We start from the raw sequence: 1153433 nt of genomic DNA on the forward strand, positions 1-1153433 counted from the left end.
CTTGTGACTGATTTGGAGTTTATGCTCCTACTATCATCCTCTCCATCATTCTTCTGATATTCCAATGATTTGTTCCTATTGATGCAGGGCAGCTACCTTGTTACTTTAAACTACTTGAGTTAGGGGTAACTCGGCACATCAAGGAACACTCAATCGACACTAGATTGCTATAATAACTTGACATCCACTAAAGCTACAATAGCTTGGCATCTATTAGAGCCAAAATAACTCAGCATCCATTAAAGCTATAGTAACTTGACATCCACTAGAGCTACAGTAACTTGACACCAACATGTAGAATGAAAAAAATGAATAGGATAACAAGGCAACCCAGGATGCTCCTGCATCAATATTCTTTCGAAGATCTCATTTAGTATATTTGGACACATTTTAAAAGAGAATTATGTAATAAAATGAACTATCTTATTAAACCCCACCCTCCAATCACATTTTAGACTTCAAAGCAATTCTTTCTGAAGCCTTGCATACTAAGGTCAGGGTCTGCACTTGGGGGCTACCAGTACATGCCTAGGTCCATGTGAAACCTTCTAAACAATCTACTGATGACATGTGGAGGGAGTTTGGTTGAAAATGAGGTCATATTTAAAGTTGGTAGAGGGGAGGAGACGTACATCTGCTACCCTTTATTTTCCCTCCACACACTCCAAGTCCCACCCTCCTGCAATCTTCCTTGGGCAACATGACCCATGTATGGGGTGTCCACATGAGCCTAGGGTAGCATGGAAAGGGGGTTGTGGAAAATATAATGGGTTTAAGGGGGTAAGGTTAGATAATAGGTAAGGGGTTAAGGTGTTAGGATATGTTAGGATATTGTTAGTAGAGTGGTTAATATGTGTGTAGTTGAAGGTGTTAGTTGTAGATAGTTGTAGTAAGTTTTATTTAAATGTTTTAATATTAATTTTTGGTTAGTTAGTATTATTTAGTCTTAGATAAACTTTTATTGTTAAGTGTTTCAATTTATAATTAGTTTTAATTAATAATAATATATTAATATTTAAGTTTGGTTTTATTTAACTTTCTTTTGTAATTAGAATTAGTATTTATGAAGTATTATTTTAGTCTATTTTAATTTAATTTGATATATATTTAATGAAGATTTAAAAAGGGTTAGAAGTAGAAAGTAATGTTATTTTCGAAATTAGTAAGTGGATAATAGTTACAATAGTCTTTTTAATTAGTTTATGATTTAAAATTATTAATGCTAATTAAATTTTATATGGTTGCTTTATTTTAAATAATTGACTGTTTTGATTCAAAAGTAAAATGAGTTAGTTAGTGAAGATAGTTAGTGGGGATGTTATATTAGGGATAAATAATGTATCTCACTTTATAATTGTATCATGAACTTAACAATAAGATGAAATTCATAGTATGATTGGAAAATTGTATTTGCTCCTTTATTTTATTTATGAAACATTAATGCATCCTTGAGTAATAAATCCTTAGGTAATGTATTAAAGTATTGTTAGGGAAGCCTATGTCTACATTTCAACATACCTATAATTTAACTTGTAAAATGAATATTTAGAATCATGTCAAACCCCAATTGTCATGTGAGCCTTAGTCAAACATGTATCAACATAGTGGACTTATTAACATTTTAAAAAAAAATTGTGTATCTTTTCCCTATTATTTTGGGCATGACTCTAATATATGAAAATATTCCTATTTTTCCCTTTGTAGGAACTAAAAATTTGCATGAAATACTTTGTTGAGAAATTATTTTGCACAATGCTTAATGACATAAATCCTTTTAGATCTCTCTCTTGAAAAGTTGATTAATGACCAACTCTAAGGTTCCAGATGGCTATTTTACAACTTGCTAGGTAACTCAATTGAAGATAAATGTGAATGTTCACAAGGAGGCCTTTGCTTGTACCCACCAATTTGCACCACTTTGTTGAAACCACAAAAGAGATATATTTTTGTATTTTATGTTTTATGATGAATGAAATTTCTAAACAATACAAATATACAAATTCCTATTTTAACCGAATGTTCTAAAAATAAAATAATGAAGATAAAGTAACAAGAAACTAAATAAAATTATTGAAAGGGAAACTCCTAATGGATATAAGCTAGAGTAACAACATGTCTACAAATTATTATCGAAAGGATCTGGTAGGAAACCATTAAAATTAGGAGTAACACATCCTCAACTCCACTAATGCAATTGTCGATAGGAACTTCAATAATAGCCAAAAAAATGTTTCACATTTCATCAAATTGCGAGGCCACAAAAAGTGTGTTCACATGAGATAAAATGCTATCCAAGAACAATATTGATCCTTTCTCCAATTTGTCACAACAACAAAATTTGTTAACATAAGAAAAAAATTAGAACTAAAAGACCACATTATCATAAAAACATAAAAAAACCACTAGCTCCCCTATTATTCATGAACATTCATTCACAAAAATAACACACTCTGACAAGAGTTACTACACTCAAAATGATAGCAACAATAACATATATAATTGCATCAAAATAATAGCTTAGAGTACATATTACATCAATGTATTTAAAATAGATCCTCTCCTCCTTTTGTTTTAGGAGTGAGAGCTCTCCTAATATGACTCATATTAAAAGAACTAATAAAATAAGTCTATTTACATACAAACTAACTCTCTAAATGGTGTTAAGTAGGTCTCCACCCTTGTTTTTATCAATTAATGGGTGTATGAGCTTCTACATGACTTAAAAGAATAAAATAAGAAGGATATAAGAAGATAGAAGCCATGAGATGATCTAGGAGTGACTGAGAGCTTTGAAAATGGAAGCTTAACCTTCTCTAGGTGTTTCTAGGAGTTGAACACCATCAAAATGTGTTTTCGATGCATAGAATGATCTAAAATAGCAATTGACAATTAACTATCGGCGCATTGCTTCTTATTCAAAATTGTTGGTGCACCTCTGAAAAAGTGCACCTTCGAAAAGTGATCCTTGGAAAAGTTCACCTTCAAAAAGTGTACCTTCAAGAAGTGCACCTTGGAAAAGTGCATCTTGGTGACAAGACCCAAAAATCCAAAAATTCTTCTAACTATCAAAACTTGATTTCCAACATCGAAGTTTTCTTCCCTTTTATACCAAAATGATATCTAGATGCTTTTTTTTGAATTTGTCTATTGTCTCCATTACTTCCTTAGCCTCTAGTAAATCTAATGAATCATACTTATTTTGAATTACTTTTCGATAGTTTCTCACTTCTATCCTCATATCCACAAAATCCTCAAGCTAAGAATCAATTTCTAATAATGCTTCTTCTATTTTGAAAGCTTGACTAATATCATCTTCTGATAAAGTTGTCTCAAATGTATCCCTAAATTGTTGAGCGACTATTTGTACTAAGGATAGTTTTGTCTTTGAATCATCTTCAAATATCTCAAGGCTAGCGATGTTGTATTATTTATTGCTTCCAAAAATTTCTCTCGAGTCTTATTCTTTATTTGCTAAATATCTTCATGTGGTCCTTCCATGACTTTATTCCCAAAAGATATCTTCTCTATCCAATCATCTAAATTATCTAGTTTCTCCACCAAGTATATTTCCATAAACATCTAGTACCTTTTCACTGTAATAGATTTGAGTGCTTTCAATTCATTTTCCTAGGTACATACCTCATCCATCAGCCCAAAATTATGGTTAATAATGACAACGAATTGATCGGTATTAGTCTAGATTTTGTGCAAAAGGTTCAAATTACCTTGTATTATTTGTACTACCCTTTCCACAAAATCATGATGCCATTTCTGAAGAGAATCCAAAAAGGAATCCATTTGTGGCCTCATCTACCTCCTTTCCAATACATTTGCAAGAGAAATCTCATGATACACAAAGTCTATTGGCTCCACTACCTCATTTAGTTAGTCAAAAGCTTTACAATATCTACCATAGACTTACCCATTGTGATCTCCTTTATCTGATAGTTCTTCAGAGTCAACTATTTAGTTTTTGGATGGGGAGGTGGAATGAAAATGTGTGCCAAGAGGTCTTGATCTTAATTATTCATTATGAAGGCAATTGTTCTAACATCACCCTTACGTGGCTCAGGTTTCCAAATTACCTTTATTAATTCCAAAATTTCATCTTGTTCAATTAATTACATCTATCTCTTTTGTTTGAACATAACCTCCTTCTTCAACCATGATGGTGTCATGCCAATTAATGACATATATTGTGCTAAAGAGGTTGGTTCTATTGTAGGTTCCTTTCCCTTATCGCTCTTCTCTAGAGTCTTCTTATGTTGAGGAAGAACTCTAGAGTGAGTTTCTATATCATGTTGGGTTGGAGACCTAGCCTCTGTATGTAGAGGATCTAGTTGCATTTCTCCTACTATCTATCTTTGGATAGTTCATCATTATGAAACATATTCTCCTTCTTCTAGATTTTGACTTTCAGATTCAATCATCAGAGGAGGTGGAGCCACTCATCCTTGTTCTATTAATTTTGGCATACCTTGTGCTAGTGGGGGAGGAATGCCAAGAGGTCCTTGTGGTAGTAGAGTTAGTTGACTCTAATCTTCCCCCAATGGATCCTTCCTAAGTTGTCCCATATTTTCTATCCTACCATCTTGATGCCTACAAATGTGAAATCAAAGTTTGAGAGGTAATGAATGTCTACCCCTTTGCCCTCCATTTCTATAATCTATTTATGTTTCTCATCTTCAAAGGTATAAACCTAGATGGGCTCCCTATGGATAGAAGAAGGTGTCTAAGTTGAGCTTCTTCTCCTCCCTTCTTTAGCCATAGTAGGTGAGTGAGTTGTCTTACTCAAAGGTACAAACTTAATTTTTTCCCTTCCTCCTCATCTTCCACCTTAGGGATTTTTTTTGGAATTTGTGACAAGTGGTTACTCTTATTCTTTAGTCTCCTCTTCACATCTACAACCTGTAGATGCCTAAATTTGATTACACTACTTTGGTAATCCTATTTAGCTATCTCTAAAGGCATCATTAATTAAATTCCTATTTATTTAATCCTTTGCGATCCCCTAGTTGATTAATTTAATTAATCATCTATAGTCCTAATTGATAAATCAAATAACTTATCATTTATCAGTTAAATCCTATTCTTCTATCTAATTCAAAAATCTCCATTTATTAAATAAATATATTTGATAACTAAAGCCCTCAATAACCCCTAACCTATTCCTAATCCTCTATTTAGCCTAATCCACCCCATCCACCCATACTAACTAAGCTTAGCCACTAACTCACCCACCCTCATGAATGTCATCCACTTGCATATCTCTAACAAGCTTAGTCTAATCCTAAACCATCTCTAATCACCCCCCTAACCTTGTCACATTCCCTAAGTAAGCTTAAGACTTTCCTAAGCCAAGCAAAGTCAACAATCTCAACTCCCTCCAAAATATCCCAACCATAAGCCATAAAGACTCTTACAAGCCTATTCATTGCTCTTATAAGCCATTTATGAAGGGTCTTTATGAAGATATTATCCCTTGAGCCTTCTTTTTTCACTCATCCTTGCCCTTTCCTCCATCCACTCACCCTGTGACATGTGTCACTCTCTGGTTGGTGCTAAACAAGCACAATCCATGTGCTCCCCTTTGAGTGCATCCTAGCCCTCCTTAAGCTTTCATCTCTCCTTGCATCTTAGCCCTCCATCCCTTAAGCCCTTAGCCTATAAATTAAATCCCCTCCCAAGCCATTTTATCACAACCTTTGAGCTAAAGTTATAATGCTAGTTTGAGAAATAAAGCCTTTTAATCATACCCTTATAATGCCATTTTGAGAGCAAGTTTTACATCAAATCCATTCACCCAAGCCAAAATCTATCAAGAAAACCATTGAAGCTAGTTTGAGAAGCTTGAGCATACATGCCAAATCTTATCAAATAGACTCATCCCTAAATCAAGAGAACAAACTTATTGAGAGAGCCTATTAATGGCTCACATTCTCATTTGAGTTGGTTTCTTCTTTGTCTCTCTTAAAGGTTATATTAGTATTGTTAGTTGATGCTTTGTTCTCTTAATAGATTAGGGTTTCTTGCTAACATATTAGTAGACACAGTTTGGTATGCCCGGTGGGACCCCACTATGGGTCATTTAATCATCCATTTCTATCTATATGTTGTTTTTTTTAATAATCTAATGTTCCTTGTTGTTTGAGTGAGTTGTAGGGTGTTTCACTTGTTTTTGCAAGTTGAAGGGTGCACTTGGGAAGAAGAAATACCCTCAAAAATTAAAAAAATTTGAGCATTTCAATTTTTTTTGCGTAGTGTCGTCTTCGCAGATTGGCATTTACGTCAGCTACTTTGTCGTCTCTGCAACCAAACTGATGTCTCTAAAGTTTGGCATCTCCGCCTAGTCTTTCACTGTCAGCGTCACCACTAAACTGTCATCTCCGCATCCTTGTCTATTGTCTCTGCAGATCAGTGCCTCTTCCAGATACTCTGTCGTCTCTGCTGCCGCCTCTAGTCTTTTGTCGTCTCTGCCATCGCTAACCTCAACTATCATCTTCACAAATTGGCGTCTCCGTCTGTTTTATAATTAACTGCACTGCCAAACTAAGCTGTCATCTTTGCCCTTTTCTCTATAATCTACTCAGATTAGCATCTTCACATTTTAGTATCTTCATAGTTTGGCATCTCCGCTTGATGAACTATCATCTCTGCCTGTTGTTGTTGCATTTCCATTTTAACATCTCTATTTTTGTACTTTTTATTTATTTTTTTAAAAAGAGTATAAATAAAATTTTAACTTTTGGTGGTTTCATAGGGTAGAGGCTTTTTTAAGCATTTTTACGCCTAGGAAAATTTTTTTAAAAAGTTTTAGAAAAATTTCCCATAGTTAAGTTTTCCTTTTGGAAGATTTTGGGTGACTAATCAAATTGTTTTTTTGTCTCATTGCAGGTTGGAGCAATGAACTTAATCATGTTTTTTAGGTTTTTCTTGGAATGAACTTGCATGGTTAAACACATTTTTTTTTGAATGAATATTGCTCAAACATAATCTTGAATGCCATGGATTAAAATCAATCTTTCTTAGAATGCATGCTTAAAACAAACAAACTCAATCTTGAATGAAAAAGATCAATTAACCATTGCAATATCTCACATTTCAATTTTTGGGCATAAAAAAAATTTAAATCCACATTTTTGTAATCTTCTAAGTTATAAAAATAAATAAGAATGCTTTGAGTGAGTTTGTCGTTGGACTCACCCTCTTTAATCACCCATCAATTTAACCATTGGTTGCAATCTCAGTGCCATCTATGGGGATGGGTCCACCTAAGAGGGTGTTAAGTGCTCTACAAATATCAAACTCTACTCACTTAGGTTTTTAGTGATTTTTCTAACTTAAAAAATTCTTTGAATGCACATTAGGCTCGCTAACACTTCAACTTTGGGCTTTAAAAAGAGTTCACTCAATTTTGAATGCTTAAAAATCAATGAACATTTTGACACATTTCAATGATGCTTGAATTTCTTATGTTCACGATCTCTCGATTTCCATTATGTTGACGACACTGTCAAATTGGAATGAACATTGTATGCCATAATCACGATTGTCTTCAATCATAGCTTACAAAATCTAAATCATCAATTGGAATGAACGCGTGTCTTTTAAAACCAAGATCATGTATGTAGTCTTGTTTTACACTTTTTAGGAGGCCTGCTTGTGGATTTCATCACCCCTTAGGACAAACTCAACTCCAGCATTTCAGCAGAGTATAAGAATCGGGAGGTGAATCGAAAGACACCTCTCTTGGGATCAAGATTTTGTCACTCGGGCTAAGCCTCAAGGAATTTTATACCCTTGAGAAGTGAAAGAGGAGAAGTTGGTTACCGCTCCTCCTCGCTATATGACATCTGTTTGGTTTCATCTACAGATTTGGGCCTCATGTACCTTGGGTATATCGAAGACTCCCTAGCTAAACCAAATTTCATCCTTGTAGAAAGCTTCCTAGGATGTTGGTGTGTTTGACGTGCTTGTTCCAAACTTTTTGTTTGCTTGTTCATAGCTTTTGAAATGAATGTTTGCCAACTTCAGTCAAAATCCCAAAAAAAAGAAAAAATCTGCTAGCTCAAGGCATACTTAGTGTAGTCACTGCCTCATTAGAAAGTCCATCCAAATCGTCCCCCCAACCAGCTAGCAGCCCAATCCAAAATCACCCAAGCCTTTAGAATTGTTGTTACTCTACCAGAGTTTGCTATCCAATCAATCCATCCAAATCAACCAATCTCACCAAGGTTATCCCTCTGACAGAGCATTGTCTAGGGTAATCCAACTTTGTCACTTGTATCCCTCATCACCTTGAGCTAAATTTTTGGATCCACAAGTGGTCAATCTCGTGCCATGCCCATATGATCATTAGTCTATCCTCAAGTTGACATAGCCACCAATCCTGCACATAGGAAAGCAAAACTCTCACTTTTTGATAGCATGCCTTTGAAGTCTTCCATCCACAGGAAAGCCAAAAATCTCCAGCCAATCCTCCTTAGGTTTGTCATGCAACTTTGACTCTCCCTAAGAAATTTTTCATCAACCAATACAAAATCAATGCTTAATCCAAATCCAACCATGAGCTTCCATGTTCATCCATATGCAAGACCCCATCCCCATCCGACTCATCATCAAAACATGAAATCCCAAACCTATCATGATGTGTTTGGTCATATTGTCCTTTCTCCCACTACATCCTATTCTAATGATGATGAAAATCTTGTTGACTATGATGGGTATCTTGAGAGTCTTAGAAGCCTTCTGCCAACCATCCCCCAAAATCCAAGAGTTTTTCAAAACTATCTAGTTATGTCATCTGATATCCCAGCTTCTCCTCCATTACCCAATCAACCAAGCTTCCAATCTTCCACCCCCATCACACTAGCTATTCCTATCAATCCACCTCCACCTCCACCTCCAACACATGAGTCTCCAAGGAATCTCCTAGAGAAAATACAAGAAAAGCTGCCTCCAATAGCCGATAAGCCATGTCATCTAATCCAACCATGTGAAGTAGTCAGTGATGAAGCTTCCCCATCTATAATATCACCTCCATCTCCCATAGCTATCATCCCCATACCATCCATCAAATTGCTTAAAATCTTTCCACTTCCTACAAGCATCAAAACCCCATGACCTATCAAGTCCCTCCAAATCCTATCCACATCACCTCCAAGCATTTCCCAAATCTCTCGTAATGACCCTTATGCGTCCATCTTCTACTCACCCATCTCCACTACCGAATCTCCTGTCTATCCATCCGCTACCTTTGAAGAATCCATCCCTTCACCTCCTATTGCACCATGCACTCCAATCCAATTCTATCAAGATCCTACCCAAAAGCATGTTGACATCCCCCAAAGCATAAATGAAGAGATCATCATACCATGTCTTCCATCCATAGTGTAGTCATCATCCCCTCCATCTCCAAAACCTCAAGCCATACCTCCTCTACTGCTAAATCAAGATCCTATCCTACCATCTCCACCACTCCATGCTTCCATCTTACCACCTATCAAAGCTATTCCACCATCTATAGTCTACCCTCTTGGTTCACTTACATTCATCCATGGTGGCCTCCTCTCAGCAGAAGAATTAAGAACAATATCTCCCCATTGTAGTACATCTAATAAAGCACTTCTACCATTTTCTATAAGCAAAAAGTTTCCTCAGCTCATTCAAATGCTCAGTCAATGGCATTATCAAGGTCAAGGTTTAGGACCACAAGAGAAAGGAATCATAAAGCCTATTATTACATAAAAGAATCCAGGATTTCATGGTCTTGGATATGTATCCAAAGGCTCACCATGTAAAAGTGTTGGTACATGCCATCCCCAAAGCAAGCCTATCTCCAGGCCCACCATGCTAGCTTCCCATCACTCCTTCAAGAAATGTTATGTCATCCCCCCTCCACCATCTTTGCAACCCAAAACAACCTACCATATTCCCCCCTTCATCCGCTAAATCTATTTTGGGTCCATATGTCCCAAAATCTACCATCCTCCATCCTCCTATCATCTAGCATAAAAATCCCACTCCTTTCATTCCTATTCAGGATCAACAAAGGCACACCTCTCTACCTATTATCCATCATCCTCCAATTATAAGCTCCTACATATCCTTTCCATCTCACAAGGCTTCTCCTAACCATGTTCCCAAAGCTTACCATAGCAATGTGAATGCTAACTTCAAAATGCACAAAGCTGAAAATCCACATCCTAGGAAATCATATGTCTATTCCAAAAGACATACTCCAAAAAGGAAAAATCCAATCAAAGAATGCAAAACAATGCAAAAGCCTATGAAAAGAAAATCCAAAGCCATGTCGATCCCAAAGAAAAAAGTTGAAACCCAATGCATAATGGCATCCACCATTGCTAATCCCCATCCAGTGACTTGTGTCCCCCATCTCTTATCTCCATCTTGGGTGCCTATATCCCCAAGCATGCTTCCACAAATCCTCCATCAAGCCCATATCTACCATCTATTTCCCATATGCTCTTTTCACACCCATCCCAACATGTGCCAATGTTGATCCTGCAAGCATCCCCATCTCATGCTCCTTTCCAGCCTTTTCATCCCTCCGTCTCCTACCATCAATCCCATCTAATCCAATCTATTGCATAAATCACACATCTAGTGTACCAACAACTAGAAAAAAAATTGAACATTCCAACAACTAGTGAAAAATCCCAAAAAAGTGAAAAATAGCTGAAGAAAGCCAAAATCATTCCAGTTAAGTCTAATGTCAAAAAGTCAAAAGAAGAAAAGAAAAATAAAGTGTCCACTGGTGAAAACTTTGCAAACAAGCATCATGCGTAATCCAGCCATCCCCAGCTTAGCCTATCATCCTCATGCTTTTGGTCACATCTTGCCATCCACCTCCATCTTTCAATTTATCCACCTATCTTTCATCCTCGAGCTTTTATCTATCACTATCCACTTATCTTCTGCAACCTCACCCCATCATCCTCGCTATCATCCATCCCCCTAGCGCCTTCAGCTTTTCCATCCTAGCTTCAATCCTATCACATCCATTGTAAGACCTCCTTCCACATGTCATCTTCTGACTAGGGGCACTGTATTCCTTGGAGATCTTGTCCTTTCCATCCTCCCTTGTCATTGGTATCTCGCTCTAGGATATCCTCATGCAAATCCAATGTCATCCTCTCATTAGCCATTCACTCTAGCACTTTCTATTAGCTCAACTACCACTAACCTTAGCATTGTCCCCATCCTTGGTCACAGATTTATCATCATCGTTGGATGCATCCTGCCAAATCCATATCTTCCACTATCGCCTCATCCTTAGCTTTTGCATCTTGCACCAACTTGAGCTATCCCACTATCTTATCATCCAAAGTTCCTATACAGCTTGTAAATAATCTTGTATCCAATGCTTGTATCACACACTTGTATCATAGCTTGTATATCCAATCTTGTCCAAAACAACCTTGTACATTTGTAACATATCTTGGTCTGTTGGCTTGTACATCCTCTTTAGCTTCGTACCATTGTACCTACCATATTTTGTGTCTGTTCATCCTTGATCAGCATCTTGCACACATCGCACAACCCTTGGTTAGCTATTCCAATGCATCCTTCATCTAGAACTCCTATCACCAAAGTGTTATCCTTCTTAGTTCAGTTTGCCAGACACATCACTCATCCAGATCCATCAGCTTATGTACCCTCTGATAGATCCCTATAGGATATAGCTTTCCTCATGTCTGATCTTGGTCTGTTAGTACCTCATCCTACCCATTTCGTTGGCAAACAATTCTCTTTTGGATTTTTGATTTCTTTTGATTTGGAATCTTCCCTTTTGGGTCTTGAAATATCTTTTCCAAGAAATATTTTTGTTCCCTCCTCAAGGTTGCCACAATCTTCCATATCATGGTATGCTAGAAATGGGTCAATCTGAGAATGAGGTCTTGATCAAGTCTTTTGTTTGTTTTTCTTTTTTGCTTGTGGGTTACCTAGTGTTAGTTCTATGCTACTTCCTCTAGGATTCATGTGTGATGTTGGGGAAATCCTTACGTGTTTGTTTTGAGTCAGTTTGTCAGTCCTCTGGACTATTGGTGAAAAGGCCTTGATGTTCTTGGTAACCTTGGCAATTAACCAACAATCCTATAGAAAATATTGTACTCAACTACATGGTGGTACTTCTCTTTCAACTATCCCACCGCTCAAAAAGCTTCAATGGATTCCCTTCATCTCCATTATCCCCCATCCATATCTAGCATCTATCTCTCCTACCCCAACATATGCATCAGTATCTCTTTGAATAAATCTTCACTTTTAGCCTTAGGGATCAACAATACTAGTCTTAGGGATCCACCAATCCAATCAATCCACCAAGCCTCATCTTTCGAGATCCACAATCCTAGTCCTAGCGATTTGTGAAACCCATCTTCCACCAATTTGACTCTTTGAAATTATATTGCATCAGCTTTGTCATCCCCTCATCCCTCACCCTATCCTAGATTCCTTTTTATAGCACTTGGCTCTTTCCTCCCCCCAATCCTGGAATGTCTTAAGCTTGCTTCCTTTGGTGAATTTGACCTCCCTTTATCATTCTCCTGTAGTGAGAGTTTGAGCTAATTCAGCCCCTTCTCTTTGCCAATCTGTGTCTCTGCTCATCTCAATTTTTGGTTCTTTTCAAGAAGTCATCGAGCCTCATTTCTCTCTCTGCCACCTTCTTGAGGGGGCATCATTTAAGTCTAGTATCTCCTCTTCTTATCCGAGACTAGGACAACCTTGTTGCTAAAACATCTTCCTCATGTCATCTTCATTCAAACTTCTTTAAAATAATGTTGTCTCAAAACTATGTCAAAGAGGGGCAAAATGTAGACACCTAAATTTGATTACACCGCTTTGGTAATCCTATTTGGCTATCTCTAAAGGCATCATTAATTAAATTCCTATTTATTTAATCCTTTACCATCCCCTAGCTGATTAATTTAATTAATCATCTATAGTCCTAATTGATAAATCAAATAACTTATCATTTATCAATTAAATCCTATTCTTCTATCTAATTCCAAAATCCCCATTTATTAAATAAATCTATTTGATAAATAAAGCCCTCTATAACCCCTAACCTATCCCTAATCCTCTATTTAGCCTAATCCACCCCATCCACCCATACTAACTAAGCTTAGTCACTAACTCACCCACCCTCATGAATGCCATTCACTTGCATATCTCTAACAAGCTTAGTCTAATCCTAAACTATCTCTAATCCCCCCCCCTAACCTTTTCACATTCCCTAAGTAAGCTTAAGACTTTCCTAAGCCAAGCAAAGTCAACAATCTCAACTCCCTCCAAAATATCCCAACCATAAGCCATAAAGACTCTTACAAGCCCATTCATTGCTCTTACAAGCCATTTATGAAGGGTCTTTGTGAATATATTATCCCTTGAGCCTCCTTTTTTGACTCATCCTTGCTCTTTCCTCCATCCACTCACCTTGTGACATGTGTCACTCCCTGGTTGGTGCTAAATAAGCACAATCCATGTGCTCCCCTTTGAGTGCATCCTAGCCCTCCTTAAGCTTCCATCTCTCCTTGCATCTTAGCCCTCCATCCCTCAAGCCCTTAGCCTATAAATTGAATCCCCTCCCTAGCCATTTCATCACAACCTTTGAGCTAAAATTATAATGCTAGTTTTAGAAACAAAGCCTTTTAATCATACCCTTATAATGCCAAATTGAGAGCTCACAAAGCTACCAATTTTCCCTTACCCATCCATCTCCATTGAAGCTATTTTGAGAACCTTGAGCATACATACCAAATCTAAGCAAATAGACTCATCCCCAAATCAAGAGAACAATCTCATTGAGAGAGCCTCTTCCATGGCTCATATTCTCATTTGAGTTGTTTCCTCTTTTAGTCTCTCTTATATGTTATGTTAATCTGTGTTAGTTAATGCTTTGTTCTTTTGATAGATTAGTATTCCTTTGCTAACATATTAGTATATACACAACCATCATCTCTATTCATGCTCTTTTGGGCACTGATGGGGAGTCTTCTTTTGCTTAGGCTCAAGGTGGCAAAAATTTTTTTGGTCCCTATTGCACCTGTTCTTTCTCTTGTTGAGCTTTTTCTTCTTGAATAGCCATTTTTTCTTGAGCCACATCCTCTTTCTCTCTCCTTCTAGGGGCTGCCATTATCTTCTTACCCTTACCCTTTTGTGTCTCAAAATAATCAACCTCCTTGTCATGCTAGTGTACCATCTTTGGCTTCACTAGTGATTTGGTAGGGTAAGTTGATATGGTGACCCTTCTTCCTTTTCCTTTCTTTGGTTAGGTTGTAGCTTGAAGAGGTAGGGCTTGAGGAATTGGATCCATCCAAAAAGGTTTCCTAATCCATTCACTTGTCAATTTAACCACATGTCGACCCCAATGTTTAATATCATTGTTCCCATCATGCCCAATTTTTGCATTCATAATGGGTCTTTCAGAGATCTTGTCATTGTTGTACAAGGGATTTATTATCTGAGGGACATCCTTGTCCCATGCTTTGAGGGGTGTCTCTTTGTGTTACATCAACTTCACATAGCTGCATGAATTTAGTGATATTATCATCTCCAAGAGATTCCTCATAAAGGGGCTTGAAGACCTTTCTAATTGAAGGATTCAAGCCCTTAACCTGCTAATCCTCCTTGTCCTATGGTTCCCTATTTCTTATTTCCTTGACCCTTACCCTTTGGCCAAAAAAATATTTTAAAGATATTTGTTTTTCTTCATATTAGGCCTTGCCCTTTAATGAAAATTAGGAAATAGTAAAATTATGCTAATTTAATAAGCTATTTTGAATATCTATGTTATGAATTAATAATATGTACATTGTACAATCTCAAATATAATAAATAAAAATAATATTTTTTGGCTTCTCAATCATTGTTGATGCTAGCCTATGACTCTATTTTTAGCTTCTCAATGAATTGTTCAAATGTTAGTTTGCGACTTTGTTATGAAAAATTAACTGTTATAAAGTTAGAAACAAAAAAAGGTTTTCAACAATCCTTTTATGGTTTCATATTTGATTAATGATTTATATCAAAAAAATATTATAAGTAAAATCATCTTAGTTGTTTTGTTTTGTTAATATATTTCATCACTTTCAAAGGGGAATAATGTTAGTAGTGGGTAATTATATAGTTGATTCGAATAAATGAATGAGTTAAATTGTATGGTAAACTATGAATCTCATCTACCTAGAATATACATTCAAATGAAAACTAAAACCTTACATTTAACTCAATAATATATTTTTAAAATCAAACCAAACTATGAAACCTACACTCTGTTGTATGTATGTTGTCTATGTTTTTGGTTTGGGTTGACTAGAGTGTTGACCAATTTTAGGACATCTACCAAAGGCTTGAGAGTTCTGTAATTGTGGTATTATGTTGATTGATCTTTTAAACTCAACCATGGTAATGTGATTGGTATGCTCCTTGATGATTTTGTTTAAATTGTTGGTTATTATTTTTAGTGTTATTATGGGATAATAGGATGAGGGTTATGACCTACTTGGCTTAAAAAATTTGAGTCTTCAATCAGTATTTTTGGGATACTTTCTGGATGCTAATAGAGAACTGATGGGTATTGTGATTTATCTTTTGATGATTTCTAGTCACTTGTATAGGAGTAAGGTGATTTACTATGATTTTTTGATTTTTGATTTCATAAGCTTAGGATAGGTTATCTATATGTAATGTCAAGAAGTGGCTCACAATGGAGGTCGGGGCCCTAAGTAGTTACCAGGGTAACCCATTGTAAGTTGTTTAATAAGTGAAAACACTACACTAAATGAGAGTAAAATAAACCTAATAAGAGTCTTTGTATGTTTTTGTCCATGCCTTGAGTGCTAATATAGATGAGGATGGGAGTAGAGAGAATGCTTGGTTGTGACCTTTTATTGTTAGTATGAGAGGATTCTAGTGCCACATAGGAACACTAGGGGGTTGGGGTCCTGAGAGACTACTAGGGTAACTCTGGTGTTGATTCTTGTGATGACACTTATCCAGTTACATAGTAGGTTTCATATGTGTTTTTTTTGCCTCTAGGTCTAGATATTGATTTATCTTGGAACCTTTGAGTTAGATTACTTTTAGGGTTCCCTAGACTTAGAGAGTACTTTTGATATTTGGATTGATATCCTATTTGGGACTTGAGACTATCTCCTTAGCATGGTGGGAGTGGGCCTTTTTGGGTTACCATGTGGTCAGGTAGTAGTGCTTGTTACTCTTACCATTTAGATCCGTCTATAGATGTCATGGCTAGAGTTTCCTTGTCTACTTTTCCTTTCATTAAATTCTTGTGTATTATGATGGATGGTTGTATCTTTAGGATGGATAGTTATATCTTTATGATGGATTATTTCATTTATTATATTGTACTTTGTATCATCAATCTGAATGGGATAATGTAATTCTATTTTTATAATTGTATATTCTTTTAGCCTTTCATACCCTATGACATGTACAGTGGATGATTGAGTATTCTAAATTTTATTGCCAAGTGCCATTTAGAACAAATGTATATTATTAGACTTAGTATTAATTATATTTAAATGTGATTCAATGTCTTGGGATCCTTAAGGAATGCAATCTATTTTGTTTTCTTAATTATGACTATATGTTATTGCTTCCACTACTTAATGTTTGAAGTGTATGTTATTCCTTCTTTTTAAAAAAATGTTTGGTAAAACTTAGTAAGACTTTAGGTTAACTCTTTTGGATCCCTTGGTGGGGTGTTACATCTAGTATAAGAGCCTAAGTTTCTATATTAGGAGCTCTAGTTATATTGGACCACTACTAGTTGTTAACTAGTTGAACTAAAACCAAAAATTAGACTATTATATATATCCATTACAAACTGAAACTTGAACTAGTTGAACTGAAATAGAACTGAAACTTTTAGTTGTATATTTTCGAAACTTGAAAAACTATACTTCAAAACAAAAATATACTTAAACCTAAAATTAGGAAAACTTGGCACATGAAGGGTCACTCAACATACACTAGGTAACTCAGCACATGAAGAGACACTCAGCATACACTAGGTATCTCGAGACATGAAGGAGCACTTGATTGACACTAGATTGCTATAGGATCTTGACATCCACTAGAGCTATAATAACTTAGCACACATTAGAGCCATAATAACTCAAAATCCATTAGAGGTACAATAACTCGACATCCACTAGAACTATAGTAACTTGGCATCAACATATATAATGAACAAAAAATGAGTAGGATAACAAGGCAAACCAAGATGCTCCTGCATCAATATTCCTTTTAAGATCCCATTTAGTATCCTTGGATACATTTTAAAAGAGAATTATGTAATAAAAAGAAATGAATAAAAAATAAATAAAAAATAAAATATTTAAAAATGTATCTATGTTTATCCTAAGCTTTACCTAATAAACTTTAACACATAAACATAACTATCTTTTTAAACCCCACCCTCCAATAAAATTTTAGACTTCAAAGCAAGTCTTTATGAAACCTTGTGTACTAAGATTAGGGTTTATACTTGGTGGCTGTTAGTACATGCCTAGGTCCATGTGAAACCTTCTAAGAAATCTATTGATGACATGTGGAGGGAGTTTGGTTGATGAAAGGGGGGGTCCAACATTATAAACAAGGTCATATTTAAAGCTGGTAGAGGGGAGGAGACGTACATCTACCACCCTTGACTTTCCCTCCACACACTCCAAGTCACACCCACCTGCAATCTTCCTTGGTCAATATGACCCATGTATGGGGTGTCCACATGAGCCTAGGGTAGCATGGAAAGGGGGCTGTGGAAAATATAATGGGGTTAAGGGGGTAAGGTTAGACAACAGGTAAGGGATTAAGGTGTTAGGATATGTCAGGATTTGGTTAGTAGAATGGTTAATATGTATGTAGTTAGGTCTTAGTTGTAGATAGTTGTAGTAAGTTTTATTTAAATGTTTTAATATTAATTTTTGGTTAGTTAGTATTATTTAGTCTTAGATAAATTTTTATTGTTAAGTGTTTAGATTTATAATTAGTTTTAATTAATAGTAATATAGTAAAATTTAAGTTTGTTTTTATTTAACTTTCTTTTGTAAGTAGAATTAGTATTTATGAAGTATTATTTTAGCCTATTATAATTTAATTTGATATATTTTTAATAAAGCTTTAAAAAGGGTTAGAAGTAGAAAGTAATGTTATTTTAGAAATTAGTTAGTGGATAATAGTTACAATAGTTTGTTTAATTAGTTTATGATTTAAAAGTATTAATGCTTTAGATCTTTTTAATTAAATTTTATATGGTTGCTTTATTTTAAATAATTCATTGTTTTGATTCGAAAGTGAAATGAGTTAGTTAGTGAAGATAGTTAGTGGGGATGTTATATTAGGGATAAATAATGTATCTCACTTTATAATTGTATCATGAACTTAACAATAAGATGAAATTCATATTACGATTAGAAAATTGTATTTGCTGCTTTATTTGATTTGATGAAACATTAATGCATCCTTGAGTAATAAATCCTTAGGTAATGTATTAAGGTAGTGTTAGGGAAGCCTATGTCTGCATTTTAATATACCTATAGTTTAACTTGTAAAATGAATATATAGAATCATGTCAAACCCCAATTGTCATGTGAGCCTTAGTCAAACATGCATCAACATAGTGGACTTATCGACCTTTAAAAAAAAAAATCATGTATCTTAGCCCCATTATTTTGGGCATGACATTAATATTGGAAAATATTCCTATTTTTCCCTATGTAGGAACTAAAAATCTGCATGAGAACACTTTATTGAGTGATCATTTTGCACAATGCTTAATGAAAGAAATCCTTTCATATCTCTCTCTTGAAAAGTTTATCAATGACCAACTCTAAGGTTCTAGATGGCTATTTAACAACCTGCTAGGTAACTCAATTGAAGATAAATGTGAATGTTCACAAGGAGGTCTTTGCTGGTATCCAACAATCTGCATAGCTTTTCTTAAATGTAACCACAAAATAGATATATTTTTATATTTTTTGTTAATTTCTAAATAATGTAACTATATGAATTCCTATTTTAATCAAATGTTCTAAAAATAAAATAATGAAGATAGAGTAACAAAAAACTAAATAAAAGTATTGAATAGGAAATTCCTAATGGATATAAGCCAAAGTAACAACATGTCTGCAGATTATTATCAAAAGGATTTGGTAGGAAACCATTGAAAATTTGAGCAACACTCCTCAACACCACATATACAATTTTCGATAGGAACTTCAATAGTAACCAAAAGATGTTTCACATTTCATCAAAACACGAGGCCACAAAAAGTTCACATCAGATAAAATACTATGCAAGAATAATATTGATCCTTTCTCCAATTTGTCACAGCAAAAAAATTTGTTAACATAAGGAAAATATTATAACTAAAAGGTCACACAATCATAACAAAATAATAAAACCACTAGCTCCACTATTATTCATGAACATGCATTCACAAAAAATAACACCCTCCAACTAGATTTACTACACTCAAAATGAGAGCAATAATAACATATATTATTGCATCAAAATAACAACTTATAGTACATATTTAATCTATGTATTTAAAAAAGATCCTCCCCTCCCTTTTTTTAAGGAGTGAGAGCTCTTCTAATATGACTCATACTAAAAGAACTAATAAAATCAATCTATTTACTTACAAACTAACTCTCTAAATGGTGTTAAGCAAGTTTCCACTCGTGTTTTTATCAATTACTAGGTGTATGATCTTCTACATGACTTAAAAGAATAAAAGAAGAAGGATATAAGAAGATAGAGGTAATGAGATGATCTAGGAGTCACTGAGAGCTCTAAAAATGGAAGCTTAAACTTCTCTAGGTGTTTTTGGGAGTTGAAATACCATCAAAATGTGCTTCCAATGCATAGAACAATCTAAAATAGTAACTAAAAGTTAACTATCGATGCACTACTTCTTATTCAAAATTGTTGGTGCACTTCTGAAAAAAGTGCACCTTAAAAAAGTGCTCCTTGGAAAAGTGCACCTTGGTGACAAGACCCAAAAATCCAAAAATTCTTCTAACTATCAAAGCTTGATTTCCAACATCCAGGTGTTCTTCCCTTTTATACAAAAATGATATTCGGATGCTTTCTTTTGAATTTCTTCATTATCTCCATTACTTCCTTAGCCTCTAGTAAATCTAATGAATCATACTTATTTCAAATTACTTGTCAATAGTTTCTCACTTCTATCCTCATATCCACAAAATCCTCAAGCTAAGAATCAATTTCTAATAATGCCTCTTCTATTTTGAAAGCTTGTCTAATATCATCTTCTGATGAAGTTTTCTCAAATGTATCCTTAAATTGTTGAACTACTATTTGTACTAAGGACGGTTTAGTCTTTGAATCACCTTCAAAAATCTCAAGGCTTGCAATGTTGTATTATTTATCCACTTCCAACAATTTCTCTCGAATCTTATTGTTTATTTGTTGAATATCCTCGTGTAGTCCTTCCATGACTTTATTCCCAAAAGATATCTTCTCTATCCAGCCATCTAAATTATCTAGTTCCTTCACCAATTATATCTCCATAAACTTCTAGTACTTTTTCCCTTTAATAGATTTGAGTGCTTTCAATTCATTGGCCTAGGTACATACCTCATCCATTAACCCAAAATTATGGTTAATAACGATAACCAATTTGTAAGAATTTGACTAGATGTTGTGCAAAAGGTTCAAATTACCTTGTATTATTTGCACTGCCCTTTTCTCCAAACTGTGATGCAATTTCTGAAAACCATCCAGAAAGGAATCCATTTGTGGCCTTGTCTCCCTAATTTCCAATGCATTTTCTAGAGAAATCTCAAGATACACAAATTCTATTGGCTCCACTACCTCATTTAGGTAATCAAGAGCTTTAAAATATCCACCATAGGCTTACCCATTATGACCTCCTTCATCTAATAGTCCTTTAGAATCAACTCTTCAATGTATGGATGGGGAGGTGGAATGAAAATGTGTGCCAGGAGGTCTTGATCTTGATTATTCATTATGAAGGCAAGTTTTCTAACATCACCCTTAAGTGGCTCAAGTTTCTGGGTTGCCTTTATTAATTCCAAAATTTCCTCTTTTTTAGTTAATTCTATCTATCTATTTTGTTTGAACATAACCTCCTTCTTCAACCATGATTGTTTCATGCCCATTGATGACATATATTGTACTACAGAGGTTGGTTCTGCTGTAGGTTCCTTTCCCTTATTGCTCTTCTCCAGAGTCTTCTTAAGTTGAGGAAGAACTCTAGAGCAAGTTTATATATCATGTTGGGTTGGAGACCTAGCCTTTGTATGTAGAGGATCTTATTTCCTTTCTTCTACTATCTATCCTTCCTTGGATACTTCATTGACATGCAACATATTCTCCTTCTAGATTTTGACATTTAGATTCAATCACCAGAGGAGGTGGAGCCACTCATCCTTGATCTATTAATTTGAGCATAACATCTCGATGCCTATAGACATAAAATCAAAGTTTGAGAGGTTAAAATTTTCTTCCCCCTTGCCCTCCATTTCTACAATCTATTTTTTTTTCTCATCTTCAAAGGTCTAAACCTAGATGGGCTCCCTATGGATAGATGGAGGTATCTAAATTGAACTTCTTCTCCTCTCTTCTTCAATCATAGTAGTTGAGTGAGTTCTCTTACTCAAAGGTACAAATTTATTTTTTTCCAATCCTCCTCATATTCCACCTCATGGATGGTTTTTTGCATTTGTCCATAGCTCTACTCAAGAGAACTATTGAGTATCCAATATCATCAATCATATATCCACGTGTCATATCAACTTTCCCCAATCTTTAGTCTGAGGGTGTCCTGTCAATTAGGTACTTTGATTGTACCAAATCATTGGCCTCTATTTAATCTTCCCTATACCACTTGTCTACACCCTTATAGGAGATTTGAAGATATTGATTTATTTGTGGAAGGTGGAAGACCTTCTCAATATTTTATGACATGAGATCTAGGACTATCTCTCCTATTACACTCTTGATGACCTTCTCCTTAGGCACGTAGTGATGTGGTAAGGTCATGATTAATTCAAATGATTGAACTAATGTTGGGTGAGAAGCCATGTCCATCAACCCATTCCAGATTAGAGATGAAACCATACCTAACTTCTCCTTATGGTTGTTGCACAACATGAAAAATATGTTCCAATCAGTGTGCCCCAATTTAGTGTCTTAGATATTCATGTATTTATTTTGGAATTGGGATTTCTTCGATGCTCCTTGATACATGAAAGCCACCAAATTCGATGCCATCTTTGCTTCCATGGAGGATGAGGATGCCACCATTATATTTTCAAAAGGAAGGAATGTCAATATCTTAATGTTATAAAAAACATGATGAAACTTAGATGGGACCCAGATTGACAACTAACCAACCCAAAATAGGCTAAAATAGACCAAAAATCTCATTAAGTTCCTGGAATACAAAATTACATAGGTGCACAAGGTGCACAAGTGTTCTTGTAAATTTGCAATTTTAAAACAATGTGCATAGTTGTTCACATTGTGCACCTACGCACATGGAGATGTGTTTGTCTATGTCTTTAAAGGGTTCGTCAATTTTTAGTTATACACATGCACACCTATTAAGGATGTGTACATGTGCACCTATTGAGGGTATGCACATGTGTATGTGCATACCTCAATAGGTGGTGTTTATACCTTAGAAAAGGTAAAAGGTTTGGTGATGTGAAAGTTTGGAGATGTGGACGTGTAGGGCATAAGAGGGTGCATAGGTGCATTGATGAGAAAGAGAAGAGAAGAAAAGTGAGGAGAGAGAGAGAGAGAGAGCATGGGGGGGATATTTATAGACCTATGGTTCTAATGTACACCTCCAAGGTTGCACACTTATGGATGTGCACACATCTGAGGGTGTACACATGAGAAAGTGTGCATGTGCACATCCTTTAAAGGAGGTGAGTGTGTAGGTGCACACTAAGCACATGTGTGCAAGTGCACACTTCAACACTTTAAAAACCCCAAAATTGGATTTTATCCCTTTTCACATGCACGATACTACCTAATTGCAAACCTAGAGGAGGGTCATAGATGACTGAGGCACCTAATTGGGTGATCTAAGATTATTTTGAAATTAGGGGTTCCCCATTTTGTGACTCAATATGGGGTATGCATTGTGAGACCATAACATACTTCAACTACTTATATTTTATTCATCTTGGTCACTCTCCCCTGCCTCCCTCACCCTGTCATTATAATTATCTATCCCTCTAACTCTCATCAATCTCTTCCTTTCTATCTTACTCTATATTTGTATATCTCTCTATTTTTCAAATTCTCACTATCTACCTCCCTATCGTTTCCTTTATTGCTATCTCTATCTTGTCTTACCCCTCTCTTTACCATTTAGCTCTCACTATCTATATTATATTTTCTCAATTTCTCTTTGATCTTATATATGTATCTATCTTATACTATCTATCACCTCAAATATCTTTATTCTATATCTTCATCTCCCCGCTCTCCTCTTTCTATTCATATCCCTCCAACTTCTAGTTTCTATATCTTTCCCTTCACACATTCTTTCAATATTTTTCCCTCCCTATGTCTTATCATTTCTAAAATTTCACCTCTTTATCTCTCTTCTTTCTTCATTTAATTCTCTAGCCATATCAAAGGTTGACTTATTTGAATTTAATTGACATGTAACCTAACTTAAACTATTAGTAAAACTACAAAAACCATAATTTTAATTAATCATTACTCATAAATCTTATTTCTTAATCTTATTCAAAATCTATCAAAATAAAATTAAAATATATGAATAAATATTTTGTAGGGTTTAACTACAAGGGGAATATGAAAAAATCTAAAATGGTGGAATAGGATTCTATTTTCATAGAATGATTGAGGAATTGAAATCTTTAGCTTTTCTATTTGACTTTGCATAGAGTATGAAAAACCTTTGTCAAACTCTAAACACTATTATTATCTCCAAAAATCTGAAAATCAATATGACCCTATTTACTTAGCAATAATTGTTGACCTTTTTGCAACCATGAAACTTTATAAGGACATGGATGCCTAATTATTGTAAGGCTTGACTTATCTAGTATCTCATTTCCATAGTGTTCTCTATCCTACCACTATCTATAATCCGGTGCAACTTTATTTAAGGAGAAGTATTTGATCTAAAAAAAAATTCAACTTAGATCTAAAGATTTCTTTAACTTAGAAATCTACAACACAAGGAATTGTTTTCATTCATTACACACAAAATGGAAAGCATTGTTTTTCTTTCCTCTTAGTTAAACATATATTTGAGAAATTAAAGTTAGAGAGGAAAGTGAGACAAAGAGATAACTTCAACAAATGATCATTAAGAATAATACTAGCTTGCAAAAAATAGTCCCATTAGAATATAAAATAAAATTAATCAATGATTAATGTTATCTTTTACTATTGCTTTCTCTTCATTTTGCACATTTACAAAAACACACTGCCAACAAATTTTCTATATATATTTATCTCCTATGTCGTCTCTAAAACCTCTTGCATGTCTACATAATCTTTTTTGTCTTTATTCAATTATTTCTTTGAATCTATCCACTCCTTTATAACCCCATCTCATTCCACATCACATATCATAATCAAAAAATAAAATATAAGATGTAAGAAGGCTTCTTCATGAGCACACTATGTACTAATATTAGAATAATTTTTATTAATCTATATTTTCTTTCATATATCCCTTTGTATCTATTTAATTATTTCTTTGACACTCTAACCCCCCCTCTCTAATTTTCTCTCTATATAACTCTCTCTCTCTCTCTCTCTCTCTCTCTCTCTCTCTCTCTCTCTCACACACACACACACACACACACACACACACACACACACACACACACACACACACACACATAGACACACATAAACTGTTTTCACTTCAAAGTTAAACTGTTTCACGATTGGATGGAAATATAAGTATTTTTATTCTAACCCTCTTTTACATTACTTTCTACAATTCATACTTGTAAAGTTGTAATATGTAATTTCCTTCTAATTCTAAATGTTCTATCTTTAGATTTTCTATTTAATTTTTCACCATCTCATCTTTGTCAAAAAAAAATTTCTATTTTCATTAAAAATGATGAGTTTATATGTTTTATGTATTAAATTATTAATTTTTTCAAAGTACTCATCTACAAATAATAAGAATATGAAACAACATTAATAATAAATAATGAAGTCTAAATGAAGCATTATTTTTAACCAAAACCATTAAAATTTAATTTTAGAATTCATTCATTCTTATATGAACTATTGAATTGAAGTTGTACATCTTAAATTTAAATTATCAAGGCAAGATTTAATCCAATATTATAATAAGGAAGTAATTAGAACACATATACTTTAACTAAGATGCAAATTTGACACACCTTATCAGAAGATTTTATCTACACCACTTCTCAATTTTTGAATTGGTTATTTGATAAAATTATTTTCAAAGTCTGACAGATAACACTCTTTTTTCATTACTATGGAAAACTATTAAAGTTGTTAAAGTTTTACCATTGTACACACCATTAAAATATTTGCCAACTATTCTTGACAAAAAAATATGAAAACTTTGAAAATGTATCATGTAATTTAAATTTTAATAATTACCAAGGATTCCAAGAAAATTTCAAGATAAAATAAATTTCTAAATATATAAAATATTTCAAGATTTAAGATAACAATATATCAATATTATATTTTTTAATTTGTATAATTAGAATTTAAAAAACTTAAAAATTTTCTAATTTTTTTCTGTTAAATTCTAGTTATTAAATATAACATATCTTATAATCTACAATTTGAATATTATAATAATACTACATTACTCAAACTAGGACATTTATAAAAACATTCCATGGAGAATTTTATTTCCCAAAAAATAGTAAAATTTCAACCTTATAATAATTATAATAATACTACAGTACTCAAACTATGAAGTCTTTAACCAAAGAAATGATACTTCCTGCACACATTCTTAGACTTTGTAAGATAAATTTGGAGAACTTTAACTAACACAAATAGGTGAGATTAAAGAAAATGAAACTGTTTCTTTTGCCTTCTCAAAATTGAGATGCAAAGTTTGTAAAGATGTTTTACATTTAATTAAAATTAAGAATAAATGTTATTCAACACACATCCCCACAACTCAACCCATCATTGAAAAGATCAGCGCTCAATGCAATAGTTTGGACTTCATATCCCTGTGAATACAGAGCTCCCATCCATGCATCATGAATACTCCAAATTTTCACTGACGTGGTGTTGGTAAAAAAATTTGTCACAGTAGAATTTTCCCAATGGAGTGTGTGGCAAACCGTTCACAAGAGTTGGAGAGGCCCTTGGTATGCAGCCTTCCTAACTAGACTATGTACAAGGCAGGTTTCCCTACCTCCAGTGACTCAAGGTATAATCATGCAAATCCATTCATAGGGTGGGGAAAATAAATACCATGGTGCACCAACATGTGACAATTCTTAAGCCTCCATGGGTTCGAATATAAGTGTGCTACTTGAATACTAACTCTAAAGTTCATAGCACACCCAACATCTCTAGATGAGAGAGCATATCCAAATAACCAGGCTTCATGAAAAATATTTGACTTTAAAATCAAATATGCTTCCTGTTGCATGTCATAGATGACTTCATTTTGAACGAGTTGAAGTATAAGGCTCTCGAGTTTCTTAATGCATTTTTAATCTTCTCTTGTGCTTGGTGAACCCTCTTCTTTTTCCATGGGCATGGTCATGGTTGAATCCTCTATAAAATTATTCCGACTAGGATGCACATCCATGTTATATTGAATTTTCCCATGATCTATTTCTTCTTCCTTATCTTCCAAAAGATTGTCTTGAAGTCTTAAGTACTGTGAATTTATACTAATATCATGGTCAACATGGTTGGTCATCACTTCAATTTCCCTTCCATTAATATCAAAATTCTCCTTCTGAATATCCTTTTGGTGACTAAGACTCAAAGGTATCAAACCTCGTATTGGATTTCCTTCATCTAATCTATGGTGTGAAGCAACTTGTGGAGTTATGGCCAGCAAACCTTGTCTTTGAATACCAACTTGAGAATCATCAATAGAAATGCTTTTCTCTAAGAATAAAGGATTAAAGTAAACACTTTCTCCATAGAGGAAGTTACCACCCAAAGCTTTTGAGCACAAACTTGAGATAAAAGCATCATTAGAGTTTCCTTCCTCAAATTCCTCCATGAGATCACCTACTAACTCAATACTTTCTTCATCAAGGTTATTCTTCTCATAGAAGTTATTTGGCATAGAATTTCCTATTTGATGAAAAGACTCAAAAAGAGGATTTCCTTGAACTTTGAATGATCCATAGAAATTTAATTTCACTTTCATTGGAATAGGGGAACTTGTCTTCATATCCATATAGTTTTCATCTTCAATATGCTCAATGATATCTATCTCCTCTTGAATCATCATTTCTTCTCCAAGACAATTTTCATGAATTGTGAAAGTTGGCATGCATGATAAAGAATTAAGATTACATGGTTCATCTTCTTCTCCTGGAAGCTGATTTTTAACTTTTTCATCAATTGATCGTTTAATCACAAGTTCATAAATTCATCAAATGTAAAGGTCTCCATTTCCTTAGGGAAAGCAGATATTTGTAGAAGTTCATGGCTGCTTTTATGTCCATCAATGGTAGTGGTTTCTGATTGTCTCATGACAACTAATGTATTGATGTTGTCAATAGATTCATCATCATGAATGGTCATCAAAGGATGATTTGGAAGATTTTCTCCACATCGAAAGTCATCATCTAAAACATCTACGCACCAAGAAGGAATAAAAGTTGTATGAAATTCACCTTGATTCACATTTTCCTCATCTTCAATCATATGTTGTGTAGTTTCCCGAGATTTCAATATTTCTTTTTCTTTCCCATTAGGATTGAAATGATTGAATAATTTCTCCTGGATTTTGAAATCTTCACAGTCATGTCTTGATACATTTAAAAACCCTACTTCTCCTATAACCTCTCTTTCTTGACCATCTCCTTTATTACACATAGGATCCCTGTCTTCTTTCAAGCATGAAGATTTAGATGAATCCTTTTTAATATATTTATTGGAAGATGTTCTACTATCAAGAAAATAATTCTTTCATGGGTCTTCTTTCTCAAGTTCTCGCAATGTTTGAAGTAAAGAAGGATGTACTTTGTTAGGATCCAGGTGTGCATTGCCATAGAAGCTTTTTAAAAATTCAACCTGATTGGGATCAAAGGAAGTATGACTTTGATGAGCAATAGGTGCAAGTATGGGGACACCTTTTTTGACCACCACTATCCATTTTCAATTGACAAGAAACACTTTTATTATCAAGTTCTTCCTTATGCTCACATGTGGAACTTCCTTCCAAAAATGATTTGGGTCTGTGAGAGAAAAATTGATTTTCTTTACAATATTCTTCATCTATTTTTTGCAAAGTTCGAAGCAAAGATGGATGAATCCCTCCTGGGTCTAGTTTCCGTCCACCATAGAAACTTTTCAAGAAGCTTGCCTCCTTAAGATAAATCTAATTTTGTTGAGATATAGGTGCATGAGAGACATTTTTAGTATTCTTCATTGTTAATTTAGATGAAGTACATTTTTCGGCAAAGCCTTCTTTATCTTTATACGCTGAATCTTTTTCCAAAAAGGATTTTTGATCATGAAAAAGAAAACCATAATTCTTTCCATCCTCTTCTTCAATCTTTTGAAAAGCTCAAAGTAAGTGGGGGTGAACCAATTTAGGGTCCAACCTCTTGCTGCCATAGAAATTCTTCAAGAATTCAACTTGCAGAGGGTCATCAGGAATCTATTTCTTGGGATACAAAAAGTATTTATCATCACTATCACTATCACTATCACTTTCAACTTTTCCTTTGTACCAAACCATGATTATGAGTTGCTGCCTTCAAAGAGTCACCGATAATCAATCTCTAAAATAGAGTCACCAACCTTCGTTCTAGGGAAGGTACCTTTTATCAATCATGTTATTGATTATTGTTCACTTGGTTTTGGATTTGACCAAGATTTTTCCTGTTTCTTCTTGGAATGACTACTATTCTTTCTATAACTACAACATTCTAACCAATAGGAGCCCTTTGCAAGATTTCTTCAAACTCTTCTTCTTCTTCAAGAACTGATTCACCAGATGGTATTGTTGAGCACTTCAACTACACCTCTAGGCTAAAGTGTTCAAATCTGAAATAATATCTTCTTGGGTGTCTTGGAAGCCAAGGTTTGGTTGGAGAACTGGAAAAATGTTCTCATGTGGTAGCACCATCACGCTTCATAATAGGTGACTATCAATCTTCTTGTTCAGTCTCCCCAGAGGAGTAGCCAAAAATCTGTTTGTAAATAGATTTGTCATAGTAGAACTTTCCCAACAAAGTGTGTGGCAAACCGTTCACAACAGTTGGAGAGGCCCTTGGTATGCGGCCTTCCTCTCCATTTAGAGGGAAAGCTCCCTCGTATGATATAATTTTAAAAATATTTTCAAATAAAGAATCTAAAAACTTCAAAGATCAGGAGAAAATAATTCAAGATGAATGCACCACATGCCCTTACAACCTTCTTCGGTAAACAAGATTGATAAAAAAGGTGATCAAGAACTACGCTTGAAAACAACTAGTATTACCAAGCACATTCATTAACATTTATAAACACTCGTATAGTACCATGAGAATATTTACTACAATAGATAACAATTTTGATTTTAGAATAAGAAACCCAAAGCATATCTCATTTCGTTTCCTTGCACCAAGAAGACAAAAGAGATTTTCAATTTCGGAGATAAAAAGTGTACATATTTTCCAAAATTTATCTCTTAATCAAAATTTCAGCATGTGTGTTCCCTTATTTTTCAAACCAAAAGGTCCCTTTACAAAGCCCAAAAGAGCCCTTATATAGACATAGAGGTTAATAACTACCTCATTGTGGTTAATAACTGCCTCCCAAATATGTGTTTTGGGTGAGGTTAATTAACCTCAGTAAAACTGACCTCAAATAACAATGACCACTAGTTAGAATGTATAGCTTGGACCATGTCTTCAAATGGTTGAATCATCAGCTTGTTGAGTTATTTGATGTAAACTATTCTTCGTGATCATCTATGTACTTACTTGTAGACGTCCTTGTTCTATTGAATATCCCCTATGTGGGCATATGCTGGGATAACACTTGCAAAGGCAACAGGGCATGGCTTCATACCTGCTTTCCTCATTTCCTTGAAGAGGATCAAAGTTTCCTCAAAACATCCACTTTGAGTATATCATAAAATCATTATATTCCAAGAGACAAGATCTCTCTGAGGTAGTTTTTCTTCAAAAACCACCAAGGCCTCATAAAGCTATCTACTCTGTGTATATCCAGCAATCACTATGTTCCATGAAACCAAGTCTCATCTGGGCATATCCTCAAAGAGTTTTCGAGCATCACCAACTCATTTATTTTGAGCATATGCTGCAATCGGTTGATTCCACAAAACCAAGTTCCTTCCAGGCATTTGGTCAAACATACTTTGAGCTTTATCAACCTTCCCATTCTGAGCATATGATGTAACCATTGTTGATCAAGACACCAAATTTTTCTTAGGTACTATATCAAAACTTACAAAGCCCTCTATTAAACAACATTGTACTTTATCCTCTATAATTGACAATCTAGCAGAGGTCTATGTGTTGCTCCAATTGGGCATGCATAGAGAGGCTATTGGCAATTGATGTGAGATATAGCTTCACACACCATCATCTATGTAGGCAGTGGCTCCTTCTATATTTTCTTCTCAAGCTACAATGATATTTACCTTTACACCTGCCGAATTGGATTTACTAAAGGCATCAATAACCTTTCCAATTCATCCATATCAGACTCATACCAAAAATCATTTGATTCCTTAACATTCTACCAATTGGGAAATCTATCAAACATTTGTCTAGCACCAATTATGACCGATAACTACAAACATTCTACCACAAAAGCTCTTAAGAAGCCTTCCCTGTTGGCACCTTCAAGGTTGAGATTTGGCGATAGAGTGGACAGGTGACGTATAAATATTTGAAGAAACCTCAGGCTCAGTTTCCTTTTCTTTAAACTATCTCTGCCCTGCAAGCTTAAAGATAATAATGCACTCTTTTGTGCATGTTGCGATAATCTGAAAATCCACTGTGAATGTATTATTATATAGTCTCGTTATCAAATGAATGTATAGCAATCAGCCAAGAAGTGGAAGTCGTTTATGTTCACCCATAGTGACATACAAGATGAATTTTATATGATCATTTCTCTTCCTCACATGGATAGAATAGTGTGTTCCTTTATAAAACTTGAAACTTGAAACAGTTTGAAAATTTCCTGAGAATCTACCAACATTCGCACCAATCACACATTTAGCAGGAGTCAAGCAACCTTTTTAGTGAATGCTGAAATGATAGCATAATAATATCTATCACAATCCAAAAACCAAAAATTCGAAGGCTTTATATTGCACATTGTAGGAGTATTTTAGTTTGCCATGGTTTATGCTATTTGTATAGTTTTCCCTCTTATTTGGAGGCTTATAAACTCTTACTTCCCTTGAGACTAATTTACTGATTTGATGCCTTGGTTTTTATTTGGCGGGTACCCAATTAATCACCTTTATAATTCATTTAGAACTCAAATATGTAGCTAAGAAGCTTCTCATTGTTTATGTAATTTAAACCACCTTTTACTGCACATGATGAATCATCAAGGACTCTATCTGATTCAATTCCATGGTTATTTCCAATTTCTACCATGTACATGTCTGACTTCTTATGGGAGAGTTTTCAAACAAGTTAATAACTGCCTTGTATAGGTTAAGAAAAACATGTTTTTGGACATTATGATTAACCTTTTGAGAGGTTAGTGAAAACATGTTTTTGATCATTATCATTAACCTTTTGAGAGGTTAATGAAAACATGTTTTTGATAGCTATCATTAACCTTTAATAACTTGAGGCTCAGAAGTCAGATTTTAAAAATTTCAAATGCTGTGCAAAGCTGAGAATGAGCCAGAGACATGAAAGTTTTTAGACACTCAAAAATTCAAAGATAAAATGGCCAATTTAAAGCATAAAATAGGCAAGTTTCAAAAATTAATCATGGCTTATAAAATTGAAACAATTTTATAATCGACCAATAGCTGGCTCTGACTAGGGCCAAGGACTAATAAGGATGAAGCTCAAATCTAGAATAATTAAAGCAGTGCTTTATCCATGGGGCTATAGAGTCACTTGAGGGATCACTTTGCAAAAGAGGGGACAAACACATGGATATTTATTGATGATCATCTATGGTTCCACTCCTTGATGACGTCCACATTAGTGCTTATTGAATGTAAAGTTTCAAAATAGATATTCTAAACAAACATGGCTTCATAAATTGTAATAACTACAAGTTCTTACAAAAATCCAAGTTTCATCCTATGAAAATTTCTAAATCTGTTTCTACATATTGGTATTTTTAATTATTCTATAACATTATATTTACATAAATTTTTTAAAGTCATGTTCTATGTTTTAAAGTTGCACTTTTTCACATTCTCTCACAACAATCATTTGCATTTCACAAAATGTTTTTTCTTGCAAGGATGATATTCACAAAAATTACATATAATCAATATAACATATCATTTACTTTAGATATTTTTAATTTTAGTTCTCTCTACATTTAGAGTACTATTAAAATACAATATTTTTGAACAGAATATAATATATAACCATAAAACATAAACCCTAAAATTTTAGCACAAATTTTTAATGATACATCTTATTACATAAACAAGGCTCAGAATTTATAGTTTATAGGATTAAGAATACATTTTGAAATATTTATGGAAAATCTATTACAAATTTGAAGTCGAATGAGAGGAGACATAATAATCATTCTACAATTTTCCTTAATCTTTATTATTACTAGACTGCTATCAATTGCAACTATTTCTTCCTTTTCTTCTTTGATTTCATTATTTTCTGCTATAATACAATTCACAAAAACTCATCCAAATAAATGAAATAATCCATTGAATTTTCTTATGCAATGTACTGATAACAAAAAATCTAATTCCTTTCCATCTTCTTCTTCAACCTCATCATTCTTGAAGATGACATCTGCAAGAAGCTTGACCTTTCAAGTTTTATAAGATCCCATTCATTGTTACACAACTAGGCAAATAGATCACTTAGCAACACTATATAGGTGAAGCAACTGATTTCAATCATTTCAAAAAAAAAAAAATTCTATGTATTTCTTATTTTTTAGCTATATTATAACTTCATATATAATAGATACCTACTCAAATTTGAATGCCTTCTCAAGTTGCATTAGAATGCTTGATCAAAATTACAAATGCCTTGCTCAGATTGTATCTTTTCAAATGAATAACAATTATTAACATTATTTCAAATTTCCAAAGTAATTTATTTCCTAGGTTCTTTTTGGAAACTATTAGGACATTAACTTCCTTCCTAGTAAATATCAAACAAGTTGTTAATTACAAATCAAAACATAGATTACAAATCTCAAGGGTTCCATAACATAGAATTACATATATATTAAAATCTACTAAATAAAAATGATATATACAACTACACCTAATATAGATGAATCAATAAGAACATCACCACATATGAGAATCCCAAATCAAATTGATACAATATCGAAACACATAAAGACTCTACATCCACTACACATGTCATAGGGCATGAGTTATAGATAAAAGTATAAATACATCATAGGTTTTATGACCAATACATAAATTAATGTACAAGAATAATATAAGAATATAAAACAAGTCTCTAAAGATGAATCATGATAACATAACTTCTGCAAGGATCATCCAACACTACAATAGAAATCTAGAACATATCTCAATGATAAAGGTCACAATACCACCCAACCTCATAGAACCCAAAAGGGCCCACTTCCTCTATAATAAGAAGATAACCATAGACTCCACACATATGTTAAACCATAAACCAATCACAAAGTTCAAGGATGGAATCCTAAAAATTTATCTAATCTCAAAGTCAATACTCAAATGCAAAGTTAGTACACGCTAATCCAGAGGCAACACCACATGTAGGAAATCTTACATGTATATAGGGAAGTGTCATCACATAAATCTAACCCTTGAGTCTCATCTTGGTATCCTCTCTAGACCTTGATACTAAAGTGAACACATGTGACATCAATAAACCTTTCATACATACAAGGATACTAATCATGCAAGACCTAATCAAGTATCTTTTCCCACTCCCATCATAGTCAAGATCTCAATCAAGTAGCCAGGCATGGGTGAGGCATATGTATTATTAATACTCCTATCCTAATATATTTATTAACTTACTTATAATAAGTGATCCTAGTAGCCACTTGTGGGCATCGGTGCTTATTACAAGCCACTACCATGTATATGCTTAGATAAATTACCCTAATCTAATAAATCATAAATAGTTATAAATTAGATCAAAGTAATTATCAAGTATGGTCCATATGAAGGTTGTAATGCCCTGCCTGGAGATCCTTGCAACAAGGATTCAATACAAGCCAAGATATTTTTTTTTTACAAGCATGAATGCACATGACAACATCATACAAGGATCACAAAGATTGCAACAGAAGACTTCACCACAATCTCGACAACCAACAGATCTCTAAATGCTACTACCAAACTAACACATGCAAACAAAAGCCAACAAAAACCACACACAAGAAGAGGGATCAAAGAAATGACCACACATCAACAAAACACCAAGCTAGGATAGAATGCAGAATCCTAAAATTTGGCTAAGTCTAGATTTTTGAAGCTGTCAAATTTCCTAGAATCTTTATCTTATCTCGGAGAGGTCTGAAACCTATCTCAAAAGATTCATCGCATATATTAATACATATCTTAAGTTTAAGGAATTAAATATACATCAACTTATACTTAAAAAAATATATTTTAAACCCCAACAAACAGACTACTGAAACACACACAACAAAAATAAAAACGCAACACTATAGGGTTGAAGAACACCGAAGAGGGTATCCAAATCAACTCTCAAAAAGTTTGAACCAGACCAAAAAGTGCTCGCTGCCCGCCCGCATAGGTTTTTACAAAAATTAGGCGATACTTTAATATAGCATAGAAAAGTATTGCGCAACATTTCTAAAGGAGGGTGACACTTTCAGGGATTGGGCGATACTTCTCCCAAAGGCATGCGACACTTTTAGGGTGTTGTACGACATTTCTCATAAGGAGGTGCAATACTTTCCAGTATCACCTGATATTTCTCCAAAAAGCATGTGATAGAATCAGGGGATGCACGACAAAGTTTGAATGGGCATGCGATACATTTTTGTGTCACACCATGCTGATAAAATATCGCCCATAGAAACAAAAAAACACTTAAGGAAAACACAACAGGGGAAAAAAGAAGAGAAAAACTAAGTTCAGAACCTTCACACTAGGGAGTACTGGATCCACATAAATTGAGGAGCAAACACTCAAGAGCATAATCAACAATATTCCAAGGAACAAGAAAGAGGAACATCTATCCATCTAAATCAAAGTAGTAAAGAACATACAGAAAGCAACATCACAATGAACAGGAATGATAAAACAACTAACTAAGTACATAGTTCTTCCCAACCATCAAAGGCATCATAAGACTATCATGGGCCCTAGCTGTCCCCTGCACATAACATCCCAAGCCATCGATCAAATCATTGGTACTATTGTAATAGGGATGTCACTACTAAAAAATGCTACAATATAAGCGTAAGGAAATCTAACATGCTAGTAGTAAAGCATAAGATAATCCAATACAACAATTCACATCATCTAGTCATATGTTAAACTTTATAATATGAGAATGCATCAAATAAACTAACATCAGCTAAACATGATATCCAAGAATTCTAATGAAAGCATAAATCACAAGAAAGCATACTCTGAAACTCGAAGCATTAAGTGAAAACATCCAGCAATGGTTGCACTAGAATAAGAGACCATCTCTATATACCGGTCCCTAGTAATGGTGAAGATAGCTATGCCTCCAAACCACATGGCACCTATAGGTCCACACCCACTATGCTGATGGAGATAATGATCCAACCACAAACACACAAAAACAAAATCCATGGCTAACACTCATGCCAAACAGTATGATGGTTGTAACCAAGAACTTAAGACAATGCAAGGAGTACAGGTCCTAGTCAGACACTCAATAGGTTACTAAGTAGGGGATGACATCATGGAGAGTCGCTTGGCATCGACAAGCCCAAGCTCAGATTTGTGCAGATTCAACTCCCTTAATGGAAGGCTCATACACTAAAGCACTATTTTATTATCTTTAGTTTTATTAACACTCACACATTTTATTTAGTTATTACTTACTTAAAACTTCCTCTGTCAACCCTATGGCATCATGACACTAGGCTGCTAGATAGAAGCCCCCTCCATATGCTACCCTACCCTACCCATGCTCATTGTATGACAAGTGCCTGTGGGCATGCATACTCCCATCCCAACCCCAATGATCATAACTTCTGGAAGTACCACGGAAGATCGGGCCTTGCAAGTGACCCAACAAATGTATGCACATGTACTCATGTGTGGTGCACCACAATCACAAAGATCAAAACACAAGGACAGGATGAGAATACAATGCCAAAGATAACACCCAACTAAAAGCAACATAAGAAGGATGGATTCTAAATGAATTCCAAAGCCAATAAAACCATACATCATGAAATCACTCAACTGGCCTCAATCTAGGAGTATGGATTCTACACCAATCCCAATGATGCAACAAAACTAGACATCATGAACTCACTCAACTAGCCTCAATTTGAGAATATGGATTCTACATGAATCCTAGTGTCCACGAAACAAAAACAAACGTCCAAAAGAATCCATAAAACCAGGTATAAAATCACTCAACCAACTGTAGTGTTAGGAGTACGGATGTGACATGCACCCCAATGCAACATAAAAGTGCAATAGTGGTCTGACTAATATCCAAATGGATCATCAAGGTCCACGACCCACATTGTGCCAAGAAAACTTGAGAAAATAGGGTGGCACGCAAAATGAGGTAGAAACCCCAAAATTTGGAAAACTTCAAAATCAAAACCCATTTTACCTTTGGGCACAAAAACCCCAAAAATTCAAAAATAATCAAGTACAGACACCGTATGCAAAAATAGCTAGCATAACAGCATAAAACCCCAAAATCTCATCCCAAAAAATAGGGAAATGTTCATACCCGCCCAACCGGGTAGAATTAGCATACAAAAATGGAGGGGAACACTAGTTCTTAGCCTAAAAAAAATGGCTACCAAAAACAAAAGCAGAAACAATAAAACAAGAAAGCCCTACCTCACAGCCAAAAGGGCAAAACAAGAATCTAAACTATAAAATAAATAGCCCACAGAAGTAGCTGAAAAACGTGGCAATCCAAGGTTTTCCTGAGTTGGATCCAATGACCTCAACCTCATGATGATCCTATGCCCATAGCTCCCACAATGAACAAAATAGTAAATCCTCATGAAGAGGATTTTGGGTTTTACTCTCCAACTTTCTAATTCAAAAGTGAGAAGTGAGAAATTAAATTTATTTTTGGATATTTATTCACTTTTCAAGTGAATAATCAATTAGGAAAAATAACCAACCAACCTAGTTAAACCCAGAATCGACCTAAATGAAAATAGGCTATTCCTATAAATAAGAATTCATCTATGACAAAGCTACAAGAAATTAAAATAAATCAATTAAAAAGTTGGAAAACCCAAAAACACATAAATTGCCTTAACAACTTTCACGATAATGCGAACCTCTAAATGCACAGACATGCTTACTGGTCTAATCACATAATGCAAATGAGTTCAGATTTAATAATCATTGAAAGGGATAATAAAATAATTAAAATAAGGATACATTGACCATACAAGGACGACATTGGTAAAATATGAATGGTTGAATCACTAACTCCATGTGTCACTGCCAGGGATATAGATCCTGCACACTAAACAACACAATCAAGTGCAATTGCATATAATAACATAGCCAAAGCAACAAATGCATTAAATCACCTAATTTAACCATTTATTTAATTATATTAAAATAATATATTTACATCACTCACATTCGCATAAAGCATAACAATGCAAGAATGGAGTAAATAACCATAGCATTAAATCCAACACATAACATAATCAGTGATATGTCCAAATGTCGGATAACCAAATACCATCATAAAACTCAGTGTCATCTCAAAAAGGCATCATCATGCAATATGATCAACTGAACAACATAGTAGTCTAAAATTTATGATATTGAAATCAAAGTATAACATCTGACCCTCAGGTCCTCTCAAATATAAAACATCACATAAGTAACAGATATCTCTCAAATCAAAATATAACAAGGTAAATGTTTGCAACACATAACCAAATAATCCAACATGAACAATCCATTTAAATAATTTAAGCATTTAATAATGATTGTTAACACAACATGAAAAGGCACTTAAAATACATAAGTGAACACAATCATAAACATGACTAACCACCGCTATAGGAACCTAATTCAGTGTAGCATGGTAATAGAACATAGTGCAATCTCTGCACACATCTCAAGGTAATTATGGAAAAACCTCATGATACCTCATTGATCTCAGTAAGCACTGGCACAAACCTTAATGAACCATAAATCATATCACAATCTCCTAAATCAGTCAAAGTATAATCAAAATAATTGATACATAAACATAAATCCAAACACCTCAATGGTGTAGACCACTCATGGTCACAATCATGATCCATCACAAAAAAAGATCAACAAGGTTGCATCCATCAGAATGAATAACAGAAGTCAAATGGGAGAGGCACTACAAAGGTAACTAGAACACACACACTAGCCGTAAAACCATAATTCTCATTAATACACATGGGTCCTCAAATCTATATTTACAAAAATCTAAATCTGGTCCTCAAATCATAATTCTCATTAGTACATATGGGTCCTTAAACAACAATATAACAAATCTAAGATTGACCCTCAAACAATTACATAAAACACTCTCATAAGGATAAAATTATAGGTCTTAGAAAATTTGTTGGGAAAAAGTAATCATGATTGAAACACAAAAAGTACTTAACATAACCACAATGAAGTATAATATACCCTCCCTAAGCCTCAATGTACAACCACTATAGCCAACGTAAATCCCACAATACCCAACAACTACAAAGACAATGTAAACACATGCATTTTACATAAAAAATTCTTAGTGAATAAAAGTTCACTTATTTTCAAAGATTTAGCGTGACTATAAAATATATCATTTTAATATTTCATAACCATTTAACTATTTAACAATGTAAAGTCTCAATTAATTCTCCTTGTATAATAAAGTTCATTAATAGAAAGTATTAACTCTCTAATGAATAATTTATTCATTTAAATATCCTTTCTTTTGTTTACAACTCCATTTATATTCTATTTAAATAAATATTAAACTAATTTGAACATTTATTTAAATTCAAAACTTAATATAATGTAAAGCTCTAAGTTTATTTACATTAATAAATATCAAAATTTAATTTTCATTAATTAAATAAAACTTACTTTAAAACTTAATTTATACTTTTTATAAATCTTAAAAAATACATTTTATTTATTTATTTATTTATTTAAACTCCTAAAATAAATAAATAATAACTTTACAAATTGGGGGAAAATTTTTTAAAAAAATAAAATTAAAGAATAATTAAAAAAATAAATTCAAAGGAAAATATTAAATTTCCTAAATATATACCAACATGCTTTTCTAATTTTTTAGTTATTTAAAACCCTACGAGATAGAATTTTCTTTTTCCTTTAGGGTTTCTAGTAAGGTTTTTGTTTTCTAATATTTTGTTGGAAACATGGAAAGCCAAATCAACCAATAACATGATTTAATGGAAATCAACCAATTTAGATGCAAGGTAGACAATCTTTTCAAATAAAATATCAACATGAGTTTTCCAAACCCTGCCTATAATCACAATTGAATAGAAATAACAAACAAAGAAAAAAACACAACTCCAAATCCAAGCTTTCAAAATATTTTGCGATGTGTGTGTGTGTGTGTGTGTGTGGTAGTCTCATATATGTACCCACATGTATGTTACACATATATACTTCTTAAAGACATATAATAATTTAATTGGGTGATTACTAGATGTTACATGTCATGTAAATTATCTTAGATTTGTACTATTTATTTTATGTAAACATGTAGGAGCATAAATTGATTTAGACTTGAAATGTTTCAAAATATGCATGCCAATAGAAGTTGAATAGTATATGCAATGCAAGGACTCGATAAGTATAGGTCATGAAGCTAAACAATGTTATAGGTATTATTGTTATCTATACATAGCTAAGTAACAACAATGAACACACCTTTCCTACATTCAACATCTGGTAAATGTTTTTTATTGAACTTAGAATTCCTTAATTGAAACCATTGGTAAGTAGGTTTCACAAGGAGGCCCTTCATTACATTATGTATGTTATGTGAGGGTATGTGAAGGATCATGGTCAACCAAACTATGGCCTTAAGTGGTAGTGAAAAATCAACAAATCAGGGTTATGCCAACTTGACACATAATTTTAAAGTGGTTTTGGACTTTATATCAAAAAGTTGTAAGAAAATAATCTATAAGAAATTGAATATAGTTTCTAAACTACTAGGCCTTATTTGGAGAAGAAAATATTTGATTAGTCAAAAGTTTGGATTTTAATGCAGTACTATGAAAATTTCAAGTTAAAAATAAAAAGTAGGTGTATGTCTGACCACCTTAATCAAAATCAAATGATAATATTTTTAAATATAATTATAGATATAAAAAGTAGACTCATGCACAGATGTGATGCATATTTTTTGATATTTTTATTCCAAATAAATAACTAAATATGAATTTTCCACTAAAAAATTTTGGAAAAAAAAAACTCTCGTGTCTGACCACCTTAACAAATTGAAAACTTTACCAAATTAAATTTTTTTCCCCCTTATACTAGGTGAACCATAGAATGTGACACAACTTTTGGATTTCCGATATGAAATCGGGTATCCGATCACGACGAGTTTTCCAATTGCAATTTTGGAGGGAAATTTAAGTGGAAAGATTTTCCAATTGCAATTTTGGAGGGAGGAAAATTTGAGAGAAAAGAAATTTTCCAATTGAAATTTTGGAGAGAAATTTGAGAGGGAAACTTTAGAGGGTTTTAGAGGGAAATTTATTTGGGGGAAATGTTGACATTAATATTATTATTACATATGATTATGATGATGATTATTATTATTAACTATTATTATTATATATGATTATAATTATTATTATATATAGTAATATGTATAATAATAATTATTAAATTTAATATAGTTATAAATATAATTATTATTATTATAACTAAATATAATATAGTAATATATATGATAAATATTATTATAAATAATAATATATATGGTTATTATTATTATCAAATCTATAATCTAGTAACAGATATGATTATTATTGTTATATAATCTAATAATATATTATTATTATATTAATAAATATAGTGTTATATTATTATTAAATATAATCTTGTCATGAAATGCATCGAAAGGGGTCATAGGTTAATGTATGACCCCTTTCGACACATTTCCAATGGGTCCCTAGGGGTCCTAGGGCCCATAGGGACATACATTGTCATTAAATATGTTGAGAGGTCTTAACGCATTAGAACCAACTACATGCATCCCTAAGGGTCTTAGGGCCCTTAGGGACATATGTTGTCATGAAATGCATCCAGAGGGATCATAGGTTAACCTATGACCCCTCTCGATGCATTAGAACCAACCACATCTGTCCCTAGGGGTCCTAGGGCCCCTAGGGACATACGTTGTCATAAAATACATTGAGAGGGGTCATAGGTTAACCTATCACCCCTCTCAACATATTAGAATGAACCACATATGTCCCTAGGGGTCCTAGGGCCCCTAGGGACATACGTTGTCATGAAATGTTTCGAGAGGGGTCATAGGTTAACCTATGACCCCTCTCGACACATTGGAACCAACCAAATGTGTCCTAGGGTTTCTAGGGCCCCTAGGGGCATACGTTGTCATGAAATGCATTAAGAGCGATCATAGGTTAGCCTATGACACCTCTTGATGCATTAGAACCAACCACATGCATTCCTGGGGATCTTAAGACCCCTAGGGACATATGTTGTTATGAAATGTGTCGAGAGGGGTCATAGGTTAACCTATGACACCTCTTGATGCATTAGAACCAACCACATGCATCCCTAGGGGTCTTAGGGCCCCTAGGGACATAGGTTGTCATGAAATGTGTCGAGAGGGGTCATAGGTTAACCTATGACCCCTCTTGATGCATTGGAACCAACCAACCCTAGGGGTCATAGGGCCCCTAGAGACATACGTTGTCGTGAAATGCATCAAGAGGGGTCATAGTTTACTCTATGACCCTCTCAACACATTAGAACCAACCACATGCATCCCTAGGGCTCTTAAGACCCCTAGGGACATACGTTGTCATGAAATGTGTCGAGAGGGATCATAGGTTAACCTATGACCCCTCTCAACATACTAGAACCAACCACATGCATCCTTAGGGGTCCTAGGGCCCCTAGGGACATACGTTGTCATGAAATGCATTGAGAGAGGTCATAGGTTTACCTATGAACCCTCTCAATGCATTAGAATGAATCACATGCATCCCTAGAGGTCCTAGGGCCCCTAGGGACATACGTTGTCATGAAATTCATCAAAGAATCTATGACCCCTCTCGATGCATTAGAACAAACCACATGTGTCTCTTGGGGTCCTAGGGCCCCTAGGGACATAGGTTGTCATGAAATGCATCGAAAGGGGTCATAGGTTAACCTATGACCACTCTTGACACATTGGAACCAACTAAATGCATCCCTAGGGGTCCTAGGGTCCCTAGGGACATACATTGTTGTGAAATGCATTGAACTCTTGACACATTAGAACCAACCAAATGCATCCCTAGGGGTCCTAGGGCCCCTAGCCACATAGGTTGTCATGAAATGCATCGAGAGGGGTCATAGGTTAACCTATAACCACTCTCAACGCATTGGAAGCAACCAAATGCATCCCTAGGGGTCCTAGGGCCCCTAGGGACATATATTTTCATGAAATTTTTTACTCTCGATGCATTAGAACCAACCACATGCATCCCTAGGGGTCCTAGGGCCCCTAGGGACATACACTATCATGAAATGCATCTATAGGGGTCATAGGTTAACCTATGACTCCTCTCGATGCATTTTAGAACCAATTAAATGGATCATAGGTCATAATAATAATAATAACAATAATAATATATGTTGTTATATTTAATATATTATGCTATTATATTTAACAATAATATAGTAAAAATAATAATAATATAATATTTATATTTATATATTATAATAATAATATATATATAGTTATTATATCTATAGATAATAATAATAATAATAACATATATTATTATATTTAATGATAATATAATATAATAATCACATATATTAATAATAATAATCCTAAATAATATTACTCATCATACATTCCCCTTAATTCCCTCAAAAATTTTGGCATTGATATCGGATATCCGATCTGAAATTGGATATTTGATTTAATATTGGGTATCTAATCTTAGATCGGATACCCGATTAAATTGGCATGATTTTCCAAAAAATATTCCCTATCACTGTAAACTCGACATTGCTTTTTATGGGCCATTTTCACAGGTTTTGGGAAAACTCATGTTTTGGGGCCCAAACGATCAAAAAATGTTTGATAATATATCATTAGGTGTCTTATATTGTCATCTGAATGGGGAGCAGTAGTCATCAAAAGGCTAAACGCAAAAGGAAGGCATCCAATGAAGACATTGTGGCATATAGGGAAAGGGACAAGGTAAATCATTGAAGGAAAAGGAAAGGTATGTTAAATGTGAGTCAAGTTGACGATGAATTGGTCGAAGGTCAAATTATAGAGTCAGATAATGAATATGTGCAGTTGCGGAATGAAAATGTACCAATTGATAATGATAATGCCATGATTGAAAATTTAGAGAATGAAAATTTGGAGGATGCAATGCTACTAGGTCATAATGTAATTATTTATGCACTGAATAAATTTAGGCACTATATTACTAGATATGCAATATTTGTTCATACTAATCACTCTGCTATAAAGTATCTGATGAATAATCTTGCAATATTAGGAAGATTGGCTCGCTAGTTGTCACTTATGCAAGAATTTGATATCAAGATAATAGATAAACCTAACAAGGCCAATATGGTAGCTAAATTTCTTTCTCAGTTGCATGTCCTTGATGATGTTGCAACCATTGATGAAAATTTTCTAGATGAACACCTTTTCCTATTATCTACCCAAAATCCATGGTATGTAGATATTGCAAATTACCTAACCACAAGAAAGATGCTAGCCCACTTCTGTGCCAAAGAAAGGAAGTTACTCTCTGAAATGTGTTTTAACTATTCTTGGATTGTTGGATTTATGTTTTATACCAGACCTGATCAAGTAATGTGTCAGTGCATAAGGGAAGATAAAACATATGATATGTTGAGGGCATGTCATGATGAACCTTGTGGAGGTCATTTTTTAGCCAAAAGGATAGCCTTTATAATATTGAGAACTGGGTACTATTGGCTAAGTTTACACAAGGATGCAACTAGATACACTAAGAAATGTGATAAGTGTCAACATATGGGAAGACCCACTAAATCAAATGAAATGCCCCTGTAGTCTCAAGCAGTTGTTGCACCCTTTGATAAATGGGGGATTGACTTTGTCACTCTTATTGAATCCTCTTCACAAGGTAAATCTTATATCTTAGTTTGCATTGATTATGTAACTAAGTGGGCAAAGGCCAAATCCATGAAACACCCAAGGGATAAAAATATTGCAAAGTTCTTGTATGAATCCATCTTTACACAATTTAGAGTTCCTAGGGAGTTGACATCTGATCAAGGAGCTCAGTTTACATGTAACTTGATAGCTATTCTCATGAAAGAATATATTATTTAGCATGGTAAATCATCACCTTACCACTCACAAGGTAATGACCAAGTAGAAGTTACCAACATGGAGCTATAATCCATTCTCACCAAAATAGTAGCACTCCATAGAAAGGATTGGACCACATGCCTTCCTAAAGTTCTTTGGGCTTATAGAACCACCTAGAAATCTACAATAGATTTTACTCCTTTTGAGCATTTTTATGGTAGGTCAGATGTAATGCCTATAGAATTTGAATATAAAGCATTGAGGACTACTTTGGAGCTTGGTATGGAACTCACTATTGCATAACAAGACCGCATATTGAGTTTAAATGGTCTTGATGATTGGCAAAAATCTACATTGAACAACACCAAACTCATCCAACATCAACAAAAAACAATGGCATGATAAGTTTATCAAAGATAAAATGTTTGCTATAGGAGATTTGGCCCTCATTTATGATTCCAAGTATCAGCACAATCCAGGAAAGTTTCAAGCTCACTAGTTAAGACTGTATAAAATTGTTGTTGTATTTCCAAATGGAGTGGTCCAGTTTTCTTCTATTGATCATGATCAATTCAAGTTACTTGTCAATGGGCATCACCTCAAGCTCTACAAAAAGCCAATCAGTTGAGAGGAGTTCCTGCAGTAGTTTCAGCACAACGTAGATATACTCATTCCTATAGCTGAGCAATTTGGGTCTTCTACCTTGACTACTACTAGCTCTTGATTCCATTCAATATTTTCTTGCGGCACCTACCAGGTATGTGCCGCATACTCTTGCATATATTTTATTTTACTCACTCTTTATTAAAAATTTGTGTTGTTTAACTTTATTTCTCTTGCATATATCCTATCCTGGTGGGACCCATGCCTATACTTAGTTGGAAGGGGGGGGGAATATTCAATTTTCAAAATTTCAAATCACATGTAAAGTTTAAAAGCTATTGTCTTATGATATGACTATCATCACATATTGATGACATATCCTTCTATGATTGAGTCATTAAGGGAGTTAAGAACATTAATGTTGAGCTTAACTTTAGTTGATAATTGGCAATGTGTTCGTGGTGACAGACCTGTACATGAGTAAAAAATTATGACACTAGATGTAATGAAGAATATCATGAGATTGCATGCATTAAAAATCTTTATGAAACACAAAGTGACAGTATGTCAATTTTGGTATTCGGTGCCATAATATTGCAAATTTTGTTAACTCACCTTTATTCAACTATGGAAAATTCTATAATTCTGTCAAAATTCTACTATGAGTGACAATGGGTGGAATTCTCTAGAGATATGAACTAGTTGATTATCAAGTTTTGTTGGGTGATGTGACCAGTTGCGAGATGTTCTAGAGAAGAGGATGGTTAGATTACTACCTCAGTCTTATAGGATTTAATGAGGAGGTTTTTGTTCAACTCTTGAGCACCCTGTAGGATGGCTTTGGAATGGTTAAGGGCCTCAAAATTTAATTTACAAAAGATGTGGTAGTCGAAGTCATTGGGTTACCCAAGGAAGGAGAAAATTGGGAAAAATATTTTGACCTACGAATGACTAGGGCACAGTTTAGTGTGCATTCTGACCCTCCGTTGGACATTGACAAGAAATAAGGGTACCTCTAGATTATCATTTCCTTTGGAGTTTATCTAGCAAACAACATTCATCATTCAATACTTCACTTGTGAAGGTTGTTACAAATATCTACATGCCCTACATTTCAAGATTTTGGCTCATTTATGACATGATTATTGATAGGCAAATCTTCCCAAATTCCTATTTAACATTGTTAAGAAGCAAGCTTCTTTAGTACAATCAGAAAAGGATCAATCTATCTCTCATCATTGCTTGATAAAATTAGTTGTGGAAAGAGAATTGAACAAACAATCAATTGGGACATGGGAAGCGTTTTTGTAGTTAAAAGAGGTAGAACCTAGGTTGGTTGGCCCTAGAGGCCAAGGGGTTGGACATAGGGATTTGACATTTACTAGTTTTTGTAAGGTTATCCCCTAGACTAAAAATGTTCCTGAAGCCTCTTCCTCTAGTCCTAGACTAGATAAGAAAAGGATTTATAAAGCTAATAACTTTGTTTCTAGAAAAAAGAAAAAAAAAATTAGAGAAGTTGTTAGTGCCCCCATGAGCCCATTGTCTGTTAAGACTAGGTCTACTATTAGAGAAAGAAAAGGTAAAGTTGTGGGACCTAAAGAAGATAAATTAGTACGACAAGCTGATGATGAAAGTAATGTTAATGAAACCTTGCACTCATAAGAAGAGGGAGGTTTACAAAAACCTCTTGAAGCACCTACTATAGAAATATCTGCAAGAAAGAGGAAGTGAAAGAATTCTTTGTGCCTCCTGACACCTCCTACAAGATGAAGTACGAGGTTTTCTAAAGGAAGTAGGGTTACTGAAATCCCTGTTCTAATGGTTGACCTAGAGTCTTCTAGGGTAGAGAAGAAATCCTCTTTGGAGGAAAAATTGCAAAAGAATGTAGCCACTTGAAGTTGACCTTAGTGTTAACTATGTGCTTGTTGATAAGGATAAGGAGTTTGATGAACCTAAAACATCTGAGGAATTTGAAGAAAGCCCTATTATGTAGGAAATTGATAAGAATCTAGAAGACCTTCCTTTCAAGGACTATAAAAAAATTTAGGCAAGAAATTGTTGAGGAAGTAATAGAAAAACTCAATTAGGATGGACTAGATACACTAGCCATAGCAGTGGCTGAATCTAGTAAGGAAGAGAATGTGGTGACAATAATTGTCATAAGCAAAGGAGAATGCTCCACACCAAAAAGTGTCAAAAAAATTCCTCATTTGACCTTTGAATGGACAGACAGTTTTAACCAGGAACCATTTCCACCACCCAATTTGTCTACACCTTTGTCTGCAGGAATCAATTTGTTTCAATAGTTGTTATGGGAAAGAGCTCAATAGAAGCTAGAAAAATAAAAATTGAACATGTTATTAATGAATAGAGCTATCAATTGAAATAGAGCATAGACCAGAATGAAGTTTTAAAAAGGAGGATTGAACAAGTTATATGATTGATTCCTTAATTAATGGAATGTAGATCACCATCGCCGGTATATGCATTGTTCCTCAAAGAGTAGCTATTGAACTTCAAATTAACAAGAATTGTGGAAGGATTTAATCCCTCCATTTGAACTCCACATGAGTTTTATGACACATTCCAATCTATTCCAATGCCTTTAAAGAACTTACTATGTGAGTTGTATCTCCATAATTTGGCAATACCTAATGATATAGAGTGGAATTCACTCTTGTATATGGGGGATGTGTAGTTGAGAGCAATGAAGTCTTAGATGCACAATGAAATAAGTACAGAACATCAAGCTGAGCCTTATAGGAATAAAGAAATGACAGTCCCTTTTCTCATGAGACCATAATTTCAAGACACTAGAAAGACATTTATGGTTTGGATTTCTATCCTAGGAAACCTTGTTGGAGTTAGTAAAGTATGCTCAGTCAAAGAACAAGCCTTTGTAGACTGGGAGTAGCACTCCTGTCAAGATGTTGAGACAACTATTTTTGCTTCAAGAAAATAGTGGACATGGATGCCACATGACCTGAAGATAAGAGAACCCCACTCTCATCAAAATTTAACCCTTGCTACTATTAGAATTCCATGGTATATTGATTTGGGAAGGAATCACTGCAAATATTGGCTTCCATTAAGGTATCAACCCCCTATTATCCTACAACCACTACTAGTAGTAAATGAAAATGCAAAGGATCATGACATGACAACCAAAGTTTGGTGATGAAGAAGGTTCAAGGAAGATTATTGGTACTTCAACTATGTTAAGAATGAGCTAGGGGAGATGACAACTAGTGATTGGAGAGTTCGAGCCAAAATCAGAAACTTCATGGTTTCTAAGGACCAACAACAACTTAGTTAAGGGGAATGATGGGCCTCTAAAAGGCCATTGTTTTAAGATCTTTTTATCTTATTTTTAAGAAGTTATCTTGCAGAAACAGTCATGACATTTTGGCTTTAAGAAGATGAACTTATGTTTATGCATATGTGTGTGTGTGTGTGTGTTAAGACATGAAGTAGAAGTATGGATAGTTCAAATATGCTACATTTTCTTGAATCTATGCACAAAAATGGTATAATGAAGTAATATTACATGCTAATAAATGTTTCTCCATTTATGGTATGTCTTGGGTAGTTTTCCTCCTGTAACCATAGGATTTGCAAGAGTGGTAATTTGAACCTTATACCTTTTCTAATATTGATGATGAAATGTGTGTGTGTGTGTGTGGAATTTGTGTGCACATTTAATGGTTTTCAAGTACTTGTCATAAATATTCAAGGGTCAATGCCTCAGCATTAAAGTTAGAGCCAACCATATTGTTAAACCATCATGAGTGGAGCAAGTCATTTTATTCTTTTTATTGGGACAACACACAAATGTAGCTCCCACAACTGGCTACATTCCTAGAGGATTTAATCTTGATTAATATTGATTCTGTTTCAAACCTTATGAGTTTTTAATTGATCCTCATTAATGGGGTGATTGTAGAGTTAGGGAGTAGTTGTAGTTTACTTTAAATAATATATGTTGTAGCTTTAAGCACAATTTTTGAAGAAGAATAAGAAGTTGATTCTCATAGCAGCAGATTGTGATATTATTTTTAAGTGTAATCTTTTCACCATGAATGAATAGAATGAGTAGTTCAAGTTTATTTCTTTTATCTTGATTATATTGTTTGTTTACTCATCCAAGGGGGCCCACTTGGTGAGTGAATTATTCAATTAGAGTAGATTTCATTTCCTTGTTTGTTTCCTTGCAAAGTAGAAGTATGTTGCTCCTGCAACCATTGATGACAGAATCGGTGAGTTGTTCCTAGAGCATAGGTGCATAGATAGGTTTACTGTTGCAGCATTACTTTTAAGCTTTGAGTTAAGTTGTTCTTTTAGTTGCTAGCATAAATTTCCTTCAGCATTGCCTTTGCTTTAGTTGTAATGACTTAAAGGAGAATTAGAGCATACACTTTGCAGTCATCCTCTCAAGTTTATGCTCCTAGGTTGAAAAATTAAATGAAGTTAGTCTACTATTTTAAGTAAAACACATGATGTTGTCTGACCATGGAATCACTGTGAAAGGATGTTCAAAGGTATTAAATAACTGACCAGTCTTTACCCAACATTAATCTTATAGGTTTTTCCTAAGATAAACAATATTTTTTGGGGCTCCGTTGATATATGAATGGTAGTGAATAATTTATTTCTAATTATAATTTCTCTCTATGAATATCATAGATATATTATCTTAAACGGGTATGGTTTTTGATTAATTTTATTCTATTTATCAAGAGATATAGAGAAATGATCAACATTTGGATGGTCCTAGACTAGGTGAGACTTTTTATTTTTCCACTCAAATATTGAGATAACAAAAATTAAAGATTAAGTGATATCTATTTTGGACAACTCATTATTGTTTAGAACATAATAAAAATAATTAAAAATATATGCATACATACACATACACATATATACATATGTATATGTATATATATCTAAATATATTATTTATTTTTTCCTTGTTGATCTTATGTGAATGTTTGTTAACTATCCTTTAACTTTTGTATTTTCTCTTTTGTTCTTTATGTTAGGACTTTTTGAAAATCCCTCATTGTAACTCATAGTTATGGTCAATTTTTTTACTTTAAATAAACTAAATATTCATGAATGAAACATACTTATATTTGTACTATTCCCTTTTCCATTTAATTATCAATATCACATGTTTTTAGATGATTCATGAAAATCATAAATAATTTAATAAAAATTGTAAAATTAAACTTTCACAATGTATAACTAGAACATATAAAGATCATTTTAAAAATAATATTGAAAACATACAAATTTAAACAAATACAATATAAATGGAAAAAACAAACCTCTAGATCCAACAAGAGCTTAATTAGGAATATAACACCATCACCTATCCTATCAATACATATTTTCAATAGATACAATTAGTTGCATTTCCATATGATGGAAAAAAATTAAGATAACTATTTTTTCTTAACTTAGATGACTTCTTTTTTTTGTCACTCTATCGTAATTATAAATTTCCAATTCTTTTTACAAAGCAATTTTTACAAATTTTTCTTTTAATATATATTTTCTATCATATATATATATATATATGAATTTTATTTAAATAAACTATTTTTTGCAAAAATAGTTACACAAAGGAATTCAAAAATAATATTGGAAGCAATCTTATGAATTGTGAGAATTTATTTGTTTTCAATTCAAAAAAATTCAAATATTTAATTAATATGTCTAAAACTATCAAATTCATTTTGATGGGTATTATTGATTGAGATTAATTATTATTTATTAAGTTTGAGTAGAGTTGAATCTAAAATCTGATTTTACAATTTTTTGATGGACTACAAAGATAACATTATATTAGTAATAATAGAAATTGAAATATACAAAATCACAAAATATTAAGATATAACTAGTAAATATTCGTGTTGTGCTTCTTGATATAAAAAATAACCCTTTTGTTCTTGTCCTTTGACAAAAAAAAACTTTCACGCAATCATAAATCTAAAAACATAACTAAAATTTGAATAATATTATATGTCCTCCCAAGAATTAAGATTTTAACGTATCTATTACTTGATTGAAATATAACTTACAATAATAGAAACAAAAACTTAAAAATGATTAATTAATCCACCAGACATTCCTTATCTTTTAACATATCTATTACTTCATTGAAATATAACTTGGAATAATAAAAACAAACAATTTAAAAATGGTTAATTAATCCACCACAGGTTCCTTATCTATTAATATATCTATTACTTCATTGAAATATAACTTAGAATTATTAAAAAGAAAGTAAAAAATGGTTAAGTAATCCACGAGATGTTCCTTATCTTTTAACATATATTTTTTTTTAAATTCTTAATTAATCCACCAGATGTTCCTTATCCACAATTTAAAGAAAAAAATCAGCATCTATCACCAAAACATATAGAAAGTCTTAAAACATAGAACAACCAAAAGAAGAGGGTACACTTTCTATTTTATAGCATAATTATGGAAGAATAATATAAACAAAATTTTTTAAAATACTTAATTAATCCACCAGATGTTCCTTATCCACAATTTAAAGAAGAAAATCAACATCTATCACCGAAACATATAGAAAGTCTTAAAACATAGAACAACCAAAAGAAGATGCCAATGTGAAATATAGTTAGAGTTTTCGAGAAGTCAATCTTGTGGGTGTTCTAGCTCAGCAACATAATCACAAATCGGAAACCATGGTCTTGTTTCATGTAGGTTAGATTTTGGAAAATGAGACACCAATGTGCAATACAGTTATAGATTTTGCTCCCTTTCTCTTTCTTCCTAAGTTTTTAGAAACTATTTTCCCTGCTCACAATTTTCTTTTTTTTGATCTCATTCAATTTGTCTACATTTTACTTTCTCAATCTTTTCCAAATATTAAAACATTATATTGATATAATTAATATAACTTTTTTGGTTTTAGAGTTCACAATCAAATGATATCCATTCAAAATTGACTTAACTGATGAAACCAGAATCAGGGAGGCGTGGGTCGATAATTTAGAAAAGGAGATTGCTCTGATCTAGGAGATAGTAGACAATTATCCTTACGTTGCCATGGATATAGAATTTCTAGGCATATTGGTAAGACCTACAGGAAATTTTAAGCCTACTTTAGAATATCATTACCAAGCTTTAAAGACTAGTGTTGATATGCTCAAGCTTACTCAATTAGACCTGCCCTTTTCGAATGAAGATGGAAACCTTCCCACATGGATAACTAATAAGTATCATATCTAGTAATACAATTTTAGAGAATTTACCATTGACATAGATCTGTATGCCAATGATTCTATTGAACATTTGAGATAGAGTGGTATTGATTTCAAGAAGAATAATGAGATGGATATTGGAAGTTTTATGGATATTAGATATTCGAAAAATAAGTGATTTCATTTTGTATGCTATAAATGAGCCTAGGATCCGAGGTATGTTATTGTACTCACACTGTACTATCATAATTATTATTGATTTGAGGCTTAATTTAAAAATAGAAAAATGTTCTTTTCCAAATTGAAGACTTCAATCAGTAAGTAAGAGTTTAGTATTTTTTTTTTTTAAAATTGTTCTCCATCAGTAATGTACAAGAAATAAAAAGGATGAATTAATTAAGAAGGGAATTATCATTGTGAAATTGAAGTGGTATAAATTAATAATATAAGGGAAGATATATCTAGAAATCTTAAATTGTAAGGATTTTGTCAATTTATTTTTGTATCTCTATGTATGAGTGAATGGCTTAAAGTAAGATTTCTTTTGGGTATTCATTGATCTCTCTTAACAGATTGTCAAAAGGAAAAGTGGTCTATGACAAATATTATAATTAGACCTTCTTCTCTTATGAAGAACCTAGAAAGATGAGTCCATCTAGAAAGAATTTTGTATACACAAGCTATACAACCACAAAATTAATCGGTCATACAAAAGAGGAACACTCAATTATTTTTCCCAAACACTATAAAACATATATTAAAACCATCAACATTATAAAACATATATTAAAACCATCAAGTCAAAAACAAAATAAGTGGCCACTAGCCAAAACAAATTTGAAAGGACATTTCAGAACTCTGAATCAGTAAGTAAAGAAAAGAGACAAACTAAATTTCTTAGATTATAATGAACCCAAAATCTAATATTACATATAAACCAATAAATCAATCAAGAAAATAAAAAACAAAATTTTGAAACCCTAACTAGAGATCATAGGTTTTTAAAATCATACGAAACCCCACACAAATTCTTGATAGCAGATTTCGAAACTAACACAGTTTATCTAGAATTTTTTTGAGGACTACCATGAGCAGTGAAAAAAACTCGCGCCTACAACCCTAAATTTGAAGCACATGGATAATTTCTTCAACCAGTTGGAATCGAAAACCCTAAAATATATTTTCATAAATTGTGAGTATAATATTTATTGACATGACAAAGCACTGGAGCACAATTATGGAAGTTTTAAAATGTAACTTCGAATTGCAAACTTGTGTTCCCATTTTCATCATTTGACCAATTTAAATACCAAGTCTAGATTACAAATTGCATATGAACACTATGTATATGCCCATCTCTAAATGCACAAATTTATCATCAATTTTCTATTTAAAACATAATCATAAAAGTCTGTTCCAATATGTTTCTCCTTTTTGAGATTATTAAACAGTTTAGATAAATCAAAATCCAAGGATAAATAGCTAAACTTGGTTTGGACCAATCCAAATTCTAAAAATTAATGTGTGATTTGATGAGACTTAAAAATTTTGTGGACTTTAGAATGGAGACCGATCCAAAATTGGTTACAGAACACACAACTTCAATTCCATTTTAGTAAGAATTCGATCACTCTCTTTTACCCTCAAAGATCCCAAAAATATAATTTGGGAATTGAATTGTATCGACTTTAAGATTGTTATAATTAGCCTATTCAAGATTTGATCCAAAATTGTTTCAGAGTTCTGATTTTATTTCATATTATTTCCTGATAGTATCGACCCATATCGAAGGACACAGTAACACTATTTCTAGCAGTTATGGGTTAGAGCCAATTCTAGTGTTTATCAATAATTTCATCTGATTGAGTATGGAATTCCTTTTTTTGAAATTGATATTATGATATTATCAGTTGGCTTACTAAAATCCAATTTGAATGGATGGGAATATAAATTGGTTCCATGAATCTGTAACTAAATGAGTTAAATATTACTTTACAATATAGTTTTAATGTTTGATATTAAAAGGATCTCCCTTTTAAAAGTTTAAAAAAAAATGCTAATGCTATCGAGTCTGAGAATGAAGGCATGATTTGGAAATGAAAGGTTAGTTCTCTTCTATGAAAATGAAAGCCAATTTATAATCGGTTCTGCATAGTAATTTTTTTAGATTAACTTCTTGGCCAAATGTAGTATGGATTTTATTAGTTTATTACTAATCAATTGGAGATGATTATATAAGGAGACCAAATTAAATTAATTCCACAGAATATGTCTTTATGGTTGATTCAGAAGATCTAATTTATAGGAAAGGTAATTTTCTAATTGGGCTCATTTTCTTATCTCACAAGATCAAATTGACCTATTGTGACTTCTACCAATGTCTCTGAGCTTTTGCTAAAGATATCTCAAATAGGTATGACTTGAATTTGATCACAAAGCTTCCAAAAGAACAATAATCCTCAATGCTAATAAATAACAATACAAATCTATATTAATTTTTCAGTTAATCTTTCACATCTTTATGAATTGGCCATCCATCAGAATCATAAACAGTGTCATCAGTTGTCATTCCCCATTCTTCACTTTGTCTATTAGCAATGGATCTTCCTTCAATATTATCTCTTGTGTTTTTCACCTGCATAGCAACAATGTTTGCAATTCAAGATACTGATTTTTTGAGCTATTACTATCACGAAAAAATTCTCATTTTCAGCATTCCAAATAAAGAAGAAATCTAGAATTTTTTATTGAACAACAGATATGTCAAATAAAATAATCAGTCGTAGGCTTTTCCTTAGAAAGTGATTGAACACTCTCCACGTTCTCTAAAGTTTTTTGAAATGTTTCTTTCAAATGTGGTGGCACTTCGAAATCAAATGCCCATGGAACATTTTGCTTCTCCTTTTCCATTGGTCTCTTGTTAACTGCAATCAATTTGCATTTCATTTAGATTAATAATTGTTCACATTTAATGATAAAAATAATTCATTTGATTGAAGTGATAAAGAATATGTGATATACTAGCCTAATTGAAAAAAAAATTAACTAAAATTACCCAATGAGGTGAACGCGCTCATTCTTTGTTGGGTCTCCCTTAAGAGATCTTTGAATTCTAATCCACTCCTCTTTTTAATATCCATAGATCATAAACAAATAGTTAATCTCTAAAACCAAAATTAAGGAGAATCAAAGAAATTTTTGGGAAAAATGTTGTTAAACATGGATTCTCACCTGTCTTTCACCTGTAATTGCAGAGTGTTGAGGTACCTTCTCAGATTCTAGGGTGTTTATGGGTGTATTCATATTAGTATCCTCTGTAATTGTACATATAAACTTCAAATGCACCTACCTTTAAACAATATGTCAATAATTGTATATATGAAGAAAATGCACCTACCTTTAAATGTTAAATCCAAAGGTTTTGAAGATTGTGATAAAATTGGAAGATCATCAGTGTACAACCTTCAAGACTTTTCCTTAAAACATGACTAATCTTGTTCCACATGCTCTAAAAAATTTTGAGCATTTTCTTTCGATTGTTGTGGCACTCCCCATCCAATTGCTGGCAAAATAGTCTACTTCTTTGTGTCCATTAGTTTCTTGTTAACTGCAATCAATTTGCATTTTATGAAGATTAAGATTTATTCCTATGTAATGATAAAGAAATCATTTGATCAAAACTTAACTAAACAGAGTTATAGATTTTGAATTATATGAATTAAAATTACCCCATGAATTGTAAGAGCCCATCCTTCATCGAGTCCTCCTTAAAGGGTCTTCAAATTCTAAGTTACTCCTCCTTTTCAATGCATGTAGAGAAAATCATAACCAGCAGCTCATCTATCATCCTGAGTTAATTCTTTTATTTTGATGATGGATCTAGAAACAAAAATTGAAATCAAAGAGAATCATGAACAATTAATCTATAAAACCAAAATCAAAGAAAATGAAAAAACTTGAGAAAACTGTTGTAAAATTTAAATTCTCACCCATCTTTCACCTACAATTGGAGATTGCAATGGTGCCCTCCCTAATTCTGAGGTATTTATATTGGTGTCCTCTGCAATTGTAAACAAATTGCTGCTATGCTTGAGAAACTGAGGCCTGTTTCCAGCAATTTGATGCCTTTGAAATGACTTCTTCACAAAATGCTCTGAGATAGCTTAGCCTTGTAATCTTTAGCAATTTTGATAGGATCAGATGTAGAAACATCAATTTCTTGCCCCTGCTTCCCCTATTCTTGTTCGGAAATTGTATTCCATGCAATTGCAGGACAAAATTGACTTGTTTTTCTGTTCTTAAAACTGGCATTTTTATCTTTCCTTTCTGGCTCTACATGCTCTAAAGCAAAACGAACATGTTTTCCTTCCCTCCTCATTTTCTTTTGTTCTGGCTCTGCATGCTGCAGCACAAAATTGACATTTCTTTCAGTCCTTGCCTTTTTTCTCCATTGTGGCTCTGCATCTTGCACATCTTCCTCCACTGCTTGTTCAAATGTGCGCTTCCTCGAGATGAAGTTGAAGCATTTTACAACATATTCTTTAATAAAATGATTGGTTGGATCCACGATTCTTCTCATAGTATAGTAACTTTCTTATTTTGTTCATGACAAGTTTCCCTCTATGTTGAACATAGATGGCATTTTTTGTCTGCACTGCTGCTGCGACATTCTACTTACCAAGAAATATAATTTCAACTTTCTTATTTTGATGAAATTTTCATGGTTGAATGAAATTTTGAATTGTGGCTTTATTTGTCATTTTACGTAGATTTCTCTCATTCGAGGAAGCGGTAAAATGCTAAAATGTTAATTATATATTTGTGTGTTGATTAATTACAAGACATGGCAAGCTCATTTCATAGTATAGCGGTGAATTGTAACCTATACTAAATTAGTAGGAGAAAGAAAATGATTGTCATAATCAAACAAAATCATTTCATGTCTGTCTTCATTATAAAGTCTACAATATTTGAAGTTGAAATGTCGAGTGATGTGTAGAAGTAAAATTATTAAAAGCAAACTGATTAAAGTAAAAAATGTCGAAAATAATAAATATTTATTTTTCAAAATATTATATATTGGTAATGAGTGAGAAATTTTTAGTTTTATTAGGATTTTCTCATACTATAATATAATACATTTGATGAGATTGTAGTCTCACAACAAGTATGTGAGACATTCTAGAGGCATCGACAAGAAATGTGAAATAATACAAAATATTGCACAATCATGTTCTAAACTCATTACCATGTTAACAAGTGCCACTAGTGGTGTGTACTTACCTTATAGTAAATTGTAATAAGAATAGAAAGTGATTTTCTTTTAAATTTTGAAAAAAATAAATAACATATAGTTAAGAAAACACACAATGTTAAGAAGAAAATCAAAATAATTAATCAAAGTGATATACTATTTTGAAATATACACATTATCAATATCATTAAAATTTAATAATATACACATAACAAAAAAATTCACATAATAATTATCTATTTTAATTTTAAAATTTAAACATTGTTTGAAGTATGATTTTTGTCAAATTGTAATAGTTAAGTTATGATAATCAATGTTTCAAAATTTAGATTTTCTTTTGTTTGTAGTATAAATTTTACCAAGAAAAGTACAATGAGCAATATTTCCATTATGAATATATGAATTGTTAAATTAAAAAACTACTAAATACTAATAATAAAAAACTACTAAATACTAATAATTTATCATCATAAGAATAGAGAAAATTGATTACAAAAGATAGTTCAATTTAAAAATTAAATTAGTTGTTTAATACCATTCAAGACTTAAAAATCATGAAAACGCTCCTAGTTGTAGTTTAATAAAAGGTTAAGTTATAGCCACAAATTCAAATAATAGATAAAGCATTAGTGCAAAATAAAATTAATTTAGAGATTTTCAAGGAGAAATAAAATTTAACAAATCCTAAAACCTTGCCAAAAATTATAAATATGGAGAACTCCTCCAAGAAAGGGGTCCTATAAGAGAAAATTGATTGAGTCAATTAGAAGGGAATTAAATCAATTATATCAAATTTTAAATTAAAGAAATATTTATTAAAACTTTAGTAATAATCAAACCTAAAAAAAATTGCAAACTTTAGTAATAAGAAAGTTACCATCCATGTTCAACATTAGCAGCAGTAGTGCAGACAAAATAAGAAAGTTACCATACTCTGGAACAATCAAATTGCAGAAAATTTATATTTAAACCAAGATCAAAATTGCTAAAATAAAGTAACATGTAGCATCACGGCAAAAGAAAATTAGAAATTGATAAATTAATTTGCTAAATGCATGAATTCAAATTATATTTCATATTAAAAATTATTTTAAATTTTTTTAAAAATCAATATTTTGACAATATTTATACTTTTATAAGAATGTCAAAAAATGGCTTATATACACATTACAAGTGAGAATAATTTATTGTATTTAATAATATGTTATTTATATTTAGAAGATCCTTTATAGGTTTATTGTTAATTGAAAAGATTATATATACAGTTTTTTAACATATAAATTTAGATAATCTAACCAATTTTGAAGTTATAATATGTTGTATAAAATTAGGGAAAAAAAATTCAAATTTCAATCCTATTGCTAAATACATCGAAAGAAACTATCCAACTATGGTGATGGTCGATGATATCATAGGTTATATGTCACATAATAGAAGTTGACCATTTCTACACTATAAAACTCATTATTCAACTCCAATTGAGTTAGTTGTATCATGAGCCACTACAAACATGATGCACAATTAGATGAAAATTTTAATTATTTAAAAATAGAATATGTGTTAATTAATCAATTATTCTAACCTTTCACAACCAAAAGTATTAAATTTTTTTAAGACTAAACATATTTGGTTCACCATTTTCAGAAGGGTTCCAAGAGAATGTATAATAGGTTGGATAGATTCTATATGAACAAGGACTTTTTTATTGTCCTAATAGATCTAAGGGTGGGTGTGTAGAGGTGATCTCATATTCTTTATTTTATCACCACCATATTGTCAACTCATTTTATTTTAGAAATACTTGAATGTGATGGAAGGAAGGAGTAAGCATGGATTCACCCTTAATACCTCTCTCCTGTGTGAGGATGATGTTCTGGCTATAGTATATGTTATTAAATTGTTCAATCAAAAGATTCCCAATCATGAGAGTGCCATTGAAAGATGGAAGCAAAATGTGCTTTCTTAGAGATTAGTATTCCAAGTGGTAGGTAAGAAGTTGGCCAAGGATACAAGGAAAGATGAGGTGTGCCTTTTCCCCTCCCTTCAGGAGGTTGAACTATGAGTGTAGTCCAACCCTTCTGATATGTAATCAACAAATCTCTTGTCGCATATCAGAGAAGCACAAAGGAGATTGCTTAGTAAAGAGGATCCAAAGAACTAAGGTTAAAAACATGACCCATTATCTCAACCCTTAGAATATGGATTCATAGTTTTTCTTTAAAACTCTTATAACTAAGGAAAACAAGGATATGATATATCTCATTATAGATGATGAGACAACTCTTGACTCTTAGGAGGATACCATATTTTCCTTTGCTTCTTTCTATATTAGATTGTTTAAGTTAGAAGATGAGGGTCAATGTATAGATGAGGCTAAGTATAATATCAAGGAGCTCATCCCAACCAAGGTCTTGGGGGAAGATGTTGGAATGTTGGGCCTAGACATATTATATCAGGAGATTAGGAATGCTATATGCAAGATGTGTAATGATAAAGCATGTAGACTAGACGGTCTTCATGTGGAGTTCTTCAAGAAGAATTTGGAATGGATTAGAGATGAGCTACTATAGATTTATGACCTGAAGAAATTAACAATAAGTCCTTGGGTTTAGACATTAACCCTAGACTAATTAAGTTGTTACCAAAAGGCAAAGACAAGACTTTGATCAAGAACTAAAGGCTAATCACCCTTCTCAATGTATCATATAAGATTTTAGAAAAAGTGTTGGTGATCAAAATGGAAGAATCTCTCCCAAATATCATCAATCATTCTCAAATTGGTTTTCTTAAAGATAGATTCATCTTGGAAAATCCCATTACTTCTTGGGAATCTATGGATTAGGACAAGTCTCTAGGTCAAAATGTGGTAATATGTTGTGGATAGACTATGAAATGGCCTATGATAGGATTAAATGGAGTTTTATTATTGCAATGTTAGAAGGAATTGTGTTTCCTCCAACATTATATAAAATTTTCTCTACTCTTATGAATGAAATAGTAGCCTCTATCAAGATCAATGATGTTAGATCAGGATAACTTTCTCTTTCTAGATCTATTAGACAAGGATGTCCTCTGACACCTTCCCTGTTTGTAATTACAAAAACTTATATTCTAAGAGATGAATCCATATCTCCCAAGGTGGATGAAATAGTCTTTCTAGACAATAGTGAGACCTTGAATATACAATTTATAGATGACACAACTATTATGTTTGGTCTAAATGAAGAAAACATGAAAAATCTCATGAAAAAGTTGGATCTATGTTGTTTAGCACCATGTAGTAAAGTTTCCTCTCTAAATCCATTCTCCTTATATGGGATGAGAATTTTCTATCTTGGTATGGTAAGTTCTCTATTTAGTGGGGGGTTCATAATCGCGTGGTCAAATATCTAGGCATCCCATTTGTAGTTAATCCCAATTTGAAGAGTGTGTGGGACAGGATAAGAATTAAAGTTGAGAAGAAACTCAATAAGTGGAACAATAGATTTATGTCTCTTTCTACTAGAATTTAGATTTATCAGAAGGTACTACCCTCCTACTCCATTTATAGCAAATCAATTATAAGGTGAACAAACAAAAAGGAAATATATATATATATATATATATATATATATATAGGGGACAAGGGGGTCTTAAATATTTGCAAGTACCCTTCAAAAAAAGAAGAATTAAAATTTTTACTCTTCCTTAGTACCCCCTCATCCCTTCCCACACCTCCCACCTACCTTCGTGTTAATTTAAAGAGCTAGCTTATATTAAATCCATGTTGATTTACGTCTCCTTATAAGAGAAGTAAGGCATGGGTAGTACTTAGGACATAGGTACTTAGGAGGTGGGGGGGGGGGGGAAGTAGCTAGGAAAAAGGAGGGCTAAGACTTAGGAAAATGTGGGGTAGGTAAAATAGGATATAAATTAGTATGTAAAGGGTAAAATAATAAATAGTAAGTACATGTAATCTATGGTATATTATGGGTAGGATATTTTAAATGAATTATCATGATAAGGTAGTAAGATAGGTAGATGGGTAGTAGGTTAGTGTTGATTATTCTTAGGAAATTTGAAAATGGGATAGCTAGGTTTTAAAGGAAATGTTAATTTATATTTATATTAAGGATTTTTAAAAAAACAAAAAGAAAATTAATGTTTAAATATAGTATACCAAGGTTTAATTAGGAAATTGGAATAAATTAGGGAGTAGAAGTAAAATAGATTTGAAATTGATTTGGTGTAAAAGTTAACTTAGGAAGCAATGAATTTCTTCAATAAATTGTGGTTAGAAGTGATGTAATGAGACGATAATTTAGTAAGTTTTATAAGATATGAATTAATGATTAGATAGGGTATCAAACCTTGATATTGAAAACTAATGAATCATCATCACCATGCAAGGATTAATTGCTAGTTAATAGACATATGTAACAATAATTATAAAAGCAATTTAGAAGTATTTGAAACACGATATACATTAGGTTAAGAACAACATAACCATACCTCATAATTTGGATGTAACTTACAAAAAAACTACATTAAACTAACTAACGAAGTTGAAGTATACCCTACCTCTCTTATTGAAATTCAAAGTAGTCAACCAATGTCTGAATTCCCATCATAACTCGTAACCTTAGAATGAAATGGATACACATTAAGTATAATAGTTTACCTTTTAAAAATTAGCCCAACTCAATGCAAATGTAAATTTCATCTAACTAACATCACAACATCTGACTCCATTGCATAACATAAAGGTTCCTTCAATTTTTAATTTATTTTTGTTGTGGTGTTTTTGCCTTGTAGGTTTCGGGCATGACAAAGTGAAGCTAAAGAAGATGAAGGTCATAACCAAGCTACAAAGTATATGTAGAAGAGTTAGATCAATCATCATATTGTCATTAATGTCAAGCTATCTGACAGTACTAATTTATGTAAGTTGCAATCATCTAAGAACCTAATTGGAAAATTGATAAATCAGTCTATGACAATATGATGTTAGTTTGATTGTTGTAAATGATTTCATGGAGAGTTGAGATAATGTAGAAGAAAGTTAGAGTGGTCAATAAACAAAGAAGTCATAAAGAGAAGTAATTCAGTATTGACCAAGAAAGTCAAGTGTTGACTGGACAAGTGTAATATTAACCAAATGCAATATTAATCAAGTATGGAGAAGGTTGAGATGCAAGAACATTGTTTGGTAAATAAAGTATAGTTTGTGAAAGATTGATTAATGACTAATATAGTATGAATATCTGGATTGTTCAAGAAGTTTCTAAGATAAGGACAATTTTTTTTAGCAAGATCAACAGTCAAAATAATTAAGACAATATTTGATAATGGAGATTTTAAGTGTGTTTGGTGTGTTGGCATTAACTTATTATTGCCATTAGTGACAACACTTATCTACATCAGTATAGCAACCGAGCATTCTAGTGTTAACCAAGCTTCATAGTTCACACCGAGCATTCTAGTGTTAATCGAGCTTCGCAATTTACACTGAGCGTCTACAGTGTATACTAAGCATTTAGTGGTTACCTTGTAGGTTCATCACTTATCAAGAATTCATGAAGCTACCAAGTGACTGTGCAATCTAGCAGTGTCTATCAAGTTTAGAGTGTTCATCGAGCTTCATAGGGTTTACCAAGTGATGGAAGTGCAGTGTTTACCAAGTAACGAAAGTATAGTGTAACTTACTGACTAAAATCAAGGTAAACGAAGGATCCAATTTTTATCGAGTGACACTATATCTACCGAGTCTCTAATGGTTACTAAGTTCCAAGCTATGTTGTGTGGTTAGTATGGACTGAGCCTCTACTTCTACTGAGTGCATGATGATACCGAGTAATGTAGTGGATGCCGAGTATCAGAAGGTCACCAAATCAGCTTGAAGAACCTGATTTTTCTATTGTTTGGCTAACTCAATAATGTTTTGTTCACTTGTGTTTAGCCAACCTTGCAATTGTAATTATTGGAATGGTATATATGTAATGTAATATATCATTTACAAGTGAGAGATGTCTGTGAAGGAATGGATATGAAAAACTTTAAATGAAAGTGAATCATCAGTAGAGCAGAGTATTCAACAAGGTCTACAAGGAGCAGTAAAGATTCATCAGTCATAAGAGGTGATATATCTTTCAAGGATCTAATCAGCAATCAAGTTTGTAAGTAGATCCATTATTTCATCCTAATAGGTGAATTAATTTTGTAAATCCTTTAATAGGGTAGACTTAGCAGTATTTTGTATAAATCTCCTAACAGAGTGCATACTTTAGTGTATGTTTGTAAAATCCTCTAACAAGGTGGACCTAGCAGTCCTTTGTGCTCCTAACAAGGTAGATCACCAGAAGTGGTCAATGTAAGCCTTAACAGGCCAACTTCATATTGCGGTAAAAAATTTTTGTGGGTATCATCCCCACCCCCATTTTAATTTCTATTTGGAAGGTTTCTAGGTCACCAAATCACTGTGTACATGTGTTATAAATGTTTGTTCTCTCATATACGTAGTAGATTAGATGAATGAATGGTGAATAGTATATATATGGTTAAAGTGTTGAATTTTTTTAAAGTTTTGACATTACTAATTCATCCCTCCCCTCTTAGTAACCTATCATATATTGAATATTTCCAACAATTGGTATTAGAGTAGTTTGGTTCTAAGGACAAAGCTTGACAACTTCAGCAAAGATCAAGGACAATGGAGATATTTAGACTTGACAAAGTTGTTGAAAATGAAAAGCTAGATCTGGAAATGGCCATGGCTCAACTCAAAGAACCTAAGGAGCATCTTTCTCAATCCCTAAAGAGAAGGAAGGAACTTGCAAAACAAAGGAATGACCATCAGTATGTTGAAGAGAAGATTGAAGACCTTTTAGCATCAAGTAGCTCAAATGAAGCAAATGAGGCTATCAAGGAACTGCTAACAAAGAATGGATCTCTGTAGGAAGAGTTAAGAAAGCTTAAAAGAGAACAAGAAATGCAATCAATCAGGCTATGTGAAGTTTTGGAACAGAGAAACAAGGAAAATGAAGACCTAGAGGTAAGAAATAATCAATTTCTTCAGCATGAAGATCTTGTAGATCAACTATCTAATGCAAATGAAGAAGTTATGAATCTAAAATTTGAGAATGAAAGCCTGAGGAATGATATAATCATTGAAAGACAAATCAATGAAAGTTTGGAAAATGACCTAAATGCTGAAAAACAAATCAATGAGAGAATGATGAAATCTCAAGAAAACATGAGTCAATTAAATCAACAAAGTGAGCAGAATTTTCATAAACAAAAAGGTAAAGTTGGACTTGGTTATAAGGAAGAAGGTGAAACCTCCAAACAAGGTGCCCAAAGGAATCAAAAACCTACTTGAAATCACTGTGGTAAGTTAGGTCATACATCAAAAAAAATTTGGAGTAATGGAAAAGCTAAATTCAATGGTAAATGCTACAATTGTAGTCACATGGTCATAAAGCTAATGGATGTAAGGAGAAACCAAAATTTGAAGGCAATTGTCACAAATGCAAGAAGCATGGTCACAAGGAACTACAATGCAAATTCAAATCATTTAATCCAGCAGAAAAACTTGTTAAAGCAATATTTGGATGGGACTACAATACCTAGTGTAGATTTCATTATTGTGGAGAATATGGACATATTGGTATAAACTGTGCAAGACATCACCTAAGGAAAAAGGACATTATTGTGAGATGTTATACATGCACTGAACATGGTCATATACCTAAACACTAAATGAACATAGGAAGAGTCAAAGATGAAAAGAAAACTAAAGTTGATAACATTCAGAAGCAGATGAGGCAACAATGGATTCCAAAATCTACTGAGCAAGATAGTTCAAATGATGGCAATGTCACTCAAGAAGTGGGTGACTCCACCATTTCCAATTAGATTCATAAAGAAGAATATGGAATTACATCTTCTAGTGATATCTCAAGTAGTTCCAAAATAAAAGAAAGAAAAATGATCAAATCAGTATTCTAGATACACAAGGATCAAAGAAAGTGTATCTTTTGCTAAGTTGCATCTACCGAGGAAAGTCGGTTGAAGACCTTGCCGAGCTAGGTTGGGAGAAACAAAATTTTTATTCAATCACCGAGTTGCAACCTTCTACCAAGCAAGTGAATGAAAACCTATCAAGCACTATGTCATCTCATCTACCTTTGTACTAAGCATTTATGACAAATTTTTTATCAAAAGAGCAGAATTTCATTTCATTTTTCACCACAATTACAAAGCTAAGAAATTTCCAACAGTTACAAAGAAAATTCTAAAGTAATTTCAAGAAATTTTTAAGAGGAGAATTTTTTCAAAATTTTCTTACACTACTGAGTAGCAATGGCATCCAGGAGTAGTAGTAGCACCAAGGCAAAATGAGGTTCAAAAATGCTAGTTAAAGGTGTGGAGTGGAATACATCGAATTTCAAACTAGTTCCAACAATTGCAGAATCACTCAACCCCAATGGAGCTCAATCACAAACTCCACCAAAGGTACTTCTCATAAATGACATTCATAATCTTTTTAATGTTCTGTTCAAGAGATTGGAAACTTAGAGATGGATAATTCCCTAGGAGAAATGAGTGTTGATGGTTATTTGAAACCTAAGCATAAACATCTAGAGACCAAAGGGTTAACCCACATCTCACATATGCCAAGAAGTTTTCAAACTAAGTGGATTAGGTGCATACTCAGTTGTTTTCACAATGGGAAACTATGGTTAGAGTAGCCAGTGTTAATCACCAAGAAGATTATTCATAAGATTATTGGTCTCCCCATACTCAGCAAAGCAAAAACCATCAAAACCCTAGGTCGGGAGGAGTTGTAGAAGAAAACCCTAGCTGAGTGGGATGGGAGAGGTTTAAAAGTTAGCACTATTTTTGACATTGAATTAAGGTTTGGCATTCACGTCATTGCCCTGAAAATTTATAGCTCCAGTCATCTGAATAGTGTGCCCTGTGAGGCTATGGATTTGGCTTTCAAAATTGTGAAAAAGAACCTTGAATTTGACCTGTCAGAATTATTGTTGAAATAATTGAACAAGAACATGGACAGCATAAGGAATTCAAAGATTAATCCCTACAAATTTGGTTCCTTATTGACTTGTTTTATTTTCTATGTTCAAAAATTCTTTCCATCAAAAGGAACTGTAGTGTGGAGAAAAGACATTCCTATTCTATATATGATAAATGAGTTTGTAGCAGAAATGGGTGAAAACTTTGATACCATCATGGATAATTATTTTGAAGATTTCAAGGAATGGATGAATAATAGGTTTTGAATTCCACCAAAACTTGTTGAAGATTACAAAGATGATGTATGCTTCATGGTTGACTATGATAAAGTGTACATTCAGGCAGTCAGACCCCAAGTTGTATGGGTAAAACCTCTTCCCTATGAAGTTAATATTGATGAAACCAGGGACATTATTGAAGCACTAGTAAATGAGCCTATAGATCCTAAGCTTCCTAACTTTGGAACCTTTGATGAAGCCAAGGCCAAAATTGAGCTTGAAATCAAGCTACCTTAGGCTATAAGCAAAAGAAAGAGGAAGATAGCCAAGTTGAAAACTAAAACTGACCCTCTTATGCTTACTGAAGGAAAAGGTGAAGATGAAGAAGAGAAGCAGGAACCAGAAGATAGAGAGGAAGAAAGAGAGAACAAGGTAGAGCCATTCGAAAAGAAAGGTAAGGTAATCATTACCAAGCAAACCAAAGCCTCCACAACTATTTTCACTAGGTGAGAAAAAGGTAAGAACAAAGGTGAAGTAGTATTTAGCAAGCCCCAACTGACCTTCCAAGAAAGATTGAAACAATTGGAAGAAGGAGTTGGCATCAAAAATTTCAAGGCATTGGAATTTGAAACAAGGATAGATGCAAATAAAATGCCAATTGAGGAGGTGGGAGTCAGCCACCCAAACGGCCAAAGATATATATGAGAAATCCTTAAAGAATCTTCTACCGAGTCTTACTGAACCAAACATAAAGGCAGCAATGAAGAACCATAAAGGTAAAATGATGATTGGATTTTACACATGTTTGATTTTAACTAAGGGCATTGAGCATGTTGTAAGTGATGCAACAAACATGTGGAAGAACATCTATCATCTACAAAAGCCTAGTGATGATCCTGTTGAAATCAAGGATGATGATAGCAGTGATAGTGATGATTTTGATAGCACTCCATCCATCACAGTTACTCTAGGAGAGTTGCATGCACTAATGGAAGAAAAAGAGGAAGAGGACAAGGAGGAAGAAGCACATGAGGAAGAAATAGATGAAGAAGATCCAGTAAAAATTATAGCAGAAGTTATTGCATCTCTTCCTCACTCTCCACCAAAGACAGTTACATCTACTTTGGAGATAGCTTTTGCAAGTGAGATTGTGAGCACAATAGTCACATCAATTGCTCAATCTTCACCAACCTCCTCCCAGCTCTAGGTATCTAAAATAGATGTGTGAAGCACTTCATCTACCAAGCTGTCTATCACTTCTTCAGCCACCGAGTCATCCTTCTTAACCCTTTCATCATCAGTAAGTGCAACAACAAGTCCTACAATTTTGTCTTAGTCAGTTCTAGTAAGTTCTACAATTTTTTTTTTCCAGCATCATCTATATCCACTTCGACTACATTTAGTTCAGATACTACTATGGGTACTCTACTGAGTGCGATACCATTTTTGGGAAGTGATTCAATTTTTGATCTGGTTAGTATTTCTATTAGCATTCAATCCTCAAGTCTTATCCTAGTTTTCATTGCTAGCCCTTCTATCTCCACTATTGTGTCTATTCCTAAGGTCAAACTAGTCATCACAAAATTCAAACAAAAGCATCCATTAAAACTTTTGATCATTGGAAAGGAAATTATAGAAGACGTTGACTTAGACACAGAGATAGTGATTCCAAATATTGACTATGACAATGCTACCATTGAAGAGATGAGGTTAGCCAGTCACCTCATAGAGATGAAAGCTACATAGAATTAGTTAAGATCAGAAAGGGATAAGGAAGATAGAATAATTGAAAATTCCAAGAATATAATTATAGATGCTATAAATGTTGAAATAGATTCTACTCAACACATTTTGATTTAGTTAGAAGAGGCTATACAAAAATTTAATGAAGATTCTTCCAAACAAGAGAAACTTATTGAGAAAGCTAAAAAGAAATTTGATAATAAGGTGCTAGAGCATATTGCTCAAAAGATAGCAATCAAGCAAGTTGAATTGTCAACATTTTTGAGAAATTTTGAAAATTCATTTAATAATGTAGCATCACTTTTTGCCAAACTTTGTGATGTTTCTAGTTTTACCAAAGAAATAAAGGATAAGTTAAATAAGATTGACATTGATATGAAATCAAGTGCTTCCAAGCTAAAGGTGGACTCCTCTTGTACAACCTCCCATCACACCAAAATTAGATATTTGGCAAATGTACAGGCAGGACTATTGAGAGAGGAATCAAGGATCTGGTCTACACTCATAGACATCCAAAACATGATCCTTCCTATCATGGACATAATGTAGAAACATATTACTCATTGCAAAACATTGGTCCAAGATCATAACTTCTTAGTGGCTGATCACTTGATCTAATTATTAGTAGAAGTTCAAATTTCTCTCTCGACCTATCAAATCTTGCAACAGACTTGGGATAATATGTTTTCCACCATCCTCAAGGTATATCAAGAATTTCTATCTCAGTTTGGTGTAGTCATATAAATTATATATATGTAGTCCTTTGGCATTACTGTCAAAAAGGGGGAGAGATTCAAACTAATAAGTGAGGAGAGTTATCACTATAAGTGATAGGGGGAGTTAGCACTCAATAGAGTTAGCATGTGTACATAAGAATTTTTATATATAAATTATAAGTCATCAAGAAGATATATAGAAATGTATATGCAATAGTTCTACAAAGATCAATTTTGAAGATCCAAAATTCATTGAGTCAAGTTATGTACATATGTTTTGGCTTATAACTATTTTGTCACTAATGCCAAAGGGGGAGATTGTTGGCATTAAGTTATTATTTCCATTAGTGACAACACTTATCTACATTAGTATAGCCACCGAGCATTCTAGTGTTAACCAAGCTTCACAGTTCACACCAAGCATTCTAGTGTTAACTGAGCTTTGCAGTTTACACCGAGCATCTACAATGTATACTGAGCATTTTGTGGTTGCCTTGTAGGTTCATCACTTACCAAAATTCATGAAGCTCCTGAGTGAATGTGAAATCTTGTAGTGTCTACCAAGTTTACAGTGTTCACCGAGCTTCACAATGTTTACCAAGTGATGGAAGTGTAGTGTTTACCAAGTAACAAAAGTATAGTGTTTATCGAGTGAAATCAAGGTAAACAAAGGATCTAGTTTTTACCAAGTGACACTATATCTATCGAGTCTCCAATGGTTACCGAGTTCCAAGCTACATTATGTGGTTAGTATCGATTGAGCCTCTACTTCTATGGAGTGCATGGTGATGCTGAGTAATACAGTGGATGCCAAGTATCAGAAGGTCACCAAGTTAGCTTGAAGAACCTAAGTTTTCTACTGTTTGGCCGACTTAGTAATGTTTTGTTCACTTGTTTTTTAGCTGACCTTGCAATTGTAATTATTGGAATGGTATATATGTAATGTAATATATCATTTACAAGTCAAAGATGTATGTGTAGGAATGGATATGAAAAGATTTGAATGAAAGCGAATCATCAACAGAGTAGAGTATTCAGCAAGGTCTACAAGGAGTAGTAAAGATTCATTAGTCACAAGAGGTGATCTATCTTTCAAGGATCTAATCAGCAATCAAGTTTGTAAGTAGATCCACTATTTCATCCTAATAGGTGAATCAATTTCGTAAATCCTTTAACAGGGTAGACTTAACAGTCTTTTATATAAATCTCCTAACAGAGTGCATACTTCAGTGTATGTTTGTAAAATTCTCTAACAAGGTGGACCTAGCAGTCCTTTGTGCTCCTAAACAGGAAGATCACCAAAAGTGGTCAATGTAAGCCTTAATAGGCCAACTTCTTACTGCAGTAATGAATTTTTGTGGGTATCATCCTCACCCCAGTTTTACTTTCTATTTGGAAGGTTTCTGGGTCACCAAATGACTATGTACATGTGTTATAAATGTTTGTTCTCTCATATATGCAGTAGATTAGATGAATGAATGGTGAATAGTATATATGGTTAAAGTGTTGAATTGTTTTAACATTTTCATGTTACTGATTCACCCCTCCCCTCTCAGTAACCTATCATATCTTGAATATTTCAAACATGGTGATCTAAGGAGAAGTTCAAAGTTTGAGGTCAAAGTGTATCTAAATTCAATGAATATGAGTTGGAAAATATTAATCGACGATTGTGGTTGATTGGAAAAATATATGAAGGGGTTGAAGCAACAAAAATATGTCTATAAGAGGAAGATACAAGAAGGAATTCATTACTTGTATAGTTAATAGATAAGTCAATGTAAAGTGCTAAAGAATATTCTATCAAGTAAATTAGAGTGCGAAGTTGAAACAAAGTGAAGTGTTATTGTGATGGTCAAACAATGAGAAGAGATATTGAGAAAAATGAATATCTTATAAAAAAAAGTGAGTTGTTACTTTTAATAGATCATTTGAGTTTTGCTTTGTAACCATTGTAGCGAAAAATGATTAACCAATTAGACTTAACAGTCTTAGTTTTTAAATCTATTTGTATGGTGATATTCCATTGAATGTTTGAAAATCATTTAGAGAGGCCACTTATTAAAGAGTGAAAAGGTATAGATGAAATTTGGTAAAAATACCCTAATAGGGTCACCCCTAACACTGTACTTGTAACCTTTAGTAGGGTTGGATCTTAATGAAGCTCACTTCATAAGAGTAAATATATTTTGGGGACTAGTACCTTGTGGATTTTACCCTAATTGGGTTTCCAAGTTTAAAATATTGGTGTTCATATGTTTATGGATATTTTTCATGTTATTTTCTTTTATATGTTAAAATTTTATCATTTATGTAAGTTGGTTAATGATGTTGATACTCAGTGGAAGTTACAGATAGAATATCAGTTTACATATTGATAAAGTTAATGTGTTTACTAAGTTGATTATTGATAAGTATAAGTTTTTATAAAAGTGGTGAATTCTTTTAAAGGGCCTTAGGATAACTTTCCACCCACCCCCTCTTAGTTATCGAACACTTGGTATCATAGCATTGGTGGTTGGAGTAACAAGATTTACATACTTAAGCTAAAGATCCAAAGATATCTAAGAGAGAGGTATTGAAGATGACAAGGAGAAATTTCCATCATTGCAAAGAAGAATGAGACTATACATTATCTAGAACTGGAAACTGTGTATTGTACTACCTAGAAAATCAATACTTAGCAGCACCCCCTCGTCCTATGACTATTATGCAGATGAGAGAAAAAAAAGAGCACAATTCTCTAATGATAGAGCTTGGTTCTTCCTTGAATGATCTTGATTTTGGTGACATAAAATATTGTAATACTACTAAGGATATGTGTGGCAAATCAATACTTTTCCATGGAGGAGATCAGAATGTGCTAAGAGAAAAGGCTTAAAAAATTTTAGAGGTAAGTTTGACAACATGAGAATGAAAGAAGGTGAGAACATTATTAAAAAAAATAACTAAATCAAGGAAGTTGTTAATGTTATCAAAGAAGTTGGTGGAGTCATAAGTGATGAAGTTGTGGTAAGAAAAGTTCTTAGAACACTTTTACCTATCTATGCTATTAGAGTTTCTTCTATTCAAGAGTTGAGATCTATACCTGGAAATAATATTACCCTTGATGCTTTGGTTGGTAAACTAGCTAATTTTGAGATGAATAAATTTGATGATTGTTTAGTTCCTAATATTGTATATGCATTTAAGACATCTCTAACTATTGGAAGTTCAAGGAAAGATAAGAGTTCTCATCATACTAAGAATGACAGTGATTATGAGTCAGATGATAATGACCAAGAAGAACTTGAAGTACTATTTTCTAAGAGGCTAGTGAGAGGTGAAGGAAAGTATAAAGGTAGACTATCTTTTATTTTATTTAAATTTAACAAGGTTGGTCACATTGCATGTACATATATGTCTAGAAAAAGGATGAAAGGAATGACAAAAGAGAGACTACAAAGATAAAGGAAAGAAGGCTTCTTACATAGTTGAAGATGAAGACATTGAATAATAAACTTCTAATCAAGAGGATGGTCAGGAAGTTTTGTATATTGCAATGGAGGAAGACTCTCATTTTTCAAGTAAGTAAAAATGATTTATGGATTATTGATAGTGGTTGCACTCACCATATGACTAGTGATATTGGTAAATCTGAGAGTCTAGAACACTATGATGGTGAATATGTTAAACTTGGAATTGATGATCCATTCCCTATGAAAGGAAAAATGTTATATTATTTTGAATGAGAAGATCAAATGTGATAATGCATATTGGATACAAGGAATAAAGAATAATATGTTGAGTATGGCTCAGCTGAACAACACATGTCACTAACTAGAATTTCAAAACCAAAAAGTGAAGATATATGATGATGCTAGAAATCTGATGGGTACTACTGAATATTCAAGAGGTAGCTTATTTTTCTTGGGTTCTTTTGAGAATACATGTTTTATTACAAGAATTGAATTTGTTTATCTATGTCACAAAAGGCTATGTCATGTTAATTTTGACAACATAAACAAGGTTTGTAGAAAGAAAAGAGTAAGAGGATTGTTAAGCTTATCAAAAATTGATAATGTGTTGTGTAAGAAATGTTAAATTAGCAAAATGACTAAGTCAAGTTTCAAAACTAAGTCTTACTCATCTAGTGATGTATACTTGTGGGCCATGCTATACTTGTGGTGGCATGGGTCATATAGCTAGAGAGTGTCCGTAGGGACAGTCATCCAGTGGTCAGAGAGGGGCTTTTTCAGAGCCAACAGTTGGAGACATGGGCAGGTTCCTCAGAGTTTTTGCAGAGGTTGACAACTGCCAGGCTAAGCATTAGGCTACAGATATTGGGGCTATAGATGGAGTTGGTTGGCCAGTTAGCTCTAGAGCCTATCCTTATTATTGCCCGACAGACCCTAGCTCCTTGAGGTCGAGAGCTGGACCAAGTTAGGGTCTAGTGGGAATGTTACGAAGAGGTCACAATTTCTTCAGAGGATGTAGCACGTATGCGATCTCAATACCCTTGTCTTTTGATGAACTCCAGGAGGAAGTTCATGCCTAGTGGGGGAGGATGTGAGGCCTTGCCGTAACCCTTCATAGCCTTAGTTTTTACTTTATCATTTTGGTACTCATGACTCGAGATGTCGAGACACTATCAGATACTTGAACATATCATATTATTTCATGTTGTGTGATGTTATTTTCAAAAATTTGATGTCCATCATTTAATGCTTTATGTATATGTATGTCGTTGAATTAAGTAAAATGTAGGATTAACACATTGATTTTTGGAATCTTTATGATTAAGGATATAAGTAGGATGAAAGAAACCCTGATTGATGTATGTTGCAATTTATGTGAATTTCTGATACTTATATATACATATGTACATGTGATTTTTGGGACTACTGATGTGTGCAACAAGTGTACAAATATTTTAGCTGAGGAAACTGATGGAGGAATAGAACTGATCTCTATGTGTTAATTTTGAAAACCTTGTTATTTGTAATTCAAGTATTTTAACTATGAGATGTATGTATTTTATTTCTATGTTCAGTGAATGTTAATGTTCGTAACTATGTTCTGTTAGTGTCACTTGACACTCGTGAATTATTTGTGCTCTTTAGTGTGCTAGTTAGGGTTAGCTATGTAACCCTTGGACCTAAGTTGGATTAAGTTAGTATCTTTTGCTAATTTGGTTCTTAATCGAGTTTTGTCACTCTAATCTAGATTAGTGCTTAATCTGTATTTCTTGAGTTGTTAGTTGGTCCTAATTATTCCTAACTTTTGTTTGGCTCTAAACCTATTCCTGAGGCCTTAAAACATGAAATTTTTATACCCAAGGGGTATGGGTATGGGTTATGGGTCTTTTCCAACCCCTAAGCCCCTTTTGTTGACTTTTGAGATCGCTCAAAACGTCTCATTTTACCTTTGTGCGAAAATTGCAAGTAGTTATCTTGAGTCACCTCACCTCTCCTCCACTTAGTATTTAACCCTAGTGTGGGTTGAGTTAGGAGTTTCTAGAATTGCTAGTGGGTGGAATTAGTTATTTCTCCTTTTGGGTGGTTGAGTTGGAGGCTTATTTGAGGCCTTTCTTGGACTAGTGGAGGGTGTTACCCAATCTCTAGATTTAGAGAGGAGTTCTTGAAGATTGAAGCAAGGAGAAGGAAACTCTACTCAAACTTGTTCATTGCCATTACCTCTTTGTGAAGGTTGGAATTCTCATATCCTTTATTCAAATTTTATTCTTGTTTCATGCTTATGCTACCTTGTTGTTGTTTGAATGTTTGTATTTTTGTGGGTATGTTGGGAAGATTTGAAAACCATGTTATTTTGGATGATTTCCTTTCATGTTTATGTTTGAAATTTTGAGATTTTTCTTGCATGGGTATTTTGGTATTACTCACCCTTGGAGAGGGCAGAAGTGACCAATTTTGGGAAAGGTCTGTTTAGTCAGACTCCAACTAGTGTAGAGTCTCTTCTTAGGATGAGAAGAGGGAGAAAGGGTAGGGTGTTATGGGCCCCTACCTGTCAGCACAAACCTTGTATGATTATGGTATGTTGAAATGGAAGAATGGAAGTTCTTGGTATATAGCCCCGATTGGGCATCTGTTTAGTGTTGTGCTTGACTTCTCCTGGTTGGAAGAATCCACCTTTCCCTAGTTTTTGATTCATTGTGAATCCTATTGTGAAAACCTAGTGTGAATATGCATGTTTGATTTTTCTTTTAGTCATGCTTGTTGACACTTGATTAGATTCTATTCTCTCCATGATCTTAGCAATGTGTTGCAGAATATGATATAGATCCCTTGATAAGGGACATGAAGGAAATTATTTGATTGTTGAAAATTTGGGATTAAAATCCTATGGAAAATTGTATTTAATAAGTTTGTTGTAATGGCAATGAACCCGGGTTTTCTTCCTGGTTCTTTCCCAGCTGAGCCCTTGAATCAGGTTGTAAATGAAATAAGTGATTGAGTAATTTTGCTTCTCTTGAAGTTTTGATATTTTTTTTTCTTCTTCCAATATATGAATGTATATCAAGGATAAGGTAAAACGATGATGTTCAATTATGCAAGATTCAATTTGTAAAGTGTGGTGTTGTCTCCATTCATATGGGCCATAGAGAGAGATATTTCAAATCCATGTAAATGTATGGTATCTCCATTGAATTTGAAATGATTTAGTTTATGATTGGTTGTATTGAAAGTAAATGTGCAAGAACATGTAGGAAAGAATTATGTCAAGATATCCAAACTTAAATTTGAAACATGATAGAGGAAAGAACTTTGTGTGTTTGATACTCCCTTCTAAATGAATAGAACATTATCATTCTAATCTTCTTATTTTCTCAATTTCCCTAAGATAAGTTTAGTTACTATGTTATTCAATTATGAGCTCCATCACTTATAATAGACAGATAAATGAATATGTAGATGAATATATGAGGTAATCTGGGTTTCATTGAAATGCATGGCATTTGAAGTTCATGGAAATTATTAATCAGGAATTCATAAGAGAATGCATACACCTATTGTTGAAATATAGTTGCCAAGAAATATACAATGATTTTCAAGAGAGAGAGAGAGAGAGAAGAAAAATTATCAAATATCCACCTACAAGATGTTGGAGTTTGTATGAGAGAATGTAATAATTCTTGATTTGAAACAGAGAATATTTTGAAAATCTTTTTGTGTTTAAATTTAGAAATTAAAAGTAAATGATATCTAGTAAAATGCCTAAGTTATAAAACATTTATAGCTTAAATATCTTAAATATATATCTTCCACCAAATAAACATTTTTGCATTTACCACTTCCTTCTTGGCATGAGCTCTTTAGGAAGGATACGATTTTTTTTTTTTGCTAGTAGATTTTAGCTTGTCAGGGTGACATCACCCTGGCTTCCCCATAAGAATTCGTAGCTCTTGCAATCTTGAGAAGTGACTTTTTGTTTATGCTTTTTCAGAGAGAATTTATTCAAAACTTTCTCCCACCTTTTTCCATCTTTGGTCGCCTCTTCTCTTGTTAGATTCGGGTCAGTACTGGGAACTCTTGGGCAAAGTGCCTCATGTGGTCAGTGCGTTTGGGAAAAGTGTAGGGGGAAGTAAGTTTTTTGCCAAGTCTTGCATAGTATTTTTTTAAAATTATCCTTGCACTCCACCTTGGTCAGCGCACCATATCACCTCGGGTAGAGTGTTCAACCTTGAAAACACTTGGGAAGCGTCGAAACTTGGTCATGATGGTTATCTACCTGGTAGTTGGGCACCACCATGAGGGAAGGGAGAGTGGATAGTGCAGACCTAGTATAGGTATCAAGGAAATAAGGTAGGATTAGATGGTTTTGATTATGAGTTAGTGTTATGGTTTGGGATGGGTTAGTATAGGTTAGAGTTAGGTATGTTAAATGTTGTGGTTAGTTAATTGAGTTAGATTAGTATTAACATGTGTTATTTATTTATCAAATAATGTTAGTTGTTAATGTTATGAGTTAGCAATAGTCAGTTTGTTAGTAGTTTTTTTAAAATTTGTTAAGAATGGGAGGGAAGTCTTAAAGAATTATTAGTTTAAGATCATGCAATTAATGTTTTAAATTATGGAGTTACATCATCTCAAGTTGTTATTATATGTTAGTTGTGGAGTGGGTCAAGCTAGATGTTGGGTAATTTAGTTTGATTAACTTACTTTTTTTTTATTGTTAAGTAAATAGTATTAGTAAGTTTTAAAAGAGAATAATAATAAGTTTTAGGTTTTAATGTAATTAATAAGTGGAAGTAGTATTGTTGATTTATATATTTTTAAAATATTAGATTTTAATTAATGTTAGCAATTTTAGTTGCTTTATTAAGATAGTTGAAATGTTAAATAGTATTTAGTTTTAACTTAGTATGTTTTTAGATAGTTTAGAATTTTAAGTGTTTAATACAATTTTGTTTAGTGTTGTTTTATTTGTATTAAAGTATTTCTAGATTAGAAGCTTTACTTATGGAATAAAGTTTTCTTTAAATTTAGTTAGTTTTGTTATTGGTGTAGATAAGTTGGTTAAATTTTAAAGATAGTTAGCTAGTTTTATTTTTGAGTATTAATTAGTTTAATTTAAAGGTTATTGGCTAATTAAAACAAGTTTAAAGTAGATTCTATTTGCTTAGATATTTTGACCCAACTAACTTGGAGTCATCTACACTTTTTAATTTAAATAATTTTAACTATAGTGTGGTATAAGAAAGGTAAGAACATAAGTTTATCGATATCAATCTTATAACAAAAGTTTTAAAATCTTAATGATGTAATCGTCCTCATGTTTATTATCTTAAGACATAATGTAGAGAACCTGTATTTAAATAGTTATCACAATCATTTCAACTTAGAGCACTTAATTAATTATTATAATTTAAAAAAAAAAAAAAATTGTGTTTTTGCCCTTGTAGTTTGGGCATGACACTATGCAATCTCACAATCTTTTAAAAAAAAGTTTAACAACATGCTTAGCATCTAATATCTTCTTACATTGTATAAAATGAGCCATCTTAAAAAATCTATCTGCCACAACAAATATAGAATCATACCCCTTCACTATCTTAGGTAATCCAAGAACAAATTCCATACTGACATCACTCCAAGGTTTCTCAGGAATAGTAATAGGTGTATACAAACCAATATTTTGACTTACTCTTTTGCAACTTGACAATCTCCACAACTCTTTACAAATTTCTAAACATCCTTATACATTTGTGGCCTATAATACGTATCCTTTAGAAATTTCAATGTCTTATCAATTCAAAAATGTCTAGCCAATCCACCACTATGCTTTTCTTTAATTAGATTTGACCTCATAGAACTTCTAGGAATACACAAATGAATGCCTTTGAACACCATATCTTCTAGAATGAAATACTCATCATACTTACTTATGTGATATGTCAGATTTGGTGCTCTGCACTCTCTCCACACCTCAGAAAAATTAGGATCAGCATCATACAACTCTTTCATTTCATCAAAACCAACAAATTTACCCTTCATTTTAGTCAACAAAGAATGTCTTCTACTTAATACATCAGCAACTCTATTAGTAACTCCACTCTTATGCTTAATGAAAAATGTGAAACTTTGCAAGTACTCAACCCACTTCATATGTCTTTGATTCAATTTATGTTGATTTCCCAAGTATTATAAAGCTTTATGATTAGTATACAACACAAACTCCTTAGGAATCAAATAATGTCTCCACTTCTTCAATGGTTGATTAATAGCATAAATTTCTTGATCATACATAGAATACTTCCTTTCAGCATCATTCAACTTTTCACTAAAGAAAGAAAAAGGTTTACCTTCTTGACTTAATACAGCTCCTATTGCATTACCACTTGCATCACATTCAGCTTAAAATACTTTGTTGAAATTAGGCAAAGCCAATACAAGTAATCCAACAACCTTTTATTTTAAAGTCTCAAAACTCTTATCAGCTCCATGTGTCTGCTTGAATTCCTTTTTATCTCCCCTCATTGTCTCAGTCATAGCATTACAAAAAACACTAAAATTATTTATAAACTTTCTATAAAATCTAGCCAAACCATGAAATGATCTTACCTCACCCACATTTTTAGTTGTAGGCCATTCAAAAATTACTTTAACCTTCCAAGGATCCATCTTCAATCCATCAGCTGAAATCACAAATTTCAAATACATAATCTCCTCATGCATAAAAGAACACTTTTTTAGATTGATCAGAAACTTTTCCTCTTTCAACCTCTGTAATACTTGTCTAATATGCTTAAGATGTTCTACCTTAGTCTCATTGAATATCAAAATATCATTCAAAGAAAAAATCACAAACTTACCCAAGAATCTTTTTAGAACTTAATTCATCAACCTCATGAAAGTATTAGGTGCATTAGTCAAACCAAAAGGCATAACCTACCATTTACAAAAACCATCTTTTGTCTTGAAAGCAGTCTTCCGTTCATCACCTTCTCTAATTATAATCTAATAATAGCCACTCTTCAAATCAATCTTTGTAAAATACTTTGCTCCACTCAAACAATCAATTATGTCATCCATCCTTGGCATAGGAAACCTATATTTTACTATGGTTTTGTTAATAGTTCTAGAATTAGTACACATTCTCCATTCTCCATTCTTTTTAGGTGCTAATACAATAGGTACAACACAAGAACTCAAGCTTTCTCTGATCAAACCTTTCGACAATAACTCATGCACTTCTCTATTAAGTTCTTCATTCATTGTAGGTGTAAATTTATATGGTGCTTTGTTTGAAAAAATAGCTCCAGGAATCAAATCCATAAAGTGACTTATACTTCTCATTAGAGGTAAACCATTAGGTATATTCTCTACAATAATCTCTTTAAACTCATTCAACAATTCTATAATTTCTTCTAGTACTCGATCAATACTACTAGCTATCCCTAAGTAACCACTGATTGGCACTCGGTTAACACTATTTTTTAGCACTTGGTTAGTGTTGACATAACTTAGTTTCTTTGTAATTATAGCAAAAAAAACTTGACTCTTTTTCATTTCATTGTCAAATTGTTTCCCATTAACCATACAAATTTTTACAGCAGTATAATTAAGCTCAGTTGGACTTCTAATTAAAGGCAAATATATTTGTTTCTTCCTATTCACCAAAAGAGTATATTGATTCAATCTTCCATCATGCATAGCATATCTATTGTATTGCCAAGGTCTACCCAAAAAAAATGACAAAAATCCATAGGCATGATATCACAAAAAACTTCATCAAAGTAATGTTCAATCTTGAACTTCACAAGGCATTGCTCACTTGCAAATATCTTGTGCTCATTTTTGATCCATGAAATATGATAGGGTTTAGGATGCTTCAGCCTCTCCAATTGCAAATTTGTAACCAACTCTTATGATGCAAAATTTTTAGAACTTCCACAGTCAATGATCACTTTGTAGCATTTTCAATCCATCTTACATCTTGTCTTGAAAAGACTTCTCCTTAAAACAAGTTCCTCACCACTTCCCTTATTACATAAGGTTCTTCTTACCATTAGATTTTCTCCAGCCTTAGGTCCACTTGGTAAACCCTCATCATCTCCTTGAATCATAACATTTATGTTACCTTGTCCACTTTCAAAGGATCTACATTTAAAAGATATATGTCTCTCTTTACCACATGTAAAACAATCACCACGAAAACCACCTCTAGAATAAGAATTACCTCTCCAATCTGTTGAATTTCTCAGTATACTCCTTCACACTCATGTCTCTTTGTCTCAAATTTGGCATCATTCTTTGCAAGCTAACTTGGTAATCAATAGGAAGAAATTTTTTCTTTACCTTATTCACTATCTTTGGCCAAGTTCCGATCTTCTCCTTTCCTCTCCTTTGTCTATGAGTTTGGAAATGCTCCCACCATAGTGAAGCATGACTTTTAAACCTAGTAATTGCAGTATTCACCATCTTATTATTAAGAGTGTTTTCATACTCAAAAAACTTCTCCATATTTGAGATCCAATCCAACACAACATTGGTATCAAATTTTCAATCATAATGAACAACTTCTACAACAAGCTTTGAATTTTCGCTAAACAACATTCTCAACAACGTTGCTTCATCTTGGTCTTCTTTAGGTTCTAGATTAGAGTTTGGTGCTACTAATTCATCATCACTTACATCATCTAGATGTGCTCCTATCCTCTAGGATGTCTTAATAGCATCTAATATGGCTGCAATTTGTCTCAATGTATTTAATATTACATTTTTAACATTTCCTCTACCTCAAACAATCTTTACAAATCAGGTTCCTACAAGATCATAACCCTCTACAAGTTATAGGTCAAATTCATAGATCTGCAACCCTACAACCCAATTCACTCAAGGTTCTACATGATCCAATCACCACAAGGATGAACCTCAAGCTTTGATACCACCTAACACAAGGAGTGATGAATAACTATGGCCAAAGGCACATCTAGCTATCTGAACCACTTTTCATGAGTTAACACAGCAGAAACACAATACATTGAACAACAACCAAAGAAGGAAGAAAAGAAAACACTTGTTCATTCATCAAATAATCAGCATACATGCCCAAATATAAGACCTTCTGGGTTATGGATAGATAAAAAATATATTCCAGATCAAAGATCCAACATCAAGTTTGTAGCTCCAGATAAATATGCAACAAACTTTCCAAAATTTCACATTCTACTCCAAAATCCCTCAAAAAAAATGCTAAATCTAAGTCTAAACACTCTATATGTACTTGTCAAAATTCCTTATAGATTATTCTAAAACATTACATAAGAGAAAGGTCGACTAAACAATGGTTTGGATACATCCCAATAAAAGATCATAACATAAATGTCACGATCAAATTGTTAGAATTCTTTAGAATAACTGAGGGGGGGGGGGGGGGGGGGGTGTGAATCAGTTATCCAAGGTCCAAATGCCCTAATAATACTTTTTCACTTCTTATAATGAATCCATAAACTTTTCATCCATACAAGCTTAAAATAATCATCTTAGCAAATTACAGTAAATCAATATGCAGGAATAAAACATGCAAGATCAACACATGACATAGCGATTTACGTGGAAACCCAATTTGGGAAACACCACCAGTAACATGCTACTTGATTTTCACTCTTCTAAAGTATGCCCTATTAAAAGCCTACCCTGTTAAAGGCTTACAACACACTATTACATGTGACCTTGTTAGAGGATTTCACCATACTGTTAGGAATGGGCCCGATCAAAAGACTTTAGAACATTCACTTGGAATGTCACCCTGTTAAAGGATTTACAACATGGCTATTAAACCAACCTAAGTCCATAGGATTTAAACTATCTGTTACAATTGCTAGAGAGTGACAATAATGGATTGTTGATCTAATACAACTTACAACATACTTTGCAGATTTTAGATCACTCTTTAGTTCAGTCCTTTTTCTTGGCTTTTAATCACTTCAATTGTTATAGCTTGACATCTCAAGCATCGTCTCCTTGAGTCTTCTTACTCATCATACCAATGGATCCATATCTGTGGTCATATGTTGAAGTGAAGTGAATGTGCTTTCTTTCTCTTTAGCACCTCCTTCAGCAATTATGCTTTCATGCTTGACCTCCTCTCTCACTTTGCTTCATGACCTTATGACTCCTTAAATAGAAATCTAATTTGCCTTTGCTGCTTGATTCTCCCTTTCCAACTTTAGGGTTTCAAATGGATTAGGTAGAATACAATGTATCTACCCCATATCTTGCTTTTATCTAGAAAAATTCATCTAGAGTCTAGTTGTATTCTCCAAAAATGTTCTACATGGTGTTTTGTGCCACCAACTCATCATTCTTATCATCTATTTGATTCACAAAATTCTAGATAACAATCTTGTCGGCTTAGTTCTGGCATACCTTCAATTTTTGAAATAATTTAGCAACTCGACACTATTGGTTTACTGATGCTCAAAACCTCTGTGTTACTCGGCACTTGTATTTTCTTAGCACTTGATTCCTCTTGGCACTTGATTTTACTCGACACTTGTATTTTCTTAGCACTTGATTTTACTCAGCACTTGTATCTGCTCGGCATCTGAAGTTCACTCAACACTTGAAGTTGAACTTGCTCGGCTTCAACTAGGAATATGTTGGACACTTAATAGCTTGCTCAACTTCCTTTTTACTTAGTTAGGCTTTACAAATTTCTTAGCTAAAAGCTTACATCTTTGATATGTTTTAGTGTGCCCATTTTCTGTGTCTTAGAGTATGTCATCAATACACTTTTTCATCAATGACTTAGCTGATCCTTGTACTTCATTGTAACATCATAACTTCAACCTTTCTATAGGTGTTATAGTTACATATTTATTGATTGCCTCCTCCTTATCAACCAACAAATTGATAGTATTTGGATCACTAAAGAAATTGTCATTCCTACAAGTAGCAAGTTTGATATCAATGACAAAACAATGATTGAGAACATTCTTTACCAGTTCCATTGTTTGACATCAATCTCCCTCATGATCTTTTCAATCATTTCCAACAATCTTCCTCTTTGGCATTGATGGCAAACCAAACTGATCAATTGATCAACTTAGTTACCACCAAGATTGTATACATTGTCTGCTACTTTTCTTGGCTGTTGCATCCTTACTACTAATCTCTTATAGCTACCTTTTTCATATATATCTCCCTCTTTCTTTGTATTGATCAGTTTTCTACATATTTCTCCCTCTTTGACATAAATCCTAAAGATGTAGCATCTTTATGATGAAAAATATAAGCTTTGGCTTCTTGATGTCTTCTCCCTCTATCACTATGCTTGTGACTGATTTGGAGTTTTTGCTCCTGCTATCATCATCTCCATCATTCTTCTGATATTCCAATGATTTATTCCTATTGATGCAGGGTTCTTACTTTAAACTACTAGAGTTAGGGGTAACTCGGCACATGAAGGAACACTCAATCGACACTAGATTGCTATAATAACTTGACATCCACTAAACCTACAATAGTTTGGCATCTATTAGAGCCAGAATAACTCATCATCCATTAAAACTACAGTAACTCGACATCCACTAGAGCTATAGTAACTTGACATCAACATGTAGAATGAAAAAAAATGAATAGGATAATAAGGCAACTCAGGATGCTCTTGCATCAATATTCTTTCTAAGATCTCATTTAGTATATTTGGACACATTTTAAAAGAGAATTATGTAATAAAATGAACTATCTTATTAAACCCCACCCTCCAATCACATTTTAGACTTCAAAGAAAGTCTTTATGAAGCCTTGCATACTAAGGTCAGGGTCTATATGAAGCCTTGCATACCAAAATGATATCTAGATGCTTTTTTTTGAATTTGTCTATTATCTCCATTACTTCCTTAGCCTCTAGTAAATCTAATGAATCATACTTATTTTGAATTACTTTTCGATAGTTTCTCACTTCTATCCTCATATCCACAAAATCCTCAAGTAAGAATCAATTTCTAATAATGCTTCTTCTATTTTGAAAGCTTGTCTAATATCATCTTCTGATGAAGTTATCTCAAATGTATCCCTAAATTGTTGAATGCCTATTTGTACTAAGGATAGTTTAGTCTTTGAATCATCTTCAAATATCTCAAGGCTAGCAATGTTGTATTATTTATTTCTTCCAAAAATTTCTCTCGAGTCTTATTCTTTATTTGCTAAATATCTTCATGTGGTCCTTCCATGACTTTATTCCCAAAAGATATCTTCTCTATCCAATCATCTGAATTATCTAGTTTCTCCACCAATTATATTTCCATAAACATCTAGTACCTTCTCACTGTAATAATTTTGAGTGCTTTCAATTCATTGGCCTAGGTACATACCTCATCCATCCGCCCAAAATTATGGTTAATAATGACAACCAATTTATCGGTATTAGTCTAGATGTTGTGCAAAAGGTTCAAATTACCTTGTATTATTTGCACTACCCTTTCCTCAAAATCATGATGCCATTTCTGAAGAGCATCCAAAAAGGAATCCATTTGTGGCCTCGTCTGCCTCCTTTCCAATGCATTTGCAAGAGAAATCTCATGATACACAAAGTCTATTGGCTCCACTACCTCATTTAGTTAGTCAAAAGCTTTACAATATCCACCATAGACTTACCCATTGTGATCTCCTTCATCTGATAGTTCTTTAGAGTCAACTATTTAGTGTTTAGATGGGGAGGTGGAATGAAAATGTGTGCCAAGAGGTCTTGATCTTAATTATTCATTATGAAGGCAATTGTTCTAACATCACCCTTAAGTGGCTCAGGTTTCCAGATTACCTTTATTAATTCCAAAATTTCATCTTGTTCAATTAATTCCATCTATCTATTTTGTTTGAACATAACCTCCTTCTTCAACCATGATGGTGTCATGCCAATTGATGACATATACTGTGCTAAAGAGGTTGGTTCTGTTGTAGGTTCCTTTCCCTTATCGCTCTTCTCTAGAGTCTTCTTATGTTGAGGAAGAACTCTAGAGTTAGTTTCTATATCATGTTGGGTTGGAGACCTAGCCTCTGTATGCAGAGGATCTAGTTGCATTTCTCCTACTATCTATCCTTGGATAGTTCATCGTTATGCAACATATTCTCCTTCTTCTAGATTTTGACTTTTAGATTCAATCATCAGAGGAGGTGGAGCCACTCATCCTTGTTCTATTAATTTTGTCATACCTTGTGATAGTGGGGGAGGAATGCCAAGAGGTCCTTGTGGTAGTAGAGGTAGTTGACTCCAATCTTCCACCAATGGGTCCTTCCTAAGGTGTCCCATATTTTCTATCCTACCATCTTGATGCCTACAAATGTGAAATCAAAGTTTGAGAGGTAAAAAATGTCTACCCCCTTGCCCTCCATTTCTATAATATATTTATGTTTCTCATCTTCAAAGGTCTAAACCTAGATGGGCTTCCTATGGATAGAAGAAGGTTTCTAAGTTGAGCTTCTTCTCCTCCCTTCTTTACCCATAGTAGGTGAGTGAGCTCTCTTATTCAAAGGTACAAACTTAATTTTTTTCCCTTCCTCCCATCTTCCACCTTAGGGATTTTTCTTGGAATTTGTGACAAGTGGTTACTCTTATTCTTTAGTCTCCTCTTCACATCTACAACCTGTAGATGCCTAAATTTGATTACACTGCTTTGGTAATCCTATTTAGCTATCTCTAAAGGCATCATTAATTAAATTCCTATTTATTTAATCCTTTGCGATCCCCTAGCTGATTAATTTAATTAATCATCTATAGTCCTAATTGATAAATCAAATAACTTATCATTTATCAATTAAATCCTATTCTTCTATCTAATTCAAAAATCTCCACTTATTAAATAAATCTATTTAATAAATAAAGCCCTCAATAACCCCTAACCTATTCCTAATCCTCTATTTAGCCTAATCCACCCCATCCACCCATACTAACTAAGCTTAGTCACTAACTCACCCACCCTCATGAATGCTATCCACTTGCATATCTCTAACAAGCTTAGTCTAATCCTAAACCATCTCTAATCACCCCCCTAACCTTGTAACATTCCCTAAGTAAGCTTAAGACTTTCCTAAGCCAAGCAAAGTCAACAATCTCAACTCCCTCCAAAATATCCCAACCATAAGCCATAAAGATTCTTACAAGCCTATTCATTGCTCTTATAAGCCATTTATGAAGGGTCTTTATGAAGATATTATCCCTTGAGCCTTCTTTGTTGACTCATCCTTGCCCTTTCTTCCATCCACTCACCCTATGACATCTGTCACTCTCTGGTTGGTGCTAAACAAGCACAATCCATGTGCTCCCCTTTGAGTGCATCCTAGCCCTCCTTAAGCTTTCATCTCTCCTTGCATCTTAGCCCTCCATCCCTCAAGCTCTTAGCCTATAAATTGAATCCCCTCCCAAGCCATTTCATCACAACCTTTGAGCTAAAGTTATAATGCTAGTTTGAGAAATAAAGCCTTTTAATCATACCCTTATAATGCCATTTTGAGAGAAAGTTTTACATCAAATCCATTCACCCAAGCCAAAATATATCAAGAACACCATTGAAGCTAGTTTGAGAAGCTTGACCATACATCCCAAATTTTATCAAATAGACTCATCCCTAAATCAAGAGAACAAACTTATTGAGAGAGCCTATTAATGGCTCACATTCTCATTTGAGTTGGTTTCTTCTTTGTCTCTCTTAAAGGTTATATTAGTATTGTTATTTGATGGTTTGTTCTCTTAATATATTAGTGTTTCTTGCTAACATATTAGTATACACATTTTGGTACACCCGGTGGGACCCCACTATGGGTCATTTAATCATCCATTTCTATCTATATGTTGTTTTTTCTAATAATCTAATGTTTCTTGTTGTTTGAGTGAGTTGTAGGGTGTTTCACTTGTTTTTGCAAGTTGAAGGGTGCACTTGGGAAGAAGAAATACCCTCAAAAATTTGAAAATAACCAAAAAATTTAAAAAATTGCGCATTTCAGTTCTTTTTGTGTAGTGTCGTCTCCGTAGATTGGCATCTACGTCAACTACTCTATCGTCTCCGCAACCAAACTAACATCTCTGAAGTTTGGCATCTTTGCCTAGTCTTTCGCTGTCGGCACCACCACTAAACTGTCATCTCTACATCCTTTTCTATTGTCTCCGCAGATCAGTGCCTCTACCAAATACTCTATCGTCTTTGCCGCCACCTCTAGTCTTTTGTCATCTCCGTCACCGCTAACCTTAACTGTCGTCTCCACAAATCGGCATCTCTGTCTTTTGTCCAATTAACTACACCGCCAAACTAAGCTATCATATTTTCCCTTATCTCTGTCGTCTACGCAAATTGGCATCGTCGCATTTCAGCATCTTTGTAGTTTGGCGTCTCTGCCCAATGAACTGTCGTCTCCGCCTGTTGTTGTTGCATTTCTGTTTTAACATCTCTATTTTGTACTTTTTTTTAAAAAAAGAGTATAAATCAAATTTTAACTTTTGGTGGTTTCATAGGGTAGAGGTTTTTCTAAGCATTTTTACGCCTAGGAAAAATAACAAAAAAAGTTTAAAAGAAATTTTCCCATAGTTAAGCTTTCTTTTTGGAAGATTTTGGACGACTAATCAAATTGCTTTTTTGTCTCATTGCAGGTTGGAGCAACAAACTTAATCATGTTTTTTAGGTTTTTCTTGGAATGAACTTGCATGGTTAAACACATTTTTTTTTGAATGAATATTGCTCAAACATAATCTTGAATGCCATGGATTAAAATCAATCTTTCTTAGAATGCATGCTTAAAACAAACAAAATCAATCTTGAATGAAAAAGATCAATTAACCATTGCAATATCTCACATTTCAATTTTTGGGCATAAAAAAAATTTAAATCCACATTTTTGTAATCTTCTAAGTTATAAAAATAAATAAGAATGCTTTGAGTGAGTTTGTCATTGGACTCACCCTCTTTAATCACCCATCAATTTAACCATTGGTTGCAATCTCAGTGCCATCTATGGGGATGGGTCCACCTAAGAGGGTGTTAAGTGCTCTACAAATATCAAACTCTACTCACTTAGGTTTTTAGTGATTTTTTTAACTTAAAAAAATTCTTTGAATGCACATTAGGCTCACTAACACTTCAACTTTGGGCTTTAAAAAGAGTTCACTCAATCTTGAATGCTTAAAAATCAATGAACATTGCATGGTTTTGACACATTTCAATGACGCTTGCATTTCTTATGTTCATGATCTCTTGATTTCCATTATGTTGAGGACACTGTCAAATTGGAATGAACATTGTATGCCATAATCACAAGTGTCTTCAATCATAGCTTACAAAATCTAAATCATCAATTGGAATGAACGCGTGTCTTTTAAAACCAAGATCATGTATGTAGTCTTGTTTTACACTTTTTAGGAGGCCTGCTTGTGGATTTCATCACCCCTTAGGACGAACTCAACTCCAGCATTTCAGCAGAGTATAAGAATCGGGAGGTGAATCGTAAGACACCTCTCTTGGGATCAAGATTTTGTCACTCAGGCTAAGCCTCAAGGAACTTTATACCCTTGAGAAGTGAAAGAGGAGAAGTCAGTTACCACTCCTCTTGGCTATATGACATCTTTTTTGTTTCATCTATAGATTTGGGCCTCACATACCTTGGGTATATCGAGGACTCCCTAGCTAAACCAAATTTCATCCTTGTAGAAAGCTTCCTAGGATGTTGGTGTGTTTGACGTGCTTGTTCCAAAATTTTTGTTTGCTTGTTCATAGCTTTTGAAATGAATGTTTGCCAACTTCAGTCAAAATCCCAAAAAAGAAAAAATCTGCTAGCTCAAGGCATACTTAGTGTAGTCACTGCCTCATTAGAAAGTCCATCCAAATCATCCCCCCAGCCAACTAGCAACACAATCCAAAATCACCCAAGCCTTCAGAATTGTTGTTACTCTACCAGATTTTGCTATCCAATCAATCCATCCAAATCAACCAATCTCACCAAGGTTATCCCTTTGATAGAGCATTGTCTAGGGTAATCCAACTTTGTCACTTGTATCCCTCATCACCTTGAGCTAAAGTTTGGGATCCACAAGTGGTCAATCTCATACCATGCCCATAGGATCATTAGTCTATCCTCAAGTTGACACAGCCACCAATCCTACACATAGGAAAACAAAACTCTCACTTTTTGATAGCATGCCCTTGAAGTCTTCCATCCACAGGAAAGCCAAAAATCTCCAGCCAATCCTCCTTAGGTCTGTCATGCAGCTTTGACTCTCCCTAAGAAATCTTTCATCAGCCAATCCAAAATCAATGCTTAATCCAAATCCAACCATGAGCTTCTGTGTTCATCCATATGCAAGACCCCATCCCCATCCAACTCATCATCAAAACATGAAATCCCAAACCTATCATGATATGTTTGGTCATATTGTCATTTCTCCCGCTACATCCTATTCTAATGATGATGAAAATCTTGTTGACTATGATGGGTATCTTGAGAGTCTTAGAAGCCTTCCACCAACCTTCCCCCAAAACCAAAGAGTTATTCCAAACTATCTACTCATGCCATCTGATATCCCAGCTTCTCCTCCATCACCCAATCAACCAAGCTTCCAATCTTCCACCCCCATCACACTAGCTATTCCTATCAATCCACTTCCACCTCAACCTCCAACACATGAGTCTCCAAGGAATCTCCTAGAGAAAATACAAGAAAAGCTACCTCCAGTAGCCGATAAGCCATGTCATCTAATCCAACCATGTGAAGTAGTCAGTGATGAAGCTTCCCCATCTATAATATAACCTCCATCTCCCATAGCTATGATCCCCATACCATCCATCAAATTGCTTAAAATCTTTCCAATTCCTACAAGAATTAAAACCCCACCACCTATCAAATCCCTCCAAATCCTATCCACATCACCTCCAAGCATTTCCCAAATCTCCCGTAATGACCCTTATGCATCCATCTTCTACTCACCCATCCCCACTACCGAATCTCCCGTCTATCCATCTGCTACCTTTGAAGAATCCATCCCTTCACCTCCTATTCCACCATCCACTCCAATCCAATCCTATCAAGATCCTACCCAAAAGCATGTTGACATCCCCCAAAGCATAAATGAAGAGATCATCATACCATGTCTTCCATCCATAGTGCAGTCACCATCCCCTCCATCTCCAAAACCTCAAGCCATACCTCCTCTACTGCTAAATCAAGATCCTATCCTACCATCTCCTCCACTCCATGCTTCCATCTTACCACCTATCCAAGCTATTCCACCATCTATAATCTACCCTCTTGGTTCACTTACATTCATCCATGGTGGCCTCCTCTCAGCAGAAGAATTAAGTACAATATCTCCCTATTGTAGTACATCTAATAAAGCACTTCTACCATTTTCTATAAGTAAAAAGTTTCCTCAGCTCATTCAAATGCTCAATCGATGGCATTATCAAGGTCAAGGTTTAGGACCACAAGAGAAAGAAATCATAAAGCCTATTATTACATAAAAGAATCCAGGATTTCATGGTCTTGGATATGTATCCAAAGGCTCACCATCTAAAAGTGTTGGTACATGCCATCCCCAAAGCAAGCCTATCTCCAAGCCCACCATGCTAGCCTCCCATCACTCCTTCAAGAAATGTTATGTCATCCCCCCTCCACCATCTTTGCAACCCAAAACAACCTACCATATTCCCTGCTTCATCCACTAAATCTATTTTGGGTCCCTATGTCCCAAAATCTACCATCCTCCATCCTCCTATCATCCAGCATAAAAATCCCACTCCTTTCATTCTGATTCAGGATCAACAAAGGCACACCTCTCTACCTATTATCCATCATCCTCCAATTATAAGCTCCTACATATCCTCTCCATCTCGCAAGGCTTCTCCTAACCATGTTCCCAAAGCTTACCATAGCAATGTGAATGCCAACTTCAAAATGCACAAAGCTGAAAATCCACATCCTAGGCAATCATATGTCTATTCTAAAAGACATACTCCAAAAAGGAAAAATCCAATCAAAGAATGCAAAAAAATGCAAAAGCCTATGAAAAGAAAATCCAAAACCATGTCGATCCCAAAGAAAAAAGTTGAAACCCAATGCATAATGGCATCCACCATTGCTAATCCCTAATCCAATGACTTGTGTCCCCCATCTCCTAACTCCATCTTGGGTGCCTATATCCCCAAGCATGCTTCCACAAATCCTCCATCAAGCCCGCATCTACCATCTATCTCCCATATACTCTTTTCACACCCATCCCACCATGCACCAATGTTGATCGTGCAAGCATCCCCATCTCATGCTCCTTTCTAGCTTTTTCATCCCTCCATCTCCTACCATCAATCCCATCTAATCCAATCTCTTGCATAAATCACACATCTAGTATACCAACAACTACCAACAAAATTGAACATTCCAATAGGCAGTGAAAAATCCCAAAAAAGTGAAAAATAGCTGAAGAAAGCCAAAATCATTCCAACTAAGTTTACTATCAAAAAGTCAAAAAAAGAAAAGAAAAATAAAGTGTCCACTGGTGAAAACTTGGCAAACAAGCATCATGCATAATCCAGCCATCCCCAGCTTAGCCTATCATCCTCATGCTTTTGGTCACATCTTGCCATCCACCTCCATCTTTCAATTTATCCACCTATCTTTCATCCTCCAGCTTTTATCTATCACTATCCACTTATCTTCTGCAACCTCACCCCATCATCCTTTCTATCATCCATCTCTCTAGCGCCTTCAGCATTTCCATCCTAGCTTCAATCCTATCACATCCATCATAAGACCTCCTTCCACATGTCATCTTCTAACTAGGGGCACTGTATTCCTTGGAGATCTTGTCTTGTCCATCATCCCTTTTCATTTGTATCTCTCTGTAGGTTATCCTCATGCAAATCCAATGTCATCCTCTCATTAGCCATTCACTCTAGCACTTTCTATTAGCTCAACTACCACCAGCCTTAGCATTGTCCCCATCCTTGGTCACACATTTATCATCATCATTGGATGCATCCTGCCAAATCCATATCTTCCACTATCACCTCATCCTTAGCTTTTGCATCTTGCACCAACTTGAGCTATCCCACTATCTTATCATCCAAAGTTCTTATACAGCTTGTAAATAATCTTGTATCCAATGCGTGTATCACACGCTTGTATCATAGCTTGTATATCCAATCTTGTCCAAAACAACCTTGTACATTTGTAACATATCTTGGTCTGTCAGCTTGTACATCCTCTTTAGCTTTGTACCATTGTATCTATCCAACTTTTGTGTTAGTTCATCCTTGATCAATATCTTGCACACATTGTACAACCCTTGGTTAGCTATTCCAATGCATCCTTTAGCTAGAACTCCTATCACCAAAGTGTTATCCTTCTTAGTTTAGCTTGCGAGACACATCACTCATCCAGATCCATCAGCTTAGGTACCCTCCGATAGATCCTTATAGGATATAGCTGTCCTCATGTCTAATCTTGGTCTGTTAGTACCTCGTCCTACCCATTTTGTTGGCAAATAGTTCTCTTTTGGATTTTTGATTTCTTTTGATTTGGAATCTTCCCTTTTGGGTCTTGAAATATCTTTTCCAAGAAATATTTTTGTTCCCTCCTCAAGGTTTCCACAATCTTCCATATCATGGTATGTTGCAAATGGGGCAATCTAAGCATGAGGTCTTGATCAGGTCTTTTGTTTGTTTTTCTTTTCTGCTTAAGGGTTACCCAATGTAGGTTCCACGCTGCCTCCTCTGGGATTCATGTGTCATGCTGGGGAAATCCTTACGTGTTTTTTTTGAGTCAGTTTGTTAGTCCTCTGGACCATTGGTGAAAAGGCCTTGATGTTATTGGTAACCTTGGCAATTAACCAATAGTCCTATAGAAAATCTAGTACTCAACTACATGGTGGTACTTCTCTTTGAAGTATCCCCCCGCTCAAAAAGCTTCAATGGATTCCCTTCATCTCCATTATCCCCCATCCATATCTAGCATCTTTCTCTCCTACCCCAGCATATGCATCAGTATCTCTTTGAATCAATCTTCACTTTTAGCCTTAGGGATCCACAATCCTAGTCTTAGGGATCCACCAATCCAATCAATCCACCAAGCCTCATCTTTCAAGATCCACAATCCTAGTCCTAGGGATCTCTGAAACCCATCTTCCACCAATCTAACTCTTTGAAATCCTATTGCATCAGCTTTTTCATCCCCTTATCCCTCACCCTATCCTGGATTCCTTTTCATAGCACTCTGCTCTTTCCTCCCCCCAATCCTGGAATGTCTTAAGCTTGCTTCCTTTGGTGAATCTGACCTCCCTTTATCATTCTCTCGTAGTGAGAGTTTGAGCTAATTCAGCCCCTTCTCTTTGCCAATTTGTGTCTCTGCTCATCTCAATTTTTGGTGCTTTTCAAGAATTTTTCGAGCCTCATTTCTCTCTTTACCACCTTTTTGAGGGGGCATCATCTAACTCTAGTCTCTCCTCTTCTTATCCAAGACTGGGACAACCTTCTTGCTAAAACATCTTCCTCATGTCATCTTCATTCGAACTTCTTTAAAATAATGTTGTCTCAATACTATGTCAAAGAGGGGCAAAATGTAGACACCTAAATTTGATTACATCGCTTTGGTAATCCTATTTGGCTATCTCTAAAGGCATCATTAATTAAATTCCTATTTATTTAATCCTTTACCTTCCCCTAGCTGATTAATTTAATTAATCATCTATAGTCCTAATTGATAAATCAAATAACTTATCATTTATCAATTAAATCCTATTCTTCTATCTAATTCCAAAATCCCCATTTATTAAATAAATCTATTTCATAAATAAAGCCGTCAATAACCCCTAACCTATCCCTAATCCACTATTTAGCCTAATCCACCCCATCAACCCATACTAACTAAGCTTAGTCACTAACTCACCCACCCTCATGAATGCCATTCACTTGCATATCTCTAATAGGCTTAGTCTAATCCTAAACTATCTCTAATCCCCCCCCTAACCTTGTCAAATTCCCTAAGTAAGCTTAAGACTTTCCTAAGCCAAGCAAAGTCAACAATCTCAACTCCCTCCAAAATATCACAACCATAAGCCATAAAGACTCTTACAAGCCAATTCATTGCCCTTACAAGCCACTTATGAAGGGTCTTTATGAATATATTATCCCTTGAGCCTCCTTTGTTGACTCATCCTTGCTCTTTCCTCCATCCACTCACCCTGTGACATGTGTCACTCCCTGGTTGGTGCTAAACAAGAAGAATCCATGTGCTCCCCTTTGAGTGCATCCTAGCCCTCCTTAAGCTTTCATCTCTCCTTGCATCTTATCCCTCCATCCCTCAAGCCCTTAGCCTATAAATTGAATCCCCTCCCAAGAAATTTCATTAGAACCTTTGAGCTAAAATTATACTGCTAGTTTGAGAAACAAAACCTTTTAATCATACCCTTATAATGCCAAATTGAGAGCTCACAAAGCTACCAATTTTCCCTTACCCATCCATCTCCATTGAAGCTATTTTAAGAACCTTGAGCATACATACCAAATCTAAGCAAATAGACTCATCCCCAAATCAAGAGAACAATCTCATTGAGAGAGCCTCTTCCATGGCTCATATTCTCATTTGAGTTGTTTCCTCTTTTAGTCTCTCTTATATGTTATGTTAATCTTTGTTAGTTAATGCTTTTTTCTTTTGATTGATTAGTATTCCTTTGCTAACATATTAGTATACACACAACCATCATCTCTATTCATGCTCTTTTGGGCACTAATGGGGAGTCTTCTTTTGCTTAGCCTCAAGGTGGCAAAATATTTTTTGGTGCCTATTGCACTTGTTCTTTCTCTTGTTGAGCTTGTTCTTCTTGAATAGCCATTTTTTCTTGAGCCACTTCCTCTTTCTCTCTCCTTCTAGGGGCTGCCATTATCTTCTTACCCTTACCCTTTTGTGTCTCAAAATAATCAACCTCCTTGTCATGCTAGTGTACCATCTTTGGCTTCACTAGTGATTTGGTAGGGTAAGTTGATATGGTGACCTTTGTTCCTTTTCCTTTCTTTGGTTAGGTTGTAGCTTGAAGAGGTAGGGCTTGAGGAATTGGATCCATCCAAAAAGGTTTCCTAATCCATTCACTTGTCAATTTAACCACATGTCGACCCCAATGTTTAATATCATTGTTCCTGTCATGCCCAATTTTTGCATTCATAATGGGGAATAATGTTAGTTGTTTTGTTTTGTTAATCTATTTCATCACTTTCAAAGGGGAATAATGTTAGTAGTGGGTAATTCTATAGTTAATTTGAATAAATGAATGAGTTAAATTGTATGGTAAACTATGAATCTCATCTACCTAGAATATACATTCAAATGAAAACTAAAACCTTACATTTAACTCAATAATATATTTTTAAAATCAAACCAAACTATGAAACCTACACTGTGTTGTATGTATGTTGTCTATGTTTTTGGTTTGGGTTGACTAGAGTGTTGACCAATTTTAGGACATCTACCAAAGGCTTGAGAGTTATGTGATTGTGGTATTATGTTGATTGATCTTTTAAACTCAACCATGGTAATGTGATTGGTATGCTCCTTGATGATTTTGTTTATATTGTTGGTTATTGTTTTTAGTGTTATTATGGGATAACAGGATGAGCGTTATGACCTACTTGACTTAAACATTTTGAGTCTTCAATCAGTATTTTTGGGATACTTTTTGGATGCTAATAGAGAACTGATGGGTATTGTGATTTATCTTTTGATGATTTCTAGTCACTTGTATAGGAGTAAGGTGATTTACTATGATTTTTTGATTTGTGATTTCATAAGCTTAGGGTAGGTTATCTATATGTAATGTCAAGAAGTGGCTCACAATGGAGGTCGGGGCCCTAAGTAGTTACTAGGGTAACCCATTGTAAGTTGTTTAATAAGTGAAAACACTACACTAAATGAGAGTAAAATGAACCTAATAAGAGTCTTTGTATGTTCTTGTCCATGCCTTGAGTGCTAATATAGATGAGGATGGGAGTAGAGAGAATGCTTGGTTGTGACCTTGTATTGTTAGTATGAGAGGATTCTAGTGCCACATAGGAACACTAGGGGGTTGGGGTCCTGAGAGACTGCTAGGGTAACTCCAGTGTTGATTCTTGTGATGACACTTATCAACTTACATAGTAGGTTTCCTATGTTTTTTGTGTGCCTCTAGATCTAGATGTTGATTTATCTTGGAACCTTTGAGTTAGATTACTTTTAAGGTTTCCTAGACTTAGAGAGTACTTTTGATATTTGGATTGATATCCTATTTGGGACTTGAGACTATCTCCTTAGCATGGTGGGAGTGGGCCTTTTTGGGTTACCATGTGGTTAGGTAGTAGTGCTTGTTACTCTTACCATTGAGATCCATCTATAGATGTCATGGCTAGAGTTTCCTTGTCTGCATTTCCTTTCATTCTATTCTTGTGTATTATGATGGATGGTTGTATCTTTATGATGGATAATTATATCTTTATGATGGATGATTTCATTTATTATATTGTACTTTGTATCATGGATCTGAATGGGATAATGTAATTCTATTTTTATAATTGTATATTCTTTTAGCCTTTCATACCCTATGACATGTACAGTAGATGATTGAGTATTCTAAATTTTATTGCCAATTGCCATTTAGAACAAATGTATATTATTATATGGACTTTGGACTTTGAATTATTCTTTCTTGTGGATGTGGTATTTATTAGACTTAGTATTAATTATATTTAAATATGATTCAACGTCTTGGGATCCTTAAGGAATACAATCTATTTTAGTTGCTTAATTATGACTATATGTTATTGCTTCCACTACTTAATGTTTGAAGTGTATGTTATTCCTTCTTTTAAAAAAAATGTTTGGTAAAACTTAGTAAGACTTTAGGTTAATTCTTTTGGATTCCTTGGTGGGGTGTTACATCTAGTATCAGAGCCTGAGTTTCTATATTGGGAGCTCTGGTTATATTGGAACACTACTAGTTGTTAACTAGTTGAACTAAAACCAAAAATTAGACTATTATATATATCCATTACAAACTAAAACTTGAACTAGTTGAACCGAAATAGAATTGAAAATTTTAGTTGTATATTTTCAAAACTTGAACAATTATACTTCAAAACTAAAGTATACTTAAACCTAAAATTAGGAAAAATTGGCACATGAAAGGTCACTCAACATACACTAGATAACTCAACACATGAAGAGACACTCAGCATACACTAGGTATCTCGACACATGAAGGAACGCTTGATTAACACTAGATTGCTATAGGATCTTGACATCCACTAGAGCTATAATAATTTAGCACACATTAGAGCCACAATAACTCAAAATCCATTAGAGGTACAATAACTCAACATCCACTAGAACTATAGTAACTTGGCATCAACATATATAATGAACAAAAAATGAGTAGGATAACAAGGCAACCCAAGATGCTCCTGCACCAATATTCGATTTAAGATCCCATTTAGTATCTTTGGATACATTTTAAAAGAGAATTATGTAATAAAAAGAAATGAATAAAAAATAAATAATAAATAAAATATTTAAAAACGTATCTATGTTTATCCTAAGCTTTACCTAATAAACTTTAACACATAAACATAAATATCTTTTTAAACCCCACCCTCCAATAAAATTTTAGACTTCAAAGCAAGTCTTTATGAAACCTTGCATACTAAGATTAGGGTCTATACTTGGTGGCTATTAGTACATGCCTAGGTCATGTGAAACCTTCTAAAAAATTTGTTGATGACATGTGGAGGGAGTTTGGTTGATGAAAGGAGGGGTCCAACATTATAAACAAGGTCATATTTAAAGCTGGTAGAGGGGAGGAGATGTACATCTGCCACCCTTGACTTTCCCTCCACACACTCCAAGTCACACCCACCTGCAATCTTCCTTGGTCAATATGAACCATGTATGGGGTGTCCACATGAGCCTAGGGTAGCATGGAAAGGGGGTTGTGGAAAATATAATGGGGTTAAGGGGGTAAGGTTAGACAATAGGTAAGGGATTAAGGTGTTAGGATATGTCAGGATTTGGTTAGTAGAATGGTTAATATGTATGTAGTTAGCTGATAGTTGTAGATAGTTGTAGTAAGTTTTATTTAAATGTTTTAATATTAATTTTTGGTTAGTTAGTATTATTTAGTCTTAGATAAATTTTTATTGTTAAGTGTTTAGATTTATAATTAGTTTTAATTAATAGTAATATAGTAAAATTTAAGTTTGTTTTTATTTAACTTTCTTTTGTAAGTAGAATTAGTATTTATGAAGTATTATTTTAGCCTATTATAATTTAATTTGATATATTTTTAATAAAGCTTTAAAAAGGGTTAGAAGTAGAAAGTAATGTTATTTTAGAAATTAGTTAGTGGATAATAGTTACAATAGTTTGTTTAATTAGTTTATGATTTAAAAGTATTAATGCTTTAGATCTTTTTAATTAAATTGTATACGGTTGCTTTATTTTAAATAATCAATTGTTTTGATTTGAAAGTGAAATGAGTTAGTTAGTGAAGATAGTTAGCAGGGATGTTATATTAGGGATAAATAATGTATCTCACTTTATAATTGTATCATGAACTTAACAATAAGATGAAATTCATATTACGATTAGAAAATTGTATTTGCTGCTTTATTTGATTTGATGAAACATTAATGCATCCTTGAGTAATAAATCCTTAGGTAATGTATTAAGGTAGTTTTAGGGAAGCCTATGTCTGCATTTTAATATACCTATAGTTTAACATGTAAAATGAATATATAGAATCATGTCAAACCCCAATTGTCATGTGAGCCTTAGTCAAACATGCATCAACATAGTGGACTTATCGACCTTTAAAAAAAAAAAATCGTGTATCTTAGCCCCATTATTTTGGGCATGACATTAATATAGGAAAATATTCCTATTTTTCCCTTTGTAGGAACTAAAAATCTGCATGAGAACACTTTATTGAGTGATCATTTTGCACAATGCTTAATGAAAGAAATCCTTTCATATCTCTCTCTTTAAAAGTTGATCAATGACCAACTCCAAGGTTCTAGATGGCTATTTAACAACCTGCTAGGTAACTCAATTGAAGATAAATGTGAATGTTCACAAGGAGGTCTTTGTTGGTACCCACCAATCTGCACAACTTTGCTTAAATGTAACCACAAAAGAGATATATTTTTGTATTTTCTGTTAATTTCTAAATAATGTAACTATATGAATTCCTATTTTAATCAAATGTTCTAAAAAAAAAATAATGAAGATAGAGTAACAAAAAAAATAAAAAAATTATTGAATAGGAAATTCCTAATGGATATAAGCCAAAGTAACAACATGTCTGCAAATTATTATCAAAAGGATCTGGTAGGAAACCATTGAAAATTGGAGCAACACTCCTCAACACCACATATAAAATTGTTGATAGGAACTTCAACAGTAACCAAAAGATGTTTCACATTTCATCAAATCACGAGGCCATAAAATGTTCACATGAGATAAAATGCTATGCAAGAACAATATTGATCCTTTCTCCAATTTGTCACAACAACAAAATTTGTTAACATAAGGAAAATATTAGAACTAAAAGGTCACACAATCATAACAACATAATAAAACCACTAGCTCCACTATTATTCATGAACATGCATTCAAAAAAAATAACACCCTCCAACAAGATTTACTACACTCAAAATGAGAGCAATAATAACATATATTATTGCATCAAAATAACAGCTTAGAGTACATATTACATCTATGTATTTAAAAAAGATCCTCCCCTCCTTTTTTTTAAGGAGTGAGAGCTCTTCTAATATGACTCATACTAAAAGAACTAATAAAATAAATCTATTTACTTACAAAATAACTCTCTAAATGGTGTTAAGCAAGTTTCCACCCTTGTTTTTAACAATTACCAGGTGTATGAGCTTCTACATGACTTAAAATAATAAAAGAAGAAGGATATAAGAAGATAGAGGCCATGAGATGATCTAGGAGTCACTGAGAGCTCTAAAAATGGAAGCTTAAACTTCTCTAGGTGTTTTTGGGAGTTGAACTACCATCAAAATGTGCTTCCGATGCATAGAACAATCTAAAATAGTAACTAAAAGTTAATTATCGATGCACTGCTTCTTATTTAAAATTGTTGGTGCACTTCTGAAAAAAGTGCACCTTAAAAAAGTGCTCCTTGGAAAAGTTTACCTTCAAAAAGTGCTCCTTGGAAAAGTGCACCTTGGTGGCAGGACCCAAAAATCCAAAAATTCTTCTAACTATCAATGCTTGATTTCTAACATCCAGGTTTTCTTCCCTTTTATACCAAAATGATATTCGAATGCCTTCTTTTGAATTTCTTTATCATCTCCATTACTTCCTTAGCCTCTAGTAAATCTAATGAATCATACTTATTTCAAATTACTTGTCAATAGTTTCTCACTTCTATCCTCATATCCACAAAATCCTCAAGCTAAGAATCAATTTCTAATAATGCTTCTTCTATTTTGAAAGCTTGTCTAATATCATCTTCTGATGAAGTTTTCTCAAATGTATCCTTAAATTGTTGAACTACTATTTGTACTAAGGACAGTTTAATCTTTGAATCACCTTCAAAAATCTCAAGGCTCGCAATGTTGTATTATTTATCCACTTCCAACAATTTCTCTCGAGTCTTATTGTTTATTTGTTGAATATCCTCATGTAGTCCTTCCATGACTTTATTCCAAAAAGATATCTTCTCTATCTAGCCATCTAAATTATCTAGTTCCTTCACCAATTATATTTCCATAAACTTCCAGTACTTTTTCCCTTTAATAGATTTGAGTGCTTTCAATTCATTGGCCTAGGTACATACCTCATCCATCAGCCCAAAATTATGGTTAATAACAACAACCAATTTGTAAGCATTTGTCTAGATGTTGTGCAAAAGGTTCAAATTACGTTGTATTATTTGCACTCGCCTTTCCTCCAAACTGTGAAGCCATTTATGAAAAGCATCCAAAGAGGAATCCATTTGTGGCCCTGTCTCCCTAATTTCCAATGCATTTTCTACAGAAATCTTACCCCAATGGCTCCTTCCTAAGGGTGTCCCATATTTTTTGTACTACCATCTCAATGCCTACAAACATAAAAACAAAGTTTGAGAGGTCAAAATTTTCTTCCCCCATGCCCTCCATTTCTACAATCTATTTTTGTTTCTCATCTTCAAAGGTCTAAACCTTGATGGGCTCCCTATGGATAGATGGAGGTATATAAGTTGAACTTCTTCTCCTCTATTGTTCAACCATGGTAGTTGAGTGAGTTCTCTTACTCAAAGGTACAAATTTAATTTTTTCCCTTCCTCCTCATATTCCACCTCATGGATGGTTTTTGGCATTTGTGGTAAGGGGTTACTCCTCTTCTTTAGTCTCCTCTTTACACCTACAACCATCATCTCTATTTAGGCTCTTTTGGGCACTGATCGGGAGTCTTCTTTTGCTAAGGCTCGAGGTGGTGGTATTTTTTTTGGTGCCTGTTGCACCATTTCTTTCTCTTGTTGAGATTTTTCTTCTTGAATACCTATTTTTTCTTGTGCCACTTCCTCTTTCTCTCTCCTTCTAGGTTCTGCCTTTATCTTCTTACCCTTACCCTTTTGTGTTTCAAAACAATCAACCTCCCTCACATGCTAGTGTACCATCTTTGGCTTCACTAGTGATTTGGTAGGATAAGTTGGTATGGTGACCTTTGTTCCTTTTCCTTTCTTTGGTTAGATTGTAGCCTAAAGAGTTAGAGCTTGAGGAATTATATCCATCCAAAAAGGTTTCCTAATCCATTCACTTGTCAATTGAACCACATGTTGACCCTGATGATTAATATCATCATTCCCCTCACACCCAATTTTTGAATTTCTAATGGAGCTTTCATAGATCTTGTCCTTGTTGCGCAAGGCATCTATTATCTTAAGGACATCCTTGTCCTATGCTTTGAGGGGTTTTTGCATGTTTAGTAGCTTTTTTGCTAGCTTTAGGCTCATCCTACAATAGTCCCTAATGCAAATATCATAGTCATCTATTGCATTCAACCAATGGACTTCCAAGGCCTCTTCATATACAAATTTCTTCCCCAACCAATGTTGTACCATCTCGATGTTGTCAAAACATGGACGAGGTTCTTGATAATCCTCAAGAGGATATTGATCCCATTTTGAATCAAACATAGCAATATCTTGCTTTTGCGTCACCTCAAAGGTTCTGATGGTGATCAACCACACCCATGTCTTCTTGTGTTTTTTCTTACCTGTCATATGTAGAGGTAAGTTGTCAGGCTATTTCAAGTAATATCAACCTTTCAAGTGGATATCATGGGAGCTTCTTTGGGCACAAGAGAGTATCAACTACCTAGAGATATGTGAAGGTCTCAAACTAGATGTAGTAAGCACCAACCTCTATTATCCATGTTACAACTTCTACTCACATCATCTTTGCATATTCCCTCTTAATGAACCTAATATTGACAAATATGAAACCAGAATTGACCACCCTATATTCCACACTTTGTAGTGGGATCTTCTTTTTAACCAGCTGTGGATATACTACATAAGGCAAAGTATTTGCATCCTATATGCTTCGCTTTCTATACAATCGTAAATAACCCATAGTCCTCACTGCCAAGAGATACACCATGTATAAGATCATATAAAAATGGGGGTCACTCTTCATTAAGATCAATTACTCCTACAAATTGTCATTGAGAATTATGGCCCAATCAATAGGCATCTTTCCCATCCTAATGGTTTCTATAAAGTGTACCATCTATGTTTCCAACTGACTTGATGCGGCAATGTCCGTAACTCTACTCAAGAGAACTATTGAGTGTCCAATATCATCAATCATATATCCACGTGTCATATCAACTTTCCCCAATCTTTAGTCTGAGGGCATCCTATCAATTAGGTACTTTGATTGTACCAAATCCTTTCCCACTATTTAATCTTCCCTATACCACTTATCTACACCCTTATAGGAGATTTGAATGTATTGATCTATTTGTGGAAGGTGGAAGACCTTCTCAATATTTTACGACATGAGATCTAGGACTATCTCTCCTATTACACTCTTGATGACCTTCTCCTTAGGCACGTAGTGATGTGCTAAGGTCATGATTAATTCAAATGATTGAACTAATGTTGGGTGAGAAGCCATTTCCATCAACCCATTTCAGATTAGAGATGAAACCATACCTAACTTCTCCTTATGGTTGTTGCACAACATTAAAAATATGTTCCAATCAGTGTGCCCCAATTTAGTGTCTTAGATATTCATGTATTTATTTTGGAATTAGGATTTCTTTGATGCTCCTTGATACATGAAAGCCACCAAATTCGATGCCATCTTTGCTTCCATGGAGGATGAGGATGCCACCATTATATTTGCAAAAAGGAAGGAATGTCAATATCTTAATATTATAGAAAAAACATGATGACACTTAGATGGGAACTATATTGACAACTAACCAACCCAAAATAGGCTAAAATAGACCAAAAATCTCATTAAATTCCTAGAATACACAATTACATAGGTGCACAAGTGTTCTTGTAAATTTGCAATTTTAAAACAATGTGCATAGTTGTTCACATTGTGCACCTACGCACATGTAGATGTGTTTGTCTATGTCTATAAAGGGTTTGTCAATTTTTAGTTATACACATGCACACCTATTGAGGATGTGTACATGTGCACCTATTAAGGGTATGCACATGTGTATGTGCATACCTCAGTAGGTGGTGTTTATACCTTAGAAAAGGTAAAAGGTTTGGTGATGTGAAGGTTTGGAGATGTGGACATGTAGGGCATAAGAGGGTGCATAGGTGCGTCGATGAGAAAGAGAAGAGAAGAAAAGTGAGGAGAGAGAGAGAGAGAGAGAGAGAGAGAGAGAGAGAGAGAGAGAGAGAGAGAGAGAGAGAGAGCATGGGGGGGATATTTATAGACCTAGGGTTCTAATGTACACCTCCAAGGTTGCACACTTGTGGATGTGCACACATCTCAGGGTGTACACATGAGAAAGTGTGCATGTGCACATCCTTTAAAGGAGGTGAGTGTGTAGGTGCACACTAAGCACATGTGTGCAAGTGCACACTTCAACACTTAAAAAACCCCAAAATTGGATTTTACCCCTTTTCACATGCACGATACTAACTAATTGCAAACCTAGAGGAGGGTCCTAGATGACTAAGGCACCTAACTGGGTGATCTAAGATTATTTTGAAATTAGGGGTTCCCCATTTTGTGACTCAAAATGGGGTGTGCATTGTGAGACCATAACACACTTCAACTACTTATATTTTATTCATCTTGGTCACTCTCCCCTGCCTCCCTCACCCTGTCATTAGAATTATCTATCCCTCTAACTCTCATCAATCTCTTCCTCTCTATCTTACTCTATATTTGTATATCTCTCTATTTTGCAAATTCTCACTATCTACCTCCCTATCGTTTCCTTTATTTCTATCTCTATCTTGTCTTACCCCTCTCTTTACCATTTAGCTCTCACTATCTATATTATATTTTCTCAATTTCTCTTTGATCTTATATATGTATCTATCTTATACTATCTATCACCTCAAATTTCTTTATTCTATATCTTCATCTCCCCGCTCTCCTCTTTCTATTCATATCCCTCCAACTTCTAGTTTCTATATCTTTCCCTTCACACATTGTTTCACTATTTTTCCCTCCCTATGTCTTATCATTTCCAAAATTTCACCTCTTTATCTCTCTTCTTTCTTCATTTAATTCTCTAACCATATCAAAGGTTGACTTATTTGAATTTAATTGACATGTACCCTAACTTAAACTATTAGTAAAACTACAAAAAACATAATTTTAATTAATCATTACTCATAAATCTTATTTCTTAATCTTATTCAAAATCTATCAAAATAAAATTAAAATATATGAATAAATATTTTGCAGGGTTTTAGTACAAGGGGAATATGGAAAAATGTAAAATGGTGGAATAGGATTCTATTTTCATAGAATGATTAAGGAATTGAAATCTTTAGCTTTTCTATTTGACTTTGCATAGAGTATGAAAAACCTTTGTCAAACTCTAAACACTATTGTTATCTCCAAAAATCTGAAAATCAATATGACCCTATTTACTTACCAACAATTTTTGACCTTTTTTCAACCATGAAACTTTATAAGAACATGGATGCCTAATTATTGTAAGGCTTGACTTATCTAGTATCTCATTTCCATAGTGTTTTCTATCCTACCACTATCTATAATCCGGTGCTACTTTATTTAAGTAGAAGTATTTGATCTAAAGATTTCTTTAACTTAGATCTAAAGATTTATTTAACTTAGAAATCTACAACACAAGGAATTTTTGTCATTCATTACACACAAAATGGAAAGCATTGTTTTTCTTTACTCTTAGTTAAACATATATTTGAGAAATTAAAGTTAAAGAGGAAAGTGAGACAAAGAGATAACTTCAACAAATGATCATTAAGAATAATACTAGCTTGCAAAAAATAGTCCCATTAGAATATAAAATAAAATTAATCAATGATTAATGTTATCTTTTACTATTGCTTTCTCTTCATTTTGGACATTTACAAAAACACACTGCCAACAAATTTTCTATGTATATTTATCTCCTATGTCATCTCTAAAACCTCTTGCATGTCTACATAATATTTTTTGTCTTTATTCAATAATTTCTTTGAATCTATCCACTCCTTTATAACCCCATCTCATTCCACATCACATATCATAATCAAAAAATAAAATATAAGATGTAAGAAGGCTTCTTCATGAGCACACTATGTACTAATATTAGAATAATTTTTATTAATCTATATTTTCTTTCATATATCTCTTTGTATCTATTTAATTATTTCTTTGACACTCTAACCCCCCCTCTCTAATTTTCTCTCTATATAACTTTCTCTCTCTCTCTCTCACACATACACATAGACACACATAAATGAAAAATATCTCTACAGTAAAGCTCTTAGAATTTTGGGTGAAAATGAAAAATCTTTAAAATTTCTTTGCATTTTTTTTGTAAGTGCTAAGAATAGTCACTCCATTTTGTATTTTCACTTCAAAGTGAAAGTATTTCTATTTTGTGTTTTCACTTCAAAGTTAAAGTGTTTCACGATTGGATGGAAATATAAGTATTTTTATTCTAACCCTCTTTTACATTACTTTTTTCAATTCATACTTGTAAAGTTGCAATATCTAATTTCCTTCTAATTCTAAATGTTCTATCTTTAGATTTTCTATTTAATTTTTCACCATCTCATCTTTGTCAAAAAAAAATTTCTATTTTCATTAAAAATGATGAGTTTATATATTTTATGTATTAAATTATTAAATTTTTTAAAGTACTCATCTACAAATAATAAGAATATGAAACAACATTAATAATAAATAATGAAGTCTAAATGAAGCATTCTTTTTAACCAAAACCATTAAAATTTAATTTTAGAATTCATTCATTCTTATATGAACTATTGAATTGAATTTTTACATCTTAAATTTAAATTATCAAGGCAAGACTTAATCCAATATTATAATAAGGAAGTAATTAGAATACATATACTTTAACTAAGATGCAAATTTGACACACCTTATGAGAAGATTTTATCTACACCATTTCTCAATTTTTTAATTGGTTATTTGATAAAATTATTTTCAAAGTTTGACAGATAACACTCTTTTTTCATTACTATGGAAAACTATTAAAGTTGTTAAAGTTTTACCATTGTACACACCATTAAAATATTTTCCAACTATTCTTGACAAAAAAATATGAAAACTCTGAAAATGTGTCATGTAATTTAAATTTTAATAATTACCAAGGATTCCACAAAAATTTCAAGATAAAATAAATTTCTAAATATATAAAATATTTCAAGATTTAAGATAACAATATATCAATATTATATTTTTTAATTTGTATAATTAGAATTTAAAAAACTTAAAAAATTTCTAATTTTTTTTTTGTTAAATTTTAGTTATTAAATATAACATATCTTATAATCTACAATTTGAATATTATAATAATACTACATTACTCAAACTAGGACATTTATAAAAACATTCCATGGAGAATTTTATTTCCCAAAAAATAGTCAAATTTCAACCTTATAATAATTATAATAATACTACAGTACTCAAACTTTGAAGTCTTTAACCAAAGAAATGATACTTCCTTCACACATTCTTAGACTTTGTAAGATAAATTTGGAGAACTTTAACTAACACAAATAGGTGAGATTAAAGAAAATGAAACTGTTTCTTTTGCCTTCTCAAAATTGAGATGCAAAGTTTGTAAAGATGTTTTACGTTTCATTAAAATTAAGAATAAATGTTATTCAACACACACCCCCACAACTCAACCCATCATTGAAAAGATCAGTGCTCAACGCAATAGTTTGGACTTCATATCCCTGTGAATACAGAGCTCCCATCCATGCATCATGAATACTCCAAATTTTCACTGACGTGGTGTTGGTAAACAAATTTTTCATAGTAGAATTTGCCCAATGGAGTGTGTGGCAAACCGTTCACAAGAGTTGGAGAGGCCCTTGGTATGCAGCCTTCCTAACTAGACTATGTACAAGGCAAGTTTCCCTACCTCCAGTGACTCAAGGTATAATCATGCAAATCCATTCACAGGGTGGAGAAAATAAATACCATGGTGCACCAACATGTGACAATTCTTAAGCTTCCATGGGTTCGAATATAAGTGTGCTACTTGAATACTAACTCTAAAGTTCATAGCACACCCCACATCTCTGGATGAAAGAGCATATCCAAATAACCAAGCGTCATCAAAAATCTCTAACTTTAAAATCAAATATGCTTCCTATTGCATGTCATAGATGACTTCATTTTGAAAGAGTTGAAGTATAAGGCTCTCGAGTTTCTTAATGCATTTTTTATCTTCTCTTGTGCTTGGCGAACCCTCTTCTTTTTCCATGGGCATGGTCATGGTTGAATCCTCTATAAAATTATTCTGACTAGGATGCACATCCATGTTATATTTAATTTTCCCATGATCTATTTCTTCTTCCTTATCTTCCAAAAGATTTTCTTGAAGTCTTAAGTACTGTGAAGTTATACTGATATCATGGTCAACATGGTTGGTCATCACTTCAATTTCCCTTCCATTAATATCAAAATTCTCCTTCTGAAGATCCTTTTGGTAAAGGATTAAAGTAAACACTTTCTCCATAGAGGAAGTTACCATCCAAAGCTTTTGAGCACTTGGGATAAAAGAATCATTAGAGTTTCCTCCCTCAAATTCCTCCATGAGATCACCTACTAACTCATTACTTTCTTCATCAAGCTTATTCTTCTCATAGAAATTATTTGGCATAGAATTTCCTATTTGATGAAAGACTCAAAAAGAGGATTTCCTTGAACTTTGAATGATCCATAGGAATTTAATTTTAATTTCATTGGAATAGGGGAACTTGTCTTCATATCCATATAGCTTTCATCTTCAATATGTTCAATGATATCTATCTCCTCTTGAATCATCATTTCTTCTCCAAGACAATTTTCATGAATTGTGAAAGTTGGCATGCATGATAAAGAATTAAGATTACATGGTTCATCTTCTTCTCCTAGAAGCTGATTTTTAACTTTTTCATCAATTGACCATTTAATCACAACTTCATAAATTCATCAAATATAAAGGTCTCCATTTCCTTAGGGAAAGTGGATATTTGTAGAAGTTCATGGCTACTTTTATCTCCATCAAAGGTAGTGGTTTCTGATTGTCTCATGACAACTAATGTATTGATGTCATCAATAGATTCATCATCATGAATGGTCATCAAAGGATGATTTGGAAGATTTTCTCCACATAGCATGTCATCATCTAAAACATCTAGGCACCAAGAAGGAATAAAAGTTGTATGAAATTCACCTTGATCCACATTTTCCTCATCTTCAATCATATGTTGTGTAGTTTCCCAAGATTTCAATATTTATTTTTCTTTCCCATTAGGATTGAGATGATTGAATAATTTCTCCTAGATTTTTAAATCTTCACAGTCATGTCTTGATTCATTTAAAAACCCTTCTTCTCCTATAACCTCTCTTTCTCAACCATCTCCTTTATTACACATAGGATCCCTATCTTCTTTCAAGCATGAAGATTTAGATGAATCTTTTTTAATAATTTGATTGGAAGATGTTCTACTATCAAAAAAAAAATTCTTGCATGGGTCTTCTTTCTCAAGTTCTTGCAATGTTTGAAGTAAAGAAGGATGTACTTTGTTAGGATCTAGGTGTGCATTGCCATAGAAGCTTTTTAAAAATTCAACCTGATTGGGATCAAAGGAAGTATGACTTTGATGAGAAATAGGTGCAAGTATGGGGACACCTTTTTTGACCACCACTATCCATTTTTGATTGACAAGAAACACTTTTATTATCAAGTTCTTCCTTATGCTCACATGCGGAACTTCCTTCCGAAAATGATTTGGGTCTGTGAGAGAAAAATTGATTATCTTTACCATCTTCTTCATCTATTTTTTACAAAGTTCAGAGCAAAGATGGATGAATCCCTCCTAGGTCTAGTTTTTGTCCACCATAGAAACTTTTCAAGAAGCTTGCCTACTTAGGATCAATCTGAGTTTGCTGAGATATAGGTGCATGAGAGACATTTTTAGTATTCTTGATTGTTGATTTAGATGAAGTACATTTTTTGGCAAAGCCTTCTTTATCTTTATACGTTGAATCTTTTTCCAAAAAGGATTTTTGATGATGAAAAAGAAAACCATAATTCTTTCTATCCTCTTCTTCAATCTTTTGAAAAACTCAAAGTAAGTAGGGATGAACCATTTTAGGGTCCAACCTCTTGCCACCATAGAAATTCTTCAAGAATTCAACTTGCAGAGGCTCATTGGGAATCTATTTCTTGGGATACATAAAGTATTCGTCATCACTATCACTTTCAACTTTTCCTTTGTACCAAACCATGATTCTGAGTTGCCGCCTTCAAAGTGTCATCGATAATCAATCTCTAAAATAGAGTCACCAACCTTTGTTCTAGGGAAGGTACCCTTTATCAATCATGTTATTGATTATTGTTCACTTGGTTTTGGATTTGACCAAGATTTTGCCTGTTTCTTCTTGGAATGACTACTATTCTTTCTATAACTACAACATTCTAACCAATAGGAGCCCTTCGCAAGATTTCTTCAAACTCTTCTTCTTCTTCAAGAACTGATTCACTAGATGGTATTGTTGAGCACTTCATCTACACCTCTAGGCTAAAGTGTTCAAATCTGAAATAATATCTTCTTGGGTGTCTTGGAAGCCAAGGTTTGGTTGGAGAACTGGAAAAATGTTCTCATGTGGTAGCACCATAATGCTTCATAACAGGTGACTATTAATCTTCTTGTTCAGTCTCCCCATAGGAGTCGAAAAAAATTTGTTGGTAAATAGATTTGTCATAGTAGAATTTGCCCAACAGAGTGTGTGGCAAACCGTTCACAACAGTTGGAGAGGCCGTTGGTATGTGGTGTTCCTCTCCATTTAGAGGGAAAGCTCCCTCGTATGATATAATTTTTAAAAGATTTTCAAATAAAGAATCTAAAAACTTCAAAGATCAGGAGAAAATCATTCAAGACGAATGCACCACATGCCCTTACAACCTTCTTCGGTAAACAAGATTGATAAAAAAGGTGATCAAGAACTACACTTGAAAACAACCAGTATTACCAAGCACATTCATTAACATTTATAAACACTCGTACAGTACCATTAGAATGTTTACTACAACAGATAACAATTTTGATTTTAGAATAAGAAACCCAAAGCATATCTCATTTTGTTTCCTTGCACCAAGAAGACAAAAGAGATTTTCAATTTCAGAGATAAAAAGTGTACATATTTTCCAAAATTTATCTCTTAATCAAAATTTTAGCATGTGTGTTCCCTTATTTTTCAAACCAAAAAGTCCCTTTACAAAGCCCAAAAGAGCCCTTATATAGACATAGAGGTTAATAACTACCTCATTGTGGTTAATAACTACCTCCCAAATATGTGATTTGGGTGAGGTTAATTAACCTGAATAAAACTAACCTCAAATAACAATGACCACTAGTCAGAATGTATAGCTTGGAACATGTCTTCAGATGGTTAAATCATCAGCTTGTTGAGTTATTTGATGCAGACTCTTCTTCGTGATCATCTATGTACTTCCTTGTAGACCTCCTTGTTCTATTGAATATCCCCTATGTGGGCATATGCTGGGAGAACACTTGCAAAGGCAACAGGGCATGGCTTCATACCTGATTTCCTCATTTCCTTGAAGAGGATCAAAGTTTCCTCAAAACATCCACTTTGAATATATCATAAAATCATTATATTCTAGGAGACAAGATCTCTCTGAGGTAGTTGTTCTTAAAAAACCACCAAGGCCTCATCAAGCTATCCACTCTGTGTATATCTAGCAATCACTATGTTCCATGAAACCAAGTCTCATCTGGGCATATCCTCAAAGAGTTTTCAAGCATCACCAACTCATTTATTTTGAGCATATGCTGCAATCAGTCGATTCCACAAAACCAAGTTCCTTCCAGGCATTTGGTCAAACATACTTTGAGCTTTATCAACCTGCCCATTCTGAGCATATGATGTAACCATTTTTGATCAAGACACCAAATTTTTCTTAGGTATTGTATCAAAACTTACACAGCCCTCCATTAAACAACATTTTTCTTTGTCCTCTATAATTAACAATCTAGCAAAGGTCTATGTGTTGCTCCAATTGGGCATGCGTAGAGAGGCTATTGGCAACTGATGTGAGATATAGCTTCACACACCATCATCTACGTGGGCAGTGGCTCCTTCTATATTTTCTTCTCAAGCTACAATGATATTTACCTTTACACCTGCCAAATTGGATTTACTAAAGGCATCAAGAACCTTTCCAATTCATCCATATTAGACTCATACCAAAAATCATTTGATTCCTTAACATTCTATCAATTGGGAAATCTATCAAACATTTGTCTAGCACCAATTGTGACAATAACTACAAACATTCTGCCACGAAAGCTCGTAAGAAGCCTTCCCTATTGGCACCTTCAAGGTTGAGATTTGGTAATAGAGTGGACAGGTGACATATAAATATTTGAAGAAACCTCAAGCTCAGTTTCCTTTTGTTTAAACTATCTCTGCCCTGCAAGCTTAAAGATAATAATGCACTCTTTTGTGCATGTTGCAGTAATCTGGAAGTCCACTGTGAATGTATTATTATATAGTCTCGTTATCAAATGAATGTATAGTGATCAGCCCAGAAGTGGAAGTCGTTTATGTTCACCCATAGTGACATAAAAGATGAATTTTATATGATCATTTCTCTTCCTCACATGGATAGAATAGTGTGTTCCTTTATAAAACTTGAAACTTGAAATAGTTTAAAAATTTCCTGAGCATCTACCAACATCCGCACCAATCACACATTTAGCAGGAGTCAAGCAATCTTTTTAGTGAGTGCTGAAATGATAGCATAATAATATCTATCGCAATCCAAAAACTAAAAATTTTAAGGCTTTATATTGCACATTGTAGGAGTATTTTAGTTTTCCATGGTTTTTTCTATTTGTATAGTCTGCCCTATTATTTGGAGGCTTATAAACTCTTACTTCCCTTGAGACTAATTTACTGATTTGATGCCTTGGTTTTTATTTGGCGGGTACCCAATTAATCACCTTTATAATTCATTTAGAACTCAAATATGTAGCTAAGAAGCTTCTCATTGTTTATGTAATTGAAACCACCTTTTACTGCACATGATGAATCATCAAGGACTCTATCTAATTCATTTCCATGGTTATTTCCAATTGCTCCCATGTACATGTCTGACTTCTTATGGGAGAATTTTCAAACAAGTTAATAACTGCCTTGTACAGGTTAAGAAAAACATGTTTTTGGACGTTATCATTAACCTTTTGAGAGATTAGTGAAAACATTTTTTTGATCACTATCATTAACCTTTTGAGAGGTTAATGAAAACATGTTTTTGATAGCTATCATTAACCTTTAATAACTTGAGGCTCAGAAGTCAGATTTTAAAAATTTCAAATGCTGTGCAAAGCTGAGAACGAGCCAGAGACATGAAAGTTTTTAGACACTCAAAAATTCAAAGATAAAATGGCCAATTTAAAGCATAAAATAGGCAAGTTTCAAAAATTAATCATGGCTTATAAAATTGAAACAATTTTATAACCGACCAACAACTAGCTCTAATTGGGGACAAGGACTGATAAGGACGAATCTCAAATCCAAAATAATTAAAGCAGTGCTTTATCCATGGGGCTATAGAGTCACTTGAGGAATCACTTTGCAAAAGAGGGGACAAACACATGGATATTTACTGATGATCATCTATGGTTCCACACCTCAATGACGTCCACATTAGTGCTTATTGAATGTAAAGTTTTAAAATAGATATTCTAAACAAACATGGCTTCATAAATTGTAATAACTACAACTTCTTACATATCATTTACTTTAGATATTTTTAATTTCAGTTCTCTCTACATTTAGAGTACTATTAAAATACAATATTTTTGAACCGAATATAATATATAACCATAAAACATAAACCCTAAAATTTTAGCACAAATTTTTAATGATACATCTTATTACATAAACAAGGCTCAGAATTTATAGTTTATAGGATTAAGAATACATTTTGAAATATTTATGGAAATTCTATTATAAATTCAAAGTCGAGTGAGAGGAGACATAATCATCATTCTAAAATTTTCCTTTATCTTTATTATTACTAGACTGCTATCAATTGCAACTATTTCTTCCTTTTCTTCTTTGATTTCATTATTTTCTGCTATAATATAATTCAAAAAAACTCATCCAAATAAATGAAATAATCCATTGAATTTTCTTATGCAATGTACTGATAACAAAAAATCTAATTCCTTTCCATCTTCTTCTTCAACCTCATCATTCTTGAAGATGAAATCTGCAAGAAGCTTGACCTTTCAAGTTTTATAAGATCCCATTCATTGTTACACAACTAGGCAAATAGATCACTTAGCAACACTATATAAGTGAAGCAACTGATTTCTGTCATTTCAAATAACTTCATATATAATAGATACCTACTCAAATTTGAATTCCTTCTCAAGTTGCATTAGAATGCTTCATCAAAATTACAAATGCCTTGCTCAGATTGTATCTTTTCAAATGAATAACAATTATTAACATTATTTCAAATTCCCAAAGTAATTTATTGCCTAGGTTCTTTTTGGAAACTATTAGGACATTAACTTCCTTCCTAGTAAATATCAAATAAGGTGTTGATTTCTAAAAAAATATACAAGGGTCCCTTATAACACCTCGCTAGGGAACCAAAGAGAGATTAACCTAAATAGTGAAACTAAGCTTATTGAATTTTTTTTCCTTAGGAGCTTACAAACAATAATGTAAAATAATGTGGAAGTAAGAAACAATAAGATAACATGTGCATACACTACAAGTCAAAACATAGATTACAAATCTCAAGGGTTCCATAACATAGAATTACATATATATTAAAATCTACTAAATACAAATGATATATACAACTACACCTAATATAGATGAATCAATAAGAACATCACCACATATGAGAATCCCAAATCAAATTGATACAATATCAAAACACATAAAGACTCTACATCCACTACACATGTCACAGGGCATGAGTTATAGATAAAAGTATAAATACACAATAGGTTTTATGACCAATACATAAATTAATATACAAGAATAATATAAGAAGATAAAACAAGTCTCTAAAGATGAATCATGATAACATAACTTCTGCAAGGATCATCCAACACTAGAATAGGAATCTAGAACATATCTCAATGATAAAGGTCACAATACCACCCGACCTCATAGAACCCAAAAAGGCCCACTTCCTCTATAATAAGAAGATAACAATAGACTCCACACATACGTTAAACCACAAACCAATCACAAAGTTCAAGAATGGAATCCTAAAAATTTATCTAATCTCAAAGTCAATACTCAAATGCAAAGTTAGTACACGCTAATCCAAAGACAACACCACATGTAGGAAATCTTACATGTATATAGGGAAGTGTCATCACATAAATCTAACCCTTGAGTCTCATCTTGGTATCCTCTCTAGACCTTGATACTCAAGTGAACACATGTGACATCAATAAACCTTTCATACATACAAGGATACTAATTGTGCAAGACCTAATCAAGTATCTTTTCCCACTCCCATCATAGTCAAGATCTCAATCAATTAGCCAGGCATGGGTGAGCCATATGTATTATTAATACTCCTATCCTAATAGATTTATTAACTTACTTACAATAAGTAATCCTAGTAGCCACTTGTGGGCATCGATGCTTATTACAAGTCGCTACCATGTATATGCTTAGATAAATTACCCTAATCTAATAAATCATAAATAGTTATAAATTAGATCAAAGTAATTATCAAGTATGGTCCATATGAAGGTTGCAATGCCCTGCCCAGAGATCCTTGCAACAAGGATTCAATACAAGCCAAGATTATTTTTTTTACAAGCATGAATGCACATGACAACATCATACAAGGATCACAAAGATTGCAATGGAAGACTTCACCACAATCTCGGCAACCAACAGATCTCTAAATGCCACTACCAAACTAACACATGCAAACAAAAGCCAACAACAACCACACACAAGATGAGGGCTCAAAGAAATGACCACACATCAACAAAACACCAAGCTAGGATAGAATGCAGAATCCTAAAATTTGGCTAAGTCTAGATTTTTGAAGCTGTCAAATTTCCCAGAATCTTTATCTTATCTCGGAGAGGTCTGAAACCTATCTCAAAAGATTCATCACATATATTAAAATATATCTTTATTATAAGGAATTAAATATACATTAAGGAATTAAATATACATCAACTTATACTTAAAACAATATATTTTAAACCCCAACAGATAGACTATTGAAACACACACAATAGAAATAAAAAAGCAACACTATAGGGTTGAAGAACATCGAAGAGGGTATCCAAATCAACTCTAAAAAAGTTTGAACCAGACCAAAAAGTGCACGCTACCCACCTGCATAGGTTTTTACAAAAATCAGGCGATACTTTAATATAGCATAGAAAAGTATTGCGCAACATTTCTAAAGGAGGGTGACACTTTAAGGGATTGGGCGATACTTCTCCCAAATGCATGCGACACTTTTAGGGTGTTGTACGACATTTCTCATAAGGAGGTGTGATACTTTCCAGTATCACCTGATATTTCTCCAAAAAGCATGTGATAGAATCAGGGGACTCAAGACAAAGTTTCAATGGGTGTGCGATACATTTTTGTGTCGCACCATGCTGATAAAATATCGCCCATAGAAACAAAAAAGCACTTAAGGAAAACATAATAGGGGAAAAAAGAAGACAAAAACTAAGTTCAGAACCTCCACATTGGGGAGTACCAAATCCACATAGATTGAGGAGCAAACACTCAAGAGCATAATCAACAATATTCCAAGGAACAAGAAAGAGGAACATATATCCATCTAAATAAAAGTGGTAAAGAACATACAAAAAGCAACATCACAATGAACAAAAATGATAAAATAACTAACTAAGTACGCAGTTCTTCCCAACCATCAATGGCATCATAAGACTATCATGGGCCCTAGCCATCCCCTGCACATAACATCCCAAGCCATTGATCAAATCATTGGTACTATTGTAATAGGGATGTCACTACTAAAAAATGCTACAATATAAGCATAAGGAAATCTAACATGCTAGTAGTAAAGCATAAGATAATCCAATACAACAATTCACATCATCTAGTCATATGCTAAAATTTATAAAATGGGAATGCATCAAATAAACTAACATCAGCTAAACATGATATCCAAGCATTCTAATGAAAGCATAAATCACAAGAAAGCATACTCTGAAACTCAAAGCATTAAGTGAAAACATCCAGCAATGGTTGCACTAGGATTAACAATACAGGAATGGAGTAAATAACCATAGCATTAAATCCAACACATAACATAATCAGTGATATGTCCAAATCTCGAATAACCAGATATCATCATAAAACTCAGTGTCATCTCAAAAAGGCATCATCATGCAATATGATCAACTGAACATCATAGTAGTCTAAAATTTATGATATTGAAATCAAAGTATAACATCTGACCCTCAGGTCCTCTCAAATATAAAACATCACATAAGTAACAGATATCTCTCAGATCAAAATATAACAAGGTAAATGTCCTCAACACATAACCAAATAATCTAACATGAACAATCCATTTCAATAATTTAAACATTTAATAATGATTGTTAACACAACATGAAAAGGCACTTAAAATACATAAGTGAACACAATCATAAACATGACTAACCACCGCTATAGGAACCTAATCCAGTGTAGCAAGGTAATAGAACATAGTGCAATCTCTGCACACATCTCAAGGTAATTATGGAAAAACCTCATGATACCTCATTGATCTTAGTAAGCACTGGCACAAACCTTAATGAACCATAAATCATATCACAATCTCCTAAATCAGTCAAAGCATAATCAAAACAACTAATACATAAACATAAATCCAAACACCTCAATGGTATAGACCACTCATGGTCACAATCATGATCCATCACAACAAAAGATCAACAAGGTTGCATCCATTAGAATGACTTACAGAAGTCAAATGGGAGAGGCACTACAAAGGTAACTAGAACACACACACTAGTCGTAAAACCATAATTCTCATTAATACACATGGGTCCTCAAATCTATATTTAGAAAAATCTAAATCTGGTCCTCAAATCATAATTCTCATTAGTACACATGGGTCCTTAAAATACAATATAAAAAATCTAAGATTGACCCTCAAACAATTACATAAAACACTCTCATAAGGATAAAATTATAGGTCTTAGAAAATTGGTTGAGAAAATGTAATCATGACTGAAACATTAACAAAAAGTACTTAACATAACCACAATGAAGTATAGTATACCCACCCTAAGCCTCAATGTACAACCACTATAGCCAACGTAAATCCCACAATACCCAACAACTACAAAGACAACGTAAACACATGCATTTCACATAAAATATTCTTAGTGAATAAAAGTTCACTTATTTTCAAAGGTTTAGCATGACTATAAAATATATCATTTTAATATTTCATAACCATTTAACTATTTAACAATGTAAAGTCTCAATTAATTCTCCTTGTATAATAACGTTCATTAATAGAAAGTATTAACTCTCTAATGAATAATTTATTCATTTAAATATCCTTTCTTTTGTTTACAACTCCATTTATATTCTATTTAAATAAATATTAAACTAATTTGAACATTTATTTAAATTCAAAACTTAATATAAAGCTCTATGTTTATTTACATTAATAAATATCAAAATTTAATTTTCATTAATTAAACAAAACTTACTTTAAAACTTAATTTATACTTTTTATAAATCTTAAAAAATACATCTTATTTATTTATATATTTAAACTCTTAAAATAAATAAATAATATCTTTATAAATTGGGGGAAAAAATTTTTAAAAAAATAAAAATTAAAGAATAATTAAAAAAATAAATTCAAAAGAAAATGTTAAATTTCCTAAATATATACCAACATACTTTTCTCATTTTTTAATTATTTAAAACCCTACGAGATAAAATTTTCTTTTTCCTTTAGGGTTTCTTGTAAGGTTTTTGTTTTCTAATATTTTGTTGTAAACATGGAAAGCCAAATCAACCAATAACATGATTTAATGGAAATCAACCAATTTAGATGCAAGGTAGTTAGTCTTTTCAAATAAAATATCAACATGAGTTTTCCAAACCCTACCTATAATCACAATTGAATAGAAATAACAATCAAAGCAAAAAACACAACTCCAAATCCAAGCTTTCAAAATATTTTGCGATGTGTGTGTGTGTGTGTGTGTGTGTCGTAGTCTCATATATGTACCCACATGTATGTTACACATATATACTTCTTAAAGACATATAATAATTTAATTGGGTGATTACTGGATGTTACATGTCATGTAAATTATCTTAGATCTATACTATTTATTTTATGTAAACATGTAGGAGCATAAATTGATTTAGACTTGAAATGTTTCAAAATATGCATGCCAATAGAAGTTGCATAGTATATGCAATGCAAGGACTTGATAAGTATAGGTCGTGAAACTAAACAATGTTATAGCTATTATTGTTATCTATACATAGCTAAGTAACAACAATGAACACACCTTTCCTACATTCAACATCTGGTAAATGTTTTTTATTGAACTTAGAATTCCTTAATTGAAACCATTGGTAAGTAGGTTTCACAAGGAGGCCCTTCATAAGAAATTGAATATAGTTTCTAAACTACTAGGCCTTATTTGGAGAAGAAACTATTTGATTGGTCAAAAGTTTGGATTTTAATGCAGTACTACAAAAATTTCAAGGCAAAAATAAAAACTAGGTGTATATCTTACCACCTTAATCAAAATCAAATGATAATATTTTTAAATATAATTATAGATATAAAAAGTAGACTCATGCCTAGATGTGATGCATATTTTTTGATATTTTTATTCCAAATAAATAACTAAATATGAATTTTCCACTAAAACATTTTTGAAAAAAAATTCTCATGTCTGACCACCTTAACTAATTGAAAACTTTACCAAATTAATTTTGTTTTTCCGTTATATTAGGTGAAGCATAGAATGTGACACAACTTTTGGATTTTTGATATGAAATCTGGTATCCGATCACGACGAGTTTTCCAATTGCAATTTTTGAGGGAAATTTGAGAGGAAAGATTTTCCAATTGCAATTTTGGAGGGAGGGAAATTTGAGAGAAAAGAAATTTTCCAATTGCAATTTTGGAGAGAAATTTGAGAGGGAAACTTTAGAGGGTTTTAGAGTGAAATTTATTTGGGGGAAATGGGGACATTAATATTATTATTACATATGATTATAATTATGATTATTATTATTAACTATTATTATTATATATGATTATAATTATTATTATATAGTAATATGTATAATAATAATTATTAAATTTAATATAGTTATAAATATAATTATTATTATTATAACTAAATATAATACAATAATATATATGATAAATATTATTATAAATAATAATATATATGGTTATTATTATTATCAAATCTATAATCTAGTAACATATATGATTATTATTGTTATATAATCTAATAATAATATATTATTATTATATTAATATATATAGTGTTATATTATTATTAAATATAATCCTATCATGAAATGCATCGAAAGGGGTCATAGGTTAATGTATGACCCCTTTCGACGCATTCCCAATGGGTCCCTAGGGGTCTTAGGGCCCATAGGGACATACATTGTCATTAAATGCATTGAGAGGTCTCAATGCATTAGAACCAACTACATGCATCCCTAAGGGTCTTAGGGCCCCTAAGGACATATCTTGCCATGAAATGCATCCAGAGGGATCATAGGTTAACCTATGGCCCCTCTTGATGCATTAGAACCAACCACATCTATCCCTAGGGGTCTTAGGTCCCCTAGGGACATACATTGTCATAAAATACATCGAGAGGGGTCATAGGTTAACCTATCACCCCTCTCGACATATGAGAATGAACCACATACGTCCCGAGGGGTCCTACGACCCCTAGGGACATACGTTGTCATGAAATGTGTCTCGAGGGGTCATATGTTAACCTATGACCCCTCTCGACACCTTGTAACCAACCAAATATGTCTTAGGGGTTCTAGGGCCCCTAGGGGCATATGTTGTCATGAAATGCATTAAGAGGGGTCATAGGTTAACCTATGACACCTCTTGATGCATTAGAACCAACCACATGCATTCCTAGGGGTCCTAGGGCCCCTAGGGACATACGTTGTTATGAAATGTGTTGAGAGGGGTCAAAGGTTAACCTATGACACCTCTTGATGCATTAGAACCAACCACATGCATCCCTAGGGGTCCTAGGGACATAGTTTGTCATGAAATGTGTCGAAAGGGGTCATAGGTTAACCTATGACCCCTCTTGATGCATTGAAACCAACCAACCCTAGGGGTCATAGGGCCCCTAGAGACATACATTGTTGTGAAATGCATCAAGAGGGGTCATAGGTTACTCCATGACCCTCTCAACACATTAGAACAAACCACATGCATCCCTAGGGATCTTAAGACCCCTAGGGACATACGTTGTCATGAAATGTGTCGAGAGGGATCATAGGTTAACCTATGACCCCTCTTAACATACTAGAACCAACCACATGCATCCTTAGGGGTCCTAGGGCCCCTAGGGACATACGTTGTCATGAAATTCATCGAGAGGGGTCATAGGTTAACCTATGAACCCTCTTAATGCATTAGAATGAATCAAATGCATCCCTAGGGGTCCTAGGGTCCCTAGGGACATAGGTTGTCATGAAATTCGTCAAAGAGCCTATGACCCCTCTCGATGCATTAGAACAAACCACATGTGTCTCTTTGGGTCTTAGGGCCCCTAAGGACATAGGTTGTCATAAAATGCATCGAAAGGGGTCATAGGTTAACCTATGACCACTCTTGACACATTGGAACCAACCAAATGCATCCCTAGGGGTCCTAGGGCCCCTAGGTACATAAGTTTTCATGAAATGCATCAAAATCTCGATGCATTAGAACCAACCAAATGCATCCCTAGGGGTCCTAGGGCCCCTAGGGACATAGGTTATCATGAAATGCTTCGAGAGGGGTCATAGGTTAACCTATAACCACTCTCGATGCATTGGAAGCAACCAAATGTGTCCTTAGGAGTCCTAGGACCCCTAGGGACATACATTTTCATAAAATGTGTCGCTCTCGATGCATTAGAACAAACCACATGTGTCTCTTTGGGTCTTAGGGCCCCTAAGGACATAGGTTGTCATAAAATGCATCGAAAGGGGTCATAGGTTAACCTATGACCACTCTTGACACATTGGAACCAACCAAATGCATCCCTAGGGGTCCTAGGGCCCCTAGGTACATAAGTTTTCATGAAATGCATCAAACTCTCGATGCATTAGAACCAACCAAATGCATCCCTAGGGGTCCTAGGGCCCCTAGGGACATAGGTTATCATGAAATGCTTCGAGAGGGGTCATAGGTTAACCTATAACCACTCTCGATGCATTGGAAGCAACCAAATGTGTCCTTAGGAGTCCTAGGACCCCTAGGGACATACATTTTCATAAAATGTGTCGCTCTCGATGCATTAGAACCAACCACATGCGTCCCTAGGGATCCTAGGGCCCTTAGGGACATACACTGTCATGAAATGCATCAATAGGGGTCATAGGTTAACCTATGAGTCCTCTCAATGCATTTTAGAATCAATTAAATGGATCATAGGTTAGAATAATAATAATAACAATAATAATATATGTTTTTATATTTAATAATAATAATAATAATAATAATAATATATATAATATATTATGCTATTATATTTAACAATAATATAGTAAAAATAATAATAATATAATATTTATATTTATATATTATAATAATAATTATATATATATAGTTATTATATTTATAGATAATAATAATAATAACATATATTATTATATTTAATAATAATATAATATAATAATCACATATATTAATAATAATAGGTCATAATAATACATAATACATAACAATAATCCTAAATAATATTACTCATCATACATTCCCCTTAATTCCCTCCAAAATTTTGGCATTGATATCAGATATCCAATCTGAAATTGGATATCTGATTTATTATTGGGTATCTGATCTTAGATCATATACCTGATTAAACTGGCATGATTTTCCCAAAAATATTCCCTATCACTGCAAACTCGACAACATCACTTTGTATGGGCCATTTTCATAGGTTTTTGGGAAAACTCATGTTTTGGGGCCCAAACGATCAAAATATGTTTGATAATATATCATTAGGTGTCCAATATTGTCATCTTAATGGGGAGCATTAGTCATCGAAAGGCTAAACACAAAAGGAAGGTATCCAATGAAGACATTGTGGCATATAGGGAAAGGGACAAGGTAAATCATTGAAGGAAAAGACAAGGTATGTTAAATGTGAGTCAAGTTGACGATGAACTGGTCGAAGGTGAAATTATAGAGTCAGATAATGAATATGTGCAGTTGGTGAATGAAAATGTACCAATTGATAATGATAATGCCATGATTGAAAATTTAGAGAATGAAAATTTGGAGGATGAAATGCTACTAGGTCATAATGTAATTATTTATGCACTGAATAAATTTAGGCACTATATTACTAGATATGAAATATTTGTTCATACTAATCACTTTGCTATAAAGTATCTGATGAATAATCCTCCAATATTAGGAAGATTAGCTCACTAGTTGTTAATTATGCAATAATTTGATATCACGATAATAGATAAACCTAACAAGGCCAATATGGTAGCTAAATTTCTTTCTCAATTGCATGTCCTTGATGATCTTGCAACCATTGATGAAAATTTTCTAGATGAACACCTTTTCCTATTATCAGCCCAAAATCCATGGTATGTAGATATTGCAAATTACCTAACCACAAGAAAGATGCTAGCCCACTTCTGTGCCAAAGAAAGGAAGTTACTCTCTGAAAAGTCTTTTAACTATTCTTGGATTGTTGGATTTATGTTTTATACTAGACCTGATCAAGTAATGTGTCAGTGCATAAGGGAAGATAAAACATATGATATCTTGAGGGCATGTCATGATGAGCCTTGTGGAGGTCATTTTTTAGCCAAAAGGATAGCCTTTATAATATTGATAAGTGGGTACTATTGGCTAAGTTTACACAAGGATGCAACTAGATACACTAAGAAATGTGATAAGTGTCAACATATGGGAAGACCCACTAAATCAAATGAAATGCCCCTGTAGCCTCAAGCAATTGTTGCACCCTTTGATAAATGGGGGATTGACTTTTTCACTCCTATTGAATCCTCTTCACAAGGTAAATCCTATATCGTAGTTTGCATTGATTATGTAACTAAGTGGGAACAGGCCAAATCCATGAAACACCCAAGGGATAAAAATATTGCAAAGTTCTTGTATGAATCCATCTTTACATAATTTAGAGTTCCTAGGGAGTTGACATTTGATCAACAAGCTCAGTTTACATGTAACTTGATATCTATTCTCATGAAAGAATATATTATTTAGCATGGTAAATCATCACCTTACCACACACAAGATAATGACCAAGTAGAAGTTACCAACAGGGAGCTAGAATCCATTCTCACCAAAATAGTAGCACTCCATAGAAAGGATTGGACCACATGCCTTCCTAAAGTTCTTTGGGCTTATAGAACCACCTAGAAATCTACAATAGGTTTTACTCCTTTTGAGCATTTTTATGGTAGGTCAAATGTAATGCCTATAGAATTTGAATATAAAACATTGAGGACTACTTTGGAGCTTGGTATGGAACTCACTATTGCATAACAAGACCGCATATTTAGTTTAAATGGTCTTGATGAATGGCACAAATCTACATTGAACAACACCAAACTCATCCAAAATCAACAAAAAACAATGGCATGATAAGTTTATCAAAGTTAAAATGTTTGCTATAGGAGTTTGGGCCCTCCTTTATGATTCCAAGTATTAGCACAATCCAGGAAAGTTTCAAACTCACTAGTTAGGACTGTATAAAATCGTTGTTGTATTTCCAAATGGAGTGGTCCAGTTTTCTTCTATTGATCATGTTAGATTCAAGTTACTTGTCAATGGGAATCACCTCAAGCTCTACAAAAAGCCAGTCAGTTGTGAGGAGTTCCTGCAGTAGTTTCAGCACAATGCAAATGTACTCATTCCTATAGTTGAGCAATTTGGGTCTTCTACCTTGACTACTACTAGCTCTTGATTCCATTGAATATTTTCATAATAAACATTTTCTTTCTTAAAGTACTTTCCCAGCCTTATATTTCATCTCACCCTCTCTCTTTTCTATCATTCCACTCAATCACATCACTCCATTATTTCTGATAATATTTTTCGGCACACTTTCTTGCAGCGCCTACCAAGTATGTGCCACATACTCTTGCATATATTTTATTTTACTCACTCTTTATTAAAAATTTGTGTTGTTTAACTTTATTAATCTTGCATATATCCTATCCTGGTGGGACCCATGCCTATACTTAGTTGGAAGGGGGGGAGGAATATTCATTTTTCAAAATTTCAAATCACATGTAAACTTTAAAAGCTATTATATTATGATATGACTATCATCACATATTGATGACCTATCCCTTTATGATTGAGTCATTAAGGGAGTTAAGGACATTAATGTTGAGCTTAACTTTTAATGATAATTGGCAGTGTGTTCAAGGTGACAAACTTGTACATGAGTAAAAAATTATGAGACTAGATGTAATGAAGAATATCATGAGATTGCATGCATTAAAAATCTTTATGAAGCACAAAGTGACAGTATGTTAGTTTTTGTATTCGGTACCATAATATTGCAAATTTTTTTAACTCGCATTTATTGAACTATGGAAAATGCTATAATTCTATCAAAATTCTACTATGAGTGACAATGGGTGGAAGTCTCTAGAGATATGAACCATTTGATTATCAAGTTTTGTTGGGTGATGTGACCAGTTGCGAGATGTTCCAGAGAAGAGGATGGTTAGATTACTATCTCAGTCTTATAGGATTTGATGAGGAGGTTTCTCTTCAACTCTTGAGCACCTTGTAGGATGGCTTTGGAATGCTTAAGGGCCTCAAAAATTAATTTACAAAAGATGTGGTAGCCGAAGTCATTGGGTTACCCAAGGAATGAGAATATTGGGCAAAATATTTTGACCTACAAATGACTAGGGCACAGTTCAATGTGCATTCTGACCCTCCGTTGGACATTGACAAGAAAGAAGGGTACCTCTAGATTATCATTGCTTTTGGAGTTTATCTAGCCAACAACATTCATCATTCAATACTTCACTTTTGAAGGTTATTACAAATATCAGCATGCCCTACATTTCAAGATTTTGGCTCATCTACGACATGATTATCGATAGGTAAATGTTCCCAAATTCCTATTTAACATTGTTAAGAAGCAAGCTTCTTTAGTGCAATCAGAAAAGGATCAGTCTATCTCCCATCATTGCTTGATAAAATTAGTTGTGGAAAGAGAATTGAACAAACAATCAATTGGGACATTGGAAGAGTTTTTGTAGTTAAAAGAGGTAGAGCCTACGTTGGTTGGCCCTAGAGGCCAAGGGGTTGGACAAAGGGATTTGACATTTACTAGTTTTTGTAAGGTTATCCCCTAGACTGAAAATGTTCCTAAAGCCTCTTCCTCTAGTCCTAGAATAGCTAAGAAGAGGATTTATAAAGCTAATAACTTTTTTTCTAGAAAAAAGAAAAAAGAATAGAGAAGTTGTTAGTGCCCCCAAGACCCCATCGTCTATTAAGACTAGGTCTACTATTAGGGAAATCAAAGGTAAAGTTGTGGGACCTGAAGAAGATAAATTAGTACAACAACCTGATGATGAAAGTAATGTTAATGAAACCCTGCACTCATAAGAAGAGGGAGGTTTACAAAAACCTCTTGAAGCACCTACTATAGAAATATCTACAAGAATGAGGAAGTGAAAGAATTCTTTGTGCCTATTGACACCTCCTACAAGATGAAGTGTGAGGTTTTCTGAAGGAAGTAGGGATACTGAAACCCCTGTTCTAATGGTTGACCTAGAGTCTTCTAGGGTAGAGAAGGAATCCTCTTTGGATGAAAAATTGCAAAAGGATGTAGCCACTGATAATGAGTGCAATAATCAGATTTCACAACCTGAAGTTGACCTTAGTGTTAACTATGTGCTTGTTGATAGTGATAAGAGTCTGATGAACCTAAAACATCTAAGGAATTTGAAGAAAGCCCTATTATGTAGGAAATTGATGAGAATCCAAAAGACCTTCCTTTCGAGGACTATAAAAAATTCAGGCAAGAAATTGTCGAGGAAGTAATAGAAACACTCAATTAGGATGGACTAGATACACTAACCATAAAACTGGCTGAATCCAGTAAGGAAGAGAATTTGGTGACAATAATTGTCATAAGCAAAGGAGAATGCTCCACACCAAAAAGTGTCAAAAAAATTCCTCATTTGACCTTTGAATGGATAGATAGTTTTAACCAGGAACCATTTCCACCACCCAATTTGTCCAGACCTTTGTCTGCAGGAATCAATTTGGTTCAATAGTTGTTATGGGAAAGAGCTCAATAGAAGCTAGAAAATTAAAAATTGAAACATGTTATTAATGAATAGAGCTATCAGTTGAAATAGAGCACATACCAGAATGAAGTTTTAAAAAGGAGGATTGAACAAGTTATAGGATTGATTCCTAAATTAATGGAATGTAGATCACCATTGCCAATGTATGCATTGTTCCTCAAAGAGCAGCTATTGAACTTCAAATTAACTAGAATTGTGGAAGGATTTAATCCTTCCATTTGAACTCCACATGAGTTTTATGAAATATTCCAATCTATTCCAATGCCTTTAAAGAACTTACTTTGTGAGTTGTATCTCCATAATTTGGCAGTACCTAATAATACAGAGTGGAACTCACTCTTGTATATAGGGGATGTGCAATTGAGAGCAGTGATATCTTAGATGCATAATTAAATAAGTAGGGAACATCAAGTTGAGCCTTATAGGAATAATGAAATGACAATCCCTTTTCTCATGAGACCAAAAGTTCAAGACACTAGAAAGACATTTGTGGTTTGGATTTCTATCCTAGGAAACCTTGCTAGAGTTAGTAAAGTATGCTCAATCAAAGAACAAGCCTTTGTAGACCTGGAGTAGCACTCCTGTCAAGATGTTGAGACAACTATTGTTGCTTCAAGAAAATAGTGGACATGGATGCCACATGACCTAAAGATAAGAGAACCCCACTCTCATCAAAATTTAACCCTTGCTACTATTAGAATTCCATGGTATATTGATTTAGTAAGGAATCAATGCAAATATTGGCTTCCATTAAGGTATCAAGCCCCTATTATCCTACAATCACTACTAGTAGTAAATGACAATGCAGAGGATCATGACATGATAACCAAAGTTTGGTGATGAAGAAGGTTCAAGGTAGATTATGGGTACTTTGACTATGTTAAGAATGAGCTAGGGGAGAGAACAACTAGTGATTGGAGAGTTTGGGCCAAAATAAAAAACTTCATAGTTGCTAGAGACCAACAACAACTCATTTGAGGGGAATGATGGGCCTCTAAAAGGCCATTGTTTTAAGATCTTTTTATCTTATTTTTAAGAAGTTATCTTGCAGAAATAGTCATGACATTTTGGCTTAAGGAAGATGAACTTATGTTTATGCATATGTTGTGTGTGTGTGTGTGTGTGTGTGTGTGTGTGTGTGTGTTAAGACATGGAGTAGAAGTATAGATAGTTCAAATATACTACATTTTCTTAAATCTATGCACAAAAATGGTATAATGAAGTGATATTACATTCTAATAAATATTTCTCCATTTATGGTATGTCTTGGGTAGTTTTCCCCCTATAACCATAGGATTTGCAAGAGTGGTAATTTGAACCTTATACCTTTTCTAATAGTGATGATGAAATCTCTGTGTGTGTGTGTGTGGAATTCGTGTGCATATTGAATTGTTTTCAAGTACTTTTCGTAGATATTCAACGGCCAACACCTCAGCATTAAAGTTAGAGACAACCATATTGTTAAACCATCATGAGTGGAGCAAGTCATTTTATGCTTTTTGTTGGAACAACACACAAATTTAGCTCCCACAACTTGCTACATTCCTGGAGGATTTCATCTTGATTAATGTTGATTCTGTTTCAAACCTTATGAGTTTGTAATTGATCCTCATTAATGGAGTGATTGTAGAGTTAGGGAGTAGTTGTAGTTTCCTTTAAATAATATATGTTGTATCTTTAAGAACAATTTTTGAAGAAGAATAAGAAGTTGATTTTCATAGCAGCAGATTGTGATAATTTTTTAAAGTGTAATGTTTTCAACATGAATGAATAGAATGAGTAGTTCAAGTTTATATATTCTATCTTGATTATCTTTTTTGTTTACTCATCTAAGGGGGACTACTTGGTGAGTGAATTATTCCATTAGAGTATATTTCATTTCCTTGTTTGTTTCCTTGCAAAGTAGAAGTATGTTGCTCCTGCAACCATTGATGACAGAATCGATGAGTTGTTCCTAGAGCATAGGTGAATAGATACGTTTACTATTGCAGCATTACTTTTAAGCTTTAAGTTAAGTTGTTATTTTAGTCACTAGCATAAATTTCCTTCAGCATTGCCTTTGCTTTAGTTGTAATGACTTAAAGGAGAATTAGAGCATACACTTTGCAGTCATCCTCTCAATTTTATGCTCTTGGGTTGACAAATTAAATGAAGTCAGTCTACTATTTTAAGTAAAACACATGATGTTGTTTGACCATGGATTCACTGTGAAAGGATGTCCAAAGGTATTAAATGATCGACCAGTCTTTACCCAACATTAATCTTATATGTATATGTATACATATCTATATGTATATGTATATGTATGTGTATATATCTATACATATGTATATGTGTGTGTACACACGCACGCATGCATGCGCGCACACACACACACACACACACACACACACACATTCAAGGTTCTATGTTCCTGTGGATATCATGGAGAAGGTGGTTCCTTCTCTAATCACATTATTTTTGAAGTTGGGATATTAAGTTTAATAAATCAAATATATTGTCTCTTTAGTTTTTAAAATAATTGTTTCATGCTTACCCATGTTTCTCAAGGGTACAGGGCTAGAGATCATCTCCATATATGAATAAATAGGATGGGTTTTTTCCTTTAGATTTTAGTTTAACATCCCTCAATGGGAAGGAAGACAACTTTTCTTTAAAGTCACATTTTGAAATTTTCATTCTTGATTTCGATTTTCTTGTGCAAAGATATAAGGGAATGAGCTTGGTAAGGATTTGTTGTTAAAGAGGCATGCCTTAATAATATCAACCCAACTATTTAGGGTCTGAGGGATCTTATTTAAGGCCTTGATTAAGGAGAATAAGAGGATAACTCAATGAGGATAAATTTAAGGTCCTCTCTCTCCATTGGATTTAAGTCTTAGAATCAAAGTAGTCATGTTTTGATCGAAGGTAAGGATATACCGCTTGTAGGGTATAGAGTTACTTGAAGCTACCTCAAGTGGTGGAATGTTGCAATTCCTAATTGTTTTGATAGAGGGTTATTGCTTGTATTTTATTTTTTCCTTGTTGATCTTATGTGAATTTTTTTTAACTATCCTTTAACTTTTGTATTTTCTCTTTTGTTCTTTATGTTAGGACTTTTTGAAAATCCCTCTTTCTAACTCATAGTTATAGTCAAATTTTTTACTTTAAATAAACTAAATATTCATGAATGAAACATACTTACATTTGTACCATTCCCTTTTCCATTTAATTATCAATATCACATGTTTTTAGATGATTCATGGAAATCATAAATAATTTAATAAAAATTGTAAAATCAAACTTTGACAATGTATAACTAGAACCTATAAAGATCATTTTAAAAATAATATTGAAAACATACAAATTTAAACAAATACAATATAAATGGAAAAAAAAAACCTCTAGATCCAACAAGAGCTTAATTAGGAATATAACACCATCACCTATCCTATCAATACATATTTTCAATAGATACAAGTAGTTGCATTTCCATATGATGGAAAAAAATTAAGATAACTATTTTTCTTAACTTAAATGACTTTTTTTTTTTTTTTGCCACTCTATAGTAATTATAAATTTCCAATTCTTTTTACAAACCAATTTTTACAAATTTTTCTTTTAATATATATTTTCTATCATATATATTTTATTTTATTTTTTGAATTTTATTTAAATAAACTATTTTTTGCAAAAATAGTTACACAATGGAATTCAAAAATAATATTGGAAGAAATCTTATGAATTGTGAGAATTTATTTGTTTTCAATTCAAAAAAATTCAAATATTTGCTATCAAATTTATTTTGATGGGTATTATTGATTGAGATTAATTATTATTATTTATGAAGTTCGAGTAGAGTTGAATCTAAAATCTGATTTACAATTTTTTGATGGACTACAAAGATAACATAATATTAGTAATAATAGAAAATGAAATATACAAAATCACAAAATATTAAGATATAACTACAATCGTAAATCTAAAAACATAACTAAAATTTGAATAATATTATATGTCCTCCCAAGAATTAAGATTTTAACATATCTATTACTTCATTGAAATATAACTTAGAATAATAGAAACAAAAACTTAAAAATGATTAATTAATCCACCAGACATTCCTTCTCTTTTAACATATCTATTAATTCATTGAAATATAACTTGGGATAATAAAAAGAAATTTTTTTAAAATGGTTAATTAATCCACCACAGGTTGCTTATCTTTTAATATATCTATTACTTCATTGAAATATAACTTAGAATTATAAAAACAAAAATTTAAAAATGGTTAATTAATCCACGAGACGTTCCTTATCTTTTAACATATCTTTTTTTTAAATACTTAATTAATCCACCAGATGTTCCTTATCCGCAATTTAAAGAAGAAAATCATCATCTATCACCGAAACATATAGAAAGTCCTAAAACATAGAACAACCAAAAGAAGATGCCAATGTGAAATACAGGAGAAGTCAATCTTTTGAGCGTTCTAGCTCAGCAACATAATCACAAATCGAAAACCATGGTCTTGTTTCATGTAGGTTAGTGTTTGGAAAACGAGACACTAGTGTGCAATACAGTTATAATTTTGCTCCCTTTCTCTTTCTTCCTAAGTTTTTAGAAACTATTTTCCCTACTCACAATTTTCCTTTTTTAATCTCATTCAATTCATCTACATTTTATTTTCTCAATCTTTTCCAAATATTAAAACATTCCATTGATATAATTAATATAACTTTTTTGATTTTAGAGTTCACAATCAAATGATATCCCTTCAAAATTGACTTAACTGATGAAACCAGAATTAGGGAGGCATGGGTCGATAATTTAGAAAAGGAGACTGCTCTGATCTAGGAGATATTAGACAATTATCCTTATGTTGCCATGGATATAGAATTTCTAGACATATTGGTAAGACCTACAAGAAATTTTAAGCCTACTTTAGAATATCATTACCAAGCTTTAAAGACTAGTGTTGATATGCTCAAGCTTACTCAATTGGACCTCCCCTTTTTGAATGAAGATGGAAACCTTCCCACATGGATAACTGATAAGTACCATATCTAGTAATACAATTTCAAAGAATTTACCGTTGACGTAGATCTGTATGCCAATGATTCTATTGAACTTTTGAGATAGAGTGGTATTGATTTCAAGAAGAATAATGAGATGGATATTGGAAGTTTTCTGGATATTGGATATTCAAAAAATAAGTTATTTCATTATCTATGCTATAAATGAGCCTAGGATCTGAGGTATGTTATTGTACTCACACTATACTATCATAATTATTATTGATTTGAGGCTTAATTTAAAAATAGAAAAATGTTCTTTTCCAAATTGAAGACTTCAATCAGTAAGTAAGAGTTTAGTATTTTATTTAAAAAAAACTGTTCTCCATCAGTAATGTACAAGAAATCAAAAGGATGAATTAATTAAGAAGGGAATTATAATTGTGCAATTGAAGTGGTATAAATTAACAATATAAGGGAAGATATATCTAGAAATCTTAAATTGTAAGGATTTTGTCAATTTAGTTTTGTATCTCTATGTATGAGTGAATGGCTTAAAGTAAGATTTCTTTTGGGTATTCACTGATCTCTCTTAACAGATTGTCAGAAGGCAAAGTGGTCTATGACAAATATTATAATTAGACCTTCTTCTCTTATGCAGAACCCAAAAAGATGAGTCCATCTAGAAAGAATTCATGTATACACAAGCTATACAACCACAAAATTAATCGGTCATACAAAAGAGGAACACTCAATTATTTTTCCCAAACATTATAAAACATATATTAAAACCATCAAGTCAAAAACAACATAAGTGGCCACTAGCCAAAACAAATTTGAAGGCAAATTTGAGAACTCTAAATCAGTAAGTAAAGAAAAGAGACAAACTAAATTTCTTAGATTATAATGAACCCAAAATCTAATATTACATCTAAACCAATAAATCAATCAAGAAAATAAACAACAAAATTTTGAAACCCTAACTAGAGATCATAGGTTTTTAAAATCATACGAAACCCCACACAAATTCTTGACAACACATTTCGAAACTAACACAGTTTATCTAGAATATTTTGAGGACTACCACGAGCAGTGAAAAAAACTTGTGCCTACAACCCTAAATTTGAAGAACATGGATAATTTCTTCAACCAGTTGGAACAGAAAACCCTAAAATATATTTTCATAAATTGTGAGTATAATATTTATTGACATGACAAAGCACTAGAGCACAATTATGGAAGTTTTAATATGTAACTTCAAATTGCAAACTTGTGTTCCCATTTTCATCATTTGACCAATTTAAATACCAAGTCTAGATTACAAATTGCATATGAACACTGTGTATATGCCCATCTCTAAATGCACGAATTTATCATCAATTTTCTATTTAAAACATAATCATAAAAGTCTATTCCAGTATGTTTCTACTTTCTGAGATTATTAAACAGTTTAGATAAATCAAAATCCAAGGATAAATAGCTAAACTTGGGTTGGACCAATCCAAATTCTAAAAATTAATATGTGATTTGATGAGACTTGAAAATTTTGTGGTCCTTAGAATGGAGACAGATCCAAAATTGGTTATAGAACACACAACCTCAATTCCATTTTAATAAGAATTCGATCACTCTGTTTTACCCTCAAAGATCCCAAAATATAATTTGAGAATTGAATGGTATCAACTTTAAGATTTCTATAATTAGCCTATTCAAGATTTGATCCAGAATTATTTCAGAGTTATGATTTTCTTTCATATTATTTCCAGATAGTATCGGCCCATATTGAAGGACACAATAACACTATTTCTGGCAGTTATGGGTTAGTGCCAATTCTAGTGTTTATCAATAATTTCATCTGATTGAGTATGGAATTCCTTTTTTTGAAATTGATATTATGATATTATCAGTTGGCTTACTAAAATCCAATTTGAATGGATGGGAATATAAATTGGCTCCATGAATCTGTTACTAAATGAGTTAAATATTATTTTACAATATAGTTTTAATGTTTGATATTAAAAGGATCTCCCTTTTAAATTTTTTTTAAAAAAATGCTAATGCTATCAGGTCTAAGAATGAAGGCATGATTTGGAAATGAGAGGTCAGTTCTCTTCTATGAAAATGAAGGCCAATTTATAATTGGTTCTGCATAGTAATTTTTTTAGATTAACTTCTTGGCCAAATGTGGTATGGATTTTATTAGTTTGTTACTAATCAATTGGAGATGATTATATAAGGAGACCAAATTAAATTAATTCCACAGAATATGTCTTCATGGTTGATTCAGAAGATCTAATTTATAGGAAAGCTAATTTTCTAATCGGGCTCATTTTCTTATCTCACAAGACCAAATTGATCTATTGTGACTTCTGCCAATGTCTCTAAGCTTTTGCTGAAGATATCTCAAATGGGTATGACTTGAATTTGATCACAAATCTTCCAAAAGAACAAAAATCCTCAATGCTCATAAATAACAATACAAATCTATATTAATTTTGATGTTAATCTTTCACATCTTTATGAATTGGTCATCCATCAAAATCATAAACAGTGTCATTAGTTGTCATTCCCCATTCTTCACTTTGTCTATCAACAATGGATCTTCCTTCAATATTATCTCGTGTGTTTTGCACCTACATAGCAACAATGTTTACAATTCAAGATACTGATTTTTTGAGCTATTACTATCACGAAAAACTTCTCATTTTCAGCATTCCAAATAAAGAAGAAATCTAGAATTTTTTTATTGAACAACACATATGTCAAATAAAATACTAGAACACGACATTTTTCATCTTTTCTAGAACAAGAGAACACTATCTAGAATATGTAATGTTGTATCTACCTTAACAAAACTTACATCAGAATGTTGGACAACTATATCCTCAATTGTATGGGATGTAGTTGCTTCCTGAGAATTTGTCAAGGGAAGTTTGACATTCCCTTCTATAATTTTCCTAGGTCTAATGGCTTCTTGAGAATTTTCTTTGAGAGAATATGTAATTGCATCTAGATTTTCTAAAATGTTATGACCTAGCTCACATTTTAATTCAATCAAATGTCTTGTAGCCTTTTCACTTGAACTTGATATTAGGGTCGAGTTCTTAAACATTTTTCCCAAAATTTGATGACCTAACTCAAGTTGTACTCTAGTCAAATGTCTTACTACTTCCTCCTCCAAAGTTGTAGCTGTAGATGTTGTAAAAGTTGATGTAGAGATATCCTTTGAAGTTGAATCAAGACTCAAGTTTTCTGCCAAATAAACAAGAAGCAAAATTGAATATGATCATTGACTATGATTGTAAATAAATCAAATTTAGAAACAATACAAAATAAATTATAGATTGTGGAAAACTAACATGTTTAAATAAGAAGACATTATTAGAAAATAAATAAAGTATAATTTTTTCAATTGCAAAAAAAAAAACAAAACATTTGTTTTTTCCACTTCTTAACAGTGATATGCAGCATTATTTTACCATATGTTGATAATTGAATATGTGAGAGAGATGCATCTACCTTTATTAATGAAAGCCAAAGGTTCTGAAATTTGAAGATGAACTTTCAAGTTCAACTCAGTTGTAGGCTTTTCTTTAGAAATTTCTTGAACACTTTCCACGTTCTCTGAAGTTTTTTGAAATGTTTCTTTCAAATGTGGTGGCACTTCAAAATCAAATGCCCATGAAACATTTTGCTTCTCCTTTTCCATTGGTCTCTTGTTAACTGAAATCAATTTGCATTTCATTTAGATTAATATTTGTTCACATATAATGATAAAAATAATTCATTTGATTGAAGTGATAAAGAATATGTGATATACTGTTGAATGTAGTTGTTGGCCTAATTGAAAAAAAATGAACTAAAATTACCCAATGAGGTGAATGAGCTCATTATTTGTTGGGTCTCCCTTAAGAGAACATAATAGTCATCAACCATTTAATAATTGTTGAGCTATTTAGAAGGTAACACATGATATAATCCAAGTGTCACATGAACTAAGTGATTCAAAGAGGAAATATAGTTTAAGCCAAACATAGTAAGAAGAATCAAGCATGATCAAACATTAAAGGCTATATGTGTTGAGTTATGTAGTTAATGTATATGAGTTTGGAATGGAACAAAGTGTTATGTAAAGCATTTTGTCAAATATGTAATGTATTTCTATGATCAAGGTGAAGATCAAGGAGGTGATTATACCTGTAATCCTATATCATTAATCCCTATGTACTGTAAAAATATAATAAAAAAATAGATCTTAAGTGATAAAAAGGATGAATGAAAATCATTGATTATAATATGGAAGATTCTTAAGATGACTCTATAAGCAAGTATTCAAAGTTGAATATGTGGTTGTGAGTTCAAGGAATTATGTATGTAAAGATGAAAGGGAATTAGTCATTATTAAGTGTTGAAGTACTAAAGGTGAGAAAATAGTACAGTGAGGAGATATTGCAAAGTAGTCAAATTAAGGTGATTAGATATTGGAGAGATAATATCTTTTATCAATAAATCAATGTAGACAAAATGATGATAGTACCATTACATTCAAACTAGCGTATCAGGTGAATCTCTTAATAGAGTGGTCCTAATAGACCTATTGTAAATCCTTTAAGAGAGTACTCACTTAGTTGTGAAGTTTAACTCCTTTCGTAAAGGTAAACTTAATAGCCTTGTATGATTTTAGAAAAGTGGACCCCTCATAGGGTCTTGAAGGTTTTGTGGGCATCATCCCCACTACCATTTTACCTTCATGTTGGAGGGGTTCTCCATTACCAAATATTGTGTCAAGTAATGTCTAATTACATACAAGGTTAATTTTAATGAGGTGTATAGTTAATTATGTTTACTATGGTTAATGTGTGAAGTGGTAAAAGTCTTTAGGAGATTGTGATTCCCCCCCCTCCCCCTCAACATATCACTTTCACATTAGGATTGCAACAATTGGTATCAGAGCTTAGATCTCTAAGAAAGAAGTCTAACCACTTGAGAGTCAAAGTCTTGGAGATGGGTACCTACAAACTAGGAAAAGTGATTTAAAATTAGAAGCCTAATTTGTAGATTGCATTAGAACAAGTAATGGTTGGAAAGAAGGAACTAAGGAGATCATTGAAGAGAAGGAAGGAGATGGAAATCCAACAAAATGATAAACAATACTAGGAAGAAAGAACTGAAGACATATGTGATGAAGGCAGATCTAGTGAATTTGATGCAAAAATAGTGGATCTATTGGACAAGAACAATAATTTGAGTGAAGAAGTAAGAGAACTAAAGAGAGAATATGAAATGTGTTTAGTAAGACTATGTGAAAGAATGGAAAAAAAGAGATAAGTTTAAGATGATAAGACAATGGTTGATGAAGATACAAGGAAAATGGCTACAAGACATGATGAAAGGGGTATCAAAATACAAAGCTTGACATACAATAAAATTTACATAATCAATTAATTATTAAGAACTAATCATGAAATTTGTAGGAGGGTAGAAGAGATGGCAAACCAAAGATCATAAAATAGTCAATTGAAAAATAAATTGAGATATGACAAATAAATCAATGAAATAATAAAGATATCTGAAGAAAGGATCCCCTAAAAATGAAGAGTGGAAAATGAAGAGAGGTAAGTAAAGGTTGGTTACCTTGGATCCCATAAAAATGAAGAGTGAAAAATCCATTAAGATGGCCTAAAAACTAGGGAAAAGGCATCTATTACTAATGAAAGGCTCAATCTTGAGGGGTAGAGGCATTGTAAGAAGTTTTGAAAAGAAATATAGTGATTGTGAGTGTGATTAATAGTGCAGACTAAGCATTTTCTTCTTATGTGATGCTATATGGACTAAAGAGTAAAACATGAGTTGAATTCATGTAATAGGATTATTTTTAAGTCTTTTTCATTTTTTTTACTTTGAATGTAGAGTTAGTTTAGTTGGTTTAGTAAATTGTTTTGTACGCAGGCTGTTCATTGGAGTCGTGTTAACTAGTCTGTGAAGAAATGGCTCCCCCATGAAATCTAACCATAGGAAACACCTGAGGGTAGAAGAAAAGGTTAGGGGAGTCATCAATGTACATATGTATAGGAGTTGGAGTTGTGAAATTTTGGGAAGATATTTTTAAACTCAAGCCCTAGGCAAGCTAGGAAGGCTCGATTAGAGGTTTGAAAAGTGTTGAAACCAATGTTTAGGTGTAGGGAATGAATGGGAGGTACAAAAAAAGTACAATTCTAGGAAGGGAATAGTCATACCTTGACATATCCTGGAGATTTAATTGTGGACTAGATTGACATCATTGAGAACCATTTTGAATGTGATAGTATCTTTGAAGCACAAAAAGTTGTGGTGGCCACATCTATATTAAGAGGTTCATCTCTTACTTGGTGGAAGTTTGTTAAAACTAAGAGAGAAAAGGATGGAAAAGGTCCTATTATTATATGGAAAGGTATGGTAAAAAAAGTGAAGCAAACTATCTTTTTCATGACTATGAAATTCAGCTTCATAGGGGAAGACAAAATCTTAAACAAAAATATTTAGATGTCCAAATATAAATCAAGGAATTTCAAAAATTATGTTTGAGGTATGAGGTAGTTGAAGAGGAAAGTATTAAGATTGCAAGGTACTTGAATGGCCTTAAATGGTCCATTCAAGATGAGATGACCCGAGTGAACTTAAAAACCATTATGCTATGTTATCAAATAGCCTTAAATATAGAAGAGAAAAGTAAGAGGAAGCAAGAAACCTCTAAAGGTAAGGCTAAGAGAAAGGAAAATAGAGTCAAAGAGGTGGTTATGGTAGAAAATTTTCAAATTCAAGGACTCAAGGTGAGGTAAAATTCAATGAACAACAAGAAGGAAGCTCAAGTAGAGGTGATAGAGGAAGAAACTCTAATTATAGAGAAAGAAGTGGTGGACAAGGAGGAAGAGGAAACTACTTTTCTATTATGAAGTGTTACCAATTGTAATAAAATGGGGCACCCAACTTATAGATGTCCAGAGAAAAGTGGTTCATCACAAGGAGGTGAAAAGAGGACAAATCTAGTTCAAGATGAGTCAAATACAAGAGACAAGCATGCTGAAGTACCACTAAATTTAGAAGAAGGGGAGAACCTCATGATGAGGAGAACTTTGATCAAAGAGCTAGTAAAGAAGGAACTAAGCCAAAGAAGATCTTTATTTAGGATAAAGTGCAAAATGATGGGAAAAGTGTGTAGAGTCATTATTGACTTAGGGTCTACTAACAATAGTGTGTAAGAGGAAATAGTCAACAAGCTAAAATTGATAAGGATACCCCACACCAATCCTTATAAGATCACATGGCTTTAAAAAGGCCAATATTTGTTAGTAAATGAACAAGCATGGGTGGATTTTTCAATTGGAAGGTATAAGGATAAAGTTTTATGTGATGTGTTACCTATGGATGCATGTCATTTTCTCCTAGGTAGACCATGGAAATTTTATTGCCAAGATATCCATGATGGAGGAAAGAACTCCTAAACCTTTAAGAAGTAAAATATGAATTTTAAAATATAATCATTGATGGAAGATGCTAAAGCAAAGGAAACTAGTCCAAATGTTCTCATGGTGAGTGAAAAGTAGTTCCTACAAACCATGGAAGAAAGTGAAGGTGTAGGTTTTGCATTAGTGTGGAGACCAAAGGAGGGAAATGAAGATAAGGAGACTAAGAGGGATTAATCACCTTCAAGGGATGGTACAAGCTTACCAAGGTATTGTAAGTGATGGACAACCATCAATCTTGTAAGGAAACTCAGGTGCGAAAACAACTTCCTACACTAATCTCATAAGGAAAGTATGATGCAAATCCTATTAAAATCTTCTACACTTATAGATTCAATATCATGTAAACAACAATATTGTAGCCAACCATGCATACATAAAATAGATAGAGAAAGGAACACATAATACAAGGATTTTTCGGTGGGAAAAACCTTTCAGTAAAACAACGCCACCCCTTTAGAACGTACACAATGTATTATCTTCAACAAAAGGTTACAATACACTTGTAGTGCAAGCTCAATATTGACAACAGAAGACTTCAGTAGCTACTCGCAGTACCAATAATACACATTTTTTGCATTGCTTCTCTCTGCAACCCTAAAAATGCTTATAACATGTGCTTCACTTTTAGGGCTACTCCCAAAGGTAAACTGTATTAGGGTTTTTCCATTCTCCAAGAAAATAGGAACCCCACTATTGGGGTAGAGTGTACAGTACTCAAATATCTTAGTTTCCACATGTCTTCACCTATCATTAAATCTTCCTAACATAGCTCTTACGTGTCATAGGAATCTGTCATAACCATTTTAGTCATGATCTCCTTACACAAAATTGAAGATGTCGACACATCAACATTATTTGCAAGAAATACAATTTACAAAACAAATAATAAGAATAGGAATTATACAAGGTTGAGACACCTTATTCCTAAACATTCTCCCACTTTTCAAACACTTGGTAAGAGCAACAAGAACATAACAAGAACTAACTTCTATAGGCCGAAAGGCCCATAGACTTCGAACACCATCTGAACTTCTCAGTGCCCACTAGTTTCATTAATGCATCTGCAACATTCTTCACAGTATCTACCTTTTCCAAATTTACCTTTCCATCTTCCACCATATCTCTCACAAAGTGATACTGCACATCAATGTGCTTCATTCTAGCATGGAAAGTTGGATTCTTTGCAAGGTAAACAACACTCTAACTATCACACCAAATAGTAATCTATTCTGCATGAACACCAACGTCAGAACACAATCTCTTAAGCCAAATGGCTTCCTTATAAGCATGAGTAGCAGCCATGTACTTAGCTTCTGTAGTGGAAAAAGCAACCACAGGTTGTCGCTTGCTCATCCAACTAATGGCACCACCAAACATAGTGAACACATAAGCACTGGTGGATCTCCTGCGATCAATATCACCTGCCTAATCTGAATCCACAAACCCATGAATAAAAACTAAATGCGAATATCAAAAAGAATTACCATGATAACATATGGAGTAATCTGATGTACCCCTTAATATCTAAATACTCACTTAATTGTATCCCAATCTATCCATCCAGGATTAGCCATAAATCGACTTAGGAGTCCCACTGCTTGGGAAATGTCTAGTCTAGTACAGACCATAGCATACATAAGACTGCCAACTACACTAGCATAAGGTACTCTACTCATGTCCTCCACCTCACTAGGAGATTTTGGACTATCATCTACAAATAAATTTGTTCCCACAGGAATAGGAACACATAGTGGTCTACAATCTGCCATGTTGAACCTGTCCAACACAGACTTCACATACTTACTCTGACTCAACCAAAGTTTTCTGTTAGACCTGTCTCTATTGATTTCCATACCCAAGATGTACCTAGCTGCCCCAAGATCTTTCATCTGAAACTGTGCTGACAACTGAGATTTAAAATCAGAAATCATACCTTTACCCTTCCCAAACAACAACATATCATCAACATATAATGTAACAATAAGAAGGCAATCATTTTCAATTCTGAAATAAACACAATGATCTGATTTTGATCTTACAAATCCAATTAACAATACAAAGGCATCAAACTTAAGGTACCACATCTTAGAAGATTGCTTCAAACCATATAGAGATTTGTTTAATCTGCAAAGTAAGGATTCTTTACCTTTAACAATGTAGTGCTTAGGCTATGACATATAAATCTCTTCCTCCAAATCACCATGAAGGAAAGTTGTCTTCACATCCATCTATTCTATCTCTAAATCATATGATGCAGCAAGAGATAACAAAAATCTAATGGATGTCAACTTTTCAATAGGAGAGAATATTTCACCATAATATATTCCCTCTACCTGTGAATACCCCTTTGCAACCAATCTAGCTTTGTACCTTTCAACACTGCCATTTGCATAGAATTTCTTCTTGAACACCCATTTACAGCCAACAGATTTTCTCCCTTTAGGCAAAGGTACAAGGTCCCATGTGTTTTTTTTCTCTAATGAAGCCATCTAATCATCTATAGCCTCAATCCAGGAACTTGCATCTTCCATGCCCAAAGCCTCTTTCATAGATCTAGGCTCATTAGTGTTAGTAATCAAAGCAAAAGCACAACTAGAATCTAACATAGAATAACCAAACCTTTCTAGTTGCTTTCTTTCTGTCGTGGATCTCCTCAAGGGCTGAGGTTGAGGTTGTTCTTCCTCTTCTTCTGAACTATCAGAGCTGCTAGAGCTCTCCTCATCATTAGACCCAACATGGTCTCTCTATTTAGCCTTCTCAGGGGTAGGAGGCAACTGAACAACATCTTTTTCCTTTTCTTTTTCATCTAGTTATAGCACAATAGGAGAAGATGTTAGCTCTCTAAAAATAACATTTCTACTATACAACACCTTACTAGTCACAAGATCCCAAAGCTTGTATCCTTTCACACCAGCACTGTACTCGATGAAAATACATTTAACAACTTTATTTTCCAACTTAGATCTTTTCTCCTTTGGAACATGTGCATAAGCTTCACAACCAAAAACATGAAGATGTCTAATTGAAGGCTTTTTACCAGACCACACCTCCATGGGTGTCTTACCAACAAGGGCTGATGTAGGAGATCTGTTACCTAGATAGCAAGCAATGGCCATAGCTCGGCCCAAAACCTTTTTTCTAAACTAGCTCCACTAAGCATACTCCTAGCCTTCTCCATCAGTGTCTTGTTCATTCTCTCTACAACTCCATTTTACTCTGGGGTATAAGGAGTTTTCTTATGCCTCTTGATACCTTGTTCTTTACAGAACTTTTCAAACTCTGCTAAGCAAAACTCACCACCATTTTTAGTTCTCACACACTTAATCTTCTTACTAGTCTGATTCTCTACAAGGGCTTTAAATTCCTTGAATCGACTAAAGACTTGTGTCTTAATTTTAAGGAAATAAATCCATGTCCTTCTACTGTAATCATCTATGAAAGATACAAAAAATATAGACTTGGAGATTGAAGGAACTTTTACAGGACCAAATACATCAGAATGAATAAGATCCAAAACATCAGAAGATTTGTGAGAACTAGAGTAAAACTGAACATGATTTTGTTTATGGTAGACACAGTGTTCACAGAAGTCGAACTTGAGATTGCAATCATTTAACACCTCAACGAGATTTTTATTTTTCAGGGTTCTGAGACCCTTCTCACCAATGTGACCAAATCTCAAATGCCACAACATTGTCTTTTCTGCAGGAAGCTTTCCTTCCAAAGTGTTTGCACCCTTAGGTACACTAGTTGCACTACCATCAGAACCACTAACCACAGTCTTCTTTACTACTCATTCAGATGGTGGGGATGAAATGATAGCTACTCTCTTCTTTGATACAGAAGAACTATTACACTGAGAAATGTATGCATCAAGCTTTAACAAAGTAACTCTCCTAGTACCCTTAGCAAGCACCATAGCTCCTCCCATCATCTTAAATCCATCTTTAGAAAAAACAACTTGCACACCTACATCATTCAGTATACTTACAGATAATAGGTTTCGTGCCAAACCTGGAATGTGCATAATTCCATTGATTCCCTTTACTCATCCATCATGAAATTTGATAGTGACCCTTCCACATCCAACTATCTTTAGTTGAGAATCATCACCCAAGTACACCTTTCCCCCATTGAACTCTTCATATTTTGAGAACTAGTTTCGATGAGAGGTCATGTGAAAAGATGCACCTTATTCAACCAACCACACATCATTAGATGCATGGGCTGCCAAAGCTATGATGAATGCATCACCATCTTCTTGAGATTTTTTAGAACCAGAATTTGAGGCTTTCTTCTTCTTCTTAGGCTCTTTACAGTCTTTACAAAAGTGACTAGTCTTATTACAGTTCCAACATTTTGCCTTGTACTTATTGGAAGTATTTGACTTCCCACAAGATTTGGATCTACCCTTATTGTCAGACTTATTGTCATTTTTCTTTCCTCTTTCCGTGGATCTCCCACGAACAACAAGGGCTTCTTTTTCTAAAATAGAAGCTTTACTCCGCATCTCCTCTGATAACAGTGAAGACACCACATCATCCATTTTGAAGGTGACTAATGTGCTTCCGAGAGCCATCACAAGATGGTCCCATGAATTTGGTAAAGAACACAATAGTGTCTAGCAACGATCCCCCTCCTCTAACTTGACACCAACTGATGTCAACTATGCAGTTAGCAAATTAAATGCATTTAAATGATCCATAAAGGATCCACCTTCCTCCATTCATAGAGAATACAAATTCTTCCTCAGGAATAACTTGTTCACCAAAGATTTGGCCTGATACATGGCCCCAAGTCTCTCCCACAAACTATATGTGGTTTTCTCATCTAGAACATTCAAAAGGATTGCATTGATTAGCCAGAGTCTTATGAGACCCTTAGCTTTATGATCTTTGATATCCTAATCTGCTTGAGCTATAGTTGCTGGTCTTGTAGCGCTTGTAGTCGCTTCCCATAGGTCACGATCTTCCAACATATCTTCCATCTTGAGTTTCCACAACTCAAAATTAGTGCCATTAAATTTCTCCACCTCCATTCTTCCATATGATGAATTTGCCATCTCAATCTGCAAATAAGATTCATGATGCTCTGCACAAGACTCCCACTCAACTTGAGATTAGCTCAAAAAACCCTACCCAAAAACTAGGATCAAAAGTTGATCAAGCTTTGATACCACTTGTAAGGAAACTCAGGTGCAGAAACAACTTCCTACACTAATCTCATAAGGAAAGTATGATGCAAATTCTATTAAAATCTTCTACACTTACAGATTCAATATCATGTAAACAACAATATTGCAGCCAACCATGCATACAAAAAATAGACAGGTAAAACAACCCCACCCCTTCATAACCTACACAATGTATTATCTTCAACAAAAGGTTACAATACACTTGCAGTGCAAGCTCAATATTGACAATAGAAGACTTCAGTAGCTACTTGCAGTACCAATAATACACCTTTTTCACATCACTTCTCTTTGCAACCCTAAAAATTCTTATAACATGCACTTCACTTTTAGGGCTACTCCCAAAGGTAAACCATATTAGGGTTTTACCATTCTCCGAGAAAATATCTTAGTTGCCACATGTCTTCACCTATCATTGAATCTTCCTAACATAGCTCTTATGTGTCATAGGAATCCATCATAACCATTTTAGTCATGATCTCCTTACACACAATTCAAGATGTCGACACATCAACATTATTTGCAAGAAATATAATTTACAAAACAAATAATAAGAATAGGAATTATACAAGGTTGAGACACCTTATTCCTAACAAATCTTACCTCCTAAAAGAGATATAAGGCATAGGATAGACTTTATTCTAGGAGCTACCCTACCTAACAAAGTAGCCTACAAGATGACCCCTCAACAAAATGAGGAAATAGAAAGACAAATACAAGAACTCCTAAACTAAGGCCTAATTAGGAAAAGTATTATTTCATGTGTCATACCTACTATACTTGCACCGAAGAAAGGAGGAACTTGGAGGATTTGTATGGATTCAAGAGCCACTAAATAGGATAACCATTAGGTATAGGTTCCCTATTCCTAGGATTGAAGACCTAATGGACTATCTAAGTGAAGCCAAGTACTATAGCAAGATAGACTTGAAGAGAGGTTATCACCAAATAAGGATACATTAAGGAGATGATTGGAAAACAACCTTCAAGACCAATCAAGGGTTGTATGAATGGCTTGTCATGTCATTTGGATTGTCTAATGCCCCCTCCATATTCATGAGACTCATGAATGAAGTTCTCAAGGACTACATAGGAAAGTTTGTAGTAGTGTATCTAGATGATAACTAATTTATAGCAAGACAAGGAGTGGGCACTTAGAACAACTTGACATGAATGATCATGCTAAAAAGAGCTTTGAGTTACTAAAGGAAAAGACATCTACTCAACCTATTTAAGTGCTACCAAGATTTAAATTTCTTTTCACTATCTAGTGTGATGCTAGCAATGGAGCAATTAGGGCTATTTTAAGATAAGAGGCAAAACTAGTAGCCTTTCATTCTGAAAATTTGAGTGAAGCCAAGAGGAAATACTCATCCTATGACCTAGAAATGTATGTATTGGTCCAAGCTCTAAGAAAGTGGAGGCATTATTTTCTTCACAAGGAATTCATAGTGTATTCAAACAATTAAGCACTAAGTTTCTTTAATTCACAAGAGAAGTTAAGTCACAAGCACATGAAGTGAGTTTAATACCTAAAAGAATATACATTCAATATCAAGCACAAGAAGGGTATTCTAAACAAGGTGGCATATGCATTGTCTAGAAGGGAACTCACACTCCAAGAAATTTCATTGAAAAGCATGGGGATAGATAATTTCAAGGATATGTATGCAGATGATGAGGATTTTGCTGACATATATAAGGTATGTGCTAAATACAAAAATCATTTTCATAGTAGGTATGTTGAATATACTTTACAAAGTGATTTTTTTTTCAAAGGGAATTAGTTGTGTGTTCCTAGAGGCTCTATTAGAGAGAATTTGATACAAGAAAATAATAATGGAGCTTTGAGTGGTCATTTTGTGATTACTAAAATCTAAGATCTTGTTTCAAGGTTTTACTATTGGCCTAGAATGAATCTTGATGTTAGGAGGTTTGTGGAAAGTTGTGTCATATGTCAAAAAGCTAAGGGCACTTCTCTAGGTGTTTTTGGGAGTTGAACTACCATCAAAATGTGCTTCTGATGCATAGAACAATCTAAAATAGTGACTGAAAGTTAACTATTGATGCACTACTTCTTATTCAAAATTATTGGTGCACCTCTGAAAAAAGTGCACCTTTAAAAAGTGCTCCTTGGAGAAGTTCACCTTCAAAAGTGCACCTTCAAAAAGTGCTCCTTGGAAAAGTGCACCTTGGTGACAGGACCCAAAAATCCAAAAATTCTTCTAAGTATCAAAACTTGATTTCCAACATCTAGGTTTTCTTCCCTTTTATACCAAAATGATATTCGGATGCTTTCTTTTGAATTTCTCTATTATCTCCATTACTTCCTTAACCTCTAGTAAATCTAATGAATCATACTTATTTCAAATTACTTGTTGACAGTTTCTCACTTCTATCCTCATATCCACAAAATCCTCAAGCTAAGAATCAATTTCTAATAATGCTTCTTCTATTTTGAAAGCTTGTCTAATATAATCTTCTGATGAAGTTGTCTCAAATGTATCCTTAAATTGTTGAACTACTATTTTTACTAATGATATTTTAGTCTTTGAATCACCTTCAAAAATCTCTAGGCTAGCGATGTTGTATTATCTATCAACTTCCAAAAATTTCTCTCAAGTCTTATTGTTTATTTGTTGAATATCCTCGTGTAGTCATTCCATGACTTTATTCCCTAAAGATATCTTCTCTATCCAGCCATCTAAATTATCTAATTCCTTCACCAAGTATATTTCCATAAGCTTCTAGTACCTTTTCCCTTTAATAGATTTGAGTGCTTTCAATTCATTGGCCTAGGCACATACCCCATCCATCATCCCAAAATTATGGTTAATAACAACAACCAATTTCTAATCATTTTTTTGGATGTTGTCTAAAAGGTCCAAATTACCTTGTATTATTTGCACTCCCCTTTCCTCCAAATTGTGATGCCATTTCTAAAAAGTGTCCAAAAAGGAATCCATTTGTGGCCCTGTCTCCCTACTTTCCAATGCATTTTACAAAGTCTATTGGCTCCACTACCTCATTTAGGTAATCAAGAGCTTTAAAATATCCACCATAGGCTTACCCATTATGACCTCCTTCATCTAATAGTCCTTTAGAGTCAACTCTTCAATGTATGGATGGGGAGGTGGAATGAAAATGTGTGCCAAGAGGTCTTGATCTCGATTATTCATTATGAAGGAAAGTGTTCTAACATCACCCTTAAGTGGCTCAAGTTTCTAGGTTGCCTTTATTAATTCCAAAATTTCCTATTGTTCAGTTAATTCCATCTATCTCTTTTTTTTGAACATAGCCTCCTTCTTCAACCATGATGGTTTCATGCCCATTGATGACATATATTGTACTAAAGAGGTTGGTTCTGCTGTAGTTTCCTTTCCCTCATTGCTCTTCTCCAGAGTCTTCTTATGTTGAGGAAGAACTCTAGAACAAGTTTCTATATCATGTTGGTTTGGAGTCCTCTCCTCTATATGCAAAGGATCTTATTGCCTTTCTTCTACTATCTATCCTTCCTTGGATACTTCATCGACATGCAACATATTCTCCTTCTTCTAGATTTTGACATTCAGATTCAATCATCAGAGGACGTGGAGCCACTCATCCTTGATCTATTAATTTGGGCATACCCTGTGCTAGTGGAGGAGGGCTTCCAAGAGGTCCTTGTGGTAGTGGAGGTAGTTGACTCCAATCTTACCTCAATGGCTCCTTCCTAAAGGTGCCCCATATTTTTTGTCCTACCATCTCGATGCCTACAGACATAAAATCAAAGTTTGAGAGGTTAAAATTTTCTTCCCCCTTGCCCTCCATTTCTAAAATCTATTTTTTTTTCTCATCTTCAAAGGTCTAAACCTAGATGGGCTCCCTATGGATAGATGGAGGTATCTAAGTTGAACTTCTTCTCCTCTATTCTTCAACAATAGTAGTTGAGTGAGTTCTCTTACTCAAAGGCACAAATTTAATTTTTTCCCTTCCTCCTCATATTCCACCTCATGGATGGTTTTTGGCATTTGTGGTAATGGGTTACTCTTTTTCTTTAGTCTACTATTCACACCTACAACCATCATCTCTATTTAGGCTCTTTTGGGCACTAATGGGGAGTCTTCTTTTTCTAAGGCTTGAGGTGGTAGAATTGTTTTTGGTGCTTGTTGCACCTTTTCTTTCTCTTGTTGAGCTTGTTCTTCTTGAATACTTAGTTTTTCTTGTGCCACTTCCTCTTTCTCTCTCCTTCTAGGGGTTGCCTTTATCTTCTTACCCTTACCCTTTTGTGTTTCAAAACAATCAACCTCCCTCTCATGCTAGTGTACCATCTTTGGCTTTAGTAGTGATTTGGTAGGGTAAGTTAGTATGGTGACCTTTGTTCCTTTTCCTTTCTTTGGTTAGGTTGTAGCCTAAAGAGTTAGGGCTTGAGGAATTGTATCCATCCAAAAAGGTTTCCTAATCCATTCACTTGTCAATTGAGCCACATGTTGACCCTAATGATTAATATCATCATTCCCCTCACACCCAATTTCTACATTTGTAATGGGTCTTTCATAGATCTTGTCCTTGTTGCACAAGGGATTTATTATCTTAGGGACATCCTTGTCCCATGCTTTGAGGGGTGTCTGCATGTTTAGCAACCTTTTTGCTAGCTACAGGTTCATTTTACAATAGTCCCTAATGCAAATATCATAGTCATCTATTGGATTCAGCCAATGGACTTCCAAGGCCTCTTCATATACAAATTTCTTCCCCACCTAATTTTGTACCATCTCGATGTTTTCAAAACATGGACGAGGTTCTTGATACTCCTCAAGAGGATATTGATCCCATTTTGAATCAAATGTAGCAATATCTTGCTTTTGCTTCACCTCAAAGGCTTTGATGGTGATCAACCACACCCATGTCTTCTTGTGTTTTTTCTTACCTGTCATATGTAGAGGTAAGTTGTCAGGCTATTTCAAGTAATATCAACCTTTCAGATGGATATCACGGGAGCTTCTTTGGGCACAAGAGAGTACCAACTACCTAGAGATATGTGAAGGTCTTAAACTAGATGTAGTAAGCACCAACCTTTGTTATCCATGTTACAACTTCTACTCACATCATCTTTGCATATTCCCTCTCAATGAACTTGATATTGACAAATATGAAACCATCATTAACCACCCTATATTCCACCATTTGTAGTGGAATCTTCTTTTTTACCAGCTATGGATATACTACATAGGCCAAGTATTTGCATCCTATATGCTTCCCTTTCTATACAATCTCCAATAACCCATAGTCCTCGCTACCAAGAGATACACCATGTATGAGATCATATAAAAATGGGGGTCATTCTTCATTAAGATCAATTACTCATGCAAATTTTCATTGAGAATTATGGCCCAATCAATAGGCATCTTTCCCATCCTAATGGTTTCTATAAAGTGTACCATCCATGTTTCCAAGTGACTTGATGTGGCAAGGTCCATAGCTCTACTCAAGAGAACTATTGAGTATCCAATATCATCAATCATATATCCACGTGTCATATCAACTTTCCCCACTCTTTATTCTGAGGGTGTCTTGTAAATTAGGTACTTTGATTGTACAAAATCCTTGGCCTCTATTTCATCTTTCCTATACCACTTGTCTACACCCTTATAGGATATTTGAAGGTATTGATCTATTTGTGGAAGGTGGAAGACCTTCTCAATGTTTTACGACATGAGATCTAGGACTATCTCTCCTATTACACTCTTGATGACCTTCTCCTTAGGCATGTGGTGATGTGCTAAGGTCATGATTAATTCAAATGATTGAACTGATGTTGGCTGAGAAGCCATGTCCATCAACCCATTTTAGATTAGAGATGAAACCATACCTAACTTCTCCTTATGGTTGTTGCACAACATGAAAAATATGTTCCAATAAGTGTGCCCAATTTTAGTGTCTCAGATATCCATGTATTTATTTTGGAATTGGGATTTCTTTGATGCTCCTTGATACTTGAAAGCCACCAAATTTGGTACCATCTTTGCTTCCACGGAGGATAAGGATGCCACCATTATATCTGCAAAAAGGAAGGAATATCAATATCTTGATGTGATAAAAACCATGATGATAGTTAGATGGGACCCAGATTGACAACTAACTAACCCAAAATAGGATAAAATAGACCAAAAATCCCATTAAGTTCCTGGAATACACAATTGCATAGGTGCAGAAGGTGCACAAGTGTTCTTGTAAATTTGCAATTTTAAAACAATGTGCACAATTGTGCACATTGTACACCTATGCACATGCAAATGTGTTTGTCTATGTCTTTAAAGGGTTTTGTTAGTTTTTAGGTATACGCATGCACACCTATTGAGGATGTGTTATATGTGCACCTATTAAGCGTATGCACATGTGTATGTGCGTACCTCAATAGGTGGTGTTTATACCTTAGAAAAGGCAAAAGGTTTGGTGATGTGAAGGTTTGGAGATGTGGATGTGCAGGGCATAAGAGGGTGCATAGGTCCATTGACGAGCAAGAGAAGAGAATAAAAGTGAGGAGAGAGAGAGAGAGAGAGCATGGGGGGGATATTTATAGACCTAGGGTTCTAATGTACACCTCCAAGGTTGCACACTTGTGGACGTGCGCACATTTGAGGGTGCACACATGAGAAAGTGTGCATGTACACATCGTTTAAAGGAGGTGAGTGTGTAGGTGCACACTAAGAACATGTGTGCAAGTGCACACTTCAACACTTAAAAAACTCCAAAATTGGATTTTACCCCTTTTCACATGCATGATACTACCTAATTGCGAACCTAGAGGAGGGTCCTAGATGGCTGAGACACCTAACTGGGTGATCTAAGATTATTTTGAAATTAGGGGTTCCCCATTTTGTGACTCAAAATGAGGTGTGCATAACACACTTCAACTACTTATATTTTATTCATCTTGGTCACTCTCCCTTGCTTCCCTCACCTTGTCATTATAATTATCTATCCCTCTAACTCTCATCAATCTCTTCCTCTCTATCTTACTCTATATTTGTATATCTCTCTATTTTGCAAATTCTCACTATCTACCTCCCTATCATTTCCTTTATTGCTATCTCTATCTTGTCTTACCCCTCTCTTTACCATTCAACTCTCACTATCTATATTATACATTCTCAATTTCTCTTTGATATTATATATGTATCTATCTTATACTATCTATCACCTCAAATAGCTTTATTCTATATCTTCATCTCCCCACTCTCCTCTTTCTATTCCTATCCCTCCCACTTCTAGTTTCTATATCTTTCCCTTCACACATTCTTTCACTATTTTTCCCTCCCTATGTCTTATCATTTGGAAAATTTCACCTCTTTATCTCTCTTCTTTCTTCATTTAATTCTCTAACCATATTAAAGGTTGACTTATTTGAACTTAATTGACATGTACCCTAACTTAAACTATTAGTAAAACTACAAAAACCATAATTTTAATTAATCATTACTCATAAATCTTATTTCTTAATCTTATTCAAAATCTATCAAAATAAAATTAAAATATATGAATAAATATTTTGTAGGGTTTTACTAGAAGGGGAATATGAAAAAATCTGAAATGGTGGAATAGGATTCTATTTTCATAGAATGATTGAGGAATTGAAATCTTTAGCTTTTCCATTTGACTTTGCATAGAGTATGAAAAACCTTTGTCAAACTCTAAACACTATTGTTATCTCTAAAAATCTGAAAATCAATATGACCCTATTTACTTACCAACAATTGTTGACCTTTTTGCAACCATGAAACTTTATAAGGACATGGATGCCTAATTATTGTAAGGCTTGACTTATCTAGCATCTCATTTCCATAGTGTTTTCTATCCTACCACTATCTATAATCTGGTGCAACTTTATTTAAGTAGAATTATTTGATCTAAAGTTTTCTTTAACTTAAAAATCTACAACACAAGGAATTGATGTCATTAATTACACACAAAATGGAAAGCATTTTTTTTCTTTACTCCATATATTTGAGAAATTAAAGTTAGAGAGAAAAGTGAGACAAAGAGATAACTTCAACAAATGATCATTCAAAATAATACTAGCTTGCAAAAAATAGTCCCATAAGAATATAAAATAAAATTAATAAATGATTAATGTTATCTTTTACTATTTCTTTCTCTTCATTTTGGACATTTACAAAAATGCACTGCCAACAAATTTTCTATTTATCTCCAATGTCGTCTCTAAAATCTCTTGCATGTCTACATAATCTTTTTTTTTCTTTATTCAATTATTTCTTTGAATCTATCCACTCCTTTATAACCCCATCTCATTCCACATCACATATCATAATCAAACAATAAAATATAAGAGGTAAGAAGGCTTCTTCATGAGCACACTATGTACTAATATTAGAATAATTTTTATTAATCTATATTTTCTTTCATATATCCCTTTGTACCTATTTAATCATTTCTTTGACACTCTAACTCCCCCTCTCTAATTTTCTCTCTATATAACTCTCTCTCTCTCTCTCTCTCTCTCTCTCTCTCTCTCTCTCTCTCTCTCTCTCTCTCTCTCTCTCTCTCACTCTCTCTCACACACACACACACACACACACACACACACACACACACATACACATAGACACACATAAAAGAAAAATATCTCTATAGTAAAGCTCTTAGAATTTTGGGTGAAAATGAAAAATCTTCAAAATTTGTTTGCATTTTTTTGTAAGTACTAAGAATAGTCGCTTCATTTTTTATTTTCACTTCAAAGTGAAAGTATTTCTATTATTTGTTTTCACTTCAAAATTAAAGTGTTTTACAAAAATTAGGCGATACTTTAATACAGCATAGAAAAGTATTGCGTGACATTTCTAAAGAAGGAGGGTGACACTTTCAAGGACTGGGCGATACTTCTCCCAAAGGCGTGCGACTCTTTTAGGGTGTCATACAACATTTCTCATAAGGATGTGTGATACTTTCTAGTATCACGTGATATTTTTGCAAAAGGTGTGCAATAGAATTAGGGGATGCATGACAAAGTTTCAATGGGCATGCGATACTTTTTTGTGTCACACCATGGTGATAAAATGTCGCCCATAGAAAAAAAAAAAAACACTTAAGGAAAACACAATAGGGAAAAAATAGAGAAAAACTCTGTTTAGAACCTCCACACCGGGGAGTACTGGATCCACATAGATTGAGGAGCAAACACTCGAGAGCATAATCAACAATATGCTAAGGAACAAGAAAGAGGAACATCTATTTATCTAAATCAAAGAAGTAAAGAACGTACTGAAAGCAACATTGCAGTGAATAGAAATGATAAAATACCTAACTAAGTACATGGTTCCTCCCAACAATCAATGGCATCATAAGACCATCGTGGGCCCTAGCCATCCCCTATGTGTAACATCCCAAGCCATCGATTAGATCATCAGTACTATTGTAATAGGGATGTCACTACTAAAACATGCTACAATATAAGCATAAGGAAATCTAACATGCTAGTAGTAAAGAATAAGATAATCCAATACAACGGTTCACATCATCTAGTCATATGCTAAACATCATAATATGAGAATGCATCAAATGAACTAACATCAGCTAAAAATGATATCCAAGCATTCCAATGAAAGCATAAATCACAAGAAAGCATACTTTGGAACCTAAAGCATCAAGTAAAAACATCTAGCAATGGTTGCACTAGGATAAGAGATCATCTCTATACACCGGTCCCTAGTAGTGCTAAAGGTAGCTATGCCTCCCAACCACATGGCACCCATAGGTCCACACCCACTGTGCTAATGGAGATAATGATCCAACTAAAAATTAACAAAAACAACATCCATGGCTAACACTCACACCAGATAGTATGATGGCTGTAACCAAGAACTTAAGACAATGCAAAGAGTACAGGTCCTAATCAAACATTCAATAGGCTACTAAGTAGGGGTTGACATCATGGAAATTCATTTGGTATTGACAAGCCCAAGCTTAGATTTATGCAGATTCAACTCCCTCAATGGAAGGCTCATACACTGTGTAGATTCAACTCCCTCAACAGAAGGCTCATACATTGAAGAACTATTTAATTATCTTTAGTTTTATTAACACTCACACATTTTCTTTAGTCATCACTTACTTAAAACTTCCTCTTTAACCCTATGGCATCATGAAACTAGGCTATGAGATAGAAGCACCCTCCATATGCTACCCTACCCTACTCATGCTCATCCTACAACAAGTGCCCGTGGGCATGCATACTCCCATCCCAACCCCAATGATCATAACTTCTGAAAGTACCATGGAACATCGAGCCTCACAAGTTACCTAACAAATGTATGCACACATACTTGTATTTAGTGCACCACCATCACAAAGATCAAAAAACAAGGACAGGATGAGAACACAATGTAAAAGATAACACCCAACTGAAAGTAACATGGGAAGCATGGATTCTACATGAATCCCAAAGCTAATAAAACTATACATCATGAAATCACTCAACTGGAGTCAATCTAGGAGTATGGATTCTACACAAATCTCAATGATGCAACAAAACCAAACATCATGAACTCACTCAAATGGCCTCAATCCAAGAGTATGGATTCTACATGAATCCTAGTGTCCATGAAACAAAAACAAAGGTCCAAAAGAAACCATAAAACCAGGTATAAAATCACTCAACCAACCACAGTGTCAGAAGTATGGATGTGATATGCACACCAATGCAACATAAAAGTGCAATAATGGTCTAACTGATATCCAAATGGATCATCAAGGTCCACGACCCACATTATGCCAAGGAAACCTGAGAAAATAAGGTGACACGCAAAATGAGGTAAAAACTCAAAAAATTGGAAAGCTTGAAAATCAAAACCCATTTGGCCTTTGGGCATAAAAACCCCAAAAATCCAAAAATACTCAAGTTCAGACACCATATGAAAAAATAGCCAGCATAACGGCGTAAAACCCCAAACCCTCATCTCGAAAAATAGGGAAATGTTCATACCCACCCAACCAGGTAGAATTAGCATACAGAAATGAAGGGGAACACTAGTTTTTAGCCTCCAAAAAAATGGCTACAAAAAACAAAATTAGAAACAGAGCAGAAACAATAAAACAGGAAAGCCCTACCTTACAGCCAAAAGGGCAAAACAGGAATCTGAACCATAAAATAAATAGCCTGCAGAAGTAGCTAAAAATTGCGGCAATCCAAGGTTTGCCCGAGCTAGATCCAAAAAGCTCAACCTCATTATGATCCTAACCCCATAGCTCCCACAATGAATAAAATAGTAAATCCTCATGAAGAGGATGTCGGGTTTTACACTCCAACTTTCTAAGTCAAAAGTGAGAAGTGAGGAATTAAATTTCTTTTTGGATATTTATTTACTTTTCAAGTGAATAATCGATTAGGGAAAATAACCAACCAACCTAGTTAAATCCTGAATCAACCCAAATAAAAATAGGCTATTCCTATAAATAGGAATTCATCTATGGAAAAGCTGGCAGAAATTAAAATAAATCAATTAAAAAGTTTGAAAACACAAAAACACATAAATTGCCTTAACAACTTTCGCGATAATGCAAACGTCTAAATGCATAGACATGCTTACTGGTCTAATCACATAATGCAAATGAGTTTGGATTTAATAATCACCAAAAAGTTTAATAAAATAATTAAAATAAGGATACGTTGACCATACAAGGATGACATTGGTAAAATATGAATGGTTGAATCACTAACTCCATGTGCCACTACCGGGGATATAGATCCTACACACTAAGAAACATGATCAAGTGCAATTGCATATAATAACATAGCTGAAGTAATAAATGCATTAAATCACCTAATTTAACCTTTTATTTAATTATATTAAAATAATATATTTACATCACTCATGTTCGCATAAAGCATAACAATGCAGGAATGGAGTAAATAACCATAGCATTAAATCCAACACATAACATAATCAATGATATGTCCAAATGCCGGATAACTAGAGATCATCATAAAACACACTGTCATCTCAAAAAGGCATCATCATGCAATATGATCAACTGAACAACATAGTAGTCTAAAATCTATGATATTGAAATCAAAGTATAACATTTGACCCTCAAGTTCTCTCAAATATAAAACATCACATAAGAAATAGATATCTCTCAGATCAAAATATAACAAGGTAAATGTTTGCAACACATAACCAAATAATCCAACATGAACAATCCATTTCAATAATTTAAGCATTTAATAATGATTGTTAACACAACATGAAAAAGCACTTAAAATACATAAGTGAACGCAGTCATAAACATGACTAACCACTGTTATAGGAACCTAGTCTAGTGTAGCATGGTAATAGAACATAGTACAATATTTGCACACATCTCAAAGTAATCATGGAACAACCTCATGATACCACATTGATCCTGGTAAGCACTGGCACAAACCTCAATGAACCATAAATCATATCACAATCTCCTAAATCAATCAAAGCACAATCAAAACAACTAATAAAGAAACATAAATCCAAACACCTCAATGATGTAGACCACTCATGGTCACAATCATGATCCATCAAAACAAAAGATCAACAAGGTTGCAGCCATCATAATGACTTACATAAGTCAAATGGTAGAGGCACTACAAAGGTAACTAGAATACACACACTAGTCCTAAAACCATAATTCTCATTAATACACATGGGTCCTCAAATCTATATTTGGAAAAATCTAAATCTGGTCCTCAAATCATAATTCTCATAAGTACATATGGGTCCTTAAACTACAATATAACAAATCTAAGACTGACCCTCAAACAATTACATAAAACACTCTCATAAGTATAAAATTATAGGTCTTAGAAAATTGGTTGGGAAAAACTAATCATGACTAAAACATTAACAAAAAGTACTTAACATAACCACAATGAAGTATAATAGACCCTCCCTAAGCCTCAATGTACAACCACTATAGCCAACATAAATCCCACAATACCCAACAACTACAAAGACAATGTAAACACATGCATTTCACATAAAATATTTTTAATGAATAAAAGTTCACTTATTTTCAAAGGTTTAGCTTGACTATAAAATATATCATTTTAATATTTCATAACCATTTAACTATTTAACAACGTAAAGTCTGAATTAATTCTCCTTGCATAAGAAAGTTCATTAATAGAAAGTATTAACTCTCTAATGAATAATTTATTCATTTAAATATCCTTTCCTTTGTTTGCAACTTCATTTATATTCTATTTAAATAAATATTAAACTAATTTGAACATTTATTTAAAATTCAAAACTTAATATAAAGGTCTAAGTTTATTTACATTGAGTGTCATTTGATTTCCACAATCCATTAGTAAAAACTGGTTCGTACTTCTGGAATTTGATTATGTTTTAAGTTTTTTGCAAAAAACTTAAAACACAATCAAATTCCAGAAGTACGAACCAGTTTTTATTTACATTAATAAATATAAAAATTTAATTTTCAATAATTAAATAAAACTTACTTTAAAAGTAAATTTATACTTTTTATAAATCTTTAAAAATACATTTTATTTATTTATTTATTTAAACTCTTAAAATAAATAATTAATAACTTTATAAATTTGGGGGAAAAAATTAAAAAATTAAAAATAATTAAAGAATAATTTAAAAAATAAATTCAAAGGAAAATATTAAATTTCCTAAATATATACCAACATGCTTTTCTCATTTTTTAATTATTTAAAACCCTACGAGATAAAATTTTCTTTTTCCTTTAGGGTTTCTAGTAAGGTTTTTGTTTTCTAATATTTTGTTGTAAACATGGAAAGCCAAATCAACCAATAACATGATTTAATGGAAATCAACCAATTCAGATCCAAGGTAGACAATCTTTTCAAAGAAAATATCAACATGAGTTTTCCAACCTGCCTATTATCACAATTGAATAGAAATAACAAACAAAGCAAAAAAGACAACTCCAAATCCAAGCTTTCAAAATAAGTCTCAAATATTTGCACCAAAAATTCTTCTTCAAAATGATATACATAATCCAAAATAATAACCCAAAACCCTCATTTATAGAAGACTCAACATGTTTTCTAAAATAAGAGACTCAATTATGCAAAAAAAGAAAAAAATAATAGTTTAATAATTAATTCATTTAGTTAAGTCATTTAACTGAACTTTATTTTAAAATATTAAGCTCTAATTTTATAATAAAGCATTTTTCAAGTTGTATTTTTTTATCAATAAAAGGCAATTGCCATAGTTTAAATAAATTTAAATATTTTACATAATTATTTTTATCTGAGTGTTTAAAGTGCAAGCATCAAGGGAAAATAATGGGGAAGAAAACCCCATGTCTCACCTGGGATGATAGTGTCCTCTCTACTAAAAAATACATATGGCACTTATTAGGAAAGGGGTCTTTAGGAAGGCATACCTTCCTTTACATATAATTATAAAAACATGTTTAGAGTACATTTATTCTAATTTTGGAGATTATTTGGATAATATAAGCCTTCTCTTATACATGCTTAGAATATATTTTCCCAAATTTTGGGATTAATATACATAGATTATAATTATTTCTATTAGAGAATATTTTCTTTAAATTAGTACTTTGTGCTTGCTACTTGTTGCATTTCCTTTGGCAAAGGGATACATCCTTTTCTTGCACACTAAATTTTGGCTCAAATCTTTGTTAGAGAATAATGCATTTATAAATATGTAGTACTTGATGAAATAAATTAAGATTTAAACTAAATTTTACAAATATTACTTGTCCATAGTTACGAATAGACATACCTATATTTGCCTTGACAATTAGGTCACTTTTGATTAGGGAACCTAAGTAATATTATAAATATTCTAAAAAGAAGATATACTTTCTTCATATAGTTTGAAGTTATAGTTTACATCCTATGGAGGATTTGAGTTACATTTTCAAATAGTTCATCGTATACATGTATGAGATCTTAAACTGCCTTTTATTAATCTAAATTGAGAGATAATAACTAATGAGAAAAACTTCATACTACTTCATAGATTAAATATATAATATTTATCTTAATATTTCATGTTAATACATATATAGTTTCTAAAGTTAGGAGTAGAGGAAGAGCCCATGAAGGGAAACATAGATATAAGTAATGAATAGGTTGAGAGTGTTGAGTCTAATTATGTAATAGAGAAAAGAAGGTAGGGAACATAAAACATCTTATTAACAAAGATAATTGATAAATTCATTACAATTTTAGATAAGACTTATGACCTTAGCTAATAGATGTGATTTGGAACTACAAATTATTCAAAAGTTATCCATTACCAAAAGTAACATCATAAAATTAAGGCACCTCCCACCCTGATCAATATATGTGAGTGGACCTACCACCATGATCAATAGATGTGAGTGGACCTCCCACCCTAATCTTTTAGACAAGATTAAGCTCTGGTGGAGTATTGATGTGGAAGGCACAGCTATGTACAAGGTAGCTAGAAAACTAAGGAATGTTAAAAGGATGGTTAAAGCTTGGAACAAGTCTGATTTTGGCCACATATTTTTTGAGAAGGAAGTCCTATCTAACAATCTTTCTTCTATCCAAGCCTCAATTCAGGAGGATGGGTATGATGAGTTAAATAGGGAGGTTGAGCTATCTATCCTTTCAAATTTACACAATATTATCAGTAAAGAGAAGAAGTTCTAGAGACAAAGATCAAGGGTTAACTGGCTCAAAGAGGGAGACTAGAATACAAAGTTTTTTCATCTTACTACTCTAAAACATCGTACTAATAATAGAATCACAAGTTTAAAGAATGGTCAAGGAACGTTGACCAAGGATGAGGAAATCTCAACTGAGGCTATTTCTTTCTTCTCCTCCCTGTTGTCTTGTGATCCTATGCTATCCAAAGTGGATCAGGATGAAATTGTTTCCTACATCCCTCAGATCATCCTTCCTCACCATAATAAACTATTTTGAGCCATTCCCTCTAATTTGAAAGTTGAAGAAGCTCTCTTCTCTCTACTGGTAGATAAATCTCCTAGCCCTGATGGTTTCCCTTCTTTCTTTTTCCAATTGTTTTGGCCTATTTTGATGAAGGATGTGGTGAAGATTGTTCATGAATTCTTTGGGGCTAGAAGCATTCTCAAGGAGATAAATCTACTTTTTTAGTTCTCATTCCCAAAGTTCCTGGAGCCAATTCCTTTGACAAGTTTAGACCAATTTGTCTTTGCAATTCTTTTTACAAGATCATTTTGAAGGTTCTTACTTCTAGGTTCCTCAAATTCCTATCTTTGATTATTTCTCAACAGCAAATTGGTTTTGTCCCGGGCAGACAAATTTTAGACTCCATAATGATGGTGCATGAAGTGATTCACTCTATGGAAGCTAGAAAAAGGGAAGGGATTTTACTTAAACTGGACCTCTCAAAAGCCTATGACAAGGTTGACTAGTCTTTCCTAGATATGCTACTTACGGCTTTTGGGTTTGATGATAAAACTTGTAAGCTAATCTCTTAGCTCATTACTACATCCCCAGTTGCTATCTTAGTCAATGGATCCCCCTTCGATTCATAATTTTGGCAAAATGCATAGACAGACTTATAAAGAAGAATAAGAAGGAAGGGAGATTCAAAGGTTTTAAACCTTCTTCTAAAAATGCCCCTTTTATGCATCAACAATTTGTTGATGATACTATAATGGGAAGGGAGGCTTCTGTTAAGGAGGTAAAAGCAATGAAGGAAATCTTGGATATCTACTCCAGAGGGTCAGGACAGTCCATCAATAGGGAAAAGAGTTATGTTTTCTATATCAACACTCTTGAGGACAGACAAAAGAAAATCTATAGAATTATGGGATGTAGTGTGGGGAAGCTTCCCTCTACCTATCTTGGGCTTCCTTTGGGCACAAATCCTCCTGATTCTTTCTGGAATGACATTATGGATAGATTTAATAAGAAGCTAGTTGGTTGGAAAGGGGCCTCTCTTAGCCAAGCTGGAAAATGCCAACTGGTTAAATCCACCCTTTAGAACTTGCTTGTTTATGCTTTGAGCCTTTTTTTGATCCTTGGGAAATTTGCTGAGAGGATGGAAAAAATTTAGAGAGACTTCTTATGGAAGGGGGCTGAAAAGAATAAAAGGTATCCTCTCATTGCTTGGAAAAAAGTCCGCCTCCCTAAGAAATATGGAGGTCTAGGCATCAGGAAGCTTACTCACCTCAACAAGGCTCTTTTGGCTAAGAAAATATGGCATATCTTCAGTAGCATAGGGGAATGGAGAGACACTATGGAAAACAAGTATATAAAGAGGCCCTCTAAATAGTTTACCCTCTTCAGTGAAGATATCCCAAGAGGTTCCACTGTTTGGAATGGTTTTTTAAAAGCCAGGGACATAGCAAATCCTAGAATCTCTTGAAAATTGGGAAATGGGGAGGATATCTAGTTCTGGTCTGATAGATAACTTATTTAGGGCCCTCTTATGAACAACCCCAACTATGAGGTCTGGGTGAATGATTGCATCAACCATTTTAGGTAGAAAGTTAGTAACTATAGGAATGACCAGGGATGGATAGACCTATCTGTCATCTTTAAAGATCTTAATCCTATTATGATAATGCTAAACTCTATGACCCTAAATAATGCCAATGGGCTATATACTGCTGCCTCTAGGTATTCAGCCCTTTGGAGATTAAATGATATTCCTCCTTGGTTGAGGGCTTGGCTTCCTAGCCTCATTCCAAAAATTAATATGTTTTCTTGGCTGTCTCTATAGGACAAAGTCCTCACCAGGATAACCTCATTAAAAGAGGTCATATTATGCTCAGCAGATGTGTGTTATGTAAAGATCAGATGGAGACTGGCAATCATTTGTTCATTCATTGCTCTTTCTCCAAGGAGGTTTGGGTTTTCCTAACCCAGGACTTGGGCTTCAGCTAGTGTGTGCCTTTTAACCTTCTAGATTTCTTCTGTCAATGGAAATGCATGTTCAATAGGTCTGATTTGCAAGAATTAAGTTCCTAGATCCTGCCTCATTTTTGTTGAAGCATCTGGAAGGAGAGAAATAACAAAATCTTCAGAGATAAAGAGGAGCTGGCTATAGTGATAGGAAAGAAAATATTTTCAAACATTAAGGAAAAATATTCAGTAAGGAAAGGGGGATATATAGAATTAGGTGGTAGAAAAAAGGAGAAGGCAAAAGACAGAAAGATGAAAAGATAGGAAGCCAAATGGTTTGTCCCCCTGGAAGGATGGCATAAAGCCAACTTGAACGAAGTGTCCAAGGGAAATCATGGCTCCTCAAGAAGTGGAGGCATAATAAGGAATGGAAATGGCAATAGTATTGTGGCTTTTCCCCTATCCTTGGGATTTCAAACCAACCACTTTGTGGAAGCAAGTGTTGTGTGTAATGTTGTCAAACTGGCATTTGAAATTGGAGTTACTAACCTTTGGCTTGAAGGGGATTTAAACAACATTATAAATTTTATTAATGGAAACTCTCAGCCATCATGGTTGATTGGAAATCTTATTGATGAGACTTGTGAGACTCTTGCCAAATTCGATAGAGCCCACATCACTCATATGTTCTAGGAAGCTAACTCGGTTGCTGATAGGTTTGCTAATATAGGGGTTGGCACAAACCAAATTATGACTTGGCATCTCGAAAATATTTTTCCTATGTATGTCAAAAGCATGATTGAACTAGACAAGATCCAAGGAAGTATGGAGAAGATCAATGTGCAATTATGAGTATGAATGGATCAAGGTTTAAGGGTACTTCCCAAAAAGGTAGCATGGGAAATTGTAATTGCTGTAATTTATTATAGACTTTTTGACACACTTTTTGGGTCATTTTTTGCATCTGCAATAGGAGCAATAGAAATTTTATTTCTTTCTGTATTTTTCTCAAATAAAGAGGTTCCTATTAGTCATAGTTCAAGGTGCATATGAGAATTGAGGGTGTGCAAAGTGCAGATATGGTAGGCGAAAGGTGCAGAAAGGAGCTAGTTGGTGAAATAGAGAAATGAAGGAGTAGGGAAAAAGTTTGGGAGTAGCTAGATCATGGTAAGATTACCAGATACATTGTGAATTTGCATGGTTTTGATTAGGAGGTGACCAAGAGTATGGTTGGTTCATGGAAGGATGACATAGTTAAGGTGAATGGGGTTTCTTTCATGATCACTCAGGAGGTGATATCGACCATTTCTAAAATCTTGATTGAGGGTTTTAAGTTTTTCAGGGACAAGAAGCTCTCGACTAACGCTGTGTAGGATTTTGTGAAGGATATAGAGGAACTAAAAGCCCTGAAGAAGATTGACATGTACTATGTTCTTAATACCACTAAGAAACTGTGGAGGTATGTTCTGAGAGTTATAATCGAGTACATTACTCTAGGCCCTAGGTTTGATCGAGCTCGTACCCACCACTTTGTTCTTTTGAATCATTTTTGGCACAACTATAAAATTTCTTTTCCTTTTTACTTGTTAACTTCCATGAGCAAGGTGGTGGTTAGCTTCAAAAATAAGCCCACTAATAACCGCGCTCTTCATGAGGGGCTCTTTCTGCTCATTTATGAGTACTTTAAGGCTTAGACTATAAGCAATGCTCCCCCTCAGACTAAGAATGTGACTTCTAGAAGCTCTAGCTTCTCTTTAGACTTAAATGATTTTCAAAGCTTTAGCTCTAAGGATGGCAGGATTTCTTCCATTGATAAAATTGTCACCCTTCAGGTCAAGCATTCACCTTCTTCCATTACCCCAAGTAGGAAAAGCCCTAGGGCTCATAGGCAGAAGCAACCTAAGAAGGATGTGAAGGTTGACGACAATAATGAGGAGGATGTGGAGATGAAAGAGGAGGAAAAGGAGATGCAGGAGGAAAATAAGGAAGATCGGGGAGGGAAGAAACATAAGAGGGAGGGTCTAGAGGATGAGATTGCAGCAAGAACAAGATATGTCTTCGCTACCTGTTTCTCATATCCATACTCAAGCCCAACCTAAGGAGCAAAAAATGGATTCTGAGACTAAGGGTGGAGAGATGCAGGTTAAAGACAAGAGCAAAGCTTGGAAAAAATTTAATGTTAGGACCTTGAAAATGGGCATTTTTAGAGAGGCCATGAACCCGCAGGTCCTTTTGGAAAACCAAGAAGAGGCACAGCTTGAAGAACTTATAGACCTAATGATTGTGGCTATTTTGGATAATGCAAGGGAATCTAGGTTGAACCTCTTGAAAAATGCCCACAATAATATGATTGATAACTTCAGATCAATCAAGTGGCTTTTCCATGAGCTAGAGGAGTTCAAAGAACAGGTGGGTCATATGGAGGATAACAAGAATGGAGTGGATTCTGATAATAGAGATGATAATGGTGAGAGGCTCAATTTGGCAGAGAGAAGGATTAACAACCTTGAAATCTACAATCATAATCTCTCAAACTAGATGATTTCGCTGCTAAGCTCCATTAACAATAATATTATTTCTTTAACTGGTTGGATCAAAGACAGAGTTATGAAGGAAGAAGAGGAAGGAAAAGCCAGGGAAAAATCCAGACTGGTGGTCGACACTACAAAGGACAACATCAACAATGGTCAGGACTAGGAGGATCAAAGGGCACACCAACAAGAGGCTAAGGAGAACCAGATGGCCTATGAGGCTATTCAGGCCATGCAAGACCTGGAGAGAAAGAATGAGGACTAATCAATTGCCTGTTCTTTTGTCTCAATCTATTTTTTGGCTTTTTTTTTGGGATTTTTCCTTTGTCATTTCTAAGTAGTTTCTATTCCCAGTCTTTTCTATGATCTTTGTTTTTAGGCTAGGCCTTGGGCTTATTATCAGCCTTTGAACTTGAACTCTTTTAGCTAGGCTTTTCATGCTAATTATCAACCTTGTTATTGTTTTAACTCTTGGGTTTCAGGGTCCCTATAAAACCTATTTATCTAATCAAAAACATCATAAAATATTAATATTAAAGTTAAACAATTCATATAGTAGAGAGTACTAAAGTTTGTTAATTATAGAGATTCTTAAAGCCACATACATATAAAAATATTAGAAATATATCTAGATAAACATAAAAGGAGTATCTGGTTAAAACAAAATCTTCCTATGAAACTAAATCAAAGGGATCTTCGAAATCCAAGCCTTCAAAAATCCTTACTTTTCCTAGATTATCTTTAACTACATTTAGTCTTGTAGAGTTTTTGTAAGATGAATTTCATGTTTCCAAGGTCACTAATATCGATAGATATGGGAATGCAATAACTTTAGGCTTTAGGATGTTTAATGATTTGGAAGAGATATAAGTGTATATATACCCTATTCTAAGTGTGTATATATATATATATACACACACACACACACTTATAGTAGGGTATATATTCACTTATATGCCTTCATATATATATATATATATATATATATATGAAGGTATGTAAGTGTATATATACCCTATTATTAAGTCAATGTATTTTGTAATAATCAATATAAAAAATAAAGTACAATTAGTCACCTCATGTTTTGCGATATGTGGGTGTGTGTGTGTGTGTGTATGTGTGGTAGTCTCATATATGTACCCATATGTATGTTACACATATATACTTCTTAAAGACATAATATTTTAACTGGGTGATTACTGGATGTTACATGTCATGTATATTATCTTAGATCTATACTATTTATTTTATGTAAACATATAGGAGCATTAATCGATTTAGACTTGAAATGTTTCAAAATATGCATGCCAATAGAAGTTGCATAGTATATGCAATGCAAGGACTTGGTAAGCATAGGTCTTGAAACTAAACAATGTTATAGGTATTATTGTTATCTATACATAGCTAAGTAACAATAATGAACACACCTTTCCTACATTCAATATCTAGTAAATGTGTTTTATTGAACTTAGAATTCCTTAATTAAAGCCATTGGTAAGTAGGTTTCACAAGGAGGCCCTTCATTACATTACATATGTCATGTGAGGGTATGTGCAGGATCATGGTCAATCAAACTATGGCCTTAAGTGGTAGTGAAAAACTAGCAAATCAGGGTTATGTCAACTTGACACATAATTTTAAAGTGGTTTTGGACTTTATATCAAAAGGTTGTAAGAAAATAATCTATAAGAAATTGAATGTAGTTTCTAAACTACTAGGCCTTATTTGGAGAATAAAATATTTGATTGGTCAAAAGTTTGGATTTTAATGTAGTACTACAAAAATTTTAGGGAAAAAATAAAAAGTAGATGTATGTCTGACCACCTTAATCAAAATCAAATGATAATATTTTTAAATATAATTATAGATATAAAAAGTAGACTCATGCCCGGATGTGATGCATATTTTTGGGTATTTTTATTCCAAATAAATAACTAAATATGAATTTTCTACTAAAAAATTTTTGAAAAAAAAACTCTCGTGTCTGACCACCTTAACTAATTGAACACTTTACCAAATTAATCAATTTATTTTCCCTTATACTAGGCAAAGCATAGAATGTGACACAACTTTTCGATTTAAAAAATGTTATACCATTTGAAAGTTATACCTATTTTTCAATTAGTATGTCAATCAACACTTTACAATCATCTTCATTGAAAATTAACTAATAAATACTTATCGAACTCAAAATTTGATAGCAATTATATCGATGGAATCTCAAGAGTCTTATAAAAAAATTATTTTCGTTTCATTCAATTTCAATGAAAATAACATTTTCAGATGGATACTCGAAGTCTAAGTGTTAGTGAAACCCTTCTCAAACATGTTTTTTGGGTTGATCAAATAGGCTTGGTAAATATTGAGCCTAATCAGATACCCGAAATAAAATTGGGTATCCAATCTATAATCGGATACTCGATATGAAATCTGGTATCCAATCACAGCGAGTTTTCCAATTGCAATTTTGAAGGCAAATTTGAGAGGAAAGATTTTCCAATTGCAATTTTGGAGGGAGGGAAATTTGAGAGAAAAGAAATTTTCCAATTGCGATTTTGGAGAGAAATTTGAGAGGGTTTTAGAGGGAAATTTATTTGAGGGAAATGTGGACATTAATATTATTATTACATATGATTATGATTATTATTATTAACTATTACTATTATATATTATTATAATTATTATTATATATAGTAATATGTATAATAAATATTATTAAATTTAATATAGTTATAAATATAATAATAATTATTATAACTAAATATAATATAGTAATATATATGATAAATATTATTATATATAATAATAATATATTATTATATATAATAATATATTATTATTATATTAAAATATACAGTATTATATTATTATTAAATATAATCTTGTCATGAAATGCATCAAAAGGGGTCATAGGTTAACATATGACCTTTTTTGATGCATTCCCAATGGGTCCCTAGGGGTCCTAGGGCCCATAGGGACATACATTGTCATGAAATGTGTCAACCTATGAACCCTCTCGACACATTAGAACCAACTAAATGCATCCTGAAGGGTCTTAGGGCCCCTAGGGACATAGGTTGTCACCCTTAGGGATGAATGTAGTTGGTTCTAATGCATTGAGAGGGGTCATAGGTTAACCTATGACCCCATTAGAACCAAGCAAATGCATCCCTAGGGGTCCTAGGGCCCCTAGGGACATACATTATCATGAAATACCTCAAGAAGCATCATAGGTTAGCCTATGACCCCTCTCGACACATTAGAACCAACCACATGCATCCTTAGGCGTCCTAGGGCCCCTAAGGACATATGTTGTCATGAAATGCATCCAAAGGGATCATAGGTTAACCTATCACACCTCTTGATGCATTAGAACCAACCACATCCATCCCTAGGGGTCCTAGGGCCCCTAAGGACATACGTTGTCATAAAATACATCGACAAGGGTCATAGGTTAACCTATCACCCCTCTTGACACATTAGAATGAACCACATGTGTCCTTAGGGGTCCTAGGGCCCCTAGGGACATACGTTGTCATGAAATGTGTTGAGAGGGGCCTATGACCCCTCTCAACGCATTTGAACCAACCAAATACATCCCTAGGGGTTCTAGGGCCCCTAGGGACATACGTTATCATGAAATTCATTGAGAGGGGTCATAGGTTAACCTATGACCCCTCTCAATGCATTAGAACCAACCACATGCATTCCTAGGGATCCTAAGGCCCCTAGGGACATACATTGTTATGAAATGTGTCAAGCGGGGGCATAGGTTAACCTATGACACCTCTTGACTCATTAGAACCAACCACATGCATCCCTAGGGGTCCTAGGGCCCCTATGGACATAGGTTGTCATGAAATGTATTGAGAAGGGTCATAGGTTAACCTATGACCCCTCTTGATGCATTGGAACCAACCAACCTTAGGGGTCATAGGGCCCCTAGAGACATATGTTGTTGTGAAATGCATCAAGGGGGGTCATAATTTACTCTATGACCCCTCTTGATGCATTAGAACCAACCACATGCGTCCCTAGGGCTCCTATGGCCCCTAAGAACATATGTTGTTGTGAAATTCATTGAGAGGGATCATAGGTTAATCTATCACCCCTCTCGATGTATTAGAACCAACCACGTGCGTCCCTAGGGCCCCTAGGGACTTACATTGTCATGAAATGCATCGAGAGGGGTCATAGGTTAACCTACAACCCCTCTCAATGCATTAGAATGAATTAGATGTATCCCTAGGGGTCCTAGGGCCCCTAGGGACATAGGTTGTCATGAAATTTTTCAAGAGCCTATGAGCCTCCTCGATGCATTAGAAAAACCACATGAGTCCCTTGGAGTCCTAGGTCCGCTAGGGACATAGGTTGTCATGAAATGCATTGAAAGGGGTCATAGGTTAACCTATGACCACTCTTGACACATTGGAACCAACCAAATGCATCCCTAGGGGTCCTAGGGCCCCTAGGGACATATGTTGTCATGAAATGCATCAAACTCTTGATGCATTAGAACCAACCAAATGCGTCCCTAGGGGTCCTAGGGCCCCTAGGGAGATAGGTTGTCATGAAATTCATCGAGAGGGGTCATAGGTTAACCTATAACTGCTCTCAACGCATTGGAACCAACAAAATGCATCCCTAGGGGTCCTATGGCCCCTAGGGACATACATTGTTGTGAAATGTGTCGAGAGGGGTCATAGATTAACCTATGACCCCTCTTGATGCATTAGAATCAACCACATGCGTCCCTAGGAGTCCTAGGGCCCCTAAGGACATTAGCTATCATGAAATGCATCGATAGGGGTCATAGGTTAACCTATGACTCCTCTTGATGCATTTTAGAACCAATTAAATGCATCATAGGTCATAATAATAATAATAATAACATATATAATATATTATGTTATTATATTTAATAATAATATAGTAAAAATAATAATAATATAATATTAATATATATATTATATTTATATATTATAATAATAATATATATATTATTATTATATTTATAGATAATAATAATAACATATATTATTATATTTAATAATAATATAATATAATAATCACAAATATTAATAATAATAATAGGTCATAATAATATATAATACATAACAATAATCCTAAATAATATTACTCATCATACATTCCCCTTAATTCCCTCCAAAATTTTGGCATCAATATTTGATATCCGATCTGAAATTGGATATCTAAATTATTATAATTAAATTGGCATGATTTTCCCAAAAATATTCCCTATCATTGTAGAACCAAAAACATCGCTTTTTGTGGGCCATTTTCATGAGTTTTGGGAAAACTCATGTTTTAAGGCCAAAATGATCGAAAAAGGTTTGATAATATATCATTAGGTGTTCGATATTGTCATCTGAATGGGGAGTGGTAGTCGTCGAAAGGCTAAACACAAAAGGAAGGTATCCAATGAAGACATTGCGGCATATAGGGAAAGGGACATGGTAAATCATTGAAGGAAAAGACAAGCTATGTTAAACGCGAGTCAAGTTGATGATGAATTGGTCGAAGGTGAAATCATAGAGTCAAATAATGAATATGTACAGTTGGGGAATGAAAATGTACCAATTGATAATGATATTGCAAGGATTGAAAATTTAGAGAATGAAAATTTGGAGGATGAAATGCTACTAGGTCATAATGTAATTATTTATGCATTGAATAAATTTAGGCACTATATTACTAGATATGCAATATTTGTTCATACTAATCACTCTGCTATAAAGAATCTGATGAATAATCCTACAATATTAGGAAGATTGGCTCGCTAGTTGTTACTTATGCAAGAATTTGATATCACCATAATAGATAAACCTAACAAGGCCAATATGGTAGCTAAATTTCTTTCTCAGTTGCCTATCCTTGATGATCTTGCAACCATTGATGAAAATTTTCTAGATGAACACCTTTTCCTATTATCTGCCCAAAATCCATGGTATGTAGATATTGAAAATTACCTAACCACAAGAAAGATGCTAGCCCACTTATATGCCAAAGAAAGGGAGTTACTCTCTGAAAAGTGTTTTAACTATTCTTGGATTGTTGGATTTATGTTTTATACGAGACATAATCAAGTAATGTGTCAGTGCATAAGGGAAGATAAAACATATGATATGTTGAGGGCATGTCATGATGAGCCTTGTGGAGGTCATTTTTTAGCCAAAAGGATAGCCTTTATAATATTGAGAACTGGGTACTATTGGCTAAGTTTACACAAGGATGCAACTAGATACACTAAGAAATGTGATAAGTGTCAACATATGGGAAGACCCACTAAATCAAATGAAATGCCCCTGTAGCCTCAAGTAGTTGTTGCACCCTTTGATAAATGGGGGATTGACTTTGTCACTCCTATTGAATCCTCTTCACAAGGTAAATCCTATATCGTAGTTTGCATTGATTATGTAACTAAGTGGGCAGAGACCAAATCCATGAAACACCCAAGGGATAAAAATATTGTGAAGTTCTTGTATAAATCCATCTTTACACAATTTATAGAGTTCCTAGGGAGGTGACATCTGATCAAGGAGCTCAGTTTACATGTAACCTGATAGCTATTCTCATGAAAGAATATATTATTTAGCATGGTAAATCATCACCTTACACCCGCAAGATAATGACCAAGTCAAAGTTACCAACAGGGAGCTAGAATCCATTCTCACCAAAATAGTAGCACTCCATAGAAAGGATTGGACCACATGCCTCCTAAAGTTCTTTGGGCTTATAGAACCACCTAGAAATCTAAAATAGGTTTTACTCCTTTTGAGCATTTTTATTGTAGGTCAGATGTAATTCTTGTAGAATTTGAATATAAAACACTGAGGACTACTTTGGAGCTTGGTATGGAACTCACAATTGCATAACAAGACCGCATATTTAGTTTAAATGGTCTTGATGAATGGCACAAATATAAATTGAACAACACCAAACTCATCCAACATCAACGAAAAACAATGGCATGATAAGTTTATCAAAGATAAAATGTTTGCTATAGGAGATTGGGCCCTCCTTTATGATTCCAAGTATCGACACAATCCAGGAAAGTTTCAAACTCACTAGTTAGGAATGTACAAAATTGTTGTTGTATTTCCAAATGGAGTGGTCTAGTTTTCTTCTATTAATCATGTTCGATTCAAGTTACTTGTAAATGGGCATCACCTCAAGCTCTACAAAAAGCCAGTCAATTGTGAGGAGTTCCTACAGTAGTTTCAATACAACGCAGATATACTCATTCCTATAGCCGAGCAATTTGGGTCTTCTACCTTGACTACTACTAGCTCTTGATTCCATTCAATATTTTCATAATAAACATTTTCTTTCTTAAAGTACTTTCCCAACCTTATATTTCATCTCACCCTCTCTCTTTTATATCATTCCACTCTATCCCATCACTCCATCATTTTTTATGATCTTTTTTGGCACACTTTCTTGCAGCACCTATAAGGTATGTGCCGCATACTCTTGCATATATTTTATTTTACTTACTCTTTATTAAAAATTTGTGTTGTTTAACTTTATTACTCTTGCATATATCCTATCCTAGTGGGACCCATGCCTATACTTAGTTGGAGGGGATGGAAGGGGGGGGGGGGAGGAATATTCATTTTTCAAAATTTCAAATCGCATGTAAACTTTAGCAAGATATTGTCTTATGATATGACTATCATCACATATTGATGACCTATCCTTCTGTGATTGAGTCATTAAGGGAGTTAAGGACATTAATGTTGAGCTTAACTTTTAATGATAATTTGCAATGTGTTTGGGGTGACAGACTTGAACATGAGTAAAAAATTATGAGACTAGATGTAAGGAAGAATATCATGAGATTGCATGCATTAAAAATCTTTATGAAGCACAAAGTGACAGTATGTCGATTTTTGTATTTGGTGCCATAATATTGAAAATTTTGTTAACTTGCCTTTATTGAACTCTAGAAAATGCTATAATTCTATCAAAATTCTACTATGAGTAACAATGTGTGGAAGTCTCTAGAGATATGAACCACTTGATTATCGACTTTTGTTGGGTGATGTGACCAGTTGTGAGATGTTCTAGAGAAGAGGATGGTTAGATTACTACCTCAATCTTACAGGATTTTATGAGGAGGTTTCTCTTCAATTCTTGAGCACCCTATAGTATGGCTTTGGAATGGTTAAGGGCCTCAGAATTAAATTTACAAAAGATGTGGTAGCCAAAGTCACTAGGTTACCCTAGGAAGGAGAAAATTGGGCAAAAGATTTTGACCTATGAATGAGTAGGGCACAGTTCAGTGTGCATTTTGACCCTCCATTGGACATTGACAAGAAAGAAGGGTACCTCTGGATTATCATTGCCTTTGGATTTTATCTAGCCAACAACATTCATCATTCAATACTTTCACTTGTGAAGGTTGTTACAAATATCTGCATGCCCTACATTTCAAGATTTTGGCTCATCCATGAAATTATTATCGATAGGTAAATCTTCCCAAATCCCTATTTAACATTGTTAAGAAGCAAGCTTCTTTAGTGCAATCAAAAAAGGATCAGTCTATCTCCCATCATTGTTTGATAAAATTAGTTTTGGAAAGAGAACTGAACAAACAATCAATTGGGACATGGGAAGATTTTTTGTAGTTAAAAGAGGTAGAGGGCCTAGGTTGGTCGGCCCTAGAGGCCAAGGGGTTGGACAAAGGGATTTGACATTTGCTAGTTTTTGTAAGGTTATCCCCTAGACTGAAAATGTTCCTGAAGCCTCTTCCTCCAGTCCTAGAATAGCTAAGAAGAGGATTTATAAAGCTAATACCTTTGTTTCTAGAAAAAAGAAAAAAGAAATAGGGAAGTTGTTAGTGCCCCCAAGACCCCATCATCTATTAAGACTAGGTCTACTATTAGGGAAAGAAAAGGTAAAGTTGTGGGACCTAAAGAAGAGAAATTAGTACAACAACCTGATGATGAAATTAACGTTAGTGAAACCCTGCACTTATAAGAAGAGGGAGGTTTACAAAAACCTCTTGAAGCACCTACTATAGAAATATCTGCAAGAAAGAGGAAATGAAAGAATTCTTTGTGCCTGTTGACACCTCCTACGAGATGAAGTGTGAGGCTTTCTAAAGGAATTATGGTTACTGAAACCAATATTCTAATGGTTGACCTAGAGTCTTCTAGGGTAGAGAAGGAATCCTCTTTGAAGGAAAAATTGCAAAAGGATGTAGCCACTGATAATGAGTGCAATAATCAAAGTTCACAACTTAAAGTTGACCTTAGTGTTAACTATGTGCTTGTTGAGAATCCAGAAGACCTTCCTTTCAAGGACTATCAAAAATTTAGGCAAGAAATTGTTGAGGAAGTAATAGAAAACCTCAATTAGGATGGACTAGATACTCTAGCCATAATAGTGGCTGAACCTAGTAAGGAAGAGAATGTGGTGACAATAATTGTCATAAGCAAAGGAGAATGCTCCACACCAAAAAGTGTCAACAAAATTCCTCATTTGACCTTTGAATGGATAGATAGCTTTAACCAGGAACCATTTCCACCACCCAATTTGTTTACACCTTTGTTTGCAAGAATCAATTTGTTTCAATAGTTTTTATGGGAAAGAGCTCAATAGAAGCTAGAAAAATAAAAATTGAAACATGTTATTAATGAATAGAGCTATCAGTTGAAATAGAGATCAGACTAGAATGAAGTTTTAAAAAGGAGGATTGAACAAGTTATAGGATTGATTCCTAAATTAATGGAATGCAGATCACGATCGCCTATGTATGCATTGTTCCTCAAAGAGAAGCTATTGAACTTCAAATTAACTAGAATTATGGAAGGATTTAATCCCTCCATTTGAACTCCACATGAGTTTTATGACACATTCTAATCTATTCAAATTCCTTTAAAGAACTTACTGTGTGAGTTGTATCTCCATAATTTGGCAGTACCTAATGATACAGAGTGGAACTCACTCTTGTATATAGGGGATGTGTAGTTGAGAGCAGTGATGTCTTAGATGCATAATGAAATAAGTAGGGAACATCAAGCTAAGCCTTATAGGAATAATGAAATGACAGTCCCTTTTCTCATGAGACCAAAAGTTCAAGACACTAGAAAGACATTTATGCTTTGGAATTCTATCCTAGGAAACCCTGCTATAGTTAGTAAAGTATGCTCAGTCAAAGAACAAGCCTTTGTAGACTGGGAGTAGCACTCCTGTCAAGATGTTGAGACAACTATTGTTGCTTCAAGAAAATAGTGGACATGGATGCCACATGACCTGAAGATAAGAGAACCCCACTCTCATTAAAATTTAACCCTTGATACAATTAGAATTCCATGGTATATAGATTTGGGAAGGAATCGGTGCAAATATTGGCTTCCATTAAGTTATCAGCCCCCTATTATCCTACAACCACTACTAGCAATAAATAACAATGCAGAGGATCATGAGATGACATACAAAGTTCGGTGATGAAGAAGGCTCAAGGCAGATTATGGGTACTTTGACTATGTTAAGAATGAGCCAGGGGAGAGGACAACTAGTGATTGGAGAGTTCGGGCCAAAATCAAAAACTTCATGGTTGCTAGTGACCAACATCAACTCAGTTGGGGGGAATGATGGGCCTCTAAAAGGCCATTGTTTTAAGATCTTTTTATCTTATGTTTAAGAAGTTATCTTGCAGAAACAATCATGACATTTTGGTTTTAAGAAGATGAACTTATGTTTATGCATATGTTGTGTGTGTGTGTGTGTGTGTGTGTGTGTGTGTTAAGACATGAAGTAGAAGTATGGATAGTTCAAATATGCTACATTGTCTTGAATCTATGCACAAAAATGGTATAATAGAGTAATATTACATGTTGATAAATGTTTCTCCATTTATGATATGTCTTGGGTAGTTTTCCTCCTATAACCATAGGATTTGCAAGAGTGGTAATTTGAACCTTACACCTTTTCTAATATTGATGATGAAATAAATAAATATATATGTGTGTGTGTTTGTGTGTGGAATTTTTGTGCACATTGAACATTTTTTAGGTACTTGTCATAGATATTCAAGGGTGAACAGCTTAGTGTTAAAGTTAGAGCCAACCAGATTGTTAAACCATCATGAGTGGAGCAAGTTATTTTATGCTTTTTGTTGGAACAACACACAAATCTAGCTCCCACAACTTGCTACATTCTTGGAGGATTTAATCTTGATTAATGTTGATTATGTTTCAAACTTTATGAGTTTTTAATTGATCCTCATTAATGGAGTGATTGTAGAGTTAGGGAGTAGTTGTAGTTTCCTTTAAATAACATCTGTTTTTAAGTGTAATCTTTTCACCATGAATGAATAGAATGAGTAGTTTAAGTTTATTTCTTTTATCTTGATTATCTTTTTTTTTTACTCATCCAAGGGGACCCACTTGGTGAGTGAATTATTCCATTAGAGTAGATTTCATTTCCTTGTTTGTTTCCTTGCAAAGTAGAAGTATGTTGCTCCTGCAGCCATTGATAATAGAATCAGTGAGTTGTTCCTATAGCATAGGTGCATAGATAGGTTTGCTATTGCAGCATTACTTTTAAGCTTCGAGTTAAGTTGTTATTTTAGTTGCTAGCATACATTTCCTTCAGCATTGCCTTTGTTGCTTTAGTTGTAATGACTTGAAGGAGAATTAGAGCATACACTTTGCAGTCCTCCTCTCAAGTTTATGCTCCTGGGTTGACAAATTAAATGAAGTCAGTCTACTATTTTATGTAAAACACATGATGTTGTCTAACCATGGAATCACTGTGAAAGGATGTCCAAATGTATTAAGTGATCGACCAGTCTTTACCCAACATTAATCTTATAGATTTTCCTAAGATAAACAATATTTTTTGGGGCTCCATTGATATATGAATGGTAGTGAATAATTTATTTCTAATTATAATTTCTCTCTATGAATACCATATATATATATTATGTTAAAGGGGTATGGTTTTTGATTAATTTTATTCTATTTATCAAGAGCTATAGAGAAATGATCAACATTTGGATGGTCCTAGACTAGGAGAGACTTTTTATTTTTCCACTCAAATATTGAGATAACAAAAATTAAAGATTAAGTGATATCTATTTTGGACAACTCATTATTGTTTAGAACATAATAAAAATAATTAAATATATATACATAAATACACATACACATATATGCATATGTATATGTATATATATCTATATCTATACATATGTATATGTGTGTGTGTACACATGCATGTGCGCGCGCGCACACACACACACATACACACACACACACACACACACACACATTCAAGGTTCTATGCTCCTATGGATATCATGGAGAAGGTGGTTCCTTCTCTAATCACATTATTTTTGAAGTTGGGAGCTTAAGTTTAATAAATCAAATGTATGGTCTCTTTAGTTTCTAAAATAATTGTTTCATTCTTATCCATGTTTCTCAGGGGTATAGGTCTAGAGATCATGTCCATATATGAATAAATAGGATGGGTTTGTTCCTTTAGATTTTAGTTTAACATTCCTAAATGGGAAGGAAGAAAACTTTTCTTGAAAGTCGCATTTTGAAATTTTCATTCTTCGTTTCGATTTTCTTGTGCAAAGATAAGGGAATGAGCTTGGTAAGGATTTGTTGTTAGAGAGGCATGCCTTAATCATATTAACCCAACTATTTAGGGTCTGAGGGATCTTATTTAAGGCCTTGATTAAGGAGAATAAGAAGATAACTCAATGAGGAGAAATTTAAGGTCCTCCCTCTCCATTGGATGTAATTCTTAGAATCAAAGTTGTTATGTTTGGATCAAAGGTAAGGATATACTGCTTGTAGGGTATAGAGTTACTTGAAGCTACCTCAAGTGGTGGAATGTTGCAATTCCTAATTGTTTTGATAGAGGGTTATTGCTTGTCTTTTATTTTTTCCTTGTTGATCTTATGTGAATGTTTTTAAACTATCCTTTAACTTTTGTATTTTCTCTTTTGTTCTTTATGTTAGGACTTTTTGAAAATCCCTCATTCTAACTCATAGTTATGGTCAAATTTTTTACTTTAAATAAACTAAATATTCATGAATGAAACATACTTACATTTGTACCATTTCCTTTTCCATTTAATTATCAATATCACATGTTTTTAGATGATTCATGAAAATCATAAATAATTTAATAAAAATTGTAAAATCAAACTTTCACAATGTATAACTAGAACCTATAAAGATAATTTTAAAAATAATATTGAAAAATATAAATTTAAACAAATACAATATAAATGGAAACAACAAACCTCTAGATTCAACAAGAGCTTAATTAGGAATCTAACACCATCACCTATCCTATCAATACATATTTTCAATAGATACAAGTAGTTGCATTTCCATTTATGATAGAAAAAAATTAAGATAACTATTTTTTCTTAACTTAGATGACTCTTTTTTTTGTGACTCTATAGTAATTATATATTTCCAATTCTTTTTACAAACCAATTTTTACAAATTTTTCTTTTAATATATATTTTCTATCATATATATTTTATTTTATTTTTTGAATTTAATTTAAATAAACTATTTTTTGCAAAAATAGTTACACAATGGAATTCAAAAATAATATTGGAAGCAATCTTATGAATTGTGAGAATTTATTTGTTTTCAATTCAAAAAAATTCAAATATTGAATTAATATGTCTAAAACTATCAAATTTATTTTGATGGGCATTATTGATTGAGATTAATTATTATTATTTATTAAGTTTGAGTAGAGTTGAATCTAAAATCTGATTTTACAATTTTTTGATGGACTACAAAGATAACATTATATTAGTAATAATAGAAATTGAAATATACAAAATCACAAAATATTAAGATATAACTAGTAAATATTCGTGTTATGCTTCTTGATATAAAAATAACCCTTTTGTTCTTGTCCTTTGACAAAAAAAAAAGAAACTTTCATGCAATCGTAAATATAAAAAAAAAACTAAAATTTGAATAATATTATATATCCTCCCAAGAATTAAGATTTTAACATATCTATTACTTCATTGAAATATAACTTAGAATAATAGAAACAAAAACTTAAAAATGATTAATTAATCCACCGGACATTCCTTATCTTTTAACATATCTATTACTTCATTGAAATATAAATTGGAATAATAAAAACAAAAATTTAAAAATGGTTAAATAATCCACCACAGGTTCCTTATCTTTTAACATATCTATTACTTCATTGAAATATAACTTAGAATAATAAAAACAAAAATTAAAAAATGGTTAATTAATCCACCACACATTCCTTATCTTTTAACATATCTACTACTTCATTGAAATATAACTTAGAATAATAAAAACAAAATTTTAAAAAGTACTTAATTAATCCACCAGACGTTCCTTATCCACAATTTAAAAAAGAAAATCAGCATCTATCACTGAAACATATAGAAAGTCTTAAAACACAGAACAACCAAAAGAAGAGGGTATGCTTTCTATTTTGCAGCACAATTATGGAAGTTATAATATAAAACTTCGAATTGAAAACTCATTTTCATCATTTGACGAATTTAAATACCAAGTCTAGATTATAAAAGCCCTGTCAGAGCAATGAATTTCATAGGTATATATTCACTATATATATCTTTGCATTTAGAAAATTAGGAATCTTTTTTTCTTCTGTTCTTTGACAATGTGAGGGGATAACCAATAGGAAAGATGCATTACTGGAGGTTATTCCATGCCATTGATTCCTGAAACATTCCAAGTAAATCTCAACAAATTCAATTCGGTGTCGTAAATTTAAGCTCTGAAATTCAATGGATTCTTCACAATAATTGCTTTTCTTGAATTTCTCTTCCTTATGAAAGTTAAAAATTCAAGGCACCTCATAGCACTGTGGATTGTATGTTGGAAAAAGATGAATGCAATTGCTTACGACAATTATTTTCACCACATTCTCTTCCTTACTAGATTCAACCACTATTATGGCTAGTGTATCTAGTCCATCCTAATTGAGTTTTTCTATTACTTCCTCAACAATTTCTTTCCTAAATTTTTTATAGTCTTCGAAAGGAAGGTCTTTTGGATTCTCATCAATTTCCTACATAATAGGGCTTTCTTCAAATTCCTCAGATGTTTCAGGTTCATCAGACTCTTTATCACTATCAAAAAGCACATAGTTAACACTAAGGTCAACTTCAAGTTGTGAACTCTGATCATTGCACTAATTATCAGTGGCTACATCCTTTTGCAATTTTTCCTCCAAAGCGGATTCCTTCTCTACCCTAGAAGACTCTAGATCAACCACTAGAACAAGGGTTTCAGTAACCCTACTTCCTTCAGAAAGCCCCACACTTTGTCTTGTAGGAGGTGTCAGTAGGCACAAAGAATTCTTTCATTTCCTCTTTCTTGTAGATATTTCTATAGTAGGTTCTTCAGGAGGGTTTTGTAAACCTCCCTCTTCTTATGAGTCCAGGGTTTCATTAACATTACTTTCATCATCAGGTTCTCATACTAATTGTGTATGTTGGAAAAAGTCTGGATTCTTTCTATTTTTAGTTGTGGCTTGGTGTTCAACAATCATCCTAGTTAGCATCTCATCAAACCTCTTGTGTAAATTTTTCATTCCTCTTTGTATTCCTTGCAAGTCCATCCATGCAATAGAGGGTGTAAAATCACCAATGTTGAAATACCCAGCAGTTGTCATGAGCTCAACTACCATGTCCTTGAATTCATTGGCTTCATCTCCTTCTCTTTCAAAGACTCTCTTGCTTAGAATAACCTGACCAAAAATGTTAGCTGCATAGAGATTAAGCAGTTCTGGTATGTTCATTGTAAAGCTTTTGTTTGAACGATCTAAGATGGATCTACACATGTGACCCATTTCAGATGATCTCACTAGCTGCCAATCCTCTAGTGCCTTACCACCTAGCATATGGAGATTGCAAACCTGAACACAAATTTGGAAAAAAAGAAGAAGAAGATTAAAAAGCATATCAGAAATTTAATAATCAATAATGAAAGCATTCTAATCTTTGAAAATATCAATAATTAAAAAGCATATTACAAATACTCATAATATATATAGCTATAAAGCTTATGAAAAGTACTTTCTACTTAATATTCCTAACATGTGGGAACTGGGTCACTCCAAACTTATCCAACTGGATTGATGCATGTACACACTCATAGGCCTATGGATATGAAATATATCCATTATAATAATCATATAGTCCCCCCACCTTAGAGTATGAAAAGCTTTGTACAACATTACAATTTAAGTCCAACCCTAGAAATCACTTCCTATAAACTATTATATTAAAGAATTAAAAAATCTAATAAGACTGAGCTCAAACAATGGATAATGGTAAGTTTCTGAGAATGTTTCCCACCAAACAACCCCAAGTTTTTTAATAGATAGTGTAGATCAATATTGGATTGTTTATATTTCTCATCACCTTCAATGATCTATAATCATCTTCTTTTTATGATGAATAACTGAGTATGATAAAAAAAAAGTCCAATGATTCATTAGAGAATATAATAGTTCATCTGATTGTTTGGATTAGGTTCAATAATTTGTAGTGGAAAATTCTTACAACATTGTAATAGATTCCAACTCTAGAAAATAGTTCCTATAAACTATTATATTAAATGATTTAAAGATCTAATAAGGCTGGGCTCAAACAATGAACAGTGATAAGTTTCTAGGAGTGTTTGATGCCAAACAGTCATAAGTATTTAAACAGATAATGAAGATTACCATTGGATTGTTTATATTTCTCATCACCTCCACTGATCTATAATCTTCTTTTTATGAAAGACAAAATTTTCACATTTTGTAATATTTTTAAAATCATACTCCATGACCTAATAATAGTAATAACAAAAAATTATGTTGAGTTCATTGGAGTTCTTTAATTATGTTGAGTTCAGTAAATTTTTATATTACTTTTAATAGCGGCCCTCACTGTATTATAATTTTTTTTCAAAGTTTGCCAAGACCTGATAACTCTATTCTACCAACAGAAGCAACAAATCTACCATTCCATTCAATACTTTTTTTTTTTTTGAATAAGTTGTGTTGTTAATAATAATATTATTGATTACAAACACAGTTAAGTTAATATAAGGTAACTAAACTCATTTTAAGATTTTGTATCAATGAATTTAAGTTTTTAATGCATTTTCTATGTTGTACTCTATCATGTTTCCATCACTCTATTGTGACAAAATAGACAAAAGTTCATTTGTCATAGACTAGGCTTCTGAAATACTTACAACAACTCTGTAACTTTCCCACAAAGATTCCAAAGCAACGAGACTTGGAATTCTAAGTGTTGTTAACAACCTTGTTTTCTCATAGAGATGTAGAAACAAAAATCTTTGAAGTAACTAATCTTCAACATTTGCATATTTATTCCTCCTTTGGAGTGAATCTATATTATCTTACAAGACCAAATTGACCTATTGTGACTTCTGCCAATGTCTCTGAGCTTTTCCTGAAGATATCTCAAATGGGTATGACTTGAATTTGATCACAAAGCTTCCAAAAGAACAACAATCCTCAATGCTAATAAATAACAATACAAATCTATATTAATTTTTTTGTTAATCTTTCACATCTTTATGAACTGGCCATCCATCAGAATCATAAACAGTGTCATTAGTTGGCATTCCCCATTCTTCACTTTGTCTGTCAGCAATGGATCTTCCTTCAATATTATCTCTTGTGTTTTGCACCTGCATAGCAAAATGTTTGCAATTCAAGATACTGATTTTTTGAGCTATTACTATCACAAAAAACTTCTCATTTTCAGCATTCCAAATAAAGAAGAAATCTAGATTTTTTATTGAACAGCGCATATGTCAAATAAAATACTAGAACAACACATTTTTCATCTTTTCTAGAACAAGAGAACACTATCTAGAACATGTAATGATGTATCTACCTTAACAAAACTTACATCAAAATGTTGGACAACTATATCTTCAATTGTATGTGATGTAGTTGCTTCTTGAGAATTTGTCAAGGGAAGTCTGACATTTTCTTCTATAATTTTCCCAAATCCAATGGCTTCTTGAGAATCTTCTTTGAGAGAATATGTAATTGCATCTAGATTTTCTAAAATGTTATGACCTAGCTCACATTTTAAATCAGTTAAATGTCTTGTAGCCTTTTCAATGCCTGTAGAGAAAATCATAACCAAAAACTCATCTATCATCCTGAGTTAATTTTCTTATTTTGATGATGGATCACAGAGTGTGATTCAAAAGGTTGATTGTAGAAAACAAGTACAATCAAATCTAGAAACAAAAATTGAAATTAGAGAGAATCGTAAACAATTAATCTTGTAAAACCAAAATCAAAGAGAACGAAAAAACTTGAGAAAAATGTTGTGAAATTCAAATTCTCACCCGTCTTTCACCTGCAATTGGAGATGGCAATGCTGCCCTCCCCAGTTTTGAGGTATTTATATTGGTGTCCTCTGCCATTGTAAACAAATTGCTGCTATGCTTGAGAAACTGAGGCCTATTTCTAGCAATTTGATGCCTTTGAAATGACTTCTTCACAAAATGCTCATGAGATAGCTCAGCCATGTAATCTTTAGCAATTGTATTCCATGCAATTGCAGGACAAAACTGACTTGTTTTTCTGTTCTTAAAACTGGCATTTTTATCTTTCATTTCTGGCTCTACATGCTCTAAAGCAAAACGAACATGTTTTCCTTCCCTCCTCATTTTCTTTTGTTTTGGCTCTACATGCTGCAGCGCAAAATTGACATTTTTTTCAGTCCTTGCCTTTTTTCTTCGTTGTGGCTCTGCATCTTGCACATCTTCCTCCACTGCTTGTTCAAATGTGTGCTTCCTTGAGATGAAGTTGAAGCATTTTACATCATATTTTTTAATAAAATGCTTGGTTGGATCCATTATTCTTCCCATTATTATCTCACCAATTGCCATTCTGCTCTTTGAAATTTCCTGCTCTTTTTCCATTTTTTTGGGTTGTGCGATGGGGTTGCTACAAGAAAGGTTTGATCTTGGTTTAAATATAATTTTTTTGCAATTTGATTGTTTCATAGTATGGTAACTTTCTTATTTTTTTCATGACAAGTTTCCCTCTGTGTTGAACGTGGATGGCATTTTTCGTCTGCACTGTTGCTGCTGATGTGGAACGTGGATGGTAACTTTCTTATTTTTCTATTGTTACTAATAATTAACATTTTAGCATTTTCTTAAAAAACTATCTTCCCCATGAATAACAAAACAAACTAGAGGCGAATGAGACCGTAGGCGAAAAACCCTACAATTTTAATTAAGATTATTTCCATACAGACAAATATCATTAATAATTAATTGACATGATTTTCGTCCACAATGAACCCTCTTTCAATCGACATGTCTATATTAGGAGATTCTTTTGACTGTTATGAATACTTGTACACAAATAGTATTGTAAATCTTTGTTATATTTGAATTATAATTTTCTTATAACAATAAAATGGTAATGTTAGTAATAGGGAAAATTTCTAAAATTTCTAAATATATTTTTATGTAAATAATTTTATATATTATTAAAATAACACTTTCATTAATTTAAAAAATATTAAATGTATATCTAGATTTATAATGTAGATTATTCAAATATTAAATTCTTTTTATATCTAATATAAGATTTTCTTATATTAGTAAAATCATATAAAAAATTATTTTATATTTACTCAAACATACAAGACATATTTTATTATTTTTTTTTATTGATAAGTGTTTTACTCGAATGAAGATGAATTAATTGATCCCTACAATCTTCAATTTTTGGATTAATTTTTATTCCTTCATGCTTACAATAGTCTTGTTATCGTCTGCATCCAATCTATTCAAGAGTATTATAAGATTTATATTATATGTTTTATCTCTAATATATATTTTTGTGGTAGATATGAATACTCATGTTGAATACTTTTGGATAAATAAATAATATGTTACGAATAATTAGGTTGAATACTAATAATTAACATTTTAGTGTTTTCTAAATTAAGAGCACGTGAGCAAAAACATTAGAAATTGCTAAATTAATTTTCTAAATGCATGAATTCAAATTATATTTCATATTAAAAATTATTTTTAAAATTAAAAAAAATCAATATTTTGACAATATTTATACTTTTATAAGAATGTCAAAAAATGGCTTATATACACATTACAAGTGAGAATAATTTATTGTATTTAATAATATGTTATTTATATTTAGAAGATCTTTTATAGGTTTATTGTTAATTGAAAAGATTATATATACAGTTTTATAACATATAAATTTAGATAATCTAACCAATTTTGAAGTTATAATATATTGTATAAAATTAGGAAAAAAATTCAAATTTCAATCCTGTTGCTAAATACATCGAAAGAAACTATCCAACTATGGTGATGGTCCATGATATCATAGGTTATATGTCACATAATAGAAGTTGGCCATTTCTAGACTATAAAACTCATTATTCAACTCCAATTGAGTTAGTTGTATCATGAGCCACTACAAACATGATGCACTATTAGATGAAAATTTTAATTATTTAAAAATAGTATATGTGTTAATTAATCAATAATTAATCAATTATTCTAACCTTTCACAACCAAAAGTATTAAATTTTTTTAAGAGTAAACATATTTGGTTCACCATTTTCAGAAGGGTTCCAAGAGAATGTATAATAGGTTGGATAGATTCTATATGAACAAGGACTTTTTTTATTGTCCTAATAGATCTAAGGGTGGGTGTGTAGAGGTGATCTCATATTATTTATTTGATCACCACCCTATTGTCAACTCATTTTATTTTAGAAATACTTGAATGTGATGGAAGGAAGAAGTAAGTATGGATTCGCCCTTAATACCTCTCTCCTCTATGACGATGATGTTTTGGCTATAGTATATGTTATTAAATTTGTCAATCAAAAGATTCCCAATCATGAGAGTGCCATTGAGAGATGGAAGCAGAATGTGGTTTCTTAGAGATTAGTATTCCAACTGGTAGGTAAGAAGTTGGCTAAGGATGCAAGGAAAGATGAGGTGTGCCTTTTCCCCTCCCTTCAGGAGGTTGAACTAGGAGTGTAGTCCAACCCTTCTGATATGTAATCAATAGATCTCTTGTCGCATATCAGAGAAGCACAAAGGAGATTGCTTAGTAAAGAGGATCCAAAGAACTAAGGTTAAGAACATGACCCATTATCTCAACCCTTAGAATATGGATTCATAGTTCTTCTTTAAAACTCTTATAACTAAGGAAACCAAGGATATGATATATTTCACTATAGATGATGAGACAAATCTTGACTCTTAGGAGGATACCATATTTTCCTTTGCTTCTTTCTATATTAGATTGTTTAAGTTAGAAGATGAGGGTCGATGTATAGATGAGCTAAGTGTAATATCAAGGAGCTCATCCTAACCAAGGTCTTGGAGGAAGATGTTGGAATGTTAGGCCTAGACATATTAGCTAAGGAGATTAGGAATTCTATATGCAAGATGTGTAATGATAAACCATGTAGACTAGACGGTCTTCATGTGGAATTCTTCAAGAAGAATTTGGAATGGATTAGAGATGAGCTACTATAGATTTATGACCTAAAGAAATTAACAATAAGTCCTTGGATTTAGACATTAACCCTAGACTAATTAAGTTGTTACCAAAAGGCAAAGACAAGACTTTGATCAAGAACTAAAGGCTAATCACCCTTTTGAATGTATCATATAAGATTTTAGAAAAAGTGTTGGTGATCAAAATGGAAGAATCTCTCCCAAATATCATCAATCATTCTCAAATTGGTTTTCTTAAAGATAGATGCATCTTGGAAAATCCCATTACTTCTTGGGAATCTATGGATTAGGACAAGTCTCTAGGTCAAAATGTGGTAACATGTTGTCGATAGACTATGAAATGGCCTATGATAGGATTAAATGGAGTTTTATTATTGTAATGTTAGAAGGAATTGTGTTTCCTCCAACCTTATATAAAATGGTCTCTACTCTTATGAATGAAATAGTAGGCACTATCAAGATCAATGAGGTTAGATCAGGATAACTTTCTCTTTCCAGATCTATTAGACAAGGATGTCCTTTGACACCTTCCCTATTTGTAATTACAAAAACTTATATTCTAACAGATGAGTCCATATCTCCCAAGGTGGATGAAATAGTCTTTCTAGACAATAGTTGTAATGCATAAAAATGCGGCCTATGCTAACACACACACTTCAACACGGTCCTTATTTGCAGATTCATCGCGGAATGAACATTGAATTGTTCATCCAAAATTTGCCCTGCAAAGCGACCTGTTGCCTTCTATCTAAAGGGATTTTGCCTGTTAATATCCTCAGAATCGAGATGTAGGCAACCAGACCCTCTAAGAACAAAGGATTTGACAATGAAATTAAGCTAAGAATGAGTATACAGAGTAATCTAAGAAATGAAAGATGAAATGTAATCTAAGAACAAATGAAGCAAACTAGATTAAGCATATGCATGATTAAACTAAAATGAGATTAAACTAAAACATGAGAATGTATGCAAGAAATGTAAGTAAATATGAGCATGAATTTCAACAGCAATTCGATAGCAAATCAATTCATCCTCCCCAAATGAAGAGATGAGGGTCTCTTAAATAGAGTTTCCTGGAATCCATCAATGGTTGAGATCGATTCAGATCAACGGTTAGGATTGAAGATAAGTTTCAGTCATAAAGGGAGATTCCCAAATTAAAGGGAGTTAACAGACTTAATTTGAGATAAATAAGGAGTTAACTGTTTTAATTTGAGTAGAAAAAGGAGTTAACTGTGTTAACTCATTTTTGATCAATAGTGAACTGGAAATTCCCCTTTTTGAACTAAAGAGAGATTTTGTTGAGATATTTAATTTAATAAAATGAAATATTATCTCATAATTACTTGTTCTATTTAATTAAATAATCTTTAATTAATTAGAGACACTTTTCTTTAATTAAATAACTTTATTTAATTAATTAGGAATGTCTTCCCATTTAATTAAATAACTTTGTTTAATTATTTAGAAGTAAGTATTCCATTTAATTAAATAATTTCTTTTAATTAATTAGAAATACCTTTCCCATTTAATTAAATAATTTTTTTTAATTAATTAAGATAGGCGTATTTATTAAATTAAATAAATTTAATTCCATAGTACATTAGCCTTAGGATATAATTTAATTTAATTAAAGTATAAATACTTAATAATTAAATTAAATATTAATCAAGTAGGTTTAATGTAACTAATATGAGTACGTACTATAGGAATTAAATAAGAAATATGATGAATGCAGATTAGGGTTTTTCTGCATCTGACAATTAAGTCAAGTAGCGAATAGCAGAATGAGTATTGCCTATTAGAATAGGACTTTTAAATTATCAGAAATAGACTAGAATTGGTAAAATGGCAATGAGCCAATTTTGGGGTATTATTTTTCCCCTCTTTGAATGAATGTGCGAGCAACACGTTCAATTCAAAGATAATCAAAAAGCATGATGCGAACATGAGATTGGTTATGAATGTGATGACACAGAGACCAATTGATAAGTTTTTTAAGGACCATCTGTAGAGTAGAGCTTAATCCTAAGGAATTCAAGTAGAGCACTTAGATACCTAAGATCAATAGCATTTAAAGGACTATATTCAGAACGAAGCGTAATCTTTAAGGATCTAGACAAAATGTCTAGAAACTTGAGATTGATAGCATTTAGAAGATTATCTCCAGAATGAAGCTTAACCTTCAAGGATCCAGATAGAACACCTAGATACCCAAAATTGATAGCATTTAGAAGATTATCCCCAAAATGGAGTTTAACCTTCAAGGATCTAGATAGAACACCTAGATACCCAAAATTGATAAAAGATAACAAGGTCTCATCATGAGTCATAGAATCATCCCCAGAATGAGGTTTGATCCTCAGGAGTCAAGGTTTAGATTGTCCCAATACCTGTCCATCGAACTCTGAGAAGAGTTTTTATAAGGTTGATCAATTGATGAAAAGATAAGATAGATGGTAGAGATGTCAGATAGAAGGGAACAAAAAGCCCCAAGTGATGAGATGCCCCAAGTGACTAGGACATAAGATGGGAACTAAATGCCCTGAGCAATAAGTATTTAATGATGTAATCATCATGCCCCCTCGAGAGCAAAATCGAAAGATGACACACCAGAAATATGATTTGAAGTAGTATATCATGTAAAGTTGACTTAAGTTGACTATTTTCAAAATGAATTTTGAAAATATGGAGAATGTGAAGTTGAAAGGATTCCAAGAATCATAAAGTATCAGAAAGATTTTGACTGCACAAGCATTCGATCACATCGGTCCCTAAAATTTTAAAACACATTTTTTAGGTTCTTGGGTGTGTCAAATTTTGAATTTGATCCCGAAAATGAATCCAGGATGGTCCAATTAGCCAAGGGTGAGATTTTTGCGCAAATCTAAGCACTTTGAAAAATTTGGTCAACACTTATATAATGGCTTGAAGGGTCATTTTCAATTCATTTTTGCTTTTGTCTTTTAGTGATTTGGAGCTCTAATATAGACATGGTAGTAAACTTGAGATATCATCGTTTTGAGCACTCCAGACGACATAGCCGACCAGCAGACTATGGACCATCGATGAGTCATCGATCTCCCATCTTCGTACTTTTGATTACATGCATTTCAAGTTCATTTATACATGTTTTTAGCATGTTTTAGGAGTTCAATTCTTTCTTCGCACGAAACCGATCTCTTCTCGCGTGAAGATATTCTTTCTTCGCGCGAAGAAATAGGATGTGCTGTTTCTTTGCGCGCGGCCAGAATATCCTCGCGCGAGGAAATTTTGGCTTCGCGTGAAGATGGAGATTCTTCACACGAGGCAATTCCTGGTTCGCGTGAGAACCTCTTTTTTTCACGGGAGATGGTCTATCTTCGCGCGAGGAGATCTATTTTCGTGCGAAGTAGAGTTTCTTTGCACGAAGAGAGAACTATTTTGTGCGAAACCATATCTTTTCGCATGAGATTTTAGCAATCTCACGTGAAATTCTGTGCCATTTTTGTGATTTTCGCATTTAGAAATCGCATTTTATTTTGTTTTGATGTTTCGATTTGACTTGATACTGATCATTTGTTTGTCATATTTTTATTTTTATTTTGTTGTGTGTGCAGGAGATATTCAGAGATGTATCATTTAGATCTCATTATCCGCCCTATGGAGAGTTATTACAGAGTTTGGATGACGTAGATCGGGCACACATTGCCCGATTGGGTTTGTCTTCACTATGCCGAATTCCAGCCGTGATGGTGAATCATAGTTTACTGACTGCATTGGTAGAGCATTTCCATTCGGAGATGAACACATTTCATTTGATGATGGGTGAGATGACCATCACACCAGAGGACATATGGAGGATCTTGAGGATTCCCTTTCACGGTGCCCGGGTTGTATATGATACAGTGCCTCGATTAGGGACAGAGGCACTATCCATTATTTTTGAGAGAGAGCTATGGAGGGGCAGGGCCATTAGCTGGGATGAGCTGATGCATACTTATGGACCTACACACAGGTTAGCTTCTATTTTGGGTATTTTCTTGAGCTGCTTCCTATGTCCTGACAGGGGACAGCATGGGTTGGAGTGTGGATGGGGTGTCATGCTCCGTAGGATGGTTGAGGCACCTGAGATCTTTGGGTGGGGTCAGTGTATGTTGGCCCATCTTTTTCATGAGATGCATGAGGTCATCTTCCATAAGAAGAAGACCATGGTAGCAGGTGTTTATGTCTTACAGATCTGGGCCTAGGAGCATCTTCCTATATGTAGGCCAATTTTTGAAGATTCTTGGGAGCCCATGGAGCCCTACATTTGCAGATATTGAGGGCATATTACCCAGGCCCACCTGGGTAAGACTGAGCATTGGCGGACACATCTTGATGACCTGGTGTCTATTATATGGTGACCCTGGAGAGAGACAGAGGACTGGGATGATGCCCCGAGAGAGCTGCCCTGGATGCTTTGTTCTCAATCGCTGGCAGGTAGGACAACATTAGTGATAGAGAGATTTGTCATCTCATGAGTGTGGCGGCAGTATGGTCGACCACAGGAAATTTTGGCTGAGTACTGTGCCTATGCCAGGGTGTAGAAGGATATAGAGTGGGGATGGCCTCCATGGATGGATCCAGGACAATCCATGATAGATATTTGCAGCCTTGTTGCAGTTCAGTGGGACTACTTGCCAAAGGTAGTAGATGTCGGGATGACGCCTGCATATCAGGCATTTTTGATGAGCCATCCATTCCCACACTTCACAGATCCATTAGGGATGGCAGGGCAGGTATAGGGATAGGGACAGGTATCACAACAGCAGCAGGCACAGCCACAGGTGCCACTATAGGTCCAGCACCAGGTACAGCAGATACCTATTCCCCCATGGTAGATGGGATCAGACCCAGGTGCTGGGGGGTAGTGGAGTGGGACATAGTCAACAGAGGAGGCAAAGGACAGAGGAGTAGGCTCATCAGCAGGAGGTCCCATAGCAGCGGGTACCTCCACCGCAGTAGGCACCTCCACCTCAGCATGCACCAGATATGGTCAATGAGGATATGTCAGATCAGCTGATAGGTGGGGTATAGGACATGGTATGGCAATACTGAGAGTGGGTTTGTGCAGCCTCCTAACAGTTGGGAGAGTTGCAAATTGCAGTGGCAGTCAGGGATGCGCAGCTGGTAGAGAGACAGAGAGAGACAGATCACTAGAGAGAGTGTGCGGAGGCTACAAAGCAGAGGTTAGAGTTGGCCTAGGATGAGATCCACTTCCAGTCTGCTCGAGCTGCATATTATTATGCTGCATACACTAGTGCAGTACCTGATGAGACATTGTAGGTGCAACGATTCTCTCAGTACGCACAAGAGTTCGGAGGTGCATGACCTCCTGTCAGGCTAGATATGCCACCATCGCCTCTGCCACCTATTGCCCCTATTCCTCCTGCTCCTCCTAGAGGTGAGAGTTCTGGACAGAGTTAGATGTTCTGTGCCTGAATTTTATTTTGATCTCTAGCTATGTATCGATTGGTGTGCCGGCACCAGATATATCATTTTTGATCGATTGCACTCGAGTAGCGCCCATTTTATTTGTACTGACCCATTCTTTGACATATATATATATATATATGAGATTTTGAGCTGAGTATTCCTGTGTACATGTCATTGTCTGTGTTTGTTTTGCTTTGATGTATGTTTAGATAGAATGCATATGTATGAACTAACATCTGACATATTGTTGTGCATTTTTATTTGACAGTCACAAGTATTCTATTAAGGAACGAGAATCGATGAACCAAACTCTTGTGCAGCCATGGAGGAATCTGATGCATGTGTAGTATGAATAGGATTACCGTCGAATTGCATGCTAATGCAAATGAAGTATGCAAGACTTTGTTAAATGCAGCCTTAGGTCTGGTCACCAAGCCTTAATGATTTATCATCATTCGATATAAAACAAAGCTTGTATGTTACACAATTTCCACTGACATTGCAATCATGAAAATATGAATGTAACATACGTTATTGGAATGTCGGGATTAAATGTAAGCATTCGAGGCACAAGAAGCCAGAATGACCAGAACATTTGTCCCTTTTAATGTAACAAGTTAACATAAGCATCAAAGCATGAATGCTAGGATGACCTGAATGTTGCTTGCATGACAGGCAGACCAAATACATGGGAGATTCCTCTTATGCAAAGTATTCAATTTTCATGTTGTCCGCAACGACCCTTGCATTCATAACCTAAGACAAAAGTGTTCTAAATATACTTGCAGTGACCCATACGTTCACTTAATAAGACGAGTATCAGTATGTACTATAGCATGAAGAGTTCACTCCAACAAACAAGGAGAAGAACCAATATCATTGACATATTTGTATAAAAGGAGTCGAGGTACACACAGCCATCCAATACAAAATGGAGGCTCTTATAGTGGACACCCCTCTTATAGGAATGTATCAACTTATTGGAACTAATCTGCAAATAGAAAACATATGAAAAGATCATGCCCCCAGTCATTACTTCTCTAGTCGGAGATGACATCATCGATGTTTCTCGAGGATATATGATAAAGCAAAACAAAGAAATAAGAGAAAATGTTCAGCATATCCAAACTAGTATATCATTGAGTTTAATGTTTTCGGGATGATGTCAAGTGTCAATGTCCAAAATATGTAAGAAAGAATTCTCTTCAGTAGGGTGACAACAGTAGGCAGACGCAGTCAGAACAACTGGTGACTGTCACGAAGGAGATTCCATGAGGAGAATCTTTATAAGAGTGACACTGGTGACAGTAGGCAGACGCAGTTAGAACAATTGGTGACTGTCATGAAGAAGATTCCATGAGGAGAATCTTGAAAAGAGTGACACTGGTCACAGTAGGTAGACGTAGTCAGAACAACTGGTGACTGTCATGAAGGAGATTCTATGAGTAGAATCTTGAAAAGAGTGACACTGGTGACAGTAGGGAGACGCAGTCAGAACAACTGGTGATTGTCACAAAGGAGATTCTATGAGGAGAATCTTGAAAAGAGTGACACTGGTGACAGTAGGCAGACGCAGTTAGAACAACTGGTGATTGTCACAAAGGAGATTCTATGAGGAAAATCTTGAAAAGAATGACACTGGTGACAGTAGGCAAATGCAGTTAGAACAACTAGTGACTATCACGAAGGAGATTCTATGAGGAGAATCTCAAAAAGAGTGACACTAGAAGGGAATGCCCCCGACCTATGACAAGACTCAATCCATGGATACATGAGCAGGAAAAGCAGGAAAGCAAAAACATGAAAGTGACTAACAAGAGGCGCCTGTTTACCAGGTTTTCACCTTCTTGGCAGGTTTTTTTTTTTTTTTTCTTTGATACTATAAAGGTACCTATTTCTAGGTTTTTACCAGGGTAATAACTTTTTCAGGACTTTTTCTGATTTTTAGGATTTTTTTTCAAGACATTTTCTGATTTTTAGGATTTTTTCAAGACATTTTCTGATTTTTAGGATTTTTTCAGGACATTTTTTGATTTTTAGGATTTTTTCAAGACATTCAGATATGTACAGATAGCTTGCTGAGATTGAATCAACTGAAAAACTACTTCAGGTGGAGAGTGTTCATAGGCTCTTTAAGCACTTCTCCTTTAGTTGTGGAAAGTTGATAGGTGCCAGATCCATATACTACAGTAATGATGTAAGGACCTAGCAAGTTTGGTTCAAACTTTCCCTTTTGCATTCGTTGTTGTTGATTCTTAGGATTCTCTCTTAGGACGAGATCACCAAGTTGGAAGTCATGTGGCCTAATCCTCCTATTGTAGCTTTGCACCATTCTTTGTTGATATGCTCGTAGATGATCACAGGCCATTTGTCATCATTCATCTAGCAACACAAGTTCTTGAAGCCGGGATATCCTATAGTCATCATCTGTGATAAGGCCTTTCATAGAGATTCTCAAGGGAGGAATCTTGACCTCTATCGGAAGCATAGCATTTGCCCCATATACCAACGCAAAAGGAGTCATGCCCGTTGGAGTTCTAATGCTTGTTCTATATGACCATAGGGCTGGATTGATCTGGAGATGTCAGTCTCGCCTTGACTTACTAACTATGCGATGAAGAATTTTGAGGATTGCCTTATTGGATGGCTCAACTTGCCCATTACCCTGGGGGTAATAAATGGAAGACCAATGTTGTGTAATTTTAAATTTCTTGCACAGTTCCTTAAGGTCTTTATTTTTGAATTGTCCTCCATTATCAGTAATGATTAAGGATGGTATACCATATCTACAAATGATGTAGTTTGTGATAAAAAGCACTACAGTTTTGCCATCAGCAATTGTGAGAGGGACTGCCTCTACCCATTTCATGAAATAATCTGTAGCGGTGATAATGAACTTATGTCCATTAGAAGAGGTTGGGTGAATCTGTCCCACTAAGTCAAAGGCCCATTGTTGAAATGGCCATGTTGAAGTAGAGGGAATCAACTCTCTAGCTGGAGCGTGAATGAGATTCCCATGTAGTTGACACTATTTGTAGGACCTAGCATATTTAATAGCTTCTTGCTCCATTTTAGGCTAGTAGTAACCAGCACGAAGGAGTTTGTGAGCTAGTGTTAGGCCATTGGAATGAGATCCACAAATGCCTTTGTGAACGTCAATTAGTGTACGTTTGGACTCATTGGGTTCTAAGCACCTAAGGAGTGTTCTGTCGAGACCTCTCCTATATAGATCATCAGCAATAATGACATAATGTGAAGCGTTGCAGATTAGGTAACGCTTCTCATTCTGGGTCAGACCTTCTGGAATGGTTTGTTTACGAAGGTAGGAATAGATTTGATGGTAGTGGGATGATTCTTGTCCTATAATAGAATAGATCATCTTGGAATCAGGTGTGTCATAGGCTGGGTAGTGTAACGCTTCCACCAAGAACTCGTGTCGGAGATCATTTTCTGGCATTTGTAGAAGGGAGGCCAGAGTGGCCATGGCATCAGCCGCTTTATTATCTGCACATGGAGCCTGTTGGAAGGTGATGTGTGCAAAATATTTCGTCAAGTCATCAACCATGTGCTTATAAGGAATTAGTTTTTCATCCTTTGTTTGATACACATCATTTACTTGGTTGATGACAAGCTGAGAGTCATCGAAGATATCCAATTGATCTACTCTCCATTCAGCTGCAATTTTCATACCATTGATCAAAGCTTCATATTCAGCAATTTTATTTGTACAAGGAAATAGAATCTTGTATGCTTTGGGCAATGAGTATTTATGTGGTGTGATGAAAAGTAATCTAGCAGCTGATCCTTGTTGTGTGAAAGATTTATCAAAGAACATAACCCATGTATGATGAGTGAGTGTTAGAATTGACTCATCTGGAAAATCAATGTTTATTGGCAGGAGACTTGGTATGGGTGCCTCAGCTAGCTAGTCTGCAATTGCATATCCCTTTATAGCTTTGTGTTCAACATATTGGATGTTGAACTCACTTAGTATCATGACCCATTTAGCCAATCTTCTTGTGAGAGCTGCCTTACTGAGCAAATACTTTAATGGATCTATTTTAGCCACAAGCTGTGTAGTGTGGGCAAGCATGTAGTGTCTCAACTTTTGGGAAGCAAAGACAACTGCCAAGCAAGCTTTCTCAATAATAATGTAGTTTTTCTCATAAGAGACCAATGTTTGGCTCAAGTAATAAATAGCTCTTTCTTTGTTATCATTGTCTTCCTGAGCCAACAGGATTCCCAAAGATGTTTCAGTAGCTGAAATGTATAAAAGCAAAGGTTTCCCATGCATGGGAGGCATTAGGATTGGTGGATTGACAAGATATTGTTTAATCTGTGTTAAGCTTTTCTCACAATCCTGGTTCCAATTAAATTTCACACCCTTATGTAAAGTCTTTGTGAAGGGTTGTGATTTATCCGCCAATTGTGAAATAAATCTGCGAATAGATTGAAACCTTCCCTGTAGTCCTCTCATCTGACTGATGTTTCAAGGTGGTGGCATGTCCATTATTGCTTGTACTTTTTCTGGATCTACTTCAATTCCCTTTGCAAAAACAATATATCATAGCAGTTTTCCTAATGTGACACCAAATGCACACTTCTTAGGATTGAGCCGAAGACTAAACTTTTCCATACGATCTAGAATTGGTCCCAAATCATGCAAATGGGTATTGCATTTAGCGCTTTTGACCAAAGTATCATCAACATAGTCCTCCATAGTTTTATGCATCATGTCATGGAAGATTGTAGTAATAGCCCACTGATATGTAGCTCCAACATTCTTTAAACCAAATGGCATCACATTCCAACAAAAGGTTCCCCATGCACATGTGAAGGCTATTTTCTCTTGATCTTCTGGTGCAATTTTTATCTGATTGTATCCAGAAAAAGCATCCATAAGTGAGTACATCTCATAGCCAGCTGTCATGTCCACAATCATATCAATATTAGGGAGTGGAAAGTCATCTTTAGGACATGCCAAGTTAAGATCATAGAAATCTGTACAAACTCTGATAGACTTATCATGCTTGGACACAGGGACACTATTGGATATCCATTCAGCATAATCAATTACACGAATGAAACCAGCCTTCAGAAGTTTCTCCAATTCGACTTTGACTAGCAATGCAACATGAGGATGCATTTTGCGGAGCTTCTGTTTAACTGGTTTTATGCTTGGCATTATGGACAAGTGATGCATAATAAGATCAGGATCCAATCCTAGCATGTCAGAATATGTCCAGGCAAAATTTATTTTCTTTCCCTTGAAAAAGGTAATGAATTGTGCCTTTTCTTCAGTTGACAATGACTAAGCCAAATGTATCACATGAGGATGTTCTTTTGTGCCTAAGTTAATCAGCTATGTTGGCTCTATTAACACTGATGATCTCTCCTGAAAGTGACTGGGAAGGACATCAAATATCTCATCCACAGGTGCCTCAGAGAGGTTTTCAGCCTTGGATACATCTTTTGTTTTTACTATTTTTGGATCCGATACTGCCACAATATGGTTTTCACCATCGGACCTCTTGCATTTTTTCTTTTTAATTATGTGACTGAGATATTTGATGTCGGCCTCAGTCATGTTGACACTCTGCTCATTGGTGGAAGACGTTACAGGTTCGATAGCGTTTAGGTAACATGCAAGATTATAGTCATTCTGGAATGTGGGGACTTCATTAGATGCATTGGGGTTCCAGTCTATAAGCTTGGGATGTGCGAGTGAGAGAGTAGTGGCTGGTTCAATTGCGTTCACAGTATAGTTATTAAATGCGTGGACCAGCAATTCGAGACCTACGACGACCTCACCCACAAGTGCATTCAAACGTCTTGGAGTATGAACATTAGTAATTGATGGCTCTAAGACACTAGTTGGATCAGACCCCTCTGACCTATCCCTAGACATTTCACTCACTTTGATTTGATTTTCATAGACATGCACTTGGTCAATGTCTTTATTAGTAGTCACTTCTGAAAGATTGTCAAATTCATATTCATGAGAATTGGTGCTACATGGTGAGAGACTATAGAACTCCCCAACAGTGATAGGGACATACTCTCCTTCAACCTCTAGATTCTTACACAAATACTCAATATGACATGACTGACTAGATTCTCCCTTTTCTAAATGATATTCGAGTTGCTCAGTATTATCCTCAGAAGAATCACTAGTATCATTCAGAGTGCTAACACGTGGCACAAATTCATCTGGCTTAGCAAAGAATTTAGTAAGATCATAAGGAATAGGATGAGGGTAAGAATCCTCATCATCAGATTCTTCCTTTTGAGTACCTGATTTAGATTGTGACTCATTTTCAGATGAACTCTTAGGTACAGGTATGAATTTATTGGATCCCAAATGGAAAGGGACCTTCTTGAACCCTAGGCCAATTGTGTCACTGTTGCTTTGAGCTTTTGCTTTGACAGGATCTATTAAACCATTGTTATTGCACCCAATAGGGCCAGTTCCCTTGTAGCCAAAATGCTTCATAAGCTTAAGACTAGGTCCATACTTCTTAGGAGTGATTTCTCGAACTTGTTCTGTTAGGTCTACTGGAGACTCTTCTTTGTAAAGCCATGTAGCAATGGCTTTGTTTTCACTTTCATCTTCTAAGGGAACTATAGCTTTGACAAAAGAACCATTAAACTTGGTATGAGGTGTCAACACGAATGGCTTCTTTGCTAGTAAGGGTCTCCCAAAATGTCGAGGAGATTCTGGAATTGATGTTAATGATAACACTGGTTCCATGTGGTACTCTCCCATACCAGTTTCTTTCAATTTAAATGACTACTTAGTTTGTTTCAGCTTATTATTGTGACAATCAGTAGACTCACGGTTAGCAGGGACAAAAGATTCAATAGCTTTGAGCATATTGCAAGTGTAGCTAGTATTGCAGGAATAGTAACTTCAAAACCATGAAATGGGAATTTAATGCATTGGTGGTATGTGGATGGTACAACGCGCATCTCATGTATCCATGGCTGTCCTAACAAAATGTTGTAGGCTAAGGGAATGTCAAGCACCTGACAGGTGACATCCCTTTCGACAGGACCAACGCGAATTGGTAAAGTCACAAGACCTAGTGACTTTCGTTCTACTTCATCGTATGCTTTAATAGTGATCTTTTGTTGAGGATCAGTAGAGTCCTCAGAATAACCCAATTGTCTAAGTAGAGCTGCAGAAACAATATTTAGGCCAGCGTCATTGTCAATTAGTACCCGATGAACATGTGTCTGGTGGATCATAACCTCAATGTGTAGAGGCTGATTGTGTGGGTGATTCAGTGAGTTTTTATCCTCCTCGGAGAAGATCATAAGATGAGGTGAGGTCAAGTGACCTACCATGGATTGAAATTGTTCAAGATCAAGATCTTGAGGAACATTTGTCTCAGTGAGGGCTTTGTCCAGAATTTGCCTATGAGCGGGCAAAATTTTAAGCAACTCAAATATAGAAATGTGAGCATTGGTTCATTTCAATTGATCTAGAATACTATAACTAGTTGCAGTCAAGTTTGTCGTGTGTTTTGCACCTTTACCGGATGGACCAGCAAAGGCTTTGTCCTTGTGTTGTTCAAGATTTGAAGTAGGAGGTGTAGGGCCTTTGAGCACCAATTTCACATGAGAGTGAGTAACAACATTAGCACAATGTTGTGAAGACGTATTATCCATGTTATTGGAAGTAGGGCCTCTCAAGACGAATGGTGTCTTGGGTTTATCGTTATCTTGCTTCCCCTTTATGGTAATAACATTGCAGTATTCAAAATCTACAAATTCAACCATGTGAATGACATTGTCATCATTGGAATATGTATAGTTGACCTTATTGTAGGGTTCTAGTTTCGAAATCTCTCCTTTTTCATAAGGTGGGAAAGGCTCTTTGAATGCCTTGTGGTCTGAGTTTTTGTTATGTCCATCTACCAAAAGTTCACCAGCATCAATCATGTCCTGGACTTTATGACGTAAGTTTATACAGTTGATGGTTTTATGACCCTTTTTTTGGTGATACTCACAAAATGAGGTCTCATTCCACCATGGTGGATGTGGTTGTGGATCATAGGGATGAGGGTTATCCATTGGTGAGATAAGCTTGTGTTGTAGCAATGTTTTGTAAACCACATCCAAAGGTTCTCCTAAAGGCGTATACTCTCGCTTGGGTCGTGCTGCCCATGAGTTTCTCAATTTTATTCCCAGACATTTTATTGTCAGGAGGAGGCTTCTCAGCACTTTTGGCCTCTTTGAAGCAGTCTGTGAGATTAAATGTTACTTTAGCGGGTTTTGGTGTGACATTATCAAAAACCCCATCATGTACAATTTCTTGGTTCTTGTTGACATGTTTGGTTTTATCCTTGTTTGAAGTGGAACCTTGTTTTGAGTCTCTCTGAAGAGTGAGCTCACCTTTCTTGATCATAAATTCTTTGATATGAATAGCCTATGTAATCATGTCTTCAAAGGTACACGGACCTTGTAGTTGGACTCTATACCCGAAATCAGTTAAGAGGTTATCGGTGAAAATGTTGAGCTTCTCCGTTTCTAGGATTTTACAGGAGTACTTGGTATAAAGTTGTCTCCATCGTTGGAGGAAAGTGAGAAAAGGCTCACCAACCTTCTGTTTAAGGTTGCATAGATCTCAAATATTTACAGGATGTTGAATGTTATGAGAATATTACTGAACAAATGAATTAGCAATTTCCTCAAACTTCTTGATACCAGGAGGTAAATGTGAAAACCACTCCAAAGCTTGACCACCTAGGCTTCTAGGGAATAAATGCATGAGGTATGTTTGATTATGTATAAAATCCATAGACAAAGCACCAAATTCCTGCAAGTGATCTTGGGGATCAGTAGTACCAAAGTACTTGTCATATTTGGGTAGTTCTACACCTCTTGGGAAAGGTGGCATGTTTATACTTGTGTCAAATGGAAATGAACAAAGAGCGTCCAATGTGTATGTCTTTTTGGGTTTCTCTTTCTCATGCATCATCTAAGCCAATTGGTCTTGCATAATTTTCAGTTGTTTTTGGAGTTTAGTGGTCTCAGTTTCCTCTTCACGTGTGATAATGGTCCCCACATCGAAATGTGTGGGCAGTTTAGCTCCCTCTAGGGCGAGTTTGAGAAAGTACTTTTCTTTCTCTTCGTTGATTAGGATTCCCATGACCTTCTGAAAGTTTTTGTCTCTTCGACATCTTGCTATGTGTTCAGGAAGGATTTCCACCTCTTCTTGTTCTTCATCAGTATCATTTTCTTTTTCTTTCTCCTTGTCATCCCTAGGTTGTTCTTGATGTTGACTATGGCTATCCAGTTCAGGCTCATGATTAGTCATTATAGGAACTTGTTCAGTTTCCGTACGTTGTGTTTGAAAAGGGTCCATGGAGAAAGGGTCATACATTGTGTTTGAGAATGCAGGACTCCTACCTGTCTCAGTATCATTTTGGTAAAAAAGATTCCCAATTTGTTGCAAATTGGAAAATATTTGCTGATCTCGAGATGACCTTGTAGGTGAGGAAGACCATGAAGATGCCTCACTAGCCAAACTGGATATGGATTGCATAGCAAAAGGTAAGCTACCTCTGCTGCGATTACGACCCCTAGCATGACCACGTCGAATGTTATCAGGATAAAACATGTTGCCGCTTCTGGTTGTGACAGTCATAGGCAAGGACAAGAAGCTAGAACCCAGACAAGGACTATACTAAGACTGAGTCTCAAAAAAGACAAGATAGTAACAAGAATGTTGTTCACTAAGGCACAAATGGTCTGATTTAAAGGCTAGAACAACCAGAGATTATGACCACTACAGCACAAAGTATGGCAAGCATTAAGATGAGGACGTATGAGATGAGACTAGTCAAGGCATAAGACACAAGTTTTCAATTAAGCAAAGTGTCGCTATTCCATGACTGTTTGCAAACAAAGAGCGATAAACAGATGCAAAAAAAGACAGCGTGCAGGCCGTAGATAACTAAAACAGACCCAAATTGTAAATGCTGATACAAAATTTCATGCAAAAAACCTTTACGGGTCGTACGAAGAAGTTTTATGGGCCACGCGAAGATGTTTCTGTCTCGCGCGAAGATCACTAACAGTTTTTAATTTTGAGCGAGAATGTTTTTGGATCGCACGAAGATGCGCAACAGAACTTTAATTTTGCGCGAGGGAAAAATGGATTCGCACGAGAGCCAAATGATTTTGCACAAGAGAAAAATGATTTCACGCGAGACCAAAATGATTTTGCACGAACAGACAGAACAGTGTGACAACAGCGACTAATTTTGACAAATTTTTTTGATCAATTCAATAACCAGGCAGATAAACAGGCACGTAGAATAGCAAGCAATTGATTTCAAGCACGTCTGAAAAAAATGAGCAAGGGCAAAAGAAACCTTGCGCATGAACAATCAAGTGACTTAGTTTGTGTTAATCCCTAAGAGAGCTATTTGTGTACATCTTCAAAGATTTTTGCAATCATCGCACACATTCCTTAGAAAAATAAAAGTTGGCTTCTCTAAGGTATTTAATAATGGTTTGACTCTGCAACTTTTATGGCTCACAAGGGTGACCTCCAATCCTAGCGCACTGAGGTTTTGACACAGTCTAAGAACTTAATCTTCAAGAGCTACTAGGGAGATCTGACAACCCACAATGAACCACACCTGTGGAGATTTCTTCCACAAGGACATTTATATAGCGATTGTCACTACCATGGCGAAAATGGCTATTACCGCTTGAGGTTCCGTCATCACAGTTTTCCCTGTAGAGGGATTGTCTGCTATGGTTAACCCTCTCTAAAGGTGACCGACTCACAATAGTATACCACAAGGGGACTTAGCTTCTAGATTCAAGGTTCTGACACCTTTTCACCTTTAGCCCAATCAAAGCAAATAGATTAATCCGACACGCTAGAATAAGATTATCCCTTAAAGATCTATGATATCATCTTCCTGTGATCTATCAACCTCTCTGGAGAAAGGATGCCTTAATCAACAAGTAAAAGATTCATCTATCTACAAGATGCTCAAAGTATCCTCCCCACCCATAAGGAATCTATCTTAGAGAGGAGTTTCACTAGGAACCCACTCCCTCAAGATCCACGAATAGTGTTCATGGGGGCTTAATTACTATGTGTGTACAGATATTAATTCCTGAAAGAAAATCTATCTAAAAGTAATAAAAAAGCACAAAGTGGTACACTTAATGCTTTAACTAATGTGAGGTGAGTCCAAAGATGTGAAACATTTAGCCCCTCACACAAGCCAAAACGAGTCCACAACTCAGAAATTAGTGAGTTCTAAAAAAACACAAAAGGGTTGCCTTGTGGAGCCTTTAACGCTTATGTCTTGTAGACCCCTCCCCTATTTAACATGGTGTAGAGCTTGCAACAATGAGGGGCCGACAGATTAGAGAGTCCAATAACCCAAGATAGTTAATTAGATCTATCACTAAAGACTAAGCCTGCCAAATGAATACTAACAGAGATTACACCCTAGTATGAGTTTATGCATGTGTTGTAAAATGGAAGTATAGAAGGAAACACACAAGCTCAACATGAAAGATGTTTGTTTTAGATCCAAATGGAATGTTATCAGCTGATGAAGATTACCTGGTGATCCTCACAATGTGCTTAGTAGATTCTTACCTGTTTCTGACAACTTTAGCACGCTTTTCCCATTATTCCACAAACCGCTACTATGTTGTTCAAAAAAAAAAAAAAAAACACAAAAACACTAGAAACTGCTAACAGTCAGCAGAAAAATCAGAAAACACGTAAATCAATGCAAAAAATTTTGCCTCTGTCAGCAGAGTTTCGCGCAAAATTTTTGACAGTTCGCACGAAGAAGTTTTACGGCTTGCGTGAAATCAAATCTGGCACGCGTGAAATTAAATTTGGCTCGCACAAAAAAATAAAGTCTCGCGCGAAGATTCGCGTGCCAAAGAACTTTCTCGCACAATGTAAAAAGAATCTTCGCGCGAAGATTCTAGATCCTCACGTGAAAATGAACAGTTTCACGTGAAGATTCGAACCTGTACGGAACAGTACGGACAGAGCACAAAAAAATGATTAAAAAAATATAGAAAGAGGCCATAAAAATTGATTTTTGGGCCCCACGGTGGGTACCAGAAATGCAATGCATGAAAATGCAGCCTATGCTAACACACACACTTCAACACGGTCCTTATTTGCAGATTCATCATGGAATGAATATTGAATTGTTCATCCAAAATTTTCCCTACAAAGCAACTTGTTACCTTCTATCTAAAGGGATTTTGCCTGTTAATATCCTCAGAATCAAGATGTAGGCAACCAGACCCTCTAAGAACGAAGGATTTGACAATAGAATTAAGCTAAGAATGAGTATACAGAGTAATCTAAGAAATGAAAGATGCAATGTAATCTAAGAACAAATGAAGCAAACTAGATTAAGCATATGCATGATTAAACTAAAATGAGATTAAACTAAAACATGAGAATGTATGCAAGAAATGTAAGTAAATATGAGCATGAATTTCAACAGCAATTTGATAGCAAATCAATTCATCCTCCCCAAATGAAGAGAAGAGGGTCTCTCAAACAGACTTAATTTGAGATAAATAAGGAGTTAATTGTTTTAATTTAAGTAGAAAAAGGAGTTAACTGTGTTAACTCATTTTTGATCAATAGTGAACTGGAAATTCCCCTTTTTGAACTAAAGAGAGATTTTGTTGAGATATTTAATTTAATAAAATGAAATATGATCTCATAATTACTTTTTCTATTTAATTAAATAATCTTTAATTAATTAGAGACACTTTTGTTTAATTAAATAACTTTATTTAATTAATTAGGAATGTCTTCCCATTTAATTAAATAATTTCTTTTAATTAATTAGAAATACCTTTCCCATTTAATTAAATAATTTCTTTTAATTAATTAAGATAGGCGTATTTATTAAATTAAATAAATTTAATTCCATAGTACATTAGCCTTAGGATATAATTTAATTTAATTAAAGTATAAATACTTAATAATTAAATTAAATATTAATCAAGTAGGTTTAATGTAACTAATATGAGTATGTACTATAGGAATTAAATAAGAAATATGATGAATGCAGATTAGGGTTTTTCTGCATCTGACAATTAAGTCAAGTAGCGAATAGCAGAATGAGAATTGCCTATTAGAATAGGACTTTGAAATTATCAAAAATAGACTAGAATTGGTAAAATGGCAATGAGCCAATTTTGGGGTATTACAATAGTGAGACCTTGAATATACAATTTATAGATGACACAACTATTATGTTAGGTCTAAATGAAGAAAACATGAACAATCTCATGAAAAAGTTGGATCTATGTTGTTTACCATCATGTAGTAAAGTTTCCTATCTAAATCCATTCTCCTTATATGGGATGAGAATTTTCTATCTTGGTATGGTAAGTTCTCTATTTAATGGGGGGTTCCTAATCACGTGGTCAAATATCTAGGCATCCCATTTGTAGTTAATCCCAATTTGAAGAATATGTGGGACTGGATAAGAATTAAAGTTGAGAAGAAACTCAATAAGTGGAACAATAGATTTATGTCTCTTTCTACTAGAATTTAGATTTATCAGAAGGTACTACCCTCCTACTCCATTTATTTCTTCTAATCCTGGTTGTTTAACCATGGATAGTTCAATTTCTTGCAACAAAATACCCAATATTTCTTGTATTTTGATGGAAAGGTCAATACAAAGAGGCATGCTATTAGTTGGGATTGTTGCACTAGAAGTAGAGAACTAGCGAGTCTAGGATTAAAGGACTTGAGGACTCAAAGGGTTGTCTTAGCTACAAAATAAATTGCCAATAGCAAGCCAAGGGGATGAGCCCTAGACAATTCCTATTAGGAACAAAATTTTTAGGTTTTTTGCTACTCGTGCTAAATAAGGGTGGGTATCAAAATCATTAGTTTTGATAGTTTTATACCCATTTTTATCATCAGTAATATGTAGATTTTTGAGGTTTAATGATTAAATACTTTATAAGAAAATGATGGAGAATAGGAAGTTAATTATGAAATTTGTTATATGTAAATTATGGAATAATGTAATTAGCATGTACCATTACTTTCATATGTATTTTATCTACGACTTTTCATTGGACTACTAATGCTCGAGTTTAGTGTGCAGGAAAGGAACCATGGAAACATAACGGAGAAACAAGGTATAAACACATGTTAATATGACATTGCCAAGGTGAATCTTTAGAAGATTTGTAAACCTCATTGTGATGTGTTTATTTTGCAAATGTGAGATGTATGTGTGTAGTATGTATTTCATGAGTAGATTCAAAACCTGTCATGTGTGTTGTGTGGTGATTTTTGTGTGTGTCACTTGACACTTGTACTTGTTATGTGAAAATGACATGTTCTCTTAAGATGGATTATGTGGCCACCTTATCTCAAATTAAAATCCTTAATTAAGAATTAGACATATTGCCTTGACTTAGTAAGGGAAACAAAGGTTACCACCATAGGAAATTTGAAATTGGCATTATGAGGGCCAAAAAGTAGCTCCAAAGTGTATTTGTGATGAAATTAAACCTTACCTATGATAATACTTCAAGTTAGGGGGCTAAAATTCACCACTAGAGTGCCTAGAAGACCAAGGAGACCCCAAAAAGTATGCATTTTTTTTATTAAATCCAAAAATGGGAGTCTTGTATAGAGGATTGGCCAAATTAGGAACCCACTTACCTACTCTTTAATTTTAGAGACACTTAGGGTTTGAAGGAAGGAGGATAAGGAGCTCTACAACAACTTCCATTTCCATTGCTTGGAGTAAGGTTGGTATCCATGATCAAGGGTGTTCTCTTCATTGTATTGTAGGTTTTGATATGGTGTTGTTATGGCTTTGTGAAGAATCTTGTTGTATTTATTGTTGAATGTGAGAAGTTTATGTGTATATTTTCCTTGAATCTTTCTTTGTTCTTGTTGCTTGTTTGTGTAAATTGGTGTGAAGCATCACTCACCCTTGGGAGGGAAGAGATGCTTGGGTGAAGGGGTTAGTTGGGCTCAACCATGTAGTTGAGAAACTCTCCCATGTGTGGAAATGAATTTGATGTGTTTCAATGGAGTATGGACTTCATGATTACTTGCATTCTTGGGAGGTATAAGGAGGTGTATGAAAAGGAAAATCATTGTTAAGCCTTGAAGAAATTGTGAGTATATATGATTCATGGATATGGCATTCTCCTCATGGAGAGCCCACCTTCACCCCATTTCTTGATTCTATTGTTGAATCTTTTTGCAAGCCTTGGGATGGGTTGTATTGTGTTGTGTTGTGTTGAGTTGTGTTGTTATGCTTATGCATGATATGCGAGCTTGAAGGTGTGCAACCAGTTGTGCCTTGTTTCCCCAAGCTTAGTGGGTGGCCTCCTTCAGGCCTAGGATGGGAGGTGAGCCTCCATGGTTCTACATTTTGTCTCTTATTGAAGGTGTTACTAAGGCCTTGGACTTTTGGAGTTCTTGAAGATTCTCCATTGCATAGGAAGGGAGGATACTATTGTATTTGTGTTGAAAATGGAGAAATAAACTCCATCTTGTTATGTGATTTATTTGTATTTGTAAGAGTATTGTTATTGTTCTCATCCCTTTGTCAATAGAGAGGTTGTGAATCCTCCATGTTGTAAGGAAACTTAGCAACAAAGAATATAACTATTTCCACATAACCCATAATAAATCTAAAATAATCATGGAATTAAAATCCACATGCAAGAGAATAGGCAACATACCCACAAAATTGTGACACAAGATATACCCTGGGAAACCCTCATTGAGGGAAAAACCCAGCCTCCAAAAGCATCCATCATTATGTATTATTGAGCAAAAATACCATTGCCATACAACCATGGAAGCCTTCATGGCCATAGCCACAACCGAGCAAACTATGTGAACAAGCATGAATCCACACATCCCATGCCATGCTTTCAACCTTCACAAATGCTCCCTTGGCTAACCTGTCAAGCCTTGTCCTGCTTGACTCTTGCCTTTTGTCTTCTCTTTGTCACTCTCTCTCTCTACAACAACTACCCTTGTGGTTGCTTATATAGTAGCAATTCCCACAAAACCACTAAGTGGTATTACATAAACCATGTGCTAAAACCATCTGCTACCTAACCCACTGACCCCACATTTAATATTGGGCATTTTATTTGTTTTCCCCAATATTAAATAATTACATGAAATATTTTCACAATGTTACAATACAACTCATCAAGAATATTCCATGGGAATCTTTACATGTTGCATGTCCATCTAGGTACGACATTACATAATAAAATATAACAATATTATGCAATGTGTGCAACACCCATTATCTGAACAATTTCCCACTTGTTGTATACATTGCATAGGGTCAATCCGTAGCCACATAAATGAACAAGGGAAAAATCCCTCCCAGCACATCCACCATCATGGATCAAAATACACCAAGTGCTTCATCCTAGTACCCGCAACAAAATCAAAGTATCTAGCATCTCAAACATGAATGATCTCACCTCCTATTTTGCCATTCCCACTAGACATACATAGAAGCCATCCAAAGAGAAAGCCACCCAACCTATCACATTAGAAGATCATAAAATCCTGTACCAACTAAAATTCCAAGCACAAATAACCTGATCCAAAGGTAATCACATGTATCCATAGTTGTCAAAATATCCATAGCTGAAATAGCACCCACAGAAAGTGCCAAACCCATCCAACTATCCATACCTCAAAGGTATAACAAGTGAATCTCATATCACTGACATATCCAATCTGCAACTTGCAATCATAAGCCTCAAGAGCAATACCTGCCACATATATACCAAGAAGCTCCCATTACAAAAGATAATATCAAATCTATAACCAATCCACTCAAAACATCTCAAAGAAGTGAATCCATGTAGTATTAAGGACATCCACAATACATAAACTAATATCCTACAAGAATAAATCTCATAACAAGTCTCCAATAGTCTCCCAAGTTCACCACAACCAACAGAGGAAAGAGAAAGAAATAACCATGTCATCTCTCACATGACATACATGAGCACAAACCAGTGATCACAATATCTAACCAATCTCAAATCCAATGTAAGCAAAATTGAACATCCAAGAAGATAACAAGACCAAAGAAACCATGCAAATCATAACCTGTATCATGTCCTTCTACACACACCTCTAGATGTAAATTGTGCAAGTATGATCTCCTCCATAAAACCCCAACAAGAAGCCTCAACAACACCCAAACCATACCATATAGCTAATCATGGATGTAAGCCTCTTACAAGAAGATCAAACTCAATAAAACCATTCCTAAACCAAGGAATAACCATTCCTTATCCAAGAAAAATGCCCAATATAAAACCATCTCCCAAACTCAACTAGCATAACAACATATGCACATGGAGATAACCAATGCTAAACCATCTCTCAAATGAACCCTCCAGAACTAACTCATGTACCATAGCTCAAGATCCATATCCATGAAAGATAAGCATAAATATAATGCAACTAAGAGAAACAATGGGCTATACCTCTCAAGTAGCAAACCGTCGAGTAGACCAAGAGTGGGGAATGAGAATGCTCATCAAGATACCCAAGTCTCCAACCAAGACTCATCTAAGAACAATCTCCTCTCAAGTCCATATCAGGTGACTGCCCCTCGGACTTCCTGCTGAAACCATCAATCGCCCCAACAAATACTTCTCTAATCCAAGAGAAATCAGCATCACCACCATCTCTAAGTATCCATGAGCACCTGTAACCAATCAATCCATGCCAACTCCAAATGCAACATAGCAATATCATGAAGTATCTAGCTTATGATCAGTATACTCAATACCAAGAAACTTAAACCAAGATCAATGTCAAAGTTCCAACCATGGCCTCAGGAACATAAACATGACAACATGATCTTACCATCTCAACTAAAGAGATAACATGCTCCATATGAACACACCATAACATGTCACAACTCTAAATGCGTATCAAGAGTATACCATGACATAATAATGAAACCATCCTCATACCAAGGATAACATGCCAAATAAAAGCATAAACCACACCTTTTCCAAAAACCCTATGAGTCCTCAAGATGCAACCATCTCCACACACCATGAAGAAAACCATCTCCACATACCAGGAAGAACCATCTTCACATACCATGAAGATAACCAAGAACTCCATGAGTCCTCAAGATCTAACCATCTTCACACATCATGAAGATAACAAGTGCACCATGCAAATGTCAAAGACGCTTCTGCAGCAACAGGATCTAAGACAAACCTCCGACATCTGCAAACACTCAATAAATATATCAATGCCAACAACTCCCACTCAACTATGGTACCAAGTCACCTATGGCATCATAAAATCCATCCTCTCCAAACTAAGAATATATAAACCAAACTAGGAACTAATCCTGCACTGTCACCCCATCACTATCACAAGCTCCCACTAAACCGTGTATCCAAGCTATCCATGACATAATGATGAAAAAATCCATCCTCTAACCATGAGAATCAACCAAGGCATCAAACCATCAAAGAACTCAAAGTGCACATCATGAGCTCCTCAAAAGAAACTAAATTACCATGATCCTCAACTAAGAAGATATACCACCATAACTGAATCAGAAATCCAAGCTAATGAACATCAAGGATGTACCTGTATATCCAATCATGTCATGCCAAAATCCATGACACCATGATCACATCCATGAACCAAGCATCTGGCTCTTAATATGTCCAACCTGTCAGAATAGTCAACCACAATCCTCTGCCATGACTATACCTGGTAACAACATCTCATCCCTTCTACATGAAGAAAATAGTAAATCATGTGACTTAGGGCATAGACAACCCAAATCCAAGCCACCAATCTGAATATGCATCAATAATGAAAGATCAATGGGCAAAGACAACCCATAACCAAGCTATAAATGCAACCTATAAGTATAGACCGCTTACAACACTGCACAACTTGTAGACCCAACATGTCATCATGCATATCCAAATCCAAACACTGATAACTATATCATCATGAGACCAATCCGAAATATGAACTGAGTATACAATGACATCAAATCTTAAATCTTCCAATGCCATAAACTCACAATGTTACCATAGTCAAAATATACCTATAAATTGTTCAGATCAATATTTCAACAAATAAATCATGCCAAACCTACACCAAATTTGAACCAATGTGTAGAGCTCTCCAAGAGCTTTTCGTTGATTACTCGAAGTCCAAAATCTGACTTTGTATGCCCAAGCTATGCCCTAATCCGTGCTCAAAATAAAAAACATCTGACTTTAGGGCTATTAAAACTTGACAAAATCTCAAAATCATAGAACCAAACCTACACCATCTTGTAGTACTCTGAATTAGCTTTCCAATGCCTATAAGAACTCTGAAATCTGATATTCTGAGAGAAAGTTATGGCCATTTTACTAAGACAGTCTTTTTACCATTTTCAGTACGATTTTTTATTTTTTATTTTTTTCAGTGACAAAAATTCTAATGGGATTAAATTTGACGGCCATCATGGGCTGAAACTAAAAAACTCTTTCATTTCCTCTGAACATGGCCAAACTAGGGCATATTATATATCAAAATTTATGGAAATGTTGACCCGGATCCAATGGCGAGGTCTGTTTTTACCCAAGAGGTCATTTCTGCAAGCTACCCCCCAAAACCCTCATTTAAATGAAACATCTGAAAAACTCTTTTGTCCAACAATTTCACATGCCCAAATCTTTTAACATCCCATCATAACAACAAATCCAAAACCCTCAGATTTGCAATAAATCATTCATATATCTTGCCCTTTCTTTTATCCTCTCATGCATTCTTATGGATTCAATCTAGGGTTACAAATAATAAAACCATAGCTCTGATACCACTTGTAAGAAAACTTGGCAACAAAGAATATAACCATTTCCACATAACCCATAATAAATCTAAAATAATCACAGAATTAAAATCCACATGCAAGAGAATAGGCAACATACCCACAAAATTGTGACACAAGATATACCCTAGGAAACCCTCATTGAGGAAAAAACTTAGCCTCCAAAAGCATCCATCATTATGTATTATTCAGAAAAAATACCATTGCCATACAACCATGGAAGCCTTCATGGCCATAGCCACAACCGAGCAAACTATGTGAACAAGCATGAATCCACACATCCCATGCCATGCTTTCAACCTTCACAAATGCTCCGTTGGCTAACCTGTCAAGTCTTGTCCCCCTGACTCTTGCCTTTTGTCTTCTCTTTGTCATTCTCTCTCTCTCTACAACAACTACCCTTGTGGCTGCTTATATAGTAGCAAGTCCCACAAAACCACTAAGTGGTATTACATAAATCATGTGCTAAAACCATGTGCTACCTAACCCACTAACCCCACATTTAATATTGGGCATTTAATTGTTTTCCCCAATATTAAATAATTACATGAAATATTTTTGCAATGTTACAATACAACTCATCAAGAATATTCCATGGGAATCTTTACATGTTGCACGTCCATCTAGGTACAACATTACATAATAAAATATAACAATATTATGCAATGTGCGCAACACCTATTATCTCAACACATGTATTGTAAAAGGTTCTTTCCATTGTGTATATTTTGATATGGTGATTTCACCACCCTATGCTCATGCTTGACAAGTGTGTTGGATGGAAGCTTTGAGAGGATCATGAAAGAGGATTTCATTGTATTGATGTTGCTGTTTCATTATCTTGCTTATGAATGTATTAGAGAAAAGGATTAAGAATCATTGTATAAATTAGTAAGATTGAAAGGAAATTATCTCTTGTATCATATTATTCTCCATTCTCATAGAAACAATTAGATGTATTATATGATCAATCTTGAGTTATATATAGATGTAGAATAGGCATTTAATAGTTAATATAATTCATATTTAGTTATAGTCATAAAGTGGAAATCATTAATGGAATTTGAATACTTGTTTTTCATGAAGTTTCATGCAAAACATTTTAGTTATGTTTCATATAAAAGTATCTTGTAATTAAGTTTGATAGCAATAAGGTAATTTCTATGTACACAATCATTAGATTTACTATATAGAATATGCATTGGATTGGATTATACAATGTGAAAATATCATCAACTCAATTTTAAAACAATCATAGAGAATAAGTTTAGCTCTATAAAAAAAGAGGCCTGTAGGTGCATATTCACTTGCTAGAAAATGTATGACAACTCAAACAAAAGCCTCTCCTCAAATACAATCATTAAAATAATACACTCAGAATAAAATAAACATTTTCCTACCAATACCCATCATAATAATTTTTCCTTACAAGAAGTTAATCAAAATGAAGGGACCAGTTACAATGTTAGCAAATCAATTATAAGGTGAATAAACAAAAAGGAAAAAATAAATAAATAAATAAATAAATAAATAAATAAATATATATATATACATATATATATATATATACATATATATATGTATATACATATATATATATATATACATAGATATATATATATGCATATATATATATACATATATATATATATATACATATATATATATATATATACATATATATGTATATATATATATATATGTATATACATATATATGTATATATATATATATATCTATATATATATATACATATATATATGTATATACATATATATACATAAATATATATATGTATATATATATATATATATATATAGGGGACAAGGGGGTCTTAAATATTTGCAAGTACCCTTCAAAAAAAGAAGAATTAAAATTTTTACTCTTCCTTAGTACCCCCTCATCCCTTCCCACACCTCCCACCTACCTTGGCGTTAATTTAAAGAGGTAGCTTATATTAAATCCATGCTGATTTACGTCTCCTTATAAGAGAAGTAAAGCATGGGTGGTACTTAGGATATAGGTACTTAGGAGGTAGGGGGGTAAAAGTAGCTATGAAAAAGGAGGGCTAAGACTTAGGAAAATGTGGGGTAGGTAAAATAGGATATAAATTAGTATGTAAGGGGTAAAATAATAAATATTAAGTACATGTAATATATGGTATATTATGGGTAGGATATTTTAAATGAATTATCATGATAAGGTAGTAAGATAGGTAGATGGGTAGTAGGTTAGTGTTGATTATTCTTAAGAAATTTTAAAATGGGATAGTTAGGTTTTAAAGGAAATGTTAATTTATATTTATATTAAGGATTTTTTAAAAAAAAAAGTAAAATAATGTTTAAATATAGTATACCAAGGTTTAATTAGGAAATTGGAATAAATTAGGGAGTAGAAGTAAAATAGATTTGAAATTGATTTGGTGTAAAAGTTAACTTAGGAAGCAATGAATTTCTTCAATAAATTGTAGTTAGAAGTGATGTAATGAGATGATAATTTAGTAAGTTTTATAAGATATGAATTAATGATTAGATAGGGTATCAAACCTCGATATTGAAAACTAATGAATCATCAACACCATTCAAGGATTAATTTCTAGTTAATAGACATATGTAACAATAATTATAAAAGCAATTTAGAAGTATTTGAAACACGATATACATTAGGTTAAGAATAACATAACCATACCTCATAATTTGGATGTAACTTACAAAAAAACTACATTAAACTAACTAATGAAGTTGAAGTATACCCTACCTCTTTGATTGAAATTCAGAGTAGTCAACCAATGTCTAAATTCCCATCATAACTCATAACCTTAGAATGCAATTGATACACATTAAGTATAATAGTTTACCTTTTAAAAATTAACCCAACTCAATACAAATGTAAACTTCATCTAACTAACATCACACCATCCGACCCCATTGCATAACATAAAGGTTCCTTCAATTTTTTATTTTTTATTTTTGTGGTGTTTTTGCCTTGTAGGTTTTGGGAATGCCATAGTGAAGCTGATGAAGATGAAGGTTAGAACCAAGCTACAAAGTATATGTAGAAGAGTTAGATCAATCATCATATTGTCATTAATGTCAAGCTATCTAACAGTACTAATTTATGTAAGTTGAAATCATCTAAGAACCTAATTGGAAAATTGATAAATCAGTCTATGACAATATGATGTCAGTTTGATTGTTGTACATGAGTTTATGGAGAGTTGAGATGATGTAGAAGGAAGTTAGAGTGGTCAATAAATGAAGAAGTCATAAAGAGAAGTAATTTAGTATTGACCAAGAAAGTCAAGTGTTGACTGGACAAGTGTAATATTAACCAAATGCATTATTAATCAAGTATGGAGAAGGTTGAGATGCAAGAACATTGTTTGGTAAATAAAGTATAGTTTGTGAAAGATTGATTAATGACTAATATAGTATGAATATCTCGATTGTTCAAGAAGTTTCTAAGATAAGGACAATTTTTTTTAGCAAGATCAATAGTCAAAATAATTAAGACAATATTTGATAATGGAGATTTGAAGTGTGTTTGGTGTGTTGGCATTAAGTTATTATTGTCATTAGTGACAATGGTTATCTACATCAATATAACAACTGAGAATTCTAGTGTTAACCAAGCTTTGCAGTTTACACTGAGCATTCTAGTGTTAATCGAGCTTCGTAATTTACACCAAGCGTCTACAGTGTATACTGAGCATTTAGTGGTTACCTTGTAGGTTCATCACTTATCAAGAATTCATAAAGCTACCGAGTGAATGTGCAATCCATTAGTGTCTACCAAGTTTATAGTGTTCATCGAGCTTCACAATGTTTACCAAGTGATGGAAGTACAGTGTTTACCAAGTAACAGAAGTATAGTGTTTACCAAGTGAAATCAAGGTAAATGAAGGGTCCAATTTTTATTGAGTGACACTATATCTATCGAGTCTCCAATGGTTACCAAGTTTCAAGCTATGTTCTATGGTTAGTATGGATCAAGCCTCTACTTCTACTGAGTGCATGATGATATCGAGTAATGTAGTGGATGCTGAGTATCAGAAGGTCACCAAGTTAGCTTGAAGAACCTGTGTTTTCTATTGTTTGGCTGACTCAGTAATGTTTTTTTCACTTGTGTTTTAGCCGACCTTGCAATTGTAATTATTGGAATGGTATATATGTAATGTAATATGTCATTTACAAGTGAGAGATGTATGTGAAGGAATGGATATGAAAAGCTTTGAATGAAAGTGAATCATCAGCAGAGCAGAGTATTCAGCAAGGTCTACAAGGAGCAGTAAAGATTCATTAGTCATAAGAGGTGATCTATCTTTCAAGGATCTAATCAGCAATCAAGTTTGTAAGTAGATCCACTATTTCATCCTAATAGGTGAATACATTTTTTAAATCCTTTAACAGGGTAGACTTAACAAAATTTTGTATAAATCTCCTAACGGAGTGCATACTTTAGTGTATGTTTGTAAAATCCTCTAACAAGGTGGACCTAGCAGTCGTTTGTGCTCCTAACAAGGTAGATCACCAGAAGTGGTCAATGTAAGCCTTAACAGGCCAACTTCATACTGCAGTAACGAAGTTTTGTGGGTATCATCCCCACCCCAGTTTTACTCTCTATTTGGAAGGTTTTTAGGTCACCAAATCACTATGTACATATGTTATAAATGTTTGTTCTCTCATATATGTAGTAGATTAGATGAATGAATGGTGAATAGTATATATGGTTAAAGTGTTGAATTGTTTTAATGTTTTGACGGTATTGATTCATCTATCTCCTCTTAGTAACCTATCGTATCTTGAATATTTCCAATAATTGGTATTAGAGCAGTTTGGTTCTTAGGACAAAGCTTGACAACTTGGGCAAAGATCAAGGACAATGGAGATATTTAGACTTGACAAAGCTATTGAAAATGGAAAGCTAGATTTGGAAATGGCCATGGCTCAACTCAAAGAAGCTAAGGAGCATCTTTCTCAATCCCTTAAGAGAAGGAAGGAACTTGCAAGACAAATGAATGACCATCATTATGTTGAAGAGAAGATTGAAGACCTTTTAGCATCAAGTAGCTCAAATGAAGCAAAGGAGGCTATCAAGGAACTCCTAGCAAAGAATGGCTCTCTATAGGAAGAGTTAAGAAAGCTTAAAAGAGAACAAGAAATGCAATCAATCAGGCTATGTGAATTTTTGGAATAGAGAAACAAGGCAAATGAAGACTTAGAGGTAAGAAATAATCAATCCCTTCAGCATGAAGATCTTGTAGATCAACTATCTAATGCAAATGAAGAAGTTATGAATCTAAAATTTGAGAATGAAAGCCCGAGGAATGATTTAATCACTAAAAGACAAATCAATGAAAGTTTGGAAAATGACCTAAACACTAAAAAACAAATCAATGAGAGAATGATGAAATCTCAAGCAAACATGACTCAATTAAATCAACAAAGTGAGCAGAATTTTCATAAGAAAAAAGGTAAAGCTGGAGTTGGCTATAAGGAAGAAGGTGAAACCTCCAAACAAGGTGCCTAAAGGAATCAAAGACCTACTTGCAATCACTATGGGAAGTTAGGTCATACATCAAAAAAATGTTGGAGTAATGGAAAAGCTAAATTCAATGGTAAATGCTACAATTGCAGTCACATGGTCATAAAGCTAATGGATGCAAGGAGAAACCAAAATTTGAAGGAAATGGTCACAAATGCAAGAAGCATGGTCACAAGGCATTCCAATGCAGATCCAAATCATTCAATCCAGCAAAACAAATTGTTAAAGCAATATTTGGATGGGACTACAATACCTACTATAGATGTCATCATTGTGGAGAATATGGACATATTTGTATAAACTGTGCAAGACATCACCTAAGGAAAAAGGACACTATTGTAAGATGTTATACATGCATTAAACTCGGTCATATAGCTAAAAACTAAACGAACATAGGAAGAGTCGAAGATGAAAAGAAAACTAAAGATGATAACATTCAAAAGAAGATGAGGCAACAATGGAACTACATCTTCTAGTGATATCTCAAGCAGTTCCAAAATAAAAGAAAGAAAAATGATCAAATCAGTATTCTAGATACACAAGGATCAAAGAAAGTGTATCTTTTGCTGAGTTGCATCTATCGAGGAAAGTCAGTTGAAGACCTTGCCGAGCTAGGTCGGGAGCAACAAAAGTTTTATTCAATCACCGAGTTACTAGCTTCTACCAAGCAAGTGAATGACAACCTATCAAGCACCATGTCATCTCAACTATGTTCGTACTAAGAATTTATGAAAAAAATTTCATCAAAAGGGCAGAATTTCATTTCATTTTTCACTATGATTAAAGACCTAAGAAATTTCCAGCAATTCCAAAGAAAATTCTAAACTAATTTCAAGCAATTTTTAAGAGGAGAATTTGTTCAAAATTTTCTTACACCTACCGAGCAGCAATGGCATCTGGGAGTAGCAGTAGCACCAAGGCAAAATGAGGTTCAAAAAGTTAAAGGTGTGGAGTGGAAGACGCCAAATTTCAAACTAGTTCCAACAATTGCAAAATCACTCAACTCCAATGGAGCTCAATAAAAAACTCCACCAAAGGTACTTCTCATAAATGACATTCATAATCATTTCAAATGTTATGTTCAAGAGATTGGAAACTTAGAGATGGATAATTCCCTAGGAGAAATGAGTGTTGATGGTTCTTTGAAACCTGAGCATAGACATCTGGAGACCAAAGGGTTAACCCACATCTCGCATATGCTAAGAAGTTTTCAAACTAAGTGGATTAGGTACATACTCAGTCATGTTCACAATGGGAAACTATGGTTAGAGTAGCCAGTGTTAATCACCAAGAAGATGATTCATAAGATTATTGGTCTCCCCATACTCAATAAAGAAAAATCCATCAAAACCCTAGGTTGGCAGGAGTTGTAGAAGAAAACCCTAGCTAAGTGGGATGGGAGAGGTTTAAAGGTTAGCACTATTTCTGATGTTGAATTAAGGTTTGGCATTCATGTCATTTCCCACAAAATTTATAGCTCTAGTTGTCTAAACAGTGTGCCCTATGAGGCTATGGATTTGGCTTTCAAAATTGTGAAAAAGAACCTTGAATTTGACCTATCAAAATTATTGTTGAAATAATTGAACAAGAACATGGACAGCCTAAGGAATTCAAAGATTAATCCCTGCAAATTTGGTTCCTTATTGAATTGTTTAATTTTCTATGTTCAAAAATTCTTTCCATCAAAAGGAACTATAGTGTGGAGAAAAGACATTCTTATTCTATATCAGATAAATGAGTTTGTAGCAGAAATGGGTGAAAACTTTGATAGCATCATGGATAATTATTTTGAAGATTTCAAGGAATGGATGAATAATAGGTTTCAAATTCCACCAAAACTTGTTGAAGATTACAAAGATGATGTATGCTTCATGGTTGACTATGATAAAGTGTACATTCAGGCAATCAAACCTCGAGTTGCATGGGTAAAACCTCTTCCCTATGAAGTTAATATTGATGAAACCAAGGACATTATTGAAGAACTACTAAATGAGCCTATAGATCCTAAGCTTCCTACCTTTGGCACCTTTGATGAAGCCAAGACCAAGATTGAGCTTGAAATCAAGCTACCCTAGGCTATAAGAAAAAGAAAGAGGAAGATAGCCAAGTTGAAAATTGAAACTGGCCCTCTTATGCTTATTGAAGGAAAAGGTGAAGATGAAGAAGAGGAGTAGGAACCAGAAGATAGAGAGGAAGAAAAAGAGAAGGAGGTAGATCCATTCAGAAAGAAAGGCAAGGTAATCATTACCAAGCCACCCAGAGCCTCCACAGCTATTTTCACTAGGTGAGAAAAAGGTAAGAACAAAGGTGAAGTAGTATTTAGCAAGCCCCAACTAACCTTCCAAGAAAGATTCAAATAATTGGAAGAAGGAGCTGGCATCACAAATTTCAAGGCATTGGAATTTGAAACAAGGACAGATGCAAAGAAAATGCCAATTGAGGAACTGGTACTCAATAAGATGGGAAAATGGAAATACTCCCCAGACCAGCTTGCCCCTCAAATCTCCAAAGAACTGTTGGAGAGATTGCCACCTAGGTGGGAGTCAGCCACCCAAATAGCCAAAGATATATATGAGAAATACTTAAAGAATCTTCTACTGAGTCTTACAGAACCAGACATAAAGGTAGCAATGAAGAACCATAAAGGTAAAATGATGATTAGATTTCACACATGTTTGATTTTAAGTAAGGACATTGAGCATGTTGTAAGTGATGTAACAAACATGTGTAAGAACATCTATCATTTGCACAAGCCCAGTGATGACCCTGTTGAAATCAAGGATGATGACAATAGTGATAGTGATGATTTTGATAGCACTCCATCCATCATAGTTACTCTAGGAGAGTTTCATGCACTAATGGAAGCAAAAGAGGAAGAAGACAAGGAGGAAGAAGCACATTAGGAAGAAATAGATGAAGAAGATCCAGTAAAAATTACAGTAGAAGTTATTGCATCCCTTCCTCACTCTCCACCAAAGATAGTTACATCTACTTTGGAGATAGCTTCTGCAAGTGAGATTGTGAGCACAATAGTCACATCAATTTCTCAATCTTCACCAACCTCCTCCCATCTCTAGGTATCTAAAATAGATGTGCCAAGAACTTCATCTACCAAGCTGCCTATCACTTCTTCAGCCACTGATTCAGCCTCCTTAACCTATTCATCACAAGTAAGTGTAATAGTAAGTCCTAAATTTTTGTCTCCATCCGTTCTAGTAAGTTCTACAATTTTTTTTCTGTCAGCATCATTTGTATCCACTTTGACTTCAATTAGTTCAGATACTACTATGGGTACTCTACCGAGTGCGTTACCATTTTTAGGAAGTGTTTCAATTTTTGATCCAGTTAATACTTCTATTGGCATTCAATCCTCAAGTCCTATCCCAATTTTCACTGCTAGCCCTTCTATCTCCACTATTGTTTCTATTCCAAAGGTCAAACCAGTCATCACAAAAGTCAAACAAAAGTATCCATTAAAACTTCTAATCACTGGAAAGGAAATTGCAGAAGACGTTGACTTAGACACAGAGATAGTGATTCCAAATATTGACTATGACAATGCTACAATTGAAGAGATGAGGTTAACCAGTCAACTCATAGAGATGAAAGCTATGCAAAAATAGTTAAGATCAGAAAGGGATAAGGAAGATAGAATAATTGAAAATGCCAAGAATATAATTACAAATGCTATAAATGTTGAAGTAGATTCTACTCAATACATTTTGATTTATTTAGAAGAGGTTGCACAAAAATTTAATGAAGATTCTTACAAACAAAAAAAACTTATTAAGAAAGCTGAAAAGAAATTTGATAATAAGGTGCTCGAGCATATTGCTCAAAAGATAGCAAACAAGCAAGTTGAATTGTCAACATTTTTGAGAAATTTTGAAAATTCATTTACTAATGCAGCATCACTTTTTGCCAAACTTTGTGATGTTTCTATTTTACCGAAGAAATAAAGGATAAGTTAAATAAGATTGACATTGATATGCAATCAAGTGCTTCCAAGCTAAAGATGGACTCCTCTTCTACAACCTCCCATCACACCAAAATCAGATATTTGGCAGATGTACAAGTAGAAGTTCAAATTTCTCTCTCCACCTGTCAAAGATAAGAACTTCTTTATGGCTGATCACTTGATCCAATTATCAGTAAAAGTTCAAATTTCTCTCTCCACCTATCAAATCTTGTAGAAAACTTGGGATAATACATTTTCCACCATCCTCAAGCTATATCAACAATTTCTATCTCACTTTGGTGTAGTCATATAAATTGTATATATGTAGTCCTTTGGCATTACTATCAAAAAGGGGGAGAGATTCAGCCTAGTAAGTGAGGAGAGTTATCACTATGAGTGATAGGGGGAGTTAGCACTCAATAGAGTTAGCATGTGTACCTAAGAATCTTTATATATACACTATAAGTCATCAAGAAGATATATAGAAATGTATACACAATAGTTCTACAAAGATCAATTTTGAAGAGCCAAAATTCATTGAGTCAAGTTATGTACATATGTTTTGGCTTATAAGTGTTTTGTCACTAATGCCAAAGGGGGAGATTATTGGCATTAAGTTATTATTTCCATTAGTGACAACACTTATCTACATCAATATAGCCACCGAGCATTCTAGTGTTAACCAAGCTTCACAATTCGCACCAAGCATTCTAGTGATAACTTAGCTTTGCAGTTTACACCGAGTGTCTACAATGTATACCGAGCATTTAGTGGTTACCTTGTAGGTTCATCACTTACCGAGAATTCATGAAGCTCTCGAGTGAATGTGAAATCTAGCAGTGTCTACCAAGTTTACAATGTTCACCGAGCTTCACAATGTTTACCAAGTGATGGAAGTGTAGTGTTTACCAAGTAACGGGAGTATAGTGTTTACCGAGTCGAATCAAGGTAAATGAAGGATCTATTTTTTACCAAGTGATACTATATCTACCAAGTCTCCAATGGTTACCAAGTTCCAAGCTACATTGTGTGGTTAGTATGGACTAAGCCTCTACTTCTATGGAGTGCATGGAAATGCCGAGTAATGCAATGGATGTCGAGTATCAGAAGGTCACCAAGTTAGCTTGAAGAACTCGAGTTTTCTACTGTTTGGCTGACCCAGTAATTATTTGTTCACTTGTGTTTTAGCCGACCTTGCAATTATAATTATTCGAATGGTATAGCAATCAAGTCACAAGAGGTGATCTATCTTTCAAGGATCTAATTAGCAATCAAGTTTGTAAGTAGATCCACTATTTCATCCTAATAGGTGAATCAATTTTGTAAATCCTTTAACAGGGTAGACTTAACAATCTTTTGTATAAATGTCCTAACAGAGTGCATACTTCAGTGTATGTTTGTAAAATCCTCTAACAAGGAGGACCTAGTAGTCCTTTGTGCTCCTAACCAGGAAGATCACATGAAGTGGTCAATGTAAGCCTTAATAGGGCAACTTCTTACTGCAGTAATGAAGTTTTGTGGGTATCATCCCCACCCCAGTTTTACTTTCTATTTGGAAGGTTTCTGGGTCACCAAATCACTGTGTACATGGGTTATAAATGTTTTTTCTCTCATATATGCAATAGATTAGATGATTGAATGGTGAATAGTATATATGGTTAAAGTGTTGAATTGTTTTAAAGTTTTGATGCTACTGATTCACCCCTCCCCTCTCAGTAACCTATCATATCTTGAATATTTCCAACATGGTGATCTAAGTAGAAGTTCAAAGTTTGAGGTCAAAGTGTGTCTAAATTCAATGAATATGAGTTGGAAAATATTAATCGACAATTGTGGTTGACTAGAAAAATATATGAAGGGGTTGAAGCAACAAAAATATGTCTATAAGAGGAAGATACAAGAAGGAATTAATTACTTGTCTAGTTAATAGCCAAGTCAATGTGAAGTGCTAAAGAATATTCTATCAAGTAAATTAGAGTGTGAAGTTGAAACAAAGTGAAGTGTTATTGTGATGGTCAAATAATGAGAAGAGATATTGAGAAAAATGAAGATCTTATAAAAAAAAGTGAGTTGTTATTTTTAATAGATCATTTGATTTTTTCTTTATAACCATTGTAGCAAAAAATGATTAACCACTTAGACTTAATAGTCTTAATCTTTAAATCTATTTGTATGGTGATATTCCATTGAATGTTTGAAAATCATTTAGAGAGGCCACTTATTGAAGAGTGAAAAGATCTAGATGAAATTTGGTAAAAATACCCTAATAGGGTCACCCCTAACATTGTACTTGTAACCTTTAATAGGGTTGGATCTTAACCAAGCTCACTTCATAAGAGTAAATATATTTTGGGGACTAGTACCTTGTGGATTTTACCATAATTGGGTTTCCATATTTAAAATATTGGTGTTCATATGTTTATGGATATTTTTCATGTTATTTTCTTTTATATGTTAAAATTTTATCATTTATGTAAGTTGGTTAATGATGTTGATATTGAATGGAAGTTACAGATAGAATATCAGTTTACATATTGATAAAGTTAACGTGTTTACTAAGTTGATTATTGATAAGTATAAGTTGTTATAAAAGTGGTGAATTTTTTTAAAGGGCCTTAGTATAACTTTCTACCCACCCCCTCTTAGTTATCCAACAATTGGTATCATAGCATTGGTTGTTGGAGTAACAAGCTTTACATACTTAAGATAAAGATCCAAAGATATCTAAGAGAGAGGTATTAAAGATATCAAGGAGAAATTTCCATCATTGCAAAGAAGAATGAGACTATACATTATCTAGAATTGGAGACTATGTATTGTACTACCTAGAAAATCAATACTTAGCAGCACCCCCTCATCCTATAACTATTATGCAGATGAGAGAAAAACAAGAGCACAATTCTCTAATGATAGAGCTTGCTTATTCCTTAAATGATCTTGATTTTGGTGACATCAAATATTGTGATACTACTAAGGATATGTGGGGCAAATCAATACTTTTCCATGGAGGAGATCAGAATGTGCTAAGAGAAAAGGCTTAAAAAATTTAGAGGTAAGTTTGACAACATGAGAATGAAAGAAGGTGAGAACATTATGAAAAAAAATAACTAAATCAAGGAAGTTGTTAATGCTATCAAAGGAGTTGGTGGAGTCATAAGTGATGAAGTAATGGTAAGAAAAGTTCTTAGAACACTTTTACCTATCTATGTTATTAGAGTTTATTCTATTCAAGAGTTGAGATCTATACTTGGAAATAATATTACTCTTGATGCTTTGGTTGGTAAAATAACTAATTTTGAGATGAATAAATTTGATGATTGTTTAGTTCCAAAGATTGTATATTCATTTAAGACATCTCTAACTATTGGAAGTTCAAGGAAAGAGAAGAGTGCTCATCATACTAAGAATGATAGTGATTATGAGTCAGATGATAATGACCAAGAAGAACTTGAAGTACTATTTTCTAAGAGGCTACTGAGAGGTGAATGAAAGTATAAAGGTAGACTATCTTTTATTTTATTTAAATTTAAAAGGGTTGGTCACATTGCATGTACATATATGTCTAGAAAAAAGATGAAAGGAATGACAAAAGAGAGACTGCAAAGATAAAGGAAAGAAGGCTTGTTACCTAGTTGAAGAGGAAGACATTGAATAATAAACTTCTAATCAAGATCATGGTGAGGAAGTTTTGTATATTGGAATGGAGGAAGACTCTCATTTTTCAAGTAAGTAAAAATGATTTGTGGATTATTGATAGTGGTTGCACTCACCATATGACTAGTGATATTGGTAAATCTAAGAGTCTAGAACACTATGATGGTGAATATGTTAAACTTGGAATTGATGATCCATTCCCTATGAAAGGAAAAGGTTATATTATTTTGAATGAGAAGATCAAATGTGATAATGCATATTGGATACAAGGAATAAAGAATAATATGTTGAGTATGGCTCAGCTGAACAACACATGTCACTAACTAGAATTTCAAAACCAAAAAGTGAAGCTATATGATGATGCTAGAAATCTGATGGGTACTAGTGAATATTCAAGAGGTAGCCTATTTTTCTTGGGTTCTATTGAGAATACATGTTTGATTACAAGAATTGAATTTGTTTATCTATGTCACAAAAGGCTATGTCATGTTAATTTTGACAACACAAAAAAGGTTTGTAGAAAGAAAAGAGTAAGAGGATTGTTAAGCTTATCAAAAATTGATAAAGTGATGTGTAAGCAATGTTAAATTAGGAAAATGACTAAGTCAAGTTTCAAAATTAAGTCTTACTCATCTAGTGATGTATTGAAATTGGTTCAGGTTGATCTATGTGATCCTATGAAAGTTCAAAGCTACTATGGTGATTGGTATTTTCTTATTTGTTGATGATTTCTCAAGAATGATGTGTGTTAATTTTTTGAAAGAAAAAATTGATACATTTCAAACATTCAAATGGTATATTGAAAGAGTTGAGAAAGAAAATGGTAAACAGATTAAATGTTTGAGATCTAATAGAGGAGGTGAATTCATGTTTGATGAATTTAATGACTTTTGTAATGAGAATGGAATTATGAAATAATTATCATCCCCAAGTATACCACAATTGAATGAAATTGTTCAAAGAAGAAATAGATCCATTCTTAATTGTTCTAGAACACTATTAATTGAGAAGGAGCTTGCAGAAATATAGTGGAGAGAGGTAATTAGCATTGTATTTTACACACTAAACAAAGTACAATTGAAGAAAGGTACAAACAAGATACCTTATAAACTCTAGTATGGGCATACAGTAAATATAAGTTATTTTTAAAATATTTGGAAGTAGGTGTTATATTTTGAAAGATGCTAGAAATAGGAAATTTGTTTCTAAAGGTGATGAAGGTATATTCCTAGGCTATTCCACCATGACTAAGGCATATAAATGTTTGAACAAGGCTACTAAAAAAATGATTGAGAGTGAAAATGTGAGGATTGATGAGTTTTCAAAAAGGAATAATGAAGAAGGAAAGAAATAACATGAAGATTAAAAAATATTTGTCTATGCTCAAGAAGGAGAACCAAGTAAACTACCTGATAAATAGAAAGAAGTCACCAAGTGATAGAACAAAATAATTCAAAAACAACAACCTACTACTAAGCAACCTATTAAGTACACAACGAGTGAAGAAAATACCAGAGAACATAGAACCAAAACCAATTTTAGAAATGTATGTTAGAAAGAACCATTCACCTAGCTAGATTATTATAGATAAAGATGTTGGAGTGATGAAAAGAAGTAAGTTGAGAGACAATACATGCTTAATTTGTGAGTTTGAGTCTAGAACAATTAAGGATGCATTTGAGAATGAAGACTAGATTAATGCTATGAATGAGGAGACTGAGAAAATAGATAAGAATAATATATTGACATTGGTACCAATACCCAAGACCAAGAATGTGATCGGTACTAAATGGACTTTTAGAAATATGTTGAATGAAAATGGAGAAGTAACAAGAAATAATGCTAGACTAGTTTATAATGGATATGCAAAAGAAGAAGGAATTTATTGTGGGGAAACATTCTAGACCAGAAGGAGTGATGATACTACTTGTATAGGTTCCTTTAAAGAGATTTAAACTTTTTAAGATGGATATCAAGTCTAGATTGTTGAATGAAATACTAGAAGAGGAAGTCTACATTGAACAAACATAATTTTTTGTTGATCCAAATCAGAGGAACATGGTATGAAAGATACAGAAGGAATTATATGGATTGAAACACATACCCTAAGCATGGTATGAAATATTACATTCATATTTGATGAGAATTAGTTTTTTCAAAATTGGTGAGAACAATAATCTATACTTAAAAAGTGAATATGATCATAAGATCTTGATTGTTGAAATATTTATTAATGATATTATATTTGGAGCACATGAATTGATTTGTGAGATATTTTTTGATGAAATGAGGAAAGAATATGAAATTTCAATGTTTGGAGAGATTGAATTCTTGATTGGATTGCAAGTCGAACAAGTAAAGGATGACATATACATCACAGAGTCCAAGTATATCAAGGAGATCTTGAAGATATTTGGCATGGAAGTCACAAGACCATTTGGTACACCGATAGTCATAGGGTATAAACTACCAAAGGAGGATGATACTACTAAGGTAAATCAGATACTTTATAGATGTATTATTGGAAAGCTACAATATGTTGTCCATAGAAGACTAGATATTACTCATGTTGTAGGAATAGTGGCTAGATTTCCTTCTATTTCTATGGAAACACACATGATTTTTGTGAATAGAATCTTTAAATATCTAAAAGGGATATAAGATTATGGTTTATGGGCAAATACAGATGAAGATTTGGAGCTAAGATTTTATATTGGTGTTGATTGGGCTAGAAATGTTTATGACCAAAAGAGTACGAGTGGTGGAGCTTTCTTTTTAGAAGAAATGCTTGTAACGTGGATAAGTAAAAACAAAGTCGAATCTTAGAGTCCACTATTGAAGAAAAATATGTAGCTACTTTTATTAATTTCTCCAATATTGTATGGATCAAACAATTATTGGAAGGTATGCAATAGGAAGTGAACAATCCTATAAAAATAGACCATGATGACACAAGTGTAATTAACATTTCAAATAATCTAGCAATTCATGCAAAGAAAAAGGTTATATCTATCAAGTATCATTATTTAAGAGAGAAAGTCTAAGAAAAACAAGTCAACCTAGAGTATGTGAAGACAAAGGAGCAAATAGCTAATATATTTATTACCTAAGGATACTTTTTAATATCTATCAGGTAAACTAGGGTCCTTCCCCTATCCAATGTTCACTAATTAAAGATGCATTTCATCAATTTATGATTTATCAAAATATATATTTTTAAGTTGATGCAAGAATTTACTCTTAGGGCTGCCCTAAATTTGTGAAGAGGATGTAATGAAGCAGAAGTGATCAATACATGCAAGATACAATGTATAAATACAAGGTATATAAGTTTCCAACAAAAGCTTATTGTTACCTTTAGCATTGTTGTAAAAGGGGAAGAGAATGAGTAAAGGGGGGAGAAACTATAAAGGAGAATTATTTTCAAAGGGGGGCTAATTAGTGAAGAAGATTATTGCTAGAGAAGAAGATGTTGAAAATTGAATGATATATACCCTAAGGGGGAGTATATGAGAAACGAGAGATAATTTTTTGAGTGGAGATATAAGTTGTAGAAGAACAAATTAGATGAGAACCTGATAAAGAACATAATAGACTTAAAGAAGAAAGATCAAGTGGGGTAGAATTGATGAATTGTTGTAGAAGATGATGATGTATGGTATTGGATGATATGTTTCATAATGTGCTTCCATCAATGCCAAAGGGGGAGATTGTTGGACACAACTAATATTGATGAAAGTAAAGGGGAGATTGTTGAATAGAAGTGAAGCTAATGAAGATGAAGATTAGAATTGAGATGCAAAGTATATGTAGAAGAATTAGATTATTTTTTATATTGTGATTTTTTTCAAGCTATTTGAAACTATTAATTAATGTAAGTTGCAATCATCTAAAGGATGTGATGTTGTATAGAGAAGTGGAAAGAAAACTATGAAGATAAGATGAAGAAGTAATGTTAAGTATGAGAACCTAATTGAGAAACTAATGAATAATTCTATGATAGTATAATGTTTGTTTGATTATTGTACATGATTCAATATAGACTTGAGATAATATAGAAGAAAGTTTGAGTAGTTAGTAAATGAAGAATTTATAAAGAGAAGTAAGTTAGTATTGATTAAGAAAGTCAAGAGTTAGTCAAGCAAGCATAATGTTAACCAAGTGTAGTATTAACCAAGTATGGGGGAAGTTAGTAAAAGAAGATCACTATTCAGTAAATAAAGAATACTTTGTGAAATATTTATTAAAGATTGACATAGTGAAAAGATCTATATTTTTGACGAAATTTCTAAGATAAGGATGAAGTTTGTTAGCAAGAGCAATGACCATAATAATTAAGATAAGATCTGATGATGGAGATTTTAAGCATGTTTGGTGATTCAAGGAGAAGTTCAAAGTTTGAGGTAAAAGCATTTCTAGGTTCAATGAATCTAAGATGGAAAAGATTTAATTAAGAATTGTGGGTAGGTGGGAAAATTTGTGAAGAAGGTGAAATAGAAAAATCTATCTATATAAGGAAGAGACAAGAATGAGTTCATTGTTGGTCTAGTTGATGTGAAGTGTTGAAGAAGATTCTACCAAGCATATCAGAGTGTGAAGTTGAGGTGAAGTGAAGTGTTTATGTGATGGGTAGTTGACAAGTAGAGTATTGAGTAGAATGAAGATCTTATGAAGCAAAGTGATTTTCTAATTTTAACAAATTATTTGACTATTACTTTCTAACCATTATAACAGAAAATATCTTATCCAAGTGGACTTAATAGTCTTAATTTTTAAATCCATTTGTATGGTAACATTCCCCTGACTATGTGTAAGTCCTTTAGAGAGGCCAATTATTGAAGAGTCACAAGGTATAGATGATCTTTGGTGAAAATATTGGTGTTCATGTGTATATGGATGTTTTTTATGTTATTTTCTTTTATATGTTAAAATTGTTATCATTTTTCTAAGTCAGTTAATGATGTTGGTACTCTAGCATCCTAATGATGGATCATGTAGTATGATACAAAACAGTGATGTAAAAAAAACTATACATAATCAAATCCAGAAATTTGAAAGCATTAACATGGATTATGGAAATCTAATAGATCTCATGTTGATACTCGCTAGGAACTGCAAGTTAGTTTATTAGTTTATAGTTTGATGAAGTCAATGTATTTACCATGTTGATCAATGATAAGTATTAGTTATTTATCTAATAGAAATGGGTAGCATAGAGTATTCAATGTTTTAAAGATGTCATGTACCACAATGAACAAGTGAATTGGGAGGTGATTATGTCAAAGTTTTACATGTCTAATACTCAATGGAGAATGCACTTTATGTTAAAGGAGACTTGTTGTAAACTTTCTCTCCCTAAACCATGTTGTGTGTTGGGAGTGTATGATGTAATCTTGAGGTGGCTAGATGATTCTATCTCGCATTACATTAAATCAGAATACTTCTATTCCCTCCTCACTCACAAGTTTGATATTTATAATCACCTCAACCATAAGTGGAGCCTAAACCTGCACTATGTTACATGAGGGAAATATATAGAAAATATGTGGCACCAACCCATTGAGCCTAAATTTTCATGCTTCTTATGGCACCTTTTCACACATAAATTGCCTTTCAAGAGATTGAGAGTTGAGCCTAATATATGTTCTATGTGAAAATCTTTGAATCCACCAACCACGTGTTCTTCGATTGCATATTTTCCATAGAGATCTAGGGTATGTTTAGTCTTTATCTGAACTATAATTTTACTTTATCCCATGACATTCTATCAACTTATATTATTGATAATAGAAATTTCTTTAATATGTTTTGGTCAATTTTCACTGGTCATGTGCTTTAGCTCATTTAGAAAGCTAGGAATGAAGATATTTTTAATGGGAAGGCTAGGTACTTAACTGAGTCTCTTTAAAGACTTGTATACTCTATTATTTCTCTACAAGTAATAGAAATATTCAAGTTCTGAGAATAAGAAATTTCTCAAGTTTTTGAGAGAGGGAAAGAATGAATACATCATTAAAGAACTAGCATATGGGCACACTACAATAATCACAAAACTTGAGTTTTAACTTACACTAAAGAAATTTTCAAGAAGCTCAAAGATAATGGAAAATGGAAGAAAAAAAGAAGACAAAGGACTACTTGGGACCATAGATATTGGAGTAGAGAAGTTAGAGGCTCTTGACCATAGAATTTCTTGAAAGTTCAACAAATGGTAGGTATTTATGATCATATAGATAGCTCTTTAGGCTTGAGAGAAGGGGGTTCCAATATTGGCATCAATCTTGAAGACTATCTAGTAGAGGATGATTATGAAGATGAATGGAATGGTCCCGTTAACTAAATATATTTCTATGTGATTAAATATAATAAAATATAGAATTTTTTTACTTTGATTTAAGGTTCAATTTATAATATATGAACTCCTCTTAGTGAGCTAAAACAATGATACTTATATATGATCATGTTTTGTCTAAATGATAATTAATAGAAAAAGCATAAAAAATAAAAGAATTGTTACTATTAACTTTTAATGAATTAAAAAATATGGTCAATGATGTATCTTGTTGCCACCCTCACACTTAAAAACATTTAAAATATCAAGTTAATTACTAAAAAGGGAAAATATTAGGATCACCATTTATGTTTTAGATTATGGTAAAAGAAATTTTTGAAGGGTCAAAAAAACCTTTACAAAAAACTAAAGATAAACATTAAAACGCCACCAAGTTTTACAAGGACCTGAAACCTAAAGTTTAAAACGTCAAAACTAGGTTTTCCAGGGACCTGAAAGCAAAAGTTTAAAATGAAAAAAAGAAACTAGGTTTTACAAGGACCTAGAACCTAGAGTTTAAACAAGCTGGAAAGAAAAAGGTGAAAACCAAAAATCCCACCTAGACTAGCAACTAACACACCTGCTCCACAACCAACACCTACAATAGCTCTTTGATAATGTTCACTACGTCTTTACCTAATTTTGTAGTACTCTAGATAATGTTAGCTAGAGTAAGAAAAGGATCCTCAAGAGCTTCAACAACCATTTTCCTTATGCTCTACCTAGTTCTCTTACTAGGTCCTCCTGTACTCCCCATCTCTGCATTACCAAGAGACAATATCTCCTCATTAATCTTCTTGTCTAGACTAGCCACCACAAAACATAGACTAGAAGTGACCTATTCCATTTTTTGACCACTTTCCTTGATTATGTAACAAAGCTCCTACTCATATTCTTTAAGCTTTTCAAGGATGTTACCAATTTGCACTTCTATTTGAGCTCTCCTAGTGTGTTCAACAACCAATTCTTTCTACATAACCCCCAATTTCTTCTTGAGAACCATTATTTCTTTATACAACCAAGAATCACCCTAAAGGGAAGTCTTCACTTTAAGCTTAGTAGTGTGGAAAAAGGAAATTTTTGCATCCTAAGAGTCATCCCTCCCATCAACCAAAACCCTAGGCTCAAAACCAACCACTATAGTCATAGTTTTAATCTGGGTATTAATATTAATATCCATACTCTCCATCCTCTCCTCCTTTTCTTCCTTTCTCTGGCTATTGTCCTTACTGATAAGGCCTTTATCTTCAATTTATTATCAATATCCTCCTCCATTTTCTCCTCACTAGCATTACTCTTCATATGAGAAGGGTGAGTTTTTCTTCATCCTCCCTGAGAGCTTCCAACCCAGCATTTGAATTGTAGGGCCCATTTGCTATTGCACCAAAAGCCATGACTATTAGTGAACATGGAATACCACATAATTAACCACCTGTTGGAAATGGAGCACATCGCATCATCCAAAAATCTCCCCCTTGACGCGCATACCAGGTGCTTACACGAGTCGGGAAGGCACCGGGGAGATTTGAACCCATGACCAGGCCAAAACCAGGCTCTGATACCAATTGTAGGGCCCATTTTCCATTGCACCAAAAGCCATGACTGTTAGTGAACATGGAACACCACATAATTAACCACTTGTGGGTAGGGGAGCACGTCGCATCACCCAACATGAATCAATATTTCTATCTTTACTTCCCTCTTCATTATCTTTACTAGATGACACCCCTTTTCTGCCAGAGTAAGTATCCAAGTTAGAACTAAGTTCCCCCATTTTTGTTTTCTCATCATTATCAAAATTCTCAGATTCTTTGATTTCCTCAAAAAATTTCTTACTCCTCTCCCATTTGAAAACCTTCTTGCTATTACTAGTCCCTTCTTCAACCTTTATTCTCTTAGAGTGGGAATCATAACCAGTCCCTTTCCTCTTCTCTAGAATTGAAGAGGGCTTTATAGCCTTATTTTTATAAAAGTTTTCAATAAGTAATATTAAACCTTCATGAAGCACATGACAAGAATCTTTATTTTTTTATTGTGGTTATTTATATTTTAATGTGATATCTCCAAACTTTGATATATATAGTTTTATAAATTGTTACTTATGTTTCACATTTTTTATCAAGTGGCAAAATTTTAGTTTTCTGAAGTGTATATCTTTCCTATGAATTACTTGACATTATAAAATGTTGAAGCTAAGAATGTTACTCCTAAGGGGCCAGATTGTTGAGAAGATGGGGGGAGAATTAGTAATCAATTGATTATGCAATATTTCAACCACTGAACCCTTATCACAACATAAGCTTAATAAAGGAAGATGAAATCATTAAATATGTAAACACATCTAAACAATAATGCAACACTTGACACATATATTTTTATCTCATGGAAACCCAACTTGGATGAAACCTAAGGTAGGAATTACTATTCACAAATTGTGCACTCTTCTAAAGTATTCCGTAGTAGGAGCTTATCCTTTCTAGGATTTTATATAGACATTGTTAAGTGCCACCCGGTCTAGGGATTTACTATTAGAATAAATAAATAAATAAATTATTAAGTCAACTTGACGTTATCATTAAGTTACATTTACTTCTCTCTTAAGATAGAAATGTATGTATTAGTGACATTTAATAATTATATAAGGATCCACCCCTTTAATTAGGTTCAATTGATGCAAAAGGAAGTATCAATGTGTAACCTAATGTGAAAGGATTGAATAACTCAAAAATTTATTTCCAATGTATAAAAATCGAAAAGGGGAAGATGATATACCTTATGAAATATAAACTTGAAAATGGGCTACCAAATGAGCTCCAAATTCACTAATTCTATTAATCTAAGATGAAAACAAAAATATCTATAAAATATATAAATTGTTTGGCAATCTAACAAGGGTGACCTACATGGCCTTGTTTGTAAGGGTGACCTCTATATCCTTGTAAAACCATATTAGGCATTGATTTTGATTTCACAATTTTGAAGAAAGCTAAAAAAGGGCATTTGAATCTACAACATGTTCACCAATCCAGGATCTGAAACTTGCAAATAAAGGGTTTTTTTTTTTTTTTTTTTTTTTGGGAGACAAGGGGAAGGTTTGTCTTAGTCAAAACCAATTTTTGAATTAACGTTGAATTGAAATAAATATAGAATGATAGCAAGTAGTAGTGATAGATCTAACATGAAGTAATGTAAATCTATGAATGTGCTCTTGAATTTGGAAGGTAATCAAGTATGTAGATGAAATAACTTTGAATCAGTTCAAAACCCTAGAAAAGGAAATCAAAGTGAAACCAAGACCTTCATGAATCAATATGCTTGAAATCCTCCTTGGGAATGACTATAGATGAATATAGATCTTGAGTGGTGAGTAGAAAAAATGAAACAAAGGATCTTGAAAGTATGAAGGGAGATCTCAAATGTTCAAAACAGAATGAAAGATCTAGCATAAACTCCTTCAATAGCTTTAATGCATGAATCCTTGATCTTTAATGAAGAAATTTCTTGAATTCCTTAAATGCTTGAAGAATGCTTGATAAATTAGAAGCTTATGCTTGAGCTCTTGATAAATTGGATGAGTGAGATTAGAGATAAGAAATGGAGAAATTGTATGGGTTTATAAAGGGCTCAAAATAGCTTACTCTTATAGGTCAACCTTCCTAGAAGTTAATACCTCAAAATAATCCAAACACAAGACTTAGGTAATGAAACCAAAATAGGGCCTAAGTAATGATGCATTGAGTCCCTAATTAAACCAAAAAGGTAATCATACATCCCAATCAAATAGGGCATAAAACCCTCAAGACTCCTTTGGGGTCCCAAAATAGGTCCCAAATCTCTGAAATTTGGTGTAGAACTTGAGAAATAGTTTTTACAATAAGGAAAGATATTATGAGTGATTGGTTGAGAGAAAGGGAGACCTAGGTGGTTATATATTTTAAACCTAAAGGAAATCTTGTTATTGTCTATTAGTGAAAATACTTAGTCATTTACAATTTAGAGTTGGTCAGTCAACACTACCACTGAGCCACAACATAGGTCAAGCTACAAAGAGAAAACGTGTAAAACTTTAATATGTGTCAAGAACATAATAGTCATCAACCATTTAATAATTTTTGAGCTATTTAGATTTTAACACATGATATAATCCAAGTTTCACATGAGCTAAGTGATTCAAAGAGGAAATATAGTTTAAGCCAAACATAGTAAGAAGAATCAAGCATGATCAAACATTAAAGGCTATATGTGCTGAGTTATGTAGTTAATGTATATGAGTTTGGAATGGAACAAAGTATTATGTAAAGCATTTTGTCAAATATGTAATGTATTTCTATGATCAAGGTGAAGATCAAGGAGGTGATTGTACTTGTAATCCTATATCATTAATCCCTATGTAGTGTAAAAATATAATAAAAAAATAGAAGATCTTAAGTGATAAAAAGGATGAATGAAAATCATTGATTATAATATGGAAGATTCTTAAGATGACTCTATAAGCAAGTATTCAAAGTTGAATATGTGGTTGTGAGTTCAAGGAATTATTTATGTAAAGATGAAGGGGAATTAGTCATTATTAAGTGTTGAAGTACTAAAGGTGAGAAAATAGTACAGTGAGGACATATTGCAAAGTAGTCAAATTGAGGTGATTAGATATTGGAGAGATAATATCTTTTATCAATAAATCAATGTAGACAAAATGATCATAGTACCATTACATTAAAACTAGTGTATCAGGTGAATCTCTTAATAGAGTGGTCCTAATAGACCTATTGTAAATCCTTTAAGAGAGTACTCACTTAGTTGTGAAGCTTAACTCCTTTCGTAAAGGTAAACTTAATAGTCTTGTATGATTTTAGAAAAGTGGACCCCTCATAGAATAGGTTCTTGAAGGTTTTGTGGGCATGATCCCCACTACCATTTTACCTTCATGTTGGAGGGGTTCTCCATTACCAAATATTGTGTTAAGTAATGTCTGATTACATACAAGGTTAATTTTAATGAGGTGTATGGTTAATTATGTTTACTATGGTTAATGTGTGAACTGGTAAAAGTCTTTAGGAGATTGTGATTCCCCCCCCTCCCCCTCATTATATCACTTTTGCATTAGGATTCCAACAATTGGTATCAGAGCTTAGATCTCTAAGAAAGAAGTCTAACCACTTGAGAGTCAAAGTCTTGGAGATGGATACCTACAAACTAGGAAAAGTGATTAAAAATTAGAAGCCTAATTTGTAGATTGCATTAGAACAAGTAATGGTTGGAAAGAAGGAACTGAGGAAATCATTAAAGAGAAGTAAGGAGATGGAAATCCAACAAAATGATAGACAATACTAGGAAGAAAGAACTAAAGACATATGTGATGAAGGCAGATCTAGTGAATATGATGAAAAAATAGTGGATCTATTGGACAAGAACAATAATTTGATATAAGAAGTAAGAGAACTAAAGAGAGAATATGAAATGTGTTCAGTAAGACTATGTGAAAGAATAGAAAAAAAGAGATAAGTTGAAGATGATAAGACAATGGTTGATGAAGATACAAGGAAAATGGCTACAAGACATGATGAAAGGGGTATCAAAATACAAAGCTTGACATACAATAAAATTGACATAATCAATTAATTATTAAGAACTAATCATGAAATTGGTAGGAGGGTGGAAGAGGTTGCAAACCAAAGATCATAAAATAGTCAATTTTAAAATAAATTGAGATATGAAAAATAAATCAATGAAATAATAAAGATATTTGAAGAGAGGATCCCCTAAAAATGAAGAGTGGAAAATGAAGAGAGGTAAATAAAGGTTGGTTACCTTGGATCCCATAAAAATGAAGAGTGGAAAATCCATTAAGATGGCCTAAAAACTGGGGAAAAGGTATCTGTTACTAATGAAAGGCTCAATCTCAAGGGCTAGAGGCATTGTAAGAAGTTTTGAAAAGAAATATAGTGATTGTGAGTGTGATTAATAGTGCAGACTGAGCATTTTCTTCTTATGTGATGCTATATGGACTAAAGGAGTAAAACTTGAATTGAATTCATGTAATAGGATTAGTTTTAAGTCTTTTTCATTTTTTTTTACTTTGAATGTAGAGTTAGTTTAGTTGCTTTAGTAAATTGTTTTGTACGTAGGCTGTTCATTGGAGTCGTGTTAACTAGTCTGTGAAGAAATGGCTCCCCCATGAAATCTAACCAATGTTTAGGTGCAGGGAATGAATGGGAGGTACAAAAAAAGTACAATTCTAGGAAGGGAATAGTCATACCTTGACATATCCTTGAGATTGAGGTCTTACCAATCCATTTAGGTAAGTTTCCAAACAAGTTTTTGGTTTAGCCCTAGGAAATAGGCCTTTTAGTCCTATTTGACCTACATAATAGGAATCACCTGTATGGATAACTTAGGTTTTAAGACCAAAAAATATTTTAGGGAATCCAAAAATGTGTTCGAATGTAAATTTTATTTTTCTATTTTTTTGGAGACTTTTTGCAAGAAAGAGGAATCAGTGGATGACTATGGCTAATTGGAACTAGCCCTAATTAGGCTTCTTGAGTCAAAAACTTGAAATTGTTAAGGAAGAGGTCTAAAGATATTTCCAAATGGCCAAAAATTTGAGAAAGTGAAGTGATCTCATGATATTTGATGATCCTACAAAGAAGGATGAAGTTATAGAGAAAGTTGTACTTAGAACCCTCTAAGTGTGGGTGGAGAAGAGTACTAAAATTAGTGTGTTAGTCTTTTGAGGGTAAGAACAAAGGATCAAACTCTTGAAGACTAGTTTGGATTGGTGTTAATTAATCATCTAAATCAATTAGGAACCTAGGTGTACTAGGTTCTAAGAAGAGATAACTAGGTCTCTTGAGGAGCAATGCAAGCAACCCTTGGAACACTCACACCATATTGCTATTAGAGCCTATTTAGATTAGGCTTGTGGGTCATGTTTCAGGCAACATAATTAGTTGGAGATAATATGCTAAGTGGAATAGTAGAAGACACAACTATGGTGACTAACATTGAGTTAGCCAAGAAGGTTGAAGAATAAGAAGAAGATAACAAATTGCTAAGGGAAAGAATAACTCAAATAGAGCAACCCTTGGGTGAAGTCCAAGAAAAAGATGATAGGGTGAAAGAGAAAATTGACCTAAAGGAAGAAAGAGAAGCAAGGGAGAAGGAACTAGAGTTGGAAGAAGAAGCACCAACCCCTAACCCTGTTCTTCCTAAAGAACCATTGTCAAAGGCATCAAAAGCATTGAGTGGAAAACCTCTAGAAGGATTACCACTATTTAGTTAACAAATGGATCCAGATTCAATTGTGGACTAGATTGACATCATTGAGAACCATTTTGAATGTGATAGTATCTTTGAAGCACAAAAAGTTGTGGTGGCCACATCTATATTAAGAGGTTCATCTCTTACTTGGTGGAAGTTTGTTAAAACTTGTAGGACCAAAAAATGGGCTAAAAGCATAACATACTATGAGCAAATCACAAACTCAATAATCATACGTTAGCACCCACTAGTCTACCATGAAAGCCAAACTAAGCAAAAGAAAGAAAACATAATCAAAAACTCCCTTTTCCATTTGTAGCTCCCATGTCCTTCTTTCTTCTCCAAATGATTGTAGTTCCAAAGTTGCCTATAGTGCACACAAAATTAGAAGAAAAAGCCTATGATAGTGATAATGCCATGAGAATACTTGAAGTGTGATTTTATGTGAGAGAGAGAATGAAAAATGCAAATTAGTAGAGACTCAAAAACTCAAAGATTCAAGGACTCAAGACTTAAGCATTCAGATCTCTAAGGACCAAAATGAGAGAAAGAGTGTTCATTTTATAATTTTCACGTAGGGTGAGAGCATTGGATTTTTCACCCACAGACATGCGATGTGGCAAGAGATTCCTATGATGCATATGACAAAATATGCCAATTGTAAGATTCTATGACACATGAGAGTCAAATTTGGCTAAATGTGGAAGAGAATCTATGACGCGTCATAAGATTCCTCAACCCACTTAAAGCCAAGAATCTATGGTGAATAAGCCAAATAGGGATATGCGTAAGAGGTAATAATAATTCCTATGAAACATATGATAGGATATGCCAAAAATAAGATTCTATGACACATGAGAGTCAAATTTGGAAGAGAATCTATGACGCGTCATAAGATTACTCAATCCACTTAAAGCCAAGAATCTATGACGAATAAGCCAAATAGGGACATGCATAAGAGATAAGAATATTTGATTATGACAAATCTCAGCCAAGTGTCAAAGGAGAATCCATGAGGTGTCACATCCAAGTGTCATGATGATGGAATATTTTATGGAATATTTGAATTTAAAATCCTCTTATTCCACAAAATAAGAATTAGTAGAAAATGGAATTAATGATGGAAAATGGAACTTAGGAAATTAAGAATTTCCATGGTTTGCAGATAATGAATCAATTAATTAATAAAATTAATTAATTGAGGATGATAATTGGGAAGAATAATTAGAAATAACAGGATTAAATTATGGGTTATCTAATCCTATAGAGAAAATTAGTAGATGATTGGCCAAATTGATTAAATGAATGCGACTGTATTTTTTGATGAAAATGTGACGATGATGGATATCGAATAAGATGATGAAAAGGTAGACCAAAGCCATGGTCAAATTAATTGATAGATTGAAATTGATAACATGCCAAGGACACATGACATGAATTAATTGATATGTAACATTTAACCGACATTGTAAATGCTACAGGATTGAAATTGACTGATAAGGTTCAATCATAATAACACTGATGGACACTGTCAATATTATTAAAATGGTTGATGATGCCATGATCTGACATTGAAAGCCTCAACAATGTCAAAGATTGAATGACATGAATGATATTTTGATCTAGTACTGAGAGCCATGACAATACTAAGGTCAGATTGATAAGATTGATAAGTTGATAGGTTTCCAAGACACTAAAAGCCACAATAATGCCTAGGAGTAGATAAATCATGATTGATTTGGGATGTTTGATATGTTTTGAGTTGATTATGACTGATTTTGAGTGATTCCAAGTTGATTTGGGGTGATTTTGAGTTGATTTGATATGATTTCGAGTTGATTTGATATGATTCTGAGTTGATATGAAATTGATGTGAAAGGGGATACAGATGACAAAATATGGTCAATCTAGCCAAAAGATCAAAGTTAGTAGAATAAGAAAATGGGAAAAATTAGTATGAAGAAGTGATGAAGTCGTAGATGCGAACCATTTTTGAGCGTCTACATTTTGCCCCTCTTTGATACAATGTGATTTAGAGCGTTGTATCAAAGAATAACTGATGAGAAAGCTACAACATACCCTAGTAGGGATGATATATATGGGTGCCCCCTTGAGAAATTGACTAATATAAGCATATGATAAGTCAATTTATTGACAACAAGAAGACAAAACCATAGCAACTAACAGAATGAAAATCAGAGCTAAAATGTGAAAGTTATGAGGCCTAGAGTGTAGACCTAAAACTATGCGTGCATGCCAAAAATGATGGAAAGATGTCATAACATGAGGGAAACCATCAAAAATGGTCATATTTGGTCAAATATGATGAGACAAATGTTAGACTGAGGTTGAACTAGGTGGAAAGCCACAGAAAGGTGATTGACAGCATAGGAACATGATCAAAGAAAAACAAAGCCAAAAATAAATCACTCACTAAACAGCATGAGACAATAGCTATCCTTGTCCATTATTACTTGCTTTTTAGTGTGTTAGGTGTTTAGATGGTGTTCGACAGTTTGATAATGTGATAGCACTTGTTTGTGGATTCAGTTGATAAGTTCATAGTGCGTGTTGGATTGATTGTTGGTTCCTATTGCTCAGATATTGTGATTGGCATTAAAGTGTAGTGGTTTGATTTTCAGTCTGCAAAGTGCAAGTGTTTATGCAAAAGGGATGGTTATCAAAAATGAACATGTACAAGGTTTATTGCAAATTTTTGATGGGTTTTCTGATTTTTAGGGTTTTGTGGATATTTGATTTTTTTGTGTGACTAGTTTCTTCAGGTCATTTTACGATTTTTAGGGTTTATTTTAGGACATTTTATGATTTTTAGTATTTTTTCAGGATCATATGTGAATTTTTAGGATTTTTTCAGGACATTATGCAATTTTTAGTGATTTTTTCAAGACATTATGTGATTTTTAGTGATTTTCTCAAGACATTTTATGATTTTTAGGGATTTTTTCAAGATCGCATAAGCATATACTAGTGTTAGCTCCAATCTGTTATGCGATAGGTCCAATGGATAAAAAGCACTTAGGGGTATGCCCCTAGTTCAAATTCAAACTTACGCACCATGTAGGTAATATGCCCCCAGACAAGATGCAAATTATGTACAAAGGCCAATGACAGAGTGTGTGTGTAGACTGGTGATGCTTAAGCAAGGTAATGAAGGACATTAACCAGTTCATGAGCCATGATAAGGGACCAAGGATGTCTTACAATATGAAGGATATGATCAAGGAATTATGGAGGGGGGAAAGACTAGATGGAATCCTAATAGATGGAGGAGCAATAACTGATTATACATGGTGCCTATTTGCCAGGTTTTCACCATGGTACTTGCCCAAAGTGCCTATTTGCCAGGTTTTCACTTTTGGACAGAATTTTTCTCTTGACTCAAATTTTCATGCCAAGATGCCTGTTTACCAGGTTTTCATCAAGGCATCCATTTTTTCATGACTTTTTTCACTTTTTTTCTTTTCTTTTTTCATGACTTTTTGCTATTTTTTTGATATTTTTTAAGGACTTTTAGATGAAATCAAGAATGTCACTGACAAATGCCGAGAAGATATCTATTGTTGGTGTTGCTAGCTGATGAGCTCTGGATCCATGAATAACCATAATTATGGAGGATTTATTCTGAGTCTGTAGCTAAAATCAAACCACTAGAAAGGCCTCGAGAGATACCATCATGTACCATATGTAAGACAATGTCTATCTCTTGTGAATCAAGGCATCTAAGGATAATTGGGTCAATAGAAATGTCATGTGGGATGTCACTGATGATGACATATGCAAAGGCTTGTTGGATAAAGGACTAATTTTGGTTATTGGACAAATTAGGTACCTAGATTTGGGGATAAACAAAGGGATATAAGGGAGGGTTGGGAGGTTTGAGACCAATGACCTTCTGCATGAACACTGATTGAGAGAGCTCCAAAAGAATTTGTGGCATGTTGAACACTGGAACACTAATACTCATGGCATCATATTTTTCATTTTGTATCAATGGGAGCTTCTTAGCTTTTGATTTTTTATGGTCTAATGGTGCCTTTTGATTTTCACCAAGAGACCTATGCTTGTTATTTTTTTCTCTTTTTTCTTTGTAACTAGAAGGTGGAGTAGGCTCCCCAAAGTATGCCAATGTGTTCTCTTTAGAAGAAATTGCTTCTTTATGATCTTCAGTCATAATGCCTTCAAATTCTATTATAAGAGTGTCATCATTGTCAAATCGATCAAAAATTGGTGGTCCACGTTGGTCTCTATCCAAAGGTTCAGGATAACTTGAGGAGATGTCATCATCAATGTTGAATGGGCTATGGTTGAAGATAGATATATGAGTAACTGATTCAACTGGGTCATTGGGGTTATGCTCAGAGGCTAGGGGATTGTTGATTTCAAGTGGGATATCCTCAGATGCCTTTTCATCATTTGAAACATCCATAGTCTTACATGTAGGTACCATGGTGCTAGGAGGACCTATTTGTAATGGTTTAAATCCAAGCCCCAAACTAGGAGGTTGTCCTTCTGTAGTGATAGGTTCAATGATTCCTTGTTTTTGAGATCCAAGACCACTATAGCCATCATAGCCTTGTTTCTACATGATGGTAAACCCAAGTCCATACTTGCTAGGAGATATCAAAGTGGGTTCTCATTCTACTTTTTCTTTCTCAATACATACAGATGTATTCTCATTGATAGAAGTATCATTCTTTGTACTGATGGGAGAAAGTGGTGACTCCCTAATATGAGAGACTTGAGACATAAAGTACTCTCCACACCCATTTTCTTCAATCTTCATCTTTTCCTTGGCTTTACTAAGCAGTATATCAGCATCCACATACTTAGAGGAATTTGTTGGTTGTGCTTCATTGTTTGTTGGCATTTGGAATGCAGTAGCATCTCTTAGATTAGCACAAAACTAGAAAGGATCTGGATCACCAGGGATGGTAACCTCTATGTTGTGATAGGAGAACTTCAAACATTGATGATATGTAGAAGGGACTGCTTTCATAGCATGAAGCCAAGGGCATCCTAGTATCATGTTGCAATTCATTTCAATGTCTAGGACATGGAACAATGTGTCTTTAGTAGCTGGACCAACTCTCACAGGTAATGTGATGATGCCCCTAGAGAAGCGTTCACCATCATCATAAGCTTTTATTGTGATTCTTTGAGATGGATCCACATCATCTTTAGAATAACCCAAATTTTTGACAACCTTAAGAGTACAGATGTTTAGTCATACTCCTCCATCTATTAAGACACATCTGACTTTGGCATTATGTATGAAGACTTCGAGATAAAGGGGATCATTATGGTTAGGTTTGTCCTTAGGAATATCTCAGGGTGAAAAAGTGATATGTTGTGATGCAGATAGGTTCCCAACCATGGCTTGGAATTGGGAAACATCAATGTTATCTAGGACAACTGACTCTTTAAGGGCTTGATCCAAGATCTTCTGATGTTGGGGAGATGCACGCAGTAGGTCCAAACTGGATATTTGTGTAGGGGTTTTTTTGAGTTTTTAAAAAAGGCTATAATTAGATGAAGTAGGAGCAATAGGTCTACTTGGGGGTATAGGTCTAGTAGAAGCATTAGGTCTAGATGGGGATCCAGGTAGGGTGATCTTGCTATGGCATGTAGTGACAGCACAACAAGGGTCTTCAGCCTTCAATGTGAATGTGGATATGTGGAAGTCATACTCATTAAAGCAATTGATGGTTTAGTCATAGCCGGTGTGTGTGTAATTCACATTACCTTGTGAGTTTGAGTTTGAACTTGAGGGTTTCTCTTTGTCATGATTACCCAAAGGATCTTTGAAAATAGTATGATCAGAGTTGGATGCTAATAGCAATGGATCAACTATGATGACACCATCATCAATATGGTCTTGTATTAAATGTTTCAGTTGGAAGCATGATGAAGTTTTGTGTCCTTTGGTGTGATGGTAATCACAATACTTTTTGTCATCCCACCAATTAGCTTTAGTCAATGGTTCATCTTTGATTGGGGTTAATTGTAGGAAGTTATTACTCAGCAACTATTGTAATGCAGTCTCAAGTGGTATTCCCAATAATGTGAATTTCCTGTCTTTGGTTCTAGGATGTCTTTTGTCTTGTGTGGAAGTCTCAATTTTTTGTTGTGGAGCTGATGTTTGATTAGAGGTTTGTGAATTTGTAGGGTTTACACCTTTCAAAGTGAGGTTGTGCTATGCTAATTGTGCGAGCATCCACAATACCATCATTAGTCACATTCTTGTTTTTGGAGAAAATTTTTGCCTTGTCATTAGACGAGTTGGTGTTTGTGTTTTCTTTGTTTATCTTGAGCACTCCCTTATAGATAAGAGCATCTTCAATACCAGCCCCTTTTTTCATTAGTTTAGAAATGGTTCTTGGAATCTTGATTTTGAGTTCATACATTAAGTTCGGGACTAAGTTTTCAATGCACAAGTTTACTTGTTGTTCTTCAGGAATGTCTAGTGAGCATTGACTAACTAAGCTTCTCCAACATAGTAAGAATGTAATGAACGATTCTCCTATCTTTTTTTTAGTTGAGCACAAATCAAAAAGTGTCACCTCATTTTTAATGTTAAAGGAAAAGTGGGAGATAAACTTGTCTGCTAGCTCTGACCAAGATTTGATATTACCAGGAAGTTTGGAGTACCATTCAAGTGCAGGCCCACCTAGAGAACGAAGGAACAATCTCATAAGGTAAGTGGGCTCATTACTGAGTTTGGTACATGAAGTACAAAATTCACAGATGTGATCAATAGGGTTTCATTTTCCTTGGTATTTTTCAAACCTTGGAGCTTCAAAGTGTTTTGGGAATGGAGGCATATATAGACTTTTATCAAATGGGTTAGGATGTAGGTCCCTTTTTGTATATAGAATCTGTTTCTTTTGGACTCCCAATGCCTCAACTTGTTTGGAAGGTTCTTTGAATTGTTGTAATAGTTCTTCATTGGGGTTTTTCATGATGCTCTTTCCTTCAAGTCTTTTGTGTCTATGAGTAGACCATTTGCTGTGGCGAGAACTATGTCTACTTGGTTCTGACATTTTTGTGTCTGACGAGTCTAATGAAGTGTCACTGGGTGGTGGAGGTAAGTTGGTACCTCGAAGACAGAAAGGTCCCTATTGTTGGGAAACTTGTTGTGGTATTTGATGTGGTACTTGTTGTGGGATTGACTGTAATTGTTGTTCCATTTGTTGTTGTTGTGTTGTGTGTTGTGGTTATTGTTGGGATACCTCTGTTGGTTGTATGTGAGACCATGTGCATGCTTGTTGTTCTAGAGGTATTTTTTGAGGTTGTTGTGGCACATGTTGTTGTTGTAACAAATGTTGCTGGTATGCAATTTGTTGCTCAAGGCAATTTTGGTATTCCAACTATTGCTTGAGTTGCTCTTGTTATTTAGCAAACATCATTTGTTGTTGTTGGAATTGCTGCTGAAATTGTTGTTGATAAATTGTGTGTAAGTCAAGTGGGTCCATATGGGATTGCATGTTAGGAATGTTGGATATTTTCCCCACTTGAGGTTGTTGTCATTGTGGTTGATGTTGTTGTTGATATGTGGGATGTGTGTCAAGTGGATGTAGACTTGGTTGTCCCTTGGAAGTGTTGGGTCCTTGTACCATTGTAGGTTGTTGTTGTCATGGGGATTGACTAAGTCCTTGAGAATTGAATGTCATGTTTGTATTGTTGTTTTGGTACCTTTGTGTTTTAGATGTTCCTGCTTGCAACATCATATTGACTTGACTATGAGATGAATTTCTATTGGGAACTAGTGTAATGTCAATAAGACTTTTCCCTTGTGTTTCCATAGGGATGGTTGTGCTTGATGTTTCACATGTTGTACTTGTGAGAGGTTCTATAGTGTTTGATGTCGTATCACTGGGTAAAGTTAGGAGCAAAGGTGTACTTTGTTGATTTGCCTACAAATAAGGAATGTCTGGCATCCCTAGAGCATGGGTCCCTCTAGGTGCATCTTTTTGTTGCATCATGTGACTATAATCAAGTCATAATGTCCTTTTGGGGTGTTTAGGGATTGGTGGTATTTCATCAAACAAGGGGTTAACATTGATGTGTTCAAATGTACTTTGGAGGATTTCAATTGTTGGTTCTTGATGGGACCTCATAGGTGCCATTATTGTGTTTGAAAACTCCAAAGGTTGTTTTCCCTCATCTAAGTCCAAATTTATCATGGGTTGGATGCTTTAAATTGTTGTGTTGGTTTGATTTTTGGACCTAGGACCTTCCAAGTTTGGATTAAATTTGACAATTTCTTGAGCTGCCAAACATTTGAAGTTCTTGTGAAAAATTTTGTCTTGACATGCCCTAGCCATTTCTTCATCAGTGATGCCATAATTAGTGTCAGAGTCATCACTTAGGTGTACAATACCTTGTTGTATGTTTGATGTGTTAGGTTGGCTGAATTCAAAGGAATGTGATTGTTTATCTTTAGGTGAGGTTGGTACACTTCCTTCTCCTAGTGGCATTGGCACGAATATAGGTTCAAATTCAAGACTCCATTGAACCATCCCATGTGTGGGGGAAGTGTTTGGAGGAAATCTCATGGTAGGTGTATTGTTCAAGGTTTGTTGTGCCATAGCTTGAGGATCTTGTGGATACATGTTCAAGGGGTCTACTAGTAATGGTTGTGATGCTTCGATTTGGTCTTTGTCAAAGGTTTGTTGGATTTTCTTGCTCTTTCTTTGTCTTGGATGAGGTTTTGGTTGTGCTTGTGCCTTAGAAAACAAAGGTTGATAGAGTTCCTCAGGTCTCTAAGCTGCTTGTCTCCTAGTAAGTGTTGGCATGATACCTAAGAGTGCAAAGAGTGGTGGGTATGCAAGATATGAGTGTTTTTTTTGGGATTATTTAAGTGTTTAGGAATCTTATGCAATGTGAAAAAATGCTAAATGAATTATGGTTTTTATGTGCAAAGTGAAAATGTCCTAGGGATATTATGCAAATACAAAATGCAAGGTGATGTTTTGAAGTTTGACTAGAGGGGATGAAAATGACTCTAAGGTATGCAAAATGACAATTAGGGTTATGTTTTGGACTTGTCAAGGATGCTAAAGGTTGTTGTGTGCAAGGTATATCATGCAAAGGATGATGTTATAGGGTTCATAATGATGTTTGGGACATGCAAAATGAGGTTAAATGCTCAAGAAGGTAATTTGGTTGATGGACAATTTGATAGGGTTTGGTAGTGAAAATGATACTAAGGAATTTGATCAATGCAATATGATGGGGATATACCACTAGGGTAAGTAAAAATGATGTTTGGGGATGCTAGGGATATGATTATGCTATGACAAGGGTATATGGAAAGTTTTGAACTTAGATAAAACCTTTTGAAAGTATTTTGCCTAAGAGTTTAACCTTGTGATAAAGGAATTTGGATCTTGACCAAAAACTGATAAAAGATGAAAAGACCAAATTGATAAAAGATGACAAGGTCAAATATATCAAGCCATAGATAGATTTTGACCCAAGAAAATGATAAGAAAAGATAAAAAGACTAGTCAAGATCCATTATCCATCAACACTAGGAGATACTGTAAGACTCATACTTTGTTTAGATTTTTGACTAAATTCAAAGGTTTTGGGGGTTCAAAATGATATTTTGAGGACTCAAAATGATGGTGATGCTGAGAGGATGTGTGATACAAACAATTCCTATGATGCAAAAGGGGATTTTGGGTGCTAGATTCAGTTTTGGGTCAAGTGCAGAACAGGGAGGTCTAGAGGCTCCTAGATGTAGTTTTGGGATCCTAAAGGGCAGTTCGGAGGCCAAAAATGGTCATGAAGGTACCCAAGTGCACCTTAATAGTACCAAGTGTGATAGGCATGCATGGATGAAAGGTGGTGAATGAAAAGTGCTGATTTTGAGATGGGAATGCAAAAAAATAAGGAAAGTGAACTGAACCTAAATGGATGCAATATGAAAGGTAATAGATACTAAATGAGGACTAAAAGGTGCAATATGAAGTCTATATGATGTAAGAATGAAGCCTAGACTAGGGTGAATGCAAGTGAAATCTATGCAAGTGTGAGATCTACATTTTGCCAAGAACATTTAAGAGCACAAGTAGCCATGTTTTCCAAGGTTCGAGTGTGTTGAATCAATGTTTGCAAAGTTTGATAAAGGTTGAAATGTTTTGGTAATGTGTGAGGTTTTAACAAGTTCAAATGATATCCAAGGTGTAAATTTAAAAGTTTGGCTTTTATCTCTATTATGTTTTACACACAAGCAAGACACATTAAGACAAGAATAGCTATTGTAAAAGTTAACAAACACACCACAACCTAGGCTTTTAGGACTGTATCCACTGAATTCCTACTTGAACCAAAGTTTAGCCATGCTTATCTAGAGTGGACAACCTAGGAAATTGGCACCACAGGCTCCCCCTTACAATGCACTCACTTCTCGGGGCTACCAAGATCCGCTTCCCAAGGGGCATGACTTCCCAAGGGACTGTTGTCTCTACTAAGGACCACAAGAATGTAGGATGTCTTCACGGGCATGGGTGACCCCTTGAGCCAATGGATAGAAAGGATTTTGGCCATTAAAACATGGTTTTTAGTAAGGGCATTCCGTTTGGCAAGTTAATGATAAACTTCTGTAGAAGGTCTCCCAGCCTTGAGAATCAAGGTTTGATGCACCACAAGGGTACTGGAGGAGAGCTATCATGCAGCAATACCGCCGACACAGCTTTCACTGTAATCGAGTTTTATATAGTGGCTGGAATGTTGACCTAGATTTGGCCCGTTACCACTCTGAGGTTGTCCCTTGGCATACCCAATATTGAGTATCTTGGTCCAAGGCAGGCCTCCTATAGAAGTTACATGTATTTCTCTTACACCGAAGATCCATGAATGGCAAGGGGAGAGGATACATCTAATGCAACTCCTAGGGATCTAACACCATAGACACACCAGGAAAAAAAGAAAAAGGTTCTTTTTAAGCACCAAATGAAATGTTATCTAACCTAGGAAATCCACACACATAGTTTTGAAAGACACACAAAGTCGTCAACAACATCCTGAAAACAAAGCATTAGTAGTTTATGATCATGTCTTCATCCCACAATCGCCACATGCTGCAAATAGATCATCAATGACACAAAATCACCTAATCTATGTCCTAGAGAGTGATAGGAGCTTGAAATGCAGATTTTGATTAGTGCATGTGCTTACTATGAACCTAGGTGTGCTTCAATAGTACAGATCTAGGTGTGAAAAGGAAGAGCAGATAGTCATTATACCCTTCCAAGTGAGCTCCTTCCTTGCACCTACAAGCACAAAACAAGAAAACCCAAGTTAGATATGCATGTTCACGTTGGGTTCACCAAATGTAGGAACATAAAATGGGTTAAAAGAATAACATACTATGACAAAATCACAAACTCAATAATCATACATTAGCACCCACTAGTCTACCATGAAAGCAAAACTAAACAAAAGAAAGAAAACATAATCAAAAACTCCCTTTTCCGTTTGTAGCTCCCATGTCCTTCTTTCTTCTCCAAATGATTGTAGCTCCAAATTTGCCTATAGTGCACACAAAATTTGAAGCAAAAGCCTATGATAGTGATAATGCCATGAGAATACTTGAAGTGTGATTTTATGTGAGAGAGAGAATGCAAAATGCAAATTAGTAGAGACTCAAAAACTCAAAGATTCAAGGACTCAAGACTTAAGAATTCGGATCTCTAAGGACCAAAATGAGAGAAAGAGTGTTCATTTTATAATTTTCACGTAGGGTGAGAGCATTGGATTTGTCACCCACAGACATGCGATGCGGCAAGAGATTCCTATGATGCATATGACAGAATATGCCAATTGTAAGATTCTATGACACATGAGAGTCAAATTTGACTAAATGTGGAAGAGAATCTATGACGCGTCATGAGATTCCTCAACCCACTTAAAGCCAAGAATCTATGACAAATAAGCCAAATAGGGATATGCGTAAGAGGTAATAATAATTCCTATGATGCATATGATAGAATATGCCACAAATACTATTCTATGACACATGAGAGTCAAATTTGGAAGAGAATCTATGACGCGTCATAAGATTCCTCAACCCACTTAAAGCCAAGAATCTATGACGAATAAGCCAAATACGGAAATGCGTAAGAGATAAGAATATTTGATTATGACAAATCTCAGCCAAGTGGCAAAGGAGAATCCATGAGGTGTCACATCCAAGTGTCATGATGATGGAATATTTTATGGAATATTTGAATCAAAAATCCTCTTATTCCACAAAATAAGAATTAGTAGAAAATGGAATTAATGATGGAAAATGGAACTTAGGAAATTAAGAATTTCCATGGTTTGCAGATAATGAATCAATTAATTAATAAAATTAATTAATTGAGGATGATAATTGGGAAGAATAATTAGAAAGAATAGGATTAAATTATGGGTTATTTAATCCTATAGAGAAAATTAGTAGATGATTGGCCAAATTGATTAAATGAATGCGACTGTATCTTTTGATGAAAATGTGATGATGATGGATATCGAATAAGATGATGAAAAGGTAGACCAAAGCCATGGTCAAAGTAATTGATAGATCAAAATTGATAACATGCCAAGGACACATGACATGAATTAATTGATATGTAACATTTAACCGACATTGTAAATGCTACAGGATTGAAATTGATTGATAAGGTTCGATCATAATAACACTAATGGACACTATCAATATTATTAAAATGGTTGATGATGCCATGATATAACATTGAAAGCCTCAAAAATGTCAAAGATTTAATGACATGAATGATATTTTGACCTAGTACTGAGAGCCATGACAATACTAAGGCCAGATTGATAAGATTGATAAGTTGATAGGTTTCCAAGACACTGAAAGCCATAATAATGCCTAGGAGCAGATAAATCATGATTGGTTTGGGATGTCTGATATGTTTTGAGTTTATTAGGACTGATTTTGAGTGATTACAAGTTGATTTGGGGTGATTTCGAGTTGATTTGATATGATTCTGAGTTGATTTGATATGATTATGAGTTGATATGAAATTGATGTGAAAGGGGATACAAATGACAAAATATGGTCAATCTGGCCAAAAGATCAAAGTTAGTAGAATAAGAAAATGGGACAAATTAGTATGAAGAAGTGATGAAGTCATATATGTGAACCATTTTTAAGCATCTAAAAAACTAAGAGAGAAAAGGATGGAAAAGGTCCTATTATTATATGGAAAGGTATGGTAAACAAAGTGAAGCAAACTATCTTTTTCATGACTATGAAATTCAGCTTCATAGGGGAAGACAAAATCTTAGAAAAAAATATTTAGATGTCCAAATATAAATCAAGGAATTTCAAAAATTATGTTTGAGGTCTAAGGTAGTTGAAGAGGAAAGCATTAAGATTGCAAGGTACTTGAATGGCCTTGAATGGTCCATTTAAGATGAGATGACCCTAGTGAACTTCAAAACCATTAGGCTATGCTATCAAATGGCCTTAAATATAGAAGAGAAAAGTAAGAGGGATCAAGAAACCTCTAAAGGTAAGGCTAAGAGAAAGGACAATAGAGGTCAAAGAGGTGGTTATGGTAGAAAAGTTTCAGATTCAAGGACTCAAGGTGAGGTAAAATTCAATGAACAACAAGAAGGAAGCTCAAGTAGAGGTGATAGAGGAAGAAACTTTAATTATAGAGGAAGAAGTGGTGGACAAGGAGGAAGATGAAACTACTGTGCTATTATGAAGTGTTACCATTGTAATCAAATGAGGCACCCAACTTATAGATGTCCAGAGAAAAGTGGTTCATCACAAGGAGGTGAAAAGAGGACAAATCTAGTTCAAGATGAGTCAAATACAAGAGACAAGCATGGTGAAGTACCACTAAATTTAGAAGAACGAGAGAACCTCATGATGAGGAGAACTTTGATCAAAGAGCTAGTAAAGGAGGAACTAAGCCAAAGAAGATATTTATTTAGGATAAAGTGAAAAATGATGGGAAAAGTGTGTAGTCATTATTGACTTAGGGTCTACTAACAATAGTGTTTAAGAGGAAATAGTCAACAAGCTAAAATTGATAAGGATACCCCACACCAATCCTTATAAGATCACATGGCTTAACAAAGGCCAAAATTTGTTAGTAAATGAACAAGCATGGGTGGATTTCTCAATCAGAAGGTATAAGGATAAAGTTTTATGTGATGTGTTACCTATGGATGCATGTCATTTTATCCTAGGTAGACCATGGAAATTTGATTTCCAAGCTATCCATGATGGAGGAAAGAACTCCTATACCTTTAAGAAGTACAATATGAGTTTTAAAATATAATCATTGATGGAAAATGTTAAAGCAAAGGAAACTAGTCCAAATGTTCTCATGGTGAGTGAAAAGTAGTTCCTACAAACCATGGAAGAAAGTGAAGGTGTAGGTTCTACATTAGTGTGCAGACCAAAGGAGGGAAATGAAGATAAGGAGACTAAGAGGGCATAATCACCTTCAAGGGATGCTACAAGCTTACCAAGGTATTGTAAGTGATGGAAAACCATCAATCTTACCTCCTAAAAGAGATATAAGCCATAGGATAGACTTTATTCTAGGAGCTACCCTAGCTAACAAAGTAGCCTACAAGATAACCCCTCAACAAAATGAGGAAATAGAAAGACAAATACAAGAACTCCTAAATGAAGGCCTAATTAGGAAAAGTATTAGTCCATGTGTCATACCTACTATACTTGCACCGAAGAAAGGAGGAACTTGGAGGATTTGTATGGATTAAAGAGCCACTAAATAGAATAACCATTAGATATAGGTTCCCTATTCCTAGGATTGAAGACCTAATGGACTGTCTAAGTGAAGCCAAGTACTATAGTAAGATAGACTTGAAGAGAGGTTATCGCCAAATAAGGATACATTAGGGAGATGATTGGAAAACAACCTTCAAGACCAATCAAGGGTTGTATGAATGGCTTGTCATGACATTTGGATTGTCTAATGCCCCCTCCATATTCATGAGACTCATGAATGAAGTTCTCAAGGACTACATTTGAAAGTTTGTAGTAGTGTATCTAGATGATAACTAATTTATAGCAAGACAAGGAGTGGGCACTTAGAACAACTTGACATGAATGATCATGCTAAAAGGAGCTTTGAGTTACTCAAGGAAAAGATATCTACTCAACCTATTTAAGTGTTACCAAGATTTAAATTTCTTTTCACTATTGAGTGTGATGCTAGCAATGGAACAATTAGGGCTATTTTAAGACAAGAGGAAAAACTAGTAGCCTTTCATTCTAAAAAGTTGAGTGAAGCCAAGAGAAAATACTCATCCTATGACCTAGAAATGTATGTATTGGTCCAAGCTCTAAGAAAGTGGAGGCATTATTTTCTTCCCAAGGAATTCATATTGTATTCAGACAATTAAGCACTAAGTTTCTTTAATTCACAAGAGAAGTTAAGTCACAAGCACATGAAGTGATTTTAATACCTACAAGAATATACATTCAATATCAAGCACAAGAAGGGTGTTCTAAACAAGGTGGCATATGCATTGTCTAGAAGGGAATGCACACTCCGAGAAATTTAGTTGAAAATCATGGGGATAGATAATTTCAAGGATATGTATGTAGATGATGAGGACTTTGCTGACATATATAAGGTATGTTCTGAATACAAAAATCATTTTTATAGTAGGTATGTTGAATATACTTTACAAAATGATTTTTTTTCAAAGGGAATTAGTTGTGTGTTCCTAGAAGCTCTATTAGAGAGAATTTGGTACAAGAAAATAATAATGGAGCTTTGAGTGGTCATTTTGAGATTACTAAAATCTAATATCTTGTTTCAAGGTTTTACTATTGGCCTAGAATGAATCTTGATGTTAGGAGGTATGTGGAAAGTTGTGTCATATGTCAAAAAGCTAAGGGCACTTCTCTAGGTGTTTTTGGGAGTTGGTCTACCATCAAAATGTGCTTCTGATGCATAGAAAAATCTAAAATATTGACTAAAAGTTAACTATTGATGCAATACTTCTTATTCAAAATTGCTGGTGCACCTCTGAAAAAAGTGCACCTTGGTGACAGGACCCAAAAATCCAAAAATTCTTCTAAGTATCAAAACTTGATTTCCAACATCTAGGTTTTCTTCCCTTTTATACCAAAATGATATTCGGATGCTTTCTTTTGAATTTCTCTATTATCTCCATTACTTCCTTAGCCTCTATTAAATCTAATGAATCATACTTATTTCAAATTACTTGTCGATAGTTTCTCACTTCTATCCTCATAATCCACAAAATCCTTAAGCTAAGAATCAATTTCTAATAATGCTTCTTCTATTTTGAAAGCTTGTCCAATATCATCTTCTGATGAAGTTGTTTCAAATGTATCCTTAAATTGTTGAACTACTATTTGTACTAAGGATAGTTTAGTCTTTGAATCACCTTCAAAAATATCCAAGCTAGCGATGTTGTATTATTTATCCACTTCCAAAAATTTCTCTCAAGTCTTATTGTTTATTTGTTGAATATCCTCATGTAGTCCTTCCATGACTTTATTCCCAAAAGATATCTTCTCTATCCAGCCATCTAAATTATCTAGTTCCTTCACCAAGTATATTTCCATAAGCTTCCAGTACCTTTTCCCTTTAATAGATTTGAGTGCTTTCAATTCATTGGCCTAGGTACATACCTCATCCATCATCCTAAAATTATGGTTAATAACAACAACCAATTTGTAAGCATTTTTTTGGATGTTGTGCAAAAGGTTCAAATTACCTTTTATTATTTGCACTCCCCTTTCCTCCAAATTGTGATGCCATTTCTAAAAAGCGTCAAAAAAGGAATCCATTTGTGGCCCTGTCTCCCTACTTTCCAACACATTTTACAAAGTCTATTGGCTCCACTACCTCATTTAGGTAATCAAGAGCTTTAAAATATCCACCATAGGCTTACCCATTATGACCTCCTTCATCTAATAGTCCTTTAGAGTCAACTCTTCAATGTATGGATGGGGAGGTGGAATGAAAATGTGTGCCAAGAGGTCTTGATCTTGATTATTCATTATGAAGGCAAGTGTTCTAACATCACCCTTAAGTGGCTCAAGTTTCTAGGTTTCCTTTATTAATTCCAAAATTTCCTCTTGTTCAGTTAATTCCATCTATCTCTTTTGTTTTAACATAACCTCCTTCTTCAACCATGATGGTTTCATGCCCATTGATGACATATATTGTACTAAAGAGGTTGGTTCTACTATAGGTTCCTTTCCCTTATTGCTCTTCTCCAGAGTCTTCTTATGTTGAGGAAGAACTCTAGAACAAGTTTCTATATCATCTTGGTTTGGAGACCTATCGTTTGTATGTAGAGGATATTATTTCCTTTCTTCTACTATCTATCCTTCCTTGGATACTTCATCGACATGCAACATATTTTCGTTCTTCTAGATTTTGACATTCAGATTCAATCATCAGAGGAGGTGGAGCCACTCATCCTTGATCTATTAATTTTGGCATACCCTCTGCTAGTCGGGGAGGGATTCCAAGAGGTCCTTGTGGTAGTGGAGGTAGTTGACTCCAATCTTACCTCAATGGCTCCTTCCTAAAGGTGTCCCATATTTTTTGTCCTATCATCTCGATGCCTACAGACGTAAAATCAAAGTTTGAGAGGTTAAAATGTTCTTCCCCCTTGCCCTCCATTTCTACAATCTATTTTTGTTTCTCATCTTCAAAGGTCTAAACCTAGATGGGATCCCTATGGATAGATGGAGGTATCTAAGTTGAACTTCTTCTCCTCTCTTCTTCAACCATAATAGTTGAATGAGTTCTCTTACTCAAAGGTACAAATTTAATTTTTTCCCTTCCTCCTCATCTTCCACCTAATGGATGGTTTTTAGCATTTGTGGTAAGGGGTTACTAGTCTTCTTTAGTCTCCTCTTCACACCTACAACCATCATCTCTATTCAGGCTCTTTTGGGTACTAATGGGGAGTCTTCTTTTTCTAAGGCTTGAGGTGGTAGAATTTTTTTTGGTGCCTGTTGCACCTTTTCTTTCTCTTGTTGAGCTTTTTCTTCTTGAATACCTAGTTTTTCTTGTGCCACTTCCTCTTTCTCTCTCCTTCTAGGGGCTGCCTTTATCTTCTTGCCCTTACCCTTTTGTGTTTCAAAACAATCAACCTCCCTCTCATGCTAGTGTACCATCTTTGGCTTTACTAGTGATTTGGTAGGGTAAGTTAGTATGGTGACCTTTGTTCCTTTCCCTTTCTTTGGTTAGGTTGTAGCCCAAAGAGTTAGGGCTTGAGGAATTGTATCCATCCAAAAAGGTTTCCTAATCCATTCACTTGTCAATTGAACCACATGCTGACCCTGATGATTAATATCATCATTCTCGTCACACCCAATTTTTTCATTTGTAATGGGTCTTTCATAGATCTTGTCCTTGTTGCACAAGGGATCTATTATCTTAGGGACATCCTTGTCCCATGCTTTGAGGGGTGTCTATAAGTTTAGCAATTTTTTTGCTAGCTGTAGGTTCATTTTACAATAGTCCCTAATGCAAATATCATAGTAATCTATTACATTCAGCCAATGGAATTCCAAGGCCTCTTCATATACAAATTTATTCCCCACCGAATGTTGTACCATCCTGATGTTGTCAAAACATGGACAAGGTTCTTGATAATCCTCAAGAGGATATTGATCCCATTTTGAATCAAATGTAGCAATATCTTTCTTTTGCTTCACCTCAAAGGCTCTAATGGTGATCAACCACACCCATGTCTTCTTGTGTTTTTTCTTACCTGTCATATGTAGAGGTAAGTTGGCAGGCTATTTCAAGTAATATCAACCTTTCAGATGGATATCAAGGAAGCTTCTTTGGGCACAAGAGAGTACCAACTACCTAGAGATATGTGAAGGTCTTAAACTGGATGTAGTAAGCACCAACCTCTATTATCCATGTTACAACTTCTACTCATATCATCTTTGCATATTCTCTCTCAATGAACCTGATATTGACAAATATGAAACCATCATTAACCACCCTATATTCCACACTTTGTAGTGGGATCTTCTTTTTTACTAGCTATGGAAATACTACATAAGGCCAAGTATTTGCATCCTATATGCTTCCCTTTCTATACAATCTTGAATAACCCATAGTCCTCGCTGCCAAGAGATACACCATGTATGAGATCATATAAAAATGGGGATCATTCTTCATTAAGATCAATTACTCATGCAAATTTTCATTGAGCATTATGGCCCAATCAATAGGTATCTTTCCCATCCTAATGGTTTCTATAAAGTGTACCATCCATGTTTCCAAGTGACTTGATGCGGCAAGGTCCATAGCTCTACTCAAGAGAACTATTGAGTATCCAATATCATCAATCATATATCCATGTGTCATATCAACTTTCCCCACTCTTTAGTCTGAGGGTGTCCTATAATGTAGGTACTTTGATTGTACCAAATCCTTGGCCTCTATTTCATCTTCCCTATACCACTTGTCTACACCCTTATAGGAGATTTGAAGGTATTGATCTATTTGTGGAAGGTGGAAGACCTTCTCAATGTTTTACGACATGAGATCTAGGACTATCTATCCTATTACACTCTTGATGACCTTCTCCTTAGGCACATGGTGATGTGCTAAGGTCATGATTAATTCAAATGATTGAACTGATGTTGGGTGAGAAGCCATGTTCATCAACCCATTTCATATTAGACATGAAACCATACCTAACTTCTCCTTATGGTTGTTGCACAACATGAAAAATATGTTCCAATAAGTGTGCCCCAATTTAGTGTCTCAGATATCCATGTATTTATTTTGGAATTGGGATTTCTTCGATGCTCCTTGATACTTGAAAGCCACCAAATTTTGTGCCATCTTTGCTTCCATGGAGGATAAGGATGCCACCATTATATCTGCAAAAAGGAAGGAATATCAATATCTTGATGTTATAAAAACCATGATGAAACTTAGATGGGACCCAGATTGACAACTAACTAACCCAAAATAGGCTAAAATAGACCAAAAATCCCATTAAGTTCCTAGAATACAAACTTGCATAGGTGCACAAGGTGCACAAGTGTTCTTGTAAATTTGCAATTTTAAAACAATGTGCATAGTTGTGCACATTGTGCACCTATGCAAATGCAAATGTGTTTGTCTATGTCTTTAAATGGTTTTGTTAGTTTTTAGGTATACACATGAACACCTATTGAGGATGTGTACATGTGAACCTATTAAGGGTATGCACATGTGTATGTGTGTACCTCAATAGGTGGTGTTTATACCTTATAAAAGGTAAAAGGTTTGGTGATGTGAAGGTTTGGAGATGTGGACGTGCAGGGCATAAGAGGGTGCAGAGGTTCATTGATGAGCAAGAGAAGAGAATAAAGGTGAGGAGAGAGAGAGAACATGGGGGGGATATTTATAGATCTAGGGTTCTAATGTACACCTCCAAGGTTGCACACTTGTGGACGTGCACACATTTGAGGGTGCACACATGAGAAAGTGTGCATGTGCACATTATTTAAAGGAGGTGAGTGTGTAGGTGCACACTAAGAACATGTGTGGAAGTGCACACTTAAACACTTAAAAAACCCCAAAATTGGATTTTACCCCTTTTCACATGCACGATACTACCTGATTGCGAACCTAGAGGAGGGTCCTCGATGACTGAGGCACCTAACTGGGTGATCTAAGATTATTTTGAAATTAGGGGTTCCCCATTTTGTGACTCAAAATGAGGTGTGCATTGTGAGACCATAACACACTTCAACTACTTATATTTTATTCATCTTGGTCACTCTCCCTTGCCTCCCTCACCCTGTCATTATAATTATCTATCCCTCTAACTCTCATCAATCTCTTCCTCTCTATCTTACTCTATATTTGTATATCTCTCTATTTTGCAAATTCTCACTATCTACCTCCCTATAATTTCCTTTATTGTTATCTCTATCTTGTCTTACCCCTCTCTTTACCATTCAACTCTCACTATCTATATTATATTTTCTCAATTTCTCTTTGATCTTATATATGTATCTATCTTATACTATCTATCACCTCAAATATCTTTATTCTATATCTTCATCTCCCCACTCTCCTCTTTCTATTCCTATCCCTCCCACTTCTAGTTTCTATATCTTTCCCTTCACACATTCTTTCACTATTTTTCCCTCCCTATGTCTTATCATTTCCAAAATTTCACCTATTTATATCTCTTCTTTCTTCATTTAATTCTCTAACCATATTAAAGGTTGATTTATTTGAATTTAATTAACATGTACCCTAACTTAAACTATTAGTAAAACTACAAAAACCATAATTTTAATTAATCATTACTCATAAATCTTATTTCTTAATCTTACTCAAAATCTATCAAAATAAAATTAAAATATATGAATAAATATTTTGTAGGGTTTAATAGGATTCTATTTTCATATAATGATTGAAGAATTGAAATCTTTAGCTTTTCTATTTGACTTTGCATAAAGTATGAAAAACCTTTGTCAAACTCTAAACACTATTGTTATCTCTGAAAATCTAAAAATCAATATGACCCTATTTACTTACCAACAATTGTTGACCTTTTTGCAACCATGAAACTTTATAAGGACATGGATGCCTAATTATTGAAAGGCTTGACTTATCTAGTATCTCATTTCCATAGTGTTTTCTATCCTGCCGCTATCTATAATCTGGTGCAACTTTATTTAAGTAGAAGTATTTGATCTAAAGATTTCTTTAACTTAGAAATCTACAACACAAGGAATTGTTGTCATTCATTACACACAAAATGGAAAGCATTGTTTTTCTTTACTCTTAGTTAAACATATATTTGAGAAATTAAAGTTAGAGAGGAAAGTGAGACAAAGAGATAACTTCAAAAAATGATCATTAAGAATAATACTAGCTTGCAAAAAATAGTCCCATTAGAATATAAAATAAAATTAATCAATGATTAATGTTATCTTTTACTATTGCTTTCTCTTCATTTTGGACATTTACAAAAACACACTGCCAACAAATTTTCTATGTATATTTATCTCCTATGTCGTCTCTAAAACCTCTTGCATGTCTACATAATCTTTTTTGTCTTTATTCAATTATTTCTTTGAATCTATCCACTCCTTTATAGCCCCATCTCATTCCACATCACATATAATAATCAAACAATAAAATATAAGATGTAAGAAGGCTTCTTCATGAGCACACTATGTACTAATATTAGAATAACTTTTATTAATCTATATTTTCTTTCATATATCCCTTTGTATCTATTTAATTATTTCTTTGACACTCTAACCCAACCCCCCCCCCGCTCTCTCTCTCTCTCTCTCTCACACACACACACACACACACACACACACACACACACACACACAGATAGACACACATAAATGAAAAATATCTCTACAATAAAGCTCTTAGAATTTTGGGTGAAAATGAAAAATCTTTAAAATTTCTTTGCATTTTTTTTGTAAGTACTAAGAATAGTCACTCCATTTTGTATTTTCACTTCAAAGTGAAAGTATTTCTATTTTGTGTTTTCACTTCAAAGTTAAAGTGTTTCATGATTGGATGGAAATATAAGTATTTTTATTCTGACCCTCTTTTACATTACTTTCTTCAATTCGTACTTGTAAAGTTGTAATATGTAATTTCCTTCTAATTCTAAATGTTCTATCTTTAGATTTTCTATTTAATTTTTCACCATCTCATCTTTGTCAAAATTTTCTTTATACTTTTATTAAAAATGATGAGTTTATATATTTTATATATTAAATTATTAATTTTTTTAAAGTACTCATCTACAAATAATAAGAATATGAAACAACATTAATAATAAATAATGAAGTCTAAATGAAGCATTCTTTTTAACCAAGATGATTAAAATTTAATTTAAGAATTTATTCATTCTTATATGAACTATTGAATTGAAGTTGTACATCTTAAATTTAAATTATCAAGGTAAGACTTAACCCAATATTATAATAAGGAAGTAATAAAAACACATATACTTTAACTAAGATGCAAATTTGACACACCTTATGAGAAGATTTTATCTACACCATTTCTCAATTTTTGAATTGGTTATTTGATAAAATTATTTTCAAAGTCTGATAGATAACACTCTTTTTTCATCACTATGGAAAACTATTAAAGTTGTTAAAGTTATACCATTGTACACACCATTAAAATATTTTCCAACTATTCTTGACCAAAAAATATGAAAACTCTGAAAATGTGTCATGTAATTTAAATTTTAATAATTACCAAGGATTCCAAGAAAATTTTAAGATAAAATAAATTTCTAAATATATAAAATATTTCAAGATTTAAGATAACAATATATGAATATTATATTTTTTAATTTGTATAATTAGAATTTGAAAAACTTAAAAATTTTCTAATTTTTTTTTTGTTAAATTCTAGTTATTAAATATAACATTTCTTATAATCTACAATTTGAACATTATAATAATACTACATTACTCAAACTAGGACATTTATAAAAACATTCCATGGAGAATTTTATTTCCCAAAAAATAGTCAAATTTCAACCTTATAATAATTATAATAATACTACAGTACTCAAACTATGAAGTATTTAACTAAAGAAATGATACTTCCTTCACACATTCTTAGACTTTGTAAGATAAATTTGGAGAACTTTAACTAACACAAATAGGTGAGATTAAAGAAAATGAAACTGTTTCTTTTGCCTTCTCAAAATTGAGATGCAAGGTTTGTAAAGATGTTTTATGTTTCATTAAAATTAAGAATAAATGTTATTCAACACACACCCCCACAACTCAACCCATCATTGAAAAGATCAGCGCTCAATGCAATAGTTTGGACTTCATATCCCTGTGAATACAGAGCTCCCATCCATGCATTGTGAATACTCCAAACTTTCACTGACATGGTGTTGGTAAAAAAATTTGTCATAGTAGAATTTTCCCAATGGAATGTGTGGCAAACCGTTCACAAGAGTTGGAGAGGTCCTTGGTATGCAGCCTTCCTCTGTGTTTAGAGGGGCAGCTCCCTCATGATATAATTTTTAAAGGATTTTCAAATAAAGAATCTAAAAACTTCAAAGATTAGGAGAGAATTTTTCAAGATGAATGCACCACACACCGTTACAACCTTCTTTGGTAAAAAAGATTGATAACAAAGGTGATCAAGGACTATGCTTGAAACCAACCAGTATTACCAGGCACATTCATTAACATTTATAAACACTTGCACAGTACCATGAGAATTTTTACTAAAACAGATAACAATTTTGATTTTAGAATAAGAAACCCAAAGCATATCTCATTCGATTTCCTTGGACCAAGAAGACAAAAGATATTTTCAATTTTAGAGATAAAAGGTGTACATACTTTCCAAAATTTATCTCTTAATCAAAATTTCAGCATAGTGTTCCCTTATTTTTCAAACCAAAAGGTCCCTTTACAAAGCCCAAAAGAGCCCTTATATAGACATAGAGGTTAATAACTACCTCTTTGTGGTTAATAACTGCCTCCAAAATACATGATTTGGGTGAGGTTAATTAACCTCAAATAACAATGACCACTAGTCGGAATGTATAGCTTGGAATATGTCTTCAGATGGTTGAATCATTAGCTTGTTGATTTATTTGATGCAGACAATTTTTTGTGATCATCTATGTACTTCCTTGTAGACCTCCTTGTCCTGTTGAATATCCCCTATGTGGGCATATGCTAGGAGAACAGTTGCAAAGGCAATAGGGCATGGCTTCATACTTGCTTTCCTCATTTCCTTGAAGAGGATCAAAGTTTCCTCAAAACATCCACTTTGAGTATATCATAAAATCATTATATTCTAGGAGACAAGATCTCTCTGAGGCAGTTATTCTTCAAATACCACCAAGGCCTCATCAAGCTATCCACTCTGTGCATATCCAGCAATCACTATGTTCCATGAAACCAAGTCTCATCTAGGCATATCCTTAAATATTTTTTGAGCATCACCAACTCATTTATTTTGAGCATATGCTTCTGTCAGTTGATTCCAAAAAACCAAGTTCCTACCATGCATCTGGTCAAACATAATTTGAGCTTTACCAACCTACCCATTCTGAGCATATGATGTAACAATTGTTGATCAAGAAACCATATTTTTCTTAGGTACTCTCTCAAAACTTACATAGCCCACCATTAAACAACATTGTACTTTGTCTACTCTAATTTACAATCTAACAGAGGTCTATGTGTTGCTCCAATTAGGCATGCATAGAGAGGCTATTGGCAACTGATGTGAGATATAGCTTCACACACCATCATCTACATAGGTAGTGGCTCCTTCTATATTTTCTTCTCAAGCTACAATGATAATTACCTTTACACCTATCGAATTGGATTTACTAAAGGTGTCAAGAACCTTTCCAATTCATCAATATCAGGCTCACACCAAAAATCATTTGATTTCTTAACATTCTATCAGTTGGATAATCTGTCAAACATTTGTCTAGCACCAATTGTGATTGATAACTGTAAACATTTTGCAACGAAAGCTCTTAAGAAGCCTTCCTTTTCGGCACCTTCAAGGTTGAGATTTGGCGATAGAGTGGACAGGTGACATATAAATATTTGAAGAAACCTCAGGCTCAGTTTCCTTTTCTTTAAACTATCTCTGCCCTGCAAGCTTAAAGATAATAATGCACTCTTTTGTGCATGTTGCGGTAATCTAAAATTCCACTGTGAATGTATTATTATATAGTCTCATTATCAAATGAATGTATAGCGATCAGCACAAAAGTGGAAGCCATTTATGTTCACCCATGGTGACATACAAGATGGATTTTATATGATCATTTCTCTTCCTCACATGTATAGAATAGTGTGTTCCTTTATTAAACTTGAAACTCGAAACAGTTTAAAAATTTCCTGAGCATCTACCAACATCCACACCAATCATACATTTAGCAGGAGTCAAGCAACCTTTTTAGTGAGTGTTGAAATGATAGCATAATAATATCTATCACAATCCAAAAACCAAAAATTTGAAGGCTTTATATTGCACATTGTAGGAGTATTTTAGTTTTCCATGGTTTATGCTATTTGTACAATCCACCCTATTCTTTGGAGGCTTATAAACTCTTACTTCCCTTGAGACTAATTTACTGATTTGATGTGTTGGTTTTTATTTGGTGGGTACCCAATTAATCACCTTTATAATTCATTTAGAACTCAAATATGCAGCTAAGAAGCTTCTCATTGTTTATGTAATTTAAACCACCTTTTACTACACATGATGAATCATCAAGGACTCTGTCTGATTCATTTACATGGTTATTTCCAATTGCTTCCATGTACATGTCTGACTTCTTATGGGAGAGTTTTCAAACAAGTTAATAACTACCTTGTACAGGTTAAGAAAAACATGTTTTTGGATGTTATCATTAACCTTTTGAGAGGTTAATGAAAACATGTTTTTGATGGTTATCATTAACCTTTTGAGAGGGTAATGAAAACATGTTTTTGATAGCTATCATTAACCTTTAATAACTTGAGGCTCAGAAGTCAGATTTTAAAAATTTCAAATTTTATGTGGAGCTGAGAATGAGCTGAAGGCATGAAAGTTTTTAGAAACTCAAAAATTCAAAGATAAAATGGCCAATTTAATGCATAAAACTAGGCAAGTTTCAAAAATTAATCATGGCTTATAAAATTGAAACCGACCAATTTTATAACCGACCAATAGTTGGCTCTAACTGGGGATAAGAACTGACAAGGATGAAGCTTGAATCAAAAATAATTAGAGCAGTGCTTTATCCATGGGGCTATAGAGTCACTTGAGGGATCACTTTGCAAAAGAGGGAACAAACACAAAAAACGGGATAGTAAAAAGAAAAACTAAAGCACCACAAACTCCTAACTAGACTATGTACAAGGCAGGTTTCCCTACCTCTAGTGACTCAAGGTATAATCATTCAAATCCATTCATAGGGTGGGGAAAATAAATACCATGGTGCACCAACATGTGACAATTCTTAAGCTTACATGGGTTCGAATATAAGTGTGCTACTTGAATACTAACTCTAAAGTTCATAGCACACCCCACATCTCTAGATGAGAGAGCATATCCAAATAACCATGCTTCTTCAAAAATCTTTGACTTTAAAATCAAATTTTCTTCCTCTTGCATGTCATAGATGAATTCATTTTGAAAGAGTTGAAGTATAAGGCTCTCGAGTTTCTTAATGCATTTTTGATCTTCTCTTATGCTTGGCGAACCCTCTTCTTTTTCCATGGGCATGGTCATGGTTGAATCCTCTATAAAATTATTCTGAATAGGATGCACATCCATGTTATATTGAATTTTTCCATGATCTATTTCTTCTTCCTTATCTTCCAAAATATTTTCTTGAAGTCTTAAGTACTGTGAAGTTATACTGATATCATGGTCAACATGGTTGGTCATCACTTCAATTTCCCTTCCATTAATATCAAAATTTTCCTTCTGAAGATCCTTTTGGTGACTAAGACTCAAAGATATCAAACCTCATATTGGATTGCCTTCATCTAATCTATGGTGTGAAGCAACTTGTGGAGTTATGGCCAGAAAACCTTGTCTTTGAATACCAACTTGAGAATCATCAATAGAAATGCTTTTCTCTAAGAATAAAGGATTAAAGTAAACACTTTCTCCATAGAGGAAGTTACCATCCAAAGCTTTTGAGCACAAACTTGGGATAAAAGCATCATTAGAGTTTCCTTCCTCAATTTCCTCCATGAGATCACCTACTAACTCATTACTTTCTTCATCATGGTTATTCTTCTCATAGAAGATATTTGGCATAGAATTTCCTATTTGATGAAAAGACTCAAAAAGAGGATTTCCTTGAACTTTGAATGATCCATAGGAATTTAATTTCACTTTCATTGGAATAGGGGAACTTGTTTTAATATCCATATAGCTTTCATCTTCAATATGTTCAATGATATCTATCTCCTCTTGAATCATCATTTCTTCTCCAAGACAATTTTCATGAATTGTGAAAGTTGGCATGCATGATAAAGAATTAAGATTACATGGTTCATCTTCTTCTCCTAGAAGCTGATTTTTAACTTTTTCATCAATTGACCATTTAATCACAACTTCATCAATATCATCAAATGTAAAGGTCTCCATTTCCTCAGGGAAAGTGGATATTTTTAGAAGTTCATGGTTTCTTTTATCTCCATCAATGGTAGTCATTTCTGATTGTCTCATGACAACTAATGTATTGATGTCGTCAATAGATTCATAATCATGAATGGTCATCAAAGGATGATTTGGAAGATTTTCTCCACATAGGAAGTCATCATCTAAAACATCGAGGCACCAAGAAGGAATAAAAGTTGTATGAAATTCACCTTGATCCACATTTTTCTCATCTTCAATCATATGTTGTGTAGTTTCCCGACATTTCAATATTTCTTTTTCTTTCCCATTAGGATTGAGATGATTGAATAATTTCTCCTTGATTTTGAAATCTTCATAGTCATGTCTTGATACATTTAAAAACCCTTCTTCTCCTATAAACTCTCTTTCTTGACCATCTCCTTTATTACACATAGGATCCTTGTCTTCTTTCAAGCACAAAGATTTAGATGAATCCTTTTTAATATTTTGATTGGAAGATGTTCTACTATCAAGAAAATAATTCTTGCATGGGTCTTCTTTCTCAAGTTCTCGCAATGTTTGAAGTAAAGAAGGATGTACTTTGTTAGGATCTAGGTGTGCATTGCCATAGAAGCTTTTTAAAAATTCAACCTGATTGGGATCAAAGGAAGTATGACTTTAATGAGCAATAGGTGTAAGTATGGGGACACCTTTCTTGACCACCACTATCTATCTTCAATTGACAAGAAACACTTTTATTATCAAGTTCTTCCTTATGCTCACATGTGGAACTTCCTTCCGAAAATGATTTGGGTATGTGAGAGAAAAATTGATTATCTTTACCATCTTCTTCATCTATTTTTTACAAATTTCAGAGCAAAGATGGATGAATCCCTCCTGGGTCTAGTTTCCGTCCACCATAGAAACTTTTCAAGAAGCTTGCCTACTTAGGATCAATCTGATTTTGCTAAGATATAGGTGCATGAGAGAAATTATTAGTATTCTTCATTGTTGATTTGGATGAAGTATATTTTTTGGCAAAGCCTTCTTTATCTTTATATGTTGAATCTTTTTCCAAAAAGGATTTTTGATCATGAAAAAGAAAACCATATTCTTTCCATCCTCTTCTTCAATCTTTTGAAAAACTTGAAGTAAGTGGGGATGAACCATTTTAGGGTCCAACCTCTTGCCGCCATAGAAATTCTTCAAGAATTCAACTTGCAGAGGCTCATCAGGAATCTGTTTCTTGGGATACAAAAAGTATTCATCGTCACTATCACTATCACTATCACTTTCAACTTTTCCTTTGTACCAAACCATGATTCTAAGTTGCCACCTTCGAAGAGTTGCCAACCTTCATTCTAGGGAAGGTACCTTTTATTAATCATGTTATTGATTATTGTTCACTTGGTTTTTGATGTGACCAAGATTTTGCTTGTTTTTTCTTGGAATGACTACTATTCTTTCTTTAACTACAACATTCTAACCAATAGGAGCACTTTGCAAGATTTCTCTGAACTCTTCTTCTTCTTCAAGAATTGATTCACCAGATGGTATTATTGAGCACTTCATCTACACCTCTAGGCTAAAGTGTTCAAATCTGAAATAATATCTTCTTGGGTGTCTTGGAAGCCAAGGTTTGGTTGGAGAACTGGAAAAATGATCTCATGTGGTAGCACCATCATGCTTCATAATAGGGGACTATCAATCTTCTTGTTCATTCTCGCCAAAGGAGTCACCAAAAATCTATTGGTAAATAGATTTGTCACAGTAGAATTTTCCCAATAGAGTGCGTGGCAAACTGTTCACAACAGTTGGAGAGGCCCTTGGTATGCAGCCTTCCTCTCCATTTAGAGGGGTAGCTCCCTTGTATGATATAATTTTTAAAAGATTTTCAAATAAAGAATCTAAAAACTTCAAAGATCACGAGAAAATTGTTCAAGACGAATGCACCACACGCCCTTACAACCTTCTTCGGTAAACAAGATTGATAACAAAGGTGATCAAGAACTACGCTTGAAAACAACCAGCATTACCAAACACATTCATTAACATTTATAAACATTCATAAAGGACCATGAGAATGTTTACTACAATAGATAACAATTTTGATTTTAGAATAAGAAACCCAAAGCATATCTCATTCCATTTCCTTGAACCAAGAAGACAAAAGAGATTTTCAATTTCAGAGATAAAAAGTGTACATATTTTCCAAAATTTATCTCTTAATCAAAATTTCAGCATGTGTGTTCCCTTATTTTTCAAACAAAAAAGGTCCCTTTATAGAGCCCAAAAGAGCCCTTATATAGACATAGAGGTTAATAACTACCTCTTTGTGGTTAATAACTGCCTCCCAAATATGTGATTTGGGTGAGGTTAATTAACCTCAATAAAACTAACCTCAAATAACAATGACCACTAGTTAGAATGTATAGCTTGGAACATGTCTTCAGATGGTTGAATCATCAGCTTGTTGAGGTATTTGATGTAGACTCTTCTTCGTGATCATCTATGTACTTCCTTGTAGACCTCCTTGTTCTATTGAATATCCCCTATGTGGGCATATGCTAGGAGAACACTTGCAAAGGCAACAGGGCATGGCTTCATACCTGCTTTCCTCATTTACTTGAAGAGGATCAAAGGTTCCTCAAAACATCCACTTTGAGTATATCATAAAATCATTATATTCCAGGAGACAAGATCTCTCTGAGGTAGTTGTTCTTCAAAAACCACCAAGGCCTCATCAAGCTGTCCACTCTGTGTATATCCAGCAATCACTATGTTCCATTAAACCAAGTCTCATCTGGGAATATCCTCAAAGAGTTTTCAAGCATCACCAAATCATTTATTTTTAGCATATGTTGCAATTGGTTGATTCCACAAAACCAAGTTCCTTCTAGGTATTTTGTCAAACATACTTTGAGCTTTGTCAACCGGCCCATTCTGAGCATATGATGTAACCATTGTTGATCAAGACACCAAATTTTTCTTGGGTACTCTATCAAAACTTACACAACCCTCCATTAAACAAAATTGTACTTTGTCCTCTATAATTTACAATCTAACAAAGGTCTATGTGTTGCTCCAATTGGGAATGCGTAGAGAGGCTATTGCCAACTGATATGAGATATAGCTTCACACACCATCATCTACATAGGCAGTGGCTCCTTCTATATTTTCTTCTCAAGCTACAATGATATTTACCTTTACACCTGCCGAATTGGATTTACTAAAGGTGTCAAAAACCTTTCCAATTCATCCATATTAGGCTCATACCAAAAATCATTTGATTCCTTAACATTCTATCATTTGGGAAATCTATCAAACATTTGTCTAGCACCAATTGTGACTGATAACTACAAACATTCTGCCATGAAAGCTCTTAAGAAGCCTTCCCTATCGACACCTTTAAGGTTGAGATTTGGCAATAGAGTGGATAGGTGACATATAAATATTTGAAGAAACCTTAGGCTCAGTTTCCTTTTCCTTAAACTATCTCTGCCCTGCAAGCTTAAAGATAACAATGCACTCTTTTATGCATATTGCGGTAATCTAAAAATCTACTATGAATTTATTATTATATAGTCTCGTTATCAAATGAATGTATAGAAATCAGCCCAAAAGTGGAAGCCATTTATGTTCACCCATGGTGACATACAAGATGGATTGTATATGATCATTTCTCTTCCTCACATGGATAGAATAGTGTGTTCCTTTATAAAACTTGAAACTTGAAACAGTTTGAAAATTTCCTGAGCATCTACCAACATCCGCACCAATCACACATTTAGTAGGAGTCAAGCAAACTTTTTAGTGAGTACTGAAATGATAGCATAATAATATCTACTGCAATTAGAAAACCAAAAATTTGATAGCTTTATATTGCACATTGTAGGAGTATTTTAGTTTGCCATGGTTTATGTTGTTTGTACAATCTGCCCTATTATTTGGAGGCTTATAAACTCTTACTTCCCTTGAGACTAATTTACTAATTTGATGCCTTGGTTTTTATTTGGCGGGTACCCAATTAATCACCTTTATAATTCATTCAAAACTCAAATATGCAGCTAACAAGCTTCTCATTATTTATGTAATTTAAACCACCTTTTACTGAACATGATGAATCATCAAGGACTCTGTCTAATTTATTTCCATGGTTATTTCCAATTGCTCCCATGTACATGTCTGACTTCTTATGGGAGAGTTTTCAAACAAGTTAATAACTGCCTTGTACAAGTTAAGAAAAACATATTTTTGGACATTATCATTAACCTTTTGAGAGATTAGTGAAAACATGTTTTTGATGGTTATCATTAACCTTTTGAGAGGTTAATGAAAATGTGTTTTTGATAGCTGTCATTAACCTTTAATAACTTGAGGCTTAGAAGTCAGATTTTAAAAATTTCAAATGCTGTGCAAAGTTGAGCACGAGCCAGAGAAATGAAAGTTTTTAGACACTCAAAAATCCAAAGATAAAATGGCCAATTTAAAGCATAAAAGAGGCAAGTTTCAAAAATTAATCATGGCTTATAAAGTTGAAACAATTTTATAACCGACTAACAGCTAGCTCTAACTGGGGACAAGGACTGACAAGGATGAAGCTCAAATCCAAAATAATTAAAGCAATGCTTTACCCATGGGGCTATAGAGTCACTTGAGGGATCACTTTGTAAAAGAGGGAACAAACACGTGTTTATTTATTGATGATCATCTATGGTTCCACTCCTTAATGATGTCCACATTAGTGCTTATTGAATGTAAAGTTTAAAAATAGATATTCTAAACAAACATGGCTTCATAAATTGTAATAACTACAACTTCTTACAAAAATCCAAATTTCATCCTATGAAAATTTCTAAAAAAATTTATGCATATTGGTATTTTTAATTATTCTATAACATTAGATTTGCATAAATTTTTTAAAGTCATGTTCTACGTTTTAAAGTTGTATTTTTTCACATTCTCTCACAACAATCATTTGCATTTCACAAAATGTTTTTTCTTGCAAGGATGATATTCACAAAAATTACATATAATCAATATAACATATCATTTACTTCAGATATTTTTAATTTTAGTTCTCTCTACATTTAGAGTACTATTAAAATACAATATTTTTGAATCGAATATAATATATAACCATAAAACATAAACCCTAAAATTTTAGCACAAATTTTTAATGATACATCTTATTACATAAACAAGGCTTAGAATTTATAGTTTATAGGATTAAGAATACATTTTGAAATATTTATGGAAAATCTATTACAAATTTGAAGTCGAGTGAGAGGAGACATAATAATCATTCTACAATTTTCCTTAATCTTTATTATTACTGGACTGCTATCAATTGCAACTATTTCTTCCTTTTCTTCTTTGATTTCATTATTTTCTCCTATAATAAAATTCACAAAAACTAATCCAAATAAATGAAATAATCCATTGAATTTTCTTATGCAATGTATTGATAACAACAAATCTAATTCCTTTCCATCTTCTTCTTCAACCTCATCATTCTTCAAGATGACATCTGCAAGAAGCTTGACCTTTCAAGTTTTATAAGATCCCATTCATTGTTACACAACTAGGTAAATAGATCACTTAGCAAAACTATATAAGTGAAGCAACTGATTTCTATCATTTCAAAAAATAAATAATTCTATGTATTTCTTATTTTTTAGCTATATTATAACTTCATATATAATGGATACCTACTCAAATTTGAATGCCTTCTCAAGCTCCATTAGAATGCCTGATCAAAATTACAAATCTCTTCCTTAGATTATATCTTTTCAAATAAATAACAATTATTAACATTATCTCAAATTCGCAAAGTAATTTATTTCCTAGGTTTTTTTTGGAAACTATTAGGACATTAACTTCCTCCCTAGTAAATATCAAACAAGGTGTTAATTTCTACAAAAATATACAAGGGTCCCTTATAACACCTCGCTAGGGAACCAAAGAGAGATTAACCTAAATAGTGAAACTAAGCTTATTGATTTTTTTTTTCCTTAGGAGTTTACAAACAATAATGTAAAATAATGTGGAAGTAAGAAACAATAAGATAACATGTGCATACACTACAAGTCAAAACATAGATTACAAATCTCAAGGGTTCCATAACATAGAATTACATATATATTAAAATCTACTAAATACAAATGATATATACAACTACACCTAATATAGATGAATCAATAAGAACATCACCACATATGAGAATCCCAAATCAAATTGATACAATATCGAAACACATAAAGACTCTACATCCACTACACATGTCACAGGGCATGAGTTATAGATAAAAGTATAAATACACCATAGGTTTTATGACCAATACATAAATTAATATAAAAGAATAATATAAGAAGATAAAAAAAGTCTCTCAAGATTAATCATGATAACATAACTTCTGCAAGGATCATCCAACACTAGAATAGGAATCTAGAACATATCTCAATGATAAAGGTCACAATACCACCTGACCTCATAGAACCCAAAAAGGCCCACTTCCTCTATAATAAGAAGATAACCATAGACTCCACACATATGTTAAACCATAAACCAATCACAAAGTTCAAGGATGGAATCCTAAAAATTTATCTAATCTCAAAGTCAATACTCAAATGCAAAGTTAGTACACGCTAATCCAAAGGCAACACCACATGTAGGAAACCTTACATGTATATAGGGAAGTGTCATCACATAAATCTAACCCTTGAGTCTCATCTTGGTATCCTCTCTAGACCTTGATACTGAAGTGAACACATGTGACATCAATAAACCTTTCATACATACAAGGATACTAATTGTTCAAGACCTAATCAAGTATCTTTTACCACTTCCATCATAGTCAAGATCTCAATCAAGTAGCCAAGCATGGGTGAGGCATATGTATTATTAATACTCCTATCCTAATAGATTTATTAACTTACTTACAATAAGTGATCCTAGTAGCCACTTTTGGGCATCAGTGCTTATTACAAGCCACTACCATGTATATGCTTAGATAAATTACCATAATCTAATAAATCATAAATAGTCATAAGTCAGATCAAAGTAATTATCAAGTATGGTTCCATATGAAGGTTGTAATGCCCTGCCCAGAGATCCTTGTAGCAAGGATTCAATATAAGCCAAGATTTTTTGTTTTTTACAAGTATGAATGCACATGACAACATCATACAAGGATCACAAATATTGCAATGGAAGACTTCACCACAATCTCAGCAACCAACAGATCTCTGAATGCCACTACCAAACTAACACATGCAAACAAAAGCCAACAAAAACCACACACAAGATGAGGGCTCAAAGAAATGACCACACATAAAAAAAAAACAAGCTGAGATAGAATGCAGAATCCTAAAATTTGGCTAAGTCTGGATTTTTGAAGCCCTGAAATTTCCTAGAATCTTTATCTTATCTTGGAGAGGTCTGAAACCTATCTCAAAAAATTCATCGCATATATTAAGATATATCTTAAGTATAAGGAATTAAATATAGATTAAGGAATTAAATATATGTCAACTTATACTTAAAACAATATATTTTAAACTCCAATAGACAGACTACTTAAACACACACAACAGAAATAAAAAAGCAACACTATAGGGTTGAAGAACACTGAAGAGGGTATCCAAATCAACTCTCAAAAAGTTTGAACCAAACCAAAAAGTGCCTGCTACCTGCCTGCACAGGTTTTTACAAAAATCAGGCGATACTTTAATATAGCATAGAAAAGTATTGCACAACATTTCTAAAGGAGGGTGACACTTTCAGGGATTGGGCGATACTTCTCCCAAAGCCGTGCAACACTTTTAGGGTGTTGTACAACATTTCTCATAAGGAGGTGCGATACTTTCCAATATCACCTAATATTTGTCCAAAAGGCATGTGATAGAATTAGGGGATGCACAAAAAAGTTTCAATGGGCATGCGATACATTTTTGTGTCACACCATGCTGATAAAATGTCGCCCATAGAAACAAAAAACACTTAAGGAAAACACAACAGGGGAAAAAAGAAGAGAAAAACTAAGTTCAGAATCTCCACATTGGGGAGTACCAGATCCACATAGATTGAGGAGCAAACACTCAAGAGCATAATCAACAATATGCCAAGGAACAACAAATAGGAACATCTATCCATCTAAATCAAATTAGTAAAGAACGTACATAAAGCAACATCTATAAAAAAATGGAGGGGAACACTAGTTCTTAGCTTAAAAAAAAATGGCTACCAAAAACAAAAGCAGAAACAGTAAAATAGGAAAGCCCTACCTCACAGCAAAAAGGGCAAAACAAGAATCTGAATCATAAAATAAATAGCCCACAGAAGTAGTTGAAAATTGTGGCAATCCAAGGTTTGCTTGAGTTGGATCCAATGAGCTCAACCTCATGATGATCCTACGCCTATAGCTCCCACAATGAAAAAAATAGTAAATCCTCATGAAGAGGATTTTGGGTTTTACTCTCCAACTTTCTAATTCAAAAGTGAGAAGTGAGGAATTAAATTTCTTTTTGGATATTTATTCACTTTTCAAGTGAATAATCAATTAGAGAAAATAACCAACCAACCTAGTTAATCCCCGAATCGACCCAAATGAAAACAAGCTATTCCTATAAATAAGAATTCATCTATGGAAAAGCTACCATAAATTAAAATAAATCAATTAAATAGCTCAGAAATCCAAAAACACATAAATTGCCTTAACAACTTTTGCAACAATGTGAACCTCTAATTGCACAGACATTCTTACTGGTCTAATCACATAATGCAAATGAGTTCAGATTTAATAATCATTAAAAGGGATAATAAAATAATTAAAATAAGGATACGCCAACCATACAAGGATGACATTGGTAAAATATGAATGGTTGAATCACTAACTCCATGTGCCACTGCCAGGGATATAGATCCTGCACACTAAACAACATAATCAAGTGCAATTGCATATAATAACATAGCCAAAGCAATAAATGCATTAAATCACCTAATTTAAACATTTATTTAATTATATTAAAATAATATATTTACATCACTCACGTTCGCATAAAGCATAACAATGCAAGAATGGAGTAAATAACCATAGCATTAAATCCAACACATAACATAATCAGTGATATGTCCAAATGTCAGATATCCAGATATCATCATAAAACTCACTGTCATCTCAAAAAGGCATCATCATGCAATATGATCAACTGAATAGCATAGTAGTCTAAAATTTATGATATTGAAATCAAAGTATAACATCTGACCCTCAGGTCCTCTCAAATATGAAACATCACATAAGTAACAGATATCTCTCAGATCAAAATATAACAAGGTAAATGTCCGTAGCACATAACCAAATAATCCAACATGAACAGTCCATTTCAATAATTTAAGCATTTAATAATGATTGTTAACACAACATAAAAAGGCACTTAAAATACATAAGTGAACACAGTCATAAACATGACTAACCACTGCTACAGGAACCTAATCCAGTGTAGCATGGTAATAGAACATAGTGCAATCTCTACACACATCTCAAGGTAATCATGGAACAACCTCATGATACCACATTGATCTCATTAAGCACTGGTACAAACCTTAATGAACCATAAATCATATCACAATCTCCTAAATCAGTCAAAGCATAATCAAAGCAACTGATACATAAACATAAATCCAAACACTTCAATGGTGTCGACTACTCATGGTCACAATCATGATCCATCACAACAAAAGATCAAAAAGGTTGCATCCATTAGAATGACTAACAGAAGTCAAATGGGAGAGACACTACAAAGGTAATTGGAACACACACACTAGTCCTAAAACCATAATTCTCATTAATACACATGGGTCCTCAAATATATATTTAGAAAAATCTAAATCTGGTCCTCAAATCATAATTCTCATAAGTATATATGGGTCCTTAAACTACAATATAACAAATCTAAGATTGACCCTCAAACAATTACATAAAACACTCTCATAAGGATAAAATTATAGGTCTTAGAAAATTGGTTGGGAAAAAGTAATCATGATTGAAACATTAACAAAAAGTACTTAACATAATCACAATGAAGTATAATAGACCCTCCCTAAGCCTCAATGTACAACCACTATAGCCAACGTAAATCCCACAATACCCAACAACTACAAAGACAAATTAAACACATGCATTTCAAATAAAATATTCTTAATGAATAAAAGTTCACTTATTTTCAAAGGTTTAGCTTGACTATAAAATATATCATTTTAATATTTCATAACCATTTAACTATTTAACAATGTAAAGTCTCAATTAATTCTCCTTGTATAATAAAGTTCATTAATAGAAACTATTAACTCTGTAATGTCCCCTTTCTAGCATTCATAGCATGATGTTGTCGTTAGCCTATTTCCCCACAGTCCTGTAGGCTAACTAGGACATTAAAGGGGCTTAGAGGCCATTTGGCCTAGACAGTTTCAGTTGCAGGTCTTTCTGAGGGGTCCTGAGGCAACTTTGGGCATACTTACTATTTATAGTAAGTCATCTTGGACATGGCCGGACATTCAGTCACAGTGGTATGTCGATGGCAATTGTTTAAAATTGACAAGAAGACTTATTTATCATTGATAAGATTTTTTATGCATTGATAAAGCCATTTTATAAAGTTAAATTTAAATATTTAACTTTATTAATCCATAGACTATAGTTTGTGGGAAATATTTAAATTAAAAGAGTTCCCTTTATTTTTATAACACATTGGAGACATAAGGTACATAAAGGGAGTTATGTTTTATCCCACATTGAGAAAATGAAGGATTGAGCTCTTGTGAGAACACTATAAAAGAAATGGAAGAGTTTTTTTTTTGTATGCTTGGATGAAGATTAATGTTATGTTGTTGGATATTTGATTATCGGGCTTGGAGGACGGAATCCCTCTTTGCTAGCATTCTCTTTGCTATTGGAAGACACAGTCAGGAGGATCAAGGGTGTTTTCACTTCAGGAAACACACTGGGTTTCATTTGCGGCGTTTGCATAAAGAAATTTACAAGGGTTTGAGGTGCAAATTTGAAGTTAGTTATTGCTATAGTGCTACATGAACAGTATTTTGCTACAGTCGACATGAAAAGTGTTTTGCTACAGTACGACATGAATAGTGTTGGTATCAAGTTTACTTTTTTTTTCGGCTGATTAGAAGTTTGGAGGGCTGGCCGACTACATCTGCACAATACTACGGTAACTAATTCCAGGTTTCTTCTGTCAAATTTTGATATTTTGCATAATAATTGTTGAATACAAGTCTGAATAGTTGTTGTAGCCTTTAAGGTATCTATAAGTGCACATCTACATTTAAAAATCACCCTTTATTAGCAGATTGACAAAGTTTCTAGATTTTCCATATACTATTGAATGTGTGCCAAATGTTTGTGAAAATGTTATGATGTGTATTATGCATTTTAATGTCACTTTATAGTTGTTCGTAAATCTACTCATTGGAAAGCAATTTATTGAGGAAATTAGCTTTATGAGTTTGCATACAAAGTGTTTGACAATATTCCTAAAGTTAAATTTCTGCAAGTCAAAGTTCAAATCAAGGGAGGATATTATAGTGGTATCAGAGCTATAAGTCCTACCATCCTGTGGAGGTCTTATAGGAAATTTGGAACTGGCGGATAGAGGGGAAAGTGTTTGATGAAATGTCAAAACACTAAAATTAGAGCATTTATGTTTGAGCATGCGACAGGGGCCTTATAATTTCCGCAATACCAGAGCAAGACAAAGTAGGAGTTCAGACCTGCAAAGCAAACAGTCTAGTTCATCCATACAGGGGGGTATAGAATCCAGTCATACAGACACAGTGGAGGTATTCTTTGATCAAGACAGCAATATGGGTGACCGAGATGACAGGAATACAAGATTAGTTAGAGGCGGGAATGCTGGTCCAGAGCCTGGAGAGGAAAGATTCTTACAGTTATTAGAGACATTGGTATAGGGTCAGCGAGTAGTAGAATAAAGGGCACAGGAACAGAATCAGAGATTGGATCTTATGATGCAGATGATGGCTCATCAAATGGGGTTGAATGCTAACATGGGTGGAGGAAATAATCAGAATGGTAACAATCAAAATGGAAATGATCAGGATGGGACACATAATGGAGATGAACAAGTTGGGAACAATCTCAATCATGCACCCCGGTGAGCTAGGACAGTGAGTTCAAGGCCCATGATTCCTACATTTCCTCCTAGAGCTCCAGAGCAGCTCATACCAGAGCCCCAAATTACTAATATATAGGACCAGTTGAGGAGAGATTGGGAAGCCGAAGGGCCAAATTTTACTGTTGCAATTACCTTTAGGGAGTATATGGATGTGCGGATGAAACATATGCCATGTGGACATGATAGGAACCAGAGCTATGAGCTACGGAAGAAAGTAGGGAGACTTGAGTTACCATATTATGATGGCTCAGGAAATTTTACAGCAAGAGCTTGGGTTCAAAAGCTTGACACATAGTTTCAATTGAGCCCTATGCCCAAGGAAGAAGCTATTAAGTATGTAGCAATTCATCTAGATGGGTTAGCACACGAGTGGTGGCATCATGGTATGGTCACTATGGGACATTCACACATTACCTCATATGTGGAGTTTACAGAGAGGCTGATTGAATGTTTTGATAGGAAGGATCCAGAACTCCATTTCAAGGAGTTAGCTCAGCTTAAATAGTGGGGATCATTGGAAACATACATTTTAGAGTTTTAGAAACTTGCAGTATTAGTAATAGATGTATCTGAATGGAGGATACTAGTTCTATTTATGGATGGGTTAGCTGATCCATTAAGAGGGTGGATTAAAGCTCTCAACCCTCCCACTTTGCAGGAAGCCATTAAGAAAGCTTGTGACATGGATTCCTCTTCATCTTCAAAAAATAAATTTCAGGCAAAGAGTTTCCCTTCAAGGAAAGATAAGGACAGGAAACCTTTTCATAAAGAGGTTCAACCAACTAAGGAGGAAAGTAAGAGGTTGGACAATGAGACACTTAATGATCTCAGGAAGAAGAAGCTTTGTTTTCATTGCAGGGAGCCTTGGGATTTGTCACATAAGTGTCCATTGAAAGCAAAAGCTAAGCAGATGGAGTACTTTTCAGCTGAAGAGTCAGTAGATGGAGATTCAGAGAAGTCATCCGAATCAGATGGAGATGATGATAGTTCTTCACAGGAGGAAGCACGCAGTGATAGCACGATAGTTCAGTTGTCAAGTATACAGGAGGCCGTCACTTTCAGAGTTAGGGGAACCTTGGATGGACAGAGATTTGTGGCACGCATTGATATAGGGGCAACACATAACTTCATTGATGAGAATTTTGTGACACGCAGAGGGCTACATACAGAGGAGCATAGGGGATTTAAGGTGATGGTTTCCGATGGCTTCAAAATTGAATGTACCAAGAAAATCTCCAACTTGCAGCTTCATTTGGGAGATTATGACATGGCAGGAGATTTCTTTATGGTCAACATTGGTGATTAGGATATGCTGCTTGGGATGAACTGGATGAAGTCTCTGGTAGAGTTTACATTTAACCTTGAGAAAATGGAAATGAGGTTTGAGGAAAATAGTAAGAAGATAGTGCTTAGAGGTTTTTTAGATGGGAGACTTCAAGTGGTGTCACTCAAGCGGATGCAGAGTTTCTTTAGACATGATCAGGTGCAGTGGGTAGCAAAGTTTAGAGTAATGCCTGAGATGACAGAGCAGCATAAACTAGAGTATCCACCTGATCTACAAAAAATAATAACCAAACATACTGAGGTGTTTGGTGAGATACCTCTAGGGAGACCCCTAGATAGGGGAATCGAGCATGTTATTGAATTAGAGGAAGGGGCTAAGCCAGTTATCATCACACCTTACTGCCATCCGAAGAGATATAAGGATGAAATAGAAAAGGAAATTAAGGAGTTGATTGACATGGGGCACATATGGCCAAGAAAAAGTCCTTTTTCTTCTTCAGTAGTATTGGTGAAGAAGAAGGATGGTACAATGAGGATGTGCATTGATTATAGGGAGCTAAACAAGAAGACAATCAAGAATCGATACCCTATCCCACGCATTGATGAGCTTATTGATGAATTGCATGGTGCATGCTACTTCTCCAAGATTGATTTGGGATCCAGCTACCATCAGATATGGGTTAGAGAGGTGGATGTGGAGAAGACAACTTTTAGATGCCACTATGGACATTTTGAGTTCTTAGTCATGCCCATTGGGTTGACAAATGCCCCTGCCACTTTCCAGTCTCATATGAATAGAGTGTTCAGAGATCAGTTGAGGAGGTTTGTGTTGATATTTTTTGATGATATACTGATATACAACCGTACTCGGGAGGAACATTTGAAGCATATTGATACAGTGCTTAGTATTCTAGAGAGGGAGTCATTATATGCCAAGATGAGTAAATGTGAGTTTGGGATGATAGAGTTTCTCTATCTAGGGCATATTATTAGTGCATGAAGTGTTTGGGTTGACCCAGACAAGATCAGGACCATTCTGGATTGGCCACCACCGAGGAACACTTCACAACTCAAGGGATTTCTCAAGCTTTGTGGGTTCTACAACAAATTTGTGAAGGGATTTTCACAGATAGCAGCACCACTTACAGATTTGACACGAAAAGATAGTTTCAAGTGGTCAGAGAGGGCTCAGGATTGTTTTGACAGGTGTAAGGAGTTGATGAGTATATATCCTATTTTAGCCATTCTAGATTTCACCAGGCCTTTTGAGCTGTAGTGTGATGCCTCGGGAGAGGGCATAGGAGTTGTTCTCATGCAAGACAAATATCCCATCGCATATGAGAGTAGAAAATTATGAGGTGTGGAGAGAACCTACAGCATCTACGAAAAAGAGATGCTAGCAATCATGCACGTGCTAGCTAAGTTCAGGCAGTACTTAGTGGGAAGCCGATTCATAGTAAAAATAGATCATAATAGCTTGAAACATTTCCTTGGACAAAAGGACCTTAATGACAGGCAACATAAATGGGTGAGTAAATTACAGGCCTATGATTTTGACATAGCCTATGTCAAAGGGAAGAAAAATATTGTTGCAGATGCTTTATCTAGAAGGCCTCATTTGCTTGTTGTTGGGATAGTAATGGATGATTGGAGAGAGATGATCTTGGCAGAATATGCTAAGGATAGTTGGGCATCTAGCATTATTGAGGGAGCTATTCAAGATAGTTGTTACAATGTCGTAAATGATCTGATCATCTACAAGGAAAGGATTTATTTAGTACCCAGGTCTGCTATGAAGCAGAAGATTTTTAGGGCATTTCATGATTCACCAATGGTAGGACATCCTGGATTCTTTAAGACATATCGGCAGGTGAGAGAGCACTTCACTTGGAAAGGACTCAAATCAGAGGTGCTTCAATTTGTTAGGGAACACCCTATGTGTCAGTAGAACAAACAGGACCATACTTTTCTGGGTGGTTTACTATAGCCCCTACCCATACCAGAGAAGAAGTGGGATAGCATTTCCATAGATTTTGTCACAGGCCTCCCCAAGGCACAGGGTTGGGATTGTATCTTTGTTGTGGTAGAAAGATTGACGAAATTTGCACATTTCTTTGCAATTTTGTCTACATATTCAGCAGCACAAATAGCAAAACTATTTTTTTGAGAGGTATTCAGACTACATGGGATAACACAAAGCATAGTCAGTGACAAAGATAGCAGATTTATGAGCCACTTTTGGCAGGAGTTGTTTAGGTTATGTGGAACAGAGCTCACTCTGAGTACCAGCTACCACCCCCAAACTGATGGGCAGACAGAGATAGTGAACAAATGGGTTGAGGGGTACCTTCAAAACTACATTGCAGGAGAGCAGAAGGCTTGGGTGAAGTGGCTACATCTAGGGGAGTACTGCTATAATACCTCTTTCCATATGTCTATTCAAATGTCCCCTTTTATGGCACTGTACGGGTATGATGCTACTAATTTTTTGGATTTGTTATTTGGGGACAGCAGGGTGCCTAAGGCCAAGGATACTTTGTAGGAGTGTCAGGACATTATGCGATCCTTGAAGGAAAATTTGCAAAAGGCACAAAATCAGCAGAAGCAATATGCTGATCAGCACAGGGTTGAGAGGTCTTTTGAGGTGGGAGATATGGTGTACCTCATGTTACAGTCGTATAGACAGTCCTCTCTCAAGAAGAGTGGAGCAGAGAAATTGAAACCACGCTACTATGGACCATTCAAAGTAATCAGGAGAGTGGGTGAAGTAGCTTATGAGTTGGAGTTTCCTGCAGACAGTAAAGTGCATAATGTGTTCCATGTGTCGTGCCTTAAGAAGGCATTGGGTCACAATGTGGTGCCTTCAGTAGTATTGCCACCTCTTGATGATGAGGGAAAGCTTATCTTGGTTCCTGAGGCCATACTTGACTCCAGGGAGAGGGTGCTTCGCAGGAGGACTATCAGGGAGTATCTAGTGAAGTGGAGGGACCTACCTATCGAGGATGCTACTTGGGAAAAAGAGTAGATATTGCAGCATCTAGAGATGAAATTGCTTGAGGACAAGCAATTTTGGGAAGGGCAGATTGTAATGTCCCCTTTCTAGCATTCATAGCATGATGTTGTCGTTAGCCTATTTCCCCACAGTGTCGTAGGCTAACTAGGACATTAAAGGGGCTTAGAGGCCATTTGGCCTAGACAGTTTTAGTTGCAGGTCTTTCTAAAGGGTTCTGAGGCAACTTTGGGCATACTTACTATTTATAGTAAGTCATCTTGGACATGGTCAGACATTCAATCACAGTGGTATGTCGATGGTAATTGTTTAAAATCGACAGGAAGACTTATTTATCATTGATAAGATTTTTTATGCATTGATAAAGCCATTTTATAAAGTTAAATTTAAATATTTAACTTTATTAATGCATAGACTATAGTTTGTGGGAAATATTTAAATTAAAAGAGTTCCCTTTATTTTTATAACACATTGGAGACATAAGGTACATAAAGGGAGTTATGTTTTATCCCACATTGAGAAAATGAAGGATTGAGCTCTTGTGAGAACACTATAAAAGAAATGGAAGAGTTTTATTTTTGTATGCTTGGATGAAGATTAATGTTATGTTGTTGGATATTTGATTATCGGGCTTGGAGGACGGAATCCCTCTTTGCTAGCATTCTCTTCACTGTTGGAAGACACAGTCAGGAGGATCAAAGGGTGTTTTCACTCCAGGAAACACACTGAGTTTCATTTGGGGCATTTGCATAAAGAAATTTACAAGGGTTTGAGGTGCAGATCTGAAGTTAGTTATTGCTATAGTGCCCCATGAACAGTATTTTGCTACAGTATGGCGTGAACAGTGTTGGTATCAAGTTTACTTGTTTTTTCGGCTGATTAGAAGTTTGGAGGGCTGGCCGACTACATCTGCAAAATACTACAACAACTAATTCCAAGTTTCTTCTGTCAAATTTTGATATTTTGCATAATAATTGATGAATACAAGTCTGAATAGTTGTTGCAGCCTTTAAGGCAGCTGTAAGTGCACATCTACATTTAAAAATCACCCTTTATTAGCAAATTGAAAGAGTTTCCAGATTTTCCATATACTATTGAATGTGTGCCAAGTGTTTGTGAAAATGTTATGATGTGTATTATGAATTTTAATGTCACTTCATAGTTGTTCGTAAATCTACTCATTGGAAAACAATTTATTGAGGAAATCAGCTTTATGAGTTTGCATACAAAGTGTTTGACAATATTCCTTAAGTTAAATTTCTGCAAGTCAAAGTTCAAATCAGGGGAGGATATTACAAACTTTGTAATGAATAATTTATTCATTTAAATATCCTTTCTTTTGATTACAACGCCATTTATATTCTATTTAAATAAATATTAAACTAATTTGAACATTTATTTAAATTCAAAACTTAATATAAAGCTCTAAGTTTATTTACATTAATAAATATCAAAATTTCATTTTCATTAATTAAATAAAACTTACTTTAAAACTTAATTTATACTTTTTATAAATCTTTAAAAATACATTTTATTTATTTATTTATTTAAACTCTTAAAATAAATAAATAATAACTTTACAAATTGGGGGAAAAAAATTTAAATTAAAAATAATTAAAGAATAATTTAAAAAATAAATTCAAAGGAAAATATTAAATTTCCTAAATATATACCAACATGCTTTTCTCATTTTTTAATTATTTAAAACCCTACGAGATAAAATTTTATTTTTCCTTTAGGGTTTCTAGTATGGTTTTTGTTTTCTAATATTTTGTTGTAAACATGGAAAGCCAAATCAACCAATAACATGATTTAATGAAAATCAACCAATTTAGATGCAAGGTAGACAATCTTTTCAAATTAAAAAGCAACATGAGTTTTCCAAACCCTACCTATAATCATAATTGAATAGAAATAACAAACAAAGCAAAAAACACAACTCCAAATCCAAGCTTTCAAAATAACTCTCAAATATTTGCACCAAAAATTCTTCTTCAAAATGATATACATAATCCAAAATAATAACCCAAAACCCTCATTTATAGAAGACTCAACATGTTTTCTAAAATAAGAGACTCAATTAAATAGTTTAATAATTAATTCATTTAGTTAAGTCATTTAACGAAACTTTATTTTAAAATATTAAGCTCTAATTTTACAATAAAGCATTTTTCAAGTTGTATTTTTTTTATCAATAAAAGGCAATTGCCATAGTTTAAATAAATTTAAATATTTTACCTAATTATTTTCATCTAAGTGTTTAAAGTGCAAGCATGAAGGGAAAAGAATGGGGAAGAAAACCCCATGTCTCGCTTGGGATGATAGTGTCCTCTCTACTTAAAAATGCATATGCCACTTATTAGGAAAGGGGTCTTTAGGAAGGCATTCCTTCCTTTACATATAATTATAAAAACATTTTTAGAGTACATTTATCCTAATTTTGGAGATTATTTGGATAATATAAGCCTTCTCTTATACATGCTTAGAATATATTTTCCCAAATTTTGGGATTAATATACATAGATTATAATTATTTCTATTAGAGAATATTTGCTTTAAATTAGTGCTTTGTGCTTGCTACTTGTTGCATTTCGTTTGGCAAAGGGATACATCTTTTTCTTGCACACTAAATTCTGGCTCAAATCTTTGTTAGAGAATAATGCATTTATAAATACGTAGTACTTGATGAAATAAATCAAGATTTAAACTAAATTTTACAAATATTACTTGTCCATAGTTACGAATAGACATACCTCTATTTGCCTTGACAATGAGGTCAATTTTGATTAGGGAACCTAAGTAATATTATAAATATTCTAAAAAGAAGATATACTTTCTTCATATAGTTTGAAGTTATAGTTTATATGCTATGGAGGATTTGAGTTACATTTTCAAATAGTTCATCATATACATATATGAGATCTTAAACTGCCTTTTATTAATCTAAATTGAGAGATAATAACTAATGAGAAAAACTTCATACTACTTAATAGATTAAATATATAATATTTATCTTAATATTTCATGTTAATACATATATAGTTTCTAAAGCTAGGAGTAGAGGAAGAGCTCGTTAAGGGAAACATAGATCTAAGTAATGAATAGGTTGAGAGTGTTGAGTCTAATTATGTAATAGAGAAAAGAAGGAAGGGAACATAAAATATCTTATTAACAAAGATAATTGATAAATTCATTACAATTTTATATAAGACTTATGACCTTAGCTAATAGATGTGACTTGGAACTACAAATTATTCAAAAGTTATCCATTACCAAAAGTAACCACATAAAATATTAATGGTAAAGTTAAACAATTCATATAGTAGAGAGTACTGAAAGTTGTTAATTATAGAGATTCTTAAAGCCACATACATATCAAAATATTAGAAATATATCTAGATAAACATAAAAGGAGTATTTGGTTAAAACAAAATCTTCCTATGAAACTAAATCATAGGGATATTCGAAATCCAAGCCTTCAAAAATCCTTACTTTGCGTAGATTATCTTTAACTACATTTAATCTTGTAGAATTTTAGTAAGATGAATTTCATGTTTCCAAGGTCACTAATATGTTAGAATTCTTTGGAATAACTAAGAGGAGGGGGTGAATCAATTATTCAAGGTCCAAGCCCTATTAATACCTTTTTAATACATTTTAATGAATCCATACCCTTTTCATCTGTTCAAACTTAAATCAGTCATATAAGAAAATTACTGTAAATCAACATGCAAAGATAAAACATTCAAGATCAACACATGACACAATGGTTTACGTGGAAACCCAATTTGGGAAAAACCACTAGTAACATGCTACTTGATTCTCACTCTTCTGAAGTGATGCCCTGTTAAAAGCCCGCCCTGTTAAAGGCTTACAACACACTGTGAAATGTGACCTTGTTAGAGGATTTCACCAAACTATTAGGAATGGGCCTGATTAAAGGTCTTTAGAACATTCACTTGGAATGTCACCCTGTTAAAGGATTTATCTAATGGCTATTAAACCAACCTAAATCCAAAGGATTTATCTTACTGTTACAATTGCTAGAAAGTAACGATAATGGTCTTTTGATCTGATATAACTTACAACATACTTTGCAAATTTTAGATCACTCTTTCAGTTCAATCCTTATGCTTGGCTTCAATCACTTCATCTCTGACTACTTGTCTCCCTCTCAAGCTTCGTCTCCTTGAGTCTTCTTACTCATCTTGCTAATGAAATCATCCTTGTGGTCATCTATCCAAACAGAGTTCCTGTGCTATCTTCTCCTTAGCACATTCTTTAGCATTTCATGCTTTTATGCTTGACCATGGCTATCTCTCTCACTATCCCCTCTATTCTTTTCATTAACTTATGTCTTCTTATATAGAAGTCTGATTTTCCTTTGCCGCTTAATTCTCCCTGTCCAATTTTAGGGTTTCAAAATGGATTAGGTAGGATACAATGTATCTACTCCATATCTTGTTCTCTTCTAGAAACTTTGCCAGTTGTATCTTAAAACTGTTCTACATGGTGTTCTGTGCCACCAGCTCATCATTCTTATCTTCCTTTTAATTCATAAACTTCTAGATAACAACCTTGTCGGCTTAGATCTGGCGAATCTTCTATTTCCAAAATAATGCAGCAACACGACATTATTGAGTTACTGGTGCTGGGCACCTCTGTGTTACTCGGCACCTATACCTGCTCGACACTTGGTTCTGCTCGGCACTTGGTTCTGCTCGGCACTTGGTTTTGCTCGGCACTTGGTTCTGCTCGGCACTTGGTTTTCTCGGCACTTGGTTCTGCTCAGCACTTGGTTCTGCTTGGCACTTGGTTCTGCTTGACATCTGAACTTGCTTGACACTTAACTAGGAATTTGCTCGGCTCTTACTAGCTTGCTCAGCTCCTTCTCTCTAATGAACTTAGTTTGAGCTTTACAAAAGACTTAGCTAAATCCTTAAATCTTTGATATGTTTCTGTGTGCCCATTCTTTGTATCTTATAGTATGTCATCAAATACACTTTTTCATCAATGGCTTAGCTGATCCTTGTACTTCATTACAACATCATAACTTCAACCTTTCTCTAGGTATTCTAGTTACATCTTATTGATTGCATCCACCTTGAAAATCCACTAATTGATAGTATTTGGATCACTAAAGAAATTGTCATCCCTGCAAGTAGCAAGTTTGACATCAATGAAAAAACAATGATTGAGGACATTCTTTACCAGTTCCATATATCATTCCAACAACTTTTCTTATGATCATTTCAATCATTTCCAACATAATATTCATAGATAAGGGAATGCAATAACTTTAGGCTTTAGGATTTTTAATGATTTAGAAGAGATATAAGTGTATATATACCCTATTATAAGTGTGTGTGTACACACACACACACACACACTTATAATAGGGTATATATACACTTATATACCTTCATATATATATATATATGAAGGTATATAAGTGTATATATATGCTATTATTAAGTCAATGTATTTTGTAATAATCAATACAAAAATAAAGTACAATTAGTCACCTCATGTTTTGCGATGTGTGTGTGTGTGTGTGGTAGTCTCATATATGTACCCACATGTATGTTACACATATATACTTCTTAAAGACATAAAATATTTTAATTGGGTGATTACTGGATGCTACATGTCATGTATATTATCTTAGATCTGTACTATTTATTTTATGTAAACATGTAGGAGCATCAATTGATTTAGACTTGAAATGTTTCAAAATATGCATGCCAATAGAAGTTGCATAGTATATGCAATACAAAGACTCGATAAGTATAGGTCATGAAACTAAACAATGTTATAGGTATTATTGTTATCTATACATAGCTAAGTAACAACGATGAACACACCTTCCCTACATTCAACATCTAGTAAATGTGTTTTATTGAACTTAGAATTCCTTAATTGAAACCATTGGTAAGTAGGTTTCACAAGGAGGCCCTTCATTACATTACGTATGTTATGTGAGGGTAAGTGAAGGATCATGGTCAACCAAACTATGGCCTTAAGTGGCAGCGAAAAACTAGCAAATCAGGGTTATGCCAACTTGACACATAATTTTAAAGTGGTTTTGGACTTTATATCAAAAAGTTGTAAGAAAATAATCTATAAGAAATTGAATGTAGTTTCTAAATTACTAGGTCTTATTTGGAGAAGAAAATATTTGATTGGTCAAAAGTTTGGATTTTAATGCAGTACTACAAAAATTTCAAGGCAAAAATAAAACGAAGGTGTATGTCTGACCACCTTAATCAAAATCAAATGATAATATTTTTAAATATAATTATAGATATAAAAAGTAGACTCATGCCTAGATGTGATGCATATTTTTTGATATTTTTGTTCCAAATAAATAACTAAATATGAATTTTTCACTAAAAAATTTTTGAAAAAAAAACTCTAGTGTTTGACCACCTTAACTAATTGAAAATTTACCAAATTAATTTCTTTTCCCTTATACTAGGTGAAGCATAGAATGTGACACAACTTTTGGATTTTCTATATGAAATTGGGTATTTGATCATGGCGAGTTTTCCAATTGCAATTTTGGAGGGAAATTTGAGAGGAAAGATTTTCCAATTGCAATTTTGGAGGGAGGGAAATTTGAGAGAAAACAAATTTTCCAATTGCAATTTTGGAGAGAAATTTGAGAGGGAAACTTTAGAGGGTTTTAGAGGGAAATTTATTTGGGGGAAATGTGGACATTAATATTATTATTACATATGATTATGATTATAATTATTATTATTGACTATTATTATTATATATGATTATATTTATTACTATATATAGCAATATGTATAATAATAATTATTAAATTTAATATAGTTATAAATATAATAATTATTATTATAACTAAATATAATATAGTAACATATATGATAAATATTATTATAAATAATAATATATATGGTTATTATTATTATCAAATCTATAATCTAGTAACATATATGATTATTATTGTTATATAATCTAATAATATATTATTATTATTATTATATTAATATATATAGTGTTATATTATTATTAAATATAATCTTGTCATGAAATGCATCAAAAGGTAGGTTAATGTATGACCCCTTTCGACGCATTCCCAATGGGTCCCTAGGGGTCCTAGGGCCCATAGGGACATATATTGTCATTAAATGCATTGAGAGTTCTTGACGGATTAGAACCAACTACATGCATCCCTAAGGGTCTTAGGGCCCTTAGGGACATATGTTGTCATGAAATGCATCTAGAGGGATCATAGGTTAACCTATGACCCCTCTCGATGCATTAGAACCAACCACATCCGTCCCTAGGGGTCCTAGGGCCCCTAGGGACATATGTTGTCATAAAATACATTGAGAGGGGTCATAGGTTAACCTATCACCCCTCTCAACATATTATAATGAACCACATGTGTCCCTAGGGGTCCTAAGGCCCCTAGGGACATATGTTGTCATGAAATGTGTCAAGAGGGGTCATAGGTTAACCTATGACCCCTAACCTATGACCCCTCTCGACACATTGGAACCAACCAAATGTGTCCTAGGGGTTCTAGGGCCCCTAGGGGCATACATTGTCATGAAATACATTGAGAGGGGTCATAGGTTAACCTATGACACCTCTTGATGCATTAGAACCAACCACATGCATTCCTAGGGGTCCTAAGGCCCCTAGGGACATATGTTGTTATGAAATGTGTCAAGAGGGGTCATAGGTTAACCTATGACACCTCTTGATGCATTAGAACCAATCACATCCATCCCTAGAGGTCCTAGGGCCCCTAGGGACATAGGTTGTCATGAAATGTGTCGAGAGGGGTCATAGGTTAACCTATGACCCCTCTTGATGCATTGGAGCCAACCAACCCTAGGGGTCATAGGGCCCCTAGAGACATACGTTGTCGTGAAATGCATCAAGAGGGGTCATAGGTTACTCTATGACCCTCTCAATGCATTAGAACCAACCACATGCATCCCTAGGGCTCTTAAGGCCCCTAGGGACATACGTTGTCATGAAATGCATCGAGAGGGATCATAGGTTAACGTATGACCCATTTCAATGTACTAGAACCAACCACATGCATCCTTAGCGATCCTAGGGCCCCTAGGGACATACGTTGTCATGAAATGCATCGAGAGGGGTCATATGTTAACCTATGAAGCCTCTCAATTCATTAGAATGAATCACATGCATCCGTAGGGATCCTAGGGCCCCTAGGGACATAGGTTGTCATGAAATTTGTCAAAGAGCCTATGACCCCTCTTGATGCATTAGAAAAAACCACATGTGTCTCTTGGGGTCCTAGGGCCCCTAGGGACATAGGTTGTCATGAAATTCATCGAAAGGGGTCATAGGTTAACCTATGACCACTCTTGACACATTGGAACCAACCAAATGCGTCCCTAGGGGTCCTAGGGCCCCTAGGGACATATGTTGTCGTGAAATGCATTGAACTCTAAATGCATTAGAACCAACCAAATGCATCCCTAGGGGTCCTAGGGCCCCTAGGGACATAGGTTGTCATGAAATGCATCGAGAGGGGTCATAGGTTAACCTATAACCACTCTCGATGCATTGGAAGCAACCAAATGCATCGCTAGGGGTCCTAGGGCCCTAAGGACATACATTTTCATGAAATTTGTCACTCTCAATGCATTAGAACCAACCACATGCATCCCTAGGGGTCCTAGGGCCGCTAGGGACATACGCTGTCATGAAATGCACCGATAGGGATCATAGGTTAACCTATGACTCCTCTCGATGCATTTTAGAACCAATCAAATGGATCATAGGTCATAATAATAATAATGACAATAATAATATATGTTGTTATATTCAATAATAATAATAACAATAATAATATAATATGCTATTATATTTAACAATAATATAGTAAAAATAATAATAATATAATATTTATATTTATATATTATAATAATATATATATAGTTATTATATTTATAGATAATAATAATAATAACATATATTATTATATTTAATAATAATATAATATAATATAATAATCACATATATTAATAATAATAATAGGTCATAATAATATATAATACCAGAAAAGTGTTTTAACTATTCTTGGATTGTTGGATTTATGTTTTATACCAGACTTGATCAAGTAATGTGTTAGTGCATAAGGGAAGATAAAACATATGATATCTTGAGGGCATGTCATGATGAGCCTTGTGGATTCATTTTTTAGCCAAAAGGATAGCCTTTATAATATTGAGAACTAGGTACTATTGGCTAAGTTTACACATGGGAAGACCCACTAAATCAAATGAAATGCCCTTGTAGCCTCAAGTAGTTGTTGCACCCTTTGATAAATGGGGGATCGACTTTGTCACTCCTATTGAATCCTCTTCAGAAGGTAAATCCTATATCATAGTTTGCATTGATTATGTAACTAAGTGGGCAGAGACCAAATCCATGAAACACCCAAGGGATAAAAATATTGCAAAGTTCTTGTATGAATCCATCTTTACACAATTTAGAGTTCTTAGGGAGTTGACATCTAATCAAGGAGCTTAGTTTACATGTAACTTGATAGCTATTCTCATGGAAGAATATATTATTTAGCATGGTAAATCATCACCTTACCACCCGCAAGATAATGACCAAGTAGAAGTCACCAACAGGGAGCTAGAATCCATTCTCACCAAAATAGTAGCACTCCATAGAAAGGATTGGACCACATGCCTTCCTAAAGTTCTTTGGGCTTATAGAACCACCTAGAGATCTACAATAGGTTCTACTCCTTTTGATCATTTTTATGGTAGGTCAGCTGTAATGCCTGTAGAATTTGAATATAAAACATTAAGGGCTACTTTGGAGCTTGGTATGGAACTCACTATTGCATAACAAGACCGCATATTGAGGTTAAATGGTCTTGATGAATGGCAAAAATCTACATTGAACAACACCAAACTCATCCAACATCAACAAAAAAAAATGGCATGATAAGTTTATCAAAGATAAAATGTTTGCTATAGGAGATTGGGCCCTCCTTTATGATTCCAAGTATCGACACAATCTAGGAAAGTTTCAAACTCACTAGTTAGGACTGTATAAAATTGTTGTTGTATTTCCAAATGGAGTGGTCCATTTTTCTTCTATTGATCATGTTTGATTCAAGTTACTTGTCAATGGGCATCACCTCAAGCTCTACAAAAAGCCAGTCAGTTGTAAGGAGTTCCTGCAGTAGTTTTAGCACAACGCAGATATACACATTCCTATAGCCAAGAAATTTGGGTCTTCTACCTTGACTACTACTAGCTCATGATTCCGTTCAATATTTTCATAATAAAAATTTTCTTTCTTAAAGTACTTTCCCAGCCTTATATTTCATCTCACCCTCTCTCTTTTCTATCATTCCACTCTATCCCATCACTCCATCATTTTTGATGATCTTTTTTGGCACACTTTCTTGCAACACCTACCAGGTATGTGCCACATACTCTTGCATATATTTTATTTTACTCACTCTTTATTAAAAAATTGTGTTGTTTAACTTTATTACTCTTGCATATATCCTATCCTGGTGGGACCCATGCCTATACTTAGTTGGAAGGGGGGAAAATATTCATTTTTCAAAATTTCAAATCACATGTAAACTTTAAAAGCTATTGTCTTATGATGTGACTATCATCACATATTGATGACCTATCCTTATATGATTAAGTCATTAAGGGAGTTAAGGACATTAATTTTGAGCTTAACTTTTAATGATAATTGGCAATGTGTTCGAGGTGATAGACCTATACATGAGTAAAAAATTATGAGACTAGATGTAATGAAGAATATCATGAGATTGCATGCATTAAAAATCTTTATGAAGCAAAAACTGACAATATGTCAATTTTTGTATTTGGTGCCATAATATTGCAAATTTTGTTAACTCTCCTTTATTGAACTATGTAAAATGCTATAATTTTGTCAAAATTCTACTATGAGCGACAATGGGTGGAATTCTCTAGAGATATGAACCAGTTGATTATCAAGTTTTGTTGGGTGATGTGACCAGTTGCGAGATGTTCCAGAGAAGGGGATGGTTAGATTACTACCTCAATCTTATAGGATTTTATGAGGAGGTTTCTCTTCAATTCTTGAGAACCCTATAGGATGGCTTTGGAATGGATAAGGGCCTCAAAATTTAATTTACAAAATATGTGGTAGCCGAAGTCATTGGGTTACCCTAGGAAGGAGAAAATTGGGCAATAGATTTTGACCTAAGAATGACTAGGGCACAGTTCAGTGTGCATTCTGACCCTCTGTTGGACATTGACAAGAAGGAAGGGTACCTCTAGATTATCATTGCCTTTGGAGTTTATCTAACAAACAACATGCATCATTCAATACTTCACTTGTGAAGGTTGTTACAAATATCTGTGTGCCCTACATTTCAAGATTTTTGCTGATCTATGACATGATTATTGATAGGTAAATCTTCCGAAATTCCTATTTAACATTGTTAAGAAGCAAGCTTCTTTAGTGCAATCAGAAAAGGATCAGTCTATCTCCCATAATTGCTTGATAAAATTAGTTGTGGAAAGAGAATTGAACAAACAATCAATTGGGACACGGGAAGAGTTTTTTTACTTAAAAGAGGTAGAGCCTAGGTTGGTCGGCCCTAGAGGCCAAGGGGTTGGACAAAGGGATTTGACATTTACTAGTTTTTGTAAGGTTATCCCCTAGACTGAAAATGTTCCTGAAGCCTCTTCCTCTAGTCCCAGACTAGCTAAGAAGAGGATTTATAAAGCTAATACCTTTGTTTCTAGAAAAAATAAAAGAAAAATAGAGAAGTTGTTAGTACCCCCAAGACCCCATCGTCTGTTAAGACTAGGTCTACTATTAGGGAAAGCAAAGGTAAAGTTGTGGGACCGGAAGAAGAGAAATTAGTATGACAACCTGATGATGAAAGTAATGTTAATGAAACCCTGTACTCATAAGAAGAGGGAGGTTTACAAAAACCTCCTGAAGCACCTACTATAGAAATATCTGCAAGAAAGAGGAAGTGAAAGAATTCTTTGTGCCTACTGACACCTCCTACAAGATGAAGTGCGACATTTTCTGAAGGAAGTAGGGTTACTAAAACCCCTATTCTAATGGTTGACCTAGAGTCTTCTATGGTAGAGAAGGAATCCTCTTTGGAGGAAAAATTGCAAAAGGATGTAGCCACTGATAATGAGTGCAATAATCAGATTTCACAAGCTAAAGCTGACCTTAGTGTTAACTATGTGCTTGTTGATAGTGATAAGGAGTCTGATGAACCTCAAACATCTAAGGAATTTGAAGAAAGACCTATTATGTAGGAAATTGATGAGAATCTAGAAGACCTTCCTTTCGAGGACTTTAAAAAATTTAGGCAAGAAATTGTTGAGGAAGTAACAGAAAAACTCAATTAGGATGGACTAGATACACTAGCCATAGCAGTGGCTGAATCCAGTAAGGAAGAGAATGTGGTGACAATAATTGTCATAAGAAAAGGAGAATGCTCCACACCGAAAAGTGTCAAAAAAATTCCTCATTTGACCTTTGAATGGAGAGACATTTTTAACTAGGAACCATTCCCACCACCCAATTTGTCTACACCTTTGTCTGCAGGAATCAATTTGTTTCAATAGTTGTTATGGGAAAGAGCTCAATAGAAGCTAGAAAAATAAAAATTGAAACATGTTATTAATGAATAGAGCTATCAGTTGAAATAGAGCACAAACCACAATGAAGTTTTAAAAAGGTGGATTGAACAAGTTATAGGATTGATTCCTGAATTAATGGAATGTAGATCACCATCGCCGGTGTATGCATTGTTCCTCAAAGAGTAGCTATTGAAATTCAAATTAACTAGAATTGTGGAAGGATTTAATCCCTCCATTTGAACTCCACATGAGTTTTATGACACATTCCAATCTATTCCAATGCCTTTAAAGAACTTATTGTGTGATTTGTATCTCCATAATTTGGCAGTAACTTATGATACAGAGTGGAACTCACTCTTGTATATAGAGGATGTGTAGTTGAGAGCAGTGATGTCTTAGATGCATAATGAAATAAGTTGGGAACATCAAGCTGAGCCTTATAGGAATAATGAAATGACAGTCCCTTTTCTCATGAGACCAAAAGTTCAAGACACTAGAAAAACATTTATGGTTTGGATTTCTATCCTAGGAAACCTTGCCGGAGTTAGTAAAGTATGCTCAGTCAAAGAACAAGCCTTTGTAGACTAGGAGTAGCACTCCTGTCAAGATGTTGAGACAACTATTGTTGCTTCAAGAAAATAGTGGACATGGATGCCACATGACTTGAAGATAAGAGAACCCCACTCTCATCAAAATTTAACCCTTGGTACTATTAGAATTCCATGGTATATTGATTTGGGAAGGAATCAATGCAAATATTGGCTTCCATTAAGGTATCAACCCCCTATTATCCTACAACCACTACTAGTAGTAAATGATAATGCAGAGGATCATGACATGACAACCAAAGTTTGGTGATGAAGAAGGTTCAAGGCAGATTATGGGTACTTTGACTATGTTAAGAATGAGCTAGGGGAGAGGACAACTAGTGATTGGAGAGTTCAGGCCAAAATCAGAAACTTCATGGTTGCTAGGGACCAACAACAACTCAATTGAGGGGAATGATGGGCCTCTAAAAGGCAATTGTTTTAAGATCTTTTTATCTTATTTTTAAGAAGTTATCTTGTAGAAACAGTCATGACATTTTTGTTTTAAGAAGATGAACTTATGTTTATGCATATGTTGTGTGTGTGTGTGTGTGTGTGTGTGTGTGTGTGTGTGTTAAGACATGAAGTAGAAGTATGGATAGTTCAAATATGCTACATTTTCTTGAATCTATGCACAAAAATGGTATAATGAAGTAATATTACATGCTAATAAATGTTTCTCCATTTATGGTAATACTTGCATAGTTTTCCTCCTATAACCATAGGATTTGCAAGAGTGGTAATTTGAACCTTATACATTTTCTAATATTGATGATGAAATATGTGTGTGTGTGTGTGTGTGTGTGTGTGTGGAATTTGTGTGCACATTGAATGGTTTTCAAGTACTTGTCATAGATATTAAAGGGTCAACACCTCAGCATTAAAGTTAGAGCCAACCATATTGTTAAACCATAACGAGCAGAGCAAGCCATTTTATGCTTTTTGTTGGAAGAACACACAAATGTAGCTCCCACAACTTGCTACATTCTTGGAGGATTTCGTCTTGATTAATGTTGATTCTGTTTCAAACCTTATGAGTTTGTAATTGATCCTCATTAATGGAGTGATTGTAGAGTTAGGGAGTAGTTGTAGTTTCCTTTAAATAATATATGTTGTAGCTTTAAGCACAATTTTTGAAGAAGAATAAGAAGTTGGTTTTCAGAGCAGCAGATTGTGATATTATTTTTAAGCGTAATCTTTTCACCATGAATGAATAGAATGAGTAGTTCAAGTTTATTTCTTTTATCTTGATTATCTTTTTTTTTTACTCATCCAAGGGGGCCCACTTGGTGAGTGAATTATTCCATTAGAGTAGATTTCATTTCCTTGTTTGTTTCCTTGCAAAGTAGAAGTATGTTGCTACCGTAACCATTGATGAAAAAATCAATGAGTTGTTCCTAGAGCATAGGTGCATAGATAGGTTTACTATTGCAGCATTACTTTTAAGCTTCGAGTTAAGCTGTTATTTTAGTTGCTAGCATAAATTTCCTTCAGCATTGCCTTTGCTTTAGTTGTAATGACTTCAAGGAGAATTAGAGCATACACTTTGCAGTCATCCTCTCAAGTTTATGCTCTTGGGTTGAAAAATTAAATGAAGTTAGTCTACTATTTTAAGTAAAACACATGAGTTGTCTGACCATGGAATCACTGTGAAAGGATGTCCAAAGGTATTAAATGACCGACTAGTCTTTACCCAACATTAATCTTATAGGTTTTCCTAAGATAAACAATATTTTTTGGGGCTCTGTTGATATATGAATGGTAGTGAATAATTTATTTCTAATTATAATTTCTCTCTATGAATATAATATATATATTGTTAGAATTCTTTAGAATAACTAAGAGGGGGGTTGAATTAGTTATTGAAGGTCCAAAATGCCCTATTAATACCTTTCTAATACTTTTATACCCTTTTCATCTGTTCAAACTTAAAACAGCCATGTAAGTAAATTACTGTAAATCAACATGCAAAGATAAAACATTCAAGATCAACACATAACACAATGATTTACATGGAAACCCAATTTGGGAAAAACTACCAGTAACATGCTACTTGATTCTCACTCTTCTGAAGTGATGCCCTGTTAAAAGCCTACCCTGTTAAAGGCTTACAACACATTGTTAAATGCGACCTTGTTAGAGGATTTCACCAAACTATTAGGAATAGGCCTGGTTAAAGGTCTTTAGAACATCCACTTGGAATGTCACCCTGTTAAAGGATTTATCTAATGGCTATTAAACCAACCTAAGTCCATAGGATTTATCTTACTGTTACAATTGCTAGAACGTAATGATAATGGTCTTTTGATCTGACATAAATTACAACATACTTTACAGATTTTAGATCACTCTTTCAATTCAATCCTTATGCTTGGCTTCAATCACTTTAGTTTTGACTTTCTTGTCTCTCTCTCAATATTCGTCTCCTTGAGTTTTCCTATTCATTCTGCCAATGCAATCATCCTTGTGGTTGTCTATCCAAATAGAGTTCCTCAGCATTTCATGCTTTAATGCTTGACCAGGGCTCTCTCTCTCACTATCCCTTCTTTTTCACTCTCTTCCACACTTCTTCTCTCTTAACTTATGTCTCCTTATAGACTAGTCTAATTTTCCTTTGCCGCTCAATTCTCCCTCTCTAATTTTAGGTTTTCAAAAATGGATTAGGTAGGATACAATGCTTCTACCCCATATCTTGTTTTTTTTGCCAACTGTACCTTAAAAACATTCTACATGGTGTTTTGTGCCACCAACTCATCATTCTTATCCTCCTTTTAATTCACTAATTTCTAGATAACAACTTTGTTGGCTTTGATCTGATGAATCTTTGATTTTCTAAATAATGCAGCAACTCGACATCATTTAGTTACTGGTGCTCGGAACCTCTGTGTTACTCGACATCATTTAGTTACTGGTGCTTGGCACCTCTATGTTACTCGACATCATTTAGTTACTGGTGCTCGACACCTCTGTGTTACTCAGCACCTATACCTTCTCGGCACTTGATCTTGCTCGGCACTTGAACTTGCTCGGCACTTGAACTTGCTCTAAGCTTTACACAAGACTTAGCTAAAACCTTAGATCTTTGATATGTTTCAGTGTGCTCATTCTTTGTATCTTTTAGTATGTCATCCAATACACTATTTCATTAATGACTTGACTGATCCTTATACTTCGTTTACAACATCATAACTTCAACCCTTCTCTAGGTGTTCTAGTTACATCTTATTGATTGCTTCCACCTTGACAATCAACTAATTGATAGTATTTGGATCACTAAAGCAATTGTCATCCCTGCAAGTAGCAAGTTTGACATCAATGACAAAACAATGATTGAGGACATTCTTTACCAGTTCCATATATTATTCCAACAATTTTTTTTATGATCATTTCAATCATTTCCAACAATCTCCCTCTTTGGCATTGATGGCAAACCAAACTAATCAAGTAATCAATTTAGTTACCACCAAGATTGTCTGCATTTTCACTACTAATCACATATATCTCCCTCTTTCATATATATCTCCCTCTTACTTTTCATTGATCAGTTTTTTGCATGTTTCTCCCTCTTTAACATAAATGCCAAAGATGTAGCATCTTTATTATGAAAAATATAAGCTTTGGCATCTTGTTGCCTTTCTCCCTCTGTCACCATGCTTGTGACTGATTTGGAGTTTCTATTCCTACTATCATCCTTTGTATCAACCTGTTAATATTTCAATGATTTATTTCTATTGATGCAAGGCAGCTTCCTTGTTGCCTTAAACTGCTTGAGTTAGGGGTATAACCCCTAGCTTGCCTCTAAGATATCCATAGGCATCCTTGGGCAATGGTTTGGTGAAGATATCTACAGTTTGTTCCTTTGTGTGAATGTATTCCAACTTCACTTGTTTGTCTTCTACCAATTCTCTAACATAATGATATTTGATTGCAATGTGCTTGATTTTTGCATGCATCACTAGCTTTTTGGATATGTTTATAGCACTTGTATTATCACAATATAATATCATCGGTTTTGTTACTTCTTCTTTCATTCCATTCAATAGATGTGTGAGCCATACAATGTTTGTACAATTGACTGCAACTGCCACATATTCTAATTTTGTAGTGGACTGGGATATACATGTTTGTTTCTTGCTAGTCCAGGTAACCTGCCTTTTGCCTAAAAATAATGCACCTCCACTTGTGCTTTTTCTGCCATCAATGTTTCCTCCCCAGTCTACATCTATATATGCATTGAGTTCAAATTTTCCATTCTTTTTGTAGTATAGACCAAAATCATCAGTCCCTTTGAGATATCTCATTATTCTTTTTACTGCTATTGAATGATTTGCTTTAGGATTGGCAGAGAACCTAGCCATTATTCCAATTGCTAATGCTATGTCTGGTCTACTATGTACAACATATTGTAGTTTTCCAATCATGGATCTATACATTGTTTGATTGACTTTAGCTGACTCATCATTTTTGGATAGCTTATTCCCTGTGGCCATTGGTGTGCTGACTGGTTTGGATTCCTCCAATCCAAATTTTTTAAGAATTCCTTTGATGTATTTTGATTGTGTAATAAATATTCCATGTTTGAGTTGATGAACTTGCAATCCAACAAAAATTTTGATTTCACCAAACATAGACATTTCAAATTCATGTTTCATTTTGTCAGCAAAGTCTTTGCAAAGTACTTCCTTACCACCAAATACTATGTCATCCACAAAAATTTTAGATACAATAATGTCTTTACCTTCTTCTACTTTGATGTACATGTTGATGTTATCATCAGTTCTTTCAAATCCAATTTGCACTAGATACTTGTGAAGTGTCTCATACCATGCTCTAGGTGGTTGTTTCAAACCATAGAGTGCTTTATGTAACTTACACACCATATCCCTATTGTTTTCATCAAAAAATCCTTTTGGTTGTTCAATGTAGACTTCTTCTTCTAGTATACCATTTAAGAAGGCAGATTTTACATCCATCTGATAGACTTTGAAATCTTTGTAGGCAGCATATGCAAGTAAAGTTCTTACTCCTTCCATTCTTGCAACAAGAGTGAATGTTTCTCCATAATCTATTCCTTCTTCTTGAGCATAACCTTTGCATACTAATCTGGCTTTATTTCTGGTAATCTCACCATTCTCATCTAGTTTGTTTCCGAATACCCATTTGGTGCCAATCACATTTTTGTCAGTTGGTCTGGGAACCAAACTCCAGGTTTTATTTTTTCTTATTTGATCAATTTCTTCTTCCATAGCTTTATACCAGTCCCCATCTTGTAATGCACTGTATACTATCTTGGGTTCAGATTTGTTGATCAGACATGATTCATGTCTTAGTCTATTCCTTGTCATTGGACTTGCATCTTTGTCACCACTTATTTGTTCAACAGGGTGATGTCTTTTTACATATTTGGATAATCTTGGCTCTGTCCTTGTTTCCCTATTTGATCTTTCGGATTCAGGATCACTATGCTCTTCATTATCAGGTTGTTCTTCATCATGTATGCTATCTTCTAAATCAGATTGTGTATTTTCTTCATTCTGTAACTCAGCTTCTGAATGTAGCTCGACATTCACTAGTTGTGAATCAGCTGAAACTGACACTTTTTGTTGACTTTCAATTTGATTGACATCATCCTCATCAGTAGATATTCCTTCATAAGAATATACAAAGGTTCTATATTCTTCCATTTTCTTTGGTTCTTCAGCTTGGACTTCTGTGTGCTCATCAAAATTTACATTTGCACTTTCCACAATTTTGTTAGTGTTAACATTCAAACACTTATATGCCTTACTTCTTGTGGAGTAACCAAGAAATATGCCTTCATCACTTTTTGCATCAAATTTTCCATTTCTAACATCTTTAAAGATAAAACATTTGCAACCAAATACTTTGAAATGTTTTACATTTGGTGAGTAACCATACCATAATTCAAAGGGTGTTGTATTTGTACCTTTCTTGACTTGTAGTCAGTTCAATATATGAACATCTACACTTATAGCTTCTCTCCAGTATTTTAGAGCAACATTCTTTTCCATCATTAATGTTCTAGCACAATCAATTACAGATCTATTTCTTCTTTCAGCAATTCCATTCCATGGGGGAGTTCTAGGAGCTGATGTCTATCTTTTGATTCCATTGTCATTACAAAATATCTCGAATTCATTTGATGCAAATTCACCACCTCTATCTAATCTTAGACATTTCAAGCTTTTTCCAGTTTCCTTTTCAACTCTGGCCACATACCACTTAAACATTTGAAAAGCATTAGATTTTTGTTTTAAGAACATAACAGTCATCATCCTGAAATAGTCATCAACAAATAATATTATGTATTTATCTCCTCTATAGCTTTGTATTTCCATTGGACCGCATAATTCAGTGTGAACTAACTCAAGTATCTCTTTAGATGTATAGTTTTTGCTTTTGAAACTTGACTTTGTCATCTTTCCTAGCTGACATTGTTTACACATGATATCATCAGGCTTCTTCAATTTTGGTAGACCTCTGACTTTCTTCATTTTACTAACTTTGACCAGATTGTCAAAGTTGACATGACATAATCTTCTATGCCATAGCCATTCATCATCAAATTTTGCAAATAGACAAGAAGCATCATCAAGGTAAAACAAACTACTCTTTGTTTGATCACCTTTTCCTATTAGTTTACCATCATTGTCATAGATTTTTTCAGTTTTGTTTTCAAATTCCACTTTGCAACCTATATTGCCTAATTGTGAGACACTCAGTAAATTGTAGTTTAATCCTTCAACATAGTATGCATTGTCACATGAAATTTGGTCTGTGAGCTTAATGGAACCTTTTCCTCTGATTTGACATGGAGCATCATTACCAAATCTAACACTATTTCCATCATACTGAGTAAAGTTAACAAACTTACTTTTGTCTCCTATCATGTGATGTGAGCATCCACTATCTATGATCCATCTGTCATTCTTGTTTATACATGTCACTAGTGTTGTGGCTTCTTCTTCATCAGATTGGTCCTTCATGGCTACATAAACAACTTCATCATCATTGTCATCAGAATTTTCTTCAACAATATAACACTTCTTACCTTTTTCTTTGTAATCTCTCTTGTCATCATCTCTTCTGTTCTTGTATTTGTTTCCTTCCTTGGAATCCTTTTTCTGTGGACATCTTGTAGCAATATGACCTACTTCATTGCAATTGAAACAAATGATAGGCATCTTACCTTTGAATTTTCCTTTGCCCCTGTGAAATCTTCTAGCGAGCAATGCTTCCAATTGTTCCACATCTTCCTCATTAGTGCTACTATCACTAGATACATACTTCATTTTTCTTCCTTTCCTTGATTTCACCTGTTTGACATCTTTTAGTGATAACTTGGCCTTAAAAGTAGATTCAACATTTTCAGGTTTGTAATTGTCAAAGTTAGATAACTCAAATGCAGTGAGTCTACCTAGTATACCTTCAAAGCTTAGATTATTTCTTGGTATACATCTTAGCTCCTTTATTGCTGATACTCTAATAGCATAGATAGGCAGTAAGGTTCTTAAGAACTTACTATTAACAATATCTTCATCCAGTTGACCATTCAAGCATCTTATTGCACTTACCACTTCCTTTATTCTTGCACCATACTAAGCAACATTCTCATTTTCTTCCATTTTCATGTCATCAAATTGTCCTCTGAGACTTTCTCTTTTTGCTCTTTGTACATTCTGATCTCCTCCATAGATGTCTAATAGGGCTTTCCACATTTTGAATGCATTGTCACATCCTTTAATATCATCAAATTCAGCATAGCTGAGTGCAGAGGCAATCTCCAGCATTGTCTGGTTGTGTTCTTGTTTGTTTTTCATGTCTTCAGTAGTAGGAGCACCTATTGGATCTACATGTTCAATGACAATCTAATTTTGGGCATAATCACCTATGGATCTAAGATGTAGCTTCATCAAACTTTCCCATGCAACAAAGTTTTCTTTGTTGAGCTTGGGAGCTTCTCTCTTTGGCATTTTGATTGTTTTTGCTAGTAGTCCCTTTAAATTGAATCAACAGTCAGGCTCTGATAACAATTTTTATAATTATTTAGAATAACTAAGAGGGGGGGTGAATCAGTTATTGAAGGTCCAAAATGCCCTATTAATACCTTTCTAATACTTTTATACCCTTTTCATCTGTTCAAACTTAAAACAGTCATGTAAGAAAATTACTGTAAATCAACATGCAAAGATAAAACATTCAAGATCAACACATAACACAATGATTTATGTGGAAACCCAATTTGGAAAAAACCACCAGTAACATGCTACTTGATTCTCACTCTTCTGAAGTGATGCCCTGTTAAAAGCCTACCCTATTAAAGGCTTACAACACACTATTAAATGTGACCTTGTTAGAGGATTTCACCAAACTGTTAGGAATGGGCCTGGTTAAAGGTCTTTAGAACATCCACTTGGAATGTCACCCTGTTAAAGGATTTATCTAATGGCTATTAAACCAACCTAAGTCCATAGGATTTATCTTACTGTTACAATTGCTAGAAAGTAATGATAATGGTCTTTTGATCTAACATAACTTACAACATACTTTGCAGATTTTAGATCACTCTTTTAGTTCAATCCTTATGCTTGGCTTCAATCACTTTAGTTTTGACTTGCTTGTCTCTCTCTCAATCTTCCTCTCCTTGAGTTTTCCTATTCATTCTGCCAATGCAATCATCCTTGTGGTCATCTATCCAAATAGAGTTCCTCAGCATTTCATGCTTTAATGCTTGACCAGGGCTCTCTCTCTCACTATCCCTTTTTTTTCACTCTCTTCCACACTTCTTCTCTCTTAACTTATGTCTCCTTATATACAAGTCAAATTTTCCTTTGTCGCTCAATTCTACCTCTCTAATTTTAGGGTTTCAAAAATGGATTAGGTAGGATACAGTGCATCTACCCCATATCTTGTTTTTTTCACCAAATGTACCTTAAAAACATTCTACATGGTGTTCTGTGCCACCAACTCATCATTCTTATCCTCCTTTTAATTCACCAATTTCTAGATAACAACTTTGTTGGCTTTAATCTGATGAATCTTTGATTTTCTAAATAATGCAGCAACTCAGCATTATTTAGTTACTGGTGCTCGGCACCTCTGTGTTACTCGGCATCATTGAGTTACTAGTGCTTGGCACCTCTGTGTTACTCGGCACCTATACCTGCTTGGCACTTGATCTTGCTCGACACTTGAACTTTCTCAGCACTTGAACTTGCTCAGCACTTTAACTTGCTCAGCACTTGAACTTGCTAAAAGCTTTGCACAAGACTTAGCTAAAACCTTAGATCTTTGATATGTTTCAATGTGCTCATTCTTTGTATCTTTTAGTATGTCATCCAATACATTGTTTCATTAATGACTTGACTGATCCTTATACTTCATTTACAACATCACTTTCTCTAGGTGTTCTAGTTACATCTTATTGATTGCTTCCACCTTGACAATCAACTAATTGATAGTATTCGGATCACTAAAGCAATTGTCATCCTTGCAAGTAGCAAGTTTGACATCAATGACAAAACAATGATTGAGGACATTCTTTACCAGTTCCATATATTATTCCAACAATTGTTCTTATGATCATTTCAATCATTTCGAACATATATTGTGTTAAAGGGGTATGGTTTTTGATTAATTTTATTCTATTTATATAGAGATATAGAGAAATGATCAACATTTGGATGGTCCTAGACTAGGTGAGACTTTTTATTTTTCCACTCAAATATTGAGATAACAAAAATTAAAGATTAAGTGATATCTATTTTGGACAACTCATTATTGTTTAGAACATAATAAAAATAATTAAAAATATATAAATACATACACATACACATACACATATATACATATGTATATGTATATATATCTATATATCTATACACATGTATATGTGTGTGTGTACACACGTGCGTGCATGTGCACACACACACACACACATTCAAGGCTCTACGCTCTTGTGGATATCATGGAGAAGGTGGTTCCTTCTCTAATCACATTATTTTTGAAGTTGGGATTTTAAGTTTAATAGATCAAAAATATGTTCTCTTTAGTTTTTAAAATAATTGTTTCATGCTTATCCATGTTTCTCAGTGGTACGGGGCTAGAGATCATCTCCATATACGAATAAATAGGATGGGTTTGTTCCTTTAGATTTTAGTTTAACATCCCTCAATGGGAAGGAAGACAACTTTTCTTGAAAATCACATTTTGAAATTTTCATTCTTGGTTTTGATTTTCTTGTGCAAAGATATAAGGGAATGAGCTTGGTAAGGATTTGTTGTTAGAGAGGCATGCCTTAATAATATCAGCCCAACTATTTAGGGTCTGAGGGATCTTATTTAAGGACTTAATTAAGGAGAATAAGAGGATAACTCAATGAGGAGAAATTTAAGGTCCTCCCTCTCCATTGGATTTAAGTCTTAGAATCAAAGTAGTCATGTTTTGATCAAAGATAAGGATATACCGCTTGTAGGGTATAGAGTTACTTGAAGCTACCTCAAGTGGTGGAATGTTGCAATTCCTAATTGTTTTGATAGAGGGTTATTGCTTGTCTTTTATTTTTTCCTTGTTGATCTTATGTGAATGTTTTTTAACTATCCTTTAACTTTTGTATTTTCTCTTTTGTTCTTTATGTTAGGACTTTTTGAAAATCCCTCATTCTAACTCATAGTTATGGTCAAATTTTTTACTTTAAATAAACTAAATATTCATGAATGAAACATAATTACATTTGTACCATTCCCTTTTCCATTTAATTATCAATATCACATGTTTTTATATGATTCATGAAAATAATTAATTATTTTTTAAAAATTGTAAAATCAAACTTTCACAATGTATAACTAGAACCTATAAAGATCATTTTAAAAATAATTTTGAAAACATACAAATTTGAACAAATACAATATAAATGGAAAAAAAAAACCTCTAGATCCAACAAGAGCTTAATTAGGAATATAACACCATCACCTATCCTATCAATACATATTTTCAATAGATACAAGTAGTTGCATTTCCATATGATAGAAAAAAATTAAGATAACTATTTTTTCTTAACTTAGATGACTTTTTTTTTTTTGTCACTCTATAGTAATTATAAATTTCCAATTCTTTTTACAAACCATTTTTTACAAATTTTTCTTTTAATATATATTTTCTATCATATATATTTTATTTTATTTTTTGAATTTTATTTAAATAAACTATTTTTTGCAAAAATAGTTACACAATGGAATTCAAAAATAATATTCGAAGCAATCTTATGAATTGTGAGAATTTATTTGTTTTCAATTCAAAAAAATTCAAATATTTAATTAATATGTCTAAAACTATCAAATTTATTTTGATGGGTATTATTGATTGAGATAAATTATTATTATTTATTAAGTTTGAGTAGAGTTGAATCTAAAATCTGATTTTACAATTTTTTGATGGACTACAAAGATAAAATTATATTAGTAATAATAGAAATTGAAATATACAAAATCACAAAATATTACGATATAACTAGTAAATATTCGTGTTGTGCTTCTTGATATAAAAAATAACCCTTTTTTTCTTGTCCTTTGACAAAAAAAAACTTTCACGCAATCATAAATCTAAAAACATAACTAAAATTTGAATAATATTATATGTCCTCCCAAGAATTAAGATTTTAACATATCTATTACTTCATTGAAATATAACTTAGAATAATAGAAACAAAAACTTAAAAATGATTAATTAATCCACCACACGTTCCTTCTCTTTTAACATATCTATTACTTCATTGAAATATAACTTGGAATAATAAAAACAAAAAAAAATTAAATGGTTAATTAATCCACCATAGGTTCTTTATCTTTTAATATATCTATTACTTCATTGAAATATAACTTAGAATTATAAAAACAAAAATTAAAAAATGGTTAATTAATCCATGAGACATTCCTTATCTTTTAAGATATCTTTTTTTAAAAATACTTAATTAATCCACCAAACGTTCCTTATCCACAATTTAAAGAAAAAAATCAGCATGTATCACTGAAACATATAGAAAGTCTTAAAACACAAAACAACCAAAAGAAGAGGGTACACTTTCTATTTTGCAGCATAATTATGGAAGAATAATATAAACAAAATTTTTAAAAATATTTAATTAATCCACCAAATGTTCCTTATCCACAATTTAAAGAAGAAAATCAGCATCTATCACCGAAACATATAGAAAGTATTAAAACACAGAACAACCAAAAGAAGATGCCAATGTGAAATACAGTTAGAGTTTTTGAGAAGTCAATCTTGTGGGCGTTCTAGCTCAGCAACATAATCACAAATCGGAAACCATGGTCTTGTTTCATGTAGGTTAGAGTTTGGAAAATGAGACACTAGTGTGCAATACAATTATAGATTTTGCTCCCTTTCTCTTTCTTCCTAAGTTTTTAGAAACTATTTTCCCTGCTCACAATTTTCCTTTTTTTTATCTCATTCAATTCGTCTACATTTTATTTTCTCAATCTTTTCCAAATATTAATACATTCCATTGATATAATTAGTATAACTTTTTTTGATTTTAGAGTTCACAGTCAAATGATATCCCTTCAAAATTGACTTAATTAGGAGTATTTTGTCGCAAACTGATGAAACCAGAATCAGGGAGGCATGGGTCAATAATTTAGAAAAGGAGACTACTCTGATCTAGGACATAGTAGACAATTATCCTTATGTTTCCATGGATATAGAATTTCTAGGCATATTGGTAAGACTTACAGGAAATTTTAAGCCTACTTTAGAATATCATTACCAAGCTTTAAAGACTAGTTTTGATATGCTCAGGCTTACTCAGTTCGACCTGCCCTTTTTGAATGAAGATGGAAACCTTCCCACATGGATAACTGATAAGTACCATATCTAGAAATACAATTTTAGAGAATTTACCGTTTACGTAGATCTGTATGCCAATGATTCTATTGAACTTTTGAGATAGAGTGGTATTGATTTCAAGAAGAATAATGAGATGGATATTGGAAGTTTTATGGATATTAGACATTCGAAAAATAAGTTATTTCATTTTCTATGCTATAAATGAGCCTGGGATCTGAGGTATGTTATTGTACTCACATTGTACTACTATAATTATTATTGATTTGAGGCTTAATTTAAAATAGAAAAAAGTTCTTTTCCAAATTGAAGACTTCAATCAGTAAGTGAGAGTTTAGTATTTTTTTTTTTAAAAATTGTTCTCCATCAGTAATGTACAAGAAATCAAAAGGATGAATTAATTAACAAGGGAATTATCATTGTGAAATTTAAGTGGTATAAATTAACAATATAAGGGAAGATATATCTAGAAATCTTAAATTGTAAGGATTTTGTCAATTTATTTTTGTATCTCTATGTATGAGTGAATGGCTTAAAGTAAGATTTATTTTGGGTGTTCACTGATCTCTCTTAACAGATTGTCAGAAGGCAAAGTGGTCTATGACAAATATTATAATTAGACCTTCTTCTCTTATGCAAAACCCAGAAAGATGAGTCCATCTAGAAAGAATTCCTATATACACAAACTATATGACCACAAAATTAATCGATCATACAAAAGAGGAACACTCAATTATTTTTCTCAAACATTATAAAACATATATTAAAATGATCAACATTATAAAACATATGTTAAAACCATCAAGTCAAAAACAACATAAGTGGCCACTAGCCAAAACAAATTTGAGAGCACATTTCAGAACTTTGAATCAGTAAGTAAAGAAAAGAGACAAACTAAATTTCTTAGATTATAATGAACCCGAAATATAATATTACATCTAAACCAATAAATCAATCAAGAAAATAAACAACAAAATTTTGAAACCCTAACTAGAGATCATAGGTTTTTAAAATCATACAAAACCCCACACAAATTCTTGACAACACATTTCGAAACTAATACAGTTTATCCAGAATTTTTTTGAGGACTACCATGAGTAGTGAAAAAAACTTGCGCCTACAACCCTAAATTTGAAGCACATGGATAATTTCTTCAACTTTTTGGAACCGAAAACCCTAAAATATATTTTCATAAATTGTGAGTATAATATTTATTGACATGACAAAGCACTAGAGCACAATTATGGAAGTTTTAATATGTAACTTCGAATTGCAAACTTGTGTTCCCATTTTCATCATTTGACCAATTTAAATACCAAGTCTAGATTACAAATTGCATATGAACACTATGTATATGCACATCTCTAAATGCATGAATTTATCATCAATTTTCTATTTAAAACATAATCATAAAAGTCTGTTCCAATATGTTTCTCCTTTCTAAGATTATTAAATAGTTTAGATAAATCAAAATCCAAGGATAAATAGCTAAAGTTGGTTTGGACCAATCCAAATTCTAAAAATTAATATGTGATTTGATGAGACTTGAAAATTTTGTGGACTTTAGAATGGAGACTAATCCAAAATTGGTTACAGAACACACAACTTCAATTCCATTTTAATAAGAATTTGATCACTCTCTTTTACCCTCAAAGATCCCAAAAATATAATTTGGGAATTGAATGATACTGAATTTAAGATTGCTATAATTAGCCTATTCAAGTTTTGATCCAGAATTATTTCAGAGTTCTGGTTTTATTTCATATTATTTCCAGATAGTATCAACCCATATCGAAGCACACAATAACACTATTTCTGGCAGTCATGGGTTAGAGCCAATTCTAGTGTTTATCAATAATTTCACCTGATTGAGCATGGAATTCCTTTTTTTCAAATTGATATAATGATATTATCAGTTGGCTTACTAAAATCCAATTTGAATGCATGGGAATATAAATTGGTTCCATGAATCTGTTACTAAATGAGTTAAATATTATTTTACAATATAGTTTTAATGTTTAATATTAAAAGGATCTCCCTTCTAAAAGTTTTTTAAAAAATGCTAATGCTATTGAGTCTGAGAATGAAGGCATGATTTGGAAATGAAAGGTTAGTTCTCTTCTATGAAAATGAAAGCCAATTTATAATCGGTTCTGCATAGTAATTTTTTTAGATTAACTTCTTGGCCAAATGTGGTATGGATTTTATTAGTTTATTACTAATCAATTGGAGATGATTATATAAGGAGAACAAATTAAATTAATTCCACAAAATATGTCTTCATGGTTGATTCAGAAGATCTAATTTATAGGAAATCTAATTTTCTAATTGGGCTCATTTTCTTATCTCACAAGACCAAATTGACCTGTTGTGACTTCTGCCAATGTCTCTGAGCTTTTTCTGAAGATATCTCAAATAGGTATGACTTGAATTTGATCACAAAGCTTCCAAAAGAACAATGATCCTCAATGCTAATAAATAACAATACAAATCTATATTAATTTTTCTTTTAATCTTTCACATCTTTATGAACTGACCATCCATCAGAATCATAAACAGTGTCATCAGTTGGCATTCCCCATTCTTCACTTTGTCTATCAGCAATGGATCTTCCTTCAATATTATCTCTTGTGTTTTGCACCTGCATAGCAACAATGTTTGCAATTCAAGATACTATTTTTTTGAGATATTACTATTACGAAAAACTTCTCGTTTTCAGCATTCCAAATAAAGAAGAAATCTAGAATTTTTTATTGAACAACACATATGTCAAATAAAATACTAGAACAAGATTATTTTCATCTTTTCTAGAACAAGAGAACACTATCTAGAATATGTAATGTTGTATCTACCTTAACAAAACTTACATCAGAATGTTGGATAGCTATATCCTCAATTGTATGGGATGTAGTTGCTTCCTGAGAATTTTTCAAGGGACGTTTGACATTCCCTTCTATAATTTTCCCAGGTCCAATGGCTTCTTGAGAATTTTCTTTGAGAGAATATGTAATTGCATCTAGATTTTCTCTAGTCAAATGTCTTGCTACCTCCTCCTTTGAAGTTGTAGCTACAGGTGTTGTAAAAGTTGATGTAGAGATATCCTTTGAAGTTGAATCAAGACTCAAGTTTTCTACCAAACAAACAAGAAGAAAAATTGAATATGATCATTGACTATGATTGTAAATAAATCAAATTTAGAAACAATACAAAAAAAATTATAGATTGTGGAAAACTATCATGTTTAAATAAGAAGACATTATTAGAAAAGAAATAAAGTATAATTTGTTCAAATGCATAAAAAAAAAATCAAAACATTTGTTTTTTCCACTTCTTAACTGTGATATGCAACTTTATTTTAGAATATGTTGATAATTGAATATGTGAGAGAGATGCATCTACCTTTATATATGAAAGCCAAAGGTTCTAAAATTTGAAGATGATCTTTCAAGTTCAACTCAGCCATAGGCTTTTCCTTAGAAAGTGTTTGAACACTTTCCACGTTCTCTAAAGTTTTATGAAATGTTTCTTTCAAATGTGGTGGCACTTCAAAATCAAATGCCCATGGAACATTTTGCTTCTCCTTTTCCATTGGTCTCTTGTTAACTACAATCAATTTGCATTTCATTTAGATTAAGATTTGTTCACATATAATGATAAAAATAATTCATTTGATTGAAGTGATAAAGAATATGTGATATAATGTTGAATGTAGTTTTTGACCTAATTGAAAAAAAAGAACTAAAATTACCCAATGAGGTGAACGAGCTCATTCTTTGTTGGGTCTCCCTTAAGAGATCTCTGAATTCTAATCCACTCCTCTTTTTAATATCCATAGATCATAAACAAATAGTTAATCTCTAAAACCAAAATTAAGGAGAATCAAAGTGATTTTTGGGAAAAATGTTGTTGAACATAGATTCACACCTGTCTTTCACCTATAATTGTAGAATGTTGAGGTACCTTCTCAGATTCTAGGGTGTTTATGGGTGTATTCATATTAGTATCCTCTGTAATTGTACATATAAACTTCAAATGCACCCACCTTTAAACAATATGCCAATAATTGTATATATGAAGAAGATGCACCTACCTTTAAATGTTAAATCCAAAGGTTCTGAAGATTGTGATAAAATTGGAAGATCATCAGTGTACAACCTTCGAGACTTTTCCTTAAAATGCGACTGAGCTTGTTCCACATGCTCTAAAATTTTTTGAGCATTTTCTTTCGATTGTTGTGGCACTCCCCATCCAATTGCTGGCAAAGTAGTCTGCTTCTCTATGTCCATTAGTTTCTTGTTAACTGCAATCACTTTGCATTTTATGAAGACTAAGATTTATTCCTATGTAATGATAAAGAAATCATTTGATCAAAACTTAACTAAATAGAGTTACAGATTCTAAATTATATGAATTAAAATTACCCCATGAAGTGTAAGAGCCCATCCTTCGTCGAGTCCTCCTTAAAGGGTCTTCAAATTCTAAGCTAGTCCTCCTTTTCAATGCCTACAAAGAAAATCATAACCAACAGCTCATCTATCATCCTGAGTTAATTCTCTTATTTTGATGATGGATCACACTCATTCTCTTATTTTGATGATAGATCACAGAGTGTGATCCAAAAGATTGATTGTAGAAAACAAGTACAATCAAATCTAGAAACAAAAATCAAAATCAAAGAGAATCGTGAACAATTAATCTGTAAAACCAAAATCAAAGAGAATGAAAAAACTTGAGAAAAATGTTGTGAAATTTAGATTCTCACCTATCTTTCACCTGCAATTGGAGATTGCAATGGTGCCCTCCCCAATTTTGAGGTATTTATGTTGGTGTCCTCTGCAATTGTAAATAAATTGTTGCTATGCTTGAGAAATAGAGGCTTGTTTCCAGCAATTTGATGCCTTTGAAATGGCTTCTTCACAAAATGCTCATGAGATAGCTCAGCCATGTATTCTTTAGCAATCTTGACAGGATCAAATGTAGAAACATCGATTTCTCACCCCTGCTTCCCCTATCCTTGTTCTGCAATTGCAGGACAAAATTGACTTGTTTTTCTGTTCTTAAAATTGTTATTTTTATCTTTCCTTTCTGGCTCTACATGCTCTAAAGCAAAATGAACATGTTTTCCTTCCCTCCTCATTTTCTCTTGTTCCGGCTCTGCATGCTCTAAAGCAAAAATGACATTTTTTTTAGTCCTTGCCTTTTTTCTCCATTGTGGCTCTGCATCTTGCACATCTTCCTCCACTGCTTGTTCAAACATGCGCTTCCTCGAGACAAAGTTGAAGCATTTTACAGCATATTCTTTAATAAAATGCTTGGCTAGATCCATGATTCTTCTCATTATTATCTCACCAATTGCCATTCTACTCTTTGAAATTTCCTGCTCTTTTTCCATTTTTTTGGGTTGTGCAATGTGGTTGCTGCAACAAAGGTCTGATCTTAGTTTAAATATAAATTTTCTGCAGTTTGATTGTTTCATAGTATGGTAACTTTCTTATTTTGTTCATGACAAGTTTCCCTCTGTGTTGAACGTGGATGGCATTTTTTGTCTGCACTGTTGTTTCTGATGTTGAACATGGATGGTAACTTTCTTATTTTGCTATTGTTACTAATAATTAACATTTTAGCATTTTCTTAAAAAACTATCTTCCCCGTGAATAACAAAACAAACTATAGGCGAATGAGACCGTCAGCAAAAAACCCTACAATTATAATTAAGATTATTTCCATACAGACAAATATTATTAATAATTAATTGACATGATTTTCATCCACAATGAACCCTCTTTCAATCCACGTGTCTATATTAGGAGATTCTTTTGACTGTTATGAATACTTGTAGACAAATAGTATTGTAAATCTTTGTTATATTTGAATTATAATTTTCTTATATGAATAAAATGGTAATGTTAGTAATAGGGAAAATTTCTAAAATTTCTAAATATATTTTTATGTAAATAATTTTATATATTATTAGAATAACCCTTTCATTAATTTAAAAAATATTAAATGTATATCTAGATTTATAATGTAGATTATTCAAATATTAAATTCTTTTTATATCTAAATAAGATTTTCTTATATTAGTAAAATCATATAAAAAATTATTTTATATTTACTCAAACATACAAGACATATTTTATTATTTTGTTTTATTGATAAGTGTTTTACTCGAATGAAGATGAATTAATTGATCCCTACAATCTTCAATTTTTGGATTAATTTTTACTCCTTCATGCTTAAAATAGTCTTGTTATCATTTGCATTCAATCTATTCAAGAGTATTATAAGATTTATATTATATGTTTTATCTCTAATATATTTTTTTTTGGTAGATATGAATACTTAGGTTGAATACTTTTGGATAAATAAATAATATGTTACTAATAATTAGGTTGAATACTAATAATTAACATTTTAGCATTTTCTAAATTAAGAGCACGAGAGAAAAAACATTAGAAATTGCTAAAATAAAGTAACATGCAGCATCACGGCAAAAGCAAATTAGAAATTGCTAAATTAATTTTCTAAATGCATGAATTCAAATTATATTTCATATTAAAAATTATTTTAAAAATTAAAAAAAATCAATATTTTGAAAATATATATACTTTTATAAGAATGTCAAAAAATGGCTTATATACACATTACAAGTGAGAATAATTTATTGTATTTAATAATATGTTATTTATATTTAGAAGATCTTTTATAGGTTTATTGTTAATTGAAAAGATTATATATACATTTTTATAACATAAAAATTTAGATAATGTAACCAATTTTGAAGTTATAATATGTTGTATAAAATTAGAAAAAAAAATTCAAATTTCAATCCTATTGCTAAATATATTGAAAGAAACTATCCAACTATGGTGATGGTCCATGATATCATAGGTTATATGCCACATAATAGAAGTTGGCCATTTCTACACTATAACACTCATTATTCAACTCCAATTGAGTTAGTTGTATCATGAGCCACTACAAACATGATGCACTATTAGATGAAAATTTTAATTATTTAAAAATAGTATATGTGTTAATTAATCAATTATTCTAACCTTTCACAACCAAAAGTATTAAATTTTTTTAAGACTAAACATATTTGGTTCACCATTTTCAGAAGGGTTCCAAGAGAATGTATAATAGGTTGGATAGATTCTATATGAACAAGGACTTTTTTATTATCCTAATAGATCTAAGGGTGGGTGTGTAGAGGTGATCTCATATTCTTTATTTGATCACCACCCTATTGTCAACTCATTTTATTTTAGAAATACTTGAATGTGATGGAAGAAAGGAGTAAGCATGGATTCACCCTTAATACCTCTCTCCTGTGTGAGGATGATGTTTTGGCTATAGTATATGTTATTAAATTGTTCAATCGAAAGATTCCCAATCATGAGAGTGCCATTGAGAGATGGAAGTAGAATGTGGTTTCTTAGAGATTAGTATTCCAAGTTGTAGGTAAGAAGTTGGCCAAGGATGCAAGGAAAGATGAGGTGTGCCTTTTCCCCTCCCTTTAGGAGGTTGAACTAGGAGTGTAGTCCAACCCTTCTGATATGTAATCAATAGATCTCTTGTCATGTATCAGAGAAGTACAAAGGAGATTGCTTAGTAAAGAGGATCCAAAGAACTAAGGTTAAGAACATGACCCATTATCTCAACCCTTAGAATATGGATTCATAGTTCTTCTTTAAAAATCTTATAACTAAGGAAACCAAGGATATGATATATTTCATTATAGATGATGAGACAACTCTTGACTCTTAGGAGGATACCATATTTTCCTTTGCTTCTTTCTATATTAGATTTTTTAAGTTAGAAGATGAGGGTCGATGCATAGATGAGGCTAAGTGTAATATCAAGGAGCTCATCCCAACCAAGGTCTTGGAGGAAGATGTTGGAATGTTTGGCCTAGACATATTAGCTAAGGAGATTAGGAATGCTATATGTAAGATGTGTAATGATAAAGCATGTAGACTAGATGGTCTTCATGTGGAGTTCTTCAAGAAGAATTTGGAATGGATTAGAGATGAGCTACTATAGATTTATGACCTAAAGAAATTAACAATAAGTCCTTGGGTTTAGACGTTAACCCTAGACTAATTAAGTTGTTACCAAAAGGCAAAGACAAGACTTTGATCAAGAACTAAAGGCTAATCACCCTTCTCAATGTATCATATAAGATTTTGGAAAAAGTGTTGGCAATCAAAATCAAAGAATCTCTCCCAAAGATCATCAATCATTCTCAAATTGGTTTTCTTAAAGATAGATGCATCTTGGAAAATCCCATTACTTCTTGGGAATCTATGGATTAGGACAAGTCTCTAGGTCAAAATGTGGTAATATGTTGTCGATAGACTATGAAATGGCCTATGATAGGATTAAATGGAGTTTTATTATTTCAATGTTAGAAGGAATTGTGTTTCCTCCAACCTTATATAAAATGGTCTCTACTCTTATGAATGAAATAGTAGCCACTATCAAGATCAATGATGTTAGATCAGGATAACTTTCTCTTTCCATATCTATTAGACAAGGATGTCCTTTGACACCTTCCCTTTTCATAATTACAAAAACTTATATTCTAAGAGATGAATCCATATCTCCCAAGGTGGATGAAATAGTCTTTCTAGACAATAGTGAGACCTTGAATATACAATTTATAGATGACACAACTATTATGTTTGGTCTAAATGAAGAAAACATGAAAAATCTCATGAAAAAGTTGGATCTATGTTGTTTAGCATCATGTAGTAAAGTTTCCTATCTAAATCCATTCTCCTTATATGGGATGAGAATTTTCTATCTTAGTTTGGTAAGTTCTCTATTTAGTGGGTGGTTCCTAATCACGTGGTCAAATATCTAGGCATCCCATTTGTAGTTAATCCCAATTTGAATAATGTGTGGGACTGGATAAGAATTAAAGTTGAGAAGAAACTCAATAAGTGGAACAATAGATTTATGTCTCTTTCTACTAGAATTTAGATTTATCAAAAGGTACTACCCTCCTGCTCAATTTATTTCTTCTAATCCTGGTTGTTTAACCATGGATAGTTCAATTTCTTGAGACAAAATACCCAATATTTCCTGTAGTTTGATGGAAAGGGCAATACAAAGAGGCATGCTATTAGTTGGGATTGTTGCACTAGAAGTAGAGAACTAGCAAGTCTAGGATTAAAGGACTTGAGGAATCAAAGGGTTGTCTTAGCTACAAAATAGATTGTCCATAGCAAGCCAACGGGATGAGCCCTGAATGATTCCTATTAGGAACAACATTTTTAGGTTTGTCACTACTCATGCTAAATAAGGGTGGGTATCAAAATCATTAGTTTTGATATTTTTATAACCATTTGGAGGATTCAGAGTATTGACAATTGATGGTAGCAATTTAATGGAGAAGGATGGGAGCATCTATTGGAATAGATCTATTTGGTGTAACTTATTTCATTATGGTAAACCATTAGCTTTTTACAAGGATACTCTATAAAGAAATTGTTGGACACAACTAATGCTAATGAAAGTAAAGGGGAGATTGTTGGATAGAAGTGTGTGAGGCTTCACCCTAACACATCATAACATAGATACTATATTTTCATTTTGTTACTTAGGAGTAGATATCTTGGAATATATTTATTTTTAGACTTGATGAATAGTAAATTTTGCTACTTATCCGATGATAGTTACCTTGTGATTTTCCAATATGATATGTATTAGGACTTAATTGGCATAGTCAATGAATTAATGGATATTTAGTCAGTACTTCATTATTATGATAGAAAATGGAAAAATAATGTAATTCAAAATGCTTAAATGTAACTTTTCATTGGACTAATAATGCTCAAGTTAAGTTTGTAGGAAAGGAACCATGGAAACATAATAAGGGAACAAGGTATAAACACATGTTAATATGACATTGCCAAGGTGAATCTTTAGAAGATTTGTAAACCTCATTGTGATGTGTTTATTTTGCAAATGTGAGATGTATGTGTGTAGTATGTATTTCATGAGTAGATTCAAAACATGTCATGTGTGTTGTGTAGTGATTTTTGTGTGTGTCACTTGACACTTGTACTTGTTATGTGAAAATGACATGTTCTCTTAAGATGGATTATTTGGCCACCTTATCTCAAGTTAAAATCCTTAATTAAGAATTAGACATATTGCCTTGAATTAGTAAGGGAAACAAAGGTTACCACCATAGGCAATTTGAAATTGGAATTATGAGGGCCAAAAAGTAGCTCCAAAGTGTATTTGTGATGAAAATAAACCTTACCAATGATAATACTTTAATTTAGGAGGCTAAAATTGACCACTAGAGTGCCTAGAAGACCAAGGAGACCCCAAAAAGAATGCATTTTTTTATTAAATCCGAAAATGGAAGTCTTATATAGAGGATTGGCCAAATTAGGAACCCACTTACCTACTCTTTAATTTTAGATACACTTAGGGTTTGAAGGAAGGAGGATAAGGAGCTCTACAACAACTTCCATTTCCATTGCTTGGAGTAAGGTTGGTATCCATGATCAAGGGTGTTCTCTTCATTGTATTGTAGGTTTTGATTTGGTGTTGTTATGGCTTTGTGAAGAATCTTGTTGTATGTATTGTTGAATGTGAGAAGTTCATGTGTATATTTTCCTTGAATCTTGCTCTGTTCTTGTTGCTTGTTTGTGTAAATGGGTGTGAAGCATCACTCACCCTTGGGAGGGAAGAGATGCTTGGGTGAAGGGGTTAGTTGGGCTCAACCATGTAGTTGAGAAACTCTCCCATGTGTCAAGTTGAATTTGATGTGTTTCAATGGAGTATGGACTTCACGATTACTTGCATTCTTAGGAGGTATAAGGAGGTGTATGAAAAGGAAAATCATTGTTAAGCTTTGAAGAAATTGTGAGTATATATGATTCATGGATATGGCATTCTCCTCATGGAGAGCCCACCTTCACCCCATTTCTTGATTCTATTGCTGAATCTTTGTGCAAGCCTTGGGATGGGTTGTATTGTGTTGTGTTTTGTTGAGTTGTGTTGTTATGGTTATGCATGATATGTGAGTTTGAAGGTGTGCAACCAGTTGTGCCTTGTTTCCCCAAGCTCAGTGGGTGGCCTCCTTGAGGCCTAGGATGGGAGGTGAGCCTCCATGGTTCTACATTTTGTCTCTTATTGCAAGTTTTACTAAGGCCTTGGACTTTTGGAGTTCTTGAAGATTCTCCATTGCATAGGAAGGGAGGATACTATTGTATTTTTGTTGAAAATGGAGAAATAAGCTCCATCTTGTTATGTGATTTATTTGTATTTGTAAGAGTATTGTTATTGTTCTCATCCCTTTGTCAATAGAGAGGTTGTGAATCCTCCATGTATTGTAAAAATTTCTTTCCATTGTGTATATTTTGATATCATGATTTCACCACCCTATGCTCATTCTTGACAAGTGTGTTGGATGGAAGCTTTGAGAGGATCATGAAAGAGGATTTCATTGTATTGATGTTGTTATTTCATTATCTTTCTTAGGAATGTATTGGAGAAAAGGATTAAGCATCATTGTATAAATTAGTAAGATTGAAAGGAAATTATCTCTTGTATCATATTATTCTCCATTCTCATAGAAACAATTAGATGTATTATATGATCAATCTTGAGTTATATATAGATGTAGAATAGGCATTCAATAGTTAATGTAATTCATATTTAGTTATAGTCATAAAGTGGAAATCATTAATGGAATTTGAATACTTTTTTTTCATAAAGTTGCATGCAAAATATTTCAGTTATGTTTCATATAAAAGTATCTTGTAATTAAGTTTGATAGCAATAAGGTAATTTCTATGTACACAATCATTAGATTTACTATATAGAATATGCATTGGATTGGATTATACAATGTTAAAATATCATCAACTCAATTTTAAAACAATCATAGAGAATAAGTTTAACTCTATAAAAAAGAGGCATGTAGGTGCATATTCACTTGCTAGAAAATGTATGACAACTCAAACAAAAGCCTCTCCTCAAATACAGTTAATAAAGTAATACAATCAGAATAAAATAAACATTTTTCTACCAATGCCCATCATAATAATATTGCCTTACAGGAAGTTAATCAAAATGAATGGACCAGGTACAATGTTAGCAAATCAATTATAAGGTGAACAAAAAAAAAGGATATATATATATATATATATATATATATATATATTGGGGACAAGGGGGTCTTAAATATTTGCAAGTACCCTTCAAAAAAAGAAGAATTAAAATTTTTACTCTTCCTTAGTACCCCCTCATCCCTTCCCACACCTCCCACCTACCTTGGTGTTAATTTAAAGAGCTAGCTTATATTAAATCCATGTTGATTTATGTTTCCTTATAAGAGAAGTAAGGCATGGGTAGTACTTAGGACATAGGTACTTAGGAGGTAGGGGGGGGGGGGAAGTAGCTAGGAAAAAGGAGGGCTAAGACTTAGGAAAATGTGGGGTAGGTAAAATAGGATATAAATTAGTATGTAAAGGGTAAAATAATAAATAGTAAGTACATGTAATCTATGGTATATTATGGGTAGGATATTTTAAATGAATTATCATGATAAGGTAGTAAGATAGGTAGATGGGTAGTAGGTTAGTGTTGATTATTCTTAGGAAATTTTAAAATGGGATAGCTAGGTTTTAAAGGAAATGTTAATTTATATTTATATTAAGGATTTTTTATTAAAAAAAAAGTAAATTAATGTTTAAATATAGTATACCAAGGTTTAATTAGGAAATTGGAATAAATTAGGGAGTAGAAGTAAAATAGATTTGAAATTGATTTGGTGTAAAAGTTAACTTAGGAAGAAATGAATTTCTTCAATAATTTGTGGTTAGAAGTGATGTAATGAGATGATAATTTATTAAGTTTTATAAGATATGAATTAATGATTAGATATGGTATCAAACCTTGATATTGAAAACTAATGAATCATCATCACCATGCAAGGATTAATTACTAGTGTTAATCAAGCTTCGCAATTTACACCGAGCATCTATAGTGTATACTGAGCATTTAGTGGTTACCTTGTAGGTTCATCACTTATCGAGAATTCATGAAGCTACTGAGTGAATGTGCAATCTAGCTATGTCTACCAAGTTTATAGTGTTCATTGAGCTTCATAGTGTTTACCAAGTGATGGAAGTGCAGTGTTTACCAAGTAACGGAAGTATAGTGTTTATCGAGTGAAATCAAGGTAAACGAAGGATCCAATTTTTATCGAGTGACACTATATCTACCGAGTCTCCAATGGTTACTAAGTTCCAAGTTATTAATGTGTGGTTAGTATAGACCAAGCCACTACTTCTACTAAGTGCATGACAATACCGAGTAATGCAGTGGATGCCAAGTATCAGAAGGTCACCAAGTCAGCTTGAAGAACTCGAGTTTTCTATTGTTTGGCTGACTCAGTAATGTTTTGTTCACTTGTGTTTTAGCCGACCTTGCAATTGTAATTATTGGAATGGTATATATGTAATGTAATATATCATTTACAAGTGAGAGATGTCTGTAAAGGAATGGATATGAAAAGCTTTGAATGAAAGTGAATCATCAGCAGAGCAGAGTATTCAACAAGGTCTACAAGGAGCAGTAAAGATTCATTAGTCATAAGAGGTGATCTTTCTAATAAGGATCTCATCAGCAATCAAGTTTGTAAGTAGATCCATTATTTCATCCTAATAGGTGAATCAATTTTGTAAATCCTTTAACAGGGTAGACTTAACAGTCTTTTGTATAAATCTCCTAATAGAGTGCATACTTTAGTGTATGTTTGTAAAATCCTCTAACAAGGTGGACCTAGCAGTCCTTTGTGCTCCTAACAAGGCAGATCACTAGAAGTGGTCAATGTAAGCCTTAACAGGCCAACTTCATATTGCGGTAACGAAGTTTTGTGGGTATCATCCCCACCCCCATTTTACTTTCTATTTGGAAGGTTTTTAGGTCACCAAATCACTGTGTACATGTGTTGTAAATGTTTGTTCTCTCATATATGCAGTAGATTAGATGAATGAGTGGTCAATAGTATATATGGTTAAAGTGCCGAATTGTTTTAAATTTTTGACATTACTCATTCATCCCTCCCCTCTTAGTAACCTATCATATTTTGAATATTTCGAACAATTGGTATTAGAGCAGTTTGGTTCTCAACACAAAGATTGAAAAATTGAGCAAAGATCAAGGAAAATGGAGGAAAAGAATGACATATATGTCTAGAAAAAAGATGAAAGGAATTACAAAAGAGAGACTACAAAGATAAAGGAAAGAAGGCTTGTTACCTAGTTGAAGAGGAAGACATTGAATAATAAACTTCTAATCAAGAGGATGGTGAGGAAGTTTTGTATATTTCAATGGAGAAAGACTCTCATTTTTCAAGTAAGTAAAAATGATTTGTGGATTATTGATAGTGGTTGCACTCACCATATGACTAGTGATATTGGTAAATCTAAGAGTCTAGAACACTATGATGGTGAATATGTTAAACTTGGAATTGATGATCCATTCCCTATGAAAGGAATTAGGTTATATTATTTTGAATAAGAAGATCAAATGTGATAATGCATATTGGATACAAGGAATAAAGAATAATATTTTGAGTATGGCTCAGTTGAACAACACATGTCACTAACTAGAATTTCAAAACCAAAAAGTGAAGATATATGATGATGCTAGAAATCTGATGTGTACTAGTGAATATTCAAGAGGTAGCCTATTTTTCTTGGGTTCTATTGAGAATACATGTTTGATTACAAGAATTGAATTTGTTTATCTATGTCAGAAAAGGCTATGTCATGTTAATTTTGACAACATAAACAAGGTTTGTAGAAAGAAAAGAGTAAGAGGATTGCTAAGCTTATCAAAAATTGACAAAGTGATGTGTAAGCAATGTTAAATTAGGAAAATGTCTAAGTCAAGTTTCAAAATTAAGTATTACTCATCTAGTGATGTATTGAAATTGGTTCATGTTGATCTATGTGATCCTATGAAAGTTCAAAGCTACTATGGTGATCGGTATTTTCTTATTTGTTGATGATTTCTCAAGAATGATGTGTGTTAATTTTTTCAAAGAAAAAAGTGATACATTTCAAACATTCAAATGGTATATGGAAAGAGTTGAGAAAGAAAATGGTAAACAGATTAAATGTTTGAGATCTAATAGAGGAGGTGAATTCATGTCTGACGAATTTATTGACTTTTGTAATGAGAATGGAATTATGGAATAATTATCATCCCCAAGGATACCACAATTGAATGAAATTATTCAAAGAAGAAATAGATCCATTCTTAATTGTTCTAGAACACTATTAATTGAGAAGGAGGTTGCACAAATATAGCGGAGAGAGGTAATTAGCATTGTATTTTACACACTAAACAAAGTACAATTGAAGAAAGGTACAAACAAGATACCTTATAAACTCTAGTATGGGCATATAGTAAATGTAAGTTATTTTAAAATATTTGGAAGTAGCTGTTATATTTTGAAAGATGCTAGAAATAGGAAATTTGTTTCTAAAGGTGATGAAGGTATATTCCTAGGCTATTCCACCATGACTTAGGCATATAAATGTTTGAACAAGGCTACTAAAAAAATGATTGAGAGTGAAAATGTGAGGATTGATGAGTTTACAAAAAGGAATAATGAAGAAGGAAAGAAATAACATGAAGATTAAAAAATATTTTTCTATGCTCAAGAAGGAGAACCAAGTAAACTACCTAAGAAATAGAAAGAAGTCACCAAGTGATAGAACAAAATACTTCAAAAACAACAACCTACTACTAAGCAACCTATTGAGTACGTACCGAGTGAAGAAAATACCAGAGAACATGGAACCAAACTAGTTTTAGAAAAGTATGTTAGAAAGAACCATTCACCTAGCTAGATTATTATAGATAAAGATGTTGGAGTGATGAAAAGAAGTAAGTCGAGAGACAATACATGCTTAATTTGTGAGTTTGAGTCTAGAACAATTAAGGATGCATTTGAGAATGAAGACTAGATTAATGCTATGAATGAGGAGACTGAGAAAATAGATAAGAACAATATATTGACCTTGGTACCAATACCCAAGAACAAGAATGTGATCGGTACTAAATGGAATTTTAGAAATATGTTGAATGAAAATGGAGAAGTAACAAGAAAAATTGCTAGACTAGTTTGTAATGGATATGCACAAGAAGAAGAAATTTATTGTGGGGAAACATTCTAGACTAGAAGGAGTGATGATACTACTTGTATAGGTTCCTTTAAAGGGATTTAAACTTTTTTAGATGGATATCAAGTCTAGATTTTTGAATGCAATACTAGAAGAGGAAGTATACATTGAACAAACATATTTTTTTGTTGATCCAAATCGGAGGAACATGGTATGAAAGATACACAAGGCACTATATGGATTGAAACACATACCCTAAGCATGGTGTGAAAGATTACATTCATATTTGATGAGAATTAGTTTTTTCAGAATTGCAGAACAATAATCTATACTTAAAAAGTGAATATGATCATAAGATCCTTATTGTTGAAATATTTATTGATGATATCATATTTGGAGGATGTGAATTGATTTGTGAGATATTTTTTGATGAAATGGGGAAAGAATATGAAATTTCAATGTTTGGAGAGATTCAATTCTTGATTGGATTGCAAGTCGAACAAGTAAAGGATGACATATACATCACAGAGTCCAAATCTATCAAGGAGATCTTGAAGATATTTGGCATGGAAGTCACAAGACCATTTGGTACACCGATAGTCATAGGGTATAAACTACCAAAGGAGGATGATACTACTGAGGTAAATCAGACACTTTATAGATGTATTATTGGAAATCTACAATATGTTGTCCATAGAAGACTAGATATTACTCATGTTGTAGGAATAGTGGCTAGATTTTCTTCTATTTCTATGGAAACACACATGATTTTTGTGAATAGAATCTTTAGATATTTGAAAGGGATATAAGATTATGGTTTATGGGAAAATAAAGATGAAGATTTGGAGCTAAGATTTTATATTGGTGTTGATTGGGCTAGAAATGTTGATGACCAAAACAGTACTAGCGGTGGAGCTTTGTTTTTAGAAGAAATTCTTGTAACATGGATAAGTAAGAAACAAAGTTGTATCTTAGAGTCCACTATTGAAGAAAAATATTTAGCTACTTCTATTAATTTCTCCAATATTTTATGGATCAAACAATTATTAGAAGGTATGCAAGAGGAAGTGAACCATCCTATAAAAATCTACCATGATGACACAAGTGTAATAAACATTTCAAAGAATCTAGCGATTCATGCAAAGACAAAGGTTATATATATCAAGTATCACTATTTAAGAGAGAAAGTCTAAGATAAACAAGTCAACCTAGAGTATGTGAAAACAAAGGAGCAAATAGCTAATATATTTATTACCTAAGGATACTTTTTAATATCTAAGAGGTAAACTAGGGTCCTTCCCCTATCCAATGTTCACTAATTAAAGATGCATTTCAACAATTTATGATTTATCAAAATATATATTTTAAAGTTGATGCAAGAATTTACTCTTAAGGCTGCCCTAAATTTGTGAAGAGGATGTAATGAAGTAGAAGTGATCAATACATGCAAGATACAATGTATAAATACAAGGTATATAAGTTTCCAACTGAAGCTTATTGTTACCTTTAGCATTGTTGTAAAAGGGGGAGAGAATGAGTAAAGGGGGGAGAAAGTATAAAGGAGAATTATTTTCAAAGGGGGGCTAATTAGTGAAGAAGATTATTGCCAGAGAAGAAGATGTTGAAAATTGAATGATATATATCCTAAGGGGGAGTATATGAGAAAAGAGAGAGAATTTTTTGAATGGAGATATAAGTTGTAGAAGAACAAATTTTTATGAGAACCTGATAAAGAACATAACAAAGTTAAAGAAGAAAGATCGAGTGGGGTAGAACTGATGAATTGTTGTAGAAGATGATGATGTATGGTATTGGATAATATGTTTCATAAGGTGTTTCCATCAATGCCAAAGGGGGAGATTGTTGGACACAACTAATATTGATGAAAGTAAAGGGGAGATTGTTGAATAGAAGTGAAGCTAATGAAGATGAAGATTAGAATTGAGATGCAAAGTATATGTAGAAGAATTAGATTAGTTGTTATATTGTGATTTATTTCAAGCTATTTGAAACTATTAATTAATGTAAGTTGCAATCATCTAAAGGATGTGATGTTGTATAGAGAAGTGGAAAGCAGATTATGAAGATAAGATGAAGAAGCAATGTTAAGTATGAGAACCTAATTGAGAAACTAATGAATAATTCTATGATAGTATAATGTTGGTTTGATTATTGTACATGATTTAATATAGACTTGAGATAATATAGAAGAAAGTTTGAGTAGTTAGTAAATGAAGAATTTATAAAGAGAAGTAAGTTAGTATTGATTAAGAAAGTCAAGAGTTAATCAAGCAAACATTAATGTTAACCAAGTGTAGTATTAACCAAGTATGGTGGAAGTTAGTAAAAGAAGATCACTATTCAATAAATAAAGAATGCTTTGTGAAATATTTATTAAAGATTGACATAGTGAAAAGATCTATATTTTTGAAGAAATTTTTAAGATAAGGATGAAGTTTGTTAGCAAGAGCAATGACCATAAAAATTAAGATAAGATCCGATGATGGAGATCTTAAGAAAGTTTGGTGATTCAAGGAGAAGTTCAAAGTTTAAGGTAAAAGAATTTCTAGGTTCAATGAATCTAAGATGGAAAAGATTTAATTAATAATTATGGGTACGTGGGAAAATTTGTGAAGAAGGTGAAGTAGAAAAATCTATCTATATAAGGAAGAGACAAGAATGAGTTCATTGTTGGTCCAATTGATGTGAAGTGTTGAAGAAGATTCTACCAAGCATATCAGAGTGTGAAGTTAAGGTGAAGTGAAGTGTTTATGTGATGGGTAGTTGAAAAGTAGAGTATTGAGTAGAATGAAGATCTTATGAAGCAAAGTGAGTTTCTAATTTTAACAAATTATTTGATTATTACTTTCTAACCATTATAACAGAAAAATATCTTAACCAAGTGGACTTAATAGTCTTAATTTTTAAATCCATTTGTATGGTAACACTCCACTGACTAAGTGTAAGTCCTTTAGAGAGGCCAATTATTGAAGAGTCACAAGGTATAGATGATCTTTGGTGAAAATCTCCTAACAGACTCACACTAGCTAGCATTGTACTTGTAATTTTTAACATGGGTGGCTCTTAACTAGGCTCACTTGAGAAGACTGAAAATACTTTTAGGATGAGTACTTGGTGATTTTTTCCCTAATTTGTTTTCCATGATAAAAATATTGTTTTTCATGTGTATATGGATGTTTTTCATGTTATTTTCTTTTATATGTTAAAATTGTTATCATTTTTGTAAGTCAGTTAATGATGTTGATACTCTAGCATCTTGATGATGGATCATGTAGTATGATCCAAAATAGTGATGTAAAAAAAAAATACACAATCAAATCCAGAAATTTGAAAGCATTAACATGGATTATGGAAATTAATAGATCTCATGTTGATACTCGCTAGGAACTACAAGTTAGTTTATTAGTTTATAGTTTGATGAAGTCAATGTATTTACCAAGTTGATCAATGATAAGTATTAGTTAGTTATCTAACAGAAATGGGTAGCATAGAGTATTCAATGTTTTCAAGATGTCATGTGCCACAATGAACAAGTGAACTGGGAGGTGATTATGTCAAAGTTTTACATCTCTAACACTCAATGGAGAATGCACTTTATGTTAAAGGAGACTTGTTGTAAACTTTCTCTCCCTAAACCATGTTGTGTGTTGGGAGTGTATGATGTAATCTTGAGGTGGCTAGATGATTCTATCTTGCATTGCATTAAATCATAATACTTCTATTCAATCCTTACTCACAAGTTCGATATTTATGATCACCTAAACCATAAGTGGAGCCTAAACCTGCACTATGTTACATGAGGGAAATATATAGAAAATATGTGGCACCAATCCATTGAGCCTAAAGTTTCATGCTTCTTATGGAACCTTTTCACACATAAATTGCCTTTCAAGAGATTGAGAGTTGAGTCTAATATATGTTCTATGTGAAAATCTTTGAATCCACCAACCACGTGTTCTTTGATTGCATATTTTCCATAGAGATCTAGGGTATGTTTGGTCTCTTTTTGAACTATAATTTTACTTTATCCCATGACATTCTATCAACTTATATTATTGATAATAGAATTTTTTTTAATACTTTTTGGTCAATTTTCACTGGTCATTTGCTTTATCCCATTTAGAAAGCTAGGAATGATGATATTTTTAATGGGAAGGCTAGGTACCTAACTGAGTCTCTTTAAAGACTTGTATACTCTATTATTTCTCTACAAGTAATAGAAATATTCAAGTTCTTAGAATAAAAAATTTCTCAAGTTGTTGAGAGAGGGAACGAATGAATACATCATTAAAGAACTAGCATATGGGCACACTACAATAATCACAAAACTTGAGTTTGAACTTACACTAAAGAAAATTTCAAGAAGCTCAAAGATAATGGAAAATGGAAGAAGAAAAGAGGAAAAAGGACTACTTGAGACCATAGATATTGGAGTAGAGAAGTTAGAGGCTCTTGACCATAGAATTTCTTCAAAGTTCAACAAATGGTAAGTATTGATGATTATATAGGTAGCTCTTCAGGATTGAGAGAAGGGGGTTCCAATATTGGCATCAATCTTGAAGACTATCTAGTAGAGGATGATTATGAAGATGAATGGAATGGTCCCTTTAACTAAATATATTTCCATGTGATTAAATATAATAAAATATGGAATTTTTGTATTTTGATTTAAGGTTCAATTTGTAATATATGAACTCCTCTTAGTGAGCTAAAACAATGAGACTTATATATGATCTTGTTTTGTCTAAATGATAATTAATAGAAAAAGCATAAAAAATAAAAGAATTGTTACTATTAACTTTTAATGAATTAAAAAGTATGGTCAATGATTTAGGGATCACATAATAGGAATCACCTACATAATAGGAATCACCTGTATGGATAACTTAGGTTTTAAGACCTAAAAAATACTTTAGGGAATCCAAAAATGTGTTCAAATCTAGATTTTATTTTTCTATTTTTTTGGAGACTTTTTGCAAGAAAGAGGAATTAGTGGATTACTATGGCTAATTGGAACTAGCCCTAATTAGGCTTCTTCAGTAAAAAACTTGAAATTGTTAAGGAAGAGGTCTAACGATATTTCCAAATGGCCAAAAATTTGAGAAAGTGAAGTGATCTCATGATATTGGATGATCCTACAAAGAAGGATGAAGTTATAGAGAAAGTTGCACTTAGAACCCTCTAAGTGTGGGTGTAGAAGAGTACTAAAATTAGTGTGTTAGTCTTTTGAGGGTAAGAACAAAGGATCAAACTCTTGAAGACTAGTTTGGATTGGTGTTAATTAATCATCTAAACCAATCGGGAACCTAGGTGTACTAGGTTCCAAGAAGAGATAACTAGGTCTCTTGAGGAGCAATGCAAGAAACCCTTGGAACACTCACACCGTATTGCTATTAGAGCCTATTTAGATTAGGCTTGTGGTTCATGTTTTAGCCTACATAATTAGTGGGAGATAATATGCTAAGTGGAATAGTAGAAGACACAGCTATGGTGACTAACATTGAGTTAGCCAAGAAGGTTGAAGAATAAGAAGAAGATAAAAAGTCACTAAGGGAAAGAATAGCTCAAATAGAGCAACCCTTGGGTGAAGTCCAAGTCAAAGATGATAGGGTCAAAGAAAAAATTGACCTAAAGGAAGAAAGAGAAGCAAGGGAGAAGGAACTAGAGTTGGAAGAAGAAGCACCAACCCCTAACCCTGTTCTTCCTAAAGAACCATTGTCAAAGGCATCAAAAGCATTGAGTGGAAAAGCTCTAGAAGGATTACCACTATTTAGTTAACAAATGGATCTAGATTCAATTTTGGACTACATTGACATCATTGAGAACCATTTTGAATGTGATAGTATCTTTGAAGCACAAAAAGTTGTGGTGGCCACATCTATATTAAGAGGTTCATCTCTTACTTGGTGGAAGTTTGTTAAAACTAAGAGAGAAAAGGATGGAAAAGGTCCTATTCTTATATGGAAATGTATGGTAAAAAAAGTGAAGCAAACTATCTTTTCCATGACTATGAAATTCAGCTTCATAGGGGAAGAAAAAATCTTAGACAAAAATATTTAGATGTCCAAATATAAATCAAGGAATTTCAAAAATTATGTTTGAGGTCTGAGGTAGTTGAAGAGGAAAGCATTAAGATTGCAAGGTACTTGAATGGCCTTAAATGGTCCATTCAAGATGAGATGACCCAAGTGAACTTCAAAACCATTAGGCTATGTTATCAAATGGCCTTAAATATAGAAGAGAAAAGTAAGAGGAAGCAAGAAACCTCTAAAGGTAAGGCTAAGATAAAGGACAATAGAGGTCAAAGAGGTGGTTATGGTAGAAAAGTTTCAAATTCAAGGACTCAAGGTGAGGTAAAATTCAATGAACAACAAGAAGGAAGCTCAAGTAGAGGTGATAAAGGAAGAAAGTCTAATTATAGAGGAAGAAGTGGTGGACAAGGATGAAGAGGAAACTACTTTGCTAATATGAAGTGTTACCATTGTAATCAAATGGGGCACCCAACTTATAGATGACCAGAGAAAAGTGGTTCATCACAAGGAGGTGAAAAGAGGACAAATCTAGTTCAAGATGAGTAAAATACAATAGACAAGCATGCTGAAGTACCACTAAATTTAGAAGAAGGGGAGAACCTCATGATGAGGAGAAATTTGATCAAAGAGCTAGTAAGGGAGGAACATTTTGTTTTATAAGAGAAACTGTAAGGGTTGTGTTGTTATTACTCACCCTCGGATAGGAAAAAAGTGACTGTGTATGGGAAGAGGGCTTTATTTGGACTCTGCATAATGCAAAGTCTCTCCTCATGATGAGGAGAGGGAGAGAGTAGTGTGATATGAGCTCCTAATCATCAATACAAACCATTTTGTGTTTTGTAAATTCAGAAGTAAAAGAACAAAAGTTCTTGTGATTATAGCCTTGAAAGGGGGATCTGTTATGGTGTTGTGATTGACTTCTCCTACCCTAGAAAATCTACTTTCTCCATAGTCTAGTTTGATAATGAACCTATTGTGAAAAATTGGAATGGGAGTATTGGGTTGTATGTGTCCTTATGTTGAATCTAATTGTCTCTCAGTCAGTTTTCAGTTCTCCATGGTTACCTTGATGTAATTCATAGATTTCATAGTGGCTACCTTGATATGGGACCCAGCAGGAATTCAATGATGTTGTTTCCATTCAAATGTTCGGTAGACTTCTCATAGAGATAATAATCTTGTTGTAAAAACTTATTGTTAACCTTATTTTTGAAATGGCTATGATCTTTAGTTTTTTTCCTTGGTTCTTTCTTGAGGGAGTCCTTAAATTAGGGGTTTGAATAAAATGAATGAGAAGTGGCTAGCCCATATATGTTGAAAGAAAATGAGAAATTTCCTTTCATATGATATTCTTTATGATTCAAATTTGTATGCCTATGTTTATCAATAAATAGATGCACTAATGGTATATAGAGTTATGGAATTTAAATTTTGAACTATGTTAAGAAAATTTGATTTATTTAGTTGGTATTTCATTGTATTTTAGTAACTATTGAAAAGAAAAATAAATTCCTACTTTAATGGATAAATATAACTTCAAACATTGTTTCTAATTAATCCTAGAAAATGAAAACAAAAATATTCCCTTTTGCCATGTAAATAGAATTGAAAATTTAACATTTGTAAAAAAAAGTCTTAAGAAAAATTATTATTCTAGAGAAAAATTGCACTATGCCCTTTGTATGGGGAAAAATTTTCCTCTTAGAATAGAGAATACTTGATGTAAGGAGGGATGAATAACTAAGGCCAAAGGCACATCAAGCTATCCAAACTACCTTGCAAGAGTTAACGCAATCGAAACACAACACATTGCACAACAACCAAATGAGGAAGAAGAGAAAACACTTGTTGATTCATCAAATAATCAGCATACATGCCCAGTTGTAAGGCCCTCTGGGTTACAACCAACTAAAAAATATATTTTGAATCAAAGACCCAACATCAAATTTGTAGCTCCAGATACATATGCAAAAAACTTTCCAAACTTTTGCGCTCTGCTCTAGAATCCCTCAAAAACTGCCCTAACTCTAAGCCTAAACACTCTATATGTACTTGCCAAAATGGCTTATAGATCATTCTAAAATAATACATAATAAGAAGGCTAACCCAACAATGGTTTAGACATATCCCAAGAAAATATTTTAACATAAATGTCATGACCAAAATAAAGCCCACAAGTTGGCTCATAGAAATCACATCCAAATGCTGACACTTGGCATAAATAGAAAAAATTGGTGCATGAAGGATCACTTAGCATAAACTAGGTAACTTAGAAAATGAAGAGTCACTTGACATATATTAGATAAATTAACATATGAAGGAACACTCGGTCAACACTAAATTGCTACAGTAGCTTGGCATCCACTAGAGCTACAATAACTCGACATCTATTAGAGCCATAGTAACTCGACATCTATTAGAGCTACAATAACTTGGCATCCATTAGAGCTACATCAACTCAGCATCTACTAGAGCTATAGTAACTTGGCATCAACATGCAAAATGAACAAAAATGAGTAGGATAACAAGGCAACCTAGGATGCTCTTGCATCAGACAATCAAGGTTGAAAAAAATGATTCTCCTAAATCATTGAGATGTGACAATCTGAGTTGAATCTAATTCAAATTGAAAATCCATGAAGCATCTTCAATATGCCTACTCTTCCACTTCATCAAATATTCAATGTAATCTTTTCCTCTTGTGCTCTTGCCAACTCTCTGATCTAATATATGTTCAACTTCTTTGCTTAGGATAATCTTCTAATATAAAAAATTCATCATCTAACTCATGATACTTATACAAATCAGCAATATTGAATATAGGAGATATATCCATGTCATCAGGTAACTCAAAATCATAAGCATTACCACTGTCAAAATTCTTCAAGATCTTACAAGGTTCAAATTTTTTCATGTTCAACTTATTGTATGTTCCAATAAGAAATCTTTCTTTCTTTAAAAAAACCATCATCTCATCACTAACTATAAAATCATGATGTCTTCTAGACTTATTAGCATTCTCCTTATACTTCTAATTAGTTTGTTCCAACCTCAACTTCACTTCCTTATTCAAAGACTATAAAATCAGCAAATTCTTCTCCTACAGTGCTTGTCTTTTCTTCACCAACAACCTCTCTCAAATTTGATATACCTCTAAGCTACATTCTAGTAACAATCTCAAAAGGTGTTTTCCTTGTATTCATATTCACATAATTGTAATATGCAAACTTATATTGTGCCAACACTACTTCCCAATTACTTGTCTTATCTCCAACTAAAAATCTTAGCAAATTACCCAAGCTTCTATTCACAACCTCTATCTATCCATCTTTCTATGGATGAAATGTAGAACTAAAATTCAACTCAATACCCATCTTCTTCCGCAAAGTCCTCTAAAAATAACCAAAAAACTTACTATCTCTGTCAGAAATAATACTTCTTGGTAATCTATGCAATCTCACAATCTTTAAAAAAAAAGTTTAACAACATGCTTAGCATCTAATATCTTCTTACATGGTATGAAATGAGCCATCTTAAAAAATCTATTCACCACAACAAATATAGAATCATACCCCTTCACTATCTTAGGTAATCCAAGAACAAATTCCATACTGCCATCACTCCAAGGTTTCTCAGGAATAGTAATAGGTGTATACAAACCAATATTTTGACTTACTCCTTTGCAACTTGACAATCTCCACAACTTTTTACAAATTTTTGAACATCCTTATACATTTGTTGCCAATAATACTTATCCTTTAGAAATTTCAATGTCTTATCAATTCAAAAATATCTAGCCAATCCAACACTATGCTTTTCTTTAATTGGATCTGACCTCATAGAACTTCTAGGAATACACAAATGAATGCCTTTGACAACATATCTTCTTGAATAAAATACTCATCATACTTACTTATGTGATGTGATATGTCAGATTTGGTGCTCTGCACTCTCTCCACACCTCAGAAAAATTAGGATCAGCATCATACAACTCTTTCATTTCATCAAAACCAATAACTTCACCCTTCATTTTAGTCAACAAAGAACGTCTTCTACTTAATACATCAGCAACTCTGTTAGTAACTCCACTCTTATGCTTAATGAAAAATGTGAAACATTACAATTACTCAACCCACTTCATATGTCTTTGATTCAATTTATGTTGATTTCCCAAGTATTATAAAGCTTTATGATCAGTATACAGTACAAACTCCTTAGGAATCAAATAATGTCTCCACTTCTTCAATGGTTGAATAATAGCATAAATTTCTTGATCATACATAGAATACTTCCTTTCAGCATCATTCAACTTTTCACTAAAGAAAGCAAAAGGTTTACCTTCTTGACTTAATACAGCTCCTATTGCATTACCACTTGCATCACATTCAACTTAAAATACTTTGTTGAAATTAGGCAAAGCCAATACAAGTAATTCAACAACCTTTTATTTCAAAGTCTCAAAACTCTTATCAGCTCCATGCGTCCACTTGAATTCCTTTTTATCTCCCCTCATTGTCTCAGTCATAGCATTACAAAAAACACTAAAATTATTTATAAACTTTCTATAAAATCTAGCCAAACCATGAAATGATCTTACCTCACCCACATTTTTAGCTGTAGGCCATTCAAAAATTACTTTAACCTTCTAAGGATCCATCTTCAATCCATCAGCTAAAATCACAAATCCCAAATACATAATCTCCTCATGCATAAAAAAACACTTTTTTAGATTGATCAGAAACTTTTCCTATTTCAACCTCTATAATACTTGTCTAATATGCTTAAGATGTTCTTCCTTAGTCTCATTGAATATCAAAATAGCATTCAAATAAAAAATCACAAACTTACCCAAGAATCTTTTTAGAACTTAATTCATCAACCTCATGAAAGTATTAGGTGCATTAGTCAAACCAAAAGGCATAACCAACCATTCATACAAACCATCTTTTTTCTTGAAAGCAGTATTCCATTCATCACCTTCTCTAATTCTAATCTAATAATAGCCACTCTTCAAATCAATCTTTGTAAAATACTTTACTCCACTCAAAAAATCAATTATGTCATCCATCCTAGGCATAGGAAACCTATATTTAACTATGGTTTTGTTAATAGCTCTAGAATTAGTACACATTCTCCATTCTCCATTCTTTTTAGGTGCTAATACAATAGGTACAACACAAGGACTCAAAGTTTCTCTGATCAAACCTTTCTACAATAACTCATGCACTTATCTATTAAGTTCTTCATTCTTTGTAGGTGTAGATTTCTATGGTGCTTTGTTTGAAAAACTAGCTCCAGGAATCAAATCCATAAAGTGACTTATACTTCTCATTAGAGGTAAACCATTAGGTATATTCTCTACAATAATCTGTTTAAACTCATTCATCAATTCTATAATTTCTTCTGGTACTCGATCAATACTACTAGCTATCCCTTGGTCACCACTGATTGGCACTCGGTTAACACTATTTTTTAGCACTTGGTTAGTGTTGACATAACTTAGTTTCTTTGTAATTATAGCAAAAAAAACTTGACTCTTTTTCATTTCATTGTCAAATTGTTTCCCATTAACCATACAAATTTTTATAGCAGTATAATTAAGCTCAGTTGGACTTCTAATTAAAGGCAAATATATTTGTTTCTTCCTGTTCACCAAAAGAGTACATTGATTCAATCTTCCATCATGCATAGCATATCTATTGTATTGCCAAGGTCTACCCAAAAAAATATGACAAAAGCCCATAGGCATGATATCACACAAAACTTCATCAAAGTAATGTTCAATCTTGAACTTCACAAGGCATTGCTCACTTGCCAATATCTTGTGCTCATCTTTGATCCATGAAACATGATAGGTTTTAGGATGCTTCAGCCTCTGCAATTGCAACTTTGTAACCAACTCTCATGATGCCAAATTTGTATAACTTCCACTGTCAGTGATCACTTTGTAGCATTTTCAATCCATCTTACATCTTGTCTTGAAAAGACTTCTCCTTAAAACAAGTTCCTCACCACTTCCCTTATTACATAAGGTTCTTCTTACCATTAGATTTTATCCAACCTTAGGTCCACTTGGTGAACTCTCATCATCTCCTTGAATCATAAAATTTATGTTACCTTGTCCACTTTCAAAGGATCTACATTTAAAAGACCTATGTCTCTCTTTACCACATCTAAAACAATCACCATGAAAACCAGCTCTAGAATAAGAATAACCTCTTCCTTGGTAAGAATTAATACGTCCTTGGTAAGAATTATCAATTTTACATTCATTCTTGCCTTTTTCATCATTCTTCCACTTAGATTTTCCTTTATCCTATACAAAATTGTCAGATCTACCACCTTCACCATAAGATCTACCTCTACCTCTCTGGAATCTACCACCTCTACCTCTTTGTCTTTGTTCATGCTTCTTTGTCAAGATCTCCTTAGCCTTCAAGGCATATTGGTATGCTTCTTCCACACTTTCCAACTTCATAAAATGTATTTCATCTTGTATTCTATATCTCAATTCATTTATGTACCTTGCAATTTTCTCAACATCATCATCCACATGTCTAGATCAGATGTCCAATCTATTGAATTCCTCAGTATACTCCTTCACACTCATGTCTCTTTGTCTCAAATTTGGCATTGTTCTTAGCAAGCTAACTTGGTAATCAATAGGAAGAAATTTTTTCTTTACCTTATTCAGTATCTTTGGCCAAGTTCTCATCTTCTGCTTTCCTCTCCTTTGTCTATGAGTTTGCAAATGCTCCCACCATAGTGAAGCATGACCTTTAAACCTAGTAATTGAAATATTCACCATCTTATTATTAAGAGTGTTTTCATACTCAAAGAACTTCTCCATATTTGAGATCCAATCCAACACAACATTGGTATCCAATTTTCAATCATAATAAACAACTTCTACAACAAGGTTTGAATTTTCCCTAAACAACATTCACAACAACCTTGCTTCATCTTGGTCTTCTTTAGGTTCTAGATTAGGGTTTGGTGCTACTAATTCTTCATCACTTACATCATCTAGATGTGCTCCTATCCTCTAGGATGTCTTCATAGCATATAATATGGCTGCAATTTTTCTCAATGTATTTAATATTACATTTTTAACATTTCCTCTACCTTAAACAATCTTTACAAATCAGGTTCCTACAAGATCATAACCCTCTGCAAGTTATAGGTACAATTCATAGATTTGAAACCCTACAACCCAATTCACTCAAGGTTCTACATGATCCAATCACCACAAGGATGAACCTCAAGCTTTGATACCACCTAGCACAAGGAGGGATGAATAACTAAGGCCAAAGGCACATCTAGCTATCTGAACCACCTTTCATGAGTTAACACAGCAGAAACACAATACACTAAACAACAACCAAAGAAGGAAGAAAAGAAAACACTTGTTCATTCATCAAATAATCAGCATACATGCCCAAATATAAGGCCTTCTAGGTTATAGATAGATAAAAAATATATTCCAAATCAAAGATCCAACATCAAGTTTGTAGCTCCAAATAAATATGCAACAAACTTTCCAAAATTTCACATTCTACTCCAAAATCCCTCAAAAACTACCCTAACTCTAAGTCTAAACACTCTATATTTACTTGTCAAAATTCTTTATAGATTATTCTAAAACATTACATAAGAGAAAGGTCAACTAAACAATGGTCTGGATACATCCCAACAAAAGATCATAACATAAATGTCACGATCGAATTGTTAGAATTCTTTAGAATAACTGAGAAGGGGGGCGGGGGGGGTGAATCAATTATCCAAGGTCCAAATGCCCTAATAATACTTTTTCACTTCTTATAATGAATCCATAAACTTTTCATCCATACAAGCTTAAAATAGTCATCTTAGCAAATTACAGTAAATCAATATGCAGGAATAAAACATGCAAGATCAACACATGACACAGTGATTTACTTGGAAACCCAATTTGGTAAAAACCACTAGTAACATGCTACTTGATTTTCACTCTTCTAAAGTTATGCCCTATTAAAAGCTTGCCTTGTTAAAGGATTACAACACACTATTAAATGTGACCTTGTTAGAGGATTTCACCATACTATTAGGAATGGGCCTGATCAAAGGACTTTAGAACATTCACTTGGAATGTCACCCTATTAAAGGATTTACAACATGGCTATTAAACCAACCTAAGTCCATAGGATTTAAACTATTTGTTACAATTGCCAGAGAGTGACAATAATGGATTGTTGATCTGATACAACTTATAACATATGTTGCAGATTTCAGATCACTCTTCAGTTCAGTCCTTTTGCTTGGCTTTTAATCACTTTAGTTCTTATAGCTTGACATCTCAAGGTTCATCTCCTTGAGTCTTCTTACTCATCACACCAATGCATCCATATTTGTGGTCAGCTGTTGAAGCAGAGTAAATGTGCTTTCTTTCTCTTTAGCACCTCCTTCAGCAATTATGCTTTCGTGCTTGACCTCCTCTCTCTCTTTGCTTTGTGACCTTATGACTCCTTAAATAGAAATCTAATTTGCCTTTGCCACTCGATTCTCCCTTTCCAACTTTAGGGTTTCAAATGGATTAGGTAGAATACAATATATCTACCCCATATCTTGCTCTTATCTAGAAAACCTCATCTAGAGTCCATTTGTATTCTCCAAAAATGTTCTACATGGTGTTCTGTGCCACCAGCTCATCATTCTTATCATCTATTTGATTCATAGAATTCTAGATAACAATCTTGTTGGCTTAGTTCTGGCAAATCTTCAATTTTTAAAATAATACAGCAACTCGGCACTATTGGTTTACTGATGCTCAGAACCTCTGTGTTACTTGGCACTTGTATTTTCTCAGCACTTGATTCTTCTCAGCACTTGATTTTACTTGGCACTTGTAGTTGCTCGGCACTTAATTTTACTCGGCACTTGTATCTGCTCAACATCTGAAGTTCACTCGGCACTTGAAGTTGAACTTGCTCGGCTTCAAATAGGAATCTGTTTGGCACTTAATAGCTTGCTCAGCTTCCTTTTTACTTAGTTAGGCTTCACAAATGTCTTAGCTAAAACCTTACATCTTTGATATATTTCAGTGTGCCCATTTTTTGTGTCTTAGAGTATAACATCAATACACTTTTTCATCAATGACTTAGCTGATCCTTGTACTTCATTGTAACATCATAACTTCAACCTTTCTATAGGTGTTCTAGTTACATCTTTATTGATTCCCTCCTCCTTGTCAATCAACAAATTGATAGTATTTGGATCACTAAAGCAATTGTCATTCCTGCAAGTAGCAAGTTTGACATCAATGACAAAACAATGATTGAGAACATTCTATACCAGTTCCATTATTTGACATCAATCTCCCTCATGATCTTTTCAATCATTTCCAAAAGTCTCCCTCTTTAGCATTGATGGCAAACCAAACTAATCAATTGATCAGCTTAGTTAGCACCAAGATTGTATACATTGTTTGTTAATTTTCTTGGCTACTACATCCTTACTACTAATCTCTTATATCTCCCTCTTTCATATATATCTCCCTCTTGCTTTGTATTGATCATTTTTCTACATATTTCTCCCTCTTTGACATAAATGGAAAAGATGTAGCATCTTTATCATGCAAAATATAAGCTTTGGCTTCTTGATGTCTTCTCCCTCTGTCACCATGCTTGTGCTTGATTTGGAGTTTCTGCTCTTGTTGTCATCCTCTACATAATTCTTTTGATATTTCAATGATTTGTTATTATTGATGCATGGCAGCTACCTTGTTACTTTAAACTGCTTGAGTTGGGTGTATTAGCCCCAACTTGCCTCTAAGATATTCATAAGCATCCTTGGGCAATGGTTTGGTGAAGATATCTGCAGTTTTTTTTTTTTATGTGAATGTACTCCAACTTCACTTGTTTGTCTTCTACCAATTCTTTGACATAGTGATACTTGATTGCAATATGCTTTGTTTTTGCATGCATTACTGAATTTTTGGATATATTTATAGCACTTGTATTATCATGATACAATATCATAGGTTTTGTTACCTCTTCTTTCATTCCTTTCAATAGATGTGTGAGCCACACAATGTTTATACAATTGACTATTGCTGCCACATATTCTGATTCTGCAGTGGATTGGGATGTGCATGTTTGTTTCTTGCTAGTCCAAGTAACTAGCCTTTTAACTAAAAATAATGCACTTCCACTTGTGCTTTTTCTGTCATCAATGTTGCCTCCCCAATTTGCATCTGTATATGCATTGAGTTCAAACTTTTGATATTTTTTGTTATATAAACCAAAGTTATCAGTTCCTTTAAGATACCTCATTATTCTTTTTACCATTATGAGATGGTTTTCTTTTGGATTAGCAGAGAATCTAGCCACTATTCCAACCACTAATTTATGTTTGCTCTGCTATGTACAACATATTGTAGTTTTTCAATCATGGATATGTACATTGTTTGATTGACTTCAACTAATTCATCATTTTTGGATAGCTTATTTACTATTGCCATTTGTGTGCTAACTAGTTTGGACTCCTCCAATCCAAATGTTTTAAGTATCTCTTTGATGTACTTTGATTGTGTCACAAATATGCCATGTTTTAGTTGATGTACTTGCAATCCAAATTTTTTTTTGATCTCTCCAAACATAGACATTTCAAACTCATGTTTCATTTTGTTAGCAAAGTCTTTGCAAAGCAGTTCCTTTCCTCCAAACACTATGTCATCCACACAGATTTTAGATACAATAATATCCTTACCTTCTTCTAATTTAATGTACATGTTGCTATTATCATCCGTTCTTTCAAATCCTATTTGCACTAGATACTTGTGAAGTCTCTCATACCATTCTCTGGGTGCTTGTTTCAGACTATAGAGTGCTTTATGTAATTTACAAACCATATCCCTATTGTTCTCATCAACAAATCTTTCTGGTTGTTCAATGTAGACTTCTTCTTCCAATATACCATTTTAAAAAGTAGACTTTACATCCATCTGATAGAGTTTGAAATATTTATATGCAGCATATGCAAGTAAAGTTCTTACTCCTTCCATTCTAGCAACAAGGGCAAATGTTTCTCCATAGTCTATTCCTTCTTCTTGAGCATAACCCTTGCATACTAGTCTAGCTTGGATTCTAGTAATCTCACCATTTTCATCTAGCTTATTTCTGAATACCCACTTGGTGCCAATCACATTCTTCTCAACTGGTTTGGGAACCAAAATCCAAGTTTTATTCTTCTTTATTTGATCAATCTCTTCTTCCATAACTTTATACCAGTTATCATCTTGTAATGCGCCATATATTGTCTTAGGTTTAGATTTGCTAATCAGACATGATTCATGTCTTAGTCTGTTCCTTGTCATTGGTCTTGCATCTTTGTCACCAATTATCTGTTCAACAGGGTGATGCTTTTTTAAATGTTTGGATAATCTTGGTTCTATCCTTGTTTCCATGTTTGATCTTTCAGATTTAGGGTCACTATGCACTTCGTTGTCAGGTTGTTCTTCATCTATTTCATGTGTACTGACTTCAGGATCAGATTGTGCATTTTTTTCATTCTATAACTCAGCTTCTGAATGTAACTCGACATTCACTGGTTGTGACTCAGCTGAAACTGAAATTTGTTGTTGAGTTTCAATTTGGTTGACATCATCCTCATCAATAGCCATTCCTTCATAAGAATACACAAAGGTTCTATATTCATCCATTTTCTTTGGTTCTTCAACTTGGACTTCTATATGTTCATCAAAGTTTACATTTGCACTTTCCACAATTTTGTTAGTGTTAGTATTCAAACAGTTATATGCCCTACTTCTAGTGGAGTAACCAAAAAATAGGCCTTCATCACTCTTTGTATCAAATTTCCCATTTCTAGCATTTTTTAGGATAAAGCATTTGCAACCAAATACTTTGAAATGTTTTACATTGGGTGAGTGACCATACCATAATTCAAAAGGTGTTGTATTTGTACCTTTCTTGACTTGTACTCAGTTTAGTGTATGAACAGCTACACTTACAGCTTCTCTCTAGTATTTTAGAGCAATAATCTTTTCTATCATTAATGTTCTAGCACAGTCAATCATAGATCTATTTCTTCTTTTAGCAATTCCATTCTGTGGGGGAGTTCTAGGAGCTGACGTTTGTCTTTTGATTCTTTTGTCATTACAAAATATATTGAATTCATTTGATGTGAATTCACCACCTCTCTCTGATCTTAGGCATTTCATGCTCTTTCCTATTTCCTTTTCAACTCTAGCCACATACCACTTAAACATTTGAAAAGCATCAAATTTTTGTTTTAAGAACATAACAGTCATCATCTTGGAATAGTCATCAACAAACAACATTATGTATTTATCTCCTGTATAGCTTTGTACCTCCATTGGACCACATAAGTCAGTATGAACTAACTCAAATACTTCTTTAGATGTATAGTTTTTGCTTTTGAAACTTGACTTTGTCATCTTTCCTAGCTGACATTGTTTGCACATGGTATTATCAGGCTTCCTTAATTTTGGTAAACATCTGACTTTCTTCACTTTACTGATATTGACCAGATTGTCAAAGTTGACATGACATAGCCTTCTATGCCACAACCATTCATCATCAAATTTTGCAACAAAACAAGAAACATTTTCCATATCAAGGTAAAACAGGTTGCTCCTTGTTTGATCTCCTTTTCCTATCAGTTTGCCATCAGTATCATAGATTTTTGCAGTTTTGTTTCCAAATTCTACTTTGCATCCTATATTGCCTAACTATGAGACACTCAGCAAATTGTAGTTTAATTTTTCAACATAGTATGCATTATCACATGAGATTTGTTCTGTAAGCTTAATGGAACCTTTTCCTTTTATTTGACATGGAGCATCATTACCAAATCTAACACTATTTTCATCATACTGAGTAAAGTTAACAAACTTACTTTTGTCTCCTGTCATGTGATGTGAGCATCCACCTGTTATTTTTGTTCATACATGTTACCAATGTTGTAGGTTATTCTTCATCAGATTGGTCCTTCATGGCTACATAAACAACTTCATCATCATTATCATTAGAATTCTCTTCAATAATATAATAGTTCTTGCCTTTGTCTTTGTAATCTCTCTTATCATCTTCTCTTCTGTACTTGTACTTGTTGCCTCCCTTATAATCCTTTTTCTGTGTACAAATAATAGGCATCTTACCTTTGAATTTTCCTTTGCCTCTATGAAATCTTCTAGCTAGAAATGCTTCCAATTGTTCCACATCTTCTTCATCAGTTCCACTATCGCTGGATACATATTTCATCTTTCTTCCCTTCTTTGATTTCACCTGTTTAGCATCTTTTAGTGATAGCTTGGCCTTAAAAGCAGATTCAACATTCTCAGGTCTGTAGTTGTCAAAGTTAGATAACTCAAATGTAGTGAGTCTACCCACTATACCTTCAAAACTTAGATTTTTTCCTGGTACACATCTTAGTTCTTGTATTGTTGATACTCTAATAGCATAGCTAGGGAGCAAGGTTCTTAAGAACTTACTATTAACAATATCTTTATCCAATTTACCACTCAAACATCTTATTGCACTTACCACTTCCTTTATTCTTGCGCCATACTGAGAAGCATTCTCATTTTCTTCCATTTTCATATCATCAAACTTTCCTCTGAGGCTTTCTCTTTTTGCTCTTTGGACATTCTGATCTCCTCCACAAATGTTTGATAGGGCTTTCCACATTTTGAATGTCACATCCTTTGATATCATCAAATTTAGCATAGTTGAGTGTAGAGGCAATTTTCAGCATTGTCTGATTGTGTTCCTATTTGTTTTTCAAATCTTCTGCAATAAGAGTACCAGTTGGATCAACATGTTTAGTAAAAATTGAGTTTTGGGCATAATCTCCTATGGATCCAAGATGTAGCTTCATCAAACTTTTCCATGCAACAAAGTTGTCTTTGTTGAGCTTGGGGACTTCTCTCTTAGGCATTTTGATCTTTTTTGCTTATAGTCCCTTTTAAACTAAGTTAGAAAATTGGCTCTGATACCAATTGTTAGAATTCTTTAGAATAGTTATCCAAGGTCCAAATTCCCTAATAATACTTTTTCACTTCTTATAATTAATCCATAAACTTTTCATCCATACAAGCTTAAAATAGTCATTTTAGCAAATTACAGTAAATCAATATGCAGGAATAAAACATGCAAGCTCATCACATGACACAATGATTTACGTGGAAACCCAATTTGGGAAAAACCACCAGTAACATGCTATTTGATTTTCACTCTTCTAAAGTGATGCCCTATTAAAAGTTTTCCCTATTAAAAGCTTACAACACACTGTTAAATGTGACCTTGTTTGAGGATTTTACCATATTGTTAGGAATGTGCCTGATCAAAGGACTTTAGAACATTCACTTGGAATGTCACCCTGTTAAAGGATTTACAACATGGCTATTAAACAAACCTAAGTCCATAGGATTTAAACTATTTTTTACAATTTCTAGAGAGTAACAATAATGGATTGTTGATTTGATATGACTTACAACATACTTGCAAATTTCAGATCACTCTTCAGTTAGGTCTTTTTTCTTGGCTTTTAATCACTTTAGTTCTTATAGCTTGACATCTCAAGCTTCGTCTCCTTGAGTCTTCTTACTCATCATACCAATGCATCCATATCTGTGGTCATCTATTGAAGTAGAGTAAATGTGCTTTCTTTCTCTTTAGCACCTCCTTCAACAATTATGCTTTCATTCTTGACCTCCTCCCTCAGTTTGCTTTATGACCTTATGACTCCTTAAGTAGAAATTTGATTTTCCTATGCCGCTCGATTCTCCCTTTCCAACTTTAGGGTTTCAAATGAATTGGGTAGAATACAATGTATCTACCCCATATCTTGCTCTTATCTAGAAAACTTCATCTAGAGTCCAGTTGTATTCTCCAAAAATGTACTATATGGTGTTCTGTGCCACTAGCTCATCATTCTTATCATCTATTTGATTCACAAAATTGTAGATAACAATCTTGTCGGATTAGTTCTGGAAAATCTTCAATTTTTGCAATAATGCAGCAACTCGGAACTATTGGTTTACTAATGCTTGACACCTTTGTGTTACTCAACACTTGTATTTGCTCAGCACTTGATTCTGCTCGGCACTTGGTTTTACTCGGCATCTGAAGTTCACTTGACACTTGAAGTTGAACTTGCTTGGCTTCAACTAGGAATTTGTTCAACACTTAATAGCTTGCTTGACTTTCTCTTTACTTAGTTAGGCTTTACAAATGTCTTAGCTAAAACCTTACATCTTTGATATGTTTCAATGTGCCCATTTTTTGTGTCTTAGAGTATGTCATCAATACACTTTTTCATCAATGACTTAGTTGATCCTTGTACTTCATTGAAACATCATAACTTCAACCTTTCTATAGGTGTTCTAGTTACATCTTTATTGATTGCCTCCTCCTTGTCAATCAACCAATTGATAGTATTTGGATCACTAGAGCAATTTTCATTCCTACAAGTAGAAAGTTTTATATCAATGATAAAACAATGATTGAGAACATTCTTTACCAGTTCCATTTTTTGACATCAATCTCCCTCTTTGGCATTGATGGCAAACCAAACTAATCAATTGATCAACTTAGTTACCACCAAGATTGTATACATTGTCTGCTACTTTTCTTGGGTGCTGCATCCTTACTACTGATCTCTTATAGCTCCCTCTTTCATATATATCTCCCTCTTGCTTTGTATTGATCAGTTTTCTACATATTTCTCCCTCTTTGACATAAATCCCAAAGATGTAGCATCTTTATCATGCAAAATATAAGCTTTGGCTTCTTGATGTCTTCTCCCTCTGTCACCATGCTTGTGACTGATTTGGAGTTTCTGCTCCTGCTATCATCCTCTACATCATTCTTCTGATATTCCAATGATTTGTTCCTATTGATGAAGGGCAGCTACCTTGTTACTTTAAACTACTTGAGTTAAGGGTAACTCAGCACATGAAGGAACACTCAATCAACACTAGATTGCTATAATAACTTGACATCCACTAAAGCTACAATAGCTTGGCATATATTAGAGCTAGAATAACTCAGCATCCATTAAAGATACAGTAACTCGACATCCACTAGAGCTATAGTAACTTGACATCAACATGTAGAATGAAAAAAAACAAATAGGATAACAAGGCCACCCAGGATGCTCCTAAATCAATATTCTTTCTAAGATCCCATTTAGTATATTTGGACACATTTTAAAAGAGAATCATGTAATAAAATGAACTATCTTATTAAACCCCACCCTCCAATCACATTTTAGACTTCAAAGCAAGTCTTTATGAAGCCTTTCATACTAAGGTCAGGGTCTACACTTGGAGGCTACCAGCACATGCCTAGGTCCATGTGAAACCTTCTAAACAATCTACTGATGACATGTGGAGGGAGTTTGGCTGAATATGATGTCATATTTAAAGTTGGTAGAGGGGAGGAGATGTACATCTTCCACCCTTGACTTTCCCTCCACACACTCCAAGTCACACCCACCTGCAATCTTCCTTGGGCAACATGACCCATGTATGGGGTGTCCACATGAGCCTAGGGTAGCATGGAAAGGGGGTTGTGGAAAATATAATGGGGTTAAGGGGGTAAGGTTAGATAATAGGTAAGGGGTTAAGGTGTTAGGATATTTTAGGATATGGTTAGTAGAGTGGTTAATATGTGTGTAGTTAGGTGTTAGTTGTAGATAGTTGTAGTAAGTTTTATTTAAATGTTTTAATATTAATTTTTGGTTAGTTAGTATTATTTAGTCTTAGATAAACTTTTATTTTTAAGTGTTTAGATTTATAAGTATTTTTAATTAATAATAATATATTAAAATTTAAGTTTGGTTTTATTTAACTTTCTTTTGTAATTAGAATTAGTATTTATGAAGTATTATTTTAGTCTATTTTAATTTAATTTGATATATATTTAATGAAGATTTTAAAAGGGTTAGAAGTAGAAAGTAATGTTATTTTAGAAATTAGTAAGTGGATAATAGTTACAATAGTCTTTTAAATTAGTTTATGATTTAAAAGTATTAATGCTAATTAAATTTTATATGGTTGCTTTATTTTAAATAATTGATTATTTTGATTCAAAAGTAAAATGAGTTAGTTAGTGAAGATAGTTAGTGGGGATGTTATATTAGGGATAAATAATGTATCTCACTTTATAATTGTATCATGAACTTAACAATAAGATGAAATTCATATTATGATTGGAAAATTGTATTTGCTCCTTTATTTGATTTAATGAAACATTAATGCATCCTTGAGTAATAAATCCTTAGGTAATGTGTTAAGGTATTGTTAGGGAAGCCTATGTCTACATTTCAACATACCTATAATTTAACTTGTAAAATGAATATTTAGAATCATGTCAAACCTGAATTGTCATGTGAGCCTTAGTCAAACATGTATCAACATAGTGGACTTATTAACATTTTTAAAAAAAAATCGTGTATCGTTTCCCTATTATTTTGGGCATGACACTAATATATGAAAGTATTCCTATTTTTCCCTTTGTAGGAACTACAAATTTGCATGGAATACTTTGTTGAGAAATTATTTTGCACAATGCTTAATGACATAAATCCTTTTAGATGTCTCTCTTGAAAAGTTGATTAATGACCAACTCTAAGGTTCCAGATGGCTATTTTACAACCTACTAGGTAACTCAATTAAAGATAAACAGACATGGGTCAACTAGTTATGCGTAAACATGTGCTTCAATGACTAAACCAAAGAAGGAGGAGGGGCTGGATCAACAGGTTCTTAAGTTCATACCTTTGCCTCTGCTACTGATAGCTATGAGTCTTGTGCCTATGCTACTAGTGCTCCTAGTTCACTGGTGCTCCTAGTTTAGGTGCTTGCAAAGTTGATGCTGTTGCTGGTTTTTTAAGGTCCTTCTTGCTTCGGTGCTCCCATCTTAGTGAGCTACTGGTATAGGTGCTGCTAATGGTGCATCTGGAGAAGCGTAAGTTACCTCTGCTACTACTACTATGGGTGCTGCTTAAACTGATGGAACCGTGTGAAGGCCCCCTTATTAATGTACACCTGCTAGCCCTTCCCCTACAATTCTATGGGGGCATAACCGGGGGGAGGTAGATTAATTGTATGCTGTTGGGTCTATATCTGGATATGAGTATGGAACTAGGCGAAGGGAAGCTACTAGAACTGGATATGCTTATACTAGGTATAGGTATGCTGCAGAAGAGACCTGGTCGATGCTACTAGATTTGGATCTGTAAATGGATAAGCTGGTGTTGCTATTGCTACTAGGGACTATAGATCTATTGTCAGTGGATATGCTACTACTGCTTATGGTTCATTGACTAGATCATTACCTGGGTATCGATCTGGATCTGCACGGTCACCAGTATCACTTGAAGCCAAATTTGCCTATGTCTCTATATATAGAATAAATTGCTACTGATGTTACTAGTTCAACAAGATCATCAGCTTAAGTAACTACTGGTGGGTCTATATATGTCTTTGTAACTGATGGTGGACTTGATACTAGATCTCTATCTGGAACTAGATATGCTTCACCGACTGGTTAACCTAGACCAAGTTTGGAAGAGGATATCGAGGGTCTAGAAGCTATGGGTCTGTCTCTGCTACTTACTTTGATGCTACTATCGGCTCTACAAGAGGAGGCCTTTGCTTGTACCCACCAATTTGCACAACTTTGTTGAAACCACAAAAGAGATATATTTTTGTATTTTATGTTTTATGATGAATGAAATTTCTAAACAATAAAAATATACAAATTCCTATTTTAACCAAATGTTCTAAAAATAAAATAATGAAGATAAAGCAACAAGAAACTAAATAAAATTATTGAAAGGGAAATTCCTAATGGATATAAGCTAGAGTAACAACATGTCTACAAATTATTATCAAAAGGATCTGGTAGGAAACCATTAAAATTAGGAGTCCACCAAGTATATTTCCATAAACATCTAGTACCTTTTCACTATAATAGATTTGAGTGCTTTCAATTCATTGGCCTAGGTACATACCTCATCCATCAGCCCAAAATTATGATTAATAATGACAACCAATTTATCGGTATTAGTCTAGATGTTGTGCAAAAGGTTCAAATTACCTTGTATTATTTGCACTACCCTTTCCTCAAAATTGTGATGCCATTTCTGAAGAGCATCCAAAAAGGAATCCATTTGTGGCCTCGTCTACCTCCTTTCCAATGCATTTGCAAGAGAAATCTCATGATACACAAAGTCTATTGGCTCCACTACCTCATTTAGTTAGTCAAAAGCTTTACAATATCCACCATAGACTTACCCATTATGATCTCCTTCATCTGATAGTTCTTCAGAGTCAACTATTTAGTGTTTGGATGGGGAGGTGGAATGAAAATGTGTACCAAGAGGTCTTGATCTTAATTATTCATTATGAAGGCAATTGTTCTAACATCACCCTTAAGTGGCTTAGGTTTCCAGATTACCTTTATTAATTCCAAAATTTCATCTTTTTCAATTAATTCCATCCATCTCTTTTGTTTGAACATAACCTCCTTCTTCAACCATGATGGTGTCATGCCAATTGATGACATATATTGTGCTAAGGAGGTTGGTTATGTTTTAGGTTCCTTTCCCTTATCACTCTTCTCTAGAGTCTTCTTATGTTGAGGAAGAACTCTAGAGTGAGTTTCTATATCATGTTGGGTTGGAGACCTAGCCTCTGTATGTAGAGGATCTTGTTGCATTTCTTCTACTATCTATCCTTGGATAGTTCATTACCATGCAACATACTCTCCTTCTTCTAGAGTTTGACTTTCAGATTCAATCATCAGACAAGGTGGAGCCACTCATCCTTGTTCTATTAATTTGGGCATACCTTGTGCTAGTGGGGGAGGAATGCCAAGAGGTCCTTGTGGTAGTGGAGGTAGTTGACTCCAATCTTCCCCCAATGGATCCTTCCTAAGGTGTCCCATATTTTCTATCCTACCATCTTGATGCCTACAAATGTGAAATCAAAGTTTGAGAGGTAAAAAATGTCTACCCCCTTGCCCTCCATTTCTATAATCTATTTATGTTTCTCATCTTCAAAGGTCTAAACCTAGATGGGCTCCCTATGGATAGAAGAAGGTCTCTAAGTTGAGCTTCTTCTCCTCCCTTCTTCAGCCATAGTAGTTGAGTGAGTTATCTTACTCAAAGGTACAAACTTAATATTTTTTCCCTTCCTCCTCATCTTCCACCTTAGGGATTTTTTTTGGAAGTTGTGACAAGTGGTTACTCTTCTTCTTTAGCCTCCTCTTCACATCTACAACCTGTAGACACCTAAATTTTATTACACTGCTTTGGTAATCCTATTTAGCTATTTCTAAAGGAATCATTAATTAAATTCCTATTTATTTAATCCTTTTCCATCCCCTAGCTGATTAATTTAATTAATAATCTATAGTCCTAATTGATAAATCGAATAACTTATCATTTATCAATTAAATCCTATTTTTCTATCTAATTCAAAAATATCCATTTATTAAATAAATCTATTTGGTAAATAAAGCCCTCAATAACCCCTAACCTATCCCTAATCCTCTATTTAGCCTAATCCACCCCATCCACCCATACTAACTAAGCTTAGTCACTAACTCACCCACCCTCATGAATGCCATCCACTTGCATATCTCTAACAAGCTTAGTCTAATCCTAAACCATCTCTAATCACCCCCTAACCTTGTCGCATGCCCTAAGTAAGCTTAAGACTTTCCTAAGCCAAGCAAAGTCAACAATCTCAACTTCCTCCAAAATATCCCAACCATAAGCCATAAAGACTCTTACAAGCCCATTCATTGCTCTTAGAAGCCCATTCATTACTCTTACAAGCCATTTATGAAGGGTCTTTATGAAGATATTATCCCTTGAGCCTTCTTTGTTGACTCATCCTTGCCCTTTCCTCCATCCACTCACCCTATGACATGTGTCACTCTTTGGTTGGTGCTAAACACACACAATCCATGTGCTCCCCTTTGAGTGCATCCTAGACCTCTTTAAGCTTTCATCTCTCCTTGCATCTTAGCCCTCCATCCCTCAAGCCCTTAGCCTATAAATTGAATCCCTTCCCAAGCCATTTCATCAAAACCTTTGAGCTAGAGTTATAATGCTAGTTTGAGAAACAAAGCCTTTTAATCATACCGTTATAATGCCATTTTGAGAGCAAGTTTTACATAAAATCCATTCACCCAAGCCAAAATCTATCAAGAACACCATTGAAGCTAGTTTGAGAAGCTTGAGCATACATCCCAAATCTTATCAAATAGACTCATCCCTAAATCAAGAGAAAAAACTTATTGAGAGAGCCTTTCAATGGTTCACATTCTCATTTGAGTTGGTTTCTTCTTTGTCTCGCTTAAAGGTTATATTAGTATTGTTAGTTGATGCTTTGTTCTCTTAATAGATTAGTGTTTCTTGCTAACATATTAGTATACACATTTTAGTATGTCCGGTGGGACCCCACTATGGGTCATTTAATCATCCATTTCTATCTATATGTTGTTTTTTGCTAATAATCTAATGTTTCTTGTTGTTTGAGTGAGTTGTAGGGTGTTTCACTTGTTTTTGCAAGTTGAAGGTGCACTTGGGAAGAAGAAATACCCTCAAAAATCTGAAAATAACCAAAAAATTAAAAAATTCTATGCATTTCAGTTCTTTTTGTGAAGTGTCGTCTCCGCAGATTGGCATCTGCACCAGCTACTATGTCGTCTCCACAACCAAATTGACATCTCCACCTGGTCTTTCGCTGTCGGTGCTACCACTAAACTGCCATCTTCGCATCCTTGTCTATTGTCTCTGTAGATCAGTGCGTCTGCCATATACTCTATCATCTTTGCCACCACCTCTAGTCCTTTTTCATCTTCGCTGCTGCCAACCTCAACTGCCATCTTCGCAAATCAGCATCTCCATCTATTTTCCAATTAACTGCACTGCCAAACTAAGCTGTCATCTTCACCCTTTTCTCTATCATCTACGTAGATTGGTGTCTTTGCATTTCAGTATCTTCGTAGTGTGGCATCTCCTGCATATGAACTGTCATCTCCACCTCTTGTTGTTGCATTTCTGTTTTAACATCTTTGTTTTTGCACTTTTTAATTAAAAAAGAAAAAAAAAAAAAAAACGAGTATAAATCAAATTTTAACTTTTGGTGGTTCCATAAGGTAGAGGTTTTTCTAAGTGTTTTTATGCCTAGGAAAAATAACAAAAAAGGTTAAAAAAATTTTTTCCTTTTGGAAGATTTTGGATGACTAATCAAATTGCTTTTTTGTCTCATTGCAGGTTGGAGCAACGAACTTAATCATGTTTTTTAGGTTTTTCTTGGAATGAACTTGCATGGTTAAACACATTTTTTTTTGAATGAATGTTGCTCAAACATAATCTTGAATGCCATGGATTAAAATCAATCTTTCTTAGAATGCATGCTTAAAACAAACAAACTCAATCTTGAATGAAAAAGATCAATTAACCGTTGCAATATCTCACATTTTAATTTTTGGGCATAAAAAGAATCTAAATCCACATTTTTGTAATCTTCTAAGTTATAAAAACAAATAAAAATGCTTTGAGTGAGTTTATCGTTGGAATCACCCTCTTTAATCACCCATCAATTTAACCATTGGTTGCAATCTCAGTGCCATCTATGGGGATGGGTCCACCTAAGAGGGTGTTAAGTGCTCTACAAATATCAAACTCTACTCACTTAGGTTTTTAGTGATTTTTATAACTTAGAAAATTCTTTGAATGCACATTAGGCTCGCTAATACTTCAACTTTGGGCTTTAAAAAGAGTTCACTCAATATTGAATGCTTAAAAATCAATGAACATTGCGTGGTTTTGACACATTTCAATGACGCTCACATTTTTTATGTTGACGATCTCTCAATTTCCATTATGTTGACGACACTGTCAAATTGGAATGAACATTGTATGCCATAATCACAAGTGTCTTCATTCATAGCTTAAAAAATCTAAATCATCAATTGGAATGAACACGTATCTTTTAAAACCAAGATCATGTATGTAGTCTTGTTTTACACTTTTTAGGAGGCCTGCTTGGGGATTTCATCACCCCTTGGGACGACCTCAACTCCAGCATTCCAACGGAGTATAAGAATTGGGAGGTGAATTGAAAGACACCTCTCTTGGGATCAAGATTTTTTCACTTGGGCTAAGCCTCAAGGAACTTTATATGCTTGAGAAGTGAAAGAGGAGAAGTGGGTTACCGCCCCTCTCGACTATATGAAATCTTTTTGGTTTCATCTATGGATTTGGGCCTCACGTACCTTGGGTATATAGAGGACTCCCTAGCTAAACCAAATTTCATCCTTGTAGAAAGCTTCCTAGGATGTTGGTGTGTTTAACGTGCTTGTTCCAAACTTTTTGTCTACTTGTTCATAGCTTTTGAAATGAATGTTTGCCAACTTTGGTCAAAATCTCAGAAAAGCAGAAATCTCCCAGCTCAAGGCATACTTAGTGTAGTCATCACCTCATTAGAAAGTCCATCCAAATCATCCCCCTAGCCAGCTAGCAACCCAATCCAAAATCACCCAAGCCTTCAGAATTGTTGTTACTCTACCAGAGTTTTCTATCCAATCAATCTATCCAAATCAACCAATCTCACCAAGGTTATCCCTCTGACAAAGTATTGTCTAGGGTAATCCAACTTTGTCACTTGTATCCCTCATCACCTTGAGCTAAAGTTTGGGATCCACAAGTGGTCAATCTTGTGCCATGCCCATAGGATCATTAGTCTATCCTCAAGTTGACACAACCACCAATCCTGCACATAGGAAAGAAAAACTCTCACTTTTTGATAGCATGCCCTTGAAGTCTTCCATCCACAAGAAAGCCAAAAATCTCCAGCCAATCCTCCTTAGGTCTATCATGTAGCTTTGAATCTCCCTAAGAAATCTTTCATCAGCCAATCCAAAATCAATGCTTAATCCAAATCCAACCACGAGCTTCTGTGTTCATCCATATGCAAGACCCCATCCCCATCCAACTCATCATCAAAACATGAAATCCAAAACCTATCATGATGTGTTTGGTCATATTGTCCTTTCTCCCACTACATCCTATTCCAATGATGATGAAAATCTTGTTGACTATGACGGGTATCTTGAGAGTTTTAGAAGCCTTCCACCAACCATCCCCCAAAATCCAAGAGTTATTCCAAACTATCTAGTCATGCCATCTGATATCCCAGCTTCTCCTCCATCACCCAATCAACCAAGCTTCCAATCTTCCACCCCCATCACACTAGCTATTCCTATCAATCCACCTCCACCTCCACCTCCAACACATGATTCTCCAAGGAATCTCCTAGAGAAAATACAAGAAAAGTTGCCTCCAATAGTTGATAAGCCATGTCATCTAATCCAACCATGTGAAGTAGTTAGTGACGAAGCTTCCCCATCTATAATATCACCTCCATCTCCCATAGCTATCATCCCCATACCATCCATCAAATTACTTAAAATCTTTCCACTTCTCACAAGCATCAAAACCCCACCACCTATCAAATCCCTCCAAATCCTATCCACATCACCTCCAAGCATTTCCCAAATCTCCCATAATGACCCTTATGCATCCATCTTCTACTCACCCATCTCCACTACCGAATCTCTCATTTATCCTTCTGCTGCCTTTGAAGAATCCATCCCTTCACCTCCTATTGCACCATCCACTCCAATCCAATCCTATCAAGATCCCACCCAAAAGCATGTTGACATCCCCCAAAGCATAAATGAAGAGATCATCATACCATGTCTTCCATCCATAGTGTAGTCACCATCCCCTCCATCTCCAAAACCTCAAGCCATACCTCCTCTACTATAGGATATCTTTTCATCCCATGAGCTAAATCAAGATCCTATCCTACCATCTCCTCCACTCCATGCTTCCATCTTACCACCTATCCAAGCTATTCCACCATCTATAATCTACCCTCTTGGTTCACTTACATTCATCCATGGCGGCCTCCTCTCAACAAAAGATTTAAGAATGGGATCTCCCCATTGTAGTACATCTAATAAAGCACTTCTACCATTTTCTATAAGCAAAAAGTTTCCTCAGCTTGTTCAAATGCTCAATCGATGGCATTATCAAGGTCAAGGTTTAGGACCACAAGAGCAAGGAATCATAAAGCCTATTATTGCACAAAAGAATCCAGGATTTCATGGTCTTGGATATGTATCCAAAGGCTCACCATCTAAAAGTGTTGGTACATGCCATCCCCAAACCAAGCCTATCTCCAGGCCCACCATGCCAGCCTCCCATCACTCCTTCAAGAAATCTTATGGCATCCCCCCTCCACCATCTTTGCAACCCAAAACAACCTACCATATCCCCCTTCATCCGCTAAATCTATTTTGGGTCTGTATGTCCCAAAATCTACCATCCTCCATCCTCCGATCATCCAGCAAAAAATCCCACTCCTTTCATTCCTATTCAGGATCAACAAAGGGACACCTCTCTGCCTATTCTCCATCATCCTCCCATTATAAGCTCCTACATATCCTCTCCATCTTGCAAGGCTTCTCCTAACCATCTTCCCAAAGCTTACAACAGCAATGTGAATGCCAACTTCAAAATGCATAAAGCTAAAAATCCACATCCTAGGCAATCATATGTCTATTCTAAAAGACATACTCCAAAAAGGAAAAATCCAATCAAAGAATGAAAAACAATGCAAAAGCCTATGAAAAGAAAATCCAAAACCATGTCGATCCCAAAGAAAAAAGTTGAAACCAAATGCATAATGGCATCCACCATTGCTAATCCCCCATCTAGTGACTCATGTCCCCCATCTGCTAACTCCATCTTGGGTGCCTATATCCCCAAGCACGCTTCCACAAATCCTCCATCAAGAAAGCATCTACCATCTATCCCCCATATGCTCTTTTCACACCCATCCCAACATGTGCCAATGTTGATACTGCAAGAATCCCCATCTCATGCTCTATTCCAGCCTTTTCATCGCTCCATCTCATACCATCAATTCCATCTAATCCAATATATTGCATAAATCACACATCTGGTGTACCAACAACTAGCAACAAAATTGAACATTCCAACAGCAAGTGAAAAATCCCAGAAAAGAAAAAATTACCTGAAGAAAGCCAAAATCATTCCAACTAGGTCTAAAGTCAAAAGTTAAAAAAAGAAAAGAAAAATAAAGCATCCACTGGTGAAAACTTGGCAATTCAAGCGCCTTGGACAAGTACCATGATGAAAACTTGGCAAACAAGCATCATGCGTAATCCAACCATCCCTAGCTTAGCCTATCATCCTCATGCTTTTGGTCCCATCTTGCCATCCAGCTCCATCTTCCAATTTATCCACCTACCTTTCATCCTCCAGCTTTTATCTATCACTATCCACTTATCTTCTGCAACCTCACCCCATCATCCCCGCTATCATCCATCTCCCTAGCGCCTTCAGCTTTTCCATCCTAGCTTCAATCCTATCACATCCATCGTAAGACCTCCTTCCACATGTCATCTTCTGACTAGGGGCACTGTATTCCTTGGAGATCTTGTCTTGTCCATCCTCCCTTGTCATTGGTATCTCTCTCTAGGCTATCCTCATGCAAATCCAATGTCATCCTCTCATTAGCCATTCACTCTAGCACTTTCTATTAGCTCAGCTACCACTAACCTTAGCATTGTCCCCATCCTTGGTCACACATTTATCATCATCATTGGATGCATCCTGCCAAATCCATATCTTCCACTATCACCTCATCCTTAGCTTCTGCATCATGCACCAACTTGAGCTATCCCACTATCTTATCATCCAAAGTTCCTATACAGCTTGTAAATAATCTTGTATCCAATGCTTGTATCACATGCTTGTATCATAGCTTGTATATCTAATCTTGTCCAAAACAACATTGTACATTTGTAACATATCTTGGTCTGTCAGCTTGTGCATCCTCTTTAGCTTTGTACCATTGTATCTATCTAGCTTTTGTGTCAGTTCATCCTTGATCAACATCTTGCACACATCGCACAACCCTTGGTTAGCTATTCCAATGGATCCTTCAGCTAGAACTCCTATCACCAAAGTGTTATCCTTCTTAGTTCAGCTTTCCAAATGCATCACTCATCTAGATCCATCAACTTAGGTTCCCTCCGATAGATCTTTGTAGGATATATCTTTCCTCATGTTTGATCTTGGTCTATTAGTACCTTGTCCTACCCATTTCATTGGAAAACTATTCTCTTTTGGATTTTCGCTTTCTTTTGATTTGGAATCTTCTCTTTTGGGTCTTGAAATATCTTTTCCAAGCAATCTTTTTGTTCCCTCCTCAAAGTTGCCACAATCTTCCATATCATGGTATGCTACAAATGGGGCAATCTGAGTGTGAGGTCTTGATCAAGTCTTCTGTTTGTTTTTCTTTTCTGCTTGTGGGTTACCCACTGTCGGTTCCACGCTGCTTCCTCTGAGATTTATGTGTGATGCTGGGGCAATCCTTACGTGTTTTTTTTGAGTCAATTTGTCAGTCCTCTGGACCATTGCTGAAAAGGCCTTGATGTTCTTGGTAACCTTGGCAATTAACCAATAGTCCTATAGAAAATCTAGCACTCAACTACATGGTGGTACTTCTCTTTGAAGTATCCCCCGCTCAAAAAGCTTTAATGGATTCCCTTCATCTCCATTATCCCCCATCCATATCTAGCATCTGTCTCTCCTACCCCAACATATGCATCAGTGTCTCTTTGAATCAGTCTTCACTTTTAGCCTTAGGGATCCACAATCCTAGTCTTAGGGATCCACCAATCCACCAAGCCTCATCTTTCGAGATCCACAATCCTAGTCTTAGGGATCTCTGAAACGCATCTTCCGCCAATCTAACTCTTTGAAATCCTGTTGCATCAACTTTGTCATCCCCTCATCCCTCACCCTATCATAGATTCCTTTTTATAGCACTCTGCTCTTTCCTCCCCCCAATCCTGGAATGTCTTAAGCTTGCTTCCTTTGTTGAATCTGACCTCCCTTTATCATTCTCCCGTAGTGAGAGTTTGAGCTAATTTAGCCCTTTCTCTTTGCCAATCTGTGTCTCTGCTCATCTCAATTTTTGGTGCTTTTCAAGAAGTCATCAAGCCTCATTTCTCTCTCCGCTACCTTCTTGAGGGGGCATCATCTAAGTCTAGTCTCTCCTCTTCTTATCCGAGACTGGGACAACCTTGTTGCTAAAATATCTTCCTCATGTCATCTTCATTCAAACTTCTTTGAAATAATGTTGTCTCAACAGTATGTCAAAGAGGGGCAAAATGTAGACACCTAAATTTGATTACACTACTTTGGTAATCCTTTTTGGCTATCTCTAAAGGCATCATTAATTAAATTCCTATTTATTTAATCCTTTGCCATCCCCTAGCTGATTAATTTAATTAATCATCTATAGTCCTAATTGATAAATCAAATAACTTATCATTTATCAATTAAATCCCATTCTTCTACCTAATTCCAAAATCCCCATTTATTAAATAAATCTATTTGATAAATAAAGCCCTCAATAACCCCTAACCTATCCCTAATCCTCTATTTAGCCTAATCCAGCCCATCCACCCATACTAACTAAGCTTAGTCACTAACTCACCCACCTTCAAGAATGCCATCCACTTGCATATCTCTAACAAGCTTAGTCTAATCCTAAACCATCTCTAATCCCCCCCCTAACCTTTTCACATTACCTAAGTAAGCTTAAGACTTTCCTAAGCCAAGCAAAGTCAAAAATCTCAACTCCCTCCAAAATATCCCAACCATAATCCATAAAGACTCTTACAAGCCCATTCATTTCTCTTACAAGCCATTTATGAAGGGTCTTTATGAATATATTATCCCTTGAGCCACCTTTGTTGACTCATCCTTGCCCTTTCCTCCATCCACTCACCCTGTGACATGTGTCACTCCCTAATTGGTGCTAAACAAGCACAATCCATGTGCTCCCCTTTGAGTGCATCCTAGCCCTCCTTAAGCTTTCATCTCTCCTTGCATCTTAACCCTCCATAAGTAAAGCCCTTAGCCTATAAATTAAATCCCCTCCAAAGCCATTTCATCACAACTTTTGAGCTAAAGTTATAATACTAGTTTGAGAAACAAAGCCTTTTAATCATACCCTTATAATGCCAAACTGAGAGCTCACAAAGCTACCAATTTGCCCTTACCTATCCATCTCCATTGAAGCTATTTTGAGAACCTTGAGCATACATACCAAATCTAAGCAAATAGACTCATCCCCAAATCAAGAGAACAATCTCATTGAGAGAGCTTCTTCCATGGCTCATATTCTCATTTGAGTTGTTTCCTCTTTTAGTCTCTCTTATATGTTATGTTAATCTTTATTAGTTAATTCTTTGTTCTTTTGATAGATTAGTATTCCTTTGCTAACATATTAGTATATACACAACCATCATCTTTATTCATGCTCTTTTGGGCATTGATGGGGAGTCTTCTTTTGCTTAGGCTCGAGATGGCAAAAATGTTTTTGGTGCCTATTGCACCTATTCTTTCTCTTGTTGAGTTTGTTCTTCTTGAATAGCCATTTCTTCTTGAGCCACTTCCTCTTTCTCTCTCCTTCTAGGGGCTGCCATTATCTTCTTACCCTTACCCTTTTGTGTCTCAAAATAATCAACCTCCTTGTCATGCTAGTGTACCATCTTTGGCTTCACTAGTGATTTGGTAGGGTAAGTTGATATGGTGACCTTTGTTCCTTTTCCTTTCTTTGGTTAGGTTGTAGCTTGAAGAGGTAGGGCTTGAGGAATTGGATCCATCCAAAAAGGTTTCCTAATCCATTCACTTTTCAATTTAACCACATGTCGACCCCAATGTTTAATATCATTGTTCTCGTCATGCCCAATTTTTGCATTCATAATGCGTCTTTCATAGATCTTGTCCTTGTTGTACAAGGGATCTATTATCTAACGGACATCCTTGTCCCATTCTTTGAGGGGTGTCTCTATGTGTGACGCCGACTTCACATAGCTACATGAATTTAGTGATATTATCATCTCCAAGAGACTCCTCATAAAGGGGCTTTAAGACCTTTCTAATTGATGGCTTCAAGCCCTTAGCCTGTTAATCCTCCTTGTCCTATGGTTCCCTATTTCTTATTTCCTTGACCCTTACCCTTTGGCCAAAAAAATATTTTAAAGATATTTTTTTTTCTTTAGATTAGGCCTTGCCCTTTAATGCAAATTAGGAAATAGTAAAATCAGGCTAATTTAATCAGCTATTTTGAATATCTATGTTTTGAATTAATAGTATGTACATTGTACAATCTCAAATATAATCAATAAAAATAATATTTTTTGGCTTCTCAATCATTGTTGATGCTAGCCTATGACTCTATTTTTAGCTTCTCAATGAATTGTTCAAATGTTAGTCTATGACTTTGTTATGAAAAATTAACTGTTATAAAGTTAGAAACAAAAAAAAGTTTTCAACAATCCTTTTATGGTTTCATATTTGATTAATGATTTATATTAAAAAATTATTATAAGTAAAATCATCTTAGTTGTTTTGTTTTGTTAATCTATTTCATCACTTTCAAAGGGGAATAATGTTAGTAGTGGGTAATTCTATAGTTAATTCGAATAAATGAATGAGTTAAATTGTATGGTAAACTATGAATCTCATCTACCTAGAATATACATTCAAATGAAAACTAAAACCTTACATTTAACTCAATAATATATTTTTAAAATCAAACCAAACTATGAAACCTACACTATCTTGTATGTATGTTGTCTATGTTTTTGGTTTGGGTTGACTAGAGTGTTGACCAATTTTAGGACATCTACCAAAGGCTTGGGAGTTCTGTGATTGTGGTATTATGTTGATTTATCTTTTAAAATTAACCATGGTGATGTGATTGGTATGCTCCTTGATGATTTTTTTTATATTGTTGGTTATTGTTTTTAGTGTTATTATGGGATAACAAGATGAGCGTTATGACCTACTTGACTTAAACATTTTGAGTCTTCAATCAGTATTTTTGGGATACTTTCTGGATGCTAATAGAGAACTGATGGGTATTGTTATTTATCTTTTGATGCTTTCCAGTCACTTGTATAGGAGTAAGGTGATTTACTATGATCATTTGATTTGTGATTTCATAAGCTTAGGTTAGGTTATCTATATGTAATGTCAGGAAGTGGCTCACAATGGAGGTCAGGGCCCTAAGTAGTTACCAGGGTAACTCATTGTAAGTTGTTTAATAAGTGAAAACACTACACTAAATGAGAGTAAAATGAACCTAATAAGAGTCTTTGTATGTTATTTTCCATGCCTTGAGTGCTAATATATATGAGGATGGGAGTAGAGAGAATGCTTGGTTGTGACCTTGCATTGTTAATATGAGAGGATTCTAGTGCCACATAGGAACACTAGGGGGTTGCGGTCTTGAGAGACTGCTAGGGTAACTCTGGCGTTTATTCTTGTGATGACACTTATCTGCTTACATAGTAGGTTTCCTATGTGTTTTGTGTGCCTCTAGGTCTAGATGTTGATTTATCTTGGAACCTTTGAGTTAGATTAATTTTAGGGTTTCCTAGACTTAGAGAGTACTTTTGGTATTTGGATTGATATCCTATTTGGGACTTGAGACTATCTCCTTAGCATGGTGGGAGTGGGCCTTTTTGGGTTACCATGTGTTTAGGTAGTAGTGATTTTTACTCTTACCATTGAGATCTCTATAGATGTCGTGGCTAGAGTTTCCTTGTCTGCATTTCCTTTCATTCTATTCTTGTGTATTATGATGGATGGTTGTATCTTTATGATGGATAGTTATATCTTTATGATGGATGATTTCATTTATTATATTGTACTTTGTATCATGGATCTAAATTGGATAATGTAATTCTATTTTTATAATTGTATATTTTTTTAGCCTTTCATACCCTACGACATGTACAGTGGATGATTGAGTATTCTAAATTTTATTGCCAAGTGCCATTTAGAACAAATGTATATTATTATATGGACTTTGGACTTTGAATTATTCTTTCTTGTGGATGTGGTATTTATTAGACTTAGTATTAATTATATTTAAATGTGATTCAATGTCTTGGGATCGTTAAGGAATGCAATCTATTTTGTTTGCTTAATTATGACTATATGTTATTGCTTCCACTACTTAATGTTTGAAGTGTATGTTATTCCTTCTTTTAAAAAAAATGTTTGGTAAAACTTATTTAGACTTTAGGTTAATTCTTTTGGATCCCTTGGTGGGGTGTAACATCTAGTATCAGAGCCTAAGTTTCTATATTGGGAGCTCTGGTTATATTGGAACACTACTAGTTGTTAACTAGTTGAACTAAAACCAAAAATTAGACTATTATATATATCCATTACAAACTGAAACTTGAACTAGTTGAATTGAAATAGAACTTAAACTTTTAGTTGTATATTTTCAAAACTTGAAAAATTATAATTCAAAACTAAAATATACTTAAACCTAAAATTAGGAAAACTTGGCACATGAAGGGTCACTCAACATACACTAGGTAACTCAGCACATGAAGAGACACTCAGCATATACTAGGTATCTCGACACATGAAGGAACACTTGATTGACACTAGATTGCTATAGGATCTTGACATCCACTAGAGCTATAATAACTCAGCACACATTAGAGCCACAATAACTCAATATCCATTAGAGGTACAATAACTCAGGATCCACTAGAACTATAGTAACTTGTCATCAACATATATAATGAACAAAAAATGAGTAGGATAACAAGGCAACCTAAGATGCTCCTGCATCAATATTTCTTTTAAGATCCCATTTAGTATCTTTGGATATATTTTAAAAGAGAATTATGTAATAAAAAGAAATGAATAAAAAATAAAATATTTAAAAACGTATCTATGTTTATCCTAAGCTTTACCTAATTAACTTTAACACATAAACATAACTATCTTTTTAAACCCCACCCTCCAATAAAATTTTAGACTTCAAAGCAAGTCCTTATGAAACCTTGCGTACTAAGATTAGGGTGTATACTTGGTGGCTACATTAGTACATGCCTAGGTCCATGTGAAACCTTCTAAAAAATCTATTGATGACATGTGGAGGGATTTTGGTTGATGAAAGGGAGGGTCCAACATTATAAACAAGGTCATATTTAAAGCTGGTAGAGGGGAGGAGACGTACATCTTCCACCCTTGACTTTCCCTCCACATACTCCAAGTCACACCCACCTGCAATCTTCCTTGGGGAACATGACCCATGTATGGGGTGTCCACATGAGCCTAGGGTAGAATGGAAAGGGGGTTGTGGAAAATATAATGGGGTTAATGGAGTAAGGTTAGACAATAGGTAAGGGATTAAGGTGTTAGGATATGTTAGGATTTGGTTAGTAGAATGGTTAATATGTATGTAGTTAGGTGTTAGTTGTAGATAGTTGTAGTAAGTTTTATTTAAATGTTTTAATATTAATTTTTTGTTAGTTAGTATTATTTAGTAGTATTATTTAGTCTTAGATAAATTTTTATTGTTAAGTGTTTAGATTTATAATTAGTTTTAATTAATAGTAATATAGTAAAATTTAAGTTTATTTTTATTTAACTTTCTTTTGTAAGTAGAATTAGTATTTATGAAGTATTATTTTAGCCTATTATAATTTAATTTGATATATTTTTAATAAAGCTTTAAAAAGGGTTAGAAGTAGAAAGTAATGTTATTTTAGAAATTAGTTAGTGGATAATAGTTACAATAGTTTGTTTAATTAGTTTATGATTTAAAAGTATTAATGCTTTAGATCTTTTTAATTAAATTTTATATGGTTGCTTTATTTTAAATAATCAATTGTTTTTATTCGAAAGTGAAATGAGTTAGTTAGTGAAGATAGTTAGTGGGGATGTTATATTAGGGATAAATAATGTATCTCACTTTATAATTGTATCATGAACTTAACAATAAGATGAAATTCATATTATGATTGTAAAATTGTATTTGCTGCTTTATTTGATTTGATGAAACATTAATGCATCCTTGAGTAATAAATCCTTAGGTAATGTATTAAGGTAGTGTTAGGGAAGCCTATGTCTGCATTTTAATATACCTATAGTTTAACTTGTAAAATGAATATATAGAATCATGTCAAACCCCAATTGTCATGTGAGCCTTAGTCAAACATGCATCAACATAGTGGACTTATTGACGTTAAAAAAAAAAATTCGTGTATCTTAGCCCCATTATTTTGGGCATGACATTAATATAGGAAAATATTCCTATTTTTCCCTTTGTAGGAACTAAAAATATGCATGAGAACACTTTATTGAGTGATCATTTTGCACAATGCTTAATGAAACAAATCCTTTCAGATCTCTCTCTTGAAAAGTTGATCAATGACCAACTCCAAGGTTCTAGATGGTTATTTTACAACCTGCTAGGTAACTCATTTGAAGATAAATGTGAATGTTCACACAGAGGTCTTTGCTAGTACCCACCAATCTGCACAACTTTGCTTAAATGTAACCACAAAAGAGATATATTTTTGTATTTTTTGTTAATTTCTAAATAATGTAACTATATGAATTCCTATTTTAATCAAATGTTCTAAAAATAAAATAATGAAGATAGAGTAACAAAAAACTAAATAAAATTATTGAACAGGAAATTCCTAATGGATATAAGCCAAAGTAACAACATGTCTGCAAATTATTATCAAAAGGATCTGGTAGGAAACCATTGAAAATTGGAGCAACACTCCTCAACACCACATATATAATTGTCAATAGGAACTTCAATAGTAACCAAAAGATGTTTCACATTTCATCAAATCACGAGGCCACAAAAAGTTCATATGAGATAAAATGCTATGCAAGAACAATATTGATCCTTTCTCCAATTTGTCAACAACAAAATTTGTTAACATAAGGAAAATATTAGAACTAAAAGGTCACACAATCATAACAACATAATAAAACCACTAGCTCCACTATTATTCATGAACATGCATTGACAAAAATAACATCCTCCAACAAGATTTACTACATTCAAAATGAGAGCAATAATAACATATAATATTGCATCAACATAACAGCTTAGAGTACATATTACATCTATGTATTTAAAAAAGATCCTCGCCTCCTTTTTTTTTAGGAGTGAGAGCTCTTCTAATATGACTCATAATAAAAGAACTAATAAAATAAATCTATTTACATACAAACTAACTCTCTAAATGGTGTTAAGCAAGTCTCAACCCTTGTTTTTATCAATTACTGGGCGTATGAGCTTCTACATGACTTAAAAGAATAAAAGAAGAAGGATATAAGAAGATAGAGGCCATGAGATGATCTAGGAGTCACTAAGAACTCTAAAAATGGAAGCTTAAACTTCTCTAGGTATTTTTGGGAGTTGAACTACCATCAAAATGTGCTTCCGATGCATAGAACAATCTAAAATAGTAACTAAAGGTTAACTATCAATGCACTACTTCTTATTCAAAATTGTTGGTGCACTTCTGGAAAAAAGTGCACCTTCAAAAAGTGCTCCTTGGAAAATTTTACCTTCAAAAAGTGCTCCCTGGAAAAGTGCACCTTGGTGACAGGACCAAAAAATCCAAAAATTCTTCTAACTATCAAAACTTTATTTCCAACATCCAGGTTTTCTTCCCTTTTATACCAAAATGATATTCAGATGCTTTCTCTTGAATTTCTTTATTATCTCCATTACTTCCTTAGCCTCTAGTAAATCTAATGAATCATACTTATTTCAAATTACTTGTCAATAGTTTCTCACTTCTATCCTCATATCCACAAAATCCTCAAGCTAAGAATCAATTTCTAATAATGCTTCTTCTATTTTGAAAGCTTGTCTAATATCATCTTCTAATGAAGTTTTCTCAAATGTATCCTTAAATTGTTGAACTACTATTTGTACTAAGGACAGTTTTGTCTTTGAATCACCTTCAAAAATCTCAAGGCTCGCAATGTTGTATTATTTATCCACTTCCAAAAATTTCTCTCAAATCTTATTGTTTATTTGTTGAATATCCTCGTGTAGTCCTTCCATGACTTTATTCCCAAAAGATATCTTCTCTATCCAGCCATATAAATTATCTAGTTCCTTCACATATTATATTTTAATAAACTTCCAGTACTTTTTTCATTTAATAGATTTGAGTGCTTTCAATTCATTGGCCTAGGTACATACCTCATCCATTAGCCCAAAATTATGGTTAATAATGACAACCAATTTGTAAGCATTTGTCTGGATTTTGTGCAAAAGGTTCAAATTACCTTGTATTATTTGCACTCCCCTTTCCTCCAAACTGTGATGCCATTTCTGAAAAGCATCCAAAAAGGAATCCATTTGTGGCCCTGTCTCCCTAATTTCCAATGCATTTTCTACAGAAATATCAAGATACACAAAGTCTATTGGCTCCATTACCTCATTTAGGTAATCAAGAGCTTTAAAATATCCACCATAGGCTTACCCATTATGACCTCCTTCATCTAATAGTCCTTTAGAGTCAACTCTTCAATGTATGGATGGGGAGGTGGAATGAAAATGTGTGCCAGGAGGTCTTTATCTTGATTATTCATGAAGGCAAGTGTTCTAACATCACCCTTCAGTGGCTCAAGTTTCTAGGTTGCCTTTATTAATTCCAAAATTTCATCCTTTTTAGTTAATTCTATCTATCTCTTTTGTTTGAACATAACCTCCTTCTTCAACCATGATGATTTCATGCCCATTGATGGCATATATTGTACTAAAGAGGTTGGTTCTGCTGTAGGTTCCTTTCCCTTATTGCTCTTCTCTAGAGTCTTCTTATGTTGAGGAAGAACTCTAGAGTATGTTCCTATATCATTTTGGGTTGGATACCTAGCCTCTGTATGTAGAGGATCTTATTTCCTTTCTTCTACTATCTATCCTTCCTTGGATACTTCATTGACATGCAACATATTCTCCTTCTGCTAGATTTTGACATTTAGATTCAATCACTAGAGGAGGTGGAGCCACTCATCCTTGATCTATTAATTTGGGCATACCCTATGCTAGTGGGGGGGGGGGGATGCCAAGAGGTCCTTGTGGTAGTGGAGGTAGTTGACTCCAATCTTACCCCAATGGCTCCTTCCTAAGGGTGTCCCATATTTTTTTTCCTACCATCTCGACGCCTATAGACATAAAATCAAAGTTTGAGAGGTCAAAATTTTCTTCCCCCTTGCCCTCCATTTCTACAATCTATTTTTGTTTCTCATCTTCAAAGGTCTAAACCTAGATGGGCTCCCTATGGATAGATGGATGTATCTAAGTTGAACTTGTTCTCCTCTCTTCTTCAACCATAGTATTTGAGAGAGTTCTCTTACTCAAAGGTACAAATTTAATTTTTTCCCTTCCTCCTCATATTCCACCTCATGGATGGTTTTTGGCATTTGTGGTAAGGGGTTACTCTTCTTCTTTAGTCTCCTCTTCACACCTACAACCATCATCTCTATTCAGGCTCTTTTGGGTACTGATGGGGAGTCTTCTTTTGCTAAGGCTCGAGGTGGGAGAATTTTTTTTGTTTCCTATTGCACCTTTTCTTTCTCTTGTTGAGCTTGTTCTTCTTGAATACCTATTTTTTCTTGTGCCACTTCCTCTTTCTCTCTCCTTCTAGGGGCTACCTTTATCTTCTTACCCTTACCCTTTTATGTTTCAAAATAATCAACCTCCCTCTCATGCTAGTGTACCATCTTTGGCTTCACTAGTGATTTGGTAGGATAAGTTGGTATGGTGACCTTTGTTCCTTTTCCTTTCTTTGGTTAGATTGCAGCCTAAAGAGTTAGGGCTTGAGGAATTATATCCATCCAAAAAGGTTTCCTAATCCATTCACTTGTCAATTGAACCACATGTTGACCCTGATGATTAATATCATCATTCCCCTCACACCCAATTTTTGCATTTCGAATGGGTCTTTCATAGATCTTGTCTTTGTTGCACAAGGGATCTATTATCTTAGGGAAATCCTTGTCCTATTCTTTAAGGGGTGTCTGCATCTTTAGTAACTTTTTTGCTAGCTTTAGGCTCATCCTACAATAGTCCCTAATGCAAATATCATAGTCATCTATTGCATTCAGCCAATGGACTTCCAAGGCCTCTTCATATACAAATTTCTTCCCCAACCAATGTTGTACCATCTCGATGTTGTCAAAACATGGATGAGGTGCCTGATAATCCTCAAGAGGATATTGATCCCATTTTGAATCAAATGTAGCAATTTCATGCTTTTGCATCACCTCGAAGGCTCTAATGGAGATCAACCACACCCATGTCTTCTTGTATTTTTTCTTACCTGTCATATGTCGAGGTAATTTGTTAGGCTATTTCAAGTAATACCAACCTTTCAGATGGATATCATGGGAGCTTCTTTGGGCACAAGAGAGTATCAGCTACCTAGAGATATGTGAAGGTCTCAAACTAGATGTAGTAAGCACCAACCTATATTATCCATGTTACAACTTCTACTCACATCATCTTTGCATATTCCCTCTTAATGAACCTAATATTGATAAATATGAAACCATCATTGACCAACCTATATTCCACACTTTGTAGTGGGATCTTCTTTTTTACTAGCTATGGATATACTACATAAGGCCAAGTATTTGCATCCTATATGCTTCCCTTTCTATACAATCCTAAATAACCCATAGTCCTCGCTGCCAAGAGATACACCATGTATGAGATCATATAAAAATGGGGGTCATTCTTCATTAAGATCAATTACTCATGCAAATTGTCATTGAGAATTATGGCCCAATCAATAGGAATCTTTCCCATCCTAATGGTTTCCATAAAGTGTACCATCTATGTTTCCAACTGACTTGATGCAGTAATGTCCATAGCTCTACTCAAGAGAACTATTGAGTATCCAATATCATCAATCATATATCCACATGTCATATCAACTTTCCCCACTCTTTAGTCTGAGGGTGTCCTGTCAATTAGGTACTTTGATTGTACGAAATCCTTGGCCTCTATTTAATCTTCCCTATACCACTTGTCTACACCCTTATAGGAGATTTGAAGGTATTGATCTATTTGTGGAAGGTGGAAGACCTTCTCAATATTTTACGACATGAGATCTAGGACTATCTCTCCTATTACACTCTTGATGACCTTCTCCTTAGGCACGTAGTGATGTGCTAAGGTCATGATTAATTCAAATGATTGAACTGATGTTGGGTGAGAAGCCATGTCCATCAACCCATTTCAGATTAGAGATGAAACTATACCTAACTTCTCCTTATGGTTGTTGCACAACATGAAAAAGTGAGACAAAGAGATAACTTCAACAAATGATCATTAATAATAATACTAGCTTGCAAAAAATAGTCCTATTAGAATATAAAATAAAATTAATCAATGATTAATGTTATCTTTTACTATTGCTTTCTCTTCATTTTGGACATTTACAAAAACACACTGCCAACAAATTTTCTATGTATATTTATTTGCTATGTCATCTCTAAAACCTCTTGCATGTCTACATAATATTTTTTGTCTTTATTCAAGTATTTCTTTGAATCTATCCACTCCTTTATAACCCCATCTCATTCCACATCACATATCATAATCAAACAATAAAATATAAGATGTAAGAAGGCTTCTTCATGAGAACACTATGTACTAATATTAGAATAATTTTTATTAATCTATATTTTCTTTTATATATCCCTTTGTATCTATTTAATTATTTCTTTGACACTCTAACCCCCCCTCTCTAATTTTCTCTCTATATAACTCTCTCTCTCTCTCTCTCTCTCTCTCTCTCTCTCTCTCTCTCTCTCTCTCTCTCTCTCTCTCTCTCTCTCTCTCTCTCTCTCTCTCTCTCTCACACACACACACACACACACACATACAGATAGACACACATAAATGAAAAATATCTCTACAATAAAGCTCTTAGAATTTTGGGTGAAAATGAAAAATCTTTAAAATTTCTTTGCATTTTTTTTGTAAGTACTAAGAATAGTCACTCCATTTTGTATTTTCACTTCAAAGTGAAAGTATTTCTATTTTGTGTTTTCACTTCAAAGTTAAAGTGTTTCATGATTGGATGGAAATATAAGTATTTTTATTCTGACCATCTTTTACATTACTTTCTTCAATTCATACTTGTAAAGTTGTAATATGTAATTTCCTTCTAATTCTAAATGTTCTATCTTTAGATTTTCTATTTAATTTTTCACCATCTCATTTGTGTCAAATTTTTTTTTCTATTTTCATTAAAAATGATGAGTTTATATATTTTATGTATTAAATTATTAATTTTTTCAAAGTACTCATCTACAAATAATAAGAATATGAAACAACATTAATAATAAATAATGAAGTCTAAATGAAGCATTCTTTTTAACCAAAACCATTAAAATTTAATTTTAGAATTCATTCATTCTTATATGAACTATTGAATTGAAGTTGTACATCTTAAATTTAAATTATCAAGGTAAGACTTAACCCAATATTATAATAAGGAAGTAATTAAAACACATATACTTTAACTAAAATGCAAATTTGACACACCTTATGAGAAGATTTTATCTACACCATTTCTCAATTTTTGAATTGTTTATTGGATAAAATTATTTTCAAAGTCTGACAGATAACACTATTTTTTCATCACTATGGAAAACTATTAAAATTGTTAAAGTTTTACCATTGTACACACCATTAAAATATTTTCCAACTATTTTTGACAAAAAAAAATGAAAACTCTGAAAATTGGTCATGTAATTTAAATTTTAATAATTACCAAGGATTCCAAGAAAATTTTAAGATAAAATAAATTTCTAAATATATAAAATATTTCAAGATTTAAGATAACAATATATGAATATTATATTTTTTAATTTGTATAATTAGAATTTAAAAAACTTTAAAAATTTCTAATTTTTTTTTGTTAAATTCTAGTTATTAAATATAACATTTCTTATAATCTACAATTTGAATATTATAATAATACTACATTACTCAAAGTAGGACATTTATAAGTACATTCCATGGAGAATTTTATTTCCCAAAAAATAGTCAAATTTCAACCTTATAATAATTATAATAATACTATAGTACTTGAACTATGAAGTCTTTAACCAAAGAAATGATACTTCCTTCACACATTCTTAGACTTTGTAAGATAAATTTGGAGAACTTTAACTAACACAAATAGGTGAGATTAAAGAAAATGAAACTGTTTCTTTTGCCTTCTCAAAATTGAGATGCAAGGTTTGTAAAGATGTTTTACGTTTCATTAAAATTAAGAATAAATGTTTTTCAACACACACCCCCACAACTCAACCCATCATTGAAAAGATCAACACTCAATGCAATAGTTTGGACTTCATATCCCTGTGAATACAGAGCTCCCATCCATGCATCGTGAATACTCCAAATTTTCATTGACGTGGTGTTGGTAAACAAATTTGTTAGAGTAGAATTTGCCCAACGGAGTGTGTGGCAAACCATTCACAAGAGTTGGAGAGGCCCTTGGTATGTAGCCTTCCTCTGCATTTAGAGGGGCAACTCCCTCATATGATATAATTTTTAAAGGATTTTCAAATAAAAATCTAAAAACTTCAAAGATCAGGAGAAAATCATTCAAGACGAATGCACCACACACCCTTACAACCTTCTTCAGTAAACAAGATTGATAACAAAGGTGATCAAGGACTACGCTTGAAACCAACTAGTATTACCAAGCACATTCATTAACATTTATAAACACTCGCACAGTACCATGAGAATGTTTACTAAAATAGATAACAATTTTGATTTTAGAATAAGAAACCCAAAGCATATCTCATTCCATTTCCTTGCACCAAGAAGACAAAAGATATTTTAAATTTTTGAGATAAAAGGTGTACATAATTTCCAAAATTTATCTCTTAATCAAAATTTCAGCATAGTGTTCCCTTATTTTTCAAACCAAAAGGTCCCTTTACAAAGCCCAAAAGAGCCCTTATATAGACATAGAGGTTAATAATTACCTCTTTGTAGTTAATAACTGCCTCCCAAATACATGATTTGGGTGAGGTTAATTAACCTCAAATAACAATGACCACTAGTCAAAATGTATAGCTTGGAATATGTCTTCAGATGGTTGAATCATTAGCTTGTTGAGTTATTTGATGCAGACACTTCTTTGTGATCATCTATGTACTTCCTTGTAGACCTCCTTGTCTTGTTGAATATCCCTTACGTGGGCATATGCTAGGAGAACACTTGCAAAGGCAACAGGGCACGGCTTCATACCTGCTTTCCTTATTTCCTTGAAGAGGATCAAATTTTCCTCAAAACATCCACTTTGAGTATATCATAAAATCATTATATTCCAGGAGACAAGATCTCTCTTAGGTAGTTGTTCTTCAAAAACCACCAAGGCCTCATCAAGCTGTCCACTCTGTGCATGTCCAGCAATCACTATGTTCCATGAAACCAAGTCTCGTCTAGGTATATCCTCGAAGAGTTTTTGAGCATCACCAACTCATTTATTTTGAGCATATGCTGCAATAGGTTGATTCCACAAAACCAAGTTCCTTCCAGGCATATGGTCAAACATACTTTGAGCTTTATCAACCTACCCATTCTAAGCATATGATGTAACCATTGTTGATAAAGACACCAAATTTTTCTTAGGTACTCCATCAAAACTTACACAGCCCTCCATTAAACAACATTGTACTTTGTCCTCTATAATTTACAATCTAACAGAGGTCTATGTGTTGCTCCAATTGGGCATGCATAGAGAGGCTATTGGCAACTGATGTGAGATATAGCTTCACACACCATGATCTACATAGGTAGTGGCTCCTTCTATATTTTCTTCTCAACCTGAAATGATATTTACCTTTACACCTGCTGAATTGGATTTACTAAAGGTGTCAAGAACCTTTCCAATTCATCAATATCAGGCTCATACCAAAAATCATTTGATTCCTTAACATTCTATCAGTTGGGCAATCTGTCAAACATTTTTCTAGCACCAATTGTGATCAATAACTACAAACATTCTACCATGAAAGCTCTTAAGAAGCCTTCCCTGTTAGCACCTTCAAGGTTGAGATTTGGTGATAGAGTTGATAGGTGACATATAAATATTTGAAGAAACCTCAGGCTCAGTTTCCTTTTCTTTAAACTATCTCTGCCCTACAAGCTTAAAGATAATAATGTACTATTTTGTGCATGTTGCGGTAGTCTAAAAATCCACTATGAATGTATTATTATATAGTCTCATTATCAAATGAATGTATAGCGATCAGCCTAGAAGTGGAAGCTGTTTATGTTCACCTATGGTGACATACAAGATGGATTTTATATGATCATTTCTCTTCCTCACATGGATAGAATAGTGTGTTCCTTTATTAAACTTGAAACTCGAAATAGTTTGAAAATTTCTTGAGCATCTACCAACATCTACACCAATCACACATTTAGCAAGAGTCGAGTAACCTTTTTAGTGAGTGCTAAAATGATAGCATAATAATATCTATCACAATCCAAAAACCAAAAATTCAAAGGCTTTATATTGCACATTAAAGGAGTATTTTAGTTTTCCATGGTTTATGCTATTTTTACAATCCACCCTATTATTTGGAGGCTTATAAACTCTTACTTCCCTTGAGACTAATTTACTTATTTTATGCCTTGGTTTTTATTTGGCGGGTACCCAATTAATCACGTTTATAATTCATTCAGAACTCAAATATGCAGCTAAGAAGCTTCTCATTGTTTATGTAATTTAAACCACCTTTTACTGCACATGATTAACCATCAAGGACTCTGTCTGATTCATTTCCATGGTTATTTTCAATTGCTACCATGTACATGTCTGACTTCTTATGGGAGAGTTTTCAAACAAGTTAATAACTGCCTTGTATAGGTTAAGAAAAACATGTTTTTGGACGTTATCATTAACCTTTTGAGAGGTTAATGAAAACATGTTTTTTATGGTTATCATTAACCTTTTTAGAGGTTAATGAAAATGTGTTTTTGATAGGTATCATTAACCTTTAATAACTTGAGGCTCAGAAGTCAGATTTTCAAAATTTCAAATGCTGTGTGGAGCTGAGAACGAGCTAGAGACATGAAAGATTTTATAAAATCAAAAATTCAAAGATAAAATGGCCAATTTAATGCATAAAACCAGGCAAGTTTCAAAAATTAATCATGGCTTATAAAATTGAAACAGTTTTATAATCGGCCAACAGCTAGCTCTAACTGGGCACAAGGACTGACAAGGATGAAACTCAAATCCAAAATAATTAGAGAAGTTCTTTCACTTTGTAAAAGAGGGAACAAACACCAAAAATGAGATAGTAAAAAGAAAAACTAAAGAACCACAAACTCCTAACTAGACTATGTACAAGGTAGGTTTCCCTACCTCCAGTGACTCAAGGTATAATCATGCAAATGCATTCATAGGGTGGGGAAAATAAATACCATGGTGCACCAACATGTGAAAATTCTTAAGCTTCCATGGATTCGAATATAAGTGTGCTACTTGAATACTAACTCTAAAGTTCATAGCACACCCCACATCTCTGGATGAGAGAGCATATCCAAATAAATAGGCTTCATAAAAAATCTCTGACTTTAAAATCAAATATGCTTCCTATTTCATGTCATAGATTACTTCATTTTGAAAGAGTTGAAGTATAAGGATCTCGAGTTTCTTAATGCATTTTTTATCTTCTCTTGTGCTTGGCGAACCCTCTTCTTTTTCCATGGTCATGGTCATGGTTGAATCCTCTATAAAATTATTCCAACTAGGATGCACATCCATGTTATATTGAATTTTCCCATGATCTATTTCTTCTTCATTATCTTCCAAAATATTTTCTTGAAGTCTTAAGTACTGCAAAGTTATACTGATATCATGGTCAACATGGTTGGTCATCACTTCAATTTCCCTTCCATTAATATCAAAATTCTCCTTCTGAAGATCCTTTTGGTGACTAAGATTCAAAGATATCAAACCTCATATTGGATTGCCTTCATCTAATCTGTGGTGTGAAGCAACTTGTGGAGTTATGGCCAGAAAACCTTGTCTTTGAATACCAACTTGAGAATCATCAATAGAAAAGCTTTTCTCTAAGAATAAAGGATTAAAGTAAACACTTTCTCCATAGAGGAAGTTACCATCCAAAGCTTTTGAGCACAAACTTGGGATAAAAGAATCATTAGAGTTTCCTTCCTTAGATTCCTCCATGAGATCGCCTACTAACTCATTACTTTCTTCATCATGGTTATTCTTCTCATAGAAGTTATTTGGCATAGAATTTCATATTTGATGAAAAGACTCAAAAAGAGGATTTCCTTGAACTTTGAATGATCCATAGGAATTTAATTTCACTTTTTTTGGAATAGGGGAACTTGTCTTCATATCCATATAGCTTTCATCTTTAATATTCTCAATGATATCTATCTCCTCTTGAATCATCATTTCTTCTCCAAGACAATTTTCATGAATTGTGAAAGTTGGCATGCATGATAAATAATTAAGATTACATGGTTCATCTTCTTCTCCTAGAAGCTGATTTTTAACTTTTTCATCAATTGACCATTTAATCACAAGTTCATCAATATCATCAAATGTAAAGGTCTCCATTTCCTCAGGGAAAGTGGATATTTGTAGAAGTTCATGGCTGCTTTTGTCTCCATCAATGGTAGTGGTTTCTGATTGTCTCATGACAACTAATGTATTGATGTCATCAATAGATTCATCATCATGAATGGTCATCAAAGGATGATTTCGAAGATTTTCTCCACATAGGAACTCATCATCTAAAACATCTAGGCACCAAGAAGGAATAAAAGTTGTATGAAATTCACCTTGATCCACATTTTCCACATCTTCAATCATATGTTGTGTAGTTTCCCGAGATTTCAATATTTCTTTTTCTATCCCATTAGGATTGAGATGATTGAATAATTTCTCCTAGATTTTGAAATCTTCATAGTCATGTCTTGATACATTTAAAAACCCTTCTTCTCCTATAAACTCTCTTTCTCAACCATCTCCTTTATTACACATAGGATCCTTGTCTTCTTTCAAGCATGAAGATTTAGATGAATCCATTTTAATATTTTGATTGGAAGATGTTCTACTATCAAGAAAATAATTCTTCCATGGGTCTTCTTTCTCAAGTTCTTGCAATGTTTGAAGTAAAGAAGGGTGTACTTTGTTAGGATCTAGGTGTGCATTGCAATAGAAGCTTTTTAAAAATTCAACCTGATTGGGATCAAAGGAAGTATGACTTTGATGAGCAATAGGTGCAAGTATGGGGACACATTTTTTGACCACCACTATCGATTTTTGATTGATAAGAAACACTTTTATTATCAAGTTCTTCCTTATGCTCACATGTGGAACTTCCTTCCAAAAATGATTTGGGTCTGTGAGAGAAAATTTGATTATCTTTACCATTTTCTTCATCTATTTTTAGCAAAGTTTAGAGCAAAGATGGATGAATCCCTCCTGGGTCTAGTTTTTGTCCACCATAGAAACTTTTCAAGAAGCTTGCCTGCTTAGGATCAATATGATTTTGCTGAGACATAGGTGCATGAAAGAAATTTTTAGTATTCTTCATTGTTGATTTAGATGAAATACATTTTTCGGCAAAGCCTTCTTTATCTTTATACGCTGAATCTTTTTCCAAAAAGGATTTTTTATCATGAAAAAGAAAACCATAATTCTTTCCATCCTCTTCTTCAATCTTTTGAAAAAATTGAAGTAATTAGGGATGAACCATTTTAGGGTCCAACCTCTTGCTGCAATAGAAATTCTTCAAGAATTCAACTTGTAGAGGCTCATCAAGAATCTTTTTCTTGGGATACAAAAAGTATTCTTCATCACTATCACTATCACTATCACTTTCACCAAACCATGATTTTGAGTTGTCATCTTCAAAGAGTCATTGATAATCAATCTCTAAAATAGAGTCACCAACTTTCATTCTAGGGAAGGTACCTTTTATCAATCATGTTATTGATTATTGTTCACTTGGTTTTGGATTTGACCAAGATTTTGCTTGTTTCTTCTTGGAATGACTACTATTGTTTCTATAACTATGACATTCTAACCAATAGGAGCCCTTCACAAGATTTCTCCGAACTCTTCTTCTTCTTCAAGAATTGATTCACCAAATGGTATTGTTTAGCACTTCATCTACACCTCTAGGCTAAAGTGTTCAAATCTGAAATAATATCTTCTTGGGTGTCTTGGAAGCCAAGGTTTGGTTGGAGAACTAGAAAAATGTTCTCATGTGGTAGCACCATCATGCTTGATAATAGGTGACTATCAATCTTCTTATTCAGTCTCCCCAGAGGAGTCACCAAAAATTTGTTGGTAAACAGATTTATCACACTAGAATTTGCCCAACAGAGTGTGTGGCAAACCATTCACAATAGTTGGAGAGGCCCTTAGTATGTGGCCTTCCTCTCCATTTAGAGGGGCAGCTCCCTTGTATGATATAATTTTTAAAATATTTTCAAATAAAGAATCTAAAAAATTCAAAGATCAGGAGAAAATTGTTCAAGATGAATGCACCACACGCCCTTACAACCTTCTTCGGTAAACAAGATTGATAACAAAGGTGATCAAGAACTACGCTTGAAAACAACTAATATTACCAAGCACATTCATTAACATTTATAAACACTTGTACAACACCATGAGAATGTTTACTACAACATATAACAATTTTGATTTTAGAATAAGAAACCCAAAGCATATCTCATTCCATTTCCTTGTACCAAGAAGACAAAAGAGATTTTCAATTTCAAAGATAAAAAGTGTACATATTTTCCAAAATTTATCTCTTAATCAAAATTTCAGCATGTGTGTTCCCTTATTTTTCAAACCAAAATGTCTCTTTACAAAGCCCAAAAGAGCCCTTATATAGACATAGAGGTTAATAACTACCTTATTGTGGTTAATAATTGCCTCCCAAATAGGTGATTTGGGTGAGGTTAATTAACCTCAATAAAACTAACCTTAAATAATAATGACCACTAGTCAGAATGTATAGCTTGGAACATGTCTTTAGATGGTTGAATCATCAGCTTGTTGAGTTATTTGATGCAGACTCTTCTTCGTGATCATCTATGTACTTCCTTGTAGACCTCCTTGTTCTATTGAATATCCCCTACGTGGGCATATGCTGGGAGAACACTTGCAAAGGCAACAGGGCATGGCTTCATACCTACTTTCCTCATTTCCTTGAAGAGGATCAAATTTTCCTCAAAACATCCACTTTGAGTATATCATAAAATCATTATATTCTAGGAGAAAAGATCTCTTTGAGGTAGTTGTTCTTCAAAAACCACCAAGGCCTCATCAAGCTATCCATTCTATGTATATCCAGCAATCACTATGTTCCATGAAACCAAGTCTCGTCTGGGCATATCCTCAAAGAGTTTTCAAGCATCACCAACTCATTTATTTTGAGCATATGCTACTATCAGTTGATTCCACAAAATCAAGTTCTTCCAGGCATTTGGTCAAACATACTTTGAGCTTTATCAACCTGCCCATTCTGAGCATATGATGTAACCATTGTTGATCAAGACACCAAATTTTTCTTGGGTACTCTATCAAAACTTACACAACCCTCCACTAAAAAAAATTATACTTTGTCCTCTATAATTGAAAATCTAATAGAGGTCTATGTGTTGCTCCAATTGGGCATGTGTAGAGAGGCTGTTGGCAACTGATGTGAGATATAGCTTCACACACCATCATCTACGTAGGTAGTGGCTCCTTCTATATTTTCTTCTCAAGCTACAATGATATTTACCTTTACACCTACCAAATTGGGTTTACTAAAGGCATCAAGAACCTTTCCAATTCATCCATATCAGGCTCATACCAAAAATCATTTTATTCCTTAACATTCTATCAAATGGGAAATCTATCAAACATTTGTCTAGCACCAATTGTGACTGATAATTGTAAACATTTTGCCATGAAAGCTCTTAAGAAGCCTCCCCTATTGGCACCTTGAAGGTTGAGATTTGGTGATAGAGTGGATAGGTGACATATAAATATTTGAAGAAACCTTAGGCTCAGTTTCCTTTTCTTTAAACTATCTCTGCCCTACAAGCTTAAAGATAATAATGCACTCTTTTGTGCATGTTGTGGTAATCTAAAAATCCATTGTGAATGTATTATTATATAGTCTCATTATCAAATGAATGTATAGAAATCAGCCCAAAAGTGGAAGCCATTTGTGTTCACCCATGGTGACATACAAGATGGATTTTATATGATCATTTCTCTTCCTCACATGGATAGAATAGTGTGTTCCTTTATAAAACTTGAAACTTGAAACAGTTTGAAAATTTCCTGAGCATCTACCAACATCCGCACCAATCACACATTTAGTAGGAGTCAAGCAACCTTTTTAGTGAGTGCTGAAATGATAGCATAATAATATCTATCGCAATCCAAAAACCAAAAATTCAAAGGCTTTATATTGCACATTGTAGGAGTATTTTAGTTTGCCATGGTTTATGCTATTTGTACAGTCTGCCCTCTTATTTGGAGGCTTATAAACTCTTACTTCCCTTGAGACTAATTTACTGATTTGATGCCTTGGTTTTTATTTGCCGGGTACCCAATTATTCTCCTTTATAATTCATTCAAAACTCAAATATGCAGCTAAGAAGCTTCTCATTGTTTATGTAATTTAAACCACCTTTTACTGCACATGATGAATCATTAAGGACTCTATCTGATTCATTTGCATAGTTATTTCCAATTGCTCCCATGTACATGTCTGACTTCTTATGGGAGGGTTTTCAAACAAGTTAATAACTACCTTGTATAGGTTAAGAAAAACATGTTTTTGGACGTTATCATTAACCTTTTGAGAGGTTAGTGAAAACATGTTTTTGATGGTTATCATTAACCTTTTGAGAGGTTAATGAAAACGTGTTTTTGATAGCTATCATTAACCTTTAATAACTTGAGGCTCAGAAGTCAGATTTTAAATATTTCAAATGTTGTGCAAAGCTGAGAATGAGCCAGAGGCATGAAAGTTTTTAGACACTCAAAAATTCAAAGATAAAATGGCCAATTTAAAGCATAAAACAGGCAAGTTTCAAAAATTAATCATGGCTTATAAAATTGAAATTATTTTATAACCGACCAACAACTAGCTCTAACTACGGACAAGGACTGACAAGGACGAAGCTCGAATCCAGAATAATTAAAGTAGTGCTTTATCTATGGGGCTATAGAGTCACTTGAGGGATCACTTTGCAAAATAGGGAACAAACATGTGGATATTTATTGATGATCATCTATGGTTCCACTCCTTAATGACGTCCACATTAGTGCTTATTGAATGTAAAGTTTACAAATAGATATTCTAAACAAACATGGCTTCATAAATTGTAATAACTACAACTTACAAAAAGCCAAATTTCATCCTATGAAAATTTCTAAATCTATTTATGCATATTGGTATTTTTAATTATTCTATATCATTAGATTTGCATAAATTTTTTAAAGTCATGTTCTATGTTTTAAAGTTGTATTTTTTCACATTCTCTCACAACAATCATTTGCATTTCACAAAATGTTTTTTCTTGCAAGGATGATATTCACATAAATTACATATAATCAATATAACATATCATTTACTTTAGATATTTTAAATTTTAGTTCTCTCTACATTTAGAGTACTATTAAAATATAATATTTTTGAACTGAATATAATACATAACCATAAAACATAAACCCTAAAATTTTAGCACAAATTTTTAATAATACATCTTATTACATAAACAAGGCTCATAATTTATAGTTTATGGGATTAAGAATACATTTTGAAATATTTATGGAAAATCTATTACAAATTTGAAGTCGAGTGAGAGGAGACATAATAATCATTCTACAATTTTCCTTAATCTTTATTATTACTGGACTGCTATCAATTGCAACTATTTCTTCCTTTTCTTCTTTGATTTCATTATTTTCTCCTATAATACAATTCACAAAAACTCATCCAAATAAATGAAATAATCCATTGAATTTTCTTATGCAATGTACTAATAACAAAAAATCTAATTCCTTTCCATCTTCTTCTTCAACCTCATCATTCTTGAAGATGACATCTACAAGAAGCTTGACCTTTCAAGTTTTATAAGATCCCATTCATTGTTACACAACTAGGCAAATAGATCACTTAGCAACACTATAAGTGAAGCAACTGATTTCTATCATTTCAAAAAATAAATAATTCTATGTATTTCTTATTTTTTAGCTATATTATAACTTAATATATAATGGATACCTACTAAAATTTGAATGCCTTCTCAAGCTGCATTAGAATGCTTGATCAAAATTACAAATGCCTTGCTTAGATTGTATCTTTTCAAATGAATAACAATTATTAACATTATTTCAAATTCCCAAAGTAATTTATTTCCTAGGTTCTTTTTGGAAACTATTAGGACATTAACTTCCTTCCTAGTAAATATCAAACAAGGTGTTAATTTCTACAAAAATATACAAGGGTCCCTTATAACACCTCGCTAGGGAACCAAAGAGACATTAACCTAAATAGTGAAACTAAGCTTATTGAATTTTTTTTTTCCTTAGGAGTTTACAAACAATAATGTAAAATAATGTGGAAGTAAGAAACAATAAGATAACATGTGCATACACTACAAGTCAAAACATAGATTACAAATCTCAAGGGTTCCATAACATAGAATTACATATATATTAAAATCTACTAAATACAAATGATATATACAACTACACCTAATATAGATGAATCAATAAGAACATCACCACATATGCGAATCCCAAATCTAATTGATACAATATCAAAACACATAAAGACTCTACATCCACTACACATGTCACAGGGCATGAGTTACAGATAAAAGTATAAATACACCATAGGTTTTATGACCAATACATAAATTAATATACAAGAATAATATAAGAAGATAAAACAAGTCTCTAAAGATGAATCATGATAACATAACTTTTGCAAGGATCATCGAACACTAGAATAGGAATCTAGAACATATCTCAATGATAAAGGTCACAATACCACCCGACCTCATAGAACCCAAAAAGGCCCACTTCCTCTATAATAAGAAGATAACCATAGACTCCACACATATGTTAAACCATAAACCAATCACAAAGTTCAAGGATGCAATCCTAAAAATATATCTAATCTCAAAGTCAATACTCAAATGCAAAGTTAGTACACGCTAATCCAAAGGCAACACCACATGTAGGAAACCTTACATGTATATAGGGAAGTGTCATCACATAAATCTAACCCTTGAGTCTCATCTTGGTATCCTCTCTAGACCTTGATACTCAAGTGAACACATGTGACATAAATAAACCTTTCATACATATAAGGATACTAATTGTGCAAGACCTAATCAAGTATCTTTTCCCAATCCCATCATAGTCAAGATCTCAATCAAGTAGCCAGGCATGGGTGAGGCATATGTATTATTAATACTCCTATCCTAATAGATTTATTAACTTACTTAAAATAAGTGATCCTAGTAGCCACTTATGGGCATCAGTGCTTATTACAAGCCACTACCATGTATATGCTTAGATAAATTACCCTAATCTAAAAAATCATAAATAGTCATAAATCAGATCAAAGTAATTATCAAGTATGGTCCATATGAAGGTTGTAATGCCGTGCCCAGAGATCCTTGCAAAAAGGATTCAATACAAGCCAAGATATTTTTTTTTTACAAGTATAAATGCACATAACAACATCATACAAGGATTACAAAGATTACAATAGAAGACTTCACCACAATCTCGAAAACCAATAGATCTTTGAATGCCACTACCAAACTAACACATGCAAACAAAAGCCAAAAAAAACCACACACAAGATGAGGGCTTGAAGAAACGACCACACATCAACAAAACACCAAGCTGGGATAGAATGCAGAATCCTAAAATTTGGCTAAGTCTAGATTTTTGAAGCCCTAAAATTTTCCAAAATCTTTATCTTATCTTAGAGAGGTCTGAAACCTATCTCAAAAGATTCATTGTATATATTAAAATATATCTTAAGTATAAGGAATTAAACATACATTAAGGAATTAAATATACTTCAACTTATAATTAAAACAATATATTTTAAACCCCAACAGATAGACTACTGAAACACACACAACAGAAATAAAAAAGCAACACTATAGGGTTGAAGAACATCGAAGAGGGTATCCAAATCAACTCTCAAAAAGTTTAAACCAGACCAAAAAGTGCCCGCTACCCGCCTGGATAGGTTTTTACAAAAATTAGGCGATACTTTAATATAGCATAGAAAAGTATTTTGTAACATTTCTAAAGGAGGGTGACACTTTCAGGGATTAGGCGATACTTCTCCCAAAGGCATGTGACATTTTTTGGGTGTTGTACAACATTTCTCATAAGGAGGTGTGATACTTTCTAGTATCACTTGATATTTCTCCAAAAGGCATGTGATAGAATTAGGGGACACACGAAAAAGTTTCAATGGGTGTGCAATACATTTTTGTGTCGCACCATGCTAATAAAAGATCGCCCATAGAAACAAAAAAAAACTTAAGGAAAACACAATAGGGGAAAAAAGAAGAGAAAAACTAAGTTCAAAACCTCCACACTAGGGAGTACCGGATCCACATAGATTGAGGAGAAAACACTCAAGAGCATAATCAAAAATATGCCAAGGAACAAGAAAAAGGAACATCTATCCATCTAAATCAAATCAGTAAAGAATGTACAGAAAGCAACATCACAGTGAAGAGAAATGATAAAACAACTAACTAAGTATGCAGTTTGTTCCCAACCATCAATGGCATCATAAGACTATCATGGGCCCTAGCCATCCCCTACACATAAAATCCCAAGCCATCGATCAAATCATTGGTACTATTGTAATAGGGATGTCACTACTAAAAAATGCTGCAATATAAGCATAAGGAAATCTAACATGCTAATAGTAAAGCATAAGATAATCCAATACAACAATTCACATCATCTAGTCATATGCTAAACTTTATAATATGGGAATGCATCAAATAAACTAACATCAGCTAAACATGGTATCCAAGCATTCCAATGAAAGCATAAATCAAAAGAAAGCATACTGCAAAACTCAAAGCATTAAGTGAAAACATCCAGCAATGGTCGCACTAGGATAAGAGACCGTCTCTGTACATCGGTCCCTAGTAGTGGTGAAGGTAGCTATGCCTCCAAACCACATGGCACCCGTAGGTCCACACCCACTATGCTGATGGAGATAATGATCCAACCACAAACACACAAAAACAACATCCATGGCTAACACTCATGCCAGACAGTATGATGGCTGTAACCAAGAACTTAAGACAATGCAAGGAGTACAAGTCCTAGTCAGACACTCAATCAGCTACTAAGTAGGGGCTGACATCATGGAGAGTCACTTGGCATCGACAAGCCCAAGCTCAGATTTGTCCAGATTCAACTCCCTCAATGGAAGGCTCATACACTAAAGCACTATTTTATTATCTTTAGTTTTATTAACACTCACACATTTTATTGAGTTATCACTTACTTAAAACTTCCTCTACCAACCCTATGGCATCATGACACCAGGCTGCGAGATAGAAGACCCCTCCATATGCTACCCTACCCTACCCATGCTCATCGTATGACAAGTGCCCGCAGGCATGCATACTCCCATCCCAACCCCAATGATCATAACTTTTGGAAGTACCATGGAAGATCGGGCCTTGCAAGTCAACCAAAAAATGTATGCACATGTACTCATGTGTGGTGCACCACCATCACAAAGATCAAAACACAAGGATAGGATGAGAATCCCAAAGCCAATAAAACCATACATCATGAAATCACTCAACTGGCGTCAATCCAAGAGTATGGATTCTACACAAATCCCAATGATGCAACAAAACAAAACATCATGAACTCACTCAACTAGCCTCAATTTGAGAGTATGGATTCTATATGAATCCTAGTGTCCACGAAACAAAAACAAAGGTCCAAAAGAATCCATAAAACCAGGTATAAAATCACTCAACCAACTATAGTGTTAGGAGTATGGATGCAACATGCACCACAATGCAACATAAAAGTGCAATAGTGGTCTGACAAATATCCAAATGGATCATCAAGGTCCACGACCCACATTGTGCCAAGAAAACTAAAGAAAACAAGGTGGCACACAAAACGAGGTAGAAATCCCAAAATTTGAAAAACTTCAAAATCAAAACCCATTTGACCTTTGGGCACAAAAACCCCAAAAATCCAAAAATAATCAAGTCCAAACACCATATGCAAAATTAGCTAGCATAACGGCGTAAAATCCCAAACCCTCATCCCAAAAAATAGGGAAATGTTCATACCCGCCCAACCGGGTAGAATTAGCATACAAAAATGGCTACCAAAAACAAAAGCAGAAACAATAAAATAGGAAAGCCCTACCTCACAGCCAAAAGGGCAAAACAAGAATCTAAACCATAAAATAAATAGCCCACAGAAGTAGCTGAAAATCGTGGCAATCTAAGGTTTGCCCGAGCTAGATCCAATGAGCTCAACCTCATGATGATCCTATGCCCGTAGCTCCCACAATGAACAAAATAGTAAATCCTCATGAAGAGGATTTTGAGTTTTACTCTCCAACTTTCTAATTCAAAAGTGAGAAGTGAGGAATTAAATTTCTTTTTCGATATTTATTCACTTTTCAAGTGAATAATCAATTAGGGAAAATAACCAACCAACCTAGTTAAACCTCGAATTGACCCAAATGAAAATAGGCTATTCCTATAAATAAGAATTAATCTATGGAAAAGCTACCAAAAATTAAAATAAATCAATTAAAAAGCTTGAAAACCCAAAAACACATAAATTGCCTTAACAAATTTCACGACAATGCGAACCCCTAAATGCACATACATGCTTACTGGTCTAATCACATAATGCAAATGAGTTTAGATTTAATAATCATTGAAAGGGATAATACAATAATTAAAATAAGGATACGTGGACCATACAAGTACGACATTGGTAAATATGAATGGTTGAATCACTAACTCCATGTGCCACTGCCAGGGATATAGATCTTGCACACTAAACAACACAATCAAGTGCAATTGCATATAATAACATAGCCAAAGCAATAAATGCATTAAATCACCTAATTTAACCATTTATTTAATTATATTAAAATAATATATTTACATCACTCACATTCGCATAAAGCATAACAATGCAAGAATGGAGTAAATAACCCTAGCATTAAATCCAAATGTCGGATAACCAGATATCATCATAAAACTCACTGTCATCTCAAAAGGGCATCATCATGCAATATGATCAACTGAACAACATAGTAGTCTAAAATTTATGATATTGAAATCAAAGTATAACATCTGACCCTTAGGTCCTCTCAAATATAAAACATCACATAAGTAATAGATATCTCTCAGATCAAAATATAACAAGGTAAATGTCCGCAGTACATAACCAAATAATCAAACATGAACAATCCATTTCAATAATTTAAGCATTTAATAATGATTGTTAACACAACATGAAAAGGCACTTAAAATACATAAGTGAACACAGTCATAAACATGACTAACCATCGCTACAAGAACCTAATCCAGTGTAGCATGGTAATAGAACATAGTGCAATCTCTGCACACATCTCAAGGTAATCATGGAACAACCTCATGTTACCACATTGATCTCAGTAAGCACTGGCACAAACCTTAATGAACCATAAATCATATCACAATCTCCTAAATCAGTCAAAGCATAATTAAAACAACTAATACATAAAAATAAATCCAAACACCTCAACGGTTTAGACCACTCATGGTCACAATCATGATCCATCACAACAAAAGATCAACAAGGTTACATCCATCAGAATGACTTACAGAAGTCAAATGGGAGAGGCACTACAAAGGTAACTGGAGCACACACACTAGTCCTAAAACCATAATTCTCATTAATACACATGGGTCCTCAAATCTATATTTAGAAAAATCTAAATCTGGTCCTCAAATCATAATTCTCATAAATACATATGGGTCCTTAAACTACAATATAACAAATCTAAGACTGACCCTCAAACAATTACATAAAACACTCTCATAAGTATAAAATTATAGGTCTTAGAAAATTGGTTGGGAAAAAGTAATCATGACTGAAACATTAACAAAAAGTACTTAACATAACCACAATGAAGTATAATAGACCCTCCCTAAGCCTCAATGTAAAACCACTATAGCCAACGTAAATCCCACAATACCCAACAACTACAAAGACAACGTAAACACATGCATTTCACATAAAATATTCTTAATGAATAAAAGTTCACTTATTTTCAAAGGTTTAGCTTGACTATAAAATATATCATTTTAATATTTCATAACCATTTAACTATTTAACAATGTAAAGTCTCAATTAATTCTCCTTATATAATAAAGTTCATTAATAGAAAGTATTAACTCTCTAATGAATAACTTATTCATTTAAATATCCTTTCTTTTGTTTAAACCTCCATTTATATTCTAGTTAAATAAATTTTAAACTAATTTGAACATTTATTTAAATTCAAAACTTAATATAAAGCTCTAAGTTTATTTACATTAATAAATATCAAAATTTAATTTTCATTAATTAAATAAAACTTACTTTAAAACTAAATTTATACTTTTTATAAATCTTAAAAAATACATTTTATTTATTTATTTATTTAAACTCTTAAAATAAATAAATAATAACTTTACAAATTGGGGGAAAAAATTAAAAAATTAAAAATAATTAAAGAATAATTAAAAAAATAAATTCAAAGGAAAATACTAAATTTCCTAAATATATATACCAACATGCTTTTCTCATTTTTTAATTATTTAAAACCCTATAAGATAAAATTTTCTTTTTCCTTTAGGGTTTCTAGAAAGGTTTTTGTTTTCTAATATTTTGTTGTAAACATGGAAAGCCAAATCAACCAATAACATGACTTAATGGAAATCAACCAATTTAGATGCAAGGTAGACAATCTTTTCAAATAAAATATCAACATGAGTTTTCCAAACCCTGCCTATAATCACAATTGAATATAAATAACAAACAAAGAAAAAAACACAACTCCAAATCCAAGCTTTCAAAATAAGTCTCAAATATTTGCACCAAAAATTCTTCTTCAAAATGATATACGTAATCCAAAATAATAACCCAAAACCCTCATTTATAGAAGACTCAACATGTTTTCTAAAATAAGAGACTCAGTTAAATAGTTTAATAATTAATTCATTTAGTTAAGTCATTTAACTCATCTTTATTTTAAAATATTAAGCTCTAATTTTACAATAAAGCATTTTTCAAGTTGTATTTTTTTATCAATAAAAGGCAATTGCCATAGTTTCAATAAATTTAAATATCTTACCTAATTATTTTCTTCTAAGTTTTTAAAGAGCAAGCATCAAGGGAAAAGAATGGGGAAGAAAACCCCATGTCTTGCTTGGGATGATAGTGTCCTCTCTACTTAAAAATACATATGCCACTTATTAGGAAAGGGGTCTTTAGGAAGGCATTCCTTCCTTTACATATAATTATAAAAACAGTTTTAGAGTACATTTATCCTAATTTTGGAGATTATTTGGATAATATAAGCCTTCTCTTATACATGCTTAGAATATATTTTCCCAAATTTTGGGATTAATATACATAGATTATAATTATTTCTATTAGAGAATACTTGCTTTAAATTAGTGCTTTATGCTTGCTACTTGTTGCATTTCCTTTGGCAAAGGGATACATCTTTTTCTTGCACACTAAATTCTGGCTCAAATCTTTGTTAGAGAATAATGCATTTATAAATATGTAGTACTCGATGAAATAAATCAAGATTTAAACTAAATTTTACAAATATTACTTGTCCATAGTTACGAATAGACATACCTCTATTTTCCTTGACAATGAGGTCAATTTTGATTAGGGAACCTAAGTAATATTATAAATATTCTAAAAAGAAGATATACTTTCTTCATATATTTTGAAGTTATAGTTTATATGCTATGGAGGATTTGAGTTACATTTTCAAATAGTTCATCGTATACATATATGAGATCTTAAACTGTCGTTTATTAATCTAAATTGAGAGATAATAACTAATGAGAAAAACTTCATACTACTTAATAGATTAAATATATAATATTTACCTTAATATTTCATGTTAATACATATATAGTTTCTAAAGTTAGGAGTAGAGGAAGAGCCCATGAAGGGAAACATAGATCTAAGTAATGAATAGGTTGAGAGTGTTGAGTCTAATTATGTAATAGAGAAAAGAAGGAAGGGAACATAAAACATCTTATTAATAAAGATAATTGATAAATTCTTTACAATTTTATATAAGACTTATGACCTTAGCTAATAGATGTGACTTGGAACTACAAATTATTCAAAAGTTATCCATTACCAAAAGTAACATCATAAAATATTAATGGTAAAGTTAAACAATTCATATAGTAGAGAGTACTGAAAGTTGTTAATTATAGAGATTCTTAAAGCCACATACATATCAAAATATTAGAAATATATCCAGATAAACATAAAAGGAGTATCTAGTTAAAAAAAAATCTTCCTATGAAACTAAATCACAGGGATCTTCGAAATCCAAGCCTTCAAAAATCCTTACTTTGCCTAGATTATCTTTAACTACATTTAGTCTTGTAGAGTTTTGGTAAGATGAATTTCATGCTTCCAAGGTCACTAATATTCATAGATAAGGGAATGCAATAACTTTAGGCTTTAGGATTTTTAATGATTTAGAAGAGATATAAGTGTATATATACCCTATTAGAAGTGTGTGTGTGTACACACACACACACACACACACACACACTTATAATAGGGTATATATACACTTATATACCTTCATATATATATATATATATATATGAAGGTATATAAGTGTATATATATGCTATTATTAAGTCAATGTATTTTGTAATAACCGATAAAAAAAAAAAGTACAATTAGTCACCTCATGTTTTGCAATGTGTGTGTGTGTGTGTGTGTCGTAGTCTCATATATATACCCACATGTATGTTACACATATATACTTCTTAAAGACATATAATAATTTAATTGGGTGATTACTGGATGTTACATGTCATGTAAATTATCTTAGATCTGTACTATTTATTTTATGTAAACATGTAGGAGCATAAATTGATTTAGACTTGAAATGTTTCAAAATATGCATGCCAATAGAAGTTGCATTGTATATGCAATGCAAGGACTCGAAAAGTATAGGTCGTGAGACTAAACAATGTTATAGGTATTATTGTTATCTATACATAGCTAAGTAACAACAATGAACACACCTTTCCTACATTCAACATCTGGTAAATGTTTTTTATTGAACTTAGAATTCCTTAATTGAAACCATTGGTAAGTAGGTTTCACAAGGAGGCCCTTCATTACATTACGTATGTTATGTGAGGGTATGTGAAGGATCATGGTCAACCAAACTATGGCCTTAAGTGGCAGTGAAAAACCAAAAAATCAGGGTTATGCCAACTTGACACATAATTTTAAAGTGGTTTTGGACTTTATATCAAAAATTCGTAAGAAAATAATCTATAAGAAATTGAATGTAGTTTCTAAACTACTAGGCCTTATTTGGAGAAGAAAATATTTGATTGGTCAAAAGTTTAGATTTTAATGCAGTACTACAAAAATTTCAAGGCAAAAATAAAAAGTAGGTGTATGTCTGATCACCTTAATCAAAATCAAATGATAATAATTTTAAATATAATTATAGATATAAAAAGTAGACTCATTCCTAGATGTGATGCATATTTTTTGATATTTTTATTCAAAATAAATAACTAAATATGAATTTTCCACTAGAATTTTTTTGAAAAAAAAACTCTCGTGTCTAACCACCTTAACTAATTGAAAACTTTACCAAATTAATTTTTTTTTCCAGGTTATACTAGGATAAGCATAGAATGTGAAACAACTTTTGGATTTTCGATATGAAATCGGGTATCCGATCACGGCGAGTTTTCCAATTGCAATTTTGGAGGGAAATTTGAGAGGAAAGATTTTCGAATTGTAATTTTGGAGCGAGGGAAATTTGAGAGAAAAGAAATTTTCCAATTGCAATTTTGGAGAGAAATTTGAGAGGGAAACTTTAGAGGGTTTTAGAGGGAAATTTATTTGGGGGAAATGTGGACATTAATATTATTATTACATATGATTATGATTATGATTATTATTATTAACTATTATTATTATATATGATTATAATTATTATCATATATAGTAATATGAATAATAATAATTATTAAATTTAATATAGTTGTAAATATAATTATTATTATTATAACTAAATATAATATAGTAATATATATGATAAATATTATTATAAATAATAATATATATGGTTATTATTATTATCAAATCTATAATCTAGTAACATATATGATTATTATTGTTATATAATCTAATAATATATTATTATTATTATATTAATATATATAGTGTTATAATATTATTAAATATAATCTTGTCATCAAATTCATCGAAAGGGGTCATAGGTTAATGTATGACCCCTTTCGATGCATTCCCAATGGGTCCCTAGGGGTCTTAGGGCCCATAGGGACATACATTGTCATTAAATGCATTGAGAGGTCTTGACACATTAGAACCAACTGCATGCATCCCTTAGGGCCTTAGGGCCCCTAGGGACATATGTTATCATGAAATGCATCCAGAGGGATCATAGGTTAACCAATGACCCCTCTCAATGCATTAGAACCAACCACATCTGTCCCTAGGGGTCCTAGGGCGCCTAGGGACATACATTGTCATAAAATACATTGAGAGGGGTCATAGGTTAACCTATCACCCCTCTCGACATATTAGAATGAACCACATACGTCCCTAGGGGTCCTAGGGACCCTAGGGACATACGTTGTCATGAAATGTGTCGAGAGGCGTCATAGGTTAACCTATGACCCCTCTCGACACATTGGAACCAACCAAATGTGTCCTAGGGGTTCTAGGGACCCTAGGGGCATATGTTTTCATGAAATGCATTGAGAGGGGTCATAGGTTAACCTATGACACCTCTTGATGCATTAGAACCAACCACATGCATTCTTAGGGACATACGTTGTTATGAAATGTGTTGAGAGGGGTCATAGGTTAACCTATGACACCTCTTGATGCATGAGAACCAACCACATGCATCCCTACGGGTCCTGGGGCCCCTAGGGACATAGGTTGTCATGAAATGTGTTGAGAGGGGTCATAGGTTAACCTATGACCCCTCTTGATGCATTGGAACCAACCAACCCTAGGGGTCATAGGGCCCCTAGAGACATACGTTGTCATGAAATGCATCAAGAGGGGTCATAGGTTACTCTATGACCCTCTCAATGCATTAGAACCAACCACATGCATCCCTAGGGCTCTTAAGACCCCTAGGGACATACGTTGTCATGAAATGTGTCGAGAGGGATCATAGGTTAACCTATGACCCCTCTCAACATACTAGAACCAACCACATGCATCCTTAGGGGTCCTAGGACCCCTAGGGACATACGTTGTCATGAAATGAATCAAGAGGGGTCATAGGTTAACCTATGAACTCTCTCAATGCATTAGAATGAATCACATGCATCCTTAGGGGTCCTAGGGACCCTAGGGACATAGGTTGTCATGAAATTTTTCAAAGAGCCTATGACCCCTCTCAATGCATTAGAACAAACCACATGTGTCTCTTGGGGTCCAAGGGCCCCTAGGGACATAGGTTGTCATGAAATGCATCAAAAGGGGTCATAGGTTAGCCTATGACCACTCTTGACACGTTGGAACCAACCAAATGCATCCCTAGGGGTCCTAGGGCCCCTAGGGACATACGTTGTCGTGAAATGCATCAAAATCTTGATGCATTATAACCAACCAAATGCATCCCTAGGGGTTGTAGGGCCCCTAGGGACATAGGTTGTCATGAAATGCATCAAGAGGGGTCATAGGTTAACCTATAACCACTCTCAACGCATTGGAAGCAACCAAATGTGTCCCTAGGAGTCCTAGGGCCCCTAGGGACATACATTTTCATTAAATGTGTTGCTCTCGATGCATTAGAACCAACCACATGCATCCCTAGGGGTCCTAGGGCCCCTAGGAACATACGCTGTCATGAAATGCATCGATAGGGGTCATAGGTTAACCTATGACTCCTCTCGATGTATTTTAGAATCAATTAAATGGATCATAGGTCATAATAATAATAATAATAACAATAATAATATATGTTGTTATATTTAATAATAATAATATATATATATATATAATATATTATGCTATTATATTTAACAATAGTATAGTAAAAAAAAAAAATAATATAATATTTATATTTATATATAATAATAATAATAATATATATATATAGTTATTTTATTTATAGATAATAATAATAATAACATATATTATTATATTTAATAATAATATAATATAATAATCACATATATTAATAATAATAATAGGTCATAATAATATATAATACATAACAATAATCCTAAATAATATTACTCATCATACATTCCCCTTAATTCTCTCCAAAATTTTGACATTAATATCGGATATCCGATCTGAAATCGGATATTTGATTTATTATTGGGTATCTGATCTTAGATCGGATACCCGATTAAATTGGCATAATTTTCCCAAAAATATTCCCTATCACTGCAAACTTGTCAACATCACTTTTTATGGGCCATTTTCCCAAGTTTTGGGGAAACTCATGTTTTGGGGCCCAAACAATCAAAAAATGTTTGATAATATATCATTAGGTGTCCGATATTGTCATCTTAATGGGGAGCAGTAGTCATCGAAAGGCTAAATGCAAAAGGAAGGTATCCAATGAAGACATTGTGGCATATAGGGAAAGGGACAAGGTAAATCATTGAAGGAAAAGACAAGGTATGTTAAATGTGAGTCAAGTTGACGATGAATTGGTCGAAGGTGAAATTATAGAGTCAGATAATCAATATGTGCAGTTGGAGAATGAAAATGTACCAATTGATAATGATAATGCCATGATTGAAAATTTAGAGAATGAAAATTTGGAGGATGAAATGCTACTAGGTCATAATGTAATTATTTATGCACTGAATAAATTTAGGCACTATATTACTAGATATGCAATATTTGTTCATACTAATCACTCTGCTATAAAGTATCTGATGACTAATCCTCTAATATTAGGAAGATTGGCTCGCTAGTTGTTACTTATGCAAGAATTTGATATCACGATAATAGATAAACCTAACAAATCCAATATAGTAGCTAAATTTCTTTCTCAGTTGCATGTCCCTAATGATCTTGCAACCATTGATGAAAATTTTCTAGATGAACACCTTTTCCTATTATCTACCCAAAATCCATGGTATGTAGATATTGCAAATTACCTAACCACAAGAAAGATGCTAGCCCACTTTTGTGCCAAAGAAAGGAAGTTACTCTCTGAAAAGTGTTTTAACTATTCTTGGATTGTTGGATTTATGTTTTATACAAGACCTAATCAAGTAAAGTGTCAGTGCATAAGGGAAGGTAAAACATATGATATCTTGAGGGCATGTCATGATGAGCTTTATGGAGGTCATTTTTTAGCCAAAAGGATAGCCTTTATAATATTGAGAACTGGGTACCATTGGCTAAGTTTACACAAGGATGCAACTAGATACACTAAGAAATGTGATAAGTGTCAACATATGGGAAGACCCACTAAATCAAATAAAATACCCCTGTAGCCTCAACTAGTTGTTGCTCCCTTTGATAAATGGGGGATTGACTTTGTCACTCCTATTGAATCCTCTTCACAAGGTAAATCCTATATCGTAGTTTGCATTGATTATGTAACTAAGTGGGTAGAGGCCAAATCCATGAAACACCCAAGGGATAAAAACATTGCAAAGTTCTTGTATGAATCCATCTTTACACAATTTAGAGTTCCTAGGGAGTTGACATCTGATCAAGGAGCTCAGTTTACATGTATCCTGATAGCTATTCTCATGAAAGAATATATTATTTAGCATGGTAAATCATCACCTTACCACCCGCAAGATAATGACCAAGTAGAAGTTACCAACAGGGAGCTAGAATCCATTCTCACCAAAATAGTAGCACTACATAGAAAGGATTGGACCACATGCCTTCCTAAAGTTCTTTGGGCTTATAGAACCACCTAGAAATCTACAATAGGTTTTACTCCTTTTGAGAATTTTTATGTTAGGTCAAATGTAATGCCTCTAGAATTTGAATATAAAACATTGAGGACTACTTTGGAGCTTGGTATGGAACTCACTATTACATAACAAGACCACATATTGAGTTTAAATGGTCTTGATGAATGGCACAAATCTACATTAAACAACACCAAACTCATCCAACATCAACAAAAAACAATGGCATGATAAGTTTATCAATGATAAAATGTTTGCTATAGGAGATTGGGCCCTCCTTTATGATTCCAAGTATCAACACAATCTTGGAAAGTTTCAAACTCACTAGTTAGGACTGTATAAAATTGTTGTTGTATTTCCAAACGGAGTGGTCTAGTTTTCTTCTATTGATCATGTTCGATTCAATTTACTTGTCAATGGGAATCACCTCAAGCTCTACAAAAATCCAGTCAGTTGTGAGGAGTTCCTATAGTAGTTTCAGCACAACGGAGATATACTTATTCCTATAGTCGAGCAATTTGGGTCTTCTACCTTGACTACTACTAGCTCATGATTCCATTCAATACTTTCATAATAGACATTTTCTTTTTAAAGTACTTTCCCAGCCTTATATTTCATCTCACCCTCTCTCTTTTCTATCATTCCACTCTATCTCATCACTCCATCATTTCTGATGATCTTTTTTGGCACACTTTCTTGCAACACCTACCACATATGTGCCGCATACTCTTGCATATATTTTATTTTACTCACTCTTTATTAAAAATTTGTGTTGTTTAACTTTATTACTCTTGCATATATCCTATCCTGGTGGGACCCATGCCTATACTTCGTTGGAAGGGTGGGGGGGGAATATTCATTTTTCAAAATTTCAAATCACATGTAAAATTTAAAAGCTATTTTCTTATGATATGACTATCATCACATATTGATGACCTATCCTTTTATGATTGAGTAATTAAGGGAGTTTAGGACATTAATGTTGAGCTTAACTTTTAATGATAATTGGCAATGTGTTCAAGGTGATAGACCTGTAAATGAGTAAAAAATTATGAGACTAGATGTAATGAAGAATATCATGAGATTGCATGCATTAAAAATCTTTATGAAGCACAAAGTGACAGTATGTCAATTTTTGTATTCGGTGCCATAATATTGCAAATTTTGTTAACTTGCCTTTATTGAACTATGGAAAATTCTATAATTCTATCAAAATTCTACTATGAGTGACAATGGGTGGAAGTCTCTAGAGATATGAACCAGTTGATTATCAAGTTTTTTTGGGTGATGTGACCAATTGTGAGATGTTCCAGAGAAGAGGATGGTTAGATTACTACCTCAATCTTATAGGATTTGATGAGGAGGTTTCTCTTCAACTCTAGAGCACCCTGTAGGATGGCTTTGGAATGGTTAAGGACCTCAAAATTTAATTTACAAAAGATGTGGTAGCCAAAGTCATTGGGTTACCCAAGGAAGGAGAAAATTGGGCAAAAGATTTTGACCTATGAATGACTAGGGCACAGTTCAGTGTGCATTCTCACCCTTCGGTGGACATCGACAAGAAAGAAGAGTACCTCTAGATTATCATTTCCTTTGGAGTTTATCTAGCCAACAACATTCATCATTCAATACTTCACTTTTGAAGGTTGTTATAAATATCTGCATGCCCTACATTTTAAGATTTTGGCTCATCTATGACATGATTATTGATAGGTAAATCTTCCCAAATTCCTATTTAACATTGTTAAGAAGCAAGCTTCTTTAGTGCAATCAGAAAAGGATTAGTCTATCTCCCATCATTACTTGATAAAATTAGTTGTGGAAAGAGAATTGAACAAACAATCAATTGGGACATGGGAAGAGTTTTTTTAGTTAAAAGAGGTAGAGCCTAGGTTGGTCGGCCCTAGAGGCCAAGGGGTTGGACAAAGGGATTTGACATTTACTAGTTTTTGTAGGGTAATCACCTAGACTGAAAATGTTCCTGAAGCCTCTTCCTCTAGTCCTAGACTAGCTAAGAAGAGGATTTATAAAGCTAATAACTTTGTTTCTAGAAAAAAGATTTTAAAAAATAGAGAAGTTGTTAGTGCCCCCAAGACCCCATCGTATGTTAAGACTAGGTCTACTATTAGGGAAAGAAAAGGTAAAGTTGTGGGACCTGAAGAAGAGAAATTATTATGACAACCTAATGATGAAAATAATGTTAATGAAACCCTGCACTCATAAGAAGAGGGAGGTTTACAAAATCCTCCTGAAGCACCTACTATAGAAATATCTGCAAGAAAGAGGAAGTGAAAGAATTCTTTTTGCCTATTGACACCTCCTACAAGATGAAGTGCTAGGTTTTCTAAAGGAAGTAGGGTTACTGAAACCCTTATTCTAATGGTTGACCTAAAGTCTTCTAGGGTAGAGAAGTAATCCTCTTTGGAGGAAAAATTGCAAAAGGATGTAGCCACTAATAATGAGTGCAATAGTAAAATTTCACAACCTGAAGTTGACCTTAGTGTTAACTATGTGCTTGTTGATAGTGATAAGGAGTCTGATGAACCTAAAACATCTGAGGAATTTGAAGAAAGCCCTATTATGTAGGAAATTGATGAGAATCCAGAAGACCTTCCTTTCGAGGACTATAAAAAATTTAGGCAAGAAATTGTTGAGGAAGTAATAGAAAAACTCAATTAGGATGGACTAGATACACTAGCCATAGTAGTGGCTGAATCCAGTAAGGAAGAGAATGTGATGACAATAATTGTCATAAGCAAAGGAGAATGCTCGACACCAAAAAGTGTCAAAAAAATTCCTCATTTGACCTTTGAATGGATAGATAGTTTTAACTAGGAACCATTCCCACCACCCAATTTGTCTACACCTTTGTCTGCAGGAATCAATTTGTTTCAATAGTTGTTATGGGAAAGAGCTCAATAGAAGATAGAAAAATAAAAATTGAAACATGTTATTAATGAATAAAGCTATCAATTGAAATAGAGCATAGAACAAAATGCAATTTTAAAAAGGACGATTGAACAAGTTATAGGATTGATTCCTGAATTAATGGAATGTAGATCACCATCGCTAGTGTATGCATTGTTCCTCAAAGAGTAGCTATTGAACTTCAAATTAACTAGAATTGTGGAAGGATTTAATCCCTCCATTTGAACTCCACATGAGTTTTATGACACATTCCATTCTATTCCAATGCCTTTAGAGAACTTACTGTGTGAGTTGTATCTCCATAATTTGGTAGTACCTAATGGTACACAGTGAAACTCACGATTGTATATAGGGGATGTGCAGTTGAGAGTAGTGATGTCTTAGATGCATAATGAAATAAGTAGGGAACATCAAGCTAAACCTTATAGGAATAATGAAATGACAGTCCCTTTTCTCATGAGACCAAAATTTCAAGACACTAGAAAGACATTTATGGTTTGGATTTCTATCCTAGGAAACCTTGCTAGAGTTAGTAAAGTATGCTCAGTCAAAGAACAAGCCTTTGTAGACTAGGAGTAGCACTCTTGTCAAGATGCTGAGACAACTATTGTTGCTTCAAGAAAATAGTGGACATGGATGCCACATGACCTAAAGATAAGAGAACCCCACTCTCATCAAAATTTAACCTTTGCTACTATTAGAATTCCATGGTATATTGATTTGGGAGGGAATCAATGCAAATCTTGGCTTCCATTAAGGTATCAACCCCCTATTATCCTACAACCACTACTAGTAGTAAATGACAATGTAGAGGATCGTGACATGACAAACAAAGTTTGGTGATGAAGAAGGTTCAAGGCAGATTATGGGTACTTTGACTATGTTAAGAATGAGCTAGGGGAGGGGACAACTAGTGATTGGAGAGTTCGGGCAAAAACAAGAAACTTCATGGTTGCTAGGGACCAACAACAACTCAGTTGAGGGGAATGATGGCCCTCTAAAAGGCCATTGTTTTAAGATCTTTTTATCTTATTTTTAAGAAGTTATCTTGCAGAAAAAATCATGACATTTTGGTTTTAAGAAGATGAACTTATGTTTATGCATATGTGTGTGTGTGTGTGTGTGTGTGTGTGTGTGTGTTAAGACATGAAGTAGAAGTATGGATAGTTCAAATATGCTACATTTTCTTGAATCTATGCACAAAAATGGTATAATGAAGTAATATTACATGCTAATAAATGTTTCTCCATTTATGGTATGTCTTGGGTAGTTTTCCTCCTATAACCATAGGATTTGCAAGAGTGGTAATTTGAACCTTATACGTTCTCTAATATTGATGATGAAATGTGTGTGTGTGTGTGTGTGTGGAATTTGTGTGCACATTGAATGCTTTTCAAGTACTTGTCATAGATATTCAAGGGTCAACACCTCAGCATTAAAGTTAGAGCCAACCATATTGTTAAACCATCATGAGTGGAGCAAGTCATTTTATGCTTTTTGTTGGAACAACACACAAATGTAGCTCTCACAACTTGCTACATTCCTGGAGGATTTAATCTTGATTAATGTTGATTCTTTTTCAAACCTTATGAGTTTGTAATTGATCCTCATTAATGGAGTGATTGCAGAGTTAGGGAGTAGTTGTAGTTTCCTTTAAATAATATATGTTGTAGCTTTAAGTACAATTTTTGAAGAAGAATAAGAAGTTGATTTTCATAGCAGCAGATTGTGATATTGTTTTTAAGTGTAATCTTTTCACCATGAATGAATAGAATGAGTAGTTCAAGTTTATTTCTTTTATCTTGATTGTCTTTTTTGTTTACTCATCCAAGGGAGCCCACTTGGTGAGTGAATTATTCCATTAGAGTAGATTTCATTTCCTTCTTTGTTTCCTTGCAAAGTAGAAGTATGTTGCTCCTGCAACCATTGATGACAGAATCGGTGAGTTGTTCCTAGAGCATAGGTGCATAGCTAGGTTTACTGTTGCAGCATTACTTTTAAGCTTCAAGTTAAGTTGTTATTTTAGTTGCTAGCATAAATTTCCTTCAGCATTGCCTTTGCTTTAGTTGTAATGACTTAAAGGAGAATTAGAGCATACACTTTGTAGTCATCCTCTCAGGTTTATTGTCCTGCGTTGACAATTTAAATGAAGTCAGTCTACTATTTTAAGTAAAACACATGATATTGTCTGACCATGGAATCGGTGTGAAAGGATGTCCAAAGGTATTAAATGACCGACCAGTCTTTACCCAACATCAATCTTATAGGTTTTCCTAAGATAAACAATATTTTTTGGGGCTCCATTGATATATGAATGGTAGTGAATAATTTATTTCTAATTATAATTTCTCTCTATGAATATCATATATATATTATGTTAAAGGGGTATGGTTTTTGATTAATTTTATTCTATTTATCAAGAGATATAGAGAAATGATCAACATTTGGACGGTCCTAGACTACGTGAGACTTTTTATTTTTCCACTCAAATATTGAGATGACAAAAATTAAAGATTGTGATATCTATTTTGGACAACTCATTATTTTTTAGAACATAATAAAAATAATTAAAAATATAAACATACATACACATACAAATACATATATATATGTATATGTATATATATCTATATATCTATACATATGTATATGTGTGTGTACACACGCACGCACGCATGCGCGCGCGCGTGCACACACACACACACACATTCAAGGTCCTATGTTCCTGTGGATATCATGGAGAAGGTGGTTCCTTCTCTAATCACATTATTTTTGAAGTTGGGATTTTAAGTTTAATAAATCAAATATATGGTCTCTTTAGTTTTTAAAATAATTGTTTCATGCTTATCCATGTTTCTCAGGGGTACAAGGCTAAAGATCATCTCCATATATGAATAAATAGGATGGGTTTGTTCCTTTAGATTTTAGTTTAACATCCCTCAATGGGAAGGAAGACAACTTTTCTTGAAAGTCACATTTTGAAATTTTCATTCTTGGTTTCAATTTTCTTGTGCAAAGATATAAGGGAATGAGCTTGGTAAGGTTTTTTTGTTAGAGAGGCATGCCTTAATAATATCAACCCAACTATTTAGGGTCTGCTGGATCTTATTTAAGGCCTTGATTAAGGAGAATAAGAGGATAACTCAATGAGGAGAAATTTAAGGTCCTCCCTCTCCATTGGATTTAAGTCTTAGAATCAAAGTAGTCATGTTTTGATTGAAGGTAAGGATATACCGCTTGTAGGGTATAGAGTTACTTGAAGCTACCTCAAGTGGTGGAATGTTGCAATTCCTAATTGTTTTGATAGAGGGTTATTGATTGTCTTTTATTTTCTCATCGTTGATCTTATGTGAATGTTTTTTAACTATCCTTTAACTTTTGTATTTTCTCTTTTGTTCTTTATGTTAGGACTTTTTGAAAATCCCTTATTCTAACTCATAGTTATGGTCAAATTTTTTACTCTAAATAAACTAAATATTCATGAATGAAACATACTTACATTTGTACCATTCCCTTTTCCATTTAATTATCAATATCACATGTTTTTAGATGATTCATGAAAATCATAAATAATTTAATTAAAATTGTAAAATCAAACTTTCACAATGTATAACTAGAACCTATAAAGATCATTTAAAAAAAAAAATATTGAAAACATAAAAATTTTTAAAAATACAATATAAATGGAAAAAAAAACCTCTAGATCCAACAAGAGCTTAATTAGGAATATAACACCATCACCTATCCTATCAATACATATTTTCAATAGATATAAGTAGTTGCATTTCCATATGATAGAAAAAAATTAAGATAACTATTTTTTCTTAACTTAGATGACTCTTTTTTTTTTGTCACTCTATAGTAATTATAAATTTCCAATTCTTTTTATAAAGCAATTTTTACAAATTTTTCTTTTAATATATATTTTCTATCATATATATTTTATTTTATTTTTTGAATTTTATCTAAATAAACTATTTTTTGGAAAAATAGTTACACAATAGAATTCAAAAATAATATTGGAAGCAATCTTATGAATTGTGAGAATTTATTTGTTTTCAATTCAAAAAAATTCAAATATTTACTATCAAATTTATTTTGATGGGTATTATTGATTGAGATTAATTATTATTATTTATTAAGTTTGAGTAGAGTTGAATCTAAAATCTGATTTTACAATTTTTTGATGGACTACAAAGATAACATTATATTAGTAATAATAGAAATTGAAATATACAAAATCACAAAATATTAAGATATAACTACAATCGTAAATCTAAAAACATAACTAAAATTTGAATAATATTATATGTCCTCCCAAGAATTAATATTTTAACATATCTATTACTTCATTCAAATATAACTTAGAATAATAGAAACAAAAACTTAAAAATGATTAATTAATCCACCAGACATTCCTTATCTTTTAACATATCTATTACTTCATTGAAATATAACTTGGAATAATAAAAACAAATTTTTTTAAAATGGTTAATTAATCCACCACAGGTTCCTTATCTTTTAATATATCTATTACTTCATTGAAATATAACTTAGAATTATAAAAAAAAAAAATTAAAAAATGGTTAATTAATCCACGAGACGTTCCTTATCTTTTTTTTTAAATACTTAATTAATCCACCAGATGTTCCTTATCCACAATTTAAAAAAGAAAATCAGCATCTATCACTGAAACATATAGAAAGTCTTAAAACACAGAACAACCAAAAGAAGATGCCAATGTGAAATACAGGAGAAGTCAATCTTGTGGGCATTCCAGCTTAGCAACATAATCACTAATCAGAAACCATGGTCTTGTTTCATGTAGGTTAGAGTTTGGAAAATGAGACACCAGTGTGCAATACAGTTATAGATTTTGGTCCCTCTCTCTTTCTTCCTAAGTTTTTAGAAACTATTTTCCCTGCTCACAATTTTCCTTTTTTTTATCTCATTCAATTCATCTACATTTTATTTTCTCAATCTTTTCCAAATATTAAAACATTCCATTGATATAATTAATATAACTTTTTTGATTTTAGAGTTCACAATCAAATGATATCCCTTCAAAATTGACTCAACTGATGAAACCAGAATCAGGGAGGCATGGGTCGATAATTTAGAAAAGGAGACTACTCTGATCTAGGAGATAGTAGACAATTATCCTTATGTTGCCATGGATGTAGAATTTCTAGGCATATTGGTAAGACCTACAGGAAATTTTAAGCCTACTTTAGAATATCATTACCAAGCTTTAAAGACTAGTGTTGATATGCTCAAGCTTACTCAATTGGACCTCCCCTTTTTGAATGAAGATGGAAACCTTCCCACATGGATAACTGATAAGTACCGTATCTAGTAATACAATTTCAGAGAATTTACCATTGACGTAGATCTGTATGCCAATGATTCTATTGAACTTTTGAGATAGAGTGGTATTGATTTCAAGAAGAATAATGAGATGGATATTGGATATTCGAAAAATAAGTTATTTCATTTTCTATGCTATAAATGAGCCTGGGATCCAAGGTATGTTATTGTACTCACACTGTACTATCATAATTATTATTGATTTGAGGCTTAATTTAAAAATAGAAAAAAGTTATTTTCCAAATTGAAGACTTCAATCAGTAAGTAAGAGTTTAGTATTTTATTTTTAAAAAATTGTTCTCCATTAGTAATGTACAAGAAATCAAAAGGATGAATTAATTAAGAAGGGAATTATCATTGTGAAATTGAAGTGGTATAAATTAACAATATAAGGGAAGATATATCTAGAAATCTTAAATTGTAATGATTTTGTCAATTTATTTTTGTATCTCTATGTATGAGTGAATCGCTTAAAGTAAGATTTCTTTTGGGTATTCACTGATCTCTCTTAACAGATTGTCAGAAGGCAAAGTGGTCTATGACAAATATTATAATTAGACCTTCTTCTCTTATGCAGAACCTAAAAAGATGAGTCCATCTAGAAAGAATTCATGTATACACAAGCTATACAACCACAAAATTAATCAGTCATACAAAAGAGGAACACTCAATTATTTTCCCCAAACATTATAAAACATATATTAAAACCATCAAGTCAAAAACAACATAAGTGGCCACTAGCCAAAACAAATTTGAAAGCACATTTTAGAACTCTGAATCAGTAAGTAAAGAAAAGAGACAAACTAAATTTCTTAGATTATAATGAACCCAAAATATAATATTACATCTAAACCAATAAATCAATCAAGAAAATAAACAGCAAAATTTTGAAACCTTAACTAGAGATCATAGGTTTTTAAAATCATACGAAACCCCACACAAATTCTTGACAACACATTTCGAAACTAACACAGTTTATCCAAAAAAATTTTGAGGACTACCATGAGCAGTGAAAAAAACTCGTGCCTACAACCCTAAATTTGAAGCACACGGATAATTTCTTCAACCAGTTGGAATCGAAAACCCTAAAATATTATTTCATAAATTGTGAGTATAATATTTATTGACATGACAAAGCACTGGAGCACAATTATGGAAGTTTTAATATGTAACTTCGAATTGCAAACTTGTGTTCCTATTTTCATCATTTGACCAATTTAAATACCAAGTCTAGATTAAAAATTGCATATTTAGTCCCCTTTGGAGTGAATATGAACACTGTGTATATGCCCATCTCTAAATGCATAAATTTATCATCAATTTTCTATTTAAAACATAATCATAAAAGTTTGTTCCAATATGTTTCTCCTTTCTGAGATTATTAAACAGTTTAGATAAATCAAAATCAAAGGATAAATAGCTAAACTTGGTTTGGACCAATCCAAATTCTAAAAACTAATATGTGATTTGATGAGACTTGAAAATTTTGTGGACTTTAGAATGGAGACCGATCCAAAATTGGTTACAGAACACACAACTTCAATTCCATTTTAATAAGAATTCGATCACTCTCTTTCACCCTCAAAGATCCCAAAAATATAATTTGGGAATTGAATGGTATCGACATTAAGATTGCTATAATTAGCCTATTCAAGATTTGATCCAAAATTGTTTCAGAGTTTTGATTTTATTTCATATTATTTCTAGATAGTATCGACCCATATCGAAGGACATAATAACACTATTTCTGGCAGTTATGGGTTAGAGCCAATTCTAGTGTTTATCAATAATTTCATCTGATTGAGTATGGAATTCCTTTTTTTGAAATTGATATTATGATATTATCAGTTGGCTTACTAAAATCCAATTTGAATGGATGGGAATATAAATTGGTTCCATGAATCTATTACTAAATGAGTTAAATATTATTTTACAATATAGTTTTAATGTTTGATATTAAAAGGATCTCCCTTTTAAAAGTTTAAAAAAAAATGCTAATGCTATTGGGTCTGAGAATGAAGGCATGATTTTGAAATGAAAGGTTAGTTCTCTTCTATGAAAATGAAAGCCAATTTATAATTAGTTCTGCATAGTAATTTTTTTAGATTAACTTCTTGGCCAAATGTGGTATGGATTTTATTAGTTTATTACTAATCAATTGGAGATGATTATATAAGGAGACCACATTAAATTAATTCCACAAAATATGTCTTCATGGTTGATTTAGAAGATCTAATTTATAGGAAAGCTACTTTTCTAACTGGGTTCATTTTCTTATCTCACAAGACCAAATTGACCTATTGTGACTTTTGCTAATGTCTCTGAGCTTTTGCTGAAGATATCTCAAATGGGTATGACTTGAATTTGATCAGAAAGCTTTTAAAAGAACAACAATCCTCAATGCTAATAAATAACAATACAAATCTATATTAATTTTTCTATTAATCTTTCACATCTTTATGAACTGGCCATCCATCAGAATCATAAATAGTGTCATCAGTTGTCATTCCCCATTCTTCACTTTGTCTATCAGCAATGGATCTTCCTTCAATATTATCTCTTGTGATTTGCACCTGCATAGCAACAATGTTTGCAATTCAAGATACTGATTTTTTGAGCTATTATTATCATGAAAAACTTCTCATTTTCAGCATTCCAAATAAAGAAGAAATCTAGAATTTTTATTGAACAACACATATGTCAAATAAAATAATCAGTTGTAGGCTTTTCCTTAGAAAGTGACTGAACACTCTCCACATTCTTTAAATTTTTTTGAAATGTTTCTTTCAAATGTGGTGGCACTTTGAAATCAAATTCCCATGGAACATTTTGCTTCTCCTTTTCCATTGGTCTCTTGTTCACTGCAATCAATTTGCTCTTCATTTAGATTAAGAATTGTTCACATATAATGATAAAAATAATTCATTTGATTGAAGTGATAAAGAATATGTGATATACTGGCCTAATTGAATAAAAAATGAACTAAAATTACCCAATGAGGTGAACGAGCTCATTCTTTGCTAACCAGTAGAGCAAATCCTAACCAGTAGCTCATCTATCATCCTGAGTTAATTCTCTTATTTTGATGATGGATGACAGTGTGATCCAAAAGATTTATTGTAGAAAATAAGTACAATCAAATCTAGTCGAAACAAAAATTGAAATCAGAGAGAATCATGAACAATTAATCTATAAAACCAAAATCAAAGAGAATGAAAAAACTTGAGAAAAATGTTGTAAAATTCAGATTCTCACCCGTCTTTCACCTGCAATTGGAGATTTCAATGGTGCCCTCCCCAATTTTGAGGTATTTATATTGGTGTCCTTTGCAATTGTAAACAAATTGCTGCTATGCTTGAGAAACTGAGGCCTGTTTCAAGCAATTTGATGCCTTTGAAATGGCTTCTTCAAAAAATTCTCATGAGATAGCTCAGCCATGTAATCTTTAGCAATTTCGATAGGATCAGATGTAGAAACATCAATTTCTCGCCCTTGCTTCCCCTATTCTTGTTCTACAATTGTATTCCATGCAATTGTAGGACAAAACTGACTTGTTTTTCTGTTCTTAAAACTGGCATTTTTATCTTTCCTTTCTGGCTCTACATGCTCTAAAGAAAAATAAACATGTTTTCCTTCCCTCCTCATTTTCTTTTGTTCTGGCTCTGCATGCCACAGTGCAAAATTGACATTTTTTTCAATCCTTGCCTTTTTTCTCCATTGTGGTTTTGCATCTTGCACATCTTCCTCCACTGCTTGTTCAAATGTTTGCTTCCTCAAGATGAAGTTGAAGCATTTTACAACATATTCTTTAATAAAATGCTTGGCTAGATCCACGATTCTTCTCATTATTATCTCACCAATTGCCATTCTACTCTTTGAAATTTCCTACTCTTTTTCCATTGTTTTGGGTTGTGCGATGGGATGCTGCAAGAAAGGTTTGATCTTGGTTTAAATATAATATTTTTGCAGTTTGATTGTTTCATAGTATGGTAACTTTCTTATTTTGTTCATGACAAGTTCCCCTCTGTGTTGAACGTAGATGGCATTTTCCGTCTACACTGCTGCTGCGACATTCGAATTACCAAGAAATATACTTGCAACTTTCTTATTTTGATGAAAATATCTACAATGATATCCTATCTGTCTTTGCATGGTTGAATGAAATTTTGAATTGCGGTTTTATTTGTCATTTTATGTAGATTGCTCTCATTCGAGGAAGCGGTAAAACGCTAAAATGTTAATTATTAGTGTAACAATAGCAAAACATAAGAAAGTTACCATCCATGTTCAACATCAGTAGCAGCAGTGCAGAAAAAAAATGCCATCCACGTTCAACACAGAGGGAAACTTTTCATGAACAAAATAAGAAAGTTACCATACTATGAAACAATCAAACTGCAGAAAATTTATATTTAAACCAAGATCAAAATTGCTAAAATAAAGTAACATGTAGCATCACGACAAAAGAAAATTAGAAATTTCTAAATTAATTTTCTAAATGCATGAATTCAAATTATATTTCATATTAAAAATTATTTTAAAAATTTTTAAAAAATTAATATTTTGGCAATATTTATACTTTTATAAGAATGTAAAAAAATGGCTTATATACACATTACAAGTGAGAATAATTTATTGTATTTAATAATATGTTATTTATATTTAGAAGATCTTTTATAGGTTTATTGTTAATTGATGAGATTATATATAAAATTTTATAAAATATAAATTTAGATAATCTAACCAATTTTGAAGTTATAATATGTTGTATAAAATTAGGGAAAAAAAATTCAAATTTCAATCCTATTGCTAAATACATCAAAAGAAACTATCCAACTATGGTGATGGTCCATGATATCATAGGTTATATGTCACATAATAGAAGTTGACCATTTCTACACTATAAAACTCATTATTCAACTCCAATTGAGTTAGTTGTATCATGAGCCACTACAAACATGATGCACTATTAGATGAAAATTTTAATTATTTAAAAATAGTTTATGTGTTAATTAATCAATTATTCTAACCTTTCACAACCAAAAGTATTAAATTTTTTTAAGACTAAACATATTTGGTTCACCATTTTCAGAAGGGTTCCAAGAGAATGTATAATAGGTTGGATAGATTCTATATGAACAAGGACTTTTTTATTGTCCTAATAGATCTAAGGGTGGGTGTGTAGAGGTGATCTCATATTCTTTATTTGATGACCACCCTATTGTCAACTCATTTTATTTTAGAAATACTTGAATGTGATGGAAGGAATGAGTAAGCATGGATTCGCCCTTAATACTTCTCTCCTCTTTGAGGATGATGTTTTGGCTATAGTATATGTTATTAAATTGTTCAATCAAAAGATTCCTAATCATGAGAGTGTCATTGAGAGATGGAAGTAGAATGTGGTTTCTTAGAGATTAGTATTCCAAGTGGTAGGTAAGAAGTTTGCCAAGGATGCAAGGAAAGATGAGGTGTGCCTTTTCCCCTCCCTTCAGGAGGTTGAACTAGGAGTGTAGTCCAACCCTTCTAGTATGTAATCAATAGATCTCTTGTCGCATATCAGAGAAGCACAAAGGAGATTGATTAGTAAAGAGGATCCAAAGAACTAAGGTTAAGAACATGACCCATTATCTCAACCCTTAGAATATTTATTCATAGTTCTTCTTTAAAACTCTTATAACTAAGGAAACCAAGGATATTATATATTTCATTATAGATGATGAGACAACTCTTGACTCTTAGGAGGATACCATATTTTCCTTTGCTTCTTTCTATATTAGATTGTTTAAGTTAGAAGATGAGGGTCGATGCATAGATGAGGCTAATAGTAATATCAAGGAGCTCATCCCAACCAAAGTCTTGGAGGAAGATGTTGGAATGTTGGACCTAGACATATTGGCTAAGGAGATTAGGAATGCTATATGCAAGATGTGTAACGATAAAGCATGTAGACTAGATGGTCTTCATGTGGAGTTCTTTAAGAAGAATTTGGAATGGATTAGAGATGAGCTACTATAGATTTATGACCTGAAGAAATTAAAAATAAGTCCTTGGGTTTAGACATTAACGCTAGACTAATTAAGTTGTTACCAAAAGGCAAAGACAAGACTTTGATCAAGAACTAAAGGCTAATCACCCTTCTCAATGTATCATATAAGATTTTAGAAAAAGTGTTGGTGATCAAAATGGAAGAATCTCTCCCAAATATCATCAATCATTCTCAAATTGGTTTTTTTAAAGATAGATACATCTTGGAAAATCCCATTACTTCTTGGGAATCTATGGATTAGGACAAGTCTCTAGGTCAAAATATGGTAATATGTTGTCAATAGACTATGAAATGGCCTATGATAGGATTAAATGGAGTTTTATTATTGCAATGTTAGAAGGAATTGTGTTTCCTCCAACCTTATATAAAATGGTCTCTACTCTTATGAATGGAATAGTATCTGCTATCAAGATCAATGATGTTAGATCAGGATAACTTTCTCTTTCTAGATCTATTAGACAAGGATGTCTTCTGACACCTTCCCTATTTGTAATTACAAAAACTTATATTCTAAGAGATGAATCCATATCTCCCAAGGTGGATGAAATAGTCTTTCTAGACAATAGTGAGACCTTGAATATACAATTTATAGATGACACAACTATTATGTTTGGTCTAAATGAAGAAAACATGAAAAATCTCATGCAAAAGTCGAATCTATGTTGTTTAGCATCATGCAGTAAAGTTTCCTATCTAAATCCATTCTCCTTATATGGGATGATAATTTTCTATCTTGGTATGGTAAGTTCTCTATTTAGTGGGGGGTTCCTAATTGTGTGGTCAAATATCTAGGCATCCCATTTGTAGTTAATCCCAATTTGAAGAATGTGTGGGACTGGATAAGAATTAAAGTTGAGAAGAAACTCAATAAGTGGAACAATAGATTTATGTCTCTTTCTACTAGAATTTAGATTTATCAAAAGCTACTACCCTCCTACTCCATTTATTTCTTCTAATCCTGGTTGTTTAACCATGGATAGTTCAATTTCTTGCCACAAAATACCCAATATTTCCTGTATTTTGATGGAAAGGGCAATACAAAGAGGCATGCTATTAGTTGGGATTGTTGTACTAGAAGTAGAGAACTAGCAAGTCTAGGATTAAAGGACTTGAGGAATCAAAGGGTTGTCTAAGTTACAAAATAGATTGTCAATAGCAAGCCAAGGGGATGAGCCCTAGACGATTCCTATTAGGACCAACATTTTGAGGTTTGTCGCTACTCATGCTAAATAAGGGTGGGTATCAAAATCATTAGTTTTCATATTTTTATACCCATTTGGAGGATTTGGAGCACTGGCAATTGATGGTAGCAATTTAATCGAGAAGGATGGCAGCATCTATTGGAATAGATCTATTTGGTGTAACTTATTCTATTATGGTAAACCATTAGCTCTTTACAAGGATACTCTAAAAAGAAATTGTTGGACACAACTAATGCTGATGAAAGTAAAGGGGAGATTTTTGGATAGAAGTGTGTGAGGCCTCACCCTGACCCATCATAACATAGATACTATATTTTCATTTTGTTACTTAGGACTAGATATCTTGACATATATTTATTTTTAGACTTGATGAACAGTAAATTTTGCTACTTATCTAATGATAGTTACCTTGTGATTTTTCATTATGATATGTATTAGGACTTAATTGGCATAGTTAATGAATTAATGGATATTTAGTCAGTACTTCATTATTATGATAGAAAATGGAATAATAACGTGATTCAAAATGCTTAAATTGATCTAGTTGGAAAAGTCAGTAATATGTAGATTTTTGAGGTTTAATGATTAAATGCTTTATAAGTAAATGATGGAGAATAGGAAGTTAATTATGAAATGTGTTATATGTAAATTATGGAATAGTGGAATTAGCATGTACCATTACTTTCATATGTATTTTATATGCCACTTTTCATTGGACTACTAATGCTCGAGTTTAGTGTGCAGGAAAGGAACCATGGAAACATAATGGGGAAACAAGGTATAAACACATGTTAATATGACATTGCCAAGGTGAATCTTTAGAAGGTTTGTAAACCTCATTGTGATGTGTTTATTTTGCAAATGTGAGATGTATGTGTGTAGTATGTATTTCATGAGTAGATTCAAAACCTATCATGTGTGTTGTGTAGTGATTTTTGTGTGTGTCACTTGACACCTGTACTTGTTATGTGAAAATGACATTTTCTCTTAAGATGGATTATGTGGCCACCTTATCTCAAACTAAAATCCTTAATTAAGAATTAAACATATTGCCTTGACTTAGTAAGGGAAACAAAGGTTACCACCATAGGAAATTTGAAATTGGCATTATGAGGGCCAAAAAGTAGCTCCAAAGTGTATTTGTGATGAAAATAAACCTTTCCCATGATAATACTTCAAGTTAGGGGGATAAAATTGACCACTAGAGTGCCTAAAAGACCAAGGAGACCCCAAAAAGACTGCATTTTTTTATTAAATCCAAAAATGGGAGTCTTATATAGAGGATTGGACAAATTAGGAACCCACTTACCTACTCTTTAATTTTAGAGACACTTAGGGTTTGAAGGAAGGAGGATAAGGAGCTCTACAACAACTTCCATTTCCATTGCTTGGAGTAAGGTTGGTATCCATGATCAAGGGTTTTCTCTTTATTTTATTGTAGGTTTTGATATGGTGTTGTTATGGCTTTGTCAAGAATCTTGTTCTATGTATTGTTGAATGTGAGAAGTTTATGTGTATATTTTCCTTGAATCTTGCTTTGTTCTTGTTGCTTGTTTGTGTAAATGGGTGTGAAGCATCACTCACCCTTAGGAGGGAAGAGATGCTTGGGTGAAGGGGTTAGTTGGGCTCAACCATGTATCTGAGAAACTCTCCCATGTGTGGAGATGAATTTGATGTGTTTCAATGGAGTATGGAATTCATGATTACTTCCATTCTTGGGAGGTATAAGGAGGTGTATGAAAAGGAAAATCATTGTTAAGCCTTGAAGAAATTGTGAGTATATATGATTCATCAGTATGGCATTCTCCTCATGGAGAGCCCGCCTTCACCCCATTTATTGATTCTATTGCTGAATCTTTGTGCAAGCCTTGGGATGGGTTGTATTGTGTTGTGTTGTGTTGAGTTGTGTTGTTATGGTTATGCATGATATGTGAGTTTGAAGGTGTGTAAACAGTTGTGCCTTGTTTCCCAAAGCTCAGTGGGTGGCCTCCTTGAGGCCTAGGATGGGAAGTGAGCCTCCATGGTTCTACATTTTGTCTCTTATTGCAAGTTTTACTAAGGCCTTGGACTTTTGGAGTTCCTGAAGATTCTCCATTGCATAGAAAGGGAGGATACTATTGTATTTGTGTTGAAAATAGAGAAATAAGCTCCATCTTGTTATGTGATTTATTTGTATTTGTAAGAGTATTGTTATTGTTCTCATACCTTTGTCAATAGAGAGGTTGTGAATCCTCATGTATTGGAAAAAGTTCTTTCCACTGTGTATATTTTGATATGGTGATTTCACCACCCTATGCTCATGCTTGACAAGTGTGTTGGATGGAAGCTTTCAGAGGATCATGAAAGAGGATTTCATTGTATTGATGTTGTTGTTTCATTATCTTGCGTATGAATGTATTGGAGAAAAGGATTAAGCATCATTGTATAAATTAGTAAGATTGAAAGGAAATTATCTCTTGTATCATATTATTCTCCATTCTCATTGAAACAATTAGATGTATTATATGATCAATCTTGAGTTATATATAGATGTAGAATAGGCATTCAATAGTTAATGTAATTCATATCTAGTTATAATCATAAAGTGGAAATCATTAATGGAATTTGAATACTTGTTTTTCATGAAGTTCCATGCAAAAGATTTCAGTTATATTTCATATAAAAGTATGTTGTAATTAAGTTTGATAGGAATAAGGTAATTGCTATGTACTCAATCATTAGATTTACTATATAGAATATGCATTGGATTGGATTATACAATGTTAAAATATTATCAACTCAATTTTAAAACAATCATAGAGAATAAGTTTAACTCTATAAAAAAAGAGGCCTATAGGTACTTAGGAGGTGGGGGGGGATGTAGCTAGGAAAAAGGAGGGCTAAGACTTAGGAAAATGTGGGGTAGGTAAAATAGGATATAAATTAGTATGTAAGGGGTAAAATAATAAATAGTAAGTACATGTAATCTATGGTATATTATGGGTAGGATATTTTAAATGAATTATCATGATAAGGTAGTAAGATAGGTAGATGGGTAGTAGGTTAGTGTTGATTATTCTTAGGAAATTTTAAAATGGGATGGTTAGGTTTTAAAGTAAATGTTAATTTATATTTATCTTAAGGATTTCTTTTAAACAAAAAAAAAATTAATGTTTAAATATAGTATACCAAGGTTTAATTAGGAAATTGGAATAAATTAGGGAGTAGAAGTAAAATAGATTTGAAATTGTTTTGCTGTAAAAGTTAACTTAGGAAGCAATGAATTTCTTCAATAAATTGTGGTTAGAAGTGATGTAATGAGATGATAATTTAGTAAGTTTTATAAGATATGAATTAATGATTAGATAGGGTATCAAACCTCGATATTGAAAACTAATGAATCATCATCACCATGCAAGGATTAATTGCTAGTTAATAGACATATGTAACAATAATCATAAAAGCAATTTAGAAGTATTTGAAACATGATATACTAACAAAGTTGAAGTATACCCTACCTCTCTGATTGAAATTCAGAGTAGTCAACCAATGTCTGAATTCCCATCATAACTCGTAACCTTAGAATGCAATTGATACACATTAAGTATAATAGTTTACCTTTTAAAAATTAAACCAACTCAATGCAAATGTAAACTTCATCTAACTAACATCACACCATCTGACCCGATTACATAACATAAAGGTTCCTTCAATTTTTTATTTTTTATTTTTGTGGCATTTTTGCCTTGTAGGTTTTGGGCATGACAAAGTGAAGCTGATGAAGATGAAGGTCAGAACAAAGCTACAAAGTATATGTAGACGAGTTAGATCAGTCATCATATTGTCATTAATGTCAAGCTATCTGACAGTACTAATCTATGTAAGTTGCAATCATCTAAGAACCTAATTGGAAAATTGATAAATCAATCTATGACAATATGATGTTAGTTTGATTGTTGTACATGATTTTATGGAGAGTTGAGATGATGTAGAAGCAAGTTAGAGTGGTCAATAAATGAAGAAGTCATAAAGAGAAGTAATTCAATATTGACCAAGAAAGTCAAGTGTTGACTGGACAAGTGTAATATTAACCAAATGCAATATTAATCAAGTATGGAGAAGGTTGAGATGCAAGAACATTGTTTGGTAAATAAACTATAGTTTGTGAAAGATTGATTAATGACTAATATAGTATGAATATTTGGATTGTTCAAGAAGTTTCTAAGATAAGGACAATTTTTTTTAGCAAGATCAACAGTCAAAATAATTAAGACAATATTTGATAATGGAGATTTGAAGTGTGTTTGGTGTGTTGGCGTTAACTTATTATTTCCATTAGTGACAACACTTATCTACATCCGTATAGCAACCGAGCATTCTAGTGTTAACCAAGCTTCGCAGTTCACACCGAGCATTCTAGTGTTAATCGAACTTTGCAATTTACACCGAGCGTCGATAGTGTATACTGAGCATTTAGTGGTTACCTTGTAGGTTCATCACTTATAAAGAATTCATGAAGATACTGAGTGAATGTGCAATCCAGCAGTGTCTACCAAGTTTACAGTGTTTATTGAGCTTCACAGTGTTTACCAAGTGATGGAAGTACAGTGTTTACCAAGTAACAAAAGTATAGTGTTTACCGAGTGAAATCAAGGTAAACGAAGGATCCAATTTTTATCAAGTGACACTATATATACCGAGTCTCCAATGGCTATTGAGTTCCACGCTATGTTGTGTGGTTAGTATGGACCGAGCCTCTACTTCTACTGAGTGCATGATGATACCAAGTAATGTAGTGGATGTCGAGTATCAGAAGGTCACCAAGTCAGCTTGAAGAACCCAAGTTTTCTATTGTTTTGCTGACTTAGTAATGTTTTGTTCACTTGTGTTTTAGCCGACCTTTGTCATCTCAGCTACCTTTGTACTAAGAATTTATGACAAAATTTTCATCAAAAGGGTAGAATTTCATTTCATTTTTCACCATGATTACAGAGCTAAGAAAGTTCTAGCAATTCCAAAGAAAATTCTAAAGTAATTTCAAGAAATTTTTAAGAGGAGAATTTGTTCAAAATTTGCTTACACCTACCGAGCAGCAATGGCATCTAGGAGTAGTAGTAGCACCAAGGTAAAATGAGGTTTAGAATTGCTAGTTAAAGGTCTAGAGTGGAAGACGTTGAATTTCAAACTAGTTCCAACAATTGCAGAATCACTCAACCCCAATGGAGCTCAATCAAAAACTCCACCAAAGGTACTTCTCATAAATGACATTCATAATCATTTCAAATGTTCTCTTCAAGAGATTGGAAACTTAGAGATGGATAATTCCCTAGGAGAAATGAGTGTTTATTGTTCTTTGAAACCTGAGCATAAACATCTGGAGACCAAAGGGTTAACCCACATATCGCATATGCCAAGAAGTTTTCAAACTAAGTGGATTAGGTACATACTCAGTCATGTTCACAATGGGCAACTATGGTTAGAGTAGCTACTGTTAATCACCAAGAAGATGATTTATAAGATTATTGGTCTCCCCATACTCAGCAAAGCAAAAACCATCAAAACCCTAGGTCAAGAGGAGTTGTAGAAGAAAACCCTAGCTAAGTGGGATGGGAGAGGTTTAAAGGTTAGCACTGTTTATGACATTGAATTAAGTTTTAGCATTCACGTCATTTCCCACAAAATTTATAGCTCCAGTCATTTGAATAATGTGCCCTGTGAGGCTATGGATTTGGCTTTCAAAATTGTGAAAAAGAACCTTGAATTTGACCTATTAGTATTATTTTTGAAATAATTGAACAAGAACATGGACAGCATAAGGAATTCAAATATTAATCCCTACAAATTTGGTTCCTTATTGACTTGTTTATTTTTCTATGTTCAAAAATTCTTTCCATCAAAAGGAACTGTAGTATGGAGAAAAGACATTCCTATTCTATATCAGATAAATGAGTTTGTAGCAGAAATGGGTGAAAGCTTTGATAGTATCATGGATAATTATTTTGAAGATTTTAAGGAATGGATGAATAATAGGTTTCAAAGTCAACCAAAACTTGTTGAAGATTACAAAGATGATGTATGCTTCATGGTTGACTATGATAAAGTGTACATTCAGGCAGTTAGACCCCAAGTTGGATGGGTAAAACCTCTTCCCTATGAAGTTAATATTGATGAAACTAGGGACATTATTGAAGCATTGGTAAATGAGCCTGTAGATCCTAAGCTTCCTACCTTTGGCACCTTTGATGAAGCCAAGACCGAAATTGAGCTTGAAATCAAGCTACCCTAGGCTATAAGCAAAAGAAAGAGGAAGATAGCCAAGTTGAAAACTGAAACCAGCCCTCTTATTCTTACTGAAGGAAAAGGTGAAGATGAAGAAGAGGAGCAAGAACCAGAAGATAGAGAGAAAGAAATAGAGAATGAGGTAGAGCCATTAAGAAAGAAAGGCAAGGTAATCATTACCAAGCCACCCAGAGCCTCCACAGTTATTTTCACTAGGTGAGAAAAAGGTAAGAACAAAGGTGAGGTAGTATTTAGCAAGCCCCAACTGACCTTCCAAGAAAGATTGAAACAATTGGAAGAAGGAGCTGGCAGCACAAATTTCAAGGCATTAGAATTTGAAACAAGGACAGATGCAAAGAAAATGCCAATTAAGGAACTAGTACTCAATAAGATGGGAAAATGGAAATACTCCCCAGACCAGCTTGCCCCTCAAATCTCCAAATAACTATTGGAGAGATTGCAACCTAGGTGGGAGTTAGCCACCCAAATGGCCAAAGATATATATGAGAAATCCTTAAAGAATCTTCTACCGAGTCTTACTGAACCAGACATAAAGGTAGCAATGAAGAACCATAAAGGTAAAATGATGATTAGATTTCACACATGTTTGATTTTAACTAAGGACATTGAGCATGTTGTAAGTGATGCAAAAAACATGTGGAAGAACATCTATCATCTGCACAAGCCCAGTGATGACCCTGTTGAAGTTAAGGATGATGACAACAGTGACAGTGATGATTTTGATAGCACTCCATCTATCATAGTTACTCTAGGAGAGTTGCATGCACTAATGGAAGCAAAAGAGGAAGAATACAAGGAGGAAGAAGCACACGAGGAAGAAATAGATGAAGAAGATCTAGTAAAAATTTTAGAAAAAATTATTGCATCCCTTCCTCAATCTCCACCAAAGACAGTTACATCTACTTTGGAGATAGCTTTTGCAAGTGAGATTGTGAGCACAATAGTCACATCAATTGCTCAATCTTCACCAACCACCTCCCAGCTCTAGGTATCTAAAATAGATGTGCCATGCACTTCATCTACCGAGCTTTCTGTCACTTCTTCAGCCATCGAGTCAACCTCCTTAACCCTTTCATCATCAGTAAGTGTAATAGTAAGTCCTACAATTTTGTCTCCATCAGTTCCAGTAAGTTCTACAATTTTGTTTTCATCAACATTATATGTATCCACTTTGACTCCAATCAGTTCAGATACTACAATGGGTACTCTATTGAGTGCGATACCATTTTTGGGAAGTGTTTCAATTTTTGATCCAGTTAGTACTTCTATTGGCATTAAATCCTCAAGTCCTATCCCAGTTTTCATTACTAGCCCTTCTATCTCCACTATTGTGTTTGTTCCTAAGGTCAAACTAGTCATCACAGAAGTCAAACAAAAGCATCCATTAAAACTTCTAATCACTGGAAAGGAAATTATAGAAGAAGTTGCCTTAGACACAAAGATAGTGATTCCAAATATTGACTATGAAAATGCTACCATTGAGGAGATGAGGTTAGCTAGTCAACTCATAGAGATGAAAGCTACACAAAAATAGTTAAGATCAGAAAGGGATAAGGAAGATAGAATAATTGAAAATGCCAAGAATATAATTACATATGCTATAAATGTTAAAGTAGATTCTACTCAACACATTTTGATTTAGTTAGAAGAGGTTGTACAAAAATTTAATGAAGATTCTTCCAGACAAAAGAAACTTATTGAGAAAGCTGAAAAGAAATTTGATAATAAGGTGCTAGAGCATATTGCTCAAAAGATAGCAATCAAGCAAGTTGAATTGTCAACATTTTTGAGAAATTTTGAAAATTCATTTAATAATGCAACATCACTTTTTTCCAAACTTTGTGATGTTTCTAGTTTTACCAAAGAAATAAAGGATAAGTTAAATAAGATTGAAATTGATATGCAATCAAGTGCTTCCAAGCTAAAGGTGGAATCCTCTTCTACAACCTCCCATCACACTAAAATTAGATATTTGGCAGATGTATAGGTAGGACTATTGAGAGAGGAATCAAGGATTTGGTCTACACTCATAGACATCCAAAACATGATCCTTCCTATCATGGACACAATGCAGAAACATATTACTCACTGCAAAACATTGGTCCAAGATCGGAACTTCTTAGTGGCTGATCACTTGATCAAATTATCAATAGAAGTTCAAATTTCTCTCTCCACCTGTCAAATCTTTTAGCAGACTTGGGATAATACATTTTCCACCATCCTCAAGGTATATAAAGAATTTCTATCTCACTTTGGTGTAGTCATATAAATTGTATATATGTAGTCCTTTGGCATTACTATCAAAAAGGGGGAGAGATTCAGCCTAATAAGTGAGGAGAGTTATCACTATGAGTGATAGGGGGAGTTAGCACTCAATAGAGTTAGCATGTGTACATAAGAATCTTTATATATACATTATAAGTCATCAAGAAGATATATAGAAATTTATATGCAACAGTTCTACAAAGATCAATTTTGAAGAGCCAAAATTCATTGAGTCAAGTTATGTAAATATGTTTTGTCTTATAAGTGTTTTGTCACTAATGCCAAAGGGGGAGATTGTTGGCATTAAATTATTATTGTCATTAGTGACAACACTTATCTACATCAGTATAGCTACCAAGCATTCTAGTGTTAACCAAGCTTCATAGTTCATCAGTACAGCAGAGTATTCAGCAAGGTCTACAAGGAGTAGTAAAGATTCATTAGTCACAAGAGGTGATCTATATTTCAAGGATCTAATCAGAAATAAAATTTCGTAAGTAGATCCACTATTTCATCCTAATAGTTGAATCAATTTTGTAAATCCTTTAACAGGGTAGACTTAACAGTCTTTTGTATAAATCTCCTAACAGAGTGCATACTTTACTGTATGTTTGTAAAATCCTCTAACAAGGTGGACCTAGCAATCCTTTGTGCTGCTAACTAGGAAGATCACCAGAAGTGGTCAATGTATGCCTTAATAGGCCAACTTCTTACTGCAGTAACGAAGTTTTGTGGGTATCATCCCCACCCCAGTTTTACTTTCTATTTGAAAGGTTTTTGGGTCACCAAATCACTATGTACATGTGTTATAAATGTTTGTTCTCTCATATATGCAGTAGATTAGATGAATGAATGGTGAATAGTATATATGATTAAAGTGATGAATTGTTTTAAAGTTTTGATGTTACTGATTCACCCCTCCCCTCTCAGTAACCTATCATATCTTGAATATTTCCAACATGGTGATCTAAGGAGAAGTTCAAAGTTTGAGGTCAAAGTGTATCTAAATTCAATGAATATGAGTTGGAAAATATTAATCGACGATTGTGGTTGATCAAAAAAATATATGAAGGGGTTGAAGCAACAAAAATATGTCTATAAGAGGAAGATACAAGAAGGAATTCATTACTTGTCTAGTTAGTAGCCAAGTCGATGTGAAGTGCTAAAGAATATTCTATCAAGTAAATTAGAGTGTGAAGTTGAAACAAAGTGAAGTGTTATTGTGATGGTCAAACAATGAGAAGAGATATTGAGAAAAATGAAGATCTTATCAAAAAAAGTGAGTTGTTATTTTTAATAGATCATTTGATTTTTGCTTTGTAACCATTGTAGCAAAAAATGAATAACCAATTAGACTTAACAGTCTTAATTTTTAAATTTATTTGTATGGTGATATTCCATTGAATGTTTGAAAATCATTTAGAGAGGCCACGTATTGAAGAGTGAAAAGGTCTAGATGAAATTTGGTAAAAATACCCTAATAGGGTCACCCCTAACGCTGTACTTGTAACCTTTAACAGGGTTGGATCTTAACCAAGCTCACTTCATAAGAGTAAATATATTTTAGGGACTAGTACCTTGTGGATTTTACCCTAATTGGGTTTCCAAGTTTAAAATATTGGTGTTCATATGTTTATGGATATTTTTCATGTTATTTTCTTTTATATGTTAAAATTTTATCATTTATGTAAGTTGGTTAATGATGTTAATACTCGGTGGAAGTTACAGATAGAATATCAGTTTACATATTGATAAAGTTAACATGTTTACTAAGTTGATTATTGATAAGTATAAGTTGTTATAAAAGTGGTGAATTTTTTTAAAGGGCCTTAGGATAACTTTCTACCCACCCCCTCTTAGTTATCCAAGAATTGGTATCATAGCATTGGTGGTTGGAGTAACAAGATTTACATACTTAAGCTAAATATCCAAAGATATCTAAGAGAGAGATATTGAAGATGACAAGGAGAAATTTCCATCATTGCAAAGAAGAATGAGACTATACATTATCTAGAATTGGACACTGTGTATTGTACTACCTAGAAAATCAATACTTAGCAGCACCCCCTCGTCCTATGACTATTATGCAAATGAGAGAAAAACAAGAACACAATTCTCTAATGATAGAGCTTGCTTCTTCCTTGAATGATCTTGATTTTGGTAACATCAAATATTGTGATACTACTAAGGATATGTGGGGCAAATCAATACTTTTCCATGGAGGAGATCAGAATGTGCTAAGAGAAAAGGCTTAAAAAATTTAGAGGTAAGTTTGACAACATGAGAATGAAAGAAGGTGAGAACATTATGAAGAAAAATAACTAAATCAAGGAAGTTGTTAATGCTATCAAAGGAGTTGGTGGAGTCATAAGTGATGAAGTAATGGTAAGAAAAGTTCTTAGAACACTTTTACCTATCTATGCTATTAGAGTTTCTTCTATTCAAGAGTTGAGATCTATACCTGGAAATAATATTACTCTTGATGCTTTGGTTGATAAACTAACTAATTTTGAGATGAATAAATTTGATGATTGTTTAGTTCCTAAGACTGTATATGCATTTAAGACATCTCTAACTATTGGAAGTTCAAGGAAAGGGAAGAGTGCTCATCATACTAAGAATGATAGTGATTATGAGTTAGATGATAATCACCAAGAAGAACTTGAAGTACTATTGTCTAAGAGGCTACTAAGAGGTGAAGGAAAATATAAAGGTAGACTATCTTTCATTTTGTTTAAATTTAACAAGGTTGGTCACATTGCATGTATATATATGTCTAGAAAAAAGATGAAAGGAATGACAAAAGAGAGACTACAAAGATAAAGGAAAGAAGGCTTGTTACCTAGTTGGAGAGGAAGACGTTGAATAATAAACTTATAATCAAGAGGATGGTGAGGAAGTTTTGTATATTGCAATGGAGGAAGACTCTCATTTTTCAAGTAAGTAAAAATGATTTGTGGATTATTGATAGTAGTTGCACTCACCATATGACTAGTGATATTGGTAAATTTGAGAGTCTAGAACACTATGATGGTGAATATGTTAAACTTGGAATTGCTGATCCTTTCCCTATGAAAGGAAAAGGTTATATTATTTTGAATGAGAAGATCAAAAGTGATAATGCATATTGGATACAAGGAATAAAGAATAATATGTTGAGTATGGCTCAGCTAAACAACACATGTCACTAACTAGAATTTCAAAACCAAAAAGTGAAGATATATGATGATGCTAGAAATCTGATGGGTACTAGTGAATATTCAAGAGGTAGCCTATTTTTCTTGGGTTCTATTGAGAATACATGTTTGATTACAAGAATTGAATTTGTTTATCTATGTCACAAAAGGCTATGTCATGTTAATTTTGACAACATAAACAAGGTTTGTAGAAAGAAAAGAGTAAGAGGATTGTTAAGCTTATGAAAAATTGATAAAGTGATGTGTAAGAAATGTTAAATTAGGAAAATGACTAAGTCAAGTTTCAAAATTAAGTCTTACTCATCTAGTGATGTATTGAAATTGGTTCATGCTGATCTATGTGATCTTATGAAAGTTCAAAGCTACTATGGTGATCAATATTTTCTTATTTGTTGATGATTTCTCAAGAATGATGTGTGTTAATTTTTTGAATGAAAAAAGTGATAAATTTTAAACATTCAAATGGTATATGGAAAGAGTTGAGAAAGAAAATGGTAAACAGATTAAATGTTTGAGATCTAATAGAGGAGGTGAATTCATGTCTGATGAATTTAATGACTTTTGTAATGAGAATGGAATTATGGAATAATTATCATCCCCAAGGGTATCACAACTGAATAAAATTGTTCAAAGAAGAAATAGATCCATTCTTAATTGTTCTAGAACACTATTAATTGAGAAGGAGGTTGTACAAATATAGTGGAGAGAGGTAATTAGCATTGTATTTTACACACTAAACAAAGTAAAATTGAAGAAAGGTACAAACAAGATACCTTATAAACTCTAGTATGGGCATACAGTAAATGTAAGTTATTTTAAAATATTTGGAAGTAGGTGTTATATTTTGAAAGATGGTAGAAATAGGAAATTTGTTTCTAAAGGTGATGAAGGTATATTCCTAGGCTATTCTACCATGACTAAGGCATATAAATTTTTGGACAAGGCTACTAACAAAATGATTGAGAGTGAAAATGTGAGGATTGATGAGTTTGCAAAAAGGAATAATGAAGAAGGATAGAAATAATAGGAAGATTAAAAAATATTTGTCTATGCTCAAGAAGGAGAACCAAGTAAACTACTTGAGAAATAGAAATAAGTCACCAAGTGATAGAACAAAATACTTCAAAAAAGACAACCTACTACTAAGCAACCTATTGATTACACACCAAGTGAAGAAAATACCAGAGAACATAGAACCAAACCAGTTCTAGAAAAGTATGTTAAAAAGAACCATTCACCTAGCTAGATTATTATAGATAAAGATGTTGGAGTGATGAAAAGAAGTAAGTTGAGAGACAATACATGCTTAATTTGTGAGTTTGAGTCTAGAACAATTAAGGATGCATTTGAGAATGAAGATTGGATTAATACTATGAATGAGGAGACTAAGAAAATAGATAAGAATAATATATTGACATTGGTACCAATACCCAAGACCAAGAATGTGATTGGTACTATGTTGGTCTGACTTTTTCTGCAGTAAAATTTTTTTAGTTAAACCATAGAAAGGTCAGGTGATCTATGTCTAAATGAAGTATAAGGTTTTGGATAAACCATCTGTGAGAAATATTCGCCATGTAAGCCTTACATTCATCCCTTTTTATAAATGGTCGGGCGCGAAAATTTTCAAAATTCAAAAGAAGCAAATATGCTTCCGTATTCCTTTTCCTTTCTCCCGGGTTACCTTTCTTACTGTTTGTCCCTACCGTCAGATCTGATTAGATCTACCGCTGGCGTTATCTCACTATTTAAAGTTGCATGCTCATTAAGTATAGCGAGATAGCGAGTGTCGAGTTTTTTAAGCGGCGGGACCATGAAGTGAACGTGCGGCGATCGAAGATTTGCTATTTAATTGCTTTATTGTGCAGGTACACTTAGCAATTCGTCGTAAAAAGGGGGAAAAGGACCCACTAGAATATCTGACATCAGAGCCCGAATGTTGATATTTTTCCGGAAGTACCGCCACCTCGCTATCGGAAAATTCAGGCACGTCACCGTTAGCGAAGTAGCGAGGCCACGTGAAGATCTGAAAATGATGACATTGCATCTTGCTTGTGTCATAATTACACCAGGTGGCATGACCTGCCAGAAATACTGTTGTCAGAATCAGTTTTAATTAAACAGAAGTAATTACCGGGTACCCCCTTGCTTTTTCCGGCACGGAATCCTTTAAAGTGTCGAAGCTCGCTACCTCGCTATCGGAAAATTGAGGTGCTTCACCGTTAACGAGTTAGCGAGGCCCCGTAAAATGGTAAAAGATCGGCAAGATCTATGATGACGTGTAATGACAGGAGACTGATAAAATTTGACATGTGCTAGCTATGCAGAGATCCGATTCTCATTAATGCCTACCTAACTAAATGTACAAGAAATCTGGAACGTCAGTTTGAAGTGAATCAATGGAGCTCGCTATCTCGTTATGAAGAGTTGCAAGGAAGATAATTACAGCGACATAGCGAGATGGGCCCACCGCCTTCTTTCTTAAGAAGCCCTGTAGTGTATCTTTCGATCATTTCTTGATCTGATCAACGGTTGTCGCCGCCTCGTTATGGCAAGGTGCTTGTTCTTTATGCATAATGAAGTAGCGACATGCTGACACGTGTTCTCCGTCGTCAGTGGGTTTAAAGGTAAGCACCATCAAAAGAAAGAATTATGTACGTGGCAAGCTCTCATTGGGTAATATAACTGACATGGCAAGTATAACTCCTAGTTGTTCTCTGTGTACCGCATGATCGTAGGATCTTTGAAGATCAACGGCGCAATTTTAAATAAAAAATGTAGTGCCACTCTCTATATTAATTAGACAAGAAAGCTTCGTCCGTGAGAAAAAACAGAGTATAATACAAAGAGATTGCATCAGTTTCATTTCACGCGAGAAAAGATTTGAAGCCATTCTTGTGCAGAAGCTATTACTGAAAGAAAAGTGTGCCAAGGTTGATAAGAAATTGTCAAGTTATCTGTTCGTTGAAATTTTGCAGGAATTTAGAAGAGATTTGAGACAGAATTCAAGTAAGTAAAACTGCCATCATCTCTATGAGCTTTTAAGTTTTAAAGAGGATAGCTCAAGATGCCTCCTAAGAAGGGATTTACAGGAGTAGTAAACTACCTGGATAGAAATGTGCATGATGATTTGCTTGAGTTACTTCCTGAGTCCACTGTAGAAACGGTGCAAGTTAAGAGGTTAACCTCACTCAATCCTAGGCTTAGGGTAGCTGATGGATTGTATGATAAGGGTAATTGGGTCCGGGATGCTCAAACTACTTAGACTGGTTTGAGTTTATTCAAGAAATGGTTTGCAGAGAGAAAGTTATATGCCCCTCATGCCAACATTTGGAATTTTGATCTTGGGAAGCTTGTTGTTCCCAGCGTGTTTATGGATTTTGACTTGCTTGAAGCCATAGCAAAAAACTATGACCAAGCCACTAAGGTAGTGAGGAGAGTAGATGGTGAGGCTTTAGTTACCATCAGTCCCGAGGAGATTAGGAAGGTATTCAGTTTGGGACCCCTCACCATGTATCATGTGCCCATTAATCTGACAGATTTAGAAAAGGAATATATATCCAAGAGGGATGTAGTTAGACAGGGTGCACTGAAAGCCCACATAGGCCGAATTGGAGGCCTCCCAACCATAACATCATCTTCTAAAGAGCCCTTCAAGAAATCATGTTTTAATGCCAGGGCAGTGGAGATATATAGGACCCTGTGCAGAGTCTTCGGAGAGGGTGAAGAAGATTTTATTCCGGTGAGCTTCATGTATATGATCACCCAAATCTCTTCTTTTGGTGTGGAAATAATTTTTGATTTTGCATCTTACTTGGCAAATGAGATCCATCATGGACTAGTGGGGATTGCACAGGGCAAGGTGGAAAAGGTTTGGGGTCAGTATTCCTTACTGATGCATATGTTTCTTTTTAAAGGGGCCACTTATTTTGGTAAAGAAATGGTTTTAAATAGAGAACAAGAAGGGGAAGCACTACCAGTCCAATTATGGAGTGCAGACATGACCTGGGAAGCAGAAAATGCTAGCTTCGTCAGATTTGATAGGCACTTTGCCTCCAAACTAAGGTGCCTCTTATTGAGTGATAATCCCAGAATCCCTAAGGCATTAATGCACCTTATCAGGCCTATGGACAAAACCCACAATCTAAAGGTTTCACATAATTGGGGAGATATTATCCCATATTCAGTCTCAACGGTCATCAGGGTCTATGGTTTCAAAGGAACACCCCATGTGTTACCCTATCAGGTACCCTTGAAGGTAGGGATAGCTGAATTTTTGTGGCAGTTGGGAGGAGTGGAGGAGGCCTTTTTGCACAAAAGGGGGATAGGATCAATTTTTCCTACTTGTACTATAGCCCACCAATTTGTGATAACTAAAGAAGGGTGGGCCTTTCTCCATAAATTTTTGGATCAATACAAAATGGCAGTGTCTCACTCTCGTTTTTGTGATGCAGAAGGTTTCTTTAACTCTGCCCTAAGATTGAGAATCAAGCTGCATCTAGTTCAGCATGAATTCTATTTTCCAGAAGATGTAATAAGAAATGAATATTCTCTCCATGAGCAAGAAATAAAGAAAGAAAAATGGAGAGTCTATTCAAAAGTTTTGGAATTCATTAATTGTTTTGATAAAAATTTCAGTCCTCTTAGTAATGCTACAAACAATGCAGATAAAGTACATAAGCTCATGAGTAATTTCTCTGAGATAATGGAGGTAATGAATGAGAAGAAACAGCATTTTATTAATTCTTTTCCAGATAAAGCCAGAAAAATTATGAGAAAATTGGGTTTCACTCCCAACATTGGAGTAGGTCCACTGGTGGTACGGAAGAAAACAGGATATACTATTGTCCGACAGCAGGTGCCCGTTGTGCATAAAGAAAAATAGATTGTTGGATCTTCCAGCACTATCCTAGAAGAAAGACCCCCTGAAACTTCCCCCAAAAGAAGAAGAATAATAAGGGAGGAAGAATCCCCTGATGAAAGTGGCTCACCTTCTCAAACCCCAATAAGAGTTGAGGAAGAACAACTCACCAGTGAGCAATTTGAACAAATGGGGTCACAAGGAGAAATTTTTGTTACACAAGCAGAGATTGATGAAGGCAACCCTCAGGAAACCCCTGTACCAAGTTTTGAATTAACTACAGCAGATTTCAGAGGAAGGGAATTGGACCCTGTTTTGGAACAAGCCAGTCAGCATTTTTTGTCTGATAACAATTTTGTAAGATCTAGGGCTTTCCATCAGTTTGCGTGGAGAGTAAACATGCACATTTTTGAGCAAAGGTGCAATAATATGAGAACAGAACATCCAGAAATGGATGAGACCTCCATTCAAAATACAATAAAGGAACAAATGGTTCAAGAGTTCCAAAATATAACCCCTAATGAGGGAAGACAGATGGTAAAAAATGCTAATGTTTTATTATTGCCCAATTGGGACATTGCTGACGCATTAGTTTTTAATTCTGTTTCAAATAATTTAGGACTCCAGGATCCGAATAAAGAGGAATTCTTGGGTACAGCATTCAGCAATGATCAAGCTGCCCTTGTTATGTGGTCCCTGAGAAGAGGATCCAGAGTTACTTCATCACAGCCTGATGACTCAGGATTGACAGGGAGTATCATTGTAAGAAGAGTTGCTGACACTTCAAATGTACAGGCAGCCCACATGAATGTGGATTATTCTAAATTTGCCCTGGCTACTGCAGAAAGAGAAGAGAGGGAAATGATGGATATGCATAATAAATATGAAGTAGTGGTGGAAGCCTATAATCAAGAGGTGAAGAGGAGAATTGAGTTAGAAAACAGGATATCTCAACTGGAAAAGGTACTTGGAAAGAGAAAAGTGGGAGAATCCAGTACATTGAGAATTGCATATCCCCCACAGTCATCTGTGGGATTAACCCCTATTATTGAGATACCTGACACCCCTGAAAGACCCCAATTCTATACTGCAGAGGAATTTGAAGCAGAAAAAACCAAATTACATGAGTGGCAGATAGAATTTAGAAATCAGCAGGAAGAAAAATGGAAGCAGGGTGTGACATACTTGAGGGATAAAATACAATGGTCAGATTTTTATGACTAGCTGACTAGGATTGTAACCCTCATAGATGAGTTAAATAAAGGAAAGAATGGACTAGACTCCCTTGCACAGAAGTGGAGACAGAGGAATAATGATGTCACAATTGTTTGTATCTCTGCAGTTCAAATTCCTTACCATCAGGTTGAAAGAATTTTTGATTTATTAAATCAATTAGATAACTTTGAAAATAAAAGAGATTCTTTACAGAGGAAATTGACACTCTGTTTTTCAAGATATCTTGCTAAAAAATTCACCCTATTCCCTTGTGCCTTAGAAACTGTTGATACAGTAAAGGAAAAGGACAAATGGAAAAAGGAAATGGATGAATTATTTGATAACAGAATAACAAACATCATCAGTGAGACTGGCTATTGGTTTTGGGCGAAGACAAATGAAGAGCTGGTAAAGATACAATTGTATTATGCTGATATAAGAAAAGAATTTGATGAATTAGAAGATAATGCCAATTCTTTAATAAAGATACAAAGAGAAACCCTAAGTTTTGATTGGCCAGATGATGATACTTTCAACAGATGGAAAGATCAGTTTAGTGAACAGATGTTAGGAGAAGATGACGAGGAAGATGTAAGAGTAATAGTTACTCTTGTAGTCAGCAATGATGACATAGAAAATCCCCAGGTTAAAGTGATTTTGCATGCAATAGAAGATGATACATCACTTGCAGACCTTATGGATATGTACTCTGAAGATGAGGAATGATTGCGAGAACAGACCATAACAACCAAGAAGCATAACAGAAAGGGACCCGCCAAGAAGTGCTGTTGTAATCAACCTTTTTGTTATTCTTGTTCTTTTTGTTTTTCAAAAGAAGGACACCTGTCACCTACTGTAGCCTAAAGCTTGTTGCATCTCACATTATTTAAGTGAGATCCCAAGGCTAAAGATGGGTCCGAATTTGGTTTTCACTAAGTGTTGTGCTTAGTTCTTTTTTGGTCCAAACATTTTTGGAAAGAAATTTATAGTATGCTTTTTCTGTCAAAATCTCTGAGAGATGGATGAATGTAAAAGGAGCTGTGCTTCTTCTCTGAAGGTTTTTCTGGGTCTTTTGTAAAGGATATATCATTTTCAAAGGAAATGAATACAAGTTATGAACTGTCCCCATATCTGTTCTTCTCTGAATTTTGTCTCCTTTTTAATACTGAGTTACCTTGATGTTGTGTGAGTAAAAGCTTATGCAATTGAATGCAATTTAGTAAGACTGTACATCCATTTGTTATTGCTGTTAATTAAATGGATTAAGTAAAGGCTTTGATGAATGTGATGAGGTTGCTTGGGTGTTAATAAGGATTCTTGAATGATAAATTCTGGTAAGAATTGCTGATGAAAATTCGTTGCAAGGCAACAAATTAGATCTAAGAATTTACTTGACTCTGAATTCCCAATGGATTAGGCACTGATCGAGAGTATTTCAGCCAAAAGAGAAGTATATTATAACTAGCTTTTTCAAAATACATCATAAAATCAATTTTCATTTATCTTTCCTGTAAGATTTTCAAAGTTGGCCAGCACTTGCCTACCTAGATTGTTTTAGCTTCATTTAGCCATTGTTGTTGGAAACATCTGCAGAGCTATAGAAGATTTCTTGGCCATATCTGTTTCAAGGGATGTGTTTGTCTGATTATTTACTTATATGTTTAAGGATTTAAAGATGAGAATCAAAATGAAACTAAGAATAATTCTCATACAATTATTCCATCTTTGAACCATCCCCGGGTGCACCCGCCCTAGTTTTACAGAGCCAAAAGAGTAGAAAACCGTCTAAGGTTTTATGGAAGTTGGGTCCTAATACTTTGCATATGCAAGTGATAATGAGAATTGGCTATTCTTTAGGTTGTGTATGTACTGATATCTAGGTACTAAGCCTTTTGTCGCCTAGTAGTTTTAGTACTAGTAACATCAAAATAAAACACCAACAAAATGGCGACTCTGCTGGGGATATTCATAGTGTCAAAACTTGAGAATCTAAAGAAGATATAAACCCAAGTACCATTGCTACACACTGACACATCCAGCTTATCCGAGTGTCTTATCTAACAAGCAAGAGTTGCAGTCTTACAACATCAGTGATTAATCTCTTTGTGTCGTATTTTTGTTCCCGCTCGTATATTGTTTTCTTTTTGTCAGTAACGAGTGTTATTGTATTTTCCCAAAAAAGGGTGGCGACTCAGTCAAGGTTTTGAAGCTAGTGCTTATTGTAACAAAAGAAAAATATGGCTGACAAGAGAAAAAACACAAGGGCTTACATGAGAGCCAATCCCGATGTATCAATGTATACTGATTTACCCCAAGGTGGTAGGAAGAACCAAAATAAGAAAAGAATAGATCCAAATCCTACTTGGAAGCCTAGAGGTAATGCCTCTGTAAATTCCCATTATCAATTGATAATAGCAAGAGAATCATCTTCGCTTAGTTCTGAATCCGAAAATACAAGACTTCTAGGAGGTATTTTCAGTACCCCATTACCAGATCAGAGAGTTTTTCAAGATAAAGATGTATCTACTATGGGAATTGCTTCACCCAGACCAGGGCCTGTAGCAGATATAAATTGTAGGCTAGGATTCAGGAGTTCATCTGATAACCTTTTTAATCCCAGAGTAGCCCCATATATAGAACCGAACCTTATAGATCTAGATGATCCTGCTGATTCCGAGGCAACCTCTGCTGATTCTAAAGAAGTGCAATCTGAAATAGGATTTTTGAAGAAATGGATTGCTGAGGAAGAAGCTAAGCGCATCCGTCTTGAAAAAAAAGGGAGTGAGCCACTTTGGATGCAATAATAGAAAGAGATACTCTGCTAAGAAGGATGGCTGCTTTGAAAGAGAAAAATAAAAAATTAGAAGAGAATATCCCCACTCTCCATCAGGACGTCTTTGGAAATATTGATAATCTAAGAGCTAAAGTTCAACAATAGGAAAAACTCCTAAATCAAAGACAAGAACCAATTATTGCTCAAGTTCAAGCTTATAAACCCATTCAAGTTAATCCAATAGAGCCCACTAGAACAGTTCCAGATAAAGGGAAAGGCAAGGCTGTAGGAATCCAAATAAATGAGCCTCAAGCTATACCGAGCAAATCTATACAACCCTCCGTATCAAAATTAGACCTAGAACTAGAGAAGGCTCGAAAGGAGAAGGAAGACCTTGCAAAAGAACTTGAGAAGGTTGAAAATGAAGCTCAGGCCGCAGAAACCAGAAGGAAAATCCAATTCATAAAGTCTAATTCTGCATTGAATTCATGGCCTAGTTTGTCTATCCCACCTACAAATCCTGCATCAGTTAATGTTCCCATAATCCCGACTCAGAAAGCACCCCAACCTGCTCCTACCTCATCTTCCAATATTGGCACTCAAGTCCCGTTTGTCCCACCACAGCTATCCCAAGCTGCTCTCCTAACTCAAGCTAATGCAGCTAGTACCTCTAACGCTCCCGGTTTTTAGAAGAAACCTATATACCTTGAAAAATATAGACAAATATCATTTGCCGGTATTCCTGGTGCCCCCCATCCCATATCTTTTGATTTAAGGGATAAAGTGGTGAAGTTTTCTAGAAATAATGCTGTCACTGGTGAAGAACATTTGAGAATTTTCATTGACATGCTCAATGATTATGAAGTTGAACATGAGGACATGGTGATGAAATTATTTGTGCATTCACTCACAGAGGATGCAAGGGATTGGTTCAGGAGGTTGCCTGATGATAGTATTACTTCATGGAGCGATTTGGAGAAATTGTTCAAGGAACAATATGGGGACAATACCAATGCAGGATTCATGTTGAATGAGTTCAACAATATCAAGAAGAATCCAAATGAATCCACATTTGATTTCAATGTGAGATTTCAGAAAGGAATGTACAAACTATTTCAATTTATGCGGTTAAATGAAGACGTCTGTCTTAAAACCTACTTCAATGCCTTTGATAGCAAGATGGCCTACCAACTGAGAGATAAGGATCCTAAAACTCTAAGAGATGCCTATAGAGTTGCAGTGAATATAGAAAATAATAGAAAGGCCTCTGGCAAATTAGGGAGAAGGGATGATCCTAAGCTTTTCAACCCTAAGAATAATAATAAAAGGGAAGGTGACAAAACATCCATGGGAAAAAGGCCTGAAGAACCTACTATAGGCCATGTTTTAGAAATGCTTAAGAAAATGAATCCCACTAATTTCAATAAGACAAATGTTACTGAGAGAGCCCCTGTGAATAACAGCAATTTCAATAGACAGCCTAGGATGCAGAATTACCCTTACACCACCCAATGGAAAGATGGTAAACCAGTTCCTAACCAGATCCAAAATATGAAAGATAAGGGTACCCCAGACCCCCTGCAAAGGAACACTGTAAATATGAATGATGATGTGCCTTGGTGCATTATATGCCAATCACCTCATTCTGCTGACTATTGTGCTGTTGCCCAGTCGTTTGCCCAAGCTCAAGGAGTGCAAGCAGAAGAAGAAACAGAAGAAAAGAACCATGATGACATAAGCTGCAATATGGCGAATACATCTGATGATTTGATAGATTCTGACTCAGAAGAACCTGAGAACGATGTTACCAGCCAGAGAATTGCCTACCAGTTACATCATCAGCAAATATTTTCAGATGATGAGAAGAATGATACAGATAAGGTATGTAATACATTTTCTGAAGTAGGTTTCACAAACCTAAGAATCCCCTCCAAGGAGGAAATTGATAGAATTATAGCCGAAATGATTTCACAAGTCCACAGTAATTACAATTTGAGAAATAGAGCAATAAGTAATGAGGCAGGAAAGCCATCTAGTATGTTCATCAAAGACACCACTCATAAGACAGATGATCAACACAAGAAAGTCAGTATAGATGTGTCTAAGATCAAGGAGAACAAGGGTTAGAAATGGGAACCAAAAAAGAAGGTTCAATTTCAGAAAGTTGAAGCAACAAAGATCGTAGTGCAACCAGAGAAATCAGAACCGGATGTTGTCAAGCTAAAAGTGGTGCCCACTACTCAAAAGACTCCGATCCCAGGTACTATTGTAAAACCTACTGTAGTTGAACCTGTTGATATGATTTCCATGTTATCTCAAATTACTGTGAAAGTACCCTTGTCTGAGCTCTTTAGAATTGAAGAGCATAAAAATAAGGCTTTGTCATGGTTGGGTGGAATAGCAAACAACAATAGTATTGATAATCAAGCTGTAGCCCAACAGACCCCATTAATAATAGAGGACAATGGTATTATATCCCAGATTCCTCAGATGTTCTTAGATGATTCATCAGTTGCGTTCATACAAGATATTGATCCTTTTTTCCTTAGTTTAATCATAAAAGGGAAAACCTTGAAAAATTGTATGATAGATTCTGGAGCTTCCAACACTATAATGCCTTTTAAAGTAATGGAAGCCCTAGGATTGAAGGTGGATACTAAGCAAGGTAGATGCCGAAGGATGGATGCTAGAGAGGTTCCAGTAATAGGTACTATAAATGCCTTACCATTTAAACTGGTTGCATTTCTTGAGGTGGAATTAACCATGTCTGTCCTTGTAGTGGATATACTCCCACATTACGGGATGCTACTTTCTAGAAAATGGAGTGCCGCCATGGGGGGAAGCCTACAGTGTGACCTTACTTATGCCACTTTCCATATAGGAGACAAAGCTGTCAGGGTAAATAGGGAACCAAGGGTTAACCACATCTTAGGTGAAGACATTGACAAAGATACCACCTGTTTCCTAGACACGGGGATCAATGCTTTCAGGGCTGAATTGATTATTCAGGAAGTGGAAAACTTACCTAATATCATTGAAAATGAGGTTGAATGTTGCATGAATTCACCAAAACTGTGGACAATGTTCTTTGATGGGGCTAGTTCTAAAGAAGGTGCAGGGGCAGGTGTAGTCTTTGTATCCCCTGAAAACAACACCTTCAGGTATTCATTCACCTTGAATTTTGCTTGCACAAATAACATTGCTAAATATGAAGCATTGTTGCTAGGTCTCAAAGTGGCCACACATCACAAAATTAAGAAATTGTATGTCATAGGGGATTCTGAATTGATCATCTCTCAGATTAAAGGAACATACTCCTCAAAAAATAGGAGATTAAAACAATATAGAAATGAGGTCTGGGATCAAATAGAATTCTTTGATGCATTTGGGATCTCATGGAGAGATAGAACCCAGAATAAAATGGCTGATCTTCTGGCCAATGTAGCTATCAAACCAAAAGAAATATCATTTGCAGGAATCTCCCAGATTGAGATTCAAAATAGACCTTCTATACCTGACAACATTGAAAATTGGCAGGTGTTTGAAGATGACAAAGATATCACAAATTTTTTGCTAAATGAAGACAGATACCATGGGCAGGAGATGGACTGCAATGGACTGATTGAAACCATAAATGGGAAGGAAACCATTTTTGGTCAAGAAATCATGCAATTAAAAACAAATAAGATGCCTAAGGGGTTGGTAGTCTTGGAGAACATTTTTGATAACCAAGACAGAGTGAGATCGGAAATAAAGGACCCCAAACCGCAGGAGCTAGAAGAAGTGAATTTGGGAATGAATGAAATCTCTAAAAAGGTTTACATCGGCCAAGATCTGCCAGTTCAAATCAGAAAAGCATTGATTGACCTACTTAGAAAGTACAGGCATGTTTTTGCTTGGTCATATGATGACCTTAAAGCTTATAGGGAGGACCTTTTCCAGCATGTCATACCCTTGAAAGAAAATGTAAAACCCTTTAGGCAAAAGCAGAGGCCAATCAATCCCACCCTTGCCCCAAAAATGCAGGAAGAACTGACAAAACTGAGAGATGGTGGAATAATCAAACCAATTAGGCATTCCACTTGGGTTTCAAACCTTGTTCCTGTAAGAAAAAAGAATGGAGATATTAGGCTTTGTGTGGATTTTAGAAATCTAAACATTGCATCTCTAAAAGATAATTATGGCTTACCTAATATGGAAGCCATGTTGCAACAAGTGACCGGCTCTAAATTAATGTCAATGATGGATGGCTTTTCTGGATATAATCAAGTTCTGGTAAAAGAAAGTGAACAGTTCAAAACAGCCTTCACAACCCCTTGGGGAACATATGTGTATGTGAGGATGCCTTTTGGCTTCATTAATGCAGGAGCTACTTTCCAAAGAGCCATGGATGTAGCATTTCATGAATATATTGACAAATTTATGGTTGTATACCAGGATGATCTTACAGCGTATTCTAATAAGCCTGAAGATCACTGCAAACACTTGAACAAATTTTTTATAAAAGCCCTGGAATATGGGAGTGTATGATGTAATATTGAGGTGGCTAGATGATTCTATCTTGCATTGCATTAAATTAGAATACTTCTATTCCCTCCTCACTCACAAGTTTGATATTTATGATCACCTCAACCATAAGTGGAGCCTAAACTTGCACTATGTTACATGAGGGAAATATATAGAAAATATGTGGCACCAACCCATTGAGCCTAAAGTTTCATGCTTCTTATGGCACCTTTTCACACATAAATTTCCTTTCAAGAGATTGAGAGTTGAGCCTAATATATGTTCTATGTGAAAATCTTTGAATCCACCAACCACATGTTCTTTGATTGCATATTTTCCATAGAGATGTAGGGTATGTTTTGTCTTTATCTGAACTATAATTTTACTTTATCCCATGACATTATATCAACTTATATTATTGATAATAGAAATTTTTTTAATATGTTTTGGTCAGTTTTCACTGGTCATGTGCTTTAGCTCACTTAGAAAGCTAGGAATGATTATATTTTTAATGGGAAGGCTAGGTACCTAACTGAGTCTCTTTAAAGACTTGTATACTCTATTATTTCTCTACAAGTAATAGAAATATTCAAGTTCTTAGAATAAAAAATTTCTCAAGTTTTTGAGAGAGGGAAAGAATGAATACATCATTAAAGAACTAGCATATGGGCACACTACAATAATCACAAAACTTGAGTTTGAACTTACACTAAAGAAACTTACAAGAAGCTCAAAGATAATGGAAAATGGAAGAAAAAAAGAGGACAAAGGACTACTTGGGACCATAGATATTGGAATAGAGAAGTTAGAGGATCTTGACCATAGAATTTCTTCAAAGTTCAACAAATGGTAAGTATTGATGATCATATAAATAGCTCTTCAAGCTTGAGAGAAGGGGTTTCCAATATTGGATCAATCTTGAAGACTATCTAGTAGAGGATGATTATGAAGATGAATGGAATGATCCCTTTAACTAAATATATTTCCATGTGATTAAATATAATAAAATATGGAATTTTTGTATTTTGATTCAAGGTTCAATTTGTAATATATGAGCTCCTCTTAGTGAGCTAAAACAATGATACTTATATATGATCTTGTTTTGTCTAAATGATAATTAAAAGAAAAAGCATTAAAAATAAAAGAATTATTACTATTAACTTTTAATGAATTAAAAAGTATGGTCAATGATGTATCTTGTTGCCACCCTCACACTTAAAAACACATAAAATATCAAGTTAATTACTAAAAAGGGAAAATATTAGGATCACCATTTATGTTTTAGATTATGGTAAAAGAAAGTTTTGAAAGGTCAAAAAAACCTTTACAAAAAACTAAAGATAAACATTAAAACACCACCAAGTTTTACAAGGACCTGAAACCTAAAGTTTAAAACATCAAAACTAGGTTTTCCAGGGACATGAAACCAAAAGTTTAAAATGAAAAAAAGAAACTAGGTTTTACAAGGACCTAGAACCTAGAGTTTAAACAAGCTGGAAAGCAAAAGGTAAAAACCAAAAATCCCACCTAGACTAGCAACTAACACACCTGCTCCACAACCAACACCTACAATAGCTCTTTGATAATGTTCACCACCTCTTTACCTACTTTTGCAGTACTCTAGCTAATGTTAGCCAGAGTAAGAAAAGGAGCCTCAAGAGCCTCAATAGTCATTTTCCATATGCTCTACCTAGTTCTCTTACTGGGTCCTCCTGTACTCCTCATCTCTGCATTACCAAGAGACAATATCTCCTCATTACTCTTCTTATCCAAACTAGCCTCCTCAAAACATAGACTATAAGTGACCTATTCCATTTTTTGACCACTTTCCTTAATTATGTAACAAAGCTCCTACTCATATTCTTTAAGCTTTTCAAGCATATTACCAAATTGCACTTCTATTTGAGCTCTCCTAGTGTTTTCAACAACCAATTCTTTCTACATAACCCCCAATTTCTTCTTGAGAATCATTATTTCTTTATACAACCAAGAATCACCCTAAAGGGAAGTCTTCACTTTAAGCTTAGTAGTGTGGAGAAAGGAAATTTTTGCATCCTAAGAGTCATCCCTCCCATCAACCAAAACCCTAGGCTCAAAACCAACCACAATAGTCATAGTTTTAATCTGGGTATCAATATTAATATCCATACTCTCCATCCTCTCCTCCTTTTCTTCCTTTCTTTGGCTATTTTCCTTACTGATAAGGCCTTTATCTTCAATTTCTTACCAATATCCTCCTCCATTTTCTCCTCATTGGAATTACTCTTCATATGAGAAGCGTGAGTTTTTCTTCATCCTCCCCAAGAGCTTCCAACCTAACATTTGAATCAATATTTCTATCTTTACTTACCTCTTCATTATCTTAACTAGATGAGACCCCTTTTCTCCTAGAGTAAGTATCCAAGTTAGAACTAAGTTCCCCCATTTTTGTTTTCTCATCATTATCAGCATTCTCAGATTCTTTAATTTCCTCAACATTTTTCTTACTCCTCTCCCATTTGAAAATCTTCTTGCTATTACTAGTCCCTTCTTCGACCTTTATTCTCTTAGAGTGGGAATCATAACCAGTCCCTTTCCTCTTCTCTAGAATTGAAGAGGGCTTTATAGCCTTATTTTTACAAAAGTTTTCAATAAGTAATATTAAAACTTCATGAAGCATAGGACAAGACTCTTATTTTGTTATTGTTCTTATTTATATTTTATTGTGACATCTCCAAACTTTGATAGATATAGTTTTATAAATTGTTACTTATGTTTCACATTTTTTATCAAGTTGCAAAACTTTAGTTTTCTTAAGTTTATATCTTTCCTACGAATTACTTGACATTATAAAATGTTGAAGCTAAGAATGTTACTCCTAAGGGGCTAGATTGTTGAGAAGATGGGGTGAGAATTAGTAATCAATTGATTATGCAATATTTCAACCACTGAACCCTTATCACAACATAAGCTTAATAAAGGAAGATGAAATCATTAAATATGTAAACACATCTAAACAATAATGCAACACTTGACACATATATTTTTATCTCATGAAAACCCAACTTGGATGAAACCCATGGTAGGAATTACTACTCAAAAATTATGCACTCTTCTAAAGTATGCCCAAGTAGGAGCTTATCCTTGCTAGGATTTTATATAGACACAGTTAAATGCCACCTGGTCTAGGGACTTACTATTAGAATAAATAAATAAATAAAATATTAAGTCAAATTGACTTTATCATTAAGTTACATTTATTTCTCTCTTAAGATAGAAATGTATGTATTAGTGACATTTAATAATTATATCAAGATCCACCCCTTTAATTAGGTTTGATTGATGCAAAAGGAAGTGTCAATGTGCAACCTAATGTTAAAGGATTGAATAACTCGAAAATTTATTTCCAATGCATAAAAATGGAAAAGGGGAAGATGATATACCTTATGAAATATAAACTTGAAAATGGGCTACCAAATGAGCTCCAAATTCACTAATTCCATTAATCTAGGCTGAAATAAAAAATATCTATAAAATATATAAATTGTTTGGCAATATAACAAGGGTGACCTCCATGGCCTTGTTTGTAAGGGTGACCTCTATATCCTTGCAAAACTATATTAGGCATTGATTTGTATTTCACAGTTATGAAGAAAGCTAAAAAGGGGCATTTGAATCTACAACATATTCACCAATCTAGGATTTGAAACTTGCAAATAAAGGGTCTTGTTTTTGTGTTTTTTTTGGGAGACGAGGGGAGGGTTTGTCTTAGTCAAAACAAATTTTTGAATTAACCTTGAAATGAAATAAATATAGAATTATAGCAAGTAGTAGTGATAGATCTAACATGAAGTAATTAAAATCTATGAATGTGCTCTTGAATTTGGAAGGTAATCAAGTATGTAGATGAAATAACTTTGAATCAATTCAAAACCCTAGAAAAGGAAATCAAAGTGAAACCAAGACCTTAATGAATCAATATGCTTGAAATCCTCCTTCGGAATGACTATAGATGAATGTAGATCTTGAGAGGTGAGTAGAAAATATGCAACAAAAGATCTTGAATGTATGAAGGGAGATCTCAAATGTTCAAAATGGAATGAAAGATCTAGCATAATCTTGTTCAATAGCTTTAATGCATGAATCCTTGATCTTTAATGAAGAAATTTCTTAGATTCCTTAAATGCTTGAAGAATGCTTGATAACTTAGAAGCTTGGCTTGAGCTCTTGATAAATTGGATGAGTGAGATTATAGATAAGAAATGGACAAATTTTATGGGTTTATAAAGGGCTCAAAATAGCTTACTCCTATAGGTCAACCTTTCTAGAAGTTAATACCTCAAAATAATCCAAACACAAGACTTAGGTAATGAAACCAAAATAGGGCCTAAGTAATGATGCATTGAGTCCCTAATTAAACCAAAAAGGTAATCATACATCCCAATAAAATAGGGCATAAAACCCTCAAGACTCCTTTGGGGTCCCAAAATAGGTCCCAAATCTCTGAAATCTGGTGTAGAACTTGAGAAATAGTTTTTAAAATGAGGAAAGATATTATGATTGATTGGTTGAGAGAAAGGGAGACCTAGGTGGTTATATATTTTAAACCTAAAGGAAATCTTGGTATTGTCCATTAGTGAAAATACTTAGTCATTTACAATGTAGAGTTGGTCAGTCAACACTACCACTGAGCCACAACATAGGTCAAGCTACAAAGAGAAAATGTGTACAACTTTAATATGTGTCAAGAACATAATAGTCATCAACCATTTAATAATTTTTGAGCTATTTAAAAGGTAACACATGATATAATCCAAGTGTCACATGAGCTAAGTGATTCAAAGAGGAAATATAGTTTAAGCCAAACATAGTAAGAAAAATCAAGCATGATCAAACATTAAAGGCTATATGTGCTGAGCTATATAGTTAATGTATATGAGTTTGGAATGGAACAAAGTATTATGTAAAGCATTTTGTCAAATATGTAATGTATTTCTATGATCAAGGTGAAGATCAAGGAGGTGATTGTACCTATAATCCTATATCATTAATCCCTCTGTAGTGTAAAAATATAATAAAAAAATAGAAGATCTTAAGTGATAAAAAGGATGAATGAAAATCATTGATTATAATATGGAAGATTCTTAAGATGACTCTATAAGAAAGTATTCAAAGTTGAATATGTGGTTGTGAGTTCAAGGAATTATGTATGTAAAGATGAAGTGGAATTAGTCTTTATTAAGTGTTGAAGTACTAAAGGTGAGAAAATAGTACAGTGAGGAGATATTGCAAAGTAGTCAAATTGAGGTGATTAGATATTGGAGAGATAATATCTTTCATCAATAAATCAATGTAGACAAAATGATCATAGTACCATTACATTCAAACTAGCATATCAGGTGAATCTCTTAATAGAGTGGTCCTAATAGACCTATTGTAAATCCTTTAAGGGAGTACTCACTTAGTTGTGAAGTTTAACTCCTTTAATAAAGGTAAACTTAATAGTCTTGTATGATTTTAGAAAAGTGGACCCCTCATAGGGTCTTGAAGGTTTTGTGGGCATCATCCCTACTAACATTTTACCTTCATGTTGGAGGGGTTCTCCATTACCAAATATTGTGTCAAGTAATGTCTGATTACATACAAGGTTAATTTTAATGAGGTGTATGGTTAATTATGTTTACTATGGTTAATGTGTGAAGTGGTAAAAGTCTTTAGGAGATTGTGATTCCCCCCCCTCCCCCTCATCATATCACTTTGACATTAGGATTCCAACAATTGGTATCAGAGTTTAGATCTCTAAGAAAGAAGTCTAACCACTTGAAAGTCAAAGTCTTTGAGATGGATGCCTACAAACTAGGAAAAGTGATTAAAAATTAGAAGCCTAATTTGTAGATTGCATTAGAACAAGTAATGGTTGGAAAGAAGGAACTAAGGAAATCATTGAAGAGAAGTAAGGAGATGGAAATCCAACAAAATGATAGACAATAATAGGAAGAAAGAACTAAAGACATATGTGATGAAGGCAGATCTACTGAATATAATGCAAAAATAGTGGATCTATTGGACAAGAAGAGAACTAAAGAGATTGAGGTCTTACCAATCCACTTAGGTAAGTTTCCAAACAAGTTTGTGGTCTATCCCTAGGAAATAGGCCTTTTAGTCCTATTTGACCTACATAATAGGAATCACCTCTATGCATAACTTAGGTTTTAAGAATTAAAAAATATTTTAGGGAATCCAAAAATGTGTTCAAATCTAGATTTTATTTTTCAATTTTTTTGGAGACATTTTGCAAGAAAGAGGAATTAGTGGATTACTATGGCTAATTGGAACTAGCCCTAATTAGGCTTCTTGAGTCAAAAACTTGAAATTGTTAAGGAAGAGGTGTAAAGATATTTCCAAATGGCCAAAAATTTAAGAAAGTGAAGTGATATCATGATATTGGATGATCCTACAAAGAAGGATGAAGTTAGAGAAAATTTGCACTTAGAACCCTCTAAGTGTGGGTGGAGAAGAGTACTAAAATTAGTGTGTTAGTCTTTTGAGGGTAAGAACAAAGGATCAAACTCTTGAAGCCTAGTTTGGATTGGTGTTAATTAATCATCTAAACCAATCAGGAACATAGGTGTACTAGGTTCCAAGAAGGGATAACTAGGTCTCTTGAGGAGCAATGCAAGCAACCCTTGGAACACACACCGTATTGCTATTGGAGCCTATTTAGATTAGGCTTGTGGTTCATGTTTCAGCCTACATAATTAGTGGGAGATAATACGCTAAGTGGAATAGTAGAAGACGCAACTGTGGTGACTAACATTGAGTTAGCCAAGAAGGTTGAAGAATAAGAAGAAGATAACAAGTCACTAAGGGAAAGAATAGCTCAAATAGAGCAACCCTTGGGTGAAGTCCAAGACAAAGATGATAGGGTCAAAGAGAAAATTGACCTAAAGGTAGAAAGAGAAGCAAAGGAGAAGGAACTAGAGTTGGAAGATGAAGCGCCAACCCCTAACCCTGTTCTTCCTAAAGAACCATTTTCAAAGGCATCAAAAGCATTGAGTGGAAAATCTCTAGAAGGATTACCACTTTTTAGTTAATAAATGGATCCAGATTCAATTGTGGACTAGATTGACATCATTTAGAACCATTTTGAATGTGATAGTATCTTTGAAGCACAAAAAGTTGTGGTGGGAACATCTATATTAAGAGTTTCATCTCTTACTTGGTGGATGTTTGTTAAAACTAAGAGAGAAAAGGATGGAAAAGGTCCTATTATTATATGGAAAGGTATGGTAAACAAAGTGAAGCAAACTATCTTTTTCATGACTATGAAATTCAGCTTGATAGGGGAAGACAAAATCTTAGACAAAAATATTTAGATGTCCAAATATAAATCAAGGAATTTCAAAAATTATGTTTGAGGTCTGAGGTAGTTGAAGAGGAAAGCATTAAGATTGCAGGTGCTTGAATGGCCTTAAACGGTCCATTCAAGATGAGATGACCCAAGTGAACTTCAAAACCATTAGGCTATGCTATCAAATGGCCTTAAATATAGAAGAGAAAAGTAAGAGGAAGAAAGAAACCTCTAAAGGTAAGGCTAAGAGAAAGGACAATAGAGGTCAAAGAGGTGGTTATGGTAGAAAAGTTTTAGATTCAAGGACTCAAGGTGAGGTAAAATTCAATGAACAACAAGAAGGAAGCTCAAGTAGAGGTGATAGAGGAAGAAACTCTAATTATAGAGGAAGAAGTGGTGGACAAGGAGGAAGAGGAAACTACTTTGCTATTATGAAGTGTTACCATTGTAATCAAATGGGGCACCCAACTTATAGATGTCCAAAGAAAAGTGGTTCATCACAAGGAGGTGAAAAGAGGACAAATCTAGTTCAAGATGAGTCAAATACAATAGACAAGCATGCTGAAGTACCACTAAATTTAGAAGAAGGGGAGAACCTCATGATGAGGAGAACTTTGATCAAAGAGCTAGTAAAGGAGGAACTAAGCCAAAGAAGATCTTTATTTAGGATAAATTGCAAAATGATGGGAAAAGTGTGTAGAGTGATTATTGAGTTAGGGTCTACTAACAATAGTGTGTAAGAGGAAATAGTCAATAAGCTAAAATTGATAAGGATACCCCACACCAATCCTTATAAGATCACATGGCTTAACAAAGGCCAAAATTTTTTAGTAAATGAACAAGCATGGGTGGATTTCTCAATTGGGAGGTATAAGGATAAAGTTTTATGTGATGTGTTACCTATGGATGCATGTCATTTTCTCCTAGGTAGACCATGGAAATTTGATTGCCAAGCTCTCCATGATGGAGGAAAGAACTCCTATACCTTTAAGAAGTAAAATATGAATTTTAAAATATAATCATTGATGGAAGATGCTAAAGCAAAGGAAACTAGTCCAAATGTTCTCATGGTGAGTGAAAAGTAGTTCCTACAAACCATGGAAGAAAGTGAAGGTGTAGGTTTTGCATTAGTGTGGAGGCCAAAGGAGAGAAATGAAGATAAGGAGACTAAGAGGGCATAATCACCTTCAAGGGATGCTACAAGCTTACCAAGGTATTGTAAGTGATGGACAACCATCAATCTTACCTCCTAAAAGAGATATAAGCCATAGGATAGACTTTACTCTAGGAGCTACCCTACCTAACAAAGTAGCCTACAAGATGACTCTATTGGAAATGATTGAAATGATCATAAGTAAAGTTGTTGGAATAATATATGGAACTGGTAAAGAATTTACTCAATCATTGTTTTGTCATTGATGTCAAACTTGCTACTTGCTAGAATGACAATTGCTTTAGTGATCCAAATACTATAAATTAGTTGATTGTTAAGGAGGAGGCAATCAATAAGATGTAACTAGAACACCTAGAGAAAGGTTGAAGTTATGATGTTGTAATGAAGTACAAGGATCAGCTAAGCCATTGATGAAAAAGTGTATTTGATGACATACTATAAGATACAAAGAATGGGCACACTGAATCATATCAAAGATTTAAGGCTTTAGCTAAGTATTTTTGTAAAGCTCAACTAAATAAATTAGAAAGAAGGAGCTGAGCAAGCTAGTAAGAGCCGAGAAAATTCTTAGTTCATGTCGAGTAAACTTTAGATTCCGAGCAAGTTCAGATGCCGAGTGACACAAAGTTTATCAAGTGCTGAGCAGGATCAAGTGCTGAGAAAAATCAAGTGCCGAGCAGAATGAAGTACCAAGAATAATCAAGTGCCAAGCAAGTATAGGTGCCGAGTAACACAGAGGTACCGAGCACCAGTAACTCAATAATGTTGAGTTGCTGCATTATTTTGGAAATTGAAGATTTTCCAGATCTAAGCCGACAAGGTTGTTATCTAGAAATTTGTAAATTAAAAGGAAGATAAGAATGATGGGATGGTGGCACAGAACACCATGTAGAACATTTTTAAGGATACAACTGATGAAGTTTCTAGAAGAGAACAAGATATGGGGTAGATACATTGTATCCTACCTAATCCATTTTGAAACCCTAAAATTGGAGAGGGAGAATTGAGCGGCAAAAGAAAATTTGTTTTCTATTTAAGAAGATGACCACAAGGATGATTGTATTGGCAGAATGAGTAAGAAGACTCAAGGAGATGAAGCTTGAGAGGAAGACAAGTAGACAGAGCTGAAGTGATTGAAGCCAAGCATAAGGTTTGAACTGAAAGTGTAATCTAAAATCTGCAAAGTATGTTGGAAGTTGTATCAAATCAAAAGACCATTATCATTACTTTCTAGAAATTGTAACAGTAAGTTTAAATCCTATGGACTTAGGTTGGTTTAATAACCATAAGAGAAATCCTTTAACATGGTGACATTCCAAGTGAATGTTCTAAAGACCTTTAACCAGGCCCATTCCTAACAGTTTGGTGAAATCCTCTAACAAGGTCACATGTAACAGTGTGTTGTAAGCCTTTAACAGAGCATCACTTCAGAAGAGTGAGAATCAAGTAGCATGTTACTAGTGGTTTTTTCCAAATTGGGCTTCCACGTAAATCATTGTGTCATGTGTTGATCTTTGCATGTTGATTTAAGGTAACTTGCTTATATGATTGATAAAAGCATTTGTATCCATTAAAAGTAGAAAAAGGGATTAATAGGACATTTGGACCTTGAATAACTGATTCACCCCCCCTCCTCTTAGTTATTCTAAATAATTCTAATAGACCCCTCAACAAAATGAGGAAATAGAAAGACAAATACAAGAACTCCTAAACTAAGGCCTAATTAGGAAAAGTATTAGTCCATGTGTCATACCTACTATACTTGCACCGAATAAAGGAGGAACTTGGAGGATTTGTATGGATTCAAGAGCCACTAAATAGGATAACCATTAGGTATAGGTTCCCTATTCCTAGGATTGAAGACCTAATGGAATGTCTAAGTGAAGCCAAGTACTATAGCAAGATAGACTTGAAGAGAGGTTATCGCCAAATAAGGATACATTAAGGAGATGATTGGAAAACAACCTTCAAGATAAATCAAGGGTTGTATGAATGGCTTGTCATGCCATTTGGATTGTCTAATGCCCCCTCCATATTCATGAGACTCATGAATGAAGTTCTCAAGGACTACATAGGAAAGTTTGTAGTAGTGTATCTAGATGATAACTAATTTATAGCAAGACAAGGAGTGGGCAGTTAGAACAACTTGACATGAATGATCATGCTAAAAAGAGCTTTGAGTTACTCAAGGAAAAGATATCTACTCAACCTATTTAATTGTTACGAAGATTTAAATTTCTTTTCACTATTGAGTGTGATGCTAGCAATGGAACAATTAGGGCTATTTTAAGACAAGAGGCAAAACTAGTAGCCTTTCATTCTGAAAAGTTGAGTGAAGCCAAGAGGAAATACTCATCCTATGACCTAGAAATGTATGTATTGGTCCAAGCTCTAAGAAAGTGGAGGCATTATTTTCTTCCCAAGGAATTCATAGTGTATTCAGACAATTAAGCACTAAGTTTCTTTAATTCACAAGAGAAGTTAAGTCACAAGCACATGAAGTGAGTTTAATACCTACAAGAATATACATTCAATATCAAGCACAAGAAGGGTGTTCTAAACAAGGTGGCATATGCATTGTCTAGAAGGGAATGCACACTCCAAGAAATTTAGTTGAAAAGCATGAGGATAGATAATTTAAAGGATATGTATGTAGATGATGAGGACTTTTCTGACATATATAAGGTATGTGCTCAATACAAAAATCATTTTCATAGTTCGTATGTTGAATATACTTTACAAAGTGATTTTTTTTCAAAGGGAATGAGTTGTGTGTTCCTAGAGGCTCTATTAGAGAGAATTTGATACAAGAAAATAATAATGGAGCTTTGAGTGGTCCTTTTGTGATTACTAAAATCTAAGATCTTGTTTCAAGGTTTTACTATTGGCCTAGAATGAATCTTGATGTTAGGAGGTATGTGGAAAGTTGTGTCATATGTCAAAAAGCTAAGGGCACTTCTCCAGGTGTTTTTGGGAGTTGATCTACCATCAAAATGTGCTTCCGGTGCATAGAAAAATCTAAAATAGTGACTGAAAGTTAACTATTGATGCACTACTTCTTATTCAAAATTCTTGGTGCACCTCTGAAAAAAGTGCTCCTTGGAAAAGTTCACCTTCAAAAAGTGCTCCTTGGAAAAGTGCACCTTGGTGACAGGCACCAAAAATCCAAAAATTCTTCTAAGTATCAAAACTTGATTTCTAACATATAGGTTTTCTTCCCTTTTATACCAAAATGATATTCAGATGCTTTCTTTTGAATTTCTCTATTATCTCCATTACTTCCTTAGCCTCTAGTAAATCTGATGAATCATACTTATTTCAAATTACTTGTCGATAGTTTCTCACTTCTATCCTCATATCCACAAAATCCTCAAGCTAAGAATCAATTTCTAATAATGCTTCTTCTATTTTGAAAACTTATCTAATATCATCTTCTATCGAAGTTGTCTCAAATGTATCCTTAAATTGTTGAACTACGATTTGTACTAAGGATATTTTAGTCTTTGAATCACCTTCAAAAATATCTATGCTATTGATGTTGTATTATTTATCCACTTCCAAAAATTACTCTCGAGTCTTTTTGTTTATTTGTTAAATATCTTCGTGTACTCCTTCCATGACTTTATTCACAAAAGATATCTTCTCTATCCAGCCATCTAAATTATCTAGTTCCTTCACCAACTATATTTCCATAAGCTTCTAGTACCTTTTACCTTTAATAGATTTGAGTGCTTTCAATTCATTGCCCTAGGTACATACCTCATCCATGATCCCAAAATTATGGTTAATAACAACAACCAATTTGTAAGCATTTGTTTGGATGTTGTGCAAAAGGTTCAAATTACCTTGTATTATTTGCACTCCCCTTTCCTCCAAATTGTGATGCCATTTCTAAAAAGCATAGAAAAAGGAATCCATTTGTGGCCCTATCTCTCTACTTTCCAATGCATTTTACAAAGTCTATTGGCTCCACTACCTCATGTAGGTAATCAAGAGCTTTAGAATATCCACCATAGGCTTACCCATTATGACCTCCTTCATCTAATAGTCCTTTAGAGTCAACTCTTCAATTTATGGATGGGGAGGTCGAATGAAAATGTGTGACAAGAGGTCTTGATCTTGATTATTCATTATGAAGGCAAGTGTTCTAACATCACCCTTAAGTGGCTCAAGTTTCTAGGTTGCCTTTATTAATTCCAAAATTTCCTCTTGTTTAGTTAATTCCATCTATCTCTTTTGTTTGAACATAACCTCCTTCTTCAACCATGTTTCATGCCCATTGATGACATATATTGTACTAAAGAGGTTGGTTCTGTTGTAGGTTCCTTTCCCTTGTTTCTCTTCTCCAGAGTCTTCTTATGTTGAGGAAGAACTCTAGAACAAGTTTCTATACCATGTTGGTTTGGAGACCTATCCTCTATATGAAGAGGATCTTATTGCCTTTCTTCTACTATCTATGCTACCTTGGATACTTCATTGACATGCAACATATTCTCCTTCTTCCAGATTTTGACATTCAGATTCAATCATCAGAGGAGGTGGAGCCACTCATCCTTGATCTATTAATTTGGGCAAACCATTTGCTAGTGGGGGAGGGATTCCAAGAGGTCCTTGTGGTAGTGGAGGTAGTTGACTCCAATCTTACCTCAATGGCTCCTTCCTAAAGGTGTCCCATATTTTTTGTCCTACCATCTCGATGCCTACAGACATAAAATCAAAGTTTGACAGGTTAAAATTTTCTTCCCCCTTGCCCTCCATTTCTACAATCTATTTTTGTTTCTCATCTTCAAAGGTCTAAACCTAGATGGGCTCTCTATGGATAGATGGTGGTATCTAAGTTGAACTTCTTCTCCTCTCTTCTTCAACCATAGTAGTTGAGTGAGTTCTCTTACTCAAAGGTACAAATTTAATTTTTTCCCTTCCTCCTCATCTTCCACCTCATGGATGATTTTTGGCATTTGTGGTAAGGGGTTACTCTTCTTCTTTAGTCTCCTCTTGACACCTACAACCATCATCTCTATTCAGGCTCTTTTGGGTAGTAATGGGGAGTCTTCTTTTTCTAAGGCTTGAGGTGGTAGAATTTTTTTGGGTGCCTGTTGCACCTTTTCTTTCTCTTATTGAGCTTGTTCTTCTTGAATACCTAGTTTTTCTTGTGCCACTTCCTTTTTCTCTCTCCTTCTAGGGGTTTTCTTTATCTTCTTACCCTTACCCTTTTGTGTTTCAAAATAATCAACCTCCCTCTCAAGCTAGTGTACCATCTTTGGCTTCACTAGTGATTTGGTGGGGTAAGTTAGTATGGTGACCTTTGTTCCTTTCTCTTTCTTTGGTTAGGTTGTAGCCTAAAGAGTTAGGGCTTGAGGAATTGTATCCATCCAAAAAGGTTTCCTAATCCATTCACTTGTCAATTGAACTACATGTTGACCCTAATGATTAATATCATCATTCCCCTCAGACCCAATTTCTGCATTTGTAATGGGTATTTCATAGATCTTGTCCTTGTTGCACAAGGGATCTATTATCTTAGGGACATCCTTGTCCCATGATTTGAGGGGTGTCTGCATGTTTAGTAACTTTTTGGCTAGCTGTAGGTTCATTTTACAATAGTCCCTAATGCAAATATCATAGTCATCTATTGCATTCAGCCAATGGACTTCCAAGGCCTCTTCATATACAAATTTCTTCCCCACCTAATGTTGTACCATCTCGATGTTGTCAAAACATGGACGAGGTGCTTGATAATCCTCAAGAGGATATTGATCCCATTTTGAATCAAATGTAGCAATATCTTGCTTTTGCTTCACCTCAAAGGCTCTGATGGTGATCAACCACACCCATGTCTTCTTGTGTTTTTTCTTACCTATCATATGTAAAGGTAAGTTGTCAGGCTATTTCAAGTAATATCAACCTTTCAAATGGATATCACAAGAGCTTCTTTGGGCACAAGAGAGTACCAACTACCTAGAGATATGTGAAGGTCTTAAACTAGATGTAGTAAGCACCAACCTCTGTTATCCATGTTACAACTTCTACTCACATCATCTTTGCATATTCCCTCTCAATGATACATATATTGACAAATATGAAACCATCATTAACCACCCTATATTCCACACTTTGTAGTGGGATCTTCTTTTTTACCAGCTGTGGATATACTACATAAGGCCAAGTATTTGCATCCTATATGCTTCCCTTTCTATACAATCCTTAATAACCCATAGTTCTTGCTGCCAAGAGATACACCATGTATGAGATCATATAAAAATGGGGGTCATTGTTCATTAAGATCAATTACTCATGCAAATTGTCATTGAGAATTATGGCCTAATCAATAGGCATCTTTCCCATCCTAATGGTTTCTATAAAGTGTACCATCCATGTTTGCAAGTGACTTGATGCGGCAAGGTCCAAAGCTGTACTCAAGAGAACTATTGAGTATCCAATATCATCAATCATATATCCACGTGTCATATCAACTTTCCCCACTCTTTAGTCTGACCGTGTCCTATAAATTAGGTACTTTGATTGTACCAAATCCTTGGCCTCTATTTCATCTTCCCTATACCACTTGTCTACACCCTTATAGGAGATTTGAAGGTATTGATCTATTTGTGGAAGGTGGAAGACCTTTTCAATATTTTACGACATGAGATCTAGGACTATCTCTCCTATTACACTCTTGATGACCTTCTCCTTAGGCATGTGGTGATGTGCTAAGGTCATGATTAATTCAAATCATTGAACTAATGTTGGGTGAGAAGCCATGTCCATCAACCCATTTCAGATTAGAGATGAAACCATACCTAACTTCTCCTTATGGTTGTTGCACAACATGAAAAATACGTTCCAATAAGTGTGCCCCAATTTAGTGTCTCAGATATCCATGTATTTATTTTGGAATTGGGATTTCTTCGATGCTCCTTGATACTTGAAAGCCACCAAATTCAGTGCCATCTTTGCTTCCATGGAGGATAAGGATGCCACCATTATATCTGTAAAAAGGAAGGAATATAAATATCTGAATGTTATAAAAACCATGATGACACTTAGATGGGACAGAGATCGACAAATAACTAACCCAAAATAGGCTAAAATAGATGAAAAATCCCATTAAGTTCCTGGAATACACAATATCATAGGTGCACAAGGTGCACAAGTGTTCTTGTAAATTTGCAATTTCAAAACAATGTGCACAGTTGTGCACATTGTGCACCTATGCACATGCAAATGTGTTTGTCTATGTCTTTAAAGGGTTTTGTTAGTTTTTAGGTATACACATGCACACCTATTGAGGATGTGTACATGTGCACCTATTAAGGGTATGCACATGTGTATGTGCATACCTCAATAGGTGGTGTTTATACCTTAGAAAAGGTAAAAGGTTTGGTGATGTGAAGGTTTGGAGATGTGGATGTGTGGGGCATAAGAGGGTGCAGAGGTGCATTGACGAGCAAGAGCAGAGAATAAAAGTGAGGAGAGAGAGAGAGAGAGAGAGAGAGAGAGAGAGAGAGAGAGAGAGAGAGCACGGGGGGGATATTTATAGACCTAGGGTTCTAATGTACACCTCCAAGGTTGCACACTTGTGGATGTGTGCACATTTGAGGGTGCACACATGAGAAAGTGTGCATGTGCACATCCTTGAAAGGAGGTGAGTGTGTAGGTGCACACTAAGCACATGTGTGCAAGTGCACACTTCAACACTTAAAAAACCCCAAAATTGGATTTTACCCCTTTTCACATGCACGATACTACCTAATTGCAAACCTAGAGGAGGGTCCTAGATGATTGAGGCACCTAACTGGGTGATCTAAGATTATTTTGAAATTAGGGGTTCCCCATTTTGTGACTCAAAATGAGGTGTTCATTGTTAGACCATAACACACTTCAACTACTTATATTTTATTCATCTTGGTCACTCTCCCTTGCCTCCCACACCTTGTCATTATAATTATCTATCCCTCTAACTCTCATCAATCTCTTCCTCTCTATCTTACTCTATATTTGTACATCTCTCTATTTTGCAAATTCTCACTATCTACCTCCCTATCATTTCCTTTATTGCTATCTCTATCTTGTCTTACCCCTCTCTTTACCATTCAGCTCTCACTAACTATATTATATTTTCTCAATTTCTCTCTGATCTTATATATGTATCTATCTTATACTATCTATCACCTCAAATATCTTTATTCTATATATTCATCTCCCCACTATCCTCTTTCTATTCCTATCCCTCCCACTTGTAGTTTATATATCTTTCCCTTCACACATTCTTTCACTATTTTTCCCTCCCTATGTCTTATCATTTCCAAAATTTCACCTCTTTATCTCTCTTTTTTCTTCATTTAATTCTCTAACCATATTAACCATATGAAAAACCTTTGTCAAACTCTAAACACTATTGTTATCTCTAAAAATCTGAAAATCAATATGACCCTATTTACTTACCAACAATTGTTGACCTTTTTGCAACCATGAAACTTTATAAGGACATGGATGCCTAATTATTGTAAGGCTTGACATATCTAGCATCTCATTTCCATAGTGTTTTCTATCCTACCACTATCTATAATCTGGTACAACTTTATTTAAGTAGAAGTATTTGATCTAAAGATTTCTTTAACTTAGAAATATACAACACAAGGAATTGATGTCATTCATTACAAAAAAAATGGAAAGCATTGTTTTTCTTTACTCCATATATTTGAGAAATTAAAGTTAGAGAGGAAAGTGAGACAAAGAGATAACTTCAACAAATGATCATTAAGAATAATACTAGCTTGCAAAAAATAGTCCCATTAGAATATAAAATAAAATTAATCAATGATTAATGTTATCTTTTACTATTGCTTTCTCTTCATTTTGGACATTTACAAAAACACACTACCAACAAATTTTCTATGTATATTTATCTCCAATGTCGTCTCTAAAATCTCTTGCATGTCTACATAATGATTTTTGTCTTTATTCAATTATTTCTTTTAATCTATCCACTCCTTTATAACTCCATCTCATTCCACATCACATATCATAATCAAACAATAAAATATAAGACATAAGAAGTCTTCTTCATGAGAACACTATGTACTAATATTAGAATAATTTTTATTAATCTATATTTTCTTTCATATATCCCTTTGTATCTATTTAATTATTTCTTTGACACTCTAACTCCCCCTCTCTAATTTTCTCTCTATATAACTCTCTCTCTCTCTCTCTCTCTCTCTCTCTCTCTCTCTCTCTCTCTCTCTCTCTCTCTCACACACACACACACACACACACACACACACACACACACACACACACACACAACTAGACACACATAAAAGAAAAATATCTCTACATTAAAGCTCTTAGAATTTTGGGTAAAAATGAAAAATCTTCAAAATTTCTTTCCATTTTTATTGTAAGTACTAAGAATAGTTGCTCCATTTTGTATTTTCACTTCAAAGTGAAAGTATTTTTATTATTTGTTTTCACTTCAAAGTTATAGTGTTTCATGATTGGATGGAAATATAAGTATTTTTATTCTGACCCTCTTTTACATTATTTTCTTCAATTTGTAATTGTAAAGTTGTAATATGTAATTTCCTTCTATTTCTAAATGTTCCATCTTTAGATTTTCTATTTAACCATCTCATCTTTGTTAAAATTTTCTTTCTTTTTTAATTAAAAATGATGAGTTTATATATTTTATGTATTAAATTATTAAAATTTTCAAAGTACTCATCTACAAATAATAAGAATATGAAACAACATTAATAATAAATAATGAAGTCTAAATGAAGCATTCTTTTTAACCAAAACCATTAAAATTTAATTTTAGAATTCATTCATTCTTATATGAACTATTGAATTGAAGTCGTACATCTTAAATTTAAATTATTAAGGTAAGACTTAACCCAATATTATAATAAGGAAGTAATTAAAACACATATACTTTAACTAAGATGCAAATTTGACACACCTTATGAGAAGATTTTATCTACACCATTTCTCAATTTTTGAATCGGTTATTTGATAAAATTATTTTCAAAGTTTGATAAATAACACTCTTTTTTCATTGCTATGGAAAACTATTAAAGTTGTTAAAGTTGTACGATTGTACACACCATTAAAATATTTTCCAATTATTCTCGACAAAAAATATGAAAACTCTAAAAATGCATCATATTTAATTTAAATTTTAATAATTACCAAGGATTCCAAGAAAATTTTAAGATAAAATAAATTTCTAAATATATAAAATATTTATAAAAACATTCCTTGGAGAATTTTATTTCCCAAAAAAAGGTCAAATTTCAACCTTATAATAATTATAATAATACTTCAACTCAACCCATCATTGAATAGAACAACACTCAACGCAACGATTTGGACTCCATATCATTGTGAATATAGAGCTCCCCTCCATGCATTGTGAATACTCCAAATTTTCACCGACGTATATATTTATTGACGATCATCTATGGTTCAACTCCTTACTGACATCCACATCAGTGCTTATTGACCCAATAAACCTATCGTCTTAATAAACATCATGAACCTGATAATTGAATGTAAAGTTTAAAAATAGATATTCTAAAGAAACATGGCTTCATAAATTGTAATAGCTACAACTGCTTACAAAAAGCCAAATTTCATCCTATGAGAATATCTAAATCTATTTATGAATATTGGTATTTTTAGTTATTCTATAACATTACATTTGCATAATTTTTTTAAAGTCATGTTCTATGTTTTAAAGATGTATTTTTTCACATTCTCTCACAACAATCATTTGCATTTCACAAAATGTCTTTTCTTGCAAGGATGATATTCACAAAAATTACGTATAATCAATATAACATATCATTTACTTTAGATATTTTTAATTTTAGTTCTCTCTACATTTAGAGTACTATTAAAATACTATGTTTTTGAACAGAATATAATATATAATCATAAAACATAAACCCTAAAATTTTAGCACAAATTTTTAATGATACATCTTATTAAATAAACAAGGCTAAGAATTTATAGTTTATAGGATTAACAATACATTTTGAAATATTTATGGTAAATCTATTACAAATTTGAAGTCGAGTGAGAGGAGACATAATAATCATTCTACAATTTTCCTTAATCTTTATCATTATTGGACTGCTATCAATTGCAACTATTTCTTCCTTTTCTTCTTTGATTTCATTATTTTCTCCTATAATACAATTCACAAAAACTCATCCAAATAAATGAAATAATCCATTGAATTTTCTTATGCAATGTACTGATAACAACAAATCTAATTCCTTTCCATCTTCTTCTTCAACCTCATCAAAATTACAAATGCCTTGCTCAGATTGTATCTTTTCAAATGAATAACAATTATTAACATTATTTCAAATTCCCAAAGTAATTTATTATCTAGGTTCTTTTTGGAAACTATTACGGCATTAACTTCCTTCCTGATAAATATCAGACAAGGTGTTAATTTCTACAAAAATATGCAAGGGTCCCTTATAACACCTCGCTAGGGAACCAAAGAGAGATTAACCTAAATAGTGAAACTAAGCTTATTGAATTTTTTTTCCTTAGGAGTTTACAAACAATAATGTAAAATAATGTGGAAGTAAGAAACAATAAGATAACATGTGCATACACTACAAGTCAAAACATAGATTACAAATCTCAAGGGTTCCATAACATAGAATTACATATATATTAAAATCTACTAAATACAAATGATATATACAACTACACCTAATATAGATGAATCAATAAGAACATCACCACATATGAGAATCCAGAATCTAATTGATATAATATCGAAACACATAAAGACGCTACGTCCACTACACATGCCACAAGGCATGAGTTACAGATCAAAGTATAAATACACCATAGGTTTTATGACCAATACATAAATTATTATACAAGAACACTATAAGAAGATAAAAATGGTCTCTAAAGACGAATCATGATAACATAACTTCTACAAGGATCATCCAACACTAGAATAGGAATCTAGAACATATCTCAATGATAAAAGTCACAATACCACTCGACCTCATAGAACCCAAAAAGGTCCACTTCCTCTATAATAAGAAGATAACCATAGACTCCACACATATGTTAAACCATAAACCAATCACAAAGTTCAAGGATGGAATCCTAAAAATTTATCTAATCTCAAAGTCAATACTCAAATGCAAAGTTAGTACACACTAATCCAAAGGCAACACCACATGTAGGAAACCCTAAATGTATATAAGGAAGTGTCATCACATAAATCTAACCCTTGATTCTCATCTTGGTATCCTCTCTAGACCTTGATACTCAAGTGAACACATGTGACATCAATAAACCTCTCATACATACAAGGATACTAATTGTGCAAGACCTAATCAAGTATCTTTTCCCACTCCCATCATAGTCAAGATCTCAATCAAGTAGCCAGGCATGGGTGAGGCACATGTATTATTAATACTCATATCCTAATAGATTTATTAACTTACTTACTATAAGTGATCCTAGTAGCCACTTGTTGGCATCGATGCTTATTACAAGCCACTACCATGTATATGCTTAGTTAAATTACCCTAATCTACTAAATCATAAATAGTCATAAATTAGATCAAATTAATAATCAAGTATGGCTCCATATGAAGGTTGTAATGCCCTGCCCGGAGATCCTTGCAACAAGGATTCAATACAAGCCAAGATATTTTTTTTTACAAGTATGAATGCACATGACAACATCATACAGGGATCACAAATATTGCAATGGAAGACTTCACCACAATCTCGACAACCAACAGATCTCTGAATGCCACGACCAAACTAACACATGAAAACAAAACCCAACAAAAACCACACACAAGATGAGGGCTCAAAGAAATGACCACACATCAACAAAACACCAAGCCGAGATAGAATGCAGAATCCTAAAATTTGGCTAAGTTTGGATTTCTGAAGCCCTGCAATTTCCTAAAATATTTATCTTATCTCAGAGAGGTCTGAAACCTATCTCAAAAGATTCATCGCATATATTAAAATATATTTTAAGTATAAGGAATTAAATATATGTTAAGGAATTAAATATACATCAACTTATACTTAAAATGATATATTTTAAACCCCAACAGACAAACTACTGAAACACACACAACAAAAACCAAAAAGCAACACCATAGGGTTGAAGAACACCAAAGAGGGTATCCAAATCAACTCTCAAAAAGTTTGAACCAGATCAAAAAGTGCTCGCTGCCCACCCACACAGGTTTTTAGAAAAATTAGGTGATACTTTAATACAGCATAGAAAAGTATTGCACAAGATTTCTAAAGGAGGGTGACACTTTCAGGGACTAGGCGATACTTCTCCCAAAGGTGTGCAACACTTTTAGGGTGTCATATGAAATTTCTCACAAGGAGGTGCAATACTTTCTAGTATCACATGATATTTCTCCAAAAGGCATATGATAGAATCAAGGGACGGATGACAAAGTTTCAATGGGCGTGTGATACATTTTTGCATTGCACCATGCCGATAAAATGTCACCCATAGAAACAAAAAAATACTTTAGGAAAACACAACAGGGAAAAAGAAGAAGAGAAAAACTAAGTTCAGAACCTCCACACCAGGGAGTACCAGATCCACATAGATTGAGGAGCACACACTTAAGAGCATAATCAACAATATGCCAAGGAATAACAAAGAGGAACATCTAACCATCTAAATCAAAGTAGTAAAGAACATACTAAAAGCAACATCATAGTGAGCAGAAATGATAAAACAACTAAGTATGTGGTTCCTCCCAACCATCAATGGCATCATAAGACTATCATGGGCCCTAGCCATCCCCTATGCATAACATCCCAAGCCATTGATCAAATCATCAGTATTATTGTAATAGGGATGTCACTACTAAAACATGCTACAATATAAGCATAAGGAAATCTAACATGCTAGTAGTAAAGCATAAGATAATCCAATACAACAATTCACATCATCTAGTCATATGCTAAGCATCATAATATGGGAATGCATTAAATAAACTAACATTAGCTAAACATGATATCCAAGCATTCTAATGAAAGCATAAATCATAAGAAAGCATATTCTGAAATCTAAAGCATCAAGTGAAAACATCCAACAATGGTCGCACTAGGATAAGAGACCGTCTTTGTATATCGATCCCTAGTAGTGGTGAAGGTAGCTATGCCTCCCAACCACCAATTTTCATGAGCTCAACTACCATGTCCTTGAATTCATTGGCTTCATCTCCTTCTCTTTCAAAGACTCTCTTGCTTAGAATAACCTGACCAAAAATGTTAGCTGCATAGAGGTTAAGCAGTTCTGGTATGTTCATTATAAAGCTTTTTGTTTGAATGATCTAAGATGGATCTACGCATGTGACCCATTTTAGATGATCTCACTGGCTACCAATCCTCTAGTGCCTTACCACCTAGCATATGGAGATTGCAAACTGAACACAAATTTGGAAAAAAAAAGAAGAAGATTAAAAAGCATATTAGAAATTTAATAATGAATAATGAAAGCATTCTAATCTTTGAAAATATCAATAATTAAAAAGCATATTACAAATACTCATTATATATATAGCTATAAAGCTTATGAAAATTACTTTCTACTTAATATTCCTAACATGTGGGAACTGGGTCACTCCAAACTTATCCAACTAGATTGATGCATGTACACACTCATAGGCCTATGGATATGAAATATATCCAGTATAATAATCATATAGGCCCCCCACCTTAGAGTATGAAAAGCTTCGTACAACATTACAATTTAAGTCCAACCCTAGAAATCACTTCCTATAAACTATTATATTAAAGAATTAAAAAATCTAATAAGAGTAACTTTTCTACTGTTTGGCCGAAATCATCAGTAGAGTAGAGTATTTAGCAAGGTCTACAAGGAGCAGTAAAGATTCATTAGTCATAAGAGGTGATCTATCTTTCAAGGATCTAATCAGCAATCAAGTTTGTAAGTAGATCCACTATTTCATCCTAATAGGTGAATCGATTTTGTAAGTCCTTTAACAAGGTAGACTTAACAGTCTTTTGTATAAATCTCCTAACATAGTGCATAATTTAGTGTATATTTGTAAAATCCTCTAACAAGGTGCACCTAGCAATCGTTTGTGCTCCTAACTAGGAAGATCACCAAAAGTGGTCAATGTATGCCTTAATAGGCCAACTTCTTACTGCAGTAATGAAGTTTTGTGGGTATCATCCCCACCCTAGTTTTACTTTCTATTTGGAAGGTTTCTGGGTCACTAAATCACCATGTACATGTGTTATAAATGTTTGTTCTCTCATATATGTAGTAGATTAGATGAATGAATGGTGAATAGTATATATGGTTAAAGTGTTGAATTGTTTTAAAGTTTTGATGTTATTGATTTACCCCTCCCCTCTCAGTAACCTATCATATCTTGAATATTTTCAACATGGTGACCTAAGGAGAAGTTCAAAGTTTGAGGTCAAAGTGTATCTAAATTCAATGAATATGAGTTGGAAAATATTAATCAACAATTTTGGTTGACCAAAAAAATATATGAAGGGGTTGAAGCAACAAAAATATGTCTATAAGAGGAAGATACACGAAGGAATTCATTACTTGTCTAGTTAATAGCCAAGTCAATGTGAAGTGCTAAAGAATATTCTATCAAGTAAATTAGAGTGCGAAGTTGAAACAAAGTGAAGTGTTATTGTGATGGTCAAACAATGAGAAGAGATATTGAGAAAAATGAAGATCTTATCAAAAAAAGTGAGTTGTTATTTTTAATAGATCATTTGATTTTTTCTTTGTAACCATTGTAGTAAAAAATGATTAACCAATCAGACTTAACAACCTTAATTTTTAAATCTATTTGTATGGTGATATTCCATTGAATGTTTGAAAATAATTTAGAGAGGCCACTTATTGAAGAGTGAAAAGGTCTAGATGAAATTTTGTAAAAATACCCTAATAGGGTCACCCCTAACACTGTACTTGTAACCATTAACAGGGTTGGATCTTAACCAAGCTCACTTCATAAGAGTAAATATATTTTGGGGACTAGTACCTTGTGGATTTTACCCTAATTGAGTTTCCAAGTTTAAAATATTGGTTTTCATATGTTTATGGATATTTTTCATGTTATTTTCTTTTATATGTTAAAATTTTATCATTTATGTAATTTGGTTAATGATGTTCATACTCAGTGGAGGTTACAGATAGAATATCAGTTTACATATTGATAAAGTTAATGTGTTTACTAAGTTGATTATTGATAAGTATAAGTTGTTATAAAAGTGGTGAATTTTATTAAAGGGCCTTAGGATAACTTTCTACCCAACCCCTCTTAGTTATCCACCAATTGGTATCATAGCATTGGTGGTTGGAGTAACAAGCTTTACATACTTAAGCTAAAGATCCAAAGATATCTAAGAGAGAGGTATTGAAGATGACAAGGAGAAATTTCCATCATTGCAAAGAATAATGAGACTATACATTATCTAGAATTGGAGACTGTGTATTGTACTACCTAGAAAATCAATACTTAGCAGCACCCCCTCGTCCTATGACTATTATGCAGATGAGAGAAAAACAAGAGCACAATTCTCTAATGATAGAGCTTGCTTCTTCCTTGAATGATCTTGATTTTGGTGACATCAAATATTGTGATACTACTAAGGATATGTGGGGAAAATCAATACTTTTCCATGGAGGAGATTAGAATGTACTAAGAGAAAAGGCTTAAAAAATTTAGAGGTAAGTTTGACAACATGAGAATGAAAGAAGGTGAGAACATTATGAAAAAAAATAACTAAATCAAGGAAGCTATTAATGCTATCAAAGGAGTTGGTGGAGTAATAAGTGATGAATTTGTGGTAAGAAAATTTCTTAGAACACTTTTACCTATCTATGCTATTAGAGTTTCTTCTATTCAAGAGTTGAGATCTATACCTAGAAATAATATTACTCTTGATGCTTTGGTTGATAAACTAACTAATTTTGAGATGAATAAATTTGATGATTGTTTAGTTCCTAAGATTTTATATGCATTTAGGACATATCTAACTATTGGAAGTTCAAGGAAAGAGAAGAGTTCTCATCATACTAAGAATGATAGTGATTATGAGTTAGATGATAATGACCAAGAAGAACTTGAAGTACTATTGTCTAAGAGGCTACTAAGAGGTGAAGGAAAGTATACAGGTGGACTATCTTTTATTTTATTTAAATTTAACAAGGTTGGTCACATTGCATGTACATATATGTCTAGAAAAAAGATGAAAGGAATGAAAAAAGAGAGACTACAAAGATAAAGGAAAGAAGGTTTGTTACCTAGTTGAAGAGGAAGACATTGAATAATAAACTTCTAATCAAGAGGATGGTGAGGAAGTTTTGTATATTGCAATGGAGGAAGACTCTCAATTTTCAAGTAAGTAAAAATGATTCGTGGATTATTGATAGTGGTTGCACTCACCATATGACTAGTGATATTTGTAAATCTGAGAGTCTAGAACACTATGATGGTGAATATGTTAAACTTGGAATTGATGATCCATTCCCTATGAAAGGAAAAGGTTATATTATTTTGAATGAGAAGATCAAATGTGATAATTCATATTGGATACAAGGAATAAGGAATAATATGTTGAGTATGGCTTAGCTGAACAACACATGTCACTAACTAGAATTTCAAAACCAAAAAGTGAAGATATATGATGATGCTAGAAATCTGATGGGTACTAGTGAATATTCAAGAGGTAACCTATTTTTCTTGGGTTCTATTGAGAACACATGTTTGATTACAAGAATTGAATTTGTTTATCTATGTCACAAAAGGCTATGTCATGTTAATTTTGACAACATAAACAAGGTTTGTAGAAAGAAAAGAGTAAGAGGATTGTTAAGCTTATGAAAAATTGATAAAGTGATGTGTAAGCAATGTTAAATTAGGAAAATGACTAAGTCAAGTTTCAAAATTAAGTCTTACTCATCTAGTGATGTATTGAAATTGGTTCATGCTGATCTATGTGATCTTATGAAAGTTCAAAGCTACTATGGTGATCGGTATTTTCTTATTTGTTGATGATTTCTCAAGAATGATGTGTGTTAATTTTTTGAAAGAAAAAAGTGATACATTTCAAACATTCGAATGGTATATGGAAAGAGTTGAGAAAGAAAATGGTAAACAGATTAAATGTTTGAGATCTAATAGAGGAGGTGAATTCATGTTTGATGAATTTACTGACTTTTGTAATGAGAATGGAATTATGGAATAATTATCATCCCCAAGGATACCAAAATTGAATGAAATTGTTCAAAGAAGAAATAGATCCATTCTTAATTGTTCTAGAACACTATTAATTGAGAAGGAGGTTGCACAAATATAGTGGAGAGAGGTAATTAGCATTGTATTTTACACACTAAACAAAGTACAATTTAAGAAAGGTACAAACAAGATACCTTATAAACTCTAGTATGGGCATACAGTAAATGTAAGTTATTTTAAAATATTTGGAAGTAGGTGTTATATTTTGAAAGATGCTAAAAATAGGAAATTTGTTTCTAAAGATGATGAAGGTATATTCCTAGGATATTCCACCATGACTAAGGCATATAAATGTTTGAACAATGCTACTAACAAAATGATTGAGAGTGAAAATGTGAGGATTGATGAGTTTGCAAAAAGGAATAATGAAGAAGGAAAAAAATAACATGAAGATTAAAAAATATTTTTCTATGCTCAAGAAGGAGAACCAAGTAAACTAATTGAGAAATAGAAAGAAGTCACCAAGTGATAGAAAAAAATACTTCAAAAATAACAACCTACTACGAAGCAACCTATTGAGTACACACTAAGTGAAGAAAATACCAGAGAACATAGAACCAAAATAGTTTTAGAAAAGTATGTTAGAAAGAAACATTCACCTAGATAGATTATTATAGATAAATATGTTGGAGTGATGAAAGGAAGTAAGCTGAGAGACAATACATGCTTAATTTGTGAGTTTGAGTCTAGAACAATTAAGGATGCATTTGAGAATGAAGACTGGATTAATGCTATGAATGAGGAGACTGAGAAAATAGATAAGAACAATATATTGACATTGGTGCCAACACCCAAGAACAAGAATGTGATCGGTACTAAATGGACTTTTAGAAATATGTTGAATGAAAATGGAGAAATAACAAGAAATAATGCTAGACTAGTTTGTAATGGATATGCACAAGAAGAAGGAATTTATTGTGGGGAAACATTCTAGACTAGAAGGAGTGATGATACTACTTGTATAGGTTCCTTTAAAGGGATTTAAACTTTTTCAAATGGATATCAAGTCTAGATTATTGAATGCAATACTAGAAGAGGAAGTCTACATTGAACAAACATAATTTTTTGTTGATCCAAATCAGAGGAACATGGTATGAAAGATTACATTCATATTTGATGAGAATTATTTTTTTTAGAATTGGTGAGAACAATAATCTATACTTAAAAAGTGAATATGATGCAAGAATTTACTCTTAAGGCTGCCTTAAATTTGTGAAGAGGATGTAATGAACCAGAAGTGATCAATACATGCAAGATACAATTTATAAATACAAGCTATATAAGTTTCCAACTGAAGCTTATTGTTACCTTTAGCATTATTGTAAAAGTGGGAGAGAATTAGTAAAGGGGGGAGAAAGTATAAAGGAGAATTATTTTTAAAGGGGGGCTAATTAGTGAAGAAGATTATTGGCAGAGAAGAAGATGTTGAAAATTGAATGATATATACCCTAAGGGGGAGTATATAAGAAAAGAGAGAGAATTTTTTGAATGGAGATATAAGTTGTAGAAGATAAAATTAGATGAGAACCGGATAAAGAACATAACAGAGTTAAAGAAGAAAGATCGAGTGGGGTAGAATTGATGAATTGTTGTAGAAGATGATGATGTATGGTATTGGATGATATGTTTCATAATGTTTTTCCATCAATGCCAAAGGGGGAGATTGTTGGACACAACTAATATTGGTGAAAGTAAAGGGGAGATTTTTGAATAGAAGTGAAGGTAATGAAGATGAAGATTAGAATTGAGATGCAAAGTATATATAGAAGAATTAGATTAGTTGTTATATTGTGATTTATTTCGAGCTATTTGAAACTATTAATTAATGTAAGTTGCAATCATCTGAAGGATGTGATGTTGTATAGAGAAGTGGAAAGTAGATTATGAAGATAATATGAAGAAGTAATGTTAAGTATGAGAACCTAATTGAGAAACTCATGAATAATTCTATGTTAGTATTATGTTGATTTGATTATTTTACATGATTTAATATAGACTTGAGATAATATAGAAGAAAGCTTGAGTAGTTAGTAAATGAAGAATTTATAAAGAGAAGTAACTTAGTATTGATTAAGAAAGTCAAGAGTTAATCAAGAAAGCATAATGTTAACCAAGTGTAGTATTAACCAAGTATGGGGGAAGTTAGTAAAAGAAGATGACTATTCAGTAAATAAAGAATACTTTGTGAAATATTTATTAAAGATTGACATAGTGAAAAGATCTATATTTTTGAAAAAAATTCTAAGATAAGGATGAAGTTTGTTAGCAAGAGAAATGACCATAATAATTAAGATAAGATCTGATGATGGAGATTTTAACCATGTTTGGTGATTCAAGGAGAAGTTCAAAGTTTGAGATAAAAGCATTTCTAGGTTCAATGAATCTAAGATGGAAAATATTTAATTAAGAATTGTGGGTAGGTGGGAAAATTTTTGAAGAAGGTGGAGTAGAAAAATCTATCTATATAAGAAAGAGAGAAGAATGAGTTCATTGTTGGTCCAGTTGATGTGAAGTGTTGAAGAAGATTCTACCAAGCATATTAGAGTGTGAAGTTGAGGTGAAGTGAAGTGTTGATGTGATGGGTAGTTGACAAGTAGAGTATTGAGTAGAATGAAGATCTTATGAAGCAAAGTGAGTTTCTAATTTTAACAAATTATTTGACTATTACTTTCTAACCATTATAACAAAAAATATCTTAACCAAGTGGACTTAATAGTCTTAATTTTTAAATCCATTTGTATGGTAACACTCCACTGACTATGTGTAAGTCCTTTAGAGAGGCCAATTATTGAAGAGTCACAAGTTATAAATGATCTTTGGTGAAAATCTAGTAACAGACTCACACTAGCTAGCAGTGTACTTTTAATCTTTAACATGTGCGGCTCTTAACTAGGCTAAATTTAGAAGATTGAAAATACTTTGAGGATGAGTACTCGATGGTTTTTTCCCTAATTTGTTTTCCATGATAAAAATATTGGTGTTCATGTGTATATGGATGTTTTTCATGTTATTTTCTTTTATATGTTCAAATTGTTATCATTTTTGTAAGTCAGTTAATGACGTTGATACTCTAGCATCCTGATGATGGATCATGTAGTATGATCCAAAACAGTGATGTAAAAAAAACTATACACAATCAAATCCAAAAATTTGAAAGCATTAACATGGATTATGGAAATCTAATAGATCTCATGTTGATACTAGCTAGGAACTACAAGTTAGTTTATTAGTTTATAGTTTGATGAAGTCAATGTATTTACCAAGTTGATCAATGATAAGTATTAGTTAGTTATCTAACAGAAATGGGTAGCATAGAGTATTCAATTCTTTAAAGATGTCATGTACCACAATGAACAAGTGAACTGGGAGGTGATTATGTCAAAGTTTTACATCTCTAACACTCAATGGAGAATGCACTTTATGTTAAAGGAGACTTGTTGTAAACTTTCTCTCCCCAAACCATGTTGTGTGTTGGGAGTGTATGATGTAATATTGAGGTGGCTAGATGATTCTATCTTGCATTGCATTAAATCAAAATACTTATATTCCCTCCTCACTCACAAGTTTGGTATTTATGATCACCCCAACTATAAGTGGAGCCTAAACCTGCACTATGTTACATGAGTGAAATATATAGAAAATATGTGGCACCAACCCATTGAGCCTAAAGTTTCATGCTTCTTATGGCACCTTTTCAAACATAAATTGCCTTTCAAGAGATTGAGAGTTTAGCCTAATATATGTTCTATGTGAAAATATTTGAATCCACCAACCACATGTTCTTTGATTGCATATTTTCCATAGAGATCTGGGGTATGTTTGGTCTTTATCTGAACTATAATTTTACTTTATCCCATGACATTCTATCAACTTATATTATTGATAATAGAAATTTTTTAAATATGTTTTGGTCAATTTTCATTGGTCATGTGCTTTAGCTCATTTAGAAAGCTAGGAATGATGATATTTTTAATGGGAAGGCTAGGTACCTAATCGAGTCTCTTTAAAGACTTGTATACTCTATTATTTCTCTACAAGTAATAGAAATATTCAAGTTCTTAGAATAAAAAATTTCTCAAGTTTTTGAGAGAGGGAAAGAATGAATACATCATTAAAGAACTAGCATATGGGCACACTACAATAATCACAAAACTTGAGTTTGAACTTACACTAAAGAAATTTTCAAGAAGCTCAAAGATAATGGAAAATGGAAGAAAAAAAGAGGACAAAGGAATACTTGGGACCATAGTTATTGGAGTAGAGAAGTCAGAGGCTCTTGACCATTGAATTTCTTCAAAGTTCAACAAATGGTAAGTATTGATGATCATATAGATAGCTCTTCAGGCTTGAGAGAAGGGGGTTCCAATATTGGCATCAATATTGAAGACTATCTAGTAGAGGATGATTATGAAGATGAATGGAATGGTCCCTTTAACTAAATATATTTCCATGTGATTAAATATAATAAAATATGGAATTTTTGTATTTTGATTTAAGGTTCAATTTGTAATATATGAACTCTTCTTAGTCAACTAAAACAATGATACTTATATATGATCTTGTTTGTCTAAATGATAATTAATAGAAAAAGCATTAAAAATAAAAGAATTGTTACTATTAACTTTTAATGAATTAAAAAGTATGGTCAATGGTGTATCTTTTTGCCACGCTAACACTTAAAAACATTTAAAATATCAAGTTAATTACTAAAAATGGAAAATATTAGGATCACCATTTATGTTTTAGATTATGGTAAAAGAAAGTTTTGAAGGGTCAAAAAAAACTTTACAAAAAACTAAAGATAAACATTAAAACACCACAAAGTTTTACAAGGACCTGAAACCTAAAGTTTAAAACATCAAAACTAGGTTTTCTAGGCACCTGAAACCAAAAGTTTAAAATGAAAAAAAGAAACTAGGTTTTACAAGGACCTAGAACCTAGAGTTTAAACAAGCTAGAAAGCAAAAGGTAAAAACCAAAAATCCCACCTAGACTAGCAACTAACACACCTGCTTCATAACCAACACCTACAATAGCTCTTTGATAATGTTCATCGCCTCTTTACCTAGGCTTGTAGTACTCTAGATAATGTTAGCCAGAGTAAGAAAAGGAGCCTCAAGAGCCTCAACAACCATTTTCCTTATGCTCTACCTAGTTCTCTTACTAGGTCCTCCTGTACTCCCCATCTTTGCATTATCAAGAGACAATATCTCCTCATTACTCTTCTTATCCAAACTAGCCACCACAAAACATAGACTAGAAGTGACCAATTTCATTTTTTGACCACTTTCCTTAATTATGTAACAAAGCTCCTACTCATATTCTTTAAGCTTTTCAAGGATGTTACCAATTTGCACTTCTATTTGAGCTCTCCTAGTGTGTTCAACAACCAATTCTTTCTACATAACCCCCAATTTCTTCTTGAGAACCATTATTTCTTTATACAACCAAGAATCACCCTAAAGGGAAGTCTTCACTTTAAGTTTAGTAGTGTGGAGAAAGGAAAGTTTTGCATCCTAAGAGTCATCCCTCCCATCAACCAAAACCATAGGCTCAAAACCAACCACAATAGTCATAGTTTTAATCTGGGTATCAATATTAATATCCATACTCTCCATCCTCTCCTCCTTTTCTTCCTTTCTCTGGCTATTTTCCTTATTAATAAGGCCTTTATCTTCAATTTCTTACCAATATCCTCCTCCATTTTCTCCTCACTGGCATTACTCTTCATATGAGAAGGGTGAGTTTTTCTTCATCCTCCCCGAGAGCTTCCAACCCAGCATTTGAATCAATATTTCTATCTTTACTTCCCTCTTCATTATCTTTACTAGATGACACCCCTTTTCTCCCAGAGTAACTATCCAAGTTAGAACTAAGTTCCCCCATTTTTTTTTTCTCATCATTATCAGAATTCTCAGATTCTTTAATTTCCTCAACATTTTTCTTACTCCTCTCCCATTTGAAAATCTTCTTGCTATTACTAGTCCCTTCTTCGACCTTTATTCTCTTAGAGTGGGAATCATAACCAGTCTGTTTCCTGTTCTCTAGAATTGAAGAGGTCTTTATAGCCTTATTTTTACAAATTTTTTCAATAAGTAATATTAAACCTTCATGAAGAACAGGACAAGACTCTTTATTTTGTTATTGTGGTTATTTATATTTTAATGTGACATCTCCAAACTTTGATATATATAGTTTTATAAATTGTTACTTATGTTTCACATTTTTTATCAAGTTGCAAATTTTTAGTTTTCTTAAGTGTATATCTTTCCTAGGAATTACTTGACATTATAAAATGTTGAAGCTAAGAATGTTACTCCTAAGGGGCCAGATTGTTGAGAAGATGGGGGGAGAATTAATAATCAATTGATTATGCAATATTTCAACAAATGAACCCTTATGACAACATAAGCTTAATAAAGGAAGATGAAATCATTAAATATGTAAACACATCTAAACAATAATGCAACACTTGACACATATATTTTTATCTCATGGAAACCCAACTTGGATGAAACCCATGGTAGGAATTACTACTCAAAAATTTTGCACTCTTCTAAAGTATGCCCTAGTAGGAGCTTATCCTTGCTAGGATTTTATATAGACACTATTAAGTGCCACCCGGTCTAGGGATTTACTGTTAAAATAAATAAATAAACTATTAAGTCAACTTGACTTTATCATTAAGTTACATTTAGTTCTCTCTTAAGATAGAAATGTATGTATTAGTGACATTTAATAATTATATCAAGATCCACCCCTTTAATTAGGTTCGATTGATGCAAAAGGAAGTGTCAATGTGTAACCTAATGTGAAAGGATTGAATAACTCAAAAATTTATTTTCAATGTATAAAAATGGAATAGGGGAAGATGATATACTTTATGAAATATAAGCTTGAAAATGGGCTACCAAATGAGCTCCAAATTTGCTAATTCCATTAATCTAGGCTGAAAACAAAAATATCTATAAAATATATAAATTGTTTGGCAATTTAACAAGGGTGACTGCCATGGCCTTGTTTGTAAGGGTGACCTCTATATCCTTGCAAAACTATATTAGACATTGATTTTGATTTCACAGTTCTGAAGAAAGCTAAAAAAGGGCATTTGAGTCTACAACATGTTCACCAATCCAGGATCTGAAACTTGCAAATAAAGGGTTTTGTTTTTTTTTTTTTTTTTTTTTTGGGAGACGAGGGGAGGGTTTGTCTTAGTCAAAACTAATTTTTGAATTAACCTTGAATTGAAATAAATATAGAATGATAGCAAGTAGTAGTGATAGATCTAACATGAAGTAATCTAAATCTATGAATGTGCTCTTGAATTTTGAAGGTAATCAAGTATGTAGATGAAATAATTTTGAATCAATTTGAAACCCTAGAAAAGGAAGTCAAAGTAAAACTAAGACCTTCATGAATCAATATGCTTGAAATCCTCCTTAGGAATGACTATAGATGAATGTATATCTTCAGAGGTGAGTAGAAAATATGCAAAAAAGAATCTTGAATGTATGAAGGTAGATCTCAAATGTTCAAAATGGAATGAAAGATCTAGCATAAACTCCTTCAATAGCTTTAATGCATGAATCCTTGATCTTTAATGAAGAAATTGCTTGAATTCCTTAAATGCTTGAAGAATGCTTGATAACTTAGAAGCTTGAGCTTTAGCTCTTGATAAATTGGATGAGTGAGATTATAGATAAGAAATGGAGAAATTTTATGGGTTTATAAAGGGCTCAAAATAGCTTACTCCTATAGGTCAACCTTCCTAGAAGTTAATACCTCAAAATAATCCAAACACAAGACTTAGGTAATGAAACCAAAATAGGGCCTAAATAATGATGCATTGAGTACCTAATTAAACCAAAAAGGTAATCATACATCCCAATAAAATAGGGCATAAAACCCTCAAGACTCCTTTGTGTTCCCAAAATAGGTCCCAAATCTCTGAAATCTAGTGTAGAACTTGAGAAATAGTTTTTACAATGAGGAAAGATATTATGAGTGATTGGTTGAGAGAAAGGGAGACCTAGGTGGTTATATATTTTAAACGTAAAGGAAATCTTGGTATTTTCTATTAGTAAAAATACTTAGTCATTTACAATATAGAGTTGGTCAGTCAACACTACCACTGAGCCAGAACATAGGTCAAGCTACAAAGAGAAAATGTGTACAACTTTAATATGTGTCAAGAACATAATAGTCATCAACCATTTAATAGTTATTGAGCTATTTAGAAGGTAACACATGATATAATCCAAGTGTCACATGAACTAAGTGATTCAAAGAGGAGATATAGTTTAAGCCAACATAGTGAGAAGAATCAAGCATGATCAAACATTAAAGGCTATATGTGCTGAGTTATGTAGTTAATGTATATGAGTTTGGAATGGAACAAAGTATTATGTAAAGAATTTTGTCAAATATGTAATTTATTTTTATGATCAAGGTGAAGAGCAAGGAGGTGATTTTACCTATAATCCTATATCATTAATCCCTATGTAGTGTAAAAATAAAATAAAAAAATAGAAGATCTTAAGTGATGAAAAGGATGAATGAAAATCATTGATTATAATATGGAAAATGCTTCAGATGACTCTATAAGAAAGTATTCAAAGCTGAATATGTGGTTGTGAGTTCAAGGAATTATGTATGTAAAGATGAAGGGGAATTAGTCATTAGTAAGTGTTGAAGTACTAAAGGTGACAAAATAGTATAGTGAGGAGATATTGCAAAGTAGTCAAATTGAGGTGATTAGATATTGGAGAGATAATATCTTTTATCAATAAATCAATGTAGAAAAAATGATCATAGTACCATTACATTCAAACTAACATATCAGGTGAATCCCTTAATAGAGTGGTCCTAGTAGACCTATTGTAAATCCTTTAAGAGATTACTCACTTAGTTGTGAAGTTTAACTCCTTTCATAAAGGTAAACTTAATAGTCTTGTATGATTTTAGAAAAGCGGACCCCTCATAGGGTCTTGAAGGTTTTGTGGGCATCATCCCCACTACCATTTTACCTTCATGTTGGAGGGGTTCTCCATTACCAAATATTGTGTCAAGTAATGTCTAATTACATACAAGGTTAATTTTAATGAGGTGTATGGTTAATTATGTTTACTATGGTTAATGTGTGAAGTGGTAAAAGTCTTTATGAGATTGTGATCCCCCCCCCCTCCCCCTCATCATATCACTTTCGCATTAGGATTCCAACAATTAGTATCAGAGCTTAGATCTCTAAGAAAGAAGTCGAACCACTTGAGAGTCAAAGTCTTGGAGATGGATGCCTACAAACTAGGAAAAGTGATTAAAAATTAGAAGCCTAATTTGTAGATTGCATTAGAACAAGTAATGGTTGGAAAGAAGGAACTAAGGAAATCATTGAAGAGAAGGAAGGAGATGGAAATCCAACAAAATGATAGACAATACTAGGAAGAAAGAACTGAAGACGTATGTGATGAAGGTAGATCTAGTGAATATGATGCAAAAATAGTGGATCTATTGGACAAGAACAATAATTTGAGTGAAGAAGTAGGAGAACTAAAGAGAGAATATGAAATGTGTTTAGTAAGACTATGTGAAAGAATGGAAAAAAAGAGATAAGTTGAAGATGATAAGACAATGGTTGATGAAGATACACGGAAAATGGCTACAAGACATGATGAAAGGGGTATCAAAATACAAAGCTTGACATACAATAAAATTGACATAATCAATCAATTATTAAGAACTAATCATGAAATTATTAGGAGGGTGGAAGAGATTGCAAACCAAAGATCATAAAATAGTCAATTGAAAAATAAATTGAGATATGAAAAAATAAAGATATCTGAAGAGAGGATCTCCTAAAAATTAAGAGTGGAAAATGAAGAGAGGTAAATAAAGGTCGGTTACCTTGGATCCCATAAAAATGAAGAGTGGAAAATCCATTAAGATGGCCTAAAAACTAGGGAAAAGGCATCTATTACTAATGAAAGGCTCAATCTCAAGGGGTAGAGGCATTCTAAGAAGTTTTGAAAAGAAATATAGTGATTGTGAGTGTGATTAATAGTGCAGACTGAGCATTTTCTTCTTATGTGATGCTATATGGACTAAAGGAGTAAAACTTGAGTTGAATTCATGTAATAGGATTAGTTTTAAGTATTTTTCATTTTTTTTACTTTGAATGTAGAGTTAGTTTAGTTTCTTTAGTAAATTGTTTTATACGCAGGCTGTTCATTGGAGTCGTGTTAACTAGTCTGTGAAGAAATGGCTCCCCCATGAAATCTAACCATAGGAAACACCTAAGGGTAGAAGGAAAGGTTAGGGGAGTCATCAATGTACATATGTATAGGAGTTGGAGTTGTTAAATTTTGGGAATATATTTTTAAACTCAAGCCCTAGGCAAGCTAGGAAGGCTGAATTAGAGGTTTGAAAAGTGTTGAAACCAATGTTTAGGTGTAGGGAATGAATGGGAGGTACAAAAAAAGCACAATTATAGGAAGGGAATAGTCATACCTTGAAATATCCTTGAGATTGAGGTCTTACCAATCCATTTAGGTAAGTTTCCAAACAGGTTTGTGCTCTAGCCCTAGGAAATAGGCCTTTTAGTCCTATTTGACCTACATAATAGGAATCACCTGTATGAGTAACTTAGGATTTAAGACCTAAAAAATATTTTCGGGAATCCAAAAATGTGTTCAAATCTAGATTTTATTTTTCTATTTTTTTGGAGACTTTTTGCAAGAAAGAGGAATTAGTGGATTACTATGGCTAATTGGAACTAGCCCTAATTAGGCTTCTTGAGTCAAAAACTTGAAATTGTTAAGTAAGAGGTCTAAAGATATTTCCAAATGGCCAAAAATTTGAGAAAGTGAAATGATCTCATGATATTTGATGATCCTACAAAGAAGGATGAAGTTAGAGAGCAAGTTGCACTTAGAACCCTCTAAGTGTGGGTGGAGAAGAGTACTTAAATTAGTGTGTTAGTCTTTTGAGGGTAAGAACAAAGGATCAAACTCTTGAAGACTAGTTTGGATTGGTCTTAATTAATCATCTAAACCAATCAGGAACCTAGGTGTACTAGGTTCCATGAAGAGATAACTAGGTCTCTTGAGGAGTAATGCAAGCAACCCTTGGAACACTCACACCGTATTGCTAGTAGAGCCTATTTAGATTAGGCTTGTGGTTCATGTTTCGGCCTACATAATTAGTGGGAGATAATATGCTAAGTGGAATAGTAGAAGAAAAAACTATGGTGACTAACATTGAGTTAGCCAAGAAGGTTGGAGAATAAGAAGAAGATAACAAGTCACTAAGGGATAGAATAGCTCAAATAGAGCAACCCTTGGGTGAAGTCAAAGACAAAGATGATAGGGTCAATGAGAAAATTGAACTAAAGTAAGAAAGAGAGGAAAGAGAGAAGGAACTAGAGTTGGAAGAAGAAGCAGCAACCCCTAACCCTATTCTTCCTAAAGAACCATTGTCAAAGGCATCAAAAGCATTGAGTGGAAAAGCTCTAGAAGGATTACCACTATTTAGTTAACAAATGGATCCAGATTGAATTTTGGACTAGATTGACATCATTGAGAACCATTTTGAATGTGATAGTATCTTTGAAGCACAAAAAGTTGTGGTGGCCACATCTATATTAAGAGGTTCATCTCTTACTTGGTGGAAGTTTTCTAAAACTAAGAGAGAAAAGGATGTAAAAGGTCCTATTATTATATGGAAAGGTATGGTAAACAAAGTGAAGCAAACTATCTTTTTCATGACTATGAAATTCAGCTTCATAGGGGAAGACAAAATCTTAGACAAAAATATTTCGATGTCCAAATATAAATCAAGGAATTTCAAAAATTATGTTTGAGGTCTGAGGTTGTTGAAGAGGAAAGCATTAAGATTGCAAGGTACTTGAATGGCCTTAAATGGTCCATTCAAGATGAGATGACCCGAGTGAACTTCAAAACCATTAGTCTATGTTATCAAATGGCCTTAAATATAGAAGAGAAAAGTAAGAGTAATCAAGAAACCTCTAAAGGTAAGGCTAAGAGAAAGGACAATAGAGGTCAAAGAGGTGGTTATGCTAGAAAAGTTTCAGATTCAAGGACTCAAGGTGAGGTAAAATTCAATGAACAACAAGAAGGAAGCTCAAGTAGAGGTGATAGAGGAAGAAACTCTAATTATAGAGGAAGAAGTGGTGGACAAGGAGGAAGAGGAAACTACTTTTCTATTATGAAGTGTTACCATTGTAATCAAATGGGGCACCCAACTTATAGATGTCCAAAGAAAAGTGGTTCATCACAAGGAGGTGAAAAGAGGACAAATCTAGTTCAAGATGAGTCAACTACAATAGACAAGCATGCTGAAGTACCACTAAATTTAGAAGAAGGGGAGAACCTCATGATGAGAACTTTGATCAAAGAGCTAGTAAAGGAGGAACTCAGCCAAAGAAGATATTTATTTAGGATAAATTGCAAAATGATGGGAAAAGTGGGTAGAGTCATTATTGACTTAGGGTCTACTAACAATAGTGTGTAAGAGGAAATAGTCAGCAAGCTAAAATTGATAAGGATACCTCACACCAATCCTTATAAGATCACATTTCTTAACAAAGGCCAATATTTGTTAGTAAATGAACAAGCATGGGTGGATTTCTCAATTGAAAGGTATAAGGATAAAGTTTTATGTGATGTGTTACCTATGGATGCATGTCATTTTCTCCTAGGTAGATGATGGAAGTTTGATTACCAAGCTATCCATGATGGAGGAAAGAACTCCTAAACCTAAAAGAAGTACAATATGAATTTTAAAATAGAATCATTGATGGAAGATGCTAAAGCAAAGGAAACTAGTCCAAATCTTCTCATGGTGAGTGAAAATTAGTTCCTACAAACCATGGAAGAAAGTGAAGGTGTAGGTTTTGCATTAGTGTGGAGACAAAAGGAGGGAAATGAAGATAAGGAGACTAAGAGGACATAATCACCTTCAAGGGATGCTACAAGCTTACCAAGGTATTTTAAGTGATGGACAACCATCAATCTTACCTCCTAAAAGAGATATAAGCCATAGGATAGACTTTATTCCAGGAGCTACCCTACCTAACAAAGTAGCCTACAAGATGACCCCTCAACAAAATGAGGAAATAGAGAGACAAATACAAGAACTCCTAAACTAAGGCCTAATTAGGAAAAGTTTTAGTCCATGTGTCATACCTACTATACTTGCACCAAAGAAAGGAGGAACTTGCGGGATTTGTATGGATTCAAGAGCCACTAAATAAGATAACCATTAGGTATAGGTTCCCTATTCCTAGGATTGAAGACCTAATGGACTGTCTAAGTGAAGCCAAGTACTATAGCAAGATACACCTGAAGAGAGGTTATCACCAAATAAGGATACATTAAGGAGATGATTGGAAAAAAAACTTAGAGACCAATCAAGGGTTGTATGAATGGCTTGTCATGCCATTTGGATTGTCTAATTCCCCCTCCATATTCATGAGATTCATGAATGAAGTTCTCAAGGACTACATAGGAAAGTTTGTAGTAGTGTATCTAGATGATAACTAATTTATAGCAAGACAAGGAGTGGGCACTTAGAACAACTTGACATGAATGATCATGCTAAAAAGAGCTTTGAGTTATTCAAGGAAAAGAAATCTAATCAACCTATTTAAGTGTTACCAAGATTTAAATTTCTTTTCACTATTGAGTGTGATGCTAGCAATGGAACAATTAGGGCTATTTTAAGACAAGAGGCAAAACTAGTAGCCTTTCATTCTAAAAATTTGAGTTAAGCCAAGAGGAAATACTCATCCTATGACCTATAAATGTATGTATTGGTCCAAGCTCTAAGAAAGTGGAGGCATTATTTTCTTCCCAAGGAATTCATAGTGTATTCAGACAATTAAGCACTAAGTTTCTTTAATTCACTAGAGAAGTTAAGTCACAAGCACATGAAGTGAGTTTAATACCTACAAGAATATACATTCAATATCAAGCACAAGAAGGGTGTTCTAAACAAGGTGCAATATGCATTTTCTAGAAGGGAACTCACATTCCAAGAAATTTAGTTGAAAAGCATGGGGATAGATAATTTCAAGGAGATGTATGCAGATGATGAGCACTTTTCTGACATATATAAGGTATGTGCTAAATAAAAAAATCATTTTCGTAGTAGGTATGTTGCATATACTTTACAAAGTGATGTTTTTTTCAAAGGGAATTAGTTGTGTGTTCCTAGAGGCTCTATTAGAGAGAATTTGATACAATAAAATAATAATGGAGCTTTGAGTGGTCATTTTGTGATTACTAAAATCTAAGATCTTGTTTCAATTTTTCACTATTGGCCTAGAATGAATCTTGATGTTAGGAGGTATGTGGAAAGCTGTGTCATATGTCAAAAAGCTAAGGGCATTTCTCTAGGTGTTTTTGGGAGTTGAACTACCATCAAAATGTGCTTCCGATGCATAGAACAATCTAAAATAGTAACATAAAGTTAACTATTCATGCACTACTTCTTATTCAAAATTGTTGGTGCACCTCTAAAAAAAGTGCACCTTTAAAAAGTGCTCCTTGGAAAAGTTCACCTTCAAAAAGTGCACCTTCAAAAAGTGCTCCTTGGAAAAGTGCACCTTGGTGACAGGACCAAAAAATCCAAAAATTCTTCTAACTATCAAAACTTGATTTCCAACATCCAGGTTTTCTTCCCTTTTATACCAAAATGATATTCGAATGCTTTCTTTTGAATTTCTCTATTATCTCCATTACTTCCTTAGCCTCTAATAAATCTAATGAATCATACTTATTTCAAATTACTTGTCGATAGTTTCTCACTCTTATCCTCATATCCAAAAAATCCTCAAGCTAAGAATCAATTTCTAATAATGCTTCTTCTGTTTTGAAAGCTTGTCTAATATCATCTTCTGATGAAGTTGTCTCAAATGTATCCTTAAATTGTTGAACTACTATTTGTACTAAGGATATTTTAGTCTTTGAATCACCTTCAAAAATATGTAGGCTAGCGATGTTGTATTATTTATCCACTTCCAAAAATTTCTCTCGAGTCTTATTGTGTCTTTGTTGAATATCCTTGTGTAGTCTGTCCATGACTTTATTCCCAAAAGATATCTTCTCTATCCAGCCATCTAAATTATCCAGTTCCTTCACCAAGTATATTTCCATAAGCTTCCAATACCTTTTTCCTTTAATAGATTTGAGTTCTTTCAATTCATTAGCCTAGGTACATACCTCATCCATCATCCCAAAATTATGGTTAATAACAACGACCAATTTGTAAGCATTTGTTTGGATGTTGTGTAAAAGGTTCAAATTACCTTGTATTATTTCCACTCCCCTTTCCTCCAAATTGTGATGCCATTTCTAAAAAGCATCCAAAAAGGAATCCATTTGTGAACCTGTCTCCCTACTCTCACATGCATTTTACAAAGTCTATTGGCTCCACTACCTCATTTAGGTAATCAAGAGCTTTAAAATATCCACCATAGGCTTACCCATTATGACCTCCTTCATCTAATAGTCCTTTAGAGTCAACTCTTCAATGTATGGATGGGGAGGTGAATTGGAAATGTGTGCCAAGAGGTCTTGATCTTGATTATTGATTATGAAGGCAAGTGTTCTAACATCACCCTTAAGTGGCTCAAGTTTCTAGGTTGCCTTTATTAATTCCAAAATTTCCTCTTGTTCAGTTAATTCCATCTATCTCTTTTGTTTGAACATAACCTCCTTCTTTAACCATGATGGTTTAATGCCCATTGATGACATATATTGTACTAAAGAGGTTGGTTCTACTGTAGTTTCCTTTCCCTTATTGCTCTTCTCAAGAGTCTTCTTATGTTGAGGAAGAACTCTAGAACAAGTTTCTATATCATGTTGGTTTGGAGACCTATCCTCTGTATGCAAAGGATCTTATTTCCTTTCTTCTATTATCTATCCTTCCTTGGATACTTCATAGACATGCAACATAATCTCCTTCTTCTAGATTGTGACATTCTGATTCAATCATCAGAGGAGGTGGAGCCACTCATCCTTGATCAATTAATTTGGGCATACCTTATGCTAGTGGGGGAGCGATTTCAAGAGGTCCTTGTGGTAGTGGAGGTAGTTGACTCCAATCTTACCTCAACGGCTCCTTCCTAAAGCTATCCCATATTTTTTTTCCTAGCATCTCGATGCCTACAGATTTAAAATCAAAGTTTGACAGGTTAAAATTTTCTTCCCCCTTGCCCTCCATTTCTACAATCTATTTTTGTTTCTAATCTTCAAAGTTCTAAACCTAGATGGGCTCCCTATGGATAGATGGAGGTATCTAAGTTGAAATTCTTCTCCTCTCTTCTTCAACCATAGTAGTTGAGTGAGTTCTCTTACTCAAAGGTACAAATTTAATTTTTTCCCTTCCTCCTCATCTTCCACCTCATGGATGGTTTTTGGCATTTGTGGTATGGGGTTACTCTTCTTCTTTAGTCTCCTCTTCACACCTACAACCATCATCTCTATTTAGGCTCTTTTGGGCACTAATGGGGAGTCTTCTTTTTCTAAGGCTTGAGGTGGTAGAATTTTTTTTGGTGCTTGTTGCACCTTTTCTTTCTCTTGTTGAGCTTGTTCTTCTTGAATACCTAATTTATCTTGTTCCACTTCCTTTTTCTCTCTCCTTCTAGGGGCTGCCTTTATCTTCTTACCCTTCCCCTTTTGTGTTTCAAAACAATCAACCTCCCTCTCATGCTAGTGTACCACCTTTGGCTTCACTAGTGATTTGGTAGGGTAAGTTAGTATGGTGACCTTTGGTCCTTTTCCTTTCTTTGGTTAGGTTGTAGCCTAAAGAGTTAGGGCTTGAAGAATTGTATCCATCCAAAAAGTTTTCCTAATCCATTCACTTGCCAATTGAACCACATGTTGACCCTGATGATTAATAACATCATTCCCCTCACACCCAATTTCTACATTTGTAATGGGTCTTTCATAGATCTTGTCCTTGGTGCACAAGGGATCTATTATCTTAGGGACATCCTTGTCCCATGATTTGAGGGTTTTCTGCATGTTTAGCAACTTTTTTGCTAGCTTTAGGTTCATTTTACAATAGTCCCTAATGAAAATATCATAGTCATCTATTGCATTCAGCCAATGGACTTCCAAGGCCTCTTCATATACAAATTTCTTCCCCACCTAATGTTGTACCATCTCGATGTTGTCAAACCACGCATCAGGTGCTTGATAATTCTCAAGAGGATATTGATCCCATTTTGAATCAAATGTAGCAATATCTTGCTTTTGCTTCATCTCAAAGGCTTTGATGGTGATCAACTACACCCATGTCTTCTTGTGTTTTTTCTTACCTGTCATATGTAGAGGTAACTTGTCAAACTATTTCAAGTAATATAAACCTTTTAGATGGATATAAAATGAGCTTATTTGGGCACAAGAGAGTACCAACTACCTAAAGATATGTGAAGGTCTTAAACTAGATGTAGTAAGCACCAACCTCTGTTATCCATGTTACAACTTCTACTCACATCATATTTGCATATTCCCTCTCAATGAACTTGATATTGACAAATATGAAACCATCATTAACCACCCTATATTCCACACGTTGTAGTGGGATCTTCTTTTTTACCAGCTATGGATATACTACATAAGGCAAAGTATTTGCATCCTATATGCTTCCGTTTCTATACAATCCCGAATAACCCATAGTCCTTGCTGCCAAGAGATACACCATGTATGAGATCATATAAAAATGGGGGTCATTCTTCATTAAGATCAATTACTCATGCAAATTTTCATTGAGAATTATGGCCCAATCAATAGGCATCTTTCTCATCCTAATGGTTTCTATAAAGTGTACTATCCATGTTTCCAAGTGACTTGATGCGGCAAGGTCCATAGTTGTACTCAAGAGAACTATTGAGTATCCAATATCATTAATCATATATCCACGTGTCATATCAACTTTCCCCACTCTTCAGTCTGAGGGTGTCCTATAAATTAGGTACTTTGATTTTACCAAATCCTTGGCCTCTATTTCATCTTCCCTATACCACTTGTCTACAGCCTTATAGGAGATTTGAAGGTATTGATCTATTTGTGGAAGGTGGAAGACCATCTCAATGTTTTACGACATGAGAGTTAGGACTATCTCTCCTATTACACTCTTGATGACCTTCTCCTTAGGCACGTGGTGATGTGCTAAGGTCATGATTAATTCAAATGATTGAACTAATGTTGGGTGAGAAGCCATGTCCATCAACCCATTTCAGATTAGAGATGAAACCATACCTAACTTCTCCTTATGGTTGTTGCAAAACATGAAAAATACGTTCCAATAAGTGTGCCCCAATTTAGTGTCTCAGATATCCATGTATTTATTTTGGAATTGGGATTTCTTCGATGCTCCTTGATACTTGAAAGCCACCAAATTTGATGTCATCTTTGCTTCCATGGAGGATAAGGAGGCCACCATTATATCTGTAAAAAGGAAGGAATATCAATATCTTGATGTTATTAAAACCATGACGACACTTATATGGGACCCAGATTGACAACTAACTAACCCAAAATAGGCTAAAATAGACCAAAAATCCCATTAAGTTCTTGGAATACACAATTGCATAGGTGCACAAGGTGCACAAGTGTTCTTGTAAATTTGCAATTTTAAAACAATGTGCATTGTGCACATGCAAATGTGTTTGTCTAGCTCTTTAAAGGGTCTTATTAGTTTTTAGGTATACACATGCACACCTATTGAGGATGTGTACATGTGCACCTATTAAGGGTATGCACATGTGTATGTGCGTACTTCAATAGGTGGTGTTTATACCTTAGAAAAGGTAAAAGGTTTGGTGATGTGAAGGTTTGGAGATGTGGACGTGCAAGGCATAAGAGGGTGCAAAGGTGCATTGACGAGCAAGAGAAGAGAATAAAAGTGAGGAGAGAGAGAGAGCATGGGGGGGATATTTATAGACCTAGGGTTCTATCGTACACCTCCAAGGTTTGACACTTGTGGACGTGTGCACATTTGAGGGTGCACAGATGAGAAAGTGTGCATGTGCACATCCTTTAAAGGAGGTGAGTGTGTAGCTGCACACTAAGCACATGTGTGCAAGTACAAACTTCAACACTAAAAAAACCCCAAAATTGGATTTTACCCCTTTTCACATGCACGATACTACCTAATTATGAACCTAGAGGAAGGTCCTAGATAACTGAGACACCTAACTAGGTGATCTAAGATTATTTTGAAATTACTGGTTCCCCATTTTGTGACTCAAAATGAGGTGTGCATTGTGAGACCATAACACACTTCAACTACTTATATTTTATTCATCTTGGTCACTCTCCCTTGCCTCGCTCACCCTATCATTATAATTATCTATCCCTCTAACTCTCATCAATCTCTTCCTCTCTATCTTACTCTATATTTGTATATCTCTCTATTTTGTAAATTCTCACTATCTACCTCCATATCATTTCCTTTATTGCTATCTCTATCTTGTCTTACCCCTCTCTTTACCATTCAGCTCTCACTATCTATATTATATTTTCTCAATTTTTCTTTGATCTTATATATGTATCTATGTTATACTATCTATCACCTCAAATATCTTTATTCTATATCTTCATCTCCCCACTCTCCTCTTTCTATTCCTATCTCTCCCACTTCTAGTTTCTATATCTTTGCCTTCACATAGTCTTTCACTATTTTTCCCTCCCTATGTCTTATCATTTCAAAAATTTCACCTCTTTATCTCTCTTCTTTCTTCATTTAATTCTCTAAACATATTAAAGGTTGACTTATTTGAATTTAATTGACACGTACCCTAACTTAAACTATTAGTAAAACTAAAAAAACCATAATTTTAATTAATCATTACTCATAAATCTTATTTCTTAATCTTATTCAAAATCTATCAAAATAAAATTAAAATATATGAATAAATATTTTGTAGGGTTTTACTAAAAGGGGAATATGAAAAAATCTGAAATGGTGGAATAGGATTCTATTTTCATAGAATGATTGAGGAATTGAAATCTTTAGCTTTTCTATTTGACTTTTCATAGAGTATGAAAAACCTTTGTCAAACTCTAAACACTATTGTTATCTCTAAAAATCTGAAAATCAATATGACCCTATTTACTTACCAACAATTGTTGACCTTTTTGCAACCATGAAACTTTATAAGGACATGGATGCCTAATTATTGTAAGGCTTGACTTATCTAGCATTTCATTTCCATAGTGTTTTCTATCCTACCACTATCTATAATCTGGTGCAACTTTATTTAAGTAGAAGTATTTGATCTAAAGATTTCTTTAACTTAGAAATCTACAACACAAGAAATTGATGTCATTCATTACACACAAAATGGAAAGCATTGTTTTTCTTTACTCCATATATTTGAGAGATTAAAGTTAGAGAGGAGAGTGAGACAAAGAGATAACTTCAACAAATGATCATTAAGAATAATACTAGCTTGCAAAAAATAGTCCCATTAGAATATAAAATAAAATTAATCAATGATTAATGTTATCTTTTACTATTGCTTTCTCTTCATTTTGGACATTTACAAAAACACATTACCAACAAATTTTCTATGTATCTCCAATGTCGTCTCTAAAATCTCTTGCATGTCTACATAATCGTTTTTGTCTTTATTCAATTATTTCTTTGAATCTATCCACCCCTTTATAACCCCATCTCATTCCACATCACATATCATAATCAAACAATAAAATATAAGATGTAAGAAGGCTTCTTCATGAGCACACTATGTACTAATATTAGAATAATTTTTATTAATCTATATTTTCTTTCATATATCCCTTTGTATCCATTTAATTATTTCTTTGACACTCTAACTCCCCCTCTCTAATTTTCTCTCTCTCTCTCTCTCTCTCTCTCTCTCTCTCTCTCTCTCTCACACACACACACACACACACACACACACACACACACACACACACACACACACACACACACACATAGACACACATAAAAGAAAAATATCTCTACAATAAAGCTCTTAGAATTTTAGGTGAAATTGAAAAATCTTCAAAATTTCTTTGCATTTTTTTTGTAAGTACTGAGAATAGTCGCTCCATTTTGTATTTTCAATTCAAAGTGAAAGTATTTCTATTATTTTTTTTCACTTCAAAGTTAAAGTGTTTTACAAAAATTAGGCGATAATTTAATACCGCATATAAAAGTATTGCACAACATTTCTTAAGAAGGAGGGTGACACTTTCAGGGACTGGTCGATACTTCTCCCAAAGGCGTGTGACTCTTTTAGGGTGTCATACAACATTTCTCATAAGGAGGTGCGATACTTTCTAGTATCACGTGATATCTCTCCAAAAAGTGTGCGATAGAATTAGGGGATGCACGAAAAAATTTCAATGGGCATGCGATACTTTTTTGTGTTGCACCATGCTGATAAAATGTCGCCCATAGAAACAAAAAAAGACTTAAGGAAAACACAATAGGGAAAAAATAGAGAAAAACTGATTTTAGAACCTCCACACCGGGGAGTATTGGATCCACATAGATCGAGGAGCAAACACTCGAGAGCATAATCAACAATATACCAAGGAACAAGAAAGAGGAACATCTATCCATCTAAATCAAAGCAGTAAAGAATGTACTGAAAGCAACATTGTAGTGAATAGAAATGATAAAATAACTAACTAAGTACATGGCTCCTCCCAAAAGTCAATGGCATCATAAGACCATCGTGGGCCCTAGCCATCCCTTGTGCATAACATCCCAAGCCATCAATTAGATCATTGGTACTATTGTAATAGGGATGTCACTACTAAAACATGCTACAATATAAGCATAAGGAAATCTAACATGCTAGTAGTAAAGCATAACATAATCCAATGCAATAGTTCACATCATCTAGTCATATGCTAAACATCATAATATGAGATTGCATCAAATGAACTAACATTAGCTAAACATGATATTCAAGAATTCCAATGAAAGCATAAATCACAAGAAAGCATACTCTGGAACCTAAAGCATCAAGTGAAAACATTCAACAATGATCGCACTAGCATAAGAGATCGTCTCTGTACACTAGTCCCTAGCAGTGGTGAAGGTAGCTATGCCTCCCAACCACATGGCACCCATAGGTCCACACCCATTGTGCTAATGGAGATAATGATCCAACCACAAACACACAAAAACAACATCCATGGCTAACACTCATGCCAGATAGTATGATGATTGTAACCAAGAACTTAAGACAATGCAAGGAGTATAGGTCCTAGTCAAACATGCAATAGGCTACTAAGTAGGGGCTGACATCATGGAGAGTCATTTGGTATCGACAAGCCCAAGCTCAGATTTGTGTAGATTCAACTCCCTCAATGGAAGGCTCATACATTGTGTAGATTCAACTCCCTCAACAGAAGGCTCATACACTAAAGCACTATTTTATTATCTTTAGTTTTATTAACACTCACACATTTTATTTAGTCATCACTTAGTTAAAACTTCCTCTGCCAACCCTATGGCATCATGACACTAGGCTATGAGATAGAAGCCCCCTCCATATGCTACCCTACCCTACCCATGCTCATCCTACAGCAAGTGCTTGTGGTCATGCATACTCCCATCTCAACCCCAATGATCATAACTTCTAGAAGTACCATGGAAGATCGAGCCTCACAAGTTACCTGAAAACTGTATGCACACATAATTGTGTGTAGTGCACCACCATCACAAAGATCAAAACACAAGGACATGATGAGAACACAATGTAAAAGATAACACCCAATTGAAAGCAACATGGGAAGCATGGATTCTACATGAATCCCAAAGCTAATAAAACTATGCATCATGAAATCACTCAACTGGCCTCAATCTAGGAGTATGAATTCTACACAAATCCCAATGATGCAACAAAACCAAACATCATGAACTCACTCAACTAGCCTCAATCCGAGAGTATGGATTCTACATGAATCCTAGTGTCCACGAAACAAAAACAAAGGTCCAAAAGAAATCATAAAACCAGGTATAAAATCACTCAATCAACCACAGTGTCAGGAGTATGGATGCGACATGCACCCCAATGCAACATAAAAGTGCAATAGTGGTCTGACTGATATCCAAAAGGATCATCAAGGTCCACGACCCACATTGTGCCAAGAAAACTTGAGAAAATAGGGTGACACGCAAAATGAGGTAAAAACTCAAAAATTTGGAAAACTTCAAAATCAAAACCCATTTGGCCTTTGGACATAAAAACCCCAAAAATCCAAAAATAATCAAGTTCAGGAACCGTATGCAAAAATAGCTAGCATAACGACGTAAAACCCCAAACCCTCATCCCAAAAAATAGGGAAATGTTCATACCCACCCAACTAGGTAGAATTAGCATACAAAAATGGAGGGGAACACTAGTTTTTAGCCTCCAAAAAAATGGCTACCAAAAAAAAAACTAGAAATAGAGCAGAAACAATAAAATAGGAAAGCCCTACCTCACAACCAAAAGGGCAAAACAGGAATCTGAACCATAAAATAAATAGCTTGCAGAAGTAGCTAAAAATTGTGGCAATCCAAGGTTTTCCCGAGCTAGATTCAACAAGCTCAACCTCATGATGATCCTACACCCGTAGCTCCCACAATGAATAAAATAGTAAATCCTCATGAAGAGGATTTTGGGTTTTACTCTCCAACTTTCTAATTCAAAAGTGAGAAGTGAGGAACTAAATTTCTTTTTGGATATTTATTCACTTTTCAAGTGAATAATCGATTAGGGAAAATAAACAACCAACCTAGTTAAATCCCGAATCAACCCAAATGAAAATAGGCTATTCCTATAAATAGGAATTCATCTATGGAAAAGCTACTAGAAATTAAAATAAATCAATTAAAAAGTCTGAAAACCCAAAAACACATAAATTGCCTTACCAACTTTCGCGATAATGCAAACCTCTAAATACATAGACATGCTTACTGGTCTAATCACATAATGCAAATGAGTTCGGATTTAATAATCACCAAAAAGTTTAATAAAATAATTAAAATAAGGATATGTTGACCATACAAGGATGAAATTGGTAAAATATGAATGGTTGAATCACTAACTCCATGTGCCACTACCAGGGATATAGATCCTACACACTAAACAACATGATCAAGTGCAATTGCATATAATAACATAGCTAAAGTAATAAATGCATTAAATCACCTAATTTAACCATTTATTTAATTATATTAAAATAATATATTTACATCACTCATGTTCGCATAAAGCATAACAATGCAGGAATGGAGTAAATAACCATAGCATTAAATTCAACAGATAACATAATCAATGATATGTCCAAATGCCGGATAACCAGATATCATCATAAAAAACACTGTCATCTCAAAAAGGCATCATCATGCAATATGATCAACTGAACAACATAGTAGTCTAAAATTTATGATATTGAAATCAAAGTATAACATTTGACCCTCAAGCTCTCTCAAATATAAAACATCACATAAGAAATAGATATCTCTCAGATCAAAATATAACGAGGTAAATCTCTATAGCACATAACCAAATAATCCAACATCAACAATCCATTTCGATAATTTAAGCATTTAATAATGATTGTTAACACAACATGAAAAGGTACTTAAAATACATAAGTGAACACAGTCATAAACATGACTAACCACTGCTATAGGAACCTAGTCCAGTGTAGCATGGTAATAGAACATAGTAAAATCTTTGCACACATCTCAAAGTAATCATGGAACAACCTCATGATACCACATTGATCCTGGTAAGCACTAGCACAAACCTCAATGAACCATAAATCATATCACAATCTCCTAAATCAGTCAAAGCATAATCAAAACAACTAATACAGAAACATAAATCCAAACACCTCAATGATGTAGACCACTCATGGTCACAATCATGATCCATCACAAAAAAAGATCAACAAGGTTGCATCCATCATAATTACTTACATAAGTCAAATGGTAGCACTACAAAGGTAACTGGAACACACACACTAGTCCTAAAACCATAATTTTCATTAATACACATGGGTCCTCAAATCTATATTTGGAAAAATCTAAATCTAGTCCTCAAATCATAATTCTCATAAGTACATATGGGTCCTTAAACTATAATATAACAAATCTAAGACTGACCCTCAAACAATTACATAAAACACTCTCATAAGTATAAAATTATAGGTCTTAGAAAATTGGTTGGGAAAAAGTAATCATGACTGAAAAATTAACAAAAAGTACTTAACATAACCACAATGAAGTATAATAGACCCTCCCTAAGCCTCAATGTACAACCACTATAGCCAACATAAATCCCACAATACCCAACAACTACAAAGACAACGTAAACACATGCATTTCACATAAAATATTTTTAATGAATAAAAGTTCACTTATTTTCAAAGGTTTCGCTTCACTATAAAATATATCATTTTAATATTTCATAACCATTTAACTATTTAACAACGTAAAGTCTCAATTAATTCTCCTTGTATAATAAAGTTCATTAATAGAAAGTATTAACTCTCTAATGAATAATTTATTCATTTAAATATCCTTTCTTTTGTTTGCAACTTCATTTATATTCTATTTAAATAAATATTAAACTAATTTGAACATTTATTTAAAATTCAAAACTTAATATAAAGGTCTAAGTTTATTTACATTAATAAATATCAAAATTTAATTTTCATTAATTAAATAAAACTTACTTTAAAACTAAATTTATACTTTTTATAAATCTTAAAACATAAATTTTATTTATTTATTTATTTAAACTCTTAAAATAAATAATTAATAACTTTATAAATTTGTGGGAAAAAATTAAAAAATTAAAAATAATTAAAGAATAATTTAAAAAATAAATTCAAAGGAAAATATTAAATTTCCTAAATATATACCAACATGCTTTTCTCATTTTTTAATTATTTAGAACCCTACGAGATAAAATTTTCTTTTTCCTTTAGGGTTTCTAGTAAGGTTTTTGTTTTCTAATATTTTGTTGTAAGCATGGAAAACCAAATCAACCAATAACATGATTTATGGAAATCAACCAATTTAGATCCAAGGTAGACAATCTTTTCAAATAAAATATCAACATGAGTTTTCCAAACCCTGCCTGTAATCACAATTGAATAGAAATAACAAACAAAGCAAATAACACAACTCCAAATCCAAGCTTTCAAAATAAGTCTCCAATATTTGCATCGAAAATTCTTCTTCAAAATGATATACATAATCCAAAATAATAACCCAAAACCCTCATTTATAGAAGACTCAACATGTTTTCTAAAATAAGAGACTCAATTATGCAAAAAAAGAAAAAAATAATAGTTTAATGATTAATTCATTTAGTTAAGTCATTTAACTCAACTTTATTTTAAAATATTAAGCTCTAATTTTATAACAAAATCATTTTTCAAGTTGTATTTTTTTATCAATAAAAAGCAATTGCCATAGTTTAAATAAATTTAAATATTTTACATAATTATTTTCATCTGAGTGTTTAAAGTGCAGGCATCAAGGGAAAAGAATGGGGAAGAAAACCCCATGTCTCACCTGGGATGATAGTGTCCTCTCTACTAAAAAATACATATGCCACTTATTAGGAAAGGGGTCTTTAGGAAGGCATACCTTCCTTTACATATAATTATAAAAACATGTTTAGAGTACATTTATCCTAATTTTGGAGATTATTTGGATAATATAAGCCTTCTCTTATACATGCTTAGAATGTATTTTCCCAAATTTTGGGATTAATATACATAGATTATAATTATTTCTATTAGAGAATATTTTCTTTAAATTAGTACTTTGTGCTTGCTACTTGTTGCATTTCCTTTGGCAAAGGGATACATCTTTTTCTTGCACACTAAATTCTGGCTCAAATCTTTGTTAGAGAATAATGCATTTATAAATATGTAGTACTTGATGAAATAAATTAAGATTTAAACTAAATTTTACAAATATTACTTGGCCATAGTTACAAATAGACTAATCTATATTTGCCTTGACAATTAGGTCACTTTTGATTAGGAAACCTAAGTAATATTATAAATATTCTAAAAAGAAGATATACTTTCTTCATATAGTCTGAAGTTATAGTTTACATCCTATGGAGGATTTGAGTTACATTTTCAAATAGTTCATCGTATACATGTATGAGATCTTAAACTGCCTTTTATTAATCTAAGTTGAGAGATAATAACTAATGAGAAAAACTTCATACTACTTAATAGATTAAATATATAATATTTATCTTAATATTTCATGTTAATACATATATAGTTTCTAAAGTTAGGAGTAGAGGAAGAGCCCATGAAGGGAAACATAGATGTAAGTAATGAATAGGTTGAGAGTGTTGAGTCTAATTATGTAATAGATAAAATAAGGAAGGGAACATAAAACATCTTATTAACAAAGATAATTGATAAATTCATTACAATTTTAGATAAGACTTATGACCTTAGCTAATAGATGTGACTTGGAACTACAAATTATTCAAAATTTATCCATTACAAAAAGTAACATCATAAAATTAAGGAACCTCCCACCCTAATCAATAGATGTGAGTGGACCTACCACCCTGATCAATAGATGTGAGTGGACCTCCCACCTTGATCTTTTAGACAAGATTAAGCTTTGGTGGAGTATTGATGTGGAAGGCACAACTATGTACAAGGTAGCTAGAAAACTAAGGAATGTTAAAAGGATGGCTAAAGCTTGGAACAAGTCTAATTTTGGTCACATATTTTTTGGGAAGGAAGTCCTATCTGACAATCTTTCTTCTATCCAAGCCTCAATTTAGGAGGATGGGTATGACAAGTTAAATAGGGAGGCTGAGCTATCTATCCTTTCAAATTTACACAATATTATCAGTAAAGAGGAGAAGTTCTAGAGACAAAGATCAAGGGTTAACTGGCTCAAAGAGGGAGACCAGAATATGAAGTTTTTTTATTTTACTACTCTAAAACATCATGCTAATAATAGAATCACAGGTTTAAAGAAAGGTCAGGGAACACTGACCAAGGATGAGGAAATCTCAACTGAGGCTATTTCTTTCTTTTCCTCCCTATTGTCTTGGGATCCTATGCTATCCAAAGTGGATCAGGATGATATTGTTTCCTACATCCCTTAGATCATCCTTCCTCACCATAATAAACTACTTCGATCCATTCCCTCTGATTTGAAAGTTGAAGAAGCTCTCTTCTCTCTGCTGGCAGATAAATCTCCTAGCCCTGATGGTTTCCCTTCTTTCTTTTCCTAATTTTTTTGGCATGTTTTGATGAAGGATGTGGTGAAGGCTATTCAGGAATTCTTTGGGGCTAGAAGCATTCTCAAGGAGATGAACTCTACTTTTTTAGTTCTCATTCCTAAAGTTCTTGGAGCTAATTCCTTGGACAAGTTTAGACCAATTAGTCTTTGCAATTCTTTTTACAAGATCATTTTGAAGGTTCTTACTTCCAGGTTGCTTAAAATCCTCCCTTTGATTATTTCTCAAAATCAAATTGGTTTTATCTCGAGCAGACACATTTTAGACTCCATAATGATGGTGCATGAAGTGATTCACTCTATGGAAGCTAGAAAAAGGGAAGGGATTTTACTTAAACTGGACCTCTCAAAAGCCTATGACAAGGTTGACTAGTCTTTCCTAGATATGGTGCTTAAGGCTTTTGGGTTTGATGATAAAACTTGTAAGCTAATCTCTCATCTCGTTACTACATCCTCACTTACTGTCTTAGTCAATGTATCCCCCTCCAATTTTTTCAAACCTTCTCATGGTCTTCGTCAGGGGGATCCTCTCTCACCTATTCTATTTATAATCTTGGTAGAATGCATAGGCAAACTTATAAAGAAGAATAAGAAGGAAGGGAGATTCAAAGGTTTTAAACCTTCTTCTAAAAATGCCCCTTTTATGCATCAACAATTTGTTGATGATACTATAATGGGAGGGGAGCCTTCTATTAAGGAGGTAAAAGTAATGAAGGAAATGTTGGATATCTACTCCAAAGGGTCAGGATAGTCCATCAATAGGGAAAATATTTATGTTTTCTATATCAACACTCCTGAGGACAGACAGAAGAAAATCTGTAGAATTATGGGATGTAGTGTGGGGAAGCTTCCCTCTACCTATCTTGGGCTTCCTTTGGGAAAAAATCCTCCTAATTCTTTCTAGAATGACATTATGGATAGATTCAATAAGAAGCTAGTTGGCTAGAAAGGGGCCTCTCTTAGCCAAGCTGGAAAATGCCAACTAGTTAAATCCACCCTTCACAACTTGCCTATTTATGCTTTGAGCCTTTTTGTGATCCCTGGGAAATTTGTTGAGAGGATGGAAAAAATTTAGAGAGACTTCTTATGGATGGGAGCTGAAAAGAATAAAAGGTATCCTCTCATTGCTTGGGAAAAAGTCTGTTTCCCCAAAAAATATGGAGGTTTGGGCATCAAGAAGCTTACTCATCTCAACAAGGCTCTTTTGGCAAAGCAAATATGGCATATCTTCAGTAGCATAGGGGAATGGAGAGACACTATGAGTATATAAAGAGGCCCTCTAAATAGTTTACCCTCTTCAGTGAAGATATCCCAAGAGGTTCCATTGTTTGGAATGGTTTTTTAAAAGCTAGGGACCTGGCAAATTCTAGAATCTCTTAAAAATTAGGAAATGGGGAGGATATCTAGTTTTTGTCTGATAGCTAGCTTATTTACGGCCCTCTTATGAACAACCCTAGCTATGAGGTCTGGGTGAATGATTGCATCAACCATTTTGGGCAGAAAGTTAGTAACTATAGGAATGACCAGGGATTGATAGACCTATCTGTCATCTCTAAAGATCTTAATCCTATTATGACAATGCTAAACTCTATGACCCTAAATAAAAATAGGGATGAATTGGTTTGGGGAGATAATACCAATGGGCTATATACTGTTGCCTCTAGGTATTCAGCCTTGTGGAGATTAAATGAGATTCCTCCTTGGTCGAGGGCTTGGCTTCCTAGCCTCATTCCAAAAATTAATATGTTTTATTGGCTGGCTCTACAAGACAAAATCCTCACCCAGGATAACCTCATTAAAAGAGATCATATTATGCTCAGCAGATGTGTGTTATGTAAAGATCAGATGGAGACTGGCAATCATTTGTTCATTCATTTCTCTTTCTCCAAGGAGGTTTGGGTTTTCCTAACCCAAGACTTGGGCTTCAGCTGGTGTGTGCCTTTTAACCTTCTAGATTTCTTTTGTCAATGGAAATGCATGTTCAATAGGTCTGATTTGTAGGAATTAAGTTCCTAGATCCAGCCTCATTTTTATTGGAGCATCTAGAAGGAGAGAAATAACAAAATCTTCAGAGATAAAGAGGAGCCGGCTATAGTGATAGGAAAGAAAATATTTGCAAACATTAAGGAAAAATATTCAGTAAGGAAAGGGGGAGATATAGAATTAGGTGGTAGAAAAAAGGAGAAGGCAAAAGACAAAATGATGAAAAGATAGGAAGCCAAATGGTTTCTCCCCCTGGAAGGATGGCATAAAGCCAACTTTGATGTAGCGTCCAAGGGAAATCCTGGCTCCTCGAGAATTGGAGGCATAATAAGGAATGAAAATGGTGATGGTATTGTGGCTTTTTCCCTATCGTTTGGATTTCAAACCAACCACTTTGTGGAAGCAAATGTTGCGTGTAATGTTGTCAAACTGGCGTTTGAAATCAGAGTTACTAACCTTTGGCTTGAAGGGGATTCAAACAACATTATAAATTGTATTAATGGAAACTCTTAGCCATCATGGTTGATTGGAAATCTTATTGATGAGACTTGTGAGACTCTTGCCAAATTCACTAGAGCCCACGTCACTCATATTTTTTGGGAAGCTAACTTGGTCACTGATAAGTTTGCTAATATAAGGGTTGGTGCAAACCAAATTATGACTTGGCATCTTGAAAATATTTTTCTTGTGGATGTCAAAAGCATGGTTGAACTAGACAAGATCCAAGGAAGTATGGAGAAGATCAATGTGAAATTATGAGTATGAATGGATCAAGGGGAAAGGGTACTTCCCAAAAAGGTAGCATGGGAAATTGTAATTGCTGTAATTTATTATAGACTTTCCGACATGCTTTCCAGGTCATTTTTTGCATCTGCAATAGGAGGAATAGAAAGGTTATTTCTTTCTGTATTCTGCTCAAATAAAGAGGTTCCTATCAGTCATAGTTCAAGGTGCATATGACAATTGAGGGTGCGCAGAGTGCAGATATGGTAGGCAAAAGGTGCAAAAAGGAGTTGGTTGGTGAAATAGAGAAATGGAGGAGTAGGGAAAAAGTTTGGGAGTAGCTGGATCAGGGCAGGATTACCAGATACATTGTGAAATTGTATGGTTTTGATTAGGAGGTGAAGAAGATTATGGTTGGTTCATGGAAGGACGAAAAAGTTAAGGTGAACGGGGTTTATTTCATGATCACTCAGGAGGTGATATTGACCTTTTTGAAATCTCGATTGAGGGTTTTAAGTTTTTCAGGGACAAAAAGCTCTCGACTAATGTTGTGCAGGATTTTGTGCAGGATATAGAGGAACTAAAAGCCCTGAAGAAGATTGACATGTACTATGTTCTTGATACCATGAAGAAACTATGGAGGTATGTTCTAAGAGCTATAATCGAGTACATTGCTCTAGACTCTAGGTTTGATCGAGCTTGTACCCAACACTTTGTTCTTTTGAATCATTTTTGGCACAGCTGTAAATTTCTTTTCCTTTTTACTTGTTAACTTTCATGAGCAAGGTGGTGGTTAGCTTCAAAAAGAAGCCCACTTATAACCCCACTCTACATGAGGGTCTCTTTCTACTCATTTATGAGAACTTTAAGGCTCAGAATATAAGCAATGCTCCCCCTTAGACTAAGAATGTGACCTCTAGAAGCTCTAACTTCTCTTCAGACCTGAATGATATTTAGAGCTTTAGCTCTAAGGATGTCAGGATTTCTTCCATTGATAAAATTATCACCCTTCAGGTCAAGTATTCACCTTCTTCCATTACCCCAAGTAGGAAAAGTCCTAGGGCTCATGGGAAGAAGAAACCTATGAAGGATGTGAAGGTTGATGACAATGATGAGGAGGATGTGGAGATGAAAGAGGAGGAAAAGGAGATGCAGGAGGAAAATAAGGAAGATTGGGGAGGGAAGAAACACAAGAGGGAGGGTCTGGAGGATGAGAGATTGCAGCAAGAATAGGATATGTCTTCACTGCCTCTTTCTCATATCCATACTCAAGCCCAACTTAAGGAGCAAAAAACGGATTCTAAGACTAAGGGTGGGGAGGTGTAGGTTAAAGACAGGAGGAAAGATTGGAAAAAATTTAATGTTAGGACCTTGAAAATGGGCATTTTTAGAGAGGCCATGAACCCACAGGTCCTTGTGGAAAACCAAGAAGAGGCACAGCTTGAAGAACTTATAGACCCAATGATTGTGGCTATTTTGGATAATGCAAGGGAATTTGGGCTGAACCTCTTGAACGATGCCCACAACAATATGATTGATAACTTCAGATCAATCAAGTGGCTTTTCCATGAGCTAGAGGAGGTCAAAGAGTAGGTGGGTCATATGGAGGATAACAAGAATGGAGTGGATTCTGATAATAGAGATGACAATGGTGAGAGGCTTAGTCTGGCAGAGAGAAGGATTAACAACCTTGAAATCTACAATCATAATCTCTCGAACTAGATGATTTTTTTGCTAAGCTCCATTAACAACAACATTATTTCTTTAATTGGCTGGATCAAAGACAGAGTTATGAAGGAAGAAGAGGAAGGAAAAGCCAGGGAAAAATCCAGACTGGTCGTCAACACTACAAAGGACAACATCAACAATGGTCAGGACCAGGAGGATCAAAGGGCACACTAGCAAGAGGCTGAGGAGAACCTGATGGCCTATGAGGCTATTCAGGCCATGCAAGACCTAGAGAGAAAGAATGAGGACTAATCCATTGCATGTTCTTTTGTCTCAATCTATTTTTTGGCTTTTTTTCTGGGCTTTTTCCTTTGTCATTTCTAAGTAGTTTCTATTCCTGGTCTTTTCTATGATCTTTTTTTTAGGCTAGGCCTTGGGCTTATTATCAGCCTTTGAACTTGAACTCTTTTGGCTAGGCTTTTCACGCTTATTATCAGCCTTATTATTGTTTTAACTCTTGGGTTTTAGGGTCCCTATAAAACCTATTTATCTAATAAAAAACATCATAAAATATTAATGGTAAAGTTAAACAATTCATATAGTAGAGAGTACTAAAATTTGTTAATTATAGAGATTCTTAAAGCCACATACATATAAAAATATTAGAAATATATCTAGATAAACATACAAGGAGTATTTGGTTAAAACAAAATCTTCCTATGAAACTAAATCACAGGGATCTTCCAAATCCAAGCCTTCAAAAATCCTTACTTTGCCTAGATTATCTTTAACTACATTTAGTCTTGTAGAGTTTTGGTAAGATGAATTTCATGCTTCCAAGGTCACTAATATACATAGATAAGGGAATGCAATAACTTTAGGCTTTAGGATGTTTAATGATTTAGAAGAGATATAAGTGTATATATACCCTATTATAAGTGTGTGTGTCTATATATACACACACACACTTATAATAGGGTATATATTCACTTATATGCCTTCATATATATATATATATATGTGTGTGTGTGTGTGTGTGAAGGTATGTAAGTGTATATATACCCTATTATTCAGTCAATGTATTTTGTAATAATTGATACAAAAATAAAGTACAATTAGTCTCCTCATATTTTGCGATATGTATATGTGTGTGTGTGTGTGTGTGTGTGTGTGTATGTGTGGTAGCCTCATATATGTACCCATATGTATGTTACACACATATACTTCTTAAAGACATAATATTTTAATTGGGTGATTACTAGATGTTACATGTCATGTATATTATCTTAGATCTGTACTATTTATTTTATGTAAACATGTAGGAGCACAAATTGATTTAGACTTGAAATGTTTCAAAATATGCATGCCAATAGAAGTTGCATAGTATATGCAATGCAAGGACTTGGTAAGCATAGGTCTTGAAACTAAACAATGTTATAGGTATTATTGTTATCTATACATAGCTAAGTAACAACAATGAACACACCTTTCCTACATTCAACATCTGGTAAATGTGTTTTATTAAACTTAGAATTCCTTAATTGAAACCATTGGTAAGTAGGTTTCACAAGGAGGCCCTTCATTACATTACATATGTTATGTGAGGGTATGTGCAGGATAATGGTCAACCAAACTATGGCCTTAAGTGGCAGTGAAAAACCAACAAATCAGGGTTATGCCAACTTGACACATAATTTTAAAGTGGTTTTGGACTTTATATCAAAAATTTGTAAGAAAATAATCTATAAGAAATTGAATTTAGTTTCTAAACTACTAGGCCTTATTTGGAGAATAAAATATTTGGTTGGTCAAAAGTTTGGATTTTAATGCAGTACTACAAAAATTTTAGGGCAAAAATAAAAGGTAGATATATGTCTGACCACCTTAATCAAAACTAAATGATAATATTTTTAAATATAATTATAGATATAAAAAGTAGACTCATGCCCGAATGTGATGCGTATTTTTGGGTATTTTTATTCCAAATAAATAACTAAATATGAATTTTCTACTAAAACATGTTTGAAAAAAAAACTCTTGTGTCTGACCACCTTAACTAATTGAAAACTTTACCAAATTAATTTATTTATTTTCCCTTATACTAGGCAAAGCATAGAATGTGACACAACTTTTGGATTTAGAAAATGTTATACCATTTGAAAGTTATAGCTATTTTTCAATCAGTATGTCAATCAACACTTTACAATCATCTTCATTGAAAATTAACTAATAAATACTTATCAAACTCAAAATTTGACAGCAATTATATCGATGGAATCTCAAGAGTGTTATAAAAAAACCCTTTTCGTTTCATTCTTTACCAAATTAATTTATTTATTTTCCCTTATACTAGGCGAAGCATAGAATGTGACACAACTTTTGGATTTAAAAAATGTTATACCATTTGAAAGTTATAGCTATTTTTCAATCAGTATGTCAATCAACACTTTACAATCATCTTCATTGAAAATTAACTAATAAATACTTATCAAACTCAAAATTTGACAGCAATTATATCGATGGAATCTCAAGAGTGTTATAAAAAAACCCTTTTTGTTTCATTCAATTTAGATGAAAATAACATTTTTACATGGCTACCCAAAGTCTGAGTGTTAGTGAAACCCTTCTCAAACATGTTTTTTGGGTTGACCAAATAGGCTTGGTAAATATCGAGCCAAATCGGATACCCGAAATAAAATTGGGTATCCAATTTGTAATCAGATACTCGATATGAAATCTGGTATCCAATCACAACGAGTTTTCGAATTGCAATTTTGAAGGCAAATTTGAGACGAAAGATTTTCCAATTGCAATTTTGGAGGGAGGGAAATTTGAGAGAAAATAAATTTTCCAATTGCAATTTTGGAGAGAAATTTGAGAGGGAAACTTTAGAGGGTTTTAGAGGGAAATTTATTTGGGGGAAATGTGGACATTAATATTATTATTGCATATGATTATGATTATGATTATGATTATTATTAACTATTACTATTATATATGATTATAATTATTATTATATATAGTAATATGTATAATAAATATTATTAAATTTAATATAGTTATAAATATAATTATTATTATAACTAAATATAATATAGTAATATATATGATAAATATTATTATTATATTAAAATATACAGTATTATATTATTATTAAATATAATCTTGTCATGAAATGCATTCAAAGGGGTCATAGGTTAACATATGACCCCTTTTGATGCATTCCCAATGGGTCCCTATGGGTCCTAAGGCCCATAGGGACATACATTGTCATGAAATGCATTAACCTATGACCCCTCTCGACACATTAGAACCAACTAAATGCATCCCTAAGGGTCTTAGGGCCCCTAGGGACATAGGATGTCACCCCTAGGGATGAATGTAGTTGGTTCTAATGCATCGAGAGGGGTCATAGGTTAACATATGACCCCTCTCGACACATTCAAACTAACCAAATGCATCCCTAGGGGTCCTAGGGCCCCTAGGGACATACATTGTCATGAAATGCCTTGAGAGGTGTCATAGGTTAGCATATGACCCCACTTGACACATTAGAACCAACCATATGCATCCCTAGGGGTCCTAGGGCCCCTAGGGACATATGTTGTCATGAAATGAATCCAAAGGGATCATAGGTTAACCTATCACCCCTCTTGACACATTAGAACCAACCACATCTATCCCTAGGGGTCCTAGGGCCCCTGGGGACATACGTTGTCATAAAATACATTGAGAGGGGTCATAGGTTAACCTATGACCCCTCTCAATGCATTAGAACCAACTACATTCATCCCGAGGGGTGACAACCTATGTCCCTATTGAGAGGGGTCATAGGTTAACCTATCACCCCTCTCGACACATTAGAATGAACCACATGTGTCCCTAGGGGTCCTAGGGCCCCTAGGGACATACGTTGTCATGAAATGTGTTGAGAGGGGTCATAGGTTAACCTATGACCCCTCTCAATGCATTTGAACCAACCAAATGCATCGCTAGGGGTTCTAGGGCCCCTAGGGACATACGTTGTCATGAAATGCATTGAGAGGGGTTATAGGTTAACCTATGACCCCTCTCAATGCATTAGAACCAACCACATGTATTCCTAGGGGTCCTAAGGCCCCTAGGGACATACGTTGTTATGAAATGTGTCAAGCGGGGCCATAGGTTAACCTATGACACCTCTTGACTCATTAGAACCAACCACATGCATCCCGAGGGGTCTTAGGGCCCCTAGGGACATAGGTTGTCATGAAATGTATTGAGAAGGGTCATAGGTTAATCTATGACCCCTCTTGATGCATTGGAACCAACCAACCTTAGGGGTCATAGCGCCCCTAGAGGCATATGTTGTCGTGAAATGCATCAAGAGGGGTCATAAGTTACTCTATGACCCCTCTTGATGCATTAGAACCAACCACATGCGTCCCTAGGGCTCCTATGGCCCCTAGGAACATACGTTGTTGTGAAATGCATCGAGAGGGATCATAGGTTAATCTATAACCCCTCTCGATGTATTAGAACCAACCATGTGCGTCCCTAGGGTTCCTACGGCCCCTAGGGACATACATTGTCATGAAATGCATCGAGAGGGGTCATAGGTTAACCTACGACCCTTCTCAATGCATTAGAATGAATCACACACATCCTTAGGGGTCCTAGGGCCCCTAGGGACATAGGTTGTCATGCAATTTGTCAAGAGCCTATGAGCCTCCTTGATGCATTAGAAAAACCACATGAGTCCCTTGGGGTCCTAGGGCCCCTAGGGACATAGGTTGTCATGAAATACATCGAAAGGGGTAATAGATTAACCTTTGACTGCTCTTGACACATTAGAACCAACCAAATGCATCCCTAGAGGTCCTAGGGCCCCTAAGGACATACGTTGTCATGAAATGCATCAAACTCTCAATGCATTAGAACCAACCAAATGCATCCCTAGGGTTCCTAGGGCCCCTAGGGAGATAGGTTGTCATGAAATGCATCGAAAGGGGTCATAGGTTGACCTATAACTGCTCTCAACGCATTGGAACCAACCAAATGTGTCCCTAGGGGTCCTAGGGCCCCTAAGGACATACATTTTGTGAAATGTGTCAAGAGGGGTCATAGATTAACCTATGACCCCTCTTGATGCATTAGAACCAACCACATGCATCCCTAGGGGTCCTAGGGCCCCTAAGGACATAAGCTGTCGTGAAATGCATCGATAAGGGTCATAGGTTAACCTATGACTCCTCTTGATGCATTTTAGAGCCAATTAAATGGATCATAGGTCATAATAATAATAATAATAACAATAATAATATATGTTGTTATATTTAATAATAATAATAACATATATAATATATTATGTTATTATATTTAATAATAATATAGTAAAAATAATAATAATATAATATTAATATATATATTATATTTATATATTATAATAATAATATATATATTATTATTATATTTATAGATGATAATAATAATAATAACATATATTATTATATTTAATAATAATATAATATAATAATCACAAATATTAATAATAATAATAGGTCATAATAATATATAATACATAACAATAATCCTAAATAATGTTACTCATCATACATTCCCCTTAATTCCCTCCAAAATTTTGGCATCGATATTGGATATCTGATTTAAAATTGGATATCTAATTTATTATAATTAAACTGGCATGATTTTCCCAAAAATATTCCCTATCATTGTAGAACCGACAACATCACTTGTTGTGGGCCATTTTCATGGGTTTTGGGAAAACTCATATTTTGGGGCCCAAACAATCGAAAAAGGTTTGATAATATATCATTAGGTGTTCGATATTGTCATCTAAATGGGAAGCGGTAGTCATCGAAAGGCTAAAAGCAAAAGGAAGGTATCCAATGAAGACATTGCGGCATATAGGGAAAGGGACAAGGTAAATCATCGAAGGAAAAGACAAGGTATGTTAAATGTGAGTCAAGTTGATGATGAATTGGTCGAAGGTGAAATCATAGAGTCAAGTAATGAATATGTGTAGTTGGAGAATGAAAATGTACCAATTGATAATGATAATGCCAGGATTGAAAATTTAGAGAATCAAAATTTGGAGGACTAGGTCATAATGTAATTATTTATGCACTGAATAAATTTAGGCACTATATTACAAGATATGCAATATTTGTTCATACTGATCACTCTGCTATAAAGTATCTGATGAATAATCCTGCAATATTAGGAAGATTGACTCACTAGTTGTTACTTATGCAAGAATTTGATATCACCATAATAGATAAACCTAACCAGGCCAATATGGTAGCTAAATTTCTTTCTCAGTTGCATGTCCCTGATGATCCTGCAACCATTGATGAAAATTTTCCAGATGAACACCTTTTCCTATTATCAGCCCAAAATCCATGGTATGTAGATATTGAAAATTACCTAACCACAAGAAAGATGATAGCTCACTTCTCTGCCAAAGAAAGGAAGTTACTCTCCGAAAAGTGTTTTAACTATTCTTGGATTGTTGGATTTATGTTTTATACTAAACCTGATCAAGTAATGTGTCAGTGCATAAGGGAAGATGAAACATATGATATCTTGAGTGAATGTCATGATGAGCCTTGTGGAGGTCATTTTTCAGCCAAAAGGATAGCCTTTATAATATTGACAACTGGGTACTATTGGCTAAGTTTACACAAGGATGCAACTAGATACACTAAGAAATGTGATAAGTGTTAACATATGGGAAGACCCACTAAATCAAATGAAATGCCCTTGTAGCCTCAAGCAGTTGTTGCACCCTTTGATAAATGGGGGATTGATTTTGTCACTCCTATTGAACCCTCTTCACAAGGTAAATCCTATATCGTAGTTTGCATTGATTATGTAACTATGTGGGCAGAGGCCAAACCCATGAAACACCCAAGGGATAAAAATATTGAAAATTTCTTGTATGAAACCATCTTTACACAATTTAGAGTTCCTATGGAGTTGACATCTGATCAAGGAGCTCAGTTTACATGTAACCTGATAGTTGTTCTCATGAAATAATATATTATTTAGCATGGTAAATCATCACCTTACCACCTGCAAGATAATGGCCAAGTAGAAGTTACCAATAGGGAGTTGGAATCCATTCTCACCAAAATAGTAGCACTCCCTAGAAAGGATTGGACCACATTCCTTCCTAAAGTTCTTTGGGCTTATAGAACCACCTAGAAATCTACAATAGGTTTTACTCCTTTTAAGCTTTTTTATGGTAGGTCAGATGTAATGCCTATAGAATTTGAATATAAAACATTGAGGACTACTCTGGAGCTTGGTATGGAACTCACTATCGCACAACAAGCCCACATCCTGAGTTTAAATGGTCTTGATGAATGGCGCAAATCTGCATTGAACAACACCAAACTCATCCAACATCAATGAAAACAATGGCATGATAATTTTATCAAGGATAAAATGTTTTCTATATTAGATTGAGCCCTCCTTTATGATTCCAAGTATCAGCACAATCGAGGAAAGTTTCAAACTCACTAGTTAGGATTATATGAAATTGTTGTTGTATTTCCAAATGGAGTGGTCCAATTTTATTCTATTGATCATGTTCAATTCAAGTTACTTGTCAATGGGCATCACCTCAAGCTCTACAAAAAGCCAGTCATTTGTGAGGAGTTCTTGTAGTAGTTTCAGCACAACGTAGATATACTCATTCTTATAGCCAAGTAATTTGGGTCTTCTATTGACTACTACTAGCTCTTGATTCCATTCAAAACTTTTATAAAAATTTTCTTTCTTTAAGTACTTTCCTAGCCTTATATTTCATCTCACCCTCTCTCTTTTCTATCATTCCACTCTATCCCATCACTCCATCATTTCTGATGATTTTTTTGGCACACTTTCTTGCATCACCTACAAGGTATGTGCCACATACTCTTGCATGTATTTTATTTTACTCACTCTTTATTAAAAATATGTGTTGTTTAACTTTATTACTCTTGCATATATCCTATCCTAGTGGGACCCATGCCTATACTTAGTTGGAGGGGGGGGGGGGAGGGGGGGTAATATTCATTTTTCAAAATTTCAAATCGCATGTAAACTTTAGCAAGCTATTGTCTTATGATATGACTATCATCACATATTGATGACCTATCCTTCTGTGATTGAGTCATTAAGGGAGTCAAGGACATTAATGTTGAGCTTACCTTTTAATGATAATTGGAAATGTGTTTGGGGTGACAGACTTGTACATGAGTAAAAAATTATGAGACTAGATGTAAGGAAGAATATCATGAGATTGCATGCATTAAAAATCTTTATGAAGCACAAAGTGACAGTATGTCAATTTTTGTATTTGGTGCTATAATATTGCAAATTTTGTTAACTCGCCTTTATTGAACTCTAAAAAATGCTATAATTCTATCAAAATTCTACTATGAGTAACAATGGGTGGAAGTCTCTGTTGGCATTATGATACATTTTTGTCATTAGTTACAACACTTATTAGATTCTGAATGCTTACCGAGTTCTCAGCGGACATTCCTTTGTAAGCCAAGCTTTACCTAGTTCTCAGTGTTTACCGAGTGATCAAGGTGAACAAAGAAGTCAGTGTTTACCGAGTGATCGAGGTGAACAAAGCAGTCAGTGTTTACCGAGTGTTCGAGATAAAGAAAGGAATCAGTTTTGACCGAGTGAAGATGTACTTAGTATTGACCTATAACTTCGTGATAACCGAGCTCCTGAGGTTATCAAGGAAATTAATTTTACCGAGCTCAGACGGTTATCAAGGAAACTAACTATCACCGAGTCACAAGGTTCTATCGAGTGTTTCCTTTGATCACCGAGCAACAGTTCAGATAGAAGTGTTCACTGAGTGACATCTCTTCTACCGAGTCTCCAGTGGTTACCGAGTTCAGAACTACTCAAAGTGTTTAGTATGGACCGTGCCTTCACTTCTACTGAGTGCATGACAATGCCGAGTAACGCAGTGGATGTCGAGTATTAGAAGGACACCGAGTCAGTTCAGTGAACCCGAGTTTTTACCTTGGACCGACTTTGTATAGAGATTTGCACTTGTTGTTTTGGCCGACCTTGCATGTATTGTTTATTTGGATGGTATATATATGCAATGTATTGTATCATTCAAATATGATGGTAATAGTAATGGTAATGAATGAAAATGTGAAAGTGTGAAAGAAATACATGCGTGCGAAAGTATGTGTGCTAAGTTGCGAAGGTATTCAGCAAGGTCAAGTTTTGGAACAGAAAAGTTTTATCTATCACATCAAGGTGAATCAGAGCATAGCGGATCTTATCAGCAATCAGTTGTATTCAGATCCACTATTTCATTCTAACAGGTGAATCAGTTTTTGTAAATCCTTTAACAAGGTAGACTTAACAGTCTTTTGTAAATCTCCTAACAGAGTGCATACTTTATTGTATGTTTGTAAATCCTCTAACAAGGTGGATCTAGCAATCCTTTGTGCTCCTAACAGGGCAAATCACCAGAAGTGGTCATTGTAAGCCTTAACCAACCAACTTCATACTGCAGTAACGAAGCTTTGTGGGTTTCATCCCCACCCTAGTTTTACTTTCTATTTGGAAGGTTTCTGGGTCACCAAATCTGTGTGTTCAAGTGTTGCAAATGATTTTGTTTCATGCTTACAGTAGGTTACTTGGATGAATGGTGAATATATCAGTATGCAGTTTTATTGTTTGAAATTTTAAAGTTACTGATTCACCCCTCCCCTCTTAGTAACTTGTCATATCTTGAATATTTCCAACAATTGGTATCAGAGTAATAAGGTTCTCAAGATAAAAGTTTCACAGCTTGAGCAAAGATCAAGGATAATGGAGATATTCAGACTTGACAAAACTATTGAGAATGAAAAGCTAGATCTGAAAATGGCCATGGCTCAACTCAATGAAGCAAAAGAGCATCTTTCACAATCCTTGAAAAGAAGAAAAGAACTTGCAAGGCAAATGAATGACCATCAGTATGTTGAAGAAAAGATTGAAGATCTCTCACCATCAAGTAGTTCAGATGAAGCTGACAAAGCAATCAAAGAACTTTTAGAAAAGAATGGATCTCTGCAGGAAGAATTAAGAAAGCTCAAAAGGGAACAAGAAATCCAGTCCATTAGGCTATGCGAAATCTTGGAGCAAAGGAACAAGGCAGCTGAAGACTTAGAGGTAAGGAATAATCAATCCTCTCAGCTTGAAAATCTTGTAACTCAATTATCTAATGCAAATGAAGAAATTATGAATCTAAGATCTAAGAATGAGAATTTGAGAAATGACTTAATTACTGAAAGGCAAATCAATGCAAGCTTACAAAGTGATCTAATCTCTGAAAAACAAGTCAATGAGAGAATGGTAAAATCTCAAAAGGACATGGATCAATTGAATCTGCAAAATAAAGAAAACTTTCATAAACAAAATGGTAAAGCAGGCCTTGGATACAAGGAAGAAGGTGAATCCTCCAAACAGGGTACTCAAAAGAATCAAAGACCTACTTGCAGCCACTGTGGTAAGTTAGGTCATACATCTAACAGATGTTGGAGCAATGGAAAAGGCAAATTTAATGGAAAGTGCTACAATTGCAATCAGCATGGACACAAAGCCAATGAATGCAAAGAGAAACCAAAATTTGAAGGTAAATGTCACAAATGCCAAAAGCAAGGTCATAAGGCATCACAATGCAAATCCAAATCATTTAATCCAGCAGAACAACTTGTCAAAGCAATATTTGGTTGGGACTACAACACTTGGTGCAGATGTCATTATTGTGGAGAATATGGTCATACTGGCATAAACTGTGCAAGGCATCACCTAAGAAAAAGGGATACCACTGTAAGATGTTATACATGTACAGAACTTGGTCATATATCTAAAAACTGCATGAACATAAAGAAAGTCGAGGATGAGAAGAAAATAAAAGTAGACAATATTTGGAAGCAAATGAAACAGCAATGGATTCCTAAGTCTACCGAGCCAGATAATTCAAGTGATGGAATGGTCACTCAAGAAGTGAGTGACTCTACCATTTCCAATTAAGACTCATCAGGAGACCAGGACTGTATCTACAAAGCAATATCCTAAGCAGTCCTAGAATGAAAATATGATCAAATCAGTATTTCAGATACATCAGGATCATGGTCGGTACATGACCTTACCGAGCTCAGTCGGGTGCAATAAGGCTTCTTTCACCAAGTTGCACTTACCGAGCATGGTTGGTTCTTCTCTTACCGAGTTAAGGTCAGTTTAACCTATTTTCTTTTTGTCACCGAGTTGCGAAGTTTAAGCCGAGCTAGTGGATGACAGTCTGTCGATTGCAGCTACCTCCTTACTGAACATTAATGGCAAATTTTTCATCAAAAGAGCAGATTTCGACCTCATTTTTCACCGTGAATTCGAGATTTACACAAAAAAAAGGGCTTTCAAGCGAGTTCAAGCGATTTGAAAAGATTTTCCAGCGAAGTATTCTTATGAAACCTTTTCACTCACCGAGCAGCAATGGCATCCGTAAGCACCAGCAGTAGCAAGGCGAAGAAGGGTTCCGAAATGCTTGTGAAGTGAACGGAATGGAAGGCACCTATGTTCAAGCTCGTTCCTGCCATCGCTGAATCGCTCGATCCCAATGGAGCTCAATCACAGATTCCACCCAAGGTACTCCTCGTGAACGACATTCGCACTCATTTTAAGTGTGCTATTCAAGAAATAGGGACATTGGACATGGATAATGCCCTAGCAGAGTTATGTGTAAATGGTTCTCTCAAAATTGAGCACAAGCATTTGGAAACTAAAGGTTTGACTCACATCGCGCATATACCTAGAAACTTCCAAACCAAATGGATTAGGTATATCTTGAGTCGAGTGCATAATGGTCAGTTGTGGTTGGAACAACCCGTTTTGATAACCAAGAAGATGATTCACAAAATCACGGGTCTCCCGATGCTCAGCAAAGCCAAAACCACCAAAACCCTAGGACGGGATGAGTTACAGAGGCAAACCCTAGCCGAGTGGGACGGTAGAGGTTTGAAGGTTAACACTGTAACAGATCCAGAACTAAGATTTGGCATACATATTATTGCATATAAGTTATATAGTTCTAGTAGGTTAAATAGTGTACCGTGTGAAGCTGTGGATTTGGCCCTGAAAATTGTAAAGAAGAAACTTGAGTTTGATCTGTCAGAAGTAATGTTGAAGCAGTTAAACAAGAACATGGACAGTATAAGGACATCGAAGAATAACCCCTATAAATTTGGATCTCTGTTAATATGTTTACTATTTTATGTACAAAAATTCTTTCCATCAAAGGGAACCATAGAATGGAGAAAAGATGTCCCAATTTTGTATTAGATTAATGAGTTTATAGCAGAGATGGGAGAAAATTTTGATAGTATCATGGATAACTATTTTGAAGACTTTAAGGAGAGGATGAATAACCGATTCAGAATTCCTCCTAGGCTTGTTGAAGAATATAAAGATGACGTATGTTTTATGGTTGACTGTGACAAGGTGTACATACAGGCAGTTAGACCCCGAGTTGCATGGGTGAAACCTCTTCTATATGAGGTAAATATTGATGAAACAAGGGATATCATTGAAGCACTGGTAAATGAGCTAGTAGACCCAAGGCAACAGATTTTTGGTACTTATGATGAAGCAAAGGCCAGAATTGAACTGGAAATCAAAATTCCACAGGCCATCAGCAAAGGTAAGAGGAAAGTGGCCAAACTGAAAGCTGCAATGGGTCCTCTTATGCTCACCAAGGGAAAAGGTGAAGATAAAGAAAGTGAAGAAGAAGAAGAAGGAGAAGAAGAATCAGAAGAAGAGCAACCGGCAAAGAAGAAAGGCAAGGTAATCATTACCAAGCCCAAGAAGCAGCCTACTGCAGTATTTACTCGGAGGACAAGAAAAGGTATTCAGGAACCTGTATTGGTCAAGCCTGCACCTACATTCAAGCAAAGGCTCAAATCATTGGAAGAAGGAACTGGCGTCACAAATTTCAAGGCATTGAAATTTTAGACAAGGACTGATGCAGAGAAATTGCAGATTGAGGAACTGGTACTTAACAAAATGAGAAAATGGAAATACTCCTCGGACCAGATTGCTCCTCATATCTCTAAAGAACTACTGGAGAGAGTACAGTCAAGATGGGAGTTAGCCACCAAGACGGTAAAAGATATATATGAGCAATCCCTGAAGAAACTTCGGCCTAGTCTCACTGGAGTAGAGGTAAAATTTGAATTGAAAACCTATGAAGGTAAAATGATGATCAGATTCCACACTTGTTTGATTTTGATCAAAGATATAGAGCATGTTGTAAATGATGCTACAAACATGTGGAAAAACATCTATCATCTACATAAGCCTAGTATAGACCCAGTAGAAATAAAGGATAATGATAGCAGCAGCAGTAGTGATGAATCAGATAGCGCTCCATCCATCACAATTACACTAGGAGACTTGCATGCAATGATGAAAGACAAAGAGGAAGAAGACAAAGAGGAAGAAGCTGAAGAGGAAGATAAGGAGGATGATCCGGTAAAAATTGCAGCAACAGTTATTGCATCCCTTCCTCACTCCCCAGCTAAACTTGTGACATCATCAAGGTTAGAGTCAGCTTTAGTAGGTTCATCTACACCAAATTTACCATCTACACCTGCCATATCTCAGCTCCAGGTATTATCAGTGGAAGTGACTACCACTTCATCTACCGAGCTGCACCCCTCTTCATCTACCAAGTTGGCCTCCTCGACTCCATCATCATCAGTTGGTATTGCTGTGAGTTCTCCAATTTTGACTACTCCAATTTGTTCTACAATTTTGTCGCCATCTACTTCAGGCACAGTGAGCTTAGAAACTATATTACCGAGTGTATCACCATTTTTGGCCAGTACTCAAATTTTTGACCCTGTACATACTCCTATTGGCACTCAACCCTCAAGCATCCCAGTTTTTACTGCTAGTCCTTCTATCTCTACTATTGTGTCTATTCCAAAGGTCAAACCAGTCATCTCAGAAGCCAAACAAAAGCAACCATTAAGACTTATGATCACTGGAAAGGAAATTCCTGAAGACATTGACTTGGACACAGAGATCGTAATTCCAAAGATTGATTTTGATAATGCTACCATTGAAGAAATGAGGTATGCTAGTCAACTTATTGAGAAAAAGGCTACTCAGATGCAGTTAAGATCAGAAAGGGATAAGGAATACAGGATAATTGAGGATGCTCAGAACATAATTACTGAGGCTATAGGTGTTGATGTTGATACTTCTCAACACATTTTGATTCAATTGGAAGAGGCAGTTAATAAATTCAATGAAGATGCCTCTGGACAAGAAAAGCTGATTGAGCGTGCAGCAAAGAAATTTGATAATAAGGTGTTGGGGCACATTGCCCAGAACATTGCAATAAATCAGGTTGCATTAACCTCAATTTTGGCAGATATGGAAAATTCTTTTAATAATGTAACATCTCTTTTTGCTAAGCTTTGTGATGTTACCGAGTACACTAAGGGAATAAGAGAGAAACTAAATAAAATTAATGAGGATCTGAAGGTGAGCGCACAGAACTTGAAGCTTGACCCCAGTTCAAGCTCATCTCATCACCTCAGGATCAATTTTTTGTCAGAGAAGCAGGCAAAGCTATTGAGAGAAGAGGCAAGGATCCGATCTACATTGATAGATATCCAAAACATGATCCTTCCCATCATGGATTCAATGCAGAAGCACATTGCACATTCAAAGACATTAATCCATGATAATAACTTCTCCATTGCAAACCATGTGATTGAACTTTCGGTTGAAGTTCAAGTAGCTCTTTCCACCTGCAAAATTTTGCAAGAGAATTGGGATAAGACTCTCCAGCTTATTCTTCAAGTACATTCAGAGTTCATCTCTCATTTTGGTGTTTCTATATAAGTATATATATTCTTTTATTCTTTGGCATTATTGTCAAAAAGGGGGAGATTATTGTTGGATATGTATACTATGGGTGAATAAGTGTTTTCGGAGAAATTGTACAAAGGAAGAGATATACAGCTCATGTAAATACTGTATGTACATTCTATGGGGGAGCTGTATATAACGAAGCTATGTATATTCAGAATTAGTCATCAGCATGTCAGATAAATTTTGTCTCATAAGTGTTTTTGTCACTAATGCCAAAGGGGGAGATTGTTGGCATTATGATACATTTTTGTCATTAGTTACAACACTTATTGGATTCTGAATGCTTACCAAGCTCTCACTAGACATTCCTTTGTAAGCCAAGCTTTACCTAGTTCTCAGTGTTTACCGAGTGATCGAGGTGAACAAAGAAGTCAGTGTTTACCAAGTGATCGAGGTGAACAAAGCAGTCAGTGTTTACCGAGTGTTCGAGATAAAGAAAGGAATCAGTTTTGACCGAGTGAAGATGTATTTAGTATTGAATGAGAACTTCGTGATAACCGAGCTCCTGAGGTTATCAAGGAAATTAATTTTACTGAGCTCAGACGGTTATCAAGGAAACTAACTATCACCGAGTCACAAGGTTCTATCGAGTGTTTCCTTTGATCACCGAGCTACAGTTAAGATAGAAGTGTTCACCGAGTGACATCTCTTCTACCGAGTCTCCAGTGGTTACCGAGTTCAGAACTACTCGAACTGTTTAGCATGGACCGTGACTTCACTTCTACCGAGTGCATGACGATGCTGAGTAATGCAGTGGACGCCGAGTATCAGAAGGACACCGAGTCAGTTCAGTGAACCCGAGTTTTTACCTTGGGCCGACTTTGTATAGATATTTGCACTTGTTTTTTTGGCCAACCTTGCATGTATTGTTTATTTGGATGGTATATATATGCAATGTATTGTATCATTCAAATATGATGGTAATAGTAATGGTAATGAATTAAAATGCGAAAGTGTGAAAGAAATACATGCGTGCGAAAGTATGTGTGCTGAGTTGCAAAGGTATTCAACAAGGTCAAGTTTTGGAACAGAAAAGTTTTATCTATCACATTAAGGTGAATCAGAGCATAGCGGATCTTATCAGCAATCAGTTGTAATCAGATCCACTGTTTCATTCTAACAGGTGAATCAATTTTTATAAATCCTTTAACAAGGTAGACTTAACAGTCTTTTGTAAATCTCCTAACAGAGTGCATACTTTATTGTATGTTTGTAAATCCTCTAACAAGGTGGATCTAGCAATCCTTTGTGCTCCTAACATGGAAGATCACTAGAAGTGGTCATTGTAAGCCTTAACCGGCCAACTTCATACTGCAGTAATGAAGCTTTGTGGGTTTCATCCCTACCCCAGTTTTACTTTCTATTTGGAAGGTTTCTAGGTCACCAAATCTGTGTGTTCAAGTGTTGCAAATGATTTTGTTTCATGCTTACAGTAGGTTACTTGGATGAATGGTGAATATATCAGTATGCAGTTTTATTGTTTGAAATTTTAAAGTTACTGATTCACCCCTCCCCTCTCAGTAACTTGTCATATCTTGAATATTTCCAACAGTCTCTAGATATATGAACAAGTTGATTATCGAGTTTTGTTGGGTGATGTGACCAATTGCGAGATGTTCTAGAGAAGAGTATGGTTAGATTACTACCTTAGTCTTACAGGATTTGATGAGGAGGTTTCTCTTCAATTTCTAAGCACCCTGTAGGATGGTTTTGGAATGGTTAAGGGCCTCAAAATTTAATTTACAAAAGATGTGGAAGCCGAAGTCACTAGGTTACCCCAGGAAGGAGAAAATTGGGCAAAATATTTTGACCTACGAATGACCAGGGCACAGTTCAGTGTGCATTTTGACCCTTCATTGGACATTGACAAGAAAGAAGGGTACCTCTGGATTATCATTGCCTTTGGAGTTTATCTAGCCAACAACATTCATCATTCAATACTTCACTTGTGAAGGTTGTTACAAATATCTGCATGCCCTACATTTCAAGATTTTGGCTCACCCATGACATGATTATCGATAGGTAAATATTCCCAAATTCCTATTTAACATTGTTAAGAAGCAAGCTTCTTTAGTGCAATTAGAAAAGGATCAATCTATCTCGCATCATTGTTTGATAAAATTAGTTTTGAAAAGAGAACTAAAAAAACAATCAATTGGGACATGGGAAGAGTTTTTGTAGTTAAAAGAGGTAGAGGGCCTAGGTTGGTCGGCCCTAGAGGCCAAGGGGTTGGACAAAGGGATTTGACATTTACTAGTTTTTGTAAGGTTATCCCCTAGAATGAAAATGTTCTTGAAGCCTCTTCCTCTGGACAGTCCTAGACTAGCTAAGAAGAGGATTAATAAAGCTAATACCTTTGTTTCTAGAAAAAAGAAAAAAGAAATAGGGAAGTTGTTAGTGCCCCCAAGACGCCATCGTCTGTTAAGACTAGGTCTACTATTAGGGAAAGCAAAGGTAAAGTTGTGGGATCTGAAGAAGAGAAATTAGTATGACAACCTGATGATGAAAGTAATGTTAATGAAACCTTGCACTTATAAGAAGAGGGAGGTTTACGAAAACCTCCTAAATCACCTACTATAGAAATATTTGCAAGAAAGAGGAAATGAAAGAATTCTTTGTGCCTATTGACACCTCCTACAATATGAAGTGCAAGGCTTTCTGAAGGAAGTAGGGTTACTGAAACTGCTATTCTAATGGTTGACCTAGAGTCTTCTAGGGTAGAGAAGGAAAATTCTTTGGAGGAAAAATTGCAAAAGGATGTAGCCATTGATAATGAGTGCAATAATCAAAGTTCACAACTTAAAGTTGACCTTAGTGTTAACTATGTGCTTGTTGATAGTGATAAGAAGTCTGATGAACCTGAAACATCTAAAGAATTTGAAGAAAGCCCTATTATGTAGGAAATTGATGAGAATCCAAAAGACCTTCCTTTCGAGGACTATCAAAAATTTAGGCAAGAAATTGTTCAGGAAGTAATAGAAAAACTCATTTAGGATGGACTAGATACACTAGCCATAATAGTGGCTAAACCCAGTAAGGAAGAGAATGTGGTGACAATAATTGTCATAAGCAAAGGAGAATGCTCCACACCAAAAAGTGTCAAAAAATTCCTCATTTGACCTTTGAATGGATAGATAGTTTTAACTAGGAACCATTTCCACCACCCAATTTGTCTACACCTTTGTCTGCAGGAATCAATTTGTTTCAATAGTTGTTATGGGAAAGAGCTCAATAGAAGCTAGAAAAATAAAAATTGAAACATGTTATTAATGAATAGAGCTATCAGCTGAAATAGAGATCAGACCAGAATGAAGTTTTAAAAAGGAGGATTGAACAAGTTATAGGATTGATTCCTAAATTAATGGAATGCAGATCACCATCGCCTGTGTATGCATTGTTCCTCAAAGAGCAGCTATTGAACTTCAAATTAATTAGAATTGTGGAAGGATTTAATCCCTCCATTTGAACTCCACGTGAGTTTTATGACACATTCCAATATATTCAAATTCCTTTAAAGAACTTATTGTGTGAGTTGTATCTCCATAATTTGGCAGTACCTAATGATACAGAGTGGAACTCACTCTTGTATATAGGGGATGTGCAGTTGAGAGAAGTGATGTCTTACATGCATAATGAAATAAGTAGGGAACATCAAGCTAAGGCTTATAGGAATAATGAAATGATAGTCCCTTTTCTCATGAGACCAAAAGTTCAAGACACTAGAAAGACATTTATGGTTTGGATTTTTATCCTAGGAAACCCTACTGGAATTAGTAAAGTATGCTCAGTTAGAGAACAAGCCTTTGTAGACTGGGAGTAGCACTCCTATCAAGATGTTGAGACAACTATTTTTGCTTCAAGAAAATAGTGGACATGGATGCCACATGACCTGAAGATAAGAGAACCCCACTCTCATTAAAATTTAACCCTTGCTACGATTAGAATTCCATGGTATATTGATTTGGGAAGGAATCGGTGCAAATATTAGCTTCCATTAAGGTGTCAACCCCCTATTATCCTACAACCACTACTAGTAGTAAATAACAATGCAGAGGAGCATGACATGACAAACAAATTTTGGTGATGAAGAAGGCTCAAGGCAGATTATGGGTACTCTGACTATGTTAAGAATGAGCCAAGGGAGAGGACAACTAGTGATTGGAGAGTTCGGGCCAAAATCAGAAACTTCATGGTTGCTAGGGACCAACAACAACTCAGTTGGGGGGAATGATAGGCCTCTAAAAGGCCATTGTTTTAAGATCTTTTTATCTTATTTTTAAGAAGTTATCTTGCAAAAACAGTCATGACATTTTGGTTTTAAGAAGATGAACTTATGTTTATGCATATGTTATGTGTGTGTGTGTGTGTGTGTGTGTGTGTGTGTGTGTGTGTGTGTGTGTGTGTGTGTGTGTGTGTGTGCGCGCGCGTGCGTGCATGTGTGTGTGTGTGTTAAGACATGAAGTAGAAGTATGGATAGTTCAAATATGCTACATTTTCTTGAATCTATGCACAAAAATGGTATAATAAAGTAATATTACATGTTGATAATTGTTTCTACATTTATGATATGTCTTGGGTAGTTTTCCTCCTATAACCATAGGATTTGCAAGAGTGGTAATTTGAACCTTACACCTTTTCTAATATTGATGATGAAATAAATAAATGTGTGTGTGTGTGTGTGTGTGTGGAATTTGTGTGCACATTGAACGTTTTTTAGGTACTTGTCGTAGATATTCAAGGGTCAATTCCTCAACGTTAAAGTTAGAGCCAACCAGATTGTTAAACCGTCATGAGTGGAGCAAGTCATTTTATGCTTTTTGTTGGAACAACACACAAATGTGGCTCCCACAACTTGCTACATTCCTGGAGGATTTAATTTTGATTAATGTTGATTATGTTTCAAACTTTATGAGTTTGTAATTGATCCTCGTTAATGGAGTGATTGTAGAGTTAGGGAGTAGTTGTAGTTTCCTTTAAATAACATCTATTGTAGCTTTAAGCACAATTTTTGAAGAAGAATAAGAAGTTGATTTTCATAGTAACAAATTGTGATATTGTTTTTAAGTGTAATCTTTTCACCATGAATGAATAGAATGAGTAGTTTAAGTTTATTTCTTTTATCTTGATTATCTTTTTTGTTTACTCATCCAAGGGGGCCCACTTGTTGAGTTAATTATTCCATTAGAGTAGATTTAATTTCCTTGTTTTTTTCCTTGCAAAGTAGAAGTATGTTGCTGTTGCAGCCATTGATAATAGAATCAGTGAGTTGTTCCTGTAGCATAGGTGCATAGATAGGTTTACTATTGTAGCATTACTTTTAAGCTTCGAGTTCAGTTGTTAGTTTAGTTTCTAGCATAAATTTCCTTTAGCATTGCCTTTGCTTTAGTTGTAATGACTTAAAGGAGAATTAGAGCATACACTTTGCAGTCATGCTCTCAAGTTTATGCTCCTGGGTTGATAAATTAAATGAATTCAATCTACTATTTTAAGTAAAACACATGATGTTGTCTGACCATGGAATCATTGTGAAAGGATGTCCAAAGGTATTAAGTGACCGACCAGTCTTTACCCAACATTAATCTTATAGATTTTCCTAAGATAAACAATATTTTTTGGGGCTCCATTGATATATGAATGGTAGTGAATAATTTATTTCTAATTATAATTTCTCTCTATGAATATCATATATATATTATGTTAAAGGGGTATGGTTTTTGATTAATTTTATTCTATTTATCAAGAGATATAGAGAAATGATCAACATTTGGATGGTCCTAGACTAGGGGAGACTTTTTATTTTTCCACTCAAATATTGAGATAACAAAAATTAAAGATTAAGTGATATCTATTTTGGACAACTCATTATTGTTTAGAACATAATAAAAATAATTAAAAATATATACATACATACACATACACATATATACATATGTATATGTATATATATCTATATATCTATACATATGTATATGTGTGTGTGTACACATGTGCGCGCGTGCACACACACACACACACACACACACATTCAAGGTTCTACGCTTCTGTGAATATCATGGAGAAGGTGGTTCCTTATCTAATCACATTATTTTAATATTGATAACAAACACAGTTAAGTTAATATAAGGTAACTAAACTATTATTGATTACAAACATAGTTAAGTTAATAATAATATTATTGATTACAAACACAGTTAAGTTTATATTATTGATTACATCCAATACTATTGTTCTCTTTTATGAATGTTATATTTATTTCTTATGTTTGTTAGGAGGAGTTGTTCGAGTTTTAACAGAATTCTTGGCACTATGAATGTTGGATAGTTTCCATTGGTCCAATTGAAGGCTTTGAAGATTTCTATGCAAGAGAAAGCTCGTACATAAAGAAGGGTGCAAAAATTGAAGCCTTTCGATTATCAAATTATGACAGTTAGCGATTCCCAATTTTATAGGCACATGCATCTACGAGATTACCGAGCCTTGGGCCTCTCATTACTAGGGGAAGATCAATAACAATAGCTAGTGAATAAGGTTTTTTCCTTTCATGTAGTATGACACCCATCTGTCTATTAAGCTTTTGGCAGAGATCTTCACCTCTAACATTATTAGAAAATGAAATGTATTCACAGAAAATCCATCTACAAGTACTTTTGCTAATGCAAATACTATAGGCAGATATATAATACACATAATTTAGGTGATACTCAAAGGTATGAGAAAATATTTTTATTGTTTGAACTCTTATATAGAATTCACAGGTCTTGCATTTTCTCGCTTCATTTTTTCTAATTAACCATGACCAAGAGTATGTAAGTTAAAACCACATAAATGTAAAGAATAAAATTTCCCAATTCTTCCTTTTAACTCGAATAGAATTATGTATGCACATTCGTGTTGATGGCCTAGTGGGGCATCTAAGGAAACTTTGATATGATATGGAATAGAATTTTCTTCCAAGAAATAAAAAAAATTAACTGATGTCCATTTACTCTAATTTGTTGAATGCCAAAAATTAATTTATTAAATGAGGAATAGTCTCTAGAGAGGTCACGTTTGTCTCTATCATTAATGTTAAGATTGAATAGTTTTGGCTTAATTAGTGAATCCAAAAACAAGCTTGCCTGTACGCCCATGGGATTTGAATATAATCTGGTTATTATAAACTTTGGATATATGCATTGGATCTGATGACATACAGATGTCCCTCTTATAAATTTTAATTTGAAGTTTTGTTTTATTCCGCAACAAAAGGCTTGCAATATCAATTAAGATATGAACTTGCTATTGTAGTGTATGATTTGAGTGATAGCACTTCATTAAATCAAATGGGTCCTTCAGCTTTACAGCTAATAATATGCTGATGCTTATTATTTAATTTGGCATTGCTTCCTAGTCTTCCTTCAATATTATCTCTTGTGTTTTGCACCTGCATAGCAACAATGTTTGCAATTCAAGATACTAATTTTTTGAGCTATTACTATCATGAAAAACTTCTCATTTTCAGCATTCCAAATAAAGAAGAAATCTAGAATTTTTATTGAACAGCACATATGTCAAATAAAACACTAGAACAACACATTTTTCATCTTTTCTAGAACAAGAGAACACTATCTAGAACATGTAATGTTGTATCTACCTTAACAAAACTTACATCAGAATGTTGGACAGCTATATCCTCAATTGTATGGGATGTAGTTGCTTCCTAAGAATTTGTCAAGGGAAGTCTGACATTTTCTTCTATAATTTTCCCAGATCCAATGACTTCTTCAGAATTTTCTTTGAGAGAATATGTAATTGCATCTAGATTTTCTAAAATGTTACGACCTAGCTCACATTTTAATTCAGTCAAATGTCTTGTAGCCTTTTCACTTGAACTTGATATTGGGGTCGAGTTCTCAAACATTTTTCCCAAAATCTGATGACCTAACTCAAGTTGTACTCTAGTCAAATGTCTTGCTACCTCCTCCTTCGAAGTTGTAGCTGCAGGTGCTGTAAAAGTTGATGTAGAGATATCCTTGGAAGTTGAATCAAGACTCAAGTTTTCTGCCAAACAAACAAAAAGCAAAATTGAGTATGATCGTTGACTATGATTGTAAATAAATCAAATTTAGAAACAATACAAAATAAATTATAGATTGTGGAAAACTACCATGTTTAAATAAGAAGACATTATTAGAAAAGAAATAAAGCATAATTTGGTCAAATGCCAAAAAAAAATCAAAACATTTGTTTTTTCCACTTCTTGACTGTGATATGCAGCTTTATTTTAGCATATGTTGATAACTGAATATTTGAAAGAGATGCATCTACCTTTATATATGAAAGCCAAAGGTTCTAAAATTTGAAGATGATCTTTCAAGTTCAACTCAGTCATAGGCTTTTCCTTAGAATGTGATTGAACACTCTCCACGTTCTCTAAAGTTTTTTGAAATGTTTCTTTCAAATGTGGTGGCACTTCGAAATCAAATGCCCATGGAACATTTTGCTTCTCCTTTTCCATTGGTCTCTTGTTAACTGCAATCAATTTGCATTTCATTTAGATTAAGAATTGTTCACATATAATGATAAACATAATTCATTTGATTGAAGTGATAAAGAATATGTGATATACTGTTGAACGTAGTTGTTGGCCTAATTGAAAAAAAAATGAACTAAAATTACCCAATGAGGTGAACGAGCTCATTCTTTGTTGGGTCTCCCTTAAGAGATCTCTGAATTCTAATCCACTCCTCTTTTTAATATCCATAGATCATAAACAAATAGTTAATCTCTAAAACCAAAATTAAGAAGAATCAAAAAAATTTTTGGGCAAAATGTTGTCAAACATGGATTCTCACCTGTCTTCCGCCTGTAATTGCAGAGTGTTGAGGTACCTTCTCAGATTCTAGGGTGTTTATGGGTGTATTCATATTAGTATCCTCTGTAATTGTACATATAAACTTCAAATGCACCTACCTTTAAACAATATGTCAATAATTGTATAGATGAAGAAGATGCACCTACCTTTAAATATTAAATCCAAAGGTTCTGAAGATTGTGATAAAATTGGAAGATCATCAGTGTACAACCTTCGAGACTTTTCCTTAAAACATGACTGAGCTTGTTCCACATGCTCTAAAATTTTTCGAGCATTTTCTTTCGACTGTTGTGGCACTCCCCGTCCAATTGCTGGCAAAATAGTGTGCTTCTCTGTGTCCATTAGTTTCTTGTTAACTGCAATCAGTTTGCATTTTATGAAGATTAAGATTTATTCCTATGTAATGATAAAGAAATCATTTGATTGAAACTTAACTTAACAGAGTTACAGATTTTGAATTATATGAATTAAAATTACCCCATGAAGTGTAATAGCCCATCCTTCGTCGAGTCTTCCTTAAAGGGTCTTCAAATTCTAAGCTGCTCCTCCTTTTCAATGCCTGCAGAGCAAATCATAACTAGCAGCTCATCTATCATCCTGAGTTAATTCTCTTATTTTGATGATGGATCACAGAGTGTGATTCAAAAGATTGATTGTAGAAAACAAGTACAATCAAATCTAGAAACAAAAATTGAAATTAGAGAGAATCGTGAACAATTAATCTGTAAAACCAAAATCAAAGAGAATGAAAAAATTTGAGAAAAATGTTGTGAAATTTAGATTCTCACCTGTCTTTCACCTGCAATTGGAGATTGCAATGGTGCCCTCCCCAATTTCGAGGTATTTATATTGGTGTCCTCTGCAATTGTAAACAAATTGCTGCTATGCTTGAGAAACTGAGGCCTGTTTCCAGCAATTTGATGCCTTTGAAATGGCTTCTTCACAAAATGCTCATGAGATAGCTCAGCCATGTAATCTTTAGCAATTTTGACAGGATCAGATGTAGAAACATCGATTTCTTGCCCCTGCTTCCCCTGTTCTTGTTCTGCAATTGCATTCCATGCAATTGCAGGACAAAACTGACTTGTTTTTCTATTCTTAAAACTGGCATTTTTATCTTTCCTTTCTAGCTCTAGATGCTCTAAAGCAAAATGAACATGTTTTCCTTCCCTCCTCATTTTCTTTTGTTCTGGCTCTGCATGCTGCAGCGCAAAACTGATAGTCCTTGCCTTTTTTCTCTATTGTGGCTCTGCATCTTGCACATCTTCCTCCACTGCTTGTTCAAACGTGCACTTCCTCGAGACAAAGTTGAAGCATTTTACAACGTATTCTTTAATAAAACGCTTGGCTGGATCCACGATTCTTCTCATTATTATCTCACCAATTGCCATTCTACTCTTTGAAATTTCCTGCTCTTTTTCCTTTTTTTGGGTTGTGCAATGGGTTGCTGCAAGAAAGGTTTGATCTTGGTTTAAGTATAAATTTTTTGCAGTTTGATTGTTTCATAGTATGGTAACTTTCTTATTTTGTTCCTGACAAGTTTCCCTCTGTGTTGAACGTGGATGGTAACTTTCTTATTTTGAACGTGGATGGTAACAAAACAAACTACAGGCGAATGAGACCGTAGGCGGAAAACTTGCAAATAAAACCGTAAATCAAAAAATCTTTCAACCGTTGTAGATATTTTCATCAAAATAAGAAAGTTGCAATTATATTTCTTGGTAAGTCGAATGTCGCAGCAGCAGTGCAGACGGAAAAAGCCATCAAAATAAGAATGTTGCAATTATATCTCTACGTTCAACCGACGCGCAGGAAAAGATGAGTTTAAAGTATACTTTTATAACTAAATCTAGCCTGGGCTCTGGTAGAGGATGGAATAAAGCAGAGGCAAAAGATGCAGAGTAGCAAAATATATGTAAAACTGGATCTGTGAGTGAGCGTAGTCTCGACTGAAGAGGTTGGCACGCGGTAAAGTAATAGGACAAGCAAATATCTACCTATAATATGACGAAGATGAGGATCATCACATTAGCAAATCGGTGAAATATGTGACAAAATCGGTTCATATCTCGAGATGGAGTTATGGTGGGAAGTAATATTGATCTGGTACTTACAATATCAGAACACTTCTTAATACAGTCTCAGAGCCATCCAACAAGCCAAGTCCACAACAGACATAGATATAAAAAAGGAGATCACGGTCAGCTCAAAATCTTAATTTTGCAGAGAGCACAGGAGATCATCTTCTTTGACCTGTAGCTCAAATCCTATTAAGTTTGCTAGACTGAAAGATGCACGTGTGGCAGAGATTGCTTGAGACGAAAATATGACAATTTCTAGATTCATCTCTCTTGCAGAAACTATACCAGATTTTGCTCGCCCTATTCATGATGACTAGAAAAAGAAATTGACATATACCTTAAGGAACATCCTGGCCTAAGCAAAAATGATAGAAAATGCCTATGTCAGCTTCGAGATTGTCAACAGCTATCAATGGAGGCTTGTATGCATGCAGCATATCTTGCAGTTCCAGTAGCAATTCAAATCGGCTATTTCCTTCCTCGGAATGGTTAAGGATATACTTGAAAAACTTTGAAAGTGTAATGAACAACTGTAAAAGTCATTCATGAAAAGGATTGAACCAAGGAAGAAGTGAGAATATTCATTTTCATATATTATATGTGCAGAGCTCTCAAAGTGTCTCAGATCTTGTCCAGTGATTGAAAAACATGTTTGGGGGATTAGATGTTTTGATAAACAATACAGCAGTGTTGGTACGGGACATAAACTAGGAGTGATGAAACTGGAGTGGATTTGCATCAAGTATTACTATCCCCCTTAAGTGTCAAATGAAACCTGTGTATGCAACTATGAAAATGCAAGAACATGTATTGATATAAACTTCTATGGTTGTGAAAGGCTTACTACCATTATACATTCGATGTGTAGCAGATTTTTGTGTCCGTCGCCAGTGGAGCATTCCGCCGTTCGCTTTGGCCAAAAAGTTGAAATTGTTGCCAAAACTTCAACTTCACGTGAAAATTCCAGTGCAGACGGAAAAAGCCATCAAAATAAGAATGTTGCAATTATATCTCTACGTTCAACACAATCTAGAAACTTGTCATGAAGATTTGGTAAGTCGAATGTCGCAGCAGCAGTGCAGACGGAAAAAGCCATCTACGTTCAACACATTTTAGAAACTTGTCATGAACATTTTAGCTTTTTCTAAAATCGGACATCCTGTTAAAAGAACAGATCTTTTTGTGCTCAAGTTAAAAGCTTAAAAGAAACAACATGTTGAGCACTCATCCTTACTCTAGACCCTAGATTCCATTCAAATGACCAATAAATCGAACACAACATCACTGCCTCTTTACCAATCCTTTAAAAATACATAAAAAATATGATTGAGTTGTGGTTTCTAACCCGTTGCCATGGCAGATCCAACCCCTGCGAACACAAAAAGAAAAGTCAATATCAACTCCGCTATCACGGCAAAAGCAAATTAGAAATTGCTAAATTAACTTTCTAAATTGATCCCACCGTGTGTCTTTCTGTTCATCATCGCTACTCTTCTGTTCATCATGCTCTGCGTCTTTCAGCAAATTTACATAAATGCGCTTCATATCATCTGCCTATGACGCTTCATAACATCTCCGTATGACGCTTCATATCATCTCCGTATGACGCTTCATATCATAGGCATGGCTTATGACGGCTACTCTTCTGTTCATCATGCGCTGTTCATTATGCCTATGACGCTTCATATTTTTTTGAAAACAATCAAGAGTAGTATATCATCTCCGTATGACGCTTCATATATATATCTAATATTCTTTCAAAGATATTTGACAAAGTAAAATTAAAAATTATATGTTAGTATTTTTTAATTTAAATATTTATAGTGAAATATAATTTTATTTAGTTATAAATTATTTGTTCAATTGTAAGTTTTATTTTTTAATTAGATTTATTAGTATAAAATATCTAAAATAATAATTAAATTGTTTATATGACTATAATCTTAATTAAATTGTTAATCAATGTATAATTGGAAATATTAAGTTATGGAAATGCATATTCTTTATTTTTTAAATAATATAAATTAGTTTATATTTATAATATAATGGTGAATTCTTATGTCGTTAAATGGAGTATTATTATTGCAATGTTAGAAGGAATTGTGTTTCCTCCAACCTTATATAAAATGGTCTCTACTCTTATGAATGAAATAGTAGCAGCTATCAAGATCAATGATGTTAGATCAGGATAACTTTCTCTTTCCAGATCTATTAGACAAGGATGTCCTCTGACACCTTCCCTATTTGTAATTACAAAAACTTATATTCTAAGAGATGAATCCATATCTCCCAAGGTGGATGAAATAGTCTTTCTAGACAATAGTGAGACCTTGAATATACAATTTACAGATGACACAACTATTATGTTTGGTCTAAATGAAGAAAACATGAAAAATCTCATGAAAAAGTTGGATCTATGTTGTTTAGCATCATGTAGTAAAGTTTCCTATCTAAATCCATTCTCCTTATATGGGATGAGAATTTTCTATCTTGGTATGGGAAGTTCTCTATTTAGTGGGGGGTTCCTAATCATGTGGTCAAATATCTAGGCATCCCATTTGTAGTTAATCCCAATTTGAAGAATGTGTGGGACTAGATAAGAATTAAAGTCGAGAAGAAACTCAATAAGTGGAACAATAAATTTATTTCTCTTTCTACTAGAATTTAGATTTATCAGAAGGTAGTACCCTCCTACTCCATTTATTTCTTCTAATCCTGGTTGTTTAACCATGGATAGTTCAATTTCTTGCAACAAAATACCCAATATTTCTTGTATTTTGATGGAAAGGGAAATACAAAGAGGCATGCTATTAGTTGGGATTGTTGCACTAGAAGTAGAGAACTAGCAAGTCTAGGACTAAAGGACTTGAGGACTCAAAGGGTTGTCTTAGCTACAAAATAGATTGTCAATAGCAAGCCAAGGGGATGAGCCCTAGATGATTCCTATTAGGAACAACATTTTTAGGTTTGTCGCTACTCATGCTAAATAAGGGTGGGTATCAAAATCATTAGTTTTGATATGTTTATACCCATTTGGAGGATTCAGAGAACTAGCAATTGATGGTAGCAATTTAATGGAGAAGGATGGGAGCATCTATTGGAATAGATCTATTTGGTGTAACTAATTCCATTATGGTAAACCATTAGCTCTTTACAAGGATACTCTATAAAGAAATTGTTGGACACAACTAATGCTGATGAAAGTAAAGGGGAGATTGTTGGATAGAAGTGTGTGAGGCCTCACCCTGACCCATCATAACATAGATACTATATTTTTATTTTTTTACTTAGGACTAGATATCTTGACATATATTTATTTTTAGACTTGATGAACAGTAAATTTTGCTACTTATCTGATGATAGTTACCTTGTGATTTTCCATTATGATATGTATTAGGACTTAATTGGCATAGTCAATGAATTAATGGATATTTAGTCAGTACTTCATTATTATGATAGAAAATGGAAAAATAACGTGATTCAAAATGATTAAATTGATCTTGTTAGGAAAGTCAGTAATATGTAAATTTTTGAGGTTTAATGATTAAATGCTTTATAAGAAACTGATGGAGAATATGAAGTTAATTATGAAATGTGTTATATGTAAATTATGGAATAATGGAATTAGCATGTACAATTACTTTCATATGTATTTTATATGTGACTTTTCATTGGACTACTAATGCTCGAGTTTAGTGTGCAGGAAAGGAACCATGGAAACATAACATGGAAACAAGGTATAAACACATGTTAATATGACATTGCCAAGGTGAATCTTTAGAAGATTTGTAAACCTCATTGTGATGTGTTTATTTTGCAAATGTGAGATGTATGTGTGTAGTATGTATTTCATGAGTAGATTCAAAACGTGTCATGTGTGTTGTGTAGTGATTTTTGTGTGTGTCACTTGAAACTTGTACTTGTTATGTGAAAATGACGTGTTCTCTTAAGATGGATTATGTGGCCACCTTATCTCAAGTTAAAATCCTTAATTAAGAATTAGACATATTGCCTTGACTTAGTAAGGGAAACAAAGGTCACCACCATAGGAAATTTGAAATTGGCATTATGAGGGCCAAAAAGTAGCTCCAAAGTGTATTTGTGATGAAAATAAACCTTACCCATGATAATACTTCAAGTTAGGGGGCTAAAATTGACCACTAGAGTGCCTAGAAGACCAAGTAGACCCCAAAAAGAATGCATTTTTTCATTAAATCCGAAAATGGAAGTCTTATATAGAGGATTGGCCAAATTAGGAACCCACTTACCTACTCTTTAATTTTAGAATCACTTAGGGTTTGAAGGAAGGAGGATAAGGAGCTCTACAACAACTTCCATTGCCATTGCTTGGAGTAAGGTTAGTATCCATGATCAAGGGTGTTCTCTTCATTGTATTGTAGGTTTTGATATGGTGTTGCTATGGCTTTGTGAAGAATCTTGTTGTATGTATTGTTTAATGTGAGAAGTTTATGTGTATATTTTCCTTGAATCTTGCTTTGTTCTTGTTGCTTGTTTGTGTAAATGGGTGTGAAGCATCACTCACCCTTGGGAAGGAAGATATGCTTGGGTGAAGGGGTTAGTTGGGCTCAACCATGTAGTTGAGAAACTCTCCCATGTGTGGAGATGAATTTGATGTGTTTCAATGGAGTATGGACTTCATGATTACTTGCATTCTTAGGAGGTATAAGGAGGTGTATGAAAAGGAAAATCATTGTTAAGCCTTGAAGAAATTGTGAGTATATATGATTCATGGATATGGCATTCTCCTCATGGAGATCCCACCTTCACCCCATTTCTTGATTCTATTGCTGAATCTTTGTGCAAGCCTTGGGATGGGTTGTATTGTGTTGTGTTGTGTTGAGTTGTGTTCTTATGGTTATGCATGATATGTGAGTTTGAAGGTGTGCAACCAGTTGTGCCTTGTTTCCCCAAGCTTAGTGGGTGGCCTCTTTGAGGCCTAGGATGGGAGGTGAGCCTCCATGGTTCTACATTTTGTCTCTTATTGCAGGTTTTACTAAGGTCTTGGACTTTTGGAGTTCCTGAAGATTCTCCATTACATAGGAAGGGAGGATACTATTGTATTTGTGTTGAAAATGGAGAAATAAGCTCCATCTTGTTATGTGATTGATTTTTATTTGTAAGAGTATTTTTATTGTTCTCATCCCTTTTTCAATAGAGAGGTTGCGAATCCTCCATTTATTGTAAAAAGTTCTTTCCATTGTGTATATTTTGATATGGTGATTTCACCACCCTATGCTCATGCTTGACAAGTGTGTTGGATGGAAGCTTTGAAAGAATCATGAAAAAGGATTTCATTGTATTGATGTTGTTGTTTCATTATCTTGCTTATGAATGTATTGGAGAAAAGGATTAAGCATCATTGTAGAAATTAGTAAGATTGAAAGGAAATTATCTCTTGTATCATATTATCCTCCATTCTCATAGAAACAATTGGATGTATTATATGATCAATCTTGAGTTATATAGATATGTAGAATAGGCAGTCAATAGTTAATGTAATTCATATTTAGTTATAGTCATAAAGTGAAAATCATTAATGGAATTTGAATACTTGTTGTTCATGAAGTTGCATGCATAAGATTTCAGTTATATCTCATATAAAAGTATCTTTTAATTAAGTTTGATAGCAATAAGGTAATTGCTATGTACACAATCATTAGATTTACTATATAGAATATGCATTGGATTGGATTATACAATTTTAAAATATCATCAACTCAATTTTAAAACAATCATAGAGAATAAGTTTAACTCTAAAAAAAGAGAGGCCTGTAGGTGCATATTCACTTGTTGGAAAATGTATGATAACTCAAACAAAAGCCTCTCCTCAAATACAGTCAATAAAATAATACAATCAGAATAAAATAAACATTTTCCTACCAATACCCTTCATAATAATATTGCCTTACAAGAAGTTAATCAAAATGAAGGGACTAGGTACAATGTTAGCAAATCAATTATAAGGTGAACAAACAAAAAGGATATATATATATATATATATATATATATATATATATATATATATATATATATATATATATATATATATATATATATATATATATATATATATATATATATATATATATATAGGCGACAAGGGGGTCTTAAATATTTCTAAGTACCATTCAAAAAAAGAAGAATTAACAATTTTACTCTTCCTTAGTACCCCCTCATCCCTTCCCACACCTCCCACCTACCTTGGCATTAATTTAAAGATCTAGCTTATATTAAATACATGCTGATTTATGTCTCCTTATAAGAGAAGTAAAGCATGGGTAGTACTTAGGACATAGGTACTTAGGAGATAGGGGGGGAAAAGTAGCTAGGAAAAAGGAGGGCTATGACTTAGGAAAATGTGGGTTAGGTAAAATCGGATATAAATTAGTATGTAAGGGGTCAAATAATAAATAGTAAGTACATGTAATCTATGGTATATTATGGGTAGGATATTTTAAATGAATTATCATGATAAGGTAGTAAGATAGGTAGATGGGTAGTAGGTTAGTGTTGATTATTCTTAGGAAATTTTAAAATGGGATAGTTAGGTTTTAAAGGAAATGTTAATTTATATTTATATTAAGGATTTTTTTAAACAGAAAGTAAAATAATGTTTAAATATAGTATACCAAGGTTTAATTAGGAAATTGGAATAAATTAGGGAGTAAAAGTAAAATATATTTGAAATTGATTTGGTTGGTGTAAAAGTTAACTTAAGAAGCAATGAATTTCTTCAATAAATTGTGGTTAGAAGTGATGTAATGAGATGATAATTTAGTAAGTTTTATAAGATATGAATTAATGATTAGATAGGGCATCAAACCTCGATATTGAAAACTAATGAATCATCATCACCATGCAAGGACTAATTGCTAGTTAGTAGACATATATAACAATAATTATAAAAGCAATTTAGAAGTATTTGAAACACAATATACATTAGGTTAAGAAAAACATAACCATACCTCATAATTTGGATGTAACTTACAAAAAAACTACATTAAACTGACTAACAAAGTTGATGTATACCCTACCTCTCTTATTAAAATTCAGAGTAGTCAACCAATGTGTAAATTCCCATCATAACTCGTAACCTTATAATGCAATTGATACACATTAAGTATAATAGTTTACCTTTTAAAAATTAACCCAAATCAATGCAAATGTAAACTTCATCTAACTATCATCACACCATCCGACCCCATTGCATAACATAAAGGTTCCTTCAATTTTTTAATTTTTTTTTTCTGGTGTTTTTGCCTTGTAGGTTTTGGGCATGACAAAGTGAAGCTCATGAAGATGAAGGTCAGAGCCAAGCTACAAAGTATATGTAGAAGAGTTAGATCAGTGATCATATTGTCATTAATGCCAAGCTATTTGACAGTGCTAATTTATGTAAGTTGCAATCATCTAAGAACCTAATTGGAAATTTGATAAATAAGTCTATGACAATATGATGTCAATTTGATTGTTGTACATGATTTCATGGAGAGTTGAGATGATGTAGAAGCAAGTTAGAGTGGTCAATAAATGAAGAAGTCATAAAGAGAAGTCATTCAGTATTGACCAAGAAAGTCAAGTGTTGACTGGACAAGTGTAATATTAACCAAATGCAATATTAATCAAGTATGGAGAAGGTTGAGATGCAAGAACATTGTTTGGTAAATAAAGTATAGTTTGTGAAAGATTGATTAATGACTAATATAGTATGAATATCTGGATTGTTCAAGAAGTTTCTAAGATAAGGACAATTTTTTTTAGCAAGATCAATAGTCAAAATAATTAAGACAATATTTGATAATGGAGATTTTAAGTGTGTTTGGTGTGTTGGCATTAACTTATTATTGCCATTAGTGACAACACTTATCTACATCAGTATAGCAACTGAGCATTCTAGTGTTAACCAAGCTTTGCAGTTCACACCGAGCATTCTAGTGTTAATCGAGCTTCACAATTTACATCGAGCATCTACATTGTATACTGAGCATTTAGTGGTTACCTTGTAGGTTCATCACTTATCGAGAATTCATGAAGCTACCGAGTGAATGTGCAATCTAGCAGTGTCTACCAAGTTTACAGTGTTCATCGAACTTCATAGTGTTTACCAAGTGATGGAAGTGCATTGTTTACCAAGTAACGGAAGTATAGTTTTTACCGAGTGAAATCAAGGTAAACAGAGGATCCAATTTTTATCGAGTGATACTATATCTATCAAGTCTCCAATGGTTACTGAGTTCCAAGCTACGTTGTGTGGTTAGTATGGACCGAGCCTCTACTTCTACTAAGTGCATGATGATACCGAGTAATGCAGTGGATGCCGAGTATCAGAAGGTCACCAAGTCAGCTTGAAGAACTCGAGTTTTCTATTGTTTGGCTAACTCAGTAATGTTTTGTTCACTTTTGTTTTAGCTGACCTTGCAATTGTAATTATTGGAATGGTATATATGTAATGTAATATATCATTTACAAGTGAGAGATGTCTATGAAGGAATGGATATGAAAAGCTTTGAATGAAAGTGAATCATCAGCAGAGCAGAGTATTCAGCAAGGTCTACAAGGAGCAGTAAAGATTCATCAGTCATAAGAGGTGATCTATCTTTCAAGGATCTAATCAGAAATTAAGTTTGTAAGCAGATCCATTATTTCATCCTAATAGGTGAATCAATTTTGTAAATCCTTTAATAGGGTAGACTTAAAAGTCTTTTGTATAAATCTCCTAACAGAGTGCATACTTTAGTGTATGTTTGTAAAATCCTCTAACAAGGTGGCCCTAGCAGTCCTTTGTGCTCCTAACAAGGGAGTTCACTAGAAGTGGTCAATGTAAGCCTTAATAGGCCAACTTCATATTGCGGTAACGAAATTTTGTGGGTATCATCCCCACCCCCATTTTACTTTCTATTTGGAAGGTTTCTAGGTCACCAAATCACTATGTACATGTGTTATAAATGTTTGTTCTCTCATATATGTAGTAGATTAGATGAATGAATGGTGAATAGTATATATGGTTAAAGTGTTGAATTGTTTTAAAGTTTTGATGTTACTGATTCATCCCTCCCCTCTTAGTAACCTATCATATCTTGAATATTTCCAACAATTGGTATTAGAGTAGTTTGGTTCTCAGGACAAAGCTCGACAACTTGAGCAAAGATCAAAGACAATGGAGATATTTAGACTTGACAAAGTTGTTGAAAATGAAAAGCTAGATCTGAAAATGGCCATGGCTTAACTCAAAGAAGCTAAGGAGCATCTTTCTCAATCCCTAAAGAGAAGGAAGGAACTTGCAAGACAAATGAATGACCATCAGTATGTTGAAGAGAAGATTGAAGACCTTTTAGCATCAAGTAGCTCAAATGAAGCAAATGAGGCTATCAAGGAACTCCTAACAAAGAATGGCTCTCTACATGAAGAGTTAAGAAAGCTTAAAAGAGAACAAGAAATGCAATCAATCAGGCTATGTGAAGTTTTGGAATAGAGAAACAAGGAAAATGAAGACTTAGAGGTAAGAAATAATCAATTCCTTCAGCATGAAGATCTTGTGGATCAACTATCTAATGCAAATGAAGAAGTTATGAATCTAAAATTTGAGAATGAAAGCCCGAGGAATGATTTAATCACTGAAAGACAAATCAATGAAAGTTTGGAAAATGACCTAAATGCTGAAAAACAAATCAATGAGAGAATGATGAAATCTCAAGCAAACATGACTCAATTAAATCAACAAAGTGAGCAAAATTTTCATAAACAAAAAGGTAAAGCTGGACTTGTTTATAAGGAAGAATGTGAAACCTCCAAACAAGGTGCCCAAAGGAATCAAAGACCTACTTTCAATCACTGTGGTAAGTTAGGTCATACATCAAAAAAATGTTGGAGTAATGGAAAAGCTAAATTCAATGGTAAACGCTACAATTGTAGTCACATGGTTATAAAGCTAATGGATGCAAGGAGAAACCAAAATTTGAAGGCAATTGTCACAAATGCAAGAAGCATGGTCACAAGGCATTACAATGCATATCCAAATCATTCAATCTAGTAGAACAACTTGTTAAAGAAATATTTGGATGGGACTACAATACCTAGTGTAGATGTCAACATTGTGGAGAATATGGACATATTGGTATAAACTGTGCAAGACATCACCTAAGGAAAAAGGACACTATTGTAAGATGTTATACATGCATTGAACTCAGTCATATAGCTAAAAACTAAATGAACATAGGAAGAGTCGAAGATGAAAAGAAAACTAAAGCTGATAACATTCAGAAGCAGATGAGGCAACAATGGATTCCAAAATCTACCAAGCAAGATAGTTCAAATGATGGAAATGTTGCTCAAGAAGTGGGTGACTCCACCATTTCCAATTAGATTCATAAAGGAGAATATGGAACTGCATCTTCTAGTGATATCTCAAGCAGTTCCAAAATAAAAGAAAGCAAAATGATCAAATCAATATTCTAGATACACAAGGATCAAAGAAAGTGTATCTTTTGTTGAGTTGCATCTATTGAGAAAAGTCGGTTGAAGACCTTGCCAAGCTAGGTTGGGAGCAACAAAAGTTTTATTCAATCACCAAGTTGCAAGCTTCTACCGAGCAAGTGAATGACAACCTGTGAAGCACTATGCCATCTCAACTACCTTCGTACTAAGAATTTATGACAAAATTTTCATCAAAAGGGAAGAAATTCATTTCATTTTTCACCACGATTATAGAGCTAAGAAATTTCCAGCAATTCCAAAGAAAATTCTAAAGTAATTTCAAGAAAATTTTAAGAGGAGAATTTGTTCAAAATTTTCTTACACCTACTTAGAAGAAATTGCATTTGGAATTAGTAGTATCACCAAGGCAAAATTAGGTTCAGAAATGGTAGTTAAAGGTGTGGAGTGGAAGATGCAGAATTTAAAACTAGTTCCAACAATTGCAGAATCACTCAACCCCAATAGAGCTCAATCACAAACTCCACCAAAGATACTTCTCATAAATTAAATTCTTAATTATTTCAAATGTTCTATTCAAGAGATTGGAAACTTAGAGATGGATAATTCCCTAGGAGAAATGAGTGTTGATGGTTCTTTGAAACCTGAGGATAAACATCTGGAGACCAAAGGGTTAACCCACATCTCACATATGCCAAGAAGTTTTCAAACTAAGTGGATTAGGTACATACTCAGTTATGTTCACAATGGGCAACTATGGTTAGAGCAGCCAATGTTAATCACCAAGAAGATGATTCATAAGATTATTGGTCTCCCCATACTCAACAAAGCAAAAACCATCAAAACCTTAGGTCAGGAGGAGTTGCAGAAGAAAACCCTAGCTGAGTGGGATGGGAGAGGTTTAAAGGTTAGCACAATTTTTCACATTGAATTAAGGTTTGGCATTCACGTCATTGCGCATAAAATTTATAGCTCCAGTCATCTGAATAATGTGCCCTGTGAGGCTATGGATTTGGCTTTCAAAATTGTGAAAAAGAACCTTGAATTTGACTTGTCAGAATTATTATTGAAATAATTGAAAAAGAACATGGACAACATAAGGAATTCAAAGATTAATACCTTCAAATTTGGTTCCTTATTGACTTGTTTATTTTTCTATGTTCGAAAATTCTTTCCATCAAAAGGAACTGTAGTGTGGAGAAAAGACATTCCTATTCTATATCAGATAAATGAGTTTGTAGCAGAAATTGGTGAAAACTTTGATAGCATCATGGATAATTATTTTGAAGATTTGAAGGAATGGATAAATAATAGGTTTCAAATTCCACCAAAACTTGTTGAAGATTACAAATATGATGTATGCGTCATGGTTGACTATGATAAAGTGTACATTCAGGCAGTCAGACCCCAAGTTGCATGGGTAAAACCTCTTCCCTATGAAGTTAATATTGATGAAACTAGGGACATTATTGAAGCACTGGTAAATGAGCCTATAGATCCTAAGCTTCCTGCCTTTGGCACCTTTGATGAAGCCAAGACCAAAATTGAGCTTGAAATCAAGCTACCCTAGGCTATAAGGAAAAGAAAGAGGAAGATAGCCAAGTTGAAAACTGAAATCGACCCTCTTATGCTTATTGAAGGAAAAGGTGAAGATGAAGAAGAAGAGTAGGAACCAAAAGATAGAGAGGAAGAAATAGAGAAGGAGGTAGATCCATTCAAAAAGAAAGGAAAGGTCATCATTACCAAGCCAACCAAAGCCTCCACAACTATTTTCACTAGCCTCCACAATTATTTTCACTAGGTGAGAAAAAGGTAAGAACAAAGGTGAAGTAGTATTTAGCAAGCCCCAACTAACCTTCCAAGAAAGATTGAAACAATTGGAAGAAGGAGCTAGCATCACAAATTTCAAGGCATTGGAATTTGAAACAAGGATAGATGTAGAGAAAATGCCAATTGAGGAACTGGTACTCAATAAGATGGGAAAATAGAAATACTCCCCAGACTAGCTTGCCCCTCAAATCTCCAAACAACTGTTAGAGAGATTGCAACCTAGGTGGGAGTTAGCCACCCAAACGGCCAAAGATATATATGAGAAATCCTTAAAGAATCTTCTACCGAGTCTTACTGAACTAGAAATAAAGGCAACAATGAAGAACCATAAAGGTAAAATGATGATTATATTTTACACATGTTCAATTTTAACTAAGGACATTGAGCATGTTGTAAGTGATGCAACAAACATGTGGAAGAACATCTATCATCTGCACAAGCCTAGTGATGACCCTGTTGAAATCAAGGATGATGACAGTAGTGACAGTGATGATTTTGATAGCACTCCATCCATCACAGTTACTCTAGGAGAGTTGCATGCACTAATGGAAGAAAAAGAGGAAGAAGACAAGGAGGAAAAAGCACATGAGGAAGAAATAGATGAAGAAGATCCAGTAAAAATTATAGCAGAAGTTATTGCATCCCTTCCTCACTCTCTACCAAAGACAGTTACATCTACTTTGGAGATAGCTTCTGCAAGTGAGATTGTGAGCACAATAGTCACATCAATTGCTCAATCTTCACCAACGTCCTCCCAGCTCTAGGTATCTAAAATAGATGTGCCAAGCACTTCATCTACCGAGCTGTCTGTCACTTCTTCAGCCACTGAGTTAGCCTCCTTAACCCTTTCATCGTCAGTAAGTATAACAGTAAGTCCTACAATTTTGTCTCCATCATTTCCAGTAAGTTCTACAATTTTGTTTCTGTCAGCATCATCTGTATCCACTTCAACTCCATTCACTTCAGATACTACTATGGGTACTCTATCGAGTGCGATACCATTTTTGGGAAGTGTTTCAATTTTTTATCCGATTAGTACTTCTATTGGCATTCAATCCTCAAGTCTTATCCCAGTTTTCATTGCTAGCCCTTCTATCTCCACTATTATGTCTATTCCTAAGGTCAAACCAGTCATCACAAAAGTCAAACAAAAGCATCCCTTAAAACTTCTGATCACTGGAAAGGAAATTGCAGAAGACGTTGACTTAGGCACAGAGATAGTGATTCCAAATATTGACTATGACAATGCTACCATTGAAGAGATGAGGTTAGCCAGTCAACTCATAGAGATGAAAGCTACGCAGAAATAGTTAAGATCAGAAAGGGATAAGGAAGATAGAATAATTGAAAATGCCAAGAATATAATTACATATGCTATAAATGTTGAAGTAGATTCTACTCAAAACATTTTGATTTAGTTAGAAGAGGCTGTAAAAAATTTAATGAAGATTCTTCCAAACAAGAGAAACTTATTGAGAAAGCTGAAAAGAAATTTGATAATAAGGTGGTAGAGCATATTGCTCAAAAGATAGCAATCAAGCAAGTTGAATTGTCAACATTTTTGAGAAATTTTGAAAATTTGTTTAATAATGCAGCATCACTTTTTGCCAAACTTTGTGATATTTCTAATTTTACCAAAGAAATAAAGGGTAAGTTAAATAAGATTGACATTGATATGCAATCAAGTGCTTCCAAGCTAAAGGTGGACTCCTCTTCTACAACCTCACATCACACCAAAATCAAATATTTGGTAGATGTACAAGCAGAACTATTGAGAGAGGAATCAAGGATCCGGTCTACACTCATAGACATCCAAAACATGATCCTTCCTATCATGGACACAATGCAGAAACATATTACTCATTGCAAAACATTGGTCCAAGATCAGAACTTCTTAGTGGCTGATCACTTGATCCAATTATCAGTAGAAGTTCAAATTTCTCTCTCCACTTGTCAAATCTTGTAGCAAACTTGGGATAATATTTTTTCCACCATCCTCAAGGTATATCAAGAATTTCTATCTCACTTTCATGTAGTCATATAAATTGTATCTATGTAGTCTTTTGGTATTACTATCAAAAAGGGGGAGAGATTCAGCCTAATAAGTGAGGAGAGTTATCACTATGAGTGATAGGGGGAGTTAGCACTCAATAGAGTTAGCATGTGTACATAAGAATCTTTATATATACATTATAAGTCATCAAGAAGATATATAGAAATGTATATGCAACAGTTCTACAAAGATCAATTTTGAAGAGCCAAAATTCATTGAGTCAAGTTATGTACATATGTTTTGGCTTATAAGTGTTTTGTCACTAATGCCAAAGGGGGAGATTGTTGGTATTAAGTTATTATTTCCATTAGTGACAACACTTATCTACATCAGTATAGCCACCGAGCATTCTAGTGTTAACCAAGCTTCGCAATTCACACCGAGCATTCTAGTGTTAACCGAGCTTCGCAGTTTACACTGAGCGTCTATAGTGTATATCGAGCATTTAGTGGTTACCTTGTAGGTTCATCACTTACCGAGAATTCTTGAAGCTCCCAAGTGAATGTGAAATCTAGCAGTGTCTACCAAGTTTACAATGCTCACCGAGCTTCACAATGTTTATCGAGTGATGGAAGTGCAGTTTTTACCACGTAACAGAAGTATAGTGTTTACCGAGTGAAATCAAGGTAAATGAAGGATCTAGTTTTTACCAAGTGACACTATATCTACCGAGTCTCCAATGGTTACTGAGTTCCAAGCTACATTGTGTGGTTAGTATGGATTGAGCCTCTACTTCTACGGAGTACATGGTGATGCCGAGTAATGCAGTGGATGCCAAGTATCAGAAGGTCACCAAGTTAGCTTGAAGAACCCAAGTTTTCTACTGTTTGGCCAACTTAGTAATGTTTTGTTCACTTGTGTTTTAGCTGACCTTGCAATTGTAATTATTGGAATGGTATATATGTAATGTAATATATCATTTACAAGTCAGAGATGTATGTGAAGGAATGGATATGAAAAGATTTGAATGAAAGCGAATCATCAACAGAGCAGAGTATGCAGCAAGGTCTACAAGGAGTAGTAAAGATTCATTAGTGATCTATCTTCAAAGATCTAATCAGCAATCAAGTTTGTATGTAGATCCACTGTTTCATCCTAATAGGTGAATCAATTTCGTAAATCCTTTAATAGGGTAGACTTAACCATCTTTTGTATAAATCTCCTAACATAGTGCATACTTCAGTGTATGTTTGTAAAATCCTCTAACAAGGTGGACCTAGTAGTCCTTTGTGCTCCTAACTAGGAATATCACCAGAAGTGGTCAATGTAAGCCTTAATAGGCCAACTTCTTACTGTAGTAATGAAGTTTTGTGGGTATCATCCCCACCCCAGTTTTACTTTCTATTTGGAAGGTTTCTGGGTCACCAAATCACTATGTACATGTGTTAGAAATGTTTGTTCTCTCATATATGCAGTAGATTAGATGAATGAATGGTGAATAGTGTATATGGTTAAAGTGTTGAATTGTTTTAAAGTTTTGATGTTACTGATTCACCCCTCCCCTCTTAGTAACCTATCATACCTTGAATATTTCGAACATGGTGATCTAAGGAGAAGTTCAAAGTGTATCTAAATTCAATGAATATGAGTTGGAAAATATTAATCGACGACTGTGGTTGACTTGAAAAATATATGAAGGGGTTGAAGCAACAAAAATATGTCTATAAGAGGAAGATACAAGAATATTCTAAAGGTAAATCAGAGTGCGAAGTTGAAACAAAGTGAAGTGTTATTGTGATGGTCAAACAATGAGAAGAAATATTGAGAAAAATGAAGATCTTATCAAAAAAAGTGAGTTGTTATTTTTAATAGATCATTTGATTTTTTCTTTGTAACCATTGTAGCAAAAAATGATTAACCAATTAGACATAATAGTCTTAATTTTTAAATCTATTTGTATGGTGATATTCCATTGAATGTTTGAAAATAATTTAGAGAGGCCACTTATTGTAGAGTGAAAAGGTCTAGATGAAATTTGGTAAAAATACCCTAATAGGGTCACCCCTAACACTGTACTTGTAACCTTTAATAGGGTTGGATCTTAACCAAGCTCACTTCATAAGAGTAAATATATTTTGGGGACTACTACCTTATGGATTTTACCCTAATTGGGTTTCCAAGTTTAAGATATTGGTGTTCATATGTTTATGGATATTTTTCATGTTATTTTCTTTTATATGTTAAAATTTTATCTTTTATGTAAGTTGGTTAATTATGTTGATACTCAGTGGAAGTTACAGATAGAATATCAGTTTACATATTGACAAAGTTAACGTGTTTACTAAGTTGATTATTGATAAGTAGAAGTCGTTATAAAAGTGGTGAATTTTTTTAAAGGGCCTTAGGATAACTTTCTACCCACCCCCTCTTAGTTATCCAACAATTGGTATCATAGCATTGGTGGTTGGAGTAACAAGATTTACATACTTAAGCTAAGGATCCAAAGATATCTAAGAGAGAGCTATTGAAGATGAAAAGGAGAAATTCCCATCATTGCAAAGAAGAATGAGACTATACATTATCTAGAATTGGAAAGTGTGTATTGTACTACCTAGAAAATGAATACTTAGCAGCACCCCCTTGTCCTATGACTATTATGCATATGAGAGAAAAACAAGAGCACAATTCTCTAATGATAGAGCTTGCTTCTCCCTTGAATGATCTTCATTTTGGTGACATCAAATATTGTGATACTACTAAGGATATGTGGGGCAAATCAATAATTTTCCATGGAGGAGATCAGAATGTGCTAAGAGAAAAGGCTTAAAAAATTTAGAGGTAAGTTTGACTACATGAGAATGAAAGAAGGTGAGAACATTATTAAAAAAAAAAACTAAATCAAGGAAGTTTTTAATGCTATCAAAGGAGTTGGTGGAGTCATAAGTGATGAAGTTGTGGTAAGAAAAGTTCTTAGAACACTTTTACCTATCTATGCTGATGCTCTGATGCAGGAGCATCTTGCATGGGAAAATTAAATTATTAGAAAAAAAAAAAAAAAAAAGAGAGAGAGAAAAAAAAATTGAAAAAAATAAAAAAAATTAAAAAAAAATTTGTGGAGGAGAGAGAAAGTGACGAAAATGGAAGGAAAATAATTAAAAATAGAAAATAGTAAAAGTGGATAAAAGAGGAATCTCTATTTTCAAGGTGCATGGGTGGCATAAATAGAAAAATAATATAAATAGTTGTTATTCCATTAATTGAGATGTGTAGGTGGCATCATGCATAGGAAAATAATAAAAATAGCTGTTATTCCATTAATTGAGGTGTGTAGGTGGCATCATGCATAGAAAAATAATAAAAATAGCTGTTATTCCATTAATTGAGGTGTGTAGGTGGCATCATGCATTTAATATTTGTTGTGATCCACAAAAGAAATGTAATTTTCTAATTGGGCCACATAGTGGTGCTTAGTTGTATTTAGGTGGAAATTCTAGAAGGTTGTGGATATTGTAGAAGGTTGTGGAAATTTTAGAATGCTGTGGATAAATCATGCCTTGGGTGGTGTGGCCCGTCATCAGTGGTATCAAAGCAGGAGTTCCTGAGTGTGTGGACAGATCGCCGAGCGTGAGGCAGTTTGCACCAGGACCTTGAGTTGGTTGAAGTTTGTCAAGAAGTTCTTGATTGTGTAGACAGATCGCCGACTGTGAGGCAGTTTGCATGAGGTTCTTGTGTTGCATGAGATTTGTCTTCTAAAGACTTGATTATGGAGAAGAGAAAGAAGAAGATGACTTTTGTGATTGGATGGATTCTGAGGATTCCTCGACTAGAGAAAATTAGAGCAAGAAATCAAGGGGCATTGCTAATTGATTTGCAGAAGCAAGTGAATGAATTAGAAGCTGAGTTGTGGAAAAAAAGAGCATGTCACCAGAAAAGAGATGTTGATAATTCCTTGGATGTGGAAAATAAAGATGATCCAGTGGAAGAGCAAGCAGATGAAGAGGAAATCATTTGCGAACCTAAAGTTGAAGAAGATGAACGAGAAGAGGAAGAACATAAAGATGACAAGATTTATGAACCTGAAATAGAGCAAGATGATTTCAAGATTGCAGCAATGGAGGAGAAGTATAGTGCCTTAGTTATAGATCAAGCAAGTGGAGTAGTTACATGTATTGTTGACGACATGAAAGAGGCAAGCAAAGATGACTATGTCAATGAGGTAAATTCTTATGAATCATGGGATGTTGTCTCTGATATGAGTTTGAAAGATACTAATGATGGTTTGCATGAGGATCTTGTTCGTGATGTATGGTATGCAAAGGAAGATTGGTATGGTGTTGCTGGGTTTATTACAGGTGTGATTAATTCAACAAGATTGGATGAGGATGAGAGTTATACTTGGATAGAGTTCATCGCGAAGGAGTATTTTCAGCAGCAAACAGTTGTTCCGACTAGGTGTTGGAAAAGAAGAAAGAAGGAAATATATCGGCATCAGATACTTGTTCCAGCTATGTGTTGGAGGAAAAAAAAAAAACTTTCAACAGTGGCTACTTCATTTTGTGAATCCATATTCACAAAATTTTTCCTACCATGGGAGTCGGATGCAGGAGCATCATGCATCAGCAAAAAAATAAAATGTGAAAGATTTGCATGTTGGTTTTCTTGTCCCTATTGAGGTGGAAGCTTGTGGTGAAGATGAAGATGGTTCTATATCTCTCTTTGAACATCAAAGTGTGGGACACACTTTTCTATTTACCGGGGGAGTCTGATGCAGGAGCATCTTGCATGGGAAAATTAAATTATTAGAAAAAAAAAAAAAGAGAGAGAAAAAAAAATTGAAAAAAAAAAAAAAAAAAAAAAAATTTGTGGAGGAGAGAGAAAGTGACGAAAATGGAAGGAAAATAATTAAAAATAGAAAATAGGAAAAGTGGATAAAAGAGGAATCTCTATTTTCAAGGTGCATGGGTGGCATAAATAGAAAAATAATATAAATAGTTGTTATTCCATTAATTGAGATGTGTAGGTGGCATCATGCATAGGAAAATAATAAAAATAGCTGTTATTCCATTAATTGAGGTGTGTAGGTGGCATCATGCATAGAAAAATAATAAAAATAGCTGTTATTCCATTAATTGAGGTGTGTAGGTGGCATCATGCATTTAATATTTGTTGTGATCCACAAAAGAAATGTAATTTTCTAATTGGGCCACATAGTGGTGCTTAGTTGTATTTAGGTGGAAATTCTAGAAGGTTGTGGATATTGTAGAAGGTTGTGGAAATTCTAGAATGCTGTGGATAAATCATGCCTTGGGTGGTGTGGCCCGTCATCATATGCTATTAGAGTTTCTTCTATGCATTTAAGACATCTCTAACTATTGGAAGTTCAAGCAAAGATAAGAGTGCTCATCATACTAAGAATGATAGTGATTATGAGTCAGATGATAATGACCAAGAAGAACTTGAAGTACTATTGTCTAAGAGGCTACTGAGAGGTGAAGGAAAGTATAAAGGTAGACTATCTTTTATTTTATTTAAATTGAACAAGGTTGGTCACATTGCATGTACATATATGTCTAGAAAAATGATGATAGGAATGACAAAAGAGAGACTACAAAGATAAAGGAAAGAAGGCTTGTTACATAGTTGAAGATGAAGACATTGAATAATAAACTTCTAATCAAGAGGATGGTGAGGAAGTTTTTTATATTGCAATGGAGGAAGACTCTCATTTTTCAAGTAAGTAAAAATGATTTGTGGATTATTGATAGTGGTTGCACTCACCATATGACTAGTGATATTGGTAAATCTGAGAGTCTAGAACACTATGATGGTGAATATGTTAAACTTGGAATTGATGATCCATTTCCTATGAAAGGAAAAAGGTTATATTATTTTGAATGAGAAGATCAAATGTGATAATGCATATTGGATACAAGGAATAAAGAATAATATGTTGAGTATGGCTCAGCTGAACAACACATGTCACTAACTAGAATTTTAAAACCAAAAAGTGAAGATATATGATGATGCTAGAAATTTGATGGGTACTAGTGAATATTCAAGGGGTAGCCTATTTTTCTTGGGTTCTATTGAGAATACATGTTTGATTACAAGAATTGAATTTTTTTATCTATGTCACAAAAGGCTATGTCATGTTAATTTTGACAACATAAAAAAGGTTTGTAGAAAGAAAAGAGTAAGAGGATTGTTAAGCTTATCAAAAATTGATAAAGTGATGTGTAAGAAATGTTAAATTAGGAAAATGACTAAGTCAAGTTTCAAAACTAAGTCTTACTCATCTAGTGATGTATTGAAATTGGTTCATGCTGATCTATGTGATCCTATGAAAGTTTAAAGCTACTATAGTGATCGGTATTTTTTTATTTGTTGATGATTTCTCAAGAATGATGTGTGTTAATTTTTTGAAAGAAAAAAGTGATACATTTCAAACAATCAAATGGTAAATGGAAAGAGTTGAGAAAGAAAATGGTAAATAGATTAAATGTTTGAGATCTAATAGAGGAGGTGAATTCATGTCTGATGAATTTACTAACTTTTGTAATGAGAATGGAATTATGGAATAATTATCATCCCCAAGGATACCACAATTGAATGAAATTGTTCAAAGAAGAAATAGATCCATTCTTAATTGTTCTAGAACACTATTAATTTAGAAGGAGGTTGCACAAATCTAGTGGAGAGAGGTAATTAGCATTGTATTTTACACACTAAACAAAGTACAATTGAAGAAAGGTAAAAACAAGATACCTTATAAAATCTAGTATGGGCATACAGTAAATGAAAGTTATTTTAAAATATTTGGAAGTAGGTGTTATATTTTGAAAGATGCTAGAAATAGGAAATTTGTTTCTAAAGGTGATGAAGGTATATTCCTAGGCTATTCCACCATGACTAAGGCATATAAATTTTTGAACAAGGCTACTAACAAAATGATTGAGAGTGAAAATGTGAGGATTGATGAGTTTACAAAAAGGAATAATGAAGAAGGAAAGAAATAACATGAAGATTAAAAAATATTTGTCTATGCTCAAGAAGGAGAACCGAGTAAACTACCTAAGAAATAGAAAGAAGTCACCAAGTGATAGAAAAAAATACTTCAAAAAAAACAACCTACTACAAAGCAACATATTGAGTACACATCGAGTGAAGAAAATACCAGAGAACATAGAACCAAACCAGTTTAAAAAAAGTATGTAAGAAAGAACCATTCACCTAGCTAGATTATTATAGATAAAGATGTTGGAGTGATGAAAAGAAGTAAGTCAAGAGACAATACATGCTTAATTTGTGAGTTTGAGTCTAGAACAATTAAGGATGCATTTGAGAATGAAGACTAGATTAATGCTATGAATGAGGAGACTGAGAAAATAGATAAGAAGAATATATTGACATTGGTACCAATACCCAAGAACAAGAATGTGATTGGTACTAAATGGACTTTTAGAAATATGTTGAATGAAAATGGAGAACAAGAAATAATGCTAGACTAGTTTGTAATGGATATGCACAAGAAGAAGGAATTTATTGTAGGGAAACATTCTAGACCAGAAGGAGTGATGATACTACTTGTATAGGTTCCTTTAAAGGGATTTAAACTTTTTTAGATGGATATCAAGTCTAGATTTTTGAATGCAATACTAGAAGAGGAAGTCTACATTGAACAAAAATAATTTTTTGTTGATCCAAATCAGAGGAACATGGTATGAAAGATACACAAGAGACTATATGGATTGAAACACATACCCTAAGCATGGTATGAAAGATTACATTCATATTTGATGAGAATTAGTTTTTTCAGAATTGCAGAACAATAATCTATACTTAAAAAGTGAATATGATCATAAGATCTTGATTGTTGAAATATTTATTGATGATATCATATTTGGAGGACATGAATTGATTTGTGAGATATTTTTTGATGAAATGAGGAAAGAATATGAAATTTCAATGTTTGGAGAGATTGAATTCTTGATTGGATTGCAAGTCGAACAAGTAAAGGATGACATATACATCATAGAGTCCAAGTATGTCAAGGAGATCTTGAAGATATTTGGCATAGAAGTCACAAGACCATTTGGTACACCAATAGTCATAGGGTATAAACTACCAAAGGAGGATGATACTACTGAGGTAAATCAGACACTTTATAGATGTATTATTGGAAAGCTACAATATGTTTTCCATAGAAGACTAGATATTACTCATGTTGTAGGAATAGTGGCTAGATTTTCTTCTATTTCTATGGAAACACACATGATTTTTGTGAATAGAATCTTTAGATATCTAAAAGGGATATAAGATTATGGTTTATGGGCAAATAAAGATGAAGATTTGGAGCTAAGATTTTATATTGGTGTTGATTGGGCTAGAAATGTTGATGACCAAAAGAGTACTAGCAGTGGAGCTTTCTTTTTAGAAGAAATGCTTGTAACATGGATAAGTAAGAAACAAAGTTGTATCTTAGAGTCCACTATTGAAGAAAAATATGTAGCTACTTCTATTAATTTCTCCAATATTGTATGGATCAAACAATTATTGGAAGGTATGCAAGATGAAGTGAACCATCCTATAAAAATCTACCATGATGACACAAGTGTAATAAACATTTCAAAGAATCTAGCGATTCATGCAAAGACAAAGGTTATATCTATCAAGTATCATTATTTAAGAGAGAAAGTCTAAGAAAAACAAGTCAACCTAGAGTATGTGAAAACAAAGGAGCAAATAACTAATATATTTATTACCTAAGGATACTTTTTAATGCCTAAGAGGTAAACTAGGGTCCTTCCCCTATCCAATGTTCACTAATTAAAGATGCATTTCATCAATTTATGATTTATCAAAATATATATTTTAAAGTTGATGCATGAATTTACTCTTAAGGCTGCCCTAAATTTGTGAAGAGGATGTAATGAAGTAGAAGTGATCAATACATGCAAGATACAATGTATAAATACAAGGTATATAAGTTTCCAACAGAAGCTTATTGTTACCTTTAGTATTGTTGTAAAAGGGGGAGAGAATGCGTAAAGGGGGGAGAAAGTATAAAGGAGAATTATTTTCAAAGGGGGGCTAATTAGTGAAGAAGATTATTGCTAGAGAAGAAGATGTTGAAAATTGAATGATATATACCCTAAGGGGGAGTATATGAGAAAAGAGAGAGAATTTTTTGAATGGAGATATAAGTTGTAGAAGAACAGATTAGATGAGAACTTGATAAAGAACATAACAGAGTTAAAGAAGAAAGATCGAGTGGGGTAGAATTGATGAATTGTTGTAGAAGATGATGATGTATGGTATTGGATGATATGTTTCATAAGGTGTTTCCATCAATGCCAAAGGGGGAGATTGTTGGACACAACTAATATTGATGAAAGTAAAGGGGAGATTGTTGAATAGAAGTGAAGCTAATGAAGATGAAGATTAGAATTGAGATGCAAAGTATATGTAGAAGAATTAGATTAGTTTTTATATTGTGATTTATTTCAAGCTATTTGAAACTATTAATTAATGTAAGTTGTAATCATCTAAAGGATGTGATGTTGTATAGAGAAGTGGAATGCAGATTATGAAGATAAGATGAAGAAGTAATTTTAAGTATTGATTAAGTAAGTTAGTATTGATTAAGAAAGTCAAGAGTTAATCAAGCAAGCATAATGTTAAAGAAGTGTAGTATTAACCAAGTATGGGGGATGTTAGTAAACAAAGACCACTATTCAGTAAATAAAGAATACTTTGTGAAATATTTATTAAATATTGACATAGTGAAAAGATCTATATTTTTGAAGAAATTTCCAAGATAAGGATGAAGTTTGTTACCAAGAGCAATGACCATAATAATTAAGATAAGATCTGATGATGGAGATTTTAAGCATGTTTGGTGATTCAAGGAGAAGTTCAAAGTTTGAGGTAAAAGCATTTCTAGGTTCAATGAATCTAAGATGGAAAAGATTTAATTAAGAATTGTGGGTAGGTGGGAAAATTTGTGAAGAAGGTGAAGTAGAAAAATATATCTATAGAAGGAAGAGACAAGAATGAGTTCATTGTTGGTCCAGTTGATGTGAAGTGTTGAAGAAGATTCTACCAAGCATATCAGAGTGTGAAGTTAAGGTGAAGTGAAGTGTTTATGTGATGGGTAGTTGACAAGTAGAGTATTGAGTAGAATGAAGATCTTATGAAGCAAAGTGAGTTTCTAATTTTAACAAATTATTTGACTATTAATTTCTAACCATTATAACAGAAAATATCTTAACCAAGTGGACTTAATAGTCTTAATTTTTAAATCCATTTGTATGGTAACACTCCACTGACTATGTGTAAGTCCTTTAGAGAGGCCAATTATTGAAGAGTCACAAGGTATAAATGATCTTTGGTGAAAATCTCCTAACAGACTCACACTAGCTAGTAGTGTACTTGTAATCTTTAACATGGGTGGCTCTTAACTAGGCTCACTTTAGAAGACTGAAAATACTTTGAGGATGAGTACTCGGTGGTTTTTGCCCTAATTTGTTTTCCATGATAAAAATATTGGTGTTCATGTGTATATGAATGTTTTTCATGTTATTTTCTTTTATATGTTAAAATTTTATCATTTTTGTAAGTCAGTTAATGATGTTGATAATCTAGCATCTTGATGATGGATCATGTAGTATGATCCAAAACAGTGATCTAAAAAAAACTATACACAATCAAATCCAAAAATTTGAAAGCATTAACATGGATTATGGAAATCTAATAGATCTCATGTTGATACTCGCTAGGAACTGCAAGTTAGTTTATTAGTTTATAGTTTGATGAAGTCAATGTATTTACCAAGTTGATCAATGATAAGTATTAGTTAGTTATCTAATAGAAATGGGTAGCATAGAGTATTCAATGTTTCAAAGATGTCATGTCCCACAATGAACAAGTGAACTGGGAGGTGATTATGTCAAATTTTTACATCTCTAACACTCAATGGAGATGCACTTTATGTTAAAGGAGACTTGTTGTAAACTTTCTCTCCCTAAACCATGTTGTGTGTTGGGAGTGTATGATGTAATCTCTAGGTGGCTAGATGATTCTATCTTGCATTGAATTAAATCAAAATACTTCTATTCCCTCCTCACTCACAAGTTTGATATTTATGATCACCTCGACCATAAGTGGAGCCTAAACCTGCACTATGTTACATGAGGGAAATATATAGAAAATATGTGGCACCAACCCATTAAGCCTAAAGTTTCATGCTTCTTATGGAAACTTTTCACACATAAATTTCCTTTCAAGAGATTGAGAGTTGAGCCTAATATATGTTCTATGTGAAAATATTTGAATCCACCAACCACGTGTTCTTTGATTGTATATTTTCCATAGAGATCTAGGGTATGTTTGGTCTTTATCTGAACTATAATTTTACTTTATCCCATGACATTATATCAACTTATATTATTGATAAGACAATTTTTTTTAATATGTTTTGGTCAATTTTCACTGGTCATGTGCTTTAGCTCATTTAGAAAGCTAGGAATGATGATATTTTTAATGGGAAGGCTAGGTACCTAACTGAGTCTCTTTAAAGACTTGTATACTCTATTATTTCTCTACAAGTAATATAAATATTCAAGTTCTTAGAATAAAAAATTTCTCAAGTTGTTGAGAGAGGGAAAGAATGAATACATCATTAAAGAACTAGCATATGGGCTCACTATAATAATCACAAAACATGAGTTTGAACTTACATTAAAGAAATTTTCAAGAAGCTCAAAGATAATGGAAAATGGAAGAAAAAAAGAGGACAAAGGACTACTTGGGGCCATAGATATTGGAGTAGAGAAGTCAAAGGCTCTTGACCATAGAATTTCTTCAAAGTTCAAAAAATGGTAAGTATTGATGATCATATAGATAGCTCTTCAGGCTTGAGAGAAGGGGGTTCCATATTGGCATCAATCTCTAAGACTATCTAGTAGAGGATGATTATGAAGATGAATGGAATGGTCCCTTTAACTAAATATATTTCCATGTGATTAAATATAATAAAATATGGAATTTTTGTATTTTTATTTAAGGTTCAATTTGTAATATATGAACTCCTCTTAGTGAGCTAAAACAATGATACTTATATATGATCTTGTTTTGTCTAAATGATAATTAATAGAAAAAGCATTAAAAATAAAAGAATTGTTACTATTAACTTTTAATGAATTAAAAAGTATGGTCAATGATGTATCTTGTTGCCACCCTCACACTTAAAGACATTATAATATCAAGTTAATTACTAAAAAGGGAAAATATTAGGATCACCATTTATGTTTTAGATTATGGTAAAACCAAGTTTTGAAGGGTCCAAAAAACCTTTACAAAAAACTAAAGGCAAACATTAAAACACCACCAAGTTTTACAAGGACCTGAAACCTAAAGTTTAAAACATCAAAACTAGGTTTTCCAGGGACTTGAAACCAAAAGTTTAAAATGAAAAAAAGAAACTAGGTTTTACAAGGACGTAGAACCTAGAGTTTAAACAAGCTGGAAAGCAAAAGGTAAAAACCAAAAATCCCACCTAGACTAGCAACTAACACACCTGCTCCACAACCAACACCTAAAATAGCTCTTTGATAATGTTCACCACCTCTTTACCTACTTTTGCAGTACTCTAGATAATGTTAGCCAGAGTAAGAATAGGAGCCTCAAGAGCCTCAACAACCTTTTTCCTTATGCTCTACCTAGTTCTCTTACTAGATCCTCCTGTAGTCCCCATCTCTGCATTACCAAGAGACAATATCTCCTCATTACTCTTGTTATCCAAATTAGCCACCACAAAACATAGACTGGAAGTGACCTATTCCATTTTTTGACCACTTTCCTTAATTATGTAACAAAGCTCCTATTCATATTCTTTAAGCTTTTCAAGGATGTTACCAATTTGCACTTCTATTTGAGCTCTCCTAGTGTGTTCAACAACCAATTCTTTCTACATAACCCCCAATTTCTTCTTGAGAACCATTATTTCTTTATAGAACCAAGAATCACCCTAAAGGTAAATCTTCACTTTAATCTTAGTAGTGTGGAGAAGGGAAAGTTTTGCATCCTAAGAGTCATCCCTCCCATCAACCAAAACCCTAGGCTCAAAACCAACCACAATAGTCATAGTTTTAATCTGGGTATGAATATTAATATCCATACTCTCCATCCTCTCCTCCTTTTCTTCTTTTCTCTACTATTGTCCTTACTGATAAGGCCTTTCTCTTCAATTTCTTACCAATATCCTCCTCCATTTTCTCCTCATTGGAATTAATCTTCATATGAGAAGGGTGAGTTTTTCTTCATCCTCCCCGAGAGCTTCCCACCCAGCATTTGAATCAATATTTCTATCTTTACTTCCCTCTTCATTATCTTTACTAGATGACACCCCTTTTCTCCCAGAGTAACTATCCAAGTTAGAACTAAGTTCCCCCATTTTTGTTGTCTCATCATTATTAGAATTCTTAGATTCTTTAATTTCCTCAACATTTTTCTTACTCCTCTCCCATTTGAAAACCTTCTTGCTATTACTAGTCCCTTCTTCAACCTTTATTCTCTTAGAGTGGGAATCATAACCAGTCCCTTTCCTCTTCTCTAAAATTGAAGAGGGCTTTATAATCTTATTTTTACAAAAGTTTTCAATAAGTAATATTAAACCTTCATGAAGCTCAGGACAAGACTCTTTATTTTGTTATTGTGGTTATTTTATATTTTAATGTGACATCTCCAAAATTATATATATATATATATATATATATATATGTAGTTTTATAAATTGTTACTTATGTTTCACCTTTTTTATCAAGTTGCAAAATTTTAGTTTTCTTAAGTGTATATCTTTCCTAGGAATTACTTGACATTATAAAATGTTGAAGCTAAGAATGTTACTCCTAAGGGGCCAAATTGTTGAGAAGATGGGGGGAGAATTAGTAATCAATTGATTATGCAATATTTCAACCACTGAACCCTTATCACAACATAAGCTTAATAAAGGAAGATGAAATCATTAAATATGTAAACACATCTAAACAATAATGCAACACTTGACACATATATTTTTATCTCATGGAAACCCAACTTGGATGAAACTCATGGTAGGAATTACTACTCACAAATTGTGCACTCTTCTAAAGTATGCTCTAGTAGGAGCTTATCCTTGCTAGGATTTTATATAGACATAGTTAAGTGCCACCTGGTCTAGGGATTTACTGTTAGAATAAATAAATAAATAAATTATTAAGTCAACTTGAATTTATCATTAAGTTACATTTACTTCATAAAAATGTATGTATTAGTGACATTTAATAATTATATCAAGATCCACCCCTTTAATTAGGTTCGATTGATGCAAAAGGAAGTGTCAAAGTGTAACCTAATGTGAAAGGATTAAATAACTCAAAAATTTATTTCCAATGTATAAAAATGGAAAAGGGGAAGATGATATACCTTATGAAATATAAACATGAAAATGGGCTACCAAATGAGCTCCAAATTTTCTAATTCCATTAATCTAGGCTGAAAACAAAAATATCTATAAAATATATAAATTGTTTGGCAATCTAACAAGGGTGACCTCCATGGCCTTGTTTGTAAGGGTGACCCCTATATCCTTGCAAAACTATATTAGGCATTGATTTTGATTTTACAGTTCTAAAGAAAGCTAAAAAAGGGCATTTGAATCTACAACATGTTCACTGATCCAGGATCTGAAACTTGCAAATAAAGGGTTTTGCTTTTGTTTTTTTTTTTTGGGAGATGAGGGGAGGGTTTTTCTTAGTCAAAACCAATTTTTGAATTAACCTTGAATTGAAATAAATATAGAATGATAGCAAGTAGTAGTGATAGATCTAACATGAAGTAATGTAAATCTATGAATGTGCTCTTGAATTTGGAAGGTAATCAAGTATGTAGAAGAAATAACTTTGAATCAATTCAAAACCCTAGAAAAGGAAATCAAAGTGAAACCAAGACCTTCATGAATCAATATGCTTGAAATCCTCCTTAGGAATGACTATAGATGAATGTATATCTTGAGTTGTGAGTAGAAAATATGCAAAAAAGGGTCTTGAATTTATGAAGGGAGATCTCAAATGTTCAAAATGAAATGAAAGATCTAGCATAAACTTCTTCAATAGCTTTAATGCATGAATCCTTGATCTTTAATGAAGAAATTGCTTGAATTCCTTAAATGCTTGAAGAATGCTTGATAACTTAGAAGCTTAAGCTTGAGCTCTTGATAAATTGGATGAGTGATATTATAGATAAGAAATGGAGAAATTATATGGGTTTATAAAGGTCTCAAAATAGATTACTCCTATAGGTCAACCTTCCTAGAAGTTAATACTTCAAAATAATCCAAACACAAGACTTAGGTAATGAAACCAAAATAGGGCCCAAGTAATGATGCATTGAGTCCCTAATTAAACCAAAAAGGTAATCATACATCCCAATCAAATAGGGCATAAAACCCTCAAGACTCCTTTGGGGTCCCAAAATAGGTCCCAAATCTCTGAAATCTGGTGTAGAACTTGAGAAATAATTTTTACAATGAGGAAAGATATTATGAGTGATTGGTTGAGAGAAAGGGAGATGTAGGTGGTTATATATTTTAAACCTAAAGGAAATATTGGTATTGTCTATTAGTGAAAATACTTAGTCATTTACAATGTAGAGTTGGTCATTCAACACTACCACTGAGCCAAAACATAGGTCAAGCTACAAAGAGAAAATGTGTACAACTTTAATGTGTCAAGAAAATAATAGTCATCAAACATTTAATAATTGTTCAGCTATTTAGAAGGTAACACATGATGTAATGCAAGTGTCACATGAGCTAAGTGATTCAAAGATGAAATATAGTTTAAGCGAAACATAGTAAGAAGAATCAAGCATGATCAAACATTAAAGGCTATATGTGCTGAGTTATGTAGTTAATGTATATGAGTTTGGAATGGAACAAAGTATTATGTAAAGCATTTTTTCAAATATGTAATTTATTTCTATGATCAAGGTGAAGATCAACGAGGTGATTGTACCTATAATCCTATATCATTAATCCCTATGTAGTGTAAAAATATAATAAAAAAATAGAAGATTTTAAGTGATAAAAAGGATGAATGAAAATCATTGATTATAATATGGAAGATTCTTAAGATGAATCTATAAGAAAGTATTCAAAGTTGAATATGTGGTTGTGAGTTCAAGGAATTATGTATGTAAAGATGAAGGGGAATTAGTCATTATTAAGTTTCGAAGTACTAAAGGTGAGAAAATAGTATAGTGAGGAGATATTGCAAAGTAGGCAAATTGAGGTGATTAGATATTGGAGAGATAATATTTTTTATCAATAAATCAATGTAGACAAAATGATCATAGTACCATTACATTCAAACTAGCATATCAGGTGAATCTCTTAATAGAGTGGTCCTAATAGACCTATTGCAAATCCTTTAAGAGAGTACTCACTTAGTTGTGAAGTTTAACTCCTTTTGTAAAGGTAAACTTAATAGTCTTGTATGATTTTAGAAAAGTGGACCCCTCATAGGGTCTTGAAGGTTTTGTGGGCATCATCCCCACTACCATTTTACCTTCATGTTGGAGGGGTTATCCATTACCACATATTGTGTCAAGTAATCTTTTATTACATACAAGATTAATTTTAATGAGGTGTATGGTTAATTATGTTTACTATGGTTAATGTGTGAAGTGGTAAAAGTCCTTAGGAGATTGTGATTCCCCCCCCCATCATATCACTTTCACATTAGGATTCTAACAATTGGTATCAGAGCTTAGATCTCTAAGAAAGAAGTCTAACCACTTGAGAGTCAAAGTCTTGGAGATGGATGCCTACAAACTAAGAAAAGTGATTAAAAATTAGAAGTCTAATTTGTAGATTGCATTAGAACAAGTAATGGTTGGAAAGAAGGAACTAAGGAAATCATTTAAGAGAAGGAAGGAGATGGAAATCCAACAAAATTGTAGACAATACTAGGAAGAAAGAACTGAAGACATATGTGATGAAGGCAGATCTAGTGAATATGATGCAAAATTAGTAGATCTATTGGACAAGAACAATAATTTGAGTGAAGAAGTAAGAGAAATAAAGAGAGAATATGAAATGTGTTCAGTAAGACTATGTGAAAGAATGGAAAAAAAGAGATAAGTTGAAGATGACAAGAAAATGGTTGATGAAGATACAAGGAAAATGGCTAAAAGACATGATGAAAGGGGTATCAAAATACAAAGGTTGACATACAATAAAATTGACATAATCAATTAATTATTAAGAACTAATCATGAAATTTGTAGGAGGGTGGAAGAGATTTCAAACCAAAGATCATAAAATAGTCAATTGAAAAATAAATTGAGATATGAAAAATAAATCAATGAAATAATAAAGATATTTGAAGAGAGGATCCCCTAAAAATGAAGAGAGGTAAATAAAGTTCGGTTACCTTGGATCCCATAAAAATGAAGAGTGGAAAATCCATGAACACTAAAGGAGTAAAACTTGAATTGAATTCATGTAATAGGATTAGTTTTAAGTCTTTTTTTTTTTTTACTTTGAATGTAGAGTTAGTTTAGTTGCTTTAATAAATTGTTTTGTACGCACATTGTTCATTGAAGTCATGTTAACTAGTTTGTGAAGAAATGGCTCCCCCATGAAATCTAACCATAGGAAACACCTGAGTGTAGAATGAAAGGTTAGGGGAGTCATCAATGTAAATATGTATAGGAGTTGGAGTTGTGAAATATTGGGAAGATATTTTTAAACTCAAGCCCTACGCAAGCAAGGAAGGCTCAGTTAGAGGTTTGAAAAGTGTTGAAACCAATATTTAGGTGTAGGGAATGAATGGGAGGTACAAAAAAAGTACAATTCTAGGAAGGGAATAGTTATACCTTGACATATCTTGGAGATTGAAGTCTTACCAATCCATTTAGGTAAGTTTCCAAACAAGTTTGTGGTCTAGCCCTAGGAAATAGGCCTTTTAGTCCTATTTGACCTATATAATAGGAATCACCTGTATGGATAACTTAGGTTTTAAGACCTAAAAAATATTTTAGGGAATCCAAAAATGTGTTCGAATCTAGATTTTATTTTTCTATTTTTTTGGAGACGTTTTGCAAGAAAGAGGAATTAGTGGATTACTATGGCTAATTGGAACTAGCCCTAATTAGGCTTCTTGAGTCAAAAACTTGAAATTGTTAAGAAAGAGGTCTAAAGATATTTCCAAATGGCCAAAAATTTGAGAAAGTGAAGTGATCTCATGATATTGGATGATCCTACAAAGAAGGATGAAGTTAGAGAGCAAGTTGCACTTAGAACCCTCTTAGTGTGGGTGTAGAAGAGTACTAAAATTAGTTTGTTATTCTTTTGAGGGTAAGAACAAAGGATCAAACTCTTGAAGACTAGTTTGGATTGGTGTTAATTAATCATCTAAACCAATCAGGAACCTAGGTGTACTAGTTTCCAAGAAGAGATAACTAGGTCTCTTGAGGAGCAATGCAAGAAACCCTTGGAACACTCACACCGTATTGCTATTAGAGCCTATTTAGATTAGGCTTGTGGTTCATGTTTTAGCCTACATAATTAGTGGGAGATAATACACTAAATGGAATAGTAGAAGACATAACTGTGGTGACTAACATTGAGTTAGCCAAGAAGGTTGAAGAATAAGAAGAAGATAACAAGTCACTAAGGGAAAGAATAGCTCAAATAGAGCAACCCTTGGGGGAAGTCGAAGACAAAGATGATAGGGTCAAAGAGAAAATTGACCTAAAGAAAGAAAGAGAAGCAAGGGAGAAGGAAGTAGAGCTGGAAGAAGAAGCACCAACCCCTAACCATGTTCTTCCTAAAGAACCATTGTCAAAGGCATCAAAAGCATTGAGTGGAAAAGCTCTAGAAGGATTACCACTATTTAGTTAACAAATGGATCCAGATTCAATTTTGGACTAGATTGACATCATTGAGAACCATTTTGAATGTGATAGTATCTTTGAAGCACAAAAAGTTGTGGTGGTCACATCTATATTAAGAGGTTCATCTCTTACTTGGTGGAAGTTTGTTAAAACTAAGAGAGAAAAGGATGGAAAAGGTACTATTCTTATATGGAAAGGTATGGTAAAAAAAGTGAAGAAAACTATCTTTTTCATGACTATGAAATTCAGCTTCATAGGGGAAGACAAAATCTTAGACAAAAATATTTAGATGTCCAAATATAAATCAAGGAATTTCAAAAATTATGTCTGAGGTCTGAGGTAGTTGAAGAGGAAAACATTAAGATTACAAGGTACTTGAATGGCCTTAAATGGTCCATTCAAGATGAGATGACCCAAGTGAACTTCAAAACCATTAGGCTATGTTATCAAATGGCCTTAAATATAGAAGAGAAAAGTAAGAGGGAGAAGGAAACCTCTAAAGGTAAGGCTAAGAGAAAGGACAATAGAGGTCAAAGAGGTGGTTATGGTAGAAAAGTTTCAGATTCAAGGACTCAAGGTGAGGTAAAATTCAATGAACAACAAGAAGGAAGCTCAAGTAGAGGTGATAGGGAAAGAAAGTCTAATTATAAAGGAAGAAGTGGTGGACAAGGACGAAGAGGAAACTACTTTGCTAATATGAAGTGTTACCATTGTAATCAAATGGGACACCCAGCTTACAGATGTCCAGAGAAAAGTGGTTCATCACAAGGAGGTGAAAAGAGGACAAATCTAGTTCAAGATGAGTCAAATACAATAGACAAGCATGTTGAAGTACCACTAAATTTAGAAGAAGAGGAGAACCTCATGATGAGGAGAACTTTGATCAAAGAGCTAGTAAAGTAGGAAATTTTTTTTTTATAAGAGAAACTGTAAGGGTTGTGTTGTTATTACTCACCCTCGGATAGGAAAAAAGTGACCATGTATGGGAAGAGGGCTTTATTTGGACTCTGCACAATGCAGAGTCTCTCCTCATGATGAGGAGAGGGAGAGAGTAGTGTGATATGATCTCCTAATCATCAATACAAACCATTTTGTGTTTTGGAAATTGAGAAGTAAAAGAATAAAAGTTCTTGTGATTATAGCCTTGTAAGGGGGATCTGTTATGGTGTTGTAATTGACTTCTCCTACCCTAGAAAATCTACTTTCTCCATAGTCTAGTTTGATAATGAACCTATTGTGAAAATTTGAAATGGGGGTATTGGGTTGTATGTATCCTTATGTTGAATCTAATTGTCTCTCAATTAGTTTTCAGTTCTCCATGGTTACCTTGATGTAATTTGCAGATTTCATAGTGGCTACCTTGATATGGGGCCCAATAGGAATTCAATGATGTTGTTTCCATTCAAATGTTTGATAGACTTCTCCTCGAGATAATAATCTTGTTGTAAAAACTTATTGTTAACCTTATTTTTGAAATGGCTATGATCCCATGTTTTCTTCCTTGGTTCTTTCTTGAGGGAGTCCTTAAATTAGGGGTTTGAATAAAATGAATGAGAAGTGGCTAGCCCATATATGTTGAAAGAAAATGAGAAATTTCCTTTCATATGATATTCTTTATGATTCAAATTTGTATGCATATGTTTATCAATAAATAGATGCACTAATTTTATATAGAGTTATGGAATTTAAATTTCGAACTATGTTAAGAAAATTTGATTTATTTAGTTGGTATTTCATTGTATTTTAGTAACTATTGAAAAGATAAATAAATTCCTACTTTAATGGATAAATATAACTTCAAACACTGTTTCTAATTAATTCTAGAAAATGAAAACAAAAATATTCCCTTTTTCCATGTAAATAGAATTGAAAATTTAACATTTGTAAAAAAAGTCTTAAGAAAAATTATTATTCTAGAGAAAAATTGCACTATGCCCTTTGTATGGGGAAAATTTTTCCTCTTAGAATACAGAATATTTGACATAAGGAGGGATGAATAACTAAGGACAAAGGCACATCGAGCTATCCAAACTACCTTGCAAGAGTTAACACAATGAAAACACAACACATTGAACAACAACCAAATGAGGAAGAAGAGAAAACACTTTTTGATTCATCAAATAATCAGCATACATGCCCAGTTGTAAGGCCTTTTGGGTTACAACCAACTACAAAATATATTTTGAATCAAAGACCCAACATCAAATTTGTAGCTCCAGATACATATGCAACAAACTTTCCAAACTTTTGCGCTCTGCTCTAGAATCCCTCAAAAACTGCCCTAACTCTAAGCCTAAACACTCTATATGTACTTGCCAAAATGGCTTATAGATCATTCTGGAATAATACATAATAGGAAGGCTAACCCAAAAATGGTCTATAAATATCCCAAGAAAATATCTTAACATAAATTTCATGACCAAAATAAAGCCCACAAGTTGGCTCATAGAAATCACATCCAAATGTTGACACTTGGCATAAATAGGAAAATTTGGTGCATGAAGGGTCACTTAGCATACACTAGGTCACTTGGCAAATGAAGAGTCACTTGACATATATTAGGTAAATTAACATATGAAGGAACACTTGGTCAACACTAGATTGCTACAGTAGCTTGGCATCCACTAGAGCTACAATAACTCGACATCCATTAGAGCTATAGTAACTCAGCATCTATTAGAGCTACAATAACTTGGCATCCATTAGAGCTACATCAACTCAACATCTACTAGAGCTATAGTAACTTGGCATCAACATGCAAAATGAAAAAAAATGAGTAGGATAACAAGGCAACCTAGGATGCTCTTGCATTAGACAATCAAGGTTGAAAAAAATGATTCTCCTAAATCATTGAGATGTGACAATCTGAGTTGAATCTAATTCAGACTGAAAATTCATGAAGCATCTTCAATATGTCTACTCTTCCACTTCATCAAATATTCAATGTAATCTTATCCTCTTGTGCTCTTGCCAACTCTCTAATCTAATATATGTTCAACTTCTTCAATCTACTTCTTAGGATAATCTTCTAATATAAAAAATTCATCATCTAACTCATGATACTTACACAAATCAGCAATATTGAATATAGGAGATATATCCATGTCATCAAGTAACTCAAAATCATAACCATTACCATTGTAAAACTTCTTCAAGATCTTACAAGGTTCAAATTTTTTCATGTTCAACTTATTGTATGTTCCAATAAGAAATCTTTCTTTCTTTAAAAAAACCATCATCTCATCACCAACTATAAAATCATGATGTCTTCTAGACTTATTAGAATTCTCCTTATACTTTTGATTAGTTTGTTCCAACCTCAAGTTCACTTCCTTATTCAAAGACTCTATAAAATCAGAAAATTCTTCTCCTACAGTGCTTCTCTTTTCCTCACCAAAAACATCTCTCAAATTTGATATACCTCTAAGCTACATTCTAGTAACAATCTCAAAAGGTGTTTTCCTTGTAGTCCTATTCACATAATTATAATATGCAAACTTATATTGTGCCAACACTACTTCACAATTACTTGTGTTATCTCCAACTAAACATCTTAGCAAATTACCCAAGCTTCTATTCACAACCTCTATTGATCCATCTTTTTAAGGATGAAATGTAGAACTAAAATTCAACTCAGTACCCATCTTCTTCCACAAATTCTTCTAAAAATAACCAACAAACTTACTATCTCTATCAAAAATAATACTTCTTGGTAATCTATGCAATCTCACAATCTTTTAGAAACAAGTTCAATGGCATGCTTAACATCTAATATCTTCTTACAGGGTATGAAATGAGCCATCTTAAAAAATCTATCCACCACAAAAAATATAGGATCATACCCCTTCACTATCTTAGGTAATCCAAGAACAAATTCCATACTGACATCACTTCAAGGTTTCTCAGGAATAGTAATAGGTGTATACAAACCAATATTTTGACTTACTCCTTTGCAACTTGACAATCTCCACAACTCTTTACAAATTTTTGAACATCCTTATACATTTGTGGCCAATAATACTTATCCTTTAGAAATTTCAATGTCTTATCAATTCAAAAATGTCTAGCCAATCCACCACTATGCTTTTCTTTAATTAGATTTGACCTCATAGAACTTCTAGGAATACACAAATGAATGCCTTTGAACAACATATCTTCTTGAATGAAATACTCATCATACTTACTTATGTGATATGTCAGATTTGGTGCTCTGCACTCTCTCCACACCTCAAAAAAATTAGGATCAGCATCATACAACTCTTTCATTTCATCAAAACCAATAACTTCACCCTTCATTTTAGTCAACAAAGAATGTCTTCCACTTCTTCAATGGTTGAATAATAGCATAACTTTCTTGATCATACATAGAATACTTCCTTTCAGCATCATTCAAATTTTCACTAAAGAAAGCAAAAGGTTTACCTTCTTGACTTAATACAACTCCTATTGCATTACCACTTGCATCACATTCAGCTTAAAATACTTTGTTGAAATTAGGCAAAGCCAATACAAGTAATTCAACAACCTTTTATTTCAAAGTCTCAAAACTCTTATTAGCTCCATGTGTCCGCTTGAATTCCTTTTTATCTCCCCTCATTGTCTCAATCATAGCATTACAAAAAATACTATAATTATTCATAAACTTTCTGTAAAATCTAGCCAAACCATGAAATGATCTTACCTCACCCACATTTTTAGCTGTATGCCATTCAAAAATTACTTTAACCTTGTAAGGATCCATCTTCAATCCATCAGCTGAAATCACAAATCCCAAATACATAATCTCCTCATGCATAAAAGAACACTTTTTTAGACTGATCAGAAACTTTTTCTCTTTCAACCTTTGTAATACTTGTCTAATATGCTTAAGATTTTCGTCCTTAGTCTTATTGAATATCAAAATATCATTCAAATAAAAAATCACAAACTTACCCAAGAATCTTTTTAGAACTTAATTCATCAACCTCATGAAAGTATTAGGTGCATTAGTCAAACCAAAAGGCATAACCAACCATTCATACAAACCATCTTTTGTCTTGAAAGCAGTCTTCCATTCATCACCTTCTCTAATTCTAATCTAATAATAGCCACTCTTCAAATCAATCTTTGTAAAATACTTTGCTCCACTCAAACAATCAATTATGTCATCCATCCATGGCATAGGAAACCTATATTTTACTATGGTTTTGTTAATAGCTCTAGAATTAGTACACATTCTCCATTCTCCATTCTTTTTAGGTGCTAATACAAAAGGTACAACATAATTACTCAAGCTTTCTCTGATCAAACCTTTCTACAATAACACATGCACTTATCTATTAAGTTCTTCATTCTTTGTAGGTGTAAATTTATATGGTACTTTGTTTTAAAAACTAGCTCCAGGAATCAAATCCATAAAGTGACTTATACTTCTCATTAGAGGTAAACCATTAGTTATATTCTCTACAATAATCTCTTTAAACTCATTCAACAATTCTATAATTTCTTCTGGTACTCGATCAATATTACTAGCTATCCCTTGGTCACCACTAATTGATACTCGGTTAAAACTATTTTTTAGCACTTGGTTAGTGTTGACATAACTTAGTTTCTTTGTAATTATAGAAAAAAAAACTTGACACTTTTTCATTTCATTGTCAAATTGTTTCCCATTAACCATACAATTTTTTATAGCAGTATAATTAAGCTCAGTTGGACTTCTAATTAAAGAAAAATATATTTATTTCTTCGTATTCACCAAAAGAGTATATTGATTCAATCCTCCATCATGCATAGCATATCTATTGTATTGCCAAGGTCTACCCAACAAAATATGACAAAAATCCATAGGCATGATATCACACAAAACTTCATCAAAGTAATGTTCAATCTTGAACTTCACAAGGCATTGCTCACTTGCCAATATCTTGTGCTCATTTTTGATCCATGAAACATGATAGGGTTTAGGATGCATCAGCCTCTATAATTGCAACTTTGTAACCAACTCTTATGATGCCAAATTTGTAGAACTTCCACTGTCAATAATCACTTTGTAGCATTTTCAATCCATCTTACATCTTGTCTTGAAAAGACTTCTCCTTAGAACAAGTTCCTCACCACTTCCCTTATTACATAAGGTTCTTCTTACCATTAGATTTTCTCCAGCCTTAGGTCCACTTGGTGAACCCTCATCATCTCCTTCAATCATAACATTTATGTTACCTTGTCCACTTCAAAGGAACTACATTTGAAAGATCTATGTCTCTCTTTACCACATCTAAAACAATCACCATGAAAACCACCTCTAGAATAAGAATTACCTCTTCCTTGGTAAGAATTAATACCTCCTTGGTAAGAATTATCAATTTTACATTCATTATTTCCTTTTTCATCATTCTTCCACTTAGATTTTCCTTTATCCTATACAAAATTGTCAGATCTACCACCTTCACCATAAGATCTACCTCTACCTCTCTAGAATCTACCACCTCTACCTCTTTGTCTTTGTTCATGCTTCTTTGTCAAGATCTCCTTAGCCTTCAAGGCATATTGGTATGCTTCTTCCATAAAATGTATTTCATCTTGTATTCTATATCTCAATTCATTTATGTACCTTGCAATTTTCTCAACGTCATCATCCACATGTCTAGATCAGATGTCCAATCTATTGAATACCTCAGTATACTCCTTCACACTCATGTCTCTTTGTTTCAAATTTGGCATCATTCTTAGCAAGCTAACTTGGTAATCAATAGGAAGTAATTTTTTCTTTACCTTATTCACTATCTTTGGCCAAGTTCTGATCTTCTCCTTTCCTCTCCTTTGTCTATGAGTTTGCAAATGCTCCCACCATAGTGAAGCATGACCTTTAAACCTAGCAATTACAATATTCACCATCCTATTATTAAGAGTGTTTTCATACTCAAATAACTTCTCCATATTTGAGATCCAATCCAACACAACATTGGTATCCAATTTTCAATCATAATGAACAACTTCTACAACAAGCTTTGAATTTTCTCTAAACAACATTCTCAACAACCTTGCTTCATCTTGGTCTTCTTTAGGTTCTAGATTATGGTTTGGTGCTACTAATTCATTATCACTTACATTATCCACATGTGCTCCTATCCTCTAGGATGTCTTCATAGCATCTAATATGGCTGCAATTTGTCTCAATGTATTTAATATTACATTTTTAACATTTCCTCTACCTCAAACAATCTTTACAAATCAGGTTCCTACAAGATCATAACCCTCTGCAAGTTATAGGTCAAATTCATAGATTTGCAACCCTACAACCCAATTCACTCAAGGTTCTACATGATCCAATCACCACAAGGATGAACCTCAAGCTTTGATACCACCTAGCACAAGGAGGGATGAATAACTAAGGCCAAAGGCACATCTAGCTATCTAAATCACCTTTCATGAGTTAACATAGCAGAAACACAATGCACTGAACAACAACCAAAGAAGGAAGAAAAGAAAACACTTGTTCATTCATCAAATAATTAGCATACATGCACAAATATAAGGCCGTCTGGGTTATGGATAGATAAAAATTATATTCTAGATCAAAGATCCAACATCAAGTTTGTAGCTCCAGATAAATATGCAAAAAAATTTCCAAAATTTCACATTCTACTCCAAAATCCCTCAAAAACTATCCTAACTCTAAGTCTAAACACTCTATATGTACTTGTCTAAATTCCTTATAGATTCTTCTAAAACATTAAATAAGAGAAAGGTCCCAACAAAAGATCATAACATAAATGTCATGATCGAATTGTTAGAATTCTTTAGAATAACTGAGGGGGGGGGGGTGAATCAATAAATCAATATACAGGAATAAAACATGCAAGATCAACACATGACACAATGATTTATGTGGAAACCCAATTTGGGAAAAACCACCAGTAACATGCTACAATGACACAATGACTTTTGAACATTCACTTGGAATGTCACCCTATTAAAGGATTTACAACATGGCTATTAAACCAACCTAATTCCATAGGATTTAAACTATCTATTACAATTGCTAGAGAGTGACAATAATGGATTGTTGATCTGATACAACTTACAACATACTTTGCAGATTTTAGATCACTCTTCAGTTCAGTCCTTTTGCTTGGCTTTTAATCACTTCAGTTCTTATAGCTTGACATCTCAAGCTTTTTCTCCTTGAGTCTTCTTACTCATCATACCAATGCATCCATATTTGTGGTCATTTGTTGAAGCAGAGTAAATGTGCTTTCTTTCTCTTTAGCACCTCCTTCAGCAATTATGCTTTCATGGTTGACCTCCTCTCTCACTTTGCTTTGTGACCTTATGACTCCTTAAATAGAAATCTAATTTTCATTTTCCGCTCAATTCTCCCTGTCCAACTTTAGGGTTTCAAATAGACTAGGTAGAATATAATGTATCTACCCCATATCTTTCTCTTATCTAGAAAACTTCATCTAGAGTCTAGTTGTATTCTCCAAAAATGTTCTACATGGTGTTCTGTGTCACCAACTCATCATTCTTATCATCTATTTGATTCACAGAATTCTAGATAACAATCTTGTCAGCTTAGTTCTGGCAAATCTTTAATTATTGAAATAATGTAGCAAATTGACACTATTGGTTTATTGATTCTTAGAACCTCTGTGTTACTCAGCACTTGTATTTGCTTAGCACTTGATTCTTCTTAGCACTTGATTTTAGTCGGCACTTCTATTTTCTTAGCACTTGATTTTACTTGGCACTTGTATCTGCTCAGCATCTGAAGTTCACTTGGCACTTGAAGTTGAACTTGCTTGGCTTCAACTAAGAATTTGTTCAGCACTTAATAGCTTGCTCAAATTCCTTTTTACTTAGTTAGGCTTTACAAATGTCTTAGCTAAAACCTTACATCTTTGATATGTTTTAGTGTGCCCATTTTTTGTGTCTTAGAGTATGTCATCAATACACTTTTTCATCAATGACTTAGCTGATCCTTGTACTTCATTGTAACATCATAACTTCAAACTTTCTATAGGTTTTCTAGTTACATCTTTATTGATTGCCTCCTCCTTGTCAATCAATAAATTGATAGTAATTGGATCACTAAAGCAATTGTCATTTCTGCAAGTAGCAAATTTGACATCAATGACAAAACAATGATTGAGAACATTCTTTACTAGTTCCATTATTTGACATCAATCTCCCTCATGATCTTTTCAATCATTTCCAACAATCACCCTCTTTGGCATTGATGGCAAACCAAACTGATCAATTGACGAACATAGTTATGACCAAGATTGTATACGTTGTTTGCTACTTTTCTTGGCTACTACATCCTTACTACTAATCTCTTATATCTCCCTCTTTCATGTATATCTCCCTCTTGCTTTGTATTGATCAGTTTTCTGCATATTCCTCCCTCTTTGACATAAATGCCAAATATGTAGCATCTTTATCATGCAAAATATAAGCTTTGGCATCTTGATGTCTTCTCCTCTGTCACCATGCTTGTGACTAATTTGGAGTTTCTTCTCTTGCTATCATCCTCTACATCATTCTTCTGATATTTTAATGATTTGTTCCTATTGATGCATGGTAGCTACCTTGTTACTTTAAACTGCTTGAGTTAGGGGTATTACCCCCAACTTGCCTCTAAGATATTCATAAGCATCCTTGGGCAATGGTTTGGTGAAGATATCTGCAATTTGTTTCTTTATGTGAATGTACTCCAACTTCACTTGTTTGTCTTCTACCAATTCTTTGATATAGTGATACTTGATTGCAATATGCTTTGTTTTTGCATGCATTACTAAATTTTTGGATATATTTATAGCACTTGTATTATCACAATACAATATCATAGGTTTTTTAACCTCTTCTTTCATTCCTTTTAATAGATGTGCAAGCCACACAATGTTTGTACAATTGACTAGTGCTGCCACATATTCTGATTTTGTAGTGGATTGGGATGTGCATGTCTGTTTCTTGCTAGTCCAAGTAACTAGCCTTTTAACTAAAAATAATGCACCTCCACTTGTGCTTTTTTTTTCATCAATGTTGCCTCCCCAAATTGCATCTGTATATGCATTGAGTTCAAACTTCTCATTTTTTTTGTTATATAGACCAAAGTTATCAGTTCCTTTGAGATACCTTATTATTCTTTTTACCGCTATGAGATGGTTTTTTTTGGGATTAGCAGAGAATCTAGCCACTATTCCAACCACTAATGTTATGTCTAGTCTGCTATGTACAACATATTGTAGTTTTCCATTCATGGATCTATACATTGTTTGATTGACTTCAGGTGATTCATCATTTTTGGATAGCTTATTTATTGTTGCCATTTGTGTGCTAACTAGTTTGGACTCCTCCAATCCAAACATTTTAAGTATCTCTTTGATGTACTTTGATTGTGTCACAAATATGCCATGTTTTAGTTGATGTACTTTCAATCCAACAAAAAATTTGATCTCTCCAAACATAGACATTTCAAAATCATGTTTTATTTTGTCAGCAAAGTCTTTGCAAAGCAGTTCCTTTCCTCCAAACACTATGTCATCCACACAGATTTTAGATACAATAATATCCTTACCTTCTTCTGATTTAATGTACATGTTGCTATCATCATCAGTTCTTTCAAATCCTATTTGCACTAGATACTTGTGAAGTCTCTCATACCATGCTTTGGGTGCTTGTTTCAGACCATAGAGTGCTTTATGTAATTTACAAACAATATCCTTGTTGTTCTCATCAACAAATCTTTCTGGTTGTTCAATGTAGACTTCTTCTTCCAATATACCATTTAAAAAAGTAGACTTTACATCCATCTGATAGACTTTGAAATCTTTATATGCAGCATATGCAAGTAAAGTTCTTACTCCTTCCATTCTAGCAACAAGGGCAAATGTTTCCCCATAGTCTAGTCCTTCTTGTTGAGCATAACCCTTGCATACTAGTCTAGCTTTGTTTCTAGTAATGTCACCATTTTTATCTAGCTTATATCTGAATAACCACTTGGTGCCAATCACATTCTTGTCAACTGGTCTGGGAACCAAACTCTACGTTTTGTTCTTCTTTATTTGATCAATCTCTTCTTCCATAACTTTATACTAGTTATCATCTTGTAATGCACCATATACTATCTTAGGTTTAGATTTGCTAATTAGACATGATTCATGTCTTAGTCTGTTCCTTGTCATTGGTCTTGCATCTTTGTCACCAATTATCTGTTCAACAGGGTGATGTTTTTTTACATATTTGGATAATCTTGGTTTTGTCCTTGTTTCCATGTTTTATCTTTCAGATTTAGGGTCACTATGCACTTCGTTGTCAGGTTGTTCCTCATCTATTTCATGTGTACTGACTTTAGGATCAGATTGTGCATTTTTTCATTCTATAACTCAGCTTCTGAATGTAACTCGACATTCACTAGTTGTGACTCAGCTGAAACTAAAATTTGTTGTTGAGTTTCAATTTGATTGATATCATCCTCGTCAATAGGTATTCCTTCATAAGAATACACAAAGGTTCTATATTCATCCATTTTCTTTGGTTCTTCAGCTTGGACTTCTGTATGTTCATCAAAGTTTACATTTGCACTTTCCACAATTTTGTTAGTGTTAGTATTCAAACACTTGTATGCCTTACTTCTAGTGGAGTAACTAAATACTTTGAAATTTTTTACATTGAGTGAGTGACCATACCATAATTCAAAAGGTGTTGTATTTGTACCTTTCTTGACTTGTACTCAGTTTAGTGTATGAACAGCTACACATACAGCTTCTCTCTAGTATTTTAGAGCAACAATCTATTCTATCATTAATGTTCTAGCATAGTCAATCATAGATCTATTTCTTCTTTTAGCAATTCCATTCTGTGGGGGAGTTCTAGGAGCTGATGTTTGTCTTTTGATTCCTTTGTCATTACAAAATATCTTGAATTCATTTGATGTGAAGTCACCACCTCTGTCTGATCTTAGGCATTTCAAGCTCTTTCCTATTTCCTTTTCAACTCTAGCCACATACCACTTAAACGTTTGAAAAGAATCAGATTTTTGTTTTAAGAACATAACAGTCATCATCTTGGAATAGTTATCAACAAACAATATTATGTATTTATCTCCTCTATAGCTTTGTACCTCCATTGGACCACATAAGTCAATATGAACTAACTCAAATACTTCTTTAGATGTATAGTTTTTTCTTTTGAAACTTGACTTTGTCATCTTTCCTAGCTGACATTGTTTGTACATGGTATTATCAGGATTCTTTAATTTTGGTAAACCTCTGACTTTCTTCATTTTACTAATATTGACCAGATTGTCAAAGTTGACATGACATAGCCTTCTATGCCACAACAATTCATCATCAAATTTTGCAACAAAACAAGAAACGTTTTTCATATCAAGGTAAAATAGATTACTCCTTGTTTGATCTCCTTTTCCTCTCAGTTTACCATTAGTATCATAGATTTTTGTAGTTTTGTTTCCAGATTCTACTTTGCATCCTATATTGCCTAACTGTGAGACACTCAGCAAATTGTAGTTTAATTCTTCAACATAGTATGCATTATCACATGAGATTTTTTGTGTAAGCTTAATGGAACCTTTTCCTTTTATTTGACATGGAGCATCATTACCAAATCTAACACTATTTCCATCATACTGAGTAAAGTTAACAAACTTACTTTTGTCTCTTGTCATGTGATGTGAGCATCTGTTGTCTATGATCCACCTATCATTTTTGTTCCTACATGTTACCAATGTTGTAGGTTATTCTTCATCAAATTGGTCCTTCATGGCTACATAAACAACTTCATCATCATTATCATCAAAATTCTCTTCAATAATATAACAGTTCTTGCCTTTATCTTTGTAATCTCTCTTATCATCTTCTCTTATGTACTTGTACTTGTTGCCTCCCTTATAATCCTTTTTCTGTGTATAGATAATAGGCATCTTACCTTTGAATTTTCCTTTTCCTCTATGAAATCTTCTAGCTAGCAATGCTTCCAATTGTTCCACATCTTCTTCATCAATGCTATTGTCGTTGGATACATATTTTATCTTTCTTCCCTTCTTTGATTTCACCTATTCAGTGTCTATTAGTGATAGCTTGGCTTTGAAAGCAGATTCAACATTCTCAGGTCTATAGTTGTCAAAGTTAGATAACTCAAATGTAGTGAGTCTACCCACTATACCTTCAAAACTTAGATTGATTCCTGGTACACATCTTAGTTATTGTATTGTTGATACTCTAATAGCATAGATAGGGAGCAAGGTTCTTAAGAACTTACTATTAAACTAAGTTAGCAAATTGGCTCTGATACCAATTGTTAGAATTTTTTACAATAACTGAGAGGGGGAGGGGGGGGGGGGGGGGGGGTGAATCAGTTATCCAAGGTTCAAATGCCCTAAAAATACTTTTTCACTTCTTATAATGAATCCATAAACATTTCATCCATACAAGCTTAAAATAATCATCTTAGCAAATTATAGTAAATAAATATGCAGGAATAAAACATGCAAGATCAACACATGACACAGTGATTTATGTGGAAACCCAATTTGGGAAAAACCACCAGTAACATGCTACTTGATTTTCACTCTTCTAAAGTGATGCCCTATTAAAAGTCTACCCTGTTAAAAGCTTACAAAAAATTGTTAAATGTGACCTTGTTAGAGGATTTTACCATATTGTTAGGAATGGGCCTTATCAAAGGACTTTAGAACATTCACTTGGAATGTCACCTTGTTAAAGGATTTAAACATGGCTATTAAACCAACCTAAGTCCATAGGATTTAAACTATCTATTACAATTGCTAGAGAGTAACAATAATGGATTGTTGATCTGATACAACTTACAACATACTTTGCAGATTTTAGATCACTCTTTAGTTTAGTCTTTTTCCTTCACTTTTAATCACTTTAGTTCTTACAACTTGACATCTCAAGCTTCATCTCCTTGAGTCTTCTTACTCATCATGCCAATGCATCCATATATGTGGTCATTTGTTGAGGCAAAGTAAATGTGCTTTCTTTCTCTTTAGCACCTCCTTCAGTAATTATGCTTTCATGCTTGACCTTCTCTCTCACTTTCCTTTGTGACCTTATGACTCCTTAAATAGAAATTTGATTTGCCTATGCCGCTCGATTCTCCCTTTCCAACTTTAGGGTTTCAAATGGATTAGGTAGAATACAATGTACCTACCCCATATCTTGCTCTTATCTAGAAAACTTCATCTAGAGTCCAGTTGTATTCTCAAAAAATGTTCAGCATGGTGTTCTGTGCCACTAGCTCATCATTCTTATCATCTATTTGATTCACAAAATTGTAGATAACAATCTTGTTGGCTTGGTTTTAGAAAATCTTCAATTTTTGAAATAATGCAGCAACTCAGCACTATTGGTTTACTGATGCTCGACGCCTTTGTGTTACTCAGCAATTGTATTTTCTCAGCACTTGATTCTACTCGGCACTTGATTTTACTCAGCACTTGTATTTTCTCAACACTTGATTTTACTTGGCACTTGTATCTGCTCAGCATCTGAAGTTCACTCGACACTTGAAGTTGAACTTGCTCGGCTTCAACTAGGAATTTTTTTGGCACTTAATAGCTTGCTTGACTTCCTCTTTACTTAGTTAGGATTTACAAATTTCTTAGCTAAAACCTTACATCTTTGATATGTTTCAGTGTGCCCATTTTCTGTGTCTTAGAGTATTTCATCAATACACTTTTTCATCAATGACTTAGTTGATCCTTGTACTTCATTGCAACATCATAACTTCAACCTTTTTGTAGGTGTTCTAGTCACATCTTTATTGATTGCCTCCTCCTTATCAATCAACCAATTGATAGTATTTGGATCACTAAAGCAATTGTCATTCTTGCAAGTAGAAAGTTTGATATCAATGATAAAACAATGATTGAGAACATTCTTTATCAGTTCCATTGTTTGACATCAATCTCCCTCATGATCTTTTCAATCATTTCCAGCAATCTCCCTTTTTGGCATTGATAGAAAACCAAACTGATCAATTGATCAACTTAGTTACCACCAAGATTGTATACATTGTATGCTACTTTTCTTGGCTACTACATCCTTACTACTGATCTCTTATAGCTCCCTCTTTCATATATATCCCCCTCTTGCTTTGTATTGATCAGTTTTCTACATAGTTCTCCCTCTTTGACATAAATGCCAAAGATGTAGCATCTTTATCATGCAAAATATAAGCATTAAAATTAGGAGTAACACATCCTCACCTCCACTAATGCAATTTTCGATAGGAACTTCAATAATAGCCAAAAAACGTTTCACATTTCATCAAATTGTGAGGCCACAAAAAGTGTGTTCACATGAGATAAAATGCTATGCAAGAACAATATTGATCCTTTCTTTAATTTGTCACAACAACAAAATTTGTTAACATTAGAAAAATATTAGAACTAAAAGACCACATGATCATAAAAACATAAAAAAACCACTAGCTCCACTATTATTCATGAACATTCATTCACAAAAATAACACACTCTGACAAGAGCTACTACACTCAAAATGAGAGAAACAATAACATATATTATTGCATCAAAGTAATAGCTTAGAGTACATATTACATCAATGTATTTAAAATAGATCCTCTCCTCCTTTTGTTTTAGGAGTGAGAGCTCTTCTAATATGACTCATATTAAAAGAACTAATAAAATAAGTCTATTTGCATACAAACTAACACTCTAAATGGTGTTAAGTAGGTCTCCACCCTTGTTTTTATCAATTAATGGGTCTATGAGCTTCTACATGACTTAAAAGAATAAAATAAGAAGGATATAAGAAGATAGAAGCCATGAGATGATCTAGGAGCCATTGAGAGCTCTAAAAATGGAAGCTTAACCTTCTATAGGTGTTTCTAGGAGTTGAACTACCATCAAAATGTGTTTTCAATGCATAGAATGATCTAAAATAGCATTTGACAGTTAACTATCGGCGCATTGCTTCTTATTCAAAATTGTTGGTGCACCTTTGGAAAAGTGCACCTTCAAAAAGTGATCCTTGGAAAATTTTACCTTCAAAAAGTGTACCTTCAAAAAGTGCACCTTGGAAAAGTGCATCTTGGTGACAGGACCCAAAAATCAAAAAATTCTTCTAACTATCAAAACTTGATTTCCAACATCGAAGTTTTCTTCCCTTTTATACCAAAATGATATCTAGATGCTTTTTTTTGAATTTTTCTATTATCTTCATTACTTCCTTAGCCTCTAGTAAATCTAATGAATCATACTTATTTCGAATTACTTTTCAATATTTTCTCACTTCTATCCTCATATCCACAAAATCCTCAAGCTAAGAATCAATTTCTAATAATGCTTCTATTTTGAAAGCTTGTCTAATATCATCTTCTGATGAAGTTGTCTCAAATGTATCCCTAAATTGTTGAATGACTATTTGTACTAAGGATAGTTTAGTCTTTGAATCATCTTCAAATATCTCAAGGCTAGCGATGTTATATTATTTATTTGCTTCCAAAATTTTCTCTCAAGTCTTATTCATTATTTGCTAAATATCTTCATGTAGTCCTTCCATGACTTTATTCCCAAAAGATATATTCCCTATCCAATCATCTAAATTATTGAGTTTCTCCACCAAGTATATTTCCATAAACATCTAGTACCTTTTCACTGTAATAGATTTGAGTGCTTTCAATTCATTGGCCTAGGTACATACCTCATCCATCAGCCCAAAATTATGGTTAATAATGAAAACCAATTTATTAGTATTAGTCTAGATGTTGTGCAAAAGGTTCAAATTACCTTGTATTATTTGCACTACCCTTTCCTCAAAATCATGGTGCCATTTTCGAAGAGCATCCAAAAAGGAATCCATTTGTGGCCTTGTCTGCATCCTTTCGAATGCATTTGCAAGAGAAATCTCATGATACACAAAATCTATTGGTTCCACTACCTCAATTAGTTAGTCAAAAGCTTTACAATATCCACCATAGACTTACCCATTATGATCTCCTTCATCTGATAGTTCTTCAGAGTCAACTATTTAGTGTTTGGATGGGGAGGTGGAATGAAAATGTGTGCCAAGAGGTCTTGATCTTAATTATTCATTATTAATGCAATTGTTCTAACATCACCCTTAAGTGGTTCAGGTTTCCAAATTACCTTTATTAATTCCAAAATTTCATCTTGTTCAGCTAATTCCATCTATCTCTTTTGTTTGAACATAACATCCTTCTTCAACCATGATGGTGTCATGCCAATTGATGACATATATTGTGCTAAAGAGGTTGGTTATGTTGTAGGTTCCTTTCTCTTATCCCTCTTCTCTAGAGTCTTTTTATGTTAAGGAAAAACTCTAGAGTGAGTTTCTATATCATGTTGGGTTTGAGACCTAGCCTCTGTATGTAGAGGATCTTGTTGCATTTCTTCTACTATCTATCCTTGGATAGTTCATCGCCATGCAACATATTCTCCTTCTTCTAGATTTTGACTTTCAGATTCAATCATCAGAGGAGGTGGAGCCACTGCTAGTGGGGGAGGAATGCCAAGAGGTCCTTGTAGTAGTGGAGGTAGTTGACTCCAATCTTCCCCCAATGGATCCTTCCTAAGGTGTCCCATATTTTCTATCCTACCATCTTGATGCCTACAAATGTGAAATCAAAGTTTGAGAGGTAAAAAATGTCTACCCCCTTGCCCTCCATTTCTATAATCTATTTATGTTTCTCATCTTCAAAGGTCTAAACCTAGATGGGCTCTCTATGGATAGAAGAAGGTGTCTAAGTTGAGCTTCTTCTCCTCCCTTCTTCAGCCATAGTAGGTGAGTGAGTTCTCTTACTCAAAGGTACAAACTTAATTTTTTTCCCTTCCTCCTCATCTTCCACCTTAGGGATTTTTTTTGAAATTTGTGACAAGTGGTTACTCTTCTTCTTTAGTCTCCTCTTCACATTTAAAACCTGTAGAAACCTAAATTTGATTACACCACTTTGGTAATCCTATTTAGCTATCTCTAAAGACATCATTAATTAAATTCCTATTTATTTAATCCTTTGTCATCCCCTAGCTGATTAATTTAATTAATCATCTATAGTCCTAATTGATAAATCAAATAACTTATCATTTATCAATTAAATCATGTTCTTCTATCTAATTCCAAAATCCCCATTTATTAAATAAATCTATTTGATAAATAAAGCCCTCAATAATCCCTAACCTATCCCTAATCCTCTATTTAGCCTAATCCACCCCATCCACCCATACTAACTAAGCTTAGTCACTAACTCACCCACCCTCATGAATTCCATCCACTTGCATATCTCTAACAAGCTTAGTCTAATCCTAAACCATCTCTAATCCCCCCCTAACCTTGTCACATTCCCTAAGTAAGCTTAAGACTTTCCTAAGCCAAGCAAAGTCAACAATCTCAACTCCCTCCAAAATATCCCAACCATAAGCCATAAAGACTCTTACAAGCCAATTCATTTCTCTTACAAGCCATTTATGAAGGGTCTTTATGAATATACTATCCCTTGAGCCTCCTTTGTTGACTCATCCTTTCCCTTTCCTCCATCCACTCACCTTGTGACATGTGTCACTCCTTGGTTGGTGCTAAACAAGCACAATCCATGTGCTCCCCTTTGAGTGCATCCTAGCCCTCCTTAAGCTTTCATCTCTCCTTGCATCTTAGCCCTCCATCCCTCAAGCCCTCAGCCTATAAATTGAATCCCCTCCCAAGACATTTCATCACAACCTTTGAACTAAAGTTATAATGCTAGTTTGAGAAACAAAGCCTTTTAATCATACCACTATAATGCCAAATTGAGAGCTCACAAAGATACCAATTTTCCCCTACCCATCCATCTCCATTGAATCTATTTTGAGAACCTTTAGCATGCATACCAAATCTAAGCAAATAGACTCATCCCCAAATCAAGAGAACAATCTCATTGAGAGAGCCTCTTCCATGGCTCATATTCTCATTTGAGTTGTTTCCTCTTTTAGTCTCTCTTATATGTTATGTTAATATTTGTTAGTTAATGCTTTGTTCTTTTGATAGATTAGTATTCCTTTTCTAACATATTAGTATATACACAACCATCATCTCTATTCATGCTCTTTTGGGCACTAATGGGGAGTCTTCTTTTGCTTAGGCTCAAGGTGGAAAAAAAATTTTTGGTGCCTATTGCAACTGTTCTTTCTCTTGTTGAGCTTGTTCTTCTTGAATAGACATTTCTTCTTGAGCCACTTCCTCTTTCTCTCTCCTTCTAAGGGCTGCCATTTTCTTCTTACCCATACCCTTTTGTGTCTCAAAATAATCAACCTCCTTGTCATGCTAGTGTACCATCTTTGGCTTCACTAGTGATTTGGTAGGGTAAGCTGATATGGTGACCTTTGTTCCTTTTCCTTTCTTTGGTCAGGTTGTAGCTTGAAGAGGTAGGGCTTGAGGAATTGGATCCATCCAAAAAGGTTTCCTAATCCATTCACTTGTCAATTTAACCACATGTCGACCCCAATGTTTAATATCATTGTTCCCATCATGCCCAATTTTTGCATTCATAATGGGTCTTTCATAGATCTTGTCCTTGTTGTACAAGGGATCTATTATCTTAGGGACATCCTTGTCCCATGCTTTGAGGGGTGTCTCTATGTGTGACATCGACTTCACATAGCTGCATTTATTTAGTGATATTATCATCTCCAAGAGATTCCTCATAAAGCGAATTGAATACCTTTCTAATTGAAGGCTTCAAGCCCATAGCCTGCTAATCCTCCCTATCCTATGGTTCCTTATTTCTTATTTCCTTGACACTTACCCTTTGGACAAAAAAATATTTTAAAGATATTTGTTTCTCTTCAGATTAGGCCTTTCCCTTTAATGCAAATTAGGAAATAGTAAAATTAGGCTAATTTAATCAGCTATTTTGAATATCTATGTTATGAATTAATAGTATGTACATTGTACAATCTCAAATATAATCAATAAAAATAATATTTTTTGGCTTCTTAATCATTTTTTAAGCTAGCCTATGACTCTATTTTTAGCTTCTCATTGAATTGTTCAAATGTTAGTCTGCGACTTTGTTATGAAAAATTAACTGTTATAAAGTTAGAAACAAAAAAAGGTTTTCAACAATCCTTTTATGGTTTCATATTTGATTAATGATTTATATTAAAAAATTATTATAAGTAAAATCATCTTAGTTGTTTTGTTTTGTTAATCTATTTTATCACTTTCAAAGGGGAATAATGTTAGTAGTGGGTAATTCTATAGTTAATTTGAATAAATGAATGAGTTAAATTGTATGGTAAACTATGAATCTCATCTACCTAGAATATACATTCAAATGAAAACTAAAATCTTACATTTAACTCAATAATATATTTTTAAAATCAAACCAAACTATGAATCCTACACTATGTTGTATGTATGTTGTCTATGTTTTTGGTTTGGGTTGACTAGAGTGTTGACCAATTTTAGGACATCTACCAAAGGCTTGGGGGTTCTATGATTGTGGTATTATGTTGATTGATCTTTTAAACTCAACCATGGTAATGTGATTGGTATGCTCCTTAATGATTTTGTTTATATTGTTGGTTATTTTTTTTAGTGTTATTATGGGATAACAGGATGAGCGTTATGACCTACTTGACTTAAACATTTTGAGTCTTCAATCAGTATTTTTGGGATACTTTCCGGATGCTAATAGAGAACTGATGGGTATTGTGATTTATCTTTTGATTCTTTCCAGTCACTTGTATAGGAGTAAGGTGATTTACTATGATTTTTTGATTTGTGATTTCATAAGCTTAGGGTAGGTTATCTATATGTAATTTCAGGAAGTGGCTCACAATGGAGGTCGGGGCCCTAAGTAGTTACCAGGGTAACCCATTGTAAGTTGTTTAATAAGTGAAAACACTACACTAAATGAGATTAAAATGAAACTAAAAATATTCTTTGTATGTTCTTGTCCATGCCTTGAGTGCTAATAAAGATGAGGATGGGAGTAGAGAAAATGCTTGGTTGCGACCTTGCATTGTTAGTATGCAAGGATTCTAGTGCCACATAGGAACACTAGGGGGTTGGGGTCCTGAGAGACTGCTAGGGTAACTCTGGTGTTGATTCTTGTGATGACACTTATCCACTTACATAGTAGGTTTCCTATGTGTTTTGTGTGCCTCTAGGTCTAGATGTTGATTTATCTTGGAACCTTTGAGTTAGATTACTTTTAGGGTTTCCTAGACTTAGAGAGTACTTTTGATATTTGGATTGATATCCTATTTGGGACTTGAGACTATCTCCTTAGCATGGTGGGAGTGGGCCTTTTTGGGTTACCATGTGGTCAGGTAGTAGTGCTTGTTACTCTTACCATTGAGATCTGTCTATAGATGTCGTGGCTAGAGTTTCCTTGTCTGCATTTTCTTTCATTCTATTATTGTGTATTATGATGGATGGTTGTATCTTTATGATGGATAGTTATATCTTTATGATGGATGATTTCATTTATTATATTGTACTTTGTAACATGGATCTGAATGGGATAATGTAATTCTATTTTTATAATTGTATATTCTTTTAGCCTTTCATACCCTATGACATGTACAGTGGATGATTGAGTATTCTAAATTTTATTGCCAAGTGCCATTTAGAACAAATGTATATAATTATATGGACTTTGGACTTTGAATTATTCTTTCTTGTGGATGTGGTATTTATTAGACTTAGTATTAATTATATTTAAATGTGATTCAATGTCTTGGGATCCTTAAGGAAATAATAACATATATTATTGCATCAAAATAATAGCTTAAGAGTACATATTACATCTATGTATTTAAAAAAGATCCTCCCCTCCTTTTTTTTTAGGCGTGAGAGCTCTTCTAATATGAATCATACTAAAAGAACTAATAAAATAAATATATTTACATACAAACTAACTCTCTAAATGGTGTTAAGCAAGTCTCCACCTTTTTTTTTATCAATTACTAGGTGTATGAGCTTCTACATGACTTAAAAGAATAAAAGAAGAAGGATATAAGAATACAGAGGCCATGAGATGATCTAGGAGTCACTGAGAGCTCTAAAAATGGAAGCTTAAACTTCTCTAGGTATTTTTGGGAGTTGAAATACCATCAAAATGTGCTTCCGATGCATAGAACAATCTAAAATAGTAACTAAAAGTTAACTATCGATGCACTGCTTCTTATTCAAAATTGTTGGTGCACTTCTAAAAAAAGTGCACCTTCAAAAAGTGCTCCTTGGAAAAGTGTACCTTCAAAAAGTGCTCCTTGGAAAAGTGCACCTTGGTGATAGGACCCAAAAATCAAAAAATTCTTCTAACTATCAAAACTTGATTTCCAACATCCAGGTTTTCTTCCCTTTTATACCAAAATGATATTCAGATGCTTTCTTTTGAATTTCTCTATTATCTCCATTACTTCCTTAGCCTCTAGTAAATCTAATGAATCATACTTATTTCAAATTACTTGTCAATAGTTTCTCACTTCTATCCTCATATCCACAAAATCCTCAAGCTAAGAATCAATTTCTAATAATGCTTCTTCTATTTTGAAAGCTTGTCTAATATCATCTTCTGATGAAGTTTTCTCAAATGTATCCTTAAATTGTTGAACTACTATTTGTACTAAGGACAATTTAGTCTCTGAATCACCTTCAAAAATGTCAAGGCTCGCAATGTTGTATTATTTATCCACTTCCAAAAATTTCTCTCAAATCTTATTGTTTATTTGTTGACTATCCTCGTGTAGTCCTTCCATGACTTTATTCCCAAAAGATATCTTCTCTATCCAGCCATATAAATTATGTAGTTCCTTCACATATTATATTTTCATAAACTTCCAGTACTTTTTCCCTTTAATAGATTTGAGTGCTTTCAATTCATTGGCCTAGGTACATAGCTCATCCATCAGCCCAAAATTATGGTTACTAATGACAACCAATTTGTAAGCATTTGTCTGGATTTTGTGCAAAAGGTTCAAATTACCTTGTATTATTTGCAGTCCCCTTTCCTCCAAACTATGATGCCATTTCTGAAAAGCATCCAAAAAGGAATCCATTTGTGGCCCTGTCTCCCTAATTTTCAATGCATTTTCTAGAGAAATATCAAGATACACAAAGTCTATTAGCTCCATTACCTCATTTAGGTAATCAAGAGCTTTAAAATATCCACCATAGGCTTACCCATTATGACCTCTTTCATGTAATAGTCCTTTAGAGTCAACTCTTCAATGTATGGATGGGGAGATGGAATGAAAATGTGTGCCAGGAGGTCTTTATCTTGATTATTCATTATGAAGGCAAGTGTTCTAACATCACCCTTCAGTGGCTCAAGTTTCTAGGTTGCCTTTATTAATTCCAAAATTTCCTCCTTTTTAGTTAATTCTATCTATCTCTTTTTTTTGAACATAACCTCCTTCTTCAACCATGATGGTTTCATGCCCATTGATGACATATATTGTACTAAAGAGGTTGGTTCTGCTGTAGGTTCCTTTCCCTTATTGCTCTTCTCTAGAGTCTTCTTATGTTGAGGAAGAACTCTAGAGCATGTTCCTATATCATGTTGGGTTGGATACCTAGCCTCTATATGTAGAGGATCTTATTTCCTTTCTTCTAATATCTCTCAAATCTTATTGTTTATTTGTTGAATATCCTCATGTAGTCCTTCCATGACTTTATTCCCAAAAGATATCTTCTCTATCCAGCCATCTAAATTATCTAGTTCCTTCACCAATTATATTTCCATAAACTTCCAGTACTTTGTCCCTTTAATAGATTTGATTTCTTTCAATTCATTGGCCTAGGTACATACCTCATCCATCATCCCAAAATTATGGTTCATAATGACAACCAATTTGTAAGCATTTGTCTGGATGTTGTGCAAAAGGTTCAAATTACCTTGTATTATTTGCACTCCCCTTTCCTCCAAACTGTGATTCCATTTCTCAAAAGCATCCAAAAAGGAATCCATTTGTGGCCTTGTCTCCTTAATTTCCAATGCATTTTCTAGAGAAATCTCAAGATACACAAAGTCTGTTGGCTCCACTACCTCATTTAGGTAATCAAGAGCTTTAAAATATCCACCATAGGCTTACCCATTATGAACTCCTTCATCTAATAGTCCTTTAGAGTCAATTCTTCAATGTATGGATGGGGAGGTGGAATGAAAATGTGTGCTAGGAGGTCTTGATCTTGATTATTCATTATGAAGGCAAGTGTTCTAACATCACCCTTAAGTGGCTCAAGTTTCTGGGTTGCCTTTATTAATTCCAAAATTTCCTTTTTTTTAGTTAATTCTATCTATCTCTTTTGTTTGAACATAACCTCCTTCAACCATGATGGTTTCATGCCCATTGATGATATATATTGTACTACAGAGGTTGGTTCTATTGTAGGTTCCTTTCCCTTATTGCTCTTCTTCAAAGTCTTCTTATGTTGAGGAAGAACTCTAGAGCAAGTTTCTATATCATGTTGGGTTGGAGACCTAGCCTTTGCATGTAGAGGATCTTATTTACTTTCTTCTACTATCTATCCTTCCTTGGATACTTCATTGACATGCAACATATTCTCCTTCTTCTAGATTTTGACATTTAGATTCAATCACTAGAGGAGGTGGACCCACTCATCCTTGATCTATTAATTTGGGCATACCCTATGCTAGTTCGGGGTGGGGGGTGTGGGGTGGGGATGCCAAGAGGTCCTTGTGGTAGTGGAGGTAGTTGACTCCAATCTTACCCCAATGGCTCCTTCCTAAGGGTGTCCCATATTTTTTGTCCTACCATCTCGATGCCTACAGACATAAAATCAAAGTTTGAGAGGTTAAAGTTTTCTTCCCCCTTGCCCTCCATTTCTACAATCTATTTTTGTTTCTCATCTTCAAAGGTCTAAACCTAGATGGGCTCTCTATGGATAGATGGAGGTATCTAAGTTGAACTTCTTCTCCTCTCTTTTTCAACCATAGTAGTTGAGTGAGTTCTCTTACTCAAAGGTACAAATTTTTTTTTTTCCAATCCTCCTCATATTCCACGTCATGGATGGTTTTTGGTATTTGTGGTAAGGGGTTACTCTTCTTCTTTAGTCTCCTCTTCACTCCTACAACCATCATCTCTATTCAGGCTCTTTTGGGCACTGATGGGGAGTCTTCTTTTGCTAAGGCTCGAGGTGGTAGAATTATTTTTGGTGCCTATTGCACCTTTTCTTTCTCTTGTTGAGCTTGTTCTTCTTGAATACCTATTTTTTCTTGTGCCACTTCCTCTTTCTCTCTCCTTCTAGGGGCTGGCTTTATCTTCTTACCCTTACCCTTTTGTGTTTCAAAACAATCAACCTCCCTCTCATGCTAGTGTACCATGTTTGGCTTCACTAGTGATTTGGTAGGATAAGTTGGTATGGTGACATTTGTTCCTTTTCCTTTCTTTGGTTAGGTTGTAGCCTAAAGAGTTAGGGCTTCAGGAATTATATCCATCCAAAAAGGTTTCCTAATCCATTCACTTGTCAATTGAACCACATGTTGACCCTGATGATTAATATCATCATTCCCCTCACACCCAATTTTTGCATTTCTAATTGGTCTTTCATAGATCTTGTCCTTGTTGTGCAAGGGATCTATTATCTTAGGGACATCCTTGTCCTATGCTTTGAGGGGTGTCTGCATGTTTAGTAACTTTTTTGCTAGCTTTAGGCTCATCCTATAATAGTCCCTAATGCAAATATCATAGTCATCTATTGCATTCAGCCAATGGACTTCCAAGGCCTCTTCATATATAAATTTGTTCCCCAACCAATATTGTACCATCTCGATGTTGTCAAAACATGGACGAGGTGCCTGATAATCCTCAAGAGGATATTGATCCCATTTTGAATCAAATGTAGCAATATCTTGCTTTTGCATCACCTCAAAGGCTCTGATGGTGATCAACCACACCCATGTCTTCTTAATTTTTTTCTTACATTTCATATTTAGAGGTAAGTTGTCAGGCTATTTCAAGTAATATCAACCTTTCAGATGGATATCACGAGAGCTTCTTTGGGCACAAGACAGTGTCAACTACCTAGAGATATGTGAAGGTCTCAAACTAAATGTAGTAAGCACCAACCTCTATTATCCATGTTACAACTTCTACTCACATCATCTTTGCATATTCCCTCTTAATGAACCTAATATTGACAAATATGAAACCATCATTGACCACCCTATATTCCACACTTTGTAGTGGGATCTTCTTTTTTACTAGCTGTGGATATACTACATAAGGCCAAGTATTTGCATCCTATATGCTTCCCTTTCTATACAATCCTAAATAACCCATAGTCCTCGCTGCCAAGAGATACACCATGTATGAGATCATATAAAAATGGGGGTCATTCTTCATTAAGATCAATTACTCATGCAAATTTTCATTGAGAATTATGGCCCAATCAATAGGCACACTATGTACTAATATTAGAATAATTTTTATTAATCTATATTTTCTTTCATATATCCCTTTGTATCTATTTAATTATTTCTTTGACACTCTAACCCCCCCTCTCTAATTTTCTCTCTATATAACTTTCTCTCTCTCTCTCTCTCTCTCTCTCACACACACACACACACACATACACATAGACACACATAAATGAAAAATATCTCTACAATAAAGCTCTTAGAATTTTGGGTGAAAATGAAAAATCTTTAAAATTTCTTTGCATTTTTTTTGTAAGTACTAAGAATAGTCACTCCATTTTGTATTTTCACTTCAAAGTGAAAGTATTTCTATTTTGTGTTTTCACTTCAAAGTTAAAGTGTTTAACGATTGGATGGAAATATAAGTATTTTTATTCTAACCCTCTTTTACATTACTTTCTTCAATTCGTACTTGTAAAGTTGTAATATGTAAATTCCTTCTAATTCTAAATGTTCTATCTTTAGATTTTCTATTTAATTTTTCACCATCTCATCTTTGTCAATTTTTTTTTTTCTATTTTCATTAAAAATGATGAGTTTATATATTTTATGTATTGAATTATTAAATTTTTCAAAGCACTCATCTACAAATAATAAGAATATGAAACAACATTAATAAGAAATAATGAAGTCTAAATGAAGCATTCTTTTTAACCAAAATCATTAAAATTTAATTTTAGAATTCATTCATTCTTATATGAACTATTGAATTGAAGTTGTACATCTTAAATTTAAATTATCAAGGTAAGACTTAACCCAATATTATAATAAGGAAGTAATTAAAACACATATACTTTAAATAAGATGCAAATTTGACACACCTTATGAAAAGATTTTACCTACACCATTTCTCAATTTTTGAATTGGTTATTTGATAAAATTATTTTCAAAGTCTAACAGATAACACTCTTTTTTCATCACTATGGAAAACTATTAAAGTTGTTAAAGTTTTACCATTGTACACACCATTAAAATATTTTCCAACTATTCTTGACAAAAAAATATGAAAACTCTGAAAATGTGTCATGTAATTTTAATTTTAATAATTACCAAGGATTCCAAGAAAATTTTAAGATAAAATAAATTTCTAAATATATAAAATATTTCAAGATTTAAGATAACAATATATCAATATTATATTTTTTAATTTGTATAATTAGAATTTAAAAAACTTAAAAATTTTCTAATTTTTTTTTTTTTGTTAAATTCTAGTTATTAAATATAAAATTTCTTATAATCTACAATTTGAATATTATAATAATACTACATTACTCAAACTAGGATATTTATAAAAACATTCCATGGAGAATTTTATTTCCCAAAAAATAGTCAAAATTCAACCTTTTAATAATTATAATAATACTACAGTACTCAAACTATGAAGTCTTTAACCAAAGAAATGATACTTCCTTCAAACATTCTTAGACTTTGTAAGATAAATTTGGAGAACTTTAACTAACACAAATAGGTGAGATTAAAAAAATGAAATTGTTTCTTTTTCCTTCTCAAAATTGAGATGCAAGGTTTGTAAAGATGTTTTACGTTTCATTAAAATTAAGAATAAATGTTATTCAACGCACACACCCCCACAACTCAACCCATCATTGAAAAGATCAGCGCTCAATGCAATAGTTTGACTTCATATCCCTGTGAATATAGAGCTCCCATCCATGCATCGTGAATACTCCAAATTTTCACTGACATGGTGTTGGTAAAAAAATTGTCACAGTAGAATTTTCCCAATGGAGTGTGTGGCAAACCATTCACAAGAGTTGGAGAGGCCCTTGGTATGCAACCTTCCTCTGCGTTTAGAGGGGCATCTCCTCCATATGATATAATTTTTAAAGGATTTTTAAATAAAGAATCTAAAAACTACAAAGATTAGGAGAAAATCATTCAAGACGAATGCACCACACACCCTTACAACCTTCTTCGGTAAACAAGATTGATAACAAAGGTGATCAAGGACTACGCTTGAAACCAACCAATATTACCAAGCACATTCATTAACATTTATAAACACTCACACAGTACCATGAGAATGTTTACTAAAATAGATAACAATTTTGATTTTAGAATAAGAAACCCAAAGCATATCTCATTTCATTTCCTTGCACCAAGAAGAAAAAAGATATTTTCAATTTCAGAGATAAATGGTCTACATACTTTCAAAAATTTATCTCTTTATCAAAATTTCAGCATAGTGTTCCCTTATTTTTCAAACCAAAAGGTCCCTTTACAAAGCCTAAAAGAGCCCTTATATAGACATAGAGGTTAATAACTACCTCTTTGTGGTTAATAGTTGCCTCCCAAATACATGATTTGGGTGAGGTTATTTAACCTCAATAAAATTAACCTCAAATAACAATGACCACTAGTCAAAATGTATAGCTTGGAATATGTCTTCAGATGGTTGAATCATTAGCTTGTTGAGTTATTTGATGCAGACACTTCTTTGTGATCATCTATGTACTTCCTTGTAGACCTCCTTGTCTTGTTGAATATCCCCTATGTGGGCATATGCTAGGAGAACACTTGCAAAGGCAATAGGGCATGGCTTCATACCTACTTTCCTCATTTCCTTGAAGAGGATCAAAGTTTCCTCAAAACATCCACTTTGAGTATATCATAAAATCATTATATTCCATGAGACAAGATCTCTCTGAGGTAGCTGTTCTTCAAAAACCACCACGGCCTCATCAAGCTATCCACTCTATGCATATCCAACAATCACTATGTTCCATGAAACCAAGTCTCATCTGGGCATATCCTCAAAGAGTTTTTGAGCATCACCAACTCATTTATTTTGAGCATATGCTGCAATTGGTTGATTCCACAAAACCAAGTTCCTTCTAGGCATTTGGTCAAACATACTTTGAGCTTTATCAACCTGCCCATTCTAAGCATATGATGTAACCATTGTTGATCAAGACACTAGATTTTTCCCAGGTACTCTGTCAAAACTTACACAACCCTCCATTAAACAACATTGTACTTTGTCCTCTATAATTTACAATCTAACAGAGGTCTATGTGTTGCTCCAATTGGACATGCATAGAGAGGCTATTGGCAACTGATGTGAGATATAGCTTCACACACCATCATCTACATAGGTAGTGGCTCCTTCTATATTTTCTTCTCAAGCTACAATGATATTTACCTTTACACCTGCTGAATTGGATTTACTAAAGGTGTCAAGAACCTTTCCAATTCATCCATATTAGGCTCATACCAAAAATCATTTGATTCTTTAACATTCTATAAGTTGGGCAATCTATCAAACATTTTTCTAGCACTAATTGTGACCGATAACTACAAACATTCTGCCACAAAAGCTCTTAAGAAGCCTTCCCTGTCAGCACCTTCAAGGTTGAGATTTGGTGATAGAGTGGATAGGTGACATATAAATATTTGAAGAAACCTCAGGCTCAGTTTCCTTTTCTTTAAACTATCTCTGCCCTGCAAGCTTAAAGATAATAATGCACTATTTTGTGCATCCTACGGTACTCTAAAAATCCACTGTGAATGTATTATTATATAGTCTCATTATCAAATGAATGTATAGCGATCAGCCCAAAAGTGGAATTAATTTATGTTCACCCATGGTGACATACAAGATGGATTTTATATGATCATTTCTCTTCCTCACACGGATAGAATAGTGTGTTCCTTTATTAAACTTGAAACTCAAAACAATTTGAAAATTTCCTGAGCATCTACCAACATCTGCACCAATCACACATTTAGCAGGAGTCAAGCAATCTTTTTAGTGAGTGCTGAAATGATAGAATAATAATATCTATCACAATCCAAAAACCAAAAATTCGAAGGCTTTATATTGCACATTGTAGGAGTATTTTAGTTTGCCATGGTTTATGCTATTTGTACAATCTGCCCTATTATTTGGAGGCTTATAAACTCTTACTTCCCTTGAGACTAATTTATTGATTTGATGGCTTGGTTTTTATTTGGCGGGTACCCAATTAATCACCTTTATAATTCGTTCATAACTCAAATATGCAGCTAAGAAGGTTCTCATTGTTTATGTAATTTAAACCACTTTTTACTGCACATGATGAATCATCAAGGACTCCGTTTGATTCATTTCCATGGTTATTTCCAATTGCTTCCATGTACATGTCTGACTTCTTATGGGAGAGTTTTCAAACAATTTAATAACTTCCTTTTACAAGTTAAGAAAAACATGTTTTTGGACATTATCATTAACCTTTTGAGAGGTTAATGAAAACATGTTTTGATGGTTATCATTAACCTTTTGAGAGGTTAATGAAAACATGTTTTTGATAGCTATCATTAACCTTTAATAACTTGAGGCTCAGAAGTCAGATTTCAAAAATTTCAAATGCTATGTGGAGCTGAGAACGAGCTGGAGACATAAAAGTTTTTAGAAACTCAAAAATTCAGAGATAAAATGGCCAATTTAATGCATAAAAGCACGCAAGTTTCAAAAATTAATCATGGCTTATAAAATTGAAATAGTTTTATAACCAGCCAACAACTAGCTCTAACTAGGGACAAGGACTGACAAGGATGAAGCTCAAATCCAAAATAATTAGAGTAGTGTTTTATCCATGGGGCTATAGAGTCATTTGAGGGATTACTTTGCAAAAGAGGGAAAAAACACCAAAAATGGGATAGTAAAAAGAAAAACTAAAGCACCACAAACTCCTAACTAGACTATGTACAAGGTAGGTTTCCCTACCTCTAGTGACTCAAGGTATAATCATGCAAATGCATTCACAGGGTGTGGAAAATAAATACCATGGTGCACCAACATGTGACAATTCTTAAGCTTTCATGGGTTCAAATATAAGTGTGCTACCTGAATACTAACTCTAAAGTTCATAGCACACCCCACATCTCTGGATGAGAGAGCATATCCAAATAACTAGGCTTCATCAAAAATCTCTGACTTTAAAATAAAATCTGCTTCCTCTTGCATGTCATAGATGACTTCATTTTGAAAGAGTTGAAGTATAAGGCTCTCAAGTTTCTTAATGCATTTTTTATCTTCTCTTGTGCTTGGTGAACCCTCTTCTTTTTCCATGGGCATGGTCTTGGTTGAATCCTCTATAAAATTATTCTGAATAGGATGCACATCCATGTTATATTGAATTTTCCCATGATCTATCTCTTCTTCCTTATAGGGGAACTTGTCTTCATATCCATATAGCTTTCATCTTCAATATGTTCAATGATATCTATCTCCTCTTGAATCATCATTTCTTTTGCAGGACAATTTTCATGAATTGTGAAAGTTGGCATGGATGAAAAAGAATTAAGATTACATGTTTCATCTTCTTCTCCTATAAGCTGATTTTTAACTTTTTCATCAATTGACCGTTTAATCACAAGTTCATCAATATCATCAAATGTAAAGGTCTCCATTTCCTTAGGGAAAGCAGATATTTGTAGAAGTTCATGGTTTCTTTTATCTCCATCAATGGTAGTGGTTTTTGATTGTCTCATGACAACTAATGTATTGATGTCATCAATATATTTATCATCATGAATGGTCATCAAAGGATGATTTGGAAGATTTTCTCCACATAGGAAGTCATCATCTAAAACATCTAGGCACCAAGAAGGAATTAAAGTTGTATGAAATTCACCTTGATCCACATTTTCCTCATCTTCAATCATATGTTGTGTAGTTTCCTGAGATTTCAATATTTCTTTTTCTTTCCCACTAGGATTGAGATGATTGAATAATTTCTCATGGATTTTGAAATCTTCACAATCATGTCTTGATACATTTAAAAACCCTTCTTCTCCTATAAACTCTCTTTCTCGACCATCTCCTTTATTAAACATAGGATCCCTGTCTTCTTTCAAGCATGAAGATTTAGATGAATCCTTTTTAATATTTTGATTGGAATATGTTCTACTATCAAGAAAATAATTCTTGCATGGGTCTTCTTTCTCAAGTTCTCGCAATGTTTGAAGTAAAGAAGGATGTACTTTGTTAGGATCTAGGTGTGCATTGACATAGAAGCTTTTTAAAAATTCAACCTGATTAGGATCAAAGGAAGTATGACTTTGATGAGCAATAGGTGCAAGTATGGGGACACCTTTTTTGACCACCACTATCCATTTTTGATTGACAAGAAACACTTTTATTATCAAGTTCTTCCTTATGCTCACATGTGGAACTTCCTTCCAAAACTGATTTGGGTCTGTGAGAGAAAAATTGATTATCTTTACCATCTTCTTCATCTATTTTTTGCAAAGTTCAAAGCAAAGATGGATGAATCCCTCCTGGGTCTAGTTTCCATCCACCATAGAAACTTTTCAAGAAGCTTGCCTGCTTAGGATCAATCTAATTTTGCTGAGATATAGGTGCATGAGAGACATTTTTAGTATTCTTCATTATTGATTTAGATGAAGTACATTTTTCGGCAAAGCCTTCTTTATCTTTATACGCTGAATCTTTTACCAAAAAGGATTTTTGATCATGAAAAAGAAAACCATAATTCTTTCCATCCTCTTCTTCAATATTTTGAAAAACTCAAAAAAAGTGGGGATGAACCATTTTAGGGTCCAACCTCTTGCCGCCATAGAAATTCTTCAAGAGTTCAACTTGTAGAGGCTCATCAGGAATCTATTTCTTGGGATACAAAAAGTATTCATCATAACTATCACTATCACTATCACTTTCAACTTCTCCTTTGTACTAAACCATGATTCTGAGTTGCCACCTTCAAAGAGTCACTGATAATCAATCTCTAAAATAGAGTCGCCAACCTTCATTCTAGGGAAGGTACCTTTTATCAATCATGTTATTGATTATTGTTCACTTGGTTTAGGATGTGACCAAGATTTTGCCTGTTTTTTCTTGGAATGACTACTATTCTTTCTATAGCTACAACATTCTAACCAATAGGAGCCCTTCACAAGATTTCTCTGAACTCTTCTTCTTCTTCAAGAACTGATTCACCTGATGGAATTGTTGAGCACTTCATCTACGCCTCTAGGCTAAAGTGTTCAAATCTGAAATAATATCTTCTTGGGTGTCTTGGAAGCCAAGGTTTGGTTGGAGAACTAGAAAAATGTTCTCATGTGGTAGCACCATCATGCTTCATAATAGGGGACTGTCAATCTTCTTATTTAGTCTCCCCAAAGGAGTTGCCAAAAATTTGTTGGTAAACAGATTTTTCACAGTTGAATTTTCCCAATAGAGTGTGTGGAAAACTGTTCACAACAGTTGGAGAGGCCCTTGGTATGCAGGTTTCCTCTCCATTTAGAGGGGCAGCTCCCTCGTATGATATAATTTTTAAAATATTTTCAAATAAAGAATCTAAAAACTTCAAAGATTAGGAGAAAATCATTCAAGACGAATGCACCACACACCCTTACAACCTTCTTCGATAAACAAGATTGATAACAAAGGTGATCAAGATATACGCTTGAAAAAAACCAGTATTACCAAGCACATTCATTAACATTTATAAACACTCATATAGTACCATGAGAATGTTTACTACAACAGATAACAATTTTGATTTTAGAATAAGAAACCCAAAGCATATCTCATTCCATTTCCTTGCACCAAGAAGACAAAAGAGATTTTCAATTTCAGAGATAAAAAGTGTACATATTTTCCAAAATTTATCTCTTAATCAAAATTTCAGCATGTGTGTTCCCTTATTTTTCAAACCAAAAGGTCCCTTTACAAAGCCCAAAAGAGCCCTTATATAGACATAGAGGTTAATAACTACCTCATTGTGGTTAATAACTGCCTCCCAAATATGTGATTTGGGTGAGGTTAATTAACCTCTATAAAACTAGACTCAAATAACAATGACCACTAGTCGGAATGTATAGCTTGGAACATGTCTTTAGATGGTTGAATCATCAGCTTGTTGAGTTATTTGATGCAGACTCTTCTTCATGATCATCTATGTACTTCCTTGTAGACCTCCTTGTTCTATTGAATATCCCCTATGTGTGCATATGCTGGGAGAACACTTGCAAAGGCAACAGGGCATGGCTTCATACCTACTTTCCTCATTTCCTTGAAGAGGATCAAAGTTTCCTCAAAACATCCACTTTGAGTATATCATAAAATCATTATATTCTAGGAGACAAGATCCCTCCGAGGTAGTTGTTCTTCAAAAACCACCAAGGCCTCATCAAGCTATCCACTCTATGTATATCCAACAATCACTATGTTTCATGAAACCAAGTCTCATCTGGGCATATCCTCAAAGAGTTTTCAAGCATCAACAACTCATTTATTTTAAGCATATGCTGCAATCAATTGATTCCACAAAACCAAGTTCCTTCCAAGCATTTGGTCAAACATACTTTGAGCTTTATCAACCTGCCCATTCTGAACATATGATGTAACCATTGTTGATCAAGACACCAAATTTTTCTCGGGTACTCTATCAAAAATTACATAGCCCTCCATTAAACAACATTGTACTTTATCCTCTATAATTTACAATCTAACAGAGTTCTATGTGTTGCTCCAATTGGGCATGCATAGAGAGGCTATTGGCAACTGATGTGAGATATAGCTTCACACACCATCATCTACGTAGGGAGTGGCTCCTTCTATATTTTCTTCTCAAGCTACAATGATATTTACCCTTACACCTACCGAATTGGATTTACTAAAGGCGTCAAGAACCTTTCCAATTCATCCATATCAGGCTCATACCAAAAATCATTTCATTCCTTAACATTCTATCAATTGGGAAATCTATCAAACATTTGTCTAGCACTAATTGTGACCGATAACTACAAACATTCTGCCATGAAAGCTCTTAAGAAGCCTTCCCTATCGGCACCTTCAAGGTTGAGATTTGGCAATAGAGTGGATAGGTGACATATAAATATTTGAAGAAACCTCAGGCTCAGTTTCATTTTCTTTAAACTATCTCTACCCTAAAAAGCTTAAAGATAATAATGCACTCTTTTGTGCATGTTGCGGTAATCTAAAAATCCACTGTGAATGTATTATTATATAGTCTTGTTATGAAATGAATGTATAGCGATCAGCCCAGAAGTGGAAGCCATTTATGTTCACCCATGGTGACATACAAGACGGATTTTATATGATCATTTCTCTTCCTCACATGGATAGAATAGTTTGTTCCTTTATAAAACTTGAAACTTGAAATAGTTTAAAAATTTCCTGAGCATCTACAAACATCTGCACCAATCACACATTTAGCAAGAGTCAAGCAACCTTTTTAGTGAGTGCTCAAATGATAGCATAATAATATCTATCGCAATCCAAAAACCAAAAATTCGAAGGCTTCATAGTGCACATTGTAGGAGTATTTTAGTTTGCCATGGTTTATGCTATTTGTACAGTCTGCCCTATTATTTGGAGGCTTATAAACTCGTACTTCTCTTGAGAATAATTTACTAATTTGATGCCTTGGTTTTTATTTGGCGGGTACCCAATTAATCTCCTTTATAATTCATTCAGAACTCAATTATGCAGCTAAGAAGCTTCTCATTGTTTATGTAATTTAAACCACCTTTTACTGCACATGATGAATCATTAAGGACTCTATCTGATTCATTTCCTTGGTTATTTCCAATTGCTCCCATGTACATGTCTGACTTCTTATGGGAGAGTTTTCAAACAAGTTAATAACTGCCTTGTACAGGTTAAGAAAAACATGTTTTTGGACATTATCATTAACCTTTTGAGAGGTTAGTGAAAATTTTTTTTTGATGCTTATCATTAACCTTTTGAGAGGTTAATGAAAACGTATTTTTGATAGCTATCATTAACCTTTAATAACTTAAGGCTCAGAAGTCAGATTTTAAAAATTTCAAATGCTGTGCAAAGCTGAGAACGAGCTAGAGACATGAAAGTTTTTAGACACTCAAAAATTCAAAGATAAGATGGCCAATTTAAAGCATAAAATAGGCAAGTTTCAAAAATTAATCATGGCTTATAAAATTGAAACAATTTTATAACCAACCAACAGCTAGCTCTAAGAAGGGACAAGGACTGACAAGGACGAAGCTCGAATCAAGAATAATTAAAGAAGTGCTTTATCAATGGGGCTATAGAGTCACTTGAGGGATCACTTTGCAAAAGAGGGAATAAACATGTGGATATTTATTGATGATAATCTATGGTTCCACTCCTTAATGACATCCACATTAGTGCTTATTGAATGTAAAGTTTAAAATTAGATATTCTAAACAAACATGGCTTCATAAATTGTAATAACTACAACTTCTTACAAAAAGCCAAATTTCATCCTATGAAAATTTCTAAATCTGTTTATGCATATTGGAATTTTTAATTATTCTATAACATTAGATTTGCATAAATTTTTTAAAGTCATGTTCTATGTTTTAAAGTTGAATTTTTTCACATTCTCTCACAACAATCATTTGCATTTCACAAAATGTTTTTTCTTGCAAGGATGATATTCACAAAAATTACATATAATCAATATAACATATCATTTACTTTAGATATTTTTAATTTTATTTTTCTCTACATTTAGAGTACTATTAAAATACAATATTTTTGAACCAAATATAATATATAACCATAAAACATAAACCCTAAAATTTTAGCACAAATTTTTAATGATACATCTTATTACATAAACAAGGCTAAGAATTTATAGTTTATAGGATTAAGAATACATTTTGAAATATTTATGGAAAATCTATTACAAATTTGAAGTTGAGTGAGAGGAGACATAATAATCATTGTACAATTTTCCTTAATCTTTATTATTACTGGACTGCTATCAATTGCAACTATTTCTTCCTTTTCTTCTTTGATTTCATTATTTTCTCCTATAATACAATTCACAAAAACTCATCCAAATAAATGAAATAATCCATTGAATTTTCTTATGCAATGTACAATTAACAATAAATCTAATTCCTTTCCATCTTCTTCTTCAACCTCATCATTCTTGAAGATGACATCTGCAAGAAGCTTGACCTTTCAAGTTTTATAAGATCCCATTCATTGTTACACAACTAGGCAAATAGATCACTTAGCAACACTATATAAGTGAAGCAACTGATTTCTATCATTTCAAAAAAAAAAAATTCTATGTATTTCTTATTTTTTAGCTATATTATAACTTCATATATAATGGATACCTACGCAAATTTGAATGCCTTCTCAAGCTGCATTAGAATGTTTGATCAAAATTACAAATGCCTTACTCCGATTGTATCTTTTCAAATGAATAAAAATTATTAACATTATTTCAAATTCCCAAAGTAATTTATTTCCTAGGTTCTTTTTGGAAACTATTAGGACATTAACTTCCTTCCTAGTAAATATCAAACAAGGTGTTAATTTCTACAAAAATATACAAGGGTCCCTTATAACACCTCACTAGGGAACCAAAGAGAGATTAACCTAAATAGTGAAACTAAGCTTATTGAATTTTTTTTTCCTTAGGAGTTTACAAACAATAATGTAAAATAATGTTGAAGTGAGAAACAATAAGATAACATGTGCATACACTACAAGTCAAAACATAGATTACAAATCTCAAGGGTTCCATAACATAGAATTACATATATATTAAAATCTACTAAATACAAATGATATATACAACTACACCTAATATACATGAATCAATAAGAACATCACCACATATGAGAATCCCAAATCTAATTGATACAATATCGAAACACATAAAGACTCTACATCCACTACACATGTCACAAGGCATGAGTTATAGATAAAAGTATAAATACACCATAGGTTTTATGAACAATACATAAATTAATATACAAGAATAATATAAGAAGATAAAAAAAGTCTTTAAAGATTAATCATGATAGCATAACTTCTACAAGGATCATCCAACACTAGAATAGGAATCTAGAACATATCTCAATGATAAAGGTCACAATACCACCTGACCTCATAGAACCCAAAAAGGCCCACTTCCTCTATAATAAGAAGATAACCATAGACTCCACACATATGTTAAACCATAAACCAATCACAAAGTTCAAGGATGGAATCCTAAAAATTTATCTAATGTCAAAGTCAATACTCAAATGCAAAGTTAGTACACACTAATCCAAAGGCAACACTACATGTAGGAAACCTTACATGTATATAGGGAAGTGTCATCACATAAATCTAACCCTTGAGTCTCATCTTGGTATCTTCTCTAGACGTTGATACTCAAGTGAACACATGTGACATCAATAAACCTTTCATACATACAAGGCTACTAATTGTGCAAGACCTAATCAAGTATCTTTTCCCACTCCCATCATAGTCAAGATCTCAATCAAGTAGCCAAGCATGGGTGAGGCATATGTATTATTAATACTCCTATCCTAATAGATTTATTAACTTACTTACAATAAGTGATCCTAGTAGCCACTTGTGGGCATCGGTGCTTATTACAAGCCACTACCATGTATATGCTTAGATAAATTACCCTAATCTAATAAATCATAAATAGTCATAAATCAGATCAAAGTAATTATCAAGTATGGTCCATATGAAGGTTGTAATGCCCTGCCCGGAGATCCTTGCAACAAGGATTCAATACAAGCCAAGATATATTTTTTTACAAGTATGAATACACATGACAACATCATACAAGAATCACAAAGATTGCAACGAAAGACTTCACCACAATCTCAGCATTCAACAGATCTCTAAATACCACTACCAAACTAACACATGCAAACAAAAACCAAAAACAACCACACATAAGATGAGGGCTCGAAGAAATAACCACACATCAGCAAAACACCAAGCTGGGATAGAATGCAGAATCCTAAAATTTGGCTAAGTCTGTATTTTTGAATCCCTAAAATTTCCTAGAATCTTTATCTTATCTCGGAGACGTCTGAAACCTATCTCAAAGGATTCATCACATATATTAAAATATATCTTAAGTATAAGGAATTAAATATACATTAGGGAATTAAATATATATCAACTTATACTTAAAAAAATATATTTTAAACCCTAATAGACAGACTATTGAAACACACACAACAGAAATAAAAAAGCAACACTATAGGGTTGAAGAACACTGAAGAGGGTATCCAAATCAACTCTCAAAAAGTTTGAACCAGACCAAAAAGTGACCGCTGCCCGCCTACATAGGTTTTTACAAAAATTAGGTGATACTTTAATATAGCATAGAAAAGTATTGCACAACATTTCTAAAGGAGGGTGACACTTTCAGGGATTGGGCGATACTTCTCCCAAAGGCATGTGATACTTTTAGGGTGTTGTATGACATTTATCATAAGGAGGTGCGATAATTTCCAATATCACCTGATATTTCTCCAAAAAGCATGTGATAGAATTAGGGGATGCACGAAAAAGTTTCAATGGGTGTGCAATACATTTTGTGTCGCACCATGCTAGTAAAATCTTGCCCATAGAAACAAAAAAACACTTAAGAAAAACACAATAGGGGAAAAAAAAGAGAAAAACTAAGTTTAGAACCTCCACACTGGGGAGTATCGGATCCACATAGATTGAGGAGCAAACACTCAAGAGCATAATCAACAATATGCCAAGGAACAAGAAAGAGGAACATCTATCCATCTAAATCAAAGTAGTAAAGAATGTACAGAAAGCAACATTGCAGTGAACAGAAATGATAAAACAACTAAGTACACGGTTCTTCCCAACCATCAATGGCATCATAAGACTATCATGGGCCCTAGTCATGCCCTGCACATAACATCCCAAGCCATCGATCAAATCAATAGTATTATTGCACTAGGGATGTCACTACTAAAAAATGCTACAATATAAGCATAAGGAAATCTAACATGCTAGTAGTAAAGCATAAGATAATCCAATACAACAATTCACATCATCTAGTCAAATGCTAAACTTTATAATATGAAAATGCATCAAATAAACTAACATTAGCTAAACATGATATCCAAGCATTCCAATGAAAGCATAAATCACAAGAAAGCATACTCTGAAACTCGAAGCATTAAGTGAAAACATCTAGCAATGGTCACACTAGGATAAGAGACCGTCTCTCTACACCGATCCCTAGTAGTGGTGAAGGTAGCTACACCTCCCAACCACATGGCACCCGTAGGTCCACACCCACTATGCTAATGGAGATAATGATCCAACCACAAACACACAAAAATAACATCCATGGCTAATACTCATGCCAGACAGTATGATGGCTGTAACCAAGAACTTAAGACAATGCAAGGAGTACAGGTCCTAGTCAGACACTCAATAGGATACTAAGTAGGGGCTGACATCATGGAGAGTCACTTGGCATTGACAAGCCCAAGATCAAATTTGTGTAGATTCAACTCCCTCAATGGAAGGCTCATACACTAAAGCACTATTTTATTATCTTTAGTTTTATTAACAGTCACACATTTTATTTAGTTATCACTTACTTAAAACTTCCTCTGCCAACCCTATGGCATCATGACACTAGGATGTGAGATAGAAGCCCCCTCCATATGCTACCCTACCCTACCCATGCTCATCATATGAAAAGTGCTCGTGGGCATGCATACTCCCATCCCAACCCCAATGATCATAACTTCTGGAAGTACCACAAAAGATTGGGCCTTGCAAGTCACCCAACAAATGTATGCACATGTACTTGTGTATGGTGCACCACCATCACAAAGATCAAAACACAAGGACATGATGAGAACACAATGCAAAAGATAACACCTAATTGAAAGCAACATAGGAAGGATGGATTCTACATGAATCCCAAAGCCAATAAAACCATACATCATGAAATCACTCAACTAGCCTCAATCCAGGAGTATGGATTCTACACGAATCCCAATGATACAACAAAACCAAACATCATGAACTCACTCAACTAGAATCAATTTGAGAGTATGGATTCTACATGAATCCTTGTGTCCACGAAACAAAAACAAAGGTCCAAAAGAATTCATAAAATCAGGTATAAAATCACTCAACCAACCACAGTGTTAGGAGTACGGATGCGACATGCACCCCAATGCAAAATAAAAGTGCAATAATGGTCTGACTAATATCCAACTAGATCATCAAGGTCCATGACCCACATTGTGCTAAGAAAACTCGAGAAAATAGGGTGGCACGCAAAATGAGGTAGAAACCTCAAAATTTGGAAAACTTCAAAATCAAAACCCATTTGACCTTTGGGCACAAAAACCCCAAAAATCCAAAAATAATCAAGTTCAGACACCATATACAAAAATAGCTAGCATAACGGCGTAAAACCCCAAACCCTCATCTCGAGAAATAGGGAAATGTTCATACCCACCCAACCGGGTAGAATTAGCATACAAAAATGGAGGGGAAGACTAGTTCTTAGCCTAAAAAAAATGGCTACCAAAAACAAAAGCAGAAATGATAAAACAAGAAAGCCCTACCTCACAGCCAAAAAGGCAAAACAAGAATCTGAACAATAAAATAAATAGCCCACAGAAGTAGCTAAAAATCATGGCAATCCAAGGTTTTTCCAAGCTAGATCCAATGAGCTCAACCTCATGATGATCCTATGCCCGTAGCTCCCACAATGAACAAAATAGTAAATCCTCATGAAGAGGATTTTGGGTTTTACTCTCCAACTTTCTAATTCAAAAGTGAGAAGTGAGGAATTAAATTTCTTTTTGGATATTTATTCACTTTTCAAGTGAATAATCAATTAGGGAAAATAACCAACCAACCTAGTTAAACCCCAAATTAACCCAAATGAAAATAGGCTATTCCTATAAATAAGAATTCATCTATGGCAAAGCTACCAAAAATTAAAATAAATCAATTAAAAAGATCGAAAACCCAAAAACACATAAATTGCCTTAACAACTTTTGCGACAATGCAAACCTCTAAATGCACAGACATGTTTACTGGTCTAATCACATAATGCAAATGAGTTCAGATTTAATAATCATTGAAAGGGATAATAAAATAATTAAAATAAGGATACGTCAACTATACAAGGATGACATTGGTAAAATATGAATGGTTGAATCACTAACTCCATGTGCCACTGCCAGTGATATAGATCCTGCACACTAAACAACACAATCAAGTGCACTTACATATAATAACATAGTCGAAGAAATAAATGCATTAAATCACCTAATTTAACCATTTATTTAATTATATTAATATAATATATTTACATCACTCACATTTTCATAAAGCATAACAATGCAGGAATGGAGTAAATAACCATAGCATTAAATCCAACACATAACATAATCAGTGATATGTCCAAATGTCGGATAACTAGATATCATCATAAAACTCGCTGTTATCTCAAAAAGGCATCATCATGCAATATGATCAACTGAACAACATAGTAGTCTAAAATTTATGATATTGAAATCAAAGTATAACATCTGACCCTCAGGTCCTCTCAAATATAAAACATCACATAAGTAACAGATATCTCCAGATCAAAATATAACAAGGTAAATGTCCGCAGCACATAACCAAATAATCCAACATGAACAATCCATTTCAATAATTTAAGCATTTAATAATTATTGTTAACACAACATGAAAAGGCACTTAAAATACATAAGTGAACACAGTCATAAACATGACTAACCACCGCTACAAGAACCTAATCCAGTGTAGCATGGTAATAGAACATAGTGCAATCTCTGCACACATCTCAAGGTAATCATGAAACAACCTCATGATACCACATTGATATCAGTAAGCACTAGCACAAACCTTAATGAACCATAAATCATATCACAATCTCCTAAATCAGTCAAAGCGTAATCAAAACAACTGATACATAAACATAAATCCAAAAACCTCAACGGTGTAGACCACTCATGGTCACAATCATGATCCATCACAACAAAAGATCAACAAGATTGCATCCATCATAATGACTTACAAAAGTCAAATGGGAGAGGCACTACAAAGGTAACTGAAACACACACACTAGTCCTAAAACCATAATTCTCATTAATACACATGGGTCCTCAAATCTATATTTAGAAAAATCTAAATCTGGTCCTCAAATCATAATTCTCATAAGTACATATGGGTCCTTAAACTACAATATAACAAATCTAAGATTGACCCTCAAAAATTTACATAAAACACTCTGATAAGGATAAAATTATAGGTCTTAGAAAATTGGTTGGGAAAAAGTAATCATGACTGAAACATTAACAAAAAGTACTTAACATAACCACAATGAAGTATAATAAACCCTCCATAAGCCTCAATGTACAACCATTATAGCCAACGTAAATCGCACAATACCCAACAACTACAAAGACAACGTAAGCACATGCATTTCACATAAAATATTCTTAATGAATAAAAGTTCACTTATTTTCAAAGGTTTAGCTTGACTATAAAATATATCATTTTAATATTTCATAACCATTTAACTCTTTAACAATGTAAAGTCTCAATTAATTCTCCTTGTATAATAAAGTTCATTAATAGAAAGTATTAACTCTCTAATGAATAATTTATTCATTTAAATATCCTTTCTTTTGTTTACAACTCCATTTATATTCTATTTAAATAAATATTAAACTAATTTGAACATTTATTTAAATTCAAAACTTAATATAAAGCTCTAAGTTTATTTACATTAATAAATATCAAAATTTAATTTTCATTAATTAAATAAAACTTACATTAAAACTTAATTTATACTTTTTATAAATCTTAAAAAATCCATTTTATTTATTTATTTATTTAAACTCTTAAAATAAATAAATAATAACTTTACAAATTGGGGGAAAAAATTAAAAAATTTAAAAATTTTAAAAAATTAAAGAATAATTAAAAAAATAAATTCAAAGGAAAATATTAAATTTTCTAAATATATACCAACATGCTTTTCTCATTTTTTAATTATTTAAAACCCTACGAGATAAAATTTGCTTTTTCCTTTAGGGTTTCTAGTAAGGTTTTTGTTTTCTAATATTTTGTCGTAAACATGGAAAGCCAAATCAACCACTAACATGATTTAATGGAAATCAACCAATCTAGATGCAAGGTAGACAATCTTTTCAAATAAAATATCAACATGAGTTTTCCAAACCCTGCCTATAATCACAATTGAATAGAAATAACAAACAAAACAGAAAACACAACTCCAAATCCAAGCTTTCAAAATAAGTCTCAAATATTTGCACCAAAAATTCTTCTTCAAAATGATATACATAATCCAAAATAATAACCCAAAACCCTCATTTATAGAACTCAACATATTTTCTAAAATAAGAGTCTCAATTAAATAGTTTAATAATTAATTCATTTAGTTAAGTCATTTAACTCAACTTTATTTTAAAATATTAAGCTCTAATTTTACAGTAAAGCATTTTTCAAGTTGTATTTTTTTTATCAATAAAAGGCAATTGCCATAGTTTAAATAAATTTAAATATTTTACCTAATTATTTTCATCTAAGTGTTTAAAGTGCAAGCATCAAGGGAAAAGAATGGGGAAGAAAACCCCATGTCTCGCTTCAGATGATAGTGTCCTATCTACTTAAAAATACATATGCCACTTATTAGGAAAGGGGTATTTAGGAAGGCATTCCTTCCTTGACATATAATTATAAAAACATTTTTAGAGTACATTTATCCGAATTTTGGAGATTATTTGGATAATATAAGCCTTCTCTTATACATGCTTAGAATATATTTTCCCAAATTTTGGGATTAATATACATAGATTAGAATTATTTCTATTAGAGAATATTTGCTTTAAATTAGTGCTTTGTGCTTGCTACTTGTTGCATTTCCTTTGGCAAAGGGATACATCTTTTTCTTGCACACTAAACTCTAGCTCAAATCTTTGTTAGAGAATAATGCATTTATAAATATGTAGTACTTGATGAAATAAATCAAGATTTAAACTAAATTTTACAAATATTACTTTTCCATAGTTAAGAATAGACATACCTCTATTTTCCTTGACAATGAGGTCAATTTTGATTAGGGAACCTAAGTAATATTATAAATATTCTAAAAAGAAGATATACTTTCTTCATATAGTTTGAAGTTATAGTTTATATGCTATGGAGGATTTGAGTTACATTTTCCAATAGTTCATCGTATACATATATGAGATGTTAAACTACCTTTTATTAATCTAAATTGAGAGATAATAACTAATGAGAAAAACTTCATACTACTTAATAGATTAAATATATAATATTTATCTTAATATTTCATGTTAATACATATATAGTTTCTAAAGTTAGGAGTAGAGGAAGAGTCCATGAAGGAAAACATAGATCTAAGTAATGAATAGGTTGAGAGTGTTGAGTCTAATTATGTAATAGAGAAAAGAAGGAAGGGAACATAAAACATCTTATTAACAAAGATAATTGATAAATTCATTACAATTTTATATAAGACTTAACATCATAAAATATTAATGGTAAAGTTAAACAATTCATATAGTAGTGAGTACTGAAAGTTGTTAATTATAGAGATTCTTAAAGCCACATACATATCAAAATATTAGAAATATATCTAGATAAACATAAAAGGAGTATCCGGTTAAAACAAAATCTTCCTATGAAACTAAATCACAGGGATCTTCGAAATCCAAGGCTTCAAAAATCCTTACTTTGCCTAGATTATCTTTAACTACATTTAGTCTTGTAGAGTTTTGGTAAGATGAATTTCATGCTTCTAAGGTCACTAATATTCATAGATAAGGGAATGCAATAACTTTAGGCTTTAGGATTTTTAATGATTTAGAAGAGATATAAGTGTATATATACCCTATTATAAGTATGTGTGTGTAGACACACACACACACACACACACACACACACACACACACACACACACACACACTTATAATAAGGTATATATACACTAATATACCTTCATATATATATATATATATATGAAGGTATATAAGTGTATATATATGCTATTATTAAGTCAATGTATTTTGTAATAATCGATACAAAAATAAAGTACAGTTAGTCACCTCAGGTTTTGCGATGTGTGTGTGTGTGTGTGGTAGTCTCATATATGTACCCACATGTATGTTACACATATATACTTCTTAAAGACATATAATAATTTAATTGGGTGATTACTTGATGTTACATGTCATGTATAGTATCTTAGATCTGTACTATTTATTTTATGTAAACATGCAGGAGCATAAATTAATTTAGACTTGAAATGTTTCAAAATATGCATGCCAATAGAATTTGCATAGTATATGCAATACAAGGACTCAATAAGTATAGGTCATGAAACTAAACAATGTTATAGGTATTATTGTTATCTATACATATCTAAGTGACAACAATGAACACACCTTTCCTACATTGAACATCTAGTAAATATGTTTTATTGAACTTAGAATTCCTTAATTGAAACCATTGGTAATTAGGTTTCACAAGGAGGCCCTTCATTACATTACATATGTTATGTGAGGGTATGTGAAGGATCATAGTCAACCAAACTATGGCCTTAAGTGGCAGTGAAAAACCAGCAAATCAAGGTTATGCCAACTTGACACATAATTTTAAAGTGGTTTTGGACTTTATATCAAAAAGTTGTAAGAAAATAATCTATAAGAAATTGAATGTAGTTTCTAAACTACTAGGCCTTATTTGGAGAAGAAAATATTTGATTGGTCAAAATTTTGGATTTTAATGTAGTACTATGAAAATTTGAAGGCAAAAATAAAAAGTAGACTCATGCACAGATGTGATGCAAATTTTTTGATATTTTTATTCCAAATAAATAACTAAATATGAATTTTCCACTAAAAAAAATTGGAAAAAAAAACTCTCGTGTCTGACCACCTTAACTAATTGAAAACTTTACCAAATTAAAATTTTTTTCCCTTATACTAGGTGAAGCATAGAATGTGACACAACTTTTGGATTTCCGATATGAAATCGGGTATCCGTTCATGGTGAGTTTTCCAATTGCAATTTTGGAGGGAGGAAAATTTGAGAGAAAAGAAATTTTCCAATTGAAATTTTGGAGAGAAATTTGAGAGGGAAACTTTAGAGGGTTTTAGAGGGAAATTTATTTGGGGGAAATGTGGACATTAATATTATTATTACATATGATTATGATTATGATTATTATTATTAACTATTATTCTTATATATGATTATAATTATTATTATATATAGTAATATTTATAATATTTATTATTAAATTTAATATAGTTATAAATATAATAATTATTATTATAACTAAATATAATATAGTAATATATATGATAAATATTATTATAAATAATAATATATATGGTTATTATTTGTCATGCCCAAAAAGTAAGGGCCAAAAGCACACACAACAATTTTTTTTGAGCAATTAAGATGATGGGGACGACAAATGTTCAAAGGATTAACTAAGATTAAATGAGATAACATAGTCGAAAATTTTTAAGGGTTTAACTCTAATAGAACTAATCATAACGAGTGTTACAACCTCAATTCATTTCTCTAGGCCTAGTGTTATTAGTTAACCTTAAAATTTCCCAAACATACTTGTAACCATCTAATTAATTAATTTAATTATTTACTATTACAATTTATGACTAGTACAATTTCAATGAATCGATAAGTTACTAAACCTTGTCCAAACTTTATTAAAATTTAAGGTCCAATATTGAAATGTCAATCGTTACAATTAACTAACTCATAAATAGAATAAAACTAATTAATGAGACATCCAATTGTGTTTAGATTACAATTCACGTAAAAACTTTCTAAACTGAGACAAATTTAATAATCCAACATCTAACCACTATCTAATATTGAATAAAATAAGTAATTATGACATTTACATTCCAAATTTATATATATCTATTAATAACTATTAACATTACTTAAAATTGACTAACGTTAACATATAATCAACATCTAGTTACTCAAGAGACATAGACAATATAGAAAGCTAAATTCAAATTAGCCCATTAAATTTTCTATTGATTAAGATACTAAATAACTAATTAACTTTCTAATGCTAAACTTACTTTAAAACTATTTATAAAAATTATCTATTAAACCAACCCAATCCTATAATAATCTAGCCTACCCACAAATCTATACTAACAATCATATTTAACCTAACTCACTTACTAATTAAACCCACAAATTTAAACATGTAATAGAGTAATGAAAAGAATAACCTACACTACAACAACAAGGAAAACACTTTTCTTTTTTCTTTAAAAAAAAACAAACAATATTAATATATTACTACACTACCCCCCCCCCCCCCCCCCCCCCCTTTCACCCCTAACCTAAGTCCTAACCCTACCCGCCTATGCTACCCAACCCTAGGCATGCCTCATGCACTGCCCAATCCCCATGCGTGACAGGCATGTTCCCCGTCCGTGTGGGAAGCGTCATGCAAGAGAAGAACCTTGCGATAGGGGAGATCATGGGGATAGGGAGTATGACGTCCCATCCCAACTACAGAGCCTTAATTGCTCCCCCCCCCACCTCCCTTGTTAGAAGCAAGGTCAGCGCCCAGTGGAGGAGGCATGAGTTTGAGTTTCTTCTTTTTTTTAAGACAAGACTTATTACTGCCCTCCCTCATGAAGAATCAACCCTCTGTACTTGCAGTACTTGCTGACAGGTGGGTGAAAGCTGCATGATTTAAATTTCCTATATGATTCGACTTGCATCATGAGTCCCAAGGAATTAAATGCCAAAAGTTTTATAGTTGAGGATGAATTTTTAAAGTATTAACACATGTAATTATAGATGCTTTATATTCAAATTTATTAAAGTTATACTATTAAATGAAGTAACAATTATTTTAATATGCATGGCAAGGGGGAAATATTGGTAGAATATTCTCTGTGACAAGGAAGTGGAAAATAAACTTTCCCATACATTTTCCAGAGAGGTATTTTAGGCCTGGAGGTGCATTTTTTTTGATAACCAAGATGAGTTAAACATTTCTAGAGGCAAAATGGAGTTACATTCCCCTAAAGCAATTTGTCACACAAGCATGCAAAGGATTATAATCTTCGTATGCAATTTTAATTTTATTCTTTATTAACCTTAACGAGGGATTATGATTCTTTATTTAGAACTCAAAAGGTGATGAATAATTATTCCAATTTAAATTGTATTACTAATGGGGCATAACCATGAATGTACTAACTTGAAATCACAATGTAGGATTTCTAATTCATCAATTACTTACCATATATTGAAACTTCAACATCTCAATTTGCATTGCAATAACATAATTAGAAAACTTGGAGATCTATAATTTAGTGTCATTATCTATCAACCTATTTTCTCACAACATATGCAAAATTTGGAACCACATGAGAGCAATGCAAGAAGAATATCTTATTCTTCTCTTTCCTCTATTATTCATCCTGGTTCAAGGCTCCATCAGGAAAGAACCAGTAAGAAAACCCGATGTCTTTGCCACTACATCAAATTCAATTTTAATTTACATAATGTTACAATTCATTGAGTATTCTTCAAGACTTTCACAAGAGACTTTTATCAAATGTCTTCATTTCCTCAAGGGTAACCATGGGAGATATAAGAAACAACATGGAGATAACAACACAAGGAGATAAGCAAAATGAACATAAATTCCCACCCGGTTCCACAATAGGTTCAACAATGAACCAATATAGGGGAAAGGTGGATTTTCTCAATAGGAGAAGTCAATCACCATACCTTCACTTAGCCCTTTCGGGGCTTAAAACTTCAAGAATTTCCATTCTTTCTCAAGGCCCTTTCGGGGCTATATCCACAAGGATTTTCATTCTTTTTCACATTCAAGAATTCTCAATAACAACAAGGTATGGGATGACAAGTAGTGGCCCATACACCCTACCCTTTCTCCCTCCTCTCTCCATGAGAGGAGACTCTACACTATTGAGGTCCAACTAATGCCCTTTACCCAAGCATGGCCACTTCTTCCCTGTCCAAGGGTGAGTGTTGCCAAAAATATCCCCATGAAAAACTCTCAAAAGCAATCAACACTCCAAGAAGGCAGAAGAAAAAAAAAGGTAAAATCCCTCCCAATACCACCCTCAACACACAAGCAAGGAAAGCATATCAACACAATATCTCCAACATGATTCAACAAGATTAGAAATATGAACACACACAAAGAATCATTCATGGAGTGAAGAACTCCTACCTTCATAAAAGAGTTATGGCAATGGTGGTTTGAGAAGAGCTTCCCTTTCTTCCTTCAATCTTCAAGACTTCCTCCAAAACTAGAGGATTGGGTGACCAAAAAACTAAAGTTCCCCCCAAAAGGCCTCTAAGTATGGTCCTTAACTCCAATAGGATTCAAGTAACTCAAGATGGAGGTTTTTTTTACTAACCCAAGTAAAGGACAACCCATTTTCGAAATCAGCCTATAATAGGGTTTTTAAGAGACCCTAAGAGTCAACCTAGGAGGCTAGAGGGTTGGAAAGTACCCCCGCACATACCCTTATCCATAGGGGTGCTTAAATTTAGTGTTGCTAAGCCTTTAAAGGCTTATTAGGAACAATTAAAAGTTAGGAGAATAGCAAGATCAAATCACAACTTTTAAAGAATTACAATATAAGGTTAGCACAAAATTAACAAGTAGTTTAGCTCCGCTTTTCCGTTGAGTTGTCTCGGCTAATTTCCCTGCACACTCATTACACCCAGCAGTAGGTCCAAAACCACATGCATAATGTGAATTACATATTAGAGTAAATTTCATAAATTAAAGCATCCATTTCTAAGAATTAGTTGTTCATCTAATTCTACTCATATTTCTAACCTTCTGACTTGCATAACCAAATGTGTTAGCGTTGCATACATTTTCTTTCATCATTAAACATATTTATAAGCATTAAATGGAAAAATCAAATAACTAAAGTAAGCATCATACATCACAAAATAACATAACAATGTTCAGTGTATCCAATAATGTTCTGACATGTCAGCATGACTATCGAAATAACAATGTGTCATAAGTGCTAGGATGGGTTGAGGTGAGGCCTCACATCCTCCCCCACTAGGCATGAACTTCCTCCTGGAGTTCATCAAAAAGATAAGGGTATTGTGCTTGCATCTACACTATATCCTCCCAAGAAGTTGTAACCTCATCGTAGCAGTCCCACTGGACTCTAACCTAGTCCAGTTCTTAGCCTCAAAGTGCTAGGGTCCGTCAGGCAATAATACGGATGGGTTGTAGCACTAACTGGCCGTCTAACTCCACCTGCAAGGCATCCCAATCTATAATATGAGTCTCATCATAAATATATCCTATGAGTACGAAAATGTGAAACACATCGTGGATGCGTGATAGGCTAGGTGGCAGGGCTAAATGGTAGGCAACTGGTCCTATCCTCTCTAGGATCTCGAACGGTCCAACGAATCGAGGTGCCAACTTAGAGCCCTTTCCAAATCGAATCAGACTCTTATGTGGCCGCACCCTCACAAAAAATCTATTGCTAACTTGATATTCCCGATCTATCCTCTTTGCATCTACATACTTCTTCTGTCGATCCTGTGCCTCTCTCAAGTGTTGTCTAATTAGAGTCACCTGCTGCTCCATCTCCTTAACCAACTGAGGACCAATAGATACTCGGTCCTCGATCCTGTCCCAACTCAACGATGTCTTGCATGGTCTCCCATACAAAGCCTCATAAGGTGGCATACCTATGGAAGAATGATGCCCATTGTTATAGGCAAACTCGACAAGATGTAGGTATTCCTCCCACTTGACCTGCTGATCCGTCACATACATACATAGCATGTTCTCCAAAACCTGATTCACTTGCTCAGTCTGACCATTGGTCCAAGGATGGTACGCTGTACTAAAATTGAGCCTAGTGCCCAAAGCTGACTACAACTCTCTCCAAAATGAAGAAGTGAACAAAGAGTCTCTGTCAGATATGATCTTACGGGGAACACCATGAAGTCTAACAATATCCTGCAAGAACACCTGAGCTATGTCTTGTGCTGTGAATGTAGTATGCACGGGTGAAAAATGGGCAACCTTGGTCAATGTGTCAACTATCACCAAAATGGCATCATGGCGATGAGATGACATAGGAAGACCAACAATAAAGTCCATAGATATAACATCCCACTTCCACTCTGTGATCTTGTGAGGTTGAAGGAGCCCACCGGGATGCCGATGCTCTGCCTTCACCCTCTGACACTCGAGGCATCTCGCAACTATGTTAGCAATCTACACTCTCATGCCTGGCTAGTGATATAACTGCCTCAAATTTGCATGTAACTTCTTAACACCGGGGTGCGCTGCATAAGGTGCTCTGTGAGCCTCAAGTATAATGAGCTCTCGAAAACCCCCAATGGAAGGTACATACATACATCCCCTATGCCGCAAAAGTCCATCAAACTCCAAAGAATACTCTACAAACTTCCCTTCCAAGGGTTTCTGAGAATGTACTAACTGACTTACTTCTGCATAAAGCTCATCAGCTGGTAAGTGCTGCAAGATCCGCTCTCTCAAGTCAGTGCATGTGGTCACAGATGAAAGCTCATGGCACCGTCTACTTAAGGCATTTGCAACCACATTCTCCTTTCCCTTGATGTAATGTACATCAAAATCATACTCACACAGGAACTCCATCCACCTTCTTTGCCTAGAATTAAGGTTCGGCTGAGAAAATATGTACTGCAAGCTCTAGTGATCGGAATGAAGCTCGAATCTATGACCCAGAAGGAAATGTCGCCATCTCACCAAGGCATGAACCACTACCGCTAGTTCTAGGTCATGAGTAGGATAGTTGAGTTCATGAGTCTTCAACTTCCTAGACTCAAAGGAAATGGGTCAACCAACCTGCATAAGAACTGCCCCTATGTCGTCCAAAGATGCATTAGTGCACACCACGAAGTCTACGGATGGATCTGGTACTACAAGAATCAGTGCACTTGTAAGGGCTCTCTTGAGCTCTTGAAAAGCTCTATCGCACTTCTCTGTCCACTCATACTTCTTTCCCTTCCTTTGAAGAGATGTGATGGGATGTGTCAATCTAGAGAATCCTACAATAAAGCATCAATAATACCCTGCTAGACCCATAAAGCTCCTCACCTCAATGACACTGGTGGGTGCCAACCAATCCATGATGGCCCTAATCTTCGACGGGTCTATTGAGACACCATTGCCTGATATGACATGACCCAAATAGCGAATCTCAGGTCTAAAGAACGCACACTTCGACAAGCTGCCAAATAGTTGGTTCTCCCTCAATTATTGCAATACCTGACTCAAGTGCTCTTCGTGCTCCTTCTTGTCATGTGAATATATCAAGATGGCATCCAAGAAAAAAACCACAAACTTATCCAAAAAGGTACGAAGTACTCCATTCATGAGGCTCATGAATACAGCTAGAGCATTTGTAAGGCCAAAAGGTACCACGATGAACTCGTAGTGGCCATACCTAGTACGAAATGCAGTCTTAGGAATATCACTATCCACAATTCTCAACTGATGATAGCCTGACTTGAGATCAATCTTTGAAAATACCCGAGCATCCTGTAACTGATCAAAGAGGTCATCAATCCTAGGAAGAGGGTATCGATTCTTGATGGTCACCTTGTTCAATTGCCGATAATCAATACACAACCTAAGTGATACATCCTTCTTCTTAACAAAGATCATTGGTGTGCCCCAAGGTGACACACTAGGTCGAATATGCCCCTTCTCTAAGAGTTCCTCCAACTGAATCTTAAGTTCACTAAGCTCATGGGTAGTCATCCTATACGGTGCTCTCGATACTGGCTCTGCTCCTGGCATAAGATCAATATGAAAATCCACTGCTCTAGGTGGAGGCCTACCAAGAAGCTCCGAAGGAAACACATCTGCAAACTCCTAAAGGATTGGAAAATCATCAAGGGATGGTTCCCTTTCCGAATCTTCCTCCCTATCACTAATAGTGATAGCAAACAACTAACAACCCTTACGCATGCACCATCTGAGCTGCATAGCGGAAATCATACGAAGGGACACTGGCCTCTTCACTCTGAAGATCTCCCTAGAGATATCATCATCATCCACACATTCCACCCTCTTTTGTTGACAATTAATCTTGGCACTGTGGGCATGAAGCCAATCCATGCCAAGAACAACATCATAAGAACCTAGAGGGGTAATGCGTAGATCAGTCCTAGTGGACATGACTCCAATCTGCATCTGACAACTCTACACCATGGAACTAACTGACACTCTGGCTCCTGAGGCTAACTCTACCTCCTAGCTGACATCCTGACTAACTGTCACTAGCTCGCAATGCTCCATGACGAAAGGAGATATAAATGAATCAGTAGCTCCAAAATCAAATAAAACTGCAACCATATGGCCCTATATAATACCTGTAGCCTTGATAACTGTGGCCTGATGCTCGGCCTGGCAGTTGTCAACCACTGCAAAGACTCTATGAGATCTACCTACGTCACCAATAGTCGTCTCTGAAAAAGCCCCTCCCTGACCACTAGAGGACTCTCCCTGCGAACACTCTCTAGCAATATGCCTCATGCCACCGCAAGTGTAACATGGACCTCGTGTATAGGATCGGGCACCCTGTGATCCAGACTGCTGTGTGCCTCCTAACCTACTAGACCCACTGAATCCTCCCCTAGAAGACTGTTGAGTCTTCACTGACAGTGACTATGGGGCCTGTACTCTCTGATCCTGCCTTAGAACCTGTGAATGCCACTGCATGGGCTTGGAGCCCTGATAACCCTATGAGGGTTTCTGCTGCTGTAGCTGTTGGGGTTTCTGCTGCTGAGGCTGTTGGCCCTTAGAGGGCCCTGCTCTGTAGTTCTGATTCCCTTTCCAAGGGAGTCTCTGCTGTGTAGGGTTTCGGTTTTGAGGTCGATCCTGTGACTCCTATCTACCCCAAGTGTCCTCTGCCACTAGTGCCATCTCAACAACCTGTCTGAAGGTGGTAGGAAAGGCCATGCGAACTGGACCCTGAAGTGAGAAATTTAGACCCATGATAAATCAATGAACTCATGGTTTCTTGTCCTTCATGTACTTGACATAAGGAAGGAGCTCGAGAAACCTACTCTCATACTGGGCCACGGTGAGACCCCTCTGATGAAGTGAATGAAATTCCTCTGTCTGCTTCTGCCTGAAATGCTCAGAAAGGTACCTCTCCCTCAACCTTTCTAGGAATGACTCCCAGGTGAGGGTATCCATGCTTACTCCTCCAATGGTCTCCTCCTGATGCCACCAATTGGAGGCTTCACCTCTCAATTGATGAACTGCTAGTCGTGCCTTTAGGTTACTCCCATATGGACGTAATCCAAAGCACCGATATAGGCTCTGTAACCATGCCTTTGCTACTGTCCCCTCAGTGGAACCGGTAAATAAAGGTGGCCCGAGTTTAATCAACTCCCTGATATCATCTCCTATATGCCTAGGAGGTCTATCATGTGGGGGTTCTCTCTAGTGTATTGACTCTTCCTCGTGCTCACCCTGTCCCTCTAACTATCTCGGTGGGGGACTCCTAGTCCTCTCTCAAACTCTGGGCCCACCTCCTTCGGGTCCCTTTGCTCCCACTACTAGAATCTGCTGAATTGGTTGAACTACAGGTACCACTCTCTGCTGAACTACACCGATCAAAGTTTGAAGTGCATCTATAATGTCCTAGTTCGGATTCGGTGGTGGTGGAGGTGGAGGTCCATCCTCCTGTCTAGCTCTACCACCTCTCACCCTACGACCTCTACCTCGACGGTTGCTCCGAGTAATAGGAGACATCCTACACAATTCAAGTTTTTAGTTAAGTTTAGAAGCATAATATTTTTAGGTTCCTAGTGTTGAAACTTGGCTCTAATACCAAAATGTCATGCCCAAAAAGTAAGGGCCAAAAGCACACACAACAAATTTTTTTGAGCAATTAAGATGATGGGGACGAAAAATGTTCAAAGGATTAACTAAGATTAAATGAGATAACATAGTCAAAAATTTTTAAGGGTTTAACTCTAATAGAACTAATCATAACGAGTGTTACAACCTCAATCCATTTCTCTAGGCTTAGTGTTATTAGTTAACCTTAAAATTTCCCAAATATACTTGTAACCATCTAATTAATTAATTAATTTAATTATTTACTATTACAATTTATGACTAGTACAATTTCAATGAATCAATAAGCTACTAAACCTTGTCCAAACTTTATTAAAATTTAAGGTCCAATATTGAAATGTCAATCGTTACAATTAACTAACTCATAAATAGAATAAAACTAATTAATGAGACATCCAATTGTGTTTAGATTACAATATTCAAATTCACGTAAAAACTTTCTAAACTGAGACAAATTTAATAATCCAACATCTAACCACTATCTAATATTGAATAAAATAAGTAATTATGACATTTACATTCCAAATTTATATATATCTATTAATAACTATTAACATTACTTAAAATTGACTAACGTTAACATATAATCAACATCTAGTTACTCAAGAGACTTAGACAATATAGAAAGCTAAATTCAAATTAGCCCATTAAATTTTCTATTGATTAAGATACTAAATAACTAATTAACTTTCTAATGCTAAACTTACTTTAAAACTATTTATAAAAATTATCTATTAAACCAACCCAATCCTATAATAATCTAGCCTACCCACAAATCTATACTAACAATCATATTTAACCTAACTCACTTACTAATTAAACTCACAAATTTAAACATGTAATAGAGTAATGAAAAGAATAACCTACACTACAACAACAAGGAAAACAATTTTCTTTTTTCTTTAAAAAAAACAAACAATATTAATATATTACTACACTACCCCACCCCTTCACCCCTAACCTAAGTCCTAACCCTACTTGCCTATGCTACCCCACCCTAGGCATGCCTCACGCGCTACCCAATGCCCGCACGTGACAGGCCTGTTCCCCGTCTGTGTGGGAAGCGTCATGCAAGAGAAGAATCCTGCGATAGGGGAGATCGTGGGGATAGGGAGTATGACGTTCCATCCCAACTATAGAGCCTTAATTGTTCCCCCCCCCCCCCCTCCCTTTTCAGAAGCAAGTTCAGTGCCCAGTGGAGGAGGCGTGAGTTTGAGTTTCTTCTTTTTGTTAAGACAAGACTTATTACTGCCCTCCCTCATGAAGAATCGACCCTCTGTACTTGCAGTACTTGCTGACAGGTGGGTGAAAGCTACATAATACATATATATATATATATATATATATATCCTTTTAAATTTCCTATATGATTCGACTTGCATCATGAGTCCTAAGGAATTAAATGCCAAAAGTTTTATAGTTGAGGATGAATTTTTAAAGTATTAACACATGTAATTATAGATGCTTTATATTCAAATTTATTAAAGTTATACTATTAAATGAAGTAGCAATTATTTTAATATGCATGGCAAGGGGGAAATATTGGTAGAATATTCTCTGTGACAAGGAAGTGGAAAATAAACTTTCCCATACATTTTCTAGAGAGGTATTTTAGGCCTGGAGGTGCATTTTCTTTTATAACCAAGATGAGTTAAACATTTCTAGAGGCAAAATGGAGTTACATTCCCCTAAAGAAATTTGTCACACAAGCATGCAAAGGATTGTAATCCTCCTATTCAATTTTAATTTTATTCTTTATTAACCTTAACGAGGGATTATGATTATTTATTCAGAACTCAAAAGGTGATGAATAATTATTCCAATTTCAATTATATTACTAATGGGGCATAACCATGAATGTACTAACTTGAAATCACAATGTAGGATTTCTAATTCATCAATTACTTACCATATATTGAAACTTCAACATCTCAATTTGCATTGCAATAACATAATTAGAAAACTTGGAGATCTATAATTTAGTGTCATTATCTATCAACCTATTTTCTCACAACATATGCAAAATTTGGAACCACATGAGAGCAATGCAAGAAGAATTTCTTATTCTTTTCTTTCCTCTATTATTCATCCTGGTTCAAGGCTCCATCGGGAAAGAGCTAGTAATAAAACCTGATGTCTTTGCCACTACATCAAATTCAATTTCAATTTACATAATGTTACAATTCATTGAGTATTCTTCAAGACTTTCACAAGAGACTTTTATCAAATGTCTTCATTTCCTCAAGGGTAACCATGGGAGATATAAGAAACAACATGGAGATAACAACACAAGGAGATAAGAAAAATGAACATACATTCCCACCCGGTTGCACAATAGGTCCAACAATGAACCAATATAGGGGAAAGGTGGATTTTCTCAATAGGAGAAGTCAATCACCATACCTTCACTTAGCCCTTTCAGGGCTTAAAACTTCAAGAATTTCCATTCTTTCTCAAGGCCCTTTTGGGGCTATATCCACAAGGATTTTCATTCTTTTTCACATTCAAGAATTCTCAATAACAACAAGGTATGGGATGACAAGTAGGGGCCCATACAGCCTACCCTTTCTCCCTCCTCTCTCCATGAGAGGAGACTCTACACTATTGAGGTCCAACTAATGCCCTTTCCCCAAGCATGGCCACTTCTTCCCTATCCAAGGGTGAGTGTTGCCAAAAACATCCCCATGAAAAACTCTCAAAAGCAATCAACACTCCAAGAAGGCATAATAAAAAACAAGGTAAAATCCCTCCCAATACCACCCTCAACACACAAGCAAGGAAAGCATATCAACACAATATCTCCAACATGATTCAACAAGATTAGAAATATGAACACACACAAAGAACCATTCATGGAGTGAAGAACTCCTACCTTCATAAAAGAGTTATGGCAATGGTGGTTTGAGAAGAGCTTCCCTTTCTTCCTTCAATCTTCAAGACTTCCTCCAAAACTAGAGGATTGGGTTACCAAAAAACTAAAGTTCCCCCCAAAAGGCCTCTAAGTATGGTCCTTAACTCCAATAGGATTCAAGTAACTCAAGATGGAGGTTGGTTTTACTAACCCAAGTAAAGGACAACCCATTTTCGAAATCAGCCTATGATAGGGTTTTTAAGAGACCCTAAGAGTCAACCTAGGAGGCTAGAGGGTTGGAAAGTACCCCCACCCATACCCTTATCCATAGGGGTGCTTAAATTTATTGTTTCTAAGCCTTTAAAGGGTTATTAGGAACAATTAAAAGTTAGGAGAATAGCAAGATCAAATTACAACCTTTAAAGAATTACAATATAAGGTTAGCACCAAATTAACAAGTAGTTTAGTTCCGCTTTTCCGTTGAGTTGTCTTGGCTAATTTCCCTGCACACTCATTGCACCCATTAGTAGGTCCAAAACCACATGCATAATGTGAATTACATATTAGAGGAAATTTCATAAATTAAAGCATCCATTTCTAAGAATTAGTTGTTCATCTAATTCTACTCATATTTCTAACCTTTCGACTTGCATAACCAAATGTGTTAGCTTTGCATACATTTTCTTTCATCATTATACATATTTATAAGCATTAAATGGCAAAATAAAATAACTGAATTAAGCATCATACATCGCAAAATAACATAACAATGTTCAGTGTATCTAATAATGTTCTGACATGTCAGCATGAGTATCAAAATAATAATCTGTCGTCGATGCTAGGATGGGTTGAGGTGAGGCCTCACATTATTATTATCAAATCTATAATCTAGTAATAGATATGATTATTATTGTTATATAATCTAATAATATATTATTATTATATTAATATATATAGTGTTATATTATTATTAAATATAATCTTGTCATTAAATGCATCAAAAGGGGTCATAGGTTAATGTATGACCCCTTTCGACGCATTCCCAATGGGTCCTTAGGTGTCCTAGGGCCCATAGGGACATACATTGTCATTAATTGCGTTGAGATGTCTTGATGTGTTAGAACCAACTACATGCATCCCTAAGGGTCTTAGGGCCCCTAGGGACATATGTTGTCATGAAATGCATCCAAAGGGATCATAGGTTAACCTATGACTCCTCTCGATGCATTAGAACCAACCACATTTGTCCCTAGGGGTCCTAGGGCCCCTAGGGACATACATTGTCATAAAATACATTAAGAGGGGTCATAGGTTAACCTATCACCCCTCTCAATGTATTAGAATGAACCACATATGTCCCTAGGGGTCCTAGGGCCCCTAGGGACATACGTTGTCATGAAATGTGTTAACCTATGACCTCCCTCGACACATTGGAACCAACAAAATGTGTCCTAGGGTTTCTAGGGCCCCTAGGGGCATATGTTGTCATGAAATGCATTAAGAGGGGTCATAGGTTAACCTATGACACCTCTTGATGCATTAGAACCAACCACATGCATTCTTGGGGGTCTTAAGGCCCCTAGGGACATATGTTGTTATGAAATGTGTCGAGAGGGGTCATAGGTTAACTTATGACACCTCTTGATGCATTAGAACCAACCACATGCATCCCTAGGGGTCATAGGGCCCCTAGGGACATAGGTTGTCATGAAATGTGTCGAGAGGGGTCATAGGTTAACATATGACCCCTCTTGATGCATTGGAACCAACCAACCCTAGGGGTCATAGGGCCCTTAGAGACATACGTTGTCGTGAAATGTATCAAGAGGGGTCATAGGTTACTCTATGAACCTCTCAATGCATTATAACCAACCACATGCATCCCTAGGGCTCTTAAGACCCCCAGGGACATACGTTGTCATGAAATGTGTCGAGAGGGATCATAGGTTAACCTATGACCCCTCTCAACATACTAGAACCAACCACATGCATCCTTAGGGGTCATAGGTTAACCTATGAACCCTCTCAATGCATTAGAATGAATCACATGCATCCCTAGAGGTCCTAGGGCCCCTAGGGACATAGGTTGTCATGAAATTCATCAAAGAGCCTATGACCCCTCTCGATGCATTAGAAAAAACCACGTGTCTCTTGGGGTCCTAGGGCCCCTAGGGACATAAGTTGTCATGAAATGCATCGAAAGGGGTCATAGGTTAACCTATGATCACCCTTGACACATTGGAACCAACCAAATGCATCCCTAGGGGTCCTAGGGCCCCTAGGGACATACGTTATTGTGAAATGCATCGAACTCTCGATGCATTAGAACCAACCAAATGCATCCCTAGGGGTCCTAGGGCCCCTAGGGAGATAGATTGTCATGAAATGCATCGAGAGGGGTCATAGGTTAACCTATAACCACTCTTGACGCATTGGAAGCAACCAAATGCATCCCTAGGGGTCCTAGGGCCCCTAGGGACATACAATTTCATGAAATGTGTCGCTCTCGATGCATTAGAACCAACCACATGTGTCCCTAGGGGTCCTAGGGCCCCTAGGGACATACGCTATCATGAAATGCATCGGTAGGGGTCATAGGTTAACCTATGACTCCTCACGATGCATTTTAGAACCAATTAAATGGATCATAGGTCATAATAATAATAATAAAAATAATAATATATGTTGTTATATTTAATAATAATAATAATATATATAATATATTATGCTATTATATTTAACAATAATATAGTAAAAATAATAATAATATAATATTTATATTTATATATTATAATAATAATATATATAGTTATTATATCTATAGATAGTAATAATAATAACATATATTATTATATTTAATAATAATATAATATAATAATCACATATATTAATAATAATAATCCTAAATAATATTACTCATCATACATTCCCCTTAATTCCCTCCAAAATTTTGGCATTGATATCGGATATCCGATCTGAAATTGGATATCTGATTTATTATTGGGTATCTGATCTTAGATCGGATACCCAATTAAACTGGCATGATTTTCCAAAAAATATTCCCTATCACTGCAAACTCGACAACATCGCTTTTTATGGGCCATTTTCATAGGTTTTGGGAAAACTCACGTTTTGGGGCCCAAACGATCAAAAAATGTTTGATAATATATCATTAGGTGTCCGATATTGTCATCTGAATGGGGATCAGTAGTCATCAAAAGGCTAAACACAAAAGGAAGGTATCCAATGAAGACACTGTGGCATATAGGGAAAGGGACAAGGTAAATCATTGAAGGAAAAGGCAAGGTATGTTAAATGTGAGTCAAGTTGACAATGAATTGGTCGAAGGTGAAATTATAGAGTTAGATAATGAATATGTGTAGTTGAGGAATGAAAATGTACCAATTGATAATGATAATGCCATGATTGAAAATTTAGAGAATGAAAACTTGGAGGATGAAATGCTACTAGGTCATAATGTAATTATTTATGCACTAAATAAATTTTGGCACTATATTACTAGATATGCAATATTTGTTCATACTAATCACTCTGCTATAAAGTATCTGATGAATAATCCTACAATATTAGGAAGATTGGCTCGCTAGTTGTTACTTATGCAAGAATTTGATATCACGATAATAGAAAAACCTAACAAGGCCAATATGGTAGCTAAATATATTTCTCAGTTGCATGTCCTTGATGATCTTGCAACCATTGATGAATTTCTTTTGGATGAACACCTTTTCCTTTTATTTTCCCAAAATCCATGGTATCTAGATATTGCAAATTACCTAACCACAAGAAAGATGCTAGCCCACTTCTGTGCCAAAGAAAGGAAGTTACTCTCTGAAAAGTGTTTTAACTATTCTTGGATTGTTGGATTTATGTTTTATACCAGTCCTGATCAAGTAATGTGTCAGTGCATAAGGGAAGATAAAACATATGATATGTTGAGGGCATGTCATGATGAGCCTTGTGGAGTTCATTTTTTAACCAAAAGGATAGCCTTTATAATATTGAGAAGTGGGTACTATTGGCTAAGTTTACACAAGGATGCAACTAGATACACTAAGAAATGTGATAAGTGTCAACATATGGGAAGACCCACTAAATCAAATGAAATGCCCCTGTAGCCTCAAGCAGTTGTTGCACCCTTTGATAAATGGGGGATTGACTTTATCACTCCTATTGAATCCTCTTCACAAGGTAAATCCTATATCTTAGTTTGCATTGATTATGTAACTACGTGGGCAGAGGCCAAATTCATGAAACACCCAAGGGAAAAAAATATTGCAAAGTTCTTGTATGAATCCATCTTTACACAATTTAGAGTTCCTAGGGAGTTGACATATGATCAAGGAGCTTAGTTTACATGTAACCTGATAGCTATTCTCATGAAAGAATATATTATTTAGCATGGTAAATCATCACCTTACCACTCGCAAGATAATGACCGAGTAGAAGTTACCAACATGGAGCTAGAATCCATTCTCACCAAAATAGTAGCACTCCATAGAAAGGATTGGACCACATGCCTTCCAAAAGTTCTTTGGGCTTATAGAACCACCTAGAAATCTACAATAGGTTTTACTCCTTTTGAGCATTTTTATGGTAGGTTAGACGTAATGCCTGTAGAATTTGAATATAAATCATTGAGGACTACTTTGGAGCTTGGTATGGAACTCACTATTGCATAACAAGACTACATATTGAGTTTAAATGGTCTTGATGAATGGCGAAAATCTACATTGAACAACACCAAACTCATCCAACATCAACAAAAAACAATGGCATGATAAGTTTATCAAAGATAAAATGTTTGCTATAGGAGATTGGGCCCTCCTTTATGATTCCAAGTATCAGCACAATCCAGGAAAGTTTCAAACTCACTAGTTAAGACTGTATAAAATTGTTGTTGTATTTCCAAATGGAGTGGTCCAGTTTTCTTCTATTGATCATGTTTGATTCAAGTTACTTGTCAATGGGCATCACCTCAAGATCTACAAAAAGCCAATCAGTTGAGAAGAGTTCCTGTAGTAGTTTCAGCACAACGCAGATATACTCATTCCTATAGCCGAGCAATTTGGGTCCTCTACCTTGACTACTACTAGCTCTTGATTCCATTCAATATTTTCATAGTAAAAATTTTCTTTCTTAAAGTACTTTCCCAGCCTCATATTTCATCTCACCCTCTCTCTTTCTATCATTCCACTCTATCCCATCACTCCATCATTTCTGATGATCTTTTTCAACACACTTTGTTGCAGCACCTACCAGGTATGTGCTGCATACTCTTGCATATATTTTATTTTACTCACTCTTTATTAAAAATTTGTGTTGTTTGACTTTATTACTCTTGCATATATCCTATCCTGGTGGGACCCATGCCTATACTTAGTTGGAAGAGGGGGGAATATTCATTTTTCAAAATTTCAAATCAGATGTAAACTTTAAAAGCTATTGTCTTATGATAAGACTATCATCACATATTGATGACATATCCTTCTATGATTGAGTCATTAAGAGAGTTAAGAACATTAATGTTGAGATTAACTTTTAATGATAATTGGCAATGTGTTCGGGGTGACAGAGTTGTACATGAGTAAAAAATTATGAGACTAGATGTAATGAAGAATATCATGAGATTGCATGCATTAAAAATCTTTATGAAACACAAAGTGACAGTATGTCAATTTTTGTATTTGGTGCCATAATATTGCAAATTTTGTTAACTCGCCTTTATTGAACTATGGAAAATGCTATAATTCTGTCAAAATTCTACTATGAGTGACAATGGGTGGAAGTCTCTAGAGATATGAACTATTTGATTATCAAGTTTTGTTGGGTGATGTGACCAGTTGCGAGATGTTCCAGAGAAGAGGATGGTTACATTACTACCTCAGTCTTATAGGATTTGATGAGGAGGTTTCTCTTCAACTCTTGAACACCCTGTAGGATGGCTTTGGAATGGTTAAGGGCCTCAAAATTTAATTTACAAAATATGTGGTAGTCAAATTCATTGGGTTACCCAAGGAAGGAGAAAATTGGGCAAAAGATTTTGACCTACGAATGACTAGGGCACAGTTCAGTGTGCATTCTGACCCTCTGTTGGACATTGACAAGAAAGAAGGGTACCTCTAGATTATCATTGCCTTTGGAGTTTATCTAGCCAACAAAATTCATCATTCAATACTTTACTTGTGAAGGTTGTTACAAATATCGGCATGCCCTACATTTCAAGATTTTTGCTCATCTATGACATGTTTATTGATAGGTAAATCTTCCCAAATTCCTATTTAACATTGTTAAGAAGCAAGCTTCTTTAGTGCAATCAGAAAAGGTTCAATCTATCTCCCATCATTGCTTGATAAAATTAGTTGTGGAAAGAGAATTGAACAAAAAATCAATTGGGACATGGGAAGAGTTTTTGTAGTTAAAAGAGGTAGAACCTAGGTTGGTAGGCCCTAGAGGCCAAGGGATTTAACATTTACTAGTTTTTGTAAGGTTATCCCCTAGACTAAAAATGTTCCTGAAGCCTCTTCCTCTAGTCCTAGACTAGATAAGAAAATGATTTATAAAGCTAATAATTTTGTTTCTAGAAAAAAGAAAAAAGAATAGAGAAGTTGTTAGTGCGCCCAAGACCCCATTGTCTGTTAAGACAAGGTCTACTATTAGAGAAAGCAAACATAAAGTTGTGGGACCTGAAGAAGATAAATTAGTACGAAAAGCTGATGATGAAAGTAATGTTAATGAAACCCTACACTCATAAGAAGAGGGAGGTTTACAAAAACCTCTTGAAGCACCTACTATAGAAATATCTGCAAGAAAGAGGAAGTGAAAGAATTCTTTGTGCCTACTGACACCTCCTACAAGATGAAGTGCGAGGTTTTCTAAAGGAAGTAGGGTTACTGAAACCCCTATTCTAATGGTTGACCTAGAGTCTTCTAGGGTAGAGAAGGAATCCTCTTTGGAGGAAAAATTGCAAAAGAATGTAGCCACTGATAATGAGTGCAATAATCAGATTTCACAACCTGAAGTTGACCTTAGTGTTAACTATGTGCTTGTTGATAAGGATAAGGAGTCTGATGAACCTAAAACATCTCAGGAATTTGAAGAAAGCCCTATTATGTAGGAAATTGATGAGAATCGAGAAGACCTTCCTTTCAAGGACTATAAAAAATTCAGGCAAGAAATTATTGAGGAAGTAATAGAAAAACTCAACTAGGATGGACTAGATACACTAGCCAAAGTAGTGACTGAATCTAGTAAGGAAGAGAATGTGGTGACAATAATTGTAATAAGCAAAGGAGAATGCTCCACACTAAAAAGTGTCAAAAAAATTCCTCATTTGACCTTTGAATGGATAGACAGTTTTAACCAGGAACCATTTCCCCCACCCAATTTGTCTACACCTTTGTCTGTAGGAATCAATTTGTTTCAATAGTTGTTATGGGAAAGAGCTCAATAGAAGCTAGAAAAATAAAAATTGAAACATGTTATTAATGAATAGAACTATCAGTTGAAATAGAGCACAGACTAGAATGAAGTTTTAAAAAGGAGGATTGAACAAGTTATAGGATTGATTCCTGAATTAATGGAATGTAGATCACCATCGCCGGTGTATGCATTGTTCCTCAAAGAGCAGCTATTGAACTTAAAATTAACTAGAATTGTGGAAGGATTTAATCCCTCCATTTGAACTCCACATGAGTTTTATGAAACATTCCAATCTATTCCAATGCCTTTAAAGAAATTACTATGTGAGTTGTATCTCCATAATTTGGTAGTACCTAATGATACAGAGTGGAAATCACTCTTGTATATAGGGGATGTGAAGTTGAGAGTAGTGATATCTTAGATGCATAATGAAATAAGTAGGGAACATCAAGCTGAGCCTTATAGGAATAAAGAAATGACAGTCCCTTTTCTCATGAGACCAAAATTTCAAGACACTAGAAAGACATTTATGGTTTGGATTTCTATCCTAGGAAACCTTGCTAGAGTTAGTAAAGTATGCTCAGTCAAAGAACAAGCCTTTGTAGACTGGGAGTAGCACTCCTGTCAAGATGTTGAGACAACTATTGTTGCTTCAAGAAAATAGTAGACATGGATGCCACATGACCTAAAGATAAGAGAACCCCACTCTCATCAAAATTTAACCCTTGCTACTATTAGAATTCCATGGTATATTGATTTGGGAAGGAATCAATGCAAATATTGGCTTCCATTAAGGTATCAACCCCCTATTATCCTACAACCACTACTAGTAGTAAATGAAAATGCAGAGGATCATGACATGGCAACCAAAGTTTGGTGATGAAGAAGGTTCAAGGTAGATTATGGGTACTTTGACTATGTTAAGAATGAGCTAGGGGAGAGGAAAACTAGTGATTGGAGAGTTCGGGCCAAAATCAAAAACTTCATGGTTGCTAAGGACCAACAACAACTCAGTTGAGGGGAATGATGGGCCTCTAAAAGGCCATTGTTTTAAGATATTTTTATCTTATTTTTAAGAAGTTATCTTAGAGAAATAGTCATGACATTTTGGTTTTAAGAAGATGAACTTATGTTTATGCATATGTGTGTGTGTGTTAAGACATGACGTAGAAGTATGGATAGTTCAAATATGCTACATTTTCTTGAATCTATGCACAAAAATGGTATCATGAAGTAATATTACATGCTAATAAATGTTTCTCCATTTATGGTATGTCTGTGGTAATTTGAACCTTAGACCTTTTCTAATATTGATGATGAAATGTGTGTGTGTGTGTGTGTGTGTGTGGAATTTGTGTGCACATTGAATGGTTTTCAAGTAATTGTCATAGATATTCAAGGGTCAACACCTCAACATTAAAGTTAGAGCCAACCATATTGTTAAACCATCATGAGTGGAGCAAGTCATTTTATGTTTTTTGTTGGAACAACACACAAATGTAGCTCCCACAACTTGCTACATTCCTAGAGGATTTAATCTTGATTAATGTTGATTCTGTTTCAAACCTTATGAGTTTGTAATTGATCCTCATTAATGGAGTGATTGTAGAGTTAGGGAGTAGTTTTAGTTTACTTTAAATAAATAATATATGTTGTAGCTTTAAGCACAATTTTTGAAGAAGAATAAGAAGTTGATTTTCATAGCAGCAGATTGTGATATTGTTTTTAAGTGTAATCTTTTCACCATGAATGAATAGAATGAGTAGTTCAATTTTATTTCTTTTATCTTGATTATCTTTTTTGTTTACTCATCCAAGGGGGCCCACTTGGTGAGTGAATTATTTCATTACAGTAGATTTCATTTCCTTGTTTGTTTCCTTGCAAAGTAGAAGTATGTTGCTCCTGCAACCATTGATGATAGAATCGGTGAGTTGTTCCTAGAGCATAGGTGCATAGATAGGTTTACTATTGCAGCATTACTTTTAAGCTTCAAGTTAAGTTTTTCTTTTAGTTGCTAGCATAAATTTCCTTCAGCATTGCCTTTTCTTTAGTTGTAATGACTTAAAGGATAATTAGAGCATACACTTTGTAGTCATCCTCTCAAGTTTATGCTCCTAGGTTGTCAAATTAAATGAAGTCAGTCTACTATTTTAAGTAAAACACATGATGTTGTTTGACCATGGAATCACTGTGAAAGGATGTCCAAAGGTATTAAATGACTGACTAGTCTTTACCCAACATTAATCTTATAGGTTTTCCTAAGATAAACAATACTTTTTGGGGCTCCGTTGATATATGAATGGTAGTGAATAATTTATTTCTAATTATAATTTCTCTCTATGAATATCATATATATATTATGTTAAACAGGTATGGTTTTTGATTAATTTTATTCTATTTATCAAGAGATATAGAGAAATCATCAACATTTGGACGGTCCTAGACTAGGTGAGACTTTTTATTTTTCCACTCAAATATTGAGATAACAAAAATTAAAGATTAAGTGATATCTATTTTGGACAACTCATTATTGTTTAGAACATAATAAAAATAATTAAAAATATATGCATTCATACACATACACATATATACATATGTATATGTATATATATCTATATATCTATTTATTTTTTCCTTGTTGATCTTATGTGAATGTTTTTGAACTATCCTTTAACTTTTGTAGTTTCTCTTTTGTTCTTTATGTTAGGACTTTTTGAAAATCCCTCATTCTAACTCATAGTTATGGTCAAATTTTTTACTTTAAATAAACTAAATATTCATGAATGAAACATACTTACATTTGTACCATTCACTTTTCCATTTAATTATCAATATCACATGTTTTTAGATGATTCATGAAAATCATAAATAATTTAATAAAAATTGTAAAATCAAACTTTCACAATGTATAACTAGAACATATAAAGATCATTTTAAAAATAATATTAAAAACATACAAATTTAAAAAAATACAATATAAATGGAAAAAGCAAACCTCTATATCCAACAAGAGCTTAATTAGGAATATAACTCCATCACCTATCCTATCAAAACATATTTTCAATAGATACAAGTAGTTGCATTTCCATATGATAGAAAAAAATTAAGATAACTATTTTTTCTTAACTTAGATGACTTTTTTTTTTTTGTCACTCTATAGTAATTATAAATTTCCAATTCTTTTTACAAACCAATTTTTACAAATTTTTCTTTTAATATATATTTTCTATCATATATATATATATATATATATATATATATATATATATATATATATATATATATTTGAATTTTATTTAAATAAACTATTTTTTGCAAAAATAGTTACACGATGGAATTCAAAAATAATATTGGAAGCACTCTTATGAATTGTGAGAATTTATCTGTTTTCAATTCAAAAAAATTCAAATATTTAGTGAATATGTCTAAAACTATCAAATTTATTTTGATGGGTATTATTGATTGAGATTAATTATTATTTATTATGTTTGAGTAGAGTTGAATCTAAAATCTGATTTTACAATTTTTTGATGGACTACAAAGATAACATTATATTAGTAATAATAGAAATTGAAATATACAAAATCACAAAATATTAAGATATAACTAGTAAATATTCATGTTGTGCTTCTTGATATAAAAAATAACCCTTTTGTTCTTGTCCTTTGACAAAAAAAAACTTTCACGCAATCATAAATCTAAAAACATAACTAAAATTTGAATAATATTATATGTCCTCCCAAGAATTAAGATTTTAACATATCTATTACTTCATTGAAATATAACTTACAATAATAGAAACAAAAACTTAAAAATGATTAATTAATCCACCAGACGTTCCTTATCTTTTAAGATATCTATTACTTCATTGAAATATAACTTGGAATAATAAAAACAAAATTTTTTAAAATGGTTAATTAATCCACCATAGGTTCTTTATCTATTAATATATCTATTACTTCATTGAAATATAACTTAGAATTATAAAAACAAAAATTAAAAAATGGTTAATTAATCCATGAGACGTTCCTTATCTTTTAACATATCTTTTTTTTAAAATACTTAATTAATCCACCAGACGTTCCTTATCCACAATTTAAAGAAAAAAATCAGCATCTATCACCAAAACATATAGAAAGTCTTAAAACATAGAACAACCAAAAGAAGAGGGTACGCTTTCTATTTTGTAGCATAATTATGGAAGAATAATATAAACAATTTTTTTTTAAATACTTAATTAATCCACCAGACATTCCTTATCCACAATTTAAAGAATAAAATCAGCATCTGTCACCGAAACATATAGAAAGTCTTAAAACACATAACAACCAAAAGAAGATGCCAATATGAAATACAGTTAGAGTTTCTGAGAAGTCAATCTTGTGGGTGTTCCAGCTCAACAACATAATCACAAATCGGAAACCATGGTCTTGTTTCATGTAGGTTAGATTTTGGAAAACGAGACACCAATGTGCAATACAGTTATAGATTTTGCTCCCTTTCTCTTTCTTCCCAAGTTTTTAGAAACTATTTTCCTTGCTCACAATTTTCCTTTTTTTTATCTCATTCAATTCGTCTACATTTTACTTTCTCAATCTTTTCCAAATATTAAATCATTCCATTGATATAATTAATATAACTTTTTTGATTTTAGAGTTCACAATCAAATGATATCTCTTCAAAATTGACTTACCTAATGAAACCAGAATCAGGGAGGCGTGGGTCGATAATTTAGAAAAGGAGATTGCTCTGATTTAGGAGATAGTAGACAATTATCCTTATGTGGCCATGGATATAGAATTTCTAGGCATATTGGTAAGACCTACAGGAAATGTTAAGCCTACTTTAGAATATCATTACCAAGCTTTAAAGAAGAGTGTTGATATGCTCAAGCTTACTCAATTGGACCTGCCCTTTTCAAATGAGGATGGAAACCTTCCCACATGGATAACTGATAAGTATCATATCTAGTAATACAATTCCACAGAATTTACCATTGACGTAGATCTATATGCCAATGATTCTATTGAACTTTTGAGATAGAGTGGTATTTATTTCAAGAAGAATAATGAGATGAATATTGGAAGTTTTATGGATATTGGATATTCGAAAAATAAGTGATTTCATTTTCTATGCTATAAATGAGCCTGGGATTTGAGGTATGTTATTGTACTCACACTATACTATCATAATTATTATTGATTTGAGGCTTAATTTAAAAATAGAAAAAAATTCTTTTCCAAATTGAAGACTTCAATCAGTAAGAGTTTAGTATTTTATTTTTAAAAAACTGTTCTCCATCAGTAATGTACAAGAAATAAAAAGGATGAATTAATTAAGAAGGGAATTATCATTGTGAAATTGAAGTGGTATAAATTAACAATATAAGGGAAGATATATCTAGAAATCTTAAATTGTAAGGATTTTGTTAATTTATTTTTGTATCTCTATGTATGAGTGAATGGCTTAAAGTAAGATTTCTTTTGGGTATTCACTGATCTCTCTTAAAAGATTGTCAGAATGAAAAGTGGTCTATGACAAATATTATAATTAGACCTTCTTCTCTTATGAAAAACCCAGAAAGATGAGTCCATCTAGAAAGAATTCCTGTATACACAAGCTATACAACCACAAAATTAATCGGTCATACAAAAGAGGAACACTCAAATATTTTTCCCAAACATTATAAAACATATATTAAAACCATCAACATTATAAAACATATATTAAAACCATTAAGTCAAAAACAAAATAAGTGGCCACTAGCCAAAACAAATTTGAAAGCACATTTCAGAACTCTGAATCAGTAAGTAAAGAAAAGAGACAAACTAAATTTCTTAGATTATAATGAACCCAAACTCTAATATTACATCTAAACCAATAAATTAATCAAGAAAATAAACAACAAAATTTTGAAACCCTAACTAGAGATCATAGGTTTTTAAAATCATACGAAACACCACACAAATTCTTGACAGCAGATTTTGAAACTAACACAGTTTATCCAAAAAAAATTTGAGGACTACCATGAGCAGTGAAAGAAACTCGCGCCTACAACCCTAAATTTGAAGCACACGGATAATTTCTTCAACCAGTTGGAACCGAAAACCCTAAAATATATTTTCATAAATTGTGAGTATAATATTTATTGACATGACAAAGCACTGGAGCACAATTATGGATGTTTTAAAATGTAACTTCGAATTGCAAACTTGTGTTCCCATTTTCATCATTTGACCAATTTAAATACCAAACCTAGATTAAAAATTGCATATGAACATTGTGTATATGCCCATCTCTAAATGCACGAATTTATCATCAATTTTCTATTTAAAACATAATCATAAAAGTCTGTTCCAATATGTTTCTCCTTTCTGAGATTATTAAACAGTTTAGATAAATCAAAATCCAAGGATAAATAGCTAAACTTGGTTTGGACCAATCCAAATTCTAAAAATTAATGTGTGATTTGATGAGACTTGAAAATTTTGTGGACTTTAGAATGGAGACCGATCCAAAATTGGTTACAAAACACACAACTTCAATTCCATTTTACTAAGAATTCGATCACTCTCTTTTACCCTCAAAGACCTCAAAAATATAATTTGGGAATTGAATGGTATCGACTTTAAGATTGCTATAATTAGCCTATTCAAGATTTGATCCAGAATTGTTTCAGAGTTGTGATTTTATTTCATATTATTTCTAGATAGTATCAACCCATATCGAAGGACACAGTAACACTATTTCTGGCAGTTATGGGTTAGAGCCAATTCTAGTGTTTATCAATAATTTCATCTGATTGAGTATGGAATTCCTTTTTTTGAAATTGATATTATGATATTATCAGTTGCCTTACTAAAATCCAATTTGAATGAATGGGAATATAAATTGGTTCCATGAATCTATTACTAAATGAGTTAAATATTATTTTACAATATAGTTTTAATGTTTGATATTAAAAGGATCTCCCTTTTAAAAGTTTTAAAAAAAATGCTAATGTTATCGGGTCTGAGAATGAAGGCATGATTTTGAAATGAAAGGTTAGTTCTCTTCTATGAAAATGAAAGCCAATTTATAATCAGTTCTGCATAGTTATTTTTTTAGATTAACTTCTTGGCCAAATGTAGTATGGATTTTATTAGTTTATTACTAATCAATTGGAGATGATTATATAAGGAGACCAAATTAAATTAATTCCACAGAATATATCTTCATGGATGATTCAGAAGATCTAATTTATAGGAAATCTAATTTTCTAATTGGGCTCATTTTCTTATCTCACAAGACCAAATTGACCTATTGTGACTTCTGCCAATGTCTCTGAGATTTTGCTGAAGATATCTCAAATGGGTATGACTTGAATTTGATCACAAAGATTCCAAAAGAACAACAATCCTCAATGCTAATAAATAACAATACAAATCTATATTAATTTTGCTATTAATCTTTCACATCTTTATGAATTGGTCATCCATCATAATCATAAATAGTGTCATCGATTGTCATTCCCCATTCTTCACTTTGTCTATTAGCAATGGATCTTCCTTCAATATTATCTCTTGTGTTTTGCACCTGCATAGCAACAATGTTTGCAATTCAAGATACTGATTTTTTGAGCTATTACTATCACGAAAAACTTCTCATTTTCAGCATTCCAAATAAAGAAGAAATCTAGATTTTTTTATTGAACAACAGATATGTCAAATAAAATAATCAGTCGTAGGATTTTCCTTAGAAAGTGATTGAACACTCTCCATATTCTCTAAATTTTTTTGAAATGTTTCTTTCAAATGTGGTGGCACTTCAAAATCAAATGCCCATGGAACATTTTGCTTCTCCTTTTCCATTGGTCTCTTGTTAACTGCAAACAATTTGCATTTCATTTAGATTAAGAATTGTTCACATATAATGATAAAAATAATTCATTTGATTGAAGTGATAAAGAATATGTGATATACTGGCCTAATTGAAAAAAAAAGAACTAAAATTACCTAATGAGGTGAACGAGCTCATTCTTTGTTGGGTCTCCCTTAAGAGATCTCTGAATTCTAATCCACTCCTCTTTTTAATATCCATAGATCATAAACAAATAGTTAATCTCTAAAACCAAAATTAAGGAGAATCAAAGAAATTTTTGGGCAAAATATTGTTAAACATGGATTCTCACCTGTCTTTCACCTGTAATTGCAGAATGTTGAGGTACCTTTTTAGATTCTAGGGTGTTTATGGGTGTATTCATATTAGTATCCTCTGTAATTGTACATATAAACTTCAAATGCACCTACCTTTAAACAATATGTCAATAATTGTATATATGAAGAAAATTCACTTACCTTTAAATGTTAAATCCAAAGGTTTTGAAGATTGTGATAAAATTGGAAGATAATCAGTGTACAACCTTCAAGACTTTTCCTTAAAACATGACTGAGCTTGTTCCACATGCTCTAAAATTTTACGAGCATTTTCTTTCGATTGTTGTGGCACTCCCCATCCAATTGTTGGCAAAATAGTCTTCTTCTCTGTGTCTATTAGTTTCTTGTTAACTTCAATCAGTTTGCATTTTATGAAGATTAAGATTTATTCCTATGTAATGATAAAGAAATCATTTGATCAAAACTTAACTAAACAAAGTTATAGATTTTGAATTATATGAATTAAAATTACCCCATGAAGTGTAAGAGCCCATCCTTCGTCGAGTCCTCCTTAAAGGGTCTTCAAATTTTAAGCTGCTCCTCCTTTTCAATGCCTGCAGAGAAAATCATAACCAACAGCTCATCTATCATCCTGAGTTAATTCTCTTATTTTGATGATGGATCACAGAGGGTGATCCAAAAGATTGATTGTAGAAAACAAGTACAATCAAATCTAGAAACAAAATTTGAAATCAAAGAGAATCGTGAACAATTAATTTGTAAAACCAAAATCAAAGAAAATGAAAAAACTTGAGAAAAATGTTGTGAAATTTAGATTCTCACCCGTCTTTCACCTACAATTGGAGATTGCAATGGTGTCTTGCCCAATTCTGAGGTATTTATATTGGTGTCCTCTGCAATTGTAAACAAATTGCTGCTATGCTTGAGAAACTGAGGCCTGTTTCCAGCAATTTGATGCCTTTGAAATGGCTTCTTCACAAAATGCTCATGAGATAGCTCAGCCATGTAATCTTTAGCAATTTTGATAGGATTAGATGTAGAAACATCGATTTCTCACCCCTGCTTCCCCTGTTCTTGTTCTGCAATTGTATTCCATGCAATTGTAGGACAAAACTGACTTGTTTTTCTATTCTTAAAACTAGCATTTTTATCTTTCCTTTCTGGCTCCACATGCTCTAAAGCAAAATGAACATGTTTTCCTTCCCTCCTCATTTTCTTTTGTTCTAGTTCTGCATGCTACAACGTAAAACTGACATTTTTTTCAGTCCTTGCCTTTTTTCTCTGTTGTGGGTCTGCATCTTGCACATCTTCCTCCACTGCTTGTTCAAATGTGTGCTTCCTCGAGATGAAGTTGAAGCATTTTACAACATATTCTTTAATAAAATGCTTGGTTGGATCCACGATTCTTCTCATTATTATCTCACCAATTGCCATTCTACTCTTTGAAATTTCTTGGTTGCTGCAAGAAAGGTTTGATCTTGGTTTAAATATAAATTTTCTACAGTTTGATTGTTTCATAGTATGATAACTTTCTTATTTTGTTCATGACAAGTTTCCCTCTGTGTTGAACGTAGATGGCATTTTCCGTCTACACTGCTGCTGCAACATTTAACTTACCAAGAAATATAATTGCAACTTTCTTATTTTGATGAAATTTTCATGGTTGAATGAAATTTTGAATTGTGGTTTTATTTGTCATTTTACGTAGATTGCTCTCTTTCGAGGAAGCGATAAAATGCTAAAATGTTAATTATATATTTGTGCACTGATTAATTACAATACATGGCAAGCTCATTTCACAGTACAACAGTGAATTGTAACCTATACTAAATTAGTAGGAGAAAGAAAATGATTGTCATCATCAAACGAAATCATTTCATGTTTGTCTTCATTATAAAGTCTACAATATTTGAAGTTGAAATGTCGAGTGATGTGTAGAAATAAAATTATTAAAAGCAAACTGATTAAAATAAAAAATGTTGAAAATAATAAATATTTATTTTTCAAAATATTATATATTTGTAATGAGTGAGAAATTTTTAGTTTTATTAGGATTTTCTCATACTATAATATAATACATTTGATGAGATTGTAGTCTCACAACAAGTATGTGATGTTAGAGTAAATAATTAATTAATTGTTAATTATTTATTCTATTTTCTTAAGCTTACTTAGGTCATGCATTTATTTAATATTTTGTATTTAATGCAAGTAGTGGTTAGTTGTTGACAACACGGGAGTTTGTTCCCTTCTAGTTGTCAATCTTATCTTCTACCACCTTCTAACTTGTTCTACAAGCTTCCATGAGCTCTTTATAAGTTGGCTCCCTCATTGTATTATCATATCATAAGGCATTGTAAATATATTTCTTATTGTGTTTGCACATATTGTCTCTCATGTTCGTTTAGGGTTTTCCCTTGCTCCATGCTCCTCCCCTTCTATGGCTTCCCTTTAACAGGTTCGCATGTAGGTGATCTTGGGCATCTTCGGAGTTGGCTTTTCTCAACTCCAACATGGTATCAGAGCCTTCCTGCTGCAACTTCATTGAAGAATTTTGAAGCCGTGATTTGGAGTCACAAACCCTAGTTTGTTTGTGCAATTTTTCTTCAAATCAGGGGATCAACAAATTTTCTAAGCACTTTTAGCCCAAACGGACATCACCATTTGATTAAAAAGGCCATTTTTGGTCAGGATTCATATAAAACTTTCCATTTTTGGACACAGGGCATTTTGGAGGATTTTTTTAGGCCCCCTAGTCACTGCCATATGGATCGTACGGACGCAGGGTCAAAATTTTAAAAAAAAAAAATTTAAAACCGACCGCCACCAATGTGCCATTGGGTGGCCACTTGCACACCGCTCACTGACCACCATAGCCGGCTGAGCCGCCGCTGGGCAGCCCCGGCTCGGCCGCCGCCGGCCAGCCACCCCTACTCCGCCCTTTCGGCGGCACCGCTTCGTTTCACCGCCCCTGCGGCCACCTCCGTCCGCTACCTCTTCCCATCTCCAATGGTTCTCTGCTCCACACAGTCAGCTTTTTGACTCGTCAACGCTCTTTCAGCGTGTCTGCTTAGTCATTCCATTATCAGCAAACAGCTCAGCGCTTGCCTGGCACAGTCAGCATTTTGGTGCTGAGACATCGCACATTCTTACGTGGCACGGGCCACATCATCTGCCTGCCACATAGCGTCCACGTGGCCTTTTTTGCTACGATGGCTGATGGGCTGTCAAATTTAATTGCATGACTTGCTGACATCAGCGCAATGTCATCAGCCTTGCTTGCACCTCTCCTGATTTGGTTTTGGACCTACTTGTGGTTTTTTGGCCATAACTTTTGCATACGAAGGTATTTCTCTGATCCAAAAGAAGCACCAAAAAGCTGGTTCTAAGACAAAGATTTTGGTGTAGATATTTTTAGGTTTTGATGCTTTTTTATTGCTCATTTTTTCTATTGAAGTCCAAAGTCCTCTTTTTGACTCCGGCATGCATATCTTTTGCGTCCCATGTCAGTTTTTTGAAAACTTTATATTTTTGGAAAGCTAGTTTTCTCACCTTTTCAAAAATGTAGTCCTTTTCCTTAGTTTTTGGTCTCTTCTCTTTCTATCATAGTTTTGGCATTTTAGCTATATGGTGGATATTTTGACTGTTTTAGGCCCGAGGATCATTTTCCTGGCATGGTTTGCTTTGTTTTCGACTGTAGTTTCCTTTGTTGCAGCTCTTTTTCAGTTTTGATCATTGTAGCTATCATTTTGAAGCACTTTTTTATTTTGCACTGAGATAAAGTGTCACTTTTGCATTCCGGGAGTCATGAACGTTGTTTTGAGTCAGGTGTACTTGCACTATTTTCATAAAGCACCATGGGGGGGATTATTTGTTTGCTGTTTTAGGCATTCTCCCTTTGTCAAGTGAGTGTCCCTTCCATGACATTAGCCCCATGCAGAGTCAATTAGACCATGTCTTTATCGGTGTCTGTACCTCTTTTCCTCTCTCCTCATTTTTGGTTCATTTGTAGGATATTTTGGCCCACCTTCTCAGTTGCTTGTCATCACACCCTGTCTACATTAGGGGGGAGTTATGTTGTTGTTCTAATGCATCCGTGGTTCGATGGTTCGATAGTGTGAACTATGTATTCAGTGGTTGATCCTATATACAAGGCGATTGCAGTGGCTGGCTACCTATGCATTTCGGTGAGATGGATCATTTACCATATAGACATGCTCGATTCATGACTTCTTCTTCCATGGAGATTCTTTAGATCAGCATTTTGGCAGATTTGCGACTTCTTCATGCTTCAGTGATGCTGCTTTACATGATCACTTCTTGTTCCTATTTTAGGGGATAATTTCCCTAGTTGGAGACTTCTTCAGTTCTTCACTAGGTTCTTACCTCTTTTTGGGGGAGGGTTTTTCCCACATGGTTTTCTCTCTTTCCCCGTTTACAGAGGTTTCATCTCTTGCATTGTACTTGGGTACCTAAAATGGCCTCATTGTCGGGACCCATTATGCATTCATCTTAGTTTTGTGAGCTTAAGGCATTTCCTTAATTTGCACTTAAGGGGGGGTGTTAGAGTAAATAATTAATTAATTGTTAATTATTTATTCTATTTGCTTAAGCTTACTTAGGTCATGAATTTATTTAATATTTTGTATTTAATTCATGTAGTGGTTAGTTGTTGACAACACGGGAGTTTGTTCCATTCTAGTTGTCAATCTTATCTTCTACCACCTTCTAGCTTGTTCTACAAGCTTCCATGAGCTCTTTATAAGTGGGCTCCCTCATTTTATTATCATATCATAAGGCATTGTAAATACATTTCTTATTGTGTTTGCACAAATTGTCTCTCATATCCGTTTAGGGTTTTCCCTTGCTCCATGCTCCTCCCCTTCTATGGCTTCTCTTTGACAGGTTCGCATGCAGGTGATCTTGGGCGTCTTCGGAGTTGGCTTTTCTCAACTCCAACATGTGAGACATTCTAGAGGCATCGACAAGAAATGTGAAATAATACAAAATATTGCACAATCATGTTCTAAACTCATTACCATGTTAACAAGTGCCACTAGTGGTGTGTACTTACCTTATAGTAAATTGTAATAAGAATAGAAAGTGATTTTCTTTTAAATTTTGAAAAAAATAAATAACATATAGTTAAGAAAACACACAATGTTAAGAAGAAAATCAAAATAATTAATCAAAGTGATATACTATTTTGAAATATACACATTATCAATATCATTAAAATTTGATAATATATACATAACAAAAAAATTCACATAATAATTATCTATTTTAATTTTAAAATTTAAACATTGTTTGAAGAATGATTTTTGTCAAATTGTAATAGTTAAGTTATGATAATCAATGTTTCAAAATTTAGATTTTCTTTTGTTTCTAGTATAAATTTTACCAAGAAAAGTACAATGAGCAATATTTCCATTATGAAGATATGAATTGTTAAATTAAAAAACTACTAAATACTAATAATTTATCATCATAAGAATAGAGAAAATTGATTACAAAAGACGTTCAATTTAAAAATTAAATTAGTTGTTTAATACCATTCAAGACTTAAAAATCATGAAAACACTCCTAGTTGTAGTTTAATAAAAGGTTAAGTTATAACCACAAATTCAAACAATAGATAAAGCATTAGTGCAAAATAAAATTAATTTAGAGATTTTCAAGGAGAAATAAAATTTAACAAATCCTAAAACCTTGCCAAAAATTATAAATATGGAGAACTCCTCCAAAAAAGGGGTCCTATAAGAGAAAATTGATTGAGTCAATCAGAAGGGAATTAAATCAATTATATCAAATTTTAAATTAAAGAAATATTTATTAAAACTTTAGTAATAATCAAACCTAAAAAAAATGCAAACTTTAGTAATAAGAAAGTTACCATCCATGTTCAACATCAGCAATAGTAGTGCAGACAAAATAAGAAAGTTACCATACTATGAAACAATCAAACTGCAAAAAATTTATATTTAAACCAAGATCAAAATTGCTAAAATAAAGTAACATGTAGCATCACGGCAAAAGAAAATTAGAAATTTCTAAATTAATTTGCTAAATGCATGAATTCAAATTATATTTCATATTAAAAATTATTTTAAAAATTTTTAAAAATCAATATTTTGACAATATTTATACTTTTATAAGAATGTCAAAAAATGGCTTATATACACATTACAAGTGAGAATAATTTATTGTATTTAATAACATGTTATTTATATTTAGAAGATCCTTTATAGGTTTATTGTTAATTGAAAAGATTATATATACAGTTTTATAACATATAAATTTAGATAATCTAACCAATTTTGAAGTTATAATATGTTGTATAAAATTAGGGGAAAAAAATTCAAATTTCAATCCTATTGCTATATACATCGAAAGAAACTATCCAACTATAGTGATGGTCCATGATATCATAGGTTATATGTCACATAATATAAGTTGACCATGTCTACACTATAAAACTCATTATTCAACTCCAATTGAGTTAGTTGTATCATGAGCCACTAAAAACATGATGCACTATTAGATGAAAATTTTAATTATTTAAAAATAGTATATGTGTTAATTAATCAATTATTCTAACCTTTCACAACCAAAAGTATTAATTTTTTTTAAGACTAAACATATTTGGTTCACCATTTTCAGAAGGGTTCCAAGAGAATGTATAATAGGTTGGATAGATTCTATATGAACAAGGACTTTTTTATTGTCCTAATAGATCTAAGGGTGGGTGTGTAGACGTGATCTCATATTATTTATTTGATCACCACCCTATTGTCAACTCATTTTATTTTAGAAATACTTGAATGTGATGGAAGGAAAGAGTAAGCATGGATTCGCCCTTAATACCTCTCTCCTGTGTGAGGATGATGTTTTGGCTATAGTATATGTTATTAAATTGTTCAATCAAAAGATTCCCAATCATGAGAGTGCCATTGAGAGATGGAAGAAAAATGTGGTTTCTTAGAGATTAGTATTCCAAGTGGTAGGTAAGAAGTTGGCCAAGGATGCAAGGAAAGATGAGGTGTTCCTTTTCCCTTCCCTTCAGGAGGTTGAACTAGGAGTGTAGTCCAACCCTTTTGATATGTAATCAACAGATCTCTTGTTGCATATCAGAGAAGCACAAAGGATATTGCTTAGTAAAGAGGATCCAAAGAACTAAGGTTAAGAACATGACCCATTATCTCAACCCTTAGAATATGGATTCATAGTTCTTCTTTAAAACTCTTATAACTAAGGAAACCAAAGATATGATATATTTCATTATAGATGATGAGACAACTCTTGATCTTAGGAGGATACCATATTTTCCTTTGCTTCTTTCCATATTAGATTGCTTAAGTTAGAAGATGAGGGTCAATGTATAGATGAGGCTAAGTGTAATATCAAGGAGCTCATCCCAACCAAGGTCTTGGAGGAAGATGTTGGAATGTTGGGTCTAGACATATTAGCTAAGAAGATTAGGAATGCTATATGCAAGATGTGTAATGATAAAGCATGTAGACTAGAGGGTCTTCATGTGGAGTTCTTCAAGAAGAATTTGGAATGGATTAGAGATGAGCTACTATAGATTTATGACATGAAGAAATTAGCAATAAGTCCTTGGGTTTAGACATTAACCCTAGACTAATTAAGTTGTTACCAAAAGGCAAAGACAAGACTTTGATCAAGAACTAAAGGCTAATCACCCTTCTCAATGTATCATATAAGATTTTGGAAAAGTTTTTGTGATCAAAATGGAATAATTTCTCCCAAATATCATCAATCATTCTCAAATTGGTTTTCTTAAAGATAGATGCATCTTGGAAAATCCCATTACTTCTTGGGAATCTATGGATTAGGACAAGTCTCTAGGTCAAAATGTGGTAATATGTTGTCGATAGACTATGAAATGGCCTATGATAGGATTAAATAGAGTTTTATTATTACAATGTTAGAAGGAATTTTGTTTCCTCCAACCTTATATAAAATGGTCTCTACTCTTATGAATGAAATAGTAACCGCTATCAAGATCAATGATGTTAGATCAGGATAACTTTCTCTTTCCATATCTATTAGACAAGGATGTCCTCTGACACCTTCCCTATTTGTAATTACTAAAACTTATATTCTAAGAGATGAATCCATATCTCCCAAGGTGGATGAAATAGTCTTTCTAGACAATAGTGAGACCTTCAATATACAATTTACAGATGACACAACTATTATGTTTGGTCTAAATGAAGAAAACAAGAAAAATCTCATGAAAAAGTTGGATCTATGTTGTTTAGCATCATGTAGTAAAGTTTCCTATCTAAATCCATTCTCCTTATATGGGATGAGAATTTTCTATCTTGGTATGGTAAGTTCTCTATTTAGTGGGGGGTTCCTAATCGCGTGGTCAAATATCTAGGCATCCCATTTGTAGTTAATCCCAATTTGAAGAATGTGTGGGACTCGATGAGAATTAAAGTTGAGAAGAAACTCAATAAGTGGAACAATAGATTTATGTCTCTTTCTATTAGAATTTAGATTTTTTAGAAGGTACTACCCTCCTACTCCATTTATTTCCTCTAATCCTGGTTGTTTAACCATGGATAGTTCAATTTCTTGCAACAAAATACCCAATATTTCTTGTATTTTTATGGAAAGGGAAATACAAAGAGGCATGTTGTTAGTCGGGATTGTTGCACTAGAAGTAGAGAACTAGTGAGTCTAGAAATAAAGGACTTGAGGACTCAAAGGGTTGTCTTAGCTACAAAATAGATTGTCAATGGGAAGCCAAGGGGATGAGCCCTAGACGATTCCTATTAGGAACAACTTTTTTAGGTTTGTCGCTACTCATGTTAAATAAGGGTGGGTATTTTGATATTTTTATACCCATTTGGAGGATTTAGAGCACTAGCAATTGGTGGTAGCAATTTAATGGAAAAGGATATGAGCATCTATTGGAATAGATCTATTTGGTGTAACTTATTCCATTATGGTAAACCATTAGCTCTTTACAAGGATACTCTATAAAGAAATTGTTGGACACAACTAATGTTGATGAAAGTAAAGGGGAGATTGTTGGATAGAAGTGTGTGAGGCCTCACCCTGACCCATCATAACATAGATACTATATTTTCATTTTGTTACTTAAGACTAGATATCTTGACATATATTTAGTTTTAGTCTTGACGAACAGTAAATTTTTCTACTTATCCAATGATAGTTACCTTGTGATTTTCCATTATGATATGTATTAGGACTTAATTGGCATAGTCAATTAATTAATGGATATTTAGTCAGTACTTCATTATTATGATAGAAAATGGAAAAATAACGTGATTCAAAATGCTTAAATTGATCTTGTTGGGAAAGTCAGTAATATGTAGATTTTTGAGGTTTAATAATTAAATTCTTTATAAGCAAATGATGGAGAATAGGAAGTTAATTATGAAATGTGTTATATGTAAATTATTGAATAATGGAATTATCATGTACCATTACTTTCATATGTATTTTATATGCGACTTTTCATTGGTCTACTAATGCTCAAGTTTAGTGTGTAGGAAAGGAACCATGGAAACATAACGGGGAAACAAGGTATAAACACATGTTAATATGACATTTCCAAGGTGAATCTTTAGAAGATTTGTAAACCTCATTGTGATGTGTTTATTTTGCAAATGTGAGATGTATGTGTGTAGTATGTATTTCATGAGTAGACTCAAAACATGTCATGTATGTTGTGTAGTGATTTTTGTGTGTGTCACTTGACACTTGTACTTGTTATGTGAAAATGACATGTTCTCTTAAGATGGATTATGTGGCCACCTTATCTCAAGTTAAAATCCTTAATTAAGAATTAGACATATTACCTTGACTTAGTAAGGGAAACAAAGGTTACCACCATAGGAAATTTGAAATTGGCATTATGAGGGCCAAAAAGTAGCTCCAAAGTGAATTTGTGATGAAAATAAACCTTACCCATGATAATAATTCAAGTTAGGGGGCTAAAATTGACCACTAGAGTGCCTAGAAGACCAAGGAGACCCCAAAAAGAATGCATTTTTTTATTAAATCCGAAAATGGAAGAATCTTTTCCTTGAATGCTTTGTGAAGAATCTTGTTGTATGCATTTTTGAATGTGAGAAGTTTATGTGTATATTTTCCTTGAATCTTGCTTTGTTCTTGTTGCTTATTTGTGTAAATGGGTGTGAAGCATCACTCACCCTTGGGAGGGAAGAGATGCTTGGGTGAAGGGGTTAGTTGGGCTCAACCATGTAGTTGAGAAACTCTCCCATGTGTGGAGATGAATTTGATGTGTTTCAATGGAGTATGGACTTCATGATTACTTGCATTCTTAGGAGGTATAAGGAGGTGTATGAAAAGGAAAATCATTGTTAAGCCTTGAAGAAATTGTGAGTATTTATGATTCATGGATATGGCATTCTCCTCATGGAGAGCCCACCTTCACCCCATTTCTTGATTCTATTGTTGAATCTTTGTGCAAGCCTTGGGATGGGTTCTATTGTGTTGTGTTGTGTTGAGTTGTGTTGTTATGGTTATGCATGATATGTGAGTTTGAAGGTGTGCAACCAGTTGTGCCTTGTTTCCCCAAGCTCAGTGGGTGGCCTCCTTGAGGCCTAGGATGGGAGGTGAGCCTCCATGGTTCTACATTTTGTCTCTTATTGCAGGTTTTACTAAGGCCTTGGACTTTGGAGTTCTTGAAGATTCTCCATTGCATATGAAGGGAGGATACTATTGTATTTGTGTTGAAAATGGAGAAATAAGCTCCATCTTGTTATGTGATTTATTTGTATTTGTAAGAGTATTGTTATTGTTCTCATCCCTTTGTCAATAGAGAGGTTGTGAATCCTCCATGTATTGTAAAATTTTCTTGCCATTGTGTATATTTTGATATGGTGATTTCACCACCCTATACTTATGCTTGACAAGTGTGTTGGATGGAAGCTTTGAGAGGATCATGAAAGAGGATTTCATTGTATTGATGTTGTTGTTTCATTATCTTGGTTATGAATGTATTCGAGAAAAGGATTAAGCATCATTGTATAAATTGAAAGGAAATTATCTCTTGTATCATATTATTCTCCATTCTCATAGAAACAATTAGATGTATTATATGATCAATCTTGAGTTATATATAGATGTAGAATAGGCATTCAATAGTTAATGTAATTCATATTTAGTTATAGTCATAAAGTGGAAATCATTAATGAAATTTGAATACTTGTTTTTCATGAAGTTTCATGCAAAAGACTTCAGCTATGTTTCATATAAAAGTATCTTGTAATTAAGTTTGATAGCAATAAGGTAATTGCTATGTACACAATCATTAGATTTACTATATAGAATATGCATTGGATTGGATTATACAATGTTAAAATATCATCAACTCAATTTTAAAACAATCATAGAGAATAAGTTTAACTCTATAAAAAAAGAGGCATGTAGGTGCATATTCACTTGCTTGAAAATGTATGACAACTCAAACAAAAGCCTCTCCTCAAATACAATCAATAAAATAATACAATCAGAATAAAATAAACATTTTACTACCAATACCCATCATAATAATATTGCCTTACAAGAAGTTAATCAAAATGAACGGACCAGGTACAATGTTAGCAAATCAATTATAAGGTGAACAAACAAAAAGGAAATATATATATATATATATATAGGGGACAAGGGGGTCTTAAATATTTGCAAGTACCCTTCAAAAAAAAAAGAATTAAACTTTTTAGTCTTCCTTAGTACCCCCTCATCCCTTCCCACACCTCCCACCTACCTTGGCATTAATTTAAAGAGCCAGCTTATATTAAATCCATGATGATTTACATCTCCTTATAAGAGAAGTAAAGCATGGGTAGTACTTAGGACATAGGTACTTAGGAGGTGGGGGGGAAAGTAGCTAGGAAAAAGGAGGGCTAAGACTTAGGAAAATGTGGGGTAGGTAAAATAGGATATAAATTAGTATGTAAAGGGTAAAATAATAAACAGTAAGTACATGTAATCTATGGTATATTATGGGTAGGATATTTTAAATGAATTATCATGATAAGGTAGTAAGATAGGTAGATGGGTAGTAGGTTAGTGTTGATTATTCTTAGGAAATTTTAAAATGGGATAGTTAGGTTTTAAAGGAAATGTTAATTTATATTTATATTAAGGATTTTTTAAAAACAAAAAGTAAATTAATGTTTACATATAGTATACCAAGGTTTAATTAGGAAATTGGAATAAATTAGGGAGTATAAGTAAAATAGATTTGAAATTGATTTGGTGTAAAAGTTAATTTAGGAAGCAATGAATTTCTTCAATAAATTATGGTTAGAAGTGATGTAATGAGATGATAATTTAGTAAGTTTTATAAGATATGAATTAATGATTAGATAGGGTATCAAACCTCGATATTGAAAACTAATGAATCATCATCACCATGCAAGGATTAATTGCTAGTTAATAGACATATGTAACAATAATTATAAAAGCAATTTAGAAGTATTTGAAACATGATATACATTAGGTTAAGAACAACACATCCATACCTCATAATTTTGATGTAACTTACAAAAAAGCTACATTAAACTAACTAACGAAGTTGAAGTATACCCTACCTCTCTTATTGAAATTCAGAGTAGTCAACCAATGTCTAAATTCCCATCATAACTCGTAACCTTAGAATGCAATGGATACACATTAAGTATAATAGTTTACCTTTTAAAAATTAACCCAACTCAATGCAAATGTAAATTTCATGTAACTAACATCACACCATCCGACCCCATTGCATAACATAAAGGTTCCTTCAAATTTTTTCTTTTTTTTTTTGTGGTGTTTTTTCCTTGTAGGTTTTGGGCATGAAAAAGTGAAGCTAATGAAGATGAAGGTCAGAACCAAGCTACAAAGTATATGTAGAAGAGTTAGATCATTCATCATATTGTCATTAATGTCAAGCTATCTGACAGTACTAATTTATGTAAGTTGCAATCATCTAAGAACCTAATTGGAAAATTGATAAATCAGTCTATGAAAATATGATGTTAGTTTGATTGTTGTACATGATTTCATGGAGAGTTGAGATGATGTAGAAGAAAGTTAGAGTGGTCAATAAATGAAGAAGTCATAAAGAGAAGTAATTCAGTATTGACCAAGAAAGTCAAGTGTTGACTGGACAAGTGTAATATTAACCAAATGCAATATTAATCAAGTATGGAGAAGGTTGAGATGCAAGAACATTGTTTGGTAAATAAAGTATAGTTTGTGAAAGATTGATTAATGACTAATATAGTATGAATATCTGGATTGTTCAAGAAATTTCTAAGATAAGGACAATTTTTTTTAGCAAGATCAATAGTCAAAATAATTAAGAAAATATTTGATAATGGAGATTTTAAGTGTGTTTGGTGTGTTGGCATTAACTTATTATTGCCATTAGTGACAACACTTATCTACATCAGTATCGCAGCCGAGCATTCTAGTGTTAACCAAGCTTCATAATTCACACCGAGCATTCTAGTGTTAATCGAGCTTCACAGTTTACACCGAGTGTCTATAGTGTATAATGAACATTTAGTGGTTACCTTGTAGGTTCATCACTTATCAAGAATCCATGAAGCTACCGAGTGAATGCACAATCTAGCAGTGCCTACCAAGTTTAGAGTGTTCATCGAGCTTCATAGTGTTTACCAAGTGATGGAAGTGCAGTGTTTACCAAGTAACAGAAGTATAGTGTAACTTACGGAGTGAAATCAAGGTAAACGAAGGATCCAATTTTTATCGAGTGACACTATATCTACTGAGTCTCCAATGGTTACCGAGTTCCAAGCTACGTTGTGTGGTTAGTATGGACTGAGCCTCTACTTCTACTGAGTGCATGACAATACCGAGTAATGTAGTGGATGCCGAGTATCAGAAGGTCACCAAGTCAGCTTGAAGAACCTGAGTTTTCTATTGTTTGGCTAACTCAGTAATGTTTTGTTCACTTGTGTTTAGCCGACCTTGCAATTGTAATTATTGGAATGGTATATATGTAATGTAATATATCATTTACAAGTGAGAGATGTCTATGAAGGAATGGATATGAAAAGCTTTAAATTAAAGTGAATCATCAGCAGAGCAAAGTATTCAATAAGGTCTACAAGGAGCAGTAAAGATTCATCAGTCATAAGAGATGATCTATCTTTCAAGGATCTAATCAGCAATCAAGTTTGTAAGTAGATCCATTATTTCATCCTAATAGGTGAATCAATTTTGTAAATCCTTTAACAGGGTAGACTTAACAGTCTTTTGTATAAATCTCCTAACAGAGTGCATACTTTAGTGTATGTTTGTAAAATCCTCTAACAAGGTGGACCTAGCAGTCCTTTGTGCTCCTAACAAGTAGATCACCTGAAGTGGTCAATGTAAGCCTTAACAGGCCAACTTCATATTGCGGTAACAAAGTTTTGTGGGTATCATCCCCACCCCCATTTTAATTTCTATTTGGAAGGTTTCTAGATCACAAAATCACTATGTACATGTGTTATAAATGTTTGTTCTCTCATATATGCAGTAGATTAGATGAATGAATGGTGAATAGTATATATGGTTAAAGTGTTGAATTGTTTTAAAGTTCTGACGTTACTAATTCATCCCTACCCTCTTAGTAACCTATCATATCTTGAATATTTCCAACAATTGGTATTAGAGCAGTTTGGTTCTTAGGACAAAGCTTGAAAACTTGAGCAAAAATCAAGGACAATGGCGATATTTAGACTTGACAAAGTTGTTGAAAATGAAAAGCTAGATCTGGAAATGGCCATGGCTCAACTCAAAGAAGCTAAGGAGCATCTTTCTCAATCCCTAAAGAGAAGGAAGGAACTTTCAAAACAAATGAATGACCATTAGAATGTTGAAGAGAATATTGAAGACCTTTTAGCATCAAGTAGCTCAAATGAAGCAAATGAGGCTATCAAGGAACTCCTAACAAAGAATGGCTCTCTACAGGAAGAGTTAAGAAAGCTTAAAAGAGAACAAGAAATGTAATCAATCAGGCTATGTGAAGTTTTGGAATAGAGAAACAAGGCAAATGAAGGCTTAGAGGTAAGAAATAATCAATTGCTTCACCATGAAGATCTTGTAGATCAACTATCTAATACAAATGAAGAAGTTATGAATCTAAAATTTGAGAATGAAAGCCTAAGGAATGATATAATCACTGAAAGACAAATCAATGAAAGTTTGGAAAATGACCTAAATGCTGAAAAACAAATCAAGGAGAGAATGATGAAATCTCAAGCAAACATGACTCAATTAAATCAACAAAGTGAGAAGAATTTTCATAAACAAAAAGGTAAAGTTGGACTTGGTTATAATAAAGAAGGTGAAACCTCCAAACAAGGTGCCCAAAGGAATCAAAGACCTACTTGCAATCATTGTGGTAAGTTAGGTCATACATCAAACAAATTTTTGAGTAATTGAAAAGCTAAATTCAATGGTAAATGCTACAATTGCAGTCACATGGTCATAAAGCTAATGGATGCAAGGAGAAACCAAAATTTGAAGGCAATTGTCACAAATGAAAGAAGCATGGTCACAAGGCATTACAATGCAAATCCAAATCATTCAATCCAATAGAACAACTTGTTAAAGCAATATTTGGATGGGACTACAATACCTAGTGTAGATGTCATCATTGTGGAGAATATGGACATATTGGTATAAACTATGCAAGACATCACCTAAGGAAAAAGGACACTATTGTAAGATGTTATACATGCACTGAACTCAGTCATATAGCTAAAAACTAAATGAACATAGGAAGAGTCAAAGATGAAAAGAAAACTAAAGCTGATAACATTTAGAAGCAGATGAGGCAACAATGGATTCAAAATCTACCAAGCAAGATAGTTCAAATGATGGCAGTGTCACTCAAGAAGTGGGTGACTCCACCATTTCCAATTAGATTCATAAAGGAGAATATGGAACTACATCTTCTAGTGATATCTAAAGTAGTTCCAAAATAAAAGAAAGAAAAATGATCAAATCAGTATTCTAGATACATAAGGATCAAGAAAGTGTATCTTTTGCTAAGTTGCATCTACCGAGGAAAGTCGATTGAAGACCTTGCCAAGCTAGGTTGGGAGCAACAAAAGTTTTATTCAATCACTGAGTTGTAAGCTTCTACCAAGTAAGTGAATGACAACTTGTCAAGAACTATGTCATCTCAGCTACCTTTTTACTAAGCATTTATGACAAAAAATTTATCAAAAGAGCTGAATTTCATTTCATTTTTCACCACAATTACAAAGCTAATAAATTTCCAACAATTACAAAGAAAATTCTAAAGTAATTTCAAGAAATTTTTAAGAGGAGAATTTGTTCAAAATTTTCTTACACCTACTTAGCAGCAATGGCATCCAGGAGTAGTAGTAGTACCAAGGCAAAATGAGGTTCAGAAATGCTAGTTAAAGGTGTGCAGTGGAAGACGCCGAATTTTGAACTAGTTCCAACAATTGTAGAATCACTCAACCCCAATGGAGCTCAATCACAAACTCCACCAAAGGTACTTCTCATAAATGACATTCGTAATCATTTCAAATGTTCTATTCAAGAGATTGGAAACTTCAAGATGGATAATTCCCTAGGAGAAATGAGTGTTGATGGTTATTTGAAACCTAATCATAAACATCTAGAGACCAAAGGGTTAACCCACATCTCGCAATTGCCAAGAAGTTTTCAAACTAAGTGGATTCGGTGCATACTCAGTCGTGTTCACAATGGAAAACTATGGTTAGAGTAGCCAGTGTTAATCACCAAGAAGATGATTCATAAGATTATTGGTCTCCCCATACTCAGCAAAGCAAAAACCATAAAAACCCTAGGTCAGGAGGAGTTGTAGAAGAAAACCCTAGTTGAGTGGGATGGGAGAGGTTTAAAGGTTAGCACTATTTTTGACATTGAATTAAGGTTTGGCATTCATGTCATTGCCCACAAAATTTATAGCTCTAGTCGTCTGAATAGTGTGCCCTATGAGGCTATGGATTTGGCTTTCAAAATTGTGAAAAAGAACCTTGAATTTGACCTGTCAGAATTATTGTTGAAATAATTGAACAAGAACACGAACAGCATAAGGAATTCAAAGATTAATCCCTACAAATTTGGTTCCTTATTGACATGTTTATTTTTCTATGTTCAAAAATTCTTTCCATCAAAAGGAACTGTAGTGTGGAGAAAAGACATTCCTATTCTATATCAGATAAATGAGTTTGTAGCAGAAATGGGTGAAAACTTTGATAGCATCATGGATAATTATTTTGAAGATTTCAAGGAATGGATGAATAATAGGTTTTGAATTCCACCAAAACTTGTTGAAGATTACAAAGATGATGTATGCTTCATGGTTGACTATGATAAAGTGTACATTTAGGTAGTCAAACCCCAAGTTGTATGGGTAAAACCTCTTCCCTATGAAGTTAATATTGATGAAACTAGGGACATTATTGAAGCACTGGTAAATGAGCCTATATATCCTAAGCTTCCTGCCTTTGGCACCTTTGATGAAGCCAAGGCCAAAATTGAGCTTGAAATCAAGCTACCCTAGGCTATAAGCAAAAGAAAGAGGAAGATAGCCAAGTTGAAAACTGAAACCGACCCTCTTATGCTTACTGAAGGAAAAGGTGAAGATGAAGAAGAGTAGGAACCAAAAGATAGAGAGGAAGAAATAGAGAACAAGGTAGAGCCATTTGAAAAGAAAGGTAAGGTAATCATTACCAAGCCAACCAAAGCCTCCAAAACTATTTTCACTAGGTGAGAAAAAGGTAAGAACAAAGGTGAAGTAGTATTTAGCAAGCCCCAACTGACCTTCCAAGAAAGATTGAAAAAATTGGAAGGAGCTGGCATCACAAATTTCAAGGCATGGAATTTGAAACAAGGACAGATGTAGATAAAATGCCAATTAAGGAACTAGTACTCAATAAGATGGGAAAATGGAAATACTCCCCAGACTAGCTTGCCCCTCAAATCTCCAAAGAAATATTGGAGAGATTGCAACCTAGGTGGGAGTCAGCCACCCAAACGGCCAAAGATATATATGAGAAATCCTTAAAGAATCTTCTACTGAGTCTTACTGAACCACACATAAAGGCAGAAATGAAGAATCATAAATGTAAAATGATGATTAGATTTTACACATGTTTGATTTTAACTAAGGGCATTGAGCATGTTGTAAGTGATGCAACAAACATGTGGAAGAACATCTATCTTCTACACAAGCCCAGTGATGACCCTGTTGAAATCAAGGATGATGATAACAGTGACAGTGATGATTTTGATAGCACTCCATCCATCACAATTACTCTAGGAGAGTTTCATGCACTTTTGTCATTAGTAAGTGTAATAGTAAGTCCTACAATTTTGTCTTAGTCAGTTCTAGGAAGTCCTATAGTTTTGTTTCTGTCAGCATCATCTATATCCACTTCGACTACATTTAGTTCAGATACTACTATGGGTACTCTACTGAGTGCGATACCATTTTTGGGAAGTGTTTCAATTTTTTATCTGGTTAGTACTTCTATTGGCATTCAATCCTCAAGTCTTATCCTAGTTTTCACTGCTAGCCCTTCTATCTCCACTATTGTGTCTATTCCTAAGGTCAAACCAGTCATCACAAAAGTGAAACAAAAGCATCCATTAAAACTTTTGATCACTGGAAAGGAAATTGCAGAAGACATTGACTTAGACATAGAGATAGTGATTCCAAATATTGACTATGAAAATGCTACCATTGAAGAGATGAGGTTAGCCAGTCACCTCATAAAGATGAAAGCTACGTAGAAATAGTTAAGATTAGAAAGGGATAATGAAGATAGAATAATTGAAAATGCCAAGAATATAATTACAAATGCTATAAATGTTGAAGTAGATTCTACTACACACATTTTGATTTAGTTAGAAGAGGCTGTACAAAAATTTAATGAAGATTCTTCCAAACAAGAGAAACTTATTGAGAAAGCTGAAAAGAAATTTGATAATAAGGTGGTAGAGCATATTGCTCAAAAGATAGCAATCAAGCAAGTTGAATTGTCAACATTTTTGAGAAATTTTGAAAATTCATTTAATAATGTAGCATCACTTTTTGCCAAACTTTGTAATGTTTCTAGTTTTACCAAAGAAATAAAGGATAAGTTAAATAGGTTTTGACATTGATATGCAATCAAGTGCTTCCAAGCTAAAGGTGGACTCCTCTTGTACAACATCCCATCACACCAAAATTAGATATTTGGAAAATGTACAAGTAGGACTATTGAGAGAGGAATCAAGGATCTAGTCTACACTCATAGACATCCAAAACATGATCCTTCCTATCATGGACATAATGCAGAAACATATTACTCATTGCAAAACATTGGTCCAAGATCAAAACTTCTTAGTGGTTGATCACTTGATCCAATTATCAGTAGAAGTTCAAATTTCTCTCTCCACCTATCAAATCTTGCAACAAACTTGGGATAATACATTTTCCACCATCCTCAAGGTATATCAAGAATTTCTATCTCACTTTGGTGTAGTCATATAAATTGTATATATGTAGTCCTTTGGCATTACTGTCAAAAAGGGGGAGATATTCAGCCTAATAAGTGAGGAGACTTATCACAATGAGTGATAGGGGGAGTTAGCACTCAATAGAGTTAGCATGTGTACATAAGAATCTTTATATATAAATTATAAGTCATCAAGAAGATATATAGAAATTAATATCCAATAGTTCTACAAAGATCAATTTTGAAGAGCCAAAATTCATTGAGTCAAGTTATGTACATATGTTTTGGCTTATAAGTTTTTTGTCACTAATGCCAAAGGGGGATATTGTTGGCATTAAGTTATAATTTCCATTAGTGACAACACTTATTTACATCAGGATAGCCATCGAGCATTCCAGTGTTAACCAAGCTTCGCAGTTCACGCCGAGCATTCTAGTGTTAACCGAGCTTCGCAGTTTACACCGAGCATCTACAATGTATACCGAGCATTTCATGGTTACCTTATAGATTTATCACTTACCAAAATTCTTGAAGCTCCTGAGTGAATGTGAAATCTAGTAGTGTCTACCAAGTTTACAGTGTTCACTGAGCTTCACAATGTTTACTGAGTGATGGAAGTGTAGTGTTTACCAAGTAACGGAAGTATAGTGTTTATCGAGTCAAATCAAGGTAAACGAAGGATCTAGTTTTTACCAAGTGACACTATATCTACTGAGTCTCCAATGGTTACCGAGTAATGCAGTGGATGCCAAGTATTAGAAGGTCACCAAGTTAGCTTGAAGAACCTCATTTTTCTACTATTTGGCCGACTTAGTAATGTTTTGGTCACTTGTGTTTTAGCCAACCTTGCAATTGTAAATATTGGAATGGTATATATGTAATGTAATATATCATTTACAAGTCAGAGATGTATGTGAAGGAATGGATATGAAAAGATTTGAATGAAATAAAATCATCAGCAGAGTAGAGTATTTAGCAAGGTCTACAAGGAGTAGTAAAGATTCATTAGTCACAAGAGGTGATCTATCTTTCAAGGATAAAATCATCAATCAAGTTTGTAAGTAGATCCACGGTTTCATCCTAATAGGTGAATCAATTTCGTAAATCCTTTAACAGGGTAGACTTAACAATCTTTTGTATAAATCTCCTAATAGAGTGCATACTTCAGTGTATGTTTGTAAAATTCTCTAAGAAGGTGGACCTAGTAGTCCTTTGTGCTCCTAACCAGGAAGATCACTAGAAGTGGTCAATGTAAGCCTTAATAGGCCAACTTCTTATTGCAGTAATGAATTTTTTTGGGTATCATCCCGACCCCAGTTTTACTTTCTATTTGGAAGGTTTTTGGGTCACCAAATCACTATGTACATGTGTTATAAATGTTTGTTCTCTCATATATGCAGTAGATTAGATGAATGAATGGTGACTAGTATATATGGTTAAAGTGCTGAATTGTTTTAAAGTTTTGATGTTACTGATTCACCCCTCCCCTCTTAGTAACCTATCATATCTTGAATATTTCCAACATGGTGATCTAAGGAGAAGTTCAAAGTTTGAGGTCAAAGTGTATCTAAATTCAATGAATATGAGTTGGAAAATATTAATTGACGATTGTGGTTGACTGGAAAAATATATGAAGGGGTTGAAGCAACAAAAATATGTCTATAAGAGGAAGATACAAGAAGGAATTCATTACTTGTCTAGTTAATAGATAAGTCAATGTGAAGTGCTAAAGAATATTCTATCAAGTAAATCAGAGTGCGAAGTTGAAACAAAGTGAAGTGTTATTGTGATGGTCAAACAATGAGAAGAGATATTGAGAAAAATGAAGATCTTAATTTTTAAATCTATTTGTATTGTGATATTCCATTGAATGTTTGAGAATCATTTAGGGAGGCCACTTATTGAAGAGTGAAAAGGTCTAGATGAAATTTGGTAAAAATACCCTAATAGGGTCACCCCTAACACTGTACTTGTAACCTTTAATAGGGTTGGATCTTAACCAAGCTCACTTCATAAGAGTAAATATATTTTGGGGACTAGTACCTTGTGGATTTTACCCTAATTGGGTTTCCAAGTTTAAAATATTGGTGTTCATATGTTTATGGATATTTTTCATGTTATTTTCTTTTATATGTTAAAATTTTATCATTTATGTAAGTTGGTTAATAATGTTGATGCTCAGTGGAAGTTACAGATAGTGTACACTCGAAAGTGTCCCACTCTAAACCCTTCTATCCAAACAATTCCATGAGTTCGGAATGCTTGGATGCCGGCTTAGAGCTCCCTATCCACGGAGTGCAAGAGAGTATATTTCAAGAATAAGAAGGCTCTCAGATGAGCCTTAGAGATACTCTTCTTGCTAGTAAACCATGCAATGGGAGGTTCCAAAGACAAGATGCAAGAATGCAAATGTCCCAAGGAGTTCCTCAAGGATGCAATGCAAATGAAGATTAAGCTAGAATGAGAATGTCAAATGCAGCTATGCTAGAATATGAATGAGAGTTTTACAATCCAAATATTAAGCTATGTGAGAGATTATTGCAAAATAGAAGCTAAAATAACATGCAACATGAATCTAAGCTAAAATGCCATGGATGAGAGAATGTAGACAAGGAAGAGAAGTTCTCCACAAAGCTCCAAAGAAAACCTGTTAGAAAACCTGCAGCATAACAATGTTCAAAAGATGGATCGATTGAGGGGGAAAGCTCTCTCCCTTTTAAAGATGTATGGACGGTAGAGATCAAGATGAAGATGGTGGATGATCAACGGTGGAATTTGAAAAGAGGAGTGATCCATGTGCACACACAAATCAACCAATAGAATATAAGTTGACTTGTCATATAAGACAAAAGTCACAAAGCCTTTTCTTTTAATTGCAAAATAGAAAAAAGACTTTATGTGTGCACTTTAAGTGGGTTAGAAGAATGGGGTCTTTTATTTAATTAAAAGGGGACATGTTCTTTTAATCAAATAATGAACTTAGGATAGCATAGTCAAACTATAGGTTATAATCAAATAAATTGATTATTAGCAATTTGGTCTAGGTAAATAATTAAATTAATTTAGCCAAAATGCTGAGAAGGGGGCTAATAGTCTAGATGACCTTTTTTAGGTGATTACATTTGCCCCTCTTTGACTAATGCGTGATCGATCTGGGAACACATTATGTCAAAGAAAATAGAAAGCCAAGTAGGCGGTGATAGATATAGATATCTGATTTTGAAGAACGAAATGTAGAAAAAGATAGAAAGTCCTAAATGTACAGCCTGATAGCAGTAGTACTGAACACTAGGAAGATGATGTTAGAATTCAAGAAGAATGCTAACACTTAGCAAAGTAGATAGATTGAGAACAAGTGAGAAGATCAAACAAATGCTCCTAAGCAGTGATAGAGTATTTCTGCCCCCTCGGGATCGAAATTGAAATGAGGTAAGGGGATGCAAAAATTGGCTAGAAATGAGAAAAATAGAATATAGCAATGTCCAAGATGACAGATAGATGATTAGAACCCAAGAATGACTATAAGAAACTGATAAAATGCCCCAGTTTGACTAGAGTTGACCTTGAAGGATATAGCATAAAAATAGGTCAAAATGAGTAGAAAGGTGATTTTAGACATGAAATAGTGAATTTAAGTAGATATGAAGTATGAAAATGATGAAGACATGAAGAAATGAAGATGCCCCAGTGATGATTCAGAGATTAGACCTTAAAAGGTCAGCTAACTACTCAGAAGAAAGTAGAATTTTAAAAGACAATTTTGACCATCAAGATGAACTCAAATTTGGATTTCGATCCCGAAAATGAATCTAGGATGTCAAAATTATTTAAGAGGTCAAAACTTTATATAATGTGATGACAAGATAGAAAAGAGATGAAGCGAAAGATTAAGAAGGTGAAAAGACATGAACAAGAAGAAAGTAAAGAAATATATGAAAGGAGTTAGCTAATGTGTCCACAAAAAGATGAAGAAAGAGAGCTCTCCCCATATGCAAGAATGCAAGACTAAGCTAGAAAATGAACCTAAAATGCAAGCTAATATGCAAAGTGGTTTACCAGCAAGAAGCGCATAACATTTAGACTCTTAATTTCATCATTGAGCATTTATTAGGGACATCATGAGATCATACAACCATCACTAGTATAACTATGAGGATATGAATATGATCGATATTAGATAGGTATGTGGAAATCCAATCCAAGCATCAGAGACATGTAAGTCAAGATAACTATGCGATTAGATTCCCTAAGTTTAATTTAGCAATATTACACCTGTATCAAGGCATAAGTGCCAAGATAAACCCTGAGTGCGGTCTTGAAAAATAGTCAAGGATGATACATTTGTAAGTCAAAATGTTGAATAGGAAAAGCATAAATGCTTACAACACTATAGACAAACAAAAGTATATCCACAAGAAGAAATCAAGAAAATATGTCCCATGCCCCCAGTCTTCTAGTCAATGACATCCTTGAAAGACTATTAGGGAGGGAACACCTGGCAAAGAAATCATCATAGACAGCACACAAAGTAGATAAAGATCAGCATAGCTCAGTCATTTAAGTGTTAAAGTGTGTGTGTGTAAGTTACTTGGCCATTTCTTCCAGACTTGATTCTGATAGTGAGATATCGCGACATCGGAGACCGTAGGTAAACTATCTGTAAAGTGTTAAAAAAACACTTGATGTCAAAGTGGGGGAAGTGTTGAGAAACACTATTTTGTGAGTTGTCAAAGAAACCCTAATCCACAAGAATACCTCAATAGGCTAAGTAGCTATGCCCCCAAGATGAGGACAAGAAACAATTCCAAGCTAGGAAATGTGTAGCAAAGTGGATGATTGAGACTGATAGACATAGGTGCGAGGGTTTCAAGTAGTGCCTGTTTCCAGGTTTTCACCACTTTGACAGATATTTTTTTTTTTTTTTTTTTTTTGGGTGATACACAAGGTGAGGTTTTCACTAAGATGATCATTTTTTCAGGACATTTTCTGATTTTTAGAATTTTTTCAGCATCATATATGATTTTTTTTGGAATTTTTTAGAAGGTTTAGAGATCACTAGTTCTCAAGCAAGATCACATCATTTTCTCCCAATGTCTAGCAAGGTATAGGCTATGATGGAGCAACGAGCCAGTGGATAAGCAAAGATGGATGAAAAAAGAGTGTGAAGCAAGTGAAAGTGATCCTCAAGGACTGACTCCTCAAGAGTACCCAAGCTAGGGAAAGAGGTGAAATAGTCATATGAAGCATGTTTTGGATAAGCAATGGAAGTAATGAGAAAGATAGCATGTAGAATAAGAAGTGAAGCCAACAAGTGTGATAGCATATAAGATAAGCGATGGAAGCTAATGAGTAAGATAGCATGAAAGCATGTAGTCCAAAAGAGTAGCCATGTCAAGAGACCTATGAGAACCATGTTTCATTTATTATGATCAAGACCAAGGGGTCAACTAGATAGGATAGTGATGGGATAGAGCAATAAAAATAAAGCTCAAGATGGAGGCTATGAGGGAATGGGAGAGCACAATAGAAAATCTCATGGATAAGATAGCCAATATGCAAAGATAGCTCAACATTGTCAAGATCAAAGAGAGAAGAAGGGACAGATGGATGATGGAAGAATTACGCATGATGCCTGTTTGCCAGGTTTTCATCATGGTACTTATCCAAAATGCCACAAGAAGTAGTTTTCACCATAGGATAAATTTATATCTCTTTAATTTTGCTACCAAGGTGCCAGAAGAAGTGGTTTTCACCAAGGCACATTTTCTTTTTTTTTCTTTTTTTCTTTTCTTCTTCTTCTTCTTCTTTTTTTTTTTTTTTTTTTTTTTCTTTTTTGAATTTTTAGAAAGAGCTCAAGCTTTTTTGAATGTAGATAGTGCTCCTATAGGAAAGATAAGTCATGATAAGCCAAGACCATAGAAAGGTATGCTCAAAGATGTTGATAGGGTGATGAAAGAGAAATGGTAGTAGGAAGAGTATATGGAGGATAATAGTTCATGTATAGAAAGTTAGTGTAAGATTTAGAGGATTTCATGAGGGTAGTTGAAATATTGGACAAGATCAACGTTGACACACACCTTGAAGGGTATTGAAATGATGGAGGACTCATGGATGAAGTAGCTTGAGGTTTAGATGTATGAGGTGGTAGAAGAGATTTGGAAAAAAGTGGAGTGGAAGGCTTTGGAATATTTTTAGAAAGATTTTTGGAAGAAGATGGAATGGAAGCCTTTGGAAGCTTGAATGTCAACTTTGAAGTATTTTCAATCTTCAAGTCTTTTAAAAGAGACTTGGGAATCCACATAGCTTTAGATTTTCCTCGTTCTTTGGGTGCTTGAGAGCACATTTTTATAATGATGGATTTAGGAACCCATATTTTCTTGGGTTTAGCTCTTTGAGTAGTGGACCTTTGCCGTCTCTTTTGTGCATTCTCCTTCTTAGCATTCACATGTCGATTAGATGGGACATAGTGATCTTTCTTTTTTAATGGATTCTTATGTTTATTCTCACTTCCAAAGGACTTGGGATTTGTGGATGAATAAGGATGATATGACTGGTTTAGATGTATAGATGGGTGAAAAGTCATCAAGGATGATTTTCTTTGTTGATCTTGAGGTATTATAGGAGAGCTAGGGAATGAGCTAGGAGTGAATATAGGAGATGGAGGAACATAAGGTCCCAATATAGATGGAAGGTTTGAAGGCTTTAGATTTGATGGATAAGGACCAAGGATAGACTTAGGAGATGCAAATGGATAGTGAAAAGGGATATCAACATCTTTAGAGTGAGCAATGTGGTCAAAGCCATCAATAGACTCATGAGTACCTTTGATAGGAACAACATTTTTAATAGAAGCATTTGAAGCTTGAGCACAATTTTGAAGTGGATGTGGAGAAGTAGAACATGAGGGAATGCTTTGATCTTGACAAGTAGCTTTGGATAGCATATGAAGAGAACTTTTCTCATAATTTTCAGTAAGCTCAAGGGAGATAGTGGAAGTGGTATCTTCATCAAACTTAGGAGGTCGACAAGATATAGGATATGTAGGGGAAAAATCTTGAAAGAGATGAAAGGGTGCTTGATCTTGATCTTTCTTGACATTTATAGCTTTTTCTTTTTGAGAGTCTTCTTGAAATGGAGCCACTTCCAAGGACAAGGGAGAATGAAGAGTGAATGGAGTAGTGCATGAAGGTTGAGGATGTTTAGGATTGGTAGCATGGAAAAGGTTTGCAGCCAAATGAAGGTTAGCTTGAGTTTCTTTTAGAGGTAGCCCTTGAGGATACACGTAGTCAATGTGAAAAGCATTAGGTTCTTTATTTGATGGAGGCATGTTAGAAAGATTTGAAGTGTTGGGAGATGCACGAGTGTTGGAAGAAGTGGAAGATGTAATGAAGCCACTACTAGACATAGGTTCATCAATGTAATCTTGCTCAAGAGAAGTATCCTTAGCACATGAGTCACTAGAGGTTCCAATAATTTCATTATCAATAAGATCTTGGATTTTATGTTTTAGCTCAATGCAATCTGAAGTACTATGCTCATTATGTTGATGATAAGCACAATAGATATCCAAGAATGGGTTTCCATATGAGCTAGAATTAGGTAACATGATGATCTTATTGCTAAGAAGTTTTTGCAAAGTGTCATCATAAGAATCTTCCAAAGGAGAAAAAGTTCTATTAGAAGTATGTCTAGAGTCCTTTTTTTCTTTCTCAAGTGAATGGTATGTATCCATGTATTCATCATTATCTTGGTCAAAGATAGGTCCATCATGAAATTTTAGCATAGGCTCAAAGGAGGTATCACTTGCTTGTTCTCTAAAGAGGTCTTTAGATCTAGAAGATGAAGACATTTGATGTCTTGAAGTAGAGCATGTAGACCTAGAAGAAGAGGATGACCTCAAAAAAGGTGACTCACATGCATGTAAAGACCTTAAGGAAGATTCATGTAATGATGCAATCTTCTCCTCTAACCTTTTCTCAAGTTTAGACTTCATTTCTGTCATGCGCTTAGAGAGATGAAGGTAAGAAAGATCATTTGTCTCTTCTAGTTCTTTGTATTGTGCATATAGATCTTGAAACTCTTTAGTGACATGGAGGATATCATGATCATCTAGATTTGGTTGAAGTTTGGTAGCACAAGGTTTAGATCCCATAGTTTTAGATGCAAAGCCAAGCATAAAATAGCCTAGAAGATAACTTGATGTTGAAACTATAGGAGGTAGAGTGTTCACTTGTCAAGATAGCAGAGAGAGATTAAAGTGACTTGTCAAACAATATGTCCAAGAAACTTACAACATGAATGAATCAAGTCAATAGCTAGGCAAGATGCCCAAATAGCCAAATAGATAGAGCAAGCAGGGTGACAAGTGAACAACTCTCCAACCCAAGAGTGTAGTCAAGAAATCAAGGAAACCATTTCAACAAAAGGATAACTAGCAAGAAAACATAGACCATGAAGACAAAAAGACCAAGAGCACTAAGACCAAAGAGCCACTTTAAGCATGTTCAAGAACTAGAGACATAGAAGATAAAAATCAAATGATGAGACTCCCCTTAGCAAGAAACACAAGAAAATGTTTGCATTTGATGTTTTGACTTGGTTGATAAAGTTTGACAATAGTTGATAGCATAGCAAGTTTGATGTTCAAAAGCAATTTCTTTCCAAGCAAGATAGTGACACATGGAGTAGTCTTCAAACAATCAAGCAAGGGACAAAGCAACCTTGCATGATACAAGCATATGTGACGTCTCAAAAGAATTCCCTAGAATTATCGTCATGTGTATGTTCAAATTTTTTTTACAGGTATAGCACATTCGAGAACACATAAAGCAATATCTACCTAAAGGGCATGGTTCATTACTCAACAACTTGGCCCACACTTGATGCTCCTTCGCCTCACACCAAGTGGTTGCCCACAAGAGATATTGGCTTTGTCATAGAAATGCCATAAGCATAACCAAGGGAACACATATGGTGAGTGTAAATCTTGGGGTGATCCGGGTAGTCCACTAGGATCAATCCTTGCACCAAGAAGTTGAGCGGCTAAAAAAGGTAGTTACTAACTTAGGTTTTTTAGATCGGGCTTCCGTTCATAGTGTTCCTCTTGCTCCCAATTACGGGACACCTCACCTTGCGATGAGTAACCGATCTCGCGATCACAAGAGTACCTTAAGCATTCTTGCCTAGTGATCTCCCTATGGTCAAAATCCCATAAGCAATCACACTAGGCGAAGACAAACACTACGTCTACCAAAGTTTTGTGTCCTTGGTAGCCTTGAGTTTATAGTGGGTTGGAAGAGCCGGGTAATCTGCTTGTCCCCACTTGGGTCGTTCCTCTCAGGTTGTCCGAGAGCAGGCCCTCTAAAGGATTCTAACTACACAAAGTGGATCAAACTTTGGAAGTCAAGATTTCTGGTTCACCACAAGGGTGAAGAGCATACTCTCCTATTCCAATCATTTTCTCCCAAACACACCAAGAAGATTCAGTTACCTCTTGCTTTTGAAACCAAATGGCAAGTCAAGATTTCTGATTCACCACAAGGGTGAAGAGCATACTCTCCTATTACCAAAAGACTCCAATCACAAGTTTTATGTGCCTATGAAAAATGAACAATTATTCAATGCCACACATAAAAATAAAAAAGCAAGAAATTTGAGTTTTTATGCTTTGGGCAGCCCTGCAAACAATCGTTAGTAGCCCTTGTGCATTTGAAGCTTTGACATGCGTTCTTTTTATGCAATGTTTCAATTTTTTTTCACAAGGATGGCAACCTGAAATCACAACTTGTTAGCAACAAAAGTTAGTGTGAAATAACATAAAAATCTGCAATAAAAAGTGGTGAGTTGCTTCAAAAATCTAATTTATCCTCCAACCAAGTACATGCAAAGAAAGTGCAAGTTAATCACAAATGCTTTCATTTTTATTCTTTGATTTTGACCTAGTCAACAAGATTAGACTTTTTTGCTATGATTTCGTATCCAAAAATGAAAATGAAAAGAAGAGACCCCTGTTAAAAATCAGAGAGCTTTCCAAAAATGCAAGAAATTTTAAAAAATCTCTTCATTTGCTCCCTAGAGATTGATTTTGTCAAAATAGGCCAAATTTATCAAATCGATTTTTTTATTCTTAATACGATCTCAAAATTAAAAACACAAAGAAAGAACCCCCATTATAATTTAAAAAGCTTTCTGAAAATGTAAGTTTTTTCAAAAAATGCGCTGATTTGCGATCAAAAATGGCTTTTTATGAAAAATAAAGAAAATATCATAACTTCCGAAAATCATGTCAAAATGCTCTGAAAATTGGACTGAGACATTTTGAGCATATACGCAACCTGCAAACAAAATTTCAGAACCAAATTCTAAGCGGTTTAAAAGATATGATCAAATCTTTAAACCAACTAAGTTTTTGGCCTTCAAACCAATTTACTTATGGCTTGGCCTTAAAACCAAAGTGAAAATTCTACAAAAGCATTTGATTAGACCCAATATGCTGCTGTAAAAAAACCAGAGATAAGAAATGAAAACAAATGGAGCTGAAAATTTGATTCAAGCCCCACGGTGGGCGCCAAAAATGTACACTCGAAAGTGTCCCACTCTAAACCCTTCTATCCAAATGATTCCATGAGTTCGGAATGCTTGGATGCCGGCTTAGAGCTCCCTATCCACGGAGTGCAAGAGAGTATATTTCAAGAATAAGAAGGCTCTCAGATGAGCCTTAGAGATACTCTTCTTGCTAGTAAACCATGCAATGGGAGGTTCCAAAGACAAGATGCAAGAATGCAAATGTCCCAAGGAGTTCCTCAAGGATGCAATGCAAATGAAGATTAAGCTAGAATGAGAATGTCAAATGCAGCTATGCTAGAATATGAATGAGAGTTTTACAATCCAAATATTAAGCTATGTGAGAGATTATTGCAAAATAGAAGCTAAACTAACATGCAACATGAATCTAAGCTAAAATGCCATGGATGAGAGAATGTAGACAAGGAAGAGAAGTTCTCCACAAAGCTCCAAAGAAAACCTGTTAGAAAACCTACAGCATAACAATGTTCAAAAGATGGATCGATTGAGGGGGAAAGCTCTCTCCCTTTTAAAGATGTATGGACGGTAGAGATCAAGATGAAGATGGTGGATGATCAACGGTGGAATTTGAAAAGAGGAGTGATCCATGTGCACACACAAATCAACCAATAGAATATAAGTTGACTTGTCATATAAGACAAAAGTCACAAAGCCTTTTCTTTTAATTGCAAAATAGAAAGAAGACTTTATGTGTGCACTTTAAGTGGGTTAGAAGAATGGGGTCTTTTATTTAATTAAAAGGGGACATGTTCTTTTAATCAAATAATGAACTTAGGATAGCATAGTCAAACTATAGGTTATAATCAAATAAATTGATTATTAGCAATTTGGTCTAGGTAAATAATTAAATTAATTTAGCCAAAATGCTGAGAAGGGGGCTAATAGTCTAGATGACCTTTTTTAGGTGATTACAGATAGAATATAAATTTACATATTGATAAAGTTAATGTGTTTAATAAGTTGATTATTGATAAGTATAAGTTGTTATAAAATTGGTGAATTTTTTTAAAGGGCCTTAGGATAACTTTCTACCCACCCCCTCTTAGTTATCGAATAATTGGTATCATAGCATTGGTGGTTGGAGTAACAAGCTTTACATACTTAAGCTAAAGATCCAAAGATATCTAAGAGAGAGGTATTGAAGATAACAAGGAGAAATTTCCATCATTGCAAAGAAGAATGAGACTATACATTATCTAGAAATGAAAACTGTGTATTTTACTACCTAGAAAATCAATACTTAGCAGCACCCCCTTGTCCTATGACTATTATGCAGATGAGAGAAGAAAAAGAGCACAATTCTCTAATGATAGAGCTTGCTTCTTCCTTGAATGATCATGATTTTGGTGACATCAAATATTATGATACTACTAAGGATATGTGGGGAAAATCAATACTTTTCCATGGAGGAGATCAGAATGTGCTAACAAAAAAGGCTTAAAAAATTTAGAGGTAAGTTTGACAACATGAGAATAAAAGAAGGTGAGAACATTATTTAAAAAAATAACTAAATGAAGGAAGTTGTTAATGTTATCAAAGCAGTTGGTGGAGTCATAAGTGATGAAGTTGTGGTAAGAAAAGTTCTTAGAACACTTTTACCTATCTATGCTATTAGAGTTTCTTCTATTCAAGAGTTGAGATCTATACCTGGAAATAATATTACTCTTGATGCTTTGGTTGGTAAACTAGCTAATTTTGAGATGAATAAATTTGATGATTGTTTAGTTCCTAAGATTGTATATGCATTTAAGAAATCTCTAACTATTGGAAGTTCAATAAGAGTTCTCATCATATTAAGAATGAAAGTGATTATGAGTCAGATGATAATGACCAAGAAGGACTTGAAGTACTATTGTCTAAGAGGCTACTGAGAGGTGAAGGAAAGTATAAAGGTAGACTATCTTTTATTTTATTTAAATTTAAAAAGGTTGGTCACATTGCATGTACATATATGTCTAGAAAAAAGATGAAAGGAATGACAAAAGAGAGACTACAAAGATAAAGGAAAGAAGGCTTGTTACATAGTTGAAGATGAAGACATTGAATAATAAACTTCTAATCAAGAGGATGGTGAGGAAGTCTTGTATATTTCAATGGAGGAAGACTCTCATTTTTCAAGTAAGTAAAAATGATTTATTGATTATTGATAGTGGTTGCACTCACCATATGACTATTGATATTGGTAAATCTGAGAGTCTAGAACACTATGATGGTGAATATGTTAAACTTGGAATTGATGATCCATTCCCTATGAAAGGAAAAAGGTTATATTATTTTGAATGATAAGATCAAATGTGATAATTCATATTGGATACAAGGAATAAAGAATAATATGTTGAGTATGGCTCAGATAAACAACACATGTCACTAACTAGAATTTTAAAACCAAAAAGTGAAGATATATGATGATGCTAGAAATCTGATGGGTACTAGTGAATATTCAAGAGGTAGCTTTTTTTTCTTGGGTTCTATTGAGAATACATGTTTGATAAGAAGAATTGAATTTTTTTATCTATGTAACAAAAGGCTATGTCATGTTAATTTTGACAACATAAACAAGGTTTATAGAAAGAAAAGAGTAAGAGGATTGTTAAGCTTATCAAAAATTGATAAAGTGATGTGTAAGCAATGTTAAATTAGGAAAATGACTAAGTCAAGTTTCAAAACTAAGTCTTACTCATCTAGTGATGTATACTTGTGGGCCATGCTATACTTGTGGTGGCATGGGTCATATAGCTAGAGAGTGTCCATAGGGACAGTCATCTAGTGGTCAGAGAGGGGCTTTTTCAGAGCCGATAGTTGGAGACATGGAAAAGTTCCACAGAGTTTTTGTAGTGGTTGAAAACCGCCAGGTTGAGCATTAGGCTACAGATATTGGGGCTACAGATGGAGTTGGTTGGCCAGTTAGCTCTAGAGCCTATCCTTATTATTGCCCGACAGACCCTAGCTCCTCGAGGTCAAGAGCTAGACCAAGTTAGGGTCTAGTGGGAATGTTACAAAGAGCTCACAATTTCTTGAGAGGATGCAGCACGTATGCGATCTCAATACCCTTGTCTTTTGATGAACTCCAGGAGGAAGTTCATGCCTAGTGGGGGAGGATGTGAGGCCTCGCCTTGACCCTTCATAGCCTTATATGTTATTTTATCATTTTGATACTCACAACTCGAGATGTCGAGACATTATCAGATACTTGAACATATCATATTATTTCATGTTGTGTGATGTTATTTTCAAAAATTTGATGTCCGTCATTTAATGCTTTATGTATATGTATGTCGATGAATTAAGTAAAATGTAGGATTAACACATTGATTTTAGAATCTTTATAATTAAGGATATAAGTAGGATGAAAGAAACCCTGATTGATGTATGTTGCAATTTATGTGAATTTTTGATACGTATATATACATATGTACATGTGATTTTTGGGACTACTGATGTGTGCAATGAGTGTGCAGATATTTTAGTTGAGGAAATCAACAGAGGAACATAACTGATCTCTATGTGTTAATTTTGAAAACCTTGTTATTCATAATTCAAGTATTTTAACTATGAGATGTATGTATTTTATTTCTGTGTTAAGTGAATGTTAATGTTTGTAACTACGTTCTTTTAGTGTCACTTGACACTCATGAATTGTTTGCGCTCTTTAGCGTGCTAGTTAGGGTTAGCTGTGTAACTGTTGGACCTAAGTTAGATTAAGTTAGTATCATTTTCTAATTTGGTTCTTAATCGAGTTTTGTCACCCTAATCCAGATTAGTGCTTAATCTGCATTTCTTGAGTTGTTAGTTGGTCCTAATTATTCCTAACTTTTGTTTGGCTCTAAACCTATTCCTAAGGCCTTAAAACATGAAATTTTATACCCAAGGGGTATGGGTATGGGTTAGGGATCTTTTCCAACCCCTAAGCCCCTTTTTTTGACTTTTGAGATCACTCAAAAAGTCTCATTTTACCTTTGTGCGAAAATTGCAAGTAGTTATCTTGAGTCACCTCACCTCACCTCCACTTAGTGTTTAACCCTAGTGTGGGTTGAATTAGGAGTTTCTAGAATTTCTAGTGGGTGGAAGTAGTTATTGCTCCTTTTGGGTGGTTGAGTTGGAGGCTTATTTAGAGGCCTTTCTGGGACTAGTGGAGGGTGTTACCCAATCTCTAGATTTAGAGAGGAGTTCTTGAAGATTGAAGCAAGGAGAAGGAAACTCTAGTCAAACTCTTTCATTGCCATTACCTCTTTGTGAAGGTTGGAATTCTCATATCCTTTATTCAGATTTCATTCTTGTTTCATGCTTATGCTACCTTGTTGTTGTTTGAATGTTTGTATGTTTGTGGGTATGTTGGGAAGATTTGAAAACCATGTTATTTTGGATGATTTCCTTTCATGTTTATGTTTGAAATTCTGAGATTTTTCTTTCATGGGTGTTTTGGTATTACTCACCCTTGGAGAGGGCAGAAGTGACCAATTTTGGGAAAGGTCTGTTTAGTCGGACTCCAACCAGTGTAGAGTCTCTTCTCAGGATGAGAAGAGGGAGAAAGGGTAGGGTGTTATGGGCCCCTACCTGTCAGCACAAACCTTGTATGATTATGGTATGTTGAAATGGAAGAACGGAAGTTCTTGGTATATAGCCCCGATTGGGCATCTTTTTGTGTTGTGCTTGACTTCTCCTGGTTGGAAGAATTCATTTTTCCCTAGTTTATTATTCATTGTGAAACCTATTGAGAAAACCTAGTATGAATATGCATGTTTGATTTGTCTTTTGGTCATGCTTGTTGACACCTGATCAAATTATATTCTCTCCATGATCTTAGCAATGTGTTCCAGAATATGATATAGATCCCTTGATAAGGGACATGAAGGAAATTATTTGATTGTTGAAAATTTGGGATTAAAATCCTATGCAAAATTGTATTTAATAAGTTTTTTGTAATGGCAACGAAGCCGAGTTTTCTTCCTGGTTCTTTCCTGGCCAAGCCTTTGAATCAGGTTGAAATATAATAATTGATTGAGTAATTTTGCTTCTCTTGAGGTTTTCGTTTTTTTTTTTCTTCTTCTGATATATGAATGTATATCAAGGATAAGGTAAAATGATGATGTTTAATTATGCAAGATTCAATTTGTAAAGTGTGGTGTTGTCTCCATTCATATGGGCCATATAGAGAGATATTTCAAATCCATGTAAATGTATGATATCTCCATTGAATTTGAAAAGATTTAGTTCATGATTGGTTGTGTTGAACGTAAATGTGCAAGAACATGTAGGAAAGAATTATGTCAAGATATCCAAACTTAAATTTGAAACATGATAGAGGAAAGAACTTTGTGTGTTTGATACTCCATTCTAAATGAATAGAACATTATCATTCTGATCTTCTTATTTTCTCAATTGCCCTAAGATAAGTTTAGTTACTATGTTATTCAATTATGAGCTCCATCAGTTTTAATAGATAGATAAATGAATATGTAGATGAATATACGAGGTAATTTGGGTTTCATTGAAATGCATGGCATTTGAGGTTCATGGAAATTATTGATTAGGAATTCATAAGAGAATGCATACACCTATTGTTGAAATATAGTTGCCAAGAAATATACAATGATTTTCAAAAGAGAGAGAGAGAGAGAGAGAGAAGACAAATTATCAAATATCCACCTACAGGATGCTGGAGTTTGTATGAGAGAATGTAATAATTCTTGATTTGAAACACAGAATATTTTGAAAATCTTTTTGTGCTTAAATTTAGAAATTAAAAGTAAATGATATCTAGTAAAATGCCTAAGTTATAAAACCTTTATAGCTTAAATATCTTAAATATCTATCATCCACCAAATAAACTTGTTTACATTTACCACTTCCTTCTTGGCACGAGCTCTTTAGGAAGGATACGATTTTTTTTTTTTTGCTAGTAGATTTTAGCTTGTCAGGGTGACATCACCCTGGCTTCCCCATCAGAATTCGTAGCCCTTGCAATATTAAGAAGTGACTTTTTTTTTATGCTTTGTCAAAGAGAATTTTTTCAAAACTTTCTCCACCATTTTTCAATCTTTGGTTGCCTCTTCTCTTGTTAGATTCAGGTCAGTGCTGGGAACTCTTGGGTAGAGTGCCTCATCTGGTCAGTGCATTTGGGAAAAGCGTAGGGGGAAGTAAGTTTTTGGCCAATTCTTGCATAGTATTTTTCAAAAATTATCCTTTCACTCCACCTTGGTCAGCGCACCATATCACGTCAGGTAGAGTGTTCAACTTGGAAAACACTTGGGAAGCACTGCAAACTTGGTCATGATGGTTATCTACGTGGTAGTTGGGCACCACCATGAGGGAAGGGAGAGTGGATAGCGCAGACCTAGTATAGGTATCAAGGAAATAAGGTAGGATTAGATGGTTGTGATTATGAGTTAGTGTTATGCTTTGGGATGGGTTAGTATAGGTTAGAGTTAGGTATGTTAAATTTTGTGGTTAGTTAATTGAGTTAGATTAGTATTAACATGTGTTATTTATTTATCAAATAATGTTAGTTGTTAATGTTATAAGTTAGCAATAGTCAGTTTGTTAGTAGTTTTTTCTAAATTTGTTAAGAATGGGAGGGAAGTCTTAAAGAATTATTAGTTTAAGATCATGCAATTAATGTTTTAAATTATGGAGTTACATCATCTCAAGTTGTTATTATATGTTAGTTGTGGAGTGGGTCAAGCTAGATATTGGGTAATTTAGTTTGATTAACTTACTTTTTTTTTTATTGCTAAGTAAATAGTATTAGTAAGTTTTAAAAGAGAATAATAATAAGTTTTAGGTTTTAATATAATTAATAAGTGGGAGTAGTATTGTTGATTTATATATTTTTAAAATATTAGATTTTAATTAATGTTAGCAAGTTTAGTTGCTTTATTAAGATAGTTGAAATGTTAAATAGTATTTAGTTTTAACTAAGTATGTTTTTAGATAGTTTAGAATTTTAAGTGTTTAATACAATTTTGTTTAGTGTTGTTTTATTTGTATTAAAGTATTTCTAGATTAGAAGCTTTACTTATGGAATAAAGTTTTCTTTAAATTTAGTTAGTTTTGTTATTGGTGTAGATAAGTTGGTTAAATTTTAAAGATAGTTAGCTAGTTTTATTTTTGAGTATTAATTAGTTTAATTTAAAGGTTATTGGCTAATTAAAACAAGTTTAAAGTAGATTCTATTTGCTTAGATATTTTGACCCAACTAACTCGGAGTCATCTACACTTTTTAATTTAAATAATTTTAACTATAGTGTGGTATAAGAAAGGTAAGAACATAAGTTTATCGATATCAATCTTATAACAAAAGTTTCAAAATCTTAACGATGTAATCGTCCTCATGTTTATTATCTTAAGACGTAATGTAGAGAAATTGTATTTAAATGGTTATCACAATCATTTCAACTTAGAGCACTTAATTAATTATTATAATTTTAAAAAAAAAAAATTTGTGTTTTTGCCCTTGTAGTTTGGGCATGACATTTTGGTATCAGAGCTCGTGTTTCAACACTAGGAACCTTAAACCCTTATGCTTCTGAAACTTTATCTAAACATTAAATTGTGTAGGATGCCTCCTGTTACTCGAAGCAACCAACGAGGCAGAGGTCGTAAGGCAAGAGGTGGTAGAGCAAGACAGGAGGATGGACCACCTCCACCTCCACCACCGAACCCAAACTAGGACATTATAGATGCACTTTAGACTTTGATCAATGTAGTTCAGCAGAGAGTAGTACCTATAGTTCAGCCAGTTCAGCAGATTCCAGTAGTGGAAGTAGAGGGGCCCAAAGGAGGTCGGCCCAGAGGCAGAGAGAGGACTAGGAGTCCCCCACCAAGATAGTTAGAGGGGTAGAATGAGCATGAAGGTGAGTCAATACACCAGAGAAGACCCCCACTTGATAGACCTCCTAGACATATAGGAGATGATATCAGGGAATTGATTTGACTTGGGCCACCATTATTTATGGGTTCCACTAAGGGGACAGTAGTAGAGGCATGGTTGCAGAGCCTACAATGGTGCTTTGGATTATGACCCTATGGGAGTAATCTAAAGGCACGCCTAGCAATTCATCAGTTGAGAGGGGATGCCTCCAATTGGTGGCATCAGGAGGAGATCATAGGTGGAGTGAGGATGGATACCCTCACATGGGAAATATTCCTAGAAATATTTAGAGAGAGGTACTTGTCAAAGCATTTTTGAGAGAAATAGATAGAGGAGTTCCATTCTCTTTATCAAAGAGGTGTTACAGTGGTGTAGTATGAGAGCAGGTTTCTCGAGCTCCTTCCTTATGTGGAATACATGAAGGACGAGAAACTATAGGTACATCATTTTATCATGGGGCTAAATTTTTCACTTCATGGACCAGTCCAGTTGGCCTTCCCTACCACCTTCAGACAGGTAGTGGAGATAGCACTAGTGGTAGACGATACTCGAGGTAGACAGGAATCACGGGATCGGTCTCAAAATTGAAACTCTACCTATTAGAAAGCCCCTTGGAAAGGGAATCATAATTTTACACGAAGGTCCTTTAAGGGCCAACAGTCTCAGAAACAGCAAAAAGAACTCTCACAGGGTTACCAGGGCTTCGAGCCCAAGCAGTGGCAGTTACAGTAGGATCAAGAAGTAGATACCCCATAGTCACAGTCAGTACAGACTCAACAATCTTCTAGGGGTGGATACAGTGGGTCTAGCAGGTAAGGTGGCCCACAGTAGTTTGGATCGTAGGATACATGATCTTATACCTGAGGGCTATGCTATACTTGTTGTGGCATGGGTCATATAGCTAGAGAGTGTCCATAGGGACAGTCGTCCAGTGGTCAGAGAGGGGCTTTTTCAGAGCCGACAATTGGAGACATGGGCAGGTTCCGTAGAGTTTTCGCAGTGGTTGACAACCACCAGGCTGAGCATTAGGATACAGATATTGGGGCTATAGATGGAGTTGGTTGGCTAGTTAGCTCTAGAGCCTATCCATATTATTGCTTGACAGACCCTAGCTCCTCGAGGTCGAGAGCTGGACCAAGTTAAGGTCTAGTGGGAATGTTATGAAGAGGTCATGATTTCTTGGGAGGATGCAGCACATATGCAATCTCAATACCCTTGTCTTTTGATGAACTCTAGGAGGAAGTTCATGCCTAGTGGGGGAGGATGTGAGGCCTCGCCCTGACCCTTCATAGCCTTACTTTTTATTTTATCATTTTGATACTCACAACTCGAGATGTTGAGACATTATCAGATACATGATAATATCATATTATTTCATGTTGTGTGATGTTATTTTCAAAAATTTGATGTCCATCATTTAATGCTTTATGAATATGTATGTCGATGAATTAAGTAAAATGTAGTATTAACACATTGATTTTTGGAATCTTTATGATTAAGGATATAAGTAGGATGAAAGAAACCCTGATTGATGTATGTTGCAATTTATGTGAATTTTTGATATGTATATATACATATGTACATGAGATTTTCGGGACTACTGATGTGTGCAATGAGTGTATAGATATTTTAGCCGAGGAAACTGACGGAGGAATAGAACTGATCTCTATGTGTTAATTTTGAAAACCTTGTTATTCGTAATTCAAGTATTTTAACTATGAGATGTATGTATTTTATTTCTGTGTTCAGTGAATGTTACTGTTCGTAACTATGTTCTTTTAGTGTCACTTGACACTCATGAATTATTTGTGCTCTTTAGCATGCTAGTTAGGGTTAGCTCTGTAACCCTTGGACCTAAGTCAGATTAAGTTAGTATCTTTTGCTAATTTGGTTGTTAATCGATTTTTGTCACCCTAATCTAGATTAGTGCTTAATCTGCATTTCTTGAGTTGTTAGTTGGTCCTATTTATTCCTAACTTTTTTTTGGCTCTAAACCTTTTCCTAAGGCCTTAAAACATGAAATTTTTATACCCAAGGGGTATGGGTATGGGTTAGGGGTCTTTTCCAACCCCTAAGCCCCTTTTGTTGACTTTTCAAAAAGTCTCATTTTACCTTTGTGCGAAAATTGCAAGTAGTTATCTTGAGTCACCTCACCTCACCTCCACTTAGTGTTTAACCCTAGTGTGGGTTGAGTTAGGAGTTTCTAGAATTGCTAGTGGGTGGAAGTAGTTATTGCTCCTTTTGGGTGGTTGAGTTGGAGGCTTATTTGAGGCCTTTCTGGGACTAGTGGAGGGTGTTACCCAATATCTAGATTTAGAGAGGAGTTCTTGAAGATTGAAGCAAGGAGAAGGAAACTCTACTCAAACTTGTTCATTGCCATTACCTCTTTGTGAAGGTTGGAGTTCTCATATCCTTTGTTCAATTTTCATTCTTGTTTCATGCTTATGCTACCTTGTTGTTGTTTGAATGTTTGCATGTTTGTGGGTTTGTTAGGAAGGTTTGAAAACCATGTTATTTTGGATGATTTCCTTTCATGTTTATGTTTGAAATTTTGAGATTTTTCTTGCATGGGTGTTTTGGTATTACTCACCCTTGGAGAGGGCAGAAGTGACCAATTTTGGGAAAGGTCTGTTTAGTCGGACTCCAACCAGTGTAGAGTCTCTTCTCAGGATGAGAAGAGGGAGAAAGGGTAGGGTGTTATGGGCCCCTACCTATCAACACAAACCTTGTATGATTATGGTATGTTGAAATGGAAGAATGGAAGTTCTTGGTATATAGCTCCGATTGGGCATCTGTTTGGTATTGTGCTTGACTTCTCCTAGTTGGAAGAATCCACCTTTCCCTAGTTTTTGATTCATTGTGAATCCTATTGCAAAAACCTAGTGTGAATATGCATGTTTGATTTGTCTTTTAGTCATGGTTGTTGACACCTGATTAGATTCTATTCTCTCCATGATCTTAGCAATGTGTTGCAGAATATGATATAGATCACTTGATAAGGGACATGAAGGAAACTATTTGATTGTTGAAAATTCAGTATTAAAATCCTATGGAAAATTATATTTAATAAGTTTGTTGTAATGGCAACGAAGTTGAGTTTTCTTCCTAGTTCTTTCTTGGCTGAGCCTTTGAATCAGGTTGTAAATAAAATAAGTGATTGAGTAATTTTGCTTCTCTTGAAGTTTTGATATTTATTTTTTCTTCTTTTGATATATGAATTTATATCAAGGATAAGGTAAAACAATGATGTTCAATTATGCAAGATTCAATTTGTAAAGTGTGGTGTTGTCTCCATTCATATGGGCCATAGAGAGAGATATTTCAAATCCATGTAAATGTATGGTATCTCCATTGAATTTGAAATGATTTAGTTCATGATTGATTGTGTTGAAAGTAAATGTGCAAGAAAATGTAGGAAAGAATTATGTCAAGATATCCAAACTTAAATTTGAAACATGATAGAGGAAAGAACTTTGTGTGTTTGATACTCCCTTCTAAATGAATAGAACATTATCATTCTGATCTTCTTATTTTCTCAATTTCCCTAAGATAAGTTTAGTTACTATGTTATTCAATTATGAGCTCCATCAGTTATAATAGATAGATAAATGAATATGTAGATGAATATACGAGGTAATTTGGATTTCATTGAAATGCATGGAATTTGAGGTTCATGGAAATTATTAATCAGGAATTCATAAGAGAATGCATACACCTATTGTTGAAATATAGTTGCCAAAAAATATACAATGATTTTCAAAAGAGAGAGAGAGAGAGAGAGAGAGAGAGAGAGAGAGAGAGAGAGAGAGAGAGAGAGAGAGAGAGAGAGAGAGAGAGAGAGAGGACAAATTATCAAATATCCACCTACAAGATGCTGGAGTTTGTATGAGAGAATGTAATAATTCTTGATTTGAAACACAAAATATTTTGAAAATCTTTTTGTGCTTAAATTTAGAAATTAAAAGTAAATGATATCTAGTAAAATGCCTAAGTTATAAAACCTTTATAGCTTAAATATCTTAAATATCTATCATCCACCAAATAAACTTTTTTACATTTACCACTTCCTTCTTGGCATGAGCTCTTTAGGAAGGATACGATTTGTTTTTTTTGCTAGTAGATTTTAGCTTGTCAGGGTGACATCACCCTGGCTTCCCCATAAGAATTCGTATCCCTTGCAATCTTAAGAAGTGACTTTTTGTTTATGCTTTGTCAGAGAGAATTTGTTCAAAACTTTCTCCCACCTTTTTCCATCTTTGGTTGCCTCTTCTCTTATTAGATTCGGGTCAGTGCTGGGAATTCTTGGGCAGAGTGCCTCATTTGGTCAGTGTGTTTGCAAAAAGTGCAGGGGGAAGTAAGTTTTTGGCCAAGTCTTGCATAGTATTTTTTTAAAATTATCCTTTCACTCCACCTTGGTCAGCACACCATATCACCTCGGGTAGAGTGTTCAACCTAGAAAACACTTGGGAAGCGCTGAAACTTGGTCATGGTGGTTATCTACGTGGTAGTTGGGCACCACCATGAGGGAAGGGAGAGTGGATAGCGTAGACCTAGTATAGGTATCAAGGAAATAACGTAGGATTAGATGGTTTTGATTATGAGTTAGTGTTATGGTTTGGGATGGGTTAGTATAGGTTAGAGTTAGGTATGTTAAATGTTGAGGTTAGTTAATTGAGTTCGATTAGTATTAACATGTGTTATTTATTTATCAAATAATGTTAGTTGTTAATGTTATGAGTTAGCAATAGTCAGTTTGTTAGTAGTTTTTTTTTAATTTGTTAAGAATGGGAGGGAAGTCTTAAAGAATTATTAGTTTAAGATCATGCAATTAATGTTTTAAATTATGGAATTACATCATCTCAAGTTGTTATTATATGTTAGTTGTGGAGTGGGTCAAGCTAGATGTTGGGTAATTTAGTTCGATTAACTTACTTTTTTTTTTATTGTTAAGTAAATAGTATTAGTAAGTTTTAAAAGAGAATAATAATAAGTTTTAGGTTTTAATATAATTAATAAGTGGGAGTAGTATTGTTGATTTATATATGTTTAAAATATTAGATTTTAATTAATGTTAGCAATTTTAGTTGCTTTATTAAGATAGTTGAAATGTTAAATAGTATTTAGTTTTAACTAAGTATGTTTTTCGATAGTTTAGAATTTTGAGTGTTTAATACAATTTTGTTTAGTGTTGTTTTATTTGTATTAAAGTATTTCTAGATTAGAAGCTTTACTTATGGAATAATGTTTTCTTTAAATTTAGTTAGTTTTGTTATTGGTGTAGATAAGTTGGTTAAATTTTAAAGATAGTTAGCTAGTTTTATTTTTGAGTATTAATTAGTTTAATTTAAAGGTTATTGGCTAATTGAAACAAGTTTAAAGTAGATTCTATTTGCTTAGATATTTTGACCCAACTAACTCGGAGTCATCTACACTTTTTAATTTAAATAATTTTAACTATAGTGTGGTATAAGAAAGATAAGAACATAAGTTTATCGATATCAATCTTATAACAAAAGTTTTAAAATCTTAACAATGTAATCGTCCTCATGTTTATTATTTTAAGACGTAATGTAGAGAAGCTGTATTTAAATGGTTATCACAATCATTTCAACTTAGAGCACTTAATTAATTATTATAATTAAAAAAAAAAAAAAAAGATTTGTGTTTTTGCCCTCGTAGTTTGGGCATGACAATATGCAATCTCACAATATTTTTAAAAAAAGTTTAACAACATGCTTAGCATCTAATATCTTCTTACATTGTATAAAATGAGCCATCTTAAAAAATCTATCCACCACAAACAATATAGAATCATACCCCTTCACTATCTTAGGTAATCCAAGAACAAATTCCATACTGACATCACTCCAAGGTTTCTCAGGAATAGTAATAGGTGTATACAAACAAATATTTTGACTTACTCCTTTGCAACTTGAAAATCTCCACAACTCTTTACAAATTTCTAAACATCCTTATACATTTGTGGCCAATAATACTTATCCTTTAGAAATTTTAATGTCTTATCAATTCAAAAATGTCTAGCCAATCCACCACTATGCTTTTCTTTAATTAGATTTGACCTCATAGAACTTCTAGGAATACACAAATGAATGCCTTTGAACAACATATCTTCTTGAATGAAATACTCATCATACTTACTTATGTGATATGTCAGATTTGGTGCTCTGCACTCTCTCCACACCTTAGAAAAATTAGGATCAGCATCATACAACTCTTTCATTTCATCAAAACCAATAAATTCACCCTTCATTTTAGTCAACAAAGAACGTCTTCTACTTAATACATGAGCAACTCTGTTAGTAACTCCACTCTTATGCTTAATGAAAAATGTGAAACTTTGCAAGTGCTCAACCCACTTCATATGTCTTTGATTCAATTTATGTTGATTTCCCAAGTATTATAAAGCTTTATGATCAGTATACAACACAAACTCCTTAGGAATCAAATAATGTCTCCACTTCTTCAATGGTTGAATAATAGCATAAATTCCTTGATCATACATAGAATACTTCCTTTCAGCATCATTCAACTTTTCACTAAAGAAAGAAAAAGGTTTACCTTCTTGACTTAATACAGCTCCTATTGCATTACCACTTGCATCACATTCAGCTTAAAATACTTTGTTGAAATTAGGCAAAGCCAATACAAGTAATTCAACAACCTTTTATTTCAAAGTCTCAAAACTCTTATCATCTCTATGTTTCCACTTGAATTCCTTTTTATCTCCTCTTATTGTCTCAGTCATAGCATTACAAAAAACACTAAAATTATTTATAAACTTTTTTTAAAATCTAGCCAAACCATGAAATGATCTTACCTCACCCACATTTTTAGCTATAGGCCATTCAAAAATTACTTTAACCTTCTAAGGATCCATCTTCAATCCATCAGCTGAAATCACAAATTCCAAATACATAATCTCCTCATGCATAAAAGAACACTTTTTTAGATTGTTCATAAACTTTTCCTCTTTCAACCTCTGTAGTACTTGGCTAATATGATTAAGATGTTCCGCCTTAGTCTCATTGAATATCAAAATATCATTCAAATAAAAAATCACAAACTTACCCAAGAATCTTTTTAGAACTTAATTCATCAACCTCATGAAAGTATTAGGCAAAGCCAATACAAGTAATTCAACAACCTTTTATTTCAAAGTCTCAAAACTCTTATTAGCTCCATGTGTCCGCTTGAATTCCTTTTTATCTCCCCTCATTGTCTCAATCATAGCATTACAAAAAATACTATAATTATTCATAAACTTTCTGTAAAATCTAGCCAAACCATGGAATGATCTTACCTCACCCACATTTTTAGCTGTATGCCATTCAAAAATTACTTTAACCTTCTAAGGATCCATCTTCAATCCATCAGCTGAAATCACAAATCCCAAATACATAATCTCCTCATGCATAAAAGAACACTTTTTTAGACTGATCAGAAACTTTTTCTCTTTCAACCTTTGTAATACTTGTCTAATATGCTTAAGATTTTCTTCCTTAGTCTTATTGAATATCAAAATATCATTCAAATAAAAAATCACAAACTTACCCAAGAATCTTTTTAGAACTTAATTCATCAACCTCATGAAAGTATTAGGTGCATTAGTCAAACCAAAAGGCATAACCAACCATTCATACAAACCATCTTTTGTCTTGAAAGCAGTCTTCCATTCATCACCTTCTCTAATTCTAATCTAATAATAGCCACTCTTCAAATCAGTCTTTGTAAAATACTTTGCTCCACTCAAACAATCAATTATGTCATCCATCCTTGGCATAGGAAACCTATATTTTACTATGGTTTTGTTAATAGCTCTAGAATTAGTACACATTCTCCATTCTCCATTCTTTTTAGGTGCTAATACAATAGGTACAACACAAGGACTCAAGCTTTCTTTGATCAAACCTTTTGACAATAACTTATGCACTTATCTATTAAGTTCTTCATTCTTTGTCGATGTAAATTTATATGGTGCTTTGTTTGAAAAACTAGCTCTAGGAATCAAATCCATAAAGTGACTTATACTTCTCATTAGAGGTAAACCATTAGGTATATTCTCTACAATAATCTCTTTAAACTCATTCATCAATTCTATAATTTCTTTTGGTACTCAATCAATACTACTAGCTATCCCTCGGTCACCACTGATTGGCACTCGGTTAACACTATTTTTCAGCACTTGGTTATTGTTGACATAACTTAGTTTCTTTGTAATTATAGCAAAAAAAACTTGACTCTTTCATTTCATTGTCAAATTGTTTCCCATTAACCATACAAATTTTTACAGTAGTATAATTAAGCTCAGTTGGACTTCTAATTAAAGGCAAATATATTTGTTTCTTCTTATTCACCAAAAGAGTATATTGATTCAATCTTCCATCATGCATAGCATATCTATTGTATTGCCAAGGTCTACCCAACAAAATATGACAAAAATCCATAGGCATGATATCACACAAAACTTCATCAAAGTAATGTTCAATCTTGAACTTCACAAGGCATTGCTCACTTTCCAATATCTTGTGCTCGTCTTTAATCCATGAAACATGATAGGGTTTAGGATGCTTCAATCTCTGCAATTGCAACTTTGTAACCAACTCTTATGATGCCAAATTTATAGAACTTCCATTTTCAATGATCAATTTGTAGCATTTTCAATCCATCTTACATCTTGTCTTGAAAAGACTTCTTAAAACAAGTTCCTCGCCACTTCCCTTATTACATAATGTTCTTCTTACCATTAGATTTTCTCCAGCCTTAGGTCCACTTGGTGAACCCTCATCATTTCCTTGAATCATAACATTTATGTTACCTTGTCCACTTTCAAAGGATCTACATTTAAAAGATCTATGTCTCTCTTTACCACATCTAAAACAATCACCATGAAAACCACCTCTAGAATAAGAATTACCTCTACAATCTATTGAATTCCTCAGTATACTCCTTCACACTCATATCTCTTTGTCTCAAATTTGGCATCATTCTTAGCAAGCTAACTTAGTAATCAATAGGAAGAATTTTTTTCTTTACCTTATTCACTATCTTTGGCCAAGTTCTGATCTTCTCCTTTCCTCTCCTATGTCTATGAGTTCGCAAATGCTCCCACCATAGTGAAGCATGACCTTTAAACCTAGTAATTGCAATATTCATTATCTTATTATTAAGAGTGTTTTCATACTCAAAAAACTTCTCCATATTTGAAATCCAATCCAACACAACATTGGTATCCAATTTTCAATCATAATGAACAACTTCTACAACAAGCTTTGAATTTTCCCTAAACAACATTCTCAACAACCTTGCTTCATCTTGGTCTTCTTTAGGTTCTAGATTAGAGTTTGGTGCTACTAATTCATCATCACTTACATCATCTAGATGTGCTCCTATCCTTTAGGATGTCTTCATAGCATCTAATATGGCTGCAATTTTCTCAATGTATTTAATATTACGTTTTTAACATTTCCCCTACCTCAAACAATCTTTACAAATCAGGTTGCTACAAGATCATAACCCTCTACAAGTTATAGGTCAAATTTATAGATTTTCAACCCTACAACCCAATTCACTCAAGGTTCTACATGATCCAATCACCACAAGGATGAACCTCAAGATTTGATACAACCTAACACAAGGAGGGATGAATAACTAAGGCCAAAGGCACATCTAGCTATCTAAACCACCTTTCATGAGTTAACACAGTAGAAACACAATACACTGAACAACAACGAAAGAATGAAGAAAATAAAACACTTGTTCCTTCATCAAATAATCAGCATACATGCCCAAATATAAGGCCTTCTAGGTTATGGATAGATAAAAAATATATTCTAGATCAAAGATCCAACATCAAGTTTGTAGCTCCAGATAAATATGCAACAAACTTTCCAAAATTTCACATTCTACTCCAAAGTCCCTCAAAAACTACCCTAACTCTAAGTCTAAACACTCTATATGTACTTGTCAAAATTCCGTATAGATTATTCTAAAACATTACATAAGAGAAAGGTCGACCGAACAATGGTCTGGATACATCCCAACAAAAGATCATAACATAAATGTCACGATCGAATTGTTAGAATTCTTTAGAATAACTGAGAGGGGGGGGGGGTGTGAATCAGTTATCCAAGGTCCAAATTCCCTAATAATACTTTTTCACTTCTTATAATGAATCCATAAACTTTTCATCCATACAAGCTTAAAATAATCATCTTGGCAAATTACAATAAATCAATATGCAGGAATAAAACATGCAAGATCAACACATGACACAGTGATTTACGTGGAAACCCAATTTGGCAAAAACCACTAGTAACATGCTACTTGATTTTCACTCTTCTAAAGTGATGCCTTGTTAAAAGCCTACCCTGTTAAAGGCTTACAACACACTATTAAATGTGACCTTGTTAGAGGATTTCACCATACTGTTAGGAATGGGCCTGATCAAAGAACTTTAGAACATTCACTTGGAATGTCACCTTGTTAAAAGATTTGCAACATGTCTATTAAACCAACCTAAGTCCATAGGATTTAAACTATCTATTACAATTGCTAGAGGGTGACAATAATGGATTGTTGATCTGATACAACTTACAACATACTTTGCAGATTTTAGATCACTCTTTAGTTCAGTCCTTTTGCTTGGCTTTTAATCACTTCAATTCTTATAGCTTGACATCTCAAGCTTCATATCCTTGAGTCTTCTTACTCATCATACCAATGCATCCATATCTGTGGTCATCTATTGAAGCAAAGTGAATGTTCTTTCTTTCTGTTTAGCACCTCCTTCAGCAATTATGCTTTCATGCTTGACCTCCTCTCTCACTTTGCTTCATGACCTTATGACTCCTTAAATAGAAATCTAATTTGGCTTTGTTGCTCGATTCTCCCTTTCCAACTTTAGGGTTTCAAATGGATTAGGTAGAATACAATGTATCTACCCCATATCTTTCTTTTATCTAGAAAACTTTATCTAGAGTCCAATTTTATTCTCCAAAAACATTCTACATGGTGTTCTGCGCCACCAGCTCATCATTCTTATCATCTATTTGATTCACAGAATTCTAGATAACAATCTTGTCAGCTTAGTTCTGGCAAACCTTCAATTTTTGAAATAATGCAGCAACTTAGCACTATTGGTTTACTGATGCTCAAAACCTCTGTGTTACTCGGCACTTGCATTTTCTCAGCACTTGATTCTTCTCGGCACTTGATTTTACTCGGCACTTGTATTTTCTTGGCACTCGATTTTACTCGGCACTTGTATCTACTCGGCATCTGAAGTTCACTCGGAACTTGAAGTTGAACTTGCTTGGCTTCAACTAGGAATCTGTTGGACACTTAATAGCTTGCTCAACTTCCTTTTTACCTATTTAGGCTTTACAAATGTCTTAGCTAAAACTTTACATCTTTGATATGTTTTAGTGTGTCCATTTAATGTGTCTTAGAGTATGTCATCAATACACTTTTTCATCAATGACTTAGCTGATCCTTGTACTTCATTGTAACATCATAACTTCAACCTTTCTATAAATGTTCTAGTTACATCTTTATTGATTGCCTCCTCCTTATCAACCAACAAATTGATAGTATTTGGATCACTAAAGCAATTGTCATTCCTACAAGTAGAAAATTTGATATCAATGACAAAACAATGATTGAGAACATTCTTTACTAGTTCCATTGTTTGACATCAATCTCCATCATGATCTTTTCAATCATTTCCAACAATCTCCCTCTTTGGCATTGATGGCAAACCAAACTGATCAATTGATCAACTTAGTTACCACCAAGATTGTATACATTGTCTGCTACTTTTCTTGGCTACTGCATCCTTACTACTAATCTCTTATAGCTCCCTCTTTCATATATATCTCCCTCTTGCTTTGTATTGATCAGTTTTCTACATATTTTTCCCTCTTTAACATAAATGCTAAAGATGTAGCATCTTTATCATGCAAAATATAAGCTTTGGCTTCTTGATGTCTTCTCCCTCTGTCACCATGCTTGTGACTGATTTGGAGTTTCTACTCCTGCTATCATCCTCTCCATCATTCTTCTAATATTCCAATGATTTGTTCCTATTGATGCAGGGCAGTTACCTTGTTACTTTAAACTACTTGAGTTAGGGGTAACTCGGCACATCAAGGAACACTCAATCGACACTAGATTGCTATAATAACTGGACATCCACTAAAGCTACAATAGCTTGGCATCTATTAGACCCAGAATAACTCAGCATCTATTAAAGCTATAGTAACTCGACATCCACTAGAGCTACAGTAACTTGACATCAACATGTAGAATGAAAAAAAATTAATAGGATAACAAGGCAACCCAGGATGCTCCTGCATCAATATTCTTTCGAAGATCTCATTTAGTATATTTGGACACATTTTAAAAGAAAATTATGTAATAAAATGAACTATCTTATTAAACCCCACCCTCCAATCACATTTTAGACTTCAAAGCAATTCTTTATGAAGCCTTGCATACTAGGTCAGGGTCTGCACTTGGGGGCTACCAGTACATGCCTAGGTCCATGTGAAACCTTCTAAACAATCTACTGATGACATGTGGAGGGAGTTTGGCTGAAAATGAGGTCATAATTAAAGTTGGTAAGGGGAGGAGACATACATCTTCCACCCTTGACTTTCCCTCCACACACTCCAAGTCCCACCCACCTGCAATCTTCCTTGGGCAACATGACCCATGTATGGGGTGTCCACATGAGCCTAGGGTAGCATGGAAAGGGGGTTGTGGAAAATATAATGGGGTTAAGGGGGTAAGGTTAGATAATAGGTAAGGGGTTAAGGTGTTACGATATGTTAGGATATGGTTAGTAGAGTGGTTAATATGTGTGTAGTTAGGTGTTGGTTGTAGATAGTTGTAGTAAGTTTTATTTAAATGTTTTAATATTAATTTTTGGTTAGCTAGTATTATTTAGTCTTAGATAAACTTTTATTGTTAAGTGTTTAGATTTATAATTAGTTTTAATTAATAATAATATATTAATATTTAAGTTTGGTTTTATTTAACTTTCTTTTGTAATTAGAATTTGTATTTATGAAGTATTATTTTAGTCTATTTTAATTTAATTTGATATATATTTAATGAAGATTTAAAAAGGGTTAGAAGTAGAAAGTAATGTTATTTTAGAAATTAGTAAGTGGATAATAGTTACAATAGTATTTTTAATTAGTTTATGATTTAAAAGTATTAATGCTAATTAAATTTTATATGGTTTCTTTATTTTAAATAATTGACTGTTTTGATTCAAAAGTAAAATGAGTTAGTTAGTGAAGATAGTTAGTGGGGATGTTATATTAGGGATAAATAATGTATCTCACTTTGTAATTGTATCATGAACTTAACAATAAGATGAAATTCATAGTATGATTGGAAAATTGTATTTGCTCCTTTATTTGATTTAATGAAACATTAATGCATCCTTGAGTAATAAATCCTTAGGTAATGTATTAAAGTATTGTTAGGGAAGCCTATGTCTACATTTCAACATACCTATAATTTAACTTGTAAAATGAATATTTAGAATCATGTCAAACCCCATTTGTCATGTGAACCTTACTCAAACATGTATCAACATAGTGGACTTATTAACATTTTAAAAAAAAAATTGCGTATCTTTTCCCTATTATTTTGGGCATGACTCTAATATATGAAAATATTCCTATTTTTCCCTTTGTAGGAACTAAAAATTTGCATGGAATACTTTTTTGAGAAATTATTTTGCACAATGCTTAATGACATAAATCCTTTTAGATCTCTCTCTTGAAAAGTTGATTAATGACCAACTCTAAGGTTCCATATGGCTATTTTACAACTTGCTAGGTAACTCAATTGAAGATAAATGTGAATGTTCACAAGGAGGCCTTTGCTTGTACCCACCAATTTGCACAACTTTGTTGAAACCACAAAAGAGATATATTTTTGTATTTTATGTTTTATGATGAATGAAATTTCTAAACAATACAAATATACAAATTCCTATTTTAACCAAATGTTCTAAAAATAAAATAATGAAGATAAAGTAACAAGAAACTAAATAAAATTATTGAAAGGGAAATTCCTAATGGATATAAGATAGAGTAACAACATGTCTACAAATTATTATCGAAAGGATCTAGTAGGAAACCATTAAAATTAGGAGTAACACATCCTCAACTCCACTAATGCAATTGTCAATAGGAACTTCAATAATAGCCAAAAAATGTTTCGCATTTCATCAAATTGTGAGGCCACAAAAAGTGTGTTCACATGAGATAAAATGCTATCCAAGAACAATATTGATCCTTTCTCTAATTTTTTAGAACAACAAAATTTGTTCATCGTTGCCTCTGTATGTAGAGGATCTAGTTGCATTTCTCCTACTATCTATCCTTGGATAGTTCATCGTTATGCAACATATTCTCCTTCTTCTAGATTTTGACTTTCAAATTCAATCATCAGAGGAGGTGGAGCCACTCATCCTTGTTCTATTAATTTTGGCATACCTTGTGCTAGTGGGGGAGGAATGCCAAGAGTTCCTTGTGGTAGTAGAGGTAGTTGACTCCAATCTTCCCCCAATGGATCCTTCCTAAGTTGTCCCATATTTTCTATCCTACCATCTTGATGCCTACAAATGTGAAATCAAAGTTTGAGAGGTAAAAAATGTCTACCCCCTTGCCCTCCATTTCTATAATCTATTTATGTTTCTCATCTTCAAAGGTCTAAACCTAGATGGGCTCCCTATGGATAGAAGAAGGTGTCTAAGTTGAGCTTCTTCTCCTCCCTTCTTTAGCCATAGTAGGTGAGTGAGTTCTCTTACTCAAAGGTACAAACTTAATTTTTTTCCCTTCCTCCTCATCTTCCACCTTAGGGATTTTTTTTGGAATTTGTGACAAGTGGTTACTCTTATTCTTTAGTCTCCTCTTCACATCTACAACCTATAGATGCCTAAATTTGATTACACTGCTTTGGTAATCCTATTTAGCTATCTCTAAAGGCATCATTAATTAAATTCCTATTTATTTAATCCTTTGCGATCCCCTAGCTGATTAATTTAATTAATCATTTATAGTCCTAATTGATAAATCAAATAACTTATCATTTATCAATTAAATCCTATTCTTCTATCTAATTCAAAAATCTCCATTTATTAAATAAATATATTTGATAAATAAAGCTCTCAATAACCCCTAACCTATTCCTAATCCTCTATTTAGCCTAATCCACCCCATCCACCCATACTAACTAAGCTTAGTCACTAACTCACCCACCCTCATGAATGCCATCCACTTGCATATCTCTAACAAGCTCAATCTAATCCTAAACCATCTCTAATCACCCCCCTAACCTTGTCACATTCCCTAAGTAAGCTTAAGACTTTCCTAAGCCAAGCAAAGTCAACAATCTCAACTCCCTCCAAAATATCCCAACCATAAGCCATAAAGACTCTTACAAGCCTATTCATTGCTCTTATAAGCCATTTATGAAGAGTCTTTATGAAGATATTATCCCTTGAGCCTTCTTTGTTGACTCATCCTTTCCCTTTCCTCTATCCACTCACCCTGTGACATGTGTCACTCTCTGGTTGGTGCTAAACAAGCACAATCCATGTGCTCCCCTTTGAGTGCATCCTAGCCCTCCTTAAGCGTTCATCTCTCCTTGCATCTTAGCCCTCCATCCCTCAAGCCCTTAACCTATAAATTAAATCCCCTCCCAAGCCATTTCATCACAACCTTTGAGCTAAAGTTATAATGCTAGTTTGAGAAATAAAGCCTTTTAATCATACCCTTATAATGCCATTTTGAGAGCAAGTTTTACATCAAATCCATTCACCCAAGCCAAAATCTATCAAGAACACCATTGAAGCTAGTTTAAGAAGCTTGGACATACATCCCAAATCTTATCAAATAGACTCATCCCTAAATCAAGAGAACAAACTTATTGAGAGAGCCTATTAATGGCTCACATTCTCATTTGAGTTGGTTTCTTCTTTGTCTCTCTTAAAGGTTATATTAGTATTGTTAGTTGATGCTTTGTTCTCTTAATAGATTAGTGTTTCTTGCTAACATATTAGTATACACATTTTGGTATGCCCGATGGGACCCCACTATGGGTCATTTAATCATCCATTTCTATCTATATGTTGTTTTTTCTAATAATCTAATGTTTCTTGTTGTTTGAGTGAGTTGTAGGGTGTTTCACTTGTTTTTGCAAGTTGAAGGGTGCACTTGGGAAGAAGAAATACCCTCAAAAATTTGAAAATAACCAAAAAATTAAAAAAATTTGAGCATTTCAATTTTTTTTGCATAGTGTCGTCTCCGCAGATTGGCATCTATGTCAGCTACTTTGTCATCTCCGCAACCAAACTGACGTCTCTAAAGTTTGGCATCTCCGCTTGGTCTTTTGCTGTCGGCGTCGCCACTAAACTTTCATCTCCGCATCCTTGTCTATTGTCTCTGTAGATCAGTGCCTCTGCCAGATACTCTATCATCTCTGCCACCGCCTCTAGTCTTTTGTCGTCTCTATCGTCGCTAACCTCAACTGTCATCTCCGCAAATTGGCATCTCCATCTATTTTCTAATTAACTGCACTGCAGAACTAAGCTGTCATCTTTGCCCTTTTCTCTGTCGTCTACTCAGATTAGCATCTTCACATTTCAGTATCTTCGTAGTTTGGCGTCTTCACTTGATGAAGTGTCATCTCCGCCTGTTGTTGTTGCATTTCTGTTTTAACATCTCTATTTTTGTACTTTTTATTTTTTATTTTTTTAAAAAGAGTATAAATCAAATTTTAACTTTTGGTGGTTTCATAGGGTAGAGTTTTTTCTAAGCATTTTTACGCCTAGGAAAAATTTAAAAAAAAGTTTTAAAAAAAATTCCCATAGTTAAGCTTTCCTTTTGGAAGATTTTGGGTGACTAATCAAATTGCTTTTTTCTCTAATTGCAGGTTGGAGCAACGAACTTAATCATGTTTTTTAGGTTTTTCTTGGAATGAACTTGCATGGTTAAACACTTTTTTTTTTGAATGAATATTGCTCAAACATAATCTTGAATGCCATGGATTAAAATCAATCTTTCTTAGAATGCATGCTTAAAACAAACAAACTCAATCTTGAATGAAAAAGATCAATTAACCATTGCAATATCTCACATTTCAATTTTTGGGCATAAACAAAATTTAAATCCACATTTTTGTAATCTTCTAAGTTATAAAAATAAATAAGAATGCTTTGAGTGAGTTTGTCGTTGGACTGACCCTCTTTAATCACCCATCAATTTAACCATTGGTTGCAATCTCAGTGCCATCTATGGGGATGGGTCCACCTAAGAGGGTGTTAAGTGCTCTACAAATATCAAACTCTACTCACTTAGGTTTTTAGTAATCTTTCTAACTTAAAAAATTCTTTGAATGCACATTAGGCTCGCTAACACTTCAACTTTGGGCTTTAAAAAGAGTTCACTCAATCTTGAATGCTTAAAAATCAATGAACATTGCATGGTTTTGACACATTTCAATGACGCTTGCATTTCTTATGTTCACAATCTCTCAATTTCCATTATGCTGATGACGCTGTCAAATTGGAATGAACATTGTATGCCATAATCACGAGTGTCTTCAATCATATCTTACAAAATCTAAATCATCAATTGGAATGAACGCGTGTCTTTTAAAACCAAGATCATGTATGTAGTCTTGTTTTACACTTTTTAGGAGGCCTTCTTGTGGATTTCATCACCGCTTAGGATGAACTCAACTCCATCATTTCAGTGGAGTATAAGAATCAGGAAGTGAATCGAAAGACACCTCTCTTGGGATCAAGATTTTGTCACTCGGGCTAAGCCTCAAGGAACTTTATACCCTTGAGAAGTGAAAGAGGAGAAGTCGGTTACCACTCCTCTCAGCTATATGACATCTTTTTGGTTTCATCTACAGATTTGGGCCTCACTTACCTTGGGTATATCGAGGACTCCCTAGCTTAACCAAATTTCATCCTTGTAGAAAGCTTCCTAGGATGTTTGTGTGTTTGACGTGCTTGTTCATAGCTTTTGAAATGAATGTTTGCCAACTTCAGTCAAAATCCCAGAAAAGAAAAAATTTGCCAGCTCAAGGCATACTTAGTGTAGTCACTGCCTCATTAGAAAGTCCATCCAAATCATCCCCCCAGCCAACTAGCAACCCAATCCAAAATCACCCAAGCCTTCAGAATTGTTGTTACTCTACCAAAGTTTTCTATCCAATCAATCCATCCAAATCAACCAATCTCACCAAGGTTATCCCTTTGACAGAGCATTGTCTAGGGTAATCCAACTTTGTCACTTGTATCCCTCATCACCTTGAGCTAAAGTTTGGGATCCACAAGTGGTCAATCTCGTGCCATGCTCATAGTATCATTAGTCTATCCTCAAGTTGACACAACCACCAATCCTACACATAGGAAAGCAAAACTCTCACTTTTTGACAGGATGCCCTTGAAGTCTTCCATCCACAGGAAAGCCAAAAATCTCTAGCCAATCCTCCTTAGGTCTGTCATGTAGCTTTGACTCTCCCTAAGAAATCTTTCATCAGCCAATCCAAAATCAATGCTTAATCCAAATCCAACCATGAGCTTCTGTGTTCATCCATATCCAAGACCCCATCCCCATCCAACTCATCATCAAAACATGAAATCCCAAACCTATCATGATGTGTTTGGTCATATTGTCCTTTCTCCCGCTACATCCTATTCTAATGATGATGAAAATCTTGTTGACTATGACGAGTATCTTGAGAGTCTTAGAAGCCTTCTACCAACCATCCCCCAAAATCCAAGAGTTATTCCAAACTATCTAGTCATGCCATCTGATATCCCAGCTTCTCCTCCATCACCCAATCAACCAAGCTTCCAATCTTCCACCCCCATCAAACTAGCTATTCCTATCAATCCACCTCCACCTCCACCTCCAACACATGAGTCTCCAAGGAATCTCCTAGAGAAAATACAAGAAAAGCTGTCTCCAATAGCTGATAAGCCATGTCATCTAATCCAACCATGTGAAGTAGTCAGTGATGAAGCTTCCCCATCTATAATATCACCTCCATCTCCCATAGCTATCATCCCCATACCATCCATCAAATTGCTTAAAATCTTTCCACTTCCTACAAGCATCAAAACCCCACCACCTATCAAATCCCTCCAAATCCTATCCACATCACCTCCAAGCATTTCCCAAATCTCCCATCATGACTCTTATGCATCCATCTTCTACTCACCCATCTCCACTACCGAATCTCCCGTCTATCCATCTGCTGCCTTTGAAGAATCCATCCCTTCACCTCCTATTGCACCATCCACTCCAATCCAATCCTATCAAGATCCTACCCAAAAGCATGTTGACATCCCCCAAAGCATAAATGAAGAGATCATCATACCATGTCTTCCATCCATAGTGCAGTCACCATCCCCTCCATCTCCAAAACCTCAAGCCATACCTCCTCTACTGCTAAATCAAGATCCTATCCTACCATCTCCTCCACTCCATGCTTCCATCTTACCACCTATCCAAGCTATTCCACCATCTATAATCTACCCTCTTGGTTTACTTACATTCATCCATGGTGGCCTCCTCTCAGCAGAAGAATTAATAACAGTATCTCCCCGTTGCAGTACATCTAATAAAGCACTTCTACCATTTTCTATAAGCAAAAATTTTCCTCAACTCATTCAAATGCTCAATCAATGGCATTATCAAGGTCAAGGTTTAGGACCACAAGAGTAAGGAATCATAAAGCCTATTATTACACAAAAGAATCCAGGATTTCATGGTCTTGGATATGTATCCAAAGGCTCACCATCTAAAAGTGTTGGTACATGCCATCCCCAAAGCAAGCCTATCTCTAGGCCCACCATGCTAGCCTCCCATCACTCCTTCAAGAAATGTTATGTCATCCCCCCTCCACCATCTTTGCAACCCAAAACAACCTACCATATTCCCCCCTTCATCCGCTAAATCTATTTTGGGTCCCTATGTCCCAAAATCTACCATCCTCCATCCTCCTATCATCTAGAATAAAAATCCCACTCCTTTCATTCCTATTCAGGATCAACAAAGGCACACCTCTCTACTTATTATCCATCATCCTCCAATTATAATCTCCTACATATCCTCTCCATCTTGCAAGGCTTCTCCTAACCATGTTCCCAAAGCTTACCACAGCAATGTGAATGCTAACTTCAAAATGCACAAAGCTGAAAATCCACATCCTAGGAAATCATATGTCTATTCTAAAAGACATACTCCAAAAAGGAAAAATCCAATCAAAGAATGCAAAACAATGCAAAAGCCTATGAAAAGAAAATCAGAAACCATCTCGATCCCAAAGAAAAAAGTTGAAACCCAATGCATAATGGCATCCACCATTGCTAATCCCCCATCCAGTGACTTGTGTCTCCCATCTCCTAAATCCATCTTGGGTGCCTATATCCCCAAGCACGCTTCCACAAATCCTCCATCAAGCCCACATCTACCATCTATCTCCCATATGCTCTTTTCACACTCGTCCCAACATGCGCCAATGTTGATCCTGCAAGCATCCCCATCTCATGCTCCTTTCCAGCCTTTTCATCCCTCCATCTCCTACCATCAATCCCATCTAATCCAATCTATTGCATAAATCACACATCTAGTGTACCACCAACTAGCAACAAAATTGAACATTCCAACAACTAGTGAAAAATCCCAAAAAAGTGAAAAATAGCTGAAGAAAGCCAAAATCATTCTAGCTAAGTCTAATGTCAAAATGTCAAAAAAAGAAAAGAAAAATAAAGCATCCACTGGTGAAAACTTGGAAAACAAGCATCATGCGTAATCCAGCCATCCCCAGCTTAGCCTATCATCCTCATGCTTTTGGTCACATCTTGCCATCCACCTCCATCTTTCAATTTATCCACCTATCTTTTATCCTCCAACTTTTATCTATCACTATCCACTTATCTTCTGCAACCTCACCCTATCATCCTCGCTATCATCCATCCCCCTAGCGCCTTCAGCTTTTCCATCCTAGCTTCAATCCTATCACATCCATCGTAAGACCTCCTTCCACATGTCATCTTCTGACTAGGGGCACTATATTCCTTGGAGATCTTGTCTTGTCCATCCTCCCTTGTCATTGGTATCTCACTCTAGGCTATCCTCATGCAAATCCAATGTCATCCTCTCATTAGCCATTCACTCTAGCACTTTCTATTAGCTCAACTACCACCAACCTTATCATTGTCCCCATCCTTGGTCACACATTTATCATCATCGTTGGATGTATCCTGCCAAATCCATATCTTCCACTATCACCTCATCCTTAGCTTCTGCATCTTGCACCAACTTGAGCTATCCCACTATCTTATAATCCAAAGTTCCTATACAGCATGTAAATAATCTTGTATCCAATGCTTGTATCACACGCTTGTATCATAGCTTGTATATCCAATCTTGTCAAAAACAACCTTGTACATTTGTAACATATCTTGGTCTGTTAGCTTGTACATCCTCTTTAGCTTGTACCATTGTACCTATCCAGATTTTGTGTCAGTTCATCCTTGATTAGCATCTTGCACACATCGTATAACACTTGGTTAGCTATTCCAATGCATCCTTTACCTAGAACTCCTGTCACCAAAGTGTTATCCTTCTTAGTTTAGCTTGCCAGACACATCACTCATCCAGATCCATCAGTTTAGGTACCCTCCAATAGATCCTTATAGGATATAGCTTTCCTCATGTATGATCTTGGTCTGTTAGTACCTTATCCTACCCATTTCATTGGCAAACAGTTCTCTTTTGGATTTTGGATTTCTTTTGATTTGGAATCTTCCCTTTTGGGTCTTGAAATATATTTTCCAAGAAATATTTTTGTTCCCTCCTCAAGGTTGCCATAATCTTCCATATCATGGTATGCTACAAATGGGGCAATCTGAGAATGAGGTCTTGATCAGGTCTTTTGTTTCTTTTTCTTTTCTACTTGTGGGTTACCTAGTGTTAGTTCCATGCTGCTTCCTCTGGGATTCATGTGTGATGTTGGGGCAATCCTTACATGTTTGTTTTGATTCAGTTTGTCAGTCCTCTGGACTATTGTTGAAAAGGCCTTGATGTTCTTGGTAACCTTGGCAATTAACCAACAGTCCTATAGAAAATCTTGTGCTCAACTACATGGTGGTACTTCTCTTTGAAGTATCCCCCCACTCAAAAAGCTTCAATGGATTCCCTTCATCTCCATTATCCCCCATCCATATCTAGCATCTATCTCTCCTACCCTAGCATATGTATCAGTATCTCTTTGAATCAATCTTCACTTTTAGCCTTAGGGATCCACAATCCTAGTCTTAGGGATCCACCAATCTAATCAATCCACCAAGCCTCATCTTTCGAGATCCACAATCCTAGTCCTAGCGATCTCTAAAACCCATCTTCCGCCAATTTGACTCTTTGAAATCCTATTGCATCAACTTTGTCATCCCCTCATCCCTCATCCTATCCTAGATTCATTTTTATAGCACTTGGCTCTTTCCTCCCCCCAATCCTAGAATGTCTTAAGCTTGCTTCCTTTGGTGAATTTGACCTCCCTTTATCATTCTCCCATAGTGAGAGTTTGAGCTAATTCAGCCCCTTCTCTTTGCCAATCTGTGTCTCTGCTCATCTCAATTTTTGGTGCTTTTCAAGAAGTCGTCGAGCCTCATTTCTCTCTCTGCCACCTTCTTGAGGGGGCATCATCTAAGTCTAGTCTCTCCTCTTCTTATCCAATACTGGGACAACCTTTTTACTAAAACATCTTCCTCATGTCATCTTCATTCAAACTTCTTTAAAATAATGTTGTCTCAAAACTATGTCAAAGAGGGGAAAAATGTAGACACCTAAATTTGATTACACCGCTTTGGCAATCCTATTTGGCTATCTCTAAAGGCATCATTAATTAAATTCCTATTTATTTAATCCTTTAACATCCCCTAGCTGATTAATTTAATTAATCATCTATAGTCCTAATTGATAAATCAAATAACTTATCATTTATCAATTAAATCCTATTCTTCTATCTAATTCAAAAATCCCCATTTATTAAATAAATCTATTTGATAAATAAAGCCCTCAATAATTCCTAACCTATCCCTAATCCTCTATTTAGCCTAATCCACCCCATCCACCCATACTAACTAAGCTTAGTCACTAACTCACCCACCCTCATGAATGCCATTCACTTGCATATCTCTAACAAGCTTATTCTAATCCTAAACTATCTCTAATCGCCCCGCTAACCTTGTCACATTCCCTAAGTAAGCTTAAGACTTTCCTAAGCCAAGAAAAGTCAACAATCTCAACTCCCTCCAAAATATCCCAACCATAAGCCATAAAGACTCTTACAAGCCCATTCATTGCTCTTAAAAGCCATTTATGAAGGGTCTTTATGAATATATTATCCCTTGAGCCCCCTTTGTTGACTCATTCTTGCTCTTTCCTCGATCCACTCACCTTGTGACATGTGTCACTCCCTCGTTGGTGCTAAACAAGCACAATCTATGTGCTCCCCTTTGAGTGCATCCTAGCCCTCCTTAAGCTTCCATTTCTCCTTGTATCTTAGCCCTCCATCCCTCAAGCCCTTAGCCTATAAATTGAATCCCCTCCCAAGCCATTTCATCACAACCTTTGAGCTAAAATTATAATGCTAGTTTGAGAAACAAAGCCTTTTAATCATACCCTTATAATGCCAAATTGAGAGCTCACAAAGCTACCAGTTTGCCCTTACCCATCCATCTCCATTGAAGCTATTTTGAGAACCTTGAGCATACATACCAAATCTAAGCAAATAGACTCATCCCCAAATCAAGAGAACATTCTCATTGAGAGAGCCTCTTCCATGGCTCATATTCTCATTTGAGTTGTTTCCTCCTTTAGTCTCTGTTATATGTTATGTTAATCTTTGTTAGTTAATTCTTTGTTCTTTTGATAGATTAGTATTCCTTTGCTAACATATTAGTATATAAACAACCATCATCTCTATTCATGCTCTTTTGGGCACTAATGGGGAGTCTTCTTTTTCTTAGGCTCAAGGTGGAAAAATTTTTTTTGGTCCCTATTGCACCTGTTCTTTCTCTTGTTGAGCTTGTTCTTCTTGAATAGCAATTTTTTCTTGAGCCACTTCCTCTTTCTCTCTCCTTCTAGGGGCTTCTATTATCTTCTTACCCTTACCCTTTTGTGTCTCAAAATAATCAACCTCCTTGTCATGCTAGTGTACCATCTTTGGCTTCACTAGTGATTTGGTAGGGTAAGTTTATATGGTGACCTTTCTTCCTTTTCCTTTCTTTGGTTAGGTTGTAGCTTGAAGAGGTAGGGCTTGAGGAATTGGATCCATCCAAAATGGTTTCCTAATCCATTCACTTGTCAATTTAACCACATGTCAACCCCAATGTTTAATATCATTGTTCCCATCATGCCCAATTTTTGCATTCATAATGGGTCTTTCATAGATCTTGTCATTGTTGTACAAGGGATCTATTATCTGAGGGACATCCTTGTCCCATGCTTTGAGGGGTGTCTCTATGTGTTACATCAACTTCACATAGTTGCATGAATTTAGTGATATTATCATCTCCAAGAGATTCCTCATAAAGGGGCTTGAAGACCTTTCTAATTGAAGGATTCAAGCCCTTAACCTGCTAATCCTCCCTGTCCTATGGTTCCCTATTTCTTATTTCCTTGACCCTTACCCTTTGGCCAAAAAATAATTTTAAAGATATTTGTTTTTCTTCAGATTAGGCCTTGCCCTTTAATGAAAATTAGGAAATAGTAAAATTAGGCTAATTTAATCAGCTATTTTGAATATCTATGTTATGAATTAATAGTAAGTAAATTGTACAATCTCAAATATAATCAATAAAAATAATTTTTTTGGCATCTCAATCATTGTTGATGCTAGCCTATGACTCTATTTTTAGCTTCTCAATGAATTGTTCAAATTTTAGTTTGGGACTTTGTTATGAAAAATTAATTGTTATAAAGTTAGAAACAAAAAAAGTTCTCAACAATCATTTTATGGTTTCATATTTGATTAATGATTCATATTAAAAAATTATTATAAGTAAAATCATCTTAGTTGTTTTGTTTTGTTAATCTATTTCATCACTTTCAAAGGGGAAAAATGTTAGTAGTGGGTAATTCTATAGTTAATTTGAATAAATGAATGAGTTAAATTGTATGGTAAACTATGAATCCCATCTACCTAGAATATACATTCAAATGAAAACTAAAACCTTACATTTAACTCAATAATATATTTTTAAAATCAAACCAAACTATGAAACCTGCACTCTGTTGTATGTATGTTGTCTATGTTTTTGATTTGGGTTGACTAGAGTGTTGACCAATTTTAGGACATCTACCAAAGGCTTGCGAGTTCCGTAATTGTGGTATTATGTTGATTGATCTTTTAAACTCAACCATGGTAATGTGATTGGTATACTCCTTGATGATTTTGTTTATATTGTTGGTTATTATTTTTAGTGTTATTATGGGATAACAGGATGAGCGTTATGACCTACTTGACTTAAACATTTTGAGTCTTCAATCAGTATTTTTGGGATACTTTCTGGATGCTAATAGAGAACTGATGGGTATTGTGATTTATCTTTTGATGATTTCTAATCACTTGTATAGGAGTAAGGTGATTTACTATGATTTTTTTATTTGTGATTTCATAAGCTTAGGGTAGGTTATCTATATGTAATGTCAAGAAGTGGCTCACAATGGAGATCGGGGCCCTAAGTAGTCACCAGGGTAACCCATTGTAAGTTGTTTAATAAGTGAAAACACTACACTAAATGAGAGTAAAATGAACCTAATAAGAGTCTTTGTATGTTCTTGTCCATGCCTTGAGTGCTAATATAGATGAGGATGGGAGTAGAGAGAATGCTTGGTTGTGACCTTGTATTGTTAGTATGAGAGGATTCCAGTGCCACATAGGAACAATAGGGGGTTGGGGTCCTAAGAGACTGCTAGGGTAACTCTGGTGTTCATTCTTGTGATGACACTTATCCACTTACATAGTAGGTTTCCTATGTGTTTTGTGTGCCTCTAGGTCTAGATGTTGATTTATCTTGGAACCTTTGAGTTAGATGTGTATTATGGTGGATGGTTGTATCTTTATGATGGATAGTTATATCTTTATGATGGATGATTTCATTTATTATATTGTACTTTGTATCATGGATCTAAGTGGGATAATGTAATTCTATTTTTATAATTGTATATTCTTTTAGCCTTTCATACCCTATGACATGTACAGTGGATGATTGAGTATTCTAAATTTTATTTCCAAGTGCCATTTAGAACAAATGTATATTATTATATGGACTTTGGACTTTGAATTATTCTTTCTTTTGGATGCGGTATTTATTAGACTTAGCATTAATTATATTTAAATGTGATTCAACGTCTTGGGATCCTTAAGGAATGCAATATATTTTGTTTTCTTAATTATGACTATATGTTATTGCTTCCACTACTTAATCTTTGAAGTGTATGTTATTCCTTCTTTTAAAAAAAATGTTTGGTAAAACTTAGTAAGACTTTAGGTTAATTATTTTGGATACCTTGGTGGGGTGTTACATCTAGTATCAGAGCCTAAGTTTCTATATTGGGAGCTCTAGTTATATTGGAACACTACTAGTTGTTAACTAGTTGAACTAAAACCAAAAATTAGACTATTATATATATCCATTACAAACTGAAACTTGAACTAGTTGAACTGAAATAGAACTGAAACTTTTAGTTGTATATTTTCAAAACTTGAACAACTATACTTCAAAACAAAAATATACTTAAACCTAAAATTAGGAAAACTTGACACATGAAGGGTCACTCAACAGACACTAGGTAACTCAACACATGAAGAGACACTCAGCATACACTAGGTATCTCGACACATGAAGGAACACTTGATTGACACTAGATTGCTATAGGATCTTGACATCCACTAGAGCTATAATAACTTAGCACACATTAGAGCCACAATAACTCAAAATCCATTAGAGGTACAATAACTCAGCATCCACTAGAACTATAGTAACTTGGCATCAACATATATAATGAACAAAAAATGAGTAGGATAACAAGGCAACCCAAGATGCTCCTGCATCAATATTCCTTTTAAGATCCCATTTAGTATCTTTGGATACATTTTAAAAGAGAATTATGTAATAAAAAGAAATGAATAAAAAATAAATAATAAATAAAATATTTTAAAAAGTATCTATGTTTATCCTAAGCTTTACCTAATAAACTTTAACACATAAACATAACTATCTTTTTAAACCCCAGCCTCCAATAAAATTTTAGACTTGAAAGCAAGTCTTTTTGAAACCTTGCATACTAAGATTAGGGTTTATACTTGGTGGCTGTTAGTACATGCCTAGGTCCATGCAAAACCTTCTAAAAAATCTATTGATGACATGTGGAGGGAGTTTGGTTGATGAAAGGGGGGGTCCAACATTATAAACAAGGTCATATTTAAAGATGGTAGAGGGGAGGAGACGTACATCTGCCACCCTTGACTTTCCCTCCACACACTCCAAGTCACACCCACCTGCAATCTTCCTTGGTCAATATGACCAATGTATGGGGTGTCCACATGAGCCTAGGGTAGCATGGAAAGGGGGCTGTGGAAAATATAATGGGGTTAAGGGGGTAAGGTTAGACAATAGGTAAGGGATTAAGGTGTTAGGATATGTCAGGATTTGGTTAGTAGAATGGTTAATATGTATGTAGTTAGGTCTTAGTTGTAGATAGTTGTAGTAAGTTTTATTTAAATGTTTTAATATTAATTTTTGGTTAGTTAGTATTATTTAGTCTTAGATAAATTTTTATTGTTAAGTGTTTAGATTTATAATTAGTTTTAATTAATATTAATATAGTAAAATTTAAGTTTGTTTTTATTTAACTTTCTTTTGTAAGTAGAATTAGTATTTATGAAGTATTATTTTAGCCTATTATAATTTAATTTGATATATTTCTAATAAAGCTTTAAAAAGGGTTAGAAGTAGAAAGTAATGTTATTTTAGAAATTAGTTAGTGGATAATAGTTACAATAGTTTGTTTAATTAGTTTATGATTTAAAAGTATTAATGCTTTAGATCTTTTTAATTAAATTTTATATGGTTGCTTTATTTTAAATAATCAATTGTTTTGATTTGAAAGTGAAATGAGTTAGTTAGTGAAGATAGTTAGTGGGGATGTTATATTAGGGATAAATAATGTATCTCACTTTATAATTGTATCATGAACTTAACAATAAGATGAAATTCATATTACGATTAGAAAATTGTATTTTCTTCTTTATTTGATTTGATGAAACATTAATGCATCCTTGAGTAATAAATCCTTAGGTAATGTATTAAGGTAGTGTTAGGGAAGCCTATGTCTACATTTTAATATACCTATAGTTTAACTTGTAAAATGAATATATAGAATCATGTCAAACCCCAATTGTCATGTGAACCTTAGTCAAACATGCATGAACATAGTGGACTTATCGAACTTTAAAAAAAAAAATCGTGTATCTCAGCCCCATTATTTTGGGCATGACATTGATATAGGAAAATATTCCTATTTTTCCCTTTGTAGGAACTAAAAATTTGCATGAGAACACTTTATTGAGTGATCATTTTGCACAATGCTTAATGAAAGAAATCCTTTCATATCTCTCTCTTGAAAAGTTGACCAATGACCAACTCCAAGGTTCTAGATGGCTATTTAACAACCTGCTAGGTAACTCAATTGAAGATAAATGTGAATGTTCATAAGGAGGTCTTTGCTGGTACCCACCAATCTGCACAACTTTGCTTAAATGTAACCACAAAAGAGATATATTTTTATATTTTTTGTTAATTTCTAAATAATGTAACTATATGAATTCCTATTTTAATCAAATTTTCTAAAAATAAAATAATGAAGATAGAGTAACAAAAAACTAAATAAAATTATTGAATAGGAAATTCCTAATGGATATAAGCCAAAGTAACAACATGTCTGCAAATTATTATCAAAAGGATCTGGTACGAAACCATTGAAAATTTGAGCAAAACTCCTCAACACCACATACACAATTTTTGATAGGAACTTCAATAGTAACCAAAAGATGTTTCACATTTCATCAAATCATGAGGGCACAAAAAGTTCACATGAGATAAAATGCTATGCAAGACTAATATTGATCCTTTCTCTAATTTGTCACAACAAAAAAATTTGTTAACATAAGGAAAATATTAGAACTAAAAGGTCACACAATCATAACAACATAATAAAACCACTAGCTCCACTATTATTCATGAACATGCATTCACAAAAAATAACACCCTCCAACTAGATTTACTACAATCAAAATGAGAGAAATAATAACATATATTATTGCATCAAAATAACAGCTTAGAGTACATATTAAATCTATGTATTTAAAAAATATCCTCCCCTCCTTTTTTTAAAGGAGTGAGAGCTCTTCTAATATGACTCATACTAAAAGAACTAATAAAATGAATCTATTTACTTACAAACTAACTCTCTAAATGGTGTTAAGCAAGTTTCCACCCTTTTTTTTATCAATTACTAGGTGTATGAGCTTCTACATGACTTAAAAGAATAAAAGAAGAAGGATATAAGAAGACAGAGGCAATGAGATGATCTAGGAGTCACTGAGAGCTCTAAAAATGGAAGCTTAAACTACTCTAGGTGTTTTTTAAGTTGAACTACCATCAAAATGTGCTTCCAATGCATAGAACAATCTAAAATAGTAACTAAAAGTTAACTATCGATGCACTGCTTCTTATTCAAAATTGTTGGTGCACTTTTGAAAAAAGTGCACCTTAAAAAAGTGCTCCTTGCAAAAGTGCACCTTGGTGACAGGACCCAAAAATCCAAAAATTCTTCTAACTATCAAAGCTTGATTTCCAACATCCAGGTTTTCTTCCCTTTTATACCAAAATGATATTTGGATGCTTTCTTTTGAATTTCTTTATTATCTCCATTACTTCCTTAGCCTATAGTAAATCTAATGAGTCATACTTATTTCAAATTACTTTTCAATAGTTTCTCACTTCTATCCTCTTATCCACAAAATCCTCAAGCTAAGAATCAATTTCTAATAATGCTTCTTCTATTTTGAAAGCTTGTCTAATATCATCTTCTGATGAAGTTTTCTTAAATGTATCCTTAAATTGTTGAACTACTATTTGTACTAAGTACAGTTTAGTCTTTGAATCACCTTCAAAAATCTCAAGGCTTGCAATTTTGTATTATTTATCCACTTCCAACAATTTCTCTAAAATCTTATTGTTTATTTGTTGAATATCCTCGTGTAGTCCTTCCATGACTTTATTCCAAAAAGATATCTTCTCTATCCAGCCATCTAAATTATCTAGTTCCTTCACCAATTATATCTCCATAAACTTCCAATACTTTTTCCCTTTAATAGATTTGAGTGCTTTCAATTCATTGGCCTAGGTACATACCTCATCCATTAGCCCAAAATTATGGTTAATAACGACAACCAATTTGTAATAATTTGTCTACATGTTGTGCAAAAGGTTCAAATTACCTTGTATTATTTGCACTCCCCTTTTCTCCAAACTGTGATGCCATTTCTGAAAAGCATCCAAAAAGGAATCCATTTGTGGCTCTGTCTCTCTAATTTCCAATGCGTTTTCTAGAGAAATCTCAAGATACACAAAGTCTATTGGCTCCACTACCTCATTTAGGTAATCAAGAGCTTTAAAATATCCACCATAGGCTTACCCATTATGACCTCCTTCATCTAATAGTCCTTTAGAGTCAACTCTTCAATGTATGGATGGGGAGGTGGAATGAAAATGTGTGCCAGGAGGTCTTGATCTGTATTATTCATTATGAAGGCAAGTGTTCTAACATCACTCTTAAGTGGCTCAAGTTTCTAGGTTGCCTTTATTAATTCCAAAATTTCCTCTTTTTTAATTAATTCTATCTATCTCTTTTGTTTGAACATAACCTCCTTCTTCAACCATGATAGTCTCATGCCCATTGATGACATATATTGTCCTACAGAGGTTAGTTCTGCTGTAGGTTCCTTTCCCTTATTGCTCTTCTCCAGAGTCTTCTTATGTTGAGGAAGAACTCTAGAGAAAGTTTCTATATCATGTTGGGTTGGAGACCTATCCTTTGTATGTAGAGGATCTTATTTCCTTTCTTCTACTATCTATCCTTCCTTGGATACTTCATTGACATGCAACATATTCTCCTTCTTCTAGATTTTGACATTTAGATTCAATAACCAGAGGAGGTGGAGCCACTCATCCTTGATCTATTAATTTGGGCATACCCTATGCTAGTTGTGGGGGGGGGGGGGGGGGGGGGGGGATGCCAAGAGGTCCTTGTGGTAGTGGAGGTAGTTGACTCCAATCTTACCCCAATGACTCCTTCCTAAGGGTGTCCCATATTTTTTGTCCTACCATCTCGATGCCTACAGATGTAAAATCAAAGTATGAGAGGTTAAAATTTTCTTCCCCCTTGCCCTCCATTTCTACAATCTATTTTTGTTTCTCATCTTCAAAGGTCTAAACCTAGATGGGCTCCCTATGGATAGATGGAGGTATCTAAGTTGAACTTCTTCTCCTCTCTTCTTGAACCATAGTAGTTGAGTGAGTTCTCTTACTCAAAGGTACAATTTTTTTTTTCCAATCCTTCTCATATTCCACCTCATGGATGGTTTTTTTCATTTTTCCATAGCTCTACTCAAGAGAACTATTGAGTATCCAATATCATCAATCATATATCCACGTGTCATATCAACTTTCCCCAATCTTTAGTCTGAGGGTATCCTGTCAATTAGGTACTTTGATTGTACCAAATACTTGGCCTCTATTTAATCTTCCCTATACCACTTGTCTACACCCTTATAGGAGATATGAAGATATTCATCTATTTGTGGAAGGTGGAAGACCTTGTCAATATTTTATGACATGAGATCTAGGACTATCTCTCCTATTACACTCTTGATGACCTTCTCCCAATTTAGTGTCTTAGATATTCATGTATTTATTTTGGAATTGGGATTTCTTTGATGCTCCTTAATACATGAAAGCCACCAAATTCGATGCCATCTTTTCTTCCATGGAGGATGAGGATGCCACCATTATATTTGCAAAAATGAAGGAATTTCAATATCTTAATGTTATAAAAACCATGATGACACTTAGATGGGAGCCAGATTGACAACTAACCAACCCAAAATAGTCTAAAATAGACCAAAAATCTCATTAAGTTCCTGGAATACACAATTACATAGGTGCACAAGGTGCACAAGTGTTCTTGTAAATTTGCAATTTTAAAACAATGTGCATAGTTGTTCACATTATGCACCTATGCACATGCAGATGTGTTTGTCTATGTCTTTAAAGGGTTTTTCAATTTTTAGTTATACACATGCACACCTATTAAGGATGTGTACATGTGCACCTATTGAGGGTATGCTCATGTGTATGTGGATACCTCAATAGGTGGTGTTTATACCTTAGAAAAGGTAAAAGGTTTGGTGATGTGAAGGTTTGGAGATGTGGACATGTAGGGCATAAGAGGGTGTATAGGTGCATTGATGAGAAAGAGAAGAGAAGAAAAGTGAGGAGAGAGAGAGAGAGAGAGAGAGAGAGAGAGAGAGAGAGAGAGAGAGAGCATGGGGGGGATATTTATAGACCTAGGGTTCTAATGTACACCTCCAAGGTTGCACACTTGTGGATGTCCACACATCTGAGGGTGTACACATGAGAAAGTGTACATGTGCACATCCTTTAAAGGAGGTGAGTGTGTAGGTGCACACTAAGCACATGTGTGCAAGTGCACACTTCAACACTTAAAAAACCCCAAAATTTGATTTTACCCCTTTTCACATGCACGATACTACCTAATTGCGAACCTAGAGGAGGGTCCTAGATGACTGAGGCACCTAACTGGGTGATCTAAGATTATTTTGAAATTAGGGGTTCCCCATTTTGTGACTCAAAATGGGGTATGCATTGTGAGACCATAACATACTTCAACTACTTATATTCTATTCATCTTGGTCACTCTCCCCTGCCTCCCTCACCCTGTCATTATAATTATCTATCCCTCTAACTCTCATCAATCTCTTCCTCTCTATCTTACTCTATATTTGTATATCTCTGTATTTTGCAAATTCTCACTATCTACCTCCCTATCATTTCCTTTATTGATATCTCTATCCTGTCTTACCCCTCTCTTTACCATTTAGCTCTCACTATCTATATTATATTTTCTCAATTTCTCTTTGATCTTATATATGTATCTATCTTATACTATCTATCACCTCAGATATCTTTATTCTATATCTTCATCTCCCCGCTCTCCTCTTTCTATTCATATCCCTCCAACTTCTAGTTTCTATATCTTTCCCTTCACACATTCTTTCAATAGTTTCCCCTCCCTATGTCTTATCATTTCCAAAATTTCACCTCTTTATCTCTCTTCTTTCTTCATGTAATTCTCTAACCATATCAAAGGTTGACTTATTTGAATTTAATTGACATGTACCCTAACTTAAACTATTAGTAAAACTACAAAAACCATAATTTTAATTAATCATTACTCATAAATCTTATTTCTTAATCTTATTCAAAATCTATCAAAATAAAATTAAAATATATGAATAAATATTTTGTAGGGTTTTACTACAAGGGGAATATGAAAAAATCTAAAATGGTGGAATAGGATTCTATTTTCATAGAATGATTGAGGAATTGAAATCTTTAGCTTTTCTATTTGACTTTGCATAGAGTATGAAAAACCTTTGTCAAACTCTAAACACTATTATTATCTCAAAAAATCTGAAAATCAATATGACCCTATTTCGTTACCAACAATTGTTGACCTTTTTGCAACCATGAAACTTTATAAGGAAATGGATGCCTAATTATTGTAAGGCTTGACTTATCTAGTATCTCATTTCTATAGTGTTCTCTATCCTACCACTATCTATAATCTGGTGCAACTTTATTTAAGGAGAAGTATTTGATCTAAAGATTTCTTTAACTTAGAAATCTACAACGCAAGGAATTGTTGTCATTCATTACACACAAAATGGAAAGCATTGTTTTTCTTTACTCTTAGTTAAACATATATTTGAGAAATTAAAGTTAGAGAGGAAAGTGAGACAAAGAGATAACTTCAACAAATGATCATTAAGAATAATACTAGCTTGCAAAAAATAGTCCCATTAGAATATAAAATAAAATTAATCAATGATTAATGTTATATTTTACTAGTGCTTTCTCTTCATTTTGGACATTTACAAAAACACACTGCCAACAAATTTTCTATATATATTTATCTCCTATGTCGTCTCTAAAACCTCTTGCATTTCTACATAATCTTTTTTGTCTTTATTCAATTATTTCTTTGAATCTATCCACTCATTTATAACAGCATCTCATTCCACATCACATATCATAATCAAAAAATAAAATATAAGATGTAAGAAGGCTTCTTCATGAGCACACTATGTACTAATATTAGAATAATTTTTATTAATCTATATTTTCTTTCATATATCCCTTTGTATCTATTTAATTATTTCTTTGACACTCTAACCCCCCCTCTCTAATTTTCTCTCTATATAACTTTCTCTCTCTCTCTCTCTCTCTCTCTCTCTCTCTCTCTCTCTCTCTCTCTCTCTCTCTCTCTCTCTCTCTCTCTCTCTCTCTCACACACACACACACACACACACACACACACACACACACACACGCGCGCGCACACACACACACACATACACATAGACACACATAAATGAAAAATATCTCTACAATAAAGCTCTTAGAATTTTGGCTGAAAATGAAAAATCTTTAAAAAAAATTTGCATTTTTTTTGTAAGTATTAAGAATAGTCACTCTATTTTGTATTTTCACTTCAAAGTGAAAGTATTTCTATTTTGTGTTTTCACTTCAAAGTTAAAGTGTTTCAAAGTACTCATCTACAAATAATAAGAATATGAAAGAACATTAATAATAAATAATGAAGTCTAAATGAAGCATTCTTTTTAACCAAAATCATTAAAATTTAATTTTAGAATTCATTCATTCTTATATGAACTATTGAATTGAAGTTGTACATCTTAAATTTAAATTATCAAGGCAAGACTTAATCCAATATTATAATAAGGAAGTAATTAGAACACATATACTTTAACTAAGATGCAAATTTGACACACCTTATGAGAAGATTTTATCTACACCATTTCTCAATTTTTGAATTGGTTATTTGATAAAATTATTTTCAAAGTTTGATAGATAACACTCTTTTTTCATTACTATGGAAAACTATTAAAGTTGTTAAAGTTTTACCATTATACACACCATTAAAATATTTTCCAACTATTCTTGACAAAAAAATATGAAAACTTTGAAAATGTGTCATGTAATTTAAATTTTAATAATTACCAAGGATTCCAAGAAAATTTTAAGATAAAATAAATTTCTAAATATATAAAATATTTCAAGATTTAAGATAACAATATATCAATATTATATTTTTTAATTTCTATAATTAGAATTTAAAAAACTTAAAAATTTTCTAATTTTTTTGTTGTTAAATTCTAGTTATTAAATATAACATATCTTATAATCTACAATTTGAATATTATAATAATACTACATTACTCAAACTAGGACATTTATAAAAACATTCCATGGAGAATTTTATTTTCCAAAAAATAGTCAAATTTCAACCTTATAATAATTATAATAATACTACAGTACTCAAACTATGAAGTCTTTAACCAAAGAAATGATACTTCCTACACACATTCTTAGACTTTGTAAGATAAATTTGGAGAACTTTAACTAACACAAATAGGTGAGATTAAAGAAAATGAAATTGTTTCTTTTGCCTTCTCAAAATTGAGATGCAAAGTTTGTAAAGATGTTTTACATTTCATTAAAATTAAAAATAAATGTTATTCAACACACACCCCCACAACTCAACCCATCATTGAAAAGATCAGCGCTCAATGCAATAGTTTTGACTTCATATCCCTGTGAATACAGAGCTCCCATCCATGCATCATGAATACTCCAAATTTTCACTAATGTGGTGTTGGTAAACAAATTTTTCACAGTAGAATTTGCCCAATGGAGTGTGTGGCAAACCGTTCACAAGAGTTGGACAGGCCCTTGCTATGCAGCCTTCCTAACTAGACTATGTACAAGGCAGGTTTCCCTACCTCTAGTGACTCAAGGTATAATCATGAAAATCCATTCATAGGGTGGGGAAAATAAATACCATGGTGCACCAACATGTGACAATTCTTAAGCTTCCATGGGTTCAAATATAAGTGTGCTACTTGAATACTAACTCTAAAGTTCATAGCACACCCCACATCTCTAGATGAGAGAGCATATCCAAATAACTAGGCTTCATCAAAAATCTTTGACTTGAAAATCAAATATGCTTCCTGTTGCATGTCATAGATGACTTCATTTTGAAAGAGTTGAATTATAAGGCTCTCGAGTTTCTTAATGCATTTTTTATCTTCTCTTGTACTTGGTGAACCCTCTTCTTTTTCCATGGGCATGGTCATGGTTGAATCCTCTATAAAATTATTCTGACTAGGATGCACATCCATGTTATATTGAATTTTCCCATGATCTATTTCTTCTTCCTTATCTTCCAAAATATTGTCTTGAAGTCTTATGTACTATGAAGTTATACTGATATCATGGTCAACATGGTTGGTCATCACTTCAATTTCCCTTCCATTAATATCAAAATTCTCCTTATGAAGATCCTTTTGGTGACTAAGACTCAAAGATATCAAACCTTGTATTGTATTGCCTTCATCTAATCTATGGTGTGAAGCAACTTGTGGAGTTATGGCCAGCAAACCTTGTTTTTGAATACCAACTTGAGAATCATCAATAGAAATGCTTTTCTCTAAGAATAAAGGATTAAAGTAAACACTTTCTCCATAGAGGAAATTACCATCCAAAGCTTTTGAGCACAAACTTGGGATAAAAGCATCATTAGAGTTTCCTTCCTCAAATTCCTCCATGAGATCACCTACTAACTCAATACTTTCTTCATCAGGGTTATTCTTCTCATAGAAGTTATTTGGCATAGAATTTCCTATTTGATCAAAAGACTCAAAAAGAGGATTTCCTTGAACTTTGAATGATCCATAGGAATTTAATTTCACTTTCATTGGAATAGGGGAACTTGTCTTCATATCCATATAGCTTTCATCTTCAATATGCTCAATGATATCTATCTCCTCTTGAATCATCATTTCTTCTCCAAGACAATTTTCATGAATTGTGAAAGTTGGCATGCATGATAAAGAATTAAGATTACATGGTTCATCTTCTTCTCCTAGAAGCTGATTTTTAAATTTTTCATCAATTGACCGTTTAATCACAAGTTCATAAATTCATCAAATGTAAAGGTCTCCATTTCCATAGGGAAAGCAGATATTTGTAGAAGTTCATGGCTGCTTTTATCTCCATCAATGGTAGTGGTTTCTGATTGTCTCATGACAACTAATGTATTGATGTTGTCAATAGATTCATCATCATGAATGGTCATCAAAGGATGATTTGGAAGATTTTCTCCACATAGGAAGTCATCATCTAAAACATCTAGGCACCAAGAAGGAATAAAAGTTGTATGAAATTCACCTTGATCCACATTTTCCTCATCTTCAATCATATGTTGTGTAGTTTCCCGAGATTTCAATATTTTTTTTTCTTTCCCATTAGGATTGAAATGATTGAATAATTTCTCCTACATTTTGAAATCTTCACAGTCATGTCTTGATACATTTAAAAACCCTACTTCTCCTATAACCTCTCTTTCTTCACCATCTCCTTTATTACACATAGGATCCCTGTCTTCTTTCAAGCATGAAGATTTAGATGAATCCATTTTAATATTTTGATTGGAAGATGTTCTACTATCAAGAAAATAATTCTTGCATGGGTCTTCTTTCTCAAGTTCTCGCAATGTTTGAAGTAAAGAAGGATGTACTTTGTTACGATCTAGGTGTGCATTACCATAGAAGCTTTTTAAAAATTCAACCTGATTGGGCTCAAAGGAAGTATGACTTTGATGAGCAATAGGTGCAAGTATGGGGACACTTTTTTTGACCACCACTATCCATTTTTGATTAACAAGAACCACTTTTATTATCAAGTTCTTCCTTATGCTCACATGTGGAACTTCCTTCCAAAAATGATTTGGGTCTGTGAGAGAAAAATTGATTATCTTTACCATATTCTTCATCTATTTTTTGCAAAGTTTGAAGCAAAGATGGATGAATCCCTCATGGATCTAGTTTCCGTCCACCATAGAAACTTTTCAAGAAGCTTGCCTCCTTAAGATCAATCTAATTTTGCTGAGATATAGGTGCATGAGAGACATTTTTAGTATTCTTCATTGTTGATTTTGATGAAGTACATTTTTCGGCAAAGGCTTCTTTATCTTTATACGCTGAATCTTTTTCCAAAAAGGATTTTTGATCATGAAAAAGAAAACCATAATTCTTTCCATCCTCTTCTTCAATCTTTTGAAAAGCTCAAAGTAAGTGGGGATGAACCAATTTAGGGTCCAACGTCTTGCCTCCATAGAAATTCTTCAAGAATTCAACTTGTAGAGGCTCATCAGGAATCTATTTCTTGGGATACAAAAAGTATTCATCATCACTATCACTATCACTTTCAACTTTTCCTTTGTACCAAACCATGATTCTGAGTTGCTGCCTTCAAAGAGTCACCGATAATCAATCTCTAAAATAGAGTCACCAACCTTCGTTCTAGGGAAGGTATCTTTTATCAATCATGTTATTGATTATTGTTCACTTGGTTTTGTCTTTGACCAAGATTTTTCCTGTTTCTTCTTGGAATGACTACTATTCTTTCTATAAATACAACATTCTAACCAATAGGAGCCCTTCGCAAGATTTCTTCAAACTCTTCTTCTTCTTCAAGAACTAATTCACCAGATGGTATTGTTGAGTACTTCATCTACACCTCTAGGCTAAAGTGTTCAAATCTGAAATAATATCTTCTTGGGTGTCTTGGAAGCCAAGGTTTGGTTGGAGAACAGGAAAAATGTTCTCATGTGGTAGCACCATCATGCTTCATAATAGGTGACTGTCAATCATCTTGTTCAGTCTCCCCAGAGGAGTTGCCAAAATTTTTTTGGTAAACAGATTTTTCATATTAGAACTTTCCCAACAGAGTGTGTGGCAAACTGTTCACAACAGTTGCAGAGGCCCTTGGTATGCGGCCTTCCTCTCCATTTAGAGGGAAAGCTCCCTCGTATGATATAATTTGTAAAAGATTTTCAAATAAAGAATCTAAAAAATTCAAAGATCAGGAGAAAATCATTCAAGATGAATGCACCACATGCCCTTACAACCTTCTTCGATAAACAAGATTGATAAAAAAGGTGATCAAGAACTACGCTTGAAAACAACCAATATTACCAAGCACATTCATTAACATTTATAAACACTCGTATAGTACCATGAGAATATTTACTACAATAGATAACAATTTTGATTTTAGAATAAGAAACCCAAAGCATATCTCATTTCGTTTCCTTGCACCAAGAAGACAAAAGAGATTTTCAATTTCAGAGATAAAAAGTGTACATATTTTCCAAAATTTATCTCTTAATCAAAATTTCAGCATGTGTGTTCCCTTATTTTTCAAACCAAAAGGTCCCTTTACAAAGCCCAAAAGAGCCCTTATATAGACATAGAGGTTAATAACTACCTCATTGTGGTTAATAACTGCCTCCTAAATACGTGATTTGGGTGAGGTTAATTAACCTCAATAAAACTAACCTCAAATAACAATGACCACTAGTCAGAATGTATAGCTTGGACCATGTCTTCAGATGGTTGAATCATCAGCTTGTTGAGTTATTTGATGCAGACTCTTCTTTGTGATCATCTATGTACTTACTTTTAGATGTCCATGTTCTATTGAATATCCCCTATGTGGGCATATGCTGGGAGAACACTTGCGAAGGCAATAGGGCATGGCTTCATACCTGCTTTCCTCATTTCCTTGAAGAGGATCAAAGTTTCCTCAAAACATCCACTTTGAGTATATCATAAAATCATTATATTCCAAGAGACAAGATCTCTCTGAGGTAGTTGTTCTTCAAAAACCACCAAGGCCTCATAAAGCTATCTACTCTGTGTCTATCCAGCAATCACTATGTTCCATGAAACCAAGTCTCATATGGGCATATCCTCAAAGAGTTTTTGACCATCACCAACTCATTTATTTTGAGCATATGCTACAATTGATCGATTCCACAAAACCAAGTTCCTTCTAGGCATTTGGTCAAACATACTTTGAGCTTTATCAACCTTCCCATTCTGAGCATATGATGTAACCATTGTTGATCAAGACACCAAATTTTTCTTAGGTACTATATCAAAACTTACAAATCCCTCAATTAAACAACATTGTACTTTATCCTCTATAATTGACAATCTAGCAGAGGTCTATGTGTTGCTCCAATTGGGCATGCATAGAGAGGCTATTGGAAATTGATGTGAGATATAGCTTCACACACCATCATCTACGCAGGCAGTGGCTCCTTCTATATTTTCTTCTCAAGCTACAATGATATTTACCTTTACACCTGTCGAATTGGATTTACTAAAGGCATCAATAACCTTTCCAATTCATCCATATCAGACTCATACCAAAAATCATTTGATTCCTTAACATTCTACCAATTGGGAAATCTATCAAACATTTGTCTAGCACCAATTGTGACCGATAACTACAAACATTCTATCATGAAAGCTCTTAAGAAGCCTTGCCAAGGTTGAGATTTGGCGATCGAGTGGATAGGTGACATATAAATATTTGAAGAAACCTTAGGCTCAGTTTCCTTTTCTTTAAACTATCTCTGCCCTGCAAGCTTAAAGATAATAATGCACTCTTTTGTGCATGTTGCGGTAATCTAAAAATCCACCGTAAATGTATTATTACATAGTCTCGTTATCAAATGAATTTATAGCAATTAGCCCAGAAGTGGAAGTCATTTATGTTCACCCATAGTGACATACAAGATAAATTTTATATGATCATTTCTCTTCCTCACATGGATAGAATAGTGTGTTCCTTTATAAAACTTGAAACTTGAAATAGTTTGAAAATTTCTTGAGAATCTACCAACATTTGCACCAATCACACATTTAGCAGGAGTCAAGCAACCTTTTTAGTGAGTGCTGAAATGATAGCATAATAATATCTATCGTAATCCAAAAACCAAAAATTCGAAGGCTTTATATTGCACATTGTAGGAGTATTTTAGTTTGCCATGGTTTATGCTATTCGTATAGTCTGCCCTATTATTTGGAGGCTTATAAACTCTTACTTCCCTTGAGACTAATTTACTGATTTGATGCCTTGGTTTTTATTTGGAGGGTACCCAATTAATCACCTTTATAATTCATTTAGAACTCAAATATGTATCTAAGAAGCTTCTCATTGTTTATGTAATTTAAACCACCTTTTACTGCACATGATGAATCATCAAGGACTCTATCTAATTCAATTCCATGGTTATTTCCAATTGCTGCCATGTACATGTCTGACTTCTTATGGGAGAGTTTTCAAACAAGTTAATAACTGCCTTGTATATGTTAAGAAAAACATGTTTTTGGACGTTATCATTAACCTTTTGAGAGGTTAGTGAAAACATGTTTTTGATCATTATCATTAACCTTTTGAGAGGTTAATGAAAACATTTTTTTGATAGCTATCATTAACCTTTAATAACTTGAGGCTCAGAAGTCAGATTTTAAAAATTTCAAATGCTGTGCAAAGCTGAGAACGAGCCAGAGACATGAAAGTTTTTAGACACTCAAAAATTCAAAGATAAAATGGCCAATTTAAAGCATAAAATAGGCAAGTTTCAAAAATTAATCATGGCTTATAAAATTGAAACAATTTTATAATCGACCAACAGTTGGCTCTGACTGGGGACAAGGACTGACAAGGATGAAGCTCGAATCTAGAATAATTAAAGCAGTGCTTTATCCATGGGGCTATAGAGTCACTTGAGGGATCACTTTACAAAAGAGGGGACAAACACATGGATATTTATTGATGATAATCTATGGTTCCACTCCTTAATGACGTTCACATTAGTGCTTATTGAATGTAAAGTTTAAAAATAGATATTCTAAACAAACATGGCTTCATAAATTGTAATAACTACAAGTTCTTACAAAAATCCAAGTTTCATCCTATGAAAATATCTAAATCTGTTTCTGCATATTGGTATTTTTAATTATTCTATAACATTAGATTTACATAAATTTTTTAAATTCATGTTCTATGTTTTAAAGTTATACTTTTTCACATTCTCTCACAACAATCATTTGCATTTCACAAAATGTTTTTTCTTGCAAGGATGATATTCACAAAAATTACATATAATCAATATAACATATCATTTACTTTCAATATTTTTAATTTTAGTTCTCTCTACATTTAGAGTACTATTAAAATACAATATTTTTGAACCGAATATAATATATAACCATAAAACATAAACCCTAAAATTTTAGCACAAATTTTTAATGATACATCTTACTACATAAACAAGGCTCAGAATTTATAGTTTATAGGATTAAGAATACATTTTGAAATATTTATGGAAAATCTATTACAAATTTGAAGTCGAGTGAGAGGAGACATAATAATCATTCTACAATTTTCCTTAATCTTTATTATTACTAGACTGCTATCAATTGCAACTATTTCTTCCTTTTCTTCTTTGATTTCATTATTTTCTGCTATAATACAATTCACAAAAACTCATCCAAATAAATGAAATAATCCATTGAATTTTCTTATGCAATGTACTGATAACAAAAAATCTAATTCCTTTCCATCTTCTTCTTCAACCTCATCATTCTTGAAGATGACATCTGCAAGAAGCTTGACCTTTCAAGCTTTATAAGATCCCATTCATTGTTACACAACTAGGCAAATAGATCACTTAGCAACACTATATAAGTGAAGCAACTGATTTCTATCATTTCAAAAAATAAATAATTCTATGTATTTCTTATTTTTTAGCTATATTATAACTTCATATATAATAGATACCTACTCAAATTTGAATGCCTTCTCAAGTTGCATTAGAATGCTTGATCAAAATTACAAATGCCTTGCTCAAATTGTATCTTGTCAAATGAATAACAATTATTAACATTATTTCAAATTCCCAAAGTAATTTATTTCCTAGGTTCTTTTTGGAAACTATTAGGACATTAACATCCTTCCTAGTAAATATCAAACAAGGTGTTAATTTCTACAAAAATATACAAGGGTCCCTTATAACACCTCGCTAGGGAACCAAAGAGAGATTAACCTAAATAGTGAAACTATGCTTATTGAATTTTTTTTTCCTTAGGAGTTTACAAAAAATAATGTAAAATAATGTGGAATTAAGAAACAATAAGATAACATGTGCATACACTACAAGTCAAAACATAGATTACAAATCTCAAGGGTTCCATAACATAGAATTACATATATATTAAAATCTACTAAATACAAATGATATATACAACTACACCTAATATAGATGAATCAATAAGAACATCACCACATATGAGAATCCCAAATCAAATTGATACAATATTGAAACACATAAAGACTCTACATCCACTACATATGTCACAGGGCATGAGTTATAGATAGAAGTATAAATACACTATAGGTTTTATGACCAATACATAAATTAATATACAAGAATAATATAATAAGATAAAACAAGTCTCTAAAGATGAATCATGATAACATAACTTCTGCAAGGATCATCCAACTCTAGAATAGGAATCTAGAACATATCTCAATGATAAAGGTCACAATACCACCCAATCTCATAGAACCCAAAAAGGCCCACTTCCTCTATAATAAGAAGATAACCATAGACTCCACACATATGTTAAACCATAAACCACAACATTCAAGGATGGAATCCTAAAAATTTATCTAATCTCAAAGTCAATACTCAAATGCAAAGTTAGTACACGCTAATCCAAAGGCAACACCACATGTAGGAAATCTTACATGTATATAGGGAAGTGTCATCACATAAATCTAACCCTTGAGTCTCATCTTGGTATCCTCTCTAGACCTTGATACTAAAGTGAACACATGTGACATCAATCAACCTTTCATACATACAAGGATACTAATCGTGCAAGACCTAATCAAGTATTTTTTCCCACTCCCATCATAGTCAAGATCTCAATCAAGTAGCCAGGCATGGGTGAGGCATATGTATTATTAATACTCCTATCCTTGTAGATTTATTAACTTACTTACAATAAGTGATCCTAGTAGCCACTTGTGGGCATCGGTGCTTATTACAAGCCACTACCATGTATATGCTTAGATAAATTACCCTAATCTAATAAATCATAAATAGTTATAAATTAGATCAAAGTAATTATCAAGTATGGTCCATATGAAGGTTGTAATGCCCTTCTCGGAGATCCTTGCAACAAGGATTCAATACAAGCCAAGATATTTTTTTTTTACAAGCATGAATGCACATGAAAACATCATACAAGGATCACAAAGATTGCAATAGAAGACTTCACCACAATCTCGGCAACCAACAGATCTCTGAATGCCACTACCAAACTAACACACGCAAACAAAAGCCAACAAAAACCACACACAAGAAGAGGGCTCGAAGAAACGACCACACATCAACAAAACACCAAGCTAGGATAGAATGCAGAATCCTAAAATTTGGCTAAGTCTAGATTTTTGAAGCCGTCAAATTTCCCAAAATCTTTATCTTATCTTGGAGAGGTCTGAAACCTATCTCAAAAGATTCATCGCATATATTAATATATATCTTAAGTATAAGGAATTAAATATACATCAACTTATACTTAAAACAATATGTTTTAAACTCCAACAGACAGACTACTGAAACACACACAATAGAAATAAAAAAGCAACACTATAGGGTTGAAGAACACCGAAGAGGGTACCCAAATCAACTCTCAAAAAGTTTGAACCAGACCAAAAAGTGCTCGCTGCTCGCCCGCATAGGTTTTTACAAAAATCAGGTGATACTTTAATATAGCATAGAAAAGTATTGCACAACATTTCTAAAGGAGGGTGACACTTTCAGGGATTGGGCGATACTTCTCCCAAAGGAATGCGACACTTTTAGGGTGTTGTATGACATTTCTCATAAGGAGGTGCAATACTTTCCAGTATCACCAAATATTTCTCCAAAAAGCATGTGATAGAATCAGGGGACGCACAACAAAGTTTCAATGGGTGTGCGATAGATTTTTGTGTCGCACCATGCTGATAAAATATCGCCCATAGAAACAAAAAAACACTTAAGGAAAACACAACAAGGGAAAAAAGAAGAGAAAAACTAAGTTCAGAACCTTCACACTGGGGAGTACAAGATCCACATAGATTGAGGAGCAAACACTCAAGAGCATAATCAACAATATTCCAAGGAACAAGAAAGAGGAACATCTATCCATCTAAATCAAAGTAGTAAAGAACATACAGAAAGCAACATCACAATGAACAGAAATGATAAAAAAACTAAGTACACAGTTCTTCCCAACCATCAATGGCATCATAAGACTATCATGGGCCCTAGCCATCCCTTACACATAACATCCCAAGCCATCGATCAAATCATTGGTACTATTGTAATAGGGATGTCACTACTAAAAAATGCTACAATATAAGCATAAGGAAATCTAACATACTAGTAGTAAAGCATAAGATAATCCAATACAACAATTCACATCATCTAGTCATATGTTAAACTTTATAATATGGGAATGATTCAAATAAACTAACATAAGCTAAACATGATATCCAAGAATTCTAATGAAAGCATAAATCACAAGAAAGCATATTCCGAAACTTGAAGCATTAAATGAAAACATCCAGCAATGGTTGCACTAGGATAAGAGACCGTCTTTGTACACCAGTCCCTAGTAATGGTGAAGGTAGCTACGCCTCCAAACCACATGGCACCTATAGGTCCACACCCACTATGCTGATGGAGATAATGATCCAACCACAAACACACAAAAACAAAATCCATGGCTAACACTCATGCCAGACAGTATGATGGTTGTAACCAAGAACTTAAGACAATGCAAGGAGTACAGGTCCTAGTCAGACACTCAATAGGCTACTAAGTAGGGGATGACATCATGGAGAGTCGCTTGGCATCGACAAACCCAAGCTCAGATTTGTGCAGATTCAACTCCCTCAATGGAAGGCTCATACACTAAAGCACTATTTTATTATCTTTAGTTTTATTAACACTCACACATTTTATTTAGTTATCACTTACTTAAAACTTCCTTTGCCAACCCTATGGTGTCATGACACTAGGCTGCGATATAGAAGCCCCCTCCATATGCTACCCTACCCTACCCATGCTCATCATATGACAAGTGCCCGTGGGCATGCATACTCCCATCCCAACCCCAATGATCATAACTTTTGGAAGTACCACGGAAGATCGGGCCTTGGAAGTCACCCAACAAATGTATGCACATGTACTCATGTGTGGTGTACCACAATCACAAAGATCAAAACACAAGGACAGGATGAGAACACAATGCAAAAGATAACACCCAACTGAAAGCAACATAGGAAGGATGGATTCTACATGAATTCCAAAGCCAATAAAACCATACATCATGAAATCACTCAACTAGCCTCAATCTAGGAGTAAGGATTCTACACGAATCCCAATGATGCAACAAAACTAGACATCATGAACTCACTCAGCTAGCCTCAATTTTAGAATATGGATTCTACATGAATCCTAGTGTCCATGAAACAAAAACAAACATCCAAAAGAATCCATTAAACTAGGTATAAAATCACTCAACCAACTATAGTGTTAGGAGTACGGATGTGACATGCACCCCAATGCAACATAAAAGTGCAATAGTGATCTGACTAATATCCAAATGGATCATCAAGGTCCATGACCCACATTGTGCCAAGAAAACTCGAGAAAATAGGGTGGCATGCAAAATGAGGTAGAAACCCCAAAATTTGGAAAGCTTTAAAATCAAAACCCATTTGACCTTTGGGCACAAAAACCCCAAAAAATAAAAAATAATCAATTTCAAACACCGTATGCAAAAATAGCCAGCATAACGGCATAAAACCCCAAACTCTCATCTCAAAAAATAGGGAAATGTTCATACCCGCCCAACCGGGTAGAATTAGCATACAAAAATGGAGGGGAACACTACTTCTTAGCCTAAAAAAAATGGCTACCAAAAACAAAAGCATAAAAAATAAAACAAGGAAGCCCTACCTCATAGCCAAAAGGGCAAAACAAGAATCAAAACTATAAAATAAATAGTAAATCCTCATGAAGAGGATTTTGGGTTTTACTCTCCAACTTTCTAATTCAAAAGTGAGAAGTGAGGAACTAAATTTCTTTTTGGATATTTATTCACTTTTCAAGTGAATAATCAATTAGGAAAAATAACCAACCAACCTAGTTAAACCCAGAATCGACCCAAATGAAAATAGGGTATTCCTATAAATAAGAATTCATCTATGACAAAACTACAAGAAATTAAAATAAATCAATTAAAAAGCTGGAAAACCCAAAAACACATAAATTGCCTTAACAACTTTCACGATAATGCGAACCTCTAAATGCACAGACATGCTTACTAGTCTAATCACATAATGCAAATGAGTTTAGATTTAATAATCATTGAAAGGGATAATAAAATAATTAAAATAAGGATACGTCGACCATACAAGGACGACATTCGTAAAATATGAATGGTTGAATCACTAACTCCATGTGTCACTGCCAGGGATATAGATCCTGCACACTAAACAACACAATCAAGTGCAATTGCATATAATAACATAGCCGAAGCAATAAATGCATTAAATCACCTAATTCAACCATTTATTTAATTATATTAAAATAATATATTTACATCACTTACATTTGCATAAAGCATAACAATGCAGGAATGGAGTAAATAACCATAGCATTAAATCCAACACATAACATAATCAGTGATATGTCCAAATGTCGGATAACCAGATATCATCATAAAACTCAGTGTCATCTCAAAAAGGCATCATCATGCAATATGATCAACTGAACAACATAGTAGTCTAAAATTTATGATACTGAAATCAAAGTATAACATCTGACCCTCAGGTCCTCTCAAATATAAAACATCACATAAGTAACAGATATCTCTCAAATCAAAATATAACAAGGTAAATTTTTGCAATACATAACCAAATAATCCAACATGAACAATCCATTTCAATAATTTAAGCATTTAATAATGATTGTTAACACAACATGAAAAGCCACTTAAAATACATAAGTGAACACAATCATAAACATGACTAACCACCGCTATAGGAACCTAATCCAGTGTAGCATGGTAATAGAACATAGTGCAATCTCTGCACACATCTCAAGGTAATTATGGAAAAACCTCATGATACCTCATTGATCTCAGTAAGCTCTGGAACAAACCTTAATGAACCATAAATCATATCACAATCTCCTAAATCAGTCAAAGTATAATCAAAATAATTGATACATAAACATAAATCCAAACACCTCAACGGTGTAGACCACTCATGGTCACAATCATGATCCATCACAACAAAAGATCAACAAGGTTGCATCCATCAGAATGACTAAGAGAAGTCAAATGGGAGAGGCACTACAAAGGTAACTAGAACACACACACTAGTCGTAAAACCATAATTCTCATTAATACACATGGGTCCTTAAATCTATATTTAGAAAAATCTAAATCAGGTCCTCAAATCATAATTCTCATTAGTACATATGGGTCCTTAAACTACAATATAACAAATCTAAGAGTGACCCTTAAACAATTACATAAAACACTCTCATAAGGATAAAATTATAGGTCTTAGAAAATTGGTTGGGAAAAAGTAATCATGATTGAAACATTAACAAAAAGTACTTAACATAACCACAATGAAGTATAATATACCCTCCCTAAGCCTCAATGTACAACCACTATAGCCAACGTAAATCCCACAATACCCAACAACTACAAAGACAACGTAAACACATGCATTTCACATAAAAAATTCTTAGTGAATAAAAGTTCACTTATTTTCAAAGGTTTAGCGTGACTATAAAATATATCATTTTAATATTTCATAACCATTTAACTATTTAACAATGTAAAGTCTCAATTAATTCTCCTTGTATAATAAAGTTCATTAATAGAAAGTATTAACTCTCTAATGAATAATTTATTCATTCAAATATCCTTTCTTTTGTTTACAACTCCATTTATATTCTATTTAAATAAATATTAAACTAATTTGAACATTTATTTAAATTCAAAACTTAATATAATATAAAGCTCTAAGTTTATTTACATTAATAAATATTAAAATTTAATTTTCATTAATTAAATAAAACTTACTTTAAAACTTAATTTATACTTTTTATAAATCTTTAAAAATACATTTTATTTATTTATTTATTTAAACTCCTAAAATAAATAAATAATAACTTTACAAATTGGGGGAAAAAATTTTTAAAAAAATAAAAATTAAAGAATAATTAAAAAAATAAATTCAAAGGAAAATATTAAATTTCCTAAATATATACCAACATGCTTTTCTAAATTTTTAATTATTTAAAACCGTACGAAATAGAATTTTCTTTTTCCTTTAGGGTTTCTAGTAAGGTTTTTGTTTTCTAATATTTTTTTGTAAACATGGAAAGCCAAATCAACCAATAACATGATTTAATGGAAATCAACCAATTTAGATGCAAGGTAGACAATCTTTTCCAATAAAACATCAACATGAGTTTTCCAAACCCTGCCTATAATCACAATTGAATAGAAATAACAAACAAAGCAAAAAACACAACTCCAAATCCAAGCTTTCAAAATATTTTGCGATGTGTGTGTGTGTGTGTGTGTGTGGTAGTCTCATAAATGTACCCACATGTATGTTACACATATATACTTCTTAAAGACATATAATAATTTAATTGGGTGATTACTGGATGTTACATGTCATATGTATTATTGTTATCTATACATAGCTAAGTAACAACAATGAACACACCTTTCCTACATTCAACATTTGGTAAATGTTTTTATTGAACTTAGAATTCCTTAATTGAAACCATTGGTAAGTAGGTTTCACAAGGAGGCCCTTCATTACATTACATATGTTATGTGAGGGTATGTGAAGGATCATGGTCAACCAAACTATGGCCTTAAGTGGCAGTGAAAAACCAACAAATCAGGGTTATGCCAACTTGACACATAATTTTAAAGTGGTTTTGGACTTTATATCAAAAAGTTGTAAGAAAATAATCTATAAGAAATTGAATATAGTTTCTAAACTACTAGGCCTTATTTGGAGAAGAAAATATTTGATTGGTCAAAAGTTTGGATTTTAATGTAGTACTACGAAAATTTCAAGGCAAAAATAAAAAGTAGGTGTATGTCTTACCACCTTAATCAAAATCAAATGATAATATTTTTAAATATAATTATAGATATAAAAAGTAGACTCATGCCCAGATGTGATGCATGTTTTTTGATATTTTTATTCCAAATAAATAACTAAATATGAATTTTCCACTAAAAAATTTTTGAAAAAAAAAATCTAATGTCTGACCACCTTAACAAATTGAAAACTTTACCAAATTAATTTTCTTTTTCCGTTATACTAGGTGAAGCATAGAATGTGACACAACTTTTGAATTTCCGATATGAAACCTGGTATCCGATCAAGACGAGTTTTCCAATTGCAATTTTCGAGGGAAATTTGAGAGGAAAGATTTTCCAATTGCAATTTTGGAGGGAGGGAAATTTGAGAGAAAATAAATTTTCCAATTGCAATTTTGGAGAGAAATTTGAGAGGGAAACTTTAGAGGGTTTTAGAGGGAAATTTATTTGGGGGAAATGGGGACATTAATATTATTATTACATATGACTATAATTATGATTATTATTATTAACTATTATTATTATATATGATTATAATTATTATTATATATAGTAATATGTATAATAATTATTATTAAATTTAATATAGTTATAAATATAATAATTATTATTAGAACTAAATATAATATAGTAATATATATGATAAATATTATTATAAATAATAATATATATGGTTGTTATTATTATCAAATCTATAATCTAGTAACATATATGATTATTATTGTTATATAATCTAATAATAATATATTATTATTATATTAATATATATAGTGTTATATTATTATTAAATATAATCTTGTCATGAAATGCATTGAAAAGGGTCATAGGTTAATGTATGACCCCTTTCGATGCATTCCCAATGGGTCCCTAGGGGTCCTAGGGCCCATAGGGACATACATTGTCATTAAATGCGTTGAGAGGTCTCGACGCATTAGAACCAACTACATGCATCCCTAAGGGTCTTAGGGCCCCTAGGGACATATGTTGTCATGAAATGCATCCAGAGGGATCATAGGTTAACCTATGACCCCTCTTGATGCATTAGAACCAACCACATCTATCCCCAGGGGTCCTAGGGCCCCTAGGGACATACGTTTTCATAAAATACATTGAGAGGGGTCATAGGTTAACCTATCAGCCCTCTCGACATATTAGAATGAACCACATACGTCCCTAGGGGTCCTAGGGTCCCTAGATACATACGTTTTCATGGAATGTGTCGAGAGGGGTCATAGGTTAACCTATGACCCCTCTCGACACATTGGAACCAACCAAATGTGTCTTAGGGGTTCTAGGGCCCCAAGGGGCATACGTTGTCATGAAATGCATTGAGAGGGGTAGTAGGTTAACCTATGACCTCTTGATGGATTAGAACCAACCACATGCATCCCTAGGGGTCCTAGGGGCCCTAGGGACATAGGTTGTCATGAAACGTGTCGAGAGGGGTCATAGGTTAACCTATGACCCCTCTTGATGCATTGAAACCAACCAACCCTAGGGGTCATAGGGCCCCTAGAGACATACGTTGTTGTGAAATGCATCAAGAGGGGTCACAGGTTACTCTATGACCCTCTCAACACATTAGAACCAACCACATGCATTCCTAGGGCTCTTAAGACCCCTAGGGACATACGTTGTCATGAAATGTGTCGAGAGGGATCATAGGTTAACCTATGACCCCTCTCCACATACTAGAACTAACCATATGCATCCTTAGGGGTCCTAGGGCCCCTAGGGACATACGTTGTCATGAAATGCATCGAGAGGGGTCATAGGTAAACCTATGAACCCTCTCAATGCATTAGAATGAATCAAATGCATCCCTAGGGGTCCTAGGGCCCCTACGGACATAGGTTGTCATGAAATTTGTCAAAGAGTCTATGACCCTTCTTGATGCATTAGAACAAACCACATGTGTCTCTTGGGGTCCTAGGGCCCCTAAGGACATAGGTTGTCATGAAATGCATCGAAAGGGGTCATAGGTTAACCTATGACCACTCTTGACACATTGGAACCAACCAAATGCATCCCTAGGGGTCCTAGAGCCCCTAGGGACATACATTATCGTGAAATGCTTCAAACTCTCGATGCATTAGAACCAACCAAATGCATCCCTAGGGGTCCTAGGGCCCCTAGGGACATAGGTTGTCATGAAATGCATCGAGAAGGGTCATAGGTTAACCTATAACCACTCTCGACGCATTGGAAGCAACCAAATGTGTCCTTAGGGAACATTTTCATGAAATGTGTCACTCTCGATGCATTAGAACCAACCACATGCGTCCCTAGGGGTCCTAGGGCCCCTAGGGCCCCTAGGGACATACGCTATCATGAAATGCATCAATAGGGGTCATAGGCTAACCTATAACTCCTCTCGATACATTTTAGAACCAATTAAATGGATCACAAGTCATAATAATAATAATAACAATAATAATATATGTTGTTATATTTAATAATAATAATATATATAATATATTATGCTATTATATTTAACAATAATATAGTAAAAATAATAATAATATAATATTTATATTTATATATTATAATAATAATAATATATATATATAGTTATTATATTTATAGATAATAATAATAATAATAACATATATTATTATATTTAATAATAATAACATATATTATTATATTTAATAATAATATAATATAATAATCACATATATTAATAATAATAGGTCATAATAATATATAATACATAACAATAATCCTAAATAATATTACTCATCATACATTCCCCTTAATTCCCTCCAAAATTTTGGCATTGATATTGGATATCCGATTTGAAATTGGATATCTAATTTATTATTGGGTATTTGATCTTAGATCGGATACCCGATTAAACTGGCATGATTTTCCAAAAAATATTCCCTATCACTGCAAACTCGACAACATCACTTTTTATGGGCCATTTTCACAAGTTTTGGGAAAACTCATGTTTTGGGGCCCAAATGATCAAAAAATGTTTGATAATATATCATTAGGTGTCTAATATTGTCATCTGAATGGGGAGTAGTAGTCATCAAAAGTATAAACGCAAAAGGAAGGTATCCAATGAAGAGATTGTGGCATATAGGGAAAGGGACAAGGCAAATCATTGAAGGAAAAGACAAGGTATGTTAAATGTGAGTCAAGTTGACAATGAATTGGTCGAAGGTGAAATTATAGAGTCAGATAATGAATATGTGCAGTTGGGGAATGAAAATGTACCAATTGATAATTATAATGCCATGATTGAAAATTTAGAGAATGAAAATTTGGAGGATGAAATGCTACTAGGTCATAATGTAATTATTTATGCACTGAATAAATTTAGGCACTATATTACTAGATATGCAATATTTGTTCATGTTAATCACTTTGCTATAAAGTATCTGATGAATAATCCTCCAATATTAGGAAGATTGGCTTGCTAGTTGTTACTTATGCAATAATTTAATATCACGATTATAGATAAACCTAACAAGGCCAATATGGTAGCTATATTTCTTTCTCAATTGCATGTCCTTGATGATCTTGCAACCATTGATGAAAATTTTCTAGATGAACAACTTTTCCTATTATCTGCCCAAAATCCATGGTATGTAGATATTGCAAATTACTTAACCATAAGAAAGATGCTAGCCCACTTCTGTGCCAAAGAAAGGAAGTTACTCTCTGAAAAGTGTTTTAACTATTCTTGGATTGTTGGATTTATGTTTTATACCAGACCTGATCAAGTAATGTGTTAGTGCATAAGGGAAGATAAATCATATGATATCTTGAGGGCATGTCATGATGAGCCTTGTGGAGGTCATTTTTTAGCCAAAAGAATAGCCTTTATAATATTGAGAACTAGGTACTACTGGCTAAGTTTACACAAGGATGCAACTAGATACACTAAGAAATGTGATAAGTGTCAACATATGGGAAGACCCACTAAATCAAATGAAATGCCCCTGCACCCTCAAGTAGTTGTTGCACCCTTTGATAAATGGGGAATAAATTTTTCACTCCTACTGAATCCTCTTCACAAGGTAAATCCTATATCATAGTTTGCATTGATTATGTAACTAAGTGGGCAGAGGCCAAATCCATGAAACACCCAAGGGAAAAAAATATTGCAAAGTTCTTGTATGAATCCATCTTTACACAATTTAGAGTTCCTAGGGAGTTGACATCTGATCAAGGAGCTTAGTTTACATGTAACCTGATAGCTATTCTCATGAAAGAATATATTATTTAACATGGTAAATCATCACCTTACCACCTGCAAGATAATGACCAAGTAGAAGTTACCAACAGGGAGCTAGAATCCATTCTCACCAAAATAGTAGCACTCCATAGAAAGGATTGGACCACATGCCTTCCTAAAGTTCTTTGGGCTTATAGAACCACCTAGAAATCTACAATAGGTTTTACTCCTTTTGAGAATTTTTATGGTAGGTAAGATGTAATGCCTATAGAATTTGAATATAAAACATTGAGGACTACTTTGGAGCTTGGTATGGAACTCACTATTGCATAACAAGACCGCATATTGAGTTTAAATGGTCTTGATGAATGGCGCAAATCTACATTGAACAACACCAAACTCATCCAACATCAACGAAAAATAATGGCATGATAATTTTATCAAAGATAAAATGTTTTATATAGGAGTTTGGGCCCTCCTTTATGATTCCAAGTATCGGCACAATCCAGGAAAGTTTCAAACTCACTAGTTAGGACTATATAAAATCGTTTCTGTATTTCCAAATGGAGTGGTCCAGTTTTCTTCTATTGATCATGTTGGATTCAAGTTACTTGTCAATGGGCATCACCTCAAGCTCTACAAAAAGCCAGTCAGTTGTGAGGAGTTCCTGTAGTAGTTTCAGCACAACGCAAATGTACTCATTCCTATAGCCGAGCAATTTGGGTCTTCTACCTTGACTACTACTAGCTCTTGATTCCATTGAATATTTTCATAATATACATTTTCTTTCTGAAAGTACTTTCCCAACCTTATATATCATCTCACCCTCTCTCTTTTCTATCATTCCACTCTATCCCATCACTCCATCATTTCTAATGATCTTTTTCGAAACACTTTCTTGCAGCTCCTACAAAGTATGTGCCACATACTCTTGCATATATTTTATTTTACTCACTCTTTATTAAAAATTTGTGTTGTTTAACTTTATTACTCTTGCATATATCCTATCCTGGTGGGACCCATGCCTATACTTAATTGGAAGGGGGTGGGGGGGGGGAATATTCATTTTTCAAAATTTCAAATCACATGTAAAATTTAAAAGCTATTATCTTATGATATGACTATCATCACATATTGATGACCTATCCTTTTATGATTGAGTCATTAAGGGAGTTAAGGACATTAATGTTGAGCTTAACTTTTAATGATAATTGGCAATGTGTTCAAGGTGACAAACCTATACATGAGTAAAAAATTATGACACTAGATGTAATGAAGAATATCATGAGATTGCATGCATTAAAAATCTTTATGAAGCACAAAGTGACAGTATGTCAGTTTTTGTATTCGGTGCCATAATATTGCAAATTTTGTTAACTTGCCTTTATTGAACTATGGAAAATGCTATAATTCTGTCAAAATTCTACTATGAGTGAAAATGGGTGGAAGTCTCTAGAGATATGAACCAGTTGATTATCAAGTTTTGTTGGGTGATGTGACCAGTTGCGAGATGTTCCAGAGAAGAGGATGGTTAGATTACTACCTCAGTCTTATAGGATTTGACAAGGAGGTTTCTCTTCAATAGAGAATGCAAAATCCTAAAATTTGGCTAAGTCTGGATTTTTGAAGCCCTAAAATTTCCCAGAATATTTATCTTATCTCAGAGAGGTCTAAAACCTATCTCAAAAGATTCATCACATATATTAAAATATATCTTAAGTATAAGGAATTAAATATACATTAAGGAATTAAATATACCTCAACTTATACTTAAAACAATATATTTTAAACCCCAACAGATAGACTATTGAAACACACACAACAAAAATAAAAAAGCAACACTATAGGGTTGACGAACATCAAAGAGGGTATCCAAATCAACTCTCAAAAAGTTTGAACATGACCAAAAAGTGCCCGCTACCCGCCTACACAGGTTTTTACAAAAATTAGGTGATACTTTAATATAGCATAGAAAAGTATTGCGCAACATTTCTAAAGGAGGGTGACACTTTCAGGGATTGGTCGATACTTCTCCCAAAGGTGTGCGACACTTTTAGGGTGTTGTATGACATTTATCATAAGGAGGTGTCATACTTTCTAGTATCACCTGATATTTCTCCAAAAAGCATGTGATAGAATTAGGGGACGCATGATAAAGTTTCAATGGGTGTGCGATACATTTTTGTGTCGCACCATGCTAATAAAATATCACCCATAGAAACAAATGGGAGAGGCACTACAAAGGTAACTGGAACACACACACTAGTCCTAAAACCATAATTCTCATTAATACACATGGGTCCTCAAATCTATATTTAGAAAAATCTAAATCTAGTCCTCAAATCATAATTCTCATAAGTACATATGGGTCCTTAAACTACAATATAACAAATCTAAGATTGACCCTCAAACAATTACATAAAACACTCTCATAAGGATAAAATTATAGGTCTTAGAAAATTGGTTGGGAAAAAGTAATCATGACTAAAACATTAACAAAAAGTACTTAACGTAACCACAATGAAGTATAATAAACCCTCCCTAAGCCTCAATGTACAACCACTATAGCCAACGTAAATCCCACAATACCCAATAACTACAAAGACAACGTAAACACATGCATTTCACATAAAATATTCTTAATGAATAAAAGTTCACTTATTTTCAAACTTTTAGCTTGACTATAAAATATATCATTTTAATATTTCATAACCATTTAACTATTTAACAATGTAAAGTCTCAATTAATTCTCCTTGTATAATAAAGTTCATTAATAGAAAGTATTAACTCTCTAATGAATAATTTATTCATTTAAATATCCTTTCTTTTATTTACAACTCTATTTATATTCTATTTAAATAAATATTAAACTAATTTTAACATTTATTTAAATTCAAAACTTAATATAAAGCTCTAAGTTTATTTACATTAATAAATATCAAAATTTAATTTTCATTAATTAAATAAAAATTACATTAAAACTTAATTTATACTTTTTATAAATCTTAAAAAATAAATTTTATTTATTTATTTATTTAAACTCTTAAAATAAATAAATAATAACTTTACAAATTGGGGGAAAAAATTAAAAAATTAAAAAAATTTAAAAAATTAAAGAATAATTAAAAAAATAAATTCAAAGGAAAATATTAAATTTTCTAAATATATACCAACATGCTTTTCTCATTTTTTAATTATTGAAAACCCTACGAGATAAAATTTCCTTTTTCCTTTAGGGTTTCTAGTAAGGTTTTTGTTTTCTAATATTTTGTCGTAAACATGGAAAGCCAAATCAACCAATAACATGATTTAATGGAAATCAACCAATTTAGATGCAATGTAGACAATCTTTTCAAACAAAATATCAACATGAGTTTTCCAAACCCTACCTATAATCACAATTGAATAGAAATAACAAACAAAGCAAAAAACACAACTCCAAATCCAAGCTTTCAAAATAAGTCTCAAATATTTGCACCAAAAATTCTTCTTCAAAATGATATACATAATCCAAAATAATAACCCAAAACCCTCATTTATAGAAGACTCAACATGTTTTCTAAAATAAGAGACTCAATTAAATAGTTTAATAATTAATTCATTTAGTTAAGTCATTTAACTCAACTTTATTTTAAAATATTAAGCTCTAATTTTACAATAAAGCATTTTTCAAGTTGTATTTTTTTAATCAATAAAAGGCAATTGCCATAGTTTAAATAAATTTAAATATTTTACCTAATTATTTTCATCTAAGTGTTTAAATTGCAAGCATCAAGGGAAAAGAATGGGGAAGAAAACCCCATGTTTCGCTTGGGATGATAGTGTCCTATCTACTTAAAAATACATATGCCACTTATTAGGAAAGGGGTATTTACGAAGGCATTCCTTCCTTTAAATATAATTATAAAAACATTTTTAGAGTACATTTATCCTAATTTTGGATATTATTTGGATAATATGAGCCTTCTCTTATACATGCTTAGAATATATTTTCCCAAATTTTGGGATTAATATACATAGATTATAATTATTTCTATTAGAGAATATTTGCTTTAAATTAGTGCTTTGTGCTTGCTACTTGTTGCATTTCCTTTGGCAAAGGGATACATATTTTTCTTGCACACTAAACTCTGGCTCAAATCTTTGTTAGAGAATAATGCATTTATAAATATGTAGTACTTGATGAAATAAATCAAGATTTAAACTAAATTTTACAAATAGTACTTGTCCATAGTTACGAATAGACATACCTCTATTTTCCTTGACAATGAGGTCAATTTTGATTAGGGAACCTAAGTAATATTATAAATATTCTAAAAAGAAGATATACTTTCTTCATATAGTTTGAAGTTATAGTTTATATGCTATGGAGGATTTGAGTTACATTTTCAAATAGTTCATCGTATACATATATGAGATGTTAAACTGCCTTTTATTAATCTAAATTGAGAGATAATAACTAATGAGAAAAACTTCATACTACTTAATAGATTAAATATATAATATTTATCTTAATATTTCATGTTAATACATATATAGTTTCTAAAGTTAGGAGTAGAGGAAGAGCCCATGAAGGAAAACATAGATCTAAGTAATGAATAGGTTGAGAGTATTGAGTCTAATTATGTAATAGAGAAAAGAAGGAAGGGAACATAAAACATCTTATTAACAAAGATAATTGATAAATTCATTACAATTTTATATAAGACTTATGAACTTAGCTAATAGACGTGACTTGGAACTACAAATTATTAAAAAGTTATCCATTAGAAAAGTAACATCATAAAATATTAATGGTAAAGTTAAACAATTTATATAGTAGAGAGTACTAAAAGTTGTTAATTATAGAGATTCTTAAAGCCACATACATATCAAAATATTAGAAATATATCTAGATAAACATAAAAGGAGTATCTGGTTAAAACAAAATCTTCCTATGAAACTAAATCACAGGGATCTTCGAAATCCAAGCCTTCAAAAATCCTTACTTTGCCTAGATTATCTTTAACTACATTTAGTCTTGTAGAGTTTTGGTAAGATGAATTTCATGCTTCTAAGGTCACTAATATTCATAGATAAGGGAATGCAATAACTTTAGGCTTTAGGATTTTTAATGATTTAGAAGAGATATAAGTGTATATATACCCTATTATAAGTGTGTGTGTGTATACACACACACACACACTTATAATAGGGTATATACCAACTAATATACCTTCATATATATAAATATGAAGGTATATAAGTGTATATATATGATATTATTAAGTCAATGTATTTTGTAATAATCGATACAAAAATAAAGTACGGTTAGTCACCTCAGGTTTTGCGATGTGTGTGTGTGTGTGGTAGTCTCATATATGTACCCACATGTATGTTACACATATATACTTCTTAAAGACATATAATAATTTAACTGGGTGATTACTAGATGTTACATGTCATGTATATTATCTTAGATCTGTACTATTTATTTTATGTAAACATGTAGGAGCATAAATTGATTTAGACTTGAAATGTTCCAAAATATGCATGCCAATAGAAGTTGCATAGTATATGCAATGCAAGGACTCGATAAGTATAGGTCATGAAACTAAACAATGTTATAGGTATTATTGTTATCTATACATAGCTAAGTAACAACAATGAACACACCTTTCCTGCATTCAACATCTAGTAAATGTGTTTTTATTGAACTTAGAATTCCTTAATTGAAACCATTGGTAATTAGGTTTCACAAGGAGGCCCTTCATTACATTACGTATGTTATGTGAGGGTATGTGAAGGATCATGGTCAACCAAACTATGGCCTTATGTGGCAGTGAAAAACTAGCAAATTAGGGTTATGCCAACTTGACACATAATTTTAAAGTGGTTTTGGATTTTATATCAAAAAGTTGTAAGAAAATAATATATAAGAAATTGAATGTAGTTTCTAAACTACTAGGCCTTATTTGGAGAAGAAAATAATTGATTGGTCAAAAGTTTTGATTTTAATGCAGTACTATGAAAATTTCAAGGCAAAAATAAAAAGTAGGTGTATGTCTGACCACCTTAATCAAAATCAAATGATAAAATTTTAAATATAATTATAGATATAAAAAGTAGACTCATGCACAGATGTGATGCATATTTTTTGATATTTTTATTCCAAATAAATAACTAAATATGAATTTTCCACTAAAAAAATTTGGAAAAAAAAACTCTCGTGTCTGACCACCTTAACTAATTGAAAACTTTACCAAATTAATTTTTTTTTTCCCTTATACTAGGTGAAGCATAGAATGTGACACAATTTTTGGATTTCCGATATGAAATCGGGTATCCGATCACGGCGAGTTTTCCAATTGCAATTTTGGAGGGAGGAAAATTTGAGAGAAAAGAAATTTTCCAATTGAAATTTTGGAGAGAAATTTGAGAGGGAAAATTTAGAGGGTTTTAGAGGGAAATTTATTTGGGGAAAATGTGGACATTAATATTATTATTACATATGATTATGATGATGATTATTATTATTAACTATTATTATTATATATGATTATAATTATTATTATATATAGTAATATGTATAATAATAATTATTAAATTTAATATAGTTATAAATATAATAATTATTATTATAACTAAATATAATATAGTAATATATATGATAAATAATATTATAAATAATAATATATATGGTTATTATTATTATCAAATCTATAATCTAGTAACAGATATGATTATTATTGTTATATAATCTAATAATATATTATTATTATTATATTAATAAATATAGTGTTATATTATTATTAAATATAATCTTGTGATGAAATGCATCAAAAGGGGTCATAGGTTAATGTATGAGCCCTTTCGACACATTCCCAATGGGTCCCTAGGGGCCCTAGGGCCCATAGGGACATACATTGTCATTAAATGTGTTGAGAGGTCTTAACGCATTAGAACCAACTACATGCACCCCTAAGGTTCTTAGGGCCCCTAGGGACATATGTTGTCATGAAATGCATCCAGAGGGATCATAGGTTAACCTATGACCCCTCTCGATGCATTAGAACCAACCACATCTGTCCCTAGGGGTCCTAGGGCCCCTAGGGACATAGGTTGTCATAAAATTCATTGAGAGGGGTCATAGGTGAACCTATCAACCCTCTCGACATATTATAATGAACCACATACATCCCTAGGGGTCCTAGGGCCACTAGGGACATACGTTTTCATGAAATGTTTCGAGAGGGGTCATAGGTTAACCTATGACCCCTCTCAACGCATTGGAACCAACCAAATTTGTCCTAGGGTTTCTAGGGCCCCTAGGGGCATATGTTGTCATGAAATGCATTAAGAGGGGTCATAGGTTAACCTATGACACCTCTTGATGCATTATAACCAACCACATGCATTCTTGGGGGTCTTAAGGCCCCTAATGACATATGTTGTTATGAAATGTGTCGAGAGGGGTCATAGGTTAACCTATGACACCTCTTGATGCATTAGAACCAACCACATGCATCCCTAGGGGTCTTAGGGCCCCTAGGGACATAGGTTATCATGAAATGTGTCGAGAGGGGTCATAGGTTAACCTATGACCCCTCTTGATGCATTGGAACCAACCAACCCTAGGGGTCATAGGGCCCCTAGAGACATACGTTGTCGTGAAATGCATCAAGAGGGGTCATAGGTTACTCTATGACCCTCTCAACACATTAGAACCAACCACATGCATCCCTAGGGCTCTTAAGACCCCTAGGGACATACGTTGTCATGAAATGTGTCGAGAGGGATCATAGGTTAACCTATGACCCCTCTCAACATACTAGAACCCACCACATGCATCCTTAGGGGTCCTAGGGCCCCTAGGGTCATATGTTGTCATGAAATGCATCGAGAGGGGTCATAGGTTAACCTATGAACCCTCTCAATGTGTTAGAATGAATCACATGCCTCCCTAGAGGTCCTAGGGCCCCTAGGGACATAGGTTGTCATGAAATTCATCAAAGAGCCTATGACCCCTCTCAATGCATTAGAACAAACCACATGTGTCTCTTGGGGTCCTAGGGCCCCTAGGGACATAGGTTGTCATGAAATGCATCAAAAGGGGTCATAGGTTAACCTATGACCACTCTTGACACATTGGAACCAACTAAATGCATCCCTAGGGGTCCTAGGGTCCCGAGGGACATACGTTGTTGTGAAATGCATCAAACTCTCGACACATTAGAACCAAACAAATGCATCCCTAGGGGTCCTAGGGCCCCTAGGGACATAGGTTGTCATGAAATGCATTGAGAGGGGTCATAGGTTAACCTATAACCACTCTCAATGCATTGGAAGCAACCAAATGCATCCCTAGGGGTCCTAGGGCCCCTAGGGACATACATTTTCATGAAATGTGTCGCTCTTGATGCATTAGAACCAACCACATGCGTCCCTAGGGGACATACGCTATCACGAAATGCATCGATAGGGGTCATAGGTTAACCTATGACTCCTCTCGATGCATTTTAGAACCAATTAAATGGATCATAGGTCATAATAATAATAATAACAATAATAATATATGTTGTTATATTTAATAATAATAATAATAATAATAATATATTATGCTATTATATTTAACAATAATATAGTAAAAATAATAGTAATATATATATAGTTATTATATTTATAGATAATAATAATAATAACATATATTATTATAATTAATAATAATATAATATAGTAATCACATATATTAATAATAATAATCCTAGATAATATTGCTCATCATACATTCCCCTTAATTCCCTCCAAAATTTTGGCATTGATATCGGATATCTGATTTATTATTAGGTATCTGATCTTAGATCAGATACCCAATTAAATTGGCATGATTTTCCGAAAAATATTCCCTATCACTACAAACTCGACATCGCTTTTTATGGGCCATTTTCACAGGTTTTGGGAAAACTCATGTTTTGGGGCCCAAACGATCAAAAAATGTTTGATAATATATCATTAGGTGTCTGATATTGTCATCTGAATGGGGAGCAGTAGTCATCGAAAGGCTAAATGCAAAAGGAAGGTATCCAATGAAGACATTGTGGCATATAGGGAAAGGGACAAGGTAAATCATTGAAGGAAAAGGCAAGGTATGTTAAATGTGAGTCAAGTTGACGATGAATTGGTCAAAGGTCAAATTATAGAGTCAGATAATGAATATGTGCAGTTGGGGAATGAAAATATACCAATTGATAATGATAATGCCATGATTGAAAATTTAGAGAATGAAAATTTGGAGGATGCAATACTAGTAGGTCATAATGTAATTATTTATGCACTGAATAAATTTAGGCACTATATTACTAGATATGCAATATTTGTTCATACTAATCACTCTGCTATAAAGTATCTGATGAATAGTCTTGCAATATTAGGAAGATTGGCTCGCTAGTTGTCACTTATGCAAGAATTTGATATCAAGATAATAGATAAACCTAACAAGGCCAATATGGTAGCTAAATTTCTTTCTCAGTTGCATGTCCTTGATGATGTTGCAACCATTGATGAAAATTTTCTAGATGAACACCTTTTCCTATTATCTGCCCAAAATCCATGGTATGTAGATAAATCAAATTACCTAACCACAAGAAAGATGCTAGCCCACTTCTGTGCCAAAGAAAGGAAGTTACTCTTTGAAAAGTGTTTTAACTATTCTTGGATTGTTGGATTTATGTTTTATACCAGACCTGATCAAGTAATGTGTCAGTGCATAAGGGAAGATAAAACATATGATATGTTGAGGGCATGTCATGATGAACCTTGTGGAGGTCATTTTTTAGCCAAAAGGATAGCATTTATAATATTGAGAACTGGGTACTATTGGCTAAGTTTACACAAGGATGCAACTAGATACACTAAGAAATGTGATAAGTGTCAACATATGGGAAGACCCACTAAATCAAATGAAATGCCCCTGTAGCCTCAAGCAGTTGTTGCACCCTTTGATAAATGGGGGATTGACTTTGTCACTCCTATTGAATCCTCTTCACAAGGTAAAACCTATATCTTAGTTTGCATTGATTATGTAACTAAGTGGGTAGAGGCCAAATCCATGAAACACCCAAGGGATAAAACTATTGCAAAGTTCTTGTATGAATCCATCTTTACACAATTTAGAGTTCTTAGGGAGTTGACATCTGATCAAGGAGCTCAGTTTACATGTAACCTGATAGCTATTCTCATGAAAGGATATATTATTTAGCATGGTAAATCATCACCTTACCACTTGCAAGATAATGACCAAGTAGAAGTTACCAACATGGAGCTAGAATCCATTCTCACCAAAATAGTAGCACTCCATAGAAAGGATTGGACCACATGCCTTCATAAAGTTCTTTGGGCTTATAGAACCACCTAGAAATCTACAATAGATTTTACTCCTTTTGAGCATTTTTATGGTAGGTCAGATGTAATGCCTATAGAATTTGAATATAAAACATTGAGGACTACTTTGGAGCTTGGTATGGAACTCACTATTGCATAACAAGACCGCATATTGAGTTTAAATGGTCTTGATGAATGGCGCAAATCTACATTGAACAACACCAAACTCATGTAACATCAACAAAAACAATGGCATGATAAGTTTATACAAGATAAAATGTTTGCTATAGGAGATTTGGCCCTCCTTTATGATTCCAAGTATCGGCACAATCCAGGAAAGTTTCAAACTCACTAGTTAAGACTGTATAAAATTGTTGTTGTATTTCCAAATGGAGTGGTCTAGTTTTCTTCTATTGATCATGTTCGATTCAAGTTACTTGTCAATGGGCATCACCTCAAGCTCTACAAAAAGCCAATCAGTTGAGAGGAGTTCCTATAGTAGTTTCAGCACAAGGCAGATATACTCATTCCTATAGCTGAGCAATTTGGGTCTTCTACCTTGACTACTACTAGCTCTTGATTCCATTCAATATTTTCATAATAAACATTTTCTTTCTTAAAGTACTTTCCCAGCCTCATACTTCATCTCACCCTCTCTGTTTCTATCATTCCACTCTATCCCATCACTCCATCATTTCTGATGATCTTTTTTGACACACTTTCTTGCGGCACCTACCAGGTATGTGCTGCATACTCTTGCATATATTTTATTTTACTTACTCTTTATTAAAAATTTGTGTTGTTTAACTTTATTACTCTTACATATATCCTATGCTAGTGGGACCCATGCCTATACTTAGTTGGAAGGGGGGGAATATTCATTTTTCAAAATTTCAAATCACATGTAAACTTTAAAAGCTATTGTCTTATGATATGACTATCATCACATATTGATGACATATCCTTCTATGACTGAGTCATTAAGGGAGTTAAGAACATTAATGTTGAGCTTAACTTTTAATGATAATTGGCAATGTGTTTGGGGTGACAGACCTGCACATGAGTAAAAAATTATGACACTAGATGTAATGAAGAATATCATGAGATTTCATGCATTAAAAATCTTTATGAAACACAGAGTGACAGTATGTCAATTTTTGTATTCGGTGCCATAATATTGCAAATTTTGTGAACTCACCTTTATTGAACTATGGAAAATTCTATAATTCTGTCAAAATTCTACTATGAGTGACAATGGGTGGAAGTCTCTAGAGATATGAACTAGTTGATTATCAAGTTTTGTTGGTGATGTGACCAGTTGCGAGATTTTCCAGAGAAGAAGATGGTTAGATTACTACCTCAGTCTTATAGGATTTGATGAGGAGGTTTCTATTCAACTCTTGAGCACCCTGTAGGATGGCTTTGGAATGGTTAAGGGCCTCAAAATTTAATTTAAAAAATATGTGGTAGTTGAAGTCATTGGGTTACCCAAGGAAGGAGAAAATTGGGCAAAATATTTTGACCTATGAATGACTAGGGCACAGTTCAAGGTGCATTCTGACCTTTCGTTGGACATTGACAAGAAATAAGGGTACCTCTAGATTATCATTGCCTTTGGAGTTTATCTAGCCAACAACATTCATCATTCAATACTTCGCTTGTGAAGGTTGTTACAAATATCTACATGCCCTACATTTCAAGATTTTGGCTCATCTATGACATGATTATTGATAGGTAAATCTTCCCAAATTCCTATTTAACATTGTTAAGAAGCAAGCTTCTTTAGTGCAATCAGAAAAGGATCAATCTATCTCCCATCATTAGCTATCTCCCATCATTTCTTGATAAAATTAGTTGTTGAAAGAGAATTGAACAAATAATCAATTGGGACATGGGAAGAGTTTTTGTAGTTAAAAGAGGTAGAACCTAGGTTGGTTGGCCCTAGAGGCCAAGGGGTTGGACATAGGGATTTGACATTTACTAGTTTTTGTAAGGTTATCCCCTAGACTAAAAATGTTCCTAAAGCCTCTTCCTCTAGTCCTAGACTAGATAAGAAAAGGATTTATAAAGCTAATAGCTTTTTTTCTAGAAAAAAGAAAAAAAAAAATAGAGAAGTTGTTAGTGCCCCCATGACCCCATTGTCTATTAAGACTAGGTCTACAATTAGAGAAAGTAAAGGTAAATTTGTGGGACCTAAAGAAGAGAAATTAGTACGACAAGATGATGATGAAAGTAATGTTAATGAAACCTTGCACTCATAAGAAGAGGGAGGTTTACAAAAACCTCTTGAAGCACCTACTATAGAAATATCTGCAAGAAAGAGGAAGTGAAAGAATTATTTGTGCCTCCTGACACCTCCTACAAGATGAAGTGCGAGGTTTTCTAAAGGAAGTAGGGTTACTGAAACCCCTGTTCTAATGGTTGACCTAGAGTCTTCTAGGGTAGAGAAGCAATCCTCTTTGGAGGAAAAACTGCAAAAGAATGTAGCCACTGATAATGAGCGCAATAATCAAATTTCACAACCCGAAGTTGACCTTAGTGTTAACTATGTGCTTGTTGATAAGGATAAGGAGTTTGATGAACCTAAAACATCTGAGGAATTTGAAGAAAGCCCTATTATGTAGGAAATTGATGAGAATCCAGAAGACCTTCCTTTCGATGACTATAAAAAATTCAGGCAAGAAATTGTTGAGGAAGTAATAGAAAAACTCAATTAGGATGGACTAGATACACTAGCCATAGCAGTGGCTGAATCTAGTAAGGAAGAGAATGTGGTGACAATAATTGTCATAAGCAAAGGAGAATGCTCCACAAAAAAAAGTGTTAAAAAAATTCCTCATTTGACCTTTGAATGGACAGACAGTTTTAACCAGGAACCATTTCCACCACCCAATTTGTCTACACCTTTGTTTGCAGGAATCAATTTGTTTCAATAGTTGTTATGGGAAAGAGCTCACTAGAAGCTAGAAAAATAAAAATTGAACATGTTATTAATGAATAGAGCTATCAGTTGAAATAGAGCACAAACAAGAATGAAGTTTTAAAAAGGAGGATTGAACAAGTTATATGATTGATTCCTGAATTAATGGAATGTAGATCACCATCGCCGGTGTATGCATTGTTCCTCAAAGAGCAGCTATTGAACTTCAAATTAACAAGAATTGTGGAAGGATTTAATCCCTCCATTTGAACTCCACATGAGTTTTATGAAACATTCCAATCTATTCCAATGCCTTTAAAGAACTTACTATGTGAGTTGTATCTCCATAATTTGGCAATACCTAATGATACAGAGTGGAACTCACTCTTGTATATAGGGGATGTGTAGTTGAGAGCAGTGATGTCTTAGATGCATAATGAAATAAGTATGAAACATCAAGTTGAACCTTATAGGAATAAAGAAATGACAGTCCCTTTTCTCATGAGACCAAAATTTCAAGACACTAGAAAGACATTTATGGTTTGGATTTCTATCCTAGGAAACCTTGCTGGAGTTAGTAAAGTATGCTCAGTCAAAGAACAAGCCTTTGTAGACTGGGAGTAGCACTCCTGTCAAGATGTTGAGACAACTATTTTTGCTTCAAGAAAATAGTGGACATGGATGCCACGTGACCTGAAGATAAGAGAACCCCACTCTCATCAAAATTTAACCCTTGCTACTATTAGAATTCCAATGTATATTGATTTGGAAAGGAATCAATGCAAATATTGGCTTCCATTAAGGTATCAAACCCCTATTATCCTACAACCACTACTAGTAGTAAATGACAATATAGAGGATCATGACATGACAACCAAAGTTTGGTGATGAAGAAGGTTCAAGGCAGATTATAGGTACTTTGACTATGTTAAGAATGAGCTAGGGGAGAAGACAACTAGTGATTGGAGAGTTCGGGCCAAAATCAGAAACTTCATGGTTGCTAAGGTCCAACAACAACTCAGTTGAGGGGAATGATGGGCCTCTAAAAGGCCATTTTTTTAAGATCTTTTTATCTTATTTTTAAGAAGTTATCTTGCAGAAACAGTCATGACATTTTGGCTTTAAGAAGATGAACTTATGTTTATGCATATGTGTGTGTGTGTGTGTGTGTGTGTGTGTGTTAAGACATGAAGTAGAAGTATGGATGGTTCAAATATGCTACATTTTCTTGAATCTATGCACAAAAATGGTATAATGAAGTAATATTACATGCTAATAAATGTTTCTCCATTTATGGTATGTCTTGGGTAGTTTTCCTCCTATAACCATAGGATTTGCAAGAGTGGTAATTTGAACCTTATACCTTTTCTAATATTGATGATGAAATGTGTGTGTGTGTGTGTGGAATTTGTGTGCACATTGAATGGTTTTCAAGTACTTGTCATAAATATTCAAGGGTCAATGCCTCAGCATTAAAGTTAGAGCCAACCATATTGTTAAACCATCATGAGTGGAGAAAGTCATTTTATTCTTTTTGTTGGAACAACACACAAATGTAGCTCCCACAACTTGCTACATTCCTGGAGGATTTAATCTTGATTAATGTTGATTCTGTTTCAAACCTTATGATTTTTTAATTGATCCTCATTAATGGAGTGATTGTAGAGTTAGGGAGTAGTTGTAGTTTACTTTAAATAATATATGTTGTAGCTTTAAGCACAATTTTTGAAGAAGAATAAGAAGTTGATTTTCATAGCAGCAGATTGTGATATTGTTTTTCAGTGTAATCTTTTCACCATGAATGAATAGAATGATTAGTTCAAGTTTATTTCTTTTATCTTGATTATATTTTTTGTTTACTCATCCAAGGGGGCCCACTTGGTGAGTGAATTATTCAATTAGAGTAGATTTCATTTCCTTGTTTGTTTCCTTGCAAAGTAGAAGTATGTTGCTCCTGCAACCATTGATGACAGAATCAGTGAGTTGTTCCTAGAGCATAGGTGCATAGATAGGTTTACTGTTGCAGCATTACTTTTAAGCTTTGAGTTAAGTTGTTCTTTTAGTTGCTAGCATAAATTTCCTTCAGCATTGCCTTTGCTTTAGTTGTAATGACTTAAAGGAGAATTAGAGCATACACTTTGCAGTCATCCTCTCAAGTTTATGCTCCTGGGTTGACAAATTAAATGAAGTCAGTCTACTATTTTAAGTAAAACACATGATGTTGTCTGACCATGGAATCACTGTGAAAGGATGTCCAAAGGTATTAAATGACTGACCAGTCTTTACCCAACATTAATCTTATAGGTTTTCCTAAGATAAACAATATTTTTTAAGGCCCCGTTGATATATGAATGGTAGTGAATAATTTATTTCTAATTATAATTTCTCTCTATGAATATCATAGATATATTATGTTAAACGGGTATGGTTTTTCATTAATTTTATTCTATTTATCAAGAGATATAGAGAAATGATCAACATTTGGACGGTCCTAGACTAGGTGAGACTTTTTATTTTTCCACTCAAATATTGAGATAACAAAAAGTAAAGATTAAGTGATATCTATTTTGGACAACTCATTATTGTTTAGAACATAATAAAAATAATTAAAAATATATGCATACATACACATACACATATATACATATGTATATGTATATATATCTATATATCTATTTATTTTTTCCTTGTTGATCTTATGTGAATGTTTTTTAACTATCCTTTAACTTTTGTATTTTCTCTTTTGTTCTTTATGTTAGGACTTTTTGAAAATCCCTCATTCTAACTCATAGTTATGGTCAATTTTTTTACTTTAAATAAACTAAATATTCATGAATGAAACATACTTATATTTGTACTATTCCCTTTTCCATTTAATTATCAATATCACATGTTTTTAGATGATTCATGAAAATCATAAATAATTTAATAAAAATTGTAAAATTAAACTTTCACAATGTATAACTAGAACATATAAAGATCATTTTAAAAATAACATTGAAAACATACAAATTTAAACAAATACAATATAAATGGAAAAAACAAACCTCTAGATCCAACAAGAGCTTAATTAGGAATATAACACCATCACCTATCATATCAATACATATTTTCAATAGATACAAGTAGTTGCATTTCCATATGATAGAAAAAAATTAAGATAACTATTTTTTCTTAACTTAGATGACTTTTTTTTTTTTGTCACTCTATAGTAATTATAAATTTCCAATTCTTTTTACAAACCAATTTTTACAAATTTTTCTTTTAATATATATTTTCTATCATATATATATATATATATATATATGAATTTTATTTAAATAAACTATTTTTTGCAAAAATAGTTACACAATGGAATTCAAAAATAATATTGGAAGCAATCTTATGAATTGTGAGAATTTATTTGTTTTCAATTCAAAAAAATTCAAATATTTAATTAATATGTCTAAAACTATCAAATTTATTTTGATGGGTATTATTTATTGAGATTAATTATTATTTATTAAGTTTGAGTAGAGTTGAATCTAAAATCTGATTTTACAATTTTTTGATGGATTACAAAGATAACATTATATTAGTAATAATAAAAATTGAAATATACAAAATCACAAAATATTAAGATATAACTAGTAAATATTCGTGTTGTGCTTCTTGATATAAAAAATAACCCTTTTGTTCTTGTCCTTTGACAAAAAAAAACTTTCAGGCAATCATAAATCTAAAAACATAGCTAAAATTTGAATAATATTATATGTCCTCCCAAGAATTAAGATTTTAACATATCTATTACTTCATTGAAATATAACTTACAATAATAGAAACAAAAACTTAAAAATGATTAATTAATCCACCAGACATTCCTTATCTTTTAACATATCTATTACTTCATTGAAATATAACTTGGAATAATAAAAACAAATTTTTTTAAAATGGTTAATTAATCCACCACAGGTTCCTTATCTATTAATATATCTATTACTTCATTGAAATATAACTTAGAATTATTAAAAAAAAAATTAAAAAATGTTTAATTAATCCACGAGATGTTCCTTATCTTTTAACATATCTTTTTTTTTAAATACTTAATTAATCCACCAGAAGTTCCTTATCCACAATTTAAAGAAAAAAATTAGCATCTATCACCAAAACATATAGAAAGTCTTAAAACATAGAACAACCAAAAGAAGAGGGTACGTTTTCTATTTTACAGCATAATTATGGAAGAATAATATAAACAAAATTTTTAAAAATACTTAATTAATCCACCAGATGTTCCTTATCCACAATTTAAAGAAGAAAATCAGCATCTATCACCGAAACATATAGAAAGTCTTAAAACATCGAACAACCAAAAGAAGATGCCAATGTGAAATATAGTTAGAGTTTCTGAGAAGTCAATCTTGTGGGTGTTCTAGCTCAGCAACATAATCACAAATCGAAAACCATGGTCTTGTTTCATGTAGGTTAGATTTTGGAAAATGAGACACCAATGTGCAATACAGTTATAGATTTTGCTCCCTTTCTCTTTCTTCCTAAGTTTTTAGAAACTATTTTCCCTACTCACAATTTTCTTTTTTTTATCTCATTCAATTTGTCTACATTTCTCAATCTTTTCCAAATATTAAAACATTCTATTGATATAATTAATATAACTTTTTTGATTTTATAGTTCATAATCAAATGATATCCCTTCAAATTGACTTAACTGATGAAACCAGAATCAGGGAGGCGTGGGTCGATAATCTAGAAAAGGAGATTGCTCTAATCTAGGAGATAGTAGACAATTATCCTTACATTGCCATGGATATAGAATTTCTAGGCATATTGGTAAGACCTACAGGAAATTTTAAGCCTACTTTAGAATATCATTACCAAGCTTTAAAGACAAGTCTTGATATGCTCAAGCTTACTCAATTGACCTGCCCTTTTCGAATGAAGATGGAAACCTTCCCACATGGATAACTGATAAGTATCATATCTAGTAATACAATTTTAGAGAATTTACCATTGACGTAGATCTGTATGCCAATGATTCTATTGAACTTTTGAGATAGAGTGGTATTGATTTCAAGAAGAATAATGAGATGGATATTGGAATTTTTATGGATATTGGATATTCAAAAAATAAGTGATTTCATTTTCTATGCTATAAATGAGCCTGGGATCCGAGGTATGTTATTGTACTCACACTGTACTATCATAATTATTATTGATTTGAGGCTTAATTTAAAAATAGAAAAAAATTCTTTTCCAAATTGAAGACTTCAATCAGTAAGTAAGAGTTTAGTATTTTATTTTTAAAAAACTTTTCTCCATCAGTAATGTACAAGAAATAAAAAGGATGAATTAATTAAGAAGGGAATTATCATTGTGAAATTGAAGTGGTATAAATTAACAATATAAGGGAAGATATATCTAGAAATCTTATAATGTAAGGATTTTGTCAATTTATTTTTGTATCTCTATGTATGAGTGAATGGCTTAAAGTAAGATTTCTTTTGGGTATTCATTGATCTCTCTTAACAGATTGTCAGAAGGAAAAGTAGTCTATGACAAATATTATAATTAGACCTTCTTCTCTTATGCACAACCTAGAAAGATTAGTCCATCTAGAAAGAATTCATGTATACACAAGCTATACAACCACAAAATTAATCGGTCATACAAAAGAGGAACACTCAATTATTTTTCCCAAACACTATAAAACATATATTAAAACCATCAACATTATAAAACATATATTAAAACCATCAAGTCAAAAACAAAATAAGTGGCCACTAGCCAAAACAAATTTGAAAGCACATTTCAGAACTCTGAATCAGTAAGTAAAGAAAAGAGACAAACTAAATTTCTTAGATTATAATGAACCCAAAATCTAATATTACATCTAAACCAATAAATCAATCAAGAAAATAAAAAACAAAATTTTGAAACCCTAACTAGAGATCATAGGTTTTTAAAATCATACGAAACCCCACACAAATTCTTGACAATAGATTTCGAAACTAACACAGTTTATCTAGAATTTTTTTGAGGACTACCATGAGCAGTGAAAAAAATTCGTGCCTACAACCCTAAATTTGAAGCACATGGATAATTTCTTCAACCAGTTGGAACCGAAAACCCTAAAATATATTTTCATAAATTGTGAGTATAATATTTATTGACATGACAAAGCACTGGAGCACAATTATGGAAGTTTTAAAATGTAACTTCGAATTGCAAACTTGTGTTCCCGTTTTCATCATTTGACCAATTTAAATACCAAGTCTAGATTACAAATTGCATATGAACACTGTGTATATGCCCATCTCTAAATGCACGAATTTATCATCAATTTTCTATTTAAAACATAATCATAAAAGTCTGTTCCAATATGTTTCTCATTTTTGAGATTATTAAACAGTTTGGATAAATCAAAATCCAAGGATAAATAGCTAAACTTGGTTTGGACCAATCCAAATTCTAAAAATTAATGTGTGATTTGATGAGACTTGAAAATTTTGTGGACTTTAGAATGGAGACCAATCCAAAATTGGTTATAGAACACACAACTTCAATTCCATTTTAGTAAGAATTCGATCACTCTCTTTTACCCTCAAAGATCCCAAAAGTATAATTTGGGAATTGAATGGTATCGACTTTAAGATTGTTATAATTAGCCTATTCAATATTTGATCTAGAATTGTTTCAGAGTTCTGATTTTATTTCATATTATTTCCAGATAGTATCGACCCATATCGAAGGACACAGTAACACTATTTCTGGCAGTTATGGGTTAGAGCCAATTCTAGTGTTTATCAATAATTTCATCTGATTGAGTATGGAATTCCTTTTTTTGAAATCGATATTATGATATTATCAGTTGTCTTACTAAAATCCAATTTGAATGGATGGGAATATAAATTGGTTCCATGAATCTGTTACTAAATGAGTTAAATATTATTTTACAATATAGTTTTAATGTTTGATATTAAAAGGATCTCCCTTTTAAAAGTTTTTAAAAAAATGTTAATGCTATCCGGTCTGAGAATGAAGGCATGATTTGGAAATGAAAGGTTAGTTCTCTTCTATGAAAATGAAAGCCAATTTATAATCGGTTTTGCATAGTAATTTTTTTAGATTAACTTCTTTGCCAAATGTAGTATGGATTTTATTAGTTTATTACTAATCAATTGGAGATGATTATATAAGGAGACCAAATTAAATTAATTCCACAAAATATATCTTCATGGTTGATTTAGAAGATCTAATTTATAGGAAAGGTAATTTTCTAATTGGGTTCATTTTCTTATCTCACAAGACCAAATTGACCTATTGTGACTTCTACCAATGTCCCTGAGCTTTTGTTGAAGATATCTCAAATGGGTATGACTTGAATTTGATCACAAAGATTCCAAAAGAAAAACAATCCTCAATGCTAATAAATAACAATACAAATCTATATTAATTTTTCTGTTAATCTTTCACATCTTTATGAATTGGCCATCCATCAGAATCATAAACAGTGTCACCAGTTGTCATTCCCCATTCTTCACTTTGTCTATCAGCAATGGATCTTCCTTCAATATTATCTCTTGTATTTTTCACCTGCATAGCAACAATGTTTGCAATTCAAGATACTAATTTTTTGAGCTATTACTATCACGAAAAAATTCTCATTTTCAGCATTCCAAATAAAGAAGAAATCTAGAATTTTTTATTGAACAGTAGATATGTCAAATAAAATAATCAGTTGTAGGCTTTTCCTTAGAAAGTGATTGAACACTCTCCATGTTCTCTAAAGTTTTTTGAAATGTTTCCTTCAAATGTGGTGGCACTTCGAAATCAAATGCCCATGGAACATTTTGCTTCTCCTTTTCCATTGGTCTCTTGTTAACTGCAATCAATTTGCATTTCATTTAAATTAAGAATTGTTCACATATAATGATAAAAATAATTCATTTGATTGAAGTGATAAAGAATATGTGATATACTCGCCTAATTGAAAAAGAAATGAACTAAAATTACCCAATGAGGTGAATGAGCTCATTCTTTGTTGGGTCTCCCTTAAGAGATCTCTGAATTCTAATCCGCTCCTCTTTTTAATATCCATAGATCATAAACAAATAGTTAATCTCTAAAACCAAAATTAAGGAGAATCAAAGAAATTTTTGGGCAAAATGTTGTTAAACATGGATTCTCACCTGTCTTTCACCTGTAATTGCAGAGTGTTGAGGTACCTTCTCAGATTCTAGGGTGTTTATGGGTGTATTCATATTAGTATCCTCTGTAATTGTACATATAAACTTCAAATGCACCTACCTTTAAACAATATGTCAATAATTGTATATATGAAGAAAATGCACCTACCTTTAAATGTTAAATCCAAAGGCTTTGAAGATTGTGATAAAATTGGAAGATCATCAGTGTACAACCTTCAAGACTTTTCCTTAAAACATGACTGAGCTTCTTCCACATGCTCTAAAAATTTTTGAGCATTTTCTTTCGATTGTTGTGGCACTCCCCATCCAATTGCTGGCAAAATAGTCTACTTCTTTGTGTCCATTAGTTTCTTGTTAACTGCAATCAGTTTGCATTTTATGAAGATTAAGATTTATTCCTATGTAATGATAAAGAAATTATTTGATCAAAACTTAACTAAATAGAGTTACAGATTTTGAATTATATGAATTAAAATTACCCCATGAAGTGTAAGAACCCATCCTTCGTCGAGTCCTCCTTAAAAGGTCTTCAAATTCTAAGTTACTCCTCCTTTTCAATGCCTGTAGAGAAAATCATAACTAGTAGCTCATCTATCATCCTGAGTTAATTCTCTTATTTTGATGATGGATCTAGAAACAAAAATTGAAATCAAAGAGAATCGTGAACAATTAATCTGTAAAACCAAAATCAAAGAAAATGAAAAAACTTGAGAAAACTGTTGTAAAATTTAGATTCTCACCCGTCTTTCACCTGCAATTGGAGATTGCAATGGTGCCCTCCCCAATTCTGAGGTATTTATATTGGTGTCCTCTGCAATTGTAATCAAATTGCTGCTATGCTTGAGAAACTAAGGCCTGTTTCCAGCAATTTGATGCCTTTGAAATGGCTTCTTCAAAAAATGCTCATGAGATAGCTCATCCATGTAATATTTAGCAATTTTGACAGGATCAGATGTAGAAACATCGATTTCTTGCCCATGCTTCCCCTGTTCTTGTTCTGCAATTGTATTCCATGCAATTGCAGGACAAAATTTACTTGTTTTTCTGTTCTTAAAATTGGCATTTTTATCTTTCCTTTCTGGCTCTACATGCTCTAAAGAAAAACGAACATGTTTTCCTTCGCTCCTCATTTTCTTTTGTTCTGGCTCGGTATGCTGCAGCACAAAACTGACATTTCTTTGAGTCCTTGCCTTTTTTCTCCATTGTGGCTCTGCATCTTGCACATCTTCCTCCACTGCTTGTTCAAATGTGTGCTTCCTCGAGATGAAGTTGAAGCATTTTACAGCATATTCTTTAATAAAATGCTTGGTTGGATCCACGATTTTTCTCATTATTATCTCACCAATTGCCATTCTACTCTTTGAAATTTCTTGCTCTTTTTCCATTTTTTTGGGTTGTGTGATGGGTTGCTGCAAGAAAGGTTTGATCTTGGTTTAAATATAAATTTTTTGCAGTTTGATTGTTTCATAGTATGGTAACTTTCTTATTTTGTTCATGACAAGTTTCCCTTTGTGTTGAACGTAGATGACATTTTTCGTCTGCATTGCTGCTGCGACATTCGACTTACCAAGAAATATAATTTCAACTTTCTTATTTTGATGAAATTTTCACAGTTGAATGAAATTTTGAATTGCAGTTTTATTTGTCATTTTACGTAGATTGCTCTCATTCGAGGAAGTGGTAAAATGCTAAAATGTTAATTATATATTTGTGCATTGATTAATTACAAGACATGGCAAGCTCATTTCACAGTATAGCGGTGAATTGTAACCTATACTAAATTAGTAGGAGAAAGAAAATGATTGTCATCATCAAACAAAATCGTTTCATGTCTGTCTTCATTATAAAGTCTACAATATTTGAAGTTGAAATGTTGAGTGATGTGTAGAAATAAAATTATTAAAAGCAAACTGATTAAAGTAAAAAATGTCGAAAATAATAAATATTTATTTTTCAAAATATTATATATTGGTAATGAGTGAGAAATTTTTAGTTTTATTAGGATTTTCTCATACTATAATATAGTACATTTGATGAGATTGTAGTCTCACAACAAGTATGTGAGACATTCTAGAGGCATCGACAAGAAATGTGAAATAATACAAAATGTTGCACAATCATGTTCTAATTACCATGTTAACAAGTGCCACTAGTGGCTTGTACTTACCTTATAGTAAATTGTAATAAGAATATAAAGTGATTTTCTTTTAAATTTTGAAAAAAATAAATAACATATAGTTAATAAAACACACAATGTTAAGAAGAAAATCAAAATAATTAATCAAAGTGATACACTATTTTGAAATATACACATTATCAATATCATTAAAATTTAGTAATATATACATAACAAAAAAATTCACATAATAATTATCTATTTTAATTTTAAAATTTAAACATTGTTTGAAGTATGATTTTTGTCAAATTGTAATAGTTAAGTTATGATAACCAATGTTTCAAAATTTAGATTTTCTTTTATTTGTAGTATAAATTTTACCAAGAAAAGTACAATGAGCAATATTTCCATTATGAATATATGAATTGTTAAATTAAAAAACTACTAAATACTAATAATAAAAAACTACTAAATATTAATAATTTATCATCATAAGAATAGAGAAAATTGATTACAAAAGATAGTTCAATTTAAAAATTAAATTAGTTGTTTAATACCATTCAAGACTTAAAAATCATGAAAACACTCCTAGTTGTAGTTTAATAAAAGGTTAAGTTATAGCCACAAATTCAAACAATAGATAAAGCATTAGTGCAAAATAAAATTAATTTAGAGATTTTCAAGGAGAAATAAAATTTAACGAATCCTAAAACCTTGCCAAAAATTATGAATATGGAGAACTCCTCCAAGAAAGGGGTCCTATAAGAGAAAATTGATTGAGTCAATTAGAAGGGAATTAAATCAATTATATCAAATTTTAAATTAAAGAAATATTTATTAAAAATTTAGTAATAATCAAACCTAAAAAAAATTGCAAACTTTAGTAATAAGAAAGTTACCATCCATGTTCAACATCAGTAGCAGTAGTGCAGACAAAATAAGAAAGTTACCATACTTTGAAACAATCAAACTGCAGAAAATTTATATTTAAACCAAGATCAAAATTGCTAAAATAAAGTAACATGTAGCATCACAGAAAAAGAAAATTAGAAATTGCTAAATTAATTTTCTAAATGCATGAATTCAAATTATATTTCATATTAAAAATTATTTTAAAAATTTTAAAAAATCAATATTTTGACAATATTTATACTTTTATAAGAATGTCAAAAAATGGCTTATATACACATTACAAGTGAGAATAATTTATTGTATTTAATAATATGTTATTTATATTTAGAAGATCCTTTATAGGTTTATTGTTAATTGAAAAGATTATATATATAGTTTTGTAACATATAAATTTAGATAATCTAACCAATTTTGAAGTTATAATATGTTGTATAAAATTAGGGAAAAAAAATTCAAATTTCAATCCTATTGCTAAATACATCAAAAGAAACTATCCAACTATGGTGATGGTCCATGATATCATAGGTTATATGTCACATAATAGAAGTTGACCATTTCTACACTATAAAACTCATTATTCAACTCCAATTGAGTTAGTTGTATCATGAGCCACTACAAACATGATGCACAATTAGATGAAAATTTTAATTATTTAAAAATAGTATATGTGTTAATTAATCAATTATTCTAACCTTTCACAACCAAAAGTATTAATTTTTTCTAAGACTAAACATATTTGGTTCACCATTTTTAGAAGGGTTCCAAGAGAATGTATAATAGGTTGGATAGATTCTATATGAACAAGGACTTTTTTATTGTCCTAATAGATCTAAGGGTGGGTGTGTAGAGGTGATCTCATATTCTTTATTTGATCACCACCCTATTGTCAACTCATTTTATTTTAGAAATACTTGAATGTGATGGAAGGAAGGAGTAAGCATGGAGTCACCCTTAATACCTCTCTCCTATGTGAGGATGATGTTTTGGCTATAGTATATGTTATTAAATTGTTCAATCAAAAGATTCCCAATCATGAGAGTGCCATTGAGAGATGGAAGCAGAATGTGGTTTCTTAGAGATTAGTATTCCAAGTGGTAGGTAAGAAGTTGGCCAAGGATGCAAGGAAAGATGAGGTGTGCCTTTTCCCCTCCCTTTAGGAGGTTGAACTAGGAGTGTAGTCCAACCCTTCTGATATGTAATCAACAGATCTCTTGTTGCATATCAGAGAAGCACAAAGGAGATTGCTTAGTAAAGAGGATCCAAAGAACTAAGGTTAAGAACATGACCCATTATCTCAACCCTTAGAATATGGATTTATAGTTCTTTAAAACTCTTATAACTAAGGAAACTAAGGATATAATATATAGATGATGAGACAACTCTTGATCTTAGGAGGATACCATATTTTTCTTTGCTTATTTCTATGTTAGATTGTTTAAGTTAGAAGATGAGTGTCGATGTATAGATGAGGCTAAGTGTAATATCAAGGAGCTCATCCCAACCAAGGTCTTGGAGGAAGATGTTGGAATTTTGGGCCTAGACATATTAGCTAAGGAGATTAGGAATGCTATATGCAAGATGTGTAATGATAAAGCATGTAGAATAGACGGTCTTCATGTGGAGTTCTTCAAGAAGAATTTGGAATGGATTAGAGATGAGCTACTATAGATTTATGACCTGAAGAAATTAACAATAAGTCCTTGGGTTTAGACATTAACACTAGACTAATTAAGTTTTTACCAAAAGGCAAAGACAAGACTTTGATCAAGAACTAAAGGCTAATCACCTTTCTCAATGTGTCATATAAGATTTTGGAAAAAGTGTTGGTGATCAAAATGGAAGAATCTCTCCCAAATATCATCAATCATTCTCAAATTGGTTTTCTTAAAGATAGATGCATCTTGGAAAATTCCATTACTTCTTGGGAATCGATGGATTAGGACAAGTCTCTAGGTCAAAATGTGGTAATATGTTGTCGATAGACTATGAAATGGCCGATGATAAGATTAAATGGAGTTTTATTATTGCATTTTTAGAAGGAATTGTGTTTTCTCCAACCTTATATAAAATGGTCTCTACTCTTATGAATGAAATAGTAGCTGCTATCAAGATCAATGATGTTAGATCAGGATAACTTTCTCTTTCCATATCTATTAGACAAGGATGTCCTCTGACACCTTCCCTATTTGTAATTACAAAAACTTATATTCTAAGAGATGAATCCATATCTCCCAAGGTGGATGAAATAGTCTTTCTAGACAATAGTGAGACCTTGAATATACAGTTTACAGATGACACAACTATTATGTTTGGTCTAAATGAAGAAAACATGAAAAAGTTGGATCTATGTTGTTTAGCATCATGTAGTAAAGTTTCCTATCTAAATCCATTCTCCTTATATGGGATGAGAATTTTCTATCTTGGTATGGTAAGTTCTCTATTTAGTGGGGGCTTCCTAATTGCATGGTCAAATATGTAGGCATCCCATTTGTAGTTAATCCCAATTTGAAGAGTGTGTGGGACTGGATAAGAATTAAAGTTGAGAAGAAACTCAATAAGTGGAACAATAGATTTATGTCTCTTTCTACTAGAATTTAGATTTATCAGAAGGTACTACCCTCCTACTCCATTTATTTCTTCTAATCCTGGTTGTTTAACCATGGATAGTTCAATTTCTTGCAACAAAATACCCAATATTTCTTGTATTTTGATGGAAAGGGCAATACAAAGAGGCATGCTATTAGTTGGGATTGTTGCACTAGAAGTAGAGAACTAGCGAGTCTAGGATTAAAGGACTTGAGGACTCAAAGGGTTGTCTTAGCTACAAAATAGATTGTCAATGGCAAGCCAAGGGGATGAGCCCTAGACTATTCCTATTAGGAACAACATTTTTAGGTTTGTCGCTACTCATGCTAAATAAGGGTTGGTATCAAAATCATTAGTTTGATATTTTTATACCCATTTGGAGGATTCGGAGCACTGGCAATTGGTGGTAGCAATTTAATGGAGAAAGATGGGAGCATCTATTGGAATAGATCTATTTGGTGTAACTTATTCCATTATGGTAAACCATTAGCTCTTTACAAGGATACTCTATAAATAAATTGTTGGACACAACTAATGCTGATGAAAGTAAAGGGGAGATTGTTGTATAGAAGTGTGTGAGGCCTCACCCTGACCCATCATAACATAGATACTATATTTTTATTTTGTTACTTAGGACTAGATATCTTGACATTTATTTATTTTTAGACTTGATGAACAATAAATTTTGCTACTTATCTGATGATAGTTACCTTGTGATTTTCCATTATGATATGTATTAGGACTTAATTGGCATAGTCAATCAATTAATGGATATTTAGTCAGTACTTCATTATTATGATAGAAAATGGAAAAATAACGTGATTCAAAATGCTTAAATTGATCTTGTTGGGAAAGTCAGTAATATGTAGATTTTTGAGGTTTAATAATTAAATGCTTTATAAGAAAATGATGGAGAATAGGAAGTTAATTATGAAATGTGTTATATGTAAATTATAGAATAATGGAATTATCATGTACCATTACTTTCATATGTATTTTATATGCTACTTTTCATTGGTCTACTAATGCTCAAGTTTAGTGTCTAGGAAAGGAACCATGGAAACATAACGGGGAAACAAGGTATAAACACATGTTAATATGACATTGCCAAGGTGAATCTATAGAAGATTTGTAAACCTCATTGTGATGTGTTTATTTTGCAAATGTGAGATGTATGTGTGTAGTATGTATTTCATGAGTAGATTCAAAACATGTCATGTGTGTTGTGTAGTGATTTTTGTGTGTGTCACTTGACACTTGTACTTGTTATGTGAAAATGACATGTTCTCTTGAGATGGATTATGTGGCCACTTTATCTCAAGTTAAAATCCTTAATTAAGAATTAGACATATTTCCTTGACTTGGTAAGGGAAACAAAGGCTACCACCATAGGAAATTTGAAATTGGCATTATGAGGGCCAAAAAGTAGCTCCAAAGTGTATTTGTGATGAAAATAAACCTTACCCATGACAATACTTCAAGTTAGGGGGCTAAAATTGACCACTAGAGTGCCTAGAAGACCAAGGAGACCCCAAAAAGAATGCATTTTTTTATTAAATCCGAAAATGGAAGTCTTATATAGAGGATTGGCCAAATTAGGAACCCACTTACCTACTCTTTAATTTTAGAGACACTTAGGGTCTGAAGGAAGGAGGATAAGGAGATCTACAACAACTTCCATTTCCATTGCTTGGAGTAAGGTTGGTATCCATGATCAAGGGTGTTCTCTTCCTTGTATTGTAGGTTTTGATATGGTGTTGTTATGGCTTTGTGAAGAATCTTTTTGTATGTATTGTTGAATGTGAAAAGTTTATGTGTATATTTTCCTTGAATCTTGCTTTGTTCTGGTTGCTTGTTTGTGTAAATGGGTGTGAAGCATCACTCACCCTTGGGAGGGAAGAGATTCTTGGGTGAAGGGGTTAGTTGGGCTCAACCATGCAGTTGAGAAACTCTCCCATGTGTGGAGATGAATTTGATGTGTTTCAATGGAGTATGGACTTCATGATTACTTGCATTCTTAGGAGGTATAAGGAGGTGTATGAAAAGGAAAATCATTGTTAAGCCTTGAAGAAATTGTGAGTATATATGATTCATGGATATGGCATTCTCCTCATGGAGAGCCCACCTTCACCCCATTTCTTTATTCTATTGTTGAATCTTTGTGCAAGCCTTGGGATGGGTTGTATTGTGTTGTGTTGTGTTGAGTTGAGTTGTTATGGTTATGCATGATATGTGAGTTTGAAGGTGTGCAACCAGTTGTGCCTTGTTTCCCCAAGCTCAGTGGATGGCCTCCTTGAGGCCTAGGATGGGAGGTGAGCCTCCATGGTTCTACATTTTGTCTCTTATTGCAGATTTTACTAAGGCTTTGGACTTTTGGAGTTCTTGAAGATTCTCCATTGCATAGGAATGGAGGATACTATTGTATTTGTGTTGAAAATGGAGAAATAGGCTCCATCTTGTTATGTGATTTATTTGTATTTGTAAGAGTATTGTTATTTTTCTCATCCCTTTGTCAATAGAGAGGTTGTGAATCCTCCATGTATTGTAAAAATTTCTTGCCATTGTGTATATTTTGATATGGTGATTTCACCACCCTAAGCTTATGCTTGACAAGTGTGTTGGATGGAAGCTTTGAGAGGATCATGAAAGAGGATTTCATTGTATTGATGTTGTTGTTTCATTATCTTGCTTACGAATGTATTGGAGAAAAGGATTAAGCATCATTGTATAAATTAGTAAGATTGAAAAGAAATTATCTCTTGTATCATATTATTCTCCATTCTCATAGAAACAATTAGATGTGTTATATGATCAATCTTGAGTTATATATAGATGTAGAATAGGCATTCAAAAGTTAATGTAATTCATATTTAGTTATAGTCATAAAGTGCAAATCATTAATGAAATTTGAATACTTTTTTTTCATGAAGTTGCATGCAAAAGATTTTAGTTATGTTTCATATAAAAGTATCTTGTAATTAAGTTTGATAGCAATAAGGTAATTTCTATGTACACAATCATTAGATTTACTATATAGAATATGCATTGGATTGGATTATACAATGTTAAAATATCATCAACTCAATTTTAAAACAATCATAGAGAATAAGTTTAACTCTATAAAAAAAAGAGGCATGTAGGTGCATATTCACTTTTTGGAAAATGTATGACAACTCAAAAAAAAGCCTCTCCTCAAATACAGTCAATAAAATAATACAATCAGAATAAAATAAACAATTTCCTATCAATACCCATTATAATAATATCGCCTTACAAGAAGTTAATCAAAATGAAGGGACCAAGTACAATGTTAGCAAATCAATTCTAAGGTGAACAAACAAAAAGGAAATATATATATAGGGGACAAGGGGGTCTTAAATATTTGCAAGTACCCTTCAAAAAAAGAAGTATTAAAATTTTTACTCTTCCTTAGTACCCCCTCATCCCGTCCCACACCTCCCACCTACCTTGGCATTAATTTAAAGAGCTAGGTTATAGTAAATCCATGCTGATTTACATCTCCTTATAAGAGAAGTAAAGCATGGGTAGTACTTAGGACATATGTACTTAGGAGGTGGACAGGGGGGGGGGGGGGGGGGGGAAGTAGCTAGGAAAAAGGAGGGCTAAGACTTAGGAAAATGTGGGGTAGGTAAAATAGGATATAAATTAGTATGTAAAGGGTAAAATAATAAATAGTAAGTACATGTAATCTATGGTATATTATGGGTAGGATATTTTAAATGAATTATCATGATAAGGTAGTAAGATAGGTAGATGGGTAGTAGGTTAGTGTTGATTATTCTTAGGAAATTTTAAAATGGGATAGTTAGGTTTTAAAGGAAATGTTAATATATATTTATATTAAGGATTTTTTTTTAAACAAAAATTAAATTAATGTTTACATATAGTATACCAAGGTTTAATTAGGAAATTGGAATAAATTAGTGAGTAGAAGTAAAATAGATTTGAAATTGATTTGGTGTAAAAGTTAACTTAGGAAGCAATGAATTTCTTCAATAAATTGTGGTTAGAAGTGATGTAATGAGATGATAATTTAGTAAGTTTTATAAGATATGAATTAATGATTAGATAGGGTATCAAACCTCGATATTGAAAACTAATGAATCATCATCACCATTCAAGGATTAATTGCTAGTTAATAGACATATGTAACAATAATTATAAAAGCAATTTAGAAGTATTTGAAACACGATATACATTAGGTTAAGAACAACATAACCATACCTCATAATTTGGATGTAACTTACAAAAAAACTACATTAAACTAACTAACGAAGTTGAAGTATACCCTACCTCTCTTATTGAAATTCAAAGTAGTCAACCAATGTCTAAATTCCCATCATAACTCATAACCTTAGAATGCAATGGATACACATTAAGTATAATAGTTTACCTTTTAAAAATTAACCCGACTCAATGCAAATATAAATTTCATCTAACTAACATCACACCATCCAACCCCATTGCATAACATAAAGGTTCCTTCAATTTTTAATTTATTTTTGTTGTGGTGTTTTTTCCTTGTAGGTTTTGGGCATGACAAAGTGAAGCTAATGAAGATGAAGGTCAGAACCAAGCTACAAAGTATATGAAGAAGAGTTAGATCAGTCATCATATTGTCATTAATGTCAAGCTATCTGACAGTACTAATTTATGTAAGTTGCAATCATCTAAGAACCTAATTGGAAAATTGATAAATCAGTCTATGACAATATGATGTTAGTTTGATTGTTGTACATGATTTCATGGAGAGTTGAGATGATGTAGAAGAAAGTTAGAGTGGTCAATAAATGAAGAAGTCATAAAGAGAAGTAATTTAGTATTGACCAAGAAAGTCAAGTGTTGACTAGACAAGTGTAATAAATGTTTGTTCTTTCATATATGTTGTAGATTAGATGAATGAATGGTGAATAGTATATATGGTTAAAGTGCTAAATTGTTTTAAAGTTTTGACATTACTAATTCATCCCTCCCCTCTTAGTAACCTATCATATCTTGAATATTTCCAAAAATTGGTATTAGAGCAGTTTGGTTCTTAGGACAAAGCTTGACAACTTTAGCAAAGATCAAGGACAATGGAGATATTTAGACTTGACAAAGTTGTTGAAAATGAAAAGCTAGATCTAGAAATGGCCATGGCTCAACTCAAAGAAGCTCAGGAGCATCTTTCTCAATCCCTAAAGAGAATGAAGGAACTTGCAAAACAAATGAATGACCATCAGTATGTTGAAGAGAAGATTGAAGACCTTTTAGCATCAAGTACCTCAAATGAAGCAAATGAGGCTATCAAGGAACTCCTAACAAAGAATGGCTCTCTGCAGGAAGAGTTAAGAAAGCTTAAAAGAGAACAAGAAATGCAATCAATCAGGCTATGTGAAATTTTGGAATAGAGAAACAAGGCAAATGAAGACTTAGAGGTAAGAAATAATCAATTCCTTCAGCATGAAGATCTTGTAGATCAACTATCTGATGCAAATGAAGAAATTATGAATCTAAAATTTGAGAATAAAAGCCTGAGGAATGATATAATCACTGAAAGACAAATCAATGAAAGTTTGCAAAATAACCTAAATGTTGAAAAACAAATCAATGAGAGAATGATGAAATCTCAAGCAAACATGACTCAATTAAATCAACAAAGTGAGCAGAATTTTCATAAACAAAAAGGTAAAGTTGGACTTGGTTATAAGGAAGAAGGTGAAACCTCCAAACAAGGTGCCCAAAGGAATCAAAGACCTACTTGAAATCACTGTGGTAAGTTAGATCATACATCAAAAAAAATTTGGAGTAATGGAAAAGCTAAATTCAATGGTAAATGCTACAATTGTAGTCACAGGGTCATAAAGCTAATGGATGTAAGGAGAAACCAAAATTTGAAGGCAATTGCCACAAATGCAAGAAGCATGGTCACAAGGAATTACAATGCAAATTCAAATCATTTAATCCAACAGAACAACTTGTTAAAGCAATATTTGGATGGGACTACAATACCTAGTGTAGATGTCATCATTATGGAGAATATGGACATATTGGTATAAACTGTGCAAGACATCACCTAAGGAAAAAGGACATTATTGTAAGATGTTATACATGCACTGAACATGGTCATATAGCTAAACACTAAATGAACATAGGAAGAGTCAAAGATGAAAAGAAAACTAAAGCTGATAACATTCACAAGCAGATGAGGTAACAATGGATTCCAAAATCTAGTGAGCAAGATAGTTCAAATGATGGCAATGTCACTCAAGAAGTGGGTGACTCCACCATTTCCAATTAGATTCATAAAGGAGAATATGGAACTAAATCTTCTAGTGATATCTCAAGCAGTTCCAAAATAAAAGAAAGCAAAATGATCAAATCAGTATTCTAGATACACAAGGATCAAAGAAAGTGTATATTTTGCTAAGTTGCATCTACCAAGGAAAGTCGGTTGAAGACCTTGCCGAGCTAGGTTGGGAGCAACAAAAGTTTTATTCAATCACCGAGTTGCAAGCTTCTACCAAGCAAGTGAATGACAACCTATCAAGCACTATGTCATCTCAGCCACCTTTGTACTAAGCTTTTATGACAAATTTTTTATCAAAAGAGCAGAATTTCATTTCATTTTTCACCACGATTACAAAGCTAAGAAATTTCCAACAATTACAAAGAAAATTCTAAAGTAATTTCAAGAAATTTTTTAGAGGAGAATTTGTTCAAAATTTTCTTACACTACTGAGAAACAATGGCATCCGGGAGTAGTAGTAGCACCAAGGCAAAATGAGGTTCAAAAATGCTAGTTAAAGGTGTGGAGTGGAATACGTCGAATTTCAAACTAGTTCCAACAATTGCAGAATCACTCAACCCCAATGGAGCTCAATCACAAACTCCACCAAAGGTACTTCTCATAAATGAAAATCATAATCATTTCAATGTTCTGTTCATGAGATTGGAAACTTAGAGATGGATAATTCCCTAGGAGAAATGAGTGTTGATGGTTATTTGAAACCTAAGCATAAACATCTAGAGACCAAAGGGTTAACCCACATCTCACATATGCCCAGAAGTTTTCAAACTAAGTGGATTAGGAGCATACTCAGTTGTTTTCACAATGGGAAACTATGGTTAGAGTAACTAGTGTTAATCACCAAGAAGATGATTCATAAGATTATTGGTCTCACCATACTCAGCAAAGCAAAAACCATCAAAACCCTAGGTCGGGAGGAGTTGTAGAAGAAAACCCTAGCTGAGTGGGATGGGAGAGGTTTAAAGGTTAGCACTATTTTTGACATTGAATTAAGGTTTGGCATTCACGTCATTGCCCACAAAATTTATAGCTCCAGTCATCTGAATAGTGTGCCCTGTGAGGCTATGGATTTGGCTTTCAAAATTGTGAAAAAGAACCTTGAATTTGACCTGTCAGAATTATTGTTGAAATAATTGAATAAGAACATGGACAGCATAAGGAATTCAAAGATTAATCCCTAAAAATTTGGTTCCTTATTGACTTGTTTTATTTTCTATGTTCAAAAATTCTTTCCATCAAAAGGAACTGTAGTGTGGAGAAAAGACATTCCTATTCTATATCAGATAAATGAGTTTGTAGCAGAAATGGGTGAAAACTTTGATACCATCATGGATAATTATTTTGAAGATTTCAAGGAATGGATGAATAATAGGTTTCAAATTCCACCAAAACTTGTTGAAGATTACAAAGATGATGTATGCTTCATGGTTGACTATGATAAAGTGTACATTCAGGCAGTCAGACCTCAAGTTGTATGGGTAAAACCTCTTCCTTATGAAGTTAATATTGATGAAACTAGGGACATTATTGAAGCACTAGTAAATGAGCCTATAGATCCTAAGCTTCCTGACTTTGGCACCTTTGATGAAGCCAAGGCCAAAATTGAGCTTGAAATCAAGCTACCGTAGGCTATAAGCAAAAGAAAGAGGAAGATAGACAAGTTGAAAACTGAAACTGACCCTCTTATGCTTACTGAAGGAAAAGGTGAAAATGAAGAAGAGAAGCAGGAACCAGAAGATAGAGAGGAAGAAATAGAGAACAAGGTAGAGCCATTCAAAAAGAAAGGTAAGGTAATCATTACCAAGCCAACCAAAGCCTCCACAACTATTTTCACTAGGTGAGAAAAAGGTAAGAACAAAGGTGAAGTAGTATTTAGCAAGCCCCAACTGACCTTCCAAGAAAGATTGAAACAATTGGAAGAAGGAGTTGGCATCACAAATTTCAAGGCATTGGAATTTGAAACAAGGATAGATGTAGACAAAATGCCAATTGAGGAACTAGTACTCAATAAGATGGGAAAATGGAAATACTCCCCAGACCAACTTGCCCCTCAAATCTCCAAAGAACTATTGGAGAGATTGCAACCTAGGTGGGAGTCAGCCACCCAAACGGCCAAAGATATATATGAGAAATCCTTAAAGGATCTTCTACTGAGTCTTACTGAACCAAACATAAAGGTAACAATGAAGAACCATAAAGGTAAAATGATGATTCGATTTTACAAATGTTTGATTTTAACTAAGGGCATTGAGCATGTTGTAAGTGATGCAACAAACATGTGGAAGAACATCTATCATCTACAAAAGCCCAGTGATTATCCTGTTGAAATCAAGGATGATGATAGCAGTGATAGTGATGATTTTGATAGCACTCCATCCATCACAGTTACTCTAGGAGAGTTGTATGCACTAATGGAAGAAAAAGAGGAAGAGGACAAGGAGGAAGAAGCACACGAGGAAGAAATAGATGAAGAAGATCCAATAAAAATTATAGCAGAAGTTATTGCATCCCTTCCTCACTCTCTACCAAAGATAGTTACATCTACTTTGGAGATAGCTTTTTCAAGTGAGATTGTGAGCACAATAGTCACATCAATTGCTCAATCTTCACCAACCTCCTCCCAGCTCTAGGTATCTGAAATAGATGTGCCAAGCACTTCATCTACCAAGCTGTCTATCACTTATTTAGCCACCAAGTCATCCTTCTTAACACTTTCATCATCAGTAAGTGTAACAACAAGTCCTACAATTTTTTCTTAGTCAGTTCTAGTAAGTTCTACAGTTTTGTTTCTGTCAGCATCATCTATATCCACTTCGACTACATTTAGTTCAGATACTACTATGGGTACTCTACTGAGTGCGATACCATTTTTGGGAAGTGTTTCAATTTTTGATTTGGTTAGTACTCTATTGGCATTCAATCCTCAAGTCTTATCCTAGTTTTCACTGCTAGCCCTTCTATCTCCACTATTGTGTCTATTCCTAAGGTCAAACCAGTCATCACAAAAGTCAAACAAAAGCATCCATTAAAAAATTTGATCACTGGAAAGGAAATTGCAGAAGACATTGACTTAGACACAAAGATAGTGATTCCAAATATTGACTATGACAATGCTACCATTGAAGAGATGAGGTTAGCCAGTCACCTCATAGAGATGAAAGCTACGCAGAAATAGTTAAGATCAGAAAGGGATAAGGAAGATAGAATAATTGAAAATTCCAAGAATATAATTATAGATGCTATAAATGTTGAAGTAGATTCTACTTAACACATTTTGATTTAGTTAGAACATGCTATACAAAAATTTAATGAAGATTCTTCCAAACAAGAGAAACTTATTGAGAAAGCTAAAAAGAAATTTGATAATAAGGTGCTAGAGCATATTGCTCAAAAGATAGCAATCAAGCAAGTTGAATTGTCAACATTTTTGAGAAATTTTGAAAATTCATTTAATAATGTAGCATCACTTTTTTCCAAACTTTGTGATGTTTCTAGTTTTACCAAATAATAAAGGATAAGTTAAATAAGATTGACATTGATATGCAATCAAGTGCTTCCAAGCTAAAGGTGGACTCCTCTTGTACAACCTCCCATCACACCAAAATTAGATATTTGGCAAATGTACAAGCAGGACTATTGAGAGAGGAATCAAGGATCTAGTCTACACTCATAGACATCCAAAACATGATCCTTCCTATCATGGACATAATGCAGAAACATATTACTCATTGCAAAACATTGGTCCAAGATCATAACTTCTTAGTCGCTGATCACTTGATCCAATTATCAGTAGAAGTTCAAATTTCTCTCTCCACCTATCAAATCTTGCAACAAACTTGGGATAATATGTTTTCCACCATCCTCAAGGTATATCAAGAATTTCTATCACACTTTGGTGTAGTCATATAAATTGTATATATATAGTCCTTTGGCATTACTATCAAAAAGGGGGAGAGATTCAACCTAATAAGTGAGGAGAGTTATCACTATAAGTGATAGGGGGAGTTAGCACTCAATAGAGTTAGCATGTGTACATAAGAATCTTTATATATAAATTATAAGTCATCAAGAAGATATATAGAAATGTATATGCAATAGTTCTACAAAGATCAATTTTGAAGAGCCAAAATTCATTGAGTCAAGTTATGTACATATGTTTTGGCTTATAACTGTTTTGTCACTAATGCCAAAGGGGGAGATTGTTGGCATTAAGTTATTATTTCCATTAGTGACAACACTTATCTACATCAGTATAGCCACCGAGCATTCTAGTGTTAACCAAGCTTCATAGTTCAAACCAAGCATTCTAGTGTTAACTGAGCTTTGCAGTTTACACCGAGCATCTATAGTGTATACCGAGCATTTCGTGGTTACCTTGTAGGTTCATCACTTACCAGAATTCATGAAGCTCTTGATTGAATCCGAAATCTAGTAGTGTCTACCAAGTTTATAGTGTTCACTGAGCTTCACAATGTTTACCAAGTGATGGAAGTGTAGTGTTTACCAAGTAACAAAAGTATAGTGTTTATCGAGTGAAATCAAGGTAAACAAAGTATCTAGTTTTGACCAAGTTACACTATATCTACCGAGTCTCCAATGGTTACCAAATTCTAAGCTACATTGTGTGGTTAGTATGGACTAAGCCTCTACTTCTACGAAGTGCATGGCGATGCCGAGTAATACAGTGGATGCCAAGTATCAGAAGGTCACCAAGTTAGCTTGAAGAACCTGAGTTTTCTACTGTTTGGCCGACTTAGTAATGTTTTGGTCACTTGTGTTTTAGCTGACCTTGTAATTGTAATTATTGGAATGGTATATATGTAATTTAATATATCATTTACAAGTTAGAGATGTATGTGAAGGAATGGATATGAAAATATTTGAATGAAAGTGAATCATCAGTAGAGTAGAGTATTCAGCAAGGTCTACAAGGAGTAGTAAAGATTCATTAGTCACAAGAGGTGATCTATCTTTCAAGGATCTAATCAGCAATCAAGTTTGTAAGTAGATCCACTATTTCATCCTAATAGGTGAATCAATTTTGTAAATCCTTTAACAGGATAGACTTAACAGTCTTTTATATAAATCTCCTAACAGAGTACATACTTCAGTGTATGTTTGTAAAATTCTCTAACAAGGTGGACCTAGCAGTCCTTTGTGCTCCTAACTAGGAAGATCACCAAAAGTGGTCAATGTAAGCCTTAATAGGCCAACTTCTTACTGAAGTAATGATGTTTTGTGGGTATCATCCCCACCCCAGTTTTACTTTCTATTTGGAAGGTTTCTAGGTCACCAAATCACTGTGTACATGTGTTATAAATGTTTGTTCTCTCATATATGCAGTAGATTAGATGAATGAATGGTGAATAGTATATATGGTTAAAGTGTTGAATTTTTTTAAAGTTTTGATGTTACTGATTCACCCCTCCCCTCTCAGTAACCTATCATATCTTGAATATTTCCAAAATGGTGATCTAAGGAGAAGTTCAAAGTTTGAGGTCAAAGTGTATCTAAATTCAATGAATATGAGTTGGAAAATATTAATCGACGATTGTGGTTGACTAGAAAAATATATGAAGGGGTTGAAGCAATAAAAATATGTCTATAAGAGGAAGATACAAGCAGGAATTCATTACTTTTCTAATTAATAGATAAGTCAATGTGAAGTACTAAAGAATATTCTATCAAGTAAATCAGAGTGCAAAGTTGAAACAAAGTGAAGTGTTATTGTGATGGTCAAACAATGAGAAGAGATATTGAGAAAAATGAAGATCTTATAAAAAAAAGTGAGTTGTTACTTTTAATAGATCATTTGATTTTTGCTTTGTAACCATTGTAGCAAAAAATGATTAACCAATTAGACTTAACAGTCTTAATTTTTAAATCTATTTGTATGGTGATATTCCATTGAATGTTTGAAAATCATTTAGAGAGGCCACTTATTAAAGAGTGAAAAGGTCTAGATGAAATTTGGTAAAAATACCCTAATAGGGTCACCCCTAACACTGTACTTGTAACCTTTAACAAGGTTGGATCTTAATGAAGCTCACTTCATAAGAGTAAATATATTTTGGGGACTAGTAACTTGTAGATTTTACCCTAATTGGGTTTCCAAGTTTAAAATATTGGTGTTCATATGTTTATGGATATTTTTCATGTTATTTTCTTTTATATGTTAAAATTTTATCATTTATGTAAGTTTGTTAATGATGTTGATACTCAGTGGAAGTTACATATAGAATATCAGTTTACATATTGATAAAGTTAACGTGTTTACTAAGTTGATTATTGATAAGTATAAGTTGTTATAAAAGTGGTGAATTTGTTTAAAGGGCCTGAGGATAAATTTCTACCCACCCCCTCTTAGTTATCAAACAATTGGTATCATAGCATTGGTGGTTGGAGTAACAAGCTTTACATACTTAAGCTAAAGATCCAAAGATATCTAAGAGAGAGGTATTGAAGATGACAAGGAGAAATTTCCATCACTGCAAAGAAGAATGAGACTATACATTATCTAGAACTGGAAACTGTGTATTGTACTACCTAGAAAATCAATACTTAGCAGCACCCCATCGTCCTATGATTATTATGCAGATGAGAAAAAAAAAGAGCACAATTCTCTAATGATAGAGCTTGCTTCTTCCTTGAATTATCTTGATTTTGGTGACATCAAATATTGTGATACTACTAAGGATATGTGGGGTAAATCAATACTTTTCCATGGAGGAGATCAGAATGTGCTAAGAGAAAAGGCTTAAAAAATTTAGAGGTAAGTTTGACAACATGAGAATGAAAGAAGGTGAGAACATTATTAAAAAAAATAACTAAATCAAGGAAGTTGTTAATGTTATCAAAGCATTTGGTGGAGTCATAAGTGATGAAGTTGTGGTAAGAAAAGTTCTTAGAACACTTTTACCTATCTATGCTATTAGAGTTTCTTCTATTCAAGTGTTGAGATCTATACCTAGAAATAATATTACTCTTGATGCTTTGGTTGGTAAACTAGCTAATTTTGAGATGAATAAATTTGATGATTGTTTAGTTCCTAAGATTGTATATGAATTTAAGACATCTCTAACTATTGGAAGTTCAAGGAAAGATAAGAGTTATCATCATACTAAGAATGACAGTGATTATGAGTCAGATGATAATGACCAAGAAGAACTTGAAGTACTATTTTCTAAGAGGCTAGTGAGAGGTGAAGGAAAGTATAAAGGTAGACTATCTTTTATTTTATTTAAATTTAACAAGGTTGGTCACATTGCATGTACATATATGTCTAGAAAAAAGATGAAAGGAATGAAAAAAGAGAGACTACAAAGATAAAGGAAAGAAGGCTTGTTACATAGTTGAAGATGAAGACATTGAATAATAAACTTCTAATCAAGAGGATGGTGAGGAAGTTTTGTATATTGCAATGGAGGAAGACTCTCATTTTTCAAGTAAGTAAAAATGATTTATGGATTATTGATAGTGGTTGCACTCACCATATGACTAGTGATATTGGTAAATCTGAGAGTCTAGAACACTATGATGGTGAATATGTTAAACTTGGAATTGATGACCCATTGCCTATGAAAGGAAAAAGTTTATATTATTTTGAATGAGAAGATCAAATTTGATAATGAATATTGGATACAAGGAATAAAGAATAATATGTTGAGTATGGCTCAGCTGAACAACACATGTCACTAACTAGAATTTCAAAACCAAAAAGTGAAGATATATGATGATGCTAGAAATCTGATGGGTACTAGTGAATATTCAAGAGGTAGCTTATTTTTCTTGGGTTCTATTGAGAATACATGTTTGATTACAAGAATTGAATTTGTTTATCTATGTCACAAAAGGCTATGTCATGTTAATTTTGACAACATAAACAAGGTTTGTAGAAAGAAAAGAGTAAGAGGATTGTTAAGCTTATCAAAAATTGATAATGTGTTGTGTAAGCAATGTTAAATTAGGAAAATGACTGAGTCAAGTTTCAAAACTAAGTCTTACTCATCTAGTGATGTATAATTGTGGGCCATGCTATACTTGTGGTGGCATGGGTCATATAGCTAGAGAGTGTCCGTAGGGATAGTCATCTAGTGGTCAAAGAGGGGCTTTTTCAGAGTCGACAATTGGAGACATGGGCAGGTTCCACAGAGTTTTCACAGCGGTTGACAACCGCCAGGCTGAGCATTAGGCTACAGATATTGGGGCTATAGATGGAGTTGGTTGGCTAGTTAGCTCTAGAGCCTATCCTTCTTATTTCTCGACAGACCCTAGCTCCTCGAGAGCTGGACCAAGTTAGGGTCTAGTGGGAATGTTACGAAGAGGTCACAATTTCTTCGGAGGATGCAGCATGTATGCAATCTCAATACCCTTGTCTTTTGATGAACTCCAGGAGGAAGTTCATGGCTAGTGGGGGAGGATGTGAGGCCTTGCCCTGACCCTTTGTAGCCTTAGTTGTTATTTTATCATTTTGATACTCATGACTCGAGATGTCGAGACATTATCAAATACTTAAACATATCATATTATTTCATGTTGTGTGATGTTATTTTCAGAAATTTGATGTCCGTCATTTAATGCTTTATGTATATGTATGTCGATGAATTAAGTAAAATGTAGGATTAACACATTGATTTTTGGAATCTTTATGATTAAGAATATAAGTAGGATGAAAGAAACCCTGATTGATGTATTTTGCAATTTATGTGAATTTTTGATACGTATATATACATATGTACATGTGATTTTTGGGACTACTGATGTGTGCAATAAGTGTACAAATATTTTAGCTGAGGAAACTGATGGAGAAATAGAACTGATCTCTATGTGTTAATTTTGAAAACCTTGTTATTCATAATTCAAGTATTTTAACTATGAGATGTATGTATTTTATTTCTATGTTCAGTGAATGTTAATGTTTGTAACTGTGTTCTTTTAGTGTCACTTGACACTTGTGAATTATTTGTGCTCTTTAGTGTGCTAGTTAGGGTTAGCTGTGTAACCCTTGGACCTAAGTTGGATTAAGTTAGTATCTTTTGCTAATTTGGTTCTTAATCGAGTTTTGTCACCCTAATCTAGATTAGTGCTTAATCTGTATTTCTTGAGTTGTTAATTGGTCCTAATTATTCCTAACTTTTGTTTGGATCTAAACCTATTCCTAAGGCCTTAAAACATGAAATTTTTATACCCAAGGGGTATGGGTATGGGTTAGGGGTCTTTTCCAACCCCTAAGCCCCTTTTGTTGACTTTTGAGATCACTCAAAAAGTCTCATTTTACCTTTGTGCGAAAATTGTAAGTAGTTATCTTGAGTCACCTCACCTCACCTCCACTTAGTGTTTAACCCTAGTGTGGGTTGAGTTAGGAGTTTCTAGAATTGCTAGTGGGTGGAAGTAGTTATTGCTCCTTTTGGGTGGTTGAGTTGGAGGCTTATTTAGAGGCCTTTCTTGGACTAGTGGAGGGTGTTACCCAATCTCTAGATTTAGAGAGGAGTTCTTGAAGATTGAAGCAAGGAGAAGGAAACTCTACTCAAACTTGTTCATTGCCATTACCTCTTTGTGAAGGTTGGAATTCTCATATCCTTTATTCAAATTTTATTCTTGTTTCATGCTTATGCTACCTTGTTGTTGTTTGAATGTTTGTATGTTTGTGGGTATGTTGGGAAGATTTGAAAACCATGTTATTTTGGATGATTTCCTTTCATGTTTATGTTTGAAATTTTGAGATTTTTCTTGCATGGGTATTTTGGTATTACTCACCCTTGGAGAGGGCATAAGTGACCAATTTTGGGAAAGGTTTGTTTAGTCGGACTCCAACTAGTGTAGAGTCTCTTCTCAGGATGAGAAGAGGGAGAAAGGGTAGGGTGTTATGGGCCCCTACCTGTCAGCACGAACCTTGTATGATTATGGTATGTTGAAATGGAAGAACAAAAGTTCTTGGTATATAGCCCCGATTGGGCATCTGTTTGGTGTTGTGCTTGACTTCTCCTGGTTGGAAGAATCCACCTTTCCCTAGTTTTTGATTCATTGTGAATCCTATTGCGAAAACCTAATGTGAATATGCATAATTGATTTGTCTTTTAGTCATGCTTGTTGACACTTGATTAGATTCTATTCTCTCCATGATCTTAGCAATGTGTTGCAGAATATGATATAGATCCCTTGATAAGGGACATGAAGGAAATTATTTGATTGTTGAAAATTCGGGATTAAAATCCTATGGAAAATTGTATTTAATAAGTTTTTTGTAATGGCAACGAAGCTGGGTTTTCTTCCTGGTTCTTTCCCCACTGAGCCCTTGAATCAGGTTGTAAATAAAATAAGTGATTGAGTAATTTTGCTTCTCTTGAGGTTTTGATATTTTTTTTTCTTCTTCTAATATATGAATGTATATCAAGGATAAGGTAAAACGATGATGTTCAATTATGCAAGATTCAATTTCTAAATGAATAGAACATTATCATTCTGATCTTCTTATTTTATCAATTTCCCTAAGATAAGTTTAGTTACTATGTTATTCAATTATGAGCTCCATCACTTATAATAGACAGATAAATGAATATGTAGATGAATATACGAGGTAATTTGGGTTTCATTGAAATGCATGGCATTTGAGGTTCATGGAAATTATTAATCAGGAATTCATAAGAGAATGCATACACCTATTGTTGAAATATAGTTGCCAAGAAATATACAATGATTTTCAAGAGAGAGAGAGAGAGAGAGAGAGAGAGAGAGAGAGAGAGAGAGAGAGAGAAGACAAATTATCAAATATAAACCTACAAGATGTTGGAGTTTGTATGAGAGAATGCAATAATTCTTGATTTGAAACAGAGAATATTTTGAAAATCTTTTTGTGTTTAAATTTAGAAATTAAAAGTAAATGATATCTAGTAAAATGCCTAAGTTATAAAACCTTTATAGCTTAAATATCTTAAATATCTATCATCCACCAAATAAACATTTTTACATTTACCACTTCCTTCTTGGCATGAGCTCTTTAGGAAGGATACGATTTGTTTTTTTTGCTAGTATATTTTAGCTTGTCAGGGTGACATCACCCTGGCTTCCCCATAAGAATTTGTAGCACTTGCAATCTTGAGAAGTGACTTTTTGTTTATGCTTTGTCAGAGAGAATTTGTTCAAAACTTTCTCCCACCTTTTTCCATCTTTGGTCGCCTCTTCTCTTGTTAGATTCGGGTCAGTGTTGGGAACTCTTGGGAAAAGTGCCTCATCTGGTCAGTGCGTTTGGGAAAAGTGCAAGGGGAAGTAAGTTTTTGGCCAAGTCTTGCATAGTATTTTTTTTAAATTATCCTTGCACTCCACCTTGGTCAGTGCACTATATCACCTCGGGTAGAGTGTTCAACCTGGAAAACACTTGGGAAGTGCTAAAACTTGGTCATGATGGTTATCTACGTGGTAGTTGGGCACCACCATGAGGGAAGGGAGAGTGGATAGCACAGACCTATTATAGGTATCAAGGAAATAAGGTAGGATTAGATGGTTTTGATTATGAGTTCGTGTTATGGTTTGGGATGGGTTAGTATAGGTTAGAGTTAGGTATGTTAAATGTTGTGGTTAGTTAATTGAGTTAGATTAGTATTAACATGTGTTATTTATTTATCAAATAATGTTAGTTGTTAATGTTATGAGTTAGCAATAGTCAGTTTGTTAGCAGTTTTTTTAAAATTTGTTAAGAATGGGAAGGAAGTCTTAAAGAATTATTAGTTTAAGATCATGAAATTAATGTTTTAAATTATGGAGTTACATCATCTCAAGTTGTTATTATATGTTAGTTGTGGAGTGGGTCAAGCTAGATGTTGGGTAATTTAGTTTGATTAACTTACTTTTTGTTTATTGTTAAGTAAATAGTATTAGTAAGTTTTAAAAGAGAATAATAATAAGTTTTAGGTTTTAATATAATTAATAAGTGGGAGTAGTATTGTTGATTTATATATTTTTAAAATATTAGATTTTAATTAATGTTAGCAATTTTAGTTGCTTTATTAAGATAGTTGAAATGTTAAATAGTATTTAGTTTTAACTAAGTATGTTTTTAGATAGTTTAGAATTTTAAGTGTTTAATACAATTTTGTTTAGTGTTGTTTTATTTGTACTAAAGTATTTCTAGATTAGAAGCTTTACTTATGGAATAAAGTTTTCTTTAAATTTAGTTAGTTTTGTTATTGGTGTAGATAAGTTGGTTAAATTTTAAAGATAGTTAGCTAGTTTTATTTTTGAGTATTAATTAGTTTAATTTAAAGGTTATTGGCTAATTAAAACAAGTTTAAAGTAGATTCTATTTGCTTAGATATTTTGACCCAACTAACTCGGAGTCATCTACACTTTTTAATTTAAATAATTTTAACTATAGTGTGGTATAAGAAAGGTAAGAACATAAGTTTATCGCTATCAATCTTATAACAAAAGTTCGAAAATCTTAACGATGTAATCATCCTCATGTTTATTATCTTAAGACGTAATGTAGAGAACCTGTATTTAAATAGTTATCACAGTCATTTCAACTTAGAGCACTTAATTAATTATTATAATTAAAAAAAAAAAAAAAGATTTGTGTTTTTGCCCTTGTAATTTGGGCATGAAACTATGCAATCTCACAATCTTTTAAAAAAATGTTTAACAACATGCTTAGCATCTAATATCTCTTACATTGTATAAAATGAGCCATCTTAAAAAATCTATCCACCACAACAAATATAGAATCATACCCCTTCACTATCTTAGGTAATCCAAGAACAAATTCCATACTAACATCACTCCAAGGTTTCTCAGGAATAGTAATAGGTGTATACAAACCAATATTTTGACTTACTCCTTTGCAACTTGACAATCTCCACAACTCTTTACAAATTTCTAAACATTCTTATACATTTGTGACCAATAATACTTATCCTTTAGAAATTTCAATGTCTTATCAATTCAAAAATGTCTAGCCAATCCACCACTATGCTTTTCTTTAATTAGATTTGACCTCATAGAACTTCTAGGAATACACAAATGAATGCCTTTGAACAACATATCTTCTTGAATGAAATACTCATCATACTTACTTATGTGATATGTCAGATTTGGTGCTTTGCACTCTCTCCACACTTCAGAAAAATTAGGATCAGCACCATACAACTCTTTCATTTCATCAAAACCAACAAATTCACCCTTCATTTTAGTCAACAAAGAATGTCTTCTACTTAATACATCAGCAACTCTGTTAGTAACTCCACTCTTATGCTTAATGAAAAATGTGAAACTTTGTAAGTAATCAACCCACTTCATATGTCTTTGATTCAATTTATGTTGATTTCCCAAGTATTATAAAGCTTTATGATCAGTATACAACACAAACTCCTTAGGAATCAAATAATGTCTCCACTTCTTTAATGGTTGAATAATAGCATAAATTTCTTGATCATACATAGAATACTTCCTTTTAGCATCATTCAACTTTTCACTAAAGAAAGAAAAAGTTTTACCTTCTTGACTTAATACAGCTCCTATTGCATTACCACTTGCATCACATTCAGCTTAAAATACTTTGTTGAAATTAGGCAAAGCCAATACAAGCAATTCAACAACCTTTTATTTCAAAGTCTCAAAACTCTTATCAGCTCCATGTGTCCGCTTGAATTCCTTTTTATCTCCCCTCATTGTCTCAGTCATAGCATTACAAAAAACACTAAAATTATTTATAAACTTTCTATAAAATCTAGCCAAACCATGAAATGATCTTACCTCACCCACATTTTTAGCTGTAGGCCATTCAAAAATTACTTTAACCTTCTAAGGATCCATCTTCAATCCATCAGCTGAAATCACAAATTCCAAATACATAATCTCCTCATGCATAAAAGAACACTTTTTTAGATTGATCAGAAACTTTTCCTCTTTCAACCTCTGTAATAATTGTCTAATATGCTTAAGATGTTTTGCCTTAGTCTCATTGAATATCAAAATATCATTCAAATAAAAAATCACAAACTTACCCAAGAATCTTTTTAGAACTTAATTCATCAACCTCATGAAAGTATTAGGTGCATTAGTCAAACCAAAAGGCATAACCAACCATTCATACAAACCATATTTTGTCTTGAAAGCAGTCTTCCATTCATCACCTTCTCTAATTCTAATCTAATAATAGCCACTCTTCAAATCAATCTTTGTAAAATACTTTGCTCCACTCAAACAATCAATTATGTCATCCATCCTTGGCATAGGAAACCTATATTTTACTATGGTTTTGTTAATAGTTCTAGAATTAGTACACATTCTCCATTCTCCATTCTTTTTAGGTGCTAATACAATAGGTACAACACAAGGACTCAAGCTTTCTCTGATCAAACCTTTTGACAATAACTCATGCACTTATCTATTAAGTTCTTCATTCTTTGTAGGTGTAAATTTATATGGTGCTTTGTTTGAAAAACTAGCTCCAGGAATCAAATCCATAAAGTGACTTATACTTCTCATTAGAGGTAAACCATTAGGTATATTCTCTACAATAATCTCTTTAAACTCATTCAACAATTCTATAATTTCTTCTAGTACTCAATCAATACTACTAGCTATCCCTTGGTCACCACTGATTGGCACTCGGTCAACACTAGTTTTTAGCACTTGGTTAGTGTTGACATAACTTAGTTTCTTTTTAATTATAGCAAAAAAAACTTGACTCTTTTTCATTTCATTGTCAAATTGTTTCCCATTAACCATACAAATTTTTATAGCAGTATAATTAAGCTCAATTGGACTTCTAATTAAAGGCAAATATATTTGTTTATTCCTATTCACCAAAAGAGTATATTGATTCAATCTTCCATCATGCATAGCATATCTATTGTATTGCCAAGGTCTACCCAACAAAATATGACAAAAATCCATAGGCATGATATCACACAAAACTTCATCAAAGTAATGTTCAATCTTGAACTTCACAAGGCATTGCTCACTTGCAAATATCTTGTGTTCATCTTTGATCCATGAAACATGATAGGGTTTAGGATGCTTCAGCCTCTGCAATTGCAACTTTGTAACCAACTCTTATGATGCCAAATTTTTAGAACTTCCACTGTCAATGATCACTTTGTAGCATTTTCAATCCATCTTACATCTTTTCTTGAAAAGACTTCTCCTTAAAACAAGTTCCTCACCACTTCCCTTATTAAATAAGGTTCGTCTTACCATTAGATTTTCTCCAGCCTTAGGTCCACTTGGTGAACTCTCATCATCTCCTTGAATCATAACATTTATGTTACCTTGTCCACTTTCAAAGGATCTACATTTAAAAGATCTATGTCTCTCTTTACCACATGTAAAACAATCACCACAAAAACCACCTCTAGAATAAGAATTACCTCTCCAATCTATTGAATTCCTCGGTATACTCCTTCCCACTCATGTCGCTTTGTCTCAAATTTGGCATCGTTCTTAGCAAGCTATCTTGGTAATCAATAGGAAGAAATTTTTTCTTTACCTTATTCACTATCTTTGGCCAAGTTCTGATCTTCTCCTTTCCTCCCCTTTGTCTATGAGTTTGCAAATGCTCCCACCATAGTGAAGCATGACCTTTAAACCTCGTAATTGAAGTATTCACCATCTTATTATTAAGAGTGTTTTCATACTCAAAAAACTTCTCCATATTTGAGATCCAATCCAACACAACATTGGTATCCAATTTTCAATCATAATGAACAACTTCTACAACAAGCTTTGAATTTTCCCTAAACAACATTCTCAACAACCTTGCTTCATCTTGGTCTTCTTTAGGTTCTAGATTAGAGTTTGGTGCTACTAATTCATCATCACTTACATCATCTAGATGTGCTCCTATCCTCTAGGATGTCTTCATAGCATCTAATATGGCTGCAATTTGTCTCAATGTATTTAATATTACATTTTTAACATTTCCTCTACCTCAAACAATCTTTACAAATTAGGTTCCTACAAGATCATAACCCTCTACAAGTTATAGGTCAAATTCATAGATCTGGAACCCTACAACCCAATTCACTCAAGGTTCTACATGATCCAATCACCACAAGGATGAACATCAAGCTTTGATACCACCTAACACAAGGAGGGATGAATAACTAAGGCCAAAGGCACATCTAGCTATCTGAACCACCTTTCATGAGTTAACGCAGCAGAAACACAATACACTGAACAACAACCAAAGAAGGAAGAAAAGAAAACACTTGTTCATTCATCAAATAATCAGCATACATGCCCAGATATAAGACCTTCTGGGTTATGAATAGATAAAAAATATATTCCAAATCAAAGATCCAACATCAAGTTTGTAGCTCTAGATAAATATGCAACAAACTTTCCAAAATTTTACATTCTACTCCAAAATCCCTCAAAAAATACCCTAACTCTAAGTCTAAACACTCTATATGTACTTGCCAAAATTCCTTATAGATTATTCTAAAACATTACATAAGAGAAAGGTCGACTGAACAATGGTCTGGATACATCCCAATAAAAGATCATAACATAAATGCCAAGATCAAATTGTTAGAATTCTTTAAAATAACTGAGAGGGGGGGGGGGGGGGGGGGGGGGGTGTGAATCAGTTATCCAAGGTCTAAATGCCCTAATAATACTTTTTCACTTCTTATAATGAATCCATAAACTTTTCATCTATACAAGCTTAAAATAATCATCTTAGCAAATTATAGTAAATCAATATGTAGGAATAAAACATGCAAGATCAACACATGACACAGTGATTTACATGGAAACCCAATTTGGGAAAATCCACCACTAACATACTACTTGATTTTCACTCTTCTAAAGTGATGCCCTGTTAAAAGCCTACCCTGTTAAAGGCTTACAACACACTATTAAATGTGACCTTGTTAGAGGATTTCACCATATTGTTAGGAATGGTCCTGATCAAAGGACTTTAGAACATTCACTTGGAATGTCACCCTATTAAAGGATTTACAACATGGCTATTAAACCAACCTAAGTCCATAGGATTTAAACTATCTGTTACAATTGCTAGAGAGTGACAATAATGAATTGTTGATTTGATACAACTTACAACATACTTTGCAGATTTTAGATCACTCTTTAGTTTAGTCCTTTTGCTTGGCTTTTAATCACTTCAATTGTTATAGCTTGACATCTCAAGCGTCGTCTCCTTGAGTCTTCTTACTCATCATACCAATGGATCCATATCTATGGTCATCTGTTGAAGTGAAGTGAATGTGCTTTCTTTCTCTTTAGCACCTCCTTCTCCAATTATGCTTTCATGTTTGATCTCCTCTCTCACTTTGCTTCATGACCTTATGACTCCTTAAATAGAAATTTAATTTACCTTTGCTGCTCAATTCTACCTTTCCAACTTTAGGGTTTCAAATGGATTAGGTAGAATACAATGTATCTACCCCATATCTTGCTTTTATCTAGAAAGCTTCATCTAGAATCTAGTTGTATTCTCCAAAAATGTTCTACATGGTATTCTGTGCCACCAGCTCATCATTCTTATCATCTATTTGATTCACAGAATTCTAGATAACAATCTTGTCGACTTAGTTCTGGCAAACATTCAATTTTTGAAATAATGTAGCAACTTGACATAATTGGTTTACTAATGCTCAGAACCTCTGTGTTACTCGGCACTTGTATTTTCTCAGCACTTGATTCTTCTTGGCACTTGATTTTACTCGACACTTGTATTTGCTTGGCACTTGATTTTACTAGGCACTTGTATCTGCTCGGCATCTGAAGTTCACTCAGCACTTGAAGTTGAACTAGAAGGCTTCAACTAGGAATCTGTTGGACACTTAATAGCTTGCTCAGCTTCCTTTTTACTTAGTTAGGCTTTACAAATGTCTTAGCTAAAACCTTACATCTTTGATATGTTTTAGTGTGCCCATTTTCTATGTCTTAGAGTATGTCATCAATACACTTTTTCATCAATGACTTAGTTGATCCTTGTACTTCATTGTAACATCATAGCTTCAAGCTTTCTATAGGTGTTCTAGTTACATCTTTATTGATTGCCTCCTCCTTATCAACCAACAAATTGATAGTATTTGGATCACTAAAGCAATTGTCATTCTTGCAAGTAGCAAGTTTGATATCAATGACAAAACAATGATTGAGAACATTCTTTACCAGTTCCATTGTTTGACATCAATCTCCCTCATGATCTTTTCAATCATTTCCAACAATCTCCCTCTTTGGCATTGATGGCAAACCAAACTGATCAATTGATCAACCTAGTTACCACCAAGATTGTATACATTGTCTGCTACTTTTCTTGGCTGTTGCATCCTTACTACTAATCTCTTATAGCTCCCTTTTTCATATATATCTCCCTCTTGCTTTGTATTGATCAGTTTTCTACATATTTCTCCCTCTTTGACATAAATCCTAAAGATGTAGCATCTTTATCATGAAAAATATAAGCTTTGGCTTCTTGATGTCTTCTCCCTCTATCACCATGCTTGTGACTAATTTGGAGTTTCTGCTCCTGCTATCATCCTCTCCATCATTCTTCTGATATTCCAATGATTTGTTCCTATTGATGCAGGGTTCTTACTTTAAACTACTTGAGTTAGGGGTAACTCGGCACATGAAGGAACACTCAATCGACACTAGATTGCTATAATAACTTGACATCCACTAAAGCTACAATAGCTTGGCATCTATTACAGATAGAATAACTCAGCATCCATTAAAGCTACAGTAACTCAACATCCACTAGAGCTACAGTAACTTGACATCAACATGTAGAATGAAAAAAAATGAATAGGATAACAAGGCAACCCAGGATGCTCCTGCATTAATATTCTTTCTAAGATCTCATTTAGTATATTTGGACACATTCTAAAAGAGAATTATGTAATAAAATGAACTATCTTATTAAACCCCACCCTTCGATCACATTTTAGACTTCAAAGCAAGTCTTTATGAAGCCTTGCATACTAAGGTCAGGGTCTGCACTTGGGGGCTACCAGTACATGCCTAGGTCCATGTGAAACCTTCTAAACAATATATTAAAATTTAAGTTTGGTTTTATGTAACTTTCTTTTCTAATTAGAATTAGTATTTATGAAGTATTATTTTAGTCTATTTTAATTTAATTTGATATATATTTAATGAAGATTTAAAAAGGGTTAGAAGTAGAAAGCAATGTTATTTTAGAAATTAGTAAGTAGATAATAGTTACAATAGTCTTTTTAATTAGTTTATGATTTAAAAGTATTAATGCTAATTAAATTTTATATGGTTGCTTTATTTTAAATAATTGATTGTTTTGATTCAAAAGTAAAATGAGTTAGTTAGTGAAGATAGTTACTGGGGATGTTATATTAGGGATAAATAATGTATCTCACTTTATAATTGTATCATGAACTTAACAATAAGATGAAATTCATATTATGATTGGAAAATTGTATTTGCTCCTTTATTTGATTTAATAAAACATTAATGCATCCTTGAGTAATAAATCCTTAGGTAATGTATTAAGGTATTGTTAGGGAAGCCTATGTCTACATTTCAACATACCTATAATTTAACTTGTAAAATGAATATTTAGAATCATGTCAAACCCCAATTGTCATGTGAGCCTTGGTCAAACATGTATCAACATAGTGGACTTATTAACATTTAAAAAAAAAAATTGTGTATCTTTTCCCTATTATTTTGGGCATGACACTAATATATGAAAATATTCCTATTTTTCCCTTTATAGGAACTAAAAATTTGCATGGAATACTTTGTTGAGAAATTATTTTGCACAATGCTTAATGACATAAATCCTTTTAGACCTCTCTCTTGAAAAGTTGATTAATGACCAGCTCTAAGGTTCCAGATGGCTATTTTACAACCTAGTAGGTAACTCAATTGATGATAAATGTGAATGTTCACAAGGAGGCCTTTGCTTGTACCCACCAATTTGCACAACTTTGTTGAAACCACAAAAGAGATATATTTTTATATTTTATGTTTTATGATGAATGAAATTTCTAAACAATACAAATATACAAATTCCTATTTTAACCAAATGTTCTAAAAATAAAATAATGAAGATAAAGTAACAAGAAACTAAATAAAATTATTGAAAGGGAAATTCCTAATGGATATAAGCTAGAGTAACAACATGTCTACAAATTATTATCGAAAGGATCTAGTAGGAAACCATTAAAATTAGGAGTAACACATCCTCAACTCCACTAATGCAATTATCGATAGGAACTTCAATAATAGCCAAAAAATGTTTCACATTTCATCAAATTGTGAGGCCACAAAAAGTGTGTTCACATGAGATAAAATGCTATCCAAGAACAATATTGATCCTTTCTCCAATTTGTCACAATAACAAAATTTGTTAACATAAGAAAAATATTAGAACTAAAAGACCACATTATCATAAAAATATAAAAAAACCACTAGCTCCACTATTATTCATGAACATTCATTCACAAAAATAACACACTCTGACAAGAGTTACTACACTCAAAATGTGAGCAACAATAACATATATTATTGCATCAAAATAATAACTTAGAGTACATATTACATCATTGTATTTAAAATTGATCCTCTCCTCCTTTTGTTTTAGGAGTGAGAGCTCTTCTAATATGACTCATATTAAAAGAACTAATAAAATAAGTCTATTTACATACAAACTAACTCTTTAAATGGTGTTAAGTAGGTCTCCACCCTTGTTTTTATCAATTAATGGGTGTATGAGCTTCTACATGACTTAAAAGAATAAAATAAGAAGGATATAAGAAGATAGAAGCCATGAGATGATCTAGGAGTCACTGAGAGCTCTAAAAATGGAAGCTTAACCTTCTCTAGGTGTTTCTAGGAGTTGAACACCATCAAAATGTGTTTTCGATGCATAGAATGATCTAAAATAGCAATTGATAGTTAACTATCGGTGCATTGCTTCTTATTCAAAATTGTTGGTGCACCTCTGAAAAAGTGCACCTTCAAAAAGTGATCCTTGGAAAAGTTCACCTTCAAAAAGTACACCTTGGAAAAGTGCATCTTGGTGACAAGACCCAAAAATCCAAAAATTCTTCTAACTATCAAAACTTGATTTCCAACATCGAAGTTTTCTTCCCTTTTATACCAAAATGATATATAGATGCTTTTTTTTGAATTTTTCTATTATCTCCATTACTTCCTTAGCCTCTAGTAAATCTAATGAATCATAGTTATTTCGAATTACTTTTCGATAGTTTCTCACTTCTATCCTCATATCCACAAAATCCTCAAGCTAAGAATCAATTTCTAATAATGCTTCTTCTATTTTGAAAGCTTGTCTAATATCATCTTCTGATGAAGTTGTCTCAAATGTATCCCTAAATTGTTGAACGACTATTTGTACTAAGGATAGTTTAGTCTTTGAATCATCTTTAAATATCTCAAGGCTAGCGATGTTGTATTATTTATTGCTTCCAAACATTTCTCTCGAGTCTTATTCTTTATTTGCTAAATATCTTCATGTGGTCCTTCCATGACTTTATTCTCGAAAGATATCTTCTCTATCCAATCATCTAAATTATCTACTTTCTCCACCAAGTATATTTCCATAAACATCTAGTACCTTCTCACTATAATAGATTTGAGTGCTTTCAATTCATTGGCCTAGGTACATACCTCATCCATTAGCCCAAAATTATGGTTAATAATGACAACCAATTTATCGGTATTAGTCTAGATGTTGTCCAAAAGGTTCAAATTACCTTGTATTATTTGCACTACCCTTTCCTCAAAATCATGATGCCATTTCTGAAGAGCATCCAAAAAGGAATCCATTTGTGGCCTCGTCTGCCTCCTTTCCAATGCATTTGCAAGAGAAATCTCATGATACACAAAGTCTATTGGCTCCACTACCTCATTTAGTTAGTCAAAATCTTTACAATATCCACCATAGACTTACCCATTATGATCTCCTTCATCTGATAGTTCTTTAGAGTCAACTATTTAGTGTTTAGATGGGGAGGTGGAATGAAAATGTGTGCCAAGAGGTCTTGATCTTAATTATTCATTATGAAGGCAATTGTTCTAACATCACCCTTAAGTGGCTTAGGTTTCCAGATTACCTTTATTAATTCCAAAATTCCATCTTGTTCAATTAATTCCATCTATCTCTTTTGTTTGAACATAACCTCCTTCTTCAACCATGATGGTGTCATGCTAATTGATGACATATATTGTGCTAAAGAGGTTGGTTCTGTTGTAGGTTCCTTTCCCTTATCACTCTTCTCTAGAGTCTTCTTATGTTGAGGAAGAACTCTAGAGTGAGTTTCTATATCATGTTGGGTTGGAGACCTAGCCTCTATATGCAGAGGATCTAGTTGCATTTCTCCTACTATCTATCCTTAGATAGTTCATCGCTATGCAACATATTCTCCTTCTTCTAGCTTTTGACTTTCAGATTCAATCATCAGAGGAGGTGGAGCCACTCATCCTTGTTCTATTAATTTTGGCATACCTTGTGCTAGTGGGGGAGGAATGCCAAGAGGTCCTTGTGGTAGTAGAGGTAGTTGACTCCAATCTTCTGCCAATGGATCCTTCCTAAGGTGTCCCATATTTTCTATCCTACCATCTTGATGCCTAAAAATGTGAAATCAAAGTTTGAGAGGTAAAAAATGTCTACCCCCTTGCCCTCCATTTCTATAATCTATTTATGTTTCTCATCTTCAAAGGTCTAAACCTAGATGGGCTCCCTATGGATAGAAGAAGGTGTCTAAGTTGAGCTTCTTCTCCTCCCTTCTTTACCCATAATAGGTGAGTGAGTTCTCTTATTCAAAGGTACAAACTTCATTTTTTTCCCTTCCTCCTCATCTTCCACCTTAGGGATTTTTTTTGGAATTCGTGACAAGTGGTTACTCTTATTCTTTAGTCTCCTCTTCACATCTACAACCTGTAGATGCCTAAATTTGATTACACTGCTTTGGTAATCCTATATAGCTATCTCTAAAGGCATCATTAATTAAATTCCTATTTATTTAATCCTTTGCGATCCCCTAGCTGATTAATTTAATTAATCATCTATAGTCCTAATTGATAAATCAAATAACTTATCATTTATAAATTAAATCCTATTCTTCTATCTAATTCAAAAATCTCCATTTATTAAATAAATATATTTGATAAATAAAGCCCTCAATAACCCCTAACCTATTCCTAATCCTCTATTTAGCCTAATCCACCCCATCCACCCATACTAACTAAGCTTAGTCACTAACTCACCCACCCTCATGAATGCCATCCACTTACATATCTCTAACAAGCTTAGTCTAATCCTAAACCATCTCTAATCACCCCCCTAACCTTGTAACATTCCCTAAGTAAGCTTAAGACTTTCCTAAGCCAAGCAAAGTCAACAATCTCAACTCCCTCCAAAATATCCCAGCCATAAGCCATAAAGACTCTTACAAGCCTATTCATTGCTCTTATAAGCCATTTATGAAGGCTCTTTATGAAGATATTATCCCTTGAGCCTTCTTTGTTGACTCATCCTTGCCCTTTCCTCCATTCACTCACCCTGTGACATGTGTCACTCTCTGGTTGGTGTTAAACAAACACAATCCATGTGCTCCCCTTTGAGTGCATCCTAGCCCTCCTTAAGCTTTCATCTCTCCTTGCATCTTAGCCCTCCATCCCTCAAGCCCTTAGCCTATAAATTGAATCCCCTCACAAGCCATTTCATCACAACCTTTGAGCTAAAGTTATAATGCTAGTTTGAGAAATAAAGCCTTTTAATCATACCCTTATAATGCCATTTTCAGAGCAAGATTTACATCAAATCCATTCACCCAAGCCAACATCTATCAAGAACACCATTGAAGCTAGTTTGAGAAGCTTGAGCATACATCCCAAATCTTATCAAATAGACTCATCCCTAAATCAAGAGAACAAACTTATTGAGAGAGCCTATTAATGGCTCACATTCTCATTTGAGTTGGTTTCTTCTTTGTCTCTCTTAAAGGTTATATTAGTATTGTTAGTTGATGATTTGTTCTCTTAATAGATTAGTGTTTCTTGCTAACATATTAGTATACACATTTTGGTACACCCGGTGGGACCCCACTATGGGTCATTTAATCATCCATTTCTATCTATATGTTGTTTTTTCTAATAATCTAATGTTTTTTGTTGTTTGAGTGAGTTTTAGGGTGTTTCACTTGTTTTTGCAAGTTGAAGGGTGCACTTGGGAAGAAGAAATACCCTCAAAAAATTGAAAATAACCAAACAAATTTAAAAAAATTGCGCATTTCAGTTCTTTTTGTGTAGTGTCATCTCTGCAGATTGGCATCTACGTCAGCTACTCTGTCGTCTCCGCAACAAAACTAACATCTCTGAAGTTTGGCATATTTGCCTAGTCTTTTGTTGTCGACGTAGCCACTAAACTGTCATCTCTGCATCCTTGTCTATTGTCTCTGCAGATCAGTGCCTCTACCAGATACTCTATCGTCTCTACCGCCGCCTCTAGTCTTTTGTCATCTTCGCCGCCGCTAACCTCAACTATTGTCTCCGCAAATCGACATCTCCATCTGTTTTCCAATTAACTGCACCGCCAAACTAAGCTATCATCTTTTCCCTTTTCTCTGTCATCTACGCAAATTGGCATCTTCGCATTTTAGCATCTTTGTAGTTTGGCATCTCCACCTGATGAACTGTCGTCTCCGCCTATTGTTGTTGCATTTTTGTTTTAACATCTCTATTCTTGTACTTTTTATTTAAAAAAAAAAAAAAAAGAGAGTATAAATCAAATTTTAACTTTTGGTGGTTTCATAGGGTAAAGGTTTTTCTAAGCATTTTTACACTTAGGAAAAATAACAAAAAAAGTTAAAAAATTTTTTCCCATAGTTAAGCTTTCCTTTTGGAAGATTTCGGGTGACTAATCAAATTGCTTTTTTGTCTCATTGCAGGTTGGAGCAACAAACTTAATCATGTTTTTTAGGTTTTTCTTGGAATGAACTTGCATGGTTAAACACATTTTTTTTTTGAATGAATGTTGCTCAAACATAATCTTGAATGCCATGGATTAAAATCAATCTTTCTTAGAATGCATGCTTAAAACAAAAAAAATCAATCTTGAATGAAAAAGATCAATTAACCATTGCAATATCTCACATTTCAATTTTTGGGCATAAAAAAAATTTAAATCCACATTTTTGTAATCTTCTAAGTTATAAAAATAAATAAGAATGCTTTAAGTGAGTTTTTCATTGGACTCACCCTCTTTAATCACCCATCAATTTAACCATTGGTTGCAATCTCAGTGCGATCTATGGGGATGGGTCCACCTAAGAGGGTGTTAAGTGCTCTACAACTATCAAACTCTACTCACTTAGGTTTTTAGTGATTTTTCTAACTTAAAAAATTCTTTGAATGCACATTAGGCTCGCTAACACTTCAACTTTGGTCTTTAAAAAGAGTTCACTCAATCTTGAATGCTTAAAAATCAATGAACATTGTGTGGTTTTGACACATTTCAATGACGCTTGCATTTTTTATGTTCACGATCTCTCGATTTCCATTATGTTGACGACACTGTCAAATTGGAATGAACATTGTATGCCATAATCACAAGTGTCTTCAATCATAGCTTACAAATTCTAAATCATCAATTGGAATGAACGTGTGTCTTTTAAAACCAAGATCATGTATGTAGTCTTGTTTTACACTTTTTAGGAGGCCTGCTTGTGGATTTCATCACCCCTTAGGATGAACTCAACTCCAACATTTCAGCGGAGTATAAGAATTGAGAGGTGAATCGAAAGACACCTCTCTTGGGATCAAGATTTTGTCACTCAGGCTAAGCCTCAAGGAACTTTATACCCTTGAGAAGTGAAAGAGGAGAAGTTAGTTACTACTCCTCTCAGCTATATGACATCTTTTTGGTTTCATCTACAGATTTGGGCCTCACATACCTTGGGTATATCGAGGACTCCCTAGCTAAACCAAATTTCATCCTTGTAGAAAGCTTCCTAGGATGTTGGTGTGTTTGATGTGCTTGTTCCAAACTTTTTGTTTTCTTTTTCATAGCTTTTGAAATGAATGTTTGCCAACTTCGGTCAAAATCCCAGGAAAGAAAAAATCTGCTAGCTCAAGGCATACTTAGTGTAGTCACCGCCTCATTAGAAAGTCCATCCAAATCATCCCCCCAGCCAGCTAGCAACCCAATCCAAAATCACCCAAGCCTTTAGAATTGTTGTTACCCTACTAGAGTTTTCTATCCAATCAATCCATCCAAATCAACCAATCTCACCAAGGTTATCCCTATGATAGAGTATTGTCTAGGGTAATCCAATTTTTTCACTTGTATCCCTCATAACCTTGAGCTAAAGTTTGGGATCCACAAGTGGCCAATCTCGTGCCATGCCCATAGGATCATTAGTCTATCCTCAAGTTGACACAGCCACCAATTCTGCACATAGGAAAGCAAAACTCTCACTTTTTAATAGCATGCCCTTGAAGTCTTCCATCCACAGGAAAGCCAAAAATCTTTAGCCAATCCTCCTTAGGTCTGTCATGCAGTTTTGACTCTCCCTAAGAAATCTTTCATCAGCCAATCCAAAATCAATGCTTAATCCAAATCCAACCATGAGCTTCCATGTTCATCCATATGCAAGACCCCATCCCCATCCAACTCATCATCAAAACATGTAATCCCAAACCTATCATGATGTGTTTGGTCATATTGTCATTTCTCCTGCTACATCCTATTCTAATGATGATGAAAATTTTGTTGACTATGACAGGTATCTTGAGAGTCTTAGAAGCCTTCCACCAACCATCCTCCAAAATCAAAGAGTTACTCCAAACTATCTAGTCATGCCATCTGATATCCCAGCTTCTCCTCCATCACCCAATCAACCAAGCTTCCAATCTTCCACCCCCATCACACTAGCTATTCCTATCAATCCACCTCCACCTCCACCTCCAACACACGAGTCTCCAAGGAATCTCCTAGAGAAAATACAAGAAAAGCTACCTCCAATAGCCGATAAGCCATGTCATCTAATCCAACCATGTGAAGTAGTCAGTGATGAAACTTCCCCAACAATAATATCACCTCTATCTCCCATAGCTATCATCCCCATACCATGCATCAAATTGCTTAAAATCTTTCCACTTCCTACAAGCATTAAAACCCCACCACCTATCAAATCCCTCAAAATCCTATCCACATCACCTCCAAGCATTTCCCAAATCTCCCGTAATGACCCTTATGCATCCATCTTCTACTCACCCATCTCAACTACCGAATCTCTCGTCTATCCATCTGCTGCCTTTGAAGAATCCATCCCTTCACCTGCTATTGCACCATCCACTCCAATCCAATCCTATCAAGATCCTACCCAAAATCATGTTGACATCCCCCAAAGCATAAATGAAGAGATCATCATACCATGTCTTCCATCCATAGTGCAGTCACCATCCCCTCCATCTCCAAAACCTCAAGCCATACCTCCTCTACTGCTAAATCAAGATCCTATCCTACCATCTCCTCCACTCCATGCTTCCATCTTACCACCTATCCAAGCTATTCCACCATCTATAATCTACCCTCTTGGTTCACTTACATTCATCCATGGTGGCCTCCTCTTAGCAGAATAATTAAGTACAATATCTCCCTATTGCAGTACATCTAATAAAGCACTTCTACCATTTTCTATAAGCAAAAAGTTTCCTCAGCTCATTCAAATGCTCAATTGATGGCATTATCAAGGTAAGGGTTTAGGACCACAAGAGAAAGAATTCATGAAGCCTATTATTACACAAAAGAATCCAGGATTTCATGGTCTTGGATATGTATCCAAAGGCTTACCATCTAAAAGTGTTGGTGCATACCATCCCCAAAGCAAGCCTATCTCCAGGCCCACCATGCTAGCCTCCCATCACTCCTTCAAGAAATTTAATGTCATCCCCCCTCCACCATCTTTACAACCCAAAACAACCTACCATATTCCCCCCTTCATCCGCTAAATCTATTTTGGGTCCCTATGTCCCAAAATCTACCATCCTCCATCCTCCTATCATCCAGCATAAAAATCCCACTCCTTTCATTCCCATTCAGGATCAACAAAGGCACACCTCTCTACCTATTATCCATCATCCTCCAATTATAAGCTCCTACATATCCTCTCCATCTCGCAAGGCTTCTCCTAACCATCTTCCCAAAGCTTACCACAGCAATGTGAATGCCAACTTCAAAATGCACAAAGCTGAAAATCCATATCCTAGGCAATCATATGTCTATTCTAAAAGGCATACTCCAAAAAGGAAAGATCCAATCAAAGAATGCAAAACAATGAAAAAGCCTATGAAAAGAAAATCCAAAACCATGTCGATCCCAAAGAAAAAATTTGAAACCCAATGCATAATGGCATCCACCATTGCTAATCCCCAATCTAGTGACTTGTGTCCCCCATCTCCTAACTCCATCTTGGGTGCCTATATCCCCAAGCACACTTCCAAAAATCCTCCATCAAGCCCGCATCTACCATCTATCTCCCATATGCTCTTTTTAGACCTGTCCCAACATTCACCAATGTTGATCGTGCAAGCATCCCCATCTCATGCTCTTTTCTAGCCTTTTCATCCCTCCATCTCCTACCATCAATACCATCTAATCCAATCTATTGCATAAATCACACATCTAGTGTACCAACAACTAGCAACAAAATTGAACATTCCAACAGCTAGTGAAAAATCCCAGAAAAATGAAAAATAGCTAAAGAAAGCCAAAATCATTCCAGCTAAGTCTAATGTCAAAAAGTCAAAAAAAGAAAAGAAAAATAAAGCGTCCACTAGTGAAAACTTGGCAAATAAGCATCATGCGTAATCTAGCCATCACCAGCTTAGCCTATCATCCTCATGCTTTTGGTCACATCTTGCCATCCACCTCCATCTTTCAATTTATCCACTTATCTTTCATCCTCCAGCTTTTATCTACCACTATCCACTTATCTTCAGCAACCTCACCCCATCATCCTTGCTATCATTCATCTCCCTAGCGCCTTCAGCTTTTCCATCCTAGCTTCAATCCTATCACATCCATCGTAAGACCTCCTTCCACATGTCATCTTCTAACTAGGGGCACTGTATTCCTTAGAGATCTTGTCTTGTCCATCCTCCCTTGTCATTGGTATCTCTCTCTAGGCTATCCTCATGCAAATCCAATGTCATCCTCTTATTAGCCATTCACTCTAGCACTTTCTATTAGCTCAACTACCACCAACCTTAGCATTGTCCCCATCCTTGGTCACACATTTATCATCATCATTTGATGCATCTTGCCAAATCCATATCTTCCACTATCACCTCATCCTTAGCTTCTGCATCTTGCACAAACTTGAGCTATCCCACTATCTTATCATCCAAAGTTCCTATACAGCTTGTAAATAATCTTGTATCCAATGCGTGTATCACACGCTTGTATCATAGCTTGTATATCCAATCTTGTCCAAAACTACCTTGTACATTTGTAACATATCTTTGTTTGTCAGCTTGTACATCCTCTTTATCTTCATACCATTGTATCTATCCAGCTTTTGTGTTAGTTCATCCTTGATCAACATCTTGCACACATTGCACAACCCTTGGTTAGCTATTCCAATGCATCCTTTAGCTAGAACTCCTGTCACCAAAGTGTTATCCTTCTTAGTTCAGCTTGCCAGACACATCACTCATCCAGATCCATCAGCTTAGGTACCCTCCAATAGATCCTTATAGGATATAGCTTTCCTCATGTCTGATCTTGGTCTATTAGTACCTCGTCCTACCCATTTTGTTGGCAAACAGTTCTCTTTTGGATTTTTGATTTCTTTTGATTTGGAATCTTCCCTTTTGGGTCTTGAAATATCTTTTCCAAGAAATCTGTTTGTTCCCTCCTCAAGGTTGCCACAATCTTCCATATCATGGTATGCTGCAAATGGGGCAATCTGAGCATGAGGTCTTGATCAGGTCTTTTGTTTTTTTTTCTTTTCTGCTTAAGGGTTACCCAGTGTCGGTTCCACACTACTTCCTCTGGGATTCATGTGTGATGTTGGGGCAATCCTTATGTGTTTATTTTGAGTCAGTTTGTTAGTCCTCTAGACCATTGGTGAAACGGCCTTGATGTTCTTGGTAAACTTGGCAATTAACCAATAGTCCTATAGAAAATCTAGTACTCAACTATATGGTGGTACTTCTCTTTGAAGTATCCCCCCACTCAAAAAGCTTCAATGGATTCCCTTCATCTCCATTATCCCCCATCCATATCTAGCATCTGTCTCTCCTACCCCAGCATATGCATTAGTATCTCTTTGAATCAATCTTCACTTTTAGCCTTAGGGATCCACAATCTTAGTCTTAGGGATCCACCAATCCAATCAATCCACCAAGCCTAATCTTTCGAGATCCACAATCCTAGTCCTAGGGATCTCTAAAACCCATCTTCCGCCAATCTAACTCTTTGAAATCCTATTGCATCAGCTTTGTCATCCCCTCATCCCTCACCCTATCCTGGATTCCTTTTTATAGCACTCCACTCTTTCCTCCCCCCAATCTTGGAATGTCTTAAGCTTGCTTCCTTTGGTGAATCTGACCTCCCTTTATCATTCTCCTGTAGTGAGAGTTTGAGCTAATTCAGCCCCTTCTCTTTGCCAATTTGTGTCTCTGCTCATCTCAATTTTTGGTGCTTTTCAAGAAGTCATCGAGCCTCATTTCTCTCTCCACCACCTTCTTGAGGGGGCATCATCTAAGTCTAGTCTCTCCTCTTCTTATCCGAGACTGGGACAACCTTGTTGCTAAAACATCTTTCTCATGTCATCTTCATTTGAACTTCTTTAAAATAATGTTGTCTCAACACTATGTCAAAGAGGGGCAAAATGTAGACACCTAAATTTGATTACATCGCTTTGGTAATCCTATTTGGCTATCTCTAAAGGCATCATTAATTAAATTCCTATTTATTTAATCCTTTACCATCCCCTAGCTGATTAATTTAATTAATCATCTATAGTCCTAATTGATAAATCAAATAACTTATCATTTATCAGTTAAATCCTATTCTTCTATCTAATTCCAAAATCCCCATTTATTAAATAAATCTATTTGATAAATAAAGCCCTCAATAACCCCTAACCTATCCCCAATCCTCTATTTAGCCTAATCCACCCCATCAACCCATACTAAGTAAGCTTAGTAACTAACTCACCCACCCTCATGAATGCCATTCACTTGCATATCTCTAACAAGCTTAGTCTAATCCTAAACTATCTCTAATCCCCCTCCTAACCTTGTCATATTCCCTAAGTAAGCTTAAGACTTTCCTAAGCCAAGAAAAGTCAACAATCTCAACTCCCTCCAAAATATCCCAACCATAAGCCATAAAGACTCTTACAAGCCCATTCATTGCTCTTACAAGCTATTTATGAATGGTCTTTATGAATATATTATCCCTTGAGCCTCCTTTGTTGACTCATCCTTGCTCTTTCCTCCATCCACTCACCCTGTGACATGTGTCACTCCCTAGTTGGTGCTAATCAAGAAGAATCCATGTGCTCCCCTTTGAGTACATCCTAGCCCTCCTTAAGCTTTCATCTCTCCTTGCATCTTATCCCTCCATCCCTCAAGCCCTTAGCCTATAAATTGAATCCCCTCCCAAGAAATTTCATCACAACCTTTGAGCTAAAATTATAATGCTAGTTTGAGAAACAAAGCCTTTTAATCATACCCTTATAATGCCAAATTGAGAGCTCACAAAAGCTACCAATTTTCCCTTACCCATCCATGTCCATTGAAGCTATTTTGAGAACCTTGAGTATACATACCAAATCTAAGGAAATAGACTCATACCCAAATCAAGAGAACAATCTCATTGAGAGAGCCTCTTCCATGGCTCATATTCTCATTTGAGTTGTTTCCTCTTTTAGTCTCTCTTATATGTTATGTTAATCTTTGTTAGTTAATGCTTTTTTCTTTTGACAGATTAGTATTCCTTTGCTAACATATTAGTATATACAAAACCATCATCTCTATTCATGTTCTTTTGGACACTAATGGGGAGTCTTCTTTTGCTTAGCCTCAAGGTGGTAAAATATTTTTTGGTGCCTATTGCACCTATTCTTTCTCTTGTTGAGCTTGTTCTTCTTGAATAGCCATTTTTTCTTGAGCCACTTCCTCTTTCTCTCTCCTTCTAGGGGCTGCCATTATCATCTTACCCTTACCCTTTTGTGTCTCAAAATAATCAACCTCCTTGTCATACTAGTGTACCATCTTTGGCTTCACTATTGATTTGGTAGGGTAAGTTGATATGGTGACCTTTGTTCCTTTTCCTTTCTTTGGTTAGGTTGTAGCTTGAAGAGGTAGGGCTTGAGGAATTGGATCCATCCAAAAAGGTTTCCTAATCCATTCAATTGTCAATTTAACCACATGTCGACCCCAATGTTTAATATCATTGTTCCTGTCATGCCCAATTTTTGCATTCATAATGGGTCTTTCATAGATCTTGTCCTTGTTGTACAAGGGATCTATTATCTGAGGGACATCCTTGTCCCATGCTTTGAGGGGTGTCTCTATGTGTGACATTGACTTCACATAGCTGCATGAATTTAGTGATATTATCATCTCCAAGAGATTCCTCATAAAGGGGCTTGAAGACCTTTCTAATTGAAGGATTGAAGCCCTTAGATGACTAATCCTCTCTATCCTATGGTTCCCTATTTCTTATTTCCTTGACCCTTACCCTTTGGCCAAAAAAATATTTTAAAGATTTTTTTTTCTTCTTCAGATTAGGCCTTGCCCTTTAATGCAAGTTAGGAAATAGTAAAATTAGGCTAATTTAATCAGCTATTTTGAATATGTATGTTATGAATTAATAGTATGTGCATTGTAGAATCTCAAATATAATCAAGAAAAATAATATTTTTTGGCTTCTCAATCATTGTTAATGCTAGACTATGACTCTATTTTTAGCTTCTCAATGAATTGTTCAAATGTTAGTCTGCGACTTTGTTATGAAAAATTAACTATTATAAAGTTAGAAACAAAAAAAGGTTTTCAAAAATCCTTTTATGGTTTCATATTTGATTAATGATTTATAATAAAAAATTATTATAAGTAAAATCATCTTAGTTGTTTTGTTTTGTTAATCTATTTCATCACTTTCAAAGGGGAATAATGTTAGTAGTGGGTAATTCTATAGTTAATTTGAATAAATAAATGAGTTAAATTGTATGGTAAACTATGAATCTCATCTACCTAGAATATACATTCAAATGAAAACTAAAACCTTAAATTTAACTCAATAATATATTTTTAAAATCAAACCAAACTATGAAACCTACACTGTGTTGTATGTATGTTGTCTATGTTTTTAGTTTGTGTTGACTAGAGTGTTGACCAATTTTAGGACATCTACCAAAGGCTTGAGAGTTCTGTGATTGTGGTATTATGTTGATTGATCTTTTAAACTCAACCATGGTAATGTGATTGGTATGCTCCTTGATGATTTTGTTTATATTGTTGGTTATTGTTTTTAGTGTTATTATGGGATAACAGGATGAGCGTTATGACCTACTTGACTTAAAAATTTTGAGTCTTCAATCAGTATTTTTGGGATACTTTCTGGATGCTAATAGAGAACTGATGGGTATTGTGATTTATCTTTTGATGATTTCTAGTCACTTGTATAGGAGTAAGGTGATTTACTATGATTTTTTGATTTGTGATTTCATAAGCTTAGGGTAGGTTATCTATATGTAATGTCAAGAAGTGGCTCACAATGGAGGTCGGGGCCCTAAGTAGTTACCAGGGTAACCCATTGTAAGTTGTTTAATAAGTGAAAACACTACACTAAATGAGAGTAAAATGAACCTAATAAGAGTCTTTGTATGTTCTTGTCCATGCCTTGAGTGCTAATATAGATGAGGATGGGAGTAGAGAGAATGCTTGGTTGTGACCTTGTATAGTTAGTATGAGAGGATTCTAGTGCCACATAGGAACACTAGGGGCTTGGGGTCCTGAGAGACTGCTAGGGTAACTCTAGTGTTGATTCTTGCGATGACACTTATCCACTTACATAGTAGGTTTCCTATGTGTTTTGTGTGCCTCTAGGTCTAGATGTTGATTTATCTTGGAACCTTTGAGTTAGATTACTTTTAGGGTTTCCTAGACTTAGAGAGTACTTTTGATATTTGGATTGATATCCTATTTGGGACTTGAGACTATCTCTTTAGCATGGCGGGAGTGGGCCTTCTTGGGTTACCATGTTGTTAGGTAGTAGTGCTTGTTACTCTTACCATTGAGATCTGTCTATAGATGTCGTGGCTGGAGTTTCCTTGTCTGCATTTCTTTTCATTCTATTCTTGTGTATTATGATGGATGGTTGTATCTTTATGATGGATAGTTATATCTTTATGATGGATGATTTTATTTATTATATTGTACTTTGTATCATGGATCTGAATGGGATAATGTTATTTTGTTTTTATAATTGTATATTCTTTTAGCCTTTCATACCCTATGACATGTACAATGGATGATTGAGTATTCTAAATTTTATTGCCAAGTGTCATTTAGAAAAAATGTATATTATTATATGGACTTTGGACTTTGAATTATTCTTTCTTGTGGATATGGTATTTATTAGACTTAGTATTAATTATATTTAAATGTGATTCAACATCTTGGGGTCCTTAAGGAATGCAATCTATTTTGTTTGCTTAATTATGACTATATGTTATTGCTTCCACTACTTAATGTTTGAAGTGTATGTTATTCCTTCTTTTAAAAAAAATGTTTCGTAAAACTTAGTAAGACTTTAGGTTAATTCTTTTGGATCCCTTGGTGGGGTGTTACATCTAGTATCAAAGCCTAAGTTTCTATATTGGGAGCTCTGGTTATATTGGAACACTACTAGTTGTTAACTAGTTGAACTAAAACCAAAAATTAAACTATTATATATATCCATTACAAACTGAAACTTGAACTAGTTGAACTGAAATAGAACTGAAACTTTTAGTTGTATATTTTCAAAACTTGAACAATTATACTTCAAAACTAAAATATACTTAAACCTAAAATTAGGAAAACTTGGCACATGAAGGGTCACTCAACATACACTAGATAACTCAGCACATGAAGAGACACTTAGCATACACTAGGTATCTTGACACATGAAGGAACACTTGATTGACACTAGATTGCTATAGGATCTTGACATACACTAGAGCTATAATAACTTAGCACACATTAGAGCCACAATAACTCAAAATCCATTAGAGGTACAATAACTCAACATCCACTAGAACTATAGTAACTTGGCATCAACATATATAATGAAAAAAAAATGAGTAGGATAACAAGGCAACCCAAGATGCTCCTGCACCAATATTCCTTTTAAGATCCCATTTAGTATCTTTGGATACATTTTAAAAGATAATTATGTAATAAAAAGAAATGAATAAAAAATAAAAAATAAATAAAATATTTAAAAACGAATCTATGTTTATCCTAAGCTTTACCTAATAAACTTTAACACATAAACATAACTATCTTTTTAAACCCCACCTTCCAATAAAATTTTAGACTTCAAAGCAAGTCTTTATGAAACCTTGCATACTAAGATTAGGGTCTATACTTGGTGGCTATTAGTACATGCCTAGGTCCATGTGAAACCTTCTAAACAATCTGTTGATGACATGTGGAGGGAGTTTGGTTGATGAAAGGAGGGGTCCAACATTATAAACAAGGTCATATTTAAAGCTGGTAGAGGGGAGGAGACGTACATCTGCCACCCTTGACTTTCCCTCCACACACTCCAAGTCACACCCACCTGCAATCTTCCTTGGTCAATATGACCCATGTATGGGGTGTCCACATGAGCCTAGGGTAGCATGGAAAGGGGGCTGTGGAACATATAATGGGGTTAAGGGGGTAAGGTTAGACAATAGGTAAGCGATTAAGTTGTTAGGATATGTCAGGATTTGGTTAGTAGAATGGTTAATATGTATGTAGTTAGGTGTTAGTTGTAGATAGTTGTAGTAAGTTTTATTTAAATGTTTTAATATTAATTTTTGGTTAGTTAGTATTATTTAGTCTTAGATAAATTTTTATTGTTAAGTGTTTAGATTTATAATTAGTTTTAATTAATAGTAATATAGTAAAATTTAAGTTTTTTTTTATTTAACTTTCTTTTGTAAGTAGAATTAGTATTTATGAAGTATTATTTTAGCCTATTATAATTTAATTTGATATATTTTTAATAAAGCTTTAAAAAGGGTTAGAAGTAGAAATTAATGTTATTTTAGAAATTAGTTAGTGGATAGTAGTTACAATAGTTTGTTTAATTAGTTTATGATTTAAAAGTATTAATGCTTTAGATCTTTTTAATTAAATTGTATATGGTTGCTTTATTTTAAATAATCGATTGTTTTGATTCGAAAGTGAAATGAGTTAGTTAGTGAAGATAGTTAGTGGGGATGTTATATTAGGGATAAATAATGTATCTCACTTTATAATTGTGTCATGAACTTAACAATAAGATGAAATTCATATTACGATTGGAAAATTGTATTTGCTGCTTTATTTGATTTGATGAAACATTAATGCATCCTTGAGTAATAAATCCTTAGGTAATGTATTAAGGTAGTGTTAGGGAAGCCTATGTCTACATTTTAATATACCTATAGTTTAACTTGTAAAATGAATATATAGAATCATGTCAAACCCCAATTGTCATGTGAGCCTTAGTCAAACGTGCATCAACATAGTGGACTTATTGACCTTTTAAAAAAAAATTTGTGTATCTTAGCCCCATTATTTTGGGCATGACATTAATATAGGAAAATATTCCTATTTTTCCCTTTGTAGGAACTAAAATCTGCATGAGAACACTTTATTGAGTGATCATTTTGCACAATGCTTAATGAAAGAAATTCTTTCATATCTCTCTCTTGAAAAGTTGATCAATGACCAACTCCAAGGTTCTAGATGGCTATTTTACAACCTGCTAGGTAACTCAATTAAAGATAAATGTGAATGTTCACAAGGAGGTCTTTGTTAGTACCCACCAATCTGCACAACTTTGCTCAAATGTAACCACAAAAGAGATATATTTTTGTATTTTCTATTAATTTCTAAATAACGTAACTATATGAATTCCTATTTTAATCAAATGTTCTAAAAATAAAATAATGAAGATAGAGTAAAAAAAAACTAAATAAAATTATTGAATAGGAAATTCCTAATGGATATAAGCCAAAGTAACAACATGTCTGCAAATTATTATCAAAAGGATCTGGTAGGAAACCATTGAAAATTGGAGCAACACTCCTCAACACCACGTATACAATTGTCGATAGGAACTTCAATAGTAACCAAAAGATGTTTCACATTTCATCAAATCACGAGGCCACAAAAAGTTCACATGAGATAAAATGCTATGCAAGAACAATATTGATCCTTTCTCCAATTTGTCACAACAACAAAATTTGTTAACATAAGGAAAATATTAGAACTAAAAGGTCACACAATCATAACAACATAATAAAACCACTAGCTCCACTATTATTCATGAATATGCATTCACAAAAAATAACACCCTCCAACAAGATTTACTACACTCAAAATGAGAGCAATAATAACATATATTATTGCATCAAAATAACAGCTTAGAGTACATATTACATCTATGTATTTAAAAAAGATCCTCCCCTCCTTTTTTTTAAGGAGTGAGAGCTCTTCTAATATGACTCATACTAAAAGAACTAATAAAATAAATCTATTTACTTACAAAATAACTCTCTAAATGGTGTTAAGCAAGTTTCCACACTTGTTTTTATCAATTACCGGGTGTATGAGCTTCTACATGACTTAAAATAATAAAAGAAGAAGGATATAAGAAGATAGAGGCCATGAGATGATCTAGGAGTCACTGAGAGCTCTAAAAATGGAAGCTTAAACTTCTCTAGGTGTTTTTGGGAGTTGGACTACCATCAAAATGTGCTTCTGATGCATAGAACTATATAAAATAGTAACTAAAAGTTAACTATCGATGCACTGCTTCTTATTCAAAATTGTTGGTGCACTTCTGAAAAAAAGTGCACCTTAAAAATGTGCTCCTTGGAAAAGTTTACCTTCAAAAAGTGCTCCTTGGAAAAGTGCACCTTGGTGATAGGACCCAAAAATCCAAAAATTCTTCTAACTATCAAAGCTTGATTTCCAACATCCAGGTTTTCTTCCCTTTTATACCAAAATGATATTCAGATGCTTTCTTTTGAATTTCTTTATTATCTCCATTACTTCCTTAGCCTCTAGTAAATCTAATGAATCATACTTATTTCAAATTACTTGTCAATAGTTTCTCACTTCTATCCTCATAACCACAAAATCCTCAAGCTAAGAATCAATTTCTAATAATGCTTCTTCTATTTTGAAAGCTTGTCTAATATCATCTTCAGATGAAGTTTTCTCAAATGTATCCTTAAATAGTTGAACTATTATTTGTACTAAGGATAGTTTAGTCTTTGAATCACCTTCAAAAATCTCAAGGCTCACAATGTTGTATTATTTATCCACTTCCAACAATTTCTCTCGAGTCTTATTGTTTATTTGTTGAATATCCTCATGTAGTCCTTCCATGACTTTATTCCCAAAAGATATCTTCTCTATCCAGCCATCTAAATTATCTAGTTCCTTCACCAATTATATTTCCATAAACTTCCAATACTTTTTCCCTTTAATAGATTTGAGTGCTTTCAATTCATTGGCCTAGGTACATACCTCATCCATCAGCCCAAAATTATGGTTAATAACGACAACCAATTTGTAAGCATTTATCTGGATGTTGTGCAAAAGGTTCAAATTACCTTGTATTATTTGCACTCCCCTTTCCTCCAAACTATGAAGCCATTTCTGAAAAGCATCCAAAAAGGAATCCATTTGTGGCCATGTCTCCCTAATTTCCAATGCATTTTCTAGAGAAATCTTACCCCAATGGCTCCTTCCTAAGGGTGTCCCATATTTTTTGTCCTACCATCTTGATGCCTAAAAACGTAAAATCAAAGTTTGAGAGGTCAAAATTTTCTTCACCCTTGCCCTCCATTTCTACAATCTATTTTTGTTTCTCATCTTCAAAGGTCTAAACCTTGATGGGCTCCCTATGGATAGATGGAGGTATCTAAGTTGAAATTCTTCTCCTCTATTCTTCAACCATGGTAGTTGAGTGAGTTCTCTTACTCAAAGGTACAAATTTAATTTTTTCCCTTCCTCCTCATATTCCACCTCATGGATGGTTTTTGGCATTTGTGGTAAGGGGTTACTCTTCTTCTTTAGTCTCCTCTTCACACCTACAACCATCATCTCTATTTAGGCTCTTTTGGGCATTGATCGGGAGTCTTCTTTTGCTAAGGCTCGAGTTGGTAGAATTTTTTTTGGTGCCTATTGCACCTTTTCTTTCTCTTGTTGAGCTTGTTCTTCTTGAATACCTATTTTTTCTTGTGCCACTTCCTCTTTCTCTCTCCTTATAGGGGCTGACTTTATCTTACCCTTACCCTTTTGTGTTTCAAAACAATCAACCTCCCTCACATGCTAGTGTACCATCTTTGGCTTCACTAGTGATTTGGTAGGATAAGTTGGTATGGTGACCTTTGTTCCTTTTCCTTTCTTTGGTTAGATTTTAGCCTAAAGAGTTAGGGCTTGAGGAATTATATCCATCCAAAAAGGTTTCCTAATCCATTCACTTGTCAATTGAACCACATGTTGACCCTGATGATTAATATCATCATTCCCCTCACACCCAATTTTTGCATTTCTAATGGGGCTTTCATAGATCTTGTCCTTGTTGTGCAAGGCATCTATTATCTTAAGCACATCATTGTCCTATGATTTGAGGGGTTTTTGTATGTTTAGTAACTTTTTTGCTAGCTTTAGGCTCATCCTACAATAGTCCCTAATGCAAATATCATAGTCATCTATTGCATTCAGCCAATGGACTTCCAAGGCCTCTTCATATACAAATTTCTTCCCCACCTAATGTTGTACCATCTTGATGTTGTCAAAACATGGACGAGGTGCCTGATAATCCTCAAGAGGATATTGATCGCATTTTGAATCAAACATAGCAATATCTTGCTTTTGAGTCACCTCAAAGGTTTTGATGGTGATCAACCACACCCATTTCTTCTTGTGTTTTTCTTACCTGTCATATGTAGAGGTAAGTTGTCAGGCTATTTCAAGTAATATCAACCTTTCAGATGGATATCATGGGAGCTTCTTTGGGCACAAGAGAGTATCAACTACCTAGAGATATGTGAAGGTCTCAAACTAGATATAGTAAGCACCAACCTCTATTATCCATGTTACAACTTCTACTCACATCATCTTTGCATATTCCCTCTTAATGAACCTAATATTGACAAATATGAAACCAGAATTGACCACCCTATATTCCACACTTTGTAGTGGGATCTTATTTTTTACCAGTTGTGGATATACTACATAAGGCCAAGTATTTGCATCCTATATGCTTCCCTTTCTATACAATCGTAAATAACCCATAGTCCTCACTGCCAAGAGATACACCATGTATGAGATCATATAAAAATGGGGGTCATTCTTCATTAAGATCAATTACTCCTACAAATTGTCATTGAGAATTATGGCCCAATCAATAGGCATCTTTCCCATCCTAATGGTTTCTATAAAGTGTACCATCTATGTTTCCAACTAACTTGATGCGGCAATGTCCATAGCTCTACTCAAGAGAACTATTGAGTATCCAATATCATCAATCATATATCCATGTGTCATATCAACTTTCCCCAATCTTTAGTCTGAGGGTGTCCTATCAATTAGGTACTTTGATTGTACCAAATCCTTGGCCTCTATTTAATCTTCCCTATACCACTTGTCTACACCCTTATAGGAGATTTGAAGATATTCATCTATTTATGGAAGGTGGAAGACCTTCTCAATATTTAATGACATGAGATCTAGGACTATCTATCCTATTACACTCTTGATGACCTTCTCCTTAGGCACGTAGTGATGTGCTAAGGTCATGATTAATTCAAATGATTGAGCTGATTTTGGGTGAGAAGCCATGTCCATCAACCCATTTCATATTAGAGATGGAACCATACCTAACTTCTCCTTATGCTTGTTGCACAACATGAAAAATATGTTCCAATCAGTGTGCCCCAATTTAGTGTCTTAGATATTCATGTATTTATTTTGGAATTGGGATTTCTTCGATGCTCCTTGATACATGAAAGCCACCAAATTTGATGCCATCTTTGCTTCCATGGAGGATGAGGATGCCACCATTATATTTGCAAAAAGGAAGGAATGTCAAGATCTTAATGTTATAAAAACCATGATGACACTTAGATGGGACCTAGATTGACAACTAACCAACACAAAATAGGCTAAAATAGACCAAAATCCCATTAAATTCCTAGAATACACAATTACATAGGTGCACAAGGTGCACAAGTGTTCTTTTAAATTTGCAATTTTAAAACAATGTGCACAGTTGTTCACATTGTGCACCTTCGCATATGCAGATGTGTTTGTCTATTTCTATAAAGGGTTTGTAAATTTTTAGTTATACACATGCACACCTATTGAGGATGTGTACATGTGCACCTATTGAGGGCATGCACATGTGTATGTGCATACCTCAATAGGTGGTGTTTATACCTTAGAAAAGGTAAAAGGTTTGGTGATGTGAAGGTTTGGAGATGTGGACGTGTAGGGCATAAGAGGGTGCATAGGTGCATTGATGAGAAAGAGAAGAGAAGAAAAGTGAGGGGAGAGAGAGAGAGAGAGAGAGAGAGAGAGAGAGAGAGAGAGAGAGAGAGAGAGAGAGAGAGCATGGGGGGGATATTTATAGACCTAGGGTTCTAATGTACACCTCCAAGGTTGCACACTTGTGGATGTCCACACATCTGAGGGTGTACACATGAGAAAGTGTGCATGTGCACATCCTTTAAAGGAGGTGAGTGTGTAGGTGCACACTAAGAACATGTGTGCAAGTGCACAGTTCAACACTTTAAAAACCCCAAAATTGGATTTTACCCCTTTTCACATGCACGATACTACCTAATTGCGAACCTAGAGGAGGGTCCTAGATGACTAAGGCACCTAACTGGGTGATCTAATATTATTTTTAAATTAGGGGTTCCCCATTTTGTGACTCAAAATGGGGTGTGCATTGTGAGACCATAACACACTTCAACTACTTATATTTTATCCATCTTGGTCACTCTCCCCTACCTCCCTCACCCTATCATCATAATTATCTATCCCTCTAACTCTCATCAATCTCTTCCTCTCTATCTTACTCTATATTTGTATATCTCTCTATTTTGCAAATTCTCACTATCTACCTCCCTATCATTTCCTTTATTTCTATCTCTATCGTGTCTTACCCCTCTCTTTACCATTTAGCTCTCACTATCTATATTATATTTTCTCAATTTCTCTTTGATCTTATATATGTATCTATCTTATACTATCTATCACCTCAAATATCTTTATTCTATATCTTCATCTCCCCGCTCTCCTCTTTCTATTCATATCCCTCCAACTTCTAGTTTCTATATCTTTCCCTTCACACATTCTTTCACTATTTTTCCCTCCCTATGTCTTATCATTTCCAAAATTTCACCTCTTTATCTCTCTTCTTTCTTCATTAAATTCTCTAACCATATCAAAGGTTGACTTATTTGAATTTAATTGACATGTACCCTAACTTAAACTATTAGTAAAACTACAAAAACCATATTTTTAATTAATCATTACTCATAAATCTTATTTCTTAATCTTATTCAAAATCTATCAAAATAAAATTAAAATATATGAATAAATATTTTGTAGGGTTTTACTACAAGGGGAATATGAAAAAATCTAAAATGGTGGAATAGGATTCTATTTTCATAGAATGATTGAGGAATTGAAATCTTTAGCTTTTCTTTTTTACTTTGCATAGTGTATGAAAAACCTTTGTCAAACTCTAAACACTATTGTTATCTCCAAAAATCTGAAAATCAATATGACCCTATTTACTTACCAACAATTGTTGACCTTTTTGCAACCATGAAACTTTATAAGGACATGGATGCCTAATTATTGTAAGGCTTGACTTATCTAGTATCTCATTTCCATAGTGTTTTCTATCCTACCACTATCTATAATCTGGTGCTACTTTATTTAAGTAGAAGTATTTGATCTAAAGATTTCTTTAACTTAGATCTAAAGATTTATTTAACTTAGAACTATACAACACAAGGAATTGTTGTCATTCATTATACACAAAATGGAAAGCATTGTTTTTCTTTACTCTTAGTTAAACATATATTTGAGAAATTAAAGTTAGAGAGGAAAGTGAGACAAAGAGATAACTTCAACAAATGATCATTAAGAATAATACTAGCTTGCAAAAAATAGTCCCATTAGAATATAAAATAAAATTAATCAATGATTAATGTTATCTTTTACTATTGCTTTCTCTTCATTTTGGACATTTACAAAAACACACTGCAAACAAATTTTCTATGTATATTTATCTCCTATGTCGTCTCTAAAACCTCTTGCATGTCTACATAATCTTTTTTGTCTTTATTCAATTATTTCTTTGAATCTATCCACTTCTTTATAACCCCATATCATTCCACATCACATATCATAATCAAAAAATAAAATATAAGATGTAAGAAGGCTTCTTCATGAGCACACTATGGACTAATATTAGAATAATTTTTATTAATCTATATTTTCTTTCATATATCTCTTTGTATCTATTTAATTATTTCTTTGACACTCTAACCCCCCCTCTCTAATTTTCTCATATATAAATTTCTCTCTCTCTCTCTCTCTCTCTCTCTCTCTCTCTCTCTCTCTCTCTCTCTCTCTCTCTCTCTCTCTCTCTCTCTCTCTCTCTCTCTCTCACACACACACACACACACACACACACATACACATAGACACACATAAATGAAAAATATCTCTACAATAAAGCTCTTAGAATTTTGCGTGAAAATGAAAAATCTTTAAAATTTCTTTGCATTTTTTTTGTAAGTGCTAAGAATAGTCACACCATTTTGTATTTTCACTTAAAAGTGAAAGTATTTCTATTTTGCATTTTCACTTCAAAGTTAAAGTGTTTCACGATTGGATGGAAATATAAGTATTTTTATTATAACCCTCTTTTACATTACTTTCTTCAATTCATACTTGTAAAGTTGTAATATGTAATTTCCTTCTAATTCTAAATGTTCTATCCTTAGATTTTCTATTTAATTTTTCACCATCTCATCTTTGTCAAAAAAAAATTTCTATTTTCATTAAAAATGATGAGTTTATATATTTTATGTATTAAATTATTAAATTTTTCAAAGTACTCATCTACAAATAATAAGAATATGAAACAACATTAATAATAAATAATGAAGTCTAAATGAAGCATTCTTTTAAAACAAAAGCATTAAAATTTAATTTTAGAATTCATTCATTCTTATATGAACTATTGAATTAAAGTTGTACATCTTAAATTTAAATTATCAAGGCAAGACTTAATCCAATATTATAATAAGGAAGTAATTAGAACACATATACTTTAACTAAGATGCAAATTTGACACACCTTATGAGAAGATTTTATCTACACCATTTCTCAATTTTTGAATTGGTTATTTGATAAAATTATTTTCAAAGTCTGACAGATAACACTCTTTTTTCATTACTATGGAAAACTATTAAAGTTGTTAAAGTTTTACCATTGTACACACCATTAAAATATTTTCCAACTATTCTTGACAAAAAAATATGAAAACTCTGAAAATGTGTCATGTAATTTAAATTTTAATAATTACCAAGGATTCCAAGAAAATTTTAAGATAAAATAAATTTCTAAATATATAAAATATTTCAAGATTTAAGATAACAATATATCAATATTATATTTTTTAATTTCTATAATTAGAATTTAAAAAACTTAAAAAATTTCTAATTTTTTTTTTGTTAAATTCTAGTTATTAAATATAACATATCTTATAATCTACAATTTGAATATTATAATAATACTACATTACTCAAACTAGGACATTTATAAAAACATTCCATGGAGAACTTTATTTCCCAAAAAATAGTCAAATCTCAACCTTATAATAATTATAATAATACTACAGTACTCAAACTATGAAGTCTTTAACCAAAGAAATGATACTTCCTTCACACATTCTTAGACTTTGTAAGATAAATTTGGAGAACTTTAACTAACACAAATAGGTGAGATTAAAGAAAATGAAACTGTTTCTTTTGCCTTCTCAAAATTGAGATGCAAAGTTTGTAAAGATGTTTTACATTTCATTAAAATTAAGAATAAATGTTATTCAACACACACCCCCACAACTCAACCCATCATTGAAAAGATCAGTGCTCAATGCAATAGTTTGGACTTCATATCCTTGTGAATACAGAGCTCCCATCCATGCATCATGAATACTCCAAATTTTCACTGACGTGGTGTTGGTAAAAAAAAATTTCACAGTAGAATTTTCCCAGTGGAGTGTGTGGCAAACCGTTCACAAGAGTTGGAGAGGCCCTTGGTATGTAGCCTTCCTAACTAGACTATGTACAAGGCAAGCTTCCCTACCTCTAGTGACTCAAGGTATAATCATGCAAATCCATTCACAGGGTGGGGAAAATAAATACCATGGTGCACCAACATGTGACAATTCTTAAGCTTCCATGGGTTCAAATATAAGTGTGCTACTTGAATACAAACTCTAAAGTTCATAGCACACCCCACATCTCTAGATGAGAGAGCATATCCAAATAACCAGGCTTCATCAAAAATCTCTAACTTTAAAATCAAATATGCTTCCTATTGCATGTCATAGATGACTTCATTTTGAAAGAGTTGAAGTATAAGGCTCTCGAGTTTCTTAATGCATTTTTTATCTTCTCTTGTGCTTGGCGAACGCTCTTCTTTTTCCATGGGAATGGTCATGGTTGAATCCTCTATAAAATTATTCTGACTAGGATGCACATCCATGTTATATTGAATTTTCCCATCATCTATCCAAAAGATTGTCTTGAAGTCTTAAGTACTGTGAAGTTATACTGATATCATGGTCAACATGGTTGGTCATCACTTCAATTTCCCTTCCATTAATATCAAAATTCTCCTTCTGAAGATCCTTTTGGTGTCTAAGACTCAAAGATATCAAACCTCATATTGGATTGCCTTCATCTAATCTGTGGTGTGAAGCAACTTGTGGAGTTATGGCCAGCAAACCTTGTCTTTGAATACCAACTTGAGAATCATCAATAGAAATGCTTTTCTCTAAGAATAAAGGATTAAAGTAAACACTTTCTCCATAGAGGAAGTTACCATCCAAATATTTTGAGCACAAACTTGGGATAAAAGCATCATTAGAGTTCCCTCCCTCAAATTCCTCCATGAGATAACCTACTAACTCATTACTTTCTTCATCAAGCTTATTCTTCTCATAGAAGTTATTTGGCATAGAATTTCCTATTTGATGAAAAGACTCAAAAAGAGGATTTCCTTAAACTTTGAATGATCCATAGGAATTTATTTTCACTTTCATTGGAATAGGAGAACTTGTCTTCATATCCATATAGCTTTCATCTTCAATATGTTCAATGATATCTATCTCCTCTTGAATCATCATTTCTTCTCCAAGACAATTTTCATGAATTGTGAAAGTTGGCATGCATGATAAAGAATTAAGATTACATGGTTCATCTTCTTCTCCTAGAAGCAGATTTTTAACTTTTTCATCAATTGACCATTTAATCACAAGAACATAAATTCATCAAATGTAAAGGTCTCCATTTCCTCTGGGAAAGTAGATATTTGTAGAAGTTCATGGCTGCTTTTATCTCCATCAATGGTAGTTGTTTCTGATTGTCTCATGACAACTAATGTATTGATGTCATCAACAGATTCATCATCATGAATGGTCATCAAAGGATGATTTGGAAGATTTTCTCCACATAGCAAGTCATCATCTAAAACATCTAGGCACCAAGAAGGAATAAAAGTTGTATGAAATTCACCTTGATCCACATTTTCCTCATCTTCAATCATATGTTGTGTTGTTTCCCAAGATTTCAATATTTCTTTTTCTTTCCCATTAGGATTGAGATGATTGAATAATTTCTCTTGGATTTTTAAATATTCACAGTCATGTCTTGATAAATTTAAAAATCCTTCTTCTCCTATAACCTCTCTTTCTCAACCATCTCCTTTATTACACATAGGATCCCTATCTTCTTTCAAGCATGGAGATTTAGATGAATCCTTTTTAATATTTTGATTGAAAGATGTTCTACTATCAAGAAAATAATTCTTGCATGGGTCTTCTTTCTCAAGTTCTCACAATGTTTGAAGTAAAGAAGGATGTACTTTGTTAGGATCTAGGTGTGCATTGCCATAGAAGCTTTTTAAAAATTCAACTTGATTGGGATCAAAGGAAGTATGACTTTGATGAGCAATAGGTGCAAGTATGGGGACACCTTTTTTGAGAACCACTATCCATTTTCGATTGACAAGAAACACTTTTATTATCAAGTTCTTCCTTATGCTCACATGTGTAACTTCCTTTCGAAAATGATTTGGGTCTATGAGAGAAAAATTGATTATCTTTACCATCTTCTTCTTCTATTTTTTGCAAAGTTTAGAGCAAAGATGGATGAATCCCTCCTAGGTCTAGTTTTTGTCCACAATAGAAACTTTTCAAGAAGCTTGCCTGCTTAGGATCAATCTAATTTTGCTGAGATATAGGTGCATGAGAGACATTTTTAGTATTCTTCATTGTTGATTTAGATGAAGTACATTTTTCGGCAAAGCCTTCTTTATCTTTATACACTAAATCTTTTTCCAAAAATGATTTTTGATGATGAAAAAGAAAACCATAATTCTTTCTATCCTCTTCTTCAATCTTTTGAAAAACTCGAAGTAAGTGGGGATGAACCATTTTAGGGTCCAACCTCTTGCTGCCAAAGAAATTCTTCAAGAATTCAACTTGCAGAGGCTCATTAGGAATCTATTTCTTGGGCTACAAAAAGTATTCATCATCACTATCACTTTCAAATTTTCCTTTGTACCAAACCATGATTCTGAGTTGCCACCTTCAAAGAGTCGTCGATAATCAATCTCTAAAATATAGTCACCAACCTTCGTTCTAGGGAAGGTACCTTTTATCAGTCATGTTATTGATTATTGTTCAATTGGTTTTGGATTTAACCAAGACTTTTCTTGTTTCTTCTTGGAATGACTACTATTCTTTCTATAACTACAATATTCTAACCAATAGGAGCCCTTCACAAGATTTCTTCAAACTCCTCTTCTTCTTCAAGAACTAATTCACCAGATGGTATTATTGAGCACTTCATCTACACCTCTAGGCTAAAGTGTTCAAATCTGAAATAATATCTTCTTGGGTGTCTTGGAAGCCAAGGTTTGGTTGGAGAACTGGAAAAATGTTCTCATGTGGTAGCACCATCATGCTTCATAATAGGTGACTGTCAATCTTCTTGTTCAGTCTCCCCATAGGAGTCACAAAAAATCTATTGGTAAACAGATTTGTCATAGTAGAATTTTCCCAATAGAGTGTGTGGCAAACCGTTCACAATAGTTGGAGAGGCCCTTGGTATGCGGCGTTCCTCTCCATTTAGAGGGAAAGCTCCCTTGTATGATATAACTTTTAAAAGATTTTCAAATAAAGAATCTAAAAACTTCAAAGATCAGGAGAAAATCATTCAAGACGAATGCACCACATGCCCTTACAACCTTCTTCAGTAAACAAGATTGATAAAAAAGGTGATCAAGAACTACACTTGAAAACAACTAGTATTACCAAGCACATTCATTAACATTTATAAACACTCGTACAGTACCATTAGAATGTTTACTACAATAGATAACAATTTTGATTTTAGAATAAGAAACCCAAAGCATATCTCATTTTGTTTCCTTGCACCAAGAAGACAAAAGAGATTTTCAATTTCAGAGATAAAAAGTGTAAATATTTTCCAAAATTTATCTCTTAATCAAAATTTCAGCATGTGTGTTCCCTTATTTTTCAAACCAAAAGGTCCCTTTGCAAAGCCCAAAAGAGCCCTTATATAGACATAGAGGTTAATAACTACCTCATTGTGGTTAATAACTGCCTCACAAATATGTGATTTGGGTGAGGTTAATTAACTTGAATAAAACTAACCTCAAATAACAATGACCACTAGTCAGAATGTATAGCTTGGAACATGTCTTTAGATGGTTGAATCATCAGCTTGTTGAGTTATTTGATGCAGATTCTTCTTCATGATCATCTATGTAATTCCTTGTAGACCTCCTTGTTCTATTGAATATCCCCTATGTGGGCATATGCTGGGAGAACACTTGCAAAGGCAACAGGGCATGGCTTCATACCTACTTTCCTCATTTCCTTGAGGAGGATCAAAGTTTCCTCAAAACATCAACTTTGAATATATCATAAAATCATTATATTCTAGGAGACAAGATCTCTCTGAGGTAGTTGTTCTTTAAAAACCACCAAGGCCTCATCAAGCTATCCACTCTGTGTATATCTAGCAATCACTATGTTCCATGAAACCAAGTCTCATCTGGGCATATCCTCAAAGAGTTTTCTAGCATCACCAACTCATTTATTTTGAGAATATGCTGCAATCAGTCAATTCCACAAACTTCCAGGCATTTGGTCAAACATACTTTGAGCTTTATCAACCTGCCCATTCTGAGCATATGATGTAACCATTGTTGATCAAGACACCAAATTTTTCTTAGGTACTATATCAAAACTTACACAACCCTCCATTAAAAAACATTGCACTTTGTCCTCTATAATTAACAATCTAGAAAAGGTCTTTGTGTTGCTCATATTGGGCATGCGTAGAGAGGCTATTGGCAAATGATGTGAGATATAGCTTCACACACCATCATCTACGTGGGTAGAGGCTCCTTCTATATTTTCTTCTCAAGCTACAATGATATTTACCTTTACACCTACTGAATTGGATTTACTAAAGGCATCAAGAACCTTTCCAATTCATCCATATTAGACTCATACCAAAAATCATTTGATTCCTTAACATTCTATCAATTGGGAAATCTATCAAACATTTGTCTAGCACCAATTGTGACCAATAACTACAAACATTCTGCCACGAAAGCTCTTAAGAAGCCTTCCCTGTTGGCACCTTCAAGGTTGAGATTTGGTGATAGAGTGGACAGGTGACATATAAATATTTGAAGAAACCTTAGGCTCAGTTTCCTTTTGTTTAAACTATCTCTGCCCTGCAAGCTTAAAGATAATAATGCACTCTTTTGTGCATGTTGTGGTAATTTGAAAATCCACTGTGAATGTATTATTATATAGTCTCATTATAAAATGAATGTATAGTGATCAGCCCAAAAGTGGAAGCTTTTTATGTTCACCCATAGTGACATACAAGATGAATTTTATATGATCATTTCTCTTCCTCACATGGATAGAATAGTGTGTTCCTTTATAAAAATTGAAACTTGAAATAGTTTGAATATTTCCTGAGCATCTACCAACATCCGCACCTATCACACATTTAGTAGGAGTCAAGCAACCTTTTTAGTGAGTGCTGAAATGATAGCATAATAATATCTATCGCAATCCAAAAACAAAAAATTTGAAGGCTTTATATTGCACATTGTAGGAGTATTTTAGTTTGCCATGGTTTATGCTATTTGTACAGTTTGCCCTATTATTTGGAGGCTTATAAAATCTTACTTCCCTTAAGACTAATTTACTAATTTGATGCCTTGGTTTTTATTTGGTGGGTACCCAATTAATCACCTTTATAATTCATTTAGAACTCAAATATGTAGCTAAGAAGCTTCTCATTGTTTATGTAATTTAAACCACCTTTTATTGCACATGATGAATCATCAAGGACTCTATCTGATTCATTTCCATGGTTATTTCCAATTGCTTCCATGTACATGTCTTACTTCTTATGGGAGAATTTTCAAACAAGTTAATAACTGCCTTGTACAGGTTAAGAAAAACATGTTTTTGGGCGTTATCATTAACCTTTTGAGAGATTAGTGAAAACATGTTTTTGATCGTTATCATTAACCTTTTGAGAGGTTAATGAAAACATGTTTTTGATAGCTATCATTAACCTTTAATAACTTGAGTCTTAGAAGTCATATTTTAAAAATTTCAAATGCTGTGCAAAGCTAAGAACGAACCTGAGACATGAAAGTTTTTAGACACTCAAAAATTCAAAGATAAAATGGCCAATTTAAAGCGTAAAATAGGCAAGTTTCAAAAATTAATCATGGCTTATAAAATTGAAACAATTTTATAACCGACCAACAGCTAGCTCTAATTGGGGACAAGGACTGACAAGGATGAAGCTCAAATCCAGAATAATTAAAGTAGTGCTTTATCCATGGGGCTATAGAGTCACTTGAGGGATCACTTTGCAAAAGAGGGGACAAACATGTGGATATTTACTGATGATCATCTATGGTTCCACACCTTAATGACGTCCACATTAGTTCTCATTGAATGTAAAGTTTTAAAAAAGATATTCTAAACAAACATGGCTTCATAAATTTAATAACTACAACTTCTTACATATCATTTACTTTAGATATTTTTAATTTTAGTTCTCTCTAAATTTAGAGTACTATTAAAATACAATATTTTTGAACCGAATATAATATATAACCATAAAACATAAACCCTAAAATTATAGCACAAATTTTTAATGATACATCTTATTACATAAACAAGGCTCAGAATTTATAGTTTATAGGATTAAGAATACATTTTGAAATATTTATGGAAATTCTATTATAAATTCAAAGTTGAGTGAGAGGAGACATAATAATCATTCTACAATTTTCCTTAATCTTTATTATTACTAGACTACTATCAATTGCAACTATTTCTTCCTTTTCTTCTTTGATTTCATTATTTTCAACTATAATACAATTCACAAAAACTCATCCAAATAAATGAAATAATCCATTGAATTTTCTTATGCAATGTACCGATAACAACAAATCTAATTCCTTTCCATCTTCTTCTTCAACCTCATCATTCTTGAAGATGACATCTGCAAGAAGCTTGACCTTTCAAGTTTTATAAGATCCCATTCATTGTTACACAACTAGGCAAATAGATCACTTAGCAACACTATATAAGTGAAGCAACTGATTTCTATCATTTCAAATAACTTCATATATAATAGATACCTACTCAAATTTGAATGCCTTCTCAAGTTGCATTAGAATTCTTCATCAAAATTACAAATGCCTTGCTCAGATTGTATCTTTTCAAATGAATAACAATTGTTAACGTTATTTCAAATTCCCAAAGTAATTTATTTCCTAGGTTCTTTTTGGAAACTATTAGGACATTAACTTCCTTCCTAGTAAATATCAAACAAGGTGTTAATTTCTACAAAAATATACAAGGGTCCCTTATAACACCTCGCTAGGGAACCAAAGAGAGATTAACCTAAATAGTGAAACTAAGCTTATTGAATTTTTTTTACTTAGGAGTTTACAAACAATAATGTAAAATAATGTGGAAGTAAGAAACAATAAGAAACAATAAGATACAAATGATATATACAACTACACCTAATATAGATGAATCAATAAGAACATCACCACATATGAGAATCCCAAATCAAATTGATACAATATCAAAACACATAAAGACTCTACATCCACTACACATGTCACAGGGCATGAGTTATAGATAAAAGTATAAATACACCATAGGTTTTATGACCAATACATAAATTAATATACAAGAATAATATAAGAAGATAAAACAAGTCTCTAAAGATGAATCATGATAACATAACTTTTGCAAGGATCATCCAACACTAGAATAGGAATCTAGAACATATCTCAATGATAAAGGTCACAATACCACCTGACCTCATAGAACCCAAAAAGGCCCACTTCCTCTATAATAAGAAGATAACCATAGACTCCACACATATGTTAAACCACAAACCAATCACAAAGTTCAAGGATGGAATCCTAAAAATTTATCTAATCTCAAAGTCAATACTCAAATGCAAAGTTAGTACATGCTAATCCAAAGACAACACCACATGTAGGAAATCTTACATGTATATAGAGAAGTGTCATCAAATAAATCTAACCCTTGAGTCTCATCTCGGTATCCTCTCTAGACCTTGATACTCAAGTGAACACATTTGACATCAATAAACCTTTCATACATACAAGGATACTAATTGTGCAAGACCTAATCAAGTATCTTTACCCACTCCCATCATAGTCAAGATCTCAATCAAGTAGCCAAGCATGGGTGAGGCATATGTATTATTAATACTCCTATCCTAATAGAATTATTAACTTACTTACAATAAGTGATCCTAGTAGCCACTTGTGGGAATCGATGCTTATTACAAGCCACTACCATGTATATGCTTAGATAAATTACCCTAATCTAATAAATCATAAATAGTTATAAATTAGATCAAAGTAATTATCAAGTATGGTCCATATGAAGGTTGCAATGCCCTGCCCAGAGATCCTTGCAAAAAGGATTCAATACAAGCCAAGATATTTTTTTTTTTACAAGCATGAATGCACATGACAACATCATACAAGGATCACAAAGATTGCAACGGAAGACTTCACCACAATCTCGACAACCAACAGATCTCTGAATGCCACTACCAAACTAACACATGCAAACAAAAGGCAACAACAACCACACACAAGATGAGGGCTCAAAGAAACGACCACACATCAACAAAAAACCAAGCTGGGATAGAATGCAGTATCCTAAAATTTGGCTAAGTCTAGATTTTTGAAGCTGTCAAATTTCCCAGAATCTTTATCTTATCTCGGAGAGGTCTGAAACCTATCTCAAAAGATTCATTGCATATATTAAAATATATCTTTAGTATAAGGAATTAAATATACATTAACGAATTAAATATACATCAACTTATACTTAAAATAATATATTTTAAACCCCAACAGACAGACTATTGAAACACACACAATAGAAATAAAAAAGCAACACTATAGGGTTGAGAAACATCGAAGAGGGTATCCAAATCAACTCTAAAAAGTTTGAACCAAACCAAAAAGTGCACGTTGCCCGCCCGCATAGGTTTTTACAAAAATCAGGCGATACTTTAATATAGCATAGAAAAGTATTGCGCAACATTTCTAAAGGAGGGTGACACTTTCAGGGATTGGATGATACTTCTCCCAATGGCATGCGACACTTTTAGGGTGTTGTATGACATTTCTCATAAGGAGGTGTGATACTTTCCAGTATCATCTGATATTTCTCCGAAAAGCATGTGATAGAATCAAGGGACTCGCGACAAAGTTTCAATGGGCATGCGATACATTTTTGTGTCGCACCATGCTGATAAAATATCGCCCATAGAAACAAAAAAGCACTTAAGGAAAACATAACAGGGGAAAAAAGAAGAGAAAAACTAAGTTCAGAACTTCCACACTAGGGAGTACCAGATCCACATATATTGAGGAGCAAACACTCAAGAGCATAATCAACAATATTCCAAGGAACAAGAAAGAGGAACATCTATCCATCTAAATCAAAGCGGTAAAGAACATATAGAAAGCAACATCACAATGAACAAAAATGATAAAACAACTAACTAAGTACGCACTTCTTCCCAACCATCAATGGCATCATAAGACTATCATGGGCCCTAGCCATCCCTTGCACATAACATCCCAAGCCATCGATCAAATCATTGGTACTATTGTAATAGGGATGTCACTACTAAAAAATGCTACAATATAAGCATAAGGAAATCTAACATGCTAGTAGTAAAGCATAAGATAATCCAATACAACAATTCACATCATCTAGTCATATGCTAAAATTTATAATATGGGAATGCATCAAATAAACTAACATCAGCTAAACATGATATCCAAGCATTCTAATGAAAGAATAAATCACAAGAAAGCATCCTTCGAAACTCGAAGCATTAAGTGAAAACATCCAGCAATGGTTGCACTGGGATAAGAGACCATCTTTGTACACCAGTCCCTAGTAATGGTGAAGGTAGCTACGCCTTCAAACCACATGGCACCTGTAGGTCCACACCCACTATGCTGATGGAGATAATGATCCAACCACAAACACACAAAAACAACATCCATGGCTAACACTCATGCCAGACAGTATGATGGTTGTAACCAAGAACTTAAGACAATGCAAGGAGTACAGGTCCTAGTGAAATACTCAATAGGCTACTAAGTAGGGGATGACATCATGGAGAGTTGCTTGGCGCCGACAATCCCAAGCTCAGATTTGTGCAGATTCAACTCCCTCAATGGAAAGCTCATACATTGTGTAGATTCAACTCCCTCAATGGAAGGCTCATACACTAAAGCACTATTTTATTATCTTTAGTTTTATTAACACTCACACATTTTATTTAGTTATCACTTACTTAAAACTTCCTCTACCAACCCTATGGCATCATCACACCAGGCTGCGAGATAGAAGCCCCCTCCATATGCTACCCTACCCTACCCATGCTCATTGTATGACAAGTGCCCATGGGCATGCATACTCCCATCCCAACCCTTATGATCATAACTTTTGGAAGTACCACGAAAGATCGGGCCTTGCAAGTCACCCAACAAATGTATGCACATGTACTCATGTGTGGTGCACCACCATCACAAAGATCAAAACACAAGGATAGGATGATAACACAATGCAAAAGATAACACCCAACTTAAAGCAACATAGGAAGGACGAATTCTACATGAATTCCAAAGCCAATAAAACCATACATCATGAAATCACTCAACTGGCCTCAATCTAGGAGTATGGATTCTACATGAATCCCAATGATCCAACAAAACCAGACATCATGAACTCACTCAACTAGCCTCAATTTGAGAATATGGATTCTACATGAATCCTAGTGTCCATGAAACAAAAACAAAGGTCCAAAAGAATCCATAAAACTAGGTATAAAATCACATCCCTAAAAATAGGGAAATGTTCATACCTGCCGAACCGAGTAGAATTAGCATACAAAAATGGAGGGGAACACTAGTTCTTAGCCTAAAAAAGATGGCTACCAAAAAAAAAAGCAGAAACAATAAAACAAGAAAGCCCTACCTCACAGCCAAAAGGGCAAAACAAGAATCTAAACCATAAAATAAATAGCCCACAGAAGTAGCTGAAAAATGTGGCAATCCAAGGTTTGCCTAAGTTGTATCCAATGAGCTCAACCTCATGATGATCCTATGCCTGTAGCTCCCACAATGAACAAAATAGTAAATCCTCATGAAGAGGATTTTGGGTTTTACTCTCCAACTTTCTAATTCAAAAGTGAGAAGTGAGGAATTAAATTTCTTTTTGGATATTTATTCACTTTTCAAGTGAAGAATCAATTAGGAAAAATAACCAACCTACCTAGTTAAACCCAGAATTGACCCAAATGAAAATAGGCTATTCCTTTAAATAAGAATTCATCTATGAAAAAGCTACCAGAAATTAAAATAAATCAATTAAAAAGCTCAGAAACCCAAAAACACATAAATTGCCTTAACAACTTTCGCAACAATGCGAACCTCTAAATGCACAGACATGCTTACTAGTCTAATCACATAATGCAAATGAGTTTAGATTTAATAATCATTAAAAGGGATAATAAAATAATTAAAATAAGGATACGTCAACCATACAAGGATGACATTGGTAAAATATGAATGGTTGAATCACTAAATCCATGTGTCACTGCCAAGGATATAGATCTTGCACACTAAACAACACAATCAAGTGCAATTTCATATAATAACATAGCCAAAGAAATAAATGCATTAAATCACCTAATTTAACCATTTATTTAATTATATTAAAATAATATATTTACATCACTCATGTTCGCATAAAGCATAACAATGCAGGAATGGAGTAAATAACCATAGCATTAAATCCAACACATAACATAATCAGTGATATGTCCAAATGTCGGATAACCAGATATCATCATAAAACTCAGTGTCATCTCAAAAAGGCATCATCATGCAATATGATCAACTAAATAGCATAGTAGTCTAAAATTTATGATATTGAAATCAAAGTATAACATCTGACCCTCAGGTCCTCTCAAATATAAAACATCACATAAGTAACAGATATCTCTCAGATCAAAATATAACAAGGTAAATGTCCTCAACACATAACCAAATAATCCAACATGAACAATCCATTTCAATAATTTAAGCATTTAATAATGATTGTTAACACAACATGAAAAGGCACTTAAAATACATAAGTGAACACAATAATAAACATGACTAACCACCGCTATAGGAACCTAATCTAGTGTAGCATGGTAATAGAACATAGTACAATCTCTACACACATCTCAAGGTAATTATGGAAAAACCTCATGATACCTCATTGATCTTAGTAAGCACTGGCAAAAACCTTAATGAACCATAAATCATATCACAATCTCCTAAATCAGTCAAAGCATAATCAAAACAACTGATACATAAACATAAATCCAAACACCTCAACAGTGTAGACCACTCATGGTCACAATCATGATCCATCACAACAAAAGATCAACAAGGTTGCATCCATCAGAATGACTTACAGAAGTCAAATGGGAGAGGAACTACAAAGGTAACTAGAACACACACACTAGTTGTAAAACCATAATTCTCATTAATACACATGGGTCCTCAAATCTATATTTAGAAAAATCTAAATCTGGTTCTCAAATCATAATTCTCATTAGTACATATGGGTCCTTAAAATACAATATAACAAATCTAAGATTGACCCTCAAACAATTACATAAAACACTCTCATAAGGATAAAATTATAGGTCTTAGAAAATTGGTTGGGAAAAAGTAATCATGACTAAAACATTAACAAAAAGTACTTAACATAACCACAATGAAGTATAATATACCCTCCCTAAGCCTCAATGTACAACCACTATAGCCAACGTAAATCCCACAATACCCAACAACTACAAAGACAACGTAAACACATGCATTTCACATAAAATATTCTTAGTGAATAAAAGTTCACTTATTTTCAAAGGTTTAGCATGACTATAAAATATATCATTTTAATATTTCATAACCATTTAACTATTTAATAATGTAAAGTCTCAATTAATTCTCCTTGTATAATAAAGTTCATTAATAGAAAGTATCAACTCTCTAATGAATAATTTATTCATTTAAATATCCTTTCTTTTGTTTCCAACTCCATTTATATTCTATTTAAATATATATTAAACTAATTTGAACATTTATTTAAATTCAAAAATTAATATAAAACTCTAAGTTTATTTACATTAATAAATATCAAAATTTAATTTTCATTAATTAAATAAAACTTAATTTATACTTTTTATAAATCTTAAAAAATACATTTTATTTATTTATTTATTTAAACTCTTAAAATAAATAAATAATAACTTTACAAATTGGGGGAAAAAATTTTTTAAAAAAAAAAAATTAAAGAATAATTAAAAAAATTAATTCAAAGGAAAATATTAAATTTCCTAAATATATACCAACATAATTTTCTCATTTTTTAATTATTTAAAACCCTACGAGATAAAATTTTCTTTTTCCTTCAGGGTTTCTAGTAAGGTTTTTGTTTTCTAATATTTTGTTGTAAACATGGAAAGCCAAATCAACCAATAACATGATTTAATGGAAATCAACCAATTTAGATGCAAGGTAGTCAGTCTTTTCAAATAAAATATCAACATGAGTTTTCCAAACCCTGCCTATAATCACAATTGAATAGAAATAACAAACAAAGCAAAAAACACAACTCCAAATCCAAGCTTTCAAAATATTTTGTGATGTGTGTGTGTGTGTGTGTGTGGTAGTCTCATATATGTACCCACATGTATGTTACACATATATACTTCTTAAAGACATATACAAATTTAATTGGGTGATTACTGGATGTTACATGTCATGTAAATTATCTTAGATCTGTACTATTTATTTTATGTAAACATGTAGGAGCATAAATTGATTTAGACTTGAAATGTTTCAAAATATGCATGCCAATAGAAGTTACATAGTATATGCAATGCAAGGACATGACAAGTATAGGTCATGAAACTAAACAATGTTATAGGTATTATTGTTATCTATACATAGCTAAGTAACAACAATGAACACAGCTTTCCTACATTCAACATCTGGTAAATGTTTTTTATTGAACTTAGAATTCCTTAATTGAAACCATTCATAAGTAGGTTTCACAAGGAGGCCCTTCATTACATTGCGTATGTTATGTGAGGGTATGTGAAGGATCATGGTCAACCAAACTATGGCCTTAAGTGGCAGTGAAAAACAAGCAAATCAGAGTTATGCCAACTTGACACATAATTTTAAAGTGGTTTTGGACTTTATATCAAAAAGTTGTAAGAAAATAATCTATAAGAAATTGAATATAGTTTCTAAACTACTAGGCCTTATTTGGAGAAGAAAATATTTGATTGGTCAAAAGTTTGGATTTTAATGCAGTACTACGAAAATTTCAAGGCAAAAATAAAAAGTAGGTGTATGTCTTACCACCTTAATCAAAATCAAATGATAATATTTTAAAATATAATTATAGATATAAAAAGTAGAATAATGCCCAGATGTGATGCATATTTTTTGATATTTTTATTCCAAATAAATAACTAAATATGAATTTTCAACTAAAAAAATTTTGAAAAAAAAAACTCTCGTGTTTGACCACCTTAACTAATTGAAAACTTTACCAAATTAATTTTCTTTTTCCGTTATATTAGGTGAAGCATAGAATGTGACACAACTTTTGGATTTTCGATATGAAATCTGGTATCCGATCACGACGAGTTTTCCAATTGCAATTTTCCAGGGAAATTTGAGAGGAAAGATTTTCCAATTGCAATTTTGGAGGGAGGGAAATTTGAGAGAAAAGAAATTTTCCAATTGCAATTTTGGAGAGAAATTTGAGAGGGAAACTTTAGAGGGTTTTAGAGGGAAATTTATTAGGGGGAAATGGGGACATTAATATTATTATTACATATGATTATAATTATGATTATTATTATTAACTATTATTATTATATATGATTATAATTATTATTATATAGTAATATGTATAATAATTATTATTAAATTTAATATAGTTATAAATATAATAATTATTATTATAACTAAATATAATATAGTAATATATATGATAAATATTATTATAAATAATAATATATGTGGTTATTATTATTATCAAATCTATAATCTAGTGATCTATATGATTATTATTGTTATATAATCTAATAATAATATATTATTATTATATTAATATATATATAGTGTTATATTATTATTAAATATAATCTTGTCATGAAATGCATCGAAAGGGGTCATAGGTTAATGTATGACCCCTTTCGGTGCATTCCCAATGGGTCCCTAGGGGTCCTAGGGCCCATAGGGACATACATTGTCATTGAATGCATTGAGAGGTCTCGACGCATTAGAACCAACTACATGCATCCCTAAGGGTCTTAAGGCCCCTAAGGACATATGTTGTCATGAAATGCATCCAGAGGGATCATAGGTTAACCTAGGGATCATAGGTTAGATCAGATACCCGATTAAACTGGCATGATTTTCCCAGAAATATTCCCTATCACTGCAAACTCAACAACATCACTTTTTATGGGCCATTTTCATAGGTTTTTGGGAAAACTCATGTTTTGGGGCCCAAACGATCAAAACATGTTTGATAATATATCATTAGGTGTCCAATATTGTCATCTGAATGGGGAGTAGTAGTCATCGAAAGGCTAAATGCAAAAGGAAGGTATCCAATGAAGACATTGTGGCATATAGGGAAAGGGACAAGGTAAATCATTGAAGGAAAAGACAAGGTATGTTAAATGTGAGTCAAGTTGACGATGAATTGGTTGAAGGTGAAATTATAGAGTCAGATAATGAATATGTGCAGTTGGGGAATGAAAATGTACCAATTGATAATGATAATGCCATGATTGAAAATTTAGAGAATGAAAATTTGGAGGATGAAATGCTACTAGTTCATAATGTAATTATTTATGCACTAAATAAATTTAGGCACTATATTACTAGATATGCAATATTTGTCCATACTAATCACTTTGCTATAAAGTATCTGATGAATAATCCTCCAATATTAGGAAGATTAGCTCACTAGTTGTTACTTATGCAAGAATTTGATATCATGATAATAGATAAACCTAACAAGGCCAATATGGTAGCTAAATTTCTTTCTCAATTGCATGTCCTTTATGATCTTGCAACCATTGATGAAAATTTTCTAGATGAACACCTTTTCCTATTATCGGCCCAAAATCCATGGTATGTAGATATTGCAAATTACCTAACCATAAGAAAGATGCTAGACCACTTTTGTGCCAAAGAAAGGAAGTTACTCTCTGAAAAGTGTTTTAACTATTCTTGGATTGTTGGATTTATGTTTTATACTAGACCTAATCAAGTAATGTGTCAGTGCATAAGGGAAGATAAAACATATGATATCTTGAGGGCATGTCATGATGAGCCTTGTGGAGGTCATTTTTTAGCCAAAAGGATAGCCTTTATAATATTGAAAAGTGGGTACTATTGGCTAAGTTTACACAAGGATGCAACTAGATTCAAATGAAATGTCCCTGTAGCCTCAAGTAGTTGTTGCACCCTTTGATAAATGGGGGATTAACTTTTTCACTCCTATTGAATCCTCTTCACAAGGTAAATCCTATATCGTAGTTTGCATTGATTATGTAACTAAGTACGCAGAGGCCAAATCCATGAAACACCCAAGGGATAAAAATATTGCAAAGTTCTTGTATGAATCCATCTTTACACAATTTAGAGTTCCTAGGGAGTTGACATCTGATCAATGAGCTCAGTTTACATGTAACTTGATAGCTATTCTCATGAAAGAATATATTATTTAGCATGGTAAATCATCACCTTACCACCCACAAGATAATGACCAAGTAGAAGTTACCAACAGGGAGCTAGAATTCATTCTCACCAAAATAGTAACACTCCATAGAAAGGATTGGACCACATGCCTTCCTAAAGTTCTTTGGGCTTATAGAACCACCTAAAAATATACAATAGGTTTTACTCCTTTTGAGCATTTTTATGGTAGGTCAAATGTAATGCCTATAGAATTTGAATATAAAACATTGAGGACTACTTTGGAGCTTGGTATGGAACTCACTATTGCATAACAAGACCGCATATTGAGTTTAAATGGTCTTGATGAATGGCACAAATCTACATTGAACAACACCAAACTCATCCAACATCAACGAAAAATAATGGCATGATAAGTTCATCAAAGATAAAATGTTTGCTATAGGAGTTTGGGCCCTCCTTTATGATTCCAAGTATCGGCACAATCCAGGAAAGTTTCAAAATCACTAGTTAGGACTGTATAAAATCGTTAATGTATTTCCAAATGGAGTGGTCCAATTTTCTTCTATTGATCATGTTCGATTCAAGTTACTTGTCAATGGGCATCACCTCAAGCTCTACAAAAATCCAGTTAGTTGTGAGGAGTTCCTGCAGTAGTTTCAACACAATGCAAATGTACTCATTCCTATAGCTGAGAAATTTGGGTCCTCTACCTTGACTACTACTAGCTCTTGATTCCATTGAATATTTTCATTATAAACATTTTCTTTCTTAAAGTAATTTCCTAGCCTTATACTTCATCTCATACTCTGTCTTTTCTATCATTCCACTCAATCCCATCACTCCATCATTTCTGATGATATTTTTCGACACACTTTCTTGCAACACCTACCAAGTATGTGCCACATAGTCTTGCATATATTTTATTTTACTCACTCTTTATTAAAAATTTGTGTTGTTTAACTTTATTACTCTTGCATATATCCTATCCTGGTGGGACCCATGCCTATACTTAGTTGGAAGGGGGGGAGGAATATTCATTTTTCAAAATTTCAAATCACATGTAAACTTTAAAAGCTATTATCTTATGATATGACTATCATCACATATTGATGACCTATCCTTTTATGATTGAGTCATTAAGGGAGTTAAGGACATTAATGTTGAGGTTAACTTTTAATGATAATTGGCAGTGTGTTCGAGGTGACAAACCTGTACATGAGTAAAAAATTATGAGACTAGATGTAATGAACAATATCATGACATTTCATGCATTAAAAATCTTTATGAAGCACAAAGTGACAGTATGTTAGTTTTTGTATTCGGTGCCATAATATTGCAAATTTTGTTAACTTGCCTTTATTGAACTATGGAAAATGCTATAATTCTATCAAAATTCTACTATGAGTAACAATGGGTGGAAGTCTCTAGAGATATGAACCAGTTGATTATCAAGTTTTGTTGGGTTATGTGACCAGTTGCGAGATGTTCCAGAGAAGAGGATGGTTAGATTACTACCTCAGTCTTATAGGATTTGATGAGGAGGTTTCTCTTCAACTCTTGAGCACCCTGTAGGATGGCTTTGGAATGGTTAAGGGCCTCAAAAATTAATTTACAAAAGATGTGGTAGCCGAAGTCATTGGGTTACCCAAGGAAGGAGAAAATTGGGCAAAAGATTTTGACCTACAAATGACTAGGGCACAGTTCAGTGTGCATTCTGACCCTCCATTGGACATTGACAAGAAAGAAGGGCAACTCTAGATTATCATTGCCTTTGAAGTTTATCTAGTCATAAAAATTCATCATTCAATAATTCACTTTTGAAGGTTGTTACAAATATCAGCATGCCCTACATTTCAAGATTTTGGCTCATCTATGACATGATTATTGATAGGTAAATGTTCCCAAATTCTGATTTAACATTGTTAAGAAGCAAGCTTCTTTAGTGCAATCAGAAAAGGATCAGTCTATCTCCCATCATTGCTTGATAAAATTAGTTGTGGAAAGAGAATTGAACAAACAATCAATTGGGACATTGGAAGAGTTTTTGTAGTTAAAAGAGGTAGAGCCTAGGTTGGTTGGCCCTAGAGGCCAAGGGGTTGGACAAAGGGATTTGACATTTACTAGTTTTTGTAAGGTTATCCCCTAGACTGAAAATTCTCCTGAAGCCTCTTCCTCTAGTCCTAGAATAGCTAAGAAGAGGATTTATAAAGCTAATAACTTTGTTTCTAGAAAAAAGGAAAAAAAAATAGAGAAGTTGTTAGTGCCCCCAAGACGCCATCGTCTGTTAAGACTAGGTCTACAATTAGGGAAATCAAAGGTAAAGTTGTGGGACCTGAAGAAGAGAAATTAGTATGACAACCTGATGATGAAAGTAATGTTAATTAAACCCCACACTCATAAGAAGAGGGAGGTTTAAAAAAACCTCCTAAAGCACCTACTATAGAAATATCTGCAAGAAAGAGGAAGTGAAAGAATTCTTTGTGCCTATTGACACCTCCTACAAGATGAAGTGCAAGGCTTTCTGAAGGAAGTAGGGATACTGAAACCCCTGTTCTTATGGTTGACCTAGAGTCTTCAAGGGTAGAGAAGGAATCCTCTTTGGAGGAAAAATTGCAAAAGGATGTAGCCACTGATAATGAGTGCAATAATCAGATTTCACAACCCGAAGTTGACCTTAGTGTTAACTATGTGCTTATTGATAGTGATAAGAGTCTGATGAACCTAAAACATCTAAGGAATTTGAAGAAAGCCCTATTATGTAGGAAATTGATGAGAATCCAAAAGACCTTCCTTTCGAGGACTATAAAAAATTTAGGCAAGAAATTGTCAAGGAAGTAATAGAAAAACTCAATTAGGATGGACTAGATACACTAACCATAATAGTGGCTGAATCTAGTAAGGAAGAGAATGTGGTGACAATAATTATCATAAGCAAAGGAGAATGCTCCACACCAAAAAGTGTCAAAAAAATTCCTCATTTGACCTTTGAATGGATAGATAGTTTTAACTAGGAACCATTTCCACCACCCAATTTGTCTACACCTTTGTCTGCAGGAATCAATTTGTTTCAATAGTTGTTATGGGAAAGAGCTCAATAGAAATTAGAAAAATAAAAATTGAAACATGTTATTAATGAATAGAGCTATCAGTTGAAATAGAGCACAGACCAGAATGAAGTTTTAAAAAGGAGGATTGAACAAGTTATAGGATTGATTCTTGAATTATTGGAATTTAGATCACCATTTCCAGTGTATGCATTGTTCCTCAAAGAGCAGCTATTGAACTTCAAATTAACTAGAATTGTGGAAGGATTTAATCCCTCCATTTGAACTCCACATGAGTTATATAACATATTCCAATCTATTCCAATGCCTTTAAAGAACTTACTGTGTGAGTTGTATCTCCATAATTTGGCAGTACCTAATAATACAAAGTGGAACTCACTCTTGTATATAGGGGATGTGCAGTTGAGAGCAGTGATGTCTTAGATGCATAATGAAATAAGTAGGGAACATCAAGCTAAGCCTTATAGGAATAATGAAATGACAATCCCTTTTCTCATGAGACCAAAAGTTCAAGACACTAGAAAGACATTTATGGTTTGGATTTCTATCCTAGGAAACCTTGCTAGAGTTAGTAAAGTATGCTCAGTCAAAGAACAAGCCTTTGTAGACCTGGAGTAGCACTCCTGTCAAGATGTTGAGACAACTATTGTTGCTTCAAGAAAATAGTGGACATGGATGCCACATGACCTAAAGATAAGAGAACCCCACTCTCATCAAAATTTAACCCTTGCTACTATTAGAATTCCATGGTATATTGATTTGGTAAGGAATCAATGCAAATATTGGCTTCCATTAAGGTATCAAGCCCCTATTATCCTACAATCACTACTAGTAGTAAATGACAATGCAGAGGATCATGACATGAGAACCAAAGTTTGGTGATGAAGAAGGTTCAAGGTAGATTATGGGTACTTTGACTATGTTAAGAATGAGCTAGGGGAGAGAACAACTAGTGATTGGAGAGTTTGGGCCAAAATCAAAAACTTCATGGTTGCTAGGGACCAACAACAACTCATTTGAGGGGAATGATGGTCCTCTAAAAGGCCATTGTTTTAAGATCTTTTTATCTTATTTTTAAGAAGTTATCTTGCAGAAATAGTCATGACATTTTGGTTTAAGGAAGATGAACTTATGTTTATGCATATTTTGTGTGTGTGTGTGTGTGTGTGTGTGTGTGTGTGTGTGTGTGTGTGTGTGTGTGTGTGTGTGTGTTAAGACATGGAGTAGAAGTATGGATAGTTCAAATATACTACATTTTCTTAAATCTATGCACAAAAATGGTATAATGAAGTAATATTACATGCTAATAAATGTTTCTCCATTTATGGTATGTATTGGGTAGTTTTCCCCCTATAACCATAGGATTTGCAAGAGTGGTAATTTGAACCTTATACCTTTTCTAATATTGATGATGAAATGTGTGTGTGTGTGTGTGTGTGGAATTCTTGTGCACATTGAATGGTTTTCAAGTACTTTTTGTAGATATTCAAGGGCCAACACCTCAGCATTAAAGTTAGAGACAACCATATTGTTAAACCATCATGAGTGGAGCAAGTCATTTTATGCTTTTTGTTGGAACAACACACAAATGTAGCTCCCACAACTTGCTACATTCCTGGAGGATTTAATCTTGATTAATGTTGATTCTGTTTCAAACCTTATGAGTTTGTAATTGATCCTCATTAATGGAGTGATTGTAGAGTTAGGGAGTAGTTGTAGTTTCCTGTAAATAATATATGTTGTATCTTTAAGAACAATTTTTGAAGAAGAATAAGAAGTTGATTTTCATACAGCAAATTGTGATATTGTTTTTAAGTGTAATCTTTTCACCATGAATGAATAGAATGAGTAGTTCAAGTTTATTTATTTTATCTTGATTATCTTTTTTTTTTACTCATCCAAGGGGGCCCACTTGGTGAGTGAATTATTCCATTAGAGTATATTTCATTTCCTTGTTTGTTTCCTTGCAAAGTAGAAGTATGTTGCTCCTGCAACCATTGATGATAGAATCGGTGAGTTGTTCCTAGAGCATAGGTGCATAGATACATTTACTATTGCAGCATTACTTTTAAGCTTTGAGTTAAGTTGTTATTTTAGTCGCTAGCATAAATTTCCTTCAGCATTGCCTTTGCTTTAGTTGTAATGACTTATAGGAGAACTAGAGAATACACTTTGCAGTCATCCTCTCAAGTTTATGCTCCTGGGTTGACAAATTAAATGAAGTCAGTCTAATATTTTAAGTAAAACACATGATGTTGTCTAACCATGGAATCACTATGAAAGGATGTCCAAAGGTATTAAATGATTGACCAGTCTTTACCCAACATTAATCTTATAGGTTTTCCTAAGATAAACAATATTTTTTTGGGCTCCATTGATATATGAATGGTAGTGAATAATTTATTTCTAATTATAATTTCTCTCTATGAATATCATATATATATTATGTTAAAGGGGTATGGTTTTTGATTAATTTTATTCTATTTATCAAGAGATATAGAGAAATGATCAACATTTGGATGGTCCTAGACTAGTTGAGACTTTTTATTTTTCCACTCAAATATTGAGATGACAAAAATTAAAGATTAAGTGATATCTATTTTGGACAACTCATTATTTTTTAGAACATAATAAAAATAATTAAAAATATATACATACATACACATACACATATATACATATGTATATGTATATATATCTATATATCTATACATATGTATATTTGTGTGTACACACGCACACATGCATGCCCACACACACACATTCAAGGTTCTATGCTCCTGTGGATATCATGGAGAAGGTGGTTCCTTCTCTAATCACATTATTTTTGAAGTTGGGATCTTAAGTTAATAAATCAAATATATTGTCTCTTTAGTTTTTAAAATAATTGTTTCATGCTTATCCATGTTTCTCAAGGGTACAGGGCTAGAGATCATCTCCATATATGAATAAATAGGATGTGTTTGTTCCTTTAGATTTTAGTTTAACATCCCTCAATGGGAAGGAAGACAACTTTTCTTTAAAGTCACATTTTGAAATTTTCATTCTTGGTTTCGATTTTCTTGTGCAAAGATATAAGGGAATGAGCTTGGTAAGGATTTGTTGTTAGAGAGGCATGCCTTAATAATATCAACCCAACTATTTAGGGTTTGAGGGATCTTATTTAAGGCCTTGATTAAGGAGAATAAGAGGATAACTCAATGAGGATAAATTTAAGGTCCTCCCTCTCCATTGGATTTAAGTCTTAGAATCAAAGTAGCCATGTTTTGATCGAAGGTAAGGATATACCGCTTGTAGGGTATAGAGTTACTTGAAGCTACCTCAAGTGGTGGAATGTTGCAATTCCTAATTGTTTTGATAGAGGGTTATTGCTTGTCTTTTATTTTTTCCTTGTTGATCTTATGTGAATTTTTTTAAACTATCCTTTAACTTTTTTATTTTCTCTTTTGTTCTTTATGTTAGGACTTTTTGAAAATCCCTCATTCTAACTCATAGTTATGGTCAAATTTTTTACTTTACATAAACTAAATATTCATGAATGAAACATACTTACATTTGTACCATTCCCTTTTCCATTTAATTATCAATATCACATGTTTTTAGATGATTCATGGAAATCATAAATAATTTAATAAAAATTGTAAAATCAAACTTTCACAATGTATAACTAGAACCTATAAAGATCATTTTAAAAATAATATTGAAAACATACAAATTTAAACAAATACAATATAAATGGAATAAAAAAACCTCTAGATTCAACAAGAGCTTAATTAGGAATATAACACCATCACCTATCCTATCAATACATATTTTCAATAGATACAAGTAGTTGCATTTCCATATGATAGAAAAAAATTAAGATAACTATTTTTCTTAACTTAAATGACTTTTTTTTTTTTTTTTCCACTCTATAGTAATTATAAATTTCCAATTCTTTTTCCAAACCAATTTTTACAAATTTTTCTTTTAATATATATTTTCTATCATATATATTTTATTTTATTTTTTGAATTTTATTTAAATAAACTATTTTTTGCAAAAATAGTTACACAATGGAATTCAAAAATAATATTGGAAGCAATCTTATGAATTGTGAGAAGTTATTTTTTTTCAATTCAAAAAAATTCAAATATTTACTATCAAATTTATTTTGATGGGTATTATTGATTGAGATTAATTATTATTATTTATGAAGTTCGAGTAGAGTTGAATCTAAAATCTGATTTACAATTTTTTGATGGACTACAAAGATAACATAATACTAGTAATAATACAAATTGAAATATAAAAAATCACACAATATTAAGATATAACTACAATCGTAAATCTACAAACATAACTAAAATTTGAATAATATTATATGCCCTCCCAAGAATTAAGATTTTAACATATCTATTACTTCATTGAAATATAACTTAGAATAATAGAAACAAAAACTTAAAAATGATTAATTAATCCACTAGACGTTCCTTATCTTTTAACATATCTATTAATTCATTGAAATATAACTTGGGATAATAAAAACAAAAATTTCTAAAATGGTTAATTAATCCACCACAGGTTGCTTATCTTTTAATATATGTATTACTTCATTGAAATATAACTTAGAATTATAAAAACAAAAATTTTAAAATGGTTAATTAATCCACAAGACGTTCCTTATCTTTTAACATATCCTTTTTTAAATACTTAATTAATCCACCAGACGTTCCGTATCCACAATTTAAAGAAGAAAATCAGCATCTATCACCGAAACATATAGAAAGTCCTAAAACATAGAACAACCAAAAGAAGATGCCAATGTGAAATACAGGAGAAGTCAATCTTTTGGGCGTTCTAGTTCACCAACATAATCACAAATTGAAAACCATGGTCTTGTTTCATGTAGGTTAGAGTTTGGAAAATGAGACACTAGTGTGCAATACAGTTATAATTTTGCTCCCTTTCTCTTTCTTCCTAAGTTTTTAGAAACTATTTTCCCTACTCACAATTTTCCTTTTTTTTATCTCATTCAATTCATCTACATTTTATTTTCTCAATCCTTTCCAAATATTAAAACATTCCATTGATATAATTAATATAACTTTTTTTATTTTAGAGTTCACAATCAAATGATATCCCTTCAAAATTGACTTAACTGATGAAACCAGAATTAGGGAGGCATGGGTCGATAATTTAGAAAAGGAGACTGCTCTGATCTAGGAGATATTAGACAATTATCCTTATGTTGCCATGGATATAAAATTTCTAGGCATATTGGTAAGACCTACAGGAAATTTTAAGCCTACTTTAGAATATCATTACCAAGCTTTAAAGACTAGTGTTGATATGCTCAAGCTTACTCAATTGGACCTCCCCTTTTCGAATGAAGATGGAAACCTTCCCACATGGATAACTGATAACAACCGTATCTAGTAATACAATTTCAGAGAATTTACCATTGACGTAGATCTGTATGCCAATGATTCTATTGAACTTTTGAGATAGAGTGGTATTGATTTCAAGAAGAATAATGAGATGGATATTGGAATTTTTATGGATATTGGATATTCGAAAAATAAGTTATTTCATTATCTATGCTATAAATGAGCCTGGGATCCGAGGTATGTTATTGTACTCACACTATACTATCATAATTATTATTGATTTGAGGCTTAATTTAAACATAGAAAAATGTTCTTTTCCAAATCGAAGACTTCAATCAGTAAGTAAGAGTTTAGTATTTTATTTTTAAAAAACTGTTCTCCATCAGTAATGTACAAGAAATAAAAAGGATGAATTAATTAAGAAGGGAATTATCATTGTGAAATTGAAGTGGTATAAATTAACAATATAAGGGAAGATATATCTAGAAATCTTAAATTGTAAGGATTTTGTCAATTTATTTTTGTATCTCTATGTATGAGTGAATGGCTTAAAGCAAGATTTCTTTTGGGTATTCATTGATCTCTCTTAACAGATTGTCAGAAGGAAAAGTGGTCTATGACAAATATTATAATTAGACCTTCTTCTCTTATGCCAATGTGAAATATAGTTAGAGTTTTTGAGAAGTCAATCTTGTGGGTGTTCCAGCTTAGCAACATAATCACAAATCAAAAACCATGGTCTTGTTTCATGTAGGTTAGATTTTGGAAAATGAGACACCAATGTGCAATACAGTTATAGATTTTGCTCCCTTTCTCTTTCTTCCTAAGTTTTTAGAAACTATTTTCCCTGCTCACAATTTTTTTTTTTTTATCTCATTCAATTTGTCTACATTTTACTTTCTCAATCTTTTCCAAATATTAAAACATTCTATTGATATAATTAAGATAACTTTTTTGATTTTAGAGTTCACAATCAAATGATATCCCTTCAAAATTGACTTAACTAATGAAACCAAAATCAGGGAGGCGTGGGTCGATAATTTAGAAAAGGAGATTGCTCTGATCTAGGAGATAGTAGACAATTATCCTTACGTTGCCATGGATATAGAATTTCTAGGCATATTGGTAAGACCTACAGGAAATTTTAAGCCTACTTTAGAATATCATTACCAAGCTTTAAAGACTAGTGTTGATATGCTCAAGCTTACTCAATTGGACCTGCCCTTTTCAAATGAAGATGGAAACCTTCCCACATGGATAACTGATAAGTATCATATCTAGTAATATAATTTTAGAGAATTTACCATTGACGTAGATCTGTATGCCAATGATTCTATTGAACTTTTGAGATAGAGTGGTATTGATTTCAAGAAGAATAATGAGATGGATATTGGAAGTTTTATGGATATTAGATATTCGAAAAATAAGTGATTTCATTTTCTATGCTATAAATGAGCCTAGGATCCAAGGTATGTTATTGTACTCACACTGTACTATCATAATTATTATTGATTTGAGGCTTAATTTAAAAATAGAAAAAAGTTCTTTTCCAAATTGAAGACTTCAATCAGTAAGTAAGAGTTTAGTATTTTATTTTTAAAAAACTGTTCTCCATCAGTAATGTACAAGAAATAAAAAGGATGAATTAATTAAGAAGGGAATTATCATTGTGAAATTTCAATCAGTAAGTAAGAGTTTAGTATTTTATTTTTAAAAAACTGTTCTCCATCAGTAATGTACAAGAAATAAAAAGGATGAATTAATTAAGAAGGGAATTATCATTGTGAAATTGAAGTGGTATAAATTAACAATATAAGGGAAGATATATCTAGTAATCTTAAATTGTAAGGATTTTGTCAATTTATTTTTGTATCTCTATGTATGAGTGAATGGCTTAAAGCAAGATTTATTTTGGGTATTCATTGATCTCTCTTAACAGATTGTCAGAAGGAAAAGTGGTCTATGAAAAATATTATAATTAGACCTTCTTCTCTTATGCAGAACCTAGAAAGATGAGTCCATCTAGAAAGAATTCCTGTATACACAAGTTGTACAACCACAAAATTAATTGGTCATACAAAAGAGGAAAACTCAATTATTTTTCCCAAACATTATAAAACATATATTAAAACCATCAAGTCAAAAACAACATAAGTGGCCACTAGCCAAAACAAATTTGAAAGCACATTTCAGAACTCTGAATCAGTAAGTAAAGAAAAGAGACAAACTAAATTTCTTAGATTATAATGAACCAAAAATATAATATTACATCTAAACCAATAAATCAATCAAGAAAATAAACAACAAAATTTTGAAACCCTAACTAGAGATCATAGGTTTTTAAAATCATATGAAACCCCACACAAATTCTTGACAACACATTTTGAAACTAACACAGTTTATCTAGAATTTTTTGAGGACTACCATGAGCAGTGAAAAAAACTTGCGCCTACAACCCTAAATTTGAAGCACACAGATAATTTCTTCAACCAATTGGAACCGAAAACACTAAAATATATTTTCATAAATTGTGAGTATAATATTTATTGACATGACAAAGCACTGGAGCACAATTATGGAAGTTTTAATATGTAACTTCGAATTGAAAACGCGTGTTCCCGTTTTCATCATTTGACCAATTTAAATACTAGGTCTAGATTACAAATTGCATATGAACACTGTGTATATGCCCATCTCTAAATGCACTAATTTATCATCAATTTTCTATTTAAAACATAATCATAAAAGTCTGTTCTAGTATATTTCTCCTTTCTAAGATTATTAAAAAGTTTAGATAAATCAAAATCCAAGGATAAATAGCTAAACTTGGGTTGGACCAATCCAAATTCTAAAAATTAATATGTGATTTGATGAGACCTAAAAATTTTGTGGACCTTAGAATGGAGACTGATCCAAAATTGGTTATAGAACACACAACTTCAATTCCATTTTAATAAGAATTTGATCACTCTGTTTTACCCTCAAAGATCCCAAAAATATAATTTGAGAATTGAATGGTATCAACTTTAAGATTTCTATAATTAGCCTATTCAAGATTTGATCCAGAATTATTTTAGAGTTATGATTTTCTTTCATATTATTTCCAAATAGTATCGGCCCATATTGAAGGACACAATAACACTATTTCTGGCAGTTATGGGTTAGTGCCAATTCTAGTGTTTATCAATAATTTCATCTGATTGAGTATGGAATTCCTTTTTTTGAAATTGATATTATGATATTATCAGTTGGCTTACTAAAATCCAATTTGAATGGATGGGAATATAAATTGGTTCCATGAATTTGTTACTAAATGAGCAAAATATTATTTTACAATATAGTTTTAATGTTTGATATTAAAAGGATCTCCCTTTTAAAAGTTTTTAAAAAAATGCTAATGCTATCGGGTCTGAGAATGAAGGCATGATTTGGAAATGAAAGGTTAGTTCTCTTCTATTAAGATGAAAGCCAATTTATAATCGGTTCGGCATAGTAATTTTTTTAGATTAACTTCTTGGCCAAATGTGGTATGGATTTTATTAGTTTATTACTAATCAATTGGAAATGATTATATAAGGAGACCAAATTAAATTAATTCCACAGAATATGTCTTCATGGTTGATTCAGAAGATCTAATTTATAGGAAAGCTAATTTTCTAATTGGGCTCATTTTCTTATCTCACAAGACCAAATTGATCTGTTGTGACTTCTGCCAATGTCTCTGAGCTTTTGCTGAAGATATCTCAAATGGGTATGACTTGAATTTGAACACAAAGCTTCCAAAAGAACAAAAATCCTCAATGATAATAAATAACAATACAAATCTATATTAATTTTGTTGTTAATCTTTCACATCTTTATGAACTGGCCATCCATCAAAATCATAAATAGTGTCATCAGTTGTCATTCCCCATTCTTCACTTTGTCTATCAGCAATGGATCTTCCTTCAATATTATCTCTTGTGTTTTGCACCTACATAGCAACAATGTTTACAATTCAAGATACTGATTTTTTGAGCTATTACTATCATGAAAAACTTCTCATTTTTAGCATTCCAAATAAAGAAGAAATCTAGAATTTTTTTATTGAATAGCACATATGTCAAATAAAATACTAGAACAAGACATTTTTCATCTTTTCTAGAATAAGAGAACACTATCTAGAATATGTAATGTTGTATCTACCTTAACAAAACTTACATCAGAATGTTGGACAACTATATCCTCAATTGTATGGGATGTAGTTGCTTCCTGAGAATTTGTCAAGGGAAGTTTGACATTCCCTTCTATAATTTTCCTAGGTCTAATGGCTTCTTGAGAATTTTCTTTGAGAGAATATGTAATTGCATCTAGATTTTCTAAAATGTTATGACCTAGCTCACATTTTAATTCAATCAAATGTCTTGTAGCCTTTTCACTTGAACTTGATATTAGGGTCAAGTTCTCAAACATTTTTCCCAAAATTTGATGACCTAACTCAAGTTGTACTCTAGTCAAATGTCTTTTTACTTCCTCCTCCGAAGTTGTAGTTGCAGGTGTTGTAAAAGTTGATGTAGAGATATCCTTTGAAGTTGAATCAAGACTCAAGTTTTCTGCCAAATAAACAAGAAGCAAAATTGAATATGATCATTGACTATGATTGTAAATAAATCAAATTTAGAAACAATACAAAATAAATTATAGATTGTGGAAAACTAACATGTTTAAATAAAAAGACATTATTAGAAAAGAAATAAAGTATAATTTGGTCAAATGCAAAAAAAAAAACAAAACATTTGTTTTTCCCATTTCTTAACAGTGATATGCAGCTTTATTTTACCATATGTTGATAATTGAATATGTGAGAGAGATGCATCTACCTTTATATATGAAAGCCAAAGGTTGTGAAATTTGAAGATGATCTTTCAAGTTCAACTTAGTTGTAGGCTTTTCCTTAGAAAGTGCTCGAACACTTTCCACGTTCTCTAAAGTTTTTTGAAATGTTTCTTTCAAATGTGGTGGCACTTCAAAATCAAATGCCCATGGAACATTTTTCTTCTCCTTTTCCATTGGTCTCTTGTTCACTGAAATCAATTTGCATTTCATTTAGATTTAGATTTGTTCACATATAATGATAAAAATAATTCATTTGATTGAAGTGATAAAGAATATGTGATATACTATTTAATTATGTTGTTGGCCTAATTGAAAAAAAATGAACTAAAATTACCCAATGAGGTGAATGAGCTCATTCTTTGTTGGGTCTCCCTTAAGAGAACATAATAGTCATCAACCATTTAATAATTTTTGAGCTATTTAGAAGGTAACACATGATATAATCCAAGTGTCACATGAGCTAAGTGATTCAAAGAGGAAATATAGTTTAAGCCAAACATAGTAAGAAGAATCAAGCATGATCAAACATTAAAGGCTATATGTGTTGAGTTATGTAGTTAATGTATATGAGTTTGGAATGGAACAAAGTATTATGTAAAGCATTTTGTCAAATATGTAATGTATTTCTATGATCACGGTGAAGATCAAGGAGGTGATTGTACCTGTAATCCAATATCATTAATCCCTATGTAGTGTAAAAATATAATAAAAAAATAGATCTTAAGTGATAAAAAGGATGAATGAAAATCATTGATTATAATATGGAAGATTCTTAAGATGACTCTATAAGAAAGTATTCAAAGTTGAATATGTGGTTGTGAGTTCAACGAATTATGTATGTAAAGATGAAGGGGAATTAGTCATTATTAAGTGTCGAAGTACTAAAGGTGAGAAAATAGTACAGTGAGGAGATATTGCAAAGTAGTCAAATTAAGGTGATTAGATATTGGAGAGATAATATCTTTTATCAATAAATCAATGTAGACAAAATGATCATAGTACCATTACATTCAAACTAGCATATCAGGTGAATCTCTTAATAGAGTGGTCCTAATAGACCTATTGTAAATCCTTTAAGAGAGTACTCACTTAGTTGTGAAGTTTAACTCCTTTCGTAAAGGTAAACTTAATAGTCTTGTATGATTTTAGAAAAGTGGACCCCTCATAGGGTCTTGAAGGTTTTGTGGGCATCATCCCAAATACCATTTTACCTTCATGTTGGAGGGGTTCTCCATTACCAAATATTGTGTCAAGTAATGTCTGATTACATACAAGGTTAATTTTAATGAGGTGTATAGTTAATTATGTTTACTATGGTTAATGTATAAAGTAGTAAAAGTCTTTAGGAGATTGTGATTCCCCCCTCCCCCTCAACATATCACTTTCGCATTAGGATTCCAACAATTGGTAACAGAGATGAGATCTCTAAGAAAGAAGTCTAACCACTTGAGAGTCAAAGTCGTGGAGATGGATACCTATAAACTAGGAAAAGTGATTAAAAATTAGAAGCCTAATTTGTAGATTGCATTAGAACAAGTAATGGTTGGAAAGAAGGAACTGAGGAAATCATTGAAGAGAAGGAAGGAGATGGAAATCCAACAAAATGATAGACAATACTAGGAAGAAAGAACTGAAGACATATGTGATGAAGGTAGATCTAGTGAATATGATGCAAAAATAGTGGATCTATTAGACAAGAACAATAATTTGAGTGAAGAAGTAAGAGAACTAAAGAGAGAATATGAAATGTGTTTAGTAAGACTATGTGAAAGAATGGAAAAAAAGAGATAAGTTGAAGATGATAAGACAATGGTTGATGAAGATACAAGGAAAATGGCTACAAGACATGATGAAAGGGGTATCAAAATACAAAGCTTGACATACAATAAAATTGACATAATCAATTAATTATTAAGAACTAATCATGAAATTTGTAGGAGGGTGGAAGAGATTGCAAACCAAAGATCATAAAATAGTCAATTGAAAAATAAATTGAGATATGAAAAATAAATCAATGAAATAATAAAGATATCTGAAGAAAGGATCCCCTAAAAATGAAGAGTGGAAAATGAAGAGAGGTAAATAAAGGTTGGTTACCTTGGATCCCATAAAAATGAAGAGTGGAAAATCCATTAAGATGGCCTAAAAACTAGGGAAAAGGCATCTATTACTAATGAAAGGCTCAATCTCAAGGCATAGAGGCATTGTAAGAAGTTTTGAAAAGAAATATAGTGATTGTGAGTGTGATTAATAGTGCAGACTGAGCATTTTCTTCTTATGTGATGCTATATGGACTAAAGAGTAAAACTTGAGTTGAATTCATGTAATAGGATTGTTTTTAAGTCTTTTCCATTTTTTTTAGTTTGAATGTAGAGTTAGTTTAGTTGGTTTAGTAAATTGTTTTGTACGCAGGCTATTCATTGGAGTCGTGTTAACTAGTCTGTGAAGAAATGGCTCCCCCATGAAATCTAACCATAGGAAACACCTGAAGGTAGAAGAAAAGGTTAGGGGAGTCATCAATGTACATATGTATAGGAGTTGGAGTTGTGAAATTTTGGGAAGATATTTTTAAACTCAAGCCCTAGGCAAGCTAGGAAGGCTTGATTAGAGGTTTGAAAAGTGTTGAAACCAATGTTTAGGTGTAGGGAATGAATGGGAGGTACAAAAAAAGTACAATTCTAGGAAGGGAGTAGTCATACCTTGACATATCCTGGAGATTCAATTATGGACTAGATTGACATCATTGAGAACCATTTTGAATGTGATAGTATCTTTGAAGCACAAAAAGTTGTAGTGGCCACATCTATATTAAGAGGTTCATCTCTTACTTGGTGGAAGTTTGTTAAAACTAAGAGAGAAAAGCATGGAAAAGGTCCTATTATTATATGGAAAGGTATGGTAAACAAAGTGAAGCAAACTATCTTTTTCATGACTATGAAATTCAGCTTCATAGGGGAAGAAAAAATCTTTGACAAAAATATTTAGATGTCCAAATATAAATCAAGGAATTTCAAAAATTATGTTTGAGGTTTGAGGTAGTTGAAGAGGAAAGCATTAAGATTGCAAGGTACTTGAATGTCCTTAAATGGTCCATTCAAGATGGGATGACCCGAGTGAACTTCAAAACCATTATGCTATGTTATCAAATAGCCTTAAATATAGAAGAGAAAAGTGAGAGGAAGCAAGAAACCTCTAAAGGTAAGGCTAAGAGAATGGAAAATAGAGTCAAAGAGGTGGTTATGGTAGAAAAGTTTCAAATTCAAGGACTCAAGGTGAGGTAAAATTCAATGAACAACAAGAAGGAAGCTCAAGTAGAGGTGATAGAGGAAGAAACTCTAATTATAGAGGAAGAATTGGTGGACAAGGAGGAAGAGGAAACTACTTTGATATTATGAAGTGTTACCAATTGTTATCAAATGGGTCACCCAACTTATAGATGTCCAGAGAAAAGTGGTTCATCACAAGGAGGTGAAAAGAGGACAAATCTAGTTCAAGATGAGTCAAATACAAGAGACAAGCATGCTGAAGTACCACTAAATTTAGAAGAAGGGGAGAACCTCATGATGAGGAGAACTTTGATCAAATAGCTAGTAAAGGAGGAACTAAGCCAAAGAAGATCTTTATTTAGGATAAAGTGCAAAATGATGGGAAAAGTATGTAGAGTCATTATTGACTTAGGGTCTACTAACAATAGTGTGTAAGAGGAAATAGTCAACAAGATAAAATTGATAAGGATACCCCACACCAATCCTTATAAGATCATATGGCTTAACAAAGGCCAATATTTGTTAGTAAATGAACAAGCATGGGTGGATTTCTCAATTGGAAGGTATAAGGATAAAGTTTTATGTGATGTGTTACCTATGGATGCATGTCATTTTCTCCTAGGTAGACCATGGAAATTTTATTGCCAAGATATCCATGATGGAGGAAAGAACTCCTAAACCTTTAAGAAGTACAATATGAATTTTGAAATATAATCATTGATGGAAGATGCTAAAGCAAAGGAAACTAGTCCAAATGTTCTCATGGTGAGTGAAAAGTAGTTCCTACAAACCATGGAAGAAAGTGAAGGTGTAGGTTTTGCATTAGTGTGGAGACCAAAGGAGGGAAATGAAGATAAGGAGACTAAGAGGGCATAATCACCTTCAAGGGATGGTACAAGCTTACCAAGGTATTGTAAGTGATGGACAACCATCAATCTTGTAAGGAAACTCGGGTGCGGAAACAACTTCCTACACTAATCTCATAAGGAAAGTATGATGCAAATCCTATTAAAATATTCTACACTTATAGATTCAATATCATGTAAACAACAATATTGTAGCCAACCATGCATACATAAAATAGACAGAGAAAGGAACACATAACACAAGGATTTTCCGGTGGGAAAAACCTTTCGCTAAAACAACCCCACCCCTTTAGAACGTACACAATGTATTATCTTCAACAAAAGGTTACAATACACTTGCAGTACAAGCTCAACATTGACAATAGAAGAATTTAGTAGCTACTCGCAGTACCAATAATACACATTTTTTGCATTTCTTCTCTTTGCAACCCTAAAAATGCTTATAACATGTGCTTCACTTTTAGGGCTACTCCCAAAGGTAAACCGTATTAGGGTTTTTCCATTCTCCAAGAAAATAGGAACCCCACTATTGGGGTAGAGTGTACAGTACTCAAATATCTTAGATGCCACATGTCTTCACCTGTCATTAAATCTTCCTAACATAGATCTTACGTGTCATAGGAATCTATCATAACCATTTTAGTCATGATCTCCTTACACACAATTCAAGATGTTGACACATCAACATTATTTGCAAGAAATACAATTTACAAAAAAATAATAAGAATAGGAATTATACAAGGTTGAGACACCTTATTCCTAACATTCTCCCACTTTTCAAACACTTGGTAAGAGCAACAAGAACATAACAAGAACTAACTGATATAGGCCGAAAGGCCCATAGACTTCGAACACCATCTGAACTTCTCAATGCCCACTAGTTTCGCTAATGCATCTGCAACATTCTTCACAATATCTACCTTTTCCAAATTTACCTTTCCATCTTCCACCATATCTCTCACAAAGTGATACTGCACATCAATGTGCTTCGTTCTAGCATGGAAAGTTGGATTCTTTGCAAGGTAAACAACACTCTGACTGTCACACCAAATAGTAATCTATTCTGCATCAACACCAACGTCAGAACACAATCTCTTAAGCCAAATGGCTTCTTTATAAGCATGAGTAGCAGCCATGTACTCAGCTTCTGTAGTAGAAAAAGAAACCACAGGTTGTCGCTTGCTCATCCAACTAATGGCACCACCAAACATAGTGAACACATAAGCACTGGTGGATCTCCTGCAGTCAATATCACCTGCCTAATCTGAATCCACAAACTAATGAATACAAAATAAATGCGAAGATCCAAAAGAGTTACCATGATATCATATGGAGTAATCTGATGTACCCCTCAATATTTGAATACTCACTTAACGACATCCCAATGTATCCATCCAGGATTAGCCATAAATCGACTTAGGAGTCCCACTGCTTGGGCAATGTCTAGTCTAGTACAGACCATAGCATACATAAGACTGCCAACTGCACTAGCATAAGGTACTCTACTCATGTCCTCCACCTCACTAGGAGATTTTGGACAATCATCTACAAATAACTTTGTTCCCACAGGAATAGGAACACATAGTGGTCTACAATCTGCCATGTTGAACCTGTCCAACACAGACTTCACATACTTACTCTGACTCAACCAAAGTTTTCTATTAGACCTATCTCTACTGATTTCCATACCCAAGATGTACCTAGCTGCCCCAAGATCTTTCATTTGAAATTGTGCTGACAACTGAGATTTAAAATCAGAAATCATACCTTTACCCTTCCCAAACAAAAACATATCATCAACATATAATGTAACAATAAGAAAGCGATCATTTTCAATTCTGAAATAAACACAATGATCTGATTTTGATCTTACAAATCCAATTGACAACACAAAGGCATCAAACTTAAGGTACCACATCTTAGGAGATTGCTTCAAACCATATAGAGATTTCTTTAATCTGCAAAGTAATGATTCTTTACCTTTAACAATGTAGTGCTTAGGCTATGACATATAAATCTCTTCCTCCAAATCACCATGAAGGAAAGCTATCTTCACATCCATCTATTCTATCTCTAAATCATATGATGCAGCAAGAGATAACAGAAATCTAATGGATGTCAACTTTGCAATAGGAGAGAATATTTCACCATAATATATTCCCTCTACTTGTGAATACCCCTTTGCAACCAATCTAGCTTTGTACCTTTCAACACTGCCATCTGCACAGAATTTCTTCTTGAACACCCATTTACAGCCAATAGATTTTCTCACTTTAGGCAAAGGTACAAGGTCCCATGTTTTTTTTTTCTCTAATGAAGCCATCTCATCATCTATAGCCTCAATCCAGGAACTTGAATCTTCCATGCCCAAAGCCTCTTTCACAGATCTAGGCTCATCAGTGTTAGTAATCAAAGAAAAAGAACAACTGGAATCTAACATAGAATAACCAAACCTTTCTAGTTGCTTTCTTTCTCTCGTGGATCTCCTCAAGGGCTGAGGTTGATGTTGTTCTTCCTCTTCTTCTGAACTATTAGAGCTGCTAGAGCTCTCCTCATCACTAGACCCAACATGGTCTCTCTATTCAGTCTTCTCAGGGGTAGGAGGCAACTGAACAACATCTTTTTCCTTTTCTTTTTCATCTGGTTATAGCACAATAGGAGAATATGTTAGCTCTCTAAAAATAACATTTCTACTATACAACACCTTACTAGTCATAGGATCCAAAAGCTTGTATCCTTTCACACCAACACTGTACCTGATGAAAATACATTTAACAGCTTTATTTTCCAACTTAGATCTTTTCTCCTTTGGAACACGTGCATAAGCTTCACAACCAAAAACACGAAGATGTCTAATTGAAGGCTTCTTATCAGACCACACCTCCATGAGTGTCTTACTAACAAGGGCTGATGTAGGAGATCTATTAACTAGATAGCAAGTAGTGGCCATAGCTTCGGCCCAAAACCTTTGTTCTAAACTAGCTCCACTAAGCATACTCCTAGCCTTCTCCATCAGTGTCTTGTTCATTCTCTCTGCAACTCCATTTTACTCCAGGGTATAAGGAGTTTTCTTATGCCTCTTGATACCTTGTTATTTACAGAACTTTTCAAACTCTGCTAAGCAAAACTCACCACCATTTTCAGTTCTCAAACACTTAATCTTCTTACTAGTCTGATTCACTACAAGGGCTTTAAATTCCTTGAATCGACTAAAGACTTGTGTCTTACTTTTAAGGAAATAAATCCATGTCCTTCTACTATAATCATCTGTGAAAGATACAAAAAATATTGACTTGGAGATTGAAGGAACTTTTACAGGACCAAATACATTAGAATGAATAAGATCCAAAACATCAGAAGATTTGTGAGAACTAGAGTAAAAATGAACATGATTTTGTTTACGGTAGACACAATGTTCACAGAATTCGAACTGGAGATTGCAATCATTTAACACCTCAACAAGATTTTTATTTTTCAGGGTTCTGAGACCCTTCTCACCAATGTGACCAAATCTCAAATGCCACAACATTGTCTTTTCTGCAGGAAGCTTTCCTTCCAAAGTGTTTGCACCCTTAGGTACACTAGTTGCACTACCATCAGAACCACTAACCACAGTCTTCTTTGCTACTCGTTTAGATGGTGGGGATGAAATGATAGCTACTCTCTTCTTTGAAACAAAAGAACTATTACACTGAGAAATGTATTCATCAAGCTGAAACAAAGTACCTCTCCTAGTACCCTTAGCAAGCACCATAGCTCCTCCCATCATCGTACATCCATCTTTAGAAAAAACAACTTGCACACCTACATCATTTAGTATACTTACAAATAATAGGTTTCATGCCAAACCTAGAATGTGCATAATTCCATTGATTCCCTTTACTCATCCATCATGAAATTTGATAGTGACCCTTCCACGTCCAACTATCTTTAGTTGAGAATCATCACCCAAGTACACCTTTCCACCATTAAACTCTTCATATTTTGAGAACTAGTTTCGATGAGAGGTCATGTGAAAAGATGCACCTGAGTCAACCAACCACACATCATCAGATGCATGGGCTGCCAAAGCTATGATGAATGCAACACCATCTTCTTGAGATTTTTTAGAACTAGAATCTGAGGCTTTCTTCTTCTTCTTAGGCTCTTTACAGTCTTTACGAAAGTGCCCAGTCTTACTATAGTTCCAACATTTTTCCTTGGACTTATTGGAAGTATTTGACTTCCCACAAGATTTGGATCTACCCTTATTGTCAAACTTATTGTCATTTTTCTTTCCTCTTTCCATGGATCTCCCACAAACAGCAAGGGCTTCTTTTCCTGAAATAGAAGCTTTTCTCCGCATCTCCTCTGATAATAGTGAAGACGCCACATCATCCATTTTGAAGGTGACTAAAGTGCTTCCAAGAGCCATCACAAGATGGTCCCATGAATTCGGTAAAGAACACAATAGTTTCTAGCAATGATCCCCCTCCTCTAACTTGACACCAACTGATATCAACTGTGCAGCTAGCAGATTAAATGCATTTAAATGATCCATAAAGGATCCACCTTCCTCCATTCATAGAGAATAAAAATTCTTCCTCAGGAACAACTTGTTCACCAAAGATTTGGCCTGATACATGGCCCCAAGTCTCTCCCACAAACTATATGTTGTTTTCTCATCTAGAACATTCAGAAGGACTGCATCGATTAGCCAGAGTCTTATGAGACCCTTAGCTTTATGATCTTTGATATCCCAATCTTCTTGAGCTATAGTTGTTGGTCTTGTAGCGCTTGTAGTCACTTCCCATAGGTCATGATCTTCCAACATATCTTCCGTCTTGAGTTTCCACAACTCAAAATTAGTGCCATTAAATTTCTCCACCTCCATTCTTCCATATGATGAACTCTCCATCTCAATCTACAAATAAGATTTAGGATGCTCTGCACAAGACTCCCACTCAACTTGAGATTAGCTCAAAAAACCCTACCCAACAACTAGGATCAAAAGTTGATCAAGCTCTGATACCACTTGTAAGGAAACTTAGGTACAAAAATAGCTTCCTACACTAATCTCATAAGGAAAGTATGATGCAAATTCTATTAAAATCTTCTACACTTACAGATTCAATATCATGTAAACAACAATATTGCAGCCAACCATGCATACAAAAAATAGATAGGTAAAACAACCCCACCCCTTCATAACCTGCACAATGTATTATCTTCAACAAAAGGTTACAATACACTTGCAGTGCAAGCTCAAAATTGACAACAGAAGACTTCAGTAGCTACTTACAGTACTAATAATACACCTTTTTCACATCACTTCTCTTTGCAACCCTAAAAATGCTTATAACATGCACTTCACTTTTAGGGCTACTCCCAAAGGTAAACCATATTAGGGTTTTACCATTCTCTGAGAAAATATCTTAGTTGCCACATGTCTTCACCTATCATTGAATCTTCCTAAAATAGCTCTTACATGTCATAGGAATCCATCATAACCATTTTAGTCATGATCTCCTTACACACAATTCAAGATGTCGACACATCAAAATTATTTGCAAGAAATATAATTTACAAAACAAATAATAAGAATAGGAATTATACAAGGTTGAGACACCTTATTCCTAACAAATCTTACCTCCTAAAAGAGATATAAGGCATAGGATAGACTTTATTCTAGGAGCTACCCTACCTAACAAAGTAGCCTACAAGATGACCCCTCAACGAAATGAGGAAATAGAAAGAAAAATACAAGAACTTCTAAACTAAGGCCTAATTAGGAAAATTATTAGTCTATGTGTCATACCTACTATACTTGCACCGAAGAAAGGAGAAACTTGGAGGATTTGTATGGATTCAAGAGCCACTAAATAGGATAACCATTAGGTATAGGTTCCCTATTCCTAGGATTGAAGACCTAATGGAGTATCTAAGTGAAGCCAAGTACTATAGCAAGATAGACTTGAAGAGAGGTTATCACCAAATAAGGATACATTAAGGAGATGATTGGAAAACAACCTTCAAGACCAATCAAGGGTTGTATGAATGGCTTGTCATGTCATTTGGATTGTCTAATGCCCCCTCCATATTCATGAGACTCATGAATGAAGTTCTCAAGGATGACAATGGTGAGAGGCTCAATTTGGCAGAGAGAAGGATTAACAACCTTGAAATATACAATCATAATCTCTCAAACTAGATGATTTCGCTGCTAAGGTCCATTAACAACAATATTATTTCTTTAACTAGTTGGATCAAAGATAGAGTTATGAAGGAAGAAGAGGAAGGAAAAGCTAGGGAAAAATCCAGACTGGTGGTCGACACTGCAAAGGAAAACATCAACAATGGTCAGGACTAGGAGGATCAAAGGGCACACCAACAAGAGGCTAAGGAGAACCAGATGGCCTATGAGGCTATTCAGGCCATGTAAGACCTGGAGAGAAAGAATGAGGACTAATCCATTGCCTGTTCTATTGTCTCAATCTATTTTTTGGCTTTTTTTTTGGGCTTTTTCCTTTGTCATTTCTAAGTAGTTTCTATTCCCGATCTTTTCTATGATCTTTGTTTTTAGGCTAGGCCTTGGGCTTATTATCAGCCTTTGAACTTGAACTCTTTTGGCTAGGCTTTTCATGCTTATTATCAACCTTGTTATTGTTTTAACTCTTGGGTTTCAGGGTCCCTATAAAACCTATTTATCTAATCAAAAACATCATAAAATATTAATATTAAAGTTAAACAATTCATATAGTAGAGAGTACTGAAATTTTTTAATTATAGAGATTCTTAAAGCCACATACATATAAAAATATTAGAAATATATCTAGATAAACATAAAAGGAGTATCTGGTTAAAAAAAAATCTTCCTATGAAACTAAATCAAAGGGATCTTCGAAATCCAAGCCTTCAAAAATCCTTACTTTGCCTAGATTATCTTTAACTACATTTAGTCTTGTAGAGTTTTGGAAAGATGAATTTCATGCTTCCAAGGTCACTAATATCCATAGATAAGGGAATGCAATAACTTTAGGCTTTAGGATGTTTAATGATTTGGAAGAGATATAAGTATATATATACCCTATTATAAGTGTGTGTGTATATGTCACCTCATGTTTTACGATATGTGTGTGTCTGTGTGTGTGTGTGTGTGTGTGTGTGTGTGTGTGTGTGTGTGTGTGTGTGTGTGTGTGTGTATGTGTGGTAGTCTCATATATGTACCCATATGTATGTTACACATATATACTTCTTAAAGACATAATATTTTAATTGGGTGATTACTGGATGTTACATGTCATGTATATTATCTTAGATCTGTACTATTTATTTTATGTAAACATGTAGGAGCATAAATCGATTTAGACTTGAAATATTTCAAAATATGCATGCCAATAGAAGTTGCATAGTATATGCAATGCAAGGACTTGGTAAGCATAGGTCTTGAAACTAAACAATGTTATAGGTATTATTGTTATCTATACATAGCTAAGTAACAACAATGAACACACCTTTCCTACATTCAACATTTGGTAAATGTGTTTTATTGAACTTAGAATTCCTTAATTAAAGCCATTGGTAAGTAGGTTTCACAAGGAGGCCCTTCATTACATTACATATGTTATGTGAGGGTATGTGCAGGATCATGGTCAACCAAACTATGGCCTTAAGTGGCAGTGAAAAACTAGCAAATCAAGGTTATGTCAACTTGACACATAATTTTAAAGTGGTTTTGGAATTTATATCAAAAAGTTGTAAGAAAATAATCTATAAAAAATTGAATTTAGTTTCTAAACTACTAGGCCTTATTTGGAGAATAAAATATTTGATTGGTCAAAAGTTTGGATTTTAATGCAGTACTACAAAAATTTCAGGGCAAAAATAAAAAGTAGATGTATGTATGACCACCTTAATCAAAATCAAATGATAATATTTTTAAATATAATTATAGATATAAAAAGTAGACTCATGCCCGGATGTGATGCATATTTTTGGGTATTTTTATTCCAAATAAATAACTAAATATGAATTTTCTACTAAAAAATTTTTGAAAAAAAAACTCTCGTGTCTGACCACCTTAACTAATTGAAACTTTGTCATGAAATGTGTTTTGAGGGGCCTATGACCCCTCTCAACGCATTTGAACCAACCAAATACATCCCTAGGGGTTCTAGGGCCCCTAGGGACATACGTTGTCATGAAATGCATTGAGAGGGTTCATAGGTTAACCTATGACCCCTCTCAATGCATTAGAACCAACCACATGCATTCCTAGGGGTACTAAGGCCCCTAGGGACATACATTGTTATGAAATGTGTCAAGCGGGGGCATAGGTTAACCTATGACACCTCTTGACTCATTAGAACCAACCACATGCATCCCTAGGGGTCCTAGGGCCCCTATGGACATAGGTTGTCATGAAATGTATTGAGAAGGGTCATTGGTTAACCTATGACCCCTCTTGATGCATTGGAACCAACCAACCTTAAGGGTCATAGGGCCCCTAGAGACATATGTTGTCGTGAAATGCATCAAGAGGGGTCATAATTTACTCTATGACCCCTCTTGATGCATTAGAACCAACCACATGCATCCCTAGCACTCCTATGGCCCCTAAGAACATACGTTGTTGTGAAATGCATTGAGAGGGATCATAGGTTAATCTATGACCCCTCTCAATGTATTAGAACCAACCATGTACATCCCTAGGGGTCCTAGGGCCCCTAGGGACTTACATTGTCATGAAATGCATCGAGAGGGGTCATAGGTTAACCTACGACCCCTCTCAATGCATTAGAATGAATCAGATGCATCCCTAGGGGTCCTAGGGCCCCTAGGGACATAGGTTGTCATGAAATTTGTCAAGAGCCTATGAGCCTCCTCGATGCATTAGAAAAACCACATGAGTCCCTTGGGGTCCTAGGTCCCCTAGGGACATAATTTGTCATGAAATGCATTGAAAGGGGTCATAGGTTAACCTATGACCACTCTTGACACATTGGAACCAACCAAATGCATCCCTAAGGGTCCTAGGGCCCCTAGGGACATACGTTGTCATGACATGCATCGAACTCTCAATGCATTAGAACTAACCAAATGCATCCCTAGGGGTCCTAGGGCCCCTAGGGAGATAGGTTGTCATGAAATTCATTGAGAGGGGTCATAGGTTGACCTATAACTACTCTCAACGCATTGGAACCAACAAAATGCATCCCTAGGGGTCCTAGGGCCCCTAGGAACATACATTGTTGTGAAATGTGTCGAGAGGGGTCATAGATTAACCTATGACCCCTCTTGATGCATTAGAACCAACCACATGCGTCCCTAGGAGTCCTAGGTTAACCTATGACTCCTCTTGATGCATTTTAGAACCAATTAAATGCATCATAGGTCATAATAATAATAATAATATCATATATAATATATTATGTTATTATATTTAATAATAATATGGTAAAAATAATAATAATATAATATTAATATATATATTATAATAATAATATATATATTATTATTATATTTATAGATAATAATAATAATAACATATATTATTATATTTAATAATAATATAATATAATAATCACAAATATTAATAATAATAATAAGTCATAATAATATATAATACATAACAATAATCCTAAATAATGTTACTCATCATACATTCCCCTTAATTCCCTCCAAAATTTTGGCATCAATATTTGATATCCGATCTAAAATTGGATATCTAAATTATTATAATTAAATTGGCATGATTTTCCCAAAAATATTCCCTATCATTGTAGAACTGACAACATCGCTTTTTGTGGGCCATTTTCATGAGTTTTGGGAAAACTCATGTTTTAAGGCCCAAACGATCGAAAAAGGTTTGATAATATATCATTAGGTGTCCGATATTGTCATCTGAATGGGGAGTGGTAGTCGTCGAAAGGCTAAATGCAAAAGGAAGGTATCCAATGAAGACATTGCGGCATATAGGGAAAGGGACAAGGTAAATCATTGAAGGAAAAGACAAGGTATGTTAAATGTGAGTCAAGTTGATGATGAATTGGTCGAAGGTGAAATCATAGAGTCAAATAATGAATATGTGCAGTTGGGAAATGAAAATGTACCAATTGATAATGATAATGCCAGGATTGAAAATTTAGAAAATGAAAATTTGGAGGATGAAATGCTACTAGGTCATAATGTAATTATTTATGCATTGAATAAATTTAGGCACTATATTACTAGATATGCAATATTTGTTCATACTAATCACTCTGCTATAAAGTATCTGATGAATAATCCTACAGTATTAGGAAGATTGACTCACTAGTTGTTACTTATGCAAGAATTTGATATCACCATAATAGATAAACCTAACCAAGCCAATATGGTAGCTAAATTTCTTTCTCAGTTGCATGTCCCTGATGATCCTACAACCATTGATGAAAATTTTCCAGATGAACACCTTTTCCTATTATCGGCCCAAAATCCATGGTATGTAGATATTGAAAATTACCTAACCACAAGAAAGATGATAGCTCACTTCTCTTCCAAAGAAAGGAAGTTACTCTCCGAAAAGTGTTTTAACTATTCTTGGATTGTTCGATTTATGTTTTATACTGAACCTGATCAAGTAATGTGTCAGTGCATAAGGGAAGATGAAACATATGATATCTTGAGGGCATGTCATGATGAGCCTTGTGGAGGTCATTTTTCAGCCAAAAGGATAGCCTTTATAATATTGACAACTGGGTACTATTGGCTAAGTTTACACAAGGATGGAACTAGATACACTAAGAAATGTGATAAGTGTCAGCAAATGGGAAGACCTACTAAACCAAATGAAATGCCCCTGTAGCCTCAAGAAGTTGTTGCACCCTTTGATAAATGGGGGATTTACTTTGTCACTCCTATTGAACCCTCTTCACAAGGTAAATCCTATATCATAGTTTGCATTGATGATATAACTAAGTGGGGAGAGGCCAAATCCATGAAACACCCAAGGGATAAAAATATTGCAAAGTTCTTGTATGAATCCATCTTTACATAATTTAGAGTTCCTAGGGAGTTGACATCTGATCAAGGAGCTCAGTTTACACGTAACCTAATAGCTATTCTCATGAAAGAATATATTATTTAGCATGGTAAATCATCACCTTACACCCGCAAGATAATGACCAAGTCAAAGTTACCAACAGGGAGCTAGAATCCATTCTCACCAAAATAGTAGCACTCCATAGAAAGGATTGGACCACATGCCTTCCTAAAGTTCTTTGGACTTATAGAACCACCTAGAAATCTACAATAGGTTTTACTCCTTTTGAGAATTTTTATGGTAGGTCAGATGTAATGCCTGTAGAATTTGAATATAAAACATTGAGGACTACTTTGGAGCTTGGTATGGAACTCACTATTGCATAACAAGACTACATATTTAGTTTAAATGGTCTTGATGAATGGCACAGATCTACATTGAACAACACCAAACTCATCCAACATCAACGAAAAACAATGGCATGATAATTTTATCAAAGATAAAATGTTTTCTAAGGAGATTGGGCCCTCCTTTATGATTCCAAGCATCGACACAATCCAGGAAAGTTTCAAACTCACTAGTTAGGACTGTACAAAATTGTTGTTGTATTTCCAAATGGATTGGTCTAGTTTTCTTCTATTGATCATGTTCGATTCAAGTTACTTGTCAATGGGCATCACCTCAAGCTCTACAAAAAGCCAATCAATTGTGTGGAGTTCCTATAGTAGTTTCAGCACAACGCAGATACACTCATTCCTATAGCCGAGCAATTTGGGTCTTCTACCTTCACTACTACTAGCTCTTGATTCCATTCAATATTTTCATAATAAACATTTTCTTTCTTAAAGTACTTTCCCGGCCTTATATTTCATCTCACCCTCTCTCTTTTCTATCATTCCACTCTATCCGATCACTCCATCATTTTTGATGATCTTTTTTGACACACTTTCTTGCAGCACCTACAAGGTATGTGCCACATACTTTAGCAAGCTATTGTCTTATGATATGACTATCATCACATATTGATGACCTATCCTTCTATGATTGAGTCATTAAGGGAGTTAAGGACATTAATGTTGAGCTTAACTTTTAATGATAATTGGCAATGTGTTTGGGGTGACAGACTTGAACATGAGTAAAAAATTATGAGACTAGATGTAAAAAAGAATATCATGAGATTGCATGCATTAAAAATCTTTATGAAGCACAAAGTGACAGTATGTCGATTTTTGTATTTGGTGCCATAATATTGCAAATTTTTTTAACTTGCCTTTATTGAACTCTAGAAAATGCTATAATTCTATCAAAATTCTACTATGAGTAACAATGGGTGGAAGTCTCTAGAGATATGAACCAGTTGATTATCGAGTTTTGTTGGGTGATGTGACCAATTGTGAGATGTTCTAGAGAAGAGGATGGTTAGATTACTACCTCGGTCTTATAGGATTTGACGAGGAGTTTTTTCTTCAATTCTTGAGCACCCTGTAGGATGGCTTTGGAATGGTTAAGGGCCTCAGAAATAAATTTACAAAAGATGTGGTAGCCAAAGTCACCAGGTTACCCCAGGAAGGAGAAAATTGGGCAAAAGATTTTGACCTACGAATGACCAGGGCACAATTTAGTGTGCATTTTGACCCTCCATTGGACATTGACAAGAAACAAGGGTACCTCTAGATTATCATTGCCTTTGGAGTTTATCTAGCCAACAACATTCATCATTCAATACTTTCACTTGTGAAGGTTGTTACAAATATCTGCATGCCCTACATTTCAAGATTTTGGCTCATTCATGAAATGATTATCGATAGGTAAATGTTCACAAATTCCTATTTAACATTGTTAAGAAGCAAGCTTCTTTAGTGTAGTCAAAAAATGATCAGTCTATCTCCCATCATTGTTTGATAAAATTAGTTTTGGAAAGAGAACTGAACAAACAATCAATTGGGACATGGGAAGATTTTTTGTAGTTAAAAGAGGTAGAGGGCCTAGGTTGGTCGGCCCTAGAGGCCAAGGGGTTGGACAAAGGGATTTGACATTTACTAGTTTTTGTAAGGTTATCCCCTAGACTGAAAATGTTCCTGAAGCCTCTTCCTCCAGTCCTAGAATTGCTAAGAAGAGGATTTATAAAGCTAATACCTTTGTTTCTAGAAAAAAGAAAAAAGAAATAGGGAAGTTGTTAGTGCCCCCAAGACCCCATCATCTATTAAGACTTGGTCTACTATTAGGGAAAGAAAAGGTAAAGTTGTGGGACCTAAAGAAGAGAAATTAGTATGACAACCTGATGATGAAATTAATGTTAATGAAACCCTGCACTTATAAGAAGAGGGAGGTTTAAAAAAACCTCCTGAAGCACCTACTATAGAAATATCTGCAAGAAAGAGGAAATGAAAGAATTCTTTGTGCATGTTGACAACTCCTACGAGATGAAGTGTGAGGCTTTCTGAAGGAATTATGGTTACTGAAACCAATATTCTAATGGTTGACCTAGAGTCTTCTAGGGTAGAGAAGGAATCCTCTTTGAAGGAAAAATTGCAAAAGGATGTAGCCACTAATAATGAGTGCAATAATCAAAGTTCACAACTTAAAGTTGACCTTAGTGTTAACTATGTGCTTGTTGAGAATCCAGAAGACCTTCCTTTCAAGGACTATCAAAAATTTAGGCAAGAAATTGTTGAGGAAGTAATAGAAAACCTCAATTAGGATGGACTAGATACTCTAGCCATAATAGTGGCTGAACCCAGTAAGGAAGAGAATGTGGTGACAATAATTGTCATAAGCAAAGGAGAATGCTCCACACCAAAAAGTGTCAACAAAATTCCTCATTTGACCTTTGAATGGATAGATAGTTTTAACCAGGAACCATTTCCACCACCCGATTTGTCTACACCTTTGTTTGCAGGAATTAATTTGTTTCAATAGTTGTTATGAGAAAGAGCTCAATAGAAGCTAGAAAAATAAAAATTGAAACATGTTATTAATGAATAGAGCTATCAGTTGAAATAGAGATCAGACTAGAATGAAGTTTTAAAAAGGAGGATTGAACAAGTTATAGGATTGATTCCTAAATTAATGGAATGTAGATCACCATCGCCTATGTATGCATTGTTCCTCAAAGAGAAGCTATTGAACTTCAAATTAACTAGAATTATGGAAGGATTTAATCCCTCCATTTGAACTCCACATGAGTTTTATGACACATTCCAATCTATTCAAATGCCTTTAAAGAACTTATTGTGTGAGTTGTATCTCCATAATTTGGTAGTACCTAATGATACAGAGTGGAACTCACTCTTGTATATAGGGGATGTGAAGTTGAGAGCAGTGATGTCTTAGATGCATAATGAAATAAGTAGGGAACATCAAGCTAAGCCTTATAGGAATAATGAAATGACATTCCCTTTTCTCATGAGACCAAAAGTTCAAGACACTAGAAAGACATTTATGCTTTGGAATTCTATCCTAGGAAACCCTACTGGAGTTAGTAAAGTATGCTCAGTCAGAGAACAAGCCTTTGTAGACTGGGAGTAGAACTCATGTCAAGATGTTGAGACAACTATTGTTGCTTCAAGAAAATAGTGGACATGGATGCCAAATGACCTGAAGATAAGAGAACCCCACTCTCATTAAAATTTAACCCTTGCTATAATTAGAATTCCATGGTATATATATTTGGGAAGGAATCGGTGCAAATATTGGCTTCCATTAAGGTATCAGCCCCCTATTATCCTACAACAACTACTAGCAGTAAATAACAATGCAGAGGATCATGAGATGACAAAAAAAGTTCAGTGATGAAGAAGGCTCAAGGCAGATTATGGGTACTTTGACTATGTTAAGAATGAGCTAGGGGAGAGGACAACTAGTGATTGGAGAGTTCGGGAAAAAAATCAAAAACTTCATGGTTGCTAGGGACCAACATCAACTCAGTTGGGGGGAATGATGGGCCTCTAAAAGGCCATTATTTTAAGATCTTTTTATCTTATGTTTAAGAAGTTATCTTGCAAAAACAATCATGACATTTTGGTTTTAAGAATATGAACTTATGTTTATGCATATGTTGTGTGTGTGTGTGTGTGTGTGTGTGTGTGTTAAGACATGAAGTAGAAGTATGGATAGTTCAAATATGCTACATTTTCTTGAATCTATGCACAAAAATGGTATAATAAAGTAATATTACATGTTGATAAATGTTTCTCCATTTATGATATGTCTTGGGTAGTTTTCCTCCTATAACCATAGGATTTGCAAGAGTGGTAATTTGAACCTTACACCTTTTCTAATATTGATGATGAAATAAATATATGTGTGTGTGTGTGTGTGTGTGTGGAATTTGTGTGCACATTGAACATTTTTTAGGTACTTGTCATAGATATTCAAGGGTGAACACCTCAACATTAAAGTTAGAGCCAACCAGATTGTTAAACCATCATGAGTGGAGCAAGTCATTTTATGCTTTTTGTTGGAACAACACACAAATGTAGCTCCCACAACTTGCTACATTCCTAAAAAAGATGGGCACGGTGAGAGAGAGGGATGGAGCGGGCAGGAAGTGCAATTCGAATCACGTTGTTTCGAATCTGGAGATAGGCGGGAGACAAGAGACCACGTCTGTAGGAGGGCATGCAGCAAGGCATGCAGCAAGCGCAGGGCAGGAAACGGAGGGGAAAGATGAGGATACCTCAAAGGATGGGGACCCACGGATGCCCCATCCAGGCGAGAAGATTCCCCCTCCCCCCCATGTGGGCAATGGGCCATCTGGGACATGGGGACGCTGGTCAAATCTATTCGGGATAATACCATCAGGTAAATCGTCTTTCCCAAAAGTCATTGACAAATCTGATAAGGAGAAAGGTATTTTTGCTCTGGAAATCCCTAGGGAAATTATTGACCACAATATCCTAAGCATGGCAAACACTCTGGTAGGAAAATTTGTAGGGCCAAGACCTAATATTGATGTAGTGAGGACATTTACCAGGAGAAAATGGGACCTTAAAGGGCATGTAGATGTGACTACTATGGCCAAAGGCTTCATGTCTTTTGAGTTTTCTTGCTCGGAAGATTTTTCTCATTTACTATGCCTTGGGAACTAGTCTTTGGGCAGATCCAACCTAATATTGCAAAAATGGACATCCAACTTGGATTTGAACAATGATTTCCAATCTCAGGTTCCAGTTTGGTTAAGATTTCCGGAACTTCCTTTAGAATATTGGCATGAGGATGTCTTTGATGGCATAGCTAGGACCTTTGGAGAGCTCCTCTCCATTGACCCTATCACAGCTGCTAAGAAAAGATTGAACTACACAAGAATCTGTGTAGGAGTCATCGAAGGCCAGAACATGCCTCAAGTTTTAGAACTACAATCTCGTCTGGGAAACAAATCTCAAAAGATTGACTATGAAAGTGTGCCTTTTGCTTGTTTCCATTGTAAGAAGGCTGGCCACAAGGTTGGATCATGTCCACTTTTCAAAGGGAAGAGTACGGTGGGTAAGGCTCGTCCACAAGGGGGGATAAAAGATTCTCTAGATCCCAAAAAAGAATGGAGGAAAAAAGCATCACAAGTCAAGGCAAATGGAGGGGTAGAAGAAAAAACTAATTCTGCTCCTAATGTGCCCCAAGAGGAATCAGGGCCTCCTCGGGTGACTGGAAACTTAGGAGGGGGAGAAGAGGAAGGAGTGAAAGACGATTCAACACATCTCCCCAATGTGAAGGAATCTGAGAAGAAATCTGAGGAGATAGGTGAAAAAATGACTCTTCCCCCTCTGTTTTCTCAAGAGGATGACTTGAAACTATCCTTTGTCCCGAACTCCATGGAAGAACCAAAGGAGAGGGAACCCATGTCCCAAGACCCTAACCCGGTGTGTTGTCCCCCCCCTTCAACAGTAAACAGAATCATAGAGAGGTTGTCTGCATCGACAATGGAAGATTTGGTGAGAATTGATGCTTGGCTGGACAAAGGACTAGAGGGAGAAGAGAATCCCTGGACGCAAGTCAGGAGTAGAAAGAAGAAGAATAGCAGGGACCCTTCTCCGGTATCTCCCCCTTCTACTAGAAGCATGGCCAAGGCTGATCTCGGCCACAAATCTAACCTAGTGGGAAGGAAAAACAAGAATGAAATCAGGAAAGAGGAATCCAAAAGAAACATTAAGGATGGTACGCAGCGCACCATCCAGGAAGCATGTTTAGTAGTTAAATCATGAAGATCTTATCTTGGAATATTCGTGGACTCAATGGAATCCACAAACAAGAAGTTATTAGAAACATGATAAGGGACCAAAGGCCTGATGTGTTTCTAATCCAGGAAACTAAAATGAAGAAGGAAAGGATGGAAAATATTAAGTTCAACAACAGCATGAAGGGCATAGCCTCTAACTCTGAAGGAGCGTTTGGAGGATTGCTGTCACTTTTCAATGATAAGTATTTCAGTATAGTAGCTGAGTATGATGAAGATAACATTCTTTTCTGCAGAGTCCAACATTTGCACACCAATGATTCCTGGTATTTAGTGAATATTTACGCCCCCAATAATAAGAGAGATAGAAAAAACTTTTGGACCAAAGTTGGTAATATGGTGCAAGATTGTGACATTAAGAAAGGTATAATCATGGGAGACTTTAACACACCGCTAGAAGATAAAGAGAAAAAGGGAGGTATGCCCCCGGATTGGGAAAGTAAACAGGATCTTTCTAACTTCATAAATAATTTGGCCCTTATGGACGTAGCGCTTAAGGGCGGATCCTTTACCTGGTCAAACAAGAGAAAAGGCCATGATTGCATTCAGGTTAGGCTGGATAGAGCTCTTATATCTTCGGACTGGCTTCAATCCTTCAGCTACAGACTATCCCTACTTCCCAGAATTGGTTCGGATCACTCTTCCATTTCTCTTGTTGTTTCCCCTCTGGTACACAGGAGATACCATCCTTTTAGGTTTGAGAAAATGTGGCTCTCTCACCCTGACCTCATGGATAATATCAAGCTTTGGTGGGGGATAGAGGTGGAGGGCTCAGCCATGTTCAGAGTCACTAGAAAACTTAGCAATGTGAAGAGGATGATTAAAATTTGGAACAAGTCTGATTTTGGTCACATCTTCCATGAAAAGAAAGAGTTATTTGATAATCTAACTATTATCCAAGATTGCATTTAGAAGGAAGGTTACACTGAGACCAACAGGGTTTCGGAGCTCAAGACCCTGTCTGAAATTCATAACATTATTAATAAGGAAGAAAAATTTTGGAGGCAAAGATCGAGGATCACCTGGCTAAAGGAAGGAGATCGAAACACTAAGTTTTTTCACCTAACCACCCTCAAGCACCGTGCTAGTAACAGGATCTATGGTATCAGAAAGGGGTAGGAGCTGTTAACTGAAGAATCTGCCATCTCGGAAGAAGCTGTTTCCTTTTTCTCTGGCCTTCTCTCTGAGGACCCAATGCTTTCTAATTTGGACCAAGAGGATTTGTTACACTGTATCCCTCAGCTCATTCAACCTATCCATAATAAACAGCTCTGTGCTATTCCTAAGGCTTCGGAAGTTAGAGAGGCTCTCTTTTCTCTGGTTGTTGACAAGGCTCCAGGCCCGGACGGCTTTCCCACTTTTTTCTTCCAAAGGTTCTGGCCGGTGATCATGGGAGAGGTTGTTCAGGCTGTCTAGGAATTCTTTGGAGCCAAATCTATTCTCAAGGAGCTAAACTCGACTTTTGTGGTTCTTATTCCTAAATCCCCTGGGGCGGACTCGTTGGACAACTTCAGACCTATTAGTCTGTGCAACTCTCTCTACAAGATCATCTCTAAAGTTCTCACTTTAAGAATGCTCAAGATATTGCCCATGATAATCTCGCAGCATCAATCGAGTTTTGTTCCAGGGAGACAAATTTTGGATTCTATCCAGATGGTGCACGAAGTCATCCACTCTCTTGAGGCATCCAAACAGGAAGGTATGCTTCTCAAACTGGATCTTTCTAAAGCTTATGATAGGGTGGACTGGTCTCTCCTTGGGAAGGTCCTTGCGACATTTGGCTTTGACAGCAAAGTTTACAAAATTATCTCTCAATTGGTCTCCACCTCCTCCTTGGTTGTTCTGGTTAATGGAGTCCCTTCTAATTTTTTCAAACCTTCCAGAGGCCTCAGACAAGGAGACCCCCTTTCGCCCATATTGTTCATCATTTTAGCTGAATGCTTAGGAAGGTTTATAGACCGTAGAAAGCATGAGGCTTTTATCAAAGGGATCCTTCCCTCCTCTAATTGCGTTCCCTTCACTCATCAGCAATTTGTTGACGATACTATCTTGGGGGGGGAAGCTCCTGTCAAAGAGGCCAGAGCCCTGAAGAAGATTCTTGATACTTTCTCCTGTGGGACGGGTCAGCTGATTAATTGGAACAAAAGCTCGCTCTTTTTCATCAACACCTCTGAGTTTAGACAAAGTAAAATCGCCAGGATTCTGGGTTGTGGGGTAGGCTCTTTCCCCTCTACCTATCTTGGTCTTCCCTTGGGATCCTCACCCCCGAAGTCTTTTTGGAATGATATTTTGGACTTATTCAATAGGAAGATGGCTGGTTAGAAAGGGGTCTCTCTTAGTCAAGTGGGGAAATGCCTCTTAGTCAAATCTTCTCTTCAAAATCTGCCAATCTATGCCCTGAGCCTCTTTGGAATTCTGGGGAAAATAGCTGAAAGAATGGAGAAAATCCAGAGAGACTTCCTCTGGAATGGTAATGAAGGGAAGAAAAGATATCCTCTTGTTTCTTGGGAGAAGGTTTTCCTCCCTATGAGGTACGGAGGTCTAGGCATTAGAAAGATCACTCACCTCAATAAGGCTCTCCTAGCTAAACAAATATGGCGGATCTTCAGTAGCACCGGTGAATGGAGGGACACCCTGGTAAACAAGTACCTTAGAAGACCCACTCTTCTTTTCACCCTTTTTAATGAAGATATCCCAAAAGGATTGAACATTTGGAATGGGATCATGAAAGCTAGGGACCTGGCTAAGGCCAGGATATCATGGAAATTGGGAAACGGGAAGGACATCCACTTCTGGTCGGATAGATGGCTTTCCCAAGATCCACTTATCAATAACCCTATTTTTGAGATATGGATGCAAGCTTGTACTGATCAAATTGGGTCCAAAGTTTGTGATTATTGGAATGGCCAGGAATGGAGTGACCTATCCCTCATCTCTGAGGACTTGACTCCTATAATGCTTATGCTCAATTCCATGATTTCTATCAATTTGGGGGATGAGCTGGTCTGGAGGGATAATCCTAATGGAAGATACTCTGTTGCCTCAGGCTATAATTCCCTTTGGAGGCTTGGATTCCGGGTCTCACTCCAAAGATCAATATTTTTTACTGGCTGGCTCTTCAGAACAAAATCCTTGCTCATGACAATCTCATGAAGAGAGGACATGTTATGCCCAGTAGATGTCCCTTGTGTAAGAACCAGGCTGAGACCAGAAATCACATTTTTATCTTATGTGACTATGCCAAGGAGGTGTGGAATGTCATCACACAGGATAATGAAACCCTCTGGTGCAAACCGGATAATCTCATGGATTTTTTCCATCAGTGGAAAGGTCTTTGTAAGATTGCTGGTCGGCAGGATCACTCGGACTGGATTTTACCCCATTTTTGCTGGGGAATCTGGAAGGAAAGGAATAATAGAATATTTAGAGACAAGGACGAGCCGGCTATAATCCTTGGCAGGAAGGTCTCGAAGAATATAAAGGAAAATCTCCAAGTGCTGAAGGAGGAAGAAGAAGAAGAAGGGGACAGAAAGATAGCTAAAGAAAAAGACAAGAACCTCAAAAGGCAGGATGCTAGCTGGCTTCTCCCCCCAGATGGTTGGTCAAAAGCCAACTTTGATGGGGCCTCCAAGGGTAACCCAGGCCCTTTAGGCTGCGGTGGAATCATAAGAAATAGCTATGGGGAGGGAATAGCTGCCTTTGCTTCCCCGCTGGGAATCCAGACTATTCATCTGGCTGAAGCAAGAGCTGCGAGTAAGGTGGTCAAGTTGGCTTTTGAAGCCGGGATTACTAAACTCTGGCTTGAGGGGGACTCCAAAAACATTATTAATACCATTAATGGTATTTCCCCTCCCTCATGGACGATTGCGAACATAATTGCTGAGACTTGTACCACTCTCACAAAGTTCGATAAGGTCCACGTCACTCATGTTTACAGAGAGGCAAACCCAGTCGCTGATTGGTTTGCTAATAAAGGGGTTAACGCCACCAGTAATCTATCCTGGCATGCCGAAAAAGATTTTTCGGCGGAGGCAAAGTTGCTCATCGACCAAGATAATATCTTGGGAAGGATGGCTCAAATCCAATGCAATTATGGATAATAAAGACAGCTTATTAAATGGTAAGTGCCATTATTGGCATCGTGATTTGCACCAGCAAAAGGGGTTTCCTTTGATATTTTGACACGTTCGAAAGGACGATACCATTATTTTCAGAAAGGGGTTTATTCATGGGTATCATAAAAGAAACATCACCATTTTTTTGAATGCAAATAACTTGCACAGATCAGAGTTCATGAGAATTGTGGAAGTTGATCAAGTAAACATGACAGGTGAGAGGAGCAGAAAGGAGCCGGTGGGGGAAGTTCAGAAGTGGAAGAACAAGGCCAAAGTTTGGAGAGAGCTGGAAAAGGGTGGGGTTACTAATTTCTTCGAAAAACTCCATGGCTCAGATTCTGAGATCACTAACAGCATGGTGAATTCGTGGAATAATGGTAAGGTTAAGGTGAACAGGGCCTACCTTCAAATTACTGAGGATGTGGTTGCTGAAGTCACGGGGATTCCGAAGGAGGGGCATGAATTTTTCAGAGACAAGAAGATGTCTTCTAATGCTATCAAGGATTTTGTGAAAAACACTGAAGAGCTGAACAAGCTAGGCAAGAAAGAGACATTTTTTGTAACGGATACTATAAAGAAGCTCTGGAGGTATGTTCTCTATGCTGTTATTGAATATATAACCTTAGACCCCAGGTTTGATAGGGTTAGGACTCACCATTTTGTGATTCTGAATCATTTTCGGCATGGTAGTAAGATCTCCTTCTCGTATTATCTTTTTAACTCGATGAACAAGGCCATTTCTAGTTTTAAAAAGAAAGCTACCATCAACCCGGCACTGCATGAGGGTCTTCTGCTTCTGATTCATGAGCATTTCCACGCTCAAACCATTAGCAAAAACCCTATCCAGGGGGCGGATGTTGACAAGAGCAGCTCCAATTTTTCCTCTGATTTTGACGATGTCGAGAGCATCAGCTCTGATGAGGTTTTTGAGCATTCAGGTAAGAAGACTAAAAGCCATAAGAAGGATTACCCCTCTATCAAATTACCTAGCAGAAAGAGCCCTAGAGGTCATACCCCAGCTAAAATTGGCTCTGCTGAGGAGGAGGAGGAAATGGATACTGATGATTCTGACAAGGTTTCGAAGGAGGAGCTGGATGAGGAGAAACTAAGAAAAAGACAGAAGAGGGAAGGAGAGAGCATGGAGCGATCCAGCAGTCAAGGAAAGGATTCTCTACCCATTCCCCTCTCCCCTATACATCCCCAGCCTCCTTTGGAGGAAAATGATAACTCTGGATAGATTGAGGGGGAAGTGCAAGTTAATAATAGAAGGAAGGCTTGGAAGAACTTCAATGTGAGAACGGCCACTATAGGAATTTACAGAGAGGCGATGAACCCCCAACTCCTGGTGGACGACCTCGAGAAGCCTAGACTCAATGAGCTAATTGACCCGGCTATGGTGGCTATTCCTGATAATGCAAGAGAAACGGGCATGAATCTATTGAACAATGCCCGCAATAGCATGATCGACAACTTCAGATCGATTAAATGGCTTTTCCATGAGCTTGAGGATGTCAGAGATAGGGTTTCCCAAATGGAAAAAATCAAGAGGAAGATAGGTGTTGAAAGACAAGGCGACTGGAATAGCTGGGAGACTCTGATGGAGAGGAGAGTAAAAAATATTGAGAACTACAATCAAAACCTGGCTAGTCAAATGATCTCCCTCCTCGCTTCGATCAATGACAACATCCTCTCTCTCTTGGATAATCTCAAAGACAGGAACCAGATGGAGGAAGATGATAAACAGAACAGAGACAAAGATAGGCTGGATGTGGATAAAGCCAAGGACAACACTATGGAGCAGGATCTGACGAACGTCCAGGATCATAAGGTAGAAGAGCAACAAGAGTGCACCGAAGCTGCCCAGACCATGCTCGAGATGGAGAAGTAGTCTGCTTGGTTTGGTCTCTATCCTTTGGTTTTTGTTTCTCCTGGCTTTGGCTTTTTCTCTGGTTTCCATTTTTTCTGGTTGGTTCTCTGGCCTTTTTAGTGGGTAGCTGTTTCGGGCTAGGCCTTTGGGCTTATTTTCAGCCATAAGGATTATGATTTGGCTGGGCGATTTTTTGCTTATTTTCAGCCTTTCTTGTTGTTAAACTTATGGGTTTCAGGACCCCTTAAAACCTGTTTACCTTATCAAAAACTTGCTACATTCCTGGAGGATTTAATCTTGATTAATGTTGATTTTGTTTCAAACTTTATGAGTTTGTAATTGATCCTCATTAATTGAGTGATTTTAGAGTTAGGGAGTAGTTTTAGTTTCCTTTAAATAACATCTGTTTTAGCTTTAAGCACAATTTTTGAAGAAGAATAAGAAGTTGATTTTCATAGTAACAAATTGTGATATTGTTTTTAAGTGTAATCTTTTCACCATGAATGAATAGAATGAGTAGTTTAAGTTTATTTCTTTTATCTTGATTATCTTTTTTTTTACTCATCCAAGGGGGCCCACTTGATGAGTGAATTATTCCATTAGAGTAGATTTCATTTCCTTGTTTGTTTCCTTGCAAAGTAGAAGTATGTTGCTCCTGCAGCCATTGATAATAGAATCAGTGAGTTGTTCCTGTAGCATAGGTGCATAGATAGGTTTGCTATTGTATCATTACATTTAAGCTTCGAGTTAAGTTGTTATTTTAGTTGCTAGCATACATTTCCTTCAGCATTGCCTTTGCTTTAGTTGTAATGACTTGAAGGAGAATTAGAGCATACACTTTGTAGTCATCCTCTCAAGTTTATGCTCCTGGGTTGAAAAATTAAATGAAGTTAGTCTACTATTTTAAGTAAAACACATGATGTTGTCTGACCATGGAATCACTGTGAAAGGATGTCCAAAGGTATTAAGTGATCGACCAATCTTTACCCAACATTAATCTTATAGATTTTCCTAAGATAAACAATATTTTTTGGGGCTCCATTGATATATGAATGGTAGTGAATAATTTATTTCTAATTATAATTTCTCTCTATGAATATCATATATATATTATGTTAAAGGGGAATGGTTTTTGATTAATTTTATTCTATTTATCAAGCGATATAGAGAAATGATCAACATTTGGATGGTCCTATACTAGGGGAGACTTTTTATTTTTCCACTCAAATATTGAGATAACAAAAATTAAAGATTAAGTGATATCTATTTTGGACAACTCATTATTGTTTAGAACATAATAAAAATAATTTAAAATATATACATACATACACATACACATATATACATATGTATATGTATATATATCTATATATCTATACATATGTATATGTGTGTGTGTACAAATGCATGCGTGCACGCGCGCACACACACACACACATTCAAGGTTCTATGCTCCTGTGGATATCATGGAGAAGGTGGTTCCTTCTCTTATCACATTATTTTTGAAGTTGGGAGCTTAAGTTTAATAAATCAAATGTATGGTCTCTTTAGTTTCTAAAATAATTGTTTCATGCTTATCCATGTTTCTCAGGGGTATAGGGCTAGAGATCATCTCCATATATGAATAAATAGGATGGGTTTGTTCCTTTAGATTTTAGTTTAACATCCCTCAATGGGAAGGAAGACAACTTTTCTTGAAAGTCGCATTTTGAAATTTTCATTCTTGGTTTCGATTTTCTTGTGCAAAGATAAGGGAATGAGCTTGGTAAGGATTTGTGGTTAGAGAGAATGATGGGCCTCTAAAAGGCCATTATTTTAAGATCTTTTTATTTTATGTTTAAGAAGTTATCTTGCAGAAACAATCATGACATTTTGGTTTTAAGAATATGAACTTATGTTTATGCATATGTTGTGTGTGTTGTGTGTGTGTGTGTGTGTGTGTGTGTGTGTGTGTGTGTGTGTGTGTGTGTGTGTGTGTGTGTGTGTGTGTGTGTGTGTTAAGACATGAAGTAGAAGTATGGATAGTTCAAATATGCTACATTTTCTTGAATCTATGCACAAAAATGGTATAATAAAGTAATATTACATGTTGATAAATGTTTCTCCATTTATGATATGTCTTGGGTAGTTTTCCTCCTATAACCATAGGATTTGCAAGAGTGGTAATTTGAACCTTACACCTTTTCTAATATTGATGATGAAATAAATAAATATATGTGTGTGTGTGTGTGTGTTAGTGTGTGTGTGTGGAATTTGTGTGCACATTGAACATTTTTTAGGTACTTGTCATAGATATTCAAGGGTGAACACCTCAGCATTAAAGTTAGAGCCAACCAAATTGTTAAACCATCATGAGTGGAGCAAGTCATTTTATGCTTTTTGTTGGAACAACACACAAATGTAGCTCCCACAACTTGCTACATTCCTGGAGGATTTAATCTTGATTAATTTTGATTATGTTTCAAACTTTATGAGTTTGTAATTGATCCTCATTAATGGAGTGATTGTAGAGTTAGGGAGTAGTTTTAGTTTCCTTTAAATAACATCTGTTTTAGCTTTAAGCACAATTTTTGAAGAAGAATAAGAAGTTGATTTTCATAGTAACAAATTGTGATATTGTTTTTAAGTGTAATCTTTTCACCATGAATGAATAGAATGAGTAGTTTAAGTTTATTTCTTTTATCTTGATTATCTTTTTTTTTTACTCATCCAAGGGGGCCCACTTGATGAGTGAATTATTCCATTAGAGTAGATTTCATTTCCTTGTTTGTTTCCTTGCAAAGTAGAAGTATGTTGCTCCTGCAGCCATTGATAATAGAATCAGTGAGTTGTTCCTGTAGCATAGGTGCATAGATAGGTTTTCTATTGTAGCATTAATTTTAAGCTTCGAGTTAAGTTGTTATTTTAGTTGCTAGCATACATTTCCTTCAGCATTGCCTTTGCTTTAGTTGTAATGACTTGAAGGAGAATTAGAGCATACACTTTGCAGTCATCCTCTCAAGTTTATGCTCCTGGGTTGAAAAATTAAATGAAGTTAGTCTACTATTTTAAGTAAAACACATGATGTTGTCTGACCATGGAATCACTGTGAAAGGATGTCCAAAGGTATTAAGTGATCGACCAATCTTTACCCAACATTAATCTTATAGATTTTCCTAAGATAAACAATATTTTTTGGGGCTCCATTGATATATGAATGGTAGTGAATAATTTATTTCTAATTATAATTTCTCTCTATGAATATCATATATATATTATGTTAAAGGGGTATGGTTTTTGATTAATTTTATTCTATTTATCAAGCGATATAGAGAAATGATCAACATTTGGATGGTCCTATACTAGGGGAGACTTTTTATTTTTCCACTCAAATATTGAGATAACAAAAATTAAATATTAAGTGATATCTATTTTGGACAACTCATTATTGTTTAGAACATAATAAAAATAATTTAAAATATATACATACATACACATACACATATATACATATGTATATGTATATATATCTATATATCTATACATATGTATATGTGTGTGTGTACAAATGCATGCATGCGTGCGCACACACACACACACACATTCAAGGTTCTATGCTCCTATGGATATCATGGAGAAGGTGGTTCCTTCTCTAATCACATTATTTTTGAAGTTGGGAGCTTAAGTTTAATAAATCAAATGTATGGTCTCTTTAGTTTCTAAAATAATTGTTTCATGCTTATCCATGTTTCTCAGGGGTATAGGGCTAGAGATCATCTCCATATATGAATAAATAGGATGGGTTTGTTCCTTTAGATTTTAGTTTAACATCCCTCAATGGGAAGGAAGACAACTTTTCTTGAAAGTCGCATTTTGAAATTTTCATTCTTGGTTTCGATTTTCTTGTGCAAAGATAAGGGAATGAGCTTGGTAAGGATTTGTGGTTAGAGAGGCATGCCTTAATAATATCAACCCAACTATTTAGGGTCTGAGGGATCTTATTTAAGGCCTTGATTAAGGAGAATAAGAAGATAACTCAATGAGGAGAAATTTAAGGTCCTCCCTCTCCATTGGATGTAAGTCTTAGAATCAAAGTAGTCATGTTTTGATCGAAGGTAAGGATATACTACTTGTAGGGTATAGAGTTACTTGAAGCTACCTCAAGTGGTGGAATGTTGCAATTCCTAATTGTTTTGATAGAGGGTTATTGCTTGTCTTTTATTTTTTACTTGTTGATCTAATGTGAATGTTTTTTAACTATCCTTTAACTTTTGTATTTTCTCTTTTGTTCTTTATGTTAGGAATTTTTGAAAATCCCTCATTCTAACTCATAGTTATGGTCAAATTTTTTACTTTAAATAAACTAAATATTCATGAATGAAACATACTTACATTTGTACCATTCCCTTTTCCATTTAATTATCAATATCACATGTTTTTAGATTATTCATGAAAATCATAAATAATTTAATAAAAATTGTAAAATCAAACTTTCACAATGTATAACTAGAACCTATAAAGATAATTTTAAAAATAATATTGAAAAATATAAATTTAAACAAATAAAATATAAATGGAAAAAACAAACCTCTAGATCCAACAAGAGCTTAATTAGGAATCTAACACCATCACCTATCCTATCAATACATATTTTCAATAGATACAAGTAGTTGCATTTCCATTTATGATAGAAAAAAATTAAGATAACTATTTTTTCTTAACTTAGATGACTCTGTTTTTTGTGACTCTATAGTAATTATAAATTTCCAATTCTTTTTACAAACCAATTTTTACAAATTTTTCTTTTAATTATATATTTTCTATCATATATATTTTATTTTATTTTTTGAATTTTATTTAAATAAACTATTTTTTGCAAAAATAGTTACACAATGGAATTCAAAAATAATATTGGAAGCAATCTTATGAATTGTGAAAATTTATTTGTTTTCTATTCAAAAAAATTCAAATATTGAATTAATATGTCTAAAACTATCAAATTTATTTTGATGGGCATTATTGATTGAGATTAATTATTATTATTTATTAAGTTTGAGTAGAGTTGAATCTAAAATCTGATTTTACAATTTTTTGATGGACTACAAAGATAACATTATATTAGTAATAATAGAAATTGAAATATGCAAAATCACAAAATATTAAGATATAACTAGTAAATATTCGTGTTATGCTTCTTGATATAAAAAATAACCCTTTTGTTCTTGTCCTTTGACAAAAAAAAAAGAAACTTTCATGCAATCGTAAATCTAAAAACATAACTAAAATTTGAATAATATTATATGTCCTCCCAAGAATTAAGATTTTAACATATCTATTACTTCATTGAAATATAACTTAGAATAATAGAAACAAAAACTTAAAAATGATTAATTAATCCACCAGACATTCCTTATCTTTTAACATATCTATTACTTCATTGAAATATAAATTGGAATAATAAAAACAAAAATTTAAAAATGGTTAAATAATCCACCACAGGTTCCTTATCTTTTAACATATCTATTACTTCATTGAAATATAACTTAGAATAATAAAAACAAAAATTAAAAAATGGTTAATTAATCCACCACACATTCCTTATCTTTTAACATATCTACTACTTCATTGAAATATAACTTAGAATAATAAAAAAAAAATTTTTAAAAGTACTTAATTAATCCACCAGATGTTCCTTATCCACAATTTAAAAAAGAAAATCAGCATCTATCACCGAAACATATAGAAAGTCTTAAAACACCGAACAACCAAAAGAAGAGGGTATGCTTTCTATTTTGCAGCACAATTATGGAAGTTATAATATAAAACTTTGAATTGAAAACTCATTTTCATCATTTGACGAATTTAAATACCAAGTCTAGATTATAAAAGCCCTATCAGAGCAATGAATTTCATAGGTATATATTCACTGTATATATCTTTGCATTTAGAAAATTAGGAATCTCTATTTCTTCTATTCTTTGAAAATGTGAGGAGATAACCAATAGGAAAGATGCATTATTGGAGGTTATTCCATGCCATTGATTCCTGAAACATTCCAAGTAAATCTCAACAAATTCAATTCAGTGTCGTAAATTTAAGCTCTAAAATTCAATGGATTCTTCACAATAATTGCTTTACTTGAATTTCTCTTCCTTATGAAAGTTAAAAATTCAAGGCACCTCATAGCACTGTGGATTGTATGTTGGAAAAAGATGAATGCAATTACTTATGACAATTATTGTCACCACATTCTCTTCCTTACTGGATTTAGCCACTGTTATGGCTAGTGTATCTAGTCCATCCTAATTGAGTTTTTCTATAACTTCCTCAACAATTTCTTGCCTGAATTATTTATAGTCCTCGAAAGGAAGGTCTTTTGGATTCTCATCAATTTCCTACATAATAGGGCTTTCTTCAAATTCCTCAGATGTTTTAGGTTCATCAGACTCTTTATCACTATCAACAAGCACATAGTTAACACTAAGGTCAACTTCAATTTGTGAACTCTGATCATTGCACTCATTATCAATGGCTACATCCTTTTGCAATTTTTCCTCCAAAGAGGATTCCTTCTCTACCCTAGAAGACTCTAGGTCAACCATTAGAACAGGGGTTTCAGTAACCCTACTTCCTTCAGAAAGCCCCACACTTTGTCTTGTAGGAGGTGTCAGTAGGCACAAAGAATTCTTTCATTTCCTCTTTCTTGTAGATATTTCTATAGTAGGTGCTTCAGGAGGGTTTTGTAAACCTCCCTCTTCTTATGAGTGCAGGGTTTCATTAACATTACTTTCATCATCAGGTTCTCATACTAATTGTGTATGTTGGAAAAAGTCTGGATTCTTTCTATTCTTAGTTGTGGCTTGGTGTTCAGCAATCATCCTAGTTAGCATCTCATCAAACCTCGTTTAACTTTTTCATTCCTCTTTGTATTCCTTGCAAGTCCATCCATGCAATAGAGGGTATAAAATCACCAATGTTGAAATACCCAACAGTTGTCATGAGCTCAACTACCATGTCCTTGAATTCATTGGCTTCATCTCCTTCTCTTTCAAAGACTCTCTTGCTTAGAATAACCTGACCAAAAATGTTAGCTGCATAGAGATTAAGCAGTTCTGGTATGTTCACTGTAAAGCTTTTGTTTGAATGATCTAAGATGGATCTACGCATGTGACCCATTTCAGATGATCTCACTAGCTGCCAATCCTCTAGTGCCTTACCACCTAGCATATGGAGATTGCAAACCTGAACACAAATTTGGAAAAAAAAAAAAGAAGATTAAAAAGCATATAACAAATTTAATAATGAATAATGAAAGCATTCTAATATTTGAAAATATCAATAATTAAAAAGAATATTACAGATACTCATAATATATATAGCTATAAAGCTTATGAAAAGTACTTTCTACTTAATATTCCTAACATGTGGGAACTGGGTCACTCCAAACTTATCCAACTGGATTGATGCATGTACACACTCATAGGCCTATGGATATGAAATATATCCAGTATAATAATCATATAGGCCCCCCACCTTAGAGTATGAAAAGCTTTGTACAACATTAAAATTTAAGTCCAACCCTAGAAATCATTTCCTATAAACTATTATATTAAAGAATTAAAAAATCTAATAAGACTGAGCTCAAACAATGGACAGTGGTAAGTTTCTAAGAATGTTTCCCACCAAATAGCCCCAAGTTTTTTAACAAATAGTGTAGATCAATATTGGATTGTTTATATTTCTCATCACCTTCAATGATCTATAATCATCTTCTTTTTATGATGAATAACTGAGTATGATAAAAAAAAGTCCAATGATTCATTAGAGAATATAATAGTTCATCTGATTGTTTGGATTAGGTTCAATAATCTATAGTGGAAAATTCTTACAACATTGTAATAGATTCCAACCCTAGAAAATAGTTCCTATAAACTATTATATTAAATGATTTAAAGATCTAATAAGGCTGGGCTCAAACAATGAACAATGATAAGTTTCTGGGAGTTTTTGACACCAAACAGTCATAAGTATTTAAACAGATAATGAAGATTACCATTGGATTGTTTATATTTCTCATCACCTCCACTGATCTATAATCTTCTTTTTATGAAAGTCAAAATTTTCTTATTTTGTAATATTTTTAAAATCATACTCCATGACCTAATAATAGTAATAACAGAACATTATGTTGAGTTCATTCAAGTTCTTTAATTATGTTGAGTTCAGTAAATTTTTATATTACTTTTAATAGCGGCCCTCACTTTATTATAATTTTTTTTCAAAGTTTGCCAAGACTTGATAACTCTATTCTACCAATAGAAGCAACAAAACTACCATTTTGTTCAATACTCTCTTTTTTTTTTAATAAGTTGTGTTGTTAATAATAATATTATTGATTACAAACATAGTTAAGTTAATATAAGGTAACTAAACTCATTTTAAGATTTTCTATCAATGAATTTAAGTTTTTAATGCATTTTCTATGTTGTACTCTATCATGTTTCCATCACTCTATTGTGACAAAATAGACAAAAGTTCATTTGTCATAGACTAGGCTTCTGAAATACTTACAAAAACTCTGTAACTTTCCCACAAAGATTCCAAAGCAACGAGACTTGGAATTCTAAGTGTTGTTAACAACCTTGTTTTCCCATAGAGATGTAGAAACAAAAATCTTTGAAGTAACTAATCTTCAACATTTGCATATTTATTCCTCCTTTGGAGTGAATCTATATTATCTCACAAGACCAAATTGACCTGTTGTGACTTCTGCCAATGTCTCTGAGCTTTTGCTGAAGATATCTCAAATGGGTATGACTTGAATTTGATCACAAAGCTTCCAAAAGAACAACAATCCTCAATGCTAATAAATAACACTACAAATCTATATTAATTTTTCCGTTAATCTTTCACATCTTTATGAACTAGCCATCCATCAGAATCATAAACAGTGTCATCAGTTGTCATTCCCCATTCTTCACTTTGTTTGTCAGCAATGGATCATCCTTCAATATTATCTCTTGCATTTTGCACCTGAATAGCAACAATGTTTGCAATTCAAGATACTAATTTTTTGAGCTATTACTATCACAAAAAACTTCTCATTTTCAGCATTCCAAATAAAGAAGAAATCTAGATTTTTTATTGAATAACACATATGTCAAATAAAATACTAGAACAACACATTTTTCATCTTTTCTAGAACAAGAGAACACTATCTAGAACATGTAATGTTGTATCTACCTTAACAAAACTTACATCAAAATGTTGGACAACTATATCTTCAATTGTATGTGATGTAGTTGCTTCCTGAGAATTTGTCAAGGGAAGTCTGACATTTTCTTCTATAATTTTCCTAGATCCAATGGCTTCTTGAGAATCTTCTTTGAGAGAATATGTAATTGCATCTAGATTTTCTAAAATGTTATGACCTAGCTCACATTTTAAATCAGTCAAATGTCTTGTAGCCTTTTCAATGCCTGCAGAGAAAATCATAACCAACAACTCATCTATCATCTTGAGTTAATTCTCTTATTTTGATGATGGATCATAGAGTGTGATTCAAAAGATTGATTTTAGAAAAAAAGTACAATCAAATCTAGAAACAAAAATTGAAATTAGAGAGAATCATAAACAATTAATCTTATAAAACCAAAATCAAAGAGAATGAAAAAACTTGAGAAAAATGTTGTGAAATTCAAATTTTCACCTGTCTTTCACCTGCAATTGGAGATTGCAATGGTTCCCTCCCCAATTTTGAGGTATTTATATTGGTGTCCTCTGCCATTGTAAACAAATTGCTGCTATGCTTGAGAAACTGGGGCCTATTTCTAGCAATTTGATGCCTTTGAAATGACTTCTTCACAAAATGCTCATGAGATAGCTCAGCCATGTAATCTTTAGCAATTGTATTCCATGCAATTGCAGGACAAAATGGACTTGTTTTTTTGTTCTTAAAACTGGCACTTTTATCTTTTCTTTCTGGCTCTACATGCTCTAAAGCAAAACAAACATGTTTTCCTTCCCTCCTCATTTTCTTTTTTTTTGGCTCTACATGTTACAGCGCAAAACTGACATTTTTTTCAGTCCTTGCCTTTTTTCTCCGTTGTGGCTCTGCATCTACATCGAAAGAAACTATCCAACTATGGTGATGGTCCATGATATCATAGGTTATATGTCACATAATAGAAGTTGGCCATTTCTACACTATAAAACTCATTATTCAACTCCAATTGAGTTAGTTGTATCATGAGCCACTACAAACATGATGCACTATTAGATGAAAATTTTAATTATTTAAAAATAGTATATGTGTTAATTAATCAATAATTAATCAATTATTCTAACCTTTCACAACCAAAAGTATTAAATTTTTTTAAGAGTAAACATATTTGGTTCACCATTTTCAGAAGGGTTCCAAGAGAATGTATAATAGGTTGGATAGATTCTATATGAACAAGGACTTTTTTTATTGTCCTAATAGATCTAAGGGTGGGTGTGTAGAGGTGATCTCATATTCTTTATTTGATCACCACCCTATTGTCAACTCATTTTATTTTAGAAATACTTGAATGTGATGGAAGGAAGAAGTAAGTATGGATTCACCCTTAATACCTCTCTCCTCTGTGAGGATGATGTTTTGGCTATAGTATATGTTATTAAATTGTTAAATCAAAAGATTCCCAATCATGAGAGTGCCATTGAGAGATGGAAGTAGAATGTGGTTTCTTAGAGATTAGTATTTCAAATGGTAGGTAAGAAGTTGGCCAAGGATGCAAGGAAAGATGAGGTGTGCCTTTTCCCCTCCCTTCAGGAGGTTGAACTAGGAGTGTTGTCCAACCCTTCTAATATGTAATCAATAGATCTCTTGTCACATATCAGAGAAGCACAAAGGAGATTGCTTAGTAAAGAGGATCCAAAGAACTAAGGTTAAGAACATGACCCATTATCTCAACCCTTCGAATATGGATTCATAGTTCTTCTTTAAAACTCTTATAACTAAGGAAACCAAGGATATGATATATTTCATTATAGATGATGAGACAACTCTTGACTCTTAGGAGGATACCATATTTTCCTTTGCTTCTTTCTATATTAGATTGTTTAAGTTAGAAGATGAGGGTCGATGTATAGATGAGGCTAAGTGTAATATCAAGGATCTCATCCTAACCAAGGTCTTGGAGTAAGATGTTGGAATGTTAGGCCTAGACATATTAGCTAAGGAGATTAGGAGTGCTATATGCAAGATGTGTAATGATAAACCATGTAGACTAGACGGTCTTCATGTGGAGTTCTTCAAGAAGAATTTGGAATGGATTAGAGATGAGCTACTATAGATTTATGACCTAAAGAAATTAACAATAAGTCCTTGGGTTTAGACATTAACCCTAGACTAATTAAGTTGTTACCAAAAGGCAAAGACAAGACTTTGATCAAGAACTAAAGGCTAATCACCCTTTTGAATGTAACATATAAGATTTTAGAAAAAGTGTTGGTGATCAAAATGGAAGAATCTCTCCCAAATATCATCAATCATTCTCAAATTGGTTTTCTTAAAGATAGATGCATCTTGGAAAATCCCATTACTTCTTGGGAATCTATGGATTAGGACAAGTCTCTAGGTCAAAATGTGGTAATATGTTGTCGATAGTCTATGAAATGGCCTATGATAGGATTAAATGGAGTTTTATTATTGCAATGTTAGAAGGAATTGTGTTTCCTCCAACCTTATATAAAATGGTCTCTACTCTTATGAATGAAATAGTAGGCATTATCAAGATCAATGAGGTTAGATCAATATAACATTCTCTTTCCAGATCTATTAGGCAAGGATGTCCTTTGACACCTTCTCTATTTGTAATTACAAAAAATTATATTCTAAGAGATGAGTCCATATCTCCCAAGGTGGATGAAATAGTCTTTCTAGAAAATAGTTGTAATGCGTGAAAATGCGGCCTATGCTAACACACACACTTCAACACGGTCCTAATTTGTAGATTCATCGCGGAATGAACATTGAATTGATCATCAAAAATTTGCCCTGCAAAGCGACCTGTTGCCTTCTATCTAAAGGGATTTTGCCTCTTAATATCCTTAGAATCGAGATGTAGGCAACCAGACCCTCTAAGAACGAAGGATTTGAAAATGGAATTAAGCTAAGAATGAGTATACAAAGTAATCTAAGAAATGAAAGATGCAATGTAATCTAAGAACAAATGAAGCAAACTAGATTAAGCATATGCATGATTAAACTAAAATGAGATTAAACTAAAACATGAGAATGTATGCAAGAAATGTAAGTAAATATGAGCATGAACTTCAACAGCAATTCGATAGCAAATCAATTCATCCTCCCCAAATGAAGAGATGAGGGTCTCTTAAATAGAGTTTCTTGGAATCCATCAACAGTTGAGATCGATTCAGATCAACGGTTACGATTGAAGATGAGTTTCAGTCATAAAGGGAGATTCCCAAATTAAAGGGAGTTAACAGATTTAATTTGAGATAAATAAGGAGTTAACTATTTTAATTTGAGTAGAAAAAGGAGTTAACTGTGTTAACTCATTTTTGATCAATAGTGAACTGGAAATTCCCCTTTTTGAATTGAAGAGAGATTTTGTTGAGATATTTAATTTAATAAAATGAAATATGATCTCATAATTACTTTTTCTATTTAATTAAATAATCTTTAATTAATTAGAGACACTTTTGTTTAATTAAATAACTTTATTTAATTAATTAGGAATGTCTTCCCATTTAATTAAATAACTTTGTTTAATTATTTAGAATTAAGTACTCCATTTAATTAAATAATTTCTTTTAATTAATTAGAAATACCTTTCCCATTTAATTAAATAATTTATTTTAATAAATTAAGATAGGCATATTTATTAAATTAAATAAATTTAATTCCATAGTACATTAGCCTTAGGATATAATTTAATTTAATTAAAGTATAAATACTTAATAATTAAATTAAATATTAATCAAGTAGGTTTAATGTAACTAATATGAGTATGTACTATAGGACTTAAATAAGAAATATGATGAATGCAGATTAGGGTTTTTCTGCATCTGACAATTAAGTCAAGTAGCGAATAGGAGAATGAGAATTGCCTATTAGAATAGGACTTTGAAATTATCAGAAATAGACTAGAATTGGTAAAATGGCAATGAGCCAATTTTGGGGTATTACATTTTGCCCCTCTTTGAATGAATGTGCGAGCAACACGTTCAATTCAAAGATAATCAGAAAGCATGATGCGAACATGAGATTGGTTCCAAATGTGATGACATGGAGACCAATTGATAAGTTTTTTAAGGACCATCTCTAGAGCAGAGCTTAATCCTAAGGAATTCAAGTAGAGCACTTAGATACCTAAGATTGATAGCATTTAAAAGACTATCTTCAAAATGAAGCATAACCTTTAAGGATCTAGACAGAATGTCTAGATACCTGAGATTGATAGCATTTAGAAGATTATCTCTAGAATGAAGCTTAACCTTCAAGGATCCAGATAGAACACCTAGGTACCCGAAATTGATAGCATTTAGAAGATTATCCCCAAAACAGAGTTTAACCTTCAAGGATCCAGATAGAACACCTAGATACCCGAAATTGATAAAAGATAACAAGGTCTCATCATGAGTCATAGAATCATCCCTAGAACGAGGTTTGATCCTCAGGAGTCAGGGTTTAGACTGTCCCAATACCTATCCATCAAACTCTGAGAAGAGTTGTTATAAGGTTGATCAATTGATGAAAAGATAAGATAGATGGCAGAGATTTTAGATAGAAGGGAACAAAAAGCCCCAAGTGATGAGATGCCCCAAGTGACTAGGACATAAGATGGGAACTAAATGCCCCGAGCAATAAGTATTTAATGATGTAATCATCATGCCCCCTCAGGAGCAAAATTGAAAGATGACACACCAAAAATATGATTTGAAGTAGTATATCATGTAAAGTTGACCTAAGTTGACTATTTTCAAAATGAATTTTGAAAATATGGAGAATGTGAAGTTGAAAGGATTCCAAGAATCATAAAGTATCAGAAAGATTTTGACTGCACAAGCGTTCGATCACATCGGTCCCTAAAATTTTAAAATGCATTTTTAAGGTTCTTGGGTGTGTCAAATGTCAAATTTGATCCCGAAAATGAATCCAGGATGGTCCAATTAGCCAATGGTGTGATTTTTGCGCAAATCTGAGCACTTTGAAAAATTTGGTCAACACCTATGTAATGGCTTGGAGGGTCATTTTCAATTCATTTGTGCTTTTGTCTTTTAGTGATTTGGAGCTCTGATATAGACATGGTAGTAAACTTGAGATATCATCGTTTTGAGCACTCCAGATGACATAGCTGGCCAACAGACTACGGACCACTGGTGAGTCATCGATCTCCCATCTTCGTACTTTTGATTACACGCATTTCGAGTTCATTTATGCATATTTTTAGTATGTTTTAGGAGTTCAATTCTTTCTTCGTGTGAAACCAATCTCTTCTCATGCAAAGAAATAGGATGTGCTATTTCTTTACACGCGGCCAGAATATCCTCGCGCAAGGCAATTTTGGCTTCGCGCAAAGATAGAGATTCTTCGCGCGAGGCAATTCCTGGTTCGTGCGAGAACCTCTTTTTTCGTGCGAGACGGTCTATCTTCACGCGAGGAGATCTATTTTCATGAAAATTTGAGTTTCTTTGCACGAAGAGAGAACTATTTCACGTGAAACCATATGTTTTCGTGCGAGATTTCAGCAATCTTGCACAAAATTTTGTGCCAGTTTTGTGATTTTCGCATTTAGAAATCGCATTTTATTTTGTTTTGATGTTTCAATTTGATTTGATACTGATCATTTGTTTGTCATATTTTTGTTTTGTTTTTGTTGTGCATGCAAGAGATATTCAGAGATGTATCATTTATATCTCATTATCCACCCTATGGAGAGTTATTGCGGAGTTTGGATGACACAGATCAGGCACACATTGCCCGATTGGGTTTGTCTTTACTATGCCAGATTCTAGCCGTGATGGTGAATCATGGTTTACTGACTGCATTGGTAGAGCATTTCCATTCAAAGATGAACACATTTCATTTTCCAATGGGTGAGATGACCATCACACCAGAGGACATATGGAGGATCTTGAGGATTCCCTTTCACGGTGCCCGGGTTGTATATGATACAGTGCCTCGATTAGGGACAAAGGCACTATCCAATGTTTTTGAGAGAGAGCTACTGAGGGGTAGGGCCATCAGCTGGGATGAGCTGATGCATACTTATGGACCTACACATAGGTTAGCTTCCGTGTTGGGTATTTTCTTGAGTTGCTTCCTATGTCCTGACAAGGGACAGCATGGGTTGGAGTGTGGATGGTGTGTCATGCTCCGTAGTATGGTTGAGGCACCTAAGATCTTTGGATGGGGTCAGTGTATGTTGGCCCATCTTTTTCATGAGATGCATGAGGTCGCCTTCCACGAGAAGAAGACCATGGCAGCAGGTTTTTATGTGTTATAGATCTGGGCCTGGGAGCATCTTCCTGTATGTAGGCCAATTTTTGAGGATTCTTGAGAGCCCATGGAGCCCTACATTTGCAAATATCGAGGGCATATTACCCAGGCCCACCTGGGTAAGACTGAGCATTGGCAGACACATCTTGATGACATGGTGTCTATTATATGGTGACCCTGGAGAGAGACAGAGGACTGGGATAATGCCCCGAGAGAGCTACCCTGGATGCTTTGTTCTTGACCCCTGGTAGGCAAGACGACATCAGTGATAGAGAGATTTGTCATCTCATGAGTGTGGCGGCAGTATGGTCGACCACATGACATTTTGGCTGAGTATTGTTCCTATGCCAGGGTGCAGAAGGATATAGAGCGGGGATGGCCTCCACAGATGGATCCAGGATGATCCATGATAGATATTCACAGCCTTGTTGTAGTTCAGTGGGACTACCTGCCAGAGGTAGTAGATGCTAGGATGACACCTGCATATCAGGAATTTTTTATGAGGCATCCATTCCCACGCTTCATAGATGCATTAGGGATGGCAGGGCAGGTATAGGGGTAGGGACAGGTATCACAGTAGCAGTAGGCACAATGATAGGTGCCATCACAGGTCCAACATCGGGTATAGCAGATACCTATTCCCCCACAGTAGATGGGATCAGACCCAGGTGCTAGGGGTAGTGGAGTGGGACACAGTCGGCAGAGGAGGCAAAGGACAGAGGAGTAGGCTCATTAGCAGGAGGTCCCACAACAGTGGGTACCTCCACTGCAGCAGGCACCTCCACCTCAGCATGCACCAGAGATGGTCGATGAGGATATGCCAGATCAGCCGGTAGGTGGTGTACAGGACATGGTATGGCAGTACCGAGAGTGGGTTCATGCAGCCTCCCAACAGTTGGGAGAGTTGCAGATTGCAGTGGCAGTCAGGGATGCACAAATGGTAGAGAGACAGAGAGAGACAGATTGCCAGAGAGAGCGTGTGGAGGCTGCAGAGCAGAGGTTAGAGTTGGCCCAGGATGAGATCCGCTTCCAGTCTGTTCGAGCTACATATTATTATGCTGCATACACTAGTGCAGTAACTGATGAGACATTGCAAGTGCAGCGATTCTCTCAGTACGCACGAGAGTCTAAAGGTGCATGACCTCCTGTCAGGCCAGATATGCCACCACCGCCTCCGCCACCTGTTGCCCTTGTTCCTCCTGCTCCTCCCGGATGTGAGAGTTCTAGACAGAGTTAGATGTTCTGTGCCTGACTTTTATTTTGGTCTCTGGCTATGTATCGATTGGTGTGCCAGCACCAGATATATCATTTTTGATCGATTGTGCTCGAGTAGCACCCATTTTATTTGTACTGACCCATTCTTTGACATATATATATATATATATATATATATATATACGAGATTTTGAGCCGAGTATTCCTGTGTACATGTCATTGTCTATTTTGTTTTGCTCTGATGTATGTTTAGATAGAACACATATGTATGAACTGACATCTGACATATTGTTGTGCATTTTTATTTGATAGTCACAAGTATTCCATTGAGGAATGAGAATCGATGAACCAAACGCTTGTGCAGCTGTGGAGGAATCTGATGCATGTGGAGTATGAATAGGATTACCGTCGAATTGTGTGCTAATGCAAATGAAGTATGCAAGACTATGTTAAATGTAGCCTTAGGTCTGGTCACCAAGCCTCGATGATTTATCATCATTGGATATAAAACAAAGCTCGTATGTTACACAATTTCCACTGACATTGCAATCATGAAAATATGAATGTAACATACATTATTGGAATGTTGGGATTAAATGTAAGCATTCGAGGCACAAGAAGCTAGAATGACTAGAACATTTGTCCCTTTTAATGTAACAAGTTAACATAAGCATCAAAGCATGAATGCTAGGATGACCTGAATGTTGCTTGCATGATAGGTACACCAAACACATGGGAGATTCCTCTTATGCAAAGTATTCAATATTCATGCTATCCGCAATGACCCTTGCATTCATAACCTAAGACAGAAGTGTGCTAAATATACTCACAGTGACCCGTATGTTCACTTAATAGGATGAGTATCAGTATGTACTATAGCATGAAGAGTTCACTCCAACAAACAAGGAGAAGAACCAATATCTTTGACATATCTGTATAAAAGGAGTCGAGGTACACACGGCCATCCAATATGAAATGGAGGCTCTTATAGTGGACACCCCTCTTATAGGAATGTATCAACTTATTAGAACTAATCTGCAAATAGAAAACATATGAAAAGATCATGCCCCCTGTCATTACTTCTCTAGTCGGAGATGACATCATCGATGTTGCTCGAGGAGATATGATAAAGAAAAAAAAAGTAATAAGAGAAAATGCTCAGCATATCCAAACTAGTATATCATTGAGTTTAATATTTTCGGGATGATGTCAAGTGTCAATGTCCAGAATATGTAAGAAAGAATTCTCTTCAGTAGGGTGACAACAGTAGGCAGACGCAGTCAGAACAACTGGTGACTATCATGAAGGAGATTCCATGAGGAGAATCTTGAAAAGAGTGACATTGGTGATAGTAGGAAGATGCAGTCAAAACAACTGGTGACTGTCACAAAAGGAGATTCTATGAGGAGAATCTTGAAAAGAGTGACACTGGTGACAGTAGGCAGACATAGTCAGAACAATTGGTGACTGTCACGAAGTAGATTCTATGAGGAGAATCTTGAAAAGAGTGACACTGGTGATAGTAGGCAAACGCAATTAGAACAACTGGTGACTGTCATGAAGGAGATTCTATGAGGAGAATCTTGAAAAGAGTGACACTGGTGACAGTAGGAAGATGCAGTTAGAACAACTGGTGACTATCACGAAGGAGATTCTATGAGGAAAATCTTGAAAAGAGTGACACTGGTGATAGTAGGCAGACGCAGTTAGAACAACCGGTGACTGTCACGAAGGAGATTCTATGAGGAGAATCTCGAAAAGAGTGACACTAGAAGGGAATGCCCCCAACCTATGACAAGACTCAATCCATGGATACATGAGCAGGAAAAGCAGGAAAGCAAAAGCATGAAAGTGACTAACAAGAGGCACCTGTTTACCAGGTTTTCACCTTCTTAGCAGGTTTTTTTTTTTTTTTGTTTTTTTGTGATACTACAAAGGTACCTATTGCTAGGTTTTTACTAGGGTAATAACTTTTTCAGGACTTTTTTTGATTTTTAGAATTTTTTTTAGGACATTTTCTGATTTTTAGGATTTTTTCAGGACATTTTCTGATTTTTAGGATTTTTTCAGGACATTTTCTGATTTTTAGGATTTTTTCAGGACATTTTTTGATTTTTAGGATTTTTTCAGGACATTTTCTGATTTTTAGGATTTTTTCAAGACATTTTCTGATTTTTAGGATTTTTTCAGGACATTCAGATATGTACAGATAGCTTGCTGAGATTGAATCAACTGAAAAACCACTTCAGGTGGAGAGTGTTCATAGGCTCTTTAAGCACTTCTCCTTCAGTTGTGGAAAGTTGATAGGTGCCAGATCCATATACTGCAGTAATGATGTAAGGACCTAGCCAGTTTGGTTCAAACTTTCCCTTTTGCATTCGTTGTTGTTGATTCTTAGGATTCTCTCTTAGAACGAGATCACCAAGCTGGAAGTCACATGGCCTAATCCTCCTATTGTAGCTTCGCGCCATTCTTTGTTGATATGCTCATAGATGATCACAAGCCACTTGTCGTTGTTCATCCAGCAACACAAGTTCTTGAAGCTGGGCTATCCTATAGTCATCATCTGTGATAAGGCCTTTCATAGAGATTCTCAAGGTAGGAATCTCGACCTCTATTGGAAGTGTAGCATCTTCCCCATATACCAATGCAAAAGGATTCATTCTCATTGGAGTTCTAATGCTTGTTCTATATGCCCATAGGGCTGGATTGATCTGGAGATGCCAGTCTCACCCTGACTTACTGACTGTGCGATGAAGAATTTTGAGGATTGCCTTATTGGATGCCTCAACTTGCCCATTACCCTGGGGGTAATAAATGGAAGACCAATGTTGTGTAATTTTAAATTTCTTGCACAGTTCCTTAAGGTCTTTATTTTTGAATTGTCCTCCATTATCAGTAATGATTGAGGATGGTATACCATATCTACAAATGATGTAGATTGTGATAAAAAGTGCTACAGTTTTGCCATCAGCAATTGTGAGAGGGACTGCCTCTACCCATTTTGTGAAATAATCTATAGCGGTGATAATGAACTTATGTCCATTAGAAGAGGTTGGGTGAATCTATCCCACCAAGTCAAAGGCCCATTTTTGAAATGGCCATGTTGAAGTAGAGGGAATCAACTCTCTAGCTAGAGCATGAATGAGATTCCCGTGTAGTTGACACTGTTTGCAGGACCTAGCATATTTAATAGCTTCTTGCTCCATTTTAGGCCAGTAGTAACCAGCACGAAGGAGTTTGCGAGCTAGTGTTAGGCCATTGGAATGAGATCCGCAAATGCCTTCGTGAACATCAATTAGTGCACGTTTGGACTCGTCGGGTTCTAAGCACCTAAGGAGTGTTCTGTCGAGACCTCTCCTATATAGATCATCAGCAATAATGAGATAATGTGAAGCGTTACAGATTAGGTAATGTTTCTCATTCTGGGTCAAACCTTCCAGAATGGTTTGATTATGAAGGTAGGAATAGATGTGATGGTAGCGAGATGATTCTTGTCCTATAATAGAACAGATCATCTTGGAATTAGGTGTGTCATAGGCTGGGTAGTGTAACACTTCCACCAAGAACTCATGTCGGAGATCATTTTTTGGCATTTGTAGAAGGGAGGCCAGAGTGGCCATGGCATTAGCCACTTTATTATTTGCATGTGGAACCTGTTGGAAGGTGATGTGTGCAAAATATTTTGTCAAGTCATCAACCGTGCGCTTATAAGGAATCAGTTTTTCATCCTTTTTTTGATACACATCATTTGCTTGGTTGATGACAAGCTGAGAGTCACCGAAGATATCCAATTGATCTACTCTCCATTCAGCGGCAATTTTCATACCATTGATCAAAGCTTCATATTCAGCAATGTTATTTGTACAAGGAAACAAAATCTTGTATGCTTTGGGAAATGAGTATTTCTATGGTGTGATGAAAAGTAATCTAGCACCTGATCCTTGTTGTGTGAAGGATCCATCGAAGAACATAACCCATGTATGATGAGTGAGTGTTAGAATTGACTCATCTTGAAAATCAATGTTTATTGGCAAGGGACTCAGTATGGGTGCCTTAGCTAGCTGGTCTGCAATTGCCTATCCCTTTATAGCCTTGCATTCAACATATTGGATGTCGAACTCAGTTAGTATCATGACCCATTTATCCAATCTTCCTATGAGAGCTGCCTTACTTAGCAAATACTTTAATTGATCTATTTTAGCCACAAGCCGTGTAGTGTGGGCAAGCATGTAGTGTCTCAACTTTTGGGAAGCAAAGACAACTGCCAAGCAAGCTTTCTCAATAATACTGTAGTTTTTCTCATAAGAGACCAATGTTCGGCTCAAGTAATAAATTGCTCTTTCTTTGTTATCATTGTCTTCCTAAGCCAACAGGATTCCCAAAGATGTTTCAGTAGCTGAAATGTATAAAAGCAAAGGTTTCCCATGCATGGGAGGCATCAGGATTGGTGGATTGACAAGATATTGTTTAATCTGTGTTAAGCTTTGCTCATAATCCTGGTTCCAATTAAATTTCACACCCTTATATAAATTCTTTGTGAAGGGTTGTGATTTACCCACCAATTGTGAAATAAATCTGTGAATAGATTGAAGCCTTCCCTACAGTCCTCTCATCTGACTAATGTTTCAAGGTGGTGGCATGTCCATTATTGCTTGTAACTTTTCTAGATCTACTTCAATTCCCTTTGCAGAAACAATATATCCTAGCAGTTTTCCTGATGTGACACCAAATGCACACTTCTTAGGATTGAGCCAAAGACTAAACTTTTCCATACGATCTAGAATTGGTCCCAAATCGTGCAAATGGGTATTGCGTTTAGCGCTTTTGACCAAAGTATCATCAACATAGTCCTCCATAGTTTTATGCATTATGTCATGGAAGATTGTAGTAACAGCCCACTGATATGTAGCTCCAACATTCTTTAAACCAAATGGCATCACATTCCAACAAAAGGTTCCCCATGCACATGTGAAGGCTATTTTCTCTTGATCTTCTGGTGCAATTTTTATCTGATTGTATCCAGAAAAAGCATCCATAAGTGAGTACATCTCATAGCCAGCTGTCATGTCCATAATCATATCAATATTAGGGAGTGGAAAGTCATCTTTAGGACATGCCAAGTTAAGATCACAGAAATCTGTACAAACTCTGATAGACTTATCATGCTTGGACACAAGGAAAATATTGGATATCCATTCATCATAATCAATTGCACGAATGAAACCATCCTTCAGAAGTTTCTCCAATTTGGCTTTGACTAGCAATGCAACATGAGGATGCATTTTGGGGAGTTTCTGTTTAACTGGTTTTATGCCTGGCATTATGGACAAGTGATGCATAATAAGATCAGGATCCAATCCTGGCATGTCAGAATATGTCCAGGAAAAATTTATTTTCTTTCCCTTGAAAAGGGAAATGAATTGTCCCTTTTGTTCAGTTGACAATGACTAAGCCAAATGTATCACATGAGGATGTTCTTCTGTGCCTAAGTTAATCGGTTGTGTTGGCTCTATTAACACTGATGATCTCTCCTAAAAGTGACTGGGAAGGACATCAAATATCTCATCTGTAGGCACCTCAGAGAGGTTTTCACCCTTAGATACATCTTTTGTTTTTACTATTTTTGGATCCGATACTACCACAATGTGGTTTTCACCATCGGACCTCTTGCATTTTTCTTTTTAATTATGTGACTGAGATATTTGATGTCAGCCTCAGTCATGTTGATGCTCTGCTCATTGGTGGAAGATGTTACAAGTTCTATAGAATTTAGGTAACATGCAAGAGTATAGTCATTTTGGAATGTGGGGACTTCGTTAGATGCATTGGGGTTCCAGTCTATAAGCTCAAGATGTGCGAGTGAGAGAGTAGTGGTTGGTTCAATTGCATTCAAAGTATAGTTATTAAATGCATGGACCAGCCATTTGAGACCTACGATGACCTCACCCACAGGTGTATTCAAACGTCTTAGAGTACGAACATTAGTAATCGATGGCTCTAAGACACTAGTTGGATTAGACCCCTGTGATCTATCCCTAGACGTTTCACTCACTTCGATTTGATTTTCATAGACATGCACTTGGTCAATGTCTTTATCAGTAGTCGCTTCTGAAAGATTGTCAAATTCATATTCATGAGAATCGGTGCTACATGGTGAGAGACTATAGAACTCCCCAATAGTGATAGGGGCATACTCTCCTTCAGCCTCTGGATTCTTACACAAATACTCAATATGACATGACTGACTAGATTCTCCCTTTTCTGAATGATATTCGAGTTGTTCAGTATTGTCCTCAAAAGAATCACTAGTATCATCCAGAGTGCTAACACATGGCACAAAGTCATCTGGCTCAACAAAGAATTTAGCAAGATCATAAGGAATAGGATCAGGGTAAGAATCCTCATCATTAGATTCTTCCTTTTGAGTACTTGATTCAGATTGTGACTCATTTTTAGATGAACTCTCAGGTACAAGTATGAATTTATTGGATCCCAAATGGAAAGGGACCTTCTTGAACCCTAGGCCAGTTGTGTCACTGTTGCTTCGAGCTGTTACTTTGACAAGATCTATTAAACCATTGTTATTGCACCCAATAGGGCCATTTCTCTTGTAGCCAAAATGCTTCATAAGCTTAAGACTAGGTCCATACTTCTTAGGAGTGATTTCTCAAACTTGTTCTATTAGGTCTACTGGAGACTCTTCTTTGTAAAGCCATGCAGCAATGGCTCTGTTTTTGCTTTCATCTTCTAAGGGAACTGTAGCTTTAACAAAAGAACCATTAAACTTGGTATGAGGTGTCAATACAAATGGCTTCTTTGCTAGTGAGGGTCTCCCAAAATGTCGAGGAGATTCTGGAATTGATGTTAATGATAACACTAGTTCCATGTGGTACTCTCCCATACCAGTTTCTTTGAATTTAAATGACTGCTCAATTTGTTTCAGCTTATTGTTGTGACAATCAGTAGACTCACGGTTAGTAGGGATGAAAGATTTAGCAGCTTTGAGCATATTGCAAGTGTAGCTAGTAGTTGTAGGAATAGTAACTTCAGAACCATGAAATGGGAATTTAATGCATTGGTGGTATGTGGATGGTACAACGCGCATCTCATGTATCCTTGGCCATCCTAATAGAATGTTGTAGGCTAAGGGAATGTCAAGCACCTGACAAGTGACATCCCTTTCGACATAACCGATGCAAATTGGTAAAGCCACAAGACCTAGTGACTTTCGTTCTACTTCATTGTATGCTTTAATAGTGATCTTTCGTCGAGGATCAATAGAGTCCTTAGAATAACCCAATTGTCTAAGCAAAGCTGCAGAAACAATATTTAGGCCTGTGCCATTTTCAATTAGTACCCGACGAACACGTGTCTGGTGGATCATAACCTCAATGTGTAGAGGCTGATAGTGTGGGTGATTTAGTGAGTTGTTATCCTCCTCAGAGAAGGTCATAAGATGAGGTGAGGTCAAGTGACCTACCATGGATTGAAATTGTTCAAGATCAAGATCTTGAGGAATGTTTGTCTCGCTGAGGGCTTTGTCCAGAATTTTCCTATGAGCGGGCAAAATTTTAAGCAGCTCAAATATAGAAATGTGAGCATTGGTTCATTTCAATTGATCTAGAATACTATAACTGGTTGCAGTCAAGTTCGTCGTGTGTTTTGCACCTTTATCAGATAGACCAGCAAGGGCTTTGTCCTTGTGTTGTTCAAGATTTGAAGTAGGAGGTGTAGGGCCTTTGAGCACCAATTTTGCATGAGAGTGAGTAACAACATTAGCATAGTGTTGTGAAGATGTATTATCCATGTTATTGGAAGTAGGGCCTCTTAAGATGAATGGTGTCTTGGGTTTATCGTTATCTTGCTTTCCCTTTATGGTAATAACATCGCAGTATTCAAAATCTACAGGTTCAACCATGTGAATGACATTGTCATCATTGGAATACGTATAGTTGACCTTATTGTAGGGTTTTGGTTTTGAAATCTCTCCTTTTTCATAAGGTGGGAAAGGCTCTTTGAACGCCTTGTGGTCCAAGTTTTTGTTATGTCCATCTACCGCAAGTTCACTAGCATCAATCATGTCCTGGACTTTATGACGTAAGTTTATACAGTTGATGGTTTTATGACCCTTGTTTTGGTGATACTCACAAAATGAGGTCTCATTCCACCATGGTGGGTGTGGTTGTGGATCATAGGGACGAGGATTATCCATTGGTGAGATAAGCTTGTGTTGTAGCAATGTTTTGTAAACCACATCCAAAGGTTCTCCTAAAGGTGTATACTCTCGCTTGGATCATGTTGCCCATGAGTTTCTCAGTTTATTCCCAGACATTTTATTGTTAGGAGGAGGCTTCTCAGCACTTTTGGCCACTTTGAAGTAGTCTGTGAGATTAAATGCTACTTTAGCGGGTTTTGGTGTGACATTATCAACAACCCCATCATGTACAATTTCTCGGTTCTTGTTGACATGTTTGGTTTTATCCTTGTTGGAAGTGGAACCTTGTTTTGAGTCTCTCTGAAGAGTGAGCTCACCTTTCTTGATCATAAATTCTTCGATACAGATAGCCTATGTAATCATGTCTTCAAAGGTACGCGGACCTTGTAGTTGGACTCTATACCCGAAATTAGGTAAGAGGTTATCGGTGAAAATTTCAAGCTTCTCCATTTTTGGGATTTTACAGGAGTACTTGGTATAAAGCTATCTCCACCGTTGGAGGAAAGTGAGAAAAAGCTCACCAACCTTCTGTTTAAGGTTGCATAGATCTCAAATATTTATAGGATGTTGAATGTTATGAGAATATTGTTGAAGAAATGAATTAGCAATTTTGTCAAACATCTTGATACTAGGAGGTAAATGTGAAAATCACTCCAAAGCTTGACCACCTAGGCTTCTAGGGAATAAACACATGAGGTACATTTGATTGTATATAAACTCCATAGACAAAGCACCAAATTCCTGCAAGTGATCTTGGGGATTATTAGTACCAAAGTACTTGTCATATTTGGGTAGTTCTACACCTCTTGGGAAAGGTGGCATGTTTATACTTGTGTCAAATGGAAATGAACAAAGAGTGTCCAATGTGTATGTCTTTTTGGGTTTCTCTTTCTCATGCATCATCTGAGCCAATTGGTCTTGCATAATTTTTAGTTGTTTTTGGAGTTTAGTGGTCTCAGTTTCCTCTTCACGTGTGATAATGGTCTCCACATCGAAATGTGTGGGCAATTTAGCTCCCTCTTGGGTGAGTTTGAGAAAGTACTTTTCTTGCTCTTCGTTGATTAGGATTCCCATGACCTTCTAAAAGTTTTTGTCTCTTCGACATCTTGCTATGTGTTCAGGAAGGATTTCCACCTCTTCTTGTTCTTCATCAGTATCATTTTCTTTTTCTTTCTCCTTGTCATCCCTAGGTTGTTCTTGATGTCGACTATGGCTACCCCGTTCAGGCTCATGATTAGTCATTATAGGAACTTGTTCAGTTTCCGTAGGTTGTGTTTGAAAAGGGTTCATGGAGAAAGGGCCATACATTGTGTTTGAGAATGCAGGACTCCTACCTATCTCAGTATCATTTTGGTAAAAAAGATTCCCAATTTTTTGCAAATTGGAAAATATTTGCTGATCTCGAGATGAACTTGCAGGTGAGGAAGACCGTGAAGACACCTCACTAGCCAAACTAGATATGGATTGCGTAGCGAAAGGTAAGCTACCTCTACTGCGATTATGACCCCTAGCATGACCACATTAAATGTTATCAAGATAAAACACATTGCCTCTTATGGTTGTGACAGTCATAGGCAAGGACAAGAAGCTAGAACCCAGACAAGGACTATACTAAGACTGAGTCTCAAAAAGGACAAGATAGTAACAAGAATGCTATTCACTAAGGCACAAATGGTCTGATTTAAAGGCTAGAACAGCTAGAGATTATGACCACTACAACACAAAGTATGGCAAGCATTAAGACGAGGACGTATGAGACGAGACTAGTCAAGGTATAAGACACAAGTTTTCAATTAAGTCAAGTATCGCTGTTCCAGGACTATTTGCAAACAGAGAGCGATAAATGGACGCAAAAAAAGATAGCGTGCAGGCCACAGATAGCTAAAACAGACCTAGATTGTAAATGCTGATATAAAATTTTGTGCAAAAAACCTTTACGGGTCGCGCAAAGAAGTTTTATGGGCCGCGCAAAGATGTCTCTGTCTCACGCGAAGATCAGTAACAGTTTTTAATTTCACGCGAGAATGTTTCTAGATCGCACGAAGATGCGCAACAGAACTTTAATTTCGTGTGAGGGAAAAATGGATTCACGCGAGAGCCAAATGATTTCACGCCAGAGCAAAATGATTTCACACGAGACCAAAATGATTTCCGGCGAACAAACAAAATAGTTTCACAACAGCGACTAATTTTGACAAAATTTTTTGATCAATCCAATAACCAGGCAGATAAACAGGCACATAGAATAGCAAGCAAGTGATTTCAAGCATGTCTGAAAATAATGAGCAAGGGAAAAAACAACCTTGCGCATGAACAATCAAGTGACCTAGTTTGTGTTAATCCCTAAGAGAGCTATTTGTGTACATCTTCAAAGAGTTTTGCAATCATCACACACATTCCTTAGAAAAATAAAAGTTGGCTTCTCTAAGGTATTTAATAATGCTTTGACTCTACAACTTTTATGGCTCATAGGGGTGACCTCCAATCTCGGCGCACCAAGGTTTTGACACGGTCTGAGAACTTAATCTTCAAGAGCTACTAGGGAGATCTGACAACCCACAATGAACCACACCCTTGGAGATTTCTTCCACAAGGACATTTATATAGCGGTTGTCACTACCATGGTGAAAATGGCTATTACTGCTTGAGGTTCTGTCACCACAGTTTTCCCTGTAGAGGGATTTTCTGCTACGGTTAACCCTCTCTAAAGGTGACCAACTCACAATAGTATACCACAAGGGGACTTAGCTTCCAGATTCAAGGTTTTGACACCTTTTCACCTTTAGCCCAATCAAAGCAAACAGATTAATCTGACATGCTAGACTAAGATTATCCCTTAAAGATCTATGATATCATCTTCTTGTGATCTATCAACCTCTCTGGAGAAAGGATGCCTTAATCAACAAGTCAAAGATTCATCTATCTACGAGATGCTCAAAGTATCCTCCCCACCCATAAGGAATCCGTCTTAGAGAGGAGTTTCACTAGGAATCCGTCTTAGAGAGGAGTTTCACTATGTGTGTACATATGTTAATTCCTGAAAGCAAATCTATCTAAAAGTAATAAAAAAGCACAAAGTGGTACACTTAATGCTTTAACTAATGTGAGGTGAGTCCAAAGATGTGGAACATTTAACCCCTCACACAAGCCAAAATGAGTCCACAACTCAAAAATTAGTGAGTTTTAAAAAAACACAAAAGGGTTGCCTTGTGGAGCCTTTAATGCTTATATCCTATAGACCCCTCCCCTATTTAACATGGTGCTAAGCTTGCAACCATAGGGTGGAATGAGGGGCCGGCAGATTAGCGAGTCCAATAACCCAAGATAGTTAATTAGATCTATCACTAAAGACTAAGCCTGCCAAATGAATACTAACAGAGATTACACCCTAGTATGAGTTTATGCATGTGTTGTAAAATGGAAGTACAGAAGGAAACACACAAGCTCAACACAAAAGATGTTTGTTTTAGATCCAAATGAAATGTTATCAGTTGATGAAGATTACTTGGTGATCCTCGCAACGTTCTTAGTAGATTCTTACCTGTTTCTGACAACTTTAGCATGCTTCTCCCATTATTCCACAAACCGCTACTATGCTGTTCAAAATTTTTTTAAAAAAAAACAGAAACACTAGAAACTGCTAACAGTCAGTAGAAAAATTAGAAAACACGCAAATCAATGCAAAAAAATTTGCCTCTGTCAGTAGAGTTTCGTGCAAAATTTTTGACAGTTCGTGCGAAGAAGTTTTACGGCCCGTGTGAAATCAAATCCGGCTCGCGCAAAATTAAATTTGGCTCGCACAAAAAAAAAAGTCTCACGTGAAGATTCGCGCACCAAAGAACTTTCTCGTGTGACGTGAAAAGAATCTTTGCTCGAAGATTCTAGATCCTCGCACAAAAATGAACAGTTTCGTGTGAAGATTCGAACCTGTGCGGAACAGTACGGATAGAGCACAAAAAAATGATTTAAAAAATATAGAAAGAGGCTAGAAAAATTGATTTTTGGGCCCCACGGTGGGCGCCAGAAATGTAATGCGTGAAAATGCGGCCTATGCTAACACACACACTTCAACACGGTCCTTATTTGCAGATTCATCGTGGAATGAACATTGAATTGTTCATCCAAAATTTGCCTTGCAAAGTGACCTGTTGCCTTCTATCTAAAGGGATTTTGCCTATTAATATCCTCAGAATCGAGACGTAGGCAACCAAACCCTCTAAGAATGAAGGATTTGACAATGAAATTAAGCTAAGAATGAGTATACAGAGTAATCTAAGAAATGAAAGATGCAATGTAATCTAAGAACAAATGAAGCAAACTAGATTAAGCATATGCATGATTAAACTAAAATGAGATTAAACTAAAACATGAGAATGTATGCAAGAAATGTAAGTAAATATGAGCATGAACTTCAACAGCAATTCGATAGAAAATCAATTCATCCTCCCCAAATGAAGAGATGAGGGTCTCTTAAATAGAGTTTTTTGGAATCCATCAACGGTTGAGATCGATTCAGATCAACGGTTACGATTGAAGATGAGTTTCAGTCATAAAGGGAGATTCCCAAATTAAAGGGAGTTAACAGATTTAATTTGAGATAAATAAGGAGTTAACTGTTTTAATTTGAGTAGAAAAAGGAGTTAACTATGTTAACTCATTTTTGATCAATAGTGAACTGGAAATTCCCCTTTTTGAACTGAAGAGAGATTTTGTTGAGATATTTAATTTAATAAAATGAAATATGATCTCATAATTAATTTTTCTATTTAATTAAATAATCTTTAATTAATTAGAGACACTTTTGTTTAATTAAACAGCTTTATTTAATTAATTAGGAATGTCTTCCCATTTAATTAAATAACTTTGTTTAATTATTTAGAAGTAAGTGCTCCATTTAATTAAATAATTTCTTTTAATTAATTAGAAATACCTTTCCCATTTAATTAAATAATTTATTTTAATTAATCAAGATAGGTGTATTTATTAAATTAAATAAATTTAATTCCATAGTACATTAGCCTTAGGATATAATTTAATTTAATTAAAGTATAAATACTTAATAATTAAATTAAATATTAATCAAGTAGGTTTAATGTAACTAATATGAGTATGTACTATAGGAATTAAATAAGAAATATGTTGAATGCAGATTAGGGTTTTTCTGCATCTGACAATTAAGTCAAGTAGCAAATAGCAGAATGAAAATTGCCTATTAGAATAGGACTTTGAAATTATCATAAATAGACTAGAATTGGTAAAATGGCAATGAGCCAATTTTGGGGTATTATAATAGTGAGACCTTGAATATACAATTTATAGATGACACAACTATTATGTTAGGTCTAAATGAAGAAAACATGAACAATCTCATGAAAAGGTTGGATCTATGTTGTTTACCATCATGTAGTAAAGTTTCCTATCTAAATCCATTCTCCTTATATGGGATGAGAATTTTCTATCTTGGTATGGTAAGTTCTCTATTTAGTGGGGGGTTCCTAATCGTGTGATCAAATATCTAGGCATCCCATTTGTAGTTAATCCCAATTTGAAGAATATGTAGGAATGGCTAAGAAGTAAAGTTGAGAAGAAACTCAATAAGTGGAACAATAGATTTATGTCTCTTTCTACTAGAATTTAGATTTATCAGAAGATACTACCCTCCTACTCCATTTATTTCTTCTAATCCTGGTTGTTTAACCATGGATAGTTCAATTCCTTGCAACAAAATACCCAATATTTCTTGTATTTTGATGGAAAGGGCAATACAAAGAGGCATGCTATTAGTTGGGATTGTTGCACTAGAAGTAGAGAACTAGTGAGTCTAGGATTAAAGGACTTGAGGACTCAAAGGGTTGTCTTAGCTACAAAATAGATTGCCAATAGCAAGCCAAGGGGATGAGCCCTAGATGATTCCTATTAGGAACAAATTTTTTAGGTTTGTCGCTACTCATGCTAAATAAGGGTGGGTATCAAAATCATTAGTTTTGATATTTTTATACCCATTTTTATCATTAGTAATATGTAGATTTTTGAGGTTTAATGATTAAATGCTTTATAAGAAAATGATGGAGAATAGGAAGTTAATTATGAAATGTGTTATATGTAAATTATGGAACAATAGAATTAGCATGTAGCATTACTTTCATATGTATTTTATCTACGACTTTTCATTGGACTACTAATGCTCAAGTTTAGTGTGCAGGAAAGGAACCATGGAAACATAACAGAGAAACAAGGTATAAACACATGTTAACATGAAATTGCTAAGGTGAATCTTTAGAAGATTTGTAAACCTCATTGTGATGTGTTTATTTTGCAAATGTGAGATGTATGTGTGTAGTATGTATTTCATGAGTATATTCAAAACTTGTCATGTGTGTTGTGTAGTGATTTTTGTGCGTGTCACTTGACTCTTGTACTTGTTATGTGAAAATGACATGTTCTCTTAAGATGGATTATGTGGCCACCTTATCTCAAATTAAAATCCTTAATTAAGAATTAGACATATTGCCTTGACTTAGTAAGGGAAACAAAGGTTACCACCATAGGAAATTTGAAATTGGCATTATGAGGGCCAAAAAGTAGCTCCAAAGTGTATTTGTGATGAAAATAAACCTTACCCATGATAATACTTCAAGTTAGGGGGCTAAAATTGACCACTAGAGTGCCTAGAAGACCAAGGAGACCCCAAAAAGTATGCATTTTTTTTATTAAATCCAAAAATGGGAGTCTTATATAGAGGATTGGCCAAATTAGGAACCCACTTACCTACTCTTTAATTTTAGAGACACTTAGGGTTTGAAGGAAGGAGGATAAGGAGCTCTACAACAACTTCCATTGCCATTGCTTGGAGTAAGGTTGGTATCCATGATCAAGGGTGTTCTCTTCATTGTATTGTAGGTTTTGATATGGTGTTGTTATGGCTTTGTGAAGAATCTTGTTGTATTTATTGTTGAATGTGAGAAGTTTATGTGTATATTTTCCTTGAATCTTTCTTTGTTCTTGTTGCTTGTTTGTGTAAATGGGTGTGAAGCATCACTCACCCTTGGGAGGGAAGAGATGATTGGGTGAACGGGTTAGTTGGGCTCAACCATGTAGTTGAGAAACTCTCCCATGTGTGGAGATGAATTTGATGTGTTTCAATGGAGTATGGACTTCATGATGACTTGCATTCTTGGGAGGTATAAGGAGGTGTATGAAAAGGAAAATCATTGTTAAGCCTTGAAGAAATTGTGAGTATATATGATTCATGGATATGGAATTCTCCTCATGGAGAGCCCACCTTCACCCCATTTCTTGATTCTATTGTTGAATCTTTGTGCAAGCCTTGGGATGGGTTGTATTGTGTTGTGTTGTGTTGAGTTGTGCTGTTATGGTTATGCATGATATGCGAGCTTGAAGGTGTGCAACCAGTTGTGCCTTGTTTCCCAAAGCTTAGTGGGTGGCCTCCTTGAGGCCTAGGATGGGAGGTGAGCCTCCATGGTTTTACATTTTGTCTCTTATTGAAGGTTTTACTAAGGCCTTGGACTTTTGGAGTTCTTGAAGATTCTCCATTGCATAGGAAGGGAGGATACTATTGTATTTGTGTTGAAAATGGAGAAATAAGTTCCATCTTGTTATGTGATTTATTTGTATTTGTAAGAGTATTGTTATTGTTCTCATCCCTTTGTCAATAGAGAGGTTGTGAATCCTCCATGTATTGTAAAAGGTTCTTTCCATTGTGTATATTTTGATATGGTGATTTCACCACCCTATGCTCATGCTTGACAAGTGTGTTGGATGGAAGCTTTGAGAGGATCATGAAAGAGGATTTCATTGTATTGATGTTGTTGTTTCATTATCTTGGTTATGAATGTATTGGAGAAAAGGATTAAGAATCATATTTAGTTATAGTCATAAAGTGGAAATCATTAATGGAATTTGAATACTTTTTTTTCATGAAGTTTCATGCAAAATATTTTAGTTATGTTTCATATAAAAGTATCTTGTAATTAAGTTTGATAGCAATAAGGTAATTGCTATGTACACAATCATTAGATTTACTATATAGAATATGCATTGGATTGGATTATACAATGTTAAAATATCATCAACTCAATTTTAAAACAATCATAGAGAATAAGTTTAACTCTATAAAAAAAGAGGCCTATAGGTGCATATTCACTTGCTAGAAAATGTATGACAACTCAAACAAAAGCCTCTCCTCAAATACAGTCATTAAAATAATACACTCAGAATAAAATAAACATTTTCCTACCAATACTCATCATAATAATTTTGCCTTACAAGAAGTTAATCAAAATGAAGGGACCAGGTACAATGTTAGCAAATCAATTATAAGGTGAAAAAACAAAAAGGAAATATATATATATATATATATATATATATATATATATATATATATATATATATATATATATATATAGGGGACAAGGGGGTCTTAAATATTTGCAAGTACCCTTCAAAAAAAGAAGAATTAAAATTTTTACTCTTCCTTAGTACCCCCTCATCCCTTCCCACACCTCCCACCTACCTTGGCGTTAATTTAAAGAGGTAGCTTATATTAAATGCATGCTGATTTACATCTCCTTATAAGAGAAGTAAAGCATGGGTGGTACTTAGGAGGTAGGGGGGGAAAAGTAGCTATGAAAAAGGAGGGCTAAGACTTAGGAAAATGTGGGGTAGGTAAAATAGGATATAAATTAGTATGTAAGGGGTAAAATAATAAATATTAATTACATGTAATCTATGGTATATTATGGGTAGGATATTTTAAATGAATTATCATGATAAGGTAGTAAGATAGGTAGATGGGTAGTAGGTTAGTGTTTATTATTCTTAGGAAATTTTAAAATGGGATAGTTAGGTTTTAAAGGAAATGTAAATTTATATTTATATTAAGGATTTTTTTTTAAACAAAAAGTAAATCAATGTTTAAATATAGTATACCAAGGTTTAATTAGGAAATTGGAATAAATTAGGGAGTAGAAGTAAAATAGATTTGAAATTGATTTGGTGTAAAAGTTAACTTAGGAAGCAATGAATCTCTTCAATAAATTGTAGTTAGAAGTGATGTAATGAGATGATAATTTAGTAAGTTTTATAAGATATGAATTAATGATTAGATAGGGTATCAAACCTCGATATTGAAAACTAATGAATCATCATCACCATGCAAGGATTAATTGCTAGTTAATAGACATATGTAACAATAATTATAAAAGAAATTTAGAAGTATTTGAAACATGATATACATTAGGTTAAGAACAACATAACCATACCTCATAATTTGGATGTAACTTACAAAAAAACTACATTAAACTAACTAATGAAGTTGAAGTATACCCTACCTCTTTGATTGAAATTCAGAGTAGTCAACCAATGTCTAAATTCCCATCATAACTCGTAACCTTAGAATGCAATTGATACACATTAAGTATAATAGTTTACCTTTTAAAAATTAACCCAACTCAATACAAATGTAAACTTCATCTAACTAACATCACACCATCCAACCCCATTGCATAACATAAAGGTTCCTTCAATATTTTATTTTTTATTTTTGTGGTGTTTTTGCCTTGTAGGTTTTGGGCATGACAAAGTGAAGCTGATGAAGATGAAGGTCAGAACCAAGCTACAAAGTATATGTAGAAGAGTTAGATCAGTCATCATATTGTCATTAATGTCAAACTATCTGATAGTACTAATTTATGTAAGTTGCAATCATCTAAGAACCTAATTGTAAAATTGACAAATCAGTCTATGACAATATAATGTCAGTTTGATTGTTGTACATGATTTCATGGAGAGTTGAGATGATGTAGAAGCAAGTTAGAGTGGTCAATAAATGGAGAAGTCATAAAGAGAAGTAATTTAGTATTGACCAAGAAAGTCAAGTGTTGACTGCACAAGTGTAATATTAACCAAATGCATTATTAATCAAGTATGGAGAAAGTTGAGATGCAAGAAAATTGTTTGGTAAATAAAGTATAGTTTATGAAAGATTGATTAATGACTAATATAGTATGAATATCTCGATTGTTCAAGAAGTTTCTAAGATAAGGACAACTTTTTTTAGCAAGATCAATAGTCAAAATAATTAAGAAAATATTTGATAATGGAGATTTGAAGTGTGTTTGGTGTGTTGGCATTAAGTTATTATTGCTGTTAGTGACAATGCTTATCTACATCAATGTAACAACTGAGAATTCTAGTGTAAACCAAGCTTCACCGTTTACACTGAGCATTCTAGTGTTAATTGAGCTTCGTAATTTACACCAAGCATCTACAGTGTATACTAAGCATTTAGTGGTTACCTTGTAGGTTCATCACTTATCAAGAATTCATGAAGCTACCGAGTGAATGTGCAATCCAGCAGTGTCTACCAAGTTTACAGTGTTCATCGAGCTTCACAATGTTTACCAAGTGATGGAAGTATAGTGTTTACCAAGTAACAAAAGTATAGTGTTTACCGAGTGAAATCAAGGTAAATGAATGATCCAATTTTTATCGAGTGACACTATATCTATCAAGTCTCCAATGGTTACCAAGTTTCAAGCTATGTTGTGTGGTTAGTATGGATCGAGCCTCTACTTCTACTAAGTGCATGATGATATCGAGTAATGCAGTGGATGTTGAGTATCAGAAGGTCACCAAGTTAGCTTGAAGAACCCGAGTTTTCTATTGTTTGGCCGACTCAGTAATGTTTTGTTCACTTGTGTTTTAGCCGACCTTGAAATTGTAATTATTGGAATGGTATATATGTAATGTAATATATCATTTACAAGTGAGAGATGTATGTGAAGGAATGGATACAAAAAGCTTTGAATGAAAGTGAATCATCAGCAGAGTAGAGTATTCAGCAAGGTCTACAAGGAGCAGTAAAGATTCATTAGTCATAAGAGGTGATCTATCTTTCAAGGATCTAATCAGCAATCAAGTTTGTAAGTAGATCCACTATTTCATCCTAATAGGTGAATACATTTTGTAAATCCTTTAACAGGGTAGACTTAACAATATTTTGTATAAATCTCCTAACGGAGTGCATACTTTAGTGTATGTTTGTAAAATCCTCTAACAAGGTGGACCTAGTAGTCATTTGTGCTCCTAACAAGGCAGATCACCATAAGTGGTCAATGTAAGCCTTAACAGGCCAACTTCATACTGCGATAATGAAGTTTTGTGGGTATCATCCCCACCCCAGTTTTACTTTCTATTTGGAAAGTTTCTAGGTCACCAAATCACTATGTACATGTGTTATAAATTTTTGTTCTCTCATATATGTAGTAGATTAGATGAATGAATGGTGAATAGTATATATGGTTAAAGTGTTGAATTGTTTTAATGTTTTGACGTTATTGATTCATCTATCTCCTCTTAGTAACCTATCATATCTTGAATATTTCCAATAATTGGTATTAGAGCAGTTTGGTTCTCAGGACAAAGCTTGACAACTTGAGCAAAGATCAAGGACAATGGAGATATTTAGACTTGACAAAGCTATTGAAAATGAAAAGCTAAATCTGGAAATGGCCATGGCTCAACTCAAAGAAGCTAAGGAGCATCTTTTTCAATCCCTTAAGAGAAGGAAGGAGCTTGCAAGACAAATGAATGACCATCATTATGTTGAAGAGAAGATTGAAGACCTTTTAGCATCAAGTAGCTCAAATGAAGCAAATGAGGCTATCAAGTAACTCCTAGCAAAGAATGGCTCTCTACAGAAAGAGTTAAGAAAGCTTAAAAGAGAACAAGAAATGCAATCAATTAGGCTATGTGAAGTTTTGGAATAGAGAAACAAGGCAAATGAATACTTAGAGGTAAGAAATAATCAATCCCTTCAGCATGAAGATCTTCTAGATCAACTATCTAATGCAAATGAAGAAGTTATGAATCTAAAATTTGAGAATGAAAGCCCGAGGAATGATTTAATCACTAAAAGACAAATCAATGAAAGTTTGGAAAATAACCTAAATGCTAAAAAACAAATCAATGAGAGAATGATGAAATCTCAAGCAAACATGACTCAATTAAATCAACAAAGTGAGCAAAATTTTCATAAGAAAAATGGTAAAGCTGGAGTTGGTTATAAGGAAGAAGGTGAAACCTCCAAACAAGGTGCCCAAAGGAATCAAAGACCTACTCGCAATCACTATGGTAAGTTAGGTCATACATCAAAAAAATGTTGGAGTAATGGAAAAGCTAAATTCAATGGTAAATGCTACAATTGCAGTCACATGGTCATAAAGCTAATGGATGCAAGGAGAAACCAAAATTTGAAGGAAATTGTCACAAATGCAAGAAGCATGGTCACAAGGCATTCCAATGCAGATCCAAATCATTCAATCTAGCAAAACAACTTGTTAAAGCAATATTTGGATGGGACTAAAATACCTAGTGTAGATGTCATCATTGTGGAGAATATGGACATATTGGTATAAACTGTGCAAGACATCACCTAAGGAAAAAGGACACTATTGTAAGATGTTATACATGCATTAAACTCAGTCATATAGCTAAAAACTAAATGAACATAGGAAGAGTCAAAGATGAAAAGAAAACTAAAGATGATAACATTCAAAAGAAGATGAGGCAACAATGGAACTGCATCTTCTAGTGATATCTAAAGCAGTTCCAAAATAAAAGAAATCAAAATGATCAAATCAGTATTTTAGATACACAAGGATCAAAGAAAGTGTATCTTTTGCTGAGTTGCATCTATCGAGGAAAGTCAGTTGAATACCTTGCCGAGCTAGGTTGGGAGCAACAAAAGTTTTATTCAATCACCGAGTTACTAGCTTCTATTGAGCAAGTGAATGACAACCTATCAAGCACTATGTCATCTCAGCTATGTTCGTACTAAGTATTTATGAAAAAAAATCCATCAAAAGGGCAGAATTTCATTTCATTTTCACCATGATTAAAGAGGTAAGAAATTTCCAGCGATTCCAAAGAAAATTCTAAAGTAATTTCAAGAAATTTTTAAGAGGAGAATTTGTTCAAAAGCTTCTTACACCTACCGAGCATCAATGGCATCTGGGAGTAGCAGTAGCACCAAGGAAAAATGAGGTTCAAAAATGCTAGTTAAAGGTGTGGAGTGGAAGATGCCGAATTTCAAACTAGTTCCAACAATTGCAAAATCACTCAACTCCAATGGAGCTCAATAAAAAACTCCACCAAAGGTACTTCTCATAAATGACATTCATAATCATTTCAAATGTTCTGTTCAAGAGATTGGAAATTTAGAGATGGATAATTCCCTAGGAGAAATGAGTGTTGATGGTTCTTTGAAACCTGAGCGTAAACATCTGGAGACCAAAGGGTTAACCCACATCTTGCATATGCCAAGAAGTTTTCAAACTAAGTGGATTAGGTACATACTCAGTCATGTTCACAATGGGAAACTATGGTTAGAGTAGCCAGTGTTAATCACCAAGAAGATGATTCATAAGATTATTGGTCTCCCCATACTCAGCAAAGCAAAAACCATCAAAACCCTAGGTCGGCAGGAGTTGTAGAAGAAAACCCTAGCTAAGTGGGATGGGAGAGGTTTAAAGGTTAGCACTATTTCTAACATTGAATTAAGGTTTGGCATTCATGTCATTTCCCACAAAATTTATAGCTCCAGTTGTCTGAACAGTGTGCCCTATGAGGCTGTGGATTTGGCTTTCAAAATTGTGAAAAAGAACCTTGAATTTGACCTGTGAGAATTATTGTTGAAATAATTGAACAAGAACATGAACAACCTAAGGAATTCAAAGATTAATCCCTGCAAATTTGGTTCCTTATTGAATTGTTTATTTTTCTATGTTCAAAAATTCTTTCCATCAAAAGGAACTATAGTGTGGAGAAAAGACATTCCTATTCTATATCAGATAAATGAGTTTGTAGCAGAAATGGGTGAAAACTTTGATAGCATCATGGATAATTATTTTGAATATTTCAAGGAATGGATGAATAATAGGTTTCAAATTCCACCAAAACTTGTTGAAGATTACAAAGATGATGTAGGCTTCATGGTTGACTATGATAAACTGTACATTAAGGCAGTCAAACATCGAGTTGCATGGTAAAACCTCTTCCCTATGAAGTTAATATTGATGAAACAAGGGACATTATTGAAGCACTACTAAATGAGCCTATAGATCCTAAGCTTCCTACCTTTGGCACCTTTGATGAAGCCAAGACAAAAATTGAGCTTGAAATCAAGCTACCCTAGGCTATAAGCAAAAGAAAGAGGAAGATAGCCAAGTTGAAAACTGAAACTGGCCCTCTTATGCTTATTGAAGGAAAAGGTGAAGATGAAGAAGAGGAGTAGGAACCAGAAGATAGAGAGGAAGAAATAGAGAAGGAGATAGAGCCATTTAGAAAGAAAGGCAAGGTAATAATTACCAACCCACCCAAAGCCTCCATAGCTATTTTCACTAGGTGAGAAAAAGGTAAGAACAAAGGTGAAGTAGTATTTAGCAAGCCCCAACTGACCTTCCAAGAAAGATTGAAACAATTGGAAGAAGGAGCTGGCATCACAAATTTCAAGGCATTGGAATTTGAAACAAGGATAGATGTAGAGAAAATGCCAATTGAGGAACTGGTACTCAATAAGATGGGAAAATGGAAATACTTCCCAGACTAGCTTGCCCCTCAAATCTCCAAAGAACTGTTGGAGAGATTGCAACCTAGGTGGGAGTCAGCCACCCAAATAGCCAAAGATATATATGAGAAATCCTTAAAGAATCTTCTACTAAGTCTTATGGAACTAGACATAAAGGCAGCAATGAAGAACCATAAAGGTAAAATGATGATTAGATTTCACACATGTTTGATTTTAACTAAGGACATTGAGCATGTTGTAAGTGATGTAACAAACATGTGTAAGAACATCTATCATTTGCACAAGCCCAGTGATGACCCTGCTAAAATCAAGGATGATGACAATAGTGATAGTGATGATTTTGATAGCACTCCATCCATCATAGTTAGTCTAGGAGAGTTGCATGCACTAATGGAAGCAAAAGAGGAAGAAGACAAGGAGGAAGAAGCACATGAGGAAGAAATAGATGAAGAAGATCCAGTAAAAATTACAGTAGAAGTTATTGCATCCCTTCCTCACTCTCCACCAAAGACAGTTACATCTACTTTGGAGATAGCTTTTGCAAGTGAGATTGTGAGCACAATAGTCACATCAATTGCTCAATCTTCACCAACCTCCTCCCAGCTCTAGGTATCTAAAATAGATGTGCCAAGAACTTCATCTACCAAGCTGCCTGTCACTTCTTCAGCCACCGAGTCAGCCTCCTTAACCCTTTCATCATTAGTAAGTGTAATAGTAAGTCCTACAATTTTATCTCCATCAATTCTAGTAAGTTCTACAATTTTTTTTCTGTCAGCATCATCTATATCCACTTTGACTTCAATCAGTTCAGATACTACTATGGGTACTCTACCGAGTGCATTACCATTTTTAGGAAGTGTTTCAATTTTTTATCCAGTTAGTACTTCTATTGGCATTCAATCCTCAAGTCCTATCCCAGTTTTCACTGCTAGCCCTTCTATCTCCACTATTGTGTCTATTCCAAAGGTCAAACCAGTCATCACAAAAGTCAAACAAAAGCATCCATTAAAACTTCTGATCACTGGAAAGGAAATTGCAGAAGACGTTGACTTAGACACAGAGATAGTGATTCCAAATATTGACTATGACAATGCTACCATTGAAGAGATGAGGTTAGCCAGTCAAATCATAGAGATGAAAGCTATGCATAAATAGTTAAGATCATAAAGGGATAAGGAAGATAGAATAATTGAAAATGCCAAGAATATAATTACAAATGCTATAAATGTTGAAGTAGATTCTACTCAATACATTTTGATTTAGTTAGAAGAGGTTGTAAAAAAATTTAATGAAGATTCTTCCAAACAAAAGAAACTTATTGAGAAAGCTGAAAAGAAATTTGATAATAAGGTGCTAGAGGATATTGCTCAAAAGATAGCAAACAAGCAAGTTGAATTGTCAACATTTTTGAGAAATTTTTAAAATTCATTTACTAATGCAGCATCACTTTTTGCCAAACTTTGTGATGTTTCTATTTTACCAAAGAAATAAAGGATAAGTTAAATAAGATTGACATTGATATGCAATCAAGTACCTCCAAGCTAAAGGTGGACTCCTCTTCTACAACCTCCCATCACACCAAAATCAGATATTTGGCAAATGTACAAGCATGACTATTGAGAGAGGAATCAAGGATCCGGTCTACACTCATAGACATCCAAAAAATGATCCTTCCTATCATGGACACAATGCAAAAACATATTACTCATTGCAAAACATTGGTCCAAGATAAGAACTTCTTTATGGCTGATCACTTGATCCAATTATCAGTAGAAGTTCAAATTTCTCTCTCCACCTGTCAAATCTTGCAGCAAACTTGGGATAATACATTTGCCACCATCCTCAAGGTATATCAACAATTTCTATCTCACTTTGGTGTAGTCATATAAATTGTATATATGTATTCCTTTGGAATTACTATCAAAAAGGGGGAGAGATTCAGCCTAGTAAGTGAGGAGAGTTATCACTATGAGTGATAAGGGGAGTTAGCACTCAATAGAGTTAGCATGTGTACATAAGAATCTTTATATATACACTATAAGTCATCAAGAAGATATATAGAAATGTATATGCAATAGTTCTACAAAGATTAATTTTGAAGAGCCAAAATTCATTGAGTCAAGTTATGTACATATGTTTTGGCTTATAAGTGTTTTGTCACTAATGCCAAAGGGGGAGATTATTGGCATTAAGTTATTATTTCCATTAGTGACAACACTTATCAACATCAATATAGCCACTGAGCATTCTAGTGTTAACCAAGCTTCACAGTTCACACCGAGCATTCTAGTGATAACTGAGCTTTGCAGTTTACATCGAGCGTCTACAATGTATACCGATCATTTAGTGGTTACCTTGTAGGTTCATCACTTATCAAGAATTCATGAAGCTCCCAAGTGAATGTGAAATCTAGCAGTGTCTACCAAGTTTACAGTGTTCACCGAGCTTCACAATGTTTACCGAGTGATGGAAGTGCAGTGTTTACCAAGTAATGGGAGTATAGTGTTTACCGAGTGAAATCAAGGTAAATGAAGGATCTATTTTTTACCAAGTGATACTTATCTACCAAGTCTCCAATGGTTACTGAGTTCCAAGCTACATTGTGTGGTTAGTATGGACCGAGCCACTACTTCTATGGAGTTCATGGCAATGTCAAGTAATACAGTGGATGTCGAGTATCAGAAGGTCACCAAGTTAGCTTGAAGAACTCGAGTTTTCTACTATTTGGCCGACTCAGTAATGTTTTGTTCACTTGTGTTTTAGCCAACCTTGTAAATGTAATTATTGGAATGGTATATATGTAATGTAATATATCATTTACAAATCATAAATGTATGTGAAGGAATGGATATGAAAAGCTTTGAATGAAAGCAAATAATCAATAGAGTAGAGTATTCATAAAGGTCTACAAGGAGTAGTAAAGATTCATTAGTCACAAGAGGTGATCTATCTTTCAAGGATCTAATTAGAAATCAAGTTTGTAAGTAGATTCACTATTTCATCCTAATAGGTGAATCAATTTTGTAAATCCTTTAACAGGGTAGACATAACAATCTTTTGTATAAATCTCCTAACAGAGTGCATACTTCAGTGTATGTTTGTAAAATCCTCTAACAAGGAGGACCTAGTAGTCCTTTGTGCTCCTAACTAGGAAGATCACATGAAGTGGTCAATGTAAGCCTTAATAGGGCAACTTCTTACTGTAGTAATGAAGTTTTGTGGGTATCATCCCCACCCCAGTTTTACTTTCTATTTGGAAGGTTTCTGGGTCACCAAATCACTGTGTACATGGGTTATAAATGTTTGTTCTCTCATATATGCAATAGATTAGATGAATGAATGGTGAATAGTATATATGGTTAAAGTGCTGAATTGTTTTAAAGTTTTGATGTTACTGATTCACCCCTCCCCTCTCAGTAACCTATCATATCTTGAATATTTCCAACATGGTGATCTAAGTAGAAGTTAAAAGTTTGAGGTCAAAGTGTGTCTAAATTCAATGAATATGAGTTGGAAAATATTAATTGACAATTGTGGTTGACTAGAAAAATATATGAAGGGGTTGAAGCAACAAAAATATGTCTATAAGAGGAAGATACAAGAAGGAATTCATTACTTGTCTAGTTAATAGCCAAGTCGATATGAAGTGCTAAAGAATATTCTATCAAGTAAATTAGAGTGTGAAGTTGAAAAAAAGTGAAGTGTTATTGTGATGGTCAAACAATGAGAAGAGATATTGAGAAAAATGAAGATCTTATCAAAAAAGGTGAGTTGTTATTTTTAATAGATCATTTGATTTTTTCTTTGTAACCATTGTAGGAAAAAATGATTAACCAATTAGACTTAACAGTCTTAATCTTTAAATCTATTTGTATGGTGATATTCCATTGAATGTTTGAAAATCATTTAGAGAGGCCACTTATTGAAGAGTGAAAAGATCTAGATGAAATTTGGTAAAAATACCCTAATAGGGTCACCCCTAACATTGTACTTGTAACCTTTAATAGGGTTGGATCTTAACCAAGCTCACTTCATAAGAGTAAATATATTTTGGGGACTAGTACTCTGTGGATTTTACCCTAATTGGGTTTCCATATTTAAAATATTGGTGTTCATATGTTTATGGATATTTTTCATGTTATTTTCTTTTATATGTTAAAATTTTATCATTTATGTAAGTTGGTTAATGATGTTGATACTGAATGGAAGTTACAGATAGAATATCAGTTTACATATTGATAAAGTTAATGTGTTTACTAAGTTGATTATTGATAAGTATAAGTTGTTATTAAAGTGGTGAATTTTTTTAAAGGGCCTTAGTATAACTTTCTAGCCACCCCCTCTTAGTTATCCAACAATTGGTATCATAGCATTGGTGGTTGGAGTAACAAGCTTTACATAATTAAGCTAAAGATCCAAAGATATCTAAGAGAGAGGTATTAAAGATGAGAAGGAGAAATTTCCATCATTGCAAAGAAGAATGATACTATACATTATCTAGAATTGGAGACTGTGTATTGTACTACCTAGAAAATCAATACTTAGCAGCACGCCCTCATCCTATAACTATTATGCAGATGAGAGAAAAAAAAGAGCACAATTCTCTAATGATAGAGCTTGCTTATTCCTTAAATGATCTTGATTTTGGTGACATAAAATATTGTGATACTACTAAGGATATGTGGGGCAAATCAATACTTCTCCATGGTGGAGATCAGAATGTGCTAAGAGAAAAGGCTTAAAAAATTTAAAGGTAAGTTTGACAACATGAGAATGAAAGAAGGTGAGAACATTATGAAAAAAAATAACTAAATCAAGGAAGTTGTTAATGATATCAAAGGAGTTTGTGGAGTCATAAGTGATGAAGTAATGGTAAGAAAAGTTCTTAGAACACTTTTACCTATCTATGTTATTAGAGTTTATTCTGTTCAAGAGTTGAGATCTATACCTGGAAATAATATTACTCTTGATGCTTTGGTTGGTAAACTAACTAATTTTGAGATGAATAAATTTGATTATTGTTTAGTTCCAAAGATTGTATATGCATTTAAGACATCTCTAAATATTGGAAGTTCAAGGAAAGAGAAGAGTGCTCATCATACTAAGAATGATAGTGATTACGAGTCAGATGATAATGACCAAGAAGAACTTGAAGTACTATTGTCTAAGAGGCTACTAAGAGGTGAAGGAAAGTATAAAGGTAGACTATCTTTTATTTTATTTAAATTTAACAAGGTTGGTCACCTTGCATGTACATATATGTCTAGAAAAAAGATGAAAGGAATGACAAAAGAGAGACTACAAAGATAAAGGAAAGAAGGCTTGTTACCTAGTTGAAGAGGAAGACATTGAATAATAAACTTCTAATCAAGAGGATGGTGAGGAAGTTTTGTATATTGCAATGGAGGAAGACTCTCATTTTTCAAGTAAGTAAAAATGATTTGTGGATTATTGATAGTGGTTGCACTCACCATATGACTAGTGATATTGGTAAATCTAAGAGTCTAGAACACTATGATGGTGAATATGTTAAACTTGGAATTGATGATCCATTCCCTATGAAAGGAAAAGGTTATATTATTTTGAATGAGAATATCAAATGTGATAATGCATATTGGATAAAAGGAATAAAGAATAATATGTTGAGTATGGCTCAGCTGAACAACACATGTCACTAACTAGAATTTCAAAACCAAAAAGTGAAGCTATATGATGATGCTAGAAATCTGATGGGTACTAGTGAATATTCAAGAGGTAGCCTATTTTTCTTGGGTTCTATTGAGAATACATGTTTGATTACAAGAATTGAATTTGTTTATCTATGTCACAAAAGGCTATGTCATGTTAATTTTGACAACATAAACAAGGTTTGTAGAAAGAAAAGAGTAAGAGGATTGTTAAGCTTATCAAAAATTGATAAAGTGATGTGTAAGAAATGTTAAATTAGGAAAATGAATAAGTCAAGTTTCAAAATTAAGTCTTACTCATCTAGTGATGTATTGAAATTGGTTCATGCTGATCTATGTGATCCTATGAAAGTTCAAAGCTACTATGGTGATTGGTATTTTCTTATTTGTTGATGATTTCTCAAGAATGATGTGTGTTAATTTTTTGAAAGAAAAAAGTGATACATTTCAAACATTCAAATGGTATATTGAAAGAGTTGAGAAAGAAAATGGTAAACAGATTAAATGTTTGAGATCTAATAGAGGAGGTGAATTCATGTCTGATGAATTTAATGACTTTTGTAATGAGAATGGAATTATGAAATAATTATCATCCCCAAGGATACCACAATTGAATGAAATTGTTCAAAGAAGAAATAGATCCATTCTTAATTGTTCTAGAACACTATTAATTGAGAAGGAGGTTGCAGAAATATAGTGGAGAGAGGTAATTAGCATTGTATTTTACACACTAAACAAAGTACATTTGAAGAAAGGTACAAACAAGATACCTTATAAACTCTAGTATGGGCATACAGTAAATATAAGTTATTTTAAAATATTTGGAAGTAGGTGTTATATTTTGAAAGATGCTAGAAATAGGAAATTTTTTACTAAAGGTGATGAAGGTATATTCCTAGGCTATTCCACCATGACTAAGGCATATAAATGTTTGAACAAGGCTACTAAAAAAATGATTGAGAGTGAAAATGTGAGGATTGATGAGTTTGCAAAAAGGAATAATGAAGAAGGAAAGATATAACATGAAGATTAAAAAATATTTGTCTATGCTCAAGAAGGAGAACCAAGTAAACTACCTGAGAAATAGAAAGAAGTCACCAAGTGATAGAACAAAATAATTCAAAAACAACAACCTACTACTAAGCAAACTATTGAGTACACACCAAGTGAGGAAATACAAGAGAACATAGAACCAAAACAAATTTTAGAAAAGTATGTTAGAAAGAACCATTCACCTAGCTAGATTATTATAGATAAAGATGTTGGAGTGATGAAAAGAAGTAAGTTGAGAGACAATACATGCTTAATTTGTGAGTTTGAGTCTAGAACAATTAAGGATGCATTTGAGAATGAAGATTGGATTAATGCTATGAATGAGGAGACTAAGAAAATAGATAAGAACAATATATTGAAATTGGTACCAATACCCAAGAACAAGAATGTGATCGGTACTAAATGGACTTTTAGAAATATGTTGAATGAAAATGGAGAAGTAACAAGAAATAATGCTAGACTAGTTTGTAATGGATATGCACAAGAAGAAGGAATTTATTGTGGGGAAACATTCTAGACCAGAAGGAGTGATGATACTACTTGTATAGGTTCCTTTAAAGGGATTTAAACTTTTTAAGATGGATATCAAGTCTAGATTGTTGAATGAAATACTAGAAGAGGAAGTCTACATTAAACAAACATAATTTTTTGTTGATCCAAATTAGAGGAACATGGTATGAAAGATACACAAGGAACTATATGGATTGAAACACATACCCTAAGCATGGTATGAAATATTACATTCATATTTGATGAGAATTAGTTTTTTTCAAAATTGGTGAGAACAATAATCTATACATAAAAAGTGAATATGATCATAACATCTTGATTGTTGAAATATTTATTAATGATATTATATTTGGAGGACATGAATTGATTTGTGAGATACTTTTTGATGAAATGAGGAAAGAATATGAAATTTCAATGTTTGGAGAGATTGAATTCTTGATTGGTTTGCAAGTCGAACAAGTAAAGGATGACATATACATCACAGAGTCCAAGTATATCAAGGAGATCTTAAAGATATTTGGCATGGAAGTCACAAGACCATTTGGTACACCGATAGTCATAGGGTATAAACTACCAAAGGAGGATGATACTACTAAGGTAAATCAGATACTTTATAGATGTATTATTGGAAAGCTACAATATGTTGTCCATAGAAGACTAGATATTACTCATGTTGTAGGAATAGTGGCTAGATTTTCTTCTATTTCTATGGAAACACACATGATTTTTGTGAATAGAATCTTTAAATATCTAAAAGGGATATAAGATTATGGTTTATGGGCAAATACAGATGAAGATTTGGAGCTAAGATTTTATATTGGTGTTGATTGGGCTAGAAATGTTTATGACCAAAAGAGTACTAGCGGTGGAGCTTTGTTTTTAGAAGAAATGCTTGTAACATGGATAAGTAAGAAATAAAGTTGGATCTTAGAGTCCACTATTGAAGAAAAATATGTAGCTACTTTTATTAATTTCTCCAATATTGTATGGATCAAACAATTATTGGAGGGTATGCAATAGGAAGTGAACCATCCTATAAAAATAGACCATGATGACACAAGTGTGTTGGGTGATGCAACGCGCTCCCCTACCAACAGGTGGTTAATTATGTGGTGTTCCATGTTCACTAACAGTCATGGCTTTTGGTGCAACGGCAAGTGGGCCCCACAATTGGTATCAGAGCCTGTTTTAGGCCTAATCATGGGTTCAAATCTCCCTGGTGCCTTCCCAACCCACGTAAGCACCTAGTATGTGTGTCGAGGGGGAGATTGTTGGGTGATGCAATGCACTACCCTACCCACAGGTGGTTAATTATGTGGTGTTCCATGTTCACTAATAGTCATGGCTTTTGGTGCAACGACAAATGGGCCCTACAAAGTGTAATTAACATTTCAAAGAATCTAGCAATTCATGCAAAGAAAAAGGTTATATCTATCAAGCATCATTATTTAAGAGAGAAAGTCTAAGAAAAACAAGTCAACCTAGAGTATGTCAAGACAAAGGAGCAAATAGCTAATATATTTATTACCTAAGGATACTTTTTAATATCTAACAGGTAAACTAGGGTCCTTCCCCTATCCAATGTTCACTAATTAAAGATGCATTTCATCAATTTATGATTTATCAAAATATATATTTTAAAGTTGATGCAGGAATTTACTCTTAAGGCTGCCCTAAATTTGTGAAGAGGATGTAATGAAGCAGAAGTGATCAATACATGCAAGATACAATGTATAAATACAAGGTATATAAGTTTCCAACTAAAGCTTATTGTTACCTTTAGCATTGTTGTAAAAGGGGAAGAGAATGAGTAAAGGGGGGAGAAAGTATAAAGGAGAATTATTTTCAAAGGGGGGCTAATTAGTGAAGAAGATTATTGCCAGAGAAGAAGATGTTTAAAATTGAATGATATATACCCTAAGGGGGAGTATATGAGAAAAGAGAAAGAATTTTTTGAATGGAGATATAAGTTGTAGAAGAACAAATTAGATGAGAACCTAATAAAGAACATAACAGAGTTAAAGAAGAAAGATCGAGTGGGGTAGAATTGATGAATTGTTGTAGAAGATGATGATGAATGGTATAGGATGATATGTTTCATAATGTGTTTCCATCAATGCCAAAGGAGGAGATTGTTGGACACAACTAATATTGATGAAAGTAAAGGGGAGATTGTTGAATAGAAGTGAAGCTAATAAAGATGAAGATTAGAATTGAGATGCAAAGTATATGTAGAAGAATTAGATTAGTTGTTATATTATGATTTATTTCAAGCCATTTGAAACTATTAATTAATGTAAGTTGCAATCATCTAAAGGATGTGATGTTGTATAGAGAAGTGGAAAGCAGATTATGAAGATAAGATGAAGAAGTAATGTTAAGTATGAGAACCTAATTGAGAAACTAATGAATAATTCTATGCTAGTATAATGTTGGTTTGATTATTGTACATGATTTAATATAGACTTAAGATAATATAGAAGAAAGTTTGAGTAGTTAGTAAATGAAGAATTTCTAAAGAGAAGTAAGTTAGTATTGATTAAGAAAGTCAAGAGTTAGTCAAGCAAGCATAATGTTAACCAAGTGTGGTATTAACCAATTATGAGGGAAGTTAGTAAAAGAAGACCACTATTCAGTAAATAAAGAATACTTTGTGAAATATTTATTAAAGATTGACATAGTGAAAAGATCTATATTTTTGAATAAATTTCTAAGATAAGGATGAAGTTTTTTAGCAAGAGCAATGACCATAATAATTAATATAAGTTCCAATGATGGATATTTTAAGAATGTTTGGTGATTCAAGGAGAAGTTCAAAGTTTGAGGTAAAAGAATTTCTAAGTTCAATGAATCTATGATAGAAAAGATTTAATTAAGAATTGTGGGTAGGTGGGAAAATTTGTGAAGAAGGTGAAGTAGAAAAATCTATCTATATAAGGAAGAGACAAGAATGAGTTCATTGTTCATCTAGTTGATGTGAAGTGTTGAAGAAGATTCTAACAAGCATATCAGAGTGTGAAGTTGAGGTGAAGTGAAGTGTTTATGTGATGGGTAGTTGAAAAGTAGAGTATTGAGTAGAATGAAGATCTTATGAAGCAAAGTGAGTTTCTAATTTTAACAAATTATTTGACTATTATTTTCTAACCATTATAACAGAAAATATCTTAACCAAGTGGACTTAATAGTCTTAATTTTTAAATCCATTTGTATGGTAACACTCCACTGACTATGTGTAAGTCCTTCAGAGAGGCCAATTATTGAAGAGTCACAAGGTATAGATGATCTTTGGTGAAAATATCCTAACAGACTCACACTAGCTACCAGTGTACTTGTAATCTTTAACATGGGTGGCTCTTAACTAGGCTCACTTTAGAAGACTGAAAATACTTTGAGGATGAGTAATCGGTGGTTTTTCCCTAATTTGTTTTCCATGATAAAAATATTCGTGTTCATGTGTATATGGATGTTTTTCATGTTATTTTCTTTTATATGTTAAAATTGTTATCATTTTTGTAAGTCAGTTAATGATGTTGATACTCTAGCATCCTGATGATGGATCATGTAGTATGATCCAAAACAGTGATGTTAAAAAAACTATACACAATCAAATCCAAAAATTTGAAAGCATTAACATGGATTATGGAAATCTAATAGATCTCATGTTGATACTCGCTAGTAACTGCAAGTTAGTTTATTAGTTTATAGTTTGATGAAGTCAATGTATTTACCAAGTTGATCAACGATAAGTATTAGTTAGTTATCTAATAGAAATGGGTAGCATAGAGTATTCAATGTTTTAAAGATGTCATGTACCACAATGAAAAAGTGAACTGGGAGGTGATTATGTCAAAGTTTTACATGTCTAATACTCAATGGAGAAAGCACTTTATGCTAAAGGAGACTTCTTGTAAACTTTCTCTCCCTAAACCATGTTGTGTGTTGGGAGTGTATGATGTAATCTTGAGATGGCTAGATGATTCTATCTTTCATTGCATTAAATCAAAATACTTCTATTCCCTCCTCACTCACAAGTTTGATATTTATGATCACCTCAACCATAAGTGGAGCCTAAACTTGCACTATGTTACATGAGGGAAATATATAGAAAATATGTGGCACCAACCCATTGAGCCTAAAGTTTCATGCTTCTTATGGCACCTTTTCACACATAAATTTCCTTTCAAGGGATTGAGAGTTGAACCTAATATATGTTCTATGTGAAAATCTTTGAATCCACCAACCACATGTTCTTTGATTGCATATTTTCCATAGAGATCTAGGGTATGTTTGGTCTTTATTTGAACTATAATTTTACTTTATCCAATGACATTCTATCAACTTATATTATTGATAATAGAAATTTTTTTAATATGTTTTGGTCAATTTTCACTGGTCATGTGCTTTAGCTCGTTTAGAAAGCTAGGAATGATGATATTTTTAATGGGAAGGCTAGGTACCTAACTGAGTCTCTTTAAAGACGTGTATACTCTATTATTTCTCTACAAGTAATAGAAATATTCAAGTTCTTAGAATAAAAAAATTCTCAAGTTGTTGAGAGAGGGAAAGAATGAATACATCATTAAAGAACTAGCATATGGGCACACTACAATAATCACAAAACTTGAGTTTGAACTTACACTAAAGAAATTTTCAAGAAGCTTAAAGATAATGGAAAATGGAAGAAAAAAAGAGGACAAAGGACTACTTGGGACCATAGATATTGGAGTAGAGAAATCAGAGGCTCTTTACCATAGAATTTCTTCAAAGTTCAACAAATGGTAAGTATTGATGATCATATAGATAGCTCTTCAGGCTTGAGAGAAGGTGGTTCCAATATTGGCATCAATCTTGAAGACTATCTAGTAGAGGATGATTATGAAGATGAATGGAATGGTCCCTTTAAATAACTATATTTCCATGTGATTAAATATAATAAAATATGGAATTTTTGCATTTTGATTTAAGGTTCAATTTGTAATATATGAACTCCTCTTAGTGATCTAAAACAATGATACTTATATATGATCATGTTTTGTCTAAATGATAATTAATAGAAAAAGCATTAGAAATAAAAGAATTGTTACTATTAACTTTTAATGAATTAAAAAGTATGGTCAATGATGTATCATGTTGCCACCCTAACACTTAAAAACATTTAAAATATCAAGTTAATTACTAAGAAGGGAAAATATTAGGATCACCATTTATGTTTTAGATTATGGTAAAAGAAATTTTTGAAGGGTCAAAAAAACCTTTACAGAAAACTAAAGATAAACATTAAAACACCACCAAGTTTGACAAGGACCTAAAACCTAAAGTTTAAAACATCAAAACTAGGTTTTCCAGGGACCTGAAACCAAAAGTTTAAAATGACAAAAATATACTAGGTTTCACAAGGACCTAGAACCTAGAGTTTAAACAAGTTGCAAAGCAAAAGGTAAAAACAAAAAATCCCACCTAGACTAGCAACTAACACACCTGCTCCACAACCAACACCTACAATAGCTCTTTGATAATGTTCACCACCTCTTTACCTACTTTTATAGTACTCTAGATAATGTTATCTAGAGTAAGAAAATGAGCCTCAAGAGCCTCAACAACCATTTTCCTTATGCTCTACCTAGTTCTCTTACCAGGTCCTCCTGTACTCCCCATCTCTGCATTACCAAGAGATAATATCTCCTCATTACTCTTCTTATCCAGACTAGCCACCACAAAACATAGACTAGAAGTGACCTATTCTATTTTTTGACCACTTTCCTTAATTATGTAACAAAGCTCCTACTCATATTCTTTAAGCTTTTCAAGGATGTTACCAATTTGCACTTCTCTTTGAGCTCTCCTAGTGTGTTCAACAACCAATTCTTTCTACATAACTCCCAATTTCTTCTTGAGAACCATTATTTCTTTATACAACCAAGAATAACCCTAAAGGGAAGTCTTCACTTTAAGCTTAGTAGTGTGGAGAAAGGAATGTTCTGCATCCTAAGAGTCATCCCTCCCATCAACCGAAAACCTAGGCTCAAAACCAACCACTATAGTCATAGTTTTAATCTAGGTATCAATATTAATATCCATACTCTCCATCATCTCCTCCTTTTCTTCCTTTCTCTTGCTATTGTCCTTACTGATAAGGCCTTTATATTCAATTTCTTACCAATATCCTCCTCCATTTTCTCCTCACTAGCATTACTCTTCATATGAGAAGGGTGAGTTTTTCTTCATCCTCCCCGAGAGCTTCCAACCTAGCATTTGAAACAATATTTCTATCTTTACTTCCCTCTTCATTATATTTACTAGATGACACCCCTTTTCTCCCAAAGTAAGTATCCAAGTTAGAACTAAGTTCCCCCATTTTTATTTTCTCATTATTATCAGAATTCTCAGATTCTTTAATTTCCTCAACATTTTTCTTACTCCTCTCCCATTTGAAAACCTTCTTTCTATTACTAGTCCCTTCTTCAACCTTTATTCTCTTAGAGTGGGAATCATAACTAGTCCCTTTCCTCTTCTCTAGAATTGAAGAGGGCTTTATAGCCTTATTTTTACAAAATTTTTCAATAAGTAATATTAAACCTTCATGAAGCACAGGACAAGACTCTTTATTTTGTTATTGTGGTTATTTATATTTTAATGTGACATCTCCAAACTTTGATATATATAGTTTTATAAATTGTTACTTATGTTTCACATTTTTTATCAAGTGGCAAAATTTTAGTTTTCTTAAGTGTATATCTTTCCTAGGAATTACTTGAAATTATAAAATGTTGAAGCTAAGAATGTTACTCCTAAGGGGCCATATTGTTGAGAAGATGGGGGGAGAATTAGTAATCAATTGATTATGCAATATTTCAACCACTGAACCCTTATCACAACATAAGCTTAATAAAGGAAGTTGAAATCATTAAATATGTAAACACATCTAAACAATAATGCAACACTTGACACATTTATTTTTATCTCATGGAAACCCAACTTGGATGAAACCCATGGTAGGAATTACTACTCACAAATTGTGCACTCTTCTAAAGTATGCACTAGTAGGAGCTTATCCCTGCTAGGATTTTATATAGACACTGTTAAGTGCCACCTAGTCTAGGGATTTACTATTAGAATAAATAAATAAATAAATTATTAAGTCAACTTGACTTTATCATTAAGTTACATTTACTTCTCTCTTAAGATAGAAATGTATGTATTAGTGACATTTAATAATTATATCAAGATACACCCCTTTAATTAGGTTCGATTGATGCAAAAGGAAGTGTCAATCTATAACCTAATGTGAAAGGATTGAATAACTCAAAAATTTATTTCCAATGTATAAAAATGGAAAAGGGGAAGATGATATACCTTATGAAATATAAACTTGAAAATGGGCTACCGAATGAGCTCCAAATTTGCTAATTCCATTAATCTGGGCTGAAAACAATTTTTTTTATAAAATATATAAATTGTTTGGCAATCTAACAAGGGTGACCTACATGGCCTTGTTTGTAAGGGTGACCTCTATATCCTTCCAAACCTATATTAGGCATTGATTTTGATTTCACAGTTCTGAAAAAAGCTAAAAAAGGGCATTTGAATCTACAACATGTTCAACAATCCAGGATCTGAAACTTGCAAATAAAGGGTTTTTTTTTTTTTTTTTTTTTTTGGAGACAAGGGGAGGGTTCGTCTTAGTCAAAACCAATTTTTGAATTAACCTTGAATTGAAATAAATATAGAATGATAGAAAGTAGTAGTGATAGATCTAACATGAAGTAATGTAAATCTATGAATGTTCTCTTGAATTTGGAAGGTAATCAAGTATGTATATGAAATAACTTTGAATCAATTCAAAACCCTAGAAAAGGAAATCAAAGTGAAACCAAGACCTTCATGAATCAATATGATTGAAATCCTCCTTAGGAATGACTATAGATGAATGTAGATCTTGAGAGGTGAGTAGAAAATATGCAACAAAGGATCTTGAATGTATGAAGGGAGATCTCAAATGTTCAAAATAGAATGAAAGATCTATCATAAACTCCTTCAATAGCTTTAATGCATGAATCCTTGATCTTTAATGAAGAAATTTTTTGAATTCCTTAAATGCTTGAAGAATGCTTGATAACTTAGAAGCTTATGCTTGAGCTCTTGATAAATTGGATGAGTGAGATTAGAGATAAGAAATGGAGAAATTGTATGGGTTTATAAAGGGCTCAAAATAGCTTACTCCTATAGGTCAACCTTCCTAGAATTTAATACCTCAAAATAATCCAAACACAAGACTTAGGTAATGAAACCAAAATAGGGCCTAAGTAATGATGCATTGAGTCCCTAATTAAACCAAAAAGGTAATCATACATCCCAATAAAATAGGGCATAAAACCATCAAGACTCCTTTGGGGTCCCAAAATAGGTCCCAAATCTCTAAAATTTGGTGTAGAACTTGAGAAATAGTTTTTACAATGAGGAAAGATATTATGACTGATTGGTTGAGAGAAAGGGAGACCTAAGTGGTTATATATTTTAAAACTAAAGGAAATCTTGGTATTGTTTATTAGTGAAAATACTTAGTCATTTACAATGTAGAGTTGGTCAGTCAACACTACCACTGAGCCACAACATAGGTCAAGCTACAAAGAGAAAATGTGTACAACTTTAATATGTGTCAAGCACATAATAGTCATCAACCATTTAATAATTGTTGAGCTATTTATATTTTAACACATGATATAACCCAAGTTTCACATGAGCTAAGTGATTCAAAGAGGAAATATAGTTTAAGCCAAACATAGTAGGAAGAATCAAGCATGATCAAACATTAAAGGCTATATGTGTTGAGTTATGTAGTTAATGTATATGAGTTTGGAATGGAACAAAGTATTATGTAAAGCATTTTGTCAAATATTTAATGTATTTCTATGATCAAGGTGAAGATCAAGGAAGTGATTGTACTTGTAATCCTATATCATTAATCCTTATGTAGTGTAAAAATATAATAAAAAAATAGAAGATCTTAAGTGATAAAAAGGATGAATGAAAATCATTGATTATAATATGGAAGATTCTTAAGATGATTCTATAAGCAAGTGTTCAAAGTTGAATATGTGGTTGTGAGTTCAACGAATTATGTATGTAAAGATGAAGGGGAATCAGTCATTATTAAGTGTTGAAGTACTAAAGGTGAGAAAATAGTACAGTGAGGAGATATTACAAAGTAGTCAAATTGAGGTGATTAGATATTGGAGAGATAATATCTTTTATCAATAAATCAATGTAGACAAAATGATCATAGTACCATTACATTAAAACTAGTGTATTAGGTGAATCTCTTAATAGAGTGGTCCTAATAGACCTATTGTAAATCCTTTAAGAGAGTATTCACTTAGTTGTGAAGTTTAACTCCTTTCATAAAGGTAAACTTAATAGTCTTGTATGATTTTAGAAAAGTGGACCCCTCATAGAATAGGTTCTTGAAGGTTTTGTGGGAATCATCCCCACTACCATTTTACCTTCATGTTGGAGGGGTTCTCCATTACCAAATATTGTGTTAAGTAATGTCTGATTACATACAAGGTTAATTTTAATGAAGTGTATGGTTAATTATGTTTACTATGGTTAATGTGTGAAGTGGTAAAAGTCTTTAGGAGATTGTGATTCCCCGCCCTCCCCCTCATCATATCACTTTTGCATTAGGATTCCAAAAATTGGTATTAGAGCTTAGATCTCTAAGAAAGAAGTCTAACCACTTGAGAGTCAAAGTCTTTGAGATGGATACCTACAAACTAGGAAAAGTGATTAAAAATTAGAAGCCTAATTTGTAGATTGCATTAGAACAAGTAATGGTTGGAAAGAAGGAACTAAGGAAATCATTAAAGAGAAGTAAGGAGATGGAAATCCAACAAAATGATAGACAATACTAGGAAGAAAGAACTGAAGACATATGTGATGAAGGAAGATCTAGTGAATATGATGCAAAAATAGTGGATCTATTGGACAAGAACAATAATTTGAGTGAAGAAGTAAGAGAACTAAAGAGAGAATATGAAATGTGTTCAGTAAGACTATGTGAAATAATGGAAAAAAAGAGATAAGTTGAAGATGATAAGACAATGGTTGATGAAGATACAAGGAAAATGGCTACAAGACATGATGAAAGGGGTATCAAAATACAAAGCTTGACATACAATAAAACTGACATAATCAATTAATTATTAAGAACTAATCATGAAATTGGTAGGAGGGTGGAAGAGGTTGCAAACCAAAGATCATAAAATAGTCAATTGAAAAATAAATTGAGATATGAAAAATAAATCAATGAAATAATAAAGATATCTGAAGAGAGGATCCCCTAAAAATGAAGAGTGGAAAATGAAGAGAGGTAAATAAAGGTTGGTTACCTTGGATCCCATAAAAATTAAGAGTGGAAAATCCATTAAGATGGCCTAAAAACTAGGGAAAAGGTATCTGTTACTAATGAAAGGCTCAATCTCAAGGGGTAGAGGCATTGTAAGAAGTTTTGAAAAGAAATATAGTGATTGTGAGTGTGATTAATATTGCAGACTGAGAATTTTCTTCTTATGTGATGCTATATGGACTAAAGGAGTAAAACTTGAATTGAATTCATTTAATAGGATTAGTTTTAAGTCTTTTTCATTTTTTTTACTTTGAATGTAGAGTTAGTTTAGTTGGTTTAGTAAATTGTTTTGTACGTAGGCTGTTCATTGGAGTCGTGTTAAATAGTCTGTGAAGAAATGGCTCCCCCATGAAATCTAACCATAGGAAACACCTGAGGGTAGAAGGAAAAGTTAGGGGAGTCATCAATGTACATATGTATAGGAGTTGGAGTTGTGAAATTTTGGGAAGATATTTTTAAACTCAAGCCCTAGGCAAGCTAGGAAAGCTTGGTTAAAGGTTTGAAAAGTGTTGAAACCAATGTTTAGGTGTAGGGAATGAATGGGAGATACAAAAAAAGTACAATTCTAGGAAGGGAATAGTCATACCTTGACATATCCTTGAGATTGAGGTCTTACCAATCCATTTAGGTAAGTTTCCAAACAAGTTTTTGGTCTAGCCCTAGGAAATAGGCCTTTTAGTCCTATTTGACCTACATAATAGGAATCACCTGTATGGATAACTTAGGTTTTAAGTCCAAAAAATATTTTAAGGAATCCAAAAATGTGTTCGAATTTAAATTTTATTTTTCTATTTTTTGGAGACTTTTTGCAAGAAAGAGGAATCAGTGGATTACTATGGCTAATTTGAACTAGCCCTAATTAGGCTTCTTGAGTCAAAAACTTGAAATTGTTAAGAGGTCTAAAGATATTTCCAAATGGCCAAAAATTTGAAAAATTGAAGTGATCTCATGATATTTGATGATCCTATAAAGAAGGATGAAGTTAGAGAGCAAGTTGCACTTCGAACCCTCTAAGTGTGGGTGGAGAAGAGTACTAAAATTAGTGTGTTAGTCTTTTGAGGGTAAGAACAAAGGATCAAACTCTTGCATACTAGTTTGGATTGGTGTTAATTAATCATCTAAATCAATCAGGAACCTAGGTGTACTAGGTTCTAAGAAGAGATAACTAGTTCTCTTGAGGAGCAATGCAAGCAACCCTTGGAACATTCACACCTTATTGCTATTAGAGCCTATTTAGATTAGGCTTGTGGTTCATGTTTCAGCCAACATAATTAGTTGGAGATAATATGCTAAGTGGAATAGTAGAAGACACAACTGTGGTGACTAACATTGAGTTAGCCAAGAAGGTTGAAGAATAAGAAGAAGATAACAAATTGCTAAGGGAAAGAATAACTCAAATAGAGCAACCCTTGGGTGAAGTCTAAGACAAAGATGATAGGGTGAAAGAGAAAATTGAACTAAAGGAAGAAAGAGAAGCAAGGGAGAAGGAACTAGAGTTGGAATAAGAAGCACCAACCCTTAACCCTATTCTTCCTAAAGAACCATTGTCAAAGGCATCAAAAGCATTGAGTGGAAAAGCTCTAGAAGGATTACCACTATTTAGTTAAAAAATGGATCCATATTCAATTGTGGACTAGATTGACATCATTGAGAACCATTTTGAATGTGATAGTATCTTTGAAGCACAAAAAGTTGTGGTGGACACATCTATATTAAGAGGTTCATCTCTTACTTGGTGGAAGTTTGTTAAATCTTGTAGGACCAAAAAATGGGCTAAAAGCATAACATACTATAAGCAAATCACAAACTCAATAATCATATGTTAGCACCCACTAGTCCACCATGAAAGCCAAACTAAACAAAAGAAAGAAAACATAATCAAAAAATCCCTTTTCTGTTTGTAGCTCCCATGTCCTTCTTTCTTCTCCAAATGATTGTAGCTCCAAAGGTGCCTATAGTGCATACAAAATTTGAAGCAAAAGCCTATGATAGTGATAATGACATGAGAATACTTGAAGTGTGATTTTATGTGAGAGAGGGAATGCAAAATTCAAATTAGTAGAGACTCAAAAACTCAAAGATTAAAGGACTAAAGACTTAAGCATTCAGATCTCTAAGGACCAAAATGAGAGAAAGAGTGTTCATTTTATAATTTTCATGTAGGGTGAGAGCATTGGATTTTTCACCCACAGACATGCGATGTGGCAAGAGATTCCTATGACGCATATGACAGAATATGCCAATTGTAAGATTCTATGACACATGAGAGTCAAATTTGGCTAAATGTGGAAGAGAATCTATGACGTATCATAAGATTACTCAACCCACTTAAAGCCAAGAATCTATGACGAAAAAGCCAAATAGGGATATGCGTAAGAGGTAATAATAATTCCTATGACGCATATGATAGGATATGTCAAAAATAAGATTCTATGACACATGAGAGTCAAATTTGGAAGAGAATCTATGACGCATCATAAGATTACTCAACCCACATAAAGCCAAGAATCTATGACGAATAAGCCAAATAGGGACATGCATAAGAGATAAGAATATTTGATTATGACAAATCTCAGCCAAGTGTCAAAGGAGAATCCATGAGGTGTCACATCCAAGTTTCATGATGATGGAATATTTAATGGAATATTTGAATTTAAAATCCTCTTATTCCACAAAATATGAATTAGTATAAAATGGAATTAATGATGGAAAATGGAACTTAGGAAATTAAGAATTTCCATGGTTTGCAGATAATGAATCAATTAATTAATAAAATTAATTAATTGAGGATGATAATTGGGAAGAATAATTAGAAAGAATAGGATTAAATTATGGGTTATTTAATCCTATAGAGAAAATTAGTAGATGATTGGCCAAATTGATTAAATGAATGCGACCGTATCTTTTGATGAAAATGTGACGATGATGGATATCGAATAAGATGATGAAAAGGTAGACCAAAGCCATGGTCAAATTAATTGATAGATTGAAATTGATAACCTGCCAAGGACACATGACATGAATTAATTGATATGTAACATTTAACCGACAATGTAAATGCTATAGGATTGAAATTGATTGATAAGGTTCGATCATAATAACATTGATGGACACTGTCAATATTATTAAAATGGTTGATGATGCCATGACCTGACATTGAAAGCCTCAACAATGTCAAAGATTGAATGACATGAATGATATTTTGATCTAGTACTGAGAGCCATGACAATACTAAGGTCAGATTGATAAGATTGATAAGTTGGTAGGTTTCCAAGACACTAAAAGCCACAATAATGCCTAGGAGCAGATAAATCATGATTGATTTGGGATGTTTGATATGTTTTGAGTTTATTAGGACTGATTTTGAGTGATTCCAAGTTGATTTGGGGTGATTTCGAGTTGATTTTATATGATTCCGAGTTTATTTGATATGATTCTGAGTTGATATGAAATTGATGTGAAAGGGGATACAAATGACAAAATATGGTCAATCTAGCAAAAAGATCAAAGTTAGTAGAATAAGAAAATGGGACAAATTAGTATGAAAAAGTGATGAAGTCATAGATGCAAACCATTTTTGAGCATCTACATTTTGCCCCTCTTTGATACAATGTGATTTAGAGTGTTGTATCAAAGAATAACTGATGAGAAAGCTACAACATGCCCCAGTAGGGATGATATATATGGGTGCCCCCTTGAGAAATTGACTAATATAAGTATATGATAAGTCAATTTATTTACAACAAGAATACAAACCCATAGCAACTGATAGAATGAAAATCAGAGCTAAAATGTGAAAGTTATGAGGCCTAGAGTGTAGACCTAAAACTGTGCGTGCATGCCCAAAATGATGGAAAGATGTCATAACATGAGGTAAATCATCAAAAATGGTCATATTTGGTCAAATATTATGAGACAAATGTTAGAATGAGGTTGAACTAGGTGGAAAGCCATAGAAAGGTGATTGACAGCGTAGGATGATGCAAGAATGCATGAATGCAAGATGAAGATGATTTGGTGAATTAGAAGACATGATCATAGTGATGGAGAATGAGATGAAGAAGAAAGATGAGATGAGGAGATGTTAGTATCATGGAAAGAATTTTTCTTCTAGAAAGTGCACTATATGTCAAATGGAGCTTTATTTTGATATGGCAAAGGGAATGCAACGCATCATGGCATAAAGGGCCAGAGCGCAAATGCAAGCCTTTTGCGTAAACAAGCACGATGCAAAAAAAGAATGACCTTATCCTTCCTGAGGCATATGTACATGCCCCAAACTCTCAAAGGTACATTGTAATAGACAAAAATGGAAAAAGATGACCATGAACCATCTCAGCTAGTCTCATAGATTAGTTTTATATCATCGAGTGGCATAGGAACATGATCAAAGAAAAACAAAGCCAAAAATAAATCACTCACTAAATAGCATGAGCCAACAGCTATCCTTGTCCATTATTACTTTCTTTTTAGTGTGTTAGGTGTTTAGATGGTGTTTGACAGGTTGATAATGTGATAGCACTTGTTTGTGGATTCAGTTGATAAGTTCATAGTGACATGTTCGATTGATTGTTGGTTCCTATTGCTCAGATATTGTGATTGGCATTGAAGTGTAGTGGTTTGATTTTTAGTCTGCAAAGTGCAAGTGTTTATGCAAAAGGGATGGTTATCAACAGTGAACATGTACAAGGTTTATTGAAAATTTTTGATGGGTTTTTATGATTTTTAGGGTTTTGTGGATATTTGATTTTTTTGTGTGACTAGTTTCTTTACGTCATTTTACAATTTTTAGGGTTTATTTCAGGACATTTTATGATTTTTAGTATTTTTTCAGGATCATATGTGAATGTTTAGGATTTTTTCAGGACATTATGCAATTTTTAATGATTTTTTCAGGACATTATGTGATTTTTAGTGATTTTCTCAAGACATTTTATGATTTTTAGGGATTTTTTCAAGATTGCATAAGCATATACCAGTGTTAGCTCCAATCTGTTATGCAATAGGTCCAATGGATAAAAAGAACTTAGGGGTATGCCCCTAGTTCAAATTAAAACTTATGCACCATGTAGGTAATATGCCCCCAGACAAGACGCAAATTATGTACAAAGGCCAATGAAAGAGTGTGTGTGTAGACTGGTGATGCTTAAGCAAGGTAACAAAGGACATTAACTAGTTCATGAGCCATGATAAGGGACCAAGGATGTCTTACAATATGAAGGATATGATCAAGGAATTATGGAGGGGGAAAAGACCAAATGGAATCCTAATAGATGGAGGAGCAATAACTGATTATACATGGCGCCTGTTTGCCAGGTTTTCACCATGGTACTTGCCCAAAGTGCCTATTTGCCAGGTTTTCACTTTTGGACGGAATTTTTCTCTTGACTCAAATTTTCATGCCAAGATGCCTGTTTACCAGGTTTTCATCAAGGCATCCATTTTTTCATGACTTTTTTCACTTTTTTTCTTTGCTTTTTTCATGACTTTTTGCTATTTTTTTGATATTTTTTAAGGACTTTTAGATGAAATCAAGAATGTCACTGACAAATGCTGAGAAGATATATGTTGTTGGTTTTGCTAGTTGATGAGCTCTGGATCCATGACTAACCATAATTATGGAGGATTTTTTCTGAGTCTGTAGCTAAAATCAAACCACTAGAAAGGCCTCAAGAGATACCATCGTGTACCATATGTAAGACAATGTCTATCTCTTGCGAATAAAGGCATCTAAGGATAATTGGGTCAATAGAAATGTCATGTGGGATGTCACTGATGATGAAATATGCAAAGGCTTGTTGGATAAAGGACTAGTTTTGGTTATTGGACAAATTAGGTACCTGGATTTGGGGATAAACAAAGGGATATAAGGGAGGGTTGGGAGGTTTGAGACCAATGACCTTCTGCATGAACACTAATTGAGAGAGCTCCAAAAGAATTTGTGGCATGTTGAACACTGGAACACTAATACTCATGGCATCATATTTTTCATTTTGTATCAATGGGAGCTTCTTAGCTTTTGATTTTTTATGGTCTAATGGTGCCTTTCGTTTTTCACCAAGAGACCTATGCTTGTTATTTCTTTCTCTTTTTGCTTTGTAACTAGAAGGTGGAGTAGGCTCCCCAAAGTATGCCAATGTGTTCTCTTTAGAAAAAATTTCTTCTTTATGATCTTCAGTCATAATTCCTTCAAATTCTATTATAAGAGTTTCATCATTGTCAAAAAATTGGTGGTCCACGTTGGTCCCTATCCAAAGGTTCAAGATAACTTGAGGAGATGACATCATCAGTGTTGAATGGGCTATGGTTGAAGGTAGATATATGAGTAACTAATTCAACTGGGTCATTGGGGTTATGCTCAGAGGCTAGGGGATTGTTGGTTTCAAGTGGGATATCCTCAGATGCCTTTTCATCATTTGAAACATCCATAGTCTTACATGTAGGTACCATGGTACTAGGAGGACCTATTTGTAATGGTTTAAATCCAAGCCCCAAACTAGGAGGTTGTCCTTCTGTAGTGATAGGTTCAATGATTCCTTGTTTTTGAGATCCAAGACCACTATAGCCATCATAGCCTTCTTTCTGCATGATGGTAAACCCAAGTCCATACTTGCTAGGAGATATCAAAGTGGGTTCTCATTCTTCTTTTGCTTTCTCAATACATATGGATGTATTCTCATTGATAGAAGTATCATTCTTTGTACTGATGGGAGAAAGTGGTGACTCCCTAATATGAGAGACTTGAGACATAAAGTACTCTCCACACCCATTTTCTTCAATCTTCATCTTTTCCTTGGCTTTACTAAGTAGTATATCAGCATCCACATACTTAGAGGAATTTGTGGGTTGTGCTTCATTGTTTGTTGGGATTTGGAATGCAGTAGCATCTCTTAGATTAGCACAAAATTGAAAAGGATCTGGATCACCGGGGATGGTAACCTCTATGTTGTGATAGGAAAACTTCAAACATTCATGATATGTAGAAGGGACTGCTTTCATAGCATGAAGCCAAGGGCGTCCTAGTATCATGTTGCAATTCATTTCAATGTCTAGGACATGGAACAATGTGTCTTCAGTAGTTGGACCAACTCTGATAGGTAATGTGATGATGCCCCTAGAGAAGTGTTCACCATCATCATAAGCTTTTATTGTGATTCTTTGAGATGGATCCACATCATCTTTAGAATAACCCAAATTGTTGACAACCTTAAGAGTACAGATGTTCAGTCATGCTCCTCCATCTATTAAGACACGTCTGACTTTGGCATTATGGATGAAGACTTCGAGATAAAGGGGATCATTATGGTTAGGTTTGTCCTTAGGAATATCTTAGGGTGAAAAAGTGATATGTTGTGATGCAGATAGGTTCCCAACCATGGCTTGGAACTGGGAAACGTCAATGTTATCTAGGACAACTGACTCTTTATGGGCTTGATCCAAGATCTTCTAATGTTGGGGAGATGCACGTAGTAGGTCCAAAATGGATATTTGTGTAGGGGTTTTTTTGAATTGTTCAACAAGACTATAATCAGATGAAGTAGGAGCAGTAGGTCTACTTGGGGGTATAGGTCTAGTAGAAGCATTAGGTCTAGATGGGGCTGCAGGTAGGGTGATCTTGCTATGGCATGTAGTGACAACACAACAAGGGTCTTCAGCCTTCAATGTGAATGTGGATATGCGGAAGTCATACTCATTAAAGCAATTGATGGTGTAGTCATAGCTGGTGCGTGTGTAATTCACATTACCTTGTGAGATTGAGTTTGAACTTGAGGGTTTCTCTTTGTCATGATTACCCAAAGGATCTTTGAAAATAGTATGATCAAAGTTGGATGCTAATAGTGATGGATCAACTGTGATGACACCATCATCAATAAGGTCTTGTATTGCATGTTTCAGTTGGAAGCATGATGAAGTTTTGTGTCCTTTGGTGCGATGGTAATCATAATACTTTTTGTCATCCCACCAATCAGCTTTAGTCAATGGTTCATCTTTGATTGGGGGTAATTGTAGGAAGTTATTACTCAGCAACTATTGTAATGCAGTCTCAAGTGGTATTCCCAATAATGTGAATTTCCTGTCTTTGGTTCTAAGATGTCTTTTGTCTTGTGTGGAAGTCTCAATTTTTTGTTGTGGAGCTGATGTTTGATTAGAGGTTTGTGAATTTGTAGGGTTTACACCTTTCAAAGTGAGGTTGTGATGTGCTAATTGTGTGAGCATCCATAATACCATCATTAGTCACATTCTTGTTTTTGGAGAAAAATTTTGCCTTGTCATTAGATGAGTTGGTGTTGTGTTTTCTTTGTTTATCTTGAGCACTCACTTACAGATAAGAGCATCTTCAATACTAGCCCCTTTTTTCATTAGTTTAGAAATGATACTTGGAATCTTGATTTTGAGTTCATACATTAAGTCTGGGACTAAGTTTTCAATGCACAAGTTTACTTGTTGTTCTTCAGGAATGTCTAGTGAGCATTGACTAACTAAGCTTCTCCAACACAGTAAGAATGTAATGAATGATTCTCCTATCTTTTGTTTAGTTGAGCACAAATCAGAAAGTGTCACCTCATTTTTAATGTTAAAGGCAAAGTGGGAGATAAACTTGTCTGCTAGCTCTGACCAAGATTTGATATTACCAGGAAGTTTGGAGTACCATTCAAGTGCAGGCCCACCTAGAGAATGAGGGAACAATCTCATAAGGTAAGTGGGCTCATTACTAAGTTCGGTACATGAAGTATAAAATTCTCAAATGTGATCAATAGGGTTTCATTTTCCTTGGTATTTTTCAAACCTTGGAGCTTCAAAGTGTTTTGGGAATGGAGGCATATATAGAATTTTATCAAATGGGTTAGGATGTAGGTCCCTTTCTGTATATAGAATCTATTTCTTTTGGACTCCCAATGCCTCAACTTGTTTGGAAAGTTCTTTGAACTGTTGTAATAGTTCTTCATTGGGATTTTGCATGATGCTCTTTCCTTCAAGTCTTTTGTGTCTATGAGTAGACCGTTTTCTGTGGTGAGAACTATGTCTACTTGGTTCTGACATTTCTGTGTCTGACGAGTCTAATGAAGTGTCACTGGGTGGTGGAGGTAAGTTGGTACCTCGAAGACAAAAAGGTCCCTGTTGTTGGGTAACTTGTTGTGGTATTTGATGTGGTACTTGTTGTGGGATTGACTGTGATTGTTTTTCCATGTGTTGTTGTTGTGTTGTGTGTTGTGGTTATTGTTGGGATACCTCTCTTGGTTGTATGTGAGACCATGTGCATGCTCATTGTTCTAGAGGTATTTGTTGAGGTTGTTGTGGCACATGTTGTTGTTGTAACAAATGTTGCTGGTATGCAATTTTTTGCTCAAGGCATTTTTGGTATTCTAACTATTGCTTGAGTTGCTCTTGTTGTTTATCAAAAATCATTTGTTGTTGTTGGAATTGCTTCTGAAATTGTTGTTGATAAATTGTGTGTAAGTCAAGTGGGTCCATATGGGATTGCATGTTACGAATGTTGGATATTTGCCCCACTTGAGGTTGTTGTCATTGTGGTTGATGTTGTTGTTGATATGTGGGATGTGTGTCAAGTGGATGTAGACTTGGTTATCCCTTGGAAGTGTTGGGTCCTTGTACCATTGTAGGTTGTTGTTGTCATGGGGATTGACTAAGTCATTGAGAATTGAATGTCATGTTTGTATTGTTGTTTTGGTACCTTTGTGTTTTAGATGTTCCTGCTTGCGAAATCATATTGACTTGACTATGAGATGCATTTCTATTGGGAACTGGTGTAATGTCAATAAGACTTTTCCCTTGTGTTTCCATAGGGATGGTTGCGCTTGATGTTTCACATGTTGTACTTGTGAGAGGTTCTATAGTGTTTGATGTTGTAGCACTGGGTAAAGTTAGGAGCAAAGGTGTATCTTGTTGATTTTCCTCCAAAGAAGGTATGTCTGGCATCCCTAGAGCATGGGTCCCTTTAGGTGCATCTTTTTGTTGCATCATGTGACTAAAATCAAGTCTTAATGTCCTTTTGGGGTGTTTAGGGATTGGTGGTATTTCATCAAACAAGGGGTTAACATTGATGTGTTCAAATGTACTTTGGAGGATTTCAATTGTTGGTTCTTGATGGGACCTCATAGGTGCCATTATTGTGTTTGAAAACTCCAAAGGTTGTTTTCCCTCATCTAAGTCCAAATTTATCATGGGTTGGATGTTTTCAATTGTTGTGTTGGTTTGACTTTTGGACCTAGGACCTTCCAAGTTTGGATTAAATTTGACAATTTCTTGAGTTGCCAAACATTTGAAGTTCATGCGAAAACTTTTGTCTTGACATGCCCTAGCCATTTCTTCATCAGTGATGCCATAATTAGTGTTAGAGTCATCACTTAGGTTTACAATACCTTGTTTTATGTTTGATGTGTTAGGTTGGCTGAATTCAAAGGAATGTGATTGTTTATCTTCAGGTGAGGTTGGTACACTTCCTTCTCCTAGTGGCATTGGCACGAATATAGGTTCAAATTCAAGACTCCATTGAACCATCCCATGTGTGGGGAAAGTGTTTGGAGGAAATCTCATGGTAGGTGTATTGTTCAATGTTTGTTGTGCCATAGCTTGAGGATCTTGTGGATACATGTTCAAGGGGTCTGCTAGTAATGGTTGTGATGCTTCGATTTGGTCTTCGTCAAAGGTTTGTTGGATTTTCTTGCTCTTTCTTTGTCTTGGATGAGGTTTTGGTTGTGCTTGTGCCTCAAAAAATAAAGGTTGATAGAGTTCCTCGGGTCTCTGAGCTGCCTATCTCCTAGTAAGTGCTGGCATGATACCTAAGAGTGCAAAGAGTGGTGGGTATGCAAGATATGAGTGTTTTTTTGGGATTATTTAGGTGTTTAGGAATGTTATGCAATGTGAAAAAATGCTAAATGAATTATGGTTTTGATGTGCAAAGTGAAAATGTCCTAGGGATATTATGCAAATGCAAAATGCAAGGTGATGTTTTGAAGTTTGACTAGAGGGGATGAAAATGACTCTAAGGTATGCAAAATGACAATTAGGGTTATGTTTTAGACTTGCCAAGGATGCTAAAGGTTGATGTATGCAAGGTATATCATGAAAAGGATGATTTTCTAGGGTTCATAATGATGTTTGGGACATGCAAAATGAGGGTAAATGCTCAAGAAGGTAATTTGGTTGATGGACAATTTGATAGGGTTTGGTAGAGAAAATGATACTAAGGAATTTGATCAATGCAATATGATTGGGATATACCACTAGGGTAAGTCAAAATGATGTTTGGCAATGCTAGGGATATTATTATGCTATGACAAGGGTATATGGAAAGTTTTCAACTTAGATAAAACCTTTTGAAAGTATTTTGCCTAAGAGTTTAACCTTGTGATAAAGGACTTTGGATCTTGACCAAAAACTGATAAAAGATGAAAAGACCAAATTGATAAAAGATGAAAAGGTCAAATATATCAAGCCATAGATAGATTTTGACCCAAGAAAATGATAACAAAAGATAAAAAGACTAGTCAAGATCCATTATCCATCAACACTAGGAGATACTCTAAGACTCATACTTTGTTTAGATTTTTGACTAAATTCAAAGGTTTTGGGGGTTCAAAATGATATTTTGAGGACTCAAAATGATGGTTATGCTGAGAGGATGTGTGATATAGACAATTCCTATGATGCAAAAGGGGATTTTGGGTGCCAGATTCAGTTTTGGGTCAAGTGCAAAACATGGAGGTCTAGAGGCTCCTAGATGTAGTTTTGGGGTCCTAAAGTGCAGTTCGGAGGCCAAAAATGGTCATGAAGGTACCCAAGTGTGCCTTAATAGTGCCAAGTGTGATAGGTATGCAAGGATGCAAGGTGGTGAATGAAAAGTGCTCATTTTGAGATGGGAATGCAAAAAAATAAGGAAAGTGAACTGAACCTAAATGGATGCAATATGAAAGGTAATAGATACTAAATGAGGACTAAAAGGTGCAATATGAAGTCTATATGATGTAAGAATGAAGCCTATACTAGGGTGAATGCAAGTGAAATCTATGCAAGTGTGAGATCTACGTTTTGCCAAGCACATTTAAGAGCACAAGTAGCCATGTTTTCCAAGGTTCGAGTGTGTTGAATCAATGTTTGCAAAGTTTGATAAAGGTTGAAATGTTTTGGTAATGTGTGAGTTTTTAACAAGTTCAAATGATATCCAAGGTGTAAATTTAAAAGTTTGGCTTTTATCTCTATTATGTTTTACACACACACAAGACACATTAAGACAAGAATAGCTATTATAAAAGTTAACAAACACACCACAACCTAGGCTTTTAGGACTGTATCCACTGAATTCCTACTTGAACAAAAGTTTAGCCATGCTTATCCAGAGTGGAAAACCTAGGATCTTGGCACCACAGGCTCCCCCTTACAGCAGACTCACTTCTCAGGGCTACCAAGATCTGCTTCCCAAGGGGTATGACTTCCCAAGGGACTGTTGTCTCTACTCAGGACCACGAGAATGTAGGATGTCTTCACGGGCATGGGTGACCCCTTGAGCTAGTGGATAGAAAGGATTTTGTCCATTAAAACATGGTTTTTAGTAAGGGAATTCCATTTGGCAAGTGAATGATAAACTTTTGCAGAAGGTCTCCCAGCCCCAAGAATCGGGGTTTGATGCACCACAAGGGTACTGGAGGAGAGCTATCACGCAGCAATACCACTGACATAGCTTTCACTGTAATTGAGTTTTATATAGCAGCTGGAATGTTGACCTCGATTTGGCCCATCACCAATCTGAGGTCGTCCCCTAGCATACCCAATATCAAGTATCTTGGTCCAAGGCATGCCTCCTATAGAAGTTACATGGATTTCTCTTACACCCAAGATCCATGAATGGCGAGGGGAGAGAATAAATCCAATGCAGCTCCTAGGGATCTAACACCGTAGACACACCAGGCAAAAAAGAAAAATGTTCTTTTTAAGCACCAAACAAAATGTTATCTAACCTAGGAAATCCACACACATAGTTTTGAAAGACACACAAAGTCTTCAACAACATCCTACAAACAAAGCATTAGTAGTTTATGATCATGTCTTCATCCCACAATCACCACATGCTGCAAATAGATCATCAATAACACAAAATCACCTAATCTATGTCCTAGAGAGTGATAGGAGCTTGAAATGTAGATTTTGATTGGTGCATGTGCTTACTATGAACCTAGGTGTGCTCCGATAGTACAAATCTAGGTGTGAAAAGGAAGAGTAGATAGTCATTATACCCTTCCAAGTGAGCTCCTTCCTTGCACCTACAAGCACAAAACAAGAAAACCCAAGTTAGATATGCATGTTCACGTTGGGTTCACCAAATGTAGGACCAGAAAATGGGCTAAAAGAATAACATACTATCAGCAAATCACAAACTCAATAATCATACGTTAGCACCCACTAGTCTACCATGAAAGCCAAACTAAACAAAAAAAAGAAAACATAATCAAAAACTCCCTTTTCCGTTTATAGCTCCCATGTCCTTCTTTCTTCTCCAAATGATTGTAGCTCCAAATTTGCCTATAGTGCACACAAAATTTGAAGCAAAAGCCTATGATAGTGATAATTCCATGAGAATACTTGAAGTGTGATTTTCTATGAGAGAGAGAATGCAAACTGCAAATTAGTAGAGACTCAAAAACTTTAAGATTCAAGGACTCAAGACTTAAGCATTCGGATCTCTAAGGACCAAAATGAGAGAAAGAGTGTTCATTTTATAATTTTCACATAGGGTGAGAGCATTGGATTTGTCACCCATAGACATGTGATGCGGCAAGAGATTCTTATGATGCATATGACAGAATATGCCAATTGTAAGATTCTATGACACACGAGAGTCAAATTTGGAAGAGAATCTATGATGCGTCATAAGATTCCTCAACCCACTTAAAGCCAAGAATCTATGATGAATAAGCCAAATAGGGACATGTGTAAGAGATAAGAATATTTGATTATGACAAATCTCAGCCAAGTGTCAAAGGAGAATCCATGAGGTGTCACATCCAAGTGTCATGATGATGGAATATTTTATAGAATATTTGAATTAAAAATCCTCTTATTCCACAAAATAAGAATTAGCAGAAAATGGAATTAATGATGGAAAATGGAACTTAGGAAATTAAGAATTTCTATGGTTTGCAGATAATGAATCAATTAATTAATTGAGAATGATAATTGGGAAGAATAATTAGAAATAATAGGATTAAATTATGGGTTATTTAATCCTATAGAGAAAATTAGTAGATGATTGGCCAAATTGATTAAATGAATGCGACTGTATCTTTTGATGAAAATGTGATGATGATGGATATCGAATAAGATGATGAAAAGGTAGACCAAAGCCATGGTCAAAGTAATTGATAGATCAAAATTGATAACATGCCAAGGACACATGACATTAATTAATTGATATGTAACATTTAACCGACATTGTAAATGCTACAGGATTGAAATTGATTGATAAGGTATGATCATAATAACACTGATGGACACTGTCAATATTATTAAAATGGTTGATGATGCCATGATATGACATTGAAAGCCTCAAAAATGTCAAAGATTGAATGACATGAATGATATTTTGACCTAGTACTGAGAGCCATGACAATACTAAGGTCAGATTGATAAGATTGATAAGTTGATAGGTTTCCAAGATACTGAAAGCCACAATAATGCCTAGGAGCATATAAATCATGATTGATTTGGGATGTTTGATATGTTTTGAGTTGATTAGGACTGATTTTGAGTGATTCCAAGTTGATTTGGGGTGATTTCGAGTTGATTTGATATGATTCTGAGTTGATATGAAATTGATGTGAAAGGGGATACAAATGACAAAATATGGTCAATTTGGCCAAAAGATCAAAGTTAGTAGAATAAGAAAATGGGAAAAATTAGTATGAAGAAGTGATGAAGTCATAGATGTGAACCATTTTTGAGCATCTACAAAACTAAGAGAGAAAAGGATGGAAAAGGTCCTATTATTATATGGAAAGGTATGGTAAACAAAGTGAAGCAAACTATCTTTTTCATGACTATGAAATTCAGCTTCATAGGGGAAGACAAAATCTTAGACAAAAATATTTAGATGTCCAAATATAAATCAAGGAATTTCAAAAATTATGTTTGAGGTCTAAGGTAGTTGAAGAGGAAAGCATTAAGATTGCAAGGTACTTGAATGGCCTTGAATGGTCCATTCAAGATGAGATGACCCTAGTGAACTTCAAAACCATTAGGCTATGCTATCAAATGGCCTTAAATATAGAAGAGAAAACTAAGAGGGAGCAAGAAAGCTCTAAAGGTAAGGCTAAGAGAAATGACAATAGAGGTCAAAGAGGTGGTTATGGTAGAAAAGTTTCAGATTCAAGGACTCAAGGTGAGGTAAAATTCATGAACAACAAGAAGGAAGCTCAAGTAGAGGTGATAGAGGAATAAACTTTAATTATAGAGGAAGAAGTGGTGGAAAATGAGGAAGAGGAAACTACTTTGCTATTATGAAGTGTTACCATTGTAATCAAATGGGGCACCCAACTTATAGATGTCCAAAGAAAAGTGGTTCATCTCAAGGAGGTGAAAAGAGGACAAATCTAGTTCAAGATGAGTCAAATACAAGAGACAAGCATGGTGAAGTACCACTAAATTTAGAAGAAGGGGAGAACCTCATGATGAGGAAAACTTTGATCAAAGAGCTAGTAAAGGAGGAACTAAGCCAAAGAAAATCTTTATTTAGGATAAAGTGAAAAATGATGGGAAAAGTGTGTAGTCATTATTGACTTAGGGTCTACTAACAATAGTGTGTAAGAGGAAATAGTCAACAAGCTAAAATTGATAAGGATACCCCACACCAATCCTTATAAGATCACATGGCTTAACAAAGGCCAAAATTTGTTAGTAAATGAACAAGCATGGGTGGATTTCTCAATTGGAAGGTATAAGGATAAAGTTTTATGTGATGTGTTACCTATGGATGCATGTCATTTTCTCCTAGGTAGACCATGGAAATTTTATTGCCAAGATATCCATGATGGAGGAAAGAAATCCTATACCATTAAGAAGTACAATATGAATTTTAAAATATAATCATTGATGGAAGATGCTAAAGCAAAAGAAACTATTCCAAATGTTCTCATGGTGAGTGAAAAGTAGTTCCTACAAACCATGGAAGAAAGTGAAGGTGTAGGTTTTGCATTAGTGTGCAGACCAAAGGAGGGAAATGAAGATAAGGAGACTAAGAGGGCATAATCACCTTTAAATGATGCTACAAGCTTACCAAGGTATTGTAAGTGATGGAAAACCATCAATCTTACCTCCTAAAAGAGATATAATCCATAGGATAGACTTTATTCTAGGAGCTACCCTACCTAACAAAGTAGCCTACAAGATAACCCCTCAACAAAATGAGGAAATAGAAAGACAAATACAAGAACTCCTAAACTAAGGCCTAATTAGGAAAATTGTTAGTCCATGTGTCATACCTACTATACTTTCACCAAAGAAAGGAGGAACTTGAAGGATTTGTATGGATTAAAGAGCCACTAAATAGAATAACCATTAGGTATAGGTTCCCTATTCCTTGGATTGAAGACCTAATGGACTGTCTAAGTGAAGCCAAGTACTATAGCAAGATAGACTTGAAGAGAGGTTATCGCCAAATAAGGATACATTAGGGAGATGATTGGAAAACAACCTTCAAGACCAATCAAGGGTTGTATGAATGGCTTGTCATGCCATTTGGATTGTCTAATGCCCCCTCCATATTCATGAGACTCATGAATGAAGTTCTCAAGGACTAGATTGGAAAGTTTGTAGTAGCGTATCTAGATGATAACTAATTTATAGCAAGACAAGGAGTGGGCACTTAGAACAACTTGACATGAATGATCATGGTAAAAGGAGCTTTGAGTTACTCAAGGAAAATATATCTACTCAACCTATTTAAGTGTTACCAAGATTTAAATTTCTTTTCACTATTGAGTGTGATGCTAGCAATGGAACAATTAGGGCTATTTTAAGACAAGAGGCAAAACTAGTAGCCTTTCATTCTGAAAAGTTGAGTGAAGCCAAGAGAAAATACTCATCCTATGACCTAGAAATGTATGTACTGGTCCAAGCTCTAAGAAAGTGGAGGCATTATTTTCTTCCCAAGGAATTCATATTGTATTCAGACAATTAAGCACTAAGTTTCATTAATTCACAAGAGAATTTAAGTCACAAGCACATGAAGTGACTTTAATACCTACAAGAATATACATTCAATATCAAGCACAAGAACAATGTTCTAAACAAGGTGGCATATGCATTGTCTAGAAGGGAACTCACACTCCAAGAAATTTAGTTGAAAAGCATGAGGATAGATAATTTCAAGGATATGTATGTAGATGATGAGGACTTTGCTGACATATATAAGGTATGTACTGAATACAAAAATCATTTTCATAGTAGGTATGTTGAATATACTTTACAAAATGATGTTTTTTTCAAAGGGAATTAGTTGTGTGTTCCTAGAAGCTCTATTAGAAAGAATTTGATACAAGAAAATAATAATGGAGCTTTGAGTGATCATTTTGAGATTACTAAAATCTAAGATCTTGTTTCAAGGTTTTACTATTGGCCTAGAATGAATCTTGATGTTAGGAGGTATGTGGAAAGTTGTGTCATATGTCAAAAAGCTAAGGGCACTTATCTAGGTGTTTTTGGGAGTTGATCTACCATCAAAATGTGCTTCCAATGCATAGAACAATCTAAAATCATGACTAAAAGTTAACTATTGATGCACTACTTCTTATTCAAAATTGTTGGTGCACCTCTGAAAAAAGTGCACCTTGGTGACAGGACCCAAAAATCCAAAAATTCTTCTAAGTATCAAAACTTGATTTCCAACATCCAGGTTTTCTTCCCTTTTATACCAAAATGATATTCAGATGCTTTCTTTTGAATTTCTCTATTATCTCCATTACTTCCTTAGCCTCTAGTAAATCTGATGAATCATACTTATTTCAAATTACTTGTCGATAGTTTCTCACTTCTATCCTCATAATCCACAAAATCCTTAAGCTAAGAACCAATTTCTAATAATGCTTCTTCTATTTTGAAAGCTTGTCTAATATCATCTTTTGATGAAGTTGTTTCAAATGTATCCTTAAATTGTTGAACTACTATTTGTACTAAGGATAGTTTAGTCTTTGAATCACCTTCAGAAATCTCCAAGCTAGTGATGTTGTATTATTTATCCACTTCCAAAAATTTCTCTCGAGTCTTATTGTTTATTTTTTGAATATCCTTGTGTAGTCCTTCCATGACTTTATTCCCAAAAGATATCTTCTCTATCCAGCCATCTAAATTATCTAGTTCCTTCACCAAGTATATTTCCATAAGGTTCCAATACCTTTTCCCTTTAATATATTTGAGTGCTTTAAATTCATTGCCCTAGGTACATACCTCATCCATCATCCCAAAATTATGGTTAATAACAACAACCAATTTCTAAGCATTTGTTTGGATGTTGTGCAAAAGGTTCAAATTACCTTGTATTATTTGAACTCCCCTTTCCTCCAAATTGTGATGCCATTTCTAAAAAGTGTCCAAAAAGGAATCCATTTGTGGCCCTGTCTCCCTACTTTCCAATGCATTTTACAAAGTCTACTGGCTCCACTACCTCATTTAGGTAATCAAGAGCTTTAAAATATCCACCATAGGCTTACCCATTATGACCTCCTTCATCTAACAGTCTTTTAGAGTCAACTCTTCAATGTATGGATGGGGAGGTGGAATGAAAATGTATGTCAAGAGGTCTTGATCTTGATTATTCATTATGAAGGCAAGTGTTCTAACATCACCCTTAAGTGGCTCAAGTTTCTAGGTTGCCTTTATTAATTCCAAAATTTCCTCTTGTTCAGTTAATTCCGTCTATCTCTTTTGTTTTAACATAACCTCCTTCTTCAACCATGATGGTTTCATGCCCATTGATGACATATATTGTACTAAAGAGGTTGGTTCTACTGTAGGTTCCTTTCCCTTATTGGTCTTCTCTAGAGTCTTCTTATGTTGAGGAAGAACTCTAGAACAAGTTTCTATATCATGCTGGTTTGGAGACATATCCTTTGTATGCAGAGGATCTTATTTCCTTTCTTCTACTACCTATCCTTCCTTGGATACTTCATCGACATGCAACATATTCTCCTTCTTCTAGATTTTGACATTCAGATTCAATCATTAGAGGAGGTGGAGCCACTCATCCTTGATCTATTAATTTTGGCATACCCTCTGCTAGTGGGGGAGGGATTCCAAGAGGTCCTTGTGGTAGTGGAGGTAGTTGACTCCAATCTTACCTCAATGGCTCATTCCTAAAGGTGTCCCATATTTTTTGTCCTACCATCTCAATGCCTACAGACGTAAAATCAAAGTTTGAGAGGTTAAAATGTTCTTCCCCCTTGCCCTGCATTTCTACAATCTATTTTTGTTTCTCATCTTCAAAGGTCTAAACCTAGATGGGATCCCTATGGATAGATGGAGGTATCTAAGTTGAACTTCTTCTCCTCTCTTCTTCAACCATAATAGTTGAGTGAATTCTCTTACTCAAAGGTACAAATTTAATTTTTTCCCTTCCTCCTCATCTTCCACCTAATGGATGGTTTTTGTTTTTTTGGTAAGGGGTTACTAGTCTTCTTTAGTCTCCTCTTCACACCTACAACCATCATCTCTATTCAGGCTCTTTTGGGTACTAATGGGGAGTCTTCTTTTTCTAAGGCTTGAGGTGGTAGAATCTTTTTTGGTGCCTGTTGCACCTTTTCTTTCTCTTGTTGAGCTTGTTCTTCTTCAATACCTAGTTTTTCTTGTGCCACTTCCTCTTTCTCTCTCCTTCTAGGGGCTGCCTTTATCTTCTTGCCCTTACCCTTTTGTGTTTCAAAATAATCAACCTCCCTCTCATGCTAGCGTACCATCTTTGGCTTTACTAGTGATTTGGTATGGTAAGTTAGTATGGTGACCTTTGTTCCTTTCCCTTTCTTTGGTTAGGTTGTAGCCTAAAGAGTTAGGGCTTGAGGAATTGTATCCATCCAAAAAGGTTTCCTAATCCATTCACTTGTCAATTGAACCACATGTTGACCCTGATGATTAATATCATCATTCTCATCACACCCAATTTTTTCATTTGTAATGGGTCTTTCATAGATCTTGTCCTTGTTGCACAAGGGAACTATTATCTTAGGGACATCCTTGTCCCATGCTTTGAGGGGTGTCTGTATGTTTAGCAACTTTTTTTCTAGCTGTAGGTTCATTTTACAATAGTCCCTAATGCAAATATCATAGTAATCTATTACATTCAGCCAATGGAATTCCAAGGCCTCTTCATATACAAATTTATTCCCCACCGAATGTTGTACCATCCTGATTTTGTCAAAACATGGACGAGGTTCTTGATAATCCTCAAGAGGATATTCATCCCATTTTGAATCAAATGTAGCAATATCTTTCTTTTTCTTCACCTCAAAGGCTCTGATGGTGATCAACCACACCCATGTCTTCTTGTGTTTTTTCTTACCTATCATATGTAGAGGTAAGTTGTCAGGCTATTTCAAGTAATATCAACCTTTCAGATGGATATCACGGAAGCTTCTTTGGGCACAAGAGAGTACTAACTACCTAGAGATATGTGAAGGTCTTAAACTAGATGTAGTAAGCACCAACCTCTGTTATCCATGTTAAAACTTCTACTCACATCATCTTTGCATATTCCCTCTCAATGAACCTGATATTGACAAATATGAAACCATCATTAACCACCCTATATTCCACACTTTGTAGTGGGATCTTCTTTTTTACTAGCTATGGAAATAATACATGAGGCCAAGTATTTGCATCCTATATGCTTCCCTTTCTATACAATCTCAAATAACCCATAGTCCTCGCTGCCAAGAGATACACCATGTATGAGATCATATAAAAATGGGGGTCATTCTTCATTAAGATCAATTACTCATGAAAATTGTCATTGAGAATTATGGCCCAATCAATAGGCATCTTTCCCATCCTAATGGTATCTATAAAGTGTACCATCCATGTTTCCAAGTGACTTGATGCGGCAAGGTCCATAGGTCTACTCAAGAGAACTATTGAGTATCTAATATCATCAATCATATATCCACGTGTCATATTAACTTTCCCCACTCTTTAGTTTGAGGGTGTCCTATAAATTAGGTACATTGATTGTACCAAATCCTTGGCCTCTATTTCATCTTCCCTATACGACTTGTCTACACCCTTATAGGAGATTTGAAGGTACTGATCTATTTGTGGAAGGTGTAAGACCTTCTCAATGTTTTACGACATGAGATCTAGGACTATCTCTCCTATTACACTCTTGATGACCTTCTCGTTAGGCACGTGGTGATGTGCTAAGGTCATGATTAATTCAAATGATTGAACTGATGTTGGGTGAGAAGCCATGTTCATCAACCCATTTCAGATTAGAGATGAAACCATACCTAACTTCTCCTTATGGTTGTTGCACAACATGAAAAATATGTTCCAATAAGTGCGCCCCAATTTAGTGTCTCGGATATCCATGTATTTATTTTGGAATTGAGATTTCTTCGATGCTCCTTGATACTTGAAAGCCACCAAATTTCATGCCATCTTTGCTTCCATGGAGGATAAGGATGCCACCATTATATCTGCAAAAAGGAAGGAATATCAATATCTTGATGTTATAAAAACCATGATGACACTTAGATGGGACCCATATTGACAACTAACTAACCCAAAATAGGCTAAAATAGACCAAAAATCCCATTAATTTCCTAGAATACAAAATTGCATAGGTGCAAAAGGTGCACAAGTGTTCTTGTAAATTTGCAATTATAAAACAATGTGCATAGTTGTGCACATTGTGCACCTATGCACACACAAATGTGTTTGTCTATGTATTTAAAGGGTTTTGTTAGTTTTTAGGTATACACATGCACACCTATTGATGATGTGTACATGTGAACCTATTAAGGTTATGCACATGTGTATGTGTGTACCTCAATAGGTGGTGTTTATACCTTAGAAAAGGTAAAAGGTTTGGTGATGTGAAGGTTTGGAGATGTGGACGTGCAGGGCATAAGAGGGTGCAGAGGTGCATTAATGAGAAAGAGAAGAGAATAAAGGTGAGGAGAGAGAGAGAGAGCATGGGGGGGATATTTATAGACCTAGGGTTCTAATGTACACCCCCAAGGTTGCACACTTGTGGACGTGCGCACATTTGAGGGTGCACACATGAGAAAGTGTGCATGTGCACATTATTTAAAGGAGGTGAGTGTGTAGGTGCACACTAAGCACATGTGTGGAAGTGCACACTTCAACACTTAAAAAACCCCAAAATTGGATTTTACCCTTTTTCACATGCATGATACTACCTGATTGCGAACCTAGAGGAGGGTCCTAGATGACTGAGGCACCGAACTGGGTGATCTAAGATTATTTTGAAATTAGGGGTTCCCCATTTTGTGACTCAAAATGAGGTGCGCATTGTGAGACCATAACACACTTCAACTACTTATATTTTATTCATCTTGGTCACTCTCCCTTGCCTCCCTCACCTTGTCATTATAATAATCTATCCCTCTAACTCTCATCAATCTCTTCCTCTCTATCTTACTCTATATTTGTATATCTCTCTATTTTGCAAATTATCACTATATACCTCCCTATCATTTCCTTTATTGCTATCTATATCTTGTCTTACCCCTCTCTTTACCATTCAACTCTCACTATCTATATTATATTTTCTCAATTTCTCTTTGATCTTATATATGTATCTATCTTATACTATCTATCACCTCAAATATATTTATTCTATATCTTCATCTCCCCACTCTCCTCTTTCTATTCCTATCCCTCTCACTTGTAGTTTCTATATCTTTCCCTTCACACATTCTTTCACTATTTTTCCCTCCCTATGTCTTATCATTTCCAAAATGTCACCTCTTTATGTCTCTTCTTTCTTCATTTAATTCTCTAACCATATTAAAGGTTGACTTATTTGAATTTAATTGACATGTACCCTAACTTAAACTATTAGTAAAACTACAAAAACCATAATTTTAATTAATTGTTACTTATAAATCTTATTTCTTAATCTTACTCAAAATCTATCAAAATAAAATTAAAATATATGAATAAATATTTTGTAGGGTTTTACTAGAAGGGGAATATGAAAAAAATCTGAAATGGTGGAATAGGATTCTATTTTCATAGAATGATTGAGGAATTGAAATCTTTAGCTTTTCTATTTGACTTTGCATAAAGTATGAAAAACCTTTGTCAAACTCTAAACACTATTGTTATCTCTGAAAATCTAAAAATCAATATGACCCTATTTACTTACCAACAATTGTTGACCTTTTTGCAACCATGAAACTTTATAAGGACATGGATGCCTGATTATTGTAAGGCTTGACTTATCTAGTATCTCATTTCCATAGTGTTTTCTATCCTACCACTATCTATAATCTGGTGCAACATTATTTAAGTAGAAGTATTTGATCTAAAGATTTCTTTAACTTATAAATCTACAACACAAGGAATTGTTGTCATTCATTACACACAAAATGGAAAGCATTGTTTTTCTTTACTCTTAGTTAAACATATATTTGAGAAATTAAAGTTAGAGAGGAAAGTGAGACAAAGAGATAACTTCAAAAAATGATCATTAAGAATAATACTAGCTTGCAAAAAATAGTCCCACTAGAATATAAAATAAAATTAATCAATGATTAATATTATATTTTACTATTGCTTTCTCTTCATTTTTGACATTTACAAAAACACACTGCCAACAAATTTTCTATGTATATTTATCTCCTATGTCGTCTCTAAAACCTCTTGCATGTCTACATAATCTTTTTTGTCTTTATTCAATTATTTATTTGAATCTATCCACTCCTTTATAACCCCATCTCATTCCACATCACATATAATAATCAAACAATAAAATATAAGATGTAAGAAGACTTCTTCATGAGCACACTATGTACTAATATTAGAATGATTTTTATTAATCTATATTTTCTTTCATATATCCCTTTGTATCTATTCAATTATTTCTTTGACACTCTAACCCAGCCCCCCCCCCCCCCCCCGCTCTCTCTCTCTCTCTCTCTCTCTCTCTCTCTCTCTCTCTCTCTCTCTCTCTCTCTCTCTCTCACACACACACACACACACACACACACACACACACACACACACACACACACACACACACACACACACATAGACACACATAAATGAAAAATATCTCTACAATAAAGCTCTTAGAATTTTGGGTGAAAATGAAAAATCTTTAAAATTTCTTTGTATTTTTTTTTGTAAGTACTAAGAATAGTCACTCCATTTTGTATTTTCACTTCAAAGTGAAAGTATTTCTATTTTGTGTTTTCACTTCAAAGTTAAAGTGTTTCATGATTGGATGGAAATATAAGTATTTTTATTCTGACCCTCTTTTACATTACTTTCTTCAATTCGTACTTGTAAAGTTGTAATATGTAATTTCCTTCTAATTATAAATGTTCTATCTTTAGATTTTCTATTTAATTTTTCACCGTCTCATCTTTGTCAAAATTTTCTTTATACTTTTATTAAAAATGACGAGTTTATATATTTTATATATTAAATTATTAATTTTTTCAAAGTACTCATCTACAAATAATAAGAATATGAAACAACATTAATAATAAATAATGAAGTCTAAATGAAGCATTCTTTTTAACCAAGACCATTAAAATTTAATTTAAGAATTCATTCATTCTTATATGAAATATTGAATTGAAGTTGTACATCTTAAATTTAAATTATCAAGGTAAGACTTAACCCAATATTATAATAAGGAAGTAATTAAAACACATATACTTTAACTAAGATGGAAATTTGACACACCTTATGAGAAGATTTTATCTACACCATTTCTCAATTTTTGAATTGATTATTTGATAAAATTATTTTCAAAGTCTGACAGATAACACTCTTTTTTCATCACTATGGAAAACTATTAAAGTTGTTAAAGTTATACCATTGTACACACCATTAAAATATTTTCCAACTATTCTTGACAAAAAAATATGAAAACTCTCAAAATGTGTCATGTAATTTAAATTTTAATAATTACCAAGCATCCCAACAAAATTTTAAGATAAAATAAATTTCTAAATATATAAAATATTTCAAGATTTAAGATAACAATATATGAATATTATATTTTTTAATTTTTATAATAAGAATTTAAAAAACTTAAAAATTTTCTAATTTTTTTTTTGTTAAATTCTAGTTATTAAATATAACATTTCTTATAATCTACAATTTGAATATTATAATAATACTACATTACTCAACCTAGGACATTTATAAAAACATTCCATGGAGAATTTTATTTCCCAAAAAATAGTCAAATTTCAACCTTATAATAATTATAATAATACTACAGTACTCAAACTATGAAGTCTTTAACTAAAGAAATGATACTTCCTTCACACATTCTTAGACTTTGTAAGATAAATTTGGAGAACTTTAACTAACACAAATAGGTGAGATTAAAGAAAATGAAACTGTTTCTTTTGCCTTCTCAAAATTGAGATGCAAGGTTTGTAAAGATGGTTTACGTTTCATTAAAATTAAGAATAAATGTTATTCAACACACACCCCCACAACTCAACCCATCATTGAAAATATCAGCGCTCAATGCAATAGTTTGGACTTCATATCCCTGTGAATATAGAGCTCCCATCCATGCATTGTGAATACTCCAAATTTTCACTGACGTGGTGTTGGTAAACAAATTTGTCATAGTAGAATTTTCCCAATGGAGTGTGTTGCAAACCATTCACAAGAGTTGGAGAGGCCCTTGGTATGTAGCCTTCCTCTATGTTTAGAGGGGCAGCTCCCTCATGATATAATTTTTAAAGGATTTTCAAATAAAGAATCTAAAAACTTCAAAGATTAGGAGAAAATTGTTCAAGATGAATGCACCACACACCGTTACAACCTTCTTCGATAAACAAGATTGATAACAAAGGTGATCAAGGACTATGCTTGAAACCAACCAGTATTACCAGGCACATTCATTAACATTTATAAACACTTGCACAGTACCATGAGAATGTTTACTAAAACAGATAACAATTTTGATTTTAGAATAAGAAACCCAAAGCATATCTCATTCCATTTCCTTGCACCAAGAAGACAAAAGATATTTTCAATTTCAAAGATAAAAGGTGTACATACTTTCCAAAATTTATCTCTTAATCAAAATTTCAGCATAGTGTTCCCTTATTTTTCAAACCAAAAGGTCCCTTTAAAAAGCCCAAAAGAGCCCTTATATAGACATAGAGGTTAATAAATACCTCTTTGTGGTTAATAACTGCCTCCAAAATACATGATTTGGGTGAGGTTAATTAACCTCAATAAAATTAACCTCAAATAACAATGACCTCTAGTCGGAATGTATAGCTTGGAATATGTCTTCAGATGGTTGAATCATTAGCTTGTTGAGTTATTTGATGCAGACAATTGTTTGTGATCATCTATGTACTTCCTTGTAGACCTCCTTGTCCTGTTGAATATCCCCTACGTGGGCATATGCTAGGAGAACACTTGCAAAGGCAATAGGGCATGGCTTCATACCTGCTTTCCTCATTTCCTTGAAGAGGATCAAAGTTTCCCCAAAACATCCACTTTGAGTATATCATAAAATCATTATATTCTATGAAACAAGATCTCTCTGAGGCAGTTATTCTTCAAATACCATCAAGGCCTCATCAAGCTATCCACTCTGTGCATATCCAGCAATCACTATGTTCCATGAAACCAAGTCTCGTCTGGGCATATCCTTAAATATTTTTTGAGCATCACCAACTCATTTATTTTGAGCATATGCTTCAGTCGGTTGATTCCACAAAACCAAGTTCCTACCACAGATCTGGTCAAACATACTTTGAGCTTTATCAACCTACCCATTCTGAGCATATAATGTAACCATTGTTGATCAAGACACCAGATTTTTCTCAGGTACTCTGTCAAAATTTACATAGCCCTCCATTAAAAAACATTGTACTTTGTCTGCTATAATTTACAATCTAATAGAGGTCTATGTGTTGCTCCAATTGGGCATGCGTAGAGAGGCTATTGGCAACTGATGTGAGATATAGCTTCACACACCATCATCTACATAGGTAGTGGCTCCTTCTATATTTTCTTCTCAAGCTACAATGATATTTACCTTTAAACCTATCGAATTGGATTTACTAAAGGTGTCAAGAAACTTTCCAATTCATCCATATCAGAGTCACACCAAAAATCATTTGATTCCTTAACATTCTATTAGTTGGGCAATCTGTCAAACATTTGTCTAGCACCAATTGTGATTGATAACTGTAAACATTTTGCAATGAAAGCTCTTAAGAAGCCTTCCCTGTCGGCACCTTCAAGGTTGAGATTTGGCGATAGAGTGGACAAGTGACATATAAATATTTGAAGAAACCTCAGGCTCAGTTTCCTTTTCTTTAAACTATCTCTGCCCTGCAATCTTAAAGATAATAATGCACTCTTTTGTGCATGTTGCGGTAATCTAAAATTCCATTGTGAATGTATTATTATATAGTCTCGTTATCAAATTAATGTATAGCAATCAGCCCAAAAGTGGAAGCCATTTATGTTCACCCATGTTGACATACAAGATGGATTTTATATGATCATTTCTCTTCCTCACATGGATAGAATAGTGTGTTCCTTTATAAAACTTGAAACTTAAAATAGTTTGAGAAATTTCCTAAGCATCTACCAACATCCACACCAATCACACATTTAGCAGGAGTCAAGCAACCGTTTTAGTGAGTGCTGAAATGATAGCATAATAATATCTATCGCAATCCAAAAACCAAAAAATTTGAAGGCTTTATATTGCATATTGTAGGAGTATTTTAGTTTTCCATGGTTTATTCTATTTGTACAGTTTTCCCTATTATTTGGAGGCTTATAAACTCTTACTTCCCTTGAGACTAATTTACTGATTTGATGCCTTGGTTTTTATTTGGCAGGTACCCAATTAATCACCTTTATAATTCATTCAGAACTCAAATATGAAGCTAAGAAGCTTCTCATTGTTTATGTAATTTAAACCATCTTTTATTGCACATGATGAATCACCAAGGACTATGCCTGATTCATTTCCATGGTTATTTCCAATTGCTCCCATGTACATGTCTGACTTCTTATGGGAGAGTTTTCAAACAAGTTAATAACTGCCTTGTACAGGTTAAGAAAAACATGTTTTTGGACGTTATCATTAACCTTTTGAGAGGTTAATGAAAAAATGTTTTTGATGGTTATCATTAACCTTTTGAGAGGTTAATGAAAAAATGTTTTTGATAGGTATCATTAACCTTTAATAACTTGAGGCTCAGAAGTCAGATTTTAAAAATTTCAAATGCTGTGTGGAGCTGAGAACGAGCTGAAGACATGAAAGTTTTTAGAAATTCAAAAATTCAAAGATAAAATGGCCAATTTAATGCATAAAACTAGGCAAGTTTCAAAAATTAATCATGGCTTATAAAATTGAAACAGTTTTATAACTGGCCAATAACTGGCTCTAACTGGGGACAAAAACTGACAAGGATGAAGCTCGAATCAAAAATAATTAGAGTAGTGCTTTATCCATGGGGCTATAGAGTCACTTGAGGGATCACTTTGCAAAAGAGGGAACAAACACAAAAAATGGGATAGTGAAAAGAAAAACTAAAGCACCACAAACTCCTAACTAGACTATGTACAAGGCAGGTTTCCGTACCTCCACTGACTCAAGGTATAATCATCCAAATCCATTCATAGGGTGGGAAAAATAAATACCATGGTGCACCAACATGTGACAATTCTTAAGCTTCCATGGGTTTGAATATAAGTGTGCTACTTGAATACTAACTCTAAATTTCATAGCACACCCCACATCTCTAGATGAGAGAGCATATCCAAATAACCATGCTTCATCAAAAATCTCTGACTTTAAAATAAAATTTTCTTCCTATTGCATGTCATAGATGACTTCATTTTGAAAGAGTTGAAGTATAAGGCTCTCGAGTTTCTTAATGCATTTTTGATCTTCTCTTATGCTTGGCGAATCCTCTTCAATCCTCTATAAAATTATTCTAAATAGGATGCACATCCATGTGATATTGAATTTTCCCATGATCTATTTCTTCTTCCTTATCTTCCAAAAGATTGTCTTGAAGTCTTAAGTACTACAAAGTTATACTGATATCATGGTCAACATGGTTGGTCATCACTTCAATTTCCCTTCCATTAATATCAAAATTCTCCTTTTGAAGATCCTTTTGGTGACTAAGACTCAAAGATATCAAACCTCATATTGGATTTCCTTCATCTGATCTGTGGTGTGAAGCAACTTGTGTAGTTATGGCCAAAAAACCTTGTCTTTGAATACCAACTTGAGAATCATCAATAGAAATGCTTTTCTCTAAGAATAAAGGATTAAAGTAAACACTTTCTCCATAGAGGAAGTTACCATCCAAAGCTTTTGAGCACAAAATTGGGATAAAAGCATCATTAGAGTTTCCTTCCTCAATTTCCTCCATGAGATCACCTACTAACTCATTACTTTCTTCATCATGGTTATTCTTCTCATAGAAGTTATTTGGCATAGAATTTCCTATTTGATGAAAAGACTCAAAAAGAGGATTTCCTTGAACTTTGAATGATCCATAGGAATTTAATTTCACTTTCATTGGAATAGGGGAACTTGTTTTAATATCCATATAGCTTTCATCTTCAATATGTTCAATGATATCTATCTCCTCTTGAATCATCATTTCTTCTCCAAGACAATTTTCATGAATTCTGAAAGTTGGCATGCATGATAAAGAATTAAGATTACATGGTTCATCTTCTTCTCCTAGAAGCTGATTTTTAACTTTTTCATCAATTGACCATTTAATCACAAGTTCATCAATATCATCAAATGTAAAGGTCTCCATTTCCTCAGGTAAAGTGGATATTTGTAGAAGTTCATGGCTGCTTTTATCTCCATCAATGGTAGTGGTTTCTGATTGTCTCATGACAACTAATGTATTGATGTCATCAATAGATTCATCATCATGAATGGTCATCAAAGGATGATTTGGAAGATTTTCTCCACATAGGAAGTCATCATCCAAAACATCGAGGCACCAAGAAGGAATAAAAGTTGTATGAAATTCACCTTGATCCACATTTTCCTAATCTTCAATCATATGTTGTGTAGTTTCCCGAGATTTCAATATTTCTTTTTCTTTCCCATTAGGATTGAGATGATTGAATAATTTCTCCTTGATTTTGAAATCTTCACAGTCATGTCTTGATACATTTAAAAACCCTTCTTCTCCTATAAACTCTCTTTCTTGACCATCTCCTTTATTACACATAGGATCCTTGTCTTCTTTCAAGCATGAAGATTTAGATGAATCCTTTTTAATATTTTGATTGGAAGATGTTCTACTATCAAGAAAATAATTCTTGCATGGGTCTTCTTTCTCAAGTTCTCGCAATGTTTGAAGTAAAGAAGGATGTACTTTGTTAGGATCTAGGTGTGCATTGCCATAGAAGCTTTTTAAAAATTCAACCTGATTGGGATCAAAGGAAGTATGACTTTAATGAGAAATAGGTGTAAGTATGGGGACACCTTTTTTGACCACCACTATCCATCTTCAATTGACAAGAAACACTTTTATTATCAAGTTCTTCCTTATGCTCACATGTGGAACTTCCTTCCGAAAATGATTTGGGTCTATGAGAGAAAAATTGATTATCTTTACCATCTTCTTCATCTATTTTTTACAAAATTTAGAGCAAAGATGGATGAATCCCTCTTCGGTCTAGTTTTCATCCACCATAGAAACTTTTCAAGAAGCTTGCCTGCTTAGGATCAATCTGATTTTGCTAAGATATAGGTGCATGAGAGAAATTATTAGTATTCTTCATTGTTGATTTAGATGAAGTATATTTTTCGGCAAAGCCTTCTTTATCTTTATATGCTGAATCTTTTTCCAAAAAGGATTTTTGATCATGAAAAAGAAAACCATAATTCTTTCCATCCTCTTCTTCAATCTTTTGAAAAACTTGAAGTAAGTGGGGATGAACTATTTTAGGGTCCAACCTCTTGCCGCCATAGAAATTCTTCAAGAATTCAACTTGCAGAGGCTCATCAGGAATCTATTTCTTGGGATACAAAAAGTATTCATCATCACTATCACTATCACTATCACTATCACTTTCAACTTTTCCTTTGTACCAAACCATGATTCTGAGTTGCCACCTTCAAAGAGTTGCCAACCTTCGTTCTAGGGAAGGTACCTTTTATCAATCATGTTATTGATTATTGTTCACTTGGTTTTTGATGTGACCAAGATTTTTCTTGTTTTTTCTTGGAATGACTACTATTCTTTCTATAACTACAACATTCTAACCAATAGGAGCACTTCACAAGATTCCTCTGAACTCTTCTTCTTCTTCAAGAACTAATTCACCAGATGGTATTGTTGAGCACTTCATCTACACCTCTAGGCTAAAGTGTTCAAATCTGAAATAATATCTTCTTCGGTGTCTTGGAAGCCAAGGTTTGGTTGGAGAACTGGAAAAATGTTCTCATGTGGTAGCACCATCATGCTTCATAATAGGGGACTGTCAATCTTCTTGTTCAGTCTCCCCAAAGGAATCACCAAAAATCTATTGGTAAATAGATTTGTCACAGTAGAATTTTCCCAATAGAGTGCGTGGCAAATTGTTCACAACAGTTGGAGAGGCCCTTGGTATGCAGCCTTCCTCTCCATTTAGAGGGCTAGCTCCCTCGTATGGTATAATTTTTAAAATATTTTCAAATAAAGAATCTAAAAACTTCAAAGATCAAGAGAAAATTATTCAAGATGAATGCACCACACACCCTTACAACCTTCTTCGGTAAACAAGATTGATAACAAAGGTGATCAAGAACTGCACTTGAAAACAACTAGTATTACCAAGCACATTCATTAACATTTATAAACATTCATAAAGTACCATGAGAATTTTTACTACAATAGATAACAATTTTGATTTTAGAATAAGAAACCCAAAGCATATCTCATTCCTTTTCCTTGCACCAAGAAGACAAAAGACATTTTCAATTTCAGAGATAAAAAGTGTACATATTTTCCAAAATTTATCTCTTAATCAAAATTTTAGCATGTGTGTTCCCTTATTTTTCAAACCAAAAGGTCCCTTTATAGAGCCCAAAAGAGCCCTTATATAGACATAGAGGTTAATAACTACGTCTTTGTGGTTAATAACTGCCTCCCAAATATGTGATTTGGGTGAGGTTAATTAACCTCAATAAAACTAACCTCAAATAACAATGACCACTAGTCAGAATGTATAGCTTGGAACATGTCTTCAGATGGTTGAATCATCAGCTTGTTGAGGTATTTGATGTAGACTCTTCTTCGTGATCATCCATGTATTTCCTTGTAGACCTCCTTGTTTTATTGAATATCCCCTATGTGGGCATATGCTAGGAGAACACTTGCAAAGGCAATAGGGCATGGCTTCATACCTGCTTTCCTCATTTACTTGAAGAGGATCAAAGGTTCCTCAAAACATCCACTTTGAGTATATCATAAAATCATTATATTCCAGGAGACAAGATCTCTGTGAGGTAGTTGTTCTTCAAAAACCACCAAGGCCTCATCAAGCTGTCCTATCTATGTATATCTAGCAATCACTATGTTCCATTAAACCAAGTCTCATCTGGGCATATCCTCAAAGAGTTTTCAAGCATCACCAACTCATTTATTTTTAGCATATGTTGCAATCGGTTGATTCCACAAAACCAAGTTCCTTCCTGGCATTTTGTCAAACATACTTTGAGCTTTATCAACCTGCCCATTCTAAGCATATGATGTAACCATTGTTGATCAAGACACTAAATTTTTCTTCGGTACTCTATCAAAACTTACACAACCCTCCATTAAACAACATTTTACTTTGTCCTCTATAATTTACAATCTAACAAAGGTCTATGTGTTGCTCCAATTGGGCATGCGTAGAGAGGCTCTTGCCAACTGATATGAGATATAGCTTCACACACCATCATCTACATAGGCAGTGGCTCCTTCTATATTTTCTTCTCAAGCTACAATGATATTTAACTTTACACCTACCGAATTGGATTTACTAAAGGCATCTAGAACCTTTCCAATTCATCCATATTAGGCTCATACCAAAAATCATTTGATTCCTTAACATTCTATCATTTGGGAAATCTATCAAACATTTGTTTAGCACCAATTGTGACTGATAACTGCAAACATTCTACCACTAAAGATCTTAAGAAGCCTTCCCTGTCGACACCTTTAAGGTTGAGATTTGGAAATAGAGTGGACAGGTGACATATAAATATTTGAAGAAACCTCAGGCTCAGTTTCCTTTTCCTTAAACTATCTCTGCCTTGCAAGCTTAAAGATAACAATGCACTCTTTTATGCATGTTGCGGTAATCTAAAAATCTACTATGAATGTATTATTATATAGTCTCATTATCAAATGAATGTATAGCAATCAGCCCAAAAGTGGAAGCCATTTATGTTCACCCATGGTGACATACAAGATGCATTTTATATGATCATTTCTCTTCCTCACATGGATAGAATAGTGTGTTCCTTTATAAAACTTGAAAGTTGAAATAGTTTGAAAATTTCCTGAGCATCTACCAACATCTGCACCAATCACACATTTAGTAGGATTCAAGCAACCTTTTTAGTGAGTGCTGAAATGATAGCATAATAATATCTATCGCAATCCAAAAACCAAAAATTTGATAGCTTTATATTGCACATTGTAGGAGTATTTTAGTTTTCCATGGTTTATGTTGTTTGTATAGTCTGCCCTATTATTTGGAGGCTTATAAACTCTTACTTCCCTTGAGACTAATATACTAATTTGATGCCTTGGTTTTTATTTGGCGGGTACCCAATTAATCACCTTTATAATTCATTCAAAACTCAAATATGCAGCTAAGAAGCTTCTCATTGTTTATGTAATTTAAACCACCTTTTACTGCACATGATGAATCATCAAGGACTCTGTCTGATTCATTTCCATGGTTATTTCCAATTGCTCCCATGTACATGTCTGACTTCTAATGGGAGAGTTTTCAAACAAGTTAATAACTGCCTTGTACAAGTTAAGAAAAACATGTTTTTGGACGTTATCATTAACCTTTTGAGAGGTTAGTGAAAACATGTTTTTGATGGTTATCATTAACCTTTTGAGAGGTTAATGAAAATGTGTTTTTGATAGCTATCATTAACCTTTAATAACTTGAGGCTTAGAAGTCAGATTTTAAAAATTTCAAATGCTGTGCAAAGTTGAGCACGAGCCAGAGACATGAAAGTTTTTAGACACTCAAAAATTCAAAGATAAAATGGCCAATTTAAAGCATAAAATAGGCAAGTTTCAAAAATTAATCATGGCTTATAAAGTTGAAACAATTTTATAACCGACTAACAGCTAGCTCTAACTGGGGACAAGGACTGACAAGGATGAAGCTCAAATCCAAAATAATTAAAGCATTGTTTTACCCATGGGGCTATAGAGTCACTTGAGGGATCACTTTGTAAAAGAGGGAACAAAAACGTGGATATTTATTGATGATCATCTATGATTCCACTCTTTAATGATGTCCACATTAGTGCTTATTGAATGTAAAGTTTAAAAATAGATATTCTAAACAAACATGGCTTCATAAATTGTAATAACTACAACTTCTTACAAAAAGTCAAATTTCATCCTATGAAATTTTTTAAATTTTTTTATGCATATTGGTATTTTTAATTATTCTATAACATTAGATTTGCATAAATTTTTTAAAGTCATGTTCTATGTTTTAAAGTTGTATTTTTTCACATTGTCTCACAACAATCATTTGCATTTCACAAAATATTTTTTCTTGCAAGGATGATATTCACAAAAATTACATATAATCAATATAACATATCATTTACTTCAGATATTTTTAATTTTAGTTCTCTCTACATTTAGAGTACTATTAAAATACAATATTTTTGAACCGAATATAATATATAACCATAAAACATAAACCCTAAAATTTTAGCACAAATTTTTAATGATACATCTTATTACATAAACAAGGCTTAGAATTTATAGTTTATAGGATTAAGAATACATTTTGAAATATTTATGGAAAATCTATTACAAATTTGAAGTCGAGTGAGAGGAGACATAATAATCATTCTACAATTGTCCTTAATCTTTATTATTACTGGACTGCTATCAATTGCAACTATTTCTTCCTTTTCTTCTTTGATTTCATTATTTTCTTCTATAATAAAATTCACAAAAACTCATCCAAATAAATGAAATAATCCATTGAATTTTCTTATGCAATTTATTGATAACAACAAATCTAATTCCTTTCCATCTTCTTCTTCAACCTCATCATTCTTGAAGATGACATCTGTAAGAAGCTTGGCCTTTCAAGTTTTATAAGATCCCATTCATTGTTACACAACTAGGCAAATAGATCACTTAGCAACACTATATAAGTGAAGCAACTGATTTCTATCATTTCAAAAATTAAATAATTCTATGTATTTCTTATTTTTTAGCTATATTATAACTTCATATATAATGGATACCTACTCAAATTTGAATGCCTTCTCAAGCTCCATTAGAATGCTTGATCAAAATTGCAAATGCCTTCCTCAGATTGTATCTTTTCAAATAAATAACAATTATTAACATTATCTCAAATTCCCAAAGTAATTTTTTTCCTAGGTTTTTTTTGGAAACTATTAGGACATTAACTTCCTCCCTAGTAAATATCAAACAAGGTGTTAATTTCTACAAAAATATACAAGGGTCCCTTATAACACCTCGCTAGGGAACCAAAGAGAGATTAACCTAAATAGTGAAACTAAGCTTATTGAATTTTTTTTTCCTTAGGAGTTTACAAACAATAATGTAAAATAATGTGGAAGTAAGAAACAATAAGATAACATGTGCATACACTACAAGTCAAAACATAGATTACAAATCTCAAGGGTTCCATAACATAGAATTACATATATATTAAAATCTACTAAATAAAAATGATATATACAACTATACCTAATATAGATGAATCAATAAGAACATCACCACATATGAGAATCCCAAATCTAATTGATACAATATCGAAACACATAAAGACTCTACATCCACTACACATGTCACATGGCATGAGTTACAGATCAAAGTATAAATACACCATAGATTTTATGACCAATACATAAATTAATATACAAGAATAATATAAGAAGATGAAACAAGTCTCTAAAGATGAATCATGATAACATAACTTCTGCAAGGATCATCCAACACTAGAATAGGAATCTAGAACATATCTCAATGATAAAGGTCACAATACCACCTGACCTCATAGAACCCAAAAAGGCCCACTTCCTCTATAATAAGAAGATAACCATAGACTCCACACATATGTTAAACCATAAACCAATCACAAAGTTCAAGGATGGAATCCTAAAAATTTATCTAATCTCAAAGTCAATACTCAAATGCAAAGTTAGTACACGCTAATCCAAAGGCAACACCACATGTAGGAAACCTTACATGTATATAGGGAAGTGTCATCACATAAATCTAACCCTTGAGTCTCATCTTGGTATCCTCTCTAGACCTTGATACTCAAGTGAACACATGTGAAATCAATAAACCTTTCATACATACAAGGATACTAATTGTTCAAGACCTAATCAAGTATCTTTTACCACTCCCATCATAGTCAAGATCTCAATCAAGTAGCCAAGCATGGGTGAGGCATATGTATTATTAATACTCCTATCCTAATAGATTTATTAACTTACTTAAAATAAGTGATCCTAGTAGCCACTTGTGGGCATCAGTGCTTATTACAAGCCACTACCATGTATATGCTTAGATAAATTACCCTAATCTAATAAATCATAAATAGTCATAAGTCAGATCAAAGTAATTATCAAGTATGGTTCCATATGAAGGTTGTAATGCCCTGCCCAAAGATCCTTGCAACAAGGATTCAATACAAGCCAAGATATTTTTTTTTTACAAGTATGAATGCACATGAGAACATCATACAAGGATCACAAAGATTGCAATGGAAGACTTCACCACAATCTCGGCAACCAACAGATCTCTGAATGCCACTACCAAACTAACACATGCAAAAAAAAGCCAACAACAACCACACAAAAGATGAGGGCTAAAAGAAACAACCACACATCAAAAAAACACCAAGCTGGGATAGAATGCAGAATCCTAAAATTTTGCTAAGTTTGGATTTTTGAAGCCCTGAAATTTCCTAGAATCTTTAACTTATCTCGGAGAGGTCTGAAACCTATCTCAAAAGATTCATCACATATATTAAAATATATCTTAAGTATAAGGAATTAAATATACATTAAGGAATTAAATATACGTCAACTTATACTTAAAACAATATATTTTAAACTCCAACAGATAGACTACTTAAACACACACAACAGAAATAAAAAAGCAACACTATAGGGTTGAAGAACACCGAAGAGGGTATCCAAATCAACTCTCAAAAAGTTTGAACTAGACCAAAAAGTGCTCACTACCTACCCACATAGGTTTTTACAAAAATCAGGTGATACTTTAATATAGCATAGAAAAGTATTGCACAACATTTCTAAAGGAGGGTGACACTTTCAGGGATTGGGCGATACTTCTCCCAAAGACGTGCAACACTTTTAGGGTGTTGTACGACATTTCTCATAAGGAGGTGCGATACTTTCCAATATCACCTAATATTTGTCCAAAAGGCATGTGATAGAATTAGGGGATGCATGCAAAAGTTTCAATGGGCATGTGATACATTTTTGTGTCGCACCATGCTGATAAATATCGCCCATAGAAACAAAAAAAACTTAAGGAAAACACAACAGGGGAAAAAAGAAGAGAAAAGCTAAGTTTAGAACCTCCACACTAGGGAGTACCAGATCCACATAGATTGAGGAGCAAACACTCAAGAGCATAATCAACAATATGCCAAGGAACAACAAAGAGGAACATCTATCTATCTGAATCAAATCAGTAAAGAACGTATAGAAAGAAACATCGTAGTGAACATAAATGATAAAACAACTAACTAAGTACGTAGTTTCTCCCAACCATCAATGGCATCATAAGACTATCATGGGCCCTAGCCATCCCTTGCACATAACATCCCAAGCCATTGATCAAATCATTGGTACTATTGTAATAGGGATGTCACTACTAAAAAATGCTACAATATAAGCATAAGGAAATCTAATATGCTAGTAGTAAAGCATAAGATAATCCAATACAACAATTCACATCATCTAGTCATATGCTAAACTTCATAATATGGGAATGCATCAAATAAACTAACATTAGCTAAACATGATATCCAAGCATTCCAATGAAAGCATAAATCATAAGAAAGCATACTATGAAACTCAAAGCATTAAGTGAAAACATCCAACAATGGTCACACTAGGATAAGAGACCATCTCTATACATTGGTCCCTAGTAGTGGTGAAGGTAGCTATGCCTCCCAACCACATGGCACTCGTAGGTCCAAACCCACTATGCTGATGGAGATAATGATCCAACCACAAACACACAAAAAAACATCCATGGCTAACACTCATGCTAGACAGTATGATGGATATAACCAAGAACTTAAGACAATGCAAGGGGTACAGGTCCTAGTCAGACACTCAATAGGCTACTAAGTAGGGGCTGACATCATGGAGAGTTGCTTGGCATCGACAAGCCCAGGCTTGCATTTGTGCAGATTCAACTCCCTCAATGGAAGGCTCATACACTGTATAGATTCAACTCCCTCAATGGAAGGCTCATACACTAAAGCACTATTTTATTATCTTTAGTTTTATTAACACTCACACATTTTATTTAGTTATCACTTACTTAAAACTTTCTCTGCCTACCCTATGGTGTCATGACACCAAGCTACGAGATAGAATCCCCTTCTATATGCTACCCTACCCTACCCATGCTCATCATATGACAAGTGCCCATGGGCATGCATACTCCCATCCCAACCCCAATGATCATAACTTCTGGAAGTACCAAAAAAGATCAGGCCTTGCAAGTCACCCAACAAATGTATGCACATGTACTTGTGTGTGGTGCACCACCATCACAAGGATCAAAACACAAGGACAGGATGAGAACACAATGCAAAAGATAACACCCAATTGAAAGCAACATAGGAAGGACAGATTCTACATGAATCCCAAAGCCAATAAAACCATACATCATGAAATCACTCAACTGGCCTCAATCCAGGAGTATGGAATCTGTATGAATCCCAATGATGCAACAAAACCAAACATCATGAACTCACTCAACTAGCCTCAATTTGAGAGTATGGATTCTACATGAATCCTAGTGTCCACAAAAAAAAAACAAAGGTCCAAAAGAATCCATAAAACCAGGTATAAAATCACTCAACCAACCATAGTGTTAGGAGTAAGGATGCGACATGCACCCCAATGCAACATAAAAGTGCAATAGTGGTCTAACTAATATCCAAATGGATCATCAAGGTCCATGACCCACATTGTGCCAAGAAAACTTGAGAAAATAGGGTGGCACACAAAACGAGGTAGAAATCCCAAAATTTGGAAAACTTCAAAATCAAAACCCATTTGACCTTTAGGCACAAAAACCCCAAAAATCCAAAAAAATCAAGTTCAGACACTATATGTAAAAATAGCCAGCATAACGGCGTAAAACCCCAAACGCTCATCCAAAAAAATAGGGAAATGTTCATACCCGCCCAACCGGGTAGAATTAGCATACAAAAATGGAGGGGAACACTAGTTCTTAGCTTAAAAAAAAATGGCTACCAAAAACAAAAGCAGAAACAATAAAATAGGAAAGCCCTACCTCACAGCAAAAAGGGCAAAACAAGAATCTGAATCATAAAATAAATAGCCCACAGAAGTAGTTGAAAATCGTGTCAATCCAAGGTTTTCCTAAGCTGGATCCAATGAGCTCAACCTCATGATGATCCTATGCCTGTAGCTCCCACAATGAAAAAAATAGTAAATCGTCATGAAGAGGATTTTGGGTTTTACTCTCCAACTTTCTAATTCAAAAGTGAGAAGTGAGGAATTAAATTTCTTTTTGGATATTTATTCACTTTTCAAGTGAATAATCAATTAGAGAAAATAACCAACCAACCTAGTTAAACCCCGAATCGACCCAAATGAAAATAGGCTATTCCTATAAATAAGAATTCATCTATGGCAAAGCTACTAGAAATTAAAATAAATCAATTAAAAAGCTCAGAAATCCAAAAACACATAAATTGCCTTAACAACTTTTGCAACAATGCGAACCTCTAATTGCACAGACATGCTTACTGGTCTAATCACATAATGCAAATGAGTTCAGATTTAATAATCATTGAAAGGAATAATAAAATAATTAAAATAAGGATACGTCGACCATACAAGGACAACATTGGTAAAATATGAATGGTTGAATCACTAACTCCATGTGCCACTGCCAGGGATATAGATCCTACACACTAAATAACACAATCAAGTGCAATTGCATATAATAACATAGCCAAAGCAATAAATGCATTAAATCACCTAATTTAACCATTTATTTAATTATATTAAAATAATATATTTACATCACTCACGTTTGCATAAAGCATAACAATGCAAGAATGGAGTAAATAACCATAGCATTAAATCCAACACATAACATAATCAGTGATATGTCCAAATGTCGAATAACCAGATATCATCATAAAACTCACTGTCATCTCAAAAAGGCATCATCATGCAATATGATCAATTGAATAGCATAGTAGTCTAAAATTTATGATATTGAAATCAAAGTATAACATCTGACCCTCAAGTCGTCTCAAATATGAAACATCACATAAGTAACAGATATCTCTCAGATCAAAATATAACAAGGTAAATGTCCGTAGCACATAACCAAATAATCCAACATAATCAATCCATTTCAATAATTTAAGAATTTAATAATGATTGTTAACACAACATGAAAAGGCACTTAAAATACATAAGTGAACACAGTCATAAACATGACTAACCACCACTACAGGAACCTAATCCAATGTAGCATGGTAATAGAACATAGTTTGGTAATAGAACATAGTGCAATCTCTACACACATCTCAAGGTAATCATGGAGCAACCTCATGATACCACATTGATCTCAGTAAGCACTGGTACAAACCTTAATGAATCATAAATCATATCACAATCTCCTAAATTAGTCAAAGAATAATCAAAGCAACTGATACATAAACATAAATCCAAACACTTCAACAGTGTAGACCACTCATGGTCACAATCATGATCCATCACAACAAAAGATCAAAAAGTTTGCATCCATTAGAATGACTAACAGAAGTCAAATGGGAGAGGCACTACAAAGGTAACTGGAACACACACACTAGTCCTAAAACCATAATTCTCATTAATATACATGGGTCCTCAAATATATATTTAGAAAAATCTAAATATGGTCCTCAAATCATAATTGTCATAAGTACATATGGGTCCTTAAACTACAATATAAAAAATCTAAGATTGACCCTCAAACAATTACATAAAACACTCTCATAAGGATAAAATTATAGGTCTTAGAAAATTGGTTGGGAAAAAGTAATCATGACTGAAACATTAACAAAAAGTACTTAACATAACCACAATGAAGTATAATAGACCCTCCCTAAGCCTCAATGTACAACCACTATAGCCAACGTAAATCCCACAATACCCAACAACTACAAAGACAATGTAAACACGTGCATTTCACATAAAATATTCTTAATGAATAAAAGTTCACTTATTTTCAAAAGTTTAGCTTGACTATAAAATATATCATTTTAATATTTCATAACTATTGAACTATTTAACAATGTAAAGTGTCAATTAATTCTCCTTGTATAATAAAGTTCATTAATAGAAAGTATTAACTCTGTAATGTCCCCTTTCTAGCATTCATAGCATGATGTTGTCATTAGCCTATTTCCCCACAGTCTCGTACAATAACTAGGACATTAAAGGGGCTTAGAGGCCATTTGGCCTAGACAGTTTCAGTTGCAGGTCTTTCTGAGGGGTCCTGAGGCAACTTTGGGCATACTTACTATTTATAGTAAGTCATCTTGGACATGGCCGGACATTCAGTCACAGTGGTATGTCGATGGTAATTGTTTAAAATCAATAGGAAGACTTATTTATCATTGATAAGATTTTTTATGCATTGATAAAGCCATTTTATAAAGTTAAATTTAAATATTTAACTTTATTAATTCATAGACTATAGTTTGTGGAAAATATTTAAATTAAAAGAGTTCCCTTTATTTTTATAACACATTGGAGACATAAGGTACATAAAGGGAGTTATGTTTTATCCCACATTGAGAAAACGAAGGATTGAGCTCTTGTGAGAACACTATAAAAGAAATGGAAGAGTTTTTTTTTTGTATGCTTGGATGAAGATTAATGTTATGTTTTTGGATATCTGATTATCGGGCTTGGGGGACGGAATCCCTCTTTGCTAGCATTCTCTTCACTGTTGGAAGACATAGTTAGGAGGATCAAGGGTGTTTTCACTTTAGGAAACACATTGGGTTTCATTTGGGGCATTTGCATAAAGAAATTTTCAAGGGTTTGAGGTGCATATTTGAAGTTAGTTATTGCTATAGTGCTACATGAACAATATTTTTCTACAGTCGGCATGAACAATATTTTGCTATAGTATGACGTAAACAATGTTGGTATCAAGTTTACTTGCTTTTTCGGCTAATTAGAAGTTTGGAGGGCTGGCCGACTACATCTGCAAAATACTACGAAAACTAATTCCAGGTTTCTTCTGTCAAATTTTGATATTTTGCATAATAATTGTTGAATACAAGTCTGAATAGTTGTTGCAGCCTTTAAGGCAGTTGTAAGTGCACATATACATTTAAAAATCACCCTTTATTAGCAGATTGAAAGAGTTTCTAGATTTTCCATATACTATTGAATGTGTGCCAAGTGTTTGTGAAAATGTTATGATGTGTATTATGCATTTTAATGTCACTTCATAATTGTTCATAAATCTACTCATTGGAAAGAAATTTATTGAGGAAATCAGCTTTATGAGTTTGCATACAAAGTGTTTGACAATATTCCTTCAGTTAAATTTCTGCAAGTCAAAGTTCAAATTAGGGGAGGATATTACAGTGGTATTAGAGCTATAAGTCCTGCCATCCTGTGGAGGTCTTATAGGAAATTTGGAATTGGCAGATAGAGGGGAAAGTGTTTGATGAAATGTCAAAACACTAAAATTAGAGCATTTATGTTTGAGCATGCGACAGGGGCCTTATAATTTCCACAATACCAAAGCAAGACAAAGTAGGAGTTCAGACCTGCAAAGCAAACAGTCTAGTTCATCCGTACAAGGGGGTATAAAATCCAGTCATACAGACACAGCAGAGGTATTCTTTGATCAAGACAGCAATATGGGTGATCGAGATGATAGGAACAGAAGATTAGTTGGAGGCAGGAATGCTAGTCCAGAGCCTAGAGAGGAAAGATTCTTACAGTTATTAGAGACCTTGGTATAGGGTCAGCGAGTAGCAGAACAAAGGGCACAGGAACAGAATTAGAGATTGGATCTTATGATGCAGATGATGGCTCATCAAATGGGGTTGAATGCTAACATGGGTGGAGGAAATAATTAGAATGGTAACAATCAGAATGGAAATGATCAGGATGGGACACATAATGGAGATGAACAAGTTGGAAATAATTTTGATCATGCACCCTAGCGAGCTAGGATAGTGAGTTCAAGGCCCATGATTCCTACATTTCCTCCTAGAGCTCTAGAGCAGCTCATACCAGAGCCCCAAATTACTAATATATAGGACCAGATGAGGAGAGATTGGGAAGTCGGAGGACCATATTTTACTGCTACAATTACCTTTAGGGAGTATATGGATGTGCAGATGAAAGATATGCCATGTGGACATGACAAGAACCAGAGCTATGAGCTATAGAAGAAAGTAGGGAGACTTGAGTTACCATATTATGATGGCTCAGGAAAGTCTACAACAAGAGCTTGGGTTCAAAAGCTTGACACATACTTTCAATTGAACCCTATGCCTGAGGAAGAAGCTATTAAGTATGCAACAATTCATCTGGATGGGTTAGCACATGAGTGGTGGCATCATGGTATGGTCACTATGGGACATGCACACATTACCTCATATGTGGAGTTTACAGAGAGGCTGATTGAATGTTTTGATAGGAAGGATCTAGAACTCCATTTCAAGGAGTTAGCTCAGCTTAAACAGTGGGGATCATTGGAAACATACATTTCAGAGTTTCAGAAACTTACAGTGTTAGTAATAGATGTATCTGAACGGAGGATACTAGTTCTATTTATGGATGGGTTAGCTGATCCGTTGAGAGGGTGGATTAAAGCTCTCAACCCTCCCACTTTGCAGGAAGCCATTAAGAAAGCTCATGACATAGATTCCTCTTCATCTTCAAAAAATAAATTCCAGGCAAAGAGTTTCCCTTCAAGGAAAGATAAGGATAGGAAACCTTTTCATAAAGAGGTTCAGCCAACTAAGGAGGAAAGTAAGAGGTTGGACAATGAGACACTTAATGATCTCAGGAAGAAGAAGCTTTGTTTTCATTGCAGGGAGCCTTTGGATTTGTCACATAAGTGTCCATTGAAAGCAAAAGCTAAGCAGATGGAGTACTTTTCAGCCAAAGAGTCAGTAGATGGAGATTCAGAGCAGTGATCCGAATCAGATGGAGATGATGATAGTTCTTTACAAGAGGAAGCACACGGTGATAGCACGATAGCTCAGTTGTCAAGTATACAGGAGGCCATCACTTTTAGAGTTAGGGGAACCTTGGATGGACAGAGAGTTGTGGCACTCATTGATACAGGGGCGACACATAACTTCATTGATGAGAAGTTTCTGACACACAGAGGGCTACATACAGAGGAGCATAGGGGGTTTAAGGTGATGGTTGACGATGGCTTTAAAATTGAATATACCAAGAAAATATCCAACTTGCAGCTTCATTTGGGAGATTATGACATGATAGGAGATTTCTTTGTGGTCAACATTGGTGATCAGGATATGGTGCTTGGGATGAACTGGATGAAGTCTCTGGTAGAGTTTACATTTAACCTTGAGAAAATGGAAATGAGGTTTGAGGCAAATGGTAAGAAGATAGTGCTCAGAGGTTTGTCAGATGGGAGACTTCGAGTGGTGTCACTCAAGCGGATGTAGAGTTTCTTTAGACATGATCAGGTACAGTGGGCAACAGAGTTTAGAGTAATGCCTGAGATGACAAAGCAGCATAAACTAGAGTATCCACCTGATGTACAAAAAATAATAACCAAACATACTAAGGTGTTTGGTGAGATACCTCTAGGGAGACCCCCGGATAGGGGAATCGAGCATGTTATTGAATTATAGGAAGGGGCTAAGCCAGTTATCATCACACCTTACCACCATCCAAAGAGATATAAGGATGAAATAGAAAAGGCAATTAAGGAGTTGATTGACATGGGGCACATATGGCCAAGCAAAAGTCCTTTCGCTTCTTCAATAGTATTGGTGAAGAAGAAGGATGGTACAATGAGGATGTGCATTGATTATAGGGAGCTAAATAAGAAGACAATCAAGAATTGATACCCTATCCCGCACATTGATGAGCTTATTCATGAATTGCATGGTGCATGCTACTTCTCCAAGATTGATTTGAGATCCGGCTACCATCAGATACGGGTTAGAAAGGTGGATGTGGAGAAGACATCTTTTAGATGCCACTATGGACATTTTGAGTTCTTAGTCATGCCCTTTGGGTTGACAAATGCCCCTGCCACTTTCCAGTCCTGTATGAATAGAGTGTTTAGAGATCAGTTGAGGAAGTTTGTGTTGATATTTTTTGATGATATACTGATATACAACTGTACTTGGGAGGAGCATTTGAAGCATATTGATACAATGCTCAATATTCTAGAGAGGGAGTCATTATATGCCAAGATGAGTAAATGTGAGTTTGGGATGACAGAGCTTCTCTATCTAGGGCATATTATTAGTAAAAGAAGTGTTCAGGTTGACCCAGACAAGATCAGGGCCATTCTGGATTGGCCACCATCGAGGAACACTTAACAACTCAAGGGATTTCTCGGGCTTTGTGGGTTCTACAGAAAATTTGTGAAGGGATTTTCATAGATAGCAGCACCACTTACAGATTTGACATGAAAAGATAGTTTCAAGTGGTTAGAGAGGGCTTAGGATTGTTTTGACAGGTTTAAGGAGTTGATGAGTACATATCCTATTTTAGCCATTCCAGATTTCACCAGGCCTTTTGAGTTGCAGTGTGATGCCTCGGGAGAGGGCATAGGAGCTATTCTCATGCAAGAAAAATATCCCATCGCATATGAGAGTAGAAAATTACAAGGTGTCAAGAGAACCTATAGCATCTATGACAAAGAGATGCTAGCAATCATGCACGTGCTAGCTAAGTTCAGGCAGTACTTAGTGGGAAGCCGATTCATAGTAAAAATAGATCATAATAGCTTGAAACATTTCCTTGGACAGAAGGACCTTAATGATAGGCAAAAAAAATGGGTGAGTAAATTATAGGCCTATGATTTTGACATAGCCTATGTCAAAGGGAAGAAAAATATTGTTGCAGATGCTTTATCTAGAAGGCCTCATTTGCTTGCTATTGGGATAGTCATGGATGATTAGAGAGAGATGATCTTGGCAGAATATGCTAAGGATAGTTGGGCATCTAGCATTATTGAGGGAGCTATTCAAGATAGTCGATACACTGTCGTAAATGATCTGATCATCTACAAGGAAAGGATTTATTTAGTACCCAGGTCTGCTATGAAGCAGAAGATTTTTAGGGCATTTCATGATTCACCAATGGCAGGACATCCCGGATTCTTTAAGACATAACGACAGGTGAGAGAGCGCTTCACTTGGAAAGGACTCAAATCAGAGGTGCTTCAATTTGTTAGGGAATGCCCTATGTGTCAGCAGAACAAACAGAAACATTCTTTTCCGGGTGGTTTACTACAGCCCCTACCCATACTAGAGAAGAAGTGGGATAGCATTTCCATAGATTTCATCATAGGCCTCCCCAAGGCACAGGGTCAGGATTGTATCTTTGTTGTGGTAGACAGATTGATGAAATTTGCACATTTCTTTGCAATTTCATCTACATATTCAGCAGCACAAACTTTAGAACTATTTTTTCAAGAGGTATTCAAACTACATGGGATACCACGAAGCATAGTTAGTGACAGAGATAGTAGATTTATGAGCCACTTTTGGCAGGGGTTGTTTAGGTTATGTGGAATAGAGCTCACTTCGAGTACTAGCTACCACCCCCAAACTGATGGGCAGACAGAGATAGTGAACAAATGGGTTGAGGGGTACCTTCGAAACTACATTGTAGGAGAGCAGAAGGCTTGGGTGAAGTGGCTACATCTAGGGGAGTACTGCTATAATACCTCTTTCCATATGTCTATTCAAATGTCCCCTTTTATGGCACTGTACGAGTATGATGCTCCTAATTTTTTTGATTTGTTATTTGGGGACAATAGGGTGCCTAAGGCCAAGGATACTTTGCAGGAGTGCAGGGACATTATGCGATACTTGAAGGAAAATTTGCAAAAGGCACAAAATCAGCATAAGCAATATGCTGATCAGCACAGGGTTGAGAGGTCTTTTGAGGTGGGAGATATGGTGTACCTCATGTTACAGCCGTATAGATAGTCCTCTCTCAAGAAGAGTGGAGCAGAGAAATTGAAACCATGCTACTATGGACCGTTCAAAGTAATCATGAGAGTGGGCGAAGTAGCTTATGAGTTGGAGTTGCCTGCAGACATTAAAGTGCATATTGTGTTCCATGTGTCATGCCTTAAGAAGGCATTGGGTCATAATGTGGTGCCTTCAGTAGTATTGCCACCTCTTGATGATGAAAGAAAGCTTATCTTGGTTCCCAAGGCCATACGTGACTCCAGGGAGAGGGTACTTCGCAAGAGGACTATCAGGGAGTATCTAGTGAAGTGGAGGAACCTACCTGTCGAGGATGCTACTTGGGAAAAAGAGCAGATATTGCAGCATCCACAGCTGAAATTGCTTGAGGACAAGCAATTTTGGGAAGGGCAGACTATAATGTCCCCTTTCTAGCATTCATAGCATGATGTTGTCGTTAGCCTATTTCCCCATAGTCCCGTAGGCTAACTAGGACATTAAAGGGGCTTAGAGGTCATTTGGCCTAGACAGTTTCAGTTGCAGGTCTTTCTGAGGGGTTCTAAGACAACTTTGGGCATACTTACTACTTATAGTAAGTCATCTTGGACATGGCCAGACATTCATTCATAGTGGTATGTCGATGGTAATTGCTTAAAATTGACAGGAAGACTTATTTATCATTGATAAGATTTGTTATGCATTGATAAAGCCATTTTATAAAGTTAAATTTAAATATTTAACTTTATTAATGCATAGACTATAGTTTGTGGAAAATATTTAAATTAAAAGAGTTCCCTTTATTTTTATAACACATTGGAGACATAAGGTACATAAAGGGAGTTATGTTTTATCCCACATTGAGAAAACGAAGGATTGAGCTCTTGTGATAACACTATAAAAGAAATGGAAGAGTTTTTTTTTGTATGCTTGGATGAAGATTAATGTTATGTTGCTGGATATTTGATTATCGGGATTGGAGGACAGAATCCCTCTTTGCTAGCATTCTCTTCACTGTTGGAAGACACAGTCAGGAGGATCAAGGGTGTTTTCACTTCAGGAAACACACTGGGTTTCATTTGGGGCGTTTGCATAAAGAAATTTACAAGGGTTTGAGGTGCAGATCTAAAGTTAGTTATTGCTATAGTGCCCCATGAATAGTAATTTGCTACAGTCGGCATGAACAGTATTTTGCTATAGTACGGTGTAAACAGTGTTGGTATCAAGTTTACTTGTTTTTTCGATTGATTAGAAGTTTGGAGGGCTGGCCGACTACATCTTCAAAATACTACGGCAACTAATTCCAAGTTTCTTCTGTCAAATTTTGATATTTTGCATAATAATTGTTGAATACAAGTCCGAATAGTTGTTGCAGCTGTAAGTGCACATCTACACTTAAAAATCACCCTTTATTAGCAGATTGAAAGAGTTTCTAGATTTTCCATATACTATTGAATGTGTGCCAAGTGTTTGTGAAAATTTTATGATGTGTATTATGCATTTTAATGTCACTTCATAGTTGTTCGTAAATCTACTCATCGAAAAGCAATTTATTGAGGAAATCAGCTTTATGAGTTTGCATACAAAGTGTTTGACAATATTCCTTAAGTTAAATTTCTGCAAGTCAAAGTTCAAATCAGGGGAGGATATTACAAACTCTCTAATGAATAATTTATCCATTTAAATATCCTTTCTTTTGATTACAACTCCATTTATATTCTATTTAAATAAATATTAAACTAATTTGAACATTTATTTAAATTCAAAACTTAATATAAAGCTCTAAGTTTATTTACATTAATAAATATCAAAATTTAATTTTCATTAATTAAATAAAACTTACTTTAAAACTTAATTTATACTTTTTATAAATCTTAAAAAATACATTTTATTTATTTATTTATTTAAACTCTTAAAATAAATAAATAATAACTTTACAAATTGGGGGAAAAAAATTAAAAATTAAAAATAATTAAAGAATAATTTAAAAAATAAATTCAAAGGAAAATATTAAATTTCCTAAATATATACCAACATGATTTTCTCATTTTTTAATTATTTAAAACCCTACGAGATAAAATTCTATTTTTCCTTTAGGGTTTCTAGTATGGTTTTTGTTTTCTAATATTTTGTTGTAAACATGGAAAGTCAAATCAACCAATAACATGATTTAATGGAAATCAACCAATTTAGATGCAAGGTAGACAATCTTTTCAAATTAAAAAGCAATATGAGTTTTCCAAACCCTGCCTATAATCATAATTGAATAGAAATAAAAAACAAAGCAAAAAACACAACTCCAAATCCAAGCTTTCAAAATAACTCTCAAATATTTGCACCAAAAATTCTTCTTCAAAATGATATACATAATCCAAAATAATAACCCAAAACCCTCATTTATAGAAGACTCAACATGTTTTCTAAAATAAGAGACTCAATTAAATAGTTTAATAATTAGTTCATTTAGTTAAGTCATTTAACTAAACTTTATTTTAAAATATTAAGCTCTAATTTTACAATAAAGCATTTTTCAAGTTGTATTTTTTTTATCAATAAAAGGCAATTGCCATAGTTTAAATAAATTTAAATATTTTACCTAATTATTTTCATCTAAGTGTTTAAAGTGCAAGCATCAAGGAAAAAGAATGGGGAAGAAAACCCCATGTCTCGCTTGGGATGATAGTGTCCTCTCTACTTAAAAATACATATGCCACTTATTAGGAAAGGGGTCTTTAGGAAGGCATTCCTTCCTTTACATATAATTATAAAAACATTTTTAGAGTACATTTATCCTAATTTTGGAGATTATTTGGATAATATAAGCCTTCTCTTATACATGCTTAGAATATATTTTCCCAAATTTTGGGATTAATATACATAGATTATAATTATTTCTATTAGAGAATATTTTCTTTAAATTAGTGCTTTGTGCTTGCTACTTGTTGCATTTCCTTTGGCAAAGGGATACATCTTTTTCTTGCACACTAAATTCTGGCTCAAATCTTTGTTAGAGAATAATGCATTTATAAATATGTAGTACTTGATGAAATAAATCAAGATTTAAACTAAATTTTACAAATATTACTTGTCCATAGTTATGAATAGACATACCTCTATTTGCCTTGACAATGAGGTCAATTCTGATTAGGGAACCTAAGTAATATTATAAATATTCTAAAAAGAAGATATACTTTCTTCATATAGTTTGAAGTTATAGTTTATATGCTATGGAGGATTTGAGTTACATTTTCAAATAGTTCATCATATACATATATGAGATCTTAAACTACCTTTTATTAATCTAAATTGAGAGATAATAACTAATGAGAAAAACTTCATACTACTTAATAGATTAAATATATAATATTTATCTTAATATTTCATGTTAATACATATATAGTTTCTAAAATTAGGACTAGAGGAAGAGCCCGTGAAGGGAAACATAGATCTAAGTAATGAATAGGTTGATAGTGTTGAGTCTAATTACGTAATAGAGAAAAGAAGGAAGGGAACATAAAATATCTTATTAACAAAGATAATTGATAAATTCATTACAATTTTATATAAGACTTATGACCTTAGCTAATAGATGTGACTTGGAACTACAAATTATTCAAAAGTTATCCATTACCAAAAGTAACATCATAAAATATTAATGGTAAAGTTAAACAATTCATATAGTAGAGAGTACTGAAAGTTGTTAATTATAGAGATTCTTAAAGCCACATACATATCAAAATATTAGAAATATATCTAGATAAACATAAAAGGAGTATCTGGTTAAAACAAAATCTTCCTATGAAACTAAATCATAGGGATCTTCGAAATCCAAGCCTTCAAAAATCCTTACTTTGCGTAGATTATCTTTAACTACATTTAATCTTGTAGAATTTTGGTAAGATGAATTTCATGCTTCCAAGGTCACTAATATGTTAGAATTCTTTAGAATAACTGAGAGGAGGGGGTGAATCAATTATTCAAGGTCCAAATGCCCTATTAATACCCTTTTAATACTTTTTAATGAATCCATACCCTTTTCATCTATTCAAACTTAAATCAATCATATGAGTAAATTACTGTAAATCAACATGCAAAGATAAAACATTCAAGATCAACACATGACACAATGGTTTACATGGAAACCCAATTTGGGAAAAACCACCAGTAACATGCTACTTGATTCTCACTCTTCTGAAGTGATGCCTTGTTAAAAGTCTGCCCTGTTAAAGGCTTACAACACAGTGTGAAATGTGACCTTGTTAGAGGATTTCACCAAACTGTTAGGAATGGGCCTGATTAAAGGTCTTTAGAACATTCACTTGGAATGTCACCCTGTTAAAGGATTTATCTAATGGCTGTTAAACCAACCTAAGTCCATAGGATTTATCTTACTGTTACAATTGCTAGAAAGTAATGATAATGGTCTTTTGATCTGATATAACTTACAACATACTTTGCAAATTTTAGATCACTCTTTAAGTTCAATCCTTATGCTTGGCTTCAATCACTTCATCTCTGACTGCTTGTCTCCCTCTCAAGCTTCGTCTCCTTGAGTCTTCTTACTCATCTTGCCAATGAAATCATCCTTGTGGTCGTCTATCCAAACAGAGTTCCTATGCTATCTTCTCCTTAGCACATTCTTTAGCATTTCATGCTTTTATGCTTGACCACGACTATCTCTCTCACTATCCCCTCTATCCTTTTCATTAACTTATGTCTTCTTATATAGAAGTCTGATTTGCCTTTGCCGCTCAATTCTCCCTCTCCAATTTTAGGGTTTCAAAATGGATTAGGTAGGATACAATGTATCTACCCCATATCTTGTTCTCTTCTAGAAACTTTGCCAGTTGTATCTTAAAACTGTTCTACATGGTGTTCTGTGCCACTAGCTCATCATTCTTATCTTCCTTTTAATTCATAAAATTCTAGATAACAACCTTGTCGGCTTAGATCTGGCAAATCTTCAATTTCCAAAATAATGCAGCAACTTGACATTATTAAGGTACTGGTGTTGGCCACCTCTGTGTTACTCGGCACCTATACTTGCTCGACACTTGGTTCTGCTCGGCACTTGGTTCTTCTCAGCACTTGGTTTTGCTCAGCACTTGGTTCTGCTTGGCACTTGGTTTTTCTCGGCACTTGGTTCTGCTCGGCACTTGGTTCTGCTTGACATCTGAACTTGCTTGACACTTAACTAGGAATTTTCTCAACTCTTACTAGCTTGCTCAGCTCCTTCTCTCTAATCAACTTAGTTTGAGCTTTACAAAAGACTTAGCTAAATCCTTAAATCTTTGATATGTTTCTGTGTGCCCATTCTTTGTATCTTATAGTATGTCATCAAATACACTTTTTCATCAATGGCTTAGCTGATCCTTGTACTTCATTACAACATCATAACTTCAACCTTTCTCTAGGTGTTCTAGTTACATCTTATTGATTGCATCCACCTTGACAATCCACTAATTGATAGTATTTGGATCACTAAAGCAATTGTCATCCCTGCAAGTAGCAAGTTTGACATCAATGACAAAACAATGATTGAGGACATTCTTTACCAGTTCCATATATCATTCCAACAACTTTTCCTATGATCATTTCAATCATTTCCAACATAATATTCATAGATAATGGAATGCAATAACTTTAGGCTTTAGGATTTTTAATGATTTAGAAGAGATATAAGTGTATATATACCCTATTATAAGTGTGTGTGTACACACACACACACACACACACACACACACACACACACACACACTTATAATAGGGTATATATAAACTTATATACCTTCATATATATATATATATATATGAAGGTATATAAGTGTATATATATGCTATTATTAAGTCAATGTATTTTGTAATAATCAATACAAAAATAAAGTACAATTAGTCACCTCATGTTTTGCGATGTGTGTGTGTGTGTGTGGTAGTCTCATATATGTACCCACATGTATGTTACACATATATACTTCTTAAAGACATATAATATTTTAATTGGGTGATTACTGGATGTTACATGTCATGTATATTATCTTAGATCTGTACTATTTATTTTATGTAAACATGTAGGAGCATCAATTGATTTAGACTTGAAATGTTTCAAAATATGCATGCCAATAGAAGTTGCATAGTATATGCAATGCAAAGACTCGATAAATATAGGTCATGAAACTAAACAATGTTATAGGTATTATTGTTATCTATACATAACTAAGTAATAACGATGAACACACCTTCCCTACATTCAACATCTGGTAAATGTGTTTTATTGAACTTAGAATTCCTTAATTGAAACCATTGGTAAGTAGGTTTCACAAGGAGGCCGTTCATTACATTACATATTTTATGTGAGGGTAAGTGAAGGATCATGGTCAACCAAACTATGGCCTTAAGTGACAGCGAAAAACTAGCAAATCAGGGTTATGCCAACTTGACACATAATTTTAAAATGGTTTTGGACTTTATATCAAAATGTTGTAAGAAAATAATCTATAAGAAATTGTGTGTAGTTTCTAAATTACTAGGCCTTATTTGGAGAAGAAAATATTTGATTGGTCAAAAGTTTGGATTTTAATGCAATACTACAAAAATTTCAAGGCAAAAATAAAACGTAGGTGTATGTCTGACCACCTTAATCAAAATCAAATGATAATATTTTTAAATATAATTATAGATATAAAAAGTAGACTCATGTCCATATGTGATGCATATTTTTTGATATTTTTATTCCAAATAAATAACTAAATATGAATTTTTCACTAAAAAATTTTTGAAAAAAAAACTCTCGTGTTTGACCACCTTAACTAATTGAAAACTTACCAAATTAAATTTTTTTCCCCTTATACTAGGCGAAGCATAGAATGTGACACAACTTTTGGATTTTTGATATGAAATCGGGTATTCGATCATGGCGAGTTTTCCAATTGCAATTTTGGAGGGAGGGAAATTTGAGAGAAAACAAATTTTCCAATTGTAAATTTGGAGAGAAATTTGAGAGGGAAACTTTAGAGGGTTTTAGAGGGAAATTTATTTGGGGGAAATGTGGACATTAATATTATTATTACATATGATTATGATTATGATTATTATTATTGACTATTATTATTATATATGATTATAATTATTACTATATATAGTAATATGTATAATAATAATTATTATAACTAAATATAATATAGTAATATATATGATAAATATTATTATAAATAATAATAATAATAATATTATTATTATATTAATATATATAGTGTTATATTATTATTAAATATAGTCTTTTCATGAAATGCATCAAAAGGTAGGTTAATGTATGACCCCTTTCGACGCATTCCCAATGGGTCCCTAGGGGTCCTAGGGCCCATAGGGACATATATTGTCATTAAATGCATTGAGAGTTCTCAACGCATTAGAACCAACTACATGCATCCCTAAGGGTCTTAGGGCCCGTAGGGACATATGTTGTCATGAAATGCATCCAAAGGGATCATAGGTTAACCTATGACCCCTCTCGATGCATTAGAACCAACCACATCTGTCCCTAGGGGTCCTAGGGCCCTTAGGGACATACGTTGTCATAAAATACATCAAGAGGGGTCATAGGTTAACCTATCACCCCTCTCGACGTATTAGAATGAACCACATGTGTCCCTAGGGGTCCTAGGGCTCCTAGGGACATACGTTTTCATGAAATGTGTCAAGAGGGGTCATAGGTTAACCTATGACCCCTAACCTATGACCCCTCTCGACACATTGGAACCAACCAAATGTGTCCTAGGGGTTCTATGGCCCCTAGGGGCATACATTGTCATGAAATGCATTGAGAGGGGTAATAGGTTAACCTATGACACCTCTTGATGCATTAGAACCAACCACATACATTCCTAGGGGTCGTAAGGCCCCTAGGGACATACGTTGTTATTAAATGTGTCAAGAGGGGTCATAGGTTAACCTATGACAACTCTTGATGCATTAGAACCAACCACATGCATCCCTAGGGGTCCTAGGGCCCCTAGTGACATAGGTTATCATGAAATGTGTCGAGAGGGGTCATAGGTTAACTTATGACCCCTCTTGATGCATTGGAACCAACCAACCCTAGGGGTCATAGGGCCCCTAGAGACATATGTTGTCGTAAAATGCATCAAGAGGGGTCATAGGTTACTCTATGACCCTCTCAATGCATTAGAACAAACCACATGCATCCCTAGGGCTCTTAAGGCCCCTAGGGACATACGTTGTCATGAAATGCATCGAGAGGGATCATAGGTTAACCTATGACCCCTCTCAACATACTAGAACCAACCACATTCATCCCTAGGGGTTCTAGGGCCCCTAAGGACATACGTTGTCATGAAATGCATCGAGAGGGGTCATATGTTAACCTATGAAGCCTCTCAATGTATTAGAATGAATCACATGCATCCCTAGGGGTCCTAGGGCCCCTAGGGACATAGGTTGTCATGAAATTTGTCAAAGAGCCTATGACCCCTCTTGATGCATTAGAAAAAACCACATGTGTCTCTTGGGGTCCTAGGGCCCCTAGGGACATAGGTTGTCATAAAATTCATCGAAAGGGGTCATAGGTTAACCTATGACCACTCTTGACACATTGGAACCAACCAAATGCATCCCTAGGGGTCCTAGGGCCCCTAGGGACATATGTTGTCGTGAAATGCATCAAACTCTAAATGCATTAGAACCAACCAAATGCATCCCTAGGGGTCCTAGGGCCCCTAGGGACATAGGTTGTCATGAAATGCATCGAGAGGGGTCATAGGTTAACCTATAACCACTCTCGATGCATTGGAAGCAACGAAATGCATCCCTAAGGGTCCTAGGGCCCCTAAGGACATACATTTTCATGAAATGTGTCACTCTCAATGCATTAGAACCAACCACATGCATCCCTAGGGGTCCTAGGGCCGGTAGGGACATACGTTGTCATGAAATGCACCGATAGGGATCATAGGTTAACCTATGACTCCTCTCGATGCATTTTAGAACCAATTAAATGGATCATAGGTCATAATAATAATAATGACAATAATAATATTTGTTGTTATATTCAATAATTATAATAACAATAATAATATATTATGCTATTATATTTAACAATAATATAGTAAAAATAATAATAATATAATATTTATATTTATATATTATAATAATATATATATATATAGTTATTATATTTATAGATAATAATAATAATAACATATATTATTATATTTAATAATAATATAATGTAATAATCACGTATATTAATAATAATAATAGGTCATAATAATATATAATACATAACAATAATCCTAAATAATATTACTCATCATACATTCCCCTTAATTCCCTCCAAAATTTTGGCATTGATATCAGATATCTAACTTATTATTGGGTATCTGATCTTAGATCATATACCCGATTAAAATGGCATGATTTTCCAAAAAATATTCCCTATCACTGCAAACCTGACAAAATTGCTTTTTATGGGCCATTTTCACGGGTTTTGGGAAAACTCATGTTTTGGGGCCCAAATGATCAAAAAATGTTTGATAATATATCATTAGGTCTCCGATATTGTCATTTGAATGGGGAGCAGTAGTCATCGAAAGGCTAAACACAAAAGGAAGGTATCCAATGAAGACATTGTGGCATATAAGGAAAGGGACAAGGTAAATCATTGAAGGAAAAGACAAGGTATGTTAAATGTGAATCAAGTTGACGATGAATTGGTTGAAGGTGAAATTATAGAGTCAGGTAATGAATATGTGTAGTTGGGGAATGAAAATGTACCAATTGATAATGATAATGCCATGATTGAAAATTTAGAGAATGAAAATTTGGAGGATGAAATGCTACTAGGTCATAATGTAATTATTTATGCACTGAATAAATTTAGGCACTATATTACTAGATATGCAATATTTGTTCATACTAATCACTCTACTATAAAGTATTTGATGAATAATCCTACAATATTAGGAAGATTGGCTCGCTAGTTGTTACTTATGCAAGAATTTGATATCATGATAATAGATAAACCTAACAAGGCCAATATGCTAGCTAAATTTCCTTCTCAGTTACATGTCCTTGATGATCTTGCAACCATTAATGAAAATTTTCTAGATGAACACCTTTTCCTATTATTTGCCCAAAATCCATGGTATGTAGATATTGTAAATTACCTAACCACAAGAAAGATGCTAGCCCAGTTCTGTGCCAAAGAAAGGAAGTTACTCTCTGAAAAGTGTTTTAACTATTCTTGGATTATTGGATTTATGTTTTATACCAAACTTGATCAAGTAATGTGTTAGTGCATAAGGGAAGATAAAACATATGATATCTTGAGGGCATGTCATGATGAGCCTTGTGGATTCATTTTTTAGCCAAAAGGATAGCCTTTATAATATTGAGAACTGGGTACTATTGGCTAAGTTTACACATGGGAAGACCCACTAAATCAAATGAAATGCCCCTGTAGCCTCAAGTAGTTATTGCACCCTTTGATAAATGGGGGATTTACTTTGTCACTCCTATTGAATCCTCTTCACAAGGTAAATCCTATATCATAGTTTGCATTGATTATGTAACTAAGTGGGCAGAGGCCAAATCCATGAAACACCCAAGGGATAAAAATATCGCAAAGTTCTTGTATGAATCCATCTTTACACAATTTAGAGTTCCTAGGGAGTTGACATCTAATCAAGGAGCTTAGTTTACATGTAAATTGATAGCTATTCTCATGGAAGAATATATTATTTAGCATGGTAAATCATCACCTTACCACCTGCAAGATAATGACCAAGTAGAAGTCACCAATAGGGAGCTAGAATCCATTCTCACCAAAATAGTAGCACTCCATAGAAAGGATTGGACCACATGCCTTCCTAAAGTTCTTTGGGCTTATAGAACCACCTAGAAATCTACAATAGGTTCTACTCCTTTTGAGGATTTTTATGGTAGGTCAGATGTAATGCCTGTAGAATTAGAATATAAAACATTAAGAACTACTTTGGAGCTTGGTATGGAACTCACTATTGCATAAGAAGACCGCATATTGAGTTTAAATGGTCTTGATGAATGGCGCAAATCTACATTGAACAACACCAAACTCATCCAACATCAACGAAAAAAAATGGCATGATAAGTTTATCAAAGATAAAATGTTTTCTATAGGAGATTGGGCCCTCCTTTATGATTCCAAGTATCAGCACAATCCAAGAAAGTTTCAAACTCACTAGTTAGGACTGTATAAAATTGTTGTTGTATTTACAAATGGAGTGGTCCAATTTTCTTCTATTGATCATGTTTGATTCAAGTTACTTGTCAATGGGCATCACCTCAAGCTCTACAAAAAGCCAGTCAGTTGTAAGGAGTTCCTGCAGTAGTTTTAGCACAACGCAGATATACTCATTACTATAGCCGATAAATTTGGGTCTTCTACCTTGACTACTACTAGCTCTTGATTCCATTCAATATTTTCATAATAAACATTTTCTTTCTTAAAGTACTTTCCCGGCCTTATATTTCATTTCGCCCTCTCTCTTTTCTATCATTCCACTCTATCCCATCACTCCATCATTTTTGATGATCTTTTTCGGCACACTTTCTTGCAGCACCTACCAGGTATGTGCCACATACTCTTGCATATATTTTATTTTACTCACTCTTTATTAAAAATTTGTGTTGTTTAACTTTATTACTCTTGCATATATCCTATCTTGGTGGGACCCATGCCTATACTTAGTTGGAAGGGGGGAAAATATTCATTTTTCAAATTTTCAAATCACATGTAAACTTTAAAAGCTATTGTCTTATGATATGACTATCATCACATATTGATGACCTATCCTTCTATGATTGAGTCATTAAAGGAGTTAAGGACATTAATGTTGAGCTTAACTTTTAATGATAATTGGCAATGTGTTCGAGGTGATAGACCTATACATGAGTAAAAAATTATGAGACTAGATGTAATGAAGAATATCATGAGATTGCATGCATTAAAAATCTTTATGAAGCACAAAGTGACAATATGTCAGTTTTTGTATTCGGTGCCATAATATTGAAAATTTTGTTAACTCTCCTTTATTGAACTATGGAAAATGCTATAATTTTGTCAAAATTCTACTATGAGTGACAATGGGTGGAAGTCTCTAGAGATATGAACTAGTTGATTATCAAGTTTTGTTGGGTGATGTGACTAGTTGTGAGATATTCCAGAGAAGAGGATGGTTAGATTACTACCTCAATCTTATAGGATTTGATGAGGAGGTTTCTCTTCAATTCTTGAGAACCCTATAGGATGGCTTTGGAATGGTTAAGGGCCTCAAAATTTAATTTACAAAAGATGTGGTAGCCGAAGTCATTGGGTTACCCTAGGAAGGAGAAAATTGGGCAATAGATTTTGACCTACGAATGACTAGGGCACAGTTCAGTGTGCATTCTAACCCTTTCTTGGACATTGACAAGAAAGAAGGGTACCTCTAGATTATCATTGCCTTTGGAGTTTATCTAGCCAACAACATTCATCATTCAATACTTCACTTGTGAAGGTTGTTACAAATATCTGCATGCCCTACATTTCAAGATTTTTGTTGATCTAAGACATGATTATTAATAGGTAAATCTTCCCAAATTCCTATTTAACATTGTTAAGAAGCAAGCTTCTTTAGTGCAATCAGAAAAGGATCAGTCTATCTCCCATCTTTGCTTGATAAAATTAGTTGTGGAAAGAGAATTGAACAAACAATCAATTGGGACATGGGAAGAGTTTTTGTACTTAAAAGAGGTAGAGCCTAGGTTGGTTGGCCCTAGAGGCCAAGGGGTTGGACAAAGGGATTTGACATTTACTAGTTTTTGTAAGGTTATCCCCTAGACTGAAAATGTTCCTGAAGCCTCTTCCTCTAGTCCCAGACTAGCTAAGAAGAGTCTTTATAAAGCTAATACCTTTGTTTCCAGAAAAAAGAAAAGAAAAATAGAGAAGTTGTTAGTGCCCCCAAGACCCCATCGTCTGTTAAGACTAGGTCTACTATTAGGGAAAGCAAAGGTAAATTTGTGGGACCTAAAGAAGAGAAATTAGTATGACAACCTGATGATGTAAGTAATGTTAATGAAACCCTGCACTCATAAGAAGAGGGAGGTTTACAAAAACCTCCTAAAGCACCTACTATAGAAATATATGCAAGAAAGAGGAAGTGAAAGAATTCTTTGTGCCTACTGACACCTCCTACAAGATGAAGTGTGAGGTTTCCTGAAGGAAGTAGGGTTACTAAAACCCCTATTCTAATGGTTAACCTAGAGTCTTCTAGGGTAGAGAAGGAATCCTCTTTGGAGGAAAAATTGCAAAAGGATGTAGCCACTAATAATGAGTGCAATAATCAGATTTAACAACCTGAAGTTGACCTTAGTGTTAACTATGTGCTTGTTGTTAGTGATAAGGAGTCTGATGAACCTAAAACATCTAAGGAATTTGAAGAGAGCCCTATTATGTAGGAAAGTGATGAGAATCTAGAAGACCTTCCTTTTGGGGACTATAAAAAATTTAGGCAAGAAATTGTTGAGGAAGTAATAGAAAAACTCAATTAGGATGGACTAGATACACTAGCCATAGTAGTGGCTGAATCCAGTAAGGAAGAGAATGTGGTGACAATAATTGTCATAAGCAAAGGAGAATGCTCCACACCAAAAAGTATCAAAAAAATTCCTCATTTGACCTTTGAATGGATCGATAGTTTTAACTAGGAACCATTTCCACCACCCAATTTGTCTACACCTTTGTCTACAAGAATCAATTTGTTTCAATAGTTGTTATGGGAAAGAGCTCAATAGAAGCTAGAAAAATAAAAATTGAAACATGTTATTAATGAATAGAGCTATCAGTTGAATTAGAGCACAGACTAGAATGAAGTTTTAAAAAGGAGGATTGAACAAGTTATAGGATTGATTCTTGAATTAATGGAATGTAGATCACCATCACCAGTGTATGCATTGTTCCTCAAAGAGCAGCTATTGAACTTCAAATTAACTAGAATTATGGAAGGATTTAATCCCTCCATTTGAACTCCACATGAGTTTTATGATATATTCCAATCTATTCCAATGCCTTTAAAGGGCTTATTGTGTGAGTTGTATCTCCATAATTTGGCAGTACCTAATGATACAAAGTGGAATTCACTCTTGTATATAAGGGATGTCTAGTTGAGAGCAGTGATGTCTTAGATGCATAATGAAATAAGTAGGGAACATCAAGCTAAGCCTTATAGGAATAATGAAATGATAGTCCCTTTTCTCATGAGACCAAAAGTTCAAGACACTAGAAAGACATGTATGGTTTTGATTTATATCCTAGGAAACCTTGCTGGAGTTAGTAAAGTATGCTCAGTCAAAGATCAAGCCTTTTTAGACTGGGAGTAGCACTCCTATCAAGATGTTGAGACAAATATTGTTGGTTCAAGAAAATAGTGGACATGGATGCCACATGACCTAAAGATAAGAGAACCCCACTCTCATCAAAATTTAACCCTTGCTAGTATTAGAATTCCATGGTATATTGATTTGGGAAGGAATCAATGCAAATATTGGCTTCCATTAAGGTATCAACCCCCTATTATCCTACAACCACTACTAGTAGTAAATGACAATGTAGAGGATCATGACATGACAACCAAAGTTTGGTGATGAAGAAGGTTCAAGGCAGATTATGGGTATTTTGACTATGTTGAGAATGAGCTAGGGAGAGGACAACTAGTGATTGGAGAGTTCGGGCCAAAATTAGAAACTTCATGGTTGCTAGGGACCAACAACAACTCAGTTGATGGGAATGATGGGCCTCTAAAAGGCCATTGTTTTAAGATCTTTTTATCTTATTTTTAAGAAGTTATCTTGTAGAAACAGTCATGACATTTTGATTTTAAGAAGATGAACTTATGGTTATGCATATGTTATGTGTGTGTGTGTGTGTGTGTGTGTGTGTGTGTGTGTGTGTGTGTGTGTGTGTGTTAAGACATGAAGTAGAAGTATAGATAGTTCAAATATGCTACATTTTCTTGAATCTATGCACAAAAATAGTATAATGAAGTAATATTACATGCTAATAAATGTTTCTCCATTTATGGTATGTCTTGGGTAGTTTTCCTTCTCTAACCATAGGATTTGCAAGAGTGGTAATTTGAACCTTATACCTTTTCTAATATTGATGATGAAATGTGTGTGTGTGTGTGTGGAATTTGTGTGCACATTGAATGGTTTTCAATTACTTGTCATAGATATTCAAGGGTCAACACCTCAGCATTAAAGTTAAAGCCAACCATATTGTTAAACCATCACGAGTGGAGAAAGTCATTTTATGCTTTTTGTTGGAACAACACACAAATGTAGCTCCCACAACTTGCTACATTCCTGAAGGATTTAATCTTGATTAATGTTGATTCTGTTTCAAACCTTATGAGTTTGTAATTTATCCTCATTAATGGAGTGATTGTAGAGTTAGGGAGTAGTTGTAGTTTCCTTTAAATAATATATGTTGTAGCTTTAAGAACAATTTTTGAAGAAGAATAAGAAGTTGATTTTCATAGCAGCAGATTGTGATATTTTTTTTAAGCGTAATCTTTTCACCATGAATGAATAGAATGAGTAGTTCAAGTTTATTTCTTTTATCTTGATTATCTTTTTTGTTTACTCATCCAAGGGGGCCCACTTGGTGAGTGAATTATTCCATTAGAGGAGATTTCATTTCCTTGTCTGTTTCCTTGCAAAGTAGAAGTATGTTGCTCCTGCAACCATTGATGACAGAATTGGTGAGTTGTTCCTAGAGCATAGGTGCATAGATAGGTTTACTGTTGCAGCATTACTTTTAACCTTTGAGTTAAGTTGTTATTTTAGTTGCTAGCATAAATTTCCTTCATCATTGCCTTTGCTTTAGTTGTAATGACTTAAAGGAGAATTAGAGCATACACTTTGTAGTCATCCTCTCAAGTTTATGCTCCTGGGTTGACAAATTAAATGAAGCCAGTCTACTATTTTAAGTAAAACACATGATGTTGTCTGACCATGGAATCACTGTGAAAGGATGTCCAAAGGTATTAAATGACCAACCAATCTTTACCCAACATTAATCTTATAGGTTTTCCTAAGATAAACAATATTATTTGGGGCTCCGTTGATATATGAATGGTAGTGAATAATTTATTTCTAATTATAATTTCTCTCTATGAATATCATATATATATTATGTTAAAGGGGTATGGTTTTTGATTAATTTTATTCTATTTATCAAGAGATATAGAGAAATGATCAACATTTGGATGATCCTAAACTAGGTGACACTTTTTATTTTTCCAATCAAATATTGAGATAACAAAAATTAAAGATTAAGTGATATCTATTTTGGACAACTCATTATTGTTTAGAACATAATAAAAATAATTAAAAATATATACATACATACACATACACATATATACATATGTATATGTATATATATCTATATATCTATACATATGTATATGTGTGTGTGTACACACGCGCTCACGTGCGCACACACACACACACACACATTCAAGGTTCTACGCTCCTGTGGATATCATGGAGAAGGTGGTTCCTTCTCTAATCACATTATTTTTGAAGTTGGGATCTTAAGTTTAATAAATCAAATATATGGTCTCTTTAGTTTTTAAAATAATTGTTCCATGCTTATCCATGTTTTTCAAGGGTACAGGGCTAGAGATCATCTCCATATATGAATAAATAGGATGGGTTTGTTCCTTTAGATTTTAGTCTAACATCCCTCAATGGGAAGGAAGACAACTTTTCTTGAAAGTCACATTTTGAAATTTTCATTCTTGGTTTCGATTTTCTTGTGCAAAGATATAAGGGAATGAGCTTGGTAAGCATTTGTTGTTAGAGAGGCATGCCTTAATAATATCAACCCAACTATTTAGGGTCTGAGGGATCTTATTTAAGGCCTTGATTAAGGAGAATAAGAGGATAACTCAATGAGGAGAAGTTTAAGGTCCTCCCTCTCCATTGGATTTAAGTCTTAGAATCAAAGTAGTCATGTTTTGGTCGAAGGTAAGGATATATCGCTTGTAGGGTATAGAGTTACTTGAAGCTACCTCAAGTGGTGGAATGTTGCAATTCCTAATTGTTTTGATAGAGGGTTATTGCTTGTCTTTTATTTTTTCCTTGTTGATCTTATGTGAATGTTTTTTAACTATCCTTTAACTTTTGTATTTTCTCTTTTGTTCTTTATGTTAGGACTTTTTGAAAATCCCTCATTCTAACTCATAGTTATGGTCAAATTTTTTACTTTAAATAAACTAAATATTCATGAATGAAACATACTTACATTTGTACCATTCCATTTTCCATTTAATTATCAATATCACATGTTTTAGGATGATTCATGAAAATCATAAATAATTTAATAAAAATTGTAAAATCAAACTTTCACAATGTATAACTAGAACCTATAAAGATCATTTTAAAAATAATATTGAAAACATACAAATTTAAACAAATATAATATAAATGGAAAAAACAAACCTCTAGATCCAACAAGAGCTTAATTAGGAATATAACACCATCACCTATCCTATCAATACATATTTTCAATAGATACAAGTAGTTGCATTTCCATATGATAGAAAAAAATTAAGATAACTATTTTTTCTTAACTTAGATGACTTTTTTTTTTTTGTGACTCTATAGTAATTATAAATTTCCAATTCTTTTTACAAACCAATTTTTACAAATTTTTCTTTTAATATATATTTTCTATCATATATATTTTATTTTATTTTTTGAATTTTATTTAAATAAACTATTTTTTGCAAAAATAGTTACACAATGGAATTCAAAAATAATATTCGAAGCAATCTTATGAATTGTGAGAATTTATTTGTTTTCAATTCAAAAAAATTCAAATATTTAATTAATATGTCTAAAACTATCAAATTTATTTTGATGGGTATTATTGATTGAGATTAATTATTATTATTTATTAAGTTTGAGTACAGTTGAATCTAAAATCTGATTTTACAATTTTTTGATGGACTAAAAAGATAACATTATATTAGTAATAATAGAAATTGAAATATACAAAATCACAAAATATTAAGATATAACTAGTAAATATTCGTGTTGTGCTTCTTGATATAAAAAATAACCCTTTTGTTCTTGTCCTTTGACAAAAAAAAACTTTCACGCAATCGTAAATCTAAAATCATAACTAAAATTTGAATAATATTATATGTCCTCCGAAGAATTAAGATTTTAGCATATCTATTACTTCATTGAAATATAACTTAGAATAATAGAAACAAAAACTTAAAAATGATTAATTAATCCACCAGAAATTCCTTATCTTTTAACATATCTATTACTTCATTGAAATATAACTTGGAATAATAATTTTTTTTTTTTTTTAAATGGTTAATTAATCCACCATAGGTTCCTTATCTTTTAATATATCTATTACTTCATTGAAATATAACTTAGAATTATAAAAAAAAAAATTTAAAAATGGTTAATTAATCCATGAGACATTCCTTATCTTTTAAAATATCTTTTTTTTTAAATACTTAATTAATCCACCAGACATTCCTTATCTACAATTTAAAGAAGAAAATCAACATGTATCACCGAAACATATAGAAAGTCTTAAAACATAGAACAACCAAAAGAAGAGGGTACACTTTCTATTTTGCAACATAATTATGGAAGAATAATATAAACAAAATTTTTAAAAATATTTAATTAATCCACCAGACATTCCTTATCCATAATTTAAAGAAGAAAATCAGCATCTATCACCAAAACATATAGAAAATCTTAAAACACATAACAACCAAAAGAAGATGCCAATGTGAAATACAGTTAGAGTTTCTGAGAAGTCAATCTTGTGGGCGTTCCAGCTCAACAACATAATCACAAATCTGAAACCATGGTCTTGTTTCATGTAGGTTAGAGTTTGGAAAATGAGACACCAGTGTGCAATACAATTATAGATTTTGCTCCCTTTCTCTTTCTTCCTAAGTTTTTAGAAACTTTTTTCCTTGCTCACAATTTTGCTTTTTTTTTATCTCATTCAATTCGTCTAGATTTTATTTTCTCAATCTTTTCCAAATATTAAAACATTCCATTGATATAATTAATATAAATTTTTTGATTTTAGAGTTCACAATCAAATGATATCCCTTCAAAATTGACTTAATTAGGAGTATTTTGTCGCAAACTGATGAAACCAGAATCAAGGAGGCATGGGTCGATAATTTAGAAAAGGAGACTGCTCTGATCTAGGAGGTAGTAGACAATTATCCTTATGTTGCCATGGATATAGAATTTCTAGGCATATTGGTAAGACCTAAAGGAAATTTTAAGCCTAATTTAGAATATCATTACCAAGCTTTAAAGACTAGTGTTGATATGCTCAGGATTACTCAATTGGACCTGCCCTTTTTGAATGAAGATGGAAACCTTCCCACATGGATAATTGATAAGTACCATATCTAGTAATACAATTTCAGAGAATTTACCGTTGACGTAGATTTGTATGCCAATGATTCTATTGAACTTTGAGATAGAGTGGTATTGATTTCAAGAAGAATAATGAGATGGATATTGGAAGTTTTATGGATATTGGATATTCGAAAAATAAGTTATTTCATTTTCTATGCTATAAATGAGCCTGGGATTCAAGGTATGTTATTTTAGTCACACTGTACTATCATAATTATTATTGATTTGAGGCTTAATTTAAAAATAGAAAAAAGTTCTTTTCCAAATTGAAGACTTCAATCAGTAAGTGAGAGTTTAGTATTTTATTTTAAAAAAACTGTTCTCCATCAGTAATGTACAAGAAATCAAAAGGATGAATTAATTAAGAAGGGAATTATCATTTTGAAATTGAAGTGGTATAAATTAACAATATAAGGGAAGATATATCTAGAAATCTTAAATTGTAAGGATTTTGTCAATTTATTTTTGTATCTCTATGTATGAGTGAATGGCTTAAAGTAAGATTTCTTTTGGGTGTTCACTGATCTCTCTTAACAGATTGTTAGAAGGCAAAGTGGTCTATGAAAAATATTATAATTAGACCTTCTTCTCCTATGCAGAACCCAGAAAGATGAGTCCATCTAGAAAGAATTCCTGTATACACAAGCTATACAACCACAAAATTAATCGGTCATACAAAAGAGGAACACTCAATTATTTTTCCCAAAAATTATAAAACATATATTAAAACCATCAACATTATAAAACATATATTAAAACCATCAAGTCAAAAACAACATAAGTGGCCACTAGCCAAAACAAATTTGAAATCACATTTCAGAACTCTGAATCAGTAAGTAAAGAAAAGAGACAAACTAAATTTCTTAGATTATAATGAACCCAAAATCTAATATTACATCTAAAGCAATAAATCAATCAAGAAAATAAACAAAAAAATTTTGAAACCCTAACTAGAGATCATAGTTTTTTAAAATCATACGAAACCCCACAAAAATTCTTGACAACACATTTCAAAACTAACACAGTTTATCCATAATTTTTTTGAGGACTACCATGAGCAGTGAAAAAACTCGCACCTACAACCCTAAATTTGAAGCACACAGATAATTTCTTCAACCAGTTGGAACTAAAAACCCTAAAATATATTTTCATAAATTGTGAGTATAATATTTATTGACATGACAAAGCACTGGAGCACAATTATGGAAGTTTTAATATGTAACTTCGAATTGCAAACTTGTGTTCTCATTTTCATCATTTGACCAATTTAAATACCAAGTCTAGATTACAAATTGCATATGAACACTGTGTATATGCCCATCTCTAAATGCACGAATTTATCATCAATTTTCTATTTAAAACATAATCATAAAAGTCTGTTCCAATATGTTTCTCCTTTCTGAGATTATTAAACAGTTTAGATAAATCAAAATCCAAGGATATTAGCTAAACTTGGTTTGGACCAATCCAAATTGTAAAAATTAATATGTGATTTGATGAGACTTGAAAATTTTGTGGACTTTAGAATGGAGACCGATCCAAAATTGGTTACAGAACACACAACCTCAATTCCATTTTAATAAGAATTCGATCACTCTCTTTTACCCTCAAAGATCCCAAAAATATAATTTGGAAATTGAATGGTATCGACTTTAAGATTGCTATAATTAGCCTATTCAAGATTTAATCCTGAATTGTTTCAGAGTTCTGATTTTATCTCATATTATTTCCAGATAGTATTGGCCCATATCGAAGGACATAGTAACACTATTTCTGGCAGTTATGGGTTAGAGCCAATTCTAGTGTTTATCAATAATTTCATCTGATTGAGTATGGAATTCATTTTTTTGAAATTGATATTATGATATTATCAGTTGGCTTACTAAAATCCAATTTGAATGGATGGGAATATAAATTGGTTCCATGAATCTGTTACTAAATGAGTTAAATCTTATTTTACAATATAGTTTTAATGTTTGATATTAAAAGGATCTCCCTTTTAAAAGTTTTTTAAAAAATGCTAATGCTATCGGGTCTGAGAATGAAGGCATGATTTGGAAATGAAAGGTTAGTTCTCTTCTATGAAAATGAAAGCCAATTTATAATCGGTTCTGCATAGTAATTTTTTTAGATTAACTTCTTGGCCAAACATAGTATGGATTTTATTAGTTTATTACTAATCAATTGGAGATGATTATATAAGGAGACCAAATTAAATTATTTCCATAGAATATGTCTTCATGGTTGATTCAAAAGATCTAATTTATAGGAAAGCTAATTTTCTAACAGGGCTCATTTTCTTATCTCACAAGACCAAATTGACTTGTTGTGACTTTTGCCAATGTCTCTGAGCTTTTGCTAAAGATATCTCAAATGGGTATGACTTGAATTTGATCACAAAGCTTCCAAAAGAAAAACGATCCTCAATGCTAATAAATAACAATACAAATATATATTAATTCTATTGTTAATCTTTCACATCTTTATGAACTAGCCATCCATCAAAATCATAAACAGTGTCATTAGTTGTCATTCCCCATTCTTCACTTTGTCTATCAGCAATGGATCTTCCTTCAATATTATCTCTTGTGTTTTGCACCTGCATAGTAACAATGTTTGCAATTCAAGATACTAATTTTTTGAGCTATTACTATCATGAAAAAATTCTCATTTTCAGCATTCCAAATAAAGAAGAAATCTAGAATTTTTTATTGAACAACACATATGTCAAATAAAATAATCAATCATAGGCTTTTCCTTAGAAAGTGATTGAACACTCTCCATGTTCTCTAAAGTTTTTTTAAATGTTTCTTTCAAATGTGGTGGCACTTCGAAATCAAATGCCCATTGAACATTTTGGTTCTCCTTTTCCATTGGTCTCTTGTTAACTGCAATCAATTTGCATTTCATTTAGATTAAGAATTGTTCACATATAATGATAAAAATAATTTATTTGAATGAAGTGATAAAGAATATGTGATATACTGGCCTAATTGAAAAAAAATGAACTAAAATTACCCAATGAGGTGAACAAGCTCATTCTTTGTTGGGTCTCCCTTAAGAGATCTCTGAATTCTAATCCACTCCTCTTTTTAATATCCATAGATCATAAACAAATAGTTAATCTCTAAAACCAAAATTAAGGAGAATCAAAGAAATTTTTGGGCAAAATGTTGTTAAACATGGATTCTCACCTGTCTTTCACCTGTAATTGTAGAGTGTTGAGGTACCTTCTCAGATTCTAGGGTGTTTATGGGTGTATTCATATTAGTATCCTCTGTAATTGTACATATAAACTTCAAATGCACCTACCTTTAAACAATATGTCAATAATTGTATATATGAAGAAAATGCACCTACCTTTAAATGTTAAATCCAAAGGTTCTGAAGATTGTGATAAAATTGGAAGATCATCAATGTACAACCTTCGAGACTTTTCCTTAAAATGTGACTGAGCTTGTTCCACATGCTCTAAAATTTTTTGAGCATTTTCTTTCGACTATTGTGGCACTCCCCGTCCAATTGCTAGCAAAATAGTCTACTTCGTTGTGTCCATTAGTTTCTTGTTAACTGCAATTAGTTTGCATTTTATGAAGATTAAGATTTATTCCTATGTAATGATAAAGAAATCATTTGATCAAAACTTAACTAAACAGAGTTACAGATTTTGAATTATATGAATTAAAATTACCCCATGAAGTGTAAGAGCCCATCCTTCATCGAGTCCTCCTTAAAGGGTCTTCAAATTCTAAGCTACTCCTCCTTTTCAATGCCTACAGAGAAAATCATAACCAGCAACTCATCTATCATCTCGAGTTAATTCTCTTATTTTGATGATGGATCATAGAGTTTGATCCAAAAGATTGATTGTAGAAAACAAGTATAATCAAATCTAGAAACAAATATTGAAATTAGAGAGAATCGTGAACAATTAATTTGTATAACCAAAATCAAAGAAAATGAAAAAACTTGAGAAAAATGTTGTGAAATTTAGATTCTCACCCGTCTTTCACCTGCAATTGGAGATTGCAATGGAGCCCTCCCAATTTCGAGGTATTTATATTGGTGTCCTCTGCAATTGTAAACAAATTGTTGTGATACTTGAGAAACTGAGGCCTGTTTCTAGCAATTTGATGCCTTTGAAATGGCTTCTTCACAAAATGCTAATGAGATAGCTCAGCCATGTAATCTTTAGCAATTTTGATAGGATCAAATGTAGAAACATCAATTTCTCGCCCCTGCTTCCCCTATTCTTGTTCTACAATTGTATTCCATGCAATTGTAGGACAAAACTGACTTGTTTTTCTATTCTTAAAACTGGCATTTTTATCTTTTCTTTCTGGCTCTACATGCTCTAAAGCAAAACAAACATGTTTTCCTTCCCTCCTCATTTTCTTTTGTTCTGGGTCTGCATGCTGCAGCGCAAAACTGACATTTTTTTCAGCCCTTGCCTTTTTTTTCCATTGTGCCTCTGCATCTTGCACATCTTCCTCCACTGCTTGTTCAAATGTGCACTTCCTCAAGATGAAGTTGAAGCATTTTACAACATATTCTTTAATAAAATGCTTGGCTAGATCCACGATTCTTCTCATTATTATCTCACCAATTGCCATTCTACTCTTTGAAATTTCTTGCTCTTTTTTCCATTTTTTTGGGTTGTGCGATGGGTTGCTGCAAGAAAGGTTTGATCTTGGTTTAAATATAAATTTTTTGCAGTTTGATTGTTTCATAGTATGGTAACTTTCTTATTTTGTTCATGACAAGTTTCCCTCTATGTTGAACGTAGATGGCATTTTCCATCTACACTGCTGCTATGACATTTGACTTACCAAGAAATATAATTGCAACTTTCTTATTTTGATAAAATTTTCACGGTTGAATGAAATTTTGAATTGCAGTTTTATTTGTCATTTTACGTAGATTGCTCTCATTTGAGGAAGCAGTAAAATGCTAAAATGTTAATTATATATTTGTGCACTGATTAATTACAAGACATGGCAAGCTCATTTCATAGTGCAATGGTGAATTGTAACCTATACTAAATTATTAGGAGAAAGAAAATGATTGTCATCATCAAATGAAATTGTTTCATGGTTGTCTTCATTATAAAGTCTACAATATTTGAAGTTGAAATGTCGAGTGATGTGTAGAAATAAAATTATTAAAAGCAAACTGATTAAAGTAAAAAATGTCGAAAATAATAAATATTTATTTTTTTAAATATTATATATTGGTAATGAGTGAGAAATTTCTAGTTTTATTAGGATTTTCTCATACTATAATATAATACATTTGATGAGATTGTAGTCTCACAACAAGTATGTGAGACATTCTAGAGGCATCGACAAGAAATGTGAAATAATACAAAATATTGCACAATCATGTTCTAAACTCATTACCATGCTAACAAGTGCCACTAGTGGTGTGTACTTACCTTATAGTAAATTGTAATAAGAATAGAAAGTGATTTTCTTTTAAATTTTGAAAAAAATAAATAACATATAGTTAAGAAAACATACAATGTTAAGAAGAAAACCAAAATAATTAATCAAAGTGATATACTATTTTGAAATATACACATTATCAATATCATTAAAATTTAATAATATATACATAACAAAAAACTTCACATAATAATTATTTATTTTAATTTTAAAATTTAAACATTGTTTGAAGTATGATTTTTATCAAATTGTAATAGTTAAGTTATGATAATCAATGTTTCAAAATTTAGATTTTCCTTTGTTTGTAGTATAAATTTTACCAAGAAAAGTACAATGAGCAATATTTCCATTATGAATATATGAATTGTTAAATTAAAAAACTACTAAATACTAATAATAAAAAACTACTAAATACTAATAATTTATCATCATAAGAATAGAGAAAATTGATTACAAAAGATAGTTCAATTTAAAAATTAAATTAGTTGTTTAATACCATTCAAGACTTAAAAATCATGAAAACACTCCTAGTTGTAGTTTAATTAAAGGTTAAGTTATAGCCACAAATTCAAACAATAGATAAAGCATTAGTGCAAAATAAAATTAATTTAGAGATTTTCAAGGAGAAATAAAATTTGACGAATTCTAAAACCTTGCCAAAAATTATGAATATGGAGAACTCCTCCAAAAAAGGGGTCCTATAAGAGAAAATTGATTGAGTCAATCAGAAGGGAATTAAATCAATTATATAAAATTTTAAATTAAAGAAATATTTATTAAAAATTTAGTAATAACCAAACCTTTAAAAAAATGCAAACTTTAGTAATAAGAAAGTTACCATCCACGTTCAACATCAGCAGCAACAGTGCAGACAAAATAAGAAAGTTACCATACTATGAAACAATCAAACTGTAGAAAATTTATATTTAAACCAAGATCAAAATTGCTGAAATAAAGTAACATGTAGCATCACAGCAAAAGAAAATTAGAAATTGCTAAATTAATTTTCTAAATGCATGAATTCAAATTATATTTCATATTAAAAATTATTTTAAAAATTTTAAAAAATCAATATTTTGACAATATTTATACTTTTATAAGAATGTCAAAAAATGGCTTATAGACACATTACAAGTGAGAATAATTTATTGTATTTAATAATATGTAATTTATATTTAGAAGATCTTGTATAGGTTTATTGTTAATTGAAAAGATTATATATACAGTTTTATAACATATAAATTTAGATAATCTAACCAATTTTGAAGTTATAATATGTTGTATAAAATTAGGGGAAAAAAATTCAAATTTCAATCCTATTGCTAAATACATCAAAAGAAACTATCCAACTATGGTGATGGTCCATGATATCATAGGTTATATGTCACATAATAGAAGTTGACCATTTCTACACTATAAAACTCATTATTCAACTCCAATTGAGTTAGTTGTATCATGAGCCACTACAAACATGATGCACTATTAGATGAAAGTTTTAATTATTTAAAAATAGTATATGTGTTAATTAATCAATTATTCTAACGTTTCACAACCAAAAGTATTAAATTTTTTTAAGACTAAACATATTTGGTTCACCATTTTTAGAAGGGTTCCAAGAGAATGTATAATAGGTTAGATAGATTCTATATGAACAAGGACTTTATTATTGTCCTAATAGATCTAAGGGTGGGTGTGTAGAGGTGATCTCATATTCTTTATTTGATCACCACCCTATTGTCAACTCACTTTATTTTAGAAATACTTGAATGTTATGGAAGGAAGGAGTAAGCATGGATTCATCATTAATACCTCTCTCCTCTATGAGGATGATGTTTTGGCTATAGTATATGTGATTAAATTGTTCAATCAAAAGATTCCCAATCATGAGAGTGCCATTGAGAGATGGAAGCAGAATGTGGTTTCTTAGAGATTAGTATTCCAAGTGGTAGGTAAGAAGTTGGGCAAGGATGCAAGGAAAGATGAGGTGTGCCTTTTCCCCTACCTTCAGGAGGTTGAACTAGGAGTGTAGTCCAACCCTTCATGTATGTAATCAACAGATCTCTTGTCGCATATTAGAGAAGCACAAAGGAGATTACTTAGTAAAGAGGATCCAAAGAACTAAGGTTAAGAACATGACCCATTATCTCAACCCTTAGAATATGGATTCATTGTTCTTCTTTAAAACTCTTATAACTAAGGAAACCAAGGATATGATATATTTCATTATAGATGATGAGACAACTCTTGACTCTTAGGAGGATACCATATTTTCCTTTGCTTCTTTCTATATTAGATTGTTTAAGTTAGAAGATGAGGGTCGATGTATAGATGAGGCTAAGTGTAATATCAAGGAGCTCATCCCAACCAAAGTCTTGGAGGAAGATGTTGGAAGTTGGGCCTAGACATATTAGCTAAGGAGATTAGGAATGCTATATGCAAGATGTGTAATGATAAAGCATGTAGACTAGACAGTCTTCATGTGGAGTTCTTCAAGAAGAATTTGGAATGGATTAGAGATGAGCTACTATAGATTTATGACCTAAAGAAATTAACAATAAGTCCTTGGGTTTAGACATTAAACCTAGACTAATTAAGTTGTTACCGAAAGGCAAAGACAAGACTTTAATCAAGAACTAAAGGCTAATCACCCTTCTCAATGTATCATGGGTAAAAGCACAGATTTGTGTCACCATTTGTGATACAAAAACCTATTTTGGTCAAATCTCATTTCTCTATCAAAACTCAATTTTTTTCAAAAACTAAAAATACCCTTTTATAGATCTCAGATTCAATATCATCATTATATAAATTTTTGAGTATTTTGATTATTTTAATATGTTATAATCTTAAAATATTTTAAGTCGATATTTCAACATTTTAGAAGATGCTCTCTCAAAAAATGAAAAAAATAGTAAATCATATCAAAAATATAAAAAAATTATATTTATCACTAGAGGAGAGAATCCTCTTCACAAATATGTAATTTTTTTTCAAGAAGGTATAGATTTGATAGGGAAGTTTTGATAGGAGGAAAAAATTGTTGGATTCTGACAAGGTCGAACTTGAGTACTTATAAAAAAGAAAATATACGTCAAAAATAATTATTTCTTTTTTTGTTCACTATCTATACATGTCATCTATAAAATATTTTCAAATAAAAACAAAAAAAAGAAGATTTGCACATACTTTTTTGACGGGAACTACATCCTATATTTTTTACAGTTAAAAAAGGGACTTCAAAATAAAATAAAATGAATAAATTCTTAGTCAAAAAAAATATAAAAATTATAGGCATAAAATTCATACAATTATACAAATTTCATCAGTTTACATCATCTTCATATTCTAAACACAAATGCCATTTTTTTTGTCATTAATGTTGAACTGTCACATTCTGATATCACGTTTCTTTATAAAAGGTGGCACAGGTTTGTGCTTTTACCCTCATATAAGATTTTAGAAAAAGTGTTGGTGATCAAAATGGAAGAATCTCTCCCAAATATCATCAATCATTCTCAAATTAGTTTTCTTAAAGATAGATGCATCTTGGAAAATCCCATTACTTCTTGGGAATCTATGGATTAGGACAAGTCTCTAGGTCAAAATGTGGTAATATGTTGTCGATAGACTATGAAATGGCCTATGATAGGATTAAATGGAGTTTTATTATTTCAATGTTAGAAGGAATTGTGTTTCCTCCAACCTTATATAAAATGGTCTCTACTCTTATGAATGAAAGAGTAGCCACTATCAAGATCAATAATGTTAGATCAGGATAACTTTCTCTTTCCAGATCTATTAGACAAGGATGTCCTCTGACACCTTCCCTATTTGTAATTACAAAAACTTATATTCTAAGAGATCAATCTATATCTCCCAAGGTGGATGAAATAGTCTTTCTAGACAATAGTGAGACCATGAATATACAATTTACAGATGACACAACTATTATGTTTGGTCTAAATGAAGAAAACATGAAAAATCTCATGAAAAAGTTGGATCTATGTTGTTTAGCATCATGTAGTAAAGTTTCCTATCTAAATCTATTCTCCTTACATGGGATGAGAATTTTCTATCTTGGTATGGTAAGTTCTCTATTTAGTGGGGGCTTCCTAATTGCGTGGTGAAATATCTAGGCATCCCATTTGTAGTTAATCCCAATTTGAAGAATGTGTGGAACTGGATAAGAATTAAAGTTGAGAAGAAACTCAATAAGTGGAACAATAAATTTATGTCTCTTTCTACTAGAATTTAGATTTATCAGAAGGTACTACCCTCCTACTCCATTTATTTCTTCTAATCATGGTTGTTTAACCATGGATAATTCAATTTCTTGCAACAAAATACCCAATATTTCTTGTATTTTGATGGAAAGGGCAATACAAAGAGGCATGCTATTAGTTGGGATTGTTGCACTAGAAATAGAGAACTAGCGAGTCTAGGATTAAAGGACTTGAGGACTCAAAGGGTTGTCTTAGCTACAAAATAGATTGTCAATAGCAAGCCAAGGAGATGAGCTGTAGATGATTCCTATTAGGAACAACATTTTTAGGTTTGTCGCTACTCATGCTAAATAAGGGTGGGTATCAAAATCATTAGTTTTGATATTTTTATACCCATTTGGAGGATTTGGAGCACTGGCAATTGATGGTAGCAATTTAATGGAGAAGGATGGGAGCATCTACTGGAATAGATATATTTGGTGTAACTTATTCCATTATGGTAAACCATTAGCTCTTTACAAGGATACTCTATAAAGAAATTGTTGGACACAACTAATGCTGATGAAAGTAAAGGGGAGATTGTTGGATAGAAGTGTGTGAGGCCTCACCCTGACCCATCATAACATAGATACTATATTTTCATTTTGTTACTTAGGACTAGATATCTTGACATATATTTATTTTTAGACTTGATGAACAATAAATTTTGCTACTTATCCGATGATAGTTACCTAGTGATTTTCCATTATGATATGTATTAGGACTTAATTGGCATAGTCAATGAATTAATGGATATTTAGTCAGTACTTCATTATTATGATAGAAAATGGAATAATAATGTGATTCAAAATTCTTAAATTGATCTTGTCGGGAAAGTCAGTAATATGTAGATTTTTGAGGTTTAATGATTAAATGCTTTATAAGAAAATGATGGAGAATAGGAAGTTAATTATGAAATATGTTATATGTAAATTATGGAATAATGGAATTAGCATGTACCATTACCTTCATATGTATTTTATATGTGACTTTTCATTGGACTACTAATGCTCAAGTTTAGTGTGCAAGAAAGGAACCATGGAAACATAACATGGAAACAAGGTATAAACACATGTTAATATGACATTGCCAAAGTGAATCTTTAGAAGATTTGTTCACCTTATTTTGATATGTTTATTTTGCAAATGTGAGATGTATGTGTGTAGTATGTAATTCATGAGTAGATTTAAAACCTGTGATGTGTGTTGTGTAGTGATTTTTGTGTGCGTCACTTGACACTTGTACTTGTTATGTGAAAATGACATGTTCTCTTTAGATGGATTATGTGGCCACCTTATCTCAAATTAAAATCTTTAATTAAGAATTAGACATATTGCCTTGACTTAGTAAGGGAAACAAAGGTTACCACCATAGGAAATTTGAAATTTGGCATTATGAGGGCCAAAAAGTAGCTCCAAAGTGTATTTGTGATGAAAATAAACCTTACCCATGATAATACTTCAAGTTAGGGGGCTAAAATTGACCACTAGAGTGCCTAGAAGACCAAGGAGACTCCAAAAAGAATGCATTTTTTTATTAAATCCGAAAATGGGAGTCTTATATAGAGGATTGGCCAAATTAGGAACCCACTTACCTACTCTTTAATTTTAGAGACACTTAGGGTTTGAAGGAAGGAGGATAAGGAGCTCTACAACAACTTCCATTGCCATTGCTTGGAGTAAGGTTGGTATCCATGATCAAGGGTGTTCTCTTCATTGTATTGTAGGTTTTGATATGGTGTTGTTATGGCTTTGTGAAGAATCTTGTTGTATGTATAGTTGAATGTGAGAAGTTTATGTGTATATTTTCCTTGAATCTTGCTTTGTTCTTGTTGCTTGTTTGTGTAAATGGATGTGAAGCATCACTCACCCTTGGGAGGGAAGAGATGCTTGGGTGAAGGGGTTAGTTGGCCTCAACCATGTAGTTGAGAAACTCTCCCATGTGTGGAGATGAATTTGATGTGTTTCAATGGAGTATGGACTTCATGATTACTTGCATTCTTGGGAGGTATAAGGAGGTGTATGAAAAGGAAAATCATTGTTAAGCCTTGAAGAAATTGTGAGTATATATGATTCATGGATATGGCATTCTCCTCATGGAGAGCCCACCTTCACCCCATTTCTTGATTCTATTGTTGAATCTTTGTGCAAGCCTTGGGATGGGTTGTATTGTGTTGTGTTGTGTTGAGTTGTGTTGTTATGGTTATGCATGATATGTGAGTTTGAAGGTGTGCAACCAGTTGTGCCTTGTTTCCCCAAGCTCAGTGGGTGGCCTCCTTGAGGCCTAGGATGGGAGGTGAGCCTCCATGGTTCTTCATTTTGTCTCTTATTGCAGGTTTTACTAAGGCCTTGGACTTTTCGAGTTCCTAAAGATTCTCCATTGCATAGGAAGGGAGGATACTATTGTATTTGTGTTGAAAATGGAGAAATAAGCTCCATCTTGTTATGTGATTTATTTGTATTTGTAAGATTATTGTTATTGTTCTCATCCCTTTGTCAATAGAGAGGTTGTGAATCCTGCATGTATTGTAAAAGGTTCTTTCCATTGTGTGTATTTTGATATGGTGATTTCACCACCCTATGCTCATGCTTGACAAGTGTGTTGGATGGAAGCTTTGAGAGGATCACGAAAGATGATTTCATTGTATTGATGTTGTTGTTTCATTATCTTGCTTACGAATGTATTGGAGAAAAGGAGTAAGCATCATTGTATAAATTAGTAAGATTGAAAGGAAATTATCTCTTGTATCATATTATTCTCAATTCTCATAGAAACAATTAGATGTATTATATGATCAATCTTGAGTTATATATAGATGTAGAATAGGCATTCAATAGTTAATGTAATTCATATTTAGTTATAGTCATAAAGTGGAAATCATTAATGGAATTTGAATACTTGTTTCTCATGAAGTTGCATGCAAAAGATTTCAGTTATGTTTCATATAAAAGTATCTTGTAATTAAGTTTGAAAGCAATAAGGTAATTGCTATGTACACAATCATTAGATTTACTATATAGAATATGCATTGGATTGGATTATACAATGTTAAAATATCATCAACTCAATTTTAAAAGAATCGTAGAGAATAAGTTTAACTCTATAAAAAAAGAGGCTTGTAGGTGCATATTCACTTGCTGGAAAATGTATGACAACTCAAACAAAAGCCTCTCCTCAAATACAGTCAATAAAATAATACACTCAGAATAAGATAAACATTTTCCTACCAATATCAATCATAATAATTTTGCCTTACAAGAAGTTAATCAAAATGAAGGGACCAGGTACAATGTTAGCAAATTTATTATAAGGTGAACAAACAAAAAGGAAAAAAATATATATATATATATATATATATATATATATATATATATATATATATATATATATATATATATATATATATATATATATATATATATATATATATATATATATATATATATATATATATATATATATATATATATATATATATATATATATATATATATATATATGGGACAAGGGGGTCTTAAATATTTGCAAGTACCCTTCAAAAAAAGAAGAATTAAATTTTTTACTCTTCCTTAGTACCCCCTCATCCCGTCCCACACCTCCCACCTACCTTGGTGTTAATTTAAAGAGCTAGCTTATATTAAATCCATTCTGATTTATGTCTCCTTATAAGAGAAGTAAAGCATTGGTAGTGCTTAGGACATAGGTACTTAGGAGGTAGGGGGGGAAAAGTAGCTACGAAAAAGGAGGGTTAAGACTTAATGAAACTGTGGGGTAGGTAAAATAGGATATAAATTAGTATGTAAGGGGTAAAATAATAAATAGTAAGTACATGTAATCTATGGTATATTATGGGTAGGATATTTTAAATGAATTATCATGATAAGGTAGTAAGATAGGTAGATGGGTAGTAGGTTAGTGTTGATTATTCTTAGGAAATTTTAAAATGGGATAGTTAGGTTTTAAAGGAAATGTTAATTTATATTTATATTAAGGATTTTTTTTTAAAACAAAAAGTAAATTAATGTTTAAATATAGTATACCAAGGTTTAATTAGGAAATTGGAATAAATTAGGGAGTAGAAGTAAAATAGATTTGAAATTGATTTGGTGTAAAAGTTAACTTAGGAAGCAATGAATTTATTCAATAAATTGTAGTTAGAAGTGATGTAATGAGATGATAATTTAGTATGTTTTATAAGATATGAATTAATGATTAGATAGGGTATCAAACCTTGATATTGAAAACTAATGAATCATCATCACCATGCAAGGATTAATTGCTAGTTAATAGACATATGTAACAATAATTATAAAAGCAATTTAGAAGTATTTGAAACACGATATACATTAGCTTAAGAACAACATAACCATACCTCATAATTTGGATGTAACTTACAAAAAAACTACATTAAACTAACTAATGATGTTGAAGTATACCCTACCTCTCTGATTGAAATTCAGAGTAGTCAACCAATGTCTAAATTCCCATCATAACTCGTAACCTTAGAATGCAACTGATACACATTAAGTATAATAGTTTACCTTTTAAAAATTAACCCAACTCAATACAAATGTAAACTTCATCTAACTAACATCACACCATCTGACCCCATTGCATAACATAAAGGTTCCTTCAATTTTTTATTTTTTATTTTTGTGGTGTTTTTTCCTTGTAGGTTTTGGGCATGACAAAGTGAAGCTGATGAAGATGAAGGTCAGAACCAAGCTACAAAGTATATGTAGAAGAGTTAGATCATTCATCATATTGTCATTAATTTCAAGGTATCTGACAGTACTAATTTATGTAAGTTGTAATCATCTAAGAACCTAATTGGAAAATTAATAAATCAGTCTATGAAAATATGATGTCAGTTTGATTGTTGTACATGATTTCATGGAGAGTTGAGATGATGTAGAATCAAGTTAGAGTGGTCAATAAATGAAGAAGTCATAAAAAGAAGTAATTCAGTATTGACCAAGAAAGTCAAGTGTTGACTGGATAAGTGTAATATTAACCAAATGCAATATTAATCAAGTATGGAGAAGGTTGAGATGCAAGAACATTTTTTGGTAAATAAAGTATAGTTTTTGAAAGATTGATTAATAACTAATATAGTATGAATATCTGGATTGTTCAAGAAGTTTCTAGGATAAGGAAAATTTTTTTTAGCAAGATCAATAGTCAAAATAATTAAGACAATATTTGATAATGGAGATTTGAAGTGTGTTTGGTGTGTTGGCATTAAGTTATTATTGCCATTAGAGACAACGCTTATCTACATTAGTATAACAACCGAGCATTCTAGTGTTAACCAAGCTTCGTAGTTTACACCAAGCATTCTAGTGTTAATTGAGCTTCCCAATTTACACTGAGCATCTACAGTGTATACTAAGCATTTAGTGGTTACCTTGTAGGTTCATCACTTATCAAGAATTCATGAAGCTACCGAGTGAATGTGCAATCCAGCAGTGTCTACCAAGTTTACAATGTTCATCGAGCTTCATAATTTTTACCAAGTGATGGAAGTATAGTGTTTACCAAGTAACAAAAGTATAGTGCTTACCGAGTAAAATCAAGGTAAACAAAGGATCTAGTTTTTATCGAGTGACACTATATCTACCGAGTCTCCAATGGTTACTAAGTTCCAAGCTATGTTGTGTGGTTAGTATGGACTGAGCCTCTACTTCTACTGAGTGCATGATGATACCAAGTAATGCAGTGGATGTTGAGTATCAGAAGGTCACCAAGTTAGCTTGAAGAACTCGAGTTTTCTATTGTTTGGCTAACTCAGTAATGTTTTGTTCACTTGTGTTTTAGCCGACCTTGCAATTGTAATTATTGGAATGGTATATATGTAATGTAATATATCATTTACAAGTGAGAGATGTCTGTGAAGGAATGGATACAAAAAGATTTGAATGAAAGTGAATCATCAGCAGAGCAGAGTATTCAGCAAGGTCTACAAGGAGCAGTAAAGATTCATTAGTCATAAAAGGTGATCTATCTTTCAAGGATCTAATCAGAAATCAAGTTTGTAAGTAGATCCACTATTTCATCCTAATAGGTGAATCAATTTTGTAAATCCTTTAATAGGGTAGACTTAACAGTCTTTTGTATAAATCTCCTAACAGAGTACATACTTTAGCGTATGTTTGTAAAATCCTCTAACAAGGTGGACCTAGCAGTCCTTTGTGCTCCTAATAAGGAAGATCACCAAAAGTGGTCAATATACGCCTTAACAGGCCAACTTCATACTGCGGTAATGAAGTTTTGTGGGTATCATCCCCACCCTAGTTTTACTTTCTATTTGGAAGGTTTCTAGGTCACCAAATCACTGTGTACATGTGTTATAAATGTTTGTTCTCTCATATATGTAGTAGATTAGAAGAATGAATGGTGAATAGTATATATGGTTAAAGTGCTGAATTGTTTTAAAGTTTTGACGTTACTGATTCATCCCTCCCCTCTTAGTAACCTATCACATCTTGAATATTTCCAACAATTGGTATTAGAGCAGTTTGATTCTCAGGACAAAGCTTGACAACTTGAGCAAAGATCAAGGACAATGGAGATATTTAGACTTGACAAAGCTATTGAAAATGAAAAGCTAGATCTAGAAATGGCCATGGCTCAACTCAAAGAAGCTAAGGAGCATCTTTCTCAATCCCTAAAGAGAAGGAAGGAACTTGCAAGACAAATGAATGACCATCAGTATGTTGAAGAGAAGATTGAAGACCTTTTAGCATCAAGTAGCTCAAATGAACCAAATGAGGCTATCAAGGAACTCCTAGCAAAGAATGGCTCTCTGCAGGAAGAGTTAAGAAAGCTTAAAAGAGAACAAGAAATGCAATCAATCAAGCTATGTGAAGTTTTGGAACAGAGAAACAAGGAACATGAAGACTTAGAGGTAAGAAATAATCAATCCCTTCAGCATGAGGATCTTGTAGATCAACTATCTAATGCAAATGAAGAGGTTATGAATCTAAAATTTGAGAATGAAAGCCCGAGGAATGATTTAATCACTGAAAGGAAAATCAATGAAAGTTTTGAAAATGACCTAAATGCTGAAAAAAAAATCAATGAGAGAATGATGAAATCTCAAGCAAACATGACTCAATTAAATCAACAAAGTGAGCAAAATTTTCATAAGAAAAAAGGTAAAGCTAGACTTGGTTATAAGGAAGAAGGTGAAAGCTCCAAACAAGGTGCCCAAAGGAATCAAAGACCTACTTGCAATCACTGTGGTAAGTTAGATCATACATCAAAAAAATGTTGGAGTAATGGAAAAGCTAAATTCAATGGTAAATGCTACAATTGAAGTCAGCATGTTCATAAAGCTAATGGATGCAAGGAGAAACCAAAATTTGAAGGCAATTATCACAAATGCAAGAAGCATGGTCACAAGGCATTCCAATGCAGATCCAAATCATTCAATCCAGCAGAACAACTTGTTAAGGCAGTATTTGGATGGGACTACAATACCTAGTGTAGATGGCATCATTGTGGAGAATATGGACATATTGGTATAAACTGTGCAAGACATCACCTAAGGAAAAATGACACTATTGTAAGATGTTATACATGCATTGAACTCGATCATATAGCTAAAAACTTGTTAGAAACGTTAATCTTTCCTTGGATATATTAATTGGGATATTCCAGGGGTCCCTAAATGTAGTTTTTCCTCTTGTACACATGTGGAGGACATAGGAAGAGTCAAATATGAAAAAAAAACTAAAGCTGATAACATTCAAAAGCAGATGAGGCAATAATGGATTCCAAAATCTACTGAGAAAGATAGTTCAAATGATGGCAATGTCACTCAAGAAGTGGGTGACTCCACCATTTCCAATTAGATTCATAAAGGAGAATATGGAACTACATCTTCTAGTGATATCTCAAGTAGTTTCAAAATAAAAGAAAGCAAAATGATCAAATTAGTATTCTAGATACACAAGGATCAAAGAAAGTGTATCTTTTGCTAAGTTGCATCTACCGAGGAAAGTCGGTTGAAGACCTTGCCGAGATAGGTCAGGAGCAACAAAAGTTTTATTCAATCACCGAGTTGCTAGCTTCTATCAAGCAAGTGAATGACAACCTGTCAAGCACTATGTCATCTCAGCTACCTTCATACTAAGCATTTATGACAAAATTTTCATCAAAAGGGCAGAATTTCATTTCATTTTTCACCATGATTACAGAGCTAAGAAATTTCCAGCGATTCCAAAGAAAATTCTAAAGTAATTTCAAGCAATTTTTAAGAGGAGAATTTTTTCAAAATTTTCTTACACCTACCAAGCAGCAATGGCATCTGGGAGTAGCAGTAGCACCAAGGCAAAATGAGGTTCAGAAATGCTAGTTAAAGGTGTGGAGTGGAAGACATCGAATTTCAAACTAGTTCCAACAATTGCAGAATCACTCAACTCCAATGGAGCTCAATCACAAACTCCACCAAAGGTACTTCTCATAAATGACATTCGTAATCATTTCAAATATTCTATTCAAGAGATTGGAAACTTAGAGATGGATAATTCCCTAGGAGAAATGAGTGTTTATGGTTCTTTGAAACCTGAGCATAAACATCTAGAGACCAAAGGGTTAACCCACATCTCGCATATGCCAAGAAGTTTTCAAACTAAGTGGATTAGGTACATACTTAGTCGTGTTCACAATGGGCAACTATGGTTAGAGAAGCCAGTGTTAATCACCATGAAGATGATTCATAAGATTATTGGTCACCCCATAGTCAGCAAAGAAAAAACCATCAAAACCCTAGGTCGAGAGGAGTTGTAGAAGAAAACCCTAGCTAAGTGGGATGGGAGAGGTTTAAAGGTTAGCACCATTTCAAATGTTGAATTAAGGTTTGGCATTCATGTCATTTCCCACAAAATTTATAGCTCTAGTTGTCTGAACATTGTGCCCTGTGAGGCTGTGGATTTGGCTTTCAAAATTCTGAAAAAGAACCTTGAATTTGACCTGTCAAAATTATTGTTGAAATAATTGAACAAGAACATGGAAAACACAAGGAATTCAAAGATTAATCCCTGCAAATTTTGTTCCTTATTGACTTGTTTATTTTTCTATGTTGAAAAATTCTTTCCATCAAAAGGAACTGTAGTGTGGAGAAAAGACATTCCTTTTCTATATTAGATAAATGAGTTTGTAGCAGAAATGGGTGAAAACTTTGATAGCATCATGGATAATTATTTTGAATATTTCAAGGAATGGATGAATAATAGGTTTCAAATTACACCAAAACTTTTTGGAGATTACAAAGATGATGTATGCTTCATGGTTGACTATGATAAAGTGTACATTCAAGCAGTCAGACCTCGAGTTGTGTGGGTAAAACCTCTTCCCTATGAAGTTAATATTGATGAAACTAGGGACATTATTGAAGCACTAGTAAATGAGCCTATAGATCCTAAGCTTCCTACCTTTGGCACCTTTGATGAAGCCAAGACCAAAATTAAGCTTGAAATCAAGCTACCCTAGGCTATAAGCAAAAGAAAGAGGAAGATATCCAAGTTGAAAATTGAAATTGGCCCTCTTATGCTTACTAAAGGAAAAGGTGAAGATGAAGAAGAGGAGCAGGAACCATAAGATAGAGAGGAAGAAATAGAGAAGGAGGTAGAGCCATTCAAAAAGAAAGGCAAGGTAATCACTACCAAGCCACCCAAAGCCTCCACAACTATTTTCACTAGGTGAGAAAAAGGTAAGAACAAAGGTGAAGTAGTATTTAGCAAGCCCCAACTAACCTTCCAAGAAAGATTGAAAAAATTGGAAGAAGGAGCTAGCATCACAAATTTCAAGCCATTGGAATTTGAAACAAGGACAGATGTAGAGAAAATGCTAATTGAGGAAGGTACTCAATAAGATGGGAAAATGGAAATACTCCCCATACCAGCTTGCCCCTCAAATCTCCAAAGAACTATTGGAGAGATTGCAACCTAGGTGGGAGTCATCCAACCAAATGGCCAAAGATATATATGAGAAATCCTAAAAGAATCTTCTACCGAGTCTTAGTGAACTAGACATAAAGGCGGCAATGAAGAACCATAAAGGTAAAATGATGATTAGATTTCACACATGTTTGATTTTAACTAAGGATATTGAGCATGTTGTAAGTGATGTAACAAACATGTGGAAGAACATCTATCATCTGCACAAGCCCAGTGATGACCCTATTGAAATCAAGGATGATGACAGTAGTGATAGTGATCATTTTGATAGCACTCCATCCATCACAGTTACTCTAGGAGAGTTGCATGCACTAATGGAAGCAAAAGAGGAAGAAGACAAGGAGGAAGAAGCACATGAGGAAGAAATAGATGAATAAGATCTAATAAAAATTATAGTAGAAGTTATTGCATCCCTTCCTCACTCTCCACCAAAGACAATTACATCTACTTTGGAGATAGCTTCTGCAAGTGAGATTGTGAGCACAATAGTCACATAAATTGATCAATCTTCACCAACCTCCTCCCAGCTCTAGGTATCTAAAATAGATGTGCCAAGCACTTCATCTACCAAGCTTTCTATCACTTCTTCAGCCACCGAGTCAACCTCCTTAACCCTTTCATCATCAGTAAGTGTAACAGTAAGTCCTACAATTTTGTCTCCATCAGTTCCAGTAAGTTCTATAGTTTTTTTTCCTTCAGCATCATATGTATCCACTTCGACTCCAATCAGTTCAAATACTACTATTGGTACTCTATCGAGTGCAATACCATTTTTAGGAAGTGTTTCAATTTTTTATCCAGTTAGTACTTCTATTGGCATTCAATCCTCGAGTCCTATCCCAATTTTCACTGCTAGCCCTTCTATCTCCACTATTGTGTCTATTCCAAAGGTCCAACTAGTCATCACAGAAGTCAAACAAAAGCATCCATTAAAACTTTTGATCATTGGAAAGGAAATTGCAGAAGACATTGTCTTAGACACAGAGATAGTGATTCCAAATATTGACTATGACAATGCTACCATTGAAGAGATGAGGTTAGCCAGTCAACTCATAGAGATGAAAGCTACACAAAAATAGTTAAGATCAAAAATGGATAAGGAAGATAGAATAATTGAAAATGCAAAGAATATAATTAAAAATGCTATAAATGTTGAAGTAGATTCTACTCAACACATTTTGATTTAGTTAGAAGAGGCTGTACAAAAATTTAATGAAGATTCTTCCAAACAAGAAAAACTTATTGAGAAAGCTGAAAATAAATTTGATAATAAGGTGCTAGAGCATATTGCTCAAAAGATAGAAATCAAGCAAGTTGAATTTTTCACATTTTTGAGAAAATTTGAAAATTCATTTAATAATGCAGCATCACTTTTTGCCAAACTTTGTGATGTTTCTATTTTACCAAAGAAATAGAGGATAAGTTAAATAAGATTGACATTGATATGCAATCAAGTGCTTCCAAGCTAAAGGTGGGCTCCTCTCCTACAACCTCCCATCACACCAAAATTAGATATTTGGTAGATGTACAGGTAGGACTATTGAGAGAGGAATCAACGATCCGGTCTACACTCATAGACATCTAAAAAATGATCCTTCCTATCATGGACACAATGCAGAAACATATTACTCATTGCAAAACATTGGTCCAAGATCAGAACTTCTTTGTGGCTGATCACTTGATCAAATTATTAGTAGAAGTTCAAATTTCTCTCTCCACCTATCAAATCTTGTAGCAGACTTGGGATAATACATTTTCCACCATCCTCAAGGTATATCAATAATTTCTATCTCACTTTGGTGTAGTCATATAAATTGTATATATGTAGTCTTTTGGCATTACTATCAAAAAGGGGAGAGATTTATCTTAGTAAGTGAGGAGAGCTATCACTATGAGTGATAGGGGGAGTTAGCACTCAATAGAGTTAGCATGTGTACATAAGAATCTTTATATATACATAATAAGTCATTAAGAAGATATATAGAAATGTATATACAATAGTTCTACAAAGATCAATTTTGAAGAGCCAAAATTTATTGAGTCAAGTTATGTACATATGTTTTGGCTTATAAGTGTTTTGTCACTAATGCCAAAGGGGGAGATTGTTGGCATTAAGTTATTATTGCCATTATTGACAACACTTATCTACATCAGTATAGCCACTGAGCATTCTAGTGTTAACCAAGCTTCACAGTTCACACTGAGCATTCTAGTGATAACCAAGCTTCACAGTTTACATCGAGCATCTATAGTGTATACCAAGAATTTAGTGGTTACCTTGTAGGTTCATCACTTACTGAGAATTCATGAAGCTCCCAAGTGAATGTGAAATCTAGCAGTGTCTACCAAGTTTATAGTGTTCACTAACCTTCACAATGTTTACCAAGTGATGGAAGTGCAGTGTTTACCAAGTCACGAAAGTATAGTGTTTACCGAGTGAAATCAAGGTAAACAAAGGATCTAGTTTTTACCAAGTGATACTATATCTACCAAGTATCCAATGGTTACCAAGTTCCAAGATACATTGTGTGGTTAGTATGGACCGAGCCTCTACTTCTACAGAGTGCATGGTGATGCCAAGTAATGTAGTGGATGCCAAGTATCAGAAGGTCACCAAGTTAGCTTGAAGAACCCGAGTTTTCTACTATTTGGATGACTTAGTAATGTTTTGTTCACTTATGTTTTAGCCAACCTTGCAATTGTAATTATTAGAATGGTATAATGTAATGTAATATATCATTTAAAAATCAGAGATGTATGCGAAGGAATGGATATGAAAAGCTTTGAATGAAAGGGAATCATCAGAAGAGCAGAGTATTTAAAAAGGTCTACAAGGAGTAGTTAAGATTCATTAGTCACAAGAGGTGATCTATCTTTCAAGGATCTAATCAGCAACCAAGTTTGTATGTAGATCCACTATTTCATCCTAATAGGTGAATCAATTTTGTAAATCCTTTAACAGGGTAGACTTAATAGTCTTTTGTATAAATCTCCTAATAGAGTGAATACTTCAGTGTATGTTTGTAAAATCCTCTAACAAGGTGGACCTAGTAGCCCTTTGTGCTCCTAACTAGGAAGATCACCAGAAGTGGTCAATGTAAGCCTTAATAGGGCAACTTCTTACTGCAGTAATGAAGTTTTGTGGGTATCATCCCCACCCAAATTTTACTTTCTATTTGGAAGGTTTCTAGGTCACCAAATCACTGTGTACATGTGTTATAAATTTTTGTTCTCTCATATATTCAGTAGATTAGATGAATAAATGGTGAATAGTAAATATGGTTAAAGTGCTGAATTATTTTAAAGTTTTGATGTTACTGATTCACCCCTCCCCTCTCAGTAACCTATCATATCTTGAATATTTCCAACATGGTGATCTAAGGAGAAGTTCAAAGTTTGAGGTCAAAGTGTATCTAAAGTCAATGAATATGATTTGGAAAATATTAATCAATGATTGTGGTTGACTAGAAAAATATATGAAGGGGTTGAAGCAACAAAAATATGTCTATAAGAGGAAGATACAAGAAGGAATTCATTACTTGTCTAGTTAATAGCCAAGTCGATGTGAAGTGCTAAAGAATATTCTATCAAGTAAATTAGAGTGCGAAGTTGAAACAAAGTGAAGTGTTATTGTGATGGTCAAACAATGAGAAGAGATATTAAGAAAAATGAAGATCTTATCAAAAAAAGTGAGTTGTTATTTTTAATAGATCATTTGATTTTTGCATTGTAGCAAAAAATGATTAACCAATTAGACTTAACAATCTAAATTTTTAAATCTATTTATATGGTGATATTCCATTGAATGTTTTAAAATCATTTAGAGAGGCCACTTATTGAAGAGTGAAAAGGTCTAGATGAAATTTGGTAAAAATACCCTAATAGGGTCACCCCTAACACTGTACTTGTAACCTTTAATAGGGTTGGATCTTAACCAAGCTCACTTCATAAGAGTAAATATATTTTGGGGACTAGTACCTTGTGGATTTTTCCCTAATTGGGTTTCCAAGTTTAAAATATTGGTGTTCATATGTTTATGGATATTTTTCATTTTATTTTCTTTTATATGTTAAAATTTTATCATTTATGTAAGTTGGTTAATGATGTTGATACTCAATGGAAGTTACAGATAGAATATCAGTTTACATATTGATAAATTTAACGTGTTTACTAAGTTGATTATTGATAAGTATAAGTTGTTATAAAAGTGGTGAATTTTTTTAAAGGGCCTCAGGATAAATTTCTACCCACCCCCTCTTAGTTATCCAACAATTGGTATCATAGCATTGGTGGTTGGAGTAACAAGCTTTACATACTTAAGCTAAAGATCCAAAGATATCTAAGAGAGAGGTATTGAAGATGAGAAGGAGAAATTTCCATCATTGCAAGGAAGAATGAGACTATACATTATCTAGAATTAGAGACTGTGTATTGTACTACCTAGAAAATCAATACTTAGCAGCACCCCCTCGTCCTATGACTATTATACAGATGAGAGAAAAACAAGAGCACAATTCTCTAATGATAGAGCTTGCTTCTTCCTTGAATGATCTTGATTTTGGTGACATAAAATATTGTGATACTACTAAGGATATGTGGGGCAAATCAATACTTTTCCGTGGAGGAGATCAGAATGTGCTAAGAGAAAAGGCTTAAAATATTTACAGGTAAGTTTGACAACATGAGAATGAAAGAAGGTGAGAACATTATGAAAAAAAATAACTAAATCAAGTAAGTTTTTAATTCTATCAAAGGAGTTGGTGGAGTCATAAGTGATGAAGTTGTGGTAAGAAAATTTCTTAGAACACTTTTACCTATCTATGCTATTAGAGTTTCTTCTTTTCAAGAGTTGAGATCTATACCTGGAAATAATATTACTCTTGATGCTTTGGTTGGTAAAATAACTAACTTTGAGATGAATAAATTTGATGATTGTTTAGTTCCTAAGATTGTATATGCATTTAAGACATCTCTAACTATTGTAAGTTCAAGGAAAGAGAAGAGTGCTCATCATACTAAGAATGACAATGATTATGAGTCAGATGATAATGACCAAGAAGAACTTGAAGTACTATTGCCTAAGAGGCTACTGAGAGGTAAAGGAAAGTATAAAGGTGGAGTATCTTTTATTTTATTTAAATTTAACAAGGTTGGTCACATTGCATGTACATATATGTCTAGAAAAAAGATGAAAGGAATGACAAAAAGAGAGACTACAAAGATAAAGGAAAGAAGGCTTGTTACCTTGTTGAAGAGGAAGACATTGAATAATAAACTTCTAATCAAGAGGATGGTGAGGAAGTTTTGTATATTGCAATGGAGGAAGAATCTCATTTTTAAATTAAGTAAAAATGATTTGTGGATTATTGATAGCAGTTGCACTCACCATATGACTAGTGATATTGGTAAATCTGAGAGTCTAGAACACTATGATGGTGAATATGTTAAACTTGGAATTGATGATCCATTCCCTATGAAAGGAAAAGGTTATATTATTTTGAATGAGAAAATAAAATGTGATAATGCATATTGGATACAAGGAATAAATAATAATATGTTGAGTATTGCTCAGCTGAACAACACATGTCACTAACTAGAATTTCAAAACCAAAAAGTGAAGATATATGATAATGCTAGAAATCTGATGGGTACTAGTGAATATTCAAGAGGTAGCCTATTTTTCTTGGGTTCTATTGAGAATACATTTTTTATTACAAGAATTGAATTTGTTTATCTATGTCACAAAAGGCTATGTCATGTTAATTTTGACAACATAAACAAGGTTTGTAGAAAGAAAAGAGTAAGATGATTGTTAAGCTTATAAAAAATTGATAAAGTGATGTGTAAGCAATGTTAAATTAGGAAAATGACTAAGTCAAGTTTCAAAATTAAGTCTTACTCATCTAGTGATGTATTGAAATTGGTTCATGCTAATCTATGTGATCCTATGAAAGTTCAAAGCTACTATGGTGATTGGTATTTTCTTATTTGTTGATGATTTCTCAAGAATGATGTGTGTAAACATTCAAATGGTATATGGAAAGAGTTGAGAAAGAAAATGGTAAACAGATTAAATGTTTGAGATCTAATAGAGGAGGTGAATTCATGTCTAATGAATTTAATGACTTTTGTAATGAGAATGGAATTATGGAATAATTATCATCCCCAAGGATACCACAATTGAATGAAATTGTTCAAAGAAGAAATAGATCCATTCTTCATTGTTCTAGAACACTATTAATTGAGAAGGAGGTTGCACAAATATAGTGGAGAGAGGTAATTAGCATTGTCTTTTACACACTAAACAAAGTACAATTGAAGAAAGGTACAAACAAGATACCTTATAATCTCTAGTAGGGGCATACAATAAATGTAAGTTATTTTAAAATATTTGGAAGTAGGTGTTATATTTTGAAAGATTCTAGAAATAGGAAATTTGTTTCTAAAGGTGATAAAGGTATATTCCTAGGTTATTAAACCATGACTAAGGCATATAAATGTTTGAACAAGGCTACTAACAAAATGATTGAGAGTGAAAATGTGAGGATTGATGAGTTTGCAAAAAGGAATAATGAAGAAGGAAAGAAATTGTTGGTCTGACATTTTGTGTAATAGAAGTCTTTTGTCCAATTGTAGAAAAGTCAGATTTTTATTTCTAAGTGAAACATAGGATTTCTGGATAATCCATCCATTCGCTAGCCTTTGAAAAAACCTTATGAAAACCGTACTTTCTTTCTATTCATAAATTGTTGGGCATGAAATTTTGAATTTTCAAATAAGATGAATATTCTGTCACCTTTCATCTTCTATGCCCTCGAGATACTTTTCCTCTCATATTTCCCCAGCCATCCAATCCAAGTAGATCTACCATTGTCATTACCTCGCTATGCAAACATGGGCACTTTTTATGTATGGCGAGGTAGCGAGTGCTGAATATTTTATAAAATGGGACCGCAAAATGAGGATACGATGGTCGGAGCTTTGTTTTTTGACTAATTTGTTATTCAGGTACACGTTGCAATTACTGTCAAAATAGGAAAGGGGACCCAGCAGAATCTTTGAAGTTAGAGCCGGAATGATGATTTTTTTGATGCTTCGCTATCTCACTATCAGAAAATTTTGACACTCCGCCATTAGCGAAGTAGTGAGGTCCCATGAAATTGAAGAGCCGGTGACATTGCAATTTGGCATACTGTAACCAAACTAGGTGGCATGACAAGTAATAAATGCCATTGTCAGAAGTAGTTTAATAGCAGAAATAATTATCTGATGGCCCCTTACATATCATGGTGCCAAAATTCACTAAAGTGCCGAAGCTCGCTATCTCACTATCAAAAAAATTTGACACTTGACCGTTAGTGAGGTAATGAGGCCCCGTGAAATTGAAGAACCGGTGGGCCCTTTGGTGACATGGAATAATAATTAAGACTAAAGTAAAATCTTGAAAGGAGCCAACTATGTAGGATTTAGTATTTCATCTATGCCCTTCTGATCGAATGTACAAAGAGATCCTGAGCATCAGATTGGAACAGAATCAACAGTCCTCGCTACCTCACTATGAAAAGATGCAACTGTTGGTTTGACTTTTTGTGCAACAAAAGTCTTTTGTCCAATTGTAGAAAAATCATATTTTTATTTCTAATTGAAACATAGGGTTTTTGGATTATCCATCCATTGGATAGCCTTTGAAAAAACCTTATGAAAACCCTACTTTCTTTCTATTCGTAAATTTTTGGGTGCAAAATTTTAAATTTTCAAATAAGATGAATATTTTGTCGTCTTTCATCTTCTATGCCCCCGAGATACTTTTCCTCTCATATTTCCCCAACCATCCGATCCAAGTAGATCTACCATTGTCGTTACCTTGCTATGCAAACATGGGCACTTTTTATGTATGGCGAGGTAGCGAGTGCTGAATATTTTATAAAACAGGACTGCAAAATGAGGATACAGCGGTTGGAGCTTTGTTTTCTGAATGATTTGTTATTCAGGTACATGTTGCAATTACCGTCAAAACAGGAAAGGGGACCCACCAGAATGTTTGAAGTTAGAGCTGAAAAGGTGATTTTTCTGACACTTCTCTATCTCGCTATTGAAAAATTTTGACACTCTGCTGTTAGCGAAGTAGCGAGGTCCCATGAAATTGAAGAGTCGATGACATTGAAATTTGGCAGTACCATAACCAAACTAGGTGGCATGACAAGTAATAAATTCCATTGTCAGAAGTAGTTTAATAGCAGAAATAATTATCTGATGGTCCCTTGCATTTCACGGTGTTGAAATTCACTAAAGTGCCAGAGCTCAATATCTTGCTATCAGAAAAATTTGACACTTTGCCATTAGCGAGGTAGCGAGGCCCCATGAAATTGAAGAACTAGTGGGCCCTTTGGTGATGTGGGATAATAATTAAGACTGAAGTAAAATCTTGAAAGGTGCCAACTATGCAGAATTCTGTATTTCATCTATGCTCTTCTGATCAAATGTACAAATAGATCTTGAGCGTTAGATTGGAACAGAATCAATAGTCCTCGCTACCTCACTATGAAAAGTTGCATGCTTTTTAAGCTATGCAAGGTAGCGAATATGAATCAAAAGACTACGTGCATTTTCCTCACCCTTGATTAAACCTGTGATCAACGGTCATCGTCATCTCGCTATAAAGAGTTGCGAGGGAGATATTTATAGCGACATAGTGAATAGGGACCACCACCTTCTTTCTAAGCAAGCACAGTAACATATCATCTACCGATCTCAGATCAGATCAATGGTTTTCGCTACTTCGCTATGGAAAAGTGTTCGTTCTTTATGCATAATGAAGTAGCGACCTGCTGACACGTGTCCTCAGTTGCCAGTGGGTCTAGATATAAGTGCCATCAAAGAAAGAGCTATGTACATGGTAAGTTGTCATTATATGAATTGACTGACATGTCAAATACAATGCCTAGTTGTTCTCTCTGTATCACATGATCATAGGATCTTTGAAAATTGATGGCGCAACTTTAAACACAAAATGTGGTGCCACTCTCTATATTAATTAGACATGAAAGCATCATCCGTGAGAAAAAATAGACTATAATATAGAAGGATTTCATCAGTTTCATCTTATGTGAGCAAAGATTTTGAGCCATTCTTGTGCAGAAGCAATTACTGAAGGAAATTGTGCTGAAATCTAGTAGAAATTGTGAAGTTGTCTATTTGCGAAAAGTTTGCAAAAATACAGAGGAAAACAAAGATAGAATTCAAGTAAGTAGTACTACCATAATCTTCATAGGCTTTTTAGTTCTGTAAAAAATAGTCCAAGATGCCTCCGAAGAAGGGATTTTTAGGTCAAATAAACTATTTGGATAGAAATGTGAATGATGACTTGCTTGAGTTGCTCCCTGAGTCTACTATAGAGACAGTGCAAGTTAAAAGGTTAACCTCATTGAACCCTAGGCTAAGGATAGCTGATGGATTGTATGATAAGGGTAATTGGGTCTAGGATGCTCAAACTTCTCAAACTGGTTTGAGTTTGTTCAAAAAATGGTTTGTAGAGAGAAAATTATATGCCCCTCATGCCAATATATGGAATTTTGATCTTGGAAAGCTAGTTATTCCCAGTGTGTTTATGGATTATGACTTTCTTGAAGCTGTAGCAAAAATTTATGATCAAGCCACTAAGGTAGTGAGAAGAATGGATGGTGAGGTTTTAATCACCATCAATGCAGAAGAAATTAGGGAAGTTTTCAGTTTGGGACCTCTCACTAGGTATCATGTGCCCATTGATTTGATAGAGTTAGAAAAAGAATATATGTCCAAAAGGGATGTAGTTAGACAAGGTGCACTGAAGGCCCACATAGGCAGAATTGGAAACCTACCAGCAATAACATCATCTTCTAAAGAACCTTTCAAGAAATCATGCTTTAATGCTAGGGCAGTAGAGATATACAGGACCCTGTGCAGAGTCTTCGGAGAGGGTGAAGAAGATTTTATTCCTGTGAGCTTCATATATATGATCACCCAAATCTCCTCTTTCAGTGTAGAGATAATTTTTGATTTTGCATCCTACCTGGCTAATGAGATTCACAATGGATTGGTGGGGATTGCAAAGGGCAAGGTGGAAAAGGTTTGGGGTCAGTACTCCCTATTGATGCATATGTTTCTATTTAAAGGGGTTACATATGTTGTAAAAGAAATGGCTTTAAATAGGGAACATGAAGGGGAATCACTACCAGTTTAGTTATGTAGTGCAGACATGACTGGGGAAGCAGAAAATGCTAGTTTAGTCAGATTTGATAGGCACTTTGCTTCTAAACTAAGATGCCTCATATTAAGTGACAACCCTAGAATTGCTAAGGCACTAATGCACCTTGTTAGGCCTATGGACAGACCCCATAGTCTAAAAGTTTCACATAATTGGGGAGATATCATCCCATATCCAGTCTCAACTATCATTAGGGTTTATGGATTCAAAGGGACACCCCATGTACTACCCTATCAAGTGCCTTTAAAGGTAGGAGTAGTTGAGTTTTTATGGTAGTTGGGAGGAGTGGAGGAGACCTTTTTGCACAAGAGGGGAACAGGATCAATTTTTCCTACATGCACTGTGGCTCACCAGTTTGTAATAATTAAAGAGGGGTGGATCTTCCTCTACAAATTTTTGGATCAGTATAAGATGGCAGTATCTCATGCTCATTTTTGTGACATAGAAGGTTTCTTTAATTCTGCTCTTAGACATAGGATCAAGCTTTGTCCAAGTCAGCATGAATTCTATTTCCTTGAAGATATAATAAGGAATGAATATTCTCTCTAGGAGCAAGAAACAAAGAAAGAGAAATGGAGAGTCTATTCAAAAGTTTTGGATTTTATTAATTGTTTTGACAAGGATTACAGTCCTCTTAGTAATGTTGTAACTAATGCAGATAGAATAAATAAGCTCATGAGTACATTCTCGAAAAATAATGGAGGTAATGAATGAGAAGAAATAATACTTTATTGATTCTTTTCCAGATAAAGCTTGAGAAGTTATGAGGAAATTGGGTTTCACCCCTAACATAGGGGCAGGTCCACTGGTTGTACGAAAGAGGATAGGATATACTATTATTCGAGATTAGATGCCCATTGTAAACAAAGAAAAATAGATAATTGAATCTACTAGTACTGTCCCTAAAGAAAAACTCCCCGAACCTTCTCCCAAAAGAAGAAAAATAATAAGGGAAGAGGAATCCCATGATGAAGGTTACTCACCTTTCTAAACTCTAATGAGAATTGAGGAAGAGCAGCTCACTAATGAGTAAAGTGAACAAATGGGGTCACAAGGAGGAGTTTTTGTCACTTAGGCAGAGATTGAACAAGGGAACCCCTAGGAGCCTCCTATGCCGAGTTTTGAATTAACTATAGCAGATTTCAGAGGAAGGGAATTGGACCCTATTTTGGAACAAGCCAGTCAGCATTTTTTGTAGGATAACAGTTTTGTAAAATCTAGGGCTTTCCATCAGTTTGCGTGGAGGGCAAACATGCACATTTTTGAGCAAAGATGTAGGAATATGAAAATAGAGCATCCACAAATGGATGAAGCATCTATTTAGAATCAAATAAAGGAACAAATGATACAAGAGTTTCAGAATATAACCCTTGAAGAGGGTAGACAGATGGTAAAGGATGCAAATATTTTATTATTTCCCAATTGGGATATTGCTGATGCATTAATTTTTAATTCTGTGTCAAATAATTTAGGATTAAAGGATCTAGATAAAGAAGAATTCTTGGGAACAACATTCAGTAATGATCAAGCTGCCCTTGTTATGTGGTCATTAAGAAGAGGATCTAGGACTACTCCATTACAGCCTGATGATTCAGGACTAACAGGAAGTATCATTGTGAGGAGGGTCACTGATACTTCACATGTAAACGTAGCCCACATGAATGTGGACTATTCTAAATTTTCCTTGGACACTACAGAAAAAGAAGAAAAAGAAATGACTAATCTATAGGGTAAGTATGAAATAGTGGTGGATGCCTACATTAAAGAAGTAAAAAAGAGAATTGAGATGGAAAACAAGGTATCTCAATTGGAGAAGATACTTGGGAAAAGAAAGGTGAGAGAATCTAGTAGACTTAGAATTGCATACCCTTTACAGTCATTTTTTGGATCAACCCCTATCATTTAAATACCTAACACCCCTAAAAGGCCCCAATTCTACACTGCAAAGGACTTTGAAGTAGAAAAAACAAAATTACATGAGTTGCAAATAGAATTTAGAAATCAACAGGAAGAAAAACTAAAGCAAGGTGTGGCATATTTGAGGGATAAAATACAATGGTCAAATTTTTATGATCAGTTGACAAGAATTGTAGCCCTCATGGATGAGCTGAATAGAGATAAGGATAAACTAACTCCTCTTGTACAAAAATGGAGGGAGAGGAATAATGATATTACAATCATATGTATATCTACATCCAAATGCCTTATCATTAAGTTGAGAAGATTTTTTATTTATTAAATAAGCTAGAGAATTTTGATGATGAAAGAGATTCTTTATAGAGAAGATTAACACTCTGTTTTTCCCAATATGGCTGAAAAATTCACTTTATTTCCTTGTGCTTTAGAATCCGTTGACACAATAAAGGAAAAGGAAAAATGGAAAAGGGAGTTGGATGAGTTATTTAATGAAATAATAATAAACATCATGAGTGAGACTCGCCACTGGTTCTAGGCAAAGACAAATGAAGAGCTAGTAAAAATATAGTTATTTTATACTGCTATGAGAAAAGAATTTGATGATTTAGAAGAAAGTGCAAATTCTTTAATAAAGATACAAAGAGAAGCTCTAAGTTTTGATTTGCCAAATGATGATGCTTTTAATAAATGGAAAAATTAGTTTATAGAATAAATGTCAGGAGGCGATGAGGAGGAAGATGCAAAAATAACAGTTACCCTCATAGTTAGTAATGAAGACATGGAAGATCCCCAGGTTAAAGTAAGTTTGGAGGTAACTAAAGATGATACATCACTTTCAGACCTCATGGCTATGTACTCTAAGGATGAAGAATGATTGTAAGATTAGATCATATTTTCTTGTCTCAACAACTGAGAAGCATAATAGAAAGGGACCCACCAAAGAATTGTTTGATGTAATAAGCCTTTCTGTTACTTTGTTCATGTCTTTTTGACAAAAGTGTATCTGAGTGCCTTTTAAAAGGACACCTATCATTTGTCTTTAGCCAGAAGATTGTTGCATCTCACACTATTTAAGTGAGATCCAAAGGCTAAAGAAGGGTCCAAATTCTATTTCTTCTAAGTATTATGCTTAGTCTGGTTTTTGGTCCAAATTTTGAAAACAAGTTTGTAATGTATTTTTCTTGTCAATTCTCTAAGAGTACATTGAATATAGAATGAGCTGTGTTTCTTTCTGAAGGCCATTCTGAGTCTATTGTAAAGGATATACCATTTTCAATAAGAAATGAATACAAATTATGAACAGTCCCCATATCAGTTCTTTCTGAATTTTGTCTCCTTTTAAATACTTAGCTACCTTGATGTTGTATGAGTAAAAACTTGTACAATTGAATGCAATCTAGTTAGGTTGTATATCCATTTACCATTGTTGTTAATTCAATGGATTAAATAAAGGCTTTGATGAATGTGATGAGATTTCTTAAGTATTGAAAAGGATTTTGAATGATAAATTCTGATAAGAATTGCTGATAGAATTTGTTGTAAAGCAACAAATTAGATCTAAGAATTCACTATAGACTCTGAACCCCAATGGATTAGGCACTGATCAAGTCATTTCAGATGAAGGAGAAATATATTATAAATGGTTATTCAAATGCATCATAAAATCAAATTTTACTTTTATTTCCTATAGATCTTCAAGGTTGGCCAGCACTTGTCTGCAATGAAATGTTTAGCTTCAATTAGCCATTGTTCTTGAAAACATCTGCAGATCTTGAAATGAGAATCTTGAAATGAGAATCAGAATAAAATTAAGAATAATCCTCATATAGTTGTTCCAGTTTTGAACCATCCCTGGGTACACCCACCTTGGTTTTGCAGAGCCTAAAGAGTAGAAAATCATCTGTGGTTTTGTTGAAGTTGGGTCCAAATACCTTACATATACAATTGTTAATAAGAATAGGCTAGTCTTTAAATTGTGTATGTACCATCATTCTGGTATTAAACATTTTGTCGCTTAGTAGTTTTTGTGCAATTTAAAACACCAACAAAATGGTGACTCTGCTGGGGAGATAAGATGACAATCCATTTTGTTGAAAGGACAGGAATCTCTGGTGTTCATTGAAAATTTTATTCATACTCTTAGTTGGATTTTTCCCATCTGAGTCACCAACAAAATGGTGACTCTACTGGGGAGTTGTCCAACACATCTATGAAATGTACTGTAGTTTCTTTGGTCCTGCTGTGTATGTGTGTGTCATGTGATCTATGTTTTGCCCGTGGTTATAAGGGAATCTTTTGGTGTCAAACCTTGAGAATTTAAAGAAGATAGAGCCCAAGTACCATTGCTACACACTAACGTATCCAAGCTATCCAAGTGTCTTATCTAACAAGAAAGAGTTGTAGTCTTACGACATCAGTGATTGGTCTATCTGTGCCATATATTTTTGTTCCTACTTGTTTATTGTTTTCCTTTAGTCAAAAAAAGTGTTATTATATATTTTCCCAAAATAGGGTGGCGACTCAGTCAAGGTTTTGAAGCTAGTGCTTATTGTAACAAAAGGTGAATATGGCTGACAAGAGAAAAAACACAAGAGCTTACATGAGAGCCAATCCCAATGTATCAATGTATACTAATTTACCCCAAGGTGGTAGGAAGAACCAAAATAAGAAAAAGATAGATCCAAATCCTACTTGGAAACCTAGAGGTAGTGCATCCATCAATTCCCATTATCAACCAGTAAACTTCTTCGCTTAGCTCTGAATCCGAAACTACAAGACTCTTAGGAGGCATATTCAGTACCCCATTACCAAATGAGAGAGTTTTTCAAGACAAAGACATGTCTACTATGGGAATTTCTTCATTAAGACCAGATCTTGTAGCAGATATGAATTATAGGCTAGGATTTAGGAGTTCATTTGATAATCCTTTTAATCGTAGAATGGCCCCATATGCAGAACCAAACCTTATACTCTAAATCCGAAACTACAAGACTCTTAGGAGGCATATTCAGTACCCCATTACCAAATGAGAGAGTTTTTCAAGACAAAGACATGTCTACTATGGGAATTGCTTCATTAAGACCAGATCCTGTAGCAGATATGAATTATAGGCTAGGATTTAGGAGTTCATTTGATAATCCTTTTAATCGTAGAATGGCCCCATATGTAGAACCAAACCTTATAGATCTGGATGACTCTGCTGATTTTGAGGCAACTTCTACATATCCTAAAGAAGTGCACTCTGAAATAGAATTTTTGAAGAAATGGATTGCTGAGGAAGAAGCTAAATTTATTCATCTTGAAAAAGAGAAGGAGCAAGCCACCTTGGATGCCATAATTGAAAGAGATGCTCTGCTAAGAAGGATGGCTACTTTGAAAGAGCAAAATAAAAAGTTAGAAGAGAATACAACAACTCTCCATAAGGATGTTTTTGGAGATTTTGATAATCTGAGAGCTAAAGTTCAGGAACAGGAGAAACACCTAAATCAAAGGCAAGAACCAATTATTGCTCAAGTCCAAGCCTATAAACCTGTTCAAGTTGATCCTGTAGAGCCCATTGCAAAAGCTCCAGATAAAGGGAAAGGCAAGGCTATAGGAATTCAAATAAATGAGCCTCAAGCTATACCAAGCAAACCTATACAACCCTCCATGTCAAAATTAGATCTAGATCTTGAGAAGGCTCAAAAAGAGAGGGAAGATCTTGCAAAAGAACTTGAGAAGGTTGAGAATGAAGCTCAAGCTATAGAAACTAGAAGGAAAATCCAATTCATAAAGTCTAATTTTGCATTGGCTTCATGGCCCAATTTGTCTATCCCACCTACAAATCCTGCACCAGTTAGTGGTCCCATAATTTCAACTCAGGGAGTACCCCAATCTGCTCCTACCTCATCTTCCACTATTGGCACCCAAGTCCCATTTGTCCCACCTCAACAATCCCAAGCTGCTCCCCTGAGTCAAGCTAATATAGCTAGTACTTCAAATGTTCCTAGTTTCCAGAAGAAACCTATATACCTAGAAAAGTATAGAAAAATATCATTTTCTAGTATTCCTGGTGCCCCACATCCCATATCATTTGATTTGAGAGATAAATTGGTAAAGTTTTCTGGGAATAATGTTGTTACTGGTGAAGAACATTTAAGGATTTTCATTGACATGTTGAATGATTATGAAGTTGAACATGAATACATGGTAATGAAATTGTTTGTGCATTCACTAACAGAGGATGCAAGGGATTGGTTTAGGAGGTTTCCTGATGACAGTATTACCTCATGGAGTGATTTGGAGAAATTGTTCAAGGAGCAATATGGGGACAACACTAATGCAGGATTCATGTTGAACGAGTTCAACAATATCAAGAAGAATCCAAATGAGTCCACATTTGATTTCAATGTGAGATTCCAAAAAGGTATGTATAGACTTTTTCAAGTTATGAGGTTAAATGAAGACGTCTGTCTCACAACCTATTTCAATGCTTTTGATAGCAAAATGGCTTATCAATTGAGGGATAAGGATCCTAAAAATTTAAGAGATGCCTATAAAGTTGCAGTAAATATAGAAAATAATAGGAAGGCATCTGGAAAACTAGGTAGGAGGGATGATCCTAAGCTATTTAATCTTAAGAACAATAATAAAAGGGAGGGTGACAAAACTCCTATAGGAAAGAAGCCCGAAGAACCTACTATAGGCTAGGTTTTAGAAATGCTCAAGAAGATGAATTTTACTATTTTCAATAAGCCAAATGTTGCTGAAAGACCCCCTGTGAATAACAACAATTTCAATAGGCAGCCTAGAATGCAAAATTACCCTTACACCACTCAGTAGAAAGATGGTAAACTAGTTCCCAACCAAATCCACAATGTGAAGGATAAGGGTACTCTAGACCCCCTGCAAAGGAACACTGTAAATATGAATGATGATGTACCATGGTGCATTATATGCCAATCACCTCATTCTGCTGATTATTGTGATGTTGCTTAGTCATTTGCCCAAGCTCAAGGAGAGCAACCTGGAGAAGAAACTAAAGATAGAACCCATGATGATATAAGTTGCAATATGGTGAATATGTGTGATGACTTGATAGATTCTGATTCAGAAAAGCCTAAAAATGATATTACTATCCAGAGAATTTCTTACCAGCTACATCATCAGCAACTATTTTCAGATGATGAAAGGTATGATATAGACAAGGTATGTAGTACATTTTCTGATGTAGGTCTCACAAGTTTAAGAATGCCCTCCAAGGAGGAAATTAACAGAATTACAGCAGAAATGATTTCACAAGTCCATAGTAATTATAATTTGAGAAATAGAGCAATAAATAATGATGCAGGAAGGCCATCTAGTATATTTATCAAAGGCATCACTCATAAGAAGAATGATCAAAATAAGAAGGTCAATATAGATGTGCCTAAGATCAAGGAAACAAGAGTAAGAAATGGGAACCAAAGAAGAAGGTTCAATTTCAAATAAGTGAAGCAACAAAACTAGTTGTGCAACTAAAGAAATCAGAACCTGATGCTATCAAGCAAAATGTGGTACCTATTGCTCAAAAGATTCTGACTCCAGGTACTATTGTAAAACCTACTGTGGTTGAACCTATTGATATGATATCCATGTTATCTCAAATTACCGTAAAAGTGCCCTTGTCTAAACTTTTTTAGAATTGAAGAGCATAAGAATAAGGCTTTGTCATGGTTGGGTGGAATAGCAAACAATAATATTATTGTAGATCAAACTATGTCCCAATAGACCCCATTAGTAATAGAGGACAATGGTATCATATCCCAGATTCCTCAAATGTTTCTAGATGATTCCTCAGTGGCATTCATAGAAGATATTGATCCTTTTTCCTCAATCTAATCATAAAAGGGAAGACCTTAAAAAATTACATGATAGACTAAGGAGCTTCCAACACTATAATGCCTTTCAAAGTAATGGAAGCCTTAGGATTGAAGGTGGATACCAAGCAGGGCGGATGCAGAGGGATGGATGCTAGGGAAGTCTCAGTCATAGGTAATATAAATGCCTCACCATTCAAACTGGTTCCATATCCTGAAGTAGAATTAACCATGTCTGTCCTTGTGGTAGATATACCTCCACACTACAGAATTTTACTCTCCAGAAAATGGAGTGCTACCATGGGGGGAAGCCTACAATGTGATCTTACTTATGCTACTTTTCATATAGGGGACAAACCTATCAGGATAAATAGGGAACCAAGGGTTAACCACGTCTTGGGTGAAGAAATTAACAAAGATACCACTTGTTTCCTAGATACTGGGATTAATGCTTTTAGAGCTGAATTAATTACTCAGGAAGTTGAAAATTTACCTGTTATCATTGAAAATGAAGTTGAATGTTGCATGAATTCACTAAAATTATGGACAATGTTCTTTGATGGGGCTAGTTCTAAAGAGGGTGCAGGGGCAGGTGTAGTCTTTGTTTCCCCTGAGAATAACACTTTTAGGTATTCATTCACCTTGAAATTTTCCTGCACTAATAATATTGCAGAATATGAAGCATTGCTGTTAGGACTCAAAGTTGCCATACATCATAAAATTAAGAAATTATGTGTCATAAGGGATTCTGAACTAATTATCTCTCAGATTGAATGAACCTACTCATCCAAGAATAGGAGATTGAAACAATATAAAAATGCAGTCTGGGATCAGATAGAATTCTTTGATGCATTTGGGATCTCATGGAGAGATAGGACCCAAAATAAGATGGCTGATCTATTAGAAAATGTAGCAATCAAGCCAAAAGAAATATCATTTGAAGGAATCTCCCAAATTTAGGTGCAAAATAGACCTTCCATACCTGACAACATTGAAAATTGGCAATTTTTTGAAGATGACAAAGATATTACAAATTTTTTGTTAAATGAAGACAAGTACCACGATCAGGAGATGGATTCCAGTGGACTGATTGAAACCATAAATGGGAAGGAAACCATTTTTGGTCAAGAAATAATGCAATTGAAAACAAATAAGATGCTGAAGGGGTTAGTAGTCTTGAAAAATATTTTTGATAGCCAAGATAGAGTAAAATCAGGAGTTAATGACCCCAAACCCCAGGAGTTAGAAGAAATAAAATTGGGTACTGATGAAGTTCCTAAAAGGGTTTATATTGGCCAAAATCTACCTGTTGAAATTAGGAAAACATTGATTGACCTATTTAGAAAATACAAACATGTTTTTTCTTGGTCATATGATGACCTTAAGGCTTACAGGGAGGATCTTTTCTAGCATGTCATACCATTGAAGGAAAATGTAAGACCTTTTAGGCAAAAAAAAAGACCAATCAATCCTACCCTTGCCCCAAAAATGCAAGAAGAACTAACAAAACTAAGAGATGGTGGGATAATTAAACCGATCAGGCATTCCACCTAGATTTCAAACTTTGTTCCTGTCAGGAAGAAGAATGGAGATATTAGGCTTTGTGTTGATTTTAGAAATTTAAACATTGCATCTCTGAAAGACAATTATGGCTTACCTAATATGGAAGCCATGTTACAGCAAGTGATTGGCTCTAAATTGATGTCAATGATGGATGGTTTCTCTGGATATAATCAAGTTCTAGTAAAAGAAAGTGAACAGTTCAAGACAACCTTCACAACCCCATGGGGAACATATGTGTATGTGAGGATGCCTTTTGGCTTGATTAATGTAGGAGCTACCTTCCAAAGAGCCATGGATGTAGCATTTCATGAGTATATTGACAAATTTATGGTTGTATACCAGGATGATCTTACAGCGTATTCCAATAAGGCTAAAGATCATTGCAAACATTTGGAAAAAATCTTTATAAAAGCCCTGGAATATGGAGTATCTTTAAACCCAAAGAAATGCACATTCGAGGTCACATAAGGAAAATTATTAGGACACATAGTGTCTAAGGATGGGGTAAAAATAGATCCTGAAAGGGTAGTAGCTATTGACAAAGTCCTCAAACCAAAAAATGTGAAAGGAATTCAATCCGTTTTTGGCCAAGTCAATTTTCTGAGGAGATTTGTTACCAATTTCACTAAAATCAGTAGACCCATCTCAAAGATTCTCAAGAAGGGAGCCATTATAGATTGGAATGGTGAACATTCAAAACCATTCCAGGATATAAAAATTTCAATAAAGAATGCTCTAGTGTTGAGGACCCCAGATTATGCAAAACCCATGCATATTTTCTCTTTTGCATCATTCCATACTGTAGCTGTAGTCTTATTATAGAAAAATCAAGAAGGATATAAGAAGCCTATTGCCTTTTTCAGTAAGTCACTACAGCCTACTGAACTTAAGTATGAGATAAATGAAAAGCAAGCATATGCTTTAGTAAAGGTTGTAAAAGCTTTCAGAAGTTACTTGGTAGGTGCTAGTGTTATCGCTTTTGTACCTAGTGCTATAGTCAAGGATATATTCTCTCAACATGAAGTATCAGGCAGGAGGTGTAGATGGATCAATAGAATCCAGGAATTTAACATTGATATACAAATAACAAAGTTAGTAAGAGGTCAAGGTTTGGCCAAACTCATGGCTGAAACTAATCTAGAGACTAATTAGATAAATCTGGTAAATGATGATCTCAGAGCTAACTTATGTGACATGGACCAATGTGATTGGTACACTAATGTCATATATTACTTGCAACATATGGAAGCTCCTCCCCATCTACCTGACAATGAAAAGAGGAATACTAAATTGCAAGCCATCAGGTATATAATTGTCCAAAATAACCTATGGTGGAGAAATTTTGAGGGAGTTCTGTTGAAATGTGTTGATAAAGAAAAGGCAAGAGAGGTTTTGAAAGAAATGCATGTTGGAGTATGTGGAGGGCACTATATGGCCAAAAATACTGCACATAAGATAATGAGGGTTGGATTCTGGTGGCCTTCTCTATTCAAAGATGCCCAAGTTATGGTTTGGAAATGTGACCCCTGTTAGAGGTTTGTTGGAAAACTAAAATTCTAAGGAAATACTCCATTAAAGCCAGTGGAGATTCAAGCACCTTTTCAATAGTGGGGTCTAGACTTCATAGGAGAGATTTTCTCCAAGTCTAGCACTAGCTATTCTTGAATTTTGGTTGCTACTAACTACTTTACAAAATGGGTAGAAGCTATCCCCACAAGAAATGCGACAAGTAAAGTGGTAAATAATTTCTTGTTAAATAATATTATTTCTAGATTTGGATGTCCACAGAGAATTGTCACAGATAATGCTATGTGCTTTAGATCTGAGGAATTCATCAGGTTTTGTGATAAATATGGGATGACAAGGTCATCATCTACTCCATATCATCCACAAGGGAATGGACAAGCTGAGTCCACAAATAAGAGCCTGTTGAAGGTTATTAAGAGAACCTTGGATGATAATAAAAAGGCATGGGATTCCAAGTTATAGTTGGCAATATGGGCTGATAGAGTAACTGTAAAGAAAGCAATTGGTGTAGCTCCATTTGATTTAGTGTATGGGATTCAAGCCAGAATGCCTTAGAATAACTTGATGGGACTCTACAATCACATACAGGTGTACGATGAAGATACTATAGATGAAATGCAAGAAAGAATGGATGAATTGGTAGGACTGATAGAAACAAGAAGAGAAGCATCTTTAAAAAACCAAAAGTTGCAATTGCAAGTCAAGACACTCTATGATAAAAGAACTATAAGCAAAAAAATTGAAAATGGAGATTTAGTCTTAATGTGGAATGCCAGAATTGAAGATAAAGGAAAACATGGCAAATTTGATCCTATTTGGTTAGGCCCATATCTCATTGAAAATACTTGGGGTGAAGATTCTTATATACTCAAAGATGTATTTGACAATATTCTTTAATTGCCAGTTCATGGAAAATTCTTGAAGAGGTATTTTTCTTAAAAAATACTTATTTTCTTCCATGAACAATAGTTTTAGGGTTTCCTATCTTTTTGTTTTTTTTTGTAAATCTTTGTAAGTATCCCTGTGCAGTTTGGTTGTTTGTTTATGTATTTTGTTTTGTGCTCTCTAAGGAAGTTGTCATTTTTGCACCAAGTATGTGGTCTACTCTCCGAAAGATTCTGAATTGTTGCATAGACTCAAGTAGTCTATCATCCCCAGACAGAGCCATTGTTGGTCTGACTTTTTTTGTAACAGAAGTCTTTTGTCCAATTGTAGAAAAGTCAAATTTTTATTTCTAAGTGAAACATAGGGTTTTTGGAAAATCCATCCATTGGCTAGCCTTTGAAAAAACCTTATGAAAACCCTACTTTCTATTAGTAAATTGTCAGGCACGAAATTTTGAATTTTCAACTAAGATGAATATTTTGTCGCCTTTCATCTTCTATGCCCCCGAGATACTTTTCCTCTCATATTTCTCCAGTCATCCAATCCAAGTAGATCTACCATTGTTGTTACCTCGCTATGCAAATATGGGTTCTTTTTATGTATGGCAAGGTAGTGAGTGCTAAATATTTTATAAAACAGGACCACAAAATGAGGATACGATGGTCGGAGCTTTATTTTTTGACTGATTTGTTATTCAGGTACACATTGCAATTACCATCAAAATAGGAAAGGTGACCCAGCAGAATGTTTGAAATCAGAGTCGGAATGATGATTTTTTCGACGCTTCACTATCTTGCTATCAAAAAATTTTGACACTTTGCCATTAGTGAAGTAGCAAGGTCCCATGGAATAGAAGATTCAGTGACATTGCAATTTGGCAGTACCGTAACCCAAACCAGGTGGCATGACAAGTAATAAATGCCATTGTCAGAAGTAGTTTAATAGCAGAAATAATTATCTGATGGCCCCTTGCATTTCACGGTGCCAAAATTCACTAAAGTGCTAGAGCTCGCTATCTCGCTATTGGAAAAATTTGACACTTTGCCGTTAGCAAGCTAGCGAGACCCCATGAAATTGAAGAACCGGTGGGCCCTTTGGTGATGTGGGATAATAATTTAGACTAAAGTAAAATCTTGAAAGGCGTCAACTCTACAGAATTCCATATTTCATCTATGCCCTTCTGATCAAATGTACAAAGAGATCCTGAGCATCAGATTGGAATAGAATCAATAGTCCTCACTACCTCGCTATGAAAAGTTGCATGCTTTTTAAGCTATGCGAGGTAGCAAATATGAATCAAAAGACTACGTGCATTTTCCTCACCCTTGATTAAACTTGTGATCAACGACCATCGTCATCTCACTATGAAGAGTTGCGAGGGAGATATTTATAGTGACATAGCGAATAGGGCCCTCCACCTTCTTTTTGAGCAAGCCCAGTAACATATCATCTGTCGATCTCAGATCAGATCAATGGTTGTTGTTGCTTTGCTATGGAAAAGTGTTTGTTCTTTATGCATAACGAAGTAGCGACCTATTGACACATGTCCTCAGTTGCCAGTGGGTTCGAATATAAGCACCATCAAGGAAAGAGTTATGTACATGGTAAGTTGTCATTAGATGAATTGACCAACATGTCAAATACAACGCCTAGTTGTTCTCTCCATATCACATGATCATAGGATCTTTGAAAATCAATGGCACAACTTTAAACATAGAATATGGTGCCACTCTCTATATTAATTAGACATGAAAGCATCATCTGTGAGAAAAAATAGAGTATAATACAGAAAGATTTCATTAGTTTCATCTTACGCGAGAAAAGATTTTGAGCCATTCTTGTGCAGAAGCAATTACTAAAGGAAACTGTGAAATCTGGTAGAAATTGTGAAGTTGTCTATTCGCAAAAAGTTTGCAGAAATACAGAGGAAAAAAAAGACAAAATTAAAGTAAGTAGTACTACCATAATCTTCATAGGCTTTTTAGTTCTATAAAAAATAGTCCAAGATGCCTTTGAAGAAGTGATTTTCAGGTCAAATAAACTATTTGGATAGAAATGTGAATGATGACTTGCTTGAGTTGCTCCCTGAGTCTACTGTAGAGACAGTGCAAGTTAAAAGGTTAACATCATTGAAACCTAGGCTAAGGATAGCTTATGGATTGTATGATAAGGGTAATTGGGTCCAGGATGCTCAAACTTCTCAAACTGGTTTGAGCTTGTTCAAAAAATGGTCTGTAGAGAGACAATTATATGCCCCTCATGCCAATATATGGAATTTTGATCTGCGAAAGCTAGTTGTTCCCAGTGTGTTTATGGATTATGACCTTCTTGAAGTTGTAGCGAAAAGTTATGATCAAGCCACTAAGGTAGTGAGAAGAATGGATGGTGAGGTTTTAATTACCATCAGTCCAGAAGAAATTAGGGAAGTTTTCAGTCTGGGACCTCTCACTATGTATCATGTGCCCATTGATTTGATAGAGTTAGAAAAAGAATATATGTCCAAAAGGGATGTAGTTAGACAAGGTGCACTGAAGGCCCACATAGGTAGAATTGGAAACCTGCCAGCAATAACATCATCTTCTAAAGAACCTTTTAAGAAATCATGCTTTAATGCTAGGGCAGTAGAGATATACAGGACCCTGTGCAGAGTCTTTGGAGAGGGTGAAGAAGATTTTATTCCTGTGAGCTTCATGTATATGATCACCTAAATCTCCTCTTTTGGTGTAGAGATAATTTTTGATTTTGCATCCTACCTGGCTAATGAGATTCACAATGGATTGGTGGGGATTGTAAAGGGCAAGGTGGAAAAGGTTTGGGGTCAGTACTCCCTATTGATGCATATGTTTCTATTTAAAGGGGTTACATATTTCGATAAAGAAATGGTTTTAAATAGGGAACAAGAAGGGGAAGCACTACCAGTTCAGTTATGGAGTGCAAACATGACTGGGGAAGCAGAAAATGCTAGTTTAGTCAGATTTGATAGGCACTTTGCTTCTAAACTAAGATGCCTCATATTAAGTGACAATCCTAGAATTCCTAAGGCACTAATGCACCTTGTTAGGCCTATGGACAGACCCCATAGTCTAAAAATTTCACATAATTGGGGAGATATCATCCCATATCTAGTCTCAACTATCATTAGGGTTTATGGATTCAAAGCGACACCCCATGTACTACCCTATCAGGTGCCTTTAAAGGTAGGAGTAGCTGATTTTTTATGGTAGTTGGGAGGAGTGGAGGAGACCTTTTTGCACAAGAGGGGAACAGGATCAATTTTTCCTACATGCACTGTGGCTCACCAGTTTGTAATAATTAAAGAGGGGTGGATCTTCCTCTACAAATTTTTGGATTAGTTTAAGATGGTAGTATCTCATGCTCATTTTTGTGACACTGAAGGTTTCTTTAATTCTACTCTTAGACATAGGATCAAGCTTTGTCCTAGTCAGCATGAATTCTATTTCCCTGAATATAGAATAAGGAATAAATATTCTCTCTAGGAGCAAGAAACAAAGAAAGAGAAATGGAGAGTCTATTCAAAAGTTTTGGAGTTTATTAATTGTTTTGACAAGGATTACAGTCCTCTTAGTAATGCTGCAACTAATGTAGATAGAATAAATAAGCTCATGAGTACATTCTCGAAAATAATGGAGGTAATGAATGAGAAGAAACAAAATTTTATTGATTCTTTTCTAGATAAAGCCAGAGAAGTTATGAGGAAATTGGGTTTCACCCCTAACATAGGGGCAAGTCCACTAGTTGTACGAAAGAGGATAGGATATACTGTTATTCGGGATCATATGCCCATTGTAAACAACGAAAAATAGATAATTGAATCTACTAGTACTGTCCTTGAAGAAAGACCCCCTGAACCTTCTCCCAAAAGAAGAAAAATAATAAGGGAAGAGGAATCCCATGATGAAGGTTACTCACCTTCCCAAACTCCAATGAGAATTGAGGAAGAGTAGCTCACTAATGAGCAAATTGAACAAATGGGGTCATAAGGAGGAGCTTTTGTCACTCAGGCAGAGATTGATGAAGGGAACCTAGAGGAGCCTCCTGTGCCAAGTTTTGAATTAACTGTAGCAGATTTTAGAGGAAGGGAATTGGACCCTGTTTTGGAACAAGCTAGTTAGCAGTTTTTGTTGGATAACAGTTTTGTAAAATCTAGGGCTCTCCATCAGTTTGCGTGGAGGGCAAACATGCACATTTTTGAGCAAAGATGTAGGAATATGAAAATAGAGCATCTAGAAATGGATGAAGCATCTATTCAGAATCAAATAAAGCAACAAATGATACAAGAGTTTTAGAATATAACCCCTGAGGAGGGTAGATAGATGGTGAAGGATGCAAATATTTTATTATTGCCCAATTGGGATATTGCTGATGCATTAATTTTTAATTCTGTGTCAAATAATTTAGGATTACAGGATCTAGATAAAGAAGAATTCTTGGGAACAACATTTAGTAATGATTAAGCTGCCCTTGTTATGTGGTCATTAAGAAGAGGATCTAGGACTACTCCTTTATAGCCTGATGATTCAGGACTAACAGGGAGTATCATTGTGAGGAGGGTCGCTAATGCTTCACTTGTATGGGTATCCCACATGAATGTGGACTATTCTAAATTTGCCTTGGCCACTGCAGAAAAAGAAGAAAAGGAAATGACTAATCTATAGAGTAAGTATGAAATAGTGGTGGATGCCTATAATAAAGAAGTAAAAAAGAGAATTGAGTTGGAAAACAAGGTATCTCAATTGGAGAAGATACTTGGGAAAAGAAAGGTGGGAGAATCCAGTACATTTAGAATTGCATACCCTTCACAGTCATTTGTTGGATCAACCCCTATCATTGAAATACCTGACACCCCTGAAAGGCCCCAATTCTACACTGCAGAGGACTTTGAAGTAGAAAAAACAAAATTACATGAGTTGCAGATAGAATTTAGAAATCAACAGGAAGAAAAATTAAAGCAGGGTGTTGTATATTTTAGGGATAAAATACAATGGTCAAATTTTTATGATCAGTTGACAAGAATTGTAGCCCTCATGGATGAGCTGAACAGAGATAAGGATAAACTGACTCCTCTTGCACAAAAATGGAGGGAGAGGAATAATGATATTACAATCATATGTATATCTGCAGTCCAAATGCCTTATCATTAAGTTGAGAAGATTTTTTATTTATTAAATAAGCTAGAGAATTTTGATGATGAAAGAGATTCTTTATAGAGAAGATTAACACTCTGTTTTTCTCAATATGGCTAAAAAATTCACTTTATTTCCTTGTGCTTTAGAATCTGTTGATACAATAAAGGAAAAGGAAAAATGGAAAAGGGAGTTGGATGAGTTATTTAATGAAAGAATAATAAACATCATGATTGAGACTCGCCACTGGTTCTGGGCAAAGACAAATGAAGAGCTAGTAAAAATACAATTATTTTATACTGCTATGAGAAAAGAATTTGATGATTTAAAAGAAAGTGCAAATTCTTTAATAAAGATACAAAGAGAAGCTCTAAGTTTTGATTGGCCACATGATGATGCTTTTAATAAATGGAAAAACTAGTTTATAGAATAGATGTCAGGAGGCGATGAGGGGGAAGATGCAAAAATAACAGTTACCCTCATAGTTAGTAATGAAGACATGGAAGATCCCCAGGTTAAAGTAAATTTACAGGTAACTGAAGATGATAAATCACTTTCAGACCTCATGGCTATGTACTCCGAGGATGAAGAATGATTGTAAGATCAGATCATATTTGATGTAATAAGCCTTTCTGTTACTTTGTTCTTGTCTTTTTGACAGAAGTGTATCTGAGTGCCTTTTAAAAGGACACCTATCATTTGTCTTTAGCCAGAAGCTTGTTGCATGTCACACTATTTAAGTGAGATCCCAAGGCTAAAGAAGGGTTCGAATTCTATTTCTTCTAAGTATTATGCTTAGTCTAGTTTTTTGTCCAAATTTTGAAAACAAGTTTGTAATGTATTTTTCTTGTCAATTCTCTAAGAGTACATTGAATATAGAATGAGTTGTGTTTCTTTCTGAAGGCCATTCTAAGTCTATTGTAAAGGATATACCATTTTCAAAAGGAAATGAATACAAATTATGAACTTTCACCATATCAGTTCTTTCTAAATTTTGTCTCCTTTTAAATACTTAGCTACCTTGATGTTGAATGAGTAAAAGCTTGTACAATTGAATGCAATCTAGTTAGGTTGTATATCCATTTATCATTTTTGTTAATTCAATGGATTAAATAAAGGCTTTGATGAATGTGATGAGATTTATTAAGTATTGAAAAGGATATTGAATGATAAATTCTGATAAGAATTGCTGATAGAATTTGTTGTAAAGCAACAAATTAGATCTAAGAATCTGCTATAGACTCTGAACCTTAATGGATTAGGCACTGATCAAGTCATTTCAGCTAAAGGAGAAATATATTATAAATGGTTATTCAAATGCATCATCAAATCAAATTTTACTTTTATTTCCTGTAGATCTGCAAAGTTGGCCAGCACTTGTCTACAATGAAATGTTTAGCTTTAATTAGCCATTGTTGTTGAAAACATCTGCAGATCTATAGAAGAATTCTTGGCCATATCTGTTTAATGGGATGTGTTTACCAAGTTAGTAAGAATTGTGTATATGTTTGAGGATCTTGAAATGAGAATCAGAAAGAAATTAAGAATAATCCTCATACAGTTGTTCCAGTTTTGAACCATCCCTGGGTACACCCACCCTGGTTTTGTAGAGCCTAAAGAGTAGAAAACCATCTATGGTTTTGTTGAAGTTGGGTCCAAATACCTTACATATACAATTGTTAATAAGAATAGGCTAGTCTTTAGATTATGTATGTACTGTCATTCTGGTATTAAGCATTTTGTCGCTTAGTAGTTTTTGTGCAATTTAAAACACGCACAGAAATAACATGAAGATTAAAAAATATTTGTCTATGCTCAAGAAGGAGAACCAAGTAAACTACCTAAGAAATAGAAAGAAGTCACCAAGTGATAGAAAAAAATAATTCAAAAACAATAACCTACTACTAAGAAACCTATTGAGTACACACCGAGCGAAGAAAATACCAGAGAACATAGAACCAAAACCAAATTTAGAAAATTATGTTAGAAAGAACCATTAACCTAGCTAGATTATTATAGATAAAGATCTTGGAGTGATGAAAAGAAGTAAGTTGAGAGACAATACGTGCTTAATTTGTGAGTTTGAGTCTAGAACAATTAAGGATGCATTTAAGAATGAAGACTAGATTAATGCTATGAATGAGGAGATTGAGAAAATAGATAAGAACAATATATTGACATTAGTACCAATACCCAAGAACAAGAATGTGATTGGTACTAAATGGACTTTTAGAAATATGTTGAATGAAAATGGAGAAGTAACAAGAAATAGTGCTAGACTAGTTGGTAATGGATATGCACAAGAAGAAGGAATTTATTGTGAGGAAACATTCTAGACCAGAAGGAGTGATGATACTACTTGTATAGGTTCCTTTAAAGAGATTTAAACTTTTTAAGATGGATATCAAGTCTAGATTTTTGAATGCAATACTAGAAGAGGAAGTCTACATTGAACAAACATAATTTTTTGTTGATCGAAATTATAGGAACATGGTATGAAAGATACACAAGGAACTATATGGATTGAAACACATACCCTAAGCATGGTATGAAAGATTACATTCATATTTGATGAGAATTAGTTTTTTCAGAATTGGTGAGAACAATAATCTATACTTAAAAAGTGAATATGATCATAAGATCTTGATTGTTGAAATATTTATTGATGATATTATATTTGGAGGACGTGAATTGATTTGTGAGATATTTTTTAATGAAATGAGGAAAGAATATGAAATTTCAATGTTTGGAGAGATTGAATTCTTGATTGGATTGCAAGTCGAACAAGTAAAGGATGACATATACATCACAGAGTCCAAGTATATCAAGGAGATCTTGAAGATATTTGGCATGGAAGTCACAAGACCATTTGGTACACTGATAGTCATAAGGTATAAAATACCAAAGGAGGATGATACTACTAAGGTAAATCAGATACTTTATAGATGTATTATTGGAAAGCTACAATATGTTGTCCATAGAAGACTAGATATTACTCATGTTGTAGGAATAGTGGCTAGATTTTCTTCTATTTCTATGGAAACACACATGATTTTTGTGAATAGAATCTTTAAATATCTGAAAGGGATATAAGATTATGGTTTATGGGCAAATACAAATGAAGATTTGGAGCTAAGATTTTATATTGATGTTGATTGGGCTAGAAATGTTGATGACCAAAAGAGTACTAGTGGTGGAGCTTTCTTTTTAGAAGAAATGCTTGTAATATGGATAAGTAAGAAACAAAGTTGGATCTTAGAGTCCACTATTGAAGAAAAATATGTAGCTACTTTTATTAATTTCTCCAATATTGTATGGATCAAACAATTACTGGAAGGTATGCAAGAGGAAGTGAACCATCCTATAAAAATCTACCATGATGACACAAGTATAAATACAAGGTATATACATTTCCAACTAAAGCTTATTGTTACCTTTAGCATTGTTGTAAAAGGGGGAGAGAATGAGCAAAGGGGGGAGAAAGTATAAAGGAGAATTATTTTCAAAGGGGGGCTAATTAGTGAAGAAGATTATTGCCAGAGAAGAAGATGTTGAAAATTGAATGATATATATCCTAAGGGGGAGTTTATGAGAAAAGAGAGAATTTTTTGAATGGAGATATAAGTTGTAGAAGAACAAATTAGATGAGAACCTAATAAAGAACATAACAAAGTTAAAGAAGAAAGATCAAGTGGGGTAGAATTGATGAATTTTTGTAGAAGATGATGATGTATGGTATTGGATGATATGTTTCATAAGGTGTTTCCATCAATGCCAAAGGGGGAGATTGTTGGACACAACTAATATTGATGAAAGTAAAGGGGAGATTGTTGAATAGAAGTGAAGCTAATGAAGATGAAGATTAGAATTGAGATGCAAAGTATATGTAGAAGAATTAGATTAGTTGTTATATTGTGATTTATTTCAAGCTATTTGAAACTATTAATTAATGTAAGTTGCAATCATCTAAAGGATGTGATGTTGTATAGAGAAGTGGAAAGCAGATTATGAAGATAAGATGAAGAAGCAATGTTAAGTACGAGAACCTAATTGAGAAACTAATGAATAATTCTATGATAGTATAATGTTGGTTTGATTATTGTACATGATTTAATCTAGACTTGAGATAATATAGAAGAAAGTTTGAGTAGTTAGTAAATGAAGAATTTATAAAGAGAAGTAAGTTAGTATTGATTAAGAAAGTCAAGAGTTAGTCAAGCAAGCATAATGTTAACCAAGTGTAGTATTAACCAAGTATGGGGGAAGTTAGTAAAATAAGATCACTATTCAGTAAATAAAGAATACTTTGTGAAATATTTATTAAAGATTGACATAGTGAAAAGATCTATATTTTTGAAGAAATTTCTAAGATAAGTATGAAGTTTTTTAGCAAGAGCAATGACCATAATAATTAAGATAAGATCTGATTATGGAGATTTTGAGCATGTTTGGTGATTCAAGGAGAAGTTTAAAGTTTGAGGTAAAAGCATTTCTAGGTTCAATGAATCTAAGATGGAAAAGATTTAATTAAGAATTGTGGGTAGGTGGGAAAATTTGTGAAGAAGGTGAAGTAGAAAAATCTATCTATATAAGGAAGAGACAAGAATGAGTTCATTGTTGGTCCAGTTGATGTGAAGTGTTGAAGAAGATTCTACCAAGCATATCAAAGTGTGAAGTTGAGGTGAAGTGAAGTGTTTATGTGATGGGTAGTTGACAAGTAGAGTATTGAGTAGAATGAAGATCTTATGAAGCAAAGTGAGTTTCTAATTTTAACAAATTATTTGAATATTACTTTCTAACCATTATAACAGAAAATATCTTAACCAAGTGGACTTAATAGTCTTAATTTTTAAATCCATTTGTATGGTAACACTCCACTAACTATGTGTAAGTCCTTTAGAGAAGCCATTTATTGAAGAGTCACAAGGTATAGATGATCCAAAATAGTGATGTAAAAAAAACTATACACAATAAAATCTAGAAATTTGAAAGCATTAACATGGATTATGGAAATCTAATAGATCTCATGTTGATACTCGCTAGGAACTGCAAGTTAGTTTATTAGTTTATAGTTTGATGAAGTCAATGTATTTACCAAGTTGATCAACAATAAGTATTAGTTAGTTATCTAATAGAAATGGGTAGCATAGAGTATTCAATGTTTTAAAGATGTCATGTACCACAATGAACAAGTGAAGTGGGAGGTGATTATGTCAAAGTTTTACATGTCTAATACTCAATGGAGAATGCACTTTATGTTAAAGGAGACTTGTTGCAAACTTTCTCTCCCTAAACCATGTTGTGTGTTGGGAGTGTATGATGTAATCTTGTGGTGGGTAGATGATTCTATCTTGCATTGCATTAAATTAGAATACTTTTATTCCCTTCTAACTCACAAGTTTGATATTTATGATCACCTCAACCATAAGTGGAGCCTAAACCTGCACTATGTTGCATGAGGGAAATATATAGAAAATATGTGGCACCAACCCATTGAGCCTAAAGTTTCATGCTTCTTATGGCACCTTTTCACACATAAATTGCCTTTCAAGGGATTGAGAGTTGAGCCTAATATATGTTCTATGTGAAAATCTTTGAATCCACCAACCACATGTTCTTTGATTGCATATTTTCCATAGAGATCTAGGGTATGTTTGGTCTTTATCTGAACTATAATTTTACTTTATCCCATGACATTCTATCAACTTATATTATTAATAATAGAAATTTTTTTAATATGTTTTGGTCAATTTTCACTGGTCATGTGCTTTAGCTCATTTAGAAAGCTAGGAATGATGATATTTTTAATGGGAAGGCTAGGTACCTACCTGAGTCTCTTTAAAGACATGTATACTCTATTATTTCTCTACAAGTAATAGAAATATTCAAGTTCTTAGAATAAAAAAATTCTCAAGTTGTTGAGAGAGGGAAACAATGAATACATCATTAAAGAACTAGAATATGGGCACACTACAATAATCACAAAACTTGAGTTTGAACTTACACTAAAGAAATTTTCAAGAAGCTTAAAGATAATGGAAAATGGAAGAAAAAAAGAGGACAAGGGACTACTTGGGACCATAGATATTGGAGTAGAGAAATCAGAGGCTCTTGACCATAGAATTTCTTCAAAGTTCAACAAATGGTAAGTATTGATGATCATATAGATAGCTCTTCAGGCTTGAGAGAAGGGGGTTCCAATATTAGCATCAATATTGAAGACTATCTAGTAGAGCATGATTATGAAGATGAATGGAATGGTCCCTTTAAGAAAATATATTTCCATGTGATTAAATACAATAAAATATGGAATTTTTTCATTTTGATTTAAGGTTCAATTTGTAATATATGAACTCCTCTTAGTGACCTAAAACAATGATACTTATATATGATCATGTTTTGTCTAAATGATAATTAATAGAAAAAGCATTAGAAATAAAAGAATTGTTACTATTAACTTTTAATGAATTAAAAAGTATGGTCAATGATGTATCGTGTTGCCACCCTCACACTTAAAAACATTTAAAATATCAAGTTAATTACTAAAAAGGGAAAATATTAGGATCACCATTTATGTTTTAGATTATGGTAAAAGAAATTTTTGAAGGGTCAAAAAAAACTTTACAAAAAACTAAAGATAAACATTAAAACACCACCAAGTTTTACAAGGACCTGAAACCTAAAGTTTAAAACATCAAAACTAGGTTTTCCAGGGACCTGAAAACAAAATTTTAAAATGAAAAAAAGAAACTAGGTTTTACAAGGACCTAGAACCTAGAGTTTAAACAAGCTGCAAAGCAAAAGGTAAAAACAAAAAATCCCACCTAGACTAGCAACTAACACACTTGCTCCACAACCAACACCTACAATAGCTCTTTGATAATGTTCACCACCTCTTTACCTACTTTTGTAGTACTCTAGATAATGTTAGCTAGAGTAAGAAAAGGAGCCTCAAGAGCCTCAACAACCGTTTTCCTTATTCTCTACCTAGTTCTCTTACCAGGTCCTCCTGTACTCCCCATCTTTGCATTACCAAGAGACAATATCTCTTCATTACTCTTCTTATCTAGACTATCCTCCACAAAACATAGACTAGAAGTGACCTATTCCATTTTTTGACCACTTTCCTTAATTATGTAACAAATCTCCTACTCATATTCTTTAAGATTTTCAAGGATGTTACCAATTTGCACTTCTATTTGAGCTCTCCTAGTGTGTTCAACAACCAATTCTTTCTACATAACTCCCAATTTCTTCTTGAGAACCATTATTTATTTATACAACCAAGAATCACCCTAAAGGGAAGTCTTCACTTTAAGCTTAGTAGTGTGGAGAAAGGAATATTTTGCATCCTAAGAGTCATCCCTCCCATCAACCAAAACCTTAGGCTCAAAACCAACCACTATAGTCATAGTTTTAATATAGGTATCAATATTAATATCCATACTCTCCATCCTCTCTTCCTTTTCTTCCCTTCTCTGGCTATTGTCCTTACTGATAAGGCCTTTATCTTCAATTTCTTACCAATATCCTCCTCCATTTTCTCCTCACTAGAATTACTCTTCATATGAGAAGGGTGAGTTTTTCTTCATCTTCCCCAAGAGCTTCCAACCCAGCATTTGAATCAATATTTCTATCTTTACTTCCCTCTTCATTATCTTTACTAGATGGCACCCCTTTTCTCCTAGAGTAAGTATCCAAGTTAGAACTAAGTTCCCCCATTTTTGTTTTCTCATCATTATCAGAATTCTCAGATTCTTTAATTTCCTCAACATTTTTCTTACTCCTCTCCCATTTGAAAACCTTCTTTCTATTACTAGTTCGTTCTTCAACCTTTATTCTCTTAGAGTGGGAATCATAACTAGTCCCTTTCCTCTTCTCTAGAATTGAAGAGGACTTTATAGCCTTATTTTTACAAAAGTTTTCAATAAGTAATATTAAACCTTCATGAAGCATAGGACAAGACTCTTTATTTTGTTATTGTGGTTATTTATATTTTAATCTGACATCTCCAAACTTTGATATATATAGTTTTATAAATTGTTACTTATGTTTCACATTTTTTATCAAGTGGCAAAATTTTAGTTTTCTTAAGTGTATATCTTTCCTAGGAATTACTTGACATTATAAAATGTTCAATCTAAGAATGTTACTCCTAAGGGGTCAGATTGTTGAGAAGATGGGGGGAGAATTAGTAATCAATTGATTATGCATTATTTCAACCACTGAACCCATATCACAACATAAGCTTAATAAAGGAAGATGAAATCATTAAATATGTAAACACATCTAAACAATAATGTAACACTTGACACATTTATTTTTATCTCATGGAAACCCAACTTGGATGAAACCCATGGTAGGAATTACTACTCACAAATTGTGCACTCTTCTAAAGTATGCCCTAGTAGGAACTTATCCTTGCTAGGATTTTATATAGACACTGTTAAGTGCCACCTGGTCTAGGGATTTACTGTTAGAATAAATACATTAATTAATTATTAAGTCAACTTGACTTTATCATTAAGTTACATTTACTTCTCTCTTAAGATAGAAATGTATGTATTAGTGACATTTAATAATTATATCAAGATCCACCCCTTTAATTAGGTTTGATTGATGCAAAAGGAAGTGTCAATGTGTAACCTAATGTGAAAGGATTGAATAACTCAAAAATTTATTTCCAATGTATAAAAATGGAAAAGGGGAAGATGATATACCTTATGAAATATAAACTTGAAAATGGGCTACCGAATGAGCTCCAAATTTGCTAATTCCATTAATCTAGGCTGAAAACAAAAATATCTATAAAATATATAAATTGTTTGGCAATCTAACAAGGGTGACCTACATGGCCTTGTTTGTAAGGGTGACCTCTATATCCTTGCAAAACTATATTAGGCATTGATTTTGATTTCATAGTTTTGAAGAAAGCTAAAAAAGGGCATTTGAATCTACAACATGTTCAACAATCCAGGATCTAAAACTTGCAAATAAAGGGTTTTGTTTTGTGTTTTTTTTTTTTTGGGGAAACAAGGGGAGGGTTCATCTTAGTCAAAACCAATTTTTGAATTAACCTTGAATTGAAATAAATATAGAATGATATAAAGTAGTAGTGATAGATCTAACATGAAGTAATGTAAATCTATGAATGTGCTCTTGAATTTGGAAGGTAATCAAGTATGTAGATGAAATAACTTTGAATCAATTCAAAACCCTAGAAAAGGAAATCAAAGTGAAACCAAGACCTTCATGAATCAATATGCTTGAAATCCTCCTTAGGAATGACTATAGGTGAATGTAATCTTGAGAGGTGAGTAGAAAATATGCAACAAAGGATCTTGAATGTATGAAGGGAGATCTCAAATGTTCAAAATAGAATGAAATATCTAGCATAAACTCCTTCAATAGCTTTAATGCATGAATCCTTGATCTTTAATGAAGAAATTGCTTGAATTCCTTAAATGCTTGAAGAATGCTTGATAAATTAGAAGCTTAATCTTGAGCTCTTGATAAATTGGATGAGTGAGATTAGAGATAAGAAATGGAGAAATTGTATGGGTTTATAAAGGGCTCAAAATAGCTTACTCCTATAGGTCAACCTTCCTAGAAGTTAATACCTCGAAATAATCCAAACACAAGACTTAGGTAATGAAACCAAAATAGGGCCTAAGTAATGATGCATTGAATCCATAATTAAACCAAAAAGGTAATCATACATCCCAATAAAATAGGGCATAAAACCCCCAAGACTCCTTTGGGGTTCCAAAATAGGTCCCAAATCTCTAAAATCTGGTGTAGAACTTGAGAAATAGTTTTTACAATGAGGAAAGATATTATGAGTGATTGGTTGAGAGAAAGGGAGACCTAGGTGGTTATATATTTTAAACCTCAAGGAAATCTTGGTATTTCCTATTAGTTAAAATACTTAGTCATTTACAATGTAGAGTTGGTTAGTCAACACTACCACTGAGCCACAACATAGGTCAAGCTACAAAGAGAAAATGTGTACAACTTTAATATGTGTCAAGAAAATAATAGTAATAAACCATTTAATAATTTTTGAGCTATTTAGAAGGTAACACATGATATAATCCAAGTGTCACATGAGCTAAGTGACTCAAAGAAGAAATATAGTTTAAGCGAAACATAGTAAGAAGAATCAAACATGATCAAACATTAAAGGCTATATGTGTTGAGTTATGTAGTTAATGTATATGAGTTTGGAATGGAACAATGGATTATGTAAAGCATTTTTTCAAATACGTAATGTATTTCTATGATCAAGGTAAAGATCAAGGAGGCGATTGTACCTATAATCCTATATCATTAATCCCTATGTAGTGTAAAAATATAATAAAAAAATAGAAGATCTTAAGTGATAAAAAGGATGAATGAAAATCATTGATTATAATATGGAAGATTCTTAAGATGACTCTATAAGAAAGTATTAAAAGTTGAATATGTGGTTGTGAGTTCAAGGAATTATGTATGTAAAGATGAAGGGGAATTAGTCATTATTAAGTGTTGAAGTACTAAAGGTGAGAAAATAGTACAGTGAGGAGATATTGCAAAGTAGTCAAATTGAGGTGATTAGATATTGGAGAGATAATATCTTTTATCAATAAATCAATGTAGAAAAAAATGATCATAGTACCATTACATTCAAACTAGCGTATCAGGTGAATCTCTTATTAGAGTGGTCCTAATAGACCTATTGTAAATCCTTTAAGAGAGTACTCACTTAGTTGTGAAGTTTAACTCCTTTCGTAAAGGTAAACTTAATAGTCTTGTATGATTTTAGAAAAGTGGACCCCTCATAGGGTCTTGAAGCTTTTGTGGGCATCATCCCCACTACCATTTTACCTTCATGTTGGAGGGGTTCTCCATTACCAAATATTGTGTCAAGTAATGTTTGATTAAATACAAGGTTAATTTTAATGAGGTGTATGGTTAATTATGTTTACTATGGTTAATGTGTGAAGTGGTAAAACTCTTTAGGAGATTGTGATTCCCCCCCTCCCCCTCATCATATCACTTTCGTATTAGGATTCCAACAATTGGTATCAGAGCTTAGATCTCTAAGAAAGAAGTCTAACCACTTGAGAGTCAAAGTCTTGGAGATGGATACCTACAAACTAGGAAAAGTGATTAAAAATTAGAAGCCTAATTTGTAGATTGCATTAGAACAAGTAATGGTTGGAAAGAAGGAACTGAGGAAATTATTGAAGAGAAGGAAGGAGATGGAAATCCAAAAAAATTATAGACAATACTAGGAAGAAAGAACTGAAGACATATGTGATGAAGGAAGATCTAGTGAATATGATGCAAAAATAGTGGATCTATTTGACAAGAACAATAATTTGAGTGAAGAAGTAAGAGAACTAAAAAGAGAATATGAAATGTGTTCAGTAAGACTATGTGAAAGAATGGAAAAAAAGAGATAATTTGAAGATGATAAGACAATGGTTGATGAAGATACAAGGAAAATGACTACAAGACATGATGAAAGGGGTATCAAAATACAAAGCTTGACATACAATAAAATTGACATAATCAATTAATTATTAATAACTAATCATGAAATTTGTAGGAGGGTGGAAGAGATTGCAAACCAAAGATCATAAAATAGTCAATTGAAAAATAAATTGAGATATGAAAAATAAATCAATGAAATAATAAAGATATCTAAAGAGAGGATCCCCTAAAAATAAAGAGTGGAAAATGAAGAGAGGTAAACAAAGGTTGGTTACCTTGGATCCCATAAGAATGAAGAGTGGAAAATCCATTAAGATGGCCTAAAAACTAGGGAAACGGCATCTATTACTAAGGAAAGGCTCAATCTCAAGGGGTAGAGGCATTGTAAGAAGTTTTGAAAAGAAATATAGTGATTGTGAGTGTGATTTATAGTGCAGATTGAGCATTTTCTTCTTATGTGATGCTATATGGACTAAAGGAGTAAAAATTGAATTGAATTCATGTAATAGGATTAGTTTAAGTCTTTTTCATTTTTTTTACTTTGAATGTAGAGTTAGTTTAGTTGCTTTAGTAAATTGTTTTGTACGCAGGCTGTTCATTAGAGTCGTGTTAACTAGTCTGTGAAGAAATGGCTCCCCCATAAAATCTAACCATAGGAAAAAACTAAGGGTAGAAGGGAAGATTATGGGAATCATCAATGCACATATGTATAGGAGTTGGAGTTGTGAAATTTTGGGAAGATATTTTTAAACTCAAGCTGTAGGCAAGCTAGGAAGGCTTGGTTAGAGGTTTTAAAAGTGTTGAAACCAATGTTTAGGTGTAGGGAATGAATGGGAGGTACAAAAAAAGTACAATTATAGGAAAGGAATAGTCATACCTTAACATATCCTGGAGATTTAGATCTTACCAATCCATTTAGGTAAGTTTCCAAAAAAGTTTGCAATCTAGCCCTAGGAAATAGGCCTTTTAGTCCTATTTGACCTACATAATAAGAATCACTTGTATGCATAACTTAAGTTTTAAGACCTAAAAAATATTTTAGGGAATCAAAAAATGTGTTCAAATCTAGATTTTATTTTTCTATTTTTTTGGAAACTTTTTGCAAGAAAGAGGAATTAGTGGATTACTATGGCTAATTGGAACTAGCCCTAATTAGGCTTCTTGAGTCAAAAACTTGAAATTATTAAGGAAGAGGTCTAACTATATTTCCAAATGGCCAAAAATTTGAGAAAGTGAAGTGATCTCATGATATTTGATGATCCTACAAAGAAGGATGGAGTTAGAGAGCAAGTTGCACTTAGAACCCTCTAAGTGTGGGTGGAGAAGAGTACTAAAATTAGTGTGTTAGTCTTTTGAGGGTAAGAACAAAGGATCAAACTATTGAAGAATAGTTTGGATTGGTTTTAATTAATCATCTAAACCAATCGAGAACCTAGGTGTACTAGGTTCCAAGAAGAGATAACTAGGTCTCTTAAGGAGCAATGCAAGCAACCCTTGGAACACTCACACCGTATTGCTATTAGAGCCTATTTAGATTAGGCTTGTGGTTAATGTTTCAGCCTACATAATTAGTGGGAGATAATATGCTAAGTGGAATAGTAGAAGATGCAACTGTGGTGACTAACATTGAGTTAGCCAAGAAGGTTGAAGAATAAGAAGAAGATAACAAGTCACTAAGGGAAAGAATAGCTCAAATAGAGCAACCCTTGGGTGAAGTCCAAGACAAAGATGATAGGGTCAAATAGAAAATTTACCTAAAGGAAGAAAGAGAAGCAAGGGAGAAGGAACTAGAGTTGGAAGAAGAAGCACCAACCCCTAACCCTGTTCTTCCTAAAGAACCATTGTCAAAGGCATCAAAAGCATTGAGTGGAAAAGCTCTAGAAGGATTACCACTATTTAGTTAACAAATGGGTCCAAATTCAATTGTGGACTAGATTGAAATCATTGAGAACCATTTTGAATGTGATAGTATCTTTGAAGCATAAAAAGTTGTGGTGGCCACATCTATATTAACAATTTCATCTCTTACTTGGTGGAAGTTTGTTAAAACTAAGAGAGAAAAGGATGGAAAAGGTCCTATTATTATATGGAAAGGTATGGTAAACAAAGTGAAGCAAACTATCTTTCTCATGACTATGAAATTCAGCTTCATAGGGGAAGACAAAATCTTAGACAAAAATATTTAGATGTCCAAATATAAATCAAGGAATTTCAAAAATTATGTTTGAGGTATGAGGTAGTTGAAGAGGAAAGAATTAAGATTACAAGGTACTTGAATGGCCTTAAATAGTCCATTCAAGATGAGATGACTCGAGTGAACTTCAAAACCACTAGGCTATGCTATAAAATGGCTGTAAATATAGAAGAGAAAAGTAAGAGGGAGCAAGAAACCTCTAAAGGTAAGGCTAAGAGAAAGGACAATAGAGGTCAAAGAGGTGGTTATGGTAGAAACGTTTCAGATTCAAGGACTCAAGGTGAGGTAAAATTAAATGAACAACAAGAAGGAAGCTCAAGTAGAGGTGATAGAGGAAGAAAGTCTAATTATAGAGGAAGAAGTGGTGGACAAGGAGGAAGAGGAAACTACTTTGCTATTATGAAGTGTTAACATTGTAATCAAATGGGGCACCCAACTTATAGATGTCCAGAGAAAAGTGGTTCATCGCAAGGAGGTGAAAAGAGGAAAAATCTAGTTCAAGATGAGTCAAATACAAGAGACATGCATGCTGAATTACCACTAAATTTAGGAGAATGGGAGAACCTCATGATGAGGAGAACTTTGATCAAAGAGCTAGTAAAGGAGGAACTAAGCCAAAGAAGATCTTTATTTAGGATAAAGTGAAAAATGATGGGAAAAGTGTGTAGAGTCATTATTGACTTAGGGTCTACTAAAAATAGTGTGTAAGAGGAAATATTTAACAAGCTAAAATTTATAAGGATACCCCACACCAATCCTTATAAGATCACATGGCTTAAAAAAGGCCAAAAATTGTTAGTAAATGAACAAGCATGGGTGGATTTCTCAATTGGAAGGTATAAGGATAAAGTTTTATGTGATGTGTTACCTATGGATGCATGTCATTTTCTCCTAGGTAGACCATTGAAATTTTATTGCCAAGCTATCCATGATGAAGGAAAGAACTCCTATACCTTAAAGAAGTACAAAATGAATTTTAAAATATAATCATTGATGGAAGATGCTAAAGCAAAGGAAACTAGTCCAAATGTTCTCATGGTGAGTTGAAAGTAGTTCCTACAAACCATGGAAGAAAGTGAAGGTGTAGGTTTTCCATTAGTATGGAGACCAAAGGAGGGAAATGAAGATAAGGAGACTAAGAGGGCATAATCACCTTCAAGGGATGCTACAAGCTTACCAAGGTATTGTAAGTGATGGACAACCATCAATCTTACCTCCTAAAAGAGATATAAGCCATAGGATAGACTTTATTCTAGGAGCTACACTACCTAAAAAAGTAGCCTACAAGATGACCCCTCAACAAAATGAGGAAATAGAAAGACAAATACAAGAACTCCTAAACTAAGGGCTAATTAGGAAAATTATTAGTCCGTGTGTCATACCTACTATACTTGCACCAAAGAAAGGAGGAACTTGGAGGATTTGTATGGATTCAGGAGCCACTAAATAGGATAACCATTAGGTATAGGTTCCCTATTCCTATGATTGAAGACCTAATGGACTGTTTAAGTGAAGCCAAGTACTATAGCAAGATAGACTTGAAGAGAGGTTATCGCCAAATAAGGATACATTAAGGAGATGATTGGAAAACAACCTTCAAGACCAATCAAGGGTTGTATGAATGGCTTGTCATGCCATTTGGATTATCTAATGCCCCCTCCATATTCATGAGACTCTTGAATGAAGTTCTCAAGGACTACATAGGAAAGTTTGTAGTAGTGTATCTAGATGATAACTAATTTATAGCAAGACAAGGAGTGGGCACTTAGAACAACTTGACATGAATGATCATGCTAAAAAGAGCTTTGAGTTACTCAAGGAAAACATATCTACTCAACCTATTTAAGTGTTACCAAGATTTAAATTTCTTTTCACTATTGAGTGTGATGCTAGCAATGGAACAATTAGGGCTATTTTAAGACAAGAGGAAAAACTAGTAGCCTTTCATTCTAAAAAGTTGAGTGAAGCCAAGAGGAAATACTCATACTATGACCTAGAAATGTATGTATTGGTCCAAGCTCTAAGAAAGTGGAGGCATTATTTTCTTCCCAAGGAATTCATAGTGTATTCAAACAATTAAGCACTAAGTTTCTTTAATTCACAAGAGAAGTTAAGTCACAAGAACATGAAGTGAGTTTAATAACTACAAGAATATACATTCAATATCAAGCACAAGAAGGGTGTTCTAAACAAGGTGGCATATGCATTGTCTAGAAGGGAATGCACACTCCAAGAAATTTAGTTGAAAAGCATGGGTATAGATAATTTCAAGGATATGTATGTAGATGATGAGGACTTTTCTAACATATATAAGGTATGTGCTGAATAAAAAAATCATTTTCATAGTAGGTATGTTGAATATGCTTTACAAAGTGATATTTTTTCAAAGGGAATTAGTTGTGTGTTCCTAGAGGCTCTATTAGAGAGAATTTGATACAAGAAAATAATAATGGAGCTTTGAGTGGTCATTTTGTGATTACTAAAATATAAGATTTTGTTTCAAGGTTTTAATATTGGCCTAGAATGAATCTTGATGTTAGGAGGTATGTGGAAAGTTGTGTCATCTGTCAAAAAGCTAAGGGCACTTCTCTAGGTGTTTTTGGGAGTTGATCTACCATCAAAATGTGCTTTTGATGCATAGAACAATCTAAAATAGTGACTACAAGTTAACTATTGATGCACTACTTCTTATTCAAAATTGTTGGTGCACCTTTGAAAAAAGTGCAGCTTAAAAAAGTGCTCCTTGGAAAAGTGCACCTTGGTGACAGGACCCAAAAATCCAAAAATTCTTCTAAGTATCAAAACTTGATTTCCAACATCCAGGTTTTCTTCCCTTTTATACCAAAATGATATTCAGATGCTTTCTTTTGAATTTCTCTATTATCTCCATTACTTCATTAGCCTCGAGTAAATCTGATGAATCATACTTATTTCAAATTACTTGTCGATAGTTTCTCACATCTATCCTCATATCCAAAAAATCGTCAAGCTAAGAATCAATTTTTAACAATGCTTCTTCCATTTTGAAAGCTTGTCTAATATCATCTTCTGATGAAGTTGTCTCAAATGTATCCTTAAATTGTTGAACTACTATTTGTACTAAGGATAGTTTAGTCTTTGATATCACCTTCAAAAATCTCCAAGCTAGCGATGTTGTATTATTTATCCACTTCCAAAAATTTCTCTCGAATCTTATTGTTTATTTGTTGAATATCCTCATGTAGTCCTTCCATGACTTTATTCCCAAAAGATATCTTCTCTATCCAGCCATCTAAATTATCTAGTTCCTTCACCAAGTATATTTCCATAAGCTTCTAGTACCTTTTCCCTTTAATAGATTTGAGTGCTTTCAATTCATTGGCCTAGAAACATACCTCATCCATCATCCCAAAATTATGGTTAATAACAACCAATTTCTAACATTTTTTTAGATGTTGTGCAAAAGGTTCAAATTACCTTGTATTATTTTCACTCCCCTTTCCTCCAAATTGTGATGCCATTTCTAAAAAGCATCCAAAAAGGAATCCATTTGTGGCCCTGTCTCCCTACTTTCCAACGCATTTTACAAAGTCTATTGGCACCACTACCTCATTTAGGTAATCAAGAGCTTTAAAATATCCACCATAGGCTTACCCATTATGACCTCCTTCATCTAATAGTCCTTTAGAGTCAACTCTTCAATGTATGGATGGGGAGGTGGAATGAAAATGTGTGCCAAGAGGTCTTGATCTTGATTATTCATTATGAAGGCAAGTGTTCTAACATCACCCTTAAGTGGCTCAAGTTTCTAGGTTGCCTTTATTAATTCCAAAATTTCCTCTTGTTCAGTTAATTCCATCTATCTCTTTTGTTTGAACATAACCTCCTTCTTCAACCATGATGGTTTCATGCCCATTAATGACATATATTGTACTAAAGAGGTTGGTTCTACTGTAGGTTCCTTTCCCTTATTGCTCTTCTCCAGAGTCTTCTTATTTTGAGGAAGAACTCTAGAACAAGTTTCTATATCATGTTGGTTGGGAGACCTATCCTTTGTATGCAGAGGATCTTATTGCATTTCTTCTACTATCTATCCTTCCTTGGATACTTCATCAACATGCAACATATTCTCCTTCTTCTAGATTTTGACATTTAGATTCAATCATCAGAGGAGGTGGAGCCACTCATCCTTGATCTATTAATTTGGGCATACCCTATGCTAGCGAGGGAGGGATTCCAAGAGGCCCTTGTGGTAGTGGAGGTAGTTGACTCCAATCTTACCTCAATGGCTCCTTCCTAAAGGTGTCCCATATTTTTTGTCCTACCATCTTGATGCCTACAGACGTAAAATCAAAGTTTGAGAGGTTAAAATGTTCTTCCCCCTTGCCCTCCATTTCTAAAATCTATTTTTGTTTCTCATATTCAAAGGTCTAAACCTATATGGGCTCCCTATGGATAGATGGAGGTATCTAAGTTGAACTTCTTCTCCTCTCTTCTTCAACCATAATAGTTGAGTGAGTTCTCTTACTCAAAGGTACAAATTTAATTTTTTTCCTTCCTCCTCATCTTCCACCTCATGGATGGTTTTTTGCATTTGTGGTAAGGGGTTACTCTTCTTCTTTAGTCTCCTCTACACACATACAACCATCATCTCTATTCAGGCTCTTTTGGGTAGTAATGGGGAGTCTTCTTTTTCTAAGGCTTTAGGTGGTAGAATTTTTTTTGTTTCCTATTGCACCTTTTGTTTCTCTTGTTGAGCTTGTTCTCCTTGAATACCTAGTTTTTGTTGTGCCACTTCCTCTTTCTCTCTCCTTCTAGGGGCTGCCTTTATCTTCTTACCATTACCCTTTTGTGTTTCAAAACAATCAACCTCCCTCTCATGCTAGTGTACCATCTTTGGCTTCACTAGTGATTTGGTAGGGTAAGTTAGTATGGTGACCTTTGTTCCTTTTCCTTTCTTTGGTTAGGTTGTAGCCTAAAGAGTTAGGGCTTGAGGAATTTTATCCATCCAAAAAGGTTTCCTAATCCATTCACTTGTCAATTGAACCACATGTTGACCCTAATGATTAATATCATCATTCTCGTCACACCCAATTTTTGCATTTGTAATTGGTCTTTCATAGATCTTGTCCTTGTTGCACAAGGGATCTATTATCTTAGGGACATCCTTGTCCCATGCTTTGAGGGGTGTCTGTATGTTTAGCAACTTTTTTGCTAGTTGTAGGTTCATTTTACAATAGTCCCTAATGAAAATATCATAGTCATCTATTGCATTCAGCCAATGGACTTCCAAGGCCTCTTCATATACAAATTTATTCCCCACCTAATGTTGTACCATCTTGATGTTGTCAAAACATGGACAAGGTTCTTGATAATCCTCAAGAGGATATTGATCCCATTTTGAATAAAATGTAGCAATATCTTGCTTTTGCTTCACCTCAAAGGCTCTGATGGTGATCAACCACACCCATGTCTTCTTGTGTTTTTTCTTACCTATCATATGTAGAGGTAAGTTTTTAGGCTATTTCAATTAATATCAACCTTTCAGATGGATATCACGGGAGCTTCTTTGGGCAAAAGAGAGTACCAACTACCTAGAGATATGTGAAGATCTTAAACTAGATGTAGTAAGCACCAACCTTTGTTATCCATGTTACAATTTCTACTCACATCATCTTTGCATATTCCCTCTCAATGAACTTGATATTGACAAATATGAAGCCATCATTAACCACCCTATATTCCACACTTTGTAGTGTGATCTTCTTTTTTACCTACTGTGGATATACTACATAAGGCCAAGTATTTGCATCCTATATGCTTCCCTTTCTATACAATCTCGAATAACCCATAGTCCTCACTGCCAAGAGATACACCATGTATGAGATTATATAAAAATGGGGGTCATTCTTCATTAAGATCAATTACTCATGTAAATTGTCATTGAGCATTATGGCCCAATCAATAGGCATCTTTCCCATCCTAATGGTTTCTATAAAGTGTACTATCCATGTTTCCAAGTGACTTGATGTGGCAAGGTCCATAGCTCTACTCAAGAGAACTATTGAGTATCCAATATAATCAATCATATATCCACATGTCATATCAAATTTCCCCACTCTTCAGTCTAAGGGTGTCTTGTAAATTGGGTACTTTGATTGTACTAAATCCTTGGCCTCTATTTCATCTTCCCTATACCACTTGTCTACACCCTTATAGGAGATTTGAAGGTATTGATCTATTTGTGGAAGGTGGAAGACCTTCTCAATGTTTTACAACATGAGATCTAGGACTATCTCTCCTATTACACTCTTTATTACCTTCTCCTTAGGCACATGGTGATGTGCTAAGGTCATGATTAATTCAAATGATTGAACTGATGTTGGGTGAGAAGCCATGTCCATCAAACCATTTCAGATTAGAGATAAAACCATACCTAACTTCTCCTTATGGTTGTTGCACAACATGAAAAATATGTTCCAATAAGTGTGCCCCAATTTAGTGTCTCAGATATCCATGTATTTATTTTGGAATTGGGATTTCTTCGATGCTCCTTGATACTTGAAAGCCACCAAATTTAGTGTCATCTTTGCTTCCATGGAGGATAAGGATGCCACCATTATATCTGCAAAAAGGAAGGAATATCAATATCTTAATGTTATAAAAACCATGATGACACTTAGATGGGACCTAGATTGACAACTAACTAACCCAAAATAGGCTAAAATAGACCAAAAATCCCATTAAGTTCCTGGAATACACAATTGCATAGGTGCACAAGTGTTCTTGTTAATTTGCAATTTTAAAACAATGTGCACAGTTGTGCACATTGTGCACCTATGCACACACAAATGTGTTTGTCTATGTCTTTAAAGGGTTTTGTTAGTTTTTAGGTATACACATGCACACCTATTGAGGATGTGTACATGTGCACCTATTAAGGGCATGCACATGTGTATGTGCATACCTCAATAGGTGGTGTTTATACCTTAGAAAAGGTAAAAGGTTTGGTGATGTGAAGGTTTGGAGATGTGGACGTGCAGGCCATAAGAGGGTACAAAGGTGCATTGACAAGCAAGAGAAGAGAATAAAAGTGAAGAGAGAGAGAGAGAGAGAGAGAGAGAGAGAGAGAGAGAGAGAGAGAGAGAGAGAGAGAGAGCATGGGGGGGATATTTATAGACCTAGGGTTCTAATGTACACCTCCAAGGTTGCACACTTGTGGATGTGCGCATATTTGAGGGTGCACACATGAGAAAGTGTGCATGTGCACATTCTTTAAAGGAGGTAAGTTTGTAGGTGCACACTAAGCACATGTGTGCAAGTGCACACTTCAACACTTAAAAAATCCCAAAATTGGATTTTGCCCCTTTTCACATGAACGATACTACCTGATTGCGAACCTAGAGGAGGGTCCTAGATGACTGAGGCACCTAACTGGGTGATCTAAGATTATTTTGAAATTAGGGGTTCCCCATTTTGTGACTCAAAATGAGGTGTGCATTGTGAGACCATAACACACTTCAACTACTTATATTTTATTCATCTTGGTCACTCTCCCCTGCCTCCCTCACCTTGTCATTATAATTATCTATCCCTCTAACTCTCATCAATCTCTTCCTCTCTATCTTACTCTATATTTGTATACCTCTCTATTTTGCAAATTCTCACTATCTACCTCCCTATCATTTCCTTTATTGCTATCTCTATCTTGTCTTACCCCTCTCTTTACCATTCAGCTCTCACTATCTATATTATATTTTCCCAATTTCTCTTTGATCTTATATATGTATCTATCTTATACTATCTATCACCTCAAATATCTTTATTCTATATCTTCATCTCCCCACTCTCCTCTTTCTATTCCTATCCCTCCCACTTCTAGTTTCTATATCTTTCCCTTCACACATTCTTTCACTATTTTTCCCTCCCTACATCTTATCATTTCCAAAATTTCACCTCTTTATCTCTCTTCTTTCTTCATTTAATTCTCTAGCCATATTAAAGGTTAATTTATTTGAATTTAATTGACATGTACCCTAACTTAAACTATTAGTAAAACTACAAAAACCATAATTTTAATTAATCATTACTCATAAATCTTATTTCTTAATCTTATTCAAAATCTATCAAAATAAAATTAAAATATATGAATAAATATTTTGTAGGGTTTTACTACAAGGGGAATATGAAAAAATCTGAAATGGTGGAATAGGATTCTATTTTCATAGAATGATTGAGGAATTTAAATCTTTAGCTTTTCTATTTGACTTTGCATAGAGTATGAAAAACCTTTGTCAAACTCTAAACACTATTGTTATCTCTAAAAATCTGCAAATCAATATGACCCTATTTACTTACCAACAATTGTTGACCTTTTCGCAACCATGAAACTTTATAAGGACATGGATGCCTAATTATTGTAAGGCTTGACTTATCTAGTATCTCATTTCCATAGTGTTTTCTATTCTACCTCTATCTATAACTGGTGCAACTTTATTTAAGTAGAAGTATTTGATCTAAAGATTTCTTTAACTTAGAAATCTACAACACAAGGAATTGTTGTCATTCGTTACACAGAAAATGGAAAGCATTGTTTTTCTTTACTCTTAGTTAAACATATATTTGAGAAATTAAAGTTAGAGAGGAAAGTGAGACAAAGAGATAACTTCAACAAATGATCATTAAGAATAATATAGCTTGCAAAAAATAGTTGCATTAGAATATAAAATAAAATTAATCAATGATTAATGTTATCTTTTACTATTGCTTTCTCTTTATTTTGGACATTTACAAAAACACACTGCCAACAAATTTTTGATGTATATTTATCTCCTATGTCGTCTCTAAAACCTCTTGCATGTCTACATAATCCTTTTTGTCTTTATTCAATTATTTCTTTGAATCTATCCACTCCTTTATAACCCCATCTCATTCCACATCACATATAATAATCAAACAATAAAATATAAGATGTAAGAAGGCTTCTTCATGAGCACACTATGTACTAATATTAGAATACTTTTTATTAATCTATATTTTCTTTCATATATCCCTTTGTATCTATTTAATTATTTCTTTGACACTCTAACACCCCCCCCCCCCCCCCCCCTCTCTCTCTCTCTCTCTCTCTCTCTCTCTCTCTCTCTCTCTCTCTCTCTCTCTCTCTCTCTCTCATACACATAGACACACATAAATGAAAAATATCTCTACAATAAAGCTCTTAGAATTTTGGGTGCAAATGAAAAATCTTTAAAATTTCTTTGTATTTTTTTTGTAAGTACTAAGAATAGTCACTGCATTTTGTATTTTCACTTCAAAGTGAAAGTATTTCTATTTTGTGTTTTTGCTTCAAAGCTAAAGTGTTTCATGATTAGATGAAAATATAAGTATTCTTATTCTGACCCTCTTTTACATTACTTTCTTCAATTCGTACTTGTAAAGTTGTAATATGTAATTTCCTTCTAATTCTAAATGTTCTATCTTTAGATTTTCTATTTTATTTTTCACCATCTCATCTTTGTCAAAATTTTCTTTCTATTTTTATTAAAAATGATGAGTTTATATATTTTACATATTAAATTATTAAATTTTTCAAAGTACTCATCTACAAATAATATGAATATGAAACAACATTAATAATAAATAATGAAGTCTAAATGAAGCATTCTTTTTAACCAAAACCATTAAAATTTAATTTTAGAATTCATTCATTCTTATATGAACTATTGAATTGAAATTGTACATCTTAAATTTAAATTATCAAGGTAAGACTTAACCCAATATTATAATAAGGAAGTAATTAAAACACATATACTTTAACTAAGATGCAAATTTAACACGCCTTATGAGAAGATTTTATCTACACCATTTCTAAATTTTTGAATTGGTTATTTGATAAAATTATTTTCAAAGTCTGACAAATAACACTCTTTTTTCATCACTATGGAAAACTATTAAAGTTGTTAAAGTTATACCATTGTACACACCATTAAAATATTTTCCAACTATTCTTGACAAAAAAATATAAAAACTCTGAAAATGTGTCATGTAATTTAAATTTTAATAATTACAAAGGATTCCAAGAAAATTTTAAGATAAAATAAATTTCTAAATATATAAAATATTTCAAGATTTAAGATAACAATATATGAATATTATATTTTTTAATTTGTATAATTAGAATTTAAAAAACTTAAAAATTTTCTAATTTTTTTTTTTGTTAAATTCTAGTTATTAAATATAACATTTCTTATAATCTACAATTTGAAGATTATAATAATACTACATTGCTCAAACTAGGACATTTATAAAAACATTCCATGGAGAATTTTATTTCCCAATATTTGAACATTATAATAATTACAATAATACTACAGTACTCAAACTATGAAGTCTTTAACCAAAGAAATGATACTTCCTTCACACATTTTTAGACTTTGTAAGATAAATTTGGAGAACTTTAAATAACTCAAATAGGTGAAATTAAAGAAAATGAAACTGTTTCTTTTGCCTTCTCAAAATTGAGATGCAAGGTTTGTAAAGATGTTTTACGTTTCATTAAAATTAAGAATAAATATTATTCAACACACACCCCCACAACTCAAACCATCATTGAAAAGATCAGCGCTCAACGCAAAAGTTTGGACTTCATATCCCTGTGAATACAGAGCTCCCATCCATGCATCATGAATACTCCAAATTTTCACTGACTTGGTGTTGGTAAACAAATTTGTCATAGTAGAATTTGCCCAATGGAGTGTGTGGCAAACCGTTCACAAGAGTTGGAGAGGCCCTTGGTATGCCACCTTCCTCTGCGTTTAGAAGGGCAACTCCCTCATATGATATAATTTTTAAAGGATTTTGAAATAAAGAATCTAAAAACTTCAAAGATCAGGAGAAAATTGTTCAAGACGAATGCACCACATGCCCTTACAACCTTCTTTGGTAAACAAGATTTATAACAAAGGTGATCAAGGACTACACTTGAAACCAACCAGTATTACCAGGCACATTGATTAACATTTTTAAACACTCGCATAGTACCATGAGAATTTTTACTAAAATAGATAACAATTTTTATTTTAGAATAAGAAACCCAAAGCATATCTCATTCCATTTCCTTGGACCAAGAAGACAAAAGATATTTTCAATTTCAGAGATAAAAGGTGTACATACTTTCCAAAATTTATCTCTTAATCAAAATTTTAGCATAGTGTTCCCTTATTTTTCAAACCAAAAGGTCCCTTTACAAAGCCCAAAAGAGCCCTTATATAGACATAGAGGTTAATAACTACCTCTTTGTGGTTAATAACTACCTCCCAAATACATGATTTGGGTGAGGTTAATTACCATCAATAAAATTAACCTCAAATAGCAATGACCACTAGTCAGAATGTATAGCTTGGAATATGTCTTTAGATGGTTGAATCATTAGCTTGTTGATTTATTTGATGCAGACACTTCTTTTTGATCATCTATGTACTTCCTTGTAGACCTCCTTCTCCTGTTGAATATCCCCTACATGGGCATATGCTAGTAGAACACTTGCAAAGGCAACATGGCATGGCTTCATACCTTCTTTCCTCATTTCCTTGAAGAGGATCAAAGTTTCCTCAAAACATCCACTTTGAGTATATCATAAAATCATTATATTCCAAGAGAAAAGATCTCTCTAAGGCAGTTGTTATTCAAAAACCACCAAGGCCTCATCAAGCTGTCCACTCTGTGTATATCTAGTAATCACTATGTTCCATGAAACCAAGTCTCATCTGGGCATATCCTCAAAGAGTTTTCAAGCATCACCAACTCATTTATTTTGAGCATATGCTGCAATCAATTGATTCCACGAAACCAAGTTCCTTCCAGGCATTTGGTCAAACATACTTTGAGATTTATCAACCTGCCCATTTTGAGCATATGATGTAACCATTGTTGATCAAGACACCAAATTTTTCTTTGGTACTCTATCAAAACTTACACAGCCCTCCATTAAACAACATTATACTTTGTCCTCTATAATTTACAATCTAACAAAGGTCTATGTGTTGCTCCAATTGGGCATGCGTAGAGAGGCTATTAGCAATTGATGTGAGATATAGCTTCACACACCATCATCTACATAGGCAGTGGCTCCTTCTATATTTTCTTCTCAAGCTACAATGATATTTACCTTTACACCTATTGAATTGGATTTACTAAAGGTGTCAAGAACCTTTCCAATTCATCCATATTAGGCTCATACCAAAAATCATTTGATTCCTTAGGGAAATCTATCAAACATTTGTCTAGCACCAATTGTGACTGATAACTACAAACATTCTACCATGAAAGCTCTTAAGAAGCCTTCCCCGTTGGCACCTTTAAGGTTGAGATTTGGCAATAGAGTTGATAGGTGACATATAAATATTTGAAGAAACCTTAGGCTCAGTTTCCTTTTCCTTAAACTATCTCTGCCCTACAAGCTTAAAGATAATAATGCACTCTTTTGTGCATGTTGCGGTAATCTGAAAATCCACTGTGAATATATTATTATATAGTCTCATTATCAAATGAATGTATAGTGATCAGCCTAGAAGTGGAAGCCATTTATGTTCACCCATGGTGAAATACAAGATGGATTTTATATGATCATTTCTCTTCCTCACATGGATAGAATAGTGTGTTCCTTTATAAAACTTGAAACTTGAAATAGTTTGAAAATTTCCTGAGCATCTACCAACATCCACACCAATCACACATTTAGCAGGAGTCAAGCAACCTTTTTAGTGAGTGCTGAAATGATAGCATAATAATATCTATCGCAATCCAAAAACCAAAAATTTGAAGGCTTTATATTGCACATTGTAGGAGTATTTTAGTTTTCCATGGTTTATGCTATTTGTACAGTTTGCCCTATTATTTGGAGGCTTATAAACTCTTACTTCCCTTGAGACTAATTTACTGATTTGATGCCTTGGTTTTTATTTGGCAGGTACCCAATTAATCACCTTTATAATTCATTCAGAACTCAAATATGCAGCTAAGAAGCTTCTCATTGTTTATGTAATTTAAACCATCTTTTATTGCACATGATGAATCACCAAGGACTATTTCTGATTCATTTCCATGGTTATTTCCAATTGCTCCCATGTACATGTCTGACTTCTTATGGGAGAGTTTTCAAACAAGTTAATAACTGCCTTGCACAGGTTAAGAAAAACATGTTTTTTTACGTTATCATTAACCTTTTGAGAGGTTAGTGAAAACCTGTTTTTGATGGTTATCATTAACCTTTTGAGAGGTTAATGGAAATGTGTTTTTGATAGCTATCATTAGCCTTTAATAACTTGAGGCTCAGAAGTCAGATTTTAAACATTTCAAATGTTGTGCAAAGCTAAGAACGAGCCTGAGACATGAAAGTTTTTAGACACTCAAAAATTCAAAGATAAAATGGCCAATTTAAAGCATAAAATAGGAAAGTTTCAAAAATTAATCATGGCTTATAAAATTGAAACAATTTTATAACTGACTAACAGCTGGCTCTAACTGGGGACAAGGACTGACAAGGACGAAGCTCGAATCCAGAATAATTAAAGCAGTGCTTTATCCATGGGGCTATAGAGTCACTGGAGGAATCACTTTGCAAAAGAGGGAACAAACACATGGATATTTATTTATGATCATCTATGGTTCCACTCCTTAATGATGTCCACATTAGTGCTTATTGAATGTAAAGTTTAAAAATAGATATTCCAAACAAACATGGCTTCATAAATTGTAATAACTACAACTTCTTACAAAAAGCCAAATTTCATCCTATGAAAATTTCTAAATCTGTTTATGCATATTTGTATTTTTAATTATTCTATAACATTAGATTTGCATAAATTTTTTTAAGTCATGTTCTATGTTTTAAAGTTGTATTTTTTCACATTCTCTCACAACAATCAGATTGTATCTTTTCAAATGAATAACAATTATTAACATTATTTCAAATTCCCAAAGTAATTTATTTCCTAGGTTCTTTTTGGAAACTATTAGGACATTAACTTCCTTCCTAGTAAATATCGAACAAGATGTTAATTTCTACAAAAATATACAAGGGTCCCTTATAACACCTCGCTAGGGAACCAAAGAGAGATTAACCTAAATAGTGAAACTAAGCTTATTGATTTTTGTTTCCTTAGGAGTTTACAAATAATAATGTAAAATAATGTGGAAGTAAGAAACAATAAGATAACATGTGCATACACCACAAGTCAAAACATAGATTACAAATCTCAAGGGTTCCATAACATGGAATTACATATATATTAAAATCTACTAAATATAAATGATATATACAACTACACCTAATATAGATGAATCAATAAGAACATCACCACATATGAGAATCCCAAATCTAATTGATACAATATCAAAACACATAAAGACTCTACATCCACTACACATGTCACATGGCATGAGTTACAGATCAAAGTATAAATACACCATAGGTTTTATGACCAATACATAAATTAATATACAAGAATAATATAAGAAGATAAAACAAGTCTCTAAAGATGAATCATGATAACATAACTTCTGCAAGGATCATCCAACACTAGAATAGGAATCTAGAACATATCTCAATGATAAAGGTCGCAATACCACTCGACCTCATAGAACCCAAAAAGGCCCACTTCCTCTATAATAAGAAGATAACCATAGACTCCACACATATGTTAAACCATAAACCAATCACAAAGTTCAAGGATGGAATCCTAAAAATTTATCTAATCTCAAAGTCACTACTCAAATGCAAAGTTAGTACACGCTAATCCAAAGGCAACACCACATCTAGGAAACCTTACATGTATATAGGGAAGTGTCATCACATAAATCTAACCCTTGAGTCTCATCTTGGTATCCTCTCTAGACCTTGATACTCAAGTGAACACATGTGACGTCAATAAACCTTTCATACATACAAGGATACTAATTGTGCAAGACCTAATCAAGTATCTTTTCCCACTCCCATCATAGTCAAGATCTCAATCAAGTAGCCAGGCATGGGTGAGGCATATGTATTATTAATACTCCTATCCTAATAGATTTATTAACTTACTTACAATAAGTGATCCTAGTAGCCACTTGTGGGCATCGGTGCTTATTACAAGCCACTACCATGTATATGCTTAGATAAATTACCCTAATCTAATAAATCATAAATAGTCATAAATCAGATCAAAGTAATTATCAAGTATGGTTCCATATGAAGGTTGTAATGCCCTGCCCGAAGATCCTTGCAACAAGGATTCAATGCAAGCCAAGATTTTTTTTTTTACAAGTATGAATGCACATGACAACATCATACAAGGATCACAAAGATTGCAATGGAAGACTTCACCACAATCTCGGCAACCAACAAATCTCTGAATGCCACTACCAAACTAACACATGCAAACAAAAGCCAAAAACAACCACACAAGATGAGGGCTCGAAGAAATGACCACACATCAAAAAAACACCAAGCTGGGATAGAATGCAAAATCCTAAAATTTGGCTAAGTCTAGATTTTTGAATCCCTGAAATTTACCAGAATCTTTATCTTATCTCAGAGAGGTCTGAAACCTATCTCAAAAGATTCATCACATATATTAAAATATATCTTAAGTATAAGGAATTAAATATATATTAAAGAATTAAATATATATTAAAGAATTAAATATACATCAACTTATACTTAAAACAATATATTTTAAACCCCAATAGACAGACTACTGAAACACACACAACAAAAATCAAAAAGCAACACTATAGGGTTGAAGAACACTGAAGAGGGTATCAAAATCAACTCTCAAAAAGTTTGAACCAGACCAAAAAGTGCCTGTTGCCTGCCCACATAGGTTTTTACAAAAATTAGGCAATACTTTAATATAGCATAGAAAAGTATTGTGTAACATTTCTAAAGGAGGGTGACACTTTTAGGGATTGGGCGATACTTTTCCCAAAGACGTGCGACACTTTTAGGGTGTTGTACGACATTTCTCATAAGGAGGGGCGACACTTTCCAGTATCACCTAATATTTCTCCAAAAGGCATGTGATAGAATTAGGGGATGCACGACAAAGTTTCAATGGGCATGTGATACATTTTTGTGTCGCACCATGTTGAGAAAATGTCGCCCATAGAAACAAAAAAACACTTAAGGAAAACACAACAGGGGAATAAAGAAGAGAAAAACTAAGTTCAGAACCTCCACACTAGGGAGTACCGGATCCACATAGATTGAGGAGAAAACACTCAAGAGCATAATCAACAATATGCCAAGGAACAACAAAGAGGAACATCTATCCATCTAAATCAAATCAGTAAAGAACGTACAGAAAGCAACATTGTAGTGAATAGAAATGATAAAACAACTAACTAAGTATGGGGTTCCTCCCAACGTCCAATGGCATCATAAGACTATTATGGTCCTAGCCATCCCCTGCACATAACATCCCAAGCCATCGATCAAATCATTGGTACTATTGTAATAGGGATGTCACTACTAAAAACTGCTACAATATAAGCATAAGGAAATCTAACATGCTAGTAGTAAAGCATAAGATAATCCAATACAAAAATTCACATCATCTAGTCATATGCTAAACTTCATAATATGGGAATGCATCAAATAAAATAACATCAGCTAAACATGATATCCAAGCATTCCAATGAAACCATAAATCACAAGAAAGCATACTCTGAAACTCGAAGCATTAAGTGGAAACATCTAGCAATGGTCACACTAGGATAAGAGACCGTCTTTGTACACCGATCCCTAGTAGTGGTGAATGTAGCTATGCCTCCCAACCACATGGCACCTGTAGGTCCACACCCACTATGCTAATGGAGATAATGATCCAACCACAAACACACAAAAACAACATCCATGGCTAACACTCATGCTAGACAGTATGATGGTTGTAACCAAGAACTTAAGACAATGCAAGAAGTACAGGCCCTAGTCAGACACTTAACATGCTACTAAGTAGGGGCTGACATCATGGAGAGTTGCTTGGCATCGACAAACCCAAGCTTGAATTTGTGCAGATTCAACTCCCTCAATGGAAGGCTCATACACTATGTAGATTTAACTCCCTTAATGGAAGGCTCATACACTAAAGCACTATTTTATTATCTTTAGTTTTATTAACTCTCACACATTTTATTTAGTTGTCACTTACTTAAAACTTCCTCTACCAACCCTATGGAGTCATGACACCAGGCTACGAGATAGAAGCCCCCTCCATATGCTACCCTACCCTACCCATGCTCATCATATGACAAGTGCTCGTGGTCATGCATACTCCCATCCCAACCCCAATGATCATAACTTCTAGAAGTACCATGAAAGATCGGGCCTTGCAAGTCACCCAACAAATGTATGCACATGTACTTGTGTGTGGTGCACCACCATCATAAAGATCAAAACACAAGGACAGGATGAGAACACAATGCAAAAGATAACACCCAATTGAAAGCAACACAGGAAGGATAGATTCTACATGAATCCCAAAGCCAATAAAACCATACATCATAAAATCACTCAACTGGCCTCAATCTAGGAGTATGGATTCTACATGAATCCCAATGATGCAACAAAACCAAACATCATGAACTCACTCAACTAGCCTTAATTTGAGAGTATGGATTCTACATGATTCCTAGTGTCCACGAAACAAAAACAAAGGTCTAAAAGAATCCATAAAACTAGGTATAAAATCACACAACCAACAACAATGTTAGGAGTAAGGATGCGACATGCACCCCAGTGCAACATAAAAGTGCAATAGTGGTCTGACTAATATCCAAATGGATCATCAAGGTCCACGACCCACATTGTGCCAAGAAAACTTGAGAAAATAGGGTGGCACGCAAAATGAAGTAAAAAGCCCAAAATTTGCAAAATTTCAAAATCAGAACCCATTTGACCTTTGGGCACAAAAACCCCAAAAATCAAAAAATAATCAAGTTTAGACACCGTATGCAAAAATAGCTAGCATAATGACGTAAAACCCCAAACACTCATCTCAAAAAATAGAGAAATGTTCATACCCGCCCAACCAGGTAGAATTAGCATACAAAAATGGAGGGGAACACTAGTTCTTATCCTTAAAAAAATGGCTACCGAAAAAAAAAGTAAAAACAATAAAACAGGAAAGCCCTACCTCATAGCCAAAAGGGCAAAACAAGAATCTGAATCATAAAATAAATAGCCCACAGAAGTAACTGAAAATCATGGTAATTCAAGGTTTTCCCAAGCTAGATCCAATGAGCTCAATCTCATGATGATCCTATTCCCGTAGCTCCCACAATGAACAAAATAGTAAATCCTCATGAAGAGCATTTTGGGTTTTACTCTCCAACTTTCTAATTCAAAAGTGAGAAGTGCGGAATTAAATTTCTTTTTGGATATTTATTCACTTTTCAAGTGAATAATCAATTAGGGAAAATAACCAACCAACCTAGTTAAACCTCAAATTGACACAAATGAAAATAGGCTATTCCTATAAATAAGAATTCATCTATGGAAAAGCTACCAAAAATTAAAATAAATTAATTAAAAAGCTCGAAAATCTAAAAACACATAAATTGCCTTAACAACTTTCGCGACAATGCGAACCTCTAAATGCATAGAGATGCTTACTGGTCTAATCACATAATGAAAATGAGTTCAAATTTAATAATCATTGAAAGGGATAATAAAATAATTAAAATAAGGATACGTTGACCATACAAGGACGAAATTGGTAAAATATGAATGGTTGAATCACTAGCTCCATGTGCCACTGCCAGGGATATAGATCCTGCACACTAAACAACACAATCAAGTGCAATTGCATATAATAACATAGTTGAAGCAATAAATGCATTAAATCACCTAATTTAACCATTTATTTAATTATATTAAAATAATATATTTACATCACTCACATTCGCATAAAGCATAACAATGCAAGGATGGAGTAAATAACCATAGCACTAAATCCAACACATAACATAATCAGTGATATGTCCAAATGTTGGATAACTAAATATCATCATAAAACTCACTGTCATCTCAAAAAGGCATCATCATGAAATATGATCAACCAAACAGCATAGTAGTCTAAAATTTATAATATTGAAATCAAAGTATAACATCTGACCCTCAGGTCCTCTCAAAAATGAAACATCACATAAGTAACAGATATCTCTCAAATCAAAATATAACAAGGTGAATGTCCACAACACATAACCAAATAATCCAACATGAACAATCCATTTCAATAATTTAAGCATTTAATAATGATTGTTAACACAACATGAAAAGGCACTTAAAATACATAAGTGAACACAATCATAAAAATGACCAACCACTGCTACAGAAACCTATTCCAGTGTAGCATGGTAATAGAACATAGTGTAATCTGTGCACACATCTCAAGGTAATTATGGAACAACCTCATGATACCACATTGATCTCAGTAAGCACTGGTGCAAACCTTAATAAACCATAAATCATATCACAATCTCCTAAATTAGTCAAAGCATAATCAAAACAACTGATACATAAACATAAATCCACACACCTCAATGGTGTAGACCACTCATGGTCACAATCATGATCCATCACAACAAAAGATCAACAAGGTTGCATCCATCAGAATGACTTACATAAGTCAAATGGGAGAGGCACTACAAAGGTAACTGGAACACACACACTAGTCCTAAAACCATAATTCTCATTAATACACATGGGTCCTCAAATCTCTATTTAGAAAAATCTAAATCTGGTCCACAAATCATAATTCTCATAGGTACATATGGGTCCTTAAACTACAATATAACAAATCTAAGACTGACCCTCAAACAATTACATAAAACACTCTCATAAGGATAAAATTATAGGTCTTAGAAAATTGGTTGAGAAAAAGTAATCATGACTTAAACATTAACAAAAAGTACTTAACATAACCACAATGAAGTATAATAGACCCTCCCTAAGCCTCAATGTACAACCACTATAGCCAACGTAAATCCCACAATCCCCAACAACTACAAAGACAACGTAAACACATGCATTTCACATAAAATATTCTTAATGAATAAAAGTTCACTTATTTTCAAAGGTTTAGCTTGACTATAAAATATATCATTTTAATATTTCATAACCATTTAACTATTTAACAATGTAAAGTCTCAATTAATTCTCCTTGTATAATAAAGTTCATTAATAGAAAGTATTAACTCTCTAATGAATAATTTATTCATTTAAATATCCTTTCTTTTGATTACAACTCCATTTATATTCTATTTAAATAAATATTAAACTAATTTGAAAAATTTATTTAAATTCAAAACTTAATATAAAGCTCTAAGTTTATTTACATTAATAAAGATCAAAATTTAATTTTCATTAATTAAATAAAACTTACTTTAAAACTTAATTTATACTTTTTATAAATCTTAAAAAATACATTTTATTTATTTATTTATTTAAACTCTTAAAATAAATAAATAATAACTTTACAAATTGGGGGAAAAAATTTTAAAATTAAAAATAATTTAAGAATAATTTAAAAAATAAATTCAAAGGAAAATATTAAATTTCCTGAATATATACTAACATGCTTTTCTCATTTTTTAATTATTTAAAACCCTACGAGATAAAATTTTATTTTTCCTTTAGGGTTTCTAGTATGGTTTTTGTTTTCTAATATTTTGTTGTAAACATGGAAAGCCAAATCAACCAATAACATGATTTAATGGAAATCAACCAATTTAGATGCAAGGTAGACAATCTTTTCAAATTAAAAAGCAACATGAGTTTTCCAAACCCTGCCCATAATCATAATTGAATAGAACTAACAAACAAAGCAAAAAACACAACTCCAAATCCAAGCTTTCAAAATAACTCTCAAATATTTGCACCAAAAATTCTTCTTCAAAATGATATACATAATCCAAAATAATAACCCAAAACCCTCATTTATAGAAGACTCAACATGTTTTCTAAAATAAGAGACTCAATTAAATAGTTTAATAATTAATTCATTTAATTAAGTAATTTAACTAAACTTTATTTTAAAATATTAAGCTCTAATTTTACAATAAAGCATTTTTCAAGTTGTATTTTTTTTATCAATAAAAGGCAATTGCCATAGTTTAAATAAATTTAAATATTTTACCTAATTATTTTCATCTAAGTGTTTAAAGTGCAAGCATCAAGGGAAAAGAATGGGGAAGAAAACCCCATGTCTCGCTTGGGATGATAGTGTCCTCTCTACTTAAAATACATATGCCACTTATTAGGAAAGGGGTCTTTAGGAAGGCATTCCTTCCTTTACATATAATTATAAAAACATTTTTAGAGTACATTTATCCTAATTTTGGAGATTATTTGGATAATATAAGCCTTCTCTTATACATGCTTAGAATATATTTTCCCAAATTTTTGGATTAATATACATAGATTATAATTATTTCTATTAGAGAATATTTGCTTTAAATTAGTGCTTTGTGCTTGCTACTTGTTGCATTTCCTTTGGCAAAGGGATGCATCTTTTTCTTGCACACTAAATTCTGGCTCAAATCTTTGTTAGAGAATAATGCATTTATAAATATGTAGTACTTGATGAAATAAATCAAGACTTAAACTAAATTTTACAAATATTACTTGTCCATAGTTACGAATAGACATACCTCTATTTGCCTTGACAATGAGGTCAATTCTGATTAGGGAACCTAAGTAATATTATAGATATTCTAAAAATAAGATATACTTTCTTCATATAGTTTGAAGTTATAGTTTATATGCTATGGAGGATTTGAGTTACATTTTCAAATAGTTCATCATATACATATATGAGATCTTAAAATGCCTTTTATTAATCTAAATTGAGAGATAATAACTAATGAGAAAAACTTCATACTACTTAATAGATTAAATATATAATATTTATCTTAATATTTCATGTTAATACATATATAGTTTCTAAAGTTAGGAGTAGAGGAAGAGCCCATGAAGGGAAACATAGATCTAAGTAATGAATAGGTTGAGAGTGTTGAGTCTAATTATGTAATAGAGAAAAGAAGGAAGGGAACATAAAACATCTTATTAACAAAGATAATTGATAAATTCATTACAATTTTATATAAGACTTATGACCTTAGCTAATAGATGTGACTTGGAACTAAAAATTATTCAAAAGTTATCCATTACCAAAAGTAACATCATAAAATATTAATGGTAAAGTTAAACAATTCATATAGTAGAGAGTACAGAAAGTTGTTAATTATAGAGATTCTTAAAGCCACGTACATATCAAAATATTAGAAATATATCTAGAAAAACATAAAAGGAGTATCTGGTTAAAACAAAATCTTCCTATGAAACTAAATCACAGGGATCTTTGAAATCCAAGCCTTCAAAAATCCTTACTTTGCCTAGATTATCTTTAACACACACACAAACAAACACACACACACACACACACACACACACACACACACACACACACACACACACACACACACACACACACACACATAATTATAATAGGGTATATATACACTTATATACCTTCATATATATATATATATATATAAAGGTATATAAGTGTATATATATGCTATTAATAAGTCAATGTAATTTGTAATTATCGATACAAAAATAAAGTACAATTAGTCACCTCATGTTTTGTGATGTGTGTGTGTGTGTGTGGTAGTCTCATATATGTATCCACATGTATGTTACACATATATACTTCTTAAAGACATAATATTTTAATTGGATGATTACTGGATGTTACATGTCATGTATATTATCTTAGATCTGTACTATTTATTTTATGTAAACATGTAGGAGCATAAATTGATTTAGACTTGAAATGTTTCAAAATATGCATGCCAATAGAAGTTGTATAGTATATGCAATGCAAAGACTCGATAAGTATAGGTCGTGAAACTAAACAATGTTATAGGTATTATTGTTATCTATACATAGCTAAGTAACAACAATGAACACACCTTTCCTAAATTCAACATCCAGTAAATGTGTTTTATTGAAATTAGAATTCCTTAATTGAAACTATTGGTAAGTAGGTTTCACAAGGAGGCCCTTCATTACATTACGTATGTTATGTGAGGGTATGTGCAGGATCATGGTCAACCAAACTATGGCCTTAAGTGGCAGCAAAAAACCAACAAATCAGGGTTATGCCAACTTGACACATAATTTTAAAGTGGTTTTGGACTTTATATCAAAAAGTTGTAAGAAAATAATCTATAAGAAGTTGAATGTAGTTTCTAAACTACTAGGCCTTATTTGGAGAAGAGAATATTTGATTGGTCAAAAGTTTGGATTTTAATGCAGTACTACAAAAATTTCAAGGCAAAAATAAAAAGTAGGTGTATGTCTGACCACCTTAATCAAAATCAAATGGTAATATTTTTAAATATAATTATAGGTATAAAAATTAGACTCATGCCCAGATGTAATGCATATTTTTTGATATTTATAAATAACTAAATATGAATTTTTCACTAAAAAAATTTTGAAAAAAAAACTCTCGTGTTTGACCGCCTTAACTAATTGAAAACTTTACCAAATTAATTTTTTTTTCCCTTATACTAGGTGAAGAATAGAATGTGACACAACTTTTGGATTTTTGATATGAAATCAGGTATCTAATCACGGCGAGTTTTCCAATTGCAATTTTGGAGGGAAATTTGAGAGGAAAGATTTTCCAATTGCAATTTTGGAGAGAAATTTGATGGGGAAACTTTAGAGGGTTTTAGAGGGAAATTTATTTGGGGGAAATGTGGACATTAATATTATTATTACATATGATTATGATTATGATTATTATTATTAACTATTATTATTATATATGATTATAATTATTATTATATATAATAATATGTATAATAATTATTATTAAATTTAATATAGTTATAAATATAATTATTATTATTATAACTAAATATAATATAGTAATATACATGATAAATATTATTATAAATAATAATATATATGGTTATTATTATTATCAAATCTATAATCTAGTAACATATATGATTATTATTGTTATATAATCTAATAATATATTATTATTATATTAATATATATAGTGTTATATCATTATTATATTAATATATATAGTGTTATATTATTATTAAATATAATCTTATAATGAAATGCATCGAAAGGGGTCATAGGTTAATGTATGACCCCTTTCGACGCATTCCCAATAGGTCCCTAGGGTTCCTAGGGTCCATAGGGACATACAATGTCATTAAATGAGTTGAGAGGTCTTGACGCATTAGAACCAACTACATGCATCCCTAAGGGTCTTAGGGCCCCTAAGGACATATGTTGTCATGAAATGCATCCAGAGGGATCACAGGTTAACCTATGACCCCTCTCGATGCATTAGAACCAACCACATCTGTCCCTAGGGGTCCGAGGGTCCCTAGGGACATACGTTGTCATAAAATACATCGAGAGGGGTCGTAGGTTAACCTATCACCCCTCTCGACATATTAGAATGAACCACATGCATCCCTAGGGGTCCTAGGGCCCCTAAGGACATACGTAGTCATGAAATATGTCGAGAGGGGTCATAGGTTAACCTATGACCCCTCTCGACAAATTGGAACCAACCAAATGTGTCCTAGGGGTTCTAGGGTCCCTAGGGGCATACGTTGTCATGAAATGCATTGAGAGTGGTCATAGGTTAACCTATGACACCTCTTGATGCATTAGAACCAACCACATGCATTCCTAGGCATTCTAAGGCCCCTAGGGACATACGTTGTTATGAAATATGTCGAGAGGGGTCATAGGTTAAACTATGACACCTCTTGATGCATTAGAACCAACCACATGTATCCCTAGGGGTCCTAGGGCCCCTAGGGACATAGGTTAACCTATGACCCCTCTTGATGCATTGGAACCAACCAACCCTAGGGGTCATAGGGCCCCTAGAGACATACGTTGTCGTGAAATACATCAAGAGGGGTCATAGGTTACTCTATGACCCTCTCAATGCATTAGAACCAACCACATGCATCTGTAGGCCTCTTAAGATCCCTAAGGACATACGTTGTCATGAAATGCATCGAGAGGGATCATAGGTTAACTTATGACCCCTCTTAACGTACTAGAACCAACCACATGCATCCCTAGGGGTCCTAGGGCCCCTAGGGACATACATTGTCGTGAAATGCATCGAGAGGGGTCATAGGTTAACCTATGAAGCCTCTCAATGCATTAGAATGAATCACATGCATCCCTAGGGGTCCTAGGGTCCCTAGGGACATAGGTTGTCATGAAATTCATCAAAGAGCCTATGACCCCTCTCGATGCATTAGAACAAACCACATGTGTCTCTTGGGGTCCTAGGGCCCCTAGGGACATAGGTTGTCATGAAATGCATCGAAAGGGGTCATAGGTTAACCTATGACCACTCTTGACAGATTGGAACCAACCAAATGCATCCCTAGGGGTCCTAGGGCCCCTAGGGACATACATTGTCGTGAAATGCATCAAACTCTCGATGCATTAGAACCAACCAAATTCATCCCTAGGGGTCTTAGGGCCCCTAGGGACATAGGTTGTCATGAAATGCATCGAGAGGGGTCATAGGTTAACCTATAACCACTCTCGACGCATTGGAAGCAACCAAATGTTTCCCTAGGGGTCCTACGGCCCCTAGGGACATACATTTCCATGAAATGTGTTGCTCTCGATGCATTAGAACCAACCGCATGCATCCCTAGGGGTCCTAGGGCCCCTAGGGACATACACTGTCATGAAATGCATCGACAGGGGTCATAGGTTAACCTATGACTCTTCTCGATGCATTTTAGAACCAATTAAATGGATCATAGGTCATAATAATAATAACAATAATAATATATGTTGTTATATTCAATAATAATAATAATAATATATATAATATATTATGCTATTATATTTAACAATAATATAGTAAAAATAATAATAATATAATATTTATATTTATATATTAATAATAATAATAGGTCATAATAATATATAATACATAACAATAATCCTAAATAATATTACTCATCATACATTCCCCTTAATTCCCTCCAAAATTTTGGCATTGATATCAGATATCTGATCTAAAATTGGATATCTAATTTATTATTGGGTATCCGATCTTAGATTGAATACTCGATTAAACTGGCATGATTTTCCCAAAAATATTCCCTATCACTACAGACCTAACAACATCTCTTTTTATGGGCCATTTTCATAGGTTTTGGGAAAACTCATGTTTTGGGGCCCAAATGATAAAAGAATGTTTGATAATATATCATTAGGTGTCCGATATTCTCATCTAAATGGGGAGCAGTAGTCATCGAAAGGCTAAAAGCAAAAGGAAGGTATCCAATGAAGACATTGTGGCATATAGGGAAAGGGACAAGGTAAATCATTGAAGGAAAAGACAAGGTATGTTAAATTTGAGTCAAGTTGATGATGAATTGGTCGAAGATGAAATTATAGAGTTAGATAATGAATATGTGTAGTTGGGGAATGAAAATGTACCAATTGATAATGATAATGCCATGATTGAAAATTTAGAGAATGAAAATTTGGAGGATGAAATGCTACTAGGTAATAATGTAATTATTTATGCACTGAATAAATTTAGGCACTATATTAATAGATATGCAATATTTGTTCATACTAATCACTCTACTATAAAGTATCTGATGAATAATCCTGCAATATTAGGAAGATTGGCTTGCTAGTTGTTACTTATGCAAGAATTTGATATCACGATAATAGATAAACCTAACAAGGTCAATATGGTAGCTAAATTTCTTTCTCAGTTGCATGTCCCTAATGATCTTGCAACCATTGATGAAAATTTTCTAGATGAACACCTTTTCCTATTATCCGCCCAAAATCCATGGTATGTAGATATTGTAAATTACCTAACCACAAGAAAGTTGCTAGCCCACTTCTATGCCAAAGAAAGGAAGTTACTCTCTGAAAAGTGTTTTAACTATTCTTGGATTTTTTGATTTATGTTTTATACCAGACCTGATCAAGTAATGTGTCAGTGCATAAGGGAAGATAAAACATATGATATCTTGAGGGCATGTCATGATGAGCCTTGTGGAGGTCAATTTTTAGCCAAAAGGATAGCCTTTATAATATTGAGAACTGGGTACTATTGGCTAAGTTTACACAAGGATGCAACTAGATACACTAAGAAATGTGATAAGTGTCAACATATGGGAAGACCCACTAAATCAAATGAAATGTCCCTATAGGCTCAAGTACTTGTTGCACCCTTTGATAAATGGGCGATTGACTTTGTCACTCCTATTGAATCCTCTTCACAAGGTAAATCCTATATCGTAGTTTGCATTGATTATGTAACTAAGTGGGCAAAGGCCAAATCCATGAAACACCCAAGGGATAAAAATATTGCAAAGTTCTTGTATGAATCCATCTTTACACAATTTAGAGTTCCTAGGGAGTTGACATCTAATCAAGGAGCTCAGTTTACATGTAACCTAATAGCTATTCTCATGAAAGAATATATTATTTAGCATGGTAAATCATCACCTTACCACCCACAAGATAATGACCAAGTAGAAGTTACCAACATGGAGCTAGAATCCATTCTCACCAAATAGTAGCACTCTGTAGAAAGGATTGGACCACATGCCTTCCTAAAGTTCTTTGGGCTTATAGAACCACCTAGAAATCTACAATAGGTTTTACTCCTTTTGAGCATTTTTATGGTAAGCCAGATGTAATGCCTATAGAATTTGAATATAAAACATTGAGGACTACTTTGGAGCTTGGTATGGAACTCACTATTGCATAACAAGATCGCATATTGAGTTTAAATGGTCTTGATGAATGGTGCAAATCTACATTGAACAACTCCAAACTCATCCAACATCAATGAAAAACAATGGCATGATAAGTTTATCAAAGATAAAATGTTTTCTATAGGAGATTGGGCCCTCCTTTATGATTCCAAGTATCGGCACAATCCAAGAAAGTTTCAAACTCACTAGTTAGGACTATATAAAATTGTTGTTGTATTGCCAAATGGAGTGGTCCAGTTTTCTTCTATTGATCATGTTTGATTCAAGTTACTTGTCAATGGGCATCACCTCAAGCTCTACAAAAAGCTAGTCAGTTGTAAGGAGTTCCTGCAGTGGTTTTAGCACAATGCAGATATACTCATTCCTATAGCCAAGTAATTTGGGTCTTCTACCTTGACTACTACTAGCTCTTGATTCCATTCAATATTTTCATAATAAACATTTTCTTTCTTAAAGTACTTTCCCAGCCTTATATTTCATCTCACCCTCTCTCTTTTCTATCATTCCACTCTATCCCATCACTCCATCATTTTTGATGATCTTTTTCGGCACACTTTCTTGCAGCACCTACTAGGTATGTGCCGCATACTCTTGCATATAGTTTATTTTACTCACTCTTTATTAAAAATTTGTGTTGTTTAACATTATTACTCTTGCATATATCCTATCCTAGTGGGACCCATTCCTATACTTAGTTGGAAGGGGGGGAATATTCATTTTTCAAAATTTTAAACCACATGTAAACTTTAAAAGCTATTGTCTTATGATATGACTATCATCACATATTGATGACCTATCTTTCTATGATTGAGTCATTAAGGGAGTTAAGGAAATTATTGTTGAGCTTAAATTTTAATGATAATTGGCAATGTGTTCGAGGTGACAGACCTATACATGAGTAAAAAATTTTGAGACTAGATGTAATGAAGAATATCATGAGATTACTAAATTAAAAATCCTTATGAAGCACAAAGTGACAGTATGTCAGTTTTTGTATTCGATGCCATAATATTGCAAATTTTTTTAACTCACCTTTATTGAACTATGGAAAGTGCTATAATTCTATCAAAATTCTACTATGAGTGACAATGGGTGGAAGTCCCTAGAGATATGAACCAGTTGATTGTCAAGTTTTGTTGGGTGATGTGACCAGTTGCGAGATGTTCTAGAGAAGAGGATGGTTAGATTACTACCTCAGTCTTATAGGATTTGATGAGGAGGTTTCTCTTCAATTCTTGAGCACCCTATAGGATGGCTTTGGAATGGTTAAGGGCCTCAAAATTTAATTTACAAAAGATGTGGTAGCTGAAGCCATTGGGTTACCCCAGGAAGGAGAAAATTGGGAAAAATATTTTGACCTACGAATGACTAGGGCACAGTTCAGTGTGCATTTTGACCCTCTGTTGGACATTGACAAGAAAGAAGGGTACCTCTAGATTATCATTGCCTTTGGGGTTTATCTAGCCAACAACATTCATCATTCAATACTTCACTTGTGAAGGTTTTTACAAATATATGCATGCCCTACATTTCAAGATTTTTTCTGATCTATGACATGATTATTGATAGGTAAATCTTCCCAAATTCCTATTTAACATTGTTAAGAAGCAAGCTTCTTTAGTGCAATCAGAAAAGGATCAGTCTGTCTGCCATCATTGCTTGATAAAATTAGTTGTTGAAAGAGAATTTAACAAACGATCAATTGGGACATGGGAAGAGTTTTTGTACTTAAAAGAGGTAGAGCCTAGGTTGGTCGGCCCTAGAGGCCAAGGGGTTGGACAAAGGGATTTGACATTTACTAGTTTTTGTAAGGTTATCCCCTAGACTGAAAATGTTCCTGAAGCCTCTTCCTCTAGTCCTAGACTAGCTAAGAAGAGGATTTATAAAGCTAATACCTTTGTTTCTAGAAAAAAGAAAAAAAAATAGAGAAGTTGTTAGTGCCCCCAAGACCCCATCATCTGTTAAGACTAGGTCTACTATTAGGGAAAGCAAAGGTAAAGTTGTGGGACCTAAAGAAGAGAAATTAGTATGACAACCTGATGATGAAAGTAATGTTAATGAAACCCTACACTCATAAGAAGAGGGAGGTTTACAAAAAACTCTTGAAGCACCTACTATAGAAATATCTGCAAGAAAGAGGAAGTGAAAGAATTCTTTGTGCCTACTGACACCTCCTACAAGATGAAGTACAAGGTTTTCTGAAGGAAGTAGGGTTACTGAAACCCCTGTTCTAATGGTTGACCTAGAGTCTTCTATGGTAGAGAAGGAATCCTCTTTGGAAGAAAAATTGCAAAAGGATGTAGCCACTGATAATGAGTGCAATAATCAGATTTCACAACCTAAAGTTGACCTTAGTGTTAACTATGTGCTTGTTGATAGTGATAAGGAGTCTGATGAACCTCAAACATCTAAGGAATTTGAAGAAAGCCCTATTATGTAGGAAATTGATGAGAATCTAGAAGACCTTCCTTTCGAGGACTTTAAAAAATTTAGGCAAGAAATTGTTGAGGAAGTAATAGAAAAACTCAATTAGGATGGACTAGATACACTAGCCATAGCAGTGGCTAAATCAAGTAAGGAAGAGAATGTGGTGACAATAATTGTCATAAGAAAAGGAGAATGCTCCACACCAAAAAGTCTCAAAAAAATTCCTCATTTGACCTTTGAATGGAGAGACATTTTTAACTAGGAACCATTCCCACCACCCAATTTGTCTACACCTTTGTCTGCAGGAATCAATTTGTTTCAATTGTTGTTATGGGAAAGAGCTCAATAGAAGCTAGAAAAATAAAAATTGAAACATGTTATTAATGAATAGAGCTATCAGTTGAAATAGAGCACAAACCAGAATGAAGTTTTAAAAAGGCAGATTGAACAAGTTATAGGATTGATTCCTAAATTAATGGAATGTAGATCACCATCGCCGGTGTATGCATTGTTCCTCAAAGAGCAGCTATTGAACTTCAAATTAACTAGAATTGTGGAAGGATTTAATCCCTGCATTTGAACTCGACATGAGTTTTATGACACATTCCAATCTATTCCAATGCCTTTAAAGAACTTACTGTGTGAGTTGTATCTCCATAATTTGGCAGTAACTAATGATACGGAGTGGAACTCACTCTTGTATATAAGGGATATGTAGTTGAGAGTAGTGATGTCTTAGATGCATAATGAAATAAGTAGGGAACATCAAGCTGAGCCTTATAGGAATAATGAAATGACAATCCCTTTTCTCATGAGACCAAAAGTTCAAGACACTAGAAAGACATTTATGGTTTGGATTTCTATCCTAGGAAACCTTGCTAGAGTTAGTAAAGTATGCTCAGTCAAAGAACAAGCCTTTGTAGACTGGGAGTAGCACTCCTGTCAAGATGTTGAGACAACTATTGTTGCTTCAAGAAAATAGTGGACATGGATGCCACATGACCTAAAGATAAGAGAACCCCACTCTCATCAAAATTTAACCCTTGCTACTATTAGAATTCCATGGTATATTGATTTGGGAAGGAATCAATGCAAATATTGGCTTCCATTAAGGTATCAACCCCCTATTATCCTACAACCACTACTAGTAGTAAATGACAATGCAGAAGATCATGACATGACAACCAAAGTTTGGTGATGAAGAAGGTTCAAGGAAGATTATGGGTACTTTGACTATGTTAAGAATGAGCTAGGGGAGAGGACAACTAGTGATTGGAGAGGTCAGGCCAAAATCAGAAACTTCATGGTTGCTAGGGACCAACAACAACTCAATTGAGGGGAATGATGGGCCTCTAAAAGGAATTTTTTTAAAGATCTTTTTATCTTATTTTTAAGAAGTTGTCTTGTAGAAACAGTCATGACATTTTGGTTTTAAGAAGATGAACCTATGTTTATGCATATATTGTGTGTGTGTGTGTGTGTGTGTGTGTGTGTGTGTGTGTGTGTGTTAAGACATGAAGTAGAAGTATGGATAGTTCAAATATGCTACATTTTCTTGAATCTATGCACAAAAATGGTATAATGAATTAATATTACATGCTAATAAATGTTTCTCCATTTATGGTATGTCTTGCGTAGTTTTCCTCCTATAACCATAGGATTTGCAAGAGTGGTAACTTGAACCTTATACCTTTTTTAATATTGATGATGAAATATGTGTCTGTGTGTGTGGAATTTGTGTGCACATTAAATGGTTTTCAAGTACTTGTCATAGATATTCAAGGGTCAACACCTCAGCATTAAAGTTAGAGCCAACCATATTGTTAAACCATAACGAGTGGAGCAAGTCATTTTATGCTTTTTGTTGGAACAACACACAAATGTAGCTCCCACAACTTGCTACATTCTTGGAGGATTTAATCTTGATTAATGTTGATTCTGTTTCAAACCTTATGAGTTTGTAATTGATCCTCATTAATGGAGTGATTGTAGAGTTAGGGAGTAGTTGTAGTTTCCTTTAAATAATATATGTTGTAGCTTTAAGCACCATTTTTGAAGAAGAATAAGAAGTTGATTTTCATAGCAGCAGATTGTGATATTGTTTTTAAGCATAATATTTTCACCATGAATGAATAGAATGAGTATTTTAATTTTATTTCTTTTATCTTGATTATCTTTTTTGTTTACTCATCCAAGGGGGCCCACTTGGTGAGTGAATTATTCCATTAGAGTAGATTTCATTTCCTTGTTTGTTTCCTTGCAAAGTAGAAGTATGTTGCTCCTACAACCATTGATGAAAGAATCAATGAGTTGTTCCTAGAGCATAGGTGCATAGATAGGTTTACTATTGCAGCATTACTTTTAAGCTTCGAGTTAAGTTGTTATTTTAGTTGCTAGCATAAATTTCCTTCAGCATTGCCTTTGCTTTAGTTGTAATGACTTAAAGGAGAATTAGAGGATACACTTTGCAGTCATCCTCTCAAGTTTATGCTCTTGGGTTGACAAATTAAATGAAGTTAGTCTACTATTTTAAGTAAAAAACATGATGTTGTCTGACCATGGAATCACTGTGAAAGGATGTCCAAAGGTATTAAATGACCGACCAGTCTTTACCCAACATTAATCTTATAGGTTTTCCTAAGATAAACAATATTTTTTGGGGCTCTAATGATATATGAATGGTAGTGAATAATTTATTTCTAATTATAATTTCTCTCTATGAATATAATATATATTGTTAGAATTATTTAGAATAACTAAGAGGGGGGGTGAATTAGGTATTCAAGGTCCAAAATGCCCTATTAATACCTTTCTAATACTTTTATACCCTTTTCATCTGTTCAAACTTAAAACAGTCATGTAAGAAAATTACTGTAAATCAACATGCAAAGATAAAACATTCAAGATCAACACATAACACAATGATTTACGTCAAAACCCAATTTGGGAAAAACTACCACTAACATGCTACTTGATTCTCACTCTTCTGAAGTGATTCGCTGTTAAAAGCCTACCCTATTAAAGGCTTACAACACATTGTTAAATGCAACCTTGTTAGAGGATTTCACCAGACTATTAGGAATGGGCCTGGTTAAAGGTCTTTAGAACATCCACTTGGAATGTCACCCTATTAAAGGATTTATCTAATGGCTATTAAACCAGCCTAAGTCCATAGGATTTATCTTACTGTTACAATTGCTAGAAAGTAATGATAATGGTCTTTTGATCTGACATAACTTACAATGTACTTTGCAGATTTTAGATCACTCTTTCAGTTCAATCCTTATGCTTGGCTTCAATCACTTTAGTTCTGACTTTCTTTTCTCTCTCTCAAGCTTTGTCTCCTTGAGTTTTCCTATTCATTCTGCCAATGCAATCATCCTTGTGGTCGTCTATCCAAACATAGTTCCTCAGCATTTCATGCTTTAATGCTTGACCAGGGCTCTCTCTCTCACTATCCCTTCTTTTTCACTCTCTTCCACACTTCTTCCCTCTTAACTTATGTCTCCTTATATACAAGTCTGATTTTCCTTTGCCACTCAATTCTCCCTCTCTAATTGTAGGGTTTCAAAAATGGATTAGGTAGGATACAATGTATCTACCCCATATCTTGTTTTCTATGCCAACTATACCTTAAAAACATTCTACATGGTGTTCTATGCCACCAACTCATCATTCTTATCCTCCTTTTAATTCACTAATTTCTAGATAACAACTTTGTTGGATTTGATCTGACAAATCTTTGATTTTCTAAATAATGCAGCAACTCGACATTATTTAGTTACTAGTGCTCGACACCTTTGTGTTACTTGACATCATTGAGTTACTGGTGCTCGGCACCTCTTTGTTACTCGGCACCTATACCTACTCAACACTTGATCTTGCTCGGCACTTGAACTTGCTCTAAGCTTTACACAAGACTTAGCTAAAACCTTAGATCTTTGATATGTTTTAGTGTGCTCATTCTTTGTATCTTATAGTATTTCATCCAATACACTATTTCATTAATGACTCGATTGATTCTTATACTTCATTTACAACATCATAACTTCAACCTTTCTCTAGGTAATCTAGTTACATCTTATTGATTGCTTCCACCTTGACAATCAACTAATTGATAGTATTTGGATCACTAAAGCAATTGTCATCCTTGCAAGTAGCAAGTTTGACATCAATGAAAAAACAATGATTGAGGACATTCTTTACCAGTTCCATATATTATTCAAACAATTGTTTTTATGATCATTTCAATCATTTCCAACAATCTCCCTCTTTGGCATTGATGGCAAACGAAACTGATCAAGTAAAAAATTCAGTTACCACCAAGATTTTTTGGATTTTCATGACTAATCACATATATCTCCCTCTTTCATATATATCTCCCTCTTACTTTGCATTGATCAATTTTCTGCATATTTCTCCCTCTTTAACATAAATGCCAAAGATGTAGCATCTTTATTATGCAAAATATAAGCTTTGGCATCTTGTTTTCTTTCTCCCTCTGTCACCATGCTTGTGACTGATTTGGAGTTTCTATTCCTACTGTCATCCTTGGCATCAACCTGTTAATATTTCAATGATTTATTTTTGTTGATGCAAGGTAGCTTCCTTGTTGCCTTAAACTGCTTGAGTTAGGGGTATAACCCCCAGCTTGCCTCTAAGATATTCATAGGCATCCTTGGACAATGGTTTGGTGAAGATATCTGTAGTTTTTTCCTTTGTGTGAATGTATTCCAACTTCACTTGTTTGTCTTCTACCAATTCTCTGACATAATGATATTTGATTGCAATGTGCTTGGTTTTTGCATGCATCACTGGATTTTTGGATATGTTTATAGCACTTGTATTATCACAATATAATATCACCAATTTTGTTACTTCTTCTTTCATTCCATTCAATAGATGTGTGAGCCATACAATGTTTGTACAATTGACTGCAAGTGCCACATATTCTGATTCTGTAGTGGACTGGGATATACATGTTTGTTTCTTGCTAGTCCAGGTAACCAGCCTTTTGCCTAAAAATAATGCACCTCCACTTGTGCTTTTTCTGTCATCAATGTTTCCTCCCCAGTCTGCATCTATATATGCGTTGAGTTCAAATTTTCCATTCTTTTTGTAGTATAGACCAAAATCATCAGTCCCTTTGAGATATCGCATTATTCTTTTTACTGCTATTAGATGATTTGCTTTAGGATTGGCAGAGAACCTAGCCACTATTCTAACTGCTAATGCTATGTCTGGTCTACTATGTACAACATATTGTAGTTTTCCAATCATGGATCTGTACATTTTTTGATTGACTTTAGCTGACTCATCATTTTTGGATAGCTTATTCCCTGTGGCCATTGGTGTGCTGACTGGTTTGGATTCCTCCAATCCAAATGTTTTAAGAATTCCTTTGATGTATTTTGATTGTGTAATAAATATTCCATGTTTGAGTGTATGAACTTGCAATCCAACAAAAAATTTGATTTCACCAAACATAGACATTTCAAATTCATGTTTCATTTTGTCAGCAAAGTCTTTGCAAAGTACTTCCTTACCACCAAATACTATGTCATCCACAAAAATTTCAGATACAATAATGTCTTTACCTTCTTCTGCTTTGATGTACATGTTGCTATTATCATCAGTTCTTTCAAATCCAATTTGCACTAGATACTTGTGAAGTGTCTCATACCATGCTCTAGGTGCTTGTTTCAAACCATAGAGTGCTTTATGTAACATACACACCATATCCCTATTGTTTTCATCAACAAATCCTTTTGGTTGTTCAATGTAGACTTCTTCTTCTAGCATACCATTTAAGAAGGCGGATTTTGCATCCATCTGATAGACTTTGAAATCTTTGTAGGTAGCATATGCAAGTAAAGTTCTTACTCCTTCCATTCTTGCAACAGGAGCGAATGTTTCTCCATAATCTATTCCTTCTTCTTGAGCATAACCCTTGCATACTAATCTAGCTTTATTTTGGGTAATCTCACCATTCTCATCTAGTTTGTTTCTGAATACCCATTTGGTGCCAATCACATTCTTGTCAGTTGGTCTGGGAACCAAACTCCAGGTTTTATTTTTTCTTATTTGATCAATTTCTTCTTCCATAGCTTTATACCAGTCCCCATCTTGTAATGCACTGTATACTATCTTGGGTTTAGATTTTTTGATCAGACATGATTCATGTCTTAGTTTGTTCCTTGTCATTGGACTTGCATCTTTGTCACCAATTATCTGTTCAGCAAGGTGATGTCTTTTTACATATTTGGATAATCTTGGCTCTGTCCTTGTTTCCCTATTTGATCTTTCAGATTCAGGATCACTATGCTCTTCATTATCAGGTTGTTCTTCATCATGTATGCTGTCTTCTGAATCAGATTGTGTATTTTCTTCATTCTGTAACTCGGCTTTTGAATGCAGCTCGACATTCACTAGTTGTGAATCAGCTGAAACTGACACTTGTTGTTGACTTTCAATTTGATTGACATCATCCTCATCAGTAGTTATTCCTTCATAAGAATATACAAAGGTTATGTATTCTTCCATTTTCTTTGGTTCTTCAGCTTGGACTTCTATGTGCTCATCAAAATTTACATTTGCACTTTCCACAATTTTGTTAGTCTTAACATTCAAACACTTATATGCCTTACTTCTTGTGGAGTAACCAAGAAATATGCCTTCATCACTTTTTGCATCAAATTTTCCATTTCTAACATCTTTAAAGATAAAACATTTGCAACCAAATAATTTGAAATGTTCTACATTTGGTGAGTAACCATACCATAATTCAAAGGGTGTTGTATTTGTACCTTTCTTGACTTGTACTCAGTTCAATGTATGAACAGCTACACTTACAGCTTATCTCCAGTATTTTAGAGCAACTTTCTTTTCCATCATTAACGTTCTAGCACAATCAATTACAGATCTGTTTCTTCTTTCAGCAATTGCAATTTGTGGGGGAGTTCTAGGAGCTGATGTATGTCTTTTGATTCCATTCTCATTACAAAATATCTCGAATTCATTTGATGTAAATTCACCACCTCTATCTAATCTTAGACATTTCAAGATTTTTCCAGTTTCCTTTTCAACTCTGGCCACATACCACTTAAACATTTGAAAAGCATCATATTTTTGTTTTAAGAACATAACAGTCATCATCCTAGAATAGTCATCAACAAATAAAATTATGTATTTATCTCCTCTATAGCTTCGTATTTCCATTGGACCGCATAAGTCAGTGTGAACTAACTCAAGTATCTCTTTAGATGTATAGTTTTTGCTTTTGAAACTTGACTTTGTCATCTTTCCTAGCTGAAATTGTTTACACATGATATTATCAGGCTTCTTCAATTTTGGTAGACCTCTGACTTTCTTCATTTTACTGGCTTTGACCAGATTGTCAAAGTTGACATGACATAATCTTCTATGACATAGCCATTCATCATCAAATTTTGCAAATAGACAAGAAGCATCATCAAGGTAAAACAAACTACTCTTTGTTTGATCACCTTTTCCTATTAGTTTACCATCATTGTCATAGATTTTTGCAGTTTTGTTTTCAAATTCCACTTTGCAACCTATATTGCCTAATTGTGAGACACTCAGTAAATTATAGTTTAATCCTTCAAAATAGTATGCATTGTCACATGAAATTTGGTCTGTGAGCTTAATGGAACCTTTTTCTCTGATTTGACATGGAGCATCATTACCAAATCTAACACTATTTCCATCATACTGAGTAAAGTTAACAAACTTACTTTTGTCTCCTATCATGTGATGTGAGCATCCGCTATCTATGATCCATCTGTCATTCTTTTTTATACATGTCACCAGTGTTGTGGCTTCTTCTTCATCAAATTGGTCCTTCATGGCTACATAAACAACTTGATCATCATTGTCATCAGAATTTTCTTCAACAATATAACACTTCTTACCTTTTTCTTTGTAATCTCTCTTTTCATCATCTCTTCTGTTCTTGTATTTGTTGCCTTCCTTGGAATCCTTTTTCTGTGGACATCTTGTAGCAATATGACCTACTTCATTGCAATTGAAACAAATGATAGGCATCTTACCTTTGAATTTTCTTTTGCCCCTGTGAAATCTTCTAGTGAGCAATGCTTCCAATTGTTCCACATCTTCCTCATCAGTGCTACTATCACTAGATACATACTTCATTTTTCTTCCTTTCCTTGATTTCACCTATTCGACATCTTTTAGTGATAACTTGGCCTTAAAAGTAGATTCAACATTTTCAGGTTTGTAATTGTCAAAGTTAGATAACTCAAATGCAGTGAGTCTACCTATTATACCTTCAAAGCTTAGATTATTTCCTGGTATACATCTTAGCTCCTGTATTGCTGATACTCTAATAGCATAGATAGGCAGTAAGGTTCTTAAGAACTTACTATTAATAGTATCTTCATCCAGTTGACCATTCAAGCATCTTATTTCACTTACCGCTTCCTTTATTCTTGCACCATATTGAGCAACATTCTCATTTTCTTCCATTTTCATGTCATCAAATTTTCCTCTGAGACTTTCTCTTTTTGCTCTTTGTACATTCTGATCTCCTCCATAGATTTCTGATAGGGCTTTCCACATTTTGAATGCATTGTCACATCCTTTAATATCATCAAATTCAGCATAGCTGAGTGCAGAGGCAATCTCCAGCATTGTCTGGTTGTGTTCTTGTTTGTTTTTCATGTCTTCAGTAGTAGGAGCACCTGTTGGATCTACATGTTCAATGATAATTGAATTTTGGGCATAATCACCTATGGATCCAAGATGTAGCTTCATCAAACTTTGCCATGCAACAAAGTTGTCTTTGTTGAGCTTGGGAACTTCTCTCTTTGGCATTTTGATCTTTTCTGCTAGTAGTCCCTTTAAACTGAATAAACAGTCAGGCTCTGATACCAATTGTTAGAATTCTTTAGAATAACTGAGGGGGGGGTGAATCAATTATTCAAGGTCCAAAATTCCCTATTAATACCTTTCTAATAATTTTATACCCTTTTCATCTGTTCAAACTTAAAACAGTCATGTGAGCAAATTACTGTAAATCAACATGCAAAGATAAAACATTCAAGATCAACACATAACACAATGATTTACGTCAAAACCCAATTTGGAAAAAACCACTAGTAACATGCTACTTGATTCTCACTCTTCTGAAGTGATGCCCTGTTAAAAGCCTGCCCTGTTAAAGGCTTACAACACACTATTAAATGTGACCTTGTTAGAGGATTTCACCAAACTGTTAGGAATGGGCCTGGTTAAAGGTCTTTAGAACATCCACTTGGAATGTCACCCTGTTAAAGGATTTATCTAATGGCTATTAAACCAACCTAAGTCCATAGGATTTATCTTACTATTATAATTGCTAGAAAGTAATGATAATGGTCTTTTGATCTGATATAACTTACAACATACTTTGCAGATTTTAGATCACTCTTTCAGTTCAATCCTTATTCTTGGCTTCAATCACTTTAGTTATGACTTGCTTGTCTCTCTCTCAATCTTCATCTCCTTGAGTTTTCCTATTCATTTTTCCAATGCAATCATCCTTGTGGTCGTCTATCCAAATAGAGTTCCTCAGCATTTCATGCTTTAATGCTTGACCAGGGCTCTCTCTCTCTCACTATCCCTTCTTTTTCACTCTCTTCCACACTTCTTCTCTCTTAACTTATGTCTCCTTATATACAAGTCTGATTTTCCTTTTCCATTCAATTCTCCCTCTCTAATTTTAGGGTTTCAAAAATGGATTAGGTAGGATACAATGCATCTACCCCATATCTTGTTTTTTTTGCAACAGTACCTTAAAAACATTCTACATGGTGTTCTATGCCACCAACTCATCATTCTTATCCTCCTTTTAATTCACCAATTTCTAGATAACAACTTTGTCAGCTTTGATCTAATGAATCTTTGATTTTCTAAATAATGCAACAACTCAACATTATTTAGTTACTGGTGCTCGGCACCTCTGTGTTACTCGGCATCATTGAGTTACTGGTGCTCGACACCTCTGTGTTACTCAGCACCTATACCTGCTTGGCATTTGATCTTGCTCGACCCTTGAACTTTCTTAGCACTTGAACTTGCTCGGCACCTGAACTTGCTTAGCACTTGAACTTGCTCTAAGCTTTACACAAGACTTAGCTAAAACCTTAGATCTTTGATATGTTTCAGTGTGCTCATTCTTTGTATCTTTTAGTATGTCATCCAATACACTGTTTCATTAATGACTTGACTGATCCTTATACTTCATTTAAAACATCATAACTTCAACCTTTCTCTAGGTGTTCTAGTTACATCTTATTGATTGCTTCCACCTTGACAATCAGCTAATTGATAGTATTCGAATCACTAAAGAAATTGTCATCCCTGCAAGTAGCAAGTTTGACATCAATGACAAAACAATGATTGAGGACATTCTTTACCAGTTCCATATATTATTCCAACAATTGTTCTTATGATCATTTCAATCATTTCCAACATATATTGTGTTAAAGGGGTGTGGTTTTTGATTAATTTTATTCTATTTATCAAGAGATATAGAAAAATGATCAACATTTGGATGGTCCTAGATTAGGTGAGACTTTTTATTTTTCCACTCAAATATTGAGAGAAAAAAAATAAAAGATTAAGTGATATATATTTTGGACAACTCATTATTGTTTAGAACATAATAAAAATAATTAAAAATATATACATAAATACACATACACATATATACATATGTATATGTATATATATCTATATATCTATACATATGTATATGTGTGTGTGTACACATGCGCGCACATGCGCACACACACACACACACATTCAAGGCTCTACGCTCCTGTGGATATCATGGAGAAGGTGGTTCCTTCTCTAATCACATTATTTTTGAAGTTGGGATCTTAAGTTTAAAAAATCAAATATATGGTCTCTTTAGTTTTTCAAATAATTGTTTTATGCTTATCCATGTTTCTCAGTGGTACAGGGCTAGAGATCATCTCCATATACGAATAAATAGGATAGGTTTGTTCCTTTAGATTTTAGTTTAACATCCCTCAATGGGAAGGAAGACAACTTTTCTTGAAAGTCACATTTTGAAATTGTCATTCTTGGTTTTGATTTTCTTGTGCAAAGATATAAGGGAATGAGCTTGGTAAGGATTTGTTGTTAGAGAGGCATGCCTTAATAATATCAGCCCAACTATTTAGGGTCTGAGGGATCTTATTCAAGGCCTTGATTAAGGAGAATAAGAGGATAACTTAATGAGGATAAATTTAAGGTCCTCCCTCTCCATTGGATTTAAGTCTTAGAATCAAAGTAGTCATGTTTTGATCGAAGGTAAGGATATACCACTTGTAGGGTATAGAGTTACTTGAAGCTACCTCAAGTGGTGGAATGTTGCAATTCCTAATTGTTTTGATAGAGGGTTATTTCTTGTCTTTTATTTTTTCCTTGTTGATCTTATGTGAATGTTTTTTAACTATCCTTTAACTTTTGTATTTTCTCTTTTGTTCTTTATGTTAGGACTTTTTGAAAATCCCTCATTCTAACTCATAGTTATGGTCAAATTTTTTACTTTAAATAAACTAAATATTCATGAATGAAACATACTTACATTTGTACCATTCCCTTTTCCATTTAATTATCAATATCACATGTTGTTAGATGATTCATGAAAATCATTAATTATTTTTTAAAAATTGTAAAATCAAACTTTCACAATGTATAACTAGAACATATAAAGATCATTTAAAAAATAATATTGAAAACATAAAAATTTAAACAAATACAATATAAATGGAAAAAACAAACCTCTAGATCCAACAAGAGCTTAATTAGGAATATAACACCATCACCTATCCTATCAATACATATTTTCAATAGATACAAGTAGTTGCATTTCCATATGATAGAAAAAAATTAAGATAACTATTTTTTCTTAACTTAGATGACTTTTTTTTTTTGTGACTCTATAGTAATTATAAATTTCCAATTCTTTTTACAAACCAATTTTTACAAATTTTTCTTTTAATATATATTTTCTATCATATATATTTTATTTTATTTTTTGAATTTTATTTAAATAAACTATTTTTTGCAAAAATAGTTACACAATGGAATTCAAAAATAATATTCGAAGCAATCTTATGAATTGTGAGAATTATTTGTTTTCAATTCAAAAAAAATCAAAAATTTAATTAATATGTCTAAAACTATCAAATTTATTTTGATGGGTATTATTGATTGAGATTAATTATTATTATTTATTAAGTTTGAGTAGAGTTGAATCTAAAATCTGATTTTACAATTTTTTGATGGACTACAAAGATAACATTATATTAGTAATAATAGAAATTGAAATATACAAAATCACAAAATATTACGATATAACTAGTAAATATTCGTGTTGTGCTTCTTGATATAAAAAATAACCCTTTTGTTCTTGTCCTTTGACAAAAAAAAACTTTCACGCAATCGTAAATCTAAAAACATAACTAAAATTTGAATAATATTATATGTCCTCCCAAGAATTAAGATTTTAACATATCTATTACTTCATTGAAATATAACTTAGAATAATAGAAACAAAAACTTAAAAATGATTAATTAATCGACCAGACGTTCCTTATCTTTTAACATATCTATTACTTCATTGAAATATAACTTGGAATAATAAAAACAAAAAAAATTTAAATGGTTAATTAATCCACCATAGGTTCTTTATCTTTTAATATATCTATTACTTCATTGAAATATAACTTAGAATTATAAAAACAAAAATTAAAAAATGGTTAATTAATCCACGATACATTCCTTATCTTTTAACATATCTTTTTTTTAAAATACTTAATTAATCCACCAGACATTCCTTATCCACAATTTAAAGAAGAAAATCAACATGTATCACCGAAACATATAGAAAGTCTTAAAACACAGAACAACCAAAAGAAGAGGGTACACTTTCTATTTTGCAGCATAATTATGGAAGAATAATATAAACAAAATTTTTAAAAATATTTAATTAATCCACCAAACGTTCCTTATCCACAATTTAAAGAAGAAAATCAGCATCTATCACCGAAACATATAGAAAGTCTTAAAACACAGAACAACCAAAAGAAGATGCCAATGTGAAATACAGTTAGAGTTTTTGAGAAGTCAATCTTGTGGGCGTTTTAGCTCAGCAACATAATCACAAATCGGAAACCATGGTCTTGTTTCATGTAGGTTAGAGTTTGGAAAACGAGACACCAGTGTGCAATAAAATTATAGATTTTGCTCCCTTTCTCTTTCTTCATAAGTTTTTAGAAACTTTTTTCCCTGCTCACAATTTTCCTTTTTTTTTATCTCATTCAATTCGTCTACATTTTATTTTCTCAATCTTTTCAAAATATTAAAACATTCCATTGATATAATTAATATAACTTTTTTTATTTTAGAGTTCACAATCAAATGATATCCCTTCAAAATTGACTTAATTAGGAGTATTTTGTCGCAAACTAATGAAACCAGAATCAGGGAGGCATGGGTCAATAATTTAGAAAAGGAGACTGCTCTGATCTAGGAGGTAGTAGACAATTATCCTTATGTTGCCATGGATATAGAATTTCTAGGCATATGGGTAAGACTTACAGGAAATTTTAAGCCTGCTTTAGAATACCATTACCAAGCTTTAAAGACTAGTGTTGATATGCTCAAGCTTACTCAATTGGACCTACCCTTTTTGAATGAAGATGGAAACCTTCCCACATGGATAACTGATAAGTACCATATCTAGTAATACAATTTTAGAGAATTTACCATTTACGTAGATCTGTATGCCAATGATTCTATTGAACTTTTGAGATAGAGTGGTATTGATTTCAAGAAGAATAATGAGATGGATATTGGAAGTTTTATGGATATTGGACATTCAAAAAATAAGTTATTTCATTTTCTATGCTACAAATGAGCCTAGGATCTGAGGTATGTTATTGTACTCACACTGTACTACCATAATTATTATTGATTTGAGGCTTAATTTAAAAATAGAAAAAAGTTCTTTTCCAAATTGAAGACTTCAATCAGTAAGTGAGAGTTTAGTATTTTATTTTTTAAAAATTGTTCTCCATCAGTAATGTACAAGAAATCAAAAGGATGAATTAATTAAGAAGGGAATTATCATTGTGAAATTGAAGTGGTATAAATTAACAATATAAGGGAAGATATATCTAGAAATCTTAAATTGTAAGGATTTTGTCAATTTATTTTTGTATCTCTATGTATGAGTGAATGGCTTAAAGTAAGATTTCTTTTGGGTGTTCACTGATCTCTCTTAATAGATTGTTAGAAGGCAAAGTGGTCTATGACAAATATTATAATTAGACCTTCTTCTCTTATGCAGAACCCCGAAAGATGAGTCCATCTAGAAAGAATTCCTATATACACAAACTATATAGCCACAAAATTAATCGGTCATACAAAAGAGGAACACTCAATTATTTTTCCCAAACATTATAAAACATATATTAAAACGATCAACATTATAAAACATATATTAAAACCATCAAGTCAAAAACAACATAAGTGGCCACTAGCCAAAATAAATTTGAAAGCACATTTCAGAACTCTAAATTAGTAAGTAAAGAAAAGAGAAAAACTAAATTTCTTAGATTATAATGAGCCCAAAATCTAATATTACATCTAAACCAATAAATCAATCAAGAAAATAAACAACAAAATTTTGAAACCCTAACTAGAGATCATAGGTTTTTAAAATCATATGAAACCCCACACAAATTCTTGATAACACATTTTGAAACTAACACAGTTTATCCAAAAAAAATTTGAGGACTACCATAAGCAGTGAAAAAAACTCGCACCTACAAACCTAAATTTGAAGCACACGGATAATTTCTTCAACCAGTTGGAACCGAAAACCCTAAAATATATTTTCATAAATTGTGAGTATAATATTTATTGATATGACAAAGCACTAGAGCACAATTATGGAAGTTTTAATATGTAACTTCGAATTGCAAACTTGTGTTCCCATTTTCATCATTTGACCAATTTAAATACCAAGTCTAGATTACAAATTGCATATGAACACTGTGTATATGCCCATCTCTAACTGCACGAATTTATCATCAATTTTCTATTTAAAACATAATCATAAAAGTCTGATCCAATATGTTTCTCCTTTCTAAGATTATTAAATAGTTTAGATAAATCAAAATCCAAGGATAAATAGCTAAAGTTGGTTTGGACCAATCCAAATTCTAAAAATTAATATGTGATTTGATGAGACTTGAAAATTTTGTGGACTTTAGAATGGAGACTGATCCAAAAGTGGTTACGGAACACACAACTTCAATTCCATTTTAATAAGAATTCGATCACTCTCTTTTACCCTCAAAGATCCCAAAAATATAATTTGGGAATTGAATGGTATTGACTTTAAGATTGCTATAATTAGCCTATTCAAGATTTGATCTAGAATTGTTTCAGAGTTCTGGTTTTATTTCATATTATTTCCAAATAGTATCAGCCCATATTGAAGCACACAGTAACACTATTTTTGGTAGTCATGGGTTAGAGCCAATTCTAGTATTTATCAATAATTTCATCTGATTGAGTATGGAATTCCTTTTTTTGAAATGGATATTATGATATTATTAGTTGGCTTACTAAAATCCAATTTGAATGCATGGGAATATAAATTGGTTCCATGAATCTGTTACTAAATGAGTTAAATATTATTTTACAATATAGTTTTAATGTTTAATATTAAAAGGATCTCCCTTCTAAAAGTTTTTAAAAAAATGCTAATGCTATCGAGTCTGAGAATGAAGGCATGATTTGGAAATGAAAGGTTAGTTCTCTTCTATGAAAATGAAAGCCAATTTATAATCAGTGCTGCATAGTAATTTTTTTAGATTAACTTCTTGGCCAAATGTGGTATGGATTTTATTAGTTTATTACTAATCAATTGGAGATGATTATATAAGGAGACCAAATTAAATTAATTCCACGGGATATGTCTTCATGGTTGATTCAGAAGATCTAATTTATAGGAAATCTAATTTTCTAATTAGGCTCATTTTCTTATCTCACAAGACCAAATTGACCTGTTGTGACTTCTACCAATGTCTCTGAGCTTTTGCTGAAGAGATCTCAAATAGGTATGACTTGAATTTGATCACAAAGCTTCCAAAAGAACAAAAATCCTCAATGCTAATAAATAACAATACAAATCTATATTAATTTCGCTTTTAATCTTTCACATCTTTATGAACTGGCCATCCATCAGAATCATAAACAGTGTCATCAGTTGTCATTCCCCATTCTTCACTTTGTCTATCAGAAATGGATCTTCCTTCAATATTATCTCTTGTGTTTTGCACCTGCATAGCAACAATGTTTTCAATTCAAGATACTAATTTTTTGAGCTATTACTATCACGAAAAACTTCTCATTTTTAGCATTCCAAATAAAGAAGAAATCTAGAATTTTTTTATTGAACAACACATATGTCAAATAAAATACTAGAAAAAGATATTTTTCATCTTTTCTAGAACAAGAGAACATGATCTAGAATATGTAATGTTGTATCTACCTTAACAAAAATTACATCAGAATGTTGGATAGCTATATCCTCAATTGTATGGGATGTAGTTGCTTCCTGAGAATTTTTTAAGGGACGTTTGACATTCCCTTATATAATTTTCCCAGGTCCAATGGCTTCTTGAGAATTTTCTTTGAGAGAATATGTAATTGCATCTAGACTTTCTAAAATGTTGCAACCTAGCTCACATTTTAATTCAATCAAATGTCTTGTAGCCTTTTCACTTGAACTTGATATTAGGGTCGAGTTCTTAAAAAAATTTCCCAAAATCTGATGACCTAACTCAAGTTGTACTCTAGTCAAATGTCTTGCTACCTCCTCCTTTGAAGTTGTAGCTACAGGTGTTGTAAAAGTTGATGTAGAGATATCCTTTGAAGTTGAATCAAGACTCAAGTTTTCTACCAAACAAACAAGAAGAAAAATTGAATATGATCATTGACTATGATTGTAAATAAATCAAATTTAGAAACAATACAAAATAAATTATAGATTTTGGAAAACTAACATGTTTAAATAAGAAGACATTATTAGAAAAGAAATAAAGTATAATTTTTTCAAATGCATAAAAAAAAAATCAAAACATTTGTTTTTTCCACTTCTTAACTGTGATATACAGTTTTATTTTAGAATATGTTGATAATTGAATATATGAGAGAGATGCATCTACCTTTATATATGAAAGCCAAAGGTTCTAAAATTTGAAGATGATCTTTCAAGTTCAACTCAGTCATAGGCTTTTCCTTAGAAAGTGATTGAACACTTTCCACGTTCTCTAAAGTTTTATGAAATGTTTCTTTCAAATGTGGTGGCACTTCGAAATCAAATGCCCATGGAACATTTTGCTTCTCCTTTTCCATTGGTCTCTTGTTAACTGCAATCAATTTTCATTTCATTTAGATTAAGATTTGTTCACATATAATGATAAAAATAATTCATTTGATTGAAGTGATAAAGAATATGTGATATACTGTTGAATGTAGTTTTTGGCCTAATTGAAAAAAAAGAACTAAAATTACCCAATGAGGTGAATGAGCTCATTCTTTGTTGGGTCTCCCTTAAGAGATCTCTGAATTCTAATCCACTCCTCTTTTTAATATCCATAGATCATAAACAAATAGTTAATCTCTAAAACCAAAATTAAGGAGAATCAAAGTGATTTTTGGGAAAAATGTTGTTGAACATAGATTCTCACCTGTCTTTCCCCTATAATTGTAGAATGTTGAGGTACCTTCTCAGATTCTAGGGTGTTTATGGGTGTATTCATATTAGTATCCTCTATAATTGTACATATAAACTTCAAATGCACCCACCTTTAAACAATATGCCAATAATTGTATATATGAAGAAGATGCACCTACCTTTAAATGTTAAATCCAAAGGTTCTGAAGCTTGTGATAAAATTGGAAGATCATCAGTGTACAACCTTCGAGACTTTTCCTTAAAATGCGACTGAGCTTGTTCCACATGCTCTAAAATTTTTTGAGCATTTTCTTTCAACTATTGTGGCACTCCCCGTCCAATTGCTGGCAAAGTAGTCTGCTTCTCTGTGTCCATTAGTTTCTTGTTAACTGCAATCACTTTGCATTTTATGAAGATTAAGATTTATTCCTATGTAATGATAAAGAAATCATTTGATCAAAACTTAACTAAATAGAGTTACAGATTTTGAATTATATGAATTAAAATTACCCCATGAAGTGTAAGAGCCCATCCTTCGTTGAGTCCTCCTTAAAGGGTCTTCAAATTCTAAGCTACTCCTCCTTTTCAATGCCTACAAAGCAAATCATAACCAACAGCTCATCTATCATCTTGAGTTAATTCTCTTATTTTGATGATGGATAACACTCATTCTCTTATTTTGATGATAGATCATAGAGTGTGATCCGAAAGATTGATTGTAGAAAACAAGTACAATCAAATCTAGAAACAAAAATCAAAATCAAAGAGAATCATGAACAATTAATCTATAAAACCAAAATCAAAGAGAATGAAAAAAATTGAGAAAAATGTTGTGAAATTTAGATTCTCACCTAACTTTCACTTGCACTTGGAGATTGCAATGGTGCCCTCCCCAATTTTGAGGAATTTATGTTGGTGTCCTCTGCAATTGTAAATAAATTGCTACTATGCTTGAGAAATAGAGGCTTGTTTCCAGCAATTTGATGCCTTTGAAATGGCTTCTTCACAAAATGCTCATGAGATAGCTCAACCATGTATTCTTTAGCAATTTTGACAGGATCAAATGTAGAAACATTGATTTCTCACCCCTGCTTCCCCTGTCCTTGTTCTACAATTGCAGGACAAAACTAACTTGCTTTTTTGTTCTTAAAATTGTTATTTTTATCTTTCCTTTCTGGCTCTACATGCTCTAAAGCAAAACAAACATGTTTTCCTTCCCTCCTCATTTTCTCTTGTTCTGGCTCTCCATGCTCTAAAGAAAAACTGACATTTTTTTTAGTCCTTGCCTTTTTTCTCCATTGTGGCTCTGCATCTTGCACATCTTCCTCCACTGCTTGTTCAAACATGCGCTTCCTCGAGATGAAGTTGAAGCATTTTACAACATATTCTTTAATAAAATGCTTGGCTAGATCCATGATTCTTCTCATTATTATCTCACCAATTGCCATTCTACTCTTTGAAATTTCCTGCTCTTTTTCCATTTTTTTGGGTTGTACAATGCGGTTGCTGCAAGAAAGGTTTGATCTTGGTTTAAATATAAATTTTCTGCAGTTTGATTGTTTCATAGTATGGTAACTTTCTTATTTTGTTCATGACAAGTTTCCCTTTGTGCTGAACGTGGATGGCATTTTTTTTCTGCACCGTTGTTGCTGATGTTGAACATGGATGGTAACTTTCTTATTTTGCTATTGCTACTAATAATTAACATTTTAGCATTTTCTTAAAAAACTATCTTCCCCGTGAATAACAAAACAAACTACAGGCGAATGAGACCATCAGCGAAAAACCCTACAATTATAATTAAGATTATTTCCATATAGACAAATATTATTAATAATTAATTGACATGATTTTCATCCACAATTAACCCTCTTTCAATCCACGTGTCTATATTAGGAGATTCTTTTGACTGTTATGAATACTTGTAGACAAATAGTATTGTAAATCTTTGCTATATTTGAATTATAATTTTCTTATATGAATAAAATGGTAATGTTAGTAATAGGGAAAATTTCTAAAATTTCTAAATATATTTTTATGTAAATAATTTTATATATTATTAGAATAACACTTTCATTAATTTAAAAAATATTAAATGTATATCTAGATTTATAATGCAGATTATTCAAATATTAAATTCTTTTTATATCTAAATAAGATTTTCTTATATTAGTAAAATCATATAAAAAATTATTTTATATTTACTCAAACATACAAGACATATTTTATTATTTTGTTTTATTGATAAGTGTTTCACTCGAATGAAGATGAATTAATTGATCCCTACAATCTTCAATTTTTGGATTAATTTTTACTCCTTCATGCTTACAATAGTCTTGTTATCATTTGCATTCAATCTATTCAAGAGTATTATAAGATTTATATTATATGTTTTATCACTAATATATATTTTTGTGGTATATATGAATACTTAGGTTGAATAATTTTGGATAAATAAATAATATTTTACTAATAATTAGGTTGAATACTAATAATTAGCATTTTAGCATTTTCTAAATTAAGAGCACGAGAGCAAAAACATTAGAAATTGCTAAAATAAAGTAACATGCAGCATCACGGAAAAAGCAAATTAGAAATTTCTAAATTAATTTTCTAAATGCATGAATTCAAATTATATTTCATATTAAAAATTATTTTAAAAATTTAAACAAATCAATATTTTGAAAATATTTATACTTTTATAAGAGTGTCAAAAAATGGCTTATATACACATTACAAGTGAGAATAATTTATTGTATTTAATAATATGTTATTTATATTTAGAAGATCTTTTATAGGTTTATTGTTAATTGAAAAGATTATATATACATTTTTATAACATAAAAATTTAGATAATCTAACCAATTTTGAAGTTATAATATGTTTTTATAAAATTAGGAAAAAAAAATTTAAATTTCAATCCTATTGCTAAATATATCAAAAGAAACTATCCAACTATGGTGATGGTCCATGATTTCATAGGTTATATGCCACATAATAGAAGTTGGCCATTTCTACACTATAACACTCATTATTCAACTCCAATTGAGTTAGTTGTATCATGAGCCACTACAAACATGATGCACTATTAGATGAAAATTTTAATTATTTAAAAATAGTATATGTGTTAATTAATCAATTATTCTAACCTTTCACAACCAAAAATATTAAATTTTTTTAAGACTAAACATATTTGGTTCACCATTTTCAGAAGGGTTCCAAGAGAATGTATAATAGGTTGGATAGATTCTATATGAACAAGGACTTTTTTATTGTCCTAATAGATCTAAGGGTGGGTGTGTAGAGGTGATCTCATATTCTTTATTTGATGACCACCCTATTGTCAACTCATTTTATTTTAGAAATACTTGAATGTGATGGAAGGAAGGAGTAAGCATGGATTCACCCTTAATACCTCTCTCCTATGTGAGGATGATGTTTTGGCTATAGTATATGTTATTAAATTGTTCAATCGAAAGATTCCCAATCATGAGAGTGCCATTGAGAGATGGAAGTAGAATGTGGTTTCTTAGAGATTAGTATTCCAAGTGGTAGTTAAGAAGTTGGCCAAGGATGCAAGGAAATATGAGGTGTGCCTTTTCCCCTCCCTTTAGGAGGTTGAACTAGGAGTGTAGTCCAACCCTTCTGATATGTAATCAATAGATCTCTTGTTGCATATCAGAGAAGAACAAAGGAGATTGCTTAGTAAAGAGGATCCAAAGAACTAAGGTTAAGAACATGACCCATTATCTCAACCCTTAGAATATGGATTCATAGTTCTTCTTTAAAACTCTTATAACTAAGGAAACCAAGGATATGATATATTTCATTATAGATGATGAGACAACTCTTGACTCTTAGGAGGATACCATATTTTCCTTTGCTTCTTTCTATATTAGATTGTTTAAGTTAGAAGATGAGGGTCGATGCATAGATGAGGCTAAGTGTAATATCAAGGAGCTCATCCCAACCAAGGTCTTGGAGGAAGATGTTGGAATGTTGGGCCTAGACATATTATCTAAGGAGATTAGGAATGCTATATGCAAGATGTGTAATGATAAAGCATGTAGACTAGACGGTCTTCATGTGGAGTTCTTCAAGAAGAATTTGGAATGGATTAGAGATGAGCTACTATAGATTTATGACCTAAAGAAATTAACAATAAGTCCTTGGGTTTAGACATTAACCCTAGACTAATTAAGTTGTTACCAAAAGGCAAAGACAAGACTTTGATCAAGAAATAAAGGCTAATCACCCTTCTCAATGTATCATATAAGATTTTGGAAAAAGCGTTGGCGATAAAAATGGAAGAATCTCTCCCAAATATCATCAATCATTCTCAAATTGGTTTTCTTAAAGATAGATGCATCTTGGAAAATCCCATTACTTCTTGGGAATCTATGGATTAGGACAAGTCTCTAGGTCAAAATGTGGTAATGTGTTGTCGATACACTATGAAATGGCCTATGATAGGATTAAATGGAGTTTTATTATTGCAATGTTAGAAGGAATTGTGTTTCCTCCAACCTTATATAAAATAGTCTCTACTCTTATGAATGAAATAGTAGCCACTATCAAGATCAATGATGTTAGATCAGGATAACTTTCTCTTTCCATATCTATTAGACAAGGATGTCCTTTGACACCTTCCCTATTTGTAATTACAAAAACTTATATTCTAAGAGATGAATCCATATCTCCCAAGGTGGATGAAATAGTCTTTCTAGACAATAGTGAGACCTTGAATATACAATTTACAGATGACACAAATATTATGTTTGGTCTAAATGAAGAAAACATGAAAAATCTCATGAAAAAGTTGGATCTATGTTGTTTAGCATCATTTAGTAAAGTTTCCTATCTAAATCCATTCTCCTTATATGGGATGCGAATTTTCTATCTTGGTATGGTAAGTTCTCTATTTAGTGGGGGGTACCTAATCACATGGTCAAATATCTAGGCATCCCATTTGTAGTTAATCGCAATTTGAAGAATGTGTAGGACTGGATAAGAATTAAAGTTGAGAAGAAACTCAATAAGTGGAACAATAGATTTATGTCTCTTTCTACTAGAATTTAGATTTATCAAAAGGTACTACCCTCCTGGTCCATTTATTTCTTCTAATGCTAGTTGTTTAACCATGGATAGTTCAATTTTTTGAAACAAAATACCCAATATTTCCTGTATTTTTATGGAAAGGGAAATACAAAGAGGCATGATATTAGTTGGGATTGTTGCACTAGAAGTAGAGAACTAGAAAGTCTAGGATTAAAGGACTTGAGGACTCAAAGGGTTGTCTTAGCTACAAAATAGATTGTCAATAGCAAGCCAAGGGGATGAGCCCTGAACGATTCCTATTAGGAACAACATTTTTAGGTTTGTCGCTACTCATGCTAAATAAGGGTGGGTATCAAAATCATTAGTTTTGATATTTTTATACCCATTTGGAGGATTCAGAGCATTGACAATTGATGGTAGCAATTTAATGGAGAAGGATGGGAGCATCTATTGGAATAGATCTATTTCGTGTAACTTATTTCATTATGGTAAACCATTAGCTCTTTACAAGGATACTCTATAAAGAAATTGTTGGACACAACTAATGCTGATGAAAGTAAAGGGGAGATTGTTGGATAGAAGTGTGTGAGGCCTCACCCTGACACATCATAACATAGATACTATATTTTCATTTTGTTACTTAGGACTAGATATCTTGGCATATATTTATTTTAAGACTTGATGAATAGTAAATTTTGCTACTTATCCAATGATAGTTACCTTGTGATTTTCCATTATGATATGTATTAGGACTTAATTGGCATAGTCAATGAATTAATGGATATTTAGTCAGTACTTCATTATTATGATAGAAAATGGAAAAATAATGTAATTCAAAATGCTTAAATTTATCTTGTTGGAAAATTAATGTAATTCAAAATGCTTAAATGCAACTTTTCATTGGACTACTAATGCTCAAGTTAAGTGTGCAGGAAAGGAACCATGGAAACATAATGGGGAAACAAGGTATAAACACATGTTAATATGACATTGCCAAGGTGAATCTTTAGAAGATTTGTAAAGCTCATTGTGATGTTTTTATTTTGCAAATGTGAGATGTATGTGTGTAGTATGTATTTCATGAGTAGATTCAAAACATGTCATGTGTGTTGTGTAGTGATTTTTATGTGTGTCACTTGACACTTGTACTTGTTATGTGAAAATGACATGTTCTCTTAAGATGGATTATTTGGCCACCTTATCTCAAGTTAAAATCCTTAATTAAGAATTAGACATATTGCCTTGAGTTAGTAAGGGAAACAAAGGTTACCACCATAGGCAATTTGAAATTGGCATTATGAGGGCCAAAAAGTAGCTCCAAAGTGTATTTGTGATGAAAATAAACCTTACCCATGATAATACTTCAATTTAGGAGGCTAAAATTGACCACTAGAGTGCCTAGAAGACCAAGGAGACCCCAAAAAGAATGCATTTTTTTATTAAATCCGAAAATGGAAGTCTTATATGGAGGATTGGCCAAATTAGGAACCCACTTACCTACTCTTTAATTTTAGAGACACTTAGGGTTTGAAGGAAGGAGGATAAGGAGTTCTACAACAACTTCCATTTCCATTGCTTGGAGTAAGGTTGGTATCCATGATCAAGGGTGTTCTCTTCATTGTATTGTAGGTTTTGATATGGTGTTGTTATGGCTTTGTGAAGAATCTTGTTGTATGTATTGTTGAATGTGAGAAGTTTATGTGTATATTTTCCTTGAATCTTGCTCTGTTCTTGTTGCTTGTTTGTGTAAATGGGTGTGAAGCATCACTCACCCTTGGGAGGGAAGAGATGCTTGGGTGAAGGGGTTAGTTTGGCTCAACCATGTAGTTGAGAAACTCTCCCATGTATGGAGATGAATTTGATGTGTTTCAATGGAGTATGGACTTCATGATTACTTGCATTCTTAGGAGGTATAAGGAAGTGTATGAAAAGGAAAATCATTGTTAAGCTTTGAAGAAATTGTGAGTATATATCATTCATGGATATGGCATTCTCCTCATGGAGAGCCCACCTTCACCCCATTTCTTGATTCTATTTCTAAATCTTTGTGCAAGCCTTGGGATGGGTTGTATTGTGTTGTCTTTTGTTGAGTTGTGTTGTTATGGTTATGCATGATATGTGAGTTTGAAGGTGTGCAACCAGTTGTGCCTTGTTTCCCCAAGCTCAATGGGTGGCCTCCTTGAGGCCTAGGATGGGAGGTGAGCCTCCATGGTTCTACATTTTGTCTCTTATTGCAGGTTTTACTAAGGCCTTGGACATTTGGAGTTCTTGAAGATTCTCCGTTGCATAGCAAGGGAGGATACTATTGTATTTGTGTTGAAAATGGAGAAATAAGCTCCATCTTGTTATGTGATTTATTTGTATTTTTAAGAGTATTGTTATTTTTCTCATCCCTTTGTCAATAGAGAGGTTGTGAATCCTCCATGTATTGTAAAAAGTTCTTTCCATTGTGTATATTTTTATATGGTGATTTCACCACCCTATGCTCATTCTTGACAAGTGTGTTGGATGGAAGCTTTTAGAGGATCATGAAAGAGGATTTCATTGTATTGATGTTGTTATTTCATTATCTTTCTTACGAATGTATTGGAGAAAAGGATTAAGCATCATTGTATAAATTAGTAAGATTGAAAGGAAATTATCTCTTGTATCATATTATTCTCCATTCTCATAGAAACAATTAGATGTATTATATGATCAATCTTGAGTTATATATAGATGTAGAATAGGCATTCAATAGTTAATGTAATTCATATTTAGTTATAGTCATAAAGTGGAAATCATTAATGGAATTTGAATACTTGTTTTTCATAAAGTTGCATGCAAAATATTTCAGTTATGTTTCATATAAAAGTATCTTGTAATTAAGTTTGATAGCAATAAGGTAATTTCTATGTACACAATCATTAGATTTACTATATAGAATATGCATTGGATTGGATTATACAATGTTAAAATATCATCAACTCAATTTTAAAACAATCATAGAGAATAAGTTTAACTCTATAAAAAAGAGGCATGTAGGTGCATATTCACTTGCTAGAAAATGTATGACAACTCAAACAAAAGCCTCTCCTCAAATATAGTCAATAAAGTAATACATTCAGAATAAAATAAACATTTTTCTACCAATACCCATCATAATAATATTTCCTTACAAGAAGTTAATCAAAATGAAGGGACCAGGTACAATGTTAGCAAATCAATTATAAGGTGAAAAAAAAAAAGGAAATATATATATATATATATATATATATATATATATATTGGGGACAAGGGGGTCTTAAATATTTGCAAGTACCCTTCAAAAAAAGAAGAATTAAAATTTTTACTCTTCCTTAGTACCCCCTCATCCCTTCCCACACCTCCCACCTACCTTGGTGTTAATTTAAAGAGATAGCTTATATTAAATCCATGTTGATTTACATCTCCTTATAAGAGAAGTAAAGCATGGGTAGTACTTAGGACATAGGTACTTAGGAGGTGGGTGGGGGGGGAAGTAGCTAGGAAAAAGTAGGGCTAAGACTTAGGAAAATGTGGGGTAGATAAAATAGGATATAAATTAGTATGTAAAGGGTAAAATAATAAATAGTAAGTACATGTAATCTATGGTATATTATGGGTAGGATATTTTAAATGAATTATCATGATAAGGTAGTAAGATAGGTAGATGGGTAGTAGGTTAGTGTTGATTATTCTTAGGAAATTTTAAAATGGGATAGTTAGGTTTTAGAGGAAATGTTAATTTATTTATATTAAGAATTTTTTAAAAAACAAAAAGTAAATTAATGTTTAAATATAGTATACCAATGTTTAATTAGGAAATTGGAATAAATTAGGGAGTAGAAGTAAAATAGATTTAAAATTGATTTGGTGTAAAAGTTAACTTAGGAAGCAATGAATTTCTTCAATAATTTGTGCTTAGAAGTGATGTAATGAGATGATAATTTAGTAAGTTTTATAAGATATGAATTAATGATTAGATAGGGTATCAAAACTTGATATTGAAAACTAATGAATCATCATCACCATGCAAGGATTAATTACTAGTTAATAGACATATGTAACAATAATTATAAAAGAAATTTAGAAGTATTTGAAACATGATATACATCAGGTTAAGAACAACATAACCATACCTCATAATTTGGATGTAACTTACAAAAAAACTACATTAAACTAACTAACAAAGTTGAAGTATACGCTACCTCTCTTATTGAAATTCAGAGTAGTCAACCAATGTCTAAATTCCCATCATAACTCGTAACCTTAGAATGCAATTGATACACATTAAGTATAATAGTTTACCTTTTAAAAATTAACCCAACTCAATGCAAATGTAAAATTCATCTAACTAACATCACACCATCCGACCCCATTGCATAACATAAAGGTTCCTTCAATTTTTATTTTATTTTTTTGTGGTGTTTTCACCTTGTAGGTTTTGGGCATGACAAAGTGAAGCTGATGAAGATGAAGGTCAGTACCAAGCTACAAAGTATATGTAGAAGAGTTAGATCAGTCATCATATTGTCATTAATGTCAAACTATCTGACAGTACTAATTTATGTAAGTTGCAATCATATATGAACCTAATTGGAAAATTGATAAATCAGTCTATGACAATATGATATCAGTTTGATTGTTGTACATGATTTCATGGAGAGTTGAGATGATGTAGAAGAAAGTTAGAGTGGTCAATAAATGAAGAAGTCATAAAGAGAAGTAATTCAGTATTGACCAAGAAAGTCAAGTGTTGACTGGACAAGTGTAATATTAACCAAATGCAATATTAATCAAGTATGGAGAAGGTTGAGATGCAAGAACAGTGTTTGGTAAATAAAGTATAGTTTGTGAAAGATTGATTAATGACTAATATAGTATGAATATCTGGATTGTTGAAGAAGTTTCTAAGATAACGATAATTATTTTTAGCAAGATCAATAGTCAAAATAATTAAGACAATATTTGATAATGGAGATTTTAATTGTGTTTGGTGTTTTGGCATTAACTTATTATTGCCATTAGTGACAACACTTATCTACATCAGTATAGCAACTAAGCATTCTAGTGTTAACCAAGTTTCACAGTTCACACCGAGCATTCTAGTGTTAATCAAGCTTCGCAATTTACATCAAGCATCTATAGTGTATACTGAGCATTTAGTGGTTACCTTGTAGGTTCATCACTTATCGAGAATTCATGCAGCTACCGAGTGAATGTGCAATCTAGCAGTTTCTACCAAGTTTATAGTGTTCATTGAGCTTCATAGTGTTTACCAAGTGATGGAAGTGCAGTGTTTACCAAGTAACGGAAGTATAGTGTTTATTGAGTGAAATCAAGGTAAATGAAAGATCCAATTTTTATCAAGTGACACTATATCTACCGAGTCTCCAATGGTTACTGAGTTCCAAGCTATGTTGTGTGGTTAGTATAGACCAAGCCACTACTTCTACTGAGTGCATGACGATACCAAGTAATGCAGTGGATGCTGAGTATCAGAAGGTCACCAAGTTAGCTTGAAGAACTCAAGTTTTCTATTGTTTGGCTGACTCAGTAATGTTTTGTTCACTTGTGTTTTAGCCGACCTTGCAATTGTAATTATTGGAATGGTATATATGTAATGTAATATATCATTTACAAGTGAGAGATGGCTGTAAAGGAATGGATATGAAAAGCTTTGAATGAAAGTGAATCATCAGCAGAGCAGAGTATTCAACAAGGTCTACAAGGAGCAGTAAAGATTCATCAGTCATAAGAGGTGATCTTTCTTTCAAGGATCTAATCAACAATCAAGTTTGTAAGTAGATCCATTATTTCATCCTAATAGGTGAATCAATTTTGTAAATCCTTTAACAGGGTAGACTTAACAGTCTTTTTTATAAATCTCCTAACAGAGTGCATACTTTAGTGTATGTTTGTAAAATCCTCTAACAAGGTGGACCTAGTAGTCCTTTATGCTCCTAACAAGGCAGATCACCAGAAGTGGTCAATGTAAGCCTTAACAGGCCAACTTCATATTGCAGTAATGAAGTTTTGTGGGTATCATCCCCACCCCCATTTTACTTTCTATTTGGAAGGTTTTTAGGTCACCAAATCACTGTGTACATGTGTTATAAATGTTTGTTCTCTCATATATGTAGTAGATTAGATGAATGAGTGGTCAATAGTATATATGGTTAAAGTGCTGAATTGTTTTAAAGTTTTGACGTTACTCATTCATCCCTCCCCTCTTAGTAACCTATCATATCTTGAATATTTCCAACAATTGGTATTAGAGCAATTTGGTTCTCAGCACAAAGATTGACAACTTGAGCAAAGATCAAGGACAATGGAGGAAAGGAATGACATATATGTCTAGAAAAAGCATGAAAGGAATGACAAAAGAGAGACTACAAAGATAAAGGAAAGAAGGCTTGTTACCTAGTTGAAGAGGAAGACATTGAATAATAAACTTCTAATCAAGAGGATGGTGAGGAAGTTTTTTATATTGCAATGGAGAAAGACTCTCATTTTTCAAGTAAGTAAACATGATTTGTGGATTATTGATAGTGGTTGCACTCACCATATGACTAGTGATATTGGTAAATCTGAGAGTCTAGAACACTATGATGGTGAATATGTTAAACTTGGAATTGATGATCCATTCCCTATTAAAGGAAAAAGGTTATATTATTTTGAATAAGAAGATAAAATGTGATAATGCATATTGGATACAAGGAATAAAGAATAATATTTTGAGTATGGCTCAGCTGAACAACACATGTCACTAACTAGAATTTCAAAACCAAAAAGTGAAGATATATGATGAAGCTAGAAATCTGATGGGTACTAGTGAATGTTCAAGAAGTAGCCTATTTTTCTTGGGTTCTATTGAGAATACATGTTTGATTACAAGAATTGAATTTTTTTTATCTATGTCACAAAAGGCTATGTCATGTTAATTTTGACAACATAAACAAGGTTTGTAGAAAGAAAAGAGTAAGAGGATTGTCAAGCTTATCAAAAATTGACAAAGTGATGTGTAAGCAATGTTAAATTAGGAAAATGTCTAAGTCAAGTTTCAAAATTAAGTCTTACTCATCTAGTGATGTATTGAAATTGGTTCATGCTGATCTATGTGATCCTATGAAAGTTCAAAGCTACTATGGTGATCGGTATTTTCTTATTTGTTGATGATTTCTCAAGAATGATGTGTGTTAATTTTTTGAAAGAAAAAAGCACGATACATTTCAAACATTCAAATGGTATATGGAAAGAGTTGAGAAAGAAAATGGTAAACAGATTAAATGTTTGAGATCTAATAGAGGAGGTGAATTCATGTCTGATGAATTTACTGACTTTTGTAATGAGAATGGAATTATGGAATAATTATCATCCCCAAGGATACCACAATTGAATGAAATTATTCAAAGAAGAAATAGATCCATTCTTAATTGTTCTAGAACACTATTAATTGAGAAGGAGGTTGCAAAAATATAGTGGAGAGACGTAATTAGCATTGTATTTTACACACTAAACAAAGTACAATTGAAGAAAGGTACAAACAAGATACCTTATAAACTCTAGTATGGGCATACAGTAAATGTAAGTTATTTTAAAATATTTGGAAGTAGGTGTTATATTTTGAAAGATGCTAGAAATAGGAAATTTGTTTCTAAAGGTGATGAAGGTATATTCCTAGGCTATTCCACCATGACTTAGGCATATCAATGTTTTAACAAGGCTACTAACAAAATGATTGAGAGTGAAAATGTGAGGATTGATGAGTTTACAAAAAGGAATAATGAAGAAGGAAAGAAATAACATGAAGATTAAAAATATTTGTCTATGCTCAAGAAGGAGAACCAAGTAAACTACCTAAGAAATAGAAAGAAGTCACCAAGTGATAGAACAAAATACTTCAAAAACAACAACCTACTACTAAGCAACCTATTGAGTATGTACCAAGTGAAGAAAATACCAGAGAACATGGAACCAAACAAGTTTTAGAAAAGTATGTTAGAAAGAACCATTCACCTAGCTAGATTATTATAGATAAAGATGTTGGAGTGATGAAAAGAAGTAAGTCGAGAGACAATACATGCTTAATTTGTGAGTTTGAGTCTAGAACAATTAAGGATGCATTTGAGAATGAAGACTAGATTAATGCTATGAATGAGGAGACTGAGAAAATAGAGAAGAACAATATATTGACATTGGTACCAATACCCAAGAACAAGAATGTGATCAGTACTAAATGGACTTTTAGAAATATGTTGAATAAAAATGGAGAAGTAACAAGAAAAATTGCTAGACTAGTTTGTAATGGATATGCACAAGAAGAAGGAATTTATTGTGGGGAAATATTCTAGACCAAAAGGAGTGATGATACTACTTGTATAGGTTCCTTTAAAGGGATTTAAACTTTTTAAGATGGATATCAAGTCTAGATTTTTGAATGCAATACTAGAAGAGGAAGTATACATTGAAAAAACATATTTTTTTGTTGATCCAAATCGAAGGAACATGGTATGAAAGATACACAAGGCACTATATGGATTGAAACACATACCCTAAGCATGGTATGAAAGATTACATTCATATTTGATGAGAATTAGTTTTTTCAAAATTACAGAACAATAATCTATATTTAAAAAGTGAATATGATCATAAGATCTTGATTGTTGAAATATTTATTGATGATATCATATTTGGAGGACGTGAATTGATTTGTGAGAAATATTTTGATGAAATGGGGAAAGAATATGAAATTTCAATGTTTGGAGAGATTGAATTCTTGATTGGATTGCAAGTTGAAAAAGTAAAGGATGACATATACATCACAGAGTTCAAGTCTATCAAGGAGATCTTGAAGATATTTGGCATGGAAGTCACAAGACCATTTGGTACACCGATAGTCATAGGGTATAAACTACCAAAGGAGGATGATACTACTGAGGTAAATTAGACACTTTATAGATGTATTATTGGAAAGCTACAATATGTTGTCCATAGAAGACTAGATATTACTCATGTTGTAGGAATAGTGGCTAGATTTTCTTCTATTTCTATGGAAACACACATGATTTTTGTGAATAGAATCTTTAGATATTTGAAAGGGATATAAGATTATGGTTTATGGGCAAATAAAGATGAAGATTTGGAGCTAAGATTTTATATTGGTGTTGATTGGGGTAGAAATGTTGATGACCAAAAGAGTACTAGCGGTGGAGCTTTCTTTTTAGAAGAAATGCTTGTAACATGGATAAGTAAGAAACAAAGTTGTATCTTAGAGTCCACTATTGAAGAAAAATATGTAGCTACTTCTATTAATTTCTCCAATATTGTATGGATCAAACAATTATTAGAAGGTATGCAAGAGGAAGTGAACCATCCTATAAAAATCTACCATGATGACACAAGTGTAATACACATTTCAAAGAATCTAGCGATTCATGCAAAGACAAAGGTTATATCTATCAAGTATCACTATTTAAGAGAGAAAGTCTAAGAAAAACAAGTCAACCTAGAGTATGTGAAAACAAAGGAGCAAATAGCTAATATATTTATTACCTAAGGATACTTTTTAATATCTAAGAGGTAAACTAGGGTCCTTCCCCTATCCAATGTTCACTAATTAAAGATGCATTTCAACAATTTATGATTTATCAAAATATATATTTTAAAGTTGATGCAAGAATTTACTCTTAAGGCTGCCCTAAATTTGTGAAGAGGATGTAATGAAGCAGAAGTGATCAATACATGCAAGATACAATGCATAAATACAAGGTATATACATTTCCAACTGAAGCTTATTGTTACCTTTAGCATTGTTGTAAAAGGGGGAGAGAATGAGTAAAGGGGGGAGAAAGTATAAAGGAGAATTATTTCCAAAGGGGGGCTAATTAGTGAAGAAGATTGTTGCCAGAGAAGAAGATGTTGAAAATTTAATGATATATATCCTAAGGGGGAGTATATGAGAAAAGAGAGAGAATTTTTTGAATGGAGATAGAAGTTGTAGAAGAACAAATTAGATGAGAACCTGATAAAGAACATAACAAAGTTAAAGAAGAAAGATCGAGTGGGGTAGAATTGATGAATTGTTGTAGAAGATGATGATGTATGGTATTGGATGATATGTTTCATAAGGTGTTTCCATCAATGCCAAAGGGGGAGATTGTTGGACACAACTAATATTGATGAAAGTAAAGGGGAGATTGTTGAATAGAAGTGAAGCTAATGAAGATGAAGATTAGAATTGAGATGCAAAGTATATGTAGAAGAATTAGATTAGTTGTTATATTGTGATTTATTTCAAGCTATTTGAAACTATTAATTAATGTAAGTTGCAATCATCTAAAGGATGTGATGTTGTATAGAGAAGTGGAAAGCAGATTATGAAGATAAGATGAAGAAGCAATGTTAAGTATGAGAACCTAATTGAGAAACTAATGAATAATTCTATGATAGTATAATGTTGGTTTTATTATCGTACATGATTTAATATAGACTTGAGATAATATAGAAGAAAGTTTGAGTAGTTAGTAAATGAAGAATTTATAAAGAGAAGTAAGTTAGTATTGATTAAGAAAGTCAAGAGTTAATCAAGAAAGCATTAATGTTAACCAAGTGTATTATTAACCAAGTATGGTGGAAGTTAGTAAAAGAAGATCACTATTCAGTAAATAAAGAACGCTTTGTGAAATATTTATTAAAGATTGACATAGTGAAAAGATCTATATTTTTGAAGAAATTTCTAAGATAAGGATAAAGTTTATTAGCAAGAGCAATGACCATAATAATTATGATAAGATCCGATGATGGAGATTTTAAGCATGTTTGGTGATTCAAGGGGAAGTTCGAAGTTTGAGGTAAAAGAATTTCTAGGTTCAATGAATCTAAGATGGAAAATATTTAATTAATAATTATGGGTAGGTGGGAAAATTTGTGAAGAAGGTGAAGTAGAAAAATCTGTCTATATAAGGAAGAGACAAGAATGAGTTCATTGTTGGTCCAATTGATGTGAAGTGTTGAAGAAGATTCTACCAAGCATATCAGAGTGTGAAGTTAAGGTGAAGTGAAGTGTTTATGTGATGGGTAGTTGAAAAGTAGAGTATTGAGTAGAATGAAGATCTTATGAAGCAAAGTGAGTTTCTAATTTTAACAAATTATTTGACTATTACTTTCTAACCATTATAATAGAAAAATATCTTAACCAAGTGGACTTAATAGTCTTAATTTTTAAATCCATTTGTATGGTAACACTCCACTGACTATGTGTAAGTCCTTTAGAGAGGCCAATTATTGAAGAGTCACAAGGTATAGATGATCTTTGGTGAAAATCTCCTAACAGACTCACACTAGCTAGCAGTGTACTTGTAATTTTTAACATGGGTGGCTCTTAACTAGGCTCACTTTAGAAGACTGAAAATACTTTTAGGATGAGTACTCAGTGATTTTTTCCCTAATTTGTTTTCCATGATAAAAATATTGGTGTTCATGTGTATATGGATGTTTTTCATGTTATTTTCTTTTATATGTTAAAATTGTTATCATTTTTGTAAGTCAGTTAATGATGTTGATACTCTAGCATCCTAATGATGGATCATGTAGTATGATCCAAAACAGTGATGTAAAAAAAACAATACATAATCAAATCCAAAAATTTGAAAGCATTAACATGGATTATGGAAATCTAATAGATCTCATGTTGATACTCGTTAGGAACTGCAAGTTAGTTTATTAGTTTATAGTTTAATGAAGTCAATGTATTTACCAAGTTGATCAATGATAAGTATTAGTTAGTTATCTAACAGAAATGGGTAGCATAGAGTATTCAATGTTTTAAAGATGTCATGTGCCACAATGAACAAGTGAACTGGGAGGTGATTATGTCAAAGTTTTACATCTCTAACACTCAATGGAGAATGAACTTTATGTTAAATGAGACTTGTTGTAAACTTTCTCTCCCTAAACTATGTTGTGTGTTGGGAGTGTATGATGTAATCTTCAGGTGGCTAGATGATTGTATCTTGCATTGCATTAAATCAGAATACTTCTATTCCCTCCTTACTCACAAGTTCGATATTTATGATCACCTCAACCATAAGTGGAGCCTAAACCTGCACTATGTTACATGAGGGAAATATATAGAAAATATGTGGCACCAATCCATTGAGCCTAAAGTTTCATGCTTCTTATGGCACCTTTTCACACATAAATTGCCTTTCAAGAGATTGAGAGTTGAGCCTAATATATGTTCTATGTGAAAATCTTTGAATCCACCAACCATGTGTTCTTTGATTGCATATTTTCCATAGAGATCTAGGGTATGTTTTGTCTTTTTCTGAACTATAATTTTACTTTATCCCATGACATTCTATCAACTTATATTATTGATAATAGAAATTTTTTTAATATGTTTTGGTCAATTTTCACTGGTCATTTGCTTTATCTCATTTAGAAAGCTAGGAATGATGATATTTTTAATGGGAAGGCTAGGTACCTAACTGAGTCTCTTTAAAGACTTGTATACTCTATTATTTCTCTACAAGTAATAGAAATATTCAAGTTCTTAGAATAAAAAATTTCTCAAGTTGTTGAGAGAGGGAAAGAATGAATACATCATTAAAGAACTAGCATATGGGCACACTACAATAATCACAAAACTTGAGTTTGAACTTACACTAAATAAATTTTCAAGAAGCTCAAAGATAATGGAAAATGGAAGAAGAAAAGAGGACAGAGGACTACTTGGGACCATAGATATTGGAGTAGAGAAGTCAGAGGCTCTTGACCATAGAATTTCTTCAAAGTTCAACAAATGGTAAGTATTGATGATCATATAGGTAGCTCTTCAAGCTTGAGAGAAGGGGGTTCCAATATTGGCATCAATCTTGAAGACTATCTAGTAGAGGATGATTATGAAGATGAATGGAATGGTCCCTTTAACTAAATATATTTCCATGTGATTAAATATAATAAAATATGGAATTTTTGTATTTTGATTTAAGGTTCAATTTGTAATATATGAACTCCTCTTAGTGAGCTAAAACAATGATACTTATATATGATCTTGTTTTGTCTAAATGATAATTAATAGAAAAAGCATCAAAAATAAAAAAATTGTTACTATTAACTTTTAATGAATTAAAAAGTATGGTTAATGATTGAGGGATCACATAATAGGAATCACCTACATAATAGGAATCACCTGTATGGATAACTTAGGTTTTAAGACCTAAAAAATATTTTAGGGAATCCAAAAATGTGTTCAAATATAGATTTTATTTTTCTATTTTTTTGGAGACTTTTTGCAAGAAAGAGGAATTAGTGGATTACTATGGCTAATTGGAACTAGCCCTAATTAGGCTTCTTGAGTCAAAAAATTGAAATTGTTAAGGAAGAGGTCTAACAATATTTCCAAATGGCCAAAAATTTGAGAAAGTGAAGTGATCTCATGATATTGGATGATCCTACAAAAAAGGATGAAGTTAGAGAGCAAGTTGCACTTAGAACCCTCTAAGTGTGGGTGTAGAAGAGTACTAAAATTAGTGTGTTAGTCTTTTGGGGGTAAGAACAAAGGATCAAACTCTTGAAGACTAGTTTGGATTGGTGTTAATTAATCATCTAAACCAATCAGGAACCTAGGTGTACTAGGTTCCAAGAAGAGATAACTAGGTCTCTTGAGGAGCAATGCAAGCAACCCTTGGAACACTCACACCATATTGCTATTAGAGCCTATTTAGATTAGGCTTGTTGTTTATGTTTTAGACTACATAATTAGTGGGAGATAATATGCTAAGTGGAATAGTAGAAGACACAGCTATGGTGACTAACATTGAGTTAGCCAAGAAGGTTGACGAATAAGAAGAAGATAACAAGTCACTAAGGGAAAGAATAGCTCAAATAGAGCAACCCTTTGGTGAAGTCCAAGTCAAAGATGATAGGGTCAAAGAAAAAATTGACCTAAAGGAAGAAAGAGAAGCAAGGGAGAAGGAACTAGAGTTGGAAGAAGAAGCACCAACCCTTAACCCTGTTCTTCCTAAAGAACCATTGTCAAAGGCATCAAAAGCATTGAGTGGAAAAGCTCTAGAAGGATTACCACTATTTAGTTAAAAAATGGATCTAGATTAAATTTTGGACTAGATTGACAGTATTGAGAACCATTTTGAATGTGATAGTATCTTTGAAGCACAAAAAGTTGTGGTGGCCACATCTATATTAAGAGGTTCATCTCTTACTTGGTGGAAGTTTGTTAAAACTAAGAGAGAAAAGGATGGAAAAGGTCCTATTCTTATATGGAAATGTATGGTAAACAAAGTGAAGCAAACTATCTTTTTCATGACTATGAAATTCAACTTCATAGGGGAAGAAAAAATCTTAGACCAAAATATTTAGATGTCAAAATATAAATCAAGGAATTTCAAAAATTATGTTTGAGGTCTGAGGTAGTTGAAGAGGAAAGCATTAAGATTTCAAGGTACTTGAATGACCTTAAATGGTCCATTCAAGATGAGATGACCCAAGTGAACTTCAAAACCATTAGGCTATGTTATCAAATGGCCTTAAATATAGAAGAGAAAAGTAAGAGGAAGCAAGAAACCTCTAAAGGTAAGGCTAAGAGAAAGGACAATAGAGGTCAAAGAGGTGGTTATGGTAGAAAAGTTTCAGATATAAGGACTCAAGGTGAGGTAAAATTCATGAACAACAAGAAGGAAGCTCAAGTAGAGGTGATAGAGGAAGAAAGTCTAATTATAGAGGAAGAAGTGGTGGACAAGGATGAAGAGGAAACTACTTTTCTAATATGAAGTGTTACCATTGTAATCAAATGGGGCACCCAACTTATAGATGTCCAGAGAAAAGTGGTTCATCACAAGGAGGTGAAAAGAGGACAAATCTAGTTCAAGATGAGTAAAATACAATAGACAAGCATGCTGAAGTACCACTAAATTTAGAAGAAGGGGAGAACCTCATGATGAGGAGAACTTTGATCAAAGAGCTAGTAAGGGAGGAACATTTTTTTTTATAAGAGAAACTGTAAGGGTTGTGTTGTTATTACTCACCCTCGGATAGGAAAAAAGTGACCATGTATGGGAAGAGAGCTTTATTTGGACTCTGCACAATGCAGAGTCTCTCCTCATGATGAGGAGAGGGAGAGAGTAGTGTGATATGAGCTCCTAATCATCAATACAAACAATTTTGTTTTTTGGAAATTCAAAAGTAAAAGAACAAAAGTTCTTGTGATTATAGCCTTGAAAGGGGGATCTGTTATGGTGTTGTGATTGACTTTTCCTACCCTAGAAAATCTACTTTCTCCATAGTCTAGTTTGATAATGAACCTATTGTGAAAATTTGGAATGGGAGTATTGGGTTGTATGTGTCCTTATGTTGAGTCTAATTGTCTCTCAGTTAGTTTTCAGTTCTCCATGGTTACCTTGATGTAATTCACAGATTTCATAGTGGCTACCTTGATATGGGGCCCAGTAGGAATTCAATGATGTTGTTTCCATTCAAATGTTCGGTAGGCTTCTTCTAGAGATAATAATATTGTTGTAAAAACTTATTGTTAACCTTATTTTTGAAATGGCTATGATATTTAGTTTTTTTCCTTGGTTCTTTCTTGAGGGAGTCCTTAAATTAGGGGTTTGAATAAAATGAATGAGAAGTGCCTAGCCCATATATGTTGAAAGAAAATGAGAAATTTCCTTTCATATGATATTATTTATGATTCAAATTTGTATGCCTATGTTTATTAATAAATAGATTCACTAATGGTATATAGAGTTATGGAATTTTAATTTTGAACTATGTTAAGAAAATTTGATTTATTTAGTTGGTATTTCATTGTATTTTAGTAACTATTGAAAAGAAAAATAAATTCCTACTTTAATGGATAAATATAACTTCAAACATTGTTTCTAATTAATCCTAGAAAATGAAAACAAAAATATTCCCTTTTGCCATGTAAATAGAATTGAAAATTTAACATTTGTAAAAAAAGTCTTAAGAAAAATTATTATTCTAGAGAAAAATTGCACTATGCCCTTTGTATGGGGAAATTTTTTCCTCTTAGAATAGAGAATATTTGACGTAAGGAGGGATGAATAACTAAGGCCAAAGGCACATCGAGCTATCCAAACTACCTTGCAAGAGTTAACACAATCGAAACACAACACATTGAACAACAACCAAATGAGGAAGAAGAGAAAACACTTGTTGATTCATCATATAATCAGCATACATGCCCAGTTGTAAGTCCTTCTGGGTTACAACCAACTACAAAATATATTTTCAATCAAAGACCCAACATAAAATTTGTAGCTCCAAATACATATGCAAAAAAATTTCCAAACTTTTGCGCTCTGCTCTAGAATCCCTCAAAAACTGCCCTAACTCTAAGCCTAAACACTCTATATGTACTTGCCAAAATGGCTTATATATCATTCTAGAATAATACATAATAAGAAGGCTAACCCAAAAATGGTCTAGACATATCCCAAGAAAATATTTTAACATAAATGTCATGACCAAAATAAAGCCCACAAGTTGGCTCATAGAAATCACATCAAAATGCTGACACTTGGCATAAATAGGAAAAATTGGTGCATGAAGGGTCACTTAGCATAAACTAGGTAACTTGGCAAATGAAGAGTCACTTGACATATATTACATAAATTAACATATGAAAGAACACTCGGTCAACACTAGATTGGTACAGTAGCTTGGCATCCACTAGAGCTACAATAACTCAACATCCATTAGAGCCATAGTAACTCAACATCTATTAGAGCTACAATAACTTGGCATCCATTAGAGCTACATCAACTCAGCATCTGCTAGAGCTATAGTAACTTGGCATCAACATGCAAAATAAACAAAAATGAGGAGGATAACAAGGCAACCTTGGATGCTCTTGCATCATACAATCAAGGTTGAAAAAAATGATTCTCCTAAATCATTGAGATGTGACAATCTGAGTTGAATCTAATTCAGACTGTAAATCCATGAAGCATCTTCAATATGCCTACTCTTCCACTTCATCAAATATTCAATGTAATCTTTTCCTCTTGTGCTCTTGCCAACTCTCTAATCTAATATATGTTCAACTTCTTTGCTTAGGATAATCTTCTAATATAAAAAATTCATCATCTAACTCATGATACTTATACAAATCAGCAATATTGAATATAGGAGATATATCCATGTCATCAGGTAACTCAAAATCATAAGCATTACCACTGTCAAAATTCTTCAAGATCTTACAAGGTTCAAATTTTTTCATGTTCAACTTATTGTATGTTCCAATAAGAAATATTTCTTTCTTTAAAAAAACCATCATCTCATCACCAACTATAAAATCATGATGTCTTCTAGACTTATTAGCATTCTCCTTATACTTCTAATTAGTTTGTTCCAACCTCAACTTCACTTCCTTATTCAAAGACTATAAAATCAGCAAATTCTTCTCCTATAGTGCTTCTCTTTTCTTCACCAACAACCTCTCTCAAATTTTATATACCTCTAAGCTACATTCCAGTAACAATCTCAAAAGGTGTTTTCCTTGTATTCCTATTCACATAATTGTAATATGCAAACTTATATTGTGCCAACACTACTTCCCAATTACTTGTCTTATCTCCAACTAAACATCTTAGAAAATTACCCAAGCTTCTATTCACAACCTCTATCTATCCATCTTTCTATGGATGAAATGTAGAACTAAAATTTAACTCAGTACCCATCTTCTTCCACAAAGTCTTCTAAAAATAACGAACAAATTTATTATCTCTGTCAGAAATAATACTTCTTCGTAATCTATGCAATCTCACAATCTTTTAAAAAAAAAATTTAACAACATGCTTAGCATCTAATATCTTCTTACATGGTATGAAATGAGCCATCTTAAAAAATCTATCCACCACAACAAATATAGAATCATACCCCTTCACTATCTTAGGTAATCCAAGAACAAATTCCATACTACCATCACTCCAAGGTTTCTCAGGAATAGTAATAGGTGTATACAAACCAATATTTTGACTTACTCCTTTGCAACTTGACAATCTCCACAACTTTTTACAAATTTTTGAACATCCTTATACATTTGTGGCCAATAATACTTATCCTTTAGAAATTTCAATGTCTTATCAATTCAAAAATGTCTAGCCAATCCACCACTATGCTTTTCTTTAATTAGATCTGACCTCATAGAACTTCTAGGAATACACAAATGAATGCCTTTGAACAACATATTTTCTTGAATGAAATACTCATCATACTTATGTGATATGTCAGATTTGGTGCTCTGCACTCTCTCCACACCTCAGAAAAATTAGGATCAGCATCATACAACTCTTTCATTTCATCAAAACCAATAACTTCACCCTTCATTTTAGTCAACAAAGAACATCTTCTACTTAATACATCAGCAACTCTGTTAGTAACTCCACTCTTATGCTTAATGAAAAATGTGAAAATTTACAATTACTCAACCCACTTCATATGTCTTTGATTCAATTTATGTTGATTTCCCAAGTGTTATAAAGTTTTATGATCAGTATACAACACAAACTCCTTAGGAATCAAATAATGTCTCCACTTCTTCAATGGTTGAATAATAGCATAAATTTCTTGATCATACATAGAATACTTCCTTTCAGCATCATTCAACTTTTCACTAAAGAAAGCAAAAGGTTTACCTTCTTGACTTAATACAGCTCCTATTGCATTACCCCTTGCATCACATTCAACTTAAAATACTTTGTTGAAATTAAGCAAAGCCAATACAAGTAATTCAACAACCTTTTATTTCAAAGTTGCAAATCTCTTATCAGCTCCATGTGTCCACTTGAATTCCTTTTTATCTCCCCTCATTGTCTCAATCATAGCATTACAAAAAACACTAAAATTATTTATAAACTTTCTATAAAATCTAGCCAAACCATGAAATGATCTTACCTCACCCAAATTTTTAGTTGTAGGCCATTCAAAAATTACTTTAACCTTCTAAGGATCCATCTTCGATCCATTAGCTAAAATCACAAATCCCAAATACATAATCTCCTCATGCATAAAAAAACACTTTTTTAGATTGATCAGAAACTTTTCCTCTTTCAACCTCTATAATACTTGTCTAATATGCTTAAGATTTTCTTCCTTAGTCTCATTGAATATCAAAATATCATTAAACTAAAAAATCACAAACTTACCCAAGAATCTTTTTAGAAATCAATTCATCAACCTCATGAAAGTATTAGGTGCATTAGTCAAACCAAAAGGCATAACCAACCATTCATACAAACCATCTTTTGTCTTGAAACTAGTCTTCCATTCATCACCTTCTCTAATTCTAATCTAATAATAGCCACTCTTCAAATCAATCTTTGTAAAATACTTTGCTCCACTCAAACAATCAATTATGTCATCCATCCTTGGCATAGGAAACCTATATTTTACTATGGTTTTGTTAATAGCTCTAGAATTAGTACACATTCTCCATTCTCCATTCTTTTTAGGTGCTAATACAATAGGTACAACATAAGGACTCAAAGTTTCTCTGATCAAACCTTTCTACAATAACTCATGCACTTATCTATTAAGTTCTTCATTCTTTGTAGGTGTAAATTTCTATGGTGCTTTGTTTGAAAAACTAGCTCCAGGAATCAAATCCATATAGTGGCTTATACTTATCATTAGAGGCAAACCATTAGGTATATTCTCTACAATAATCTCTTTAAACTCATTCAACAATTCTATAATTTCTTCTGGTACTCGATCAATACTACTAGCTATCCCTCAGTCACCACTGATTGACACTCAGTTAACACTATTTTTTAGCACTTGGTTAGTGTTGACATAACTTGGTTTCTTTGTAATTATAGCAAAAAAACTTGACTCTTTTTCATTTCATTGTCAAATTGTTTCCCATTAACCATACAAATTTTTATAGTAGTATAATTAAGCTCAGTTGGACTTCTAATTAAAGGCAAATATATTTGTTTCTTCCTGTTCACCAAAAGAGTATATTGATTCAATCTTCCATCATGCATAGCATATCTATTTTATTGCCAAGGTCTACCCAACGAAATATGACAAAAATCCATAGGCATGATATCACACAAAACTTCATCAAAGTAATGTTCAATCTTGAACTTCACAAGGCATTGTTCACTTGCCAATATCTTGTGCTCATCTTTGATCCATGAAACATGATAGGGTTTAGGATGCTTCAGCCTCTACAATTGCAACTTTGTAACCAACTCTTATGATGCCAAATTTGTAGAACTTCCACTATCAGTGATCACTTTGTAGCATTTTCAATCCATCTTACATCTTGTCTTGAAAAGACTTCTCCTTAAAAAAAGTTCCTCACCACTTCCCTTATTACATAAGGTTCTTCTTACCATTAGATTTTCTCCAACCTTAGGTCCACTTGGTGAACTCTCATCATCTCCTTGAATCATAACATTTATGTTACCTTGTCCAATTTCAAAGTATCTACATTTAAAAGACCTATGTCTCTCTTTACCACATCTAAAACAATCACCATGAAAACCACCTCTAGAATAAGAATTACCTCTTCCTTGGTAAGAATTAATACCTCCTTGGTAAGAATTATCAATTTTACATTCATTCTTGCCTTTTTCATCATTCTTCCACTTAGATTTTCCTTTATCCTATACAAAATTGTCAGATCTACCACCCTCACCATAAGATCTACCTCTACCTCTTTGGAATCTACCACCTCTACCTCTTTGTCTTTGTTCATGCTTCTTTGTCAAGATCTCCTTAGCCTTCAAGGCATATTGGTATGCTTCTTCAACACTTTCCAACTTCATAAAATGTATTTCATCTTGTATTCTATATCTCAATTCATTTATGTACCTTGCAATTTTCTCAACATCATCATCCACATGTCTAGATCAGATGTCCAATCTATTGAATTCTTCAGTATACTCCTTCACACTCATGTCTCTTTGTCTCAAATTTGGCATTGTTCTTAGCAAGCTAACTTGGTAATCAACAGGAAGAAATTTTTTCTTTACCTTATTCACTATCTTTGGCCAAGTTCTCATCTTCTGCTTTCCTCTCCTTTGTCTATGAGTTTGCAAATGCTCCCACCATAGTGAAGCATGACCTTTAAACCTAGTAATTGCAATATTCACTGTCTTATTATTAAGAGTGTTTTCATACTAAAAGAACTTCTCCATATTTGAGATCCAATCCAACACAACATTGGTATCCAATTTTCAATCATAATAAACAACTTCTACAACAAGGTTTGAATTTTCCCTAAACAACATTCACAACAACCTTGCTTCATCTTGGTCTTCTTTAGGTTCTAGATTAGGGTTTGGTGCTACTAATTTATCATCACTTACATCATCTAGATGTGCTCCTATCCTCTAGGATGTCTTCATAGCATCTAATATGGCTGCAATTTTTCTCAATTTATTTAATATTACATTTTTAACATTTCCTCTACCTTAAACAATCTTTACAAATTAGGTTCCTACAAGATCATAACCCTCTGCAAGTTATAGGTCAAATTCATAGATTTGCAACCCTACAACCCAATTCACTCAAGGTTCTACATGATCCAATCACCACAAGGATGAACCTCAAGCTTTGATACCACCTAGCACAAGGAGGGATGAATAACTAAGGCCAAAGGCACATCTAGCTATCTGAACCACCTTTCATGAGTTAACACAGCAGAAACGCAATACACTAAACAACAACCAAAGAAGGAAGAAAAGAAAAAACTTGTTCATTCATCAAATAATCAGCATACATGCCCAAATATAAGGCCTTCTGGGTTATGGATAGATAAAAAATATATTCCATATCAAAGATCCAACATAAAGTTTGTAACTCCAGATAAATATGCAACAAACTTTCCAAAATTTCACATTCTACTCCAAAATCCCTCAAAAACTACCCTAACTCTAAGTCTAAACACTCTATATGTACTTGTCAAAATTATTTATAGACTATTCTAAAATATTACATAAGATAAAGGTCGACTGAACAATGGTCTGGATACATCCCAACAAAAGATCATAACATAAATGTCATGATCGAATTGTTAGAATTCTTTAGCATAACTGAGAAGGGGGGGTGAATCAATTATCCAAAGTCCAAATGCCCTAATAATACTTTTGCACTTCTTATAATGAATCCATAAACTTTTCATCCATAAAAGCTTAAAATAGTCATCTTAGCAAATTATAGTAAATAAATATGCATGAATAAAACATGCAAGATCAACACATGAAATAGTGATTTACGTGGAAACCCAATTTGGGAAAAACCACTAGTAACATGCTACTTGATTTTCACTCTTCTAAAGTGATGCCCTATTAAAAGCCTGCCCTATTAAAGTCTTACAACACACTATTAAATGTGACCTTGTTAGAGGATTTCACCATACTATTAGGAATGGGCCTGATCAAAGGACTTTAGAACATTCACTTGGAATGTCACCCTATTAAAGGATTTACAACATGGCTATTAAACCAACCTAAGTCCATAGGATTTAAACTATTTGTTACAATTTCTAGAGAGTGACAATAATGGATTGTTGATCTGATACAACTTATAACATACGTTGCAGATTTCAGATCACTCTTAAGTTCAGTCCTTTTGCTTGGCTTTTAATCACTTTAGTTCTTATAGCTTGACATCTCAAGGTTCGTCTCCTTGAGTCTCCTTACTCATCATACCAATGCATCCATATTTGTGGTCATCTATTGAAGCAGAGTAAATCTGCTTTCTTTCTCTTTAGCACCTCCTTCAGCAATTATGCTTTCATGCTTGACCTCCTCTCTCACTTTGCTTCATGACCTTATGACTCCTTAAATAGAAATCTAATTTTCCTTTGCTGCTCGATTCTCCCTTTCCAACTTTAGGGTTTCAAATGGATTAGGTAGAATACAATATATCTACCCCATATCTTGCTCTTATCTAGAAAACCTCATCTAGAGTCTAGTTGTATTCTCCAAAAATGTTCTACATGGTGTTTTGTGCCACCAGCTGATCATTATTATCATCTATTTGATTCACAAAATTCTAGATAACAATCTTGTCGGCTTAGTTCTGCAAATCTTCAATTTTTAAAATAATATAGCAACTCGGCACTATTGGTTTACTGATGCTCATAACCTCTGTGTTACTTGGCACTTGTATTTGCTCAGCACTTGATTCTTCTCGGCACTTGATTTTACTTGGCACTTATATTTGCTCGACACTTGATTTTACTCGGCACTTGTATCTACTCAACATTTGAAGTTCACTCGACACTTGAAGTTGAACTTGCTTAGCTTCAACTAGGAATCTGTTTGGCACTTAATAGGTTGCTCAACTTCCTTTTTACCTAGTTAGGCTTTACAAATGTCTTAGCTAAAACCTTACATCTTTGATATATTTCAGTGTGCCCATTTTCTATGTCTTAGAGTATGTCATCAATACACTTTTTCATCAATGACTTAGTTGATCCTTGTACTTCATTGTAACATCATAACTTCAACCTTTCTATAGGTTTTCTAGTTACATCTTTATTGATTGCCTCCTCCTTGTCAATCAAAAAATTGATAGTATTTGGATCACTAAAGCAATTGTCATTCCTGCAAGTAGCAAGTTTGACATCAATGACAAAACAATGATTGAGAACATTCTATACCAGTTCCATTATTTGACATCAATCTCCCTCATTCAATCATTTCCAACAATCTCCCTCTTTAGCATTGATGGAAAACCAAACTAATCAATTGATCAGCTTAGTTAGCACCAAGATTGCATACATTGTTTGTTACTTTTCTTGGCTACTACATCCTTACTACTATTCTATTATATCTTCCTCTTTCATATATATCTCCCTCTTGCTTTGTATTGATCAGTTTTCTGCATATTTCTCCCTCTTTGACATAAATACCAAAGATGTAGCATCTTTATCATGCAAAATATAAGCTTTGGCTTCTTGATGTCTTCTCCCTCTGTCACCATGCTTGTGACTGATTTGGAGTGTCTGCTCTTGTTTTCATCCTCTACATAATTCTTCTGATATTTCAATGATTTGTTCCTATTGATGCATGGTAGCTACCTTGTTACTTTAAACTGCTTGAGTTAGGTGTATTAGCCCCAACTTGCCTCTAAGATATTCATAAGCATCCTTGGGCAATGGTTTGGTGAAGATATCTACAGTTTGGTTCTTTATGTGAATGTACTCCAACTTCACTTGTTTGTCTTCTACCAATTCTTTGACATAGTGATACTTGATTGCAATATGCTTTGTTTTTGCATGCATTACTGAATTTTTGGATATATTTATAGCACTTGTATTATCACAATACAATATCATAGGTTTTTTTACCTCTTCTTTCATTCCTTTCAATAGATGTGTGAGCCACACAATGTTTATACAATTGACTATTACTACCACATATTCTAATTCTCTAGTGGATTGGGATGTGCATGTTTGTTTCTTGCTAGTCCAAGTAACTAGCTTTTTAACTAAAATTAATGCACCTCCACTTGAGCTTTTTCAACCATCAATGTTGCCTCCCCAATTTGCATCTGTATATGCATTGAGTTCAAACTTCTCATATTTTTTGTTATATAGACCAAAGTTATCAGTTCCTTTGAGATACCTGATTATTCTTTTTACCATTATGAGATGGTTTTCTTTGGGATTAGCAGAGAATCTAGCCACTATTCCAACCACTAATGTTATGTCTGGTCTGTTATGTACAACATATTGTAGTTTTTCAATCATGGATATGTACATTGTTTGATTGAATTCAACTAATTCATCATTTTTGGATAGCTTATTTTCTATTGCCATTTGTGTGCTAACTAGTTTGGACTCCTCCGATCCAAATGTTTTAAGTATCTCTTTGATGTACTTTGATTGTGTCACAAATATGCCATGTTTTAGTTGATTTACTTGCAATCCAAAAAAAAATTTGATCTCTCCAAACATAGACATTTCAAACTCATATTTCATTTTGTCAGCAAAGTCTTTGCAAAGAATTTCCTTTCCTCCAAACACTATGTCATCCACACAGATCTTAGATACAATAATATCCTTACCTTCTTCAGATTTAATGTACATCTTGCTATTATCATCAGTTCTTTCAAATCCTATTTGTTCTAGATACTTGTGAAGTCTCTCATACCATGCTTTGGGTGCTTGTTTCAGACCATAGAGTGCTTTATGTAATTTACAAACCATATCCCTATTGTTCTCATCAACAAATCCTTATGGTTGTTCAATGTAGACTTCTTCTTCCAATATACCATTTAAAAAAGTAGATTTTACATCCATCTGATAGACTTTGAAATCTTTATATGCAGCATATGCAAGTAAAGTTCTTACTCCTTCCATTCTAGCAACAGGGGCAAATGTTTCCCCATAGTCTAGTCCTTCTTCTTGAGCATAACCCTTGCATACTAGTCTAGCTTTGTTTCTAGTAATCTCACCATTTTCATCTAGCTTATTTCTGAATACCCACTTGGTGTCAATCACATTCTTGTCAACTGGTCTGGGAACCAAACTCCAAGTTTTGTTCTTCTTTATTTGATCAATCTCTTCTTCCATAACTTTATACCAGTTATCATCTTGTAATGCACCATATACTGTCTTAGGTTTAGATTTGCTAATCAGACATGATTCATGTCTTAGTTTTTTCCTTGTCATTGGTCTTGCATCTTTGTCACCAATTATCTGTTCAATAGGGTGATTTTTTTTTTAAATGTTTGGATAATCTTGGTTCTATCCTTGTTTCCATGTTTGATCTTTCAGATTCAGGGTCACTATGCACTTCATTGTCAGGTTGTTCTTCATCTATTTCATGTGTACTGACTTCAGGATCAGATTGTGCATTTTTTTCATTCTATAACTCAGCTTCTGAATGTAACTCGGCATTCACTGGTTGTGACTTAGCTGAAACTAAATTTTTTTGTTGAGTTTCAATTTGGTTGACATCATCCTTGTCAATAGGCATTCCTTCATAAGAATACACAAAGGTTCTATATTCATCCATTTTCTTTGGTTCTTCAGCTTGGACTTCTGTATATTCATCAAAGTTTACATTTGCACTTTCCACAATTTTGTTAGTGTTAGTATTCAAACAGTTGTATGCCTTACTTCTAGTGGAGTAACCAAAAAATATGCCTTCATCACTCTTTGTATCAAATTTCCCATTTCTAGCATTTTTTAGGATAAAGCATTTGCAACCAAATACTTTGAAATGTTTTACATTGGGTGAGTGACCATACCATAATTCAAAAGGTGTTGTATTTTTACCTTTCTTGACTTGTACTCAGTTTAGTGTATGAACAGCTACACTTACAACTTCTCTCTAGTATTTTAGAGCAATAATCTTTTCTATCATTAATGTTCTAGCACAGTCAATCATAGATCTAGTTCTTCTTTTAGCAATTCCATTCTGTGGGGGAGTTCTAGGAGCTGAAATTTATCTTTTGATTCTTTTGTCATTACAAAATATCTTGAATTCATTTGATGTGAATTCACCACCTCTGTCTGATCTTAGGCATTTCAAGCTCTTTCCTATTTCCTTTTCAACTCTAGCCACATACCACTTAAACATTTGAAAAGCATCAAATTTTTGTTTTAAGAACATAACAGTCATCATCTTGGAATAGTCATCAACAAACAACATTATGTATTTATCTCCTCTATAGCTTTGTACCTCTATTGGACCACATAAGTTAGTATGAACTAACTCAAATACTTCTTTAGATGTATAGTTTTTGCTTTTGAAACTTGACTTTGTCATCTTTCCTAGCTGACATTGTTTTCACATGGTATTATCAGGCTTCTTTAATTTTGGTATTATCAAGTTTTGCAACAAAACAAGAAACATTTTCCATATCAAGGTAAAATAGATTGCTCCTTGTTTGATCTCCTTTTCCTATCAGTTTACCATCAGTATCATAGATTTTTGTAGTTTTGTTTCCAAATTCTACTTTGCATCCTATATTGCCTAACTATGAGACACTCAGCAAATTGTAGTTTAATTTTTCAACATAGTATGCATTATCACATGAGATTTGTTCTGTAAGCTTAATGGAACCTTTTCCTTTTATTTGACATGGAGCATCATTACCAAATCTAACACTATTTCCATCATACTAAGTAAAGTTAACAAACTTACTTTTGTCTCCTGTCATGTGATGTGAGCATCCACTGTCTATGATCCACCTGTTATTTTTGTTCATACATGTTACCAATGTTGTAAGTTATTCTTCATCAGATTTGTCCTTCATGGCTACATAAACAACTTCATCATCATTATCATAAGAATTCTCTTCAATAATATAATAGTTCTTGCCTTTGTCTTTGTAATCTCTCTTATCATCTTCTCTTCTATACTTGTACTTGTTGCCTCCCTTATAATCCTTTTTTTGTGTACAAATAATAGGCATCTTACCTTTGAATTTTCCTTTGCCTCTATGAAATCTTCTAGCTAGCAATGCTTCCAATTGTTCCACATCTTCTTCATCAGTGCCACTATCGCTGGATACATATTTCATCTTTCTTCCCTTCTTTGATTTCACCTGTTCAGCATCTTTCAGTGATAGCTTGGCCTTAAAAGCAGATTCAACATTCTCAGGTCTATAGTTGTCAAAGTTAGATAACTCAAATGTAGTGAGTCTACCCACTATACCTTCAAAACTTAGATTGTTTCCTGGTACACATCTTAGTTCTTGTATTGTTGATACTCTAATAGCATAGCTAGGGAGAAAGGTTCTTAAGAACTTACTATTAACAATATCTTTATCCAATTGACCACTCAAACATCTTATTGCACTTACCACTTCTTTTATTCTTGCACCATACTGAGAAGCATTCTCATTTTTCTCCATTTTCATATCATCAAACTTTCCTCTGAGGCTTTCTCTTTTTACTCTTTGGAGATTCTGATCTCCTCCATAAATGTCAGATAGGTCTTTCCACATTTTGAATGCAGTGTCACATCCTTTGATATCATCAAATTTAGCATAGTTGAGTGCAGAGGCAACTTTCAGCATTGTTTGATTGTGTTCCTATTTGCTTTTCAAATCTTCTGCAATAAGAGTACCAGTTGGATCAACATGTTCAGTAAAAATTGAGTTTTGGGCATAATCTCCTATGGATCCAAGATGTAGCTTCATCAAATTTTTCCATGCAACAATGTTGTCTTTGTTGAGCTTGGGGACTTCTCTCTTAGGCATTTTGATCTTTTCTTCTTATAGTCCCTTTTAAACTAAGTTACCAAATTGGCTCTGATAACAATTGTTAGAATTCTTTAGAATAGTTATCCAATGTCCAAATTCCCTAATAATACTTTTTCACTTCTTATAATGAATCCATAAACTTTCCATCCATACAAGCTTAAAATAATCATCTTAGCAAATTACAGTAAATCAATATGCAGGAATAAAACATGCAAGATCATCACATGACACAGTGATTTACGTAGAAACCCAATTTGGGAAAAACCACCAGTAACATACTACTTGATTTTCACTCTTCTAAAGTGATGCCCTGTTAAAAGTCTACCCTATTAAAAGCTTACAACACACTATTAAATGTGACCTTGTTTGAGGATTTTACCATATTGTTAGGAATGGGCCTGATCAAAGGACTTTAGAACATTCACTTGGAATGTCACCCTGTTAAAGGATTTACAACATGGCTATTAAACAAACCTAAGTCCATAGGATTCAAACTAATTTTTACAATTCCTATAGAGTGAAATATAATGGATTGTTGATTTGATATGACTTACAACATACTTTGCAAATTTCAGATCACTCTTCAGTTCAGTCCTTTTTCTTGGCTTCTAATCACTTCAGTTCTTACAGCTTGACATCTCAAGCTTTGTCTCCTTGAGTCTTCTTACTCATCATACCAATGCATCCATATCTGAGGTCATCTATTGAAGCAGAGTAAATGTGCTTTCTTTCTCTTTAGCACCTCCTTCAGCAATTATGCTTTCATTCTTGACCTCCTCCCTCACTTTTCTTTATGACCTTATGACTCCTTAAATAGAAATTTGATTTTCCTATGCCGCTCGATTCTCCCTTTCCAACTTTAGGGTTTCAAAAGAATTAGGTAGAATACAATGTATCTACCCCATATCTTGCTCTTATCTAGAAAACTTCATCTAGAGTCTAGTTGTATTCTCCAAAAATGTTCTACATGGTGTTCTGTGCCACTAGCTCATCATTCTTATCATCTATTTGATTCACAAAATTGTAGATAACAATCTTGTCGGCTTAGTTCTAGAAAATCTTCAATTTTTGCAATAATGCAGCAACTCGGCACTATTGGTTTACTAATGCTCGACACCTCTGTGTTACTCAACACTTGTATTTGCTCAGCACTTGATTCTGCTTGGCACTTGGTTTTACACGGCACTTGCATTTTCTTGGCACTTGATTTTACTTAGCACTTGTATCTGTTCGGCATCTGAAGTTCACTCGACACTTGAAGTTGAACTTGCTCAGCTTCAACTAGGAATTTTTTCAACACTTAATAGCTTGCTTGACTTTCTCTTTACTTAGTTAGGCTTTACAAATGTCTTAGCTAAAACCTTACATCTTTGATATGTTTCAATGTGCCCATTTTTTGTGTCTTAGAGTATGTCATCAATACACTTTTTCATCAATGACTTAGTTGATCCTTGTACTTCATTGCAACGTCATAACTTCAACCTTTCTATCTTTATTGATTGCCTCCTCCTTGTCAATCAATCAATTTTCTACATATTTCTCCCTCTTTGACATAAATGCCAAAGATGTAGCATCTTTATCATGCAAAATATAAGCTTTGGCTTCTTGATGTCTTCTCCCTCTGTCACCATGCTTGTGACTGATTTGGAGTTTTTGCTCTTCCTATCATCCTCTACATCATTCTTTTGATATTCCAATGATTTGTTCCTATTGATGAAGGGCAGCTACCTTGTTACTTTAAACTACTTGAGTTAGCGGTAACTCAGCACATGAAGGAACACTCAATCAACACTAGATTGCTATAATAACTTGACATCCACTAAAGCTACAATAGCTTGGCATCTATTAGAGCCAAAATAAGTTAGCATCCATTAAATCTACAGTAACTCAACATCCACTAGAGCTATAGTAACTTAACATCAACATGTAGAATGAAAAAAAATGAATAGGATAACAAGGCAACCCAGGATGCTCCTGAATCAATATTCTTTCTAAGATCCCATTTAGTATATTTGGACACATTTTAAAAGAGAATCATGTAATAAAATGAACTATCTTATTAAACCCCACCCTCCAATCACATTTTAGACTTCAAAGCAAGTCTTTATGAAGCCTTGCATACTAAGGTCAAGGTCTGCACTTGGGGGCTACCAGCACATGCCTAGGTCCATGTGAAACCTTCTAAACAATCTACTGATGACATGTGGAGGGAGTTTGACTGAATATGATGTCATATTTAAAGTTGGTAGAGGGGAGGAGATGGGCATCTTCCACCCTTGACTTTCCCTCCACACACTCCAAGTCACACCCATCTGCAATCTTCCTTGGGCAACATGACCCATGTATGGGGTGTCCACATGAGCCTAGGGTAGCATGGAAAGGGGGTTGTGGAAAATATAATGGGGTTAAGGGGGTAAGGTTAGATAATAGGTAAGGGGTTAAGGTGTTAGGATATTTTAGGATATGGTTAGTACAGTGGTTAATATGTGTGTAGTTAGGTGTTAGTTGTAGATAGTTGTAGTAAGTTTTATTTAAATGTTTTAATATTAATTTTTGGTTAGTTAGTATTATTTAGTCTTAGATAAACTTTTATTGTTAAGTGTTTAGATTTATAATTAGTTTTAATTAATAATAATATATTAAAATTTAAGTTTGGTTTTATTTAACTTTCTTTTGTAATTAGAATTAGTATTTATGAAGTATTATTTTAGTCTATTTTAATTTAATTTGATATATATTTAATGAAGATTTTAAAAGGGTTAGAAGTAGAAAGTAATGTTATTTTAGAAATTAGTAAGTGGATAATAGTTACAATAGTCTTTTAAATTAGTTTATGATTTAAAAGTATTAATGCTAATTAAATTTTATATGGTTGCTTTATTTTAAATAATTGATTATTTTGATTCAAAAGTAAAATGAGTTAGTTAGTAGGGATGTTATATTAGGGATAAATAATGTATCTCACTTTATAATTGTATCATGAACTTAACAATAAGATGAAATTCATATTATGATTGGAAAATTGTATTTGCTCCTTTATTTGATTTAATGAAACATTAATGCATCCTTGAGTAATAAATCCTTAGGTAATGTATTAAGGTATTGTTAGGGAAGCCTATGTCTACATTTCAACATATCTATAATTTAACTTGTAAAATGAATATTTAGAATCATGTCAAACCCCAATTGTCATGTGAGCCTTAGTCAAACATGTATGAACATAGTGGACTTATTAACATTTAAAAAAAAAAATCGTGTATCTTTTCCCTATTATTTTGGGCATGACACTAATATATGAAAATATTCCTATTTTTCCCTTTGTAGGAACTAAAAATTTGCATGGAATACTTTGTTTAGAAATTATTTTGCACAATTCTTAATGGCATAAATCCTTTTAGATGTCTCTCTTGAAAAGTTGATTAATGACCAACTCTAAGGTTCCAGATGGCTATTTTACAACCTACTAGGTAACTCAATTGAAGATAAATGGACATGGGTCAGCTGGTTATGGGTAAACGTGTGCTTCAATGACTAAACCAGAGAAGGAGGAGGGGCTGGATCAATAGGTTCTTAAGTTCATACCTTTGCCTCTACTACTGATAGCTATGAGTCTTGTGCCTATGCTATTGGTGCTCCAAGTTCAGGTGCTTGCAAAGTTGATGTTGTTGCTGGTTTTTTAAGGTTCTTCTTGCTTCGGTGCTCCCATCTTAGTGAGCTACTGGTATAGGTGTTCCTAATGGTGCATCTGGACAAGCGTAAGTTACCTCTGCTACTACTGCTATGGGTGCTGCTTAAACTGATGGAACCATGTGAAGGCCCCCTTATTAATGTACGCCTGCTAGCCCTTCCCCTACAATTCTATGGGGGCATAACCGGGGGGAGGTAGATTAATTGTATGCTGCTGGGTCTATATCTGAATATGAGTATGGAACTAGGTGAAGGGAAGCTACTGCAACTGGATATGCTTATACTAGGTATAGGTTTGCTGCAGAAGAGACCTGGTCGATGCTACTGGATTTGAATCTGTAAATGGATAAGCTGGTGTTGCTATTGCTACTAGTGACTATAGATCTATTGTCAGTGGATATGCTACTACTGCTTATGGTTCATTGACTAGATCATTATCTGGGTATCGATCTGGATCTGCACGATCACCAGAATCACTCAAAGCCATTATTCCCTATGTCTCTATATACAGAATAAACTGCTACTGATGTTACTGTTTCAACGGGATCATCAGATTAAGTAACTACTGGTGGGTCTATATATGTCTCTGTAACTGATGGTGGACCCGATACTGGGTCTCTATCTAGAACTAGATATGCTTCACCGATTGCTTAACCTAGACCAAGATTGGAACAGGATATCGAGGGTCTAGAAGCTATGGGTCTGTCTCTGCTACTTACTTTGATGCTACTATCAGCTCTATAGGAGGAGGCCTTTGCTTGTACCCACCAATTTGCACAACTTTTTTGAAACCACAAAAGAGATATATTTTTGTATTTTATGTTTTATGATGAATGAAATTTCTAAACAATAAAAATATACAAATTCCTATTTTAATCGAATGTTTTAAAAATAAAATAATGAAGATAAAGCAACAAGAAACTAAATAAAATTATTGAAAGGGAAATTCCTAATGGATATAAGCCAGAGTAACAACATGTCTATAAATTATTATCAAAAGGATCTGGTAGGAAACCATTAAAATTAGGAGTAACACATCCTCAACTCCACTAATGCAATTTTCGATAGGAACTTCAATAATAGCCAAAAAATGTTTCACATTTCATCAAATTGTGAGGCCACAAAAAGTGTGTTCACATGAGATAAGATGCTATGCAAGAACAATATTGATCCTTTCTCCAATTTTTCACAACAACAAAATTTGTTAACATAAGAAAAATATTAGAACTAAAAGACCACATGATCATAAAAACATAAAAAAACCACTAGCTCCAGTATTATTCATCAATATTTATTCACAAAAATAACACACTCTGACAAGAGTTACTACACTCAAAATGAGAGCAACAATAACATATATTATTGCATCAAAATAATAGCTTAGAGTACATATTACATCAATGTATTTAAAATAGATCCTCTCCTCCTTTTGTTTTAGGAGTGAGAGCTCTTCTAATATGACTCATATTAAAGAACTAATAAAATAAGTCTACTTACATACAAACTAACTCTCTAAATGGTGTTAAGTAAGTCTTCACCCTTGTTTTTATCAATTAATGGGTGTATGAGCTTCTACATGACTTAAAAGAATAAAATAAGAAGGATATAAGAAGATAGAAGCCATGAGACGATCTAGGAGTCACTGAGAGCTCTAAAAATGGAAGCTTAACCTTATCTAGGTGCTTTTGGGAGTTGAACTACCATCAAAATGTGTTTTTGATGCATAGAATGATCTAAAATAGCAATTGACAGTTAACTATCGGCGCATTGCTTCTTATTCAAAATTGTTGGTGCACCTCTGAAAAAGTGATCCTTGGAAAAGTTCACCTTCAAAAAGTGTACCTTCAAAAAGTGCACCTTGGAAAAGTGCATCTTGGTGACAGGACCCAAAAATCCAAAAAAATTTCTAACTATCAAAACTTGATTTCCAACATCGAAGTTTTCTTCCCTTTTATACCAAAATGATATCTAGATGCTTTTTTTTGAATTTTTCTATTATCTCCATTACTTCCTTAGCCTCTAGTAAATCTAATGAATCATACTTATTTTGAATTACTTTTCAATAGTTTCTCACTTCTATCCTCATATCCACAAAATCCTCAAGCTAAGAATCAATTTCTAATAATGCTTCTTCTATTTTGAAAGCTTGTCTAATATCATCTTCTGATGAAGTTGTCTCAAATGTATCCCTAAATTGTTGAACGACTATTTGTACTAAGGATAGTTTAGTCTTTGAATCATCTTCAAATATCTCAAGGCTAGCAATGTTGTATTATTTATTTTCTTCCAAAAATTTCTCTCGAGTCTTATTCTTTATTTGCTAAATATCTTCATGTGGTCCTTCCATGACTTTATTCCAAAAATATATCTTCTCTATCCAATCATCTAAATTATCTAGTTTCTCCACCAAGTATATTTACATAAACATCTAGTACCTTTTCACTTTAATTGATTTGAGTGCTTTCAATTCATTGGCCTAGGTACATACCTCATCCATCAGCCCAAAATTATGGTTAATAATGACAACCAATTTATCAGTATTAGTCTAGATGTTGTGCAAAAGGTTCCAATTACCTTGTATTATTTTCACTACCCTTTCCTCAAAATTGTGATGCCATTTCTGAAGAGCATCCAAAAAGGAATCCATTTGCGGCCTCGTCTGCCTCCTTTCCAATGCATTTGCAAGAGAAATCTCATGATACACAAAGTCTATTGGCTCCACTACCTCATTTAGTTAGTCAAAAGCTTTACAATATCCACCATAGACTTACCCATTATGATCTCCTTCATCTGATAGTTCTTCAGAGTCAAATATTTAGTGTTTGAATGGGGAGGTGGAATGAAAATGTGTGCCAAGAGGTCTTGATCTTAATTATTCATTATGAAGGCAATTTTTCTAACATCACCCTTAAGTGGCTTAGGTTTCCAGATTACCTTTATTAATTCCAAAATTTCATCTTGTTCAGTTAATTCTATCCATCTCTTTTGTTTGAACATAACCTCCTTCTTCAACCATGATGGTGTCATGCCAATTGATGACATATATTGTGCTAAAGAGGTTGGTTCTATTGTAGGTTCCTTTCTCTTATCGCTCTTCTCTAGAGTCTTCTTATGTTGAGGAAGAACTCTAGAGTGAGTTTCTATATCATGTTGGGTTGGAGACCTAGCCTCTATATTTAGAGGATCTTGTTGCATTTCTTCTACTATCTATCCTTGGATAGTTCATTACCATGCAACATATTCTCCTTCTTCTAGAGTTTGACTTTTAGATTCAATCATCAGATGAGGTGGAGCCACTCATCCTTGTTCTATTAATTTGGGCATACCTTGTGCTAGTGGGGGAGGAATGCCAAGAGGTCCTTGTGGTAGTGGAGGTAGTTGACTCCAATCTTCCCCCAATGGATCCTTCCTAACGTGTCCCATATTTTCTATCCTACCATCTTGATGCCTACAAATGTGAAATCAAAGTTTGAGAGGTAAAAAATGTCTACCCCCTTGCCCTCCATTTCTATAATCTATTTATGTTTTTGATCTTCAAAGGTCTAAACCTAGATGGGCTCCCTATGGATAGAAGAAGGTGTCTAAGTTAAGCTTCTTCTCCTCCCTTCTTCAGCCATAGTAGGTGAGTGAGTTCTCTTACTCAAAGGTACAAACTTAATTTTTTTTCCCTTCCTCCTCATCTTCCACCTTAGGGATTTTTTATGGAATTTGTGACAAGTGGTTACTCTTCTTCTTTAGTCTCCTCTTCACATCTACAACCTGTAGACACCTAAATTTTATTACACCACTTTGGTAATCCTATTTAGCTATCTCTAAAGGCATCATTAATTAAATTCCTATTTATTTAATCCTTTGCCATCCCCTAGCTGATTAATTTAATTAATAATCTATAGTCCTAATTGATAAATTGAATAACTTATCATTTATCAATTAAATCCTATTCTTCTATCTAATTCCAAAATCTCCATTTATTAAATAAATCTATTTGGTAAATAAAGCCCTCAATAACCTCTAACCTATCCCTAATCCTCTATTTAGCCTAATCCACCCCATCCACCCATACTAACTAAGCTTAGTCACTAACTCACCCACCCTCATGAATGCCATCCACTTGCATATCTCTAACAAGCTTAGTCTAATCCTAAACCATCTCTAATAACCCCCTAACCTTGTCACATTCCCTAAGTAAGCTTAAGACTTTCCTAAGCCAAGCAAAGTCAACAATCTCAACTTCCTCCAAAATATCCCAACCATAAGCCATAAAGACTCTTACAATCCCATTCATTGCTCTTACAAGCCATTTATGAATGCTCTTTATGAAGATATTATCCCTTGAGCCTTCTTTGTTGACTCATCCTTGCCCTTTCCTCCATCCACTCACCCTGTGACATGTGTCACTCTCTGGTTGGTGCTAAACACGCACAATCCATGTGCTCCCCTTCGAGTGCATCCTAGACCTCTTTATGCTTTCATATCTCCTTGCATCTTATCCCTCCATCCCTCAAGCCCTTAGCCTATAAATTGAATCCCTTCCCAAGCCATTTCATCACAACCTTTGAGCTAGAGTTATAATGCTAGTTTGAGAAACAAAGCCTTTTAATCATACCCTTATAATGCCATTTTGAGAGCAAGTTTTACATCAAATCCATTCACCCAAGCCAAAATCTATCAAGAACACCATTGAAGCTAGTTTGAGAAGCTTGAGCATACATCCCAAATCTTATTAAATAGACTCATCCCTAAATCAAGAGAACAAACTTATTGAGAGAGCCTTTCAATGGCTCACATTCTCATTTGAGTTGGTTTCTTCTTTGTCTCCCTTAAAGGTTATATTAGTATTGTTAGTTGATGCTTTGTTCTCTTAATAGATTAGTGTTTCTTGCTAACATATTAGTATACACATTTTGGTATGCTTGGTGGGACCCCACTATGGGTCATTTAATCATCCATTTCTATCTATATATTGCTTTTTCTAATAATCTAATGTTTCTTGTTGTTTGAGTGAGTTGTAGGGTGTTTCACTTGTTTTTGAAAGTTGAAGGGTGCACTTGGGAAGAAGAAATACCCTCAAAAATATGAAAATAACCAAAAAAAAAAAAAAGTCTAGAAAAATTCTACGCATTTCAGTTCTTTTTGTGAAGTGTCATCTCCACAGATTGGCGTCTGCACTAGCTACTCTGTCGTCTCCGCAACCAAATTGACATCTCCACCTGGTCTTTCGCTGTTGATGCTGCCACTAAACTGTCATCTTTGCATCCTTGTATGTTGTCTCCATAGATTAGTGCCTCTGCCAGATACTCTATCATCTTTTCCTCCACCTCTAGTCTTTTGTTGTCTTCGCCGCTGCCAACTTCAACTGTCGTCTTCACAAATCAGTGTCTCTGTCTATTTTTCAATTAACTGCACCGCCAAACTAAGATGTCATCTTCACCCATTTCTCTGTCATCTACATAGATTGGTGTCTTTGCATTTCAGTATCTTCGTAGTTTGGCGTCTCCTCTTAATGAACTGTCATCTCCACCTATTGTTGTTGCATTTCTATTTTAACATCTTTGTTTTTGCACTTTTTATTTTATAAAAAAAAAAAAAAAAAAAAAAAGAGTATAAATCAAATTTTAACTTTTGGTGTTCCATAGGGTATAGGTTTTTCTAAGTGTTTTTATGCCTAGGAAAAATAACAAAAAAAGTTAAAAATTTTTTTCCAATAGTTAAGCTTTCCTTTTGGAAGATTTTGGGTGACTAATCAAATTGCTTTTTTGTCTCATTGCAGGTTGGAGCAACGAACTTAATCATGTTTTTTAGGTTTTTCTTGGAATGAACTTGCATGGTTAAACACTTTTTTTTTTTAATGAATATTGCTCAAACATAATCTTGAATGTCATGGATTAAAATCAATCTTTCTTAGAATGCATGCTTAAAACAAACAAACTCAATCTTGAATGAAAAAGATCAATTAAAATGCTTTGAGTGAGTTTATCGTTGGACTCACCCTCTTTAATCACCCATCAATTTAACCATTGGTTGAAATCTCAGTGCCATCTATGGGGATGGGTCCACCTAAGAGGGTGTTAAGTGCTCTACAAATATCAAACTCTACTCACTTAGATTTTTAGTGATTTTTCTAACTTAGAAAATTCTTTGAATGCACATTAGGCTCGCTAATACTTCAACTTTGGGCTTTAAAAAGAGTTCACTCAATATTGAATGCTTAAAAATCAATGAACATTGCGTGGTTTTGACACATTTCAATGACGTTCACATTTTTTATGTTGACGATCTCTCAATTTCCATTATGTTGACGACATTGTCAAATTGGAATGAACATTGTATGCCATAAGCACAAGTGTCTTCAATCATAGCTTACAAAATCTAAATCATCAATTGGAATGAATGCATGTCTTTTAAAACCAAGATCATGTATGTAGTCTTGTTTTACACTTTTTAGGAGGCCTGCTTGGGGATTTCATCACCCCTTGGGACAACCTCAACTCCAGCATTCTAACAGAGTATAAGAATTGGGAGGTGAATCAAAAGACACCTCTATTGGGATCAAGATTTTTTCACTCAGGCTAAGCCTCAAGGAACTTTATACGCTTAATAAGTGAAAGAGGAGAAGTGGGTTACCGCTCCTCTCAACTGTATGACATCTTTTTGGTTTCATCTATGGATTTGGGTCTCACATACCTTGGGTCTATCGAGGACTCCCTAGCTAAACCAAATTTCATCCTTGTAGAAAGCTTCCTAGGATGTTGGTGTGTTTGACGTGCTTGTTCCAAACTTTTTGTCTTCTTGTTCATAGCTTTTGAAATGAATGTTTGCCAACTTTGGTCAAAATCTCAGAAAAGCAAAAATCTCCCAGCTCAAGGCATACTTAGTGTAGTCACCGCCTCATTAGAAAGTCCATCCAAATCATCCCCCCAGCCAGCTAGCAACCCAATCCAAAATCACCCAAGCCTTCAGAATTGTTGTTACTCTACCAGAGTTTGCTATCCAATCAATCTATCCAAATCAACCAATCTCACCAAGGTTATCCCTCTGACAGAGCATTGTCTAGGGTAATCCAACTTTGTCACTTGTATCCCTCATCACCTTGAGCTAAAGTTTGGGATCCACAAGTGGTCAATCTCATGCCATGCCCATAGGATCATTAGTCTATCCTCAAGTTGACACAACCACCAATCCTGCACATAGGAAAGCAAAACTCTCACTTTTTGATAGCATGCCCTTGAAGTCTTCCATCCACAGGAAAGCCAAAAATCTCTAGCCAATATTTCTTAGGTCTATCATGCAGCTTTGACTCTCCCTAATAAATCTTTCATCAGCCAATCCAAAATCAACGCTTAATCCAAATCCAACCATGAGCTTCTGTGTTCATCCATATGCAAGACCCCATCCGCATCCAACTCATCATCAAAACATGAAATCCCAAACCTATCATGATGTGTTTGGTCATATTTTCCTTTCTCCCGCTACGTCCTATTCCAATGATGATGAAAATCTTGTTGACTATGACGGGTATCTTGAGAGTCTTAGAAGCCTTCCACCAACCATCCCCCAAAATCCAAGAGCTATTCCAAACTATCTAGTCATGCCATCTGATATCCCAACTTCTCCTCCATCACCCAATCAACCAAGCTTCCATTCTTCCACCCCCATCACACTAGCTATTCCTATCAATCCACCTCCACCTCCACCTCCAACACATGAGTCTCCAAGGAATCTCCTAGAGAAAATACAAGAAAAGTTGCCTCCAATAGTCGATAAGCCATGTCATCTAATCCAACCATGTGAAGTAGTTACTGAGGAAGCTTCCCCATCTATAATATCACCTCCATCTCCCATAGCTATCATCCCCATACCATCCATCAAATTACTTAAAATATTTCCACTTCTCACAAGCATCAAAACCCAACTACCTATCAAATCCCTCCAAATCCTATCCACATCACCTCCAAGCATTTCCCAAATCTCCCGTAATGACCCTTATGCATCCATCTTCTACTCACCCATCTCCACTACCGAATCTCCCATCTATCCATCCGCTACCTTTGAAGAATCCATCCCTTCACCTCCTATTGCACCATCCACACCAATCCAATCCTATCAAGATACCGCCCAAAAGCATGTTGACATCCCCCAAAGCATAAATGAAGAGATCATCATACCATGTCTTCCATCCATAGTGTAGTCACCATCCCCTCCATCTCCAAAACCTCAAGCCATACCTCCTCTACTGTAGGATATCTTTTCATCCCATTAGCTAAATCAATATCCTATCTTACCATCTCCTCCACTCTATGCTTCCATCTTACCACCTATCCAAGCTATTCCACCATCTATAATCTACCCTCTTGGTTCACTTACATTCATCCATGGTGGCCTCCTCTCAACAGAAGAATTAAGAATGGGATCTCCCCATTCCAGTACATCTAATAAAGCACTTCTACCATTTTCTATAAGCAAAAAGTTTCCTCAGCTCGTTCAAATGCTCAATCGATGGCATTATCAAGGTCAAGGTTTAGGACCACAAGAGCAAGGAATCATAAAGCCTATTATTGCACAAAAGAATCTAAGATTTCATGGTCTTGGATATGTATCCAAAGGCTCACCATCTAAAAGTGTTGGTACACGCCATCCCCAAACCAAGCCTATCTCCAGGCCCACCATGCCAGCCTCCCATCACTCCTTCAAGAAATCTTATGTCATCCCCCCTCCACTATCTTTGCAACCCAAAACAACCTACCATATCCCCCCTTCATCCGCTAAATCTATTTTGGGTCTGTATGTCCCAAAATCTACCATCCTCCATCCTCCTATCATCCAACATAAAAATCCCACTCCTTTCATTCCTATTCAGGATCAACAAAGGCACACCTCTCTACCTATTCTCCATCATCCTCCCATTATAAGCTCCTACATATCCTCTCCATCTAGCAAGGCTTCTCCTAAGCATCTTCCCAAAGCTTACCACAACAATGTGAATGCCAACTTCAAAATGCATAAAGCTAAAAATCCACATCCTAGGCAATCATATGTCTATTCTAAAAGACATACTCCAAAAAGGAAAAATCAAATCAAAGAACGCAAAACAATGCAAAAACCTATGAAAAGAAAATCCAAAACCATGTTAATCCCAAAGAAAAAAGTTGAAACCAAATGCATAATGGCATCCACCATTGCTAATCCCCCATCTAGTGAGTCGTGTCCCCCATCTGCTAACTCCATCTTGGGTGCCTATATCCCCAAGCATGCTTCCACAAATCCTCGATCAAGCAAGCATCTACCATCTATCCCCCATATGCTCTTTTCACACCCGTCCCAACATGTGCCAATGTTGATCCTGCAAGCATCCCCATCTCATGCTCCTTTCCAGCCTTTTCATCCCTCCATCTCCTACCATCAATTCCATCTAATCCAATATATTGCATAAATCACACATCTAGTGTACCAACAACTAGCAACAAAATTGAACATTCCAACAGCCAGTGAAAAATCCCAAAAAAGCAAAAAATAGCTGAAGAAAGCCAAAATCATTCCAACTAAGTCTAAAGTCAAAAAATTAAAAAATAAATAAATAAATAAAGTGTCCACTGGTGAAAACTTCACAATTCAAGCACCTTGGACAAGTACCATGATGAAAACTTGGCAAACAAGTGTCATGTGTAATCCAACCATCCCTAGCTTAGCCTATCATCCTCATGCTTTTGGTCCCATCTTGCCATCTAGCTCCATCTTCCAATTTATCCACCTATCTTTCATCCTCCAGCATTTATCTATCACTATCCACTTATCTTCTGCAACCTCACCCCACCATCCCCGCTATCATCCATCTCCCTAGCACCTTCAGCTTTTCCATCCTAGCTTCAATCCTATCACATCCATCATAAGACCTCCTTCCACATGTCATCTTCTGACTAGGGTAACTATATTCCTTGGAGATCTTGTCTTGTCCATCCTCCGTTTTCATTGGTATCTCTCTCTAGGCTATCCTCATGCAAATCCAATGTCATCCTCTCATTAGCCATTCACTCTAGCACTTTCTATTAGCTTAGCTACCACTAGCCTTAGCATTGTCCCCATCCTTGGTCACACATTTATCATCATCATTGGATGCATCCTGCCAAATCCATATCTTCCACTATCACCTCATCCTTAGCTTCTGTATCTTGCACCAACTTGAGCTATCCCACTATCTTATCATCCAAAGTTCCTATACAGCTTGAAAATAATCTTGTATCCAATGCTTGTATCACATGCTTGTATCATAGCTTGTATATCTAATCTTGTCCAAAACAACCTTGTACATTTGTAACATATCTTGGTCTGTCAGCTTGTGCATCCTCTTTAGCTTTGTACCATTTTATCTATCCAGCTTTTGTGTTAGTTCATCCTTGATCAACATCTTGCACACATCGCACAACCCTTGGTTAGCTATTCTAGTGGATCCTTCAGCTAGAACTCCTATCACCAAAGTGTTATCCTTCTTAGTTTAGATTTCCAAATGCATCACTCATCTAGATCCATCAACTTAGGTACCCTCTGATAGATCTTTGTAGGATATAGCTTTCCTCATGTCTGATCTTGGTATGTTAGTACCTTGTCCTACCCATTTCATTGGAAAAGTATTCTCTTTTGGATTTTCGCTTTCTTTTGATTTTGAATCTTCTCTTTTGGGTCTTGAAATATCTTTTCCAAGAAATCTTTTTGTTCCCTCCTCAAGGTTGCCATGATCTTCCATATCATGGTATGCTACAAATGGGGCAATCTGAGCATGAGGTCTTGATCAAGTCTTCTGTTTGTTTTTCTTTTCTTCTTGTGGGTTACCCACTGTCGGTTCCACGCTGCTTCCTCCAAGATTTATGTGTGATGCTGGGGCAATCCTTACATGTTTGTTTTGAGTCAGTTTGTTAGTCCTCTGGACCATTTCTGAAAAGGCCTTGATGTTCTTGGTAACCTTGGCAATTAACCAATAGTCCTATAGAAAATCTAGTACTCAACTACATGGTGGTACTTCTCTTTGAAGTATCCCCCGCTCAAAAAGCTTCAATGGATTCCCTTCATCTCCATTATCCCCCATCCATATCTAGCATCTCTCTCTCCTACCGCAACATATGCATCAGTGTCTCTTTCAATCAATCTTCACTTTTAGCCTTAGGGATCCACAATCCTAGTCTTAGGGATCCACCAATCCACCAAGCCTCATCTTTCGAGATCCACAATTCTAGTCCTAGGGATCTCTGAAACACATCTTCCGCCAATCTAACTCTTTGAAATCTTGTTGCATCAGCTTTGTCATCCCCTCATCCCTCACCCTATCCTAGATTCCTTTTTATAGCACTCCACTCTTTCCTCCCCCCCCATCCTAGAATGTCTTAAGCTTGCTTCCTTTGGTGAATCTGACCTCCCTTTATCATTCTCCCATAGTGAGAGTTTGAGCTAGTTTAGCCCTTTCTCTTTGCCAATCTGTGTCTCTACTCATCTCAATTTTTGGTTCTTTTCAAGAAGTCGTCGAGCCTCATTTCTCTCTCTGCTACCTTCTTGAGGGGGCATCATCTAAGTCTAGTCTCTCCTCTTCTTATCCGAGACTAGGACAACCTTGTTGCTAAAATATCTTCCTCATGTCATCTTCATTCATACTTCTTTGAAATAATTATGTCTTAACACTATGTCAAAGAGGGGCAAAATGTAGACACCTAAATTTGATTACACTGCTTTGGTAATCCTTTTTGGCTATCTCTAAAGGCATCATTAATTAAATTCCTATTTATTTAATCCTTTTCCATCCCCTAGCTGATTAATTTAATTAATCATCTATAGTCCTAATTGATAAATCAAATAACTTATCATTTATCAATTAAATCCCATTCTTCTATCTAATTCCAAAATCCCCATTTATTAAATAAATCTATTTGATAAATAAAGCCCTCAATAACCCCTAACCTATCCCTAATCCTCTATTTAGCCTAATCCAACCCATCCACCCATAATAACTAAGCTTAGTCACTAACTCACCCACCCTCAAAAATGTCATCCACTTGCATATCTCTAACAAGCTTAGTCTAATCCTAAACCATCTCTAATCCCCTCCCCTAACCTTGTCACATTCCCTAAGTAAGCTTAAGACTTTCCTAAGCCAAGCAAAGTCAACAATCTCAACTCCCTCCAAAATATCCCAACCATAAGCCATAAAGACTTACAAGCCCATTCATTGCTCTTACAAGCCATTTATGAAGGGTCTTTATGAATATATTATCCCTTGAGCCTCCTTTGTTGACTCATCCTTGCCCTTTCCTCCATCCACTCACCTTGTGACATGTGTCACTCCCTAGTTGGTGCTAAACAAGCACAATCCATGTGCTCCCCTTTGAGTGCATCCTAGCCCTCCTTAAGCTTTCATCTCTCCTTGCATCTTAGCCCTCCATACCTCAAGCCCTTAGCCTATAAATTGAATCCCCTCCCAAGCCATTTCATCACAACCTTTGAGCTAAAGTTATAATACTAGTTTGAGAAACAAAGCCTTTTAATCATACCCTTATAATGCCAAATTGAGAGCTCACAAAGCTACCAATTTGCCCTTACCCATCCATCTCCATTGAAGCTATTTTGAGAACCTTGAGCATACATACCAAATCTAAGAAAATAGACTCATCCACAAATCAAGAGAATAATCTCATTGAGAGAGCCTCTTCCATGGCTCATATTCTCATTTGAGTTGTTTCCTCTTTTAGTCTCTCTTATATGTTATGTTAATCTTTGTTAGTTAATGCTTTTTTCTTTTCATAGATTAGTATTCCTTTGCTAACATATTAGTATATACAAAACCATCATCTTTATTCATGCTCTTTTGGGCATTGATGGGGAGTCTTCTTTTGCTTAGGCTCAAGGTGGCAAAAATGTTTTTGGTGCCTATTGCACCTGTTCTTTCTCTTGTTGAGCTTGTTCTTCTTGAATAGCCATTTCTTCTTGAGCCACTTCCTCTTTCTCTCTCCTTCTAGGGGCTATCATTATCTTCTTACCCTTACCCTTTTGTGTCTCAAAATAATCAACCTCCTTGTCATTCTAGTGTACCATCTTTGGCTTCACTAGTGATTTGGTAGGGTAAGTTGATATGGTGACCTCTATTCCTTTTCCTTTCTTTGGTTAGGTTGCAGCTTGAAGAGGTAGGGCTTGAGGAATTGGATCCATCCAAAAAGGTTTCCTAATCCATTCACTTGTCAATTTAACCACATGTCGACCCCAATGTTTAATATCATTATTCTCGTCATGCCCAATTTTTGCATTCATAATGTGTCTTTCATAGATCTTGTCCTTGTTGTACAAGGGATCTATTATCTGACGGACATCCTTGTCCCATGCTTCGAGGGGTGTCTCTATGTGTGACGCTAACTTCACATAGCTGCATGAATTTAGTGATATTATCATCTCCAAGAGACTCCTCATAAAGGGGCTTTAAGACCTTTCTAATTGAAGGCTTCAAGCCCTTAGCCTACTAATCCTCCCTGTCCTATGGTTCCCTATTTCTTATTTCCTTGACCCTTACCCTTTGGCCAAAAAAATATTTTAAAGATATTTGTTTTTCTTTAGATTAGGCCTTGCCCTTTAATGCAAATTAGGAAATAGTAAAATTAGGCTAATTTAATCAGCTATTTTGAATATCTATGTTATGAATTAATAGTATGTACATTGTACAATCTCAAATATAATCAATAAAAATAATATTTTTTGGCTTCTCAATCATTGTTGATGCTAGCCTATGACTCTATTTTTAGCTTCTCAATGAATTTTTCAAATGTTAGTCTGCGACTTTGTTATGAAAAATTAACTGTTATAAAGTTAGAAACAAAAAAAAGTTTTCAACAATCCTTTTATGGTTTCATATTTGATTAATGATTTATATTAAAAAATTATTATAAGTAAAATCAGCTTAGTTGTTTTGTTTTGTTAATCTATTTCATCACTTTCAAAGGGGAATAATGTTATTAGTGGGTAATTCTATAGTTAATTCAAATGAATGAATGAGTTAAATTGTATGGTAAACTATGAATCTCATCTACCTAGAATATACATTCAAATGAAAACTAAAACCTTACATTTAACTCAATAATATATTTTTAAAATCAAACCAAACTATGAAACCTACACTATCTTTTATGTATGTTGTTTATGTTTTTGGTTTGGGTTGACTAGAGTGTTGACCAATTTTAGGACATCTACCAAAGCCTTGGGAGTTCTGTGATTGTGGTATTATGTTGATTTATCGTTTAAACTTAACCATGGTGATGTGATTGGTATGCTCCTTGATGATTTTGTTTATATTTTTGGTTATTATTTTTAGTGTTATTATGGGATAACAAGATGAGCGTTATGACCTACTTGACTTAAACATTTTGAGTCTTCAATCAATATTTTTGGGATACTTTCTGGATGCTAATAGAGAACTAATGGGTATTGTGATTTATCTTTTGATGCTTTCCATTCACTTGTATAGGAGTAAGGTGATTTACTATGATTTTTGATTTGTGATTTCATAAGCTTAGGGTAGATTATCTATATGTAATGTCAAGAAGTGGCTCACAATGGAGGTCGGGGCCCTAAGTAGTTACTAGGGTAACTCATTGTAAGTTGTTTAATAAGTGAAAACACTACACTAAATGAGAGTAAAATGAGCCTAATAAGAGTCTTTGTATGTTCTTGTCCATTCCTTGAGTGCTAATATAGATGAGGATGGGAGTAGAGAGAATGCTTGGTTGTGACCTTACATTTTTAGTATGAGAGGATTCTAGTGCCACATAGGAACACTAGGGGATTGCAGTCTTGAGAGACTACTAGGGTAACTCTGGTGTTTATTCTTGTGATGACACTTATCCACTTACATTGTAGGTTTCCTATGTGTTTTGTGTGCCTCTAGGTCTAGATGTTGATTTATCTTGGAACCTTTGAGTTAGATTACTTTTAGGTTTTCCTAGACTTAGAGAGTACTTTTGATATTTGGATCGATATCCTATTTGGGACTTGAGACTATCTCCTTAGCATGGTGGGAGTGGGCCTTTTTGGGTTACCATGTGGTCAAGTAGTAGTTCTTGTTACTCTTACCATTGAGATCCGTCTATAGATGTCGTGGCTAGAGTTTCCTTGTCTGCATTTCCTTTCATTCTATTCTTGTGTATTATGATGGATGGTTGTATCTTTATGATGGATAGTTATATCTTTATGATGGATGATTTCATTTATTATATTTTACTTTGTATCATGGATCTGAATGGGATAATGTAATTCTATTTTTATAATTGTATATTCTTTTAGCCTTTCATACCCTATGACATGTACAGTGGATGATTGAGTATTCTAAATTTTATTGCCAAGTGCCATTTAGAACAAATGTATATTATTATATGGACTTTGGACTTTGAATTATTCTTTCTTGTGAATGTGGTATTTATTAGACTTAGTATTAATTATATTTAAATGTGATTCAATGTCTTGGGATCGTTAAGGAATGCAATCTATTTTGTTTGCTTAATTATGACTATATGTTATTGCTTCCACTACTTAATGTTTGAAGTGTATGCTATTCCTTCTTTTAAAAAAAATGTTTGGTAAAACTTATTTAGACTTTAGGTTAATTCTTTTGGATCCCTTGGTGGGGTGTTACATCTAGTATTAGAGCCTAAGTTTCTATATTGGGAGCTCTGGTTATATTGGAACACTACTAGTTGTTAACTAGTTGAACCAAAACCAAAAATTAGACTATTATATATATCCATTACAAAATGAAACTTGAACTAGTTGAATTGAAATAGAACTTAAACTTTTACTTGTATATTTTCAAAACTTGAAAAATTATACTTCAAAACTAAAATATACTTAAACCTAAAATTAGGAAAACTTGGCACATGAAGGGTCACTCAACATACACTAGGTAACTCAGCACATGAAGAGACACTCAGCATACACTAGGTATCTCGACACATGAAGGAACACTTGATTGACACTAGATTGCTATAGGATCTTGACATCCACTAGAGCTATAATAACTCAGCACACATTAGAGCCACAATAACTCAAAATCCATTAGAGGTACAATAACTCAGCATCCACTAGAACTATAGTAACTTGTCATCAACATATATAATGAACAAAAAATGAGTAGGATAACAAGGCAACCTAAGATGATCCTGCATCAATATTTCTTTTAAGATCCCATTTAGTATCTTTGGATACATTTTAAAAGAGAATTATGTAATAAAAATAAATGAATAAAAAATAAATAAAAAATAAAATATTTAAAAATGTATCTATGTTTATCCTAAGCTTTACCTAATTAACTTTAACACATAAACATACCTATCTTTTTAAACCCCACCCTCCAATAAAATTTTAGACTTCAAAGCAAGTCTTTATGAAACCTTGCATACTAAGATTAGGGTGTATACTTGGTGGCTACATTAGTACATGCCTAGGTCCATGTGAAACCTTCTAAACAATCTATTGATGACATGTGGAGGGATTTTGGTTGATGAAAGGGGGGGTCCAACATTATAAACAAGGTCATATTTAAAGCTGGTAGAGGGGAGGAGATGTACATCTACCACCCTTGACTTTCCCTCCACACACTCCAAGTCACACCCACCTGCAATCTTCCTTGGGGAACATGACCCATGTATGGGGTGTCCACATGAGCCTAGGGTAGAATGGAAAGGGGGTTGTGGAAAATATAATGGGGTTAACGGGGTAAGGTTAGACAATAGGTAAGGGATTAAAGGTGTTAGGATATGTCAGGATTTGGTTAGTAGAATGGTTAATATGTATGTAGTTAGGTGTTAGTTGTAGATAGTTACAGTAAGTTTTATTTAAATGTTTTAATATTAATTTTTGGTTAGTTAGTATTATTTAGTCTTAGATAAATTTTTATTGTTAAGTGTTTATATTTATAATTAGTTTTAATTAATAGTAATATAGTAAAATTTAAGTTTATTTTTATTTAACTTTCTTTTGTAAGTAGAATTAGTATTTATGAAGTATTATTTTAGCCTATTATAATTTAATTTGATATATTTTTAATAAAGCTTTAAAAAGGGTTAGAAGTAGAAAGTAATGTTATTTTAGAAATTAGTTAGTGGATAATAGTTACAATAGCTTGTTTAATTAGTTTATGATTTAAAAGTATTAATGCTTTAGATCTTTTTAATTAAATTGTATATGGTTGCTTTATTTTAAATAATCGATTGTTTTTATTTGAAAGTGAAATGAGTTAGTTAGTGAAGATAGTTAGTGGGGATGTTATATTAGGGATAAATAATGTATCTCACTTTATAATTGTATCATGAACTTAACAATAAAATGAAATTCATATTATGATTGTAAAATTGTATTTGCTGCTTTATTTGATTTGATGAAACATTAATGCATCCTTGAGTAATAAATCCTTAGGTAATGTATTAAGGTAGTGTTAGGGAAGCCTATGTCTACATTTTAATATACCTATAGTTTAACTTGTAAAATGAATATATATAATCATGTCAAACCCCAATTGTCATGTGAGCCTTAGTCAAACATGCATCAACATAGTGGACTTATTGACCTTTAAAAAAAAAAATCGTGTATCTTAGCCCCGTTATTTTGGGCATGACATTAATATAGGAAAATATTCCTATTTTTCCCTTTGTAGGAACTAAAAATCTGCATGAGAAAACTTTATTGAGTGATCATTTTGCACAATGCTTAATGAAAGAAATCCTTTTAGATCTCTCTCTTGAAAAGTTTATCAATGACAAACTCCAAGGTTCTAGATGGCTATTTTACAATCTGCTAGGTAAATCAATTGAAGATAAATGTGAATGTTCACACGGAGGTCTTTGCTGGTACCCACCAATCTGCACAACTTTGCTTAAATGTAACCACAAAAAGAGATATATTTTTTTATTTTATGTTAATTTCTAAATAATGTAACTATATGAATTCCTATTTTAATCAAATGTTCTAAAAATAAAATAATGAAGATAGAGTAACAAAAAACTAAATAAAATTATTGAACAGGAAATTCCTAATGGATATAAGCCAAAGTAACAACATGTCTGCAAATTAATATCAAAAGGATTTGGTAGGAAACCATTGAAAATTGGAGCAACACTCCTCAACACCAAATATACAATTGTCGATAGGAACTTCAATAGTAACCAAAAGATGTTTCACATTTCATCAAATCACAAGGCCACAAAAAGTTCATATGAGATAAAATGCTATGCAAGAACAATATTGATCCTTTCTCCAATTTGTCAACAAAAAAATTTGTTAACATAAGGAAAATATTAGAACTAAAAGGTCACACAATCATAACAACATAATAAAACCACTAGCTCCAGTATTATTCATGAACATGCATTCACAAAAATAACATCCTCCAACAAGATTTACTACATTCAAAATGAGAGCAATAATAACATATATTATTGCATCAAAATAACAGCTTAGAGTACATATTACATCTATGTATTTAAAAAAGATCCTCGCCTCCTTTTTTTTAGGAGTGAGATCTCTTCTAATATGACTCATAATAAAAGAACTAATAAAATAAATCTATTTACATACAAACTAACTCTCTAAATGGTGTTAAGCAAGTCTCCACCCTTGTTTCTATCAATTACTAGGTGTATGAGCTTCTAGATGACTTAAAAGAATAAAAGAAGAAGGATATAAGAAGATAGAGGCCATGAGATTATCTAGGAGTCACTAAGAGCTCTAAAAATGGAATCTTAAACTTCTCTAGGTGTTTTTGGGAGTTGAACTACCATCAAAATATGCTTCTGATGCATAGAACAATCCAAAATAGTAACTAAAAGTTAACTATCGATGCACTACTTCTTATTCAAAATTGTTGGTGCACTTCTAAAAAAAGTGTACCTTCAAAAAGTGCTCCTTGGAAAAGTTTAACTTCAAAAAGTTCTCCCTGGAAAAGTGCACCTTGGTGACAAGACCCAAAAATCCAAAAATTCTTCTAACTATCAAAACTTTATTTCCAACATCCAGGTTTTCTTCCCTTTTATACAAAAATGATATTCAGATGCTTTCTTTTGAATTTCTTTATTATCTCCATTACTTCCTTAGCCTCTAGTAAATCTAATTAATCATACTTATTTCAAATTACTTGTCAATAGTTTCTCACTTCTATCCTCATATCCACAAAATCCTCAAGCTAAGAATCAATTTCTAATAATGCTTCTTCTATTTTGAAAGCTTGTCTAATATCATCTACTAATGAAGTTTTCTCAAATGTATCCTTAAATTGTTGAACTACTATTTGTACTAAGGACAGTTTTGTCTTTGAATCACCTTCAAAAATCTCAAGGCTCACAATGTTGTATTATTTATCCACTTCCAAAAATTTCTCTCAAATCTTATTGTTTATTTGTTGAATATCCTCGTGTAGTCCTTCCATGACTTTATTCCCAAAAGATATCTTCTATATCCAGCCATATAAATTATCTAGTTCCTTCACATATTATATTTTCATAAACTTCTAGTACTTTTTCCCTTTAATAGATTTGAGTGCTTTGAATTAATTGGCCTAGGTACATACCTCATCCATCAGCCCAAAATTATGGTTAATAATGACAACCAATTTGTAAGCATTTGTCTGGATGTTGTGCAAAAGGTTCAAATTACCTTGTATTATTTGCACTCCCCTTTCCTCCAAACTGTGATTCCATTTCTGAAAAGCATCCAAAAAGGAATCCATTTGTGGCCCTGTCTCCCTAATTTCCAATGCATTTTCTAGAGAAATATCAAGATACACAAAGTCTATTGGCTCCATTACCTCATTTAGGTGATCAAGAGCTTTAAAATATCCACCATAGGCTTACCCATTTTGACCTCCTTCATCTAATAGTCCTTTAGAGTCAACTCTTCAATCTATGGATGGGGAGGTGGAATGAAAATGTGTGCCAGGAGGTCTTGATCTTGATTATTCATTATGAAGGCAAGTGTTCTAACATCACCCTTCAATGGCTCAAGTTTCTAGGTTGCCTTTATTAATTCCAAAATTTCCTCCTTTTTAGTTAATTCTATCTATCTCTTTTGTTTGAACATAACCTCCTTCTTCAACCATGATGGTTTCATGCCCATTGATGACATATATTGTACTAAAGAGGTTGGTTCTACTGTAGGTTCCTTTCCCTTATTGCTCTTCTCCAAAGTCTTATTATGTTGAGGAAGAACTCTAGAGCATGTTCCTATATCATGTTGGGTTGGATACATAGACTCTGTATGTAGAGGATCTTATTTCCTTTCTTCTACTATCTATCCTTCCTTGGATACTTCATTGACATGCAACATATTCTCCTTCTGCTAGATTTTGACATTTAGATTCAATCACCAGAGGAGGTGGAGCCACTCATCCTTGATCTATTAATTTGGGCATACCCTATGCTAGTGGGGGGGGGTGGGGGGTGGGTGGGATGCGAAGAGGTCCTTGTGGTGGTGGAGGTAGTTGACTCCAATCTTACCCCAATGGCTCCTTCCTAAGGGTGTCCCATATTTTTTGTCCTACCATCTCGATGCCTACAGATGTAAAATCAAAGTTTGAGAGGTCAAAATTTTCTTCCCCCTTGCCCTCCATTTCTACAATCTATTTTTGTTTCTCATCTTCAAAGGTCTAAACCTAGATGGGCTCCCTATGGATAGATGGAGGTATCTAAGTTGAACTTCTTCTCCTCTCTTCTTCAACCATATTATTTGAGTGAGTTCTCTTACTCAAAGGTACAAATTTAATTTTTTCCCTTCCTCCTCATATTCCACCTCATGGATGGTTTTTGGCATTTGTGGTAAGGGGTTACTCTTCTTATTTAGTCTCCTCTTCACACCTACAACCATCATCTCTATTCAAGCTCTTTTGGGCACTGATGGGGAGTCTTCTTTTGCTAAGGCTCGAGGTGGTAGAATTTTTTTTTTTGCTTGTTGCGCCTTTTCTTTCTCTTGTTGAGCTTGTTCTTCTTGAATACCTATTTTTTATTGTGCCACTTCCTCTTTCTCTCTCCTTCTAGGGGCTACCTTTATCTTCTTACCCTTACTCTTTTGTGTTTCAAAATAATCAACCTCCCTCTCATCCTAGTGTACCATCTTTGGCTTCACTAGTGATTTGGTAGGATAAGTTGGTATGGTGACCTTTGTTCCTTTTCCTTTCTTTGGTTAGATTGCAGCCTAAAGAGTTAGGGATTGAGGAATTATATCCATCCAAAAAGGTTTCCTAGTCCGTTCACTTGTCAATTGAACCACATGTTGACCCTGATGATTAATATCATCATTCCCCTCACACCCAATTTTTGCATTTCTAATGGGTCTTTCATAGATCTTGTCTTTTTTGTGCAAGGGATCTATTATCTTAGGGACATCCTTGTCCTATGCTTTGAGGGGTGTCTGCATGTTTAGTAACTTTTTTGCTAGCTTTAGGCTCATCCTACAATAGTCCCTAATGCAAATATCATAGTCATCTATTGCATTAAGCCAATGGACTTCCAAGGCCTCTTCATATACAAATTTCTTCCCCAACCAATGTTGTACCATCTCGATGTTGTCAAAAAATGGACGAGGTGCCTGATAATCCTCAAGAGGATATTGATCCCATTTTGAATCAAATGTAACAATTTCTTGCTTTTGCATCACCTCAAATCCTCTAATGGAGATCAACCACACCC

Source organism: Cupressus sempervirens, chromosome 6 (genome assembly GCF_028749045.1).
Source record: "Cupressus sempervirens isolate cs-2001-9-10 chromosome 6, ASM2874904v1, whole genome shotgun sequence".
Taxonomy (NCBI): domain Eukaryota; kingdom Viridiplantae; phylum Streptophyta; class Pinopsida; order Cupressales; family Cupressaceae; genus Cupressus; species Cupressus sempervirens.